This window comes from Phlebotomus papatasi, chromosome 1, assembly GCF_024763615.1.
Source record: "Phlebotomus papatasi isolate M1 chromosome 1, Ppap_2.1, whole genome shotgun sequence".
NCBI lineage: Eukaryota > Metazoa > Arthropoda > Insecta > Diptera > Psychodidae > Phlebotomus > Phlebotomus papatasi.
The window spans coordinates 22,735,460-23,683,080 of NC_077222.1; the positions used below are offsets into that span (position 1 = coordinate 22,735,460).

The following is a 947,621-nucleotide window of genomic DNA, read 5'->3' on the forward strand; positions in this document are numbered from 1 at the left end:
ATGATAGAAATGTAGTTTAACCATTATTTCTAATATAATTACGCTAAGCCGTCTCTCGGCTAATCCTCAGGTCTGTCAAGGCCCTTGGGTTAGTTCCTGAAACTTTCAAGATTCTAAATAGCAAGCATTTTTATTGCCTTTTAAGAGCCCAATAGACCATTTATCTTTAAAAATCCAATTGTAAGTCAAATTCTCCATAAAATCGTTATTGATAAAAATTAGAACATTGAAGCCATATGGCTAAGCCTTAAGTCTGAAGCCCGTGTATGGGTCCCGTGGGTCCACGACTCTATTAAGAATAAGAGGGTGAAAATAATGATGATGGTTCCAGTTATAAGGCTTACAAAATAAAAAGCAGGTCTTCAAGAAATTTGAATTTCCAAAAAGACTAAATTTTGAGAAAAAATAGAAAATCTTATACAATCATCAACTCTGTCGAATTTTTAATCCTTAAACCATTTTTGCTTACTATCGTGAACAGAAAAGAATCTCGTTTTTACTATCACGTCCCTGTCCAATAACATTAATAAATTAATAAAATTAATGGATTTTTTTTTAGTAAAGTGCAACATTACAAATTTTCTATTTTTAGCTGAGATATTTTACAATATATATTTTTTACAAGAAGGGATTAGAACCTTCTTCACGTCATCTATGGGACGAATACTCTATCACATGACCTGGTGATCACTTGAACAGATTAATCAAATTAACACGTATTCTTATGTTATCCGAATTACTTCTCCGTCCTATTCTTCCTCGGTCTCCCCCAAAATAGAATATTTATTTTGGAATGTACAACCAATGAAGGAACTTTGTCATTGAAGTAGAAATTAACAACAGAACGGAAATGTAGATTTTGATACTAAAATAGATGGAATTGAATAAAAACTTTAATGCATTTCTTCTACTATTGTTTTTATTTTCATACAGGTAAGAACAACAATAGTTGACAACAAACAATTTAAAAAAAAGTTTCCTTAGCATTTTTCTGTATACTAAAAATTACCGTGCATTATTAGTTCACATATTTCACAAACATCTAGGATTGTGTATCATCATATGTATCTATAATTACAAAAATAAAAATAAATAAATTTGAACTAATTTAGAAGATTCTGGGAATTATAAAATTATTAATAAATGAAGATAGTGTGAAATCAAGTGTGAAATATTGTCCCCTAAACTAAGAAAAGACCTGCCCAAAAAAACAGTTCACGCCTCTAGAGTAAAAGAAAAAATGTGAAAAATACATTAGGTACAATATTTCAAGTTTCCTAGTTTAATTAATAGTAATCTCTATTATCCAAAAGTCAATCGGGGTAAAATTGGATTTACATTATCAAAACTGTTTTTCTAACAAACTACTTATTTATTAAAATGTTTTAGCTTTTTGAAATTACGATTAGTAGCTCCAAAATTGCTTTTATAGCGCAAAATAATCATATAAAACGAAAGTCGAGTTAATTGTTAAAATAGACAAATAAAAGTGACTAAAATTAGTCCATAAAAATTTTAAATTATCAACAAATTCCTATGAATCCCAAAACCAATATTTGCCTTTGATGACTCGTTATATGCAATTGAACAAGTTGATCATTTTAATTTACCTCTAATAAACATCAATGAATTGTGCAAATTAACATGGTCAGAATTGAAATTGAAATAAAAGAAAGAGTTATTGTATTGTGCGATTTTAATATCAATTACAAATTTTTAGGAGCTTTGGACCTCTTTCCAAACGGTATTGAGCTCAATTTGGATTTTCCAATTAATTCGTCAATTAAAAGGAAATTCAATAGAATTTTCCCTATACAAATCACGTTGAATGGATTGAATTATATAGGTGATGTCATTCCTATTCAACGGAAATTTATCGAATTTTGGGATCACGACTGAGTAAAATGAGATTAATTAATCTGCAATATTTCGTAGGTTGCCAATATCAAATTGAATTATTTGCTATCATGCCCAGGATATTATGAGTATGCTACATAAATTACAAATGTTTAGGGCTGACTGACACTTTTTAGAGCCTTAGTCTAATGCCGGAGAGAACAAATGTTCTGTCAAACAAATAGATGAGCCAATCATATTATCAATTTATTAACATCGAAATCAGAAATTCAATTTATTGCTAGCAATATTTTGCTGTGAACGTGCTAAATAAATTGTTTTCGTGTGTCCCCCAATTTAATATTCTTCGCATCCTAATATCCATCGCAAATATTAATTCGAATATCCTAAAGCTTCGAGCGAACTTGAGGGACTGATGGGGGATGCTAGAGCAATATTCGAGGACACAGTGAATGAGGAATTCATGCTAACTTTGACAAATATCTGCAAATTCCTCCCTTTTCATCTGGAACATCCCTGGGGTTTGAGATAAAAGGACGGGAGGGTGTTGATGTGTTTTCGCACATTTTGACTCTGCTCCGCAAAAGACAATAATTTCCTGTCTCTCAACAATATCACTCTATGCTTCCATTCCTTCTGTCACTCCCAAAATTAGAGCATAATCGTCTAACCGAGATTTACGGATAGGAATCAGGTTATTCTGTTCAAGAATACATAAGGAATTAACAGGGATTGAGACATTGAAGAATAAAGTAGAGAAAATGTGTGCTGTGATGCAGGGAAATAATACTGAACTTAGCTCCGTCTCGGATTATTTTAGGCCACGCCCTATTCAGGAGTGTGAGAGGTTAATAAGTTAATTCGTACAAGACGGCGTGAAGTCTTTATACCAATTAACTGGACCATCTCCCAAGTAACTTTGTTAAAGAATGGTTAAAACTACACAGAAAAAAGTATTTTGTAAATTTGTTCGTAAATGTGAATAGAATGTTTGTAAATATTTGTTTTTGAACTAGAAAGTTTGTAAATATTTGTACATTTTCCACACACAATATTTGTAAAATTATCACTTAACGAGCATTTACGTTTTTTTTACAAATATTTGTTATTTGTGCGTATATGTTCGTAAAAACACAAAAAGTGTTAGTAAAGTTTTGTCATTTGTTCGTAAAGTTTTGTAAAACAAAGAGAAATGTAAGGTAAAGTACCCTCAAGTCGGTCGGTTCCTCAACTCGCCCAGTTGAATTACTTAACCAATTTTTTAACGTTTTACAGTCAATTTCTATGAAATTTTTACTGATTTACGTTTTATATAATATAATGGACCTTATAATGTTAGGTCTGTAAGACCATATTATAGCAAAACTAGGTATAATGAATAAATAACCCCACCGGTCGAGTTGAGAAACCGGCCGACTACAGGGCACTTTACATTACGAACAAATTTTTGTCAAGAAAAGAAAAAAATGCTCGTCAACTAATAATGTTACGAACAATGTTTGTGAAAAAGTATAAACTTTTACGAACTTTTTTTTTACTTCTTAAAACTCTATATTTTATCCATAATAAATAGTATTTGAGCTTATTGAGTCATAAACATTATAAAAGGCGTGGTTTATATTTTGTCCATAGCATTATAAAGGTGTTTTTTTTTAAATTAAACGGAGTGATTTAGTTGGACAGAATTCGTTAACTTATATCTGATATTGCTTCAAAAATAATAAAAGAAAAAGAATTAAACAGAATTTATTACATATTATTGGATATTAACGCTTATAGGAGGCAGGGCTTAAAATTATTTTTAGATAAAATGGGTAAAATTAATTAAACAAAACGATTGAGAAAATAATTGCTTAGAATCTTAAATGTATAAAGTGAGCATATCAAAATTTCAGGGGATATATGAAGTTTTAAAAATAGAGAAATACAAATTATTATTATTATCAAAAGGGGCGTGGCTCATTTTCTTCTTCGTGGCGTTTCAGTTGTATTTAAATCTGAAGGAGATAGACAATTTGTATAAATTTAGTTGCAGCATGTTTGTGCTTATTATCAAAATAATAAAAGAAAAATATAAAATTTGCTTGATCATCAACTCTGGAAAGGGGCGTGTCCTAAAATTGTTTTTGGTTTTTGGGTACAAATTGTCAACAATTTAAAAATTTAATATTTACAGCCTCTTGATATAGTATGAGGTTTGAAAAAAGAGTACAGTGTGGTACAGTAGGACCTCGATAGAGTCAATCTTCAATACGGACTCCGATAGAGTTAACTTGGACCCAAATTGACTCCGATAGAGTCAACTTTTCTTGTATTATTGAACTAATAATATTATATGATTTAATTATGATATTTTCGAAATAAAAACCAGTCTTATTGTATATCAACGTATCAATTTGAACACAACAAAAAATATTTATGTAAGGACATGATAATTTTGTGATAAAATTCGTAGGTACATTAACTGTGTAATCATTTTCCAACAAAATAATTTTATTTACGTGATTTTAAGCTTTTTGACCGACTGAAAATTCTCTTGTCTTTTCTCTTTTGTCTTAAGATTTTTTTTTGATTAGGTCTATGATCACAGTGTAAGGAATTTTGAGCCATCATTAATTTGTAAGTGAATTATATTATGGCAAACACAAAAAATATGAACTCTAACTACAAAAAAAAAAAAAACGTACAGGATGCTAAATTTTATGAGTTAGTGACAATTTTTTTTTTAAATTTATTCGAACTTTTTAAAGACCTTACTTTTTTTAAAAACTTACATGATAAACGATCATAAAAATTACGCTTCTAAAGAAAACGTCTAAATTTATTTTAACTTACATTTTTAATTTAAAATATCAGTATCTCAAAAGAAAATTTGGATCAAAAACAAAAATAAGCAACAGAAAATTAAAATTTTTAAACAAATTCATTAAAAAGAAATCGTATGTGGGTATGCAAATTTTCTTGATTCATAATACCATTTCGTGCGTTTTTTTTCTGTTCCGAAAATGTGCACAATTCCGGGACTGAGTGTATTTACTAATAATAAAAATATTCTTAAAAATCAATCCTTAATCTCCAACTTTTGCCCAAACACACGACTTTTTTGGACCAGAGGGTATAGAATTTATGGATTAGTTTAATAAAATATGGGCACTCAATGGGTCAAGTGGTAGAGCCTTCGCTCTATGATGCAAGTGTCCCGGGTTCGAATCCCCTTTAGGTCACCAGGAATTTTTCTGGCGTTAAAGGTGTTCGGATTGCATCCAGTGAGCTTTACTGCACTTGATTCCACGGGCATGGGACTGATAACCTCATCCAGTACAAGAAAAAATAATAATGCGTGTCTAGAAATCCCCTTGCGGGAAGGCCTTGTTCCTTCGTGGAATGTTGTGCTTGCATTATTATTATTAGGTGAGATTCTTAACAATCTCACCTACTATAATCCTAACAAAATTTCATGTCGTCCGATCGACCTCAAATTTGGCCAAAATGTGTTTCAGCACTTCCTGATTCCGAATATATATGTGGCTAATTTACGTTCCCGGCCGGCCGGCCGGCCGCTCTTTGGAGCTTAATAGCTCCTAAACTAAAAAAGATATCGACTTGCGGTTTTCGGCAAAGGTTATATATCGGGTGAAAATTGTAACTTGGTGCATAGACCCCCCACCCCCCACCCCTCCTTCCGCCATATTGAAGACCCCCCTTTTTTTGTTTTCTCAATAGCTCCGCCCCTATGGCATCAAGCGGACTCAAATTTTAGTATGTTATAGCTGGGTCTTAGAGCTTTCCATCAATACCAAACTTAAGGTCCCCCGACCCCCCTGACCCGAGCTATAACGGTCCAAAAAAAATTTCTTAAAATGGCCATAACTCCGGTTCTAATTGTCAGAATTTAAAAAGTGAGGGCTTTTTGGAAAGCTCTCGTGAAATGCCACTTCCCCTTCTAACATCGCAAGTTCATAAAACCACCGCTAGGGGCGCTTTTTTTAAAAAGAAAATTTTTAAATCTTAAAAGTTAAATAACTCAAAAATTCCATTGTGCATCGGGCTGAAAATTTAGTATGTTGTAGCCGTTGATTATACCTATCAAACAAAAAAAACCTTAAGTCGATCCATAACCCCTGACCCGAGCTATAAGGGGTCAAAGTTCGAACATTGACCGGCCTCTATCTCCGGTTCTAATTAACATAGCGACCCTAGGATGATAACTAACGGATGGAGCTTTAGAACCATCAAATGGTATATTTTTTCAGTATGTCTTTCCTGCTTCAGAATCCTCACTACTACATGAAATATTTGCAGGGACCGCAATAGGGAAAGATATGTTTTTTATCAGTTCTAGTGCAAACTGGGTAGCAAAAAGCAACTGTTTTGTCTGATACGGCCCAATTTTACCAATACCTTGCAGAAGCAGAAGTTTTTACACTATAACTTTTTACTATGAAATGCAATCATGGATTTCTTTGGGGAAGCAATATTACAAAAAATTATCGAATTTTTAAGATATATTCGGTTAAAATTGAAGAGGGTTAAGTATCCTAAATGCAAAAGTCACTTGAGCCTCACAAGACACATATACACTGACAATGTGAACAATTGGAAGAAGTGGACGTATTGGGGGAACATTTTGCAAAAATTTTCACTTTATCGAAAAAACGTGTTTCAAATTTCAAATCTAATTAAAAACAAAAACTTATCAATCAGCATTGCATATATAGTGAAGCTATAGTAGCATAACATAAATACTCAGAATTGAAAAGATCTATACTTTTAAAAGTTTAGAAATTATTTATTTTTATACTAAGATTCCGAGATAATTCTTTTATTATAAGAAAAAGCAATTAACTTACATTATTATAAAAAGAAAAAAGTATTATTTTTTCTTTTATTATTATTATTTTTAAATATTATTAGTGAATTAATCTAGCTTTTAATTCTGATTTTCTAAATGTAATGCGGGCTTATTTTTTTACAAAATACATTAACATTTCTTTAATAGATCTTTTTTGCATTGCAGGGAATTTTATGTTAAACTAATAATAAATTTCGAGGTAAAATCGAGTGAGAAACAAATGAAAAAGAAGTTTTTAATACTGGAATAGATATTTTTATTTGGCAAGCTACATATTTTTAAAGTGCGTAAGCACCCTGTAGTGATTCCTCACTGAATCCTTCGCATTAACTTTTTTCAATTCGTGATATAATCTGATTTTTAAAAAAAGCCCCCAATTAATTCAATTCCATTCAATTTGTGAGAACTATACAAATCAAAGTGTTCACACAGAAATTCTGTTAAAGTCAGGACTTTCGATATTATTCTACTTTCTGCGTTATTTTGTAGAATCTCCTGAATGCCATACTCTTGTAGTTCAAGCCTGAAAATTTGTTCCGTTAATTGACAAACTTCAATAACAAAATTTGAGGGATACTTCAAAAATCCGTAAGATTTGAAGTATGTAAGACTGTACTGATCCTCGCTCCCAGTGTAAATTACAAGGCAATCTTCACACTTCACTTTGTCGTTTAATTTTTTTACTATACATCCAGCGATGTAGCAAATGACAGATTTTTGAACTTCGCTTAAGACTGGTAATTCCTCTGATACACTCTGTGATGTTGAATGCTCTGTCAACTCTTCTTCAGAGAAAATAGATATCGCTCGTTGAGATTCAATAATCTCTTCGAATTCCATTTCATCTTTAAATTTTGGCATCAAAATTTTCTCTGTATGTCCAACAGTGACATTATTAATCGCTTGGATACAACGTTCTGGGTTCACTTGCAATATTTTAACATTCTCTAAGCCAGCAATACAGTTTCCAGAACTGTCTTCCTTAATTTGCGCATAAGTTATAAGTTTACGGTAAGCTGCACGGAATTGCAGCACCGTCGGACTAGTATTACATCCTAGACGGGACCTTACGGAGTTAAAAAACAATTCCACGGAATCTTGATTCAAATTATAGGTTTTTAAACCTAATGGATTTAAATCATTTTTATAATCACTAAATATTTTAGGCAAATTTTCGAGGCAAATGTACAGCCCAAGGAATCCAATTTTTGACGCAGAACATATAAGCGGTTTCTTCTTAAAATTTGTGAGTGGTACACTTCCAGATGTTTGACAATTAACATTTTTTCGTTGAATCTTTGACCGAAAATGTAAGTTACTGATATATGTTTTCGCTATTGCACAAAATTCCTCGACATCGCTGAAATTTTCTGCCCATATCGCACCTTTCCATCCAAAGTCTGATCTATTGCGGCTATTTAAAACACATCAAAGATATCGTTCATCATTCTAATAAATTTACTAGTGGCTTCACTTCCTACGAATTCTGGAAATTGTAGAACATCTCGGCAATAGTCGATAGCGTCTGCAACAGACTTACTAAGCAACTGCACCGCTATCCTAACATTCATTTTTTTCTTCTTAAAGTAGACATGTATTCTCTTAAGCTTATTGCCAAGATGCAATCCTGATTCCTCGTGAATTTTTAGGAGTTCTTCAATATATTTGAAATTGATTTGATTTCCGTCCATATCATAAAATGGTTCTTTCTCGCCAAAAACGTTGCGTATTAACTTAATCATATGACAAGGATCTGGAAAAACATACAGCATACTTTCTGGTAATGCTTTATTATCAGGATTTATACGGATTGTTGAAATTAAAGACTCCATATCAAAGCAAGCTCCAAGATTATTCATAGCTGAAAAGTTCACAGCGGCACCATCGAATGTAACGCCAATTAATTTAGTACCTGTTTCTTGAACATGGCTTACAGCCTTTACTATTAAGTTACTTTTTAAATCAGCAGTCAAGGAATTAATAGGAAAGTAACCAATGGGCAATTTCCATTTTCCATTAACATCAACGACCATGAATAATAGTATTTGTGTTGCTTGCGTATTTAGTGATTTGGCGGCTGTATTTATCGTGCTGTATCCATATGTCTTTTTCCCAATCTTTTGAACTCCAGAAAAAATATGTATCTCATCAAATACTAATTGACACACAACTTTCTTGTTCTGTAAATTTTCCTTTTCTACAAGTGCTTTAAGCGTATCAAGACATTCCTTAGTGAAGCCTGGATCAGCCTGAACATTTTTATACCAATTGCATATTGTCTTCGGATGTGGAAGAGCACTAAGGAAGACTCTACGTACATACCGATATGCTTTGGGAGACAAGAAGTCAAGAGTCAGCGCAAATTGTTTCAACAATTTCTTATATTTCCGTGGCACTCTTTCACCTCGTTTTTTGGCAAGAACTCGTTCAAAAATTGTTCTACTAGGTCCTGGAATCTCATCCAATATGCCAGAAACTTGAGCGTCTATGAGATTTTGTTTCTTTAACGTGGATAGCAAGGCAGTTAGACTCGCGATCCTCTTATTTTTTCTTTTTACTTGCCTTCTAAGATTGTGAATTTTCTCTTGTTGCTTTTTCAGTGATATTTTTAAAACACAGAGTTTTTGTTTTAAGCGTAACTTTTTAGGTGACGGTGGCGACTCGTCTTCAGAGCTTTGCATTGCTCTTTTCAGACTCATTTTCCTCTGAAATTAACGAAACTCAATTTAAAAAAAAAAATACTCAAGAAGCTATGTACGTACATTCACTCTATAGCAAAAAGTAATTCATCCACACTGAATAGAAATCTTGCTATTAAGTTTTAAACTTTAAATTTTAGTAAAATATCACTTTAGATTTTAAAGATCTGCCACTCTTAAAGTAATGATAGATTTACCATTTTCCGTCCTTCAATAATGTTTGGCATGCCTGATATTCCACCGTAGACAGGAAAAATACCACTTAGCTTCAATGAAGCATTGGTATTATAAGAGATGATTCCAGTTTGTTGGACAGACTTCTTTAGTTGATCCGTCGTCTGTGAATCAGGTTGTGAATAATAATTATTGACATCCAGCGGAGCACTGAAGTGTTGTGAAGTTCCGGCTCGTATTGACATTTCTGAACCCTGGGAGGTACCAAAATTTGCATTCAAACCAGCTCGTTGGACCAACATGTTTGTTTCTTGATGAAATGGCCCCAGTTGAGAAAGTAAAGCGCTGTCTATATTCGGCCCACCACTTAAGTACATATTAGCGTCCTCTGATTTTGAACATGTCGATCCGTATAGAGGCTACAATATCGGATTTATCGAAAAGATATTGATAAAGCAGATTAACAAAATTTGTGTAAAAAATTAAGTCATATTTCAATTGTAATCTTGGTTTACTCAATATATATATATATCGACGGCTCCATTCCATACTATTCTAAGTCGACTTAGAATTATATTACTCCGAGAGATATGTTGTTCCTGGGACCGAGATCTACAACTGGTGAAAATTTGGTGGTCATTCGGCGTTCGGGTAACGAGAAATTCAATTTTTTCGAAAAAAATTTACATGGGCAGCATAGGAAATCGCCAACTTCAAATGGCTCTCCTGAATTGTTGTCATTCTGAGATAGAATAGTATGGAATGGAACCGTCGATATATATTTGTTTTTAAATGGATCTTTAAATTTCAAATATGTACATCACGCTTTAATATGCACATTAAGACCAATCTAAAATTTGGAAATTAAATTCTACCAGTTGAGTTAATCATGTAAATAAATAAAAGAATTTATAAGACTCAACTCTTGGCTAAAGTGCAATAATTAATAATAAATATTATTATTACAAGAGTAGCAAAATGAACCAACAAAATTGTGAAAGTAAAAAGTTATATTTTTAACTATTGTCGGTTGGTCTTATTCTGTTTTTTTAGAAACTCAATTTAAAAATTCAACGTCTTCTGCTTTTCAACTAAGAATATTCAATGTGCTTGTTTTACGATTTGGTTTTATACGATAATTGTTGGAAATTTACTACAATAATCGTAGTTTTCCCATTGCACACAATAATTGTAGTAATTTAGCTGCGGTTCTTTACAATCTATGGTTTTATTTTGTCGTAAAATAATTATTTTACTTGTGGAAGAGCGCCTGGTTTGAGGAATCGCCTGACTTTGTTGTTTTTGCAAATTTTAACTTCGAAGTCTTCTTCCAAGAAGTGTCTGCTGCAAATCTGTGAGTTAACCGTCGTTTTATATTTTTTACTAAAACCTAGGAGAAATTTCCACTTCTCGGCCAATATTTTATTAGATGGAAATCTGAAATATAAAAGAAATAACATCAAAATGTATTTGAAAACAGATCTATTTAGTGTATTATTTGGTTTAAAAAAAAAATGAAATTTAAATTCGACGATTGTTTCTCGGAGATTGCGAGTATCATAAATGTTCCTAGAGTTTATAAGTGTTAAAAAATACTTGCCAAGAGCGAAAACCTCCAATTTTGTCTCAGACAACTTCTTGTTGATAGAAGTTCATCAGTATTGACATTTAATAAAATTTCATTGCATGAATTTAAGTTAAAATTAGGGAAAAATACAAGAAAATGTAATAATAATGAATAAAAGTAATTCGTAAAATATCTAGAATTATTATATAATAGTAGGATCAAAGGAACACCTTTTGGCACTTTAAGAACTCGTGTCATGACCTATTAGCAGCATATTTTGTACCATTTTGGATATGAAATTTGAACATCTCTGTTTCTAGGAAGAAGTAGATTAATGAAAAAACTTCATATTATTTGAATTTTATGAGATACATTAAATAAATTTCAATATTTTGACAAAATTTCCAGTAGGTGTTCCCTGACGAACAGATATTCCTTCGACCCTAATTTAGAGAAAAATAAGATAAGTAAAAAATCTTAGGTAAAATATGCCTTTCTGTTGAGAATAGCAAAACTAAAGTTTTATGCTAATTCAGACTTTTAGGTTTTTTTTTCTTAGACTTTGAAAGGAATAAACAAGATAATTTGCAGAAAAAATTGCATGTTATTAATTTGAGTTAAAAGCAAACCCCAATTCGATCCTTATTTCTTCTTTTGGTAACACACACATTGTCATGCTTTACGTAAAACAGCTTGTGTAGCTGTGTGCGGCGAAAAGCCAAAAAACTTTCTCAAATATTTTGACAATTAGACTTGCAATCTCTCTAATTCTTCTTATAGATCGTAAAAAATCAAATATCTTTAAAGTCTAGATGGACATAATTGCATAATTTGAGGGATATGGTTGATTTTGGGGTCATCACACCATGTACAAAAACACTAATACACTTACCTATGAAACGTCACACCAGGAGGGCTGCTCCTCGACATAAACTCCACATTTTTTTCACTCTGCAAGCCATTCTAAAATTGTTTAAGGTTGGCTCCAGGACCAAAAAATGTTTCCAAATCCACTCAGTTTTTCACAAGAAACTGTTTTATATTACGACAAATTGTTATTTTTTGCTTTAAAAGCGCTCGAAAGGACTTCGCCACGGGACACGTCAAATTTGCTTGTTTACGCACACACTGAAAAAGGCTTTGAGTGAAAGAGATAGTAATCTTTTTTTTGATATTACCATTCATCTTCTATAGAGAACTATAGGAAATTGCTCCCCACCTGTAGCGACCTAAATTTTTACCTTTTTTGGTTTCGTCCTCGATGAGCACTTTTCAGATGGAAGTTCAAAAAAGTCCACCACAGGTGGCGCTGTGATAGCGTCAAAAATTCATCGAAAATTCAAAGTCACTTTTTCTCAAAAAACGGCATTGTGCAAGTTAATGAAATTTTTAGTATGTTTGTAGTCCAGTCTAGGACGTTTCCAAAAATGGTGCGTATGCGCGCTGTGGTTTTTAATAGAACCGGAGATATGAGGGGTCAAAGTTCACGAAATTCAAAAAAATCATATCTCCGGTTCTATGTGACCGATTTTGATGAATGAGGGCTTAAACAAAAGATCTCACCAAAATGCTACAACTTTTCTAGAATATTTGAAACTTCGTGGGGACCAACACCAGGGGCGCCACAGTCAAGAAAACTAATTTTCAATATCACATAACCTCAATTATCTCAACTGTCGCTGAACCGATTTTGATGATTACTTCAACATAATTGTAGAGCACATTTGTCTCTACATTTCGTCCCATACATCATTTTCCACTCAGACTACGCTATCACTCCGATTTTGCCGTTTAAGTGTGAAAAAAATTGATTTTTTCCAATAATAACGCTTTGAAATCACTCAGATGCCAATTTGACTGCCTCTACTCCACCAAGGACACTTAAAATAGGGGTTTTAAATGGAAAGTCCCGCAAAAATACAACAATTCTTTTGATATAGTTGAAGTTTCAACAAATGGACTACTTGGGGGCACTCTGGATGAAAAAAACGAGTTAAGAAACAAAAAAAACCTCGCTTATCTTGGCTTCTGAGTAATCGATGAGTTTCAAGTTCTACGGCAAAAATTATAGAGAAACATTTCTGGGTCTACATTTTCACCCATATAACACTTTTCTGTCAGTTCATCCAAATCCTTGATATTTTGGTTTAAATACAAAATTTGTATATAATTTCACGAATTTGATTCAAGATAACTGAATGGCGTCTCCCAACTTCAGCTCCAAATCGAATTTTGCATGCACTCCGAGCTAGCTCACGTTAAGAATCTCACCTACATAAGCCGGTTAGGAATTATCTGTTCCTTTTTATTTAATAAAAATATTCTACTATCGTGTTGAATTTATCAATAATCTTGTACAAAACATAGAAATAATACTCCTTTAGGGGAATGTGAGCATGGTTCGCACAGAGTGAACCTTCAAACGATGCAAATTTTCTTTCTCTTTGTTTGCAAAAGAGCTGACCTACAATTTCTCATCTCGATTCATGAGCTTAATAATGATCTATCTAATGGTTAAGAAATGACGAACTAGCTCTTTGCAAACAAAGAGAAAAATTTTGCGTTGTTTGAAGGTTCACTCTCTGCAAAACCATGCCAACATTCCCCTATTAGGTGAGATTCTTAACAATCTCACCTACTATAATCCTAAACAAAAATTTTCATGTCCTCCGATCGCGCTCAAAACTTGGCCAAAAATGTGTTTCGCCACTTTCCTGATCACGAATATATATGTGGCTATTTTTACGTTCCCGGCCGGCCGGCCGGCCGCTCTTTGGAGCTTAATAGCTCCTAAACTAAAAAAGATATCGACTTGCGGTTTTTCGGCAAAGGTTATATATCGGGTGAAAAATTGCAACTTGGTGCATTGACCCCCCACCCCCCACCCCTCCCTTCCGCCATTTTGAAGACCCCCCCTTTTTTTTGTTTTCTCAATAGCTCCGCCCCTATGGCATCGAGCGGGCTCAAATTTTTAGTATGTTATAGCTGGGCCTTAGAGCTTTCCACCAATACCAAACTTAAGGTCCCCCCCGACCCCCCTGACCCGAGCTATAAGGGTCCAAAAAAAAATTTCTTAAAATGGCCATAACTCCGGTTCTAATTGTCAGAATTTAAAAAGTGAGGGGCTTTTTGGAAAGCTCTCGTGAAATTCCACTTCTCCTTCTAACATCGCAAGTTCATAAAAACCACCGCTAGGGGGCGCTATTATTAAAAAGAAAAATTTTTTAAATCTTATAAGTTAAATAAACTCAAAAAATTCCATTGTGCATCGGGCTGAAATTTTAGTATGTTGTAGCCGTTGATTATACCTATCAAACAAAAAAAAACCTTAAGTCGATCCATAACCTCTGACCCGAGCTATAAGGGGTCAAAGTTCGAACATTGACCGGCCTCTATCTCCGGTTCTAATTAACATATCGACATAAATTTTTACCTTTTTGGTTTCGTCTCGATGAGCACTTTCAGATGGAAGTTCAAAAAGTCACCACAGGTGGCGCTGTGATAGCATCAAAATTCATCGAAATTCAAAGTCACTTTTCTCAAAAAACGGCATTGTGCAAGTTAATGAAATTTTTAGTATGTTGTAGTCCAGTCTAGGACGTTTCCAAAATAGTGCGTATGCGCGCTGTGGTTTTCAATAGAACCGGAGATATGAGGGGTCAAAGTTCACGAAATTCAAAAAAATCATATCTCCGGTTCTATGTGGACCGATTTTGATGAATGAGGGCTTAAACGAAAGATCTCACCAAATGCTACAACTTTCTAGAATATTTTGAAACTTCGTGGGACCAAACACCAGGGGCGCCCACAGTCGAAAAAAACCAATTTTCAATATCACATAACCTCAATTATCTCGACTGTCGCTGAACCGATTTTTGATGATTACTTTGACATAATTGTAGAGGACATTTGTCTCTACATTTCGTCCATACATCATTTTTCCGGTCAGGACTACGCTATCACTCTGATTTTGCCGTTTAAGTGTGAAAAAATTGATTTTTCCCATAATAACGCTTTGGAAACCACTCAGATGCCAATTTTGACTGCCTCTACTCGACCAAGACACTTAAAAATATGGTTTTTAAATGGAAAAGTCCCACAAAAATACAACAATTCTTTGATATAGTTGAAGTTCAAACAAATGACTACTTGGGGCACTCTGGATGAAAAAAACGAGTTAAGAAACAAAAAAAACCTCGGAGGAATTTTCGGTCTAATAGGTTGTAGCAGATTGTGAAACGGAAAAAATAGACCTTTCTTGACTTTTTTCTCTTTAATTCTTCACTAAAGAATGAAGAATTAAAGTGAAGTGAAGTGAAGAATTAAAGAGAAAAAAGTCAAGAAAGGGTCCTATTTTTTCCGTTCACAATCTGCCAAAAAAACCTCGCTTATCTTGGCTTCTGAGTAAATCGATGAGATCATGTTTCTATAGGAAAAATTATAGAGTACACTCTGGTCTACATTTCACCCATATATCACTTTTGTGCCAATTCATCCAAATTCTTGATATTTTTGGTTTAAATACAAAATTTGTATAATTTTCACGAATTTGATTCAAGATAAACTGAATGGCGACTCACAATTTCAGCTCTTAATCGAATTTGCATGCACTCCGAGTTTTGCTCACGTTAAGAAATCTCACCTACATAAGCCGGTTAGGATTATCTGTCCCTTTTTTCACATTAAAAATCGATTTTTTTCAGATCCGATAGAGTCCAACGAATCCAATAGGGTCAACAGGCCTGGAAATAATTAGTTGGACTCTATCGAGGTCCCACTGTACAGCACAGAAATACCGAATAAATTTTAAAAAAAATCTTTTTTTGTTCGAATTTTTAATAAGAATCAAGAAGACCATTTTCGTTGCTCGACATGAATCTCTTAACTGCCCGAACCAACAATGAAATTTCCTGGAAAAAAAGTCCACTATTATGCCTATCATGAGAATTTAAGCAATATATTCGTATAAATTGAATTGAGATTCAATCCCTTTGTGGTTAAGAAAAAAAATCCCGTCAAGTGGAAAAAAAAATGTGAAAAAAAATCGATTTTCATTTGGAATTTTGAGGGAGGATTTCACACCATAATTCCCTTTATAAATTTGAATACTTTGTGCCAGAAATGTGTCGATTTCCTATTTGAATTTCGTCAAGGCTCTAATTTGAATTCTTCAAGTCTACACTCTTGAGATTCCACAGCCCAGTTTCCCTTTTACATTTTTAGCCCCTCTTGGGTGGATTAAGCAACTCATCGTGATGTCAGGGCTTTGAAGAAGGTGCTGGTGTTACCCAAAAAGATGAGGGAGAAAAATTGAGAAATTCCACACAATTTGCCTCTCAATCTCGTATTCGCTACACAAAACTATTAATATATTGCTAAATAATATTAAAAGGAAAGTTTTGTGATTGTATTTAAAATATATTTATTGCTGGTAATGCGAAAAGTTTTTGCCATTTGCCATTAAATCGCGGGAAAGTGTTGTATATAGGGCAAAAAGTGGTGGGTGTTTCTTGAGAAAAGCACCTTCATATAAGTAACTTTGCACATCAATGAGGGATGTTAACAGTTGGAAAAAGTCACCCCTACAAGCACCTTAAATAGCCATACCCAAAACTGCAAATGAAACTTGACGATGAGAACTTTTACATTAGGGATGCTCTATAAAATACATTGCGTTGACTTTTTATACAGATTTTATTTACTACATGTAAATTATCATGTATAAAAATAGTAATATTGTTATAGAGCATAAATAAAAAGTTAACGTATTGGTATATAAAAAAAAAATTATAATGAAATTTTATAAAAAATAAATTAAATATCGATATTTAGTATAGTATATTAAGTTAAAATTGCTAAAACACTGGTATAATGTAGGTATATATAGTACATTTGAAATTACAAGGGCGAACCTCTAATCACAAATTTACTTAAACTGATTCGAAATAAAAAAAAGAGAGGATAGATCTACAATTTGTGATAAGGTTTTTATTCCTAGTTTTCAGGAAATAAAAACCGAAAAACTTAATCTCACTCAAAGTAGATTTTATGGCTAGAGTTGTAAAAATCTTGTATTTTGTAAATTTATCATACGGATGTTTTGACATGTAACAATCTGGGAAAGAAATTTTTCGACCGTTTTCTCTAGAGGTTTTGCCACTAGGGGTAAGACGAAGGACGGGCGTTTGAAAAACCATAACTTTCTCTCATTGTAATTTATAAATTAGTAAAATTTTTCTTTTGTATATTAGCTCAAATGAAAATATTATAAATAAAATAGATATTAGCTTTTAACTAATTTGAGAACGAGTAGGATATCAATCAGTGTATAAGAGCATTAATTTTATTACGCATATTTCTAAAGCTAAGAAAACAAATGGGTAGTAAAAAGTATAATTTAATTTTCTACGGTTTGTTTGTTTCTTGCTTTTCAACGTTTGAATAAAAAATTATTTACATAATAGTCCTCAAAGGTTTGACATTGGAGAAACTTTTTTAAGTTTTTTTTTATATACTAAATTACTTAAATTAAAGAAATTTTTATTGTCAAAATATATAATTTGGATTTTTCCATTTGAAGAGTTCGATTTTGCACTTAAATCTGAATAAATTATTTGCCACTGAATTAATTTAAAAAAAAATTATATTACGAGTATTTTGTGTAAATTTTGGATGTAATAATGGTCAAATTCATAATCCTTGCGGCACACAGAATAAATTCTCAGCAAATTAACCCATTATATTCACAATTAATAATGTTTGCTTCAATGTAATTTATGCAATAGAGTAAATGTCGTAATTCAAAACCATTTCCAGACGCTTTAACTTTGACAGAAGTTTCAACATATTAAATTCATTGTTTTTCTGAAGAAAATTACATAAATTTTCTCCTTGACTCTTATAGAATGTTGTATTATTTAGTGAAAATTCTTTAGATATAATTTGAAAACTTCTTAAATACAAGAAAAATACGCGAGTGCAAAATACTTCTATTGGAAACACATTAATCCAAAGGGAGAAAAAGGAAATTTTCTAATTGGAGACAAACAGGGTAAGTGAAACCGTGACGAAAGGCTTCAAAAACCTTGTTGAGTTGCTCTTGAGTGCAGGATTTGTTCTTATTCCTGGTGTTTTCTCCTTTCCCATCTAAAACAATAAGAAAATCTCTCCAAAAAATCATATTTCCGTGGTTTCCTATTGAAGTATTTGCAGATACTTCAGAAAAACCCTTTATGTTCACGAAATAGGTTATTATTTCATTTGAAAACTTCACGTATCGTTAATAATATAGATTAACACTTAATTGCACATAATTCAGGCAAAAATATTACACAAATGTAAGAAAAAACGAATAAGGAACAAACAGCCTAATTGTATTTTTCATTAGAAAACATGGTTCATAGATGAAAAATTTGATGGTGAAAAAGTACACTTTTAATTTTCCTGATAAATTTATAAATTAAAATTTGTGAATATGAATTGATTTTCACTTTATTTGGAGTAAAATTAACTAAATAATTAAACTGAAGTATAGAAAAAAAAACATAGATAAAAATTTAATACTGCATTTATCATGGGAAAATATGATGTTTCCATTTGGAACAGGTTTTGAATTAGCTTAATTTACCTTAGATAACAAAACGATTTTATAAAACAAAAGAGGTGACAAAGCATCCTAGCTTTCCGGGATGTTCGAACTCACGAAATAGAGCTCTCAGTGAATTAGTTTTTCGCATAAAAAAGCATTTTTATTTAAAAATCAAAAAAAAAATTTTTCAAAAACGGGAGATCGAAAATTTTTTGATTTTTTAACTGTTTTTAAGTATTGTGGATGTGGAGTACTGTATTCCCTGAAAAATTGAACTCAAAATTTTGAGTTTAACTGGTATTTTTCCTTTTTTGAAAACGTTGTTAAAATTTGAATATTTAAAAAAAAATAAGCGCAAAAGTGGAAGCTTGCCTTTTCATGGAATGTAGTACTCAATGTTACTGATCAACGGTAAAAAAATGAAAATTTTTGAGAATGGGGTTTTTGAGAAAAATTAATTTTTAAATTTTTTCAAAAAAAATTTAAAAGACGGTTACAAAAAAAACTTGAGCAGATAATACGAAAACTAGTATATCGTTTTAAAGAGTATAAAATTATCTTTCAAATAAAAAAAAGAGTAAGAAGAAATCTCAACCCGTTCGCGAGATAGAGCATTTTGAAATATTTGCCAAAAATCTCAATTGACGAATGAAGCGCGAGACGCCATCTTTGACGCCATGTGTCTCCGGCCGGGAATTTTTTTTGAGCGAAAAAAAAAAATAGGGGTATATTATTTTATCGTGTACTTTAACATATGTAAAATTCAAAAACATCTAAGACCATGAAGGGTACCCCTATGGTTGTGTTGAGATGGATTGGCCCAAAAGCATTTGAAAATATAAAAAACGGTGCTTAACCGATTCATTATCGGTGAAAGCCAATGGAGCTACGTTCGAAATTTCAAAACTGTTTAAGAAATCCAAATTTAACAAAATCGGTTAAAAAAATAAGCCCTTTAAAGTGAATAGTGAACGAAATATTTGCCTGGGACTACCTCTAAAACAAATCCGAAAATCATTGAAAAGCTTGGGCGAATTTTCAGAAAAACCAAAAAAATATGGTTTAGGAGGGGATGGAAGGGAGTGGTGGGATAATAAAATTGTCTGTGGAGATACTGTTTTTACTGCTCGAACTCGGAGAGAGCAGTATATAATCCCTCGATTTTTTCAAACCCCCCCTCCCCCAAAATTTGCACGTTCCACCCCTGAAGACCACTTTCCTCAACAAATTTTCACGTTTCAGACGATTTCTGAGAAATGTCGTCACACTGTTTGTCCGTCTGTCCGTCCGGCTGTCGCCAGCTCTAGAGGCCACACGGTTAGAGATAGAGACTTGGGACCTTCGGGGTACTCCCCCCATAAGTCGACCCAAGGATCGCTAACATGCCCCTTATTTACCCTCCTCCCCTTCCCGTCCCCTTCCACTCCAATTTTATCGGGGATCATCGAAGACCGAAAGCCAATATCTCTTACCGTTTAAACTCCGGAACGGTGACAAGTTGAGAAAAGGCGATCATATAACTGCTCTCTTTTTATGTTCGAACAGTAAAAAAATAATACTAAAATTTTGTGTACCTTGCAGTATTATTAAAATAGTACATTTGATATTATTTTACGTGAGGAACCATGTAATTTAAAATCAACGCCCAAAGATTGGGGTAATTGGAAAATGACGATTGGGTGTGCGGTTGACGCTTTTTATGTTCCTGATGAGCCGCAGTAGAAAATGAATGTGAATGAATTTTCATTGCATTCCTTACCTTTTTATACTTTTCCAGGGAAATCCCACAGCGCGTCTCTTTAAAATTGGTGGCATTCTTAGAAGTTTCCTCGGAGTTGAATTAACTCAATAGAGAAGTTTATATTTATTGCGATAAAGCACATATAATTTGATTATAGAGTTTTTCATGTTTTTATTCCCTTTCAACTTCCATCAGTTTTTCAGCGCTTTTCATTTGGAGCTTGGAAGAAAGTCGTGTAAGAGTGGAAATATACAAAAGTGGAAATCCTCAGTTGGATATTTTTTTTCTTCCTGGGTGAAAACATCATCCCTTGAACTTCTTTGTATTAGGATTTTCAATAAAATAAAATACTCCTGGGTTTAGAAAATTGATGGCAATTTCGTGATTCTCATGTTTTGTTTTTTTTTTGTATTTTTCTTTTTGATGCTTTCGAGAGACCTTGAAACAACCCCTTTTTTTTTGCTGTTTTGTCTTTTTTATTAAATTCTCTTTGGGAAGTTAACTCGAAGAATTTATAGTTTTCTCAAAATGATATTTGCGTGGTAAATTGGAGAATTTCTGCAGATTTTCTTGATTTTATCTTATCATAAAGACTCCAAAAGATGAGTTTTATTTTATGCAATCCTTTCCATACTCATACGTATTCATTTTTATTATTGCACAATTTATATCACTATATAATACAACTTTTCCTATTTCACCCAGACTTTTGTCTATTTCCTGGATTTTTCTCTCACTTTCCTCAAAGAGATGAACAAACATTTTTCTTCAGCTTTTGTAACTAAACCACCACGACAATTTATTCAATTCACGAATAGGAATTTTTCGTGATATGAATTTTTTTTTTGGGGCAGCAGGATTACCAGAAAAAGGAATTCTGTGGAGCAAGTTATAGTGATGTTTTTGCTAAAAATACTCCATCTTCCCCAAGGGGTTACTTTTTGGAGCAAAAGATACTACAGTGGTGAGTTAGAAATACCTTAAAATATCCTGTTGCCAATTAAGTGTGGAAAATTGAGGAAAAAGTGTCTCATTAATATTTTATTTGATGAAAAAGGCGCAATTCTCATTTTTCGTGGGAAAAGTTTTTGGCGCGCTTTGGCTAACAGCGCCGTGATCTGCGCATGAGCGAGCACCGGCATTACGATTGACAGTTCAGTTTGTTTTTGTTTTGTTTACTTGTGATTTTCCGTGTGAAAAAGTGTAAAAATTTGTGGAAAATTGTGAATTTTCAGTGAATTTTTTGGTGTTATTTGTGAAAATGGTGTCTGCTGATTTAGATTCACTAGCAGATGTGGTATTCCTCATTGAGGGTACTGCAATAAATGGAGCTTATATCAATGACATCAAATCCAACTACATCATCCCCACTTTGGAGTACTTTTCCCAGGTATTTACGCCCCTTTTTCAGCTTCCGGACACCCCATTGACTCCCCTGGTAGTCTTTCTCTTCCCAGTGGATAGGAGATGATCGAGAGTACTGGACAGGCTTGGATAGGAACAGTACTCTCTATGGGATTGTTGTCTACAAGACGGCCCAGAGCATGCCGGGAGTCTGTTGTACAACTTATGGCCCCTTTGCCAGCTCAAAGAAAGTCCTCAATACCATCGAGAAACTCGAGTGGGTCCCCTTTTACTCTCTCAATCTCTGTCTTGCCCGTCTTGCCCATAAATTCCTCCCTGACAATTTATTACAGGCTGACTGGTGGGAAGAGTGAATCCTATGCCAATTTGGCTGAAGGAATGGCCACAACTCTGGTCTGTTTCGATGACCTGGAAGAGAGACGGGATCAGGGAACACTGACGCAGAAGCACTGCATCCTTATCTGCAACAGTGTTCCCTATTCCATGCCCGTTCAAGAGTGCTATATGTATGAGAACAAAACTGTTGACCAATTGGCTTCAATTTTCCAAGAGAAAGAAATTAACTTTTCCATCCTCTCCCCAAGAAAAATTCCCGTCCTCTTTAAGCTCTTTGAAAAATCTGGTGGTGACTTGTCCTCATCGACATCCAAAAACTACTGCAAAGATCCCAGGCATTTGGTCCTGCTCAAAGGCTATTCCCTCAAAGAACGCCCGGCGAGTCCACCGGCGACTGCCACAATTAATTTACCAAGTCCTCTGGCATCCAATATGATTCCCATGAGCAATCAAATGGAGGCTGCTGGGAATCAAATGCTGGCAGCTCCGAATATCACGCAGAGTGGACCAATGCGATCTAATATGAACAATACAGCAAGTAAGAATCTCTTTGCATTGTCCCAAGGGTTAAGTGAAGTTTATGTGAAGCATTTTAAAAATGGCCCCTACTGTGCTATGCTATATGCACCAGTATGTCTTGGAAAATCTCCTTTTGCGGTTTGTGTCTGTATAAATTTCTCAGCCCGTCGTTATAATACTCAAATTTGTGCCTCGACTAAAATAAAAAGTCTAGCAGACGAAGACTTAATATTTTGCGCCAGAAAGTAGGCAATTGTCACTGAGAGCAAACTCAGAGTGCGATATTCTGTTACAAAATACCTAAAGCCCAAAATAGACACAGGGATCGACTTAGGGATCAGCCCAAAAAATGAGGATTGATGTCGATACACTCACGGATCAGTCAAAAATATGGAGGATCAGGCTGATCTTCTAAATTCGCAAGGTCTAGTGAAATTACGGGGATTAGGCGACATCTACGCCAGTGTTGAAAATAAAAAGCTTCACTTTGGGTGTTTTTGGGTGCTTTTCGAAATGTCAATTGGGTAAAAAAACATGAAGAGTAATGGTACGCAATATCGCAAAATCTTAAAATGCATTAAGATTGGAGTAAATAGAAGATCAGAGTGCTCCTCTCTGTACGAAAAGTACATTGATAATGCACTTAAGAAGCCTTTCAGCAATCAAAGTGTGGAGATTTAATAGAAATTTCCGCTGAAAACGCTAATCTTTAATCCTAAATCCTCAGTGTATGATAGTTTGGGCTGATCCTTTACCGCCAAATTTTTCGAGCTGAGTGTTCTCTAGGATGAGCCCGATGAGCCTATGTCTATTTTCGGCATAAGGCCATCTTCAGACTAGAGGTTTATTCCAGTTCCAGAAAGTCTCAAAATTTTAAAAACAACCAATTAATTTGGTTCTTTAGAATCCATTAAATTATTTTGGTTTTATAATATAATTCTAAGTAAAAATTTTATGAAAAATCTATGAAGTTAAGCCATATGGCCAAGTCTTAGGTCTGAAGCCCGTATAAGAGTAGGTAAATTGACACTGGTAGAAAGCTCAGTAAGAAAGGCAGTTTCGAATTAAAAGTTCCCCTTATGCCGCCTAGCGGTCTAATTCTAAATAAATCTTTCTGCTATGCACCGTTGATTCTTTGAAATTCTCCCCTCTTGGTTTGGTTCTCTGCTTAAATCTTCCCATCTGTTATAATTCCACCCGGTGTGTCTCCGCTAAATATAATACTTCTCCTAAATAAATAAAACGTCTATAACTCACAGATTGTTTGAAAAGTTTGTGTAAAAGTATATTCAAAAAACTATAAAATTGCTAATGAGAGTAGGGTAGACTGGGGCAAAAAGTCACAAATCGAAAAATTTAAAATTCAATATCTTCCAAGGTAAAAAAGATAGCGGCTCAAATTATTTTCAATAGATGGCCTGCGTAGACCTTCTTCAATGTCGTATGTTTCTTAGGATTCGAACAAGGAATTTAGACAATATAAAAAAATATCAAGATTTTTAGTCCTATTTTTGAAATATTTTCCTTGCAAGAAATAACAATTATTACCTACTTATTTTCCAAAATTGATGCACTGGTGAATATTTTGAATCCGCTATCTATTTTAGAATTTCACAAAAGTTCTTTTCTCCAGAAATCCTTTTATTAAAAATGGCCACTTGGGGTAAAAAGTAACAAAAGGTATAGAGCAAAAAGTAACAAAAAGTGAAGCAATTTCTGATGTCTCAGGGCGAAAAGAAATGTCATTATCATGTCTCGTCGCTTGTTGTTTGCATTGGTCAAACGATTTGCAGTCTTTTGTGTGTTTTTTTTTCTAAAATAGCTTGAAGAGTGCTTTCTTTCCTCGTGTTCCCACTTTTCTCGCAGAGAAAACGGTGTTTTACAAAGGTGTAGATGAATAAATTTTCTATGATTTAATGGATTTGAAGGATATTTAGGGATTTATGAGGAAAATCTTAAATACTTCAGGGAAAATGAGGAGATAGGGATATGGTTTGTTCCAGGAAAATTTTCCTTGAGTCCTCCTCTACACATCCTTGAGTCATCCTTTGACGCCAACATCCCAGGATGTACCATTTTTGAGATAGAACAAATTTCATAAAATATTTCTAACCAATTTCTTAAAGATTTTCATCTTAATCTAGCTCAGAAACTAGACGTGATAGACCATAACTTTCTTCGGAGTTATCACTCAGGAGACACCAAAAAATCCGAAAATACCGGTCATTTGAAATCACATTTTTTGCTGTTGCACAGTGTAATTTGAGGCATTATTCGGGGTACCCACCCAGCTGTGATCCTAAATTGATACAAGAATTGTTTAAAAAAAATCGAAGGGTTTTGGCCTTAATTTTATCTTGAACAAAGTAAATAAATAAATTTTTCATTATTATTGTGAACTTTTAGTCCTATTAAACCCAAAAAATTAATAAGAAATAAAAACTGAATTTTAGTTTAAAAAATAATTTTCAATAATAAGACGAAACACCTGTTCATAAAGGCATTTCGTTAATGTCGAAATTCAAAAATTCGAACTACATACAAATTCCTTGGTCATTTACAGCATTCCTTAAAGTTGACCTTCAGGGCCTTCTGTCTGCCGGGAAACGTAAAGGAATTCCTCTGTATAGCAAATGGTTTAAATAGATTGAAGAACTATTTAGCATATTTTGCAGACCTTCCATAAGCATACTTTCGCCATGGTCTAGAAATATTAGAGGGTCATTTTATTTAGTAGAAAAAATTATTTTGCTATCCCCATTGCAAAAGAAAACGGAATAGGAATAACAAGCGAAAAATTCCTTGGAATTTTCCACTATTTTTCCTTAAAAAATTCCATAGGAATTTTCCATAATAGGTTCCAAGGAAAATTTAATGGATTTATGCTGAATTTTTTCTATAGAATACATCCATGGAAATGCTCGTGGTATTTATGTGGATTTTTCCACCAAAATAAAATGGAGAAAAAATGAAGTTGTCACATGCACCTCATGATTTTACTTCCGAATTTTATAGAAACGGGAAAGATTACAAGGATTATAATATGTTTTTATAAACCAGCAATAACGAATTGACACTTTGAGCAATAAAAAAAATTTATTAAAAAAAAAAAATTTTCTTAAAATATATATTAATTAACATAAAAACAGCATTATTTTAGGTTGGCGACCTATTTAATGTAATCACTTCATTATTATCCATTTTATTTGTTTGACATTTCAGAAAACTAGTGGAAAAATCCATATAAAACACTATGGAAAGATAGTGGAAATTTCCATATGTTTTTTCCAGCTTATCCCGCGGACGTTTCACCACGTGTGAGTTTCCATATAAATCTTCCGCGGAATACCGCGGAATTTAACGCTGGAATTCCAGCATGTCGTACTAGTAAATTCCATGGAGCACTATGATTTCCATGGAATTTCCGGCTTTAAATTCCATAGGAAAACTTAGTGGAATTTTAGCGTCAAATTCCAGCGAATTTAGCCATTTGGACGCAAGTTTTCCATTGGAATTTTTGCGGAATTTTGCTATGGGGATGCAACGTTTCTGCAATGTATTTTACGCGAATTTTTCAGTCAATAATTTAAACTTCCGATACAAGTCACTGCTGGATTACGACCGGTTGATGTTGTTATCACACTTGCACATTAAAAATTCAATGTGATACACATTAATAGCCAACGGTGAGCATCCGAATGAATGATTTATATCTTTAAATCGCTTATATTTAGATTTTTATCTATTTATTGATTAAAAGGTAAATTTGGCTTGAAGAAAATAATTTAAATAAATTTATAGCAATAATGCGAATAATTAATCTGATTTTAAAATTAATACTTCAATGTGAAATATATTTTAATGCTTTACTGTTTTATCACACTTGCACATTAAAATTTTAATATGATTCACATTAATTGTTGCTGGTGAGAGTCCAAATGTGTAATTTGTGTGTTTGAATCATTTTATATTCAAAATTTGATCTATTTGTTGATAAAAAGGTAGACTTGGCCCGCAAAATTTGATATAAATTGATTTATAGCATTAATGCGAAAAATTAATGCGATTTTCTCTTTAATTTTTTAATGCGAAAAATATTTATGCTTTAGATAAATTTAAACTTATATTTGCAGGTCAAGTCCACTTCTTTATCAATAAATAGGAAAACCCTAAATATTAAGTGACTCAAAGACACAAATAACATATTTGGACGCTCACAAGCGACAATTAATGTGAGTCGCATTAAAATTTTAATGTTCAAGTGTGATAAGGCCCTTAGGCTAATTTAACCTAACCCTCTAACGGGTAAGACCGCCTCCAGACGGTCTTCACAAAAATCATATTTACAGCGACAATAAAGGTTTTATTTATTTAAAAAGTGCTATAGTGTCGTCGGTAATAGTCTTATAAACATCTCTTGAAAGTTTGAACTCATTTTGACTCTTCGTTTTGTTGCTACTCCCAGTTTTGTGTGACAGGTCAGAGAAAAAGCAACAAAAAATATTTGTGCAAAAAAACTCATTTCCAATTTTCATAAAAATACCGATTTAACGTTATCTGACTAAAATAAATTTATTTTTTACTGAAAGATATATCATTCTACTTTGTATATTTTATTTTAAAAAAAATTGAAAAAACTAAAAATGTGAATTTTAGAAGCAAAACGAGTTTCAAATTTTTTTTTATATTTTCTCACCTAGCGCCTAAACTAAAAGAGATAATGAAGAATGGATGGTTTTTTCGACTTTATTGGATCATAATTATCCTAGAAAACATTGTTTTAGAACTTTTTTTCGCATATTAAAGAAAACACCGTTAGAGGGTTAAATCTATTTTTGCAGGTCAAGTCTATCTTTTTATCAATAAAAGTAGAACAAAATTCTCAATACTAAGTTTAAAGATTCAAAGACAAAAATCACACATTTCGATGCTCATTAGCGACAATTAATGTGAATCACATAAAAATATAATGTATACAAACAGTTAAAGTGACATTAACAATTTCGAATTGATTATTTTGTTTTACTATGTTTTATTATATTAATATTTTAACACTGGATAATGTCTTCTTTAGGACTCAATACAATACAAATTCCATTTTACTATATAAAATATATTAGATCAAATGCAAGGTTCTGAGGTCTTTTAAGCATTATTAGATAAGCTCAAAAACTATTTGTGGCTAAAAAACTCCAGTCCGTTCATTCGAACCGTTCGAATCGCTCTTTGGAGTTTGATAATTCTAAAACTAAGAAAGATCTGGTTTTTGGCAAAGATTATACATTGAATGAAAACTGCAAATTGGTGCATAGACCCCCTACCCTCCTCCCTTCCTTCCAAAATTTTGAAGACCCCGCTTTTATTGTTTTCTCAATATTTCGGCCCCTATGGCACCGATCGGGCTTAAATCGTTCTGCACTTTATATCTATCAAACAATTAAATACTTAAGTACGGACACCCCTGATCCGAGTTGTAATGTGTCAAATTTCAAAAATTTACCGGCCTAGGGTAAAGTGGTACAAGTTGGACAGTGGTACAAGTTGGACAATGGTACAATTTGGACAGGGCTTTTTTCTTGATAAATTTATTACTTCATTTTTATTTGTATATTTTTAATTCTTTAGTTTTATAATTTGGTTCCTTGTGCTTAAAAACAAATTTTGTACTTTATTTATCAAGAAAAAGGCCATGTCCAAATTGTACCAGCGAATTGTCTAACTTGCAACACTAATTCCAAATTATATCACTTTACCCTATATCTCGGGTTTTCTATTCAACGTTTTGACTAAAATTTTTGTTGGTTAGTCTCAAAATTCAAACTCATTTTTCTCAGAAACGCTGTTGTGTATTTTGATCAAATTTTATAGTGTTGTAGCGTGACTATGAAGGATAGAGAAAGTGATGAAAGTTTGACTTAGTTACAATACGACCGAAGATACAGGGGTAGGGGGGTGAGTCACAAAATTCATAACGCCAGTTCTCCGGTTTTAACCATTTAAGAACGAGAAGGCCAAAAATTGAGGGTCAGAAAAAATATTTTTTTTCTAACTTTTTAGAGCAAAATATAACTTTGGAAGACCGTAGGAAAAATTTCATTTTTGGGTCACCGGTGACCCAATTGTCCTTAAAGGGTTAAACCCAATTTAATGTGTGAGGGCGGTGAGGGCACAAATGAAAGATCTCTTAAAACACTACAACTTTATAGAACATTAGAATTTCGTACAGGAGTAACGCTATGGACGCCACAGTCGAGCAGCAATTACAATGACACTTAACCTCAATCTTATCCCCTGCTTAACCGATTTGGATGATTATGACTGCACAATGCAAGCAAAGAGAGTTCGAATCTTGAGACTTATTGTACTGCAACAATTTTTTTAATAAAAATTTTTACTATTTCCTAATAAAGAGGTACAGGGGGAAGTAAGGCACCTTTGAAATTAAGATTTTTCTTATATGTTTAAGTGGAACTGAGCCATATCTTAATATAATTTAGCTTCTCAATCTGTTTGTGCAGCTAATTTATATTACGATAAGACTCAATTTTAATTTAAATATAGGTGAAAAATCCCAATTTCAAAGGTGCCCAACTTTCAAAGGTACCCCACTTCCCCCCACGGGTTTATGAGATTTCACCTAAACTTCACTTAACCATTTTACCCCTCATAAAGTCCGGGATATTAGAATACCCAAAGTTCTTTTTCGCAGTGTTCCAGGACAATATGCAAAACCCCATGGGAAATCCCAATATTCCAAGGCCGGGTCTTATGTATCCAGGTCAGGGTCCAAATCCCAATCAGATGAATCCCCAAGTGTCCATTGCACCTCCAAATCAGCCCACTGGTGTCCCCATGGGCTACAATCCCAATGTTCAGCAGCAGCAGCAAATGAATCCGCGTATGCCGAATACGCGGTGGATGATGCCACCGCAACAGCAAAGACCTTTCCTTGCCAATCCCAATCCCACCCAAAACCCCCAGCAGCAGCAAATGCCGAATCAGCAGCAACAACAGCAATCGGCTCTCATCACTCAGCTCAGTACTCCACCCCACAGCATGGCATCCCAGGGAGTAGGTCAGATGGGCAATATGGCACAGCAGCAGGCCATTCGTATGCAGCATCCGCAGCAGATGCAACAGCAAAATCAGGGGCCTCCGGTCAGTCAGCAAATGCCACAAGCCATTCCAACTTCAGGTAGGACGAATTTATATCTTCCCCCCCAAAAAAAAACGCTTATTGATTAATTTTTCGGTTAAATCATCACTGTTTAATCCCCGAGAATAATATTCAACGAGAGAATAATTCATTGGCATATGCATTGGATGCAAAAAATGCATTCCTCAATTTTTCATTCATTTGCAATTGATGGAAAAATTAATTAATTCTGTTCAAATAATAATAAATCACTAGCGCGTGTAAAAATCACATAGAGAGCATTTTGGATGACAGATTTTATGAATAAAATTTAAATGTTGGGTAAATAATGGTGAGTTCAGTGGTTATACAAAAAAAAATTATTCAAATATATGTTTTGCTGTTTTATGCCAAAAACACTACCATTTCTCCATTATGACTCCAGTAAACTTTTGTATTTTTTTACGATATTAGGATATAACAAATTTGAAAGGCTGATTTATTTATTTTTCCAAATATTAATAACATTTTTAAATATTAAGATTTACAATATTAGAATATGTTTGAAAAAAAAACTTTTGATTAAACTTATGAAAAAACTGAAATTGAAAATGGAAAGAGAATTTATTAGATCTCTAGCTTTTAAATGTCGCAGTAAAACTAATTTCTCTACATGGAAATTTTTCAGAAAAACACTTCTCCCTCACTCTTGCGAATACTCCATCAAAAATATTTTTAGAAAAACAGTTTTTTATGACGTTCTGTCAATTCCAGTTAAAACGCACTTCAGAATTTGCATAAATTGGGCTGCAGTATTAGTCAGATCGGGTATTTTCGTAACTCAGTGGTAGATCATAAATCTAGGTATCGGGAGGTCCTGTGTTCAATCCTGGGTGTAGGCAAAATTTTTTTTCTATCTCTATTTTGTCGAAAATTGATATTTTAGAGAAATCTCGCCATGATTTATGGATAAAAATGCAATTTTTGGGATTACACACCAAGGTGAAGTGGTTTCAAAGAGAGAAAATAATTCAGGTTTAATCGAAACATGGACTCCTGATTTATTTGAATGTCCTATCAGGACTTTATAGGCCCTGAACCAGTCTTGGGTTCAGGGCCAAGATTACTTCCAATATATTACAGGAATAGAGCATACAGCACTTTGGAATAATGTAAAAGGCTGTAATTTCGCGAAATCCGTAATAGATGGATTAGATTTAAATAGATCTCAACTTCTGTTAAATCTTAACTTGAGGGTTATTATAGGAATTTACACAGGACACTGGCTAAATTCACATCTTGCAAAGTTGGGTGTAAACGTTACCTCAGCTTGCAGGGGTTGTGGAGAGAGTCTGGAAACACTAGAACACATTTTATGTTATTGTTCCAAATTTTCAAGCCAGAGAATTAAAATCTTTAAGAAAGAAGTGTTGACACTGGAGGATATCAAAAGAGCGGCAGCTCAGGATGTGCTGCAGTTCAGCCAGGTTTTAAAAGAATTGGAGTAGGGTTTGTTGAGTAGACATAGGGCGCTCAAATAGAGCCTAGGTGTCTGCAGCCCACAAATCGTACCATGCTCCCTATACAATCTATCTATCTAAGCAATATTATCAATAAAAGTGGGTGTCTCTGTAGGTCAATTGTAGAGCAAACGCCTAGGTAATTAAAGGTCCCCAGTTCAATCCCAGGATGAGGCATTTTTTTTCTGTTTCTATTTGATTGAAAATTAGGGTTTGGGGTGAAACTTACCTTAATGGAAGCTAATACAATACGCCTGGGATAACGTACCAACCTGAAGTTCAAAAACATCCATTATAAGTAACCCTACTTATTAGTTCTTAAATCGTGTGATCGGAAAAGCGATCAAACATAATACAAAAGATATTAAGACGAATATAGCAAAATAAGAGAAGAAATTGTGAAAACTCTTTAGGATCAGTTAATTAGAATTTAAATGCCCCCAAAAAAGAAATATTAAAATGACTTTAGATGAGTTATACAAATGATTTGTGAATGTTTAACACAGCACAACAGCATATGCCAACAGCAAGTGGAGTTCCCACGACAGCTGCCGGTGGTGCTGTTGGGGGCCAGGCGGGTTCAAATTCAAGAGAGAAAATCTGGACGGGTATCTTGGAGTGGATTGAGAAGGCGAAAAGTGATCAACCTAAAATTGCACGACACGTCCCGTGCTACGTCACAACTAATATCAAAGATGGTGAACCTGAATTGTACGTTATCCCCCATATTCAGCCACAGAATGTTAAATTTCTCGCTGAGAATGCACCATGTGAATGCTAATTGATGATATTTGGGGTTTGGGGTGGGCTGTTTTATCTATCTCTTTTTGGGACGGTGTTCTGCAGAAAGGCGGATAGTTGGCCACAAAAGCTCATTATGCAACTCATGCCCAAGCAACTTGTGGGGAATATTGGTGGTCAATACCTAAAGGATTCTAAAACGGTCATCTTCCATCCCAGTCAATGTGAAGCTCTCGATGCTCTGTCGAAAGTGATGGCAACGGGATTTGTAAGTTTTTGACTTTTAGCTGTGATTCTTTCATAAGCACTACTTTTGTAATACTGCGATATAGTCAATGTTCTCCGATCAGACTCATATAATCGATTTCGAACATCCTTGACTCCGAAAATGATCAGTTACTAAAATCGGTTTGAATACAAATCGGAGTAGGCTTTCTGCAAAATCGGTTTAAGACATGTTTTTTTTCGTCTAAATGTTATGTAGGTCTCCATGACACAGATATGTAACAGAATGATATAAGAAACTACGCCAAGCTATTTTCGAAATTATGACATAATCAGAAATAGTGATCTTTTTTTCCATCAACAGTGTATCTCCGGTTATGAAGAGATATCTTGATGCCATTTACCAGATATTCTGTGTAAAAAGACAATTTGTTCCTGCATAAATTATTTTTCTCACGGATTTGGCAAAACTTCTTAAAAAACGTTTTTCTATGTTATTTTAAAAACATAGAAACTAGTGGGCCTCCGTAAAATCATTCGAAAACATTAGCAACATTATTTTATTTAGCTATTTTCAAATTGAAACATTTTGTGATGTCGGGTTTGTGAAACCGATGTATTTTACATTTTCTATGTTACTATTTTTCTATATTTTTCTATCAATAGTATATCTCCGGTTTTAGAATAGATACTTCAATGCTTTTTAGTCGAGATTCTTGTTTTTATAAACATGTCAATTTGCTTCTAAATAAATTGTTGTTCTTGCTGATTTTGCAAAACTTCATTTAAAAAAAAGAATTTTCTATGTTATTTTAAAAACGTAGAAAATAGTGGGCATGCGTAAAATCATTTGAAAGCATTAGCAAACTAGAAAGTGTATTTAACTGTTCTTAAAGTGTAGGGTTTTGTGAAGTCGATGTACTTCACATTTTCTATGTTTTTATTATCCTATTTTTTCAAAATCATGTATGTTTTGTTTTAGAAGAAATATCTCAATGCTTCTTGGCTGAGATTCTTTTTTTTATAAACATGTCAGTTTACTCCTGCGTATATGGTTGTTCTTATTGATTTTGCAAAGCTTCATTGAAAAAAAAACTATCATTTCTATGTTATTTTAAAAACATAGAAACTAGGTGAGCTTACGCGAAACCATTATCAAATTAGACCGTTTATTTAATAGTCTTCAAAGTGTAGGGTTTTGTGAAGTTGGATTACTTCACATTTTCTATGTTTTTGTTTTTCTATTTTTTTTTTCAAAAATTGTATTTTTGTTTTAAAAGAGGTGTCTCAATGCTTTTTTAGCAGAAATGCTTTGTTTTATAAACATATCAGTTTGTTCCTAAGTAAATTGTTCTCATTAATTTTGTAAAAAGTGTTTGCAAAAATCGATCATATATATGTTGTTTTAAAAACATAGAATCTAATAGGCCTATGTAAAACCACTTTCAAGCATTATCAAAGTAGAAAGTCTCTTTAGCTATTTTCAAAATATAGGATTTTGTAATGTAAGATTTGATAAACCGGTCTATTTCACATTTTCTATGTTTTTTTTTGGAAAGTTTTATATCGATCTTATTCTTTTTCTAATAAGCAGTAGACTTATTTATTATGAAATCGTATAAATCCTGAAAATTTATCCAATATCCTTCGAGATGTTGAATTTTGTACGTTGGATTTAGCAAACTGATTTTTTGATATTTTCTATGTTAGAGAGTCTTCGATTTTATTTCTGTTTATATTGTGTTGAAGGTATAACTACATGAGATCATTTCAAACCGACATTCAACTTGAGAATCCATCTAATTATGACTTCCGATTTTGGAAACTTCTATATTGTCTATGTTTTCTAAGTTTTTTACAAACCCCTATATATCAACTTCTCGTCGCGTATTTAGCATGTTATAGGTTTGCGATAGCCCACCTCAAAACCGTATAAAACCATAAGATTTTTCTAGTTATCATCGAGATATCGGATTCGATAATGTTGAATTTGGGAAAACCGATTTTCTATGTTATTTTGGAAAATCTTATATCAGTTTTATTACATTTTAGTCACTTTCTTAACTTAGTTAGTTTCTGTTCATCCCTAAACCAGATTTACAAAATGAAAGAATCACAGCGTCCATAAGTTTAAACGATATTATTACTGACTTACCTTAAAATCGATTGGATGAATGTTTCTGATGCAGTATTTTACCCATTTTCTGGGGTATTCCTATAGGCGGGATGTGTGCATTTTACGGCATCCCCACCGACAAATTGTGAGATAAAAGTGCTAATTCTGCTGTACACGGTGGAGAAGAAGGCATTTATTGGCTTCATACCAAACAATCAATTGGGATTTGTCGAGAGACTACGTAAAGTGATTCAACAGAAACAAGGCTTGGTGCGTCATGGACAGGTTTGCTTTCGTGTAAAACTAATCCAATCCTCTGGTCCAGTCCAAACAATCCATACTAACAAGCGTTATACTAATGAACAATCATGTAAATATATTGTTTTCAAAATTACATTCATCTACCTACCCATTCCTCATCCGTAGTCCCTTTGGTCTATCAATCCTTTAAATTGTGCATGAGATTATTGCTGATTATTTCAGTATTTATACGGCATTTGGTATCCAATGAACCTTCAATAATCCCAATGATTCTCCCCCTACATGGCAATCATACTAATTTGCGCACTGGCATGCAAATCAATTTATATGGTAGTTTGAGCATAAATTTTATTATCTACGTGTGTGTAGTATTAGTAAATGGTTCACGTGGCACATTTCATAACTGTGGCAGAGGACAATGTTTCTATTTGCAGAACCAACAGGCTGCTGGACAACAGGGTGGTGCTCCGGGTGGAAATCCGGGCAATGCAGGAAATGCCGGTGCTGGTGGTCAAGGTCCAGGTGGTCCTAGTGGGGCTGGTCAATCAAATGTAATGAATCCCGCGGCCAGTATGCCAACATCGCAGCCCACATCGCAGGTTTGATATTTCCCTTTCTACTGTACGGTGTGAAATATTTTGAGTAGATACGCGAAATTTACGAGAATTCATAAATTGTTGCGAAATCGATTGGTGAAGTGCGTCAGTGTGTAGTTCATTGAGAGTGAATGGGTTCTCTAAGAGGTAATGAACAAATTGAAAAATATATGGTTCTTCTTCTTCTGGTAGTCCATGAGGCAAACCAGGCGGCCAAAGGAGAGTAATACATTGGGTGTGAACACTAAAGGTGCAAAACGCAATTTTCGCGAAAACGATGGCAAACCGCGGCGTATAAACGGACGAAGAGAGGATTGGTAAAGACTTAAGTGTCTCACTGCAGACACAGCAAAGAGCAAGTCAGCCGACTCTCTCCTTTCCAAAATAACGCGATCGGGCCACAAGTTACCGGAAAGTCCGGTCACATTCATTGTGGCCGCGGAATAATAGAAACTACTAAAACCATGAATGCGCTCTGTAAGCCTTAGTGAGACTTGTAACGACCTTACTGCCAAAACGTTTCTTATTACTTTCTCTCTTATCCGACGTTACAACCAGTGATGGTCTTGGCCTAATTCAGGATCAGGACCCGTCACCACTCGACCCTATTACCCGCTACTCTTCTTAAGCTAACCCCTAATGACCTGGCATCCTGATTTATCGAAGACTGGGTTGGCCTCGCCTCCTCGAAGTCTAGAGTCTGCCTCTAAAAACTTTCCAGGCTGAGTTGATCTCATCCTTGCAAACCATATAACCAGTTCACCGGAACTCATTGAAGCATATTTTCTTGAAGACAGTTACTCCTCGATAGCGTTCACACACTTTCATCGTTGAATGAACTTCGAACTCCGGTTCGGAGAATCCTCCTTTCAAACGCGGCTAAAATTTGTCAGTTCTGTTTGCTAAGGACTCACGTTTCAGACGAATACATCAAGATTGCCAGTGAAATGCCCTAGACACACTTACGACTTAAACCGAGGAACGATTTAGTGGAAAATGATGGAAATGCATTCAACTTTTGAGATCTGTCAAGGCCCAAACGCTCTTGTTAGTGTAAGTGTGTAAAACGAAATGGTTCCGCTGCTAAAGTCCCTGCCGTTATTATGAATCCCTAAAGTACCACAAAGTACCTTGTCCCTAGGGTTAGCCTTCTAAATGGGTAATGAAAACTGTACAGTGTATATCATTACAGCAGAGAGCGATCATGCCCTCCGATGGTATAATGCTCTGAGCAGACGTGGAGTTAATCCTGAGCTGTGATTACGCAAGCATATTCTTAACAAGAATAATCTTGCCGGGCCCTATTATAAGTAGGCTCCGTGTATCGTTTCCCAACTCTTCAGTCATTTTGTTTTCACATTAGACCGAAATAGAGCCTTGTTGGCTTCCAGTAGCCGTGCTCGAATTTCTGTGCACAGTAAAAAATGTTGGCTGCTTTACCATGATTTTCATCGTAAATTTTACATTAAACATGTAATCGTATGTACTAATACACATTTGTGTAATTTGTACACATTTTCTCTGAAAACTGTGTAATTTGTACACCTTTTGCATGAAAACTGTGTAATTTTACACGAAATATGTAAGAAAATATACAAAACTGTGTAATCATTCCCAGTTGATTACACGGTTTGCAATTACATAAAATTTAAATAACACATTTTCAGATTACACGTTTTGTTGAAATACCAAATTTGTGTAACTTTACAAGAATAGTCGTGGAAAAAAGCAAAGCAACGATTATCTTTGTAATTTTTTTTACTGTGCGAAGTTGCTATCGGTCGTAATGGTTCACCCAAGGTAGTCGAAGAAGTTCACAACTTCTGAAGTTTCGGAAACCCTGAAAGCCAGGAAGGAACCTCAATGCGTATTTAGGACTTTTTATCGCAACTTAATCAGTGTTCCTGGACAATTCCTGGAGATTAACTCATTCTTCCATGAAGCTTTAATTGAAAGTTGAAAGAACACATGAACGCCTCAATCATAACACAAGTGTAAACCTGTGGGTTCTATCTGGTAATAACCACACTCAACCCAAAAAGATCCTTTTCAGGACCATCTCTCAGTATCATTTTAGTGAATAGTAAGTACTCGTCTCGTCGACGAGCAAGGAAGGATTAATGACATGAAATTGGTGATTGAGAGGCCCCATGAGAAGCATGGTAGCCTCTGAATATAGAGATCTTGATCGTAAACTTTGAATACTTCTCGGTAACATATATTGAAAAGCTCCGGAGGAGAATTTTCAGTTCTTAACTTCGCGACATCCTCTGTCCGTTTTGTTCTTGGCGACTTTAACTGTCAGAGCACTCTCTGGAATTGCGGTACAAAAAGTACGGTTGGGGAAACTCTGGAGGAATGGTTGGAGGGTAAAGGCTTAACGTTAATTCATGACGCCAAATTATCAGTCATTTTTAAAGAAGTTAAAGTAGCCCCGTCTTGTTGTAAAAATGTGCTATGCGCGATACCACAGTCCCAGCATTGATTAATCATGTACCAAGTTACGGTTACTATAAAACCTAGAAATGTTCCTGTTCGTCGAAGGTTTAACTTCTGTAAGGCTGACTGGAAAATATTCTCCCCAAGTGTTGATTTGGCTGTAAGAGGTATTGTTCCAAAACCGGACCATTATGATCGGTTTATAAAAGCAGTTAAAAAGATGTTCAGGTTGTGCATTCTAAGGGGTCGTCGCACTAGAGACATCTGATTTGATGCCATAATAGTACTGGGCTTTTGAGGAAGATCCTTTTAGTGATGCTTCTGGAGTTTAAGATTTGATTTGCCTATGGGTCGGCTTAATCCTCTAGAATCCACTACATCCAGGTCACTTATTTAGGCCCATTATGAACTCCACATTCCCCCACTCTATTCTCAAGGCGGTCCTTCAGCTCTATATGTTGGCTACTGCGTGCAAATTGGAGACACACACTGCCGTTTTTATATTACGTTAGACCAGCCTTGGTTGGATCAGTTGCAGTCGTTTCTGTACCAGCATCTCTTGTTTTAGGTATTTTGTTGTCATTGCATTGGTATTACTTACACTTGACTATAATTCGGTGAGGCTTCTGAAAAATTCTCAGGCTGCTGCTTTTTAAACCGAGATCTCAAAATCATAGAGACTCTACTCTACCAACTGATCCACTGAAGCTCTTAAGTTGAAGCTTGGTAGTGCACTAGCTGATTCTGTTGCGAAAGGCCATCGGGATTGTTGGGTATGATAAAAAAAGAACCTAACCTATGAAATACATCTGCAATACCTCTGTACTTGTTAAGATTATCCATGATAAGATGCTTATGACGCTCCTTACACGGGCGATTGTCAGTTTGGGTGATCTCATTCCTTCAAGCGTCGAATAATTACATACGTTTAAATTAAGAACACTCAATGGATCAAGTGGTAAAATACTCGTTCTATAATGCAAGTGTCTTGTGTTTGAATTGAATTCCTTTTAAGTGATTAGGAATTTTTCTGGTGTTAAAGGTATTCGGATTGCATCCAGTAAGCTACACTGCACGTGATTCCACGGGGTATGGGACTGACAGTACCATTCCTGGTCAAGAAATAATAGCAATGAATGTCGCGAATATCTCGTTTGCGAGAAGACCTAGTTCCTCTATAGAAGCCTAGTTTCTCTATAGAGGCCTAGTTCCCCTATAGAGAAACTAGGCCTTCTCGCAAGCGAGATTTCTTAACCAGGTACGAAACTATGAGTTCCATACCCCGTGGAATCAAGTGCAGTGCTTACTGGATGCAATACGAATACCTTTAACACCGCAGAAAAATTCCCGGTGACCTTGCAGACGATGGTAGAAGAGACAAATTGGCGAATTTTTCTCAATCCGCTGTTGTTCTCTTCTTCGCTTCTCTCCGCTCTCAACGCCCTCATCACATCAACAGACCACGTCATTCCACGGTTGAATTTTGAAATCGCGCTTTGTTGCGAATAGCGCTCGCAATAAAGCCTTACCTTTCTTACAGATATGTGTTACTCACATGAAGTATACGGGTAATTTAAAAATTCCCTGCAGCACGGTACTGACGCAATTCTGAATACCTTGAAGCATTTCTTAGGAAGAATATGACGAAATGCGGGTTCGCAACAATACCGCTTGATGTCACCGAGATCTCACGCCCTGTAACACTTGTCTGCTTCTTTTATGAGTACTACTTCTACTCTACCTATTTTCTTCAAAATTGACGCGATTTAACTACACAAGAAAACCAAAATTATTTAATTTAAATATTCAGTTAAATAAATAATAATTACATCTTTTACGCAGATGTTGCATTATAGACTAGATCTTTGTTCGAATTCATTTTAATAGGATAAAATTCTATAAATTGATGTCACAGATTATCTAACTGGAAGCCCTTTTCGGTATCGTAATAATGTAATGTTGCTGAGTGAAACATAGTGTGAATTAACATAATTTATGGCTAATGTTGTTGTATTTTGAATAAATTTCCGTTGAAATATGAATTATAGATGATGCCTCAAATGGGTCAAACGTCTACGGCTCAAATGGGTCAGCAGCAGGGAGTTAATCAGGCAACAAGGATGGGAATGGTGGTAAGTATCATTATTCAATGATCTTTTTTGATTTGCAAAATATTCAGGTTGACCAATATTACTTGTTTGATGGGTTTTAGAATATGCCAAATGTGGGAAATCCAAATCAGATGGGTGGAATGCACAATGTGAATCCGGGTGGGCAGCATATGGACAACCGTCAGCAGAATATGGAAAAGATGTCTCATGTGAGTGCATAATTAAACTTGACTGAATACATTTTGAGGGTTATATGTGTGGGATTTTGCGTGAAACTTTTATGAAAGAGAGATTGCATAGAATCTATCAATTTACCCTTTTAAATCCACGGAAATAGAAGTTCTCGGAATGCTTTTGTAATGATATTTCGGAATGTTTCAGCTGAAGCAATCCCTGGAGGCGCAGCAGCAGCAATTTAAGAATTTTGAATTTGGCCAGATGCCCATTCATCAGATGCCCGACAATATGCAGATGGCTATGCTGCAGCAACAGCAGCAACAAATGCGCGGAGTTGGGAATTTAGGAAATCCACAGCAGCAAAATCCTCAGCGAATGATGCGTCCCGTAATGGCCAGCAATCCTGGTTTGCGTCATTTACTACAGCAACAGGTGAGTACTTCAGAAATAAGCAATTAACATTGACTCTTTCTCCTGATTAAATCAATTGAAGAAAATGGTTGTTCATTCAATTAATTCACTGAACGATTTCAAGATGGTATTGATTTTTAATTAGTTCTAGAGACTTTTTAATTAACTCACAGAAGTGATGAATGATTTCCTTTCTTGTTTTAACTCACAATTGCCTCTTAATGATTCAGATATTCTCCTGTTTTACATCTCTATTCAGATTTATATACACGTAATTTATTTTATGAAATCATAAAATTGAAATGTCTCTTTAAATGACGTCGTGAAATAACGTAGAATTTTCTTTACATTGATTAAGAACTTCTGTTTGGGATAAGAATTGTTAAAATCTGCTGTTTACAACAAAAGAATTTAAATACTGAGTGTCTTTTCATCAATAAGCATTAGTAATGTCATTTTAATGATTGTAAAATTCCGAATGTCAAAGTTCCGAAAAGCCAAAATCCTGAACGCCGAAATCCCTAAAACTGCCAAAATCCTGACAACTGTTAAAATTCCAAAACAACCAAAATGTCGAACGGCAATGTCCTGAATTTGTCGAAATCTCGAATAGACTAAAACCCGAAAACCAAAATCCTAAACGGGTCGAAATCCCGAATAGCCCAATTCCCGAAAGCCATAATTCCAAAAGCCAAACCCCGAAAGGCAAAATAACGATAGTCAAAATTTGGAGAGCTAAAATTCCGAAAGCCAAAATCCTGAACGCCAAAATCCCAAAAGCAGCCTAAATCTCAAACGTCAAAATCCTGACAACTTCCAAAATTCCAAAACGACCAAAATGCCGAACGACAAAATCCCGAATTTGTCGAAATTTCGAATAACTTAAAACCCCAAACGGGTCGAAATTCTGAATAGCCCGATTTCCGAAAGTCATAATTCTAAAATCCAAAATCCCGAAAGTCTAATCCTGAATGCAAAACTCTCGAAAACTGCCAAAATCCCGAACAAAAACCTAAAGCCAAAATCCCGAATGTAGAAATCTGGAAAACGGCCAATATCCCAAAAGCCAAAATCCCGAGAAGCCAAAATCCCAAAAAAGGAAATAATCCCAAACGCCAAAATCCTGAGAACTTCCAAAATTCCAAAACGACCAAAATGCCGAACGACAAAATCCCGAATTGGTCGAGATCTCGAATAGCCTAAAGCCCGAAACGGGTCGAAATTCCGAATAGGCCAATTTCCGAAAGCCAGAATTCCAAAAGCCAAAATCCCAAAAGCCTAATCCTGAACGCAAAAATTTCGAAAACTGCTAAAATCCCGAACTAAAACCTAAAGCCAAAATCCCGAACGTAGAAATCTTGAAAACGGCTAAAATCCTAAAAGCCAAAATCTCGACTGGGTCGAAATCCCGAAAAGCCAAAATCCTGAAAGGCAAAATCCTGAACGCCGAAATCCCAAAACGGAAATAATCCCAAACGCCAAAATTTTGACAACTTCCAAAATTCCAAAACGACCAAAATGCCGAACGACAAAATCCTGAATTTGTCGAAATTTCGAATAACTTAAAACCCCAAACGGGTCGAAATTCCAAATAGCCTAATTCCCGAAAGCCAAAATTCCGAAAGCCTAATCCTGAACGCAAAAGTCTCGAAAACTGCCAAAATCCTGAACGAAAATCTAAAGCAAAACCCGAACGTAGAAATCTTGAAAACGGCCAAAATCCCAAAAACGGAAATAATTCCAAACGCCAAAATCCTGACAACTTCCAAAATTCCAAAAAGACCAAAATGCCGAACGACAAAATCCCGAATTGGTCGAGATCTCGAATAGCCTAAACCCCGAAAGCCATAATTCCAAAAGCCAAAATCCCGAAAGCCAAAATTACGATAGTCAAAATTCAGAGAGCTGAAATTCCGAAAGCAAAATCCCAAAAACGGACAAAATCCTGAACATCAATATTCATTCCAAAAGCAAAAATTTCGATTTTATTATACAGCATGAAACATTTTTTTTAGCTTTTCAATAACTAATTTAATAAAAGAATACTAAATACTTGAGTTTAATTTAAATATTTTGTAAGTTATCGATATAATGTGCTTTGTCGTAACTTCTAAAGTACATTAATAAAATCAATGGAAAGTTTAAATAAAATTGACAATTTTATATTAAAAAAAATTTTACGAAAAAACTGTTTGGAACTTGAAATTTGTGTTCTAATTGGTTAAACCTTCATTTTAAGGCAGAGTTACAACAAATTTACTTCCTTAGGATCAATTATTCACATTTAAAGTTCCAGTATATTTTGGGTTATGCTGTTTATAAAAACACCTAAAATTACATATCCTTCTTTAAAAAAGGTGACAACGCGTCTCATGCTTCTCGATATGTTCGAACTCTTAACTTAGATGTTATACCCCAAAAGCACTTTCGGATCATTGGCCATTTACCGGTTCACAACTGATTTGATCCGATTTATAAATCACTCAAGCAACTCATGAGATCCATCAAGCTTATGGAGTTGTAATACAATCGTTTTTCGAACAGAAGTTTCTTATTGGCCTATAAACGAATGAAACCGGTTCAGACTTATCCGGAATTCCAAGACCTTTCCAATGACACGAAACACAACCCCATTCGGTTGAGAAATACGCTGTCTAGAGCTGTTTAAGCCTTTGACTCAATGGTATTTTCGTATAAGGACGAAATGTCCCCCTGGGTAATCTCTAAAACTTTAGACTTTTTGGTGGGTTCTCTGCAGGTCCCTAACCGTTTCAGCTCTAGGCGTAAGAATAGCCGGATAGACGGATAAACATCATTTCTCAGCGTGACATCATTTCTCAAAAATCGTCTGAAACATGGAGATATGTTAAGAAAGGCGATGCCCCGGGGATGGAAAGTGGAAATTTTGAGGAGTGAAAAAATCGAAAGATAATAATGTTACTCCTTCTGTGGAGTTCGAGCAGTTATATCACTTCAATGATCATCTTTCTTTTATGCACAGCAAAGTACCAAGTCGTTTGTTGTGCGGAAAAGAAAGAAAATAATTCACTCCTAACTGATTTCAAATAACTGATGTGGCGGATGTGACAGAAAATATGCAAATTCTTGACTAAAATCCAAAGGAAAAGACTAACCAAGAACCACTGTAGAAGACACGATGAGTGTCGAAAGCTCTAGTAAATTGTGTGTTTTACTTTTGAATTGCACTCAATACACCGACTGTTACCAGAAGGACATTCTGTCCTAAAGTAAAAGTTCTTCATTTCGGATTACCGATGCATCCAAGTCACAATTGGGTCCTTTATGCTTCCCTATTCCTACTTTATCTTATCCCCCGATACGGGTAGTCGCTGTATATCATAACTCTATCTAGGGCTGTCTTATGGCCTCTACACACTAAAGAAATTTATGTCGATATTGAAGAGTTTTTCCTGCACAAGCGTAGGGAATTTACTTGAATATAGACCAAAAATTTCTCTAGTATGTAGAGGCCATTACGCACAGTGGCGCTGCGATATCACAGCGCTCCATATCGGTGTGTGTTTGGATCAGTGACAGTGAATATTGTATCGACTGAAGTATCACTCTTTCATCCCGAAACTCGTTCTCGTGCCAGCATCTATTGCCAAAATGATCCACTTTTTTGCTAATGTGCACCATTCATTGGCATTACTATTCATTCATTCACTGGACTTACTCCAGCTTCGAATGCGAGACTTCTCTGTCATAGAGATACTACTCTATGCACTGATCCACTTTGGGCTCGATGTAGAGCTTTTAATGATATCAACGACAGCAAGTTTTCGCACTTGACTTGTTTCTTTTCTGGACAAAAGAATTTAAGGCCTGGAATTGATTAATAATAATAATGTTGCGGATTTGACCGGAGACCACGACGTCAGGTAGGAAAAACAAAGGCCAGAGAGTTTAACCTCACAAACACTTTATTTACTTCACTGACACAAAGTAATTCGGGAATCTCGTGCAGCTTAAAAAGCGCACAGAGGAGGGATTCGCGCTTTAGAGTGAAGAGACAATTGCGCAAGCAGGATAGCTGCAGCAATGTTCTCGCTTACTCGAGCGCGGATGATATACCCAAGCTCAAACTCGAACTTAACCATGAAAGCACATATACTTGACTTACTTCGCTGCGAGTATGTGTTGCTCACATGAATTATAGGGGTAACTTCAAAATTCGATAATGCGCGGCACTCATCCCCTAAAGAGAGCCGTGCAGCATCCCCTAGGCAGGGTATGCCTCAAAGCAGGTTCGCAATAATAATAATAATTATGTGTAGTCGTTTTTTTTCCGCCAACACAATAAAGTAGGGTTCGTTCTCTACAATCTCACTGTGACAATGTCTGTTATATTCGAACCATAATGGCTCCGTTCAGTAATAACCTTTCGAAGAGACAAAGCCACTCCAAAGCCAAGCCAAACCTATTCGAAAATCTAGCGGAAGCCTAAAGTGCAAGTTCATATACCCGCCGCTTTAGCGCTGATTGTTCTGCCATTTCGAATTTCGATATTCTTAACACTTCAATCGTCAACATTGTCAACAACAGTGTGCAAACGTTTGCTGCAAAAGGTGAAGTTTTCGTGTAGTTTTGTGGAAATTCAGGATGGCAGAGCGTCTCAATTGCAATTTCATCCAAAGAAATGTCCTTTTGATAAACTTGCTCACTTTTGTGTAACTCGTCGATTTAAACGTTCGAACTTCCAACGGGTTTTTAGGTAAGTTCTCTCTAATATACTTCGAATCGGTAAAGGAAAAACCTCAACCGGAGAGAGCTCTCAAATCGGGAAGGTTATTAATGAACGAGGGGAATGATTCTTTACGGTCAGCCGCTGAGTGCGTGAAGGTGACAGGTAGCGAGGGTAGCGACACGAGTAGCGTAGCTACTGCGTGACGAAAGCTTCGCCAGAGCACATAGTCTGTGCGAGGGCTCGCACAGAGGATCACCACCAGTGTGAGTCGTAAGTGCCTCGCATAAGGGAATATTCGTGTTCCGGGAGGTCAAGAAGGAATTGGGGCGCTTCAAGTGATTGAATTAAAAGGTTCCATGGTGTGATACCTTGAAAATTTTTCCTATTTTGTCCTTGCAAAGAGATCGACACTTAAACATATACTTCGGGAGTGAAAATCATAGAGGACAAAGTGAATAGAAGACTATGCCAAGAGAGCAACCAGTTACGTTTCCAACGCTGGCTGTAGGATAATTAGAGTTCAAAATTCCTTAAAGTATTTAAATCATAAAACAGCAAAATTTTATCTATACATAACCTCAAATATCTGGACTTCCCCCGGTGAACCGCTTTTCATGATTACTTCAGCATAATTTCAGGCAGTCTTTTGGAATCTGTATTTCATCTTTGCACAAATTTGATGCTCAGTTCAGTATTTCTGTCCAATTTTGCCATTTTAGCTTTGGGGTTTAGCTTATGACTTCAGGTATTGGCTGGACTTTATCAATTCTGTTCCAAATGGAAGCATTATTAGTTGTATGCATATGATGCTATAATGTTCGAATATTAAGTGAAATATGCCAATATTGCAACCCATTTGAATTTTCAGCAGCAACAGCCACAGAATCCACCGTATCGTCAGGTGATGGGTATGCAAGGTGGCAATCCGGGTGGACCACAAATGGGAGTGCGACCACAGCAAGGTGGCAATCCGCAGCCTCAGCAACCTTTTGAGGACTCCAATTTTGATTTTATTTAATTTTCTCATTAGAATTCCTCGCACATTTCATTTGCTAATCCCTCGCGCTCTTTTGGCATTATTTATATCAAAGGTAAGGGTTCTACGTATCTCTTTTCAATCAGCAAACAATGCGTGTTAAATTTAAATTGGTCACTCTCATGGTGAATGGGAATGGTTGATTTTTTTGTTGTTGTGAATTTTGGTGCGTTTGTGCCGGATATTTTTACCTGGTGCGCTGAGTGAACATTAATGTAATTGGCACGATGGAAATTTTCCAAAAATATATATATAACAATTTTCCTGTTGTACTTTTTGGGAATAATAATAAATCAGGACAAAATTTGAGAATGAATATCACATAAATTTCTGTACAACATAAAATAGAATTAACAAATTCAATTTACTAAATTTAAATTAATTAATCCTGTACGTTTGAAGTATCCGGTCATAATATTCAATTGATTTCTCTTTAAAATAAGTCATATAATTAATTATGAAATTTCTACAATTAAATTGAGAGTTGAATTGAATTTGTGTGAAGTATTCGAAGAAATTTATTTAGATTTTACATGTTCTATGCAATAATTTTGTCGATTATTTCCTGATTTTCTCACAGATTTATGCAGCAAAAACTAATTTTCCTATTTGGAGCATTTCATTTAAATATTTAGACGCGAATAATTGATTGTTTTTTAATCAGAAGGTGAAATTTATTACAATTGCACAGCATTTGGTCAGGTGATTTATTTTCATTGATAATAACCTGGGTATGTGCGTAATGTTTGCCAAATAATAGGAACATCCCCTCGAAAATGCCATTATATTAATGATTGATTTCAAAAAGTGTATAGCATGTTTTGGAAATGCATGCAAAGGCCATTATCGGAAAATTTGTTGCTATAAATAACAAATACTTCACCCAAAATATAATAATGATAATTTTAGCAAGATGCAAAAGTATGGAGCTACAAAATAAGATAAAAGAATCAATGGCAAAATAAACAATTGATACAACAAATTATTATTAAATATTAATCCTTGATCAAAAAAAAACACAACATATTTCGCTATTTGCTACATAATTCAATTGTATTTATAATATGACTCTGGTAAAATTAAGCAATTTGTGAATACAGAATAAATTTCCAAAATAAACAAATAATAATTTTAATCTGAATTAATAATTAAAAATATTAATTCGACATGTTTTGTGACCATATAATGAGATAAATCGTCGTGACTCATTTTTATTTGTCCAGGAAATATTACATCAAAAGTTAATAAATTCCACGATTGGTATTTCGATGCTTATTTCAAATATATTTTAATTGCATTCAACGTTATTTTTTTGCTAAATGTTTAATTACGTGGCATGGGTAAATAATTGTTTTTGCAATTAATTCTCTCAGCGATAGCAGAAAAATGCAATCAAGTATAATTAGTTGAAAATGAGATAAATTAATACTTATTGATCTGTAGCGAATCAAATTGAATACGGTTTTTTAAAAAAGTGAATAAATAATTCATTGACTTACAAGCGAGGTAATTTTTTTCATTAAATAAATTTTAATTAATATTTACAATTAATTAAGATTTTAGAAATTTTTTTTTTTTGGTCTGTGTTGTTTGTTCATGGAATGCCTGATGGATGGAGAGCGTAAACGGCGTAAAAACACTTACGACTTAGGGCAGAATCACATTAACAGTAAAATACTTACCGTATTTCGTTAATTTACGCACTTTCATTGAAATTCTTTCGAAATTTCTCGATTACCCTATTACCTTATCTCATACTTGGTGGCAAATAATATAAGAAAATAATATAAGAAAATTGAAGAAATAATGGGAAAATGCGATAAACGGTGAGCAAAAAAAGACTGTACGATTAATTTCTCTTAGTTTTTTTGCTCACCGTTTATCGAATTTTCGTTTTATTTCTTAAATTTTCTTATATTATTTTCGCCTTAGTGCCACCGAGTATGAGATAAGGTAATACGGTAATCGAGAATTTGCGTGAGAAGTCCAATGAAAATACGTAAATTAACGAAATACGGTGACGCTACGGCGAGCATTTTATTGTCAATGTGATTCTGCCCTTAAGCTGAGAGACGGCTTAACGTTATTATAATCAAAATAATGATCAGACTACATATCCATCAGTTTTTGACTAGTACGTCTCTCGGCTCAAGCCAAGAAACGGCTTAGTTATAATGTGAAACTTATGGAAATTTAGTAAAATCATTATTTTGATTATGTTTACCTTAAGCTGTCTCTTGACTTAAGTCGTAAGTATGTCTAGAGCAGGGGAGAGCAAGAACCGTTTGAAACCGAATAAACGTCAAAAAAATTTGTCATGGTAGCGTTGTGGCCATTGACGTACAATTTTCATTTGACGTTTGTTTGGTTTCAAACGGTTGCCCACCTCTGGTCTAGGGCATTTTCGCTTTCTACAAAGCCCGGTTTGGGCAGCTGGCTTATAATGACGTGTATTGTGCGAGTGTATTGCATTTAAATTGGAATTCGTGTGTATCGCGATGGTTTTTGCGAAGTTTTTAGTGCAAAAGGTCTCCTGTGAATACAGTGTACACACCTGTGTTGTGAAAATTCAAGTAAGTTGCTTATTTTTAGCATAAAAAAAGAATTTTATCCACTCTTACCCTCCAAAAGTAGATCTTGAAAAATTCGAAAATCTATTTGAAGATCCAAAAAAAGACTTTCTTATTTCTTGATGACTCCGCAAGGTGGCTGAGGTACATCCTGTTCGAATTTCGAAGTGCACAAGTGTCAAAATGCGCATCGGTCTTCACATTGTTGTGAGAAAAAAAAACAGAACAACGACACTTACTTTCTTATTCCATTATTTAATCACTCCATAATCACTGAGTAACTTTTTTATGCAAGCTTTTTAGTGCAACATTTCATACATTTACCCCACATTGTTCGAAAATTTAGTATGAAAATTCGAAATTAAATTTGAATTCTTCGAACATCAACGACTTTTTGTGCAAATAGAGTTCCATTTAACCTTTCATACAAGACACTATTGGAGAATCAAAATCTACTTGTGGTTACACCCATGGGGGTGTAACCAAACTGAGTCCAAACAGAAGTAGATTTTGATTCTCCAATAGTGTCTTGGATAAAAGGTAAATGGAACTCTATCACAGCGAACAGACTGGGCTTTTCTACATGGTCATTGCTTTTTTACGGCTTCATTGCTTTTTTACACGTTAAAAAAATATACAAAAAATTGCGGCACCAAATCAATTTTTACACCAATTTGATGTTTTTTCCGTTCTCTAAGACCAATATTTTTTAAAAAGAAAATGATTTATTAGTAAAATTTTCCAAATCTAAACATCTCGAATCAAGAGCAAAAATTAATTGACCGATCAATTCCTTTTTCCTCTTTTCTCAAGATACTTATAATTGGAAAATTTTACTAATGTATCATTTTCTTTTTAAAAACTATTATCTCATAAGGCGTAAAAATATCAAATTAGTACAAAAATTGGTTTGGTACCGCAATTTTTTAATTATTTTTTCCACGTGTAAAAAAGCAATGAAGGCGTAAAAAAGCAATGACCATGTAGAAAAGCCCAGTCTGTTGGCTGCGTATTTGCACAAAAAGCCGTTGAAGTTCGAAGAATTCAAATTCAATTTCGAATTTTCATACTAAATTTTCGAACAATGTGGGGAAAATGTATGAAATGTTCCACTAAAAAGCTGGCATGAGAGTTACTCAGTGATTATGGAATGATTAAACTGAGGCAAGAACAGTAAACGTCGTTGTTCTGTTTTTTTTCCTCACAACAGTATGAAGACTGTCACATTTTGACACTTGAGTATTTCACTCTTAGAAAAAATTAGTTCGTACAAGCTCATATATGCAGTTATTAGAACAATAAAATATATTAAGTATAGACCCAACTACATATTTAGGTTGGGTAACTAAATGAAATAGTTGACCACAGTTAGTTAAAGTATCCTTTTCATTTAGTTATCACAACTAAATCAAAATAGTAATAGGTACTATAACATATTAGATCCAATTACTAAATAAATGGGGTTGATACCCATCTTATTGGCTGTAATAACTATAGGGTATGTGTGCCTAATTCCGGCCAGCTTGCAATTTCGGCCACTATTTTTGTTCCTCGAATTTCTATAAACCTTTAGATTTTACGTACTCTAGAGATTATACAATGCAAAAGAATAACAAAAAATGTAGCTATGACAAACGAGACGACGAGAAAAAGATATTGGAAGAATTCCCGAAGGGCAAGGAACTATGAGAATGAAGGTGGCCGAAATAGGGTACCAAAGCTATGTCTATATTTTTATTCATTTTAAAATGTATTGAGAATTATTTTAGAGTAAATAAAGACGGTAAACTCTTTACAAGGTTCCAAGCAACACTCTTTCAGAAGAAAGTATAAAAAATCAATTTGTATTTAAAATATTACATATCAAACTTGAGACTTTGACGCTTGCATGCAACTATGCCGAAATTTGGCACACTTACCCTATCATATTAGTTGTGGTTAATATCTAGCATTTATTGTGATGCCTATATCTTATTACTTACGAAGATTAATTCGTAATAGTTGGCTTCTTTAGAATTATTAAAATTATTTTATGCGATTTATATCCATGTTCCATTTTCTTATACAAATTCATGTACACTAACGGCCAAAACATTAAATACACCCTTCGTAAGCTTAAATACATGTGATTTGGACCGGGAAAACGCTGTAATATCCAGTTCTATTGACTGAAATAGTTTCATATATAAACTTAAGAACAGTTTTAAACAAGATTTGAGAAAATACATGAGCTACAAAATTTATAATTTGAGGATAAGTCAAAAATTAGCTTTTTGGAAAAAAATGCAAAAGTAGCCCCACATTCTAAAACTGATCTAATCTTTTAATAATCATTTAATATAAGCTAAATACTATTAGTAAATATTATTAAGAGTCAGATAAACTGAAAATAATACCGAGGGAATATTTTTGGTACGGATTGTGGTCGGTTTCCGGTGTGATGTGTTCTGAAAGGGGTTTCTTCTCTGAAATATTGAAATTTTCAGCCCAAATTCTACTTTTTCATATATTTTTTATTATTTTTCAAATTTCTTCTTATTATTGTTGCAATTTCATTTCTTTTACTTCATTATTTTATTTAAATAAACATGAATAAAATCATCAAATTTAGTTTTCCTCGAAGAATCCTCCTTTAACTTTGATAAGCGCCTCACATATTCGAGGCATCCTGTTGATCAATTTCTACAAAATGTCTGAAGGAACTCTGCCCACATATCCTGAAGTGTTTCCACCAAGAGTGAAACTGATGTTGGCGCCTTCTCTCGAACCATCTGGTTTAGAAAATTCCAGAAAATTTCGATGTGGTTACAATTGGGTGATTGGAGTGGCTAATGCATGTAGTTTAGGACCCTGCGTTTCTCTTTCTCAAGAAGGAAACCTCTACAAAGCTTTGAGGAATGCTTGGGATCGTTATCCTCTTGAAAAAAAAACCCACGCCCAATAAACCGAATGTATTAGCCGCGCCAGTCACCCGATTGTAGCCTCATTGCAATTCTCTTGGATTTTCTAGACCACAAGGTTTGAGATTAGGCGCGACATCAGTTCCAATCTTGGTGGAAACACTTCAGGATGTGTAGGCAAAGTTCCTTCAGACATTTTGTAGAAATTGATCAACAGAATGCCTCGAATATGTGAGGCGCTTATCAAAGTTAAAGGAGGATTCTTCGAGGAAAACTAAATTTGATGATTTTATTCATGTTTATTTAAATAAAATAATGAAGTAAAAGAAATGAAATTGCAACAATAATAAGAATAAATTTAAAAAATAATAAAAAAATATATGAAAAAGTAGAATTTGGGCTGAAAATTTCAATATTCAAAGAAAAAACCCCTTTCAGAACACATCACTTCGGAAACCGACCACAATCCGTACCAAAAATATTCCCTCGGTATTATTTTCAGTTTTTCTGACTCTTAATAATATTTACTAATAGTATTTAGCTTATATTAAATGATTAATAAAAGATTAGATCAGTTTTAGAATGTGGGGCTACTTTTGCATTTTTTTCCAAAAAGCTAATTTTTGACTGATCCTCAAATTATAAATTTTGTAGCTCATGTATTTTCTCAAATCTTGTTTAAAACTGTTCTTAGGTTTATATATGAAACTATTTCAGTCAATAGAACTGGATATTACAGCGTTTTCCCGGTCCAAATCACGTGTATTTAAGCTTACGAAGAGTGTATTTAATGTTTTGGCCGTTAGTGTATAAGAGCATTAGCATCCAACTGAAGTTTTCAGGTAAAATGATGCACAATATTACTATGTTATGGACACTATAATTTATAAGCCAAATTTTTTTCAAAGTCCATGATACAATCACAAGCGATAAATGGATTTCAGAAAATATTTACCTGAGATTCGCACTGATTACTCAAGAAAAATTTGGCATATAAAGTATAAAGTTCCCTTAAGATAGTAGGACTTGATAGACGCGACATCCTTTCACATGCACCTCTTCCGTTAGACTGAAGCACGGTGGTTGCTTGAAGTTCGAAAAAGCTTTAACGAATTAGTAAAAAAAAACCACTCTTTACTATTGGAAAAGTTGTCAGAACTTTATGAAAATATAGGCCCATCTATTTACATTGGTTGTGAGAACTAAAAGGAATTAGTGACAAATATTAGTTGGGATATCGATTTCATTTAATTAACATAAGCAAATATAATTGTATGAAAGCATTATGAAATAATTGCCGCAACTTATCCACGTAAATATTGTCTTATATTCTCACTACTAATAAATTTATTATGAGAATAATGTTTTAAGATTATAAGAACTATTTAAAATAGATTTGATAATAATCGCCCGAACAACTAATTTTCATTAGTAATCATGTCTAAACTTTTCTAAGAGTGTTCGAAATTCGAACAGGATGTGCCGCAGCTACCTTGCGAATTTATCAAGAAGTAAGAAAGTCTCTTTTTTGGATCTTCAAATAGATTTTCGAATTTTTCAAGATCTACTTCTGTACGGAAAGACTGGATTCTTAGCCAAACTAAACAAAGGAGAGGTCCTGTAGGGGAATTCTGTAATTTTCGTGGCATTGTCACGCGTGAGTTCGAAACCTGACAATGCCATTCAAGCTTTTTTTGTCATATCATATGAGTTCGAAAATGCAATTCAATTAATTTTTAATGAAATCCCTTTATGATTTTATGGAAATACAGTACGTCTTAGTTGATTTGTTTAACTAAATTTATTGTCATTTGAATTGCTAGAAATCTCAAATATGTGACTTCTGACAATGCCACATGAGCTGAAATGGTAATATCATGGTTACAGAATCGTATTTTCGAAAAAGGGGAATTCTGTAACGCTCTGGAAATTGGGTTCGAATCTTAGGAGAGGTTTTTCGAAAATGCGATTCTGTAGCCGTGACATTTCCATTTCAGCTCACGTGGCATTGCCAGAAGTCACGTATTTGAGATTTCTGGCAATTAAAATGGCAATGAACGTTGTTAAACAAATCAACCAAAGCAGACTGTAATTAAAAAAATCGATGAATTGTATTTTCGAACTCATATGATATGACAAAAAAGCTCGATTGGCATTATCAGGTTTCGAACTCACGCGTGATAATACCACGAAAATTACAGAATTCCCCTAATGGTCATCTCCCCTACCACATCGCACAGAAAACTCTTATTTTTGTACACATAATTCCACAATCGTGGATTTGTACTAACATTTCCAAGGTTGACTTAAGGCAATCAAAACTCACCAAGTTATTGAATGATTAAAATCGCACACGAGTAATAGTATAAATCCTCAAAGGATTCATTCAGTTGCGTTTAGAAAACATTCAGGTAAAAAGAAATCTTGAAGATTGTTGATTCAGAAAATCCAAGGATAAAAGTACCTCAGCATTAAATAAGTAATGGAAATAATAAGAAGGAAGGATCTTCAGTGGAAAAATTCACAAAGTAAAGCCAACATCAAAAATACAAATCCTTAATTTTGTGTGATAGAAGTTCCAAGGAAAAAGACTATAAAATATGCATTAGGAAGAATTGGGAAAGGTTCAATAGAAAATGCAGCATCAAACAGATGATTTTCGCAAATTCAGATTGAGTGATGTGCTCCTATAGATATTTGCAAGGAGTTGCATGCATATGTGCTTCCCAGTATGGAAAATTGAGATCATCATTGTTGAGATTGGAGTGCACAAGTGCAAAGATTTGCCCAGATTTTCTATTCTTGAAGAAGTCCACGTGTCCTTATACTTTCTTCCATTGCATTTTCTGCTGTGTCTGCATAGTTTTGCTGTGAAGGATGACAAAGCAGGAGGAAAGTACAGAAAATTCCTTTCATACCTTCAAGTATACCATTTTCTTTCTCGCATAGCAATGAGAATGCATAAGAATGCATATAAAATGTCGCAGTGGAATTTATTTAATATTCTTCTGCTGTTTTTATATGAATGCATCCAATTGATACATTCCACAAATTGCACCCCATTTCGTCAATAACAACGATTTTTATGCTCCTATCGCTGTGTATACCACAAAATGAGAAAAATTTCAAAGATTCTCTATATGTAATAGATTTTACATTTATTTCAGTTTGCCAAAGGTCAAAAACATACAAATAACCCAAGTAGGAAAAACTAGTTGCAGCTATATAAAACGTTGTAAGGTAAGTATGACTTATTGAAAGTCATATGACTGAAAATTGAGAACCACAATCCTAATTATATAGCGAAAAAACTTAAAAGAAAAAAGCTGTAGGTCCTCTAGGTTTTCCGTGTTCCTTGTGCGCTCTGTGAGTTTCTTAAGTTCTAGTTCCTGTGTCTTCATTGTAGCGCTATCATTCAAAAGCGTATGGGGTAATGTGGTCTAGTCGGTTTAAGCCGCAGATACCTGATACAATTATTAAAGGCAACGGTTAGGCGACGAATTGTGTCACTATCCGCCGCAAAGAAGAGCTCTGCACCATAATTAAAGAAAGGAAGAAGCACTCGAGCCAAGCAAGTGTCATACACTCAGAAAAAGGCAGTTCTAACTTTGTATGGGATTTGCAAAAATACAGCTCTTGTCTGTAAGAATATTTTTAGAGCCAAATCAATCTAAACATGTCGTGCTTTGAATTAGGAGCTGTGTTCTAAAACAGATCAACTAAGAGTTGGCATGACTTGAACGAAGTATCGTTTCACTAGAAAATTTGCAGTGACTTCCAGTGCTGTCAAATGGCAGACAAAATATTTTACAGTGCAATTAATCCGCAAAGTAGTGATTGTTTCGCAAGTTTTATTAATAAAATTATAGTGAAAATTGTAGGGAGAAGCCTCTACAAGTAGTGAAGTGTCTTATGATGCAAAAAATTCAGTGCCGATAACAATTATGTGGAAATTTGGTGAATAATTGCTAGAAAAATAGGAAAATATTTTTTTCTGAAAAATAAAATATTGCGCCTCACAAGCTCGCTCGAGTCTCTGGAGTGTTGTGGAAGAGTGATTTTTTATTTTGAAAACTTTTATAGTGAAAAAATTAAAAGATTTTCTCGAGGTGGTTCCGTCAAAAAAAAAAAATGAAAACATGTCGGGTATCTTACTCAGCGATTGTCAGACGGAAAAAAATCTACCCAAATGTGAGTCTCGAATTAGATAAAAATTGATCAATTTTGCTTAGAGTTTAGAAGAAAAATAAGGGAATATGAAAAATTTTAGATTAAAAAGTGTAATACGGTTGTATTTCAATGAATAACGTGAAAATCAATTGTTTTTTTTCATTGTTATCGTACTTCGATTTGGTTGCGATACATCAGAGAAAATTTGATACTAAAATCAAAACTCGTAATGCTTTGTTTCAAGACCCGCTCAGTACTTAAAATTCTTTCAGAGACTATTTTTTCCAGCTATGAAAATTCAAAGACTGCTCGTACTTGAGTTAAAGCATACTTTAAAATAAGTGCTTTCCTTCAAGTAAAACAGTCTTTAACTGAACACATTAATGCCCGTTCTTGTTTCAAGAGCTACATTAAGAGCTGTTTCTACAGAGCTCTTTCTGAGTGTAGGGTGCGATGTCCCAGAATCGTCTGAGAGTGTATCGACGTTATCACACTTGCACATTAGAATTTTAATGTGATTCACATTAATTGTCGCTTGTGAAGTGGACTTGGCCTGTAATAATAAGCTTAAATTTACCTAAAGCATAAATATTTTTCACATTAAAAAATGAAAGAGAAAATCGCATTAATTTTTCGCATTAATGCTATAAATCAATTTATATTAAATTTTGCGGGCCAAGTCTACCTTTTTATCAACAAATAGATCGAATTTTGAATATAAAATTATTCAAACACACAAATTGCACATTTGGACTCTGACCAGCGACAATTAATGTGAATCATATTAAAATTTTAATGCGCAAGTGTAATAACACAGTACAGAGAATACACTGAGAAAAAAAGAGGGTGCGATTAACTTCTTTTCCTCATAACTTTAATACTTTTTAGGTGTAAAAATATATAAACATTTTTTAATGTTAATTTTACACCTTTTTAAGGGTAAAATTAACATGAAAATGGTAACTTTAACCCTAAATACACATAAAAAGGGTAATATTTACATCGATTTGGGATCAATACTGCAGGGTAAAATTAACATTTCCGGAATATTATTTTAACTTTTTCGGATTTCTCTCAGTCAGTGTAGTTGACCTTACGGCAAATAGACATAGCATGATCAGACCAAGAGAGAGTTGTATTAAATATAATACCAAGGTTTTTGACCTGATCAACGAAAGGAATAATATCACCGTGAAGGTACAGAGGATGTGAAGTCAAAGTAAGTGCTTTTTTGGCAATGATGATGGCTTGAAACTTTTTGGTGTCAAAATCAATCCAATTGAGGATGCCCAGTGCTCAATACTGGAAAGATTAGAGTTCATGAGTTTGAAGGCATGAAGAGGATTATCACATTATTTATTGTTCTTGTAAGTTCTGGGAGTTTCTTTTGAGATTTCTTCGGGTTTCTCCTAAGTTCTTCAGTTTTCCTTTGAACCCCTGTTACTCACGTTCTCTGTTGATTCCACAACTAGTTTCACATGAATTTCTTACACGTTTTCCGTATTTCTTTTACGTCCCCTGTAATTTCCAGAAGTTTCTCGTGTGGTTCCCTCGAGTTTCTCGTAACTTATTTGTTTTTCCTGTGGGTCCCTTTGGTTAGTAGTGTTCTATGTCGATTCCTTGGATTCCTTATCAGAGACCCAGGTCATTCGTGAGGTTTTCAAGTTCCCCGACATTGTAAGTTCCACAGGTTTCCCGTGGTTTCCTTATCTTTGCACTGCCCGGGTTTCCGGAAACTATAGATTCTTTGGATTCTAAAGCGTATTCTGTGAGTTCCTAGCGTGATTTCCTCCAGTTTTCGTGACTTCTTCATGACAGTTTTTTTTTGTAAGGCCCTCTAGTTCGTTGCGTTCTCTCAGTTTTTTCATGGCTTCCATCACTTCCTACACTGAGAGAAATCCGAAAAAGTTAAAATAACATTCCGGAAATGTTTGTTTTACTGTGCAGTATTGATCCAAAATCGGTGTAAATATTATGCTTTTTAGGTGTATTAGGGGTTAAATTTACCCTCTTTCATGTTAATTTTACCCTTAAAAAGGTGTAAGATTAACATTGAAAAATGTTGATATATTTTTACACCTAAAAAGTGTTAATGTTTTGAGGAAAACAAGGTACTCGCACCCCCGTTTTTTCTCAGTGTAAGTATTCCTTGCTTCAGAAGATTCCTCGGTTTCTGAAGCGTTTTCCATATATTTTAGTAGTACCTTGTGACTTTCTGGATTTCCTCATGTGATTTTTTTCTGATTTCTCATGTCCTCTGTTTATTCTTTGGGCTCCACATAAGTGATTCAGATTATCCACAAGTTTCTTAAGCTTCTCGTGATTCTGAGAATACATTGAATTCTCAAGACAAACTACTCCAAGCACCCTGAAATGATATATTCCGTGAATTCCCTTATCAAATATCTCACCTAATATCAACCCATTTAATAGATAGTCTATCAGATGGTTTATATCCACTTGCTGCAAGAGGATAAAATGTGTTGAAACTTTTCAACAAGCACCAAATCATCGAGAATTAAATTCACTCCATCCAGTGAAAATAATTTCGCCCTAAACACCACAAGAAACTCTTCGTATTCTCTTCACAATGCAAAAGAAGTAGTTTTTGAAAAGTTCCTCTTTGGCATTGGACAAAGTTTTTCCCATTGAGTCATTTTGAAATCTGGGCCGATAGTAATCGGGTGGGATAAAGTTTTAAGGCAATCCTTGCGTGTCAAGTAATGTGAGTGGATAGGAATTGACCTGTCTGTCACTGTCCACACCTCCTGGTGTCCATGGATGAAGATAGATGGGATTTTTGGGGACAACGAGACGATGAGCCTTTTTTCTCTCTCTCTCTGTTCAAAAATTCTCTCCCTAAACGTGTAAAATTCACATCAAACCAAACACCCCTTTTTTACGGAACTCATCCGGTTTGGTTGGGTAAAAAGGAGAGTTCTCGCACTGTTTGAAGGAGAATGGAGCTTTTAAAGGAAAAAAGCGGAAATTTAGTTAAGCTCATCACTCAAATTTAAAAGCAAATACACGGTATGTGAAGTCGTTCCACAAAGAGAAGGTGGAAAACGCGATTGGGGTCATCATGCAGCGGGTACGGTAGTGGCATAGGTTTTGACTAGGAATGCACTTATGGCTGCTTTTCAATCAACTTATTATAAAAGGAAAATTCACTTTAATGATCAGCATAATTAGTGGTCTTTAATGATAGGTACACGTGAAGACCTGTTTCATTTAAAGAAATCCTAAAGTTATTCAAACAGAGATACGACCTGCTAAAAGGCCTAAAAGTTTAATGCATACATTCAGTAGAAGTAATTTTTAAAAATTCTTGACTTTTCTATGGAATACTGGGATTTATTATAATCCCGTCAGTGTCTTTTTACAAGAAAAGCATATTAAGCTTCTAAAAATTGTAGAATTTAAACATGGTCGGAAGTGGCAACTTTTGTGAGACATTTGCAGATACATGGCCGTTGTCAGTCTTTGAAGTATATGCATGGGCCCAAATTTTAATATGTTGAAGATATGTGTTAGAACTTCATTGATTCCTATTTTATCTTCCCTTATCCAGTAGGGGAATTCTGTATCAATATGACAATGTCATATGACAAATTTTCATGGTAAATTCTGGCGCTGAATAATATTTAAGCCCATAGTGATTATCAAATGACACTTAGAAAGGGCTCTATGAAGCTCTTAGTAACTGATATGAATCGGATATTCGATTAGTTCTTCCGAATTTACTATTTGAAAAATTTTAAATTTGCCATGTGACATTGCCATACGGTTACAGAATTCCACTACAGGTCTTAGGTCCAAGGTCTTTTACAACTTTTAGAAAGGGCTCTATGAAGCTCTTAGTAACTGATATGAATCGGATATTCGATTAGTTCTTCCGAATTTACTATTTGAAAAATTTTAAATTTGCCATGTGACATTGCCATACGGTTACAGAATTCCACTACAGGTCTTAGGTCCAAGGTCTTTTACAACTTAAAACCTAACATGTAAATTTAAAAGTAACATTGAACAATGCGAGGTGTGATAAGGCTCACTTAAATAATATTAGAAGTTCTAAAGAGGTAAATGGGGAATTGAATGTCTCTCTCATCAGTAGCAATTAATGTACACTCACTCACTGAAAGACGGAAACGATTGACTCAAACTGTTCACAGATGCATACGGATACACAGCATTCAAACTCAAAGACATTTAATAAATTGTTCTATAAATCATTAAATCCCACTTCAAGAGCATATTAATGGTGTAGAGACTTTATCATTAAAATATACAACGAATCCCGATACATTCTGTCAGGGAACTATCATCAAACAAGTTCTTTAAAATATGAAACCAAAGAGCATTTACCCTTCTTCACAGAATGTAGACAGAATCCATTAAAAATTGAAATATCATAATAATAGAATATTAAGTATTGCTGAGTGATTGCGAGGCCCAAGGATGAAACATATTATTTCTGTTACCATAAAGACTAAAGGGACGAGACTAGTCTTAATATATTTTCTATGTCTTTATTTAATAGAAAAATGCGTCTAGTCATATAAGGACCCATAGATTCCTTAATAAAAGCCAGCAGTCGATGAGAGTATTCTCACTATCAGACACAAAGCACAACGGCACTACATAAAAAGTAATGCCGGCTTCACACTGGAGATTTAGCCCAGTTTCCGAAGGTCTCAAAAATCTAAAAAAAAAAAATAAGCAATTTTATTGATTTTTCATTTGCCCTTATAATCCAATCCTAAACAACAATTTTCTGAAATATCTTGTCGGAAAGCCATTATGGAGAAGTAAGCCATATGGCTAAACCTCAGGTCTGAAGCCTGTATAAGTGCCTTAATGTCTTTGCAGGGCTTTTTCTCAATACCCAAGATCTTTCTGATCAGCGATACTTGTGTGCCTGAATAATAAACGGCCCAGATCCAGCTGCTTCTAATAGCAATTAGAGTTGGATTTCAGCGAGATTCCTAGTGAACCTTCTGCTGAACACCTACACTGAGGCTTATACCAAAGTCGAGTAGCGCGCATAATTTTCTGCCATTCCCCAGAGAGGCAACTGATCATTGCCAATACCAGGTGACATTTCTGCCTTAATATCTAAGGCCTTTTAGCCAACCACTAGAGATTGTCTAAAGATTTCGAAAATAACTCAACCAGGATTCACAGACTAGGAAGCTTCTGGAGCCACTCGAAGGGAAGGGAATTATTTTAAGCCGTTCGGAATAATTTTGTCCTCTATAGCCTGAAATCTGCTTAAGCTGAAGCTTGGACAAGAACAAAAATCCCAAGAAAATTATAGGGTTCAATGTTGAGAGTCGGCCGTTAGGATTATATAAGTCAGATTTTGGAATTTCGGTCTAAAAACTTTCTTGCTCTTCTTTATGTTTTTATTGGCTGGCGTTTCGATCCTTGGTTGGGACCTTCTTCAGGGCCTACAATTTTAAAACATGAATATGACAGTTTAGAATATGTTTACAATTGTTCTTCCAGATTTTGATGTGAGTTTGTTAAAAATCTATTTAAAATGCGTTTTCTGAATTGTCATATTCATGTTTTAAAATTATATGTAGGCCCTGAAGAAGGTCCCAATCAAGGATCGAAACGTCGGCCAATAAAAACATAAAGAAGAGCAAGAAAGTTTTTAGACCGAAATTCCAAAATCTGACTCAAATTATAGGGTTGTCAGACCTAAGGTTTAGCCGTATGGCTTAACTGCGCTAATTTCTTAAAAGGCAAAATTTTCGGATTTTTTATTAGGATATTAAGAGCAATGGCTAATCAGATCTAGTATAATTACTACAATTCCTTATCGTTTAGATTAGAAATGTATGAATTCAAGAACTTTTGGAACTATGCTAAGCTTTTAGTTTGAAGACCATATTTAGGCACCCCTATTCGTTAGGATCTGTCATAGAAATTATGTATTAGAAGTAGTGGGTTCGACCACCGACTGGTTTAACAATTATCAAATGGTTGTAATATTAATAAAAATTATAACTGAAAAATCAGAGTTAATATAGGCTACATGCACGGCTCTTAGGAATTTAAATAAAAAACAATTGGATCCTCCTGGCCCTTGGGCCCAAATAGACTTAGGCTGATCCTCGGGATTATTTAGCCTGTAAATTTTGGCAGTAAAGATTTATCCAAAACTATCATACTCTGAGGACTTAGGATTAGAGTTATTCTATTTGGGCTCTTACATGAGTTTTACCAGGGAGATTTAGTTGAGTTTCCGTATCTCTCAAAATCCTAAATACCATGCCATTTCATTGGGTTTTCAAAATCTTATTGATCGATTTTATGATTAATCGCTACAAATTTTCATAGAAATCTTTCCTGATAATAAATTATATCCATTGAGCCGTACGGATAAATCTAACGTCTGAAGAGCTCATTAGACATGGAGCGTTCAAAAACTTTCTCTTTAAATGATCCTATTGGCCTTGACAGACCTGAGGATTAGCCGAGAGATGGCTTAGCATAATTATATTAGAAAAAATGGTCAATCTACATTTACGACATTTTCCACTAAATCGTCTCTTGGCTTAAGTCGTAAGTGTGTCTAGGGCATAATACCCTTTCTAATTTTCAATATTTAATCATTGATGATGTTATTGAAAGGTCTTGCAAAATAAACTTCTTATGAGTTTATTAACTTTGTGCGATTACATCTAAGGGCGATAAAAACGAAAGCTTTTTTTCGATTTTAGGTCAGTTGAACTTCAGTTCAATCCTGTAGTGCAATTTTCCAAAATACTAATGCTTAGTTATACCATAAGATATGACTTCACCCTATGAAAACCATATAAATAGACTAATAATTTTCCTTAATAATGGACAATTACCTGTGTGTATGTTGCAGTGCTGTAAGTGGCGATGATGGTGAAACGAGAAAAAGCATAAATTTTCCACTATAATTCGCATTTAAAATTATTTTACACTGTAGTTTGCTAAATGGTAACAAAGTATTACATTATTTAAATAAGCTTCCTGTGTGCAATGTTACAATTTATTATCCTCGTTGGTACTTCGATACACACATTTACCCCCATCCCATCATATATATAATTACATTTGCTGCAACAAATTTGTTTCACTCAACCTCACTGACTCCGCACTACCCCTTACAGCCCTTTATAGGGGCCGGTATAGGTAGTAAAAAGGAGGTGTGGTGTTGTACAACATTCCACGAGAATTAGATTTCGTAGGGCCAGAATAATGCCAAGTCAGCCGGGTTTTGAGAGTTCGTGGTTGAAAATTAATTGAAATGTACAAACATCACTGTATTTTAATATATTTTACTATTTCTCTTTTGAAATTTTCCTCCATTTTGCAAAACACTCAAATTCGTAATTTAACTAGTGAGTGAATATCATATATTTGCCATGCGGCAAGAACAATTATTTCAGTATCAAAAGGCATCAAAGAGCATTGTTACATTTTCAATCAGTAAATGGATAAAAGAGTGGATTTTGCAGAAAGTTGCCTGACTGCACAATGAACAATAAATATTAAATAACAATACAGTTGTACTGTTCTTTTGTGCAGAAAAGCCTGATTCATTAGATAAATTAAAAATACAGTGCAACTTCAACAGTGTAAAAGTCTAAATTGATTTAAAAGTACGGGAAGCCGTAAAACAGATCACTCACTTTTATTAACTCAGAATATAACAATTCTTAATAATGAATTAGTAACTGCGACAAGTAACAACTAGAATTAGCAGCTGATGCAATAAAAACGCTAGATAAATTTACACTATTGGCGTTGCTCTGTGGTACACGCTTAGTACTAAATATTAGTACTCAACAGATTATTTAGGAAAGGATATCTTTAAAAGGCATTTATATCGCTGTTTTATTAAGTACTTAAGTACTTAAATGCTTAAGTGTTTAAGTACTAAACAGTAATAATATAATTGGCTTAGAAATAGTACACCTCAGATATTTAATACGAATCATACGAATTAGTACTACATCTCGGAGCAAATTATACGTTTTTACAACAGTGAATAAAATTACTTGGATACTTTATATGACTTTTAGGTCACTCAATTTAGATATTTTCATTACGCTTTGGGTTAATAATATATCAGCAATGTATTAAAAGAACCATAAAAAATTATAGATGCTTCGGTTTTTATAAAACTCATTGACAGTGCAACCGCAAAATATATTTAAAGAAGGAATTTGTTTTACTTCGATATGAAATTACGTATTGGATGTGCAATACAAATTTCCTAGCAGTACTAAAATTAGTACAGAATTTATCCGGAGATGAACAAACAGTGGATAAGACTGCCAATTTATTCTTGGAATTATCAAAAGTTTTGAAGCTACATAAAACATCTCAAAGTACCTAAAAGTTTTTTCTAAAATTTAGTACATATTAGAAGTTTCTCAAATCAAAAATATAATCAGAATTGAAAACAATTTTGTGTACTGAAGTGGGAAAAATCTAAACGTGAAAAACTGAACATCACGAAGTATCTGGTCATTGTACTAATTAGCGATTGTACTAAATTCTGGTAAAACTTCTTTAAATTTTTCTACTTTTATTTACATAATTTAAGAATTTTGAGGAAATCACAGAACAGTTGGTGTCTAAATATTATATTTTTTTAATTGTATTGAAGGTAAAAGGAGTGTACTAAATTTACACTAGATCTCCTAACCTTGTACTAAACGGTAAATCATGCCAAAAACATTTGTCGAGGATACTATGGAATTCTTAGTTCTTCCATAATATTTCTGTTTTCTTAATATTTTTAATAAAATAAACATGTACTAAAATGTACTAAATATACTAAATAGTTCTCGTTAGGAGAGGCAAATCTCTAAATAGGTCTTACAATTTCAAAAAATAGAACAAGTATAAATGTGTTTATGTTTCAACTTTATTTTTATTTCAAATTTACTTTTATTTCAACTGAAAATTTTCCTTTGAAAGTGAGAATAACATGGTATAAGATTTTATAAAATGAATTTTAGTTATCTCGTTGCCATTAGCTGCAAGAATAATAAATGTGGTACCTTTTACAAAATATCCTGAGGGACATAAAAGGGCGGAGGAATGAATGGTACAAAGAAGGAAACAGAACAAGAAAATATGATTATAACAATAATCTCTGGGGATGGCAAAAATGCAGACTTCTGTGATTATTAAGAGAGAAAGGGCGAAAAGTTGAAAATGACCGTTACATGTATCTTTGAGATAAATTTTCCGACAAATTTTTTTTTGACTGTGTTTGTGATGTTCACTAAAAGATAGCTTTTTTTCTGTAATTTGGTGTTGGTGAATATTTCTTTTTGAATAATATATCAGAGAATAATGAAAAGTCTCATTAGTGAGAAAAACCACAAGAGAGCTACGTCATTAAAATTTTAATATCTAATTCATAAATTGCGCGTCCGCTGGTATTTGGTAGTTAAGGCTGCGGTCCACCAAAAATTAAACCATGAATAGTCTAAAATTCCAATATTTTATGTATTAATTATTCCTGTCTGCATGGCACAAGACTCTGCCCTGCTTGCCTATTCTCGTATTAAATGTTCAATTTTATCTACACGACAAATTGGGCCAAAATATTGACTAATTTGTGCTCGCCACACCGCCACAAAAGCCCATAGATAAATATCAGATGGGCACAATTATAAAATCTGTCATATTCCCTACACAATTTAATTAGGCCACGCTGGCCCTTTTCACAAATAACTTATTTTTTATTCATACATATTCTCACCATCCCCCTGGGTGGGTGAAAATACTGATGTCATGCTATTGAAGTATGGGAGCTTTACGGAGGGTGAAAGCTGAAACTCCATTCAAATCCACCCTTGAAGTTTCTCTCATTCGCAAAATTTTAGCACATCAACGTTGTAAGCAGAGTTGAAACAGTCCTAGTTACTACATTAAAAAAAGGTGTTTAATTTAATATGAAATTAAGCGATAGACAGCACAGAAAAAAATATTTTGTAAAAATGTTCGTAAATGTTTGTGAATTCCTATGGGGGAATTACAAAATGCTCGTGAATCGTACAACCCACAAACAAGTTCGTGAAAGTTTGTACTTTTTTCACAAACATTGTTCGTAACATGATCATTTGACGAACATTTTTTGTACTTTTACAAACATTTGTTCGTAAATATTCGTAAACACACAAAAAATGTTCGTAACATTTAGTCATTTGTTCGTAAATGTTTGTTTTCCTGTCGAACATTTTACGAACATTTACGAACAAATGACAAAATTTTTTGAAAAATTTTTTTGTGTGTTTACGAAAATTTACGATCAAATGTAGGGGAAATGCTTCTAATTTTGTCCAGTTTCTTATTTTGGACACTTTGAGGATAACATTGGACACTAAAAATAAATTGATTAAAATGATGGATTTTTATTCCAATATTTGATGAATAATGAATTCTATCTAAATATTTGTTCTTTTTGGAAGATTTTAACACTAAATACGTTAAAATTTGAATATGATTTGAGTTGAAATTGCTTTGTTGAAAATTCAGTGTGAGCAATTGCTTACGAGAAATATGACAGAACTTCGTGGCTTACTTCAGTCTTATTTAGTTTTGGTGAAGTACTAACAAAGTTTGTTCGCTGTTTTTGAGTGATATTATTGAATATTCATTGAATATTGTGTTGATTCACGTTACTGATGATTTGTACATTTGACCTGAAGTGAGATTTGCCTTGTGAATTATATTTTTCGTGTGAAAAATGGGAAATTTTTTAAGACATTCACCAGTGAGGTGATGATTCTTATTTTGGACAGCTGTTTTTCTCACGAAATTTCGTGAAGTTTTAGCTTTTGTGAAGACTAGGTTGGACAAATGCCTGGAGAAATGAAGGAGCATCATCTCTACGAAAGAGATGCAGTGAGAAATGCCTTGAAAGGCTCCCGGAAAGGGCAGGGAATGAGCGAATCCGCACGTACTTGGAGTACCGAAGTCAACTCACTTTAATGAATGATATGGAAAGTTTCTGGGCTTCTTGTGACATTCTACGTTTCCCTTACATGAACAGGAAGAGGACTTGGTAAGATTGGTTCATCAAATGAAGAACAATGGGCATCCTATTGAGGCGGATTATCTGTCCAAATTTACAGACAAGTTGTAAAAATTAATAACCAAGTTGTCCAAAATAAGAGTCAAATTCACCTCTACATATCAATTCATTTTTAAACGTATTAAAACTAATTTTAGTAAAAATGAGATGATAAATAGCTTGCCAAGTTTCTAAACAATCCTTCTGAAAAGAGAGTAACAAGAAAAGTCAATTAGTATTGAAAATATGGCACTTCAAACTTAGGATATCGATGCTTATATGCAGACTGTCCAAAATTATAAGCACTTCCCCTATGTAAAAGAACAAAAAATGTTCGTGAAATGATCATGTTACGAACAATTCAATTCAATTCAATTTGAAGTTTATTTCATGCCTAAAGATACAATGCTGTTCCTATTTAAGGCTATACAAAAAAAAATGTTTGTGAAAAAAGTACAAATTTTTACAAACACATTTGTGGGTTATACGATTCACGATCATTTTGTAACTCCCCCATAGGAATTCACAAACACTAACAAACATTTTTACAAAATATTTTTTTTCTGTGAGGTACAAATATCCGTTAATAAGCATTAGAGATAGAGTACAATTTCATTATAGTAAGTCTAGGCTACAGTGGGGTGGTTTGAGGAGAATTGTGATCAATAGTTGCAAAGGTCTCGACCTTTATATATTATATATTAAATTTTATATATTAATATTTCATCAAAAAACATCCTCTTTTTTTCCAAATATTCGATGTCGAATTTTTGAAAATCAATTTTTCGATTAATCGTCACTTAGATTAAATCGGATTAACTTAGGGAACATAGCGTTTGGCTCTTAAAGACCATTAGACACCAGAGATTGTTATGTCTAAATTTGACAGTTTTTCCTATAGGGGAAGTGCTCATAATTTTGGACAGTCTGCTTATAAGCATCGAAGTTCCAAGTTTGAAGTGCGATATTTTCTATACTAATTGACATTTCTTCTTACTCTCTTTTCAGAAGGGTTGTTTAGAAACTTAGCAAGCTATTTATCGTCTTATTTTTATTAAAATTAGTTTTAATACGTTTAAAAATGAATTGATAAGTAGAGGTGACCTTGGCTCTTATTTTGGACAACTTGTTTATTAATTTGTCCAACTTGGCTGTAAATTTGGACAGCTAATCCGCCTCAATAGGATGCCCATTGTTCTTCATTTTATGAACCAATCTTACCAAGTCCTCTTCCTGTTCATGTAAGGGAAACGTAGAATGTCACAGAAGTTCGGAAACTTTCCATATCATTCATTAAAGTGAGTTGACTTCGATACTCCAAGTACGTGCAGATTCGCTCATTCCCTGACCTTTCCGGGAGCCTTTCAAGGCATTTCTCGCTACATCTCTTTCGTAGAGATGATGCTCCTTCATTTCTCCAGGCATTTGTCCAACCTAGTCATCACAAAAGCAAAAACTTCACGAAATTTCGTGAGAAAAACACCTGTCTAAAATAAGAATCATCACCTCACTGGTGAATGTCTTAAAAAATTTCCCATTTTTCACACGAAAAATATAATTCACAAGGCAAATCTCACTTCAGGTCAAATGTACAAATCATCAGTAACGTGAATCAACACAATATTCAATGAATATTCAATAATATCACTCAAAAACAGCGAACAAACTTTGTTAGTACTTCACCAAAACTAAATAAGACTGAAGTAAGCCACGAAGTTCTGTCATATTTCTCGTAAGCAATTGCTCACACTGAATTTTCAACAAAGCAATTTCAACTCAAATCATATTCAAATTTTAACGTATTTAGTGTTAAAATCTTCCAAAAAGAACAAATATTTAGATAGAATTCATTATTCATCAAATATTGGAATAAAAATCCACCATTTTAATCAATTTATTTTTAGTGTCCAATGTTATTCTCAAAGTGTCCAAAATTAGAAACTGGACAAAATTATGAGCATTTCCCCTACACAAGCGTAAGTAATTTGTAGAACGGAACCGGACATCATCGGAAAGTGGAGTCACTCTTAGAAAAACGGCAACTCTTCCCAAAGCTTTCGGCTCGGTTTCCAAGCTTTCATGAGTGGTCGAATCAATAAAGAATTTCCAGAGTTTTGTCTATCAATCTGTCCAGAACTTTACAAGGCACAACAGAGGATGTGGGGGCACTTTTTTTAACAATAAACAAATCACTTTTTCTACAAACAATTTGGTACAAATTTACAATTTTCTACTTTTTTTCGGTCTTCTGCAAGTAATCATATCTGCAAGTAAAAAACAGAGAGTTGGAAAAGAGAATCTCTAAAAAGTGTATTGTAGTTTCTAATTTATTGAAGCTCTGTTGGAAAGTCTCTAAGCTACTAAAAGTACTTCAGAAATACAGTATCGGACAAAAGCTTTTTTTACAAAGGTATATTTGAGAAATCAGGTGGGAGCAATGATAAAGAAAATGCTCTTTTAAAATTTTTCTTTTTGAAAATGAGCTGCCTGTAATCCATAAATATTATTTATACATTTCAAAAAAAAAAATATCGTATCAAAAATAATTCTTTACCAAGTTAATAATATTTTATCGGTTAAAACTTCCTTGTCACATTTGAAAAAGTTACTTAAGTTACTCTTAAAAATAGATAAAGCGACAGGATAGCGGTCAGATAAGTGAGATCTTTTTAAGGTTAATGCGTCAAAACACTACATACCACATACGTGGGACATCAGAAATTGTTTCGGTGTTTGTTACTTTTTGCCCCAAGTGGTCGTTTTTAATAAAACGGATTTCTGGAGAAAAGAATCTTTGTAAAATTCTAAAATAGATATCGGATTCGTATTCAAAGAATATCCAGGTAAGGGAAGAGCACCACGGATCGGAATGTTTAGAGACATGCTCCATATTCAGTTGAAAATATAAACTTCAAAATACTTTTTGGTATTTTTGTTGATACTAATTACTCTATTAATTATCCATTTAACTATATCTGTGCATTTCATTTATAAATCATTACAATAAAGTAATACAAAATAGGTTTTATTGCACACTTGCCTTCTGTACCTCGGATCGTCACGAATTAAATCAGGTGTCTCACAGAAAATTGGTTTTATAAATTAAATGTAGGTTATTGCAGTGCATTATTATGAGAGTTAAATGGTAAAAAGTAGCTAATAATTTTTAAAAATTCATTTTATTTGGAGCAACGATACGGTATAAACCTGACGATCCGAGAAACACTGCCGATCGCTGGTGCTCTTCCCTTAATTTGGGAAATATTCACCAGTGCATCAAATTTAAAATAAGTAGATAATTATTGATATCTTCGGCACGGAAAATATTTCAAAAATAGGGCTAAAAATTTCGATATTTTTTATTTTCTAAATTCCTTGTTCAAATTTTAACAAACTTACGACATTGAAGAAGACATATGGAGGCTGTCTATAGAAAAAAAAATAAGCCGCTATCTTATTTATCTTGGCAGATATTGAATTTTGAAATTTTCGATTTGTGACTTTTTGCCCCAGTTTTCCCTATCCATAAATTTTCTTCCACTCGAATACTGGAAATATTGCCATGAAAATGATTCAAAGTCAACTGCAATATATCATTATTTGCGAACAGCTACATGAATTTGAAACTTCTGTAAAAATTAAAGAAAATTATCTTGCAGTTAAAGACACATTTTTCATTAATAATAAATATTTTGAATAAATTTATAACCTTCAATAGAATATTTCGTCGGCGAAATTACAACAAAAATTAAGCTATAATAAATTTTAGCGTTATTTACTTCGTCTTGTTATCATAACCGAACTTGTAAATTGTCAACCAACTTTTTCGAATTAAACAGAAAATACTTTATTTTTGGACACTCCCACTTCCAAGAACTTCCAAGCACTTCATTTTCAACTGTACACCACTTCCGACCCTAATATCTCCCCCTTGTCTTATTGCATTTCTTGAGCCACTCTGTAGATAGCCATTATGAACCTCCTTAAATGTACAGAGTTTTAAAGGATGTGAACCATGAATGGAAAACAAAAAATAGTGAAACTTTCAGCCCTGTCTAGAATATACATGCCTTGCAGACAACATCAATACAGATTAACTAAATTAAAGGTAATTTTTCTTTAAAAAAAAAAGTGTGAAAAAGAGTTAAAGAGGAATAAATTTCTAATAGCGTTACGCCAACTAAATACTTTCTTCTACATTTTTGAGAGTAAGGGCAGAATCACATTGAATGCTCGCCGTAGCCTCACCGTATTTCGTTAATTTACGCATTTTCATTGCAAGTCTTATTGCAAATTCATTGCAAATTCTCGATTACCGTATTACCTTATCTCATACTCGGTGGCCCTACGTGAAAATAATATAAGTAAATTGAAGAAATAAAACGAAAATTTGATAAACGGTGAGCAAAAAAAATTGTAAGAGAAATCGTACAGTTTTTTTTGCTCACTGTTTATCGCATTTTCGTTTTATTTTTTTTCAATTTTCTTATATTATTTACACCTAGTGCCACCGAGTTAAAGATAAGGTAATACGGTAATCGAGAATTTGCGTAAGAATTGCGATGAAAATGCGTAAATTAACGAAATACGGTGAGCATTTTACTGTCAATGTGATTCTGCCCTAAAAGCAGTTTTAAACGTCTCCACAAATTCGGACTTTTATAAAATTGCTTGAAAAGCTCATTTTCTATCAAGATTGAGGAAGTAGTCTTCAGAAGAGTTGCAGAGCAGTAAATTTCTCATACGAATATGCTCTCTATAAACCGATTAAATTTTCCGAGAGGCAGTTCACAGTTGCTGTGCCATTAAGTTTAAATAGTTCAATCATCAATGGACTATATTCCTGAGTGAACCAGAAGTATTTTAGGTCTTGTGGATCCCGTTTCAATGCTGAAGTATCAGACCACCCATTTTATTAATCTTATTATTTAGTCGTAAGCTCTTTGCAAACTCTTAGATATTGAGAAATACAGTTATTGGAATTCAGTTCTCTCATCCAACTCTTCCTGAAACGATATTTACATTTCTCACTAGAAAATAATAAGTAGCTTAAGTTTCGAACATAAAAAAGTTATACATCAGCTTAAAATGCTGAATTTTCTAATAACTTTTATGCGAACGTTGTAAGTAAGTATTATTATTCTGGTAAAAGAAAACCCAAAAATATTTATGATCAGTATTTTATTGTAGTCAAGAGTTGTAAAATTGATCGTAAACAATTTTAAAGCTCTTTTGAGATGCCAAGATGGTTTATAACTTTTTAATTTTTCCTTTGAAAACAATTAATTCAATGTTTTTGTGTTTTCGTGAACTTAAAATGAACTTAAATTGTCAAAATTGTATATTTACGTATTATATTTTTTACTGAATTACTGCCCAATCTGCTGTAACATAAAAGAGAACAATTTTATATTTAAAAGAAGATTTCTTTTATAATCAAAAATTTCCTACACGACTAAAATTTAGAAACTTAGAATGTGTTTGTTTAAAAAATTTATAATATTTTTATTGCAAAAGTTGCTCCTAAACCATTTTCTACTCTCCCTTGGAGAAAAACACTCTGTGCCGCGGTGTATGTGTAATTTAATGGTCCCTGGGATCTTAGAGGGGGGTTGGTGGGAGAATTAATCGATGTTGATGGTTGAGGGTGGACGCTGAAAAATGTTGATGGTGTGTGTCGGCGGGTAGATTTTCTAGGGTGAAAAGTTTTGTATTAAACATGACCCTGGAGCCACTCCACTTGTCGTCAATTGGCGCCCTTTTGGGGTATGAGTTGAAAGTTGAAGAGCAAACGGAGGACCGTAGGGTGGCTTATGGTGTGGCCAATGAGGAGGAGAGATACATACGATAAAAGTATGGATCTCATTTCACAGGAAAAACCGTCTTGTGGGAGCTTTTGTGCTTGAGCAGATTATCCGATTTTGATGAAATACATTATTCACTCTTTCCGGAATTATATTCTCACTCCAGAAAAGCTACAGGTCAGAGGTGAATTAACACAGTCCATGAGATTATCCACATGGTTAAAAATAAAATAAATTTCAAAAACATTAAAAGTCTAATGCTCTTTATGTGTATTTGCAATGAAAATCGAGACTGAAATGTGCTTTTTCAAACCTAAATCTACCACTGCCACTGTGAAAGACCACAAACGACCAAACTTTCAAACATAGTTAATCCTTTCAATGACCTCGAACTCAATTCTTCACAAATTTAATTCTTTTTATTCTACCTTCCAATAACCCAACTAAAATCCTCCTCGGTTAGTTTAATCTCGTTCACTCATTATTTCAGTCAGAGATTGTCTGCACAGAATAATTATATTTTCTACCTTCAAACTACATTTTCAAGGATATTTTGTCCCAGCTGATGAACTTTTAACCTCAGGTAGGACCACTTCCCAGGCTCTTGTCTCAAAGTGTGAGAAATATTTTATCTTATTCACTGCACAAAAGTTCCACAGATATTCTGTCTTCAAAATAGAGCGGGGTTTGTTGGTAAATAAGGGTAAGTTGATGAATTTGAGTCCGAGTTGATTGATTTAAAAAGAGGCTAGATTAAAGATTAATCAAACTTTTCACATAATTTAATTCACCTTTGAGCTTTTTGTAATAATAAAATATGTGTCAAAGTTTGTGACTTATTATGCTCCACGAAAATAAGAAGAAATACGATATATAACTCTTGGATTTGCAAGAGACTTTAAGGTTTATAAAGGAAGAGTACCCCGGATCGGAATATAAAGAGACATGCCTCATATTTAGTTGAAAATATAATCCTCAAAACATTATTTGGTATTTTATGTATGCTAATTGATACATTAGTCATCCCTTTACCTATATCTGTGCTTTTGAATTTTTAATTCTTACAATAAATTAATAAAAAATATGTGTAATTGCAAACTTGCACTCTGTACCTCGGATCGTCAGGAATTTAATCAGGTGTCTCAGGGAAAATTGGTTTTACAAATTAAATCTGAGGTAATGCACTGTATTCTTGTGAGACTTAAATGGTAAATAATGGCTAATAATTTTTAAAAAATCGTTTAGTTTGGAGCAACGATGTGGTTTAACCTGACGATCCGAGGAACACTTCCACTCGCTGGTACTCTTCCCTTAACTCTTATTTTTTAAGTATTAAAAAAAAAAATAGAAAATCTAATCCAAATTTTGTAGAATTTGTTACAAAATATCCAATTTTTTAACATTAAAGACCCAAAGAAAAGAATTTTCAAGGTCCCTGCCATGTTGGAAACATTTTGAAAATAACCCAAAAAACGTATTAAAAATGTTAATAATATTTAAGAAAGAAATTAGTACAATTTCAAGTTCAATTTATGAAGACAGGTTTTCTAAAGATTATAAACCTATTTATATTTGAATGTTTGGCCTTGCTTAACAGACTAGTAAAAAAAACCATACTGATAGCATTTTTATAAAACTGCAGATTCGCAAATTTTTAATTAAATATAATACTAAAAATATAATAAAGGATATGTGCGAAAGCAAAAGAATATCTAGAACATTTTGACTTAGAGAACGACCATATAGAAATGTGGAAGATATGTCTTAAGCGGTCTTCAAACTAGAGCTTTAACCTGGTTCCCGAAGGTCACAGAATCCTAAATGGCAACCAATCTTATTGCTCTTTCAGAATCTAACAGGTCATTTGTCCTTAATAATCCAATCCTAAGTTAAATTTTCCAAAATAATCTTGACTGATAAGAAATTATAACAGTTAAGCCATATGGCTAAGCCTTCAGTCTGAAGCCTGTATTACCGTTTGATCTCTAGGTCGGTAATAGGGGTAATAGATAATAAGAAAAATGGACAAAAACAAGGAAATTTTGTGTAGTAATATTTACATAATGGACTTTTACACAAAATGTGTATTACTTTATGTAAAAAATATACACTCTGTAGTTTTTATAAGATTTCCTGGCCTTTTGATAACTTCTCATGTCACTGAGGATTTTATGACTTCCCTGAGCTCACGAATCCTATTATCGCAAGACATTCCCGGGTTACCATAAAATTCTAAGCATCCCTAGAGGTTCTCGAGGATTCCGGAGACTTCCCGGGTTATAGAATATCTGACAAACTCTTGGACGTCTTCTGGGTTAGTAAGGGTTTGTGACAGTAGTTCTAAAAAATTCTTAGATTTCCTACGAAACTCTAACATTTCCCGGATTTATGATGAGTTTACCAGGTTCTCGACAATTTCTCAGATTCGCAAGAATGCGTGAATCAACGTTTATATTCTCGGAAACACACATTTATGTAATTTTGTAACAGTAATTGCGGTAAAAAAGCAAAAAGAAACCTACTTGTGCAACTGTATCCGGTATATGTATGTGGTCTAGGTAGTCTACGTGCTCTTCATCACATTTTACAATACCGAAACATCTTGGTTGATTGCTATCTGTTATCCCTCCTCTGTTTGAAAGCTCGGAAAGTTTGAAAGCTCGGAAGTCGGCTTATCTAGTCTTACTCCTGGCTTTCGGGACTTCGGCTAAGGAATGGAAACTCTTGGTTCCGAGAGCTCGAGCCAGCTTACATTGTCTTTTATTTTCCTTTTTCTTTCTTTTTGTCTTTATTTTACTAGTTATGTCTGATTGAAAATAAATAAAATAAATTCAAATAAATTAAATTCATATTATTATTAAAACTTGTAAAATCACACTCAATTATGGTAGATCACGGAGAGTAAAAAGTTGCATTAAAAAAATAAATTTCAACGTAATAGAAAATTATTAATCTTTAGGCTTTTAAGGATATGAAATTACAATGTTAAATATATTTTCTGAAATTTTCATTTAAAAATTTTAAAAATTCAACAGTTGGGACTTGATTTTCATGTACTACCTTTTTTGAAAATAAAAAAGTTAATTTGTGGTAGCCATATCATAATCACTTTACGTGCTATCACATTAGGATTTTTTCAATTTGTAAATTCAATTTCAATCTGAAAATTAATTTCAGATGAATTGTTCCTATGCATTATTTTGTATTAAAAATCATTTGAATTAATAGATTTTTGCTTATTTATTGATGTTAACTAATACTTGGCCGAGCAAATCATGTTTAAATACGCTAAAATAGCATAAATGTGGTTGCTCAAATTAATTTCAACTCAGCAAATTACAATGTTAAAATTGCTCAATTATTCCAATTTTATTGGACTTAGGCGATTGTAGAGACCCTCATTTTCGTTGTTTCTTTCTGCAAATGAGGTCCAACTATGTTAAGTAGTTCCTCAAATTCTTCGGTAGCCACACGAAGGAAATTGTTGTGTCCAAAAAAATTAACAGTTGCGATATCTTCATACATTTTTAAATGAATCCGTGAGTAGATCTCTCTTGGTAAAGTTGTCCATTCACGACTTATTCGTTTTAAATTCTGAGCCGTCGAATTGATCTATAAAATTGTGGAGAATTAATTTAATTGATACAATTAAATACAATTTTGAAATTTAGGGAACTGAACTATTTTAAACTTCTAGTCCTAGTCTGAAGACCGCTCTGAGGAATTTCGTTTAATAATGTTAAGATAACAAGGTATGCAAGAAAAATGAAATAATTAATTGGGACTGAATTGTAGGAAACCTGATTATAATGAACTCGTTAAGATTGATAATGTACCAAGAACCTTCAGGTTCTTAACTTTCAAAATTGAGAAAAAATTAAAGCCATCATTACTTTTAAGATAACAGTAACGTAAAGACCACATTTTTTAGTGTTTCAACAACTGAAATTTCAATGGGATTTAGTAATATAGTAAGGCGGTGTAACTGGATCGTTTTCCGAAGAATGCTACTTAAACGCTTGTTTTTGGACTGATGAAATTCTTTTTTTACTTCTTCTAAATCCATAGAATTATTCACTGTTTCATTCAGAAACATAATATTAAAAAACTTATCAAAAATATTAAAAATGATTTATAAAATAATGATAATACTGAAATAAATCAGCATGCACTAACTGGGTCGCCTTTTCGCTAATTCACTTTTAATTAAACCTTTGGATTTAAAATACTTTTTTCACAAGGAAAAAAACAATATATGTTTTTTAATCAACAACCTGTCATTATAGCGAAAATATCATTGACTAGAAAATTTTTAGTAAAGAACCCAGCTGACACAAGATTGAAATGAGTCAATTACACTTACTTATTTAATGTATTTAATGGATAAAAATATTATTTTTGTTTTTTCTCAAACTGGAATAGTTATATTCACAGCGAACAGACTAGGCTTTTCTACATGGTCATTGCTGTTTTACGCCTTCATTGCTTTTTTACACGTGGAAAAGATATTCAAAAAGTTGCGGCACCAAACCAATTTTTGCACCAATTTGATGTTTTTTCCATTCTCTGAGACAATTTAAAAAGAAAATGATTTATTAGTAAAATTTGCCAAATCTAAACACCTCGAATCAAGAGCAAAAAGCAATTAACCGGTCAATTGCTCTTTGCTCTTTTCTCAAGGTACTTATAAATGGACAATTTTACTAATACATCATTTTCTTTCTGAAGGATATTGTCTCATAAGGCGTGAAAAATATCAAATTAGTGCAAGAATTGGTTTGGTGCCGCAATTTTTTGATTATTTTCCTCACGTGTAAAAAAAACAATGAAGGCGTAAAAAAGAAATGACCATGTAGAAAAGCCTAGTCTGTTCGGTGTGATTATGTTACTGTAGTGACTATATTACGGAAATAAAAGTAGAAATAATATTTTAAGTGGATTATGCCCAACGCACAATAACTTTTATTTAGTAAACATGTTTTTGATATTTCAATGAGAGTGAGTGAGATCTCAATCTAGTCATCTCGCTCACTCTTATAAAAAGTTTTGAAAACATGTTTACAAACAAAAGTTATTGTGCGCTGGTCATTAGTCATAAACGATCCAGATAGCGAAGCGCCCGGATTAGCACACTTCATTGCAATTACTATCTCATCTTTTCGTCGTATGAACTACCAAGCTACACTAATGGTCGATCATTCTTCGAATTCCATGGTATATTGCTGTAGGTAACTCCTTGCCTGGAAAATCCAATCTATGTCACTATCAATTTGACTTCCATGCAACTGGAATTCCACCCCACAATAAAGACGACACTTTGGTAGGGGATGGAATGGGTGAAATACACTGTGAGATTGAATTTACAGTATGAGGGGGTGTACAGAATTTTATGGGTGTGTGAAAATTCAAATGACTTATCGTCACCGAAAAAGCTCAACTGTCGAAATGTGCATGCTCGGTCGTAAATTTGATAAACACTTTTTCGCAATAAAACATCAACATATAAATACTCCCAATGGGGTGATTCTATGTTGCTAAACACAAGCAACTTCTGGGCGGATGAATTTAGCTTTTTGCTATGTAGTGTGGGGATGTGAGTGAGGAAAATTCATTTATGGTGCACGGTTGAAAATGGAATCCAATATAAATTTTGACAGTTCTTTCCTCAACACCAATTCCACCTCCCCCAATATGCTATTCTCTCTGGGAAAATGGGGAAAATACAAATAAAATGTTGGTGGGAAACTTTCAATAATATTATATGAGAATTTTACCAGTCGATGTTTGTTGGAAAATATATCGTGGAATTTATATAAAATCAAGTTGATATCGACCAACTTAGCTTTATAGCTTATCCATTGGGAATTCCTATGGTTTTCCACACTGTCTTATGCGCATTATGCGTCACTGAATGTTTTTAGATTATTTTTATGATTTTATTTTAGATTCCTGGCACTGCTGGAGAGCGAAAGTTATAAACTCGACAAATTTAGTTTTATATATATTTCCATTCCACCCAATCCCTCGGTTACAAGTCACTAGAAATCGGGTAAAATCCTCTTTCTCCTTTGAGAAAATACTATGTCTTCATGTTGGACTTTGCATACAAGAATTGTGATAGATGAATTTCAATTTCAATATTCCGGATAGGAAGAATTTCCTTTTCTTGAGAAAATACATTTTTATTGCTCCATCTCAAAAAGCTAGAAATACATATTCGTTCTATTCCTGGATCGATACTCATATTATTGGTCGTCATTCGTCTTCAAAAGAACAAATTTTAAAATATTTTCTATCAATATTATAAGCATAGAACTATTTGCTCCTTCTTCTGTCTCATTGGTTTTATTTGATCATTTGACGTAGGTTAAAAGGCTCTAAATATTGTTTGTGGTTCTACAACGACCCTCCCACAAATCGTATTCAACTAACCTTTTAAAACCGAGACAGTTTTCGCAGACCGAAAATCAGCAATAAAAAAGAAACCAATGAACAAAACCAGTAAAAGGTCTTATATCTGGCCTTCGAAAAGCCAACAGAGTCTGATTTGGTGTATTTTTTGTCTCTATGAACAATAGGGACAAAAATAGCCTAAAAATTTAAGTAATTTTTCTGAAAATACTAATGAATGATAATTTTCAATTTAATGAAAAATATTATGTTTGAGTATTGTAATTTCTTTTCCCAAAACGGTTTTGCTTAAAAAAAATTAGAAGTATAAAAAATAAATAAAATTATTTTTCATTATGAGTATTTAAAAATTCGTCATTTTTGAGCTTAAAAATTTACTATTATAGCAAATAGCTGGACTTCCGAAAAATATCCTAGATTCCTTCAACCTTCTACTTTGCAATTAAGTACAAACATAAGGAAAAAGTAACTTTAGGTAGTCAGGAAAAATTATTTTCTTTATGGGACACCGGGTTCCAATCGTCCTTAAAGGGCTAAAGCTGTCTATACCATGTTAGAAATTTACGTCCATATTTATCTTCAAGAAATGATATTTTGACATAAAATTGCTGCTACTGTAGTATGTAGTTCAGTATCTGTATTCATGTTGAAGCAATTTGAAGTATTTCACTTCAAAACTCTATTTAAATGCCGTGAGCCGTTTGGGACAAAGTATATCAATATTTTTTTTCTACAGACACTTAAGACCTCTATTAGAAGCAATTTTTGCCAAAAATTGCTTTTTTTAAGGAAATTGTTTGCGTTGCTGTAGGTGGAGACGTCAAAATTTTGTCAAAAGTGCAATTTTTGACGAAATTTGCGCCAAATGTGTAGACGCCTTTAAGCTACTAAAATTGAAAGAAAATTCCTGGAATCTGTATCAATTAAGACAGGCTCAGTGTTCAAAATAAATAAAATTGAGCTGAAAAACCCGAAGAGAAAAATTTAAGGACTAAACAAATGATAAAAGATGTAGTAGGGTAAATGTCCTAATTCAAAACCATTTCCAGACACTTTAACTTTGACAGAAGCTTCAACACTAAGTTCATATTTTTTCTGAAGAGAATTACATTAATTTGCTCCTTGACTCTTCTTGAATGTTACTGTTTAGTGAACATTCTTTAGATATAATTTAAAAATTCTTAAATACAAGAAAAATACGCGAACGTAAAATGCTTCTATTGGAAACAAATTAATCCAAATGGAGACAAGGAAAAGTTTCTAATTGGAGACAAACAGTTTAAGTGAAAGTTTAAGTTTCCAAAATATTGTTGAGTTGCTCCTGAGTGCAGGATTTGTTCTTATTCCTGGTCTCATCTCCTTTCCCATCTGAAACAATAAGAAAATCTCTCCAAAAAAAATCTTATTTCCGGGGTTTCCTATTGAAGCATTTGCAGATACTTCAGAAGAACCCTTTTTGTTCACAAAATAGGTAATAATTTCACTTGAGAACTGCACGTGCCATTAACAATAAAGATTAGCACTTAATTTAACTAAAATTAGCCAGAAATACGACATAAATGTTAAACGAAACGAATAAACAACAATCACTTCATTATGTTTTTCATTGGAATACATGGTCGATCGATGAAAAATTCGATGGTGAAAAGGTACAATTTTAATTTTTCTGAGAAATTAACAAATTAAAATATGTGAATATGAATGGATTTTCGCTTTATTTGGAGCAAAATTAACTAAATAATGAAACTGTGGTATAGAAAATATATAAACATAATAATTTAGTACTGTATTTAACGTGAAAACAATGACGTTTCCATTTGGAGTAGCGAAAAATTTCCACTTGAAGCAGGTTTTGAATTAGCTTAATTTACCCTAAATGTCTGCCGACTTGTCACCATAAATCAGGTTAAACCTCCCGTTTGTATTTCAACTTACATCATGGATGTCTCGCGTAGCGGCTCCGATTTCTCCCAAGAGCGTTCCTGATATTAGCTTGTGAGTTATACCTTCGTTAGTTCTGTTATACCATTCGTTGTGGGAGTTGTAGGGAATAGATCGTTAGGAGGAACACAGTCGGTTATGGAGAAACCTCTGGCAGTCAAGGCGCTCACCAACGCGATTTCCTAAAGACTTCCACCCTTAAAGTTTCTCTGAACGGATATAACAAAATAGTATATTTTCTTATGTTAAAATTTAATAATGCAAAAATCGTAGTCACTTCGAACTTATTCAAATTTGAGCATATAGCGAATTATCCTCTGCATTTGTATTTCACCAGAAGCATCATCCATGCAAGTCCAACACATATTCCTGGGATATTTTTATATTTTGTCCAACAAGGAGGGAGCAAGATTTTGAGCACAGAAGTAGGGCAGGACCAAAAAAAAAAATATAACGAGCAATCTTATGTGGTGGAAATTTAATATACAATATCCATGTGTCTATAATATTTAAGCTCGTAAAAAGAATTTTCAGCACAAAAGAAGGTGCCTTTACCAACAGATTGCCTTCACCCATGCACAATATTCTGCCCTAAGGAATGGATTTTGCCTGGCGCATACGAAAAATTAAATATAATATGAGCCCCATCTCTTGCCATTTATCTGCATATTGAGACGGACGGGGCCAAGCAAATTAGGTACAGTGGGTGTCAAATGTGTCTAAGTGAGAGTTTAAGATTATATTACATCGAATATTATACTGAAGTTATATGTATAATTTAGTTACAGTTATTTATAAAATCAATATTTACTGAAAATATTTGAGATTTCACGATTAAGGTAATTTTGAAATTGATATTTTTCTATATGGTGCATATACCTAAACAGAAATTTAAAATTTCAAAATATTTAGTACACGTATATAGTAATTTGAATTCTTGATAAAAATTTCGATTTTTAAGAATATGTGGTCCTCATTTTTTGATAGATGAGACAGATTTAATAGATTTTTTTATTCAATTTCAATTTAGTTCTCCTTCAATTAATGCTTGGTTGCGTCTGACGCTGACTTACTGTTAAGAAGGCTGTCGTTGCGTAAGGAAAGAGATGAGCTTTAATTTCTCAAAGGTTCAGCCTGAAAATGTCTCCGAATAGTATTCACGAAGTTGCGACTACACTGCTGGCAATAATCATAGCTCCACTTTTTCGTACTGGAAAAACTTTGTAAAAAAATTTTTTTAGAAAAAAATAAAAAAATCATTTGAAGGTATTTTCATACCGATATGAAAAATTGCCATTTGAATTTCATACCGTTAGAACTGTGAGTACTGTGATAGAACCTTTATCAAAATGGCGATTTTCGGGTGGCAATAATTATAGCTCCACTTAATAAATTTGGCTCCAGGGTATTTATTTTAAATCAGTGAAGGTAAATATCTTTTAGTAAATTAATTAATAACTTTATTAAGCTAATTAGAATCATTTTTATAAAGTTTTTCATGAATTTTGCTAAAATTTTGCAAGAAAAATGTTTAACGATCAAAAATAAGGGATTAATTAAGGTCTTGAAAGGGATGGAAATTGACAACCAAAAAATTTCCATAAAAATGACAAGATCCTATCACCTTTCATCCTAATTTGTCCATATAGCCGACATATACGCATTTTGAACCACTAACCAGAATCCTAAGTGACTAAGGGAGTCTTTAGAATACTGGAACAAAAAATTATCAAAAAGAAGCTTTTTCAGTTGGATGAACAGAAGGTGTTTTACCTAATTTAAGTGTTACAAAATTATTTTTTTTCGAATAAAAAAATTGGTAGGGCTTGTCTTAACTTGTTTTCTGTGTGAAAAAATAATTTTAAACCACTTAAATGACGTAAAACACCATCTATTCATCAAACTGCAAAAAGATTCTTTTTGATAATTTTTTATTTCAGTATTTTGAAGACTGCCTTAGTCACTTAGGATTCTGGTTTGGGGCAGAATCAACAGGACATGATGAGACTAAGCAGTCAGTATTGTTTTACATGAAATTTCGGTAGAAAACTTATTTTTTCGACTCAATCACGGAAAATTGCACACTTTTGCCTCTAACAAAAGAAGATTTTTAGCCCTGGGAGTGATTTAAAATGCATATAATGTCGGCTATATGGACAAATTAGGATGAAAGATGATAGGATCTTGTCATTTTTATGGACATTTTTTGGTTGTCAATTTCCATGCCTTTCAAGACCTTAATTAATCCCTTATTTTTGTTCATTAAACATTTTTCTTACAAAATTTCAGCAAAATTCATGAAAAACTTTATAAAAATGATTCTAATTAGCTTAATAAAGTTATTAATTAAATTACTAAAAGATATTTACCTTCACTAATTGCAAATAAATACCCTGGAGCCAAATTTATTGAGTGGAGCTATAATTATTGCCACCCGAAAATCGCCATTTTGATAAAGGTTCTATCACAGTACTCACAGTTCTAACGGTATGAAATTCAAATGGCAATTTTTCATATCGGTATGAAAATGCCTTCAAATGATTTTTTTTTTTATTTTTTTCTAAAAAAATTTTTTTACAAAGTTTTTCCAGTATGAAAAAGTGGAGCTATGATTATTGCCAGCAGTGTATTAGCCGGAATGGTATTATGAAGTCACAAACAGCGTGAGGTAACAGCAGTTATAGTTAGATTTAGGTACTATAAGTCTTTCAACCCTTACCAAACCCCCTCTAACCAGGAGACTCGACAGGTACCCAGGACTCAGGAGGTTCAGGTCCACAAAGTAACAAATTGAAGAGCACTGCTTTCCTGTTAAGACTCCTACACATTGGGAGCAATTTTCCTCAAAAATCGCATTTTTGACAGAATTTTGACGTTTCTACCTGCAACAGTGCGGACGATTTCCTTCAAAAGAGCAATTTTTGATGAAAACTGCTAACAATGTGTAGACACCCTTAATAAGACAAGTCAGGATGGGAATTCTGTAAGCCTCTGGCAATGCCATATGACAATTTGGGTTCGAATCTTAGGAGAGCTTTTTCGAAAATACGATTCTGTAGCCGTGATATTGCCACTTCAGCTCACGTGGCATTGTCAGAAGTCACATATTTGAGATTTCTGGCTATTTAAATGAGAATGAATTTTGTTGAAAAAAAATCCACCAAGACGTACTGTATTTTCATAAAATCATCAAGTAAAAGATTTCATTAAAAAATCAATGAATTGCATTTTCGAACTCATATGATATGACAAAAAAAAGCTCGAATGGCATTGTCACGTTTCGAACTCACGCGTGATAATTCCACGAAAATTACAGAATTCCCCTACAGGTCACAGCTAACAAATATATTCCGGTCAGGAGTAATGTGGTCCCGGTGATTTAAATTGCAAGTATGCCTGACATAATTATTAAATGTGACTGTTAGGCGACGAATTTGGTCCGATCAGTAATCTTTCGAAGAGACAAAGCCACTCCAAAGCCAAGCCAAACCTATTCGAAAATCTACCGAAAATCTATCTTTAGCGCTGATTGTTCCGCCATTTCAAATTTCGGTATTATTTTCAATCGTCAACAATGTCAAAACGTTTACGTTTGTCATAAACGTTTGTGGCAAACAGTGAGTTTTTGTGTAGTTTTGTGGAATTTTAGTATAGTTGAACGTTTGAATTGCAATTTCATTAAAATAAACGTCCTTTTGGTGAGTTTACTCACTGTGATGAAATTCATCGGTTTAACCATTCGAACTTCCAACGGATTTTTAGTTAAGTTCTCTCTGATATACCTTCGAATCAGTACAGGAAAAACTTCAACCGGAGATAGCTCTAAAATCGGGAACGTTATTACTGAACATGGGGATTGTGTCATTAACCGCTGTAAAGAAAAGCTCTGCACAAAAAAATTTAAAAAAAAGGTTTTACATTTATATTTTTTAATTGTTCCATGTGAAATAATAATAATAGTAATAGTTGCTTTGGATAGTAATTTGCCATTTAATGAGTTTGATAAAATAAAATACATGCTATTTGCCTTTTTAATTACTTTGTTAGATGTTAAATTAATTAAAAAGTTTCATTTCCTTTGTGTTTACGCAATAAAATGTTTATTTAATGAACAATTTAAATTTATACAACATTATTGTGTTCTGTAAACACTATACAAAAATAGAGAGAGATATAATTATTTGTTCAAGTTTTCTCTCTACTTCGCTAAAACAAAAGTATACATATTGAATTTCTCTCTCATTTTAGTATTTTGCGATAAAATTACGATTGAAAATCTATATGGTTTCAAAAATTTAGCTTCCTACTGTAATTTTCTGAGTTCAATCTGCACATGAGGAGAGATTGTAGGTTGCAATTTGAACTTAGAGACTCAAGTGCTGCTTCAAGCAAAAGATTGCTGAATTTCCAACTTTTGAGACTTGAAGCTAATAAGGATAGGTGGATGAAATTTATTTAATGTTATGTTGAATTTTGAACAATTCTCCCCAATTCTGTGCAATCCAAGGGTAAGAATCAATGTCGCATATGTGCAAGACAAAGTGGTTAGATTTTATGCAAATACCGTCGAGTTTTTATGAAAAGTGCGTTTCTGAAACCTGGTAGCAGGTGTCGATAATATTTTATCCTCCAACGCTCACGCAATGCTAATTCACTATATGAGATTTTCCTATGCTATACCTTCACTTTTCCCCTGGTAATACCCAAGATTGCTTTCCTCACAACACATTTTTCAGCATACCACTACAGTGTAAATGTGCTAAATTTCCCTGCAATTCCACACAATTCCAAGAATTTTCATATTGAAAATTTCACTTCAATTTTCTCAATTGAAATTATTCAACTGTAAAGTGCATCAAATGCTTAGTATATCCACTTCAATTAAAGAGATAGTAAAATATTTCGCATGATTTTGTTTTCTTTGATAAAATAAAACTTGTTTTCTTTCAACTTCATTTAAAAAACAATCTGTTTTTCTTCGGATTTGAATGTATTTCGGAGATAAAAAGGATTTTATATCACGTTTTAGAGATCAGACTAGTGATAAAATTGCATTTGGTATATCAAATGGGAATTCTCAATTTCCCCGCTGAAAAACAGGTGATAAAGTTCACGCGGTGCAATTCTGTGTTTTGGTGAGAAATTTAGCAAATTTTGTTGATTTTTTTAGTCAGGGCTCCCAGCAGGAATGCCCAAAATATCCAAAATACCCTTTAGCATTCATAAAATGCCCACAGAATCAGATTAACTTTCACTGTAACGGAAAGGATATATTTCCAATATAGAAACATTATTCATGAATACCATTTGGTTGAGGTTTTTCTACTTTCTGTGGTTTTCCCATCAGATTAAATGCACAAAGTGAAAATTTCCGTATTTGTTGATATTGATTTAGAGTCAAATACGGTTTTTTTTTTTAACCAATAGCGCCTTTGACAATTTTTGTCAATATTTTCTGAACAAATATTGGCAAGGGGTATCCATGAAAGTCTATTTCACGAAAAGTATTCAAAATCAGGCCACTTGTAACATGGTTAAAATAATTTCACTGTTTTTATTATATCATACAAAAAAAATTATGCTTTAAAAAGCCAGAAAATTAATGTAAATTAAGTGAAATAGACTGCAGCTTTCTAACCAAATATTTTTTCTGTGTTTTAATTCTTGAAAATTGTTCTTGGAAGAAAAACAATGATTTAAAAATATAATTGCGAGAAAATACAGTGATTTCATGTTCTAGGAAAAATTCATGGCATCAAAGAAAGACAATTTTAGATATTCCTTTTTCTAATTAATTGCTAATTAATTTTTCTATAAAGGTTGTACCCAAAAATAATTTTTGATTATTTAATTATTATGATTATTTAATTTGAAACTCCTATTGACACTTTTGCCAAAATGGTGAAATTTATTTAATGTATCTGGTAAAATGCAAGTAATATGATGTTTTTTTTCTGTAATCTATCTTTTATTATAAAAAAGATATGTTCAAATTTCATATCCTAAATCGGTACTGAAAGTGTTAATAAGTATGGCATGATAAATTCTTTAAGTGTCAATAGGTATTCCCTTCACCCTAGAATATTCATTTTATGGAATCAGCCTCTTATAAATTAATAGATGATTTTTGTGGAAGTAAAAGGTCAGTTAACCCTTTAAGGACGATAAGGTCACCCGTGACCCAAAAATGAAATTTTTCCTACGGCCATCTAAAGCTTTATTTTGCTCTAAAACGTTAGAAAAAATGTTTTTTCTGTCCCTCGATTTTTGACCTTCTCGCCCTTAAAGGGTAAAAGGGGCTAGGGAAGGTGTTTTGAAACATGAGCCTCAACGGTCACAGAATTTAAATTTTATACATCAATTCATTACAAACATCATTTTATTATAGAGTAAACCATGCAAGAAAAGAATATTCCACTGTGAGTTCAAGTCAAGAGAGAGAATGAAGGAAAATATCATTAAAATTGAGACAAAGCGAAGCGTTTCGTACAAAGCTTCGCCCAGAAACTTTACATATCTTTCCCAGTAACAAGAAAGATGTAAGAAAATGAAATTTTACCTCTGCCAGGCTATTTTTCCCCAGTGGCAGCCAAAATCCCGAAAGCCAAAATCCCGAAAGCCAAAATCCCGAAAAGGCCAAAATCCCGAAAGCCAAAATCCCGAATTTTAGAAATCCTGAAATTGATGAAATTATATGGAGGAAAATGTTTAGAATAATTTCCTAAGACTCAGAAGATTTCTCTTTGCCTCCAGCAAGCGTGGATACAATCGTGGGAGTAGCTGTGACACTTTTAAGAATTCGAGATTTTGGCTTTCGGGATTTTGGCTTTCGGGATTTTGACCAGTAGCCGAATTTTACAATATCAAATATGAGGATGAGATTTTCAAATGTAAGAATCCTATTCTCAAACTCACACTACTCACACTGATTTGAGAACGTTTTGTACTAATAATCGCATGCAACTTGCACAATGAGATGCTGTATCATATTGCAATATTCATAAAAAATAATAAATAGTATCATTTTAGATGTTTTTGAACATATTTGTTTTTAGTAGTTTGATAATTGGGTTTACTCAATTATCAAACTCAAACTATTTTGCTCAAACTTACACAATTTTACTCACATTGAGTTGAAACTCAACTCACATTGGAGACGCTTAGAGCAAGAGTGGTCTCCTTTGTATGTCATTCCCTATTAAAACGGTCTGCTTTTGCTCTGAGTGCAAGTTGGAGCAAAAGTTGTGCAAGTTGCATGCGATTTTTCGAACAAAACGTTCTCAAATCAATGTCAGTAGTGTGTTTGAGAATAGGATTCTCACATTTCAAAATCTTATTCTCATATTTGATATTGTAAAATTCGGCTGCAGGGCTCATTTTTCCCATCTAACTGAAAGTCTAATGCAGTGATTAGCATATCAATTGTGTAAAAATAAAATATTCAAAATTCCTTAATTTGTATTTATCATATTAAACAACAGAAATAAATGAAAAAAATTGAAGCTCAATATAACAATTTAATAATAAGAAATATATCCTGTATAGGGGAGACTGGGGAAGTATAAACATGTAGTAGTTGTAAAAACTAAACTACTTAGATTTGTGTTGCCCACTACTTCACTGGACATGAATCCCTACGGTATCTATGATATGATATAGGTCTTGTTCTCTTAAGTCTGATACCCAATTTAAAAAATTGCACGTTTATAACTACTCCGCGATTACTACTGCCCCAGTTTCGCTTTTCTTCTCATTTCTTTTAACTCTTTTGATTATTTGTCTGAAGTATTTTCTCAAAAATTCTCATTCAAAAATTGCTATTTGGAGGCAATTGCCTACAGTGCTGTAGATAAAAACCTAAAAATTCTGTCAAAATGTGAATTTTGATGAAATTTAGTTCAAATGTGTAGAAGTTTTAAGTTTTTTTAAAGTGAAAATTTGAATTTGAAAGTAAATCTATTTATTGAACGTAGAAGAGCTGAAAATTGGACATGAACTCCGTCAGATAAATATTACGAATTTTTTCCTTATAATTTATTTTTAAATTTTCTTGAAACTGTTTCAAATTTTGAGAATTTAAACTCAATTAAGAAAATAATGTCCTAAATCGACTCACGGCTTAAGCCTAGAAACGCCTCAGTTAGTGGGCAACTGATGGAAATATAGTTTAAGCATTATTTTGATATTAATTATATTAAACTGTCTCTCAGCTTAAGTCGTAAATGTCTCCAGCACATATAACTTATAGGCCTGAAAAAGAATTTTTTTGAGACTAGTTTATTTAAAATATTTCACAGAATCTTTTATTAACTATTATAAATCTAAAAATTCAATTTGAAAAAAATCACAAAAATACGCGAAAAATGTTTCTGTTATAACCAGTTTGTAACCAAGGAGTCGGTTTAATCCATAATTCGTAAATTAGTATATTTTGAGACCGTTGTGCGAAAAGATGAAAAGTAGAAGGGAAACTTAGTACAGACTGTATAAGCCACATATGTCCCTAATTGTGCTATCACACTAGAATTTTTTCAATTTTTAAATTCAATTTAATTTTTGAATTGTTACTAAGCGTTATTTTGCATTAAAAATCATTTAAATCGATAGATTTTGGTTTATTTATGGATATAAACTAATACTTGGCCCACCAAAACATGTTCAAAAAGCTAAAATAGCATGAAATGTGGTTGCTCAATTAAATTTAAATTAAGCAAATTAAAATTTCATCATTAATTTCAATTTTATTGCAGTTAAAGAAGCAGCCTTTTGAACCAAATAGTTCTTATTAAATTTATTTATTCGTAATTAATATTATTTGTAGCCAAAAAAATAAAATAAGTATAGTGATTAGTGATAAACTTGTACGCGAGTGAGCTTAAGTATCGTGAGTAATTTGCTGAGTTCCTCCAAAGCCATTCGAAGGAAATTGTTGTGCCAGATTTTCAACAAGACTGTATGAGAGTTTCTTCATGAGTCCCCTTGCCTACAATCCTTTCTTCTGGCTTTAGGGATTCATTTGCATAACAGATAAGTGACTTATAAGGCATTTTAAGTACTATCACACATTTTCCGGAGTCATTCACAATTAAAAATCTCGCGGCACTATTTAAAATTGAGCAAATTTCTTGTAAAAAATGTCCTGGCTATGAGAATTTTCAAGTAATTTCTAGAAATCTTATAATGCTCAATTGGCTCAATTGAATTTAAAATTGAATTGTGAAAATCCTAGTGTGATTGTACCGTAAGAGGGGGCAATTTCCTGCTAAAAATGGGGCAGTTTTAGAAAAAAATGCGCTTAACTGAAACTCACAATAGCAGAATGGATTACTTTAAGACTTTAGTGAATTAAAAAAAAACAAAAATGTATATTCTAAAAAGGATTTTATTAGAAAATTTTAACTCTATAATTTTATAAGGTAGGCAACTTAAAATTTTGTCAAATAATTCTCATTATTATTTGCTCAAATTTGATAATTAATGTATGCAAATGAAAAAAATGTGTTCATATAACACCCAAAAACCAAGAGAATAAGTGCTTAGTACATTTTCATCTGGAATCTAGATATAGAGTGTAATTTGTCCTCATTTCTTTTTGAAAAAAAAAATCAAGAAAAGTACGGATAAGTATTTCTTATCCAAACTCATGCTCAACTTCCTTATAAAAGACTCTTTTTGCTGTAATTTGTTTTAAAAATCAGAACAAATATTCTTCATTGTAAGAAGAAATAATAAACTGACAAAATGCAAATATTTGAGGCAGATACCCCTTGCCATAAATATTCCACCCGTGAGGGTTTTAAATGCAAATACTAAAGTGACTTTTGGGGATAATCTTTTTCACTTTTGATTCCATGATGCAATCTCTCGTGAAGTCAAACGTGTACTCTCGGGCTTCTTTTTTTTTGTTGGATCTGTGGGAAAAATGCATAAAACCATAAGGGCAAATACATTTGTAATTTTGACAAGGTGTATTTTGTGATTTATGCACATGGAATTGCCGGTATAATTGGAACATTTATCTTCCTGCAGAGTCACTCGATTCATGTGCAAGGCACAACTTTATGTACTTTATGCCGAGTGAGACACATGAAGATGGAGACGCCTGGTTGGTTGTGGAGGAGCCTTGTGCTAGTGACAAAATCACATATAATGCTCTTCATCTCGTCTCAAAGTGTATATTTGAAATTCACTTTCTGACAGAATTATTTCCGCCACTTTGTGGATAATGTATGATTGCCTCAAATGGGGGAATTGGGGGTTTTGGGTGCTGAAAATATGACTTGTTCTTGTGCAATCTCACAATTTGACTGTTGTTTCAACTGTCGAAAGCTTTTTTGAAAACTTTCATCCTATGGGTACGAGGAGCAAATTTTGAGGTTTATGCCAACCACGATTTTACTCCGTGACCCGAATTTATTGTTGGAAAAGTTACTTTTGAGCACATACACCAACAGAGTTACACATAGGGCACTAGCACATACTCTATGATCTATGGGAAATCCCTTGGTTCCCAGGATCCACCCTTTGCTAGACAATCCTTCTCCACATATCTATTCTTTTTCCACTGACTTATATAAGTACGTTCAAAGAAGAAATAAATAAAAAAAAAATAGAAAAGGGAATATAAGGGAATACTAAAGGAGAGCTTTTCAATAATGGCATCGCGTCTATTATACAGCACGAGTCAATTGAAATGTATTTTAGAACTATTTTAGTGCGATCTGTAATTTTAAAATAAGGCATAAAAATATTTAAAGAAAAGTAGCATTTAATAAGTGGATTCATAAGATACTCTTCATTTCAATCTTTTAGGGTATCTGCATTATTAGAAACTTCGTCAAAAATAAGCATAAAAATTGCTCACACATAGGAAAAGACTTACGCTTTGCACATACTCTAGCTTCGAATACTTCATTTGTTTCCATATTCCTTTATTAAAGAATCTGACCTGTTTTTTTCTCGAGAAATGCGTGACTTAAGGCAAGTTATTAAAATATGCAACAAATAGGTCAGATTCATTAAAAAGAATATGGAAAAACATGAAGCGTTCCAAGCCAGAGTGTGTGCGAATCCTGAAAGCCTTCCCCTTTTTGAATTAAAAAAAATCTACACAAAAAGTATCTAAGCTTAATTGCAAGAAACCTATTTCGAATTTCAGACGCATTAAGGATCTTCTAACAAGTTTTATCAGTCTTACCGAAGACACTAAAAATTGTTAATTTTGAAAATTTATTTTAAAATACTTAAACGTCATGTGCCAAATATTTTTCAACAGGGATTGAAAGTTTAAATTTTAAATTCAAGTTCAACTGGGTTTTCCTATGCCCAATTTTGAAAGTAGTAAAGTAGTATATCTAGGTCGGGAGAGTGACAGTCACTCATGGGGATTCTGCAGTAAAGGATGGATCGAAAACGATGATAAATGGTAGAATGACTCGCTACCAAAAATCGCTTCCATTTCAGTGGCAGACCGGGAGACATGTACTATGCATTCGAATCAATTTTGCCATTTTTCAGTATGATATGAGACGAAGGAATACGTATACTGACAATAGATGCACTCTCAATAATGTGTATGTTAAATCATCTCTTATGAGATATCCTAAGAACGTCAAAAGAACTTCATAGCTCGAAACTTTCAACTTATATTTTCTCACTGTAGTAAAATGAAAATGAATTTCTTTGAATTGAGAATAAAGTGAGATTAGCTTCAATTGAATTCTTTGGAGTTTTCAGTGAAATATAAATCTGAAGAAAGAAAACTCAGTATTGGATCGTATTTCTAATTAACCTTCTATGCTTTAGATGAGAGAATCATATTGCATTCAATATTGAATTCTATAATATCCTAGAAATTCTAAAGTTATTGAGTGAAAATTTTAGCAAAACATGTCCGGAGGGATTTGTGTCAGAGTCAGTCCTAGTTGAAAGACAGATGGTTCATATTGATGAACTAGTATGGGGTAGATTGGGTGAATTTTGAATCATTTCCAGGTGCTTAAACTTTGACACAATATGCAGCGTATATGAACACGGAAAAGACATAAACTGAAGCACAGAAATATAAAAATTTAGTAGAGGAAGATGGGGCTACTTTTAGTTGTGATATACGAGTTCTTTGCATATTTCTAAACTGAACTGTGTTTTAACGTAGTGTAATCATCATCATCATCATCATTTTCAATTGCTTATTCCTATTTAGGTCGCGGGCCCATGATATCCAAATTAGCAGCCTATGCTTGTCGATTCTCCGCCACCTTAGGAAGATGTTCGGGTTTGATCCCAAGGCAAGATTCTGAATTTGGTTCAGTCACCTTGTCCTAGGTCTGCCTTGAGGTTGACACCTCCTCACAATAGCTTGCATAGCTTTCGACTCTTATGCCCTAGACACACTTACGACTTAAGCCGAGAGACGACTTAGTGGAAGGAATATGATGGATATGTAGTTTGACCATTATTTCTAATAATTACGCTAAGCCGTTTATCGGCTAATCCTCAGGTCTGTCAAGGCCCTCAGTTCCTCACGAACGGCTACATTCCTCACTTAATCTCGACGAGTGATTCTATTATTATTATTAATCGTAGAGATATATTCATTACAAAGGTAATCATTTTTACAATGTCCATATCCCGTGTTAGAAGAATCTGATAGTTCGTTTGTACACTCGCCCAGGATCGCCTTCCCTGCATTGTGGATGAATCTTCCATGCTCCCGGAGTTGTTGGGCGTAGGCGGTGCATTATATTACGTTATTAACATATGAAAATTGTCTAAATTAGACATTCAGATCTTTGCACCGGGCTGGACTCGAACTCACAACAGTAAGTCGAGCCGGGGAATCGATCCGCTCAAGAGCCAACGGTCTTGCCTATTGCGCCACTGATTCCCCAGTGATTCTATTAACCGCCCGGAGATACCACATCTCGGCAGCTTGTACTCACGATCTTATACTTTCGGTCCCTACCCAAAGTTCATTACAATAGGTGAGAATAGGAATGAACTTAGCTTTGAAAACAGATAACTTAGACGAACGACTAAGCTCGGCTTAACGTAATGTAATTTAAGCCAAAATCCCGAATGAATCTTAGGTGAAACAATGCTTTTAAGGTGGCTTAAAAGAAAAGACTTTATTTTTAACCGACTAAAGGGATTAATATAACTTTACTTTAAATTAAAAAAATTATTGTTGGAAAAGAAGTGAATGTTTAATCGAGCGAATTAAGAAAAATCCGAATTTTAATTACAATAAAACTCTCAAAGGGAGGAAAAGGGTTGATAGCGTACATACTATAAGAGTCTGGTGTTGAGACATAAAAGTCTTCCTGGATTCCTTATAGGTTCCATCCGTGATGAACTCTTCTCGGGTCCGGGTATTAGAGATTAATTTTCCTTCTTACTCCATCCGGAAAGAACACTTTGAGTGGGTGTCTACCAAGATCTACAGCAAATTCTCTCGAAATATTCCCCGATGAATCCCTCGATGACTGCCCCCAAAGGAACTGGAAACCTCCCACGAGGGCGACAAAATGTGACCGATTCGGCCCATACAGTATATTCCCTTCCGAGAATACTGTAGTCGTCCAACGAGGCTGATCAGGTGTCCCAAGTAGCCATAACCTCAAAATCAAATCTAGCTTCCGTCTGGTCCTGAGTGGATGAAGTTGTTCTTGGGCTGAATTGCCTTTTCCTTCCGGGAGTCTCCACCACATGGAGAAAAACTAATTACCTCCACTCTCCTCTCACATACTCCGCACTTGTTGGAGGACAAATCCATCAGACTCCTCCGATTTGGAAATAGTGAGATGTGTGAAAGGTGAGATTGCACAACAGAGTCAAAGTGGTCATTATTCTGAATTTCGCCGCAAATTCCGAATTAGGGTAAATGTCCTAATTCAAAACCGTTTCCAAATGTTTTAACTTTTACAGAAGATCCAACACATAAGTTCATATTTTCTCTAAAGAGAATTACATAAATTTGCTCCTTGACTCTTCTAGAATGTTACTGTTTAGTGAAAATTCTTTAGATATAATTTGAAAAATTCTTGAATACAAAAAATACACGAGTGTCACATTAAAAATGACCGTTATATAAGGGCCTTGACAGACCTGAGGATTAGCCGTAAGATGGCTTAGAGTAATTATATTCGAAATAATGGTTAGACTTCATTTCCATCATTTTCCACTAAGTCGTGTCTCGGCTTAAGTCGTAAGTATGTCTAGGGCATAAATCCCGAAACCAAAATCCCGCAAATCCAAAATTACGAAACGCCATATCCCGAAAAGCTAAAATCCAAAAAAGCCAAAAATCCTGAGATTTTGGCTTTTCGGGATTTTGGCTTTTGGAATTTTGACTAATGCGGGATATTGTCCCATTCGGGATTTTGACCTTTTCGGTATTTCAGTGTTCGAAATTTGCCCGGTACTCGAAAAAATCCTATTTCAAAAATTCAAAGGTAACCCACTACCCTTTAATGTCAAATTAGTTTGATAGGGGCAGATGGGACAGTTTTATTTACCAAGATTTTTCCTAAAAGAAATTCAAGGATTTTTGTTGTTAATATGTAACTTTTACCTCTATGATCCACAGGATGTATTGTGCTTCTGTTTATAATACTTTTACCAAAAAAAATCAAAACATATTCACCATTCTCCCCCCTATGTTACGAATTTGTTTAAATTTAAAATGTTTAACGTTTAACCAATTATGTTCGAAGTGTTTGAATGATGAATGATTTTAAATTGAAACTGAAATGTATTTTTGTCATTCTTGTTTTTTTTTTTGAAGATTAGAAAACCTTCAATCGAAAAACTATCCCTGTAGCAATAATATTTAATCAGTGAACCACAGTTATGCTCAGTTTTCCCTTTTAATTGGAAGCTACAGTTGTGAAAAACATCTCACTGATCAATTTCAAATAAACTCGGTAGATGGGAATGCTCTTCGTATGTTCAGTTCAGCACTTTCTCATCATATTTCAAATACCATTCGTATGAGGAATGCCTGAGGGGCTACCAGGGAATTGTCGAGAGTCTCCACTTTCAAACATGACGGAATTCATATCTAACGATTTTCCGAGAAAAGTCAATGAACAGAGAGAGGGAAGACAGTGAAATGAGTCCTCGAATGTTAGTGTATGAGGAAAAGTAATTTCCTCTACTTTATCGAGAGTACGTGACCTGTTTTGGAACCACAGAATGATTTGATTAAATATCAGTTACTGCCCTATTCCTCTTCTTAGCCTTTAGGTTGTATTCTTACTAAGCCGGTCGATTATTTTCATCCAAATATTCTTTTAAGTATTTAAAAGAATTTTTCTAATTGCACACTCGTCTTTTTTGACCGAGGGCATGAGCGTGCATGAATTTTTGGAAGACAGTCCCTTACCAGAATGTCTAATATCCTCAGAAGAATGCTAATGAAAGCCCATGGCACAATTGGAAGGGAGTGGAGAATTTTAAAGGAACTCAATTTATATTATCTTCGTGATGTGGTCAGAAAATTGAAAATTGTTCTAATCACATCGTTTTATTACTCAATTGAAATGCCAAGTGCATTTACTCATGTGCTGATAAACGTGACTCTTTACCACATTAACGTGCTAACAATGAAGAAATTTCAAGCTGAAACTAATTCAACTAATTACTTCAATTTGCAGAAGGTATTTTGCTGAGATAATAAATACTAAGGGATGAAAAATCCAACAGCAGCTATTATCTACAATTTCCACGTGAAATAGATTTTATTTTTGATTGAAAATTGATTTTAGTTACATACAGGAAATTTAATAATAAATTATATCACTTTATAGCAAAAAAATATAATGACAAAGCGTCTCAGTTTTTCGGAATGCTCGAATTCTCTATATTATCTTTGATTGAATTAATTCATAAATCAATAACGCATACTAAAATCGAAAGTGAGAGAGAACAGTACATTTTAGAATGTTTCTAGCATGATTTGCAAATGTAAGGTCAAATAAAAAAAATGTATAAAAAATATATTTATATTATTTACGGACACATTACCGATTCATTACCGATTTCAAGACCTTTCTAAAAAATCGAAATTTAAGCAAATCGGCTGAAATATAGGTCTTCTAGAATGGTTAAACTTTGGCTTTAAAAACTTAAAGATGGCGATTTATTTTAGGTTAAGTAATGGTCCTTGTTTCGATTTGTGGGGGGCATCAAAGACCAGAACTTCGTATTTCTTTCCATTTAACAGCGAGTTGAGTGACAAGTTTACGGACAAAAGAAAAATATTTAAAAAAAAAAGAAAATTCTTCTAAGGGTACTTTATCGATTCATTACGGATTGAGACCGATGCAATCGGGTTGGATATTTCAAGACCTTTCTAAAAATTTAAATTTAAGCAAATCGGTTGAAAAGCAAACCTAGAGCATAATATTTTTATCTAAAATCTCTAAATACTTTAAAATAAAATTATTGATTTTCGAACTTTCGATCACAAATATTTAACCTAAATTGTTGAAATAAATCTAAGTCATAAATTGATGCTGAATTTCACTGTCAAAATGGTGAAAATGTATCATAACTTTTGTCATAATTTAAGCAATTCGAAAATAAATAATTTATGATAAGAATTTGAATTTTTACGATGACGCACCACTTATTTATTTATTTATTTATTTATTTATTTATTTTATTCCACTCAGGTACAGACTCACCTCTTAAATTAAATTAAATATCATTCATAACCTATGCAATCTACGGGTGTTTTTGAGACCTACCGTGCGTCGTTACGGGTGACTTTGCATTCTGCTGTTCGTTAGACTTTCATAAAGAAAAGTCTTCGCCGATCCGGTCTACCATGTCAAAGTATATAGGGATATTTTATGTACGAAGTAAGGTACAATTATCCTCAAAAGGATACTTGTAGCTTCAGTAATAGTCAATGAAATGCAAGTATAATTATTTTGTCAAAAAACTGCTCCGTGGAAAAGTTATCTGAAGGTGTAATTCCAAAATCGATTTCAGAGTACTAAATTGCCCAAGTCTATTCCAAATTTATCTGGCTAGAATAATCCGGTTTGCGGAAACTTGGTATTTTACATTTCGTATTTTACATGTTCGTATTGCACATTTCGTATTACGAAAACATCGTATTCTAGTACATTTCGTATTTTACCATTTTGTATTTCACATTTCGTCTTTCATGCATTTTGTACAAAAATGGAACATTTCGTCTGCCATACATTTTACACAAGCATATCAACCAATAAAATAATAGAATTGCAGTTTTATGGGGTTAAGGACGCTATACGCCTCGGGTCTGAGTTTAAAGTCGAACTTAAAGCTCTGATTATCAGTATTGCCTATTTGGGGCTAAGGGAAATTTTCTGTGTTTTGGGAAGTTATCAGTATCGCCTATTCAATTTTTGGACAAAATGTATGAAAGACGAAATGTGAAATACGAAATGGTAAAATACGAAATGTACTAGAATACGAAGTTTCCGCAATACGAAATATGCAATACGAACATGTAAAATACGAATTGTAAAATACGAAGTTTCCATATCCCAATAATCCACTTCGATTTTGTTCATTATTTTTATTAAAATACTTTTTTTTCACTATTATCTTCCTAAGAACGCATGATTTATGTTATAAAATTGCTAAAGCTTTATTAGCTAAAGCTTTATTATAGAAGTATTTGGCTAAAAATTATCCAATTATTTGGTAATTTAAGATAAAATAAGATAATCTATGATAAGTATGGTCGCTAACTTGATTTGACGTTTCTGTCCGCCATTTTGAATAACTGTCAAAACAAAAATCTCATCCGATTGAGCTGCAATTTTAGTATGTTCCATCTCATATCAAGGCCTTTTCAGAACATATATAAATTCGACGTAGATCAAGCGATTGTCTGGATACTGGAGCTCCAAGTTCAAAATTATAACATTTTCGTGAATACAGAACTACGTGGAGCTTCTTTTACCGAAACCATCACAGAAAAAGACAGCACTATCGTTAGGCGATGAGATCTAACGAACAGACAAAAAGAAATGTAATGTTTTTGTTTAAAACAGCGTAATTTTTGAGTTTCTGAAAAACTGTTTCTGCAAAGATGAAAAAAATAAATGCACTTTTCGTTTATTTCTTATAAATTGTGTAAGAGTAAATAAATATATAAAATAAAATCCTCAACCATCTTTAATGGTTACTGAATTTCGTTTAGGGGTCAAAATTCAGGATTATAAAGTAAAGATCGCCATAATATGAATATTTCAAAATTTGAAACTTAGAGCCTCTGTATTTAGGTAATTGCTCGACCTAAGTCGGAACAAAGATACATTTTGAAAAGGTATTTACATGAGCTGCAACATACTAAAATTTGAGCGCAATAGGACAAGTTTTAAATTTTGACAGTTATTCAAAATGGTGAGCAGAAACGTCAAATCAATATGGCGATTACGTCATCTTGTAGATCTCGTGGATCTCACCCTTACGGCGGTATCACTCTTGCACATTAAAATTTTAATGTTATTCATATTAATTGTCGGTTGTGAGCGTTCAAATATGTTATTTGAGTCTTTGAGTCACTTAATATTTGAGGTTTTTCTATTTATTGATAAAAAAGTGGACTTGGCCTGCAAAAATAAGTTTAAATTTACCTAAAGCATAAATATTTTTCACATTAAAAAATTAAAGAGAAAATCGTATTAATTTTACGCATTAATGCTTTAATCGATTTATATCAAATTTTGCGGGCCAAGTCTAGCTTTTTATCAACAAATAGATCAAATTTTGAATATAAAATGATTCAAACACACAAATTACACATTTGGACTCTCACCAGCAACAATTAATGTGAATCATAATAAAATTTTAATGTGCAAGTGTGATAACACAGTTAGATCTAAAGATCTTCATGTCGTTTGTTATCAGAAATTGTTGATTTTTTAGTATTTTTTTATATATTATATTTTTTTCTTGATTTTTTTAACATAGTAAAATTTTATAAAATTAATGCTAGTAGCACAAAATCCATTCATTAACAAATGAATACAAATAATTTTACCCATTAACCCCCCTCCCTTCACTTTAACTATCCACTTTTAGAGGGTAAAGTTGAAAAACAGCGAAAAAACGTGTAAAGTCAGCCGCAACGACGGTATCCTATTTCATGCTGAAAACTGGCATACGGTTTATATCTCTCTAGAATTCAAACATTAATACAATTTTATAGATAATTCTGTTCTTTGAACTGTTAAATTCACAAAATAAAGGTTAATTGATATTTTGACTATGCAGGTAAAATATATATTAAACGTATTTACCATATATTGCTCCATAATCCCTTAGGTAATATCGCAATACCAGCAGCAGAAGTTTAATCCACCTAATATTGTGCATGGAAGAGAATCTCATCAAATTATTGCATAATATACCTCGTGCAATTTCCTGCTATTATTTTCGAGAGAGAGAGCTTTCGAAAATGCATACGCACTACGCTATAATTGCAGTTGAAGAAATTTATAGATACGCTAGAGTAAATACGTTAAATCTCAATTTTCTTGTATATTAATCGCTTAATTCATGACTACATCAAGGAATTTTTAATGCTTTCAATTGCACAAATTACAATATTATTAGTTACGTATTTCACTCATAAGCGGGAAATTGGATTTTTTCAACTAAATATTTATGTTAAGAAATATCTAATCCTTTTATTGGCTTAACATTAAAATTTACATTAACAATTAGTATAACTCTCAGAAAATGCAGAATTGTTTTAAAAACTTTCTTTTTTATTAAAAAATGCGCAGCGCAAGGAAGCTATCTTCTTATTTTATTACAGATGTGTTTAATGTTTTAACTTGCATGAAGCTTTTTTTATTTAGTTTCAGAATACAAAAGTTTTAACACTAAATTAAGCCAAATGCTGCATAAAAGAACATGCAGAAAAACATCAAATAGCAAACTTACCAAGTGCTTAATGACCTTTTGTTCTTTGATATTAACATAATGTTGAGGATTCGCTACAAGTGCTACAATCAGGACTTAAGGAACGATTTCAAGTTTTAACTAGGAAGTTTTTCACTACAAAACCAGGGCTTGTCTACTAAATTTTGCGAAAACAAATTGAATATGTATGAATAGTTTTCTATGAGCAGCTTAAAGTCTTTTCTTTTAGTGATGCAGCATTACTTCATTCAAGCTAATATTTCATGAATTTCCATTCTCTCAAAGTACAAAAGAATAAAAAAAGCTTTTTTATCGTGATTTCTTTGTACCATTGAAATTAAATCCTAACATTTTATTCAGCATATAATCCCTCTTCATTTGATGCACTTTCCTTTACACTGTTTTGTATAATTAATATGAATTTCTATTCTTGAGCGTTGTGTTTCCTTTTTTTTGCTCGAATGGTAAATTTTTACATCTTCCTTACGATATTTTACATTTTATCGAGGTGTAAATGAAGCTTTGAAGCTTTATTAATCACGTATTATTCATTTGCAACAAATTAAAAATATTCAAAGCTTAATAGCCAATGACAGAGCCTGATGGCATAATTTTTGGGAGATTTCGGGCTTTGAATTACATTTAAATAAAATGACTCTTGACCTATACTGTTTCATATTAATCTCACTTTAATAACATATTTTTGGTGTACTAATAACTTATTGAGAAATTAATTATTTCATTTTATTCATTAGCTTTCTAAACACAGTAATTGAACTACGCAATAGGGTTGCACAGTACAATAATGCAAACTCATTAGAAATTAATTAAATTCATTAAATATATGAGAGAATTATAAAACAAAATATAATTTTATTGCTCGACCTCTTCAGCAAGAGCAAGATGTACCTATAGTTGCGATCACAATATGGTACACTGTGTACTAGAGGCAAATATTGTCTAACCAAACCGACATCACGAAAATGAGTCTGATAAGGAAGGTGAAAGCAATTATTATATCCCATTAGATAACTAAAATGCAATTTCACTTTTCCTCTGTTCTTGAACGTTCCCAAGGAAGCACAGTTGCCAGTACTGATGCCCACAAATATCCTCTGCAAAGTCTCTTTGGCCTGGTTGAGAACCTTTGCAATAATTATATTCTTCCAATGCGAATTAAAAGCATCTCTGAAATTACCATCGTTGCGGGCGACTTTGCAATTCTTCTTGATATTTTTCAACTTTGCTATGTAAAAGTATCTAGTTAGTGCGAAAGAGAAGGTGGTAGAATTGATAAAACCATTTGTATCCAATTGTATGAATGTTTGTGCCACCATTTACTTTATTAAATTTTGATATGTTAAAAGAACTCTTGAACAAAGCATTGTGTTTGAGATCAGGTGAGAGTAACTTTACCTTCCTTATGTGAAAAGGGATTAGAGATCAGATATTTTCGCTTCTAAGGATAAAAAGATCTACAAGATCTACAAGATGGCATGGTCGTCATCCCGACTTAACGTTTCTCTCAGCTTTGAATAACTGTCAAAATCTAAAAGTACTCTACTTGAGTTGAAATTTCAATGTTTTGTACTTAGAGCCAATACCTTCTAATAGCATATATATAAACCTTCCTAGGCTAATGCCTTAGACACACTTACGACTTAAGCCGAGAGGCGACTTAGTGGAAAATGATGGAAATACATTTTAACTATTATTTGTAATATAATTACACTAAGCCGTCTCTCGGCTAATCCTCATGTCTGTCAAAGCCCTAACCGATCTGAAATCTGAAATTTTGAAAACTTCATACCTCCGCAGTGTTTATTAATCAATCTTATTTATCCAGTTTAAAATGTATGCATCAATAAACGCTGAAAAACGTTGGGAATTCATTTTATAAAATCATATAAAATTTTACAAAATAAATAATAAAAAAATAATTTACCTTTTTTCTTTATAAAAAGGTCATAAAGGTCATAAGTTAAATAATATTCGAAAGCCTCATTCATATGGGGATCTCGTTGGCTCAGTTGGTAAGAGCGCTGACTCTTTGGCGTAAGAGATCCATCCTTGATTCGATCGAGAGAGATCGAATCGCGCCCAGCGCAAACTTGGAAGAAATGATTGTCTGGTTAGTACAAATTTAGTATGAGACTTCCAGTGATAAGACACACACTGATTCATCATGATGCACTGCAACTATGGACCTACCTGGTAAACAGGTTTGCCAGTCACGGTCCACTTTGAATGCCGATCAGCACGATCTTGGAGACGGATTGCGCAATGAGCACATTTTTGGAGATTGATTTCGCAATTACCGTGACCTTAGAGAAAGACCGGCGCGATCTGCTACTTATGGTTCACTCGATGGCCATACTTATTCACTGTCTTAGCCTGGATCTCAGCGTTTGACGACAACTCGGTCGTTTCTAAGATAATTTCAACAAAAGACGCGTTTAATAGCTCTGTATTCATGCCAGTTACAAAATTTTCGACTTACATATATCTAGACAATCTATTGATCTAGGTCGGATCATATAAATTCTCAAAACCGGTCTTGACATCAGCTGAAACATACTACACTGAGTGAGAGAAATCCGAAAAAGTTAAAATAACATTCCGGAAATGTTAATTTTACACTGCAGTATTGATCCAAAATCGGTGTAAATATTATGCTTTTTAGGTGTATTAGGGCTTAAAATTACCCTTTTTCATGTTAATCTTACCCAGAAAAATGTGTAAAATTAACATTAAAAAATGTTGATATATTTTTACACCCAAAAAGTGTTAAACTTATGAGGAAAAAAAGTTAATTGCACCCTCTTTTTTTTCTCAGTGTATAAACATCAACTCATTTGGATGAGATTTAGGTTTTGACAGATATTAACTATAGCAAAGAGAAAGATCAAATCAAGATGACGACCACGGCAATTTGTAGATCTCTAACATTCTATCTTCAGCTATTATAGAGTTGGATAATTCTAATTCTCACAATTTTCCAGTAAAGCTTAAGAAAATCCGTAATATGGCTTTATTTATAATCTAAATCTTGCTTTTCTAAGAAAAAATTAAAAAAAAAATTGAATGAAGAATTTTTTTGAAATTGAAATAGGTTTCAGCTTAATCAGCTTTTGGCATATTACTTTCAGGTAAATTTTTGACGGAGTCGATTATTAAATAATTAAATAAAAGTTTTGTATAAGTGCATACAACATGTTCTTAATAATTACATATCAAGTCCTTAATTAAGGACTTTCTAAACGGTGATAGTGACATATTGTGCGAAAAAGATAGAAACAACGTGGTAGATAAGTAGAAAGAAATGGATCAATATAACAGATCTTCAGTGATAAATCTATTAAATTAAATCAAATCTATTATAAAAGCAGATTGAAATCCGGAAATGTATTTAGGGGAATGTAGAGATGGTTCGCATAGAGTGAACCTTCAAACGATGTGAATTTTCTTTTCGTTTGCAAAGAGCTGACTTACTATTTCTCATCTCGTCTCATGAGCTTAATAATTATATATCTTTCTAAACAAAGAGAAACTTTGCGTTGTTTGAAGGTTCACTCTGTGCGAACCATTCCAACATTCTCCTAACCCACAAGCGTTGAAGCGTAACTTGCAAAAATGTCTAATATTCTGTCAAAGTTTCCCTTTATCTTGTGATCCGAGAGTATAAATTACCCAAGACATTCTTAAATTCTGATAAATTCTCTTTTTGATCCCATCAACGCCAGACTGTATGAGCAAGTTTTCCCAAAGAGTAGGAGAAAGTGGGCATGGTTCGCACACAGTGAACCTTCAATCGATGCGAATATTCTTTTTGTTTGCAAAGAATTGGTTTACCATTTCTGATCTCGCCTTATGAGGTTAATAATTGTCTATCTTATGGCTATGACGAACTTACTCTTTGCAAACAAAAGAGAAAATTCGGATTGTTTGAAGATTCACTGTGTGTGAACCATATCTAAGGGAAAGCGCGCTACCTTCGGACGATTGAAGCTTCAGACGATTCAATTTTTTCTCTATGTTTCTTATGGATTTCACCCGTAGTACTTTTTTGTTAATTTGAGGCATTGGACTAGCTTTTAAAATATAATATTATAATGGGACACATTCATTTATAACACATTCAAAAATTGAATTGTTCGAAGTTTAAATCGTTCGAATGTAGAGCGCTTTCCCCTACATTCCCCTATGAAACTCTGATATTTTTTCCCTTGCCCAGCAAACTCGTGTTCCGCGAATCTAACCTTACCAAATTTTTAATACTCTTTTTTAAACAATAGAATAACTACTTAAAAAGTGCTTAGTCTAAAGTCCTTAATTAAGTATTTGATAAAAATACTATTCATATCTTTAATAATCTCTTAATTAAATGCTTTTACAAAGGCCTTAAAACTCAGTATTAAAACTGAGTCATGCCATATTATTTGGTATGACTCATTGGAGCATGTTTCGGTTCGATGGAATGGTCTCTGTATATCAGACAAGAGTAAACCGACTCCAACTAAAATATTTTCTCTTATTATCTTTTGTATGATATATTAATCGATTACGATTGGTTGTAAACTGATGAAAATAAAAATTAATTAAGAACTGTACGATACGATAATCTCAAATTCACGACCACGATTTTTTTTGTTACAAATTAAATTGCTAAACAAATTAATTAGCCTGGACAAATAAAGTGAATCTACATTTAGTGAATAAGATACCACTATTTCAAGCATTCTGCAAAATTGAAAAACTTTGCATGACGTTTTCAATGAAATGCACTCGTTCGATAACCTAATGAATTCCGCGACTGCATAGTTTTTAATTAGATACATTGACTAACAATACCCCAATGAACAGTCGAAAAATATTCAGTTTCATCGAATATGAAATAAAAAATATATACTACAACTTTGTTTATTAGTATTAAATAAATATAATTGAAAATTTTCACAATGCATCGGGGTCAGTTTTATTGTGATGTATTGCAGTGTATCCTGTATGCGAAATGTATTGGACTAAGTTTGGTAAGAGGGTCATTGGAGCTTTTGTTGCAGAGGGATGAGCTTTCAAAACGCGAAAAAAAGTAGAACAACATAGTTGAACATGCGTTTGAATTATTTGCATTCACTGTGGTCATTTATCAAATTGATTTCCGACTCATTGACTTTGTATTCAGTATTTATTTTACATTTGATCATCATATACTTGCGTTTAGCGATGTGGATTGGATATTTTAATTTTAAATGTATTTGCTGTACTTTCTCTCACACCATTCAAAAGAGCACTGAATGAGTCTTCCATTCTCATGAATAACCTTCACATAACCCTTTCATGTTGATGATGATGAAAATACAGATGCAATGAAAATCCCTAAATGGCTTTGGTGGCTATTTTACGACTAGTACTTTTATTTATTTATCATGTGTAGCAAGTGGTTTGTATTTCGAACTGCTAATGGATTTTTTATGTGTTCATTTGCGATTTAAAATAAGTTCTTAAGTTAACATTTTTTGTGACTGTTTTTGGAAAGCGGTGCTAATTTAATTTTTTAAATTTTTTCATAGAGATAAATTGACCTAGGGGAAGGTTTTGAAGGTTCGTATTAAAAAAGTAGTCTAATTTTTAAGATTTTTTACTGACTGCCACTCACACCGAATCAATTATATCACTATATCAAAAAAATTTCTTACTTATTGAGTTCATAATCCTGCCTTACAAAATTCCTGGAAGTTCTTGGATTTTCCTCTACAGGAAAATGAAATTGTAGCGGATTTTTTACGAAGGTGTCATGGTTAACTCAGCTTCGTACGACTTTTCCCACATCTGTGGCCTCATTTTCCCCGAAAACATTACACCGGAAACAAAAATTTGGGCATCACTACTTAGATGGAACATTCATCTACTTGTTTTCACCATTTGTAGGAAGTATCACGCATTAAAAATCAATTTTAAGCTATTTTTCTACCACATGTTTTTTTACACCCGAAAAACAATTTTTTCCTTGCATTCTGATAGTCAGTTAAGAGCTTGGTTAGGTATGATTCTCTCATAATCACACCAAATGTAATCCTCAGAATTTCTCTAACACATCCAATGTGTCTTACAGAACATATTTCGGACGTAAGTGATTTTAAAAATGACCACCCACCTATTTAAAGTGAAATGTGGGAAGTTCTATTTTAAAACAAGGAAAATTGAATGAGAAATACTCAAAATACATCGAAATGGCAATTAAAGAATCACATCTACCATAAGCAGTCTAGTTTCATCACTGCACAAATCAGAAAGTAGTAATTACACCTATTGTAATCCTTGCTTTTTCTCTAACGTCACGGATCTGTCTTACAGAACATTTTATGAACATCAGTGATTCTTAGAATTACCAGTGATTAATTTAAAGTAAAATGTGAAAAATTCCGCTTGAAAAAAAAAGCAAATTGGATGAAGAATTCTCAAAACGCACAGCATGGGCAACGAAAGGATCACACCTACCATAAGCAGATTCAGGCTTAATGTTTAATTTGACAGAAGTGAAATAAAAAGATCTGATGAAGTCTCATTTTGATGGGGAAGTGCGTGTTTTCCTCCGAGATTTTAGTGAAAATTGTTTAATATTCCAATTTTCTTGTGAATTTATTCAGTGGAATCCCTGATGAATCAAATATCTAATCATTGAACCCTATTTTTCTTTACTGTTTGCGTTATACCCTTTTTTATTTTACTATATTGCTTGCGTGCTATTTTTGTCTCTATTTTTGAACTGCACCTGCTCCCACGATCTCATAAGTTATGATCGTAAATTATCTCTGCGCGATTGTCTCTTTATTTTTTTGTCATTCTGCAAATGAGAATTTCTCCATCGAACTCTTTTTAATTTCTCTTTGGTCTTGATCTTCTTCCAACTCCCATAAATTATCTTCGCAGAGTGATCCATAGAGTATAGATCATTACAGTTCATTACAGATCATCTCAAGTTCCATCAAATATTTTTACAGAGTGATCCATAAGATTTGAATCACTACAGCGACACAAATCACTGTTCAGCTGGGGTGGTAACTTTGTGGGGTGCTATAACGACGGCTAACTTCAAGTTACGATATCGCTATTGATCCGCTAGATGAGATTGTGAGTGCTCGACGAGTTTATTCCAAAGGCACAATCGAATCGGCTCCTCAATCGGTATTCACGAGTCAAGAATCATTCTTTGACATCAACATCCAGCGATGTGCTTTTGTTGATATAAATCATGTTTTATATCACTATATCACTAATTTGCCGATTTCACAGAGGTTTTCATCTTAAGACACTTCAGAAACATATGTGATGGACCGTAAGTGTCTTCTGGAGATAATTCTGAGAAGGTAGTTGTAACCCTTATATAGGGTACAATGGGATAATTTGGAATCATTTTCAATTTGGAATTCTGAGAATTTTGATATTTTTTTCACTCACTGAGAGAAATCCGAAAAAGTTAAAATAACATACCGGAAAATTTTAATTTTACCCTCCAGTATTGATCCAAAATCAGTGTAAATATTACCCTTTTCAGGTGTATTAGGGGTTAAAATTACACTTTTCATGTTAATTTTACCATTAAAAAGGTGTAAAATTAACTTAAAAAAATGTTGATATATTTTTACACCTAAAATGCGTTAAATTTCTGAGGAAAACAAGGTAATCGCACCCTCTTTTTTCTCGTTTCAGAAGGGCATAGAGAAAAAAAATACCATGATGAAGCGTAAGCCCAATTGAAGATCCTGATTCAAGGGTAGCCTTCTTCGCTGTTTGCTTTTTTAACTCTTCTAAAATAGTGAACAAAAATTTAAATTGAAACTAAAAAGGATTTCGAATTACCCTATTTTACCCTACTGGTTAGCCACATTTATTTAGAAACATAGAAGAAATTAAGTCATTACGAATCTTGAGATCGTACGAAGCATGGACACTTTCCTCTATAATTTTTACAATAATTTTCGGCATGTTTTATGTAAACTTTTAAATAGAAACATTTTATAACGCATTTATAGATATGTATTACCATTTCATGATTTTTTATTAAATGGTAAATTAAAAAAATTTAAGTTAAAGTAGGTCAAATGCCGCTCATTTTATTACGTTTTAACGTCCTTAGTCATAATTGACAATTGTGGTAATATAACAGAGTAGAGAACTCTATATAGCACATTCAATATCCTGTCTTCTTAAGACTCTTATGCATATATGTAAGCATCTCATTCCAGGATTTCACGACAATTGTGCCGCGTGAGGATATAATTACATTGCTTGAAATTGCGATGGTGTTTCTTTGATGTTCCTTGCTTATTTGCTCATCATTTATATATAGCATTGCTCTAAAGCTAGAGGAGAGAAAGACGTATATCAGGCGAAAAGATTTTAAGCTCAATTCATTGGAGGAGTTTTCCATGTGACGTGGCTTCAAACAGTAAAATTTCCTGAATTTCCTATGCCCAAATTATAATGATTAATTAGAATTACGCAGAAAATGTGATCATTCTCGGATGAGTGATAATTGCAATTTACATGCGCAATTTCCCCATTCTTCCATCTACTTTTTCCTAACACCCTTTTTACTTTCAGTAAGGTAGAATTGAGCAATTTCATGCAGCAGAACTTATAAAACTAATTATGCTGCGTTAGTTTCTTTTCAGTATTGACTATCTGAAAATATATAGAGCACTTGCTAAATAATTATTTTTCATCCTAAAATGCTTATTTTGATAATAATGCATAAGTGAAACTACAACACCCTTCGTTACATTTAGAAGGTGTTGAGGTAGTGCACAAATTTATTCGCGCTTATTTGAAAAGAACTTTGGAGTTGATGAAATTACGCCAAACTTTCAGATATTACTTAAATCTTCTGTCTGATAACTGAAATGATCTAAATGAAAATGTTTCATCAGAAATGTTAGCACGTGTTGCACAACATAGTTTAAGTTTAAACCCCAAATCACAAAGTTCAGTCACAAATCAGCAACAACTACTCGTGTTATGCTAAGCCAATTGCATTTTTTAGCATATGACAAGTAATGTAATATCATGCGCTATATATTGTTACTAAACAATTTATATTAATTTAATTAAATTCGTCTAAATCTAAAGCATCGTTTTACATTACATACAATAAGAAACTTGGCAAATTTTGTTCCTCTGCATTATTAGTTTTCCAAATAAATGTTTATATACGATAGAACATTCTGCTCATTAATGTTTTCACGAATAACAATTGAGAGTCAGGTTGTGCATTAAAGCAACGTAATGAATTTGCGTAAAATGACAAAATTATCATAAAAAATGCAATAAAACAAGTTTAATTTAAATAGCACTGTTATATACATGCCCTATTTGCAATAGTCGATAAAAAACCTGTTATGGAAAAGTTTTTCCTCTCTGTGTTATTTAATGAAAAGCACTAAAAATGTTTTTCATGTCATTTACACATTTCACGAGAGGTATCTTGTTTTGGGCAAAAAAAGACCTATCATAAATTTGGTATATACCTATCTGCAAAAATCTCCCAATTTCCGCTCAGTCTAAGGCAATATAGGGGAAAGTGACCATGCTTGATAATGTCCAACCTTGATAATAACTAATTTTTTCCTATGTTAATCAATAATTGTGACTCATGGAAATATATTTTAATAGCTAGTCCTAAGCCTCACATTTCCTGAAAAAATTAGGAGCGTAGCCCTTTTTTCCCAGTTTTGGGAAGCAAAAATCAAAAATAGACCCAAATCTGTAATTTCGATGGATGATATTTCATACGATTTTTCATAGTTAATATTATTTATCAAAAGAAATTTCAATTACAGGTCATTGAGGGTTGACCATGGTTAATATTTCTGGAAAAATCTTTTTCCTAAGAAAGCCTTGTTGTGTAGGTGGTGGAAAATTAATAAATCCTGCCTGTGTCCATGCTTTAAAATAAGAAAGAGCCATGCTTGATAATTCACTATGATTATGTCAGATTCTTTCGTCCTCACACCTATTGCAATCATGCGATTTGATCGAATACTAGAATCTAGAAAGAAAAAAACTTAAAGTCAATAAACCAAAAATAATCTGACTCAGTTATGCCGCAGTTAAGTATTTATGGAACAAATTTGCATTATTTTCACATAAGAATATTTTTTCAAGATTGCAAAAACCGATTACACAATGAAAGAATCACATCTCCCATAAGCTCCTACAGCTTATAACTGATTTTTGTGTATCTTTAACATAACCTCACTTTCATATTTTGTTTTTTTTTTCAAAAGAAGTAAGTTCATGAAGATTGTGAAACATTTTGTGATTCAGTTCAAAGTAAGGTGAGTTAATTATTTTATTCATTTTAGCGATAAATAGAATATAAAATATATTCTATTTATTTACGCAGAAGATCCAGAAGATTGTGACAAAACAAAGTGAGAAGCGAGAAACGCAACAGTTTGGATGAGACAGTCAATGCAGACTAATCTTCAGGAAATTTCCCAAAACAGAACGAAAACTAGGGACAGGACACTTCTGCAGCCTTTGGAATCCTGATCTTCCGGAAAGTCAGCAGTGGACTTGCTTGAATGAAAACCGCTTGAGATGCTCAACTGCCCCTGAGGGTTTCTCAAAATCTATACTGATGGTCCTGTTCATCCGGTAAAGCTTTAATCCTGAGCCAAATCCCTAATTCTGCTACTGTGTAGATTGGATATCTTCAGGGAGTTCAGGGAGTTGTGCGTGCCTCCAAAGAAATTTTTAGAGGATATCAGGCTTCACAAGGCAACGGTGGAACTTAGGTGGTCTTCCTCTCCACGTTTCTATACTCACTTATTAACTTAAAAATTCATAAAACATTGGAAAATAGAATTGTTTAGTAATATTATTCATCAGATGTTTTATTTTCGTTTATGTCAATTGACATAACCTTCAACTTTCGTGTCCATATTTTAGAAGAATGGTTTCACTTTTGTTGTAAAAATACGTCCTAGAAAAATTGCTTAAAAGTGATTCTTTATTATCTTATCCTATATGCAAACAAATTAATCAGGTAGATTAGAGTTCTGTCTAAATATTAATGTGTCATTTTTTGTGTCCGGTGCAATATTTACAGCGGAAAATGGGCTTATATAGGTAGGGAAAATCTCTATACAGGTAGGCATCTGGTCCAACCTTTATAAAAATCGCCACTGTATTTTCATTTTCCTTCTGAGGAAATTAGAAGGATTTCCAGGAATTACTTCAGGTGGGATTATGAAACTTATAAGTAAAACATTTTTTTTTGTCATAGTGGAAAAAACGCTGCGATTTATGTGGTAGTCAGAAAAAAAAATCCAAAACTCGGACATCATTTCACAGTATCAAGCATGGTCACTTTCCCCTAGCCAGTTTATTTCTTTAACTTTGTAAATTTTAATTATATGAACAAGTAATAAAATTTGTGCAATGCTTCAAATGAATAATGCTACAGTTGAAATATGTAATTAAATATTAAATTTTATAATATATTTTAGTTTTATTGCACTTCCTGACAAAATTATTGCTTAAAATGATTTAATGTTTTTATTCTTTGTAATTCTATGCTATATTTCATCGACGCAGGCACGCAATAATAAAAAAATTATATTTAAAATCATAAAAAGAAAACTCTTTTAGTGTTTTAAGTGTTTACAAGCTATAATTAATTGTAATAATAATGAATTTTGCAATCTTATTTAAGCTATTTTATTTTTTTTTTGTTGAACGAACTAAGAGATAGAGCAGTTTATATAATTTATTTTCAACTTCTGACACGAGTATAGGCCACCCGGTAAGAGTAGCTTCCGGTCTTCGACGACGCCCCATCCTCACATAAGTGTATATTATCTAAAACAATCTTTTTTGGTTTATTTCGAAAACGGCTACTATATATTTTTTATTTTCGAATACGTCTTGCAGGTAGTTAAAATGAATATTTCGTCCTTATGCATCTATGTTAATAAAACATTTCGATATTTTTGATATCAAATTTTCGAATGACAAAATTAAACTACTTTGGAGGGCGTATTTTCCAACCAATTTGCTTAAATTTGGGTTTTTTCTTAATCTTGAAATTTTCAACCCGACTGCATTGGATTTAAGAAGTAATGAATCGATAAAACACACGTAATTGATATATCCTGCTGGGATTTACTTCATTTTTTAATTTATAAATCAATTTAATCGATAGTTAACCGGTATGGCGTATGCATCTATTTTAAACCAGTTTTATCTAAGCGGATATTTTGCCCTTATACAAAAATCCTGTTGATTTAATCTTAATAACGGTTTTTTTCAATGTCAAAGTTTAAATAGGCTCTAGGGTAAAATGAGATAATTTGGAACGATTAACAACTTTCGACACTTGAGATTTTCTCACTGTTTCAGATAAGCAAAGAGAAAACAAAAACTTCATCATAGAAGAAAAAGACGTTTAAGAAGAAAAGGAACAGATTTCTTCCTTTTGAAGAAAATCTTAAATGTCCGAAATTGTAAATGGTTCCAAATCACCTAATTTTACCCTATAGAGCGTATTTCTTAACCGAATTGTATCACGTTTGAACTCGTTAGAAAAGCCTTGGAATTTCTGAGAAATCTAAATCGGTTTTCATTCTTACCTAAAACCAATCTTATTGCTCTTAGCTACTTTTTGGCGATCTTTTGAGTAAGTTATGAATCAGTTTAAATTGGTTGTGAACTAATAAACGGTAACTGATGCGAAAGTACTTTTGGGATATACCATCGAAGTGACGAGTTCAAGCATTTCGCTAAACATGGGACGCTAATTAAAATAAATCAATAAAGCATTTTTAACCCATTTGTCTATTAAAATTTTCTGATATTAAAAAAATGCTGAGTTTTCTTAAAAAAACAAAATTAATAAGAACTATTGTTTCGGATTAACCAGAATTTATGAAAGCTAAAAGTTTGACTTTGCGCTAAGCCGATTTTCAGTTGTTAAATATTTTTCCTAGATTATTAAGTACACTACTTTAAGAAAAGTATCATTTCTCTTTTTGTCATAATAACCATCCATTAATCCGCAAGTAAGATAATTCTAAAATGTTAATATTTTATATTACTTTTACTTAATGGGTTATTCAATTTTTAGTCAAAATATTCCTTACTCTTACATGATGTTAAATTGGAGAAGTTAAGCCATAGGGGTACACCTTAAATTTCTAAGCCTTAGAAACATTTACTAAAATCCAATCAAAAATTCAATCAATTTATTTTGTTTTCCTCATTGTTAGAAATTCCTACTAATGAAACTTTAAATCTGTTTTAAATACAAGTGACTTTAGAAGCATAATTGATTAATTTTAGAAAAGATAGGATTTATTTTAGAAAATCTGAAGGTTGAAATAATATAATAATTTAAATATTAGGATTTATTTTAGAAAATCTGAAGGTTGAAATAATATAATAATTTAAAAATTAGGATTTATTTTAGAAAATCTGAAAGTTGAAATAATATAGTAATTTAAAAATAAATTATTCAGTTAAGTTTAGTAACAGAACACGCCTTTTTAAAAATTTTCAAAATGTTTTTAAAACTTTTAAATAAAACATTCTGTTTATTGATTTTAGAAATCGAATACATAATTTTATAATTTCTCAGAATGCCTTTTGAAGTAAACTTTAGTAAAGTTTCAGCAAATATTAATATTCTATTATCAGCTGTTATTGTTGACTGGGGAAATCATACTTTTTAAATTTAAAGCGCCAATTAGTGAACATGTTTAACGCAAAATCTTGAAAAATAAAAAAAAAGAATAATAAAAATCCAGCACGACCGAACGAATGTCCAGAAAGAGTCCAAGAACATTTAATCCTTTTTAAGCTTAAAATTGTTCTTTTTTTATCTTAAAAGCTGTCAGAAATTCTTGAGAAAATTGGGTTTCCCCAGAAAGTTTAAGAGATTTTTTTCAATTGAACAAGATATCTTCTAGAAGTATTTAAACTAATTCTGCATTAAAAGACTAGAATGCATTACAGATTTTGCATTAAATTCACAAAAATAGAGTTTTCTTCACAGATATTTGGCACCCCTTGGTGTGGCTGTCAGACTCACGTCCTGGTACACCGCGACTCTCTAAGCTCGCTATAACTAATTATATCCTAATGTTTACGATTAACGTAAAGAAATTTCTCCATGGCGAAAATAAAACATAGTTTCTGCATCGTGCATTCAAACACTTCAAATTTTTCCTGATCAAAAACAATAAGAAAAATCATTTTTGAATATCTTTAGGCAACATATGGAGAACGTTTCGGAAACAGAATATCGCAAATGAACGGGAAAAAGTATTCAACTTTTTTATGATTGCATTTTTCGCTTCAATAAGAACTTTTGCAATTGCTCTTTTTGGTGTGAGAATATCGACATATTTCATTTGATGTCCATAGCAACGTTCTACATGATAAAGTTCATGTTGTGAAAATTGGACATTTCAATAGAAAAAGACATTGAAGTTTCTCAGTGGATGGAAAAAGAACAGTGAGAACAAGGAAATCTCTGTTGACGGCAAATTTCCTTATATTATGCAAATGCAAGATGTATGTTGGGGAAATTGAGTTTTAAATCTTTCACACTACAATTTCCAATCTATAATCGTTCACTTTCAAATATTCATGTGAAATTCACCAATAGACGTTTAGAAGATATTTACAATGGTCAATTATTCCCATGTACCACAGGCCAGAAATCAATTTATTGAATTGTACGTAGTGCTAGAATATTACTTGATGGGTGAAGATTTAATTAAGCCAATTTGCAAGTGAGGCGGTAAACAATAATGATGGTATATCTAAATTAATGGGTGGAGTATCCCTTGGATTTTGGGACCAATATCTGATCCTTTTCTACATCATTAAGCTGTCACTTGTTGTAGAAATTTACATGCATTAATTTTGCATAAATTCCCATGGGATCTGTTTACTTGTGTCCCTTAACCTTAAGCTGGCTCAGGGTTAATGAACTATCATCTTAATATTATGTGGGAAAATGCGGGTTTTGATTTGAATTATTGATGAGTAAAATTCTGATGATATACTTAAGTATTGTTTACCTAATGCTAAATAAAATCAATTAAGGGCAGAATGACATTGACAGTAAAATACTCACTGTGTTTCATTAATTTACGCATTTTTATTGCAATTTTTATGCAAATTCTCGATTACCGTATTACCTTATCTCATACTCGGTGGCACTATAGGTGAAAATAATATTAAAAAAAATTAAAGAAATAAAACGAAATTGCGACAAACGGTGAGCATTTTATTGTCAATGTGACTCTGCCCTAATACTAAGGGGAAGACGCGGTACCTTCGAACGACTCAAGTTTCGTACAACCCAATTATTGTTCTATGTTCTTAATGGATTTGACATTTGGTTATATTCAGAAAATTTGAGGCATACGACTCTAGGTATTGAAATATTTATCATAGTGATCATAGTGGATAAAAATCCTGAATTGTTGTTGTTTTCTTAATACGATTGACCCGTGGAACCGGTGGTAGGCAAAATTTCGAGTCTTACGTTCACGTAAACACTATATTGTGTTATGGATTATCGATTTTCGTGATTTACTGTGATCAGCTATGACTTTTACGATCATTCCATGCTTTCGTAGCCTCAAAAATCTAATAGATCCTCCAACAAGAAAGTTCATCATACTTTCATTTATCCAAACTTGAAAAATTAATTGTCAAGACACTAAATAATTACTGACATTACACTAAAATTTTGTTATTTTTTAAATACTCGAAATGAATTTCAGTTTACGACTTATAAATGAAGGTGATTCTATTTTTTTTTTGTTCCAGAAGAACATCACTTTTGACGCATTCTGAGTAAAAATACAGACCTTTTGCGGCCGGTACTGTACTTTTTCGACATAAGCCAATTACTTTGACATTTCTAAATTATTTTTTTTTAAATATACTTGAAAAAAGTTACCAAAGGTTCAAAATTTCATGTTTTAAGGAGTGATTCTATTTTATTGGATGCCACTCTACTTTGCATAAAGAATGGTTTCCTCAATATTCCTTCGTAGGCAAACAAAGATTACTACTATCTAACGTTGCTATAATTCTGCCCCAATCTCACCTAATAATCAAATAAATTCACTCATATTATTCGAGATTTTGATTAATGGCCAACGCACAATAAATTTTGTTTTGTAAACATGTTTTTGCCATTTCAATGAGAGTGAGTGAGATCTAGATCTAACCATCTCGCTCACTTTCATAGAAAACTCTGAAAACATATTTACAAACAAAAGTTATTCTGCTCTGGGCATAACTTAAAACAAAATAAACATATCTTTAGCAATATTAATTATTAAGTTTCTTTTTTATTATAATATTGTATAAATGTTGTATTCAATCTACTTGAAAAACCCTTAAGAACTTAATAATCGATCTTTCTTTTGATAAAATTTAACAATATTTTTGTGTAAATTATTAAAAAAAAAAAATAATAGCCGTACTCACTATGGCGTTGTTATCTCGTAATCTCCGTAATCTGTTATCTTGTTATAATTTTTCATTTATAAAATACATTACGAGAACATAACGAGATAACGAAATAACGATATTACAAGATAACAGCGCCATAGTGAGTACGGCTAATATAATTGTTTAAATTTTTAAAGTGGATAGCTTTAAAACATAAAATTCCAAAAGCCTCGGGAATCCATGAATTTGCTCAGTCCTTCATAAGAAAAGTCTCATCCTCTTATGTTGAAATTGGGGTAATTGGAAAAATGTGGTGAAATTGAAGTATTAAACCTTACTATACCATAGACTCTTATATCTTTTCCTAATAGCTGCTCCAATTTTCAAATATAAAATTAGGTGGATAATAAAACTTTTCAAATTTTTAATTAGGCACCTTACAACGAAATTCAATAATTCCATCTCAAGAAGAATTTCTTTTCACCCTGATACTGACTTGGTAGCTTCTTATATTCAATTTAAAATTGGCGAAATTGGGGCAATTTATTTTCAATCATTGAGAAATTAAGTCTTATTTAAATGTGTCAGAGAAATTTATTGCTCTTTCTTTTAGACAAATGGATATAAAATGTTTATTTTAATACCATGACATTTCTAAGCATTTTTTTAAAGCCTGAAAATCCTACAGGAACTTGAGAATTTTACTTGAGATTTTCTCTTATATAACTTCGTCCATAATTTATAAAGAAGCGATGTGAAATTGGAATTATTCATAAGATCATTTTTGGAGAAATTGTGATTAATTGATGTGATTTATACCAAGTGGCTTAACTGATTTTATCACATTTTTGCACAGTGAGCCCTAAAGAAAACTTTCACGCTGTGATATCTTTCTTATAGCTTTTTCTAAACTCGTCCCATAAGCACTGTATCATACATCGATCATCACTAAAGATAGTATTCTATCTCAAAATGACATCGCTTCATGAGATTCATTCAAAATTTATATACTTGGATTTTGTGTGTACCGTGTGTACATATTTTTTTCCAAGTTTGCCAAGAGCTAAAGTGAATTTAACTACTAACAAGCGAACACATATTATTAAGTTAAAAAAAAAGTTTTTTTCTAGCTTTTGATTTGTTGTATATTATTTTCGCTAAAAAGATACCCAATTAGCAAAATAAAGTCAGTCTGATGTTATTTTTTCTATGGCCATAGTAATTATTTGGGCATTCGCACGGTATACTTTTGAAGTCGGAATTAGCCAACCTACACTGTAAAATGAGGTAATTAATATAATATAAATTACCGTATTGTGAGTTGAATTTCAATTTATTTATCTTTCTTGTTTTTACCAACTGAACAGTAATTAGAATGAATTTCACTGTATTTAAATGTAATTTCACTGTATTTAGAATCGGTACCGGTATAAATTCCGCATCAAGTTAAAATCCCGATTGGTCCAAATTCCGGAAGGACGAAATACCGAATGGACCGAAATCCGGACTGGTTCAGAATCCCTGGAAGGCAACATTTCCATACCTGAAATCGCGAATGATCAAAAACCTGAAAAACCCAAATGATGATATGTCGAATAATTCCCAAAACACAGAAAATTTTCCTTTCCCTCCAACAAGCGCAGGCACAATCGTATAGTAGCTATGACATTTGGCCCTTGGAGATTTCGACCTATTCGGGATGGATACTGACTTTCGGATTTTGGTCCATTCGAGAATTTAGCTTTCTGGATTTTAGCTTTTAAGGATTATGCCTTGTTAGTATTTTCGCTTTTCAGGATTTCGACCCGTTTGCAAGCCCGTTTGCGATTTTACCTTTCGAGATATTCGCGTTCAGGATTTTGGCTTTTCGGGATTTTGCCAGATTTTGCCTTGTCGCAAATTTGGCCTGCCGAGATTTCAACCCATTCGAGATGCATATTGAACTTTGGGGATTTTGGCCCATTCGAGAATTTTGCTTTCGGTATTTTGGCTTTTCAGGATAATGCCTTGTTGATATTTCGTTTTTTTCTAGATTCATTTTCATTTTCAGCCGTTTATCCCTATTTGGGTAGCGGGCCCATGATATCCAAATTAGTAGCCAATAATTGTCGATCCTCCGCCTCTTCAGGAAGATGTTCGGGTTCGACCCCAAGGCGTTCCAAGGCAAGATTCTGAATTTGATTCAGCCTCTTTGTCCTATGTCTGCCTCGAGGTCGACGCCTTCTCACAATGGCTTGCATAGCTTTTGGGGAATCTTGCTTTTCTAGATTTCGACCCATTTGGGATTTTAGTTTTCAAGATTTTGGGCGTTCGAGATTTTGGTTTTCAGGGTTTTGCCTTGTCAAAATTTGGGTTTTCAGGATTTTAACCCATTCAAGATTTTGTCTTTTAGAATTTTAGCTTTCGGGCTATTCTCTTTTTCGGATAATGCCTTGTTAGAATTTTGGCTTTTCAAGATTTTAGACCTTTCAAGATTTTGGTTTTCGAGATTAGCGTTCGGGATTTTGACTTTTCAGGATTTTGCCTTGTTGGAAATTTGGCTTTATGAGATTTTGACCTATTTGTAATTTTCACTTTCAGAATTTCGGCTTAGAAGATTCAGACCGGCACTCATTTAGAATATATTAATTACATTTTCTATTAGAATTTCCTTATTATTTTTTTCAAAAAACTCCGTTACAAGCAAAATTGTTTAACAAACTTTTTAAAAGTAAAAATAATCAAATTCTCTCAATTTGTATAAAGATTATTATAAGCAATTTCTTACGCTCTCACATATTTAAAAACTGTAAAACCATAAGTTATTTATATAATGAAGAATATTTGTTTTAGTTCAGTATTTTGAGGAAAATGGGGTGATAATTGCAATTGCAATAACTTACGTTTTACTGACCTTACAATCTTAAATCGAGAAAATTACGCAAGTTCTACGAGCAAAATTCTCAAAAGATTGACGTAATCTTTTTGTTCTGGTCTGGTGTAATTAATAAAGTAAAATAAGGTAATATTCACGGAATGGTTTTGATAGTTCTCAGGGAAATCTTGAGTAATTTCATTTCGATATAATGAATGAATAACGCTTTAATGACCTAATTTGTGCAACATAGTAAAATTTTGCTAAATGGGAAGTATTTCTTTATATCAGATTTACTATTCAGTCAGGATAGAGTCGCGAATAGTATACTAATATTCTAGTAGTTAATATAAAAAAGATAATAACAGGAGCTATAAATGCTACGAAAGCTAAAATATTTATAAAATACTTAACTGAGTTAGAATAGTACCATTGGGGATGATCGATAGGAACTATTTGAATTTAAATGAATGTTTCTGCACAACTTATAAAGTAAGGGTAGTGTATCTAAGAAAATTTATCACTTATTTATGATTTTTATTGCATTTTCGCGCATTATCCGCTCTTTTACGCTATATTCTGTGCAACAAGATTGTCATTGCTTCTGCACGTGCCTTAGGAAAATCTCTTCTTGGAAATTATGAATAATTCTTGCTTACTGATGGAAGTTTAATTGAGTCGCTAGCTCAATCAATTCAAGCGTTAGGTAATTGCCTTCATAAGCTTCTGCATGATAGGGTTCTAGGCTTCAGAAAATCCAATTGAAGGTGTATTTGTCAGGAAGACGACACAAATCGAGGTCAAGATAAACACTTGAGGAGAAGGTTTCCTTTCGCAAATTGAAGTACTACCAACTCTTTTGCACAGGGTAAAATGCTGGCGAAAAATGATAGAAAAGGGGAAAATTCTTCAATAGAAAATGAGATGGTTTCATCAAATTACACACCTAATTCGGATAAAACCATTTGTGTCGTAAACTTCATAATGAAGTGGTGTTCATTGTTGGCAAGATACACTTTTACTTTGAAAGATGATGAGAAATTATTATTTCAAAGTAGGTTAGGCAAGAATTTGAACACATACTTATAAAGTTACAATTTTACACTAAAGTGGATTTATGAACACATTTTAATCTTATTTATTTTAGATTATCTTGGTGATAAAATAAAGGAAAAGCATTTTTGATCAGTAAATTGTTGAAAATGGTCAATAATGCCTCTGGCACACCTTTCACTGGTAAAAGTAAAAGGATCGCCGATGACCCTTTGAAAGGGTCACTGTTTTGACACACATTTAACGATATATAAATAAACGAACAAACGAACAAAAACAATGAAGTCATTTTTGGTGTTCGCTCAGATGAGAGAAATACGATAAGAGTAATAAATTTACGATAAAACACGATCTATCGTGATAAATATGCATATAAAATTTCAAAAGAATCAAGTGAACCTTTCAAAGGATCAAATATGATGCATTTTTGTTGAAAAGGGTTAATTTAACCCTTTTATTGTTACCACAGTGTTTAGATCAGGAAAATTTTATGAAACCAAAATTCACATCCCTTTCTTTCTCACGAGTTTTGCATATGTCTATCTTATTCCTTGCGCTCAAAATTAGATTAAACTAAATTTAATTTGGTCTGATGTTCAAAAGAAGAAGAAGAGCCCGAGAGAGTGGGATAGACAAGGGGGTAATATTTGGTGAGTACAGACCAGAGAATTTGTGAATAATGGGTATTCCCATTTTGGTGAATATGTGAGTATTTTCACCATTTTTTCCTGAATTTCGAATTTTATTACAGTGACAAACGGGCTCTCTAACAGCGAAATGTCATTCGCTTTGTGAATGAATTCGCCCCATTATAAAAAGCATCCTAGGAGAAATTTCCCTATTGATTCTTTAGGAAAATTTCACCAAAAAAGCTGTGGAAAGTTCTCAAGAAAACCACAAGAAATTCGTCGGTTGCGTCTACCTCTGTCGTATCTGCATTTCTTTTGTGTCAGCATTTTACGCAAGAGGGGACGTCTGTATTGTAGCTTGCACCGAATGCAGATATAAAACAAATGCAGATACGACAGAGGTAGACGCAACCGACGAATTCTTAATGAATTTCCAGTCTTGGACGTTAGTTTTTTAGGGAATTCCCGGATAATTCCTAGAGAGATTTCTGTTAATTATTTCCACTAACACTTCTTGGGATTTGCCCCAGAAATGTCAATATTTCTGTAGTGAATTTGTCCCCTAAATTCAATTTTCAATATTCAATTTTCAATTTAATTAATTTATTCAATCTCCTATTTTTGCGACTGCCGACCGACTTCACAACCGATCTCATCAGGCAAAACGCATATATGCAAGAATTCCCTTATTGGAAATTAGAAGGGAATAGCTGAGGAAATTACTTTTCTGGGATGTGGAAATTTCCCAACGAGATCACAGAAAATTCCGTTAGATTTTTTAAAATTAGAATTCCTTGAGACTTTTCGCTTAGAAGTAGAAATTTCCTATGGACAACACAGATATGTCCCAAAGAGGTTTTCAGTTTCGGAAAAATCGGTAATGTCCTAGAGAACTTTTGATGATTTCTTATGAAAATTTCCTTAGGTAATTTCCAAAACAATTCCCTGAACTTTCCTAAGGAAAATTTTTGTTGACTTTGAGTATATTCCCTTAGTATTCTCTAAACATTTTACTTGAATATCCTTAATCCTGCTTTGTAATTATTATAGTTCATTATAAATATTCATCTTTTAAAAATTGTTTAATTTAGAATATTTCGTGTTCAATGTTATTGAGATTATACAAGAAAGGCATATTCCTCGATATTGTTTAAGGGGGATATAAAACAATCTTCTCTTTGTATGTTTCACCGATGTCAAATCTCAAACAACAAAACACTTCATTAAATATTTAAATAATTATTTATTGTTTTTTCTTCTGTGCTACCCAGAATTGTAAAAGAGACGAAATATTTGAAGAAAAGTAGACACTGCAAATTTAGTAGGTACAACACCCTGTGTGGTGAAATAATCTGAATATATATTCACTTTTAGGTGAATATGTGAGTAGTGAGTATTTTTATGTTTCTCCATACAAAAAAGTGAATATGTGATAATAGACCATTTCTTTAGCGCAGTTATTACCCCCCTGGGGATAGACATGTGCAAAACGTTTGAGAAAGAAAGAGGTGTGAATTTTGATTAAATAAAATTTTCCTGATCTAAAAGGTGTGCCGGAACGATAAAAATACAATTTTGGTGTTTATTAAAACAAATTTTGGCAAGTATAAAATTAAAGTGATTCATAATGCCTCCGGCACACCTTTCCGATCAATAAAATTCCATAAAATCAAAATTCGCGTCCCTTTTTCTCAAAAAATTTGCATAAGTCTTTCCTTTTGACTCCACATAGGACTAAACTAAATTGAATTTGGTGTGACGTTAAAAAGAAGAAGAAGAAGAAGAGTGCAAAAGAGTAGAATAACCATATGCTAAACTTTTATGAAAGAGAGAGATGTGGATTTCGATTTTATAAAATTTTTCTGATCTAAAAAGCCATAAATTTTTATTTTTTATTTTTTTTGTTAATAATGTTTCACCACTTACCTGACAATTTTTATCAAAAATACTATAGAAATTTTTTTAGTACTAAAATAGTGCCATATGCATCTGCGTTATCGACTTTTCTTTGAGGTGGTTCCTATTTGGACTGTTTGATGGTTTTGGTACACGATGAGGACTTAAGAAAACAGTCAAGACAGGAATCATCACAAAGATTTGTCGACAAAGCAGAAGCACTTGAGAATAGTAAAGTGCTAAAAAAATATTTAGGAGAAAGATTTCCTCTTTTCATTTTTCATTGAAGTAACACTAAGATTATTTTCTCTTGTTGAAGAAAGGGTAACTCAAACTCATTTCCGTTTTTGACAAAAGTTTTCGCGATGCAATGACCGGGTTTCTCGAATATCGTGAAGCGTTTCTTGGACAATTGACAAGGGTTTCTCAATATGACTCACCCCTTTCTTATTGAATGCAATTCTTGAATTTTATGCAGTCAATTACTTTCAGAGTGGTTTTCAAAAATTTTTAAACCTTACTGCTGCTGAAGAAATGCGAAACGAATCATTAAATTCAATTATCAATTGATTATCGTATTTTCATTTTATCAAATGGACTCTATGAATAAAACCATGCCTTTCAGAAATAAAAATGAAGAAGGGAAAATGCGGAAAACTCCAAATCAAGATTGATTGCGTAAAAAAATCATTGAATTCAATAGAGAATTCCATAATTAACGATTCGCACCCAATGGTGTTTATTGCTTCGTAAATTTTGGAGCTTAATGGAGAAAATTGATTTTAAAATCAAACAATTTTTAAACAGTCTCTCAATATGTTTTCGATGGCGGCATCCTTGGTTGGAAAATTATTTCACAACCTGCCCACAATTTCGCCCCCAAACATCCCCCGCAAAAATTATTAATTTAAAAGGATTTATTGCTGGGTGGATGGAGTGGAAATTATTATCTCTGCCTCGGTTTTTTTTTCGTCAATTTCGCCAAAAAATTGATAATATTGGGGTTAATGGAAATTTCACACTTCCGCAGCTCCCCCATTTTCCTGCATACTCCACCTCTTTCACAGTGAAAAGCTTGCAGCGAAAAGCTCTAAAATCTCCATTATTGGAACATTTTCAGTGAGTGACTTAACATTCGTGCAGAATGCAAATATGATGTATAGTCATTAATAAATCGCTTTCATCAGTGGAAAAGTTTGCACTTTCCTCCATGGAGAGATAGAACAAACATTCAATTAAGAAACTATACAAAGTTTAGAGCTTCTTAGTTGTAATAGCGTTAAATTCCATCTGTTATCTGTATACAAGTGTTCCAGTGGGAAAGTTAACTCAAGTCATCGCTATGTTTACAATTCAATATTCGTGGGAAAATTAGCAGATATTTAGCATAAATGATTATTCAGTGACTTGATTTTCCCACGAGTACCATCTCAAATCGACCACTTGTGCGCTTTTGAACGGAATTTGCATTATTTGGCTGAAATTTATCGCGTCAAAATGCATCGATAAAATGCTAATTTTCTTAAAATCAAGTCAATCAAAGCCATAATATTAAGCTAATGGTAATTAAATTTTGCGAGAATATAGAAGAAATTCATTGTCTTTAAAAAAATTAATGAAAAAATTTGTCATGCAAATTTATTTCCCAATAAATTAAAATATTTTATTGAAGAAAGCGATATTGAAAAAACAAGAAAAAATATCATAATAAACATTTTTAGTACAAGCATGTACTAAAATAACATTTCACTGGTCTAACTAATTTTAACATTTGAAAAAGTGTCTTTTTTTCCCACCTTACCTATAAGGTCTTATTGACTTATAGCCCATTAAAGACCGCAGACTAGTTGAAAAAGTGTCATTGTCGTGAAAAGTTGTTGTAGCACAATTCATGAAATTATAGACATACATCGACATAAAAAAAAACAGAAATATGTACTAAAAATAGTTCTCGTGCCAGGGGCCCATCAAGTCTCATAAAAAGTGAAGCTATTTTTCACTTTTCCTTATAAAAATTTTCCAGATATTACACTGCGACTATTATTAATTTGCTCCTAGTTCTTATATTATTTCGGCGAACAATTTGAAATATTTATTTCTAGATAGCTTTTAGTGCACGATTTCGAAATATATCACACTGATAAGTCAATTCCCTTTAGGAAAAAACTTGACAATAGTCTTCAGTGCCTTTATGAAAAAAACGTATGGTAAAATGAAATGTCGAGAGGCCCCTGTCTCGTGTTTTTAAAATGCAAATTTGCACAATTTCGCAGTTTCAAAATAAAGAGTGGATTTTTTATTACACGAATAAATTAGAAAAATTGTATACTTAGTACAGATCTGTACTAAAATATTTACTAAAATACAAAAAAAAAGTTTTTAAATAATTTCTGCAATAATTGACTTTATTTTATTTATTAATTTTATTTGTTGTGAAAAAATCATTAATAATCTATGAGAAATAGGCTTATCACACCTACTAAAAAAAAATGTGTCACTATCATCGATACTTATGTAAATAGTTTTATTTTAATTTTTCAATTAGTTTCGAAGGAACACCTCTTCGACAGGGAACCCCTATTGACAGTTTTGTCAAAAACTTGAAATTTATTTAAAATATCTAATAAAATTTTAATAATATGACGTTTTCCCTTATTCTACGTTCTCTGATAAGTATTGATGTTCAAATTTCGTATCTAAAATGGTACAGTGTTGGGTGTCAATAGGTCCTGCCACAACTTCTTAAAGTGTCAATAGGTATTCCTTTCACCCTACTAGCAAATCTGGTGAGTTTATTAGCTTTTCAAAAAATATACATAGTTTCTAAATAAAAATTTAAATTGACATCATATAGTAAAACTATTTCAAAAAGAAAACAAAATAATTTAAGATGGGACAGTACAAAATAGCTTTGCCAATGAAAACTTTTGACTAGCCTTTTTTTCTAAATTTGTATGTATTTTTTGTTTTAAATACAAGTTCTAATTGTATAAAAGCCAAAATTACAAATTTCCTTAAAAAACACACACGAATTATGCATTTTTTATAATGGAATCTCTGATTTATATTTTAGAACTATTTAGAAATTTAATGTAATTATAAAATTCAAGGAAATTTGTAATCTCTAAATTGATTAGGAATTGTTTCATTATATTTTAAACTTGATATTTTGTGAATAGAATAACATTTTTATATATACCAAACCAATTTTTAATACATCAATTCGATTACGAGAAGGCATACAGTTATAAATAGTTACAAAAGTTGTAAAGTTATGAAAGTTATGAAGGTATAAAAGTACTTGCAGATCCTCTAAAGTCCTAAAACTGAGTAATCGTAATTCCAATGTAAAATGAATACGTTTTTTCTAGCACTTGATTGTTCTGAAATGCTTCTGCATAATTGATTTTTCTTTGTTGAATGTCTTGACTGTTTTCTCCAGCCCTTATCACGTTCTAAAACCACTTCAAACAACCGTGACAGGAACCAATATAAATAAAAGCGGTGGCAGCCAAAATTCCGAAAGCCAAAATCCCGAATGTTCAAAATTCTGAAAGGGATGAAATTATATGGAGGAAAATGTTTAGAATAACTTTCCCAAGACACTGAAGATTTCCCTTTGCCTCCAGCGAGCGCGGGTGCAATCGTAGGAGTAGCTATGACACTTTTAAGAATAAGGGATTTTGGCTTTCCGGATTTTTGCGTTCGGAATTTTGGTTTTCGGGATCTTGGCTTCCGGGATTTTGACCGGGACCCAAAAAAAAGTTGTAAGTGCTTCAAATATAATAGTAAAGTATACTAAGAAAACGAACGGAACAGACGGAACGTCCACGAAAATCGATTTTTATATTATGATATTTGTGATCTATGAGTGTCAAAACGTGTAAATCCAAAATTTGGGCCCGATCTGACGAAGAGGGCTTTCACATAGGACCACAAAAGCTGAGATTGTAAAGAATCTCAGCTAAAAACATATTCATTTCTCATTCCAATAGCACTATAACTTTTATATTCTTTACCAAACAAAGAAAATGTAAGCACTTAAATTACTTAAATTACTTAAATAACAGTAACATGTTTTAACATTTTGGTCTCTATTCAAGGCTATTTATTTTTCTTTTAACCCAATTTCTCATTCACACTTTTGCAATTTACAACTAGAAAGCCTTTTGAATATTCTTGTTAGTTTTTCTTCTTATTCAAATTATTCTCTCACATTTTACTCAATTCTGACTGCAGATGAAACAGCCAAATAGCCTAAGAGATTTTTTTTCATTATGTAACTTTATTCTCACGCCTTTCCATTTCCCATTGAAATTTCTCAGGCAGTTAAGGAAAAACTGATGAGGAAAGTTTTCCATTTCATTCTTGTTTCTCTATTGAACGAGAAAATAGTATTAACTGAAAATTTATAATTTAGCTTACTAAAAAACACAATTTCCGTGAGGATTTTTTTTTAATCAAGTGGATAAGGTACCTTTTGCATTTGAATTAATTTCGTTTCTGTATTGTTATTTTTGGAGTTGGCTTTCACAAGGCAGATAGAAAAACAAAATTGTAGAAAAAATTTGCAAAGTGCTCGAATTCACGAATTTGAACACCCCCAAAAATTTCCTTCGCTTTTCACAATGGTACTAAGACGAGTGCTCTACCACATGAGCTATTAAAGATGCTTTAATAGTCCATAACCGATTATTAATTACAGTTTTGTCAAAGTCCTCAAAGTCTTTCCAAAATCTGCTAAGAAACCATCTCGATATTAAGCCACAAACCACCTTTAGGGGTCATTACAAGCGATGCAGGTTCTAAAGCAAGTGGAATGCCAGTTTTAGAAGAAATACTAACTCGATATTTCGAAAGCAAGGTCGCTAATCCAATCCTGGTTTCCGTCATGCCAAACTTCATTCCGAGACAATTCTTAGGACCTTCTCCGAAAGGAAGCCAAGCAAACGGACGTCTGATCTTGATGTTGTCTTCGGTGAATCTCTCAGGATCAAACTTTTGAGGATCTGGATAGATTTCCGGATCATGATGAATTCCATAGACTGGAATTGTTACAAAAGTCCCTTTTTCGATGGAATGCTTAGTTCCTGGAACTGCATAATCATCACCACAACGCCTTACGAGGAAATCAACTATCGGATATTTCCTCAATGTTTCTGTTGAATTAAGAATAAAGCTTAAAAACTCGAACTTAATAATATCAGAGGCCAAACTTACCTTTAATGATTTGATCGATGTACTTCATTTCCATGCAGGCTTCGTAAGAATATTCTCCATTATATTTCTTCAGAATACAATTCACTTCTTCTCTAGCTTTGTCTTGAATGTCCTGATGTAGAGCTAGTTCATATAAAGCAAATGCCATAGTCGATGAAGATGTTTCATAGCCAGCAGCGAAAAATAAAAACATTTGTGCAGCCAATTCTTCAAAAGTAATTTTACCCAAATCCGTATCGTCACCTTCGAGTTTTCCCGTATTTTTGATTTGCATTAAAAGTGATAGAAAATCATTCCTCTTTATATCATTCTTCTCGCGGTATTCAATGGTTTCTTTCAGCAGTCTCATGAAAAATTCAGTTACTTCAGATTTGTTAATTTTTATTTTCAACTTATGACCCAAATTTGGGAACATCATAAGAAAGAACAAATTGAAATACTCAAAAGCTGTATATTCAAACACTTTTTTCCCAATTCTACAAAATTCCGTATTCGGTTGCTTGAGACTGTTGCACTCAATTCCAAAAGCACAATTTCCAATAACATCGATTGTAAATCGCGATAAAATATCTTTGATTTCTATAGCTTCATTATGCTTGGCAATAGGTTCAAAATAATTTTGAAGCTCTTTGGCAACATCTACAATTATGTTATGCATCATTTTCATTTTTCCTGATGTGAAAGTAGGGCTCACTTTCGTTCTCAAGTTCCTCCAGCGATGACCAGATAGAGCAATTAAGTTACCGGATAGGGGATCATCTTTTTCGTTAACATAAAATCCTCTATCAGTGAAATATTGGAAATCTTGTACTAAAATATTTTTCAAAAAATCCAAATCTGTTGGAACAACAACGGGTTTTGTGAAAAAGTAGATACCACCAAAAATATTTTTTCCTTTAAGCTCTTTGTAAGCTTCTGTTAAAATCTGGCTTGAATGTTTAGTACTCCCAATACTCTTTAGAATTCCAAACGGAAATACGGGTTTCACATAAGGTACCCCTCTCTTCTTCCAATAGAGAAACCTATTCCTCACATACAGATGTACTGCCGTCACCACTATCCCCATAGGTACTACGATCAGGATCCAATCCATTTTGGATTTGTTGAAGAGAAACTAAAGAATTCACGACCAATCTCTACTTGACAAGAAATTAAAATACACTAAAGTGAGATTTTCCAGATTTGTGCTTTATATATGATCAGTAAGAAGTTTATGATGTTTTAATGACATAATAAAGTTAAATAGACCATTGAAAATATAGTTTTTCAAGACATTCAAGACATGGAAAAATCTTCTTTTAGATTTTTAATTGTTATTTGACCTTGATAACGGTGAGGGAATTCTGCATTGTACCAATTCTCAACAGTTTATTTTTTTTTATAAAACTACAATTAATATTTTTTTCTACAATTCCAATCTTGTTTAATTTGTTTTGATCTTAAAATAGTTTTACATTATTTAATGCTATGAAACTTAAGAATACTAGGAAAAAGTCATGAAATAGTAAAACTTAGACAGGCGGACTTTAAATGAACCGTCTAATGGTTGTGTTCCGTTTAAAAGAGAATACAAAAAAAATGAAATTTCTCCTTAACACGTGAATAAGACCCCCAAATATAAAAAGAGATAGCAAAGCGTCCCAGCTGATGATATCTCTTATCATTTGGCCTCTAGCTCGGTAACAAACATTCGGAAAATTAAAATAAAACGATAAACTAATTACTGATTAATTGCCGATGGATACACTGAGAAAAATCCGAAAAAGTTAAAATAACATTCCGGAAATGTTTATTTTACTCTGCATTATTTATCCGAAATCGGTGTAAATATTATGCTTTTTAGGTGTATTATGCGTTAAAGTTACCCTTTTCCATGTTAATTTTACACTTAAAAAGGTGTAAAATTAACATTAAAAAATTTTGATGTATTTTTCCACCTAAAAATTGTTAAAGTTACGAGGAAAAAAAGTTAATCGCACCCCCTTTTTTTCGGTATACCTATACATCTGTATTGGACATTTCAAGACCTTTCCAAAAAACGCAAATTTAAGCTAATTAATTGAAATATATACTTTGCTATACCACAATTTGTACCCAATTAATTGAAAAGTAAACCTGTTAGTGGCTTAATTTTGACCTTGAAGATATCCAAAACCATAACCGAAAATGAAAGGAATTAATTATAGGCAAAGACTTCCCTTTGAGTTCGAGCAATAGTAAGTTCCTGTGATTGTATTTTTGGTTTCTTGTGTGAACCTAAATGGGAGACTTTGGTCCTTGAGATAACGATATGAGAAGAAAAGGAGAGGCATTAAATAGATGAAAATTACATAATAATAATCTTTACGATTATTGTACATCCTCAGATATTGTCTTGCGGAGACATTAGAAAGGGATGGAAGTACCATTGGGCTTATGTTTTAACTGATAATTCTTGTGCAAAAGATGTACATACTTTAATTATTTCACATGCACAGGGCTAGTCGGCATTTATTCCTTCAAGCACAATTCTCAACTAACTTCCAACAATTCCCATAAACGGAACGCGTGACTCTCTCCTTCACTCTCTCACTTTGTTCGGTGAGTGCGTGGCAAATAGATAATTATTTGGGAGTGAGTTATGCAGAGGCCCTAAGGGTGATTGGGATAGTTGAGTGAGGAAACTTGTTCTAACATAAGCTTCCTCTCAGCAAAGGCACAATTTCATCTTACAAAAGATTCACTGTAACCCAGGACAGAGTAAAGGTGTGCTGATGACACTCACAATTACTTTACTATTACATCGTATTCTATATAGAACATTTTATATAAAAAAGAGCATTTCACCCGTGTTCTTCATATAGTTTTCAACATAACATGTCGAAATTCCCAGAAGAGTAATTTACTTTGAAATATTCTTCTATGGCAATTTAATAAAGTTTTTCGTACGAAAAGTACTTTAGCTGGGGTATTCTTTACAATCCTTTCTCATTGTGCTGAGTTACCCTGCCAGCTAAAATTAAATTAATTATTATAATTGAGATTAAAGGACTAACGAGGAAACATCCTCAAATCTGAGCCAACTCAAAGGTAAAAAACTTTCATAGTTTTATCTAGGATAATTCCATTGTCTTAAAGTTTCAACATCGTAATGCAATTAAAAGGATTTTATACAAGTTTCACTTACTAAAAGTTAAATTGCTTAATAATCTTATTTGTATGTTGGTGACCCAAAAGCACATGGAACTGAATGTTATGAAAGGATGTCCATTGAATAAACTAAAATCAATTGGCAAAAAGCGTTTTTTTTTTTCAGAAATACCCCTAACACCCAAGATAGATTACAGAGAAAAATGATAAACCCTTAGTTTTTTTTTAATAAAACTTGCATGATAATTTCATTTTAATTGAGATTCTCAACTGAGTACTAATCTATTTTAATATTGATACCAATCAAGTTTAATTTATTTCAGTTCAATACAATATATAATATCAATTTTCTGACTTTCCAAAAATGAGTGGAGATATAATCTATTTCACTGCAGAAAAAAATAATAAAAAAAATTTTAATGAAAAATTAAAAACATCTGTTTTAGTCAGACTTATGTACTAAATACTTCATTTTAAGTTTTAGTCGATAAGTCAGGAGATTGGTAAGTTATGTATTCCAATCATTCAGTAAATAATTAAATATGTTCAGTGCAAAAAATAAATTGATTAGAAAAATATTCCATTTTGGTCAGTAAAAAACTTAAAAATAATCATATCGTCTTTTAAATTAACCGAATTAAACCAGAGGTGTGCAAAAACCGTTGAAACCGAATAAACGTCAAAACAAGTTTGTTCTGGTAGCTTTTTGACCATTGACGTACATGTTTCATTTGACGTTTATTCGGTTTCAACGGTTCTTGCACGCCTCTGAATTAAACTGATAAATATACTAATCAAATTTTATTTTTTGCAACTCTCACAAAATTATTGTCCATATCCCAAAAAAAATCTTCAATGATAAATTATTTTTACAGAAATTTTTAGTAGTTTATCTGTTAGGTTCCTTGTGATGCAGGATATTCAAAAAAACATATTAAAGTTCAGTGAGAACATTATCACTATTTTTTAACGAAGTTCAGTGTAAAAGTCAAGAAGTCGAACCCTTTCAAACATATCCAATTACGGTTAAAAACATACCTGCTAAAATTTTAAAAATTAAACCAAAAAACAAATAAGAAATATTCAAGATCATTAGGGTAAAAGGGTGCAATGTGTCACTGAAAAATCTTCATATTATATTATTTTTATTATTTTTTTGTTAAAATAATTTTTAAAATTCTAAATAATGAGGCTGTCTTCAAATTAATAAAAAAATGGCATAGTAAAAATATTAACCGTTAAAATAATAATAGGGGAGACTGGGGCAAAAAGTCACAAATTGAAAATTTCAAAATTCAATATCATCAAAGATAAAAATAAAAAAGATAGCAACTTAAAATTTTTTCCACAGATAGCCTCCGTTGACCTTCTTAAATGTCGTAAGATTTTTAGAATTTGAACAAGAAATTTAGAAAATAAAAAAATATTGTGGTTTTTAGCCCTGTTTTTGAAAAAATTTCCTTACAGCAGATATAATTTTTTAAGGTGGTGTCACCACTTCTCGCCAGTGACCCACTTCTCGCCACCTATAGTTAAATCGAAGAAAAGTCATATAATATAAGTAATAAAAAGGATATCAGGCAGAACAAGCAACGCTGAATATATTTTTTAATAATATTGTCCAAAATAATTGAGTTTGGACCTTTTCAAGTAGGTGGCGAGAAGTGGTTATTTTTGAATTTTTAATAAAAATATATTTTTTAAAGTAATCCACCATTAAATTGAGGGACTATTAGTTTGATATATCTATAGACAACATTTCTAAGTAACTTTGTGTCAAATTGTTTATAATAAGAGTTTAAAAATTATAATTAAATTAATTTCAGTTTTTTCTATAAGTGGCGATAAGTGGTTACTCCACCCTACCTATATTATTTTCAAAACTGATCCACTGGTAAATATTTCCTAAATGATTTGGATTCTTTGAATACGAAGCCGCTGTCTATTTTAGAATTTTACAAATATTCTTATCTCCAGAAATTCCTTTTATTAAAAATTACCACTTGGGGTAAAAAGTAACGAAACGTATGGAGCAAAAAGTAAGAAAAACAGAAGCAATTTCTGATATATCACGGTGAAAAGAAACGTTATTATCATGTCTCGCCGCTTGTTGCTTGCATTGGTCAAACGATTTGCAGTCTTATGTGTGTTTTTTTTTTACTAAAATAGCTTGAAAAGAGCTTTTCTCGATAAATGTATTTCCTTACAAAATGGAGGAAGATGACTTTCACAGAGTTGTAGAGCGGTAAATTTTCTATAGCATTGCGCTAATTAGAAATTTCTGGGACGCTCGGGTAGCTTCTAAAAAAATAAATATCCTTTTTGTGACTTTTTGCCCCAGTCTCCCCTAATAATAAAAAAAAACATTGCCAAGAACATTGCTACGCAGCATAATTTTTTGTTAAAATTTTGTGACTTGAAAGCTACTTTTTGATTATATTTCCCAAGAACTATTAATTTCAAAAAAATAACCACCTTATTCTGGGGTAAATTTCGAAATGTAAAATATTTAAATCCACCCTTAATGGAACCCTTTAAGGACGATTGGGTCACCCGTGACTTAAAAATGAATTTTTTCCTACGGCCTTCTATAGCTGTATTTTGCTCTAAAAAGTTAGAAAAAATGATTTTTTCTGGCCCTCGATTTTTGACCGTCTCGTCCTTAAAGGGTCAATTCGTACTGTCTGATAAAAAAATTAATTATAAAGTATCATACTTTTTAGAACCTTTAAACGAAGGTGAAATGGAAGTATGAAACTCCTCTAAGGCCTCTAAGTTTTCATTGCATTTAAAGCTTATCGCATGGAGCTATAAAACTTTAAAATATTTAAAATCATTACACGAGCTCATAATAGTGAAGCCTGATTATTCTTGAATCAACTTCAACTCAAAGTAGCAAAATCTTTAGATTTGATATAAAATATTTAACTTGAAACTTTAAGATTTCTTCATCCAAAATTAAGGAGTAAAACCACTAATGGAAAATACACGAGTTCATATTACATATTTATGGTACCTTTTTTTTAGATGTTCCTAGGAATTTTGCAGAATGTTCAAATGTTGCTTTAAATGATAAATATATGTAAAAATTAGGAGCAAGTAGGGTATATACAGTAGGGCGTTTCAACTAGGAAAAATTTTTTTGGCACTATTCTCACGGTGTTGTATTTGATGAGACAAGAAAGTTTTTCTTCTACGACCATATGATCAGACGCTGTTTAGAGGTGGCTGAACGACCCACTCTGTAGAACAAATTTCTGATTTTATCGGATTTTACACTACAGAGAGGGTCGTTCAGCCACCTCTAAACAGCGTCTGATCATATGGTCGTAGAAGAAAAACGTTCTTGTCTCATCAAATACAGCACCGTGAGAATAGTGCCAAAAAAAATTTTTCCTAGTTGAAACGCCCTAATAATATACAGTCGGTACACTACATAACTTTTAAACGAGAGAATTTGATTTAATTTTCCTAGAATTACCCGAAATTTTAGGAAAATGTTCCAAATGGTAACTCAGATTTTCTGGAAAATATTATGGTGATTTTATGTATATTTCACTTACCATATCAATTATAAAATAAAATAAAATTAAAAAAAGAATATTTCATAAAATCTGCACTTCTTTAAAAAGACACCGCAATATTTAAAACGAATATTTAAAAAATACTTTAAAATGATGTAAATTGTCCCTTCGTCTTGAGATAATTATTTAAATTAAAATTCAATATCAGCGGGGGAATTTTCTCTGAAATGCAAATTATACAAGTGCATTTAAAGTTTTCTTTCCATGAAAAAAGAAATCAATTCAAGGAAAAATTCCTTCAAGTCCAGGAAGTTCAAAAAAGCTCTCGTTGGATCTTGAACAGTACGAATCTTTTTTGTTTTTTTTTCTTTGCAACTAATTAGAAAACATTTTTAACTCTACAGCGGAAGTTTACAGAGTGTGAGCTAGGAAGAAACTTTCTAATTATACGTTGTTTATGAGAAATGTTGAGTGAAGAAGATATTGTGGAAGAAAACTGTGTGAAGACAAAAAAGAGAAAAGTGTAAGGGAAAAAAGGGATGTGGAACCAAAGTTTTGTTTGGACGGAAATTGTATACTTTTAGCGTTGAGTTCACTGGTTTTTTCTTCAGTTTTCACTAAACCTGTTCCTCAACCTTCAATGACTCTTCTTTCTGTGAAGAATTTTATGGAGGGGAAAAGTTGTTTTTTTTATAATATCCTTAGTTGGGAAATTTTATGGCTCAAGCTTTTGTTTTCATTTTCTCTCACGCAAAACCAGTTGGAGCTTATTTTTTAATGCTTAAATAATTAGGCTTGAAATCTTGATTTTAATTAATTTATAATACTTCCAATTTTCTATTTCTCTTAATTTGCTGTTTATTTTTATTACGTTCTACGTCCTTTTATTGTTCTAACATTTTTTTGTGTTTTACACCGAACACATTAGCTCCCATATGTAACAATTCATCGCGCAGAATTCCAATTACATATCTCATCTCTGAGCGAACGTACAATTTTCCAACCGGAAAAAATTCTGGGTACTCATCCGTCAACGGTTGAGCCCCATAATTTGTATATAAATCATAGATTAATGTCGAATGCGTGACATAAATAACTTTAACGTTATATGTTTCGTGTACTTTATGTTAATAAATTAGAGCTATCATCAGGGGATAGGTAAATTTGTCATTTAAGGATATTCAGAGGAATGGCTGTTGAGCCCATTTATTTCTGACACAGACACACGGAAATGCGAAGAAAAGCCATTTAGACGTTTTCCAAAGCATTCATCTTCTTACTGTAATGTCCTATTGAGAAAACTTATTATTACTATACATTTCGCGCCAAAAGCGCATAGAAAATCTTACTACATTTTAATTTCAGAAGCAGAGAAACTAATACGGAAGAGAGAGGATAAAATGGTTGTTGAATTCAGAATTTAAAAATATTTTTGTGCTTTAACTGCGAATTTACATGATTGACAGAAGAGTACACAGAAACAAATTGCAAAATTTTTCGTAAATATTTGTTAATTTCCATCTCGAAACTCACAAAATTCTCGTAAATTGTATAATTCACATAAAAATTCGTAAAAATTTGTGATTTGTCTCGAACAATTTTTTTATATGAGGATTTTACGAGCATTTTCTGTTCTTATACAAACATTTGGTCATACTTTTTTGTTTGTCTGACAAAACTTAACAAGCAAATAAGAAATTTTACGATTTTTTCTGTGTAGGGCATCCATTCCTCCGAATCGATGAATAGTTTGAATTCAGAAAAAGTGATTCGATCAAGGGGGAGATATTAGGGTGAAAATGTGTACACTACTTCCAGGTACTTCTACAATTTATATGGAATAGCCCTTCACACTTCCAAAACTTCACAACACTCTCAAAAATGCTGAAATACTTCCAGCACTTCCTGCACTTCATCCACTTCTTACACTTAGTAATCAATAATTTGTTTAATCTGATGGGAAATCTAATTAAGAAAACTTTAAAAAAAATTGAATTTCGAGCGACAGGTATTCTTGCGTACTTCCAATAATTTAATATTATCTGTGTTTTACGAAAGGGTATCATCATATTTTGGATTTTCATAAGAGACCAGTGGAGCTTTTGGAAAAGAAAGTTTTTAAAAAAAATGTTTTGTTGTTTGTAACTATTGAAACTGTGTTGCAAAGTCTGTAAAAGACCAGAAGTACGAGTACAACAACTAATTCAGCACTTTAGAAGTGTCTTCACTTTTTATTAAACTTGATTCTCTTCCTTGGCTCCAAAATCCTTTAAAATTAAAACATTTTGCATTCTTGGGAAAGGTTTTTAATGATTGCTAATTAACTTTTGCCACAAACTTGGATATTTTTTGCAGGACCTCATCCGTTATTGTTGTATTAGAGAAATTTCTCATCACCTTTCATCAATCCAGATTCAGAAAAGTATCTTTATCGCAACATAACAGAAGAAACATGGCCACATTTATATAGTTCCTCTTATTCCTTTCAGTGAAAAATGTGGTACCTATGTAGCGAGTTTTTAAACACATCCAAGCTTTTCTAAAAATAGCGAAATACGATCGAATTATTATTTTTCAACATTTTAATGTCCAACGCACAATAAATTTTGTTTTGTAAATATGTTTTTGACATTTCAATGAGAGCGTATGAAACAGAGAACTAGTCATCTCGCTCTCTCTTATATGAAATTTTGAAAACATGTTTACAAACAAAAGTTATTGTGCGTTGGTCATAATAATTTCTTCAATTGTTATCTAAAAATTTTCTTCCACTAGGAAATTCACAATTATAGAATCGAATTCTCAATCGAATTAATATTTCGAAGAATAAATCTCTATTTCGAAATTTTCAAAGCCACTTTTAAGCATCTTTAGAGCAAGGACACGATCTAAATAAACCTCCAAAATGTTTTTCTTACGGAATTTCATCACTTAGATCTCTTCAAAATTACGCTAACATTAAATAATACAAATGTTCCCTTTCGTTTCTCATTTTGTAAAAGTCCTCAAAAGCACAAATCGATCTTTTTGTAGAATACGTAATACACTAAAATCTTTCCAAGATATGCAAAAACGTATACAAAAAACATTGTTGATGTGTCCTATGGGATACCCCTTAAATACATTTGCGAAAAAGTCCCACGAATTTATGCTATCATTCAATACATACATATTTACAATAAATTATTAAAATAATTATATCAAATTGATGCAAAATCAATTACAATAGCTTATGTCATCATTTGTGAGCAACTACATGAATTTGAAGTTCCTGTAAAAATTTAAGAAAATTATTATTCAGCTGAATATTTCCTCGGAAAAATTACAACACAAATTAAGCTGAAATAAATTTGAGCATATTTGTTCCATTTCATTTATTATAAGTTCAACCGAATTTATGAAATGACAAAAAAGATCTTTTCAAAATACACTGCCGTTTGAATTAAATATCTTAACCAAATGTAGCGTATAGTCTGAAAAATACGAAATTAGGCATAAAAGACTTTATATTCGGACACTTCTACTTCCAAAGACTTCCAAGCACTTCATTTTCAACCGTACACCACTTCCAACCCTAATATCTCCCCCTTGGATTCGATTATTTTAATGAAATTAATTAGAGAATTTGGCTAATAACAAAAAAAATTACGTTTGATTTCATTTGAAATGTTTGTTGGAATTTCAATTTATATGAAAACTTACATTTCTCTTCAAATCTGCAATAATTAATTAAACACACAGTAAATTTGAACAGTGAATTTTAAATAAAATTCAAGGAATTTCTTTTAATAAATTACACTAATTAAAATGCTTTTTATTTATTCAGTAGAATAGCATAAAGGTAATAAGTTCATAACCAGCACATTTAGTATCGTCCTTTATTATGTTTTTCTTGGAACTGACGTGAAATTGTGACAATTTAAAAAAAGCTTTTTTTCCTACAAAAGCTTCTAATGGAATAAAATGTCAATGTTAATAAATTAAAGATGTATGACCTGGGTCTGGATTTATTCCTTGGCAATTTCAATCAGAAACTCAAGAAAAAACAAATAGGGGACAGTGCCCATGCTTCGTACAATCCCAAGCTTCCTAATAACTAAATTTTTCTGTTTCTGAATAAATGGGACTCCGCAATGCACTTTAAAAACTGGGCACTTTTCCTTGTTTTAAACTATGGCTGCAAAAAGTTACACTATTAATATTTTCTAATTACTTCGTGGAAAAAAATCTACTAAGATATTATCTTTAAATATTTTAGTCCCATTGCGTTTCTTAATTGGATAGATCTTTGGATACATTCGAGTTCTAGCCAGTAATACGGGCTTTAGACCTATGGTATAACCATATAGTTTAACTGTAATAATTCCTTATCAGTCAAGATTTTTTGGAAAATTTAGCTTAGGATTGGATTTAGGATTCTAATGCCTACGGTAACTGGGCCAAACCTCTAGTCTGAAGACCTTTTTAGATAAAAATTTAAGTAGTAATGTTCAAAGCATAAATAATACCGTGAATAAATCTTTTGGAATATATTTAAGACTACCAAATTGTAAGCTTTTGAATTAATGAGAGAAAGATATTATGGCAAAGTGTGTACACCCCACTTCCTTTTGATTTTAATAATATATTTCACAATCCAATGCCGGCGAAAATCCTAAGACTAAATTCCAAAAGCCAAAATCTTGAAGAAACGAAATCCCGAATGGGTCGAATCCTGAGAGCCTAAATCCCGAAATCCTAAATCCTGAAGTGCCAAAATCCCGGAGAGACAAAATCTAAAATGGGTCAAACCCTGTAAGCTAAAACCCAGAATGGGCCGAAATCCCTAATGGATTAGATCGAATCGCGAAGAGACAAAATCATGATTTGGTCGAATCCAAAAAGTCAAAATCGCGAATGGGTCGAAATTCCGAATGATTTATAATTCAAAATTTCGAAAAATCAAAGTCCTGAAAAGTCAAAATCCCAAAGCCAAGATCCTGAAGTGCCAAAATCCCGGAGAGACAAAATCTAAAATGGGTCAAAACCCTGTAAGCTAAAACCCAGAATGGGTCGAAATCCCTGATGGATTAGATCGAATCGCGAAGAGACAAAATCCCGATTTGGTCGAATCCAAAAAGCCAAAATCGCGAATGGGTCGAATCCTGAGAGCCTAAATCCCGAAAGCCAAAATCCTGAAATCCTAAATCCTGAAGTGCCAAAATCCCGGAGAGACAAAATCTGAAATGGGTCAAACCCTGTAAGCTAAAACCCAGAATGGGCCGAAATCCCTAATGGATTAGATCGAATCGCGAAGAGACAAAATCATGATTTGGTCGAATCCAAAAAGTCAAAATCGCGAATGGGTCGAAATTCCGAATGATTTATAATTCAAAATTTCGAAAAATCAAAGTCCTGAAAAGTCAAAATCCCAAAAGCCAAGATCCTGAAGTGCCAAAATCCCGGAGAGACAAAATCTAAAATGGGTCAAAACCTTGTAAGCTAAAACCCAGAATGGGTCGAAATCCCTGATGGATTAGATCGAATCGCGAAGCGACAAAATCATGATTTGGTCGAATCCAAAAAGTCAAAATCCCGAATGATTTATAATTCAAAATTCCGAAAAATCAAAGTCTTGAAAAGTCAAAATCCTTAAGTTCCGAAATCTCAAAAGCCAAAATCCCGAAAGCCAAAATCCTGAAGTGCCAAAATCCCGGAGAGACAAAATCTAAAATGGCTCAAAACCCTGAAAGCTAAAACCCAGAATGGGTCGAAATCCCTAATGGATTATGTCGAATCGTGAAGAGACAAAATCCCGATTTGGCCGATCCCAAAAGCCAAAATCGCGAATGGATCGAAATCCCGAATGATTTATAATTCAAAATTCCGAAAAATCAGTCTTGAAAAGCCAAAATCCCGAAAGCCAAAATCCTGAACTGCCAAAATCCTGGAGAGACAAAATCTAAAATGGGTCGAAATTCTGAAAGCTAAAATACAGAATGAGTCGAAATCCCTCATGGATTAGGTCAAATCGCGAGGAGACAAAATCCAGATTTGGTCGAATCCTGAAAGCCAAAATCCCGAATGATTTAAAATTCAAAATTCCGAAAAGTCAAAGTCCTGAAAAGCCAAAATCCCGAAAGCCAAAATCTTGAAGTGCCAGATTCCTGGAGAGACAAAAAATCTAAAATGGGTCAAAATCCTGAAAGCTCAAACCCAGAATGGGTCGAAATCCCAAATTGATTAGGTCGAATCGCGAAGAGACAAAACCCCGATTTGGCCGAATCCCAAAAGCCAAAATCCCGAATGATTTAAAATTCAAAATTACGAAAAAGCAAAGTCCTGAGAAGCCAAAATCTCGAAAGCCAAGATCCTGAATGGGTCGAAATCCCAAATGGGTTAATATCCCAAAAAACCAAAATCCACAAAGCCAAAGTCTTGAAAGTCAAAATCCCGAATGCCAAAATCTTAAAAGCAAAAATCCCGAATAGTCAAAATCTGGATCCTTGTTCATCTATGAGTTACGAGCTTCAGCATTTCGCACACCATGAGATGCTTTGCCACTCATTTTTAAACGCCAAATATCGCTATATTTTCCAATAAGTTTTTCAATAATATAAAACAGTGGATCTTTTTTCGTAATCTTGCTTTAGATGTATATTTATGGGATAAGTCCCTCTCTAATAAATTATTTTCTTAACTTTTTATGCATTTTCTCTTATTTTATAAAAAGAAACTAGGGAAAAGCGCGCTACTTTCGCACGATTTATGCTTCGCACAAATCATTTTATTCAATATGTTATAAATGAATTTGGATCATTATAATATTATATTTTAATATCTGGTCCAATGCCTTAAATTTTCAGAAAAGAGTTGTGGATGAAATCCATAGGGAACACAGAGAAAAAATTGAATTGTGCGAAGCTTCAGTCGTCCGGAAGGTAGCGCACTTTCCCCTATGTTGTTTTCTTGAATAAATTACTAAGTTACCAGAAATCCCTACTGTTGTAGGAAACCCCTACAAAAAATGTGCACCCCATTTTCTCTAGCTCTTCTACTCCAAAACATATGAAACGATCTTATCAATTTTTCTTTTGTATTATACGACAATATGTGTATCAGAATTCAGAACGCACACCACAGAGCAGGTTCACCGCCTTGGGGGTTAAGATAGAACAGGAGAATGGGGAGTGCATAATGGGTCTAAATAAGTGGCAAGGGGGAACGGTTCCGAAAGTAATGTGACCGACCCATAAACAAATCTTAGGGGAATGTAGGCATGGTTCGCACAGAATGAACCTTTAAACAATGCGAATTTTCTCTTTGTTTGCAAAGAGCTAGGTCGTCACGTCTTAGCCATACAATCAGGGGCATGACGTTTCCTGTGTTTCCAATATGTTTCTAGTGTGCCGAAAAAACGTTGGAGTTTATTCGGTGTTTTCTGTCATTGTGGAATGAATTTGCAAAAAATAAAAATACAAAATAAAAGCCAATTTAATATGAAATGGGAAACCGAAGACTCCAAATTAGCAACCTACGTAGTTTCGGAGATATCTCATGAAATGTGTACGAAAACAGGGAAAAATTTACACAAAAACTGGTCGCATTTTTCAGAGCTAATGTCATCCCCCTGCATACAATAGTTGATTATTAACCTCATAAGACGAGATGAGAATTGGTAAACTAGTTCTTTGCAAACAAAGAGAAAATTCGCATCGTTTGAAGGTTCACTCTGTGCGAACCATGCCCACATTAACCTAAAAATAATCTTATGCACAGTTGGGTGCATATAGAAATGTCGTTATTTAAACAGACCTTTAACATTCATTTTTAATACAATCCTCTATATTTTATTTATTTCTAAACAACTTAGAATAAATAGTGGCCATTTCCCTTTGGTCTAACTATGTAAATCTAACTTGAGTCATCAGACTTCTCTGGCAATCCCAACAAGACTATTCCAATATCCAGATTGCAAGTCGTATTTGTAGCAATTGACATTTGCATAAATAAACCCAGAATCAATGAGACATTTACCGATGAAGAAGCAACAAAAAGCAACAGAATATCGCACCAAAAAGCAGCGAATAGCTCAGTACATCTTCGATGGTCTGAATTCTCATGAGAAGTTTTCCTGCAATGTTGACACAAATTGCAGAATTCATGAGGCGACAAAGTGCAATGGGAATTGATCACGAAGAACCAACAGACACTTCTAGTGGTACCCTAAGTTCATGAAGCTATAAACCTTCCTGCAGCATACATTGCTTAAAATACTGTAAACAAGCAAATCAGACATGACTCAATGCACTTTTCCACTTGCACCTCTATATAGTTGTGTACAGTGATGTTAAGGGATGTTCTGGACTGAGATTGGAGGTAAATTCTTAAAATTAAATCAACAATCAGTCGAAACTTCCTAACGAGCTATAGAACTTTGTAATAGTAAAGGTTGGATATATTATTTATATGGCTGTATATAGGTTAAGAAAAGAAACACTAGGAGACGTGCCTTTGAAATACCTTGAAAGTCAATGTTTTACCAAATCGAACACAAATCGTCTTGGAATTATGAAAATCAAGAGTCGGGAAAAAATTGAAGAAGACAATATTTCAGTTTGCTTTTTCTTTTGGGTGCTAAGGACATATTTTGAAAATGAAATCTGGGCAGCAATTTAGTAAAAACGGCAGTAAAAATTTACTTTGTTAATTTACTTAGAAAAATAATGTTTGGTAAGTAAAATATTCGAATGGCTCGTAAAATTGGAATACCTGTCAGTAAAAAGTTAAACTAAATTTTTTACTTACGAATAATTATTATTTTATTGATTTAAATTGATACCTTTACTGGCCAACATTAAGTTTTTCTTACAGACCAAACTAGATTATTTTCTGATCGAAATTGATATTTATGTATGCAGCACACCTTTTAGATCGGTAAAATTTTATGATATCAAAATTCGAGTCCCTTTCTTTCTCGAAAGACTTGCATAAGTCTATTCCACTCTATCGGTCTCGAAATTGGACTAAACTAAATTTAATTTGTCGTGAAGTTTAAATGAAGAAGAAGAGTATGAAAGAGTAAGACAGACACATGCAAAACTTTCAAAAAAGAAGGGGATGTGAATTTTGACTTTATGAAACTTTTCTGATTTAAAAGGTTTGCCGGGGCCATTACTGATCAAATATTTTTTTTGATGACCAAAATTCAAAAATTGAATTTTTACTGACCAAAATGGATTACGCAGTGAATAAAAAATTATTATACTGACTCAAACCAGTATTTTTCTGACCAAATATGATATTTTATTTTTCAAAAAACAATTAATTTATACTGACAAAAATTGAAGTTTTATTCATCAAAATTGTTTTTTACTGAACAAAATATGTACAATTTTTTTATTGATCAAATTAGATTGTTTTACTGCCGAAAAATTAATTTTTTGGTGATCGAAAATTTAAGTTTTTAAATATATTTTTTATATATATATTTTTTTATTTTTTTTATATATTCAACAACAATATTTTTCTACTGATCAAAAAAAAATTTCACTGACCAAAATTGATATTTTACTGACCGGAACTAATTCTGAATGGCTTCGGCACACCTTTTAGATCTGGAAAATTTCTTAAAATCGAAATTCACTCTCTTCTTTTTTAAGAATCCTTTTGCATAAGTCTCTCTCACTTTTGCGTACTTTTCTTTTTTTAAACATCACACCAAATTCAATTTAGTTCAATCAAAATTGAGGGCGAAAGTATGAGATGGACATATCAAAAAGGTTTGAAAAATAAGTGAATATGAAATTACATTTCATAAAATTTTGTTGACATGAAAGTTGTGCTGTATAGGTTTTTTTTCTTGAACAAAATTGGTTGTTTATTTTACTGGCGTAAATTTATTTTTCAATTTCTAATGGCTTCGGCACACCTTTTAGATCAGGAAAATTTCATGAAGTTGAAATTCGCAACCCTTTCTTTCTCACACGATTTATATATGTCTATCTCATTCTTTCACGGTTCAAATTCGATTGAGTTAAATTGAAATTTTTATGATGTTTAAAAGAAGAAGAAGAGTGTGAAAAAATGAGAAAGATATATTCAAAGCTCGTGAGGAAGAAAGAATATTGAATTTCGTCTTCATGAAATTTTCTTGATCTAAAAGGTGTGCCGGAGTCATAAAGAATCAAATTTTTGCTAAACTAAACTATTTTTTACTACCCAGATTTGAATTTTTACTGACCCATTTTCTCAAAATTCTGCTTATTCCGCTGCTGTCTTAAAAAGAAAACAATTTAACATTAATATTTCAGCATAACTTTTCCCGAAATTAAGAGGTATAATTTCACAAGTTGCTTTTACCACGGAAACTTTTAAACTTTAAATTCATTATTCATCTTCAAATCAAATTACTTATGATTAATTTTGATTTAGAAAGAATTTATTATGAAACATGATCATTTAATCATGAAACACTTAATACCTATCAAAATTGTGCTATTCTAATTTACTAATGTTTCTAAAATACAAAGACAGCATCGTCTTTTGAATGTCTTCCATAAAATTTCAGCTCAATATATTATAATTGATATTGTGCTATTTAATGCTTTGGAAGGCAGTAAAATTTAATTCAGTGTGCAATATGATTTTTAATAAATCGTTTTGAATTCATAACTGTTGTAAAACTTAAAGTGACTTTAAGGAGTTTTTGATACCTAAACCCCTTAAGTAAGTGATCGATTGCGCTAACGTCTTCTTGAATCTAGAAACTATAAATTTTGACGATATGATGATATTAGGTATAAATATCTCTTCCTTCGCCACGTGTTTGAAATACATTAAATTTTTCATGAGATGAGGAATTAAGTGCACTCAATAGATTTTTCCTTTCTATTGGATGGAAAAGCTAACAACGATGCTACCCGAGGAAGTCATGTCAATTTTCCACAGTACTCCCTTCACTCAACAAACTTTATCATCGTGAATTTAATCATCTTCTGCCCCGGCTTAATAGTACATCCCCAAGTTGAAGAGAAAACATAATCAATAATTTTGAAGTAATTTGATGAAGTTGCCAACATCGAAAAGATTGTTGGATTTTTACAGCTGGCAACTAGAGGATATTACAGTTTTTTTTTCTTAGCTCCTTGCATCGCACCCACCAGATGGAAGAGCTTTCGGAGTTCCTCAAGCTCTATATAATCATAAACATTTATCATCCCATTATCTCACACCTCCCATGGCCCCATTTATGTCAACTATACACAAGCGCGAATGAAGAATGTTGGGCTGTTGGGGAGAGCATTTGTAATATTTATGTAAACGTGGAGCTTTCGTCGCAACATTCTCCCACGCTTTGCTTTCTTTTAGCTCGCAGTTGTGCCAAAAGCTCGGCTATTAAATATACTTAATGCTTGAAGAATGTATATTATTCTTGCTTGGAGATTGAAGTATTTTTATGGCATCATTTTAACCCTCAGCAGTCCATTAGAAAAAGCTCTCAGTTAGAATACCTTAAAGGTGAGATCGACAACGAACCACTAAATCCAACAAACTTATGATTGCTTGAAACCTCCTTCAAATACTTTATGAAAGAAATATCTCTTCAACAGGGAACCTTTACTGATAGTCTATTCTTCAATCTATCTTTTTCTCTAATGAGTCATGTGCAAACTTCATATCCCAAATAATACTGAAACTACCAATAGTTAAATCATTTTAGTAAATCATAGTAAATGATTTTTAATTTTTCAAATAATTCATGAAAATAGGATTAAATTGATTGGTAGGCAAATGAATAAATTGATACTATCATTAGTATTTGTCTTTAATTCTACCACTAAGGATGATTCAGAGACAATAAAAGCATGTATAAGAATAATCTAAAGCACAACTTTAAATGCTATAAGTAAAGAAAAACTCCCGCAAAGCAGATGTGCAAAGTCACTCCCTTAATGCAACGTCACTCGCATCGACGGTATGAAAATTATGCACAAGCTCAAAGTGATTTATAAAAGCAGCTAATAAAATTATAAATTCATATCTGACATTCCAGTTTTCATTAAGTTAAGTTCATCTTAAGACGATCCAAGGCAAAATCTTAAAATTTATTTTAGCCACTTTTGTACCGAGTCTGCCCAGGGGTCGCTTGCTCTTTACAAAAGCTTGCATGTCTTTCACATTACATGCAGGCGTTTTAAAGTGTCATTGTCATCGGGGAGGGTTTGCCAAACAGTTACTTTTTTACAGACAAAATAATGTGAAAAAGGGTGCAAAACTTATCCAAGAGACACGGGTTTTGGAAAGGTCCTCGGTTATCACTAAGGATTTCTCGTATAGATGCAAAAATGCTGATGGGCGCCTGTTTCCAAATACACTTTAACCAGTTCTAGCACCAACTATAGGGCTTTTTCTGTCCGCTACCTCTAGGACGCGCCAGATGAGTACCCTAACCGCATGAGTTATAATATTTATTAATGAAATAGTAAATCTTTACCTTAAAGCAATCGGATCAAATTTTATAATAAAATCAAATCTACACAAGCCTAGTCTTGAAGGTAAGATCATTATGTCACGCTTTTATTATTTATTTTGATTTTTAAAATTTATTTGGATATAAAATTACCTTTGAAACTGTGCATCTATCAAAGATAAAATAACAAGCGTAAGATTTTTGCGTCTACCGCCGTCTTAGCGTTGGTTACCGACCTATTCCGGAGCAAAGCGGTGGGAATTCTTCTGCTCAAGGTGTACAAGCCAGGGTGGGACAGTTCAAGATAAAAAAAGTAAAAACAAAAGGCAAGAAAAGAAATGCAATCAAGACCTTACAAAGACTCGAATAAATTGTTGTTACTAACTGGTTAAAAAAAAATAACTTTCTTATCAAGTTCTATTGATTTGAAAGAATTAACTAAGACTTCTACAAATTGGACATGACGAAATATTCTTGGAGAAGAGAAAATTAGGAAATTAAGAACAATCTAGATGTCCTATCTCTAGATTAGAATAATTCCTGATCAATATTACGTTTTTACTGATCGCAGTCAAATAATTTACTAAACAAAATAGAATATTTTATTGACCTCAAATGTTTGAAAGTGATGTGAATTTCGATTTAAGGAGATTTTCCTTATATCTATAAGACATGATGGAGCCATTACTAAATATCTTTCCCAAAATTCTGCTTATTCTTTTTTTACTTGGGACCTAATTTAATGCCCAACGTACAAACCTCAAGTTTTGTAAACATATTTTTGTTACTTTAATTAGAGAGAGTGATATATAATGCCCAACGCACAATAACTTTTGTTTGAAAACATGTTTTCAAAATTTACAATGAGAGAGAACGAGATGACTAGATCTCTGTTTCATTCACTCTCATTGAAATGTCAAAACAATGTTTACAAAACAAAAGTTATTGTGCGTTGAGCATTATGCCCAACGCAAATAACTTTTGTTTTGTAAACACTTTTTAGACATTTAAGTGAGCGTGACTGAAACTTGGATCTATCCATCTCGCTCACTCTCACAGAAAATTTTGAAAGCATGTTTACAAACAAAAAATATTATGCGTTCCTTTTTTTGTTTTTTTATGGCGCTGACACACCTTTTCAATTTAGTGAACTCCAATCGATTGAAATTTTACCACTAATTTTTCAAATTAAAATTATATATGGTTGTCTCTTTCTGTTAATCGTTAATCAAAATTAAAATTGGAAATGGAATTGAAATTTCAATATGCATTTGACAGAAAGAGACAACTATATCTAATTTCAACTTGAAAGAGTAAGAGGTTAAATTTCAATCGACTAAAATTCACTAAATTGAAACGGTATGCCAGCGCCATTAGTTTTTTCGATCTGATATAGATGTGAATTTTGATCAAACGTTAAATTTAATATTAGAAAAAATTATTGTAGGGAAATGTAAGCATAGTTCGCACAGAGTGAGTCTTCAAACGATGTGAATTTTCTCTTTGTTTGCAAAGAATCTACCATTTCTCATCTCGTCTCATGATCTTAATAATTATCTATGTTATGGCTAAGAAATGACGAACTAGCTCTTTGCAAACAAAGAGAACATTTACGTAGTTTGAAGGTTCACTCTGTGTGAACCATGCCAACATTCCTCTATGAATCAGTTTTGAAATAAGGTTAGCGATATTAGGGCAAATTAGTCTGCAGATTCTTCGAATTTAGAAGTAAAGGAAAGCTTACAGGCTTCGCAAACACTCTGGCTTTGAACATTTCATATTTTTTATATATTCCTTTAATGAATCTGACCTTATGGCAGTATACTTTATTAACTAAGACACACATTACCATAAATACTTAGATCAGATTTATTAAAAAAAAATAGGGGAAAGTACTCTACCTTCGAACGTTCATTCCTTCGAATAAATTCAATTTTCTTTTAGTTTTTCTATAAGAGACTTAGGGTAAGTGTGCCAAATTTCGGCATAGTTGCATGCAAGCGCCAAAGTCTCAAGTTTGAAATATAATGTTTTTAATACAAATTGATTTTTTTATTCTTTCTTTTGTAAGAGTGTTGCTTGGAACCTTGTAAAGAGTTTACCGTCCTTATTTACTCTAAAATCATTCTTAATACATTTTAAAATGAATAAAAATATAGACATAGCTTTAGTGTCCTATTTTCGGCCACCTTCATTCTCATAGTTCTTTTCCCTTCGGGAATTCTTCCAATGTCTTTTTCATGTCATCTTGTTTGTCGAAGCTAAATTTTTTGTTATTCTTTTGCATTGTATAATCTCTAGAGTACGTAAAATCTAAAAGTTCATGGAAATTCGAGGAACAAAAAAAGTGGCCGAAATTGCAAGCTGGCCGGAATTTGGCACACTTAACATACGCATTTCAATTAAATATTTGTTGGCTTATCATAAACTGTTGATAATTCAGTGATAATTTGGTGTAAATCTCTTACGAAAGACAAAAGTATTCCCATTGTTCGAAGGCATGAACGTTTGAAGGGAGACCACTTGTGTGTGAGACCTGAGAGACTTCCCCTACTTGCTTGCTATTTAGAAATTAAATTTAGGAACGAAGTCTAATCTTTAGTTTGAAATCCGTGTAATTAGACTTGTTACAGAGCTTGAAACGGAACTAGATCTCTAGGGATGGTCATGGACGTTGGGTGGATAAAAAATTAACAATCGCAGAGTACCACAGTTACATAGCACATAAATGTTTGGACGACCAGTCTAATATTTGGCCACGGATGGCTGGCGGATGGGGACCAGAAAGGACGAGAAGGCGTTTTGTGAGAGAATATTTTAGGGGCTCAGAGTGCGACAGAAAAGCAGAAAAAGGAGCAAGAAAAAAGTTCAAAATGATGAGAGTTCAAAATGGGTGGATAGAAATTTTCCATAATTTCCCGTTCATAACCGACAAGGACTATATAGAGTATTTTGAGGATGTCGATGGAAAGAGAAAGTTTCAAAAGCATTCTCTGTGTAAAAGTGCAAAAAGCCATATTGTAATGTTCAACCTCCCCACAGATCTTTCCATATTACTGCCCCCATGGTGGGGTTAGACTGTGGTCTAGGGCTGTTTCATACACTCTTACAGATGGAACGTACAGCAGAGTTACGACGATGATTTCATCCCCTTAGGACGATAATCCATGTCCGTGCCAAGCAGCTATGGAGATGATGTAATATTCTCAACTGTATACTGTATACAGAAAATATTTGAAGGAAAAAAACACATGGTAAGACGAAAAAGACCAAAAAGTAATGCGATGGCAAAAAAAAGAGGAAAGGAGCAGGAGCTACCACGGAAGGTAACTGTTTTTCATAATCATATTTAGAGGTTACACCATACAACAACTTTCGATGCAAAAGTTCGACGGGCATAAGACGCTAATACGAAGACCAATATTGAACATCCTCTGATAAACTCCACTCTATTTCACTGAAAATTTACCCTTAGCATCTTGGAATCATTTACGGAATTCATTAATTCCCCCACAGACACTTCATTCATGGCAAAGCTCAACTTTTTTTTGTCCTTCGCTGGAGCTTTTTTTTCCCCATCAGCCCTGATGATGCAAATTTTCATTTAAAAGCCATTTAGCACGTTCAATTTAAAACACTTTTGTGGGCTATTGAAATATAAATTGGAATTTTTTGTTTGGTGTATATTCATTAAATACCAGGGACAATGATTATGTTGTTCACACGTCTGTCGTTCCTCGTTCAACATCAACAACATTATTGCAAAGTTACGCATACACTACTTTTTGTTAGTATAAATTTTACCAAACAAATTTTATGATCAGAATTAATGAAAGTTATAAATCACAATTATTTTTTGCAAATGAATTTTAATAAAATTGTGAATATTCAGGGCTTCAAGTGAATTCAAATTGAAATGTAAACAATTCCCCCTATATTTTTTCTATAGGGTAAAGGCTCATAATTTTGGACAGTCTGCTTATAAGCATCGATGTTCCAAGTTTGAAGTACGATATTTTCAATACTAATTGATTTTTTTGTTACTCTCTTTTCAGAAGGGTTGTTTAGAAATTTGGCAAAAAAACACCTGTCCAAAATAAGGAGTATCACCTCACTGGTGAATGTCTTAGAAAATTTCCCGTTTTTCACACAAAAAATCTAATTCACAAGGCAAATCTCATTTCAGGTCAAATATACAAATCACCACTAACGTGAATCAACACAATATTCAATCAGTATTCAATAATATCACTCAAAAAAAGCGAAGAAACATTGTTAGTAGCAATTGCTCACACTGAATTTTCAACAAAGCAATTTTAACTCAAATCATATTCAAAATTTAACGTTTTTATTTTTAGTGTTAAAATCTTCCAAGAGGAACAAATATTAAGATAGGATTCATTATTCAGCACATATTGGAATAAAATCCATAATTTTAATCAATTTATTTTTAGTGTCCAATTTTATCCTCAAAGTGTCCAAAATAAGAAACTGGTCAAAATTATGAGCCTTTTCCCTAAGTTTGTTTTGTTTGATTATTCCTAAAGAGAGTACATTGCACGAATTAAAAAAAAATACATAAAATTGAAAATTTAAGATAAAACAATATTTACTTAATAAACAGAATATTATTTATATTTATTTTTATGTTAATGGGCTATTCCCGTAGAGGAATTCCTGTAGGGGAATTCTGTAATCCTATGACAATGTCATATAAGAAATATTAAAACTTTTATCTAACAAAATCCAGAAGACTACAAATATGCGATTCATATTAATCACTAAGAGTTTTTAGGGGTCCTTACAATTGACATTAGATGCTCATTGATCTTTATTAAGGTTGTCTACCTCTCAAGTGACCATGAAAATTTATAATATGACATTATCATTTGTTATGAAATCTCCTCTCTGATGTTTTTTTCAATTTTTTTGCTGGCTAAAATTTAAAAATTCACTAGAAATATATTATATATCTCAAATTAAAATCAAACTGAGAAAAACTTACTGATATACGAAACTGACAAAAAAATACACATTAAAAAATTAATGTTTGTTTTACAATAATTCCCGTTCCAAATATACATAAATAAAATGTAATACCAAATTTTTGTGAACTAATATTACATTTAAGTAATTTCTTAATAATGTTGTAATTTTGCGCAAAATGTGTAAAAAGAAGTACTCGACTGTGTAATCACTTGCTAATTTTGTCATCGATTATCTCTTTTTATATCTTAAAATTCACCACTAGGGGAGGGCTCTCAGGCTGGGCGCACACTTTGGCTTCGAAAACTTCATATTTTTCTCCTGTTCATATAGTGAATCTGACCTATTTTTAACTGCTTGAACTCCACGAAAGAGCAGTTTCCACAATCTTTTCTGGATATTAAAATATAATAAATTAAAGGATATATGGTAAAAGTATGAAGTTTTCGAAAACAGAGTGTGTGCGAAGTCTGCAAGTCCTCCTCTATAGATAATCCATTTTTTTTCAACACGTCATTTTTATAGAGCTTAAACCTTAAACGGTAAGAGATATCACCTTCCAATCTTCGGTAACCCTTTACTTCCACATCCTTTCTGCCCCTTTTAAACCATATTAATTGAACCTTCTCAAAATTGGCTCAATTTTTCTCAAACATTATCGGATATAGGGGAAAGAGCTCTACCTTCGAACAATTCAAATTTCGAACATTTTTTTTAATATATTTCAAATTTTTTTGGTCCATTATAATATTAACCCTCTAACGGTTAAGAGTCACTGCAGGGCAGCATTACAAACATCGCATTTACAGCGACAATAAAGGTTTTATTTATTCAGAATTGCTATAGTATCCTCGGTAATCCTCTTGCTAACATCCATTCAAAGTTTGTACTCATTTTGACTATTCGTTTAATTGCTATCCAAAGTTTTGTGTGACAGGTCAAAGAAAGAGTAGGAACTTTTTTTTTGTGTGAAAAAATCTCATTTCCAAAATCAAGAAAAATCCCGGTTTGGTTTAAAGTAATCTGACTAAAATAAATTTATTTTTGACTGAAAGATATATCGTTCTACTTTGTGTATTTTATTTAAAACATTTGAGAAAAGTGAAAATGTGAATTTTAGAAGCAAAAGGAGTTTCAATTTTTTTTTATATTTTTGCGTTTTTCGCCTAAACTAAAAGAGATAATGAAGAACGGATGGTATTTTTGAGTTTATTGAACCGTAATTAGTCTAGAAAAAATTATCACACTACATTTTTTTTGCATATTTAAAAATTGGACGTTAGAGGGTTAATATTTTAAAAGCTAATCCAAATACCTAAAATTTCTAGAAAAAGTTGAGGGGCAAATACATTAGGAACATTGAAAAAATAATTGTGCGAAGCTTGAGTCGTTCAAAGGTAGGGCGCTTTCCCCTATATTTTCAAGGTAGTTCAAACGAACATTTCGTGCATACATTACGATGACCGGAAAATTCACCATTTTCAATTTTTAATGATTAAAGGGTTGAACACCATCCAAATTCATCTCGTTCCTTTATAGAAAATATAACTCCAATAATTTTTTAAATTTTATAATATTAGGGAAGGTGGGGCAGCTTTGAATTGGGTCGCCTTAAAGTAGGGCTTTTTTTTCTATTTTTAAACGGAACCGGACCTTACCGTGAATGTAATTTAGCTTCACAAACAAATTGTGGATCACCAATTAAGATTGAATTACATTATGATAAGGCTCAGTTCCATTTAAAACAAGAAATTTTATAAGTGCCCAATTTTAAAGGTGTTCCACTTTCCTCTATCTAAAGGCGAACATTTCGTCGATATTATGCCAACGACCAGAATTCATCCTCATTATCGATTTTTTTTTTTAATTTTAAATATTTATTTTGCCTTCACAACTTAATGGATTAATGCACTGAGAGAAATCCGACAAAGTTAAAATAACATTCCGGAAATGTTAATTTTACCCTGCATTTTTTATCGGAAATCGGTGTAAATATTACCCTTTTTAGGTGTATTAGGGGCCAAAGTTACCCTTTTTCATGTTAATTTTAAGGGTGTATTAGGGGTTAAAGTTACTCTTTTTTACGTTATTTCTACCCTTAAAAGATGTAAAATTAACATTAAAAAATGTTGATATATTTTTACACTTAAGAAGTGTTAAAATTACGAGGAAAAAAAGTTAATCGCATTGTATTTTTTTCTCAGTGTGTTTATTCATCGTAAAAGGTCAAATAATTAAAATTCGCACAAATTTACATTTTACAATTTTAAAATAGGTTCTTGATAGATTATGAACTATTTTAAACCGGCAAGCGCGGTTCTCAAAACTTGGACTTCACTGAGAAAAAAACGGTGGTGCGATTGACTTTTTTTCCTCAGAACTTTAACACTTTTTAGGTGTAAAAATATATCAACATTTTTTAATGTTAATTTCATACATTTTTAAGGGTAGAAATAACATGAAAAACGGTGACTTTAACCCTTAATACACCTAAAAAGCATAATATTTACACTGTTTTCGGATCAATACTGCAGGGTAAAATTAACATTTCCCGAATTTTATTTTAACTTTTTCGGATATCTTTCAGTGTTAAAGATAAATTCAAAGGAAACTCTATCTCATATTTTCGAGCATTTCGCAAAGCTGGAACATTGTTATTTCATTCTAATATATTTTTTTAAATCTTATTTATGATTACCTCATGCCATGAATTTGCAAAATAAATTTGATTTGATAAAAGCTCCAATTAAAAAAAAACCTTTCCCTAAAGATTCATTGAAAACCGAAACCAGGTGACTAAAAATCAGAGAAATTAAGGATTAAAATCGTACAATCAGAAAACCGAATCTAGAGCTGCAATTCTTGAACATAACCTGCCACAACTGGTTACTCACTGTCTATTTATCGATTGCCTGGTTAATCAGAAATTTAGCCATGACCAAAACCAATTTTATCTTAACCCATTCAATCAATGTATCAGAAATACTTGAGATAGAATGTTCATATTTTGGGATTAGTTCCCTACAGATTAATAAAAGAATTTTTTGAAAAGAAATTTTTTTAAATTTATTATGGGGGCGCATGGAGCCCCTGTCAAACACACGTCTTAACGGTCACTGAATTTAAATTTTGTGCATTAATTCATTACAAACTCTTTTGCTTTAGATAGAGTAACTATCCAAGAAAACAAATTGGCAACTAGAATTCAAATCAGGAAAGAGGAAAGGGGATAATTTTAACAAATTCGACGGGATGACGAATTTTCTGTCCGCCATTTTGAGCAAAAATTTTGCATTACTTTCTGCGAAGCGAGAAAAGAACAACATAATGTATTCCCATCTCTGTCGGACTATTTTCTTCAAGTAATTTAAGGACTAAAGTAATTAAAAATTCATTCCCGACAGCAATTCGGATAAAAATTGCCCAAGAATACATAATCTAAAATCACTCAATTTGCGTATGATGTATAATACCATGGTAAGGAATGGGTTAATAAAATATATTAATCAGTAACCAGTCAAAGATTTATCTGGTTTTGCTCATAAATTTGGACTTAGGGTGTGGCACATTCTGTTAGGGTTTTAAGGCGCAACACGGGCCCAGTGAATCCAAAGTCAAAACTAAGATACTTAAGAGCCGACAGTACAATAATAAAATAATGATGCGTGAAGCAAAAGAATTCTAAACAGTTCATATTGCAATAAATTTTATAATTTTTGCTAACATCCAATCATCAATTTATATTACCCACCATAGAAATTATTTGAATAAACTAGTTAATTTGAAAAGAATATCGATAATGAAGCTCAGGTTTCATATTTTTCCTTGCATAAGTGGATTTTTTTTTTAACATTTTTTTCTTAATTACTTTATATTTCTTGCTGAATAGTGCAAAAGAAATCCACAGTAATATGTCTATATTCATTGCGAGAATATTGCCAAGATTTGCGTGAAGTGGAAATGAGGAGCTAATTCTTTCAGTAATTCGAGCATTTGTAGAACTCCAATCCACTCTCATGTATAAAGAGAAAGGATGTAGTGGAGAGGAATGAAAAGAAAAAGAAAAAGCGGAAAATTGGTCCATGAAAATAAATAAAGGTGGTGCGGTTTGAAGAAGAAAAAATAACCAGAGGCATTTTGGTGTGTGAATATTTGAAATTTGTTTGAAAGGAGAAAATAAGAAAAAATTCATCTTTCCATTTAACATTTAACCCCATAGGAAGACATTTGGCCCTTTTTTGCCTTATCCCCAACCCGCAGTCTTGGAATAAATAAAAACCATTGATTCACTCACTGACTTCTCAAGAACATTTCTAACCCGGTGCTTTAGTTGATTCGGCAAGTCTGCTGGAAAAATGTTACACCATCTCCAAGGAAGATCTTTTCTGCAGCATACCTCTTGTGGTGAAAAAGTTCCTCTTTTTTTTGGGTTTATATGCTGTGTATGTTGTATTTACTCACCGTGAGCAATGAAATAGTAGCAGATTTTATCAGCAAACGCTTTCATTTCACCCATTTACCATACATAACACACACCCAAGGGAGCAATGGATGCAATATAAGCTTCCTGGAGGAATGATGTATGGTTAGGAGACTTCTCTACCATCTCGATTGTAGCACAAAGTGCTGGAAAGATTTACAGGAAATACGTTAGAATTTACATTAAATCGATAAATGAATAATTCGTCGTGCTCGGTTATCCTATTGATAAAAATAAAATTAATACCCTGTCCGTATACATTAAAAAAACCTATAGAGGTTATCCCAAATGATGGAGCCTTATGCTTGATACATTTTGGTATTTTATTCTAACCAAAAAGTTTCATTAAAAATACCAAATGGCTCAGAATACGTATGAGTTCACGTGAAGAGCTAGTTGGATACCTTTAAAAACTGTGGGAAATAACGAACACAAATGCCTTTTTTTGTTGTACTAAATTGTAGAAATATTTTCAACATAATCTCTAAAATCCAATTTCAGAGCTACTTCAACTATTATATTTTAACTAAGACCTTTCTAATGTCTTATGAAAGCATTGCCAAGAATTATGATCTAAAAATGGAAATTTGAATATAACCTGAATACTCTAAATGTATATAAATTAAGAATACTCTGAAAAATATGTTGCAAACAATCTTGTATAAATCTTAAACAATAAGTTATTTTAGAAAAACAACAAAATGATTGAATTAATTTCTTCTTAAAAGTCTTTTTAATGAAATTAAATTTAATTACAAATCTTCTTTAATTTTTTAAAAAATTAAAAGTTTTGCAGACATTGTTTCCTCATCTTATCATCGTGGGCGGACCTCAATATTACCATTGCTCTGTAGATGGAGAATAAAAGCATTCCCTGAAACAATTTCTTAAATACTAAATTTTCCAAACGTATGACTTTCTTGCAACACAGAGAGTATCCAAAAATATATCTTTTTTTTTATTTAAACACTGTTTTAGGTGTAGCATAATAAAATGTATTTTGCCAGATAAAATTTGCTTTTTTAGTAAAATTCAAGCAAATGTGAAATTTCTCGCAAGGTTCTAAAATGAGATCTATATTATTAAAATCCAAAAATGCAATGTATTTCTGATCTCATGAATTTCTTATAAACTGGTGCTTATAAATATCTCGAATTGTTTAAATCAAAAATAATTACGATCCCGAATAAGCGAAAATACAGAATGGGTTGAGCATGGACGAAAGTCCTAAAATCCAAAATCTCGAATGGCTCAAAATCCCGAAAAACCATAATCCAGAAAAGAAAAAATCCCGAATGTATCAACATCCCAAGATGCCAAGATCCCGAAATACCAAATTCCGAAAAGCCAATGTCGGGAATAGGTCAAAACCCCGAAAAACCATAATTTCGAATAGCCAAAATCCCAATGAGTCAAAATCCCAAAAAGCCAAGATCCTGAATAGGCCAAAATCCCTAAAAGCCAAAATTCTGAATGGACCAATATCCCGAAAAGCCAAAATTTCGAATGGGAAAAAAACTCCAATTGATCCGAAATCCCAAAAAACCAAAATCGCGAATGAGTCAAAATCCTAAAAAGCCAAGATCTCAAACAGACCAAAATCCCTAAAAGCTAAAATTTTGAATGGATCAAAATCTCGAAAAGCCAAAATTTCGAATGGGACAAAAATTTCAATTGATTCGAAATCCCGAAAAACCAAAATCCCGAATGAGTCAAAATCCTAAAAAGCCAAGATCTCGAGCAGGCCAAAATCCAGAAAAGCCAAAATTATGAGTGGGCCAAAATCCCGAATAGCCAAATTTCGAATAGGACAAAAACCCCAATTGAGTCGAAATCCCGAAAAGCCAAAATCTCAAATGGGTCAAAATCCAAAATGGGTTGATATCCTGAATAGATTTAAATCCTGAAAGGCTAAAATCCCGAATGGGCCAAAATCTTGACAAGCCGAAATCCAGAATGGGCCAAAATCACAAAAGAGCTAAAATCCTGAATAGGTCAAAATCCCGAAAACCGAAATCTAGAATGAGCCAAAATCCCAAAAACTCAAAATCTAGAATGAGCTGAAATCCAGAAAAGTCAAAATTACGAAAATCAGAATCATGAAAGCAAAAAAAAACGCCAAAGCAAAAATTCCGAATTTTTACAAACGTTATAGCTACTCAGGTACTCCCATGATTGCACCCATTCTTGCTGGAAATAAAGGGAAATTTTCTATGTTTTTGAAAGCATTATCCTCCATATCAATTTGGCCATTTGGGATTTTATTTTTAGGAATTTAGCCTCTGTGTTATTTTGGTTTTCAGGATTTTGGCTTTCGGGATTTTGGCTTTTTGGAATCTTGGCTATTCGGGCTTTTGGCTTTAGAGATTTTTGTCAGCACCACGTGCCTTAATCAAATGGCATTTTAAATTGATTTATTGTTCTGCAATGGGTTATAGTTCCTATTAACCATAAATAAAACCTTTTAGTAAATTCAGAAGCTTTTTTAAGAGATGAAAAGCAAATTGTAGGAAAAATTAAATATTTCAAAGTAATCTGGAATACATAATGTTCCATTTTTACTTTTCATTTTATTTTAATTAATATTTACTTCAATAAAAATCATAAAAAAACAATAAAAATGTAAATTTAAAATTCTTTTAATATTTTGTTAATAATTTAATATAAAAACTTAATGGTGGTAATTTCATTTTTTTATTCTTTAAAATTGTAACTTAGAAACCTCTTTTAAAATTGTTAAAATCATTGGATTAACTCAAAATGTAATTAAATTGTTCGGAATTTCCGAATTCGGGGTATTCTTATGTCAAGGTAAGTTTCTCAAATAATTTCTTCATGCACCTGAGAGTTCCCTCCGGGTCTCGCATTGGTTTAATTTTCCCTGAGTTACTTCTTGGTTAAATTTAACATTGTTTGATATATTTTGAGTTGAGGAAAATCCTATATTAAATTTTTTATGTGCAAATATCTATCTCGACTTAAATGGGCACACAAAGAAATTTGTATTACGATCAAGTTTCTTATTCAACAAATATTGTAATGCTGGTTTTTTTGCACATTCTTAAGCTTTCCAAAAAAACTGCAATTCCCATTTCATTTTAAATAAATTGATTTAGAAGTAACTTTTTCTTTTATTGCAAAAGAGTAGTAAGATAGGATCAATGCAGCGAAAGACGCTGTTCGTATAGTAAACTCATTTTTTCTGTACCATTAAAATTCTCTATTTACTCCTCAAACCCAATGATAAAGTTGTGCCAGAGAAAACAAGGGTATCTCATGGAGCTTTTCTCGTTCATCTTGAGAAAAAAGCCCCGAGTACACATATGGAGTAAATGTAGTCTACATTGAAACTTTCTCAGCGGGTCGCATATACAAGTTTTTTTTTTTTTAAATTGCATCATTTAAATTCATATATTTGCAGAAAGAGAAACTTTTCATTGCTGTCAACTTTTCAAGTGTATAAATTTTCTTTTTTGCTTTCAAGATTTTCTATTCATTTTGCGACATAGAGGTAAAATTCAGGAAATTATATTTATTTTATCCTTTACTTTCACTTTTCAAACCAAAACAGAAGGAATAAGTTTAAGAGTTTCTAGTATAAATCATTTTATCTCATCTGTATAAAATTAATTAAATCAACATTACTTCTCGGTATATAATGCTTCAGTGGTAGAAAGCAAATATGAATAATTTCTCTGATTTTGAATGCAATCCGACTTAGATGCATACATATTTTCAATTCCTAACTTATAATTGAATTTTAAAGTATACCCTATCTATTGGTTTGTTATTCTCACACAACTCACTGAAATTTCACTTGAGGGATTGTTTTATTGATTTTCACTCTATGGTGAACTCTAACCAGGGTTATTCAAGAACAATTATCAATCCCTCTTGCAATCAAATCCAATATTGTATATTGTTCTAAGCAAATTTTAGCGCCGAATTATATTAACCATATAGACAATCATAACAAAAATACGTTCTGGAGCGTCATTCAATCAAAATTAGATGGAAATAGTGAAAGAAAATGCTAAATTCTCCCCTGATATATACTAGAATTAAGTTATTTAAAATTTTTCGTTAGACATGTTCTTCATATTCAACGCCACAAAACACAAAAAATGCAATGTAATTAATATAAGTGACTATTAGTATCACGATCAAGATCAGCATCAGTATCATGGATAAATGTTGGTGTATACTGTTTCGGATTCATTTTTCAGAGCTTCGTGACACCTTTCTGGCCCAAATTCCATTGAAATTTCAAACTCAATGCACAGTAGAGCGTACAATTGCTGAATTTGAGTTTAAACTCTCTCAAATTACCAATTTCATGGATGGAATGCGCGAAGTCAATGTGATTTTAAGAAGGCAATCGTAAGATTGGTTCGGCTTATAGACATTGTGATTCTTCCACTTTAAATGGCGTTTGAGTTCAAGCTTGAACATAGCATTAGTTACAATTTTTTTTAAGAATAGGGAGACGTGGGGCATATTCAAGCTGCAGCTTTGAAATTAGGTTTTTTCACCTATTTTTATATGAAATTGAGCCTCATTATGAAGTAATTTAGCTTCACAATTGGTTTTCTGAGGTCAGTTATATCATAATAAGAACCAGTTTTATTTAAAAATAAGAGAAAAACGACCAGTTTCAAAACTGCCCCAATTGAAAGATGTCCCACTTCTCTTTACACTTATTTATTTATTTATTTTTGTATATTGGACCATGTTGATAAATTAAACATTAATTAGTTCACAAATATTTATTCAGTATATAGGGCAAACCGAAGCAAAAATAAGCAAGAAATTAAATATTACGAAAATTGTTAAAAAAAAAAATTGTGGAAACTACTCTCTAGTTGAGTTTCAGCAGTTAAAAATGTTTAAATCAGGCTGATAAACATTTTGAAACATTGAATGAGAAGGGAAGTATTCACTCTTATCCTTAATTAATTCTTAAATTTCTACCTGATTTCCCCTAGGTTAGAAATGTCCTTTCAAATGTTTTAATCTTTCGCACCGAAAAATACTGGAATTGATAATTTTTACAGTATAGCCAGATGTCTTACAACCTAAGGGCCTTGGCAGACCTGAGGATTAGCCGAGAGACGGCTTAGCGTAAATATATTAGAAATAGGGGGAACTGGGGTAGTAGTAAACAGGGGTAGTTGTAAACACTGTGATTTTTTAAAGTAATTTTAAGACTCCAGAGGATAAAACCCATAAGCATTCATAGATACCATGGGGATGTATGTCCACAGATGAATTGGTCAATAAAATCCTAATACTTAAAAAATAAAAATCATTTTTTCTGAAAATGTTGATATTTCGATTATTTTGGTTATTTGGATTTCCATCTGGAAATTAAAAACTGTGTAAAATAATCGAAATGTAGCAATACCAGTTCTTTCCAGATCTTTTAGGATTATATTAATGCATTTACTAGAGAAATTGAGATTTTCATTATTTTAAAAAGATTAATAATTAGTCAGAAAACAGCATTTGGGGTAGATGTAAACAGGCAATTTCCCCGTAATTGTAGATGTCGTGAGTGTAGAATGAATGGCAAAATATTTTTCTTGGTATAGCATCACATGGTGGGAAATTCTTCGTTGACTGTGTTCAATAAGAAGTCACATGATATCAAAATATGGGGAAAATTCATTGAAAAATGTCTTTGATTTGCATGCTTTTAATTTTTTGCTATTTTAATTACTTTTTGTAAAAAGTGTCGTCCATAAGTAAAGACAAAGACTACTAGTAATGCCGCCACCCTACCTCAAAAGTACTTTCGCATCATCTATAATATATCGGTTCACAACTGATTTCAATCGATTTATAAATCATTTAGAAGATCGACAAAAAATATCATAATGTGCTAGACACACCTTCGACTTATACCGACAAACGACTTAACGTAATTATAGTCAAATTGTCTAATAGAATATTTTCCATTAGTTTTCCATTAAATTGTCTCTCGGCTTATCTTAGGCCGCAAGTCCATTTAGGGCATAAGATTAATACAATTGATTTTTGGACAAAAAGCGCTTATCGGTTGTTCAAAATCAGTTCATTATCTTACCCTTTACCTTCATTCCTCAGCCGAATGAGGTCATAGGCTCGTTGAAGAGTTCTTTAAGAATTGGCTCCAAATCGTTTCGAATAGGTTATGAACCGGTTAAAAACCGTTGAGTAAATTTTGTCCGAAAATTTCAATAGTTTTAAGCTAACTGAGTGATTTATCAATTGGTTCAAATCGGTTGTGAACCGGTAAACGGTAAATGATACGAAAGTACTTTTGATGTACAGTATTTAAGTTACAAGTTAGAGCATTTCGCAAGGCATAGGTCGTTTGCCACTTCTTATTCAACTGAATGTCCGGTGCTTGCACGTATTACAAATAAATTAACAAAAAGAAACTTTGTAAACTTGTATCTCATAAATGGTTCAATGGAATATCAAGCTTGGATACATTTTGGAAATGTCTCTAGAATACAGTTTCGGAGGTAGTATTATTATTAATCATCGTATCGGATTACTTTGTTACAATGTAATCATGTAATATTGCTGTTGAATTCCATGGTGGAATGAATCTGCTCAGTCCATTTTTATCAATAATGTAAAAATGTCTTTTTCCTAACATTCAATTGCTTGCACTGGTCGGGACTCGAAGCTGTGAAAGTCGAGTCAGAGATCTTATTCGCCCAAGAATAACGGTCTTGTCTTTTGCGACACTGAGATCCCCAACGAGATTCGGATGTCCTGAAAAAGGAAATATGTTTTTCTAAAATTCACACTTTAACAGATTGTTTGTCAGGGAAGTAGATAAACAAAATTTTTGAAGTATCTCTGTCCATCCATATGCTTGGTAATTTTCATAACCAAGGATGTCCATAATACGCAACTTGCGAATATGAGCCCAATCGTAGACGATTGTTAGATGTGTAACATTGCAATAGCTGTGATTTTAAATGAATCACAGCTAAGAAGAAAGTGTAAAAGTTGAAAATTAATTCATAGGCGATCATGAAGTCATTAGCCGTGATCGTCTAGTGGTCATGACACCTCGTTGTGGCCGAGGAAGCCCAGGTTCAATTCATGGTCACGGCAACAGCTTCCTTTTTAATCCTTTTGATAGCTTATGATGCTTTTGCTTTTCGCTACTTAAGTTGATCATAGCAGAACATTTTGGCGCCAAAGATAATCAAGGGGCACCTGGCCGTGATCGTCTAGTGGTCATGACACCTCGTTGTGGCCGAGGAAGCCCAGGTTCAATTCCTGGTCACGGCATCAGCTTCCTTTTTGATCCTTTTGATAGCTTATGATGCTTTTGCTTTCCGCTACTTAAGTTGATCGTGGTTGAAATTTTGGCGCCAAATATAGCCAAGGAGCGCCTGGCCGTGATCGTCTAGTGGTCATGACACCTCGTTGTGGCCGAGGAAGCCCAGGTTCAATTCCTGGTCACGGCATCAGCTTCCTTTTGCCCTCCTTCCGAGAGCACTTTATTACACCGTCTGCCACTCCTATAATCGATATTTTTTCCCTCTTTAAACGAGGACATAACCGCTACTTTATCTCAAATGGGACTCATGGGAAGAGAAAGTGATTTTCCCATAAATGTCTGGAGCAATTGAAAATGATCTATTTTAGTACAAAAAAGAAGTATGACCATCAATTTTATCCGCCCACCTACTAGCCAATCTTTTTATAACTTTGCAATTCAATTTTATCCATCACTCAATATTGATTTATTTTTAATAACAGAATCATTTTAGAGCTCTTCCTGTGGTAGATGTTTATGTGTTCATTCCTCCAAGATGAAAATCATCAATTAATTGTAGTATTTTATGATGCGTCACGTTCAGCAACCAACTTTAATTACCCTCGGTATTTTGTGTCTCAAACCATCAAGTTGGACGTTGAATCGATATACATCATTAACACTTTCCCCCCGGATAACAATCTACCGTTGGGGAAATTGACGCGTCTAACGTAGGGAGGAAAAAGAGTCTTGTGAGACTAAAGGGGAGAATTATTGTCCCCACCGAATGTGTGGAGTCACCACATAAAAGAAGAGATTTATGTGTAGTCTGTCTCTCTGGGGTGAAACACGTGGGAAATGAGTGGGTGGCGATAGTCCTTAGATTGCTTCCGTTCTCATCTATTTCTTCTGCCCAGGAAGTGTGAGCCAACAAAGGCGCTTACCTCATTGATAGGGACACAAAAGGTGGCTTTTTATTGAATTATCAGATAAGGTGGGAATTTTTGTGGTGCTACTCAGGCAGTGGAAGGAGCAATGAAAGTGAAAATCGAGATCCCAAGTCAATTAATTCAATGGGAAACACGAGTGATTTTATGGGAGATGTTCGAGGCTCTTGAGACGACAAAGGAATTACAGAATTGTGCTTAATGTTCGGGCGCTCTATCTATTTTATTGTTAGGAACAAGCACAAGTAATCAAAAATTGCAGTTCTTTTCTTTAATTTTGATTCATTTCAATAAAAACTCTTTCCTATTCCCTTATGGTGTCTACACACTAGTTAGAAGCAATTTTCGTCAAAAATTGCTTTTTTTTTTTTAAAAAAAATTCTGATGTTTCTGTCTACAAAGATAGGGAAAATTTTCTTTCACCGAGAAAAATTTGGATGGTATTTTCTACAAATCGTGTCTTTAAATTCTACTATCTCAAAAGATAGTAGAAAATACCATCCTCCATAGAAACTTTCCTTTAGAATCTACCATCTTGACATTTTAAAATTTACTATCCTATGGATAGTAAATTCTAACAGCCGGATGGTAAAATTTACTATCCTCATTTAGATTTTACCTTGACCTCTCTTAGATTCTAATATCCGGGAAGTAAATTTTACTGGCCGCATATTAGATGTTAAAATTTAACTGGAAGACAGTAAATTTTAACGGAGGATAGTAATTTGGATTGAAATTACCATCCAAGCCAGTAAAATTTGCCATCCTGCTGTTAGAATGTCATTTTGGAATATCGTGGGTGCCGATTCAACCGTTCCCGATATGCTTTGAATACATTATAGCAATTCGTGGCGCAGCTGGAAGATGCTGGACTGTCATCACAAAGGTCGCGTGTTCAAATCTCGGCGCAGTCGTCAATTTTCACGCACCTAAATGGCTTGAAATACAGAGAATATCATCCAAGAAGGGCCCCAAGCCCTCAAACAATGGCCAAAAATTAATGAAAATAATGAAAATAAATTTTTCCGACATTTTTCATTCTAATATCCGGCTAGTAAAATTTACTATCCTGCCAGTAAAATTTACCATCCGGCTAGTAAAATCTAACATCCGGGGATATTAGAATTTACCATCCGGCTATTAGAATTTACTATCCATGCAATAGATTCTACAATTTTTGACAGTCCAATTTAATATCGCGTTTGCTGGGTGACTTTTTTACTATCCGGCCATTAGAATTTTGTATGGAGGATGGTAAATTTTACCATCCACATTTTTCTCGGTGATTGAAAAGGAATTTTTTAAAGAAATTTCTACTAAAGTATAGAGGCCATTAAAGCTAAAAAAACAGGGAATTAGATGTCATTAATCAATTCTATAATATTTTCTTGGGTTTTAAAATACTTAAACACGTACTGCATAGATTAAGAGTATTGATAAAATTATACATAAAAATGCAACAAGTCTTATTAAAAAAAATTACGAAAATAAAGCTTAATGGTGCTATTCCATTGAAATAGTTGTCATGTGTTTCTACATAATCGATTTAAGGCACTTTGAGGACTAAGAAAACAGTCATGACTGGAACTAGAACAAAGAACAGTCGATAACACATAAACACTTGAGAACAGTAAAATGCTAAAAAAATATGTTCATTTTGCATTCTAATAGCACCATAAATCCTGCATTTTAACAGACTAAAAATATTGGACAAAACTCTTTTAATCCGATAATTATTTTTAGTACACATTTAAATGACAAATTTAACCGTTTTTGGAAGAATTTCACACTTTTTCTTGCGACTTATTAATCAATTCAAGCATTCTATATACTAATAGGGTAAGTGTGCGAAATTTCGGCATAATTTCATGAAAGCGCCAAAGTCTCAAGTTTGAATTGTAATATCTTTAAGAGAAGTTGATTTTTTTATTACTTATTTTTAAGGAGTGTTGCTTAGAATCTTGTAGACAGTTTATCGTCTTTATTTACTCCAAAATCATTCTTAATACGTTATAAAATGAATAAAAATCTAGACATAGCTTTGGTGCCCTATTTCGGCCACTTTCATTCTCATAGTTCCTTGCCCTTCAGGAATTCTTCCAATGCCTTTTTCACGTCATCTCGTTTGGCGAAGCTAGGTTTTTGTTATTCTTTTGCATTGTATAATCTCTAGAGTATGTAAAAACTAAAAATTCATAGAAATTCGAGGAACAAATAGGTGGCCGAAATTGCAAGCTGGCCGGAATTTGGCACACTTACCCTACAGTCGCATTGAAACAATTACAGAAGTTCAAACAAGAGATCAAGTATCTTATTTGTGTATTTTACGATTGATGGTAGGATGGACGCAGAACTCTCGTCGCGAATCGGTCAAGCTTCTGCAGTTATGAGGGAGCTTAGAAAAAGCGTGCGGAGAAAGTCTGAGCTTAGTCTTTTGGCTATATTATCAGTTTCCAAAGCTGTGTTCTTTCCTATTCTCACTTATGATTATGGTTATTAGATTTGGTTTTTGACTGAAAAAATAGGATTGCAAGTATAAGCTGTCGAAATGAGGCACCTTCGGGCTGTTGAAGGAATCACTCCTCGAGATCACATGCGAAACATAGCAGTTCGTGAGGAAAAAGGGGTCGAGAAGCTGCTTCATCGTGTTGAGAGATCACAACTTCGATGGTATGGTATGGTCATGTTCAGAGTAGGAATGAACAAAGATTTAGTAAGCCTAGGACAAGGTGGATAAATCAAATACAGAATTTTGCCTTGGTGCTCCTTGAAATCGAATCCGAACATCTTCGTGAAGTGGTGGAGTTTCGACAGGCGTAGGCTTCCAAATTGTTTGTTTTGTTCCCGCAATCCCAATAAGAATAAGCAATTGAAAATAATAATGATGATGACAAATCAATTAAAAACGACTATTAACCAATAAGTTATTGATACTTTACGGAATCTTAAAAATTATAGAAACCATCTTTCACCTCTTGAGATTAACCCTTTAACGACGAGACGGTTTTGCTGATCGAAATTCACTAATAAAAATGAAACCGATAAACAAAACTTGTCAAATGTCTTACATCTAGCCTTCGAAAAGCCAACAGAGTCTAATTTGGTATATTTTTTGTCTATGAACGATAGGGACAAAAATAGCTAATAAATTTAAGTAATTTTTCTGATGATACCAATAACTGATAATATATACATTCTAATGAAAAATTTTATGTTTGAGTATTGTAATAGTTTCTTTTTCTGAAACAGGTTTACTTTAAAAAAAAAACTGGAAGTATAAAAAATAGTTAAAATTAATTTTCAATATGACAATTTAAAAATTCGTCATTTTTTAGCTTAAAAATTTACTATATAGGGTAAAGTGGTACAATTTGGACCGGGCTTTTCTTCTTGGTAAATTTAGTACTTCATTTTTATTTGTATATTTTTATTGCTTTAGTTTTTTAATTTGGTTCCTTGTGCTTAAAAACAAATTTTGTACTGTATTTATCAAGAAAAAAAGTTATGTACAACTTGTACCGGCGAATTATCCAACTTGTAACACTATGTCCAACTTATATCATTTTATCCTATAGCTAATAGCTGGACTCTTACAAAAAATATCCTAGATTCCTTCAACCTTTACAATTACGTACAAACATAAGAAAAAATTAGTGTAGGTAGTCAGAAAAAATTATTTTCTTTATGGGACACCGGTGTTCCAATCGTCTTTAAAGGGTTAAATAACATTCTTACAAATAAATATTAATGAATCAGTCTACGGGATGTGTCCAAACCTTGCGTCCTCAACAAATTGAGAGCAGTTTTCGTAAAAAAAAAAAAACTTTCTTTTAATTAAATTGTCTATAAGGTAAAGTACCCTCAAGTCGACCGGTTCCTCAATTCGACCGGAAGAGTTATTTATTCAATTTATTTATATTTGCACTAATATTTGGCGTATGATCTAACATTAATAGGTCAATTATTTCATAAATAAAAACGAATCAGTGACAATTCCATAGAAATAGCCCATCAAACATTCAAAAATTGACCCACCGACCGGTCGAGTCGCGGAACCGGTCTACTCGAGGGCACTTTACCTTACTATGTATGATAAATGTCGAAATTCCGCAAATAGATTTTTAAACGAAAATTTATTCTAATGTATAGAAGTAGGTACTAAGAAGTCGTTGGTACATTTCGAATTATTACTATTAGAATAAGTGGACAGGTGATAACTTCAGATTCAGAAAACCGTTTTACTCCGCTGAGGCCCTGGAGTGCTTTTAAATTCTGAATTGGGATATGCCCTCATTTTCGAAATTCTATTAAAATACAATGAGTTTTAATAGCGTTACAAAACCAAATTTGAGAGCATAGTTTCGCATAACATCAATTTGAGCATTTTTACAGCCTGAATTACCTCTGGGAAAGCCGCATGAGCAGTTCTTTCACTAAAACATACCAAACACAAATCCTGGAAAACTTCCAATTTTACTGTTAAATTATATATCAAATTAAAAAGGACAAGGGCAAAATTAGCCAGCAAATAAAGACTCTCTGTACAATTGTTTGTGAAAAAGAATTGAATAGATAAGGGGAAGTAGGGTGCCTTTGAATTGGGGCATCTTTGAAATAAGACTCTTTTCTCTCATTTTTTAACGGAACTAGGCCAATTATGAATTTAAATTACATTATGATAAGGGTCTGTTCTATTTAAATAATAGAAAAAAGCTATTTTCAAAGGGTGCCCTATTTCAAAGGTACTTCAATTCCCCTATTTGAATTAATGGAGAAAATGAGGGCTTGTTTTGTTTAACTATGGGTTGTTATATATTTCTTCTAAGATAAGCTAAATCCTATGCAGTGAGGAGAATTGGGGCACCTTTGAATGTGGGGCAGCTTTTAAATTCGGATTTTTCTCTTATGTTCAAATGGAACTCAGCCATATCATAATTTAATTCAGCTTTTCAATATGTTTGTGCAGCTAAATTATATCACGATAAGGTTCAATTTCTTTTAAATAGGGTCGAAGGAACACCTCTTACTGTGTTATCACACATGCACACTGAAATTTTAATATGATTCATATTAATTGTCACTGGTGAGAGTCCAAATAAGTAATTTGTGTGTTTGAATCATTTTATATTCAAAATTTGATCTATTTGTTGATAAAAAGGTAGACTTGGCCCGCAAAATTTCATATAAATTGATTTATAGCATTAATGCAAAAAATTAATGCGATTTTCTCTTTAATTTTTTAATGTGAAAAATATTTATGCTTTAGGTAAATTTAAACTTATTTTTGCAGGCCAAGTCCACTTCTTTATCAATAAATAAAAAAACCCCAAATATTAAGTGACTCAAAGACACAAATAATATTATATATTTGGACACTCACAAGTGACAATTAATGTGAATCACATTAAAATTTTAATGTGCAAGTGTGATAACGCCGTTAGACAGGGAATCACTATTGACACTCTTGTCAAAATGTAGAAATTTATTTAATGTATCTAATAAAATTTACTCCCTCCGTTGCGAAATAAGTCGTACGTTTGGGAAAAATTCTTGTTCCGAAATAAGTCATACGTTTGGAAAAAATTGCGATTAAGGTAAAGTTAGTTGGTAAATGTTTTGTGTATCAACAATTATCTCTTGTAAAGAACTATTGCTAATGTCCAGTACTAAAATTGGGGTCCAGTCTTGATTGTATGTTGAGGAACGAATATCTAAAAAATGCCCTATTTTTGGCGTTTTATTTTCAATCTAAAATAGGTGCAGAATGGTGAGAGATACAGACTTGGGGCCTTTCGAGGGACCCCCCCCATAAGTTGACCCTGAGACCATTAATATGTCCTTTATTTTGCCCCCACTCCTTCCCTGCCCCTCCAAAATCATGTTTTTTGGGATTGCTCGAAAACACGTCGTGCGATTTTTTCTTCAATTCTGGATATGTTTTAGAGAAACATATAAATTGTCCCAGGGTCAACTTATGGGGGGTTCGCTGAAGGTCCTAAGTCCCTATCTCTCACCATTTTGCATCCAGAAATTCGAAAACGCAAAAAAAAAGGATGTTCTTTTTATTGCTCATTTTACAAATTTTGAGATATAAAAAATGTCATATCGGTAATAACTGTTGAGTTCTACTTGGGCATACTAAAAATTTAGATGAAATTCTAGCCTGTAATGTTAATCACAGTCCATCTTGTAGTAATTAACTATCTACCGGAGCTCTTTGAAAAAAACGCGAAAAATGAACAACTTCAACATATCGATTCCTCAACTTACCATCGTGGTAGGATCTCCATATTATCCCTGAACATGGAGGATAGTTCATACACAAGATATTTGCAAATAACAGAAACATTCTCTGAAACCATTCCTTAATCCCTAATTTTTCGCCAAATGTACGACTTACGGAACGGAGGGAGTAATTAATATGGCGTTTTTCATTAATCTACGTTTTTCGATAAGGATAAGTGTTTAAACTTCGTATTCCAGATGGTACAGAGTAGGACGTCAATAGGTCCTGAAATGAATTCTTAATGTATCAATAGGTGTTCCTTTCACCCTAGACGAAATAAAAATAGCAATTTTAAAACTGGACCGAAAGGTGCCCCGTTTCTCCCTAAAATGTATGCTATAAACAGATCCATCACACTCCTAATTGATTGTAGCATTTTTATGTTAAACTCAAATATAATATAAGGGTAATTTTGACTTTTATATGAATCTGATTGCAAAAGACCATTACGATTTTATCTGTCGCAGTGTCAGCATTTTTGTCATGACTCTGTATAATGTTAAGACAATACCAAACTCACATTAAATTCATATGCAATCTTAGAATTTTATTACACTGTTGAATAAGATTGAAAACGATAAAATTAAAAATGATTTTTCCTCCTTTTTTCCCTACCATCACCAAAAACGATAGGAATTTCCCGTTAGTCATTCGTGGTGGATAATCCTTAGAGCTTCCTTCCATTTTTTTTCATGTTCCTCTGGTTCAAGGAGTGGATTTGGGGTTTATGGTATTTTGCTTTGAGAGATGCTTGTCAAAATGAGCTAACACAGAGAGAATTGTAAGTAATTCAATTGAAACGGAAAGCTCGTAAAAAAAAGAACGAAAAGAAACAATTTTTCTTTGATTTCCCAAAGTTCTATCTTGTTGTTTTGGTGGTGAGGAAATGGAAGGAAGTGCGGGTGAATGAGGGAGAAAAAAATGAAATGAAATAAAAATAGAGTATTTCCGGGGGTGTGGTAGACAAATTCAACACAATCCCAATATTCCTCCTTATCGCCAACATCCCCTGATTTATTTGCTGTGCCAATCGCCGCCATTTGGATGGGAAATCCATCAAGCTTGGTGAAAAGCACGACAACACTTTCTGCCTAACGCCGTTTTGGGGCTGGAAAAGAGCGGTTTATTTTTTTTGTTCTAGCGCAGCATAGCAAATTGTTGAATGGCTTCCGTGGAAAATGACGCCCTTTGGGAAGTTGTGGGCACAAGGAGGTGAAATTGGTTCAATTTATATTTGTCACTCAACCCTATTCTCGACACTGGTATCAAAGTGTAAATTGAATGATCTTGTGCATACCATACTGGTAATTCAAACAATTCATTGGTTGCCGAAGGGGAGACTAACCCAGCATGAAATGGACAGATTGAGAGTAAGCACTCCACCGCGTGACTTCCTCTAAAATAGCCTCTAACGAATATTTAAATATTTCACATTTTACAGTCGCATCACTCGACAAATTCACAAAACTCCTGAATTATTTTCCACCCTCTTCACGGGTGGCAATTTTAAAATAATCGTCCACTCCACAGGTTTAATTTATTGTACACCATCAGGTATAGACCACATTTATGTCCCTCATACCCCATCATAACTCCATGACGTGGCCCTTTTGGTCTCGGACAGACACATATTATAAATGATGACCATCAATTTGAATGAATAATTCATAAGCCAATTATGAAACTATTAAACAGGACGTAGTACGCCCATAAATGCACCCAGTAAGTTCTATAGAAAACCATTTATTTTTTCTGTTGACTGATTATGAATATATTAATAAACTAGATTTAATTCATCTTCTTATGCATTTTGTTTAAAAATATTAGTATTAAAAAAAATTAAATCATGTCGGTCGCATTTGTCATTAATTTTCTGAAATTGTTTTATTTTTGCTGCTCGAACTGCACGGAGACAGCAGTATATAAATATAATCCCTCTGTCACTCTGTTTGTCCATCTATCCTAGAGGCCAAACAGTTAGAGATAGCGAATTGGGACCTAAGGGGAACCCCCCACCAAAATTCGACTCAAGGAACGTTAATATGCCCCTGATAAACCTTTAAATCAGCAGAGGTGTGCAAGAACCGTTTAAACCGAGTAAACGTCAAATGAGACATGTACGTCAATGGTCAAAACGCTACCAAAACAAACTTATTTTGACGTTTATTCGGTTTCGACGGTTCTTGCACACCTGCGCTTTAAATTAAACCTAGACATTCTTACAATAAGTGATTTTATCTTTCTGTTGGAATTTAGAATTATTGTCTCCGAAGACAAGAAAGTTGTCTTTATAAAAAAAATTTATAAATTGATAAACAACAATAAATTTGCAATAGTTCTGTATTATAAATCAATTTATCGCATTTTTTGGATTGCGCAACGGTTAAATGGTTTCTTACTTAAATTGTTAGTTTATTATAGTCTTTATTGTTGATAAAGGTGATTAAATTGAAAATTGATAAAGATGAAAAAATAATAAGATAAAATGAAAGAAATATTAACCCTTCTAACGGGTAAGACCGCCTCCAGGCGGTCATCACAAAAATCACATTTACAGCGACAATAAAGGTTTTATTTATTTAAAAGTGCTATAGTGCCCTCGGTAATAGTCTTATAAATATCACTTGAAAGTTTGAACTCTTTGACTCTTCGTTTTGTTGCTATTCCCAGTTTTGTGTGACAGGTCAGAGAAAAAGCAACAAAAAATATTTGTACAAAAAAACTCATTTCCAATTTCCATAAAAATACCGATTTAAAGTTATCTGACTAAAATAAATTTTTTTTTTACTGAAAGATATATCATTCTACTTTGTATATTTTATTTAAAAAATTTGAAAAAACTAAAAATGTGAATTTTAGAAGCAAAAACAGTTTCAAAATTTTTTTTATATTTTCTCACCTAGCGCCTAATCTAAAAAAGATAATGAAGAATGGATGGATTTTTCGACTTTATTGGATCATAATTATCCTAGAAAACATTGTTTTAGAACTTTTTTTCGCATATTAAAGAAAACACCGTTAGAGGGTTAAGGAGAACCTCCCCCACCCATTATTCGACCCAAGGAACGTTAACATGCCCCTCATAAACCTTTAAATTAAACCTAGACATTCTTCCAATTAGTGATTTTATCTTTCTTTTGGAATTTAGAATTCTTGTCTCTGAAGACAAGAAAGCCGTCTTTATAAAAGTAATTTATAAATTGATAAACAACAATAAATTTTCAATTGTGAGTTTATTATAATCTTTATTGTTGAAAAGGGTGATAAAATTGAAAATTGATAAAGACAAAAAAATAATAAGATAAAGTGAAAGAAATATTAAAAAATAAAAATGGAACCAAACTTAAGATTAGGGCAAACTGGGGCACCACCAAACACAGGGTACCACCAAACACTAATTTTTATTTTTGAACTACTTAGAATATCTCGACCATTTCTGCAGTAGGCAAGCATCCCTATAGTGCCTATAAATTTCTATAAGTCTTCTCCTCTGAAGATGAATATCTGGTTTAAAATCTCTGTGTTTGGTGCTACCTCGTGTTTGGTGGTACACCAGTTTCTCCTAAACCTTTAACGACAGTTAAAGAGTTTTTTGTTCCACTAAACCTTGAAACGTTTAATTCTATACGAGTGATAATGAGAAAGTTCAAACCTAATTTAATTGTAATTATTATATCGCAGTTTTATTTTTTATTTTTTTATTTTTCCCAATTTATTTAGGGGAATGTTGGAATGGTTCGCACAGAGTGAACCTTCAAACAACGCAAATTTTCTCTTTGTTTGCAAAGAGATAGTTCGTCATTTCTTAGCCATTAGATAGATCATTTATTAAGCTCATGAAACGAAATGAGAAATGGTAGGTCAGCTCTTTGCAAACAAAGAGAAAATTCGCATCGTTTGAAGGTTCACTCTGTGCGAACCATGCCTACATTCCCCTACTTTTAAATTTTTTTGAGAGCGCTAACCTCGGTTCTCACAGACAAAAAGAATTTTTAGAAATCTGGTTATTTAAAAAGATGAATTTGGTTCACAAAAATTTGTTAAAAATATAATAAAGCACTGACAGCGAAAACCCCGAACACTAAAATTCCCAATGCCTTAATGCTAAAGAGACGAAATCCTGAATATGTCGAAATCCCGAGAAGGCAAAAGACGGTAACACAAAATCTCGAATAATCAGAATCCTGTAAAGCCAAAATGTCGAATCTATTACAATACAGATAAATCAAAATTTCGAAAAGCCAAATTCCGAATCGACCAAAATCTCGAACGTTATACACTCCAAAGATAATTTGTCGATTGGTTCAAAATCCCGAATGAGTTGAAATCTTGAATATGTCAAAATTCCGAAAAGCCAAAATCCCGAAAAGGCAAAAATTCGAAACAAAAAACCAGAAAACCAAAATCCTGAAGGCCAAAATCCCCAACGATATCAATCCTGAAAGGAGCGAAATTGTACAAAGGAAAATATGTGGAATAATTTCGCAAAACACAAAAAAAAATCCCCAGTAAGAACGTATGAAATCCTGGGAGTAGCTATGACACTTTTAAGAAATCGAGATTTTAGCCCTTATGACATTTTGGCATTCGAGTTTTTTTCGGGACCCATACAAAAAAACTATTTATGATTACTCATTAATTTAGGAAATCAGTGTGAATTTAGCAAATTAATGAGCAAAATTTGCTCATTAAATTTTAAATATAGTAAGGGTGATAAATGGATCGTTTTCCATAGAGTGGTACTTAAACGCTTGTTTTTGGACTGATGAAATTCTTTTATTACTTCTTCTAAATCCATAGAAATATTCACTGTTTCATTCAGAAACATAATATAAAAGGAATTATCAAAAATATTAAAGAAAAAATTATAAATCAATGATAATACTGAAATAAATCAGCATGCACTAAGTGGATCGCCTTTTCACGAATTCGCTTTTAATTAAACCCTTGGATTTAAAATACTTTTTTCTCAAGGAAAAAACAATGTGGAATCTTGTGTGGTCTTCTCACTTGCAGAGTTTTAGTCAATTTTTAGCTTTGAAAACTTATTGATTCGTGTAAATTCAGTGATATTTGGACTTCTCAAAAAAGTATTTATCAGATTTAACCGTTTCCGGAGTGAAATTCTCATAGAATCAAGCAAAAAAATGGTTTTTAGTGTAAATAAAACATCTCTTAGAAAAGTTCCAAAAAAGTGATATTAAAATGTTTTATTCCTTGTACAAACGGTTTAATCAAGTAGATTAGAGTTCTCTTGAAACAATGATGTGCAACTTTTAGTGTCCTGTGCAAAATTTACGGTGAAAATGGGGTGTTCAATGAAGGCGTGAATCGTGTGCGAAGATGGAAACTTGATTCATCTATCGGACAAATCGCCATTAAATTTTCATTTTCCTCTGGAGGAAAATCTAAGGATTTCCTGGGATTTTGTGGGGTGGGATTATGAACCTTATAAGTAAGACATTTTTTTTGGCATAGTTGGAGAATCCATACGGTATGCATGGTAGTCAGAAAAAATCACTGATCTTGAACATCATTTTTGTGTGCGAAACATCAAAGCCTTCCCCTAAGTAAATAAATAATTTATTTTCCATTACGATTCGAGATTTTTGCCAACGGTTTGAAAGAAATTTAACTAATTAATGCAATATGTAATTATTTCAGATGTTAAAATAATTATTCGAATAAAACAGATGTTTTGAAAGAGAATAACTTTAAAATCACAATGTAAAAATCTGTTTTTTCAACTCTCGTTCGTGGCTTTTACATTATCGCATGCAAATTTATGAACACGTAAAACAGTTTTATCTAATGGCAGTGATTTTTTGTGCAATTTTTTTTTTTATAATTTATTACTTTTTTATGCGCTCATATTACTTATTAGGACGTGTTCACTAAAACTGGGTGAAATTCTCAAAGTGTAACAGTCTATAACAAACGTTTTGTTCCTGCGAGCTTGGCGGATTTGCCTAAGCTCTGAGACTCCTTTAGAGATGGTGCGAAGGAGGGAGGTGAGCTGATGCGTGATTGCTTAGGTGTCTGGATTGGGGATTAGCATGCCCTAAATCTTTCAGTTTATTCTCTACTTCCTTGTGCTTTCTTGTTGCTCGCCACTGTGAAAATCGATGTGAGAGCGAGTGTTTGTATTAGTTGAAGCATCAAGCCAGGAGTCGTATCTTTGATCCCGCACCTCTGTTGAAGCATAAATTGGATGATTATGAGGATGCTCGTGGGAGTGAAAAAAGGGCCCTCAGACATAGGCTTCGAGTGACGGAGACGTAGTACCATGTGCTTAATTATGAGAGAGGAGACTCTTTGCAGAAGTACTATGTCTAAAGTGTAGATACTCAAATGGAGTCGCCTAGTAAAGCAAGCACTAATCTCTTCCATGCAGGTATATAGCATCTCACTTCACCTAGTGAGTGTATTTATGTGTTTTCCGAGAAGTTTGTTGTATATCTAAACTCAAATAACATTGTTTATCCTTATGCCAAGGTGGAGATTTTCCACCTGAAATCACGTGAGATAATTGCTTCGTATTCAATCAGGAATGTAATGGTAATGTGTATTTTGAGAATTTTCCACTCCCATCCCACCCACGTCCCCCAAACCTCCATCCATCCTGAACTAAAACACGGTGGAAAGAATTAAATTGCACAGATAAATTTGATGGGGGAAACACATAAAATTCACTGAAGTCCTCGCACCATCACGTAGAACAATGGCATCTAATGTTAGTTTAGGAACATACAAAATTACATCATTAGAAATTAATTCATTCTCCCCTACCATTGGAGCTTCACAAAAAGGGTAACACTTAAATTAATGAGGGTGCAATTGCATTTTACTGCTGGTACAGATAAAATGTTAGAATGTTATAGCATTTTGTGTGATAATAAATGCCATGCGTTTCCTAAACAGTTGCCCTGCTTTCGTCCCCATAGATACCGTCAAAATTGTGATATTAACTCCCCTTTTAGATAGTGTCCAACATTAATTTTCCAGCTTTTAAACATCCTCAGGTGGACACTCTTCGCAGTATTATAGAGACAGAGAGCAATTAAAACTGACACTATACATATAAATAGACAAAACTTGGTTAAATGTATCTTTGAATAACATTTTAAGCTGTATGTAACTTTCAAAGCGTACCTCATCCTCTGTGAATTAAAACCATCACAAGGGTGCCAAAGGGAACATAGAGAGTTGTATCATGTTGTAAATATTCTAGTAATTAATTGCAACATTCATGGAAAAGTGTTGTACATTGCTCATTAAAAATAAATTTTTTCGCTTAATAATTTACAGTGTTGTAGAGAGAAATGGGGTAGCTTTGAATTGGGGTAGCTTTGCATTTTCCCCTATTTTTAAATAAAACTGGACCTTACCACAATGCAATTTAGCTCCACAAACAAATTGTGGATCTAAATTGCATTATTATTGGGGAGACTGGGGCAAAAAGTAACAAAACGGATATTTTATTTTTTTACAAGCTACTCGAACGCCCCAGAAATTTCTAATTAGCACGGTTTTAAAAGAAATTTACCGCTCTACAACTTTGTGAAAGTAATTTTCCTCTATTTTGTAAGGAAATACATACATTTATCGAGCCGTTTTATATAACTTAATTTTGTGATCTTTCTCAAAAATGCTGGGGCAAATAGTATCAGGATGTTTTTTTTTGCCGTGAGACATCATAAATTATTTCGTTTTTTTCTTACTTTTTACTCCAAGTTCTTGCTTTTGTTACTTTTTACCCCAAGTGGTCGTGCTTAATAAAAAGATTTATTGAGAGACGAATCTTTGTAAAATTCTAAAATAGATAGCGGCTTCGTATTCAAAGAATCCAAGTCATTTAGGAAATAATCATCAATGCAGGTAATAATTGATTTATTCTTCAAGTCAAATATTTCAAAAATAGGGCTAAAAATTTTGATATTTTCTATTTTCTAAATTCCTTGTTCAAATTCTAAGAAACATACAACATCGAAGAAGGTCTATGGAAGCTATCCATGGAAAAAAAATTGAAGTCGCTATCCAATTTATCTTGGAAGATATTGAATTTTGAAATTTTAGATTTGTAACTTTTTGCCCCACACTCCCCTAAGGCTGAATTCCATTTAAAAATAGGAGAACAAATCCCAATTTCAAAGGTGCCCCAATTCCCCCTAACTACTTATTACCAATGCCCACTTATGTGGCCAGGATGGCCAGGATATGTTTCCTGTTTTATCAAACTCTCTATATCGATCTAATATTCTTAAAAGTCCGAACGCTATTTTCGGGTCTGACTGGCCCTAATATGCAACCCTTCACTGAGAGAAATCCGAAAAAGTTAAAATAGCATTCCGTAAATGTTAATTTTACCAAGCAGTATTGATCCAAAATCGGTGTAAATAGTACCCTTTTTAGGTGTATTAGGGGTTAAAGGTAACCTTTTTCATGTTAATTTTACCCTTAATAAGGTGTAAAATTAACACTAAAAAATGTTGATATATTTTTACACCTAAAAAGTGTTAAATTTCTGAGGAAAAATGTTAATCGCACCCTCTTTTTTTGTCTTAGTATAGTATTATTACGTTCCTAGACCTTTTTTGCTGATGATTTTTAGTTTTCTTGTGACGATGACCCACGGTCACTTTACGAATACGCTAAAATTGCGCGGATCTGCTGAATTTTGTATATAAACATGACATGTTCAACATGCCGATCTGTCTTTTTCTGGCTAAATTGTGCCGATCTGTCGATTTCTTTACAAAATTGTGCCAATCTGTCGATTTTTACCTACAGATCGGCATACAGTGCACGTTTCGTTATCCGGATGATTGGGAGACAATATGACAGATGTCCGCTTCGTAATCCGGATAGATTTTTTGAATTTGTTCAACGTCTCGAAAATATAATACAAGGTTTTTTTCTAGAATGAGAATGAACGTTGTGAAAAAGCTTAAAAAGACATAATTAGGGAATTCTATGCTATTATACTTCATTTATTAAACAAAAACTTCATAGTATAATTCATTTTCATTGCTGTTGTACACACATGCATTGCATACATGACCTCAAAACTATTTTAAATGTAACCGTCGATAACTCGTCCGGATTACGGCGATCCGGATTAGAGAGCCGGCACTGTAATTTTACCAATCGCCTCTCACGATTCAATCTGAGAGCCATCTATTCACCCCTTGGGAAATGTTCTTTTTTTCCACTGAAAATTAACACTGTTATAGGCAAAAAGTACTTTTGGGCTCCAACAACAGAACACTTTTGACCCTTAAAGTACTTTAAGAAGCATATATGGCGGAAATACTGAAAAATTTGATAATTATCTGATAGAACCTAGTCATTTTTCTTAATTCTTAAAATCCATCGCCATCAAAACTTTAATTTTTCCTTTATTTTTGTTCGTTAAACATTTTTCCCATGATATTTGAGCAAAAATTAATGTAAAAATTTATAAAATGGAATTTAATTTATTATTTATAGTTAAAAATAAAATTAATTAAAGATTTTAACCTTAAATTGGTCAAAAATAAATGCCCTAGCGCTAAATGTATTGAGTGAAATTATACTTATTTCCACCACTGTATTAGCGCCACAGTTTCCCCTATCCAAAAATTACTTTCAAATTTACCACCAAACTGGATTTACAATAAAAGAATCACTATCAATCATAAATATATTTTGGTCTATAATTGAATCTTAAAAACCAGTCTCAATAACAGGGGAGAACGGGGCAGAGGGGGCAGAGTTATTTAGCAAATGAAATTTTCTAATGCCTATATTTTGTAAAAAAATATGTTTGAATTAGATTGATATTTCATTGAATAAGGAGGAATTTAGTTACTCTAAATAAATGGTAGTTTACTTAATATTCTATCTAAGAAAAACCATAATACACCACTGCTGTCTAAATTTATATGTGTTAATTCTGCCTCGATCTCTCCTATTGTTTCTTTTAATGTTATTTTTAAATATTAAAGTAGTACTGAAGAGGTTTACGATGGCTGCACCATTATCTGATATTAATACTTTGGGTAGATTAACCATTTGTCGCTTATCTGTTATCCATTTTTTCGGCAAATTGACTAAAATTTTCATTTTCCATGAATATTGATATTGCTCAATTAGCAAATTTTCAATAATTTAAATGCGATATTCAATGAATAACGAAGATTAAATTATTTGCTACATTGAACATATCCCCTATTCTTCCCCAGATTCTCCTACTTATCTTTCTGCATAAAACTTTCTTGAAATATTATAAATTTTAGCTGAGATTCTTTACAATCTCATTTTAATTGTTGTATAATTGTGATTTATTCGGTGTTCTCCTCCGAAAACTTTAATGAGTAAGTAGCTTTCGTAAAAGAGTCACAATAGTCGCGACATCTCTAAATCTTAATTGTCTTCTAAAGCAAACAAAGACATTTCTATGATAATTTTTGTGAAAATGAATAATCGGTCTGCAAAAGCTCAGACCAATAAAATGAGAAAAATAGATGAAAAATATGAGTCTGAAAAATAATCCTTTCACTGTTATTCCTCGGAAATTGTCACAAAATGAGATATTTTGTAATTAAAATCACTCGAGAGATAGAAGGTTTTGTTCTTATTACCATCCCCTTTGGCTGGGGCAATAAAAAACAATTGAGACACAATGGTGCGGAAAAGTCATTTTACGGGAAAACTTCTCTGCAGCCTCGGTATTATCTCAAACTATATTCTGCAAAATACAGTGATATTGGCAATCATAAAGAACTATTCAAAAATCATCCATAGTGAAACGATGTACACTGAAAACTTTTCAATCATATCACAGAATTTTCTCGTATAATTTAATTTGTCGTGTTTGTTGATCTATATATTTAGTTTTTAGACACAATTTTGCACGCAAAATTTTCCAATGCAATTTTATTGCTCGATATCAAACAACGGACTTTTAGTCTTCGGTGATCGTCTCCCATACTACCTTTTTTAGTTTATTTAGAAAATTGCTCCAGCGATTTCCTTAGTTTTCGAAAGTTCAGTTCAGTAGACCGGTGGCAGCCAAAATCCCGAAAGCCAAAATCCCGAACGCCAAAATCCCGAAAAGACCAAAATCCCGAAAGTCAAAATCCCGAATTTTCAAAATCCTGAAAGGGATGCAATTATATGAAGAAAAATGTTTAGAATAACTTCCTAAGACACAGAAGATTTCCCTTTGCCTTCGGGGCATTCGGGATTTTGGCTTTCGGGATTTTGACCCATTCGGGATTTTGGCTTTCGGAATTTTGGCTTTCGCGATTTTGACCGGGCCTCCAGTAAACATTTCGTTCTCAGTGTACCTATGACCAATAAATTTTCGACATTGATTTTTTTTTGAATAAAATTAAATCGATCCAGTGAAAAACGCTTGGGGGAACGTGCCTATGCTTCATACGATCCCAAGCATCGTAATGTGATATAGGACATAGGAAAAATATAGTCATTACGAAGCTTGTAATCGTTCGAAGCATAAGTACTTTCCCCTACTTCTTATCTAATTAAACCAATTATCAAGGGGGAGATATTAAGATGAAAATGTGTACACCACTTCCAGATACTTCTACAATTTATATGGAGGAGCCCTTTCCACTCCCAGCATTTTGGAAGACTCCCGAAAATGCTGCAATACTTCCAGCACTTCTTGCACTTCATGCACTTCTCATACATAGAAATCAATAATGATTTGTTCAATATTATGAAAAAAATATAATTGATATTGATATTTATTTCTCTCAAACAGATAGGGTCCGCCCCTCTTACATTGTTTGATAAAAAAAAAAGAAAAAAAAGAAGAGTGAAAAGAGCAAAATTACATTCTTAATATATAAAATGAAAAGAGTGAGCAAAAGAGAAAATAAAAAAAGGTAGTACCAAAGAAAAAAAAACAGCACAAATAGAGAAAGAAAAAGAAAAATATAATTAAGAAACTTTAAAAAAAATTCTTAAGAAATTTATTTTTACATGTATTTTCTTTAAATATTTTTCTTTATTTTGAATTTCTAGCAGCAGATATTCTTGCATACTAACGATATTTTAATATTATCTGTATATTATGACCAACAGAATTTCTTACTATGGATTTTCTAATGGCCTCTACATACTAGAGAAAAATATGTCCATATTTTAGAGTTTTTCCTACACAAGCATAGGTAGGCAATTTGCTTCAATATGGACATAAATTCATCTAGTGTGTAGAGACCATAATTGTTTTGGAAAGTCTGTGAGAGACCAAAAGTACGAGTGCAACAACTAATTTAGCACTTCAGAAGTACAGTATTGGCCAAAAATTTCTTGGCAAAGTTATATTCGAGAAATCTGGTGGAAATATGATAAAAAATGCTTTTTAAAATTTTTCTTTTTGCAAATGAGTTGCCTGTAATCCATAAATATTATTTATGTATTTCAAAGAAACTATTTTATTTAAGATCGTGTCATAAATAATGGTTTTCCAAAAGTTGATCATTTTCCTCGGCTAAAGGTTTCTTATCACATTTGAAAAATTTATTTAATTTACTTTGAAAAATAGATCATCCGACAGCATAGCGGTCAGATCAGTGAAATGTTTTTAGGGTTATTCTCGGAACATCATGTACACCCACGCTCTTATTTCACTCCCGTTACCCCAAAAGACTTTATACCCGTTCAACCACAGCACAGGATCCGGTGAATCCTCTACTCCGGAATTGGATAGAGAAGTCTTTGATTAAAATTACCACTAAAAAGTGCTGTAATAACCCGTAATACAGTTCCTACATTTCCCCTTATTCCTTTCAGTGAAAATATGTGGCAGCCATGTATCAAACTTTTAAACCAATCCAAGCTTTCCTAAATAGCAAAAGTCGATCGAATTATTGTTTTCCAAAATTTTAATAGGGTGAAAGGAACGTCTATTGATACTTTAAGAACTCGTGTCATCACCTATTGACACCCTACTCTGTACCATTTGGTATATAAAATTTGAAAATCTGTGTTTATAGTAAAAGGTATATTACAGAAAAAAACGTTATATTACTTATATTTTACTACATACATTAAATAATTTTCAACATTTTGTCAAAATGTCAATAGGGGTTCCCTGTCAAACAGACGTTCCTCCGACCCTAATCTCTTCAATCTCTTCAATTGTCTTCCACTTGAATACCCACAATATTGCCGTTAATATTGGAGACCATTTAAAATAAAGTTGATCTTTTCAAGAATAAATCTCTATATCGAAATTTTTCAAGTCACTTTTCAGTTATTGAAACATGATCTAAATAAAAAACCCAAAATGCTTTTTTTGTGGAAGTCCATCATATTTAGGCCATCCTTAATCCAAAAAAGTCCATCATATAGTATTTTTTGCCACTCAAATTTAAAATCTGAGCTAAAAGTAGCGTATAATCTGTAAAATTCGGAATTAAACAGAGAAGACTTTATTTTCGGACACTCCCACTTCCAAAGACTTCCAATCACTTCATTTTCAGCTGTACACCACTTCCGACCCTAATATCTCCCCCTTGCCAATTATAACCAAGTATAATCGTTAAGCCAAACAGCCTCTATAGCTAGGTTCTCCTACCCTCTTCTTGGCTCTTTCTCCCTCTCTCTCTCTGTGACAATACCTATCTCCCTATGTAAGGAACCTACGCGCTTATGTACTGTCACTAAACATACATATAACGAAGTAATTTTCCATTGTTTTCACCCTGGAGTTTGGAATAGGTGCTAAGACTGGAATGGCCGTACGGGGTAGAAATAAACAGAGACAAAAATATACATATTAATTAATTAATCGTGTCGAGGCATAAAATTTACACATGTCTTGCCCAAAAACGGGCCACGTCAATGGCAAGCGGACTTGCCGACATCAAATCTCCTACTCCACATGGGGCAGGGGACAATGGACAAACACACAAGTGGGGGGTGGTTTGGATCACCCCACAGTCACAAAGGACGTCACATTCCGAGAAGCCCCATCGCCGCCTGTTGTCTCTAAATCGCGCTACGTCGCTCCTTAAACGATTGAGGGACTTCCACGTCGTCCAATTTTGGTCACCACCAGGAGGAAGGCCTTCCCTTAGTTCGACAAAATCTGGTGGAAAGACTTCCTTCCACAGATTAAGTCTGGCCTCCTCTGGAGATTTGTCAAGTGGTTTGACAAAGTGGCAAAAGCTCTTGCGAGACATCAGCCTTGCTCTTGGTTTTTGGTGACCATAGAGAAGATGCTTTGGATCAGAGAGAACCTTAGACATCTCTCTGCTGGAGATAATTTGTCTCCTCACCCGTGGTGGAGCTATTCCTGCTAAAGGATAAAGTTTCTCCACTGGCGTGCCCTTTAGGCAGCCTGTTACTATACGGGCGGTGTCGTTGAGAGCAATGTCTACTTGTTTGGCGTGCGCAGACCTCTCCCATACTTCAGCTGCGTACTCTGCTACGGAGAAAGATGAGAAAGATAGGGCAAGTGCAGAGGTACGCATCAGTTTCGGCTGAGCTCCCCACTGAGCGTTAACAAGTTTTCGCAGTAAGTTATTTCTGGTTTTTACCTTGTTTTTAACATTACTGCAGTGGGTTTTGTATGTGAGAGTTCTATCGAGAGTAACACCAAGGTACTTTGGCGTGAAATTGTGCTTCAGAGAATCTCCTTCCCATCTTACATTCAAGCGAGTTTTGGCCCACTTGTGACGCAGATGGAAACAACTTACCAACAGGAAGAGGACTTGGTAAGATTGGTTCATCAAATGAAGAACAATGGGCATCCTATTGAGGCGGATTAGCTGTCCAAATTTACAGCCAAGTTGGCCAAATTAATAAACAAGTTGTCCAAAATAAGAGCCAAGGTCACCTCTACTTATCAATTCATTTTTAAACGTATTAAAACTAATTTTAATAAAAATAAGACGATAAATAGCTTGCTAAGTTTCTAAACAACCCTTCTGAAAAGAGAGTAACAAGAAATGTCAATTAGTATAGAAAATATCGCACTTCAAACTTGGAACTTCGATGCTTATAAGCAGACTGTCCAAAATTATGAGCACTTCCCCTATAATTGAAATATTTTGTTGGAATATTTTTTATTTATCCATCGTATACATTTTTTTCAACGCAGAGTTCAAACCTTTCAAAATATTCATTGAGCTATACTCGTAAAATTTTCATGAGTTGCATTTTTATTTAAAAGTCTCACGAATAAACAATCCATATGCATAGCATTTAAGAGGATTTATGAATTTTCAGAAAATACAAACAGAGAAAAACAGTCATTTTAGAAGGAAATTTCTAATTGCGACATAAACAAATTCGAAAATTGATTTTCAAACTTGTTTATTTCTTGCTGAGTTATTTTTCTTTAAAAAAAAATCTCCATAGAATTCAGCTATTGTAGAAGGGAAAAGCATAATTTTACATCTTTTGGGATCAAACTTATTCTCGCTGGGGAAATGTAAGAAGAGATTTCATATTTTCCTCTTGAAACTTTCTTATTCAGCTTTTGTAAATTCTATCTTTGTACTTGAAGTATTTGTATATGGCTATTTTCTGCCACTTGGCACTGACTGTAAACTTAATAAAGTAGGATGATTTGAATTTTGGAAAAACAAATATTTTAGGCCAAATTGACATCGCCGCGAATGGCACATATTTGTTAGTCAATTTTCAACAAAATTTATTGGCGAGAGGAGGGTAAATATTATATATGAAATACAGAAGATACATAAATAAATATTAGAGGAGATTGGGGTAGAATTAGCCATCAAATAGAATTTTACGATTCTTAAACTTTGTGAGAAACATGTTTGAATCAGACTGATAAAAAATGAACAGTTTAAATGGTTTAAACAGTAGTTTTTTAGTATTTCAGTTTTTTAGTTAATATCTATTCGTCTAACTTTAATAGCGTTGTTGCGGAACAACACATAATTATTATAATATTTTTTTTAAATTCTTGTTATTGTTCCCGATTCTGTCCCCCTATGTACAGCGCAATCTTATTTGGGTCAGCAGAACCCATAAGTAGCCGCGCTATTGACAGAATCGAGGAGTTGGACGGGAAAATTTAGACAATAAATGTCTTTAATATGAAGCTGGCGTTTTAATATACGCTTCAGCGTGAAACCAATATCTACGAATTATCTCACTATTAACTGTTCTATTTTACCAAAAGCTTTGTATCCTAAAGCTACAATAATTTTAATGAGTTCATTAAATTATATTACAATTAATGATGTCAAATTTGAAAAATACCATCAGGTATTGTTAGTCTTATTAGCAAATCATAATTGTGTAAGTAATTAAGTTCAAATTTTGATAAAAGCGTTTGGTAAGAGAGTATTGAAAGTTTTTCAATCATCTTTACCCGTTAAAAATTTTCAATGCTTAGAATATGAAGCAAGAGGTTCTAAAGCGGTATTTAATATTTCATGGCTGCTGGAGGTTGTGGTTCCTTAAGGAAAATATAATTAGCCCGGTGCAACGATAAGGTGCTTATAAATTGTCTTTGTTTGAACGCATCCGATAATTAATAGAGCTTATTTCCCACATAAATAGGTCGTGAGAGACACCAAAGCTTCTGAAAATCATTAGAAAGTATAATAGATATTCATCAGAGAACCAATAAACAATGTTTGTACTTGAATATTTGCTTTAATTACATTTCAGTACACAATGAACTACAATAAAGGGGTTGATCAGTGTAAAGTTTAATAGTATAATAAATCAATAACTTTATTTTTTGTAATTTCTTTTTCATTTACGGTTTTTTGAAGAACGATTTGTTTTTATTTATTAAATTTAAATAAATGTAAAATATTTTTCTGTTCTTAAATTTTGCCAAGAGATTATTTCTCTGCCTTTAACGAGTGTTCTGGCTTTAAGAATTTAGTGAATAATTATCATTTTCGTTGTACTGATAACAAGCTTGAGAGAAGCACTAAAATTCTAAGAGCAGTGCCAAAATATTATTCAATTTTTTTGTCCCATTTTTCTTTTGAGGAAAACAAACTCTTTAAACTTTAATACAAAATCGATTAAAGATTTTAAGATATATGTCAAGTCAAAAAAACTTTAACACTCTAAAATCGGATAAGATAAAATGTGATTGGAATAAACTTTTTCTTTTTGAGTATAAAACTCTTGCACAATTTCTATCAATTTTCCAATTGGAAAAATTTATGTGATTTTTTCTATTATCGAATAGGAACGTGATTCATTGGAGCGTAAAGAAGAATTTTAAAAGATCTGAAAATATTCAGATTTAAAAATTAAAAGTAGGAAATAAAATAATAGTAATATTAATTAAAATCTTTGGAAAGGATTAATAAGGAGTAAAAAAAATCTTCCTGAAATACCTTCTGCTGCAAATTTTCAAAACTGTTTTGAAATATTTGATTATGAGAAACCTTCAAAATTTGTTAGTAAAACTTTCGTTGTCGAACATTCTAGTTAAACAAAATGTTAATTCTTCAATTTTCAACACAACACTCGTGTAGTTTTCGAAATATTTTGCCAAAACTTTCACTAATGCTTTATGAGAATTATTTCATTGAAGATTCATTCTAAAATATTTCAACTAGAAACGTTTTGATGATTGTGGTTTGAATGAAAGCTTATGCATGCAGTTACTGAGCACTACTGGGGCAAAGTACATGTCGAGGAATGTTCTAGTACAAGCATTCTGCAAACTTATTGAAAACAATGTATAACGTTTAGCATGAATAATATGTAATATTTTCCAAGAGATCACAAGCTATAAGAGAGAAATTCTTCAGTTGGAAAACAATTTGTAAAATAAACGATGCATTCAATATGGGTCAATTTCTCTGGACAAATACAAATTCAATAGACCTTATATGATTTACAAGTTTACTCTGAGAGTGGCATAAAGTTTTCGGACTTTGGATGATTTATGCTGAGTAATTTAACACTTTGGCTATTGATCTCTTTCCCAAAAATTTTGGGGTGTAATATTGAATGGTGAAGTAACAGAGCAAGAAATTTGTTATACGAAAAGTTGAACAAAACATTTTCATTGGGGATGAATTTTGATGTCTTAAGGGAGAGTACTTTGTCTTTTGGTTGCCCACACATTCCCCCCCCATCCTCAAACCTTTTACCAAAATTAACTCCCACGGCTATTTAGTGGTGTAGCAGTTCCTGAGTAAATTGTGGCTTAATTTACTGTAATCCAATCCACTCACTTTTAGGTCATTATTCTCTTTGATAGAAATTACCTCATTTTCTGCAAAATGTTCAACAATATTTTATTCAACATGGGAATAAGGTCAAGCTAAAAAAAAACTGCCATTCCGAGCTTTTTCCGTTGAGCACGGGAAACTATCCAAAATCACTATTGCACAGCAAAATGTTTCGTTTTAGCATTCGTGAAAGATAATCCGCAAAAAGTGTGTTACACCTCCATTCAATAGTACTCGCGAATTGAATTTTTCGATATAAAAAATAATTCAGCGAGCATTAAAAAGTTCGGATGTAGGAAAATAGATGAATTTTATTCGCTAAAAGCACATTTTCAATTTGGAAAAAAATCTAATCTTAAGCTTAGGTCAAATTTATTGAAAATGAGAATCTCAGAGAAAACCAAATAGTAATGCATGCAAATTTGAATAACAGCTGATGTTGGAGATCATTTTGCAGTAATTTCGAACAATATTGCATATATTAAATCAGTGATTTAGCTAAAAAAAAACTTAATTTAGATTTCTAATTGAAGGTTAATCCAATTCCCAAAGGCCTACAAAATCCAAGATATAAACAATTTTAGTATTTAGTGTAACCAAACCTAAGCCAAAGTTTTCCCAAAAATCTTGCCTGAAAAAAACCTAAAGAAGTTCAACGACAAAAATTCTAATGTATACGGTCTGAAGCACATACATATTTCACGGGTCTCGGCTGTAAGTTTAGCCTAGCTCCAGAAGGTTTCGAAATCCAAAATGACCAAAATTGCAGTGTTTTTCTTTCAAAACTAATGAATAATTTGCCCTTTATATCCATTTCTACGTTAAATACTTTCCAAAAATTCCAATTGGAATTTTATTAGAGAAGTTAATGGATAAACGCAGTTCCGACCAAAATCCCAAAAGCTAAAATCCCGAAAAGCCAGAAATTCGAAAAGAAAAAACTCGAAAAACAAGATTCCGAAACCAAAATCCTGAAGAAACAAAATTCCGAAAACAAAAAACCCGAAAACCAAGATCTTAAAAACCAGAATTCTAAATATGAATATCCCCAAAGCCAAAATCCTGAAGAGACAAAATTCCGAAAAGCCCAGATCACAAAGCCAAAATTCTGAAGACAAAAAACTCGAAAGCAGCGGAAATCCCAAATGGTCAAAATCCTGAAAGGAGTGAACTTTTACGGAAGATAATGTGTAAAATAATTTCAGAAAACACAGAAAATTTCGTTTTGCCTCTTATAAGCGCGAATGTAATGGCTGGAGTAACGCATGACACTTTTAAATATTCAAATTTTTGGCTTTTGGAATTTTTGTACTCAGAGGGCTAATTTTTGAAATTCTCACTTGCACCCGCGAGCTCTTTAGTGGCCGAGAGAAATTGACTCGCACACTCCGGAAATTCTTGAGTATGTACAACGAGTACTTTATGTTATAAAGAAATCGTTACAGAAGGATTTGAATCTACTTCTACTAGAATTTTGAAGGATTCTCTCGGCAGGAATATGGCTTTCAGAATTTGCGTGTTCGGAATCATGGACTTTTCGGGATTTTGGCGTTAAGCATTTTGGCTTTCAGGATTTGAAACAGAACACGAATAGGGTAAATTAAGCTAATTCAAAACCTGCTCCAAATGGAAATTTTTCGCTACTCTAAATGGAAGCGTTATTGTTTTCATGATAAACACAGTACAAAATTATTATATTTATATATTTTTTATACCACAGTTTCATTATTTAGTTAATTTTGCTACAAATAAAGCGAAAATCCATTCATTTTCATAAATTTTAATTTTGTTAATTTCTCAGAAAAATTAAAAGTGTAGCTTTTCACCATCGAATTTTTCATCGATTAACCATGATTTCCAATGAAAAACACAATAAGGTGACTGTTGTTTATTCGTTTTGTTTAATATTTATGTCATATTTCTGGCTAATTTTAGTTAAATTAGGTGCTAATCTTTATTGTTAACGATAAAATCATTGAAAAAGCTTTAACCAATTTTGAGAAAACCGAAAAAAACATGTTTTTAGGGGGGGAGGGGAATATAGGGAAAAGGGGAAAAATGTCTAGATATATTGTTTTTTATTGGAGGTCATCGAAGACCGGAAGTCGATATCTCTTACCGTTTGACCTCTAGCCCGAAAACAAATTAATGGTCAAGTAAAAAAAAAATCCGAAAAAATTATTCAAAAATCGGTACTTAACCGGTTCATTACCGATGAAGACTGATACATACGGGTTCGAAATTTCAATACCTTTCCAAAAAATCCAAATTTAACCAAATCGGTTGGAAAATGGGTCCTCCAAAGTAGTTGACCTTTGAGCTTCAATAATTCAAAATTGCGAATTTTCCGGTCATAAGTATGTTTGGGCGAAATGTTCGACTGGATTATCTCTAAAACATATCCGAAAATCATTGAAAAAGCTTGGGCCAATTTTGAGAAAAACCGAAAAAACATGGTTTTGGAGGGGATAGAGGGGGGAGGGGGAAGGAAAAAACGTCGAGAGATATTGTTCTTTTATTTGGGGGTCATCTAAGACTGGAAGTCGATATCTCTTACCGTTTAAGCTGCAGAACAGCGAAAAGTTGAAAAAAGACGATTATATAACTGCTTTCTCTTTGAATTCTAGCAGTAAAAAATGCGGAGTATGGGGCAATTTCAGGTTTTAATTGCAAGTTGTATTTTTAGGCCGTTGTAAAATAGACAGACATGTTAAAGAGAAGAAATACATCTAAATATTAAATGATCCTTACAATCATCCACAAAGATCATTTTACAATAGTTGTATAATCTATTTTTATTATGAGATTTTATTAAGAACTTTTAAATCATAAATTCTCAAAATAAGGAAGTTAAGATTTATGAACTTAAATAATTGTGAAAAATTTTTATTACATAATATAAAAATTACTTGGCTTAGAAATTTTAGTAAGAAGTACAGTAGAGTCTCGCTATAGTCCATATTTGGTTTCAAATTTGACACTTGGGTCGCACTATAGTCCATGTAATTTTTTAAAATTATCAACGATTTTTAGTATTGAAATTGCTCGACGGCTTCCACTTTCTTTGCGATTGTGGTACTTGTCCTTGCTCTCTTCATTATGGATCTCAATTATCACAACTACTTAATAAAGTTTGCCAAAAATATTAAAATAATAATGCATGTCGCATACTAAAAAACATAACCTAACTTAAAATCAGTGTTTTGAAATCAACGGTCGATAAATTGTGGACTATAGAGCGATGGCCTATAGCGAGACTCTACTGTATCTGGATTTCTAAGCTAACCCTTCTCCCTTATTCTCAGCAGTTTTTCTAATTATATAAATTATTTCATAAATACTTAATAATTCTTAATAGAATTATGTTTACATTAATAATTTGCAGAGGGTTTAAAAATATTTTTGTTTTTTTTTAATTCTCTTTCAAGAAAAAAAAATTTTTATTTCAAACTTTTTCGAAGAAAATATTTAGCTCAATGAATCAATTTCTCAATGAATATTTTGAGTTGTTTTCTACAATTAAAATAATTAATCCAACTCAGAAAATTGATTCATAAATATGCCTAAAAGGCCTAAAATAACCTCTTCTGTACTATATACATCATTGTCATGAAACCACTAATTAACTATTTTAATTGTGTGGTTTTGAAAGATAATTGCAATGAGTCTCGAATTACTGAAAACCTAAAATCCTGAAAAGTATCATTTTCATGCAGTTTCAAAAAATCATAGTTAAAACCATTATGATCTACTAAGTTAATGATTTTAGAAGACATGGATCTTAGAAACTGCTTTATTAATTTAGTCCGTTATCTAATATTTACCTTAGTATTCTGTTTAATTTGTTTTATATTCAATTAAAAAGAAATTCTAACGGGAAATTTAATATTTTTATTCCTAATAGTCTTACTAACTGCATGTATTTTACGAACTCTTAATCACAATATCTTATAGAAAATTACAATTGAATATAGAAAAATGCAAAACAATTAATAAAAAAATGTGAGCTGATAGAACGAAACCAACACCAGGGGGAATGATTTAGTGATACTATTTAATCGATTATCATAATCAATATATGATAAGTGACGTTTATTTCTATTCTTACTCATCATTAAGCCACTTACTGTAATAACACTTATGTGTGTTGTAATGTAATTATGACTAAATAAACTACAGTTCCTACAAAAGTGCAGCAAGCTATCATTTCAATTTCTCAAAATCTTTTATCAATAACCCTGATCAATACTATGTGTCGATAAGTAGTCTAATCACGACAGATTCTTTATCAGGGTACTCGACTTTCTGAAACATACATGAGATTCATGTGGTAAAAAAATAGTCGTAAAATTTGTTGCATAGTGGCATAGTCATGACTATGGATAGAGGAATAATATTAAATTTACTTTTTTTCATGTAACCCACCATTCTGAATATTACTCAAAAAACAGAACCACATAATGGGATATTAATTTACATCATTTATGAGAAACTGAAAAATTGATGAAAAAATCATTTTATTTTTCCACTGAGAGATATTAATGAAATAAAATTAATTTGTTCATTGACACTTTATCACCAATTTCAATAGTAGTGTGAAAAAAAAAATTTTTATTCGCATTTTTTTTATAAAACATACCTCATGTTAAATAAAATTAATAGAGTGTCTTCCCTTAAGAGTCGTGTTTTAATTTGATTTAATTTCACAACAATTTATCATGCAGCATGTTGAATAAATATGGTCCAGGAGAATAATTGCTAAATCAAATAGGAGTTAAAATGTCCATAAGCAATCTCTTGTGTTGTTGATAATTGCATTAATACCCCTTCTAAGTGTCGTCCATAGAGCAAAATGCAAGGGAAGATAGAGTCTCGAAATTGGCATGTGGTGTGTTGACTTGGAAAGTTTAAGAGCAGACCTGTTCCTTGTACTAAAGACATGGAGCTCTCCTCACTGTAATCAAAATAAGTATCTAGCATACGAAGGAAGTTTTCCAAAGTTGATGTCATTTGCACCATGCAAAATTGTGCAAAATGCTTTTCATGCAATTTATTATTCAACACATTCCATCGAGAATGTGAGGTAATTTGAAAAACCATGACCATCTTGTACACACTATCACCATCAAATATTTAGCACTTACGTACTATACATCAATATAATTAATTTACCTCATAACCATTATACCATGCAGTCGTTTTGTAATTTCATCCAATATTTACTGTTTTTGCGGATTACACAACAATTGAGAGAAAAAGGTTCTAGTACAGCACAAAAAGCATCATTAGAAATTTTATTATAACAATATTTAGTAATTATTCGAACTCCACAGAGTATATACTAAATTATATAGTTTGTTAATTTTGGGACATGTATATATATTGCATTTCCATCCCTCTGGAGTATTTATTTATACTTTGGAGTCATGATGTTTCGTGAAAATTGATGCAACAATTGATGATGTCATTTGAAAAAGATAATTAAATATGGAGGCCAAACGGTTAGAGATAGTAACATGAGGTTTCAGAAGGATACTCCCTTAAAATGATTTCCTAATCTATAACACAGCCTTTATTTCAGCCAATCTATCTTCTTCTACTTCACAACCAAACTTTAGGGTTATTCGAACATCTCTAGGGCCTACAGCGCAATGTAGGCATGGTTCGCACAAAATGTACCTTTAACCCTTTAAGGACGATTGGGTCACCCGTGACCCATAGAGAAAATAATTTTTCCTGACTACATGAAGTAATTTCTCTCTAATGTTTGTACATAATCACGAAGTAGAAAGATGTAGGAATCTAGGATATTTTTTGCAAATCTCCAGCTATTTGCTATATAAAAAATATTTGAGCACAAAAATAACGAATTTTCAAATTTTCACGTTAATGCTTGAATTTTAATATTTTTAATATTTCTAATTTTTTTTGAGCAAAAACCTCTTGAGACTAGAAACTATAATAACTATACATAATATTTCTCAGCAAAGTAAAAATTATAGTTTATTTGTATTTTCAGGAAAGCTTCATAATTTTCATGGATCATATATGACCCGATCGTCCATAAAGGTAAAAAACGCCGAATCTGTCTCTAGTGGACTTTCGAAGATTTCAGGTTAGACTATTTCATGTTTTTGTTTAGGTGTGCGCAAAATAATTAATTATTCGTGTAATATTGTGTGATATATCAATTAGCTGAAATTTCCCAGTGCAATACTGACTGAAGAAGGTAATATTTTGATAATTTATAAGATACTTCTGCGTATATGTTGTTAATTCATAACTTATAACTCTTATAAGGTAAAGTGCCCTCGAGTCGACCGGTTCCTCGACTCGACCGGTGGGTCAATTTTTGAATGTTTGATAGCAAATTTACACGAAATTATCACTGATTCATATTATTTATGGAACAATTGACCTATTAATGTTAGATCATACGCCAAATATTAGTGCAAATATAAATAAATTGAATAAATAACTCTACCGGTCGAATTGAGGAACCGGTCGACTTGAGGGCACTTTACTTAAATGACTTCAAAAATGCAAAAAAAATTTCACGATCAATGAACCCGAAATCATCCACATATTATTCCCGGAAGATAGCGATGATGCCGACAATCTTGTCCTGAACGAAAGCGATATAATATATTTGGAACAAGATTTGGATGAAGTGGACTTTGAAATCTTCATCGGAAACTCATCAACTCCGGAAGAACTTCCGGAGCCATAGCAATGTGCAACTGTACGTCTGAAATTCCCAGAGACAACCAACATTGCATCTACCCATTACCATTAAACATGTTTCGAAGAAAACTGAGGTGGACATGGTTCTATTAAAAAAAAGAATTATAAGACCAATTGTATTTGTGAGGCATGCGACATTTATCTCTGTGTTACCTTACCAGTATGCGAAATTTGTTTCGATGAATATCATAAAAATGAAGTAAACAATAATACATTTTTTCATAAAAAATATTGTTTTTGTGTACCAGTTTTCAAGATTCTTTCAAATCAAAAATTGAATGAAATTTTCTAAAATTAATTTTTGATCGTTTTAATTTTTACTCATACTCTAAATGTTATTTATCCTTCAAAAATAACAGAGCAAACGAGTAAACTAGTCGTCTGGAAAATTTTGTGCTTTTTTTAACCTTTATGGACGATTGGGTCATATATGACCCATAGTTTTCCAGAACTCCTAGGGATGGGAATAGTTTCTTTTTAACAATAAATTTCTTATTTAGGCTAAAATTGTTGCGAGCGCAACATATTTAAATTTAAAACTGTGGAGTGTGTTGCCCTGCTGAGGCGACGAGGGCGCTAGCGACGAGGAGAGGAGGTAGAAAAATCAGTAGCAGCTGATAAGAAAAAGAGCGCCAATCGGTCTCTTTCACCACTGACCGCCGAGGAGGCAACATCAATCACCTCGCCCATCTCCACCAGCCCAATCCCCAGCAGCAACACCATCATCACCACCAAGCATTGAAGCCACTGAAGCCACCGGGAGCCCCCAAGAACACCAAGCCCAATGCTGAGCTTTCCGGAGTAACCTCTGCCACATCCACCTCTCCCAAATTCCCATCTCAACCTCCGTGGGAGTGTTCTCACCGGAGAACACAGGGGAGTGTGGGACATAGTCCTTGCCCCGAACGTGGGACCTGAAGGAAGGAAGGAACGGAGGGAATAGAAGGGAGGAATAAAAGATTTTTCCCAATATTTTGGCGCCCGACGCAAAAGGAAATCGTGAGTAGATTTTCAAGTTTATCCCATGGTTAATTTGCCGGTTCCCCAGAGTTCATTGACCTCTTATCAGTGCATTTTTGGTGATTTTTGCAACTCATTAGGAGTGAATGCGATTGACCTAACGGTGGGGTAATAAAAAATTTGGCGCGTGGAAGAGAATGTTAATTTGTTACTTGTCGTCGTGTAATTTATTCCGTATAATATTCTTTGTAATTTTCCGTTGGAGATTTTTTTTTCTTTCGTGATTTATATCTCCATTGGGTGTAGTTTTCTGGATTTTTCATCCATTTTCTCTGGAATAGGAGTGTATTAGGATATTTTTCTTTCTTTTTTTCCCTTTTTGGGAGATTTTTTTTTTCTTTTTTCGGCTATTTTTACCCTCTTTTGGGGAGTTCTCTGTTAGAAATGGAGGATTTCAATCCAAAATTTCTCTCAGAAGAACAACTGGATTGGGAATTACAGGCCAGGGGAATTAAATGGCCAGCTTCATTAGAAGAAGCCCGCGATCTTTTAAAGGTTGCTATTGCTGGCGGAAACCCTTTATTTCCCGTTGAAGGCGATGCTAAAAAAATTAGGGATGACACCTTACAAGTTATTAAAAAATTTAGAGAGCAAGTAGGGAATATCGAGGTCCTTTTTTCGAAGCAAGCTGAGATTTTCACAATGTTTCAGCACATCGAAAATAAATTAAAATTCACATCAGACCCTCGAGATCCCAAAAATGCCCTTTATGGTCCTGCTCTTGCTGAACTTGCAAATTTTAGGCAACAGTTCAGGGAACAGTTGAAGAATTATGCTGCCTCGGGAAAAGTGGGGGGTGCTATTCCTCGTCCTGCTTCACCTGTCCAAAAGACTAAACGTCTTAAAAGCCCAAAAAAGTCCCTATTTTCGGACTGTTATGTCCAGGAGAAGAAGAAGGTACCATTTGAGAAGCCCACATCTAAACTTTCTGCCTCCAGTGAGTCCTTTGTCCCAGAATTTCTTAAGCACCCACATCTGAACCTTTCGCAAGACCGTAGGGATACTTTCGACATCCCAAATATTGGATCCACGGTGTCTCAGCCTCAAGATAGGCCCCAATCCCAATTTGTTACGGTTGAGCAATTTAATGTTCAGAATGCTCAAATAAAAGGTCTTGAGAATATCCTGAAAAATATTCAGGATTCGATGGAGCAATTGAGACTCTCATGTGCTGGTAGAAGATCTCGATCCTCCAGCAGATCCAGTTCTGTCCATTCTGGGGAATTTAGGGATTCTCAACCCCAAAATTTGTCACGCCACTACCCGTTTCCTACACCAGCTCCACGTAGATTAAAACCCTTGCAGTTAAAGGACTGGGGAATTAGGTTCTCTGGTGACCGCAAGGGGAAAAAGGCCAAAATCTTCTTGCGGGATGTTGAGAGAATGGCCATGATCCAGGGCGTTTCTCTGCAGGAGGTGGTTTGGTCTATAAGACTCTTACTTTCCGATGGGGCTGAAACGTGGTATGATTCCTTTTCGGAATATCTTTTAAGTTGTACGTGGGAGGAGTTCCGCGAGAAATTTCTAAGTGCTTTTTGCAATCTTGAGAGCGATTTCGCTATTAGGAAGAAAATTGAGGATCGAAAGCAGGGGGTGGGGGAGAATGCAGAAGTCTTTCTTGCATCCATGTTAGCTCTCTTCGAGGAGCTGGATGAAGAAATTTCGGAAGTCGAGAAAGTTCGTCTCATCCGTAGAAATCTCCATTACTCTCTGTCTAATGCTCTTCTTCTATATGAAATCCCAACATTAGCGGAGCTATCCCAAAAATTAAAACTTATTGAGAGGAACCGCTCCTATGCTTTTCTCGATCGTCCCAGAAATGTGCGATTTAATGAGATAGGGAGTTTTCAGGAATCATCCACAAATAATTCAGAGTCCCTGGCCAGGACTTCTGATCAAAGGGGGCGAAGTGGGGGGAACAATTCCTCATCCTGGGGCAATTCCAGGCAATCTGGAAGGGGTGGGGGGAGAAATTCCTCTTCACGTGATAATGGGCGGAATGGGGGGCGAAACACCAATTCTTCCTCAATTCAGAGACAGGGTGGGGGGAGTAACTCATCCAATGGTGCTGAGGGTACTTCTCAATCTTCTAATTCCAATCCTAATTCCAATCTCAATTCCAATTCCAACCCCAATTCACAATTCAGAAAAAATTCTTGTATACATTGTAAGAGCAATTCCCATAATGTTAGAAGTTGCCCAACAAGACCCAAATACCTTTGTTTCAAGTGTGGTAAGATCGGCACTATTTATGGACTTTGTCCAGTTTGTAACCCTCAACAGGGGGAACCCAATGCGACCCAGTAGTAGACAGAGAGTCTGAGGTCGCGGAATCTCCAAAAAACCTCTCTATGGATGATTCCAATGACCAAGATCTCATTTCTTTTGTTGATACCATTAATGTAAATTCAAATACAGTGGGAGATTTAATACAATTTGAGTCAGACAATGAGTCCTTAATTTCTGATGATTCTGTCCCTCCCTCAGAGGTAGAATCCTTTATTATATACCCTAACGGGGAAAATCGTCCCTATATTAAAGTTAAAATTTTTGACATTGAGGAGGCTATGGCTTTATTGGACAGTGGAGCGTCTCAGAGTATATTAGGATGTGGTTGCATGAACTTAGTAAAAATTCTAAAATTAGTCCCAAGAACTTCGAATATCGTTGTGCGTGTAGCCGATGGTTCAACTTATTTATCCACCAAAGTAGTCGATTTAATGATAACTTTCAATGGTAGAACAGAATTGATTCCCACCCTATTAGTCCCTGAAATTTCCATACCCTTTACTTTGGGGATGGATTTTTGGCATGCCTTTGGCATACAACCAGTTTTGTTGAATGCACTTTCAACAGTCCCTGATTCCCAGGATAATCAAATTCTGCTCTCCCAGTCAGAACGACTGGAGTTAGAAAAATCCATCAAAAACTTTTTAATCACTACTGAGGACTTTTTCGGTTGCACGGATATTTTAAAGCACACGATAGATACTGGTGACAACCCTCCCGTAAGGAAACCATCTTATCCTGTCCCATATCATCTTCTTCCCGCAGTGGATATTGAAATTCAGAGACTGGTTAGGATGGGGGTACTTCGGGAAGTTTCTTTTTCTCCATGGAACTCACCTCCTAATATTCAAATGAAGAAATCGGGCAAAATTAGAATTTGCATTGATGCTCGAGGTTTAAATAAAGTAACAATAAGAGATGCTTATGCTATTCCAAATCTTGAAAGCATTATTAATCGTATAGAAAGCTCCAAATATCTATCATCCATTGATCTGAGTGACGCATTCTTGCAAATTCCGCTCGATGAAGAATCTCAGATCAAAACTAGTTTCGCTATCCCAGGACGAAAGATGTACTGCTACAGAAGAATGCCTTTTGGCTTAGTAAATAGTCCTATGACGATGGCGAGACTGATGGATATAGTTATTGGATGCGACTTAGAGCCCAATGTCTTTTGTTTTCTGGACGATATCATTGTTCTCACTCAGGATTTTGAATCCCATTTGAAAATTTTAAATGAGGTCGCTGGTCGTTTGAAAAAAGCCAATCTTTCCATCAACCTGGAGAAGTCTAAATTCTGTATGTCAGAGTTAGACTATCTGGGGTACACCTTAAGCACTCAGGGTCTAAGTACAAACGATGGTAAAGTCCAAGCCATCTGCAATATTTCTGTCCCTAAAACACCCAAGGCATTACGTCAGTTTCTCGGTATGGCAGGATGGTTCAGGCGTTTCATCCCAAATTTTGCGAGTATTTCGGCTCCTTTAACCGACCTTTTAAAAGGTAATCCTTTAAGGATTGAATGGTCTCCGGAGGCCGACCGTGGCTTTTCGGAATTGAAGCAGCTCCTTGTATCTGCCCCTATTTTAAAACTTCCCGACTATTCTCAACCCTTCATAGTGCGTGCTGACGCTAGTGATGTTGGGGCGGGGGGAGTCCTTGTTCAGGGAGTAGGTAATGAGGAAGGAGTTATTTGCTATATTTCGCGAAAGTTCACGGCGGCTGAGCAGAAGTACTCTACTACGGAAAAAGAAGCCTTGGCTTGTCTATTTTGTCTTCGAAGGTTTTCGCAGTTCTTGCTTCATACCAAGTTCACTTTGGAGACAGATCATTCTGCACTCCAGTGGATCTTATCCCAGAAGCAAGCCCGTGGTCGTATAGGAAGATGGTTGTTGGAATTTCAGCAATTTGACTTTGACATAGTCCACCGTCCCGGTAAAAGTAACGTGATAGCTGATTTCCTTTCACGGAACGTTAATACCATTTCGACCCGGGAAGATAAATGGTATGCGTCCCTATATGACCAAGTCTCGAAATCCCCGAGCAGCCTTCCGGAGTATAAATTAGAAGACGGCCGGCTTTACAAGTATATCCGCTATAAAACTCCTTTAGGAACTTATAGTTTTAGGTGGAGATGCTGTGTCCCTAAGGGTGAACGTCAGGCCATTTTGCAGAAATACCATGATGATCCCACTTCGGCACATTTCGGGTTCTTTAAAACCTTCCGCAGAATTACGGAATATTTTTATTGGCCTTGCCTTCGCACAGACGTGCGCAATTATATCCGTAAATGCGAAACTTGTAAGAAATCTAAGGCCCCGAATTATGATTTAACACCTCCGATGGGTAATCATGTAGTTGCATCACGTCCCTGGGAACATCTATCAGCCGATTTTATCGGACCTTTAGTACCTAGTACTATGAGCCATCGCTTTATCTTGGTCTTGATCGACAAGCTGACCAAGTATGTCCTTTTATATCCTCTTAGAAATTCTACCGCAAACTCTGTTATCAAAATTTTGTCTCAAAATGTCTTCCCACAGTTCGGAGTCCCTCGTGTCCTTCTGACCGATAATGGTAGTAGTTTCAAATCCGCTCAACTTCAGTCCTTTTTGAGAAATCTCGGTGTTGCCCAATGGTTTACCTCAGGGTATACCCCACAAGCCAATCCTACTGAGAGAGCAAATAGGACTATTGTTACTGCTATCAGGTCGTATATAGGGTCTAAACACACAAATTGGCCAAAATATTTAGCCGAAATAGGGATGGCTATGCGATCCTCGGTACACGACACTACACAATTTTCTCCGTATTACTTAAATTTTGGGCAAAATATGATTTCACATGGGGATGAGTATACGCATTCCGATGCTAATACGATTCCATCGATCGAAGAGAGGATAAAGGAGTTAAAATTGGCCAGACAGAAGGCCATGGATAGGTCGAAGAAATGCCATGAGGCGTCTAAAAAGCGATACGATTTACGTAAGAAGCCGGGTAGATTTTCCGTGGGTGACGTGGTCTACAGGCGATCCTTTGTGTTGTCTGATGCCAATAAAAAGATTCAGGCGAAATTTTGTCCATGGGTGAAGAGCAAGGTGTTGTCCGTTCACGGACAAACTTACGAGTTGGAAGACCTGAACACTCATCGCAAGGCAGTATTCCACCGTAAGGACATCAAGCCAGGTTAAGGGATTTTTGCCAGCAGGACGGATTATTTTTTTGGCAACAATATCGGCATCGTCACTGGAACTTTCTTTTGTATCTAACGTAACTTGATTTTTGTACGGGTGTATGAGCGGGTAACGTAGAGAGACCATATTATTAATTTTATTTAATTTCTATTTCTTGTGAACGGAGAAATTCATAAGTAGGCCATCGTTCATTATGGATAGACCTAAATTAAAATTATGGTCGTTCGCCTTTAGGTGTTCATTTTGATCGAGATGATTGATACAGATATAGCCCAGCCTTATGCTGAAGCGAACTATGTTCGGCTATTTCAATCATCAAACTGTTATCCCCTTTTAAGACACATTGCTAGCAGTGTCCCTTGGGAATTTAAAGTGAGTAGCACTTCTTGCTGTTACTAGTATTTTGATTCGGTATTTCGTCAAGACGACAAAACCAATCAATTTTTATTGGCCAACACTTTAATTATTTTTCTCCTTCGTCAGTTTTGACGTCACATATAATTTCGGACACCTTAATTCGATTATCTATTTTATTTTACTTTTTTTTCGATTGGGATGCACTGAATTTGGTCGCGATTTGTTTCCCATTTCTCTGCAGTTAGAGGCAGCCACATTTTTCTGATCGGGATGTAGTTTCTCGAGTAAAATTTTATCATGTTCAATATTCGAGGCAATAGGGCAGTGTCGGTGGAAAAAGGGGTTTTCTCTTTGCCCTTCAGGATTTCTCTTTCCCCAACATTGTAATTCGGCTGAGACTCTCCTTCCCGCTTCTACATTTTTACGCGGAATGCTCTTTAGCGGAATAGCTGAAATCCTGATCGGATTATAATGGTGCTGAGGCGGGAGATTTGGGGGGATAAAATCGTGACCATTCGTGTAGAGTAATTCCCTATTAGATCATGTATATTAATGATCCGCCTTGGTGATCGAAATGGGGTGGTCCTTAGTAATAATATCTTATTCTTTTGAAAGTAGTTACACACACTTTAAACTTATAGTTAAGTTATTTCTCTGGCGCTAATAATTAGGTCGGCCTATCGATGCGAAATCCTTAACATTTTTGACTTATAACTATTAATTCTAAATTTTACTTTTTTCTCTCGAAATTGTTACTCTCTAATACTACTCATTTTGTTTTGCTCTACTACTTATTAATTGTTATTGTTATTAATGAGATTTGTTATATTTTGTTTTTTTTTTGAGATTGTGGCTTATTGCCCCCTGGGGGGTTCGAAATCTTTTTTTTTTCTCTTTTTTTTTGGTGACCCCGGGGTGTGTGTTGCGAGCGCAACATATTTAAATTTAAAACTGTGGAGTGTGTTGCCCTGCTGAGGCGACGAGGGCGCTAGCGACGAGGAGAGGAGGTAGAAAAATCAGTAGCAGCTGATAAGAAAAAGAGCGCCAATCGGTCTCTTTCACCACTGACCGCCGAGGAGGCAACATCAATCACCTCGCCCATCTCCACCAGCCCAATCCCCAGCAGCAACACCATCATCACCACCAAGCATTGAAGCCACTGAAGCCACCGGGAGCCCCCAAGAACACCAAGCCCAGTGCTGAGCTTTCCGGAGTAACCTCTGCTACATCCACCTCTCCCAAATTCCCATCTCAACCTCCGTGGGAGTGTTCTCACCGGAGAACACAGGGGAGTGTGGGACATAGTCCTTGCCCCGAACGTGGGACCTGAAGGAAGGAAGGAACGGAGGGAATAGAAGGGAGGAAATGAAAGATTTTTCCCAATAAAATATCGAGGGAAGATTTCATTGAAGTTCGTTCAGCGGAAAGATTCTCGTCCTTAAAGGGTTAAAAGATGCGAATTTTCTCATTGTTTGCAAAGAGCTGGTTTGTCATGTCATTTCTCATTTCGTCTCATGAGCTTAATAATAATTATCTATCTTGTGGATAAGAGAAGACACTGAATTCACTGGGCACGAATCATGCCTACATTCCCCTAAAGAATGGCATCAGCCATTCGAACGATATTTTCGAAAATAACGAAATTAAGATTAAGGTGTACTAATGGGATGCAGCAAAGAAACATGACTCTCAAACTCAATCATCTAAAACACAAATTTTTAACATAACCTCACATTTGGCATTTTGATTTTATTCATGTTTGAATAAAAAAATTAAGTACGATCTAGTATAGAGGTAAATGGAATGTGTCGGCAATGATTCACTATTCTCCATAAACTCGGGACTCCCGTACGTAACATTTACAAATATTCTAAAAAGAGATACCGCGTTATTATATTGAGTACTTGGCTGTTGGTATTCCAGGAAAACACGTGTCAAAATAATTATTATCGATTGTAAATCGCCTAACAACTTATCACATTATCACTTAATCTGTTGACCAACGTGTCATTTACTGTAAGATTCGTCGATACATTTCCCATTTAACTAATAGAAAACTTATAGAATTTTTAAGATTTTCTTTAATCCTTTGATGAAGAACTCAAGAGTATAATAGTAATTGCTTTATTGGAGTATATAAGAACCCGAGAAATCGTCTATAAACTATCAGTTGCTTTCTGAACATTCGAAAATGCAGTGTACAGTGATCTCAGTTTTTGTGCTAGGTGCCTTGGGGGTTGTGATGGGAGAAAATTTGGATGCCCAATACGATGGACAACCAGGATGCCTCATCCGCTACGAATTTGACCACCGTTACTGGCCTAACAACTTCGATCGCCATGCGTATTGGGAGTGTCAAGAGTGGGGTGTAGGTGCTGTGAGACACGAATGTCCACCTAATATGAGTTTCCAAGCTTCTGAGCTAAAATGTGTCCCAGACAGCGACTGGCAGAAAACTCCATATAGTGAACCACCCACTAGGCCTGGATATACATCACACGATCAATGTGAACCATTCACACCTTGCCCTACAACTGAATCCACGACAACAACACCTTACACAACTACAACCACAACCACAACACCTTGCACGACCACAACTACGACACCGTGCACAACTACAACCACAACGGAACCAGCGCCTTATCCCACTGATACCGTAAGGAGAATGTGTTTTTCTTATAGTTATAGACAAACTTAACAAAAGTATTTTTTAGACACCACCATGCACAACGACATCACCAAAGCCCTGTACGACATGTCCTACTGATCCCACGAGACCACCACCAACGCCAGAACCCTTTCCAGTTGATGGTGAATGCCCAGGAGCAGCACAACATCAATATGAAGCTGGACCACACAGCTGTGAACCACCTCCATGCACTGCGGAGCAATGGCTGAAAGGTACACTTCTTCCCACAAGAGATCCTACAAAATTCTTCCAATGTGGTCCAGGCGTAGGTAATCTGTTTATAATGCCATGTGCACCGGGCACCTGCTTCAGCTTTGATCATCAAGTTTGTGTTCATAATTATGACTGGAAAAATCCATGCACCAATAAGTAAAAAAACCGTCAATGTGTGTGTTGTAGAAATACTGCCATTCCATAGAACAGGAACAGAATTATTCAAACAAAATATCAAAGTAAAAACATAAATTTGTATAAATTATAAAATAAATAAAATTTGGTACGAATTTCAAGTCTGTTTGGCTTTGCAATTCTCGTGTGATTGGAGTACCCATTGGGTGGGTCCTAGATGGGGAAAGGGAATGGCTTGTAGTTGGCCTTAGAACCGGCTGGTTCTGGAAATGGCCACAATTTGTTTGGAAATAGCTACGGGCACGTATCGGCATCTATGCATCAACGAGAAGTCCTTAGTGACTACACTGAGAAAAAAGAGGCTACGACTAACTTTTATCGTCATAACTAACACTTTTCGGGTGTAAAAATATATCAACATTTTTTAATGTTAATTTTACATATTTTGAGGGTGAAATTAACATGAGAAAAGGATAACTTTAACCCGTAATACACCTTAAAATTGTAATATTTACACCGATTTCGGATCAATACTTCAGGGTAAAATTAACATTTCCGGAATGTTATTTTGACTTTTTCGGATTTCTCTCATTGTAATGAACCGCAGACCACCTCAAAACCCGTATCTTCTGGGTAAGGACTCCTCAGGTTTACACCCTGTTTCACAGTATTCTGCTCAAAAAAAAAAACACAATAAGGGGCCTAGGATGATGAACATTTACTAGCTTAAATCCGATAAGAGATAATATTTTCGTATTTCTATTAGCGGATTCTAAGAAGCCATCTCGATATTGAACCATATACCACCTTTAGGAGACATTAGAAAAGATTCAAATTCCGAAAGAGGTGGCAGCAGTTTGAACAGATTAACCAAGTACTTCGAAAGGAAGACTACCGATCCTACTCTTGTTTCAATCAAGTCAAACTTCATTCCAGCACAGTTCGTAGGACCTTGTCCAAAGAGAAGCTAAGCAAAAGGGTGTTAATCCTTAATGTTCTCTTCTGTAAATCTTTCATGATCAAACTTATCGGGTTCTAGATAGATTTCGGTATCATGATGACCTTATTTCTGTCAATCATTGTATATCTCCCTACACAGAGCCTGAATAAGTGCTCAAATAAAGCATGAAACATCACTGGTATGCGGAAAATTTAACACTCAGTTTCTCCTTCAGCTGCAATCTGAACAAATTTTCCACTTACATGATTTGCTACAGCCGTTCTTCATTTCCCGTCAAATAATTTCGTCAGATATCTTTAAGTTTTCTGCAGAAAATATCTACACCTCTGCCGAAAATCTGCCGAGAAATCTGTAGATATTCCTACGAATTTTATTTGGGCTTGGGACAAAATTCGTCAGAAATTTTTGCAGATTTTCTGACGAATCCTGGTGCATACTCTGACGAATTCTTGTGGATATTTTGCCGATTTTCTGTAGATTTTTCTACATTCCAGACAGATGTGTCAGAAAAGATGGAATATTTTTCACTGAAGTTTGCAAAATTCAATAGAGTTATTCTTGGTGATTTCACAGTGTTTATATAAAATGAAGAATTCTGCAACGCCGTGTTATAAGTAGAGAATAATGAAGTGAAAACTTTAAGCAGAACGTCAACCTAAATTTCGTGTTTTTGTATCATTCTATTGGCGATTTTTAAGAAATTAGTATTTTTGCTCGCAACTTTTCACTTATCTAAAATGTGTACTCGGTAATACATGTTAAGCAGAGCATACCATTTTCTTTATAACTTCTACAGTTTCTTCATAAATCAACAATATTTTTGTGAATTAATGGAGGTTATGCAAATTTTCTAGGGAGAAATTCTGCCGAGAATCTGTAGATTTTCGGCAGAATTTCTGCCGAAAATCTACAGATTTTCTACGCAGAAATTCTGCCGAAAATCTACATATTTTCTCTGAATGTACTAGAATATACCGTTAAAATTCAAAAAACCTCCGAGTAAAATCGGCAGATAGAGCATTGATTTGATGGGTTAACATATATAGTAAGGCCATGTAACTGCGACGACTGCAAAACTCGGATGCCGTGACCGATTCAACTCCGATAAATCCACTTAAAATATAATTTATATTTTTATTTCCATAATTAATCACTGCAGTAACATAATATTAACTGTTCTACTTTAAGAAAAACCAAAAATTATATTTTTATCTGTTTAATGACCAGCGCACAATAATTTTTGTTTGTAAACATGTTTTCAACATTTTCTATAAGAGTGAGCGAGATGACTAGATTGAGATCTCACTCACTCTCATTGAAATGTCAAAAACATGTTTACAAAACAAAAGTTATTGTGCTCTGAGCATAATAAGTAGGTGAAACAAATATTTTTTAAACTCGTGTCAGCTGGGTTGTGTACTAAAAATTTAATTTTCGAGAAAATTTTGCTGTTAACAGCTCGCCGCTAGAAAACTTTTAGTGGTTTTTCTTTATTATGAAATATTATTTTCAATCAAAATTATTAATAAAAGTGAAGCTTAGTTATTGATCTACAAGGTGAGTAAGAGTATATTAATGATATATTAATAATTCATACAGAAATAAGTGAATTTGTGAATGTTTACATTTCGACCAAAGTCGGATGCTGTGAATATCAATGTTTTGGTTCAGAAATTGCATTGTTCATGAATTTTTTTTTCTGTTTCAGATGCCGAAGGGAACAAAATAAAAGACCCATAAGGACAAGCCCTACTCTAAGGAAGGTCTTAGGAATGCTTTGCAGTGGGTCCCGGTCAAAATCCCGAAAGCCAAAATCCCGAAAGCCAAAATCCCGAACGCCAAAATCCCGAAAGCCAAAATCCCGAATGGGCCAAAATCCCGAAAGCCAAAATCCCGAATTCTTAAAAGTGTCATAGCTACTCCCACGATTGCACCCGCGCTTGCTGGAGGCAAAGGGAAATCTTCTGTGTCTTGGAAAATTATTCTAAACATTTTCCTCCATATAATTTCATCCCTTTCAAGATTTTAAAAATTCGGGATTTTGGCTTTCGGGATTTTGGCTTTCGGGATTTTGGCCTTTTCGGGATTTTGGCGTTCGGGATTTTGGCTTTCGGGATTTTGGCTTTCGGGATTTTGGCTGCCACCGCTTTGCAGTGTGTACGAGATGGTTATACCATAGCATAATGCATCCAAAACATTTAATGTCCCAAGAACAACACTGCACAACAAATTGACCGGAAAATACCTGGAGGAGTGCCCCAATGGCAGGCCAACAACGCTATCAAAAGAACAGGTAAAAGAACTTGTCAAATGGATCCTGGGATGTGCGGCTGTGGGATGGCGGGAAGAAACAAGTTCTGGACAGCGTCAAACTCATCTGTGAAATCTACAAAATTCCAAACCATTTTACAGATGGGAGACCCAGAAACGTTTGGTTCAGGAATTTTCTTCAGCGTCATCCGGAGCTCAGCAAGCGCAAACCAAAATCCTTCTCATTGGAAAGAGCTACTGTTACTGCTGAAGACCTCACGGAATGGTTTCAGAATTGTCTTGGATATTTCACAGAACATCTTCTGACCATTTTACCAGACCGTGTTTTGAATTGCGACGAAAATGCCACACACACTGAAATTTCACTGCAGGACAATATTGTCTTGTTATTGAACCTGTTGACAATGGACCCATTATCAGCACCGAAGACGGTCTTTATTTCTCGGAAATTGTTTTCCAACATTCGGAAGAGGAGTCCATTATCAATAACCAGCACGATCAGAACACCGACAATGATCCTTCAAATGATCCAGTCACCCCTGGAAATCAACTCTCTGCAACTTCTTAGACTCTCGAACTTCCTGAAACTCAACCGATTATTGACACACCAAAACAATGCTATTTCTGGTCAGGAGAAATTCCAAAACTGTCGCCAGAAGAAGAGGATCAAAGTCAGCAATGTGAATTGATGGAATAAAACTTAAAAAAATGTTTTTGAAATAATATCTTCTTATTTTTTACATTGAACTTTTCATTAAAATGAGCATCCGAGTTTGATCGAATTCAACGGAGTTAGAAAAAAGCATTCGCAGTAAGGTTCTTGCGCATAAATTAATATTATCGTAATTTTATTAATTTTCTTTAATATTATTGCTAAAATTCTTTTTCTATCATGATTCTAAATGAAACAGAGAATAATTCTATTGATTTGGAATGGAGGAAAGAAATATTTCATCAGTCCAGAAACAAGCGTTAAATTCGCAATCTATGAAAAGCATTGGGATTAGGGTGAATGGAACACCTATTGACACTTTAAGAAGTCGAGTCAGGACTTATTGACACCCTACTCTGTATCATTTGGGATACGAAATTTGATCATCTATCCTTATCAGAAAACGTAGACTAAGGAAAAAAACGATATATTATTTAGATTTTATTAGATACTTTAAATAAATTTCAAGATTTCGACAAAAGTGTCAATAGGGGTTCCCTGTCGAAGAGGTGTTCCTTCGACCCTACCTCTCTTTACTATAATAAAGTTCAAGAGAATTCGGAAATAAGATTTAATAAATAAGTCTAAAACCAGTTGTCTATTTTAAGATTTTAAATGTACCTTGGCCTCGGTAAAATTTTATTTATTTTTTTTTATTTCGCAAATTGGCAAATTTAATGCATTTTTACCACTATTTTATATCGGTTTTTGGATATTGCAAAAAGTTAACTTTTAGACCCTTTTGCACTTTGTATCAAACACCTTTAAAATTTATCAGTCTCTATTTGAAAAACAAATATGAGCATAATAAAAATTTCTCAAAATTGAAATTGTATGTTTCGAGGCAAGCATGTGGCAAGTTAATTTTTTATATGGAGCTATTTGAAGCCATTTCCTAAATTGATCTCGGACTCAGCTCACAGTGCTCCGAAGAAAAAATTTATTTAAACAAAAATTTAGTATATTTATCCCTCTATACGGAAAGGTATCTTATAATACGGAAAAAAACTTCTCGCTTTTTTATTATTTAGTGGAACGGTCCCGAATTCAAAAAAATTCCCATATGAATTTAAATCGAAGTATGAGAAAGTGGCTTCAAATTTCAGGCAACTTGCCAGGGGCGTGTTTCGAGGTATTCTACGTCTAATTTTCGAAAATCGATATTTGTATCTTAGCGTCCCTAGCCCTAGTCATATGACCTTGGTGTTTTTGGAAAAGTTATAGCATTGAATGGGCGCTTTTACTGTACTAAATAAAGTTATAACATTTTTCTTATATGCATAAAAGAAATTCGTGTTTTTTTTAAGTATCTTGATGTGCAATTTGCAAAAAGAGAAATACCACACAAAATTCCGGCAAGTGCAGAGCTATTTCTTTGACTTTAGAATCATTCTTGCAATATTTGATACTACCTCTATCACCTTATCTAGATCTCGGTGAGAAAGACCATCAAAGAGAGTAATTAATGAGGGGTAAATAAGTACTTTGATGAGGCTAAAATGTTGTATTGAGTAAAAAGGCATACAGAACTTTAGTAACTCAGGAAGTGAAATAATTACAAGAAGAGCAAAAGCTCAACTTGCAATATCCTCCTCAGATACCCCCATCTTCCGGTTTTCATCCCCTTCTTACGAGGTCACTCTCTCTTGCTCTTGTGCTTCCTGAGCCATCTGAAAAACAGCATCAATCACCAATAGGTCAGTAATGCCAACTGTCGACACGCATGACTACCCCAATTTTCCCCTAAACCACCCAATATATATTTCGTGGTGAACTGGAAAGCTCTGGAAAATTCCCCAGTCTTCCAGGTTAGGATAGAAGTAGAACGGGTGGCTTTTTATACCAGGATATTGCCACTGTGAGTTCAGCTGAGCTGAGGAAAAAAAATTGGACGGCAAAAATTGGTCGGAACCAGGAAGGAAAAGGAAAAAAAAGTAGTGAGTTGTCTGGTAAATTGACGTTGAATTTGGATATTCAAATCAGGTTCCCGAATCCAACAACAATGGGGCATTCCCATGCTTTGTGGGGATAGTGTATTTGATTTTATGTGGTGCGTGTCACATAAAAAGGCAAATTCCAAATTGATTTTTATGTACCATGCACAATATTTCGATGCGACTTCAAGGCACGAAGGGAAGACCCTAAAAAAAAGACCGAAAAGCTATACAACCCATAAATAACGTTTGTCGTTGGAAAATCCTGCAAGAAGTACTCAATATCAATCGGGATTGATATTGAAAAACACATGCGAGCTTTTCCAAAGCTCCATGTTTGTGCTCCATTCGAGTGAAGTAAATTGTTCAGCAATCATGCCTCAAGTGGGATAGATGATGAAGATTGTAGGGTTCTGCCGACTAGGGAACCCACCCCCCCCCCACAAAGGGGTGGACACTGTATATATAGTTTTGGGTGGGATAATACAAATTTACAATATGCCCCCAAGTACACATATCCACACTGGGAGAGACACACGAGAACAACGTGCTCAGAATTCTAAGTGCTTCGTGACAATGCTCAAATATTGTAGTAGAGAAATGTTGATCTCAATTTTATTCTAGCATATTTGAATTTATGAGCGTCTTTGATGCTACTAAGTCACCCATAGTTCCCTTGAGACTGCCTTTTTAGTTGTCTCGTGCACCCCAGATGGTACCCACCAATGACCACATCGCATTTACACCCCCCTCAATCCCTAAGGCTTGATATCTCTCTTCTCCCCAAAAGGCCACATGGTAACCTTTTCACCTTAGCTATTTGCCTTGATCTTTTCCTTCCGCACAACTAAAGTGCTCCATAATATTCACCTCTCGAGCACGAAAAGAATTATTATCACCTTGCACGGTCCCTCCTTGAATCATTGACGCGCCAATAAACACAATCACGTGCCGAAAGATGTGTTAAAGTAGCCAAAATGGGTTTTTTAACCCCCAAAAAGGGATTTATGGAACATTTTGTTGGTGAAATGATATCGAACAAGATAAAGAATTGCTTGAGTTTGAATCTCATTCTACCACCCTATATGACCGGATTTAACCAAATCCATCCGTTATCATACTTTAACTGAATTTTTCATAAAATCAATCTTTTCTTTTTTCAGCTCTACCACGCAGAAAAGGTATCTTATTTCGTGACTAGTACCTAAGTGTATGTAAATCTGCAATTGAAATTGAAATTTTCGAAATATTTAGATAATAAATTGATAGCAGAAAACTTAACTTGGTAGATTTATAATTAGATTTTTTTTCTTGAAAGAGGACAATCAAGGACTATTTTTTTTACTAAAAAATAAATAGAAGAACAACTGCACTGTTCTGAAGGTCTAATTCTTAACGTCCCCATATAAACAACCAAAGCGAGTACGGCTCATTCGACAATTGTTAGCCCAGTCAATGGTTGAACAGTTCTCTATTTTCCGCTTTACAAGATGTACATTGGTCAGTCAAGGCATACTTAAAACCAGGGGAATGGCGTTTCCTATGTTTCCCATATGTTACTAGCGTGCCGAGAAAACTTTTGAGTTTATTAGCTGTTTTCTGTCACTGTAGAATGAGTTAGCAAATAATACTAATACAAAATAAAAGAAAATTTAATAATGAAAACGCAACCGAAAACCCTTAATAGAAAACCTACGTAGTTTTGAAGATATCTCGTGAAATGTGTATGAAAACAAGAAAAATTTATACTAAAACTGGTCGCATTTTTCAGAGCTAATGTCACCGCCCTGCTTAAAACCATCTAATTACTGTGCGATGTATGAATGAAAACATAAAGTAATAATATCTAGTTTAATATTAATGTTTAAACATTGATTAGCATTGGTTAAGAAATTGCATTCATGATCAATTAATGTTATTGGGACGCTGACGCAGTAGATTAAGTCTATTTAAGTATGTTAGCTAAATATTTTGCTGGAATACATGAAGTGAGTGTGTAAGGGAAAGGTGTTGTGTTTTAATCAAATTTGTGCTATCCGTGGTCTTGGACATTACATGGCGATCCTGCCAGACCTGGACATTACAACTGCATATAGTTACTGCTCTAAAATCTTATAAATATTAATATCTTATGTAAACTGAACAAAATATACTTGGATACTGCGGAACATACATCGTAATCGAGAATTGCTAACTAAGTCGATGGTCGAACCTGTCAATCGTGTGGTTAATTCAATCTTGATACTACGTTTTCAATTACTCTGAAATAATAAGGGAATCCTACATGAAATTGTATGTCAAAGATTCCAAGACCTTTCCAACGGCTCCAAATTTACCTAAATCTAAATTGGAATTCGCTTCCTAGAATATATTTAACATTAACCTGGAAAAAGTCTGACAGATCTGGCAGATAAAATAGACAGACTAACAGCGTGACGTCAAGAAAAATTCAAAAATCTAGTAGATTTCTATAATTACACATTGAAAGCAACTTCCATTAAATCTGGAATTTTTGGCAGAAATTCAACATTATCTTTAAAATTTGTAGAGCGTATCTTTAAAATTTGTTTATGGCCCATTCGACAATTGTTAATCCAGTCGACGGCCAAACTCATCAATCCTAATCATTCATTCCTAGAACACATTCATTCAACCCATTATCCCTAGTCGGGTGCTGAATGTTGCTGGGACTCTTGTTCGCGTCAACCGTCTCTATACTTCAGTGAGTGAGCATCAGTAGCCGTGGACAGTTCCCTACGAGAAAATTGAAAAATAGTTGACACCGTAACTTTCCCATTGATTGTCCTTATGTTATAATATTATCTGGATCAGCCCCTTCAAGTCTTTCTAATAGTATCAGCAATTTCCCTAAAAAAAAACACAGTTTTTCAAGAAAATTGTGATTTTTTAAGGAATTCATCTTTACTATTTACTTGAAAAATTTAAAATTAAATTTTGTAATATCCATTTTTTATAAAATCAAATTTAAAAAAAAAGGAAAAAGTAAATTTAAGCAGTCCTGAAATCGGAACTTTAATATAAGAGAAATTATTATCAGAGTTTAGATAAATAGAAGAAAAAGATTTTTACACTTGCAATCATTCTAGGTTACAAGTTGTAACAGGTTTTTAAAGATATGCCTTTTATATACGAGTACCAAAATTCAGTATTTCACTGATAAAATACAATTTTTTTACTGTCTAAATTAAACATTTATTTTTTTCTTGACTAACATAATCTTTCTCTCTCAGTAGAGTTTAAGGGGTTACGTGAGTCACGAACACTAAAAAACAGTTTATTTTCTTTAAATATATTTTGTTTTTAACATAAAAAACAAAATTAGTTAAAGCTTTAGTAGGTATATAAAAGTACAACATTTAGTTTATATTTCCAAAAATTTTCATTTAAAAATTTTGAAAATCGAGCAGTTGGTTCCTGATTTTCGGTAACCTTTCTTAAAAAAAAACTTACTTTGCGATAGTCACGATTGCTCAGAATAGGTTTAACTTACATCAGAAAGCTCAATATTTTCTATTAGCTGATAAGCTAAACCAGTACTTTAACACATGATTTTTATTCACTTTGTGACAACTTATTTTTCAAAATAAATCTGGCGTAAAATACGCCAAAATGGTAATATTTTATTATAAAATTATCCCAAAAACACAAAAATCTTTAATTCAAGTACGAGTTTAACACTTCTGCGAACAAAAAATATTTTTAGTTTTTTGACTTCTGTTCTTGCTTTTGCTGAATCTGCTCTGAGTTATCTAGACTACCCGAAAACAAGTTTTTTGAAAATCGATTGCTAGCGCTTGAATTTTTAAATTCTTGAAATGAAAATTTCAGAAAATATAGTTTAAGTTGAGCTTTTATCTACTTAAAAGCTTTAAATTATTTTTTTCCTATGTTAAAAAAATAGGAAAATTATATTGTTTTTCAGATTTCTGACCCATGTAACCCCTTAAATAATAATTGAAAAACTAAAATTCAAAACTAAAACTACTTCTATTTCATATGGGTTTAAGCTACTTGCTTTAAAGTCTTCTAGGTCTAACTGCTAAAATGCATGCAGGGAAGTCAGTACTTAACCCTTTAAGAACGGTTAGAATACAGGTGTGACAATTTTTTTCCTACGGGCTTCTAAAGTTATGTTTTCTTCCAAAAAGTTAGAAAAAGTGATTTAAGCTGACCCTAATTTTTGACCCTCTCGCCTTTAATATTGAGCAAGCCCCTGTCTACTTAATCGAAATAAGCACTCATATCCTTATTTCTGGAAATGTACCCCTCTTAAGTCTAAAATTTGTTTTCACAAATTATGCGAAAAAAGCTTAACTTTAAAATCAGCTAAATTTATTTACTGTTTTCTTTTTAGAAAAACATATTGCTGGAATTAAATAAAAACTCAGCTAACACCGATTTTTTTTAATTAGGGGCCCATCTAGAAGGTGATTGTCCCGATTATAACGCTTTTGTCGCTTTCCAAACTCATTTTTATTGTGTGCCATTTTCTGTATTCTAAATTAAGCCTTTCAGAGTATTGGATCTTTTTGCAATTGTTACACAATTAGTTCTATATAGAAAGCACTTATCGTAAAAAGTAAATGAACCCAACAATTTGAGTAGATTGCCGGATCCACTGATGCGCAGTGCATTAGTATTCTGTTCTAATTGTATATTCTTCCAAGTTTATATTTACTCAGAAAAAAAATTAAAGCACCTTTAACATCAGCTCTAAAAAATAAATAATTAAGCTTAAAGTGTTTTATTACTGATATTTCAATGTTTAGAAATAGTGCCTTTAATTTTAAAATCTACTTTTTTTAGGAAAGAGTAAGAAAATGCCATAGAACTTAAAATTACTTAAGATCAGTCTTAATTTTACAACTAAGTACGTGGATTTATTATCGAAGAATGAATATTATATTAAACGATTTTTTGAAACAACGACAACAATTTGAAAATTGACAGTTTTTCCTAAATTTATCATTTTAAGAATCAGATGCCATATAAGTAAAATGAATAAATCTAAATCTAAAATGAATCAATTACCTTAGAATATCGATAGTTTTAATTAATTAAGATATTGGGGGAGAGGATATCGTGAAAAAGATGGTTTAATTTTATATTCGGATAAGTGTCTGACTATCAGGGTGATCTAAGTATAAAGAATTGACATCGAAATTTGTCATTACACCTCAGTGACAACAAAAAGCCGCATCGTAAATTAGAAAGCTCAACCAAATCTATAAGCGTGTAGAGCAGTTCCATTTAAATTCCGATTTACATTCTGCATTTCACTCTACTGACAGCTTTGTAGTCCCTACCTTAATTAACATTAGCCATTTGCCGCCCTCTTCTGTGGGATCAGTCCCCATGGACTACCCATTCATTGGCATCACACTTCAAGTATAGAGACTAGAGTGACATGCATGTTCTAGTACGAGCTCGATGGTCAATTATGCTGTTTACTCGAAATTATCGGGTGTCACATTATAAATTAACGACCACCTCAAGAGTAACCCGGAATCCTGATTAATAATCCCCTTTTTGTGAAGCTTTTAATACAGCCCATGTTGGATTTATTGGCTTTTCCCCCATATCCCAAAATCCACCAGAATTTATCTCGTGAACAAAGATATTTGAGCAAATGATGATGGCTATTATCTGAGTACAAGAAATTGGAAATTGGAAATTTGATCCTTAAACAAGGATATTCCACTTGTGTGCACCCAGTATATAGAACCGAAACCCAAGAATCATCCACAAATTCTAAGGTTTTGCAGAAGAGTGACTCAGTGTTTCAAACTGGTGTATCTAATTGATGCTATTGTTGTCGCAAACTTCCAAGACCACCCACTACACCAAATCTTAGCCAAACCCTTGGCCAAAACGAAAACAATAGCTTTTGTGTTAGGATCAATAACTTCAACTCCACTCGAGGATGACTTCATGCTTTAGAAAGCTATTAAATAGCTTTTTTCATCTCTTTAATTTGATACTCAACTAAAGTTTCAATTTCATCCAGATACGCCTTGTGTGCTCCCTCATTTCAAGATGAAATACTTCATTGGGAAAGCTTTGAAAACCAGAGCATTATATATTTTATTACTAAAATATTTATCATCGAATAATATAGGTGTACATTATTGCAAGCATTATTTTTGTACATTATTGAAATAACTTCAAAAAAATTGTAACCTTTAAAAAAAGTGATGTTCAATAACTTAAAAAATAAACTTTTAAAATTACCGGAATTCCTATTTTTGTAATTAACAATAACATTATCTTACAAATTATTTATTTATTATTAGATCTAGGAATTAATTTTAAGTCCTAAACATCGGGCTATTCGCATCTTTCAGAGCTCGTGAAAGAATTAAATATGCGTTTTGACAAGTTTTGCCCCAGTCTCCCCTAATCTTTAAAAATTCTTTTTATTTAGAGCAACGATACGGTATTAACCTGACGATCCGAGAAACATTGCCCTTGTCATTTTCTTATAATTTTCTAAAATCAATTGATCAACCCTAACTACAAACAATAGTAAGTTAAACTTTCTTAGTTGAAATGGGACTAAGCTAGGGTAACGTGTAGTATTTCTGGATAAGGGGCTTTTCGGGGCATAATATGGGTTTTTCTGGACACATCAAAAATCCTGTAAATATTTGTTTTCTTATTATTTTTAAGTTCTATATGAAATTTTAAGCACTTTACGTATCAGACAAGCATAAAACTTCGGAAATTTTATTTAATTTAAAGTGTGAAATACGTGTGAATTTTGAGTATCACATTCCACTTTTTCAAAACCTTCAGTATGGTCAAATTTGCTGATGTCAACACAAACAGTGCTCAGTTTTTTTTTCGATTTAAGCAACTTTACAAGTGATATTTAAACAAAAATTTTATGAAAGAGTGAAGTTTAGACCTTCTACTAGGTAAATAGTCAGGCTCAGTGACATTTACTTTTTTTAATAGCGATTTTTATCTGTCCCGAAATACCCAATTGTACCGAAATATACCATTCTTACTTCTTTACATTTTTCGCTATTTTGAATAAAAAATTATGCATATTTCAAAATTTTTCTGTAAGAATCTTATGACCAGCGTACAATAACTTTTGTTTGTAAACATGTTTTCAAAATTTCCCATGAGAATGAGCGAGATGGCTAGATGTAGATCTCATTCACTCTCATTGAAATGTCAAAAAGATGTTTACTGAACAAAAGTTATTGTGCGTTGGCCATTATTCTGGATAGAATAAGAAACATAAATATTTGAATCAACAAAGAAAAAAATAATTTGAGAAGTCATTGAGTTGTTTGGATCTTGAAAATGTTGAAAAGTGTCCCGAAATACTACACGTTACCCTGTGCTTATACACAGTAAAAAAAAAATTACAAGAATAATCGTTGGTTTGCTTTTTTACCACGATTATTCTTGCAAAGTTACACAAATTATGTATTTCAATAAAACGTGTAATATGAAAATGTGTAATTTAAATTTTATGTAATTGTAAATCGTATAATCAACTGGGAATGATTACACAGTTTTGTATATTTTCTTACATATTTCGTGTAAAATTACACAGTTTCCAAATAAAAAGTGTACAAATTACATAGTTTTCAGACAAAATGTGTACAAATTTCACAAATGTGTATTAGTACACGATTACATGTTTAATGTAAAATTTACAATGAAAATCATGGTAAAGCAGTCAAAAAATTTTTACTGTGTAACTTAAAGATTTTGCCCCTTTTAGCCCATTTCAAATGAGATGAAAAAAATGGCAAAGGGTGAATTTTACTACTCCCCAGAACAACCTCAACCATGCTCATATAATTGAATCATTACGTATACGATCTTTATTTTAGAATTTAGTGAATAATTGTGTTTAGTTCTAAGATTAAGTGGGAAATGTTATCAGTTGCGTAATAATGTGTAAAGCAACCAGTGAAATTGATGTTAATTACACAATTTCGGATGATAAAATCTACTAACACTTCCAGTAAATTCGCAATGCCAAAAGGGCATGTCGATGTCAAAGGTGTAGTGCGTTAGAGGATGAAAATGTTGATTCAGGAGCATTCCGAATTTCAAGTGAAATCGAATATTTGTGTTTGGTTGGCTTCGTAAAGTCTCTCTAGAAGCTCATTTAGATGCTTTGGCAGTTGCTTCTGGCGGTGTCAGGTGAAAATGTTGGGGCATGTGACGAAGGTGAGATCCTCTATTTGTCCTCTGGTGTTCCCGTGAAACCCTTGGCAAGAGGGAGATAGGGGAGGAGGAATAAAGAGCCACCCTCACAAATCGTGCAACTTTTCAGCCAAATCGGCAAATATTAAAATCCCATTTAGAGCCACGTGGACCAACTGTTGTGCAAACAAGAGAGACTTTTTTTCTTATCCAATATCAAAACTATTTTTGGTATACAAATTGAGATTTTTCGCATCCTTCTTGGCCACCCTCCCTATTCAATACAGCAGCCACCCATTGAACGTCATCTTGGTGGGATGTTTTCTCAGCAGATCACAACCAGAACAACTCCAGGGGGATGAAAAGTAAATAATGATGCGAATTTTTGTGGGAAAAGATTGTTTGGCCATAGGAGAAGGGCTCATTGAAAAATCGAAAAAGAATCCCAAACTTTTCACTCTCGACTCTTGATGAGCTTTCACAGTTGCGTCACGTCCACATCGTCCCCCCTCGACCCCGCAAAAAATAAGGGCCACAAGTGTGAGTTTCCGTATCCATGGGATGAAATTTGAATTCTTGGCAAATAACACAAACATACCCACAGCACGCACCAAGAAAAAGGGTAAAAGTTCATTGCAACTTTCCCATCAAAGAAATGCCTTTCACAAACCTTAATTAACTTCATTCGATGGAAAACCAGGAGATTTTCCAAAAGAGAAATCAACTGATACGCTTCAAAGATTTCTAAGAGAGTTCATCAGAAAAAAAATTTAATTGAGATGCTTTTTAGGGGATTTTTTTCAGTATTCAATACAAAACCTGGCACATTGTACAACAACAAAAAATCTATGGAAATTTGAAAGTTTGTTTTAATCAAGTTCTAAAAGCTTTCAAAAACCTGGAAAGAAAATACTGGATTGTAAAAAACACTTTTTTTAGTCTTATTTTTAATATTACATTGATTTTATTATATACTAGGGTAAGTGCTCATAATTTTGTCCAGTTTCTAAATTTGGACACTTTGAGGGTAAAATTGGACACTAAAAATAAATTGATTCAAATTATGGATTTTTATTCCAATATTTGATGAAAAATGAATTCTATATAAATATTTGTTCTTTTTGGAAGATTTTGACACTAAATACGTTAAATTTTGAATAAGATTTGAGTTGAAATTGCTTTGTTGAAAATTCAGTGTGAGCAATTGCTTACGAGAAATATGACAGAACTTCGTGGCTTACTTCAGTCTTATTTAGTTTTGGTGAAGTAGTAACAAAGTTTGTTCGCTGTTTTTGAGTGATATTATTGAATATTCATTGAATATTGTGTTGATTCACGTTACTGATGATTTGTACATTTGACCTGAAGTGAGATTTGCCTTGTGAATTATATTTTTCGTGTGAAAAATGGGAAATTTTTTAAGACATTCACCAGTGAGGTGATGATTCTTATTTTGGACAGGTGTTTTTCTCACGAAATTTCGTGAAGTTTTAGCTTTTGTGAAGACTAGGTTGGACAAATGCCTGGAGAAACAAAGGAGCATCATCTCTACGAAAGAGATGTAGAGAGAAATGCCTTGAAAGGCTCCCGGAAAGGTCAGGGAATGAGCGAATCCGCACGTACTTGGAGTACCGAAGTCAACTCACTTTAATGAATGATATGGAAAGTTTGCGGGCTTCTGTGACATTCTACGTTTCCCTTACATGAACAGGAAGAGGACTTGGTAAGATTGGTTCATCAAATGAAGAACAATGGGCATCCTGTTGAGGCGGATTATCTGTCCAAATTTACAGACAAGTTGTAAAAATTAATAACCAAGTTGTCCAAAATAAGAGTCAAATTCACCTCTACATATCAATTCATTTTTAAACGTATTAAAACTAATTTTAGTAAAAATAAGACGATAAGTAGCTTGCTAAGTTTCTAAACAACCCTTCTGAAAAGAGAGTAACAAAAAAAGTCAATTAGTATTGAAAATATGGCACTTCAAACTTGGGATATCGATGCTTATATGCAGACTGTCCAAAATTAAGAGCACTTCCCCTATAATATGGTAAATATTTATTACCATTATTGCAAAATTATATAAAGAAATTATGATTGACTAACCCTTTGACGAAAAACATCAATAAATAAAGGACAATGCGCAGAAATGTATGGCAGCTGGTCCAACCCTTCGCCAAAGATGGGACCAGATGGACCAGATCCATTTTGTAGTAGGTATTGGTGTATGACTTAAAAATTACCGAGACCCAAGTCAAAAAGGACTGTCAATCCTTGGGAAACGAACGATATCTTTCTGAAAATTCGCAACTTTGACAATTTATTACTCGAAAATGGCTTAACCGATCTTAATTAAATCACAATGTTTATATTACTTTGAATAGGAATGTACTTCTTGCGAAATTCAAATCAGCATAAGATCATAAAATTCTAAAAATAGATATGTGATAAAAGCCAAAGAAGATCGAAGGGAGAGCAATCATAATAATATCATGTATCAATAGAAAGAAGAGAGAATACAGTGGACATTGAAAGAAGAAATACGTCTTCTCTTTTTCCGAATACTGATTTCCCCGCTCGGAAATCATAATTATATGTTTTATGCTTTAGTGCTCTTCCTACATATTTTTGGAGTTGGTCCCGGAACAAAAGTTGTGACCTTTGCCAATACACCTATTCAATGGTATATATAGGTCTCATTCGTGGCGAAAGGTTGGACCGTTCTGCCCATTGTCCTTTGATCAAAAATTAGAAATCTAATTTATTAATATTATAGTTTGAGTAAAAATATTTTCTTTCGTTGATGGATGATTTAGTCGTCCTTTTCAAGGGTCAGGGAATTTTTGCTCATTTTGCTCTGGAGGTTCAAAAACATTTAAAAATTACAAGGATTTCAATTTGAAAATTTGAAAATAACTTAAAATCTCCTAGAATTAATAAGGGCTTTCATAAATTAATTAAATAATAAAATATATAAAATGTTGTTGAATGGGTTCTGTTAAAGGAGAGCACAGGGATTTTTCGACTTTGTCAATAATACTTAATAAAAACTAACTCATTCTGAATCCAATCTTGACCACGTTGCGACATATCTTACGCGTAGGGGAAGGCTTTCAATAATCTATGTGGCAATATATTTTAATAGTTAGTGTCACATATTTCCTAAAAAAATTCAGTCAGATTCATTAAAGCAGTATGGCATAAATATGAGGTAGGACATAGACGGAGGCACTGAACCTTTCTTGATTTTCACAATTTTATTCTCTACGACGTTTCGAGGATGGATGTCCTCTTCATCAGGTAACGAATATGGCAGGGAAAATCACGTACAGGTGGGAGTTGTTACACTGCACTTGGACTTTGATCACAACTTGATCCGTGATGTTCACCATTCGACTGACGAGAAACTGACTGACGGATTCTGTGTCAGTCAGTCGAATGGTGAACATCACAGATCAAGTTGTGATCAAAGTCCAAGTGCAGTGTAACAACTACCACCTGTACGTGATTTTCCCTGCCATATTCGATACCTGATGAAGAGGACATCCATCCTCGAAACGTCGTAGAGAATAAAATTGTAAAAATCAAGAAAGGTTCAGTGTCTCCGTCTATTTCCTGCTACATTCTGTCGAACCGAAATTCTTCTAAATATGAGATGTTCGAAACTAGAATATATGTGAAGCCTTGAGATTGAGAGCCTTCCCCTATTTAGGCAATTTTGGATAGTCTATTTCTGCGTAATTGGTATCCGAATGTAAGGTCCAGCTTCCTTTAGGAATATGGGAAAATCGTATATCAAAGTAGCCCCACCTTGCCCTATCTTCCTAATAAAAAGAAAATTATTATTTATATTTATTTAATATCTTCTTGTAATGTATTTTTTGACATTATTCGATTAAAAAATGCTTATTTAGTTAAAAACTGTAAACGCGAAAAATATCCCTTCAGACGTTTCAATCTCTTGCACCGAGCCGAACTTGAACTCACAACTGATGAAGTCTAGCCAGAGGTCCTGCTCCCAAGACCCCAAATGCCCAAATGCTTTTATCAATTACACCACGAGACTTCCAATTTCTTGAAATAATTTAAACCAAAATTTCGGACATGTTTTGACGTACGTTTGTTATTATTTTTCATTGTTTTTTTTTCTATAAATGAAAAGTATATTATTAGTAAAAATCAATTATTAAGGCTTTAAAGCACTGCACTGTTATATTTATTAGAATATTTTACCATATCTCAGGCTTATGTTGGGTATTTGATCGAAATTTTATAAAAATGTTGCTTGATTTTTTTTTTTAATTTTTAATCCATATCGTAAAGGGACAAATAAGTCAAATAAAAAATCAAGGGATTATAATTAAGTTCTTTTTTAAATCAAGTAAATTTATTAAATCCTTCTCAATTTGATACAAATAAAAGCGAGTGGTAGAGCATTCGCTCTATGACATTAATCTTCAAGGATCGAATTCTCCTTAAATCAGAATTGTATTTTAAACTGACGTAGTAAAATTGTCTCTTTAAATCACTAGATTTTTTTTTAATTAAATGTGTTGTGAATCGCTTGAAAAGAGCTTCATTGCAATTAATACCACAAGAAGACTCTGAAATAACTTATGTACAGTAGACTCTCACTCAATCGGCTCTTTTTAAATCGGGCGAAAAATTTTGTTGACAATTTTCACATTTAATTATGAAGCTAATTTGCTCAAATTCGCTGTAGTTCTTCCTATTTTATTGTGATTCTTTATAATTGAGCACTTTTTGTGGAATTTACAAAGACTTTGACGCCTAAATCTATCTATAAACCGGATGACATTTCGCCCCAAATGCCCATTTGAGAGAGAGTCTACTGTAGTTCATTTATGGTATGTTGTGCAAGCATGATTATGATTATTATTATTTATTATTTCTGATCTATAATACAAACAATTCTACTTTGTGGTAGATAGAGCAAGTGCGAAGGTTGGTTTTTCATGAGGACACAATTAATTCGGGACACCACTGCTGGTGAAATTCTTCTGAGCACGCATTAGAGACATAAATTCCTGTCACCTGCTCTCACATCGTCTCTACCCACCCAGTATCCCAAATGTGCCTCCGATTTTGACCATTGTTTAGACATTCAGCCACAAGTCTATGTGTCTGGCCAACCCCATCCTCCCTCTCCTGGACAGAGAGATGTCCGGTGCGCTGTCGTACAATGTGTGTAGAAGTTCTTGGGTGATTTGACCATTTGGGGGCTGTGAATGAGAAAATCTCGGCATGGTATACAAAATGACACTATCCCTTGTTATCACCACAGATAGATGGACAGAGAAACAACACAACGGAAATTGTCTCAAATGCCAGAGGGGGGAGCTTTTGGGGAACATCACGAGGGGATTACACAGTTCAACTTGCCATCACTTTGAGCTTCCTAGCTCCCTTGCCAGCATTTCAGCACATCCCATCGACTTTGCTGGGCTTCAGATCTTCTCCATTGATACATTTTGCTTCTGTATGGAATAATTCATTTAGCACTTGATGAAGAAACAAGAGAGATAAATCTTCCAATTTAAATTCACTTTAATTTTCATTACAGAAGATACCAAATTTGATGTAACAGTCACCCATATCTTCTATTGATTTCTTTAGTGTTAAATTTCTTTAGTGTTACATGATAATTAAGCATGCTCTATACACTTCCAATGAATATGGACATAAACATATTGACATATTTAATATTTTAGTTAGGTTTTTATAGCTCATCTAGATGTACTTAAATCTGTTTACAGAGAAGATACTAAAATTACTGTCTAAAAAATAAAATAAAATAAAATATACCAATGATTGAAAAAATCTTCTTAAAAGTACCATTAATAAAAAAATTATTAAAATATTAAAATTCTTATTCAATGCATTCGATTGAAATGTAAAATTCAGGATCCTTATTGGAGTTAAGGTAAAGTTCCCTCGTTCGACCGGTTCCTCGTCTCGACTGGTAGATTTATTTATTCAATTTATTTATATTTGCTATAATATTATGATCTAACATTAATAGATCAATTATTTCATGAATAATACGAATCAGTGATAAATTCATAGAAATTGACGAAATTGACCATCAAACATTCAAAAATTGACCCACCCGGTCGAATCGAGGAACTTGGTCGAGTAAGGGTACTTTACCTTATTGAAACAAAATCGTAAAAATTATTCCCAAAGTTCCCAAAATATCAATATTCACTTTAAGTGTGGTGTCTACTTAAAGCTGGTTTTACAGAAATTATTTAATCTACGCTTTGATTGGCAATAGGAATTAAAATATGGTGTGATTTCCTCAATTTCGTCCCTTAGGGACTTATGGTGTGCACAATTTGATACACTATTGATAGTAAATAATAATAGAATTTCCAATTATAATACCAGTATTCAACCAAGATTCTCTGTGCAATGCCATAATACTATTTGCGTTACAAATAAGCTCACACATATAAGTTAACACAGTCCTATTAACCTATGTGGAAGTTTAGTTTACACATAAATGTATTTGCTCAGCTCATTATGGTAATATTGTTGCAAGCAATGCATTTATATACATATATTTATGTTGTAAGTTCTCAAAATATATACTTCTTGTAAATAAATGAGAAATTTGCACTATTTGCTCTTTCAATTACCATTTTCATGATATAAAATACGGTTTTCTATAGAGAGAAAAACATATTTAATTCTTAAATTTTGGGCATGATTAGTGAATGTTGTGGTGCGGTCAATCACTCACTGTTCGGCTGAGACAAGGTAAGGTATTACTAGATGAATTCTATAGGGGAATGTTGGCATGGTTCGCACAGAGTGAACCTTCAAACGATGCGAATTTTCTCTTTATTTGTAAAGAGCTGTCTTACTCATCTCATCTCGTTTCATGAGCTTAATAATCAACTATCTTATGGCTAAAAAATGACGAAGTAGCTCTTTGCAAACTAAGAGAAAATTCGCATCGTTTGAAGGCTCACTCTGTGCGAACCATGCCTACGTTCCCCTATTCAAAGGCATTGTCCACGATAATAATTGTGAGCTTTATCCAAGTATCATAAAATGAGTCCTTAATAAGTACTGGATAGAAGTATGCCCAAGAAGCAATTTTTTCTCAATATAGTCTTGTAGGATTCCTTAAGTAACCAAAAATAGAACCAAAAATCTTTTCATTTGCTTATAACGCTCTTGGTTTTATCACTGAAATTACTATAAGTGAAGTAGCACACTATCAGTGTTGTGACTTTACATGGTACAAAAATATTTTTTTTACATTTTACATGTAAAAAAATATTTAAAAAATATGTAAAAATGTAAAAAATAAGTAAAATGTAAAAAAGGAAAATGAAGCATTTTTGAATCTTTTAAGCGTTTCCTGTAAGCAATATCAATACTGATATTGCTTTCGAGGAATATCAAAAAAACATTCTTGGGAAAGCCATGAACAAAATGTAGCACAACTTAGGGCAGAATCATATTTATAGGAAAATGCTCACCGTGTTTCGTTAATTTACGCATTTTCATTGCAATTCTTACGCAAATTCTTGATTACCGTATTACCTTATCTCATACTCGGTGGCACTAGGTGAAAATAATATAAGAAAATTGAAGAAATAAAAAGAAAATACGATAAACGGTGAGCAAAAAAACTGTAAGAGAAATTAATCGTACAGTTTTTTTTGCTCACCGTTTATCACATTTTCGTTTTATTTCTTCAATTTTCTTATATTATTTTCACCTAGTGCCACCAAGTATGAGATAATGTAATACGATAATCGAGAATTTGAGTAAGAATTGCAATATAAATACGTAAATTAACGAAATACGGTGAGGCTACGGCGAGAATTTGATTGTCAATGTGATTCTGCCCTTAAACTTAAAACGATTTCACTTGTATGTAATACACTCATAACATCAACACGAAAATGTTAAAATTGTTAATAAAGAGCGCACAGTTGCAGCACAAAACGGTTAAAATTGAATATAAAATCCACACAGCTTTCAAACGAAACTTTTAGCAATTTAGATATTTATTACTCGGATTCTGTGCAGATTCTATTAAAAATCGATATAATATCACAATTTCTGTGTGAATTTTTGTTTAATACGTTAGTCTCATTTTAGTAATAAAGCGCAATGGTTTTTTAGAATAGTATCACAGAAACATTCAATACCACAGAATCAGTGTTAGCAAGGAATGTGATTTCTTGGACAAAGTATATAGCAAAATCCCCCCAAAAAAATTATCGTTATGAAGAGAGTAACAAATAAATCTTAATTTCAATGATTTTTCCAATATTGATAATTAGCAGAAACCACAGAACAATTGGAAAACTCCCTGAGTATGTACATATATATAGAAGTTCAAAAATTATTAATCGTTTAGAATGTTACTAATCATATTGGTTCAACCGGGTAGTGGAAAATTTGAATTGGGATTGTCACTAAATTTCATCATGCATTTTAGACACTGATATTCTGGCAATCCCGGTGATGCATTAACTTTCATAGTTCAATACCTACTATTCGTATGCTACTGCTACACGAGTTCAGTCAGACTTCATGCATTTTAATTGCTCAAACTCTACAAAAGACCAATTTCAATCATTTTAATTTATAACTCGTTATCAAATACTAATTGATGTTCACACTTCCACAAAACCAACCAAAAACTCGAGTTAGATATCCTCTCCCTTTTGCAGAAGCACTTTTTACTAGCGTTCCACAATAAATTGTTTGGATATATTAAAAAAGTTTAATAAGTACTCACTAAAAGAGAGTCTCAGAAGCTCTTCAATTATCATGGAAATTTATTTTTGTACTCACTGCACTGCACTGACTTCACTGCATCACTGAATACTACCCACTCCAGTTCTTGCCCAAAAAGTTCATCCTGGCCTTAAGAACTCTCCACCAAACTTTATTTGCTCTCTGAAGAACAATTTATTAAAAAAAACATTATTGATTTGAGGAAAACTCGATCGTTTTAAAGTTTTACGGTATAGTTTATTACTCAAATTGTTTTCACATTAATTGTTACTGTGCGTTATTTTGCGACCAAAGTTTGTGTTATGAGGAGGTCCCTCAAAGGTCTCATGTCTCTATCTGTAACTATTTGTGCAGGCGTTGTAATGGCCAGACACACAGACGCACAGATGGACAGAGTATCATCATTTCTCAGAAATCGTCTGAAATATATTATTTATTATTTATATTTATACTGTTCTCTCTGTGGAATTCGAGTAGTAATAAGGTGGAAATCCAAATAGATATTTTTAATTTTTAAACGTTGCTAGAACTGTTCTTCTATAAGAAATTATTTATATTGGTAATAAGATGATGAAATCCGTCTTTTGCTTTAAATTAAAGCCTTCAACAATAAAAGAAATTAGGTTCGATAATATTACAATTTGAGGTTGATAAAGGCTGTAACATTTCAAGTAACAAAAACATCCTAATCACGTCATTACGAAGAGGATGAGTCTTTTAAAAACGTAATGTATCAATTTGTCAAGGAAAAAGGACTCCTTAAGGCGAAAATACGAACTTTAATAGGTTATAGAAGGAACCGGGGTAAAATTAGTCAGAGATAGAATTAGACAAATAACTATCAGAAATGAGTTTTCTAAATATATTTCGCTGTTTTTACAAATTAAAAATTAATCTACAGTAGACTCTCTCAAATTCGGGCATATGGGACCGAAATGTCAGCCGAATTAGACAGAAATTCGGGCGACAAACTTTTTGAAATGCAACGATTTTTTATTCATGTGCATATAGATATTGAGTTTACACACTCATATATAATGTAAATTGCATGAAAATCCCTCAATAATGCAAAATCATATCAAAATTAAGACAAACCATGCCAAATTTGAGCATATTTGATTCATTTGATAATCATAACCAAACTTGAAAAATGACAACAAACGTTTTTAAAATGTAACCGCTGCCCGAATTAAAAAGTAGCCCGATCTTAAAAGAGCCGAATTTGCGAGAGTCTACTGTATTTATATCTTTATGAGGAGGTGGCGACTGGCGACTTCAGGTCAAATATAAGATAAGGTGCCTAATGGTGCTATTCCAATGAAAAAATGAGCATGTTTTATTAGCATATTAGTGTTCTCAAGTACTAAAAAGACCATGACTGTTCCCATATGTTATTTCAATTAATGTCAGATGGCATTGTGATCGGGTGAAAGCTTGCTCGGCGGGAATATTCGAATTCGGATTTCGGTTGGAAAATCAACAAGATTAATTTAATGTTTTCACTTTTATAGTATTTTCTACATTTTCTTTTAAAACTTCATATTTTCCCCAGTCCTCGTCGTGTTTCAAAATCCCCAAATAGTCATGACAGGAACCGACACAAAAGAAAAGTTCAACCGAAATCCGAATTCGAATATTCCCTTCGACCAAGCTTTCACCCGATCACAATGCCATCTGACATTCAGTCAGTGTGGAGTAACCTGTCATTTCAGCTTGGTGACGTGATTCAGTTGGATGACTGGGAGTTGACACCTTTAGCTTCAACCGCGAATTTTCCCAAGTTTTCCATGAGTTTTCCCGTGAATCCTCAGTGGTGAAAAGTCGCCGAGCATCATTAATATTCTCTACTCGTTATTTTCCTTGAAATGACGTATGGGAACAGACATGGTCTTTTTTAGTACTTGAGAACAGTAATGTGCTAAAAAAACATGGTCACTTTTTCATTGGAATAGCACCATAATGCCATCTACGCCTTCTAGACACACTAGAGAAATTTATGTCCATATTGAAGCAAATTCCCTACGCTGGTAATTGGAAAGTCTTCAATATGGACATAAATTTCTCTAGTGTGTAGAGGCCATAAAACAAATACAGGATCTTGCTTTGGAACACCATTTGATCGATGGCGAGCATTTTCCTAAAATAGCAGAGGATTGACGGGAGTGGCTGTTAACCTGGATGTCCTAGACCCGCGACTCCAATAAGGATAAATAGTTGAAACTGAATAAATGATAGATTTTTGTTTTAATTACTTATCAATTTTGAATTTTAACAAAGAAGGATTCTAATTGTAATACTTACAACTAAGTGTATTACATACTTTTTAATATTCTTTGTTCTATTAAAAAAAACCGAACCATCTTATTATATCGACTGAAGCCAAATTGATCCAAGTCCGATTTCCTTAAAAAAAAAATAAATAAAAGAGCGATGTCACGTACAGCATTTCAATCCAATGGATTGGCTTTTATTCCTGAGTTCCAGAACTAAAATCCAATAGACGTGGTATATTTAACAGGGTGGAAAATGATACAGTAGCTCACTGGTTCTTTGTTTGATTGCTCGGATGTTGGGTGTGGGCTCACAAATGCATCCTAGGAAAGTGCACCAGGGAATGCATGGAGCAATGGGTAGCAAGAGGGATGCTCCCTGGAATGACTTGTAGTAGTGAAAACCCATTAATTTTCCCACCGTGACACTTTAATCGCGTCCACAATTCCAAACTAATTGTCCCAAGTCACTTTTTACTTGCAACCCCATTTGGTCATTCCGATTGGTTTTATTTGCTCTTCCGAAACACCATGTGGCTATACCACAGTTTCTATAGTTGAATCCTGGCAGTAGAGATTCCAAGTGAGAAGCACTCCCTCAAGGAAATGTTGTATGGCCAGAGGGTAAGGCTGGGGAGGCAGAGTCAGACATAGATGTGGCTTTACCAAGTTAAGTACACAACTCTTGAGTCTCAATAACTTTCCACCCCATCGGAAAATCAATGATTTATTGGTTTATTGTTGGTTGTATTCATTTAAACACATATTTTCAGGGCAAAAGTGATATGATAAATTTATATCGGCAGAAGGAAAAACCCAATTTACCTTTCTTTTCAGTATGAAATTTACCAAGGAGTGCCATTGGGGTTGAGAAATATCCTGAAGGAAAAATTCATCCCCTTTCTCAGTCTGGGAGATTTTCTTTTTTTATTTGAACAACTGACTACAATTCAGCAAATAAGATGAACACACCTTTTTGCCAAACCCGGAAAATAGGTCCCTTAATTTTTAACAGGGGCACTATAGGGTTTATCAAATTACAGAGGGGCACCTCTCTCTAATAGAGCCTTTAGTACATTGAAATATGTTAAAGCTTTAGACTTGGAAAAATGGTAAAATGTCTCGCGTGTTAAGAGAAGAATAATGGGACTGTCACATTGAAAAATGTAATTGATTCACAATTCGTTCTTCTTCATTGCCATTTAGTCTATATCAAGCATATCTATCATGCATAATCTGCTGTGTAGTTTGCAAAAATGGGACACTCTAGCAGTGAAAGATATTCTTTCCTGAGTAAATGTCTTAATTTAGTACACTGATAAAAAATATTTTGTAGAGGTTCGTAAATATTTGTGAATTCCTACTGGGAAGTTACGAAAAGCTCGTAAATCATACAACTGACTCTAAAAATTTCGTTAAAGCTTATACTTTTTCCACAAACGTTGTTCATAAAAACATTTAAGATTATCTTTCTAGAATACACTAGTGAGAGAAAACAGCAATTGATCCAAGCTTTTGTAATACCTTGACTGCCTTTCTTCTCTTTCCTTTAATTTTATTTTTCTTTTGGTTTTTAATTATATTGTATCGTCTCCTCCCTGGCTTATACAACCTGAGAAGGAGCATTTCCATCGTTTGGCTCCGGAGTTGGTTGGGCATTAACGATAAGACAGCGGTGGACGCATAAACTTCTTGCCTGCTATTATGCCTCTTAAGAGACGCATGATTTCAAAGACAGTTCGATTTTAAATAATAATAATAGGGGAGACTGAGGCAAAAATCACAAATCGAAAATTTTAAAATTCAATTTCTTCCAAGATAAATAAGATAGCGGCTTAAAATTTTTTCCATAGATAGCCTTCATAGATCTTCATAAATGTCGTAAGTTTGTTAGAATTTGGACAAGGAATTTAGAAAATAAAAAATATCGAAATGTTTAGCCCTATTTTTTAAATATTTTCCTTGCAGAAGATATCAATTATTTTAGCTACTTATATTAAAATTGATGCACTGGTGATTATTTCCCAAATTATCTGGATATTCTTTGAATACGAAGCCGCTATCTATTTTAAAATTTTACAAAGATTCTTTTCTCCAGAAATCCTTTTATTAAAAACAACCATTTGGGGTAAAAAGTAACAAAAGCTATGGAGCAAAATGTAACAAAAACCGAAACAATTTTTGATGTCCCACTGTGAAAAGAAACGTCAATGCTATGTGTCGCCGCTTGTTGTTTACATTGGTCAAACGATTTGCAGTTTTTTTTGTGTATTTTTCTAAAATAGCTTAAAAATGCGCTTTTCTCGCTCAGATAGAGAAAACGGCGTTTTAGAAAGGTGTAAAAGAATAAATTTCCTATGAAAATATGTAATCTAGGTATTTTACTTAAATTTACAGAATCCCGTAATAAAGTGAATCAAAATGTGATAGTATCTTATGCCTGATACTAGGGGCATGACATTTCCTATGTTTCCTTTATATTTCTAGCGAGCCGAGAAAACTTTTGAGTTTATTAGCTGTTTTCTGTCATTGTAGAATGAATTATCAAAAAATACTAATACAAAATAAAAGCCAATTTAATAACGAAGAGGCAACCGAAAACCCTAAATTAGCAACCTACGTAGTTTTGGAGATATCTCGTGAAATGTGTATCAAAACAGTGAAAAAATTACACTAAAACCGGTCGCATTTTCCAGAGCTAATGTTACCCCCCTGCCTGATACTATTTATCCCAGCATTTTTGAGAATGATCACAAAAATTACTTTTTACAAAACGACTCGATAAATATATTTCCTTACAAAAGAGAAGAAAATGGCTTTCACAGAGTTGTTGTAGAGCGGGAAATTTCCTATAAAACTGTGCTAATTTATCAATTTATCAATTTTGGGGCTCGTCGGGTAGTTTGTAAAAAAATAAAATATCTGTTTTGTTACTTTTTGCCCCAGTCTCCCCTAATAATAATAATAACCATTACTTGATCAGTATTTTTCGTTGTTTTACAAACCTTTGTTCGTATACTTTTGTTTGTCTGGCTAAACTTTACGAACAAATGACAAAATTTTACGTACATCTTTCTGTATGTTAACGAACATTTACGAAGAAATGTTTGTAAAAGAACAAAAAATGTTCGGCAAGTGATCAAGTTACAAACTATGTTTGTGAAAAATACAAAATTTTACAAACTTTTTAGTTGGTAATACAATTTACGAGAATTTCATAAGTCCCAATAGAAATTCACTAACATTTACGAAAAAATTTCCAAAATATTTTTTTCTGTGTGGAAGCACAGCGTATTCAAATTGATAAGACTTTCCTGTCTTGCCATTAGATTGGGTAGAAATTTAGTATTTCAGTAAAAATAAAAAATCAAGTACTATAAATAGTAAGTACATAAAACTTATGATATAATACAAAAGGAAAACTAAAAAGTTTGAATCCACGAAATTCGAGAAACAAAAAATGTGACCGGAATTGCAAGCTGGCCGGATTTGGCACACTTAACCTATAGTGTGTAATCTTTCACACCATTATTATAGTGTTAAATTTGGAAAAAATGTTTAATTTAAAGCTGTTGAATTTGGAGTTGTTAAATTTAAAAATTTTGAATTTTTGTGAGTAAACTCAAAAATTGTTGTATTTTCATTTCATTTCGTTTATTTTAGTTTTTTTTTTTGCCTTTTTAGACATTTGTAATGTGTTTTCCTGTACTCGAGATCCTCCCTAATGCGAGATATTTACATCTGATGCTCGGATCTTCACGATATACTTATTATGCATATAAATATTTGACGTTCTATATGACTTTTGCCCAATGAATCGCATCTCGACTGAAGTATATGTCTTAAATGGAAATTCAACAATTTTTACACAACTTTTGTTTAAAAATTTAACAACTTTTGTCTGAAAATTCAACTACTTTTGTTTAAAAATGCACAAGGCTTCACAGTATAATAGTGTGAAAAAATATGATCAAACTATAATAGTGTTAATTTTTGATCATGTGACAAAAAATACCATAAAGTTGAGTATTTTTTCACACTATAATAATATGAAAAACTATATTAATACTATAATAGTGGTAATTTTTAGAATTTTTCAACAGTTATGAATTACAAAACATTGTTGAAAATTTTTTATGACTATAATAGTGAGAAATTTTACACAGATCGCAATTAAATAATTAATTTATCGGATTTCACACTTATTATAGTGTTAAAATTTTACACATTTTCAAATTAAACCACGTTGTTGAAAATTTTTCAACTATAATAGCGGTAATTTTCAATCACGTGACAATAAATTACCAAATTATTGTGCATTTTTTAAACATTTTTAAATTAAACAACTAAAATGGTCGATTTTGCACTATTATAGTAGTAAAATTTTACACATTTTTTTACTGTGTACCTACGACCGAAAAATTCGCCATTTTGAATTATTGAAGGTCAAAGTCTAATAACTTTGGAGGAAAAAGTTTTTAATCGATTTGTTTAAATTTGGGTTTTTGGAAAGGTACTGAAATTTTGAACCCGACTTCATCGGTCTTCATCGTTATAGAATCGGTTGAATATCGATTTTGAATTATTTTTTTCGGAAATTATTTTTTTACTCGGCCTTAAGTTTCTTCGCGAGCTAGAGGTCAAACGGTAAAAGATATCGACTCCCGGTCTTCGATGACCCCCCCTCCCTCCCATAACACCCACCCCACCCGCCCCAAAACCATGTTTATTCGGGTTTTCTCAAAACTGGCCCAAGCTTTTTGAATTATTTTTGATATTCTACTAGTGCAGACGAACATATTTTTTATTTTTTTATGATGTTTATCAACAGATTGGGTTGAATTAGGATTTTTTGGAAAGATTTTCATATTTCTTATACGGCTATATCAGTTCAAACCGGTAATGAAGTGGTCAAGTAATCGTAATTGGATTATTACTCTCGAATATCACTTTTTGTTAGTGCAAAAGCGTATTACTAATGACTAGACCACTCTAAAATGCACACTTTTTAGCCAATTATCTAGTTCAGAACTGTTTTTCAACTTGCGAATGACTTCGATCGTTAATAAACCGGTACAGTCAAGTGTGCTAATCCGGACGATTTGCTACCTGGATCGTTTGTGACTAATCCACTTAAAATAAATATTTTTATTTTTATTTCCGTAATATAGTCACTACAGTTACATAATATAACTATTCAAGTTTGAGAACAAGCAAAAATAATATTTTTATCCATTAAATAAGTGAGTGCCCGGATTAGCACACTTGACTGTAATCGACTCATTTCAATCTTGTTCCAGCTGGTTTCTTCACTAAAAATTTTCTAGTCAGTGATATTCTCGCTATTGACCCAGTTAGTGCATGCTGTCTTATTTCAGTATCATCACTATTTTATAAATTTTCTTTAATATTTTTGATTTTTTTATATTATGTTTCTGAATGAAACAGTGAATAATTCTACGGATTTAGAAGAAGTAAAATTCATCGATACCCCTATTTCATGAGTTCGAGCATTCTGCAGAGATAGGACGCTTTGTCATCTCTTTTAACTAACTATTTTTATTTAACATTTTATTATTTATCGATTTTTATTTATCAATTTATTCTTCATTAAAATCTTTAAATGAGAATTTTCTTTACTTTTCCCATTTTCACTGCGTTAAAAATTCCAAGAATTTTCCATTTGGTTCAATAACTCATTAGGACTTTGTTTAACTTCTTACCGATCAACCTTATGTTTTTTCGCCTGATTAATTGAATAAAACATCGAGACCTTCTTGTGATATGTTGACAAATTAAAGCATAAGGAGTATAAAATAAACTCAAGCACTATCGAGCAGAGGAGAAAAAATTCCCAAATTCCTCTCTAAAGCATTCTTTTCATGGAAATTCCAAGAATGTCACTGTGAGACTCCCGTAGAGGGTTCCAACAAAAGCTCCCTCAAGTACATATTTTGACAGTGTCTCTGAGGTACAAAAACCTTTACCTTCCATGCCAAAGAATGAAGAAAGAATCTCACACTTTTCACCTTTTACTTGGAAGAAAAAAAAACCTCCTTGGCAAAGGTAAATCCTCAAGAGGTATTTTTTTGCTCCATTTTTGGCAGGAAGCATTCTTTTTAGCGGAATATCCTGAAGGGAGTTGAAGGTAAAAATTACAGTTGAAATTGAATTACAATTTCCTCTAATTTCCGCAGGCTTGAATAAATAATTTGAATTAAATTAAAAGTTTCATAAATTTGGTTATGGGTATTTTCCAATCAATCAGAAATGGCTGAGAATCCTTTCGGTGGAGCTTTCAGGAGCTTTTTGAAAGTAAATCCATTAATGTTGGAGGGAGATTTTTTTTTGGTTCTTCACCTGAAAAACTTTGGAAAATGTTAAAAGTTTACTCTTCAATCACTGGGAATTACCTGAATTGAGTTCCAATGAGAATCGTGTAATTGGTCAATAAATCTCAGGAGAAAGAAGAACAGTGAGATGGAATAATTAACTAAATTGTACTCAAAATGTGACAGAATTTATTGGTGTCAGTTGACTGTTTCAAGTGAGGACTCTCTAAGTGAACAAACCCTTCCGGGAGGTAGACAATTGACTCTTTTTTCCCCTCCGTAACACAAGAGTTACGCTTAAAGAATTGTGATTTAAATTGTCGGAAGGGATAAAATATCGAAGGACAAAGGGATTCCCATGGAGTTCTTTTTTGCAGCAAACCCCCGCGAGAATCAGTCTGGTCTCCAATTTCCAAAGGAAGGTCATCAACAACAGACTCCGCTTGACTTGGCACACAGAGAACATTCCTCCCACGAGATGACTTGATTTTTGGGAGGGCAACATACCATCCCAACCCCCCGAGTTCATCCCTCCGCTGTATTGAAGGCTTGGAAAACTTAATGGACCGTTGCGTCGCCGGCATTGCTTTTCGCTGTGAGAGCTTCAATTGTGCCTCATGATCCCCATGAGGCATCTCCCCATTGCTACCCCGCGGGATACCCCTCTTGCCACCATTACCATCCTCCAGACAGACGATTAATCGCTCTTTGAGCTGCAACTTCTGATGTTCCAATTCGATTTCCTTTTCAAATCGCAATAAAAGGGGTCCAGACAATTCTCTTTCAACTCTACCGATCCATCAGATACCAAACACAATATTTCTAGGAGAGATTTCTATCCATCAAGTTATTTTGTTTACAGTTGCCCCAAGATGTTTCATTAGAATTAAGAAAATACTTGGTAAATCACACGTGCCGTAGCTCTGCAAAGGTATGAAAACACGGGTAAGAATTTTAGTACTAAGAACAGAAAGATAAAATATCACTTTGGATACAAGACACCTGTAGGGTGGAGTATTTCTTGGTCCAATTTTAGAAGGATTAATAACAGAGGCCAGGAAGCTGTAAACAGACAAAACAAAAAGCTGTAGTAATCATAAAATTATTTATTCAATATAAATCATTCTTAATAAAAATTCTCATATTGTACCATGTGTACTAAAAACAGCTGATGAATTTTCTTTAGATAGGGTAAGGTGAGGTAACTTCAGAAAGCTGAAGTTCTTTATAACCCTTTAAGAACGATTGGAACACCGGTGTCCCATAAAGAAAATAATTTTTCCTGACTATCTAAAGTTATTTTTTTTCTTATGTTTTTCCGTAATTGCAAAGTAGATGATTGAATGAATCTAGGATATTTTTTGAAAGCCTCAGCTATTTGTTATATAGTAAATTTTTAAGCTAAAAAATGACGAATTTTTAAATTCTCATAATGAATATTAATTTTAATTATTTTTTATATTTCCAATTTTTTTTAAGCAAAACCGTTTTGGAAGAAGAAACTACAATACTCAAACATAATATTTTTCATTAGAGTGAAAATTATTATTCATTGGTATTGTCAGAAAAATTACTTACATTTTTAGGCTATTTTTGTCTCTATCGCTCGTAGAGGTGAAAAAAGCACCGAATCAGACTGTTGGATTTTCCAAAGCCAGATAGGGGAATGTTGGCAAGGTTCGCACAGAGTGAATCTTCAAACAATGTAAATTTTCTCTTTGTTTGCAAAGAGCTAGTTCGTCATTTCTTAGCCATAAGATAGATCATTATTAAGCTCATGAAACGAGGTGAGAAATGGTAGGCCAGTTCTTTGCAAACAAATAGAAAATTCGCATCGTTTGAAGGTTCACTCACATCAGTGCGAACCATGCCTACATTCCCCTATAAGACGTTTTATTGATTTTATTTATCGTTTTAATTTTTATTGTTAATTTTTGGTCCGTAAAAAGTGTCTCGTCGTTAAAGGGTTAATATGGCGCTTTTGCCACTTTTTAATTTAACTCAAGTTCAGCGAATTTCAATAGACTTTCTGAAAATATAAGGGCAAATGGGTAAGGTCGTGTAGCAAGTCAAGCATAGTATGTGGCCTCTAATAGCTCAATTAGTAAAGAGAAGCAAGGAAGGAATCTCCACACGTATTTATGGCTTATATCGGAACTAAATCGGTGCTCCTGGACAGTCCCCGGGGACTGACTGATCCTTTAACCACGAGGCTTAAATTGAGTGTCGAAAAGAACACCGTTTGTAGAGCACTCGTCTAATTAACGTGAGGTCTCCAGTTCGATCCTGTGCGTGTGAAGACAAGAATTTTTCCTATCTCAACTCCAGAGAAAACTGGCTGATTTGAATGTCACTTGTTCTGATTGACGATTTTCTGTGCATAAATACATTTAATATTTAACAAAAGTTCACAGAATTCTCACAATATAGGGTCTACCTTTGCAGTTTCGTACAGTTGCAGCTTCGTAAAACTCGTTTTTTTCTCCTCCTCAAATACAGTCCTTATAGATTTTTTTTCTCAAAATATAGTTTTTTTTAATAAGAAATTAGAGCAGTTTAGCCCTAGTGGCGACAAGATAAATAGCACAGTTTCGGACACTGTAATATATGCTTTGTTTTTCGACAAATTATGCTTTTCAATGATGAAAGTAATAATAAATGAACTGTTAAATAAATACATTTTGATTATGAAGAAAAAACATGAAAGTTCTATCAAGAAATTTAATATGATCAAAAAATTCTTGAAATGGCACATATTAAGGGGACAATATAAATAGCCCACCCTTTAAGAAGTGCTAGTTTTCGGCTTCTACTGCAATTAACAACTTACAAATTTAATTTGAAAATTAAATTTAGATTAATTAGTACTTAGTTAAGTGACTTTTGAAAAAAAAAATAAGTTCTTGCCAACGAAGGATCATTAAAGAAATCAGGATTTGACACTATTCTAATGTGATTGTATTTCATGTAGTGTGGATATCTACTTAAAACTATTCCAAATTGGTCACATTCGAGAGATTTATCTTGTGATTAATCTTTTCCTTTAAATTCAACAGAATTTTGGTCCTTAGACCGTCCTGGCCATTCCAGAAAGTCAATTTTGTTCTGATCGAACCACTTATAATAACTCTTAGCAGTGTGTTTGGGATCATTAGCTTGGCTAAAACTTAAAACCCACAAGCAAATTCTTTTCGATGTTGAAGTACATGTCTTGTCCAAAGGTATCCTTGTAAACAAATTAGTTTATATTGCCTGATATTCGATATACAGACCATATGACACTTCGCAAAATGTAACCTCATACTGTAAAATTACCACCGATAAGTTTTACGTTCTTAATTATGTAGCAAGGACAAAATTCTTGAATTTTAGGACATTTAATATTTTGATATGTCATATCCAATGGTACTAAACAGGAATAAATCAGTTCAAAGAATATTATTCCAGAATCACAGGTCCTTCTGCATATGCTCTTCAACAAAAATCAAACAGATACGGTTTCGTTTGAATACTAACTCTGTACGTCTGGCAACACTTCTAAACCGGGTATTTTTACATAATTGACTTTTCCCATCAAATAATTTCGTCAGATATCTTTAAGTTTTCTGAAGAAAATATCTACACCTCTGCCGAAAATCTGCCGAGAAATCTGTAGATATTCCTACGAATTTTATTTGGGCTTGGGACAAAATTCGTCAGAAATTTTTCCAGATTTTCTGACGAATTCTAGTGCACACTCTAACGAATTTCTGTAGATATTTTGCGGATTTTCTGTAGATTTTTCTACATTCCAGACTTTCCAGACAGCTGTGTCAGAAAAGATGGAATATTTTTCACTGAAGTTTGCAAAATTCTATTGAGTTATTCTTAGTGATATCACAGTGTTTATATAAAATAAAGAATTCTGCGACGCCGTGTTATAAGTAGAGAATAGTGAAGTGAAAATTTTAAGCAGAATGTCAACCTAAATTTCGTGTTTTTGTATCATTCGATTGGCGATTTTTAAGAAATTAGTATTTTTGCTCGCAGTTTTTTTACTTATCTAAAATGTGTACTCGGTAATGCTTGTTAAGCGGAGCATACCATTTTCTTTATAACTCTTACGGTTTCTTCATAAATCAACAATATTTTTGTGAAGTAATGGAGGTTATGCAGATTTTCTAGGGAGAAATTCTGCCGAGAATCTGCAGATTTTCGGCAGAATTTCTGCCGAAAATCTACAGATTTTCTACGCAGAAATTTTTCAGAAAATCTACAGAGTTTCTCTAAATGTACTAGAATATACCGTTAATATTCAAAAAACCTCCGAGTAAAATCGGCAGGTAGAGCAATGATTTGACGGGTTAGTAATGCTCACACAGTAAAGCTCACACCACTTTTTTTCAATTTGTTCCTTTATTTTCCGAACGACGGCAAATAAATTCAGTTTTACTATAAGAACAATGGCAGAATCTTCTCTAGAAATCGTAATTATTTCTCGAAATTTTCGAATTTTAACGTGATTTGTAAGTTTGATTATAAAAAATTATTGAATTGATGGTTATCTTCCTTGAACAATATAATTTACAAAAAAAAGTCTTAGTTATCCTAAAGTCTTTTACATAAAGCCTGTAATATCTGCACCAAAGGCTCTATTTACATGATTTTTCAGTTCTCATAAATTTATTTTACGAAAATTTGTGGCATTAATGCCTATAAATTATTAGAAACACAGAAATAAATTGAAATTTAAATTAAAAGTAAATTTCAGGTAATATTTTCAGAGAAATTGAAAGTGTGCTATTTAAATTGGCCACACGAATTATACCTAAACACATAAAATTACAAAAACACAGAGTTCTAACAGACAAAAATATTAAATTATTATCATTATTATTTATAATAGGCATAATATTTTCTAAAAAAAGCACGATCAGGTATAAAGCTTGATATTGTGTCATAAAACATCAAAATAAGGAAATCGTTGAAGGTGTGCCATATATGACACTACGGTCAGAATGCAGTAAAAATATAGCTTTCTAAGAACCACAATAACTAGTGTTAGAAAAATAGTATAAAATTGATTTCAAAACGCATAGTATCTCCTACAAATGATTAAACCATGTAGATGAAAGTTCCATCTAAACACTGTTGAAAAAATGTTTGGGTCCGGTGTAGTTTTTACAATGTGAATGAGGCGTACAGAGGTGGAAAAATTTTGTACGTAGCTGAACAAACCGCGACCGCTTTGTAAAAATTTACACTGAATTTTCTTTTTTGCTGTAAAACAAAGATCAAGGATTTCAAGGAATTTTGTGAGATGGGATTACGGACCTAATAAGTCAGAGATTTTTTTGACATACTGGTTTAATTGATTCGGCTTGTGTGGCATTCAGTAAAAAATCTTGAAACTTGTACATCATTTTCCGTACGAAGCTGCATAAGTTCTACATATATTCCAAAGACGCCCTACCCCTTCTTCACCATTATGAGATCCGTAATTGACATAGATTTTCCAATATGACTCACCGCTTGCATTGCATTGAAAACTCCTTTCAGTGCCTATATTTTAATAAATTTGGTTTAACAGATCACGGTGTAGTCTCTGATATAAAGAATCTTCAGAATAATGACAAACAGTTCAGAATAGTGTAAACCATGTAAACAGGTCAACAGAACTACTCTAAACTCCTCAGGGTAGTTAATTTGACTAGTTGATTACCTGCATTCCTCATTGTCACTTGCATAATTCTAAGCTGCGAGCAACAATTTTGGCTGTCTTTTTGGAAAACAAGTTTGGGGTGGAAAATTGCGGAAAATCTGGTCAGTAATCTGGTTATCAACACCTGTCTCTTCCTGGCTCATTTCTCATTGGGGTGCGGGTTTATTGCTCTCTGTTGCTACTCATCCCTTCCATGTCATCAGCTCATGTGAGGTGGATTTATGAGATTTCCACGCCCGTTTATCATGTCTCGTTTCCATGCTCCGGAGGTGAGTGGCGTCGCCTTATCGCAATCCATTTGTGTACCAGGAACGCAAAGGATGTAACCGTCGGCGAGAAAGAATGGTTTGAAGTGTATTTCCGCGCCACGGAAGACGTTTTTCGCTTATTTTTTTTATGTGCCCATTCCCCAAAAGATCCACCACATTTTTGCGTTTCCGCTCAACAAACTCCAACACTGTACAAACATACGGTGAATCCTTGTACCGTCCCAACAATAGATCTCTCTGCACCTCCAGCCAGCTCTTCCTGTGCTCATTCGCAGCACTTTTCTGCAGTGTTTGTCTCCGCAATGAAATCCATCGCATGCATGGGAAAATCTTATGTCAACAGAGAGCTTGGCGAATTTTCAAATAATTTTATTCTACAGGAGGGAGAGAGGAAGAATTTTTAGCGGTGGAAGGTGCTTGAAGTCAAAAGAAAAATAATTCGGAAAACTCTTCTCTCCTTGCCCCGTCACCCGGTGACTGCGGGTAGGAAAATATGCGGGAAAAGAACCTCTTGACCCAGTTCGTTAGCACAGAAATATGTTTTCTCAATAACTGATTGAACTCTCACACTCTTAATCACGCGGAAAATTTCTCGACTGTTATGTGCTAGAATTTCATTTTCCTTTGACGAAACGGTAAAGTGATTCGACGCTTGAGAAAAATTTAATGGGAAATTAAAAGAGGAAGGATTTTTTTTCCGCTTTTAGAGGTTGCACTTTCCTTGCAAGTTTGTTCTTTTTAGAATTTCTTTTTTAAGTTAAATATAAAATCGTTCGGTCAACAAGCATTTAAGTGACATTCTATAAAATACTTTGTTGCAATCTTGAAATATTTCGATATGACTTTACGTTTTACGTTTTTTTTTTTTATTTCAGAACTGATTAACCCTCAAAAGCCCTGTTAAGTCACCTCCCAAAAAAATCATATTTGCACCACGTGGTGAACTACTTCTTGAAGTAATCACATAATCTTAGATAAAAGTTCGGTTATTTAGGTGAGATTTCTTATAATCTCGTTTTTTCGTCTGTTTAGCCGTTCTTTCGATTTCGAATAGAGATTTAACGACTTTAGGTTTCCAACAAAGTTTTATATCGGGTGAAAACTGCAACTTTTTCCGTTGACCTCTTCCCTGAACACTTCCTTCCGCTCATGACCATTTAAGTCCGACTCAATCGTGTTGGAAATTTCAAGACCTTTCCAAAAATCCAAGTTTAAGCTAATCTGTTGATAAATAGGCCCTCCAAAGTGGTTAAACTTTGATCTTCGAAAATACGATATCAAAATGATTATCGAGTATAAGTGTTCAAGGACGAAATATTCGCCTTGACTACCTCTAAAACATATTCGAAAATGAAAGAAATCGTAGAAGCCGTTTTCGAATTAAAACAAAAAAATATTGTTTTGCAGGGGAAGAATGGGGAAAAAGAAAAAAGGCTGTCTTAGATAATGTTGACTTATGGGGGGGTCGCCGAAGACCGGAAGTCGATATCTCTTACGATTTGGCCTCTAGCCGTGTCACTAGTTGAAAAATAAAGTTAATTATATAACCACTCTCTCTCTTTCAGTTCGAGCAGTAAAAATGATGAAAAGGGTCCAATTTCTAAGCTTCCCCAATTCAAAATTCAATTCAAAGTTCCCCACTTCCCCCTGATCAGAGCTAAAAGGGATATTTTTTAATTTTGATTTTCTCCAGTTGATTTGTCAGAATTTTATCACTAAAACGGATTAGAAAGAGGTCCTGAAATGCCTTACGTTCGTAAATGCCATAAGTTCGTAAGATCAACACTAGGGGTGCTACTAATAAAAAATATATTATTTTTAGACTTTATTAGTAGAGAGGTCTTAATCTCTGACCCGAACTGTAAATTTAAAAATTAATCATCCTTGTATCTTCGATTATTACCATTTAGACCTATTATTTTTACTTTGTGCGTCTTGATGAGCACTCTCGGACAACAGTTCAAAAAATCATCGTTAATCGCGCAGCAATAGCGTCAAAATTAAAATTCATTTATCTTGGAAATGTCATTGTGCATAAGTTGATCAAATTTTAGAAAGTGTAGTCTATCCCTGTATCTGGGGAGTCTATCCCTGTATCAGATCATGCTCGGAATCTTGGTGTCATCTTTAATGACACTCTTACTTCACTGAAAAAAAAAGAGGCTCCGATATTAACTTTTTTTCGTCATAACTTTAACACTTTTTGGGTGTAAAAATATATCAACATTTTTTAATGTTAATTTGACACCCTTTAAGGGTAAAATCAACATGAAAGAAGGGTAACTTTAACACCTAATACACCTAAAAAGGGTAATATTTACACCGTTTTCGGATCAATACTGCAGGGTAAAATTAACATTTCCGGAATATTATTTTAACTTTTCGCATTTCTCTCAGTGTTGGCATGATCATGTGTTTGCAATCTGCCGTAAGGTTAATTATGCTCTTTACACCCTACGTAGAGTTGCTTTTTACACACCAAAAGATATTTGCTTGCTCTTGGTCCGCTCCCTTCTTGTTCCACACTTTCTCTATGCTGTGAATGTGGAGCTCTTTTATTTCTGTGATACTGACTGAAGACGTCGTCGTCTGAATACGATTTTTAACTCTTGAGCACGAGGTGTGCTAACTAACCTTTTGGAAAAAATACGTTGAGAAGAAACGGTTAGTTCATCAAACACCGTATGGGGAAATGTGATCTGTTACCTTTGGAATAAATTCCGGAAAGAAATGAAATTAATTCCCTGATAATTGAATGGATGACAAATGGTATCTTCTACCTATGAAAAATAACGGAAAGATATTAAATTGAGCCCTCCTTGAGCCTATCTGGGGAGAAGGAACAAAATTTTTCCCTGTTGCAAAGCTCTTGGGTGTTCTGTGGAGCCCCTGGGGAATATCACCCTAGTCACGTGAGTTTCTATGCACGTTGTTAGAAGGCCAAGTGGTGGGAATTTTCACGCAAACTTTTGGCTGTTGCCTTTTCCCAAATTTCCTTCCTTGGTTTTACTCACGAACTCCTTGGGATGCGTTGAAAATCCGGTGGAATTCCCAGAGATGATCCAAATAGATGATGGTGCATGCGGAAATCTTCGGCGATGAAAGAAACCACTATTTTCTTCACTTCAATTCACAATTTTATTCTAAAAAGTTCACTCCCTATCTTCACAATTCAACCTTTATTCTAAAACAGAGTTTAATATAATTTTTGCCACAGATTAAATTAATTTTTTGGGATATTAATTCGCGCAATGAAAAAAGTCACGTCTCTTCAAGCTAACGGTATGGGTAAAAAAGTCACCGGAAACAGAGAAAGAATGCCTTTTTTTTGACATAATGACATCGACAGAAATTGGGTGCATTTTTTTTTTATAGGGAGATGTCCCAAACACATTAGGCTTTAAAATTTCGAATATTTCATGAGCACCCCAGACATGCTCCCCGGTTGGTTCCAATCCATTTTACGATTGATTGGAAGCAAGGACCTTATCATCAATAAATAGTCTTGCTATTTTTGTTATGGGACGAGTATAAAGGCCCTTAGACGTTTTAACTGAAATTACTCTGACGCGCCCATCTCTCCCCGGGTGAATTTCTGAGACCTGACCTAAAACCCATTTAGTGCCTAGTTGAGCTTCATCTAAAACAAGAACTACTTCTCCTAGCTTTAAATTTGGTTGATCCACCCTCCACTTAGATCTCTGCTGAAGCGTGTTTAAATAAACAAGGTGGAACTTCTTAGAGAAATGTTGAACTCTTTGCTGGCAACGTTGCCAAAGGTTTAAACGATTTTCTGGGATTTCCGTAAGGTCAGGATCGGGAGGAAAATTCCCTGGGACACCTGTCAAGAAATGACCAGGTGTCAAAAATTCCCTTTCATTGGGGTCATCGGACATTAGAGAGATGGGCCTACTATTTAAAATTGACTCTATTTGACATAGGATTGTCGAAAGCTCCTCAAATGTGAGGTTTGCATTTTGAGTGACTCGCGAAAGATAATATTTTACTGCTTTTACACAAGCTTCCCACAAGCCACCGTGGTGAGGAGCTCTAGCTGGTATGAAATGCCAAGTTGTGCCACAATCCACAGTTCCTTCCTTAATCTCCTTCTGCATCTGTTCCTGTCTAAGGAGTTTGGATAATTCCCGCGATGCTCCCTCGAACGTGGTGCCGCAGTCTGAATACATGTGACTCGGTGTATTTCTCCTCGCCGCAAAGCGTCGAAAAGCTGCTAGAAATGCTTCTGTAGTCAAGCTTGATACAAATTCCAGATGTGCAGCTTTCGTAGCCATGCAAACGAAAACTGCTATATAGCCTTTCATTTGCCCCAATTTCCTTGCAGTAGATCCTCTTTGAACTGAGGGGCGGTAGAGAATGGGTCCTGCGTAATCCACGCCTGTGGATTGGAATGGGCGATACAGAGTGACACGCTGGGATGGCAAGTTGCCCATGAGCTGCTGAAGTGGACGAGGTTTGGTACGAGTGCATCGCAAACAGTTGTGGACAACGCTTCGTATAATGTTTCGAGCAGAAAGTGGCCAGTACCTTTGCCTCAATGTAGCGAGTAGTACTGTTGGAGACGCATGGAGGTTGTGATGATGCTCGTGAGCAATTATTCGTTTAGTAAGCACAGATTTTGGTAGTAAAACAGGATGTTTCGACTGGTAAGAGATAGGAGCTTCTTCTAGGCGACCACCTACTCTTATGAGACCGTCTGAATCTACGAATGGGGCAAGAGCTAGCAAATGTTTCCATTTTGGAAGCGTGATGGTTCCTCGCTTTCGCAAGTTATCTGCAAGACCAGGAAAATTCTCCTGCTGATCCATGTAGATTAGTTTGTTCAATGCCTCTTCCATCTCAATTGGTGTAATGGTAAGACCCTCCTTCAAAGCACGTGGAAGATAGAATCGACGACCGTAGGCAATAATTCTCTGAATTTTTGTCAACGAAGAGTAGCGAGAGAGAAGTTTGGAGAGAATTGACTGTTCCATTTCGGCCTCTTCATCAATTGTCTCGAGCATAATGGTGGAAGATGGTTCGGAAGATGGTCCTGGTGGTGGAAACTCTGGTGGCCAAGCAGACCTAGACTTTGTCAACCAAGATGGTCCATGCCACCATAGATCCAAATCTTGAAGCTGCTGCGGTGTTACACCTCTAGAGATGATGTCTGCTGGATTGCAATGCGTAGGGACATATCTCCATTGAGTACGATCGGAAAGCATTTGGATCCTCCGAACTCGATTGCTGACGAAGATTTTGTAATGGTCAGGAGATCCTTGAAGCCAGTACAAGACAATGGTAGAATCGCACCAATAATAAATCGCATCGGGTTTGTAATGCTCTTTGACTTTGGACGCCAATTCGGCTGCCAAATGCGCTCCCCGGAGTTCCAATTTTGGAATAGTGGATTCTTTGAGCGGTGCAATCCTAGATTTCGATGTCAAAAGATGTGAACAGACATCTCCCTCAACTGTTCTCGTGACGAGATAAATGCAGACTCCGTACGCTCGCTGACTAGCGTCGGAAAAAACATGAAGTTCCGTCGAAGATGGGGAAAGCGAATCAGAGACCCAACGTGGGATCAGAATCTCACCCAAGTGCTGGAGATTGATAACATAATTTGTCCATCTCCGAATTAAATCGTCAGGTAAAACACTGTCCCATTCACATTTTGTTTTATGGGCATCTTGAAGAATGAGCTTTGCCTCAATAATGACGGGACCCACCAATCCCAAAGGGTCAAATAATTTTGCAATGGCTGACATCACCTTTCGTTTTGAATTGCATGCCTCATCAACAGAAATAGGTGGACGAAAGAAAAAATGATCTGACTTAGCATTCCAAGTAATGCCCAATGCACTTGTCGTCTCATCACTAATCTGAATGATATTGGATTCATTGGCTGAAGCTGGTTGCAAATCATGATGATTGGTAACCCACTTTGTGAGGGGAAATCCTGCACTATCCAACACCTTGATAAGCTGAGATTGAATGATGCGCCCTTCTTCAAGAGACTTTACGGAGATGAGACAATCGTCAACGTAAAATGTAGTTTTGAGTGCTTCTGAAGCGAGTGGATATGAATCCTTTGTTTCATTGGCTACTTGAACAAGTGTTCTTGTTGCCAAGAATGGTGACGAAGCCACCCCAAAACAAACTCGTTTAATGCGAAAATCTTGAATAGGTGTTGATTTATTTTCTCGCCAAACAAACCTCTGAAAGTCTGAATGTGAGGGATGAAGTAAGATTTGTAAATACATTTTATTTATGTCAGCGGTCATTGCGTACGCATGCTTTCGGAAATTCAGTAAAATAGTGGCCAGATCAAGCTGTATGACTGGTCCAATGCGCAAGATATCATTTAGACTGAACCCCGAGGAAGATTTTGCACTGGCATTGTACACAATCCTTAGTTTGGTCGAGACAGAAGACTCTTTTACAACACCATGGTGAGGCATATAGAAAACAGGACCCTTTGGGTCACCATGGACAGGTTCAATCCATTGTTTATACAATTGATCACGAATGATCTCGGAATATGCTTCCCTTAATTTAGGGTGTTTCTCAAATTTGCGCTCCAAAGCAAGAAATTGGCGAATAGCGAGAGGCCTGGACTCTCCCAGTATGCGTGGGTCTTCTCGAAAGGGAAGTTGAACAATAAACCTTCCATCAACATCGCGCTTATATGTGGAGGCAAAATGACGTTCGGCAGCAATTTCGTCTTCTGTATAGTTCACATTCTCAGATAGGTCTTCCGCTTCCCAAAACTTATGCAAGGACTCATCCAAAGAAGTAGCAGAAAATGCAAGGCCATCAGGAGGTGGAATGGGCTCTTGTTCCCCAACAACAACGTAGCCAAATACTGTGTCTTTCAAGTGTGGCAACCCTGGGCCTAACTCGATGCTATCATTCAACCAACTAGCCCAGTAATGGTTTCCACAAAGAAGCATGTCAACAGGTCTAGATACAGCCCATTGGGGGTCCGCAAGAGCGACATCTTGAGGAATGTGAATATTAGAATCGTCGACCGGCCAACTAGGTATGCTTCCGGTGACTTGAGGCAAGATGAAGCATTTCGAATTAAATCGAATTGAAGATGTTCTGGACAGAATTGTCACGTATGTGAATGCATTGGAGCGTGATCGAGAAGCATTCACGCCACAAATTGATAATCGAGAAGGGAACGTTGGTAGACCTAAGCGTGCAGCCATATTGGAACTAACGACATTCACCGTAGCTCCACCATCAAGCAATATTCTGCAGGGAATCATCTGTCCGGAGTCCGTGAGAACATTAACCACAGCGGTCGCAAGAAAGACACGGGGAGGCATATCATTGTGGTCAGTTACGGAAGAGCAAGTATTGACAATCGACCCTGAATTGGTGGGAGCTGGTGGAGGAGTAGGGTTACCGTGAGAAGTAGGAGGTTTCCCATTCGATGTATCTGAAGCTGGATTTGGAGGACGTCCTGATGCGTACTTCTCATGAAGAAGCACATTATGACGTCCCTGACATTTGTTACATTTGTGGTAGGTGCATGTATTAGTCAAATGTCGAGCGAAGCAGTTACGACAAAGGCTTAATGCTTTGACTGTTTCAAAGCGCTCATCAGGTGTCTGAAGCAAGAATTTAGGACACTTATATAAAGCATGAGCGGACTCTGAGCAGCATCGGCAGAGAGCAGGTGTTTGAACCGCATTTGTAAGTGCTGTAGCTTGTCTTTTATTTTGAAAAGACTTGTTTAAGTTTGCGCGAGATTGCGTTTGATTATTGTGGCTTTGAGGCTTGGAGGCTTGTGAACCAGAGGCTTGTGAAGAGTTCTTAACATCTCTGCAGCGTGAGTTTAAAAAATTAAGAAAATCCGGAAGGGAGGGAATCACTTCAGGATTTTTGCACTCTCGACCCCACAAGACGCGTGATTCAGAATCGAGACGATCTAGTATAAACTCAATTAACCAGGGATCGCGTTGAGTGATCTTGATGCTATCAAGAGCCATTGTGCACTCAGTAACAATATTGGTTATTTCTTGTATAACTTGGAGATTATTATTGACACGTGGCATAGCGTAAAACGTTTTTACATGATCTGTCACTATATCATTCCTTTTTTCGAACTTATCGATTAGGATCTGCCAAGCTACTGAAAAGTTATTTTCTGTTACATTGAGATTTTTAATGCAAGAGGCCGCGGTCCCTGATACTGCTGATGATAAATATTCAAGCTTTTCGACTTCAGAAATGTTCGGGTAATTAATTACATTGGCAGTAAATCGGTCTTTAAAAGAAAACCAAGAGGAGAGTTTGCCGTCAAAGGTAGGCAATTGTATTTGTGGCAGCTTTTTATGAGTAGGGCGATTATGGGGAATAGATTGGATTTGACTTGCCGAGTTGTTGAAGGTCCCCATAAGCATCTCCATTTGCTGCTGGTGCCGTTCCTCTGATCGTCTCATGAAGGTGAGAAAGTAGCGGGTGAAGTCACCTTGAGTTGAAGATCCTGCCTTGGTGTCCTCACTATCGCTAGATGAGGAGTTAGGAGCATCATGAATGAAGGCTTCGATGCGTTCGATCAGATCATCACAGCGTTGCAAAAATTGCTCCTTGCTGACTATCTCTGCTTGCTTCTTCGCGTCGCTGACCTGCTGCTCGATGATGGTGTCCTGTACACCGATGTATTTCTCTCTCATGGACGTCACTAGGCTAAGCTGAGTCCTCAAGTTGGTCACATAGCTTGGCAAACTCCTCTCTTCCTCAGAATACCCGTCAATGTAGTTCTCTGCACGAGTGACCGCAGAGATGATACCTCCTCTAATCTTTGCATGCATGGTTGAAGTTTGAGATCGATGCTTGAAGTCGTAAAAGCCTCACAAATGGACTGTATGTTGCTGTGTTCTACGAAGAGGCCTCGAAGGGCCAAAATGAGCACGAGGTGTGCTAACTAACCTTTTGGAAAAAATACGTTGAGAAGAAACGGTTAGTTCATCAAACACCGTATGGGGAAATGTGATCTGTTACCTTTGGAATAAATTCCGGAAAGAAATGAAATTAATTCCCTGATAATTGAATGGATGACAAATGGTATCTTCTACCTATGAAAAATAACGGAAAGATATTAAATTGAGCCCTCCTTGAGCCTATCTGGGGAGAAGGAACAAAATTTTTCCCTGTTGCAAAGCTCTTGGGTGTTCTGTGGAGCCCCTGGGGAATATCACCCTAGTCACGTGAGTTTCTATGCACGTTGTTAGAAGGCCAAGTGGTGGGAATTTTCACGCAAACTTTTGGCTGTTGCCTTTTCCCAAATTTCCTTCCTTGGTTTTACTCACGAACTCCTTGGGATGCGTTGAAAATCCGGTGGAATTCCCAGAGATGATCCAAATAGATGATGGTGCATGCGGAAATCTTCGGCGATGAAAGAAACCACTATTTTCTTCACTTCAATTCACAATTTTATTCTAAAAAGTTCACTCCCTATCTTCACAATTCAACCTTTATTCTAAAACAGAGTTTAATATAATTTTTGCCACAGATTAAATTAATTTTTTGGGATATTAATTCGCGCAATGAAAAAAGTCACGTCTCTTCAAGCTAACGGTATGGGTAAAAAAGTCACCGGAAACAGAGAAAGAATGCCTTTTTTTTGACATAATGACATCGACAGAAATTGGGTGCATTTTTTTTTTATAGGGAGATGTCCCAAACACATTAGGCTTTAAAATTTCGAATATTTCATGAGCACCCCAGACAACTCTTGTGTCAGGTATGTCTTTTGGTCTGCGAAAGTATGATCATATCTCTGCTCATGCGAACGCCGAAGTTGATTGTCCGCTCTTCACTTACCTCCGGTCCAGAATCACCATTTTTATCACGCATTTACTGCAGACTGCCACTCCTTATTACTTGGCTGAGCTTCTTGATATGGGCTCATCTGTCAGGGCTTCATGCCTGACCGTGCCATTGTCGAGGAGCCATCTCATTCATGAAACTCTTTTTGTGGCGGGTATCTCCATTTGGAATACTCTCCCAAGAAATGAGAGGCAGAGGAACCTCCTTCAGTCCTGGCGACTCTCCGTCAGCTCGCTCCAGAAACGTAGCATAGGTCGCTATCGAAGAGTCTGTCCTATCGGTGGTTCGTTGCGAGTTTTTGTAACACTCTTGCTTTTACGGGGAAGGGTTGTTAGCCTCAGGTGCGTGATTTCCCTAAGGTTGGTTACCAATTTTTCTGTCAATCACCTGAGTGTACCGGTACCGGGGCCTACCAGACATCTAGCCCGCTTCGAGATGAAAACATAAATTAAGGGGAAGATGCTACGTGTCGCAGAGGCTACGTAGGTGCTTCGAAGAAGAGGTTATACTAGGTATAGCCGAGTTACAAAAAAACACTTTTAATAACACATAATCTCAATTATCTCGACTTCTGCTTAACCGATTTTGATGATTAGATCGGAATAATTGGATAAGGCATTTACAAGTTCCCCCCGCTAAATTTTTAGCATTTTAGATAAATTGAACATGAAAAATTTCAGCTCAAATACAGGAATAATAAACTAGTTTATTCTTAACAAGAGATAATTGACAGGGGACAGGTCTATATACAGCGGAGACGGTATCACATTTCGATTCAGGGTCTTGATATTGTCCTGAACCATAAAATTTGTATAGAATGGAGTATTGGCGTTTTGCAATATCACTCATTCACTTGTGTCTCTCGTCCCATTCTAGCTATGTTTTCAGCAATGCCTGGACGAATTGATCAGTTGTTGTTAGCGATGTCCATTAGTAGTTCTCCTCTTGGTTTCAGCAACTCGTAATGCATGATTCCCCATTGGTCCCACCAAACTCTGAATATTTATAAGCGATTTAGCTGCATGGTGCCGATTTTGATGTTTCGTCAGATGAAAGTTACAATGTTTTGTGTGCCAATTTGATGCTGAATGCTGCTCGTCTTACTTTCAGTCAACTCATGCGGAACTCACTTCCCTTCCTTGTAGTTTTATTGGTTTTATACAACGCGAGTAAACTTTTGAGAATACCTTTCTGAGCCACGTTTACTACCTCCGATTGATAATCTTATAATCATCATATATAGTAACGATTTCAGATTGACTCCATTAATTGTTTTTGGTCTCTTTGTCCCATGCGTCGGACGAATGCATATGTTCGCTACAGTTTCTTTAGCAAATGATGTGCTTCTTTATTTGAGTTAGCAGGTCAGCAGCCCACACCTGTCGATCCTCCGCCAGTTCAGAAGAAGTTCGCAATCAATCTCAAGGCGCTCTAAAGCAAAATTCTTAATTTGATTCAGCCACCTTATCCTAGATCTACTCCGAAATCGAGTTCTCCTCACAATGGCTTGCATAGCTTTTCTGGGGAATCTTTTTCTATTCATGCGCTGAACGTACTTTAACCATCGAAGCTGTGATCTCTCAACTCGAAGAAGCAACTCTTCGACTCGGCTTCAGACTTAAGACTATAATTTCTTATTAATGACGATCTTTTGGAAAAATTTAACTTAAGATTGGATTGTTGAAGATAAATTAGATACTCAAAAAACAATGAAATTGCTCGCTATTTAAGATTTTGAGACTTTCGAGGACAGGGCTAAACCTCTAGTCTGAAGACCGCTTTAGATCCACGATCACTCGATCTCGAAAAGTGATTGCCTTAACTACCCAGAGGTATTTCGGCAGCTTGGGATTTTTTTGTTTTGGAAAATTATTCTGCACATTATCCTCCGTATGAAATCATCCCTTTCAAAATTTTGACTATTCGGAATTTTGACTTTCGGGATTTCGAATTTTCGAGATTTTGGTTTCTCGGGATCTTGGTTTTCTGAATTTTAGCATCCAGAATTTTGGCCGGCACTGCGGCGACATTATAACACCATTAAATTAAGAAAACCTTAAGAAACATTTTCATAATCAAGAAATATCGCTTTAATATTCCAGTCATACAGTCTAGACCAGAAAATCCAAATCAGCATGATTCAGACTGAAATCTTCCACTAAGCATTTTCTCTTCTAAATTAAAGCTTTTATACAACGAAGAACTTTAAATGTCCTGCACTAATCCATCTATAAAGCAATATAATCTGCTGCTGCACAAAAAGGTAAATGATACACAAAATTCACGGTTGACTGTATCAATTTCTCTTGCTTTTCCTTCAAGACTTTCTCTTTTTCTCAGGATAACTTTTCCTTTCGACTGGTAGTCTACAAAAACACAGACTCAGTGCAAGAAACTGGAGATATCCGAGTGAAAAGGACGATAAATGAGAGACAATCGACAGAGGGAAACAATTTACCAAGAAAATTCACTCCATCTTTCTGCCTCAAATTTTCGCTAAAAACTCGCTCGAGGTGTTTCTTTTTCCACTGTTGATTTCTCTGACTCTCTGTTGCTTATTTTATCCATTCCGGCGACCCAAGAGACATCAATGGGGGGTGTGCAAATATCAAAAAATGCCCTTTGACCCGCTCCCATGAATGATTTATGGTGTGTAAAATTCTGCGCATCCCTCTCAATGTGGCCAGAGATGTAGGAAAAAAAAGAGATGCCTTGAAGCATCATCCCAACGAACCGATGGAGTTTACATTGGTTGACTTCTCTCTGGCGTCCCTCCGTAACAATTGAGTGACTGGGGAAATGGCAGAAGAGATGACAAAAGGCTTCCGGACAGTGCCAAGAAAACGTGCCTCAACTCACATCTCGGGATAAGAATGCAAAGCAGAGCGAATGCCACTGACTCAATTTTCCGTTCCTTTGAGGAACGTGAGGAAGATGTCTTGGGAGCTGGTGCTGAAATGAAATTATATTGCACGATTTTTTCTTCATGCTCCTCTCAAAAGGACTTTAACGCACAAAAGGAGCTTTGAAATCAAAAGTTTGGAGAAAAAATTTCCTCCACAAATCACCCTGTGAATATTCTACGCGTAATTTAAGCAATGGAGACGCCTGGTAATGCGTCTTCGCTAAGGGATTTTATAGGAGAGAACGGGGCTACACTACACATTGTTCAATAACGAAATATGTATATACATATTTTTTTAAATAAAAGGGAGACTTTACTTACCCAGAAAGGGTCTTCCATAATTTGTAATCTCATAAAGCTTCTAACGCTTCTAACAAAATCTCAAAAATCTAAGTTTAAATGTTATAACGAAAAAGTGCCTTCTACTATACTACACAATTACTTATTCCCTAATTATTTTTATTCTTCAATTATTTCTGCTTTGATAAACCCCAAAATCAGAAAAAAGGGATATAATGAAAAAAATATGTGAAAAATAGAAGCAAACAAATTGAACGTAAATAAACTTAAAAGTAAAATCAAAATAAGATACTTTCTGGGATCCAACCTATAGATAAAACCCGCGAATACAGTCGAGGAAATACAGCCATTAAATAAAGTGACGCCTTTTACAAATAGCGATCGATTTATCTTTATCTTTATTCGAAAAATAGAAAAAGTTAAGAAACTTACCTGTCTTCTTCATAAATTATTTGTCTATTCTCTGTCAAGAGATAATCATTATTTTAAATTTATGTGTTTCTAACAGTACTTTTTTATTATTTATTAGAATTATATTTGTATTAGAAATATTTGAAACATTGAGAAAAATGTTTTTTTGCTGAAAGGTTTAAGCGAAACACGTTGTTCCTGCAAAGCTGATGCTTTAGGTCCTAAAAAAACGGATACCATGTGCTTATTGAAACCTTGGATTTTTATGCTTGCAATAAGGAGGAAAAGTCAATAGTCCATACCGAAGACTTCGGAATTTTGAAAAAAATCAGGATTCTCGAGGGTTTTTTTTTTATAGTTTTGTGGACTGATAGTTTTGATCGAGTAAATGCAGTCAACAAAGATCTTCAAGATAAGAAAATGACTGAAACTGCGTATGTGTGCTTTGCAGAGTCTGAAGACATATAGTAGAAAACATAAAAAATTCGCACTGAATCTTTTTTATGTGTAATGGATAAGATCCTCATGTCTCTTACAACTCAAAAAAAGGCATATGAGGATGTACATGAGAAATTCAGTGTTTTTTCACACACGGGATTAAGCAATGAAGATACAGTGCCGGACAAAATTGTACCAATGTTTCAAAATTCTCTATAAAGAATTTAATATCTCAAAATGTAATTTATATTTTGACTGAAACTTTTTTTCTCAGAGAGCTCTATTATAAAGCTATAAATTGTGCCTTGTTAGGAATTTTTAGGTGAAGGACTGATATTTTTGTTGAGCCTTTTAAAAAAGTATGCATTGGTACAATTTTGTCGCTTGTACCTGTAATGTATTGAAATATTCATTGTTATGGTGGGGGGTTATATAAGCTGTAATCAGTGGTACCAGAGCTCTCTCTGGATCTGATACTTGAGGAATGAAGTGATATTCAAGAATACAATAGTGACGTCGAGGATAAAGTGGTGAAAGTGCAAAAGTTAGAGTGATGCCGCAAAATCAAGTGCAAAATCAAGAGCAAAGTCACGCTCAAAATTCAGCTGGATCCTGCGTAGGATTTATAGAAAATTATATCCCGGAGGAATCTGGTGATTTTGAGGATTACATTGAGAGGATGGAGCAGTTTTTCCATCTAAATGGAATTGAGGAAGACAAACGTAAATGTGCGGCGTTTATAACGTTTGCTGGGCAGTTATGTTTAAAGATTTTGAAGGCAGCGATTCAGCCTGAGAAAGTGAGCAGCAAATCTTATAAAGATATCATTGGAATACTTAAGGAAAAATTCGCGCCAAAAAGAAGCGTCACGGCGGAGAGGTTTAAATTCCATGAGAGACGGCAACAAGAAGGAGAGAGCATTAGTGAATAGGTGAGTGAATTACAAGTGTTAGCTCAAACTTGTAACTTCGGTAATTTTCTCAAAGATGCGCTTAGAGACAAGTTAGTGTGTGGCATCCAGTCTAAGACAATCCAAGGCCGACTTTTGGCTGAAGATAAGAGTTTTGAGGACACATTAAAGAGAGCATTGGCTATGGAGTTAGCTGAAAGAAATGCACAATTGATGCAGCCATCAGGAGAAATTGCGGCAATGTACACTCGGCAGAAAGAGAGAGGTTCATGGAACAGGAAAACCCGAAAGTTTGATCGTAGAGAGAGAGAGGAAACTCGTCAAATTCGTAGCAAGAAGAGGAACAAATCACCCATCAAATGTTTTCGCTGTGGACAATGGTCTTATCACATCGCAGCTGATTGTACAGCAGCAAGGGGAAAGAGAGGTCGAAAAGAGAGTAGTGGAATTAACCAGCTGGAATCAGAATCAGAGGAGAGCAACAACTCATCAACAGACAACTTGGAGTACAGAGTCCACACGATGAGACTGGGTGCGCTGGTAAAAAAAGCCACATTTGTCGGTCGAGGAGACCTATGGTACCGTAAGTAGTACCGTGAGTATGAACAAAATTATTGGGAAGATATCAAATGAACAACCAGAGTTCATTGACCTGAGGATATGTGACAAATCTTTAACCATGGAAATTGATTCGGGAGCGTGTGTATCAGTAATGCATGTGATTGATTTTGAGAATCATTTTCGGGAGTTAAAATTAATTAAAGAGCCCTGTAAATTAAAAGTTGTAACAGGTCAATCAGTTGAAGTTGTGGGTAAAATTATAGTATCGGTTCAGGTGATTTACGAAAACGGGGAGAGGAAGTGTTTTGAAAAATTGCCACTTTTGGTGTTGAACTGCTCAAAAAGATTTATTCCATTATGCGGTAGAAATTGGTTGGAATTATTCTTTCCACATTGGAGAATGAGTTTTCGTTATTCGAAAGTGTATCCCGCGCATTCAATCGCTAAAATAGAAAAAGGAATGAGTAGTTCGGGCAAGAACATAATTGATAAGTTTCCTGAGGTTTTTAATGGGGACGATAGCTCTCCAATAAGAGATTTTAGGGTAGATATTGTTTTGAAGCCTGATGCTAAACCCGTTTTTCACAAGCCCTATGCCATTCCATTTGGAATTAGAGATGAAGTTGAGAAAGAACTACACAAATTAGTAAAAGCGGGTGTATTAATACCCGTGAAATATTCAAGGTGGGCATCTCCCATGGTGGTAGTTAAGAAAAAGAATGGTAGTTTGAGACTCTGTGTGGATTGCAAGGTGACAGTAAATCGGCAGGTAGAATTGGCACATTATCCATTGCCCCGAGTGGATGAGTGTTTTATGAGTCTAAAAAATTGCTCAGTTTTTTGCTTGATTGATCTGGCAGGGGCATACCAGCAATTGCTTGTCAATCCGGAGTCTAGAGAGTTATTAACGATAAATACAATGTGGGGGTTGTTCCAATACACGAGATTAATTTTCGGGTTGAATTCCAGTCCAGCGATCTTCCAGTCTACAATGGATAGAGTATTAGAAGGCATTCCTCAGGTTACGTGTTATATTGATGATATTTTGATCGGGGGCAAAACAAAAAAAGATTGTGAGAAAATTGTGTTGCTGGTTTTAGATAGATTGAAAAGATTTAATATTAAAGCGAATAAGGATAAATGTTTGTTCTTCACAGATGAAATTGAATATTTGGGGCATAAGTTAACAAAAGAAGGAGTTAAACCATTGAAGAGTAAGATTGAGGTGATCAGAGCAGCCAAATCACCAACTAATGTAACGGAACTTAAGTCTTATTTGGGATTATTAACGTATTACGGAAGATTTATAAATAATTTGTCTGGTAGATTGGCACCATTATATGAACTGCTAAAAAACAATGTTCCTTTTGTTTGGAATAAGTTACATGAGAAAATTTTTGAGGAGAGTAAGTACTGGTTAAGCGAGGAGTCGCTTTTAACACATTTTCAGAGTGAACTGCCATTGGTTGTAAGTGTAGACGCTTCAGGAGGGGGCGTCGGAGCAGTTTTATCTCATGTGATAGAGGGGGTGGAGAAACCCATAATGTTTGTATCCAGTACTCTGTCACAAGCTGAACGTAACTATTCCATTGTGGAAAGGGAAGCATTGAGCCTCGTATTTGCGGTAAAAAAATTCCATAAATATATTTATGGACGAGAAGTGACTGTTTACACGGATCACTCAAGTTTAAAAGAACTGTTTGGAGACACGAAACGGAGTAATGCGGTAGCGACTGCGCGTATATCTCGATGGGCTATTCTGTTGGGAATGTATAAATTAAAAATAGTGTACAAGAAGGGCAATATGAATGCTAATGCTGATTTTCTTTCGAGGTTTCCATTAAAACAGCCAACGGGGATACCAGATAATTGCGTGGGATTTCTTGATGTAGTTGGTGGTTTGCCTGTGTCTGAGGAGGTTATCAGAGAATGTTCGCTAAAAGATCCGGTGCTTAGGACAGTGTTAGAGTACGTAGAAAATGGATTTCCGAGGGGTTGTGCGGATATTTATAAGCATTTCTGGAGAGTTAAGGATGCGTTAAAAATTGTTAATGGTGTATTATATTTGGGTAATAGAATAGTCATTCCTGGGAGTTTACGTGGGCAAGTATTAAGGATTTTACATTGTGGTCATGAAGGAATTATCCGAACCAAAACTATGGCTAGAAGCTGTTGCTGGTGGCCGTTGATAGATCGTGACATTGAAGATGAAATCAAATGTTGTAAAATATGCCAAGAACTGTCACCTGCGCCAGCAAATAAGCATTTAACATCATGGGAAAAATCGGATAAACCCTTTGGAAGGGTACATATCGATTTCTTTCATTTAAATGGAAAAAGTTATTTTTTATTAGTGGATGCCTTTTCCCAGTTTATACATGTTGAATTAATGGCTAGTACGAATGCAGGAGCCGTTATTGTGACTATGAGGTCCTTGTTTGCGATATTTGGATTGCCAGAAAAAATAGTAAGCGATAATGGACCACCATTTAATTCAGCAAATTTTAAACAATTTTTAAAAAGTAATGGTATTGAACAAATCACGTCACCTCCATATCATCCTCAGTCGAATGGATTGGCAGAAAGGGCTGTAAAAACTGTTAAGTCGGCACTAAAGAAATACTTCAAAGATACGGCTTTGGAGAAAGTTTCCGTAGTTTATAAAATTCAAAATTTCAATTTCAGATACAACAATTATCCAACAGCGACAGGAATATCGCCGATGGCAAGGTTGCTGGGGTATGCGCCGCGAACGCCCTTCCAGATTATCAATCCGAGGATGACGACAATTTTGAAAAATGAGCTTGAGAACACAAAAAGGCGGGAGGAGAAGAAGAAGAAGGGAAGGACGATGGATTCACAGGGAGAAAAGCAGAATATGAAGAAGGGAGCAACTAAGAATGGGGGGAAAGGACGATCATTTGAGAAAGGAGATCCAATCCTGTACTTCTATGGGAGTTCTTGGATCAAAGGAGTTATATTGAAAAAGATCTCAAAAGTAGTTTATTTGGTACAACTGGGTAACAAACATATGAAATGTCACAGGGATCAATTGAAGGCATATAAGCAGAAAGAGTCATTTGTAGCAGCCAACGGATCTCATAAGTCAAGTATACGAAGAAGTTGTAACGCTCCGCTATCGCCTGAACTTGATTATGATTCTTTGGAAGACGACGTCTTCTACAGTCCGGAGAAATTGTTACCCGTTTCGCCTAGTACACCATTCAGAAGAAGTTCCCGGCTTCGTCAGAAAACGCGAGTGAATTACAAAGCATGAAAAAAATATAGTTAATAATATTATGCTGTCAATGGTTTAAATTTCTTGAAATATTGTTTGTGTTTAAAAAAAGGAGGGAAAATGTAATGTATTGAAATATTCATTGTTATGGTGGGGGGTTATATAAGCTGTAATCAGTGGTACCAGAGCTCTCTCTGGATCTGATACTTGAGGAATGAAGTGATATTCAAGAATACAATAGTACCCAAACGCTACTTTTTGTTCTAAAATTTTATTTTATGAACCATTTACTTTGAAAGGAATTTAATATAATGACTTCCGGCTATTATTAATGCATTTTTCAAGAACACTTCCGGATTTTTTTTCACTTACAACCTAAGTAATGATATATTTGAGTAAAATACTCGCTCTTATATGAAAAAGTGTATCAATAGCGGATTTTGGTCCAACAAAATGGCTGCAAAACATGACGTAGGCCATATCACAGAAATCAAAATACGTATCTAGGCTTAATCCAGCCCAGATATCTCCGGTTCTATTATAATCACAACGCAGTTACGCCATTTTTTAGAAACGTCATAGACTAGACTACAACACTCTAAAATTTGATTAACTTGCACAATGCCATTTTTGAGAAAAATGTGTTTGAATTTTGATTAATTTTGACGCTATTGCAAAGCTACCTGTGGTGACTTTTTAAACTTCCATCTGAAAGTGCTCATCGAGACGAAGCCAAAAACCGAAAATTAGCTCAAAGTGGTTATTAGAACCGGAGATAGAGGCCGGTCAATGTTCAAACTTTGACCCCTTATAGCTCGGGCCAGGGGTTATGGATCGACTTAAGTATTTTTTTTTGTTTGATAGGTATATTCAAGGGCTACAACATACTAAAATTTCAGCCCGATGCACAATGGAATTTTTGAGTTATTTAATTTAGAAAATTGATAAATCTTCTTTTTAAAAATAGCGCCCCTAGCGGTGGTTTTATGAACTTGTGATGTTAGAAGGGGAAGTAGCATTTCATGAGAGCTTTCCAAAAAGCCCTCATTTTTTAAATTCTGACAATTAGAACAGGAGTTATGGCCATTTTAAGAAATTTTTTTGGGCCCTTATAGCTAGGGTCAGGGGGTCGGGGGACCTTAAGTTTGGTATTGATCGAAAGCCCTAAGACCTAGCTATAACATACTAAAATTTGAGCCCGATCGATGCCATAAGGGCGGAGCTATTGAGAAAACAAAAAAAGGGGGGTCTTCAAAATGGCGGTTGCAATTTTCATCCGATATATAACCTTTGCCGAAAACCGCAAGTCGATATCTTTTTTAGTTTGGGAGCTATTAAGCTTCAAAAAGCGGCCGGCCGGGAACATACCTTAGCCACCCATATATTCGTGATCAGGAAGTGATAAAACAAATTTTGACTAAATTTGAGGTCGATCGGACGACATGAAATTTAGTTAGAATTATAGTAGGTGAGATTATTAAGAATCTCACCTAATATTTTTATAAAAGAGTTCGTTTTTATATTATCAATTCATTTTAATTGAATGAAAAATTTGACATATTCAAATTAAATTTTTATCGTACAAATGTCAATTCTATTTAATTTATTTAAATTTAGATATTTATTTAAGAACTAGAAGAATAATTAAAGATTTTCCTAAATCCAAATACAAACCAATAAGCTAAATAAACTTTTCGCCTTTTCGCTAATTTTCCATTTTGCTGTCAAGAGTCAAAACTAACTCGGAACTCCCCTAATTTCAGCAGTGGAGACGCATGGTATTGCGACTTGGCTAACAGCATGTAGTCCTCTTAAGAAAATGTCCGAAATACACTACCAATGGAAGACACAAACCCCTCTTAAATTAAAAGAAAACACCAGTGTTTCTCAAATATTTTTCTTATAATTTAATTTCTCTTGAATTATTTTAAACAAAAATATACTTTTTTTTGTTCTTGGACATATTCACAAATAATTTTATTTCTTTCACACACAGTTTGTAACATTTTTTTTTCTACGTGAAACTCAAAATAGGACAATGAAATGGAATTTTAAGGAAAGTTGATTGAAAAAAAATTAAAAAAAAAAACTAATGAAAAAATGATGTGTGTGTTTACAAATATTTCTCATCACAAACCTAATGCATTGAAATTACTTCTCTCAAAATATTTTACTGTGATTCTCCTAAAATTACGTTTTTTTATATTTATTTACTTTGAATATTAATAATAGTTGTTTGCATATTTTAAATAGCATTCTTTTTCTTCTTCTTCTTCTTTTGTTTTTTTTAATAAGTTACATTTATTGCTACTCACATTGATGCTAAATATCTATGGATAAAATATTCTCCTTTTATTTTACTTTAATTTTATTATTTTTAAATGTGTCTCTAAAACTTAGGAAATATATCTTGGACAGAGATGGCTTTTTCTATAAGAATTATTTTTGATGGTGTAGTTACAGAGAAAAATATTTTACACATCGAATTGAGGAATATCCACAAAATTCACAGATATTCCCTCCATTAAACCATCATCTTCAGCTACTTTACAGTGATTACCTTCAATTACTAAACCATTTATTTTATTATTATTTATATCCTTTTCTTTCTTAGAGAGTAAATTGATAAGTTGTGATTCATTTCTAAATATTCTAATATTCCTACTAAAATTAAAAGCATTGCAACTTTATTTCTTTTGTCTTGGAGAAATTTTAGTGGGGCCCTCAATCTTCAATTTGTTCAAAAAGTTTGGAATGTGAGGTTATACTGGACATAACCTCAAAAAATTGATGATGTTTTGGTTGATAATGCCAGAAATTTTCCGTATTGTATGCAGCTTTTATCAATTAATTTGGTAGTTAATTAACAATTTAGTTGCACTAAATAGTTAATTAACGAAAAAAGCATTAAATTCTAACCTAAAAAACGGAAGAATATTGTTTTGTTTAAAAAAAACCCTGTATAGGTTATGTATTCCTCAACATAACCTCTGAAATATTTACTGAATATATCTGCAATCTACAATTCAATAAATTCTGTTTAAAAATAAACCGAAAAAATAAATAAATGGACAAAAAAGAAAGTTAACAGTTACACAACCTAAAAAAAACTTTTTAAATGAGCAGATAAGAATTTTTAATCCGGAAGTGGATTAATACAGCAATCTTTATTATGAGTTACTTAAAAAAAGTCACTTGAATGATGATAATTGCATGGTACATTGAGTTTAGAAATTTCCCGCAAAGTGAAGACTTTCTTTTTTAAGGTTAGGTCACACATAACCTCAAGATTTATTTATTTATTACATTTTCAATTAGCAAATGATAGATTTTCGATGAAAAAAAATTGAATTTTTAAGGTATTGACTTTGTTTTTCAGGTTAAACAGCTTTGTGGAACTCAACATAACCTTACTTTTTTTTAACATACTTTCTCTTTATTTCTCCTAAAATTTTCTTTGACAGCGAAATATGTAGAAATTTGAGTAAAACTATTAAGTAAAAATTAGAAAAGAAAGTGTTTCGGACAAATAAAACTTAGGACTAAAAGGTTCTTCAAATAAAAAAAAACAATATTTTTTAGATTCTTCCAACGGATTTTACGATCTTTGTAGAAGAAACATAGATCTTGAAAAAAGAATTCCAGGTTTTCTACGAGGCAATACAAAAAATTATTGTTAAAAAAGATAACGTGACTTTTGTGCAAAACACTGCCTTCGTTTACGAGCTTCATAACCCTACTTTTTCCTTGAGGACCAAGATTTTAGCAAAGTTCAAAATCTCTGTGCCATTAAATTTCAATTGTTCAACCATCAATGGACTAAACAATGTTCATATGCGAGCCAGAAGTATTTCGGGCCTTCTAGGTTCCATTTCACGGTTGAAGTATCAGATCATTCAAAGAATTTTAATCATCGTCTTTCGAATTTAATAAATATTGAATAGTAAAACCAGAATTGTGTCAAGTAAGTTAATTTCTAGCAAAGGGAATTGTTCTCTTATTTTCTTCCAAGATTGTAAGATTTTAATTAAAAAGAAAATTATTGGCTTGATACTTCTATGCAAAGGATGCAAAGTGATTATTCTACAATTTGAGGTTACTTGACCTAACCTCAAAAACGAAAAGAAAATGTGTAACTTTCGAAATTTCATTTGTATCTTTTTCAATACAGTAGATGCGATTGACTGCACTCCTGCTTTTCGGAAAGTTTTCTTCAGTTCTAGCACTTAAGGATAATCTTCATGGCTCTGATCTATTACATTTTATCAGTAAAGATCATTCTTATGTGCTAGAATTGAAAAAAAAACTTAGGAAAAGCTAGTGTACAGAAGCATCCGCATACCTCTCTCTGATAATTAAAAAGAATATTTTTTTTAATAATCAAAAAAAAATTAATTGTTTGAACATTTTGCATTTTGAGGTTAGAATTTGATTCGTTCCAATTAAAGAGGACTTTCAAATGATTTTTATTTGTCGTGATTAAATTATTGACCAAAAATTCCTCTAAACGGTAGACTGAGAAGTTCTGCGACACAAGAGAATGTTTGAAATTTTTCAGGTTAGACTAACCATAACCTAACAAATTTTAAACTAACTTATTAGCTAAATAAGAGAATAGGGCACATGGATAGACAAAATTTGTAAAAGAAAAATCAGTGAAATTTCTAACAGTGAGTCCTACTCTCTCGTTTTTCTTATAGATTAAACAGTTTTGAGGTTAGAATGGTATTTTTAGCTTCAAAATAAAGGGATGTAAATTAAATGTAATTAAAGGGATGTATTTACTTCAGCGTGCGAATAATTGATACACATTCAATGGAAATACAAAAGAAAACTAGAATTCAAAAGAATAGCTAATGTAGGGGAAGTGTGACAGCTTCGAATTAGGGTAACTTTGAAATTGGGCTTTTTACTCCCATTTTTAATGAAACCGGGCCTTATTATGATATAATTTAGCTTAACAAACCAATTGTGAAGCTAAGATACATCACGATGAGATTCAGTTCCATTTAAAAATAGGAGAAAAAAGCTCAATTTCAAAGCTGCCCCAATTCAAAGGTACCCCTATTCCCTCTAGAACCCCAGAAGTTCGCAGTAGCTAGAATTTTCAAGAACAGCTTCTTCTTCCAATTGAATACTAAAAATACTTAGCAGATTGTTCTATTTAAAATTTAAAAAATATTTTTAGGGTTATGGTCAACCTAAATTTACATTGCTAACTAACTGCCGAGGGAAATAAGAAAATTATTGTCAATATCAACACAGAAAAAAATATTTCGTAAAACCCTTAAAAAAAACTTTAGAAAATTTATCAATTCCTAAAATTCGTATATAGAAAAGAGATTCGAAAGGGACCAAGGTAAATAAAAGATGAGTAGTGCAAGATTTACTGAACAAAGATTTCGTACTGATTGTATTGGAGTTCCTAACCTCCTTACGGAATCTAGCTGAAACTTTCCCACTGTGATGGTGCCCTCTCCAGTTTCACCATGGCATGGCATTGAGTGAAATTGGATCTCCAGCCCCAGTTACCCAATTTTAACCGCCAGAGGAGGCCCCCCGTTATGGAACTCTCAGCACTACTCCAAATCACGTAGCAAATTCCGTGAGAAGGCACGAGTTTACCAGGAATAATGCCTCCACCGTACCTGGCACGAGACACATACTGTTCTCCGGTCATGTCCACCCATTACAGATCCTTCGAGCACATGACCATCACTCGCTAGACCCCAACAGGCAGGTGCGCTGCCAGTTTTATTTCAATTCTAAAATTGATTCCCCTTAAATTCTGAAGTTTTCCTTTTGTTAGGTTATGTTAAGTATAACCTCACATTTCTAACCAAATTCTTAACAAAACTCCGATGAAAAGTTGTGTTAAAACCTTTTTCTGAAACTCCATTTCCCTACGTTACCTCTTAATTGATTTAATTCTTAAATTTAGGATGCGAATCTTGATGCTGACAATTTGATTGATAACCGGATAGAAGCGGTATTCGAGTTTATCCTCCATGTCCACTTCAATAGGCATTTTTTCTTCACTGAAAATTGACTTTACTGACACAGAAAACAGGAGAAAAATGAAAGATGGAAAAACTTTATTGAAGAATGCTAAACGAATACGTGTTAATAAGTAAGAAATATAAATAAATCCACTTCTGAATAGCCGCAACTACTAAATGCTCCTCAATTGTATATATCTTACTGAAAAGTTCGTAAAAATTTGTATTCTTTCACGAACATAGTTCGTAACATGATCTCTTGACGAGCATTTTTTTTATCTTTAATAAGCATTTGTTTTACATTTGTCAAAATTTAACGAACAAATGACAAAGATTTCACGAACATTTGCGAACAAATGTTTGCAAAAGAGAAACAAATGCTTGTCAATTGATCTTCTTACGAACAATGTTTGGTGATGAATACAAACTTTTACGAATACACGAGCTATGCGATACACGAGCATTTCGTAAGTGCCCAGTTACGAACAATTTTACGAAACATTTTTTTTCTGTGTAGATATTCTTTGATTTTCAAACACTTCTTTTGATTAAAATTAATTGCTAAATTTTATTTCAATTCCAAAACTTACTCTACTTAAATTTTGATGTTGTCATTTTGAAGGTTGAGGTTATGCATGTTAAGTATAACCTCACATTTTTAACCAAATTTTTAGCAAAACTCCCAAGCAGAGTGGCACTTTAAGCCTTCTTCTGAAACTCTATTTCCTTGCATTAATTCTTTACTTACCTTTGCATCAGTTTATAAGTTATTTCCTTAAAGTTTTTGAGGTTAAAATTTTGAGGTACAGAGTAGACTCTCGCTCAATCGGGCGAAAAATGTTGTTGACAATTTTCACGTTTAATTATGAAGCTAATTTGCTCAAATTTGCTGTAGTTCTTCCTATTTTATCGTGATTCTTTATAATTGAGCGCTTTTTGTGGAATTTACAAAGGCTTTGACGCCCAAATCTATCGATAAACCGGATGACATTTTGCCCCAAATGCCCAATTGAGAGAGAGTCTACTATATTTCGGGATTCAAGGAATTCTTTAAACCTCCAAATCACTTTCTTTATTCTAAATAGCGATAAAAGTTGCATACAGTCAGAAAATTCACAAGATTCCCCTACCAAAACATTCCCCAATCCTTTGAGGTTAAGTTCAACATAACCTCACATTCCAAATAAACTTTTCGTTCAAATTTCAGGATTTGTGGCAATATTTTCTTTTTCTTCATGAAGAAAAAAAGAACATTGAAGAAATAAAAAGTTCTCGAGAGAAGAACAATTTGGTATGTCTTCTCTCAAATCTTCCGCAGAATCTTCCTCTTCTCATTCTGAAGATTCCATCGAAGAAAGTCATTCTCCGTTAAATTACAAATTATCCATTTAAAAAAAAATCTTATAAACAAAACAGTCTTTTTGGCAAATTTTTGTCTAATTGCTCTTTCACACAGTACCACAAAAAATCTGTGATAAATTTAATGATAAACATTTTCTACAGCAATGCAAAAGAATGATGAAAGGGTTTTTTTGGGACATTGAATTGATGATTTTGTGATGTTTTTGAATTTGAAAAAAAACATTAACTAAAAATACTTTAAAAAAATGTGAATATGGATAAACTAAATGATATTTTCAGGGAGGCAATTTTTTTTCAAAATTATTTGGGAAAAGGGAAAAATATTGTTTGAAAACTTCCAATGGATCTATCCAGCTACTTGTGATGTGTCTTATCTAATCAGTTATTGCAATGACAAAAATTCTCCCCACCTTACAGTTAATACTCAAAAAAAAAAATAGTAATAAAAATCTGTTGTCATGAGAACTCAGAGAGAAATCAATTAAATTGGATGCAAAAAAATGAACTTTCTAATGTAAAAAAAAATCATTACGATTATTAAGATTGAAGTAGTTAATTGCAGCGCGATTAAAAGCTGCAATCTTCAGTTTTTTTTCGAGTTCTTGCCGAGAAAAAATTAAAAAATTAAAAAAACAAACCGCCAAATTTACGAAGAGACAAGTGGACGTGGGACGCGACTTGATCGCTCATCCATGGAATTATTGGCCTGAGAATCTGGGGCAGGTGATTCGCCATCGTCGCGATTGTTGGGCGTCGAATTCTCGGCTGAATTTGATGTGGCAGATGAAGCAGAGGCAGCAGAATGGGCAAATAGCACTCCCTCATACAGCATTCCGTTCACTTCCATCGTCACCACAAGCTGTTGCTCCCCATTTGTCGCTGATTCTAAAGTTAGGCGCACGGAAAAGAAAATGGGAAGAAAAAAGGAAGCGAAAAAGAAAGCCATTAAAATATTTTATCCTCTCGATCGATTGGCAATAAAGGAAACATTTCAATTTAATTAATATTTGAGGAGTTATATACACATATTTCAGGAAAAATTAATCATGCCTTAATTAAGTCAATAATTTCAGCTTCATAAAACTTACCCCATAAAATATTTTCTTAATGATTAAGTAAATAATCAAAACTCAAAGAAGTATTTAAAATTTAATAAAATTTGTATACTGTAGAAATTTTTTTGTAATTAAATTCATAAATGCTTTATAGAAGGAATAAACTTTTTTTTCTCCATTTGTCGTAAATTTTTATTATATTTACAGAACTTAAAATTCACCGATAATTGATTGAAAGTTTGTGCCGTAAATGAAGAAACATTATACAGATATAGATTGTATATATTGCACTGCCTTTGAATTCGAGCAATTAAACGAGAGCTTTGCAAATTTTCGTGTTCATTTTTGTCCAAACTGAGTGAACTTTTAAAGTAAAAGCTTCAGAATTGAAAATTGAGAACAGTTACTAGAGCCACTTGCGGTGGAAAATAGTGCCCTCTAGCGGAGTAAAAAAAAATAAGAATATTATTGAATTCTTGGCGATTTTTCCTATAAAAGAGTTGCCATTTACCTCTTTCGAAATAGAAATAGTCAAAACTAGTCAAAAGAAATGAAAACAATGAGAATTGGTGAATAAAATCACCATTTGTCTTGGTTAAACGTGATCACAAAGATACTTAGAATTGGGAAGTTTAATTAGAACTCAAGCCAATAAAGAATTTTTTCCGTTTTTCTACAAATTAGTCCCTTCATAAAAATAAATTATAAAAGGTCCAAGAAATAAAAATTGAGAACAGTTCCAAGCACCACTTGCGGTAGAACGCAGTATCCTCTAACAGGATAAAGGATTTTTGTGATATTGAATTCTTGGTAAATTTATTTTCTATAATTTAATTTAATTTAATTTCCATAATTTTATTTTATTTTCCATAAAAGAAACCATCCACCAATTCCGAGTCAAAACTATTCGAAAGCAATGTAAACAGTAAAAATTGATCAATTAAATTCCCATTTGTCTTTGAGAAACATCGCAGACACTTAGAATTGAGAACCTAGTGCCGACTTCAGACTAGAGGTTTAGCTAAATTTCTAAAAAAAAAAAAACAAAAACTCAAAAAAATCCGGTTTCATTTGCATTTTTGGCTGATAAGGGATTAAACCGATTAAGCCATATGGCTAATCTTTAGGTCTGAGACTCCATATTCCTCTCGTTCAGTAATAACCTTCCCGATTTGAGAGCTCTCTCCGGTTGAGATTTTTCCTTTACCGATTCGAAGGTAAGGGAAGAGCACCAGCGATCGGCAGTGTTCCTCGGATCGTCAGATTACAATCAGATTGTCGCACCAATTCAAATGAATTATTAAAAATTATTAGCTACTTTTCACCATTTAACTTTCATAAGAATGCAGTGCATTAATTTACATTTAATTTTTTAAGCCAATTTTCCGTAATAAACCTGATTAAATTTGTGACAATCCGAGGTACAGAGTACATCGTTGCAATTACATTTATTTTTTATTAATTTATTCTTAAAATTTAAAATTCAAATGCGCAGATATAGTTAAATGAATCACCAGTATACCGATTAGCAGACAAAAAAATACCAAATAAGTATTTTGAGGCTTATATTTTCAACTAAACATCGAGCATGTCTCTTAACATTCCGATCCGGGGTACTCTTCCCTTATATCAGCGAGAATTTACATAAAAACCCGTTGGAAGTTTGAACGTTTAAACCGATGAATTACACAAAAATGAGCAAGTTTCCTGAACAGGACATTTATCTTAATAAAATTGCAATTCAAACGTTCTGCCATCCTGAAATTCCATAAAACTGCACAAAAATTCACTTTTTGCAGCAAAAGTACAGTGCTGTCTCTCTATATGCACACTCTCTATATGCACAGCTTTTGTGTCGGTTGCATTCAAAATCAATTTGTTTACATTTTGACAAATTAATAAAGAAAATTATTTTCTTGGTAACTAATTTTTCTTGTTTTTAATTTTCTTAATTTTATTTTTTCTGTCTCATTTTATATTTAAAATAACACGGGAAATTCTAGAACAATAAAAAAATGATAATTTATTAAAAGAAAGAAAAAACCGTTGGGAATTTCAAAAAAGTTGTGCATATTCAGAGAGAGAACTGTCAAAAAAAGTACCCAAACTGTGCATATAGAGAGACAGCACTGTATGCACATTCTTGTTGACATTGTTGACGAATGAAGTGTCAAGAATATCGAAATTCGAAATGGCAGAACAATCAGCGCTAAAGCGGCGGGTATATGAACTTACACTTTAGGCTTCCAGTAGATTTTAGAACAGGTTTGGCTTGCCTTTGGAATGGCTTTGTCTCTTCGAAAGGTTATTACTGAACGGACCCATTGGTTCTGTTCAGTATTAATCTTTCAAAAAGACAAAGCCAAGCCAAACCTATTCGAAAATCTACTGGAAGCCTAAAGAGCAAGTTCACGTACTCGCCATTTTAACACTACAGTAGAGTCTCGCTATAGTCCATATTTGGTCCCAGATTTGACACTAGAGTCGCACTATAGTCCATCTCATTTTTTAAAATTATCAACGATTTTTAGTATTGAAATTGCTCGACGGCTTCCACTTTCTTTGCGATATTGGTACTTGTCCTTGCTCTCTTCATTGTGGATCACAATTATCACAACTACTTAATAAAGTTTGCCAAAAATATTAAAATAATTATGCATGTCGCATACTAAAAAACATAACCTAACTTAAAATCAGTGTTTTGAAATCAACGGTCGATAAATTGTGGACTATAGAGCGATGGCCTATAGCGAGACTCTACTGTAATTGTTCTGCCAAATCAAATTTCGGCATTCTTGACGCTTCAATCGTCAAAAATGTCAACAACAGTGTGTGAACGGCTACAAAAAGTGAATTTTAGTGTAATTTTGAGGAATTTCCGGACGGCAGAACGTTTGAGTTGCAGTTTCATTAAAATAATCGTCCTTTTGATGAACTTGCTCACTTTCATTTAACTCGTCGGAGTAAACTTTCGAACTTCCAACGGGTTTTCTAGGTAGGTTCTCTCTAATTATATCTTCAAAATTCGGTACAGAAAACACCTCAAGCGGAGAGAACTCTCAAATCGGGAAAGTTATTACTGAACGAGAGGATTAGAGGTCAATTCCATAACGAGTTTATTGCAATTAAACCTCTCCGAAAATAAACCATGAGGTTTCAATAATTAAAAACTGAGAACAGTTAGCACTAGCAGCGCTACCTACAGTAGAAATTATTGCCCTTAAGCGGGAAAATCACTATTAGTCTATTCTACGATTTTTTTTTTGTATTCATTTCTGTGCGAAAATATGTTACCCCTTAAAAATTAACCATTTAATTCGTTCGAAATGGAAATTGTCCAAATTAGTGAGAAATGGTGTATTAAATTCCCATTTGTCTACGTCAATTGACATAGCAAAGGAAAATCTGCTCTAAAGGTTGCACAAGATTAGAACACAATTCAATAATGAATCTTTATAGAAGTTTTTAAGTATTCAAATTGAGTCCCTCAGTGAAAGTAAATCATTAAAGTTTCTATGTCTTATTTCTGGGATAATAAAGTGCAAGATTATGTGCTAGAAAAATATTTGGTCATTATTAATAAATAAATTAATAAACAACACCATCATTACTTAAAATCTTTATCACCAGGATTTCTCAATGGCTCCAGAATCTTTCTTACTTAAACTTTTTAGGAATGAATTCCGACTCTTCCCAACAAATTTAAATTAATGTTTCGAAAGAAAATAGAAAGCCTGCTGTACATTATTTTAGTATAGACACTGTTGGGGGATTATCAAAGACAACAGGGTATTTTATCCAAGGAACGAACCAATTGGGGAGATTTTTATGAACTTACTGGGTTATTTATAATTATCCCCGTTTAACTGTCATTTAAAGTTTAATTGAGGCTCACAGTTATTAAAAATCCTTTAAAAGTAATAAAAAAAAAGTTTTGCATGAAGAAAAAAAGTAAATAATGATAATTCCATCAAGTGATTTTTTAAAAGAACTGAAATATTTGGCAAATTAGAGATCCCAATTTATTAGTTTTACCAAAAAAAAGTTATATTTTAGATTTAGAAAATATGCATAGGAACTATTATTCGATTTAAAAGGATTTCGATTTTTAGTATGGTTATGCATATTCGATAGACCTCTTTTTTTCTAAGCGTCTCATTTGTAATTCTAGTTTCCAGAAACTTCTTTTGTTTTCGACTATTTAAAAAATAAAATAGTAATCCGATTTTTGAATAAAACTAGCTCCTCCTAGAACCCAGCGAGCACACTTAGCTGAAAAAGTTAGCGATTTCAGCATATTTTTGCTGAATTGATTAGTAAAAATGTGCTGACCGATAAGCAGTCGTCGAACAAAAAGTGCTAACCAAATATATGGAAATGGCACTGATTCGCGAATTTTCGTATAAAGTTAGCAGAATTCAGCTGAAAATACAAAATTTTCAGCTGAATTGAAATAGGTTAGCATTTGGTGCTCGCTGGGAAGGCAAAAAATTCCGAAATCCGGCCCGGCTCTCACATTCCCGCCTTCTTCTATTTTTTATTTCAGGATTACAGTTACGAAAATAAGAATAAATTAACTTATTCTAAATTTAAAGTATCTTTTTCTTTATTTTCCAATCATTCAAACTTCATTCAGTTACCGTTAGTGGCGCCACTAGCGGCTGTAGATCATTCCACAATTTCCCCAAAAAACAATGAGTATCATGCATATGCTTCAACATGGAGGACTTACTTGTAATTTTGAATTGCATTCCCGCGAGGACGGGCGTTGATGCGTCTGAGCCGCTGCTTTGGTTCATTTGATGGCGGTTGTTCTTGTCCACATGATTGCTGTCCAGTGCATTGCCATTGCGCTGATTTGCATGCATCACCGGCGAACTGGCTGTCCGTTCGGCCGGATGCGGTACATCAGCTGCATCGTGACTTGCTCCAGGTGCAAAATGATGAAAACCCCTCTTCATCGGTGGCTGCCCAAAATCCCGCTCACGACCACCCTCAGCACTATAATCCGAGCCAATCATGTGATCCCGCTCACGCTTTACCGCCACATGTGGTGGAGATTCAGAGAGATTCAATGCCTCCCTGGAAGAAAGCGCCATATACGGTGATGATAAGGATGGGAGGTAATTTTTCATCAGCGATAACAATTCACTGTACCGTTGTGGTGGTTCAGTTCCCGGTGGACTAGCTGTATTTAGGGGGGTCGGTGGGCTGGCATTGTTATTGTATATCGACCACATGGCTACACGTGACATTTCTAGAGCATTGAGAGCCTCTCGCGATAGCTCCGGACTCTGTGATCCTGCAGAGAGAGACACATTGGCATGTTTTTGCTTGGACTAGCATAAAGAGGGGAATTGTGGCAAGGTAGGAGGGCGATAGAATCTTCAAAGGGATCCAATATTGTGGCTGTTAAGTGTGTGTAGAAGTGATACTCACGGCGGGGTTCCTTTGCAGATTGAAACAACTTTATGTATTCCATCATACGTTGCTCCAGTTCATGCGGAACTATATTGGGCATCTGCCCCACCGTGGGGGCACCCATGAGTCGATGGTGGGCAGACGGTGCATTCCCGTGTGTCACGAGGGACAGGGGAGACATTTGTTGAATGTTTGAAGTAACCGGAGAACGCTGAACCGGAGGCTGTGGACAGAATGCCACAAAAATATTCAAGGATTCTGTATGATAATTTCCAAAAAGGCTTTTACAATTTAATTTAATCAGAAATTATTTCAAGTTAACTCCTCTTTTGCTCAAATACCATTCCCGTAAAATACAATTTAGCCCTGAATAAAATTGATCAACATATACTTACCATTATCAGCTAAGTCTTAAAGCTTTCTTCAAAATTACTCTATTTATCCCAAATTTTGTAAAGAAAACTCTAACTAAGTAAAATAGTCTTTTAAATCAGAGAAATGAAAAAAAAAAATCTGTGAGAAACTGTACACATAAAAATCATAAGGTTTAGCCAGGACACAAACTTCGCTCTCTATTAGCTGAGATCCCAGCTCAGCTAATTCACAATCCCAGATTTTATGTTTTTTTATAACTCCGCTTTATATTTATTTTTAAATGAAATAGATTTATCAATTATGAATTTATAAAAGAGCTGTAGTAAAAATTAACGAAATTGATAAGAAAAAAAACAATGAGAGACCTTGACGGTCAATGTGGCTCTGCTGATAATGGCACAGCTTAAGATAAATGCGCAATTACCAAGCTTATCAATACCATATTTCTGAGAAACTGGATAATTTATTACATAAAATAAAAAATAGAAAGAACTATCAAAAAATATAAGAAACGTTGAACAGAAAACTTAACGAATAAAAATCGTATAGTTTAACCAAGACACACACTTTGTTTACGATACGTTATTACGATTTTCTATAATTTTCTTTTTATTTTTTTTTAATATAAATTAAATGATATTTATTTAAAAATTCCTTCAAAAGTTGGCAGTTTCATATAGAAAATAGCAAGAACGGCGAGAACTTATGAAAACGTTTCTTCAAACTGATCGTACTCAATACCTTCACGACCGGGGGACTATGGTACTGTTTCAATGAAAATTGAAAACCGGAAATATTTCTCCTGAACATTTTTTTATAGTACATGGCTGTTCTCATGTGCTTCTGCGTTATCGACTTTATATTGTGTAGGTTCCTGTCACGACTCTTTTTCCCAGTTCCCTTCTTCCAAAGAGGAGCAGTCGTGATGGGAATCAACCAGAAAAAGAAGCCGACTGCGAAGGAATATTTAGGAAACCACTCTTTATTCTAAATATATACAGTGGGACCTCGATAGAGTCAACCCCCGATAGAGTCAATCTCCATTTGAGTCAACAGATTTTTTTTTGCTCTAAGGACTCCTTGTACTCAAATTGACTCCGATAGAGTCAACTTTTCTTGTATTATTGAACTAAGTATGATATAATATGATCTTTTCGAAATAAAAACCAGTCTTATTGTGTATCAATATAACACTTTGAACACAAGAAAAATATTTATGTAAGGACCTGGTAATTTTGTGATAAAATTCGTAGGTTTATTAACCGTGTAATCATTTTCCAACAAAATAATTTTCTTTACGTGATTTTAAGCTTTTTGACCGATTGAAAGTTCTCTTATCTTTTCTCTCTTTTTCTTGAGATTTTTTGATTAGGTCTATGATCACAATGTAAGAAATTTTGAACCATCATTAATTTATAAGTGAATATTATTATGGCAAAAACAAAAAATATGAACTCGAGTTACAAAAAAAAGTACAGGATGCTAGATTTTTTGAAACATAGTGAAGAAACTTTTCAAAATTTAATTTAAAATATAATAAATAATATTAATTTAATTTAAATTTTCAGTATCTCAAAAGAAAATTTGGATCAAAAACAAAAATAAGCAACAGATAATTAAAATTTTTAAGCAAATTAATTAAAAAGAAAACGCCTGCGGGTATGCAAATTATCTTGATGCATAATGCTATTTCGCGCGTTTTTTTCGGTCCCAAAAATGTGCATAATCCCGGGACTGAATGTATTTACTAATCATAAAAATCGTTCCTTAATCTCCGACATTTGCCTAAACACACGACTTTTTTAGGCCAGAGAGTGTAGAATATATGGATTAATTTAATAAAATATTCCACTATCGTATTGAATTTATCAATGTTCTAGTCTAGTCTAGTTTATCAATGATCAATTTCACATTTTAATTGATTTTTTTCGGACTCCGATAGAGTCAGCGAATCCAATAGAGTCAACAGGCCTGGAAATAATTAGTTGACTTTGTCGAGGTCCCACTGTACTTTCCTTCCTATTCATTGAAATATTTATCAGTCTCATCAGACATTTTTTGTACAAATTATACGCAATTAAAAATCTCATTTGGTGGCTAATCTACACCGGTCTCCCCTACTAAAACAAATGTTCAAGAGAAAGATTTCCCGTTTTCATTTTTCATTTAAATATCACTTAAGCACGAGAAGGTCAAGAATTGAAGGCCAGAAAAAATCACTTTTTCTGACTTTTTACAGTAAAACATGGCTTTAGATCTCCGTAGAAAAAAAATCATTTTTGGGTCACGGGTGACCCAATCGTCCTTAAACGGTTGAGCTTCTAATCCGAAGTCTCTATAATGGCATCATTTTTTTTAATGAGCTATTAATAAATGTCAAATTATTGTAAATTTTATTAAAAAAATCGTCGTGATAAAATTATAAATAAAAATTGTAAGTTTCTCAGCAGTTTCAATTGTAATGCCCTGGCAGACTTTTTAGATCAGGAAAATGTCATGAAGTCTAAATTCATATTCCTTTCTTTCTTAAAAGTTTTTGATATGTCTATCTCATTCTTTCGTACTCTTCTTTTTCCTTCAAACATCACAATGAATTTAATTTAGCACAATCGAATTTGAAGTCCGAAAGAATGAGATAAACATTAACATATGCAGAACGTTCGAGAAAGAGGTTCAAATTTCGACTTCATGAAATTATCCTGATCTAAAAGGTGTGCTGAAGGCTTAATACTCTGAATAAAAGAAACCAATTTAATTATTTAAGGGGTTACATGAGTCTCTCAGGTCAAAAAAAACATTTTTTTATTTTTTATTTTATAGTTTAACATTTGAAAAATATTTTTTGAAAATTTCAAGTCAATCGGAGTAAAATTTTCGGAGGTAGAGCAGTTTTACTTATGCATTCCGCCCGCGCGCGCATGTTGTTGTAAAACTTTTAACGTGTTTTTCTCAAAACACCCTTTTACAATGCGGTAGTCAAGATTACTCAAAGTCTACTGAACCGATCTTTCTGAAATTTTGCATATACTTGTTTTGGGAAGTATTATCTACTGTTATCTACTGTGTCTACTGAAGAATTTGCACTTCCTTTAATCCGAATCATTTTTACAATACAAAATGTGTTGAAAAATAGGGTAAAATTGATACTCTTTTACAAAAACTTTTGCCAAAAATCCAAATTTTGTTTTTTTCTAAAATCCTTCGTTCGTCCAGGGGTCCAACTAATACTCTATCAGAGTATATTTTGTTTTTTGATTTCAGATGAACTTACTGGGAGAAATCCTGCCTACCGCAAGGTCTGTTTTTTTAGGAATGGTTCCAAAAATCAGCTACCAACGGTCGAATTTTCAAAATTTTTCAAATATTTTTTCTCTAATTTCGTTTTAAAATTACTCTTTCATAACCCAAAAGTTGAAATTTCTAAAATATTTTCGACGCAAAAAATTATTATCAGAAAATGCCTATTTTTGACCTGAAAGACCCATATAACCCCTTAATTCACACTTTTCGTTAAGTTTCGATGTTTTTCGATGTTTTCCTTTTCTAAATGTAAGCAAAGTAAACAAACTATAAATCATTTATAAGTTGTGCTTAGGACTACATAACATTAAATAGGTTCTGCAAACAAGAAATATATTAATAAACAAATATTAATACATTCAATATGGTCAGGAATTGCAATAGTCTCATTACAGAGGCACAACTCCTCCCAGAAGTGTACTTTGTTGTGAAGCAGCAATAAAATTTATCACTCTTTTCCCTAACAGTTGAGACAAATGAAAGGAAACTGTGATCATAAAAATTCCCATCTAAAATAAATAAATAAAAAATTTCCCGCTTGATCCCGCTGATCCCGCCGTTCAGCCAAAGAAAATTTGGGGCTGAAATTATGTTTTTTTTTTCTTAATTCTTAATTTGGATTAGAAAATTATTCGATGTTATTTAAGAAGATATGATCTGTCAAATTAACGTATGTCTAATTTAATAGGTTTATTTGTTATCTGAAAAGTGACATAAGGACTTCTTCGTTAAGTTTAATAAACATCGAAAATTAACGAAAATTCACATAAGTTTTGTGCCTTGGATAAGAGGGAGTGGTCATCTCAACCAATCACATTTTTTCTTCAACCAAACCTTATCAATCAAATGAATTTCAATTTAAATGTGTTTTGGTGAATTTCGCTTCTGAATGATCAAAGGAAGTTTGAAGTTGAGCGATATTTCAGAGAAGCAATCAAAGAAGTTATAGCGAGAGAATTTCAGAGAAAACACGTTAAAAAGTGGCAGCAAGTTAATTTTCTGGGGAAAATGTCGATTCGACTCACCATTTGCAATTGACCCTGCATTTGTGGATCAAATTGTCCATAGCTGGAACGACGTCCCTCGCGTCGATTACCATCAATTGCCGCTTGAAGTTCAGCCGGTGTGCTCAGATTCTTCTTATCGCACTCATATGGATACAAGTACTTCATATATCTAAAATTTTAAAGAAAAATAAAAGGAAATCCTGTAGTTTTCCAAAAAAAACTTTTTTTGCACAAAAACAACATTCTACCCAAACAACCATATTTAAGGTCGTCATCGCCAAACGATACCCTATAATTATGGTAGAATAAACATGTAAAAATTATTAAATCGACAGGTGCTCATAACAATTTAATATAATTTAAATAATGTCAGTTGAACAAAAAAAAAGAACAATTTCTGCCAATTATTTCGGATATGTCTCTGTGATGCTTTTTCAAAAAGCTCTTGCCGCCTAAAATTAACATTTTCATTCTCCTCTGCCACAACATCAAATTCAAATGAATTCGCCCTCTCCACTTCATGTACAAAAAAAATTACCATCTCTCTCTCTCAAGAGAAAGAAAATTAACTTTTTAAACAATGATGACTTTCGTTCTCGCATCAATTACATTAAATTTTTTATTTTATTGAATGTGCCAGAATGTGCATCATTTGAAAACTTTTCCTCATTGCAGAAAGGTGCAATTTTAACAATGAAAATTATTTGGGAATGAATAAAGTGTTTAAGATGCCGACAAAAGCATCGAATTTCAGTATTCAAATAACATAAAATTATTTTAATTTTTTGTAAATTTTATAGCACGAGCCAACAATGCATCCCAGATGGGCATTATCTCTCAATCTATTTACTTTTCAGAAATGTTAAATTACTCGTTTTTTTTACTGTAAATAATTTAAAGTTGCTGTAGGGGAAGTGCTTATAATTTTGGACAGTCTGCATATAAGCATCGATATCCTAAGTTTGAAGTGCCATATTTTCAATACTAATTGACTTTTCTTGTTACTCTCTTTTCAGAAGGATTGTTTAGAAACTTGGCAAGCTATTTATCATCTCATTTTTACTAAAATTAGTTTTAATACGTTTAAAAATGAATTGATATGTAGAGGTGAATTTGACTCTTATTTTGGACAACTTGGTTATTAATTTTTACAACTTGTCTGTAAATTTGGACAGATAATCCGCCTCAACAGGATGCCCATTGTTCTTCATTTTATGAACCAATCTTACCAAGTCCTCTTCCTGGTCATGTAAGGGAAACGTGGAATGTCACAAGAAGCCCAGAAACTTTCCATATCATTCATTAAAGTAAGTTGACTTCGGTACTCCAAGTACGTGCGGATTCGCTCATTCCCTGCCCTTTCCGGGAGCCTTTCAAGGCATTTCTCACTGCATCTCTTTCGTAGAGATGATGCTCCTTCATTTCTCCAGGCATTTGTCCAACCTAGTCATCACAAAAGCTAAAATTTCACGAAATTTCGTGAGAAAAACACCTGTCCAAAATAAGAATCATCACCTCATTGGTGAATGTCTTAAAAAATTTCCCATTTTTCACACGAAAAATATAATTCACAAGGCAAATCTCACTTCAGGTCAAATGTACAAATCATCAGTAACGTGAATCAACACAATATTCAATGAGTATTCAATAATATCACTCAAAAAAAGCGAAGAAACATTGTTAGTACTTCACTACAGCTAAATAAGAACTGAAGTAAACACGAAGTTCTGTCATATTTCTCGTAAGCAATTGCTCACACTGAATTTTCAACAAAGCAATTTCAACTCAAATCATATTCAAATTTTAACGTATTTAGTGTTAAAATATTCCAAAAGGAACAAATATTTAGATAGAATTCATTATTCATCAAATATTGGAATAAAAATCCATCATTTTAATCAATTTATTTTTAGTGTCCAATGTTATCCTCAAAGTGTCCAAAATAAGAAACTGGACAAAATTAGAAGCATTTCCCCTAAATAAATCTGCAAAGCAATTTTTACTATTTTCCACAAAAAGGCTAAAAAATCGAAATCAAAGAAGCAAATAAGGGCCTTGACAGACCTGAGGATTAGCCGAGAGACGGCTTAGTGTAATTATACTCGACGTAATGATTAAACTTCATTTCCATTATTTTCCACTAAGTCGTCTCTCGGCTTAAGTCGTAAGTGTGTCTAGGGTATAACATAACCTCAAAGTAAATGAAACTGTGTAACTTTTATCAGAGTTATACTAAATCTTATTAATTTTAAGCTGTAATGAAAGCGTTTCGTTAAAATATAAATTCGGCAAAAGTTTTTAACATAACGTCGCCAAAATCTTTTAAACATAACCTAAAAATTTCTCTACATGTGTGTCTTTAATTTTTTAGATGTTGAATTTTACAGTAGAACCCCGCTATAGGTCATCACTCTATAGTCCACAATTTATCGACCGTTGATATCAAAACAGTGATTTTAATTTAGGTTATGTTTTTTAGTACGCGACATACAATGTTGTCATAATTATTTTAATATTTTTGGCAAACTTTATTGAGTAGTTGTGATAATTGTGATCCATAATGAAGAGAGCGACGACAAGTACCACAATAGCAAAGAAAGTGGAAGTCGTCGAGCAATTTCAATACTAAAAGTCGTTGATAATTTTAAAAAATGACATGGACTATAGTACGACCCAAGTGTCAAATCTGCAACCAAATATGGCCTATAGCGAGGCTCTACTGTAATAGTAGTCCTCGATTCAAACGAAAGTAAAACACTCCTTAGATCTTCTGAGGTTTTGATTTCTGTCCAAGAATCCATGAACAAATTATTACCCTTAAAATAGTTGATGCATAACCTCAAACATCAAAATCGTACACATTTTTTTAATAAGTATTTGCAAACCTCTTTCGACTACAATTATCTACCTCTCGAGCTCTAGGGATATTGATATTTACAAAAAATACGAATATAATCGCAAAAAACTTTATATAACCTAATAAATTACACGTAACCTCCCATTATAAGTGTTAAGTTTTATAATTTTTAATTGAGAGAAAAAGCTTATTGAAAAGATAAAGTAAAGTCTCTCAAATATGCACGTTTGGGAGATACATTACATTTATCGATCAAAATATCAAAAACATAACCTCAAATGATTCTGATATTTTTCATATTTGATTCTGAGTGTTATATTTAGATAATTGTTTGCTCAAAAGAAGGCCTTAAAGTACCTCAGGAATTTTTAAAAGAAACATATTTAAGAGCCCTTCTAAACATCAATATCGTTAAAATAATTTGAACTTAACCTCAAAATGTCTAATAAATATATGCTTTCCTATGTAACTTAGTTTTCGTTCATCCTGGAGTGACATGATAACTTATTATCTATAGTATCGACAGTCGATTCTGAAAAATTTAAACGATAGCTGCACTTTTTGCAGGTAATACAATTATGTATCAACAGTCACATTCTACTAAAAATGTCACAATAAATAGCTCAACAATGCATAAAAAATCATCATTCACTTAATCTACGAGGTACAGATTTATCGATACTAACGATTCGATAGTACCGAAAAGTTAACAGTTCACTCCTGATCTCATCATGTCTGATACGAAACGATATTTATTTCATAATTTTATTACACGTAAAAAAATCAATCTAGCTGTATTTAAACATAACTTTCTTCAAAAATGGCGCTTAATTGAGGAAATAAGCATACGAAATATTCCGAAAGGCATGAAAATTCAATAAGAATTTCATATACAGTGTCTATTGTAACAAAATTCTTTTGCACACAGCAGTTTAAAAGAAAATAAGGAGAGAAAGAATTTAAATTTAGACGCTTCAAAGAGATTAGTGACGACGATCAATTAAAATTTGCAAAAATATACACATAGATTTTTTTTTCAAAACACCTTATTCTTCTCTTCTTTTTTTTTCGCTCAAGCTCATGATCGCGTTTTTCGTCAATATTTAACTTCCTTCTCCCTCTTTACTCCCTCCCCCTTACCATATATCATGTTCTTCAACCGATCAGTAAATGATGGAAAGTGTGATTGAACTTTGCTTGGCCACAAGAGAGAATAAACTTCACCGAGAGAACGATCAAAAAGGTTCTGTAATTGGAGATGATGGGTAAATAGGCTTTTTTTTTAAGGAGAGAGATTTTGACAAAGCAAAAAAACCAAAATTAATTTTTCATGAATAATGAGGAGTGTAAAATTACATTTCTTTCCACAGGGAAATTTTCAAGTGTTTTGCAATCAAGCATTTGCGATCGGATACAACACAAAATTGATTAAATAAAATTAGAAGATGTACGAAAAATAATTTTGGGGTGAAAAATATTCTAATGCCTTCAGCACAGCTTTTTGCTCGGTATAATTTTATGAAATTAAAATTCGTATCCTCTTCTGAAAAATTCCTCTGATGAAAATTTAATGAGCAAATTTTGCTCATAAATTTGCTCAATATTCATTAATTTGCTCATTAATTATCAATCGTATTTATGCTATTTTAATCTATTTAAACCAATTTTTGTGACTCGAGTCCACTTTTTTTTATCACTAAATGAATCGATTTCTAAAAGCTCGTGACGAAAATTGTACATTTTAGGACACATATCAGCAACAATTAATGTGAATCACATTAAAATTGTAATGTGAAATTCTCTAGTGTGATACCACGGTAAGACTGTTCTTACACTGATCTTTAATAAAATTTATGGGTTTATTTAATTTAGTGTTCCATTGCTGTGTTGAAATTTTTTCAAGCTTCGCACACACTCCGGCTTGGAACACATCACATTTTGCCCATATCATTTAATGAATCTGACTTAAATTTCTTTAGGAAACGTGTGACTTAAGTCAAGATATTAAAATATTTTGCCATATATGTTATTTTCATTAAAGAAATATGGGAAAATATGAAGTGTTCGAAACTAGAGTGTGTGCGACGTGCGAATCCTGAAAATTTTCCTTACGCCTTTTTCTCAAATTCCCGATTTTTTCCCGAAACCAATTTTTTTTGGTTTTTTATTTAGACTATTCGGAATAGTGACAAAGAATTTATTAGGGGAAAATGACCATGCTTCGTACGATCCTAAGCTCCGGAATGACTAGTTTTTCTTATATTTCTGAATAAATGTGACTACATAATATTCAATGAGTACAAGCAATAAAAAATACCGCAGTAAGAAGTACTGCTATTTACATAAATGTCTATGTTTGTACAATTAATTATTATTAGAAGAATAATGCATTTGAATATGAAGCAGTGAACAAAGAATTTAAGCAAATAAGCAGATTTTCCAATAAAATTGTGAATATAAAATAAAAAGTGAGATGAAGGATGTGAAATTTGCAACGCTAATGGATTATTTTGGTGAATTGTTTCTTTTCTTCCCCCATTGAAATGGAGAGTAAAAACAAAGAGATTGATGGCAATCAATTGAGAATTGTAGAATTCTTTTTTTTTTTTTTAAAGTATTATAGTGCACAATATTCTCCCTTTTGAACTCATTCACGGCCATGGCACATCGAAGGGCGGATATCGAATTATAAATCACTGGTTGAATCCTGGGCGCAGAAATTGCGAATAAACGATATTTCCAGACGATGTTTGACTGACGTGCACAAGTCATAAAAATCCCTCACCTCGCACCTCACCATCATCAATGGGATACACATCTCCTGAGCAGATTTCAATCAGCGGAATTTATTCGATTTCACAGACAAGGGCGGAGGATCACAATCGCATATACTCCAATAGAGATTCCATCTCTCTTTCCTCAATATTATCTTTTGTATTTTATTGGGATGCAAAATATCTCTCCTCACCGCACACATATGTTTGCAACTCATCCTGGGATCAGTGGGAGAAAACTTAAAAATTCATTCACTAAATTCCCCCTAAATTGGCAATAATATTTCGGAAGTTATACTGAAGAACTTCAAGGAAAAAAATCATGATTTGCCCCTTGATGAATTTCCGAAAGAAATTAAATTTGCCACATTAAAATTTTTACTCCATTCTCTGCGCACGATCTTCAGGCGCAAAAAAAAATGAGGATTTCGTTTCCCTTCAATATTTCAATTTCACGACTCATTTCATGAATATTGATATTTAAAACATTTTTTTCTTTAATTGTGCTTGAATATTTAACAAAACAATTCAATTTCCATAATATTTGTGTAATTTTGCGAAGAGAAGGAGGTTTCACCAAAAAAAAGAACAATATATTAAAGTTGCAAATGGTGTCAGATGTGGGATACAACAGACTTAACAGTTAACCATTAGTACACCCTTCAATAAATTTAATTATTGTTTCATGTCATCTGAATTTTTTTTATGGTGGCATGATCATATTTATATCGTTTAATTGCAAAAAAAAAACACAGAGACAGCCCTCATGACTTATTTAAATACTTTTTCTATCAAGTCACGTGATTGCATTACAAAATTATTCTGTTGAATTATTAACTCTTTATGGAATTTTGCAATTGCAGACGTATTAAAGCAATTTTGACTTTTAATAAAACTATTAGCATTTAGAATTAAAATCAACGTTGAATAAATTTCTTTAATACATTTGTAGGTAGACAAAGATGACACAGTTTCAGGCAGCTTGTGAACTCTATTCAACCTAAGACGAACTCAGATTTAATGCCCTAGATAAACTTACAGCTTAAGCCCGGAGACGGTTTAGTGGAAAACTAATAAGGATATAGTCTATTCATTATTTTGATTATAATTATGTTCAAATATCTCTTCGCTTAACTCTTTCGCGTCTTTAGGGTCATATATGACCCGGGGAAAAAAGTTTCTTTTTGGCTATTTACATTAATTGAAATCTAACTGGAGTCTTGAGAAAATGAGCCAAGAATCTTACATCCTTCTATTATGATGTCGTGCACAAACAGATAGATTTCAATTAATGTAAATACCCAAAAAAAACTTTTCCCCGAGTCATGACATTACCCTAAAGACGCGAAAGAGTTAAGCCATAGGTCCTTCCGGAATATAAGGTTTACTCATATGGCTGAAGATCTCTATACATATCAGTTAAGATTCTTGGGAAAATTTTGACTTAAGAGTGAATATTAAGGGCAATCTCAATCGTACTTCGAAAATCTACAAAAATTGATTGTCTCTGTGTAATTCAAGGTAGTTTTAAGCCTAAATAGACTTAAGAAGATCAATCGAGAATATTTAGCATGTAAAATTTGGCATTAGTAAAGGATCAGGTAGAGAAAATTTATGAAAAGGACTTCTTAATCTGTAATCCTAAGCTTTTAATGTGTGATAGTTTGATTCTTTACTGTCAAATTTTATAGACTAAATATTCTTGAGGATCAGTCTTAATCTATTTGGGGATTTACAGTAGAATACGTTTCGCATTATTATCTTTTTATCCTGAAATTTTATGCTTCCGGGTCATGCATGCTTATAACTGCAACACTATCCCCTACACGAATCGTTAACGTTATAATGATTTTATAATCGATTTTAAACTTCGTGGATCACACATATGCGGTTGCGTTCAATTCTCTCTTGTGTCTAAACCTAAACTAATCACAGGTCTTCTGATTATCGCAAACCTAAGGACTAATTTCAATATTTTTCAATTTTGTGAAATTAAATCATTCGATTTCATCTCAGAATTTCAATATGCTCATGCAATTGATTATAAACATAAAATTTAGGATGAGTTAGTAATCTTTTTAGATCCAAACATGCATTCGGTGCTTTAATTTTAGTAACGCTTAATCTTGACTGGTTCTTAAAGCGTTAAAATAAAAACGTTTTCAAATTACTATGTGCACTTTACATCTCAGATTTGAATTTTTAAAAATTTAAGAGATTACATTAAAAATAAACATTGTTTAAAGAATATGACTATCAATTATTTGGCAAATACAAAAAAAAATCAGAATCCTTCAAACTATGATATTCTCTTCTTTCTTTTAAAATTCCATCCGTTTTAAAATTAGATTATGCCAAAGGAATATTATAAATTATAGTAGAATGATAATATAAAATGATAATAGTGGCGAAATATACCCAGGAGACATTGTAATACCGGCTTCAGACTGGAGGTTTAGCTTAGTTCCCAAAGGCCTCAAGAATATTAATACCAAACAATTTTGTTAATTTTTCAAAATCAAATGGCTAATTTGCCCCTTAATATTCAAGCCAAAGCAGCAATTTCCTCAAAAGCTTGCCTGATAACGAATTAAAGGATTTAAACCATATGGCTAATACGGGCATCAGACCTAAGGCTTAGCCATATAGGTTACCTTCTCCTATTTCTTATCAATCAAGATTTTATGGAAAATTATCACTTAAGATTGGACAACATGGGCAAGTGATCCTCTAAATTAAAAAAAAAACAATAAAATTGGTTGCAATTTTGATTTTCTATACCATAGGGTAGGGAACTGGGCAAAACCTTAGGTGTGAAGCCGGCCTAAACCTCAGGTCTGAAGTCCGTATAAGAATACGCCTTCCTAAATTAACCAAGTATTTCCCTTAGTTCTGAGATAATATCTTTAAGCCTAAAGTCTTTCAATCGGCCTTCAAAGGTTGATTGCTATTCTACGATAAAGATTTTTATTTCAAAAGTGTAAAAATTATTAAAACCTTCAAAATTAAATATAACGGACCTGAAGTGGAAATATCAAAACAACTTTAAGTTTTCTTTAATTTTTAAATCCTCAGAAAAAAAAATATTTTAAACCTTTACATATAGAAAATTCTGAGCCTAAATTGGAATTAGATGAAGCATTGGCATTAAGGTTTTCACTCAAAATTTAAAATTTTGACAATAAATATTTTACTTAAATCTTAAAAAGTTGCTTTATCACGGAATTAAGTGGATAGATCACTAAGCCTTTAAATTTTTAATTTATTGATTTCTTCCATAACTGTGTGATAACGGATTAATCCTTCAAGGACGACAGAGTCAAAAATTGGGGTAAGAAGAAATTAGTTTCAACTAAAATTTTACAATTTCATAACGAAGCTGAAAAGCAAATTTCTCTAATTATTTCTTTGATTTTAATTTTTAAAGCAGGTCAGTAAGATCTTTTAAATATTTAATTACTCAAAATATTAAGTTAATATTGAATTAACCCAGAAAAAGAAATATTCAATTTTGACCTTTAATTTTTAAGTCACCAGGAATTTTTCTAGCGCTAAATCTATTCGAATTGTAACTAGTCATCTATCCTGCATTCAATACATAAGGGGACATGAGACTGAAAGCCTTATCCCTGGTCAAGAGACACAATAGTAATGAATGTTCCAACAATTTTTCTTGTGATAATACCTATTTTCTCTATGGAACGTTACTGTACTACCATTATTATTATTAATATATTATTATTTTCATCAGGTATTAAATGGTTTACATTAAATTTTGCAAATTTAGGTTTGATCAGTTTGATAAAAGAAACTGAAAATTTCAAGTGCAAAACCGATTAAGAAGTGTTCTAAGATATTTCGACAAATTGACCCAACTAAATACATCAAATGATGAAAGGTTTCAGGATCATTAGAGAATTGCGGCAGCCTTAAGATATGGCTTTTCTCGTATTCTTAAATTGGACTGAGTCTTATCAAAATGTAATAACTGTCTGAATTGGTTTGAGGAGCTAAATTATATCATGATAAGGAGAAATAAGGCACCTTTTAATAATTGAGACAGTTTTAAAACTGAACTTTTTTCTTCAATTTTTAAATGGAACTGGGACCTTTCCATGATATTGTTTAGCTCCTCAAACCCATTGTAAAGCTAAATTACAATAGGAGAAAAAAGTAAAATTTAAAAAATGACTCAATTCAAAGGTTCCCTACTTCTCCCTAAGCTCCAGTCGGATCCTGAAAGGATCCTGAAATCCTGAAAATCCTGAAAGGAATGTAATTATACGGAGGATAATATGTTCCTCCGGATTTTCCATCCTCCATATCGGGTACAATAGTGGGAGTAGCTATATCGCTAAAAGAAATCGAAATTTTGGCTTTTGGAATTTTGGTCCTTTTACGATTTTGAATTACGGGATTTTGACTTTAGATGTTTTGATAGGGATTCGCGCAGGTTTCAGTCAAAAGTTCCTACTTTTGACTGTTTCACAATTTCACAAACTGTTTCAAAACCCTGTTTCACAAATGACCCAATTCACAAGTACCCCACCCCCTTCCCCTAATACGGGCTTCAGACCTAAGGCTTAGCCATATGGATTAACTGATCTAATTCTTAATCAATCAAGATATTTAGGATAAATTTAAATTAGGATTTGATTTTTAAGGAAAAATGACTTTTTAGATTCTGAAAAAGTGAGAAAATTGGTGGCTATTTAGGATTTTTAGATCTTCAGGAACTGGGCTAAATCTCTAGTCTGAGGACCGCCTAATAGGCGAATCTAAATTTAATTTTTCGAAATTCCGAATGCTTTTAAAAGATTCTCGGATTTACATATATACGATTTATACAATAAGATCAAAACGCTAATTGCAATAATATCTGGAACTTTGGATTTTTATAAAAAATTTACAAAATGTCACATCGTATTTACATCCGTACAAGACAACATAGATTAATCATCTGAAAAACATCCGGAAAGTTTAATTTTACTGTACCAATTGACAACGTTTAATTAGTTCATGCCCCAGGACATAATAAAGCAACATTTAAGACTACACAGCAATAAACTAATTAATTAGCTAAATTAATAAGCAGTAATAAGTTAATTAACTAATAAAAGCTCTCTCTTGAGAGAATAAAAACTATGCATATGTAGTTCGCATAATTAACTTATTCATCCGAAATCAATAAAAATTCCATCCTGAAAATTGCACTTTCAAATAACTTCCATTCAAACTGAAAAACATATAAAATTGTGTGTGTATGAAAAACGTGAAGATTTCACTCACGTATTAATAATGAAATTAGTATGAATTGCATCTAAACGATTATCCCGTTTGACTTGATCTCCTTTTCACCTTACATTTTCAAACTCAATAACTATTTTTCTTACTGAACCTCTCGCTCTTTCTCTCTCTCTCTAGCACATTGCATGTTATATATAGTGAAGTAAAAATTAGTGAGAGAGAGGCGCACCTGTGCGAAACAAGTCAATTGGCATAAGTGTCGAATGCACTCTTTTCTTGGTGGGAACTTTTCACTCCTCCCATGACTAATAATTTTGCTTGTGCGGAAAAAGAATTATGGTGGTCTCGCGATATTAGTTGCTATATAATAAATATAAAAAAAATAAAATATTAAAGCAGAACAGAAGCAAAAATGTAAAGGTTGCAACTGTAAAGAGAGATTGCGTGTTGAGTGATTATTTGTTTAATTACTCCTGCTATATATATATACATATATACAATAATAATGCAACCCAATAAGCATATAGCCACATTCGGCCATTTCAATCATAATAGTTATACCTCTATTATAGTGGGGGATATTTTATACACATTGCTTCTAAAATAATAATCGCAATTATTGCTCATGCATCAACTATTCCACAATACAATTCATTTTCTTTTAAAGACTCTACCGTAAATTATAGGAATGGGAAAAAAGGTATTTAATGTTACTGAATTTGGTTTTCAAATACTATTTTCCTAATTCATTTTAAATAGCAACTTTTTCATTTCTCTCTTTATCTCTCTTTGTGAGAGTAATAAAATTAAACATGCCTTTTTCAGATGCATAAAATTATCTTTATAACATGTCTTGTGGAAAATTCATTCAATACTTTAGACTCAAAAGTTATTATTATCCTTTTACAAATAATAAGGTACGCACAATTACTTAGAAGACTAACTGCTTTAATTAGTATTTATTGTCCAGTGTAAGGTCTTAAAGTAATTGTTTACTTAATATTCTAATTGCCTCAAACGAGTCATTTTAACTAAGAGATGCGTCTCTTTCACTTCTAACGAAAATCCAAAATACAAGTTCAGAAAAAATGTGTGTTGCTCATAAATGTTTTCTTTAAAATCAATTAATTTCTCTAATTGCATTCCAAGACTAATGAAATACATACTTTAGAAAGCATCCGATGTTTCTCAAAAAAAAAAAAAAATAAATAAATAAATAATGCGTATTTTGCATTTCAAAAATATTTTTAAGAAAAGAACTTATTAAAAATTATACCCAGAAAAAATATTTCCCGGGCAATCATCTTCCAGATGGACCCCTAATACCAGGGGCATGACATTTCCTATGTTTCTAGCGAGCCGAAAAAAACTTTTGAGATTATTAGCTATTTTCTGTCATTGTAGAATGAATTAGAAAAAAATACTAATACAAAATAAAAGCCAATTTAATATAGAATAGGCAACCGAATACCCTAAATTGGCAACCTACGTAGTTTTAGAGATATCTCGTGAAATGTAAACGAAAACAGGGAAAAAATTACACTAACAGCGGTCGCATTTTTCAGAGCTAATGTTACCCCCCTGCCTAATACAAAAAAGAAAAAATATTTCGTAAAATTTTTTGTAAATTTTTGTGAATTCCTACCGGAGACGTGGAAATACTCTTAAATCAAATAGCCTATTAAAAAGTTCGAAAAAGTTTGTACTTTTTCACTAAGATTGTTCGTAACATGACCACTTGAAAAGCATATTTTGTTCTTTCATAAATTTTTGTTCGTAAATGTTTGTAAACATACAGAAAAATGTTCGTAAAAATTTGTAATTTGTTTCCAAAGTTTTACCAAGCAAACAAAAAATGTACAATTGTTTGTAAAAGACAAAAAAATGCTCGCACTTTTGTGTGTCTGGCAAAAATTTACGAACAAATAAGAAAAATTTACGAACATTTATTTTGTGTATTTACGATCATTTACAAACAAATGCTTGGAACAAAAACAAAAAATGCTTGTCAAGTTATCATGTTACGGACAATGTTTGTGAAAAACATAATTTTAGTGAGTTATATCCAGCGCACAATAAGTTTTGTTTTGTAAAAATTTTTTTGACATTTCAGTGAGAGTGAATGAAACCTAGATCTAGTCAGGGGCATGACATTTCCTGTTTCCCATTATGTTTGTAGCAAGCCGAAAAAACTTTTGAATTTATTACCTGTTTTCGGTCATTGTAGAATAAATTAGCAAATGTAATAAAAAGATATGTTTCTCATATGTTTCTATCGTGCCGAAAAAACTTTGGAGTTTATTCGGTGTTTTCTTTTATTGTGGAATGAATTAGAAAATGTACAAATACAAGATAAAAGCCAATTTAATAAGGAAGGGGCAACCGAAAACCCTAAATTGGGAACCTAAGTAGTTTTGGAGATATCTCGTGAAATGTGTACGAAAACAGGGAAAAAATTACACTAAAACTGGTCGCATTTTTCAGAGCTAATGTCACCCTTCTGGATCTAGTCATCTCGCTCACTCCCATAGGAAATTTTGAAAACATATTTATAAACAAAAATTATTGTGCGTTGGGCATTATACGATTCATAAGCGTTAAGTCTCCAGTAGGCATTTATAAACATTTACGAACAAATTAATGAATAATATTTCTGCGTAGATTGAATGTAATGTAAGACTGCTCATTTACAAATAAAGCATTAAAAATTAGGTATCTTATATATTTTTTGATATTCAAGTAGAAATTGCAGATATTTCGAAAATTGTTTCGTTGTGAATAGTATATTTTAATGTTCTGTTCTTTATTTTCAGAAAACGGTTCAAAACAAATTGAAAAATATTTTTTCATGATATTTTCATATTAGTTTTTGAGATTTGTAATCTTTCACTGCTTCTATTTGTGGAGGAAACTATGCAAAATTTAAATAAATATTTGTTGCAATTGACAAAAAAGTTTTATGATTAATTATAATATTATAGTTAATGGGCATAATGATGCTATTCTAATGAAAACTTAACATGTTATTTTTTTGCACTTTACTGTTCTTATGCGCTTCTACATAATTAACTTTTCTTTAGTTTTGGTTTTTGTCACGACTGTTTGGCTATTTTCGAAGACGACGAGAATTGAGGAAAATAGTCGTGACAAGAACCAACACACAGAAAAGTCGATTGTGCAGAAGCACATGAGAGCAGTCGTGGACTAAAAAATGTATATCCCTTTTACAATTTTCATTGGAATAGCGCCTGCAGTAAAAATTAAATTGTATTTAAAAAAAATAATATTTTTCAAAAGAACAGTAACAGATTGGACAGTGTTTTAATAAAAATGGTCAGTAAAAATAAACTTTGCTAAGAATGTAAATGAAATGGAAATCACAAATTTATAAATTCCCAAAAATAATGAAATTTTCTTGGAAAAGAAAAATTTAAAAGCTATAAACCATATTAACAATTTTAGTTTGATTAAAAAAAAACTATGGATTACTTTTTACTTTTTTTTATTAACAAAAAATAAATTATTGGATGATTATTTTGAACTATTTTCTGAGAAATACAATTTTTTACTGAGCAACATAATCCGAGTGTTCGGAGTTAAAATTTCTCCAATAGAAAAGATATTAAAGTATCGATTTCAAAAGTCAAAAAGGACATTTTTGCTTCTCGTTTCGTCCACCTGGTGGCTAAAGTTTTTTTTGTTCGAATATCATGGAATCTTAAGTGTCGACATGTGTCAGTCTTCACTTTGTTGGGAGAAAATAGCAAAGCAATGACCCTCGTATTATTTATGCCTCATTATAATTCCTTGAATAATCACTGAGTAACACTTTTAATTCCTTCGTACTGTGATATTCCATTAATGTTCACAACTTTGTGCGAAAATGTAATTTGAAAATTCGAAATTGAGTTTGCTATTTATCTTTTAGCAGAGACACTTCTGAACCTTTTGTAATCTTATATTTTCCAGTTTACCGAGAGTAACATAAATCTTCATCTACTCATTTCGCTCACTCGTATATGCAAAATCGAAAATATACGTTTTTTAAAACAAAATTAATTGTGCATTGGCCATTTTTTATCCAGTTGTTTCTTTTGAATATAATAAGGAATAAAACATGCCAGCTTTCACAACACAGGGAATAAAATTAATAAACCATGAGCTACTTGCATTAATTGTGTATCATTAATTTTCTATAGGGTCTTTAACATTACTCCAACATTCTCCACCTCCATACGATAGCCATATTGGTGCAGCCAGAAGCTGCATGATAGTCAGATTATTGCTGTATGGTTGAACATCAAATCAAGTGCCTCAAACTAGCCAATCAATTTCCAACATTTAAACGAGTGAAGGAGTATAAAATATAGAAATAAAAAGCATCTTAGTATAGGGAAATTTCACTATAACATCGCGGCTTCTGATTCAAATCCAATTCAAATTTATGGAAATCGAAAATTCCAACTACCAGTGGCACGACCATTTCATCTCATAAAAAAAAGTAGATCCCCACCGGTCTTTGCCGCAGAGAGACAAACATGAATTGCTGATGGAAGCCCAAAAGCAATACCAACATAGCAATTCCATAATATAACAACAACAAGTCCCATAAAAGGCCAAGAAGTGGAATCCACACATGTCAAATGGGAAATGCAAAATGTCTGCGAAAGGAGCCTCATATACAAGTAGCTAATTCACGATCATAAGGTTTAATCATCGAGTTGAGGGCAAGGCAGAGAGCCAAACATTAAAATTAAATGGTAAAAATTCTTCAGGGCGTTCCAAACCATAGCAATTTGAATGTTGGGACGCGAGGGAAAGAGAGATGATTCCCCCAAAAAATATAACTATATAGCCCTCTATCTTTCTGTTCCCCATGGTCAATTATATACCTCACAGGAACATCTTGAAGAAAAACACGAGCGACAAATTATTGTAATGTGATTGGATGAGAATCACAAAAATGGCATTACGTTTTATTGCTCGAACTTTAAAGAAAAAGAGCAACATATAGAAAATTATTCGACTTAGCGCTACTGATATATAAATTCATAACTTGCAATTGTTTTTGAACATTATACAGTTTTGAAGGATGCACAATCGTTGCTACGCTGTGAAAAAAAGAGGGTGCGATTAACTTTTTTTCCTAAGAACTTTAACACTTTTTAGGTGTAAAAATATATCAACATTTTTTATGTTAAATTTACACCTTTTTAAGGGTAAAATTAACATGAAAAGGGTAACTTTAACCCCTAATACACCTAAAAAGGGTAATATTTACACCGATTTTGGATCAATTCTGCAGGGTATAATTAACATTTCCGGAATGTTATTTTAACTTTTTCGGATTTCTCTCAAAGACCCAAGTGTCCCGGGTTCGAATCCCCTTTAGGTAACCAGGAATTTTTCTGGCGTTAAAGGTGTTCGAATTGCATCCAGTGAGCTTCACTGCACTTGATTCCACGGGGCATGGGACTGACAAGCTCATTCATGTATAAGAAAAAATAATAATGGATATCCCGAACTCCCCTTATGGAAAGGCCTAGTTCCTCTATGGAACGATGTGCCACCATTATTATTATTATTAATATTATTATCAATCGTTGTTAGATCCACTGTTACGCTTCTGTTCAGGAATATAGAAGCCAATATAGAAATAGAAACCCGGGAATTTCGATGGACCCCCCAGGAAACCAAAATACAAAATTAAAGAATTTAATCTTTTCAAAAAACGATAAGCAAACCAGTTTGAAATAAGTTGCAACAGGTCGAATCCCAGCGAGCACCGAAAACTAACCGATTTCAATTCGACTGAAAACTTATGTATTTTCAGCTGAATTCTGCTAACCCTACAACGACCCCCGCGTGGGAGTACTACTTCCATACATTTGGTTCACACTTTTTGTTCGAGAACTGCTGATCAGTTAGTATATTTTGCTATTGTTTGTTGAAGATGTATAGATCATTCGAATAATCAAAATGGTGATAACGAACGGTTACCTGAAAAATTATACATAAATTCACCGAGTTCCTAAACGTTCTCTGTGCGACCCTCGGATTCGCGGTTGGATCCACACATTTTATTTGAACACTCGAACTCGAAGATAGATATACTTTAAAATAGATTCTGTTTCAGTAATACGGTTTCCAATACGAGATACCCGAATTCCGAAATCCTGAAATCTCAGGATCTTATCTAGGATTTTTGGGATCCTAAGATATACTGTATCGGGACCTTGAGTTCCGGATTTTCGAACTTCTGTCTATTAACGAATCGTATTGCAATCGAATTATGTAAACACAATCGAATTCAGAGATTAAATGATTTGAGATATCTACTGCGAAGCTTTGGTGACCCTTCGATGTGTGTAACCATTGACGATCAGTAGTATATTAATTTTCCCACGTCCCAGAGAACGATTTTTTTAATCATTTTGAATAAATTATTGGGAAACTTTTGAACCCCCCCCCCCCCCAGCCCAAAATAAATTACCCGATTGAAAATGGTTTCTAGTAAAATAATCCGGTTGTTAAGTTAAATATTTTTGATTTTTTATTATTGAATTTTCGTCTCAAATTTTTAAATAACAAGCAATTTTTTTGGTTTTTCAAAATCTAATTAATCACTCTCAAAGTCCAATCTTAAGTCCAAATTTTCTACAAAAAGACTTGACCAATAAGAATTAGAAGAAGTTAAGCCACATGGCCAAGCTTTATACGCTGGACACACTTATGACCTAAGCCGAGAGACGAATTAATTGATAACAATTATTCGACTACATTCCCATCAGTTTCCCAGTAGGTCGTCTGTTGACTTTATCCATAAGTCCATCTTGGGGTTTAGGTCTGAAACTCGTATAAGATAAAACGGGTCCCGGTTAAAATCCCGAAAACTAAAATTCCGAAAGCCAAAATCCCGAACGCCAAAATCCCGAAAGTCAAAATCCCGAATAGGCCAAAATCCCGAATTCTTAAGTGTCATAGCTACTCCCACGATTGCACCCGCGCTTGCTGGAGGCAAAAGGAAATTATTCTGAACATTTTCCTCCATATAATTTTATCCCTTTTACGATTTTGAACATTCGGGATTTGGCTTTCGGGATTTAGGCCTTTTCGGGATTTTGGCGTTCGGAATATTGGCGTTCGGAATTTTTGCTTTCGGGATTTTGGCTTTCCTGATTTTTGCTGCCATCGGATAAAACATATGAGAGATACAACGTGTCCAAAGATTAGCATCTGTAGTTGTCCTAATGATTAAGCGATATTGTCAATTTCAAATGTAAGCGATTGAAGCCTGATCTAAAGAATTAGGCTAAAGTCAAAACCTCAAAACCCATTTTAGGACATTTGATTTAGTCCAAAAAAAGTCGAACCTTCTGCGAAATCTCTTGCACTTCATCACCCCTTTTTATATTCTTCCATCTCGCGCGTAAATTCTATTCGACCATCATTCCATTGGTATGACCACCAGAAATACCGCACTAAATGCAGACAAAATACAATAATTGTGGATGAAAAAGAGAGGCACGAAGGCATGGAAAAAAAGTGCCAAAGAGAAGAAATAAACGTGTGAGAGACAGGGACAAACAAAGAGAAGTCCATCAAAGTGAAAGAGAATAAACGATTCAATATGGTTATATGGTGAGTTAATGTTGTTTCTCTTATTACATGTTTTTATGCCATTTTATATTTGCATATTAAAGACAAAACGTGCGGCAAATGCACTTCTCACTCAAATCTCCCATTCACCTCCCTTGTCCCCCCCCAAACCCCCAACACCCTGAATCCTTCTCTTACCCTCAAACCTAAACATCGCACCACATATTCACCATTATACATAATATTTTTCTTCAAATTCTGACCGCGCGCATAAAGCTTTAATTTTTCAATATAATTTATTCAATAGTTTACTGCCTTATAAATTATTGGTGTTTTATTTCGCATTTGAGTGCCACCACAGAACCAAAACGACACATCGTGCACCCAACGCAAGTTATTATATACCTCAATTCACATCTTCAAGTGCACACACGACTCATGTTGCCCATAGTGAAACCATATTCTTTTTCCAACATTTCAAATTTTATATATATAATACAACTTTAACCATGTTACACTGTGCCCATATAAATTCTCTTCCCATAACTTCATTTCCGACCATCTCATACCACAGAAAATGCAATTTTTCTCACCCTTCAATACAGATGAAAGAAAATCCATAAATATTGTAGTATTTCTCAAATAGCAATTATGCGACATTTTTTTTTAAAGATATTAAAACAGAAAACATTTTAATAGCACATTCATATTAGTTCATTTCTAGCCAATAATTATAATTATCGTATACCCCTTAATTTCTTCTCGATATTGTCGTTTTGCGCATAAAGAAAATGTCACGTTCGCTTTGAAATTAATTTTTCCATGTAATTCTTCCATAACATAACAGAAGCGAACTAGGAAATACTATAACATAGTAACCAAATTGGAAATAAAGATATATTTTTATTTGTTTACGTTTAATTTAGAGTTATTCTGTACAGTTTTGTGCGATTTTAGCGCCATTAATAAATGAAAGAACTTTATAAAATGTAAAAAGTTACAGGGCCTGTGATAACACTTCAGGATTCTTTCAAAATTAACATAAAAATACAATACATATCATACCCGTTAGTCCATTATTAGAGACATATTCGAAAATTATTCAATGGATAATTAGAAATCAATATGTTGGGAAAATCGATAACCAATGAGCGAAATTGTGACTTAGTACATGTAATTTATTTTAGATAGAGGAACCATTCAATGCCATGGTCCATTTGCCGCTACTCCTAATAAATTCGATCGAATCATTTCAATTCATTAAAAGGGATCTTGGTCAAAATCCCGAATGCCAAAATTCCGAAAGCCAATATCTCAAACGCCAAAATCCGGAATGTGTCGAAATCGAAATCTTAAAAAGTCAAAATCCCTAAAGCAAAAACACAGTAATGCCGGATTCAGACTAGAGGTTTAGCCCAGTTCCCGAAGGTCTCAAAAATTTTAAAAACAAGCAATTTGATTGATTTTTCAAAATCTAATGAATCATTTACCCTTAATATTCAATTCTAAATAACAATTTCCTAAAAAAAAACGATGCCTGATGTAGAATTAGAGGAGTTAAGCCAGATGGCTAAGCCTTAGATCTGAAGCCCGTATAAGAGTCAAAATCCTAAAAACAAAGTCCCGAAAGCTAAAATCCCGAAAGCCAAAACCCCGAACACCAAAATCCTGGAAGCCAAAATCCCAAATGAGTCACAATCGATATCTTAAAAAGTCAAAAACCAATAAAACAAAAATACAGTAAGAGTCAAAATCCTAAAAGCAAAATCCCGAAAGCTAAAATTCCGAAAGCCAAAGTCCCGAACACCAGAATCCTGGAAGTTAAAATCCCAAATGAGTCAAAATCGATATCTTGAAAAGTCAAAGTCCCAAATGGGCTAAAATTCGGAAAATCCAAAGTCCCGAACGCCAAAATCCTGAAAGCCAAAATTCCAAAAGCAAAATTCCAAAAGCTAAAATACCGAAAACCAAAATCCCGGACGCCAAAATCCTGGGAGCCAAAAACCTCAAATGGGTTAAAATTTACATTCTGAAAAGTCAAGATCCCGAACATTAAAATACCGAAAGAAAAACCCCGGAAGCCAAACTCCTTAACGCCAAAATTTCGAATTCTTAAAAGTGCCATAATTACTTCCATAATTGCATCCGAGCTTTGCTTGATCCAAAGAGAAATTTTCTGTATTTTGAGAAATCATTCCACACGTTATGTTCCATATAATTTCGTTCCTTTCGGGATTTTAACTCGTTCGAAATTTTGGTTTTCGGGATCTTGATTTTCTGAATTTCGACTGCCACTGCTTTAGGCATGCAATATAAAACACTAATCAAATATTACGATTTTTAAGTGTTAAAGTTCCAAAATATTGAAAAGATACATAAATTTATCAGGTGTGGGTTTAAATGGTACACCCACCCTAATTAATTTTTGTATAAACCCTTAACGTTAATAACACTATGCAACACGGTTTTTGTCTCAGAGGTCCCACATGGTACGTTTGATAGAGTCGAGTCTCCTGATCAATAATATGGTTTTGGTTTTTCTCCTATACGTCACAATTTTTTTTTAATAATAGTTTAATATTTTTTCTGCTTTGCCTTACATTATCCGTTCTATCTCAGGTACTGGTGGACGGAACTTAAAAAATGTGGGTCCGTTGGAAAGGTCATTAGTTGTGCTTCAACTTTGCTAATAACAAAAAACTTTGTAAAACCACTCTTTCATGGTGTAAAATTAGAGTTTCTCTAAAAATTACCAAAATAGTGGTCTTAAAATGAGGTTTTAAAAATTTGTATAAAATAAAATAAACAAAATATTAAAAATCCATTGACACCAGACGATAGGCACCACTTAGGACTACAATTTTGCTTATCTAAGACATCGCGCTCCGATCACTCTAAATGTCTCATTTGTTGGTTTTTGTCATTTTCCAAAAATATAAAATCCCTAATTTCAGCAAATTTCTCAGAGATTAAGTAAGAAATATCTTTTTTATTCCTTAATACTTTTTAACATTATTTCTATTTATTTCTATCCATCCATTTATTTTAATTCTAGTGCAGTTTAATTTCAATATATTCTCGTATAACACTGCACTAATTTCATTTTCCCGCCGTACATAAAATGCTAGAAGTACAGTTGATTAAAAAAACTTGATACTCTTTTAATACTTTCTGGAAGAGGTAATTACTAGAAAAGTAAGTTCAAAAATTCTAAAGAAGTATGATCTAAGGTCATTCATATATACATATGCGACATTTTCGCTGATGTATTTTCTACACATAACAAAGATTGTACTCTAAAGGGAGTTAAGGGGCTCCTTCTTGTGGCTGAGGGGTGCTTGGAGATGTGAATAAAAATCACGTTGATGATCTTCCGATAGAGTTGAAGAAGAATCTCAACATTTATGTATGTTTACATTATGCTTCAAAATAATTTTTCAAAAATCTCTGAGAAATTTGCTGAAATTAGGGATTTTATATTTTTGGAAAATGACAAAAACCAACAAATGAAGCATTTAGAGTGATCGGAGCGCGATGTCTTAGATAAGCAAAATTGTAGTCCTAAGTGGTGCCTATCGTCTGGTGTCAATGGATTTTTAATATTTTGTTTATTTTATTTTATACAAATTTTTAAAACCTCATTTTAAGACCACTATTTTGGTAATTTTTAGAGAAACTCTAATTTTACACCATGAAAGAGTGGTTTTACAAAGTTTTTTGTTATTAGCAAAGTTGAAGCACAACTAATGACCTTTCCAACGGACCCACATTTTTTAAGTTCCGTCCACCAGTACTTGAGATAGAACGGATAATTTAAGGCAAAGCAGAAAAAATATTAAACTATTATTAAAAAAAATTGTGACGTATAGGAGAAAAACCAAAACCATATTCTTGATCAGGGGACTCGACTCTATCAAACGTACCATGTGGGACCTCTGAGACAGAAAAAAGTTGTCAATTTGTTGCATAGTGTAATTTTTCACTAATTTCGCCTTTTTAACGAATTTCTGGAAATAGATTTACAAATACTTCCAAACTGATTATAAAAAAATACGAGTGTACGTTAAAATTTTCACAATGAGTGAAACTTTTGAGTTAATTTATTTTGATTTAGATACAAAAAACAGGACTTGTCCCACAAAAATTGATTGAAATAGACTTAGCATTTAACCCTTATAATTTTTTTTTCCTAACAACAATTATTTCTTTGAAGCAATTTTTCCTAAATCTATCAAAAACTGGAAAGCAATATTCCTTTAAATTCATAATGCCATAATTCTAGCCACAAATTTACTTTCAGTTGAACGGATTTATTTTAATTTTATTCTACTTTTCTTTAGTTCTCTCTATGTCTTTTTTTTCCCTCAGAGCAAATGAATTAAAACGGGAATAAATTTTAAAAGTTGTTCCTCATTATTGTTCTGTCTTATTTTTTATTTTCCATTTTTTGTTTCTTCGTCTAATTTATGATTAAAGTTGTATGCGATAGATGCGAATGGGTTAAGTGTCCGGCTTTTCAAATTTTATCCTGAATTTTGTGGAAATAGTATTGCTTTCTTTTCGATCTATAATAGGTTCCTCATAAGCACTAAGACGCCGATGGACCTTGGTTTTGCTTTTTGCTATCTAATCAAAACCTTTGTAAACTATATTTTACGACCTGAGTAAAAGTTCAGAAAAATAAAGTAAAATGAAATTAAATTTAATTAAAAATTCAAGATGGCAATTTTTTTAGGTCATAGGTATGTTTGGATGAAGTGTTCATCTGGACGATCTGGATAAGAGCTTGCGCGCAAACGCTGAATTTATGGCGCAAAAGTCGAAAAAAATATTGTGCACGCAGCAAGATTTCTCCGTGCACAGGGCTCTCATCTGGACTACCTCCAAAACATATTCAAAAATAAAAGAAATCTAAGGAGACGTTTTCGAAATAAACCAAAAACATGGTTTTGGAGGAGATGGACTAGGATGAAGGGAAAATATAAATCATAATAATGTTCCTTGGGTCGACTTAAAGGAGGCCCCCGAAGACCGGACCGGAGCTTCGCATCTCTTACCGTCCGGCCTCTAATTGACTTACAAGTTTATGGACAGAAGAATGAATATTTAAAAAAAAAAAACGGTCATTTACGGATACTTAACCGATTTATTACCGATTGCGATCGATGCAATCGGGTTGGAAATTTCAAGACTTTTCCAAAAAATCCAAATTTAACTAAATCGTTTGCAAAATAGGCCCTCTAAAGTTTTCAAAAATTCAAAGCAGCGATTTTTTCAGGTCATAGGCGAATTTCGACGAAATGTTCATCTGGACTACCTTCAAAATATATCCAAAAATAAAAGAAATTGTAGGAGTTGTTTTTGAAAATTAACTATTTTTTTACAGGTATTTTTACCAAGAATATTTCAAAAATAATATTAAAATATTTAAATTATAATAAACCTTATCTTTCTCAGCGATATATTTTGGCAAGTAGTCGTAAGACCAGAAGTTTATAAAATTTTCCTAAAGTTTCGTATTTACTAAGGACGATTGATCTATTAAATTTTGAAAAGTTCCTCCAATTGTTTGTTATTTAAGAATTAATTTCTAAATATTATAACAAACAATTACTGTAATTTGTTAAAGACTAAAAAATTAATATTGCCATTAGTTTACAATTTTTAAGAAGTTGGAAAATAAAGCCATATTGCTAAACTATGGGTTTTAGAGATCTTTTTAGAATTTAGGAGATATCAAATTACTGCAAAATACATTAAATCACACTGTTGAGACATTATTCATGGGAGGAAATAATATTCCACCAACTGGCAGTCAACTTCTTGAGGATTCAGTGTCACAAAGCATAAAATCAAATTGAAATGTAAAACGCGAAACACCTGTATTTTCTGCACTACTTGCACAATTGTCACATGAAACATTTGCTAATTTGTCTCTCTCCCCCTACTCAAAGTTTCTTAAACATTCACTCCGACACTGATTCCAATTTGTACAACTTCTTAAAACTGTTTACATTAACTTTGTGCTCGTGTGTACTTGGAATTAAGCACTGAATTACTTTTTTTTTGTGTTGTTGTACACCAATAAATTACAATATTCCAATAATATTCAAAGTTGATCACTTACTGTGTTCTAAGTGTGAATGCAGCACTCGTGATACTTGAGGGTAAATGGAGCCCCTTGATGATTTCTTGCCACAGCTTCTTGTTGATCACATCCACTAGACCACCACGTGCGATAACTAAGTTGTACAATTCATAGAGATCCAGTACAGATTTTGCCATAATCGGCAAACGATTGATGGGTGTTCCTGCAAAACAAAATAATAATAAATAATTAACACAACAAATTAATTGAAATAGAAACATTGAGAGATCATTAGGAATTATATAGGATCAAATTTATCACATTTCTCTCTCTCCTTTTACTCCATTCTTCAATTCCCATTGCAGATAGAGGAATCGTTGATGTTCGAAAGAATATATATATAAAAAAAACCTTAAGACATGGTGTGAGTTGAGACGATAGAACTGTGACGCACATAAAAATTTATTTTCAATCCACAGTCATTAGTGAGACATAAAAATGCGCGTTGTTGAGTGTGAATGGCTCATATAATTAAAGAAAAGTCACGTATTAAATTAATAGTAACGCCTCAATATTACCACATACAATGTTAGATATCAAAAAATTATTAATAAGCCGTTGAGAGCTCAAAATAATATTTTGTTGAAAACATTCTCACCGTTTAAGAAAAAACAACAACACCGTGTGGTAGAAAATATCTGAGGAATTTATCATTTCCGGAAAATATCTCAAACATCATCCCAAACACAAAATTTTCAATATCAAACTCTTTGAGAGAAACTTTGTCGCTATGGCAAAAGAAAATAGTCAACAATTTTGTGAAAGACTAAGAAGAAAAAACAAACTCTCTTCTCTGAATATTTTAGCTCTTGGATGAAAATTTTCCTGCATCACGAACAAAAGAGAAAGAGAAAGAGAGTGAAATGGATGAAGTGAAGATGCTTTGGAATATGACACATATGTCTTTCGTGATTATTGTTCTTCACGCGCGCCAAGCAAATTTATGCTTTCGCTCCGCAACATGTCACAAACCATATTTTAATGTACTTCCAAGACATAGGGGGGCAACAACTAATGCAATTCTTGCATTGGATGCATTTTCTTGGAAGTATATTATCCATATTATCTTAATTTTCAAGTTGAAAATCGAAAGATAAAGATTTTCCTAACGTATTGTACGGCTGCATGACTAACTAACAGCCTAAGGACTGCATTATGGATATTTCAGATAGAAAAATGCAAAAATAAAACAAATAAACTCGAATCAGTTACTACATCTCCAAAGTTTTCACAAAAAAGTGATCTTATAACAAATCAATTTAAAAAAATATATCTTTGAAAATTTTTAGTAGATGCATGTACTATAAATCATGGAAAAAATATCAAGTGAGGAATAAGTAAAAACTGTTAGTCAATGCTAGGGGCAGATTATTCACAAAAGTGATAATTTTCAGATAGGGTTCCGGCATTACAGGACAAGGGTACTAATTTCGCCCAGCTTGCAATTTCGGCCACTTCTTGTGTTCCTCGAATTTCCATGATTTTTTTTGTTTTGCATACATTAGAGTCTAGAGATTATACATACAAGAAAAAATGTCGCTTCTGCAAACGAGATGAATTTGAAAAAGACTTGAAAAATTCCGGAAGGGCATGGAACTATGAGAATCCAGATGGCCGAAATATCACTCATATCTATGTTTATATTTTTATTCATTATAAGGTGTATTAAGAATAATTTTAGAGAAAACAAAAAGGATAAACAATCTACAAAGTTCCAAGCAACATTCCTTAAAAAGAAGTATCAATAAAACATCCATTTCTATATTAAAAATATTACATGTCAAACTTAAGACTTTAACGCGTGCATGCAACTATGCCGAAATTTAGTACAGGGGCCCTATAACAATCTTCATAAGTCTCCTTCTTGTGCCCTTATTAAGGGTGAGAGGAATAGGGAGAAGCTGTAATATCGTTTTTGTAATAATCATGAAAGGTAAGGCTCAAAATGTTTCAGCATTTCCTGAATTTACTTATTTACTTAATTATTAATAATAACAATGCTTTCGAGCTGGTGCTCTTGAAAGCAAAAAAAGATACAAGTATTAAGATATAAAGATTTATCAGAAAGCAATGCTTGCGGCCACCGCCGTCTTAGCGTTGGTGATCAAACTCCGGAGCCAAACGTACTAATTTAATTAAAATAATCTATAGAACCTAGAATTTTGTGTAACTTATTATTATAGGAGAATCAGCCTGAGTCTATATGGACTCAAAGGTTAAACTATTAAGTTTTACAGCTGACCGTTTGTTACCTTTTCGTTCTATTAACTCTATGTACTATTATGTAATTCAATTAATATCTCACTTATTAATTTAGAATTTGTATGGGAATCCTAATAAAAATTCATAAATTCGAAAGAAATGAAAAACCTTTCTGTATGGATGGTAATACGGACTTACACCGGTTTAGCCATATGGCTTAATATCTCTAATTTCTTAGAAAGCAATATCTTTAGAAAGACGTTGATTTAAAATTAGATATTAAGGGATAATGATCCATTAAATTTTTAAAAAAAATCACTAAAATTGCTAAAGGAGTAGTGAGTAATCTTTGAATTGTGGCACCCTTGAACTATGGCCTTTACTCCAAATTTTAAATGGAATTAGGGCCTTGCAATTATATAATTTAACTCCACAAATTAATTGTAAAGCTTTATTATATTATGATTTAGCTTAATTTCATTTAAAAATAGCAGAAAACACATTTTCAGATGTGCCCTACTTTCTCTATTATTTAGATTATTTAGGATTTTAAGATCTTCGGGAACTGGACTAAACCTCCAGTCTAAAGGTCACATAAGGTTCCAAAACTTTCAGGATATTGAATTGCGGCGTTGAACACGCATTTTCTACTCCTATAGACCATAATTAAAATCCATGAGCGTTATCACACAAAATTCTGGATGGTTAAGAGGGCAGTGGAGCACCTTTGAATTTTGGCACCTTTGAAATTGGGCATTTTTCTGTTATTTTTAAATGGAACCGAGCCTTATCATAATGTAATTTAGCTTCACAATTGGTTTGTAAATTATATCACGATAAAGTCCTCTTTAATTTAAATATATGAGAAAAAGCCAAATTTCAAAGCTACCCCAATTCAAAGTTGCTCCTCTTCCCCCTACTTTTCGAACATTATGACTAAATTTTCATTTCTCTATTTAGAAAGTGGGAAAGTGTCTAGGATTTCTGTATATTGTACGAGATAATTCGTATTGTCCATGCCTAAATTTCTGGTTATAACAAGACAATCGCCAAAATGAAAAGGCCGAAGTTACCAGTAATCAAATTTGTCTGATTTCATCCATAACTTTCAAGTCTCTTCATAAATCATAAGTCTACCTTATTAATTTTCGCAACAGCTATATTCCCCCTGATTTTCCAAGTTAGACATTTTAAATTATTAAATGTATATCATATCATAAAAATGAATGAGTAATGTAGAGATGTGGATTAACAAAGTATTAACCTCCATATGCTTATTTCTCACGCGAAATCTCTTCAAAGTGAGAAAGATCACTGCCTGTGATACCATTTATCATTGTAAAATGAATGCGATTGACGACTTTCTTCAACTGTCGGAAAAATCACACACCAACCAGTCACATGTTCACTTGTGTAAATTTCACACAATTTTCCTCCCTCCCAGCATGATAGCCCCCCCCCCCCTGATCAGCCCATATCTCCACCATCATTGAGAGTCTGTGTGCATATTTTTAGAAATATACAATCATTAAAATAATGCAATTTCAAGCATCAACACAAACACATGATAAAATACCAAGAAATTTTCTATACACCCCTCCCCCATACCATCTCCCTTGCTGATGATTGGGATTTTCATTATACATAGCAATGAGCAATTGAAGATATTTGTCTCAAAGTGCAAATAAAGCATTAAGTGATGGAGATTAAAATGAGGACATTCGTGTCTATTTACCACGGTATAGGCATGCCCAATGAAGATGTTCAGTGCCGGAAAGTGGAGCAAATCATGTCATGATGATATTTGCACATTAAATTAACCACAGAGATCAATTGTAAGCTTGACGATAAAAAAAGAACTTGCAATTAACTCTCATTCACACTATGTATGAAAAATTTATTCACCAATCATATATCGTTTTCTTTCACTTAAACAAACACCCATAACTCACGCACAATACATCAACGACAAGACAGCAAACAAGAGAATTTAATTTCAAATGAATTATTTTGACCAAACATTGCAATCTATATAAAATCACACTGATCATCACCTTGAAGTGTCTCAACCTCTTTAACATTTTCCTTGGTGAGACAACTATGCAATAAGTCTACAAGACATTTAACAAATTGCATTTTTATTTCGGTCGATTACCATCAGAAACGATGCCCGAATAATTACGCGACTTTTGCTACTCCATCTTAATCAGCAGTGCATTAATCACCTCCATCTACGCCACTCCCTAATGTGCGAATCATGTTAGTTTTCCCTGACGTATCATTGCACCGAGAAATCTACCATTTAATTTCATTACTACACTGAGAAAAATTTCAGTTGTAAAATATAAAAAGATCTTGGGTTTGTTTTTAACACCGTATCTAAACCTTATATCTGGGGCTAATCATCAGATAGAACTAATTCGAAACTACTAAACTAATCAATAACCAAATAAATACGATTATCACCAGATAAAACTAACTACTATTCAATGTTTACTTTAAGTATTTTCTGATTAAAACAAATAATTTTTTTAGCCATGAACAAAACTACTTATCTAATACCCCATATCATTTACTCTCATCCGAGACACCTTTCCTTCGTCTAAGAAGCAAAGAAGTAAAGATCTCTTGATAAAATACAAACAGTATCCAGGCAATTTTCTTTGGTTAATCTCGTGAATTCCATATATAAGAATTAGCTCAATAATTACAAATAGAGCTAAAGGTTTACTCAGGATCTAATGCAGACCTGTGCTCGTTAAAAGTCGTATAATATCGGAAATTTTGTGTTGATAATTTTAATGGTAATTACAGATAGCCATACTGGTAATAACACTAATCCCGCTGATTCACGACGTCATGATAAATATTTTTGCGCAAAAAAGACATAGGGTAAGTGTGCTAAATTCCGGCCAGCTTGCAATTTCGGCCACCTTTTTTGTTCCTCGAATTTCCATGAACTTTTAGATTTTACTTACTCTAGAGATTATACAATGCAAAAGAATAACAAAAAATGTCGCTTCGACGAGCAAAATGATCTGAAAAAGACATTAAAAGAATTCTGGAAGGGCAAGGACTTATGAGAATGAAGATGGCCGAAATAGGCCACCAATGCTATGTCTACATTTTTATTCATTTTAAAACGTATTAAGAATGATTTTAGAGAAAATAATATGATAAACTGTCTGCAAAATTCCAAGGAATACTCCTTATAAAAGAGTAACAAAAATATTCAATGTATTTTAAAAATATTATATTTCAAATTTGAGACTTTGACGCTTGCATGCAACTATGCCGAAATTTGGCACATTTACCCTAACAGACATAAAAACTTATATAGAAAGAAATTGTCTTCTTGATATCTTTGTCGAAAGACGGATAACTGTTCACTATACACCCTTTTACTTGAATTTTGCAGAAATACAAAGAAATTAAATGCAAATATCACTTCAAATGGAAAGTTCTTAAATCGCGCGCAATTTAACTGTGAGAGAGAGATAGAGACACAAATAACTCATTTGACAAACGTCTAGCGGCGCTGCGGTTGCAAATTATCTCTAAAATGCCACAAAATATTTTGTTCTCTATATTAACCTTATTAGCAGGTCGTGACCCTTCTTGTAATAAATACTTTTGCATTCCTTATTAACCAAAATAGTGTTGTACAAAAGGGTTTTTCTCAAACCAATCCTGAATTTTGGGACAACTCAAAAGAATATGAGTCTTCCAGCTCAAAATTTCACAATTAACTCAAATAACTGTATTCAACTAAATTATTAAAAGGGTTTTCTTGTGAAAATGACTTGACTCTAAGGAATTAAACAATTTTCACATTAAAAAACCTCTCATTTTCTTTAGGTGAATTTTCGCGGCATTTCGAAGAATGCCAACAGGCACCACCAAATTCACTTCGGCTTTTCTTTTAGCTCAGGCCTGATCTAATGCGATCTACAGACTTAGGGGTTTAGCCAATTTCCTAATGACCTTCTGTTTCTAAACCATCCTTAATATTTAAAATATTTCCAAAAAAATTCACTAGATAAAAAAGTAAGATCAGTAGGGAAATTCTAGTATAACAATATGACAAAGTCATGTGACAAATTTTCGTTATAAATTCCGAAGCAACACTATATTAAAAGCCAGTTAGTATCGAATTGCATTTGGAAAGACTTCTATGAAGCTTTCTGTAATTGATATGAATCGCATTTCCTAATTGTTTTCTGTAGCGGAATTCTATAGCAATATGACAAAGTCATATGATAAATTTTCGTGATAAATTCCGTAGCATAACTGTATTAAAGGCCAGAGAGCATCGATTTACATTTCCAAAGACTTCTAACAAAGGTTTTCGTAATTGACATGAATATCATTTTCGAATTGTTTTCCTGCTCTTTCCACAGAAAAAATTAAATTAGTCATATGACATTGTCATACTCTTACAGAATTACCCTGAAATACTCTAATTCTCATAGTGATCGTGGAGAACTAAATGAGTATAAACTTTAAGCATTACAGCTCAGAGTAACTTTCAAACGAAGCTGAGACAGTGACAATTTCATTTATTTCCAGTGTTAATCCAACCCTAATTTTTATGCTTCTCCTAAAGCCCCAAGAACTCTTCCTCTAAGTGCACACAAATCTCTTCATCCCATTTCCATCTACAACTCAACCATTGAAGATGGAAAAAAAAAGAAAAATTGAAAATTTATGTAATGAGATGCACTGAACATTTATAATAGTGTAATTGTGCTTTCGTGATGTATTCTCACTTTTATGGAAAATTCACACAAGGTTTTTCATCGTTTGACTGACTGTAAAACATTTTAATTCAATTATTAAGGTGATTATTGAAAGATATAAGATCCAGATTTCCAAGAATTAGTCGCAATTACAGAAATTAATGTTCATGCACAATAATAGCAATTTTCTTTTAGTTTCTCTCTTTCTCTCTCTCTCTTTCTCTCTTCCTCTCTCTTAGTCTTTTGATTTCTTTTCAACATTTCCCCCTCCTTGAACAGCACCCAGACACCTCATTAGATTATATACAGCAATTTGTTAATCGACTTGCAAATATTTTTATTGTTCTAAAGAATTGCACCCATGAACCTATTATTATAGAGTGAAATCACTTCCTCAAGAAGTAAATTCTTTATACACTATCTTGTGCTCGTTATTTTTTATAATTTCCAAGAATCACTGCACGATCAAAAAATTTGATCTGAATATCTAATTATGCGAAAAGTAGAATTTTTAAAAGAACTTTCACAGAAATAGGGATGAAAAGTATTTAGGGCATTTCAACTCTTTTTCAGATTTTCAAGTTTCAAATTTAGGTTTATAAATATTCTGATTTCTTAAGTCTTCTGGTTCAATCTCTAATCCTTTAAGTGACTGGATACGATAAAAATAGTCCATTTATAAAGATAATTTGCAGATTTACTTTTCTCTGTTATCAAAATTACCCTAATGGTGCTATTTCATTAAAGAAATAAAATAAAAAATGGACTATAATACTTTAGTACAGGATTGTTCTAAACTTATATAGCATATTTTTATACATTCTGCATAAAATTATGAATTCCAAGACAGAAAAAATAAAAAAATAGAAAACCAAAGAATTGATTATGAGGAGTTTAAGACAGAGTACCGCAGAATAACTTTTGTTTGTAAACATGTTTTCAACATTTTTTATGAGAGTGAGCGAGATCGCACTAGACATAGATGTCATTCACATTCACTGAAATGTCTAAAATATGTTCCTAAACAAATTTTTGCGCGCTTGGCATTATGGCCAACACACGACAATTTTTGTTTGGTATGTATTTGACATTTCAGTGGAAGTGAATGAAATGTAGTACAGTAATAATAATAATAATAATACTAATAATGGTGGCACAACATTCCATGAAGGAACTAGGCCTTCCCACAAAGGGAGTTTGGGACATCCATTATTATTTTTTCTTATGCAGGGACGGGTTTGTCAAACCCATGCCACGTGGAATCAAGTGCAGTTAAGCTCACTGAATGCAATCCGAACACCTTTAATGACAGAAAAATTCCTGGTGAACTAAAGGGTATTCGAACCCGGGACACTTGCATCATAGAACGAGTGCTCTACCACTTAACCCATTGAGTCGATTTAGTACTTGACTGTACTAAAATTCTAAATCTTGTTCTAATTTTCTTCAGTATTTTAGGAAGTTTCTTAAGCATGTTTATAAAACGCAAATTCTAGAGTCAGTGAAGATTTGTTATTTTTATATCCTTCGCTGATTATTTTATTACTAAACTAAATTAGTACTAAACATTCAGGGGCGGGAATGTACAACGATTTATTATTCATATCTTTTCATCCTTTTTATAGTTATGATGACAGCCGTCATATCTCAATTGAAATCCCTCATTCTTTTTTATGTGTACCAAAATGTACTAAATTTTAAATAACTTCTAAATAAATGAAATGTGCTACATTTCTAAATCCAGAACTAATTTTCGTCAGTCTTATAGGCAGTTTCATAAGCCTATATAAAAAGTACAAGCGACAAGTTACAAAATCAGTGATCATATGCTTTTTTTTAAACTTCTTTTGCCCATTAATTTAGTACTAAACTAAATAGTGTACTAAATATTCAAAAGTGGGCGTGCCTAGCGATAAGCTTTTTTTATTTTTTCATAGTTATGATAACAGCCGTAACATCTCAATTTAAACGGTGCTTTTTTTTATTTATGTGTACTAAAATGTACTAAATGTTAAATGTCAAACTTTTAGTATAAATAAAGTGAAAGATAAAAAACTACAGATAAGAATAGATCTTTCTGCACATTTTTGTACTACAATAACCTTTTATATTACATGTACAGTAGACTCTCGCAAATTCGGCTTTTTTAAGATCGGGCTACTTTTTAATTCGGGCAGCGGTTACATTTGAAAAAAACTTTGTTGTCATTTTCCAAGTTTGATTATGATTATCAAATGAATCAAATTTGCTCAAATTTGGCATGGTTTGTCTTAGTTTTAATGTGATTTTGCATTATTGAGGGATTTTCATGCAGTTTACGTTATATATGAGTGTGTAAACTCAATATCTATATGCACATGAATAAAAAATCGTTGCATTTCAAAAAATTTGTCGCCCAAATTTCTGTCTAATTCGGCTGACATTTCGGTCCCATATGCCCGAATTTGAAGGAGTCTACTGTATCATTAAATTAAATTAAATCAATATTAAAGTTCATAACAATTAAGGATAAACACTCCGCTTTTCAAAAATTCAGATGAAGCATCGAATTGTGCAACAGAAATTCGGTTATTTTTGCTCATGTAGGTTGATAAAATCAATGTTTATTGATTGTTGTTTGCAAATATGACAGAAATGTTGCAAAATATTTCATCGCAAAAGTTTCTCACGTCAAAACATGCAAACTTTTTGACGAAAATGAGGTGATATTTTTGTAATTTATACTCCCTGAGGAGAAAAAAATAGGTGGAAAAAGCATTTGGGAGAAAGGAAGGAAAATATTTTTGTGAATTTTGAAGGATTTTCCGATATTGAATTCACCAATTATTTTTTAAACTATATACACATACGCATTAACAAACTGAAGGAAAAAAAGGCGCATCAAAGGAATTTTTTTTCAGTGGTGAAAATCTAAACAAAAAATTTGTTTCTAATTTCCTTGTATATCATTCCATCTCATCTTCTCCAATCTTATTTTAATTTATCAGTTTCCCGCCATCCAAACATTCTTTTTCTTTTCCTTGTCTATGGGGGGAAAATGGGAGAAATGAAGAGCATCTCTCCCGCCAAAGCTATTAAGAAGCTTGAGCTTTTTCATGCCAATGATTTCTTCAGCTTGGAATGTGTACAGTGTTGTGTATCAAAGTTTGATAGTTTTTTAATGTGATTTATAGCAAAAATCAATCAAATTTATGATTTTTCTCCCAGAGAGGTGTTTGTAGTCGTAATTTTAATCTCTTCTCTCCTCTATAGCTCACTAACTCATGCCTTTTATACCAATGCGATTTGATGTCTGTACGATTGCTGCTTCTGCTTCTTGATGGCTTTGGCTGAGGAGATTTGATGGCTGTTGAATTGAATACAGTGCGGACGATGAGGCGATGATTGAACTGAAAAATAACATCCCGCGCACATCGTCGATCAACAAAAGCAAAAAAAAAGGCACATAGAGACATTAGAATAAATTGTAGGTCATACTTGAAAATTTCTTTATGGCTCTTTGAACATCAATATAGGTAACAAAAGACTCAATCTTCCGTGCTCAGGAAGAAAGATGATTAGTCAAAATAGGCAAAAAGATCAAGAAATGCTTCTTCTATTAGCAATAAATTTTAACTTTTGTATTCCGGGAAGAAGAAGCAAATGCTATAAGCATCCTCCTTTCAAAAGGATTAATGCTATCAAAATATCTAATGTGAGAAAACATCCAAATTTTCGCCCGCGGTGATAATAGTCTCTCACTCTTTTGCTGTTTTTCCTATCATTCCTCCTGCAATTTCATAATGTGTTTATGTCGAATTCTCTTTTCTCATATCACTCTCCTAAAGGTTTTAAACTAACACATAGTTTATACATCAAGGCATTATACTATTTTTCTTCCTATGTAGTATAATTGCATTTGAAGTCATTTATTGTTGTTTACGCCCATACATGATGTTTTTTTTTGTGTCAGTGTCTTAGGAGAGAAAGATGCCTCATCTTGTTTGATGTGAATTCCTTGGATGGATAGGTATAGTTAGGGAGAAAGATGAGATCGCCTATCCATTTAAATACTTTTTTGAGAGGGAGAGAGAGTTGGAGAATTATGGATTATGAATTTGCATGGTATAGTAGAAATTAGTATCGTTTTGAAATTCAACAATTAGCTACATTGCAAAAAGCATCTGATACCTTATGTCTTGTTAACTTTAAGAATCACAAGTTCATAAAAAAAACATGTTAATCAATAATATTGACTTTCCCCGGCAGCCTTATTGAAAGGATTTGCTTTTTAATGGTTGGTTGATATTGCTGTTATTTTTTTTCTAATTTTGAATATAACTGAATAAAAGTTTTTTATTCAGTTCAAAAATTTTAATCAGTTTACAATGTATCGTGAAAATCATTCCTTCGTACGATTTAATCTTTTGTTTCGGATGGGATTCGAACTCACAACAGTGACAGTCGAGCTAGGTCTCACCGCTCAAAAGATAAACTTTTATCAATTACACCACGATAACCCCTCCTTCATGCGCTCAAAGAAACCATTTAGAGAAAAATCGGTAATGCGTAATGCACATTGTGCAATAAATTTTGTTTTATAAACATGTTTTCGTAATTACCTATGAGAGTGAGCGAGATGACTAGATTTGAATGTCATCCTTACTTACTAAAATCCAATCTTACTAAAATGTCAAAAATGTAAAATGTAAACTAAACAAAAGATCATTTTACATTGAGCCTAATGCCCAACGCACAATAACTTTTGTTTTGTAAACATGTTTTTGACATTTCAATGAGAGTGAGTGAAATCTAGATATAGTCATCTCGCTCATTCTCATGAGAAATTTTAAAAACATGTTTACAAACAAAAGTTATTGTGCACTTGTCATAATGCGCATCACACAATAACTTTTGTTTTGTAAACATGTTTTCGTAACTTCTATGAGAATGAGCGAGATGACTAGACCTAGATTTAATTCACTCTCATTGAAGAATTAAAAACATGTTTACAAAACAAAAGTTATTGTGCGCTGGGCATTATACCAAACGCACAATAAATTTTGTTTTGTAAACATGTTTTTCGAGATTTCAGTGAGAAAGAATGAGATATAGATAGACATCCCGCTCACTCTCGTACGGAGTTTCGAAAACATATTTACAAAACAAAACTTACTGTGCGCTGGGCATTACAATGATAAATCTAAATAAACATAAGTAATTGATTAACGGGTATATTTCAATTTGTATAATCATATTCTACAATTTAATATACTTGTACTAAAAAATGACTAATAAGAAATGTCATTCCAATTCTTCTGGATCCATATCAAACTTATTAGAAATGAGATGTTAAATGTAATCTGGCTGTTTTCACTCATAGTAGTGGATTTTAAGTGTGTTTTAGTCCGTTTCTGTTATTTATTGATTATTAATTTTTTTAAGTTATTGACAGTTTGATCCTTTTTAGGTTTTTTATTGAACAGGATTTCGGTCAAAATAGGCCTAAGGCCTAAGACCTGAGCAAAGGGATTTAAAGGTGAGGGACAAAAAAAGAGATATTTTAAATGTGTCCCTATATTAAATATTTTTGAAGTACTTTAAATTTTTTCCACTCATCAATTTAGTACAGACCTGTGCTAAATGTTCATCAATTTCTTAAAATGATTACCTTTTAATTTTAATTTACTTATTTATTATTTTTTATCAAGCTAAAGAACGGTATAACATCTTTGTTAATTTTGAGAATATGTTGAATTTAGTACGGATTTTAGACTCAAGGCAGCGAAGCTGGTTCTAATAATTTCAGCAACTCGACAATGCCCAAATTGCGTGTTTTCTTTAAAAAAAAAATAATTAAGTCAAAATTGTAAAACAGACTTTTAAGTGAGATCCCGTGCTTTGAGGACTTGGAAAATAATTAGTACATATTTGTACTAAACCAACTCGTGATAGAAAATTTCGTGTTTCTTTTTGATATATCAACTTTAGTCCCATAGGGAACCATCGCTCTTATGTCCTTCGATGAATATCCTATTCAATTTAGTAGAATATGCTTCATAGGTTGATCCTTATTTATCCTCTCTAGAAATTTTCCTAAATCAAATGTCACCTGCTTCTGAGACTTTTTCAATTATCTATCGACCAAGATTATAAAGAAAATTTCTCGTTTCCAACTACTGCCTAACCAAAGGTGTTACTTTCTGTCACAAGCATGAGCACATTCAAATTGAAAAACTCTAAACAAGAGCCAATAAAATTAGAAGGATAACTTTAAAGTCACAACTAGAGACAGACATGTAAACGAGAGAAAAAATGTAGAAAGCACTTTCACCCCACTCAGACATTAAAATCAAATTAGTAGAAATTGTAATAATCATGTGAATAATCCATTGGGCATAAAATGGAATTGTATATGGTGTAATCACTTGACGAGTGACGACGTCTGTTTATAAATATCGGCACAAAAGTCTATTCACGTAATGGGAAAAGTACAAGAAGCACTAACGAAAAAAAAAGACCGTTCAAACTTTGAGCCTCATGAGAGATTTTGATCTCACTTGAAGAAAACTTATAAACTGGATCAGATGAAAGAAAAAAAGTTGAAATCATTTCTTAGCATGATGGTCCAATATCAAACCGTGCCAGTGATGGATGAGCGTCAATTTGTTAAGTTTTCCCATCTCACACTCCCTCATCAAACTTTTTATCTTGCCTTTATATACCTTCTATACAGTGCTTCCCATCTCTAAATCACATTTTATTCCACCGTTTTCAAGATGTTTATATGCAAAATCAAAAGAAATAAAAGAAACTCAAAAAACGATTAGGGATATTTGATGTGGTAAATGCTTGATAAATTTATTTGTTTCAATTTTATAAGCAATATACCAAGAGAATATAGCGGGCAAATTTAATAATCAATAAATCGATCAAATTCACATTACTCATACCACCATTTAATACACTGGACGTGATACCCAATATAAATTCACTCGTAAGGTGTTGATTGCAAATTTTAATATTGGACCCCGACACAGTAATTCCCGCTTTTGAGCCGCCACAATATTTATAAGGTTTTAGGGACGTCTGGTGGAATCACAACCGGCACATCGCGAGGCGATATTAAATCATACACCCAAATGGGCTTATTATATCCGCATTTATATGTTTTCGTATCAATAAATCAATAAATTAATATGTATATACATTGCACACGCTCTTCGGTTTGAATTACAGCACAATCTTCTTCTTTCCTTCATCGTCCAGACGAATGCATATCGTCAAAACACACTATGTCCACGGTTACCGTGAGATTTCTCACCCACGCAAAATCTTTGAATCAGAAGATGGAACCCCATTTCAGCATACTTGCATGTAGGTACCGAAGTCTTAAGTTCGAAAAGTAATAAATACTTTAATACAATTTTTTGTTAGGGGAAATCGCACTACCTTCAAACAACTCATGCTTCACTGGTGAGAGAAATCCGAAAAAGTTAAAATAACATTCCGGAAATGTTAATTTTACCCTGCAGTATTGATCCGAAATCGGTGTAAATATTATGCTTTTTAGGTTTATTAGGGGTTAAAGGTACCCTTTTTCATGTTATTTCTACCCTTAAAAAGGTTTAAGATTAACATTAAAAAATGTTGATATATTTTTACACCTAAAAGTGTTAAAGTTATGAGGAACAAAAATTAATTGCATCCCCGTTTCTTTCTCAGTGTTCAAACAATTAATTTTTTTTTAATATGGTTTTAATGAGTTTAACCCATTCTAATATTATATTTTAATAGCAAGTCTAATGTCTCGAATTTCCTGAGAAGAACATAGTAAAATCTGTTAAGACAATAGTAAAAGAATTGAGTTGTTCGAAGCTTGATTCGTCCGAAAGTGACCCGATTTCCCCTACTTCTTTTTCTAGAGTGTTCTTTGGAACCTTGTAGAAAATTTATCGTCTTTGTTTTCTCTAAAATTATATTTAATATGTTTTAAAACGAAAAAAATAATATGAACATTGCTTGGGGTAATATTTCGGCCAACCTGATCCGGTAGTCTCTTGTCCTTCCGGAACTTTTTTAAGGCCTTTTCTACATTACGTTGTCCCGGTAATTTTCGTATAGTATCCCTACCGAAAGTCCTATTCCGAATTTTAAAAAGTCATTCGAAATCCTTATTAAAACCGTTTCGGATTATAAAACAACCCATAAGTTCATTATCTTAAAAATTAATTAAAGTTAACATACCTCATTTATATCTCATCACTGGAAATACTATACTTCAAATTATGTTCGAAATCCTAAACCGTTATTTTTGAAATATTGATTTATCAGCTTGTATTCTAAACATCGGAAAAACTGTATTTCTCCTTTCGGAGCAGCACTAAATATTTTAAAAATTTAATCTCATCAATATATACTTGCTAACACAATTTTCCCTGTTTTCTAGATTCTAAACTGCAAATTAGAATTCTGAACTTTTCAAAATGTTTGACAGAAAATTGGAAAGTTTGAAACAACTGTTATGTTGTTCAAAAATTCCAAGCCACCTCTTTTTTTATGACCTTTACGAAACTAGCTCGGATTTTTAGTACTTTTATCCTTATAATCCTTATAATTATCCCACAAAAAATAGAGAAGATCGCAAGTACTCTTATTTCGAAATTATTCGTAGTTCAATTTGAATTACACAGGCAGTGCTAATACAGATTATAAATATTTTAAAAATATTAACAAGAGAAAATTAAAGCAAAAGCTCTTAGAGCTTTACACGAAACTTTTATAGCAATGATCCAATCCAATTGATCCAATTGATAGTTTCAATCCAAATTCCTAATGTTTATTTATCAAATAGAAAAAAAACTACCAAATTTTATAAATGATATGTTAAAATTTTAACAGAAACTTTAATGAGATTTTAAATTAATTAAAAACTTTTATTCCAATATAATGGTATTAAGAAAAAAAAAGAAATGAATAAATCATATTGAATAGATTAAAATTTTAAGAGATCATTTCGGATTTACGAACAGCAAAAAGTTTTAACAGAAATAAATGTTAAACTGAAGGATGGTCTTTACCGATCAGACATGGTAGATCGGATCAGCAGAGACCATCCTTCAGTTCTAGAAATAAAGAAAAGCTTCTGAACAGGGAGTGTCAAAGTCATCCGCAGTTACGGTTTTCAAAAATAATTTCAGAGATAGGGGAGACCGGGGTAGAATTAGCCACGCTTGGTATTGGACAGTGGGATGTTATAGCCTGCATTATAAGGAATATTGAGGAAACCACTACTTGTTCGATGTAAACACATCTCTGCCTATTCATTAAAATATTTTTCAGCCTGGTACAAACATTTTTTGTACAAATTATACGAAATGAAAAATTTCATTTCTTGGCTAATTCCGCCCCGGTCTCGACTACCAAGATATTTATTTAGGTATTTAAGGGTCTTTTACGACCTATGCGAAAATCATTTTGCATAATGTTTAGAAACAATTTACCTCTTTAATATAAAATGAACTTCATGGATATTGGTTTTCGGAATCCTAAACAGTCTTATTCAAATCATTTATATGTTAGAGATCTCAGTAGCGCAATAGGCAAGACCGTTGGGTCTTGAGCGTTTGAGATCTTTGACTCGACTCTCAAAGTTGTGAGTCCGAGACCCGCCCGGTGAAAGCAAATGAATGTCAAAAAAAAAGACATTTTCAAATGTATTAACAATGTAATATAAACGCCTTTGCCCAACAACTCTGGGAGCATGGAAGAAGTGTCCACAACACGGGGAAGGCGCTCCTGGGCGGTCTACACATGGACTTAGCAGATTCTTCCATCATGGAATACAACAGCAAAATAACATGATTACATTGTGACAAAATATCCCGATACAACTAATAATAATTTTTATGTTTTCTTTGAAACACAAAATAGCTTCAATTGAATTTAAAATTTCCCATGCAATTAAAATGACAACAATTTAAACAAATTTTGACAGATTCCTTGGAGTAAATTGAAAAAACAAAACTTATGGCAGTTTTTTGCATTAAATTAGAAGCGCAATTGCATGCAACAATATAACTAATGTCATTGCGAAAAATTAAATAAATTGAAATTGTGAAGTTTAAAACGTGAACGTCATCAAAAAGGATTTCTCGAAGCAGCCGTAATGGCTGGTGTATTTAAATTAACTAACTTTTCAATCACGAATTGCAATTGAAGCAGAAGAAATATATTATACACATGCATCAACCATAAAATCACAAAAGAAAAATTCACACACTCAAAGGTGTTGATGGATTATTTTGAAATTAAAATTAATAGAAATCGATAATGTAAAAACTATTTAAGATATACATCACAATTTCATTTATTATTTCAATTATTTAAACCCATAAAATTATTATATGCATCTTCTTATCACCAGAACTTATTTTGTTTTATATTGCAGTAAAAAGTTTTTATTTATTAATTTTTTTCTCAATTTATTTTCAATTGGTTAGAAACAGTCAGAACTCAGAACCCTTTTAAGGTAGACTTTTCTTTTCTTTCTTTTTTTTATTTCTAAGACAATGAACATTTTTTCGAGAATTTTTATATCTCTCGTATAAAACAGTTTTTTTCTTGCACTCTCTTCAAACTAAATCATGCAACAGCTCAAGTCACGCAAGATATGTCGGTTTTTTTTTTCAAGCACTTTTATACGTAGAGCATTTGTAATTGCAAATTAATTTTATATGTTTTAACTGAATAAATTTCCATTAATTCTGCAGTTTGAGACGTGAAGTAGCTTTTTTCACCATATATCGTTATCATATTATCAAAATCATGACAGGGCAATTTCTTGGAATTTTACCCGCGTAAATTGGTGTTTTAATGTTAAAGGCCAAAAGGAGGGAATTTCAGAGACACCACCGTTTGTAATTGCTTTGGTGCAATAGGAACAAAAAGAGCAAGAAAAAATATCAAGAGGGTGACTCAGTTATTTAATCCAATTACACTTTATATGTAACTTCTTCAATTTCTCAACTCCTTCACCTCACCTTCCAAACGCAAAACATATTTGCTCAAAGTTTATGGCTAGACTATTTTCTGTAGTGCATCCATATGGTCTAACACAATGTAATACATGAACAACTTTTATTTGAAATTTAAATCACATCATATTTTCATTTTAATTCAAACAATTTGTCAGAGAGTAATCATAAATATTTTTTTTTTACAAAGTCTCTTCCCTCACCTGCATATTCATCAACTTTACGCAACTTTAAGGAGAGGTCATATGGAAAATTTTGACATGAACATAATTTCTTATGCTTGTTACAATTCACCCTTTAGACATGTAAAGATTTTCTTGTACGGAAGGTGTGAGATGAAGCCTCTTATTCCTTTATCTTTAGTATCTTTAGGAATTTTCACAAACAGGAACTCACAGATATTGCTATTGAGCTTGTAAGTAAGTTCTGATGGACCACGAAATCTTGAGAATGAAATCGCTTTCTCGTATTTTCTTAATAAGAAACAAATACGAAAATTATCTGAAATTCTAGCAAACTACTAGAATTTCAATGACAAGATCTTTAACGGTGGTGTCACATACAAGATCATTATTATTAGTAAGAAGACGGAATTCTAACAAACTATAATTATCTGAAATTCTAGCAAACTACTAGAATTTCAATGACAAGATCTTTAACGGTGGTGTTACATAATCATAGATCTCATGATCTCGTAGATCATTATTAATAGTGAGAAGACTGAATTCCAACAAACTAGAATTATCTGAAATTCTATCAATCTACTAGAATTTCAATGACAAGATTTTATACGGTGGTATCACATATAAGATTATTATTAATAGTAAGAAGACGGAATTCTAGCAAACTAGAATTATCTGAAATTCTAGAAAACTACTAGAATTTCAATGACAAGATCTTTAACAGTAGTATCACATATAAGATCATTATTAATAGTGAGAAGACGGAATTCTAACAAACTAAAATTATCTGAAATTCTAGCGAAATTCTAGAATTTTAATGACAAGATCTTCAACGGTGGTATCACATATAAGATTATTATTAATAGTAAGAAGACGGAATTCTAACAAACTAAAATTATCTGAAATTCTAGCGAAATTCTAGAATTTTAATGACAAGATCTTCAACGGTGGTATCACATATAAGATTATTATTAATAGTAAGAAGACGGAATTCTAGCAAACTAGAATTATCTGAAATTCTAGAAATCTACTAGAATTTCAATGACAAAAAAATATGTCTGCTAGAAAGGATGTACTCTAGTGGAGTCACACGATTAGTAAGGTATTACTCTTCGTATTTATTGTTATCTGAACTTTTTGAACCATTTGAAAATCAATTAGAGCAATTTTCTATGCTTATTAACTGATATTTTGGTCAATTTTAAGCGATTTAATGGTTGGCAACTTTATACACAGTGAGGAAATGTCAGACAAGCAAGATAAAACATTTACTATCTTTTTTGCCATTCTTGCAGTTCAGAAAAACTTCAAAATTCTGAATGGAAAAATACGTCTTTTAAAGAGTCTACAATAGGGGATAATGAGGTCACTAAGATATTAATATTCGTATTAATTGTTTTCTGAACTGTCTGAACTAGCTGAAAAGTAATTCGAGCAATTTTCCATGCGTGCCAACCCTGCTTCAAACAATTTTCGAAGAGTTTCATGTCTGCCAACTTCGTACGCAGTGGGAAAGTGCGAGAGAGAGGTAAGATAAAACTCTGACTACCTTTATTTGCCATTCTAGCAGTTCAGAATGTATTATTCTTAATATTAATCTTATCTTAATCTTTTTTTATTAAATCTGACGTTTCTGCCTACAAGGATAGGGGAAATTTTCTTTAAAAAGGCATTTTTTAAAGAAATTTGTACTAGTGTGTAGAGGCCATTAGGAGAAATCGATGCCACTCCGAGAGACATGTATGATATCACTGAGAAAAAAAGAGGGTGCGATTAACATTTTTCCTCATGACTTTAACTCGTTTTAGGGGTAAAAATATATCAACATTTTTTAATGTTAATTTTACACCTTTTTAAGGGTAAAATTAACATGAAAAAGGGTAACTTTAACCCCCAATACACTTAAAAAGGGTAATATTTACACCGATTTCGGATCAATACTGCAGGGTAAAATTAACATTTCCGGAATGTTATTTTAACTTTTTCGGATTTCTCTCAGTGATCAATTCAAATACCAACGGAAAATTTTACAGTTGAAATAAAGCTTGTGCTGACAAAATTGTGATTACAACTGAAAAGCTCGCTTTCACGAAAATATTATAACAAATACTTTTAATTTTGTTATTTTTACTGAACATAAATTGCTCATTAAAATAACAAAAATGATTATATAACTGCCAAAAATTTAACTAGATTTTAATTTATGTGCTCATTTTATGTAAAATCTGAAAAGAAGCTTTCGCACCGCTTTGCAAAGGCGGTAGACTCATCTGCATAGATTTCAGAATATCTGTATACTCCTTCGCTCTTTTTTTCTGAAGACCAAGGTTCCAAAAGAATCAGAAATATCGCAAGACTCTTAGGCTTTTATCACGCAATTGCTTTCCATTCACTTAAATCACCAATGGAAGTTAAAACGAAAAGAGAAGAACCTAAAGATGCCGATCATGGTACAATGTTTCAATATTGAGCACCCAATTTTCGATAATCTCTTATTTGTTGTTCGATCGGTGCCGAAATGTGTGGCTCCCCGAGAAAGACTAACGACTTGGTAAATAATTTCAATTAGTAATAAATTTGCAATATACACTCATCTTCACCTTTCTTCCTCTCACGACAATCCAAAATGCAGACCATACAGAGAGAAATACCGCCCCAATGGCATTATAAGCAATAAGGCGGACACCTCTATAGGAGTTTTTTGGCTAAAGTGTTGTGGATATCGCGAATTACATTTAAGAATTTGTAAATTGAACCAAATTGAAAGTCACAAATCAGAAAAGTGTTCAACGATACGCGAAAGGAAAAGAATTAATGAAAGATTAATCGAATATAAGAGGCATTTGGTCATTCAGACACACGTTCTCACTTCTTTTCTTGGTAGAAGCATGTACCAGTGTTATTGGAAGGAAATCGATTGAAAATTGGAATCAATGAAGGCAATCATTTTGTGGATTTATTATCGTGATTTTATTCAACATCACATCCTTGGATGTAAAGGGAAAGAGACAAGGAACTTACGTAAAACGAAAACTGAATGATCGTCAGCAACTGATAATAGAAGGCAATATCAATTAATTTGCATTTAATTGGTTTCCACACTATAATTTATTGTTGTACATAAATTTTATAAATCAGAATCCGGGGCGGAGGTGTTTCCCTTTTACCCAAGCACCTTTTTACCATTATTATTCATATCCAACAAACGGGCCTCTTATGCTCTGATGTTGATATTGTGGGCCAAATATGCAATAAATTCGCGAGACATTTATAGAAATAAAACATATGGGGAAAAGTTGAAAATTTTCGCATGTAAAACCACTACCACCATTCTAATGGAAATCATCTTAATGCATTTTGCAGCATGAATCATTTTATTTTGATCTTTTTAATATGCTATATCCCTCCCCAAAAAGACTCATATATGAGTGAATTTATATTTTGTTTCTCATTGTATTTTCATTTCAATCTAGACACATATATCTTTATTGTATTTTAAATGCTATTTTGGGTTGATTTTGAGTGACATCCGATGGCTAACATATGTTTGTCTTGGAAACGAATTAAATTTCAAGCTGTATTTGTCCGGAATTTCTTCATTAACTGCATTTTCCTACAATACCCATTTTTCATGCAACATCTTTTGAGCCAAAGAAAATTATTTACGGAAGCTAAAATGTTGTTAAATTTCAAGGACAATCTATGATTGATGATCTAGAATAGACAATTAGTTCTTAGAGCAGTTTAATAAGCTTTCTTAAAATAATCTAAGAGTTTAGTTTACGATAAACGGTCATTCATAGTTAATTTGGACTTATCTAGACTTCCAAATCCGTAAAATCAGTAATTCGATTTAAAAATTCGTTATTCTAATTAGCATATTTAGGGGGAAGTGGGGCACCTATGAACCTTGATTGTTGTCTGTCTTATTTGTCTTGGTCCTGTAAACGTAACTCTGTCTCTTTGGTTCGAATTCAAAATGTTAGTAACGGACTGTAAACCGATATTTTATAAATTTTATTTATTTTCAATTAATGTTCTCATATGATCATTTTCAACCCCCTATCCGTATCAGGGTCACTGGCTTAAAACACTTAGGTAGTAAAGTTGTCCGCAACCGATTTCAAGACGATCCCAATTCCCAATCCCAAGTAAGATCCTGAATTTACTTTAGTCACTTTGTCCTAGGTCTGCCTCAGCCTATATAGAAATCGACATCTTTTTACAAGAACTTACATAACTTTTCCAGGGAATCTTTCTTCATTCTTGCGCGGAACATACCTATACCATTCGAAATTGTGACCTCTCAACACAAAGAAGCAACTCCTCAACCCTTATCCCCTATGAACCACTACGTTCCTTAGGGCCTAACCCTATGAACCACTAAGTTCCTTAGGGCCTAAATAGACTCAGGACGATCCTCGAGAATATTTAGCCTGCAAAATTTGGCAGTAAAGGATTAGGTAAAGGAAATTAATGCAAAGAGTTTCTAATCGGTGATCTTAAGCTCTCAATGTGTTACGACGTTATCACACTTGCACATTAAAATTTTAATGTGATTCATATTAATTGTCGCTTGTGAGCGTCCAAATATGTTATTTGTGTCTTTGAGTTATTTAATATTTGGGGTTTTTCTATTTATTGATAAAGAAGTGAACTTGGCCTGCAAAAATAAGTTTAAATTTACTTAAAGCATAAATATTTTTCACATTAAAAAATTAAAGAGAAAATCGCATTAATTTTGCGCATTAATGCCATAAATCAATTTATATCAAATTTTGCGGGCCAAGTCTACCTTTTTATCAACAAATAGATCAAATTTTGAATATAAAATGATTCAAACACACAAATTACACATTTGGCGACAATTAATGTGAATCATATTAAAATTTTAATGTGCAAGTGTGATAACACAGTTACAGTTTGTGATAAATCTTTACTGTCAAATTTTACTGGCTAAATATTCTCGAGCATCAGTTTGAGTCTATATAAGCCTTTATTCGATCTCGACGGGTGGGTAATTCCCTTAACCGCCTGGAGGTACCGCATCTCGGCAGCTTGTACTCGGGATCTTATTCTTTCTATCATAACCGGTTACGGTCTCAGATGATAATAGAAATGAACACAACTTTAAAGATCAATACTTTAGACGAACAACTAAGATCGGCCTGAGTTCGGTTGAACTATTTTACCTATTTCACGCTGATGATTAGTGATGAAAATAACAGATAAAAGCCCAAATGGGAAGGAATATTTTTTAATAATAGAGTGTTTCACCGTTATTATTCGGATATCCAAGAGTTAGATAATGATAAGCTTCAATGCTGCATTTAGCAATAGACTCTATTCCTGAATGCACCAGAAGTATTTCGCGCCTTCTGGATCTCGTTTCAACTCTGAAGGTATAAGACCATCCGCGAAGATTGGTGCAAATCAGGACTTCATAGGCCCTGAACCAGTGTTCGGAGTTGAAAGAGAATTATGGAAAGATTACTTCCAACATATTACAGGAATAGAGCATACAGCACTTTGGCATAAAGTAAAGGGTTGCAGTTTCTCGAAATCCCTAATATATGGATTAGACTTAAATGGAGTTAAGTCTTAACTGTTAAATCTTAACAGGGGTAACTTGAGGGTAATTATAAGAATTTACAAGGACACTGGCTAAATTCACATTTTGCAAAGTTAGGTGTAGACGTTACCTTAACATGCAGAAGTTGTGAAGAGAGTCTGGAAACAGTAGAACATATTTTATGTTATTGTTCCAAATAGATTAAGAATTAAGAATTAGAATTAAGATTTTTAAGGAAGAAGTCCTGCAGTTCAGCCAGTTTTTAAAAGAATTGGAGTAAGGTGTTCTAGGTAGAGGGCACTCAATGGGTCAAGTGGTAGAGCACTCGTTCTATGATGCAAGTGTCCCAAGTTCCAATCCCCTTAAGTCACCTGGAATTTTTCTGGCATTAAAGGTGTTAGAATTGCATCCAGTGAGCTTCACTGCACTTGATTTCACGTGGCATGGGATTGACCATCTCATCCTGTATAAGAAAAATAATAATGGATGTTTCGAACTTCCATTGCGGGAAGGCCTAGTTCCTCTGGAACGTTGTGACACCATTGATTTGGGTATGCATAAGGAACTCAAATAGATCTTAGATGTCTGCAGGGTATAGGCCACAGATCGTACCATGCTCCCTATACAATCTATCTATCTAGATAACGATCAACAATTATTCTAAATCAGGTCAATAAGGTACATCATCTTCCTATTCAGTTCTAATTCAACCATTTAATTTACAATTTACTAACACTTTTATAGGCTGGATTACTTATGCCACCGAATACGAAAATGTCCTAAATTTTATTTACTTAATCATCTTTCTCTTCGGTCTGGGACTGTTAATTACAATATATATATTGAATGGAAAAACCCCAGTGATTGTCATTTCATTAATCCTTGAGAGACACCCAGAAAAATTGAAATAAACACGTTAAACCTCATGATGAATTTTGTCTCATACACCATTGAGGAATATTTCCCTCAAGCTCAAATCAATAATAGAATTTTCGTCAATCAATCGTCACCTAAAAATCATTAATAGGACTTTTGAGATGTTTCGCTGTTCTTTAAATAAATTACACATTCAATATTTTGGATGGAGGATATATTTTGAGAGGAGATACCGGGGAAATGTTTTGAGGGAAGAAAAGTATAGCATCAATAGAGTAAGAAAAAAAAATCCAAATCTACATTGTATTTCAGATAAATTAAAAATAGTTAAAAATGATTGACGATGTGTCACATTATTTCTCCAACTTGTGGTGATCACAAGAGGAAATACATTTTAGGTTCTTCGTCAATGACGAGTTTCCCGCCATCGAGTGATTTTTGGGTGATGATGATTGCCAAATTGATATTTTCTTCAAGCATCCCCCCTCTGTACCTCCTACCATCATTGGGTCTTTTTATACAATGTCTCAATGAAGTGTCTAACTTAATGTGTTATAATATTCAAAATCACATTTGTTATTTTCTGCATCATGCCACTGCAAATATTGCTATAAGCTTTATTTTCACAAAATGTCTTTTACTTCGACGCATATTTAGAATTTTAATACCAAAGTTATATCCACACTAATACTGCTCGTGTTCATCGTAATGATGACACATTTATAATTAAGTCTTTTAGCCATTAAAACCTATGTAGAAAATGCAAAATTCACATATAACAATAAAATAAACAAAAAGAATGTGCTATAGGTTTTCATGACTCTGACTAACACTCAATAAAAAGCTTTTATATTAAGTCTAAAACTTGATGAATACTCCATTAGCTGGAAAATCATCAAATTATTATTATCTGATGACAAACTAATAATAATTTACGATTTACTTTGGATATATACCCATATGAGAGATTTCCTTCGTCTATAAAGCATTTAGCCATTTACAGCAAAAATTATGGCCAAGTCATGGAATAATTGATAAAAAAATCCTCTATACGTTAAAGAGAAAATGAAGAATTCCCCATGGATAAATGTATTGTGAAAAAATTAAAGCGTCAGAAAATTGAAAATTCTTCAAAATTTTCACATCTTTTCAAACTTCTTCCACTCAATCATTTTCACCATCCCTCAAAGTATAATTAATTTGTGGAAAATACGCAATTTCCCACCAAAATGCTATATATTAATTATATTTTTGTCATCATCAGCGCACAAATTATTTGGTTATAGAAGATGATTTGGCATGAGACATCTTTACATCTTCTCCTAACACCGCATACAACTTGATGTGTGATATTTTAAACTCAAAGACATTTGATTGACATATCAAATATATTTAGAACTTATATTCATTCTTCTCTCCTTTACCAGATTTTCCGTCCCCATCATCATTCTTAGATTTCATTCCCCAACAGACACAAATTTTCCTCTCAAACATTAATTTTCATGCTCTTTCATTCACACCCGTTCAAAAGGTTGTTTAGGTAAGCAATATTCACTTGAAGTAATTGGGATTTTCTTTGTAAACTAATCACCAGTATGTTTATAAATTTGATCTCAATATGGGAAAACCCTAAGTAAGTTTTATAGGAAGTCATCTATATTATTCTGAAGAAATTTGCAATTGTTCGAAAGAATAAATAATGAAAAGAGTTATTAAATTTTAAGTAAATAATATAATATAATAAAATCGAATTTTATAACTCAGTTATTGAAAAAAAATGCTATAGTTCTAGATCCGTATTTAGCAACAATACGTTGTTTTTTATAGGAAGTCACCACTGTTTCTTTGAAAAAACCAAACGATCGTTGTAACGACTAATCGTTAAAACGATAGATTTAATTTATAATTAGAAATATTAAGGCATTATAGAATATAATATATTGTATGTTAGAAAAATTCCGCAAGTATACTAATTTCGATTTTTTCAAAAAAATGTTGGTTTTATAGCAAGTCACCTCTTCTGCTCCTTTGAGAATAGAAAGCAACCGATCTAAGGAATAATCGATAAAATGGATAAAAAAGGTCTTATAGGTATAATTTCACAATTTAAGGGTCAAAATGCAATTTAAGGGGTGCAGATGGCTCATACAACCTGACAAAGAGCTTTCCACCGTTTTACTCTGGAGGTTTGTTAGCAACGATAAGACGGCGGTGGCCGCTATCACACAAACACTGAAGTCTTTGTACACCTATATCTCTGTCTAAATTTTTGCTTTCAAGAGCTCTAGCTCAAAAGCAGTACTTGAAATAAAAGAAAATGAAATGAAAAAACATTGTTATCGTGCTGGTTCTGCATTTAGAAAGAGCACTTTGTTTTTATAGGAAGTTACCACTGTTTATTTGAGAATACTAAACGATCATTCTAATGAATAAACGTTAAAACGATGGATTTAATTCATCAACAAAAATATTAAGGTATACAAAATTTTAGAAAAGTAAAAAATTTTGGTTTTATAGCAAGTCACCACTGCTCCTTTAAAAATACTAAACAATCGTTCTAATGGCTAATTGTTAAAAAGACAAATTTAATTAATCTGTATCTTTTAAAGTCTTAAAGAAAATCATATTTCATGTATTAAAAATCATTCTTTTGTCCCACTAGCCTCGCATTTAGCAACACTATTTTAGTTTTATGGCAAGTGTCAAATGTTCCACTGAAAATATTCAACATTCATTCTAATAACTGATCGTTAAAAAGATAAATTTAATTCATTCATACGAATATTAAAATCCTGTACAATATTAAAATGTTGAAGAAAAACTGCTGTCGTAGTTTGTCATTTAGCGATAATATGTAGATTTTATAGCAAGTCATCACTACTGTGTTTTAGAGAATACTTGAAAATAAAATTAAAATTTTACAAATAGACCATCGATTTCCTATAAAAATAGATAGTGCCGCCGTTCTGATGACTTAACAAAAATTAAAAATGTACTATAAATTTTATAGGAAGTTAGTATTGAACTAAGTATTTATATTTGCAAATTAAAAACTCGATTAAATCAACCAAAAATCAAACTTATTTACAATAACAGTGACATATTGGAACAGAATCACTACTCAGACCTAAATGCACATTTTCTATACAGGAGGAAAATTATATAGCCGTGAAAATGTTGGCAAAGGCGCTGGGAAAACACTTTAGTATTTCTCTTTTTTTCTCTCACTCCGTATTGCAGCAAAGATAATGGGGAAAAGCAGACAAAATTTGTAAAAAAAAAAGAAAGAATTTTCCATCCGACATAATTTTATTTGTTAGAACTATTAAAACTGAATTTATCTTCAGGTAGGAGATAATTACCATACTAACTGGTACAACATTAAAAATGTGCCATAAATTTAACAGGAACACAACCTATTAATGTATTTGTGATGTATTATGGTAAATAGAGTGCGAAGATGTGAATTTATGAAGTGTGGATTTTTTTTAAATATATATATATACAATATATTTTCATTCTGACTCTCTCAACTCAATCTTTTCTCTCCATATTCTCTCTCTCGCGACAGTGAAAAACTCGCTCTCAAGAAAACATCAAGGAAAAATGTTCAAATACAAGAATCCACTATTCCATCCATTCATTTACACACTCAGCCATCACTTAAATATTGTCTTTTGGATTTTATAAATATAAATAAATATTAACACACATTGGAACATTTCCCTTAGAGAGCATGAGACACGCGCGATCAGTGAGAGGAAAAATCACCATTAACATTAGCAAGATTCTCACATCGCATTATTGGTTTGTGAAGTGTGGCCAAAAAAAAAATTAAATATACATAAGTTTATGCCTTTTTTTTATATAACACATCTCTAAAAAGAAACCAATTCCAATATTACTATTGCATTCCTAGTTGAAGGAACTATAATTTGGTACATTTGAGATGATCTTAATTTCCCATTCAAACCCAATCCATTTCTCGCACTCACTCTCTGCACTCCTCTAACGATATTATTTTGTATAACAACAACAAAACGTTATGCGCTGAAATACAAGTAATTTATCATATTCACATTATTTATTAATAGATTTTTTCTCGACCAAAAACCCAGACGAGGCTTTATCCGCAATAACGACACGATTCAAATCATTCTCCTTCAAATGGTGCAATAGAGTGTCAAAATTAGAAGTTGAAAAAAAAAACTATCAGCACCAAAAATACTCCAAAAGAGAAAAAAACAGCAATTCTAAACTGTATCCCATAAATAAAAAGGAAAATAAATTGCTTATGGACCAGAGGTCTGATGAACTGATCTTGTAATTACTGTTGTTGATTCTTCGTTATTATTTATATAATATTTTTTGAAATATACGAAAATTGAGTTATCACTTTCAAAATATTGTCAAAATTTTCATAAATCACACACACTTGAAACTTGAGGAGGCGACAGAATCATCAAAATCTACATTGAGATTTTTCAAGCATCTCTTCTGTGGTTCCTCCTTTTCACAATTCACCCGTACATCTGGGTGTCTATCTCATTGATCATATTATTTTCTTTTTTAATATTCCACCAGAAAAATTTATAAAATCTCATCAATTTTCTCCGGACATTTTTCAAAACTGTCTAACATGTAGCTCATCAGAAAAGACGGTCATTGTCAAAATAAATTAATATGGATCATATCTGAGAGTTAAAACAGATTTACTTAAAATGTAGGTTTTAGTATATGAGGATTTAAAAATAAACCTATTTTAAACATCAGGCTACATTTCTTAATGAACTGAAAAAGAATAATAAAGACAATAGTGATACAGAAGAATAATTGAGATAATCTTTAGTTTCTATGTTTACGCCAGCTCAAATTAGAGTTTTTACTTCAATTACGGGATTTTTATTAAAAAGAATAACAAGTTCCTATAAAGAATCAAGGGTACTTAATGATAATAATAAGTCAATTAATAGGTTATTAGAGGTATAATCATGAATGTGACACACAGATTTGAAGAAATAATTAAACAAGTATAACAATTAAATAAATTATAAAGATATGTATCTATAGAGAGGAAGTGGTGCACCTTTGAATTGGGGCACCTTTAAAATAGTATTTTTAATGCGAAACTAAACCTTCGCTTCAACGACGACTTCAGACTAGAGGTTTAGCCCAGTTTTTGAGGGTCCCAAAATCCTACAGAAGACGCAATTTTATTGGTTTTTTAGAATCCAATGGACCATTTACTCTTATTATCCAATCCAAAGTCACAATTTTCAAAAAAATCTTGTTTAATAAATAATTACAGAAGTTAAGCCATATGGCTAAGTCGTAGGTCTGAAGCCCCTATAAATCTCTAGTTTTAAGCCCATATAAGGCTTAGTACCATTCTAAAATAGGAGAAAAAGCCCTATTTTAAAAGTTTCCCAAATAAAAGGTGCTTCACGTCCCCCTAACCATAATTAAATTGTTTCCTAATTAATTGGATTTAATAAAATAAAAACAATTATATAAAAAAATAAAGTTTAATACTTCAGAATGCAGCTATAACCCATTAGTGACTATCATTTAATACAAGTTGCTACCAAATAATGATTTTTATTTCCTTTAATCATTCAATGACACGGAAAAATGGTCTAATAAAGGTAAAAATGAATTTTATTCCACCGTTTTTTCTCTCCGCGGAAAGGTGCGCAAAGTTTACGCACGAATTCCTAAATAAAAAGTTTGACACCGCGTCGATTTTGATAATATTTTCCTCTATTCCCTTTCCTGATTTAAATTCTGGGTGACAATTTCTTATCTGAGATAGTAGCAGTATATAAATAAATAGTGTTTATAATGGTATACTTCAATGTAAAGCATTTAAATTCAATAACCGTTAAGACGGCTAAGACGTATATTAGATGTGTTTTTTTCATTCAAAGTCTGCAGACAGCAGGTTAAGCCCAATTAGCAAGTGACAATTACGAAAAGTAGCACATTTATTATAAATTATAAATTTTGATTAGATTGCGAAATTAACGAAGCCTATATAAAAAAATATAAAAATTAAAAAAAAAACAGAAATATCCTTATTTTGAAAATCAAAGCTACTCAAATGTTACAAGAACATTTATCCTTATATAAATTTTTATTTTACAAAATTTTTAAAGTTAAAAAAAAACAGTGATTCCTTTTTGTGGCAGTAAAAGATTTTTCAAAAATCTTGAGCCACTTTAATTATTATTGTTACACAGGTATAGGTATACTAAAGGTTTAGGCCATTACCAGAAGGTTTCGGAACTTTAAAAGATTAACGATTTTAGTTTTATTTTGTTAAGTGTATAGAATTTCCATTGATTGGAGATCTCTTAAAAATAAGAGACAAAAGACGGTTGGATTTTGAATATGCATGGAGGGAGAGAGAAGGAGGAAAAAGTGGTGAATAGGATCAGCTGGAAAGAAAGTAGGGGAATGAGCGGGAACCAGTCTGAGAGTTACGTAAGACTTGATTTTGAAAAGAGACGTGAGGAGAGAAAGTTATAAGTTTATTTTGTGAATTATAAATTAAATATTAGTTCAAACTACAGAAAAATTTACGTGACGTAGAGTTAAACGTGTTCAGTGAAATCTAAGAGGAGAATACTTGTAAATAAAATAATTGGTGAAGGTGAAAAGTGTGTTTCACTGCCTCAGTGGATTTGGTGAAGGGCATTTGGTGGTCATCGAGGAAACGTCTTCTGGAAAATCCAGCCGCCTACGTTCCGGATCACTGTTGAAGACATTTACTAAAGGAATATATATTTCCAGGTAAACTGGGCAGGAAGAAGAGGGTATTAGATATCACAGAATCCTATCACAGAGAAATTATTGTTTACCACAGGTACGTGAATATCACAAACGGTAGAAGGAAGTCCAAGAAACACACAGTCCCTGACAGATTTATAACACCACAATATATTTATAGGTAATTCTCCACATTAAGTTATAATGGATCAGCAGACTTTCGGTCCAAAAAATACGTAACAAAAGAAATGGACCAAAAAATTGAAGCACTATTGATTTTCACAATTTTTATGCTCAACAGCATTGTGTAGATGGATTTCCTCTTCATGAGGTTCGCCATATTCGAAACCTGATGCAGAAGAGGACATCCATTCTTGAAAAGTCGTAGAGAATAAAATTGTGAAAATCAAGAGACGTCCAGTATTACCGTGCAGTTCTTGTTATAATGGATTATTTTGTCATTATAGTCCCCAACCCGAAAAGCGTTTTCTTCATTTAAGTTAGACATTCGCATTATAAAACTAAAATTCTTATAATCTACTTAAAGCGTTCTTGAATCTGTAACTGTGACTACTGAAAGTAAATTGGCGCTCTCTTAAAGACGTAAAAGTCTCTGCAGTAGTTTAAGCACAAAATTCTTTATGGCTACACTTCCTTTGGTCTAAAGCCCGTATAATCAATCTTTTGAGTTATTTTCAGGTTGTTTTCGTATATTAATAATTTTAATATACCTAATAATTTTGTATACTTAAAAGACGTTAAAGCCCAGATTCCTCTATAAATACGTGAAAAAATAGTGTTTTAAATGTAGGCCTATCTCATAGCCCACTTCCCCCTAATATGGTAATAACTTATTCAAATTTTAGGTGTAGTAACAAGATTTAACCTTTGAATGTCATACCGTAGAAGTTCAATCTTCTATTAAAGTTACAACTGTCATAATTTTAAATTCGCGAGTCAATTCTCTGGTACGAAAAATAGAGAGTTCGAGGGAAAAGGGGGCAGTCTTGGTCAAACCACCGAAAGGACAGTTTTGAGGTTTAAGTCCAAAATAGACACAGGGATCGGCTTACGGATCATCCCAAAAAAGGTAGGATTTGTGTCAATTCTTCCTTCAATCCTTTCAATCTTCACATGGTGGTGATCCTTGATCTTAAATCCTCATTGCATGACAATTTGCGCTGATCTTTTATCGTCAAATTTTACGTGCTGAATATTCTCGAGGATCAATCTGTGTCTATTTTCTTCATTAGTGAGTACATGATGGGTTATCCCAAAGCCTAGGGCTACAATACTAGACGAGATTTAGAAGTAATTTGATTATGATAAAAGTTCAAATCTTTTATGAATCTTTACAGTCATTTAAATGGTTGACTGTTTTATCACTCAATAGATTATGCCCTAGACACACTTACGACTTAAGCCGAGAGGCAACTTAGTGGAAAATGATGGAAATGAAGTTTAACCATTATGTCGAGTATAATTACGCTAAGCCGTCTCTCGGATAATCCTCAGGGCTGTCAAGGCCCTTAGATTGGAGAGCTTTGACCGCATGCAAGTATCCCGGGTTTGAATCTTAAAGCCATCAGAAACTCAGTCTGAGTTTAGTCAGCTTCAATCAACAAAATTACGAAGTTTTATAGCGAGAAGGACTAGGTAAATATACAAGAAAGCTATTAAACCCTCAGTGCAAAGTCCAATGTGTGAAATCAATTAATAAAACGTTAAGTGATTATATCAGAATGGCAAATGAGGGTTTTGCATAAAAAAAATGGCGCTTGTTTCTCAGAAGGTCCCACGCGCCATTTCCCTCAACAGTTCTCTGTTACCCATGGAGAATTGAAAACATTTTCACCCTCATTTAGCACTATTGATAAAAAATAGCTTAAAAATTCATTAACTTGGCTTAAAAGAGTGCGAATAACATGAAAATGTTCAGCAAAAATTTCTGTTGAAATTGATAAAAAGAACTAAAAAAGGGCTGGAAAGTGTCAGTGAAAACGGAAAATGCATTGAAAAGACTTTTTCCAACAGCACATAAAGCATTAACACTTAAGAGACATGAGTTTATCTGTATTCTGGGAAAGAGATGTGTGTGCCAGGAACTATTTGCAAATCTTTACGATTATGCACTTAATGGTTGTAAATTGCAATGTTTTTCGTGTCAGCTTGAATTAATGATGAAATTGGCAACATAAGCCAAAAAGCAAACATTGCGCGCCTCTCATCTCTTATAACTTTTAGTCATTCTCACACACGATAAGGTTGCCATCATAATTTCGCTAAAATTAGTTCATTTATTTGACAATTATGGCACATAAAATGTAACCAATTTACTCAGCGGCAGCTCCAAAACTGTCGATATGACTGGGTTATGTTGTGGATTCAAAAGAGTATACATATAAGAAGATGAGGTTTTTCATCTTGAAAGTTTTCTTTATATTGTGATTTTTGGACCATATAAAATTTCTTGCATAATTCTGAGAATTCAATTGGTCACTTTTATATTCACTTCACGCTTCGTTCAATGTGATGACGATTTGCCTTCTCGATGGTGGTTGAAGAAGGAAAAAATATATTAAAATTTAAAAAAAAAGAATATTCACTCCACCATAAATTACTTATACAATTTGCATATAAACAGAAAAACATGTAGGAATATGCCATGTAGATATACATTTTCCATCTTCAATAGTGGGAGGAGGAGGAGGTGAATGATGGAGAATTCTAAGGAGTGAAAAAGAAATAGATGGGGTTTTAAGATGTACTAAATAGAAGTATGGTATGAGTACATCTTAAGTATTTTCTCATTGAATGGGTGCTATATTCGAGAATATATAGAGACACACAGAACGGGATGAAGGGAAGCTAAAGTGAGAGATGGAGCATTAACATGAAAATATTATTTTAAGATCAAAAGGGTGCCGATTTTTTTAATGGTCGACATTTAATTGTTTTTCCTCAGAAATCTCACACCAAACACAATTTATTCCAAAAGATTAAATAAACTGCAAATATGCATACGAAAGACTGTTAATGCCTTTTTCCCCTCGTGCTGAATTACAAATATTTCTTCCATCACAAATTTTGTATTACATTTTCATATCTCTAGAACCAACTCTTCTACATTGCCCAGCCCCCCACCTCCCCAACCCCCATATCTATCCTTGTACACTAATTTTGTACACTATAATAAATTAATTTTCTTATTAATGTCATTCATACTGTCAATGTGCATCTGGATATTTTTGCTGTCTCCTGCAAAACTAATTTTAAAACTTTCTGAAAATTTTACTTATACATAAATGAAATGAATAAATGCAATAATATGCTGTTGGAAAAGTAAGATGGAGAATATGTCAGGAAATTAATGAAATTAATATAAATGATGAGGATGTGGTGTATGATTTTAATAACATTTTGATGTGAATTGTATCCGGAGTTGGGATAATATCAAATATAATGTCATGAGGGAACTTTAAAATAAATTTTCCTTGAGATATTCTTGTTGCATTTTAATATTATAGTATTAAATGTCACCCATATAATCGAAAAATGAGAAAGATTTTTTAGGAGGTCATTAACATCCCATTCACCATCCATATTTCTTACATTTTATAAAGATCTTCCGTCAGTGCATTGCACAAAACTCGTTAGATTGAAACTTAATGTCTTGAACTATAAATGGGTGATATTGAGAACAACCAAGGAGGTGCAATACCTAAGCATAGAAGCATAAAACATGTGAAATCAGTTGGCAGAAAATTGAAATCAGTCTTCCCTCAAGGGATGCTCATCTATAGGGCGCTAGATGATAGACACGTGCAACCGTTAAAATGTTTTATATTACTGTGATACTCACTACAATCCTGGGATTTAAGTAGCGTAATTATTTGGCTTAAACCATTAAGACAATGCAATATGACAGAAATACTAAAGACAGAAAGCTTATATTTCGCAATTTGGAATTTAAAAAAAAATATTAAGAAGGTGAAAGGAGGAGGCTCTATCAGACATACTCATACATTTTTAACGGTCACTGAATTTAAATGCTTTACATTAAACCATTAGAAATACCATTTATTTATATAGTGTAACTATCTAAGAAAAGAATATATCATACGAAATTTAAATTAGAAAAAATGATGAAGAAAAATATTATCAAAAACGATGCAATGTTAAAATTTTCGTCAGTAACGTCGCGCTGAAACTTTCCATACCTTTCCGCAAAGCGCAAAACGAGCAACATAATGTATTCCTCCTCCTGACGAGCTATTTTTCCCACGTCTATAAAGGAATAAAGTAACTGAAGATCACTGGAGTCATTAGAGTGTTTTGAACATGTGTTGAACTTGGTTTATAAGTCCAAAAGTATTTTGTTATTGGTTTCACTCAGAACGAGTGAACAGAACAGCCAATCCTCAGTTCTCATCTAAGGGCCTTGATAGACCTGAGGATTAGCCGAGAGACGGCTTAGCGTAATTATATTCGAAATAATGACTAAACTTCATTTCCATAATTTTCTACTAAGTTGTCTCTCGGCTTAAGTCGTTGAACTGAGGACCTTAGCTATCTGGGCGATTGCTTTACCATTTAGCTATGAGGGCAACCCCTCTGACCGCCTACTTTGCTTGACTTTTACCAACTGAGCTTGCACTTCAACTTATTGCTAAACGAAGTCCGAGTGGAGCCAGGAATTGTTCCTGTCTCAGATGAGGACTAAAGATTGGATGTTCACTTGTTCTGTCTTAAACCAATAACTAAAGATCCTGTTCCGGCAGTACTATGTATATCAATTGCGTAGAAAATAATTACACAAAATCATCTAGTTTATGTATTATGTATAATGCAATAGATGCAAATGGGCTATTAACAAATATTAGAACATGTTTTAAAACATCTGCACTAGAAGGTGTTTCAAGGAAGAATGACGTTACCTTACATGAAGGTAACTTTGCTCATCTGCTGTTCGTAAGTTTTACTTTAATTCTAGCACTTATGGATGGCCTTTACCGATCCTATCTGCCATATCAAATTCATGTAGACACGGTGCGTCTGTGTGTCCGACCGTTACCACGCCTGAAGCCCAAACGGTTAGAGATGGAGCCTTGGGTCTTTCGGGGGAACTCCACAGAACTCGACTGTTGAACCACTAATATGCCCCACATACCCCCCGCCCACCCTTTCCCTTTCCCTCAAAAACCATTTTTCTCGGACTGCCCGAAAACACGTCATGCGTTTTTTTTTTTCAAATACGCTTTTTCACGGTGAAAGGTTATGAAAGGTTCTGGAGGTCATATTTCTTCACTGAATGATATCATGTTTGGGCGTGATGGAAAGGTCTTGAAATTCCTGACGTGCTTGACCCGTTTACAGTCGCTTATGAACCTATAATGAACCGGTTCATAACCGATAACGAATATTTATCAAAAATTAAATTATTATTTTTCCTAAGTTGTATTTCGGACAATGTTTTGAGTGATTTATAAATCAGTTCAAAAAGGTTGTTAACCGGTAATGAACCAGTTATAAACCAATAAGTATTTTTTATCCGAAAATCAATTTTATTGCTCAAAACTTAAAAAATAATTTGTGGGATCTATTGAGTGATTTATGAATTGGTTCAAAACGGTTGAAACCCGGTAAACGGTAAATGATGACAAAGTTTTTCTGAGGTATACCTAGTATCCAAGTCACGAGTTCGAGCACTTCACAAAACCTGGGACGGTTTGCAACCTCTGTTTGTAATGCATTTTATTGATAAAGAAAATCAAATGTAGCAACCAATTGAGATGACCCAAAAATCGATAGCAAATGCTATTAAAAGTAAAGGTTAGCGGTCATGGACAAGGATGTGAGATTGAATGTAAACCAGGATTTCTACAAAACGGTAGTTCAGTCTCACGTACGTTTACGTACAAGTTCGTACGTTTACTGTCAGTGGCGCTAGAAACCACATAAAGCATATGCATAATTCGATTGACAGTAAATTGAAATTAACCGACCTTTTTTGTAATTATTAAAAGTGATTTAACAAATCATAAATCTGAACATCGTGTGTTCTGTTTCTCTAAATTTTGCCACCACCACTTTTGATATTTCACTGAATTGATCATTTTTATTTTTACTGCTCCACTTTTTTTCTATTTTAAACAACACGTTATAATAAATGATAATACAGTTGAACTCATGCTGAGAAAACTCATAGTCAATTTGGAAGATCGATTAATCACCCCATAACGCGCCTTCTGATCACACAGATTGATAGGAAATAATCACAGCATCATGCATTATTGTTAACACATACATTTTGAGAAATTACCACACAAATATTTGGTCCATTTTCGCAAACTCTCATTTTATGCCAATATGAAAAGATTTCACATAAAATTCTAGGACTTGCCTTTGTTATGTGCAAATATTTTCCAATAATTGCAATATTATACTGGAAAATTACATGCGTCAATAGAAATATTGTTAATAATAAAATGAAATATTTGCTATATATTTCAAAAGAGATGGGACACACATTCACAATAACATTAAACTTGGCATTCTCTTTTCTTCTTTCCTCCTCGCCTTTATGTGAAAATAAAATCAGAGAAAAAATAATTGTACATTGATAATTGTGGAAAAAACAGCAAACAACATTGTTGCAACAAAAGGCGATAATTTATTCACATTTTGTACGTGTTCAGAACGCATTTTAGATCTCAATGATCCCCAACGGAATAAGTCTCCAAACTTGTCCAATACGTTATGCTATTTTATTCTTATATTTGATTGACTTTGAAGTAGTAAACTCATTTATAAGCAACATTGTTTGCCTTTATAGAATTGTAATCTTTCAATGGGATTTTCTGATGGGAAATCTTAAAAAATGGCAATTGAATTTTGAAATTAAAATTAAATTTAAAAAAATATAAATTATTTTTATGCAATCTACAGTACGATCCCAATTGTGTTTGAACGTTTTTTCTCAATTCCTGTACTATTCTAAAGGAGTCATTAGTTATTGCAAGATCTGGTCCATTTACCTTTCAATTAAACTTTAAATTTTATTTAATTTTATATTTTAAATGTTTGTTCATTAACACAATTGGAATCATACTGTAATTTTTTATATACAATTGCATTTCTTCATATTTATCAAAAAAGCTAAATTATTTAGAGGACTGTTGAATAAATCAATAACACTATAGCACTGATCTGTAGATCTTACAAAGCGAGCTTCAACAATGAAAGAGATCTATCAAACGAGCAATTAAATCATGTTTTGAGAACGGTGGGGATCACAAGAAAAATAATCGGCCTTTTCCTTTGAAATTTCCCTCAAGTCTTTTTGATATGACGCTTTTTCTCATTCATCTTCTTGCTTTTTTCTCCTCAAATAGCAATAAGACTTTCTCAATTTAAACCTTCTAAATCACTACAGTTGGGTCCAGCTGCCCACTTCTCTATCTCTCCAACATCGAACCAAAACCACCCAGTTTTTTTTATTGAGACAAAACACCAAAAGTGTAAAAAGAGGGCTATAACAAGAGGATTTCTGTGAAGAATTTAATACCAAATTATTCACGAAGAACCCACCAAAAAAGAAATTAATTGAAATCAAACAATCATTAATCACGGATTTCTCATCACATTGAGTCTCACATTTCTTCTAAACATTAAAAAAAAACAACAAGCCCCCAAGGGTTGGTTTGTTATACTATGTGTGAGAATAAAATGAAAGAGAGGTCGAACAAGATGCTCAAACGACGTGATAAAACTCACTGAGATGAAATTTTTGCCTGGTCATGCATCATCCAAAATAGAGGGAAGTTGTTGAGTTATTTGTAATATAATGTCAATCAAGTTGATTTTCCTCCTTATTTAATCCTGGCTCATCGAGTTGCAATGCAACTTCTTCCTTCCACTAAAAACGAACAACCCAAAATATACATTGCCAAATATAAGAGTAGGGTTGAAAGTCGACTCAGCAATTCAAATCACCAGACCCCAATTGAATTTAAATGGAAATTTTCAGGGAGTTCCAACTTCAAACTCACCATCAAAACGTTAGGTCCTCGTTAAGAAGTGTTATAAAATATTTTACTGCAATTAATCATGAATGAATAAACTATAGAGGAGGGCTGAGATGCATCAAGTTTCTCCTCAAAAAACAAAAATTCTTTTATCCATTTCAACCAAATATCCAAATCAAAAAAGTAAAAATTTTATATATTTTTCTCAAATTTATTCCTCTTTCCTGTGTTTTATGCCTCTCATTCAGCAGAAAAATTAATCAAAACTCCAAAATGAATGAAATAAAGATGCGAAAAAAACAGCATTCATTTATACATCTGAGGATAGTTTCAGTAAGAAGATTTACTAAAAAAAGAGAAAAAAAATCCACCGCAATACAATCAAAAGGACTATAATCGATTTTGATACTCCCCGACATCAATAAATCATTCACTGAAGGATTTTATAGCTTTCTGGTGGGCCGCAATGTTAAAACGCGGGAGAATCCGAATGGCTATACATGAGCCCTGTCTCTCTTTCCCATCCGATATAAACAAAAACTTTGGATTGTTGCGAGACAGAGAGGAAGAGGTTAATGAAAATACCACCACAAAAAATACACTAAAATTTCTCAGAAGAACAATTAAATGATCAGCGTTAATACGATTTTCGTTATTTGGATCAGAAAAGGCTGCATTGTGATATGGACGGTGTGTCTAGAACCTCTTGGGGCTGTAGATATGACTTAAGGCAGAAACACATTTACCGATTAAATGCTAACTGTTTATCATCTAAGGCTGAACATTTCTATAATTTTGTCTACTAGAGCAGATAAAAACGATTAAAGGATATAAAGCAGAGGGGTGCAAGAGCCGCTTGAAACCGAATAAATGTCAAATGAGAATTGTACGTCAATGGTCCAAACGCCACCTGCAGGGGAATTCTGTAACGATATGACAATGTCATATATACAGTAGACCCTCGTTATAGTCCATATTTGGTTCCATATTTGACACTTGGGTCGCACTATAGTCCGTGTCATTTTTTAAAATTATCAACGACTTTTAGTATTGAAATTGCTCGACGGCTGCCACTTTCTTTGCGATTGTGGTACTTGTCCTCGCTCTCTTCATTATGGATTACAATTATCACAACTACTCAATAAAGTTTGCCAAAAATATTAAAATAATTATGACAGCATTGCATGTCGCGTACTAATAAACATAACCTAACTTAAAATCAGTGTTTTGAAATCAACGGTCGATAAATTGTGGACAATAGAGCGATGGCCTATAGCGGGGTTCTACTGTATGACAAAGTTTCACGGTAAATTCGTGAACAGTATAACACTAAAGACCTGTGAGCGTCTAATGGTCATTGGAAGGGACTCTATGAAGCTCTTAGTAACTGACATGAATCAGTTATTTGATCAGTTCTTCCGAATTAACCATTTAAAAACTTTTAAATTTGTCATGTGACATTGTCATTATGAACAAACTTATTTTGACGTTTATCAGGTTTCAACGGTTCTTGCGCACCCTTGATACACTCAGCTCTTCGTTATCCGGCACTTCGTTATCCGGGTGACAGCTGCCAAACACTGGCGGTTGATGTATTCAAAATTATTTTTACTAAACATGAAGTTTCAGCACAGTGAATTAAAGTATTATTATCATTTTATCGAAGTTTTTAATACATAATTGTGATAAAAAATGAAATATAAGCACACCATGAAGAAAATTCTCTAGTTCTTTGTCAGACAGAAAATAAATTCACACAGCACAAAATAGAAAAACCGTTGATCATTCAAAAAAAACTAAATGTCATTTTGTCCCCTAGTCAGCCGGATATCGAAGAGTCGAGTGTATACAGATATAAAAGAGAATAAAAAAAACTTTAAGAAAAAAATACAGAAAAGAAGTAGGTTTGAGTCTCGGCTAAACTTTCTTACTGTACAAAAATTTTGACTTCATATGTATATTATTCTTATCTAACATCTTTAAAATATGAAATGAGGTGATATTCGTGTGAAAGCTGTGAAGCGAATGGAAAAGTCAAAAAAAAATCCCTTTCGTATGGATTTTTATTTGTCGGTTTTGGTTTCAACCATCCAAATATCAAATAGCCTACTGTAATTGCAAATTTTGTCTTAGAATTCTGAGACAAAAGCGTATCCTTGAGAAAATTCACAAGGCCTTTGGCAGTGACAGGTTTACGGTCTTCAGACTAATGACTAGGTCAGTTTCTAAACGCTTTGATTTTATAAAATACAAGCAGCAAATGAATTTTTAAAACCTGATTTAATATTACCTTTAATACAGAATTTAATAAACATTTTTCAAAAAAAAATCCGGTTTAGAAATTAGAGAAGTAAATCCAACATCTGAAGCCCATATTAGAATTAGATGCATTAATCCTGACATCAAATTGCAAATTTGGATTTGCAGTTTTCAGGATCTTCCTTTTTAAGATTTTAGATTTCCTAGGCCCTAACTTAAAAACAGAACAAGGCTGAATAGTTGAGACGGGAGCTTTTGATACAATATTACAAAATGCAAAGTGTTCCAGCTAAAGCCATTGAATATTAAGTATTCAATGGCTTTAGTCTGGCAAAAGCTTTATCATAAGCCAGAAAAATAATATTTTCCTAATCTTTATTACATTTGATATCAAATGCTGTGATACATTAAATAAAAAATTGTAGCGAAACGACGAACAAAATAAGCAAAACATGAGAAAGATCACACAAAAACCCTCAAGTTTATCCTAGACGCACACCATCAAAGTTCATCTTCTAAACCTTGTGTCACCTTTTTTCAGAATTTTTTTAGTAAGGGACATTGAAAAGCATCAGGCAAAACAGAAAATTAAAATGGAAAGTAAGAAAAATGCTTTAAGATATAACAGTGGATAAGATAGTGCAAGAATGTTATGTCCAAATTTTATGCGTCTTGGCTAAAGTAATTTAGAGGGTCTGTGAATTTAAGCTTACAAATCTAATTATATAAAATATAATATAAAATGTCTCTGCAACTTAAGGTACATTTTGATCATCTTGTTGATGTCAAGAGAAGAATGTCATCATTTGATCTATCGTAAATGTGTAATTGTCACGGTAAGATGTTCAAGATAAACTTTGGTGGATTATTTCTAAAAACACGATTGATATTATAAAAACGATAAGTATTTGATGATCAAAATATTTAAGATTTTCTCTGTATCTGTATTACTACCCTAAATTCTAAAAACAAGATTAAATAAATAAGAAATTCTTATAACTACTTCAAAGATATTATAAATCATAAGTCAAGAAATTGTTTAGGATTTGCAATTTTTTTTTTAATTTTAAGGAAAATCCCTTCTTAAAAATTTCTTTTTTCAAATTTAGTAGAATAAAAAGAAAATTAAAACTATAAATTTCAAAATATTAAAACTTTGAAATATCCTAGACTTTAAAGATGCTCTTGGTTTCAGAATTCACACAAATTACATAAATTCTAAAATCATGAACGTTAAACGATTGAAGTATTTATTTCACGATTAAGACGGTATCCTGAATAATAAGGTAAAGAAAATTCGATTTTTTATTGCTGAAATTGAAAGATAAACAATCTAAGAATATCCCTCAAAAATTTCAAAACCCAATTAAATGTATTTTCGAAGATACAGAGAAGAAGGCAAAGGATGATCTAGACTTTTTTCGAATTGGCGGAAAAGATTAAGAAAAAAAACAAATTAACCGAATGAAAACAATAAGGGTTTATTCTCTTCAGAATTGTATTCTCTTCTAGATGAACTTAAAAAAAATGTTAATTGAATGGTAAAGTCAAAATTTCGATTATAAAATGCTCTTTTCTAAAATCCTGAAAAAAGATCCAACTTCAGGATTTTCTTCGAGGTTTCCTAGTTTAACTATGAAATATATTTTTATAAAAAAAAGAAATTTTTCTAGAATTTTTTTCTTTTTTTTTTTTGAAAAAAATACTAGCTGTATTGGGGCCAATTAGGGAAATCTACTACTGTGGTTTTTTTTAATAATTCAAAAAATTATATTTAAGCACTTTAAATGAGTAGCAACATAACAAAGCTTTCAAGAAGCTTAGCCGTTTCTGTATCTTCTTTTGGCCTTTTGATCAGGATACCCCCTTAATTTTCTTTGATTTTTAACCATTTTAAGGACTAATTTTTAGACCTTATTGTGGAACTTGCTCTCAAATATACAAAAAAAGTTTATTAAATATCACATCGGATCTTAGACAGATCGTTGATTCAAGTCCAATCAACAGTTTACATTTAAACTTGAATAATATCTGTTTAAAAGGCCTCCTGATACCCTCTTAAAATGCCAATTTATGGATCTTTTTTCTCCAATCAAATTACAATTTTTATGAATGCAATTCCACTTCAAATTTCAAGGTTTTCTTCCTCGACATTTCCTCTCTGCACATTTCGTCTTCCCTCAAGTGGGAAGTTCATGTAAGACATCACTTAATACTGATTCTTTGTCTACTGAAATTCCACCTTCTTCCTCTTTTCTTCGCATGGCCTCAATGGGCTTTTTGCCACTTCAATTCCGCACAATGTTTATCAGATTCATTACTTTTGTGCTGACTTTAAATACAACGACTTTAATATTAAATAGTGGTTAAGGGGGAACAAAAGCTCATCTGTTCTACCACAAAAGATGAACCTATAAACTTTAATTGATGAAAAGCTTGCCCAGTTCCTTTCCACAAAGATCAACCACAATTTCTTCGGATAAATTTACTTTCTGTGGTCAATCTCATCAATTTCCCCAGTTTTTTTTTCAAAATAATTGTATAATATAATAAAATCTTGTATTTAAAAAAAGAAGACACTTACCTCGTTTTTGCATGAATGAAAATAGATCATCCAAAAATTCTTTTCGCTTCGGATCATCATTGATCTCGTACAGCTGCAAATATATTAAAAACCAAAAAGATAATTAATTAAATGAAAAAATGTGATAAAAAACATATTTTGTCATATTTTCTGGGCAAAACAACTAAATTTAAAAAATTCAAATGGCAAATTCACAAATTTTTCGTGGTCAAAACAAGAATAATATTATATGCGAAATAAACTATAGCCACTAGTCCCAATTTAAATAATGATTGGCATCCACAAATCGCATCACCATCATCGTCATCATTTAAGGGGTTGCGTGTTCAATTATCCCTGCAGCTTTTACCACACACTCTATCCAAAGGAACAGATACCATCCGGAGAGACTCCTTTATTTTTCTCTTCCCTGGCTTTTTCATCCAACCATCAGACACTTCTGCTGGTGGCGATTTTTATTGTTCCCTCATTTGCAATTGACTCTCGATATCTTCAATATAATAATTTCTCTCTCAATCCCCCCTAAAAAAAAAAAATTCTTCCACAATTGGCGCAAAAACCCATCTTGAAAAATATTTAATAACATTCTTTTTCTTTTCTCATATCCGATTGAAAAAAACCAATGAATTCGGGCCTCTTGTGTACGTTTGAGCATTCATAAAATAAATAACAATAAAATGAGCGCCAGGGGAGGAGAACAAATATACAAATTGATGTTTTAACTTAACCCAAATCGACCTCCCTCGACTTCTCTCATTGACATATGAAAGGAAAGAGTATCACATAAGGTCTTTCTTATAGAGGATCTCTTTAACCTCGTCTGACTTCCTCTTTTCTTCCAAAACAGTCTCTCCGGCACGCAACAATCAAAAGTTTTACTAAATCTTATTTTTTTTCTTTAAACATTTTAAATTAGTCACAAATAGTGAGAATTTCCAAAAAGGGGCTTATTATCATGCAAAAATGTTGTATTTATTGGCATGTGAAGGTTAATCTTAATGAGAAATCTTCAGGTATTTCCCAGAAATTGGTCAATGTCTCTATATGTTAAAATTAGGAAAATTTCCTACAATTAATTGCTATTCTCATAAACTATTCCCTTTTAGAGACAATTTCCTCTTTCAATTGCAATACTGCTACATGCAATATTACATTGCAATTTGCCTATTTAATATCCATTTTTACATCATTTGAATTTTTAATGAATTGCTATAAACCTAAATTATTAGATTAAATAATATTGAATTACATGTCTTTTTTTTTAATATAAAGTAGATGTAATTTAATAAGTATCTTCATAATTGCCAAGAAAAGTCATATTAAGCAGTAGGGGAAGCCTGGGCTGAATTAGCCACGGATAGAATAAAAGAGATGGAATGTTATAGCTCGCTTTAGAAAGAATATTGAGGAAAAAAACTCATTCAAAGTAAACATCTTCATTTGCTGGCTAATTCTAGTCCGCTCCCCCCTTGGAAGCTGTGTAATTTTTGAAACTTCACAGATTACTCCTGTGGCGCTAGTGTCGTCTAATAACCTAACCTCAAAATTAAAGCAACTATATTTTACTGAAGTTAAAGCTGGGAATTGGGTTCCTACCCTGGATGGGGCCTTCAAGGACATCAAAAGAACTCTACAGTAGACTCTCTCAAATTCGGGCATTTGGGACCGAAATGTCACCCGAACTAGAGAGAAATTCAGGCATGAAATTTTTAGAAATGCAACGATTTTTTGTTTACCTGCGTACTCATATTAAATTTACATGTTCATATTAATTGTAAATTTTATGAAAGCCCCTTAATAATGCAAAATCACATCACAATTTGAGTAGGGGAAAGTACTCTCCCTTCGAACGTTCATACCTTCGAATAATGTGAATTTTCCTTTAGTTTTCCTAAGAAACTTACACATTTCTATTAAATATTAGTTGTCTTATCATAATTTGTTGATATTTTCTTGACAATTAAGTGTAAATCTCTTACGAAAAACAAAAGAAATTCACATTATTCGAAGGCATGAACGTTCGAAGGGAGAGCACTTTCCCCTATATTTGCTTCATTCGATAATCACAATCGAACTTCAAAAATGTCAACAAACTCTTTTCAAATTTAACTGCTGCCCCAATTAAAAACTAGCCCTATATTAATGCCCAGCGCACAATAACTTTTGTTTGTAAACATGTTTTCAAGATTTTCTATGAGAGAGAGCGAGATGACTAAATCTAGATCTCACTCACTCTCATTAAAATGTCAAAAACATGTTTACAAAACAAAAGTTATTGTGCGTTGGGCATAAAGGAGCCGAATTAGCGAGAGTCTACTGTACTTAAGAAAGGGTGGGGCAATTTAACGACGAGGCAGTTTCAATTTTTGCATATTCTTCTTATCCCTTTGAAAGGAATGGGATAAAACCTTTATGTTATTGAAGAGATAACTGAGACCCATGTTCATAAAAATAATTAATTTCGTGACGCTTCTCGTTTGAATTCTGTAATTGATTTTATTAAACTGCATCAAAATGAAACTTCTTGTAATGTTTTATTTTCAACAATTTCTGAACTATTGCACTTATCTATCGAAGTAACATAATTATATTAAATTACCAGTGGTTTTATAATTATTACAAGCCATTTAGCGTTGAATGAATTCTAAGACGGTTCTGACAATTTTGATTTGAGTTCCAAAAGTGCGTGAGGGGCAGTTTCATGCAAGCACACGGAGAAGTTTCCAGTGTCTAACAATTTACTTTTTCAATTAAAATTAACTTAAAATTATCATTGAAAACGTTTTGTAGTTGCTTTTGTCGATAAAGTTCGGAATTGTGGAAAGTAGTATTTCCTAAAAGTTCATAAAAATATTTAAAAAAAAAAATCTTTCAGTGTTTTTTAGGTGCTTAAAAATAATTAATTTAATTGTTATATTTTCAGAATGTTTTCAGCAAGATATTGTATTTTTTTAGTATTATAAAATTCAAGACTTTAAAATACTATTATAAAATTGTTATACTAAAAAAGACATTTTCTAAGGCGATATAATGATCCAACAATGTACAGAATTAGCTCTGTACTACAAAAGACATTTCTTTCGTATAGAAATTCAAAGAAAATTGCTCAATTAATGAGAAATATGCTTGGAAATCTTTGGCGATATTTTATTTTCTCTATATAATCAATTAATGTTCAAATTCTATTATAAAGTTCTTGTTCGATTATATTTTTAGGTTTTAGAGTATTAGAAGACTTCAAAATAGTAATTTTAATCAATTCTAATATCGCAAGTTTCCTATAAACACGTTTCATCTTTCTCAAAAATTGCCTCATTTATCTTGAAATTGCCCCGCAATGGGGGACTTTCACACATTCTGACTTTCAAGTGAAATTAATTTCACCACGATATACTAATGAAATTAAAGGATTATTGTTATTATTTTTATTAACGTTATTTATTATTATTATTTAATGTTAATTTTACACCTTTTAAGGATAAAATCAACATGAAAGAAGGGCAACTTTAACCCATAATACACCTAAAAAGGGTAATGTTTACACCGTAAAATTAACATTTCCGGAATGTTATTTTGACTTTTTCGGATTTCTCTCAGTGATAGTATCGATTACTTATCATTCCCCTCTGCAGAGCTTTAAAGAACTTTAAGCTTAAAAAGCTCTAACCGATTACAAATCACGATGGAACTAAAATATTTCAAGGCTTGAAGTACAACATTTTCAATTCAATTTTGTGATAAAATTTTGAGTGCAAAGGGTCACTGAAACTTTCAAACTTTCCATGAGTTCTATATCTAACGTTTTCTTTAAAGTTTTAGCTCAATTGAACCCTTTAATGATTTATTTAGAAAAAAATTTAATTTAAAAATTATGCATAAGAATGAGGCATAACCCCTCAAAAATGCTTAATATCACCTCCAAAAAAAAAGCCAATCCATTAAATAATTTGAAAATTTGAAGAATCGCGAGCTTTGACCATCAAAAATCACCCATCATCGATAGAATGTTGTGGCAAAAAAAGACCGTCTTTTATTCGTGAGGCATAACCGGTGAAGCATTAAATATCTCCTGTTCAGCGATATTGCGTGATTTTGGGAACCGAATTACACATTTTTTACGCTCATTTCCCTTCAATACTTTGTACCACCGCGCATCTTCATCAGATGCTGCTGTCTTCTCTCATGTTCTTTTCCTTTTCAATATCTTTTAATACACGTGCATTATTTTTATATAGACTTTTTTTTACCCTCTCCATCATCCATCTCAAAAACTCTCTTTCATGACTGGGACTGATTGTCCCGATGCCTTTTATTATAATTTTCCCTTTCTGTATTTGTACACACACAGTTTTATTTTAAATTGCTCGAAAATTTTAATTTGTGGCTAAAGGCAAATTTTCTTGGGTGCTCTTTTTTTTATTCACATTTATATAGATATATTGCTCATACAATACAGAAAAGTCTTCACTGTGGAATGCATCATGATTATATGCATAAGATGCTGTTGGAACCATTCGATAAGTAATAAGAAATAATGACGAATATTGAGTATGTTAAAAAAAATATGTATAAATATTATTGGTTCAGTGAAATAATAATCATTATAATATCAATGCTATTGAGAGCTTCTGGTGTTTTATGTACCCACTGTTTTGTGAGAGATGCTTGTCTGATGGAGGGAATAACAGTCAAAAGAATAAGTTGCATGCACCTCAGCGGTGCAATTTTCTCAAATTATAATCACCAATATAAAACACTTTAGGATTTCCTTTTATACCCCACTTATACATCATCTAACACAAAGAACTAATGGAATTGGTATTTTCCTCTCTCACTACTTTTATCCATGATTGTTACCTCAATCTTATTAAAGTACATTAACTCTATATTTATAGAAATTTTATTACATGAAATGCTAAATGAAATAAAATATGATATATAATTACAATTTAAATTAAAAAGAATAAATTAAGATGAATTAAGGCAATCAGAGCGAGTTTACCAACAGGCCCAAGAAGTAGAGCACTTGCCTAGATAGCAAGAGATCCCTAGTTGAATCCTGGGTGAAGATAGGATTTTTTTCTACTTCGGGAAAGTACTCTCCTTTTGAACGTTCATGCCTTCGAATAATGTGAATTTTCTTTTACTTTCCTAAGAGACTTACATATTTATAATATTAGTGAACTTATTATGAATTATTCATATTTATGTGATAATTAAGTAAAATCTCTTAGAAAAAATAAAAGAAAATTCACATTATTCGAAGGCATGAGCATTCGAAGTTCGAAGGGAGAGTACTTTCCCCTTTAACTTTCTTCATTGATCTATTTCCCTGAATATTTATTATTTTAAACACAATTCTGATAAAATTTATAATTAGATAGCATTTGAACTAAGAATGAGAAAACATTCACTTAGGAGAAAGCGCCTATGCTTCGTACAAGCCCAAGCTTCGTAATGATTAAATTTTTCCTATGTTTAACAATAATTGCAGACTGGGCACTCTTGTTTTATCGATCCAAATGTCACCAACGACAATCTGGCAAACTAAAACTTATAAAGTTTAAGCTTACATTTCATTTTTAAATATGCTTTAGAAATTATCCAGGCAAATATTTCGTCTACGTACGAATACACCGTCGAAATATTCTAATAACGAGTTTTCAAGTTCAAACACTGAGAAAAAACGGGGGTTCGATTAACAGTTTTTCCTCATAACTTTAACACTTTTTAGGTGTAAAAATATATCAACATTTTTTAATATTAATTTTACACCTTTTCAAGGGTAAAATTAACGTGAAAAAGGGTAACTTTAATCCCTAATACACCTAAAAAGCATAATATTTACACCGATGTCGGATCAATACTGCAAGGTAAAATTAACATTTCCGGAATGTAATTTTAACTTATTCGGATTTCTCTCAGTGAAGGTTTAAAAGTCTCTAGAGAGTGTATTTCTCAACCGAAAGGACTCATTTTAAGCTCGTTGGAAAGGTCTTGGAATTCTTGACAATCCTAAAGTTGAAGCGATTCAAATCGGTTATGAACCGGTAATGAACTGGTTTATAACTGCTGATAACTAATTTTTATCCGAATTATTGATCCTGAGTTGTATTTTCGACAATGTTTTGGGTGATTTATAAATCGGTTCAAATCGGTTATGAGCCCATAATGATCCAGTTTATGACCCTAATCACCTCATGTATATGTTGTTCAAAATGGCGAAGCGAAAGAGGTCTTCTATATTCACTCAATCCTCCGTCTTTCCCTAGGTATGCCACTACAGAACACACGCATTTTTGGAATAATAAAAGATTATCTGAATTTAATTTATTTGAATATGACTTATATTCGTTTGGCAAATGAGTTTTGAATAAAAATTTATCTGCGTAAACTGCCCTACTCTCTCCTAAAGCATCGAAGTCACGAGGTCGGGCATATCGCAAAGCATGGGACGCTTTCCCACCATTTTACACAAATATTTTGAATGAATAAATTCATTTTTAACTCTTTAACGACGAGACACCTTTTACGGACTGAAAATCGACAATAAAATTAAACTGGGAAACATAATCAATGATAAGTCTTACGTCTACCCTTGGAAAGTCCAATAGAATCTGATTCGGTGTATTTTGTGCTTCTATGAACGATAGGAACAAAAATAGCCCAAAAATTTAAGCAATTTTGCTGACAATACCAACATATAATACTTTTCGCGTTAATGAAAAATATTACGTGTGAGTATTGTAGTTTTTATTGCCAAAAAGGTTTTTGCTTAAAAAAATTGGAAGTATAAAAATTAAATAAAATCAATTTATGAATTTGAGAATTTAAAAATTCGCCATTTTTGAGCTTTAATATTTACTACATGGCAAATAGCTAGAGACTTGCAAAAAATATTCTAGATTCCTTCAACCTTCTACTTTACAATTATGTACAGACGTAAGAAAAAAATAACTTTAGGTAGTCAGGAAAAATTATTTTCTTTATGGGACACCGGTGTTCCAATCGTCCTTAAAAGGTTAACGCACTTATCTTTTCTTCATCTTGAATTTTTACCGTCATCGCTATCTGTTGCAATGTTGTTCAATTAGTTACCGAAGTGCCGACTATAAAATTGCTGTAGACAGTTACAGAAAAAGGACATTCATATCATCGATCCTAGCGCCACCATCGATAATTTAGCAAAGCTTAAATGTTCTAGAAACCTGTAATATTTATTAGGCGCTTCCCTTCAAGCTCAAAATCACAGAAATTTCGCAATAATTGAATTAGTAAATTTCAGGTCTTTCATTGCAAAGAAAAGGTTTACTTCCAATAAATACTAAAAAATCATATGATTAAATAATTTAATGACACAGTAACATTGACTTATTTCTCATTGAAAAATATCTATATCACCGCAATTAACTGTAGGACAAAACTATAACATAAACAATTAAATTGCTAAAATTGAGAATTTTTTGCTGAATTTGTCAATGAGTCAAAAAAAAGAGGCACAATTTTGATAAATAGCCCATATATCGAAAGGTGTGTAAAATTTTTTTGTCATTTCTCCAACTCTTCCCACCTTGCGTATTTCTTTTTTTTTATGTTGAAAAGAATGATAGTAAAATAAAATAAATAGCAATAGAAGCACCTCAAAATGCCCGTATCATAAAATGTTATAAATGCACACTTTAATAATACCGCACCTGAAAAATTCATTAACAAACCCAACAATAACAACTTTCGCAATTTATACTGACAGAATATTTTAATGTTGGCATTGTCCATTAAAATAGATTTCAGAGAAAGAGAAGCATTTAGGCGGCAGAAGAGGGCGATAATGTGAAAAAAATTAAACATTTTTGCGGAAATAGGTTACCGCAAAATGAATAATTTATCTCAACTATTAACCCACAAAACGTTTTAGACAAGGAAAAAATGAGAAAGAGAAGGAAGGTGATAGATAAAAAAAAGGTGAGAGCATTATATTCTTCATCTCAGGAATGAAAGAAGCATTTGACAAAAAAAGGTGAGGAGATTGAGAAGATATATCAAATATTATAGAGAAGCTTGATCTCAAGTGTGGAAAACACGGTGGAATAAATGTATGAATGTGGAAGGGTCTCCTGGAAAGCATCAGCACGTGTATCAAGTCAACAATCCATTGTTGAATCCATTGTGAATGGCTCAACAAAGGCCTATTTGAAACCCCTGATCAACAAGCCCAAACATAGCTTCTATTGTATAGGATAGCATAGAAAATTCCCAAACAGAATTTGGTGCGATATCGCAAGGGATACGACCCAATATAGCCAATCTTTCCCCTATTAAGCCTTGTTACACCCCGGATAATCTACTGTTTGTCCTTCATCTCAACCAAGTTAATTTATTCATTTTCACATAATCATCCAGACCCGATAGAAATTAATAACAATATTCCCTATTTCCACCCCAAAACTACTCCCCTATTCCCATTTTTTTTCTCTTGATTCACTCCCAAAACTAACCGCACAATAGAAATGTTGAGGCCCTCATTGAATTTGAGGAGTGTTAAAAATGTTATGCACTTCAACACCCCTTGATAATATAATTAGGTTGTTCTCTTGTTTGTGGTTATGTGTTTTTTTTTTCTTCTCAACAAATATATCAGACGGATTTAGACTTTGTCCCTTTTGACAAAAATATTTTCACCCCTGAATTAAATGTCATCATGTATGGGAATTCTTTTGTAGTCTAACCACAATATTTTCTCCTTCAATAATTCAGGGATATCTCTATTTATTATTTTTTCTTTACTAATTTCCCCATCTTTTATACACTACTTTTTCCCATCTTATTATTTTTTTCCTCTTTATCTCACAAGGATTTCGTCTGACAAAGGCACTTCTTCTCATTAGAGATTTATTTACCTATGATATTTAAAGCAATAAAATCTTTACTACATTACCTTAAGTAATGCAGTTTTTCATATATTTAATATATTAATTTACATAATTTATTATATAGTTATACATTTGTTTAACATTTATTTACTTTTTATTATTTATTCATTATTCATCCTATATTATTCATAATTTATTAATTATTATACACAATTATTTACATCCAGTTATTTAAAAGTTAAGAAAATGAGGTTAGTGTTTTAAAATTCATGTCCGCGACTAAAGCGTCTCTGACGTCAATTTAGTGAACATTGAATGTATTAAAAAATTGAATTGTTGCACCGGACCTTCCTTTTACGGATTTAATGATAAAAATCGTTAAAATAGAACCGGAAACTTGACTATAACATATACGAATTTGCAATGCCCAACGAGCACAGATAGCTGAAGAAAAAACAGCATTTTCAGCACTTTTTTGCTGAGTCGATAAGCAAAGATATGCTGACCAGTCAACACTTCTCGTGCAAAAAAATACTCGTGATTTACATTTTAAGGATAGCAGAAATTCAGCTGAAAATACATATCGACTTGTCAGAATATAAAGTCGAATAAGTCGATTTTTTTCAAAATTCGTTTTTTTCGCTTTTCGGAATATTAAGTATTAGGGGAAACTGGGGCACCACCAAACACGGAGTAGCACAAAACACTCATTTTTGTTCCTAAACTTCTTGGACTATCTCTATCATTTCTTCAGTGGACAAGCATCCCAATGATGCATATTAATTTCAATACGTCTTATCGTCTGAAGTCGAATATCTGATTAAAAAATCGCAGTGTTTGGTGCTACCCCGTGTTTGGTGGTGCCCCAGTTTCCCCTATACCAGAAAGTTAATTATTCTCAAAGTTACAGAGGTTTCAAATATTAAAAATCCTATACTCAACATGTAAAATTTCAACTTGAAATCGCTCTCCTGTAAAGGTGGCCATTCGCGACTTATTCGTTTTATATTCTAAGCTATCGATATGTTTTTAGCTGAATTGAAATCGGTTAACATTAGGAACTCGCTGGGTGTTTAGATAAGTCCTTGGATAAGTCACTGTTAATTTAAATATTCATAAACGTCAGTCAAGAGTTTTTAATATGGAAGTAGAGGAGATAATACAACTTGATCTTTGGTGGTCATCCATAATACCGGATTCTGTTTGGAAGTTTAGCCCAGATTTCTAAGATATAGAAATTCAGAATAACTTATAAATTTTGTGTTTTTAATATAATTGATCATTTGTTCTTAAAATCCAATATTGAATTATTAAGCCATAATGCTAAGCTTTCGGTCTGGAGTCGGTATAACAATACGATTTTAAGTAAATGCGCCCAGGAGATACACTGGTAGTTTCCTAGGTCTGTAATACTTAGAGTTATTGCACTTCTTGATAAAGTTTATTAATCTTTTAATTGTTAATATCGCCCATCCGAATTCTACAGGGGCATAACTTATTCAGGACATTTTGGAAAAGCCTACCCATTCCTTACCATTGTATTATACATCATACGCAAATTGAGTGATTTTTGATGATTTATTTCTGGGCAATTTTTATCCGAATTGCTGTCGGGAATGGATTTTTAGTAACGTTAGTTATTCAGTTACTTGACAAAAATAGTCCGACAGAGATGAAAATACATTTTGTTATTATTTTCTTGCTTCGCGGAAGGTCATGCAAAATTTTTGCTCAAAATGGCGGACGGAAAATACGACATCCCGTCGAATTTGTTAAAATTGGCCTCTTTCCTCTTTCCTAATTTGAATTCTAGTTGCCAATTGGTGTTCTTGGATAGTTACTCTATCTAAAGCAATAGAGTTTGTAATGAATTAATGCACAGAATTTAAATTCAGCGACCGTTAAGACGTGTGTTTGACAGAGGCTCCCCGCGTCCCCATATGAGATTAAAAAAATTTTCTTTTCAAAAAATTCATCTACTAATCTGTAGGAAACTAATCCCAAAATATGAACATTCTATCTCAAGTATTTCTTGTACATTGACTGAATGGGTTAAGTAAAGCAATTCTAGTTAAGTTAGTTTCATTTCAAAGGTAAATGACAATCTTACGATTGCAAAAAAAGAGTTACACCCATATAAATTTTAATGAGTAATACAAAGAATTATTAAAAGAATTGAAAGAATAAAAACTTATGAAGCTTTTTTTAATTAATTCGAGCTTTTAAAATAAAAAGCTTGAGAATAAAAACTTGAAAACAGTTGTAAGCGCCACTTGTGGAAGAAAACAGTGCCCTCAAGCGGTGAAAATAAATCATAGTCAGTGAATTCTTAGCAATTTATTTGTATTTAATTTCGTAGTATTTTCTTTTGTTTCATCATAGGTCTTTGGAAAAGCATTTTCACTAAAAAAATAAAAAAAAATAAATAAAACAAATTCCCTATGAATTCACTGCCACTGACAACCTTTTTTCCCGCTGGATGGCACTGTTTCCTTCAGCAAATGGCGAGGACAACTGTTCTCAAATTATTAATTATCATTTTGTTTTTAAAATTCAAGCAAATTGAATAAAAGTTCATGAAAATATTCCTTATTATTATTTTACTGCTCGAACTCCACGAGAGGGTAGTGTATACAACTGTTCACCATCCTGGCTTTTAATGTAAGAGATATTGATTTCCGGTCTTCGAGGACCTCCCCCCAACAAGTTCACATTCTATAACAAAGAAAATTTTTTTAATTCGAATACCTAAATTTGTCCGAAATGTCTAAATAACATTTTCAAATTAGATATTTAGTGGAAGAAAATTGTTAAAAAATCGTATTACAGAACTAAAGTTTAGCAAATATAACACACTTTCCTGCCTTAATTTTTGGAAATTCATATTAGTAAAATGTATTGAATCATATTTAACTTTTACTAACTGTCTTATCACACTTGCACATTAAAATTTTAATATGATTCACATTAATTGTCGCTGGTGAGAGTCCAAATGTGTAATTTGTGTGTTTGAATCATTTTATATTCAAAATTTGATCTATTTTTTGATAAAAAGGTAGACTTAGCCCGCAAAATTTGATATAAATTGATTTATAGCATTAATGCGAAAAATTAATGCGATTTTCTCTTTAATTTTTTAATGTGAAAAATATTTATGCTTTAGGTAAATTTAAACTTATTTTTGCAGGCCTAGTCCACTTCTTTATCAATAAATAGAAAAACCCCAAATATTAAGTGACTCAAAGACACAAATAACATATTTGGACGCTCACAAGCGACAATTAATGTGAATCACATTAAAATTTTAATGTGCAAGTGTGATAACGCCGTAAAGGAGTCAAATACTCTTTTCTTTTTGGAGAATTCCCTTCCCATATCCCTTTTGGCTGTGAAAGAGTTAAAAAGATAAGTAAATGAGGAATAAAGCGATAAGGGATTTACATTAATCGTCTCGTATAAGAAGGAAATCGCTTTCTTAGATCTTTTCACTACATACAAAAAAATCTAATAAATCAATGAGTAAAATTTTGAAAATATAATTCAACATTTCCCAATTATCCCATATAGTTTAATGATCAGATCAAAAATCAAGCACAGGCATTAAAATTTAGACCTAATGTTAGCAGAGGATTATATGCCTAAATGCGATATGGTTCATTTTTTATCGAACTTAAAAAAAAATATAAACGATAAAAAAAATTGTGGTGAGATAGGCTGAAAGATTGAGTACATTTGTTATTATTCAACATCAATTCTCACACACAAATCATACCGACACAGTCGGTAATCTCACCATCTTGAGAATGGATTAATAAAAAGTGAGTGAAAATTTAAAATTAATTGGAGCATCATTAATTACTAATGAGAGATGATGTGAAAGAAAAATTATCTCAAACAAGCAGTTAATTTTATCGACTTAGCAAGTTTCTGTTGAACAATTATCGCGTTCCATTTCATCTTTATTGTAACCAATTTGATACAAAAATAGATTTTTAGACTTCATCAAATCCCATATTACCAGGCCATTTCTTCTACCAATTGGAGAATCATCTACATAATATAATATTATTTTTCTCATTCTTTTATTTTACATTTTCCTTCAAGGTCTCTCTACATCTCTTTTTTTTCTATCTGCATTTAAATATTACCAAGAATAGTATGGTGCAATTAACAAGAAAAATCACTCTAGAAAAATTTATGTGCCGATAAATTCCTAAAGCTCATTATTAACCAATAAATTTACTAACATCTCTAATAATAATTTCTAATATTTTTCCCTACCTTTTTTCGCTTTATTCATCATTATACTATATAGTCCTAAGCATAACACGTATTATATGCATAATTTCTCATATAGATTCGCTCAGATGATTGCTTGTCTCCTTACAATTCCATAACCATGTGCGCCTTCCCCATTCGAAAATCTTTGTGTAAATGTATTTAAAAAAAAAATTAAGCAAAAGAGAAGAAGAATTAATTTATAAAACGCTGTAATGATGAAATTCTCTCCTCCATAGATTGATTAGTTGGCCAGAGAGTTGGAGGAGAGGTGCTCATCATGGTTTTGTGCGAAGGAATAAAAAGTTATTTATAATTTATATTATAATTTAGCTGCATACACATATCTTTTCCTCTGCTTTGAATTGCTTCAATTGCCATATAGGCATTGAAGGTGTTGTATATTTTGAGATAGAAAGAAATTCGTATATATACAGCATCTTCAACCTGTGATCGCGTACACCTTTTGAGGAGATTGAGTAAGAAAGAGATTCATTTATCATAAGAGAGTTGAGACGATTAAAATCTAGAAAACACGTTAACATTCATGCCTCACGATTAATTACACCGACCAACTCATATTATCAAGTGATTGCTATTGTGTACTATGGATATGTTTGGTCTCTCATGGAACTTATGACTTTTCCTTTACACCCAGCATTACAAAATATTCACATCACACTGAATAAATTGGCGGCGTGAAATTACAATTTACCTCCCATTCCCCTTTTGCAAACTTGGGGCTCTATTACTATTTCAATTTTATGTATCTTTAATTGCTTACCCAATCATTATTCATTTGCATTCTTTCCCTATCACTGACTCACTGGCTTATCAGTGACACAGAGTAGAGAAGAAATTTATCAGAAGGAACTAAATCATGATTAAGGTAACAAAATCTGACTAAATATTAAAAATTCTAGTGAAAAAAAAAGATTTTTTTTAGAAGCCGGTTCGGGATTTGATCAAGATATTTTTAAGAGCAAGCTCACTGTATTAAATCGGCAATGTGCTTTTTAGCATTGAGAGATAATCAAACGTTATTACAAAAGGATTTTGCGAACACATCAACAAATCTTAAAAAAAAATGATAAACAATATCAGAAATAGCAGGAATAAACGGAGAAATTGTAAGTTTCGTACTTTGATTCAAACGTTACGAGTTCGAATCCGATTTAGGTTACCAAAAATTTTATAATAATTAATATTACAAATTCATATTCCAAGCAAAAAAAAATCAATTGAACTTTAAGATGCCTCTGACAATAAATTATTCCATAAATTATTAAATTCAGACTTATTTAAGAATTCAAAGGGGAAAATACTCTCCCTTCAAATAATATGAATTTCTTTTATTCTCCTTAACCTAATAGGCTTACATATAATTATCAATAATTGATAAAAAGCTAACTAATATTTAATAAAAATGCGTAAGTCTATTAGAAAAAACAAAAGAAAATTCACATTATCCGAAGGCAGGAACGTTCGAAAGGAGAATACTTTCCCATATTATTGTCTATTTCAAAAGTGTCGCGAAGGGGTTAATCTGCTCTTAATAACTGATAATAGGGTAAGGTTTCAGGCTTCGCACACACTCTAGCTTCAAGCACTTCATATTTTTCCAACATTTTTTTCTAAAAAATACGTGACTTAAGAATATTTTTTAAAATATTTATATTGCTATAAATAGGTCAGATTCATTAAACAGTGAGAGAAATCCGAAAAAGTTAAAATAACATTCCGGAAATGTTTATTTTACCCTACAGTACTGATCCGAAATCGGTGTAAATATTATGGTGTATTATGGATTAAATTTACCCTTTTTCATGTTAATTTTACCCTTAAAAAGGTGTAAAATTAACATTAAAAAATGTTGATATATTTTTACACCTGAAAAGCGTTAAAATTATGAGGAAAAAAAGTTAATCGCACCCTTATTTTCTCAGTGAAGGAATATGGGAAAAATATGAAGTGTTCAAAGGCAGAGTGTGTGCGAAGCTTGGAAGCCTTACTCTATTCCTCGAAAAAATCATTTAATACTAAGAAACAGACAGACACAAATTAAAAGAAAAAGTAAGCCAGGACACAAACCAAATTCTGATCACAGTAATAAGGAAAAATCTCAACGTTTATGTAAGTCAATTGTGTGCTCATTCATGATAATTTTTTTTTTTAAGCTTACTTTGCATTCATTTTCCAGAAAAAATTTCGGATCTAAAAAGTAATCAAAGTTGTTCATAGTAAAGGAAGTAAGTAAATTTGTATGGTATGTGTCTCAGCTGAACTAATTTTTGTACGGTATTCTAACTCACTTTTTCTCCATATTTTTTACCAATTAGTCTAATTTTCTGATGTTATTTACGTATACAAACTCAAAATGCGTAAAATTATTTAAAAAAAATATCTTTGACACCAAGCATTAGAACGAATAAAGTATTTTAGAGCGCAAAGATACATTTTACAGTACAAAAACACGAAAAAGACTTTTTTAAAGGAGAATTAAAACACGGATAGACCTTTAAGCTTTTCTCTCCTTTTTTTCTCCTCTAGTAAGGAGATAAAAGGAGAGAAAAGCTTAAAGGTCAATCCGTGTTTTAATTTCCCCATAATCCAGTAGTAACCGAATTCTTTTGACTTTTTTTTAATTTCCTATTATAAAAAATCGTTCTTTCCTCGATTAAAATGCATTCTTGAAGAGAACTGTTCCAAAACCGCTGCAAAGATTTATGAAAAAAAAATTAAGAAAATTTCCAAAATTTCATATTCAACACTAAACCTACCAAAACCCGGTCAAATTGACCGGTTTAAAATTAACACATATTTGAATAGGACAATGTCACTATAAAAGTTTATGAATTTCTTAAAATATGCATGTAATATGTTTTTCAATGTTTCAACTTTAATTTTTTGCTCTTTTCCAAGACAAATTTGTTGAGTATCCTACCCTACTGCGGTTTCTCATTTGATCGAAAAACGACCAAAAACGCTCGGTAGGTTAAGTGTTAAAAAAAAATTAATTTTGACTGATTGCTTTAATTTCAGAAAGTCATACAATATCGGAATGTATATTCTGAAACTTTAAACATGAAGAAAACATGCTTATAGTTCAGGTAAATAGCAAAATCCAAAAAAACTTAATTGAAATATAGGGGCAAGTTCCTCTATCATAGCACAGTTGTAACAAAGAAAATTTGAGAAAGTTTCCTAAATTTCATGAATTTATTGAAATAAGGTGAACTCTGGACAACTATAAATAGGAGATGGAAAATAGGCGAAAAATCAACTTTTACAATTAAAAATTAAAAAAAAAAACAATTAAAGAGCGTATAGCCCATTTGAGAATTGTTAACCCAGTTGTCACAAATACCCTTAAAATTTCCCCAAATTTTTTCTAAAGTTTTAAAAGTATTTAAGTGAGTCTAGTCAAGCCTTATGGCGTCTACACACTACAAGCAATTTAAGAAAGGTTTTTTTTTTTCAAATTGCTCCTGTTCTGGTGTGTAAGGGCCTTTACGTAATTGACATCTAAAAGTCCATTTCGCATTAAATTATTATAATAAAAGGTTTGTCAACGACAAAAAAACTGGATATTTTTAAAAATTTGTAACAAAATCTTTTAGGTTGAAAAATTAAAAATTTTGCAACTGTAGCTTCACATTTTAATAAGATAAAACTCTATCTATCGGAAATGGAAAATCTAACTATTAATTGAAAAAAAAAACATTAATTTAGCATGATAAAGAAATCTAGGGGAAACTGGGGCACCACCAAACACGGGGTACCACCAAACAGTAATTTTTATTTCTAAACTACTTGGACTATCTCGATCATTCCTTCAGTGGACAAGCATCCCTATAGTGCCTATAAATTCCTATCGGTCTTATCCTCTGAAGTCGAATATCCGTTTAAAAAATCGCAGTGTTTGGTGGTACCCCGTGTTTGGTGGTGCCCCAGTTTCCCCTAATCGAGAAATACTCAAAAGATCGTGTATAGATCCATGAAGCAATGAAGAATCTCTGAAAGCGATTAAAACCCCCTACTCAAGCGATAATTTCTTTTGAACCTTTAAAACGTATAGGTCAGGTCTTTGATTGATGGAGTTACAAGTTTATTTATTATGATTATTTATCCACATATACACCATTGAGACAGACAACAACAATGGACAAAAAAAAAGTTTATACAGACGCCTTTTTACGCGCCACGAGATTATTATTATTTAACTGTATCAAAAGAAGAGGCCAAAAGATCCATTTTCATCGTATCGATCAAGTTCAACCAAGAGCCAAAGCAATCAAAACGTGCAATTAATTAAATTTTTTATACCCTTTTCACTCAAATCACCAAATACATCTCTCACACCAGCATCTCAGGAGGGATATTCAAGTTTTAAGAGTAAAAAAAAACCTCATCAATTCACCTCGATGATTAGCCCATGAAATGCCTTACATCAATTAATAATGAGAGTTTGAAAGAATAATTTGAGATGATTATTGGATTCAATCAAAAGGCAAATATTTCACTATTTTTGCATAGATGAGTGTGAATAGAAAAGAATATTTTTTTTATATATATTTATATATCTCTTAAATCATCTCAACTCTTGCAGTGCTTTTTGAAATGCTTTTGAAGAATTTTAATATCTCCCTTTTGGCTTCCCCATAACATAATCTTTTTGCCATGTTGGGAGGATTTTGCGGCAAATGCCTCAAAGATCAAAAACAACGGGCAATATTTTGATTTACATTTCGTCATTTCAGCTACCACCCCTCCACCCTCCGCCCTTCAATAATAAAATGACCCTCCCGGTATATTCCTTCATTGCTTTATGTTGATGATCACGTTTGATGCACTTTTTATTCTTCACCTTCTACTTCACCTCAAAAACATTTTGTATATACATAAAGTCTCAACTTGGCTGGACCTTTTATCCCCAACACATATAAGAGAAACTTGGAAAATGGCTTTAAGAAGAAATTTCTGATGCACACACATTGATTGATTTGAATTTGACACGCCTATCATAAAGTATTGTGTACCATCAAGTTGCGAAGGTGCCTTCGTCTTAGTCTCTCTCTCTCGCAGAATAGTCGCAACCCGCGCAAATTATTCGCACAGTTCGAATTGCAGGTTATACCGCTCGACCAGAAGAGCGTCCATCAAAAAATATGATCATAAATAATTCAGTCAGATATAAAAGTTGTTTCTGATTTGTCTTCTCTCTTTAATTCACAACACGCTGTGTTATACTACAAAAATCCCCCCTTTTACAAGAACCGCAACACACTGGGTCAAATGGACCAGATAACCCCACCTCTAACCTATAACAAAATACTTAGGAAAAGCAAGACTAAAAACAAAATAAAAGAATCACTGTGAATAGGAAATAAAAGGTATTATTGTAAATAAATGCAGAGTAATTGCTTAATATTGGAGGTCATTGTAGAAAAAGCTGTCTCAATATGCAAATGATATGTAAACATCATTCATTTTCGATTCAAGAACATCGACAATACAAACGAAACATTATTCTTCAGACAACTGAATTATTGAATCTTCTCCAGTAACTAAAGGATTTCAATACACTAACCATATTTTTTCTCTTTAAACAAAATTGTTGGTGAATATTCTCACCAAAGGATTCAGTTCTCACGATAAGGCTTAAAAATGAAATATTAAATGTGAGGTTATGCTGAAAATGACCTAGAAAATTTAAAATACAATCTGAGGGATCAGAAATAATCAAAATTTCTGCAATGTGTCCCAAAGAATCAATTACCTTGGTAAGTTTTGAGAAAGATTTCGATATGTTAAGATTTCACTACCAAATGTCAGGTTAAGTATATCATAACCTAAAAAAAAATAGAAAAACATCAGGGACCTAAACAATCTAGCTCTATAATGTGTCCACCGCCGTCTTAGAAATCCAAGCAACAAAAAAGAATTATCTCACGGTTAAATATAGTGAAAATTGTCACGTTCTAATAAAACATAACTTTAGCAACTTTTCATAGTGCAAAATTACTCTTTACGGCGTTATCACACTGGCACATTAAAATTTTAATGTGATTCACATTAATTGTCGCTTGTGAGCGTCCAAATATGTTATTTGTGTCTTTGAGTCACTTAATATTTGGGTTTTTTTTTATTTATTGATAAAGAAGTGGACTTGGCCTGCAAAAATAAGTTTAAATTTACCTAAAGCATAAATATTTTTCACATTAAAAAATTAAAGAGAAAATCGCATTAATTTTTCGCATTAATGCTATAAATCAAATTATATCAAATTTTGCGGGCCAAGTCTACCTTTTTATCTACAAATAGATCAAATTTTGAATATAAAATGATTCAGACACACAAATTACACATTTGGACTCTCACCAGCGACAATTAATGTGAATCATATTAAAATTTTAATGTGCAAGTGTCATGACACAGTGAAAGTCATAAAATCGGGTCCCGGTCAAAATCCCGAAAGCCATAATCCCGAATGGACTAAAATCCCGAATTCTTAAAAGTGTCATAGCTACTCCCACGATTGTACCTGTGCTTGCTGGAGGCAATGGGACATCTTCTGTGTCTTGGGAAATTATTCTAAACATTTTCTTTCACATAATTTAATCCCGTTCAGGATTTCAAACATTTGGGATTTTGGATTTCGGGATTTTGGCTTTCGAGATTTTGGACTTTTCGGAATTTTGGCGTTTGGGATTTTGGCTTTCGGGATTTTGGCTGCCACCGATAAAAACATAACCTTCAGGAACTATAGTTAATATTTCTGATGAAAATTCTCATCAGTCTGAACCTGCTTTCAGGCCAAAACCCTGGAACGTTCCTTTCGCTTTATGATTGCAGAGATACATGCAATGTTTTTTTTGTTCTAATATAGAATAGACTAGTTCATAACGTGCTCTAAATGGGAATTTTTCATAACTTTATATGGGAAATACTGAATTTTAGAAGCCAAACGGTTGGAGATAGAGACTTAGAACCTTCGCAGGACCCTCGTAAGTTATGGCTTCTGCATCATTAACATGTCTTTAATTTTCCTCCACATCTGCTCTTCCTCTGCAAAACCACGTTTTTTGGCGGACATATCGTCCACATTCGAAAATCCTATTGAATTATTCTAAAAACGGTTCTTCAAGGTCAAAGGTTTAAAAGGCTCTAGAGAGCGTACTTCTCAACCTAAGGCATTCTTGTTTGGGAACATTCTCGTTAGCAAGGTTTTGGAATTTCTGATAAGTCTAAACCAGATCGATTCGATTATTAACGCGATTATAAACTGATTATTATTTTTTGTCCGAAAATAAGTTCTATTACTTCTAAGCTATCTAAGTGGATATTTTGAAGAATGAATGGGTGTTTTTTTATAAAAAGGGTTCAAATCGGTCGAGAATCGGTAATCTGTAAGTAACGAATATAAGTTTTAATAAAATCCATTTGGCGTAGGTTCTGAATTAGGTTATTCTACCCTACCCCAAATGACTTTTTTAGTACATTACTATTCTGGATACTAAGTATTTGTTTATGTAGAAGCAAATTTTATTTAGGTAATTGAATTAATCAAAAATTTAATAATCAATTTAATAATCAAAAAATTGAATTAATTCAGAAATTTTCTCAAAAGTTTCCAAAATTTCGAAATTTTAATGGGACTAATGTTGACGAACAACCAATTGGCAAAATATCCCAACCATTTTACTCATAATTTCACAGAAATATAAATATTTCATAAATGTTTCAGAGTTAAAATGTAATGTATATCAACGGAAATGAATTCACTGAGAGAAATCCGAAAAAGTTAAAATAAATAAATAAATAAATAAATAAATTTACCCTGCAGTATTGATCCGAAATCGGTGTAAATATTACCCTTTCTAGATGTATTGGGGGTTAAAGTTACCCTTTTTCATATTAACTTTACCCTTAAAAAGGTGTAAAATTAACATTAAAAAATGTTGATATACTTTTACACCTAAAAAGTGTTAGGTATGAGGAAAAAAAGTTAATCGCACCCTATTTTTTTCAGTGTTAGCACGTCAAATTTGAAGTTGATTTATTAGTGAAGATTAGGATTACATTTAGTTAAACACATAACTTAAAGGGCTAAGCTCGAGTTTTGTATTGCCCTGAATTATTTATATGGGGGTCCACTGATAATCCCAAATGGTTATCTCATACAGTTTGGCCTCTGTAAACAATGAATTGTAGAATTATATTGCCCCCTTTTCCTTGTTTAAAATACCATCAATTTAGAGGCAATAGTGACATAAGGATCTGATTTTGAGAACACAAGAAACCGTTAAAATACGATAATATTGAGTGCTAATCGCTGTAGACCAAGTGGCCTAATCAGAAGATAGAAGAGGGATTCCAAAGACTGAATCTCTACCCATTTCTGGAGGAGAGAAACCTCTGGCAAAAGTCATTCAGCTAGTCAAGGCAGAACCTCCAACACGCAATGGACAAACACGAGAGACTCCATGGGCAAAAGAATAGCATTGTCAGACGCCAATTCACCAGCATTTCCGTATAGTCTGTGTGTGAGATGTGAAAGAAGTCATTGGAGATCTCAAAGAAGTGTGTTGTTTACTTTGATTTAATTATGTCCATAATTTGAGGATCAACCGAGCCACCAAACAGCTACCGTAGGTTGAATCTTCAGAATTATAACCATCATTGACTCAGCACTTTATCCCCAGTCAGATCCACTTGTAACCATCCTCACACCATCCACTCTCTCCATATCTGTGCCTCAAACACAATTGAGAAGCATCATCCCAGCATAAATTAAATTATAAGCCCGAGATGGTTATAAATCAGTTCATCGAGAGCTCTGTGACTCGACATCTTTTTTCTCACCCATTCAACAATTCTTTTGCCCCCCCCCCCCCTTTAACACCCCCCTGCTATTCCCCCTTTTGTAAAACGCACGCAGACACAATAAATAAAATATTGGGTGTATGATATTTTCTCTCAAAATATCAACCATTGAATTGCTCAACAGTTGAGAGTGAATGCTTGTTTGTCGTGTGATTGAATTGTTAATAAATTTTATTGGAGTGCCACCAACAGAATATAGGAAGATCACAGGGGAGTACTTAGGAGATCAAACTAACCTCAAAGAAAAAAATAATAGTTGCATTTATATTTTCAAAATTACAATTACTACCATACATTTTAAGACAAGCACGTAGTAAGTTGACTTTTTTTATATGGAGCTATTTGAAGCCAATTCCTTAAATTGATCTCGGATTCAGCTCACAGTACTCCGAGGAAAAAATGTATTTAAACAAAAATTTAGTATATTTATCCTTCGACGCGGTAAGGGATCTTATAATACGAAAAAGCTTCTCAATTCTTAGATATTTAGCGTAACGGTCGCGAGTGCAAAAAAAATCCCGTATAAATTTAAATCGAAGTATGAGAAAGTGGCTTCATATTTCAGGCAACTTGCCAGGGGCTAGTTTTGAGATATTCCCAGGAATATAACCTATAAATATTTCATCAAAATTGTCTAAGCATAAAATTGTTTTTTAGTTTTTCAATAAAATTTAATTGCTTTTCAAATCGAACCTAAGATTTTCCGGTTTTATCATTAAAAAAATCCCATTACCATGAAAACCTGTATTTATGTGGAGCATAACCTAATAAATTCTGTATATTTTTCACTTTTGTGATAATTATGACAAAGCTGATCATAGAAGCATTGCAAATAATAGAAATATAATTCACAATGCTTTTGAATATTGAGAGACAAAACATTAAAAAAAATTAACTATATACCCATCTGACACAGGGTGAGGGGGACCCATCATTGAGCTATTAATACCCTGCTTTAGGCACTATTTTAGTCCTCATTGGTAAGATCTAAGTAGTAGGTCCGAATTAAGGACTGAATTTTGTCACTTGCATCAATGACGGTCGAATGAAACTGGCAAATGCACCCCCTGATTTCATAACATAACCCAACCTAACATAAACATAACATAACCTAACCTATAAATTGTGTTAATTTTCTAATACCACAAAAACATATTTCATACAGTTTTGTTACTATGTCCGTAACTTATGCTTGAATTCTCATCCCATCTAAAAAAAAATCTAAAGAACTAAAGATCGTTACATTTTAATCCTCATAATAGATACCATTTCTACACAATTTTGCTACATACAACATAACCTGTAAATTCTGCAATTTATTTATTTTAACTAACTCAGAGAATTATATTGGTTCTTGTTCTATAATTTTTTTCAAGAGTTTAATTATGAAATTGAGGTTGTACTGCACATATAATCACAATTACAAAAAACTATAATCTTTACAGTGATTTAATGTAAAGAAAGACACAGGACACTAAAGCATTTTTGGTTAGGATTTTCTTTTAAAATTTTGAATAAATAAACAAAATGAATTCGATCACTTTAGTTATTTTTTAACCACATTTCAACACGATACGAGTTGATTTACTAAATTTACTAAATTTTGATTTCAGATTCTAGCCATGTCAAGACGCCTTCTCGAATGCTCGCTAAATCCTAAAGAGGTTAGACTTTACATAACCTCAAATTTTCAAATAATCACTTGACCGGACAAATCCATAAGGTGCATCATATTACATATTGACGATTTATGTTTAAGATTTTACTGAATAAATCTCTCTTAACTATTTCTAAATTAACTAAATAAAAAATCTCGACTAAAATCATCGTAGAACAAATAGGCGATTACAAGAAATTTCGTATCAATGTTTGACATAACCTATAAATTTGGTGTATTTTACAATCTCCTGAAAATAATGACAGGGAGGTGGAGCTATATTCATATACGATTATTTCGAAAATTTCTAAAGGGAACTGGGCTTCACAATTATTTTTGTTAGTTCCACAATTGTTTTATAGAACTAACTTACAGTATGCTTAGAAATTCCATTAGAAATACGCGAGAAAATCGTATATTCTATGTAGCCTTACAGCTCAAAAAAAAAACTCCACCTCTCTCTAGATCTTACCTTTATACGTTTAGGAAATTCGAAAAACGTTCAAGTTCCCGAAGGTTTAGGTCACAATTATGCAATTTGGTAAATATTAATGTTCCCTGTCTGACAAAAAAGCAATATAAATTCACTTTTTGGATTATTTCACATTGTACACTTAAAAAATGAAATATAATTGTCCAATTACTTATAATTGCACTTGTACCATATAAATATTAATAGAGGAAGGTTTTCAGGTTTCGGATATACTCTGGCTTAGAATACTTCACATTATCCCCATTTTCCTTTATTGAATCTGACCTAATTTTTTCAGGAAATGTGTGACATAAGAAGTGTTCGAAGCCAGATTGTGTGCAATAACCCTGAAAGCCTAATATAAAATCTTCTTGCAAAAAAAAACAATTACCATTATAGGTGTTATGAACCCATAATTAACCGATTAAACATTCAAAATTGCATAGCAATTGAAAATCGGTTTTTGAGTTCAAAACCAATCATCATTACCGACTTATCTCTTAAATTTGAATTGAAATTGATACGGTTAATTTTCTCCATTACACTAAATGGCCAATTATTTGCAAGCTTTTTTTATAGTGCCTAAAAGAAACTATTAAATTTTTTATCGTCTGTGTGCTTAAAGTCTGGGAACATTTTTTTTTATTAAAGTGTGGATTTAAGTTATATTTGCGCCCTATTGAGCCCCTGAATGTGTTACAAAAAACACAAAAACCAGATAAAAGTTGGATTGGTGACAATTTTGCTAAATTACTTTATCCTTTTTGTGCATGATTGAAGAGGGTCAGAAATATATATCAAAGGGAATTGATGTTTATAACTTTCTTTAAGTCAATGATACACACAGTAAGAACTAAGAATATCCTCAAAATGGACTCTTAATAGACCGAATTGATTCCATTTCTCTTGGGATTTTCCTCTCTAAATACGATTTACACGCTCCAGAAAATATAATCAGAGACAGATTTATCTCATTTATTGGATGGTTTTGTGGATTTTGCTTTCTACTCTGTCTCTCTCGCGGGAAAATTTACTATTTGTGAATTGATTCTATCCTTTTTCTCCTTTGGATCCTCTTTTACCATCTTCATCCCATCATCAATTGAGTGGCAAAGGAAAGAAAGGAGCGCGTGTAGTGGCGGAAATAGCTTTTAGCGTCTCAAATAGAAATAATAATTTACCCCGAAAAAGAGCCTACAATCGTATAGTTTAGGTTTGAGGATGTATTTGCGCAACAGGTAGGTTAAGCTGCCATAGGGGCCATATAGGCATGAGGCCAGGAGCACATCCCACAAATACTGAGAATTGCCCCATGAATGGTGTCAGGCAAAAGGGATAATAGGAAGCGCCTCAAAAGGACTCTCTGGCACCTTTCACAATTCCAAGAGTTTCTTCAACTTCTCTCTCTCTTTCTACATCTTTTTATTCTGGCCTATTATTCGACCCTTGAATGCCCTTTTTTATATTAAATCCCCAGACCCTCGGAGCCAGGATAACAATTAAGGATGGATTTCATGTCGCCGCAATTATTTGATACATTCTGATCCCTTGTCTGACTTTACGGTTTTAGGCAATTCATTGACCTATTGAATTATTTTTTATTACTTCTTCTTTTTCTTGTTGTTGTTATCTTGGACAAAATCGCAACATTGGAAGTTCTTCGTGTGCCAAAAGAAACTCCAGGAGACAAGGTGTGAAAAATTCAAAAGATATATAATGTTGTGGCCTGAATTAAAATCACGTCTTAGCCCGGTGAAAACCGCAATGAATCTTCTTCTCTTTATTCACCAAACAATTGTTTATAATCCCAATTTATTTGATGAGCTTCAAAAAAAAATAAAGCACCTCAAAATGTTTTGCATTGAATCATCTTCCCACAAAGGGCCCTCTTTTGATTACCCCGTCTCCATTGGATTATATTCATTAATAAATATTATTTTCTTTTATTTTTTTTATATACTTTTTCGACATTCAATTTTGATTAACTCCCCAACAAAGTTTCACGTAAAAGAAATTGCTCGTCGCGGACTTTGATGGGTCCTACCAAACAAAGAATATTTCTTGTAAAATCTGCGGTTTTATAGCTCACTCAACAATCGATGTCATATAGTCACAATTTTATTTTATTTTTTTTTTCATCCGTATTCAATGGCATTACAACATAAAACTTCATCTTTTCATTCTAAAAACCATTGACAAATTGTGCATATCTCTCCCATTTTAATCAATCTCACCTTCCTACCTCAAGTAAAGGTGATAATTATTCTCACTAACAGCATAACAGTTGATGTCTTACATATCATTTATTAAATCAATCTTTCCTCCTTCCTATCCATCGCACCACGATCTCCACTAGAATTGCTATTTACTGACAAATTCTCTAAGTTTTCTCAGGTAAATTGCATCGATTTTTATCATCTACAGATGAATGCGTGCCTCTTCTTTTTCTATGTGTCGATTTTTCGGAGAAAAATCATTCACACCTGCATTGTGGTAGGTAAATGTATATGTGAAGAAACCACGAACAAAAGTATACTTCTTTCAATTACACCAACTTAAAATAAGAATACGTACACTTTGTACAAGATCTCATGCGACTAGTTTAACTTTGCAAATTGATTTCCAATAAACTTAACCCTTTCACTGAGAAAAAAATGGGGGTGCGATTAACTTTTCTTCCTTATAATTTTAATACTTTGTGTAAAAATATATCGAAACATTTTTTAATGTTGATTTTACACTTTTCTAAGAGTAAAATTAACATGAAAAAGGGTAACTTTAACCCCTAATTCACCTCAAAAGCATAATATTTACACTGATTTCGGATAAATACTGCAGGGTGAAATAAACATTTCCGGAATGTTATTTTAACTTTTTCGGATTTCTCTCTCACAGTGTTATTGCTTTCTTAGCTTGATCTTCCGCTATACGCACTTATCTATTATTTTCTATGTTTTTATTCTGCGGTAAAATAACAAAAATTGCTTAAATTTGATGTATAACGCAGAAACGACAAAGTCGACATTTTTCTATGTTTTTCTATGTTTTTTTGCTATTTAAAAAAAATTTAAAAAAAAACATATAAAAAAGATTTTTACAAATAATTGAAGATAGGATTAGCGTCTAATTACCCATCGTATATTTTAGTCTCCCGATAATGAATTCAGGTCTTGATTTAATTTTCTATATTTTCTTTTGCAATTCCCACACAATTCCCACTACTCCAAATTAGCCTAAACACTGAGCAAATTAATTGATTTTATGCAAAAACCGTAATTTTCCAGCAATAAAAAACATCCACATTAAATTTTAAGACCTATCAATGGTTTGTGATTCGTACACTGAGATAAATCCGAAAAAGTTAAAATAACATTCCGGAGGTGTTAATTTTACCGTCCAGTATTGATCCGAAATCGGTGTAAATCTTACCCTTTTTAGGTGTATTAGGGGCTAAAGTTACCCTTTTTCATGTTAATTTTACCCTTAAAAAGGTGTAAAATTAACATTAAAAAATGTTGATATATTTTTACACCTAAAAAGTGTTAATGTTATGAGGAAAAAAAGTTAATCGCATCCCCATTTTTTTCTCAGTGTTGTGAATCTGTAAAACCTATCAAAATGTGCTGTGCACATTGCAAAGAAATGGCAAGACAATAAAGAATTGAGGTTAAAATGACTATTAATAGAAGATTAAAAGTTATCTTCAATTATCCCAATTACAACAGTGTTTATACATTGACTTTCTATCTTTTTCTATGTTATTTTTATACGAATTTAATGCAAAAGTGAATATTAGAAATGCATGAAGCTTGTAGATATCGAAATTGCTTGAAATTATTTTGGTTGATTGTTAAATGCTCTTTGAAAGAATATTCTTTCATATCTTGGGGCAGACTGGGGCAGGATTAGCCAGTAAATATAAGTTTCCCCTTATTATAATTTGTGATGAGCATTTTTAAAATAGACTGATAAATATTTCAATAAATAGCAGCAATGCAGTTAATTACTCTGAATAAATACAAGTTTATTCGTTATTCTTTCCAAGAAAAACTATAAGGGGAAAGTATCCATGCTTCGTACGATTCCAAGCTTTGTAATGACTAAATTTTCACCATGTTTCTTAATAAATGCGAGTCATCGATCTAATATTTTAAGAACTAGAGTAAAGTGCCCAATTTTTCTCTCTTATTTATCGCCCATTTATTCTTTTTATTTATTATAGTCTTATTTATTCAGAAACATAGAAAAAATTTAGTCTATTTTTATCACTGGCCAAATCTGCCCCCAGTCTCCCCTAAATGAAAGTTTCTTTCGTTCAAATCGACATCCGTGCCTTTGTTAAAACTGTTAAAGAAGACCCTTTTGACAAACTTTAGGTCAATAGAGTTTCAAAACTATTTCTATCAAAGCTAATTATAGCAACATTTCTTTAAAAGTTTTTCTATGTTTTGTTTGTGAATTTAAAAAAAAATGCAAACTTTACCTAAACTCATGTCAAAATAACTAAATTTCACTTAAGTATCATTCCAATTTACTTAAGTTTGCAAATAGAGACGAAGTATTAGTTTTCTATATTTTTCTATGTTTTTTCTTACACACGGAATTTGTCGAATAAATCCCAGAGGATGCATTTTAAATGTATTTGAATATAAAAATCTAATTTGCAGCATGATACTGTAAAAAAATTGAGTTATTTTTCGAAGATTTTATAAAAGAATTATGCGATGTTTTAGGTATTAACTTGGATGTGGGCTGCATGGAATCTTGGATGAACATTTATAGCTCGGTAAATATAGTATTACCTAACGTCACAGATACGTCAAACAACCTTATCATTTCTTAGTATAATTTTCTATGTTTTGCGATGTTTTCGTCATTCGAAATTCTCTTAAAAAATCGTTAGAAATGTGGTAATTTGAAGGTAATACTCTCAAACTGAAGATCCTTTACCATTCTAAACGCAACTGAAGACCAACCAAAGCAACACAAAGTCTTAGATAACCAAGAGTCTTCAGTGAACCACACAAGAACCCAAACAGTCTGTTAATGTATAATTTCACAATATTTTCCAACCATATATTTCCAATAGCAATTGAATAAAAGTTTTAACACAAACTTATTGACGCAGAATATTTGCTCTCTCAAACAATCAATCAACTTTCGAGCAAAACTCGCCTGTTATTGTTATCGGATCAACAAAATAAATATTGGATTGGCTATCAATTACCAATAATCATCATATTCCCTAATACAGCAATTTCTGTTTACACCACAACTACCGCTCATCTATTATTTGAAAAATATTTTTAAATTTAGAGTCATGTTTCCGATGCTTCTTCTCTTCAATTTTATTATGTCGTGTAGCACTCTTGCCAAATTATCGCACAAACCCACCCACTAAAATTCATTGGTAATATACCACTCTTTTGGGGACAAATGAGAAAGTTTTATTTGTCCCAACAGGGGAGAACTATAAGTCAATTGTTATTGAAATGTACAAAAAGGGAGATGTCTTTAAAACGTGAGACTTTCAAATACTTTTGAAATCTTTTCATTATGTTTTAAAAGTGACTTTTTTTCTTCTTCAATAAACTTTTTAGTCATTTATATTTTATGTGTTACTCATCAACTAAATTGATGATTCCACCATAAAGTAATATTTGCTCTTTTAATAAATTCCTCTCACATCATTTTGTGATTATTTTCATTTGTTAGGAAAATTATAGGTACATTTACAAGTATTATTACCTCTTGAATTTGATTATCAACCGGCAGCATAATGACCGTTGGAAATGCGAAAAGTGTGATTAATTGTGATATTCGTGATATCTTTCTATGATAGTCTTTTTCCTGCACAAAAAAAAACTCTCCTAAACAATTTCTCACAAGAACTATCAACAGTCAACAAGTTCACTTTTCACTTCACTTGTAGAGAAAATTTTTATGTTGCACATAGCAAAAATAGTTTCATGCAGAATTGTCACAAAAAAAAAACTAAAAACGGAAATTGTAAAAACGGTAGAGACAAAACAACACATCCGATAAATTCCTCACAACTGTTGATAATACACTGAAATATCACTTCAACGAAATATACCCAAAAATCTATTTTGGAAATTTTTCTAACCAACACAATCATCAACCCTCATTTTTACACAACATCATTCAAATACATAAGAAGAGCCAACATAGTGAAGAGACCTCCTATCCTTCTTCATCCTTCAAAATAAGCCATAGAAAAATTTAAACTTTGCTTTGCACCCAAAGCAGGAAGGGAAGTTTGGGAGAGAGCAAGAGAGAAAATCACCATTTACACATATATATAAAAGTATTTCCACAGAAATTGGGTAGAAAAGTGCATTTTAGTCGCATAATTTATGAGACTCAAAATTATATTAAGGTTACAGACACACGCATACATTGTCACATTTTTTTTCCTATTTTAGACCTCACTTGCCCTTCCCTTCGGATGAGACATAATTTTTGCCCCCTGCTCGCATTATCAGCAACCTAAACCCACACAAATACAGTGTGGCTCATTCAGTATTCAAACCAACTAATTCGGAAGTTATTATTAAACTTCAGAAGAAAAACATTAGATACATGTATTTACTAAAAAAATGGCGGACTGACAGTGGAATATTTTATCAGATTTTTAATTGAATTTTTACATCTTAGTACGATTTCAGGAACGAAATGAAATTTTTTATCAAATGGTATATTAGTACATGCATGTACTAATTCATCAAGACAAATCTTAGAATACCTATTTAAAGTTATTTTCGATTTAATAGTTTTTACCTGCTGATACAAAAACAAAAAAGCCAATATTTAAAAAAAAATACTTATTTTAGATTTAGTACAACGTTCTACGACCCTTAAGCCACTAACACTGAAGAAAAGTAATTAATTATTTTTGTAGTAACTGTTTATGATTTTCTGGCCTTATTAAAAAAATGCCTTACTAGCAAAAACCATGAATGACATTCGCAACGTGTTTTAGTACAGATCTGTACTAAACTCTTGATAATAGTCACTTCATTTATATGAAACAAAAAGTAGTAGTACATTTTAAAATTACTCTATAATTTAGTGATACAATTTTCCTACTTTCAATAGTTTTAGTACTGAATAGTGAAAAAGTTTTTTTCTCATTAAATTTATATTTTGTGTATGTTATTCTCGTACTTAATTTATTAAGCTGAAAAATCAATTAAATAAAAAGCCGAAATGTTTGTTGTCAGTTTCTTTAGTACGTGCATGTACTAAACTTTACTTATTTACTTACTTAGGTGGCGCTACGGCCCATTGAGGGACAAGGCCTCTTGCACCACCCCTCGCCATACAGATATGTAATGATCTGTGATGTCTTGAGATATTTTAAACACAGGGATTAATAGAAATAATGAATTAGTGGATAAAGAATTATACAGTAGACTCTCGCTCATTCGGCTCTTTTTAATCGGGCGAAAAATTTTGTTGACAATTTTCACGTTTAATTATGAAGCTAATTTGCTCAAATCTGCTGTAGTTCTTCCTATTTTATCGTGATCTTTATAATTGAGCGCTTTTTGTGGAATTTACAAAGGTTTTGACGCCCAAATCTATCTAAGCTTTAGCATAGGGCTGTACTAAAGCTCCATATGACAGATAATTCTAGTTTCAAGAAAAAATCAACCACCAATATTTTTATTTATTTATTTTGCTTTAAAAATGCCAGAAAAGTATTTAAAAACTCTTGAGATGCACCTAACTTTCTCAAGAGTTTTTAAATACTGTTCTGACATTTTTAAAGCAAAATAAATAAATAAAAATATTGGTCTTTATTTTTTCTTGAAACTATTAGAAATATATGTCACATATAGCTTTAGTACAGCCCTGTGCTTAACGATTTATAATTCTTTATCCACTAATTCGTAATTTCTATTAATCCCTGCATTTAAAATATCTCAAGACTTCACAAATCATTGCGATTGCGTTAAGAATGAGACAGATCGTTCTATGCTTTCAATGTCAGAATAAAATGTGCATAGACATGTGGAAGGAAGACATAATATTCAAAATAATCATAATTTTTTCCACATTATGTATGTACACTTTTTAGGCCCATATAGCAGCCACCGTGAAAAGCATTTTTCCAACACAACCATTAATGATCATGAAATACCGTCGATGGGACAACATAAATGAATTTGTCCATGCACACAAGGCACTTTTCAAACACCCAAAAATGAGCAATTAAAAGTGAAAAAGAGATGGAACTATAGACAAAATATACCCAATGTGGATTGTAAATAATTTTTTGAATAAATAATTTAGATAAGAAAAGACGAAAATGTGTGCGGGTAGTTCCATGAGGTCGACCATAAAATAAAAAAAAGAGATGAGGAATGGTCTAATGGTGTTATTACATTGGAAAATGCTGAAGAATTATTTAAAATAAATCAGCATAATCCAGTACATCCTGCATATCAATTAGCAAGTTGTAGTAACTTGGTAGACATTTTTTATAATTCATATGAGATTTAGTACAAGATTTAGCATTGGAATGGATCCAAGGAATTGTTCTTTTCACTCTTTCGTGAATTTCTACTGATTCATGCAAAAGAACTTTTGATCTGAATTAGCTCAATTTATTTGATAACAAAAAAATTATTACTTCGGAAAATAAAGGAAAAAATCCCTATTTAGAACTTAGAAGGAAATTAAATCATGACGTAGGTTTTTTAATGAAAATCTAATTTTCTCTGCAATCTTTTGATGCTCTGAGGCTTAATATGAAGCAGACTAAAGCTCACAAACTTTTCGCTAAATTAAATTTTTCCTTCAAAGTAAATAAAGTTCTAATCAGTTATTTCTCTTTAATTTAGCACATTCTTGTACTAATTTCTTGACTAAAACACTTTTTATGTCATGGATTTCCGTTCTCCTGAAATTAAAACATTTTAATGTCCCAGAATTGTAAAATAAAACTGCCAAGTTCATTTTTTACGTGTAGATTTTAGAACGTGTATGTACTAAACTTTTTTTTTAAAGATTTTTTTAACTAAAATTTCTGTTCTTCTGAGTTAAAACTATTAATTGTGCAAAAAACACTGAGAAAAACTCAATACTAAACACTCAGTTCTTTCTTTCAATTTAGCACATACGTGTACTAAAAATTTACATATTTTTTCTGAAATATAATTATCTTTTTGTAAAATTAAAGCTTTCAATTTTCAGGAAGAGCTACAGCTGAATGATAAATTAAGTGTGATTAGGTTTGATTTAGTACATGTTTGTTCTAAATTTTTCAAACGAGAAGGAAATTCAGTAAGAGTATGGTAATGACATATGACAAATTTAAGATTTTTATGTGGTGAGTTCGGAGAAAATAAATGAGTACCAGATTTACATCACTTACTAAGAACTTCATAGAGCTTCTTGCAATGGCTATTTGATGCTCATTTCCCTTCAATGTTGTCCTATTCCCAAAAATATCACGAAAATTTGTCATATGACATTGTCATAGTTACAGAATTCCTATACTGGTTTACCATATCACATTTCGTCTGATGAAGTTAGTAATTATTTATCTTATAGCAAAGAAATAACGACTTATGCCCAATGCACAATAACTTTTGTTTGATAAACATGTTTTTGACATTTCGATGAGAGTGAGTGAGATCTAGATCTAGTTATCTCGCTCATTCTCATGGGAAATTTTGAAAACATGTTTACAAACAAAAGTTATTGTGCGCTGGTCATTAGTTCTTTGCAAACAAAGAGAACATTCACATCGTTTGAACACTGAGAGAAATCCGAAAATTTAAAATAACATTCCGGAAATGTTATTTATACCCTGCAGAATTAATCCGAAATCGGTGTAAATATTACCCTTTTTAGGTGTATTGAGGTTTAAAGTTACCCTTCTTCATGTTAATTTTACCCTTAAGAAGGCGTAAAATTAACATTAAAAAATGTTGATATATTTTTACACCTAAAAAGTGTTAAATTTATGAAGAAAAAAAGTTAATCGCACCCCCTTTTTTCTCAGTGAAGGTTCACTGTGAAAAAACCATGCTTATATTCCCCTATAATTATCAAATTCAAAATCCGTTCTTGTAAAAGTAAAGCTTTTAATTTTGCAAATGACGCTAACCGAGCAAAATAACGATCGCTATGTTTTTGCTCTAATTTAGCACATGCATGTACTAAACCTTTTAAACTATTTCTTTTTTAAATTTATATCTATTCTTTTAAGTATAAAAATAGCAATTGCATAACTGACATTAGGAAGACAAAACACCGATCATTCTGCTTCTTCTTAAAATTTAGAACATGTTTGTACTATTTTTTTTTCTTACCTAAAACTTTTTTTTTTAATTTCAATTTACTTATGAGATTTAAACAATTCTTTGTGCAAGTGATTTACCCGCAGAGAATCAATGAAATAGAAGAATGCAGAAAAGAAGCAAAGGGACAAATTTCCAAGGAAGTTCAATTGAGAATTATTGTTTTAGCCTTGAAAGACCAAGAATGGAAAAAAAGACATGAAGGAATGGCAAAAGAGACAGGAATATCCCAAAAATCTCCTTCATGAAGCTTCATGTGAAATGTGCAATAAATCATTGAGGATTTACTTATCCCCCCTCAAGTGTCCCTATCTGCATGACCAAAAAGTATTTTAATAAAACTTTTATATACCTCAAAAATGTTCATGCAGATAATTTTTGTTTTTCCTGAAAAAAAACCAGGAGACCTTTTTAGTCCTCTCCATACATAAATAGCAATATTCCTCCAATGGTGCTGTGCACAATTTAATCCACAATTCCCAGTAACGAGCCCAAAAAGAAGGCATCAGGGCCGTATCGGAAAAAGATGTACTGAGAAAAAATAGTCTTGTGGTATATCAAATACTAAGAAATGTTATTATATTGTGCGAAAGAGAAAAGGAGCAGTAAGAAAAGAGATAAAAAATATATTCAATGAAAGAGACAGAGAGCACAAATAGTGGAAGATCTCTCTAGGAAAAGAGTACAAATTCCCGTATATGCAATATTATATGGTGTGCACATGCATATATGAAAATGCATAATTTTATAGTAAATTCTTGGAAAAAAGTCTCATTCTTTCTCCCTTCACCTACCCGACAAACACAACCCAACTACACATTCCCAACTTATTCATCGCTTTTAGGTATAAAAGTGAACAAAGGTAATATTTCCCTTTTACTCGATGCATCCAATTTGCAATCAGGTAAATAGGCATGAACACACATTTTGCTGAATATAATTTTATGCAGCGCACACACCTTAGGAAGTTACCCAAAATGACGAATTATATACATATTATAATAACCATTCATGTGGAATAGTGCTTTGGTGCTATTAATTTATCATTTCAGCAATATTCATATCCCTCAATCAATCAACGCGTACAATGTGATTTACAGGATAATAATGAAATTTGCCTTTTTATTGCTAATTAATCACACCTTTTCAACTAAACCTAATGTCTTTTTCTCCTCTCACTCCTGACAAATTCCACATCGGCTTTTTTTGCAATAAAATTGCTTCCAAGAGATAAATTGCGTTTGGCTGAGGAAATTCACCCACGCCCTATCATTATTATTGCATGATTTTTGTGTGAATCAACCGGCAGTGAATAGAAATGTTCAATTTTTATGTTTCTTGCTGTCCATCAAAGCACTACACTAAAATCTTACAACACGATATTTGTGAACAATCAAAATTAATTGAAAAGAATTAATTACATAGAATAATTGGAAGTGCTTTATAAGTGAATTTTAATGCGATTTATTTAATAACACTATGCAACAAATTCACAACTTTTTTTGTTAACGGAGATCTCACATGGTACGTTTGATAGAGTCAAATCCCCTGATTAAGAATCTGGTCTTGGTTTTGCTCCTATACGTAACAATTTTTTTTATTAATACTTTTATATTTTTTCTGCTTTGCCTTACATTATCCGTTATATCTCAGATTCTAGTGAATGGAACTTGAAAAGTGTGGGTGCGTTGGAAAGCTCATTAGTCGACCTTCAATTTTGATAATTACAAAAAACCTTGTAAAACCACTCCTTCAGGGTGTAAAATTGAAGTTTCTCTAAAAATTACCAAAAAATAGTTCTAAAGTAAGGTTTTAAAAATTTGTATAAAATAAACTAAACAAAATATTAAAAATCCAATGATACCAGGTGATAGGCCACACTTAGAACTACAATTTTGTTCATCTGAGACATCGCGCTCCGATCACTCTAAATGCCTCATTTGTTGGTTTTTGTCATTTTCTAAAAATATGAAGTACATATTTTAAAGCAAATTTCCCAAAGATTTCTGAGAAGACATCTTTTAAAACTTGTGTGAAACATACATAACTGTTGAGATCCTTCTTTAATTCGATCGGGGGGGAATTAACATGATTTTCATTTACATTTCCAATCAACCCTCATTAAAAAGTTCTCAATTTTCCTTTAAGTATTCAATTTTTGTTTTTATTTATTTCCATCCATCCATCGAATACTATTTCTAGTAGAGGTTAATTTTGAATGAAAGTATTATCTAAAGTCATTGAAATGCATTTACGAAATATTTGCTGATGCGTTTTCTACCAATCATAAAAAAAGCATTCCAAAAGGAGTTTAGGGGTTTCTTCTCGTGGCTGAATGTTGATTGGGGATGTTAAAGAAAATCATGTTAATGGTCACCCGATCGAAATAAAGAAGGATCTCAACAGTTATGTATGTTTCACACAAGTTTTAAAAGATGTTGTCTCAGAAATCTTTAGGAAATTTGCTTTAAAATATGTACTTCATATTTTTGGAAAATGACAAAACCAACAAATGAGGCATTTAGAGTGATCGGAGCGCGATGTCTCAGATGAACAAAATTGTAGTTCTAAGTGTGGCCTATCACCTGGTATCATTGGATTTTTAATATTTTGTTTAGTTTATTTTATACAAATTTTTAAAACCTCACTTTAGAACTATTTTTTTGGTAATTTTTAGAGAAACTTCAATTTTACACCCCGAAGGAGTGGTTTTACAAGGTTTTTTGTAATTATCAAAATTGAAGGTCGACTAATGAGCTTTCCAACGCACCCACACTTTTCAAGTTCCGTTCACTAGAATCTGAGATATAACGAATAATGTAAGGCAAAGCAGAAAAAATATAAAAGTATTAATAAAAAAAAATTGTTACGTATAGGAGCAAAACCAAGACCAGATTCTTAATCAGGGGACTTGACTCTATCAAACGTACCATGTGAGATCTCCGTTAACAAAACCGTGTTGCATAGTGTAATTTACCTGATAGAATATTAGACCGGGACTTTTACTCAATTCTACCGATTTTTTGACTTTTTGAGATATCGAGAACAGCTAACAGCTCCACTTGCGGAAGAAAACAATGATCTCTTGTGGAAAAAGAATTATTATTAAAATATTTTTCTGTCAAAAATGTCATTTAGCTCTGTCCAATTTGATACAGTGAAAACAGAGATGACAAAGTACAGGGAGTTCCGGCTTGAGTGAAAACAGACTTAAAGAATTTGATAAGAATTGCCTACTATTGAGAGCTCAATTTTTGAAGTACCCCTAAATGTATATAAATACAGTAGACTCTCGATCTATCGGCTCCTTTTCAATCGGGCGAAAAATGTTGTTGGCAATTTTAACGTTTGATTCTGAAGCAAATTTGCTCAAATTCGCTGTAGTTCTATATCTTATCCCAAAGATATCTCCTACAGATATGCAATTTTACCCGAAAAATTCTTTCAAAGCGGAGCTCCCTGTATTATATTTTTCGCATAGGGGAAAGTGCTCTCCCTTCGAACGTTCATGCCTTCGAATAATGTGAATTTATTTTGTTTTTCGTAAGAGATTTACACTAAATTATTATGGAATTATCAACAATTGATGATAAGCCAACTAATATTTAATAGAAATGTGTAAATCTCTTAGGAAAACTAAAAAAAATCACTTTATTCGAAGGCATGAACGTTCGAAAGGAGAGCACTTTCCCCTACATCTCTTGTTCATGCACTAAGAGAAATCCGAAAAAGTCAAAATAACATTCCGGAAATGTTAATTTTACCTTGCAGTATTGATCCGAAATCGGTGTAAATATTATGCTTTTTAGGTGTATTAGGGCTTAAAGTTACCTTTTTTCTTGTTATTTTTACCCTTAAAAAGGTGTAAAATTAACACTAAAAAATGTTATATTTTCACACCTAAAAAATGTCAAAGTTATGAGAAAAAAAGTTAATCGCACTCCTGTTTTTTCTCAGTGTCACGGTTAACTATCGATTTAAACTGGTTTATAAATTGCAAGAAAATCATCTAATAATTTATAAATTTCATAATAAATTCCAATCCTTCTTAAAAATTTGACAATTAAACTTTAATTCATACTAAAATTTGAAGAAATATTTTGGTGAACTTGAACTTATATTCGATGTCGAAAATACTTTCAGTCATAGGTAAGTATGGAAGAAATGTTCGCTTGGTCTACCTCCAAAATGTACTCGAAAAAAAGAAATCGTAGGAGGTTTTCAAAGAAAAACAAAAACAACATGGGGGTCACAGAAGACCGGAAGTCGATATCTCTTATCGTTGGACTTCTAGCCCGTAATAGACTTTCGGACAAATAAAAATAAAATATTAAAGAATGATACATCAGTTATGAGTACTTCACCGATTCATTAGCGATTAAGACCAATGCAAGCGGATTAGAATTACAAGAACTTTCCAAAAAATCCAAATTTCAGGAAATCGTTCGATATTTTGCCCTACAGAGTGGGTAAACTTCAGCCTACTAAAATTCGATGTCGAACTTTTTTTCATAAATACACTGGGAAAAATCCGAAAAAGTTAAAATAACATTCCGGAAATGTTAATTTTGCCCTGCATTATTGATCTGAAATCGGTGTAAATATTATGCTTTTCAGGTGTATTATGGGTCAAAGTTACCCTTTTTCATGTTAATTTTACGCTTAAAAAGGTGTAAAATTAACATTAAAAATGTTGATATATTTTTACACCTAAAAAGTGTTAAAGCTATGAGGAAAAAAAGTTAATCGCACCCCCGTTTTTTCTCAGTGTACGAACAAAATGTTCACCTAGGCTACGCCCAAAACATATTAGAAAATAAAAGAAATCGTAAGAGCTGTTTTCGAAAAAAATAAAAAAAAACATGGTTTTGTAAAAGAATGAAAAAGGGGGTGGGGGAAAGGAGAAAAATGTCAGGAGATAATGCCTTTTTTTTAGTAGGGGTCGTCGAAAACCGGAAGTTTATATCTCTGACAGTTTAAGCTTAAGCTCTAGATCGGTGACAAATTCGAAAAAATCCGATTGTATATTGCATTGCTCTCTCTCTTTTTGAGTTCAAGCAGTTAATAAAAATAATTGTCTGTAGAGTTCTGATTACCATTGAATATCGCAAATCAAAACCCGATCAAACGACAGGAAATTAATTTAAATTAATTCAACAGGGAGCTTTTCCGCAAACTTTGTAGCTGAAATTTTGTCTTTCAATGTAAATAAATCGTAAAGCATCAAGAATTATAAATCCAGAACAGTTTTCAAGTTTCGCTGTATTCTGGACTGTTCCCTTTTCGTTTCGCAATGAAATTCTTAAAACATTATGAAAATAATAAAATATAAAACTTTTAGTTTTAGCTATATTTTCATAATTTAAAATTTATAATCCCTTTAATTAATTTTTTCTTATTCAATTCTTTGAGAAAAATGTTATCCTTTTTTGTAATTTGAGGTTATGTTGGACTTGACCTTAAATTCAAATAAATAGGCCGTCAGTGTTTCACAAAACTTCTCATTCAGATTAAATGTATGCCCTTACAAAATACTTTGGTATTTTTTCTGCAGATTTGAACCTCTTATTTTATCGTATGTTACTTAATATAGTTCCTAACTATGCTGAAAAATCTTATTGAAAATTTGAGGTTATATTCAAAGAATACAATCTAAGAGCAATTTTTATAGAATTTACAAATAAGTTACAAATTTATTACACTTTCTATTGTAAACTAAGCTTAAAGGATGACCCAATCTTCAGTACTGCAGTCCCTTAAGTTGTTAATCAAAAAACAATGTTAATTTTCGTTTTTCACGAAAAATATTTTTAAAACACATTCTAAAATACAAAAAATTTTTAAAGAAATGTAGTTTAAGAAGTATATTAAATTAATCCATAATTTTCCAAAATCGTACAATTACTGATTAAAACCTTACAGTGAAAAAGAAACCCTTAATATTTGCAATACATTTAAGGTTAGAATCACTATAACCTCACATTTTAAAATACTTTTCTTTGCTTAAAATGAGAATGTTTGTCATTAGAATAATAAAAGTATTTTGTTGCTAATTTTAGGATTTTGTACCAAGAAGTATTCCAAACGAAAAATTCAAATGTATAAAATAACTTTATGGCACAGAGATTATGTAGAGTTTTTAATTAAGTTTTCTTGTAAATGATTTCTCATAAAAATATGACGTATGATTTTCTTAATCAAAAATAATTATATTTTCATGTTAGCAACTTTATTATTACAAAACAGATTAATTATAACATCATGATAAGTGTCATTCGGTAGAATGAACTCTGCAAATCGGATTAATATGGGGTCAAAAGAATTCAATGTTCAAGTCATGAGTGGGGAAACTGGGATACTTTGATTTGGGGAAGCTTTAAAATTAGGTCTTTTTCTCCCATTTTTAAATGGAATTAAGCCTGATCATAATATAATATAGCTTCACAAATCAATTGTGAAAATAGTTTACACTATGAAAAGGCTCAATTCTAATTAAAAATAGAAGAAGAAAAAAACAATTTCAAAACTGCTCCAATGTAAAGGTGCTCCGCTTCCCCCTATTTGACTTTCTCTATTCGAAATTACTTAAAATTTCAAATAAGATTTATATCAGTTTAGTTGGAATACTTGTATATAATTTAGATTTACAAAGATTGAAGGAAAAAAAGAGATTAATTAGATGTATTTCATGAATAATACAGCAATTTTGAATCACTTTATATTTTGGTTCAGAATGAATCAAATTTGATTAAGGACAAAACACAAAATCATTTTTTGATATTTTTAAAGTAAATTTTAAGTATTCCATTTATGCAATCGTATCACTGATTACTACTCTTGCTAGGTTCAATAATTTTGCAGATTTTCCTATGATTTTTTTTATAGCAATTTCACGCTTAAGCTTCAACTTCTCAATTAACAAAACGTCACAATTAATTATCTTAATTCATTTTTGCAAATTTCTAGTAAAGTCTTGACAAGAGAGAGTATAGAGAGATCATGAGAATCACGCAAAAACCTACCCAACATCCCAACATGAATTGAGAGATTTATGGGCAAAATCAACGAAAAAGTGAACAACTTAATTAGAAAAACCACCCCCTCTCAATATAATTAATTGCACTTACATACCACCATAGAAGATAATTATCATTTACCCTACTTTTACATCCTCCACAGTTAATAAACAATCTTATGTACAGTGTAAAATGGATTGTATAGCAAAGTCCATGCTCACTCTCTCTCTCTCTCACTCACTCTCTACCCTCCATTTGGTACAAAATACTCAAAGTAGGGATTCTTGTGTGAATTGAAAAGAAGCATAAAATTGTATGTGTGCGCTTCCCTAATGATTATAATATGGGAAAATTAATTAAAATTGCACTGCAGAATATTATGTCTAAATAGAAAGATGAGAGTGCACCAATTCGCATTGATGACCATTCTTCATCGTTTTGTGCTATGTTTTGTGCTTGGGCATCATCGTTCAACTGGCCTGCAAGAGATGTGTTAAATGGGCACCTCTTGACGGGCGATCGTGAGAAATGTACAATGTGCTCTAGTCATTTGCCTCTTCTATGCTAAGCCAAAGAGATAACTCCCCATGTTGTATGTATTTCTCGCCTCACAAGACTCGAATGTCAGGCAAAATGATATTAAATTACCTGATTTTTAAATTATTACGTATTACTTACGTCACTGAACCAATTATGGGAATGTAAAAATAAGATTTATTGCAACATCTCAAGAAATTGGAGCACTTTAGGGCTACAACGCATTGATCGTTGTACTTTGAAAATAATTTAGCCGAGACACATACCAGACAAATACTATTAATGTTATTATTGCTTCCAAGTTAAAAATAAATCTTTTACAGCATTTTTATTGGCAACTTTCGATAAGGAAACAGTAAAAACATTTGAGATCCTCAGAAGATAATGATACCTTTCACGCTCAGACTATTGGTCTTAATGGGGTGAATCTTAGCTAATTGAAAAATCTAGCAGAAAGTTTTTCCTTCTTATTTTCAATAGATCGATCGATTGATAAACAAAATTTTTAATGCTTTTGATACTCCTTTTTTCGTGAAATTCGTGAAAATGAAAGAAAATTTCGTGAAATGAAAATTCGTATATCTTTCTTTCTCAAACGTCTTGCATTTGTCTATTTTACTTTTTCGCATTGAAAATTGGAGTGAACTAAATTGAATTTGTTGTGATGTTCAAGAAAAGAAGAGTAAGAAAGACAAAGGCAAAACTTTTGAGAGAGAATTAGGTGTAAATTTCAATTTCATAATATATTTCTAATCTAAAAGTTGTGCTGCAGTCATTATAGCTCCAGCACACCTTTTAAATCATGAAAATTTCATGAAGTCGAAATTTGAATCCTTTTCTTTCTTACGCATTCTGCATATATTTATCTCATTCTTACGCACTGTTCTTCTTCTTCTTTTAAACGTCCTAACAAATTCAATTTAGCTCAATCGAATTTGCAGTTCCAAATAATGAGATAGACATATGCAAAAATGAGAGAAAGAAAGGAATCTGAATTTTTATTTCCTGAAATTTTTCTGATCTAAAAGATGTGTCGGAGCCATTAGAAAGAAATTCTTGGAATTTGGCAAAAACAACATAAAAGAAAGAATTCTTTAATGTTCGATTGAAATATATATTAGAAACCGCATTTTGGTAAAAATTCGTGTCCTTACGGATAGTCAGAAATGAAATTAGTAACTTTTAACCGCACACAATCAAATTTCCCATTTTATTTTTCGTTTTATCAACTATGTTTTATTAAATTTTATCTTGTATAAAGTATCTGAGAATTTAATATCATTTTTCACAAGAGACATTCAATCCTAAAAATTTAGTTGCCAGGAAATTGATTTTTCTAAAATAATAATAACATAACCTCAGTTTGTGCAAAAAGTAATATTGCCTAAATTTTTAAAATTTTACTGAATTTAAATTAAATTTTTATAAGTATTCTTGTTGAGATTTTAAACATATTAAACCTTCTCAAGACCTCGAAACATAAACTATTTCAGGTATGACATATAACCTCAAAAACAAAACATTTCTTCCATCATAGAGGTTATTTCGGAATAAAGGGAAATTTGGTGTATTACCTGCCTCTTGAAATCCATTATCACAACTTCTAGCTTTATATTTTTAACAAATTATAAAGTCACAAAGTAATTCCAAGTTATAATGGTCCAAGTTTGCTGTTTGAAACACCTTTTGTCTCTTGGGAAAAGGAACTTCTAACCTCAAAAATTGAGGTTAAGTTTCCGTGAAATTTTGAGATAAATCTTGTATTGATCTCAAAACAACAAAAAGTCATTCAAAATTCAAATCCAATTAGCTAGAAAAATATAAAGGAAGGCCCAATAATAAATTTTGCAAGATAAACTATGAACTAACCTCTTTTTTTAGGTTATGTCTTTTAAACTTAAAAAAGGGTTATATTCTTTAATTTAGCTAAAAGACTAAAACGTTATAAAATTAGGTCCTTATGCTTTTTAGGATAAAATAAACATTTGAAGATAAAATATATGTTTAAAATAATCAAATTTGTAAAAAGAATTTCTAACAATTAGAGAAGTTACGGGGTTGATTTCTTTTACAGTTTGAATAGTTTTTTGGAGGTTTTATAATTAAAGTAAATTTATCTACTGTGATTCTTTTTAACCGTAACTCGAGGAGAAATCTCGATTCGATAAGATCAGGATTCACTCTACTTCTAATTTAAACACAAAAAACGTTGAATTCCAAACAGTTTGATATGCATCAATGTCAATTCCGTAAGAAAATTTGGTCCCACTTTACATTGATAAGCAGGTTTCTTAGAAACTTTTTTAGAGGTTAAGATTAACATAACCTAAAAATATCAATTTATATATTGGGCATGTAATCAAACCTCTTCTCTACAAGTCTTGAGTATTGTCTTTTCTTATTAGATTGTCAGGAATCAATAATAATTTTTTCACATAACCTCATATATTCCAATGCTTTCGTCTCTTCGGATACTCTAGTTTATGGTTACAAATAATAACTTTAATAACCCAGCAAACACAGGTATCTTTAAAAAAAACAGCGTTTTCAACACAGTTTTGTTGAGTCGATCAGCAAAAATATGCTGACCGCTCAGCAGTTCTTGAACAAAAAGTGCTAACCAAATTCAGCTGAAAATACAGATGTTTTCAGAATGTATAGGGAACCGACGTTGATATTAACTTAATGAACAATCCGGTGATCGTCGGATGGGAGGAGGTTCAGCCCAGAATAAAAATTTCTTTTCTTCCCAGAGCTTTCGATGCTCTACGCACCTTCTTCAGTGGTCGAAAATGTTAAGCTTTTTCTGGGACTTCGTCTCGATTGGGGACAAGGATGATGTCTTTTCTGGGTACATAGATCACTGAGTTTACACACTTTTAGACACTTTACAGCAATTAAAAAAAAAACTTTCAACAATTTCTACAATAAATGATTGATTTTGGCTAAAACACTTTTTCTTCCTTTATTTGGCGCTCTAATGTGGCTTTGTTTTGATATGTTTTCCGCTTCAACTGAATTGGAATCGGTTAGCATTTGGTGCTCGCTGGGAAATCTTTGCAACGTTATAGAACCATAAAACATCATCAGACGATCCCTGAACGCGCTTCTGTTGAGCAAGTGTACTAGCATAACCTCAAAAGAATAAAATCGAGCATATTGCCTGTTTCCACTCAATTTTTCAAGTTTTATTCTCAAGATAAAACCCTTTCTAACTTCTGCGATTGAAATAATAATTTTGCCTCTTTTCAAAAAATTACACGCGTATAAAATTGTATAAATACCGGTGTAATATACTTCCACTGCACTTATGCCAGGAAATTACCGCGTACACTGATGCAATTCGCATAGGAGATCAATTGTAGCATCATTTATCGGTTTCTCCCATCCCATCACTTAATATTTGTTTTACTCCTTTTTTTCTATCTAACCACTCATTCTTCCCCTTTTCTCTCGCCCTTTTCCACACCTTTTTCTTTCACCTTGAATGTCTATGGAGAGAATTTTCTTTTCCTTTTTCTCTCTCTTTATTTAAAGTTGTAGACTTTGTAGGAAGACTTTAGAATAAATCTCTCAATAGACAAGAGTTCTCACACATGAGACTTTCAAAATGATATTGGAATCTAGAACTTTTCTACTAATTAAATTAGCCGCCATGTAAATTGTTGGTAATATTGGAGGTGAATTGAAAGAAATAAATATTGAGTTGAGTCGGAAATATTCAACAAATCTATTTGATGTTTTCATTTAAAGGCAAAACCATATGAAAAAAGATAAAAAACATTAAAGCAAGGAAAGAGATATTGGACTGAAACATCTGCGATACTCACATATTAGCAACATTTTAATAATTCCTTAATTCTTCCCGCTTTTTTGGCCATTCCACTTAAATAAAAGAAAAGTCTAAATCCATATAAATCAATCCAATATAATTCTTTCACTTTTCCATCCTCTTTCCTTTATGTCTCCCTCACTATATAGATATACACAACAGCATGAAAATCTACCCCATTGTACTTGTTGTTCTTTAGGCGTTGCCGTTCGCTCATTTTAAATGCACCACTCTTTGCTGGATTTTAAAATGAGGCATGATTTTTACGATTCACAAATTTGAAATACGATCAGTCGATATGTTATTAGCAGCACTAAAGAAAAGGGATTTCTGCCATCCACTAGCCCCCATCACCATTGATGGAGATTAAGCACGAAATGCAATAACTAAACAACAAACTAACAATCCAATAATTATTATTAATAAATAATCATAACGATAAATAATGATTAAATATCCAATTGGACAATTTAATGTTTTACTGGACGTAAAGTTAAATTGCACAAAAAAATGTAAAACTTTTTGAGCCAGTTGTTTCACCTTTTTCCTAATGTACAAAATACTCTTTGATGAAAAATGAAACTTTTACAGCCCAAACCACCATCTCAAATGCCATGTGAGCAAAATTAAATTAATTTTATCGTCGACATCCAAATATATCCATCTCATAAAGTGTTTTGCTATAATTGTTCAAAAGTTATAAGCGCGATATCTAAAATACATCATACTCATATTCCATCTCACTCTTACTCCTTTTCCCTTATGCTCTTTTTCACCTTTTTTTTTTGTTATTTAAACCAAAACTTTGAGTGACGCAACGTTAATTACTTTTCAAAAGATTCCTTCAATTAATCTTTGTCGTCTAGGATTCATATGTATGGGCTATATAGAGAAAAGAGAGTGAGAGATTGTACCATCTAGTACTATATGGTTGATATCTTATGCTTAGAAAATGTCTCTTTTCATTTCTTTAACTTTAAATTCACTGTTAGGTTAAAACTTTATTGAAAATTTGATTTAAGTCGTACAGTTTGAGGTTATAATATACATTAAGCCCTAAACAGATATACGACTCAAGCCGATAGATGGCTTAGTGGAAAACTCATAGAAATACAGTCCAATCATTATTTTTATTACAATTACCTAAGCCATATCTCGCTTTAAACAATAAGTGTGTCCAGAACATAACCTTACATTAAACATTTAACATAACCTAAAATATTGCAGATTAACCTATTAAACAAAAACGAAATAAAGTCCATAATTTTCCGTAATTTCTGCCGAACGATGCAAAGAAATATTGAAGGATATTTAGTTTTCGATTGCTCTTTTTCTTTACATTTTAATTCTAACGAGTTCTAACCTAAAAAAAAACTTGTCAAATAAAAAGTTTCGTGAATTTTTATTAAATTCTGATGTAAGCAGAATATGGATTTTTGATTACGAGAGTAAAAGTCTAAGCTAAAGCGAGCTTGAAAAGTTCCTGCTATGACGCGATCTTCTTTTTCAAGGTTAAGTTGCACATAACCTTAAATATAAACTACCTGAAAAACGTGAAAAACCAATCTAAAAATGAATGATAAAATAAATCAAGTATAATTTGTTTAGCTTTCTAACGAACAGGCATACATTTTTATGTAATTCTGAGTATATTTTACAATTGATTGTCATTTTCTTATTACCTCAATTTTTCATCTTAACCTTTTCTAAAGATAAAATCAATTATTCAAACCAAAAATTACACTAGCTTTTATTGATACAGTACTATTTCGATAGAGTCAACCCATAAAAAGTATAAACACTGTGAAAAAATATGTAAAATACCAGGTTTAATGTCAAACTTTAAAACTACTTTTGTTAACTAAGAACCTGACAGAATTTTTACCGAGTCAAATATTACCTACAGCAATTAATAAGTTAGATTTAGAATATTACTGATAAAGAATCAAATACTTTGACTCTTTGAAGTCGTACTGTAGTTATAAATAACTAAAAACGTAACAAGTAAGAGCTTATATTTCATAATAACGATCTTTTTAGAAGTTACATAACCTCAAAAAATTTAGAGGTAGGCAAATCGTTCAATTTTTCTTTAGAAATTCATTTTAATAACAATTTTACTTATTAATTCAAATTTTTATATTTTGATAGTCTCTTGTTTTTTTTTAGAGGAATTAGACGAAAAAATTACGTTGAAGTTTGAGGTTATGTTGTACCTAACCCCAAAGAAATTAACGTCCGTGTGAGCACAATTAGCTGAAAAAATCAGCGTTTTCAGCATATTTTCGCTAAATCGATTGAAAAAATATGCTGAGTAGTCAGCAATTCTCCTACAAAAAATGGTAACCTAATGGAAATGGCACTGTCTCGTGAGTTTTGTTTGACGTTTAGCAGAATTTACAGTAGAGTTCCTCAAATTTGAACATTTGGGTGGTATAGATGACATTTCTCACTCCTCAAATTTGAACAATATTTTCAAAAACGTAACGGAATTCACGTGAAATGCACTTTCCCTAATTTAAAATGAATAACTTTAGAGAATATATTAATTTCATTTATTATGAAACAAATGAAATTCGTTGTCGAAGTTAATATAATACAAAATTATTGAAGAAACACCAGAGAAAAATGGTTCTAATTTAGACTCCACGCAAAACTTTCTTCACATAACCTCAAATTTTACATTTTGAACGCAACCGTTGTTCAAGTTTGAGGAGTTCAAATTTGAGGAACTCGACTGTAGCTGAAAAATACATGTTTTCAGCTGAATGGAAATCGGTGTATTTTTGACAATTCAGGTTCAAATAACTGATTTTAGTAATTCAAAATAAAATTTGATCGATATGAATTTCGACAATTTAGAATACTTTCAGGCCCTTTAAAAAATCCTACAAGGGTTCATTTGTTCCGTTGTAGAAATTAGGGGATCTTGCCCTAATAAAGTGCCCAAAGTATTTCGTATCCAAATTGGTCAAACAAATAAAAAAAAATGAATCATAACAGAAACTGGAACAGTAAAAAATCTTATGAAACTTCGACACGTGCAACCCATGCAACAAATCTCTAAATTAAATATTCGCATTTAAATTGTATTATGATGTATTAAACTCCCGGAGAGCATTGATGACAATAAATCCTATCTAACCTAAAAGCGAAACCCACTTTTTCAGGTTAGAATTAACATAACCTCGAATTTAGAAGAAAAACCTTCAAAGAAGTCTTCTTAAAGGCAGATTAACTGGATTACCTAAATTAATTTTCTCTTAAAATATTTTGAGAATTCAATTTTGACAATTATTACAAAAAATCTTGATCACCAAAAAAAATCGGGGGTGACATGATAACTCATTTTCGATATTATCGACTGTCGATTCTGAAAACTTTAAACGATAGCTGCACTGGTAAAAATAAAAGAATCAAATTGATCCAAATTTGATCCTTTTGCAAAGGTTGGATCAAATTTCGAAATATGAATTCATATTTCTCATAATAGGACATGTGAATTTGATCCATCCTTTGCAAAAGGATCAATTTCATCCTTTTATTTTTACCAGTGTGCACTTTCTGTAACTAATATAGATGTTTATCAACAGTCTCATTCTTTTAAGAATGTCGTAATGAATGGCCCAACAATCCGTAATAAGTCGACATTCACTTAATCTAACAGATAAAGATTTATCGATACTATCTATTCGATAGTGTCGAAAAGTTATCATTCTATCCCTGAAATATCAAATCGAATTGAGGTTATGTTAAATGGTCCTTCAGCTCAAAATTGGACATAAAAATGGTTATAAATAGGATTTAGGCAATTTTGCAGGATTTCCTTAAGAAAGAGATATTTAATCGTCTACAAAAGCTAAAATTACCTCACATAACCTCAATTTTAACTTTGAAAAATTCTCACTTAATACCAACCTACGGAAAAGGTATATTTTAAGAGTCATAAAATTAGAAATATCCTATTACGATCCAATAATTATGATTTATTGGCTGTTTAAAACTCTTAAATGATCCTTTTGCCACCTTGAAAAGTTCTTGGAAAATTACCAAAATTTCAGTACTACTTCCAATGCCTCTGTACGCACAATCTATACATTAAAAACCTAAATGTCTCATCTTTGAGAAGTGAAAATTTCCCTCCTCGCCTCCCAAATGGCATAATGTCTATAGCAACATGAAAAACCCCCAAAAGATCATGATGAGAAAGAAGAGTATCAGCAAAAATAGATATCCTCTTTCTAACCTCATCCAAAATAAAATATATTTGAACATGGCAGAAGAATCTATCTCCTCACACTCTCCCTTGAAAATGAAATAATAATTTATCTCTTATATCAAAAAATCATTCTGAGAAAATTTTCAACACGAATGGATCAACAACATTTTTATATATCCTCCTCCCCCTCACTCTCTATCTCTCTCTTTCTCTGGCTTAACATTTCAATTAATTTACACTTTAAAAATAATTCCATTGGAGAAAAAACACGCATTTTTCATTCGCTGACAATAAAATATTCTTTGAAGAAGTTCTGTGTTGGGGTGTATGAGGAAGTCTTTACAAATTTTTATACAAATTCCAAACAAACAACACAAATAAATTGGTTGTTAATTCATCTCTTATATCTTTCTTCTCACTTCTACGGGAATTTTTCATATATTTCTGTGTTTTTTTTTCTGGCTATCTTAAGGTTTTCCCTGAGTGCTTTACGGAATGGCAGATTGTCATTCTGGAGAGTCACATATTCTTGGTTAAATAAATGTAAACGGTGTGAGAGAGTGAGAATATTTCTTTTGCCCACCGTATATAACTTTATAAATTACACAAATGACATCTTAATTGTTATGAATGTATCAGCGTTATTCGGAATATATGTGCCCACACTTTGCACGATAATACCCTCCATTCATGATGGCATTAAATGAAAAGTACAAATTGATGCTTCATTCAGTGTATACGATGGAAGAAAAAATTATTGTTAAACTGCTGTTTGAATGTCCCATTGGCCATACAATAACCGTGACGAGTGTTTAAGAGTGTTGAAAAAGAAGATGTGTGTCTTTTTAACCATTTTTCTTTCCCTCCCCTTGCAATATCTACATAATATAATATGAGCCATGTATTTCATTTTCACACCGTGGACAAGGAAGGATGGATGGTTTTCACACCTTTTCAGTAGAACACGACGAATATTTAATGAATTTCATCTTTTATTATTCATGAAATTAATATTGTATTGAAATGATGACTGGTATCGTCATTAATTGTTTCTCTCTTACATTCTTTACACGCCATCATCTATGTCGAGAGAGTCACATAAAACTTTTTTTTTCTTATATATTATTTCACTAATATGAACATTAAATAGACTTAATATATTTTGTCGCATACACACCTTTACAAAATGGGGATGGTAACAATGAGAAAAATTATGATGAATAATATCCACCATTCTTGGCGTTGACAAAATAATCGAAATTCTACGTGATCTTCATAGAAATGTCTCACGGCATCAAAAAGATATCTCATTCCCATTTTCATCTTCTTTTTTCACCACCAAACAATATTGCTCTCTGTACTCTTGAGACACAATTTTATGTCGGCATTATTTGAAAATTTTATTCATTACCTGGATAGAAAGTCACTTGGACTAAATTGATGGTTCAATAAAAGATACAATGGACACATTATTAGTTAGGCAAATTTCTTATTTTGGCACGTTAAAATTATACTTTTAAGATATTCAAGTACTAAAATGTTTAGTACAGGAATTGTACTAAAATATTCAGTACAAAAATGTACTGAAATGTTTAGTACAAGGATGTACTAAAACATTTATTACAAGAATGTGAAATTGCTCTCAAACTCTACTTACAGAGAACAGAGCGTAACTGTGTTATCACACTTGTACATTAAAATTTTAATATGATTCACATTAATTGTCGCTGGTGAGAGTCCAAATGTGTAATTTGTGTGTTTGAATCATTTTATATCCAAAATTTGATCTATTTGTTGATAAAAAGGTAGACTTGACCCGCAAAATTTGATATAAATTGATTTATAGCATTAATGCGAAAAATTAATGCGATTTTCTCATTAATTTTTTAATGTGAAAAATATTTATGCTTTAGGTAAATTTAAACTTATTTTTGCAGGCCAAGTCTACTTGTTTATCGATAAATAGAAAAACCCCAAATATTAAGTGACTCAAAGACACAAATAACATATTTGGGCACTCACAAGCGACAATTAATGTGAATCACATTGAAATTTTAATGTGCAAGTGTGATAACGCCGTAAAGGTATTTAGAGAGAAATTTAGTATAATATATCCATCTTCAGATGGATAAAAGCATATCTGAATGTGAGAATGTACATTCCACCTTCAATGCCACTCGCCGAAGATAAACTAAAATTTTTAGCAAATGCATCTACTAAAACATTTAGTACAAGCTTGTACTAAAACCCACCCACCCTTAGCCAATTGTTCTATGGAGCTGTTTGAAGCTAACTCAAAAATTGATCTCAAAGTCAGCTTATACTTCAAAGAGCGAAAAGCTATTTAGACAGAAATTTAGTATATTCATCCCTCTTTGCAAAGGATAGTTTTCACACTAGAACCGACATCAAGTAACGGTTACGAGTGCAGAAAAATTCTCAAATGAAACCGCATTTGAGAAAGTGTCTTCTATTTTGAAGCCAACTTGCCGAAGATAGACTAAACATTTAGCAAATGCATGTACTAAAACGTTTAGTACACACATGTACTAAATCCCACCCTTGGCCAATTGTTCTTTTACATGGAGCTGTTTGAAGCTAACGCATAAATTAATCTCAACTTCAGCTTATACTTCAAGGAGCGAAAAGGTATTTAGACAGAAATTTAACATTTTCATCCCCCTTTGCAAGGGATAGAGTTTCAACACTAGAACCGACATCGAGTAACGGTTACGAGTGCAGAAAAATTCTAAAATAAAACCGTAGTTGAGAAGGTGTCTTCTATTTTGAATCCCACTCGCCGAAGATAGACTAAACATTTAGCAAATGCATGTGCTAAAACGTTTAGTACAAGCATGTACTAAAACCCACCCTTAGCTAATTGTTCTTTTACATGGAGCTGTTTGAAGCTAATTCATAAATTGATCTCAAACTTAGCTTACAGAAAACAGAGGGAAAAGGTATTTAGTCAGAAATTTAGTATATTCATCCCTCTTTGCCAGGGATAGAGTTTTCACACTAGAACCGACATCAAGTAACGGTTACGAATGCAGAAAAATTCTCAAATGAAAAAGCATTTGAGAAGGTGTCTTCCATTTTGAAGGCCACTCGCCGAAGATAGACTAAACATTTAGCAAATGCATGTACTAAAACGTTTGGTACACACATGTACTAAAACCCACCCTTGGCAAATTGTTATTTTACATGAAGCTGCTTGAAGCTAATTCATAAATTGATTTCAAACTCAGCTTACAATGAACAAGACAAAAAGGTATTAAAACGGAAATCTAGTATATTTATCCCTCTTTACAAGAAGGGACAGAATCCTGTACAGAAGAAACGTCTAGAATTGACATTATATTGAGTAACAGATACATGTGCAAAAAATTCTCATACGAATCTGTGAAAAAACGTGCGAAGGTACCTTCCACTGTAAATTTTGAAGGCCTCTCGCGAAAGGTGACTAAAACATTTAGTACATTCATGTACTAAAACTTTTCATTATTTTTTCCATTTTTTCTACTGAATTTTGTTACTTTTTAAATTAAAATTATTTAGTAAAAAGTATAAAACGATTATTAAACAAATTTAAATATAAAAAAACGTCTAAATTTTGATATTAAACATTACCTAATATTTTCATTCACGATTAATTTATTTATAATAAACAAAAATATATTTTGTTTTTTTTTTTTTTTTGTAAGTGCTTTTGAATTCCAGATCGGATTTTCGAAATGCTTATGCAACATTTGACCTATTAAAAAGTTCGCAAAAATTTGTAAATTTTTTGCAGACATTTTTCATAACATAATCACTTAACGAACATTGTCACCCTTTTAAAAAAGATTTGTTCGTAAATGTTTGTATGCAAATACCAAGTTTTTTGTAATATTTTGCCATTTATTCGTACAGTTTTATTTGACTGGCAAAACTTTGATAACAAATAGCGAAAAGTTTTTGAATTCCCACTGGGAAGTCCAAAAAAGCTCGTAAGTCGTATAACTCATTAAAAAGTTCGTAAAAGTTTATACTTTCACGCAACCATTTTTCGTAACATTATCACTTGACGAGAACTTCTTCTTCTTTAACAAATATTTGTTTGCACAATTTCGTTTGTCTAGCAAAACTTTACGAACAATTGACAAAATTTTACAAAAAATTTTCTTTGAGTTTACAAACGTTTACGAACAAATGTTTGTAAAAGAACAAAAAATGCTAATCAAGTGATTAAGTTACAAACAATTTTAGGAAGAAGTACAACCCTTTACGAACTTGTTTCTGAGTTAGACGATTTGCGAGCTTTTCGCTAGTTCCCAGTGAAAATTCACAAAAAGTTACGAACAATTTTGCAAAATATTTTTTCTGTGTATTTGTATAGGAATATTTCCGAACAAATATTTATAAAAGAACAAAAATATTCGTTACATTAGTTATTACGTTATGAACAATATTAGTAAATTAAATGATTAATGAGCGTGAATCATTAATTGAAAACGTAAAATAATTTTAGGCAAAGGATGATCAAAATATTTAATTTTATTACAATCTTAAAAGGAAATTTGAATTAATATAAAAACATAAATTAAATACAATTTGAAAAAAAACAATTAAACTCTTTTTTCTTCAGAGTATCTTATTTGTTTTTCGGATATTTAACTTCGTAAAATATTTTTCAAAGTTAATCAAAAATCAAACACTTAAACTGGTTCCCTTACTTCAACATAATATTGCGACATATTTATCATAAATATCCTTATTTTTCAATAGAGTCAGATACTGCCTAAACCGACAAAATATTAACAACCTCCCCTTGAGGTCACGTATTGAAAATATTTCCAATTGAAATTTGAGAATTATTTGACAGAAAAGTTCGGCAAGCAAAAAGGAGAAGAGAGAAGGAAAAAAATTATTTTGATACCATCTGAGCATATGTTTCATATTAAATTATGTTGAAAATCTATCACCCTCGAGTCGCATTCAAACATCTCTCACAGAGCCATCGAAAATGGTTCGAAATGATGAAATGAAATTGAATTTTTCGGGCAAAAGGAGAAAAAGTCCTAAAAATAGAAATGGCATTAAAAGTCATGAAACAGGGCGACATGTAATATTAATTTTTTTTCCTCTCTGGAATTGAAGAAGATGATGGGATCGTTGCTGATCTCAATTGCCAAGGGGGAGGATTTTCTCTCAATAAGATCACTTCCTACTATTTTTAGAGATCCTCTTTCTTTTAACACAATTTATTAACACGATTTACTATGTGCAATTGTCAAATGGGGGATTCTCGTGACTGAAAATTTCTACCCTCCACAGAACGATGAAAGAAAATATTTAATTCATTTAGGAACCGACACGGTGAACAATCAAAACATCCTCATGAATTTTCTTTCGAATTTTCCTCACTTTTACTTTTGCTCATGCACTTTCTTCCCGCATTCTTCAATCTTACTCTCTCTCTCTTGGAGATTCTTCCTTCCTCCTCCACCCCAGAAATTCATGTAAGACACGAGACAAAATGAAAAGCCACACAGACTTTTGGAGAGACAACAAACAAACAGTTTTCCTCAATTTCATTTTTTTTTTCCTTCAACATGTTTTCTACCGACATCACTGCAATACTTTGTGACACAAAACGAAAATAAACCAGAAAAAGAGAAGGAGAAAAAATTGGACATTTTATCCACATTTTTCTTGTCGCATTTTCAAGGTTAAGCACAATAAAAATAAGATAAACACTCGTTCTTTTCTCCAGAATTCAGAAACAAAAATTTACATATTTATAAGAATGCGGAGGTCTATTGGGGAGCGCTTTGCCAAACAAAGCCTTTGGTATTTTTCGGAAATTTGGAAAGTCTGGATGGGAATTTTTGCAACATGTAGGTATGTTCTGTATTTATCGGCTTTTTAACCATAAAATGCTTGAAATTTAGGAATCAGAACTTTAAGGTTTGAGACATATTTTTTGTCCTTACTCTTAAGGTATTTTGCTCGTGAGAACATTTTTCCGGAAAGAAAGGATCTTACAGGACCAAATCAAGAAAAAGCGAATCCCGAATGGGTCAAAATCCCAAAAAGCCAAATCCCCAAAAAACAGAATTCCGAAAGACGAACCTCAAAAACTAAAATCCCGAATGTGTCAAAATCTGAAATTCCGAAAAAAAACAAAATCCGGAAATACCAAAATCTCGAAAACTTAAGTTGTCAAAAACGAAAATCCCAAATAGGCCAAAATACCGGCAAAAAACAATTCCGGAATACAAAATTTCCTAAAAGCCAAAATTCTGAAAAACCAAAATCCCGAAAGATCAAAATCAATAAAAACTAAAATACCGAAGGACCAAAATCCCAGAATACAAAATTTCCTAAAAGCCAAAATCCTGAAAAACCAAAATCCCGAAAGATCAAAATCAATAAAAACCAAAATGCTGAATGGATCAAAATCTCGAATTGGTCAAAATCTCAAAAAGCTAAAATAGCGAAGAACCAAAATCCCGGAATACAAGATTTCCTAAAAGCCAAAATCCTGAAAAACCAAAATCCCGAAAGATCAAAATCAAGAAAAACCAAAATCCCGAATGGATGGAAATCACGAATTGGTCAAAATCCCAAAAAGACAAAATACCGAAGAATCAAAATCCCGGAACACCAAATTTTCTAAAAGCCAAAATCCTGAAAAACCAAAATCCCGAAAGATCAAAATCAATAAAAACCAAAATCCCGAATGGATCGAAATCTCGAATTGGTCAAAATCTCAAAAAGCTAAAATAGCGAAAAACCAAAATCCCGGAATACAAGATTTCCTAAAAGCCAAAATCCTGAAATACCAAAATCCCGGAAGATCAAAATCAATAAAAACCAAAATCCGGAATGGATGGAAATCACGAATTGGTCAAAATCCCAAAAAGACAAAATACCGAAGAACCAAAATCCCGGAATACACAATTTCCTAAAAGCCAAAATCCTGAAAATCCAAAATCCCGAAAGATAAAAATCAAGAAAAACCAAAATCCCGAATGGATCAAAATCTCGAATTGGTCAAAATCTCAAAAAGCCAAAATAGCGAAGAACCAAAATCCCGGAATACAAAATTTCCTAAAAGCCAATATCCTGAAAAACCAAAATTCCGAAGGATCAAAATCAATAAAAACCAAAATCCAAAAAGGATCGAAATCTCGAATTGGTCAAAATCCCAAAAAGCCAAAATAACGAAGAACCAAAATCCCGGAATACAAAATTTCCTAAAAGCCAAAATCCTATAAAGCCCAAAATCCCGAAAGATCAAAATCAAGAAAAACCAAAATCCCAAATAGGTCGAAATCCCGAATGAACTGAATTTCCGAAAAACAAAAATCCCAATTGGCTCGAAATTTTGAATAGGTCAGAAGAATCTCGAAAAGCCCAAAATCCCGAGAAATCCAGAAAGACCAAAATTCTGAATAGCCAAAATCCCGAATTCTTAAAAATGTTATAGCTACTCTCACAAAACCACCCGAGCTTTCTGGAGGCAAAGGAAAATTTTCTGTGCTTTGGAAAATTATCCACATATCATCCTGAGTATAATTTCGTTCCTTTCAGGATTTTGACCCATTCGAAATTTGGACCCATTCGGAATTTTGAATTTTTGGGATCTTGGCTTTTAAGGATTTTGGCATTCGGGGTTTTAGCTTACAGGATTTTGAAGTTTCAGGCTGTTGATTCACTAAGAATTTCAATCTGCGTGGGATTCTGACTTTCAGAATTTTGTCTTTTCGGAATTTTAACCCATTTGGGATTTTGCTTATTCGGGATGTTCGCTTTCGGGATTTTGACCAGGACTCCAGTTTGTTTTCCATGAAGTACAGACTCTTAAAAACCTAATTTTTGGAGCATAGAAAACCTTTCTTTTACTCTTGATTTCTTTTAATTTTAAGCATAAAAATTAGAACGTTTTCCGATTTGTGTGACATTTATTTATCTTTATATCAGTATTCAAAAATCTTTTTCGGAAGATAAATGAGAAGTATATGCACTCAATCTTAAATATTTTTAACCTTTTCCAATATTTTCTTACAATTTTTATCTATAAAAATTTAATAAATAAAAAGATTAAGCAAATGATTTGTTTTTCACGCAAACATAATTTCACTGCGAAATAAAAGCAAGGATATTGCACAAAGTCTTTGACAGTGACAACGTTTTCCTCCACGTGAGGGCGCTGTTTTCTCCCGAATGTGGCGCTGTCAACTGCTCTCAATTTCTAATTCAAAACATTTTCCAGCGCTCTTATTTTTTGCTGAGCTTCTTTACAATCTCAATTATAAATTCTTGGCAATTCTTATCTTATCTTATCTTATCATTATTTTCATATCAGTTAAGTTCCGAACACATTTTGACCCATAACGATCCCCTCAAATCCTATTACAGAAATTCGTAAAACTTGAAATGCTATCCTTTGTAGAGAAATATCACATTTTTATGTCATTTAATGCATCATCTAATATGCCCCATTGAATGATGTATTAAAAGCTTATGGATGGGTAGCAGCTGCCCAAGAAATCTCAAAATGGTTTGAAAGAAAAATTTTTACCACTTGGCAAGAAGATTTCATCCATGAATTTCGAATAGAATCTAATTGAAACCAATTTCTTTCTCTCTGCAACACCCTCACCATTTGTCCCCTTTCCAATATGCCTTTTCACATTATAATTGTGAATATTTTTCCACTCTCACTCTCACCGCCGCGCCTCCCCCAAAACAACACAAAATTCAATTTGATGGAAAACTAAAAATAAATATCAACTTCTTTTACGGGGCATATCTTCATCATCATCGAAAATCCGACAAAAAAAAATCTTTTATGGTCTATTTTTAGTTATGTTAATTCGTATGTTCATCCACCATTGGATCTTCGTGATGGAGAGTACATTTATATTAACAATATGGATCACAGAGAGTGAGAAAACTAAATCAAAAAGAGCACGAGACTTGTGGTATGGGAAATATTGTCAGAGGCAAAGTCAAGAGTAAGACATAGAGAAAAAAACAGAGCGATGTAGAAAGAAAAACCCTCGATGAAAAATGTCAGCCGTTGCCACAGAGAAGACATCCCATGGAAATTTGATATAAAATTTCACATCAGGGGAGTTTTATTTATAAAATCTTTTATAAGAACTGAAGAAAAAAACATAATCTTCGGGAGGAATTTGTTGTTTCAAACCGATCACCTCTGCGTGTGAGATCTGACTCAGCCAATATTTCTTCTACCAAATGCACAGATTCATCATCAAAAAATTATATAATTATATACCATTAATGAAATGGACAATTTTATTGCTCGAACTCTCAAAAAAAAAAAGAAACAATATAATCTCTTAATTTTGAGATATCAATCCTATCTTAGATCCTTACTAGTAGTTCAGATATTTTAACTCATTAGTAAAGTTTTCTGTGCTGAATTTTGAAGAAACAAAACATAGAGGTTAAACCAAATTTTCCCGAAAAGGTCTATACGACACTTGTTGACTAAACCGACGATTTACATCAACTAACGACGAATTAAATGATTTTCGTAAATTATAGCTCAAAGTTTGGAAAGAGATGATCAAGTGCGAAATTTACCACTTCTTGGCCACACTTGTCCCTACTTTTTGGCCAGTTAAAAAAAAACTACTTATAAGCTTTTAAATAGAAATTAAATTACGTGAAATAATTTCACTTTATTTAAAGATAATCTTAATGCATTCAACACACCTTTTGGCTAGGTATAATTTCATGAAATCAAGATTCACGTCCGTTTCTTCCTCAAAAGATTTGCATAAGTCTACTCTACTTCTTCGGTTCAAAATTGGACAGAACTAAATTTAATTTGGTATGACGTTAAAAAGAAGAAGGATGCAAAAGACTAGGATAGATAGTGAGAGTAGGTGTGCCAGAGCGATAAATAATTTCTTTAGCGAACTTAATGAGAGAATGCTAGCAAATTCGATTTAGAGTAGAAGTCGATGAAAATAAAGCCCTCTAATTTGTTTAAAAAATTTTCATCAAAATTAAAATTCAAAAACCGATTTTGAAGAACGTAGCCACAATATTGCATATTGACAGCAAATTTAATCCTTGAAGAAAATTTGTCTTATGAAAATTTCTATCCAATTTATAGAAATTTACTTCAAAATTTTGCTTCGAAGAATGCAATCTGTTCACTGAAAAAAATTTCATCAAATCGGTTCTTTTGATAAAAAAAAATCTCCTTTCAAAAAGGAAATATTGAAGTTTGTCGCTAAGCCCTATTTGAAGACATTTTACTGCTCGAACTCCTGAGAGAGAGCAGTATATAGATTCTTTGATTTTGAGTTATGAATATATTTTGACTCCTTTATCATTACCCTCAAAGGGCCATATTTTGGTAGAATTTTGGAAATCTGAAGTTTCGAGTTTTTTGACGTCACGTTTTTTGTCAGTCTGACCATCTCTCTGTGCGTCTGTCCACCCGACCGTTCCCACGCATAGAAGTAAAACGATTAGAAATAAAGACTTGAAATATTCGAGGGACCCCCCCCCCCATAAATCGCCCTTGGGACCATTAACATGTCCCTCATTTCTCCCTTCATCGAAAAAAAATTGCTCGAAAAGACGTCGTGCGATTTTTTCAGTTGTGGATGAATTTTAGTAATTATCCAGGCGGACATTTCGCCCATAAACGTAAATACCGATAAATTATTCCTACTAACGGTTTTTTCAATACCAAAGGTTAAAGAGATCTAGAAAGCGTAGCTTAGAAAGGTTTTTGAGTATCTGATAAGTACGAACCGGCTCCTATCGGTTATAAATCGGTAATGAACCAGTTAAAAACCAATAAGTAATTTTTATTCCAAATTCAATTGCATTACTCCTGAACCATTTCGAGAGATCTGTTAAATAATTTCTAAATCGAATCAAATCGATCGGGAACCGATAAACGGTAAATAATGCGAAAGCACTTTTGAAGTGCAGCTTCTAAGTCACGAGTTCGAGCATTTCGCAAAATATGGGACACTTCCCCTTCCTTTTTCTTCAAAATTTTGCTAGAAAAATCGGTTTTTCATGGCAATGATTTGAAAATCTAACTTAGATTAAAACCGTTCTGAATGTGTAGATGCCGTACGTATAATGCAAGAAATTTTCAAAATATCTGCTTGGGTTTGGATGAGGTAATATGGGTAAAGTATAAGTCTAAGGGTAGAATCACATTAACAGTAAAATGCTCACCGTATTTCATTAATTTACGCATTTTCATTGCAATTCTTACGCGAATTCTCGATTACCGTATTACCTTATCTCATACTCGGTAACACTAAGTGAAAATAATATAAGAAATTTGAAGAAATAAAACGAAAATGCGAAAAACGGTGAGCAAGAAAAACTGTACGATTAAATTTTCTTACAGTTTTTTTTTGCTTACCGTTTATCGCATTTTCGTTTTATTTCTTCAATTTTCTTGTATTATTTTCGCCTAGTGCCACCGAATATGAGATAAGGTAATACGGTAATGGAAAATTTGCGTGAGAATTGCAATGAAAATGCGTAAATTAATGAAATACGGTGCGGCAACGGCGAGCATTTTATTGTCAATGTGATTCTTCCCTAAACGTCCTCTGTAATTTTTGATAAAGAACTTCATCTCATTGGTTTCTCAGAAGCTGCAATATTTAAGGTTATGTGTTATCAAAATCGGTGTATGTCATTAGAGCGCTCCTATTGTTCATCTGACGAACTTGGATCATTTTAGAGAATTGTTAAATTTTGTAAAGCTTTCCTTTCAAACTTCATTTTAAATTATGTGGTCATATTGGTTTTTTCTTGCTTACAGAATGTTATAAATGGATTCTTTTTGGCACTAGAACGATGAAATCGAACAAATTACGTGATCTAAGCAAAAAATAATGCAAAAGAACGAAATACTGACACGAAAATGTTCTCTGCAATTATGCCGAAGCAATAATCAAAATCGGTTAAATGGTACTCAAGATAAGTAAGGTTATGTGTCATGGAAATTGTTTTTTGCAATTTTATCGCCCTTAGCGTTGATCGTCTTATGAAGTTGAACTATCCCAATAAACTGTAGTGTCTGTGAGATTTTTAATTTTCGGTCTTTGTCATCAAATTCGGGTAAATAGAATCCAAATTCTAGTGTCTCTGGCACATCTTATAGATCGGTAAAATTTCGTGAAATCAACATTTGTGTCCCTTTCTTACTGAACTGACTTGAATAAGTTTATCCCACTCTTTCGGTATCAAAATTGGACTGAACTAAATTTAATTTGGTGTGATGTTAAAATGGATGATGGTCTAATGAAGAAGAGGAGTACGAAAGAGTCGGATAGACATATGCAAAACTTTTAAGAAAGAAAGGGATGTGAATTTCGAATTTATGCAATTTGCCTGATCTAAAAAGCTGATCTTTTAAACGTTCAAAGAAGTTAAATATCACAAGATCTGTTCATTAATAATCTCGATCGTTAAATTCTTCTTATCAATAAGGGATCAGTTATAGTCATTTTAAGAAATATATGAATCTCAACGAGTTCCTTTTTAATAATATAAACTCTTAAAATTTAATCAATATTTTGTGATACCTCACATTGATTTTAGAACCAATAAAACCTAAAGAAAACGACTTCATTGCGATGTCCTTAACCGATTATAATTATTTAAAATATATTCTTTTCAGAAAAATTACCCAACTTTCGTGTAATCCGCGAAATCTTTTCCATTCGCCATCCCCTTTTTATTATTGACTTATTAGTTGGCTTTATAAATAAATGTCCAAGTCGCGATGAAAAAGCAGATTTACGTATTTAATGTGTTTCTTTTTTTTGTTTGTGCATGTTGTATCCACTGAAAAAATATACCAGGACACGCGGACAAACACGATGTGGGTGTGAACAAAGATTTACCAACCATGTGGTCAATGAGATTAATCAAAAATTTCCACCGTTAATTTTCTTGTCGTCATGCCTGATCCAACAGAGAATAATCTCAAGAAACTCTCACTGTGTTTGATTAATAAAAAAGAAATTCTGCGAAAATCATCTTGGCAAATAGAACGCCATCCAGCCCCCCAAAAAAAATATGAGTCACATGGCAATCACGACAAAAAAAAAAGAAAAATCTCTTCAATGAAATACAATATTAACTCTTTTATAGAGAGAAAATTCACTTTGAGTGATCCTCAAACACCTCTCTGTGACCAGAGGAATTTTATAATATTTAATAAAGTGTATGGAAATCATTAATTAAAGTGTATGGCTTTTTTTCTCGTCTATCCCTTCTTCTTTTCTTTCTTCTCCTCTCTTGAAATAATACAACATAATTTCGTTTACATATTCAATCGCACCTCCATCCATTTATGCAGATTGATGAAGAGTGGATTTTATGTATACAGAAAAATTTAATGAGTGTACACATACTATATTGATTGAATTAATGATCTTCAAATGTCTTAAAAAGGAACTAAGAAGCTAGAAAAAAAAGAGCCACCTCCTTCAATCTCTTTGGCACTTCGAGATGAGCTTCATATAACCAGGAGAAAGAGTGAGAAATCTATACATTTTTAGTTCATTAAACTTTCATTAACACCTTTGGCAATCGATAATGGCTTTCCAAAACACAATCCAGGCGCACCAAACTCTTATAACTCTCTTCTCTCTTTTTCACCATGGCAATACTTTAATAATATTTAATTCAATGATATTAAAGTACCCAATTTCAATTGCTAACTTCAAAATATCTTTTCGCTTCTTCATAAAATGCCATCAAAGTTTCATTTTCCCCAGAAATAAAATAATAAAAGAGATAAAAAAAAGAAAAGTTTCTCTCTACTTGCCTGTCGAACTTGTTTGAATTGCTCCTCGAAGCTCCAGCCATTCTGATGCTGTGACGAATTGGACGTTTCGCTGGATGTGGATGAATTTGATCCCGGATTGGCATCTTTGCTGCTGCTATTGGGAGCATTTGGTGGCGTAAAGGGAAAGCCATTTGATGAATTTGACTGTTGCTGAGACGATAAATTCTGAGGTTCTCCTGCACCTCCGCTATTTCGGTGATTTCCACCGAGGGGAGGCATTGAAAAGGGTACATTTGAGGGGGCCTGCAACGATGCACCACCAAAGGGTGCATGCAAGGCAAAATCTTGATCCTGCAATGGAAGATTGCAGAGACAAAAGAACCAAAATTAGGAAGAATGAAAGACATTTCAGACGGGATATTTAAAGTATAGGCGGTTAACTAATCAATAACCACAAAAATTATCAAGTTAAAATTTTTAAATAGTATAACACATGCTTAAACATAATATTCAGACTTATTCTCCTATGCAATTCAAATAAAATGATAGAAATATCAAATAAAATTATTGAAAATCTTAAAACTTCATATGGCTTCGATTCGTTTAAAATAAACCTGTACTTCTGAATGAAGAATTTCAATGGCGAGGACTTTGTTGGCAGACAAATTGAATTAAGCTGTCCCAAAATTTCGCCCTACATTAAGCAAATTTTAAAAACAATTCCATAAAATAATTTTATTAAAAAACAAATTGTCATGATATTAATCCGTAGCGAATTGACAAATAACTTATAAAACCATCTACACCGCTCATTAGATCGAGATTAGATTGTCCCAAAATCAAAATCTAATATTATTGGTTTGCCTTGTATAGGCCTTGTGCGAGAGTATTAAACGTTTACGGATTTTTTTTTTAAAGTTAGAAACCCTAAAAGATTTTAACATTTCATTTCAATCTGCTCAAGGGATAACTCATAACAGGAAGAAGAGTGACTCAAGTTCCTGACTTCCCGAAATACTATAAAGGTTCCAAGGGTAACCTGATAAATGTATGGGTCCCTCGGGGTCTCTATAAAATGTATACATTCCGCAAGTGCCTTAAAAAATGTATGAGTTCTCCGGGTGCTTAAAAGATATATGGGTTCCCCGGGTACCCTAAAAGCTATATGGGTTCTTCTGGGTCACCTAAAAAATGTATGGGTTTTCCAGATTACCTAAAAGTGATTTACGGATCCCAGGATTCTCTAAAAGAAATGTATGGATTTCTCATATTCCCTAAAAAGTATGTGTCCCCTGAGTCCCCTGAAAAAAAACTATGGGTACTCCGGGTTCCCTAAAAATTGTATGGATTCCCCGAGATTCCTGAAAAAAAGAACTGTATGAATCCCCCTAGTTCCCAAAAATGTACAGGTTCCCTAAAAAAAAACCATATAGGTTCTCCGGGTTTATTAAAAACAACTATGGGTCCCCCAAGTCTCCTAAAAATAAAATGAGTTCCCCGGGTTCCCTTAAAAAAATCTCTGGATCCTCCAGGTTCCATAAAGAATGTAAGAAAGGTTCCCTGGGTTCGTTAAAAAACTCTGTGAGTCTCCCGGGTTCCCTAAAAAATTCTATGGGTTTCTTATTTTTTTTTATTTTTCCTAATTTATTAATTCCTCTGGGTTCCTTAAAGAACCCTATGAGTCCCCCGAGTGTCTTAAAAATGTATAGGTTCCCTGTGTTCCCTAAAAACAATCTATGGATCCTCCAGGTTCCGTAAAGAATGTATAGGTACCCCAGGTTCCCTAAAAAAAACTATGGGTCCCCCGGGTTCCCTAAGGAATATTTGGGTTCCCCAGGTTGCTTAAACAAAACTGTATTGATCCCCTGGGTTCTCTATGTGTTTCCTAAGGGTTACCTTGGTTCCCTAACTAGATTGGTTCGAGTTCTCCGTAATAAATTACTCCGTGGATCTGTATCCTTGGATCTGAATTACCCCTTTTAAATATCCATGCTTACTGAACGTCTTTTTTACAGTTCATCGTCGTAATTACATCCATTTCCCTGATAAATTTTAAGAAGAATCTAGGTCTCAAATTTTTATCATTTCTTTTATCCTTTTATCCCTGAAACTTACATAAAACCTTTACATTGGTCGAATAAGAACGTAAAATGTTAATATTTAGCCCTAAATGCTACTCTAAAGTCCTTTTTATGCTGGAAAAATTATTGTGACATTTGGGATAGATTGAATTCATTCCAAATAAATCCAGAAAGTAGGACTAATCCTACTGATTACATCATCAACATGATTCTAATCTAATGCAGCGGCGTAAATGACCAAAGATAAATTAATTAACCCTGTATTTAGCTCTTAAGAAGGTGTCCCAAAATTTATTAATGCAAGGGAATGCATTTGAAACTTTAAACATTTTTATTATAAGTGAATTTGAAAGAATCCTTCCATCAGTTTTCTTTGCCGATTCCTCATGATTTCGATCGTTTGAGGAAAAGTATTATTTAGAAATAATTTTCAAAATAATTTATTTAAAAAAATATATTTGAATTCAAATAATATAAAAATAACTTGAATTACCCTATACAAGTCGATACAAGTTGGTCAATTCGCCGGTACAAGTTGGACACGGCTTTTTTCTTGATAAATACAGTACAAAATTTATTTTAATGCACAAGGAACCAAATTAAAAAACTAAAACAATAAAAATATACATATAAAAATGAAGTACTAAATTTATGAAAAAAATCCCTGCCCAACTTGTACCGCATTGTCCAACTATACCACTTTACCCTATATCAAAACTGTGACTTGTATCACGTTTTTGATTCTCTTTAGGTTCTGTAATAGTAATTGGATTAAAAAATTAAACGAGGAGCTTTTTGACCGAAAAATGAAGATTTAAAAAAAAAAATGTAAAAAAAAATTAAAACTATAAAAATAAATTGATTGTTTGATATTTTGACTGTGATTATCCCTATATTTTAAAGAAACTATATTTATTGTATTTCATTACCGTTTAGGGTATTTAAAAATATATACAAAATAATTAAAAAAATAAAACCTTCATAAAATAATGAATTAATAAGAGAAATGCACATAATTTGAACTGCTGTCCCATTCCAATGATCTGAACCTATTCAGTGCTTATCGCAGAACAATTTACTCGTTCTAAGCTCTCAGGTTCTTAGTCAATATAAATAGTTTAAGGTAAAAAGTCGCTAATATCGGCAATTCATTATTTAAAAAAAATTAATAATAATAATAAAATAATCCTGTAAGAGCAAGAAGCATTAGCAGATGGGCAATTAGTAAGCAATAAGCAGAGATAAAGTCAACCAAATTAGAGAGAGAGAATAAGAGGAAGAAAATACCATGAGTCCAACTTTCATATCGCGCACTTGCATCTTCAACTTCTCAAGAACATCACCATGCTGCAGCCCGTGCAGTCCCTGGAGTCCCTGAAGACCCGGAACACCCATATTGAGGGCAGTAAGGCTGCCCAAGACCCCAAGTGGATGATTTTGGCCAAAATGGTGTGGAGCACTAACACAGAGAGACAGAAACAAGAAAAAAAATCCGAACAAAACAACATTGAATTTTTTCTGCTGCAAAAGATGGACTAAACAGAGCAAAAAAAATTGAATTTGGACAAACACATACTTCAAATGTGATTCAGATTGATGTTCCGGACTCCTAGGAAACTCCATTCCGGACGACACCATTGGCGTACTATTAGCATTAACATTCACTCCTTCGTCGCTGGAATCACAATCTCTCATGTCATCCTCTCGTTCGTCTGACTGTTCGTCTGTGTGAGACTGTTGAAAAAATCATTTTTGAGAAGGAAAATAATATTGAGAGTATCGATGTAATAAGGCATCATTCCAGGCCTCAAGACTGGTGCTGCCAAGGATCCATCAAAACGATCAAAATACAACAACAAATGAGCAAAGAAAAAAAAATAAAAGAGTTCTTCTACTGGTCTTTTGCATTCATCCACATTTTTGGCCAAAATTATATTCATTATAAAATATTGCGTGACTGAGGCCTCTATTAAATATATCAAAATAAATATTTTATTCTTTATTATAACCATTTTTTCACATCAACCAACCCAATGAATCAGTCACGAGAGTTGAGGAGAATGTGGAGGAAAACAGCAAAAGTCTATGGGTATTTTTGCCCTGTTAAAGCCTTAATTTAGAAATTTCTTGTAACATATTGAGCTGTCTGGGTGTTTGACTCCCCATCCTCTGTCTCTTCACCATCAGATGCAATAAATCTTTTTGTGACCATTATCACCACTATATTGTGAATCAATTTCCACTTTAATCACCATAATTTCTTGATCAATTTTAAACTTTTGCTACTAGATAATAACTCGTCTCGATTGACCCTCGAGCTACAATATTTTTTCCCATCATCTTAAATCTTAGGTCCCGCGCTTATTGCAGAAAATACCTCCACAAAACTTATAGTTTCGCCACTTAATTTTCTCTCAATCTCACAGTCTCTCCCCCTCTTTGCCAATAACACATTGCTATGTCTCTTTAGATATGATAGATGTTGCATTAATAAATGCGATGGATAATCTACATAGGGGAAGGCAGGGATACTGAGAGACATTTACAGATTTAAACTCAATTACATTGTAAGACTCTCTCAATCGGGCATATGCGGCAGCAAAAAGTCATCCAAATTATCAAGGGATTTGGGCATCAAAATCATTATAGATTCCACAAAAAGTGCCTAATTATAAAGAATCACGATAAAACAAGGGGAAATACTGCGAATTTGAACAAATTTGCTTTAAAATCAAACGTGAAAATTGTCAACGAAATTTGCGCCCGATTGAAAAAGAGCCGATTGAGCGAGAGTCTACTGTAATAAAATTAGATTTCAGGCATTAAATACATTCATACCAAAAACAAATAGAAATTGAGAAATTCAAAGATCTATTTGAAAAGCCAAGAAAAGAAATTTTTACTTCTTGAAAACTCCACGAGATGGCTCAAGTTTTCGAAATGTTCGAATGTCAAAATGCGTCTGTCGTTAATTGTAAGGAAAAAAAACAAAGCAACAACGCTTACTATTTCTGCTTTATTATTAAATCTCTTCATAATTACTGTGTAAGTTTTTCCATCTTTTAAGTGTAATACCTCATGAATTTCTCAGACCGTTGCGAAAATCAGCCTGAAAATTGAGACGCTCAGAGCAAAAGTGGACCGTTTCAATAAGAAAATGCATACAAAGAAGACCAGTCTTGCTCTGAGCGTCTCAATTCGAAATTGCGTCTGAATCTTCGAATATGAACGACATTTTGTGCAGTTCTAATACAGTTCTAATTACCTTTTTGTTAGAGAATCAAACTTAATAATTTCAGAGAAAACTCTTATAAAAGTAGTAGTAAATTCTATTCAAGAATAATAAAAGAAACACTTCACTGAGAGAAATCCGAAAAAGTTAAAATAACATTCCGGAAATGTTAATTTTGCCCTGGAGTAATGATCCGAAATCGGTTTAAGTATTATCCGTTTTAGGTGTATTATGGGTTAAAGTTACCCTTTTGTCATGTTGACTTTACCCTCAAAAGGTGTAAAATTAACATTAAAAAATGTTGATATATTTTTACACCTAAAAAGTGTTAAAGTTATGAGGAAAAAAAAGTTAATCGCACCCTTTTTTTCTCAGTGTTCAGATAATTAAAAAAAATCAAATTATAAAAAAAAATATAAATAAAAGAAACTTAGAAAATACAAAAAAAGATAATTTAATACAAGCAGTAAGTGAATTTGCTTTAATTAAATAAAAATTAATGATAAATATTCTAAAAGTCAAATTATAAAAAGTTCTGAGATCGAGTATAATATTTTGAATTTTGAGTACCGTAGATACGGGCGATTTTGACCTCCGGGGTCACTCTATCCCCTGTTGTTCGTAAACTTTTCTTTTATTCTAGCACTTAAAAACGGTCTTCATCGATCCAACAAATAGGTCGCATTGGTGAAAATCATCCTTGACTGTCAAAATTAAAGAAAAGCTTAAGTAAAATATTTCCATAATTAAAATAAAATTCGATTCTTATAACGCATTAACTATATAGAAATTTTCTTCAAATTTCCTACAAATTTTCTTGTCTTGCTGAAATCTTATTTGCTTTATCGCTGAAACTAGAGTATTACAAAAAATCAGTAAAACAGTATATTTTCTTAGTATATAATTTCAAGTTATTCAATGATATGGGTCCCGGTTAAAATCCCGAAAGCCAAAATCCCATGCTAGCTTTCACGATTTAAGCTTTTCGATATTTTCGACCTGTTCTTGATTTTTGGCTTTCGGGATTTCGACCCATTTGGGATTTTGACTTTCGGTATTTTGACCCATTTGGGAATTTTGGCGGTCGGGATGTTGCCTCTTAGGATTTCGGCTTTCGGGATATTGGTGGTCGGGATATTGCCTTTCAAGATTTCGGCATTCGGGATTTTGACTTCTGGGATTTTGGCGCATTTTCGATTTTGACTTTTCGGGATTTTGATCCGTTTGGGATTCTGACCCATTCTAGATTTTATCTATTCGAGATTTTGACCGGCTCCGGAATTTCTCATCTCTCCTATATCATTAGGAGAAATCTCAATAATTTTTTTGACAATCAAATTAAAAAAAAAGCTTTTTTTCTAAGTTTTTTAAACATTGCTAAACTTTTTCAAAATGCATTTTACTAATAGAAGATATACTAATACTGTTAGAACAGAGTATACTAAATAATTACTAATTTTGTATTTACAAAACTCATGTTTTTTGAACATATTTAGAACATATTTTTTGCGCACCAAAAAATAGATATTTTCGAATAAAGTCGACATTTATTTAAATTTAAAGTTTTGAAGTTCTAATACAAAAGAAGTTCACTAACTTTTTGAAATTAAAGCAAAATCGTTTTTCTTAAATCAAAAATTTGCATTTACTGATCAAAATACTAGGGCAAATATTATTTATTTGATTCCAGAGACATTTTCTAGTAACAAAATTTATTATTTTGAGTCCCAAAAATTAAATTATTGAACAAAGATTTTTATTCTTAAGTTACAAAATTCGGAAATTTTGATTTATTTTACTAAGCAAAATACTTATCTACTGACCAAAAATATTTGCTTGATTTCGGAGTATTTTCAAGATCGCAAATATTTTCATATTTCTCAAAAAGCGGTTCTTGAACTAATAATCTTAGTTCTGAATCCAGAAAATTATTTTTTATTAAAGAATTGTTAATTTCTTGTCCTAAAACATACTTTTATTTATGCCTCCAAAAAAATTAATTTTCAAAAAACAAGGAAGTTCTTGATTCGAACCAACATGATTTTTATTTTTCAATTTTAATTGGCTATTTAATTTTCTTTTAACTAACCATTACTTTTTATTACTTTTCGAATTTTTATTAGTTTTTTGTACATTTATCAATTGCCCAAATCAATAGTCTGAACAAAAAACGACCGAATTTACCCATGTCTCCTTTAAATTCCATTGAATCTTTGTATTGAATAGAGATTTAATGCATGTGAAACATTGTCATAAGAGAAATGAATGATATAATTTCTGATGCGATTAATAAACCCCTCACACAAGAATTGAATAAATTGGTGAGGTGAGTAAACTTGGGTGTTGGGCTTTTGAGAAGTTACTCAAGTTGTTGTGATTAATTGAACAGGACAAGCACACCTTGTTCGCATGCTGAGCATTAATCGATTACAATCAATTTGGTGCTATTTTCATTGAATCTCAATATCTTGCCATTCAAAAAGCCCAAGTGTTATAAGGCATAAGCAACATTACCGCTTTTTCTTACACCCTTTTTCTTTGATTTCTTCTACTTTTTATTTTAATTTCTTACTCTCACTGCATGAACCGACTTTAGTAACACTTCGTTTACGTTTTATTCATCCTTGGGCCCTCTTTTTGCCCCCTCCGACAAACCTCAAAGCCCAAACCATTTCATTGATCGCTAATTTTTTTTCTGCTGCTATCTATCTTCCCTCCCATGGATGGAACATTAATTGAGGAATGGGAGAGAAAAGTCTTGCTTCCAAAACCGTCTTACCAAATACTTTCGTCAACATATATCAATCTTAAGCAACACACACATACTATTCTCTAAGATCGATAAATCATTCAGTCATTTATTGCCCAGAAGTGGAGCCACGCGATCTTCAAGCCATACAGTTAATAAATATTATTAATCGAATTGATCCAAATCAACTACTTATTACCATTTGTAACATACATGAGATTTATGTATTAATCAAAATACAAAATATTTTGATTACTCATGTGACATTGATTGAATTGTCGTGGGTGGATTATTCATCTTTCTCAAAGAAAGAAAAAAAAAAGTCATACCTCTATGTCTCTGATTAAAAGATTTCATATTCCAATCTCGCATCATGTCGCAATCATCTTTATTGTGATTAATAAATTAAATTCTTCATGTCACAAGATTTCAAATGAACCCACAATCACCATGAGGGAATACATCATGAAAGAAAAAGAAGCAAAACTATTAAAATATAAGACTTCAATGAAGCCAACTAAATAAAATGTGAGCCACACCACGATTTTAATCGATCCAATTTATAATGTGACACGTTTTTCTGCCTATTTTATATTTAGTTCTATAAGTTGTCTAGGGGAAATGCTTCTAATTTTGTCCAGTTTCTTATTTTGGACACTTTGAGGATAACATTGGACACTAAAAATAAATTGATTAAAATGATGGATTTTTATTCCAATATTTGATGAATAATGAATTATATCTAAATATTTGTTCCTTTTGGAATATTTTAACACTAAATACGTTAAAATTTGAATATGATTTGAGTTGAAATTGCTTTGTTGAAAATTCAGTGTGAGCAATTGCTTACGAGAAATATGACAGAACTTCGTGGCTTACTTCAGTCTTATTTAGTTTTGGTGAAGTACTAACAAAGTTTGTTCGCTGTTTTTGAGTGATATTATTGAATATTCATTGAATATTGTGTTGATTCACGTTACTGATGATTTGTACATTTGACCTGAAGTGAGATTTGCCTTGTGAATTATATTTTTCGTGTGAAAAATGGGAAATTTTTTAAGACATTCACCAGTGAGGTGATGATTCTTATTTTGGACAGGTGTTTTTCTCACGAAATTTCGTGAAGTTTTAGCTTTTGTGATGACTAGGTTGGACAAATGCCTGGAGAAATGAAGGAGCATCATCTCTACGAAAGAGATGCAGTGAGAAATGCCTTGAAAGGCTCCCGGAAAGGTCAGGGAATGAGCGAATCCGCACGTACTTGGAGTACCGAAGTCAACTCACTTTAATGAATGATATGGAAAGTTTCTGGGCTTCTTGTGACATTCCACGTTTCCCTTACATGACCAGAAAGAGGACTTGGTAAGATTGGTTCATGAAATGAAGAACAATGGGCATCCTGTTGAGGCGGATTATCTGTCCAAATTTACAGACAAGTTGTAAAAATTAATAACCAAGTTGTCCAAAATAAGAGTCAAATTCACCTCTACATATCAATTCATTTTTAAACGTATTAAAACTAATTTTAGTAAAAATGAGATGATAAATAGCTTGCCAAGTTTCTAAACAATCCTTCTGAAAAGAGAGTAACAAGAAAAGTCAATTAGTATTGAAAATATGGCACTTCAAACTTAGGATATCGATGCTTATATGCAGACTGTCCAAAATTAGAAGCACTTCCCCTATAACCCAGAAAAATATCTTTTGAATGTCATACGATCCTTCTTCCTAATTTCCACGTTTTCTGTACTCTTCAGAATTGTTAAAACGCAAAAAGAACAAAGGGACAGTAATTTAATCAAAATGATTAATAAAAAATAACATCTCTTTCTTTCGGCGTTATCACACTTGCACATTAAAATTTTAATGTGATTCACATTAAAATTTTAACGTGATTCACATTAATTGTCGCTTGTGAGCGTCCAAATATGTTATTTGTGTCTTTGAGTCACTTAATATTTGGGGTTTTTCTATTTATTGATAAAGAAGTGGACTTGGCCTGCAAAAATAAGTTTAAATTTACCTAAAGCATAAATATTTTTCACATTAAAAAATTAAAGAGAAAATCGCATTGATTTTTCGCATTAATGCTATAAATCAATTTATATCAAATTTTGCGGGCCAAGTCTACCTTTTTATCAACAAATAGATCAAATTTTGAACATAAAATGATTCAAACACACAAATTACACATTTGGACTCTCACCAGCGACAATTAATGTGAATCATATTAAAATTTTAATGTGCAAGTGTGATAACACAGTCAAAGATTTGCAGCACTTTATCTATCCCAGTCTTTCGCACCTTAAACTAGATTCAACTAAATTGAATTTGTTGTTATGTTTAAAAGAAGGAGAAGAGTACGAAAGAGTTGGATCGACGTGAATTTTGATTTCTTGAAAGTTTCCTAATCTAAAAGGTGTGCTGAAGTCATAAAGAATTAAATTTTGTCAGTAAAAAATCGATCAGTAAAAGTTTAAAAATGAACAATAAAAAATAAAATACGGTCATTAATGGCGCTGATACACCTTTTCAAATTAATAAAATTCAATCGATTTAAATTTTATGTCTTATTCATTCAAACTAAAATAATATATGTTCATCTCTTTTTGTCAAATGAAAATTGAAAATACAATTTCATTTTAGATTTTATTTTCAAATTTCATTTAAAAGAAAGAGACAGTTCAGAGATTTAAGTTTGAAAGAGTAAGAGGTGAAATTTCAATCGATTGAATTTTACTTAATTGAAAAGGTCTGTCAGTGCCATAAAAATTTAAAATGAGCAGTAAAAAATTTACATAAATAAGTAGAAATGTTCAATTCGATCAAAAAAAAACATTAAAATGTGTTGTCATGAAATCCAAATTGCCATTACTTTCTTGTTCAAACGTATTGCATAAGTCTATCTCACTCTTTTGTACTCTTCTTCTTTTTCAACTGTCAAAACAAATTGAATTTAGATTTGAGTGCGAAAGAATAAGGTAAATACATTCAATATATTTGAGATAAAAAAGGGATAGAAATTTTAATTTCATGAAATTTTTCTAATTTAAAAAACATGCCAGAGGCATGAGAAATCTAACTCTTTTCTTTAAATTAAATTAAATTCGGTTAAGAGACTAAAATAATCTAAGAAAACATCCCCATGCCAAATATATTTGATAAATAAAATATATCCTAGAATTAAAAAATTATACTACACGAAAGATTTAAGATAATAATTTTTGTTATAGGGGGTCACCTAAAACACCCAAGACACTATCTGCTACCGCTCATCCTATAGGACTCCTTTGTTAAGTTGCGAATAAATTGAAATAGAGACTTCTTCAAAAATAATTTGTGACTGGAACTTAATGTATACAACCCTACACAATAGCTTTATTAGCAAGTTGAAAAAAACAACAAGAATCAAAATTGCCAGAAATTGGCATTTTGAAGAAGATGAGAAATAATGTAGAAAAAAAAGAAGTCTGATCCCACTTTATAATACTCTTGAATGCGATTCATTGTTTTCAATCTAATTCAGGCATTACTTGGAAGAGGAAAAAAAATCTAATATAAATACAAGACGATTCATTCACACGACCTTACCCACTACGCACACTAAATACACTCAAGTTTTCATGTTACAATAGCGATGAGTCTACGAGAATCTAACAAAACATTATACCTTACTCTCTCACCACACAACACTATTATCCACCAAAGTGGAGAGAAATTGTGCTCAAAGTCTTGGGTGGTTAGAAAAGAGCGGTAGCAGAAAGATCCGTATAATTGGGCTTTGAGATTTTCGATTCAATGCATATTAATTCCATTATTTCTACATCAATTAAATTGATGTTACGCATTTGTAAGACAACATGTTCTCTAATAACTTTCTACCTATATAAACACACTGAACGAACTGTTTACAATAACACCAAATCATCTTTAGGTATTATTATCTCAAAATTTGACCATTAATTGGTACATCGATGATGCATTGCTTATATTTCTTTTTTTGAAAGATGAGAGTTTGTGTCGTAAAGTACGGTTAGACGTAACGTAACCTCAAAATTACATAACCTAATAAGGAATATAATGAAAATTTCTAATTTACAAAAACAAAAATTTAGACATAAGGACAAGGAGTTTGATACTTTAATTTCGTTAAAAGCTTTAAACAATGTTAAATAAGCCTTTCATTTCTGAAATAAAAAAAGCTTAAAGTTTGATATTATTGATTATTGATATTATTGATATTAGTTTGATATTGAGTTTAATATTATTTTAAAATTTTTTTAAATTCCTCTCATAATTTTCTGCATTTATTGGTTTGAAATGTTCACTTGATTAGATTTAAAATTGAGGAAACAATAAGTCCTTTAAGAAATTTTGCATTTTAAAATTAAAGATCTTTATGTATTTTTAAATTTAAGATGTTTAAGAGTTTGAATCAGTTTCTAAAGGATGATTATAAATTGAAACTTAAAGATTTATTGCAAAATTGAGTGCAGAATTCGATTTTTTAAATGAAAAAAAAAAGTCAAAAAATAGTATTTGTCTATATTCGAAAAATTTTTGAATTTTGTATCAATTCTCGAATAGCATTTTGACTACATTGCTATCTTATTTAGTAGATGTCAATAATTCTACATCAGATATGAAATATCCAACATTTAAAATAGTACATGATTGTAGAACTTCCTTGATTTTATATGAACTTTTGAACTTGGATACAATTTATCATTTTTGATTCTTTTAAAAGTTATATTCAGCATAACCTGACTTCTCACATCCGCAACTATTCTTTTACTGAATATTTAAAGAAATTAGTGATTTAGGGTGATCCATACCACTCCCCACTTGTGTGTTTGTCAGCTATCCCCTGCCCCATGCCCCATGTCCACTTACCATTGACGACGCCCGTTTTTGGGCAAGACATGCTTATTTTTTAGGCATCGATACGATTAATAATAATGTAAATTAGTAATATAATCTTAAAACAAAAAGAAGTTACAGATTGATCTTTCTTATTTGTGGCTTTTTTGAGTATTAGAATTTTTCTTATCTATTTATTATACAGTTCATGCCCCTGTCGGAGTACAACAGTTTAGGACTATAGACTATATAAAAAGAAGTAAGGCAAAATTTGGAATTACGTACAAACCAATTTAGAACTTAAACAATTTCCTTAAAACTTGATAAAATAAAAGTTCAAAATTACGAATTAATTTTTCCACGTTGCCCAAATTTTCAAAATTTACCAACCTATTTATTTATACTAATCATAATATATTATATATTCAACCCGTTCAACCCAAACTTACTCAACCCCAAAAACCTTTCTTGTTAGATGAATAAATTAAAAAAAAATATAACGATTGGTATTTATAATAAGGATCTTTTTTAATTAGATATCTTTTTATAGTGTTTGATGAAAAAATCATACCCTGCAAGAATTGATTACTTTGTCACTGAGATACTAAGGCCCATACCTTTTTCGATTTAAGTAAAAAAATTACCATCTTAAATATTTGGACATTATCTGCTTAAGAATTAATTTACTTTTGAAGAATTTTAAGATTTGATCCCGATTAATAACAACCTATTGAAACTGGGATAATAATGCTGCTCAATAATTTCTCTGAAGGAACTACCAAGATAAAGTTAAGTTGTAGAGGGTTGGCCCTCTAGTAATCCCAACACACTATCTCAAGCAATTTAGCCCCTCTAATTCTACCAAATTTAGTACATATAGTAATTGAAATGAGATAAAATAATTGATTTATTGTTTATGGAGTTCTTATAGTGTTAAAATAAGTCAGTCAAGATGGTCAAGATCATAAATCACATCCTAGAATATAGACAACATTTATTGGAAATTCGTCAAAAAACCTTCCGATTCTTATTAGTGAGGTCTCCTATATATAAACTAAAAATCATCAAGCACAAAAAAACACAAATATCCCACTGTGGTCTTTCAAAAAGTATTGCTTTCCTTGAATAAAGGAAGTCTTTTCGATAGTGTTCTTCTGAGAAGGCTCTCACCGCATTCAGTCCTGAGCCGCCTTCTCGAGAACCAACTCATGACTCATTGAAGGAGCAGAAAAAGCCAAGAAAATTTTATTGTGGTAATATTATGCAGAAAAATCGCATGACATCAATTACAGAGTATCCCAATGAAGTCCATTAAAAAAAAATTAATTAAAAAAGAAATAATTTTTGGTCCATTAAGTGTGTCTATAAATATGTCTGTAAATGTTATGATGAAACAAAGAGATATATGTATGATATTGAAGAATATAAGTACCAGGAGAAAAAATGAGGAAAAAACATGGGTGTAAAATTAAATTGAAAAGTTGATTTCATAAACATTCATTCACGATCAAACAAACAGACGAAGAGATTCATGTCCGAACAACAAACACTATAAAGTCCTAAATTTAATTATCACCTTCCTCCTCCGATTTAACATCGCCACATCGACTCATTTTATATTTACACTTCAAATGAAATCTACCTGTCGATTTCGAATTTATATGTATTTTATTATAAATTGTGTGTATTTCAAATTCCTCGCGCTATGAACTCTTCATACCATATCGGGAGTCTTCTTCTCTTCTCTCATCTTCGTATAATATCCCCACTTTTCTTTCATATAAATATATCCAACCGAATCTATTTTGTTGATTTATCAAATTTGAATATTGACACACTCAGTGCCGGGAAGAAGAAGATGACGATGATGAACAAGTGATGAAGAAATGCGTACTTTTTTTCTTCTTACTGAGGGTGGTCTTCTTGTGTCAAGTTCGACAAAATGAAATGTGTTAAAAATGTTGAAGAAAAAAAAAAGAATTTATAACTTATTCCATCTACTGGCATAAATTTTTCTTCCATTTTATTAATCAACATCAAGGGTTGAACTAATATTTATTTATTTATTCACCGTTTGCCCTCTAGTCCCTTTCTCATCATCTCTTTTGACTCTCTCAATCTCCTTTTTGTACTAAAATACCTTATAAATATGCCTCAAACATCCCCATTTTCTCCTCATAAAGCCCACTTCTTCTCCTATGTTCGAATGCTAAAGAAACATCCAGACACTGTTCCTTTCTAATGTTATTGGTAAAAGGGATATCGAAAGGTAAAAGACTGCATGGGATGCTCGAACATTTGAACTTTACTCATGGTGTAAATATTTTTTTGCCCTACTGATTCAAATTGGTTTAGATCTAAAGTTTACCCATAAGTCTTAACTGCTCTAATTTTTAATCAAACTCAGATTGTTATGGCTCCTGCACACCTTTTTTTTCATTTTCAAAAGATGTATATATAACTCTCTCCCACTCAATCGATATCAAAATTGGATTGAACTAAATTTAATTTCGTGTGATGTTCAAAAGAAGAAGAAGGGTGCGAAAGAGTAGAATAGACATATACAAAACTTTTAAGAAAGAAAGGGATGTAAATTTTGACTTTATGAAATTTTCGTGATCGAAAAGGTGTGCCAGAGGCATTACGTCTATTTTGACTTAGGAATAGATTCCAATGTATCTATTAAATTTTGAAAAATCACTCAAATTCTTTGTTATTTAAGATTTCGAGACCTTCAGAAACTGGATTAAACTTCCAATATGAAACCCGAATAAATCTGAGCCATATGGTTTAACTTCTCCATTTTCTTATCAACCAGGATTATTTGTAAAATTTTGATTTATAAAAGGCTAAAGGATCCATTAAATATCAGAAAACGAATAAAACGCTTGTTGTTATTTAGGATTTTAGGATCTTCGGAACCTAGTTTGAACCGGTAGTCTAATGATCTATTTAAGTAATAAGGAAAGGATTTACAAAAAACAGCAATAAATTCACGAGTTCAAACAGAAATCAGTTTTTTCGACTTTCCCATTTTTCTCGCCTTTACTAATTTAAAACAGAACCTAATACATAATTCAATCCGAATAGTTAAATAATTCACTTAATATTCCTTTCCGATTCAAAATCAAATGGAACCAAATAAGAATATTTCAGAAATCAAATTCTAACAGACAAATCCTATTCAATTGATCTATTAATACTCGTAAAACATAAACCAAATATGAAAAATTAATTCTAAATCGGAAAAAATAAACAACTGGTTTAACGGGTTTAACCCTTTAAGGAAGAGAGTGTCAAAAATTAGGGGTCAGAAAAACTTATTTTTTTAACTCTTGAGAGCAAAACACAACTTTAGATAGCCCTAGGAAAAATTTTGTTCTAGAGTTAAGGGTGACCCTATAGTCCTTGAAGGGTTAAATTGATGAATACTAATAAAAATTCGAAGACTTTGCAAATAAAATTGAATTCATCCGTTTCGATTGTGAATGGATCCTCTCGCTAAGTTACAAGATATCAAATAGCTTCTTTTCGAACTAAAGATCTGTTAGGGGTAAGTGGGGCACCTTTGAAATTGGGATTTTTCACCCATTTTTAAATTAAATTGAGCCTTGTCGTGATATAATTTAAGTGCACAAAAGATTGAGAAGCTAAATTGCATTGTTATGCGACTCAGTTCTACTTAAACACAGGAGAAAATCCGAATTTCAAAGGTGCCCCACCTTCAAAGGTGCCCCACTTCCCCCTAATTGAAAAGTAATAATAAATTTGATAAGCTCAAAATCAAATTTAGTCAGTAAAAATTAAATTTTGATCAGTAAAGAAAATAAATCCTTAATCGGATGTATTATAAATTTTGCCTGATTTATAAAATCACTTAAAATTTATAAAAATTTATTTAAATTCACTGTACTCTTAATGTTTTAAATAAATTTAGTATGAATCAGATTTGACTTTACATTTATCAAACTGTAAGCCCTGCTCTACAAAACGTTATTTTTTTTATTGACAAACATTTTTTTCTGACCTAAACCTGGAACTTACTAAAAGACCCCTAAGTCACAATCTCTTACTGTTTCACTTGTGGAGTTATTAAGCTGCAATATAAGTCAATATCATAATTTATTTTAGAACATGAGATGAATTCCTATCTTCAAATATATTTTCGTACATTAAACACTAAATATTTTTCATGCACATTAAATAATTAGACTACTAAAAAATAATAATAAAGAAAACGCAATTTTAAAGACGAGACATATTGTCAATTTTATCATACAGTGTTTGCAATTTAATATACTTTTCGTTAAAACTGTAATTATATAATTTTTTTTTATATATTTCTTAACTTTAGAAAAAAAAAGTTTTTCAAAACGTAGTTAAATTAAGATAAATATACGTTAGTTTAGGGACTAAGTGAAGTTAATCAAAATATAGCTCTTGATTAATCTGCGTCTACTGCCGACTTAACTGACCTTCCCAAAACACGGTCTGAAAACTCAATTGACTAATTTATACGCCACTTGTACAATCATACATATTGCCCTATCTCTAGAGTTAGAGCAAAAAAAATAGAATTCGTCGTTCATTCCTTTTTTCACTTTCAAAATTTTCTTAAGGATTTCAAATACAATACAAATAAGGTGTGTTGTTTTATTCTGTTAGAAACATAGCGACAACTTTTAGGCTCTCGTTTTTTAGGCCTTTTATTGCGCCTAAAATATTCTTCAATTCATCATCAAAAAATTCAACATACAATACAAGAAAAAGAGATAGAGGACAAACAGGAGGGAATTTATTAATAGCATGGTGTCTTTATTCAACTTGTATTTGCCAGGGTTAAATTGGAATTTAATAAGAATCACACAATTGTCACACTTCTTTGTATAATATTCAGTGGAGAGAGAAAAAAAAGATTGTCTTTTTTTATATAAACAAGAGAGACACTCCTCTTCCTGCGTGATGTTAAATATGAGAAATTCATTCAGATTTCATTTTAATATTTACACATATATTCATTTTATTATTATTTATTTTAATCCAAGTGCACTGACGAGTTCTTGAAGCACCAAAGAACTCCACAATATTATATTCTCACCGAAAGAATTTGTGCGAAAAAAAAATAAAATAAAATAAAACGAAGAAGAGTCCTCTCCATGGACTGTGTGAGACAAACTAATAAATAGGAAAATTGTTCGCGACAACTTATTAATAAGCATTATTTGAATTATTGCATTCTTGACAAGCGTTGTCATGAAAAAGTTATCTCTTTCACACAACACTTTTCATCATTATCTACCTTTTTCCATCATTTTTATACCTTTTTATTGCAATTTCTCATCTATTTTTTCAACACTTCTCACTTCTTAGAAAACGAATAGCATTGAGAGATTCAACAACAGAAAAAAAAATCTTTTTTTTTTTTTGTGCAATTCTTCATCTTCATTTGTCTCTCATCACAGTCTTTCACTCCTATCTTTTCCCATATATGCAAAAGGTATACACGAAGAATAATCGAGAATATTGTTAACGATATAGTTAATATCTTTCCAACATTAATTTAAATACATTTCTTGCAATGACATTAAAATCTTCGCAATTTTATTTCTCACTAAGTGCCTTCCTCTGAGCCGGATTTTCTTACTTTTGACCTCAAATAATGTTTAGTTAATATTATTAAATTTTGCAATTATCTTAAAGATTTATCCATATACTATCTATTGTTGCTAAATCAATAATAACGAGTTCTACACATGCTTTTCCTCAGAGCAAAGGCATCGCGAAACCGAGATAGAATTCTATGATAAAACTTTGACGTCATAAAATCATATCACTGAAACTTCTGAAATTCAGATGATCTTGAACTGATTTCTGGCAAGTAATTTATATAACTCTACAGAACATTTTATGTAGTGTATAATACGTCACAAAGATAATAATACAAATTTTTTTTCATCATTATAAAATCTGTATGGTCCATATTTGACATTCCGTTAGTGCATTTTATATAGGAAAAGGCAAGGAAGATTTCGTGACTCTAACTCTTCGAATAAACTTTTCCGAAATGGTCTGTAAAATTTTAAATTTGAATAAAAAAGTCTAAATTATATAATAAAGCCTCCGGCACCCTTTCTAGATCAGGAAAATTTCATGAAAACGAAATATACATCAAACGTTTCTCATATGTCTATCTCATTCTTTCGCAATCAAATTTCGACTTGAATTAAATGAAATTTGTTTTGATGTTCCAAAGAAGAAGAAGAAGAAGAGTAAGAAGGAGTGGGACAGACATGCAAAATTTTTGAGAAAGAATGAATATGAATTTCGATTTTATGAAATTTTCCGGATCTAAAAGATATGCAAGAGCTAAGAGTATCTGTAATGGTTCGAAGTAAAATGAACAAGTAATAGTATTTTATTTAATAAAACTTGCATGATCAAATTTAATTTTTTTCGGACTAATTTTAATTTTTTTTGGGATAAGTTAAGGTAATTTGGAGGCTATTTTAAAATAAGTTTTTTTTTTTTGAAACTCCAAATAGGAACTGAGAATTTTTCAGATTTCTTTCGCGAGCAGTCATCCGCATCAACGGTACGTGAACAAAAAGATTGGTTCTTGAACCCAAACTGGAGGATTAACCCCTTTCCTGAAAATTTCAAAACCTTAAATAATAAATAATTCTAGTGGTGAATCGATTGCCCTTAATATCCAATCCTTACTTCGAATTTTCCAAAAAAAACTCTTCTCTGTCAAAAATTTAAAAAAGAGCTAGCGGAAACTGGGGCAGTAGTAAACACGGGGTAGCTGTAAACACTGACTTTTATATATGCGCTACTTGAACTTATGTCGACTATTTATTCAGGGAACATAGGTCCTTGGACTACCTATAAATTTGTATAGGTCTCGTCCTCTGAAATCGAATATCTAATTAAAAACATCGCAGTGTTTACAACTACCCCGTGTTTACTACTGCCCGAGTTTCCCCTACATTGCTCTACATTAGGACTGTAGCTTGTATAAAATTCTATAACTTTTCTAGTGAGTGATATATTAATGTTTAACAAACTTTAAGTTAACCTTTAACTTATAGCATTTAAAAAAGAAAATTAAGAACTTTTAAATGTTTATAAGTTTTACAAAAAAAATGTAAAATAGTTCGTAAATGCTTGTGAATTCCTACTGAAGATTTAAAAAATGCTTCAAATCACTAAAGAGTTCGAAAAAGTTTGTATACTTTTTTACAAAAACCACTTAATAAGGTTTTTTGTTCTTTTACAAACGTTTGATCGTACAGTTTTGTTTATCTGGCAAAACTTTACAAGCAAATGAGAGAAATTTACTAACATTTTTTCTGTGTTTACGAACATTGACGAACATTTGAATGTTTTTAAAAGAACAATAAAACAAGTGATCATTTAACGAACAATGTCTGTGAAATATACACACTTTTACGAATATTTTAGTGAGTTATACAATTAACCAACGTTTTATAAATCCTCAGTAGGAATTTACCAACATTTACGAATTCTTCTACAAAATATCTTTTCGAACATACTATTTTTTAATAAACTTTAAACAGATGTGCAAAAGAAAAAGAACACAAAGAAGTACTCTTGGCTTGTACTTAATTTTTTCTTATCTGAAAAATTCAAGTTTTTTAGATTCGGTTCAAAATTACCGAATTGTACCCTATTTGATTTCTTTCATTACTTTCAAAATGGTAAAAAGGTAAATTCAAAATTTGCAATTGTAATTCTGTAGGGGAGACCGGGGTAGATTAGCCATGTACAGTATTAGATAGTGGTATCTTCGGTGGCAGCCAAAATCCCGAAAGTCAAAATCCCGAATGTTCAAAATCCTGAAAGGGATGAAATTATATGGAGGAAAATGTTTAGAATAATTTCCTAAGACACAGAAGATTTCCCCTTGCTCCAGTAAGCACGGGTACAATCGTGGGAGTAGCTGTGATACTTTTAAGAATTCTGGAGTTTAGCACATGCGGAATTACAGTTTTCGGGATATTGGCGTTCGGGATTTTGGCTTTCGGGATTTTGGCGTTCGGGATTTTAACCGGGACCCTGGTATCTTATAGTTTGCTTTCGAAGGAATATTGAGGAATATTACCATTCATTGAAATATTTATCAACCTCATACAAACATTTTGTGTACAAATTATACGCAATCAAAAATCTCATTTGGTGGCTAATTCTACCCCGTTCTCCCGTAGTACTTTAAAAAAGATGTTTTCATTAAAAATATCCCGCTTGTTATGAAATGCACTACAATTTGAGAATTAAGAGAACAAATTATGTAGGGGTCACCGACAACCTTCTGTAAATATCTCAAACTGTTTCGCTTAAAAATTTTTTTAAAAGTAAGACAGATCAACAATTGGAGTTTATATTATTTTTCTCACAACTTTGCCATTCAAAAATAATTATTATTTCAGAATTCAAAATATATCCAAAAATCGACAAATTTTATACACAGTTAGTCGAATGATAAAGTTAATTATCAAATGCAACATCACAACAAAGTTATGAATGAAATTCAACATCTACGTTGTCGTTGGTATTTTTTTTGAGTTTCATCGTTTTTTACCTTCATTCAAAAAATCCCAAAAAAAACTTGCGCCGTTTTTTTCCAACACTTCTCCTCTCAAACATTTCTTCTTTTACTTCTATACCTCACACCATCCATCCATCTCTGTTTCACCCATAAATATACCTCACTATCTGAATCATACAGGTGAGAAAATTTGTGGGTGCGAGACTCATAATATTTTTTTTTCTGTTATACAAGCCAGCACTTTTCTAACATAGAGGGATAACAACAAAAAAAGAGAGCTTATAGCAAAATAAACCACAAATTCACCTATTTAGTGATGTATCACCCAAAAATCAACACTCCGGTGAAATCGTGTGGTTATTTCTGCATAGATCTTTTATCTCAAATGTTGAATCTCTGTGCCGCTTTGTGGTGTGTCTTACCAAAAAGGCATGTTGTAGATGAAAGAAAAAAAAAATATAAGACAACTGTCATGTAAACAATTAACAGAGATGTTTACACCTAAATCACAAAAATTCGGTAGTTTTATTAGTACAATATGTAATAAAAAGTGATGGCGCAAAAATTCTCATGTTTATGACACAATAAGCAAAGAGAAGCGGTATCAATTCACCTAAATATGACTTTTTACAGCCCAATATTATGCCATACTTTTATTTATCGATAATCACAAACCAATTAAAAAGAGCACACACAAAAGAAAAAGTGAATTATGTGCTATTGGATATTTTTATTGCATTTGAAATCAATATAATCAAATTTGCTCTACGTCTAGCAAACTTTTGGTCATTTCTTTGCTTTCATTTCAATATTCTCACGTTACAATTTTGGGATTGTTTAAGAAGATAAAACAGTACATTTATTTATCAAACAAGACAATCCCTTTAACATTTGGAATATTCAAGGTATTTATCGTTATATTTACGTGGGACAGAATTAATGAAGTAATTTTAGTCAAACTTATTAGCGTATTAATCACAGAAGCTTCATAGTAAATCACACTGAAAAATTCTTTAGAAAATCTATAATAGGGGGTAGTGGGGTACATTTGAATTGGAGCAGCTTTCAATTAGTTTTTTTCTCTGAACATTACTACGATTTAAATTTTAGTTCTACAGATCATTTGTCAAGCTAAAATACATTAAGATAAGGCTCAATTTTCAATTAAAAATGGGAGAAAAATCCCAATTTCGAAGCTGTTCCAATTTAAAGGTCCATTTTCTGATGCATATCTAGGACAAGGTGGCCGAATCAAATTCAGAATCTTGCCTGGGAGCACCTTGGGATCAAACCTGAACATCTTCCTGAAGTAGCGGAGGATCAACAAGCGTGTGTTGCTAAACTGGATATTATGGACCTGGGACCTCAATTGGGATAAGCGGTTGAAAATTATGATGATGATGAATTTAGGGGAAGTTCAAGACAATAGGAAGTTCATATTCATTGCTGATAAAATGTATAAGGAAACCAGAGAGTATAATGTGATAAACTTGGAAACTTTAAAGTACAATATTATCCAGGGTACTTAAAACAGAAGAAGTGGAAAAACTTTTACCATTTGATAGTCCTCATGGGTATATTTAGTCGTCCAAAGTACTAAGACCTAGGACTTAATGTATTCGATTAACCCATTCCTTACCATGGTACTATACATCATACGCAAATTGAGTGATTTTTGATGATTTATTCTTGGGCAATTTCTATCCGAATTGCTGTCGGGAATGGATTTTTAGTAACATTGGTTATTCAAAACACATTTTGTTATTGTTTTCTTGCTTCGCGGAAGGTCATGCAAAATTTTTGCTCAAAATGGCGGACGGAAAATACAACATCCCGTCGAATTTGTTAAAATTAGCCTCTTTCCTTTGTCCTGATTGGAATTCTAGTTGCAAATTAGTTTTCTTGAATAGTTACTATTTCTAAACAGCAACAGAGTTTGTAATGAATTAATGCACAGAATTTAAATTCAATAACCGTTAAGATGTGTGTTTGACAGGGGCTCCCAGCGCCCCTATAATAGAATTTTTTTTTCTTTTCAAAAAATTCATCTATTAATCTGTAGGAAACTAATCTCAAAATATGAACATTCTATCTCAAGTATTTCTGGTAAATTGCCTGAATGGGTTAAGGAAAATTGAAAATAAAAAATTGGATTTTGAAATTTTGAGCAAACTATCTTTTTCAAACATTTTCGCACAGGGAATATTAATTTTACCCAACTTATTTTTACAAACTTTAAGCATTAAGTAACTATTTATAGAATAATTTACATCCTCTGAATGTAAATCCGTTGTTCTTGTGAATTTTAGAAATTACTCATTTCTTAGCTAGCCAAAAAACATCATGTTATCACATTTTGCCCAGTATTTTCTTACTGTCCGAATTTAAATAATTTTTGAAAAATATACAAAACTGCTTATATTGATTTTCTCAATTTCAAAGTTTTGAATTTAATTTCTAAAACCCCCGACACACCTTCAGATCGATTAAATTTCATGAAACCAATAATCGTGTCCCTGTCTTTCTCTTGCATAAGTCTATTGAACTATTTCGGACCCATAAATGAACTGAACTAAATTTAATTTACTGGGATGTTCAAATGCCAGAAGAAGAGTGTGAAAAAGTAGGAGAGATATATGCAACACTTTTAAGAAAAAACGGATGTAAATTTTGACTTTATAAAATTATCCTGATCTAAAAGTTGCCCGGAGCCTTTAACAAAAAATAATGGAAAATTATTTTGAATTTAGGCTTATTGAAAAACTTCTAAAAACTAGTAAAGGAAGGGTTTCATGCTTCGCACACATTCTGGCTTCAAACACTTCATATTTTCCCCATATTCTTTTAATCAATTTGTCCTATCTATGGCGATATATTTTAATATCTAGCCTTAAGTCTAACATTTCTTGAAAAAATAATATGAGAAAAATATAAAGTGTTCAAAACCAGACTGTGTGCGAAGCCTGAAAGCCTTCCCCTACACATAAAAATTTTTAAAATAAATTAATTATTTTGTAAATCTGCTGAGAATTTTACAAATAATAGCTTTCTCAGATTTACACAGTTAATCCAGTCTCAACCAGAATTAATCCACATTTAATATAGATGTTTATTTACCCATATCATTAAAAATGACCATTTTACCGCACAATCTCCAAGATGACGTTGAAGAAAATCGATTCTCAATACAAAAAAGTATCACTGTAAATATTTAATTATATCCCAGTGTGACATTTTCTGTCTTGAAAAAAACTTTACACAAAAGACTTTTAAGCAGAGAGAAAGAGAGGATAGAGTCACGAAAAAAAGATAATTACACAAACGAATTAAATATTTATTTAATAAATATATTCTTCCTCTCCATTCACGTTAAATGTGAGTTGAATATATATTGAATTGGTCGTCTGACAGTGAATTTGTGATTTTTCTCGAAGATGGACTAAAAAACCCGTCCATCAAACAACCATCATCTTGTTCCAAAAAAAATATATATATATAAATATGTGTATAAAAATTGACGGCCTAAAAATCCACCCAACAATCGTTTATTTGTGGGGAAGTTTGGGAAAATCATCTTTTCCTCAATTTTTTAAAAGCTAACGGTGTGACTTTATATGAGAAAATTATCAATGCAAATAACACTCTGGAGGATGTGAAATATGAAATAACAGTTTTCGATAAAAGAGTAATTTCTTTATTTTCAACCAGAGAAGACATATTTTCAGTTTATTTGTTATTGCCTTGTATTCCACCAACTCTTCATCATTTCTACGCCAATAAGTTGGTGTTGGGGGAGGGCAAAAGAGGTGCGCGAAAAAAACTGATATTGTTGAACGTTAAAAATCATTTACACAGGTCACAAGCATTAATAACTTTCTCGCCTCATTTTAAGTCATAAAGAAAATTTTGTACTTTATTATTTAAATTTTCTGCTGTATTCACTCTCGTACAATTTACATTGCATTATTTACTTTGCAGATTACAAAGCCCCAGAGAAAATACAAGAGTATCTATATGTACAATATATAAATTTTTGAAACGAGAAATATCTATTGCTTGTAACTTTAGAAATGTTATAAGATTTTTTTTTTGTACCTTCACTTCATCTTTTCAATATACTCTATTGAATAATGTACATAGAGCAAACTACAAACTTGGAAATTTTACATTTCCGGTGAACATTAAATATATCTTTTTTTTTCGCTGATAATTATTGTTGGTGTTAAACGTCTTCTTAAAGAAAATTCATTGGCTTTTGTATTAAACTATCGGAGGTGGATGTCATACATTTCTTTCTATCTCACTCACACGTTTTTGTAAGCAATAAAATTATTATAGAATAGAGGTGAAATTCGACTTGTAGCCTCAAAGTCATCTAATCAAAGGGACAGATAATCCTAACCGGCTTATGTAGGTGAGATTCTTAACGTGAGCTAACTCGGAGTGCATGCAAATTCGATTTAGAGCTGAAGTTGGGAGACGCCATTCAGTTATCTTGAATCAAATTCGTGAAATTATACAAATTTTGTATTTAAACCAAAATATCAAGGATTTGGATGAACTGATAGGAAAGTGATATATGGATGAAATGTAGACCAGAATGTTCTCTATAATTTTCCCATAGAACATGATCTCATCGATTACTCAGAAGCCAAGATAAGCGAGGTTTTTTGTTTCTTAACTCGTTTTTTCATCCAGAGTGCCCCAAGTAGTCATTTGTTGAACTTCAACTATTTCAAAGAATTGTTGTATTTTGTGGGACTTTCCATTTAAAACCCTATTTTAAGTGTCTTGGTGGAGTAGAGGCAGTCAAATTGGCATCTGAGTGATTTCAAAGCGTTTTTATGGGAAAAATCATTTTTTTCACACTTAAACGGCAAAATCGGAGTGATAGCGTAGTCTGAGCGGAAAATGATGTATGGACGAAATGTAGAGACAAATGTGTTCTACAATTGTGTCGAAGTAATCATCAAAATCGGTTTAGCGACAGTCGAGATAATTGAGGTTATGTGATATTGAAATTGGTTTTTCGACTGTGGCGCCCCTGGTGTTGGTCCCACGAAGTTCAAATATTCTAGAAAGTTGTAGCATTTGGTGAGATCTTTCGTTTAAGCCCTCACTCATCAAAATCGGTCACATAGAACCGGAGATATGATTTTTTGAATTTTGTGAACTTTGACCCCTCATATCTCCGGTTCTGTTTTAACCACAGCGCGCATACGCACCATTTTGGAAACGTCCTAGACTGGACTACAACATACTAAAATTTCATTAACTTGCACAATGCCGTTTTTGAGAAAAGTGACTTTGAATTTCGATGAATTTTGACGCTATCACAGCGCCACCTGTGGTGACTTTTTGAACTTCCATCTGAAAGTGCTCATCGAGACGAAACCAAAAAGGTAAAATTTAGGTCGCTATGTTAATTGGAACCGGAGATAGAGGCCGGTCAATGTTCGAACTTTGACCCCTTATAGCTCGGGTCAGGGGTTATGGATCGACTTAAGGTTTTTTTTGTTTGATAGGTATAATCAACGGCTACAACATACTAAATTTTCAGCCCGATGCACAATGGAATTTTTGAGTTATTTAACTTTTAAGATTTAAAAATTTTCTTTTTAAAAAAAGCGCCCCTAGCGGTGGTTTTGTGAACTTGTGATGTTAGAAGGGGAAATGGCATTTCACGAGAGCTTTCCAAAAAGCCCTCACTTTTTAAATTCTGACAATTAGAACCGGAGTTATGGCCATTTTAAGAAATTTTTTTTGGACCCTTATAGCTCGGGTCAGGGGGGTCGGGGGACCTTAAGTTTGGTATTGATGGAAAGCTGTAAGGCCCAGCTATAACATACTAAAATTTGAGTCCGCTGAATGCCATAGGGGCGGAGCTATTGAGAAAACAAAAAAAGGGGGGTCTTCAAAATGGCGGAAGGAGGGGTGGGGGGTGGGGGGTCTATGCACCAAGTTGCAATTTTCACCCGATATATAACCTTTGCCGAAAACCGCAAGTCGATATCTTTTTTAGTTTAGGAGCTATTAAGCTCCAAAGAGCGGCCGCCCGGCCGGCCGGCCGGCCGGCCGGGAACGTAAATTAGCCACATATATATTCGTGATCAGGAAGTGCTGAAACACATTTTGGCCAAATTTGAGGTCGATCGGACGACATGAAATTTTGTTAGGATTATAGTAGGTGAGATTGTTAAGAATCTCACCTAATAACACGTGTATTAACACTTAAGAAAAGATCCGAAATTTAAATTTTAGAGCACCAACGGATTTTTTTCATTTTGTGATAAATCGAAAGGCCTAGCCAGAACTGAACTAATTTATTTTCCAGTGAAAAAATATTCCACCTGAGGACATATTCTGAATACGTATAACAATTGCCACTTAGGGGTAACTGGGGCACCACCAAACGGGGTAGCACCAAACACTAATTTTTATTTCTAAACTACTTGGACTATCTCGATCATTTCTTCAGTGGACAAGCATCCCTATGCCTATCAACTTCTATAAGTCTTGTCCTCTGAAGTCGAACATCCGATTAAAAAATTACAATGTTTACTACTACCCCGTGTTTCGTGGTGCCCCAGTTTCCCCTATGACTTTCTAAGTGAGAAAAGTCATATGCGTATTTGATCGCACCATCTCATGAAAAATATCATTCGTAGAATAGAAACAACATTTAAAACTCATAGCTCATATGACTTAACTCACTAAGAAAGTCAGCAGTGACAATTCTCACATGTACTGAATCAGCCTCTCATTCCAGAAAATGTATTTTGCAATTTTTAGCAAAATTAATTGATACAAAATAAGAATAAATTTCAAAAGCATAATTGAAATGCTAAAATATTTTACGTTCTTTGATATTCTGCAATTTTTTACCAAAATAAATAAAACCCAAAAGGAAGTTCAGACTTTTGACATTTTTTAGAATAATTATAGTGTTCGATTTATTCGTGTATATCAAACTACTGTGAAATCAATGACTGTCTTATCACTGACAAGATCTCTCATGTAGGGGAAAGTGACCATGCTTGATACTGTAAAATAATGTCCAAGGTTTGTGATTATTTTCTGATTAACACACAAACCGAAGCGATTCTTCCACTATGTTAAAAAAATGTCTCACTTATTAGGTTCATAATCCAACCTCAAATAGTTCCTGGAAATCCTTAGATTTTCCTCAAGAGGAAAATGGAAATTCAGTGGCGATTTTTATACAAGTTGGGTCCGGGGCCTTCCTGTATAATAATTGATTCGACAATTCGGAGGCTCATTTTCACTGCAAAAAATTCACCGGATACAAAAAATTGCACATCAATATTTAGACGGAACTCTAATATATCTGTTTAAATCGTTTGTACGACTGGTTATTAGTTTTAAAATCACTTTTATGTAATTTTTCTAAGCCATGTTTTTATGACATTAGGGCGTTAGCGAAAACCATTTTTTCACTTTGAGTCTATGAAAATGACACTCTGCAACCTTAAAATTTAGGCAACAGGGTTGAAGATTATGTCAATTGTCGGTAAAATTGGCGGATTGCAATATGTGTAATTATGAAAGAATCACATCTAATGATATAGTTGCCACATTAAAATTATCATTCATGGACCCTTCTTAAAATATAGGATGGACACAGGTAGAATTTATGAATTTGTCACCACCCACAAAAACAGTGTCCACCAAGTAAAAATATTTTTACACAAATATTAATACTGATGACCCCTCTATGTGCCTATGATAGTAGTTTTCGTGAACAGCGACATTAATTAAGAAATACTTATGAAATATCATGTATCTAAATTACAGTTTTGGGCCTATTTTTGATTTTTGCTTCCTGAAACTAGGAAAAAAGAGCTAGGATCCTAATTTTTTTAGGAAATGTGAGGCTTAGCACCAGCTATTGAAATATATTGCGATGAGTCATAACTATTGATTAACATAGGAAAAAAATAGTTATTATCAAGCTTGGATCGTATCAAGCATGGTCACTTTCCCCTACAGGTGAATAACATTGTGAATAATTTCTCGAATGCTGTCGTGTGTATTGTCATATGACAATTGTCATACTATACAGAATCGCCCCATGAATTCCTCAGTAATAAGCAGAAAATTAAACTCAGTGATTTGCATGGTTCTTGTGTCAAATTGAAAGTATGCAATGTCCTTTGTAATAAGACTATTCATGCTTCTTGCTACGAAATAGATTGTCAATATTAAATGGAAAATGTCCTACCAAGCTTCTGCGAAACAAAAGATGTATAAATAGGTGTGATTATGAAGGAATCACACCTAATATTTAGGCAAGCAATGCTGAAACCACATTTTCGAAAACTCTTTGTGATTGTTATTAAAAAAACATCGCGATTAGTTTTTCGAAAGCATTCGTGATTATTGTCATATGACACTTGTCATACCATACAGAATCGCCCCATGAATTCCAAAGAAAAAAGCGGAAAATTAAACTCTGTGATTTGTACGGTTCTTATATCAAATTGAAATGAAGCAACGTACTTCACAATAAGACAATTCATGCTTCTTGCTACGAAGTAAATTGTCAAAATTATATAGAAAATGTCCTATTAAGCTTCTGCGAAACAAAAAATACATAAATATTTAGACAAACAATACTTAAACACCATTTTCGAAAACTCATTGTGATTGTGATTAAAAAAAATAGCGCGATTAATTTTTCGAAAGCCTTCGTGAGTATTGTCATATGACAATTGTCATACGGTACAGAATAGCCCCATGAATTCCTAAGTAACAAGCGGAAAATTAAACTCTGTGATTTGCACTGTTTTTTTTTATAAAATATAAATTAAGCAACGTATTTTGCAATAAGACGACGATTCATACTACTTGCTAGGAAGTAAATTGTCAAAATTATATAAAAGAATGCCCTACCAAGATTCTACGAAACAAAAGATGCATAAATATTTCGGCAAGCAATGCTGAAACTACATTTTCGAAAACTTTGCTTGATTTTCTTTTGGAAGATGTGATCACAAGGCTATTCTAAATGGATATACACCGATTAATACCGAATGTCTTCCGAATTAAAACACTCACAAATATAATCATAACAAATTAAATCCATATTAATTAGACAATTAAAAAGTAATTATTTTTTAAGAAGACTAAATGATAAATCAATGCCCATTGAAGCATCAAAAATGTGATTTCTATCTCTTCCATTAAAAATAGCTCTCATAATTGTGCCCTATAGGAAGAAGATACCTGACAAGGTGTTTACATCTAAAAGATGATTCTTGACCAGAGCGTGGGAGTGACTAATATTTCACATTTTCTCAATGAACTTGTGGTTCATGACACGCATACTCGAGAGCAAATCTCCTTCATGAAAATAGTTTCAATATTTACACATCTATAAGATATTCAATCACTTGAGCTTTTTCCTGTCTGTCGCTTTTTTTCTGTCTTTTTGACCCCAAGAACAAAGATAAAACAACTAAAACCCAATATCTAAGAATCATAAGTACATCCAGGCAGGACTATCTGATTATATCCATTTCCTGGGAAGTACAGGAATTCATTTATTGTACACTTCCTATTTTTCTACCTTCTACAGAATTTTGCAAAGAATTTTGTTTTCAGTTGATTGAAAAATGTGGATAATATTTCTAAGAAGTTTACCTACTTCAAAACCTCCAAGAAATGAAGAAAGAAGAAACTATCGAAGCAAAAACATCTTATATTCCCAATATTATCGAAATGAAGGGACAAACCATCATAAAACATTGAAAAACCAGCAAAAGCAACCCTCATAGCATGAGCGCAATAAAAATCAACCATAATTTTAGTTTTTCAAATCCCAAAAAAAAGAAATTATATATGAACTTTTATGTATTCAAATTTCTGTCCCATTTTTATCCTTGAAAAAAGATTGACCTGAAATTTAGGACATTCTTCCTCCCTTTCACACTATTTTCAATTTATGCTGCTTGCTTTTCTGAGGGTGCGAGAATTATAAGAAATCCTTGTGATTTTTCCAATTAAAACCCACATATGTTCATATTTTTTTGAGTTTATAAAGATATGGGCACAAATTTTTAATGCTGTGATTTATATTCGACTAAAGATAAACTAATATAAAATGAGTAAAATGTAATGCTGAAATCTCCTTAAGCAAATGTAGTTTTCAAAATGGTTTTGTTTTTAATTAACCATCAAAAAATATTAAATTATGAGATTTTGTAAATTCTTCTATTACAAAAATTGTACACTGTTTTGTAAAAGTTAAATAAAATTATAGGGGAAAGTGGTCTGCCTTTGAATGCGGCAGCCTTTGAATATTGTAATTTTTTTCATTTTTCTTTAAAGCACAAATTCTTTTATTAATTAGATAGCTATTCATAATCCTCACAAGTCATCAAAAAATGCAGACCCTAGCTCTTATTTTCTAGGTGCTAGGGCAAAAAAACGAATCTGAGCTCTAAACTGTAATTTTGATGTTCCACAATTCATGTGTTTTTTTCATAATTAAAATAATTTTTCGAATAAATCTTCTATTGTGAGTCATAGAAGGTTATTCTTGGATGGTATTTCTCCAAATACATTTTGATTCAGATGAGACAAATTTTGTGAGTGATAAAAGTTTGCAAATATTGCTCTGCGGCAGCCTTTGAATCTTAATGTTGTGTGGCTTTGAATCCTCTCTTTCCATGCATTGAAACATCTAACAGCTTCCTGTCCGGGAGCAGAATAGAACTCCTACTTTGGTCTGACGAATGTCATACAAATACTTATAACATACTATCTTGCTCCGGCCGAGATGTTTCAAACTGACAATTGTCAACTTCAATGGCGTTTTATTACAAATTTTCAAGTGAAAAACAGTGCTTCAGAAAAATGTAAAAAATGTTGTTGTATAATGACTTTTGACTACAGTAGTGGTATTATTGAGTGCATCAGGGTTCATGCTAATCAATTATGGGCCGTTTAATGTTACAGCCCTAATATTCTCAGTGAAAAATTAAGATTCAAAGGCTGCCCAAACACATTCAAAGGCAGACCATGCAGGCTGCCTTTGAATATATCGACATAACATTTTTAAGTTCCTCGCCAGGAAAAACTGAGGACTTGCGAGTCCTGAATGGGGTAAGCACACTAAGAGAAATCCGAAAAAGTTAAAATAACATTCCGGAAATGTTAATTTTACTCTGCAGTATTGATCCGAAATCGGTGTAAATATTACCCTTTTTAGGTGTATTGGGGGTTAAAGTTACCCTTTTTCATGTTAATTTTACACTTAAAAAGGAGTAAAATTAACATTAAAAAATGTTGATATATTTTTACACCTAAAAATGTTAAAGTTATGAGGAATAAAAGTTAATCGCACCCTCTTTTTTTTCTCAGTGCATAGAAGCTTAATGAACAAGAGAATATTTTGGTGTAGTGAAAAGTAAAACTCATGTTGTAGTTTACTCTGAAAAAAATCTCAAATTTTGAACATCATTTTTCGTTCAAAGGCAGACCACTTTCCCCTATGTCTTTACAATGCAGGAGTAATAATGTTGTAATGTGGAGTGTACATTTAAATAATACGAATTTATAATAAATATCAGAATATGGAAATTATCTTCATATTGTAAAAAAATATATTTTGAAAAGGATGTTCACATTAGCAAGATTTATTTTAAATCTGAAAAGCAGCTTATAGTAAGGGCAAAGCGCGCTACCTTCGGACGACTCAAGCTTCGCAATGCATTGGACTACCAATTAAAATATAATATTATAATGGACCAAATTCCGTTAAAAAAAATGATTTGTGCGAAGCATAAATCTCCGAAGGTAGCGCGCTTTCCCCTATAGTAAAACGTTGTAATGTGGAACGTTTTCACATTTAGTAAATTTTCAATTTTTTTTGAAAATTATATCTACATAGTAAATATTTACAATGTGGAATACATCCATATATTTGAAATTAATTTAATATCGTCTGTAACTTTATGTTTACCAAATCTTCAATGTGGAAACTATTCATACTTTGCTTATATAAATATTGCAAGGTGGAACTTAATGTTTTATTTGCAAAAATTCAAAAAGGTGAAATTTTTAAATTTTACAATTAAAAAAAAGCTTCCCATTGTTGCTATAATCTGAAAATGATCCTCACATTGTAAAATTTTACATTGCGTAAAGTATCTTCGTATAGTAAAATGTTGTAATGTGGAACGTATTTTCATGTATAAAATTTACCAATTTGAGAAATGCCTGTACATAGTAAAAAGTTACAATGTAGAATCTATCCACATATTTGAAATTATTATAATACCGTCATCCACATTTTGTGAAATATTGCAATATGGAACGCAACTTCTAATTCCAAAAAGTTGAAATGTGAATTTTACAGTAAAAATTGCTTTCCAGCGTTGTTGATTTTTAAAATGTTAAAACGATCTTCACATTGTAAAATTTTACAATGTGTCAAAATTTTACATAGTGGAACATATTTACATTAAGTAAAATTTAACATTTTTTAATTCACGTAAAATGTTAAATTTTTAATAATAATTTTTTGTAAAATACTATTTAACAAATTCCTCTAAATAGTGAAAAAATACAACGTGGAATCTATTCACAAACTTGAAATTATCGTAAAACTGTCTGTAACATTATATAATAAAGTTTTCAAATGTGGAAATCATCCACATTTTATAAAATATTGCAATATGGAACGCAACTTTTATTTGCAAATTAAAATATGAAATTTTACATTTATACTTTCCAACGTTGTTTAAAATGTGGAAAGGATTTTCACATTGTAAAATTTTGCAATGTGTCAAAATTTTGCAATATGGAACGTATTTACAATTAGTAAAATTTCATAATTTGGCAAAAATTTTATATGTGGAACCTATCCACATATTTTAACACAGTAATATTTGCTATAACTTAATCAAGTACAATTTTATAAAAGTGGAACTCATTCAGATATTGCAAAATATTGTAATGTGGAATGTAATTTATAATTGCAAAAAATTAAATTTATAGTACAAAAAATTTCGCAATGCTATAAACTCATATATAATATGAAAATTATATTCATAATGTAAAATGTTGAAATATATAGGAAATGTCTCATTAGTATTAAACACTTTACAGTGTCGACTTATTTTAATGTTCTACATAAATAATTTAATTAATTTATGTCGCTATAGATACGATTAAGTTGCATTTAGTTCAGACCCACACAAAGGTGTTAATCAAAGTAAAATCTGCATAGTGGGAATCGAAAAATGTCAGGTGATTTTTTTGAGGTGAAAAATGATCCTACTTGGGAAATACTGTCCATCAATCAAGCTTTAAATTGTATCTGTCAACAATTTCTCGTTATTTTGACGATTTTATGGCATATTGTTGTGAAGTAAAAATTTTCACGAAAAAGAAATAAATCTTAATTTTCAATTGAGGTATTTCTAGATTTTACTGGAAGAAAAAAAACATCTTTATAATTCCTTTGGAAATGCCAATGAAGGTAAAGCAGAAAGTATATAGTATATTCGGTTCTTAAGATTAATTTCTATGAGAATTTCGGGAGCTGGTGGCCATCGTAAAATAAGTAATTAACTATGAGACGATTAAATGGCAAGTGTATAAGAGAGTGAGTACAAACATTGGCGGAATAGGAATAAAATGTTAAGCGGAATTTATTAGTTTTCCTCCTCCTTCTTTCACTCTAACTTATTCCCCTTTTCCCATCTCAAAACTGTTTCCCAACAATCACCACACTTTAAGTAAGATCCCCTTCGAATCCCACAGGGAATGTTACATATATGTACTGTATTTATATTTTTTCCATGTTCTTCTCCTTTCTCTATTTTATCGCAATTCACAAGTATAATTTAGATAATAATATTGCCATTAAACGACAGTTGTTAAATTCAAGAAATAATCAATTTGCATGAGAAATACACAAATTCTTTCCATCTTCGTTTTCATCATTCTCCTCATTCTTGGGTGTCTCACCAACATTGGACATGGACGAATAAAGTAGCAATAAAAACCATTATATTATATTGGAAATTTGTTGGCTCTCACACAAGAAAATTGTATATCTCTTCTCTTCCTTTTGCTCTCCTTTTCCTCGTCAATTTCAAATTTACGCAATAATTTAAATAAAAGAGAACTATAATATTATTGCTCGTCTTGTTGTTAAAAATTAATTAACGATGACCAAAGTGCTTGTGACTTTACAAAATGCAAATAACATTCGACATAATATACCATCCATTTTTTTTCTGTATTTTAGCTCCCATCTCAACCAGTGGCAAAAGCTTCCAATTCCAAGAAATTTGTTATATATTCGCAATATATATATCCATACCGTAATAAGAGATGGACTTAAGAGATGTGAGATGGGTTGAGAAAAAGGTGCTTCAGGCACTTTTCCCTGACTCTTTTAAAAATCGATGTACAAATTTAAATGTGTAAAAATTTATTAAGATAATTGCTGTATATGGTTGTCGTTGAGCATCTGACTTTTGTCCATTGCGTAATTTTGAGAAGACGTGAACAACATTTGAAGTTATAATTATTTCAACATTATTATTAAATAATATGCTATATATATACACACATTTCTCTATATGGGAAAGAGAAGAAAATATTGGTTGAAAAAGGTGAGAAAAATGTTTCACACAGGGATTTACAAAAATATTTCACACATCAAATGACAAAAGATTACATTTTAGGTTAGAATGAAATAAATTTATAATAAGCTTAAAAAAATAACCTGAAATATATTTCAAAATTGTATTTCTTCTGTTCCTAAAATGGTCAAATATTTGAAGATAATTGCATGAGCCACTTGAAATTTGTTACATTCGATGTTTAAATTGCTTTTTGCAAGTTATGTTCAACATAACCTAACATTTCTGTCTAACCGGCAATTATATCCATTATTTCACTAAAATTCTAACAAATAGTAAAAAAAATTATCGTGAAAAATTACTACGTAAGAATTTAAAAAAGACAAGCTCAGTGTTTTTAACAAGTCGGAATTAAATAAGATTAAATTCTTTAAACCAGAAAAAACTTTTTCAACGTAATGAGAAAGTATCAAAGAAGATACACATAAATCGTCTAACGAAATGATCTCTGCCCCAAGTAGGATAACAATTCAATAATATAATTCTATTCATTTTACTATGCATGATAATTCATTTAGAACAGGGATCATACATTTTTGCGCAATAATATTTTCATTCTTAGCGGCACTAAGAGCTTAAATTTATATGATCGATCATGTTTAATATGAGCTATTTAAGTAAAACGTCCACCACCGCCTTAGCAAAGCAAGTAACCTCACAACGAATGTACAATCTGTTAATTAAGCTAGAGCGTGAACGACATAAATCGACAGCTCAGAATATAAAACGAATAAGTCGTGAATGACCAACTTTACAGGATAGTGATTTTTTACATGCTCAGTATAGAATTTTTAAGATTTGAAAACCCTATAACTTTGGAAATAATTAAATTTCTTATATAATATTCACAAGGAAGGTAGACAAGGAGTACCCGAAAAGCAAAATAAAAACAGGATTTTGCAAAAAAAAAATTGACTTAGGGTTGATGGAACACATCTTCGGCAGAGAACATCTATTGACGCTTTTGACAAAATGATGAAATTTATTTAACGTATCTAGTAAAATATAAGTAATATGATGTTTTTTTCTGTAATCTACCTTTTCTTATAAAAAGACATGTTCAAATTTAATATCCTAAATCGGTACTGAAAGCGCCAATAACTATGGCATGATAAATTTTTAAAGTGTTAATAGGTGCTCCTTTGACCCTATTCGACTTATACTCTAACAAGTCAAAATGTTCCTCAACTATATTTTTTTTAGATATCAGACTTTAATGAGGTTAGCGACAGATATATCCAAAGTTGCATTTATTTATTAAGTTGATCATCTGTCAACAATAGTCAATGACAAAACCGGAAGATATCGCAACTAACATTTTTTCTCCAATTGGGTAAAGTGGTACAAGTTGGACAATGCGGTACAATTTGGACAGGGCTTTTTGTCTTGATAAATTTAGTACTTCATTTTCATTTGTATATTTTTAATGCTTTAGTTTTATAATTTGGTTCCTTGTGCTTAAACACAAATTTTGTACTGTATTTATCAAGAAAAAAGCCATGTTCAACTTGTACCGGCGAATTGTCCAACTTGTAACACTAATCCCAAATTATATCATTTTACCCTAACTGAAATTTTGAGTTTTGTTCTAACACAAAACAGTATTTACTGGAAGGGGTACTTTTGCACTTTAATTTTAATTTAAAAAAATCAAATAAAGCACGGCATTTGGTTAATTAGGCCTATAGCGAACATCCACCATCGAGAACCACATGAGAAAATCAGTGTAAACACTTAAAAAATTACGATTTGAAGGAGAAGACAAAAAGACCAAAAACAATTGAAGGCGCCGATTTGCAAGCTCTCGATCTGTTACTGGAGGAAGATAATGAGATTAGCTTGCGTAGTACAAGGGGTACAATTGATGAAAAAGGGTTATAGCTCGAGTATTTGAAACCCAAAATATCGTAGCTTTCCCCTATCAAAGCATAAAAATGGAAAGCAAGACCAAATTTTTTTGGACGAAGGCAATTCTGAGCATATGGTGAAACCGATAAGGAATCATGGAATACGAGTTGCTTAAACCAAGAAATAATATCAATAGACATTACTACCGATCAATTTCGATCATGCATTGGTCAAAAACTGACAAAATTGGGATATAAGACACAAGCGACTGGAATAGTTTTGGTATAAGCACCTTTCATTTTATCGTTGAGGTATCCATGTCTTGTTAGAAAGTTGACAAAACTGTGTAACTAGCAAGGACCGATACTTAAGAAAAACTAATTTTTGTAGTTATAGAAGTAGATGGGGCAGTTTCAGGCATGAATGACCCAACGAAAATATTATTTTTATAGATAATAAATTAACATCCGGAAACTGTACTGCGATTTTTTTTTAAATAGCCAATAAGTAAGAGAAACTATTGGAACTTAGATAGTTCGAACATAGTTAATTAACATTCGACAAATAAGTCCAGGAAAACTCAACTGCTTGAAACTGCCCCACCGTTTCTACAGTAATAAATATAACACTTTCTTTACAAAGAATTTTGGTAACAATTTAACGATTTTTAATTTTTTCTTGATCTTCTGAAGCGTCTCTGATTATTTCATTGTTCACACAATCCATCAACAAGATTTGCATCGGTTTTACACAATTAATTGTTCAGCTTCATGAAAACTCGAAGTGAGATATTTTTAATAAATCCTCTGTTTTTTCTTTAATTCTATTGTCGAACTTTTTAAAACAGAATTAATTCCAACTCATTGACATCATTTCCTCAGTTTCCTATGTATATCTATGAAATGTAATATTATTACTGTTAAAAAAAAACTGATTACTAACTGTCGATAGAGTGTTATTCACATGTAATTAAATATTTAATACCATAAAAAATTTTATTCCCATAGCGTTCTCTAATTAACAAGAGCTTTGAATGTTTTAAATGTTTTCGAGCACTATAGCTAATTAGAAAATGCAATGAGAGTAAAATATTTGATAAGATCAAATATTTGATTATGACACTCAATGGGTTAAGTATTGTAGGAGAACTCGCTTTATCACGCAAGTGCATTGGGTTCGACTTTTGAATTTTGTTTGGTCATTACAAAGTTTCTGGGAAATATATCAGAGAATAAGTGAAATTATCGTAACGGCGTTATCACACTTGCACATTAAAATTTTAATGTGATTCACATTAATTGTCGCTTGTGAACGTCCAAATATGTTATTTGTGTCTTTGAGTCACTTAATATTTGGGGTTTTTCTATTTATTGATAAAGAAGTGGACTTGGCCTGCAAAAATAAGTTTAAATTTACCTAAAGCATAAATATTTTTCACATTAAAAAATTAAAGAGAAAATCGCATTAATTTTTCACATTAATGCTATAAATTAATTTATATCAAATTTTGCGGGCCAAGTCTACCTTTTTATCAACAAATAGATCAAATTTTGAATATAAAATGATTCAAACACACAAATTACATATTTAGACTCTCACCAGCGACAATTAATGTGAATCATATTAAAATTTTAATGTGCAAGTGTGATAACACAGATAAACAGTGTGAGTTTTTAAAAGATATTCGGATTTCCAGAACGAGACCTATATGAATTCCTGGATACTATAGGACCCCTGGACTACTGAAGAAATGGTCAATATATGCGCCTAGAAGAAGGCTTTCAGGTTCGCACACATACTGGCTTCGCACACTTCATATTTTTCTCATATTCCTTTGATTAATCTTATTAGGTAAAAATTAGGTCAAATGCATTAAAGAAAATGGGAAAAATAGGAAAAATACCAAGAGTTTGAAGACAAAGTGTGTGCGAAGCCACAGAGCCTTCCCCTGCCCTATTTATTTTTAAATTAAAACCTATTGAAACTTTTGTAAGTTTCCATTTTATTTTGCTTAAAAAATAATAACAAAAACACTTGGGGAAAGATTCTATTTTTTATTGGAGAACCCTGTTATTTTCCATCTTATCGTCAATTGCTGGTATAATTTCCTCAACTATGTTTCTATGTTTCTAAGCAATTGTAATAAAATTATTTTAATTATTTAATTTGTAATCATTATATACAATTACCTACTTTATTTCACTACTGTGTTAATAATTTTCAGAGGATGAATTGAGAAATTTGATGGTAAAATGTTGCTAACTGAATGAAAAGTCACTTTTCTCGTTCAGAAAATTCGCTCTTGGGAAATTAGAAGTATGAGGCAAAAATTCTCATTTTCCCAAGCAAATTATATATAAACATAATATATGTAGGTTTAGGGCAGTGTTAAATTGAGCTTTTGCGCACAAGTTTTTAGCGCTGTGATTGGGGACTTATCAAAAATTTTCCGAATATATCGCTGTAGTTGAGGGTGCGATATTGTAGATGAAAATGCCAATTGTGACGATTTGCTGGCTTTTGATTGGCTCAACAATATCTATAAAATTACTGTATTGGTGCGTTTTATGTCGGTATATTTTCCACAAGACTCTCTCCTCGTACATTATCTCAAAAATTCTCCCCTCTTGGTTTGATATCTTCTTGCTTCTCCTTCATTTTCATTCGATATACGGACGGGTTGTAACCGCGATTCTTCAATTCCCTTTTTTATTCCCGGTTTTTTTTATTTATTTCTTTTTTTATATGCTTTTAGAACAGAATACCGTGTAGACATGGCTTTATATCGCGCGCGGGTCTCTTATCTCCATCTTACTCGCCAATATTCCCTCATTTTCATTCTCATTCTACCCAAATATACTATTTCTCTCTCCTTGTATTGTGAAAAATTATTTGTATATATACACCACAGAGGCAAATACAAAATTTTACTGTACAATTTTATATAAATATATAATATGTTGTGAAGTGAGACGAGACTTCCACCACATATATAGAAAATTGTGTGTACTCTTTCAATAAACCACGCCCCGAATATGCCCGTGTAATAAAATAATCGTAAAACGCGCGCAATGAACATTTTCTCCTCTCGTACCATCGTATTATACAACATTGCCAAGTACACTTAATATAACACAGTGTAATGCTTGGACCAAGCATTTTGCTTCTTCCCTCCATGCTTCAATACAAAGCAAAATTCGCAGGAACAATTTTCATATTTAATTATCACTATGCGACCTGGCTTCAAGAATTCTTCTTCTTACACCATATATATTTTAATTTCTTGAGAGCATTTTAGGCCTTAGCCATTCCCAACAAAACAACACTTCATCACATAACCATGTCTCATTCATTCATTCTTATTAATTTTCATCAATTTTCATCAATTTCCATTTTGCAAAATCCCCGCATTTGACCAAGATCTCTCAGACTAAATTGATTATCCTAATCACAATCCCACATTTTCAGGAAATAAATATACATAAAAAGACATGCTGGCATATTTCTCACTTTAACATCATCAACTGATTAACTAGCCTGATTTTTGTCACAGCACCAGCCAACACCCTCAAAATGTCAACTTATCAGCCAAAAATCATCTCAAACCATCACAAAAATATATATCCATAAAATACCCGCATTGAGATTTAATTTTTTCGCACTCTGACATTCTCATTTACAAAATTCACATTCGTATTTCTATCAAACTGTCCAAAAGAGGGAAGAAATTGTGAGAATTTTCTCAAGTAGAATAAAACACAGGGGCTCACAGGAAATGTCCCAAAAAAAAGTTCCTCGTAAAACGGTCCTCAGACTCAATATCCCAAATAATACGCTATTTTTGGATTTTTCAGAATCAAAAAAAAAAAAAAAAAACAAAATCTTTGCTTAAAAGAATTTAGAGAAGTCAAGCCATATGGCTAAGCCTTAGATCGTAATCTATATCAGTCTATATAATTTATAATTTAGATTACGATTGCTGATCCAGGTGACAATACGAACTGACATAACTTACAATCTCTTTACTCCAAACTAAGTTGTTCAAAGGAAAGAATAGACACCCCTAACGCGGTCAGAAGGAGTTCATCTCCCTAAAATCCTTACTTTAACCATCGCTGGTGTCCTACAAGCTTTTGTAAACACTCAAATAGTGATCTTTTAAATATTTCAAGATAACAAAAAGACAATCTAAAACTCTATTAATGATAAAATCGACATATTCCACAGTAGACTCGCTAATTCGGCTCTTTTAAGATCGAGCTACTTTTTAATCCGGGCGGCAGTTAATTTTGAAAAAAAGCTTAGTGACATTTTTCAAGTTTGACTATGATTATCGAATTATGCAACTATGTCCAAAATTTCCACAGTTTAACTTAGTTATGATGTGATTTTGCATTATTAAGAAGTTTTCATGCAATTTACAATAAGTATGAGTATCTAAACTTAATATAAGTACCAGTACCAATAGCAGATAAACAAAAAATCGTTGCATTTCAAATAGTTTGACGCCCGAATTTCTCTCTAATTCGAGTGACATTTCGGTCCCAAATGTCCGAATTTGAGAGAGTCTTCTGTATTTGGCCACCCGAAAAACCCCTTATGGCCATCTTAACTCTCGCCGAACCGTGTAACATATTCAACAAGCAAATTTCACGATTATTTGATTGAATGTAAAAGGACTTTATTCAAAATATAATCAAGCTGGTATAAAAAAAATTCCTAGATTTGGACATCCTTTTCTAACTATCCGCAAGAATTGAATTTCTATCGATTCCAAATAGTCCAAAGAAAAAAATTTTCTGTAGAATATCACCGTATTTTCCTTTGGGTACTTATAGAATCCCAAAAAATTATAAAAGAATTATGAAGTATATTACAAATTTAATTATTTCTTATTTGATTACACAGTGATAATTATGTGATTATGTCCATACTTAATGTAAAGTGATTTGTTTTAAGCCTTTAACCCTTTAAGGACAATTGGGTCACCAGCGACCCAAAAATGTAATTTTTCCTACGGTCATCAAAAGTTGTGTTTTGCTCTAAAAAGTCAGAAAAAGTGATTTTTTTGACCCTCTCGTCCTTAAAGAGATAACGATCAGTGAGCGTGTTTTTGTTTAAGATGACCCAAAAACAAAAAAAATTTTAACTATATAAAAAGTTATTTTGTCTTCTATAACTAGTCAAAAAAAATTATGATTTTGAGTTAACGGGGTTACCGATTATCTACTCATTGGTTCTTAACCTTTTAAGGACGAGAAGGTTTAAAATTGGAAGTCAGAAAAAATAATTTTTTTTCTGCTTTTTAAGATCGAAACATGACTTTAGATGGCCGTAGGAAAAATTTAATTTTTGGGTCACCGGTGACCCAATCGTCCTTAAAGAGTTCAAGGGTTAACCCTTATGATGACGACTGGGTTATCGATAAGTTTGGTTCTATCGAAGAATCTAATTATTTATTCTTGAAAATGAGACATTTGCTCTACTTTTTAGTTTGGTTGCTCTGAACGTTCTAATACTTTGTCCAGATAAATAATAAAAAATGTTAAATTCTGAAATCAATTTAAACAAGAAATGGAACATTTGGAATTTAGTCATTTAACAAAATTCAGAAATATTAATTATTTGATATTACAGTGGCACATCTACTTTCTTGCAAATTCATAATGGGTTGAATTGATTTTAATAAAGATTTTAATAAAATGGGGTAATTTGGAATCATTTCTAATTTCAAATTTTAGGATCTCCCCTCTGTTTAGGATGACTAAAAGAATAAAAATCACGCAGTACTCTTCTTTGTCTTCTCTTCTCAATATTCTCAAGAAATCTCAAAATTCTAATTTGGAAATGATTCTAAGTTACCCAATTTTTCCATAAAAAATTTAAAGCTTTCACCTAAACATTCGTAAATCAAGTTATGCCCCTGTAATATGAAATGAACAATATATTTCAAAACTTACAATTCGACAACAAGCATAACAAGACGTTTTGTATTTTGAAAAAAAAAATTGATTTTGATTTTCGTTGTTGTTTTGTTGTTTCTAAAATTGACGCTGCAATAAGTATTTACTTAAAAAATAGAAGTCAAGAAAAGATTATAGCTAAATTTATATTTTGGGCGGCAACAACCCTGATACAACTGTCATAGTTGTGAGTTCGAATCCTGTCCGGTGCAAAAGATTGAAACATTTAAATGGTGGAGTCATTGGACAGCGTGCAAAAGCTTTACGTCCTTATCTAAAACAGATTTTTAAAACCCATAAAATTAGTAGTTTATAATGTGATTAACAATTTTGCGAGTTTTCGAAATCTGTTGTAAGAACTTAAAATTTTTGCAAGCTATCCATAAGTGCATAACGTCCATAAGGTACGACTCTACCCTACCTTTTCATGATTATATTTTGGAACTTTTAAATTCAATAGGATTTTATTGAATTTTTTATTTGTTTTCTGTTTATTTGTTCATTTATTTTTATTGTTTTATTTTTTTTTATTTATTGGAATATAGGGTAAGTTTGCCAAATTTCGGCATAGTTGCATGCAAGCGCCAAAGTCTCAAGTTTGAAATGTAATATTTTAAATACACATTGATTTTTTTTATTCCTTCTTCTGAAAGAGTGTTGCATGGTACCTTGTAAAGAGTTTACCGTCTTTATTTACTCTAAAATCATTCTTAATACATTTTAAAATGAATAAAAATATACATATAGCTTTGGTGCCTTATTTCGGCCACCTTCATTCTCATAGTTCCTTGCCCTTCGGGAATTCTTCCAATATCTTTTTCACGTCATCTCGTTTGTCTAAGCTAAGTTTTTTGTTATTCTTTTGCATTGTATAATCTCAAGAGTACGTAAAATCTAAAAGTTCATGGAAATTCGAGGAGCAAAAAAGGTGGCCGAAATTGCAAGCAGGCCGAAATTAGGCACACTTACCCTAAACCTTTATAGAAAAAAATCTAATACTAGACCTAAAATATTTTACAAAACCAACATTTTTAAGGTTACCGTTAATGTGTATCGCGTTTTCGTAAGTCATACTAGATAAACCAAATTACTTCGTATTTTACACAATCTGTATAACATCACAAACTTTCTTCAAAAATCTTTTTGAAAACAGATGCTAGAATTTTCAAAAAACCCACCTCACCAGGAGGTGAAAACCTGTTTGTAAAATACACAACTTATCAAAATTTCTGTATCTAAAAACCTTTCTCTAATTGCTTTAATGCACTCTTTGAACATTCTACCGATCTTCAGCATGTTTTTTTGTGACCATTTTTCGAAAAGGTTAGGAAAAGGATACCTGAGTGGATTGAAAGTACTTTGCATAGTTTTCTTCTGAGTTATAAATACTTCCATAAAATTGAGGTAGAGAATTTTGAAGAAAAAGGGTCACTCTCTCTCTGTGGGTGAAAAATTCTACCCTCTCTTGCAATTCCATGAAATTTTGAAAAATAAGAAAAAAGGATCAATAATACTAAAAAAAAATCTTCATAGAAGGCCAATGAGTAAATGTAGAAATTTCAGGGATATTCCTCTCTCTTTCTTTTAATATTACATATCATAAAGATATAAAGTGCAATAAGAGAAAGCTCACTTTATCTTTTTCCTAGTTGAATGTAAGAATGATTTATTGCATGCTGAGGGCATGAAATTTTATCTATTTCACCATTTTCTGTTATTATTAAAGGTTCTGTATTTTTCTCAGATATTTTACTGGGAATACCTTTTTTGGGGAATGCCCAAAAAAAATTTGAATTTTGGGACCATGTTAGGGGTTTTATGGATAAATTTACAACTTTTGCACCATGGTCAGACAATAGGGTTTCAAGCTGATGAACTTTCAATCCCACAGGATTACTTTTGAGATAGGCCAGAAAAGGGATAATACGCCAAAGTAGAGATTTTTACCTCAAAATTGTCATTAAAAATTTATGCCAAAATATCTCTTGGTGCAATTTTTGAGTGTTAACCCAAAAGCATTGTGGCTGTTTTTGAAGCAATATCATGCCAAGAGAGATGATTTTCATTGTTTCACAGTTAAAATTGATTAACACATTGAGTTAATTTCCGTAAATTTCCATCAAAAGTCCACAATTTTTTTTTGCTCCTTCAGGTTATTCACTATTTCACGAAATAATATGAGAGAGATATTAAGATGTGGTTTTATTTCTCCACAAAAAAAATATACTTTGGTACACATGAGAAGAAATATTAATTTCGTGTCTGAGCAATTAATTTTTTCACTTTTAATTCAATTTAGAATGCTCTCCTAATAAAGCAACACAATCGTATAATGTGTAAATTGAAAATGAATTAATATTATATTTTTTTCTGTTTCTCCTTCCCTGGCAAAGAATACAAATTAAATTTTAAGTAATTAGATTTTTTTTTACTGTGTGTGGCGTCACATTTTTTGGGCGATTGAGTGGTGAAAACGTGTTGGGTGGTCAAATGTTTTTTTTTGTCTATTTTTTATAGAGTTTTTCTTAATTTATTTAATTTATAAGATGTTCTAAAAATATAACAATGTACTAACCCTTAATAGACCGTTGGAAAAATATGATAATATGCAGTGTCTTACTAAAACTTAATCCTAATGCCAGAGAGCATGCAGTTTACTAATAACAGGTGATATAATCCTAATATTGTTAAGCCTTTTCTTGGATTACTTTCATCTCTGTGCAAAATTTTATTTAGTTTTCCAAAGAATTAGATAAGATTGGAATAGATTACAGTAAAGGCGGTACCGCTAAGAACATATTTGGAACATGTACTAAAATTTTCAAGAGTCTAAAGGTGCTATTCCAATAAAAAATTAACAATTTTAGTACTTTTCTTTGATCTGGTTCCTGTCTCGACTGTTTACGCCCAGTTCTCGCCGTGTTCTAAAACCACCAAACAGTCATGACAATCGATTATGAAAAAGAAAAACCGACTAGGGTAGAGTCAGTACTTTTTCGCCAGTAAGCACTTTTTCGCCACCTACAAATAAAATCACTTTTTCAGGGAATTATGTGCTCATGGAACTACGAAATGACTATTACTTCGTAACCTCTAGTCCAACGGATCAGAAAACCATAACTGGTGCTCCACCGACTAGATTATTTGCAAGTTAATTGAAGAAATTGTCGACAAGGTGAACAGTCACAAAAAAAATATGGAGTTCTTAATAAACTTGTCAACGCTCAGACAAATTGTCTTGCAATATTTTATGTTTTTGCAGTACAGTATTTGATATTTTATCACTGAAAGTCACTTTGTTATTAACTAAGCTTCGCTCTAATATAATTATTTAATAATGTTTTCCAAAAAAATAAAGAAATACGGATGTGGTGAAATAGAGCTTACTTTTTTCGGTTGTGTAAGTACTTTTCGCCACTCATTTTTCCAAGCATTTTACAAGTGGCGCACCTCGCGGAATTTAGTTGAAACAGACGTAATTGTCAATTGATTTTGTCGCAAACAAAAAATGTGCAAAAAATCATTCGAAATACTCTAATAATTGTCTAATATAGGTGTTAAATAAGAAAAGTACTTTGCAATGTGCTTTTGCGGGTTTTCGAAAGCTGCTGTTTCTTAAAAATCAATTAAAAACAAGTGGCGAAAAAGTGCTTACACAGTGGCGAAAAAGTGTTTACAAAGTGGCGAAAAGTACTGAAACATGCATTGTTGCAGGAAATGTATTTTTTCAACTAGATGCCCAAAAATTCTCGGAAAGTCTCCTGGTTCATTAGAGAGACAATGCTTCAAAGCACTTGTACAGAAAATTTCTTTTTATTTCGACAAAAATTGTAAGAATTACAAGGGTACAAAACCTTAAGGTGGCGAAAAGGGCTTACTCTACCCTATGTAGGAGCACTTGAGAACAGAAGTGTACTAAAAAAAACATGGTCATCTTTCATTGGAATAGCACCATAATACAATGTTATCCTTTTAGAACACTCCAATTAGGGTAAAATGAGGTAATTTTGAATCTTTTAAAACTTAGAATTTTGAGATTTCCTCATTGTTTTAGATGAACAAAACATTCCACGAAGAACTACTACTGAAACTGGATCTAAATTAGAAGTATACTTCTTAGTAGTCCTTTTTTCTATTCTCATCTAAAATAATGAGGAAATCTCAAAATTCCAGATTGAAAATTATGTCAAATTACCTCATTTACCCGAAATCCTTTCATAAATAGGGAAACAGACAAGAACTTCTCAAAGTCCGTTTTTTTCCTTACATATTTTTCAACAGAATTAGTACAGATCTGTTCTAAAAATCTTGTGCAAGTTTTCTAGTTATTCTTTTTTATTAATCTAAATATAGGTCCCAAACAGAGCCCTATTACAAAAAAAACCCTAGTCTAATGAAGTTCGTACACCTCAAAATTGACACATAAGCGCCCCTACCGGTGATCACAAAAACTTTGCATGTTCCACAAAGCTAAAAAATATAAAATCACTCTTCAATCTCCAACAATATAATCAAAATTGATCAAAAAACCATTTAAGATTTGAATTTTGAGGTCAAAACTGATCCTACCCATCCAACCCAGTCTTATAGTGCTAAAAAAATTAAAGCAATAAATATTACTGAAGTCTGGTGAAAATGCAGCAATTGAACATTCAGTAGTGCTGCAAAAGAAATTGAGGCACAGGAGATTTACTGTCAGCAATTGAATATATAGCAAAAGAACAACATGCAAAAATATTGAAGACATGAAAATAATTTTCAGCACTAAACTGTGGCAGTTTTAGTTCTCTTGGTCAAAGTAATTAAAGATGCCCCAGACACAAAAAAAGCCCCATAAACACCTGAACTTTTTGACTGCGATTTAAGGGCAAACGAAAAAAAACCGTACATGAAGATGATCCATATGAAATCTCTTAGAGTTTTTCCCGCATCTTCTCACTAACTCATTGACTTTCTTCATCACTGCGTTTTTTTGCCACATACAATATGTCTTTGTTGAGATGCTACACACAACACAAAATGAGGCACACTTTTTCGGGTTTCTTCAGTAAGAGAGATTTCTGCATCTCTCTTGTTGGTAACCGTATGATCCCCAACCGAAAAAAAAATCATGCAATATACCAGAGAACCAGAGGATTTGGGTCTACTATCTGTCTGCTACTTCCAAACCCAGTGGGCTTTCCAGCACCGCACACAAAAATTGAGATAAAGAGAAAGACACGCGGTGTTATGAAGGGGAGAAAAAAAACCAGAGGCTTTATAATGTCCGGATATTTCAACCGCACCGAAAATCCATCTTCGCGTCCCGGTGATCAGCAGGAATTCCGTTTTGGTGCGGGACGCCCAGTGAATTTATTTTGACACATCGCACGCGCTCTTTGAATTGAACAAGTTAACGAATAAAAAAAACAACAACTTCTTTCTCATGTGGAGTCTTCAAAAGTTTCGTCACACTTTTTGTTTCCAACATCCTAAAGAGCCAACGATACTGTCTCTCATTCACTCAACAGTATTGTTGTATCAAATTTACCGATAAGATTGTTTTGACTTACAGGAGCTGTGATTCATTGAAAATTCGATTTAGAAAACAATTCGCCCCCAGAGCAAAAGAGGCCTATTGCAAAAGGATTTTTTCTTTTCGCAGAGCAAGACTAGGCTATCTCTTGCTCTACGCGATATTACTTGTGGCCTCCTCGCAAAAAAAACCTGAAAATATCACAAAATGATTTCGAAAAACTTCAAAATTAAAAATATTCATCACTTTCTGATAAAAATTGCGACAAGGCCATAAGTAAAGGCAGGCCACAAGTAATGCCGCTACCCTATTACATAGGGTAAGTGTGCCAAATTCCGGCCAGCTTGCAATTCCGGCCACCTTTTTTGTTCCTCGAATTTCCATGAACTTTTAGATTTTACGTACTCTAGAGATTATACAATGCAAAGGAATAACAAAAAATGTAGCTTCGACAAACGAGATGACGTGAAAAAGATATTGGAATAATTCCCGAAGGGCAAGGAACTATGAGAATGAAGGTAGCCGAAATAGGGCACCAAAGCTATGTCTATATTTTTATTCATTCTAAAATGTATTAAGAATGATTTTAGAGTAAATAAAGTCAGTAAACTCTTTACAAGGTTCCAAGCAACACTCTTTCAGAAGAAAGAATAAAAAAAATCAATTTGTATTTAAAATATTACATTTCAAACTTGAGACTCTGACGCTTGCATGCAACTATACCGAAATTTGGCACACTTACCCTATTCTATTTCGATGACAGCTTTTGAGAACGATTTCATCCTCGTATCATACACAACAAAATTTTAAGACAATTTGAATAAATTTAATGATAAAAAGTCGAGCTTGGCCCACAAAATTGATTCTAACAGACTTGAATAACCAAAATAGGACAAGTGTGCGAAATTTCGGCATAGTTGCATGCAAGTGCCAAAATCTCAAGTTCTAAATGTAATATTTTTAATACTAATTGATTATTTTTTATTTAATTTTTTATTTAAGGAGTGTTGCTTGGAGCCTGGTAGACAGATTATCGTCTTTATTTTCTCTAAAATCATTCTTAATACATTTTAAAATGAATAAAAATGTAGACATAGCTTTGGTGCCCTGTGCCCTATTTCGGCCACTTTAATTCTCATAGTTTGTTGCCCTTCGGGAACTCATCCAATGACTTTTTCACGTCATCTCGGGTGTCGAAACTACATTTTTTGTTATTCTTTTGCATTGTATAATCTCTAGAGTATGTGAAAACTAAAAATTCATGAAAATTCGAGGAACAAAAAAGGTGGCCGGAATTGCAAGCTGGCTGAAATTTTGCACACTTACCCTACAAGCTTTTAATTGACAAACCATATTTATGTTACTCAAGGGGTTAAGTGGGTCGCAAGAAGACTAAAAGCATAATATTTTCCCGAATTTTTTTCAGTATAATAAAAGATTTTTTTTAATTCTAGCTTATAAGCATATAAAAATACTGAAAATACTCAAATTTTCATTTTAAAAATTAAAAAATTTAACCGTTGAGACTTGATGATCAGAGATCTTTTTGAAAAAAAAAACTGATTTTTAGTGATAAGATTACTAAGAGAAGATTCAGCTGATGTCAAAAAACCAAACAAATCCTGTCAGCAGATGAGTTAAACTTATACATGAACGAAAGACTTTTAGTTTCCTTGATTACAACTTATTTAATAAGATAAAACGTGGTGTAAAGTACACCCAAAATGGTACTTTTTGTATAAAATTCTCCCAAAAATTTGCATCTTAAATTTTCCCAAAAATCCCTCAGTTTTTTGACTTTAGATGAACCTACAACGAGTACTTTTATGCACGACAAATAAGGTTTTTTTTTAAGTCTCCAAAAAGTAAGTCTCAACTTAACAACCGGTTTTTTTAAGATTTTTAAATGAAAATTTCAATAAGTATTAACTTAATTGTTGTAGTTTAATATGTTTAAAGTGTGAATTAAATACATTTTTTTATAATGCTAAAAACATTTAGGAAAAAACCTTCTGTTTTTTTAGTTTTTCTGACCTACGTTATCCCTTGAGTATACTTTAAACGATTTTTTAGACCGGATTTTTATAGCTTGATTAATGAAAATTCAGTAAATTTACTAATTAAACGTAAAAAATATACTTCGAACGTGTATTTACTTACAGGTCCTGATCAAAATCTCCAAAGCCAAAAACCCTTTCAAATTCCCGTAAAACGTAAAATCATTTGACGTATATTTATGGCTGAAAGTTTAATCTCGTTCCGAAAGAACCTTAATTCCCATACAGTAAATAGGAAGGACTATAAAATCTCAATGATCTGAAGGATTATTTGCTCTTGATATGACATAAAATTTGGGTATCAAGAGGCTTTAAAGTTAGTTTAATTTTTAAGATATTGTTTTTAAAAATTATAATTCAAAAAGAGATTAACGACTTTGATTCTGTATTTGGAATACTTAAAATTTGAAAAGAATACACATTTCTTGTGGATAATTTAAAATTGAGTACTGATGGTAAGGGGTGCCACCATTCCTACGGCATCCGACATAAAATAACTTCAAAATATTTTGTTTCAAACACAAGGAGCTCACTCGATTTTGACGAGAATTTTTGACAATGCAATGCGTGAAGGCCATGCCGCTCAACGGGTCCGACATTTCAAACATTTTTCAAAATAATAACTTTGAAATGGAATATTTTAAAATCTACTAGATAGATTTTCAAATATTACACTTTTTAGAAAGGTCTTGAGTAGATCTACAAAGCAATTAAAGTATTTTTTTTAAAATGTAGGAGGAAGTGGGGCACTTTTGAACACACACAGATAGAGAAGCTAAATTACATTATGATATGGCTTAGTTCCACTAAAATGTAGGAGAAAAATCCCAATTTCAAAGGTACCCCACTTACAAATATGCCCCCCTTCTCCCTAGCATACAAAAGATGAAACAAAAACGAATTAAAACCGTTTTAGCCTTTTTAATAATTGCAGCCCGCGTATAAATACAAAGAAAAAGCGAATATGTTTTTAATAAACATCAAAGGACTCTATTGAAAGGCCTAGTGTACTATATCCAGCTTGACAACCCTCCGAAAACTATTTTAAAAATTAAAATTAAAATTGTTATATCTCAAAAACAACTTTATGGATTTTCAGAAATGACACAGTTTTGGAACGGTCTCGGATACTAGGTCTACTATCAAAAGACATCTAACCTAGCCCTATGCGTTATTTACTATGATTTATATCTTGCATAGAAAAAATAGAAAATTTGACTAAACCACAATCACAATAGCTGTGATTGTGAAAGAATCACAACTGAAATCTCTCCAAAAAATCACTTGTAGCATCCTCTCGAAAAATATATTCCCCGTAAGATCATTTACAAGAAGATCAGCTAAAAAAGAAACGTTCATTGGCCGAAAACAAGCCCCAGAAATTACTTCCACTTCATTGAAAAGTCATTTAAAAAGGCAATATTGTGCCTTGGTGAAAAAAAAATCTAAACTTATGAGAGATTATCTGATTAACTGCTAAAAAATGATGTATTTAATTGTTTGGTAAACTCTCACTTTGGAAATGCGATAAAATCACCAAGATTGAATTTCTTCCCTTCAATCATCATGTCACAATCTATATCACGCCTAGATCATAATTTATTGTTCAAAGTCTCTTTTTTTCCCAATTTTTTCCCTAAATTATTTTACAAATAATTAAATGTAATAGAATGAAAGTGTGAAAATCACCGTGAAACCATAATATAAATATAGAGGAATTATAATTGGGAAAGGAAAAAAAAAGCCCGACTCTGACATTCAAACTCAAAGAGAGAAACTCTTTGAAATTTTCCTCATTTCATATTAGTAATATGTATTGCTTGAAAGAAATAACAACTATTGATGATGATGGTGAGAAAAAGAGGTTATACATGTTTTTATACAGAAAACCCATTATAAATCATCAATCAAGACATTTTTCCACCCACACCCTCCGGATAAGGTTAGAATTCCTTCATCCATGATAAAGGAAAAGACTGAGTGTTTTAGTCAAGAAAAATTTTCATGATTATTGCAATGAATAGGGTAAGTGTGCCAAATTCCGGCCAGCTTGCAATTTCGGCCACCTTTTTTGCTCCTCGAATTTCCATGAACTTTTAGATTTTACGTACTCTAGAGATTATACAATACAAAAGAATAACAAAAAATGTAGCTTTAACAAACGAGATAACGTGAAAAAGATATTGGAAGAATTCCCGAAGGGCAAGGAACTATGAGAATGAAGGTGGCCGAAATAGGGCACCAAAGCTATGTCTATATTTTTATTCATTTTAAAATGTATTAAGAATGATTTTAGAGTAAATAAGGACGGTAAACTCTTTACGGGCCAATCCATCTCAAAACGACCGAAAAAATCGCAAATCGAGGGGTCATGGTCTTAGATGTTTTTGAATTTTACATATGTTAAAGTACACGATAAAATAATATACCCCTATTTTTTTTTTCGTCCGAAAAAAAAAATAGGGGTATATTATTTTATCGTGTACTTTAACATATGTAAAATTCAAAAACATCTAAGACCATGAAGGGTACCCCTATGGTCGTCTTGAGATGGATTGGCCCTTACAAGGTTCCAAGCAACACTCTTTCAGAAGAATAAAAAAAATCAATTTGTATTTAAAATATTACATTTCAAACTTGAGACTTCGACGCTTGCATGCAACTATGCCGAAATTTGGCACACTTACCCTACATTGAATCTTTTAACTTTATTTTACGCTTTTTCTCATGCAGTTTACAGTAACAAAAGCCTTCATTGTTACATGAATAACTTCTCAGAAAAATATTAAACCTTATACTTTAAGTGTCGAGAGGTTATGTGAGGTTAGGATACTCTAACCTTAAAAAAAGCAATGGAAAGACTTTTATGGCACAAATTCCAAGACGCTGCATAAAAATGTCATTTTTTATCTCCATTTTAGATATTTGAAAGAATAATAAAGCCACTAACCAATTTTTCCTGACTCTCCTATCCTCAATTCTAACCTAGGATTCTAATCAAAAATTCTCAATTCTCACCTAAATAGGACAATTCTATTTAATTTCCAAAATTTGTAAATGTTGTAAATCTGTTTTTATTTATAATCTTGTCAAATTTCGAAATATGCTACTCTGTTTCCAACCATAAAAACATAACCAAATCTTGTCTGATCAAAATGATTTTCAAAAATTATTTTTCTTTACTATTTTAGTAAAAATATTGCCCAGAAATAAAATATAAGGACTAAATATTGTTTATTTCGAAACATGAGTAAACATAACCTCAAAATTTGGACGATTCTAACCTTATAAAATTCACTTTAGCATTGTACAGTAGCAAAGAAAATTTTCCGTGTTCTTGCCAATTTTTATTTAATTCAAATACAACCTCACATTGCAAAGTTAACCTTTTGCAAAGTTTACAGTTACAGAAATGAGGTTATGTTGAATCAAATTATAAAAATAATCTGAAAACAAATTTTGCGACAAAAATAGAAGGAAGACATCAAATATCAGAGTTTATAGTAGTTCTTAATTTCTTTTAGCACAAAAAGAAATATTTTTAAAGGTTAGGTTTCACTTAAGAATCCTAGGTTAGGATTTAATGTATTTTTAAAGCAAAATTGTGTTTTAAATTGCAAAAAAAATACAATCAATTCCTCCCAAATTGCAACTCTAAGAGCTTTTATCAATCAAAATATTTCACAAATATTTAAGATTAGGCTGAATTTTACATTCTAGAAACAAACTTAACTAATTTATAGGAGTGATATTGCACGAAAAACTTCAAGAGAAAATTAAATATTGATTAAAAAATTTTGCCCATAGAGAAAATAAAATATTGTGAAGATAAGTGCCTTTGATAAGAATGACTAATGCGTAAATATTGGATTGCGTTATTTATCGACAAAAATTTATTGAAAAATTTGTCAAGAATAACTCTGACAATTTTTCATTATTGCTGTACATATCGGAGACTATGTAATTATTTAAATATTCGACAAATAGCCAAGAGATAACGAAATTTTAATGACTTTTTGCTCATAGACCCATAGACTTTTCCTCAACCATTGGAAACTCCGCAAATCTCTAGACTTTTTGAGAAAGACTATAGTAATTCCTCAATATTGCAAAATAATCTCTAACACTATCAAATGGAATATTTTTATGGTAGACATCTCAATATTATTCATTGAAAATTAATTACGTGCATTGTTAAAATCATTTGGTGATATTTTTTTCCCAATAAAAACGCTGCCTGTCCACATTAATTGAAATTTAAATGAACAATTGACCTTCACTCAAAAACTAATCACTGACGTCTTTATTTCAGGTACTGAGTACATTATCTTAACACCCAATGTCTCATCAACAACATCGTACAGGCAAAATGTCAAGATTCATACACCATTTTATATTCAATTTCAATAAAGTGGGAAAAAAAGCAATATTAAAAATCTATTTTGTGCTTACCATTGGTGAATCGTCGCCTAAATCTGAGTCTCTATCGATCCGTCCACCGTCCATAGCAACATAAACAGGGACGGGATCACGATTTTTCACGCGAATTTTGCAAAGTTTTTCTGCGCGAGCCTCTCAACAGGGGCTCGCTTTACTTCCGAGATGTAAAATCCTTTTCCAAATTATTGATACTCAAGAGTTTTTTTTTTTTGTTTTGAGGTGGATTTATCTGAAAATCAAAGAAAATCGAACTAGTAATAACCAAAACCAATAAAAGAAGAATTACTAATTATTTACTGATATTCTTTGTAATTTGATTAATTTATTAATTCAGTTTGTATAATTCTGAATTTCGTTTAAGAAAATTAACTTCTAACCTTGCAAAAATTACTAAACTAAACATTGTTTAAAAGTAAATTTGCTGATATAAATTGACGATTTCCAACATCCCAGTGTTCTTTTCTAATTTTCGGATAACCTCATTAAAAAATGTTTAAATATTCAATTATAAAAAAAATCGAGGGGTAACTCATTGTAGAAACACAATCCATTTGTCCGAGAAATATTTCTAGAATCACTGAAATAATACTACAATTGCAGAAATATTTCTATAAATGCCGATGGAAATCCAAAAACAAGAACGTTTCTAAGTATATTGATTTGAATCTAGGAATCACATGACCATTTCACATAAGATTAATATTAAGATTAATACTTTCTGAACTACGAGAATGCCAACAAGGGATAGCAAGTGTTTTATCTTTCCTCTCTCTTGTGTTTCGCTCGAAAACTGACCGAATCACAGTTGGAACGCATGAAAAATTTGCTCGAATTGCATGTAATACGATTCCGAAAGCAATTAATACGAACAGTAATATCTTACTCATCGTATTACTCCACTAGAGTGTACTCTTTCTAACCCACGTGATTTTCCATTTGAAATTTTGCATACTATATACCTCCCTCTCTCCGGCTTTTCTTAATATTAATATTAATCTTATATGTGACACCACGGACAGAAACGCGTCTATGAAACACAGAAACTTGCTAGAATAACTGCAATGTTTCTAAAATCACAAAAACGTGGCAAATAATCACATGGACTTGCTATAGGGTAGAGTCAGTACTTTTCGCCACCATTAAGCTTTAGGGGCCTCGTAAGGTGTGATATTTTTTGTCAGACTAAAATGAATTTTTGTATAAAGATACTTTGAAGCAATATCTATCTATATATCGTCGGTTGCCTCAGCAACTGTGCTAACTGCATCTGCTTTGCGTCTGCATTCATTGCAAACGCCGCGCAGCGATGCGTTGCTTACAACGAATGCTGACACAAAGCAAATGCAGTTAGCACAGTTGCTGAGGCAACCGACGATATCTAGGATACGTCTCGAGAATTTTAGAGAATCTCATTGAAAAATATGCATTTTCCCCAATTATGCTTGTTTCAGTACTTTTCGCCACCTGTTTTAAAACAAATTTCAGTTAATTAAGAGACGTAATATCGTATTGGGATATTAGAACAGAACATATTATGAGTATTGAAATGCTACTTATTCTTAAGTGCCTTAAATTAGTTGTTTTATATCAGGTGGCGAAAAAGTGCTTACATGGCGAAAAGGGCTGGCTCTACCCTAATCGCAGAATATCAACTTTCACATCACCAAAAAATTGGAATTGTGAAAAACACATTTTTCTAAAAACACGAACCATATGTATACATTTTGTCTCTTATGAATACCCCTCGGAAAACAATACAGAAACTACCGATAAAGTCAAACAATCACGAGGGGCAACTAATACGAATACAAAAGCCATCTAAAATGCAAAACTTATGCTTTAAATAAGATTGTAAAGAATCTCAACCAATATTCTGTGAAAAAAGATTTCAAAACCAAGACCCTGCAGTCCTTAAAAGGATGTTAAATAATTTTCATAAATTTATTCTGAAACAAAATTTACATGTTCTGAACGGTTGCAGAATTTTCAAAAATCTTTTAATTGTATCCGGAAACATTAAAATTGGTTAAATAGAACCTTGAAATTCTTCTTCTTGCAATTCAAAAACTTAAACTCATTCGCTATTGATCGATTCCACGTTCAATTTAATAAACCCTTCACAAATTATAATATGGGATCAAAAAAAAATCCACTGTCCAGTGTCCAAATAAGAATGCTTCATCCATTCTAGTACCTCACTTCTAGTACTTCACTAGAGACAGTAGGGTTTTTTTCTGTTAGATGGCAGCACCTAAATATCTAACATATTCTTGACATCTGTCATATACAAAAACTACTCTCGGGTACGTAGATTTTTTTCGATTGTTCTTACAGAGTTGAGCCTTATGATTTAATTATAATAATAAAAGTCTCATTTATTTAAAAATAAAAACTGTCGGCCAAACTGGATTCTGTATTGATAAATAATTGGCGCTTTACGCATATAATCAGTAACAAAATTATGACAGAATCACAGTGAATTAGAATCACAGTGAACTGGATTTTTCTACATGGCCATTGCTTTTCTACGCTTTTATTGTTTTTTACACGTGACAAATATTTTAAAAATCACAGCACCAAACCAATATCTGATGTTTTTTTACAATCTATGAGGCAATATTCTTTAAAAATAAAATGATATATTAATAGAATTTGTCAATTATGAATACCTTGAGCAAACAGCACTTAGCAATTGACCGGTTAACTGATCTTTTCTTGACAGTTCTATATCACATTGTCCGTTAAAATTATCTATGTAAATTCAATGTTCGAACAAAGTTCGAAATTTCATCGAATATCATCGATATCATGCCAGGAAAAATCAAAACAAAAGAGTTTTTACTAATAAAACTTTGCAGAAACTTTTGAAATTAATTTAAAATAAGTAAAGATTAGTGAAATTAAAATTTAGTACAAAATACATGTGAATAATGTGAAGTATATTGCTTTTGAAGACCTGAAATTATTTCCCAACTTCGACATTTTTTTCTACACTAGAGGCGCTGCGTTCACTGAGTTCCAGATTCGAAAGCAATGAAGACGTAGTATTGACATTTTTATTGCTTATATCGAAAAGCAATGAAAAAGGCAAAAAGCCTAGTCTGTTCATTGTGAATCTGTCATTAATAAATATTATCAATCCTCATGAAAAAGTCAAACTCTCTTCTTTCTGTGGATGTTTATTAAAATGGTAATGCTTAATATATTCTTATTTTGACATTTATCAGGTCACAAGAGACAATACGATTTATTTCTGTCAGATGGCAGCACTTAAACAACTAACTTCTTTTGACATCTGTCACACAACTCTAGGGTTCATATATCTTTTCTGATTGTCCTTTCAGAGTTAAATCTTATGTTTTAATTATATTAAAAGCCTATTTATTTATATAGGATGTTCCATAAATTACGAAAGATTTTAGTTAAATGAAAAACACATTCCATTTCTCAATTACATTTTTTCTAAATTGAAAAATAAAGTACATTGGATAGGGTTGCTATGTGATATGTCACACTATCTTGTTAAAGCCACATGACCCTCAATATTAATGAATTCATAATTAATTAATTTATTATTTAACAAATCCTCCAAATCAGGCTTCGGAAACTCGGTTATCATGTTGCGATATCGAGCGCCAGGAACAGTAACGGCTTGATCAGCTTTATTTTCAGATAATACACTGCTTCGATATTATTAATCGTTTGAAAGGCTTGTTCTTAGATGGCAAATGTGTTTAGCCTCCCAAATTGATTCAGTTCCGTGAATTTTTGAATTAAACTTTTCATTATAAGTTCAAATATCAACAACTTTTGAGAAAAATATTCTTAAATGATAATAATAGAGTACATAAAGATTATGATAAATCGTAGTAAACAACAGAATACCGCAGTTAATCACTAAAATTAATTTAATTAATTAAAATTTATAGCGATTTGCATTCTAATTTGCGATACTATTTCTAAAATCTCGATTTTGCCAATGAAAATCTCTAAAAAATGCCTTAAAACTACTTGACTTTGACGCATTATTCTCAAGTGATAAACCCCTCGACGAGACACATTATATCAATTTGCAGTTAATCTCTGCTCAAACTATGGAAAACCCCACACAAAAAAAACAATTAGTATAGCTTGTCTTGAACCCCAAAAAGCCGACCAAGGAAGACAATTGAGTAAAAGAAATGAATGGCGTGGTAGCCTCTTATACAGACATTCTCATGAGATTTTTCTGGGTGAGAATCCTCAAGTGATATGGGCATTGAGAGTCTAGTGAACTCTGTATTGCGAATGGTCAAGACCATTTTTGGTCCAAAAGCGGCGAGCACATTTTTTTTCTCTTTTTGATACAACGACGGACAAGGAGCAGAAAAGGAACTAAAAAAAAAGTCTAAGGAGGACACATGTGTATCCTGGGACTTCCCCGAAAATCACAACACAATAAATTGTTTTTACAATTGAATTTGTCGTCTGGAACCTTCGAACCTGTCACATGTTTCATTTCAGCGTGTTTGAATGGAATTTTGGGAAAATTTTAAACTTCAAGTATGCTTCTGGAGAAAAAAATACTTTTAGGAGGGTTGCTAAAGACCTTAAATGTATATCTCTAACCGTTTGGCTTCTATGACCGTGACAATTGGAAATACGATCAAACACTACCAACGACAAAATGTGATTTTCCAAAAAGTACAAATTTATATTGGACTAAAAGTATGCACAGATATCAAAGGGCGATTTTTAGGGGGATGTTAAAGATCCTAAATCGATATCTCAAACTGTTTGGCGTCTAGCTCTACAACGGTCAAGAATACGCATACGCAAGGTAAAAGAAAATTTCTCTCAAAATTTAATATTTGTAAGGAACAAGCGTGATCGTGTATCAAAGAGCGATTTTTAATAGGGTCATCGAAGACTTCTAGACCAGAGGTGTGCAAGAACCATTGAAACCGAATAAACGTCAAAATAAGTTTGCTCTGGTAGCGTTTTGACGGTTTTGACGACCATTGACATACATGTTTTATTTGACGTTTATTCGGTTTCAACGGTTTTTGCACTCGTCTGTTCTAGACAATATCTCCAACCGTTTTTCACATAGGGTTATAACAGTCGGAAATACGAACAGACAAGGGACTGGATATAATTTCCCCTCAAAACATCAAATTTATATCGGAATGCAAGTATGCATCTTTATCAAAGAGCAAGTTTCAATAGGGTCGCCGAAGACCCCAAGTAGATTTCTGCAACCATTTATCCTTTAGTGCTATACGGTATTACTCATCAACAGACAAACGACTGAATATAATTTCCCTCTAAACTTTAATTTTTACCGGAGTGCAAATATATTCCAGCACCTAAAGACGACTTTTAGAGGGGTTGCCGAAGACTTCTTTCGATATCTGCAACCGTTTGTCAGAGCAACAACAATAAGAAATACAGGTAAACAGACAATCGACAAGATCTAATTTCTTTAAAACTAAAATTTATATCAGCCTTCAAACATGCTCCTTTATCGAACAGCGACTTTCAAGGGGGTCATGAGAAACCCTAAGTCGATATCTCTAACCGTTTGTCCTACAAAACCTTAACACTTGGGGATACGATTTTTATCGTTTACGATCAAACAACGAAATAAAATTTCTTTAAAAACCTCAAATTATTATTGTGAAATAAAATTTACCGATTTTCCGAAGAACAGCTATCCAAACGATTCAGCTAATTGAAAGAATCGTCGCTAAACTGCTCTGTGAATCTCTTTGAACCAAAAGTCCCGAATCATATAAAATTGAACGATATTTTCACATCGAATAATCCCCTCGAAAAAAAAAACAATCACAAATATTTTCTGTGATTAATAAGCACAATCTTTCATAGATTTATATACAAAACTTTAAAGTCACTAATCACCTTTTTACATGTGATTCACCTTGACCGTGAATATTTTTCTGTTCGAAAAGTTAATTGTCGCACAAAAAAAAACACCTACATCAACCACAATATTTGTCCCTTATCTTATTCTCTCAATTATTATATTTTGACAATAATTGTTCAATATAGATTTTCTTTTTCTGTCCTCCACCTCCTGGCTTAACTCATAGAAAATATATTTTACTAAACTCTTATCGCTTCCCGGTCACATTAATTGATAAAATTTATTTATGTTTTTTCATTAAAAAAAATGGCACTACACTTTATCAACTTTTAAACAATATTTATATAATATTGTTTCCGGTCTTTTCTTACTTTGCCGTTTTAGTCAAACAAACTTTTTTTTTTGCAATCACTAAATGTCCGTTTTCCCACAAATTTTCACCAAACTTTGTTCTTTTTTTTAAGGAGAAAAACCACATGGGACTTTTAATTGATATCAATTGATTTTGATAGAAATAAAATTCGCACAAATCTAACGAAAATATTGCCAAAACGATTTTAAGCACTGCGATTAAAGTGCGATACGTTAGCATCGACGTACACTGCGCGAATGACTTCGGGCGCCTTCTTTTGCATTCCCAACTCTCAAGTTTGTGCTCAAGCGCTCTCATACAATTCCTCGCCACACCAATAATGCTGCCCTCATGCTCTTAGTATTGGTTCCTATGTAGCACTGTATGCGGCTATGATTCAACCAACATATTGCCGGAGTAACAGCATGACTGTATAGTTACCCCACTCGAGAAACTCTACTGAGCACACGGCTTCCGGATCCAATCGGAGCGTCAGGTCTCCGACCACGTTACCACCTCTGGGCGTTAACAAAATATGTTAATTAGTTTCATGTCAAAACTATTGTACTCTCGCGGAATAATAGCCACCAGTATGAAATAAAATGATATTGAAAAATCTCTCTGGCAGGCATTGTCCACAGCACACAAAACTTCAAATAAAGTTTCTCTACCAACAAACAAAACTCTCCAATCAACCCCGAAAAAAAGTAACAACCACAAAACCCATAAAGTCCTGCGGAAGCCTTAAGATTATATATCCTCAAAACAAATGCTTCTCTCTCTGCTTTTGTCCAAAAACATCATTTCCATGATGTATCGGAAATTATTAAAAACAAATAGCAAAAAAAAGAAAAATCCCTAACAACCACTGCTAGCAGGGTACAAAATTTATCATTTGGAAAATTTATTGAGCAAATTTTAAAATTAACTCCTATATCCCATCATTTTATGAATAAGTTTATTGTATAATTTAAATAAAATATAACACCTCTATCCACCTCCTCGTAAACCATAAAGAGAGCTTTTCATTCGTGTACTAGCAATACTTGGAGCGTCTGTGGAATAATAATACATTAGGTACTTAATTCCATACTGAAGCTATATCGCAGAGCTGGACATGCGGTTTTTGAATCTCAAAACCGTTTGGACCTTTTTGTAGCCACACACACAATAGGGCAATTCACATATTAATGTTTGTCAAATAAATTTTTATAAATTTACATAAAGGCTCTTATTCATTGGAAAATGTAGGTGATTGCTTAAGAATTTAATAATTTAGTAATATTATCAATTTTGGGATTAAACATTTCAAATTATTATACTTTGACTGGATTAGTACAACATTTATTGACAAAGTTCTGAAAACGCTTTAAAAACGTGCAGAGAAATCCAGATTTAGAGGAGGGTAAGGCAGTTTGAAGCATGAACAATTTTCGAAAATAAGGTAAGTGTACCACAGATCGGAATGCCAACACTGAGAAAAAAACGGGGGTGCGATTAACTTTTTTTCTCCATAAATTTAACACTTTTTAAGTGTAAAAATATATCAACATTTTTTTAATGTTAATTTTACACCTTTTTAAAGGTAAAATTAACATGGAAAAGGGTAACTTTAACCCCTAATACACCTAAAAAGCGTAATATTTACACCGATTTCAGATCAATTCTGCAGGGTAAAATAAGCACTTCCGGAATGTTATTTTAAGTTTTTCGGATTTCTCTCAGTGAAGAGGACAAGAGAAATGCTCCATATTTACAGTCAAGTTCCGCAAATATTAACAAAGATTGAACTCAAAATGTTAAATTTGAGGTTATGTGAAAAAAATATTCCGTTGAGTCTGAATTAGAACGATTTTCTCTGATGCTTCTTTAATATATTATCGTATTATCTAAACTACTTCGACAAATTTCATTAATTTTACAATAAATTACACTGAGAAAAAAGAGGGTGCGATTAACTTTTTTCCTCGTAATTTTAACACTTTTTAGGTGTAAAAGTATATCAACATTTTTTCATGTTAATTTTACACCTTTTTAAGGGTAAAATTAACATGAAAACGGGTAACTTTAACCCACAATATACCTAAAAAGTGTAATATTTACACAGATTTTGGATCAATACTGCAGGGTAAAATAAACATTTCCGGCGGAATGTTATTTTAACTTTTTCGGATTTCCCTCAGTGAATGATAAATTACTCTAAGTTTAATTTTCTTGATAACGGAAAAGCGCATTACATGAAAAATGTTATACGCTTTTGAGAATATAGTTCTCATTTGAGGTTTTGTATTTTTGCTCAATACGGAAATTAAGAAAAAAATAGGTGTAATTGCATGGATGCACTTTATTCCGCGAATTGGAAAGGAATTAACCATGAATTAACAGACGCTTTTGGTTTGGATTTTCCTGCCTTTATATCAGAGGCGTGCAAGAACCGTTAAAACTAAACAAACGTCAAATGAAACATTTACGTCAATGATCAAAACGCTACCAGAACAAACTTACTTTGACATTTATTCGGTTTCAACAGTTCTTGCACACCTCTGCTAGATAGCATCAACGTATTATATTGTACGGGGTTCAGACCTAAAGCCAGACCATATTGCTTAACTTCCCTAATTTCTTGTCAATCATATTTTTTGGAAAATTTTTACTTAGTGTTATTAAGGGTAAATGATCTATTAGATTCTAAAAACAAATCGTTGCTGTTTAGGATTTTAAGCCCCTTGATAACTGGTCTAAATCTCTAGGTCTGAAGACCGCTTTACTCAAGATCTCCTTCTTATCTTCCTAGGCTGTCCTAGTTTTGGCAACCCTAAACTATGTATTCAAATTGAAAAAACTTCTAAAATTGATAAATTTAATGAAACTAACTCAATTATGCTTTCACAACAAAAACATAAAAAAAAGTGCATTGATACTAAAACAGAAGCAATCAAGTAGAAATAACAAAATTTCAATTTAGGTCTGATTCCGAATTTTACCCCATTTGTATTGCACAATTTAAAACGAAAATTATAAATTGTTGAAAATAAAGAAGTAGTGAACCATCTGGGGATATTTAATTTGATTCAAATTAGAGGTATTTATAATCAATTTTAAGTTTTTTACTGACCAACATTGATTTTTTTTTAAGTTTTTTTTAATTGTACTGACCAATTTGATTTTTCACTGCCTAAATCTGATAAATATCATTTCAATAATTAAAACAAAAAAATGGAAAATGTTCTGTATATTATCAAATAATCAAAACCAAAAAAATTAGCTGAAAATATATAGTTTGCTCGGTTTGCTCGAATAGAAACCTTTGGCGAATAAGTGTTAAAAAAAACTTGAAGTCCCTGAAACTGTACCACCGGTATCACCCTTCCATACACTGAAAAAAAATGTGATTGCAAAAAGAATCTGTCGAAACTATTCTCGAAAATCTACAATTTTTGGGTTTTGCAAAACAATATTTTTTTTTAATTTGAAATATAAACAATACTAAACAATTTTTTTTCATATTATGGTGATAGTCTCATTATTGTCACATGCCCAGACACCTATCCTGTTATTGAAAAAACTTAATTTTTCTTTTTTATTTTCTCAAGAGAGAAAAACGTAAGTCCAAAAGCAATGATTTCCACGAAAATAAACTACTCAAATTATATAAAATACACATTCCTTGAGCAATGTGAAATATTTGGGGGAAAGAATTCTCCCTTCGAACTTTCATGCCTTCGAATAATGTGAATTTTCTTTTAGTTTTCCTAAGAGACTTACACATTTCTATTAAATATTACTTGGCTTATCATCATTTGTTGACAATTCCGTAATAATTTAGTGTAAATCTCTTACGAAAAACAAAAGAAATTCACACTATTCAAAATTTCCCCTATGTGCTGTATAGAAAATTAATTTATTGCCTTAAACTTTAAACGACATTTTAATTGATTTTTCAAGAACTGACAAATTTTGTATATACTTGCGAATAAAGCAAATTTAAATTGAATATACAAAACTAATAAAAATAGAGAAATTTTGTTGTTATAATTAAATTTCTGTAGTACTCTCCCTTCGAATGTTCATGCCTTCGAATAATGTGAATTTTCTTCTGGTTTCCCTAAGTGACTTACACATTTCTGTTAAATATTAGTTAGCTTATCATCAATTATTTATGATTATGTGATAACTATTTGTAAGTCTCTTAGGAAAAATAAAAGAAAAATCACGCTATTCGAAGGCATGAACGTTCGAAGGGAGAGTACTTTCCCCTACATTCAAGTAAAACCGATAAAATTTACATATTTTTCATTATTGTTAAATGCATTTTTCCGATTAAGATAAATGCCAAATTTTTTAATTACATTGAAAACTAAATATTTGGGAGTAGACTCGAAGTAATTTTCATACTGTATAAGAGTAATCACAGCAAATGCCTTTATATTGATTTACATTGAGGAAAATAAAAATTTTACAAAAAAAAAATTGAAATACCAAAATATGCATTTTTAGTGAAAAAAAAATCAATTTGAAAAAAAAAAGCTTTGCAAGGAAACCCAAAAGTCAATCAAGAATTGCAAATTTTTAATTCAAAATACTAAAAATAAATTAAATTAATCGCTCTCTTTCACTTCCACTTCCCTGAAATTATTATTATTCACAGTCAGAATTTCTCATTAGGAAAACTTATGAACATTTTTAAACTTAAAATAAATGTTTAAGTGCCCAAATTTAAGTATTCCAAATTTAAAATCATAATTTACACATTTTTGATTATAATCTTTATAAAAAGAGTGAAAACTAAATTAAAAAATATAATATTTTAAAATAGAACTCCAGTTATATAAAACCTAAAATCTAAAGCATTTTTAAAAGTATATTGTGAAAATTCACAAAAATCAGATGATAAATGAATCAAGATAAAACAAAACCAAGGTGCAAATTTATTGTATTTAGTGAGAACACCCAAAAAATAATTAGTTAAATGTAACTGATATTGCTGAGAATTTGGATTAAATAATTTTTGCTCTAATCCGTTTCTTAGTTAATCTCTTAATCTAAAATGACCAGGACTGGCCTTAGGATTAGTTAAAACGATAATTTAACAGAATTAAAGAATTAATAAGAAAAGTATAATACCGAAATGTTTCGTAAAAACCAACTCTTGGCCTGATATGTTCACAGAACTTGAAATTTAGCAGATTTTAACTTCTATAATTTCATTGCAAGGGAACCAAATTACATTACTTAAAAGCACAGTTTTGCTTAAGAAATATGCGAAAAAATCGTATATCAATGTAGCTCCACAGCTCAATGTAGCCCCACCTGCCCCTAGGCATGATTTTTTAAATAATATGAACTTAAAAAAGATAAATAAGAGCAAAATTTCTCATAAGAATTCAAAAATTCACTGCATTTGCTTGATATAAAGAAGTTTAAAGATGTTTGAGAATGGGACTATTCCTCTAAATCGACTGTATAAGTAGCATAAGGCCGGCTTCAGACCTAAGGTTTAGCCCAGTTTCCGATGATCTCGAAATTCAAAATAGTAACCAATTCTATTGCTTTTTCAAAATTGAATGAATCACTTGCCCATGACGTCCAATTTAAAGTGATAATTTTCCAAAAAATCTTGATTGGTAAGAAATTAGAGAAGTAAAGCTATATGACTAAGCCTTATGCCCTAGACACACTTACGGCTAAAGTCCAGAGACGACTAAGCTCGTTTATAGCCAAGTCAGTTCGTGACATACTACAAAGGAGACTCAACATTCACTGGTATCCACAAAACATAACTTTCGTGGATTTTTATGCAGATATAACAACAAGAATTATTCACCAGAATCGTGGAAATTGGCTCAAGTCGCGAGTTAGCTTCCACCTCACAAATAATTGTAATTAACAATAATTTTTGCGCGTGAACTGAGATATAAATTTACAAATAGTATCATTTCAAATAAAGTACATGTACATTGCAATAAAAATATCTACATAAAAACCCACAAAAGCTATGTTTTGTGGATACCAATGAATGCTAAGCCTCGTTTGTAGTGTGTCACGAACTGACTAGACTGAACGGGCTTAGTCGTCTCTGGACTTTAGCCGTAAGTGTGTCCAGGGCATTAGGTCTGAAGCCCGTATAATACGGGCTTCAGACCTAAGGCTCAGCCATATGGCTTACCTTCTCTAATTTCTTATCAATCAAGATTTTATAGAAAATTAACACTTAAGATTGGATATAATGATCAAGTCATCCATTAAGTTTTGAAAAATTAATAAAATTGGTTGCTATTTCGAAATTTAAAACCCTCGGGAACTGGGCTAAACCTTAGGTCTGAAGCCGGTATAAGGAACATAACGACTGTAAACTATCGAATTTTAAGAAAGTCTCTCTTTTGATTTTCTTTAACAAATTCAATTGATAAAAGATGAAAAGAAATCTTTATAGAAGAAAGTGCCCATGCTTCGTGCGATGATCCCAAGCTTCGTAATGACTAATTTTTTTCTAAGTTTCTTAATAAATGTGACTCATCTTGCACATATTTCAACTAGGGGAAATTGCCTAGTTTTTAAAATATATTGGGGAGTCTTATTTGTTCAGAAACATAGGAAACATTTAGTCATTACGAAATTTGGGATCGTACAAAGCATAGGCCCTTTCCCCTATATTATTTTCATTATTTTAAATTGATATTTCTTTTCGTAAAATCTATCTGAAGTGTGCTGAACAGCCGCCTTTTTAGAGGACAGAATTTTAAAGCCAAAATGAAAGATAACAAATTGTCTAGTATTCATACGCACTGGAAAAGTTTTTCCGCACGAGGGCGCTGTTTTTTTCCGCGAATGGCGCTGTCAAACGTTCTCATTATTTAGATATCAAACTTTTAGTCAAAGATATCGATCAAACTAAATAAATTCACTAAAAATGTTAATTTTGCAAATATTCAATAGACAAAAGCATTAAAAATTCAAAAATTTATAAATCTAAATATTTTCCAAAGATTCAAAGAAATCAAGATTATAAGATTAGCTAAAGTATTGTGAGGTCACATATGTGTGAAAGGAGTATGAAAACCATTCATCATGGGGAAAGAAGAAAAATGAAAGTAAGGACATTCCTGAGGATTTAAAGGCAAGAAGAAAAGAGGAAGTTAACAAGAGATTTATCCAGCATCCTTCACAAACAAACTAGTTTGACTTGATATTCTGAATATAAATTAGGCATTTGGTCAAATCAATTTTTAAATCTTTTAGAGGGACAATTTCCCAAGAAAATTTATCAACAGGATAGAGTAATATATTTATGTTTGGAATTTTAGTTCTGAGAAAGCAAAAAAAAAAGTTATTTAATCTTGGATTTTTCATGCTTAAAGAGCAATAACAAATATTCCAGCAAATTTTACAAGACTCTGCATAATCGTCAATATTCTCTCCTTGGAAAAACTATTCTATTGACTCTTCGTCTTTCTGAGTCTTTCACACTTATTGTAAGATGGTACAAAAGGAGACGAAAGATCCTTTTTGCCTTCTCATTGTATATATTGCAACTTGTTTGTGTTACAACCATATGGTGACCACATTTTATCTGTCTCTTTGAATATTTCTTGTCCTTCCACTCCTAATTATCGAGCCATGTAAATTTAAAATTGAAATCACAATTCAGAGGGTCAAAAAAATATATTGAGGACCATATCCTTGAGGAAACTTCTTCAAAGAACACGAAAAAATATAATTCTTTTGACAATAATTCACTCTTCCCATTTGACATTGTGCTGATAAAGTGAAAATGTTCATTTTTCCATTTATTTTTCCCTATTTTTTTCCACTCCTTCCAATTCCTTTTTCGCATCTCTTTCATCACGTTTAACTCCAATATCATTTAACACACATAATATCTCGTCTTTTCTTCCAGAGAATGAATAAATGAGACCTTCGAGGATGTTGGTAAAAAAAAAGTAAGAAAAAAAAGAGGCACAAGTATCTTATCCATTTGTGAAAGAAAATGCCAATTTCTCAATTACACGTCGATCACTGAAGCTACTCACAGTGTTTCTATGCTCTTGTTATGTCTCATGTCTCTGTTCAAATAAGCAATATTGTGTTAAAAATAATGAGGAGATAATTTGTATTATTCTACAATATATTAACACACGTTACATTGGGGCAAATGGTATTGGAACCCATAAAACAAATTCCCACTTTGCAACGCTTCTTCATTCCATCGAGAGTATCGTTCACCATCTCCAACTCCCTCAATATTACCACCGATTTTTTCCCAGCTTTCGCTCCACCAACTCAATAAGACACCCAAAGAATTTTTGTACATAGTACACTCTCTAACACAAACAGACAAAAAGAGAGGCAAAATACACCAACGCTTGTTCCAATGGACCCCAATGATTAATAGATAATAATATTTAAGTCAAATAAACGGACGAATTGTACATCAATTGAAAATACATAGCACATTAAGAATACTGGATGATGGAATTGTGTGAACAACGTCTCTCAGTTGAATTGTCCCAAAAAATCACATGAATTTATAGGTGTAACGGATTGAGACATTGGTTTAGGATTTTCATGCGACCCCTCCTCAAAATCGCATATTTACAGCATAAAAATATTTACAAAACGTCTATGTTCTGGAAAAAATAGATTTATAGATCAAGCGGTTTGAGATATTAACTCATGGATAAAGGGCAACCCTCCACAAAATGCACAATACTAAAATTTCGAAGATAGCCGAAATACAAGAATATTTAAAGTCCCCCTCCGAATACATCGAGAATTGTACTTTTTGAACAGTTTTTGAACAGATGGCTATGGAGGCAGCTACAATCCCGAAAGGGTCAAAATCTCGAATGTTCCCTGAAAGGGATGAAATTAAATGGAGGATAATGTTTAGAATAATTTCAAAAGACACAGAACATTTTTCTTTGCCTCCAGCAAGTGTGTGTGCAATCCTATGGGAGTAGCTATGACACTTTTATGAATTCGGGATTTTGGCTCTCTGGATTTTGGCTTTCGGTATTTTGGTATTCGGGATTTTGGCTTTAGGGATTTTGGCTTTTGAGATTTTGGCATTCGGGATTTTGGCTTTAGGGATTTTGGCTTTCGGGATTTTGGCATTCGTGATTTTGGCTTTCGGGATTTTGGTATTCGGGATTTTGACTTTAGGGATTTTGGCTTTCGGGATTTTGGCATTCGTGATTTTGGCTTTCGGGATTTTGGTATTCGGGATTTTGACTTTAGGGATTTTGGCTTTCGGGATTTTGGTTTTAGGGATTTTGGCTCATTCGAGATTTTGGCTTTCGGAATTTTGTTATTTGGGATTTAGGCTTTAGGGATTTTGGCTTTTGGGATTTTGGCTCTCGGGATTTTGGCCCATTCGAGATTTTGGCTTTCGGGATTTTATTATTTGGGATTTTGGCTTTAGGGATTTTGGCTTTTGGGATTTTGGTTTTCGGGATTTTGACCGAGACCCGATGGCTGAACTAAATTCATAATCTTGCCTTCGAGTGCCTTGAGATCAAATCCGAACATCTTCCTTAAAAAGCGTAGGATCGACAAGCGTGGGTTGCTAATCTGGATGCCATGGGCCCACGACCCCAATAAGGATAAGCGGTTGAAAATGATGATGATAATTAAATGGATTGTGAAAACTGCTCTCTTTTGGATTTCGAGCAGTTAAAATAGTAAAATTTCTCATCATAAGGGAACGAAGTTGTTGGCAAATTTTCTGTAGCACATTTAAATACTAGCTAGGCCTTCTCCTGGTAACCTAAAGAGGATTCGAACTTGGTACACTTGCAATATATAACTGAAACTTTACTACTTGTCCCATTGTGTTCCGTACAATTATTGACAATAATATAATAATTTTATTTACAATAATATTTATTATTAAGTGATAAAATATTTTAAAAGTCATTTTATTGTGCAATTTGAGGAAAAACATGAGTTGTTTAATCTCTTTATTCTCGACGCGGTTATATATTAAATTTACTAAGTCTAATTTAAAATGATTAGCTGCCAATAAAATATTATAAATATTTTTTTCCCTTAAAATTTTTGAAAATCAACAAATAATTGATTTCTTTGCAATAATGTATCAAATTTTAAAGAGAACAGGAATATCCTAACAATACGCCATGATAAACTGTACTAAATATGGAAGTTATAAAATTAATAGAACGGTTATCTTATTTTAATAATTAATATTTTAATAAATCAAGTCAAATAATCAATAAGGTGTCTCATACTGAAGTGTTTTAAACAATTTTTGTAAATATGTTAGCTATTATTCAATAAGAAATGAGCTAGCAGTTTCCTAAAAATGCACGCCTTTTTAGTACAAGCCAGTTGGCAACGTCCCTAAGAGAAAAATACATTGATCTTTTTTTTAAGGTTTGTCAATTTTAAGAAACTTAATATTGAAATAAAAAAATAATTAGTACAGAAATGTACTAAAAGAAATTGAAATATATCATTTTCAATTCTCTTGTAACATACTGAAATCAATCTAGAAAAAAATACTCAAGTAACTATTTGTTTTCTATATTTCAAATAGCCCCAATGACAGTAAAGGCTTTGCTAAATTAATGAAGTCACTTTAGTACATTTGTACTAAATTTCAGGTATGTTCAGTTCTAAATAACATTGGGTTACGCTAATTTTCTACAAGAGTAAGATGTAGGAAGCTAATAATAGAAATAAAATGGTATTAAAAACTCAACCTACAATTTTTTGTTAACTTTTTAATAACAAAACTTTAAAATTAAAAAAAACAAAATGAACGAACGAATTAATTTTTTAAAGCAGTTTAATTTTTCTCTAATTTATTACTTACACATAATTTCTTCATAACATGTTTCTGTTATAAAATCTTCGATTATTCGATTTTAGTACACTAAATACATTATCAATGTTTCCATCCAGTTGTAGAACCGTGCATGCGGGTGACTTTGCACTCCGGGAATACGTTTACAATTTTATTTTTCGTAAGCTTTAATTATGGGAGGTTTTAACTGATCGGACATGGTAGATCAGATCGATGAAGACCCCGGCCGGAACAAATGTTATACAATATTAGATAAATATTATATACTAATAGGTAGAGTAGGCCTACTATAGTCGGGATAGTAGGCCGATTGTAGGCCTACCCTCCATATAAAAGACTGTGTCGTTTTACTAGTGGAAGAGACTTTTTGCCAGCATTAGTATTGGTGTGACTACCGTGTACGTGTGAATCACAATTATTAATTTTATCATCTGATGAGGCCATTTTCTTACAGGAAACGTAATTCTTAAGCTTCATTGGCTACTTTTATGCCTCTTTTCGTATAAATCTTTGCAAAATAGTAAAAAAAATTGCACATTTATTTTCGATATTATTGTGGCAGTGGAACATATCAGAGACACTGTAGAATGAGTGGAACATATCTCGGACAATTACAGAGTACGAATATCATATATTTTTAAATGAAAAATATAATACAAATCGGACTCAGATTTTTGTCAGACTAGTATCATGGAAATATGTTATAACTCCGATTTTGTTCCGGCCGGGACCATACTTAAGTTATAGAATTAAAGAAAAGCTAACGAAAAGCAGAGGTACAAACTCACCCTAGGAGTGTAAAGTTAATTTAGTACAGACATGTTTTAAAAATTTACTAACGCTCATAACAGTGTTATTTCAATTTTAAATAATATTTCAATAAAAGCTCTACATTAAAACTACAGCCTAGTATTTTACGTAAGGTCTTGACAATTTATTTACTAATTAATTTAGTACAGACATGTTCTAAAAGTTCACCAATCCGCTTAATATTTTGTCTTGAAAATCTTATGTATATTTGCAATCTATGCTCTACATTAAAGTTCAACTTTTAGTATATTTTGTACCAAATTTTACCAACATCAATTTTTTGGGACAATTTAACCGTACCATAGGGTAGAGAGGCTTGGTGCGATGTGAGTAGGAAAACCAATAACACAGCCAGGATAGGAATCTATATATACAAATATTCGCGCTATATTCTTCCCCTCAATGACCTCCCACACAGGCTTCAGAAAGGCACATTGAGCCTCACAATCATTCATTAAGCATCCGCAACCACTCATCATGTCATCCCCCCAAAATTCAAGAGATATATAGGCACAGAAGTAGAATATCGCACCATTTAAATGTGATACTCATAAAAGGGCACAGTCACAATAGATTTTCTCGTATTCTCAAGAGTCAAAGTCAAACGACCAAGAGTTATCTAGGAAAGGACCTAAAAACCTAGTGAGAATATTTTTTTAAATATATTTATTTTGGAATAGTTCCCATACTCATCATTATCGACATCACAAGAATATTCCCATCTTTCATTATTCAATTTTTGTTTAACACAATATAATAGAAAAAAAATTACTTTAACCAATCAGAAAGGTTCTTTCCACAGAATAATTACAAAATGATCTCTCCCTCTTTTAAAAAAAAATTATAATTGGAAGAATTATTAGATTGTTCAGCTTGTAATTTTCTCCTATCTTTATATGAATAAAGAATTCCATAAAGAGATTAGTAATTGAAATTGTACTTCCACAACTTCTCAGAAAACCGCATTGTAATGCAAACTCTTCCCATATTATTAAGAGATTGTTTCATTCGTAGGAGGGTCTTGAGGTTCATTCGCATTTCTGATTCGATGAATCTCTCCTCACATTTTTATTAATCAGTTAAAAAAAAGAGAAAATGGAAAACATCAAAATTGAAGTGTGTGAAGAATTTTATCTTCAAACCATGCAATTACTTTATGAAATCCCCTAGTTATTTTTTTTAAATAAAATTATTCTTAATTCTCAATAAACTTCCTAGGCGTGATTTTTTCCCATTCATAAAACATTTCAATTGGATCGCATCAATGAAATTGAAATTGAGCTTGAAAAGATTGCACAATAAACTTTGCTGACCAGTTGAACGCATTAACTGTTAAAACGAGATACTTATCCCTGCATTTAACAGCTTCAAAAGCCAAGAAATTCTACATTAAGATCATTATTTGTAAATGCAGACACTGTCAATAACTTTCTACACTTTAAACCAGAAGAATTGACTTTGGAGAGGAGATCAACAGCTTAATGTGTCTGTTGTCCTCGGAATTCACAAATTAACTCTTAGCTGTATATTTTTGGTAAATATTTTCAAAAACGTGCATAAACATTAACGTTTTTTAATAAAGACTTATGGGGGGTCACATATGACCAACAGTCGATATCTCTTATCATTTGATCTATGGGTTGATAATAGACAGATAGTTTCTAAAACATATCCCCCTAGGAGACATAGAGTCGCAACGCTCTTTGAATTTGAGCAATAAAAAATGCAATATATTTTCTAATTTGTCAGTTAATAAATGCTAATAAAACATATATAATAATTAAAAAAAATAATTTAATCAAATATATACAGATAAAAAATTAGTATGGTCTTCCTGAAAAAATTCTATGCAAGATTTCTGTCGGCAGACTTCTTTTACGACTTGTATAATTATAATTACATATTTCACTGACTTTAGATTGTCAGATAAGAGGTTCACAAGAAAATATAATTAATAATAAGTCTAGTTGAAATTAAAATTATTTCTAATGTAATAAAGTAATTGTACCTTAAAGACTCTGTATTGTTACAAAGATCAAGAGTGTTCATAATTCTAGTGAAAAGGGCCGAGAATTTATAAAATTATTAAAAATTTTCTATTAAATTAGAATGGAATAAGTTTCGTTCCAAAAAATAAAGTTTTAGCCTCATTAACTGTTTTCCAAAAATAGTTCGCAATAATTTTTCTTAATACTATTTGAAAAAACGCGTCCCAGACTTTGCGGAATACTCGAACTCGTGACTTTACGGACCGTTTACCGGTTCACAACCGATTTGAACCGATTCATAAATCACTCAAAAAATCCCACAAATTTATAAAACTTGTAAAATTGATTTTCGGACAAAAATGACATATCGATTTATAACCGGTTTATTACCGGTTCACAATCGAATTTATATTTAAATTACACAAAAATTGCTCAAAAAATTCCTTAGAAGTAATATAATTGAGTTACGGATAAAAGGTAGTTATAGGATAAAACTTATCCATTTAGTCTTATCAGGAATTCCAACACCTTTCCAACGAGCTTAAAAATAAACCCGAAGACCTTAAAAAATCGTTATTAGAACTGATTCAACCGATTCAACGGTATTTTCGTATAAGGGCGAAATTTCCACCTGGATAATCTCAAATCCAAAAATGAAAAAAATCGCACGAAGAATTTTCGAGCTGTCACGATTGATATTTTTGGAACACGACGATACCTGAGACAAAAACAGTCTAGCCAAGAATCAATACAAAGAAATGTCGATAACGTAGGAGCACAGAACAGTCATGTGCTAAAAGATGTTCAGAGGAAAGATTTATGAAGCTAAAACCAAGGAAAATACGTGTAACAAAATTATGAAGCAATGACACCTAAAAATGAGCATTTTTTAGCACTTTACTCTTCTCAAGTGCTTCTACGTAAATAAAGTTCTTTGTGTGTTGGTTCGTGTCACGACTTTTTGATGGTTTTAAAACACGGCGAGGATTGGAGAAAATAGTCGAGACTCGAGACGGAACGAACAAAAAAAATGTCGATAAGGCAGAAGCACATGAAAAGAGTAAAATTCTCAAAAAGAATGAACATGGATTGCAGATATTATTGGATAGCACCATGATATCTGCAATTTTAATTAAATAGACTTTAAGTACTAAAAAAAATATACTTACAAATCAACGAAAATAATATATACAAAAAGACTTAAAGTCCATTAACTCTTTCGCGTCCATAGGGTAATGTCATGACTCGGGGAAAAAAGTTTTTTTGGCTATTTACATTAATTGAAATCTATCTGTTCGTGCACGACATCATAATAGAAGGATGTAAGATTCTTGGCTCATTTTCTCAAGACTCCAGTTAGATTTTAATTAATGTAAATAGCCAAAAAGAAACTTTTTTCCCCGGGTCATATATGACCCTATGGACGCGAAAGAGTTAAAACACATTTAACGAATTTAACACTCTCCAAATTTTATAGATTTCTCTTTATCTTTTTCTTCTTCTTTACGTCTACAAAGCCCGTTTTAGATTCAACGATGTTTCTTAAAAATTATACTAAAAATGTCTGCAAATCTTAAAAATATTATTTTGATTTTTTTTTTTTAAATTCACAGAGATACAATTCTTTTCTTAATCTTTTAGCAAAAACAAAATAAATGTAATATTAATAGTACTCGCGAATTTTTCAATATTAATTTTAATTCGAATTCCAGTGAAATCCGTTTATCAGTAGCTGAATGTCAATTTCAATCTGTCAATCTTTTGTCACTCAGAAAATCATTCTGAATGTTAGTCTTCAGACAGGGAACAGATGAATTATGGTGTTATTCGAATGAAAAATGAAAAAGTGAAAACTTAAAACATGGCTATATTCATGTGTTTCTACATTATTGACTTTTCTTCCTTTTGGTTCTAGTCACGACTGTTTTGTGGGTTTTGACCACGACGAGAACTACGGAAAACAGTCGTGACAAAAACTAACATGAAGAAAAGTCGATAAGACAGAAGCACATGAGAACAGCCATGTACTAAAAAATGTTCTAGAATCATTCATATTCGAAAACTTTCAGGTATAATTCTCAATGACAATTCTCGTATGGCAATTCCTACACTGAGAAAAAAACAGGGGTACGATTAACTTTTTTCCTCATAACTTTAACACTTTTAGGTGCAAAAATATATCAACATTTTTTAATTTTGATTTTACATCTTTTTAGGGGTAAAATTAACATGAAAAAGGGTAACTTTAACCCCTAATACGCCTAAAATGCGTAATATTTACACCGATTTCAGATTAATACTACGGGGTAAAATAAACACTTCCGGAATGTTATTTTAACTTTCTCGGATTTCTCTCCAGTGTACTAATCTGTAGAATACACCACTTCATTCCATTTCAATTTATTAAGGGGTTTTCGTCATTATTGGCGATTCCCCTAAAATAAAATTGCGGCCGTCGCCGTCTTAACGTTGGTGACCAGTCTCGGGGGGTGAAAACGACGGAAACCCCCGTCATAAACTGTATAGTGTTTTTTTTACATTTTTCTGTTTCATTTCTTACAATTTTTAAAAAAAAATTGATGTTTGGAACAATAACAATTTTTTTTAAGATTAACATATCTGATTTTCAGAGTGTATAAAAAAAACATGTACATTGCATTGGCTTAACAGGTCACAAATAAATTTTGGGTTTCTGTAACCCCCCTCCATTTACGAAAGATTGAATTGGACTTAATGTTGTTTTTGTTTCCTTTTTAAGTTGATAAAAATTATGTCAAAGTCAATAAAGATAAGTTTGAACATAAGCTTTATAACTTTCGGACATAACCTGAATAATTTTACAATAAAGATAACCTAAAAATATAATTCAGTTTTCTAGCAATTTATAAGTTGATTTGCAATAACAATGAATTTATTGCAGTTTTGTGATGTTAAAAGACCAATGAATTACGATGAGAACTAAGGAAGTAGGCTTTTATGGTCTCTACACATTGGGAGAAATTTTTGTCAAAAATTGCTTTTTTTGAAGGAAATTCCCTGCAGCGTTGTAGGGGGAAACGTCAAATTTCTGTCAAAAACGCAATTTTTGACGAAAATTGCTACCAATGTGTAGACGCCTTTAAAGGACATTTTCTAGCAGTTTTGTTGTTTTACAATAAGATATTGATGTCAAAACTTGATGGGCTAATAACAACCACTTAATTAAATAATTTAAAATTCAAATTTTAAAATTCCGTAAATGCAGGTGACTTTGTCTCCTTCGGGTGACTTTGACACCCCCCTGTTCGTAAGCTTTTCTTTATTTCTAGAACTTAAAGACCATCCCGTATAGTACTCGGTAAAGACCATCCTTAATTTCTATAAATAAAGGAAAACTTACGAACAAAGGGCTGTCAAAGTCATCCGCACTTACGGTTTAAGAATGAAAAAATTCCGTAAGATGGCGCAACGATGAAATGTCTACAAAATTTTATACTTTTGCTGTAAAACACCTTTGGTTCTAGAATAATGCTCAACATTCGATTACCGCTAAAAAAAATACTTTAAAAAACATATATAAAATAATTATTAAATATAATATTATTAACCTACAAATAAAACAATTTCCTAAGCAAATTAACTTTCGAAATGACTACAAATAAATCTCAAAGAGAAAATAATATTTCAATAACCATAAAAAACCGACAGAAAAATCAAAGAAAACAATCAATTGGCAATATGTATTAAATTTTATCAGGAAATCAGACATATTGAACAAGTGAAATTATCGTGAAAGTCTACAACGTGTTTCTTGTGCAAAATTGTGAATGGATCATTTGTGGCAAAATATCGACTCCTTCTGCTCCTAATATCTCATATATAAACATCTCTCACTTTTCCTACCATCCTCCCCCTCAGTCGAGGAATGGTCTCTCTGCAGCATTTAGCCAACCCAATATTAACTGATGAGATGTAATTCATCTCGTGAATCATTAATCAATGTGCCGATTATTTAACTGTTCTTCCACACTCCAAATGTAGATTAACACGCGCGGGAGAGTGCAAAAGAGATGCCACTTTCCTCACAAGTAGCACAGATAGAGAAAAAAAAGAGCATTAACTAAAGCTGGACTACAACAAAACATCCCAAAAACTCCAACAAGAAGATTCTGTTGAAACTCCGCAATAGAAAAAAGATTAAATGAGTAAAAGGGGTGAATTATTGAATTGCTCTTCGAGATCCGGAAGGGAATTCCGTTAAATATATTTTGAAGTTTTTTTTTAACTCAACAGCAAGACTCTATCAACCAAAGAGAATTGCTCTGCAAGCAATATATGAAAAGGAGAAATTTCATTATACTTTAATTATACTTTTTCAATATTTACACGACTTTATTTTTCTGGCTACATCGGTACTATTGACACACCAACAACATAAGAAAAAAATCCATGAAATAATACCTGTGACGATATGACTTGTTATACTGAAAATTATGTCTTTTTACTCACTTTTTCTCACGACTTACAATTCTCGTTATGATTTATTCAGCAAATAATAATTGTCAGTTAATGTGAACGATAGCCGATTTATTTTAAGTCCAAAATTCAAACTCAAAAGTCCCAGATATTGTAATTGAGCAGGAACTATTAAAATGATTACAAAATTCTTGGGAACTAAAATTAATAAACAGTTTTGGCAGAACTGTTAGTCTGGCGAAAAAATGAAGACATTTGCGAACTACTAAATAGAATATATATTTCCTTTAGAATGATTTTAGCTTAGAAATCCAATTTAAACATAAAAGCCATTCTAATTACAAATAGCAGAATGTAATAGATGCATTTAATATTGGTGGGTAAGAAAGCCTATAATCCAGAATTTCATCAAGATTATCCCCCATCGTCGTACAACATATCATCCGAGACACTTTAAATTCTACACTGAGAAAAAAAACGCGGGAGCGATTAATTTTTTTCCTCATAACTTTAACACTTTTTAGGTGTAAATATATCAATATTTTTCAATGTTAATTTTACACTTTTTTAAGGGTAAAATTATCATGAAAAAGGATAACTTTAACCCCTAACACTCATAAAAAGCATAATATTTACACTGTTTTCGGATAAATACTGCCAGTATAAAATAAACATTTCCGGAATGTTATTTTAACTTTTTCGGATTTCTTTTCTGTGTAAGACATAAAATTAATATTTAACTTAATCATGGAACTAAAATTATTGCACAGTAATAAAGACAGTCGTCAACTTGCGATAAGACCAAAAATTTGAAATAATTCTTAAAAAAAAATAAGAACAACAAGAAGTATGCCCTATAATTTGCTGAAAAATTACATTTTTTTTAATTCTTTCACGTTTCGCCTTTTTATGATTTTTAGAATGTTTATGTACAGTCGAGTTCCTCAAATTTGAACTACGACGGTTGATTTCAAAATGTAAAATTTGAGGTTGTGTGAAGAAAATTTTGCGTGGAGTCTGAATTAGAACCATTTTTCTCTGGTGTTTCTTCAATATTATCGTATTATATTAACTTCCGCAAAAAATTCCACATATTTCACAATAAATTACACTGATATAATCTCTAAAGTTATTTATCTTAATTTAGGGAAAATGCATTTCATATGAATTCCATTACATTTTTGAAAATATCGTTTAAATTTGAGGAGTGAGAAATGTCATTTATACCCCCCAAATGTTCAAATTTGAAGATTTGAAATTCCCTATGAAGATTTCGCAGAATATTATTGCAAATGTATATAAATTATAAAGAAACTTATGGATTCTACACATTTGGGAGCATTTATTGCTTTTAGAAAGGAAATCGCCTGCACCACACTGTAGGCAGAAACGTCAAAATTCTGTCAAAAATGCAATTTTTGACGAAAAAAAACTCCCAATGTGTAGAGGCCTTAACTAAAGATTAGTTAACGCTCAAGAGAAACGCAAACAACAAGGAATCTGTAAATCCACATTAACAGAATGCATTTATCCATGCTAAAAATTATAGGAGCAACTACGAACACATACAACATTTAAAGGGTTGAATTTTGGAAAATTAAATTATTTCTTTTGTGTAGTTTTTTGTAGAAATATATTGAATAGCTCACACTGAATTTTCAACACAGCAATTTTAACTCAAATAATATTCAAAATTTTACGAATTTAGTGTTACAATCTTCCAAAAAGAACAAATATTAAGATAGAATTCATTATTTATCAAATATTGGAATAAAAATCCATAATTTTAATCAATTCATTTTTTTTCAAATTTTACCCTCAAAGTGTCCAAATTTAGAAACTGTCCAAAATTAGAGCTGGCGACAGACAGATGGACAGACGGGAGAGATGGACATGACAACATTTCTCAGAAATCTTCTGAAACTACTTGAAGATTTTTTAACAAAAGTGCGGGGGGTGGGCGGCAGAAATTGGGGGGGGGGGGGGGGTGAAATAATAGAGGGTATACTGCTCTCTCCGTGGAGTTTGAGCAGTAAGAATATTTAGTTTAAATTTAAAGACTTCCTAATTTATTAACTTTTTCTGTTATAATTTACAGAGTTTTCAGACTTCAAATGTTAAGCATTTAAATCAGAGATGTGGAAGAGCCGTTTGAAACCGAACAAACGTCAAATGAAACTGGTACGTCAACGGTCAAAACACACCTGATCAAACTTATTTTGACGTTTATTCCGTTTCAACGGTTCTTGCACACCTCTGATTTAAATAGTTTTCATACTGGGAGAGTTCACCTAAATTCTTAACTTGAGGGTCTTCCCATTGTAACCGAGTAACAATGACAATTGATTTTACGAATCCAAAAGTTTAAATTGCTTAATTTCACCATAAAGTTAAAGTCTAAAATTCTGCAAAAATCTCATAGGACATGAGCTCATAAACCTAAGCCGGTAATCTGAGGAAAATTAATTTGGTAGCTTCCGAAGCCAAACAGAATTTGGCTGGATATTTCCTTCAATTTTCATGCAAAATTTCGTTCGGGAAGGATTAAAAATGAAATATCAAAAATTTATGTCAAAAATGTCCTTTAAGAAGTGTAAATAAAATAATTTGCCTACACATTCGCATGAATTTTTGACAAAAAGATGGGTTTTTGAAGAAAATTTGACTAAAGGCGTCTACACATTGGGAGCAATTTTCGTCAAAAATTGCGTTTTTGACAGAAATTTGACATTTCCCCCTACAACGCTGCAGGGAATTTCCTTCAAAAAAGCAATTTTTGACAAAAATTGCTCCCAATGTGTAGAGGCCATAATGTGTATGGAATTTCTTTCAAAAATCTTATCCAATTCAAGATAACTTCTATCAAAAATTTTTGAAAGAAATTACCCGCTGCACATTCGAGCGAAATTCATCAGTCATTTTTGACATAATTCTTGAAGGAAGCCATCAAGATTATTTTTCATGATTTGTTTTTTGTTTTCTGCTGGAAAAAGTGCGAAAAGCTTTTAGTGAAGTTCCTTGGGATAGTATTTAGGGTTAATGTCCTAATTCAAAACCATTTCCAGACACTTTAACTTTCACAGAAGATTCAACACATTAAGTTCATATTTTTTCTGAAGAGAATTACATAAATTTGTTCCTTGACTCTTCTAGAATGTCACTGTTTAGTGAAAATTCTATAGATATAATTAGAAAACTTCTTAAATACAAGAAAAATGCACAAGTGTAAGATGCTTCTATTGGAAACAAATTAATCCAAATGGAGACAAGGGAAAGTTTCTAATTGAAGACAAACAGTGTAAGTGAAACCACGACGAAAGGCTTCCAAAACTTTGTTGAGTTGCTCTTCAGTGCAGGATTCGTTCTTATTCCTAGTCTTTTCTCCTTTCCCATCTAAAACAATAGGAAAATCTCTCCAAAAAATCATTTTTCCGAGGTTTCCTATTGAAGCATTTGCACACACTTCAGAAAACCCCTTTTTGTCCACGAAATAGGTAATTATTTCATTTGAAAACTTCACGTACCATTAACAATAAAGATTAGCACTAAATTTGACTAAAATTAGCCAGAAATATGACATAAATGTTAAACAAAATGAATAAACAACACTCACCTCATTGTGTTTTTCGTTGGAAAATATGGTCGATCGATGAAAAATTCGAAGGAAAAAAGGTACACTTTTAATTTTAAAGATATTAACAAATTAAAATTTGTGAATATGAATGGATTTTTGTTTTATTTGGAGCAAAATTAACTAAATAATCGAAATGTCGTATGGAAAATATATAAATATAATAATTTAGTACTGTATTTATCATGAAAACAATGACGTTTCCATTTGGAGTAGCGAAAAATTTCCATTTGAAGCAGGTATTGAATTAGCTTAATTTACCCTATAGTGAAGAAACTTTTCTAAATTTATTCGAACTTTTTTAAGACATTACTTCTTTGAAAAGTGTTCATGACAAACGATCATAAAAATTACGCTTCTAAAGAAAACGTGTAAATTTATTTTAACTTACTTTTTAATTTAAAATATCAGTATCTCAAAAGAAAATTTGAATCAAAAACAAAAACAAACAACAGAAAATTAAAATTCTTAAGCAAAAAAAATTTAAGCAAATTCATTAAAAAGAAATAGCCTGCGGGTATGCCAAGTTTATTGATGCATAATGCCATTTCGCGCGTTTTTACGGTCCCGAAAATGTGCCTAAAACCCGGGACTGAGTGTATTTACTAATTATTCTTAAAAATCATTCCTTAATCTGCAACTTTGACCTAAACATACGACTTTTTTGGGCCAGAGGGTATAGAGTTTATGGATTAATTTAATAAAATATTCTACTATCCTGTTGAATTTATCAATGATCTAGTAAAAAAATAAAATAATACCCCTTTATATCAAAATTTCACATTTTAATTGATTTTTTTCGGACTCCAATAGAGTCAACGAATCCAATAGTCAACAGGCCTGGAAATAATTAGTTGACTCTATCGAGGTCCCACTGTATTTTCCCAAGGAACTTCAACGCTATTCTCGCTATTTTCGGCAGAGAAACAACAAATTTTAATCAAAAACAATTACAAGACACACTTGGGAGCGATCTGTCAAAAAAATTTGATGGAAAATAAACCTAAATGTGGAGGCATTGTTCTTCAAAAATTCCTTCAAAAATAGGACTTTTTCTTTCAAAAATTTTTGAATTAATTCTTGATGAAATCAGCTCCAGTGTGCAGACACCTTTAGACCAAAAAATTTGACGATTGACAAAAGAATCACGAGACAAAAGACCTAACAAGGCTTATTTGTGGATTTTCCTGTGTTTCTCGCCTTCACAACCATCGCCGGATTGGAGTCTTCCATTTATGAATATTGATTTAGTAATTAAACACCCAATCAAATCAAACATTGTTGTTTCCTTTGAAATTGTGTCCGCACGTGATTGTCTTGTCACCGCGCCACAATAAATAATGTCCGGAAAGTGATATTTAGCGATTAAATAGAGAAACTCATGAACAAGAGATGATCATCAACGCTGGGGAATCTCCTATCAAGATCATCCGGAAGATGCAAAAAACACCCAGTTGAAGCACAATCTCAATTGAATTTGCTTGGTAATAGATAATACACCTTGTTTTGAATGAAATTCAGAGTATTTTATCAGAAAATTATGATAAGAAATGAGATGTTAGAATGAGCGCAATTTCCATTGGCAAAAGTGAGGTTAGGAATCATCTTAGAACAATTTTCAGAGAATCTCCATGGAATTGCAATGAACTTACCTGATTTTCACGCGAAGATGATGACCATCAGATTGTATTTATCGGACTACACAGAAATCATCCAAAAACAAACACTTTTCACGACATTTTACAAACAACAAGAAAATTTTCCGCAACACGCTAAACAAAAGCACCGTTTAAAAAACACAAATCAATCAACGCCATCTGCGGTTACCGGATTGCATTCAATCGGTATTTGAAATTCGATGTTTCAAGATTTTCAGCGAAATGAAAATGAAACAAGTGAAACATTATGGCCTCTCACGCTCTCACTCACACTAGTAGAAATTTCTTTAAAAAATGCCTTTTTAAAGAAAATTTCCCCTATCTTTTGTAGGCAGAAACGTCAGAATTTTTTAAAAAAGGCAATTTTTGACGAAAATTGCTTCTAATGTGTAGACACCATGAGCTGTGAAACATGAAACATGGAATTTCCTCTTCGTGTTTCATTCGAGTTTCATGATAGCAATGACACAATCCATTTCGAAAAAAAAGAAAGAAGAAATTTAGCTTGCAAAGAGAAAGCAAAACACCGGCAACTTGACATGGATTACAAAAGCATCCCTAAAATTGTAAGTACTGCATGAAATATCCATAGTGAACCCTCAAGAATGATTGTCAAGAACTCAAGCTTGAATTCTGTCCACAACTTCCATTCACAAACTTGCTTTAAACCTCTTTTTCCAGGAGCTTCATGCGCATCTCAATGGTAGCCTCAGCAACAAAAACATTCTAGAATTGCATCAATTAAAGTATCAAGGAAGCGATCAAGGGATCAATGCAGACGCTTACAAGGTTCAGAAAGAGTTGCCAGACCTGACACAGTAAGAAAATACACTTCCGGAAGGTGGAATCCATGAGAAAATTCCTTTTTTCCAACAGATGTTTCGCCAAATTCAAATATGCCCATGAGTTAACGGACGTTCCGGAGAGATTAGGCAGAGCCTGTGAGAATGTCATTAGGGACTTCCAGGAAGACAATGTGGTGTACCTAGAGCTGAGAACGACTCCTCGAGCGACTGAACACATGTCCCGGGAGACTTACCTGGCCACTGTCTGCGAAGCCATCCGGAAATGCGAGAAAACTTGTCCGGGAATTCTTGTAAAGTTGATTCCGTCAATTGATCGCTCCAAAGGCGTCCAAGTGGCTGAAGAGAATGTAGAACTGACCAGAAAGATCAGAGAAAAGTACCCAGATTTGATTGTTGGGATTGACTTGAGTGGAAATCCTGAGAATACTGACTTCAGGGACTTCCGGAAGGCTCTCCAGGCAGCTAGAGATTGTGGCCTGAAGCTGGCTTTGCATTGCGCAGAGACAGCAGGAAGTGTCAGTGAAAATCTGGAGATGCTGGAATTCGGGATGGACAGGATGGGTCATGGAACATTCATGGATGAGTCTTTGGAGACTTGGAAGATGCTCCTGGAAAAGAGAATCCCCGTTGAATGCTGCGTCAGGAGCAACCTGAAATGCGGATCAGTGTCTTCAGCTGAGAATCATCATATCCGGAAGCTACTGGAAGCTCAACATCCCGTGGCAATTTGTGTAAGTTTTTATTTTGTTTCCCCATTGCAAACTTCCGCGGAAATTCCATTGGAAATGTTACAGCCTTCAATGGAATTTTTCCAAAGAGAGGCCATGGAAAATTTGAATACAATGAAAATCCAGCGTCACTTTATAGGGGAAATCCATGGAAAGTTTATATGGAAAATTACACGTGAAATGTCCGAGGATTCCACTGGAATTTTCCATGGAATATTCCAGAAGTTTTCCTATGGATTTTACCGCAACACGCCCCCTTCTTTGTAGGAAAATTCTTGCTCATTTCCTGGGGAAAATCCAAGGAATAATTCCACGGAAAATTCCACTACCTTTCCATACAGTTTTCCAAGAAAATTCCACACATTTGTTTCTTCGTTTTACCGCTAGAATATGTTTGTGGCACTACAAAATAGATATAGTCCCCATAGCAAACTTCCGCGGAAATTCCATTGGAAATTTTGTGTCAGATTCCGCTCACTCTATGGAATTGGACGCTAAATTTCCGCAAAGTCTTCAATGGATTTTTTCCAAGGGAGGCCATGGGAAATGGCCATTCCATGGAAAATTTGAACAACATTCCATGGAAATCTAGCGTCACTTTCTAGTGGAAGTCCGTGGAAAGTTTATATGGAAAATTACACGTGAAATGTCCGCAGATTTCACTGGAATTTTCCATGGAATATTCCAGAAGTTTTCCTATGGATTTTCAAAGGATTTTACCGCAACACGTCCCCTTTTTTAGGGAAATTCCTACTTATTTCCTGGGAAAAATCCAAGGAATTATTCCACGGAAAATTCCAATACCTTTCCATACAGTTTTCCAAGAAAATTCCACTCGTTTGTTTCTTCGTTTTTGCGCTAGAATATGTTTGTGGCGCTGCAAAATATAGATATAGTGCCCATAGCAAACTTCCGCGGGAATTCCATTGGAAATTTGCACGCCAAATTTCCGCAGAGTCTTCAATGGATTTTTTCCAAGGAGAGGCTATGGAAAATGGCCATTCCAAGGAAAATTTGAATAACATTCTATGGAAATCTAGCGTCACTTTCTAGTGGAAGTCCATGGAAAGTTTATATGGAAAATTACACGTGAAATGTCCGCAGATTTCACTGGAATTTTCCATGGAATATTCCAGAAGTTTTCCTATGGATTTTCCATGGATTTTACAGCATCAAACCCCCTTTTTCTTAGGAAAATTCCTGCTTATTTCCTGGGGAAAATCCAAAGAATAATTCCACGGAAAATTCCACTATCTTTCCATACAGTTTTCTAAGAAAATTCCACACGTTTGTTTCTTCGTTTTACCGCTAGAATATGATTGTGGCACTACAAAATAGATATAGTCCCCATAGCAAACTTCCGCGGAAATTCCATTGGAAATTTTGCGTCAAATTCCGCTCATTCTATGGAATTTGGACGCCAAATTTCCGCAGTCTTCAATGGATTTTTTCCAAGGAGAGGCTATGGAAAATGGCCATTCCATGGAAAATTTGAATAACATTCTATGGAAATCTAGCGTCACTTTCTAGTGGAAGTCCATGGAAAGTTTATATGGAAAATTACACGTGAAATGTCCGCAGATTTCACTGGAATTTTCCATGGAATATTCCAGAAGTTTTCCTATGGATTTTCAAAGGATTTTACCGCAACACGTCCCCTTTTTTAGGGAAATTCCTACTTATTTCCTGGGGAAAATCCAAGGAATTATTCCACGGAAAATTCCAATACCTTTCCATACAGTTTTCCAAGAAAATTCCACTCGTTTGTTTCTTCGTTTTTGCGCTAGAATATGTTTGTGGCGCTGCAAAATATAGATATAGTTCCCATAGCAAACTTCCGCGGGAATTCCATTGGAAATTTGCACGCCAAATTTCCGCAGAGTCTTCAATGGATTTTTTCCAAGGAGAGGCTATGGAAAATGGCCATTCCATGGAAAATTTGAACAACATTCCATGGAAATCTAGCGTCACTTTCTAGTGGAAGTCCATGGAAGCTTTATATATATAAAATTACACATGAAATGTCCGCCGATTCCACTGGAATTTTCCATGGAATATTCCAGAAGTTTTCCTATGGATTTTCCATGGATTTTACCGCATCAAGCCCCCTTTTTTTAGGAAAATTCCTGATTATTTCCTGGGGAAAATCCAAGGAGTAATTACACGGAAAATTCCACTACCTTTATGAATATGTTTGTGGAGCTACAAAATAGATGAATTTATTTTGCTCGCAAATTTTATGCAGATCTTACAGTGCTTTCTGTGTTACGACGCTGCGTTTTGTGTAGTGAAGTAATAACATTAAACAGACTGCGGACCCAAAATATAAGTGTTTTTATTTAATGGAATGCTTTGCAAAATAATTTTTTGTACGATAGCTTTTTCTTATCTAAAGTGTAAATTCGTTATCGCTGATTTAATAAAACATATCAAAGTCCTGTAGAAAATATCTACACCTCTGCAGAAAATCTGCCGAGAAATCTGTAGATATTTCTACGAATTTTATTTGGGCTTGGGACAAAATTCGTCAGAAATTTTTGCAGATTTTCTGACGTGAGATTCCTGGTGCATATTCAGACGAATTTCTGTAGATATTTTGCCGATTTTCTGTAGATTTTTTTCTACATTCCAGACTATCCAGACAGCTATATCTTAAAAAGATGGAATATTTTTCATTGAATTTTGTTTGCAAAATTCAATAGAGTGTTTTTTAGTGATATCACAGTGTTTATATAAAAACTTGAAGCAGAGTGACGACCTAAATTTTGCGTTTTTGTATCATTCTGTTGGCGATTTTTAAGAATATAGTATTTTTTCTCGCATCTTTTTAGTTATCAAAAAATGTTTAATCGGTAATGCTTGTTAAGCAGAACATACCATTTTATTCATAACTTCTACAGTTTCTTCATAAATCAGCAATATTTTTGTGAAGTAATGGACATTGCAAATTTTCTAGAGAGAAATTCTGCCGAGAATCTGCAGATTTTCGGAAGAATTTCTGCCGAAAATCCACAGATTTTCAGGCAGAAATTCTGATGAAAATCTATAGAATTTCTCTAAATGTACTAGAATATACCGTCCCGTCAAATCATTGCTCTACCTGCCGATTTTACTCGGAGGTTTTTTTGAATTTTAACCGTATATTCTAGTACATTCAGAGAAAATCTGCATAACCTCCATTACTTCACAAAAATATTGTTGATTTATGAAGAAACTGTAGAAGTTATAAAGAAAATTGTATGCTCTGCTCAACAAGCATTACCGAGTACACATTTTAGATAAGTAAAAAAACTGCGAGCAAAAATACTAATTTCTTAAAAATCGCCAATCGAATGATACAAAAACACGAAATTTTGGTCGATATTCACAAAAAATAACTCTATTGAATTTTGCAAACTTCAGTGAAAAATTTTTCCATCTCTTCTGACACATCTTGTCTGGAAAGTCTGGAATGTAAAAAAAATCTACAGAAAATCGGCAGAATATCTACAGAAATTCGTCAGAGATTCGTCAGAAAATCTGCCGAAATATTCTGACGAATTTTGTCCCAAGCCCAAATAAAATTCGTAAGAATATCTACAGATATTATCTGCAGATATTCTGTAGAGGTGTAGATTTTCTCTACAGAAATCTTAAAGATATCTGCAGATATTATTTGACGGGGTTATAATTAAAAAAAAAACCTCCGAGTAAAATCGGCAGGGTAGAGTACGTAATGATTTGACGGGGTTGCACTAAAATTACACAAAATATAAAAAGAAGAAGAATGAGTTCAAACGAAAAAAGTTGAAAGTTAAACTTTTTGCTGCGATAATCGGTTGAAAAATTACTACGACAATCGAATTGATTCTATTACACGTGATAATCGTGGCAATTTTCAATCAGTCAGTTGAATAAAGTTTATGCCATTTTGTTGCTTCATTTTATTACTATTATATTAATTATTAATGCTATTTATTCCATTTGGGCCATTATCGAGGGTTGAATTTTACTAATTCTGCAATTTAATTGATTCCTTTTCAATTGAAAGTTCATTTTTTCGAAATTTCAACTAGTTCAGTTCAACTAATAGAATTCAACTTGCCAATTTCATCTTGTTTTTACTGTATACGACTTTACAGAATATGAAAAGTTCGTGTAATCACCGCGAGCGGCGCTAATGTCACAACTTCTGAAACAGGCTACAAGAATAAATCAATGACGTCGCATTTCCTCAGAAATTGCGACTTTAGCGCTACTGGCGGTGGTTACATGAACTTTTCATATAATACAAAGTTGTAGGAGACAAAATTACCCTGCAACTGAATTAAAATTAAATTACAATCTATCAAAAAATACCCGAGATTATTCAATCTAATTTGCAACAGAAAATGAATAATTTCTTCTTTTTAAGACGGACGATTCTGGCGTTTTCGACACGAGTCTCAGCAGCGAAATTGAGCTATGCGCCAAGACCTTCAAATTGTCTCGTGATGCCATCGAGGAAATCACGCTCAGCACCATCGACCAATCTTTCGCAAGTCCCAGTGAGAAATCTCGCCTCAAGACACTTGTCCACGATTTCTACAGAAAGTAAACATTTCGCATATAAATTACACATTTATTGGTATTTTTCTTTCTTTTTTACTTGATGCCAAGAAATAAAGATACAACATCCAAGAAGAATCTCTTTTGAAATCTCCACAGGAAAAAAAAAATTGAGGAACACCATTTTACTTAATAATTATGTACACAGATTTATAAGAATCGTGAAACATTGAACCAAAATTAAAGAGTTCAATAAATTGTACATCTTCTTCCTTTTTCCACTTTACAATTCTAATTCAAAAAAAAAAACCTATGATCTTCACCCCAATAAATTGCCAATTAATGTAATTAGACATAAATTCCTCTTAACTTGAATTGTCTACTAAAAAAAAGCGATGAAGGTGATTTGAAGGTGAGGGAAACTTCTACTGAACTGCTAGCACTTTCATCCTACAATTTCTTTTGTCTCTGGTATAGTTTGTTGTTTTTTTTTCTGCTCATGAGGATCACAGTCAATATGCGAAATCTCCATATTCTCAAATTCATAGCAGATATCTGGCCACAGTTGCCATCGCAGTCATGCTCAGCATGGCCATAGAAGCTCTAGCGCTGTCCGCGCTGTTGGGTCCCCTTTTCTGCAAGGAAAATTAATCATTTGAACATTTGTCACATTCGCAAAATAAATGGCAAAAATCCCAATAATTTTGTATAGGGCAAATGTACCAAATTCCGGCCAGCTTGCAATTTCGGCCACTTTTTTGTTCCTCAATTTTCTCCATGAATTTTTAGTTTTTAATACTTTAGAGTTTATGCAATGCAAAAAAACATAAAATGTCGCTTCAATGAAGCAGATGATGTGAAAAAGTCATTGGAAAAATTCCCGAAGAAATACGGGAATTCTACTACGAGAATATGAAGGTGGCCGAAATAGGCCACCAAAACTTTGTCCCCATTTTTATTAATTTTAAAATGGTATTAAGATTATTTTTGGAGAAAATAAAGACGATAAACTATCTACAAGATTCTAAGCAACACTCCTTAAAGCAGTAAAAAAAAAACAATTTGTATTAAAAAATATTACATTTCAAACTAATAACTTTGGCTATTGCATGCAACTATGCTGAAATTTGGTACACTTATCCTATTTAATTTATTTATTAAAAGTCAATTCTTTTGAGCAGGTGCTCTTGAAAGAAAAAAGGAGTGGCAAAGCGTCGCAGGCTTTGCGAAATGCTCGAACTCGTGACTTAGATGCTATACCTTAAAAGTACTTCCGCATCATTTACCGTTTACCGGTTCGCAACCGATTTGAACTGATTCATAAATCACTCAAAAGATCCCCTAAAACAGTTTTAAAAGTAATAGAATTAATTTTAGCAATAAAAATTAGTTATCGGTTATGAACCGGTTCATTACAGATTCAAAACCGATTGGAACCGGTTTAGATTTGTCGGAAATTCCAAGACCTTTCCAATGACCCCAAACATGACTTCATTCGCTTGATAAATGCGCACTCTAGTGTCTTTTTAACTTTTGACCTCGAAAAATCCTTATTAGGAATGATTCAACGGTATTTTCGTATATGGACGAAATGTTCGCCTGGATAATCTCTGAAACATATCCAAAAATGAAAAAAATCGCACGACGCGTTTTCGAGCAATCCCAAAAAAACATAGTTTTATAGGGGAAGGGGAGCGGTGGGGGGAAAATGAGGGGCATGTTAACGATCCTTGGGTCGACTTATGGGGGGTCCCCCGATGGTCCCAAGTAGCTATCTCTTACCGTTTGGCCTCTAGAGCTAGCGACAGTTGGACGGACAGACGGACAAACAGCGTGACGACATTTCTCGTCAAAAATCGTCTGAAACGCGAGGAGTTGTTAAGAAAAGTGGTCTCCGGGGGGTGGAAGGTGGAAATTTGGGGGGGGGGGTGAAAAAATCGAGGGATTATTATATAATACTGCTCTCTCCGTAAAGTTCGAGCAGTAAAAAGGACAGATAATCCTAACCGGCTTATGTAGGTGAGATTCTTAATGTGAGCTAACTCGGAATGTATGCAAATTCGATTTAGAGCTGAAGTTGGGGTACGCCATTCAGTTATCTTGAATCAAATTCATGAAATTATGCAAATTTTGCATTTAAACCTAAATATCAAAGATTTGGATGGAGTGACAGAAAAGTGATATATGGGAGAAATGTAGACCAGAATGTTATCTTTAATTTTTCCATAAAATAGATCTCATTGATTACTCAGAAAACGAGATAATCGAGGTTTTTTGATTCTGAACTCGTTTTTTCGACCAGAGCGCCCCAAGTGTTCATTTGGTGAATTTCAACTATTTCAAAGAATTGTTGTATTTTGTGAGACTTTCCATTTAAAACCCTATTTTAAGTGTCTTGGTCAAGTAGAAGCAGTCAAATTGGTATCTGATTGGTTTCAAAGTCTTATTATGGGAAAAGTAATTTTTTTCATATTTTAAACGGCAAAATTGGACAGATAGCGTAGTCTGAACGGAAAATGATCTATGAACGAAATATAGATATAAATTCCCTTTTCAATTATGTCGAAGTAATCATCAAGATCGGTTCAGTGACAGTCGAGATAATAGAGCTTATGTGATATTGAAAATGGTTTTTTGACTGTGGTGCCCCTGGTGTTGGTCCTACGAAGTTCAAATGTTCTAGAAAGTTGTAGCATTTGATTATATCTTTCGTTTAAGCCCTTACTCATCAAAATCGGTCAAACAGAACCGGAGATATGATTTTTTGAATTTCGTGAACTTTGACCCATCATATCTCCGGTCTTATTGTAACCACAGCGAACCCACACCAGTTTTTGTAAACTTCATAGTCTAGTCTACAACACTCTAAAATTTTAATAACTTGCACAAAGGAATTTTTGAGAAAAATGAATTTTGAATTTTGATGAATTTTGACGCTATCGCAGCGCCACCTGTGGTGACTTTTTGAACTTCCATCCTAAAGTGCTCATCGAGACGAAACCAGAAATCCAAAATTTAGCTCAAAATGTTAATTAGAACCGGAGATAGAGGCCGGTCAATTTTCTAACTTTGACCCTTTATAGCTCGGGTCAGGGGTTATGAATCGACTTAAATATTTTTTTTGTTTGATAGGTATAATCTGCGGCTACAACATACTAAAATTTGAGCCCGATGCACAATGGAATTTTTGAGTTATTTAACTTAGAAAATTGAAAAATCTTTTTTTTAATAATAGCGCCCCTAGCGGTAGTTTTATTAACTTGCGATGTTAGAAGGGGAAGTGGCATTTCACGAGAGCTTTCCAAAACGCCCTTACCTTTTAAATTCTGACAATTAGAACCGGAGTTATGGCCGTTTTAAGAATTTTTTCGGACCCTTATAGCTCGGGTCAGGGGGGGGGGGGTCGGGGTCGGGGGACCTTAAATTTGGTATTTATCGAAAGCTCTGAGGCCCAGCTATAACATACTAAAATTTGAGCCTGATTTATGCTATAGGGGCGGAGCTATTGAGAAAACAAAAAATGGGGGGTATTCAAAATGGCGGAAGGAGGGATCGGGCGGGGGCGGGGGTCAATGCACCAAGTTCTTAGTTTAGAAGCTATTAAGCTCCAAAGAGCGGAGGACATGAGATTTTATTAGTATAATAGATGAGATTGATAAGAATCTCACCTAATACGTGATTGGCGAATACACGTGCCTGATAAGGGGACTGACGCGACTATTGCAACCCCAGGATCTTCCCGACTTACACAGCAAGCGACTAATAAATTGCCTAGATTAAGAAGGGCCAATTTAAAGCTCCTCTCTTTTTCTATCTTCTCCAAAAACATTACCTTCCATATTTGCATGTCTTATACACCTTCCATGTCTTATAAACGCATATGTGTTAGCCTCCCGAAGTATAGGGCTGAAGCGAAAAAATCATACTTAAGGCAATATTCTGCAATTCTTGCCTTAAAACGGATAGTTAGGGTTACAGGAGATCCAAGGGCATATTGTGGTGTTATGGGGGGGGGGGGTATCTTGTGAATAATTCACTACGCCTAGCCATTTCCGAGGCTATTCGTCACAGTATTTTTGTGCAATTTTAAAGGAACAGTTACTGTTTTGTTCCATTTTAAAACGAAATGTAATGTTTATAAACAACTCAATGGGTCAAGTGGTAGAGTACTCGCTCTATGATGCGAGTGTCCCGACTCCCGGGTCCTGGGTTCGAATCCCTTTAGGTCACCAGGAATTTTTTTGGCGTTAAAGGTCTTCGGATTGCATCCAGTGAGCTTCACTGCACTTGATTCCACGGGGCATGGGACTGACAACCCTATCCCGTATAAGGGGCCGTTCCGAACTCCTCTTGCGGGAAGGCCTAAGTTCCTCTGGAACGTTGTGCCACCGTTATTATTATTATTTTTATAATGGTCCCAATACAGAGACCTGGGTGCGCAGCGGTCACCTTTGACTGCCCCCTCTTCTGAATCTAAATCTACACAGATTTAAAAAGTGGTATAACACAATTTTCCGACTAATTTTTCCCTCGGCTTCTGCTCTATAAGTGCACATGAACTTTTCTCCGACAACTTTTAACCATGTAGTACTAGTTTTTCTGTAAATAATTAACTTCTTCATTTTGTGTCTAGCAAAATTGTCAAAACTGTATTAAATCATAAAAGCAAGTTCTCCCTGTTTATACCTCTCAAAATTTCGCGTTTGGAACTCTTCTTTGCAAAAAAAACCGCTTTATAATCGTGTTTATCTCAGAAATATTACAAAAAGAGGAACAAGAAAAAAAAGTGACTCACAATTATTGAGGAAACGTTGGTGCATGGTGTGTTATTGCGGATAAACTTGAAGCCAGAATCCATTAAATTAGCTGGAGTTGATTCTTCGCACTTTTCCAATTCCTCCACAACGCAAACCTGAAGCCTCTCCATGTCGCTGCAAGAAAATTATTTTAGACCATTTTTCCTTTTAAAAAAAGGGAAAAGAAAATATTTCGAATCTTACTGGCATTGATCAACGCCAAAGACAAACTTTGGCAGGTCTTCGAGAGATGGAACTTTATCAGTTGCTTTAACTTGGTCAAAAACTTTGGGGAAGGTTTTATTGAAGCAGTCAATAAGGCCATCTTTGCGCTCCTGGAAGCATTCTGGGCCCTTTTCTGCGATAAACAATGCAATCTGATCACCATCCTTGTGACAGATGAAGCCCAGAAGACTCTTGCTGATGTTGGTGTAGACTTCCTTGTGGGAAATTTCCTCTGGAGTCAGGCAAGGTTCCAAGAGTTTCGTGAAATTTGTTAGGCATTCCGTTGCATCATGACGCTTTCTGCAGTATTTATTGAACACCGTATCGAGCTCTCCATTCGGTTGTGCCTTCTCAATTTCCTCTTGCAAAGTGGAAAAGTTAAAAAGCGTCGTAAGACAGTCCATCAGTTCTGTTGTAGCCTCCCCAATGGCTTCAAAGGCAGCATCACTCCCCGAAACCATGTTGCACTTGTCCTTAAACAACTTCTTAAAATCCTCAACGGGAGGAGTAAAATTCCCCAAACCCTCGGGCAAAATGCCCTCGGGAAGTTGCGATTTGAGATCATTGAGATCAACATTTTGTCCCATTGTTGCTGCAGACCACCAAAAAAAAAATCCCAGAGAAAAGCATAAATTGTAGAGATGCATCACAGAAAATTGCAAAATGATCATGGAGAGTGATAAGAAACAATTATTGAGTTAGTACATCACAGAGTATTTACACGCTAATCAATAGTTGTCGCAGTCATGCAATTTGAAACACAAAATAAAACCATATCGCACATCTCATTCAACACCCTTCGAATTTATTGCCTCATTGTTTTTATTGATTGAAAAATAGATCATCAACACCATGAACATAAATAACTCTGCAGCAAAAAATGTTTTTTTTCAATGATTTTTATAAATAAAGCCGGAAAATTGATTTTGTTTTTATTTAAAACATAGTTTCGGGCTCAATAAATTCAAGAAATTGATTAAAAATCTGCTTTTCACTATGCAAAACAAAAGCGTATAATAAACTAAAAGAAGTGGCAAAGTTGTCCAACTTTGCAGAATGATCGAATTTGTGTCTTTCAGCACTTACTGTGTTATCACACTTGCACATTAAAATTTTAATATGATTCACATTAATTGTCGCTGGTGAGAGTCCAAATGTGTACTTTGTGTATCTGAATCATTTTATATTCAAAATTTGATCTATTTGTTGATAAAAAGGTAAACTTGGCTTGCAAAATTTGATATAAATTGATTTATAGCATTAATGCGAAAAATTAATGCGATTTTCTCTTTAATTTTTTAATGTGAAAAATATTTATGCTTTAGGTAAATTTAAACTTATTTTTGCAGGCCAAGTCCACTTCTTTATCAATAAACAGAAATACCCCAAATATTAAGTGACTCAAAAACACAAATAACATATTTTGACGCTCACAAGCGACAATTAATGTGAATCACATTAAAATTTTAATGTGCAAGTGTGATAACGCCGTAAGTAAGATAATTAAGATCTGTAAATAATTACAAAATTGACAAAAAACTGAATTGTGGACTTCCCAGCCCTGTTACTCATTTGATCTTTTAAAATTATTCTAAGTTAACTCATAGGAGTTTTACTGCAAAATATATTACTCCTACCTCTCTGAATCAGATGAAATGACTGGTGAAGTTTTAATGGTTATCAAATGTTCTGATAAAGATTTTTTTTTTCATTCTGGGATGTTATCAGATTGTAAAGAATCAAAGCTTAATCAAGCAAAGAAAATGTAAATTTGTACTCGTAGAGAGTCAAATATTATATTTGCTCATATAAATAAGCATCTGTATCTTTGCAAAAAAGATGTTTAAATTAGGCCTACTTTAAGACTAATAAAATAGCTCTGATTTTTGCAGAATCACTGACATAATCAAACTGCGATCCAGCTGTTCTGAAGAGATACTTTTATATTTTCATTTGAACATTCTACGCACCTATGAGTCATAGAATTGTTTTGCGAAACTAGTTTTAAACATATGTTTAATGGTGCAATTCCAATAAAAAAATATTAACATGATTTTTAGAACTTTACTGTTCTCAAGTGCTTCTACAATGGACTTTTCTTTGTGTTGGTTCCTATCAAGACTGTTTGGTGGCTTTAGAACACGTCAAGGACTGAGGAAAACAGTCGAGACAGAAACCAACACAAAGAAAAGTCGATGATGCAGAAACATTTAAGAACAGTAAAGTGCTAAAAAAACATATTCATTTGCATTGGAATAGCACCATAATTCACTTTTCTGAAAATTTCTTTATTTAATTGGCACACAAACTGAATTTGCAAAACATGAATCACTGCTTCTGTAATATTAGTCAAGCTTACTAGGGGAAAGTACTCTCCCTTCGAACGTTCATGCCTTCGAATAATGTGAATTTTCTTTCATTTTTCCGAAGACTTACAGATTTGTATTGAATTTTATTTAGCTTATCATCAATTACTGATAATGTCGTGATAATAATGTGAAGTCTTAGGAAAACTACAAGAAAATACACATTATTGGAAGGCATGAACGTTCGAAGGGAGAGCACTTTCCCCTACTAGTTCAGTTTTAGCTAATCTATTAATCAAACAATTTCCGAAAAATGACGTTATGTCCATCTATCAGTCTATCTGTCCGGGTGTCACTAGAACTAGAGGCCAAACAGTTACAGATAACATGCTTTCGAAAACAAAATTTCAATTTTTTATTCAATTCCATTCCAATAAACTTAATATAAAACAATTGGAACTTGAGAAGCATGCGGCATCAACAAGAACAGTGAGAAAAATGAAGTAATTTGCTAATAAATTATTTTACACTTTTTTTATTGTTCTTCCTTCACTCACTCAGAGAAAAGATCTTTATAAATAATTCCAAGCAGACTTCAAAATGCAGTAGTTTCATACAGACTACGCTCATGATGATTCTATTAAAGAGCGTCATGCATTTCATAATTCAAAAGATAAATAATGCATTATAAATCTCATTGTCACGCCCCCAACTTCCCCTTTTATCTTTTTCCAAGATACTTTCCGCTCCTAAACTTTCCCTCATTCTAGCTTCTTTTCTTCTTATAAAATACATTTGCTTAAGAGTTAACAAAGGGAATGACTCAAATAAATTCTAAATGTGCGAATATTTTCTATGTGAATTTACTTTTCCTCACTAGCATTTCTTTCGTCTGGTAAGTGCGTTAAGGCTTCGTGACAAGAAAACCTCAAAATCGCGTGATTCAAGTTCATTTGATAGGAGTAAAAAAATTTATTTGTGTTCTCAGGTGGTGCTAAAACCTGCCCAAAAAAAATGAAGGAATAGAATTGTTCTTTTCCTTTTCATCATCTCGCACCCACTCAACGCCAAAAAGGCACTTTCCACATTAATTTCTATTCATGGACTCAAATTTATTCTATCTTTCCAACCCTTGAAAAAAAAATAAAATAGAATTTCAGGAAGTCACACAAAATCCAATATTTTTCCTCCACCTTCCTTAACCCCCTTGGTTTGTGCTTCTGGACTTCGAAAAAAAATGTCAGACTAAATAAAACAATTTGGACGAATTTATGAGACTGACCCAGTCATAAGCATGAAAAAAAACAAAAGTGTCCCCAAAAAGGAGTGATGTTAAAAACCTTAGGGGAAAGTACTCTCCCTTCGAATATCCATGCCTTCACTGAAAGAAATCCGAAAAAGTTAAAATAACATTCCGGAAATGTTAATTTTATCCTGCAGTATTGATCCGAAATCGGTGTAAATATTACCCTTTTTAGGTGTATTAGGGGTTAAAGTTACCCTTTTCATGTTAATTTTACCCTTAAAAAGGTGTAAAATTAACATTAAAAAATGTTGATATATTTTTACAAATAAAAAGTGTAAGTTATGAGGAAAAAAAGTTAATCGAACCCCCGTTTTTTTCTCAGTGTTCGAATAATGTCTATATTCTTTTATTTTTCTTAAGAGACTTGCACGTTTTTATTAAATATTAGTTACCTTATCATGAATTATTGATAATTGCGTGATAATTATGTGTAATTCTCTTAGGAAAAATAAAAGAAGTTCACATTATTCGAAGGCATGAACATTCGAAGGGAGAGTACTTTCCCCTATAGAGCATTTATTTCTATTAATTTACAGGTAATTTATAAAAAAAAACTACAGTAGACACTCTCTCAATCGGGAATATGGGGCGAAATGTCAACCAGTTTACCGATAGATTTGGGCGTCAAAGCCTTTGTAAATTTCACAAAAAGCGCTCAATTATAAAGAATCACGATAAAATAGGAAGAACTACAGCAAATTGCGAATTAGCTTAATAATTAAACGTGAAAATTGTCAACAAAATTTGTCGCCCGATTGAAAAAGTGCCGATTGAGTGAGAGTCTACTGTAATTCAGTTAATAATGTGAGGTTATGACGATCACAACCTCTAAAAAGCTGTTCGAATTTCGATTTTCGAATGGAAAAAGGCATTTTATCCATTTGACAGATAAATTTATTTGATAAAAAAATAATAGAAATTCATATTACTGAATATTTTTAATATTTACTTTTTATACCCAACTAACTTAACTTAAAAATTTATATACAGTAGACTCTTCGTTATCCGGCTGACTGGGGGACAAAATGACATTTAGGTTTTTTGAATGATCAACGGTTTTTCTATTTTGTGCAGTGTGAATTTATTTTCTGTCTGACAAAGAAAAAGAGAATTTTCTTCATGGTATGCTTATGTTTCATTTTTTATCACAATTATGTATTAAAAACTTCGATACAATGTTAATAAAACTTTAATTCACTCTGGACAAACTTCATGTTTAGTGAAAATAATATTGAATACATCAACCGCCAGTGTTTGGCAGCTGTCACCCGGATAACGAAGTGCCGGATAACGAAGAGTTGAGTGTAACCATTTTTACTCAGTATAAAACTATTTAGAATCTTTATAATTTTGTTTTAAAATCCACCGATTAATAATTGCACATTTAACGACTGAAACGTTCTTGATAGTCAATAATTTTTATGACATAAATTGTATAACATGGTTATTAATTAAATAATATTTTTTAATGATTTCTTTGCCGAAGATCAAAGAGAGAATTCGAGGATCGCTTTGAAGAGCCAAAGATTTTTTTTTTTATAAATTCCTGCTGTTAATTGCAAGACATTTCTCGTGTAACCGCCTGTAACAATTTCGAAAAGTTCCGATTATCAATATCAACAGTTGCTTCATCCAGAGCTGAAGTTTAAAAAATTCGATGATCAGTTTCGAAAGTCACAGAAATGCTATTTTTACTTCTCGTTTTGTCCGTATGGTGGCCGCAACAATGTTCGAATTTTGAAGTGTCTCGAGTGTCAAAATGTATCTGTTTTTGCTTTGTTTTTGACAAAATACAAAAATGGCTCATTTAATTATAATTCTCCTAATAAAATCACTGAACAATTCTTTTAACACTTTCTTAATGCGATATTTCATAAATTTTCTAAACTTTGTGAGAAAGCTTAGTGTTTGAATTTATCAAGCATCGGCAGAAATTTGCGCAAATGGAGTTTCATTTATCTTTTATACGAGACGTTATTGGAGAATCAAACTTTAACTGTGAATGAGAAGAGTCTTTCAATCTTCCCATTCACAAATAGTTTGAAAAATTTCAAGATCTATTTGAAAAGCCAAAAAAGAGACATTCTTCTTGGTATTTCCGCAAGGTGACGTACATCCTGTTCGAATTTCGAAATGCGCAAGTGTCAAAATCTGTAGATCTTCACTTTGTTGTGAAGAAAAACACAAAGCAACAATGTTTTCTGCTTCTGTACCATTATTCAATCACTCCATAATCACTCAGTAACTCTTTTGCGGGCTTTTTAGTGTGATGCTTAATGCGAAAATTTAGTATAAAAATTCGAAACTGAATTAGAATTCTTCGAACATCAAGGACTTTTTGTGCAAATAGAGTTCCATTAACCTTTTATGCAAGACACTATTTGAGAATCAAACTGTACTTGTATTTGAACTCAAAGAAGAAAAAAACCCGAACTTGGATTCTGCAAAGTGTCTTGACTGAAAGATAAATTCCTGCCGATTTACACAAAATATCGTTGGTTTGAAGAATCCAAACCCAACTTCGAATTTTTAAAATGAAAAAAAAATACCGCAAGATTGTGAAAATTTATAAAATATCACTAAGAAATTGATAAAAAAGTTAAAAAAAAAGGTAGACTGATACGTGCTGATACTTGAGAAAACCCGAAGTTTGAATAAGAAATTCCGTGAGACCCCTAGCGAAAATATCAAGAAGTCAAAATTCCCTTGAATTTTCGAATCTGATCTTCGAATTTTCCAAACTCCGCGTCAGTCTTTTGGGAGCATCAAGCATCGAGCACCGTGCTCTATGGGCCTCAGGAAGCGGATAGAATTATCTAAGGGCCTAGGACTACATTTCTAATTCGGAGTTTTGAGGTATCCGCAGATGAACAAAGAGAAAAAGAAGACGGAGAGGAACCACAAGCCTTACTCTCAAGAGTAGGGGAAAGTATACTCTCCCTTCGAACGTTCATGCCTTCGAATAATATGACTTATTACTTACAAAAAAATTACATTTTTTTTTTAAATATCGGTTAGCTTATCATCAGTTATTGATGTGATAATCATGTGTAAATCTCTTAAGAAAAGTAGAAGAAATAACGTTATTCGAAGGCATGAACGTTCGAAGGGAGAGTACTTTCCCGTACTTCGTCGTAGTTTTTTCTTTTGTCCATCCAATACAGTGACGAAAATCGAGAAAACCTATAATCCCAAATTCAAAATGATCCCAAATTACCCCATTTTACCTTAAAACTTCAAAAATTTTCGCCAAAAATGTAAATTAAATATTCAAAAATAGGGTAAGTGTGCCAAATTTCGGCATAGTTGCATGCAAGCGCCAAAGTCTCAAGTTTGAAATGTAATATTTTTAATACGAATTGAATTTATTTGTTACTTTTTTGTAAGGAGTGTTCCTTGGAACTTTGTAGACAGTTTATCGTCTTTATTTTCTCTAAATTTATTCTTAATACATTCTAAAATGAATAAAAAAGTTGACATAATATTGGTGGCCTATTTCGGCCACTTTCATTTTCATAGTTCCTTGCCCTTTCGGAATTCTTCGAACGTCTTTTTCAAATCATCTTGTTCGTCTAATCGACATTTTTTTTTATTTTTCGCATTGTATTATTTCTAGAGTACGCAAAAACTAAAAATTCGTTGAAATTCGAGGAACAAAAAATGTGGCCGAAATTACAAGCTGGCCGGAATTTGGCACACTTACTCTAGATTCAAATTTTCGAAAATCAAGCATTTTCAGCGGAGGCACTTTTAAATAACCAATTTTCGAAAGATAACAGGTGGTATGACTCACAGAAAACGCACAAATTATTTACTAATTTCTCTTCATTTAAGTATTTTAAAGATAGAGTTAGAGACATTTGTTCAATTTATCGCTTAAAATAACAAATTTGTAAAAGAAAAATTACTGAAACTCGAAAAATTTTGTTGGTTCTCGATTTTTAAGGGTTATTTTCAGAAAAATGAAATATTCTTAACTCACTTATTTAATTAAATAAGTAAAACTGTGATAATCTATTACTATATAAGCGAAAAGCAAAACGTATTGTATTGTTTTAGACTCTTTTGAGGTTATATTTAGATTGCTTCAGAGACTTTAGTGCCTCTAGTGGCATATTGCAAAAGCTTACGTGTTCCAGAACCTTTCGATATTCAACAAAATCACCAAATTTACATAGAAAATAATTATTTTGTGTATATAATAGTATAAAATGCAAAAGAGTAATGTAATTAAACATTATTCTTCAGTATAAAAAAATGTTATAAAATTAATACTGAGGAATACACAAGGCCTTTAACACCTTTAAAGCATCTTCAGACATGGGAATGATGTATGAGAAATCGAGTCAAAGTCCACAAGATTGCCACTGTAAAATACTCTTCTAAGCGCGTAATTGTGAACATTCATCAATATATTTTCCTGTCCTCTATTTAATATGAACAACACACAACGACACCAGAGACTTTTTAAAACACATGCGATACGCCGATAATTTTATATCACAAAAATTTTCTTTGTTAATCTCTCACAGTGTCGAAGCTCAAAAGCCTGCCAGTAACTATTTGTACTTGGATGATTAAGTGAATTCCGTTAACAAAAGCAAGAAAAAAAACTGAGACAGAAACATTTATTCTATATTGAACTTTACCTTCTGGAATTACGAAAACAACTTTTGATGTCATTAACTTTACAATCTCACACATCCATCTCAATAGAAAAGCCCCACGATAACAATTAACTATTTAGAGATTTTAACTCTTTGTCCCAATTGAATTTGCCTGTTGCACAAATTAAATTCAATCGCGACAACTATTTAATTCGCCTTTACAGTAAGTTCTTAATGAGATTTTCTATTTATTTCCTCTCCATAGCATTTTTTTTTGTCTTCTAACTTTGTAAAATTGTTATGATTCAACCCTCTTTTCGTGCTATAAAACAATTAAATGACCATGTAACTCTCTTATATTGACACACCCTCATCATTTGTCCATTTAGCAACAAAGCAAAGGGCAGTAGAATTAACGAATTATGACTAATTAGCGTTGTTTTAGGTTTCACAAAGAGCCCCTTGGGCAGCAGCAAATTTTACCAAAATTTCCCAAAAATGCCTTTCAAATAGGCAAAGAGCCATTTCCAATATTAAAAGATCGTGCGTCTAACGTCCAAGAACAGGGTGGAGCTGTTGAGATGATGGATAGTTTTTGCCAAATTATTTACAGGTGGTGACACTCTTTCAAATTAGCCAAAAAGGTTCATTAAAATATTTCATCTGACGCTCAATGGAAAGAAAAAACCGCCCAAGCCCCATCAGCTTTGCGAAATGTTCGGAATTCTTAGACGTTATGTGTCTAGACTAAATTAATTAAGTGCGCTCACAGCTGGAGATTGATTCTCCTAAAGTGTCTTCGCTAAAAGATTAATAGCACTGTTTCCACAAAATGTCATTGATGTTCGAAGAGTTCAAACCCAATTTCGAATTTTCAAAATAAATTTTCGGGCAAGACTGAAAATTTATGTAGTAATCACGCACTGGGAAGGTGATAAGAGCTATTTAGTGATTATGAGAGGAATGTAGACTGTCACATGTTTACACCTGAGATACTTCGAAATTAGAACAGGAGGGAAATTCTGTAACGCTCTGGCAATGCCATATGACAAATTGGGTTCGAATCTTTAGTAGAGCTTTTTCGAAAATGCGATTCTGGAGCCGCGACATTGCCATTTCAGCTCACGTGACATTGTCAGAAGTCACATATTTGAGATTTCTGGCATTTAAAATGACAATGAATGTTGTTAAACAAATTATCCAAGACTGTCTGGATTCAGTCAGTGGATTCAAATCAGTGAATTGCATTTTCGAGCTCATATGATATGACAAAAAAAGCTCGATTAGTATTGTCAGGTTTCGAACGCACGCGTGACAATGTCACGAAAATTACAGAATTCCCATACAGGAAACATTTCTTAACCTCCAGACGGACGAAACGAGAAGTAAAAATTACCATTAGTCCTTTCGAAATCGATCTTCGAATGTGTTTTCGCTTAGGAAAATTTCGCCTTTAACTAAAAAACCAATGCATTCCACTTTGCCGTTGTTGGGCATTTGTATGTGCAACCTGTTTAAACTTATTTATAGATCACACAAAATATTGCTCAAACCAGTTTAACCCTTTAAGGACGAGAGGGTCAAAAATTGGGGGCAGAAAAAATCACTTTTTCCGATTTCTGGGGCAAAACACGATTTTGGATGGCCGTAGGAAAAATTTCATTTTTGGGTCACCACTGACCCAATCGTCCTCAAAGGGTTAAAATATCATTTAATTTAGTGTAGAAATTTAATTATCGGTTCATTACCGTTTTGTTACCTTATTTAAGGGAAAGTACCCATACTATCGATAAACCGGATGACATTTTGCCCCAAATGCCCAATTTAGAGAGTCTGCTGTATATATGGAATTTTCTAGGTTATCCCTATAAAAAAAAATCTGCGTCATTCCATAGGAAAATTCTTAATAAATGTCATTACTTCCTCACCGAAAATTCTCCACCGGGTACTTAGGGAAAAGTTGGGGGGGGGGCATGTAAGAAATCTGAATTGGCATGTAACGCAACTTCCTAAGGAATATTTCCCATCTCAGGGGAGAAGATTCCTCCTTGAGAAATCCCCGGTAATATGGCACAGGAAAATGGAGATTTTTTTTTTGGAAATCCCGGGGAACTTTCTGAGAATGGTGAGGAAAACTGAAAGATTTTACCTAGGGATATACCTGTGAAATCCCCTGAAAAAGTCAGGCGACTTTTCTCAAAGAAATCCCTGGGAACTCTTCGGGAAAGATCGGAAAAACTTAAGAATAATTCCCCTATTCATATTTATAAAATATTCGATGTTCTATATGAACTTTGCAACCAGAAAACCATCTCGCCCGAAGTATAAGCTTAATTTTTACAGAATTTTCGCCAGGATTTCCCCTGAACTCGCCACGGAATTTTTATGTATCTGCGGAAGGAATTTTTCTCTTCTGGGGAGAATTTTCACCTCGATTTCTCTGGGAAATCTTCGAGAATGGTCTGGAAAATTCTAAGACTTTTCCTCGGGAAATTTATAGGAATTTTTCCAATCACTCGGAGGAAATTTCCCCTTTAAATTCCCAAGAATACCGATAGACACTTCCCCATAAAATTTCTTCTTCAATTCATCGGAAATTCACTGGAAACTAGCCAAATTTTCTTAGGGAATATTTAAGGAAAATTCTTCAAGTGAGTTTAAAGGGATCTCTTTGGAAAATGTCGACACCTCAGCGGGGTAATTTTTCCACAGATTCCACAATAATTCTCGTTGTTGAAATCGTCGGAGATTTTAGAGAGAAAAACCCTGACGTAAATACCGAAATTTCGGTGGGAAATCCTAGAGAACGATAATGGAAATTGCACATAGAAATTTCTTTAGGAATTCCATTTAAATTCCCTAGGAAGTTACCATGTGTTCCGAAAGAAGAAAATACCAATGGAAACCAATATGATCTTCTTGGGAAATTTCCACTCTTTAATGGGTAATTTCTCGAGGAATTCCACTCGAAGTCGATGGATAATCTTGGAGACTTGTGGAAGAAAATTCCTTTGATACCTAGTGAAATTTCTATAGGGAATTCTACAGGGATTCTAGCGCCATCTGCCGATATTTAAGCAATTCAAAAATTAAATGTAAGCACCAACACTGAGAAGAAAACGGGGGTACGATTAACTTTTTTTCCTCATATCTTTAACACTTTTTAAGTATTAGTTTAAGCATTTTTGAATGTTAATTTTACGCCTTTTTTAAACGTAAAATTAACATGAAAAAGGGTAACTTTAACCCATAATACACCTACACTAAGAAAAAAGCGGGGGTGCGATTAACTTTTTTTCCTCATATCTTTAACAGTTTTTAAATGTAAAAATATATCAACATTTTTCAATGTTAATTTTACACCTTTTTAAGGGTAAAATTAACATGAAAAAGGGTAGCTTTAACCCCTAATACACCTGAAAAGCATAATATTTACACTGATTTCGGATCAATACTGCAGGGTAAAATTAACATTTCCGAAATGTTATTTTAACTTTTTCGGATTTCTCTTAAGTGAATAGTGGCAACAAGAACTTTGGATGATCCATTAAATTTAATATGAACAAAAATAGCAGATAAATACAAAAAAAGTGTTCAAGGTTTGATGATTTAATTAATCTTTTGCTTTATTTCTCACAAAAATATCATTGCTTATTTTATTTTTTCCTTAAGTCAGTTTCAAATGGACATAAAATCCCCTTATGAGCACATAAGGCACTAAAAATCCATTGAGGTGAAAGGTCAAATGACTCAATTGTGATTAACCTGGAACAAGAAGCAATTCATCACGCAAAAATCACTTCCGTCACAAAATCCTCAATATCCCCCCGAGAAACACCCACGTTATCAATCAGAATTTTTATTGATAGTGAAAATGTTCGAAAATTCAATTATGTGAAAAATGTAAAATTCAACAGCATTAATTTTCAATGGCATTCAACATCGATTGAAGCAATTTGAGCCGTGAAATTTTGTTAGTTTTGAAGTCAATTGTCCATGTCTTTTCAGCATTTTGTTAGCAATTATCACTTGGAAAGCAAAATTGTCCAAAAATTAATCTTTAAATGTTGCCTTCAGGTAACTTTTCCCTCCCTTTCTCATAAAAATCGTGTGACAAATTTTTGTTATCAGTGATAAAAATGTTTCGATATGGAATAATGGGGAATATGCTTTTTCATGCAGAGAAATGCATTTTTAAAAATGTGGAATTTTCTGCTGTAAAAAAAAGATTTAATGCTTTTTCATTCGAACTTACCAGATATCATGAGGAATATTCCCAGGAAAATACCAATTGATCGAGTCATTTTAGAATTGGTTGTTGTTGGGTGTCTTGAAGTTGAGAGAAAATCTCTGCTTTAGCTTGGGGAGAACTGTTGAGAAATATTGGATTGATTGAATTAATATTTACGGGAGGGAAGGGGGAAAAAAAGATGAGAAAAACATGAGGGCAAGAGGGTTTTATTAATTCGTCTTTTGTATTGATAACACTTGTCGCATTCTTCTCTCTCTCTCTCTCTCTCTCTCTCTCTCTCAGTGATTTATTTTTCCCACTCTGGCTCTTTTAGTGGAGCTCTCCGTTTGGTGTCGAAGGTCACAATTTCTCATGAGGAGGAGATCCTTTCCCATCTCATAATTCCACCTCCATACACATCAAACTTCCAATTGCCATTGAAATTGTTTCAGGTGTTGAATACTTAATGCTATGCACGTATGGCGTGTGAATGGCAAATGAGCAATCACGGGTACTTTTCCCACCTTTTTTCCCGCGACCCAGGAAAAGCCCGCGAGAAGCTCCACTTACAACACTGACAACGCCTTGGAGTATTTTGCTTGATCACCTGAACTATCAGGCAGACAAATGATATTTTAAAAAGAAATATATTGATTTTCTAACCCTATATTGTTTAAGATTTTAAGGTTATGTCAGACATAACCTAAATATTAATCGCTTTATTTTTATTTGGAAAAAGTTAGTAGAGAAATTGAATTGGATAGAGAATTTAAAATATCTCGATTAATTGTACATTATTTTGAGTTTAAGTTGATAAAAAGAAGCTTGGAGATTTTTTAGGTTATGTTGAGATCATCGTTTTAATAAGTGACTAAAAAACACTGCCTGATGCTATTTAATCTTTAGAATAATTACGATCTTTGTAGCTTCGACACACTTTTTAGATCAGATCTTTTTAAATCGTTCTTTCTCAAACGTTTAGCATATATCTATCTCACTCTCTCGCACTCTTCTTCATTCTTTGAACGTCACAACAAATTGAAAATAGTTTAACCTAATTTTGAGTGCAATAAAATGAGACAGACATACACTCGACTCTCCGTTATCCGGCTGACGTGGGGACAAAATGACATTTTGGTTTTTTGAATCTGGTCAACGTTTTTTTTATATTTTCTGATGTGGGAATTTGTTTTCTGTCGAAAAACAACCGAATTTTCTTTGTGCTGTGTTTATGTTTCATTTTGTAGCACGATTGTATGTCAAAAACTTTGATAAAATGATAATAACACATTAATTCACTCTGTACAAACTGCATGCTTCGTAAAAAATCGTTTTGAATACACCAACCGCCAGCGTTTGGCAGCTGTCACCCGGATAACGAAGAGCCGTGTGTATTCAAAATGCTTGAAAAAAAAGACTGTGAATTTTGATTACATGAAATTTTCCTGATCTAGAAAGTATGCCGGAGCCATTAACAAAAACATCATTATTTTTATTTAAAAGGAAGAACTTTGAATATTCCACTTTACTGTAATATGAAATAAATTAGCAGATAACCACAAAAAATACAATTAAAAAAAAAGATTTTAGAGCTTTTTCCAGCTTCTGGAATATTGATAAAAAAATTTTGATAAGGATTAACCCTTTCAGGACGAGATGGTCAAAAATTGAGGTTAGATTTTTTTTGGTTTTTTTTTAGAGCAGAACATAACCTTACATGGCCCTATGAAAAAAAAATTATTTTTGGATTATCGGTAACCAAATAGTCTTTATAGGATGCAAAAATATTCTTTTGAATGTTTTACCAATTTCTTCTGGCGGTCAAATTATACTTATTTTAATTACGGTTCTTGTAACTAATTGGTTCAATTTATTTTAATTTGTACAAGAAATTCTTTTTAAATTGTTTTACTTACTTTTTTCATAAAAATTAAATAAAGTGATTGATTTGCAGGTTATATTCAACATAACCTAACAATCTTTAACAATGAATTCTTAATTTTTTTTGGAAGATAAAAAATAACGCCTATAGGGTGAGGTGGGGCTACATTAATATTACAATTTTCAGCATATATTTAGATTCACAATATTTTTGTCTATCTAAATCTAAATACATTTCGTTAAAGCTCAGTTGAAGTCTATCTGGAGCATTATGTAGCACACCTCTAAATAATTAAGCCACACCGCCTTGTAAAATTTATAAATGGAACTGACTACGTTAATAATTGATTCTGTTGCGGAATCTGCATGACACGGTCAGAGCCAAAAACCGGTAAAAGGGAGAATTCAATGGGAAAGTTCATAAACGATTGATTGTTGTTAGTCACCAATCAGTAAACTATATAAATTTTTTTTTCTTTTACAAGTAAACGAATTCAGAGAAGAAAAAGATGACGTCACGGGTCTTTTAAAGCGCCGCCCATTTGCATTATCTCCACTAAAAGACTTTGTTTTCATCCACTGTTTTTTAGAACTGTTCAAATATTGGAAAATTATACTTTTCGAAATTTGGCTACGAAATGAAATCTATTTTATTTTGGTTTTTATTCGAGTTCCATTAGGGGCGTGACCTTTTTTACCATTACAGAATGGTGCAAACTAATTACAACAAATCTTATTTCTGCAGTTGAATCGTTTTACGCTCTACTCAAGTCAGAAAAAACGACAAAAGTTATCATCAAAATGCTTGATTCTACATAAAAATCTTGAATTATATTCTAGTCACGTACGCAAAGAGGTTTTTCTTTTAACCTTAAAAGAATACAAATAATATTGCTAGATTAAGGGCAGAATCACATTGACAACAAAATGCTCGCCGTAACTTACCGTATTTCGCTAATTTACGCATTTTCATTGCAATTCTTACGCCAATTTTCCATTACCGTATTACCTTATCTTATACTCGGTGGACTAGGTGAAAATAATATAAGAAAACTGAAGAAATAAAATGAAAATTCGACAAACGGTGGGCAAAAAAACTGTAAGAGAAATTAATTGTACAGTTTTTTTGCTTACCGTTTATGGAATTTTCGTTTTATTTCTTTAATTTTCTTATATTATTTTCACCTAGTCCACCGAGTATAAGATAAGGTAATACGGTCACCTAGTGTAACTGAGTATGAGATAAGGTAATACAGTGTCCGCTCTCTAATCCGGATCGCCGTAATCCAGACGAGTTATCGACGGTTACATTTAAAATCGTTTTGAGGTTATGTATTCACGAGTATTCAGCAATGAAAATGAATTCTCTTGTGATGTTTTTGTTTAATAAATGAAGTATATAATAGCATAGAATTCTCTAATTATGTCTTTTTAATCTTTTTAAAACTTGTATTCTAATTCTTCAAAAGAAAAACTTGTTTTTTATTTGCGAGACGTTGAACAAATTCAAAAAATCCATCCGGATTACGAAGCGGACATCTGTTATATTGTCTCCCAATCATCCGGATTACAAAGCGGGCACTGTACGGTAATGGAAAATTTGCGTATGAAGTGCAATGAAAATGCGTAAATTAACGAAACACGGTGAACATTTTACTGTCAATGTGATTGTGCCCTAAACTCAAGATTTGTTTCATTACTGAAGTGCCATTGTACTTGATTGGCAGCACTTGCATAAAGGGGCGTGGCCTAAATATTTTTTCGGTTAAATACTTTAAATGGAAAATCTCTGGGCACTTCTGTGGAACTCGACAAGGAATTTTAAAAGTTTTTGCAAAAAAAAACTCAATCGGTGAAATAAAGGGATTAAATCCTTGATCTATGGGGCATGGTCTATTTTCTTGTGGACAAATCTATTATAATTTTGTGAAAAATTGCAATATTGGTAGCTTTTTTTGCTTTGAAAATAATAATACTTCTATTTTTACATTGAAAATGCAAAAATCAAAACTGCAGTAGACAGAAAGTCCTGTAGAGGATTTCTGTATCAGTATGACAAAGTCATAAAACAATTTTTTTTAGCGTGGTAAATTCAATTCGGAAAAATTAATCAAAAATCCAATCTATATCAATTAACTTAATAGAGTTGCTTGCAACGGGCATTTAATGCTCACTGGGCTTTAATTCGTCCTGAAAATGAATTCCAATAGCGGGAAGTGGAGCACCTTTGAATTTTTTTTTCTATGTTAAGTAAAACTGAGCCATATCATAATGTAATTTAGTTTCTCAATCTGTTTGTGCAGCTAAATTCTTTCACGATAAGGCTCAATTTTATTTAAAAATAGGTGAAAAATCCCAATTTCAAAGGTACCCCACTTTTATCTACCACGAAAATTTGTCATATGACATTGTCATATTATTACAGAATCCCCCTACTGCAAAGGGTATTTTTGCGAAATAAAATATTTTCCAATGATCACAGTACCTTAATGAGAGAACTATACTGACACACCTGGTAAAAGCTACAAAAACAAAAGGAAGCCTAAAAACGTCACCATCGCTGCCCCCGTATTCCCCTAAAGCCGAGCTAACAATTTTCTAAATTGAAGATCAATGTGTCTTATCTTAACCTTCAATCCCTAATTAAAAATTATACTTCTGATGAGTAGTCTGATGCAAATCATAGAAAAAAAAAGCACCCAGAGGTTTCTTTTCACTTTCATTAGGAATCCTGCACAGATAAGCCATGGAATAGCCTTCACTTACGGCCCCTAAGCCACCAGATTAGATTACAAATCAACAAAAAATAGGTAAGAAAACCTGAATATCACTGGAAAATACTCCCTTTCCCGTGGGAATTATTCCTGGGCAAGATTGATGTCTGGAGATGAATGAATGTACAAGATATCCAGAGATCAATGCTCCCCTAATACTCCCGATAGAAACCAATTGACGGGGCCACTTATTGAAGCTTGATATTTGCCCTTTGACTCCCAACGTGACATGCACAAATACCCCACACGCACTGTTTCACACAAGTCCCAAAGGAAACTCCTCAGAGCCCAAGCCAGAGACCAGAGGGAACAGAGAGATAAACAGAATGTCCGGAAGGAGTAATTTCAATTAGGAATGTCTTACACTTTCACGGGTGGACACTGCTGGTGTACAGATCAATCCACTGAGCTACTCTATCTCACGTCCGGACACTGCGACACTTCACGACAAACTGAATCGTCTGATTCTCGGTCAGGCGGTTCGACCACTTCCACTTTGAGACTCTTTCAATTGCATAAAGTCCAACTATTGCGTGGCTGCAATTCTGTGGAATTCTGCTGCGGGTTGCCCCACCAGACTCCTCTCACACTAAACAGTTTCTCTCAGTAACTCCTGGACGTGACTCTGCGAGAATCTTCACCCTAACCCCACTTTTTTTCACTCCAAATCACTGAAATTTTTGCAAGAACACCTGGGAAACACCCTTTTGGCACTTTATTGATTGCTTAGGAAGCGTTGAGTAAATATTCTCTAGCCCTGAGCAGTGAAAAACGTGGAAAATGGTATCAAAATATCAACGAGAAAAACACGGTGTCAAAAAAACATTAAACTTCCGTGAAGTTTACACAAACTATTTGACCCAAATCCATGAGCGAAATTTTGATGTGTCTAGGATAAATTAACCGTTGAAAATTTAAAAATATTATGAGCCCCGCCGGGTAAAAAACACTGAAAAAAATAAAATAATTTATTGAAAATTAATTTTTAACACTGATATTTATTTTAAAACCTAAAAATCAAAACTGTTATTTTATTTTATTCTAATTTTATGCTCAGCAAAACTAAAATTCAATATGCGAAAATTATAAAATAATATAGTTTAAAAAAAATAATTGTTAAGCTTTTTAACGAAAATTGAACATGTAATCGACCGACAGTACAGCTCGGATCGTCTCATTGAGTTAAAATATATATATATATATTTTTTTTTAATTTCTCGCTACATATTGTTACAAATATGAAGTAGAAGATGAAAAGGCCTCTACACACTAGGAGAAATTTCTTTAAAAAATGCCTTTCTAAAGAAAATTTCCCCTATCCTTACAGGCAGAAACGTCAGATTTTTTAAAGGCAATTTTTGACGAAAAGACACCATAAGAGATAAGTCAAGAGAGATGGAGAAGATAGTAGGAGAGATTTTATCGATAATAAAAGGCAAATAACAAACGAACAGTAAAAAAAATCAAAATGAGCATTAAGAAATTAAAAAACATTAAAATATCAAATATCAATTAAATAATAAATTAAACAGTAAAATATCTAATTATGGTTAGAAAAAAAACTTAAATCTTTTCCAAAATGTGTCTACACTGATAAAAAACGAGTGTGCGATTAACTTTTTTCCTCATAACTTTAACACTTTTTAGGTGTAAAAATATATCAACATTTTTTAATGTTCATTTTACATATTTTTAAGGGTAGAATTAACATGAAAAGTCTAACTTTAACACCTAATACACCTAAAAAGCATAATATTTACACCGATTTCGGATCAATACTGCAAGGTAAAATAAACATTTCGGGAATGTTGTTTTAACTTTATCGGATTTCTCTCAGTGTAATTTATATAATTAACATTTCAAATGTTGCAGATAGAATGAATAGCCCTTTATTTTCCCTTTTCCAAAATTTGGACGACAATATCACTTTTTCACTTTTTTTGTTACTTCACTTCACAATTTTACTTTTTACTGCTCATTTATACAATGCAGTCATAAAAGTTCAGGACTCCACTGATTTCTCTGGAGTGCCGGCCACAAAATGTAAAATTAATGCAAATAAATGTAATACACAGTAAAAAAATTAACACTATTATAGTGTGTAATCTTTCACACCACTGTTATAGTGTTAAATTTGGAAAAAGTGTTTAATTTAAAATTGTTTAATTTAAAGTTGTTTAATTTCAAGATGTTGAATTTGGAATTGTTGAATTTTTATGTGTAAACTCAAAAATTGTTGAATTCTGTTTATGTTGATTATGTTGTTTATGTTTTAGACATTTCTAATGTTTTTTCCTGTACTCGGGATACCCCCCTCCCCCCATAATGCGAAATGATTACATCTGATGCATAGAAATATTTGATATTCTATAAGACTTTTGCCCAATAAAAAGAATCTCGACTGAAGTATAAGTCTCAAAAGGAAATTCAACAACTTTTACACAACTTTTGTTTAAAAATCAACAACTTTTGTCTAAAAATAAACAACTTTTGTTTATAAATTCAACAACTTTGGTTGAAATACGCAAGGCTTCACACTATAATAGTGTGAAAAATTATGATCATACTATGTGACAAAATTTACTATAAAGTTGTGTATTTTTTCACACTATAATAATGTGAAAAACTATAATCATACTATAATGGTGGTTATTTTTAGATTTTTTCAACAGTTTTAAGTCACGAAACATCGTTAAAAAAAATTTATGACAATAATTGTAAAAAATTTTACACAGATCGCAATTAAATTACACACTATTATAGTGTTAAAATTTTACACATTTTCAAATTAAACAATATTGTTGAAAATTTTTCAACTATAATAGTGGTAATTTTCAATCACGTAACAATAAATTACCAAAATGTTGTGTATATTTTAAACATTTTTAAATTAAACAACTAAAATGGACGATTTTTCACTATTATAGTATTAAAATTTTACACATTTTTTTACTGTGTAGTGTAAATATAAAGTAAATTCCTGGTGTAAAAAATTCATCACTTGCGATCCCAGTAACTCAATTTTGTTACAATATTATCAATTTTCTTATGCAAAATATATTGCATTTGTACGTATTATATCTACCAGAATCAATTTTTTTTCGTTAGATTCTTGAGAAAATTTCACTTTTTCGCTTTTGATTTATTCACTCCCAGGATGATCAGTCCTTCATTGGGATCATTGGGATTAACTTTAAAATCTTGTAAAATTGATTTAAGGACATCGAAAGATAATTTTCCAATAACTTTTTCCATCTAAATAAATATGTAGAAAATTTTACTTTATATTGCACTTTGTGGTGCTCGAATAAATTATTGTTACTTTATCAAATTCTGAAAATTATTACTATTACAGTGCCCGCTCTCTAATCCGAACCGCCATTATCCGGACGAGTTATTGAAGGTTTAAAATCATTTTGAGGTCATGTGTGCATGCGTGTTCAGCAATGAAAATGAATTATCCTATGATGTTTTCGTTTAATAAATGAAGTATAATAGCGTAGAATTCTCTAATTATGTCTTTTTAAGGTTCTTTAAAACTTTTATTCTAATTCTAGAAAAAAAAACTTGTATTATATTTTCGAGACGTTGAACAAATTCAAAAAATCCATCCGGATTACGAAGGGGACATCTGTCATATTGTCTCCCAATCATCCGGATTACAAAGCGAGCACTTTATTTTGAAAATTAAAACGAAAGGACGACAGAATTAAATTCCGAATGATATAAAATTTTATTCTAAGTAATTAAATTTCAGAAAAAAATCAATTTTGCTTAAAAAATAATGCTAAATAATAAATAAATAATACTAAATAAAATAACTCCCAAAATCAAAATTATAATTCTTTCTAAATGAAATAATTGCTCTCAGTGTCTTTTATAAGAAATTAATGGGGTGTTAGAGGTCGAGTCTAGAATTTTTACCATTTTTACCTTCCTTTTATTGCAATCGCTGATTTTTTAAAAATAAGCAAACACTTTTCTGCCACTTTATTGATTGCTTGGGAAACATTGAATAAATTTTGTATCAAATTAGCGCCAGGAAAATTATTTGTGAAAAACCAATCCCAGAGTCAAACAAAAGTTTTCACAAACTCCTTACTTTACTAAAACTCACAAAACCGTCAAAAAATTTAAATCTGAGAGGCGAGAGGCGGAAACAAAAATTTTTCGGCTCACACGCGGCGAATCTCTGACTCGAGTTTGTTATGGTTCGGTGAGTTCAGTGTTCCTTTTGCGGAAGAGTTTCTCAAGTTTATTTCTCAATAATTTGTGAAAATTTGCCTAGCAGGCCTAGTATTTGTGATCAGGAGCATTTTGTTGAATTGAAATCTTAGCAAATTACCCAATAAAAAGCCGTGAAAATTGTAGTAAAAGTGACATAACCTCAAACAATGTCTTCCGGACACAAATGCCGAAATTGCGGCTCCGCTGACATTGAAGTGGATAGCGCCCGTGGGGATGCCGTGTGCACGAATTGTGGGTCTGTCCTGGAGGACAATATTATAGTGTCAGAAGTGCAATTTGAGGAAAATGCCCATGGAACTTCCAACACCGTTGGTCAGTTTGTGTCAGCTGATTCCAAGGGCGGAGCCACAGTTTATGGGAAGTTTCATGTTGGGGTGGGTACTGAATCCAGGGAAGTAACCCTGAAGAAGGCAAGGGAAGGCATCACTCACTTGTGTCATCAGCTGCATCTCAATACTCACTGCATTGAGACTTCATGCAATTTCTTCAAGATGGCCCTAAACAGGCATCTGACCAGAGGCCGGAAGAACAGCCACATCTACGCTGCCTGTGTCTACATCACATGCCGGACAGAAGGGACTTCCCGTAAGTTAATCCATTATTTGATTTTTGATTTTTTTATAAACAGTTTTATTGCTCGAAGTCTGAAGAGACAGCAATTGCAAACAGTCCCTAATTTTTTATTCACAAATTTTTCTGTCCCTGCTGCCTAAAAGATTATATTTTAGCATTTTTCTGTAATGGTCTGTATTCATTGGAAGCAATTTTCGTTAAATATTTATTTTTTTGAAGGAAATTGCTTGCCAAATTGTAAGTGGAAACGTCAAAATTCCAACAAAATTAAATTTTTGACGACAATTAATACGAATGCTCCCACTAGAGAAATTTAACCCTAGTAGGGGAGCAAGTATTTAAAAAAAAATATTTTATTTGTCGATTTGATGAAAAAAAAATAAAGAAAAACTAGAAGAGATAGACCCCCCAAAGTTGGCATCAAAAAAACATTTTTTAGGCATATTTTGTATGCAAATCTTTAAACGCGAATATCTCGTAAACTAGAAGAGATAGACCCCCCAAAGTTGGCATCAAAAAGAAATTCTTTTAGGCATATTTTGTATGCAAATCTTTAAACGCGAATATCTCCTAAACTAGAAGAGATAGACCCCCCAAAGTTGGCATAAAAAAAAATTCTTTTAGGCATATTTTGTATGCAAATCTTTAAACGCGAATATCTCCTAAACTAGAAGAGATAGACCCCCCAAAGTTCGCATCAAAAAAAAAATTTTTAGGCATATTTTGTATGCAAATCTTTAAACGCGAATATCTCCTAAACTAGAAGAGATAGACCCCCCAAAGTTGGCATCAAAAAAAAATTTTTTTTAGGCATATTTTGTATGCAAATCTTTAAACGCGAATATCTCCTAAACTAGAAGAGATAGACCCCCCAAAGTTGGCATCAAAAAAAATTTTTTTTTAGGCATATTTTGTATGCAAATCTTTAAACGCGAATATCTCCTAAACTAGAAGAGATAGACCCCCCAAAGTTGACATCAAAAAAAAATTTTTTTAGGCATATTTTGTATGCAAATCTTTAAACGCGAATATCTCCTAAACTAGAAGAGATAGACCCCCCAAAGTTGGCATCAAAAAAAATTTTTTTAGGCATATTTTGTATGCAAATCTTTAAACGCGAATATCTCCTAAACTAGAAGAGATAGACCCCCCAAAGTTGACATCAAAAAAAAAATTTTTTAGGCATATTTTGTATGCAAATCTTTAAACGCGAATATCTCCTAAACTAGAAGAGATAGACCCCCCAAAGTTGACATCAAAAAAAAATTTTTTTAGGCATATTTTGTATGCAAATCTTTAAACGCGAATATCTCCTAAACTAGAAGAGATAGACCCCCCAAAGTTGGCATCAAAAAAAAAAAAATTTTTAGGCATATTTTGTATGCAAATCTTTAAACGCGAATATCTCCTAAACTAGAAGAGATAGACCCCCCAAAGTTGACATCAAAAAAAAAATTTTTTAGGCATATTTTGTATGCAAATCTTTAAACGCGAATATCTCCTAAACTAGAAGAGATAGACCCCCCAAAGTTGGCATCAAAAAAAAATTTTTTTAGACATATTTTGTATGCAAATCTTTAAACGCGAATATCTCCTAAACTAGAAGAGATAGACCCCCCAAAGTTGACATCAAAAAAAAAATTTTTTAGGCATATTTTGTATGCAAATCTTTAAACGCGAATATCTCCTAAACTAGAAGAGATAGACCCCCCAAAGTTGGCATCAAAAAAAAATTTTTTTAGGCATATTTTGTATGCAAATCTTTAAACGCGAATATCTCCTAAACTAGAAGAGATAGACCCCCCAAAGTTGACATCAAAAAAAAATTTTTTTAGGCATATTTTGTATGCAAATCTTTAAACGCGAATATCTCCTAAACTAGAAGAGATAGACCCCCCAAAGTTGGCATCAAAAAAAAAATTTTTTTAGACATATTTTGTATGCAAATCTTTAAACGCGAATATCTCCTAAACTAGAAGAGATAGACCCCCCAAAGTTGACATCAAAAAAAAAATTTTTTTAGGCATATTTTGTATGCAAATCTTTAAACGCGAATATCTCCTGAACTAGAAGAGATAGACCCCCAAAGTTGACATCAAAAAAAAATTTTTTTAGACATATTTTGTATGCAAATCTTTAAACGCGAATATCTCCTAAACTAGAAGAGATAGACCCCCCAAAGTTGGCATCAAAAAAAAAATTTTTTAGGCATATTTTGTATGCAAATCTTTAAACGCGAATATCTCCTAAACTAGAAGAGATAGACCCCCCAAAGTTGGCATCAAAAAAAAATTTTTTTAGGCATATTTTGTATGCAAATCTTTAAACGCGAATATCTCCTAAACTAGAAGAGATAGACCCCCCAAAGTTGACATCAAAAAAAATTTTTTAGGCATATTTTGTATGCAAATCTTTAAACGCGAATATCTCCTAAACTAGAAGAGATAGACCCCCCAAAGTTGGCATAAAAAAAAATTTTTTTTAGACATATTTTGTATGCAAATCTTTAAACGCGAATATCTCCTAAACTAGAAGAGATAGACCCCCCAAAGTTGACATCAAAAAAAAATTTTTTTTAGGCATATTTTGTATGCAAATCTTTAAACGCGAATATCTCCTAAACTAGAAGAGATAGACCCCCCAAAGTTGACATCAAAAAAAAAATTTTTTTTAGGCATATTTTGTATGCAAATCTTTAAACGCGAATATCTCCTAAACTAGAAGAGATAGACCCCCCAAAGTTGACATCAAAAAAAAATTTTTTTAGGCATATTTTGTATGCAAATCTTTAAACGCGAATATCTCCTAAACTAGAAGAGATAGACCCCCCAAAGTTGACATAAAAAAAAAATTTTTAGGCATATTTTGTATGCAAATCTTTAAACGCGAATATCTCCTAAACTAGAAGAGATAGACCCCCCAAAGTTGGCATCAAAAAAAATTTTTTTTAGGCATATTTTGTATGCAAATCTTTAAACGCGAATATCTCCTAAACTAGAAGAGATAGACCCCCCAAAGTTGGCATCAAAAAAAAAATTTTTTTAGACATATTTTGTATGCAAATCTTTAAACGCGAATATCTCCTAAACTAGAAGAGATAGACCCCCCAAAGTTGACATCAAAAAAAATTTTTTTTAGGCATATTTTGTATGCAAATCTTTAAACGCGAATATCTCCTAAACTAGAAGAGATAGACCCCCCAAAGTTGGCATCAAAAAAAATTTTTTTAGGCATATTTTGTATGCAAATCTTTAAACGCGAATATCTCCTAAACTAGAAGAGATAGACCCCCCAAAGTTGGCATCAAAAAAAAAATTTTTTAGACATATTTTGTATGCAAATCTTTAAACGCGAATATCTCCTAAACTAGAAGAGATAGACCCCCCAAAGTTGACATCAAAAAAAAATTTTTTTAGGCATATTTTGTATGCAAATCTTTAAACGCGAATTTCTCCTAAACTAGAAGAGATAGACCCCCCAAAGTTGGCATAAAAAAAAATTTTTTTTAGACATATTTTGTATGCAAATCTTTAAACGCGAATATCTCCTAAACTAGAAGAGATAGACCCCCCAAAGTTGACATCAAAAAAAAATTTTTTTAGGCATATTTTGTATGCAAATCTTTAAACGCGAATATCTCCTAAACTAGAAGAGATAGACCCCCCAAAGTTGACATCAAAAAAAAATTTTTTTTAGGCATATTTTGTATGCAAATCTTTAAACGCGAATATCTCCTAAACTAGAAGAGATAGACCCCCCAAAGTTGACATCAAAAAAAAATTTTTTTAGGCATATTTTGTATGCAAATCTTTAAACGCGAATATCTCCTAAACTAGAAGAGATAGACCCCCCAAAGTTGACATAAAAAAAAAAATTTTTAGGCATATTTTGTATGCAAATCTTTAAACGCGAATATCTCCTAAACTAGAAGAGATAGACCCCCCAAAGTTGGCATCAAAAAAAATTTTTTTTAGGCATATTTTGTATGCAAATCTTTAAACGCGAATATCTCCTAAACTAGAAGAGATAGACCCCCCAAAGTTGGCATCAAAAAAAAATTTTTTTTAGACATATTTTGTATGCAAATCTTTAAACGCGAATATCTCCTAAACTAGAAGAGATAGACCCCCCAAAGTTGACATCAAAAAAAATTTTTTTTAGGCATATTTTGTATGCAAATCTTTAAACGCGAATATCTCCTAAACTAGAAGAGATAGACCCCCCAAAGTTGGCATCAAAAAAAATTTTTTTAGGCATATTTTGTATGCAAATCTTTAAACGCGAATATCTCCTAAACTAGAAGAGATAGACCCCCCAAAGTTGGCATCAAAAAAAAATTTTTTAGACATATTTTGTATGCAAATCTTTAAACGCGAATATCTCCTAAACTAGAAGAGATAGACCCCCCAAAGTTGGCATCAAAAAAAAATTTTTTTAGGCATATTTTGTATGCAAATCTTTAAACGCGAATATCTCCTAAACTAGAAGAGATAGACCCCCCAAAGTTGGCATCAAAAAAAAAATTTTTTTAGGCATATTTTGTATGCAAATCTTTAAACGCGAATTTCTCCTAAACTAGAAGAGATAGACCCCCCAAAGTTGGCATCAAAAAAAAAAATTTTTAGGCATATTTTGTATGCAAATCTTTAAACGCGAATATCTCCTAAACTAGAAGAGATAGACCCCCCAAAGTTGGCATCAAAAAAAAAAATTTTTTAGGCATATTTTGTATGCAAATCTTTAAACGCGAATATCTCCTAAACTAGAAGAGATAGACCCCCCAAAGTTGGCATCAAAAAAAATTTTTTTTAGACATATTTTGTATGCAAATCTTTAAACGCGAATATCTCCTAAACTAGAAGAGATAGACCCCCCAAAGTTGGCATCAAAAAAAAATTTTTTAGGCATATTTTGTATGCAAATCTTTAAACGCGAATTTCTCCTAAACTAGAAGAGATAGACCCCCCAAAGTTGGCATCAAAAAAAAAAATTTTTTTAGGCATATTTTGTATGCAAATCTTTAAACGCGAATATCTCCTAAACTAGAAGAGATAGACCCCCCAAAGTTGGCATCAAAAAAATTTTTTTTAGACATATTTTGTATGCAAATCTTTAAACGCGAATATCTCCTAAACTAGAAGAGATAGACCCCCCAAAGTTGACATCAAAAAAAAATTTTTTTAGGCATATTTTGTATGCAAATCTTTAAACGCGAATATCTCCTAAACTAGAAGAGATAGACCCCCCAAAGTTGGCATCAAAAAAAATTTTTTTAGGCATATTTTGTATGCAAATCTTTAAACGCGAATATCTCCTAAACTAGAAGAGATAGACCCCCCAAAGTTGGCATCAAAAAAAAAATTTTTTAGACATATTTTGTATGCAAATCTTTAAACGCGAATATCTCCTAAACTAGAAGAGATAGACCCCCCAAAGTTGACATCAAAAAAAAAATTTTTTTAGGCATATTTTGTATGCAAATCTTTAAACGCGAATATCTCCTAAACTAGAAGAGATAGACCCCCCAAAGTTCGCATCAAAAAAAAAATTTTTTTAGGCATATTTTGTATGCAAATCTTTAAACGCGAATTTCTCCTAAACTAGAAGAGATAGATCCCCCAAAGTTGGCATCAAAAAAAAAATTTTTTTAGGCATATTTTGTATGCAAATCTTTAAACGCGAATATCTCCTAAACTAGAAGAGATAGACCCCCCAAAGTTGGCATCAAAAAAAAAATTTTTTAGGCAAATTTTGTATGCAAATCTTTAAACGCGAATATCTCCTAAACTAGAAGAGATAGACCCCCCAAAGTTGGCATCAAAAAAAAATTTTTTTAGACATATTTTGTATGCAAATCTTTAAACGCGAATATCTCCTAAACTAGAAGAGATAGACCCCCCAAAGTTGGCATCAAAAAAAAAATTTTTTTGGCATATTTTGTATGCAAATCTTTAAACGCGAATTTCTCCTAAACTAGAAGAGATAGACCCCCCAAAGTTGGCATCAAAAAAAAATTTTTTTAGGCATATTTTGTATGCAAATCTTTAAACGCGAATATCTCCTAAACTTGAAGAGATAGACCCCCCAAAGTTGGCATCAAAAAAAAATTTTTTTAGACATATTTTGTATGCAAATCTTTAAACGCGAATATCTCCTAAACTAGAAGAGATAGACCCCCCAAAGTTGGCATCAAAAAAAAATTTTTTTAGGCATATTTTGTATGCAAATCTTTAAACGCGAATATCTCCTAAACTAGAAGAGATAGACCCCCCAAAGTTGACATTAAAAAAAAAAAATTTTTTAGGCATATTTTGTATGCAAATCTTTAAACGCGAATATCTCCTAAACTAGAAGAGATAGACCCCCCAAAGTTGACATCAAAAAAAAAATTTTTTTAGGCATATTTTGTATGCAAATCTTTAAACGCGAATATCTCCTAAACTAGAAGAGATAGACCCCCCAAAGTTGACATCAAAAAAAAATTTTTTTTAGGCATATTTTGTATGCAAATCTTTAAACGCGAATATCTCCTAAACTAGAAGAGATAGACCCCCCAAAGTTGGCATCAAAAAAAAAAATTTTTTAGACATATTTTGTATGCAAATCTTTAAACGCGAATATCTCCTAAACTAGAAGAGATAGACCCCCCAAAGTTGACATCAAAAAAAAAATTTTTTAGGCATATTTTGTATGCAAATCTTTAAACGCGAATATCTCCTAAACTAGAAGAGATAGACCCCCCAAAGTTGGCATCAAAAAAAATTTTTTTTAGACATATTTTGTATGCAAATCTTTAAACGAGAATATCTCCTAAACTAGAAGAGATAGACCCCCCAAAGTTGGCATCAAAAAAAAATTTTTTTTAGGCATATTTTGTATGCAAATCTTTAAACGCGAATATCTCCTAAACTAGAAGAGATAGACCCCCCAAAGTTGACATAAAAAAAAAAATTTTTAGGCATATTTTGTATGCAAATCTTTAAACGCGAATATCTCCTAAACTAGAAGAGATAGACCCCCCAAAGTTGGCATCAAAAAAAATTTTTTTTAGGCATATTTTGTATGCAAATCTTTAAACGCGAATATCTCCTAAACTAGAAGAGATAGACCCCCCAAAGTTGGCATCAAAAAAAAATTTTTTAGGCATGTTTTGTATGCAAATCTTTAAACGCGAATATCTCCTAAACTAGAAGAGATAGACCCCCCAAAGTTGGCATCAAAAAAAAATTTTTTTAGACATATTTTGTATGCAAATCTTTAAACGCGAATATCTCCTAAACTAGAAGAGATAGACCCCCCAAAGTTGACATCAAAAAAAAAATTTTTTAGGCATATTTTGTATGCAAATCTTTAAACGCGAATATCTCCTAAACTAGAAGAGATAGACCCCCCAAAGTTGGCATCAAAAAAAAAATTTTTTTAGGCATATTTTGTATGCAAATCTTTAAACGCGAATTTCTCCTAAACTAGAAGAGATAGACCCCCCAAAGTTGGCATCAAAAAAAAAAATTTTTTAGGCATATTTTGTATGCAAATCTTTAAACGCGAATATCTCCTAAACTAGAAGAGATAGACCCCCCAAAGTTGGCATCAAAAAAAATTTTTTTTAGACATATTTTGTATGCAAATCTTTAAACGCGAATATCTCCTAAACTAGAAGAGATAGACCCCCCAAAGTTGACATCAAAAAAAATTTTTTTTAGGCATATTTTGTATGCAAATCTTTAAACGCGAATATCTCCTAAACTAGAAGAGATAGACCCCCCAAAGTTGGCATCAAAAAAAATTTTTTTAGGCATATTTTGTATGCAAATCTTTAAACGCGAATATCTCCTAAACTAGAAGAGATAGACCCCCCAAAGTTGACATCAAAAAAAATTTTTTTTAGGCATATTTTGTATGCAAATCTTTAAACGCGAATATCTCCTAAACTAGAAGAGATAGACCCCCCAAAGTTGACATCAAAAAAAATTTTTTTTAGACATATTTTGTATGCAAATCTTTAAACGCGAATATCTCCTAAACTAGAAGAGATAGACCCCCCAAAGTTGGCATCAAAAAAAATTTTTTTAGGCATATTTTGTATGCAAATCTTTAAACGCGAATATCTCCTAAACTAGAAGAGATAGACCCCCCAAAGTTGGCATCAAAAAAAAATTTTTTAGACATATTTTGTATGCAAATCTTTAAACGCGAATATCTCCTAAACTAGAAGAGATAGACCCCCCAAAGTTGACATCAAAAAAAAATTTTTTTAGGCATATTTTGTATGCAAATCTTTAAACGCGAATATCTCCTAAACTAGAAGAGATAGACCCCCCAAAGTTGGCATCAAAAAAAAAATTTTTTTAGGCATATTTTGTATGCAAATCTTTAAACGCGAATTTCTCCTAAACTAGAAGAGATAGACCCCCCAAAGTTGGCATCAAAAAAAAAATTTTTTTAGGCATATTTTGTATGCAAATCTTTAAACGCGAATATCTCCTAAACTAGAAGAGATAGACCCCCCAAAGTTGGCATCAAAAAAAAAATTTTTTAGGCAAATTTTGTATGCAAATCTTTAAACGCGAATATCTCCTAAACTAGAAGAGATAGACCCCCCAAAGTTGGCATCAAAAAAAATTTTTTTTAGACATATTTTGTATGCAAATCTTTAAACGCGAATATCTCCTAAACTAGAAGAGATAGACCCCCCAAAGTTGGCATCAAAAAAAAAATTTTTTTAGGCATATTTTGTATGCAAATCTTTAAACGCGAATTTCTCCTAAACTAGAAGAGATAGACCCCCCAAAGTTGGCATCAAAAAAAAAATTTTTTTAGGCATATTTTGTATGCAAATCTTTAAACGCGAATATCTCCTAAACTAGAAGAGATAGACCCCCCAAAGTTGGCATCAAAAAAAATTTTTTTTAGACATATTTTGTATGCAAATCTTTAAACGCGAATATCTCCTAAACTAGAAGAGATAGACCCCCCAAAGTTGGCATCAAAAAAAAATTTTTTTAGGCATATTTTGTATGCAAATCTTTAAACGCGAATATCTCCTAAACTAGAAGAGATAGACCCCCCAAAGTTGACATTAAAAAAAAAATTTTTTTAGGCATATTTTGTATGCAAATCTTTAAACGCGAATATCTCCTAAACTAGAAGAGATAGACCCCCCAAAGTTGGCATCAAAAAAAAATTTTTTTAGGCATATTTTGTATGCAAATCTTTAAACGCGAATATCTCCTAAACTAGAAGAGATAGACCCCCCAAAGTTGGCATCAAAAAAAAATTTTTTTTAGGCATATTTTGTATGCAAATCTTTAAACGCGAATATCTCCTAAACTAGAAGAGATAGACCCCCCAAAGTTGACATCAAAAAAAATTTTTTAGGCATATTTTGTATGCAAATCTTTAAACGCGAATATCTCCTAAACTAGAAGAGATAGACTTTCCAAAGTTGGCATCAAAAAAAAATTTTTTTTAGACATATTTTGTATGCAAATCTTTAAACGCGAATATCTCCTAAACTAGAAGAGATAGACCCCCCAAAGTTGACATCAAAAAAAAATTTTTTTAGGCATATTTTGTATGCAAATTTTTAAACGCGAATATCTCCTAAACTAGAAGAGATAGACCCCCCAAAGTTGACATCAAAAAAAAAATTTTTTTTAGGCATATTTTGTATGCAAATCTTTAAACGCGAATATCTCCTAAACTAGAAGAGATAGACCCCCCAAAGTTGACATCAATAAAAAATTTTTTTAGGCATATTTTGTATGCAAATCTTTAAACGCGAATATCTCCTAAACTAGAAGAGATAGACCCCCCAAAGTTGACATAAAAAAAAAAAATTTTTAGGCATATTTTGTATGCAAATCTTTAAACGCGAATATCTCCTAAACTAGAAGAGATAGACCCCCCAAAGTTGGCATCAAAAAAAATTTTTTTTAGGCATATTTTGTATGCAAATCTTTAAACGCGAATATCTCCTAAACTAGAAGAGATAGACCCCCCAAAGTTGGCATCAAAAAAAAAATTTTTTTTAGACATATTTTGTATGCAAATCTTTAAACGCGAATATCTCCTAAACTAGAAGAGATAGACCCCCCAAAGTTGACATCAAAAAAAATTTTTTTTAGGCATATTTTGTATGCAAATCTTTAAACGCGAATATCTCCTAAACTAGAAGAGATAGACCCCCCAAAGTTGGCATCAAAAAAAAATTTTTTTAGGCATATTTTGTATGCAAATTTTTAAACGCGAATATCTCCTAAACTAGAAGAGATAGACCCCCCAAAGTTGACATCAAAAAAAAAAAATTTTTTTAGGCATATTTTGTATGCAAATTTTTAAACGCGAATATCTCCTAAACTAGAAGAGATAGACCCCCCAAAGTTGACATCAATAAAAAATTTTTTTAGGCATATTTTGTATGCAAATCTTTAAACGCGAATATCTCCTAAACTAGAAGAGATAGACCCCCCAAAGTTGACATCAAAAAAAAATTTTTTAGGCATATTTTGTATGCAAATCTTTAAACGCGAATATCTCCTAAACTAGAAGAGATAGACCCCCCAAAGTTGACATCAAAAAAAATTTTTTTTTAGGCATATTTTGTATGCAAATCTTTAAACGCGAATATCTCCTAAACTAGAAGAGATAGACCCCCCAAAGTTCGCATCAAAAAAAAAATTTTTAGGCATATTTTGTATGCAAATCTTTAAACGCGAATATCTCCTAAACTAGAAGAGATAGACCCCCCAAAGTTGGCATCAAAAAAAAATTTTTTTAGGCATATTTTGTATGCAAATCTTTAAACGCGAATATCTCCTAAACTAGAAGAGATAGACCCCCCAAAGTTGACATAAAAAAAAATTTTTTTAGGCATATTTTGTATGCAAATCTTTAAACGCGAATATCTCCTAAACTAGAAGAGATAGACCCCCCAAAGTTGGCATCAAAAAAAAAAATTTTTTAGACATATTTTGTATGCAAATCTTTAAACGCGAATATCTCCTAAACTAGAAGAGATAGACCCCCCAAAGTTGACATCAAAAAAAAAATTTTTTAGGCATATTTTGTATGCAAATCTTTAAACGCGAATATCTCCTAAACTAGAAGAGATAGACCCCCCAAAGTTGGCATCAAAAAAAATTTTTTTTAGACATATTTTGTATGCAAATCTTTAAACGAGAATATCTCCTAAACTAGAAGAGATAGACCCCCCAAAGTTGGCATCAAAAAAAAATTTTTTTTAGGCATATTTTGTATGCAAATCTTTAAACGCGAATATCTCCTAAACTAGAAGAGATAGACCCCCCAAAGTTGACATAAAAAAAAAAATTTTTAGGCATATTTTGTATGCAAATCTTTAAACGCGAATATCTCCTAAACTAGAAGAGATAGACCCCCCAAAGTTGGCATCAAAAAAAATTTTTTTTAGGCATATTTTGTATGCAAATCTTTAAACGCGAATATCTCCTAAACTAGAAGAGATAGACCCCCCAAAGTTGGCATCAAAAAAAAATTTTTTAGGCATATTTTGTATGCAAATCTTTAAACGCGAATATCTCCTAAACTAGAAGAGATAGACCCCCCAAAGTTGGCATCAAAAAAAAATTTTTTTAGACATATTTTGTATGCAAATCTTTAAACGCGAATATCTCCTAAACTAGAAGAGATAGACCCCCCAAAGTTGACATCAAAAAAAAAATTTTTTAGGCATATTTTGTATGCAAATCTTTAAACGCGAATATCTCCTAAACTAGAAGAGATAGACCCCCCAAAGTTGGCATCAAAAAAAAAATTTTTTTAGGCATATTTTGTATGCAAATCTTTAAACGCGAATTTCTCCTAAACTAGAAGAGATAGACCCCCCAAAGTTGGCATCAAAAAAAAAAATTTTTTAGGCATATTTTGTATGCAAATCTTTAAACGCGAATATCTCCTAAACTAGAAGAGATAGACCCCCCAAAGTTGGCATCAAAAAAAATTTTTTTTAGACATATTTTGTATGCAAATCTTTAAACGCGAATATCTCCTAAACTAGAAGAGATAGACCCCCCAAAGTTGACATCAAAAAAAATTTTTTTTAGGCATATTTTGTATGCAAATCTTTAAACGCGAATATCTCCTAAACTAGAAGAGATAGACCCCCCAAAGTTGGCATCAAAAAAAATTTTTTTAGGCATATTTTGTATGCAAATCTTTAAACGCGAATATCTCCTAAACTAGAAGAGATAGACCCCCCAAAGTTGACATCAAAAAAAATTTTTTTTAGGCATATTTTGTATGCAAATCTTTAAACGCGAATATCTCCTAAACTAGAAGAGATAGACCCCCCAAAGTTGACATCAAAAAAAATTTTTTTTAGACATATTTTGTATGCAAATCTTTAAACGCGAATATCTCCTAAACTAGAAGAGATAGACCCCCCAAAGTTGGCATCAAAAAAAATTTTTTTAGGCATATTTTGTATGCAAATCTTTAAACGCGAATATCTCCTAAACTAGAAGAGATAGACCCCCCAAAGTTGGCATCAAAAAAAAATTTTTTAGACATATTTTGTATGCAAATCTTTAAACGCGAATATCTCCTAAACTAGAAGAGATAGACCCCCCAAAGTTGACATCAAAAAAAAATTTTTTTAGGCATATTTTGTATGCAAATCTTTAAACGCGAATATCTCCTAAACTAGAAGAGATAGACCCCCCAAAGTTGGCATCAAAAAAAAAATTTTTTTAGGCATATTTTGTATGCAAATCTTTAAACGCGAATTTCTCCTAAACTAGAAGAGATAGACCCCCCAAAGTTGGCATCAAAAAAAAAATTTTTTTAGGCATATTTTGTATGCAAATCTTTAAACGCGAATATCTCCTAAACTAGAAGAGATAGACCCCCCAAAGTTGGCATCAAAAAAAAAATTTTTTTAGGCATATTTTGTATGCAAATCTTTAAACGCGAATATCTCCTAAACTAGAAGAGATAGACCCCCCAAAGTTGACATTTAAAAAAAAAAATTTTTAGGCATATTTTGTATGCAAATCTTTAAACGCGAATATCTCCTAAACTAGAAGAGATAGACCCCCCAAAGTTGGCATCAAAAAAAATTTTTTTTAGACATATTTTGTATGCAAATCTTTAAACGCGAATATCTCCTAAACTAGAAGAGATAGACCCCCCAAAGTTGGCATCAAAAAAAAAATTTTTTTAGGCATATTTTGTATGCAAATCTTTAAACGCGAATTTCTCCTAAACTAGAAGAGATAGACCCCCCAAAGTTGGCATCAAAAAAAAAATTTTTTTAGGCATATTTTGTATGCAAATCTTTAAACGCGAATATCTCCTAAACTAGAAGAGATAGACCCCCCAAAGTTGACATTTAAAAAAAAAAATTTTTAGGCATATTTTGTATGCAAATCTTTAAACGCGAATATCTCCTAAACTAGAAGAGATAGACCCCCCAAAGTTGGCATCAAAAAAAAATTTTTTTAGGCATATTTTGTATGCAAATCTTTAAACGCGAATATCTCCTAAACTAGAAGAGATAGACCCCCCAAAGTTGACATTTAAAAAAAAAAATTTTTAGGCATATTTTGTATGCAAATCTTTAAACGCGAATATCTCCTAAACTAGAAGAGATAGACCCCCCAAAGTTGACATTTAAAAAAAAAAATTTTTAGGCATATTTTGTATGCAAATCTTTAAACGCGAATATCTCCTAAACTAGAAGAGATAGACCCCCCAAAGTTGGCATCAAAAAAAATTTTTTTTAGACATATTTTGTATGCAAATCTTTAAACGCGAATATCTCCTAAACTAGAAGAGATAGACCCCCCAAAGTTGGCATCAAAAAAAAAATTTTTTTAGGCATATTTTGTATGCAAATCTTTAAACGCGAATTTCTCCTAAACTAGAAGAGATAGACCCCCCAAAGTTGGCATCAAAAAAAAAATTTTTTTAGGCATATTTTGTATGCAAATCTTTAAACGCGAATATCTCCTAAACTAGAAGAGATAGACCCCCCAAAGTTGGCATCAAAAAAAAATTTTTTTAGACATATTTTGTATGCAAATCTTTAAACGCGAATATCTCCTAAACTAGAAGAGATAGACCCCCCAAAGTTGGCATCAAAAAAAAATTTTTTTAGGCATATTTTGTATGCAAATCTTTAAACGCGAATATCTCCTAAACTAGAAGAGATAGACCCCCCAAAGTTGACATCAAAAAAAAAATTTTTTAGGCATATTTTGTATGCAAATCTTTAAACGCGAATATCTCCTAAACTAGAAGAGATAGACCCCCCAAAGTTGACATCAAAAAAAAATTTTTTTAGACATATTTTGTATGCAAATCTTTAAACGCGAATATCTCCTAAACTAGAAGAGATAGACCCCCCAAAGTTGGCATCAAAAAAAAATTTTTTTAGGCATATTTTGTATGCAAATCTTTAAACGCGAATATCTCCTAAACTAGAAGAGATAGACCCCCCAAAGTTGGCATCAAAAAAAAATTTTTTTTAGGCATATTTTGTATGCAAATCTTTAAACGCGAATATCTCCTAAACTAGAAGAGATAGACCCCCCAAAGTTGCCATCAAAAAAAAAATTTTTTTAGGCATATTTTGTATGCAAATCTTTAAACGCGAATATCTCCTAAACTAGAAGAGATAGACCCCCCAAAGTTGGCATCAAAAAAAAAATTTTTTTAGGCATATTTTGTATGCAAATCTTTAAACGCGAATTTCTCCTAAACTAGAAGAGATAGACCCCCCAAAGTTGGCATCAAAAAAAAAAATTTTTTAGGCATATTTTGTATGCAAATCTTTAAACGCGAATATCTCCTAAACTAGAAGAGATAGACCCCCCAAAGTTGGCATCAAAAAAAAAATTTTTTTAGGCATATTTTGTATGCAAATCTTTAAACGCGAATATCTCCTAAACTAGAAGAGATAGACCCCCCAAAGTTGGCATCAAAAAAAATTTTTTTAGGCATATTTTGTATGCAAATCTTTAAACGCGAATTTCTCCTAAACTAGAAGAGATAGACCCCCCAAAGTTGGCATCAAAAAAAAAATTTTTTTAGGCATATTTTGTATGCAAATCTTTAAACGCGAATATCTCCTAAACTAGAAGAGATAGACCCCCCAAAGTTGGCATCAAAAAAAATTTTTTTTAGACATATTTTGTATGCAAATCTTTAAACGCGAATATCTCCTAAACTAGAAGAGATAGACCCCCCAAAGTTGACATCAAAAAAAAATTTTTTTAGGCATATTTTGTATGCAAATCTTTAAACGCGAATATCTCCTAAACTAGAAGAGATAGACCCCCCAAAGTTGGCATCAAAAAAAATTTTTTTAGGCATATTTTGTATGCAAATCTTTAAACGCGAATATCTCCTAAACTAGAAGAGATAGACCCCCCAAAGTTGGCATCAAAAAAAAATTTTTTTAGGCATATTTTGTATGCAAATCTTTAAACGCGAATATCTCCTAAACTAGAAGAGATAGACCCCCCAAAGTTGGCATCAAAAAAAAAATTTTTTTAGGCATATTTTGTATGCAAATCTTTAAACGCGAATTTCTCCTAAACTAGAAGAGATAGACCCCCCAAAGTTGGCATCAAAAAAAAAAATTTTTTAGGCATATTTTGTATGCAAATCTTTAAACGCGAATATCTCCTAAACTAGAAGAGATAGACCCCCCAAAGTTGGCATCAAAAAAAAAAATTTTTTAGGCATATTTTGTATGCAAATCTTTAAACGCGAATATCTCCTAAACTAGAAGAGATAGACCCCCCAAAGTTGGCATCAAAAAAAATTTTTTTTAGACATATTTTGTATGCAAATCTTTAAACGCGAATATCTCCTAAACTAGAAGAGATAGACCCCCCAAAGTTGGCATCAAAAAAAAATTTTTTTAGGCATATTTTGTATGCAAATCTTTAAACGCGAATTTCTCCTAAACTAGAAGAGATAGACCCCCCAAAGTTGGCATCAAAAAAAAAAATTTTTTTAGGCATATTTTGTATGCAAATCTTTAAACGCGAATATCTCCTAAACTAGAAGAGATAGACCCCCCAAAGTTGGCATCAAAAAAAATTTTTTTTAGACATATTTTGTATGCAAATCTTTAAACGCGAATATCTCCTAAACTAGAAGAGATAGACCCCCCAAAGTTGACATCAAAAAAAAATTTTTTTAGGCATATTTTGTATGCAAATCTTTAAACGCGAATATCTCCTAAACTAGAAGAGATAGACCCCCCAAAGTTGGCATCAAAAAAAATTTTTTTAGGCATATTTTGTATGCAAATCTTTAAACGCGAATATCTCCTAAACTAGAAGAGATAGACCCCCCAAAGTTGGCATCAAAAAAAAAATTTTTTAGACATATTTTGTATGCAAATCTTTAAACGCGAATATCTCCTAAACTAGAAGAGATAGACCCCCCAAAGTTGACATCAAAAAAAAATTTTTTTTAGGCATATTTTGTATGCAAATCTTTAAACGCGAATATCTCCTAAACTAGAAGAGATAGACCCCCCAAAGTTGGCATCAAAAAAAAAATTTTTTTAGGCATATTTTGTATGCAAATCTTTAAACGCGAATTTCTCCTAAACTAGAAGAGATAGATCCCCCAAAGTTGGCATCAAAAAAAAAATTTTTTTAGGCATATTTTGTATGCAAATCTTTAAACGCGAATATCTCCTAAACTAGAAGAGATAGACCCCCCAAAGTTGACATCAAAAAAAATTTTTTTTAGGCATATTTTGTATGCAAATCTTTAAACGCGAATATCTCCTAAACTAGAAGAGATAGACCCCCCAAAGTTGGCATCAAAAAAAAAATTTTTTTAGGCATATTTTGTATGCAAATCTTTAAACGCGAATATCTCCTAAACTAGAAGAGATAGACCCCCCAAAGTTGACATCAAAAAAAATTTTTTTTAGGCATATTTTGTATGCAAATCTTTAAACGCGAATATCTCCTAAACTAGAAGAGATAGACCCCCCAAAGTTGGCATCAAAAAAAAAATTTTTTTAGGCATATTTTGTATGCAAATCTTTAAACGCGAATTTCTCCTAAACTAGAAGAGATAGACCCCCCAAAGTTGGCATCAAAAAAAATTTTTTTTAGACATATTTTGTATGCAAATCTTTAAACGCGAATATCTCCTAAACTAGAAGAGATAGACCCCCCAAAGTTGGCATCAAAAAAAAATTTTTTTAGGCATATTTTGTATGCAAATCTTTAAACGCGAATTTCTCCTAAACTAGAAGAGATAGACCCCCCAAAGTTGGCATCAAAAAAAAAATTTTTTTAGGCATATTTTGTATGCAAATCTTTAAACGCGAATATCTCCTAAACTAGAAGAGATAGACCCCCCAAAGTTGGCATCAAAAAAAATTTTTTGTAGACATATTTTGTATGCAAATCTTTAAACGCGAATATCTCCTAAACTAGAAGAGATAGACCCCCCAAAGTTGACATCAAAAAAAATTTTTTTAGGCATATTTTGTATGCAAATCTTTAAACGCGAATATCTCCTAAACTAGAAGAGATAGACCCCCCAAAGTTGGCATCAAAAAAAATTTTTTTAGGCATATTTTGTATGCAAATCTTTAAACGCGAATATCTCCTAAACTAGAAGAGATAGACCCCCCAAAGTTGGCATCAAAAAAAAAATTTTTTAGACATATTTTGTATGCAAATCTTTAAACGCGAATATCTCCTAAACTAGAAGAGATAGACCCCCCAAAGTTGACATCAAAAAAAAATTTTTTTAGGCATATTTTGTATGCAAATCTTTAAACGCGAATATCTCCTAAACTAGAAGAGATAGACCCCCCAAAGTTGGCATCAAAAAAAAAATTTTTTTAGGCATATTTTGTATGCAAATCTTTAAACGCGAATTTCTCCTAAACTAGAAGAGATAGATCCCCCAAAGTTGGCATCAAAAAAAAAATTTTTTTAGGCATATTTTGTATGCAAATCTTTAAACGCGAATATCTCCTAAACTAGAAGAGATAGACCCCCCAAAGTTGGCATCAAAAAAAAAATTTTTTAGGCAAATTTTGTATGCAAATCTTTAAACGCGAATATCTCCTAAACTAGAAGAGATAGACCCCCCAAAGTTGGCATCAAAAAAAATTTTTTTTAGACATATTTTGTATGCAAATCTTTAAACGCGAATATCTCCTAAACTAGAAGAGATAGACCCCCCAAAGTTGGCATCAAAAAAAAAAATTTTTTTAGGCATATTTTGTATGCAAATCTTTAAACGCGAATATCTCCTAAACTAGAAGAGATAGACCCCCCAAAGTTGGCATCAAAAAAAAATTTTTTTAGACATATTTTGTATGCAAATCTTTAAACGCGAATATCTCCTAAACTAGAAGAGATAGACCCCCCAAAGTTGGCATCAAAAAAAAATTTTTTTAGGCATATTTTGTATGCAAATCTTTAAACGCGAATATCTCCTAAACTAGAAGAGATAGACCCCCCAAAGTTGACATTTAAAAAAAAAAATTTTTTAGGCATATTTTGTATGCAAATCTTTAAACGCGAATATCTCCTAAACTAGAAGAGATAGACCCCCCAAAGTTGGCATCAAAAAAAATTTTTTTTAGACATATTTTGTATGCAAATCTTTAAACGCGAATATCTCCTAAACTAGAAGAGATAGACCCCCCAAAGTTGGCATCAAAAAAAAAATTTTTTTAGGCATATTTTGTATGCAAATCTTTAAACGCGAATTTCTCCTAAACTAGAAGAGATAGACCCCCCAAAGTTGGCATCAAAAAAAAAATTTTTTTAGGCATATTTTGTATGCAAATCTTTAAACGCGAATATCTCCTAAACTAGAAGAGATAGACCCCCCAAAGTTGGCATCAAAAAAAAATTTTTTTAGACATATTTTGTATGCAAATCTTTAAACGCGAATATCTCCTAAACTAGAAGAGATAGACCCCCCAAAGTTGGCATCAAAAAAAAATTTTTTTAGGCATATTTTGTATGCAAATCTTTAAACGCGAATATCTCCTAAACTAGAAGAGATAGACCCCCCAAAGTTGACATCAAAAAAAAAATTTTTTTAGGCATATTTTGTATGCAAATCTTTAAACGCGAATATCTCCTAAACTAGAAGAGATAGACCCCCCAAAGTTGACATCAAAAAAAAATTTTTTTTAGACATATTTTGTATGCAAATCTTTAAACGCGAATATCTCCTAAACTATAAGAGATAGACCCCCCAAAGTTGGCATCAAAAAAAAATTTTTTTAGGCATATTTTGTATGCAAATCTTTAAACGCGAATATCTCCTAAACTAGAAGAGATAGACCCCCCAAAGTTGGCATCAAAAAAAAATTTTTTTTAGGCATATTTTGTATGCAAATCTTTAAACGCGAATATCTCCTAAACTAGAAGAGATAGACCCCCCAAAGTTGCCATCAAAAAAAAAAATTTTTTTAGGCATATTTTGTATGCAAATCTTTAAACGCGAATATCTCCTAAACTAGAAGAGATAGACCCCCCAAAGTTGACATCAAAAAAAAATTTTTTTAGGCATATTTTGTATGCAAATCTTTAAACGCGAATATCTCCTAAACTAGAAGAGATAGACCCCCCAAAGTTGACATAAAAAAAAAAATTTTTAGGCATATTTTGTATGCAAATCTTTAAACGCGAATATCTCCTAAACTAGAAGAGATAGACCCCCCAAAGTTGGCATCAAAAAAAATTTTTTTTAGGCATATTTTGTATGCAAATCTTTAAACGCGAATATCTCCTAAACTAGAAGAGATAGACCCCCCAAAGTTGGCATCAAAAAAAATTTTTTTTAGACATATTTTGTATGCAAATCTTTAAACGAGAATATCTCCTAAACTAGAAGAGATAGACCCCCCAAAGTTGGCATCAAAAAAAAATTTTTTTTAGGCATATTTTGTATGCAAATCTTTAAACGCGAATATCTCCTAAACTAGAAGAGATAGACCCCCCAAAGTTGACATAAAAAAAAAAATTTTTAGGCATATTTTGTATGCAAATCTTTAAACGCGAATATCTCCTGAACTAGAAGAGATAGACCCCCAAAGTTGACATCAAAAAAAAATTTTTTTAGACATATTTTGTATGCAAATCTTTAAACGCGAATATCTCCTAAACTAGAAGAGATAGACCCCCCAAAGTTGGCATCAAAAAAAAAATTTTTTAGGCATATTTTGTATGCAAATCTTTAAACGCGAATATCTCCTAAACTAGAAGAGATAGACCCCCCAAAGTTGGCATCAAAAAAAAATTTTTTTAGGCATATTTTGTATGCAAATCTTTAAACGCGAATATCTCCTAAACTAGAAGAGATAGACCCCCCAAAGTTGACATCAAAAAAAATTTTTTAGGCATATTTTGTATGCAAATCTTTAAACGCGAATATCTCCTAAACTAGAAGAGATAGACCCCCCAAAGTTGGCATAAAAAAAAATTTTTTTTTAGACATATTTTGTATGCAAATCTTTAAACGCGAATATCTCCTAAACTAGAAGAGATAGACCCCCCAAAGTTGACATCAAAAAAAAATTTTTTTTAGGCATATTTTGTATGCAAATCTTTAAACGCGAATATCTCCTAAACTAGAAGAGATAGACCCCCCAAAGTTGACATCAAAAAAAAAATTTTTTTTAGGCATATTTTGTATGCAAATCTTTAAACGCGAATATCTCCTAAACTAGAAGAGATAGACCCCCCAAAGTTGACATCAAAAAAAAATTTTTTTAGGCATATTTTGTATGCAAATCTTTAAACGCGAATATCTCCTAAACTAGAAGAGATAGACCCCCCAAAGTTGACATAAAAAAAAAAATTTTTAGGCATATTTTGTATGCAAATCTTTAAACGCGAATATCTCCTAAACTAGAAGAGATAGACCCCCCAAAGTTGGCATCAAAAAAAATTTTTTTTAGGCATATTTTGTATGCAAATCTTTAAACGCGAATATCTCCTAAACTAGAAGAGATAGACCCCCCAAAGTTGGCATAAAAAAAAAAATTTTTTTTAGACATATTTTGTATGCAAATCTTTAAACGCGAATATCTCCTAAACTAGAAGAGATAGACCCCCCAAAGTTGACATCAAAAAAAATTTTTTTAGGCATATTTTGTATGCAAATCTTTAAACGCGAATATCTCCTAAACTAGAAGAGATAGACCCCCCAAAGTTGGCATCAAAAAAAATTTTTTTAGGCATATTTTGTATGCAAATCTTTAAACGCGAATATCTCCTAAACTAGAAGAGATAGACCCCCCAAAGTTGGCATCAAAAAAAAATTTTTTAGACATATTTTGTATGCAAATCTTTAAACGCGAATATCTCCTAAACTAGAAGAGATAGACCCCCCAAAGTTGACATCAAAAAAAAATTTTTTTAGGCATATTTTGTATGCAAATCTTTAAACGCGAATATCTCCTAAACTAGAAGAGATAGACCCCCCAAAGTTGGCATCAAAAAAAAATTTTTTTAGGCATATTTTGTATGCAAATCCTTAAACGCGAATTTCTCCTAAACTAGAAGAGATAGACCCCCCAAAGTTGGCATCAAAAAAAAAAATTTTTTAGGCATATTTTGTATGCAAATCTTTAAACGCGAATATCTCCTAAACTAGAAGAGATAGACCCCCCAAAGTTGGCATCAAAAAAAAAATTTTTTTAGGCATATTTTGTATGCAAATCTTTAAACGCGAATATCTCCTAAACTAGAAGAGATAGACCCCCCAAAGTTGGCATCAAAAAAAATTTTTTTAGGCATATTTTGTATGCAAATCTTTAAACGCGAATTTCTCCTAAACTAGAAGAGATAGACCCCCCAAAGTTGGCATCAAAAAAAAAATTTTTTTAGGCATATTTTGTATGCAAATCTTTAAACGCGAATATCTCCTAAACTAGAAGAGATAGACCCCCCAAAGTTGGCATCAAAAAAAATTTTTTTTAGACATATTTTGTATGCAAATCTTTAAACGCGAATATCTCCTAAACTAGAAGAGATAGACCCCCCAAAGTTGACATCAAAAAAAAATTTTTTTAGGCATATTTTGTATGCAAATCTTTAAACGCGAATATCTCCTAAACTAGAAGAGATAGACCCCCCAAAGTTGGCATCAAAAAAAATTTTTTTAGGCATATTTTGTATGCAAATCTTTAAACGCGAATATCTCCTAAACTAGAAGAGATAGACCCCCCAAAGTTGGCATCAAAAAAAAATTTTTTTAGGCATATTTTGTATGCAAATCTTTAAACGCGAATATCTCCTAAACTAGAAGAGATAGACCCCCCAAAGTTGGCATCAAAAAAAAAATTTTTTTAGGCATATTTTGTATGCAAATCTTTAAACGCGAATTTCTCCTAAACTAGAAGAGATAGACCCCCCAAAGTTGGCATCAAAAAAAAAATTTTTTAGGCATATTTTGTATGCAAATCTTTAAACGCGAATATCTCCTAAACTAGAAGAGATAGACCCCCCAAAGTTGGCATCAAAAAAAAAAATTTTTTAGGCATATTTTGTATGCAAATCTTTAAACGCGAATATCTCCTAAACTAGAAGAGATAGACCCCCCAAAGTTGGCATCAAAAAAAATTTTTTTTAGACATATTTTGTATGCAAATCTTTAAACGCGAATATCTCCTAAACTAGAAGAGATAGACCCCCCAAAGTTGGCATCAAAAAAAAATTTTTTTAGGCATATTTTGTATGCAAATCTTTAAACGCGAATTTCTCCTAAACTAGAAGAGATAGACCCCCCAAAGTTGGCATCAAAAAAAAAATTTTTTTAGGCATATTTTGTATGCAAATCTTTAAACGCGAATATCTCCTAAACTAGAAGAGATAGACCCCCCAAAGTTGGCATCAAAAAAAATTTTTTTTAGACATATTTTGTATGCAAATCTTTAAACGCGAATATCTCCTAAACTAGAAGAGATAGACCCCCCAAAGTTGACATCAAAAAAAAATTTTTTTAGGCATATTTTGTATGCAAATCTTTAAACGCGAATATCTCCTAAACTAGAAGAGATAGACCCCCCAAAGTTGGCATCAAAAAAAATTTTTTTAGGCATATTTTGTATGCAAATCTTTAAACGCGAATATCTCCTAAACTAGAAGAGATAGACCCCCCAAAGTTGGCATCAAAAAAAAAATTTTTTAGACATATTTTGTATGCAAATCTTTAAACGCGAATATCTCCTAAACTAGAAGAGATAGACCCCCCAAAGTTGACATCAAAAAAAAAATTTTTTTAGGCATATTTTGTATGCAAATCTTTAAACGCGAATATCTCCTAAACTAGAAGAGATAGACCCCCCAAAGTTGGCATCAAAAAAAAAATTTTTTTAGGCATATTTTGTATGCAAATCTTTAAACGCGAATTTCTCCTAAACTAGAAGAGATAGACCCCCCAAAGTTGGCATCAAAAAAAAAATTTTTTTAGGCATATTTTGTATGCAAATCTTTAAACGCGAATTTCTCCTAAACTAGAAGAGATAGACCCCCCAAAGTTGACATCAAAAAAAATTTTTTTTAGGCATATTTTGTATGCAAATCTTTAAACGCGAATATCTCCTAAACTAGAAGAGATAGACCCCCCAAAGTTGGCATCAAAAAAAAAATTTTTTTAGGCATATTTTGTATGCAAATCTTTAAACGCGAATTTCTCCTAAACTAGAAGAGATAGACCCCCCAAAGTTGGCATCAAAAAAAATTTTTTTTAGACATATTTTGTATGCAAATCTTTAAACGCGAATATCTCCTAAACTAGAAGAGATAGACCCCCCAAAGTTCGCATCAAAAAAAAATTTTTTTAGGCATATTTTGTATGCAAATCTTTAAACGCGAATTTCTCCTAAACTAGAAGAGATAGACCCCCCAAAGTTGGCATCAAAAAAAAAATTTTTTTAGGCATATTTTGTATGCAAATCTTTAAACGCGAATATCTCCTAAACTAGAAGAGATAGACCCCCCAAAGTTGGCATCAAAAAAAATTTTTTTTAGACATATTTTGTATGCAAATCTTTAAACGCGAATATCTCCTAAACTAGAAGAGATAGACCCCCCAAAGTTGACATCAAAAAAAAATTTTTTTAGGCATATTTTGTATGCAAATCTTTAAACGCGAATATCTCCTAAACTAGAAGAGATAGACCCCCCAAAGTTGGCATCAAAAAAAATTTTTTTAGGCATATTTTGTATGCAAATCTTTAAACGCGAATATCTCCTAAACTAGAAGAGATAGACCCCCCAAAGTTGGCATCAAAAAAAAAATTTTTTAGACATATTTTGTATGCAAATCTTTAAACGCGAATATCTCCTAAACTAGAAGAGATAGACCCCCCAAAGTTGACATCAAAAAAAAAATTTTTTTAGGCATATTTTGTATGCAAATCTTTAAACGCGAATATCTCCTAAACTAGAAGAGATAGACCCCCCAAAGTTGGCATCAAAAAAAAAATTTTTTTAGGCATATTTTGTATGCAAATCTTTAAACGCGAATTTCTCCTAAACTAGAAGAGATAGATCCCCCAAAGTTGGCATCAAAAAAAAAATTTTTTTAGGCATATTTTGTATGCAAATCTTTAAACGCGAATATCTCCTAAACTAGAAGAGATAGACCCCCCAAAGTTGGCATCAAAAAAAAAATTTTTTAGGCAAATTTTGTATGCAAATCTTTAAACGCGAATATCTCCTAAACTAGAAGAGATAGACCCCCCAAAGTTGGCATCAAAAAAAATTTTTTTTAGACATATTTTGTATGCAAATCTTTAAACGCGAATATCTCCTAAACTAGAAGAGATAGACCCCCCAAAGTTGGCATCAAAAAAAAAAATTTTTTTAGGCATATTTTGTATGCAAATCTTTAAACGCGAATATCTCCTAAACTAGAAGAGATAGACCCCCCAAAGTTGGCATCAAAAAAAAATTTTTTTAGACATATTTTGTATGCAAATCTTTAAACGCGAATATCTCCTAAACTAGAAGAGATAGACCCCCCAAAGTTGGCATCAAAAAAAAATTTTTTTAGGCATATTTTGTATGCAAATCTTTAAACGCGAATATCTCCTAAACTAGAAGAGATAGACCCCCCAAAGTTGACATTTAAAAAAAAAAATTTTTTAGGCATATTTTGTATGCAAATCTTTAAACGCGAATATCTCCTAAACTAGAAGAGATAGACCCCCCAAAGTTGGCATCAAAAAAAATTTTTTTTAGACATATTTTGTATGCAAATCTTTAAACGCGAATATCTCCTAAACTAGAAGAGATAGACCCCCCAAAGTTGGCATCAAAAAAAAAATTTTTTTAGGCATATTTTGTATGCAAATCTTTAAACGCGAATTTCTCCTAAACTAGAAGAGATAGACCCCCCAAAGTTGGCATCAAAAAAAAAATTTTTTTAGGCATATTTTGTATGCAAATCTTTAAACGCGAATATCTCCTAAACTAGAAGAGATAGACCCCCCAAAGTTGGCATCAAAAAAAAATTTTTTTAGACATATTTTGTATGCAAATCTTTAAACGCGAATATCTCCTAAACTAGAAGAGATAGACCCCCCAAAGTTGGCATCAAAAAAAAATTTTTTTAGGCATATTTTGTATGCAAATCTTTAAACGCGAATATCTCCTAAACTAGAAGAGATAGACCCCCCAAAGTTGACATCAAAAAAAAAATTTTTTTAGGCATATTTTGTATGCAAATCTTTAAACGCGAATATCTCCTAAACTAGAAGAGATAGACCCCCCAAAGTTGACATCAAAAAAAAATTTTTTTTAGACATATTTTGTATGCAAATCTTTAAACGCGAATATCTCCTAAACTAGAAGAGATAGACCCCCCAAAGTTGGCATCAAAAAAAAATTTTTTTAGGCATATTTTGTATGCAAATCTTTCAACGCGAATATCTCCTAAACTAGAAGAGATAGACCCCCCAAAGTTGGCATCAAAAAAAAATTTTTTTTAGGCATATTTTGTATGCAAATCTTTAAACGCGAATATCTCCTAAACTAGAAGAGATAGACCCCCCAAAGTTGCCATCAAAAGAAATTTTTTAGGCATATTTTGTATGCAAATCTTTAAACGCGAATATCTCCTAAACTAGAAGAGATAGACTTTCCAAAGTTGGCATCAAAAAAAAATTTTTTTTAGACATATTTTGTATGCAAATCTTTAAACGCGAATTTCTCCTAAACTAGAAGAGATAGACCCCCCAAAGTTGGCATCAAAAAAAAAAATTTTTTAGGCATATTTTGTATGCAAATCTTTAAACGCGAATATCTCCTAAACTAGAAGAGATAGACCCCCCAAAGTTGGCATCAAAAAAAAAAAATTTTTTAGACATATTTTGTATGCAAATCTTTAAACGCGAATATCTCCTAAACTAGAAGAGATAGACCCCCCAAAGTTGACATCAAAAAAAAAATTTTTTAGGCATATTTTGTATGCAAATCTTTAAACGCGAATATCTCCTAAACTAGAAGAGATAGACCCCCCAAAGTTGGCATCAAAAAAAATTTTTTTTAGACATATTTTGTATGCAAATCTTTAAACGCGAATATCTCCTAAACTAGAAGAGATAGACCCCCCAAAGTTGGCATCAAAAAAAAATTTTTTTTAGGCATATTTTGTATGCAAATCTTTAAACGCGAATATCTCCTAAACTAGAAGAGATAGACCCCCCAAAGTTGACATAAAAAAAAAAATTTTTAGGCATATTTTGTATGCAAATCTTTAAACGCGAATATCTCCTAAACTAGAAGAGATAGACCCCCCAAAGTTGGCATCAAAAAAAATTTTTTTTAGGCATATTTTGTATGCAAATCTTTAAACGCGAATATCTCCTAAACTAGAAGAGATAGACCCCCCAAAGTTGGCATCAAAAAAAAATTTTTTAGGCATATTTTGTATGCAAATCTTTAAACGCGAATATCTCCTAAACTAGAAGAGATAGACCCCCCAAAGTTGGCATCAAAAAAAAAATTTTTTAGACATATTTTGTATGCAAATCTTTAAACGCGAATATCTCCTAAACTAGAAGAGATAGACCCCCCAAAGTTGACATCAAAAAAAAAATTTTTTAGGCATATTTTGTATGCAAATCTTTAAACGCGAATATCTCCTAAACTAGAAGAGATAGACCCCCCAAAGTTGGCATCAAAAAAAAAATTTTTTTAGGCATATTTTGTATGCAAATCTTTAAACGCGAATTTCTCCTAAACTAGAAGAGATAGACCCCCCAAAGTTGGCATCAAAAAAAAAAATTTTTTAGGCATATTTTGTATGCAAATCTTTAAACGCGAATATCTCCTAAACTAGAAGAGATAGACCCCCCAAAGTTGGCATCAAAAAAAAAATTTTTTAGGCAAATTTTGTATGCAAATCTTTAAACGCGAATATCTCCTAAACTAGAAGAGATAGACCCCCCAAAGTTGGCATCAAAAAAAAAATTTTTTAGACATATTTTGTATGCAAATCTTTAAACGCGAATATCTCCTAAACTAGAAGAGATAGACCCCCCAAAGTTGACATCAAAAAAAAAATTTTTTAGGCATATTTTGTATGCAAATCTTTAAACGCGAATATCTCCTAAACTAGAAGAGATAGACCCCCCAAAGTTGGCATCAAAAAAAAAATTTTTTTAGGCATATTTTGTATGCAAATCTTTAAACGCGAATATCTCCTAAACTAGAAGAGATAGACCCCCCAAAGTTGGCATCAAAAAAAATTTTTTTTAGACATATTTTGTATGCAAATCTTTAAACGCGAATATCTCCTAAACTAGAAGAGATAGACCCCCCAAAGTTGACATCAAAAAAAATTTTTTTTAGGCATATTTTGTATGCAAATCTTTAAACGCGAATATCTCCTAAACTAGAAGAGATAGACCCCCCAAAGTTGGCATCAAAAAAAATTTTTTTAGGCATATTTTGTATGCAAATCTTTAAACGCGAATATCTCCTAAACTAGAAGAGATAGACCCCCCAAAGTTGACATCAAAAAAAATTTTTTTTAGGCATATTTTGTATGCAAATCTTTAAACGCGAATATCTCCTAAACTAGAAGAGATAGACCCCCCAAAGTTGACATCAAAAAAATTTTTTTTAGACATATTTTGTATGCAAATCTTTAAACGCGAATATCTCCTAAACTAGAAGAGATAGACCCCCCAAAGTTGACATCAAAAAAAAATTTTTTTAGGCATATTTTGTATGCAAATCTTTAAACGCGAATATCTCCTAAACTAGAAGAGATAGACCCCCCAAAGTTGGCATCAAAAAAAAAATTTTTTTAGGCATATTTTGTATGCAAATCTTTAAACGCGAATTTCTCCTAAACTAGAAGAGATAGACCCCCCAAAGTTGGCATCAAAAAAAAAATTTTTTTAGGCATATTTTGTATGCAAATCTTTAAACGCGAATATCTCCTAAACTAGAAGAGATAGACCCCCCAAAGTTGGCATCAAAAAAAAAATTTTTTAGGCAAATTTTGTATGCAAATCTTTAAACGCGAATATCTCCTAAACTAGAAGAGATAGACCCCCCAAAGTTGGCATCAAAAAAAAATTTTTTTAGACATATTTTGTATGCAAATCTTTAAACGCGAATATCTCCTAAACTAGAAGAGATAGACCCCCCAAAGTTGGCATCAAAAAAAAAATTTTTTTAGGCATATTTTGTATGCAAATCTTTAAACGCGAATATCTCCTAAACTAGAAGAGATAGACCCCCCAAAGTTGACATTAAAAAAAAAATTTTTTTAGGCATATTTTGTATGCAAATCTTTAAACGCGAATATCTCCTAAACTAGAAGAGATAGACCCCCCAAAGTTGACATCAAAAAAAAAATTTTTTTAGGCATATTTTGTATGCAAATCTTTAAACGCGAATATCTCCTAAACTAGAAGAGATAGACCCCCCAAAGTTGACATCAAAAAAAATTTTTTTTAGACATATTTTGTATGCAAATCTTTAAACGCGAATATCTCCTAAACTAGAAGAGATAGACCCCCCAAAGTTGGCATCAAAAAAAAATTTTTTTAGGCATATTTTGTATGCAAATCTTTAAACGCGAATATCTCCTAAACTAGAAGAGATAGACCCCCCAAAGTTGGCATCAAAAAAAAATTTTTTTTAGGCATATTTTGTATGCAAATCTTTAAACGCGAATATCTCCTAAACTAGAAGAGATAGACCCCCCAAAGTTGACATCAAAAAAAATTTTTTAGGCATATTTTATATGCAAATCTTTAAACGCGAATATCTTCTAAACTAGAAGAGATAGACTTTCCAAAGTTGGCATCAAAAAAAAATTTTTTTTAGACATATTTTGTATGCAAATCTTTAAACGCGAATATCTCCTAAACTAGAAGAGATAGACCCCCCAAAGTTGACATCAAAAAAAAATTTTTTTAGGCATATTTTGTATGCAAATTTTTAAACGCGAATATCTCCTAAACTAGAAGAGATAGACCCCCCAAAGTTGACATCAAAAAAAAAATTTTTTTTAGGCATATTTTGTATGCAAATCTTTAAACGCGAATATCTCCTAAACTAGAAGAGATAGACCCCCCAAAGTTGACATCAATAAAAAATTTTTTTAGGCATATTTTGTATGCAAATCTTTAAACGCGAATATCTCCTAAACTAGAAGAGATAGACCCCCCAAAGTTGACATAAAAAAAAAAAATTTTTTAGGCATATTTTGTATGCAAATCTTTAAACGCGAATATCTCCTAAACTAGAAGAGATAGACCCCCCAAAGTTGGCATCAAAAAAAATTTTTTTTAGGCATATTTTGTATGCAAATCTTTAAACGCGAATATCTCCTAAACTAGAAGAGATAGACACCCCAAAGTTGGCATCAAAAAAAAATTTTTTTTAGACATATTTTGTATGCAAATCTTTAAACGCGAATATCTCCTAAACTAGAAGAGATAGACCCCCCAAAGTTGACATCAAAAAAAATTTTTTTTAGGCATATTTTGTATGCAAATCTTTAAACGCGAATATCTCCTAAACTAGAAGAGATAGACCCCCCAAAGTTGGCATCAAAAAAAAATTTTTTTAGGCATATTTTGTATGCAAATTTTTAAACGCGAATATCTCCTAAACTAGAAGAGATAGACCCCCCAAAGTTGGCATCAAAAAAAAATTTTTTTAGGCATATTTTGTATGCAAATCTTTAAACGCGAATATCTCCTAAACTAGAAGAGATAGACCCCCCAAAGTTGACATAAAAAAAAAATTTTTTAGGCATATTTTGTATGCAAATCTTTAAACGCGAATATCTCCTAAACTAGAAGAGATAGACCCCCCAAAGTTGGCATCAAAAAAAATTTTTTTTAGACATATTTTGTATGCAAATCTTTAAACGCGAATATCTCCTAAACTAGAAGAGATAGACCCCCCAAAGTTGGCATCAAAAAAAAAATTTTTTTAGGCATATTTTGTATGCAAATCTTTAAACGCGAATTTCTCCTAAACTAGAAGAGATAGACCCCCCAAAGTTGGCATCAAAAAAAAAATTTTTTTAGGCATATTTTGTATGCAAATCTTTAAACGCGAATATCTCCTAAACTAGAAGAGATAGACCCCCCAAAGTTGGCATCAAAAAAATTTTTTTTAGACATATTTTGTATGCAAATCTTTAAACGCGAATATCTCCTAAACTAGAAGAGATAGACCCCCCAAAGTTGACATCAAAAAAAATTTTTTTTAGGCATATTTTGTATGCAAATCTTTAAACGCGAATATCTCCTAAACTAGAAGAGATAGACCCCCCAAAGTTGGCATCAAAAAAAATTTTTTTAGGCATATTTTGTATGCAAATCTTTAAACGCGAATATCTCCTAAACTAGAAGAGATAGACCCCCCAAAGTTGGCATCGAAAAAAAAATTTTTTAGACATATTTTGTATGCAAATCTTTAAACGCGAATATCTCCTAAACTAGAAGAGATAGACCCCCCAAAGTTGACATCAAAAAAAAATTTTTTTAGGCATATTTTGTATGCAAATCTTTAAACGCGAATATCTCCTAAACTAGAAGAGATAGACCCCCCAAAGTTGACATCAAAAAAAAATTTTTTTTAGACATATTTTGTATGCAAATCTTTAAACGCGAATATCTCCTAAACTAGAAGAGATAGACCCCCCAAAGTTGGCATAAAAAAAAAAAATTTTTTAGACATATTTTGTATGCAAATCTTTAAACGCGAATATCTCCTAAACTAGAAGAGATAGACCCCCCAAAGTTGACATAAAAAAAAAATTTTTTTAGGCATATTTTGTATGCAAATCTTTAAACGCGAATATCTCCTAAACTAGAAGAGATAGACCCCCCAAAGTTGGCATCAAAAAAAAATTTTTTTTAGGCATATTTTGTATGCAAATCTTTAAACGCGAATTTCTCCTAAACTAGAAGAGATAGACCCCCCAAAGTTGGCATCAAAAAAAAAAATTTTTTAGGCATATTTTGTATGCAAATCTTTAAACGCGAATATCTCCTAAACTAGAAGAGATAGACCCCCCAAAGTTGGCATCAAAAAAAAAATTTTTTTAGGCATATTTTGTATGCAAATCTTTAAACGCGAATATCTCCTAAACTAGAAGAGATAGACCCCCCAAAGTTGGCATAAAAAAAAAAAAAATTTTTAGACATATTTTGTATGCAAATCTTTAAACGCGAATATCTCCTAAACTAGAAGAGATAGACCCCCCAAAGTTGACATAAAAAAAAAATTTTTTTAGGCATATTTTGTATGCAAATCTTTAAACGCGAATATCTCCTAAACTAGAAGAGATAGACCCCCCAAAGTTGGCATCAAAAAAAAAAATTTTTTAGGCATATTTTGTATGCAAATCTTTAAACGCGAATATCTCCTAAACTAGAAGAGATAGACCCCCCAAAGTTGGCATCAAAAAAAAAATTTTTTAGACATATTTTGTATGCAAATCTTTAAACGCGAATATCTCCTAAACTAGAAGAGATAGACCCCCCAAAGTTGACATCAAAAAAAAAATTTTTTAGGCATATTTTGTATGCAAATCTTTAAACGCGAATATCTCCTAAACTAGAAGAGATAGACCCCCCAAAGTTGGCATCAAAAAAAATTTTTTTTAGACATATTTTGTATGCAAATCTTTAAACGCGAATATCTCCTAAACTAGAAGAGATAGACCCCCCAAAGTTGGCATCAAAAAAAAATTTTTTTTAGGCATATTTTGTATGCAAATCTTTAAACGCGAATATCTCCTAAACTAGAAGAGATAGACCCCCCAAAGTTGACATAAAAAAAAAAATTTTTAGGCATATTTTGTATGCAAATCTTTAAACGCGAATATCTCCTAAACTAGAAGAGATAGACCCCCCAAAGTTGGCATCAAAAAAAATTTTTTTTAGGCATATTTTGTATGCAAATCTTTAAACGCGAATATCTCCTAAACTAGAAGAGATATACCCCCCAAAGTTGGCATCAAAAAAAAATTTTTTAGGCATATTTTGTATGCAAATCTTTAAACGCGAATATCTCCTAAACTAGAAGAGATAGACCCCCCAAAGTTGGCATCAAAAAAAAAATTTTTTAGACATATTTTGTATGCAAATCTTTAAACGCGAATATCTCCTAAACTAGAAGAGATAGACCCCCCAAAGTTGACATCAAAAAAAAAATTTTTTAGGCATATTTTGTATGCAAATCTTTAAACGCGAATATCTCCTAAACTAGAAGAGATAGACCCCCCAAAGTTGGCATCAAAAAAAATTTTTTTAGGCATATTTTGTATGCAAATCTTTAAACGCGAATATCTCCTAAACTAGAAGAGATAGACCCCCCAAAGTTGACATCAAAAAAAATTTTTTTTAGGCATATTTTGTATGCAAATCTTTAAACGCGAATATCTCCTAAACTAGAAGAGATAGACCCCCCAAAGTTGACATCAAAAAAAAATTTTTTTAGACATATTTTGTATGCAAATCTTTAAACGCGAATATCTCCTAAACTAGAAGAGATAGACCCCCCAAAGTTGGCATCAAAAAAAAATTTTTTTAGGCATATTTTGTATGCAAATCTTTAAACGCGAATATCTCCTAAACTAGAAGAGATAGACCCCCCAAAGTTGGCATCAAAAAAAAATTTTTTAGACATATTTTGTATGCAAATCTTTAAACGCGAATATCTCCTAAACTAGAAGAGATAGACCCCCCAAAGTTGACATCAAAAAAAAATTTTTTTAGGCATATTTTGTATGCAAATCTTTAAACGCGAATATCTCCTAAACTAGAAGAGATAGACCCCCCAAAGTTGGCATCAAAAAAAAAATTTTTTTAGGCATATTTTGTATGCAAATCTTTAAACGCGAATTTCTCCTAAACTAGAAGAGATAGACCCCCCAAAGTTGGCATCAAAAAAAAAATTTTTTTAGGCATATTTTGTATGCAAATCTTTAAACGCGAATATCTCCTAAACTAGAAGAGATAGACCCCCCAAAGTTGGCATCAAAAAAAAAATTTTTTAGGCAAATTTTGTATGCAAATCTTTAAACGCGAATATCTCCTAAACTAGAAGAGATAGACCCCCCAAAGTTGGCATCAAAAAAAATTTTTTTTAGACATATTTTGTATGCAAATCTTTAAACGCGAATATCTCCTAAACTAGAAGAGATAGACCCCCCAAAGTTGGCATCAAAAAAAAAATTTTTTTAGGCATATTGTGTATGCAAATCTTTAAACGCGAATATCTCCTAAACTAGAAGAGATAGACCCCCCAAAGTTGACATTAAAAAAAAAATTTTTTTAGGCATATTTTGTATGCAAATCTTTAAACGCGAATATCTCCTAAACTAGAAGAGATAGACCCCCCAAAGTTGACATCAAAAAAAAATTTTTTTAGGCATATTTTGTATGCAAATCTTTAAACGCGAATATCTCCTAAACTAGAAGAGATAGACCCCCCAAAGTTGACATCAAAAAAAATTTTTTTTAGACATATTTTGTATGCAAATCTTTAAACGCGAATATCTCCTAAACTAGAAGAGATAGACCCCCCAAAGTTGGCATCAAAAAAAAATTTTTTAGGCATATTTTGTATGCAAATCTTTAAACGCGAATATCTCCTAAACTAGAAGAGATAGACCCCCCAAAGTTGGCATCAAAAAAAAATTTTTTTTAGGCATATTTTGTATGCAAATCTTTAAACGCGAATATCTCCTAAACTAGAAGAGATAGACCCCCCAAAGTTGACATCAAAAAAAATTTTTTAGGCATATTTTGTATGCAAATCTTTAAACGCGAATATCTCCTAAACTAGAAGAGATAGACTTTCCAAAGTTGGCATCAAAAAAAAATTTTTTTTAGACATATTTTGTATGCAAATCTTTAAACGCGAATATCTCCTAAACTAGAAGAGATAGACCCCCCAAAGTTGACATCAAAAAAAAATTTTTTTAGGCATATTTTGTATGCAAATTTTTAAACGCGAATATCTCCTAAACTAGAAGAGATAGACCCCCCAAAGTTGACATCAAAAAAAAAATTTTTTTTAGGCATATTTTGTATGCAAATCTTTAAACGCGAATATCTCCTAAACTAGAAGAGATAGACCCCCCAAAGTTGACATCAATAAAAAATTTTTTTAGGCATATTTTGTATGCAAATCTTTAAACGCGAATATCTCCTAAACTAGAAGAGATAGACCCCCCAAAGTTGACATAAAAAAAAAAAATTTTTTAGGCATATTTTGTATGCAAATCTTTAAACGCGAATATCTCCTAAACTAGAAGAGATAGACCCCCCAAAGTTGGCATCAAAAAAAATTTTTTTTAGGCATATTTTGTATGCAAATCTTTAAACGCGAATATCTCCTAAACTAGAAGAGATAGACACCCCAAAGTTGGCATCAAAAAAAAATTTTTTTTAGACATATTTTGTATGCAAATCTTTAAACGCGAATATCTCCTAAACTAGAAGAGATAGACCCCCCAAAGTTGACATCAAAAAAAATTTTTTTTAGGCATATTTTGTATGCAAATCTTTAAACGCGAATATCTCCTAAACTAGAAGAGATAGACCCCCCAAAGTTGGCATCAAAAAAAAATTTTTTTAGGCATATTTTGTATGCAAATTTTTAAACGCGAATATCTCCTAAACTAGAAGAGATAGACCCCCCAAAGTTGACATCAAAAAAAAAAATTTTTTTAGGCATATTTTGTATGCAAATCTTTAAACGCGAATATCTCCTAAACTAGAAGAGATAGACCCCCCAAAGTTGACATAAAAAAAAAATTTTTTAGGCATATTTTGTATGCAAATCTTTAAACGCGAATATCTCCTAAACTAGAAGAGATAGACCCCCCAAAGTTGGCATCAAAAAAAATTTTTTTTAGGCATATTTTGTATGCAAATCTTTAAACGCGAATATCTCCTAAACTAGAAGAGATAGACCCCCCAAAGTTGGCATCAAAAAAAATTTTTTTAGGCATATTTTGTATGCAAATCTTTAAACGCGAATATCTCCTAAACTAGAAGAGATAGACCCCCCAAAGTTGGCATCAAAAAAAAATTTTTTTTAGACATATTTTGTATGCAAATCTTTAAACGCGAATATCTCCTAAACTAGAAGAGATAGACCCCCCAAAGTTGACATCAAAAAAAAATTTTTTTAGGCATATTTTGTATGCAAATTTTTAAACGCGAATATCTCCTAAACTAGAAGAGATAGACCCCCCAAAGTTGACATCAAAAAAAAATTTTTTTAGGCATATTTTGTATGCAAATCTTTAAACGCGAATATCTCCTAAACTAGAAGAGATAGACCCCCCAAAGTTGACATAAAAAAAAATTTTTTAGGCATATTTTGTATGCAAATCTTTAAACGCGAATATCTCCTAAACTAGAAGAGATAGACCCCCCAAAGTTGGCATCAAAAAAAATTTTTTTTAGGCATATTTTGTATGCAAATCTTTAAACGCGAATATCTCCTAAACTAGAAGAGATAGACCCCCCAAAGTTGGCATCAAAAAAAAATTTTTTTTAGACATATTTTGTATGCAAATCTTTAAACGCGAATATCTCCTAAACTAGAAGAGATAGACCCCCCAAAGTTGACATCAAAAAAAATTTTTTTTAGGCATATTTTGTATGCAAATCTTTAAACGCGAATATCTCCTAAACTAGAAGAGATAGACCCCCCAAAGTTGGCATCAAAAAAAAATTTTTTTAGGCATATTTTGTATGCAAATCTTTAAACGCGAATATCTCCTAAACTAGAAGAGATAGACCCCCCAAAGTTGGCATCAAAAAAAAAAAAAATTTTTTAGACATATTTTGTATGCAAATCTTTAAACGCGAATATCTCCTAAACTAGAAGAGATAGACCCCCCAAAGTTGACATCAAAAAAAAATTTTTTTAGGCATATTTTGTATGCAAATCTTTAAACGCGAATATCTCCTAAACTAGAAGAGATAGACCCCCCAAAGCTGACATCAAAAAAAAATTTTTTTAGGCATATTTTGTATGCAAATCTTTAAACGCGAATATCTCCTAAACTAGAAGAGATAGACCCCCCAAAGTTGACATAAAAAAAAAAATTTTTTAGGCATATTTTGTATGCAAATCTTTAAACGCGAATATCTCCTAAACTAGAAGAGATAGACCCCCCAAAGTTGGCATCAAAAAAAAATTTTTTTTAGGCATATTTTGTATGCAAATCTTTAAACGCGAATATCTCCTAAACTAGAAGAGATAGACCCCCCAAAGTTGGCATCAAAAAAAATTTTTTTAGGCATATTTTGTATGCAAATCTTTAAACGCGAATATCTCCTAAACTAGAAGAGATAGACCCCCCAAAGTTGGCATCAAAAAAAAAAATTTTTTAGACATATTTTGTATGCAAATCTTTAAACGCGAATATCTCCTAAACTAGAAGAGATAGACCCCCCAAAGTTGACATAAAAAAAAAATTTTTTTAGGCATATTTTGTATGCAAATCTTTAAACGCGAATATCTCCTAAACTAGAAGAGATAGACCCCCCAAAGTTGGCATCAAAAAAAAATTTTTTTTAGGCATATTTTGTATGCAAATCTTTAAACGCGAATTTCTCCTAAACTAGAAGAGATAGACCCCCCAAAGTTGGCATCAAAAAAAAAATTTTTTTAGGCATATTTTGTATGCAAATCTTTAAACGCGAATTTCTCCTAAACTAGAAGAGATAGACCCCCCAAAGTTGGCATCAAAAAAAAAATTTTTTTAGGCATATTTTGTATGCAAATCTTTAAACGCGAATATCTCCTAAACTAGAAGAGATAGACCCCCCAAAGTTGGCATCAAAAAAATTTTTTTTAGACATATTTTGTATGCAAATCTTTAAACGCGAATATCTCCTAAACTAGAAGAGATAGACCCCCCAAAGTTGACATCAAAAAAAATTTTTTTTAGGCATATTTTGTATGCAAATCTTTAAACGCGAATATCTCCTAAACTAGAAGAGATAGACCCCCCAAAGTTGGCATCAAAAAAAATTTTTTTAGGCATATTTTGTATGCAAATCTTTAAACGCGAATATCTCCTAAACTAGAAGAGATAGACCCCCCAAAGTTGGCATCGAAAAAAAAATTTTTTAGACATATTTTGTATGCAAATCTTTAAACGCGAATATCTCCTAAACTAGAAGAGATAGACCCCCCAAAGTTGACATCAAAAAAAAATTTTTTTAGGCATATTTTGTATGCAAATCTTTAAACGCGAATATCTCCTAAACTAGAAGAGATAGACCCCCCAAAGTTGACATCAAAAAAAAATTTTTTTTAGACATATTTTGTATGCAAATCTTTAAACGCGAATATCTCCTAAACTAGAAGAGATAGACCCCCCAAAGTTGGCATAAAAAAAAAAATTTTTTTAGACATATTTTGTATGCAAATCTTTAAACGCGAATATCTCCTAAACTAGAAGAGATAGACCCCCCAAAGTTGAAATAAAAAAAAAATTTTTTTAGGCATATTTTGTATGCAAATCTTTAAACGCGAATATCTCCTAAACTAGAAGAGATAGACCCCCCAAAGTTGGCATCAAAAAAAAATTTTTTTTAGGCATATTTTGTATGCAAATCTTTAAACGCGAATTTCTCCTAAACTAGAAGAGATAGACCCCCCAAAGTTGGCATCAAAAAAAAAATTTTTTTAGGCATATTTTGTATGCAAATCTTTAAACGCGAATATCTCCTAAACTAGAAGAGATAGACCCCCCAAAGTTGGCATCAAAAAAAAAATTTTTTTAGGCATATTTTGTATGCAAATCTTTAAACGCGAATATCTCCTAAACTAGAAGAGATAGACCCCCCAAAGTTGGCATCAAAAAAAATTTTTTTTAGACATATTTTGTATGCAAATCTTTAAACGCGAATATCTCCTAAACTAGAAGAGATAGACCCCCCAAAGTTGGCATCAAAAAAAAAATTTTTTTAGGCATATTTTGTATGCAAATCTTTAAACGCGAATTTCTCCTAAACTAGAAGAGATAGACCCCCCAAAGTTGGCATCAAAAAAAAAATTTTTTTAGGCATATTTTGTATGCAAATCTTTAAACGCGAATATCTCCTAAACTAGAAGAGATAGACCCCCCAAAGTTGGCATCAAAAAAATTTTTTTTAGACATATTTTGTATGCAAATCTTTAAACGCGAATATCTCCTAAACTAGAAGAGATAGACCCCCCAAAGTTGGCATCAAAAAAAATTTTTTTAGGCATATTTTGTATGCAAATCTTTAAACGCGAATATCTCCTAAACTAGAAGAGATAGACCCCCCAAAGTTGGCATCGAAAAAAAAATTTTTTAGACATATTTTGTATGCAAATCTTTAAACGCGAATATCTCCTAAACTAGAAGAGATAGACCCCCCAAAGTTGACATCAAAAAAAAATTTTTTTTAGACATATTTTGTATGCAAATCTTTAAACGCGAATATCTCCTAAACTAGAAGAGATAGACCCCCCAAAGTTGGCATCAAAAAAAAATTTTTTTAGGCATATTTTGTATGCAAATCTTTAAACGCGAATATCTCCTAAACTAGAAGAGATAGACCCCCCAAAGTTGACATCAAAAAAAAATTTTTTTAGGCATATTTTGTATGCAAATCTTTAAACGCGAATATCTCCTAAACTAGAAGAGATAGACCCCCCAAAGTTGGCATCAAAAAAAATTTTTTTAGGCATATTTTGTATGCAAATCTTTAAACGCGAATATCTCCTAAACTAGAAGAGATAGACCCCCCAAAGATGGCATCGAAAAAAAAATTTTTTAGACATATTTTGTATGCAAATCTTTAAACGCGAATATCTCCTAAACTAGAAGAGATAGACCCCCCAAAGTTGACATCAAAAAAAAATTTTTTTAGGCATATTTTGTATGTAAATCTTTAAACGCGAATATCTCCTAAACTAGAAGAGATAGACCCCCCAAAGTTGACATCAAAAAAAAATTTTTTTTAGACATATTTTGTATGCAAATCTTTAAACGCGAATATCTCCTAAACTAGAAGAGATAGACCCCCCAAAGTTGGCATCAAAAAAAAATTTTTTTTAGGCATATTTTGTATGCAAATCTTTAAACGCGAATATCTCCTAAACTAGAAGAGATAGACCCCCCAAAGTTGACATCAAAAAAAATTTTTTAGGCATATTTTGTATGCAAATCTTTAAACGCGAATATCTCCTAAACTAGAAGAGATAGACTTTCCAAAGTTGGCATCAAAAAAAAATTTTTTTTAGACATATTTTGTATGCAAATCTTTAAACGCGAATATCTCCTAAACTAGAAGAGATAGACCCCCCAAAGTTGACATCAAAAAAAAATTTTTTTAGGCATATTTTGTATGTAAATCTTTAAACGCGAATATCTCCTAAACTAGAAGAGATAGACCCCCCAAAGTTGACATCAAAAAAAAATTTTTTTTAGGCATATTTTGTATGCAAATCTTTAAACGCGAATATCTCCTAAACTAGAAGAGATAGACCCCCCAAAGTTGGCATCAAAAAAAAATTTTTTTTAGGCATATTTTGTATGCAAATCTTTAAACGCGAATATCTCCTAAACTAGAAGAGATAGACCCCCCAAAGTTGACATCAAAAAAAAATTTTTAGGCATATTTTGTATGCAAATCTTTAAACGCGAATATCTCCTAAACTAGAAGAGATAGACTTTCCAAAGTTGGCATCAAAAAAAAATTTTTTTTAGACATATTTTGTATGCAAATCTTTAAACGCGAATATCTCCTAAACTAGAAGAGATAGACCCCCCAAAGTTGACATCAAAAAAAAATTTTTTTAGGCATATTTTGTATGCAAATTTTTAAACGCGAATATCTCCTAAACTAGAAGAGATAGACCCCCCAAAGTTGACATCAAAAAAAAAATTTTTTTAGGCATATTTTGTATGCAAATCTTTAAACGCGAATATCTCCTAAACTAGAAGAGATAGACCCCCCAAAGTTGACATCAAAAAAAAATTTTTTTAGGCATATTTTGTATGCAAATCTTTAAACGCGAATATCTCCTAAACTAGAAGAGATAGACCCCCCAAAGTTGACATTAAAAAAAAAATTTTTTAGGCATATTTTGTATGCAAATCTTTAAACGCGAATATCTCCTAAACTAGAAGAGATAGACCCCCCAAAGTTGGCATCAAAAAAAATTTTTTTTAGGCATATTTTGTATGCAAATCTTTAAACGCGAATATCTCCTAAACTAGAAGAGATAGACCCCCCAAAGTTGGCATCAAAAAAAAATTTTTTTTAGACATATTTTGTATGCAAATCTTTAAACGCGAATATCTCCTAAACTAGAAGAGATAGACCCCCCAAAGTTGACATCAAAAAAAATTTTTTTTAGGCATATTTTGTATGCAAATCTTTAAACGCGAATATCTCCTAAACTAGAAGAGATAGACCCCCCAAAGTTGGCATCAAAAAAAAATTTTTTTAGGCATATTTTGTATGCAAATTTTTAAACGCGAATATCTCCTAAACTAGAAGAGATAGACCCCCCAAAGTTGACATCAAAAAAAAAATTTTTTTTAGGCATATTTTGTATGCAAATCTTTAAACGCGAATATCTCCTAAACTAGAAGAGATAGACCCCCCAAAGTTGACATAAAAAAAAAATTTTTTTAGGCATATTTTGTATGCAAATCTTTAAACGCGAATATCTCCTAAACTAGAAGAGATAGACCCCCCAAAGTTGGCATCAAAAAAAATTTTTTTTAGGCATATTTTGTATGCAAATCTTTAAACGCGAATATCTCCTAAACTAGAAGAGATAGACCCCCCAAAGTTGGCATCAAAAAAAAAATTTTTTAGACATATTTTGTATGCAAATCTTTAAACGCGAATATCTCCTAAACTAGAAGAGATAGACCCCCCAAAGTTGACATCAAAAAAAAATTTTTTTAGGCATATTTTGTATGCAAATCTTTAAACGCGAATATCTCCTAAACTAGAAGAGATAGACCCCCCAAAGTTGGCATCAAAAAAAAAATTTTTTTAGGCATATTTTGTATGCAAATCTTTAAACGCGAATTTCTCCTAAACTAGAAGAGATAGACCCCCCAAAGTTGGCATCAAAAAAAAAATTTTTTTAGGCATATTTTGTATGCAAATCTTTAAACGCGAATATCTCCTAAACTAGAAGAGATAGACCCCCCAAAGTTGGCATCAAAAAAAAAATTTTTTAGGCAAATTTTGTATGCAAATCTTTAAACGCGAATATCTCCTAAACTAGAAGAGATAGACCCCCCAAAGTTGGCATCAAAAAAAATTTTTTTTAGACATATTTTGTATGCAAATCTTTAAACGCGAATATCTCCTAAACTAGAAGAGATAGACCCCCCAAAGTTGGCATCAAAAAAAAAATTTTTTTAGACATATTTTGTATGCAAATCTTTAAACGCGAATATCTCCTAAACTAGAAGAGATAGACCCCCCAAAGTTGGCATCAAAAAAAAAATTTTTTAGGCAAATTTTGTATGCAAATCTTTAAACGCGAATATCTCCTAAACTAGAAGAGATAGACCCCCCAAAGTTGACATCAAAAAAAAATTTTTTTAGGCATATTTTGTATGCAAATCTTTAAACGCGAATATCTCCTAAACTAGAAGAGATAGACCCCCCAAAGTTGACATCAAAAAAAAAATTTTTTTAGGCATATTTTGTATGCAAATCTTTAAACGCGAATATCTCCTGAACTAGAAGAGATAGACCCCCAAAGTTGACATCAAAAAAAAATTTTTTTAGACATATTTTGTATGCAAATCTTTAAACGCGAATATCTCCTAAACTAGAAGAGATAGACCCCCCAAAGTTGGCATCAAAAAAAAATTTTTTTAGGCATATTTTGTATGCAAATCTTTAAACGCGAATATCTCCTAAACTAGAAGAGATAGACCCCCCAAAGTTGGCATCAAAAAAAAATTTTTTTAGGCATATTTTGTATGCAAATCTTTAAACGCGAATATCTCCTAAACTAGAAGAGATAGACCCCCCAAAGTTGACATCAAAAAAAATTTTTTAGGCATATTTTGTATGCAAATCTTTAAACGCGAATATCTCCTAAACTAGAAGAGATAGACCCCCCAAAGTTGGCATAAAAAAAAATTTTTTTTAGACATATTTTGTATGCAAATCTTTAAACGCGAATATCTCCTAAACTAGAAGAGATAGACCCCCCAAAGTTGACATCAAAAAAAAATTTTTTTAGGCATATTTTGTATGCAAATCTTTAAACGCGAATATCTCCTAAACTAGAAGAGATAGACCCCCCAAAGTTGGCATCAAAAAAAAATTTTTTTAGGCATATTTTGTATGCAAATCTTTAAACGCGAATATCTCCTAAACTAGAAGAGATAGACCCCCCAAAGTTGGCATCAAAAAAAAATTTTTTTTAGACATATTTTGTATGCAAATCTTTAAACGCGAATATCTCCTAAACTAGAAGAGATAGACCCCCCAAAGTTGGCATCAAAAAAAAATTTTTTTAGGCATATTTTGTATGCAAATTTTTAAACGCGAATATCTCCTAAACTAGAAGAGATAGACCCCCCAAAGTTGACATCAAAAAAAATTTTTTTTAGGCATATTTTGTATGCAAATCTTTAAACGCGAATATCTCCTAAACTAGAAGAGATAGACCCCCCAAAGTTGACATAAAAAAGAAAATTTTTAGGCATATTTTGTATGCAAATCTTTAAACGCGAATATCTCCTAAACTAGAAGAGATAGACCCCCCAAAGTTGGCATCAAAAAAAATTTTTTTTAGGCATATTTTGTATGCAAATCTTTAAACGCGAATATCTCCTAAACTAGAAGAGATAGACACCCCAAAGTTGGCATCAAAAAAAAATTTTTTTTAGACATATTTTGTATGCAAATCTTTAAACGCGAATATCTCCTAAACTAGAAGAGATAGACCCCCCAAAGTTGACATCAAAAAAAATTTTTTTTAGGCATATTTTGTATGCAAATCTTTAAACGCGAATATCTCCTAAACTAGAAGAGATAGACCCCCCAAAGTTGGCATCAAAAAAAATTTTTTTAGGCATATTTTGTATGCAAATCTTTAAACGCGAATATCTCCTAAACTAGAAGAGATAGACCCCCCAAAGTTGGCATCAAAAAAAAAATTTTTTAGACATATTTTGTATGCAAATCTTTAAACGCGAATATCTCCTAAACTAGAAGAGATAGACCCCCCAAAGTTGACATCAAAAAAAAATTTTTTTAGGCATATTTTGTATGCAAATCTTTAAACGCGAATATCTCCTAAACTAGAAGAGATAGACCCCCCAAAGTTGGCATCAAAAAAAAATTTTTTTAGGCATATTTTGTATGCAAATCTTTAAACGCGAATTTCTCCTAAACTAGAAGAGATAGACCCCCCAAAGTTGGCATCAAAAAAAAAATTTTTTTAGGCATATTTTGTATGCAAATCTTTAAACGCGAATATCTCCTAAACTAGAAGAGATAGACCCCCCAAAGTTGGCATCAAAAAAAAAATTTTTTTAGGCATATTTTGTATGCAAATCTTTAAACGCGAATATCTCCTAAACTAGAAGAGATAGACCCCCCAAAGTTGGCATCAAAAAAAATTTTTTTAGACATATTTTGTATGCAAATCTTTAAACGCGAATATCTCCTAAACTAGAAGAGATAGACCCCCCAAAGTTGGCATCAAAAAAAATTTTTTTTAGGCATATTTTGTATGCAAATCTTTAAACGCGAATTTCTCCTAAACTAGAAGAGATAGACCCCCCAAAGTTGGCATCAAAAAAAAAATTTTTTTAGGCATATTTTGTATGCAAATCTTTAAACGCGAATATCTCCTAAACTAGAAGAGATAGACCCCCCAAAGTTGGCATCAAAAAAAATTTTTTTTAGACATATTTTGTATGCAAATCTTTAAACGCGAATATCTCCTAAACTAGAAGAGATAGACCCCCCAAAGTTGACATCAAAAAAAAATTTTTTTAGGCATATTTTGTATGCAAATCTTTAAACGCGAATATCTCCTAAACTAGAAGAGATAGACCCCCCAAAGTTGGCATCAAAAAAATTTTTTTTAGGCATATTTTGTATGCAAATCTTTAAACGCGAATATCTCCTAAACTAGAAGAGATAGACCCCCCAAAGTTGGCATCAAAAAAAAAATTTTTTAGACATATTTTGTATGCAAATCTTTAAACGCGAATATCTCCTAAACTAGAAGAGATAGACCCCCCAAAGTTGACATCAAAAAAAAAATTTTTTTAGGCATATTTTGTATGCAAATCTTTAAACGCGAATATCTCCTAAACTAGAAGAGATAGACCCCCCAAAGTTGGCATCAAAAAAAAAATTTTTTTAGGCATATTTTGTATGCAAATCTTTAAACGCGAATTTCTCCTAAACTAGAAGAGATAGACCCCCCAAAGTTGGCATCAAAAAAAAAATTTTTTTAGGCATATTTTGTATGCAAATCTTTAAACGCGAATATCTCCTAAACTAGAAGAGATAGACCCCCCAAAGTTGGCATCAAAAAAAAAATTTTTTAGGCAAATTTTGTATGCAAATCTTTAAACGCGAATATCTCCTAAACTAGAAGAGATAGACCCCCCAAAGTTGGCATCAAAAAAAATTTTTTTTAGACATATTTTGTATGCAAATCTTTAAACGCGAATATCTCCTAAACTAGAAGAGATAGACCCCCCAAAGTTGGCATCAAAAAAAAAATTTTTTTAGGCATATTTTGTATGCAAATCTTTAAACGCGAATTTCTCCTAAACTAGAAGAGATAGACCCCCCAAAGTTGGCATCAAAAAAAAAATTTTTTTAGGCATATTTTGTATGCAAATCTTTAAACGCGAATATCTCCTAAACTAGAAGAGATAGACCCCCCAAAGTTGGCATCAAAAAAAAATTTTTTTAGACATATTTTGTATGCAAATCTTTAAACGCGAATATCTCCTAAACTAGAAGAGATAGACCCCCCAAAGTTGGCATCAAAAAAAAATTTTTTTAGGCATATTTTGTATGCAAATCTTTAAACGCGAATATCTCCTAAACTAGAAGAGATAGACCCCCCAAAGTTGACATTTAAAAAAAAAAAAATTTTTAGGCATATTTTGTATGCAAATCTTTAAACGCGAATATCTCCTAAACTAGAAGAGATAGACCCCCCAAAGTTGACATCAAAAAAAAAATTTTTTTAGGCATATTTTGTATGCAAATCTTTAAACGCGAATATCTCCTAAACTAGAAGAGATAGACCCCCCAAAGTTGACATCAAAAAAAAATTTTTTTTAGACATATTTTGTATGCAAATCTTTAAACGCGAATATCTCCTAAACTAGAAGAGATAGACCCCCCAAAGTTGGCATCAAAAAAAAATTTTTTTAGGCATATTTTGTATGCAAATCTTTAAACGCGAATATCTCCTAAACTAGAAGAGATAGACCCCCCAAAGTTGGCATCAAAAAAAAATTTTTTTTAGGCATATTTTGTATGCAAATCTTTAAACGCGAATATCTCCTAAACTAGAAGAGATAGACCCCCCAAAGTTGACATCAAAAGAAATTTTTTAGGCATATTTTGTATGCAAATCTTTAAACGCGAATATCTCCTAAACTAGAAGAGATAGACTTTCCAAAGTTGGCATCAAAAAAAAATTTTTTTTAGACATATTTTGTATGCAAATCTTTAAACGCGAATTTCTCCTAAACTAGAAGAGATAGACCCCCCAAAGTTGGCATCAAAAAAAAAAATTTTTTAGGCATATTTTGTATGCAAATCTTTAAACGCGAATATCTCCTAAACTAGAAGAGATAGACCCCCCAAAGTTGGCATCAAAAAAAAATTTTTTTTAGGCATATTTTGTATGCAAATCTTTAAACGCGAATATCTCCTAAACTAGAAGAGATAGACCCCCCAAAGTTGACATCAAAAAAAAATTTTTTTAGGCATATTTTGTATGCAAATCTTTAAACGCGAATATCTCCTAAACTAGAGGAGATAGACCCCCCAAAGTTGGCATCAAAAAAAAAATTTTTTAGGCAAATTTTGTATGCAAATCTTTAAACGCGAATATCTCCTAAACTAGAAGAGATAGACCCCCCAAAGTTGGCATCAAAAAAAATTTTTTTTAGACATATTTTGTATGCAAATCTTTAAACGCGAATATCTCCTAAACTAGAAGAGATAGACCCCCCAAAGTTGGCATCAAAAAAAAAATTTTTTTAGGCATATTTTGTATGCAAATCTTTAAACGCGAATTTCTCCTAAACTAGAAGAGATAGACCCCCCAAAGTTGGCATCAAAAAAAAAATTTTTTTAGGCATATTTTGTATGCAAATCTTTAAACGCGAATATCTCCTAAACTAGAAGAGATAGACCCCCCAAAGTTGGCATCAAAAAAAATTTTTTTTAGACATATTTTGTATGCAAATCTTTAAACGCGAATATCTCCTAAACTAGAAGAGATAGACCCCCCAAAGTTGGCATCAAAAAAAAATTTTTTTAGGCATATTTTGTATGCAAATCTTTAAACGCGAATATCTCCTAAACTAGAAGAGATAGACCCCCCAAAGTTGACATTAAAAAAAAAATTTTTTTAGGCATATTTTGTATGCAAATCTTTAAACGCGAATATCTCCTAAACTAGAAGAGATAGACCCCCCAAAGTTGACATCAAAAAAAAAATTTTTTTAGGCATATTTTGTATGCAAATCTTTAAACGCGAATATCTCCTAAACTAGAAGAGATAGACCCCCCAAAGTTGACATCAAAAAAAATTTTTTTTAGACATATTTTGTATGCAAATCTTTAAACGCGAATATCTCCTAAACTAGAAGAGATAGACCCCCCAAAGTTGGCATCAAAAAAAAATTTTTTTAGGCATATTTTGTATGCAAATCTTTAAACGCGAATATCTCCTAAACTAGAAGAGATAGACCCCCCAAAGTTGGCATCAAAAAAAAATTTTTTTTAGGCATATTTTGTATGCAAATCTTTAAACGCGAATATCTCCTAAACTAGAAGAGATAGACCCCCCAAAGTTGACATAAAAAAAAAAATTTTTTAGGCATATTTTGTATGCAAATCTTTAAACGCGAATATCTCCTAAACTAGAAGAGATAGACCCCCCAAAGTTGGCATCAAAAAAAATTTTTTTTAGGCATATTTTGTATGCAAATCTTTAAACGCGAATATCTCCTAAACTAGAAGAGATAGACCCCCCAAAGTTGGCATCAAAAAAAATTTTTTTTAGACATATTTTGTATGCAAATCTTTAAACGCGAATATCTCCTAAACTAGAAGAGATAGACCCCCCAAAGTTGACATCAAAAAAAAATTTTTTTAGGCATATTTTGTATGCAAATCTTTAAACGCGAATATCTCCTAAACTAGAAGAGATAGACCCCCCAAAGTTGGCATCAAAAAAAAAATTTTTTTAGGCATATTTTGTATGCAAATCTTTAAACGCGAATTTCTCCTAAACTAGAAGAGATAGACCCCCCAAAGTTGGCATCAAAAAAAAATTTTTTTAGGCATATTTTGTATGCAAATCTTTAAACGCGAATATCTCCTAAACTAGAAGAGATAGACCCCCCAAAGTTGGCATCAAAAAAAAAAATTTTTAGGCAAATTTTGTATGCAAATCTTTAAACGCGAATATCTCCTAAACTAGAAGAGATAGACCCCCCAAAGTTGGCATCAAAAAAAATTTTTTTTAGACATATTTTGTATGCAAATCTTTAAACGCGAATATCTCCTAAACTAGAAGAGATAGACCCCCCAAAGTTGGCATCAAAAAAAAAATTTTTTTAGGCATATTTTGTATGCAAATCTTTAAACGCGAATTTCTCCTAAACTAGAAGAGATAGACCCCCCAAAGTTGGCATCAAAAAAAAAATTTTTTTAGGCATATTTTGTATGCAAATCTTTAAACGCGAATATCTCCTAAACTAGAAGAGATAGACCCCCCAAAGTTGGCATCAAAAAAAATTTTTTTTAGACATATTTTGTATGCAAATCTTTAAACGCGAATATCTCCTAAACTAGAAGAGATAGACCCCCCAAAGTTGGCATCAAAAAAAAATTTTTTTAGGCATATTTTGTATGCAAATCTTTAAACGCGAATATCTCCTAAACTAGAAGAGATAGACCCCCCAAAGTTGACATTAAAAAAAAAATTTTTTTAGGCATATTTTGTATGCAAATCTTTAAACGCGAATATCTCCTAAACTAGAAGAGATAGACCCCCCAAAGTTGACATCAAAAAAAAAATTTTTTTAGGCATATTTTGTATGCAAATCTTTAAACGCGAATATCTCCTAAACTAGAAGAGATAGACCCCCCAAAGTTGACATCAAAAAAAATTTTTTTTAGACATATTTTGTATGCAAATCTTTAAACGCGAATATCTCCTAAACTAGAAGAGATAGACCCCCCAAAGTTGGCATCAAAAAAAAATTTTTTTAGGCATATTTTGTATGCAAATCTTTAAACGCGAATATCTCCTAAACTAGAAGAGATAGACCCCCCAAAGTTGGCATCAAAAAAAAATTTTTTTTAGGCATATTTTGTATGCAAATCTTTAAACGCGAATATCTCCTAAACTAGAAGAGATAGACCCCCCAAAGTTGACATAAAAAAAAAAATTTTTTAGGCATATTTTGTATGCAAATCTTTAAACGCGAATATCTCCTAAACTAGAAGAGATAGACCCCCCAAAGTTGGCATCAAAAAAAATTTTTTTTAGGCATATTTTGTATGCAAATCTTTAAACGCGAATATCTCCTAAACTAGAAGAGATAGACCCCCCAAAGTTGGCATCAAAAAAAAAATTTTTTAGACATATTTTGTATGCAAATCTTTAAACGCGAATATCTCCTAAACTAGAAGAGATAGACCCCCCAAAGTTGACATCAAAAAAAAATTTTTTTAGGCATATTTTGTATGCAAATCTTTAAACGCGAATATCTCCTAAACTAGAAGAGATAGACCCCCCAAAGTTGGCATCAAAAAAAAATTTTTTTAGGCATATTTTGTATGCAAATCTTTAAACGCGAATTTCTCCTAAACTAGAAGAGATAGACCCCCCAAAGTTGGCATCAAAAAAAAAATTTTTTTAGGCATATTTTGTATGCAAATCTTTAAACGCGAATATCTCCTAAACTAGAAGAGATAGACCCCCCAAAGTTGGCATCAAAAAAAATTTTTTTTAGACATATTTTGTATGCAAATCTTTAAACGCGAATATCTCCTAAACTAGAAGAGATAGACCCCCCAAAGTTGGCATCAAAAAAAAATTTTTTTAGGCATATTTTGTATGCAAATCTTTAAACGCGAATATCTCCTAAACTAGAAGAGATAGACCCCCCAAAGTTGACATTAAAAAAAAAATTTTTTTAGGCATATTTTGTATGCAAATCTTTAAACGCGAATATCTCCTAAACTAGAAGAGATAGACCCCCCAAAGTTGACATCAAAAAAAAATTTTTTTAGGCATATTTTGTATGCAAATCTTTAAACGCGAATATCTCCTAAACTAGAAGAGATAGACCCCCCAAAGTTGGCATCAAAAAAAAAATTTTTTTAGGCATATTTTGTATGCAAATCTTTAAACGCGAATTTCTCCTAAACTAGAAGAGATAGACCCCCCAAAGTTGGCATCAAAAAAAAAATTTTTTTAGGCATATTTTGTATGCAAATCTTTAAACGCGAATTTCTCCTAAACTAGAAGAGATAGACCCCCCAAAGTTGGCATCAAAAAAAAAATTTTTTTAGGCATATTTTGTATGCAAATCTTTAAACGCGAATATCTCCTAAACTAGAAGAGATAGACCCCCCAAAGTTGGCATCAAAAAAAATTTTTTTTAGACATATTTTGTATGCAAATCTTTAAACGCGAATATCTCCTAAACTAGAAGAGATAGACCCCCCAAAGTTGACATCAAAAAAAAATTTTTTTAGGCATATTTTGTATGCAAATCTTTAAACGCGAATATCTCCTAAACTAGAAGAGATAGACCCCCCAAAGTTGGCATCAAAAAAAATTTTTTTAGGCATATTTTGTATGCAAATCTTTAAACGCGAATATCTCCTAAACTAGAAGAGATAGACCCCCCAAAGTTGGCATCAAAAAAAAAATTTTTTAGACATATTTTGTATGCAAATCTTTAAACGCGAATATCTCCTAAACTAGAAGAGATAGACCCCCCAAAGTTGACATCAAAAAAAAATTTTTTTAGGCATATTTTGTATGCAAATCTTTAAACGCGAATATCTCCTAAACTAGAAGAGATAGACCCCCCAAAGTTGGCATCAAAAAAAATTTTTTTTAGACATATTTTGTATGCAAATCTTTAAACGCGAATATCTCCTAAACTAGAAGAGATAGACCCCCCAAAGTTGACATCAAAAAAAATTTTTTTTTAGGCATATTTTGTATGCAAATCTTTAAACGCGAATATCTCCTAAACTAGAAGAGATAGACCCCCCAAAGTTGGCATCAAAAAAAATTTTTTAGGCATATTTTGTATGCAAATCTTTAAACGCGAATATCTCCTAAACTAGAAGAGATAGACCCCCCAAAGTTGGCATCAAAAAAAAATTTTTTAGACATATTTTGTATGCAAATCTTTAAACGCGAATATCTCCTAAACTAGAAGAGATAGACCCCCCAAAGTTGACATCAAAAAAAAATTTTTTTAGGCATATTTTGTATGCAAATCTTTAAACGCGAATTTCTCCTAAACTAGAAGAGATAGACCCCCCAAAGTTGGCATCAAAAAAAAATTTTTTAGACATATTTTGTATGCAAATCTTTAAACGCGAATATCTCCTAAACTAGAAGAGATAGACCCCCCAAAGTTGGCATCAAAAAAAAAATTTTTTTAGGCATATTTTGTATGCAAATCTTTAAACGCGAATTTCTCCTAAACTAGAAGAGATAGACCCCCCAAAGTTGTCATCAAAAAAAAAATTTTTTTAGGCATGTTTTGTATGCAAATCTTTAAACGCGAATATCTCCTAAACTAGAAGAGATAGACCCTCCAAAGTTGGCATCAAAAAAAAATTTTTTAGGCAAATTTTGTATGCAAATCTTTAAACGCGAATATCTCCTAAACTAGAAGAGATAGACCCCCCAAAGTTGGCATCAAAAAAAATTTTTTTTAGACATATTTTGTATGCAAATCTTTAAACGCGAATATCTCCTAAACTAGAAGAGATAGACCCCCCAAAGTTGGCATCAAAAAAAAAATTTTTTTAGGCATATTTTGTATGCAAATCTTTAAACGCGAATTTCTCCTAAACTAGAAGAGATAGACCCCCCAAAGTTGGCATCAAAAAAAAAAAATTTTTTAGGCATATTTTGTATGCAAATCTTTAAACGCGAATATCTCCTAAACTAGAAGAGATAGACCCCCCAAAGTTGGCATCAAAAAAAATTTTTTTTAGACATATTTTGTATGCAAATCTTTAAACGCGAATATCTCCTAAACTAGAAGAGATAGACCCCCCAAAGTTGGCATCAAAAAAAAATTTTTTTAGGCATATTTTGTATGCAAATCTTTAAACGCGAATATCTCCTAAACTAGAAGAGATAGACCCCCCAAAGTTGACAAAAAAAAAAAATTTTTTTAGGCATATTTTGTATGCAAATCTTTAAACGCGAATATCTCCTAAACTAGAAGAGATAGACCCCCCAAAGTTGACATCAAAAAAAAAAATGTTTTTAGGCATATTTTGTATGCAAATCTTTAAACGCGAATATCTCCTAAACTAGAAGAGATAGACCCCCCAAAGTTGGGATCAAAAAAAAATTTTTTTTAGACATATTTTGTATGCAAATCTTTAAACGCGAATATCTCCTAAACTAGAAGAGATAGACCCCCCAAAATTGGCATCAAAAAAAAATCTTTTAGGAATATTTTGTATGCAAATCTTTAAACGCGAATATCTCCTAAACTAGAAGAGATAGACCCTCCAAAGTCGGGATCAAAAAGAAATTCTTTTAGGCATATTTTGTATGCAAATCTTTAAACGCGAATATCTCGTAAACTAGAAGAGATAGACCCCCAAAAGTTGGCATCAAAAAAAAATTTAGGCATATTTTGTATGCAAATCTTTAAACGCAAATCCAGTGCATCATAGAACCGGTAATTTTGTAAAACTTTAATAAATCTAATATTTGAATAATTTTCTTTTGTAACAATTTAGCAAGTGATTTTTTTCAAATTAAATCATTATTTCCCCCTCTAACAGTCTTTTCTTTAATGTGCCAAAAAAGTAGTAAGCAATTTTTTCTAACAAGGGAAGTACTCGAGTCATCAAATTCAGAAAAATCTGAGGCTTTGCTCAACTACGCATAAAGGCATCAAATTAAACGTGGTATATTCAAAAAGTGCGAAATCGGGTTAATTTTTTTTTAAAAATTCCCCAAAGTTGAAAATGACACCTTACGCAGCACATAATAAAGAAAATTCGTATGGGACTGCATGCGGCGCTGGCTCAGCGGTAGCGCACAGGACGTTTAACGGGAGTGCCGCGGGTTCGATCCCTGGCTCCTTCTGCTTTTTTTCCTTTTAATATCTTTTTTTTTCAATTAAACATTCTATTCTTTATTAAGTAGTATTATTGCAGTGTAAATTGCTTATCTAGAGTGCTGAATTAAAATCCCCAACAAATTTTTAAAAGCGATGAAAGTGCATCCCATAATTTATCAAATAATCAATTTACTAGTAGAAAAATAAAAAAAAAACTGTATGTACTTACAATCAGCTATCTGAGGATCGTTGTAAATATTATTTAAAGTTTTTATTGAAATTTTATAAAAGATTAGAAAGGTCGAAGACCCAAACCAATTTTTTTGGAAAAATTCATTTGGAAACCTGTGCTCAAATAAATGTTTAAGGCACACTTGTAATCCATATGCTCTCGTTGTGGTACTTTCTGTTTTAATCATTACCGAAATCAACAATACACGAATTAGTTTTTTTTTAAACTAATTAGTGAATATGGATTTCAGTAAAGAAATGATTAAAACAGAGAATGCAATCACAATGTGCACATCGAATGAAAGATATACTTTCACAATCAGTTTGAGCACAGGTTTCCAAATGAATTTTTCCAAAAAAATTGGTTTGGGTCTTCGACCTTTCTAATCTTTTATAAAATTTCAATAAAAACTTTAAATAATATTTACAACGATCCTCAGATAGCTGATTGTAAGTACATACAGTTTTTTTTTTTATTTTTCTACTAGTAAATTGATTATTTGATAAATTATGGGATGCACTTTCATCGCTTTTAAAAATTTGTTGGGGATTTTAATTCAGCACTCTAGATAAGCAATTTACACTGCAATAATACTACTTAATAAAGAATAGAATGTTTAATTGAAAAAAAAGATATTAAAAGGAAAAAAAAAGCAGAAGGAGCCAGGGATCGAACCCGCGGCACTCCCGTTAAACGTCCTGTGCGCTACCGCTGAGCCAGCGCCGCATGCAGTCCCATACGAATTTTCTTTATTATGTGCTGCGTAAGGTGTCATTTTCAACTTTGGGGAATTTTTAAAAAAAAATTAACCCGATTTCGCACTTTTTGAATATACCACGTTTAATTTGATGCCTTTATGCGTAGTTGAGCAAAGCCTCAGATTTTTCTGAATTTGATGACTCGAGTACTTCCAAGATGTTTATGATCCGGTAAAATAAAAAAGAACCATTCTATTCTTCATTATCTTTTTTTGTTTAGAGTTTTGAATGGACAATATTGAGAAAATTGGAAACTTTTCGCTTCTAAAATTCACACTTTTATTATTATTTTTAAATGAAACGTAGGTACAAAGTAGAACGACAAACTTTTCAATAAAAGATATTTACTTTAATCTCAATTTTTTAAATCACTATTTTACTTGAAATTGGAAAAAATTATTTTTGTGCAAAAAAAATTTTGTTGCTTTTTCTCTGACTTTCCAACCTCACAAAACCGTCAGAAGTTATTAAGACACTTTAAAAATGTTTTGTTACATTAGTAAGAGAACTTTGTCGAAAGGATGTTTTTCCAATTAAATTTTAAGAAAAGGTTTTTTTTTCGAATTTTGAATTTTTTGATTGTTTAATTCTTTATTTTTTAATTTTTTAATTATTTTAATTATTTTTAATTATCATTCTTTTATTTAACAATCTAGTATATTTGTTGTAATATTAAAAAGGCAGTTAATACATAAAATTCATTAAGCACTAAAAACCAAAGGCGATATTAACAAAGCCTTAAAAGTTTAATAATAATAACAAAAATGCAGTAAAATTTAATTAGACTTTTCATTTTATTAATATTTTAATTAGGATGAGGTATTCATGTTAAATTAAATAATAAAATTCGTACATTTTCAAAAGGCAATTTCTAGATGATTTCTAGAATTTCTTTATTAGATTAAGTAAGCCGTTATATTTTTATTAAATAAAGTTTATTTTTCTTTAATTTCTTCAGTTATTGATAAAAAAAATAAGTTCTATGGCTAAATGAAAGACAAAACTAAATCCAGTAACGCAGTTTTTTTTTAAATTCAACGTTGTGTTTAAATATATTACAAAATTGTTAACTGAATACAATAATCTAATTTAAATTTTTAATATGTTAAATATTTTTTATAACATCCACTAACTTTCTAAAATCTGGACGTAGTGCGTTTTACTAAACATAATTGACACAGTAAAGTAACTCAATTTTCAGAATCAGAAAATTGAATAATGGCCTCAATTCTAAGACCAAGATCAAGATCAAGATCAAGAAAATTTCAAGATTTTGGTATTCTGAAATCAAAAAATCAAGATCAAGATGTCAAATCTGTCAAATGTCTTGGAATCTTGAAATCTAAGACACAAACCATGTGGATATCAAGATTTGCAATTCTGGAACCAATATTTCAAGATTTCAAGACGTCAAATTTCTTATTTTCTTGAAATAATTCCAAGAACCTCTCGGAGGTGCTTGAAATTTTCAAGATAGTAACAATTTGAAGAATTTCATATGGAAATGACTATTGATGAGGAGTATTTCTATAAGAGATGGTACAAAAAGAAAATTACTTTGAAAAATGCTGTATTTCACCTTGTAATTTAATCGAAATGGTACGTATTTCTAGATGTACATATCGAAGTATACCACCCTGAGGATATTTGCAAAATAATCACATCTTGCATAAGCATTTCTTGGTTTATCAGAGGTCACAAGTTTGGTTTGCACTTTCTGTACTCCTGTTTATGTACTCTCATTTATACTGCAATACGTCCTATTATTAATTTTGCTAATTTATATGACGAAATTTCAACAAATTCAACAGAGAAATGAAGATATTTGTCAGAAGTGACGTTCCGTTAAGTGTGGAAAATCTTGAAATCTTGGTTCTTAGCTAAGACATTTTAAGTTCCATAATTACTTCGCGTCAGAATACGAAATCTTGATTTTGGAAATATTTGACAGCTTGAAATTTTGATCTTGATTTTGGTCTCAGAATTGAGACCAATAATTTCTAAATCAATTTCAAAAATTTCCCTTTTTTTACTTGCAGTTCCTTTTATTTTTTTTATTATAATAAATTACTCCGTATAGTATCTCCTGAGATAATTCCAAGTATTGTCTTAAAATAAAACAGAAAAGATTTTTTTGCTTAAATTTGATTTATTGAGATACAATTTCTAAATCAACTTAGCGTAAAGTTTTACATAAAAATAATAATAAAAAATTAACTTTAAATACAATTTTAGTTCATTTTATTTTTCAAAATTTTTGAAATATAAATTTAATGGAAATAGTCGAAAGTCAAGTAATATATTTCATGTTATTTCAAAGTCGAGCATTTTGCGAATTCTCTTTCAGCTTGATTTCTTTTCAAATAAATTTTTTGTATTGATTTGATTTTTTATTTTCTTTTTCAGACCTTCTCATCGATATCAGCGATATCCTTCAGATTTGTTGCTATGAACTCGGCAGGACATACCTCCGATTATCCCAGACTCTCTGCATCAATATTCCATCAGTTGGTAAGTGAAAGGCATTTTTTATTGTTTCTAATTAAACTAAATATTTATTTACTTATAATTCTCACTTGAACATTGGAATTCAGTCTCAAAACTTAAACATAAAAATACTTTATTAAATTATTATTTTAATAATTAAGAAATTGAATAAGATCTAAAATGCTTTTCCGGGGGAGGAATAATTTAGTCCACTTCCTCAACTGTTGGTCCAGAACGGTTCTGGAATCCCCCTGCCTGTTGTCCACAAGATCCAGCTCCTCCGGAATGGAGTTTAGTCATGATAGGGCTGCAGATACTTGTGAGTTCTTTCATTTTATGCTCGAATTCTTCCTTGTCGGCCAGGGTATTTGAGTCCAACCATTTGAGGGCATCATCGCAGGCCTTCTGGACGGTTTCTTTGTCCTGGCCACTGAGTTTGTCTCCAGCTGTGTCTAGGGTTTGTTTGAGGCTGAAGATGTAGCCTTCAAGTTGATTCCGGGATGCAATTTTTTCTCTCTGCTTCTCATCTTCTTCCCGGAAGCGTTCAGCTTCAGCTAGCATTCGATCAATGTCAGCTTGGGAGAGTCTTCCTTTGTCATTCTTGATGGTGATATTCTTGGCCTTGCCCGTTCCCATTTCCTTTGCTGAGACATTGAGGATTCCATTGGCGTCTAGGTCGAAGGTTACTTCGATTTGTGGGACTCCACGGGGAGCTGGAGGGATTCCGGAAAGATCAAATTGTCCCAGGCGATTGTTGTCTCGGGTCATGGCGCGTTCACCCTCAAAGACCTGGATGGAGACTCCGGGTTGATTGTCTGCATAGGTTGAGAAAGTTTGGGTTTGTTTGCAGGGAATCCGGGAGTTTCTCTCGATGATTTTGGTCATGACTCCTCCAGCTGTCTCGATTCCGAGGGACAGGGGAGCAACGTCGACCAGGAGGACGTCCTGGATTTTGGAATCTTTGCTCCCAGTGAGGATTGCTGCCTGAATGGCGGCTCCGTAGGCGACAGCTTCGTCTGGATTGATTGAGAGATTTAGGGATTTTCCGTTGAAGTAATTCTGGAGGAGATTCTGAACTTTGGGGATTCGTGTTGAGCCTCCAACCATGACAATGTCATGAATCTGTCCTTTGTCCATCTTAGCGTCCCTCAGGGCTTTTTCCACGGGTTCCAGGGTGGCTCTGAAGAGATCAGAGCAGAGTTCCTCAAAGCGTGCCCGGGAGATTTTGGTGTAGAAATCAATGCCGTCCAGAAGGGCATCAATCTCAATGGTGGCTTCGGTGCTGGAGGAAAGGGTCCTCTTGGCTCGCTCACATGCTGTTCGGAGGCGTCTCAGGGATCTGGGATTTGTGGTGAGGTCCTTTTTGAACTTCCTGCGGAATTCCTCGATAAAATGATTGACCATGCGATTATCAAAGTCCTCTCCGCCGAGATGGGTATCGCCAGCTGTTGCTTTCACCTCAAACAGGGATCCCTCATCGATGGTCAGGATGGAAACGTCGAAAGTTCCTCCGCCCAGATCGAAAATCAGCACATTCTTCTCTCCTTTGAGATTCTTGTCCAGGCCATAGGCCAGGGCTGCTGCAGTGGGTTCATTGATGATCCTCAAGACATTGAGGCCAGCAATGACTCCAGCATCCTTGGTTGCCTGCCTCTGGGAATCATTGAAGTAGGCTGGAACTGTGATGACTGCATCCGTCACTGTCTGACCAAGATAAGCCTCAGCTGTCTCCTTCATCTTAATCAGAACCATAGAACTTATTTCTTCAGGGGTAAATCTCTTCGGTTCTCCTTTGAATTCCACAGACAATCGAGGCTTTCCAGCTTCACTGATCACCTTAAATGGCCAGTGTTTAATGTCTTCCTGGATCTTCTGATCGACAAATTTCCTCCCAATAAGCCTCTTGGCGTCAAAAATTGTATTCTTAGGATTCATTGCCACTTGATTCTTAGCAGCATCTCCAATCAATCGCTCAGTATCCGTGAAAGCCACGTAGGATGGAGTTGTGCGATTTCCCTGGTCATTGGCAATGATTTCCACTTTCCCGTGCTCAAAGACACCCACGCAGGAGTACGTGGTACCCAAGTCAATTCCAATAGCTACCATTTTTTATCACTTTTATATTCACTCTATTCACTTCACTTAATATATTCTTAATTCTTCACTGAAATTCTCTTTCGAGAGCTTCTCAAGTTGATTGCTTGATTTCTTCGTTTGAACTGTTGCTATTGGCGCCGTTCGCAGCGCATTTATACGGTTTGGCTGAGCGAGGGAACATTTGAGGCGTTTCGAGAATGTTCCATGTGCATTTGTATGGGAAGGTTACCATGGAAACCGCTCGAATGCTCGAGAAGTTTCTTTTGTTTTCTCGACCGTTCTATTGCGTAATTTGTTTATATTTTTTTCGCATTGATTGTTGGTTTATTTTTAGAGGCTTATCTCCAAAATTGATCCAATTCTGCGGATGTTTTGATTTAGATCTTTAATCTCACAGCTATTTTCAATGAGTTTATGTGTTTATAAAATTAATTTTAATTCTCAAGAGGAATAGGAAAATTCTAATTTTAGAATTTATTTACCTTAAATTGATTTTTCACTTCATAAACTTACGGAAAAACACCAAAAAAAGAATATATGGAATGGATACCATTATTCTTGATAGAAATTAAAATGTACAATGTTTTTTAAATGTATCATTAAGAGAAATATTTTTTAAAGCTTCTTATTTTTTTTAATTAAGAAACATTTTAAAAAAATTATAAACTTTTAGGTTTCTTCTAAAATTCTACGCCAAGATTAAGATTCTTATTTCCCCATGAACTCCAGAAAATTCTTTAACCCTTTAAAGACGATTGGAACACCGGTGTCCCATAAAGAAAATAATTTTTCCTGACTACCTAAACTTATTTTTTTCTTATGTTTGTACATAATTGTAAAGTAGAAGGTTGAAGGAATCTAGAATATTTTTTTGCAAGTCTCTAGCTATTTGCTATGTATAGTAAATATTTAAGTTCAAAAATGGCGAATTTTTAAATTCTCAAATTCATAATTGATTTTATTTATTTTTTATAGAGTGGAATCACCACTTCTCGCCAGTGCCCCACTTTTCGCCACTTAATTTGAAATCGCTATTTTTCGCGATTTATGAAATAAATGCGCGACAAAGCTACTTGTATTTTTACTGCTGCTACGTATAGAGTTGAAAAATAGTAATTATTCGTTTTGAATTTACGATTTTGAGCATATTTTAGAGCAATATTTTAAGCAAGTGCATCGAATCCAATATTTCTTATCCAATATACTAAGTGTCATCAAATTTTCATTAAGCAAAATATATCTTTTTGGATAAATAATTTGTCTATTGAATATTTAATTACACTTGTGGTATAGATAAAATTAGTATTTTGTTAATTAATATTTCATTTTATATTATTTTTATATAAAATGAGGCATGGCGAAAAGTGGTAATATTTTGGAATGATTTTACCACCTGTCGCCATCTCTTTTCAATAGGCGACGCTAACTTCACTTCGTAGATTCTCAGTTGTCAAATCTGGATTGTTTACTTTATGCAATAGTCCAATAGTTTGATTTCTCAAATAAAAGCGAAGAAAAATCATTTAGAATGAGTAATAATAGGGTGATCATAAGGAAAGAGAAATACTGAACGTAATCTTTGCATAATATTGCCCAAAATAATTGAGTTTGAACCTTTCCAAGTGGGTGGCGAGGAGTGGTTACAGAACTGGCGAAAAGTGGTAAAAAGTGGCGACGAAGTGGTTATTTTTGTATTGTTAATAAAAATCAGTTTTTTGAATAGTCCAAGGTTAAATTGGAGGATTATTGTTTTTATGAATCTGTAGCTAATACATTTAAGTAACCTTGTGTCAAATTTGAGTTATCTTGTAATAAGGGTTCAAAAGTTATAGTGAAATTAATTCCCGTTTTTCCTAAATATGGCGATAAGTGGTTACTCCACCCTACTTCTATTTTTTTTTTTTAAGTAAAACCCTTTTGGCAATAAAAACTACAACACTCATACGTAATATTAATCATTAAAGCGAAAATTATTATTCATTGGTATTGTCAGAAAAATTACTTAAATTTTTGGACTATTCTTGTCCCTATCGTTCATAGAAGCACAAAATACACCGAATCAGACTCTGTTGGACTTTCCACGGTTAGATGTAAGACTTATCATTGATTATGTTTCTCAGTTTATTTTTATTGTTGATTTTCAGTCCGTAAAAAGTGTCTCATCGTTAAAGGGTTAAACTGCAATTCTGTATTAAAAAAAAACATAAATTGACCTTTGAAAATCTTGCTTACTAAAATTGATATTTAAAAGAAGTTATATTCAGATAACCCTATGATTTTTTTTTAGTAATGATAAGAAAACAATGAATAATGTTCTTATATGGTAAGGTGGGGTAACTGGATCGTTTTCCGAAGAGTGCTACTTAAACGCTTGTTTTTGGACTGATGAAATTCTTTTTTACTTCTTCTAAATCCATAGAATTATTCACTGTTTCATTCAGAAACATAATTTTAAAAAAAATATTAAAGAAAATTTATAAAATAATGATAATACTGAAATAAGTCAGCATGCACTAAGTGGGTCACCTTTTCGCTAATTCACTTTTAATTAAACCTTTGGATTTAAAATACTTTTTTTTTTTAAATAAAATTTGTATTTATTCACTTTGGTAAACATTTGAAAGAAATTCAAAATTAAAGTAAATTTACTGAATTTTTCTACGTCCCGTTGTTATGTTTTTTTTTTCTTGAAGTATGAAAAGTGAGAATTTTTGTTTTTGAACAAGAATTAATGTTTTATTTAATAATATGCAAAAACTTCTTTTTTTTTTGTTTTATAAGATGTATATAAGCTAAAGAAAATTTGTAATTTCAAAAATTATTCTTATTATTATTATTATAAATTGTTTAATTTCAATATTTTTAAAAATTCCAATATTTTATTTTTTATGGCGCTGGCACACCTTTTCAATTTAATGAAATTCAATCGATTTAAATTTTACCTCTTACTCTTTCAAACTGAAATCAGATATAGCTGTCTCTTTTCTTTCAAATGGAAATTAAAATTTCAATTTCAATTTTGAATTTCATTTGGCAGAAAGAGACAACTATATCTGATTTCAGTTTAAAAGAGTGAGAGGTAAAATTTCAATCGATTGAATTTTACTCAATTGAAAAGGTGTGCGAGTGCCATTAATAAATAAATTCATTTTATTGATCGCTAAATATTTGTATAAAATAAGTGTCAGAGACAAGAGGATTTTTCTAGTATACTATGACCTCTCTACAATAATGTTTCTATTTATTTTGTTAAAAATTTAATTTTTTTAACAAATGTGTGTCTGCCGCCGTCTTAGAGTTTTTCACTAGCTTTTGGAGAAAAACTTTGAACGAATCTTAATCTTTTTTGTAATTTTCGAAAAAATAGTTTTTACAAAATTGACATTGCAAATTTTAAATTTTTTTTAACAGAAATCTAGCCTTAAAAACAAATTCTTGAAAATGCCTGTATTTTTGAAAAAAAAATATCTTCCTTTATTTTATAATTTTAAGCTTAATAGCACAATATTTTCATAGTGATATTAAATTATTTCAAGGGCAAAGGAAAATTTGCTAGAAAACATTCTTCTTTTATTCTTCTCACTTCTGAAGAACTATTTAAATTTTATATCCTTTCTATTTCTGTTTTTTTTTTACCAAAAAAAAATCTTTTTTAATTTGATAAATCTAATGCGCAATATTTCTGTGTCAAACAAGAAGATTGTTCCAGAACAAATCTCTCCATCCTTTAAATTTATTCGCGGAACATTCTGGAGTATTTCTGTAATTTCCAGAAAGCATTTAAGAATCAGAAACGAAATTACTCTGAGGGTTGGAAAATTTCTCTAAACATTTCTTTATTAATCAAATTCTTCCTTTTTATTTAATAAATTTAAAGTTGAAATGCAACTTTTTCTCTAAAATAAAATAGTATAAAAGGATATTAGATTTTTTTCTAGAACAAATATTCCATATTTCCGATTCTGGAGTATCTTTAGTAATTTCTAGATGTCTTTTCTAAAATATTGCACAAAAATCGCATTAGGATTAATTCCTATCTTTAAATTTTACATTGATGCACAAAATTTCTGAAAGGTTAATATTGTATCAAGAGAGTTTTTCCAGAACAAACTGCGGTCGTCTATCCTCTTTAAAAAAAATCAACAGAAATTTCTGGAGCACCATTTAAACTCCAGAAACTTCTTTGTACAACTTTAATGGAAATTTACAGAATATTCTACGGTTTACTTTCTTCTTTTGTAAAGTTCGACAATTGATTATTCTATTTAAGAAATTATTGTTATTAATTTATTAATAATAAATTTACTGCGCAATATTTCTGTTTAGATGAATTTGTTTCAAGAATACGGGGATTTTTCTTGAACCAATAATTCTTTCGTCCTTTTAAATAATCGAAGGAACTTTCTAGAGCATTTATAACTTCCATACCGTATTTTCTCTATTCGTTTTTTTTTTCTCTTTAATTTTAACTTAATATTAATCTCGTCTATATTTCTATAAGGTAAAATTTAAGGTCATGGCATTTTCTAGAACAAGTATTTCATCTTCCATTCTTTAGAAATTTCTGCAGCATCTTTAGCAACTTCCAGAAATTTGTGCTATTACATAAAAATCGGTTTTATTTGCTTTTTAAATTATTCCTGAATTCTAAATAAATTATTCCTTAATTTTGCATCAAAGAGCAATTATTTCTGATCAAGAGGAAATTGTGTCAAGGACAAGAGATACTTCCAGAATAAACTACTCTTCTATTCTCTTTAAAATAATCGACAGAAATTTCTGGAGCATCTCTCTGAAGCTTCCAGAAATTTTTCATTACTCAGCTAAATCCCAAAAATTGCTTTTATTGCATTTATCAATCGACCCTGAACTCTACAAAATAGCATTAACAATTCTTTAGGGAGGAGGCAGAATTATTTAGCTTTGCTATTATTGTCTTCTTGGACATTCTACCGTATCAAAATGCATTTTCGTGTGTGTTGATTTGTGAGAGAATTTGCGAGAATTTTCGAGACTCATCGGGAAGGTTCTGGCATTTGCCCAGGCAGTTTAAATACGTCGCTCGTGAGAGAGTCAGGTATCAGTTGAATACTAGCAGAGCTAGAGTGAAGATTGAAGAAGTGATAAAAGAAAAAGCGAAAGTGAATCAGTGCAAAATGTCTCTATTGCCAATTCTGTGGAATCTTGCTGAGGATTTTGACCAGATGGATCCGTGCTTTGGGGTCAGTTTCAATCCGTACGAATTGAGGCTTGCTCATCGTTTGCCCCATTTGATGAGGATGCCTTCTGGGTACCACAGGCAGTGGAAATTGGATGAGCGGGAGAGGGAGAAGGTGGCCAGTGGTCAGAAGACCGTTTCGACGGGAAAGGATGGCTTCCAGGTTTGCCTGGATGTTCAGCAATTTGCCCCCAATGAGATCTCCGTGAAGACTGTGGAAAATTCAATTGTGATTGAGGGCAAGCACGAGGAGAGGGAGGATCAGCATGGATTTATTTCTCGCCAATTTGTCCGGCGATATGTCCTGCCCAAGGAGTATGATATTGAACAGGCTGTTTCCACGCTTTCTTCCGATGGAGTACTTACCATTCGAGCACCTCCGGTTGCCAAAGCCCTGGAACAAAAGGAACGCATCATCCAAATTCAACAAACCGGTCCTGCTCACCTTTCCGTCAAGGACGATACGAACAAGGAAGCCAAGAAAGCCGAATAAGAAGAATTACCCAAAAACGTTTTTTTTCATTCCCCGATAAACTTCATTCAGTCTCTTTTATGAATTTAGCTTAATCGGTTTAGAAATTAAGATCCTTTCCTGATGAAAAATGAATTACCAAAAAAACTACCAATCATGTATTCTTAAGAAGTAAAAATAAAAAGTCTGCTAAGTATAAAGAAAATTTCTATAATCTTTTTATTTTTCTACCTTCAAATCTCTACAATAAATTGCGAAGCAACATAAATATTTTCTCGTGTTTTCTCTCATTTTCAAAAATGCAATAAAACAGTTAAATCAATAAGGAAAAAAATGGCATTGAAATATCCTGAAGACAAGTTATGAGATTACCTTTTTTTCAAAATTAAAAAAAATCAGTACAATATTTTTTTTTTGACACAAGTTTTAAAAACTTTCTGAAGAAGGACTAATTTCTTCTGTTTTCAATTCTAGATTTCTAAGAAATTCTCAATTGTTTTTTTTATTATTAAACTTGTCTTTTTGATTTTCATCTACAAAATAGTGTTTTTTTTTCTTTCTTATTAATTTCTAATTAAGTATTTCAACTACATACTAAGAAAGATACAACATATAACTTAAGAACCATTTTTAAGGACTTTTCTTACGTAGTTTTTGTTTTTTCTTTAATTTCTTTTTAAGTATGATTAGAGATTTTTATATTTTGAAAATGGTATTTTTATGGATAATTTAATTTATTTCTTGCTTTTGTATCATCACAAGAATTGGGTTTTTTTTGTTATTATCATGGTAATTTTCAATTTTATTTTGTAGTGCAATTCTCAGGAGATTTTTAGAGATTTTCAGTTGATATTAAAAATTTGAAAATTAAGAAAAACAAGTTAGGCCGTTGTATTTTATTATCGTGGAAATTAGGCTGCAATTCTGCCGAATTTTTATTAATAAAGTCCAGAACAAAGGACCTTTTTTATAAAAAAGTGTTTTCTTTAGATTCCTTTTTTTAAAGTTCAACTTTTATATGGAATTTTGACAATTCTCTTATTTTATGTGAGGTTATGGTAAACATAACCTCTAAAAAACTATTTAAACTTCGATATTCTACGCACATAAGCTATTATCTTTTATTTATTTATGTATTATTTCACTTTCAGACAGTAATAAACCAATTTCAGGAGATTTTCAACTGTTCAAGCCGTTTAAGCTTTTATAATAAATTTTATAATTTTTAATTTAAAAAACACAAACTGAAAAAAATTGTGATATTGCTTTTTTCGGGAAATTTTGAGGCTTTTCTCTGTTCAAAACATCATGAATATCTTTTTTAAGGTTATGTTTAGTATAACCTAATTTCAACTATTTTTTTTAGTGACAACGAACTGAAATACTTTCATGTAAATTGCCTACTATTGGGAGCTAATTGAAAAAAAACATCATTTTTGAAATCGAAAACAATTTTCATATATTTGGGCATTTCTGAAATACTGTCCAAAAATATCTCATGTAGAATATTTATCTGTGAGTATGCACTTTCTTTTTGTGTCATATGATTGAATTCACGAGCTTGTTTTCAGTTCCGAAAATGTCTTTCAAAGCGAAACTCCCTGTAGATCAATTATCTCAAAAAAATATTTTAAAACGGCGATTTTAGGTTTGGGCTTCAATTGAACATAACCTCAATAAATGACGAGGTATTATATTTCTATTTTTCATTTTATTTTTATTTTTATTTCTAATTGTGTTGTTTAAAAAACAAATAGATTTGATTATAAGAATCAGATATAAAAATGCTTTTTTTTTGTTACTTTGCCGATTTTAAGCAATATTTCACCAAAAAAAAATCCTTAAAATTTTACCCTTGAAAAAATTATCAAATTCTGCATTTTTTAGGTTAGAGTTTTGACTTTTGCAAGAATAAAATTTGAAATGTATTTCAAAATGAAAAAATGTGTAAAATACTCGAAAAGAACATAAGAAACTGATTTATTTGTCTCGCAAGAGGCAAGATTAAACATTGAAATTGTATTTGAATGCGTCAAATTTTAATGATATTTTCTTGCCAAATGCAGCGTGTTAATTATACGCTGAATTCTCCGATATTCGCCTGATTAGACCAAAAATGACAGACAAAATCCTATGCGAAATGTAGGATTTTTTGAGTTTCTCATGACTTGATGATTTTTTTTGATATTTTGACGTTTCACAGCTGTCATCCCGTCACCCGAATATCGAAAAGCTCTGTGTAAGTTGAACGCTCATGCTCATTATTTCAAAACTTCTTGCCAAGTACTTGATAATATTGCAAACCATAAGGAATTTACACTGAATTCAGCTATTCGATATCCGGATGACAGCTGTCAAATGCTTGAGAAAACAAAAAAACCATTACGTGAGGATTCTTTTATCTGTCATTTTCACCCCTGGATAACGGAGAGTTTAGTATCTTCAAGAATGTTTCCTTAAGTGATTTGACAGCTGGAGCTTTATGGAAAGAAAAGCTTTGTGTCCTGACTAGTAACCATAATTTCAAAGGATTTCCGCACGTAACCAAACGTTGCTTCCGATTAAAAATGTTGATTTATTCGAAAATTTAATGATTAAACTGAATTACTGACAACTGATATGACTTGATAATAATTTTGTCTTTTTAGTCATAAAATGTGGAAAATTTTGAATTTTTGGTTTCTTGTCAAGATACTCAATTCTCCGTTACCCGGATGATTAGCGATGAATATGATAGACGAAAAGCCATGTGAAGAAGTGGATTTGTTTTGATTTTATCAATCATTTGACAGCTGTCATCCGGATATCAGACAGCTGAGTGTAATTTCCTTAATTATTGAATTGATATAGTTGTAAAAGAGTTACAAATCTTGATATACCTATAGTTTGTGTTTTGGAATATCGTTTTTTTTACTGAAATAGCCGATTCATTGATGTCTTGATCTTGATTTTTTCACTTCAGCATCCCAAAAAATCTCGAAATTATCTAGATTTCAAAAAAGAGGTCATTGTTTTTATAAGTTTATATGCTCTTAATTCCAATTTTTATAGCTAGAAAATTTTGAATGCAGAATTGCAGCTTTATTTTTTCCAATTCCTCCTTGAAAACAACAATTTTATGCCCAATGCACAATGACTTGTTTTGTAAATATGTTTTCAAAACTACCAAAGGGGAAGAGAGGTACCTTTGAATTGGGGTAGGTTTACAACAGGGCTTTTTTCCTCCTAATTTTAGATGGAAGTGTACTTTTTTATGATATATTTCAGCTCGAAATACCAATTGTGAAGCCAAATTGAGGCCTCTACTCTATATATGGGAGCAATTTTCTGTCAAAAAATGTATTCTTGACGGAATTTTGACGTTTCCACCTACAGCGCTGCTGTCAATTTCCTTCAAAAAAGTATTTTTTTTTTATGAAAATACTTTGTGCATTACGTTATGATAAACCTACTTTTAAAAATATAAGAAAAAACTCAATTTTAAAGGTACTCCAATTCATAGGTGCTCCACTTTCTACGCTAGAATGAGCGAGGTGACTCGATATGCATTTCATTTACTCCCAATGAAATGTCAAAAACATGTTTACAAAATAAAAGTTATTGTACGCCGTGCATTATGAGCAACACACAATTACTTTCGTTTTGTAAACATGTTTTTGACATTTGACAGTGAGTGAAAGAAAAAGTAGATCTTGTCATCTCGCTCCCTCTTATGGGAAATTTTGAAAACTAAAGCAGTACACAATTATTTTTGTTCTATAAAACACGTTTTTGACACTTCATTGAGAATGAGTGAGAGTTCTAGTGGTTCTAGTTGTCTCGCTCGCTCTCATTCGGTGTTTCGAAAACGTGCTTTTTATTGTGCGTGCACCATTACTTTGAGTAGAATTTAGTCTTGATGCCAACACAAATTTGACCAAAAAATAAATTATCAGAATGCAAAAAAAACTCTGAATAATCTCCCAAATTTCCATTGAATATTTTGTGGTTTTGTGCTTCAGATATATAAATCTTTTTTATTGATTTGTAATATTTTTTGTGTATTTTTTTTCAAGCAACTCTTCTCACCTTCTCCCCAATCTTTCTTCCCTCATTTTTTTTAAGATCACATAGATTCGAGAAACCTTTGTAAAAATTGTGTCTGCATCATTCTTTTCTTTTTTGTGTGATTGTGTCATTTATTTCTAATGAGAAATTCACATGTCTTCCTCTCTAATCTTCTCCATTGTTATTGCCAATGATTGTCGATGGAGTGTTGTTGTTGCTGAGACTTGTTGTGCTGACAGCAGCAGCACCAATTTGGCCCTGACTATTCATTGGTCCGTAGAAGATGAGTTCTGGGATCTGACCACCCTGAACTCCTGTTCCATTTGTACTCTCACTGGAGCACTGAAATTGGAATGTGACATTGCCCATGCACACCTCAGTCATGCCTTCTTGCCCGAAGAAGCTCAATTCGCTGCCGTCGAGGATCACGGAGGCTGTGTAGTAGGAATCGGGTTCGATCTGAATGGGGTTCTCGAAGAAAACGTGAAAGGTGTTGCTGGAACCGTCTGAGAAGAATTTTGTGCTATTTTCAGCCAAAATCCGTCCCAAACGTTTCAATTCAATTTTCACATTGTAATCCGCTGCCCCGGTTGATGATCCGTACAGACCAAAGCCAATGATGAAGATTCTCTTGTCCACGGAAAATTGGATAGAGTCACAGCGTCCTCGGTAGCGCCATTGATTGCTTCGGTAAGCACATGATTGGAATCTATGGCAAACCTGAGTCTTAAGTCCTGTCCTCGGTTTGCTAGAGAAACTGAGATTTGGCTTATTTTTGGCCGTAAAATGCAAGAAAATGTCAATTGTCTCTTGCGGTGTTAAAATTCCCAATTGAGCTACTCCATTGGCAAATTCCTCAAGGGTCATAGTTGGAATGCGTATCATTGTTAGGGCCTGTCCTAAGACATTTCGCCTATTCTGTGGCGTTGGATCAATGTCCATCTTACAACATGCCGATTGAGCCCAATTTAGAGCTGCTTCAAATAAATTAATCTCCTTGCAATTGAGTGTCTCTCGACTTAAGATTGATTCAAATGTCTTAAGATCGATATCCACAAATCCTTCAGATTTTATTGCCATCTCCGCCTGAAGAGCGAAAAATTGTTTTGGTTTTTAGAGACAGAAAGAGAGAGCAAAATCCAGACAAAAAACTATAAAGTGCTTTGTGGAAGAGATGAGAAAATAAACAAGGAAAAAGAAATGAAAACAAGTAAAACTGCAATACTGTGATTTTATATTAAATTTCTTTTTATACAACACACCAGATTTTTTTTCCATTACACAAAAGTCAACAGAAACATTTATCTTACATCTCCACATTAAAACAGATATTTATGTTTTTTTTTCTTTCTTGAAACATTTACACGCACACATTGTAATGGGCAACGCACAATTTATTTTGTTTTGTAAACATTTCTTTCGAATAAAAACGAATGGGAGTGAGTGAGACAGCTAGAGATGTGCTGCTCTCTGCATATCATATTAATTAAATTAAGTTGCAATTTTTCAGATTAATAGAAAAGATAAAAGACAATCTGAATAGTAACTTTTGATTAGGAAAATTTAAGCAGCCGGTGGCGCAGTAAGTTAACAGAAGAGCCATGATCGAAATATCCCGGGTTCGATTCTAGGCCTGACCTGTTTTTTTTTTCTTTTTTATTTATTCTCTTTTATCATGGAAGTCGTTATTTTCTTTCAGAGGTACGAAAAAATCAAAATCCGAATAAATTTTGGTTTTGTAACATTTGAAGATTCGCTCAAAATCTTTCTAAATCCGTATCATTTATTTATTGTTTTAATAATTCCTTTACAAATATCTTTTCTCGCTATTAAATAATAATAATAATAATAATGCTGGCACAACATTCCATGAAGGAATAAGGCCTTCCCGCAAGGGGATTTCTAGACATGCATTATTATTTTTTCTTGTACGGGATGAGGTTGTCAGTCCCATGTCCGTGGAATCAAAAGGGATTCGAAACCGGGGCACTTCCATCATATAGCGAGTGCTCTACCACTTGACCCATTGAGTGCCCTTTCTCGCTATTTAGTTAGTAAAAAAATAAATAAATCATGAATAGTCGTTTTTTTTTTCAAAGAAGTATTTAATACAGGGCAAAGCGTGGGTCCGTGGTGTAATTCGTAAGAGCGTTCGACTCTTGGGCGCTATGACCGCTATGACCCCTAACTCGATTGTCACAATTGTGAGTTCAACTCCCGCCCAGTGCAATTGATTGAAGCATCTGAAGAGCCATATTTCTCATAAAGATTGTAAACCGAATCAAAATTTGTATACTGAATGCTGTATAAAATAAAATAACAAATATTTAAAAAAAAATAAAAATAACAACGGCATTCAGTTAGATTCGAACTCAGTACACATAGAACAGATCTCCTCCGCTTTATCAATTGCGCCACTGCAGATCATGCCGGTTAGTGTAATTTTTCATAGTCTATTGTCATTTTAATTATTTTATGTTTTTTTTTTCTTTATCCGAAAAAAGTTTTTACTGAGCATGTCACGACATTCTTCCTTTATATTTTCCGCTGTTATTGTTAAAGTTTCAGTTTTTCGTATAAATGGATTTTTTATTCAAAAAATTAAATATGATTATAAACTAATAAAAATAGAAAGAAAGGTATAGGGGGTCCGTGGTGCAATTAGTAAGAGCGCACAGCTCTTGCGCGGTGTGACTCCTGGCTCGACTGCCACAGTTGTGAGTTCGAGTCTCGTCTTGTGCAAATGACTGAAGCGTCTGAATGAATACACAATGTAATCTGAATAACTGAAAAATGTACAAAATGGAAAAAAAAAGTTCGGTAGATCAAAATAAATAAATAAAATAATAAGAGAAAGTTACAGCGATAAAAAATGAAAGGAAAAAAATGGCATCGAGCCGGAATCGAACCCAGATCACATAAATCAGAGATCACCTCTGTTCATCAACTATGCCATTACTGCTCATATCGGCTCAGGGGGGTGACATTAGCTCTGAAAAATGCAACCGGTTTTAGTGTAATTTTTTCCCTGTTTTCGTGCATACTTCACGATATATCTCCAAAACTACGTAGGTTGCCAATTTAGAGTTTCTGGTTGCGTCTTCGTTATTAAATTAGCTTTTATTTTGTATTAGTATTTTTGCTAGTTCATTTTACAATGACAGAAAACAGCTAATAAACTCAAAAGTTTTTTCGGCTCGCTAGAAACATATGGGAAACATAGGAAATGTCATGCCCCTGTATCGGCTAGTGGCATGTTGTGTTGCAATTTTATTCTTCTTAATTTTTTTTATTAAAAAAAAAAACAATTTTTGAGCATGTCATGACGTTCTTCCTGAAGAATTTTAGCGTTTTTTTTTTAATTAAAGTTTCAGTTTTTATTTTCTAAATAGGTTTCTCATTGAAAAACTGAAGTATGCATAATTAACGAATTAATTGAAGTATGAATATTGAAATAGTTACAAAAAAAAGCAATATTTAAAGCAAAAAAAAAAAACGGCGTGGTGCCGGAATCGAACCCAGGACTAATAGATCGTAGATCCTCTGCTTATCAACTGCGCCACTACTATTCATGTTGGCTAGTCAAATTTTTTTCATAATGTATGACTATTCTAATTTATTTCTGCTCTTTTTCTTTATCGGAAAAAAATGTAGTTTCTAAGCATGTCACGAGATTCGTTCTGAAGACTTTTCGTATCTATTTATCAAAGTTTGAGATTGTTTTTAATATGATGACTCGAGTAATTCTTTTTTTAAAGTAGGTAAGGTCTTAGGAACTTTTGTGTGTTTCAAAAAAAAATTGACTTAACGAAAGAAACTGTCATTTATTTGACATAAAGTTGACATTTCAACAATGACCGAAAATGCGTTCTAGTTATCTCACTCACACTTTAGAAAATTTCATGTAAACCTGTTTGCAAAACAAAACCAATTGTGCGTTGTGTATTAACATTTAATTACACACTATTGCATAATTATGTTTGGACAAATATTTTGTTTAAGAGACTATCAATTTGTTTTTTCAAGAGATATGTATTGCATTTTGTATTTTATTTCTTTCTCTTATTGAAAATTTGATTGATGGTATATTTTTAGTAGGAGATACACAGACAAATTTCAGCACAATTTTTTGTCAATCAACATTTAACAACAATTTTATTATCTTACTCTATTACGATTATGAGCAAATTCATGGTATTCTTTTTTTTGTTCACTGTGTCTCAATACAGGCAAAAAATTGTCTATAAACGCTTGTACAAAATATAAAATACACGTATTGCAGTTTAGTAATGTAACAATATTTTCTTTTTTTTTGCTTTCTCCTTTATCGTGATAAATCTCAATCAGTCGAATGATTTACGAGTTACAGGTTGAATATGTTCAATGATATTTTATCGTTATCAAAAAAAATTTATTACAATCACAAGCTTCTAAATTTGTTTTGATTAGGAGGAGAAAAAAACAATGTCTACTGTTGTTATTGTTTGAGCTGTTTGGAAAGTAAGCATACTTTTTACAGGTTAAGTGTGTTTTCTGGTTATCTAACTACATAACCTCTATTTTCAATATAATCTCAGTTACATCGAACATGGAAATTTTCAGTTCCGAAATGTGCTTTTTTGTAAGGTTATGTTACACTTAACCTCAAATTTTTAGATAAAACTCTTAATAAAATAAGAGACTTAGGCACATATCACTTTTTAATTCAATCTTTTGTCTATTTAGTATTTTATTTATTCAATATTCTTAATATTTTTAGAATTCCTACTAATTTGTGGGATAAATTTTAATTATGCAAAATTTAATTGAATAATTTCTACGGTGGGAAAGACTTTTCCTTGCCATGTTGCGAGAAAATTATTTTAGAATTTCTCTGCGCAAATCAATAATATCAATATTTTCATCGTGAAAAGTTTCACTAACAATTCAAAGCTTGACTTTGACCTATAAACTTTCCATACAGCTCATTCAGTGGAAGAAAATGATTCAATAGAAATAATAGGTGAAAGGGGAAGAAGGGAGGGGCGAAGGGTAGGGAAGGAGGAAAAACTATGCCACATATTTTTGCAAAGAAAATGCATTTAAAAAGAAAATGCATTTACTGAACAATTCCTTGTGTTTGTTGTTTGGTCAATGTGACAACTTTGATGTCATCGAGTGTTTCTAAATTGATATTGTCTACCGTTTCACATACCTGAGCATCGATAACTTCCCAGCAGCGTTGCATGAGATCCGGCTCCTCAAACAGCCGGGACTGACTGAGGAGGAGACAGGCATTTTTTGCCGTAAGACTAGTCTCGAGATAATTGACACAGGCTCTCGCCAGATGGGGTACAATGTACTTTTTGGCAACGTAGAGCGTGGCAAGTACATTGTCTGCCTCCAGGTGAATTTCATCACAGTATAGGTACTTGAGTAGGGTGAGGAAGGCCGATGGTTCAACATCTGGCACACGAATTTCTGACTTGTTCTCAGCTAAACCACCATAGAACATGGCATAGAAGACTGAACTTCCGGTTGCCAATACGTATTTGTGGGCAGGAACGGTCTGAATATGATCTGAAAATAGCAATTTGGGATACTTAACAGCTAGAATTGCGTTGGGAATGAGTAATATCTAAATACTAAAAGGGGTGGCAAAGCGTCCCAGGCTTTACGAAATTCTCGAACTTGTGACTTAGATGCTATACCTCAAAAGCACTTTCGCATCATTTACCGTTTACCGGTACTCAACCGATTTAAATCGATTCATAAATCACTCAATAGATTCCATAAAATAGTTTAAAGAGTTATAAAAATTATATTCGAACAAAAATTACTTATCGGTAAACAACCGGTTCATTACCGGTTCACAACCGATTTGAACCGACTTATAAATCACTCAAAATATTTACCAAAATACACCTCAGGAATAATTCAAATGAATTTCATATAAAAATTATTTATCGGTTATGAATCGATACATTACCGGTTCAAAACCGATTGGAACCGGTTCAGTTTTGTCGGAAATTCCAAGACCTTTCCAACGAGCCCAAACATGACCCCATTTGCGTGATAAATGCACTCTCTAGTGTCTTTTTAATCTTTGATCTTAAAAAACCGTTATTAGGAATGATTCAACGGTATTTTCGTCTAAGGACGGAATGTCCGCCTGGGTAATCTCTAAATCTATTTGCGTTTTTTGTTTCAAAATGTAGTACAAATTGGTTTTATTTCAAAGGATCTTGATTTTAAACAAATCCGAACTGGTAAGCCCTGCCTAAAAAAAAAAAACTATAGGCCACGCGCGCTTCAGAAGTCATGATTAAATTAATTATAATTTGACATAGGCTTATGAGTTCCCAACAAATGTGCATTAGTACAGACTTTCACGGAAAAGAGAATGCTATGTAGCTTCTCTAAAAGTAAAATAAAAACCTTACAAGGATAATTCAAATTTTTATCAAATCGATCATATCAGTGCAGGGTGAATTTTAAAGGTTTTCACGAGTGGAAAGATGTCATTGTCTACACAAGCGTAGCCGGAAAAATTCGGAATGCTGTAAGGTAGCCGAAAAATTGGAAGAACTAAAAAAAACGTTTAAAATATTAGGAAATCTAAAATTAAAGTACCCTAAAAATTAAGGGCACCTGAATAATTAGAGACACTCTAATATTAGATAGAGAAAATTAGGATGTTATAAGGGCGCTCCAAAAATTATGACGGGTAAAATTAAGGCTCACCAAAGAAAAAAGCGCCAAGAAATTAGGGTGTTTAAATAAGGGCACAAAATATCATGGACTCTTATGGCCTCTACTTGCCTCTTATGGCTTTATGGCAGACCTGTGCTCGTTAAAAGTCGTGTCGTATCGGAAATTTTGTGTTGACAATTGTAATGCAAATTACAGATAGCCATACTGGTAAGACTGGTAACACATCTTGCAAAAATACAAAGAAATTAAATGCAAATATCACTTCAAATGGAAAGTTCTTATATTGCGCGCAATTCAACTGTTGTGAGAGAGAGAGAGAGAGACACAAATAACTCACTTAACAAACGTCTGGTGGCGCTGCGGTTGCAAAAAATCTCTAAAATGCCACGAAATATTTTCTTTTCTATTCCATCCTTATTAGCAGGTCGTGTCCTTTCTTGTAATATGTACTTTTGTATTCCTTATTAACCAAAATAGTGTTGTTCAAAAGGATTTTTCTCAAACCTATCCTGAATTTTGGGACAGCTCAAAAGAATATGAGTCTTCCAGCTCAAAATTTCATCCCAATGTTTTTATTGTAATATCGACAATTATTTACAATTAACTGAAATAACTGTATTCATCTAAATTATGTAAAGCATTTTCGTGTGATAATGACTTAACTCTAAGGAATTAAACGATTTTCATATTAGAAAACCTCTCATATTCTCTACGTGAATTTTCGCGGCATTTCGAAGAATGCCAACAGGCACCACCAAATTCACTTCGGCCTTTCTTTTAGCTGAGGCCTGCTTTATGTCTTATTATGGTCTCTCTTGAAAAATTCTTCAAACCTGTCGTTCAGAAATAACCTTTCGAAGAGATAAAGGCGCTCCAAAGCCAAGCCAAACCTTTTCGAAAATCTACCGGAAGCCTAAAGTAAAAGGTCATATACCCGCCGCTTTAGCGCTGATTGTTCTGCGATTTAGAATTTTGATATTTTTGACACTTCGAACGTCAACAACATTAGCAACAGTATACAAACTTTTGCTTGTGTATTTTAGTATAATTTCAAAATTGCAATTTTATTAAGATAAATGTCCTGTTCATGAACTTGCTCACTTTTGTGTAAGTCTGTTTAAACGTTCAATGGGTTTTTAGGTACAGTAGGCTCTCGCTGATTAGGCTCTTTTAAAAGAAAATTAGGAAAAAGAAAATTCAATAGAAATATGCTTTTTGCTACGAAAATCTGTAAAGAATCACTTTAGCATTTTTACTCTATTTTCAGAAAATTTATATAAAAATGACAGGAAAACGGGAAAATATTTATTGGGAAATGAATTTATGAGTCCTAGAACTGCTGTAAAAGTCTTACGGAACGAAAAAGTATTGAAATTTTTTTTTTGTTGAGATTATTTGCACTGACATTTTATGCCAGTTTGGTATTTTACGTGATTTTTGGCTCTGGTTTTAAAGTTGTTAAAGTGTCAATAGGTGTTCCTTTAACCCTACTTTGAAGTTATTTCAGGGAGATAGAAAATTGAATAAACTTTCTTTTTATGTAAATAAAATACTTGATAACCTTTCTTTTAATAAATAAAATAGCCAAAAACAAAAAAAGGGCGTAGAATACCAAATTGGCGTAAGATGCCACCGCTTTTATGGCCTCTACACATTGGGAGCAATTTTTGTCAAAAATTGCTTTTTTGAAGGAAATTCCCTGCAGCGTTGTAGGGGGAAACGTCAAATTTCTGTCAAAAATGCAATTTTTGACGAAAATATGCTCCCAATGTGTAGACGCCTTTATACGGAGTTTGATGAGTTTGACATAAAAAATTGACATTTGAACGGTTTGCTACAATACCAAAATAAAATGTTTACATTTTTTTTGATTTCGTCACTTGAAAGTTGCTTTTTAATTACAAAAAGTACGTGAAAATGTTAAAATCTTCATTGGAAGATGAATTTGTGGCTTCTAGAACTGTTCTAGAATTCCTCTTCAAAAGCCCGGTAGTACTCTGACATCAAATCAAATCAAATGTCTCAGAAGGCAAATCAGGGATGTAGCTATAGTAGACTCTTTCTCAATCGGGCATATGGGGCAAAATTTCATCCAAATTATCGATAGATTTGGGCGTCAAAATCATTGTAAATTCCACAAAAAGTGCTCAATTTTATAAAGAATCATGATAAAATAAGAAGAACTACAGCGAATTTGAGCAAATTTGCTTCATTAATTACATGTGAAAATTGTCAACAAAATTTTGTACCCGATTGAAAAAGAGCCGATTGAGCGAGAGGCTACTGTAGTGTAACAGCCCCTAGAAATAGACAACCTCGATATCTTTTTAACTGCTTCCACAAATCGCCCATAATTCTCCGGTTTTGGATCGATGCCTCTCACAACCAAATCAACATTTGAACCTTCGCTGAAAAGGAACAACTCTGGGCTTAACGGCAGCCGTAACTTGGCACAAGATGGGTCTATGCTGGGACTATAGTATCGGGGGCAGTACGTTTTTACAGCAGAAAGGGGCTAATTTGTCTTCCACAAAGATGAGATCAGGATTGTAACCCTGGCGCCATCTTGCGCTGTAAAATGAGGCTAGTAATTTAGCATCGTGAATTAACGATAAACCCTTGTCCTCGAACCTCCAGAGCTTCCCTATCGAAATGAAAAATAATTGAAAATTTGCTTTTTTGAGAATATCTCAGCTTCTGCGATCTAAAATGATATCCATCCTCGTCCGATCAGGCCCAAACTTTGTAGGAGTATGTTTTGCCACTCATCCAAAAAATCGATTGCGCAGTTGTTGGTAATGTTCAATTCATCCCCCACCCTCCTTTTTGCTTCTTTGGATGTTGTATATAGTTGGTCCTTAGGTCCCTTTTGCAAAAAAAAAACCCCAACCCCCCTCCAGCCCATTTCTGTCCCAAGACAAGTTTTGAGAACAGTTTGCTCCACGCAATTCTTTACCCCCAAAATTAAATTCACAATCGAATTTGCACGCATTCCGAGTTGCAAACACTTTGAGGTTGCATGTAAAGAATCTCAGCTACCATAAGCTTATCTGGGCTTATCACTGGTTTTTTTCCACCAGAGTACTCGAACTCTTATTCCTAAGGCTTTTAAGGGAAGGGTTAAGAACTAACCATCCGTTCCCACGATAAACTTGATGTCAGCCATGAGCTCATTGTTGAACATTGCGGCATTCCTTTCGCGGACTGTTGGCTTTGTAGCTTGCCAATTGGGATCTCCTGTGTCGATGACTGTAAAAGCGCCCCCGGTCGTTGATGGCAAACTAAAGGAAGTGACATTGAGGGCACCCGGAGATGCCAAAGGAGAAGATGGGGCGCTGCAGGGCTGCATCACTTGCATATTTTCACGCTGCATTAGAACACTGTTATGTGGTGGAGACAGTGGGAGGCCGTTGTTGAGGGTTTCCTCTGAAAAGAAAAAAAAAGAAAAAAAATTTAATAATCAAAACTTTACAAAATCTAATAAATAATAATTCTTCCTTAAATTTTTCTTAAAAGAAATTTGCTGTGCCTTAGCTTTAAACCCGATCTTAAACCCAAAGCCGATTAAAAAGAAAGAATATTAAAAACGCAGTCTCCATTGAAAGAAGTGCCCCTTTCTTTGCAAATTTTCACTTACCATTTATCCAGGGATGTGTCTGAGGGAAAGACATATTAGTATGCTCGTGATTGCGTTTAATAGGTTTAGGTGCGATTTTAGAGTACAAATTGGACATTGCAATTGGGGAGACACTTGAAAAATTGAAAACTTTTCAGCACAAAAATACGTTCTCCGTCCCCGTGAAGTGACTTTGGGGCGAAAAAGTAAAATGGAGTGAGCGACTCTTAGCGAAAATCAATAAAAACTCAGCGACTTGTCATACTACAAAATGTTACTACACTGCCTTATCGACTCTCTCTATCTCCCTCTCACACTTTCTCAAACATTTCCCGCCAAAAGCAATTACCAGCCAAAATATGATCTCACTTGTGGTCAAATGTTTTAATTGAAAAATTATTCCTACTCATGCGATATTAATAATTAATAGCTTTTATTAAAATTTTGAAGAAGGACACAGAATGCACCTTGGAAATTATTTATTAATGTTATTTAGCAATAGTGCAGCCAAAAAGAGTAAATTTCAAGATCAAAACTGTAATTAAGTCAATAGAAATTGAAATAAATAATATTTTTTGTCGTTTCTCGCAAGTTTTTCTACCTGATAACTGTTTGATTTTGCATAAAATTACCTTTTCAAATATTTATTGTTCGTATGTCCCATTGAAAAGTGCGATGTTCCATAGCGACATTGATCTTGTCAATATTTTGTCTATTGATACAGACAATCTTGCATGGATTGATGTAAAAGATATTTTAAAATCTACAATTCTCCCAAAAAAATTATTCTTCTATTTTATAGATTAAAGAAACTTAGAAATTTAAGGTTAATTTTGGTTCTTATTCCCTTATTTTTCTGATGAATTAAAATAATGTAAGGTTAGTACATTTTTTTTTGAAAAAATACTTTGAAAAATCACAATAAGCTGTGTTAAATTATTATACTTAAATTAATATTTCATAAACGATTATTTACTTTTAGTTTATTTAAAGTTTAAATAGGTTTTTGAAGGTAATATTTTTCATAACCTTACATTTCTTATTAACTTTTTATCTAAATACGAAAATTTTAGATTTAGACACATTTACTGTCACAAGAAAAAAGCCTTCCAATTCATTCGTCTTAGCCATAGAATTCAAAAAATTGTTGTTCGTCCCAAACGGCAAGGTCAAAAAGGTCAAAATTTGCATTTTTCTGGCGATGAATAGTTTTCATTCAACCCTCTTTTTTTCTCATTCAGAAACATGTTTTTGAGGTTGTCCTAAAATTGAGTCGAATAAGTACAGTTTTGTATATGTTTTGGAACATTTCCAGGTGAATGTTTCGTTCATCGTTCATTCGGTTATTTTTGACAATAATCCGGTGATCGTCGGATGGGAAATTTCAGCCCAGAATAAAAAACTCTTCTTCCCAAAGCTTTCGGTGCCCTACACACCTTCTTCAGTGGTCGAAAATGTCAGGTTTCTGGGGCTTTGTCTTTCTTGGACAATATGATATTTAGGTTTTTTAATTTGGTAAACGATTTTTATATTTCGTCAGTTAAATCAGCATTTGTCGTAACTTCATTTTTGCGATTTTGAGATATATACATATTTGGAATCAGCGTAATTTTGTTTATTAAACGCACGTGAGAAAAAGAAACTTTTATAAACACAATTAAAATTATTTTAAACAAAAATTATCGTAAGTGCCCTTAATTAACAAAAATTTATCAGAATTTGTCGTAACTTCCATTTTTGGGGAAGTTACGACAAATTTCCATACAAAATTTTCAATAATCAGCATTTGCCGTAACTTCTTTTGCTTACTTGCGTGGCTTATAATTTGCAGCAAAATTGCAATATTTCTCAATAAAACGTTTAAAAACTCTTCCAAATATCGAAAGACAGTGCTAATAGTGTAACATGAAGTCATTTTAATTCAATATTTGCGAGAAAAAAGTGAGAAAAAATCCCTACCCATCTGTCATTAATTCAAAACAAAACAAGCGACGTGGCGCACAAAATTTATTCAATAAAACTTATGAAATAAAAGCTTTTAGGGACAGGGATAACAGTATTATTGACTAATTTAGTCAAATAATGGGGCTTATTATCACTAGAATAACTCAAATTGATATAATGCATTTTAGAAAATTGTCGTAACTTCCAGAATCTCCATATATTGGAAGTTACGGCTTTATAAATGATGGAAGTTACGATAAAATATTATTGTGTTTCTTCTAACATATTTCTCAATATTGCAGCTTTTAAATAATTTTATAAAGATTTTCTCGAGTTAACTTACAGTTTATTAGTGCCACTTTCATTATTTTGACTCAAAAGTATCGCATTCGGGGCTCATTTTTAAGAAAATTAATATTGAACTGAAAATTTCGTCTCCTGAAAAGTTGCCAAAAGGAAGTTACGACAAATGCTGATTTAACTGACGATTTTGTACTGTGTGAATTTATTGTCTGTCAAAGAATAAGAGAATTTTCTTCGTGATGTGTTTATGTTTCACATTTTATCACAATAATGTACAAAAACGTTGATAAAATGAAAAAACGCTTTAATTCACACTGGGCAAACTGCATGTTTCGTAAAAAAAGGTTTTTAATACATAAACGATCAGTGTTTGGTAAATTGTCATCTGGATTTCGAAGTTTCGAAAAATGAAGAGCTGAGCGTAGTGAAAAATTAAAATCTGGAAAACCTGTAGATATTTTATGACAACCCCTTATTGATGATTTGTAAGAAACATTTAAGAAACAAAAATAAAATTAAAAAAAAATTAAAATGAAGAAAAAAAGGAAATGTCATCCAAATTTCTGATGTTTTTTTTCAGTCGCATGCACTTTTCATGTAAGGAAACTGAAGTTTGACAAGATTTTAAACCAAAAACTGGGCGACAAAGTCTGATAGCTTGAAACTGAAATTTAATAAATCGATAAGAAGTACGAGAAGTATTAGGATTAATTTGGGTATCAGTATTTTTGTACATGAGGACCAAATTGGTGAATCGTAATTAAGAACACTTTAAAAATAAAGTTTTAAAATCAATAATTAGCTTTCATATCTAATATAAGCGTTCAGTAAATGAGGAGTTACGGGAGAACCAACATGTTTTAAACACTTTTTATGTTTTATCTTTAATGGCCTCTACACACTAGGAGCAATTTCTTTAAAAAATGCCTTTTTAAAGAAAATTTTCCCTGTCCTTGTAGGCAGAAACTTCTGAATTTTTTTAAAAAGGCAACTTTTGACGAAAATTGCTTCTAGTGTGTAAACACTATAAAAGGCACTATATCCAAAACTTAGTAAACTATCTTGAACTTTATTATTTAGACTTTTTTAAAAAGCTAAATTAGTGTTTTTGTCACATTTATTCAAACAATCAAAAAATAATCCACCGAGTTTCTTTATTTAAAGATGTTTATTCCCTTTGAATGCTTAAAATTTCACAAATCCGTCAGTGCATAATTTTTTTATCGAAGTGGTTTGAAGGTTGGCTTGGGCGTTAAGACGGTGATGGACGCTAAAATATCTCGCATAAACGACATTTTCTTGCGCTGAACAGTCATTTTTCGTAAAAGAAATTATCTATATTTTATTAAATTTGAATGTTTAATTGTTCTATACATCTTCTCAGATTACATTTTATATAACTACCAGAATTACTCTTTGTATCTTTTAAATATTATTTAATGAAACCAATTTAATTCAATTCAAATGAGAAAGAGTTTTGGATAAAGGAAAATGGTGTACTGTACGAGATATTCGAATTTGATTAGGTTTAAATTTATGATAGGGGAGACTGGGGCAAAATTTTTGAAAACGAAAATTTCAATATTCACTATTTTCTAAAATAAAATAGACTGAGGCTTGAAATTTTTATTAAAGATAGCCTTCATGAACCTTCTTAAACTTATAAAGTTTCAAGGGATTCGAGAAAGGATTATGTAAAATAAAAATGTAATGAAATTTTGAGCCCTATTTTTGGAATATTTGGCTTACAGAAAATATCAATACTGATTAGCTCAATTTAAGCACATTTCGCGTTAAGATAGAGAAAAAGTATCTTCGACAAAGTTGTAGAGGAATATATTTCCTATAAAATTATGTCTATTTGATATTATTAACGTTTGCGAGAGTAAAACGTCACAAATTATCCGAAGACTGACAAAATTTGCCCCAGCAATTTTGAGAATCTCCACAAAATCGACTTTTAGAAAATGATTCGAAAATCACATTTCTTTCGAGATAGAGGAAAATAGTCTTCTACAATGTTGTAGAGCAGTAAATTTCCTATAAGAATATGCTCATTATAAAACGTTTAAGTTTTCTTAGGGCTCGTGAAAGAATTAAATATGCGTTTTGACAAGTTTTGCCCCAGTCTCCCCTACTAAAAATAAATTTGCCGAATGTATTGAAGAGTTAATAATTGTGCGCGTAGCATACCCATGATTTCCTGATTCTATATGAATTTCTCAGGTAAATTTTTTGTTTATTATTCTGCGAAGAATTTCTTCTCGTATAAAAAAGTCATGTTTCTTGCTACTTTACTTTTTCCATAAAAACAATCGTAAGGTTGACTGTTAATTTTCGTTAAAAAAAATTGACTCATGTTAATTTTGGAAAATTGGTCATGAGCACCTAATAAAGTTGAAGGCTCTTGAACTCGTATCATTCTGGTAATAATAATTGACAATAATTAGTCCTAATCAAATTGCATAAAAGAAAAACTTGATTATTGCATTGAAGGTGCGATGTTGAGAGGAAAAAAACTGTAAAGTAAAGTGCACGCACTTAATGAACGTTGAGGAAATAAGACGTCACCGTATTTGAAAATTCTTAAGTTGATTACCTTGATTTTGAACGCAAGTGTCCTTTCTAGTTTCTAGTTATCTCATTTTGAGAATTTATACTCTTCAAATATTTGCGGTATTCTATTAGTGCTATTTTGGGGGCTAATAGCTTCTTATTTTCGATGGAAGAATAAATGGTTTTCTTTTCTCTAATACTTAGATATTTTTATAACTCAATCATTTATTAAATTTACTTAAAGCCAAAGAGAAGAGAAACTTTTCCACGATATTCTTGGACTTTTGTGCATACAAAGTGGAAATTAATTCAGTGTCATTATTGCAGTTGCACTATTTTGCATCACAGCGGTGTTTTGCGGATTTCTATACGCATAGTGTCTTGTGGGATGGATGATTTTTAATTGATGCAAAATGTAAGATTTCTGTTGATATTGTAAACATATTAACCTTGCATTTGGTGGTCTTGTTGAATTTTTCTGCTTCAGCAAAAGTCTGAGCAAAGTGAATTGAAAGGGAAATGATTCGAGACGGAAAGTGAAAGATAATCTTGACGATTTCGTTTATAAAAGACACGAAAAAAATAAATAAATAAACTCACCCAAGAAGAATAAATTGTGGAGTGCATTTGGATGACCTTCGGGTCGTTGCACATTCTCCTGTTGTTGATTTTGGTGGCACAGGTGAATGTTGTTGGGAAGAACACCAACAGCATAATATCCACCCAGTCCACCTGCCTCCTCTTCCTCCAGTGTAAGAAAATTGTCCAGGACTGCAACTCCTCGTTCCAGGGGTTCGTGAATCTTTTGGACAAGGGTAACACAACGGTACAGCAAGTACCAGAGATCTGTCTGGGATCCGGCCCAGTGAAGTAATTGTCGTCCAAGGTGTCCACTTAAAGTTTCTGCAAGAACGCTGCTCATTCTTTATGCATCCAACTGTGATGGTTTTTCCCCAAAAAAAAAAGATCACAGCGATCCTCTCATTGCGATTACCGCAACAAATCACCTTTGGAACTGCAACAAAAACAACGTCATTTAAGAAGTCAGTAAACATGATCACTTTGAAAAACAAGCTAAGAATAAACCGTGGAATGTTTGTTAAAAGAGCGGAAGCAAAGGATATTTCACATAATAGTTAAAATTGAACTTCTTAGAGAAGAGTTCCAATAGAAAATCCATTGATCGTTCTTTACTGATCGGTTATCGGTTTAGACTTCCAAAGTTAGCATTCTTTTAAAGGATTCTAATCTCATTCAAATTTATTGAAAAATACTCCTTTTTAGAGGTATATTATCTTATTTTATATTGAGGTCACTGGCATATGGTCCGCGGAAATTTGGTAAATTCGTTCCTGAAAATTTATACTTTCCTGGACAAAGTCGTACAGTAGACTCTCGCTAATTCGGTTCCTTTAAGATCGGGGTACTTTTTAATTCGGGCAGCAGTTAAATTTGTAGAAAGTTTGTTAACATTTTTCAAGTTCGATTATGATTATCGAATGAAGCAAATATGCTCAAATTTGCCATGCTTTGTCTCAGTTGTGATGTGATTTTGAATTATTGAGGGGCTTTCAAGAAATTTACAATTAATATGAGCATGTAAACTTAATATGAGTATGCAGGAGAACAAAAAATCGTTGCATTTCAAATCATTTGATGCGCGAATTTCTTTGTAATTCGGGTGACATTTCGATTCCAAATGCCCGAATTTGAGAGGGTCAACTGTATTAAGAAATTTCGTACATCGTTTCTTCACTTCTCATTGTCGACCGTATGGATATTTAAGGCAAGTCAAGGTGAGAGTTCGGCCTATTTTTTTTCTTCCATTTATTTTTATCAGCCAACATTTCGATCCTGGATGGGATCTTCTTCAGGGCATAAAAAATCTGGGAGAGCAATTGTCAGGTAATTATTAGGAGCAATGCTTTTCACCAATTCCTCAATTGTTTCTTCCATTTGTGGATATTCCATGCCTAGGAATGTTATATCTTAATTATTTTTAACCAGTGGATCTTTTTTTTTTGACATTTTGTATCTGACACATTTATTGTCCTTTCAAAACGTTTCGTTCCCGGAAATTTTGGATCCGGCACATTATTGTTCCTCAAAATTGCATATTCGAAAATTTTCTACCTGGAACTTCTTTCGTTTTTCAGAATATCGTTTACGATATATTTCGGTTTTAGAAATGTAAATCCTGTTACATTTCTTCATTGCCTTATACTTTTCTGAATTTTGGAAAATTCAGATTTTCAAACAAAGTAATTGGGAATTCGGACAATTTCTTTAAATTTTGATTTAAAAAATATTAATTTATTAATTTTCAAAATTAGTTTTTTTTTAAATTCAGATTATACCCTACTCGGCACATTTGACTTCTGTTAATTTTGTATTTTATTTCGTTTCTGCTAGTTTCATATCCGGAAATTTTATACCTGGTACATTTCTTCGTTCCCTAACATTTCATACCGGATAATTTTGTATTTGGTGCATTTCGTTGCTGTTAATTGTATATCCGGAAAATTTGTCCTGATGTATTTCTTCGTTGTCTTACAGTTCGTTTTTGGAAATTTCTTTTTTTTAGATTTTGAGAATTGTAGATTTTTAGGTTTTCCGACTGAGCTTGGGCAGCTAGGCGCAGAAGAGCCCTATGAGTCCCCCCTGTTTTCCGTAACTCTATTAACACTTGGACACTTGGATCCACTTGGTATATCTAATTCTTTTCTAACACTCAATACACAAAAGTTTGATTAAGTAAGCTTTTTCATTCCTTGGCGTTTTGTATCGGTTTCCGTTTTATGTTTCGTTTTTGGAATTTTGTAAACGGAAATAGATATCAGGTACAATTTGGTTTTGAAATGTTTTGAAACATTTCTTCTTTGCTTTTAATTTCGTACGTTGTACTTTTGTTTGCTCCCCTGCATACGGTATTCGAAAATGTCATGTCCGGTACATTACGGTTTTAAAAATGTCGTTCTTTATATGTATCCCCGTGAAGTCGGCGGCAGCCGCCGCTCGAGCTCTAGAAGCAGAATTCTTAGTCTGCAGTTACTTGTCTTTTGTCTACCTGCAAAGCATACCATTTTTATTTCTATCTCTATCTATTATGTAAAGCTCGAGTGAATAAATTATTATTATTATTATTATTATTATTATTATAGATTTGACCAACAGTTTTTGTTATAAAGAGATATCTTAAAAGCAAGTAGCAATTCCTTGGATTGGGTTTTATTAAAATTGGTTCATATTGTAGAACTTCTTTGTTTTCGTACTTGAACAGAATATATAATTATGTCCGCAGTTTTTGTTCAGAGGCTGGTCACCAATGCTGATTTTGATGAATAAATGGTTATCGCTTGTTAAATAGCGATTAAATATAGAGGACGTAACTATGAAACGTAGATGCGAGTGACTTTGCATCCCTGCTTTTCGTAAGCTTTTCTTTAATTCTAGAACGTAAGGATGCTCTTTACTCATAAGATCAGGGGGGTGACATTAGCTCTGAAAAATGCGACCGGTTTTAGTGTATTTTTTCCCTGTTTTCGTACACATTTCACGAGATATCATAAGATCGAATGATAAGCAGATGATAACATCGGATCGATGATGACCATCTTCAAGTGATAGAATTAAAGAAAAGCTTAGGCAAAGCTGACTGGAAAGCCACTCGCCTATACTGTACGAAATTCTCAAGAACGAAATGAACCCGGTGAGCCATGTTGAGTTTTGGAATTTTAAGAACAGTCAAGCAAAAATAAAATGGATCAATCGAAATCAGGAACATATTTTGGATTTATGGAAGTAGCAGGACATTCTGAGATATTTCCAACCCTGTCAGATTTGTCCAAATCAGTTGGAATATCTCTCAAAAAATTCGAGTGTTTTCAAAAGAAAAATTATCTGTTAAACTTCCATTTTTCTTTTTTATAAATTCGTTCAAATTATCTTATTAAGGCGTTGCAGCGAAGAGTCTCCATCATTACAAAAATACGTAAAAACTATATCCCTCCGACAGTCGGTTAAAAACCGCAACGGAGTCCTCATTAAATCTTATAATTGGTCCCCCACAAATTATGTCTTACAATTTCATCGTCACATTGATAATGATGACTTTTTTTTGGCAGTAATCTTGAATAATTTCGAATGGCACAAGAAAAAAAACCGAACAAATTGAAGAGATTCAATTAGTGGTTTTACTTTCGCTTTTCTTTACCTCATCTCTCCCACTCTTTGGCCTTTTTTCAACCACTATTAACCACTGCCGACGACTTTGTTGATGTGCAGTGAGCAAAATGCGGTTTTTTATCGTTAAAAGAATTGTCCAATTTAATTGATTCAATATAAACTGTGACGAAATGAACGATAATCTCAGAGTTGAAATCTCAAAAGATAGAGTTCATCGAGATTTAATTAAGATAGTGATTTGAGAGGGTAAATTGAGATGATATTGTGACATTAACTTTTATCTGATTTTTCGTCATTTCGTGTAAATGACGTAAATTTTCTGCAAATATGACATTTTATGTGAATGACAAAATTTTTGCAATTTTTGGAATTTGCTGCATATTTTTTGAGAATGTGTCTTTTATGGACGGTAAACAAAGCTTTACATTTTTCATTTACTATTTATAAGTGAGCTTATTAAGTCAGAAATAGAGGTATATCATTTTGAAACACTTGTTAGGCATTTAATGAATTCCAAAAATGCACGATATAAATAGATTTCCTCATATTTTAAATTCAGCGCAATTAATGCTAGAAATACTGTTGATTGTTGAATCATTTTTTTGTTACAGAGGAATTTAGGGAAAACCTGTGTAATATTTATTTACAGGAGTTTTCAGTATATTTTTATTAACTCTCATTTGCTCAAAGAAAACTTTAGAGAACAGGCTTATTAGAAAAAACTGGAAGATTTTGTGTAATTTTTTATTCTATGTGTAATTTTTGTGTAATTTTAAGTTCAATCTGTTACTTTTGTGTAATTGTCATGTAAAAAAGTGCATGGTAGAATCTGCACGTATTTCTTTAATTTTTAATTTTCGGTATTCCCACGATAAATTTACGATCTATAAACTAAGTTTTCTACCGTTTTTATGAAAATTCTAGCAATGATAAGCTTCATAACTCACAACCATGATAAAGATGGGTAAACACGTCTGTCTTGACTGCGCTATTTATTTAATTTTAGCTGCTTATTCATTAATTGTGACAAAGATAACCTAAATAAATTTGAAACATTCAACAATACAGCCCGTTTATCTAATCTTAAATTGTGTACACAGAAAAAAATACAACGGTAATCGTTGGTTTGCTTTTTTGTCTCGATCATAAAGTTACACAAATGTGTACTTCAGAAAAACGTGTAATCTAAAATTGTGTAATATGTATTATAACTGTGTAATATTAAATTATGTAATTTAATAAGAATGATGAAGGCGTTCGAGCAGGAAACTTTCGGTAGCCAGGAAAATTCCTCAGAAACCCGGAACCATCGTAGTACCGTCGAGAATTCGGGAAGTACTATCGGGAACCTTTGGTAATGCACGGAAATACGACAAATGTTAATGTAATTGCGAGTGGAACCCCTATAATCTGGAGGGACAGCCTCTGAAACCATCGGGAATTTCCAAGAGGTAACTCATACAAGCAATCAGAGTGGTTCCAGTTTCCGGTTCTCTGAAATTATATATAGGTTCCCAGAATTCCCCGTGGGTTCCCTAAAAAATATTTATGACTTCCCTGCGTTTTCTAAAACAATGTGTGGTTTTCCCGGGTTCCTTGAAAAATGTATGAGTTCTCCGGGTTCCATATTGGTTCCTCAGGAGTTCCTTGAAAAAATGTGTGGGTTTTCCAGATTCCCTGAGAAATGTATGGGTTCCCCTGGTTTCCAATGGGTTCCTCGGGAGTTCCCTGATAAAATGTATCGGTTTTCCGGGTTGTTTGAACAATGTATGAGTTCCCCGGGTTCCATATTGGTTCCCCGTGAGTTCTTAGAGAGCAATGCATGGGGTTTCCAGGTTCCTTAAAAAATGTTTGGATTTCCCTGCTCCCTGGCTCCTCGTGACTTCCCTAAAAAGAAATGTATGGGTTCTCCGGGTCCCTGAAAAAAACACGTAAGGGTTTCCCGGATTCCTTGTAAGCTCCCCAAGGGATACCTGCCCGGATTGACTCGATTTCCCCGAAATTAGTTACCCCCTTAGGAAATATTGAAGGAACCACAAGAACCCATAGGTATGCCAAGAAACTCTGGATTATCGGTGATCCCTTACGAAATTGCAAAAGTTCCGTGAACACAGAAAACTCGAGAAATCCTCACAGAGACCTTGGCTAACTATGTAAGTTTTGCTACACGAAAAAATGCCATTTACACACTTGCGTATATTTTTACACAACTAATAAACACTTTAACTAAAATTACACATATTTTAGTTAAAGTGTGTAAACATTACACAAATGCACAACAGTACACAAAAATTACACAATTAAGTAAATTTTAATAACAATCTTGGTAGAACAGCCAATAATTTTTTACTGTGTAGGTGTTGAGACCAAAAAAAATGAAATATACTTTTACCTTTGATGAAAACTCAATCACTTTTGCAATTTCTTATACAGAACAACAACAACAAAAAATAACATCAAAGAATTTTCTCTCTTACAAAACACACAAAGTATTACAATTAAATATCTCTATTCTATGAAATTTTAACTCAATACCGATCTTTTGTTAACAAATGGAAAGGAGTGATTACCGTGCAATCTGTGTCTAACAAGTTTTAGGGGAAGCCTTCTAATTAAAGGCAAATTATCGTGGGTTGTGACCTCTGTCTGCAACAATAAAATTTCACAAAAATGAAAAAGAGACCTTTGTATGACCCATATATAAAATTTACCAAACTTCAATTGCAAAACGGTGAATGAGGAAAAAGTGATGGAGTGTGAATTTTCATATGAATTATTGCCGGAAAACTTTACAGATTACTGTTTGATTGGGTGTGATCAGGTGCCTGTGTGAGATCGTGATTTTGAGGGATGATTGGATAGGTAATTTCTCATGAAATTGCTCCTTATGGATTGAATATTCAACACCTTGAAATAGTTTAGATTAGGCAATGTTATTGTCTAGCCAGTTGTACTTTAAAAGTACAAAACTAATAGCAATATCAATAAAAAAAAACCAATAAATTGCAATATCAAATGAGTGTGAAATGAAAATTACTTGATCAATTATTCAATATGTGTAGTGGTTGCAAGTTTTCTTTCTTTTTTTCTTTGATTTTTCCTTCAGGGAGAGTTCCTTCTTGCAAATAATAAACATCACAAAAGCTAGTCACGTCTTGTGAAATTGCCAATACACAAATTTCGATAACACTTTTTTCGATTTTTACAATGTCCACATGGTTGGATTTGTGTCTGTGTTTGGGTGAATTAATCAAAATGAGAAAATTTATGCAAATATCGACAGAAAAGCTGTTGGTTTAAAGGTGACCACTTTGGGTTATAAGACTGGGTAGAAGAGGAAAACGAAGGCAAAAAAAAACTAAATGTCTCTCTGGAAATTTCGTAAAAAAATATATATATTGTTTGTCTATTTTTTTCATCACACGATTCTTGAAACTTTTCTGCTGAGTTCCGTGTTTTTTATTTTGTTAAAATAAATAATTATTTCTACTCTGACAAAATAACGTTCTTTTCTTTGGGTTTCTTTCAGTCTTTGCCACTCAATGAATGAGGGGGACTTTTAATTAGTAAATCACTAAAATACATTCATGCGGAGAATACTAAATATTTTTAAGTTATATGGGATTGTTTCACCTTGGTATTTTATACTGAATAAATATTTCACGTGGTTAAATGTTTGCAGAAGACGTTATAATAAAAGAGATACATCTCAGCAAGAGGGATATAAGAGATGCGATATGCAATTAAATTATTTGAATCACGCATATTTGTGGCGAAAATTGTGCAATAGGGGAAGTTGGGGTGGATATGAACAACATTTTGTTGAAGAAATAAAAGTCAAAAAACACTCATGCTCTGTTAGGGATGTGTGGGGCAATTTGAGACAGAATACATTATATTTTACGGAATTTAAACTATCAAGACAAAAGGGGTGGCACAGCGTTTTATAATTCGCGAAATTCTCGAACTCGTTACCTCGATGTTATATTTCAAAAATACTTTCGTTATCGTTTACCGGTTTATACAACCGATTTGATAGAACAATCGTTTCGATTGTTCTATCAAATTCTATTGGCCCATTTAGTTAATAGAATTAATTTTCGAATTAAAATCAGTTATCGGTTCAATACGGGTTGAAATCCTTGCCGTGGAATCTTGCTAGAATGAACGAAAAAGTTTGTGAATTGACATTTTCTGGCATGACAGAAAATAAAAATAAGGGGCTGCCATAGAAAAACAGCTTGCGCCAAAGCCCTATTCCACGTTCCCCTGCATACGAAAAATATTTCGTAGACTGCAAACTTAACTGCAGACTTAACTTTATTTATTTACTGCAGAAGCTACCGGTTCAAACTTATCAGAAAATCCAAGACCTTTTCAACGTGACCTATCTTGCCCCAATCGATTGAGGTATACTATCTCTAGAGCCATTTTAACTTTTAACTTTGAAAATTTTACCAAAATATGACCCCTTAAGGCATTTCGTTAAAAAGCATTTTTTGACGAGAATTGCTACCAATATGTAGAGACCTTTAAGGGATAAGGAGTCTAAATGTTATTATACAAATTGAATTTGATAGATTATATTGTATACACTGCTTCCACTGCTCTCTCTATGGAACTCAAGTAGTAAAAAAATATATTTGGTTTATACTGATTAACTACAGATTAAAACTTAGATTACGAATTATTGAAAACCATTTCGAAAACTTATAAAGTTCAATTCTAATTCACATTAAATTCATCGGAATCAGACTCGTCAGTAAAAATCTAATTTGTCAGTAAATTATTCCATTTTAATCAAGAAAAAATTATTAATACTGTTTTTAAGATCAAGCTCAAAATCCCGAGTTGACGCGTAATTTCTTCATATTTCTTTTAACAAGATTTTATTAAGAATGTGGTCCTACTTATTTTTTCTATTTTATTTATTTGCTAACCAAATTTAATTTTTACAAGAAGTTGAAACACGAGATGCCGACCTGTAAAATTCTCCAGGTATCCTCTTTTATTCGTCTCCAACGTTTCTGAGCTTGATGTCTCTTTCTAGAGGTCTGCAATATGTATATTCATTTAACAATGAATGGGTTTTAACCGTTTTTAAATAATTTTAACAAAAGATTTTCTTAAATGGAAATAGAATGGTGAAAAAGGGTGTTAGGGAAATGGTTCATTACTATTTTTTTTGTAAATGAACAAAGTAGACACCACGAAATATTAAAAATGATGGGTTTCAGATTTTATTTAATTTTTTTGATCATTTTGATAAAAAAAAATTGCGTATCCTTCTGAATCCTTTCTAATCTCCAATAAATATAAATATTTACAATCAGCTTATACTTCGGTCGAAATACTTTTCACCTAGCTAGGTTCTTAACTAATTTAAAATTAATTATTTACAAAAACATCAATAATAGCATATTCAAGTCCTGTGCCAGTAAGCCGAAATAATTTATGAAAATTGAATAATAATTAGCTAAATATTTAAATCATTTATATCATTTATTAAAATGGCTTTGAATAAATCATATAAACTACAAAAAAAAACATGTTAAAATTGCTGATCTGAACAAAATTATTGCTTTTTGAGAAAAAATTCTGTTCTTAAAAAAATTTAAATTACTTGGCTACCAAAATCGCAAGATCTAACACCATTGGACTATTTTTTGGAGGTTATGTAGAAAGTAAGATTAATAAAACCAATCGTTCATCTATTCCAGAGCAAAAAGATGGAATTTTTCGTGTGATTGGTGAGATAGAGCCACATTTAAGTGAAAATGTCATCCAAAATTTCAATAAGGGTGGTAATTTATCAGACATTATTCGTAATTCATAAATGATATAGTTAATACTTCTATTTATAGAAACATTTTTGAAATCAATGTATGTTAAGTGTTTTATTTAATGTCGAAAAAACCCTCTGAATTTGATATACCTTTTATATTTAATTTAATTACTGAATACTCTAAAAGTTTGGCTAACTTTAAAGGAAATACTCAATTTACCAACGTGGAAAATTAATGTAAAGCTGAAAGAATAAAAATTGTTAACCATGTTGGTTTATTAGGCATGGTTTAAAACGTTTTCTGAACCATTTTGAGTTATATAGTGAACAAACAAGTTTATGACGCATAAAATTAATACGGGTAATATGTTTGATAAATCTGTTGGTTAGAAAACGCCCTTGATTGCAATTTAAACCGGTCAATTTAGTGTATGAAATTGACCCATGCTTGTGTGAAAGTGCCCCTCTATCAGGTACTTAATAATTGAATTTCGTCGGTTCCGAAGAAGATTATCGTAAGTCTACTTACAATAGTATAAAAAGATGCTATCATTGGATGCAGAAACCTTAGATCTATATCCCCACAAAATTTTATGTTGATTAAAATATTCCTACAAAAGTTATAAGAAAAAAAAACTTAAAATCAGCGTGCCCAATTATTGAGTTTTTTGCCCACAATTTTGCTATAATTAATTTAAAAGTAGTGTTAAGTAGAAGATATTCAATGCGTAAGTATGATGAAATAGCTTTAAAAGCTGAAAGTATACTAATTGCAGTGAAATTAATGAAAATAAATTTAAGCTGTCGAACTTTAAACCTCTTTCCTGTAAAGTTTACATTTTGGACTTACAATAGTCTTCTTCGGAACCGACGATTTCTTTTTATAAATTTCAAGTAGAATGACTTAGAACTCTTACTATACTTTTCAAACACTTTTGGCCTGAAGTTTGTGTCTAAATTCTTGTAAGAAGCTATTTTAGAACTTTTTAGTGCTCTAATTTACTTACAAAGATCACTGTAATCGTGACACAAGAAGAGTTAAGGAATACGGTTTATAAAGCTTTGCTGATAGATATTAATATAGTATTAATATTCATCTAGTCGGAGTTGTGCATAAATAAATAGTCCTACATGAAGCTGCCCTGCTCTCCCTTACAATCCTTGACAATCAAAAAGCTCCAATCAATTTTTCCTTATTTTCAATAGAGATTTTTTTTCAACATGCATATAAGGAAAAACCCATCCCTCCTCTATCTCTTATTGAGAAATATCAAAGATATTAATTTTTGCGCCTGGACGGTCTTTGAGGTTTCAATAAAAATAAATATTTACGTCTTTTGTGTGTCAGATTTGTCATCTTTTTAGGCAATCAAACTCTTGGTCAAAGATCATGATCTTTTATATTTAAATATCTCCAATCAATTGTCTGATAATATATATAAAAAATATATAAAATGAAACTCTTGAAAAATTCAATTGTTTTTTTTTTCTTTTTATTTTGGTTAACACAAACAAAATGACAAATAATAGGTCAGTTTTGCATTCCAATCTGCAATTTGTGTTGATATTGTCACGATTGTCACTAAAAATCTGTCCAATCAACTGACTTTGCCACTTTTTTTTGTCGTTGACCATCAAATAGTCCACTTTTCGTTTCTTTTAGCTGAGTTCTTTTATTATACGATTTTCCAACGAATTTATAATGATGTCTAACACTTTGATATGATCAAAATTTTTGAGGTGTTGAGGTGCCTGTTCAAGACAGAGGAGAAAGAGCACGAAACACGCACAAAAAATGCCAAAAAAGACACACATTATTTATGATTTAATATTTTATAGCAATAATGGGGAGTTTCGAAAGAGACTCTCCTTAGAGTTGGAAATTTAAATTAATCTCAGTTGAAAATTGCACTTCGTCCAATGGAAAAAAAGTGAATGTGATATAAATTTTTGGGTTTTTTTACGTTAATTTAATTAATTGCATTTGAAATTAATTTTTTTCCCTTCACGTATGCATGGATTAATTAAAGCTGTTTAACAATTCCAAATAAGACTGCATGCTAAAATTGTTTTTTTTTGTCTTTTGGAGTTTTTGAGAGTTGTTTTGCACTCCAAGGTGTGTAAATTATTAATTCAATTATATAAAAAGTCCACACAAGTGATGAGATAATACGTGAAAAATACACAAGTTTTATAAAGATCGAGAAAGAGGGGAAAGAAGAACGTATCGATAGTGAAAATTATGGAATAATTTTCACTATTTTCGCGTTGAAAGAATTTTATGGACTCTTAAAGAAGTTCATAAATCAAACAATTGAATGATAGTGCGAAAATCTTAATTACCTCTTCTAATGCAATAAATTCTCAACCAACCTTTTTTCTTGTTGATTTTTCTCTCGTGTAATTTTCCGATTGTATTTTATTGGATGATGATCAACAAGATCATAAACATAAAACATATATCACTGTGGGAAAATATTTTTTATCCACCTACTGTTGTGCTTTATTTTACTGGCTATTTGTCTTAATCACTTTTATTTTTTTTTCTTTTATCTTTTTTCAAACCACGTCACAGCCAATTCTTGATGTGTGCACAGAAAGTTTAATAGATTAATTCATAAATCTCTTTTTCACCTTCTGTTTCAACTGTTTGTCGCAGCAAAAAAATATAAAAGAAACAACAAAACATGCGAGATTTGCTGTATGAGTAATTACAAGTTGGAAAACCAGAAGTTAAACACTGTCACTTAATGATGGAAGGAAAATGATAAACTCTGAAGAAAATCACTGACTTGCGCGTATTGAGTTAGAGACTATCATATCAGATCAATTTAGTTATTATACTTGATTATTTTTCATTAGATCGCTATCCATTCGCGGTTCAATTTCTCTGTGCGATATTGTAGATAATATGAAGAGAAAAAAAACTTAGCACCGGTTAACTGAAAAAATGCCACAGTATTTTGCACCAGGAAGGAAAAAGGAGCGATTTAATGGGAAGTGTGAACACCTCTTCGGAACACCAACGACTGACTTGAGCGACTGATATGTGAGACTTGTCTCTCTCTTGGTCACTTCCAGTCAGGCGGCATTGTTCGCGAGGGGGAAGCTCACCTGTTCCGTGGGGGTCACAACACACTGCCATTCACATATCAAACACATAAACACGGTACTTTTCTCCGGCTTTTTTTAAAAAATCTCTTCAAGAGTCTGGTGTAGAAGAACACTGTGAGACATTCCTGGTCCCAAAGAAACGAATCCCCTGGATTCTGGTTTTCTTTCCGTGTGTTTGCATAAAAATTTCTGTGCACAATAAACAGGACAGAGTTGAAGAGAAGATAGATTTAAGAACACAGAATTTATCTTAGGGTTAGATAAGTTCGAAGTTAGTTATACTACCTACTTATTGTAGTCTCTTGAGATCTAAAATTGGATTAATTGCAGGTTAGATATATATTATTAGTAATCGATATCCTGTAAGGGAATCTTATAACAGTATGCAATGTCCATTCGATACTCATTGAGCTTTACGTTATCCTGCTCCCGAATTTATTAAGAAAATTTGTCTTATCACATTGTCATATCGTTTAAAGGACAATGTCTCTTGGACCATTCCTAGTTCTAGATGGGTAGCCTTAGCACGATAAGAAAAAAAGGAAAACAGTCACAAATAAAGAACAGAGATAGGTAAAAAAAACAACAGGCTCGTGTATTGTATATTATACAGAAAAATATATATACATATACAGTTTAAAAAAAATAGGGGGAAGTGAGGCACCTTTTGATTAGGATAGCTTTAAAATTTTGCTTTTTTCACCTATTTTTAAATAGAATAAAGTCTTACCGTAATGTAATTTAGCCTCAAAATTGGTTTGTTGAGCTAAGTTATATGTTGATAAGGACCAGTTTTATTTAGAAATAAGAGAAGAAAACCCAATTTTAAAGCTACCCCAATTCAAATAAACCCAACTTCCCCCTTCGTAAAATTAAAGGGTAAATGTGAGACTTTTAAACTAATTTAGTTAACTTGTAATCTAATTCAACTTTTACCAATTGGTAATTATAATAAATAATAAACTTATAAAACTGAAGAAATATAAAAAATAAGCGTGTTAAAAAACAGACAATAAAAAGGCTTACCCAGACAGAAAAGTCGCTGCTTCAATAGCAAAACTTTGAATAGTGTCAAATTAGGGGTAGTCCTGGTTCTAGCCATTCTCTCTTACGTCGTCACTACATTATTTTTACATAAAATTATTTGGCCAGTACTGGAGGAAAAAAAAAAGATATCGTCAGGCTGTCAAAAATTATTGCTAAGTGGACTTACATAAATTTCTCGAAATTTCTTTGATAGAACCAGACCAAAATGGATGCAAATTTTGAATGAATCACAGATCCCAAGTTGATTGTAGTGCTACAAATATGACATTATGGTGACCGAAATGTTTTTTTTCTTTTTCATAAAATAATGGTTTAGGTTTACTTTTTAACTCAGAACTTAAATACAGGATTTAAAGGATGGTCTTTACCGAACGATCATGGTAGATAGGATCTGTGAAAATAATCTTTAAGTACTAGAATTAAAGAAAAGCTTACAAACGGCAAGGTGGCAAAGTCACCCCCCGAGAGTAGGCACCAGCTTCTTACTTTGCTTAATACGATAAGTTCGTATTCAGCATCGCAAATTGCGTCTAAATCACAATTTTAGGATAGGGCAGAAAACAAGATTAGAAGTCAGAGTATATAGAATAAGGATGTAGGTTAAATGATATAATACGTAAGACAGCAAACATCAACATATTGTTTTAGAATATCCTTGATAACGCAAAACATTAGCAATAATCGTATCGATTATAAGCCTTACGTATTCCATCTACTGGAAATCTATATTTATAATTGTGGACCTCAGAGACAAAATGGCACATATCCTATGTTTTAGCCATAGGATATGTGTCATTTTGCCTCTGAGCTCCACAATTAACACTTCGTAGAACCCTAACTAAAAGTGTCACGGAAGGACCAAGTGGCAGCCGCTGCCATTTATCGAATTTTACATAATATTTTGATATTTTTACTTATATTTAAACATTCGGAGCTTTAGTCAGTTTTTTTCTGGTGTCTGAATCAAAAATTTCGTCTTCTTGGGTACTGTATCTAAAGATTTTTAACCATTCCATGTTTTCATCTTTATTAGAATCATGGAGTAAGGGAAAGTGGTCTGCATTTGAATGCGGCAGCCTTTGAATGTTTCAATTTTTCTCTTATTTTTCAAAGCAAAAGTTCTACTTTATGAACAATAGTTAAAACTATTAACTATTTTCTATTAACTTCGCATAACAAAATGAATTTATAGCTTTGGGAAATAAGAGAAAAATTGAAGCATTCAAAAACTGACGCATTCAAAGGCATATCACTTTCCCCCATAATTCTTCTCAATAATTTGCAAAAAAACTTTCAATTTGTTCTTTTAAGGCTTTTATACACTAACAATCAAGAAAATTACATCTGCAGAACGTCAAACTCCCATATAAAATGCATATGGCAGCAACTGCCACTTGGTCCTTCCGAGTGTAGTTTTTTGTTTTTGCAATATATAATATTTACATTAATATTTAATTTTTATTATTAAAAATTTTACAACGAAAAAATAGCCAGATAAATTCTGCACGCATTCAATCAGGCGTTCAGGCGAAATGATATGTTCTTCATTATAAAAAATAACATTAAAAATAAAATTGGCAGCGGCTGCTACTATTATAGGGTCCTTCCAAGTGTTAAAAGGAGCCGATTGAGCGAGAGGAGCGAGAGTCTACTGTATGTCATAAACCTGAACGTATCCGACAGTAATCTTCCTTCCGAATGCGATTTAGGTTGGGCATAACCTTACAATTGGAATAACAACTTCGACGATCATTCAAGTTAAAATCTAGAAAATAATGGAATTTGTTTATTCAACTCTGATTAACATCTTCTAAAGAGGTGATAAATCTGGGCAAGAATGAAGAGTTTGTGAGTCTTTCGCGTGTCTTCTTAGGTATTTTGACTTGAATACTGTAGTAAGCATGTGCGGAGACTAAAATTTGTGGTAGAATGTGATATGCAAGATCAGTGAAAATTTTGCAGCTGATTGCAATAGTAATTATATCTGAAGATGTGGAATGTTTTTGCAGTAATGCATTATAAAACTTGCTGAACTTCATTTTGATTTCATAGTTCATGGGATTGAAAGGAGTGCACGTGTATGTGTTTCACAGCAAGTGAAAGTCGTTTAATAAATAAATTAATAGTATTTACGAAGTGGGTGATGTTTTCTCACAAGACTACGCCAATCGCACAGACAATCGTAATAGAAGGAGGGAAAATGTGATTGACCTCTATTGTAATATTATTTTATTGAAAATTAAAAATCTTTGTGAACTGAACTGTGAAAGAATATAAGAAAAAATAAGGCACATTTTGTATACATTGAGTGAAAATAACATTAAAATTAACTATCGATTTGTAATGCAATTAATTTATGAATTGAGGCGAGTTCTTAAGGTTAATGTTTTATAAGTGTCAAAAGTGCAATCTTTTTGCAGAAGTTGCATAGATTTATAATTAATTTTCTCTTGGACCTTTTCTGCTCTCACTCTCTCAATTTCATGCTAATGTATCAGCATAAAAAGAAAAAAAATCGGTGCAGACAGCATAAACATTGATGACAGTGAAAATTTCTCTTTGTTGGAAGAACTTGAAAATACGGATATAATGATGAATTGGTCAATGAAATTAAAATTTACTGCATTAACATATAAAAGAGGGAATAATGTGTGAAAGAAAGAGAGAATGTGAAGGTTGAGAATGCACTTTATTTATTGAGTACCTCAAGTGTTGTACTTTTAATGTTGGAAGGTGCGAGGAAGAGGATGGTAAAGAAATGGCTTTTACGGTTTTTGTAGTACCCGGAGAAAGAGAAATTTTTGCAAAAGTTTTCTTATTGTCAAGGTTATACTTAATCATCCAAAAGAAGAGATATTGTTCAAGAGAGGCTTTCGCAAAAAGATGCACTTAAAATCAATGTGTTGGGCTTTTGAAAATGAAATCGGTGAAATTATGCTGCAAAACAGGCTAAATTTCTTTTCCCTTTCAACGTTCAATGCTGCATTTTTTCAATGAATTTAATATTTAAAGGTTGGGTGCATGAAATACATTAGTTTTTATCAATGGGCTTTACTCCTTTATTTGGCGAATGATGTTTGTTAAAAAGGATGATTCTGATAAATGTGAAATATTGGTAATAGGTTGATTAGAATATTTCTAGGTTATGCAATCTTAACCTAAAAAATGTCAAGACTTTTTTGTGTTCTGAAAGCTTTCTTAAAATCTGTAATTCAAGGAATTCTAAATTCTGAATTATAGGGAGAAATCGAATGTTAAATTTTTACTTGGAAATATCATATTCTGAGATGACTTTATTTTTGAGGTTAACTCGTACATAACCTCAAATTCTAGAACACGGTCTGTTTAACAAAGTGAGCCTAAGTTCAAAGCTTTTGAATCTGAAATTCTTTAAAATTCAATCCGAAAAAACCTTAAAACTTTTAATTTAAAATTATAAAATAAAATATTATATAAAATTATAACTAATGCTTTCAATTATTAAAAGTAACACAGAAGGATAGAAATTCTCAAATTGTATCTCACCCCTCTAAATCAAACGCGTGTTACTTCTGTGATTATGATAAATGGAGAGGCATAATTAAATGTTTTTGACCCATTTTACTTTTTATTGCTCTCCACAAAAGCATATAAAAAAAATGGTGACACTCCCACGCTATTGGTGGTGGTTAATCACACTCTATAAATCCTTTTAATTATTTAATAACAAATTTACAATTTTCATGGGGAATTAGAGAAGTTTAAGCACTTAAACAAATCAATGAAACGTTACCACTTTTCCCACAAAGTATATATCTTGCTGGAATTAATGTGATTTTTATTTCACTGTGGTTCTTTTATTTTTAAAATGCTGAAAACTGATACCGAAATTTTAGTCTTTTTTGTGTAAATAAGAACAATTTATGGATATTGCACATGTAAAACGTAATATAAAGATCATTTTAAAGGTATTTCCAGAAATATCAAGGCAAAGTGTTAATTCAGCAGTTCTGATTTAACAAAATGATATTAAATGATTGACAAGTGGAATTTTAGGTTTAACCGATATCAAAAAGAAACAATAAGCATCTTTTTTCCAAATTCAAGTAGAGTGGGGGCATATTCTATGGTGCTATTCTACTGAAAAATGAATATATATGTTTTTTTTTAAATCTTTTTACTGTTCCTTAAGTGCTTATTCATAATCGACTTTTCTTTCGATCACTTGACGAGCATTTATTGTACCAGTGAACTATTAATTAGTCTGCCATTTTGTAATATTTTATTTTGAAAATATTAATTTAAGAACTTTAAATATACATATGCCAAAAATTTCATTAAGCTTGGTCTTTTCCTTTTCCTTTTCCTTGAAAGAAAATCGCGAAAAACAGCTAAGTTTTGGCCTTATCAAAATATTAAGGGGTTATATAGGTTACAAAAAATAAATACGGGACGAAACTCTCGGATGATGGCCAATAGAATTCCTAAGAAGAAAAAACACTTCTAGAATCTTCCCTAGGGTTTACGGTCCTGGACCCTCTACAGCTACAAGGATTTATAAATTTATTTTATAAATTTTATTTGAATACTTTATTTTAGAGATCGTTTTTTTTTTGCTTTACACAATTCAAACTTCTGGTCACTCGACTAAATTTATAATTTTTATACTTTTTATAATGATCGTTATTTTGTGTAAGGTCATCATTTTCAAGTTACCCTTTGGGAAGGTTAATTAGGAAATTTATTACACTGATTTTTAAACTTAGCAAATTTAATTGACGTACGGGTATTAGATTTTACGTGGTTTGGCATTTTTTGTTAATAATTTCGCTTTGTTTCTCTTTCTTCTGTGTTTCATTATCTCTTTCATTCGTATAAAGTTATTTCTTGTTACAAAGAATTTGAAGAATTTATGAAGAATAAAAATTAATGAAGAAAATACATGAAGAATTTTTCTTTAGTTTTTTTTCAGTTTAATAAAAAAAAGGTTTCCAAAAATCAAGTCCCAATATACTGACTTTTTTAAATCTTTAAATAAAAATATCATACAATATAAATGTTGAACAATTATAAACTTAAAAGCTTAAACTATTTTTTATTCTGAAAATAGTATTTAAAAAAGAAATGATAGTTTTTTGGTTTTTGTCTTATACGTAACCCCTTAAATATTTTAGATATAAGTTGCAACTATAGTTTATTTTATTAATTTTACATACAAGTTTTTGTAAGAGTTTCTTTTTCTTAAGAAGCTGTCGTAACCTGTATTTGAAAAATTTTGGGAAACGTTCTAAATAGAACTTTTTGTATTGAAATTTTAGGACTGATCCTTGATTTTTTTTGATTTTACGAAAAACTGAGATCAATTCACTAGGAAATTTAGAAAAAAATAAGTAGGATTAATAATGATTTTAGGGCTTTACCACGGAAGAGAAACGTTGTCAAAAAGGGTTATTTTAAGTCTAAAAATGCCTCAAAAACGTCTACTCTTATGCACTGAGGGAAATCCGAAAAAGTTAAAATAACATTCCGGAAATGTTTATTTTACTCTGGAGTAGTGATCCGAAATCGTGTAGGTGTATTAGGGTTTAAAGTTACCCTTTTTCATGTTAATTTTACCCTTTAAAAGGTGTAAAATTAACATTAAAAAATGTTGATATATTTTTACACCTAAAAAGTGTTAAAGTTATGAGGAAAAAAAGTTAATCGCACCCCGGTTTTTTTCTCAGTGTGGCTACATTCGTACAACAATGATTTTTCAAAAATTGACCTAGAAGAGATATCAAAATTGTCGTTCACTTAATTTATTTAAAATGAAGGTGATAAAACTGAATGTTTTTAGTTTTATTACTGAACTTCTAAATAAAATAAGGATAGAAAAAGGAATTGCAGACAAAATCAAGACAATTTAAGTGGAAATATTGTATTTCATTTCAAATGTTGTCTGTAAGTTTATTGCTGTCGGTATCACATAAAAAAAGTAAGACATCTTCTTAAGTAATGGCGTTATATTTAGCTTTGAGATACTTTTCAACAGGTAATAAATCTTATGAAGGTATTAATTGATCGTTTTTTGCTCGTAATACACTCAATAATTTGAGTAACTACTGTGTGGTGTAAAATTGTGCCTCAGTGCAATAAAATGTATAGGAGTCTCAGTAATATAAAACACTCTTACTCACTGTTTTTCTGCTTAAATATTCAAATTGTGTTTTTTTGTTCTTGGACAAAGACATTTTTTGTATGCATCAAATCAAATGTCAAATGGAATGTAACAAAAAGAAATCACGAAGCATTTTGTGACAAAGTTTATGCACAATTAATAAAAGTGAGACAATAAAACCAATTCTTTAATCTGTTTCGCAAGCTACTTTTGCTGCTCGAATTATAAGACGGAGGAAATAAGAATAGTTCCTTGGTTATGAATGAGTTCACTAGAATTTTGTAAACTTGATCGACTCTACAATAATAATAATAGATTTTGCTTTAATTCAGTTGAATTAGTATTTATTGGTTGGTACAGAATGGACGGTATTGTGGTAAGAATATTTAGTCAAAATTTGAAATTTGGTCAGTTATTTTTTCTCAGTGTTTTGAAGCAGTGAAATCAACATTTTGGAATAATCCGGCACACTTTTTAGATCAGGAAAATTTAATAAAGTCGAAATTCAAATCTCATTCCTTCTCACACACTTTGAATATATCTATCTCGTTCTTTCGCACTCTTCTTCTTCTCTTAAACTTCACAACAAATTCAATTTGGCTCAATCGAATTTGGATTGCAAGGGAGTGAGATAGACACAAGCGAAACATGTCAGAAAGGGACGTGAATTTTGATGCCCTAAACTTTTACTGATCTAAAATCTAAAATCTGATCTCACGAAATTTGATTTATTTACTATCCAATATTGATTTCTTTCCGATCCAAATTGTTTCATTTACTGACCAAAAGAAATTTTGTAACTAAACAAAATCGATTTGGTTTTTTACTGATTAAAATTGATCTTTTTACTGATATCCTTTCTTTTACTGATCAAAAGTTATTTGTTTTGCTACACAAAACTGATTTATTTATTGATCAAAATTTTTTTCTGAGCAAAATTTTTTGACCAAAATGTGATTTTTTCTTACGAAAATTGATTTATTTTCTAACAAAAATTGAATTTTTTATGATCGAAATTGTTTCTTTTACTAATAAAAACGATTTTTACTAGTCAAAATAAATTTATTTACTGACAAAAATTCAATTTTTTGGCGAAAATTGTTTCTTGTACTTAGAAAAAGATTTTTTCTAAATAACCTAAATCAATTTAATGTCCTAAATTGATATCCTTCTGATCAAAATGTTTTCTATTATTAATCAGAAGTGATTTTTACGAATCAAAATTGATATATTACTGACAAAAATTGTGTTTTTTTTTCTTTTTTTAATTAAAATTGTTTTTTTCTAACTAAGCAAAAGTGGCATTTTACTAGTCAAAATAGACTGACCCAAATTCTTTTTTTTTTACTAAAACAGATTAGATTATTATTAACTAATTATTATTATTATTATATAACTATTATAAGTATTATTATTATAACTATTTTATGTTATTATTATAACTATTATTATTAGGTTAGATTAGATTATTAACTTTTTTTTTTAACGGAATCTTCTCTTTCTGTCCTTAATGTGATTTTTTACAAATCAAAATTAATTTATTTAGTGGCAAAAATTGGATTTCTTCCTTTTCTTATAAAAATAGTTTCGTATCGCTAATTAAAAACGTTTTTTTTACTAATCGAAACACTTACTTAAATAAGTTTTTTTTTGTAATAAAAATCGACTTATTTATTTGTCTAAATTGTTTTTTCTAACTGAAATCGGTTTTTTTGTGAACCAAAAAAAATTTTTTCTGACCAAAATCAAACAATTCACTGATCAAATCTGATTTTTTTCTTACCAAAATCGATATATTTATAACCAAATTCGTTTTTTTACTGATTTTTTTTACTATCGAAAACTCAATTTATTTTCTGCCTAAAATAAAAAAATTTCTGATCAAATTCAATTTTTTTTAAAGTTTTATTGGCTATTTGATTATTATTATTATTTATTATTATTGGCCATTTTTGAACTGCCCAAATATGATCTTTTTGACTTTTCAATTTTTTTTTGGTGTCGATAATTTTTATCAAATTGCTGATCAGGATCACAAGAATATAATAGCAATAAAAAATAAATTAGATAGGGTAGGGACTTATAATTTTTGACAGTCTGCTTGTAAGCATCGATGTTCCAAGTTTGAAGTGCGATATTTTCAATACTAATTAACTTGTTTTGTTACTCTCTTTTCAGAAGGGTTGTTTAGAAACTTGGCAAGGGTTTATTGTCTTTGTTTTTACTAAAATTAGTCATCACAAAAGCTAAAACTTCACGAAATTTCGTGAGAAAAACACCTGTCCAAAATAAGGAGTATCATCTCACTGGTGAATCTTTTAGGAAATTTCCCATTTTTCACACGAAAAACATAATGCACAAGGCAAATCTCACTTCAGGTCAAATTTACAAATCACCATTAATGTGAATCAATACAATATTCAATGAATATTTAATAATATCACTCAAAAAAGCGAAGAAACATTGTTAGTACTTCACTACAGCTGAGTAAGACTGAAGTAAACACGAAGTTCTGTCATATTTCTCGTAAGCAATTGCTCACACTAAATTTTCAACAAAGCAATTTCAACTCAAATCATATTCAAAATTTAACGTATTTAGTGTTAAAATCTTCCAAAAAGAACAAATATTTAGATAGAATTCATTATTCATCAAATATTGGAATAAAAATCCATCATTTTAATCAATTTATTTTTAGTGTCCAATTTTATCCTCAAAGTGTCCAAAATAAGAAACTGGTCAAAATTATGAGCCCTTACCCTGAACAAAAAATCAAATTCATTTAGTAAACTCAATTTAAAACTTCGAAAGCAATGATATTTTAAACAAGATGTCAGATGGAACCGTTTGAAACCGAACAAACGTCAAATGAGAATAGTACGGCAATGGTTCAAACTCCACCTGGACAAACTTATTTTGACGTTTATTAGGTTTCAAACGGTTCTTGCTCACTCTTGTTATTAATAAATTTATGCAAAGATCTTGATTTTTCAATGACTAAAATTTAATATTTCACTGATCAAATTTAATTTTTTTACTAGGGATATATAGGCATGATTCGCACAGAGGGAACCTTCAAACGATGCGAATTTTCTCTTTGTTTGCAAAGAGCTGACTTACCATTTCTCATCTCGATTAATGAGCTTAATAATTATCTATCTTTTGGCTAAGAAATGACGAACTAGGTCTTTGCAAACAAAGAGAAAATTTGCGTTGTTTGAAGGTTCACTCTGTGCGAAGCATGCCAACATTCCCCTTCTCAATTGTTTTTTTGTAATAGTTTACTGAATTTAATTCTACGACATTTAATATTTCATCTAAAAAATTCGAAGATTTTGCTAGAATTAACTCGAATGGTTGACCTGACAAGTTCGAGTGTTTCGTAAAGTTTTTTTTTATTCTTCGCCTGTCTACTTTTAATAGATTTGTCACTTTTTTATACGGTCTGTTGATCTTTGTAAATTCAAATAAATCCAACGTTATTTAGCTTGAAGCTTCATATGTTTGATGACCAACATTGGGTGAAAAAGTAAAAGTGACTTTTTGAGACAGTTTCGCAATCGCGTGTGACCAAAGAGGCTAAAGGGGGATTTATTGTGAGAGATTTTTGAGGCATTTTACAGTATGAAAGACATTAAAAAGAGGTGAAATAGCCTGCGATTAAAATCATTTAAATGAGACTGAGAGAAAGGGAAAATATTCTTGTTTGACTTTTTTTGTTCCAAAATTGAAATATGTGATTGTTGTTTAATTTTATTTTGTTTTTGTTGTTAAGTGGACGCTTTTATTTTTTTGTCAATTGACCAAAATTTGTGAATTACAAATATGCTAATTTAATAATTTGATGTCATTATTGGTTATATTTGTGCCGTGTTGAGATTAGGAAAAAAATCTTTGGCGCAATAGTTAAGATAAAAGATCTATTGGATGTTGAAAAAAAAATAGCTTCTTCTTCGGTTGTGGACGGAAATTGAAAGAGAAATAAATGATGAAATATTCATTGGAAATACAAAATGTGTTACATTAATATGCTCATGGCAAAATATGCAAAAATGAATGTGAGAGTGGGAGAGAATGCTAAAGGATGAGGAGAGGAAAAAAAGTCTTTTGTGTGCACAAAATATGTTTGAAGTGTTTTCGGGGGCTTACATAACAACTTTTCACCTTTTCGCGCCGCTATTGTGAGATTTTGGATGGAGGCTGTCTAATGATGATCATACGAGATGATCGTCTAATGAGAATTTCTTAGATTGTTTGCTCAATTCTTCTGCGTGCTTCCCCACTTCTGAAAATTGTTGACGAATTTTCAGAAGTGTTCAACAATTACAATAAATACCTTTTTTCAGCTTTCCTAAGAGATTTGAACTTGAAATGATTCATTTGGATGGTCGAAAGTCAAGTTCATGCATCAACTACTAGACTAGAGTCTCTTTTACCATTTCCCCTGCCTCACCTTCATTTGCTACTACATCAACTGAATTAGCGTCACTTTCTGTCCCATTGCAGATCCCTGTCTCTACATCATGAGATTTGCCAATAAACTTGAATTCGGCGATAAAACTCATGAAGTTTCGATGACGGCTCAGCGGTTGGTGCAGCGCATGAAGAAAGATTCCATCCATACTGGACGTCGACCGTCAGGCCTCTGTGGAGCTGGTGAGTAAATCTCTATGACTTCATAAATTTTCACAATTTAGAAAAAAAATCATCATGATTAATCTCATAAGAAATTCACCATTGAACGTGGAAATTACACAAAAATATTAGAAGGAAATATTTAATAATTCAAAAGTTCATTTCCAAGTTTGATAACAGAAAAAAAGAAACACAAAACAACCTTTAAAAATGATTGGCCTTAACAATTTAATTTCCATCAATATGTCGTTTTTCACCAAATACCATCCAAAAATTCTTAATTCAATGCAAGGAAAAAATTACTAAATATTCGGATGTATCATGATTTATGCCACCATTATTAATTTAAAGGCTAATGAAAAAAAACACTCCTTCCTAGGTGTAAAGTCGAAATATTCTACCGTTTTATGAAAGCAACCAATACAATACAGCTTTTGTTTACAAACTGCAAATGTTCCAGGAAATGTTATTTAAAAGACTGAAAGCGAACTTAACTATACTTCCCAATCTATAAAAGTTTTATGACACTTTTTTGTGGAGTGTCTTTGATTTTGCAAAATACATGAAATGCAGAAAATTTAATTCAAGTATCACATGTTTTCGTTAGATTATCATCTCTAGTAAATAAAAGATAAGTAGATCTGATAATAAGTGTACTTAAAGGATCAATTCAAGTTGACATCGCTATTAAGGATACCGCCCGGTGACAAGATGGCGGAATATGTTGAGGAACTCCGATGCGAAGTTACAAGGACTCGATTCTGATAAATAGAGGCATGAAGTTTTTCCGTTTATCTTCTGGTTCCCCATTCTGGAGGACAGACTTTAACCCTTGTCAGGACGTGATCCACTACGAATGAAGAGACAAAACATATTCGGTATAGACTTCACAGAACGGCTACTTTCGAACTGAAGTATATTCTCCATGATCACAAAACTAAATTAGTGCGTAAATCTGAAGTCTCACAAGAGCTTTTGACAATCTATCAAACAGTTGACAAATCTCTAAAGGTGGTCAGGCTTAAAGTGAGAAAGTTTTCTAATAGATTCTCTCAAATTTAGGAAGAACCTTTTTTTATTTTTTTTTTTTGCCCACCCTATACCTTAGCCTTTTTTTATAATGACCAAAATTAGGGAACGTGAGTGTCTTTTAATCGATTAAAAGAAGCATTAGTGTGTTCAAGAAAAGACCCTATCCTGAGATCCCGCAAATTCCGGTATCCCGCATATCCCAGGTTCCCAAAAATCCTAAATATCCTGATATCCTTAAAAATCTCGAGACTCTGAAAACTGGAGACGTGTCAAAGGCTTAAACACGGGTTTAGTAAAAGGAGGGCCAAATTTGAAATTATATCAGCTAATCCATTATTATTAATTGTCTCGATGTTTTAAAAAAAATCAGTCTTGCCCAAAAACGGACCACGTCAATGGCAAGCGGACTTGCTGACATCAAATTTCCGGCTGATCTCATCTTTGTAGATGACAAAATATCCTCCTCTTGTTGCAAGTGCTTTTTACCCCCCTATGCCTGACTCACAGCTAATCCATTAAATCATGTCGGATAATTTCCCAAAAAAAAAAAACGGTTTCGAGTGCAAGGAATAATAGTTTTCTCAAAAAAATCCAATATTTATGAATTTGAGTTTAATGAAAAATCAATAAAATCTTTTACTAGGATATTAAATCTTTAGATATTTTGAGCAACAATTCACTTTTGAATTATTTGTTTGTTCCATTTCTTCATCGATTTTGACAATTTCTGCGGATTTGGATAAATGTACAAAACCGTTTTTATGGATCTGAGGAGCTTATCTTGGAGGAGTTGCATTTTTGACTTGGAAATAACATCCCAAAAAAATGTTATAAATAAAAACTTGTTCTTGAAAAATTGATTTTGATGATTTTAAGTGATTTAAATAATCCATAAACTTTTTTTTAACAGAAGAGAAACCAAAAGTAGTTCCAATTCTTCTTTAAAACATCTATTTGGAAGTTTATACGCTTTTTTTTATGAAATTGTATATAAAATATGAAGTAAATTTGAAAAACAATCCAAGTTTTAATCTAATTTTGATTAAACTGATGATTTCTTGACCTGAACGTTTGTTAACGGCATCAAAATGACTTTTTCTCGAAGAAAATATCGTAAAATTGGTCAAAAATTGGTTCCAGAAGCTCTTTTCGAGCCTGAAAAGCATTTTAGCCGAAGCTTCTTTCAAAAGTTCGCTGAAAATGCAATACTAAACCGATTTTTATTTTTTTAGGAGGGGGAATAAAAGTGGAAAGCTTGAGAAGTTCCCTAAAAGCTCATATAAGACGAAAATATTACTAAACGTTTCCCAAAAGTCCTCTTAAAAACTTATTTTAAATCTCTTTAATATTAGATTTTGTGCAACGTTTTTATATAATAAAATCCCCATAAGTCCATTTTTAAACCAAATTAAACTATTTTTTGACATTTTAAAAAGATCATTAGATTTAACAAAAAGATCTTTTAAGCCAGTAAAGGCGTATTTTGGGTAAAAGATCCCTCAAGATTAAATAAGTCTTGGAGGTCTTAAATCATTTTTAATTTCATGATATTTTTTATAAATGTACCAGTAATATAAATATCAATAAATAGAGTATTATTTTTATGACACTAAAGTTTCGGGTTGAGGATGGTCTGTTGCAGATGACAACACATTGTTCTCTAATTCATCCAGCGAAGGAATGAAATAATATCAGAAGATCAACAAAAGTAAATCAATTAATTCGAAACAATTGATATTGGTACAAAATCGAATTTCAGAATATTAAGTGTCGTACTTTCGTTAATACAATTTATGCTACCACTGATCCAAAAATCCAAGACAAGTTATCGTAATATTATTTATGCAAAACGATGGTAGTTGCCCCTCTTACAAGTTCAAAATCGGCCTTAAACACCTGCAATCACTAAATAAGTAAATATTTCGGAGGTAGGTATCTACCATTTACCGGATATTTAGTATAAATATACTTACTAATCTAGATTAAATACTTAAGTGTCGATTTTAACTTATTTATTATCAATTCATGTAAGAAAATGATCTTAGTAAATGAACCTAAATAATCGACTACAACCTTTATGGATAAAATCCGTTCTTAACTCTTTGAGCAAGGAGCCTTATACGTACGAAAGTTAGTCATTAACTCTTCTTAGAGCTTAGGGGAGACTGGGGCAAAAAGTAATAAATCGAAAAATTCAAAATTCAACATCTTCCAAGATAAAAAAAGATAGCGGCTCAAAATTTTTCTATAGATAGCCTCCATAGATCTTCAATGTCGTAAGTTTCTTACAATTCGAACAAGGAATTTAGAAAATAAAAAATATTGAAATTTTTAGCCCTATTTTTGAAATATTTTGCTTACAGAAGATATCAATTATTACCTACTTATTTTCCAAAATTGATGCACTAGTCAATATTTTCTAAATAATATGGATTCTTTGAATTCTCCAGAAATCTTTTTATTAAAAATGGCCACTTGGGGTAAAAAGTAACAAAAGGTATACAGCAAAAAATAACAAAAAGCGAAGCAATTTCTGATGTCTGAAACGTCATTACCATGTCTCGCCGCTTGTTGTTTCCATTGAACAAACGATTTGCAGTCTTTTCTGTGTTTTATTCTAAAATAGCTTGAAAAGCGCTTTTCTCGTTCAGATAGAGAAAACGGTGTTTTACAAAGGTGTAGATGAATAAATTTCCTATGAAAATATGTCCTCTAGGTATTTTTTTCAAATCTACGGAAGCCCGTAATGGATCGAATTAAAATATGATAATACTCCATGTGTGGTACTATTTCCCCCAGCATTTTTGAGAATGGTCACAAAATTACCATTTAGAAAATGGCTCGACAAACGTATTTCCCTACAAAATAGAGGTACATTACTTTCACAAAGTTGTAGATCGGTAAATTTTCTATAAAACTGCGCTAATTAGAAATTTCTGAAGCACTCGAGTAGCTTGTAAAAAAATAAATATCCGTTTTGTTACTTTTTTCCCCAGTCTCCCTTACACAAAGGGTAATTCTTTCATGATGAATTTGGTTTCTATGTCAAATTGTAAAGAAATTTATAAAAAAAAATTAAAAATAGTGTTAAAGAGAACTGTTTTAAACTCGTTTTTTATCTAAATATAGTAACAAAAAATGTTACGTACTATTTATCCGTATATAGAGTAGTATCTACGACGAAATTGACTTAGAAAACACTATGAGAATCCGATATCTCAAAGGTCTCAAGGTATTTTTTTACTTATACTCAAGTAGTTTACAATATCAAACGATAGTATTTTTGATTGTGAGAGGTTCTCGCTCGAGTTAATAAAAAAAAACCGATTTTAAACAGATTTAAATTCACGGCTGGACCCGAAATTGGTAGCCGGTTATTTTAAAAATCGGGGATAACACCTATACCCTGTGATTATAAGACTTATTGAAGATATATAACCAAATCCCAGCATTACATAAATTCTTATCATTATAAAATTAAAAGCGCTTTCTTAACATAACTTCATATTTTAATTTAAAAATTCATAAATCATTTTCTTGTGTATTTCACAAACTTCCTAAACTTATTTTTTTAATCTTAAATTCTATTAAACATAATTCATGAGCAAGTTTAATGCATCATAATTATGAATCTTTATGCTGATTAGCTCTGTTGCTCGCTGCCCGGATGCATGAATTCAATCGGACTCCAATGGACGTTGTGAGAATTGTGAAGATCCATGAGTCAACATTGAGGAAGCGTCTACTGGAGTTTGGAGATACCCCGAGTAGTGCTCTGACGCTGGAGGAGTTCATGGCTGTGGACTTGGAGGCCGAGCAAGATCCGCCAGCATTCAAAGTGGCCCGGAAACGAGACAAAGAACGCATCCAGAAGATAGCTGAAAATGAGGCAGAATTCACGGCTCTGCAGAAGGAAATTGATGCTCAGCTCGATAAGGATTTCAAGAAGTCCAACAAGAAGATGGCTGCTGAGCTGGGATGTGAGAATCTGGAGATGACAGAGACGAGTGATTTCATTCATCAATCGACGCTGGATGTAATAAATGAGTGTCTAACTGAGGATCCGGATGATTTTGGGTTGGAGCAGGATACGCAGCAGATTCGAGGAATTGGTCCGGATATTGAAGCCATGTGCGTACCAACGCCGACAACGACAACTGTGGACACGGGAAATTTGCTGGCAGACGGAGGGCTTTTGGATGAGAATTTGTCGAATCTCGAAGATGTGGACGATGATGAGATAAATGGGTACATTTTGACAGAAGAGGAAGCACGAATGAAGAGTGAAAATTGGAAATTGATCCACGCTGAGTACTTAAAGGAGCAGAAAGAGAAGGAAGAGAGGTTGGCCAAGGAGAGGGAAAAGGGAAAGCCAGAGCGAAAAAGGAGAAAAGTGGTGAAGAAGAAGAACATTGGACCATCAAATACGGCTGGAGAGGCAATTGAGAAGATGCTGCAGGAGAAGAAGATCTCAACGAAAATCAATTATGACATCCTCAAAGCTCTTACGGCTGCCAAACCCGATGAACCAGTCACCAAAGTTGAAAGTGATCCGATTGTGAAGGAGGAACCTGTGGAAATTTCACTACCTCGTCGCAAAAAGACTAAACTCACTACAAATCTCAGTACTTTTGGCTTAAGAAAGGCTCGGCCAGTTCCAACAGCAACTCTAAACACTCACATTCCCGATCCAGAGCCTCCGGCAACGCCAATTGTGGGGAATGGTAGAACTGACGCTGTCAACATAACCTCAAATTTCGAATTGACTTTGACAATTGAATTTTTCCTTTTTCAGAACCAATTCCGGAAGAGCCGGAAGAAGAACCAGAAACTGAGGCTGAGCTTGAGCCAGAACCAGAAAGAAATCCAGAACACAGCTCCTTAGCTGACATGCTGAATGGAGATGAGGAAGATTATGAATACGGATATGAGGATTACTAAGCAGATAAGTTTTACACGAGATTTTTTTGCAATTTTTTATTGCAGATTTTTTATAATTATGATCCAAAATCTACTTTTAGTTCGTAGGATTGAATCTAGATGGCAACTTTGTAAATAAGGGATTTAAATTAAGTTAGGCTTTGGTTGGGATAATTTATTTCAATGGACTGATAAAAGGAAATGAATAAATTAAGAAAATAATAATCCTAAATTCTCTTGTTTTTTTTATTCCCAATTGTCTTAAAAAAACCTAAAAATTTTCTTTATAAAAAAGTAGGGGAAAGTGCTCTCCCTTCGAACGTTCATGCCTTCGAATATTGTGAATTTCTCTTGTATTTCGTAAGAGATTTACACTAAATTATCACGGACTTTTCAACAAATGATGATAAGCCAACTAATATTTGATAGAAATGTCTAAGTCTCGTAGGAAAACTAAAAGAAAATTCACATTATTCGAAGGCATGAACGGTCGAAGGAAGAGTACTTTACCCTATTGAGATTTTTTGAACATAACCAATAAATTATTATAGTTAAGTGTGCCTAAAACATAAAACATCAGAGACAGAAGTTTTATTTACTCAAAATCTTCATTATTTTCTAGGTTATGTTTTTCTTAAAATAAATTAATATTGGGTCTAATTTGAGGTTCCCTATAACCTAAAATTTATGGAATTCCTTACGCAAAGTAACAAAACAAAAACATTTTAAATATTTTGAAACCAAAGATAAAAATCACGTAAAATATCAAATCAACCAAATCAACATTAATACGCCAGCACAGATATTCTCAAAAAAAGAGAAATCTTCTAATAAAATATTTGATGATTAAAATTTTTTATTCAATTCTTTGGTCTCAAAAATTTTGGGGCAAATATTTGGTGATCCAATATTTGGGAACTAATTATTAAGTGATCAAATAATCATGAAATTTCTAAAATCTAAATTTGGATACAAAATTTTAGTGATTATTTTAAAAATGAAAATTTCGTAATTAAAAATCTGATTATCAAAATTTTGGCATAACAAATTTAATGAAACAAAATTTCGTAAATAAATCAATTTGGTCACCAAAATTGTGAGCAAAGTTTTTCAATCAAACATTTTATCATCAAATTGAGGGACTGAAGAAATTGATTAAAATTTTTCAATGAAATATTTCAATCAAAATTATGATCCAATTTTTTATCAAATATTTAGTCATCAAATTTTGGGATTCAAATAATTTCGTTGAAATTTTTCGTTTAAATATTCTAATCCAAATTTTGATCGATTTTTTAATGAAATATTTTGTCAATAAACATTTGATCGAAATTTTTTAAACAAATATTTGATCATCAAAACTTTGATCGAATTTTTTGATTAAATATTCCTATTTTATTAAAGTTTTATAAATTAAAATCTGCTCATCAAAATATCTGAACTCACATATTTGATTAGATATATTTTTTAATTAAATGTTTTAATCAAAATTCTGATTGTTTTTTTATATAAATCCTTTAATTAAAGTTTTGAACAATTTTTAAATTAAAGGTTTGCTTCTCAAATATTTAATTGAAATTTCATAATCGAATATTTACCTAATTATTTAATATTTCGAAGGCTCCATTCCATACTATTCTGAATAAGAATACCAACTTTTCAAGAGAGCCATTTGAAATTAGCAAATTCCTATGAAGCCGGGTATTTTTTTTTAAATGAATATCTTCGTTACTCGGACGTCGCGTCGGATGACTACCAAATTACACCAGTTGTAGATCTAGAATTTTTAGAATTTTCTGATCAATATTAAATTAAATATTTTAATCAAGAATTTCATTATCAAAATTTTCGGATACAAATATTTGATCAATTTCTTTCAATGAAATATTTAGTCATCACAATTTTGATTGAAATATTTTAATAATATGTTTTACAATTTTTTTTAATAAAAATAAGTCAACATTTAGTTATTAGTATTTAATATTTATTAAATATTTAATCTTTTTTTTTTAAATTAGGAACTAACTATTTGATCGAACATTTTTAATTAGAAACTTGTTTATCAAATTTTTCAGACTCAAATTATATAAATTTTATAATGTAATTTATCACAAAAATTTTGAGACTTAATTAATTGGTCATCGAATTTTGCCACTCAAATATTTGGTAATCAATTATGAAATTGCCAAATCATTGGTAAATTATGATTTTGTAATCATAATTTCGTAGTCAAATATTTGATCATCAAAATTTTGGGATCACAAATTTAGTGACAAATAATTTTGTAATAAAATATTTGTCAAATATTTGATAGAAAAATTTTAATTAAAATTTAGGTTATAGAAATTTTTGGATTGAAATATTTGGTTAAACATTTGGTTATATAAATTTTGTAATATAAATATTTGATGATAAAAACTTTGAGACTCAATTATTTGGCCATCAAATTTTGGCATATACTCAAATATTTGATGATAAAAACCAGTGATAAGCCTAGATAAGCTTATGGTAGCTGAGATTCTTTACAGCTGACCTCGAAATGCGTGCAACTCGGAATGAATGAAAATTCTATTGTGAATTGAATTTTGAGTGAAAAGAATCGCGTCGAGCCAATTTCATCCATTTCCACTGCCGAGAACAGTTTACTCGACGCGATTCTTTATCCCCAAAATTCAACTCACTATATCGAATTTTCACGTATTCCAAGTTGTAAGAACCCCGAGTTCCAAGCACTCCGAAGTTCACTGTAAAGAATCTCAGCTACCATAAGCTTATTTGGGTTTATCACTGGTCATTTTCTATTTTAAATAGTCTGAGTGGGGACGGCCAACAAAAGAAAAAAAAGTTCATTGAAATCGGTGAATAAACATCAGAGAGAGTCCGGTCCATATGGGTATAGTAAGGGTCGGGGTACAGTGGGTTGGGGTAGAGACGGATGGGACCCATCACTAGAAAGATCTTGATCTTATATACCAGAGGCGTGCAAGAACCGTTGAAACCGAATAAACGTCAAATGAAACATGTACGTCAACGGTCAAAACGCTACTACAGTAGAGTCTCTCAAATCTGAATCTCTCAAATTCGAACGCCGTTTAGATTCAAAATGTCAATTGTGAGGTTATGTTAGAAAGTTCGTATTCATCTTGGTGAATGAAAATCATATTTATGTGCTTCTTCCTGAATGTTTACATACATTATGGTCGTGTAAAATGAAAAGGAAGTATGTTACTTACCACTAAGACTTGCGAGAAAGTACGGGAATTTGATTCAAAGTACAATTTAATCTCACACAAATTTCGTTAGTTTTGAAAAAATCGTTCGAATTTGGGAGGTGAGAAATGTCAAAAATACACCCCGAGCGTTCGAATTTAGGAGACTCTACTGTATTCAATTATTTGATAGAAAATTTGAATTGAAAACATGGTTATCAAAATTTTTGCACTCTAATATTTAATTAAACATTTTGATCATGTAAATTTTGCAAATTAATATTAGGGCATAAACATTTTGAGACATAATTATTTGACCATACAATTTTGGTATTCAAATATTTTGTAATAAGTCTTGTTGTGAAATATTTGTTCTTCAAAATTTAGTGATAAAAATTTGTAATGAAATATTCGGTCATCAAAAGTATGATTAAACCTTGGATTAAACTTTTAATCACATGCTTAGTCATCGATTTTTGTGACTGAAATATTTGATCGAAAATTTTTAATTAAGTATTTGATCCTCAAAATTTTAGACTCAAATATTTCGTTATAAAAATTTGTAGTCAAATATTTAGTCATCAAATTTTAGGACCCAAATTGTTGATAAGATTTTTTTCAATTCAATAGCCGATCATCAAAATTTTGTGACTAAAATATTTGATTATAAAATTTTATAGTCCCAAAATTGTCAATGTTTTTGTGGGCAGTTAACTGATGAAATGCGCTTTAACTCTTTCGTCTCTTTTGGGACTCTCGTACCCAAAACAGCATATGAATGTTCTGTGAAAAACCATGTTTTTTAATTATTCAGAACTGACAAAAATCAGATTCTTGTGGATGATTAGAGGCTATAAGAATGTCCAAATGTAAGATATTTTTTGTAGGACCTCAATTAATTCCTGAGCTTAGATATTTTTGATTAAAAATTGTGAAATTGGCTTGCAGCATATGCTGCGGTCCGGAAAGAGTTAATCTGCCTTTATGGCCTTTATGATAAAAATTTTTGATACGCCATACGCCTCTGTCATTCCGGATGAGCCATTTCGTGGATCTTGAACTTAACAAAATCCCAATTATTTATTTGTATAGAGGACAACAAAGTGAATTACTCTTTTGTAAAATATTGTGAAATACCCTTCAATTACTCAGCTCTTCTTCCCAGAAGAAATCTTCCTTCTGCAGGGTGGAAATTCCGCTGAAAGGCCAACGATCGACTCATTCAACGGTTTTTCAAACATGTTCGCACATGTTCGTGACGTCACCCTAACAATTTTGCTCAAAATTTCGTCACTTGCCCCGTGCTTGCCACTGAGTTCGGATCGCGCTCCACAGAAAGTCCGGGAATTGCAGCCAATCGGTTGGCGCGTGCGATAAGCTATCGAACGATAATTCACCTGTGATTAGGGAAAATTGCTGAGAAATGCTGTTTTCTGGGCTGTTTGGCTGGGAAGAAAAGTGGAAGAGTCGAAGTGTAGTCCAGGGATCGAGTGTTGAGAGATTTCAGACTAAGGGAAATTTAAATATTTCGTAAATTCTTGTGCAATTTTGATGAGTCTGCAGTATTCAAGTGAAACCGATAGACTTGCCACGCGGGAAAAATCTAGTCAGAGTGTGGTGAAAAGGGTGAAAATTTATTTATTTTTTGCATGGCTGAGAGGAAGAGGAAGGGAAGGAAGGTATGCAGGATGAATTTGCGACCAGCAGTGGAGATCAGTGGGGAAAAAATTGGAAATAGTGAGATTGAGTTTAGTTACAATAGCTGTGACGGCTGTGTCTTCAGGCCGGTGGAAAATTGCATGGAAAAACGCGCGAAATTGCAGGAAGATTCGAGGTAAGTGCAGATAGTGGGGATTCAAACCGACTGAGCGACTTTTTGGGAAAGATCGGAAAGGTAGAGGAGGAAATGGTTTGAGATAGTTGACGAGATGTAGATGGCGCTTGAGTCAGGGAGAATTAACCTATAAATTTTCTTTGTTTATCGTACTCCATTGAAGATTTGCCAAAGGGTTTGTTTACAAAATTGTCAGTTGAGCTGCCTGAAGTTGCAGTCTTACCAAAGTCGATCGAAGTTGAAGCGCTTCTGAGTTTTCTTGTGGTGTTGGAAGAGAAAAGTTCACTTTTCACCGTGAAATACTGCAAATATCCCGTCAATTTTGGTCCTAGAATAACCATAAATTGCTGGAGAAAATGCACGAAATGGTGTATTTAGGCCAAATAGCTGAGTATGTGGCAATATTTGTGTGATTTGTGGATGAATTCTTTTTTTGTGTAATACCCAAAACAAAAATGTCGTCAAAGTAGGTGCAATTTTTTTCCGTGTTTGACAAATTTTTCAGAAGAAGTTTTTTGTTTTTCTGTTTTTCACTTGGTGAGAAGGAAAAAGGCATCAATCGGGGAAGGTATTTTGGGTAATCTGCTGGTGCACAGAAAACCAAATTTCCCGCAGAAATCTGGAAAATTTTAGCTAATTTCAAGTGATTTTGGTGCATTTTTTGCAAAGTGAAAAGTATAAAGAGCCAAAGTGTAGAGAAAATTGCATTTTTCCCAGTGAAATCTACCAACAGTCACAATTTCGGATAACAGCGAAGCTATAGGATCAATTCAGGAACTTGCAGAGGAGTCTTCTGCCAACATGGTGAAGCGGTAAGCCAGTCAAAAACACTTTATTCCTTGGCCCCAAAAGAAAATACCCAAATGGCGAACAATCATTGTTTACATCCCTTTGTGTTCCATCTTCGCCCTTTATGTCCCTTCCCAGCTTTTCGGGGGGAGAAGATCTGTCTCTCGTCCTCTCCCTCCTGGTCTGGAAACTCTCCGTTTAGCTCTTTTTCTTCATTTCATTCATTCAAAAAAGATCCATGGGGTTTATTGATTCCCCATCCAGGGCAAACGCACTTCTCCCAATGCCCTCAACAACTTCTGGACAAAATCTGCGTGATAAACAAGCAAAAATGCGTAGATTTCCAATGAATAATTCACAAAGTTCTCTCTCTTGCAATTTATTAAAGTGCGCATTTAGCAACAAAAAAAAAAGTGGCTCTTTGTTGTTTTCATTTTGTGAGAGTTGTTTCGTGGGGATCTATTGATATTTAGCATGATTGTGAGCATTTTTGAGTTTGTTTGGGTACAAACACAAAAAAACGGCGAGTGAAATCGATAACATTTGATTTTTTGACACTTGTCAAGAATTCTTTTGTTTGGAGCACCAGGAAAGTCAGAAAAAGTGCGAAAATAATCTTGCTAACAATTCAAAGGGATTCGAGGAATTAAAAGGGAAATTGCGTTGGGAAACTTCATAGAATTGTCTAAATTTCTCAGAAGAACTTATGAATATGATAACGAAGCTCAATTTTTTATAAAACTATCGCATAAGGGGATTTTTTAACCATGAAGTTAAAGTGCAAAGAAAATAGTTAATAGTTTAACGCTGATAAGAGGAAATCTCTTATCAGCGTCATCTCTTATGGTGTCTATACACTAAAAGCAGTTTTCGTCAAAAAATTGCCTTTTAAAAAAAAATTGACGTTTCTGCCTACTAGGATAGGGGAAATTTTCTTTAAAAAGGCATTTTTTTTAAAGAAATTTCTACTAGTGTGTAGAGGCCTTTAGTCAATTCTTATTAAAAATACTCATTTTCTATTATTGAGGATGAAAACATTTATCAGGATGTTTTTTTTATTCGCTTGAAAACGTAAAAAAAAATTAACAAATGTTTTATAACACTTGGCAGGCTTATCTTCATGAAGTTAAAAGGTTTCTATTTTATTTTATTGCTTTTTTTGCCTAATTAAAACAAACCGTTTAAAAGCAGCAAATCTTGTAGCATTTAACACTTAAAAACCCGAGCCAAAAACTCACGTAAAACACCAAACTGGCATAAAATGCCAGCACTGATATTTTCAACAAAAAAAAATCATTTTTTCGTACCGTAAGAATTCTACAGCAGTTCTAAAACTCATAAATTAATTTGCCATTATTTTCTCATTTTCTTGTCATTTTTATATAATTTTTTTTTTTAAATTGACAAAAATGCCAAGGTGAATTTCTACAGTTTTTTGTAGCAAAAAGCCAATTCTATAGCTTTTCCTTTTTCCTAGCACATTGACAGGGATTTCATTACTCATATCAATATATTTTTCTGTAAAATTTTCAAATTCTTTAGTTTGCGCTTTTGTTAAGAGAGAAGTTCCAACAGGGATTCGAAAAAGATAAGGCATAAATTGAATTTTCACCGTATTTCTTACAGTACCACTTTACAACAATTCTAGGTCTTATATTACTTAATTTGCCAAAAACTCAAAAAATGTTAACATTTTTTAGGTTATGTAGTATAAGCCTTTCAAATGTCCATTTCGGATGTCAACTTTATATAAAAGTGGCATTTTACACCAATTTGGTATTCTGGGTATTCTACACACGTTTTTTAGTTTTTCCCCTATTTTTTAAATAATATAAAAGTTATTAACTATTTTTTCCACTAAACGAAAGCTAATTAAATTCTCTACACTTATCACTTTAGCATAATATTGAATAAAATTCCTACTGCGAAGCTCTAAACTTAAAATTGGTGTAAAATGCTACTTTGGGTTTTGAAGTGTTAATTTAGGATAACATCAGAACCCGTTCCGAATAGGATTTTTCAAATTTAAGCTTATCAATCCAATGTTCTCTATGGCTTCTACACACTAGAGTAAATTATGTCCATATTCGATCAAATTTCCTACTCTTGCATACACTCAGAAAAATAATGAAGTAAAAATTACTCGGATCGATGTTGAATTAACTCTTTTTGGTTATGATTTTCGATTAACTATATTTTAGAGTTGATTTTACTTCTATTTAGGTGTAATATTCTGAAGAGTTGTTTTAACTTTTTTTTCCTAAATTTACATGACAAAAGAGTGTAAATAACTCTTTTTAAGACTGAAAATAACTCGTTTTAAGAGTTAAAATAACTCGTTTCAAGAGTTAAAAAAATCTTTAGAGTTAAAATAACTCTTCCACATCCCAAAATGAATATGTTTTGCAATTTTATGTTGCTTTTTATTTCATCTTTTTTTTATTAATATTTTCTTGACCTCAAGTTCCCTATGTTCCAAGTGAAATATCACATATGATGCACGAACATGTTTTCATGAAACACTGTTGGCATATTTCTTGTTGATGATGAACTTTGTCACACAAAAATCTTCTTGACTGAAGTATATTCCTAAAACGAAAACACTTAAGCATATACTTCAGCACGAAGAGTTGTTTCAACTCTATTTACTAAAATTTACAACGAAAAAGAGTAACAATTACATCGATATTCGTAGAGTTAATTCAACTCTGCCATAGAGTTGTTTTAACTTTTTAGGTTTTTTCTTAGTGTAGGAAAAACTTTTCAATATGGACATAAATTTCTTTAGTGTGTAGAGGGCATTATTCGGATCTGAGTTGTTTGGATTACAAATTGCCGGTTTCAATAAAAATTCAATAATTTATAGAATAATTCAATAATTTGCTACTAGGTTAGCCTCTTTCTAGTCTGAAAAAAATTTGTCAAATCGTCTACTACCTGGATCTTGCTAAAAGTTTGTCAAAGGGATTTTTCCATAGTTTTGTCAAATTTGAAAACAATATCCCTTTACAAAATTTTTAAAAGATCTGATTGGCTGCTTCACAAACCTTTTGAATATTTTTGCACTACGAATTACTTCTAATATTAGTAGAAAAAAGTTTTAGAGCTTATCGGTTACTTGAAAAACAAAAGTTACCAGCGACAAATCCTAAAAATTATATTTATCACTTTAACTTTGGCAAGTAGGTATTTCGTTTCGTAGGCCTGTTCTTAAAAACAATTTTTTCATATAGCAATTAAAACTAATTCCCTTTAAACCTTTATACTCTTCAAACGTGTTAAAACCTAAAAAAAATGTACTTTTAACAGAGACACACGAATTTGACGGTTTAACTCTTTGCAAAGTTAAAATACTTCTATTTTTTTTATTTTCCCTGAAAATATTTTCAGAAAGACCATTATCCTGAAGTCATTTTTATGTTTAGAAAGAAGTAGTTTTAACTTTCGTAGTTTTTAGAAATTTTTTTCTTGCAAAAATTTCATATTCCTCAGACATTGAGAGGTTAGAATTTTTTTTTAATAAAAATTGAGAATTATTCCCTAGACACACTTAGGTCCTTGAGACTTTTAGGACTTAAGCCGAGAGACAGCTTAATTCAAAATGTTAGAAATGTGTTTTGTTTTTACCATAATTTCGAATATGATTATACTAAGTAGTCTCTTGGCTAATGCCGGCTTCACACTGGCGGTTTAGCCCAGTTCCCGAAGGTCTCAAAAATCTAAATAACAAGGAATTTTATTGATTTTAAAATCAAATGAATCATTTGCCCTTGTACTCTAATCCTAAACAACAGTTTTCCAAAAAATCGTGCCTAATTAGGAATTAGAAGAGTTAAGCCAGATAGCTAAGTCTTAGATCTGAATCCCGTATAACCCTCAGGTCTGTCAAGGCCTTTACGACTTAAGCCGAGAGACGGCTTAATATAATTATAATCAAAATAATGATTTGGTTAAATACCCACAAATTATCAGAATATTTTTATGACCTTTGTGTCAGACACATAGTAATAATTTTGTTATTTTTTGACAGTTTATATTATATCATATAAGTGGAAATAATTATAACAACTTCTATTGCTCACAAAGTGTCAAAAATAAGTTTAAGAAAGAAAATAATTTTGTCCATGCCATAATAAGGTGGGATAAATTTGATTTTATTTTAATAAAAACAGTTGTAACAGTCGAATGCTTAACTTTGGGAGATTGAAAGTTTTTTTTTATAAGGAAATTTAAACTTCTGGACTTTCGATTGATGTGGTAACCCTCGAAGCTGGACAGATTTTCTTCTGTTCTTCGATTTTTCAATTTTTCTGCAACCTAGTTTTTAGAACATTTAAATTAGGTATAAATTCCTAATTCGATTATGAGCTTATTGTTGAATTTGAGGTTATGTGTGACCTAACCTCAATAAATTTTCTCTAATAACAGGAAAGTTTTATAGTTTGGTTTTGTTTTGTAATTCAAATATCTCGCCTTATCATAAATTATTAGAATATAATATTACTGAAGTACTTTTTTGCTTTTATTGGTTAGAATCCCTTATTTTTGAGGTTAGAAAATGTAAAATTTGTTCTAGTAATTTATTGCAAATTTTTAATACTTAATTTAATTTATTCATTTCACGTTTAAAAAAAAAACTTCGAAAATACTTTTGCAGAGTTAAATCTTTTTTTCAATTAGAACCGCAGTATAGTACTTAAAAAAATAAATAAAGGAGAAATGAAAGAATCCTTTTCAGCATATTATTATGTTCACATATTTTTTTTTTATTTTAGCGTGAATTGAATAACCTAAAAAAATCTATACACTAAAGAAATAGGCGCTTTAATTACTTTAATAGCAATATAAGACAATCTCTGAAACTTATATTAATATACAGAGCTTTGTCTAATTAGCATATTTTGTTTCCTCTTGATTGCAATTGGAAAATTTTTGATTTTACTTTCTTAAATGTTCCCTAAATCGTTTCAATTTCTCTGAAATAATAAAATAGGGTATTTTAGAGGTTATGTTCAACATAACCTCAATGTTATCAAATTTTCAATTGCATTTAAAGTTTTTTTTACTTCTTTGAGTTCAGATTTATATCAACTTGAGAGTTAATGTATTGCAGTTTTCCATTTATCTTACAGTTTTCTTATTGGTTTTTGTACTATATTTTCCTCTTTAGTGAATTGTATATTTAAAATATTTGCCAAGAAATGTCTGCTCCTAGATTTTGTTGTCTTTTCAAAATTTATGCCTTTCCTTAGTGGGTCGCCAAAGTTCTAATAAAAGGGACAATATCCTTGCTGACTGTTGATAAAGGGATACTCATTCAATCTGTTTATAAGAGAAAGGATTCTGTGCCAAAAATAGTAAAATAAGGAAAAGAAAGAGACACATTTCCAGTGAGATTTGTGAATGGAAAAGTGATTGGCAGTTTTTTTTAGCCGGAAAATCGTATTTCTAACAAGTTGAGTTTTAAATTGATGCAAAAGGACTTACATAAAGGGTGTCGTTTCCTTTTTTTTAGGTGAAACATGTCCAAGTGGCAAAAGGAAATGAAGCAATTTCTCAGAGAATTCAATTAGAGAATCAATGTTGATTTCTTTCTCAATTTCAAATTGCATTTTATTCACATAGTGAAAATGGAATTTTATTGGGTCCTTTTCTTCATTTTGAGGAGAGAGGAGAAACATTTTCCCATATGATACAAGATTCCATTGAATTGAAATGGTTGAAATTTGAGATGTTTCCACTGAATGTTTGATTGGTAACTGAGGACGCAGGAAATTGAATTTATTTCTTGAATTTCAGACAGGAAAATTGCCAAGAATATGACATTTTAGAACTTCTTGTCCACTCCCCTGATAATTGACTTTTTTTTCTGGGTGAGATTGAATGCAGAATGTTATTATAAATCTTGCTAATTAATGCAGAAGTAAAAAGTTTTGCTGGATTTACGTGCCAAGGATTTTTTTTTCAGGAAGAAAATGTTAAAATTCTCACTACATTTGCAATATTAAAATCAGTTATTCTTGAAAGTTTCTGAACTGTTGTAACTTTCTATTCTAATTTCATCTACAAAAAAAAATGTTCCTGTTTCATTGAACTCCAATTTGTTCTTGAAATTCTTGTAAGAGGAAAAAAAAACTATCAGGAATATTGAGAATATTTCAAGTCCAAGTTCATGTGGATTAATCATAGAAAATTCAATGCTTCATGTAAGAGAGTTGGAAATAATTCTTCGAAAAAAAAAATTGTTACAATTTGTAGGTATAGAGAGAAAAATTTTGAGGAAAATTCCAATCGATAAAGAATCATTCCATTTAATTCGTCTGATATCGGGAAACATGAATTTTCACTGAATGCTTCAATAAGATTTATGGGAATGTTCGTGGAATTGATAGACTTAAAACTTGGCGATTTCCCATGAAAAAGTTCACGTTTTTTTCGTACTATGTGTCTGTGTGGATGTTAAATGAGGTGAAAATGCACTCAGGTGTGCATAAAAGTGGTACAATTTAATGGTACATTTCGATGTAGAAGACTTCTCATGTAAGTTTGTTGCATCTACTGGCTTGTGAGTGGAATAAAAACTTTATGATTAACTTGCTGTACATTTTGAGACACGTGTGATCAGTGTTGTTTAGTTATTAGCTTGAAATCAAATTATTACGTTTTAAAAAATTATATAGACTTTGTGGAATATGGGGGATTTTTTTATATGCAGTGCAAGATGGCGCTACTGCTGAAAACTTTGAAAATAACCGAAAAGTACTCTAACCTCACATTGAAGTTTGTTTTGGTTGTTTTAGAAAAAATATATTTAGGCACTTTAAATAGTCATAAACAATACATATTTTAAAAAATTCATGAAGCTTGATCTTTCCCTTCTTTTCCAAAAATAGGAAAATAAATTAATTATTCGCCTTATAATTCAGGCAAAACTAAATTTCCATTACTTTCCTTAAAAAATAATGAAATATTCAAGGTATCAAAAATAAATTAAAAACGTTAACATTTTAGACAGCATTCTTATACATTAAGTTCTACTACGAACTACGAATTCCTTCTATTTGCTAAAATTACAAATTTACTGAACATAACCTCAAATTTAAACTAACCTTTCAAATTAAATGTTCAGCAGAACATCTTGTATTAGAATTATCCGTTTTTTTTGTATTTTAAATCGTAAGAATTGTCATTAAATAGGGTAAATGTCCTAATTCAAAATCATTTCCAGACGCTTTAACTTTGACAGAAGATTCAACACATTAAGTTTATAGTTTTTCTAAAGAGAATTACATAAATTTGCTCCTTGATTCTTCTAGAATGTTACTGTTTAGTGAAAATTCTTTAAATATAATTTGAAAACTTCTTAAATACAAGAAAAACACGCGAGTGTGATATGCTGCTATTGGAAACATATTAATCCAAATGGAGACAAGGGAAAGTTTCTAATTGGAGACAATGCAAGTGAAACCGCGACGAAAGGCTTCCAGAACCTTGTTGAGTTGCTCCTGAGTGCAGGATTTGTTATTATTCCTGATCTTTTCTTCTCTCCCATCTAAAACAATAAGAAAATCTCTCCAAAAAAATCATATTTCCGGGGTTTCCTATTGAAGCATTTGCAGACACTTCAGAAAAACCATTTTTGTTCACGAAATAGGTAATTATTGTATTTGAAAACTCCACGTACCGTTAACAACAAAGATTAGCACTTAATTTAACTAAAATTATCTAGAAATATGACATAAATGTTAAACAAAACGAATAAACAACAATCACCTTATTGTGTTTTTCATTGGAAAACATGGCCGATCGATGAAAAATTCGATGGTGAAAACGTACACTTTTAATTTTTCTGAGAAATTAACAAATTAAAATTCGTGAATATGAATGGATTTTCGGTTTATTTGGAGCAAAATTAACTAAATAATGAAACTGTGGTATAGAAAATATATAAATATAGTAATTTAGTACTGTATTAGGTGAGATTCTTAACAATCTCACCTACTATAATCCTAACAAAATTTCATGTCGTCCGATCGACCTCAAATTTGGCCAAAATGTGTTTCAGCACTTCCTGATCACGAATATATATGTGGCTAATTTACGTTCCCGGCCGGCCGGCCGGCCGGCCGGCCGCTCTTTGGAGCTTAATAGCTCCTAAACTAAAAAAGATATCGACTTGCGGTTTTCGGCAAAGGTTATATATCGGGTGAAAATTGCAACTTGGTGCATAGACCCCCCACCCCCCACCCCTCCTTCCGCCATTTTGAAGACCACCCTTTTTTTGTTTTCTCAATAGCTCCGCCCCTATGGCATTCAGCGGACTCAAATTTTAGTATGTTATAGCTGGGCCTTAGAGCTTTCCATCAATACCAAACTTAAGGTCCCCCGACCCCCCTGACCCGAGCTATAAGGGTCCAAAAAAAATTTCTTAAAATGGCCATAACTCCGGTTCTAATTGTCAGAATTTAAAAAGTGAGGGCTTTTTGGAAAGCTCTCGTGAAATGCCACTTCTCCTTCTAACATCGTAAGTTCATAAAACCACCGCTAGGGGCGCTTTTTTTAAAAAGAAAATTTTTAAATCTTAAAAGTTAAATAACTCAAAAATTCCATTGTGCATCGGGCTGAAAATTTAGTATGTTGTAGCCGTTGATTATACCTATCAAACAAAAAAAACCTTAAGTCGATCCATAACCCCTGACCCGAGCTATAAGGGGTCAAAGTTCGAACATTGACCGGCCTCTATCTCCGGTTCTAATTAACATAGCGACCTAAATTTTACCTTTTTGGTTTCGTCTCGATGAGCACTTTCAGATGGAAGTTCAAAAAGTCACCACAGGTGGCGCTGTGATAGCGTCAAAATTCATCGAAATTCAAAGTCACTTTTCTCAAAAACGGCATTGTGCAAGTTAATGAAATTTTAGTATGTTGTAGTCCAGTCTAGGACGTTTCCAAAATGGTGCGTATGCGCGCTGTGGTTTCAATAGAACCGGAGATATGAGGGGTCAAAGTTCACGAAATTCAAAAAATCATATCTCCGGTTCTATGTGACCGATTTTGATAAATGAGGGCTTAAACGAAAGATCTCACCAAATGCTACAACTTTCTAGAATGTTTGAACTTCGCGGGACCAACACCAGGGGCGCCACAGTCGAAAAACCAATTTCAATATCACATAACCTCAATTATCTCGACTGTCGCTGAACCGATTTTGATGATTACTTCAACATAATTGTAGAGCACATTTGTCTCTACATTTCGTCCATACATCATTTTCCGCTCAGACTACGCTATCACTCCGATTTTGCCGTTTAAGTGTGAAAAAATTGATTTTTCCAATAATAACGCTTTGAAATCACTCAGATGCCAATTTGACTGCCTCTACTCCACCAAGACACTTAAAATAGGGTTTTAAATGGAAAGTCCCACAAAAGACAACAATTCTTTGATATAGTTGAAGTTCAACAAATGAACACTTGGGGCACTCTGGATGAAAAAACGAGTTAAGAAACAAAAAACCTCGCTTATCTTGGCTTCTGAGTAATCGATGAGTTCAAGTTCTACGGCAAAATTATAGAGAACATTCTGGTCTACATTTCACCCATATAACACTTTTCTGTCAGTTCATCCAAATCCTTGACATTTTGGTTCAAATACAAAACTTGTATAATTTCACGAATTTGATTCAAGATAACTGAATGGCGTCTCCCTACTTCAGCATCAAATCGAATTTGCATGCACTCCGAGTTAGCTCACGTTAAGAATCTCACCTACATAAGCCGGTTAGGATTATCTGTCCCTTTATCATGAAAACAATGACGTTTCCATTTGGCGTAGCGAAAAATTTCCATTTGGAACAGATTTTGAATTAGCTTAGTTTACGCTACTGTATCTCGGAATTTTATATCGAAGGTTCTAGAGCTATTTTAATATAATCAACATAACCTAAAAAAAATTAAAGTCAATAATTTCTAAGGTTAGAACAATATTTTTCCTAATTTTTGGTTAAGACAAAACTTTTTTTTTTCAATTAAAATTTAACTTATAGGATATTGAGGACTATATTTTATAACCTGAACGAAATTAATTGTAAATAAGTCTCCTTCAGTACATTTTATAATGTTTTTTAACGTCAACGGCCATATGATACTTTGGGACAAATATAAAATTTTCTTGGTTCTCACATCGTCTCACAGGCAAAATTTAATACAGAAGGCAGCTGTTTAAATTTAATGCCATGAGAAAAGTATATAGAATGTTATTTTTTTTTGGCTGTAAATCACCTCAATATTGAATTTCATTGAAGATTATCAATAAAAATTCTGGCACAAACATTCACACATGTGAGAGAGTTATCAAGGAAAAGGTTAACAACCGTGAAGGTAGATTTTTTGATAAGATTTCTTTTACCGCTTCCCCCTCTTGCTATCCAACCTGTTTCTTATGTTTTTTTTTATTTATTTATTTTTTCGATGGTATAAGTATTTATTGTTTGTTGCAATGTGGGAGAGAGAGAATGAAAAACGTGAGAAGGTCGTAAGGCTAGAAAAGCAAAGCTCGAGGAGGTGAAAAAGAGATACGAAGATTTGTTATTGGTTGATGGATGCGGAAGATGAGGACAAGTGCAAAGAAGTTGTAAAGAGGATGGAGTTGTGTAGAAAAGAAGAAGAATTAGTAGATGCATCTATCGGTATTTTGCGATCGAAAGGGCATAGCTCCTTTTGAACGAATTTGGAAATAATCTAGAAATTTAAACTCGCTATTGTTTATATAAAATTTTATTATAAATTCATTGACTATTACAGTTTTTTCACGAAATGCCCAACGCACAATAACTTTTGTTTAGTAAATATGTTTTTGACATTTCAATGAGAGTGAGTGAGATCTAGATCTAGTCATCTCGCTCATTCTCGTGGGAAATTTTGAAAACATTTTTACAAACAAAACTTATTGTGCGCTGGTCAAAAATCGTATGTGACAGACTTTAACAAATTATTAACAAAAAAAAAAAACAATTTTGTGACACTAATTCACTATGGCATCTTCTTCTTCTTCTTCTTGAAACATTCAAAATTGCTTTGGATCTCAATACAATGTGAAAAAAAGGAAAACAATAAATAAGTTTTTTGCACTGCTTATGACTTATTTTTGTTATACTATTTTTTTTAAAAATATTTTAAAATCATGCAATTGACAAAGAGCGGAATACGCTTTTTGATGAATGCAAAAAATCCATTTTTTTTTTGTTTTTTCAAAATTGACCCTAGTAATTTCATTCATTTTTGGATATGTTTTATAACTACCCGGAAAATTTTCCATTTTTTGAAAGTCAAAGCACTCCAGAGGTCTCAATTTATAATCTTTGAATCTATTTAATCGATTATAAACCTTTGTCTAGCTAAGAATCGAAAAAAAATATTTCACAGGAACTTTTTCCCATTACTTCGAGCATGCCATAAAGCTGGGACGGTTTTCTATCCTTTTTTGATGAAGAACGATCCTATTTCAAGTTTGGCTATTGATTTGGTGGAATACACAAGCAAGAGCCTTATTAAATACTCCCAATTTGATATTCAACCTAACAGTTTGTTGTTTATTTGTCAGGAGGTCAGGGTTTGTTCATCAAAGTTTGCTAAACAAACGAATAATCAACGAAAACAAAGACGAATCACAATATTATCCGTCATTTTATTTTATATAATAAAAAAAATATATAACGGATATTAGCAAAACCTTGCAAATAGTTATGAACTTTTCAGAATATCAATGGAATAACTCACGTGGAATATACATACACAATGCAATATGGAAGTGACTTTCTTCCGTGTGCGTCAGGGATGCTGATCTTTTCAGAGATCAAACGACAATTTATTAACGACAATGTTTTTCGCCAAAACTTTCAGCGCGATAGTGAACTTTCTACAGTCGTCAAAATCAAATTTTTTGTCTCTTCAATTCGTCCTCTTACAATCACCTACTTCTACTCAGGAACAACAGGGAAATTGTAGGATTATCTTCGGGAACACTTGGACTTGCGCATTTAACACAGGCTAATGTAGAGCAGTGTAGAAAATAGTTGGTCTACATCCCAGAAATTCCTTATTGTTCCTCGGAGTAGATGATTATATAAGAGGACGCATCGAGGAAAAATCACGGTTTTGATTTTTGATGCATTGAAGAACATTCTCTATCGTGCCGATAACTTTGGCGGAAGAACATTGTTGTTTAAGTTTTGAAAAGATCAGTATCCCTGATGCGAATGAAAGGAGGTCACCTCCCTATTGAATTTTCAGAATATGTTACCTTTAATGACTCAGTTTTACCACTAAGTACTTAATTGAAGCCCTTGTAAAAGCCCTTAATTAAGCAGTTTGTATAAAAGATATGAAAAGTATTGTTATTAATTACTTAATTAAGAACTTTCAATTAAGCACTTTTTTTAAGTATTGTTATATTAACATTGATCATGCTTTATTTTAACTCGTACTGGAGATGTAGGTTCAAAGCTTCTATTACTGAGTTATCACACTAGGAAATTTCACGTTAAAGTTAAATTGAAAAATTGCTCATTAAAACTTCTAGAACCACTCGAAATCGCTGATTTAGTCAGGACATATTGCTAGAATTGCTCAATGTCACGATGGCACACGAGTTGTCAGATGAGTGTTTGCGTTTTTGAAGCATTTCAGTCGTTTGAGCGAAAATGTGCGATTTTAGTGAGCGAGACGTGGGCGAGAGATTGGCTTTGAAATTCTCTGGGGCGATTTTTCTGGGCATAATAATTTTCTCCGGATGACTTCGGAGGAATTTAAAGAGCTGCTTTAAATCATAGGGCTTTATTTTCAAAAGAAGACTACGAAAATAAGGGAGTCAATATCAACCAAATCCCGACTAAGGTGTAAGTTCCAGCGGTTAGTGACTCAATTTGTCGCAAACAGCCTGAAAACCATCAGATCGGCTGCCTCTATTTTTGTATTCCCGGCAGTTGTAGTCCCAAATGACGGTTTCCTGATGCAAAACCTTAATTAATTCGGCCACCATCTCATTTGACCACGAAATCTTAGAAGTTTCTGAAGGAATATAAAATGTAGATCGAACACATTTTTGTTTAGATTTTTTCTTACATATCCTCTGCACCGATCTTTTTCAAGGTCTTTTGTCCTTTCTTCACTTGTGCGCGATAAATAGTAGGTATTAGCACTGCTTTTTTCACAATTTAATCACGAATAAATTGGTGAGAAAATTGTGGAGCAGAAACTACCCGAATGACTGCAATAAAGTAGTACCTGATGAAAATTTAATGAGCAAATTTTGCTCATAAATTTGCTCAGTTCTCATTAATTTGCTCATTAATTATCAATCGTATTTATGCTAATCTATTTAAACCAATTTTTGTGACTCGAGTCTACTTTCTTATCACTAAATGAATCGATTTCTAAAAGCTCTTGACGAAAATTGCACATTAGGACACATATCAGGAACAATTAATGTGAATCACATTAAAATTTTAATGTGAAATTCTCTAGTGTGAATACTTGTATACTTTCCTAATGAACATTTACGTATGAAATCAATTTTTCTGTGAGAAGTTTTTCTCCATTTCAAATTTACTTTCTTTTAAATTTATTTGGATATAAAATTAAACAAGTTTCCTGTTTCAATTTATAAAAATTAGTAAAATGCAAAAATCGAGCGTGCTTGTTTGATTGCAAAGGTGCAATGTTGGGAAAGATTGTTTGTAGCCTATGAAGGTGTATAAGAGAGAAAAATTAAATTCAAGTGAATGTACTGGGTGAATGATTTATGGTTTGGTCTTTGGGAGCACCTTCTGAAAGGCCAGACACTTTGAGATTCATCCAGTACGCAGCATCGTTGGTAATATATAGAAAGGAGTTGGGGATGAAGATAGATACAGAGAGAGAAAGAGAGTGAGAGAGAGAGAGATTGTGAAGAGAATTTCATCATAAGAATGAGTTCCGCAATTGCGCGCAGTCATGAGGCAAGTTTAGCAGCGTATGCTGCCTGATGCTCTATGTTTTCTGTAATGTTGGTCCACCACAAGAATATTATATATAGCACGCAGCTCAAAGTTTGATGGGTGCAGAATTGTATGTTTTGGTGGAGAGAGACTTGGAGGAATGAAAGATAATCATGAAAGATGATGATGCTGGGTGTGATGTTTGGGACGGAGAGGAATGCCCTAAAACCACATGCCGAGAAGTGAAATACAATTAGTTCATATTGAAAATGAGGCCCTGTGTATATGCTTAATTTTAACTTTCCAACCAAAATTATTCTTTGGGGGTATTGATAGAAATATTACAGTAAAAATGGTTTGAGAGACTAGACTAAAATTTTCTACAATTGTTATTCGTGACTAGTGGCCATACAGATAAATTAAAAAAAAACTTAAAAAAAAAATAAACAAAGAACTTTTCCACAAACATGATTAAGCAGTCTTCCCTGTTGTGACCATGACACCCAATGAAAATGATTTTTCCACAAATTACAAATAATTCAAATAAATGGATAATTTACCTTCAATTACAATCACCGACATTTTTCACACGAACGTTGTATTTGCATATTTCTTTTTTACTTTTTTTCTTTGTCAACTCTCAGATGGTTGTTAATAAATTTATGCAGGAATTTATCAATGGACAATTAAGAATTGCTAGATGCAACTTGTCATGCTATTTACAAATATAATCTTATGATCATAATTAGAATACCTTAGTCACAAATTCATCTTTAGTGATGTCAAAAAAAATGTTCATCATTCCAGCTAAAAATATGTACCTCTCAAAAGTGATAATTTGCAAGAGGAAGTGATACAGTTGGTAAATTTGATGAGCCATTGCTCAAATTGGTTACTCATGGAAAGAGAGACTTTGTTCATTTTCTTCGGAAGTAATTAAAGGTGATAATGCAATATCTTTTGGAAAGCAACAACTATCGGATGTGTCAAAATTTTTATCAGTTATTCCACTTTGGTTATTTCTTGTACAATTTTGGAGAATGTTTGTTTACTTTACCCTCTGAAATACTTAGCCCTAAATTTTCAAAACATGCAAATAGATGAAAAAAAAATTCCATGAATTTTAATGATAAGCAGTAGAAAGGCATCCTTATGGCAATCAATTAATACTTCCAGAACTTTTTAATGAGTTTGTTGCTCATCGTTATTTACTTGAGAAGCTTAGAATGACTTTTGAAAATTTATTTTAAGGTTTGTGCTCAGGACATACTTTTGGATCAAGAGGATTTAATATATAATTAAAATTTTCATTTTTTTTTTATTTTCCCACATTTTCCATATTTTTAAAGCATTTTTCGCACTAAAATCTAAATTATAATTGACTTGATGATCACGTGACCCATCACATGACTATAAAGACATATAAGTTGGATAAACATATATACAAAAATCTTGAAAAGAAAAATAAAAATGAAATTTTGATTATAATTCATTTTTTCAATCTAAAAGGTGTAGCAGAGACATAAAAAAAATTAAAAGTTGAATCATTTGAAATTTGGAAAAAAATCATAATCGTTCTATAAATATTCCAAGAGATCTTCATTGAAAATAAAATTTACTCACTATTACTTTATTAATTCATCTTGAATTGTCGCACCCATTTCATTTTCTGTACTATGTACGTACATATACAAAGAGTAAGCTTTCATTTGCACCTTTGCACGTCGAATTTGGTCAAACAGAACCGGAGATATAGCGGTTTGAATATCTTGAATTCTGACCCTTTAGGGGAAAGGCTCATAATTTTGTCCGGTTTCTTATTTTGGACACTTTGAGGATAAAATTGGACACTAAAAATAAATTGATTAAAATGATGGATTTTTATTCCAATATTTGATGAATAATGAATTTAAATAAATAAATAAATAAATATTTGTTCTTTTTGGAAGATTTTGACACTAAATACGTTAAATTTTGAATACGATTAGAGTTGAAATTGCTTTGTTCCAAATTCAGTGTGAGCAATTGCTTACGAGAAATATGACAGAACTTCGTGGCTTACTTCAGTCTTATTTAGCTGTGGTGAAGTACTAACAATGTTTCTTCGCTTCTTTTGAGTGATATTATTGAACATTCATTGAATATTGTGTTGATTCACGTTAGTGGTGATTTGTACATTTGATCTGAAGTGAGATTTGCCTTGTGAATTAGATTTTTCGTGTGAAAAATGAGAAATGTTTTAAGACATTTACCAGTGAGGTGATGGTTCTTATTTTGGACAGGTGTTTTTCTCACGAAATTTCGTGAAGTTTTAGCTTTTGTGATGACTAGGTTGGACAAATGCCTGGAGAAACAAAGGAGCATCATCTCTACGAAAGAGATGTAGCGAGAAATGCCTTGAAAGGCTCCCGGAAAGGTCAGGGAATGAGCGAATCCGCACGTACTTGGAGTACCGAAGTCAACTCACTTTAATGAATGATATGGAAAGTTTCCGGGCTTCTTGTGACATTCTACGTGTCCCTTACATGAACAGGAAGAGGACTTGGTAAGATTGGTTCATCAAATGAAGAACAATGGGCATCCTATTGAGGCGGATTAGCTGTCCAAATTTACAGCCAAGTTGGACAAATTAATAACCAAGTTGTCCAAAATAAGAGCCAAATTCACCTCTACATATCAATTCATTTTTAAACGTATTAAAACTAATTTTAATAAAAATAAGACGATAAATAGCTTGCTAAGTTTCTAAACAACCCTTCTGAAAAGAGAGTAACAAGAAATGTCAATTAGTATTGAAAATATCGCACTTCAAACTTGGAACTTCGATGCTTATAAGCAGACTGTCCAAAATTATGAGCCCTTACCCTATATCTCCGGTTATATTATAACCACAGCAAACCCATGCCACTTCTTAGAAACTTTATAGCCTAGACTACTGCACCCTAAAATTTGATCGAAATGCACAATGACGTTTTTGAGGAAAAAGAATTTGAATTTTTAAGCTGTCGCAGAACCACCATAGTGGTGAAGTTTTGAAGTATACCATCTGAAAGTACTCATAGAGAGGAACCTTCAGACAAAATTTAGGTCAAAACCTTAATTATAACGGGAGATATTAGATGGTCAGTTTTTCAACTTTGATCCCTTATAGCTCAGGTCAGACGTGTCCGAGTGAATTAAGTCTTTTGTTTGACAGATATAAAGTGCAGCTACAACATACTAAAATTTCAGCCTGATTCATGCCATAGGACCGGAATTAATTAATTCAGACAATTGGATGCTTCAATATGGATATAAATTTCTCCGTAGGGGCCATAAAACGCTCTCATTAACGAAATTCGGACAATTAAATCTGAAGCAAGAACCGTTTTAAGAAAAGTTTTGACCTGTTCTAGTTCAGGTCAGAGAGTCGGGGCCCTAAAGTTTTTTTTTTAAAGCTAAACACTAAAATTTGTGAGCGATCAATGCCATCATAGAGGCTTAACTATTGAGAAAACAAAAAATGGGAGTTTTCAAAATGGCAGAAGGAGGGTGGTGGTTGAGGAGTCAATGCACCAAGTTGCAATTCTTACGTGATATAATCTTTGTCGAAACCTATAAATCGGATATCTCTCTTAGTTTAGGAGATAATTGTTTTGTCAAAATTAGGAGTATATAACATCGTTTTACATAATACCAATATCAAAATCTCATTCAATAAAATGAAAGACATAACAATCTTGTGTAATATGATTGGTAATTTCAAGTTCAAGAATAGGAAGTTTAAACCTCAAGGCTATGATATGAAAATTATTGGCAAAATTCAAATTACTAAACCTATTATTATTTTACTTATGTTTTTACTTAGTCATTAAAGATTTGCAGTTGTAATTTGTTTTCCAATTTGTTGCTATTAATTATATACCTATGTTTCCTATTTACACATACAAAACCCAAAATCAATTTATCATCCTCATTAATATTATAATCTTCTAATTCATTTTTTGTTTATGCTAATTTTAGTGTTTGTGTAACTGTATTTCATGTACCGTAGATGCGGGGTTACTATACACTCCGGGGGTTACTTTGCACCTATGGCTTAATTGCACTACTTTCTTAAAGTACGAATCTTAAGGGTAAAACGTAAGGGTTAATGATCAATACGATTTTAAAAGGTTACAGTAATTTCTCATTATTTAGAAATTCAAGACTTTCGGGATCTGGGCTATACCACAGGGTATTGACTCTTAAATAATATATCAATCGTTAACATTTTTATATCGTTCTAATAATTCAAGATTATTTTTATTGTTCTTAATTTTTGGTCTCTGTGTTTTCTTAACTTTTCCGAATGGTTTGCTAAGGAATTATAGCATTACGTTGACTATGTAAAAAAAGACTTGATAATGATGATACCTACTAAACCTCATTTGACAGACTGATAATTCTTTATGCCTAATGACAACAGAAAGTTTAAGGTTTAATCAATGACGAATTACAATAGGGTTAGATGGTGTAATTCAGAATTATCTCTATTTTGGAATTTTGATATTTTCTCATTGCTTCACAAGGTTAAAGAGAAAAAGAAAACCACAAAGAAGCACAAGACTTGACATTCAAGAGTACTACTTCGTTGCTTTTTCCTTTTACTATCTAAAACTGTTAGGAAATCCCACCGATCTAAATTGACATGATTCCAAATTACCCCATCTTACCCTAAGAACATTTGAAACAATTAGAAAATTTAAAACTCATCTTGCAATGCCCTCTAAAACTTTTGCACTCAATTCTATTATTTTTCTTCTAACTAATCGCAATTGTTATTTCGTTGATTTTTCTTCTGCCCGAGTTGACCTATTTAATTAAAATGTGTGACTGATACGAAAATTTCAAAAGCAGCAAAACATTTAATAACACTTGCTTTTTTTTATGATGTATTTGGTAAATATAAAATTTTACACCTTGATCTTGCGGCTATATTTTGTAAATGTAAGCAAAAAAAAAGAAAGGAAAAGTGATAGACGATGGTTTTCCTTAATGTGAAAAATAAATTTACTTTAATGGGATGTTTTGATATTAAATTTGCAAAGAGAGAGAGAGCGAAATTTTTGTGGGATTCATTACTTCATTAGAGGTAATTTTCATAATTGCAATTACATAAAAAAAGCGGTTGATAAAAAAATTATGTGAGTGAAATGGAGATTGGTTGATTTCTTTTTTTTTTGAGTGTTTTGATTGGTGTTTATTTAATTGTCTTAAGCATTTTTTATTGAGCAATCATTTTGGAAGATTATGTTTTTTGTGATATGCTCAATTGCTGTGCAGAATTTTTATCTGGTCCCTTTGGGACGATTGTGATAGTACAATGAGATTGTTAATAAATAATGAAATTTTGCATGAATCAGCAGTTTTAGGGGGAACAAGAATTTTGTATTGTACCATTGCGTGCTGTCTTCTGTGGGGGACTTTTTGCAGAAAAGGGGGCGATCATCTGAATGGGTGCCAAATGGGTATGAATGATTTGGGCTTGGGAGTATGAGGGAGTCTGGTTTCCATATATAGAAACAGAAACAACAAGATAAATGGCAATATTGTGAATTATACAGAGAAAATTCGATTTTCTTCATGAGTCATTAATGCATATGGGAATTTGTGTTTTGTCCTTAATAGTGGAGGGGTGGTTGGGTTCTTTTTCACTGCTCGAACTGCAGGGAGAGAGCTATGTAGTCTTTCTATTTTGCTATATTTACCTTTTCGATTTAATAGTAGTCATGATTTTTGGGGATACGAAGGCCTTTCCTGCAAATCCAAATTTGCCCTAATTGGATGAGAAATCTGGTTTCTAGAACGTTTTTAAGATTTGACCTTGAAAAATGCCGTATTAAGAACTATTCAAGGGCATTTTCGTTTATGGGCGAAACGTACGTCTTGGCAAACTCTGGAAAATGTATTCAAAATCAATATTCACAGCTTAATATCAAAGTTAATTGTAAGAGCATTCCGCAAAGTCTGACTAGCTTTGCCACCCTTTCTTTTACCACCATTTGAACAAACTTTTGGATAGGTTCCAAGTTTTCAAAGTGAACAAGAATGCTTTTTGTATGTTCATGCTAACATTTTTCGCTGTTGCTGTAAATGAAAGTTGGGTGTAGGCCGGTGTGTGTAGGTTGCGAAATGAGGGGTTGTTAAAATTGTAACTCCTATATATATGTATAGAATCTGCAATCTAATCGATTTGACCTTTAAAATTTTGTATATATGTATTGTGTATTTAATGCGAATAGCTTTGCAGAGAGAATTCAATTGCAATTAACATGATGAAATCGATTTAAATGGCCATTTAGTCTTCTCTTCTCGTGACCATTATTTGAGAAGTCTTTGATTGAAAATGTGAATTATAGCACAGTATAGGTGTCCTTTCAACTCTCACCTTTTGACATTATATAGCTCTGTAATTTATAACACGAGACAGACTGTAATAAATGATTTTCTTGGGTGATGAAAGTGTTCAAATGAATTTGTGGCAATTTTATGAGAGGTAAAGACAAAATGGAAGGAATTTATTGCAATTTTTGTTCCTAAATTAAACTTGTATTAATTTCATGCAATTTTTGCTATATTATCTATCTATTTATCTAAAATAAGTGCCGCCTAGAAAGTGAAATTTATTTTATTAATTTTACCACATGTTTTTATACTTTTCCCTCAGACACTCTTCAAAATTATGTTTGTGTCGCTTTCAAATAAATCTACAGAGAGTTTTTTTTGTGTGTATTTCACACAAGAATAATAGTTAAAATGTTCAACACATTTGAAAAGCATTTTGTTGAAGTGTACAATTTTTCACAAAAATTAACTGACCAAAAGGTTTTAAATGAAATTTATTGCTATTGTTGGATGAAAGATGAAAAATGACATAAGTGTATTTTTTTAAACTACCCACTTGTTGATATTCCTTTTTTGAAGAGGGCTTTGTAAAACATGCCTCCAGACATATTTTTTGCCATCTCGATTTTTTTAAATTAATTGTTGTACATTTAGTGTGTGACTTTTAGTGCTAAAGAGGCTGAAGAGAGAGTACTGATGGTGCTATTACGTAGAAAAATATCTTTAATGCAATATAAATTATGCGACATCAAGCATTTTGTTCATTAGGTCTTATTTTTATTGGATTGCTTAATTTTGATCTTATTTGACATGTACTAAAAGATTCTAGATCTATGTGTACTAATAATTGAGACGTTAGAAATTGATGAAGGGATTTGTATAAAAGTTTGTTAATTTGCACAAAATAAAACTCACAATTTCTTTTAGTACTTGCATGTACTAAAGCTTTAGCAACTACAGACAATTAAACCGAACTACGCTACCATCTTGTTTGTTATATACTCCCTTTCATTCAGCTCATTCTTAGGTTTTTTTCTAGAAGTTTTGACAAAGTTATGAAATCTTTGCTACATTTTGGTTTAGTATACAGTCATATAGTACTAAAACTCAGACAAGATCAGGAAGTGTATCGAAAATTAAATGGATCTTGTTCTCCAACATTTCTAATAGCCTTTATTTTATTTTTTTTTTCAATATTCAATTTAATATTTTTGAAAAATATTGCAACATTTCTGACATTGATTTTAGTTCATTGCTGTACTAAATTAAACAGCAATCACTAATACTCTAGAAAGAAGATATCCTGATAAATATTCACTTTTCATAGCCCTTTTTTTAATTTTTTCCATAGATTTCTTCATAACTATCAAATTTTAATCATAATTTCTTTATTATATTTCACTCTTGTACTAAACCCTATAGAATAAATGTGGCAAATTTGATCTTATCCTTTTTAATATTTTTTAGTCATCCTTTTTGAGTATTTTTTTCCTACAATTTTCTGCAAAAACAATTTTGTGCACATTTTATGTCACATTTTGTTTTAGTACATGCATGTGCTAAACCTCAATAACAATAGCTAATATAGTGAAAAGTAATGTACCGTAGTTTTTTTTTATAAATTGTCTATTTTAAGCAATCTATACCGTGTTGTATAATAAGCTCATTTTTTGGCGATTTTTAATGACATGTGAGTTGATCCTCAAATGAACAACCCTTAAAGCAGTAGAAAGAGGTCCGAAGGTCTTGCCTACCGTAGTTGCGTACGTACCGTAGTTGCAGGTGACCTTGACCTCTTCTTGTTCGTAAGCTTTTCTTTAATTCTGGGACTAAACGCTTTAAGGACGAGAGGGTCAAAAATTAGAGGTCAGAAAAAAAAATTTTTCTGCCTTTTTAGAACGAAACATGACTTTATGTGACCGTAGGAAAAATTTCACTTTTATGTCACCGGTGACCCAATCGTCCTTAAAGGGTTAATGATGGTCTAATGTCTAATTGATGAGGACCATTCTTAAACATTAGAATTAAAATAAAAATAGCTTACGAACAGGAGGGGGTCAAAGTCACATATGTAGGACAAAGTCACCCGCATCTATGGTACTGTCTTGTTTTCTAGCCATTCTTTTTGACTATTTTTTTTATTTACCTTGAAGTTTCCAGAAAAAACATAAGAATTCTGATGAATTTCGTTGTAGCACATGTCTGTACTAAATATAAAGCAACAATATCTAATACTAATACGAATGAGAGAAATTATATTGTTCTCCAAATATTACTTTTTAAAGTTCTATTATTTAATATTTCTTCAAGGTTCAGCAAAATCATTAAATTTTCTATCATGAATAATTTTAGAACAAGCCTGTACTAAACTTTCTTTAAACTGCTCAACTGATATAATTGTCTTCTACGTCATATAATAACTCCATAAGAAATAAGAATGAGTTTCCTTGCCACTTTTTTCTTGTGTTTTCGGGCCAAAGGTGAAAGGGAGGCTTTTTTGTTGAGTCACGGCGGGTGTTGAAATGTCTTGGGCGTATGAAAAGAAGTGTGCTGTGCACTCTCCAAATATGAATCGATCATTGAGAAAGGAAATGGAAAAAAAGCTTCACTATTGTGTGCTTTTGCCCCAGAAGCCCAGTTTCTCTCTACCTCTGACGTCGTCATTTGACCCAGAGAGCGAAAGAGTTTAATGTTACTCTTATGTACAGGGATGGTTGACAAAATGACGCAAAAATGGGTGGTTTTTCGATGTTAGGGGTTGATGAAGTACCTACAAAAAAGCCAGCATTCTCAAATTCAACTATTCTCACTGAGTACGAAATTTCATTGAGTTTTTCTCTATCCTTTAGGACATTCAGGACAGTTTTCAGGAATTTAACAATACACTGATAAATTGTTTTTCTGAACAGTTTTATCTTTTTTCTGCAACAAATTATTTAGGAGGAAGGTTGATCGCTGGTAGAGTATGGCTTTGTCCAAGGGTCTTTACATAAATTTCCCTATGGCATTGGATGTAGCATCTAATTTTAAGACACCTTGTCTAACTCCCAATGTAAGCAATATGCAATAAATTACGGAATAGATGGAAGGTCTGCAGGGTGAATTAAAAAAGAAAAATAAGAGAAAATTTCATCCATCTGCCATGGGAATATGTTCAATGCAAATCATTCCATTTTTATTGATCACTTTCATTCACATGGCGCCAATGTGGTAATATTACGGGGGTATATGTGGTAATAATGGACAAATATTGGAAAAACTTAAGGAGGAGGAAATATCACGGAATCACCTCAAAAAGACTTCTTCCTCATACAATTTATTTTTCTTTTTCCATCCCTTGGTCATAAAACCAGCTTTGTCTGGATGATTTCATGGCAGTTTTTTTTTCTTGTCACCGTATCGCATAAAATGTACGGATGACCTGTCCAGGGGAGAACTTAATGTGCAGGTGAAGGTGGTTAAAAGGTGTAGTTACTAACGGTAAAGAAGGTGATGGAGAAAAAAGAAGAAAAGTCCATTTAATGGTAACAAAACACGCAAAAGTGCAAAAAAGTTTTTAATTATATACAATTTTATAGGCAAGTCTTTTAGATATTAATAAATATTTTATTTGAATTCTTACTTCCTTTTTCTTCTTCGTATTATGGGGCTCTTACACTGAAAAATGTGCAATAAAGTAAAACAATTTGGAATATATTTCCTTGTACTAAAAATGAATTCTGTCATTTTTAAAACGGTTTTTATATTTAGTACAAATAATATTAGAGGAATTTATTGCTAATATAAATTGTATCACCATTAGGAAGATGGACTAAACTCCAAGAAGTACTAAAAAAATCAATGAGTACTACTTGACCTTTAGATCATCAAAAACTTCTTTAAAAAAATATTTGAATAGTGTTTAGGAAAATTAATCATTAAAACTGAAAAAATTCGGCGATTCCTCCTGAATCCAAGTTAGAATTAATACAATTAAAAAAAAAAAGTACTAAAAATTACTGAAAACATGAACAAGTCACAAGATCTCTAACGGTGTTATCACACTAGAAAATTTCACATTGAAAAGTTGCTAATTAAAACTTCTAGAACCACTCTAAATCGCTGATTTAGCCAGGACATTATTGCTAGAATTGCTCAATGTCACGATGGCATGTGGGTTGTCAGATGAGTGATTTTGTTTTTGAAGCATTTCAGTCGTTTGAGTAAAAATGTGTGATTTTAGTGAAGAAGAGGAAGTTCTCATCCTGTACACTGCTTTTGTGTTGTGCAAAAGGACCCGCAAAGGGAAAAGAAGGAGGGTGTGGGCGAGAGATTGGCTTTTAACGCGACCTTCACATGGTTTCGTTGAAAATCTTTATGACAACATCGCAAGTGGAGATTTTTTTGGACACAATGATTTTCTCCGAATGACTTCGGAGGAATTTGAAGAGCTTCTTCAAATCGTAGGGCCTTATCTACAAAAGAAAACTACGAAAATGAGGGAGCCAATACCACCCAAATCCCGACTGAGGTGTGAGTTCCGGCGATTGGTGACTCACTTTGTCGCAAATGGCCTGAAAACCATCAGATCGGCTGCCTCTATTTTTGTATTCCCGGCAGTTGTAGTTCCAAGTTACGGTTTCCTGATGTACAGCCTCAATTAATTCGGTCACCATCTCATTTGACCACGAAATCCTAGAAGTTTATGAAGGAATATAAAATGTAGATCGAACACATTTTTGTTTAGCTTTTTTCTTACTTATCCTCTTCACCGATCTTTTTCAATGCCCTTTGCCCTTTCTTCTCCATCTCGTTTACGATAAATTGGCACTACTTTTAATCACAATTTCATCACTAATAAACTGGTGGGAGAGTTGTGGTGCAGAAACTACCCGAATGACTGCAATAAAGTAGTACCAGATGCAAATGTAATGAGCAAATTTTGCTCATTATTTGCTCATTAGTTATCAATCGTATTTATGCTATTTTAATCTATTTAAACCAATTTTTGTGACTCGAGTCTACTTTTTTATCACTAAATGAATCGATTTCTAAAAGTTCTTGAAGAAAATTGCACAATAGGGCATATATCAGCAACAATTGATGTGAATCACATGAAAATTTTCATGTGAAATTCTCTAGTGTGATACCACGGTAAGGGTATTCCTCGTTACTTTCTTTTATTCTGAATTTGGAAAAATTTGGCAAATATTATATATTGCTTAATATGGTCCACTTTGAAATGAAGTGTTTATAATTAAATTTCGAATCAAATTTGAGTTGTACTAAAAATAATGTGGAGCTTTTTCCTACATTCTTAAAATTTGGAAAAATAGGAATGTAAAATTATATAAAAATAACTAATCATTATGTACTTAATATCTTCTTTTTTATAATCACTTATTGATAATATTTGACGATTAATATATTTTGTACTAAAAGTTTAATAAATTTTTTGTAATATGTTAGTCAATTAGTAAATTGCGTATAAATCTATGTTCGTTATTTGTACATTGTGAAATTTATTTCTCTATGTCATTTGCTTTATTGTTATTTAGTAGATCAATGTACTAAATATTTAGTACATGCATGTACTAATATTTTTCATCAGTACCCTTAACTTAAAAGACTTGCAGTGTAAGTTTGCCAAATTTCGACATAGTTGCATGTAAGCGGCAAAGTCTCAAGTTTGAAATGTAATATTTTTAATATAAATTGAATATTTTTGTTACTACTTTATAAGAAGTGTTGCTTGGAACTTTCCAGACGGTTTATCATTTTTATGTTCTCTAAAATAATTCTTAATACATTTTAAAATGAAGAAAAATGTAGACATAGCATTGGTGGCCTATTTCGGCCACCTTCATTCTCATAGTTCCTTGCCCTTCGGGAATTCTTCCAATGTCTTTTTCAGATCATCTTGCTCGTCGAAGCGATATTTTTTGTTATTTTTTTCATTGTACAATCTCAAGAGTATCCAAAAACTAAAAATTCATGGAATTTCGAGCAACAAAAAATATGGCCGAAATTGCAAGCTGGCCGGAATTTGGCACACTTACCCTATGTGATGTATATTTAACAGTATTTTTTATTGCAAAATATTAAAAAGAGGTTTTTGAAAAGAAACTTGTATAAAAGAAAAAGAAAACTAAGGAGAAATAAATAATTTAAATTGTCATGTCGTGGGTGAAGCAATTCAATTCGATTATAAAATTCATTCATGCGTTATCTATTATTCCTTGAATTATTTATTAATTTTTGAAGACATATTTTTCATTAAATTTATCAATTCCAAAAGTATCTTTATCTTAATATTCACTTTTTTATTGAACTAAAATAGTTGAATTTCATATGGAAAGAAATTATCAACTCCAAAGGCCAAAAATTATTGCTTCATAAAATTTTCAATTAAATATTCATTGGTCGTTCTGAAATACATCACAGGGCTATGAAAGTAATTACAAAAAAAATATATTCATTGTAATAGCTCCATTATAAACAATTGTGTACAATTGAAGCTGTTTTTTTTTCAGCAAAGTCCGCTAATATATGGGAGTTTTTCTTCCTGAGTCTCCAATTTTGACCAAAAACATTTATTATGTATTACAGTTAACAGTGTTGACAAAAAAGGAATTGAATTGTGACAAACAGCAATTTAACCGTGAAACAATGTCAATGGTTTTTATACCAAAAAGAATTTCATAATTTTCTCAAAGTATTTCTCGAGCATTATTCAGCAGATTGTTTTGATGAAAAATTGTGTTTAGCTGGGAAGAAAAACTCGCAGTGTTAGAGGAGAATCATTTAACTTCCCGGACGAGAGAAATAAAGTGAAAGACTGTGATGAATTAAAAACCCGGATCCTGGTTAATAGTGAATTTTTTTTTGCTTTTCGTAATTATTTTCCCCTATGCCAGGAACTCTACTCATATCGCATTGCGTATTTTTTGTCTCCTCGTTCATAGATAGATAATTCAATTAAGGACATGCTCTGTTAATTCACAAAACAATCACCTCAAACCACCAGCAAGTTGCCAACTGTCAATAAAGTTGTTATACACACTTTGTTTTATATACAGACGTGTGAGACATAGTCTTTCTCTCCCAAGTGGTTGTTTGCAGAAATGAGGCAAAAATACGCGTGAATTAAATGAAAAAAAAATGTTAAGTTGTATGAGTACTAAGAGAGGTAATAATGCAATGAAAAAGTTATTATACTTTTCATTGTTAACATTTGAAAATTACATTTTATTTTTTTTCTGTCTGGTTTTGTGAATGACAAAGTATATTTGTCCTACGTTCCTTCTTGATTCTTATTTCTTTTTTAGATTCTCATGGCTCAATTTGAAGTTTCCAGACAGGTACTTATAATGTATACTATAATTGTTGTGTCGTGAATGCTCAGAGTTTCAAGTTTATCCAATGCAAAAGAATGAGAAAAGAGATGGCGAAGACTTCTAGCTTTGCGAAATGCTCGAAATAAAACGTTTAATCACTCTACAGATTTTTATTCACAATTGTTTTTACATCGATTAAAATTGGTTTGTAAATCATTTAAGACCGGATGAGATCAGTACAGTTGTCTTGAAAATTCCAAGACCTTTCCACTAAATCTGAAATTGACCAAATCGGTTGGGAAATTAACTCTTCTGAGAGGTTTTATTTTATTTTTAAAAGATTCAAAAGGACGAATATTCCAGCCCTTTGTGTTTGTGGAATAATTGTTCGACTGGATAATCACTAAAATTAAATACGAAAGGAAAAGAATCGTTGAACAAGGAATAAATCGAAAATATAAATGAAAGGGACAATTGAAGGGGGGTCATGCGAAACCGGCAGGCGGTATCTGTTGCCGTTTGGCCTTTAGGTTTGAAACAGAGAAATCAAAAGCGGGCAAATAATTTGATTTCACTTTTCACGAAACTCAGAATACTAAAAATTTGCCAAAATACTTAATATTAAAAACAGTAATAAGTATGTGAAGAATAAAGAAAATAGATTTCAAAATTGAGAGATTTCGTTCGTTCAAAGCCGGATTTTTTCCAAGCAAAAAAATATTCGAAATCCGAAGATTAGTTTCGAAAAGCAAAGAAAATGGAATTTTCTTCTAGTTTTGTTCATGTAATTGCTGAGGAAAACGCTTTTCGAATTTTGTAGAGTCGCGAGTGTCCAAGAAGCATTTTTTTTCCTATATAGTCTTGTAGAATTCTTTAAGTAAAGCATTATAGAACCAAAAATCTTAGTTAGGTTAGAATCTGCTTAAAGCGCTGTTTCCTTCACTGCGACTATACTAAAAATAAAGTTACGCACTCTTAAGGGGTGAAAGAGGTTCTAAGGGAGTTTAAATCCAAAATTCTCATTATAATACTTTTAAAGGTGCATCAACCCTTTTTAAGGACGAATGAGACACTGTGGTCCGAAAAATAAAAACTATTTTTTTCGGACTATTTATTGGACAAAATAAATTTCTATAATAGAAAAAATGTTTGTGTTTTTGGTACACCGGTGTCCCACTCGTCCTTAAAGGGTAAAAGGACTTGACAGAGTTCTCGTACTAAGGCTGCTATTTTTCTTTTTTAATTAATGTCAGTCTTTACTTCGTTCCTTTTGTTCATATTCTCACCATTCACAAGTAGAGTTTGAAAAATTCGAGGATCTATTTCAAAAGCCAAAAAGAGACATTATTACTTATAGATAATTCCGCAAGATGGTTGAGGTACATCCTGTTTGAATTTCGAAGTGGTCAAATATCAAAATGTGTCGGTTTTCACATTTTTGTGGGGAAAAAAACTACACAATGAAGTTTAGTATTCTTGTCCTTGTCCATTTACCTTTTAGCCAATACACAATTGGAGAATCAAGCTCTACTTGTTTTTGCACTCATAAAAATTCTTCATAATCACTGACAGCTTTTTACTGTGGCATTTTATGAATTTATTTATGACTGCGCGAATTTTTAGTATGAAATTCTGGTATTCTCTGGTATTATTCTGGTATTACGGTATTCTGGTTGACTTTTCGACATTAACGATATTTTGTACAAATAGAAAGCTTGTTACCTTTTAGCCAGGACACTTTTGGAGAATAAAACTTCGGTTGTGAGCACATCAGTTGTGTATATTACTTACTCTCCTTATGAGTGCGAGCAATAAAAACTCACGTTGTGATTGTTTGAGAAAACACCTTGCTTTTTCTATTAAAATTGTCGCTGTTTTTTGTTTATCAAGAATTTTTCTCAGGTTATTTCTAAATTTGCTAAAAGTTCTTTTGCCCCAATTCAAAGTTTATTCACTGAAAAGTGTAAAATAGAGAGAACAAAAATATATGTTTTTTATCCTCAATGCTAAAGACCTCACTCAGCTATTGTTATTGTTATCGGATGAAGACAGACGGCTGAAAGATATCACCTGATGGTAGTGTCTATTTTTATAATAATCAGTGCAATGAAAATATTAAAAGTATATATTGGTAGAGAGAATAATGTTTGGAGAGGAGACAGAGAGAAAGAACATGAGGTATAACAAGATTAGACTAATTAAAGAATATGACCATGAAGTGGATAAATAACTCAGATTGCTCACAAATTGCAATTTGATTGTATATTATTTGAAAAAAAAATGAAGAAAAATGAAGGAGGTCGTCAATCTCTTTGTTTCATATTTAGTAATGCATTTCAATGAAAGTCGCAATTATTGGAAAAAATTTTAATTATCTCCCTGACTGCGGTTAACTTAACACAAGAACAAGTCTTAATGCATACCTAATGAGTGATTTAAATGAAAAGACTGTTCGTCCTGCTTTCAATTTAATAATCATTTCTCTTTTTTCTGTCTTTGCAGCACCGACGGTACAGAGTCTCCAATTTTGGCGGAAAGTGATTCGGATAAGCCAAAAGTCAAATATGGAGAATTAGTTATATTAGGGTAAGTTTATTTAATTATTTATTTTGTATGAATCATTAAAGTTTTATGGCTATGTAATGGTTTAGAGGTAACTGAAAATTTCTTCTTTGAAGTGCTTAAGATTTTATGTGACAATTTATAAGTTTTTGGAATGTTGAAAATTCGACTATTCACCACCAGTGGCGCTAAATTCGCGCAAATTTTGCACTTCAGTAAATTTATTATAATAAGCATCTGCCCTTTGTGAGCATAAATATTATCCCAAAGGCTATTTGTGATCAACTGAATATTTACTTTTTGGATGTTTAATAGGTCAATTTCCACTTTATGATCAAATTAAGTCCAACTTAATAAAATTAAATTTAAATTTAATTAAGGTATGATACCTTGAACATAACTATACCTTGAAAATTTTCTCTTTTCTTTTAAGGGCAGAATCACATTGATAGTAAAATGCTCACCGTATTTCGTTAATTTACGCATTTTATTGGAATTTTTACGCAAATTATCGATTACCGTATTACCTTATTTCATACTCAGTGACACTAGTTGAAAATAATATAAGAAAATTGAAGAAATAAACGAAAATGCGATAAACAGTGAGCAAAAAACAAAACTGTACGAATTATTTCTCTTACAGTTTTTTTTCTTCAATTTTCTTATATTATTTTCACCTAGTGCTATCGAGTATGAGATAGGGTAATACGGTAATGGAAAATTTGCGTAAGAATTGAAATGAAAATGCATGAATTAACGAAATACGGTGAGACTACGGCGAGCATTTTATTGTCAATGTGATTCTGCCCTAAATTTTAAATCAGAATATTTTTCTTATCTTTTTAATTTTGTGTTTCAAATTTAACCCAGATAAATTATTAAATTACTGTAATTTGCTCTTGAAAAGTTTTCCTCGAACGTTTACTAAATAATGGTGCTATTTCAATAAAAAATGAACATGTTTATTTAGCACTTAACTGTTCTCAAATGCTTCTACATAATCGACTTTTCTCTGAGTTGGTTCTTGTCATGATTGTTAAGTGGTTTTAGAACACGGCAAGGATTGGGAAAAGTAGTCGTGACAGAAACCAAGAAAAGTCGATAATACAGAGGCACTTGAGAACAGTCATGTACTAAAAAAACATGTCCATTTTTCATTAGAGTATCACCCTAAATATCGTCCTGTGATAATAAATTAAATAACTGATTTTATTTTATTTAAAATTAGCAGTTTTTAAATAAAATGGCTCTGGTACACCTTTTAGAACAGTAAAATTTCACGATATTAAAATTCACATCTCTTTCTCTCATAAAAGGTTTGCATATCTCTATCTAACTTTTTTCCATTCAAAATTAAATTGAACTAAATTGAATTTAGCGTGATGTTCAAAAAAAGAAGAAGAGTACAAAAACGAATTTTTGAAAGCTATCTGATGCTATATATTACATTTTAGCTATTCAAAATGACAATTGCATTCTGTGCATTAAACAGTTTGTAAGGATCTCTTTAATGTTTTTTGCATAATAAAATTTATTTATTGTATTTAATGCATAAATGATGGAAATAGTGTAGAAACCTGATAAATATAGATTTCTTAAAAGATTATAAAAAGGATTTTGCAAAAATGACTCATATTGAGTTTCAAAAACAAATTATAATTTCACAAATTGCAAAAAATAGTCTCTGTTTTGCAATTAAATGACATCTCTATCAACATTATACTCTGGACTTTGATTCTAAATCCTTTTAATTTGGATTAAACCATTCCATTCTATTAGGAAAGTTTAAAATTTATCCTATGGTGCTATTCCAATGAAAAATGAACATGTTATTTTAGCACCTGACTGTTCTCAAGTGTTTCTGCTTTATCGACTTTTCCTTGTGTTGGTTCCTGTCTTGGCTGTTTTTCCCAGTCTTTGAAGTGTTATAAAACCACCAAACAGTTGTGACAGGAACCAATACAAAACAAAGTCGATTATGTAGAAGCGCTTGAGAACAGTAAAGTGCTTAAAACACATTTTTATTTCATATTTTATATTACAACAATTGTGCTATTCCAGTTGAATATGAAAATAGGAAATTGTTCCCTTTAACATTTTTTAGCACCTAACTGTTCTAATGCTTCTGCATTATCGACTTTTCTTCGTGTTGGTTCCTGTCTTGATTATTTCTACTAGTTCTCGACGTGGTCTAGAACCACCCAACAGTCAAGCAGGAACCAACTCAAAGAAAAGTCGATTATGTAGAAGCACTATACATATTTAATGCTAAAAAAATATGTTCATTTTTTATTGTAATAGCACCATAAAACAGCAATTAATCCAGTTTTTTTTTAAATTGGAAAACGTAGATAATTTAATTAAAATAAGTCTGCACGATTTATTTTTGATTAGCTTTGATTATTCCACGCATATATGTATCAATAAAATTTATACTATAAAAATAAGATAATGATAGCGAAGAGGAAATAAATAACCTGACCAATATAAAACTAAGAAACGTGAAAAGTGAGAACTATTCAAAATGAATAATGTCGAATATTATTCTTAAGATAAGACTGAAGAATTTTAACTAAAGGTTTTATTTAAAAAAAAAATTATAATAAGTTTTATCTTCATAAGATTTCTATTTCTAAACGTGCAAGTGTTATCGGTGGAGTTATGCAATAAACTAGATACAATTATTTATGGTTGCGAACTCTAAACTCTAAAACCAATCAATTTACATGAGAATTTACCACAAGAACTTACAAAATTATGATTATGCATTTCTCGCATATTATTGCTAAGAGACGCTAAAGACGCTAAATGATGTGAATTCCGAAGACAAATGACGGTAGATGTAGAAATCAATGTAGGTTCGGAAGGGTCGGTTCCTATATAAAGATGGTACGATCTATTAGGTGAAAATAGTTTTAATAATGATGTTTCATATGGTGTGCTATTTAGTGGTTGAATAGATGGAAGAAAGGTTGAATTGAATATGAGGGATTCTAAAATATCGCAATATATGATCAAAATCGTTGGTGCGAATTAACAATTTCAACGGCGTTGCACATAACAAAGGTCTAACGTGGAAAACGATTATAGAGTTAATTATTCTTTTCAATACCGTTTGTCGTTGACACATAAAGGCGACAGGAAATGCATCCAACCATTCATTTTGTGATTCATGTTTAGATTTTTTTTTATCTATCTGTCTCTTGTGACCAAAGGGGCTCTTGACCCCTCCATATAAACCAAATGAAGAAGAATTACGAGAGATTAGTTTAATGTTTGTTTGGGAACATTTGTTTGTTTATGATTTCCATCGGGAAAATTTTATAATGGACAGTCAATTGAGAGATGGCACATTGATAAATATTCTCAATGAGGTTCAGTGTGGTATCTCCAGAGGCGAGAAGGACAGGAGTGATGGATTTTTGATTTATTTATATAAAAGTGATGAAAGGGAAGAAAATACAATAAAAGAAAACAAACCACGTAGAAAATACATTTTTAGTGTATCTTGTCAAATATGAAATTTTTGTTGATCAAATATCGTATTCTTGTTTGCTGAATATTTCATTGAGATTTTCATATTTCATTTTTTTTATACTTCTCATATATAAACAGTTGTTGCTGCTCATAAATGTACTAGTATCAACATCAAGAGTATTTGAATGCTTTTGTAGAAAATGATTGAATGAAGAAAATAATTGGATCAATTGAATGTTATATAGATAATAAAAACTATTGTGACAATTCCAAAAAGTCTCACAATAACCACACTAAATTTGTAAACATCAGACAAATCTATTAAATTGGCTACAGGCCAACAAATCGTGTCATTGGACTCTTCGTAATATGACACCTATAAGCTTTTATTATAGATTAACCCTCAGTTATCTTGCTAAAATGAGATTAGAAATCTTCATATTGCTGATATTTATTCAATAAATTGTTGCTTAATCAAACTAGGACAGGTAAAAACGTTTGTGAGCGGTAAAGAACATTTGAGTAGTGAAAAAATAAATTTGATCAGCAAAAAAATAAAATTTATGAGTAGAATATTAAATTTTATCGGCAAAATACAATCAAATTGACCAAAATACAAAAGAAATTATCAATAGAATGTTAAATATTGGTCAGAAAAACCCAAATCTTTATCAAAATGTGTCTAATTCCGGTAGAACTTTTAGATTTCATGAAATTCGATTTTTCTCTAAATAAAATCAGGGCGCTGAATATGCGCTGAATGTCAAAGTCATACAGCGAACTGTCAAAGACGTCAAAAGTGAATTGAGATGTACATTTCAGTAAATTTCAATGATGGAAAATCCTATACGAATTTTTTCACAATCAATTAAATTTGGAATTTTGTGTGAAAGCCGAGAATAGAAATAGATGCAAGACATTTTAGAAAGAAAGGAATGGAAATTTAGATCACATGAAATTTTTCGGATCTAAAAGGTATGCCGGAACCGGTAACATCTAAGATGTTTGTAAGTTAAATGAAAACCTCTCTATTATCCCTTTTCTCTGTACTAACAATTCTAAATTGAGTTACTGCTCAAATTTGGTTTTTAGTTAATCAAAATTGGTTACCAAATTGTATTTGCTTACCAAATACAATTTTTTTTGCTGCTTATGCCCGACGCACAATAACTTTTGTTTAGTAAACATATTTTTGACATTTCAATGAGAGTGAGTAAGATCTAGATCTAGTCATCTCGCTCATTCTCATGGGAAATTTTGAAAACATGTTTACAAACAAAAGTTATTGTTCGCTGGTCATTACTCGCACAGTGCCAAAAAATCTAAATATTTTGGTAAAAAATAAAATGTATCAGAAATTACTTCATACTATTGACTTACTTGACTTTGATCCCTTCCTGTTCATAAGCTTTTCATTAATTCTAGCACTTAAGGTTTAATGAGGATCTTTACCGATCCGATCTCACATGTCTTATCGATGAAGAGCGTTCTCAAACATTAAAATTAAAGAAAAGTTAATGAACAATAGGGGGCAAAGTCTCCCACGGAGAGCAAAGTCAGCACCATCTACGGTACATACATATTTAACCGGGTCTACAATCAATTGCTGGTCTTGGCCTAATAATCACTTCTCCAATTCCGCACCCCTAATAAGCTGACGTCCTGGTCCATTCCGTTGGTCCATCAGAGACTGAGTCGGCCTCGTTTCCTCGATGCATAGAGTCTGCCTTTAAAGATTTTCCAGGAAGGGAATTCTGTAACGCTCTGGCAATGCCATATGACAAATTGGGTTCGAATTTAGGAGAGCTTTTTCGAAAATGCGATTCTGTAGCCGTGACATTGCCATTTCAGCTCACGTGGCATTGTCAGAAGTCACATATTTGAGATTTCTGACAATTCAAATGATAATGAATTTTGTTAAATAAATCAACCAAAACGTACTGTATTTTCATCAAATCATCAAGTAAAGGAATTTCATTAAAAATACAATGAATTTCATTTTCGAACTCATATGATATGACTAAAAAAGCTCGAATGGCATTGTCAGGTTTCGAACTCACGCGTGACAATGCCACGAAAATTACAGGATTCCCCTACAGGTTGGGACGTCCTTATCCATGGGAACCAAATGACCAGTCCACCGGAGCCTATTGAGGCATATTTGCTTGATGACAGTTACCTGTTTCATTTATAACAAATTCATCATTTCTTTGTATTATTTTTGTCAGTCGTGAGTCTAAAAGTCGAAGGTTCGGAGATATAAACCCTGTGTTTTGGATGACCCTCCCCCACACAAATTTATCATCCATAAAGATTTTTTTTCATACTTTTGACTACCTGCTTTCGTCCAGAAACATGTTTTTTAGGTTACTTTGAGACCGTAATGGAAGATTATTTTCTTAAATCCTGATAAATGTTGAAGCGTTTATTACAGCGTCGTGTCCTTCAATGACCTTGAGAAATTCTGTTTTTGAATTTTTAAAAGGTCTTTTCTTAAGAGCGTATGTATTTCTGATCGATTTTGATAATACTCAGACTTTTTATAACTGAATGTAGACAATATTAATTTTTATTTTAAATTTTAATCTCTTGTCTAAAAGCATTTTTTTACTGATTCTAAAAGTATATAAATATAAACTGGTAGAATAATTTCTTGTGCATCTGAGCATTTAGTAATTTTTTCTGTCTTTCTTCATCTTTAAAAGTCTTTATATATTTTATAATAATTTTTTATTGAAAAATAATAATTTCAATCACATTTAAATGTTTTTTTTTTAATTTTTTTAAGTCGTTCTGATTTCTTATCACAAAATATTAGGTTTAAATTCGAGCTACAAAATATTATTGCACCAATTATTATGCTTTGAGCAGATGAAAAAAAGATTGTTTGATAATTTATGAGGAAATTGATAACAAGATGTAAAATATAAGCGACTTATAGAGAATTTTTTCAACTCCAAGTTTGAGATGGAAAAATTGAGAATAGCGTACAGCACCATTTCCGGCTGAAAATAGTGCCCCCATGCGGAGAAAAGGTTAACAGTGTTAATGAACTCTTGACAATTTGTTTTTATTTCATTTTTTCATTATTTTTTTAATTTAAAATTCTCCAGTCGTATAATTTTGCTAACATACAGAAATATAAAAATCTATTTGAGTTTTTTTGGCAAACAATTAGAATTTTCAATTTTGCCAGATATCCGCAAGGAGTTCTTATGTCTTTTTTTTATTTTGAGCACTTAAGAGGTATCCTTGATGCTGATGTTGTAGATTTCTTATTCACTTCTTTTTGCACTCACAGGACTAGGAATAAAAAAGTCAATTGGTGATGCTGACTTTTGTCCCAAATGGCCCTTTAGTTCACTTGGCCAGAGAATATTTGGACACTTTTAGTGCTTGTACAGAATGTTTTCTGTCTGGGAAATGAAAGTGGTTTTGCTATAGAGCCACACGGTATGTGCTTCAACTGCTATGATGCATTATTTTGACCCAATTCCCCTGAGATGTCTACTTGTCTCAGAACGTTAGAAGATGAAGCATGACTAAATGGTTAGAATGAGATTGTAAATGAAACTAAATAATTCACAGTTGGTCAAATTTATGGCAAAACGAAAGAACTCCACGCGGATTTAGAAAGTATTATTTCCTCATTCTGTTTACGGTATCTCATTTTTTGGCACATTTTTAGAACATGCGGAAATTTTATTTAAAATTCTGTGGGTGTTAATTTTAGAGCAATACAAGAGCCAATTTTTTTTCAGTTCAATCACAAAATATGTTTGGAGAGTGTCAACTGGAAATCAATTGAGTTATTCGCATTCTAATTTGGCAAATGGGATGAATTGTAAAAAACAAATGCAAATTATGTGAGGTCATTATCCCATATTTTGTGAATATTGTGTGGGGGTTTTATGTCTGAAATTTTTTTATTGTCTTGCCTTTAACATTGTTGTAGCCATATGAGTGGAAAATTGGGTGAAATTGGAGGAAATAAGAGCCCAGTGGTATTATTTTGTGCTAATATAGTATAAGATGATTTATTTTATTGGATTCTGGAGAAAGCATAGTCAGACTTTTAAGAAAAATCCATCCGAAAATGGATTACATTTAATATGGATGGCTGATGAATTGTAAAAGAGGCTTTGTCAGCCAAAATGCTATGCATAGGAGTGAAACTAATTTGGAGCTAAATGGGAATTAGTAGAAGTTTATTGCTTTACCATTGTGTTTATTGAGTATTTTTCTTTTTGAAGAACTTTTCATATGCTCTTTGACGGCAATTTTCTACAGTCTAGAAATGTTTGAGTGAAAATTTTTATTGGATTTTGTTCTTCTGAGCAATTTGAAACAGAAATTTGGTGTTAGAAAGGCTCCGATTACATGGAGCTTGAAGCTCAAAATAAGAATTGTTTCTATATTTTGTTCTTTAAATCAATTAGGATTAAGAAAAATATCTGGGTTGGTGCATTTTGAATAGAGATTTATGGGATTGTTAGGACACGCATGGTGTTGGAAATTATTCTTTGTTAATATTCAAGGATTAAATTGTCTCATTTTATATATCCATTGCACTAACTAATGCCAAAGCTCGTAAGTTATGGTTAACTTTCTTGGGAGTCATACTTTTCCGCTAGAAAATTAAATTGAGTTGTTAAAGGTGTAGAAAAAATTAGCGATTAATAAATGGTTTAAGGTTTAGGATAATTCTATTGTTAATAACATTTTTTATTTAATTGAAAAGATCAAAGAAATTCTAATACTTATTAAGTTTAATGAGTATTTTGGTAGTGGCCATAAGTGGTGACAATAAGACGATAAACGGAAGATCTATCGGAATCTATCTATACGGGCTTCAAACCTAAGGCTTAGCCATATGGCTTAGCTTTCCTAATTTTTTATCAGACAAGAATTCTTGGAAAATTTTACCCTAAGATATTTAAGATTGGATTATTAAGAGCAAATGATCTATTACTATCTATAACTGGGTTAAACCTCTTGTTCAAAGACCGATTTATATGATAGTATCTAAGGCTGATTAACAATTAATCGTTAAGCAAAAACTTCTTAATCGTAAACGAAAGGCTTCTGTAAATAAAATTTGATCTCCGGACTTTTTTTAAGCGAAGGTTCATTACCTCATTTAATGTTCATAGCAGTTTGGGAATATTAATGTTTTTTTTTCATTTGTTTTTAGGTTAATTTGTAATATTCAAAGAAAATCAATTAAAATTATTTAAATGTTAAGAGCAAAAGAGCAAATTATGATATATTGAATAATTTTAGTATCTAAATAGTTGAGGGTTATTTCTTACCATTTAAAAGATCTTTACTGGTTTCAAGGATATTCAATGGCCATTTAAAATTCTTTACTAATCAAAATCAATTTTAGGTACAGAACCTTTTTGTTATGTATTTAATTTCATTAAAGTTTTAATAAAAAATCAAAGAAATGTCAAAGATAAGATGCCTAGCTCCTGATTAATCCAAAATTTAAATCTAATAAGTTAGTTTGATTAATTACTCAAAGCTTAAGTGTTTAGATTAGGAGTGTTTTTACTCTTCGAAATATTAATCTACTGACCAAGAACAAACCCATTAAAACCAATTCGAACACAGATTAAGAAAATGACTTTAATACGATCTTCAGATTCAAGACTTAGTCAAATGACTTATTATGACAAGATTTTTGAGAAAAAAGTCGATTTAAGATTAGATAGTAAGGGCATATGATCCATTTAATTGTCAAGAAACGCAAATATTGCTTGTTATTTAGCCAGTTCACAAAGATCTTATAATCCTAAATAGCAACCAATTTAATTGGTTCTTCGGAATCTAATAGATTATTTTCCCTTAATAATCCAATCCTATCCTGTGTTATTTTTTCCAAAAATTCTTGCAAAATTAGAGAGTTAAGTTAGGTCTGCAGCCCGTATTAAGCTATATGACTAATCTCAAAGTCTTAAGACTATGATGTATTATTGTTATTAGGCTTTAATAGCTTTGTTGACATTGATTTATTTATTTATTTTTCACATGAAAAGAAGGTTGATATTGAGAATCAAACCTAGGACAGTTGCGCTACAGAGCCAGTACTTTGTCCACTTAGGTATCAAAACCAAGTGATGACGGTTGAATTTCCAGTCTAAAGCCTATATTAATGTTGATTTCATGACTAAAATAATCTCACTATGTGATTTGGTATACATCAAGGGGACATATATTTTCTCTATTTTCTCGACTCTTCCTTTCCTTTCCATAATATTTATAAGATTTTTCTGTCAGCGTTATGTTAAACTAAAAATTGATAGAAACAAGTGAAAAACAGATATTGAAAACATTTTTCTCTATTAGAGAGAAAGAAGAGATAGAGATGAGGATTGTTGTAATGCTGTATGTCTGGGAATATGTTATACACTGTAAGCTTTAAAAAGATGCTGAGATTTATATCTTGTCTATTTCAATGTTTCTTTGGGAGATTACGGCAAAATTGTTGTCGACGAATATGTCTGAAGGTTTTGCTGTCAGAGTTTATTGCTTCATTGTGTTCCTTTTTCATCTTTTCTATTTTTTTCCACTCCTTTTGGTTGGATGAGTAAAGATTTATTCATAATAATTTTATTATTTCTTCATCTCTTCAATAATAATTCAAAAATATAATGTACATGGGATATTTGCGTCAAACACGCGTGCATATTATCTATTTCTTGTACTTCTCCCCCTTTTCTAAATTTCTTCTGCGTGATTCTTTGGGTTGTAAAAAGAGAAAAAAAGTAGCATAATTTAGAAACCAAAGTTAGTGACAATATGGATTATAGTGTTCAATTCTTTATTGATTGCTCTAAGAAGACATAAATTACTTCTCTAACGATTGTGTATGTCTATTTTTGAAAGTTGTTGATATTTAAAAGACATTTTCATTCACTTGAGATTTTTTTATTGAAATAATAAAAATAGCAATTACATTTGTTGCACTAAAGTAATTCAAGTGATTTTCCTATCAATTTCTGCAATTGGATAGTTCAATTGTATACCCATAAAAGAAAATAGGAGTGAAGAGATTTTTGTTTGAGCTATTAAAAGCATTGAACATCATAAGAAAACAAGACTAAAAAGAGAGATAAAAGTAGAAAGAGGGATCTTTAGGGGATTTTATGTTGTATTCTTAGCAAATTCGTGTGCATATGGAAAGTGAGAGAACTGTTAAAGAGAGAGAAGTGGAGTAAATTAGATGGTGGAAAATGTAAGAAGAAAGACCATATGGGATCGCTATATTGATTCATAGTTGTCAGAATTGTTTTGTATGATCATTTGGCTATTTTATGGTTAAAATTTATGGGTTTTTGGCGGGAAGGAAAGTTATTTGGGTGTGAGAGATACATATTTTGTTTATTTTGCTTATGAGCTGAATGGATAAGGAGAATGACCTATATAATTTTAACGATATTTTACAATCTTCAAGTTAATGTCAATATTGCATATTTACAAGAAATTTTGAGTTACTGAACTGAAAATGTGAGAGAATGAGAGAAATTAATTAATAGGATTTTATTAGTTTGTTTCTGATGGAATACAGAAAAACAAAGCAAAAGAAGAGAATAAACGAATAACGATTTCGCAATATTTGTTATTGAGCAAACGGTTAGAGATATCGTTTAAAGCGGTGGCAGCCATAATCCCGAAAGCCAAAATCCCGAAAGCCAAAATCCCGAACGCCAAAATCCCGAAAAGGCCAAAATCCCGAAAGCCAAAATCCCGAATTTTTAAAATCCTGAAAGGGATGAAATTATATGGAGGAAAATGTTTAGAATAATTTTCCAAGACACAGAAGATTTCCCTTTGCCTCCAGCAAGCGCGAGTGAAATCGCGGGAGTAGCTATGACACTTTTAAGAATTCGGGATTTTGGCTTTCGGGATTTTGGCTTTCGGTATTTTGGCTTTCGGGATTTTGGCTTTCGAGATTTTGACCGGGACCCGTTTAAAGATATCAAAGAACCCCTATTTAAATCAAAATTTTCTTAATCTTTTTTCATCTTTTTATTAATTTCTCCTTATTTTTTTCGGTCAGAAAAGTTTTGAATTATGTGTGCCCTTATTACAGACCAAAAAAGTAGAGATATCATCTAAAGGTATTGTAAAATCCCTCTACAAATCCCAAGTTATGTTTTCTTTATTTTCCTTCCTGACTACGTTTTTTGCATTTCTTATTATAACAAGTAAAAAAGTGATGTCTCAATTTTCTAATGATCCTCAGAATCTATATAAAGACTAAATGGTTAGAATTATCAACCAAGTTGCGGAGAATTCTTCAATACACCTTTAATTATAAACATAATTTAATCTTTCCTTTGGTTTTCTTTCATTTCTTATTTCAATTAGGGAAGGAGTCATTTATAATTCTATTTAGGTGTCTCGTACGCTTTTGATATCTGACAAAACGTTTTGAGATATCGTCTAAGGATTTCCAGGAACCCCTCCAAAAAGTTTCAGTATTCTAATTTAACATAAACTTTAATGTTTCTTTATTTGGTATTTGAATCAACTAAGAGCTTTGATGTTGACCAAATTGTTGCAAATATCGTCTAACAGTATAGAGAAACCCTTCCAAAATACCTAATTTATTACTTAGTTTCTTCTCTTTTGGGCAGTCAATGATTCCAAGTGGTAGAGCACTTGCTCTATGATGCAAGTGTCTCGGGTTCGAATCCCCTTTAAGTCACCAGGAATTTTTCTGGCGTTAAAGATGTTCGGATTGCATCCAGTGAGCTTCACTGCACTTGATTCCACGGGCATGGGACTAACAACCTCATCCCGTATAAAAAAATAATAATGCAGATCTAGAAATTCCCTTGCGGGAAGGCTTAGTTCAGTTCCTTCATGGAATGTTGTGCCAGCATTTCTTTTACTATTTATTTCAATCAACTAAGAATCTAATTTCTTAATCTGCAGTTGCTTTGGATAGTTCTGGTGCTGATCAAACGGTTTGAGATATCACCCAAAGTTTTAAGGAACCCCTCACATTTATTCACTTAATCTCATTTCTTCATTAACTTCCATTTGTTGTTTCAATCATCGAATGACCTGATTACGAATTCTTTGATGCATTGAACGCCACTAGCGGCATTCGAAAGAACTTTTCATATTCTAAAAAGTTACATGGAATAGATTACTATCCATATACCCAATTTTTCTAACAGTTAAGTGAGGGTTACTATATCGAAGACTAAATATGAACAAGAAAACAATTGATGTCACAATCAATAAAGTAATAAATTGGAATACAAAGAAAGACGAAGAGAAGGAATATAAAAGCAACGTTATATCAATTTTGCATTAAAGTTGGGAGTTTTAAAAGGAGAACGTTGGAGGAGAAACGTGAATGTCATAGGTTACAATATTGTAGCTACACGCATCATTTCTTTCATATCTGTCTTCTTATTTTTTTTCTTCATTTTTTTCATTAATAATTACTGGCTATGTGATGCATGAAAATTCTGCAAAATGCCCTAGAGTATCTTCCCACTTATATAAAATTTTCTCTCTATGCAACAACACAAATTCGTGATGGTACTTCAAAGAGAAGTTCTTCTTCCTGGATGAAAATTGCAAAATTAATATCCATTGAGATATGGAGATTTGATTGATGCATACGATTGATATTATTTTTCATCCAAATTAATTCTATGGGTTTTTAATTCATACCAATGCGTCTTAAATAAGTGTTTCAATGATATTTTTATTAGTTATTTAATAGAGTGGAGAATGAAAAAGAATTGCAGTGCGGTTATAGTTGTTGTAGTAGAGAATTTGGTTGATTTTTTTTTTTTATTTTGTAATATAATGAGAATGTCATATGAGGTCGCCTTTTCCGTTTGATATTTTTGAAGTGTTGGTACGATGATAGTTGTGGGAGAGAGAGATGGTCTTGTGAAGTTTAATTTAAAATTTAATTTATGAATTGAGAACGCTCTTTAGAAGAAGTTGAATACAACGACTACAGGGATATATAGTTGGTACGAAGTAGTGTGCACTGATGATAATAAATTACGCAGTAAATTAATTGTGCATGTAAAAAAATTGTATATAACAAATAGTTATTGTACTGTTCACTTTTTTACTAATAAAAATTTAGTAAGGAAATAAAATAATTTCGTTAAGGAAAAAAAATCAAATTATGGCACGCAATAAGTTGAATGGTAAATCAGATTTAGGTCATGAGATAGATTTTAGGTCACCAGGAAATTTCTAGCTTTAAAGGTGTTCGAAGTTGGAATCACATCCAGTGAACTTCATTCTTTGCACTTAATTCCATAGAGCTTGAGTTTTCTGAAATCAATACTGTTCTGACTCAGTACTCCAACTTTACCTTGGAGCGGATTTTATAGAACTGCTAAGAATTGTCATATCAGAACTATTGTGAGAATAGTTTTCTTCTTTTTACATTCAACCAGTCAGACTCACTCGGGCCCATATAGCCAAAATATCCGGATAGTCACTGACCCTGCTTTGTCAGTTACAGCCGAGCGACACGGCCGGCAACACTATATTTGTAGTTCCAATGCTCGCCACTATGAGCGCAAAAAATGTCCTTTACATATTTGATAATGGGTATTTTCAGTGGGAGTTTCCTAAAAGTAAGGTATGAAAGATATGAGTTATTTAATTCAAGCTTTAATTTATGCTTAACTTGTCAGACGGGACAATATGCAAGAGTATTTTTATTTTGAATATCTCGAGTGTTTGACAGCTGTCACTCGAATATCGGAAAACTTTTGATACAATCAATTCTCTTAAAAAAATTTTCGTGTCAATCCTAACAATTCCATTTCATCTCTAAAGGTCTCTACACATTGACAGAAATTATCGTCAAAAATTGCATTTTTGACGGAAATTTGACGTTTCTATCTACGGCACTGCAAGAAATTTCCTTCAAAAAAGCCATTTTTGAGGAAACTTTCTCCCAATATGTAGATGCCTTAGGAAATCCTCTCTTCAATTTTTTTATAATTTGCTCAGTTCATTTTCTCACCGTAATTAAATATTTTGTTTCATGTCTTAAATTACACTTCAATGGACATATATAAAAACAGTCGCGCGGTATTTTAATAGCACTTGTGGTAAGAGAAAGGCTCTTTTCTATTCTAAATATGATGGCGAAATCGAATGAAGACTGTTTATTGCATTCTAGTGCGAATGACGAGGGGATAAAATAATAAATAACAGTATATGGAGAGACGGGATGAAAGAGCCATCTAATGAGGCCACGTGTCAAATTTTTTGATATCACAAAAGTTGTGGGCAAAATCACTCGTGTTGTTGCACAAAATTTCACCATCCGTGAAGTGTGATAAGAAATTTTGAAACTTTTATATCTTTTCGCTCTTGTTCGCTTTTTCCTGGTGTTCACACTTAATTAGCTGTATGGTTGTGCGAAGGGAGATTGGGAAAAAATATATATTTAATTCGTTAGTGTTGAAATGGTAAATTGTCATTTTATATAATTTCTTAAGCTGCTTTTCTGTCCAAGGGGAAAAAAATCCCAAACCTTCAAGAGAGCTTTTATCACCGTGGCACAGGATAAATAATTTAGGAGAAATGTCGTCTTAGTGGAATTATATCTAAAATGACATTTTTTTCCTCTAGTTTTTATAGTCTTTTAAAATTTATTAGTTGTTGGGAGAGGGGAAGAGAGAGAGGCTGGATTTTTGGGTTTTCTACCTCTAGAATAGTGTTTTTTTTTTTGGAAAACATTATTTTTATGTGTCTGTCTGGAATTAAAGAATCAAAACAGGGTGAGTCTTCGGGAAGCATAATTTAAAATGTTCATTGTTTGCACCCGTATGTTTTAAATCATATTATTTAAATTTAAATTTTGAGTAGTGGCCAACGCACAATTCTTTTTGTTTTGTGAACATTTTTTTCACATTTCAGCGAGAGTGAATGAAGTCTAGATATAGTCATCTCTCTCATTTCTAAAAACGGTTTCGAAAACTTGTTGAAATAACACAAGTTACTCTACGCTGGCCATAAATGACCAACCCACAATAACTTTTGTTTGTAAACATGTTTTCAAAATTTCCTATGAGAATGAGCAAGATGACTAGATTTAGATCTCATTCACTCTCATTGAAATGTCAAAAACATGTTTACTAAACAAAAGTTATTGTGCGTTGGGCATAACGCATAATTACTTTTGTTTGTTTGTTGGTTTTGACATTTCATGGCAGGACATCTAGGTCTAGTCGTTTCAATTACTTCTATGCACTGTTTTCTAAATATCTCGTGAGCCAAATGCAAACATCCGGATTATATTCGAATTTTCTTGAAGGGAAAATACATTTGATGATCGTTTCGAAAGCCAAAAAGACACTTTTAATTCGCGTTTTGTCCGCGTGATGTCTGAAGTAGTTCCTGATCTACTTGCAAAGTGTCTCAAGTGTCAACATTTGGCAATCTTTACTGTAGGAAAAATCAAAGAAACGAAACTCATAATGTTGCTACATTGACAGTTACTTAGTTTTAAATTTCTCTAGTTTTTATAAATTTGTGTTACCATGTGCGAATTTTTCTTATGAAAATTCGAGATTTTTTTTTTTGAATTTTTTGAATATTTTGTGCAAATAGAAGGCTATTGTTTTTTAACCGAGACACTTTTGGAGTATCAAATGCCGGCTTTGAATGCTCCCATTGGGTAACCCTCTGACAGCAAAATGTCAGATATAGCTTCATTATAATTTTCCGGTTTTTTGTTTGATTTGCAGTACTTTATTTAATAAAGGTTAGGTTAACATAATATTAGTTAAAATTGTAAAAATCATTTGTCTGAACGCAATACAAGGGAGTGTGTATGAGAACCATCAGGTAACACTAATTTTAAAAGTTTTTGACATTTAATTTGGATAGAGTCAAATTTGACAAGTGTTGTCAGATGGAATTAAAGCTTATCCACATACGCGTTATTTTTATATTGATTTGATACGTCCACTACTGAGAGAAATCCGAAAAAGTTAAAATAACATTCCGGAAATATTTATTTTACCCTGCAGTGTTGATCCGAAATCGGTGTAAATATTATGCTTTTTAGGTGTATTAGGGGTTAAAGTTACCCATTTCATTTTAATTTTACCCTTAAAAGGGTATAAAATTAACACTAAAAAGTGTTAATATATTTTTACACCTAAAAAGTGTTAAAGTTATGAGCAAAAAGAGTTGATCGCACCCCCGTTTTTTTCTCAGTGTCTATACAAGTTATTCCGTTCCAATAACCAATTTAAAATTCTCTCTTCAGCTGTTCTATTTTATTAACGATTTATTGAAGACACTTTTTATTAGACCCACTGTGCTGTTGTGGTTATATCCACCTGAAAGTCACTTTTGGAAGACATTCAATCAGATGGATTTTTAGAGTTTCTAATGGAGTATGAAGATCATCATATGGAGTGTATTAACTCCTCTGTGTTATTTTTTATTGCTTCTTCCACTTGTTAGCTGTTTCTATTGAAAAGAGATTGTGCTTTGAAGGGAGATTGAGTGGAAATTGATGCTGCGGTGGTCAGAAAAGGTATATGCTAAATTATTCTGTTTAGAATTCAGCATTAGCCAGAAGGAAGAAACAAAATCTTGTTGTTTAGCTTCTTAAAAAGACAGTTTGATTCGCTCTATCTCTTCACTTATACTCCGAAGTTTATTCTCCTCTCTCCATGGGTTGTGGATTTGTTGGTGTGGAAAAAGAGATTTTCAACTTGGTAAAGCAATCTCAAAGTTGATACTAATGATCCTCTTCATGGCTGGCAAAGAACATTTGAGAACATGTGAGCAACGATCACGATCATCATCATTGTCTGTGCGAGATCATCCACTTGCCACTTCGGGAAGACAAGACATCAGTCACGGCAGGAAGCCTTCTTCTTCTTCTCGATTCACTTTTTTTTCTTCTTCTTCTGTATTTTGTGGTCAGGAAGAGTTGTGTACCAAGGAGGGAGAGAGAACCAGTTTCGGTCTAATGGGTTATATCTCTTGAGTTTCTTTTTAATGTAATTTCATTCAAGTCTCCCGAGAAGTCCAATGATCATCTGTTGGAGATATTTTTCTGTACCATGGTCTTTTTTTCTACTCCAGGGAGGCATGTAGGAAAGTTTAGGGAAGTTAGAGCAGTTTCATCTTTTACGATATTTTCCGGTCTTAGCAATAAAATAAAAGTCTCCGGGTTTTTTTCTTCTAAAATTTATGAACCATTTATTGCAATTATCCATTGAAGTAGCATAAAAGCGAATGTTAGGTTGGCTATTTATTTATTTATTTATTATATATTTTTACTAGATTATGTTTTTATACATAGTGAATGAAATGAATATGAGGCTGTATATAATCGCTTTTACGACATTGTACATAAATGATTAGTGACGCCAAGACGGCAGTGGATGCAGATTCACAATTTTTTTTATTATTCACTTTTATTATGTTTTTCGTCCTTACAAAGTATGAAAATAATACTTTTAGGAGTAATTTATTGATAGCTATCCCATAACGTTTTCTATGTTGGAATTTGGATTCTGGTGATTTCATTTGATATTGGTCTTCATACTTAACTGTGTTTAAACCAGTTTTCAGAGTTCTTGAAATTCTAACCAACAAAAAATTGCAGTATTTTTTTTTTTATAATCTGATGGATCTTTTGCTCTTAATATATAGTAATAAACAAACGTATTTACTAGAAGACTTCTTGCGGAGAGGAGCATTTCTGCCCTTCCCATTACTCCAATCTTCATGCATTTTAAAATTTTGCTACAGTACATTTCATCACTCTCCATGTTTTTCATCCAATTGACATTTCGAGAAATACCCAAAAACACCAAAGAGAAGTTTTAAATTTTTGCCACTGCTGGTGCTGATGTCGCTAATCCTCGTAAACTTCACTAGACCTCATGAATTTAGACGCACAACTTGATCCCCAAACTTGGGGCAAATTCATGACTGTATTGACATTAATCTTCATTCTGATCCCTAAAGCCCAAAATAGACACAGGGATCGACTTAGGGATGAGCTCGAAAAAAGAGGATTGGTTTTAGGGATTAGCCTAAAATTTGGAGGATCAGGCTGATCTTCTAAATTCGTGAGGTCTAGTGAAATTAAGGGGATTAGGTGACATCAGTACCAGTGCTGAAAATAAAAAGCTTCACTTTGGGTGTTTTTGGGTGCTTTTCGAAATGTCCAATATGTCAATTGGGTGAAAAAACATGGAGAATAATTGTGCGCAATGTCGCAAAATCTTAAAATGCATTAAGATTGGAGTAATGGGAAGGTCAGAGTGCATCTTTCTGTACGAAAAATCCATAGAAGTCTTTCAGCAATCAAAGTGTGGAAATTTAATAGAAATTTACGCTGTAAACGCTAATCCTTGATCCAAAATCCTCAATGTATGATAGTTTGGGCTGACCCTTTACCGCCAAATTTTTCGAGCTGAGTTTTCTCCAGCATAAGCCCATGTCTATACCTATTTTCGGACTTTAGGTCTGATGTTCGCATTAAGCTGTCTATACACTACAAGCAATTTTCGTAAAGAATTGCCTTTTTTAAAGAATTCTAACGTTTCTGTCTACAAGGATAAAGGAAATTTTCTTTAAAAATGCATTTTTTAAAGAAATTTCTCCTAGTGTGTAGAGGACATTAGAGAGAAAAACTTAAGGTCTTTAAGGAATTCCAGGTCTTTAAGGAGTATTATGACCATTGTTTCTTTGATTTTCCCCACAAAAAAGTGAAGACTGACATGTGCTAAAACTTCAGACACTTCGAGATTGGAAAATTGAGTACCTCGTCCACCACGCGGACGGAACGAGAATTAAAAATGTCCTTTCTTTGAGGTTCGAAACCGATCTTCGATTATTTTAAAATCCCGTTGTTAAGCCGCTATCACACAAACATTGAAGTCTTTGTACACCAATATATATCTGTCTGAATTTTTGCTTTCAAGAGCTCTAGCTCAAAAGAATTTTTTGAAAATAAATAAAATAAAATAAATAAATAAATAAATAAATGAAGCAACTCTTTGTAAATGCTCTAATTCAAAGAGAAAGAGAGCAGTAAGGGAAAACGCGCTACTTTCGGACGACTCAAGCTGTGAACAAGTTAATATTTTCTTAGGTGGTTACCGGACGGGCTACTTGCATCGTGAAGAAACCGGTTAGTGTTGAGGATAATGAGCAGCTCAGAAAAACAACGATTTTTCCCAAAGCTTTCGGCTCAGACGGGAGAGAGTATTTCTTTATTTTCTATTTTCTTTTCAATAATTCTTCCACTTACACTGGTAAAAACAAAAGTCTCAAATTGATCCAAATTTGATTCTTTTGGAAAGGATGGATAAAATTTCATACTTTGAATGCACATTTATCATAATTGAACATGTTAATTTGATCCATCCTTTACAAAAGGATCAAATTTGGGTCAATTTGATACTTTAATTTTTACCAATATACTGAAATATAAGAATCCCTCGCTTTGTCATATGGTCTAAAGCTTTTTTTTAACTTGTTACCATAATGGAGTTTAAACTGCAAAAGTTATCAACTTTCGGTCTTCGGTGAACCTTAATAAAAAACATTGTATTCTGACGTTTCCTTTACCTCTTTCCCCTCACTTCTCTCCATCCCCTCTTAAACCATGTTTTTAAGGTTTTTTTTTAAAAATAGCCTAAGATTTTTCAATGATTTTTGGATATGTTTTTGAGGTACCTTAGGCGAACATTTCGTTCGTATATATATATGACCGGAAAATTCGCCATACTGAATTATTGAATGTGGAAGATCAGTCATTTGGATTTTGAGGAATGAATTGGTCAAGTAATCATATTTAACATCGTATTTGATTTTTTCTCAAATATCCCTTTTTATTTGTGCAAGGGCATGTTACTATATCAAACATTTGATTTTTGATTTGTGAATCAATTTAATCGTTAATAAATCGGTATACACCCAAAAATTATTCGAAAAGATAATTCACAGAGAGTTTTATTTCGTAAGTTCGAGTAATCTTCAAATCTGGGATGATATGCCATTGTGAATGTATCGTTCATATTTGAAAATGCCTCTGAATAATCCCTTTAAAGATTTTTCAAGGTCGAAAGTTAAATACACCCGAGAGAGTCTATTTGTGAACCGATTCTAATCGTATTTATTTTTATTTATCAAATTGAAGTAAAACTGTTGCAAATTGTAATTCTAAATTCATGTATCAAACTGACCGAGCCTCCCCTAAGGAAGAAAATGAAGAAAAAGAAAATTTGAAGAGTCTGTTGAAGTCACACAGTTGGTCTTCTTTAGATGCTGCTGATGATGATGATTGCTTGGTGAGGGAGAGTTCTCTTGAAAAGTCTTCTAAATTCATTTGTTGTAGAGAAAAAAAATAAATCATGAGACTTAAACTCTCCCTTGAATAACAAATGCACTCAATCTGTTAGTTTAAAAACAATTATCAGCTGTGAAACAGATAATTTTCATTTAATTGTGATTATTCTGAAGTTTATATTATGTACAATGCGTGTGCTTTTGAGAGATAGAAATAATTTTATAATACTTACACAAGAAAAGGTGAGAGAGTAGAGTATTGGAGAGAATAGAATAATTGTTAGTTGTAAATGTGTCTCAATTTTCAATGAAGATGAATGGAATGGTATAAAGTGAGAAGAAAAGTATTATATTTCATTTATCAGCATCACTTAAATTTTTCTTCATTTTTTTTCTCTTGAGAGACCTCAAAGAGAGTTATTACATTGTTGGGGGGAAAAAGAAGAAGAAGAAAAAAGAAGAATAAATGAGGAAAAAAGTGAAATGATTTTTTAATTCAATGATCAACGGATTTTTCTTCACATTTTTTTCTCTCTATCTAACAATTTCAATCTCTTTTGTAATATTTGCAGATACAATGGCTTCCTGCCACAAGGTGATCGGGGGCGACGTCGATCGAAATTTGTCTTGTACAAGAGAGCAGATCCAAATGGTGTTAAACGTTCCAAGCACTATATCGTTCAATCTCCACAGACATCACAGGCCATCCTGGATGCCAAACAACACTCGATCTCCTACACATTATCCCGAAATCAGGCGGTTATTGTGGAATACAAAGAAGATCCAAACACTGATATGTTTCAGGTAGGTGCCTTCTGTTTCTTTTTTTTTCTTTTCTTCCCTATTAATTGATATTCAATGGGAATGATGATAGAATTCTCAGAATCTTCCATGGTACGTTACAAATACAGGATTTGAAAAACTTGATTCTCATCTTCTTTCTATCAATGTTTTTTGTTGTCCATTGGGGAAAGTGAAAATTTCTCATGTTGCTGAATGAGAGACATGTTCAATTTATTTTTTATTTAATAATAATTTTCAACAATTTAATGCTGTTGATGATGGTTTTGAATTGCAAAATTGCAAAAATGACATCATTTTGGAGTCACAGAAGCACGTCCAAGTGTATATTGAGTATATGTAAAATGAGTGGAGGAAAATAGAGAATGAGATTCTATACAGTGATTTCTCCTGAAATAATGCTAGCTTACAGTACCCTATCAGAGAAATCAATCATGCAGAAATTTCTGGGTATAATAGAATTTTTGACACATTGAACGTTAAGCGTTTATTTGAAATTTAACCTTCAAGCTGGCGGAAAATCGTGCAAATTACCACAATTTCAATTTACTGCCATTTATGCAATTCGTAGCCAGTTTTTAAATTTCGTAGATGTTGTTTTTTTCATAATCACAGTTATTGTAATCCTCCAATTTCCTCAACTACATTTGATCGGTCTGATCGTACTTTTTATTACAAAATTTAAAAGAAAAAAATGACAAACCCGGTTTGAAACCGATTATATTTTGGAGCTCGTTGAGTAGATCAGAGTTATCGTACCATACTTCAAGAACTGTCAAACCGTTTTCGAGATGTCACATTTTTCAAATTAAATATTGAAGAAATTTTTGGGGTCTCGGTAGTTCAATGGGCAAAGTGTTGGCTTTGTGACGCAGAGCTAATCGATTCGATCCTTGATCGAAGCGCGTCCGACAAATAATTGGAAAACAGCTTTTCACCGTACTTTAACACTTTAACGACTTTAACGTACTTTAACGACCGTTTTTGGTCGTTGTCCGTCAAATGACAAACCGTGGCAGGGTAACATACTCAACAAATTTGTCTTGGAAAAGAGCAAAAAATTAAAATTAAAACACTGAAAAATATATTACAAGCATATTTTAAGAAATTCATAAAGTTTGATAGTGACATTATACCATTTAAAAACGTGTTAATTTTAAACCAGTCAATTTGACCGGGTCTTGGTAGGTTTAGTGTTAAGGCTTCAAATTGAACGCAAAAATATCAAGGAGCTAGAATAAATAAAGATAAGGGAGCAAATAAGGAGTTCTGATAGGGAGAAATGAAAGATGGTAAAAAAGATAAGAGATGGAGCTCGTATGTGAATAAGAGTGAGCGAAATGGCTATATGCACCTAATTGAGTCCGACAGCCAAAATGTAAAAAGGAATAAGAAGAAAGCTATAGCTAAGTTGGTAGAGCACTCGTCTAGTTAACGAGAGGTCTCCAGTTCGATTCTGGGTGGAGGCAGGAATTTTTCCTATCCACTGAGAAAAAACTGGATGATTTGAGTGTCATTTACTCTGATTGACGATTTCTCTGTACATAAATACATCTCTGTACATTCAACTAAAGTTCGTAAAATTCTCACGAAGAAGAAGAAACTTTTCAATTCTGGCCGCCAGGAAATTCTCGCGGAGACTCGCGAACTTTCGCGGATGTTTTTGCGAATTTTCGCGTTTATTGAAATTTGCCTACAGCTTAAATTTGCAAAGAAAGAATCATATCTACAACAAGCTAATTTAGTCTTACTACTAGATTTATCGTTTTGAAAAGATTAATCAAACTCAGAAATTCTTAATAAGATAAAATATTATAGAATTAGTATATCTCTAATAAACTCTTTTTTAATTTAAATTTCAATGTTTTACGATTTCGATAAAAAATATTATAAATTAGAGTGTTATCTTAAATTTAATCTAATAAATTATTTTAAAATGTTTAAAAAAAATAATGCTCTCTGCCACACCTTTTAGATCAAGAAAATTTAATGAAATCAAAAATTCCATAACTTTCTTTTACTGCTCGAATTCAAAGAGAGTGGAGCATATACTGATCGCTTTTTTTCGAAGTTATGATCGATTAGGAGCTTAACCCATTCCTTACCATGGTATTATACATCATACGCAAATTGAGTGATTTTAGATGATTTATTCCTGGGCAATTGCGATCCGAATTGCTGTCGGGAATGAATTTTTAGAACCTTTAGTCTCTTAATTACTTGGGAAAAATAGTCCGACAGAGATGAAAATACGTTTTGTTATTGTTTTCTTGCTTCGCGGAAGGTCATGCAAAATTTTTGTCCAAAATGGCGGACGGAAAATTCGACATCCCGTCAAATTTGTTAAAATTGGTCTTTTTCCTCTTTTCTGATTGGAATTCTAGTTGCCAATTTGTTTTCTTAGATAGTTACTCTATCTAAAGCAATACAATTTGTAATGAATTAATACACAGAATTTAAATTCAGTGACCGTTAAGACGTGTTTTTGACAGGTGCTCCCCGCGCCCTCATAATAGATAAAAATTCTTTTCAAAAAAATCATCTAGGGGGAACTGGGGCAGTAGTAATCTGGGGTAGTTGTAAACACTGTGATTTTTTTTCATTAATTTTAAGACTCCAGAGGATAAAACCCATAAGCATTCATAGATACCATGGGGATGTATGTCCACAGATAAATTGGTCAATAAAATCCTAATATACTTTAAAAATAAAAATCATTTTCCTGAAAATGTTGATATTTCGATTATTTTGATCATTTGGATTTCCACCTGGAAATTAAAAATTGTGTAAAATAATCGAAATGTAGCAATACCAGTTCTTTCCTACATCTTTTAGGATTATATTAATGCATTTACTAGAGAAATTGAGATTCTCATTATTTCAAAAGAATTAATAATTGGTCAGAAAACAGCATTTGGGGTAGATGTAACCAGGCAATTTCAATTTCACAAAATGAGTAGGTAAAAGAGCGGGAAATTGACCTTCATGCGCAATATCTATAATTCATAGATTACGAAAAAAAATTGGTGGCGCTGTGTTCAATAAAAAATCACATGATGTCAAAATATGGGGAAAATCTATTGAAAAATGTCTTTGATATGCATGCTTTTAGTTTTTTTACTATTTTAATTATTCTTTGTAAAAAGTGTCGTGATTTTTTGAAAAATATACAGTCTTTATATATCTCTTAAGTAATTAAAATAATCGAAAGTGGTGCAAAGTTAATTTCAAGGGTGGGAAAAATGGTGTTTACATCCTCCCCAGGAAGTGGTTACTTCTACCCCAGGTATTTTGTGGAAAGAGAAAAATGCACAGGGACACAAATTTTATTTTTATGGAAAACTCAATTGTTTTCCAGCATCCGCATTACCCTCGACGAATTGCCTATACCCAAGGGTAAAACATGAGCTAAAAAATATTTTCCAAAAAATCACGGTGTCCTTGGAAAATCACCTCAAATTCGCATGCATCGAAAATGGTTACATGTGCCCCAGTCTCCCCTATTAATCTGTATGAATCTGATTCCAAAATATGAACATTTTATCTCAAGTATTTCTGGTACATTGACTGAATGGGTTAATCGGTGACCGCTAATGAAAAAAAAAAACAATATTTCCAGAATCTCCAGACTCGAGCCGTTTTTTTTCCTTTTTCTCCCCAATCTCATTATTCCCCTCCAAAACCATGTTTTTTGGCTCTAACGATTTCGATCATGTTTTGGCAAAGCACTCGTAATTGGTTTATCTTTTTTAATATTTTATTTTCATTTGTCCGAAAATATGTTACCGGCCTAGAGGTCAAATGATAAGAGATATTGACTTCCGATCTTCGGTGACCCCCTGTAAGTCAATATTGTTTTGCGACGTTTTCTGCATGTTTCTCTTTCCCCTCCAAAATCCATGTTTTTGGGTTTATTTCGAAAACGGCTCCTACGATTTCTTTTACATTCGAATATGCTTTGAAGGTGGTTTAGGCGAACATTTCATCCAGTATGACCGAAAAAATTTCCGACATCGAAATTCTGAAGGTTAAACACTCCAAAATTATTTGAGATCTTACTATGAATTTAAGTCAAAAGGTCAAATTCTTAAAAAAACAAATTGCATATTATTAATAAACAATAAATTTTGATAATGATTTTTATGTAATTTATGCACAAGTTTATATCGATAGTCAACCGCCATAAATACAACAATTATGTGAAAAATGTAATTGATGGAAACCTCAATCTTATGAGTTCTAGCACGCAGCAAAGCTGTGATACTTTGCCATGTCTTTTAAATGTAATTGCACATATCTTTTGGCACTGTTCTTCCACTTGTGAATATAACACCAAATTTAATTTAGATTAAATCGTGAAAGAGTAGGATATATGAAATACGTTCAAGTAGGAAAAGTGTGAGAGTTTTGCTTTCATGAAATTTTCCTCAAAACTTATTCCAGAGGCATAAGTAATTCAATAATGAATTTTATTTTGTAAAAACTATTTTTTTTGTGGTAAGACATTTTTTACTGTTTTTACTTTTACTTTTTTAATCAAATTTACTTTACTAGCGACTAAATTTAATTTTTTTGGTCATCGAATTTAATTTCTTAATAAAATTTCTAAATTTTTGTTTCGTAATAAAGGCTCAATCACTTTTGTAAACATGTTTTTGACATTTCAGTGAGAGTGAGTGGAATATAAATTTAGTCATCTCGCTCACTCTCATAGGTAATTTTGAAAATATGTTTATAAACAAAAATTATTGTGTGCTGACCATAAATATCTGATTTGATTTTTTTCTCTTAATTTGACAATTATTTTCTTATGTTTTTTTGCTTATCCGCTTATTCATGAATAACTATGAACCATTGGTATTGACGTTTGTATTCAAATATAGCAACTTCAGCTCCATTAGCGGAAGACGAAGGAACTTCTGATATACAGAGAAGTCATAAGGCATGGAATTGTTCTAAAATTTTCAGCTAAATTACTGTAATTTTAAGATTGTAACTGAAAGACCACGAACTGTAGCTTTTTGCTACAAATAGAAGAGATGGTTGGATGAAATGAAAAGGTGTGTTCCTTGTCAACAGGGATATGTTAGAATGAGCACCTCCGGAGTGTGTGGCTGAATAAGAAACTGAGAGAGAAGCAATTTGAAATGATTGCAACAACTATCGCGAATTTTAGATCGCGAAAGTCGTGACTTGATTGTCTCAATTGTAACATAATAGGGAAATATGAAGAAGAAGGTAAAGTCATATTGGGTGAGAAGTATAATATGAAAGAAGGAAAGAGAGAGAGCACGATGGAAGAGGGAGTTTTCTGAATTTGATATGGAAGTTATATATGCGAAATATATATATACGGCGTAGTTTTGCATGACTGACGAGACTTGTGGTTGTTTTGCCGCGCTTATACAATGGTAAAATGTCTTGCTGTGCCCTCCTCCTAAATTGGTTGGTGCTTGTGCATGAGGAAAAGTGATTGCTAAAACTGAACATAACATATACCATAATGTTAAAAAGGAGTCAAAAAGAAGGAGTCTTTTTCAGCATAACGAATGAATTTTCAATTTGTTCATTCAATGTTTTTTTTGTCAATTTTTGTACAGAAAATATTGAGATAAAATTCATTTGAGACACGATTATTGTTTTCTTTTTTTTCTTTTTTGTATAGCATCTGTTTAGATGTTCGTCTAATTTGAATGCTAAATTGCAATTCAAATCTGAGTAATTTTAACTGCAAATTAAAGAGCGTCACGATTAGTAAATTATTGATTTTGCTTTTTCAATTTCAAAATAAGCGATAAATAAGAAATTACTCACGAGAAGTAAAGAAGGAAAGTTAGTGATAAACTTATTACTTCCATTAATAAAGATCGTTACGTAAATTTGTCACCTTTCTGTTCTTTTTTCTATATATGGAAAATTGTTTTATTTTCTCTAAATTTATCCATATTTAAAAAAAAATAATGCAAGGGAAAGTCCTGAAGTCTCATATACTACTTGTTTCACTTGTTCAGTAATATAATTAATAACAAATCGAGTGTTCCAAAACTTCCGTCATTCAAAGTTTCAAAATCTTCCCTTTTTATAAGTTAAATTATTATAAAGATTTAATTATTATTCAATTTTTCCCTTGAGAGTCTCATGAGATATTCAATGAATATTTAACATATTTTTTTTTATTTTTGCTCTTTTAATAAATTGTATTTTGTTGTTTTCTTGGAACTACTATTGGAAATAGTTCAAAAACACTTCTCGGACTGATAGTATTTTAGAATTGGATTCTATTGCAGATTTGTGACGTTTGAGACTAATGCAGGGTTAGGCTAATTCCTGAATGTCTCGAAATCCTAAATAAGAAACACTTATAGTGCTTTTTTTTTAAATCTAAATGACCATTTTTGTCCTTAATATCTAATCTTTAATCAATATTTCCAAAAAAAATCCTGGTTGATAACAAATAAGACAAGTTAAGCCACGCAGTAAAACCTTAGGACGAAAGTCCGTATACCATTCTATTAAAGGATTCGGATTTATAACAGTTTATAACAGAAGGACGGGTCAGTTTTATTAATTCAGTTTTTTTTATACTTTTATCAATATTGCGGCAGTTCAAAATTAACAAATCAAAGTATTCGATCAGTATTTTGTACTGAGTATGAAATTAAATAGGATACCATAGCCCTAATACTACGTAGTTTAATACAGAACTACGGCTTAAGCCGAGATACGACCTAACGTAATTATAATGAAAATGATTAGATTACATTCCCATCAATTTCCCACTTATCCGTCTCTCGGCTTAACTCGTAAATCTGTCTGCGGCATAAGAAACATCATTGAATGGCCTGTACCAAATTGGCCTGCCCCAATTCGGTCTTACTTTAATTAAAATGTTCATTTCTCGGCACGATTTGGACTTTAGCACTGCAGGTTATTCCTTTCTTAAAAATGCAATCACAATAAAACTACACGCCTAAATTAAAAAGCTATTGTGATACTTTAGGTGGGCCTATGTGCACTGAATACGGTATTACACTCTGGGTTTATATTCTGATTAATTTGAATGCGTTGCCGCCACCGCGCACGTTGCGTCGTCAACAATCAACAATGGGAGAACGGAAAAGAGTTATAAAATAAATAAGAAGATGGAAAGAGGAAGAACAAAAAAGAATTTTGTGTATTTTGCGTATTAAATTTACACACGTTAAATATTTGCTTTTTTCTTGTGGGTGAAGCTCTAATCTTTTAAGAAAGTGGTTCAAGACAGCTCAATCTTGCTTTTTTTTCTTCAAAGTTTGATGAAATTTAAAGACTATGAAAAATCATGAATTCTGTATAAGAAAAAGAAATCTGCAAGAGTTTTGCTTGATTGGGTGTTGCAAATTAAATTGATTTCCTCATTTGGAACTAATTTCTCTCTGGGATATATACTGTGTGTCGCCTTGAAATGTCAAAAGAGTTCTTTTGCACTTTGCAATCTTTCTTTTGGGCTGAGAATGGCGAAAGACTGTGAAATAAACAGAGACAGTGTGATCAAAAATAACAAATTTGTATGTGTAAAGTGTTCATATTGTTCTCTGTTGTATGGTTTGTTGTATAAATTGTTTTATATTAAATTGAATGTGCTTGAGATTTTTTAAAGATAAAACGAATATATACCTATGTTTTATTAAAGTGGATTTTGTCGACGAATAGGCGCCTAAAAGAAAAAAACAATACGGTGGAATTAAGAGAACAAACAAGGAAGCAATGTTAGAGATAGTGGAGGAGTACTGTCCAGAGATAGCACAGTTTTTTTTTTCATTTCTCAAACATTTACAGCTGAATGTTGAAACGAAGAATAATTAAAGTTGAACCACAGATTAGCGCTAGTCTAGGGTTAAAGTTAGGTCTGGATTAAATATTTTTTCGTATGTTCAAACCTGGAATAAGAGCTTGACAAAATCACTCTTTTTATATGGAAACCCTATTATATGGCATTTATAGCATGACCAAAATGTCAAAAATGTAAACAAATGTTTGTGTATTTTGTGCAGTTCCAAAGAGTTTGTGATGCAGAAATGTCGCAAATTATTAAAATTGATAATTTGTTCGAAGTAGCAGAGTTGGCTGACAAAAATAGAAAGCCTTCTACAACTTTCCGTGAAAGACTTCATCCGATGGAATATTATTCTGACTACGAGTTCTGGATGAGGTATCGATTCATGAAGACTAGTGTTTCATACATAAATTGTCTCATTAAGGAAGATGTTGAAGAAACTCGAGGAGATCCTCTCTCCTCAATGGATAAACTGTTGATAACACTGCGATTCTATGCCACGGGTAGCTTCCAAAGAGTGTTAGGAGATTTAGTAAACATTGACCAATCTACAGTATGTAGAGCAATCAACGAAACTTCTTTGAAAATCGCCAAACTATTTCATCGTTTTGTCCGTCTTCCAACTCCGGAGCAGCAACAACAATACGTAGAAAGTTTTTACGAAAAATTTGGATTTCCTCGAGTGGTTGGGCTCATTGACGGAACGCATATACCGTGCAAATCTCCTGGAGGGCCTGATGCTGAATTGTTTCGATGCCGGAAAGGATATTTTTCAATCAATTGTCAAGTGACTTGCAACGCTGATATGCGAATAATGGATTTGGTAGCGAGGTAAATATTTCTATTACTCTTCTTACGATTTTCTTTAACCAGAAATAAAAATAACCATTTTCAGGTGGCACGGATCAGCTCACGACCAAACTATCTTCAATTTTTCAACTTTGAAAATGAAGTGCGAGGAAAATTATTTTGGCCGTTATTTTTTGTTAGGGGACAATGGCTATGCTAACAAGAGTTATCTACTGACTCCACTTTCGAATCCACTCACGGAACAAGAAAGAAAATATAACAGGATACACAAGACTACTCGCAATTTAGTCGAACGCTGTATTGGAGTGTGGAAAACAAGATTTCCCGTTTTACAAACGAAGTCTCGCCAAAAACTGAAAAATACTTTGAAGGTGATTACAGCTACCGCTATTTTACACAATATTGCAAGGGATTTAAATGAGCCATCTCCACCACCCCCGGAAATACCACTACCAGCTCTGTATCAAGAAATTCATCCAGTTGTGAGAAACCTGCATGAAGCATTGCCAGACAATTCAACAAGAAATGTAATAATTAATACAATTTAATAATTCACGTAGAAAATGGACTTTATTTTTTCTATGAATATCCTGCAGAATTCGATTGCAAAAGCTCCAGTTTCAATTTGTAATAGTCTTTTTTCTGTTTGTAAGCCTCCGCCTTATTCTTTGCCGCTTCGATATTGACTTTAAACTCTTCTTCGTTAGCTTTTCTAATTGCAGCCGTAGTTTTCTTCAACTCGACAAATACCTCAAGTTTTGCCCTTTCAATCTTGTTTTGCCTTCTTGCACGCTCGCTTTGAATTGCCCTCTCCCTTTCACGTCTAAAATTCCCAGAAACAGGATTTTGAAGATTTTGTACAGGAGAATTCATCTGCGATCGAGAAGGTTCACGTGTGTCAGTTTCTGGATTACCTGGTTCTTCGGTTGTAGGAGGAACGTCATAATGAACATCACACTCCACGGAACTTTCCTCGTCTGAGTAGGCTTCGATTGGTACATCCGGTGTCTCTGGACGATTGATAGAATTTGGTTCATTGTCGAAATTCGAGGAGACTGTTTCTCCAATTTGGCACACATCTACCATTGGAAACACGTCATTTGAGGAATCAATATTGTGCAAAGGCTGGACGCTTTTCTGGATGAAAGATAAAAAGCAATTTTGATCGCTCGCTCGAGGCACAAAAGCACCTCCTCCAGTTGCAACTCGCTGTAGACGATCACTGGCCAAGTTCTTTCTGATGACACCTACTTTTGATTTCCAGGCTGCTTTCAGTTGTGGTACAGTCCTTTTTTGATCAGCAGACGCATTAAATTGGGTACAAATTTGTTCCCAAGCTTGGAGTTTTTGTGAGTTTGTACTACTGTTTGTTTTCTTGGAGCCCAAAATCTTCTCAAATCGTTTGACGATTGCAAAAAGCAGTTCTTTATCCTCTTCGGAGAAATTTTTGCTTCGCTTTCTTTTCTGAAATGGGACAGAAAATAAAATATTTCTTATAAAAAATTCAATTAAAAACAAAATTATTAGCAATACCTTTGTTTGCTCCTGTTGCGCCATTTTGACAGCTCTTATTCCATTGTTATGCCAAAAATTAGACCTCCGAAATCGGGGGTCTAATTTTTGGTTTAAGCGTTAATCCACTGTTTAAATTTATTCTATTTCTCGTTCAAACATTAGAAAACGGTGGATCATCCTCGAATTATCATTATACTTCGATTCAACATTCAGCTATTATATGATAATAAATATTCAATGATCTTTATGAATAATTCTACATATTGTTCTGCGCATTTTTATCCAGTCTGTGGATTTTCTGGAATAAAAGATTTTCGGAGAAGTGTTTTTCATCTCTGTTTATCAGTCTGGGAAGAATTTCTTAAAGCAAGTTCAGAAAAAAAATTAATGTAAATTCTGGATAGAAAAAATCTTGCAATAAATTGTTGATCTTTAGAATTTAATGAGGATATTCTAATTAAAACCTTTTAGCAAGAAAACACATTAATACAAATATTTTATCGCAAAATTAAAAAAGTATTTTTAGTTTAATTTGTTCTGAGTATACTAAGCTTCACAAATCTTGAAATATGGCTTTTCGAAGCTTTACTTTTTCTACAATCTTCTTTACACTTGAGATTGGATAAGTTTTTGAGCCAGATTTTTTTTACTAAAGGTAATTAATTGATTTAGAATATTAAAATTCAGTGATCCTTCTTGCTCTTCAGTTTTAACTTTGAAGAAGTTATAGAACGAGGTTAAACTTTTATTCTGAAGCCCATATTAACAATTGAGAGGTTAAAGTGAACACAGTAGGATTCATTTCAGTTTTAGATATTAATCTTAGCTTGTCCTTTACTCAGCTGATCCCTATTCTCCAATAAAGAATTTCAATTTTGATGTCTTAAATTTTCTCTGTCTCTTAACTAAAACGCAAAAATAAATCACAATAATTTTGCTAAAATGGAAATGTCAAATTTCTTTACATTATCTTTAACTTTAAAGCAGCGTTACGTAAATTAAATATTGCTAACCATGGCATTGAATAAATGAGCAGTAATAAGTTAAAATTGATCAGTAACAAAAAACTTTGAAACAGTGATATTTTCGTCCAAATCTTGGCAAAGGGAAAATAAAGGGCTTTACACTTTATATGGAACTATTTTAAATGTTAAATATATAAATTAGGTCAATTTTTGTAAAGATTTAAGGTTTTTACTGATCATAATTAGATATTTTACTGCTCATTTTTAATTTTTTACTGCCCATTTGGAACTTTTTACTGATCGTTTGTTTTTTGCCATTTGAAATCACTATTTAATTTGGAATTTTGAGATTTTCTCGATGTTTCAGATGGTCAAAGTGAAAAAGAAAACCACGCAGAAGTTCAAAACTTAACATTCGAGAGTACTTGTTCGTTGTTTTTTTTTTCTTTTTGCCATTTAAAAATGTTAGAAAATCTCAAAGTTCCAAATTAGACAAGATTCCAAATTGCCCCATCTTACTCTATTTCAGTGTGAAAAGAGTTTCACGAAAATTGTATCTAGTTGTTATTAGTTTGGCTGAGGTGTAGATTGTTTTTACGGTTTTAACAGTGGCAGTGATTACTTCTTTTAATCCAGAGAGCCATTTGTAGGCAGTTCACAAGTAAAAATTTTTATGCTTCTTTTATCGGACACTTCCATCAAGACTTCATCATTTTTTGTTATTTTCTAGAGTTTTTACAATGTTAAATGAACAAGAGCAGAAGAATGCTTGGAAGAGTTCCGGAAACTCAAAGCAGTTCAAAAAAAAACTATATGTCCGAAATTCCACACAAAGTAATGTGTATTAAGAAGTGTTTTCAAGAAAATAAAACAATAAACTAACTTTAAAAAGTTCCAAACAACGCTGCGGAAAATGAAGTAAGAAAAATTTTAATTTAAATAAAAAGACGTTACAAAATTAGAACATTGGTGTTTACATTGCAATCTGTCCGAAATTTGGCACAGCTTCTCTATTTCATTTTAATCACAAAATTGCCGTCTCACTTGTAGTTCTCAATTAATTGAAAATTGCGAGGGAATTTAATAAATGACAGTGAAAATTACTCAGAAGGTTATGGAATGTCTAACAACATTTTACTCTCCAATTCAAGCTTTTGTCTAATCTAAAATACTATTCACTAAATAAATTATTCGTTATAAATTAGTCACAATAATGAAATCGATCTTTTTATCAATCATAATTATCTCCTGATATTTCAAATGAGAGTTTCACCTAATGAGTGTGTTATCTATCAGTATGTTCTATCTTCATTATGAAATTGTAGCTTAGGGTTTTGCTATAAGATTTATTTAAATATTCTGACCTATAAAACAATGTCGAAATTTTAAGTAACTTAATACGAGTTGTATTATTTGTTTAGAAAAAAGATATATAATAGACAAATAATAAATAATCAAAAATAAATTGAATTAAAAATGCAGGAAAATAAATTTTGTTTTATACAATGAGAAAAAAGAAGCTGCGATTAACTTGTTTTTCTCATAACTTTAACACTTAGGTGTAAAAATATATCAACATTTTTTAATGTTAATTTTACATCTTTTTGAGGGTAAAATTAACATGAAAAAGTGCAACTTTAACGCCTAATACACCTAAAAAGGGTAATATTTACTCCGATTTCGGATTAATACTGCAGGATAAAATTAACATTTCCGGAATGTTATTTTGACTTTTTCGGATTTCTCTTAGTGTATAAACAAAGAAAAATGACAATCTGGTGAAATTGTACACCATTCTATCTTAATACACTTTAAAATGAAACCAATTTATTTTTAGTGTTAAAATTTTCGAAAGATTCAAATATAGAAGACAAAAAATATATTTAAGACATAGGGTAGAGTAAGTACTTTTCGCCACTTAGGGTTGACCTCCCTATAATTCTTATACTTTTTGTCAAAATAAAATGAAATTTTGTGTACAAGTGCTTTGAAACATTGTCTACCTATTGAACTAGGAGACTTTCCGGGAACTTTTGAGTATCTGGTTGAAAAAGTACATTTCCTGCAACAATGCATGTTTCAGTACTTTTCGCCACCTTGTAAACACTTTTTCGCCACTTGTTTTTAATTGAATTTTAAGAAACAGCAGCTGTCGGAAACTCCCAAAATAGACGGCACAGTACTTTTTTTTATAGAACACCAATATTAGACAATTATTAGAGTATTTCAAATGATTTTTTGCACATTTTTTATTTGAAACAAAAAATCGATCGAAAGTCACGCCCGTTTCGACTATAATCCGCGAGGTGCGCCACTTGTAAAATGCTTGGAAAAAATGAGTGGCGAAAAGTACCTACACAACCGGAAAAAGTAAGCCCTATTTCACCACATCCGAATTTCATTATTTATTTTAAGAAACATTATTATAAATGATATTACAACAAAGTTTAGTTAATAAGAGATTGAGTTTCATTGAAAAATATCACATACTGTACAGGAAAAACATAAAATAATGCAAGGCAATTTCTCTTAGCATTGACAAGTTTCTTAAGAACTCCATATTTTTTGGTGATTGTTCACCTTGTCGAGAATTTCTTTTAATAACTTACAAATAATCTAGTCGGTAAAGAGCCTGATATGGTTTCTTAATTCGTTAGGCTAGAGATCATGAAATAATACTCATTTCATAGTTTCATGAGCTCATAATTCCCTTAAAAAGTGATTTCATTTGTAGGTGGCGAAAAAGTGCTTACTGGCGAAAAAGTACTGACTCTACCCTATTAATCTTCATTTAAATCCGGAAGCACATTCGATTTTTGAAAATTCATTGGTTACAAGTTCTTAGATCTTAAATTTTACATCTACTAAAGTTTCGATCGAAACTTTGGTTTAGAAATTGTTTTACAGAAAAAAAATTCGAAAAATTGTTCGTAAATATTTGTGAATTTTTACTTAGGACTTATGAAATGATCGTAAATCGTATAAACCACTAAAAGTTCACTAAAATTTGTACTTTTTGAGAAACATTGTTCGTTTTATGATCACTTGAGGAGCATTTTTTGTCTTTTTATAAACATTTGTGCGTAAATGTTCGTAAACACATAGAATAATGTTCGTAAAAATTTGTTATTTGTTTGTTATTATTATTATTATTATTTATTTTAATCAAAGCTGATAGGGTCCGCCCCTCTTACATAGTTTGATTAGAGGAATAAAAAGAAAGTTACAAGCAAAGAAGTAAAATAATAGGCAAAAAAAAATCAGAAATCCAAGATTAGCCCTACTCGATCTGGTAGAATCTAGCAATGCCAGCCAGTGAGGATCTGGCATGCAAGGGAAGGGAGTTGAACAAGACAACTCCGTCAACAAAAATTGTTCGCGATAGCTGGTTAGAGTGAGCTCTCGGCACCAAGAGTCCCCGCACCCTGGCCGAGGCCCCAGGAATCAGAATTGAGGCCAAGTAACGCGGCCCTCCTGAAATAATCAAGCGAAAGAGAAATGAAACCGCTCTCTGACGGAGGAGTGATGGGAGATCACAACCCACCAAAATATTACGATGCCTAGAGATATGATCACGAGCGCGCAGCCCACAAACATATCTAACGCAGTTATTGAAGGTCACTGTCAAGCGTCTTAGTGTCTCACAGTCGGCTGCAAAGAATAGCTCTGCACCATAAGTTATCACTGGTATGAGGAGTGACCTAACAAGGAGTAAGCGAGTATTAAATGGCGTAATCTCGCGAAAACGCCGAAGCGTACGGAGAGTGCAATATATCCTCTGGTTGATGTGAGACACGTGATCAGACCAGGTGAACGATGAATTAAAAATAACACTCAGATTGCGAGCACGCTCAACAAGCGGGATAGGCTGCCCATAGATAGTGAGAGGGGCCGGGGGAGCCGCTAACGGCTTTTTGGATATCAAAATAGCCTGGGACTTCTTAGGGTTTAGAGCCAGTCCATTCAATGAAGCCCAATTCCCCACACAGAATAAATTGTCGTTCACCCGAGAGAACACAGCCTGAACATCGGAGTATCGGCATCGGCATTTGTTTGTAAAGTTATATTTGTGAAAAAGTACAAAGTTTTTTGAATTTTTTAGTGGGTCATACGATTTACGAGCATTTCGTAAGTCCCCATTGGAAATTCACAAACATTTACGAATAATTTTAGAAAACATTTTTTTCTATATGGAGAAAAGTTATTCCATAAAAAATCAAAATCATGAAATTTATATATCAATACCTTATTTTTCATTGAAAAATAGAAACATTCTAAGACAGTGCAGTGTTAATCCTTTAGTCTGAAACCAGCTTTGTACGTAATGGATTTCCCTTTAACGATGAATATGTTGATGGTTTGTTTTTACTACTCATTAAAAATTATCTCAAAAATAGACAATGACAAGGAAAAAATATTTTGTTTATCAACAAGTTATTTTTAGCTGAGATTTTTTACAATCTCTTATTCAAGACAATCAAAATTTATTGTCCACTTAAAAAAAGAATTAACACATGGTGTGAATGGCAAATTTTATCTCAAAGAAAGCGATAGTTCCAAGACGCAAATTTCAAAATTAGGTATTCTAGAGAGAAGTGATTTAAGTGTAAAGATTAAATCACAATTTTATTAGTTCCACACAAAAGAATTGGGTGCTGATCTCCATGGCCGATCGGTGAAAACCATTCTTAAGTGCTAGAATTAAAGAAAAGCTTATGAAGGGTGGTCAAACGAGATAGTGATTTCGGATTTTTGAAGGTCCTACTATCTCTCTATTAATAATGACGATGTTCCATATTATATAATCTTTTACTTATCAAGTTAAACAATGTTGAGATTAAATTTTAATACTTACAAATCGTGATTTCGAGAATTTTTTGAAGAGTTCTCCACTTGACTTTTTACACATTTCTGCAAAGTAATTTCGAGTTATACACAAGTAAATGAATCGCAAAAGTGTTTAGAATGCGCGATAAAATATTACCGGAAGTTTAGTGATAAGAAATTAGAGAACATGTGGTTTTATTATCGGTATTTGATGCAGTGTGCAATATTTGATATCATTTCCCATTTATTGAGTATATAAATATAGAGCAGACTTTTGAGGACTTTGGATCAATCAACTTTCCAATTAAGTTTTCTTTTAATATATCTTTTACAAATCCACTTGTAAAGAATATGGACAAATTGTAAGTTTTCACTTCAACTTTGATTTCATGGTCAGAAAGTGCAACTTCCTGAGGTTGCAAGTGGCACCTTAAGAGAAAGAAATGAAATTATGAGTGTGATTCGAAAAAAAAATCGATATAATGAGAGGAAAATGTGAGTGTAAAAAATAAAAGTGGAACAAATCAATCATTTTCTTTTCTTTTGTGTAAAGATCTCTCTATCGTTCTCACAATATCGGGTTCCATTTCACTGTAAGAACAAGTTTAATAATAATATGAAATGAAGGAAAAATTTCACTTATTTCATAGATGAAAACTTTCATTGACGGTGAAAATCTACTTGTTGCTTTTTCATTCAAATACTTTAATACACATACGGTAAAATCTATTTTCCTTCTCAATTTACATTAATAAAATTAATGCGCAGTCGTTAGATGGTAATTTATGTGAGGTGGATTAAAAGTGAAGACTGAGACTCGTTCTTATAATTACAATTGATGGAAGAATAATGAAGTTTAGCTTCATTAAAACGTGTATATAATATGATGAAAATTCTTAATACTGCGTAATTTCCCAGAAAATATTTAATTCTAATGTTTAAGATGTTTATTTGAATGCATTTCATTCTCAAATGGCGTCTTATAAGTGCATTAAGACAATACGGTCCAGAGAAAAGAATGATAATAAAAACATTTCTTTTTATACTTGCCTTCATGGGAGAATTGCAATGTATTAACCCTTGCAAGACGATAAAGAGTCTCTTAAAATACATTTCCTTTTATGTTTTTTTTTTTAAATAGAAATAGGATTATGCGTTTTTAATTAAAACTAAAAAACATTTCACTAAATTTGTATTAAACGTACGAACCTATCACTCAGCAATAGCACCACCTAGTACACACTCATCGGTTTCAGAGTGAAAATTAAAATAATTTGCATAATGGCAACATTTATCACAGATTGTTGTGAAAATTAGTCACGAAATCTTATTAAAATATGATTCAATTTCAAATGACTAATTTCATGAATAACAGTAACAGAAAAGTTACTTATTTTTAAAATCTAAGAATTGGATGACTCTTCATGCACAAATAAAGCTAATGCTTATTTTAACAAATTAATCTTGTTTCACAATTTTTTAAATGACTAATTAAAATGGTGGCAGCTAAAATCACGAAAGCTAAAATCCCGAACGCCAAAATCCCGAAAAGGCCAAAATCCCGAAAAGGTCAAAATCCCGAATGCCAAAATCCCGAATGCTCAAAATCCTGAAAGGGATGATATTATGTGGAGGAAAATGTTTAGAATAATTTCCCGAGATACAGAAGACTTCCCTTTGCCTCCAGCAAGCGTGGGTGCAATCGTGGGAGTACCTATGAAACTTTTAAGAATTCGGGATTTTGGCTTTCGGGATTTTGGCTGTCGAGATTTTGGCATTCGGGATTTTGACCAGGACCCAATTAAAATAACTTACTGGGAGTTCCGCTTTGAGAGACAACGAAGTGAATGAATTTCATTTATTGCCTACTTTCGGGAGCTAATCAGGAGTGACATGATAACTTCTATTCGATATTATCGACTGTCGATTCTGAAAAATTTAAGCGATAGCTGTACTTTTTGTAGCTAATACAAATATTTATCAACAGTCACATTCTATTCAGAATGTCACAGTATATGGCATAAGAATGCGGAAAAAGCTATCATTTACTTAATCTACGAGGTACAAATTTATCGATACTATCGATTCGATAGTATCGAAAAGTTGTCATTCCACCCCAGTTTTGAAATGTAGCTAACGCCACTAATGCCTTAAATTCGAAAAGCATTTTTTATGAACCTTTGATGGTGCAAACAAGCTGACAATATTTTCTATACATCACGGCGTTCCAGTAACTTTAAATTACTCCAAGGATATCTCCTACGGGTTTGCAATTTTTCTGTGCCACTAGGGTGACATTAGCTCTGAAAAATGCGACCAGTTTTAGTGTAAATTTTTCACTGTTTTCGTACACATTTCATAAGATATCTCCAAAACTACGTAGGTTGCCAATTTGTAGTTTTCGGTTGCCTATTCAATATTAAGTTAGCTTTTATTTTGTATTTATATTTTTTGCTAATTCATTCTATATTGACAGAAAATAGCTAATAAACCCAAAAGTTTTTTCGGCACGCTAGATATATATGGGAAACATAGGAAATGTCATGCCTATCATGGGTATCGCGGGCTTTTTTAGCTCCCGAAAATCTCACTCAAAATGGAACTCTCTGGATAAGACTTTTCGCATTTTAAAATTCTTTAGTAGCAATTCCTAGACGTTTGGTTAATCGACTCCTAAAGTGATAGAAAAACGAGTGTAGAAAATACACAACTAGAGGGTTGTTTTGATGCTCAATTTTAAGACCGAATCAACCAAAATCTATGCACTTTCCTAATTATCCAGCGCTACAATTGTTAGCTTTAGCCTGATTCAAAACTCTATTTCAAAGAATTGCTATTTCTGAAGGCAAGGAAATACTCTGATTATCTGATCATCACTGATGTTGAGTAATCCTGCAGGGAGTGCAGAGCAACCGTAGAGGAAGTTGATCTACCTTACTCTGTGCCTTACCGGGGTAAAATAGTTTGTAAAATTGACCTACATTCAGGACAATAAATTCTTTTAATCAAGGACGATATACGAGAGATACAGAAGACTATTAAAGTATGGGTAATCAGAATGCTCAAATCGAGGTTTATTTTAACACAAGATTCTAAACCCAAATCATCTAAAACTCCTACAGTTAACTGGCTCTACAATTTCTAAACGGATCCAAGACGCGTTACCAGTCAAACCTGTTACTTACCATTATTCTCTATGTCTGCTCCGTTAATTAGCTGGTACCTGGTATACGGTATCGGTCTATCAATGTCGTCCTCTTCGCCTTGAAATGTATCAAAAATAAATCCTGATTATCTTTTCGAACAAGATGACCAGTTCAGCGAAGTCTAAACAGTTGCGATCGAACATCTGATAATTATATAAATCGTCACTTACGAGGTCAAAAATCCAGTGTAAAGTCCACCTCTAAAACACGATTATATGTACGTAATTTTAATTTCTAAGGACCCACGTATCAAGCGAATGTATAAGATTTGGTAGAATCAAAAACATATAAGAGAAACTTTATCTCTCACCGAAACCTTGACTATTTATATTTTATAGCAGGAGCACATTGCTATTTGAAAACGTTTCAGTGTAGACTAGTTTTTCTAGGAACATCTTGAAAATGTCCCTAAGTGTAGTTTTTACACCTGTTCTAAACACATTCTGGTGTTTAAAATGCACTAATGCGAGGTGCACTTTTTATAGATTTAGAAAAAGGGGGTTCAGTGGCTACAATTAACTTTTTCGTGATAACGGTTACACGTAGATTAGATTAGATTTGTGCATGGATGGATCCGTTTAACCCTTTCTTCTATGGCGGCCTTGGTCCTGTCGTAGAAATCCTATAATCTTTTCCGGCTTAATTTTCTATATCTCGTGCGGCTCTAGCACATATGAGTTTAGAAGTACACGTCTCCTACATATTCTACTTATCTGTGAAATTTTGATATCGTACAGGTGCTTTCTTAGATGTCAGTGTGCTGTCATCAGCCCTGTATATTCTCTGACTTTGTTTCCGGTCAACTTGGTCTGTCTGAGCCCTGTACTGTTAGTCTAGTGCACTACTTTCCTAGCCTGAGTGCATGTCTGAATTTCCTTATTGATTGTGGCATCTGGAATGCCATAGAAAGGTTTTCGGCATAGTTTTTGAAGTTTTTTGGTGTAAATGTTTTATTCGTAAGTGTTATTTTAGCCCCTAATACACCAAAAAGGTAATATTTACACCATTTTCAAGTCACTACCATTCAGAATTGCTTTAATGTACTCAAATATACACTGAGAGAAATCCGAAAAAGTTAAAATAACATTCCGGAAATGTTTATTTACCTTCCAGTATTGATCCGAAATCGGTGTAAATATTATGCTTTTTAGGTGTATTAGGTGTTAAAGTTACACTTTTTCATGTTAATTTTACCCTTAAAAAGATGTAAAATTAGCATTAAAAAATGTGGATATATTTTTACACCTAAAAAGTGTTAAAGTTATAAGGAAAAAAAGTTAATCGCACCCTCGTTTTTTTTCTCAGTGTAGTTACTGCCTTGTGCTAAAATTAAGACTCTCAGATAAAAGGGAACCTATCGTATGCATTCCCCTATCAAAGTCATCCGTTCTTGTTCTGATCTACACAAATTATTTTTGGTTTATTCTAAACACAAACCTCGTTTCAACACTCCATATTTAAACCTCGTTCCTCAGATCGCATCCTTTCAATGCAGGGAACGTTATGAGTTACATTCTATCTATTCGCCCTTGAAGGGTTAAGCTAAGCCAAAGCGAAAGAACTTGCAGTCTTTCGATGTACCCACGATTGCAGAAAGACGTTAAATACTGTGTTGGAAGTAACGCAATGTGGAAGAGTGAGAGAAAAACCACAATCTTAAATGGGTTAGGCCAAGGTCTGAATGGCAGATATACAATTTTCAAAGAGATTTTTCTTCAATTCCAAACACACAGATCCGGTCTTTTCCACCTAATCCCCAATCATATGGTGTGCTGATGTAAAAGTGTTTAGAGTTTTTTTTCTTCATCCACAAACTCATTCACCCATTGACATTACCTTTTTAGATAAAAGTGTTGAGTATAGACAAGACGACAAGAGATTAGCGTGTTTGTGGAGTTGTATGGGGAAAATGTGGTTGATTATGCAATTTTAATAAATGGTGTGATGCAGACAAAATAATCCGACTCTGCCACATGCTGTTTATTTTATAGTGTTTGGATTGTTTGGATGTACTTGCAGGGTCTCCAGTTTTTCTTCTTTTTTCCTATTTTTATATTTTCCTTTTTCTTTTTGTACTAAGTCGTTGTTTGATGTGCATCGGATGCAGTGAGCAAAGTAACAATTAGCAATAGCTCAACGTCCACAATTCATTATGTACGTATACATATATAATACAGGCAACATATGAATGGATAATATGGAGTGTTCAGAGTAAAATGCATTTTTAGTATTTAGTGAACGAGGCAATATTGCACAATATACTGCACACAGACAATTGTAATGCAGTTCTCTTGTGAATTTCTCTCACGCGCAGAATATTACAAAGTGAATGGGATTAAATTTTGCAGAAAAAAAGGGGATTAAATTATTCTCATTCAGTTTGGACAAAATATTGTTGTATAAAGTCGTGTCAAATATAAGAAGTTAATGGTTAGGTCAATGAGTCATTGTTGTTGATTGTATATGAATTTAATTTAATTTAATATTCCAAGAAATGGAAAATCGTTTTCTTATCTTTCGTATTTTCACCTGAAACACGTTTTAGAAACCTCAATGAACTTCACTTGGGAGAGAAGATGAAAGAACTCGCGATAGTCACAGGTTTTTGAGCCTCAGAAAAAAAAGGTGCAATAATATGGAAATAGCAACTAAATATTCTCTCAATTGTACTCTGTACTTAAAATTGCAAAACCTCAATGTAAACACATGAGCTTGTTCAATTTGGGAACGTGGCAAAAGTCACACTAACTAAAATGCTATTTTGTCTTGAGATAGTGTGTTAATTTTCTTTCCTATTGCCATGCAAATTGGGTTTATTTCCAATAAAGCTTCTACTTTTTGTAGATTCTTTGTACTTTAAGATTCTGAATTGTTTATCTGCATTTTATTTTAAGTTGCTATATTAAAAAAAAAATTAACCGAATTTTCAAGGGAAACTAAAGAAGGAGTTAAACCTTCCGTAATGCGTGATTTCTAGATTACGGAGTATATTAAAAATAATGAATGTAATTGGATGAATTGAGTATCGGAAGATTTCTGCTTACTCAAGTCAAATTGGACACGAACCTAAGGCCGGCTTCAGACTGGAGGTTTAGCTCAGTTCCCGAAGGTCTCAAAAATCTAAATAAAGCAATTTTAATGATTTTTTTTGAATCTAATGGATAATTTGCCCTTAATATCTAATTCTAAACAACAATTTCTTAAAAAATCTTACTTGATAAGGAATTAGAGGAGTTAAGCCAGATGGCTAAGCCTTAGGTCTGAAGCCCGTATAAGGCACCTGCATCATAGAGAAAGCACTCTATCCACATAAATCGATCGTTTATGCAGAAATAACAGTTTGGTTTATAAGATACGAAGATTGCTTCAAGATAAAATATTTGATCAACCATAAAATGTTACGATTGCTTCAATTATGATTGAATTATGTCTGAATTTCCTTATTGATTGTGGCATCTAAAATGCCATAGAAATCTCCTTTGGCATAGTTTTTGGAGTTTTTAGGCGTAAATGTTTTATTCATAAGTGTAATTCCAACCCCTAATACACCAAAAAGGTAATATTTACACCATTTTCAAGTCACTACCATTCAGAATTGCTTTAGTGTACTCAAATATAGTTATAATACTGCCTTGTGCTAAAATTGTGCTAATAATATTTAATATTATTTTAATTTTTTTAATTTTTTGTTTAATATTAAACTGCTATTTAATATTTTATACCATGAAATGTTTTTATCTCTTCAAGAACTCTGATAACTTAAAATGTTAAAACTTCGGATGTTTAAAAGCTTCAGCCGATCAGCTGATTTTCTAACACATTACAGATCTAGAATATTTTATGGGTTAATCTAATTTCGTATAAATAACGCCTAATTAGGTGAGATTCTTTTTTAGAAAAACACCTTTTTCATAAATTCTTATTGTAATATCTCTAACACGTTTTTTTTTATCACGTCAGTAATAACCTAACCTATCCAGTATTTATGGTTTTACGTCTTAGGGAACCACAGTCCCTGTTCCACTTAATCGATTTAAGTCTTCATAAAGGGAAATAGTTAGAAGGTCTTTAAATAGCCGAAATCTTCTCAAAACTTAATAAAAACTATACTAGAGACACAAATTTCATTTTTAACTATTTTAAATAGAAATATTGAAAACTAAAACTAATTTTTACATTCCGTTTTTTTGTCGTTTTGAGAGAAATTTTATTAGCTTAAGTTTTGTTCACAATAAATTTTTTGGTCACATATCTTTAGGATTAACCGTTTTGGTCAGTGAATTAAAAGATGACTATTAAGAGAAAATTGTGGCGCAGAAACTACCCGAATGACTGCAATAAAGTAGTACTTGATGAAAATTTAATGAGCAAATTTTGCTCATAAATTTGCTCAATTCTCATTAATTTGCTTATTAATTATCAATCGTATTTATCAGGGGCATGACATTTCCTATGTTTCCTATATATTTCTAGCGAGCCGAAAAAACTTTTGAGTTTATTAGCTATTTTCTGTCATTGTAGAATGATTTAGCAAATAATACTAATACAAAATAAAAGCCAATTTAATAACGAAAAGGCAACCGAAAACCCCAAATTGGCAACCTACGTGGTTTTTGAGATATCTCGTGAAATGTGTACGAAAACAGGGAAAAAATTACACTAAAAGCGGACGCATTTTACAGAGCTAATGTCACCCCCCTGGTATTTATGCTATTTTAATCTATTTAAACCAATTTTTGTGACTCAAGTCCACTTTTTTATCACTAAATGAATCGATTTGTAAAAATTCTTGACGAAAATTGCACATTAGGACACATATCAGCAACAATTAATGTGAATCACATTAAAATTTTAATGTGAAATTCTCTAGTGTGATACCACGGTATAGGTATGCGATTTTAACGCCACTGCGGTGGTCAAAAGAACTTTGATTGATCTGAAAGCCTACAGATTGATTTTTCTTGCACGTTTGGTGATTGAAATTGATCGATCAACTCTTTGATAATAAAAAAAATATTATCCTATTTTTATTAAAATGATGAAAATTAACTGAATAGTTTTGAAAAAATAAATAAATAATGGTAGAGCACGTTTATATGAAAATTTAAGAAGGTTCTTCTTAGAGACATTTAGTTTTCTGAGAAAAGAAAACTTTCTCAATTTTCATGAGAGACTAAAATTGAGAAAGAACATCAATCTTTTATTCTGCCTGCTGAATAATTTGAATTCTCAAGAGAGAATGGAACATTGTGTAAAGAAGTTTTGAGAACAAGAATAAATTCCCATAAAAGTACAAGTTATAATGGATTGAAATGCAAATAGATATTGATTAAATTTTCTATAGCATTGGTTCTTTTTTTTGTTTTGTGTATCTTTTAGGTTGGAAGATCATCAGAATCTCCAATTGATTTTGTTGTAATGGACACCCTTCCCGGTGATAAGAAGGATGCTAAGGTGATGCAAAGTACAATATCGAGATTCGCATGTAGAATTCTTGTAGATCGAACAGAAACAACAAAGGCAAGAATATATGCAGCTGGATTCGATTCTAGCCGAAATATTTTCTTAGGGGTAAGTTTCACCATTTTCTTCTTTCTTTCTTACTCTATGTAATAAAACCTATAGAAATTGACCTTTTATATGTGAAGCAATATTTGCTGTATTGATTAGCACAATATGGGTGGAAGTACTAAACTATTTCATGGCGATGTGATAATTGCTTCTTTTTTGCCTCACACATCGAGAAAAGAAAAGAAAAGAGTACTCACAGAAGTGGGAAAATTGAAGAAAATGTTGTTGTGATATTTCTAGAATTTCATCGTGTGTGATAACCACAAAATACAGGGCTATAGGATATTATTGGGTGAAAAAGAAAAGAAAAGAAAGAGATTCAGTTGAAGAAATTAGTTTTATTTTTATGTTTTGTGAGGCAACCTTTTAAGTGTCCATGTCTTTTCCAGTGATATTTCCACCAAACTCTCAAATGTTGCTCCTCGTCTTATTCTATTTTTAGTTTCAAAAAGTCTAATTGCAGAGACGATGATGACAAAAAAAGTGCTAAGATGAACAACTTTTATTTTATGGATTTTAAGATGATTGCTTTTCAGTGTAAAATCTTGTTTTTTTTTTTTGTAACACATACACAGGGCTATTTCTTTATATTGATCACACAAAATTCTTAATTATTTATCAATTTTTTAGCCATTACTAAAGTTCTTGTTATAAGAAAAAATTGCTAAAAATACGAAACTTGCATGATTGAAATATTTATACCTTTGGAAAACTTCGAAAAAGATTCAAAAGAACTAAAAGCAAAAGTTTCTTTATTTCTTTGAATCTATGTGGGATTTGATCATGAGCCTTCGAAGAACGAGCTAATTAATAAAGTGTCAAAATCATTAAAATTTTATTTGAGTTAATCGAAATTAGAATTGAAAAATAACTAAAGAATTTCTAGCTTTTTCAAATAACTCGCTTCGTTTTTGAGGTTAGGGTAAGTGTGCCAAATTTCGGTATAGTTGCATGCAAGCGTCAAAGTCTCAAATTTGAAATGTAATATTTTAAATTCAATTTGATTTTTTTAATTTTTTCTTCTGAAAGAGTGTTGCTTGGAACCTTATAAAGAGTTTACCGTCTTTATTTACTCTAAAATCATTCTTAATACATAAAAAAAAGGAATAAAAATATAGACACAGCTTTGGTACCCTATTTTGGCCACCTTCATTCTCATAGTTAATTGCCCTTCGGGAATTCTTCCAATATCTTTTTCACGTCATCTCGTTTGTCGTAGCTACATTTTTTGTTATTCTTTTGCATTGAATAATCTCTAGAGTACGTAAAATCTAAAAGTTCATGGAAATTCGAGGAACAAAAAAGGTGGCCGGAATTAGGCACACTTACCCTATGTGCAGCTCAGTTTCAAAATTTCAAAATACAGTAGACTCTGCGATATCCGGCTGACTGGGGTACAAAATGACATTTAGGTTTTTTGAATGATCAACGGTTTTTCTATTTTGTGCAGTGTGAATTTATTTTCTGTCTGACAAAGAACAAGAGAATTTTCTTCATGGTGTGCTTATGTTTCATTTTTTATCACAATTATGTATTAAAAACTTCGATACAATGTTAATAATACTTTAATTCACTCTGGAAAAACTTCATGTTTAGTGAAAATAATTTTGAATACATCAACCGCCAGTGTTTGGCAGCTGTCACCCGGATATCGAAGTGCTAGATATCGAAGAGTCTACTGTAAAACTTCTTCATTAAATGAAAGAATAAAAATGCTTTATCAAAAGCTTTTCTTATTAGAGGTTAGGATTATTAAGATTGAAGATTTATTGGTTCTGTTCAGTGATAACCTTCTAAAAAGACAAACCAGATAAATATAAACGAAACCTATTCGAAAATCGAACGAAAGTCTAAAATACAAGTTCACATATTTGCCACTTTAGCGCTGACCGTTCTTCCCTTTACAATTTTCAGTATTCTTGATACTTTAATCGTTAACAACAGTGCAAAAAAAACAGTGCACTACATAAAGTGATTTTTTTGTAAGGATTGAACATGATGAGCCCAAAAAAATAGATTTTGATGCTCCAATAGTGTCTTGGATAAAAGGTAAATGGAACTCTATTTGCACACAAAATCGTTGAGGTTCGAAGAATTCAAATTAAATTTCGAAGTTTCATACTAAATTTTCGAACAAGGTGGGGAAAATTTATCAAATATCACACTAAAAGCTGGCAAAAGAATTACTCAGTGATTATGGAGTGATTAAATACTGGGGCAAGGACAGTAAACGTCTTTCTCTGTTTTTCCTCACAAAAATGTGAAGACCGTCACATTTTGACACTTGAGCACTTCGAAATTCGAACAGGATGTTACCTCAGCCACCTTGCGGAATTATCAAGAAGTAAGAAAGTCTCTTTTTTGGATCTTCAAAAAGATTTTCGAATTTTTCAAGATCTACTTCTGTACGGAAAAACTGTGGCAAATTTCGGATAGTTTGCAATATCGGACACTCCTTTTGTTTCTCAAGTTTCCAAAAATAATATTTTTTTATTTATAAAGGTTGTACAATGCAAAAAAACAACATAATAGCATCGTTTCTATAAACGATATGTTATAGAAAAGTTTTTAAAAGACTTTTAAAAGGGCAAAGTACTTCGAGAAACTTGGTGTCCGATATATAGCACACATGGCAATATCTAACATTTTTTATTTAATTTTAATGATATTAACTGAAGAAAACAATTACGATAAACTACTTTTTGAATTCCTTTTTTTTTATTTAAATTTCTGTGAGATTATCTGGCTTTTATGCAACGTGTCCGAAATTTGGCACAGATCCCCTACACACTGTACTGAAGACAGAAGAAAAGAAACCAAAAGTGATACTGCTGCTTCATTTTCAATTTGCCACCCACAAAAATTTCATTCTTTTCTCTTTCTTTCATTTTTATCGCTCGAATTTTCTTCTGTGACGACATCAACGGGTTTTTTTGCCGTTTTTCTTTCTCAGTGAATGTTTAAAAATGAAAAAAGAGACGCTTCTGATAAATGATTTTGTGTTTCTTTGTAATACTTCAACTGGGAGCTTTTGCCTTTTATTTGTGGAATGTGTTTTGTGAAGATTTATCACTATATTTGTGAAATGGATTCACTTTGTGGAAATTACAGAGAGATATAGGAGAATGAATGAAGAGAGGAAAAAAAACTCTTTGATTTTCCGCAAAGTGTTGTGAATTATTTAAAGTTTTTCCATCTTTATTTGCGGAAGCCAGAGAAAATTGACGATTGATGTTGGGATCTATGATGAAATTATTATTTGTCTAAAATTGCCGACACTCTAAAATTTTAAAATGTTATTTATTAAATAATTCTCACATGGCGGAAATTAAAAATTTAATTACTTTGCAATGTTGTTTGTGTTTAAATGATTTTGTCACTATAAATATTCAATGTTTACGAAGCACCTGATATTAACTACCTCTCACTATATAAATTAATTAAAAATAGTAATTTGAGTCTGTCGATATTAGTTACTTGTATGTCTTACGCAATTCCCATTTCAAAACTTTCTATATTTATTGAACAAGTGGTGGGATGCCAGAGAAATAATTCTACATTGGGGGATGAAATGAAAAATTTTATTTGCTGTGACAACGATCAAAAAAGTGAGAGGATCAATACTATTGATTGCTCTGGAGCTCTATTAATATAAAATGGAATTGCTGCTATTTTTCCATCTTTCCATTTATGATTACTACCAACAATTATTACAGCAATTGCTTCCTGGAAAATGGTTTTCAGTTGTTCACCATTTTTTTACATGATATTATTTTTAAAGTCCCCTTTTTTGTTTGAGATAAATTTAATTTGAAATGTATTTTTTATGGACTATTTCGGGATGGATTTTATGGGAGGTTATGTTAAACATAACCTTAAAAAAATCCGTATGTTAATCCCATAAATTTCCCCAAGAGAAAAATATTCGAAGATCGGTTTCGAAAGCCAAAGAAAAGCTAAATTTTATTTCTCGTTTCGTCCGCATGGTGGCGGATGTATTTCATGTTCGAATTTCGGAGTAGATCTTCAAAAATTCTAAGATCTATTTGAAAAGCCAAGAAAAGAGACGTTCTTACTTCTTGATACTTTCGCAAGGTGGCTGAAGTACATCCTGTTCGAATTTCGAAGTCCTCAAGTGTGAAAATATGTGTTGGTCTTCACTTTGTTGTAAGGAACAATACAGAGCAACGACGTTTATTGTTTCTGTTCCATTTTATTTAATCACTCCGTAATCACTGAGCAACTCTTTCGCGAGCTTTTCATTGCAATATTTCATAAATTTTCCCCAACTTGTTCGAAAATTTAGTATGAAAATTCGAAATTGAGTTTGAATTCTTCGAATATCAACGACTTTTTTGTGCAAATATGAAACTATTCATCTTTTAGCGGAGACACTTTCTGAAGAATATAACTTCGGCTATGAGCACTGCGATTCTCGAAGTCTGATTTTGTCTTAGTTTAAAATTAAAACAATTACATAAAAAATTCTATTACTTTATATGTTGATAGAAATTTACCTAATTTATAAAATTAAAATAAGATTAAGAAGTTAGATCAATTTTCTGCTTGTTGAGACGGAAAATAAAAATTTTCTGAATAATTTGCTTTATTACTTTTGCAACCCCTTATTACAATTTTTCTCAAATTGAATACTAAATACAAATGCAAGCTTAATGTTTTTTCTCTAAACTTCAATATAAACTTTATGAGTTTTTTTTCTCATGCCTTCTCAAATAATTGCATCAAAAATAGAAATAAAGTTTATGACTGCAAGAGGCACTTGATCTTGCAGCAAAACAATGAGAATCTTTGTACAATTTTCTGTCTCGCTGTAACTCGAACAGTAGATTAAACCATAATGTTTAGACCTCATTTAATTAACACATGTACTTTTTGTGCATACACGAGCATGGCTCTAAATGAGTGTTTATGCAAGATTGAAAGCAAACTAGTGTGCAAGTTAGCAATGATAAGATATAGAGAAAAACCATCATTTTCTCTTATCTTTCTAACCACTTTTGTTCAACAATTAATGCACTATTGTCAGACTCTTTTCACCTTTTTATAGAATATCGCACTTGATGAGTGATATTAAAATTTATTGAGTTGTTTGACTAAGAAATTGTCTATCATTTATACAATACAAGAATAAACATTGAAAAATTAATTCTACAGACGTACTACATAGATTATTTTTACAATAGTTACAATTTTTTCCGTCTCATATTGATTGAGTTTATATGCGATCATTTAATTTAGATTAAACTGAACTCTTCTGAAAATTTAAAATGTAATCCTAATTGTTTATATGAAAAAGTGTTTTTTTTAATGTAAGCAAGGGAGCCAATGAGTAATTTCTTAGTTAAAATGGATAATAGAAGCTCCAGAAGGCACTTTAAAGTCAAAAACTGGAGTCCTGATGTCTCGAGAGGTTTATATTTGTTTGAAGTACCTTTTAGAACTCCTTGTAGACAAAAAGTGAGGTTAAGTGATTCCAGAAGACTGCAAAAAGGGTAATTTTGAGGTATTTTAAAGTTATTTTGCGACAAATTGCAAATAATATTTATACTCTTTGTAGTAGTAGCCAACATCCTGAAAACCAAAATGACAAATGGGGCCAAAATCCCGAACGGACAAAGTCCTGTAAAGGATGGAATTATACGGAGGATAATGCGTGGAGTAATTTCGCAAAACATAGAAAATTTCCCTATGGATCCAGCAAACACTGGTCTAATTGTGGAAAACTTTAGCACTTTTAAGAATGCAGGATTTTTTGTTTTTCGGAATTTTGGCTTTTTTCGAGAATGAGCCCGATCACAAGTAGATTTTGATTCTCCAATAGTTCGAAGAATTCAAATTCAATTTCGAATTTTCATACTAAATTTTCGAACAAGGTGGGGAAAATTTGTCAAATGTCATACTAAAAAGCTGACAAAAGAGTGACTCAGTGATTATGGAGTGATTAAATATTGGGGCAAGAACAGAGTAAGCGTCGTTGTTCTGTTTTCTTTTCTCACAACAATGCGAAGACCGACACATTTTGACACTTGAGGACTTCGAAATTCGAACAGGATGTAACTTCCACCACCTTGCGAAAGCATTAAGAAGTAAGAAAGTCTCTTTTTTGGATCTTCAAATAGATTTTCGAATTTTTCAAGATCTACTTCTGTACGGAAAGAATATCTCCTATTCCGAATTGAAAAATTTCGTTTGTTTCCATTTGTCCCAAATCCAAAATCATTCCGAATAGCAATGCTTCGTACTCTCGTATTAGTTTTTCTAGTTGCAGTAAACAATTGAGTTCTAGTAGGGTCTAAAAAAATTTTTCTCGTATCAAAATTTAAGCATTTTGAGAAAATTGCGAACTACCGTAGATGCGAGGAACTTTGCTATCCAGTTGTTCGTAAGCTTTTCTCTCAGTCTAGCCTTTAAGGATGGTCTTTACCGATCGAACATAGTTGATTAGATAGGTGAAGTGAAGACCATCCTTAATTTCTAGAATTAAGAAACGGTTTACGAACAGTAAAGTGGCAGTAACCCGCATCTTCGGTACCCCAATCTACGTTAGATTTACATATTTTAATCAACCTCAATTGTTTCTTCTATTTTTTCCTATCTTTTCTTATTAAAATATCCAGGAAATAGATATTTACAAAATTTAGTCTAAACTAATCTAAAATACTCACATATAAACATAGCCATTGGGAAAGTCATCCAAACTTCAACAAACTCATTTCTTCGTCATCCTTTTGCAGTGGCGCAAAACTTGTATCCTTGACCATTTTAGTATAAACATCTTCATATAAATGTGTACTCTACTAATCAATTTAATCCACCATTTCTCATATAATCTCGACCTACTTTCTTCATCGTCCACAATGTACAAAAACAAACACAAATGTCTCGTATTACTTTGGAGCTGAATGCGTGAAAGAAAATGAGGGTTGAACGGTGTCAAATGGTGGATTTGCACTTTAAAAAATTTTCTATTGAGTTGTAATGTCAAAAGGAAACGGTGAAAAACCTTCAGAGTGTTTTTTTTATGTAACCAATTGTCTTGGAATGAGAACAAGACATATAGTGCAAGAAATAAAATGTATCCATATATTTTAAGGCCAAAAAACAAACTACTTTAGCATTAACCCAAACACAATCCTCATAGTTTTAAATTGAGAAAACTCCTGCAGAAATCACCTTTTTTATGTGTTTCTCTCTTACATCCAATTTTGTGCCGTGTCCAATTGAAAAACAAACGACACACAGAAAAGCAATTAGGAGGGAAAAAATATTAACCCAATTAAGTGAATTTGTTGCTCAAAGTTATTTAATGTGTCTTCCAATGTCTCGTTTCATTTTATCAATTTTGTATATAGTGACAGAGAAAACAGGATTTGTTAAGAGGTCCAATGTTTGCACAACACCCTTTAAAAAACTGCATCAAAAACTTCAATTGGGCTCTTAAATTAGCTCAAGCGGGGAGTATTTAGCATATAGGAAATTTTTTGTGTATTTTTTTTAAATAGAACCGAACTTTTCAACAGAAAGTTTGAGAATGAAAAATTGAGAACAGTTGCCAGCGCCACTCGTGAGGAAATATAGCGCCATCGTGTGGAAAAAAATCAATCATTAGATTAATTCAGAATCATTTCCAATTCTAATATCATTTCCAGCATTAAACTTATACACAAGATGAAGCAATGAATTAAATAATAAATCATTAATAAGTAAGATGCAACAGCCCTTCCATAATGACATAACCTCATTTTATCCTAGAACTAAACAGAGGATGTAATATATTAAATCCCTCGACTTTTTCATCCCCTAAAATTTCCACCTTCTATACCCCCCCCCCCATTTTCCCAAGAAATATTTGCATTTCAGACGATTTCTGAGAAAGATCTCACGCTATTTGTCATTTTCATCATTTTTGGATATGTTTTAGGGATTACCCAGGCGGACATTTTTCCCTAAACGAAAATTCCGTTGAATCATTCCTAATAACGTTTTCTCAAGGTGAAGGGTTAAAAGGGCTCTAGAGAGCGTATTTATAAACCAAATAGTATCATGTTTAGGGTTGTTGGAAAGGTCTAGAAATTTCCGATAAAATTGAACCGGCTTCAATCGATTATAAATTGTTTAATTGGTTACTTTTTAACTGAAATTTAATAATATTACTCCCATACGGTGTATTTCGGGCAATTGAGTAATTTATAAATTTGTTCAAATTGGTTGTGAATCAGTAAGGAACCGGTTATAAAGCCGATAAGTAATTTTTTGTTCGAAAATTAGTTCTATTACTCTTATTACTATTTTAGGGGATTTTTTGAGTTATTTATGAATAGGGTTAAATCGGTTGAGAAGCGGTGAAAGGGCAATATTGCAAAAGTTCTTTTGAGGTATAGCATCTTAGTCACGAATTTGAGCAATTCGCAAAGCCTAGGACGCTTTGTCACGACTTCTAGCTGAGATTCTTTACAATCTCAGCTTTTGTGGTCACAGGTGAAATCCGACCTAGTCATATCAGGCCCAAATTTTGGATTTGCTTTACATTTCCAACAACAACCTTAACAATTACTTTAACATTTCTAAATTAAAATTTTTTAAACATACTAGAAAAAAGTTATCAAAATTTAAAAAAAAACTCAAGTTTTAAGAAGTGTTTCTATTTTATTGGCCGCCACTGTATATCACGAATATAATATGCACTAAAATTCGATTTTCGTAGACGTCTCTCCCGTCCGACCCGTCCGTCTCGTCCGGAGTACAAACGCTTCTGGAGAGAGAACGGAGAGAGATGTCGACAAGCGGTTTTCGGTAAAGGTTAAATGTCGATGGGTGGCTAGAAGTAGGCGATGTCAGATCCACCCCCACCCCCTAGTGCCGCCATTTTGAAACACCCCCAAATTTTGTTCTTTTTTTTCAATAACTTAGCCCCTATGGCATCGATCGATCTCAAATTTTAGTATGTTATAGTTGGACCTAAAAGCTTTCGATTAAAAAAAATTAAACCCCCCCACCCGACCTTCCTAACCCAAGCTAGAGGGGGTCAAAAATTCAATTTTCAAAGGCCATATCTCCGGTTCTGATTGTCAGAACTTGAAAAATTTTGGTGTTTTGGAAAGCTATAGTGGAGTATAAAAACCCTTATGATACCCCAATTTCATACGATTTAATCGAAGGTCCTATTAATTGAAAAATCGATTTTCGATTATTCGATCTCGCTCGAATATTTCGAAAACCAGACGATGCTTTTCCTTTAAATTTTAATATATTGTAGTTGAGGTCGAGACCTTTCCAACGGTGGGTCGCATTCTTCCCTCGATGCTCCCTGATCCGAGCTATAACCACAAATGTCTTGATCGGACTGCATTTTTGGTGTTTCTGAAGCGATTTTGACAAAATTTTAGTATATATTGTATCTGAGATCAAGGTTTTTCTAACGATGGGTCCTATCCGTCTCTACCCCAAAAAAAATTTTCTGTGTGTAGACAACTTTAGGTTTAGGCAATGATTTGAGTGTTTTACAGTAGATTCTCACTCAATTGGCTCTTTTTTAATCGGGCGAAAAATTTTGTTGACAATTTTCACGTTTAAATTATGAAGCTAATTCGCTCAAATTCGCTGCAGTTCTTCCTATTTTATCGTGATTCTTTATAATTAAGCGCTTTTTGTGGAATTTACAAAGGCTTTGACGCCCAAATCTGTCGATAAACCAGATAACATTTTGCCCCAAATGCCCAATTGAGAGAGAGTCTACTGTATAAATCGGTTGTGAACCTGTCACGAACCGGTTATGAACATGAACCGATAAGTAATTGTGAGAAAATCAGTTCTATTACTCTTAAAACTATTTTATGGAATTTTTTTAAAGTGATTTATGAATCGTTTTACATCTGTAGAGAATCGGTAAAAGGTCAATATTGCAAAACTTATTTTGAGGTTACAGCATCCAAGTCACAAGTTCGAGAATTTCGCAAAACCTGGGTGCTTTGCCACTTTTTTTTTTATAAAATCAATTGTCAAACTCAAAAGAGGAACATCATGAATTTGATTATTTTTATAAACATGGGGCTTAAAGTTTAGTCCACTTTAGTAACATAAAAATTTTATCCCATTCCTTTCAAGAAAAAAAAGGATAAGAAAGCCAATGATAAGCCTATCAGTTCTATTCAAATTTGGCTCAATTTTAGATTTAACCCAATCTACCCTATTAATTTTCTTTAATTAATTAATAATTAATTTTCTCTTAATGCTTTGGTTTTTTTTTTTTAAATGCTTTTTATGACAATTTCCGAGAAGTTTGATATAAACGAAGAGTTTCTATAAGTATTTGTGCAAATGTTGCATGTTCTACCTAGATCTAGAACAGGTCAAGGACTTGGATTTCATACAAAATCGACCTCACATTCCAAAATTCCGATGTCTTTCTAAAAATATCACATATTTTAAGAGTTCAAAATGCTAAATGCGTTTAAAGGCTAAAATGTCATAGGTTAGAACACGAACATTATTAATTTTTAAAAACTGTCTCAATATCTCCACCTAAACTCCTCCTTATTTTCTGTTTTATTTTCTCTCTATTTTTTTCTTTTAAAGGAGAAAGCGACAAAGTGGCAAGACAATGTTGAGATTGATGGTCTGACGACAAATGGTGTCTTAATAATGCATCCTGAGGGCCAATTTTGTGGTGGAAATGCCAAATGTGGTCTGTGGCGTGAGTGTTCAGTGGGAGGAGATGTGTTCAGTTTGCGTGAATCGCGATCGGCCCAACAGAAGGGTGTTCCTGTGTTCGATGAGTCCAATATACTTCAGGATGGGACTCTAATTGATTTATGCGGTGCTACTCTGCTGTGGCGATCGGCCGAAGGACTCCACAATTCACCAGTAAGAAATATTTAGAAATTTTCTTTTATTTTTTTGTTTCTTTTTGGTTTTCATGCGTAATTAATTATTGGATTTTTTCTCTCTCTCTCTCTCTCTCTCTCTCTCTCTCTCTCTCTTCTTTTTTCTAATCCATCCCAAATAGACCAAAAGAGACCTCGAAAAATTAGTGGATGAAATCAATGCTGGACGTCCACAGTGTCCGGTTGGCCTCAACACATTAGTAATTCCACGGAAGGTTACTCTTGGTGAACATGTAAACCAGCCCTACGTGTATTTAAATTGTGGCCATGTCCAAGGTTAGTTGCTATCACATGCTCTTATTATTTTGCAGGGGAGAGAAAAAATGTCAGAAATGATGGAAGAAGAAGAGGGTTTGTGGAATTCAAAGGGAAAGTCGATTTCCTATATTTTTTTTTTCTTTTTCACCGTGAAACATAATTTTCCTCAGAAGTCAATTTATATCCAACTTTTCATTGCTCAACTGTCAAGGGAAAAGCTTTCTCAATGCAGGGCTTTTATTCTCGATTTTTTTTTTTTTGAGGAAAATTTCACATGGGAAAAATTTTCCATGTGGAATGCTTTGGGAAAAGGGCAATTTTCGTGTGGAATCTCACAGCGCATTTTTGTTGAAAATCTTTGTGAGTTCCTTTGGAAAATTTGGGAATTCCGAAAAAATTCGATTGTCAGACTTAGGAGAATATGTTCTTTTTTTTCTAGGGGTATTTCATAAAAGGAAAAAAGATACATGTGATTTCTGTTTCTAGAAACATGCATGTTTTATCGTCAGATTATCTGAAGAAGCAGGAAAATTTCATGGAACATGGAAATAGATATTTGAAAACAGATTCTGTTAGATACATGATAAAAATTTCCATTCTGCTATTCTCGAATGTTTCTGTGATTCTTAGATGAATTTTCCCGTTTCCAAAGGTATTTCCGTGTTTTTATAATGCTATTTTGCATTTGTAGAAACATTTTCATGTTTCTTCAAAGCGTTTCTGGAGTTCTATAAAAGGTATCATATTTATAGGACGCATTTAAGCGTCTTTAGAAAGGTTTTCTTGTCACTTAGATGCTTTTATGCATTTCTAGAAACATTTTCCATGTTCTAAGCACGTTTCCGTACATCTAGGGTGCGTTTCTGCGCTTCTAGAAACACTGGTGAAAATAAAAGGATCACTGGGGATCTTTTAAAAAGTATCAATATTTCGACACTTATGTAATTACAGAATAAGGGCAGAATCACATTGACAATAAAATGCTAGCCGTAGCCTCACCGTATTTCGTTAATTAACGCATTTTCATTGCAATTCGTACGCAAATTTTCGATTACCGTATTACCTTATCTCATATTCGGTGGCACTAGGTGAAAATAATATAAAAAGTAATAAAGCGAAAATGCGATAAACGGTAAGAAAAAAACTAAGAGAAATGAATCGTAGTTTTTTTGCTCACCCTTTACCGCATTTTCGTTTTATTTCTTCAATTTTCTTATATTATTTTCACCTATTGCAACCGAGTATGAGATAAGGTATTACGGTAATCGAGAATTTGCATAAGAATTGCAATGAAAGTACGTAAATTAACAAAATACGGTGAGCATTTTACTGTCAATGTGATTCTGGTTTAAACGAATAAAACAATGAAGAAATCATCTTTCGTGCTCGCTCAGATGAAAAATATGTTATGATTAATAAGTTTACGATAAAGCTTGTTTTAATGTCAAGGGCTCTACACATTGGGTGCAGTTTTCATAAAAATTGCATTTTTGACAGAATTCTGACGTTTTACCAAAAAGCAATTTTTGACGAAAATTGTTCCGAATGTGTAGATGGTCTTAATAACACTATGCAACACGGTTTTTTTAACGGAGATCTCACATGGTACGTTTGATAGAGTCAAGTCCCCTGATTAAGAATCTGGTCTTGGTTTTGCTCCTATACGTAACAATTTTTTTTTATTAATACTTTTATATTTTTTCTGCTTTGCCTTACATTATCCGTTATATCTCAGGTTCTAGTGAACGGAACTTGAAAAGTGTGGGTGCGTTGGAAAGCTCATTAGTCGAGCTTCAATTTTGATAATAACAAAAAACCTTGTAAAACCACTCCTTCGGGGTGTAAAATTGAAGTTTCTCTAAAAATTACCAAAAAAATGGTCCTAAAGTGAGGTTTTAAAAATTTGTATAAAATAAACTAAACAAAATATTAAAAATCCAATGATACCAGGTGATAGGCCACACTTAGAACTACAATTTTGTTCATCTGAGACATCGCACTCCGATCACTCTAAATACCCCATTTGTTGGTTTTTATCATTTTCCAAAAATATGAAGTACATATTTTAAAGCAAATTTCCTAAAGATTTCTGAGAAAACATCTTTTAAAACTTGTGTGAAACATACATAGCTGTTGAGATCCTTCTTTAATTCGATCGGGGGGAATTTTTTATTATTCTTACAACCTTTTCCGTATTTCTCAGATGTCTTTGTGTGTTTCTAAGTACCGTTTCTGTATCATTTGAATGCGTTCATCCGTTCTGCACAATATTGTATCATTCTAAGTTTTTTTTTCGTGAAAAGTTGTAGTGTTTCTAGATTGCGTGTATGCGTTTCCAAAAACGTTTTTCTACATCTACACTGAGAGAAGTCCGAAAAAGTTAAAATAACATTCCGGAAATGTTTATTTTACCCTGCAGTAGCGATCCGAAATCGGTGTAAATATTACCCTTTTTAGGTGTATTAGAGGTTAAAGTTACCCTTTTTCATGTTAATTTTACCCTTACAAAGGTGTAAAATTAACATTAAAAAATGTTGATATATTTTTACACCTGTAAAGTGTTAAAATTATGAGCAAAAAGAAGTTAATCGCAACCCTTTTTTTTCTCAGTGTAGGGGTTATTTTCGATTCTTTCAAAACTTTTTTGTATTACTAAAGGTTTCTAGAAATGTTTCTGTGTCATTTGGATGTGTTTATGAGTTTCAGTTTAAAGTTTCAGTGATCCTAAGCTGCGTTTGTGCTTTTTTAGAAACGTTTTTGTATTTTAAAATATTTTCGATTTTTCCGTAACGTTTTTGTATTATACTAAAGGTTTCTATAAATGTTTCTAAGTTATTCGAAAGTGTTTGTGCATTTCTAAAGAAAATTTTCTTTATTCTACTATCTTTTCCATGTTTCTTGGACACGTTCTAAGTTGCGTAGTACGTATGTGTTTCTAAACAGGAATCCGTTATTCTAGAAACACCTCTGTTTGTCTCGGATATATTTCCGCTGTTATTGGAATATTTCAGTGGTATTTATTTGGATTTTGCATTTTTATGCAAGTTTCTGTGATTCTAGTAAAGTTTTTGAGTTACAGGAAGCGTTAAACGTTGATTAAATAAATGAATGAATGAATGAATGAAATTTAAAGGAACCTTATTGAAACGTTTTCGTGTCTGAATGAGTTCTTAGAGAAGATTCCGTGGTTCTTAAATGTCTCTCTACTGGAAAGACTAGAAGTGTCTCCTTATTAAAATGCACTTTTTCGCAATTTCAGAAACTTTTTTTTCGGTCAAATTATTTGTGTGTCTTGTCCATAAAATGAGTCACCCCTAGCTTTTTATAGTATTTGCTGTCGTTTCTTGCTAGATTCAGAGAGAATGTAGATCGACGGTTGCGTTAACAGGGATATTTCGATGAACAAATAAGAAACAAATTAACGAATAAAAAATATAAGAACTACGATTTTGAAAATTATATTTTTTTATTTACGTTTTTTAGTTTATATTAAATGAAAGAGTAGAATTTCAAAAAAAAACTATTTTTTGTGATGAAGAAAAAAATAATTCAAAGCGACAAGTGAATATAAACAGTTTGGTCAGTAAAAATTAATAATGACCATTTATTAAAATCGAGTTATTCGACTTTTATTCTGTGCAGTCGGAAGTAACGAGGGAGATGTTTTGAAGCTGTGAATGATGGAAGATTCGTACTTCTTGATTTTTTCGATGATCCTTAACTTTCTAGGGACCAATTTGTAAATAGTGACCCCCCCAAAACGCATTTAATCAGAAAATATCAATTATCTTGTACAACATACCATTTTCTTTTTATCTGAGACACATTCCTGTATTTGGAAAAGCGAGATTACGTCCTAATATTCAAAAATCAAAATTCTATATTGTATTTTGAAAAAAAATCTATAAAAACTCCCCGTTTAACCTCAGAGAATTTTTCACGAGGGGAACTCATGAATAAGACTCCATACGAAAAGTGCTACTTTTCTCATGGGAATATTTCCCTGAATTTCGAAAATAATTGCCAAGCAGAGTATTCCTATATTTACTTCACTTAGTCATTAAATTTTCATCATCCAGAATGACAATGAATTGTAATGATTGATTTAGGAAAGGCTAAAACATTATTTTTTTGTCCTTTTTGTGCCTTCCCTCTCTCTCTCTCTCTCCCTCCTGTCCACCTGACAATTGTGCAAACTGTAATGACACCAAAAGGACATCATGATTGGGGTCAGGACAAAAGTACCGGAGCCAGACGGTGTCCGATGTGCCTGGAAATGGGACCCGTTGTGACACTCTGTATGGGAATTGAACCTGCCTTCTACGTTGACTCTGGACCACCAACTTATGCATTTAATCCATGTGGTCACATGGCGACAGAGAAGACAGTCAAGTAAGTTTGATGAAAGAGAAAAAAAAAATCACCCAACCTTTAAAAAAAAAAATTGCAAAACTTCTTTTAAAAGTCCAAAGAGACCTCGAAAAAAAAATTCAGATTAATCTATTTGGCTGTGAATATGAGCTAATTTTTGTAGATTTCCTTTCATATTGCTTTTTGACCATGATGTATTATTTGCTGAGAAATAAGTGAAAATTACACGCAATTTTGGAGGTATTGATGACAGAAGATTGATGAATTGGACAAAGTTATTACGAAAAAAAAACTGTAATTTGAGTGACATAATTTTGCTTCACACAGAGAATATTTACTGTTAAAACGATTTGTTCATAATACGTTTTTATTTTTGCTGGAGATCTTCCCTCAAATATAAAAAAAATGCAATTGAATATTCAATTGAAATATGTTTTGTGTCGCTTCGATCTGCAATTGTCGTAATTTACTCTTCACCATTATTGCCTGAAAGTCAATCTCTTATAAACTAAACTTTGTTGTAATATCATTATTAATAATATTTTCTAAAAAAAAATTAATGAAATTCGAATATGCTAAAAAGGGCTTAACGTTTTTCGGTCGTGTAAGTACTTTATCTAACTCATTTTTTCATGCATTTTACAAATGGCGAACCTCGTGGACTATAGCAGAAACAAGCGTGATATTCTTTTGTTCACGGATGCGATTCCTTGAAGGATATACTCTCAATTTCACACCTCAGTAGCGTAATTTCTCCAGAGATTCCATCCTAATTCCCGTGGTTGAATTTGCCGGAGATTTTAGAAAGAAAATTCCTAATGTAAATATCGGAATTTGGGTAGGAAAGTTACCATATTTTCCGAGAGAAGAAAATTCCAATGGAAACGCCTGTGATCTACCTGGAAAATTTCTAAACTTTCCCGTCCGTCCGGCCGCTTTTCGAAGCTTAATAGCTTTCGAACTAAGAAGGATATCAACTTGCGGTTTTTTTTTGTTTTTTCTAAATAGCTCCGCCCCTATAGCATTGATCAATCTCAAATTTTAATATATTGTAGCTCGGCCTTAGAGCTTGCGATCAGTATCAAACATAAGGTCCCCTAACTCCCCTCCCCTGACCCAAGTTATAAGGGTCCAGAAAAAATTCTTAAAATGACCATAACTCCGGTTCTAATTGACAGAATTTTAAAAAGAGAGAGAATTTTGGAAATTTCTCATGAAATGCCACCTCCATAGCAAAAGAAAGCGGAATAGGAATAACAAGCGAAAAATTCCTCGGAATTTTCCAGTATTTTTCCTTAAAAAAATCCATGGAAATTTTCCGTAATAGGTTCCAAGGAAAATTTGATGGATTTATGCTGGATTTTTTTCTGTGGAATATATTCGTGGAATTTATGTGGATTTTTCCACCAAAATAAAATGGAGAAAAAATGAACCTGTCACATGCACCTCGTGATTTTACTTACGAATATTAAAGAAATAGCAAAGATTACGAGGATTATAATATGTTTTACTAAACCAGCAATAACGCATTAACACTTTGAGCAATAAAACATATTTTAAAAAAAAAAAAATTCACAAAATATATATTAAGTGACATAAAAACAATATTATTTTAGGTTGGCGACCTATATTTAATGTAATCACTTCACTATTATCTACACGAAACGCAGTGTCGCATAATTAATTATATTATAATTTCCACATGAATCACTAAAAATGTTTGCGGAAGGTTTGGAAATAAATTATCCACGTTGTCACAAAACCATTTTATTTGTTTGACATTCGAGAAAAATAGTGGAAAAAACCATGGGAAAGCCTGTGGAAAGATAGTGGAATTTTCCATAGGATTTTTCCAGCTTATCCCGCGGACGTTTCACGTGTGAGTTTCAGTATAAATATTCCGCGGAATTCAACGCTGGAATTCCAGTGGTTCGTACTTGAAATTCCATGGAAAACTTAGTGGAATTTTTGCGTCAAATTCCGCGGATTTTTGCAATTTGAACGCTAGTTTTCCACTGGAATTTCCGCGGAATTTTGCTATGGGATTGTCTAGTTCTTCACATGGACTATACGGTCGCTGTGGTCAAAAAACATATCCCAAAACAAAAATTAAATTATCTCGGCTACCGAGCAACTGATAAGATCAAATTTTTGGGGCAAAATTACAGCGGAGATTCGGGTATATATTTCACAACCATCTATCTGTCAGTTCATTTACCTCTTAGATATTTTGATTTAAATAAAAAGTTTGCAATTTTTCAGAAATTTGATTCCAAATATTGCTGTATTATATCTCTTAAGTTTAGTTCCAAATCGAATTTGCATGCTATCCGAGTTTGCTCACGTTAAGAATCTCACCTACAATAAGCTGATCTAGGCTTATTACTGGCTTCTAATTTCTGAACCTTCTCTTAGAAAAAATACTTTTTTCTCCAGCATATCTTTTAGATAGGGATAATTTAATGAAATCGAAATACACGTCTTCTTTCATTCTGAAACGTTTTGCATACACAGCTCTCTCCGATATCCGGCACTTCGATATACGGCTGACAGCTGCCAAACACTCTGACAGTTGATGAATTCAACTTTTTTTTTTTACGAAACATGCAGCTTTTCAGGATGAATTAAAATGTTATTTCCACTTTATCAAAGCCTTTGATACTTAATTGTGGTACAAAATGAAACATAAGCGCACCATCGAAGAAAATTCTGTTGTTTTTCGACAGAAAATAAATTCACACAGCGCAAAATAGATAAAACCGTTGACCAATTCAAAAACCCCAAATGTCATTTTGTCCCCCTGTCAGTCGGATATCCGAGAGAGCTGTGTAAATCCCTTTCATTTTACTGAAAATTGGATTGAACTACAGTGGACTCTCTGTAATTCGGGCATTTGAGACCGAAATGTCAGCCGAATTAGAGAGAAATTCTGGCGTCAAACTTTGGCTATATGGACCCGAGTGAGTCCGACAGCCTTACATAAAACAGAAGAAGAAGAAGAAGGCGTCAAACTGTTTGAAATGTAACGATTTTTTGTTCATCTGAATGCACATATTAAAGTTTACACACTCAAATTTCGTGAGAATCCCTTAATAATGCTAAATAACATCATACTTAGACAAACCATGGTGAATTTAAGGATATTTGCTTCATTCGATAATCATAGTCAAACTTAAAGAAATGTCAACAAACTTTTTTCGAATTTAACTGCTGCCCGAATTAAAAGGTAGCCCGATCTTAAAAGAGCCGAATTAGCGAGAATCTACTGTAAATTGAATTTGGTGTGATGTTCAAAAGAATAAGAAGAAGAATGCAAAAGAGCGACATAGTCATATGCAAAACGTTTGAGAGCGAAAGAGACGTGTATTTCGATTTTATAAAATTATCCTTATCTGAAAGGTTTGCCGGAGCCATTATGCCTTTGGCACACCTTTTAGCTCGGTCTAATTTCATGAAATCAAAATTTGCATCACATTCTTTTTGAAAAAATTGCATAAGTCTATCTCACTCTTTCGATCTCAAAATTGGACTGAACTAAATTTAATTTAGTGTGATGGCAAATGCAAAGTTTTTAAGGAAGAAAGGGATGTAAATTTTGAGTTTATGAAATTTACCTGATCTAAAAGGTGTGCCGGTGCCATTAAGAATTAATTCTAATATGAAATTCATTAAATTGTCAATATTTTCAACATTCCAAGCACCTTCGAGAGCTATTTGTGAAATTCACAATTATTTACAAATTTTTCTGAGTTAGATTAAAAAATGTAGTCATTAATTTGTTTTTTTGCAAAAGAAATTAATTTATCATTGATTTCTGAATGTACCGAAGGTAGATATTGAAAATACAAATCAATATAATTTTCTTGAGATTAAATTCACAGCCTCAGGTCTCGTATCATTTCCAATAATTAATAATTTGATGAAGAAAAACCATTTCAAAAATCATATCTCTTTGCTCATGATGGAATTTTACTTATTAATGAATTTTTTTTTCTAGCTTCATTCACATTTATAATTGTTTCTGTTTTTTTCTTGAATTTCTGCAGATACTGGGCCAATGTGGATATTCCTCATGGCACAAATGGTTTCCAAGCAGTTTGCCCATTCTGTGCTACGCCTCTAGTCGGAACTCCGGGCTATATCAAATTAATTTTCCAAGATAATCTCGATTGAAGCAAATGAGTATGTTGATCGGTTGACTATTTCTTTACAAAATGCTTCACACAAAAAAAAAACTGTTTCAATGGATTTTTGTGGGCGTCTTGGGAGAAATTGAGAGGGTCTGATCAGAGGAATGATATATAGAAAAAGAGAAAGAAGAGTTACGCTAATTATTGTTAAATATTAGAGATGAAGATAGCAAGAAACAAACAAATTGATCATGAAAATCAATGTGCAGCGAGAAAATGATTTTTTTTCAGTGAGAGGAAGAATGTAAAAAATTGTGGAACATCACGAAATTGAAAGTTTTAAGTTAATAATTTTCTGTGAATTCAAATTGCAACAGGATTCTTTTTGTATTCCCGGTAAGTTTTATTTTTCCTTTCAATTGTCTGCCATATTTGATAACATTTTTTTTTTTATTATAAAATACTTTTTGTGATACAGTTCGTTTAATTTTAAATTTGAAGATTAGATGAAAAAAAATTTTTATTGAATTTATAGCAATTTCTTTGAATATTTTTTCAACGATTTTATTACATTTTTTTTTTTAAATTTTATTTTAAAAAGCGCATGAGAGAAAAATATTGACGCGCCGAAAGAAATTGCACATAAAAAAAATCAGAAACTACCCCACAATTTGATGTTGCGCAAGAAATAAGTAAAAAGAAAAATATCCTAAAGATGTCACCAAATTGTAAAGTTAAAAAGCGATTCACTATTTGCAAAGAAAATGGAAAATTTTTAAAATGAAGAGATAGATATTTCAAATGTATAGTTAAAAAAAAATTAATAAAAGAACAAAACTAATATTTTAATGAAAATTTAGCTAATTCCTTTAAAATCACGGATTTTTTAATTTGACAAAGAGGTTAGCTTTGAATGTGAGGTTATGTCTGACATAACCTGAAAAGAAAACAGAGCGTGTTTTATGTGTCAAGAACTTCTAAAATTTTCGGTTGAATTCAATTTTTATTAATGGGGCTAGTTCTTTAGTTCCATTTGTTAAAGAGGTTATTCCTTAATTTGAGGTTATGTACAGTCTAACCTCGATAAAGAAATTCGTCTCATAATAAATAATTTCCAAGTTCAAAAAAAATGAAATTCAAAAATAAACTACTCCTTTATTTCAGAATTATGAAACACTCGAGAATGAGTTTAATTGACTACGATTTCTATATTTTTGAGGTTAGGATTTGACGTATTTCATACTTAAAAAATCCCAATACCAAGCTTTTTGTTGAGAAGAAATTATTGATTACAAAAACCCCTACACGAAAAGTTAGAAATTCTGATAGACACAGTATTCTTTGAATTTCTTAGGTTAGGTTAAATATAACCTAACACTTTTCGGATTTACCTATTGAGCAAATAAACGATCAGCTGTAGTATTCTATATAATCTATTTGTGAGATCAATTGCCAAATTAAGTTTGATGAAAAACGAATCAACTGTGTTGAGATGATCAACGTGCAGCTTTGAGGTTATGTTGACGCGTCAAATAAGGTTTTGATTAATTTAAGAATTAAGGGTTGAAAATCTCTTTTAATACAGCTTTTTGAAGAATTTTCAAAATAGATCAAGCCGCTTTATTTTACTATTTGGGTTAAGGATGATTACATTTGGAATGTGAGGTTATGTATTATAACCTTAAATAAATACAGAATTCGTAAGGGAAAATTTTTACTGTGAGATTCTTGGAATTCCTTAAACAGAATTCACAATTCTTTATGGCTTCGGCACAACTTTTAGCTCAGGAAAATTTCATGAAATCAAAATTCGCAACTCTTTCTTTCTCACGGGTTTTGCATATACCTATCTCATTCTTTTGCACTCCAAATTCGATTAAGCTAAATTGAAATTGTTGTGATGTTCAAAAGAAGAAGAAGAAGAGTGCGAAAGAATGATATAGACATATGCAGAACTTGTGAGAAAGTGATTTGAATTTCGCCTTCATGAAGTATTCCCGATCCAAAAGGTGTGCCGGAGCCATTACAGAGCCTTTTCATTATATAATTTTTTTAATAATCAAATTTTAAAAAGAAAGAAAAAAGCATTTTTTAGCGAATGTGTTCAAGGGTACTTTCCGGAAGTGCATTTTCTGGAATAAATGTTGATCTCTAATTATAATTCAAGCAATTGGAGTATTTTTGGGGGAATTTACCGCAGAAATAATGAGCCTCAATTCTGTTTTTTAACCAATAAGTTCCTTTGAAAAGTTTGAGGTTATGATAAGTCTAATATTAAAAATCAAAAACAACATTTTATTTGATTGAAACTCGTAATTTGTCTTCTGGAATAATTTTTTGATGAATATTTAACCACTGACTACAATAAAACTAATTTGGAAATTTTTTTAGGCTGAGCAGAACAAATTCTAACCTCAAAATAATAAAAAGGAAATCTTGAAAGGATTATCTTTTTTTTAAATTCTGGAAGATACAAATTTCAGATGAAATTGAACATAGTATATTTTGCTTGTTCTTTAAGTAAAATCTACTTTTGTGTATAGGAAATTTAATTGTTTTGGTCCCTTTAAAAGCAGGTTTTTAGGTTATGTCATTTTGCAATTTAACCATAACGTCTGTTTATTGAATTTTCGCAATATATTGAACGGATTTATTTTTTTAATAATTGGTTTCTCGTTCGCCTCCATTTTTAGAAATTCAACCGAAAGATCTCATCCTCGATTTTACTTGACAGTTCAAAATCCAAAATTTATAGAACGACAATTTATATCTGAGACCTTTATTATTCAACATAATAATAATAATAATAATGCTAGCACAACATTCCATGAAGGAACAGGGCCTTCCCGCAACGGGATTTCTAGACATGCATCATTATTTTTTTCTTGTACGCAAAAAAATCCTGGTGACCTAAAGGGGATTCGCACACGGGACACTTGCATCATAGAGCGAGTGCTCTACCACTTGACCCATTGAGTCACATAATCTCAAAGAATTCTCCAAGTAAGGCGTTATAGAACAAAAATTCTTATATTATGCTCATAGCGCTCTTATTTCCATCAGTGAGACTTATTAATAGTAAAGCGGCGCACTCTTAAGGATCTCTTAAGACCTTGTACAGGAATTTCAATACAAAAATCTCCGTATAAGCCTTCTTAAGGTGCATTGAAACATTTATCAAGGCTTTGGTTCTATAAGGAAGCTATTTTGCTTCTCAGTATCTTTTAAAAATTTAGGTAATGCGCCTAATTGTTCATTTCACAAATAATAAATTACTTTATATTGTGAGGTTATGCTGAACATAACCTTCAAATTCCTCATGAAATAACCTTCCAGACATATCCATATTAATAAAGTTTGTTTGACGAAGATTGAATTAGTTTTTCAATAAAATTCAGGTGAATTTTAAAACTTGAAAAGTGTTGTTTTTATTCTAAACAGAAATATATCAGAGTCTCACCCTAGTCTAGTGGACGTAAAGATTTAGACTTAACCTTTAGAAATTAATTTATTACTTTTCCCAATATTTTCAAGGTATCAAGAAGATTTTTGAAGATTTCTCAATCTGAATTGAGACTTGTTTATTTTTTTGGTTAGGTTTAACATAACCTAAGATTCTGATATAACCTCTTGTACAAATTGAGGAAGAAAGAGTAAATGTTTTGGCGAAAAGTAAGGTTTTACTGTGAAAAATCATAACCTAGTGGAAGCTTTGTCATTTGAAAGCTTCGAATTTTATTCCAGAAACTGTCAACGTCGTCGATATAGTGGGAAGTGGGGCACCTTTGAATTGGGGTAGTTTTTAAATTGGGTTTCTTTCTCCCAAGGTTTAAATGAAGCTGAGCCTTATCATGATGTATTTTAGCTTTACAATAAGTTCCAGTTTCATTTAAAATAGAAGAAAAGCCCTATTTTAAAGCTAGTCCACTTCAAAGATGCCCCACTTCCCCTTACATAAAATACCGCCCGCCTGTAGGGGGAAGCGGGGCACCTTTGAAATCGGGATTTTTCTCATATGTTTAAATGGAACTGAGCCATATCATAATGTAATTTAGCTTCTCAATCTATTTGGGCACCTAAATTATATTACGATAAGGCTCAATTTTATTTAAAAATAGGTGAAAAATCCCAATTTCAAAGGTGCCCCACTTCCCCCTAACCTCACATTTCATAAGTAAAGAGTAAAAAAGTGTGATATTTATTTTTTGGTTAGGAATATCACCATAACCTTTAATTTTTATTAATTTCGAAAAAAATATCGTAATTTATCAGAAAAATTTGACAAGTTGTTATATTTTCATTAAGAAAAATCCTTCTGGATTGAGAATTTTTATGATTAGACCCAAAAAGAAAAGCTTTTTAGGTTATGACACAACCTCACATTTTAACATAACCTCGTTTGTCTATTTCAAAAATAAATGTCCTTAACAGAAAAAAAATCCCAATGAAATTTCACAGAAAAAAGTGTACATAAAAATTATGAAATTTTAATTTTAGAAAAGTGTTTTAAAAGTGAGAATGTCTCTTGTTTAAGAACCATGGAAATAGAATAAAATAAAAAAAAAAGAGAAAAACTGTTTAATCTCAGTGTGAGGATACGAAAATCAAGAGGATATCAATCACAATTTTAGTATTTCCTGCACTTTTTAACCCAGAACCAAAATAATAAAAAAAAACAAGAATCACAAAGAAAATTCAATGCGTTGACTTTTTTACGTTAAACTGCTGGATTTTCTTTTTTTCTCACACGGAATCATCAAGAAAATAACAAAAAAAATATCCTTCCAATGATGGAAGAAAACATTAGGAAATGCATAAAATAGAAAGATTTATTAATTATGCTATAATTATTCTAAAAGAAAAGAATAAAAAAAAAGTTGACAGAAGACGTGTAAGTAAAAAAAAAACTAAAGAGATATGAATTAATTGATAATGTAATTTGTAGGTTTTAAGACTGCTATTTGATTTAAGGTCGTTTTAATAAATCGAAAGATAGGAACAAAAAAAAAACAAATACTAAAAGAGAAAAATTACAAAAAAAAAAAAGAAAATGCAAGTGAAAAGAGTTGAGTGAGAAAAGAATTCAACAGGAATCCGAGAGAGGAAAACGTTTTATTTGATAGAGAGAAAGAATGAAGTGAATTACAGAAGTATTCATTGTGTTATTTACATAATGTAATAAATTAATTGACATGATTTTGAGACTTTTTCTTACCCTGAAGTTTCTTTTTTGCCATTATACTCCTTGAAAGTATGACGCGAAAGGGTGCTGCAAGCATTTACTTGGAAATTGTTTCCGTAACTTATTGATTGGCACAATTTAATAAGAACGCATTAGCTCCATGTGCTAAGTTGAGTGGCAGAAAATGCTGAAATATTTCCTAAAGGACCTTGTATTACCTACGTAACTCTATCGATTTATTTTCCCAATTCCCGGAAATTGTACTCAGAAGGTTTCACATCAGTTTCGATTTAGAGAAAAAGGACAAAACGAAGAGCATACAAAATCATTTCATTTAATTGTAGCATAAATAATGAACATTTTGCTGATATTGTTGTTGCATAAAACGATAAAACCGTTGAAAGTTCGACAATAAATCCCCAAATTGGGTATTTTAGAGAGAGAGAGACAGTTGTAAAATTCTAGCTACAACTATTTGTCTCTTTCTCATCGACCTTTATCGGAAATTTTATCGACATTATATCGATTTAAATCAACTGTTAAAGGGTTTCTCGATTAACTGTTAACAGGAAAACGAAGTGCAAAAACGCAGGAGGCCCTAACTCAGCGTCCATTTTGCATTTGACGTTTCGAGCTGAAAAAAGTGTTCTCTGTGTTGCTCGTGTTTTTCCCCAGTTTTAAGGGTAAGTTTTTCTTTTTCTTTAAGAAATACTAATGAAATACATCAATAAGAGGTTCTAAATGAATTTGATCATGCTCTTTTAATGAATAAAGTATTTTTCCGGCTTAGAAAAACACATTGCATAATTATTTTGGGTTCGCCATCTTTAATTTAATTGTTTGTTCAGAGAAACCACCACTAAAGGAAAAAGTCGTTTTTGCATTCGAATATGGCAACTCTAAAAAAAAGTGGCTGATGTTGCATTTTTTTAAATGTTTTTAGGAATTTTTATTAATCTTGAGGAATTCTTCTTGTCTAATTTTCTTGAGAGAGGACTAATAAATATAAAAAATAAGATAATTATGATAAATTTGTGAAACTTGCATGGTTTTTTTGAGAACAAAAGACAATGAGTGAACGAACACTGATAGAAAATTGGAAAATTTTTATGATTTTTGTAAATTTTTTATTCTTTTCTTCCTTTACAAATAAACAGAAACTATTCTAGAATCCTTACAGTGTAAAGAATGTGAATTTTTTTTTCAATTCTTGAAGGATAAAAAGGAATTACTTTCCAGTCAGTAACACTTAGGTGATTTAATGTAATGAATTTCAGTATCCGAAGGGCTTCGCAACAGCACACAGATTATCTGGGGGTCTACCTAGAACTTCTAGGGCCTTTTCCCGAGAAGATAGAATGCCAGAATGACTATAAAAAAGCCCTCAAGAGCCCCAAAACAGACAACAAATATGGTCTGCATGCTATCTTTTCCAGGGCAACTTTCATACTAAAAAAAAACACAAGAAATAACAGTAAAATCACAGAATTTTCTCACAAATCTCTTCACTGGCCAATTCTTTAATAATTTTTAATGAATTTATTACGGAAATTTGTTTACTTCCGTGCAAAAATACATCAAAAACATTACCATAAATGTCGGAAAGGGCACCGTCCGCCAACTTCTTTTTGACAACTGAATCATTTTGCGGTGCATTTCTTCGAGCAAAGCAAGCACTTTTTCAAGATATTTTCCCGAGGATTTTCCAGGAAAATTTCTAAAAATAAATAGTCACAAATGCTTCCAAAACTCACCAATCTTCGATTCCAATTCATAAATCACCGATATTCCACATAATTTTCCACGAATTATGAATTGTTGCAAAAGTCGCTGAGCGACCCATATAATTTAGCTTATATTTTCACTATCAAATCACGTCTTTTAACCAATTCTGTGTCACTAAAATAATTCCAAAAACTATTTTCTTTATGTTAACACTAATTTTTATTGAAATTTCTGGCGAATGCTGGCAACCACCACTACAAAAGCAGGAAAACGAGTTATTCCTTAAATGTTGATGCAATATTCGTGTAAAATGGGATTCTTGTGTATTCAACTTTAATTTTTAGGACCAAATTTTACACAGTTTGGGAGTAATTTTGTGCTAAGTGATAAGCAAACATTGATATACCAAGTTTTAGTAAGTGCAGTTTCTGTTTGAATTGTATAAGAAATATTGTACATCGAGTAAATCTCATAATTTTAACATTACGGCATGTTCATTACGGTAGTCTCTTGGACATTTTGTAAGACAGGTAAGACTTTCTTTATTTTCATTTTTGCTTTAATTCACATCCACAATTTTTACTTACTCAGATTTTACTATTCGAAATCAAAGAGGAGAATCTGGAAATCGCCGTAAAATAAAAATCAATTTAGTTTCTTCTCTGAGATTCGCTCAATTTGGTCAGGATTATTTGGACCGGGCACAGAAAGAGAATGGTAACACTTTCCTAATAATTTAACAATTTTCACTACTTTTGGCAATTACAAATTTACAATTTTTCTTTTATTCTTAGGATTAACGTGGTGTCTGGTCTGGGAGCTAGTCTTTGTTAAATTATTAGGAAAATGTTAATTCTATGCTCGGTTCACACAATTATGACCAAATTAAACCAATCTTAGAGAAAAATATAAAGATTTTACCACTTATGAAGGCTTGAAGATTGAGCCAAAAGCTCTGGAAAGATTGATGCATTTTCCCTGAGTGATTTCTAGTTTCCGAAGATTTCCGGATCCTCATCCTCATCGATACAATCAAAGAGAGGGCAATATAATCAGGTTTTTCGATTACTCCCTGGTCTGAAGCTTAAAAACGGTAAGAGATATGGCCCTTCAGGGTTTCGATGTCTCTTCTAATAAACGCTATCTCGACCTTTTTTTCTTTTTTCCTCAAATCCATCAAGAACAATGTTTTTTCCGCTTGGTAAAAACGGGGTCGCGGGCCTAGAATAGCCAGGTTCGCAGCAAAGGCGTATCATAGAACGGATTGAATATAATAAAATATTAAAAAAAGCATAAACACAAAATTATAATTGAAGAACGGTAACATTTAGCTTACCAGGGATTTTCATCGAAGAAAAGCGTCTTTACTGAATTGAAATTGAATTTTATTTAATATTATGAGCTTTCCAGAAGCCAAAATCAATCAATTTGATTGCGAATTGGATTTATAGAGAATTATTGAAAGAAACTTTGCGAAAAATTGAATATCAAAAACTCCAAAATAATTTTTTGGGAAGATTTTGGGGAAGCTTTTACTCAACTTTTCTCAAAGAAATCTGCAATGCTGTACTAGAGGAGATGTTAAGGAATTTTCAAGCTTTTCATATCTGGATTTTAAATAATTAAAAGAAAGATAATTAAAGAAAGTTTCAAAGGAAAATTCAAGCTACTTCTTAGCTACTTCTTCTTTTAGCAGCTATCCGAACTATACTTTTTTAAGTAATCAGAATCGAACTTAAATAGGCTATGTGCCGATTTATTAAGTTAAATCTAAGGCCTGTGGTTAAAATTGAGGCAGTAATAAGTAAAAGCAGTAAAAGTTGTATTAAAGACTTTCTGTTTCCTCTTGTCTGATGGACGATATATGATTCATCTGACAATTCTTAAGTTTGACTTCCCAGATTTCAGAAATCAGCAACGTATCTCCAACACCTCGTTTAAAGATTATCAGTCGTTGAATTAACACTAAAGTTCCAATTTCTCGAGATTACATTTGGTGATAAATCTAATTGAAAAATCCCAAACTCCAAGAGTGGTCTTTCAAAGTAAAACAAACAATCCTATCAGACGAGCCTCTTTTATCAATCTTGTTTTAAACCTTCAGACTTGCCGTTGGATGTAAAGAAATTTCTGGGTATTCCCAAAATTCGACGTCAACAATCAAAATGCTTTATTTTTCTCTGATTCAATTCCGCACAAGATTAGATATGCCAACGCTCTTCAATCATACTTTCTAATCCTTGTTATTTACAAATGGCCCAATCGCTCACTCTCGTCAATCATACCAATCAGCGACTGCATAACTTCAATAGAATTAGGAATAATTTGATCTGGTGGCAGAAGGAAACCATGAGTTCCGTTGTCACGGAATTCGTAGACGTAAGTTAGTTTGATCCCAGCTCCGCCATATCCCCAATCTCCACTAGTTCCCGTAGCAATGTAGAGGTTGTTCATGCTGTGAACTGCGTATTCTGTTCCGAAGGGAACCCTAAGTCTATCGGCTGCAGCACGTCCAATCTGGTTGAGACTCTCTGCATCAGCTGCTGGAGCTGATGTCCAACCATATGGGTACAACAGCAGTTGACTGAAGGAGTGCATAGACCTGAAGATAGATAGATTGATTAACGAATTGCTAAAGATTAATGAAGAGATTTTCAAAACTTACAAATACATCTTAATATGATCCAAACGCTGAAGAACGTAATTAGCAAGTTGACCGGTTTCAAGTTCAGAGAAGGCATAAGGACCAGCAAAGATCTGGGAACAGGAGTTGTCACTAGCACCAGGTCCAGTTCCATCTGGAATTTCGGAAGAATTACTATGTATTATAACAGCTTAAGGATAATTGATATAATAATAACCTTGCCAGCGGTACCCGAAGTTCCTGTTGGGATCAGCTCCCCTGCATAGCAGTCCGTGGCGGGAACGAGTTGTTCTCCACATGCGGTTGACGTCATGGGAATGACGATAACCATCAGGATTGGTAACTGGGAAAATGTACCAGTCGTAGCTCTCAGCAATTCGACGAATCTCAGGATCGGTTGACGTTACGAATTCGTTGATGAGCCAAGTAGTTGATGCAGCAGTGATCCATTCCCTGATATCGATTTCTTAGTATCAATTCGTAAAAACGAACTATCAAATAGGATACTTACCTAGCGTGGATGTTAGATTCAACAAAGATAGCTGGATTTCCAGCCTGAAATTGATTAATGAATTAGAGCCACTTAACAATATGGCATCGATCAATATTCTCTTACCCTGTAAGACATCAAAAAGCCCCTGATAGGTTCCATTTCGTAGCTGTTTCCATAGGTAATGGGAGTCAAAACGTTTCCATGCTGTGCCAGCATCTGATCCATCCACACATTGATCTCATCCATAGTCTGGTATCTTTCCCAGAAACCAGTGTTCCTTGGTTGATTTGCTGGATCTTGCTTGTCAACGAGTCTAAGAAAAGTGTAAATTTTAGAAAACGAATTATATCCATTTTTCTTTTTTATTTTCCTTACTCCTGAACGTTGGTGATCTTCAGGATGTAGTCGTATTTCAGAGATTCCATGATCTCTTCAAACTCGGACAATTTATGTGGGGCTACCATAATTTCAACGGGATTTCCAACGTAGGAAGGACTCCTCCAGAAATCATAGCTCGAGAAGGCGGCCTTTTCAATCTCATGCATCACATGCAATTGTTCCTCATTATCAATTTGCACTTTGTACACTTTGTAGTTATCGAAACGAACTTTCTCAGCGCTCGAGAACGCTAAGAGAATGACAACCGAAAACACAATAAGGTTCCTCATCTTGACCGCCCTGCAAACTTCGTCAACTGAAACTGTTGAGTGGTACAATGTGCTCTTTTATACTTTCTCAGTGTGAAAATAGGCATATCTTGAAGACTTGAATTTATCACAATACCATTGATAAGGGAGGTGATTTGGTATACGAAGTGATTGATTCGCTCACATAAGGAGCGCTCCCCATTGGCTACCACTAAGACTCTTAACGAGTAGTTACTTCAACGCCTTTTGGTAGATTTCCATAAAAATTGGAAATATTCGAGAAGCAACGCTAACATTTTTAAACTAAGTAAATTGGAAACTGCAAAGAACACCTGACTCAGAGTGGACTGACCTTGTTTACCGATTGTGGCTTTCTAGTCTTATCTTAATCTCAACAATCTTTCAAAAACAAATGATGAAATTTCACCATAAATGATGAGATCGTTTTTGAGAACAAGCCTACGAACAGCCTACCAGTTGAAATTTGTTGTCTTAAGTCCTGCCGATTCCAATCAATCAAATACTCGAAAGAGAAAAGACGCTATTCGTTTTTATACAGAATTGGTCTTGCATTACATTATTCTTAATTTACAAAAAACCCAATCGCTCGCTCTCGTCAATTAGGCCAATGAATGACTGCATAACTTCAATAGAATTTGGAATAATTTGTTCCGGTGGTAGAAGGAAACCATGAGTTCCGTTGTCACGGAATTCGTAGACGTAGGTTAGCTTGATACCAGCTCCGCCATATCCCCAGTCGCCACTGGTTCCTGTGGCAAGGACCAGGCTGTTTATGCTATGAACGGCGTATTCTGTTCCAAACGGAACCCTAAGTCTATCGGCTGCAGCACGTCCAATCTGGTTGAGACTCTCTGCATCAGCAGCTGGAGCTGATGTCCAACCATATGGGTACATAAGCAACTCACTGAAGGAATGCATGGACCTAATAAAAATTAAATCGGTCAACAAACTTCCCTAGATTTTCAAAAGATTTCAAAACTTACAAATACACCTTAATATGATCCAAACGCTCAAGAACGTAGTTAGCAAGTTGACCGGTTTCAACCTCGGAAAATGGATAGGGACCAGCAAAGGCCGGGGAGCAGGGATCATTACTGGCACCAAGTCCACTTCCATCTGAAATATAAGACGTGTTACTACATTATGACTGTCAAGGCTATTCGATCTCATAATAACCTTGCCAGCGGTAGTCAAAATTTCTGTTAGGATCAGCTCCCCTGCAAAACAATACGTGCTGGGAACGAGTTGTTCTCCACATGCGATCGACTTCGTGAGAATAACGATAACCGTCAGGATTGGTAACTGGAAAGATATACCAGTCGTAGCTCTCAGCAATTCGACGAATCTCAGGATCGGTTGACGTTACAAATTCATTTATGAGCCATGTTGTTGATGCAGCAGTGATCCATTCCCTGCAATCATTTTGGACGGGTCGGAAAACCTTCTCAGTTTTGTGAAATGTTCGAACTCATGACTTAGATGTTGTACCTTAAAAGTGGTTTCGCATTATTTGTCTACTAGATCAGAGGTGTGCAAGAACCGTTGAAACCGAATAGACGTCAAAATAAGTTTATTCAGGTAGCGTTTTGACCATTGACGTACAAGTTTCTTTTGACGTTTTTTCGATTTCAAACGGTTCTTGCACACCTCTGTACTAGATCAACAAACTTGTTTAGAGATCTTACTACTTCCCTATCAGCATTAGCAAAATATACCAAAACCTTTCCAACTAGCCCAAATCTAACCACTACGTTTTCGAACTATCTAAAAAAAACACGGTTTTGGAGGAGTAGGAGAAGGATGAGGAAAGTGAAGTGTTAACATATTGCTCTCCTGGTAGACTTCAAACAGTAAAAAGAAGTAAGAGAGATAGGATACTTACCTAGCGTGGATATTTGATTCAATGAAGATGGCGGGATTTCCAGACTTGAATTGGTACATGAGTTAGAACTACTAAACAGCGTTGTAGTGATCAATATTTTCTTACCCTGTAAGACATCAAAAAGCCCCTAATAGGTTCCATTTCGTAACTGTTTCCATAAGTGATAGGAGTCAAAACGTTTCCATATTGTGTCAGCATCTGATCCATCCAGACATTGATCTCATCCATAGTCTGGTATCTTTCCCAGAATCCAGTGTTCCTTGGTTGATTTGCTGGATCTTGTTTGTCAACGAGTCTAAGGAGAGAGAACACTTTAGAAAACGTATCACATTGTCCATAGTATGACGTATCCTTACTCCTGGACGTTGGCGATTTTCAGAATGTAGTTGTATTTCAGAGATTCCATAATCTCTTCAAACTCGGACAATTTGTGGGGAGCTACCATAATTTCAACGGGATTTCCAACATAGGAAGGATTCCTCCAGAAGTCGTAGCTCGAGAAGGCGGTCCTTTCAATCTCATGCATCACATTCAGTTGCTCCTCATTATCAATTTGCACTACGTACACTTTGTAGTTATCGAAACGAACTTTCTCAGCGCTCGAGAACGCTAAGAGAATCACAACCGAAAACACAACAAGGTTCCTCATCTTGACCGCCCTTCAAACTTCACAAACTGAAGCTCTTGTATTGGTCAACGAGGTCTTTTATACTTTCTTAGAATGTAAACAGGAATATCTTGAAGATTTGAACTTATCAATACTGATAGGGCTGGGAATTTTGTACACAAAGTGATTGATTCATACACTTTTGGGGTTCTCTAGCTTAGCGATCACTAAGCTTTTTCGTAACGTTTAGTCGCCTCACTTTCTTTTGGTAGCTTCCCATAAAAGATATCCGTAGGTTGGCCTCGGATGTTGGCCTCTGATCAATGTCCAAGGAGGAGTACCCGCGACGAATTCCCGATTTTCCCTGTAAATCCTCATTTGGAGTAGTGGACAGACAGTGCGGACAAAATTTCAGAGACAAATCACATAATTGATAACTGAGGAAGACGCGTTGAAGCGTCGAAAGCTTTGGCAAAGAATTTTGTGTTTTCCTGTCCTGAAAGGATTGCACCCTCTGACGCATCCGGAGGGAGTTCATCTCATTGACCTTATACGAATTACCGTCAGTAATCTACAGAAAATTCGTAGAAAGATTATCGAATTTTGGATATTCACTGCACAATTAGAATTATCAGAACTTGTATACCAATTATTACATTATAATCTTTTCTAAATATCAACGATCTTTACAAGAATGTTGAAATTCTATAAATGGCAAGTTAATGATTGGAGACAAGCGGAAACAAGCCTACGAAGAACTGATCAGTTGAAGTTCATTGTTTTATTGATAGGGAGTGTATCCGGTGTTCGCCAGTGGGAAAAGTGGTCACCCTAAGGGAAAACACTTTTTTGATCTTGCCCAGAGCTTTCGGTCCCAATATGGACCTTCTTCAGTGGTCGACTAAATTGTGTTTTCTTCTTAGGGTGACCACTTTTCCCACTGGCGAACACCGGATACACTCCCTATCAAGAAAATCGCGCCAGTTCCCATTATTAGATTTCATTGTTCTAATTCCTTCTATTCCCATGCAATCATTTCCTCTCAAGAATAAAATCGCTCTTTGTTTTTTTTTCGCAAAACTGCTCTTGCATTTAATTATTAATTATTTACAAAAAGCCCAAACGTTCGCTCTCGTCAATCATACCAATAAGGGATTGCATAACTTCAATGGAATTTGGAATAATTTGCTCTGGTGGCAGAAGGAAAGCGTAAGTTCCATTGTCACGGAACTCGTAGGCGTATGTAAGCTTGATATCAGCTGCGCCGTAGGCCCAGTCTGGACTGCTTCCTGTAGCAACATACAAGTTGCTTATGCTGTGCACTCCGTAATCAGTCCCAAATGGCACCCTAAGTCTATCGGCTGCAGCTTGTCCTATTTGATGGAGGCTCTGTGCATCTGGGGATGGATTTAAGGTCCAGCCATATGGGTAGAGCAGCAGCTCACTGAAGTTATGCATGGACCTGCGGAAAGATAAAATTGTTAACGACTACCTAATAATCACAATAATATTTTCAAACTTACAAGTACATCTTGATATGATTCAACCGCTGAAGAACGTAGTTAGCAAGTTGACCGGTTTCAAGCTCGGAAAATGGATAAGGGCCAGCAAAGGTCTGAGAGCAGGGATTATCACTGGCACCGGGTCCACTTCCATCTGAAATTACATAACCGTTAGCATATAAAAGAAATTGATTAAGGATACTGCGTCTAGTATTGACCTTGCCAACGGAAATCAAAGTTCCTGTTCGGATCAGCTCCCCTGCACAGCAGTCCATGACGGGAACGAGTTGTTCTCCACATGCGGTTGACTTCGTGGGAATGGCGATAACCATCAGGATTGGTAACTGGGAAGATGTACCAGTCATAGCTCTCAGCAATTCGACGAATTTCAGGATCGTTTGACGTTATGAATTCATTGACGAGCCATGTGGTTGTTGCAGCAGTGATCCATTCCCTGATATCGAATTCTTAGTATCAATTCGTAAAAAGGAACTACAAAATAGGGTTATTTACCTGGCATGAATAGTAGATTCAATAAAGATGGCTGGATTTCCGGCCTGAAATTCTTTTGCGTGTTAAAACTTCTGATCAATATATGCAAAATCAGTATCATTTTACCCTGTAAGACATCAAAAATCCCCTAATAGGTTCCATTTCGTAGCTGTTTCCATAAGTAATGGGAGTCAAAACGTTTCCATGTTGTGCCAGCATCTGATCCATCCAGACATTGATCTCATCCATAGTCTGGTATCTTTCCCAGAAACCAGTGTTCCTTGGTTGATTTGCTGGATCTTGTTTCTCAACAAGTCTAAGCAGAACAAGTATTAAAGAAAAAAGTCTTATAGTTCATACTCTGTGGAATCCTTACTCCTGGACGTTGGCGATCTTCAGACTGTGTGTGTATTTGAGTGAGTCCATGATCTCCGCAAATTCGGATGCTTTATGTGGAGCCACCATAACTTCGACGGGATTTCCAACGTAGGAAGGACTCTTCCAGAAATCATAGCTCGAAAAAGCAGTCTTTTCAATCTCATGCATCACATTCAGTTGTTCCTCATTATCAATTTGCACTACGTACACTTTGTAGTTATCGAAACGAACTTTTTCAGCGTTCGAGAACGCTAAGAGAATCACAACTGAAAACAGAATTAGAGTCCTCATCTTGACCGCCTTTCGAACTTCACAAACTGAAGCACTTGAATGGTTCGATGTGCTCTTTTATACTTTCATAGAGTGAAAACAGGGGTATCTCGAGGTATTAAACTTATCATAATAACTCTGATAGGGACGAAGGTTTAGTACGGTAAGTGATTGATGCATTCAATTACGGGGTATTCTGTCTTAGATCACTAAGCTTCTTTGAAACAAACATTTGCTTCAACAGCTTTCCATTCATATCATGGTTTAGAAAAACATACTATCGACGCTGAGAATCAGCTGAATTTGTTTACCGATTTTGATTTTCTAATCTAATTGATACGGATTCGTGGTTGGGCTTGGGAACAAGTCTATGCTTATTCATACTGTTGAACTTTGTTCTTTGTTTCTGATTCCAATCAATCAATTCTTCTAAAGACAAAAGTCGTTTATTGTTTAGTAAAATTGCTTTTACATTATATTGTACTTTTACAAGTAGCCCAACCTCTCACTTTCATCGAGCATACCAATTAATGATTGCATAACTTCAATGGAATTGGGAATAATTTGATCTGGGGGAAGAAGGAAACCATGAGTTCCGTTGTCACGGAATTCGTAGACGTAGGTTAGTTTGATCCCAGCTCCGCCATATCCCCAGTCTCCACTGGTTCCCGTAGCTATGTACAGGTTGTTCATGCTATGAACGGCGTATTCTGTTCCGAAAGGAACCCTAAGTCTATCGGCTGCGGCACGTCCAATCTGGTTGAGACTCTCCGCATCAGCTGCTGGAGCTGATGTCCAACCATATGGGTACAGCAGCAGTTGACTGAAGGAGTGCATAGACCTGGAGAAAGACAGATTGGTTAACTATCTATAAACAGCAACAAGTTTTCAAAACTTACAAGTAAACTTTAATATGATCCAAACGATCAAGAACAAAGTTAGCAAGTTGACCGGTTTCAAGTTCAGAAAAGGCGTAAGGACCAGCAAAGGTCTGGGAGCAGGCGTTGTCACTAGCGCCAGGTCCAGATCCATCTGTAATTGCGGAAGAGTAACCATGTCTATAACAGCTTAAAAATAATCAATATAATAATAACCTTGCCAGCGGTACCCAAAGTTCCTGTTAGGATCAGCTCCCCTGCATAGCAGTCCGTGGCGGGAACGAGTTGTTCTCCACATGCGGTTGACGTCATGGGAATGGCGATAACCATCAGGATTGGTAACTGGGAAGATGTACCAGTCATAATTGAATGCGATGCGACGAACATCAGGATCGGTTGATGTTAGAAGTTCATTAAGAAGCCATGTGGTTGTTGCAGCAGTGATCCACTCCCTAGAATCGTATTCTTAAGTTTTCTTTGTAAAAATATTTGATAGATTGGATATGTACCTAGCATGGATGTTAGATTCAATGAAGATAGCTGGATTTCCGGCCTGGAATTGGTTTGCTAAATTAAGATTCTGTTGTTACTTAACCAATGCTGATCTTACATTGAAAGAGAGCAGGACACCCCTAATAGGTTCCATTTCGTAACTGTTTCCATAGGTGATAGGTCTCAAGACGTAAGCGTTGTCGGAAAGGATCTGATCTAACCAGGCGTTGATCTCATCCATAGTCTGGTATCTTTCCCAGAAACCAGTGTTCTTTGGTTGATTTGATGGATCTTGTTTGTCAACGAGTCTAAGGAGAGGGAACACTTTAGAAAACGTATCACATTGTCCGTAGTATGACGTATCCTTACTCTTGAACGTTAGCGATCTTCAGGGTATAATTGTATTGCAAAGATTCCATAATCTCTTCAAACTCAGACAATTTATGTGGGGCTACCATAACTTCGACTGGATTTCCAACATAGGAAGGACTCTTCCAGAAGTCATAGCTCGAAAAGGCAGTCCTTTCAATCTCATGCATCACATTCAGTTGCTCCTCATTCTCAATTTGCACTACGTACACTTTGTAGTTATCGAAACGAACTTTCTCAGCGTTCGAGAACGCTAAGAGAATCACAACCGAAAACGCAATTAGGTTCCTCATTTTGACCGCCCTTCACGCTACACAGACTGAAACTGTTGAATGAGTGACCTTCCTTATATACACGAGTAGTTGATGATGATGCTTATCTTGAAAAACTAAACTTTTAACTCCACTGATAGGAATTGAGATTTGTCTTCGAAAATGATTGATTCATAAATTTACCAGACGTTTAGCCTTATCAACAACTAAAGTTCTTCCGAACTGCCTATTTAATTGGGTTCGATATACAGATTTCTATTAGAATCTGCAACATCAGACAAGAAGGATATCAGTTTTTGAACTTTAGTTACACAAGAAGAGCAAATGAGGAAAGCAAGCCAGTAAACTTGTTATCTAAATCCCAAAGAGGTTTTAGAAGAGTGATTAATTTTTCTCGTAAAGTGCTAGTTCATTGTGAGGGACAAACCTACTAATAGCGCACACACTGTTTTTCTTTGACTTAAGCCCTGCTGATTCCAGTCAATCAATTCCTTGAATGATTAGATTGTGAAATCAAGTGAAATCTTTACAATTGTATTGTATTTTTGATAAAAAAAAATGGTACGTTTTTATTTAGAAGTATCCCAATCTCTCACTCTCTTCAAGCAAAGCAATAAATGACTGCATAACTTCAATGGAATTGGGAATAATTTGATCTGGTGGCAGAAGGAAACCATAAGTTCCATTGTCGCGGAATTCGTAAGCAAAGGTCAGGTCGATTCCAGCTCCAGCATAGGCCCAGTCTCCACTGGTTCCTGTTGCAATGTACAGGCTATGCATGCTGTGTACGGTGTATTCTGTTCCAAAACTCTCTCTAAGTCTATCTGCTGCGGCATGTCCAATTTGACTAAGATCGTCCGTATTTGCAGCAGGGGCTGGTGTCCAAGAATAGGGGTAGAGAATCAGTTGTGTGAAGGAGTGTAGAGTCCTGCAGAAAGATGGTTCGTTGATTAACTTTAAAACCTCTCCCGAACTTACAGAGGTTTCCGAACTTACAAGTAAACCTTAATGTGATCCAGATGTTGGTTAACAAAGTTAGCAAGTTGACCGGTTTCTAGCTCGGAAAAGGGGTAAGGGCCAGCAAAGATCTGGGAGCAGGGATCGTCACTAGCGCCAGGTCCAGTTCCATCTGCAATTAAGGAAGCGTTAGCACTACGTATAGGAAATCTAGGTTATACTTACCTTGCCATGCGTAGTCGAAATTTCTATTAGGATCGGCTCCTCTGCATATCCAATCGGAACGGGATCGTGTACTTCTCCACATGCGGTCGACATCGTGTGAGTAGCGATATCCATCGGGATTTGTAATTGGGAAGATGTACCAATCGTAATTTTCAGCGATGTGACGAATCTCAGGATCGGTTGACGTTAACAGTTCATTGATAATCCATGTGGTTGTTGCACCAGAGATCCACTCCCTGTAATTATGATGGTTAGAACGGTTAAAACGTTTGAAAAAAATCCATTTAAGATTGAATATTTACCTAGCATGGATGTTAGATTCAATGAAGATAGCTGGGTTTCCGGCCTAAAATCGGTTTGTGAATTAAATCTTTGGAGTATTATAACGATTACAACAAAGATTAATCTTACTTGGTAGGATATCAAAACACCCCTAATAGCTTCCAATTCGTAGCTGTATCCGTATGAAAGGGGTGTCAAAACGTCGCTATATTCTTCTTCGATCCGATCCAACCAAGCGTTGATCTCATCCATTGTTTGATACCTTTCCCAATTGAAATCATCGTTTACGGGCTGATTTGCTGGTTTTTGCTTGTCAACGAGTCTGGAAAGAACAAGTACTAAATAAATAAGGCTCATCCCCTGTACCTATGAGATCCCTACTCTTGAACATTAGCGATCTTCAGGCTGTAACTGAATTTCAGGAAAGACATAATATCTTCAAACTCGGACAATTTATGCGGAGCCACCATAACTTCAACGGGATTTCCAACATAGGAAGGACTTCTCCAGAAGTCATAGCTCGAAAAGGCAGCCCTTTCTATCTGATGCATCACTTTCAGTTGCTCCTCATTGTCCACTTGCACTTTGTACACTTTGTAGTTATCGAAACGAAGTTTCTCAGCGTTTGAGAACGCTAAGAACATCACAACCGAAAACACAATTAGGTTCCTCATCTCGACTACTTCACAATTTTTTGCTGACTGAAGTCACTGAATGGTTCTTCGCTCCTTTTTATACTTCATTAGGTCTAAATGTGGCATATCTTTAAGAACTGGATTCTTACGTTTACTGATAGCAATGTGGTCCACGAAATTGATTGATTCACATATTTACAGGGCGTTTCACATGAGTAGACTGCCCTGAAGCATGATTCTTTGGTATTTTTCCGTGAAACTCTGAGATATCGGGAAAATCCCATTACAATTTCTTTGATTATAAGTCTACAACTGCAACAGATTTGTATATCCGGGTTCGAACGAAGCTTTAAGTATCAAAATAGGTTTTAAAGAGTGATGCAAGTTTTTGATAGATTAGTAGTTCTTAGTGATTCCACAGTGGACAAGCTTTCGAATCTTCTATCAGACAAATAATATCATTGCCTTAAGCCTTACTGATCCCAATCAATCAATGATTCGATAAAGAAACCAAATGAAAGCTTTTCAATCATCTTTATTACCCCTGTTATGACATATAGCCCAATCTCGTGCTCTCCGCCAACATAGCGATCATTGATTGTAGGACTTCAATGGAATTGGGTATTATTTGATCAGCCGGCAAGATGAATCCGTAGGTGCCATTGTCGCGGAATTCATAGGTATAGGCTAGCTTGATACCTGCATCGGCATAGGCCCAATCGATACTGGTTCCTGTTGAAATGTAGAGATCATAGAAAGTCTGGACGGTATACTCAGTTTGGTAGACTTCCTTCAAGCGGTCAGCCGCTACTGTTCCAATGTGATGAAGATCATCGTAGTCCTCTGCAGGGGCTGATGTGTAAGACCATGGGAATAGTAGGAGAAGACTGTACGAATGATAGGACCTAGAAGACCAATCTTGTTAGCAAGTTTCCAAACAAAGATGATCTCTATACGTACAAGTAAATCTTTATATGATCAGCGTGTTCTAGAACAAAATCAGCTAGATTTCTGGTTTCTGGTTCGGAGAACGGTGCAGGACCAGCATAAGTTGTTGAACATACGTCATTACTAGCTCCAGGAGCAGAACCATCTACGATAAATTCATGTTATATAGCCTGTTTTATCTTGAATATGGGCTTAAGATACCTTGCCAACCATGATCCCAGTTCCTATTAGGATCGACTCCTAGGCATATCACTCCGTGACGTGCACGAGTCTTCCTCCACATACGATTGTTCACATGGGAGAAGTGGAAACCATCAGGATTAACATTCGGGAAGATGTACCAATCATAGTTCTCAGCGATTTCACGAACTTCCGGATCAGTTGATGTTAGGAACTCATTGAGAACGTAAGTGGCAGTTGCAGATGTAATCCATTCCCTAGCGTGAGTGTTTGATTCAATGAAGATAGCAGGATTGCCTTCCTAGAATATCCAAGATCGTAAAGGGCTCAGTAACCTTAATATTAGCCTACCTTGTAAGATAGGAGAACACCCCTGATTGGTCGCCCTTCGACACTATTTCCGGCACTGATTGGTGTCAAGACATCACTATACTCTACAAGAAGTCCATCCAACCAACTGTAGATCTCCTCCAAAGTGTGATATCTATCCCACCCGAAATCATCATTGGCTGGGGCTGCTTTAGGTTGCTCGTTATCAATAAGCCTTGAAAGCAGAACAACAGTCTGTTGAAGATCAAAAACTACCTTTTCCATCAACATTCTTACTCCTGAACATTAGATATCTTCAGCTTTGTCTCAAACTTAAGGGATGACATAATCTCTTCAAATTCCGATGATTTATGCGGAGGCACCATTACATCAACAGAATGACCAACTTTTCCAGGAGCCTTCCAGAAATCATAACTGGAAAATGGTGCTTCTTCCATTTCTCTCAGCACCTTCAATTGTTCTTCATTATTCACTTCTACTGAGAACACTTTGTAGTTGTCGAACCGAGCTTTCTCACCGTTCGAGAACGCTAAGAATATCACAACTGAAAGCACTAGAAGGTTCCTCATCTCTTGTGTCTTTTCTTCCAACTGGGGCTGTCCGGCGATTAATAGCGCTCTTTTATACTTGATTAATTTATCTATTGAATTGCTTATCTTTGGTGATAATGGTGCTGTTTTTGGAGTAATTTTGAAAGAGGGTTTTATTTCCTAATCATCATTCAAATGTTCCAGTCAATTTCTTTGACTCTTGATTGAAGTCTTGAAAGCTCATTGAAGACGATAAAATCAGTTTCAATCCCGGGGGTCTGATATTTGAGTAATCTAGTAAAGTGTTAGACCTAGTGATCTAATGAATATTTGATCTGTTTGATAATTATTTGACCTTGACACCTATTAATTCATTATTACAAGTATATGTTATACAATACTAGATCTAGTAATTAGTAATCACAGGCAATTTATTGGTCTAGTAATTTCGTGATCTAAGAATTTGGTGAGTTTAGTATTTTAATTATTATCAATTCCGGTAATCGTCGGGGTATGGGACAGCTAAAAAAAAATGATTCTTCCCAAAGCTTTCGGCTCAGACTCCAAGATTTCCTTGGTTCACAGGGCATAGGATCTGAGGCACTGCACTTGTCTTTCTAGTTATTTTCACAATTTTCTTAGTAATTTTGTTCTGTATGTCTTTCTTGTGGTTTCTTTGTGAGATTGATTAATGTTTGAGTTTAGGAGGTTTAGGAAATAAATAATTATCCGATCTAATAGCGTACATATTATTACTAGGTCCTTGCACGGCTTCCACGTCTTACAAAGTAAAATTAGGAGTTTCTGACAATTCTCCAACCACTTTATGACCACCTAACGACCGCTTTATGACCAGATTAATTTAGACATGTCCTTAACCCTCTAACAGTGTTTTCTTTAATATGCCAGAAAAGTAGTTAAATAATCAAGGGGGAGATATTTGGATGAAAATGTGTACACCACTTCCAGGCACTTCCATGACTTGAATGGAAGAGCCCTTCATACTTCCAAAACTTCGAAACACTCTCGAAAATAATGCAATACTTCCAACACTTCTTGCACTTCATGCACTTATAATACTTAGAAATCAGTAATTTATTTAATCTGATGAACAATCTAATTAGGAAAACTTTTAAAAAATCTGAAGAAATTAATTTTTACACATATTTTTAAAATTCTTCTTATATTTTGATTTTTGAGCACCAGATGAAGGGCTATTAACACATTTTGAATTTTCCTAAGAGACTAGTGTGGCTACTTTTGGAAAATAGAGTCTCTAAAAAAACGTAATTTCGTTTGTAATGAAACTGTGCTGAAAAGTCTGCAAGAGTCTAAAAGTACGAGTGCAATATCTAATTCAGCACTCCACACGTATCTTCACTTTTTATTAAGTTTCATTCTCACTCTGGTTTCAAATCCTTTTAAAATTGAAAGGAATGATTTTAATGATTAACCAATCTTGTTGCAAAATCTAAAAAGTAAATCTTTTTCGCTATTGTTATATTAGATCAATTTCTAATCACCTGTCGACAATCGATCCAGAAAAGGTTCTTCATCGCAACATAAGGGAAGTGTACCACGGATCGGAATGTTAAGAGACATGCTCCATATTTAGCTGAAAATATGAGACCCAAAATACTATTTGGTAGTTTTTCATATGCCAGTTGATACATTAGTGCTCCATTTAACTATTTCCATGTATTTACACTTTTGTTATTTACGGAAATTACTAATATATCGGTTTAAATTTAAATTCAAGGATGCAGTATGTTCCACTGATCGGAACGGGGTGAGCCATGAATCGGCAGACGTTTTTGATGAGGATTCTTCTGTTTTCTTGGCATTCAAATCATTCTATAAGGCTTCAGTGAAGCTTTTTCGTCACCTTTACACTGTGTACTGTATATTCACACGGAAAAAAACTTCTAAAATTGTATAACTTAATGAAATTCTCACTTGTAAATACAGCAGACTCTCGCTCAATCGGCTTTTTTTCAATCGGGCGCAAAACTTTGTTGACAATTTTCACGTTTGATTTTAAAGCAAATTTGTTCAAATTCTCTGGAGTTCCTCTTGTTTTATCGTGATCTTTTATATTTGAGCGCTTTTTGTGGAATTTACAATGATTTTTATGCCCAAATCTCTCCATAAATTGGATGACATTTTGCCCCAAATGCCCGATTGAGAGAGAGTCTACTGTAATTCTTTCACAACAAAAATATCCAATAATGGTCGTGAAGATGGCCTGAGCGCGCTGAGCGCAATTTTTCGCGAACCCAAGTGTGCCGATCCGATGGAACAAAACGTACTTGTTCGCAAAAAAAAATTATTTTCCATTTTTATTGCCGACAGAAATAAAAAGGTGCACTGATAGTGAAATTAGAATCACTAAGTATTAATTTTTTAGTTAACACAGTTTTGCAAATAATTTTAATCAAACATAATAATAAATTTGAGTATATTTGCTCCATTTATTGTCATTAATCGAACTTAAAAATTTCAACAAAACTTTTCATTTTGCCTCCCGAATTGAAAATCTTAACTAAAAGTAACGTAGTCTGAAATAATGTACAGTGGACTCTCGCTTATCCGTGAGAGCGGGACCAAATGTCACACGGATTTTGAGATTGATACACATCAAATTGTTCAAAATCCAACGATTTTTTTAATTTACATTGAACATTTGTGAAGTGAATTCTGACTTGACTGAATTGACATTGTCTCTAAACATGCGTAGTGTCCAAAAAAGTTACAGTGAGAAAGAATTACAGTAGATAGAACACATTTTCTTTAACAAAAAACCCCAAATTCAACAAAATTTTTAAAATTCAACTGTCTCACGGACTTTTCTATGTCACCCGGAAAAAGAGTCCGCGGATAAGCGAGAGTTTACTGTAGTCTGTCCAGACTTGTTAATTCTTTCATTAAAGATTAGTGTTCATCTCGCTTTTCTTTTTATCATGGGACCTTGTCCCAAATGGCTTACAGCTCAGTAAGAGCTAGCCATTTTTAACCTCTCACAATGCTGCAAAGCAGTACAGTTTCAACAGAGCAAAATCTTCTATTCTTGTTTTTTTTTTTCTTTTTTTATTGGAATTTTGTGTATTCAAACAAAAGTTCAAACATGTTTTTTACATGACGTATATACAACCTGAGAAAGAGCTTTTCCACCGTTTTGCTCTGGAGATTGGTCACCAGCGCTAAGACGGCGGTGGACGCTGAAAACTACACGGGATCTCAGTTAACACTTGGAAGGACCCTATAGTGGCAGCCGCTGCCAATTTAGTTTTCAATTTAATTTTTTATAGTGAAGAATATATCATTTCGCCTGGAGGCCTGATCGAATGCGTGCAGAATTTATCTGGCTATTTTTTCGTCATAAAATTTTTAATAAAAATTAAATATTAATGTAAATATATTGCTAAAACAAAAAACTGCATTCGGAAGGACCAAGTGCCAGTTTCTGCCATATGAATTTTATATGGGATTTTGACGTTCTGCAGATGTAATTTTCTTGATTGTTAGTGTATAAAAGCCTTAAAAGAATAAATTGAAAGTGTTTTTGCAAATGATTGAGAAGAATTATGGGGGAAAGTGGCATGCCTTTGAATAAGCCAGTTTTTGAATGCTTCAATTTTTCTCTTATTTCCCTAAGCTAAAATCCATTTTCTTATGCGAAGTTAATAGAAAATAGTTAATAGTATTAACTATTGTTCATAAAGTAGAATTTTTGCATTGAAAAATAAGAGAAAAATTGAAACATTCAAAGGCTGCCGCATCAAAGGCAGACCACTTTCCCTTACTCTATGATTCTGATAAAGATGAAAACATCGAATGGTTAAAAATCTTTAGATACAGTACCCAAGGAGATGAAATTTCTGATTCAGACACCAGAAAAGAACTGACTAAAACTCCGAATGTGTAAATATAAGTAAAAATATCAAAATATTATGTAAAATTTGATAAATGGCAGCGGCTGCCACTTGGTCCTTCCGTGACACTTTTAGTTAGGGTTCTACGAAATGTTAAACGAAACTGTTTGTGAGATTGTTGATGAATAAATTTATCTTATATTATATACGTAATTAGACAAAAACAAAAACTTTATGTTTGAGCACTTCCACTTCCAAAGACTTCCAAGCACTTCATTTTCAGCTGTACACCACTTCCCATCAAATTCTCCCCCTTGTGTTTGGTGCTACCCCGTGTTTGGTGGTGCCCCAGTTTCCCCTATATTAATTTCATCTTAAAAATACAGCTTAAAGAGCTCAGAACTTTTTAATTTATAAACAAAAATAAATAAATTAAATGGCTGATTAAAGTGGTACATACCAGCTGGAACGTGGAATTTTTTGAATTTTATTCAAATCTGTAGTTCATGCACTTAATCTAGATGGCTCTGAATTTGGGACATCGCTAGCAGTACCTCTGGTGCCAAATAGCTGCAACTTCAATTCGTTCTGCTTTCGCTGAGTTCCCGCTGAGTTCAGTCGTCGTGTGTCAGTGGAGCTGTGAAGATGTTGCTCTTTAGAAGAAAATTTCTTTTTCTCATTTTTCTCTCTTGTATCACTGTAAATAGTGTTTTGTGTGGTGAAACAGATGATGTGAGTGCTAAAAATGAAAAATTGGACAGTCCAAGTGCCGAGGTGGCGGAAGAGGTAAAAGAAAAGCCTTCTTTGTTTTCCTTCTCTTCACAAAAACAAAAACAAACGCACATCACCATAAAAAATGGCAATTTTGTGCTAAGAAAAAACAATGCTTAAGTATTTTTCCTGGGTTTAGTCATCAATTTCACCTTCTACTTGGAAGTGAGAACACATTCTTTAGAAATACTTTTGTGCAAATTTCTTAGAAAATCATGGAGTTTATTTGAGAGAGTGCTAATGGGAAAAAAAAGTATTTTTGCGTCTCAAGAGAATTTTGCGATATGAAAGATGCTTCAGCAGCATCAGTATCATCCACAAAGCATTTCAGGTTAAAAGATCAAGCAAATAAGCGAATTGAACATGTAAATTGGGTTTTGAGCTAATAGCTGGGAGCCTGAGATTTCCCTTGAGAATCATTTGGGAAGAGAAAGAAGGAAAAATTTAACGAAATTGATGCTTTTGTAGAGGGATTCTGTTCAATCTGGGGCCCTGGAGCTGGAACATGAAGTTATTAATGAGCAGGCGGTAAGTTTCTCTCACAAAGACTCCTGCGATCAATTTTGAAAAACACTAAAATTCATGGCTAACTTTTCACAAAACAAAAGAAAACGCAAAGAAAAAGCATGCAAGTTCATGGCTTCCTTCAATCACAAAAGAAACCCAGGGTATTTCAACATTTCCCATTGAATCCTCATTCAACAGATTGTTCCAACACGAAGCACTAAAATCAAGACAAATACATTCTAGAAGTAAGACAAGAAACTCCTTGAAATCCCATTAGAACCAATGAAAAATCAATAAACACTTAACTAATCGAGGTGACCAGAGGCAGGAATAGTATTAAAATAAAGCCCACAACTTCATTCTATCTTCCATAACTTCCAGTTTAATATATTTATTTCCATTTTATTTATTTCTATCAATAGATAAAAGATCACTCACTCAATGAAAGTAAATAATTTAAAGCAATTAGAGAGATTAGAGAATTTTGCGACATGAATTTTTTGAGATTACTTAAAAAATTTCCTATTGACTTTTTTGCTAAATACAATCTGGTTTTTTTTCAATACTTCTTGATAAGTTCTGTTTCTTTGTTGACTTGTTAAAAAAAATCATATCCAGTATATTTGCTTTTTGTGATGCAAATAATGTAACAGACTTGATTCATGATACTTTGATATTTAACTATTTTGCCGGGAAACAAGATTTTTGCCGGGACAAAAAATTAAACACTTTGACGTCATCAAAAAGATTTTGCAGATTCTTAAATTAATAAACTAGAATATTCAATTTGAATTTGCCAATTACCGCGTCATAAATTAACGAATCTGAGAAGAATTACAATATTTTCCGCAAAAAAGTGGGATTTTATATATTTTGTAACACAAGAGATAAAAAAGCTACTAAAGCCTCCAAATCAATTTTTAGATTAGGAAGATGTCCTGAAATCAAAATTTATCCCTTTCTTTTTGAAATAATTGTGTCATGTCAGTTTCACTCATTTGATCTCAAAATTGGGTCGATCTAAATTGAATTTGTTCTGATGTTTAAAGGAAGAAGAATGCGAAAGAGCGAGATAGACATATCCTAAACGTTTGAGAAAAAAGGAAATGTGAGTTTCATAACGTCAAAATTCACATCCTTTTCTTAAAAGCTTAGCATAAGAAGACTGATGAAATTCTTTTTTACTTCTTCTAAATCCATAGAATTATTCACTGTTTCATTCAGAAACATGATATAAAATAAAATTATCAAAAATATTAAAGAAAATATATAAAATAATGATAATACTGATGCACTAACTGGGTCGCCTTTTCGCTAATTCACTTTTAATTAAACCTTTGGATTTAAAATACTTTTTTTTTCACAAGGAAAAAACAATAAATGTTTTCAATCAACCAGCAGTCATTAGCGAAAATATCACTGCTAGAAAATTTTTAGTGAAGAACCCAGCTGGCACAAGATTGAAATGAGTCGATTACACTCAGTTATTTAATGGATAAAAATATTATTTTTGCTTTTTCTCAAAGTTGAACAGTTTTATTATGTTACTGTAGTGACTATATTACGGAAATAAAAATATTATTTTAAGTGGTTTAGTCATAAACGATCCAGATAGTGAAGCGCCCGGATTAGCACACTTGACTATAAGCACTTTTTGACTTATTACTTGTTATTTTTTTATTTATCTATTTATTAGTTTTTAATTGTAGAAATATCATAAAACACTTGTTTTCTTAGTGGGGGAGATTAGGGAGGTTCGGGATAGTGGTAGTGTAGGACAAGGTGATTTTGTCATTGATTTATCAAAATAAATTAAATTAAACCACTGCACGCACAATCGAATTCTGAAAAATGTTTTAAAAATTAACAAAACACATTTGTCAAAAGGATGTTCTTCCATACAGATGAAGAATATGGAAAAGTTTTCTCAAATAGGCGGCCAACTGGATCTTGTTAAAAGTTTGTCAAATTGGTAAATAACATCCTTTTGACAAATTATTGAACAAAATCCATTTGTTCGTTTAACAAGACTTTTTCAGAATAAGTGGCATTAAAATGTATCTTGACTAAAAGAATCGATATCCTCAGTCTCATGCATTCTTTAAAAATTGATCAAATGAGTAGGTACAATGAATACATTACTTTAGTATCTGTTAATCCGGACGGCTATTCTGATTTCAGTTGTCTTACAACTAAAGGTTTAGCCCAGTTTCCGAAAGTCCTAAAATCTTAAATACCAACCAATTTTATTGGGTTTTAGAATTGAATAGGTCATTTTATCAATAATAATCCTATCGTTAAGGGGTTACATGGGTCTCTCAGGTCAAGAAAATATTTTTTTTTTTAATTTTTTTAATTTTATAGTATAACCAGTATAACATTTGAAAAATATTTTCTGAAAATCTGAAGTCAATCGGAGTAAAACTCTCGGAGGTAAAGCAGTTTTAGTTATGCATTCCGCCCGCGTGCGCATATTGTTGTAAAACTTTAAACGCGTTTTTCTCAAAATACCGTTTTACAATGCGGTATTCAAGATTACTCAGAGTCCACTGAACCTATCTTTCTTAAATTTTGCATATTTGTTTTGAGAAGTATTATCTACTGTTTGAACGAATGGTGTACACTTCCTTTAATCAGAACCATTTTTGCAATACAAAATATGTTGAAAAATAGGGTAAAATTGATACTTTTTTACAAAAACTTTTGCCAAAAATCCAAATTTTGTTTATTTTTTTTTCAAAAATCCTTCGTTCATCTAGGGGTCCAACCAACTTATCCTCTAACAGAGTATATTTGGTTTTTGGGTTTTAGAAGATCCTACTGGGAGAACTCCTGCCTACCGCAAGTTCTGTTTTTTGTGGAATGGTTCCGAAAATCAGCTACCAACGGTCGAATTTTCAAATTTTTAATTTTTTTTTTTTTTTTTAATTTTGTTCTACTCGTTCATATCCCAAAATTAGGAATTTCTAAAATATTTTCGATACAATAAATTATTATCAGAGAAAAGGCCTATTTTTTGACTCGAGAGACCCATGTAACCCCTTAAGTCAAAATTTTCTAAAAAATCTTGACTGATAAGAAAATTAGTGAAGTTAAGCCGTATGGCTGAGCTTTAGACTTGAAAGCCGTACTAGCTAGTTTTGACGGGTGCCCGACAAGTTCCTAAAATCCATCTAAAGAATTTCCAGATGTTATTTGGATGATGAATTAAAAAAAAAAATAAAAATTTGGTCAAATAGGGTGGAGTAACCACTTATCGCCACTTTTAGGAAAAACTGAAATTAATTTAATTATAATTTTTAAACCCTTATTATAAAATAACTTAAATTTGACACAAAGTTTCTTAGATATGTTGTCTATAAATATATCAGACTAATAGTCCCTCAATTTAATGGTGGATTACTTAAAAAAATATATTTTTATTAAAAATTCAAAAATAACCACTTCTCGCCACCTACTTGAAAAGGCCCAAACTCAATTATTTTGGACAATATTATTGAAAAACATATTCAGCGTTCCTTTTCCTTCCTGATATCTTTTTTATTACTCGTGTTATATGATTTTTCTTCGATTTAACTATAGGTGGCGAGAAGTGGTGACACCACCCTAGGACTGGAAAATAATCTTATACTCTCAGATTATACGTTTATGGAATTAAGTAGAGGATTTATTGAAATTTAGGAATCCTGAGGGTAACAATATTCCCAGGATAACGAGCTAAAAATTTTCTTTGATCTTAAATTTGATAATTTGCACTGTCAGAGATCGCAAGTTGAGGACAAAAAAATAAAGCTATAATGGATTTGACATCATTTAAGGCACTTATGGGCAAGATTAATGGCTATGAACCTGATTGAGTCCGACAGCCAAAACGTAAAAAGAAGACGAAGAAGGGTACATTTTCGAACTAGAAGCTACAAGGTTTAAATGAAAAATCTAGTAGTAGAGATAAGATGTAGATAAGACTGTTAAGCTAGACGTCGTAGATTTCATTAATTTTCATTTTTTTTGTATTCATCACTGTAATTCTAAAAAAAAAATGCAAATTAAAGAAAAAAGAAAACGTATATTTGTTAATGTTTTATGATTATGTTTTTTTTTTTAAATTGATTCATAACTTTCAATTGAATTGTTAATGCCCAACGCACAATAAATTTTGTTTGTAAGTTTTCAAAATTCATATGAGTGAAAGCGAGATGACTAGATCTTGGTTTCATTCGCTCTAATTGAAATGTCAAAAACATGTTTACAAAACAAAAGTTATTGTGCGCTGGGCAAAACCCGTTCATCATATTTTCTATTTCAATTTTCATTCTTTGCCGTCCGGTACTACTACTACTTTGATTTAATATATGCCTTAAGTACTTAATAAGTACTTAATGAAGACTAATTTTATGCTTTTGTCCAAAATTTTTATTTAACTCTTTTCTTAGCGTATGATTATCATAAAAGGCAGTCTTCACTAGGCCAGTTTTAAAAGGTCTTGAAAATCTAAACATCTAAACAACAAAGCAATTTTACAGTGATTTTTCGTAACCTGATAGACAGATGGGCCATTTGCCCTTTATTATAATCTAAATTGAAAATGTCGTATTTTTTTTAAGAAACTAGAGCAGTTTAGCGCTATATGTACATCTTACTAAAGGTCTAAAGTAGGTTAGGTTAGGTCTAAAGCCCGTGTTAGGCCTTTCTAAAATTAATATTTCTACACATACAATTTTTTTTTAATAAAAACAGGTGTAGTGCAGTGGAGGGTTGTGGAGAATATTCAAGACACTGTCACAGCATAATAAAACCCTCAGTGAGAGTGTGTAAGGATTTATTTCTCGACTTAAATTCCGTACATGGATGGTATCAGTGCTCACTGAGTGGACTGAGTGGATTGAGTATACGGAGTAGACTGAGTGAGTGGGCTCAGTGAATTGAGTAGACTGATTATTCATTCCAGCTCACTCTCTTTTATAATTTTTCCAATAACTAATAATTTCGGCAATGTTGTGACTATTTTTCGGAGGCTCCACTCTTATCATTTTATTTTATTCCGGATGCTCAATCTGCACCACGATTTGCTTTCATCTTTGGCGGTGTTCAGACTCCGCACCATCATTTTGAGATAAGAGTGTCGCCTCTATTTAATTACTTCACACTTATAGTGTGACAAATACTTTTTAATCATATATTTTTTGTCAATTATTTCCTGTTTAAACTGAATTATTTCTGGAACTTATATTTCTAGAAAAATCTAACAAGGGAAGTACTCGAGTCATCAAATTCAGAAAAATCTGAGGCTTTGCTCAACTACGCATAAAGGCATCAAATTAAACGTGGTATATTCAAAAAGTGCGAAATCGGGTTATTTTTTTTTTAAAAATTCCCCAAAGTTGAAAATGACACCTTACGCAGCACATAATAAAGAAAATTCGTATGGGACTGCATGCGGCGGTGGCTCAGCGGTAGCGCACCGGGCGTTCAACGGGAGTGCCGCGGGTTCGATCCCCTGGCTCCGTCTGTTTTTTTTCCTTTTGATATCTTTTTTTTTCAATTAAAAATTCTATTCTTTATTAAGTAGTATTATTGTAGTGTAAATTGCTTATCTAGAGTGCTGAATTAAAATCCCCAACAAATTTTTAAAAGCAATGAAAGTGCATCCCATAATTTATCAAATAATCAATTTACTAGTAGAAAAATAAAAAAAACCTGTATGTACTTACAATCAGCTATCTGAGGATCGTTGTAAATATTATTTAAAGTTTTTATTGAAATTTTATAAAAGATTAGAAAGGTCGAAGACCCAAACCGATTTTTTTGGAAAAATTCATTTGGAAACCTGTGCTCAAATAAATGTTTAAGGCACACTTGTAATCCATATGCTCTCGTTGTGGTACTTTCTGTTTTAATCATTACCGAAATCCACAATACACGAATTAGTTTTTTTTTTAAACTAATTAGTGAATATGGATTTCAGTAAAGAAATGATTAAAACAGAGAATGCAATCACAATGTGCACATCGAATGAAAGATATACTTTCACAATCAGTTTGAGTGCAGGTTTCCAAATGAATTTTTCCAAAAAAATTGGTTTGGGTCTTCGACCATTCTAATCTTTTATAAAATTTCAATAAAAACTTTAAATAATATTTACAACGATCCTCAGATAGCTGATTGTAAGTACATACAGGTTTTTTTTATTTTTCTACTAGTAAATTGATTATTTGATAAATTATGGGATGCACTTTCATTGCTTTTAAAAATTTGTTGGGGATTTTAATTCAGCACTCTAGATAAGCAATTTACACTACAATAATACTACTTAATAAAGAATAGAATTTTTAATTGAAAAAAAAAAAGATATCAAAAGGAAAAAAAAACAGACGGAGCCAGGGGATCGAACCCGCGGCACTCCCGTTGAACGCCCGGTGCGCTACCGCTGAGCCAGCGCCGCATGCAGTCTCATACGAATTTTCTTTATTATGTGCTGCGTAAGGTGTCATTTTCAACTTTGGGGAATTTTTAAAAAAAAATTAACCCGATTTCGCACTTTTTGAATATACCACGTTTAATTTGATGCCTTTATGCGTAGTTGAGCAAAGCCTCAGATTTTTCTGAATTTGATGTCTCGAGTACTTCCCTTGTAAGATGATGAAATTGTCATTGAAAGTAACCCTCAAAGTCGGGTTACTACACAGGGTTATTAGATCCATTTTAAATGGAATTAATATGATTGAATGTGATTTACATGCATTTATTGATTAAAAAATGGTGGACCTGGGCTGGATTCGAACCCGAAACACTTGCATTATAAAGCGAGCACTCTAACAATTGACATTATTTTTACTTGTTTTACATTACTAAAATTCATCAGGCAGCTTTGCAGGAACTAATAATACTCATATAAGCCTCTGGTCATCCCTATCTTGATTCATTCATTTTCTTAATACTAAATAATTGTGAAAAATGCAAAAAAATTGATTGAAAGACACCAAAAACAAGAAACAAATGCACACACCGCACACACTGATTGGCAGACAGGCGCTTCGTGTTTTGTACACCGAAAATAAAATTAAGCAAATTAAAAAAAAAATAAAACACTCCCTGGGGATGCACGTCACAGTAACCATCGCACAAGAGGATGAATGAGAGAGAGAGAGAGAGAAAGAGAGAATGAGACAGGCCAGGATCTGTGCACAAATGTCTCTTGGTTTTCTTCCTCCAACAGGATCAACCGACGTCCGGGGAGCGTTTTGTGGCCATTCATGTGGGCACATTGGGGATGCGTGAGGAATTGAGTCCCACTCTTCTTGGGATAACGCATCTTGTGCTTACATTCCTTCCGGCTGAGTATCAGCTGCTGACCGTCATATCGGCGGCTAGGGAAGTTGTAGCTGGGGTCAGGTACATTTTGGTGGTGAATGCTGAACGAGTGGAAAATGGTGAGAGGGTTGTGTGTTCCCTGGAGATTCTGGAGAAGCCTTGGATAACGACTGAATGGGGTGATAAGTGGAGGATGCTCGAGGGGACAAATTGTACGGGAAGTCCGAATCCTCTGGCACCGGTTAGGGATCAATATCGAAGGGTTAATCCGGTTTTTGGGGGGGATAAGCCCAAAGAATTGACGGGGGATAGATTGAGGGAAGTTGAAGATCAAATTATTACATCAACAACTCCTCGGGATTTCTATGAGATTCATGATACCACGACAGAATTGCCCGTGGCTGAATTATCTGATGAAATGAAAGCTCTCTTGGATGCTTACTATTTGTCCGGGAAAGCGCCTTCCGGAGGCATTGTCAGGGAAAATGTAGGTCCCCTGGCGACTGGCGTTAAGCCAGAAATTGAACCAAAGATTGTAAATTGTGAAAGTGAAACCGAAGAAATTTTTCTTGTGTCCACCGAAGCTGCAGAAGCTTCCTCAACTCCGCTCTCTAATGAAGTTCCTCAGCAACAAATGACACCAATTCCTCAGGATATCGATGAGGATTTTGGGCAACAGCAACAGATTCTTGATCCTTTCTTCACAATTGACCCAACTCAGGCTAGTGTCCAGGAAGTTGAGCGTCAAAAGAGGGAACTGGGACGAACAGAGAAGGAAGAAAGTCTCTTCCTTCTTAATCGTGCCCTTGAGCAACTCGATGCAATTGATGAGGATGCATCCAAGAAAGTTGCAATTGAGATATTTGCCTTCAAAGAAGCCCAAATTAGTGACAATTGCAAAATAATATCAGCCCATGCCAAAGTAGCCAATAGTCAGTGCGATGAAAATGATGAAAATGTGCGAGAATGTATGGAAAATGTTCATGCAGAAACGGCAAAATTGTGTGCGATTGAGGTAAAAATAAAAATTCCCAGATCTCCTTGGTCATTTCTCATCAAACTAAACCCCATTGAAAATTCGCCTTGCTTTCTGGTGAACTAACACTCACAAAATTGCCATTTTTCCCACATCTGGGATTCATCTTCATTCCCATTTGGCTTTTCTTTGACTTCCTGACCCCCAAAGGAAATTCTCTTTAACTTTCCAGGCTTCCATTTGCGATGGAAAATCCGTAAAACTAAAAAAAAGTCAGTGTAAGCCTCTTCCGGACAAGAAAGTCCGGGAGAAGCGGGATGAAGAGTTAACAGTGAAAGGAGGACGTAAAGAGATTGACATCACCGATGCATCTCATCCGATTCATGAGTTGGTCAGGGAGAGCTTGGCGGGACTGGGAACATCAGAAAATGGTGATGTCTATAGGTAAGTTTTCGCGTGTGCTGAATTGGTGCTAATTTTCACATTGAAATAATTAATCTTCAAGGCTGAAAGATGCATTTGCTAAAATCTTTTGCGAAATATTTAGTGCGTCATAAAAAATAATTTCCTAATAGTTTCATTTAAAAAGTATTTAAAACATTTAAAGTGTAATAAGTTATAATTGAATTTTAGATATGATTTTAGAAAGATGCTAAAAATATGGCTTTGCTCACTATCGGTTTCGAGATCTTCCTTGCAAGATTTGAGAATAAAGAAAATAATTACAGTACTGAAAAATTATGTAGGGAAAGGAATAATTCCTTCGGACGGCTCAAGCTCCGGACAATGCATTTTTTCTATGTTTTTAATGGATTTTACCCTCGGCTCTTTTCACTGAGAGAAATCCGAAAAAGTTAAAATAACATTCCGGAAATATTTATTTAACCCTGCAGTATTGATCCGAAATCGGTGTAAATATTATGCTTTTTAGGTTAGGTGTTAAAGTTACCCTTTTCATGTTAATTTTACCCTTAAAAAGGTGTAAAATTAACATGAAAAAATATTGATATATTTTTACACCTAAAAAGTGTTAGTTATAAGGAAAAAAAGTTAATCGCACTAGATTTTACTAGATTTTATTCACTGAGAAAAAAAGAGGGTGCGATTAACTTTTTTTCCTCATAACTTTAACACTTTTTAGGTGTAAAAATATATCAACATTTTTTAATGTTAATTTTACACCTTTTTAAGGGCAAAATTAACATGAAAAAGGTTAACTTTAACCCCCAATACTCTTAAAAAGGGTAATATTTACACCGATTTTGGATCAATACTGCAGGGTAGAATTAACATTTCCGGAATATTATTTTAACTTTTTCGGATTTCTCTTAGCGAATGAACCAAAGTCATTAAGTCATTGAGCCAAAGTTTACCGGTTCTTAACCGATTTAAATCGATTCATAAATCGCTCAAAACATACTCAAAATAGTTCTAACAAGAATTCATTTTTGCGCGAAAATCACTCATCGGTTCATAACCGGTTGAATACCGGTTTAGAAACGTTTTAAATCGATTTATAAATTACTAAATCACTCAAAACATTGCTCAAAATACACCCAGGAGCAATATAATTGAAAATATTATTCAGTTTTGAATAAAAATTAGTTATCGGTTATGAACCAGTTCATTACCTGTTCAAAATCGATTGCAACCGATTCAGTTTTGTCGAAAATTCCAAGACCTTTTAACGAAACCAAACATGCTATCATTCGATTGAGAAATACGCTCTATAGAGCCTTTTTAACCTTTAAAATTGAAAAACCCGTTATTAGGAATGCTTTAACCCTCTAACGGGTAAGACCGCCTCCAGGCGGTCTTCACAAAAATCATATTTACAGCGACAATAAAGGTTTTATTTATTTAAAAGTGCTATAGTGTCCAAGGTAATAGTCTTATAAACATCTCTTGAAAGTTTGAACTCATTTTTACTCTTCGTTTAGTTGCTATTCCCAGTTTTGTGTGACAGGTCAGAGAAAAAGTAACAAATAATATTTGTGCAAAAGAACTCATTTCCAATTTCCATAAAAATACCGATTTAAAGTTATCTGACTAAAATAAATTTATTTTTTACTGAAAGATATGTCATTCTACTTTGTATATTTTATTTAAAAAATTTGAATTTGAAAACTAAAAATGTGAATTTTAGAAGCAAAAAGAGTTTCAAAAATTTTTTATATTTTCTCATCTAGCGCCTAAACTAAAAGAGATAATGAAGAATGGATGGTTTTATGGACTTTATTAGATCATAATTATCCTAGAAAACATTGTTTTAGACCTTTTTTTTCACATATTAAAGAAAACACCGTTAGAGGGTTAATATTAATTCTTTATTTGCGTTATATTATAGCTTGCACATTTTACGAAAATTACAAATAATAAAAAAAAATACTTTTTGCAAATTTATTAAGATGAACCGCGTCATGTTGGCCATTTTGTATATTATTTAGCTTTTAGTTTTTTTATTCAGTTTAGAATGATTACACGAATGAGAAGTGTTCTTTTAAACGTTTTAATCTTTTGCTCCGGGCCGGACTCGAACTCACAACTGTGCCAGTCGAGTCATAGAATTAGGAGCCGAAAATTGCTTAAAATTTGAAATAAAAAAAAGACAGTAGGTAATAAGAAAAAAATTTAAAAGCGAAAAAACAGTAATAAGAAAAAAGAACGAGGTCAGACTTGAACCTAGGACGCTTCCATAAAATGTACTGCGCCACCGTTTCTTATACTGTCGTGTGGGTTTGCTTTAATATGTTTTGCGCAAAGTGTAATTTAATTCTTTGATGGCTTTTTAGAATAATTAATCAAAAATCATTAAATGTCTCATTTAATGAGTTTTTTTGCATATATAAGTAAAGACAAAGTATTTTAGTCTTGTAAGGAGATCTAATTGAAATGTTCCGGGTTCGATTCTAGTTCTGAAAGTTTTAGTGTCGTTTGTTACGGTGCTAGTTAAAATTTTGAAATCTAAAATCCCCTGTACACCAAAAGATCGAAAAGTTAAAATCCCGAAAAGACCTTAAGTATCGAAAAAGATAGCGTTTTTAGTATATTTTTGCTGAATCGGTCAGTAAAAATATGCTGACCTATCAGCAGTTCTCGAACAAAAAGTGCTAACCAAATATATGCAAATGGCATTGTCGCGCTCGTCGCGCTAGTGTTTTAAGGTTAGCACAATTCACCTGAATTGAAATTCGGTTAGCATTGAAGCCTTTAATTCAAAAATCTTTTTACAGTAGAGTCTCGCTATAGGCCATCGCTCTATAGTCCACAATTTATCGACCGTTGATTTTAAAACACTGATTTTAAGTTAGGTTATGTTTTTTAGTACGCGACATGCATAATTATTTTAATATTTTTGGCAAACTTTATTAAGTAGTTGTGATAATTGTGATCCACAATGAAGAGAGCAAGGACAAGTACCACAATCGCAAAGAAAGTGGAAGCCGTCGAGCAATTTCAATACTAAAAGTCGTTGATAATTTTGAAAAATTATATGGACTATAGTGCGACCCAAGTGTCAAATTTGAAACCAAATATGGACTATAGCGAGACTCTACTGTAAATTTAACTGAAAATTATGTAAAGGACTTCGATTTGGTGTCGTATAGCAGAAAATGGATGGAAATACTAGACCTCTCTTGATTTTCACAATTTTATTCTTTACGACATATTGAGGATGAATGCCTGCTTTCTATTTTAATATTATAATATTCGTGTTTATTGTGATTCCTAGTTGAGATGATGAGATATTTAATATTCGGAAAAAATACATAGGCATTATAGGCAATCACTGAAATTACCAACTTCAAATAGTTCTTCTCAAAAGATGTCATTATGAAAGAGTATTAATTTTTCCGATTTGAGAACTCTGAAAAGTTTCTCGTACAACAGCGATCTAAGTCATCTGAAAAACTGGCATGAATCTGAATAGAAGATAAATATGATCAAAATGTGAATTAGTTTTAATTGCGTTGGTTTTGCTCTACCGCAGTTTAATATTCCTAGTTTTTAAGGACACTATTCTTAACTTGTTTTGTAAATAGCTTGGTAAAGATCAATCGTGCTTCGCAACAAACAGTAGAAGGCTCGATCTTCAGAGTGAATCTCGATGTAAAGGATGCTGATTCTAAAACTGTGACATGCAACTTGGAAGTTTGGGATAGACCGTGGTTAGACAACCCAAAGGAAACTAAGTTCGACTGCGATAACTCTAAAAAGTACAAATTCCGTCGAAGGAGATCTGCAGATGAAGTCACTCCAGTTTTAGTTGGAGGTCCTTCACGCATTGAAAACTTTGAGAATGACGAGAAAATCAAGAGTCTCGTACAAAATTCTCTAGTGTCCTTTAACGAAAAGGAAGGAAACAGTTACGAGTGAGTTTTCTATTTTTAGAGTTTTCCTTTGACAGAGGAAGAATTTTAACGAAAATTTGTATTTAGGCTCCATCGAATTGTTGGTGCATCGCATCAAGTCGTTGCGGGAAGTTTGTATAAGATCCAAGTTGAATTCAAGAGGAAAGAACCTCAAGAAATAGTTGAGTGTGAGTTGTCTATATGGGAAAGATCTTGGTTGAATAGTCGCGAAACAGAAGTTACTTGCAATAATGATAAGAAATACAAATTCCGTAAGAGGAGATCCGCAGACGAATTACCGGTACTTGGAGGTCCAAGACCCATCAAAAACTTTGAGAATGACGAGAAAGTGAAGAGTCTCGTTCAAAATTCTCTGGTGTCCTTCAACGAAAGGGAAGGGAACAATTTCGAGTGAGTTTTTCAAATGGAATCTTTAAAAGGTAAGAAATTTTAATGGAATTTTGTATCTAGGCTACATCGAATTGTTGGTGCAACCCATCAAGTTGTTGCTGGTAGTATTTACAAGATTCAAGTTGAGTTCAAGAGGAAAGATCCTCAGGAGATAGTTGAATGTGAATTGTCTGTTTTGGAAAAACTTGGGGATGATAAAAGCGAAACGGAAGTTTCGTGCAACAATGACAAGAAATACAAATTCCGTAAGAGGAGATCAGCAGATGAAGTTAAGCCTGCCAATCTACCAGTTTTTACGTTTGGGGGTGCAACACCCATCGAAAACTTCGAGAATGACGAGAAAGTGAAGAGTCTCGTTCAAAATTCTCTGGTCTCCTTCAATGAAAAAGAAGGAAACAATTACGAGTGAGTTTTTTTCTTGGTTGTCGTTTGATAGAAGAAGAGTAATAACAAAAGTTTGTATCTAGGCTTCATCGAATTGTAAGTGCAACCTATCAAGTAGTTGCTGGGAGTATTTACAAGATTCAGGTTGAGTTCAAGAGGAAAGATCCTCAGGAGATAGTTCAATGTGAATTGTCTGTTTTGGAAAAGCTTGGGGATGACAAGAGCGAAACGGATGTTTCGTGTAATAACGACAAGAAATACAAGTTTCGTAAGCGAAGATCTGCAGATGAAGTGCAGGCCAAACCTCCTGTACTTGGAGGTACAACACCTATTGAGAACTTCGAGAATGACGAGAAGGTGAAGACTCTCGTTCAGAATTCTCTGGTTTCATTCAACGAAAAGGAAGGAAACAGTTACGAGTGAGTTGTAACGGAGTTTTTGTTGTTAAAGAAAAGATCTAACAGAATCTTATGTCTAGGCTTCATCGAATTGTTGGTGCAACACATCAAGTCGTTGCGGGAAGTTTGTATAAGATCCAGGTTGAGTTCAAGAGGAATGAACCTCATGTAATAGTTGAGTGTGAGTTGTCTATATGGGAAAGATCTTGGTTGAATAGTCGTGAAACAGAAGTTACGTGCAACAATGACAAGAAATACAAATTCCGTAAGAGGAGATCTGCAGATGAAGTCACTCCAGGCTTAGTTGGAGGTCCTTCACGCATTGAGAACTTCGAGAATGACGAGAAAGTGAAGACTCTCGTTCAAAATTCTCTGGTCTCCTTCAATGAAAAGGAAGGAAACAGTTATGAGTGAGTTTTCTGTTTTTAGAGTTTTCCTTTGATAAAGGAAGAATGTTAACGAAATTTTGTGTCTAGGCTCCATCGAATCGTTGGTGCAACCCATCAAGTCGTTGCGGGAAGTTTATACAAGATCCAGGTTGAGTTCAAGAGGAAAGATCCTCAAGAAATAGTTGAGTGTGAGTTGTCTATATGGGAAAGGTCTTGGATGAATAGTCGCGAAACAGAAGTTACGTGCAACAATGACAAGAAATATAAATTCCGTAAGAGGAGATCTGCAGATGAGGTTTCGTTCACACCAGGTGCACCTGGAAGTCCAAGACCCATCGAAAACTTTGAGAATGACGAGAAAGTAAAAGGTCTCGTTCAAAATTCTCTGGTGTCCTTCAATGAAAAGGAAGGAAACAGTTACGAGTGAGTTTTTCGAGATTTCCCAGGTTTCTCTTTGATAGAGGAAGATTAATAACAAAAATTTGTGTCTAGGCTCCATCGAATTGTAGGTGCAACCCATCAAGTTGTTGCGGGAAGTTTATACAAGATCCAGGTTGAGTTCAAGAGGAAGGATCCTCATGAAATAGTTGAATGTGAGCTTTCGGTGTATGAAAGGTCTTGGGAGCAAAAAAGTGAGACGGATGTTTCGTGTAATAACGACAAGAAGTATAAATTTCGTTCAAAGCGTTCCCTGATCTACGATCACAGACGAAGGACTGAGGATTATGAAGAAGAAGAGAAACGTCTGATGCATCAGCGTGAGACTTTGGCTCACCATGAGGAGCTCTTTCACAAATTCCAACTGAAATTCAGTCGAGCCTATCACTCTTCCATGGAGAAGTCTCTGCGTTTCCGTATCTTCCAGAACAATCTGGCTAAGATTCAGATGCTCAATGAACGCGAAATGGGAACGGCTAAGTATGGCGTAACGGAGTTTGCCGATCTCACGCCAACGGAGTATCGTTTGAGAACGGGCCTATGGAAGAGGAATCTCGATGAGAATCATATTTCCAATCCCATTGCTGAGATTCCTAATTTCAAACTGCCGAAGAGCTTTGATTGGCGCGATAAGAATGTGGTGAGTGAGGTGAAGAATCAAGGCAACTGCGGTTCATGCTGGGCGTTCTCAGTAACGGGCAACATTGAAGGCCTTCATGCCATCAAAACGGGACAGTTGGAGGAATATTCGGAGCAGGAACTCTTGGATTGCGATGCAATTGACGGAGGATGCGCTGGAGGACTTCCTGACAATGCATACAAGTAAGTAATACTTATCCTTTAATTCTTTGTTTCTGTTCTTGCATTTGGTTTTTTTAATCCAGAAGATAGGTTTGTGGAACTTGAAAAACGAGGGGCGCTTAAGCTGCTATCCAAGTTAAACAGTTTTCAATGCGATAGCGGTTGCGTCAAGGTTGCTTTGTGACCTAGTTCTTCTAGATTTTCTAAGGGCGTTCATTCCTCCATTGTTACATTCGTTTAGTCTTTCTTGCAGGCAGATTACCCTTTGCTGTTCTCATTACTTAGGTAGAAGGATTTCCTCCCATTCTCTATTTGCTTCTCAAATTTTAATGATTTCCAGTATTTGGAACTAAGCATCATTAACAGCCTGAATATCACTTATAGAGGACTCGATAAGTGAGATCCGTTCGCCATCTTGCTTTGTTTATGAGAAGATTCGATTTTTAATGTTCCACATCATAGTCTTAAGTCTAAGAAACCTAAACTGTCATCATTTCTAAAATATCAGGCTTCCTTGATCTCCATCCTTTCTTTAACAATGTAAAACTATCTCTTCTATTAATCAACTAAAAATCTTTGTTATCATCTCCGAAAGAACACTTTCATGGTGTTCATGATCTACTCTTTCCATCACTTGCTTAGACACTTTCGGTATATCACATTCCTTTCTTGATCGTCTCTCATCCTTAATTATAGAGAAAACTTCATCATTTGAAAGTTTTCTTTATCTAAAGAGTACCTAGCTTAAAGATTTTGATTGTCATCGTGCAAAGGAAGCTGTTTGGTAAGAACGTTAACTCTTTCCCGACCACAACCCATCAAAAATAGTCTGCTGATTTCGTCACGAAATCGGCAGATTTAATCGGCGCGTCGGCAGATAATATGCCGACCGTCCTCATATTATCTGCCGACGTTTGTTCTCGAAGTGCAACACGACGCTGTTCTAAAAGTCGGCAGATATGTCTGCAGATTTTATGCGTCTGTCTCTTGCGATTAAAGGCAGACACGACGTCTGAAAATCTGCTGAGATTTTTAGTAGCCTGTCTACACATATATTTCACTCCCCACGCCCCCAAAATTATTAGGAAAATACTTTATTTCATTTAAAATTGATTTATTAATGACACAATGTCTACATGTGTGAAGGTGTGTTGTGTGTTTAGCGAAATTCTGTCCTGGAGATGATGTTCTGTCCTGAAATCTCAAAGTTGAGATGGGGCTTGCTCCGTGAGTCCCTTGAAGTGACAGGAAAGACCCTCCTGGAAACACCTTCCACCTTTTTTCCGGGCTTTGATGATTTTCTGGAAATGTACAAAATGTCCTAAATTAAATACAAATTAGGAAAAAAATGTCTAAAACTTGTCTAGATGAATACACAATAACTCTATTTATATAAATAATGCATTAGGGAATTATTAAATCACAGAATTGTCGTGAAATTCACGAGAAAATAAATTGACAAGTGAAAAATTAAAGATGGCGAGCACTCGAAAATTGCACAAAGTATTTTTTCTCGCGAAATTGAGGAAGAAAACAACTACACAATAAAAACAGCTTTATGTAACACATCTAGAATCTTTGGCTAACATATTCCACTAGTTTATTTGAATGAAAATGGAAAACTTACCATGAAAATTAGTGGAAAACACGGAGCAACACAGAATGCACCTTTTCAGCTCGAAATGTCAAGAGCAACTAACGCCTCTCGCGGTTTTCACACGCACTTCGCATTTCTTGTCAACAGTTCATCGAGAAACCCGTAAAAGTACAGTAAAATTAAATCGAAAAATCGGTGTAATACCGACAAAGTTTTCGATGAGGATCGATGAGTTGATGGGAACATATCCAGCGAATGAATTTCGGTAAAACTCACTTTATTGTAAGTCTTAGTGGTCAAATATGATACTTTTGTAGAGAAAGAATTTTCTCCGCCTCTGGGAAATTGGAAAACTCATGGGTACTCTCGTCCCCTAAAGAACGCAAAGGATACAAACTTGGACAAACTTCAATTTTCCAAAAGCCAATAATATCAATTTTGTGAATTATTTTTGCATGTCAAATGACTCCTTTACAATGTTGATCACTAAAATAAGAAGAATTATTGATCAGTATCTTATGGGATGTCCAGGAAGTGCTAAAAAGGACACCCAGCTCCTGCTTGCCAATAGATTCCTCAAAATATTTCACACAATAACACTTTAACACACATTTCTCTCAACACGATGTTATTGCAGACACATTAAGCTTTCCCAAAAGCATAAAAGACACTCCCTGGACAATCAGAATTCACCAAAATCAGGAAGAATAGGAAAAACTTCCTTGAAAGCAATCTCCCTCGCTGCCAAATGTCAAAATTATCAGCCATATTGGCAAAAATGGCGCTCCCGCTTGGAATTTTTTTACCAAGGTTTCTATATTAAAAAAATCCAGCATAAATCCATTAAATTTTCGATGGAACGTATTATGGAAAATTCCTATGGAATTTTTTAAGGAAAAATACTGGAAAATTCCATAGGAATTTTTCGCTTGTTATTCCTATTCCGCTTTCTTTTGCTATGGGGTGGTGTCAAAAAGCAAATGGCGGCCATTGGCGGGATAACCTTACTTTTGACCTCCAGATTTTTGGGGACGAGAGTACCCATAAATTTTGAACAAGTTTTTTGAAAATTTGAGAAAAAATTGTTTTTCGAATTTATATAATCTGTAATTGTTTGTTATCAGACTTATTGACCCCGAGAGATTTTTCCTTATTCTAGTCTAGAAATATCAAAAAAATCAAGATATCTGTAAGGAAGCAGAAAATCGAAAATTCACGATTTTTGGCCAAAAATATCTTAGCTCAGGAGTTAATTGGGATCCTGCAAAAAATATCCTGATTTGGACATCCTTATAGTTAGTAATTATCCAGAAGAATCGGATTTTTATCGATTCTAGATAGTCTAAAAAAATTGTTGTTTCCATGGGTACCCAGAGTCTCAAAAGAAAAGAAAGAGTTAATCGAATTTGCATACATTCCGAGTTAGCTCACATTAAGAATCTCACCTACAATAAGCTGATCTAGGCTTATCACTAGCTTTCATTCATTCCTTTTCAATCGCTTATCCCCCTTATTCCTATCGGGGTCGCACTAACTGAGAATACTCTGAGTCGCTTTTAGAAATATGTTTAGTATCGATTTCAAAATGGGCCTAGGCAAGCTCCTGAATTTTTTTCAACCACTTTTTCCTAGGCCTTCCTCAAGTAATATATATATAATATAATAGTTGGCATAGCTTTTCTGGGGAATCTTTCTTCATTCATGCGCTGAATTATATAGAACAGGGGTGTGGAAGAACCGTTTGGAACCGAATAAACATCAAAATAAGTTTGTCCAGGTAGCCTTTTGACCAATTGACGTACAATTTTCATTTGACGTTTGTTCGGTTTCAAACGGTTTTTGCTTTTCTGAAGAAAAGTCAATGGACATAGAAAAACATAGACAACTACTAAAAGATTGCCATCTAGTGGTAAACACGAGCCCTAAAAATGCACAGCTCCAGAGAATCTCATGTTACCATAAGCTTATTTGGGTTTAGGGGAAACTGGGGCACCACCAAACACGGGGTACCACCAAACACTGCGATTTTCTAATCGGATATTGGATATCAGAGGATAAGATCGATAGGAATTTATAGGCACTATAGGGATGCTTGTCCATTGAAGAAATGGTCGAGATAGTCCAAGTAGTTTAGAAATAAAAATTAGTGTTTGGTGGTACCCCGTGTTTGGTGGTGCCCCAGTTTCCCCTATCAGATATTTTAATTATTTCGTTAAGTAACATAGGTTTTGTTTTTTAGGTTTTTTTTCTATTAATTTTATTTTTTCGACAATATTTTTAGAAATGTGATTGAACTAGAAAGGCCTTGAGTCAATTGTAACAGAGGCTCTTTACAAATTTGTTTTTTTTTTTTGTTTAACAGAGCAATTGAGGAACTGGGCGGCCTCGAACTGGAATCTGACTATCCATATCGGGCCCGGAAGAGCGAATGCGTCTTCAACAAAACGATGAGTCACGTGAAGGTTAGTGGAGCTGTGGATTTTCCCAAAAATGAAACAGCCATGCAACTGTGGCTGGTGCAGAATGGACCCATTTCCATTGGGATCAATGCCAATGCCATGCAGTTCTATCGGGGCGGAGTTTCTCATCCTTGGCGTCCTCTCTGTCGTCACAGTGGCATCGATCATGGGGTCTTGATTGTTGGATACGGAGTCGCTGAGTATCCGTTGTTCAACAAAACCCTTCCCTACTGGATTGTGAAGAATTCCTGGGGCCCCAAATGGGGCGAACAGGGCTACTACCGAGTCTTCCGGGGTGACAATACTTGCGGAATCAATTCCATGGCCAGCTCAGCTGTTTTGGCTTAAGTCGAGATTCTCAGGAATGACAAGAATACTCAAGAATCTTCTAAAATGTAGCAGAAGCATAGAGATTTGTTTTTATTTCTATTTTTTTTTGCAATTCTGCAAGAAGAAAATTACCATGAAATTTTGTAACGGAAAACATTTCAAATAAACTATGACGTTTGAAGTTTCGATACCAATCACGGGAGTCGCTGCAGTCGGCAAAGGGAAAAGGGAGGCATTGCATTTGTGTTGGAATAAAAAGCAAGATTTCTTTTGTTTCTTGCTGTTTATTTACAAAATAAAAGTTGAGAATGGGGTGTCGGTGATCCAAGGAAGAAAGTGCAAGTGGAAATTCTTGCTGCATTTGGGGAAAATCGTGAGAAAATTGGAGTTTCCGGGTACAAAGATTTGACACTAAATAGGTGAGTGTAAAACCTTTTTTCCTCGATTGGAATTCCATTATTCTTGATAAAAGATTAACTACTAGATCAAGAGGGTTAAGACTAGAAAATTTTCATAAGAAAAATCAAGATTAATAGAGTTTTCATTGAGAAAAAGAGAAAAGTTTGGTAGATATTTAGTGTTTTTGTCGCAGTGGCGCTGCCAGCGATGGCGAAAATTTTGTTTTGATTTCCAAATTTTTGCAAAATTTGCATAAAATATCCCCATTTCGGCTTAAATTTCGTCTGCAAATCAATCTAAAATGCTTGTTGCATCAATTAGCAGCAAAATTGCCCACGCATTAGGTTTTAATACCAGACAATCCCGTCCTTTTCTTCCAAAGTTGATTGTGTGAGAAAAACAAAAGAGATGTCCGGGAACTTTGGTCAGGATATAACAGATTTTCTTCTGGACGAGACTGAGACAGAAGTCTGTCCGGTAGAATTCGAGGTGGTACCTCTTGAGGCTTCTGGCCCCAAATGTCCCATGATGTTGCACTTGCACCAGGAATGGCTGGAGAAGAAGATGAAGCAGGAAAGGAAACCTCCATCAGATGAGAATCCAGAAGTTGCTGGAATCCGAGAGACGGAAAGGGAGATTTACAAAGAGCTGAGTAAGTTTGAGAATCGCCTGGCTTACACCAGCAATTTGCCTCTAAAGAAGCAATCGGTGTTTGAGGATGAAGATGTTACAATGAGCAAGCAACTTCCTGTTTTACTCGGAAAAGAATACTTCAAATTTCAATCGGATTCTGATGCTTCCAGCACAAGGACAGATGTCACGGAACTTGAAGAGAGGGAAACTGTCCTTCCGAATAAGCCATCCAAAGAACTTTATTTAAATTTTAGCCATAATAACATTAATTATTCCTTCCCTTTTACCAATTAATTCCGTGGCGATTGCAAAAAGTGAGATATAAGGATCTTACCTGAAATAATTTTAAATTTTAGATAAGGGGATTTATTTTATTGACAGCAAAGATTTTTGCTCTTTTTCGGGCAAGAGCGTTCGGTTCTAGGGCGGTGAGATCCGTGAGATCTCTGGCTTGACCGTAGCAGATGTAAGTTCAAGTCCCACTCCGTGCAAACCGAATTAAAATTGTAAATTGAATAATGTACAAAATGGCAAAAATAGTCCGCTACAATATTCTCAAAAAAAAAAAATAATAATAATAATAATAATAAAATAAAATAAAGCAGGAATTGGAGCATCTTAAGGGCTTTAAAGCTCAAATAGACTCAGAGGCTGATCCTCGAGAATATTTAACCTGTAAAATTTGGCAGTAAGGATTTATCCCAAAGTATCATACACTGAGGACAGGATCATCGATTAGAGGTCCTTTACTGCTAAATTTTACAGGCTAAATATTCTCGAGGATCAGCCTGAGTATATTTTAGTCATCACAAATCGGGATTAAACTTAATCCTTATTTGATTGTTTTCTAGACTAAACCAAGGACTATCTTCAACAAAAATTCTAGCTAAGACACAATCTAACGGTTAAGACAAAAGTGCTTTGTGGTACAAATGTGAAACATCAATGTAAAATAGTTTTAATTTTTACGAACAATTTTAAAATCAAACCTTCATGGACATTTTAGAACTAAAATTATAACAATGAGTAAATGATTTCGTAATTCCTTACGAAATCGGTTATCGAATTTTGAAATCGTGGACAATTTATAATTTTTTAGCCTATAAAATTTGTAAAAAGACATATAAAGTGACGAAGAAGACGAGAGGATGTAAGCAGTGCAATTACATGTTCGATTTTATATTAAAAAAAAATGCTGCAATAAAAATATTTTAAAGCTCAAATTCGCGTTTATTGAACATTAACTGGCTAAAATTGTCTATTTTGTGAGAAAAAAAATTATTACAAAAAACTTCACAATAAACCGCCTCAAGAAAACATTGACAAAAAATTTGACATAATTATTGACGTTTTGAAATAATGAAAAGGACCATATCTCTTACCGTTTGGCATATAGACCAGAAACGAATCTAGAAGTAATTTGTTTAGTGCATAAAGTTTTAAGTAATGCCTCATGCAAAAGAATTGTACAGTTTATTTGCAATGTTTTGTGGCCTATAAAAATGGTGAGAAATTTCGTTAAAGCAGATCGTTTTAAAGTAAAACAAACAGTAAAATTCGTGAAGATTGAGTTTTTTTTTTTAAAGTAAATCACGTAAATTACATTAAAATTCTAAAAATGGAATGTTTTGAAGAAAATAACGATGAAATACATCAAAATACCCATGTTTTAAGTAATGGCGTCTACACACTAGAAGCAATTTTCGTCAAAAATTGCGTTTAAAAAGAAAAATCTGACGTTTCTGTCTGCAAGGATAGGGGAAATTTTCTTTAAAAAGGCTTTTTTTGTTGTTCCATTTTGAACTTATTCAGGAAAAAACTCGTCAAAATGCTCCATTTTGAAGTATATGTACTTTAAATTAGTGTATGCGCTCCATTTTTAAATAAATCTCGCTAACATTCGGCAAAGTGGTCCATTTTGAAGAAAACCACGTTGAAATTCGTCAAAATAGAGCGCTTTGAAATATATTACAGTAGAGTCTCGCTATAAGCCATCGCTCTATAGTCCACAATTTATCGACCGTTGATTTCAAAACACTGATTTTAAGTTAGGTTATGTTTTTTAGTATACGACATGCATAATTATTTTAATATTTTTGGCAAACTTTATTAAGTAGTTGTGACAATTGTGATGTTCAATTCAATTCAATTCAATCACAATGAAAAGAGCAAGGACAAGTACCACAATCGCAAAGAAAGTGGAAGCCGTCGAGCAATTTCAATACTAAAAGTCGTTGATAATTTTAAAAAATTACATGGACTATAGTGCGACCCAAGTGTCAAAGGAGAATGGTCAAAAGTATATGAGCGCTGGTCCCGGAATCGCCACAAACGAGAGTAGGCGCATTTTGTAGGTACTGATATAAGACTGAAAAATTGCGAGAACCCAGGATGATAAACGCTGGGAGTCCTTGTAAAAAGGCCTATTTCTTTCCGAAATTTCGCTGTTTTGACAACGAATTACTCAAGAATGACTAAAGCGATCTTGATGAAATTCGGTATAGGGTCAGTGTATTACTTAAACTTTTTATTCATGCATACTACCCCCTCCCCCGACCCACCATTCTTGTAGCCCCCATACAAAATGAGGCCATTTTATCTAACGACTTCTTTCTGAGAAGAGGTACAATGCTGAAATACGGCATGCGAACAAGGCTTAAAAAAAACTTTTTAACCATACATACCGAACCCTTCGTCCATCATCCCTTATGGTAGCCTCCATACAAAATGAGAGCATTTTAACTTATAATTCCTTTCTGATAGGAGGTAAAAGGCTGAAATCCGACATGAGAACAAAGCTTAAGGAAAACTTTTTAACTAGCATACCATCCCAACACCCACCTGCCTGATAGTCCCAATATAGAAAGAACTCCTTCGCACAAATTGTTATTAATCCACTGAATTGCATATTAGTACAACTTCTGTAGACAATAAATTGAGAAGCAACTCCAAAACCTTGATTAAAATATCAAAAAGAAAATCACCACTATAATGCCAATTAGATTATATGAGGATATGTTTCTATATTTCACGTACCAACAGATCTTAATGAGGCGAAAAATGAAATATAAAAAATTTGGTAAATTATTGTTAACGTTATTACTTATTCTTTTTTTTTTTCATTCAATCAAGCTCGATCAAAAAGTTCTTCGTGAGGATTGTTGAAAATACCTCTTCTCAGAAAGGAGTTATAAAGTAAAATGCTCTCATTTTGTATGGGAGCTATCAGAATGGAGGGTGAGGGGAGGGGGTAGTATGCATGGATAAAAAGTTTAAGTAATACACTGATCCTATACCGAATTTCATCAAGATCGCTTTAGCAGTTCTTGCGTAATTTGTTGTCAAAATAGTGATTTATCGGAAAGATAGAGGCTTTTTTACAAGAACTCCCAGCGTTTATCATCCTGGGTCCTGAGAATTTTTTTAATCTTATACCAGTATCTACAAAATGCGTCTACTCTCATCTCTGAATAAAGATGAACCGGTGCCCATATATACTTTTGACCATTCTTCCTTCTAAGAAATAGTTTTTATGCTCTAGAATTTTTCCTCCATAGTTTAGAACATTGGTCCCAGAACAAAAGTTGTTACCTATACCAATGTCTATCCATTGACATAGGTCCCGTTCGTGGCGATTCCGGGACCGGATTTGACCATTCTCCTTTGAACCAAATATGGACTATAGCGAGACTCTACTGTACATCCAAATTTGTCAAAAGAACGCGATTTGATGTAATGGATGCTACACATTATCTGAAGATTTCGTCAATATTTTTGATATTGAAGCAAATTGTTTAGGCTTGTGTAGGAAAAACTGTCGAAATTTCTATTATAATGCCAAATTATAGATATAAATTTCTCTGGATATAAATTTTGAGACCATAAAACACGTTAAAATTTGCAAAAATAGAGCATTTTGAAGAAAATCAAGTCAAAATTGAACATTTTGAAGCAAATAATGTCAAATTTGGGTAAAATTCACCATTTTTATGTACACGTTGAAATACGTCAATATACTCTATTTTAAAGTAAATGACGTCAAAATCAAAATTCATCTAAGTATTCCATTTCGAACTAATTCAGGTAAGAACTCGTCAGAACGCTCAATTTGAAGAAAACTAACATTAAAATACACCAAAATGGATCAGTTTAAAGTAACTTACATCCAATTTTTTCAAAATAATGCAATTTTAGTTAATGGTCTCTACACATTATAAGAAATTTTCATCAATATTTTGGATATTTAATTAAAGGCCATAAAACACGTTAAAATTCGTCAAAATCGAGCATTTTAAAAAAAATCATGACAAAATTCACAATTTTGAAGTAAATCACGCCGAGTTTCGTCAAAATAAGTCATTTTGCAGTAAATTACACTAAAATTCGTCAAATTCTCTATTTTGACGAAATTTTTTGTCAATAGGGTTACAGACTTTTATACTTTTATACAAATAATTATTAGAAAAAAGTTTATTTCACATGAAATAAGAAACACAATGACATTTTATTTCCATCAATAGCATTTACTAAAATTAAATAAAACAAGGAATTACAAGCAACATAAGTTGCAGTATTGCGATGTTAAACTTGAAAATGAATCTCACGAATGCATTATTCCTTTTAGGAAGTAAAAATAATACTTGAAATTGTATATTTTTGTATTCATACTTAAAATTTAGACCGAAAAACAAGCATTGTGCAAATATTGTAAATTTCAGAAATAAATAAAAGTACATTTTTATAAATTTGCTTTTTTTTTTAATGAAACTGAATGTTTATTTTTTGTTTAAATTATTATGAATTTTAATTAGTTGAATCGTCAGTTATTTTAGAACAGGAGTTCAAGGTCCAGGCGCATTCTATAATTTTTGAAAGAATTAATAATAATAAATGAGAATAAGTTTTTTTTTAAACGTTCTCTGATTGGCTAAAAGCTGCTTTTAGTTCTAGCCAATCAGAGAATGCAATAAAAATAAAATATTTGGTAGTAAAATAATAAGAATAAATATTTTATTCGCACCTGATGGAATGAAAAACAGTTGAATGAACTGTCCGAAAGCAATTTCGAATGATTGCAGGAGAGCCACTGTCTGCTCACCTGGAGAAGATGATTTGAAGTGATAGAGAGTTGATTTTGTGGAGAATCATAAGTGCATGAACTCGAGGAAGAGACAGAGGAAGGTATAAGAACCTTATTGGCCTTGCTAAGCTCTCGCTCATAATTTTCGCGGAAGCCAAAAGATTATTTTTCAGAAAAATCCGCATGAGCAAGTGAAAAATTCTTTGAATCTGAATATAGATGGTGATTCTTAGTGTACGGTTCTAAGTGTACGGCAGTAAATAAAATGTGAGCAGTAAATTAAAAAAAAATGATAAGAAAAAATTTAAAAATTAGACTATAACCTAACAATTTATCCACATATTATCAGTTTAAAATACTTTAGTTTTAGTTTCATCATATTTCGTAACATTGTGGATCTGTTTCTGAAGTTTTTTTTCTTTCTATAATTTTAGTTAAAGTGTGAGCTTATGTTTGTAACCTCAAAATTTTAGGTTTGTGGTTTAAAAGTGTCTTATATCCAGTTACGAAAAAGAGGCTAGTGCAATTTAATCAGTAATTTGGAGATCTGAAAGATAAAGCAAAGTGGTAAGTTGTCTTTTTTACTGAAATGTTTAAAAATTTAACTTACTCTAACCTCAAAAAATTGACACCATATTCACTGGAACCCATATTCAGTTAGGCTTTTTTCTTTAATATAAAATATTGTTAAAGTTACTGGTAAAAAATGCATTCTAACCTGAAATTTTAGTGAATTTGTGACACAATTTCTTCAAGAGGTTATTTAGAAAACTTATAGGTTATGTAAAATGTAACCTACAAACCTCAAGACATGTTTTCTGTTTGAAGATTTCTTAAAATTTTGTGGAGAAAAATTATTGAATAATTTATTAGGTCCGGAAAAAAATCCCCGCTTTAAAGTACAAAGAATTTTCTTGCTTATATTTTTTTTGTTGGATTTAATGTGTTTTAGAAAATGTAATATAAAATCCATTGACGAGTGAGATCGTCAGAAGCTTTTTAATTTTTTTTTAAAATTGTTTATTCGGAGTTTTATGGCCTCTATGTATTGGGAATAGTTCGTCAAAAATTGCATTTTCGAGAGAATTTTGACCTTTCCACAAAAGTGCAGTCAATTTACTTCAAAAAATCATTTTTTGATGAATTGTTCCCAATGTATAGAGGCCTTTAGGCATTATATTTCCGCTTTAATAGTTCCACAAAACGTTCAATCAAAATTCTTTTTTTTTATCAAAATCTATATTTTTATTATATACAATAGGCTCTCGCTCAATCGGCTCTTTTTCAATCGGGCGAAAAATTTTGTTGACAATTTTCACGTTTAATTATGAAGCTAATTTGCACAAATTTGCTGTAGTTCTTCCTATTTTATCGTTATTCTTTATAATTGAGCACTTTTTGTGGAATTTACAAAAGCTTTGATGCCCAAATCTATCGATAAACCGGATGACATTTTGCCCCAAATGCCCAATTGAGAGATAGTCTACTGTACAAATTTCTTATTAATTTATTTAGATTTGTAGCCTACAAAAAAGGATCTAAAAATCTGCAATGAATTAATAATTAGACAATTAATATGATTTGATGGATTTTATATTTAGATTGTTCAGAGAATGTTCTTGATTTTTGCTATTTGTGCTTTAATTTTTCTTTTACAAAAATTCGTGATTTTGAAGCTTTGAAGTGAAGCTCCTAAAACGTTTTTCTTCTTTTTCATGGAAGAAAATTGTTTTTGCATCATACAAGGTTTGTACAGTAGACGTGGACAGAAGATCTCAAAAATAATTTCAAATCAAAGTCGCCCTAAAAACATTTTCATTTTCTCAATTTTTGTTCAGAAAAAGTTTGAGATCTTTGTATCGCGAATTTCCTCAAAAGAGTGGTTATTTTGATTTTGGCGCCACTTCCCAATGGCGGTAAAATGTCGAACTGGCATGCCAGTGTCGACATTCGGCAAGTGTCATCGGATTTCGCTTCGCCATTTTGGTTTTTGTCGTCTGTGTCGATCAATTGTGTGAAAATTTTGTGAATTTTGCGTGAAAAAAGCGTGAGATAATTGTGAAAATCCCGGTAAATCAGCACAAAAAGGACTCATAGTGCTTGAGGAAGGGACTGACGGTGCTGGTGGATGGTGTGCCGTTGCAATTGTGTGAGAAAAATCAATGTGGCTGGCTGGTGAGACGAAAAAAAAGTCTATGCAAAAGTGAAGGTATGTTGTATTTTTCTACATCTCTCACCCTCAACAGCATTTTCTTTTTGCCCTTTTGTGGATCAGTTATTTGCACTTGAGATTAGTCTGGCCACTGAGATGATTTTTGTGAAATTTTCAATGGTGAAGGTTGTCCGGTGGCTATTTTAGAAAGTGCCCAGCACAGCAAAAAAAAATCATTAGGGCTTTGTGGTCTGTTTTAGAGGGGAAAATGCCCAAGGGAAGCATTTCGGGGACTCTAGGGATTGTTTGGGGAATCTTCTGAGGGAGTTTTTTGAGAGCAGAAGGGTTAGAGAGCAATTTCTAGGACGAAAAGCGAGAAAATATCGTGATAAAGTAAAGCCCTTCAGTGATTTTTCCTTGAACGACATATTTGGACAAAAGTGAGGTTAGATTGATCCGAAGGTGGAAATTGCATTGTCAATATTGCGTGCAATTTTCCCTGAAAAACTTGGGAAAATTTTATGATTTTCATTGCATTACGGGCATTTCTTGCATTCCTGAGGCCAAATACAAACACAAGAGTCACCCTGACGATGAAAAATATGCGAAAAAAGTCGCACATCTTCGTGTGACTTTGTCACGAAAATGTCAGTGAATTTTTTTTTTCGTAGACTGGCGGTTCACCTCAATTTTCCCGCAATGCTTTGAGTGAATAAATTTCCAATTAAATTGTCTCAATTGAATTGTCATTTGTTGAAATTGCCTGAGCAATTTCAAAATTGACATCGAAATATCAATAAGAAAATGTCTCGTGAACTTTTGACGATGAGGGGAAAACAATAGGAAAATGTCAAGGTCACTGGATGGTCATGCAAAAGTTCACATGAGCCCAATCACAGTAGGCGCATCCCATTCTAAAATTCTAAAAGAAAATCACATTAACCTTTATTGCTAAAAAGCGAATAAGAATTTGAGGTTAAAAAACGATCCGTTTCCTTAAAAATATCTAAAAAATTCCATTGCAGAAGAGCTATACAAAAAAAAATCTCAAAAAGTTGATCAATTTTGAGTGACATTTGGCAGCAAAATGAAATAAAAATTTATAAATAAATAATCATGGGGTTAATATTGATATGAGGTCAGAAATGTTCGTCAGAAAGAATTGTGCTTGGTTGGAAAAAGAGCAGATGATTTCGAGCCGGATTGAGGATTTTTTCTGGGTTAATTTATCACATCATTCGTAAGTTGAAGTCAATCGTAAAGTTGGCAATATCTTCTTCTTTTTTTTTAAATATATTATTAAAGAGCCACAAAATGATGGTTTAAATTACCATTTTAAGGTGAATATCAAAGGCACCTTTAGATGTCTGGCGCAGGTGACTCTCGGAAAGATGAAAAAAATATTTAACAAACAAAACAATGTGTAAAAAGATGTTTTTTCTCCTGGGATTAATTAGCAAAATTTAGAAGATTTGTTGCTTAACACAATTAGCAAGTAGAGGACAGCGAGGCAAGATATACAAGTTTGTAGTAGATTATATAAAAAATGTCGAAGAAAGTTGGGTTATTTATTATAACCTCAAAATCAAATTGGGACCAATTTCGGAAATTATTTTAAGGTTATAATAATATAATCGTGTAATAAAAAAACATTTAAAAATGTAGAATAGATTTAAACCACTCTACTGAACTCTCAAATTGACGAAAATTCAATTGATTTTGCTTTAGGTTTTATTAAATCAAATTTCAAATAGTCCTTTCAAGGTTATGGCCAGCTCAACCTTACATAACCAAAAAAATCTTAATAAAAATTTGAAAGAATAAGCCCTATTTTACTTCACGGATTTTTAATAACAATCAGATTTAAACTTATTGACACGTAATCTCAGTAAGTGAACTTCTAAGCTTAACCTAAATAAACGTAACTCATATGAGGAATTTTAGGTATATATTAATACGTTGATATTAATACGCAAATCAATACAAATTTGTGAACGAAAAAATTAAGCCAATATCATCTTAATGATAGAAAATCTATATTATTACTTAAAATATCGAAAATTCAGATAGAAAAGTAGTGCTCAAGTGTCGAATATGTCAACTTCCACTTTGTATATTCAAAAAAAAAAAAAAATTTGAAAGGAAAGTCCGAATTTCTGATCAAATATTAAACTCTTATTAGTCGTTGTAGTTGTAAAGTGCTCTTAGGTTCTTACTTAACAAAAGCAGCTTAAAAGTTCGGCATTTTATTTTGAATTTTTCAGAGCAGTTAGGGTAAGATGGGGTAATTTGGAATCATATCTAATTTGGAACTTTGAGATTTCTTAACAGTTTTATATGGCAAAAAAAAGAACAACGAACAAGTACTCTCAAATGTAAAGTCTTGTGCTCCTGCGTGGTTTCCTTTTTATATTTGACCATCTGAAACTGTGAGAAAATATCAAAATTCCAAAACAGGCATGATTCCAAATTACTCAATATTACCCTATATATTTTTTATTATTGTTTAAAATATTTAGAGTTTTCTTTGTTTTCAAAACTATATCACATTTTAGCTCGTGTGTAACAGACTTTCCGAGCTTAACCTCAATACAGTCAACTTCCTCAAATATGAACGTTTATGAATATGAACGTGATATTGCTCAATCCTCTAATGTGGATAATTTTTTTAAGCAACGGAATTCATGTGAATACATTAACCATAATTCAAGTATAACATGTTTAGAGAAATAATCACTAAAATTTGTTTTTAAATAAGTGGAATTTATTATGGAGGATGTTAGTATAAAACGATAATATTGAGGAAGCACAAAAGGAAAATTATTCTAATTCTCAGACTCTCACGCAAAACTTTCTTCACATAACCTCAAATTTTATATTTGGCCTTTGATGTAATGGTATTTATTTATAAATAAAATAACCTTAATTGTTTGAGGAAATCGGCTTTATTCAAAAAACTCATTTTAATTTTGAAGCTTTAAGTCTATGCTCAAATTAGGGCAAGTTAGGGTTCAAATAGATTCAACTTGATCCTTAGGAATATTTAGCCTTTAGTGAGCCTCAAGTGGGTCAGTGGATAGAATAGTGGCTCTATGACTGTGAGGTCTCGGGTTCAAAGCTGAGCAGCGCAGAAAAAGATTTCTCATGCCATATCGGCTTTGAAATCTTATTTAGCCTTTAAAGTTTGGCAGTAAAAAGTTAGGTTAAGGAAATTTATGCGAAAACTAATCGATCCTAAGCTTTAAGGCTTTCAGTATATATGACAGTTTAGGAGAAGTCTTTTTCTGCCAAATTTTACAGAATAAATAATCTCGAGTATCAACCTGGGTCTATTTAGGTGCTTAGATTGTTAGTCTTAAACAGTCTCAAGACTAGACGTTTATTCCAGTTCCCGAAGGTCTCAACTAATTTGTTTTTAATAACGCAATTTTAAGTCAAAATCTTTCAAAAAAAAATCTTGAGTGATTAGAAATTAGAAAAGTTAAGCTAAACCTTAGGCCTGAAGCCGGTATTAGGATTAATTTTATTACGCAAAACTATGAAAATTTGTGAAAAATCGAAGTTTCTATTTAAAAATAACAATGTCCCACTGAGGTTCACCCTTATAAGTTCTGCCCCTTTTCTGCTCATTGATTTACCACAGAAAAGCTATAATGTTGCAAATATTTCGTGCTGTCAGAATCTATTTTTTCTGTTGTGAAGCATTTTTTTTTGAAAACTTTCTTTAATATGATTGTTTAAAAACCACTTGGGGAAAGTCTTCTCCCTTTGAACGTTCATGCCTTCGAATAATGTGAATTTTCTTTAATTCTTCCTAAGAAACTTACACATTTCTATTAAATATTATAGTTCACTTTTTATCAATTGCTGACAATTATGTGAGAAGTATGTGTGTCTTTTAGGGAAAATAAAAAAAATCAGACTATTCGAAGGCATGAACGTTCGAAGGTGGAGCATTTTCCCCTACTTTCATAAAATTAACTAGATTTCGAAATAAGATAGCTAGTTTGCTCAATTACCTATTTAAGCAGAGATGTATTAATTGAGATTCTTTTAGAATATTATAAAGGATTTTAGGGAGATTTTAGCTCAGAAACTAATCATACAGGATCCTTGACTCACCGGTAGGGCGTATAGAACTTTGGGTTGGGGTATATTAAAAATTACTCCCGTTTAACTGAGCTTGTCAAAGTTATTTATGAGTACTTGAAATATTTATTAGTTTGTAAGAGCAATTTATTTGTTCTTATCGGAAGTAATGGTAAAGAATTGATTTTTATATTAATATTTAAATAAGCCTTACAACAAAAAATTGCAATTGTTTTAATTAACATGGATTACTGTATAGTTGGTCGAAAAATACTTCGAAACATCTTTAAAGTTTGATGCATTTTTTTAAATATATTATTCACTTTTTTTCATTATCTCGATAGTAAGGATATCGAGAGAGCACAATGGTTTTCTTTTGCCAGATTTTTTTATTGACAAATAAAAACAAATTGCCAAGAATCTATATTGACACTGGCAATCTTTTCCTCCGCATGAGGGCACTGTTTTCCACCGCGAGTGGCGCTGTCAACTGTTTTCATTTTTAAATTTTATTGGCTCAAAATTGAGCTAAATCGAATAAAATATTTTGAAAAAATTCTTTGGCTTTTTTGAAGTCGTTTTTTGGAAAAATCTTTAAACTAATGCCTTTTACATTAACATAAAAAAAGTAATTAAACTCTGCTTCTAAAAGATAAATCCCATCAAGTTATAGGTGTTTTTGCGTGCTCAGACACGTCCTTAATTTTTAGTTTTCTTTTTAAGATTCCGACTAAGAACAATTACAATAAAAAACTAACCGGCTTATGTAGGTGAGATTCTTAACGTGAGCTAACTCGGAGTGCATGCAAATTCGATTTGGAGCTAAAGTTGGGAGACGCCATTCAGTTATCTTGAATCAAATTCGTGAAATTATACAAATTTTGTATTTAAACCAAAATATCAAGGATTGGGATGAACTGACAGAAAAGTGATATATGGGTGAAATGTAGACCAGAATGTTCTCTATAATTTTCCCATAGAACATGATCTCATCGATTACTCAGAAGCCAAGATAAGCGAGGTTTTTTGTTTCTTAACTCGTTTTTTCATCCAGAGTTCCCCAAGTAGTCATTTGTTGAACTTCAACTATATCAAAGAATTGTTGTATTTTGTGGGACTTTCCATTTAAACCCCTATTTTAAGTGTCTTGGTGGAGTAGAGGCAGTCAAATTGGCATCTGAGTGATTTCAAAGCGTTATTATTGGAAAAATCAATTTTTTCACACTTAAACGGCAAAATCGGAGTGATAGCGTAGTCTGAGTGGAAAATGATGTATGGACGAAATGTAGAGACAAATGTCCTCTACAATTATTTCAAAGTAATCATCAAAATCGGTTTAGCGACAGTCGAGATAATTGAGGTTATGTGATATTGAAATTGGTTTTTCGACTGTGGCGCCCCTGGTGTTGGTCCCACGAAGTTCAAATATTTTAGAAAGTTGTAGTATTTGGTGAGATCTTTCGTTTAAGCCCTCATTCATCAAAATCGGTCACATAGAACCGGAGATATGATTTTTTGAATTTTGTGAACTTTGACCCCTCATATCTCCGGTTCTATTGAAACCACAGCGCACTTACGCACCATTTTGGAAACGTCCTAGACTGGACTACAACATACTAAAATTTCATTAACTTGCACAATGCCGTTTTTGAGAAAAATGTCTTTGAATTTCAATGAATTTTGACGCTATCACAGCGCCACCTATGGTGACCTTTTAAACTTCCATCTGAAAGTGCTCATCGAGACGAAACCAAAAAGGTAAAATTTATGTCGATATGTTAATTAGAACCGGAGATAGAGGCCGGTCAATGTTCGAACTTTGACCCCTTATAGCTCGGGTCAGGGGTTATGGATCGACTTAAGGTTTTTTTTGTTTGATAGGTATAATCAACGGCTACAACATACTAAAATTTCAGCCCGATTGCATAAGGAATTTTTGAGTTATTTAACTTTTAGGATTTAAAAATTTTCTTTTTAATAATAGCGCCCCTAGCGGTGGTTTTATGAACTTGCAATGTTAGAAGGGGAAGTGGCATTTCACGAGAGCTTTCCAAAAAGCCCTCACTTTTTAAATTCTGACAATTAGAACCGGAGTTATGGCCATTTTAAGAAATTTTTTTTGGACCCTAATAGCTCGGGTCAGGGGGGTCAGGGGACCTTAAGTTTGGTACTGATGGAAAGCTCTAAGGCCCAGCTATAACATACTAAAATTTGAGCCCGCTCGATGCCATAGGGGCGGAGCTATTGAGAAAACAAAAAAAGGGGAGTCTTCAAAATGGTGGAAGGAGGGGTGGGGGGTGGGGGGTCAATACACCAAGTTGCAATTTTCATGCGATATTTAACCTTTGCCGAAAACCGCAAGTCGATATCTTTTTTAGTTTAGGAGCTATTAAGCTCCAAAGAGCGGCCGGACGGCCGGCCAGCCGGCCGGCCGGGAACGTAACTTAGCCCCCCATATATTCGTGATCAGGAAGTGGCGAAACACATTTTGGCCAAGTTTGAGCGCGATCGGACGACATGAAATTTTGTTAGGATTATAGTAGGTGAGATTGTTAAGAATCTCACCTAATAATGATATCCTTAAAGGGTTTAACATACGCTAACATTGTCGTTTAGTTTTCAAACCCAGCTAATTTATTTCGGTTAATAAAATACAAAAAAAAAGAAACGATTTAAGAAAGTGTCTCTTTAGTTGGATACTCATAGAATTTGTGAATTGAAATGAAAATTTCACTTGCTAAAATCTTTCTCATTCCCACCTTCAATTCTATTTCAACATGGTGATTACTAAAGCTACAAAGATGAAGTGAACGTACAGTGAATTGTAATGAGACACCCAACATAATTAATGTTGAATCACGACAATTGCAAATTGTTCCACCCTTTAATTTAATTAACAGCCACAATGAATCAATGAACTTAGGATCAAGAGTTTGTTTATTTATAAAATTCATGCATTCTCTAACTCTCACTTTCATTTAGCTTTATAACAAATTATTTGCAATTATTTGTGGATGAGTTGTATGACAAAAAAAAATAGATCAGATTTGCAATTCTTTTTCTCTATTTTTTTGGGGGAGTGACAAAGGTTTTTATTTGTGATAAAAATTGGTCAAAAAAGAGGCAAAAAAAAGACGCGAGACATATTGCGAAAGAGATGTATGCTGAAATCGATTGATTGCAATGTTTGGTGTCTCTTTGAGTTTTGCAGACGAGAAAACTTTACCATAATATCAACATATTGTACAAAAGAAGTGAGTGTATGGCTTTATGAGACGCTGAAGGTTGTTCTTCAAGTGTCCTCACATTTTTCCAAGTAAACCACCAAACGACGGCTTCTCTTTTTTCCCTCTCACAAGAGATATATACTTTCGGATTCAGTGATTTTTCACACAAAATTAATTTTATTGTGTCTGAGAGAAGAGAGAATGTTAAATAGAATGCACTAAATTTTTTTCCAACTTGATGGACATTGGAGGATTATTTTTTTTTCTGAACTCAACTTCTTGATCCCATTTTATTCAGGTGCAAAAAAAATATAGTCACGAGAGAAAAAAAAGAGATCGCACAAAAGAACTGTCTCATTTGAATAAATTCAAATTCTCATATATGTACATATATGTATATATATGGTGAATTTTTGCACTATGAAAATTGAGTTCATGTGATATTACATTCTCAATTGATTTATTTTCAGCCACAGGGAATTTCTCAATAATTTTGCGATTAATCATCAATTGGTTGGTGTTACAATACACTAAAAGTGCATTATTATTAACTTGATCATGTAATTTTGAGCGGGGGTGTTTGAAGTATTTGCAATTTGCTGTATATAGGATGAATTAACCACTTATGGCCAGTCAAATAACCACTTTTGCGCCATGGGACAAAATGGTTTGTTTTCTCTGTGAATATGAACAATTGCGAAAATCGTAATAAATCCTAAAATGTTCTTAAGGCACGTAAAGAATTATTTTCCCACAAGTTAACCCATTCCTTACCATGGTATTATACATCATACGCCAATTGAGTGATTTTAGATGATTTATTCCAGGGCAATTGATATTCGAATTTCTGTCGAGAATGGATTTTTAGTTACTTTAGTCCTTCAATTACTTGGAAAAAATAGCCAGACAGAGATGGGAATACATTTTGTTGTTCTTCTCTCGCTTCGCGTGAAGTCATGCAAAAATTTTGCTCAAAATGGCGGACGGAAAATTCGACATCCCGTCGAATTTGTTAAAATTGGACTTCATCCTCTTTCCTGATTTGAATTCTGATTGCCAATTTGTTTTCTGGGATAGTTACTTTATCTAAAGCAATAGAGTTTGTAATGAATTAATGCACAGAATTTAAATTCAGTGACCGTTAATACGCGTGTTTGAGGACAGCTCCCCGCGCCCCCATAATAGATAAAAATATTTTCTTTTCAAAAAATTCATCTATTAATCTGTAGGAAACTAATCCCAAAATGAGAACATTCTATCTCAAGTATTTCTGGTACATTGACTGAATGGGTTAATATTTATTGACAGAAAAAATTAAGGCTGTTTATGGGGACGGTATCAAACACAAGTCTCAACGATCACTAAATTTAAAATCTTTACATTAAATCGTTACAAACACCGTTTATTTATGTTGTGTAACTGTCTAAGAAAAGAATTTATCATCTAGAATTTAAATTAGGAAAGACAATAAAGGAAAATATTATCAAAATCGACGCAGTGTCGAATTATTTGTGCATAAGATCCTGCACTAACTTTATATGACTTTCTGCGAAGCGAGAAAAATCTGTGATAGGAAAAGTACAAAAGGCAGGTTTAATTAGCCTGGAGTATTATTTAAATTTTTTGATAATAATCTGTGAATTTTATTCCGGATTTTCTCAATATGTTATGTTACACTCAGTCCCGGCATTAAGTCCTTCGGGATTATGCACCTGACGGTATTATACACATACAATTATGCAAGTTTGCCTATCCTTGGGAGTCAATTTATGAAATATTTTTTGAAATACGCCCGAATATATACTATGTTGCGAAGCGGGAAATTTGAAAACATTTTGCTACTTTTTCAGAATAAAACTTTAATTTCTTTTATTAAGGTAATTTTTTTTAAATATTTTAACCATTTCTTGAAAAACTCTGGCCAAAAAGTACTGTTTGTTAATGCATTTCTATTAAACAGTTGAATCTTTTTGTGTGAACTACTTTTACTCCGCACGAAATTCGTTCTACGATCGATTCATTCAAAAGAAAGCCCCTGCGGATATGCAAATTTTCTCGATGCGTAATGTCATTTCGCGCGTTTTTTTCGGTCCCGAAAATGTGTATAATCCCGGGATCTAGTGTATCTTCTTATCTCAGAAAACCTCCAAAAAATCGTGTTTGAGACTTTCTTTTTTATAATCCTTCAGTTTTAATACAAAATTCTTATGTTATTTCTATATAAATATTTTGTGCAAATTTTATATATTTGAAAATTGTTTATGAGGTAGCGCGGTTACAAAAGATGTTACAAATTATGTTTTGTCACAGAATCGGTGTGCTCATAGCCCTAATTTTATACTCCAAAAATGTTTCGACTAAAAGGAAAATTGTTATTTATTTGCATAAAATATCGTTGATATTCGAAAAATTTAAACAGAAATTCGAATTTTCTTAATAAATATTCCCGCAAGAATTACAAAAAAAATTACTGAATGGTTACGAAGAGATTTCATAACAAGATAGAAGTGTTATGGATCTCGTTGGTAGGATTTTCGAAATTCGAATTTGGCTTTCGGAATTGATCTTCGAATATCTTTCAGAGTTTCTATCGAGATCTATCGAGTTTCTCTTAAGAGAAACTCCAGCTATGATTGCTCAGAATTTCAATTGGAAGTTACAATCAATTCATGTTTATTTTGTCGAGAAAAGTAACAAAAAGTGGTTAATCCACCCTAGATCAAACTTTAATTCAATGTCTGTGACCATTTTTTATTCTTCGTCAATTCAATGAAATTGAAATGCTCTCATTTGTTGATTTGTTGAGTTTTTGTATTTTCTTATATGAAAATGAATGATAAAATAAAAGTATAAAGAAACAACCAAAGATTCAATACAACGTGCAACTTGGGTTTGTGAGACAGACACAGTGAAGATTGAAGTGCAAAAAAATAAAAAAAAATAAAAATAAAAGACTGTGGCCCAGATTGTTGAGAGTTGAAGTTTTACATAAAGTCTCTTTTCTCCTGATTTCTTTAATGCCAGACTCCTTCAATGATGATTGAAATTGTACCGCATCAGTGCCATTGCAAATATAAAATCTCTTACTCTCTCTCTAGGGAGATGTGTGGCTTTTTTTTTGAACTGTGTGCATATTCTTCAACGTGAATGACACAATTACCTCTGAACTTTAAGAAAATGCAAAAATTATAGTGATTTTGGTAAAACAAGGGTGATTATTTTGTACCTTGTTACAATTTCATTAAAATGATCGTGGTAGGTTAATTTGGTATTTTATGCATTCTAAAAATAGAAATTTTAATTCTGGAATGCTGATAAAAATATTTGATAAGAATTTAACACTGATAATAAAACTTTGAATGTCAAGTTAAAAAAAAAATGGTAAAATAATTGTATAATAGCAAAACAAAAAAAAAGCAAGTAGAAAAAAAGGAAAGTAAAATATTAAATGTTGGTCAGTGAAAAATTTATTAAACCTGTCAAAAATGGGTTTTAATTTTTATTAATTGCTATCTAATAAATTGAGTTAATTTTATCTTGGATTTTTACTTTTACTTTCAACTGAAAATACAGTTTTTTTTATTAGAACCAAAGATCTAATAATGGTGACCCTTTAAGGACGAATGGGACACCGGTGTTCCAAAAATAAAAACTGATTTTTCGGACTATTTTTAGAACAAAATAAGTTTCTATAGTCAAAAAAAATGTTAATTGTTTTTGGGACACCGGTGTCGTACCTATCCTTAAAAGGTTAATGCCCAGCGTACAATAACTTTTATTTTGTAAACATGTTTTCGAAAATGTCTTAAAGAGTGAGCGAGATGATTAGATTTAGAAATCTTTTACTCTCCCTGAAATGTCAAATTGTGCGTTTGACATTATGTCAGTTGCGCGTGTTAGGTTATGTGCATTACGCCATGTACTTCCGGTAGTTTTCGAAACGACCTGTGAGTGTGAGCGAAAAATAAAAAAAACAATATTTTTAATCGATATCACAGGTTCTATTATTATTATACATAATTGAGGTGAAAAACCGAGATTTTTATTTAAAATTAATTAATTTTTGAATCAATTATGGGGTTGATTTCTTTGTTTATGAAAAATATGCAAATAACAATCAAGGTATGAATTAATTTAAAATAAAACAAATTTTGATTGGTGTAATGAAATTAATTAAATTATCATGATTTTGTTTTAAATTTGCATTGCATTACAATCATTAACAAATGCTGCAATTTTTCAATTACTAAACAGATTTCGCCAAGTGAACTAAATTATTCAGAAAATTAAAAGAAAAATTAGAATTTCTTAAATGGATACATTTAAGATTTTTCCTGAAAACCAGTTTTGCAGTTGGATTAGAACTTTTCGAAATTAATAATTCTTTCTCTTAAAATAAAGTCTTTTTCAATGATAGATAGGCACGTGAATCTATTCCAGTATTGAAAATTTGATCTAGGTTTGATTGTATAGGCTTTCCATTGAATCTAAAGGCTTCTACACATTTTGGGAGCAATCCTCGGCAAAAATTTACGTGTGAATATGTCAAAATTCTGTCAAAAATGCAATTTTGATAACACTTGCTTCTAAATGTGTAGAAGCCTTAATTTTTACGTACAGAAGTAGATCTTGAAAAATTCGAAAATCTATTTGAAGATCCAAAAAAGAGACTTTCTTACTTCTTAATATTTTCGCAAGGTGACAGAAGTTACATCTTGTTCGAATTTCGAAGTGCTCAAGTGTCCAAATGTGACGGTCTTCACATTGTAGTGAGGAAAAAAATAGAACAACGACGTTTACTGTTCTTGCCCCAGTATTTAATCACTCCATAATCACTGAGTAACTTCTTTGCCAGCTTTTTAGTGTGATATTTGATAAATTTTCCCCATCTTGTTCGAAAATTTAGTATGAAAATTCGAAATTGAATTTGAATTCTTCGAACTTCAACGACTTTTTGTGCAAATAAAGTTCCATTTACCTTTTATCCAAGACACTATTGGAGAGTCAAAATCTACTTCTGTTTGGGATTAATGTGAGCTTTTCAATATGACAAGAATTATTTATACCCAATGCTAGTCAAAATCTAGAATGGATTGAAATCTCGAAAAGCCAAAATCGCGAATGATCAAAATTCTGAAAAGGGCGAAAGGCTTGCTACAGCAAGCGCGGATATAGCCAATCTCACGCGGATAAGCGTGGGTGTGGCTATGATGACACTTTTAAGATTCGGGATTTTGTCTCTTTCGGATTTTATACGTCTATCACACTCTCTCGCACTCTTCTTCTTCTTTTTAACATCACAAATAAATTGAATTTGACTAGTTATTTTACGGCTAGCTGATTGAATACCAAGGGACAGTAAAACACGATACGGGAAATCGAGGCAGAATTATCCACGGATTGTATTAGGCAGTGGGGTATTATAGTTTTCATTAGAAGGAATATTGAGCTAATTACTATTAATTTAGAGTAATTAACTCCCTATCTATTCACTGAGATATTTATCAGTCGGATTCAAAGATGTTTTTCATATTTTATAAACAAAGAAAAAATTCATTAGCTATCTTTTTCTGTCCCGGTCTCCCCTAATGACCTTTGGCTCCTTTTAATTTCTCAAGGCGTCGTTTTGGAGGGGTTTTTCTTCTTCCTCAGATATGGAAATGGAGGTCAACAAAACTTGTCACTAGAATCGTTGCATTGACCATAATTCAAACTTTACATAGGGTGAGTGTGCCAAATTTCGGCATAGTTGGATGCAAGCGTTGAAGTCTTAAGTTTGAAATGTAATATATTAAAATTCAAATTGATTTTTTTATTCTTTCTTCTGAAAGAGTGTTGCTTGGAACCTTGTAAAGAGTTTACCGTCTTTATTTACTCTAAAATCATTCTTAATACATTTTAAAATGAATAAAAATATGGGAATAGCTTTGGTGCCCTATTTCGGCCACCTTCAATCTCATAGTTCCATACCCTTCGGGAATTCTTCCAATATCTTTTTCACGTCATCTCGTTTGTCGAAACTATATTTTTTGTTATTCTTTTGCATTGTATAATCTCTAGAGTACGTAAAATATAAAAGTTCATGGAAAATCGAGGAACAAAACAGGTGTCCGAAATTGCAAGCTGGCCGAAATTTGGCACACTTACCCTATACCTAAAATTTAGTGGTCTTTGTGTTAATATATCCTAATATGAATAAATATTCAAAAGCAAAATGAATTCATTGACTATTCGAAAATAACATACATAATTTTAATTAATTTATTTGCATGGCCGAAATTACACTCAAAGTGATCGAAATTAGAAGCTGGCCGAAATATGGCACATTTCCCCTAATTTAAATTAATGTATTTCAAATAAAATACTCTATTTGCAACGTTGAAAATTTTCAATTGTGAGATAAATCCATTAAGAATCAGGCCTTCAAGCTTTTCACGCACATTACTCTGGCTTCGAACACTTCATATTTTTCCCATATTCCTTTAATGAATCTGACCTAATGGAAATATATTTTGATAACTAGTCTTAAGTCACATATTTCCTGAGAAAATTAGGTCAGATAAGCCTTCTCGTAAGTTGTTCATCCCAAAATCCCAAATAAGTAAATAAAAAATAAAAAATAAAAATTTAATTTTCCAAAAATCTTGTATGCGTAAACTGCCCCACCATCTCCTATATCTGTTATTAATAATTCATAATTTTATGGCGCTTAATGTTTTCTTAAAGATTCTGTCTCTACATTAATGTCCATCACTGTATACCCTCATTTTCGTGAATTATCCGAGAATTTGCTGAAATGCAGACATTTTCATGTCACTCAGATGATTTTTTAATGGATGTATCTTTTGAAGTTAATGTCAAATAAAAACTTCTTCACAAAATTTTGCAAGATATTTCAACAACTGCAAAGAAAAATGATGAACCGGATAACCACAATTATACTACCGTCTTTTTTTTTGTTAATTTCTCCATATTATTTGTCCATCGCGCAAAACTTCGCAACCCACAAATGAATCACACATATTGGAGAAGTTGAGGAAAGAAGAAAAAAAAAACCTAAATGATGTTTAATAAAGAAAAATTGACCAGACAGAGAAAGAGAGAGACCTCAATTTCACACAGTTTTGCAACGAGAAATTAATAAAATGTTACAATTTTTCAACTTATTTTCATCATTGCACATCAAACTGTCTCTTTTAGCTCACAAAAGAAATAATTAATTTCAATCATTGTATAGTGAGGTAGTTAAATTATAGTAAATTTACTATTTTGCAAATTGGTTTTTGGGAACAAAACCTATTTTGATAAATAGCAATGGACATCGAGTCATTTTGAATAAGATGCAAAATTTGAGAAAACTGCATTAAATGAAGTAAAATAAAATCTCGCACATGAACGACTCATTAGTAAAGTGTTAAATTAGTTAATGTTGAGTTATTTTGTGATATGTATATTTACACCCTAATAATAGGTGAGAGAGAAAAAAAGGAAAATTTACAAGAGCCAGAAACAACAAGTTGCGTGAGAAAATGTGTCAGGCAATTTTAAGCGATAATAATCAATTTAATATGTACTTAAATTTATTTACACAATTTATTCTTATTGCTCCCAATATTTATGTAGATTATGTTGCATTTTCGAATGTGGGGAGGAAATTTATTTTTATTTAAAGACTTGTGTGTGACACAGTTTCATCACTATTCAACTTCATCATCATCATCATCATCCCATCGATGGTGGTGTCGTCACATTGAGCGCCGCTGCATTATATTTATAAATTTATGGATATTCACACACAGTATGTCTCACTGAACTTTTTTTTTTAACAGTGTACCCTTTCCATCTTGACTGACATGACATTATTACACTTTAGGTGGGATGACATACTCCACACTCAAAAAAGAGCTTATTTGAGGCAAGGTTTAAAATCGACTATAAACAGGGTTAGCCACGGTTTAATTTTAAAAAGGTTTTAAACTGTAATCATGAGTTAACCCTGTTTTAGCAATTTTAAATCCTTTTTTTAGTGAAGGATTTCAGTATTAACCTTAACACATCGGTTTAAATCTTGCGCAAGGTTTGAATGGTTTTAAATTTCTATCATGGCGAGATTCTTAATGCATTTAAGGGTTTCTCGTGTAAACTTGTCAAGTGGAATCAGAAAGAGAAAAATGGTGTTTAGTGTTCAGTGTGCCTCAAAGAATGGAGGCATTCGCGTTGACATTTCGAGGATTGGGGCTCAATATGAGCCCCCAGTGACCACCCAGGGACATATCAGTGACATAGAAGAGTAAATTGTGAAAAATTCTGTGGTAAGTGGTGCTTAATTTTCTTTTCAAGTTTGTAGCCAAACGTGCGCGTCAAGAATCAAAGTGCGGAATTTTCTCTCTTTTTTCATGAGATTTTCACTGAATTTAGGGTCAATTTTACCGTAAATGTGTAAATAAATGGTGAGCAATATATTATCTAAAAAAATCTCGGTGAAATTCTTGAAGATTTTAGTGGAAAAAGCGTGAAAATGCTGTTCACTTAGGATTATCCGCACGCCTAAATTTTAAACCGTGTCAAGATTAGGAATTTACCCCTGTTTTAACCTTGAGTTAACCGTGTTTTAATCTCTCAAGGGTTGATTTTCATCCTTGCCACGGTTAGTATTGGTGGATTGGTGCAATGTGTGCGCGTCTAAAGCCATTGTGCGGCGTTTTCTCAAGTTTTCACGAAGTTTTCACAGAATTTATCCCGATTTTCCACCATCAATGCCTAAATAAACAGTGAGAAATTAATTTTCATAAAAAATATCGGTGAAATTCTTGAAGGTGTTAGTGGAAAAATCGTGAAAATGCTGTTCTCTGAGGATTATCCGCACGCCTACATTTTAAACCGTGTCAAGATTAGGAGTTTACCCCTGTTTTAACCTTGAGTTAACCGTGTTTTAATCTCTCAAGGATTGATTTTCATCCTTGCCACGGTTAGTATTGGGCAAAGTGTGCGCATCCAAAGTTAAAGTGCGGCGTTTTCTGTATTTTAACGTGATTTTCACAAACTTTTAATCCAATTCTATCTTCAATGCGTAAATATATGGTGAGCAATGTATTTTCTAAAAAAAATCGATAAAATTTCTCGTGATTTTAGTGTAAAAACTGTGAAATGCTGTTCACCACAAAATATTCTAAAGACTTTTGAATTTTAAACTGTGTCAAGTTTACGTTTTAACTTCTTTTTTTTAATCTCGAGTTAACCGTTTTATACGTTTTCTATTTTCCACGGGATTTAGCCTCATTTATTGCTAATGAATAAACATCTATCTATCTATCTATCTATCTATCTATTTACATGTCTAAATGGTTAAGATAAATTTTGTAATTTTAGTTTATGTTACCATTTTTTCTTAGATGTCGGAATCGGAACTCCAGATTTGCAGAAGTTCGAACGAGAGGATCATACTGAAACATGGAAATTCTACCTAAAATTTCAAGAGGAGAGAGCAGAAGCACGCCAGGGAGCAGTGGAAAGTGCAAAACAAAATAATTGCCACCGTCCTAACCTTACACATCTTTTGAAGTGGTGCAGGCTGAAGTAGGATTGTTTATTTTAAGGAATTACGTAGGTTTTTTAGAAACCAAAAAATATGCCCTCTTTAATTTTTTTTTTTTTAAATATAATAAAGAATATTTCTTCAAATCCAACTCTGAAACATAAAAGTACAACATTAGAACAATATTTTCTAAAATTTTCATTTACAAATTTTAATAGGCTGATCTTTTAAAATGATTTTCGGAGACATAACTCACATAATTTTTCTCTGAAATCAGAAAACTAAATATTTGCTGTTAGCAGTTGAGCAAAACTTATATTTCAACAAAAGTTTAAAAACATGAAATATGTTTTCAATAGCATTTTTTACAAGAAAAAAAGGCGTATTTTACACTACATTTCGCTGTGCAAAATAAGGTATGATCAACGAAAAAAAACAAATCCTTGTGTAGGTTTTAAACAATCAACTCTAGAAGTATGCAAATTTTCGATGAGATTAATGCATTAGTTTTCGAAAAATTTTGCATATAAATCTCACAAATTTAGATTTTAAAAAGAGCTTTTAAAGTTGATGCTTCTCAATTGGCTTTAAATAAATTTGTAAAGGCTCTATCCTAAAGTTTCTCACTACTGGCTTGAAGCTTTAAGATGAGAAAATATTCTTCACATGTTGTACTATGTTATCAAAGAATATGTATATATTTAATATGTATATATTAATGGCGTCTACACACTACAGTAGACTCTCGCAAATTCGGCTCTTTTAAGATCGGGCTACTTTTTAATTCGGGCAGCGGTTACATTTGAAAAAAGTTTGTTGCCATTTTTCAAGTTTGATTATGATTATCAAATGAATCAAATATGCTCAAATTTAGCATGGTTTGTCTTAGTTTTGATGTGATTTTGCATTATTCAGGGATTTTCATGCAATTTACGATATATATCAGTGTGTAAACTCAATATCTATATGCACATGTCGCCCGAATTTCTGTCTAATTCGGCTGACATTTCGGTCCTATATGCCCGAATTTGAGAGAGTCTACTGTAGTAGAATTTTTTTTTAAATGCCTTTTTAAATCAAATTTCCCATATCCTTGTAGGTAGAAACGTCAGAATTTTTTTAAAAAGGCATTTTAAAAAAAAATTCTACTAGTGTGTAGACGCCATAGTTGTTCAGGTAATCTAGATATTCATTCATTCATTTTCAACCGCTTATCCCTATTGGGGTCGCGGGGGTAATCTAGATATATTTACTTATTTTTTTCATTGAGATAAGATTAAATATTGAAATAGAATATAGGTAAACAAATACTGTCAATTTTTCTTGATGGAGTTTCCTAAGTTTTTACTTAATTATTTTGAAAAAAACCTTTTCTCATGCTGTTGTAAAATTTACTCCCTAGTTTTTGCCACTATTGTTTTAAAAAGCTTTAAATAACAGATATTTTTACGAGACCTTAAAAAATAATAATATAATAAAGTTAAGTTTTAATAATAATAATAAGTTTATTGGTTCATGCCCAGAATACAGAAAGTAACATGTAGTTTAAAGTAATGAAATAACTAGGAGTTATAAATTCTTATATTTGTGTTAAATTGTAATTATTTAATAGTAAAATAAGGAATTATAATGATATATTGTTAGAGAAACAAGTACCATTTTATTTTAATAAATTCTAAATGTTTACTTAACCTAATTATAATTTTTTATACTTCTACACTGATGTATGTATATGAGAAATTCAAATCTCACTTAAGTAAACTTCTTGGAGATCATTTTTCAATCTTTGTTAGAATTTAAGTCAAATTTACATGTAAAACAATTAAATAAGGCTTAGAAATTCCTTTTATAATATTTTTCTTCACTGAGAAAATAAGAAAATAACGACTAAAGTATAAACTTAATTCTAGCCGTTACTTTTTATTTCCTTAGTGATGCAAAATATTATAATAAGAATTTCTAGTTTTATTTAATTATTTTCCAAGTAAATTTGATTTTAATCTTAACAAGGGTTGAAAATAGTCATCCAGGGGTTGAAAGAGGCGAGATTTGAATAAACTCATGACAAGGGTTGTTTTTCCGCTTGCCAGGGGTTGATGGAAACAAGGGTTGAGTGTAACCCGTGTTACGGGTTAAGCCATATTCCTTCCAGGGTTTGACGAAACAGGGTTTAAGGTATAAACATGCCGAGGATTGGTCTTCATTCTTGCCAGGGTTTACTGAGAAAAAGGTTTTAAAATATACCCCTGACAAGGATTATGGTTTACTCTTGCCAGGGTTTGACGAAAACAGGGTTTAAAATATAATCGTGACGAGGATTGGTCTTCATTCCTGCCAAGGTTTACTGACGGCAAGGTTAATCAATATCCATAACAGGATTTGTTTTTCTACCTTTTCAGGGTTTGGTTGAAACAGGGTTTAAAAAATACTTGTACGTCAAACCTTGCCACGTTTAGGTTGAAACAGGGTTTGGCATCAGTTTGATAGTCAAACCCTGTTTTACATACCCATTTAACCGTGGATTTTTTTGAGTGCACAGATACAGAAAAAATAAAATAGTTCAACATATTTTAATTGCACTCAATCATTAATTTATTAGCAAAAAACCTTAATATCCGTGCAAAAGCAGCAAAGTCTAAATTGCAAATGCTGATATTTAAACCATCTGCTTTTTAGCATTTTTTTTGCAAATTTGACAAATTGACGATTAGCTAAGTCACAAAAGTGGATTCAGTTTGTGTTTATGTTTATTCAAAAGCCACCCATATAGTGATAAGAGTCTTGAGTATTTTTTTTCCTAAACAGTTTTATTCTGTTTACTTAGCACAGAGATAATTTCACACATGTCACAGATAATACAAACACTGCTAAATTTGCACAAATGCACATTCTTCTTTACTCAATATTGTAAATTCTCTGAAAATCAATAAATTTTCTTTCCATACTTGGGTCTAATATAAATAATATGGGATGTTTTTCTTCAGTGTTACAAATTCGAATAATGGGATAAATAATTCGGTATAAATTTGTCTCTTGCAGGAATAAGTAGAATCTTTTAAATTCACAATAACCTTTTTTAAATGTTCTTCTTAAAAGTTTTCTCAATTCCGCGAAAAATCTGTTAAAAACATTTGAACAAAATAAAGTTTTCACTTACGGGGGGAGGGGGTCTTTGAAAACCGAAAGACTTTATCTCTTCCCATTTGGGATCTAGTCCATATTATATAAATAATTTATCTATTTTATTTCATAAAATGGACTAGAGCCCAAATTGAAAGAGATAAAGTCTTCCGAATTTTAAAGACCCCCACTATAAGTAAAAACTTTAATTTTGTTTAAATGTTTTTAAAAGAACACTGAGAAAAAATGTATTAGTTTTGATTTTTGTTTACCTACGAACAGAAAAATTTTGACTCTAAATTTAAGAATATATAAGATCCTGGGAACTTAAATTGGTCGTGAATCCCCGAGGCGTTTAAGTTTAGAAGCTCTGAGCGAAATAAATGGGCTAGAATCCCTAGCTCTTTCAAATCAAGAGATCGGGAACTTAAGTTCAGCATTAGCTGGAAAATGAAAAATGTCTATAGATTTGCAAAATGCAACTAAAACTAAATTATCAAGGATTTAGAATTATGGCATTGGCATTCATTGGATGGGATTTGAAATTAAATTCCTGGGTGTTTCTGTTTAAGAATTTTCCATTTTTCTGTGTGTATAAGCGAAAACATTATTTTGCTCAAATTTTTTTAAAAGAACACTCAGAAAAAAGAGTACTTACTCGAATCGGTGTTAAATTAACTCTTTTTACTTTTAATTTTTTGATGGCGCCAGCATACCTTTTCAATTGAATGAAATTCAATCGATTGAAATTTCTCTTACTCTTTCAAACTGAAATCAGATGTAGCTGTCCCTTTCTGTCAAATGAAAATTGACATTGAAAATAAAATTTGATATTTCAATTTTCGTTTGACAGAAGGAGACAAATATATCTTATTTTAGTTTGAAAGAGTAAGAAGTAAAATTTCAATCGATTGAATTTCTCTCGATTCAAAATGTGTGCCAGTGCCATTAGAGGTAATTTTGCATTTCTGGAGATTTAGATAAATATTCAGAGAAGAATTAAACAATTAAATTTGTCTATAAATACAGTATACTCTCTTAAATTCGGGCATTTGGGATCGAAATATCACCTGAATTAGAGAAAAATTCGGGCAACAAATTGTTTAAAATGCAACGATTTTTTGTTCATTATATACTCATATTAAGTTTACATGCTCATATTAATTGTAAATTTCATGAAAGCCCCTTAATAATGCAGAATCACATCACAACTGAGACAAGGCATGGCAAATTTGAGCATATTTGCTTCATTCGATATAATCAATCCAACTTGAAAAATGTCAACAAACTTTCTTCAAATTTAACTGCTGCCCGAATTAAAATGTAGCCCGATCTTAAAAGAGCCGAATTAGCGAGAGTCTACTGTAATTAAATAACCATCTCTGGATTGAAAATTGATCAAGAAGGGGACTTTTTTTTGTAATCAGTTACCAGTAACCTTGAAACAACAATTTGTTCTATAAAATAATTTTATAGCATTGATCCATAAAATTAGTAGGGGTCATCGAAGACCGAAACTCGATATCTCTTACCGTTTAAACTTTATATGAGTCAAAATACTGAAAAAAATGCAAAAAACAGTATTTTTAAAATAGAGTTATTACCTTTACTTTACCGATCCATCACCAATTGTGACTGATACAGTCCCAAAGTCCTCTAGGTTGTTTGAACTTCGACCTTGAATAATTCAAGATGGCAAATTAACCGATGAAAGGTGTCTAAGGACGAAATGTTCAGCTGAAATAACTATACAACAAAACATGTCCGAAAATCATTGAAATCGCTAGAGCCAATTTTCAGATAAATCAGAAAATCATGTTTTTGGAGGGGATGAAAGGGGTGGGGGTGATTCGGGTAAGTTCGTTCGCTAGTGAGAATTTGAAAAAAAAATGGATTGTGAAAACTGTTCTCTCTTGGAGTTCGAGCAGTTAAAATTATACTTAAATTAAACTTAAAGTAACGTAATATGAATTCACCGCTTTTGGCCACATTAGAACCACTTGTGGCCACTTATAAAACATTAAAAAAAAAACATATTACTGAATAGAAAAGGTTTTTCTCGCTTAAGGCGTGTTTTTTCTATAAAAATTATTAGTGATTTTGTACATAAATCTTCGTCGTTATTAATTAAAAACTTAACTTTCTTGTTTCTTATTTTGACACCTCTCTACAATATTTTTCTCTTTTTTTTCAGGTAAGGCTCATATTGATAATCATCGTTAAATATTACAAAAAACCAAGAGGTTCAGGTAACTCATTCATATTTAAAAAAAAAAATTAAAGATCAAACAAGTGCCAAATTTCAACAAATAAGTATCAAATTTATTAAAGCCCTACAGGCTAAAATGTTATAAAATTCACTATAACGTAGCTGAAACGGAAATGTCAGGTACCTTTAGGATTGAATATTAAAGTTGGGAAGGACAATATGACCTTTAAATGCACAAAATTTCAAGGCAAAATTGGGGTAATGAGGCATCATTAGCCTTTAACTCAGAATTGTAAATCTTTAATTCTGGCAATAAGTATTTAACTAAAAAAATTAAACTTTGGCTTTTTTTAACTTTAATCAATTTTTAGTGAATAGTGAAACTTGTATGTGATAATTTTAATTACAAATACCAAGAACTAACTAACAGTTCGTTGATTCGATCAGCAACTGTACTAACTGTATTTGCTTTGTGTCTGCATTTGTTGCAAACAGCAGATCTCTGCAAGACATTTGCCACGCATGCAGTCAAAGCAAATGCAGTTAGTACAGTTGATGTTCCAACCGGCGAATTGTTATTAAGGATTTTTATACAAAATTTAAACATTTTCAGCAAAAATACAGAATATACAGAATGTACAATTGCCCATAGTAACCATGATATTTTAATAGCAGGAATTAAGTGAATGACATAATTTTTGCCCAAATTAATTGGTTAAAATTTTGTGTAATTCTGTGTATAACACATTTTTGGACATTATTTCACGTGTCCCAGAAAATAGTTGATTTTTTTTTCAATTTATTTATGTAACAATGCAGATGTCTCGAATGAAAAAAAAAATAGAGAAAATTGTCCCACAGAGCATAGTGAAGTGTCATTAGTTGATGGTGAACGAAACTTTATTTGATATGACACGACAATTGGGCAATCTGCAAAAAGCCAATTCAATAAATTCTCCGTGCACTTAACTCTCCACTAGCAGTGGCAACTGTACAATTGCTTCATGCTGCGAAAATGTACAAGAGAGGAAAAGTTGAACTATATACATAATGCTGAAATGTATATAGCAAGAGAGGCAATATAATACAAACATTTTGAGAGATAGATTCAGACAATTTAAGAGTTTGACCCAATAATTTTTGTTATTCACTCTCATACACAATCACAGATTTTTTCCCCAACTCATTCTAACTAATATGAAAATTACAATTTGAGAGTATTATTATTTTAGAGAGTGGTTTCTGGGTGCAGGAAAAATGTAATAACACCATTTTGGTATGGCTTTAGTTTACCAACGAACACTGGAAGTTCTTTGATGAATGAAAACCTGTAAGGTTTTTAAGAAAAATGCAACATTATGCAATGCGTAAAAATTCCTTCAGTACCTCTCTTTTTGCGGATGAGATGAAAACAAAATCTCTGAATTGAAGAGGGATCAAGTTAATTATGATAAAGTTTATTGGTTTACTAATTTGAGTCTATTTTTTCCAATGAAAAAGAAAGAAAGAAAAATTGAGGGCAATTTGAAAATGAGTGGAAAATTTTTTTGAAGAAAAAGTTAATCCAATAAAATTTTCCCAATTTCAACACCCAAACACTATAGTCAAAACACATTTTTCTAGTTTATCCTAAATTTATCACATTCTGTGCAGAAGAGATAAATTCGATACATGAACATAAATCAGTGTGTAGGGATAGGGAAGAAAATAAGGTCTTTCACAAACCTAAAAATAACTAAAAATATTGCCCATGAAATAAATTACTGGTAATAGAGCTTTAGTGCCCAAATAGACTCAGACTGATCCTCGAGAATATTTAGCCTGTAAAATTTGACAATAAGGATTTATCTCAAAATGTCATACACTTAGAGCCTAGGATCATCGATTTGTGTTTTTTTTTTACATTAGGGTAAATGTACTAATTCAAAACCATTTCCATACGCTTTACCTTTGACAGAAGATTCAACACATTAAGTTCATATTTTTTCTGAAGAGAATTACATAAATTTGCTCCTTGGCTCTTCTAAAATGTTATTATTTAGTGAAAATTCTTTAGATATAATTTGAAAACTTCTTAAATACAAGAAAAATACGCAAGCGTAAAATGCTTCTATTGGAAAGAAATTAATCCAAATGGAGACAAGGGAAAGCTTCTAATTGGAGACAAACAGTGTAAGAATGGATTTTTGCTTTATTTGGAGCAAAATTAACTATATAATGAAACTGTGGTATAGAAAATATGTAAATATAGTGTTTTAGTACTGTATTTATCATGAAAACAGTGACGTTTCCATTTAGAGTAGCGAAAAATTTCCATTTGGAACAGGTTTTGAATTATTTTAATTTACCCTAATTTCTTTTATTTAATGCTTTATGGCTCAGCCACACCTTTTAGACCAGGAAAATTTCATGAAGCTAAAATTCACATCCTTTTCTTTCTCACATGTTTTGCATACGTCTATTTCATTCTTTCGCACTCTTTTTCATATTTGAAACATCACAATAAATTCAATTTAGCTCAATTGAATTTGGAGTGCAAAAAAATGAGGTAGACATATGCAAAGCGTGTGAGAAAGAAAGGGATGTGAATTTTGATTTCATTGAATTTTCCTGGTTTAAAAGGTGTTCTGATCTGAAATGTGTGCCAGAGCCATTATTATCAAATTTGAGATGTTAATGGCTCCGGCACACCTTTTTGACCAGTAAATTTTATGAAGTTGAATTTCGAATTCCTTTTTTTTTCCCATACGCGTCGAATAGTCTATCTAATTCTTTCGCACTCTTCTTTTAAAGATCACTCTAAATTCAATTTAGCTCAAGCGAATTTCGAGTGCGAAAAAAATGAGAATAGACATATACACGGTGACGGTTAAGACCCACAATCGTTTTTGCAAAACTTCGGAAAACTTTAGATCAGGAAAATTGTATAAAATTCAAATTCAGATCATTTTCTTTCTCAAACGCTTTGTACATGTACATCGCATTTTCCTACACTGAAAATTCGATTGAATGATACTCAACGCTCTGTACTGGAGCCTACCAGGCGCATAGCCTGCTTGGAGGTGAACATCAGAATTGAGGGAAAGATACTATACGTTACGCACTCACCGCCCATTAGACTCCAACTTGATGTTCAAAAGAACAAGAAGAAGAATGCGAAAGAGTGAGATAGATATACGCAAAACATTTTAGAAAGAAAGGGTTGTGAATTTTGATTTTTCAAAATTTTGCTGATCTAATAGGTCAGCCGGAGATCTTAAAAAAAATCAGCCCTAGTAAACTCCATATTTGATAGACTGTCACTTATAGCGCTGGCACACCATTTAGATCAAGAAAATTTCATGTAATCGAAATTCACAGCCTTTTTCTTCTCAAATTGTTTGCATAAGTCTATCCTACTTTCGCAATCTTCTTCTTCTTTTGAACATCACACTAAATTAAATTTAGTTTAGCTCAATTTCGAGTCTAAGAAAGTGAGATAGACCTATGAAAATCTTTTGAGAAAATAAGAGAAGAGAATTTTTATTTTGTGAAATTTTCCTGATTTAAAAGGTGTGCCGGATCCATTATGAACTAAATGTGAAAAACAATTGATTAATGGCATTTTATTCAGCTGTGATTTTGTCATATTTCAAACGTCATAAGATGTTGACAGATGTCAGTACTGCGGTTCGTATATCCCTATAACGTTACAGGTTTTTTGTAGCGAATAATTCAGCAGCCTCTTATTAGTAAACTCACTAAATAAAAGACAGTGCAAGTATACACATTGCATTGCTCTAGTTATATCCGTTTTCAATCAAATTGTTATGGCTCCGGCTCACCTTTTAGATCAGGAAAATTTCATGAAATCAAAATTAATATTCTTTACTTTCTTACAGGTTTTGCATATGTCTATTACATTCTTTCGCACTCCAAATTCGATTGAGCTAAATTGAATTTGTAGTGACGTTTAAAAGAAGAAGAAGAGTGCGAAGGAATGAGATAGACATATGCAGAGATCGTGAGAAAGAAAGTGATCCGAATTTCGACTTTATGAAATTTTCCTGATCTAAATGGTGTTCTGGAGCCATTAAATACAAAATTTTGCAGTCGACTGGTAAAATTTAATTTAATTTAAATTTGATGATAATTTTTTCTCAGTGTAGAGTACAGGAAAACACCAATATGGAAATCTTTCGAACACGTTAAAAAAGAGTAAATAAATTCTTTTCGATTAATATTTCAATTAAAGTTTAAGAAATTGTTCTGATTTTGTTGTTGTCTTCTTTTTCTACATGTTCCTCATTCTTCAATGAAGAATTTCATATATGAATTGTATAGCAAATTGAACATGTGAATGTGCTTGGAGAGTTTCATGAAAATTCATGAAATTGTGAATGGCTTTTGTTAACAGCAACTTCTTGGCATTTTTGTTTTTTTTTCTTTTTAGTACAAAAATTAACAAATTTGTGCGTGTTGAAATTTACAACAAATATATTTTACACGCAGCTCGGTTTTTTTTCTATTTTCTTACAATTGTATCTAGTTTTAATTGAAATGTATCCATTAATATTACATAGTTTTTTCTTTATGCAAATTTGACTGCATTAGAGATACAAGTTCTTGTGCAACTTGAAGGAGAAAATCTAAGGAAGTTGTTATACAAAATGTGATACAAATGTAAATTTATTTAGTTTTCTGCAAATACTATTAAAATAAATTTATAATATTACTTTTTTTTATTTGATCGTACTGTTGGTTGCTGGATTTGTGTAGAAAGAATCCAAATTGAGATTAGAAAGGTGTGTTTTGTTATTGTAAAATGCCATGTGGAAGGAGAAGAGAAAAAAAAGAATTAAATTATGTCATTATTTGAATAAGTTGAATACCGACAAATTGTCATATTCCTACGTGATTTTCCAAATGCACGTTTGTTACATTGAATTGAGAATGGGCAATAATTTAGATGAAAATTTTGAGGGAGTTTCAATTATTGCTCAATGTTGGATAATTTATAGTGGCGCTAAATTCAGAAAACAAGTCAAGTATATTTAGATTGAAAAATTTTCATAAAAGGTGGAATGTTTTTTATTTGTTTGCCATATGCATATTGAAAATGAGCAAGATAAGAATTTACATTAATTTTGTGTCATACCACGTGTTGAGATTGAGATTAAAAGTAATTTACTGACAAGAGATTTAAATTTTTTTACAAAAATTGTTTAAAAAGCAATAAATCATTGAGTTGAATTAGTAACTTACTATGTGGACAGAGGAAAACAAAATTGTTGTAGATTCCAAGTCAAATATTCCTTTATTGCTGATAGGGGAAATTAGGGTAATATTGTGAGTTCGGTTATCAGTTTAATCAAAATTATCTTAAATAAGGAAAGTATCAAATAACTTTATAAATGCGTCTTGAAGACACAATTGACTGTTGGAATAACCAAAGTAAGACTAAAATTGTTGCAGGGGAGGTGCATACTGAGAGTCAAAGATGTATAATTTGTAAAACGGAATAATCAATCGGCTTATTAACTACCTGGATAGAATTTCTTCGTAATGAACTGGTAATTATTTTAAAAAAAATACTGCGATGTCCGTTCACACATAAAACAAATTAAGACGTTCTAGTCTTTAATTTAAATCTGGGTTTTTCTGCATTGCCACCAAACGTAGGGTAAAGTGATACAAGTTGGACATAGTGTTACAAGTTGGACACGAATTTTTCTTGATAAATACAGTACTAAATTTTTTTAAGCACAAGGAACCAAATTATAAAACTAAAGTATTAGAAATATACAAATAATAATAAAGTACTAAATTTATCAAGAAAAAAAGCACTGTCCAAATTGTACCATGATCAAACTTGTCCCACTTTACCCTACATAGAAAAGAATATTTTGTAAAATTGTTCATAAATGTTTGTGAATTAATACGGGATACTTACGAAATGCTCGTACATTGTGTAACCCACTGAAAAGTTCGTAAAACTTTATAATTTTTTTTACAAACATTGTTCGTAACTCGACGAACATTTTTTGTTATTTTACAAACGTTTGTTCATAAATGTTCGTAAACACACAGAATATGTTCGTGAAATTTTGTAATTTTTCGTATATTTTTGGCAGACAAACAAAAATGTACGAACGAATAATTTGTATAAGAACTAAAGAATGATCGTCAAGTAATTATTACAAACTTTTACGAACTTAAGTTCCAGTTGCAATTCACAAACATTTACGAACAATTTTACGAAATATTTTTTATAGAGTAAAGGTATATTCCTTTCTTCTTTCTGAGGAGCTTAGTTAACCAAGTTAGCGTTGGTCTACCGATTTGTTCAAAACAATCAATTGTCGAATCGCCCAACACTAAGATTCGATGGAGAAGTAAGGTTGTACTAAAAGAGGTCTAGGTTTGCTAATTCTTCAAATTATACGTTACTTTTAATTCACTTTTTTTTAAATATTCACAAAATATGCATCAACTTACTTAAAACTGACAACCTAGTGAGCACAGTGGGCTAAAACGGCAGCATTTTCAGCAAATTTTTGCTAAACATGTCGCCTTTTTTAGCTAACTCTGCTCGCTGGGAAAAGGCTGTTAAGGATTAGGATTTAGGTACGTTACCCGGAAAGGTAATGGAATTCCCCGGTTAATAGAGAAGTTGGGTATTTAGGGTAATCTCAGGCGGTTCCCTAAGTCCAGATTGAAAGTCGCTGAAACCTTTAAGACGATTGGGTCATCCGTGACCCAAAAATGAGATTTTTCCTACGGCCTTCTAAAGCTGTATTTTGCTCTAAAAGGTTAGAAAAAAATATTTTTGCTGACCCTCGATTTTTGACCTTCTCGTCCTTAAAGGGTTAAGCGGTCTTCAGACAGGTTTAGTCCAGTTCCCAAAAATCTCAAAATCTTAAATAGCGAGCAATGTTATCGCTTTTTGTGAACCTAATAGGTCTTTCATCTTTAATAATCCAATCTTAAATTAAATTTTGCCAGAAAATCTTGATTGGTAAGAAATTAGAGCAGTTAAGCCATATGGTTAGGCTTTAGGTCTGAAGCCAGTATTATAAAAGAGAAACAACAGGTAATCAAGTACGGCTGATGAAGATCTTAATTAGAGATCTTCATAACCAGCCAACAGAATTAATTGTAGACTATGTAGTTTTCAGACCAGTCATTCTAGGTTGATTTACGGCCTAGACCTGAGTTAGGTAGTTGTAACGTTCTCCGATACTAATGCAGTCACTTAAGGATACCCTACGCTTCTTTATTTTTAACGTTTTCAACATTTTCCTGAGCATCCCTTAGTTTTTTAGTTATTCTCTCCTCTGATATTTACTGGATATGTCTAAGTCAGTTGATTTGGTATTCTCTAATGGATGCCATGTTTAATTCCTGATATACAGAACTTCGTTAACGAGTTCCCTACCTAGGCCATAGATTCATTTATTGAATCATTTTCTTTCAACCGCTTATCTCTATTGGGGTCGTTGACTTAGGATACGCAGGTTTGGTGTTGGTTGCTAGACCTTCCCGTGCAAGAACCTTAATGTAATATAGCGACCTTGTCCTAAGTCTGCCCTTAGGTCAAAGCCTTTTTTCAATAGCTTGCACAACTTTTCTGAGGAATCTTTCTTCATGCATCAGCGGTTATGCCATCGGATCTGTAACTTCCCAAAACGCAGAAGCTTCTCTTCGATTCTTAGCTCCTCACGAACGACTGCGTTCTTCACTTCATCTCAAAGAATGATTCCCTCAACAGATTTGAGGAAGTAGCTCATCTTAACAGGTTGTACTTGTACCCTTTTTGGGCCATAGGTTCGTCTCAAGAATTCCTTTTCAATGATCTTAGATAAATTGTGGGTGTTTTTCAGCTTGGGTTATTGGAACTACCTTCAGAAACCAGATGTGACAAAGGGCTAACTATACGGTTATAAGTATTATGTTCTTAGATGTCTTGTATGATCGAAAGACGTTTCAAAATATTATTGATTACATCGAATTTTACTTATTAACAGTTGTAATCAGCTTGTTGACTTACATAGTTGTCGTCAGGGCTAACCGCTAGCTTTTTGAAGCTCTTTTGTTGACTCTGACTCCTCTCAGTGAGTCCCGACTTCTCTGTAGCGGTACCTAGTTTGAAAGTCTCCTTTCTTCTAGTAGACATCTACTAAAGTTATCACTGTTCCTTTCTCTTCTGAATAGTACTTTTTAAAAAGAAGTCATATCTTTTGAAACAAACTAACTGTAAACTATGTAGGAGAAGGTTTTCAAACATTGGATGACGGAAGTTCCAAACTACTCGATTTTTTCTATGTTTCTTATTCGATGAATGGTTATTTTTCAGGAAAAATGAGGTATAGGATTAGTTATTAAAATATTCATTACCATTAGTCAGATAGAAAAAAACTGAATACGAATTTACCGGCCAATTACCAGCAGAGGTGTGCAAGAACCGTTTGAAACTGAACAAACGTCAAATGAAACTTGTACGTCAATGGTCAAAACGCTATCTGAACAAATTTATTTTGACGTTTATTCGGTTTCAAACGGTTCTTCCACACCCCTGATTTACAGCTTTAAAACCTATTGCTTACTATTAATGTAGCCATTCTATATTAATACATAATATTGTTGAGATAAAATTGTTTGATAACATTTGATGAGGTAGTGTCATCAGACCGAAAAAAGGGGTTTTGTTCATCAAGATATATAAAAGAGTTCTGAGAATTCTAAAGTATAAGAACTCATGACATTTAAGATGAATTAATAGTCTCACATAATTATACCCTATGATTCTTACATTTGTAATTTTCTCATGCAGTACGTATGTATGTTTAAATAATGAACCTCAGCATAATTACTGTCATGTGGAAAATTTTACATGATGCTCGACCACCTTCTGCATTGCTCTCCTATCATCAAACTGTTGCAATTTACCATCTCTCTGTCTCATTTGTAACCAAATACCATAGTTATGTATACAGAATTAATTTCTTAGTACACATTCATGTAATGTCCAAGAACAATTGAAATGTGAAAGGAACAAAAAGCAAAACAGTATTAGTATGCACAAGTTTATAAAATAATAATCATGTTCAAATACAAGGCAAACTAATAGAGTAGAATTATTAATTTATATATTTTGAACTCGATGTCACCATTCGATGTTTATGCAATTTCCCAGAGAACTAAAAGCTTTAGAGTATGTCACACCATCATCCATAAATAGCTAATGCCACATAGTTAGAGTTCAGGGCATAAACATCACCCTCAAAAAACCACCCACATTCGCATTTCTACACCATTTTCCTCCTTACTAGCTCTTTGAGTTTGACCCTCACCCCCTTTCCCAGGAAAATACTTTGTGTGATGCTCACACTGAATTTCACTCACCGTGATACGTTACATGGAACTTGCATTTGATTCAAATTGGAAATCATCATACCAAAACACAAATTGCGATTTTCAATGCGGGACATTTATTGCTTTCACTGGAAATTTTCATATAAATCAGCCATTGCCCATTTTCGTTATTCCCCCCAAAATGCAAATGAATTTGTGAATGATTTTGAGTGGATGTAATTTAGAGCATAGTTGTGTAAAAATGCACTTACAAAAATGTTCCCAGGTCAATATCGTTCTTAATCAATCATGAGGGTGGAAGGTTGAAAAGAAGAATCTGTCAGAAGCAGATGAACAGCTTTTTTTTAACATATTCCCAAAATCGATATAGTCGTTTATATAAAAACGGTTCACGAACAGCAAATTGTTTTCAATCATCAATCATCAGCGATTATTTATAATTTAGTTTCTTGCATATCGTTAATTTACAATTTAATTAAATTTACATAATTTTATATTTACGTTGTCATCTTCATTGAGTGGTAATTTTTGTTAAAAAAGAGATTTACTAGCGGAATGGCAAAAATTATGTATGCTTTAATAATTTCAGTTTGAATTTCGAAGTTAATCAGCTTAAAATTTGAATGCATTTCTATTTATTCTTTATGGAATTTCTGTTTTTTTTTTCAAAAAAAAAATTTATATCAGATGAATACAATGATATTTCTCGCATAGTGTATTACATGAAAAGAAATGCATTTATTTATTAGTGCTCGAGCTTTCAGTACAACTTTCCTCATCATAAAAAGGATGAAAGAAAAAGATACAGCTGTTTATTAAAAATAAAATTTCATTGGGAATAAAATTGCTATAACTGCGAAAAAGTGCTCAATTTTAGTGTATTCATGTACTAAAATATTAGTACATGTACTAAAATGACTGAATTAGTAAAATAAAAAATGTCTAATTCGAAAAAAGTATTCAAAATGATAAGCAATTTATTTTCTGTTTTTGATCCGTCTGCAACTGTTCTAAATTTTTAATTCAAATAAATTAGTAGAATTCTTCAAATCTTATTTATCAGGAAAACCTTTCGGAGTGCTCTTTCTTGATATCATATTTAAATAATGAATGTATTTCATTTTTTAGGGGAAATTAAACAGGAACTTTTTTTTTAAATATATCTATATGCTCTATTGTATATTTAAGTAAACGTTTATTTTATATTTAATGATTATAATAATAATGAAACTAAATAATTAATTAGCAATAGGGTAAGTGTACCAAATTCCGGTCAGCTTGTAATTTCGACCACATTTTTGTTTCTCGAATTTACATGAATTTTTTTTGCAAACTCTAGAGATTCTAAAAAAAGCAAAAAATGTCGCTTCGACGAACAAGCTGATCTGAAAAAGACATTGGAAGAATTCCGGAAGGGCAAGGAACTATGAGAATGAAGGTGGCCGGAATAGACCACCAATCCTATGTCCACATTTTTATTCATTTTACAATGTTTTAAGAATAATTTTAAGGAAAATAAGGACGATAAACTATCTATAAGGTCCCAAGCAACACTTCTTATAAAAAAAATAACAAAAAAGTCAATTCGTATTAAAAATATTACATTTCAAACTTGAGATTTTGGCGATTGCACACAACTGTGCTGAAATTTGGCACACTTACGCTACATTCACATTATTTTAAAGAATTGATTTATTTACTATTTATGGTCTTATCACAGTGAAAAATTAAAAGGAAAAATCTTTCTCTTAAACATTTTTTTTAGTACATGACTTGTGTGCTTCTGCATAATCGACTTTTTGTGTTAGCTCTTGTGCCGACCGTTTGGTTTTAGATCACGACAAGGACTGGGTAAAACACGCTTGACAGAACTAACTCAAAGAAAAGTTGATAACGTACAGAAGCACATTAGAACAGCCATGTACTAAAAGAAATGTTCAGGAGAAAGTTTTTCTATTTTAATTTTTCATTGAAATAGTACCATAAATGGGGTAGTTTTGCTGTTTGTTTTAGCACAGGCCTGTACTAAATTATATTTTGATAGAAATATGCATTTGTCGTGCAGAATAAAAAAGAAAATCACTTGATAATTTAGAAATTTAGACGTTTCCTAGAGCTATAAATTCAATAAAAATTCAGACCTTAATGCTTTATGCTGAAAATAATTCTTTAAATGTGTTTTCTAAAAGCCCTGGTAAAAGTATTGACCAAAACTTTGAAATGGAAAATGACGGTTGTGTGAAAGAGCCCCATCCTCCTCTACTTAAAATTGCGCGTATTTTGAGCAGCTGAATCGACTTGAATTTATTACAGATTACAAAGTTTTCTTGGTAAATATTTATGTATTTATCAAAGTATAATCAAGTTCATTTTGCAACAAATTATTCAACAAGGTCACGAAGATTTATAAATGAATAATTGAACTTAATAAATGAATAAATAATATAATAGTAGTTAGAACTAATTTGTGGGGAATGCAAGGATGTTTTTGAGGATTTTTGGATTGGAAATAATTTACTTTCCTTGATGTTGTATTTGTGTTCGATTCAAACTGTTCATGCGAGGCTTATTATGGCTTCAGTAATGATAAATACCAAAATAGTTAAAATTATTGAGTAGGGTGGGGGAGTTTTGTACAGTTCAACATTTTTCTTTTCACTTTTTTTTTGGCAAATGAATATGATGAATGAATTGTTTGCAAACTATTTAATTCCTGTTCGTTTCATTTGAGTTTATCTACATCTAAAACAGGCATTTTCTAAAAATTTTGATATGCAGGTCTGCCCCACAGTCCCCTACACTGAGAGAATTCCGAAAAAGTTAAATTAACATTCCGGAAATGTTAATTTTACCCTGCAGTATTGAACCGAAATCGGTGTAAATATTATGCTTTTTAGGTGTATTAGGGGTTAAAGTTACCCTTTTCATGTTAATTTTACCCTTAAAAGGGTGTAAAATTAACATTGAAAAATGTTGATATGTTTTTACACCTAAAAAGTGTTAAAGTTATGAGGAAAAAGTTAATCGCACCCCATTTTTTTTTCTCAGTGTACTTTTTTTTGCAATCTAAAGGTGTATTCACTCTCTAATAAAGTTAAATGTCAACTGCAAATAATACGAATTTAGCGGTATGGTGTCAATGATTTGATGCACAGAATGCAGGGAATCAGCATAATTTCAAATATAAACACATAATAAAGCTTTTATTATTCATCATCAACAGTCATACTTATAAATTGGCATTGTGATGAAATTGATGACACTCTCTATTTTATTGATGGTGGGGTGAGAGTTTGGAGAGGAAGGAAAGAAAAAAAAGAATGACATATTTATCTGGATCAATGGCTCAGATGAATTTAATTTATTTGTTCTAGATAGACAATGTGAGACAATTGATGTTGGCGTCTCTTCGGGTGGTCTCCCTATTTTCTACCCAAGAAGTCCAAGAACAATTACGACTCTTAGTTTTTTTGCTGTCTCCATATAATACCCCACTAAGAACATCTTCAGTTTAATTACTTTCTGGAGGGTTTATATCTTTTACTGGATATATTATATTTTAATTCATAAATATAGAAGAATATCTAGGGTTGTCTCATCTGTCAGGAGGATTATTGAGATATCAGAGTTGATTGAATTGAAACCAGCAACGGTTTTTGACAATGATTTGACAAGTGTATAATTTAGTTTGAATTGCATTTTATTTAGCACAATGACTAATGACATATTTAGTCCAGATGATATAATTGGCATCATATGCTGGTGATTGGTGTTATTGTAGAAAAAGGGGGGAGGGGGGAGTGGATGGGGTTGGGAGTGTTTTGTCACCACGAGATGATGGGAGAATGACCTCCTGGTTGTAGATCAGCAACAACAGCAGGAGGGATTCAATCGGTTGGTTGGCCCAATTTCTTCATTTCTTCTTCCTCACTTACAAAAATTAATCGCAATCATCAATATGAGTCAGACAAGATGAAATTCTTCTCAATCTCTTGGTGAGGTCGTGCTTTTTTTTTTGTACTTAAGCTTTTCATCATTTTTTTTTTCTGTGCGCGTTGATTTTTGTGTCTGAGCATCTGGAATTTTTACATTCTATGGCGGTAACTCTTGAGGAAAGATTATTACTCGGCTGCATTCTTTTCGAAATTGCTACAAATTGGCCCACAGAGTGAGAGGAGAGCTTGGCCATATGCACAAAAAAAAGACATCTTGTATATTTGCCATATGATTTTTAGTTGTAATTTAATTTAATGGAAAAGAGAAGATTGAAATTTTTACAGAGTTTTGAGATCGTTAACCCTAGATTACCCTTTTTGGGAAAGGTTTTTCCATGTGAAACATAATTGCTACCGAATTAGAAACTTTAGGGTAAGAAAAACGTAAGTTTGACGTTATACTTTTTACTGTGTTATCACACTTACACATTAAAATTTTAATATGATTCACATTAATTGTCGCTGGTGAGAGTCCAAATATGTAATTTGTGTGTTTGAATCATTTTATATTCAAAATTTGATCTATTTGTTGATAAAAAGGTAGACTTGGCCCGCAAAATTTGATATAAATTGATTTATAGCATTAATGCGATTTTCTCTTTAATTCTTTAATGTGAAAAATATTTATGGGCCAATCCATCTCAAAACGACCGAAAAAATCGCAAATCGAGGGGTCATGGTCTTAGATGTTTTTGAATTTTACATATGTTAAAGTACACGATAAAATAATATACCCCTATTTTTTTTTTCGTCCGAAAAAAAATCCTGGCCGGAGATACATGGCGTCAAAGATGGCGCCTCGCGCTTCATTCCTCAATTGCGATTTTTAGCAAATATTTTAAAATGCTCTATTTCGGGAACGGGTTGAGATTTCTTCTTACTCTTTTTTTATTTGAAAGATAATTTTATACTCTTTAAAACGATATACTTGATTTTGCATTATCTGCTTAAGTTTTTTTGTAACGGTATTTTAAAAAAATTTTGAAAAAAATTAAAAATTAATTTTTCTCAAAAACCCCATTCTCAAAAATTTTGATTTTTTTACTGTTGATCAGTAACATTGAGTACTACATTCCCTGAAAAGGCGAGCTTCCACTTTTGCACTTACTTTTTTTTAAAAATATTTGAAAAATTACCATATTTTCAAAATTAAAAATAACCAGTTAAACTCAAAATTTTGAGTTCAACTTTTCAGGGAATATAGTACTCCACAATACTTATAAACAGCCAAAAAATCAAAATTTTTCGAAATCAAGTTTTTGAAAAAATTTTTTTTTTTGAGTTTTAAATAAAAATGTCTTTTATTGACAAAAATCAAACTTTAAGATACATTTGACACATGTGTCAATATGTAGATTTTTTTTTAAACGGAATTTCAAAAAAAAAATTTTTTTTTAATTTTTTCAAAAATAATCCAAAAAAATTTCCAAATTTTTTTTTTTGAAAAACTAAAAGAAAACAAAAAAAACATAATTAGTACATGTGTTTAATATGATTTAAAGGCTTATTTTTGTCAATAAAAAACATTTTTATTTAAAACTCAAAAAAAATTTTTTTTTCAAAAACTTGATTTCGAAAAAATTTGATTTTTTGGCTGTTTATAAGTATTGTGGAGTACTATATTCCCTGAAAAGTTGAACTCAAAATTTTGAGTTTAACTGGTTATTTTTAATTTTGAAAATATGGTAATTTTTCAAATATTTTTAAAAAAAAGTAAGTGCAAAAGTGGAAGCTCGCCTTTTCAGGGAATGTAGTACTCAATGTTACTGATCAACAGTAAAAAAATCAAAATTTTTGAGAATGGGGTTTTTGAGAAAAATTAATTTTTAATTTTTTTCAAAATTTTTTTAAAATACCGTTACAAAAAAACTTAAGCAGATAATGCAAAATCAAGTATATCGATTTAAAGAGTATAAAATTATCTTTCAAATAAAAAAAGAGTAAGAAGAAATCTCAACCCGTTCCCGAAATAGAGCATTTTAAAATATTTGCTAAAAATCGCAATTGAGGAATGAAGCGCGAGGCGCCATCTTTGACGCCATGTATCTCCGGCCAGGAATTTTTTTCAGACGAAAAAAAAAATAGGGGTATATTATTTTATCGTGTACTTTAACATATGTAAAATTCAGAAACATCTAAGACCATGAAGGGTACCCCTATGGTCGTCTTGAGATGGATTGGCCCTTATGCTTTAGGTAAATTTAAACTTATTTTTGCAGGCCAAGTCCACTTCTTTATCAATAAATAGAGAAACCCGAAATATTAAGTGACTCAAAGACACAAATAACATATTTGGACGCTCACAAGCGACAACTAATGTAAATCACATTAAAATTTTAATGTGCAAGTGTGATAACGCCGTTAGAAACGGTAAATCTACGTTTTCTTAAGTCAGCTTCACATAGAAAATTTTTATGATTTTTGTATTTAATTTGTTCGAGCTATTTGACTAAAAGTCTAAAAAACAAAAATTTATAACATAAGCCAGCGCCACCTTCGGGGGAAATCAGTGCCCTCATGCGGAGGAAATGTGTGTCAATCTCAGTGAGTTTATCAGCAATTTGTTTTCAACTCACACTAAAAATGAGTTTCTATTTTGTAAAAAGGGGTGACAAAGTGTCGCAGCTCTGTGGAATGCTCGAATTCGTAGCCTAGACGTTATGCCGCAAAAGTTCTTTCACGTCATTTCCCGTTAACGATTCAGTATCATTAAAGATTCTCAACCGATTTCTTGAACTGATTGTATCACTCAAAATATCACCCAAAGTGGATTAAGAGTATTTGAATTTCGTATAAAAATTAGTTATCCGAGCCGATAACTGATTGGAAATGGTTCAGTTTTATTGGACATACCAAGACCTTTCCAACAATCCCATACATGATACCATTCGGTTGAGAAATACGCTCTCTAGTGCCTTTTAAGATTTAACATTGACAAACTGTTATTGGGAACAGTTCAACAATATTTTCGCATAAGGATGAAATGTCCACCTGGATAACCTCTAAAACATCAAAATTTTCGATAAATACGAAAAAATATGGTTATGAGGTGAAAATGAGAGGCATGTTAATGGTCCCAGGGTCAACTAATGGGGGTCCTTTGAAGGTCCCAAGTCTCTTTCTCTAACCGATTGGGCTCTAGGCGTGATAAAAGCCGGACCGACAGACACACATAGGCCGGCTTCAGACCTGAGGTTTAGCCCAGTTCCCGAAGGTCTCAAATTTCAAAATAGTACCCGATTTTATTGATTTTTTCAGAATTACCCAGATCATTTATCGATAATATTCAAACCTAAGTCATATTTTTCCAAAAAATCTTGACTGATAAGAAATAAGAGAAGTTAAGCCATATGCCTAAGCCTCAGGTTTGAAGCCCGTAATACGGACAAACAGATTGAGGGTTATGTGCTGGAGGCATTACTACGGTTTAGCGAATAATAATAATCAAAATAATGATCAGCTTATATTTCCATCGGTTTTCACACTAAACCGCTTCTTGGCTTAATCCGTAAGTCTGTCTTGGGCATTAGGAACAGTTAATAGTGTCTCTTCTGTGAAAGAACAGCGCCACCATGCGGGAAAAATACCGTTTGTCATTTTTTTCTAGTGAAAACATAGATAGAATAGATACAATAGATGAATAATGAATCTTTTATTGTTTGAAGTCTTATCGTCAATTAAATTGACAAATTGCTAAATATGTAGGCCAAACGGTTAGAGATAGCGCGACTTATACGGGCTTCAGACTCAAGGTTTAGCTATATGGCTTAACTTATTTAATTTCTTCTTATCAGTCGATTTTCACTTAAGATTGGATATTAAGGATAAAATATCCACTGGATTACGAAAAACCAATTCGATCGAATCGATTTTGAGATATATTTAAGAACTGGGCTAAATTTTTGGTCCTGAATCCGTTTATATTCAGAGGGCATTTGAGGGTTAACAGAAGAATTACACGTTAGAGTCGGAATAATTAAATAAATGTAAGATATTTTCCAAGTCATTGGTTTATCGTTACTCTTAATCATCTTCATAACTATCTTTCTCTTTTAAGCATTTCCTTAATATGATGAAGAGCTTCTCAACAATTTTGCTCAGAAATATAATTTCTTCAGTTCATGCTGAAATATTATTTGGTCACGATTTGTGTTTTAATCTGGTTTTAAAGGAATAATCATAAAGAACATCCGTTTCTGGGGTTTTTGTGTCTTTGCTGACATCTTACTTTGCAATGTTAAATACGAGTAACGAGTTACGTGAATTGTTTTTACCGCTTTGGCATTTTTATTTATGATGCTGAATTTTTATCAAGAATGAGAAAAGTCTAGCTTAAATCTTGTGGTAATTCTTGTTGTAATTTAAAATTTAGATTTTTGGCTGTAATCTTGTGAAAATAATCACTTTTTATCATTGTCTTATTTTATATTTCACAATATCAATTTGAAGGAGATTCCCTGACTTAATTTATCACTTTTATTGACGATTGATTATTTTCAATTTGCATCGTATCTCAAGCAAATTATTATTTTGGCACAGAAGTATTATGTGTGAAATCCCATGTGTTGTCAGGTATACTTTTTAATCCTTGTTATATGTGTTATATATGTGTGAAATTACATATTATTAACGAGTGAAATTGATGTGATTAATGATGAGTGAATGTTGTATAAAGCCGGGGAGAAAAATAAATACAGTGGCATTTCCCATTTAATGTTTGCTGAAAGAAGAAAGACAAGAGAATAAAATGTTGAAATAATATATGAATTTTTGCTACAATTTGCAATTAACATGTGGAACATCTTCTGACCAAAAATGATTTATGTTTTGGTGAAATTTTCACCATTTATCACTCTGTTTTGGGCAATAATCTCAGTTTAATATCATTTTATTGATCTGGAAAATGGGTAGTGCTTGAGTTATGTTTTTTTTTTGTGTAGCATCACATTTTATAGTACACCCTCTTTTTATCTGGATCTCAATGTATGTATGCAATTTAATTTAAATTGATGGGAGGTGTAGGAATTTTCATGTGAGAGAGTTACGAGAGACAGAGAATGAAATTGAAGATGAGAAGAAGAGATGAAAAGGCAAATGGAAGTGGAAATGGTCAGAGTTGTGAAATTAGGTTGCTCGCACATACTGAAAATCTGAAAATAAATACATTTAATGAAATATATGCCCTCTCTAAAATTTGGAATCTTCCTTCAATTTTAATGGGGGTTTTCTTGGGTTTACTCGTAAAGTGCTCTTCTAAAGTAAATGATCTTGTTTATAGGTTGAGAATAATCCAGATTTATTTCAAAAATATTAAGTAAGAATTGTTAAAAATTCAAGGGAAGATTTCTGTTCTCTTCAACTGTGCCTAAATTGTCGTAACTGTTCTCATGGCGTCGAACTGTTCCTAAAAGTCCAACGAATAAAAAATAACATTTCAAATCTTTTTGTCCACGTGGGGCCACTTTTTTCTCCCGAAAGAGGCGCTGCTAATCAAAATTAAATTTAATAGTTCGATCAAGCAGAAATTATGTATTTCTTGAAAGCGAATAGTTAGTTTCCGGAAGAAAATTAGGTCAGATTCATTAAAGGAATATGGGAAAACATGAAGTGTTCGAAGCCAGAGCGTGTGCGAAAGCTGAAAGTCTTCCACTACTACTCCTTTAAGGACGAGTGGGCACCGGTGTCCCAAAAATTAAAAACAATATTTTTAGCTAGAAAAAGTTACTTTGTCCTCTAAATAGTCCGAAAAAGTAGTTTTCATTTTTGGGACACCAGTGTCCCATTCGTCCTTAAAGGTATAAGCATTAGTTTAATTTTTAACTATTTGTCATTAATTCCATCTTGAAAGAGTTGAATAAGTTTTATTTAACAGAAAAATACTCATATACGAAAGCAAAGATATTGCGGATAAATCACTAACACCGGTAACCATTTTCTCCGCGTGAGGGCACTGTTTTCTTCCGCTAGTGGCGCTGGCAGCTGTTCTCAATTTTTGATACTCAACCTTTTAGTCAAAAAGTTCGGCGAAATTGAATTTAATGAATCAATTGATTAGTTTTCTATTTCTAATAATTTTTTTTGTAGGGGATAATGCCCAAGCTTTGTACGATCCCAAGCTTCATAATGACTAAATTTTTCCTAATGTGACTCTTAACTCTTTCGCGTCTTTAGGGTCATATATGACCCGGGGAAAAAAGTTTCTTTTTGGCTATTTACATTAATTGAAATCTAACTGGAGTCTTGAGAAAATGAGCCAAGAATCTTACATCCTTCTATTATGATGTCGTGCACGAACAGATAGATTTCAATAAATGTAAATACCCAAAAAAAACTTTTTTCCCCGAGTCATGACATTACCCTAAAGACGCGAAAGAGTTAAATATATTTTAAAATCTGGGAACTGTCCCTTAGGTGTTAAAATATGGATGAGATGTGTTACATTTATTGGGAAACATAGGAAAAATTTAGTCATTACGAAGCTTGGGTAGGATTGTACGAAACATGAGAACTTTTCGCTACATTTTTTCTTGGAATATTTAAATGGTTCCCAAGAATATTTTATTTCTGTAAATACGACTCTATTAAGCTTTTGGAGTTCAGAAATGTTGGATTAAATTCTAATCCAGAATAACTTCATCTGTGAGATTATGCATAGCGTATATACGTAGTCAATGATATATTCTCACTTTTAATCAACACTTTATTGTGTCAGATTTGTAATCTTCACGTTTAACCGTATAAAGAAGTGTGCTTGATAAATTGGAGAAGGGATTTGATGGTCACTAATGGTTAGCGCAATGCAGAGGTCTTTTATAATCTGAAGCACTCTGTGAATATCATCAGCTCATTGAAACTATTTTATCTTTTTCTGATGTTTTTTTCGTCTATTTCCTTTTACAAAAATCCACAATCTTCAAAGTATATTAAAAGTTATAACATTGTTAGCATATAAAGATTCATGTAATTTTGTCCATATGATGAGATTTTTTTCTGTGTCAATTCATTTTAAACATCTCAATAATCACACACAAAAGTTCATGTCCCAATTTCACAATAAATTTTCATCTCAAAAAGTGTAGGTATTATATGCTTGAGACTAATGAAGGAAGAAAAAAAACAGACTAAAAGAGAGAAACTTGTAAGAGAGAGAAAAAGTGAATTTAATTATATTTTTGTCAGGTATTTTGTCAACATGAATTTTCTATGTTTTTTTAATGAATCAATTCATGTATTTTGGCACAAGAAAAAAATGTTTGAACTCTTGTTTTTTTATATGTTTTAACTTTGAATGGCGTGGTGATAAAAGAGGGACACAAGAGAGTGAGTAAAACAAAAAAAAATGGATTGAAATCGGAAATGATTCGACAATAAATTGACTCAGTGTCTAATTAACCCAAATCAGAAACAATTGTCCTCACATTCATATGTTCAACACAATTTCTCATATGTTGTGTCCAATGCTGTGTTTGACCTAAACTTTATTTGTCACCTCTATCGACTTTGTCCTATTTTGCTCCATAGACTCCGCATTCAGACTAATTAATGGGATTTTATATCCAAATTATGCTGCAGAGTTAAAGGGGGGCGAACGAATGTAAGTGCAGAGTTGTGGAGGAGATTTAGCCAATGGTAGTTAGGATTCTTAAGTCATATAAGGTAAATGTTCTGTGATCGGCCTGTTCCTAAACTCGACCAATGGAGTTATTTATTCAATATAGTTAGATTTGCTATAATAATCGTGTAACCGGTCTAATATTATAAGATCTATAATAATATACATAGGTAATTCAAATTAGTGATAAAAATTGACTATAAAACGTTACAAAATTGGATAAATAATTCCACTGGCCGAATTGAGGAACTTGCCGATTAAAGCAAAAGATTTGTTTGACAAATGACAAGATAACTTTGACAGATGTGAAAAACATAGAACATAGAAACATAGAAAGTAAAATTGCCAAGCTAATCAGCTGCCTAGCAATTGTTTAATAACCTACATTCCTAGCTTTTCTTAAGCACCACGATGTTTTTTAAACCTTGAAAAAAAAAAAACTATAGAGATTATGTTGTTCTGAGTCTTGGTACAACCGATTATCCATTTTCCAAGACCCAGGATAAATACTTGTAAACATCGACTACCTTTCTTCTCGTGTTCACGATTTTCTTGCTACCACGAAGGGAAATCACACACGATGTTCAAAAGAATAGCCGTTAAATAACTTAAATGGATGTGTAAAGCTGCACAAAAAGACGTCTACATTTTAAAGTTAGTTCCAGAAATATTTTTGAAAAATTATAATAATTTTTAAATTAAGAGATTTTTAATTTGAGACTAGATTAAACTACTGTCATATCAGATTCCGGCGAAACCGTCTCTTGGCTTAAGACGAACGTCTGACTAGGGTGCGATTACTGTTTAAAAAGCGATTTACAAAGCGATTACTGTTTTAAGTCTTGCGATTATTGAAATGAAGTATCGAACAACTTATTTATGAACAGAATATTAACGTGAAATTCTAGGTTAATGTATATGTTAATTTCGGTGACAGCCAAAATCCTGAAAGCCAAAATTGCGAACGCCAAAATCCCGAATGGTCAAAATCCTAATAGGAATGAAATTATAATTAAGTATTCGGGTTTCTGGCATTCGGGATTTCAACTCATTCGGGATTTTAGTCCAGGGATTTTAACCAATTCAGGATTTTGACCGGGACCCTTAATAAACTTACTAACCTATCATAACTACCCTCAATTAACTCACGACGGAAAGGTACGGCAAGATGAGCCCCTTGGTCTAGGAAAAACAACAAAGTTCCTCTTCTAGACTTTTATTTATTCCACTAACACATCTCTACTTGACTTTCCTTTAATTTCCGCCGTGTTTGATCCTGGGATTAATTCCGATTACAAAAAATATAGAATATCCTGTAATTTCGGGGTTCCGGATCTCGTATTGTTAACTTTAATTCCCGAAGACCAGATGGGCCACTTTAGATACCGAAAGCCCGGATAAGGGGTTCTCCTACACAAGATAAACTACGGATGAAGCCGGGTATATGTTTTAGAGATCACCCTCGGACGAATCAGGGCAGATACAATTCAATCCAATTTCAACTGAAGAATGAAATATTTTTTATTTTTTAAATTTTTATTAGGGGTCCATCTGGAAGATGATTGCCCCGTAAGAGTGAAATATTGCACTCACCAATGGTTGCTATTGTATATACGTTGCTCGCAAGAATTATATCCTAAAAGCGAAAAAATGTTTCTCTAGTTTTGCTAATCTGTTCTACTAGTTCTGTTACTTTATCGAAAAATTGTGTTTTTTTATAACAAAAGTTACTGTACGTTTGCCATCAAGCCCTCTACACATTGGCAACAGGTTTCGTCAAAAACTTTTTTTAAGAGGTGAAAATGTCAAAATTCCATCAAAAGCGTCAAAATGACAATTGTTGTCGAAAATGGTTCCTAATTTGTAGAGGACTTCAGGTTGCATGGCAGAACAAAGTAGGGAAAGCCGGACGAAGACAGCCAAAATCCCGAAAGAATCAAAATCCCGAAAGCCAAAATCCCGAATGTCAAAATCTTGAAAGGGATGACATTATATGGAGGAAATTGCATAGAATAATTTTCCGAGACACAGAAAATTTCCCTTTGCCTCCAGCAAGCGCGGGTGCAATCGTGACAGTAACTATGATACTTTTTAAGAATTCGGGATTTTGACTTTCGGGATTTTGACCGAGACCTCCGGACGGACACTTAAAAACACCTCAACTTTATATGCATTTACAGTAGACTCTCACTCAATTGGGCGAAAAATTTTGTTGAGAATTTTCACGTTTAATTATGAATTTAATTTGCTCAAATTCGCTGTAGTTTTTCCTATTTTATCGTGATTCTTTATATTTGAGCGCTTTTTGTGAAATTTACAAAGGCTTTGACGCCCAAATCTATCGATAAACCGGATAACATTTTGCCCCAAATGCCCAATTGAGAGAGAGCCTACTGTATATGCTGAAGCAGCATTTTATTGTCCGATTTTCAATGTGTCTGACATTCGGCGCTGTCCGACTTTTAGCAAATTTCCGTAAAATATTTTTGTAGGGTAAGTGTGCCAAATTCCGGCCAGCTTGCAATTTCGGCCACCTTTTTTGTTCCTCGAATTTCCATGAATTTTTAGTTTTTACATACTCTAGAGATTATACAATGCAAAAGAATAACAAAAAATATAGTTTCGACAAACGAGATGACGTGAAAAAGACATTGAAAGAATTCCCGAAGGGCAAGGAACTATGAGAATGAAGGTGGCCGAAATAGGGCACCAAAGCTATGTCTACATTTTTATTCATTTTAAAATGTATTAAGAATGATTTTACAGGAAATAATGACGATAAACTGTCTACAAGGTGTTAAGCAACACTCCTTTTAAGTAAAAGGAATAAAAAAACAATTTCTATTAAAGATATTACATTTCAAACTTGAGACCTTGGCGCTTGCATGCAACTATGCCGAAATTTGGCACACTTACCCTACACATCTTAGATAATTTCGGTTATGATAGAGGTTCTATGTTAATGTGTTTCCACAGTTGAATGACCTTTTAATATTTGGACTTAATATCATTAGCTGTGACTTTACAAAGCTTAATGTAAATTAGACTTCACAAGGGGATACTATGAAATTGGTATAAAAGTGAGAGTGTTTTCCTCAATGAGAAATTTAAGTAGAGGGATGGGACACAAAAAAAGTGTCACTTTCTCAATGCCTAAGTGCTTATTATCAAAAAAGGTCCAAGGCAATCCTTTCTTTAAATGACTCCAAGTTGAAAATGAGTCAAAAGGAAGGTGTGAATTATAAAAATGTGTGAGATTAGGAGCAAAAATGGTATGGTCATGTGGCAATGTTGTGTGTATATATAATAGTGAGGTTGTACAATATAATGTTTGTGTTTGGGGCCAAATTGAATGAGTTTCACACTTGTGGTGTATCGAATGGGTCTCCTCCATTAAATTAGAGCAAGAAAATTTAGGCCAAAAGCAAAAAAAAGAAGTAGCTAGTAGTGGAGAGAATGAGAGAGAACTAAATAAATAAACGGACTCGATTGAAAAACTAATATATGATTCTCTCTCTTTTCCTTCTTCTTCCTCCTCGTCAGCTTGGACTATAAGGCTGTTGACCCAATTCCATGCACTATACGCGCAAATATTAAGTATGTGGTATATGGATAGTGTTCTTGATTTTTTTTACTACTAACTCTGCACATACAATCACTAAGTAAGTGTACATAGCAATGTTTATTTTTTTTCATCTCATACTTGAGAATTTCTTAATTGGCCACCAGAATTAATGATATGTATAACGACCAATTGAAATTCTCGCCAATTGATCTCAATTTTTATTTTCATCTTCACCTAATTTAAAATGGTTCATTTTGGCGCTCATTGAATTCTCTCCCCCGTGCACATTTTTCGGTGTGTCTTACATTCTCTGAAAAAGAAGAAAAAAAAAGTGTCTCTTGCCGAAAAATGTTTGTGAAAATAGAATAAATAGCTAATTAATTCATAATTCGAAACGAGGGGGAAAGTTACGAGGCGAGAAAGTATCATTAGTCAGTGATGATGGAGAAAATATATATATTTTTTTGTTAAATTTATGTGTTGGACATGTGAATGGAGACGCCTGGTGTGCGCAACCATATATTGATTAAAATTTGTGGGAAATCTGCCAGGAAAATGTGAAAATCCAATTCAAATAAAAAAGAAAATATATAGGAAGAAGCAAATGATCAACCAGGGAATTTAATGTTCTTGTAGAATTTCTCAATAGTAACCACTCTTTTATTGATTCAAAAGAGTTCCTATTAAACATGAAGCAAAAGGTCGGGGGGAATATTTGTTGAACTAAAAGAATCCTTTTATGTACTGCATTTGAATCAATTTGTGCTATCAGTTCTTCTAATGCTGCACAAGAGTTTGGCAATTTTTGGCATATTTCCAACTCTCTATAATAACAAATGGGACGGTTTTTGTACCATCTCTCACTTCTCTTTTAAATTTAATATTGCAAGAATGCAGAAATATAGGAAATGTCTTTAGTAAAATAAGAAGATATCTAAGAAGTATTGTAGAAATTTCTTGAAAAGTCCGAATGTGAGACAATAGGATAATCTCTAAAGTTTTAGGAGAAAAGTGAGATATAAATTTGAAAATATCAACAAGTTCAACCAACTTTTGAAGCGTAGAGTGATAAAATTTCTTCCTCATTCTTTCACGTGACTTCAATAAAAATTTTGATGAGAGAGCAAAATCACACTATATTCTTTGACGTAATGCTATATCTCAAAGTTATAGCCAACAATAAAACTTGTAAATATCTGAAGAGTACTCTAAAGTTCATTCTTCTTTCATTCTCTACTCTTTATTCTTACGAGTGACATTACTTTCAGATTGACACTGATGAAATATATCTCAAAAGGGATTAGGAGGGGCTATTTCGGACATCAATTTCTATATTAGAGGAATTGTGCTGAATTTCGGACAGCTTGCAATATTGGACACTCCATTTATTTCTCAGAATTCCATAAATTTCTCATCAATTTATATACATATGCTATACCAGAAGCATGACATTTCCTATGTTTCCCATATGTTTCTAGCGAGCCGATAAAACTTCTGAGTTTATTAGCTGTTTTCTATCATTGTATAATGAATTAGCATAAAATACTAATACAAAATAAAGGCCAATTTAATAACGAAGAAGCAACCGAAAACCCGAAATTGGCAACCTACGTAGTTTCGGAAATATCTCGTGAAATGTGTACGAAAACAGGGAATAAAATACACTAAAACTGGTCGCATTTTTTAGAGCTAATGTCACTCCCCTATGCTATACAATGTAAAAGGAACGAAAAAAGAGAAGCTTTGCAGCATCGAGAAATTTTATGTACGATATTGCAAGCAAAGGTTCTTGAGTTTTAGTTTAACATTATTTTATTTTGGCTTCTAGAACTTGACATATAGTTCACCGTTCCTGTGCCATTAAACTTCAATGGGTCAACCAGTAATGAACCATATTCCTGAACGAACCAGAAGTAACCTGAATGAACTCATATAAAGATTTAAAGAAAATTGGCAAGGGATAACTCATTTCGGGAAACTGGGTAGGGAACCCATGCAGTTTTGTCGAATCCGGAAAACCTGTACATTTTTTCAGGGAACTCACGGGGAACTCTGTGAACCCATATATCATTTCTGGAAACCGAGAAATTGAGAAACTCTGATTGCTTATGGCTATGATCAAGCTCTTGGCATTTTAAAGTCAAAGAACTCTATCGGAAAAACGAATTAGTCCAAACGCTCTGTGAAGATCGATTATAAAGGTTTAATTCTTAAAGATTTATCTCAGAAATACGGGATCATCGATTTTAATACATAAACAGATTTTACTAAACACTTCCTTTCTAAACTTACTGACGAAAGGTCCAGAGAGTTCTTGTTACAATGAATATCTTAAACTTTTCTGAGTTTTTCATTGGTCCTTCGACCCGGATGGGCCACGAAAAACAGTAAAAAAGATTTGAAAATTCTAAGTAAATTGGTTATATACAAAAAAAGAACCATTTTTTTTGTATAAATTAACGATTAGCTTTATGTCTTTAACGGTTATAAACATCTCAATTCTGGTTTCATAATGATCTTGCAATTTTCTTATTTTCTTAAAATTTGTGATATTTTTAATGATCTATGTTCTCGAAATGTTGAACACTAATTTTTTTTATGTTTATTGTCTAAATTCACTTTTGAAAATATCACAGAATTACTCTGCTAGTAAATTCAGTTCTAGTAGTCTTGTTCAATCTCAAATATAGGGTAGTACAATGGAAATTGATTTTTTTTTGTTTATTTCTTTTCAAGGTGTGTTGCTTGGAACCTTGTAGATAATTTATCTTTTTTTTCCCTAAAGTAATTCTTAATGCCCAACGTACAATGACTTTTCTTTGTAAACATGTTTTCGAAATTTTCTATGAGAGAGAGCAAGATGACTATATCTCTTTTTCATTCACTCTCATTGAAGTCAAGAACATATTTACAAAACAAAAGTTATTGTGCGTTGGACATAATACATTAGAAAATAAATAAAAATATAGACATAGATTTGGGTAATATTCCGGGTACTTTGATTCTTATAGTTTCCTTGACCTTCCGGAATTCTTCCAAAGTCTTTTTCACGATATTTCGTTCGTCGAAGCGACATTGTACAATCTCTAGACTATGCCAAAACTAAAAGTTCATGGAAATTTGAAGAGCAAAAGAAGTGGGCGAAATTGCAAGCTGACCGGAATTTAGTACACTTAACCTAATTAGAAGGTAAGAACAGAGGAAAATTCTCTTAAATTTTTGTTTAATTTAATTAAATCAAATTCTTCGTTAAAATTCTTGCAAATTTAAAAATAAAGAACAGTAACTGTTCTTAACTACGACTGTTCTTAAATTATTGGGTCTAACAATTGTTGCCATCGCCACCCAAACGAGGAAACAGTGCTCTTAGCTCTTACCCAGAGTAATGGTATATGGTGCTATTCCAAATAATGGAAAGGGGAAATATTTCTTCTGAACATTTTTTATTACTATATAACTGTTCTCAAGTGCTTCTACATTATCGACTTTTCGTTATGGTGGTCCCATGACGACTGTTTGATGGTTGTAGACCACGGCAAGGTCTAGGGGGACAGCTGAGACAGAAACCAACAATGAAAAGTCGATAATGCAGAATCATTTGAGAACAGTAAAGTTCTAAAAGAAAATATTCTGGGGAAAGATTTTCCCTTTTTTCATGCGAGTAACACAATAAGTTACATGAATTAAATTTTAGTGAAAATTGCAGTAATTTCCTCTGTTAGAAATAGCCCGGCATTCCCCAATAAAATCTCAAAAGTGCTAAAGTCGCTCTTTTAGTTTTAGTTCTTCCCCATAGAATTCTGTGAGGTCAAACATTTCTCTGATAGTTTTTTCTCTCACTCATGAAAGACAACCGTGAGTTTTGTCTCATAACTCATAAATTAAATTCTCTTCATATGATATATCTTTCATCACCAAACAGTCTTTTTCTTCATAATGCTATAAAAGCTCAATAAAAGAGAAGAAGATGGGATAATGGGTATGTAAGAGAAAGAGAAATTTGTAGTCTGAATATATTTTGAACATAATTCATATTTTTGTTTTAATTTTTGTACCTTTGTGCAAACACATACAACTTTCCGAGTGTTGTACATCATATCCATTTAAATATTTTTGGGTTATACGTTGTTGATTTTACAATAACAATTTCATGAGAAAAATTATGTTATTTGAAAGCCTTTTATTATTTTTTTTTTGACATACCCAAATTTCTCGCAGACAATTGTTATAGAAATTGAGCATATTATTTTGCATATTATTACTTTATTCTCTTTCTTTTGCCTTTGTCTCAAGCCGTGTCTGCTGAATATGGGCAGAGAGACTGAGAGAAAGAGAGAGATTTACAAAATAAAATAAAATAAAAGTGAAGTAAAGGGAAGTGAGAGTTAAAGAAGTGTCTTTCAATATAAAATCAAATACAATGGAATAAATTTAAACTTTTCTCTTTTGTCCAACAACTATTGTTGAATGCCATTTCGCCCTTTGAAATCTTTTGTTTGGTATTATTTTTAGCGTTGATCGCTCTTTTTTCAGAGACACTATATTAGTTTACTTTTGGAAATTGATATGTCCAACTTGCCAAATTGCTGCTTATTATTGCTTTAAAATTGTTCATGGTATGTTTTTGGTGTTTATAATGTAAATTCACTGAATGCAAGAGGAATTTGAGGTCTTAGCAATTATTTGTTGTATTTGGTTTTTTGGACAACAATAAGTAAAATCCATAAAGGGAGTGTTTCATTTCCTTGAACAATTGCTACATATTGCGTATGTATGTTTAGTGAATGGAGACGCCTGGTGTTTAGTTCCTGTTTTGTACTTAATCTCAAGGAAAAAATCTTCATTTGATATTTTTTTTTTCCTCGAATAACAACGAAAAAGCCCTTCAAGCTAATCACACTTAATAGATCATAATTAACTCTGCACATAAGTTGATGTCTGACATCTCATGCTTTGTTTCTTGATACAAGAAAAGTCATAGAACAACCTTTCACAAAATAATTCGCAAACTTTTTGCCTTCAAGAAAAATAAAAATTGTAGGACATTTTTTTTTTAAATGTTTTTTCGACAAAATAAAAAGCTATAGGCATAGAGTCAGTGGTTGAGGTGAGCAAAAGAGGAAAATTATTGAGCAAGTGCCAGGAATTTTCCTAAACTCTCCTCTGGTCACCATTTAAATGGAAACTCTATGGTTGTAGGTGCTGAAAATACTCGAAATTGTTAACAAATTAATGTTTCTCTTTTTTTTATGGTCGTTAAAAGTCCCGTCAATTCCTCTAGTTTGCAAAATTGTTCGCACAAAGGAGAATTTGAGGTGAGAGAATTAAATGAACTTGTAGAATATGGGATTTTGTAGGAGTTAAAATTTTACACCACATTCATTCGTCCAAGACAGCAGCATCATGCTATAAATGTTAAAGGATTATTGGGGCGTGAAACCTCCACCGGATGTCGACCGTCTGTCCATCTCTTGTTTCTTTCTTCTCCTTGTTGTCTGTCTGTGGTTTTGGACAATGATGGTACTTGTAAACCATCTTTCTCTCCCATTTTGGTTGATGTTAATTTAAAAACGAAAAAAAAAAAAATAAGTGCAACATAAAAATAAACATGCAACAAAGTACAGGTTCAAACTATATATTGCATGTACTTTGTCCCAGGGGGAGAAACAAGGGCAAAATCCTTTGGTAATATCCAATTAACGATTGTCTGAACAGACTGAGTGAAAAATATGGTTGGTTGACGAACCAGAAATTATTTCCTTTCCCATTACCACGCACTTAAATCCATTCCTTGCGTTTTGCTTCTTTCCATCAGAAGATTGTCTTCATTGAATAAACATTTAGCATTTTGCTATGGTAACATATATAGAAAATTTAATTTAGAAATGTGTCGGGATTAACTTGAGGGTGAATTGTATTTTTAAAGGATTGACTGAAGGTGGTTCACTGATGAAGATAATGGCCTATGCACAGAGCTTTTGAATTAACAGGATAATGAATGTGTTTATCTTAATTACTTCAATAAGTCAATTCTAAAATTCTTTTTCTGATATACATATTTGGGTGCTGCGACTGCCGCCGACTTACGAATATCGGCCTCTCTAGGTAAACGGCAGAAACCCTGGATCACAGACCGTATATGCCCACTCATACAATCGATATATACATACATACCATCATATAAAAACCAAAGAAGCAACAGAAAAGAAAGATATTAACAGAAAATTATACTTACTGTGTTATCACACTTGCCACATTAAAATTTTAATATGAATCACATTAATTGTCGCTGGTGAGAGTCCAAATGTGTAATTTGTGTGTTTGAATCATTTTATATTCAAAATTTGATGTATTTGTTGATAAAATGGTAGACTTGGCCCGCAAAATTTGATATAAATTGATTTATAGCACTCATGCGAAAGATTAATGCGATTTTCTCTTTAATTTTTTAATGTGAAAAATATTTATGCTTTAGGTAAGTTTAAACTTATTTTTGCAGGCCAAGTCCACTTCTTTATCAATAAATAGAAAAACCCCAAATATTAAGTGACTCAAAGACACAAATAACATATTTGGACGCTCACAAGCGACAATTAATGTGAATCACATTAAAATTTTAATGTGCAAGTGTGATATGATAACGCCGTTAGGGTATGATGGGTAATTTAGAGTCATGTCTAATTTGGAACTTTGAGATTTTCTAACAGTTTTAGATGGAAAAAGAAAAAAAAACATCAACGATGAAGTACTCTAGAATGTAAAGTTTTGTGGTTCTTGGATTTCTTTTTTTCTCCTTGATCATCTGAAACAGTAAGAAAATCTCAAAATTCCAAAATAGACATGATTCCAAATTACCCCATCTTTACCCTATGCAGTAAAATAAATATCTTCATTTTAACAAAAAAGATGTTTTGAATGGAACTACAGATATATTTCTAGAAATTTTAAATAGATAATTTTTATAAAACTGTTTTAAGTTTTGCAATTCAAAAAGACTATCTCGCTCAGTACTAGAAAAAACATTTTAAGAGTGGTCTGTAAATTAGTAATTGAACTAAAAAAAATCTAGTTTATTAAAAGAGAATGTTTACAGGAGAACTGTACCAAATTTCGCCCAGTTTTGTAATTTCGACCACTTTATTTGTTCCTCAAAATTCCATATATTTTTAGTTTTTATTCTCTGAAGGTTCTACAATTCAAAGAACAAAAAAGACCTCTGTTATGAACGAGATGTTGTGAAAAGATCTTACAAGAGTTCTGGAAGGACAAGGATCTTCGAGAAATAGGGTGGCCGAAATATAAATCAAAGCAATAACTACTCTGAAAAAAATGTTTTGTCATATTAATTAATTTCAAATCATCAAAAATTAAAAAAAAAATTATTATTTTAATTTTTTCTATGGTTTATAAAAAAATTTCTGCTGAAAAAAAATGACAAACAGTTTTAGAACACCCAAAATTGATTTACTATTAATATTTTTAAATTTAAAAATACTCTTCGTATTGACTTTAAATTGATTATCTTTCGATTTTAAAATAAACATGAAAGGTAAGCATAGTAACTCATTTACAACAAGTAGGAAAGCTTTTAACTTTACCGAATTAAAAGTCATTCTTTGAGATTTGTGGGTGTCTCAATATAGATTTTTTAGTTTTCTGCTGATTGACCTATTCAAAAGGGATCCCCTAATATCCTGTATCGATATTTCTAATCGTTTGTCCTATATAGATCCATAACGAATTCTTGGATAAATATTGATACTTCATAATTTTTTTGCACTCTGTATATTATTAAAGTTTTGTACTAAAATATAATTTCCAGGAGCTGTATATCTAGGTATTCAGTTGTCCTAAAATAGAGGATTTTCCTATAATGTTGCTTACCTACTTGAGTATAAATCATAAAAATTATACTTTCGCATTGAAGTATAATAAGTGTGAATAAATAAAACTTAGAAGCTAGGCGCCAAACTATTTATGACACTCAATTAAGTACAATCTTGTGTCCCGGATCACATAGTTTGTTTTGCTAAAATGTTCCTTGAAGTCATAATAATTGTTATTTGAAGATGAGAAACATACTATGTCGCAAATTTATCTAAATAATCTTGTTAGAATTTAAAGTAGAGATTTCTTCAAAATGATATGTGTTTGAGAATTTTATATAATTGTAGCATATTTCATTGAAAATACCACTCATAATAATGAAAATATGTCAAAATGTGTATATTCTGTGTTGTAGGAAGATATATCTTTCGCTGGTCCACTTAACAAATTACATAGGTATGCATATAAATACACAAGACACATTAGAAAATATGACAAAGAGAAGGTGGAAGAAATCAGTCAAATAATTATAGCAGAATGTTTGAGAAGAAATTCTTGAGATGTTTAATTTTAATATTGTCTTTCTGTTTTACAAAAAGAAAAAAGAAGAATGAAAAAAAAACTTTGCTTTGGGGTATATCATCTCTCTCTCGGCGACTCTTTAAATATTTTTCTATCTCGACCATTTTCTTCAAGTCACTTTTGTGATATATACATTTAACATACATACCTTCTTCATCTTTTTTTTTGTGGTTCACACAATATTACAATCGACCCAGAGTAAAGAGGTCAGTAAGTCTCTCAGTGTCTGCTTATACAAAAGTCGTATCGTATAGAGCGCACTTGGACGATTTATACAAACATCCGCCAGAAATTGAATTCTGTCGCATTAAGTTCACAATCTTACTCTGTGAATTTATATCTCAGTCCATTGGGTGTTACAATGATATGTGTATGGAGTGTCCAAGGAATATATAAAATAAGAGATGTGCAAATTAATTGCATGTAAGAAAAGATGATGCCAGATGATAATGCAAAGAGTATTTATTAAATATCGTCAGGGAGAAAGATTTAAGGGTCATATGACACACTATCTGAATTTCTTTTTCAACTTTTTTACCATCTGCATCTGTCGCAATAACTAGTATCACATTTATTTTAATTGTATACTTTTAATTTTGACTTTCTGAACGTATATGTATTAATAATAATTTACCCTCGTTTTTGTCATAAAGTTATCGGGAAAGAGTTGAAATGGTGTTGGCGAAAATGTACCAGAAAGAATGCCGAAGGAAAATTCGCAGAGTGCTCGAACAGGGGCCTATCGACATTTCATTTTTCCATACGTTTTTGCATAGAGGCACTGAAGACTATTGGCAAGTTTTTTCCTAAAGAGAATTGACTTATCAGTCTGATATATTTCGAAATCGTGCAGTAAAAGCTATCTAAAAATACATATTTCATAATGTTCGCCAAAATAACACAAGAACTACGAGCAAATTTATTAAAGTCGCGGAGCAATAGGGTGAATGGTGGAAAGCGAGACACTTAAGAAAAAATTCAATTTCAAGTGCATTTTTAAACTGAATAAATAATTATTTTTTACCATTTTTTTGTATCATGGGATTCTTTGACAAATATTTTAACAGAATCTTAACAGTTGTTATTAAATATTGCAACCGAATAATCGGAAAATTCACGGAAATTAAAAAAAAATAACACATTTTGAAAAGATGGACAAAATTTTGGAAAGTTGGACATAGTGATATTAATGACAAAATATCATACAAAATATGTAGATAATCAAATGTTGAGGGTTTTCTCTGTATACTTGCACATTTGATGGGTATGTAATCCCTCCTTTATGTCCGGGTAACAGTTGAGGAACGCTAATTACCAAGAACTCGCTGGACGTCTAACCAGAAAGAGGTTCTGTAAATTTCACAGACGCCTCGCGCTGTCCAGCAGTTATAGCTTTAAAGCGGATGCAACTTCTTAGCAGATTTGGATACCTCATTCGGCCAGGTCCTTTTCCATTTGCTTTGGGAGTTCTGTAGAGGCTCCCCTTTGTCTTTCTCCAGGAGTTTTTTTTTCGATATTTACTATCCATTCTGTCAGAAAAAGTGGTCTTCGGAATCTGGAAATCTTTGCAGCCTTTTCCAGGAGATTTTCTCCTTATCAACTGCTAACTGCTCTTCCAACTATTTCTCCGGGTACTTAAGGATCTTTGTTGTCCTTGTTGACATGATTTCACTGCACAAAACCATCAAATTTATTCACAAAATCAACTTGTCCAAGATTTCATAAAACTTGTTTTGAAAGCAACGCGAAATTAAATCACTTTTCTATCCTTTTTAAATGTGATATTTCACAAATATTTTTTATTCACCTTTTTAATGGATGTATGTCCTTCGATTTTCACTGCGAACTTAACAATATTTCACAAATTATGCCGAAAAATCAAACAAAACATTTTGATATTTTCCTACCAACTTCCATAAGAAACAGAGAAAATGACAGCTACCGTGTCAAAGTTATGAATATCACGCATGCAATACATTTTTTAAATTCTTCTTGCAAGTCACCCTTTGATTGTTTTATAACGATTTTTGCATTTTTAACTTCTAAAATAATCATAAAATTAGGTTTAATAATCTTTTTATCGAAAATTGAAATATTTAATTGATTTATTATCAAGTTTTTAAGGAGGTGTCTCACATTCCACACTGCTTTGTCCAACTTTCCAAACTGTCTCGTTTTAGGCAAATGACCCTAAATTCTATTTTTGTTAAGAATAGACTCTCTCGAAATAATGCCTTAATGTTAAAACATAAAAAAGTATCTCAAACATGACGGGTCTCCCTATATGAATTCTTTAGTTGTTAAATTTTATATAATAACAATTCTTTTAATGAATTGAATTATATTTTTTTCAAATTTTAGTTCTCTTTATAAATCTTTTTTTCTTTAAAATTGATCATGTGATAGAAAATTGTATACAATATTTCTTTTCTTCCGAGTTCGAGCAAAAGAAGTAAAAAAAAGAACTTTAAAGACATGAAGACAAATGAGTGTAACTCTCCTCATGATATGTAAATTGTACAAATGTGTTGGCAGCAGAAAGGTCTCATTTTTATTTTATTAATTATACGAACAAACCAGGAAAAGGAGTAAATATAGTGGAAAAAAATTTAAGATACGAATCGCTCTGCAATTCCATCCTATTATTGGTTTACTGATTAAAAGATTAACCGTATATATTTATATTTAGCTGGAGAAGAACTGCTAACCATTAATATTATGTGTATAGTGCTGAAAGCATTAAATTCAACCTTGTTAATTCTGTACATGATTTTCCATCTCCATGATCTGGTTTTGATATGAAATTTTCGGAAGTTGTACTGGTTATACCATTTTGTACCGGAGATATGGTCTTGTGATAAAAGATTTATCGAGGATATTACCAATGCGTATAGAGTAACATGGTAATTGACTGTCTTATCTGATATCCTCCTGTTTTTGATGTCAGTTTAGCAGCTACTGTTCGTACGTTGGCGGGACGCTTAAATGAGCTCATTCAAATTCATGCTGATTTAGCCTTTTTTAAAATTACAGAAAAAAAGAAAAATCATATTTTATCTTTTACCTTATAAGTCACGTGAAAGTTTTTTTCAAGCCCTTCTCAACGGATAAATAAATGTTGTATATTTTTGTGTGTTTTTTTCTTTAAGTTAATCTGAATGATTTTGTCGGGAAAAAATGTGCTTGAACTCACTTGAAATCTGGGTTGATGATAAATTTTTCATTGAAAGTCTTGCATTTTCTATATAACACACATAAAACTATTAAGTCTATTTTAATTTCTCATAATTGACCTGTAAACCACGAGGAAAGACGTGAAAAAATTCATTTCATTCATTAATCAATTCTAAATGGTAATATCTCTACAATTGAACATTTTGAAAGATTATATCGGTGATATGGAGGTTTTTAGCTAATAAATTTTCTCACATTGTGGTACAATACTCTCAAGTGGAATAAATCTTGAGATCGAAATAAGCAATAAGAAAAAAAAGTAAGAAAAAAGAGACTCTAAGCCGTAACCAGAGATGGAATTGGAACAGATTGATCTTGGAAAATGTTATAAAGGTTTTATCGAATGTGTCTTGTATGTGGACTAAATAAGTTTACAATATATCAAGTCTGAAATGTTTTACCTCCACGAAAAATGGAGATGTCGCGTCTGTGAAACTCAAATGAGAAACTCTCTTACGTGTTGTGCAGCAAGGCATTACGTAAGGTGACAATTTGAAAGTTTCGCATTTTCTTTTGTTTAAAATTTTAGCGAATTCACAATTTATTGTGGCATCTGAATATTAAGGGATTATATCGTTTCACTCGTGTGTTTGGCCTCATGTGCGCCATTTAATGTTCCCAATCTCCACCTCCATCTGTCTGGCGCAGATGATCTTTCTTTTTGAGTTCAGCAAACAGCGAACGGGGCGAACGGTCCCAAATCGAATGTGACGGTTGCAAGTGTTGCATGTTGCATTGGAAGATTATTAATAATATTGATGAGTTTCTTTTACTTTACTTACATTATATCTCTGTGAAAATTGCTTTATCTTGAGACGTCTGATAGTAGAGTTTAGGGTAATGACTGTATTTTTTAATTCGACTGAAGTATACCATTAAACAAAAAAAAAATTCTCCTTGAAACAAATTATTTGAGAGTGTCAAATTATTTAAGTGAGAGTTTTTGCTATTTTATTGATTCGATTACCTATAAGGTATTAAGTAGTAAGGGTCGAGTCGAGGTACATTGGAGTGGGGTTGAGATAGATGGAGCCCATCGTTACAAAGCTCTCAATTTGAAATAGAATATACTAAAATTTCATCGAAATCGCTTCATAAATATCGAAAATGTAAACAGATCAAGCTCAGGTCAGGGAACATCAGGGACAAAGTGAAACCCATCGTTGGAAAGGTCTCGACATCAGCTACAACATATTAGAATTTAAAGAAAAAAGCATCGTCTAGGTTAACCCTTTAACGACGAGACACTTTTTATGGACTGAAAATCAACAATGAAAATTAAACTGAGAAACATAATCAACGATAAGTCTTACGTCAAACCTTGGAAAGTTCAACAGAGTCTAATTTGGTGTATTTTGTGCTTCTATGAACGATAGGGACAAAAATAGCCGAAAAATTTAAGTAATTTTTCTGACAATACCAATTACCAATGAATACTATTTTTCTACGTTTTTTTTTACGTATGAGTATTGTAGTTTTTATTGCCAAAAGCGTTTTGCTTAAAAAAATTATAAATTTAAAAAATAAATAAAATCAATTATGAATTTGAGAATTTAAAAATTACCCATTTTTGAGCTTAAATATTTCTTACATAGCAAATAGCTAGAGACTTGCAAAAAATATTCTAGATCCATTCAACCTTCTACTTTGCAATTATGTACAGACATAAGAAAAAAATAACTTTAGGTAGTCAGGAAAAATTATTTTCTTTATGGGATACCGGTGTTCCAATCGTCCTTAAAGGGTTAAGAAATATTTGACATTCCACTTTCTAGAATCTATTTTTCAATTAATAGGATCTTCGATCAAATCAGATAAACTCGGTCGTTCGGAAGAGTTATGGCATTTTACGAGAGCATTCCAAATCACCAAAGTTTTCAAATTCTGACATTTATAACCGATGATCAGTTATTTGAAAGTTTTGACCCCTTATGGCTCTGTTCAGAAGGGTCGGGGGTCTATCCATATATTTTTAATCGAAAGCTGTTAGGTACAGCTATAACATACTAAAATTTCAACTATTTCTTTTCTTTAAACCTCATTTTAGGTGACTTGGTCAAGTAAAAAAAAACTGTTATATCAGTACTTCCTTAATTTAAGAATTATTATTATTCTACGAGAGGTCGGATGGCCGGACGGCGGGATTTTTTTAGCCGCCCATATCTTCGTGTTCAGAAAGTGGTGAAATACATTTTATCAATGTTTAGGCCCGATCTGAGGGCATGAAATTTTGTTACGATTATAGTAGATTATACCTCTATGTTTTGCTTTTTACACCATTAAATGGTATTACAGAAATCAGCCGTAAAAAATTAATCTGGTCAGCAATAAAACAATTTTAAGCAATAATTCAATTTAGAATCCAAAAAAGAGAAAGAGATGAATGTTTTGTCATTAGGAAAATATAGTTTTTTTTTAACTCCGTTATTTTTTTTTAATGTTCAATCGAAAAGGCATCGTCTAGTTTTCGAAATATTTGACATCAAATTTTCGAAAATCGACTTTTCGATTAATCGAATCTTTGATTAAACTAGATGGAATTGGAGGTTTAGAAGAGTTATAGCACTTTACGAGAGCTTTTCAAACTTGACAATTAGAACAGGAGATGTGGTTATTTTAAAATGAAATTTTTGACCCCTTATAGCTCGGATCATAAGGATCAAGGACTTAACGATTTGTTTTAATCGAAAGCTGCTAGGTCCAGCTGTAGCATACTAAAATTTGAGATCGGTCTATGCTACAGGGGCTGAGTTATGGAAAAGACAAAATTTGGGTGTGTTCCAAAATTTGTAAGGGGAGTAAGGGGTGGATCTGACATCACCTACTTCTAGCCGTCTATCAATATTTAACCTTTTTCCGAAAAACCGCTTGTCGATATCTCACATCGTTCTCTCTTCAGAAGTGCTTATGCGACGGATGGACGGGACGTCCATCCGTCACGATCCGGCACGATCAGATATTCGTGATCTATGAGTGTCAAACCGTGTAAATCCAAAATTTGGGCCTGATCTAATGATGTCGCATTTCATCTCGGACCAAAAAGCTGACAGAGGTAGAAATACAGAGAGTGAAAGGAACACCTATTGACACTTTAAGAAATCGTGTCAGAACTTATTGACACCCTACTCTGTACCATTTGTAATACGAAATTTGAATATCTATCCTTATCAAAAAATGTAGACAGAGGACAAAACGTCATATTATTTACATTTTATTAGATACTTTAAATAAATTTCAAGATTTTGACAAAAGTGTCAATAGGGTTTCCTGCTGTAGAGGTGTTCCTTCGACCCTACATCTTTTTGCATTTTTCCCAGTTTGCGGAAAATTATGCAAAGTTTGTCTTTTTACCCAATGTTTAATACTGCTCAGTGAAATAGTGAAATAAATTAACTACATGGAATTTATTTCTAAGATGGACTCGCTCGAGATGTTCATACTATATCAGAAAAACCACACTTAAAGTGAACGCAATGTGAATTCACCTCTTGTGGCCACTTTAGAACCACTTGTGGCCACTTAGAATATATTCAGAAAATAATACATCTTATTGAATAGAAAAGCTTTGCCTTTCTTAAGGCGTGTTATTTCTATGAATAATAGTGATTCTGTACAAAATTCTTCGTCGTTATTAATTAAAAACTTAACTTTCTTGTTTCTTATTTTAACATCTTTCTACAATATTTTTCTCTTTTTTTTTCAGGTAAGGCTCATGTTGATAATCAATCAGTTCATCGTTAAATATTGCAAAAAAAATACCAAGAGATTGAGGTAACATACTCTCACTAAAGTTTTTAGAAATTTTTAAACAACAACATGTGACTTTTTGTGATGAATGGTGCGAAAGATTGAGTTGGGTATCAATGAATGTCTACGTAAAATATCATTTTGGATGTGAAATGTTGTGTCCAGTGTGGATACATGGGAAAGGCAACAATTTTTGCTATTGATGTATTTCACTTGATGGTGATGATTTCAGACATTGTGCTATGTTTATATATGTAGGGGCCCGAAAGAGAAAGAGAGAGTGAAGGAGTAGACAATGAGATTCGAAGTAAAAAGTACCATTCACCATCAAGTACAATGATGCAAAAAACATACTTTGGCGGAAAGATCAAGTGAAGAAAATATCAGCATCGTCTCAATGATTGCGTTATTATTGTTGCATTTTGGAAAAATATTTATAAAATAAATATCTTGTTGATGTTCGATGTCAGGGAAAAGTGGGAAGATGAGCATATACAATATGTTTTTTAAAGATTTAAAAAAAAGAGTCACGAAATGTATTGTGTACAGAGAGAAATTGAACCTATAGAGAATAATGAGACAACAAATTTAACAATTTATATAAATATATATTATGAATGAAATGGGAGGGGGAAAGAGTCTGGAGAGTAATAAAGCAAAAAAAAAGCATGAATGATGATGAAGGAAAAAAATATATAACCATGCAGAATGAAGAGCGCTGACCTAGAAACAATCAAGTGCCAAAATTGGTACAAATGTTCAGTGACACTCGCGCAAATTATGAAATGTTCCCAATATTCTATCTCCTTCATAACAGAGAGACTAACTATTTTAACATTATCATGATGATATTTTTGGGTGGTGTACAAAATATCTAATGTGGAACATCATTTCAAACTTTTGATACACATTATTCGAGTCAAGGCTCATTGGGTCCACTTTAATTTAAATGATGTGGCATTTTTCCTGTATAAATTCTCCTATGGCCATCTCTTAATCTTTTTGTCTGACTACATTCTCTCACTCTCCACAATCATTTCTACAGTTGCTACTTTGTGGTTGATTTTACAGATAAGCCCGCCACTATAGATTAATTTATCAATGTTGCTAATTGAGAATGAAATGAGGAACTTGAAGCCTTGATCTACACCGTATATCCAGCACAGAGTATATTGCTCGTACTTTGAAAGGGGAGGGAGAGTAACTATAATATAATCTCTTGATACTGAGATTATCCATATATTTTGACTGACCCCCCTATAAGTATTGGGTTTTAGGCTTTGACGTTTGTGATCAAAATTTTATTGAGTAGTTTTTTTGATAAACTGTTGGAAAATACAGCGAATATCGGTTTGAGAGGCAATGAAGTGAATAACTGATGTATAAAATAATTAAAAAAAATATCATCAAATTGGCCATGGAAGCTTTTTGCATACATCACGGTGTTTCCGTATCTTACTCCAAAGCTGTGCCGGTCAAAATCCCGAAGACACAAAATCCCGGATAGGTCGAAATCCCTATTCTTTCCGTACAGAAGTAGATGTTGAAAAATTCGAAAATCTATTTGAAGATCCAAAAAAAAGACTTTCTTACTTCCTAATACTTTAGCAAGGTGGCCGAAGTTACATCATGTTTGAATTTCGAAGTGCTCAAGTGTCAAAATGTGACGGTCTTCACATTTGTTGTGAGGAAAAAAAAACAGAAAAACGACGTTTACTGTTCTTGACCCAGTATTTAATCACTCCATAATCACTGAGTAACTCTTTTGCCAGTTTTTTAGTGTGATATTTGATAAATTTTCCCTACCTTGTTCGAAAAATTAGTATGAAAATTCGAAATTGAGTTTGAATTCTTCGAACTTCAACGACTTTTTGTGCAAATAAGAGTTCCATTTACCTTTCATCCAAGACACTATTGAAGAATCAAAATCTACTTCTGTTTAGGCTCAATGAAGGGAATGACTGATTTATAAAATCATTGGACAAATATCATCAAATTGGCCCTGGAAGCTTTTTGCATACATTACGGTGTTTCCGTGTCTTATTCCAAAGCTGTGCCGGCCAAAATCCCGAAGACATCAAATCCCGGATAGGCCGAAATCTCAATTGAGTGAAAATCCCAAATGGGTCAAAATTCCGAAAAATCAAAACTCTGAAAAGCCAAAATTCCTAAAAGTCCAAATTTCAAAAAATCTAAGTTCCGAAAAGCCAAAATCTCGAAAAGCTAAAATCGAATGGAAATTATACGCAGGATAATGTGAAGAATAATTTCAAAAAGAAGTTTTAATTTTCCTCCAGTAAGCGCGGATACAATCGTGGGAGTATCTACGACACATTTAAGAATTCGGAATTTGGACTTTCAGGATTTTGGCTTTCAGGATTTTGGCTTTCAGGATTTTGGCTTTCGGGATTTTGGCTTTTAGGATTTTGATCGGGACCCATTCGAAAGATATCTCCTGCAGGTTATTCAATGTTTCTGTATCACAGGTGAATTCGCGGGTTTCTTTCGATTCCGTAAATATCACTCAAAGCGGAACCACCTGCATATATCTATATCGTTGGTAGGATCAGCAATTGCTTTGTGTGTGCATTCATTCTAAAAATGGCGTATCGCTGCATTCAGCCTGATTCAGACTGATATGTTTTAAATTGTTGAAATAAATAAGTCAACAAACAGACATATCAAAGAATAAATGTAATTAGGAAAAGTGTTTTCCTGAATACTTGTTTTCTTCTATTTTTGCCTAACATATAATACGAGTTTCAGACCTAGGTCTTAGCCACATCGCTTAACTGTTATATTTCCTTATTATCAGTCTAGATATTTCGGAAAATTTAACTTAGGTTATTGAGAACGAATGACCTATTAGATTCTGAAAAAGCAATAAAATCGGTTGTCATTTGAGATTCTGAGATCTACGGTAACCGGGTTGAACCTTTCGTATGAAGACCGTTTAACGTAAAAATTTTCTTAATAGCAAGTGGTTTCTATACAATTTGCTTAAAATCGCAGTATCTCAATGATCTCAATAGTACACTGACATTAAGCGTAATTCATCATAATTGTGGTTTAGAAAAAAACCAGAGCTCCTAACCCGTCGGTTCATAAGCCTTTTAAGGGTTAGAGGCTAAAGAGTTAGTGATATCAATCAGAATCAAACAGCAAGTGTTTCATGGATGATGTGTGGTTTTTACAGTACACATTGAAATTGTCGCAGGTTTTTGGGGTGGCCATAAGGGGTGATAAAAGAAGATACCTTGACTTTAAACACTAACCTTGTGATACATTACTAATTCTCATATTGTTGTTTAGATAGATTGGCTTGCCTATCATTAATATTTATTTTTCAATTAAAATAATTACAGTTATCAGATCTAATGAGGTTTTTTTATTAATAACAATTTTGTCACTCAATTTGTAATTTGAATTGTGAAAATAATTTTGAAATGTGATGAAGTCTGGCTCAATGAAATGAGGTTCTGATTGAATTCAATGATATATCTCTAATACATTCGGATAATGGGGCATTTAAACATGTAGGACGATATGGTGAGAAGAAGAGAGAAGAAAAAAAGTCGGTTAATCATTAATTTGTCATTGTCACAATTTGCGTTTGTATTTTGATGTGTAGTTTGTATGTTGGGGATATCTTCTCTTTATTAAATTTTTTTTGCCATGCAATTTATCAAATTTTTCAAATATTTTTGACACAAATTAAAAAAAAAAGACCTGAAGGTGTAGGTTTTTGTGAGATCCTCCTGAAAGACATTGTTGATATAAAACCCACTCAATATGATGTTTTTGGGGATCTATTTTCATGCTAAATTGCAATTTTGTGTTTAATTTGATGATTCACTGAAATGTCTTGGTGATGTTTTTATGATGAAAGAGACAGGTGTGTGCAATTGAGATTGAATGATGACAAGAAAGGACAGGAGATTGATTTAAAATTTCAGCAATATTTCACTTCACTGGCAGTTTTCTATCTTTTGCAATTAATTGGTATTTGAACTCCTGTTGATTAAGACCCTGCCATTGAAAATTTAGACCACGCCTTCTTTGGGAGTTGTAGCACATTTAAAACATGGACTTGTTGTTTATAAAACATGTAGGTTTATTTTAAAAGGATTTTTATAAATTTTATGGGATATTTCAAAAGGAAAAGGGTTTTAGGAGGGCATAAAGCAGCTAAGTGGGAGTGGCTTAAGAGGTATCATGGAAATTCAGATTTACAGTAGACTCCCTCACAATTGGGCATTTGGGGCAAAATGTCATCCGGTTTAGCGATAGAATTTAGCGTCAAAGCCTTTGTAAATTCCACAAAAAGCACTCAATTATAAAGAATCACGATAAAATAGGAAGAACTACAGTAAATTTGAGCAAATTAGCTTCATAATTAAACGTGAAAATTGTCAACAACATTTTTCGCCCGATTGAAAAAGAGCCGATTGAGCAAGAGTCTACTATATGTCTTAAAAAATAAAGATGTGTCTTTCATCTAACATTTCATAATGTACGGTTATTAATTGTTTTTTACTTCAGGTAACACTTGGGGGCGTGGTATATTTCTGGGCGGTAAATTTTAAAAAAATAATGCTTGATTCAGCACCTGGGTTAATTACATTTGCTTTTTTTAATTTGCTAAAAGGGGGAATGGCTTAAAATAATTTATAGGAAGCGTTTAATTAGGAGCCTAAATATTAACTCAATGGAAAAAAAAATATTAAATTTGAAAGAAAAAGTTTCAGCAAAAAGAGATCTAAAATTATATTATTGCACCTACATTTAAATTGATTTATCCCAGACAATCATTGTGGTATATGTTGCTCTTTTCACTGCATCTCAATTGATGCATTTATATCGGAGATGATGCTGAAAGAAGGAGTAAAAAATATCACTCATAAATTTCATAAAATGTATGCACTTTTGTGAGTAAGATCATCAAACAGAGAGTTACTGGGTCATAACGACATTAAAGTGCATAATAAAGTTTATGCTCAAAATTGATATTTATCCATACTGAAAGGCAATGCTGTGTGTTGATTGTATTTAATAGGAGGTGGAATTGATAACAAAGATTTTTCTGCCCAGTCGACAATGGCAAGAGAAAAAAGAGAATATTGTATACTTTTAATGTGTTTGTTGAAAAGTGAATAAAATACGAGAATGGAAAATGGAAAAGTAATGCAACAATATTGAAATGAATATATATATATATATATATAAAATGAAAATGAGAAGAGAAAAAAAAATCAGATGCCCAAGATAAAAGCCTATATATTCGGGTCAATGGCGAATCCATAGCGGTCGCCCCACAATTTGTATGGTTTCTCATCGTGCAATTTCGTCACAAGATACGAAACACTAAAAAAAATCACATTGATTTTATTTATTAAATAATAATGTTAAATGAGATTGAGTATCTCTCTTTTCCTCTAAAATCTTTTTTATTTGTCTTTTTTTTTTCTTTTTGAGTAAAATGAGGAATGGGAGAAAAGCACAAGTGAGACACAAAAGTGTTGAAATGTCAGAGTGAAATCAATCACATTTCTGTCTTGTGCCTAATTTGATGACACATTGCTCAGCTACTGTTTCATGTACTCAATATACAGACCATCTTATATCGTTTTTTAAATTTTTTTCTTCAATGAATGCGTAAGTTTGTTGTACGCACACCTGAACGATTTTTTTTTCGTTTGGTCTTGTTTTTTCGATGAAAGAAGTACAAATCACCTGTCCATCGGCTTTTCATTTTTGTCTGATTTGTCCTCGAGATGCATTTCAATAATTACCAGAACAATCTGAAATATGTCAAAAATATTGCTGCCGCACTACTTGTTAAATGATAACGTTGATGAGATACCCCAAATTTCATTGCTGCAGAGTTGTTTTATTACTTGGAGCTCGTTGTCTTTTTTGGAGAGTGTTGTATTGTAATCGATTATTTTTTTTCATATAAGAATATTTCCTGACCCGGTCAACTGGGTTAATAATTGTCGAGTAGGTCGAGTAGGTCGTAAGGTCCTCTAACTCTCTAAATTAATAATAATAATGCTGGTACAACATTCCATGAAGGAACTGGGCCTTCTTACAAGGGGATTTCTAGACATGCATTATTATTTTTTCTTGTATGGGATCAGGTTGTCAGTCCCGTGGAATCAAGTGCAGTGAAGCTCACTGGATGCAATCTGAACACCTTTAATGCCATAAAAATTCCTGGTGACCTAAAGGGGATTCGAACCCGGGATACTTGCATCATAGAGCGAGTGCTCTACCACTTGACCCGTTGAGTGCCCCCTCTAAATTAGGTCTACTATATTGTTTATGTTTCATTTGATTAGATGACGGTTCTCCTTAGGATAATAGTGATTAGGTTGTAATTTAGATCGTTAACTTTAAATATTGCACTAAGGCATGGTAGAATTTAAGATTAGTTTCTCGACGGAAGTATCCCGTAAAGTAGAAAATCTTATTTATTAGGAACGCCCTCTCTTATTGGCGCTTGATAAACTACCGGTCGGATTCTTAGGCTGAAAGGATTGATAGGAAGTAGGCTGTCTTAAGCAACTAGCTGTCACATCTTCTAGGACCCAGTCAGATTTCCCCGAGAGACCCAAGTCCACATTTTCTTCTTCTCTGACGTTCTAGAGATAAAAACCCAGATGGCAATGACACCGCATCGGGGCTTAGAAGCGCCCCAGGAACGAATTTGAGTAGTAACCGTAGTAACGTTTATAACAGTCAGGGTTCTTGCAAACGTATAAAATTCATTGGAAATAGGTTTACCCGCTTAATTTGTGGAAATTGAAAAAAAAATTAATAAAAAAAATTAGTAGGGGAGAGTGCGGTATCTTGGAATGATCAATTAAGCTTCGGATAACACTTTTGTATGTGTGATTTCTTTTAATGTACTTTTATATATCACGTGCGGTGCCAGCCAAAATCCCGAAAGCCAAAATCCCGAACGCCAAAATCCCGAAAGCCAAAACACACACGGAACAAGACACAGAAGATTTCCCTTTGCCTCCAGCAAGCGCGAGTACAATCGTGGGAGTACCTATGACACTTTTAAGAATTCGGGATTTTAGCTTTCGGGATTTTGACCCTTTCGGGATTTTGACCGGGACCCATCACGTCTGTAGAATCCATTGATTAGGGAACTTCATTGATCCGATTCGAAATAGAAACTAGATGATCTGGATAACTGGATAATCGTTGATATTTCTGTAATAATTTGTGCTTTAAGTCATCAGTAGAAACTGGAGCATAGCTTTGTTACCGTTTGTCGTCCGATACTCAATTCTGTTGCATAGAAATTGATCATCAATTGGGAAGATGGACTATGCTTAAAATTGGATAAGATTTACTTATCCATTATTCTATCGTTTAATTATATGGAAGTAGAGTACCTTTGAATTGGGAAACTTTTACAATAGGGCTTCTTTCATAAATAAAATGGAACTAGAACTTACAATGATGTAATTTGTCTTTTAAAACAAATTGTGAAGCTAAATTGCATTATAATCAGGATCAGTTCCTTTGTAAAATCGGAGAAAAATTCTATTTCAAAAGCATCCTAATTAAAAGGTATCCTACTCTCCCCTAATCTGTTTTAACGTACCATAGATACTAGTGAATTTGGACTCCAGGGATTACTTTGCACCTCTATTTTTCGTAAGCTTTTACTTAATTCTAGCACTTAGAGGTGGTCTCTACTATCGGATATGATAGATCGGATTGATGAAGATTTTGTCCTCCGTGGATGACATTAGTTTAATGTTTAAGAACGGTCCTTATCCTTAGCGATCAGACATGGTAGATTGCTTCGGTAAAGACCCTACTTAAGTGCTAGGCTTAAAGACAAACTTACGAACAGAAGATGGTCAAAGTCACCTACGGAGGACAAAGTCACTCGCATCTACGGTAAACACTCTGATTAGATAGCAAATAAGGTAAAATGCCGTCAAGTCGACCGGTTCCTCAATTCGACCGGTAGAGTTATTTATTCAATTTATTTACATTTGCACTAATATTTGGCGTATGATCTAACATTAATAGGTCAATTATTCCATAAATAAATACGAATCAGTGACAATTTTATAGAAATTTACCATAAAACATTCAAATATTGACCACCGGTCGAGTCGAGGAACCGGTCGACTCAAGGGCACTTTACCTTACTTAGCTCTTTTTAGATAGCAAATACTTAAGAGAAACTAACAAGGCATAGTTAGTTTAAATATATAGTTCATATTCGTTTGGCGAATAAGCTTTGACAGAAAGTTTACTTGCGTGAAACTGCCCCACCCTCCCTAATACACCTACGGTTTAAGTCGAGAGACGGCTTAACGTGATTATAATCAATATAATGATTAGACTGCATTCCCATCAGTTTCCCACTAAGCCGTTTCTCAGCTTAAACCGTAAGTTTAAGCTGAGTAAAGAAGCTGCGTAAGTTTAAGTTTGACTTATACGGGCTTCAGACCTAAGGCTTAACTTTTCTGGATTCTTATCAGTCGAATTTTTTTTTTTGAAAATTTTGACTTAGATTTGGACTATTAAGGGGAATTAATTTATTTGAATCAGAGGAATAAATTAAATTGGTTGTTATTTAGGATTTTGAGACATTCGGAAACTAGGCTAAACCTGTAGTCTGAAGACGGTTTTAGCTGAGGTTCTTTACGATCTTTGTTTAGTCCGTTTTTGTTAATTTTGTTTCGGCCGAAGTATACGACTAAGTAAAACCTATTTTTAAAATCACTATATTTTAATTATATGTGACTTATTTTGTGTTATAATATTTCAGTTGTAAAGTCATTACCCTATTTGAATTCCCAATTATTGACTTCTGCACTAAAATTCATAACACAAAAGAGCTTTAAATGAACAAGCATTCGTCAAATTAGCTTAACCTTTGATCTTGTAATTTTATTACCCGATTTTATACTCAATAATGGCTCATTTTTCGCTACTTGACTCCGTCCTGATTTTGGCTGGTTGAGTCACGATGAGGGTACAAGGGAGAGGGGAACTTGGTCATATTCTCTCTGGGGAATGTAATCAACAATGTTGATAGGGAAATTGAAAAGAGTGCGTATCTGTGAGAGAAAGAATGAGGGAAAAGTTGCAACAGAGACGCAACAAAATAAAGAAAAAAAATGGAGTATAATAAAAAATCAGACCAAAACTGATAACCAAAATATAGAGTGTTTATCTTATCCTGAACGGTGGTGTTGGGAAATTTCTGTATGAAAACAGTGTGTGGGGGCATGAATTTTCCTATTTTTCTCTCTTTCACTATTATCTCACTGACTTTGTAGCATATTGGAGCACATTTACACTTTGCGTTATCCCCATATTTTAATGGGTGATTGCGCTAGAAACATTATTTCTGTTTTCAAATTAAAATATATATTTAATGTTTTATTTTTTTTGCTGGGTTTTTATTTAAAGCAAGGCACTTTTAATATTTAAATGGGGATGCCTCAAAAATAATGTGTTTGCGATGAACAATGCTATATAATTGATGTGTTGGTGTATTAATACAATATTTATGCTGCCGATAATTCCAAGTGTCGTGTGCTGAAGCCTCTGCGCGCAAAGCTCAGAGATTTGACCTACTGAGGAGAGAGAGACACCCAATGTGGCTCATGGTCGGATAAATGCAATACATTTTGTACACCACTACACAGTGACAAATTTAATGGGTGTTTTTTTTCATCTTACTTTTTTTTGTGTTGTCCTCCTCCACCTCCTTCTCATTAGTTTAACTTTTCTATTGTATTATTGTTTTACAATAATAAATTACGAGGTATGGTATTTTTGCTAAAACAGCTGCAATGTTGCTAAAGAAAATTGTATTTTGAAGTAATATGTCAATTGTACTAATTGTAGAGGTCTTGGATTTTTTTTTTTAAATCACTTTGATCTTCTCCGACAATAATTGGCCACACCTCTTTTGAGTTGAAACAATTGAATTTTCAAAATTTTATTGAACAGTTGCTGTAGCACTGTCAGAGACAACCATCTTAACAATTGCAATTTGTAGGCGGAGTTTAAAAGTTCTCGTATATGAAGAATAGGCCACGCCCCCTACATAATTTTCACGATATTAATAATAATTTTACGTCAATTAATTTTATAGTTTTAATTGTACGTCAATAATAATTTTACGAGATACATGCTGGAAATTTGGCTAATAACAAATTGATTAAAAAGTGGGTGTGGCCTTTAAGTAGGTGTGGTATCGCTATATGTTCAATGGGCGAGAAACATTGGAACTTTAGCTTTTGATAGCATTGACTTTGAGCGGCTCACTATGGGCATCGTATTGCAGTATTACTCTAAATAAAGTTTTGCCATTTTAAGAAGAAAAAAAGTGTGAAGAAAGTTTTGTAAAAAACTCCTTTTAATAAGCTTTGAAGGAAATCCAGACAATCTATCAGGAAATTTGATGTCAGTTTGATAAACCGGAGCGGTTGGATCAGCAACTCCGCTAACTTCGTTTGCTTTATGTTTACATTCGTTTGAAACACCAAGCAGCAGTGCGTCATTTACAACGAATACAGATACAAAGCAAATGCAGTTAGGACTGTTGCTGATTCCTTCGACGAAATACTGCTGTAGACTGAGATTTCACAGTAGGCGTGGCCTATTTTTCCATTAGTCAGTATTATATATATTTTTTGATTTTCTAAACTGTAGATTTTAAGTTTCTGGGCAAATGTTTCAATAGATTTTAATTTAAAACAGATTTTTTGAAAATTTTAGCTTAATTTATCCATAGCTCTTGAAGAGGGCGTGATCTAATTAACACAGGTGTAGCTTAAATAAGAGAAAAATTACAACACATCCATTAAAAAAAAGATGAATGAAAAACGTTTCAGTAAAGTAGGGTGGAGTCTACACTTGTGGATGTTACACACTTATGGACAGCTCGTAGAAATCTCTATTTTTTACATAAAATAAATGCTGGAAAATTACAATATTAAAATTATTTTATGGCTTATCTTCAAATACAACTTGAAAACTAATTTCCTTTAATATTTAACCACAATTCTAATTGTTATAAGAAAAATATTTTGCTGATGCGATAATTGATTAAAAATACATGAAATTGTTAAGATATTTGCTAACGCACTTGCAAATTTTAATGTCAAAATTTCATATATTTTATCGAAAATATTTAATGTTATGCTTCTGATACTCTTTCATTAGTTACTAATTTTCCTTTTTTTATTTTATTTTTCATATATTTTGGTATAGAAATATTAAATTAGGAGATGTCCATAAGCGTAAATTTATTTGAGGAGATTATACACTTATGGACGTGATATTTTACGAGTGGCGCCCTCACAAAATTTTATGATTGGAGCATTGTCAATCGTTGTGATAAGTTTTTTCCATGGTGTTGAAGAGGATTTCTGGCAAACAATATCAAGTAAAATTTAAGGTAAATGTTTGATATCAAGTGGAAAAGTGTCGTGTATAAGTCTATTTAAAGATTTTCTGAAAATTGTAGATTTTAAACTAAATGTTTGTATATTCTTCTACATAACCTAACTTTTGACTTCAAGAACAATGACACCTCCTAAAAGTGCAAAGAAAACAACAAAAAACAGCAGCTATATTCCTGCCAGAGCGTTACGAAGACCTTAAAGGTCATTATTGAAAATGGAATGAACTTGACGAAGGATTCTCAGCACATTTCTGTACCACACTACACAGAAAGTCTCCGGAAAGTCTCCGAATAAGGTATCTGGTCATGGAGGATATCACAGTGCTTTGAAAAAGAAAACGCGAGAGGAAATTGTGAGGTGGATTTTCTATTCTGCTAAGTGTAGCTTTCCCATAACTAAAGATGATACTAGCCACAGTAGAGAAAATCATTTCAGTGACGCAATTCCAAATAGGGTTTTAAGAACGCAAGACCATCAAATCAGTCGTTCTACAGATTTTTAAGGAGGCATCCGGAAGTTGTTCAAAGATCAAACAAGTGAGACAAGAAAATTGAGGAAGATGAAATAGACAGAAGACGAATAAATGAAGAAAAGTAGATCAAGAAAGAAGAAAACTTAAAAAAAATAAGAAGATAAAAAGAGGTGCAAAAGAAAATTCACTGTTCAAAAAAATTTAAAGAAAAAAATGAATAAAAGTTGATGAACTTACTTAAAATTATAGTATTTTACTTACATTCCCTTTCACTAAATTTTTTATTATCTATTTGGAATTCTAACACTTTTTAACTTGTGTCCATAAGTGTGTACATGAGCATCCATAAGTGTGTAAAAGTGTCCACAAGTGGAGAATTTGATATGATCAGAAGATCCAAATTATTTGGGGGATTAGGGGAATATTTTAATTAATTCGCTGGAGGTTATCGAAAGGAGCTATATTAAAGAACTTACACTTAAAATTTCATTTTATTTAGTCAAAAAGAAAACGAATTACAAACCGTTATACCCTTAGTCTGTCCATATGTGTAGACTCGAGCCTACACTGAGAAAAAACGGGGGTGCGATTAACTTTTTACCTTACAACTTTAACACTTTAGGTGTAAAAATATATCAACATTTTTTAATGTTAATTTGACACCTTTTTAAGGGTAAAATAAACATGAAAAGGGTAACTTTAACCCCTAATACACCTAAAAAGGGTAATATTTACACCGATTTCGGATCAATACTACAGGGTAAAATTAAATTTCCGGAATGTTATTTTAACTTTTTCGGATTTCAGTGTAGGGGCAAGTGCGGCACCTTTGAATTAGGGCAACTTTAAAATTGAGCTTTTCCTCCTATTTAAAGTACAAAATGGACCTTGCAATACTAGAATTCAGCTCCTCCAATCAATACACGATTTAAAAATAGTGGAAAAAGCCAAATTTTGAATCTGCCCCATTCCAAAGGTGCCCCACTTCCCCCTAATAGAATTTACTTGTGATGTAGAACTCGGATTGTGATTTGCATTATGCTAATTGACAGATTGAAAAAATAAATTTAAAATGATGTGCAAATGAACAACATATTGCCAATGTTTGTTATGCCTTTTTCCTCATTAAATTTATTGTGATGCTTTTCCACAAAATTAGATTGAAAACAAACGCCTGGTGCACATTTTACCTTGCCTCATTTGTGTACAAAGAGCATGGGTGAGGAAAATAAAAAAAAAGTACGACCAACATAAATGAGGAAATTATAATGTTGTAAATATGACCTGATTACGGGCTCCATTTGACCTATAAATCGTGTGCTATGCTCTTGGACTGATATAACCATTTTTCCTTCCCTGCTCTGCTTCATTCTTTTCCCTTCTTACTCATGTATACACACAGCATAGTGTACACCTTTCCCCTTTACTCTTGTGTGTTTTTTCACACATTGTGTATTTACAGCATTTGCATGAAATATTTGAATAAACTGACATCGTGAGTCTTCAATGTAGAAAAAAAACAGCATATTATGTATTACAGAAAAAAATGCTGTCTGAAATTTAAGAAGGTTTCTCTGTGTGCATTTAAAAAAACTAAAGCCCCAAATCTATTGTATTTTTCACTTTGAGCGGAAATAATGAACCACTTAGGAATTCATATAATATGTTTATTTTTTTTTTGCAAGGGCATATTTAGGACAAATGATTCAGGGTGAAAATATGGAGTCTTTTTCATTGTTTGTTCTGTTTATCAACTCTAATGTTTCATGATTAATCAAACCATCTATGCTTTCTATTGGATAATTAATTATGCCAATGGGAGGTAAAGAGATTAATTTAGATTAATTTTGTCAACAAAATATTAGACAAATTTCTGCGAAAATAGTCGAGTTAATGTTGTTTGGGAATATTTTCTGTAACATTGTTTCTTATCAATTAGTATTATTTAGGTTGTCTAAGTAAATTAGGCAATCAGATATTAGTGAGAATTTATTTAAGCAACATAAACATACTTAGAATTTTATGATGTTTTTTTGATAGCTTAAGAGAGCAAATAATTTACTATTAAATATTAGGGGAAAACGCGCTGCCTTCGGTCAACTCAAGCTTCGGATAAGTATTTTTTTCACTATAGTTTTATTGGATTTGACGCATGGCTCTACAGAAAATTTAAGACATTGTACTAGCTATTAATATATAATATATAATGGGTCAAATAAATTTAAAAAATAGTTGTTCGAAGCTTTAGTCGTCTGAAGCTTGCGCACTTTCCCCTATTAGTCAATTTACTGATTTTTGTATTTTTTTCATGATTTAATAAAAATAGTTTTTGAGCGTATGTTTCGGAAGGCAGAGTTATAAAAGTGTGATTTTTTCATAAAACTAGATTTGAATAGTAGAGTTCACCGCCGTCTTAGTGTTGGAACTCAACCTCCGAAGCAAACCGGTTTAGTAGCTTTTTCTTTTACTGATTGATGAAATTATTGGAATACTACTAAGAATATATATGAGCTTAGTAAAGGATGATTTTTTTTAATTATATGGCATATTATGAACATGATCAGATGCTCAGACAGAGAGAGATAAAGAGTAAAAAAAAAATAAAAGTTGGGAACACTGAAATGATCATAGACAAATAAAGAATTTGAAAGATTCTTTTTAGGATTATCTGTTGTTCTATCTATTAAATTTTGATTAAATTAATGTGAGTGTAATGTCTTCAGTATCTCACTTTCCATTGGCCTGTATTTGGAACAATTTGTATAAGTAATAGTTTTTTATATTTCGGCTGAAGTATATCGTTAAATTGAAATATTTATATAACCAATTCTAAAAGCAGTTAATTTTTGTAATTTGATGAATTATTAAATTCAATAAACGTATTTAAAATCAATTTCATAAAAAAAAGAGAGAATTGGTAGTCAGTATCGATCTTGGAACATCAAATTTGTGTTTTAGGGTACCTTTGGGCGTGGATATATAATTAAATATTTAATCTCATAAAACAAATAAAATCCTTCGCGTTTTCTGATTTGCTAATAGGGGCAGGTGGGGAAGTTACACTGCTGAACTTTTGTTCAAGATTCATTTGCTAAGCGAATGTGAAGCTTATTTAAACTAACCGTGCTATCTCACTAAGATTTTTTCAATTTGTAAATTCAATTTAATTTTCAGTTGAATTTTTCCTATGCGTTATTTTGCATTAAAAATAATTTGAATTGATATATTTTTGCTTATTTATTGATATAAACTAATACTTGGCCCACCAAAATATGTTTAAACATGCTAAAATAGCATAAATGTGGTTGCTCAATTCATTCATTCATTTTCAACCGCTTATCCCTATTGGGGTCGCGGGTGTGGTTGCTCAATTAAATTTGAATTCAGCAAATTAAAATGCTAAAAATTGGTCATTAATTTCAATTTTATTGCAATTAAACAAGTGTCCTTTTGAGCCAAATTATTCTTATTAAATTTATTCACTCGTAATAAATATTATTTGTGGCCAGAAAATAAGATAAGTATACAGTAATTTAGTGATAAACTTGTACGCGAGTGAAGCATCAGTATCGGGAGTAATTTGCTAAGTTCCTCCAAAGCTATTATTGTGCCAAGAAATCTCCTGTTTATATGACTTCACACAGATTTTCAAGAAAGGTGTATGAGAGTCGCTTCATCAGCCTTTTCCCTACAAATCTTTCTTCTGTCTTTGGGGATCCTTCTGAATAACAGATAAGTGACTTATAAGACATTTTAAGTACTCACACATTTTCCGGAGTCATTCACAATTAAAAATCTTGCGGCAATATTTAAAATTGAGCAAATTTCTTAAAAAAGGTGTCTTGGCTGTTAGAATTTTCAAGTAAATTCTAGAAATTTATAATGCTCAATTGGCTCAATTGCTTTTAAATTTAAATTTTGAAAATCCTAGTGTGATAGCACCGTCAATTTCATTAGTTCTTGCAGTTTTGAAGGCAATGCATACGTGAAACTACGCTATCCACCTCTTCTTTGAAAGTTTTCAAGCTCTAACCAATCAAAGAACACTATAGGACTCAAATTTTTTATAGTATAAATTATTCAATTAAAAACAATACAAGAAGAACGTAAGATACATCGGATCATTATTGTTTAATATTCTAAAATCTATTTCAATATTTTATTTTCAATAAACATCCGAACTGACCTACTCTCCCCTAATCATGAATTATTTCTAAGATGTTGATTTTAAGAAAATCCATAAATGGGTCCATGAAGATGCCCCAGTGGTGATGATGGGGGTGGAATATAAATATTTTTACAGCTCTTGAGGATATATGTAGCATTTTGTCACTTGACCTATTTTCTCCCTCTCAAATATGTCACATTTTTGTCCTCCATCCCATTTTTCCATCTGTTTTATTTTTCATCTTTATTCTATATAGCTGAAAAATCTCATCCATGATCCCAATAAAAGTTTTTTGCCTCCCCACCAAAAAAACTTCATTAAAATTGACATTAGATATTATGGGGGTGTGGAATGAAATAGGGTCAAATTTGGAGGGGTGGTGGATGAAATTATGAGATTTGATGGGTGAAGGAAGATCCTTGACTTCGTCATAACTGTGTCCTAATGTTCAAGGAAATTCGCTATGGGTGGAAAATTGGGTGAAATTTGAATAGAAAAATTTCCTTTCTACTACAGATACTTTAATTTGATAATAATATATTTTGTGTTGCAGAAGCAACAGTTTATCTCTATTGTTTAAGTTTAGTGCGTGTGTCTGTTAAAGATTATGGGCACTTAAGGTTGGTTTGAGTGTTGGAAAACTTTGAACTTTATGTAGATTCTTAACATATATTTTCCTTTATACTTTGTTGGATGATTTTCACCCTCGTCAAATATTCTTTGTTTGACTTGAGTGTATTATATATGTATATATAGATTAAATAGGAAAATATGCCAGGAAGGGTAGGAGAAATTTTTCTTTTGAAATTGAATGTAATAATAGCAGTGAAAATTTAATTTGAAATGATTTGTACTAAATATTTACTTGTTTAGAAGTTTTACTTTCAATCAATTCATTTTCTTTTAACTCTAAGTAGATAACTCGTAACTTTAGTGAGTTAGACAGAAAAGTTGGTGAACTTTAAGCTATGGCCTCCGTGCTTGAGAAAATCTTACTTGTATGTCTCCCTATCTTTATCTCTTTCTTTTTTGTGAAGCTTTTGAATTTTCCAAATGCTCAAACTGCGTGAATGTCCTCTTTTCTCCATTCAAAGTCGAGGCGTTTTGTGGGTTTTATTTGATGTAAGAGAGAAAATCGACTTGGCATCATTTTCCTCCCTTACCCAAAATGTTCTCAATTGCTGAACCCTTTTCCCGCCTCGTTTTTCCAGGGGGTAATCTCATTTGAAGTGAATGGCGAATGTGAATTTTAGGGTATGGCAAATTTCTGAGAATCATGTTGAGTGGTGGTGTAATTTGTGGGGAGCTTTTTCCTCTTTATATGTACAGTACACTGTATATAGATCGTTCCATTTGATAGTATTTTAACTTAATTTAGAATTCTATTGAAATACAGTGGGACCTCGATAGAGTCAATCTCCAATAGAGTCAACTTGGATCCAAATTGACTCCGATAGAGTCAACTTTTCCATTATTATTGAACTAATAATATTGTATGACCTTTTCGAAATTAAAATCAGTGTTTTGGTGTATCAATGTAACGTTTGTAACACATGAAAAACAACATTATGATAAAATTCGTATATTAACCGTGTGATCAATTTTCGACAAAATAAGTTTCTTTCCGTGATTTTAAGCGTTTTGACCGATTGAAAGTTCTCTTGCCTTTTCTCTCTTGCCTTAAGATTTTTTGATTAAGCCCTATGATCCCGTATGATGTGCTTTCTTGTTTTTTTTTTAACTCGATTTTGACGGTGAAAAGAGGGTTAGTGAGGAAATGAGGGTCATATTAATAGTCCCAAAGTTGACTTATAAGGATGTCTTCTGATGGCTCTAAGTAGATATTTCTACACAGAAAAAAAATATTTTGTAAAAATGTTCGTAAATGTTTGTGAATTCCAATGGGGGACTTACAAAATGCTCGTAAATCGTATAACCCACAAACAAGTTCGTAAAAGTTTGTACTTTTTTCACAAACATTGTTTGTAACATGATCACTTGACGAGCATTTTTTGTACTTTTACAAACATTTGTTCGTAAATGTTCGTAAACAAACAAAAAATGTTCGTAATATATTGTCATTTGTTCGTAAATGTTCGTAAAATGTTCGTAGGGTGAACAAAAATTTACGAACAAATGAATAAATTTTACGAACATTTTTTGTGTGTTTACGAAAATTTACGAACAAATGTTTGTAAAAGTACAAACTTTTACAAACTTGTTTGTGGATTATATGATTTACTAGCATTTCGTAAGTCCCCCATAGGAATTCACAAACATTTACGAACATTTTAACAAAATATTTTTTTTCTGTGTAACCATTTAGCGCCCATTTTTCAGAACAAGAAGAAAATGAGAAAAATTAGTTTTATTGCTCTTTTTGTGAAGTTTACAACCACAGTTATGTCAAAAGAAAAGGACAACTATCAATCTCGTCTTTCATGGAATAAAATTTTAAAATAAATTCTAATTAATAACGTTAATCGCATCAGAATTTTCAACAATTAAATATCTACCGGAGCTCTTCTAAAAAAAGGGAAAAAAAGAAATGTTTAAGACACCATTTCCTTATCTTAACATCGTGGATGGACCTCAATATTATCACATGGATAGTAATTTTCACTTAAGATACTTACTAATAATAAAAACATTCTGTAGAATCATTTCTTAGTCTCCAACTTTTGCCCAAGCCTATGAGTTTTTTGGACCAGATGGTGCAGGATTTATGGGTTAATTAAATAAAATATTCTACTATCGTGCTAAATTTATCAATTATCTTGTACAAACATAAAATAATACCCCTTTATATAAAAATTTCACATTTTAATGGATTTTTTCGGACACCGATAGTCACCGAATCCAATGGTCAACATGCCTGGAAATAATTAGTTGACTCTATCGAGGTCCCACTGTACTAGAAATAATGTCTACTAAAATGTATATCTTTTAGTAACTCGAATTTGAAATTTCTTAAGTAAAATTTATAATATAATATTAATATCAGATTACTTACTTTTTATCTGATCGAGTAATTTTGCATTTAAATTTTTATTCTATCGCTGAATCCATTTTCAGTAAAAATTACTGGATATAAGAATCGCGTGCTAAATAGCTTGATTCAGTAATTTAAGTATTAAGTGATATTGAAATTCATTGGACTACTGAATCTTTTTAATTCAGAGTAAATTAAGAGATCATACTGAATTCAGCGATTCTGTATAATTTTGTTGATGAATGCGGCCATCGCATTCAACAGAGCTAGAGGTTGGTCTCGACACTAAGACGGCGACGGCCGCACGGGGGTTGGAAAACAGAAATGAAATAATTCTATTCTATTCTTATTACTGGATCCATTAAATGAGACGCTCAGAGCAAAAGTGGACCGTTCAAATATAGAAATGAATACAAAGGAGACAACTTCAACCTCTTGCTCTGAGCGTCTCAAATATGCAGTAAATTGTTATTAGATTAGTGGTCACTAAAACGAATTATTGAAATGGTCGATATAGTAATCCAGTATGAATTTACTAAATAGCTTAAAACAGTGATTGGCCGTACTTTTTATTTTTACAGATTGATAAAATCTTTCAATCATTTACCATTATTTAGGGGAGGCTGGGGCAAATTTGTCAAAACGCTAATTTTAATATTCACTATTTTCTAAAACAAAAGAGACTGAGGCTTGAAATTTTTATTAGGGGAAACTGGGGCACCACCAAACACTAACTTTTATTTTTAAACTACTTGGACTATCTCGACCATTTCTTTAGTGGACGAGCATCCCTATAGTGCCTATAAATTCCTATAGGTCTTATCCTCTGAAGTCGAATATCCGCTTAAAAAATCGCAGTGTTTGGTGCTGCCCCGTGTTTGGTGGTGCCCCAGTTTCCCCTATATATAGCCTTCATGAACCTTCTTAAACTTACAAAGGATTATGTAAAACAAAAAATAATGAAATTTTGAGCCCTATTTTTGGAATATTTGGCTTACAGAAAATATCAATACAGATTAGCTCAATTTAAGCACATTTTTTGTTAAAATAGAGAAAAATTATCTTCGACAAAGTTGTAGAGGAATAAATTTTCTATAAAAATATGTATATTTGATATTTTTAACGTTTGCGAGAGTAAAATGTCACAAATTATCCGAAGACTGACAAAATTTGCCCCAGCAATTTTGAGAATTGTTGAATATAGTCTTCTGCAATGTTGTAGAGCAGAAAATTTCCTATAAGAATATGCTCATTATAAAACGTTTAAGTTTTCTCAGAGCTCATGAAAAAAATTAAATATGCGTTTTGATAAGTTTTGCCCCAGTCTCCCCTATGAATTCGATTTTCGTTGGTCAGATTTATTTAATTCTGATCAAAATTAAAATCCTATTGCATGGAACGTTCGATTATGTACTTTAGTTAAATGCGCAAATATTGAAGGGTGATTTACACATTGGGACTTTTATTTAAGAGTGTGGCAACCACAATTGATGGGTGTTTTGTTAACCTTTTGTCTTGCAAAAATTCACCACTTGTGCTCCTGACCATCCCTGTTTTTTTTTTTATTTCTCCTTGAAAGCTCTGAGCCTAAATTTTTGGGGATGTTGTTTACTTTTCAGGGTTACCTTGAAAGCTCAAGTTTTTTTTTTAAACATTTTACATATTCAGATGATGTTGGAAAAAATTCCAAAAGCACATTTTGCCTTAAGATATCCCAAAGTTTTTGGTGGGTTGAAGGAGAATTTTCTGTTTATGTATGATAATATTGTTGCTCATAGAGCAGATGGATTTGTGGATATAGGAGATAAATCACAATTTCCTGTTTAATGTGGAGCGCAGGTCTATAAAATTGTACTTTCACAAGAGGCACGGGGAGGGGGGGATTCAAGGGAGAGCAGAGTACTAAAAGGGCCTTCGTTGAAGTGGGTTGAATGCCAAAAGGGGGGCGAGGTGTATACACCAAAAAAAAAAGTGCCATGAAATGGATTGGAGAATACGATGGAGGATTCTCTTTGTATCCATTTTCGCCCCTCGTTATTTCTGTTTTTCCTCTCTCTTTCTCCCTCACTCTTTGATACTTTCCTCTCTCAGGGTTTTCCATTTTCGGGGCTTTTCCCAACATCATGACGACTGTTGCCTTGTATGTGGGTGGCAGATGGAATACTTGGGGAGTGCTCTGACTCGGGGATGAATAACTTCCAAGGTTTTTGCCATCATCCCCCATCCAGTTTTTCCTTTTTTCCGTATCATCCGGAAGGTTATTGGGCTGGGAGAGGGGGGAGTAGAGAGAAATGACACCGCTTTTTCCGCCTTGACGTATTCACTACCCGATGATAGCGATTTCATACGGAAGACACTTCTAACTTTTATCCAATAAAATATTGATATCTGATAAATTTTGATACGACTTTTCATCTTATGTCCACCTATTTTGCTGTATAACTTCAATATTGTTCTATGGGGAATGTGATTGGGGTTTCCTGTAGAAGGTCCAAGGAAAAAAATGCGAGGGAATTTGTCCTTGATTGAGGTGAACATTGTATTGAAGCTGGATTTGATAAATTTTGAATGATGATGGGGGATAGTAACATGAATAAAAAGGTCATAGTTGACGAGGATCTAAAACTCAAGCTTTAATAGGGGAGGGTGGGTCTGTCACAAAGGGCCTATTACATTTTTGAGCGTTTGATAAAAAATACATTGAATATTCTGGGAATCTCAGGATCCCTACATCCCAGGGGGGGAATTCTGTAACCCTTTGAAGTGATCACCTCACCGAGAAAAATTTGGATGGTATTTTCTACAAATCGTGTTTTTAAATTCTACTGCCTCAAAGGATAGTAGAAAATACCATCCTCCATAGATACTTTCCTTTAGAATCTACCATCTTGACATTTTAAAATTTACTATCCTATGGATAGTAAATTCTAACAGCCGGATGGTAAAATCTACTATCCTCCTTTAGATTTTACATTGACCTCTCTTAGATTCTAATATCCGGGAAGTAAATTTTACTGGCCGCATATTTGATGTTAAAATTTAACTGGAAGACAGTAAATTTTAACGGAGGATAGTAATTTGGATTGGAATTACTATCCAAGCCAATAAAATTTGCCATCCTGCTGTTAGAATGTCATTTTGGAATATCGTGTGTGCCGATGCAACGGTTCCCGATATGCTTTGAATACATTATAGCAATTCGTGGCGCAGCTGGAAGATGCTGGACTGTCATCACAAAGGTCGCGTGTTCAAATCTCGGCGCAGTTGTCAATGTTGGAAAAAGATTTTCACGCATCAAAATGGCTTGAAATACAGAGAATGTCATCCAGGAAGGGCCCCAAGCCCTCAAACAATGGCCAAAAATCAATGAAAATATGGAAAAATAAATTTTTCCGACATTTTTCATTCTAATATCCGGCTAGTAAAATTTACTATCCTGCCAGTAAAATTTACCATCCGGATAGTAAAATCTAATATCCGGGGATATTAGAATTTACCATCCGGCTATTAGAATTTACTATCCATGCAATAGATTCTACAATTTTTGACAGTCCAATTTAATATCGCGTTTGCTGGGTGACTTTTTTACTATCCGGCCATTAGAATTTTGTATGGAGGATGGTAAATTTTACCATCCACATTTTTCTCGGTGCTGTCAAAATTGGTGAACGCTTCACTAAAGTGATCACAAAAGAGATTCTGTAACTTGCGATAGCTTCACGTGAAGGGATCACTTTTAGGTTATGTGTTTCACTTGTCAATTTTTCGGTGAAGATGATGTTATCACTCGGTGAAGCCATTGAATTTTTTTTTCATACTCAGCTTGAAAAACAGCACTACATCATTTCTAATACTCAATTCTAGTGTTTTCCATAGTTATTTAGTTCAAATATTGATGAAAATCTTAAATTTAATGAAAATTTTAGCACACTTCCCCTCTCTGCTTCACGCAAAGGTACAGAATAACTTTTCTAGCAGTCGTGAAGAGAAGTCCGTGAACCTTTCACTAGTGAATCGTTCACTAGTGAAGCGTTCATCGAGTTACAGAATTCCTTCCCAGGACCCCGAATATCCCAAGATCCAAAAATCCTAGGCGAGATTCCAAGATAGGGGCATTTCAATATTTCAGGATCTTGGGATTCAGAACCCGGTTTTATTCTATACTGAACTTAAATTTTGGATCTTAGGATCTCTGGAAACCCTAAATTTCAGCTCATCTCTCTCAAAGTGTTAGAAAATACAACTTAGAAAATTCCAGAAGTAAACTATTGAATAAAACGGGGCCCCGACACCCAGAATCTTAAAATACTGTAATCTCTAAATCTCAGAATCTCACCCAGGGTTTTCTGGATCCATGTTTATTAGGGTTCGCAGTATTTTAGGGAAAGATCTCTTGATGTTCTGAGCCCTGCGATTTCGGTTTTCCGGGATATTCGTATTCCGGGGATTTCGGAATTCTTTAAACCTTTATGTTATTAAAAGCGGCACGTAAACCCTGTGCATATCCCGTTTAACCTTTATGGCTCCCGGTCAAAATTCCGAAAGCCGAAATCCCGAACGCCAAAATCCCGAATTCTTAAAAGTGTCATAAGCTACTCCCACGATTGCACCCGCGCTTTCTGGAGGCAAAGGGAAATCTTTTGTGTCTTGGAAAATTATTCTAAACATTTTCCCCTATATAATTTCATCCTTTTCAGGTTTTTGAACATTCGGGATTTTGGCTTTTGGGATTTTAGCTACCATCGAACCTTTATATAGTTTATTATTTAAGTTCTTTCATTGACTTTAAGACACTTCATTAAAATTAACTTAATAAATTACTTATTTATTTAAATTTTTGATCCTTTCTAATACAGAAACAAAATAAATTAATTTGATTTTTTTTTTGTAATTTTATGCTACTTTTAAAAATCCAGCTTTTGATGAACTCAAAGACTGTTTTCCAAACCTGTGCTTTAAATTCTGAAATCACGCGAGCTCCATGGATCAGTTTCTTCTGTCGAATAATTAATTAGGGTAAGTGTGCCAAATTCCGACCAGCTTGCAATTCCGGCCACCTATTTTGTTCCTCGAATTTCCATGAATTTTTAATATTTACTTACTCTAAAGATTATATAATACAAAAAATGTAGCTTTGACAAACCAGATGATATGAAAAAGACATTAGAAGAATTCATTTATTCATTTTAAAATTTATTAAGAATGATTTTAGAGTAAATAAAGACGATAAACAGTCTATAAGGTTCCAAGCAACAAGCCTTAAAAAGAAGGAATAAAAAAATCAATTTGTATTAAAAATGTTACATTTCAAACTTGAGACTTTGCCGCTTCCATGCAACTATGCCGAAATTTGGCACACTTACCCTATTCTACTTTAAAGCAGCTCATAAATTTCTTGTAAAAAGCTCATTTAACTAATTTTTCTCACAAATGGTAAATTTTTAAATATAAATGGATTTTTTTTTTAAAAGTTCTCTGACATTCAAGAATATTATGTACGAGTATCATCTTCTGCTAAAACTGTCTCAAAGTTTAACTTATTAATTAATTGCGGAAACTACCCCATCCTCCCCTATTGTAAAATGGGAAATTTGATCTAACGAGTTGCTAATCCAATATTCTCAAGAGGTCTCATTAAATGTTGTCAATCATCTGCATGAAGAAATGTGAGACACATTAATGGATTAAAAACATTGTTAAATATCAAACAGATGGAGTTCATAGGCAGGGTCGTTGGGGCGTTTGTGACTGTATATCGAAGAACAGTGAGTAAGAGAGAGATAGAGGCCCTGTGGCCTCGACCTGTCGTCCTCAACATGCCAGAACAGCCCTTGAACGATGCTATATTATATGTTGAGTGCTATATAAATATACTTATGCTTTTATACAATTTCTTCACATAATATATATATATATATATATATATATATATAGATATGTATACCTATGATGGTGAAAATATATAGTTACAAAATTTATATATACATTCACACACTTATCCTTCCCTCCAACCAAACATACATTCAACGCACACACAATAAAACAACCCTGAGCCCAATTTCCTTCTCTGCTTTTTCCTCCCATTAATTCTCCTCTCATACATTTTAGTATATGTATATCATTTTATGTTCATCACTATATATACATATGCCATGTTTCTCAATGTTCAAATGGGAAGAGCTTTTTGCTCCTCATGAAAATATTCTATACATGATGATTTTCTTCCTCAATGTATCTCACTCTCATGATGCTCCAAGCTCTCTGGTGAGGGTTTCAACTTGTCTCCTCTCTTACCATACGGAAATTTGACACTGAACCGAGGCTAAATGATGGGAGTTGAGCAAATTTTATTATTTCAATGATGTTTGGTACGAGATTTTGTTATATCAACTAATTACATTTGTTGATTTAGACTTTTTAGATACTTGTCAGTGTCGGTTTTGGTGAGTTGTTTTAGGGGAAGGGGGGGGGGGGGGTACTTCATTTGGTATTTTAATTATCTTAAACCGTGAATCTGAATTTGAGGAAAAATACGTTGAGATTCTACTGATTGACTTTGAGTGCGACCATAGAAATGATCGTTGAAAAATTAAATATGAGCAGTAGGGGAAAATGGGGCACCTTTGAATTAGGGCAGCTTTAAAATCGGGATTTTTTGTATTGGTATTGGTATTGTATTTTACGTATTGGTAAGATCCAGTTCCCATTAAAAATTGGAGAAAAAACCCAATTTTAAATCTGCTCCAGTTCAAAGGTCTCCCACTTCCCTACAGTAATACAATTTTAAAGTTTTAAAAAAGGCAAAATTATGAGGCTTTTTTTCATTTTTTCCAATGTTTTTAGATGGTAATTTTGGGTCCCGGTCAAAATCCCGAAAGCCAAAATCCCGAACGCCAAAATCCTTCATTTTTGCCTTTAATGACAAGGGAAATTTTCTTAAAAAAAAGCATTTAAAAAATACTCATAGCATAAAATTCTTTAGAAATCACCATTTAGGAAAGAAAGATTGATCTGATTGATTGGTAAAAACGCTAAAAAAGAATGGGTTATTTAAGATGAAAAATTGAAAAGAAAATAGAAGATAAAGTGAAAACATTCATAATCTAAAAACTAAACTATACGGGCCAAATGCAAATTTTATTTGAATCGAAAAACATGCATAAATTCCCAATAATCCATAGTAAGGGAGACTGGGGTCAGAAATTAGTCAGAAAGTGAATTTTTTCATTGCGTATAATTCACAAAAAAAAATGTTATTACGAGGTTCTTAAATATTTTAAAGAATAGGAAGGTAGGTGTTGACTTAAATTATGGTTTTCTCAATGTTTCTTGTAAGGCAAACTATGACATCCCAATATCTAATACAATCCGAGACTAATTTTGCCTCAGTCACCCCCAAACGATTTTCAACACTTGAGAGAAATCCGAAAAAGTTAAAATAACATTCCGGAAATGTTTATTTTACCCTGCTGTATTGATCCAAAATTGGTGTAAATATTATGCTTTTTAGATGTATTAGGGGTTAAAGTTACCCTTTTTCATGTTAATTTTACACTTAAAAAAGTGTAAAATTAACACTAAAAAATGTTGATATATTTTTACACCTAAAAGGAAAGAAAGTTAATCGCACCCCCGTTTTTTCTCAGTGAAGTTATGTACAAATATGCTGTCAATTAATTGAATTTATCAATAGGGAAAATGTGTCAAATTTCGGACAAGTTGCATGTATGTACCGATCTTATGAATTTGAAGGCGTATTTTTTTTATTACAATTCGATTTTTTATACTCCCTTTTCAAGAGTGTCGTTTTGAACCTTTAGAATAGCTTATCGTCTATGTTTTCTTTGAAATAATTTTTAGCACATTAAAAATGAGGAAATGTATGTACATTATTTTGTATAAAATATCGGACATAGTTTCTCGAAGATGCTTGGCTCTTCCGGAAGTCTTCCAAGTTTTTTTTTTAACAGCATTTCGTATATAAAGATTATATTTTTTTGAGTCTTTACCTTTAGCATATAACCTCTGAAAAATAAAAGCAGAAAAAAACAATAAAACAATGAAATGGATCTAATTTTGAAAGCTGTCCGAAAATTGTTACAGATTATTTCTCTATTTATGTGCGAGAAATTTATATTTATGTGGCTAGTTTTTTTTATAAGAAAAAGACCTTACTGAAATATTTGTAGTTTTAATTTTTTAATCTTCGTTAAATCACACTTTTTAATTGGGATTAAACACCCCAATGTGATAAATGGTTCTTAGTTGTGCTATTCCAATAAAAAATAAGCATATTATTTTTACCACTTTACTGTTCTCAAGTGTTTCTCCATTATCGACTTTATTTGTACTGGTGCGTGTCTCGACTGATTTCCTCACTCAGTCTCACCGTCTTCTAAACCACAAAACCGTCGTGTCAGGAACCAATTAGGGAAATCGATTATGTAGAAACACTTAAGGACAGAGTAAAGTGCTAAAAAATATGCTTATTTTTCATTGGAATAGTACCATAATTTCATAAAAATTTACCTTCACTGACAACTTTTTACTCTGCTTTTCCGCGTGTGGCGCTGTCAACTGTTCTTAATTTTTCTTCTCAATCTATTTTCAAATTGAATTGAACAGCGTTTAAACAAATTAAATATAAATTAACGAAAATTTTCCATAGCTCTTTTTTCTATATAAAATTGTCTAGGGTTACACGCTAATTTTTTCTTTCAGTAGAATTTTAGAATTTAAAATGATTTCTAAAAAATATACGAGATGAGCAAAATTGGTCAAACAAAGTATTTCTCAGTACACGTTATGCATAGCAAATTTCAAAATGGAATATGTAACCCTGTCAAAAATAATAATTGCGCTAAAATATTGCTTTGACTGCTTAGAAAGGTTCTTCATATTCAATTTTGTGTAGTAAAATACACAAATTATCTTTAATGAGTTGAATTAAAGCCTATGAATAAGATACACTTAATAATGTTAGAGCTTCGGAATGTCCTTCTATTGCCCTACGACCATGAACTTTTACTGTATCCTTGATTACAGTGAATATGAACATCTATTGTACATTTGTAATAGAGATGACACATTTCTGTCTTTTCATGCAAATTTCATTAGAAACATAAATTTAGCGGAGATTCTTAACATTTTGATTATTACTAATCTGAATTAAATTAATTTTTCAATTAGATTCTTATAATTAACTTAGTTTCCTTCTAATTTGCTATCTCTCATATCGCATTTCTGTTAATTAATAAAATGTTGCCATTTGGGAAAATTGTTTTGGTATGCTGTGAATGCTGAAATACATATTAGGAAATTTAATTTTCCTCCCATTTTCATGATTTCCAGGGATATATATATTCTTGTTCTGTATGGTGTTTATGTTTATTGTATAGAATATTTTCCCTCATAGTTTCCCATGAATTCAGGTGAAGTTTTCTCCCCTTGGAAAAAAGGGCAGTTGATATCAATATGTGTATCTCTATCTGTGAACATAAAATATACATAAAGCCATAAAATGTATGTAGGCTGAAATACAAAAGGTGAGGGAAAATTGCGTTTTGTGCCCTTCCATGATGGGTTTGGTTGGGATTGAAGGTTGGGTGCGTTCTCATAGGGAATTTCTGGATTGTATGAGAGGGGTTTAGGCTTTAGGGCGAGAGGGGATGAAAATGAAGGAAGCCCAGAAGTGAATGTACATAAATTTTCACATTTATCCTTGGGGGTGATGAGGAGCAAAATTATTGTATTCGACGTATTTTATAACATTTAACTGTATACAAACTCCAAGAGCCCTAGATATCATTTTCTGCGGAGGATTTACCCAAAAGTGTTAAGGATCATTTTATTGGTATTATTTTTCTTTTTTATTTCTGAATTAATGAAAAATAATATTTTTTTGCCCTTACGAATTGAAGTGAAATTTTTTGATAAAATCTTTTAGTTATCAGATAAAGATATATTTTTCAGGATATTTAAATAGTACAATAGAGGATTTTTCCTTAGTGACTATTTGTCGTTGAGGTTTCGATGTTATCTTGATAGATGTTCCTAAAATAAAATTCTATGACGTGGACATGTGGGAGCGGAGGGGGTTGGTAAAGAATAAAGAATGGCTTGTTCTTCTAAGGATTTGCAATTCAGCATGAGATATGATAGTTGGATCACATTGAATTGGATATTATAGTAACTCAATATTTGGATGTTATTCTTAGTCATTTCTTCTTTCCTGCTTCATGGCAAATAGATTATTATTATGTATTGAGCTCTATTCGAAGGATATAAATATATAATACTTGATCCAAATACACAAGAAAACACATCAATCTGATTTTGTGACACTTTCATTAAGGCTCAAATGCTCCAAGGTTAAATGATGGGAATTGTCTTTTCTACTTTTTGTTGCTCGTATTCTAAAGGGAAGCCGGTATTATCATTTATTTGCTATTACAGGGGCATAACTCTAGCCATAAGATTACTTTTCTTTCGTATTTTATTCTTTTTCTACTTTTTGGGATAGGAAAAGGGCAAGACAGACATTTTCAAGGTGTTACACTGAAAGTAACTTATGGCTGCTTTCTGAGTTATGGCCTCTGGGTAAACCAGATGAGCGATAATAATCCCTCTGATTTTCATTAATCCCAAGATCTTCGGGAAGATCTTTTTATTCAAAATTAACGACTTTAATGTTTTTGATGGGAATGGCTTTAATACTCTTTGCTCATTTTAAGATCTGGAGGTCAAACGGTGAAAAATAGCATCTTGCGATTTTCAAGACATCCTTTCGATCTCTCTAAACGATTTTGCAGATTAGGGGGAGGCTTTGAATTTTCGCACACAAAAATGATGTTCAAGTTCATTGATTTTTTCTAACTACCATGCAAACCGTATCGATTCTCCAATTATGCCAAAAAAGTTTCTTACTTATTAGGGTTCATAATCCAACCTCAGATAATCCTAGGAAATCCTCAGATTTTCCTCTAAAGGAAAATGAAAATTTAATGGCGATTTGTGCTAAAGTTCAATCAAGTTTTCATCTTCGCACACGGTTCACGTCATCATTGAACACCCTATTTTTACCTTAAATGTTGCACCGGACACTAAAAGTTGCACATCATTGTTTGAAGGGAACTCTAATCTACTTGATTAAACTGTTTTTATAAGAAATAAAACGTTTTAATATCACTTTTTTTGAACTTTTCTAAGACATATTTTGATGACACTAAAAACCACTTTTTTGCTTGATTCCATGGGAATTTCTCTCTGGAAACGGTAAATCTGGTGAATGCTTTCTTGGAAACTCCAAGTATCACCGAATTTACACTAATCAATAAGTTTTTTAAGCTAGTAATTGACTAAAACTCTGCAAGCGAGAAGACCGCAAAGATTCCACCATCCCTCTACGGAGCCGGATATGCTCAAAAACATTTGAATGCGCATCATTGAAGATTTCTGTGTCCCTACAGCTACAGGAATCGGGATTTAGCACAGAGGGATCGCAATTTAAAATGAAGTTTCCTGGAAAATGTGCGAATAAGCAATGTCTTCTATGTGCGATCGATCAGTGTGAGTCAAGTTTGTGAAATTTCTTCCACCTATAAATGCGGCCTTCTTCAGCCCAAAAGGTTTTTACATAAATATAAATCCTAATAACCCCTCTACCCCCTATGATAGTCGTTTTTCAGAACAGTGATATTAATTGTGCAAAATCGTATGAAGTATTACACATCAAAATTACAATTTTGAACCTCTTTTTAAATTTTGCTTCCTGAAACTAGGAAAAAAGTATTAGACTCCCAATTTTTTCAGGAAAGGTGGGATTTAAGACTAGCTATTGAAATATATAATCATAGGTCAGATTCATAAATGAATACGGAAGAAATACGAAGTGTTTGAAGGAAGCGTATGCGAACGATCAAAGCTTTCCCCTAATTCTTTATATGTTTAAACTGATTTCTATTTATTATAAACAGATTATTATTCATTATTGAAATTTAATTATACCACAATCTTCTAGGTTATTGTGAATGAGTTTTAGGGTAATTTATAAAGAGGTTTAGTCCAGTTAGGAATCGTAACGTAAGATAAATGTAATTTTTGTGTTATAAGATTCTAATAATGTAGATATTAGAGCAAGGCTTTTAGGCTTCGCACACATATGAATTCGAACCTATCTATCTATATCTGACCTATCTATGGCACATTCTAAAAGTTAGTCTCAATGAGACATTTCTATTGAGAAATTTTTCAACAAATTTGTTACAAAATTTTCAACTCCATATGAAAAAAAGGCTTCTTTTATAAGAAAAAGTTCAAGCTGGTTTAACTTTTTCGCATAAATGCTTAAAAATTAGGAACAATTTTCCGGACTGTTCGTATCTGGAACAGCATCTTTCATCCAGTGTTCTTCTGACACTTGCATGCCAGTGAATTGTTAGCTGATCTAATTTCCATTAGAAAAAACTTGTTTTCATTTCACAGTGAAGGTGTTTCTAGATAAAATTCTAGTCATTTTGGGTTCCTTGGAGCTGAAAATAGTGCTTTCAGTGAGAAAATGTCCCTGTGTGTAGGATACAGTATGTCCTGAACTTTTATATATTTAACTTATATATATTTTTAAAGTGCTAATGGGTATAATTTCCCCTCATTATCTCTTTTCCTGCTCCAATTTGCATATCAAACGATTAAAGATATCCTTTAGCAGTGTTTTCATTAAGGTTTCGGTTGTTTCCATTCATTTTACTGAGAAACTAAATCAAAACAACCAAATGTCAACGAGATGTTCGAATTCAAAACTGAGCTTTATTGTGAGCTTTCGTGTCAAATGAGAATTACAAAAATCTGAAAATTTTCTGAAAAATTAGGTCAGCATCATCAAAAGAATGTTGAAGAAAATATGAAGTGTTCGAAGCCAAAGTGTGTGCGGGGCCTAAGACCCTTCCCCTACATTTGTTGATTCAATTGGGAATTCCTTCATGAATTGAACAATTTAATAGCTTCTTCTTCCTTACGATTTTCAGTATACCGCAAAGTATTTTTCACTTGGTCAATTTTTCCCTATAGAAATTTTCACGTAGAAGAAATAATCGATTAAATCAGTGTGAAAGAGGAAAATGGGAAAATTTTCGCAGGATGATTGGGAAAAGGGAAATTTCTATAAAGAGAAAATGTCTATACAGGTGATTGAAGTATCTTTTCTTCCATTTCTTCTCTCATTTTCATTCGCTCTCTCTCAAGCTTATGCTGACACAATATAAAGTAAAAGATGTAAGGGACATACTTTTGTGATATATATATATAAAATGAGGAAGACCCTGAAGTGAAAGATAAACATTTGGTGTAATATGCAAGAGGTGAGATGGAAGTTATATTAAACTTTTTTCTCTGAATGCTTTTCTCTATTGGGAAAACTCATTCTTTCCCTTTCTTTGGATTTTTATTGAAGTCCCCACAGAATTTCTATGTTTTTTTGTTGTTCCTTTATCAATGTGCGGAGGACAAATGAAATTGTTGAAGAACCCACATCAAATGAAGAAACTTTTCCTTCAGAAAGCTTTTATCCTATTTGTCTGAGGGGAGAGTGTTGAATGGGGAGGTCTTTTGATGATGGGAAGAGGGCAAGAGTGAAATCTCTTGACACAGTGACAATATACTTTAATGATTAGGGTAAACAATTAAAGTGGACTTTAACCATCATTTGCAGTAATACTCGATAATGTTTTCTACTGCTTTTGGCTAGAGAAGATAAATTGTTTAATTTCAAATTGAATTTTCTTTATGACAATTGTAGAATTATCTTGGATTTCTGTGCAAATAAATTGTTAAATTATTCAATGACCTGAAATATTGCTTAGTTAGGAAAAAAAGTCTCAATGAAATTGAAAATTGTTTGACCTCTAAAACTGTATAAAAATTGAGTCAATTTGATGAAAAATTGGGTCAAACTTTAAACAGGATTGTATTGAAAGTTCCTGAGGAAGTTTTTGTGCAAAATAATAAGATTATTAGTAAAGAAATTTGGCCAGAGAATATAAATATAACACATTTTAACAATTATTAAATTAAAGAGCCAATATTGAAGGAGTATTTTGAAAATAAACATCTCAATGTCGTCGGCAAATTGATTTCTTGCTGATTTATTTAAATAATGGTTCTGTTACAGAAAATCTGGATATTGTATAATATTGCATTTTAGAACAGGCATGTAAAAATTTTAGAGACTACTGTAATATTTTATAAGTTTTTCTACTGAGAAAAATCTAACATAGTAACTATACTATTTTAATAAAATTAGAATTTATCCTGATTTATTTTGATTTTTAGTACTTAATGAAAACATATTGCTGTCACTATTTTAGATCAACCATATACTAAAGAATAAAAAGTCGGAATCAGTGTCTTATGGTAATATTTTAATATAAAATGAAAAGGGATTTTTTTTAGTACATGACTGTTCTCACATGCTTCTACACTATCGACATTTTTATGTTGGATCCTATCACGACTGTTTTCCCTAGTTTTCGTCGTGTTTCCAAACAACAAAATAATCGTGACAGGACAGGAACCAACACAAAGAAAAGTCGATTATGCAGAAAACACTGAGAGCAGTCATGTACTAAAAAAGATTTCATCTCCTTTTTATTTTTTTATCGGAATAGCACCATTAATTTACTTTTCAATACTTTACAATGAATTACACACGGTATTGTGCTTCCCAAGTTTTAGCCAGTTATCAAATTTTAGTACATGCTTGTACTAAATTTATTCAGGAACATCTTTCGTACATTTAGTACATCGTGACAGCCACCAACACAAAGAAAACTCGACTATGCAGAAAACACTGAGAGCAGTCATGTACTAAAAGAAATTCATCTCTTTTCATTTTTTTATTGGAATAGTACCATTAATTTACTTTTAAATACTTTACAATGAATTACACACATGATATTGTGTTTCCCAAGTTCTAGCCTGTTGTCAAATTTTAGTACATACTACTTACTTACTTATCCGGCGCTACAACCAATTACTGGTCTTGGCCTGACTCAGGACCCGTCGCCACTCGTGCCTGTTACGCGCCACTGTTCTCCAATTCCGCACCCCTAATGAGTTGGCGTCCTGGTCCACGCCGTCGGTCCATCTGAGGCTGGGTCGGCCTCGTCTCCTCGTAGCATAAAGTCCGCCCCTAAAGACTTTCCAGGCTGGGTCGTCCTCATCCTTGCGAACCAGATGACCAGCCCACCGGAGCCTATTGAGGCGTATTTGCTTGACGACAGTTACCTCTCGGTAGCGCTCATACACCTCATAGTTGTATAGGCTCCGGAATCGTCCCTCCTCACATATGGGGCCAAAAATCCGTCGTAGGATCCTTCTCTCAAACGCGGCTAAGAGTTCGCAATTCTGTTTGCTGAGGACCCACGTCTCAGACGAATACGTGAGGACTGGCAGGATCATAGTCCTATACAGCAGTAGCTTAGTCTTTATGCTTAAGTTTCTGGACCGAAACACTCTTGATAGGCTGAAATAGGCTTTGTTGGCTTTCAGCAGCCGTGCGCGGACTTCTGTTGAGATGTTGTTGTCGGCTGTGATTGTTGACCCAAGGTACACGAAGGAGTTGACAACTTCAAAGTTGTAGTCCCCCATCGGGAGCCCTGTTTGACCGATGCTCTCCGTAGATGTTGCCGGAGTCGCTGCTGACGAGGCCACCATGTACTTCGTTTTGCCTTCATTTATCTGCAGCCCCAGATTTCGTGCCGCATGCTCAATCTGGATGAAGGCCTCCTGTACAGCTCTGGGATTGCGCCCCATAATGTCAATGTCGTCAGCATAGGCTAGGAAATTTTAGTACATGCTTGTACTAAATTTATTCAGGAATAACTTTCGTACATTTTTCTCATATTTTCTTTTTTTTTTCTTTGTAGTGAGAGACTGATTTAATATACTGAGGGCGGTCTTTTGTATTGTACTAAAATTGAAAAATGATTAGAAAAATGTTTTCAGTACATTTTTTTTAGTACCAGTCAGATGAAGTGTAAAATTTATGTAGATCTGTGAAAATAATGAAATATCCGATGCTGAATATCCATAATTAAATAAAATATTTGTAAATATTCTTAGTTAAACACGTTTTATTGCCTTAAGGCATATTTTTGTACTAATTTTCAGAAAAAAATGTTTCAAAAATCATTTTTGTAATTTTAGTACAAGATACAAATGAAAGCAAATGATAATCACACTTATAAAGGGACACGACACAGTGATTCATTTATGCCACTTATAGACTTCTAATGCAGTGACTTGGTAGTATATCTCAACTTGTTCTAAAGTTAGAACATTTACATGTCATAAACTCTTCCGTCTTGCTATATATCATACACAGATCGTGAGTGTGTCGAATGATACTTGATGAGATTTCAAATGACGAATAATATGTTTCACACTGTGAGAGGAGATGAAAAGTGTAAATGCGAAATTGCTAATTTAATTCAAAGTGTATATTTTATTAATTACATATGAAAATTGTGTTGATGATGTGTTGTGTACATGTTGAATATGTTTTGAAGTCTTATTTTTACTGTAGCATTGATGATTTTGTGTACATATGTATTTTTTTCGCTCTCTCACTCGATATCTATGTGAGTTTTGTCGTCATTCCAAGGACCAGGAAGTGAGAAAGAGCATGTGGTGCGATGTTTATGTAATTTCATTGATGGACACATTGCCAATTGAGCCAGGGAGATGAGGTGGTGGCCAATAGTTTAGTATATGGTTGAATTGTATTAGAGTTTGGGTCAGTGTGATGGTTTTTTTTTTCTGTTCGTGATAAATCGATGTATTATGTTAATTATGCTAAATATTAGACTATTCATAGTTGACAATTTAGAGGATATTTCTATGAGGGATTTTCCTCATTCATGCTTAACATGACATTTTCACACAGGCACGTAACAGCAACGAAAAAAAATATTAGAAGGGAATTTCCTCGTGCTTTTTTTTTAGAAGGTAATACAGCAATTGTCAGTTTCACTAAATTACAAGTTTCACTCACAATTGTGTGCGCTATTGTTGTACAGCTATATGCTGCCTTTGGCATCGATGGCAATGAAAATTAATTTGTCAGTTTTCCTCGTGTCACACCATCGTGTATAAAAGAAGATGAGTCTCAAATGATGCGATGGAAGTACAACAACAACAAAAAATATCTAAGATTCGCTTGGGTTTCATGGTTGACATTGTATTGTGTAGGATTATTGATTTCTCCCTTGACGCTATATTATATATATATATATACATAGTCATCTGTGCCAACACCGTAGAGATGTGAAAAGCTCTATATGAAATGTTGGAAAAAATAAGGCTAATGATGAGCTTGTATCACTTTACAGTAGCTGTGATTCTTTTGATGATAGTTTTGTTTGTGAGTCGAATTGAAAATTTGTAATAAAAAAAAAACTGAATTTAATAGCTTTTTGAGCTTAATACTGAACATCCTTTTTAAGTGAAGGAATTTATTTTGTGATAAAAGCGCAAGAAACTCTCAATTGATTTTCTTTGAACATTGATAGTTTTCAAAGTTGTTTTGACAGCTGTCAAAATGACCGCAATTTGAAAGTTTTCAAAGTAACTGTGTATTTGACAGCTCTCAAAGTTATTGTGTATTTGACAGCCTATAACTTTTCGTATTATAACTCCCAGGCGATTGCTTATGACTATTATGTCTATTAGGGGAAACTGGGGCACCACCAAACACAGGGTACCACCAAACACTGCGATTTTTTAATCGGATATTGGATATCAGATCATAAGACCGATAGGAATTTATAGGCACTATAGGGATGCTTGTCCACTGAAGGAATGGTCGAGATTGTCCAAGTAGTTTAGAAATAAAAATTACTGTTTGGTTGTACCCCGTGTTTGGTGGTGCCCCAGTTTCCCCTATTTTTGTCAAATTTAAAGATTTTGAGTGGACTATTCATTGAAACTCTAGTTGATCAAATTTTCACACAGACAAAAAATAATGTTTTGCAAAATTCTTCGTAAATAATTGTGAATTACTATTAGGGACTTGCGAAATGTTTGTAAATCGTATAGGGGAGACCGGGGCAGATTAGCCAGCAAATGATTTTTTTCTTTGCTTATAACTTATGGACAGTACAGCTATTAATGTGTAAGGTTCTCGTCTTTGCTATTTATTATTTTTCCTCAGTATTTGTCAGATAGTGATTTTATGGTTTGATGATTTAGGTATCAATGTCTATGGATGTTTTAATTTTTTTTTATATAGGATACTGGTCAAAATAGGCCTAAAGGCCTAAGACCTTGGTAAGGGGGGAAACAAAAAAAATAATTTATAGAAAACATGTTTGAGTCCGACTGATAAATATTGCAATTAATAGGGGGAGGCAGTTATTTACTCTAAATAGATAGTAATTAGTTCAATGTTCTTTCTAAAGAAAACTATAATACCCCGCTATTCAATACTATCCGTGGCTAATTTTGCCCCGGTCTCCTCTAACCCACAAAAAGTACGTAAATGTACTTTTTCCAAACACTGTTTGTAACTTGAGCGACTAACGAGCATTTTTTGTTCCTTTATAAACATTTGTTCGCTCATTTTTGTTTAACAACAAATGACAAACATTTGTTTTTGTTAACAAATGACAAAATTCAACGAACATTTTTTGTGACTTTATGAAAATTTACGAACAAATGTTCATAAAAAATAAATAAAAAAATACTTGTCAAGTGGTAATGTTGCGAACAGTGTCTCTGAAAGAGTACAATCTTTTCGAATTTGTTTGTGGGTTATACGATTTACAAACATTTCGTAAATTCACTGGAGTAATTAATAAATATTTATGAACAATTTTACAAAATATTTTTCTCTTTGTAAAATAATTAAGAAAAAAATGTTGAAGTTTGCAATATTCAGCCGTCGATGTATTTAAAAATAAAAAATTAAATTTATTCGACATTGGCTTTTGATACAAAGGTCTATTTAAAGCAGGATGTGGTAGCATGAAGTTGTGAAACGAATCTAATATCGTCCACCGTCGTCTTAGCGTTTGGGCCCAAACTCCAGAGACAAACGACGGAAAATCTTTTTCGTAAACATTGCAGTGATCTTTCTCTCAATCCTGGAATAAATATTTACGCATTAGGGTAAAATGAGGTAATTTGGAATCATTTACAATTCTCATTTTTTCAGATGAGAAAAGAGAAAAGAAAGACCGCGAAATAGAAGAAAAAGACGATTAAGAAGAAAAGGAACAGCTTTTCTGCCTTTTGAATCTCTGAAACAGTGAGAAAATCTCAAATGCCCCAAGTTGTAAATGGTTCCAAATTACCTCATTTTACCCTAAATCTTTAAAACGTCTTTGAAATGTTAGTTCATAGTCTCTGACAAAGATGCTTAATTTCAAAGTGTCAAATTTGCTCAAGATTTTTAGGATAGACTTACGACTTAAGCCGAGAATCAGTTTAGTGAGAAACTGATGCAAATGTAGCTTAATCATTATTTTGATCATAAAAATATGTTAAGCCGTCTCTACACAGTAAAAAAATGTGTAAAATTTTACTATTATAATTGTGCAAAATCGACCATTTTAGTTGTTTAATTTAAAAATGTTTAAAAAATGCACAACATTTTGGTAATTTATTGTCACGTGATTGAAAATTACCACTATTATAGTTGAAAAATTTTCAACAATGTTGTTTAATTTGAAAATGTGTAAAATTTTAACACTATAATAGTGTGAAATCGGATAAATTAATTATTTAATTGCGATCTGTGTAAAATTTCTCGCTGTTATAATCATAAAAATTTTTCAACAATGTTTCGTGATTTAAAACTGTTTGACAAATTCTAAAAATTATCACTATTATAGTATGATTACAGTTTTTCGCATTATTATAGTGTGGAAAAATACACAACTTTATGGTATTTCTTGTTACATGATCAAAAATTAACACTATTATAGTTTGATCATAATTTTTAACACTATTATAGTGTTAAGCTTTGTGTATTTCAACCAAATTTGTTGAATTTTTAAACAAAAGTTGTTGAATTTTTAAACAAAAATTGTTGAGTTTTGAGACAAAAGTTGTTGAATTTTTAAACTAAAAGTTGTGTAGAAATTGTTCAATTTCCAATTAAGACTTATACTTCAGTCGAGATGCTTTTCATTGGGCAAAAGTCATATGAAACATCAAATATTTATATGCATAATAAGAATATCTTGAAGATCCGAGCATCAGATGTAATCATTTCGTATTAGGGGGGATCCCGAGTACAGGAAAAACCAATAAAAATGTCTAAAAAGGCAAAAAAATCAAAATCTTCGAAATGAAAAGAAAATTCAACAATAAACAGAATTCAACAATTTGTGAATTTACACATAAACATTCAACAATTTTTAAATTCAACAATTCCAAATTCAACATATTGAAATTCAACAACTTTAAATTAAACAATTTTAAATTCTACACTAAATATTTAACTAAAAGCATTAAGCTGTATTTATCTGAGAATTGAGGAGCCTATTATTTAATTTAATAGAACCTCAGCATTACAATAGCTGTGATTGTAAAGGAATCATAGTTAAAATACTATGTAGAATGGCACGGAAAAATAATGAAAATTCAAATTGTGTGGGTTTTCATCTTGATGGGCTTTTTTTTCTCACAGAGTCTATCCATTACAAGTTTGTTTTCATATTGAGTCTCGTGGATATTTTGTAAGAAAAAAGTCCTCACCCACCTTCAACAATATGTTCTTTATGCTTCGGTGGAGGTGCCAGGTGGCGATGGAGGCGCCCGGTGGATTCTGTCAATGTCTACTTTTGCCCTCCATATTCAGTTTTTTTTTTAAATAAAACATCTCTTCCTTGTATTCTTTTTTAGACTATCAGACATAGACTGTCTGAGGTTCTATTTCTAATTATCAACAGAGATGATTATTGAGAAAATTAGAATTGATTTCAGGGTGTGATCTTTTCTTTTTTTTTGTGAAGAGCTTTGGAAAAAAGGTGAAGTTGTGATATATAAATTGAGAACATTTCCTTCACATCGCATCACAGTTTTTCACAAGCAATGTTTTTCCATTCAATGGGACCTCAATGTGAAAGACAATGACCAACTTCTGCTCTAATGTTGTGTATATGTATACAAAAGTGATTTGTAACAGAGTTAAAGACTGAATGTAGGAGTGAGAAAGTTTCCAAGGTACTTTGGGCAGTGCTGCTGTATCTGTTTTTCCAACCAACTCTAAAATGGTTAAATTAAGGTTTAATTGTGACCTTATTTTGATCATTTTCAACATCTCCCATTGCAAAGCAATTCACTCCCATCTCCACTATGTGAATGATAGAGAAGGTGAAAATGGAGATGATGATTCTATACAATATCATTTATTTAATCACAACACTTTATACTTATACTTATATACCTATCGTGTTGTGACAAAGTTTTAAGTGTCACTCTAGGGGTTGTTTCTCAAAAGGTTATCCTCTTTAATACCAAGAGAACATTCCATTTTAAGATGAATTCTGCTACCAAAAGAGCACACTCATTACATTTGCTACTATTATGTAGTATATATAGTTTTTGGTAAAAGATGTGATAAATGATGGTTTACGTTGCTATTATAAATTATACACAATCTATGTTGGGGGCGGTAACCACGTAGACAAGGGGGAAACGTGCGATTTAATGTGCTGAGATAAAAGAATGACAGAATGAGAGAAAGAGCAACATGATGATGAGGTGGATGATAATGATTGTGAGACATGCTGAGTGAAAGAAGGTCTTTTTGCCATGATACTTCCAAGGAGAAAAGTATATACTGCATATATCGTTATGGATGCCTTGGAAAAAGTTTAGAAAGTGTCTTCATTTTTATTAATTTCGGTAAAAGTGGTCCCTCAGTCACTTGTGTTTTTTTTTCTTTTCTTTGGTAGCATGATGGTCAAATGAGGTTTAACATCCTCTCAATAATATTGATTACAGCGTATTTATCATTCTTGGGCCTTAAGGTGAAGATTTTTTGACAATGTTTCATTCGAATTAACTTAAAATACTGAAAATTGTTTAAGTATCCCCCCAGGATGAATACAAAATTGAGATATTTCACTGAAGATGTATGATTAAAAATTAGAACAGGCATGTACTAATTCGAAATTTTAATTAAAATTAAGTAAAAGAAATGAATAATAGCAAATTTGTAAATATTCTTTAATTGAATAAGTTATCAATTTTTGAAATTGTTATGATTATTGTAAAATTGTATGCCTTTAATGGTTTCTGTCTACCGTCTCTACATATTGGAAGCAATTTTTGTAAAAGAATTGTCTTTTGAGGAAATTTTGATACTTCTTACAAGTATAAAAACTATTTTTCCATAAAAAAAACTATTTTTACGAAAATTGCTTCCAATTTGTAAAAGACTTATTAGAGAGACATGTTAGTTTTGGAATCGAGTTCTACACCTTGTAAAACTTTGATGGTACTCCGATGTTCGGGTGATAACATAAAAAATTGACAAGGTCAGCATAAGAATTTCGGAACTTAAAATGAATTTTCTAAAAAGCTGTTATTCTCAGATAGATTAGGAACTGTAGATATGTATTATTGTCATTGTTTTTTCTACTTTATCTCCTTTTTTTTAATTTCAATGAAATGTTTACTAAATGCATTTCTTTTATGACCATTTTGGATTGGTCACTACTGATGATTTTCATAATCAGTGATGTCCGAAACATGTTCTGTAATTATACCATTATGGTGTATACACACTAGAAGCAATTTTCGTCAAAAATTACCTTTTTTTTTAAAAAAAAATCTGACGTTTCTCCCTACAAGGATAGGGGAAATTTTCTTTAAAAGGCATTTTTTAAAGAAATTTCTACTAGTGTGTAGAGGTCGATTGGAGGTGTTATAGAAAATCCGAAGATTATAATAGAAGTTATTATAAGGGAATTACACCTAACTTACTGTTAGAATGCAGTAAAAAATGGTTTTCCAAGTGTCTCAAAAATACCTCTCAGTAAAATTGTGTAAAAATGATGTTAAAACTCATAATACCTAATAAAAACAATTAAAGCAGGTAGATCAAAGTACCATCTAAACAGTGATGTGCAAATTTTTGTGTCCATTGTGATGTTTCCGGTGAAAATGAGGCGTACAGAAGTGCACAATTTTTTGTACATAGCTAAGCAAACTAGGGCAACTGTGTAAGAATCGCCACTAAATTTTAATTTTCCTCTAGAGGAAAATCTAAGGATTTTCAGGAATTTTGTGAGGTTAAGATTTTTTTCGACATAGTGGTATAATTGATTCGGTTTATGTGGCATTAAGTAAAATATGTTAAATTTTGGAGATCCTTTTCCGTACGAAGCAGTATAAGCTTCCAAAAAACTATCAACGAGTTATTTCAATAAACTTGTGCATGTACTAAAATGCGTACATGTGCTAATTAAAATCGTGACCGAAATTTAGAATATGCTGAGGGAGATAAGTTGGTCAGATAAGTTGAATTGAACTTTATTAGAAGGCATTGTTAATAATATTTAAAGTACAAGCCAAATGAAATGCATTTTATAGAAGACTTAAATAATAGTAAGAGACTTCCAATATATAAAATCTAATTCTTTTAATAATATTGCTCCTTGGAAATTACAAGGGGCCAACTCACTTTTTGGCGATTTTGGGGTTTTAATGCACTCAGACGGAGAATTTAATAATATTTCAGATGATATGAATCATTAAATTTCGTAATTACAAAAGTTTTTATCAATATTGTATTTCACATTATTATGCCCAATGCACAATAACTTTTGTTTACTAAACATGTTTTTGACATTTCAATGAGAGTGAGTGTGATCTAGATCTAGTTATCTCGTTCACTCTAATAGAAAATCTTGAAAACATGTTTACAAACAAAAGTTATTGAGCACTGGTCATTACGATTCTGCTTCAAATGACGATCGATCGAATGGAAGACCACAGAAACTCCCGGGCCAAAGAAAACATAATTTCTCATGTAGACTTATTGGTTATAAATCCCCCGGTAGGGAGGAGATAATTCCTCAAAGCAACCGTTCCATGTATTAGATAGGTCACTGTAGGGGAAAGTGCCCATACTTGATACCATTGGAAGCTTTGTAATGACTAAATTTCCTATGATTCACAATATACAGTGGCGGCCATAATAATAGAATCAGCTCCGCAAAGACCACTATTTTACCATGAGCATTTTTGTTTATTCCAATCCGTTGAAATAATTTTGACATATAAATGTTCAAATAATTACCTTACGTCAAATAAGTGTTGTTCTGGCCGCTAGGGGTCTCTGTTTTTCACAGAATACATCAATAGTGAAATTTGGTTTGAGCAACACAATAGGACCACTTTTATTTAAATTAAAGAATGTGCTCTATAAACCCGGATAAGTTTGAATAAAGCTATATTTAGAAACCATAAATGACAGTCTTCCAGTTTTTTTGGCCGAACTGAATTTCACTATTGACGTATGCTGTGTAATATAGAGACGTCTAGCGGTTAAAACAACCCTTATTCTACGATTCTAATAATTTGAAGATTTCTACTGCTGAATTATATCAACAAATTGGGAAAAAATACAAAAGTTAAAAAATATAAGCTTTGCAAAATTATTTTATTATTTTGACCGCCACTGTATATGCGACACATTGCAACCATATTTTAAAAATTATGGGATAATGGCCAGTTTTAAAAATATATTGCGGAGTCACGTTTATTGAGAAACATAGGAAAAATTTAGTCATTACGAAGCTTCCAATGCTATCAAGCATGGGCACTTTCCCCTATAGCCAGGTTAAAATAAGAAGATACCCTTGGGATCCTCAGCATTCAGGACCGCTGTCTTAATTTTTTTTCTTCCGTGTGTCCTGGGGATGTTTGTATAGACACTTTATATCTCTCTTTTTTTCTTATTTTTCCGAGGACTAAGTGGGCCACTTTAGGGACTGGCTGAAGAGTATAACCCTTGGACAAACCAGGACAGATCTTCCAGCATACCAAAATGAGAGAAAATTCTTTCTATTTCGGAGTGAACCTCCACTGAGAAAAAAAGAGGGTGCGATTAACTTTTTTTCCTCATAACTTTAACACTTTTTAGATGTAAAAATATATCAACATTTTTTAATGTTAATTTTACACCTTTTTAAGGATAAAATTAACATGAAAAAGGGTTAATTTAACACCTACTACATTTAAAAAGGGTAATATTTACACCGATTTCGGATCAATAATACAGGAAAACATTTTCGGAATGTTAATTCAACTTTTTCGAATTTCTTTCAGTGTTCGTGCTTTGTTTCAATCTCCTAAGTGAAATAATTAACTCAGTCTAGTTGAAATTGCATATGTATTGCTCACAAGAATTATAAGCCTTTAGGCGAAAAATCGTCTTTTTGTGGCAAATCAGACATAAAATTCACAGCAATATTTTCTTCAATGCAATATCATCAGTAATTTGTTAAAGTGTTTTTAGTAGATTGTAAACAGTTGGAGAGACATTAAAACCTAAGGCGTCAATTTAATTGCTTTTGCGAACTTTTCAATTGGATTAATCAGTCTTTTCCGTGAATTTTGTGGCTCTATGAAACGTGCTCGATGGGTTCTTCTTTAACAGCCAGCAAGCCCAGCAATCGTGATCCCCACAAGTTGTTCAATAATATGAAAATACTTTCTTTCAGATGAAAGTATGAAGTATATTGAATATTGTAAGATAAACATAAAATTGACTTCGTGCTGTGAGAATTTCTCCAAATGAAATTTATCTGTGGTTTTTTTTTCTCTCTCTCCCAATATTCCTTCAATTGGCGGGAATTTATGTGCAATATTGGTTAACATATTTATTAGTTGCAAATATTGACCAATTTTATCTTGTGTACGTTCACACAACAGCCGATGTTATGCAATTTTGAGGGTGACAATGATGTACTGTCATGATTGTGAAAATTTATTGGTGAAAATTGTGTTGTTTTTTTTTTAGTTTTGAGGCAGGGATATGACAAAATATTGTAGACAATTTCTGTAGACAATTTTTGATGAAAAATAATCATATGTGAAATGTTTTTATTGAGAAAAAAGGGAAAGTATAAATGCCAATCATGATTTTTGCTTTATTGTCTGGGGCATTTTATATTATTATAAATGAGAAAAATATCTCTGGAGATTGCGCCAACAACAACACTCCATACTATTTGTGTATGTTGGATTTTCTAAAAAGCGAAATGCGGAGGTAAAAACGCACTTTTCCAACAAATTTATATGTATAACATAATTTTTCGTAATCTCATTCAGTGATAATGTTCAATAAACTATTTATTCTCTCACGACACATCATGCTGTAAGCCAAACATGAATATCTTTTAGCTGCTTTACTTTCATGTCATGTTTCCATGATGGTAAAGTGGCCACAAGAGTTGGGTATTATTGCTCAAAAAGTTTGTATAAGGAGTGAAATGAACTAAATATGCATGTTTAAAATGGAAATATATGGATATGTTTGGGTGGCGGAGTGAGGGGCGGAGAGGAGAAGGAAGAAAAACGCATTTTTCTCAAATTGAAAAAAAGAGCCAGAAGATATTTATCAATTGAAAAATGACATCGTGACTTTTCTCTTTTGCAAAGTGAAGGTGGATGGTTAAGAAGAGATTTTGTGATGATGATGAAAATGAGAGAGAGTATGCATGTAGCTGATTCACATTAACAGGGGCACAACTCATTTTGTGCAATTTTTCAAGAGGCAACATAAAAGTTTCACAAACATAAAAAATATCTTGATTGATTTGCGCCCCTACTTCACAAAAAAATATAAAGGTAATACAAGGATTATCTGTATTATCTTACAAAAGATGAAATGTTCAAAGGTAGAGTATGTGCGAAGTCTGAAAGCCTTCCCCTACATCAAAATCTCAAAATCGTAAACAAAATCGAATTAGTCCCCTGTAAATTCGAATGAGCGATATATAAACTATATCATGGGAGACTCTATATTGGAAACTCTTCACCAATTTATGCATATATATAATTTAATGCTCTTGGTACTTTTTCCTTTGTAAAATATATTTAATCGAAAGTTTCTCAATTTTTTTTCTTCTCAATGTTTTTATAAACTTCTTTCACGCGGCGCGTGAGGGGAGCAAAAATTCACATACATAGTATGTATATGAGAGTGTATAATAATTTTCACAGGTTTCTCTCCTACAAGAAGAGATTTCTGCCGTTTTTGAGCATGTATATATTGCCTATAAGGTGAAGTGCATTTAAAAATTAACTTTTCATTATTTAGAAAGTGAATTAACGTAACTCAGTTACACCTCTACTTCATTTGTGTGATTTTTGTGGGCACATGCAAAACAACTTTGAAAAGAGACTATGATATGGAATGAGAGATTTTTGCTGAATAGTAAGAGCAGTGTTGTTGGGTTAAATACAATTGAAAAGAGTGTGAATGAGGAATGAAAAATGGTAATTGAATTGAAATTCATTGTAAAATTGCTAGCTACTCTCTTTTCACTGTTGGGAGTTGATGAACGATTAAATTCCTTAACGGCAATTATTGTACGGTATGTGTAAGGTTTGGTGTGATTCCGTATGCGTTTCATTTATAAAATTGTGAATGAATTATGCAGATGTTCTTAACTTACTGAGGAAGATTGCAAAGGACAGAGGTGCCATATCTCTTACCGTTTGGCCACTAGGCCGGTAAAGTGTTGGACGGACCTAAATTTTAAAGCAAAAGACGGTCTAATGTAATTATAATTAAAATGATGATTAGAGTACATTCCAATGAATTTCCCACTAAGCCAAGCCGTCTCTCAGTTTAAATCGTAAGTCTGTCTAGGGCGTAACTGTCAGACCGAAACCCCCAAACAAAAAACACCGTTAAGTCATTTTTCTTAAAATTTGTGAATTTCGAATTCCCTAAAAAAAACAGGGATGATATGATGACTTATTTTCGATACTATCGACTGTCAATTCTGAAATATTTAAACGATAGCTGTACTTCCTGTGACTTAAGATGGATATTTATCAACAGCTACATTCTTTTAAGAATGTCACAATGAATGGCTCGGCAATGCGCAAAAAGTCGACATTCACTTAATCTAACAGATATAGGTTTATCGATACTATCGATTCGATAGTGTCGATAAGTTATCATTCCACTCCAGATCTCTTAAGAGGATTAGGAGTCGAAATATATTTATAGGAGAGGGTGGGGTAGATGTAGTTTCGCGTAGCTAAAGATTTTTGTAAGATTAATTTGCCAAACTTTTGTGAACTTGGATTCAAGCAAACTAATTGCAACTACTCTAAAAAAAAGTGTCTTTTTAAATTACCAAGGGAAGTTTGGGAAAGGATCTTCTTCCATAGAGAGATTGTGGAAAAGTTTTATCAAATCGACGGCCAACTGGATCTTGTTAAAAATTTGTCAAAAGAATGCTTTTCCATATAAAATGTAGGAAAAGGTTTTGTCGAACTGGTAAACAGCATCTTTTTGATAAACTGAACCAGATCCATTTGTTAATTAAACGACTTTTTTGGAGTAGTTTCTCTGAGGTATCGGCTATTTAAAAGTGCACATTAGGGGAGACTAGGGCAAAAAGTCTCAAATCGAACAAATCTAATATTTCTCACGTAATAATTTATTATCTAAAAATTTTATATTTTCTTAAGCCATGTATGCGTAAACCTGTTCCACCTTTTTCTAAAATTCATATTCGTTGGATTTAAAGTATTAGTATTCGGTTTTACTTATTATAAACATCAACAATCAGTGCATCTTCCGCTGTCTTAGCCTTTATTACTCTCAAAAAAATTAGTCCAAAAACCAAAATCATCTGTTTGAGTTCGAGTTGATCTCGATATATCTCGAGAGCTGTGCACAAACACAAAAAATCTTGGGTTACATACCCAGAGAATAGAAGTCTGCTCAAGAACAGTCACAGTAAATTATATTTATAAAATTAAAATATATTTCCTAAAAATGGTATTACTAAAACTATGGTTGCCTACTTAACAAAATAGTGTTACCATACAAATCGCTGACGTTTCTAGAAAAACAAGAGTAGGGAATCGCATTATTTGTTAAATTTTTAATAAACTCGTTAAAACTTAAACATAAATCGAAAGTATGAAAAATTGGGAACTTAAAAGCAAACTCGTAAAAATCGTACAGTTTATCTGAGACACAAATCACTTTCACATTTTTATTTTGTCTTTGTTTTTAAATACTTTTTCTTATTCCCTTTATTTTCATTGTTTGGAAATTGGTCGATGGCTATCTATTTTCACAAGGCTTGTCCATAATGAGTAGGCAAGCTTATGATACCCAGATATTCCAATTTCGGTTTTGTTTAAAACTTTTTAGGTTATTTGCTATTATAATTAATTTTATCTGCACTTTGTTTTTTATGAAAAAGACTGCTTAGTAAAATTACTCCCTAAAGGTTTTTTTTTTAATTAAAGCGAGGAAGTTATTAAGTTGCATGCTATTATTCTTTTAGAGCCCAAATTGACTTAGGCTAAACTTCGTAAAGGACCAACTTAGAAAATGAAATTATGCAAAAAAAAAAAACTAATCGATGATCTTAAGCCCCCAGTGTATAATAGTTTGAGATAAATCTTTGCTGTCAAATTTTACTAAATATATTCTCGATGATTATCCTGAGTCGATTTTGGCTCTTAGGCAAAGGAAACTGGGGTAGCATCGAATAGTGATTTTTTATTTATAAACTACTCGGACTGTGACTACCATTTCTTCAATGGATGAGTATCCATTTATTTATTTCATTTCCATTTCCAAGTATCCCTATAGTATTTGTGAATTCATACAGATCTCGACCTCTGAAGTCTAACTGTGTTATCACATATGCACATTAAAATTTTAATATGATTCACATTAATTGTCGCTGGTGAGAGTCCAAAATGTGTAATTTGTGTATTTGAATCATTTTATATTCAAAATTTGATCTATTTATTGATAAAAAGTTAGACTTGGCCCACAAAATTTTATATAAATTGATTTATAGCATTAATGCGAAAAATTAATGCGATTTTCTCTTTAATTTTTTAATGTGAAAAATATTTATGCTTTAAGTAAATTTAAACTTATTTTTTGCAGGACAAGTCCACTTCTTTATCAATAAATATAAAAACCCCAAATATTAAGTGACTCAAGGACACAAATGACATATTTGGACGCTCACAAGCGACAATTAATGTGAATCGCATTAAAATTTTAATGTGCAAGTGTGATAACGCCGTAATATCTAATTCGAAAATCGCAGTGTTCGGCGCTATTCCGTGTTCGGTAGTGCCCCAGTTGCCCTTAATCCTAACATATTCACGTGCGTAGTTATGATATTTTTATCATCCTTAGAATAGAACCGCTACAAAATCGCTATATTCTATTCCCCTTGTAATTCGCTGTATTTACAAAACTTACTAAAAGTTACCCTTTTAGGACAGGCGGGAGACCGGTGTTCCAAAAACAAAAAAATATTTTTTTTAATATCATCATCATCATGATCATCATCTCATTTTCAATCGCTTATCCCCCTATTGGGGTCGCAGGTCCATCATGACATCTCTTTTAGCAACTTATGCCTGCCGATCCTACGCTATTTCAGAAAGATGTTCGGGTTCGATCCCAAGGCATTGCAAGGCAAGATTCTGAATTTGATTCAGCCGCCTTGTCCTAGGTCTGCCTCGGGGTAGACGCCTCCTCACAATAGCTTGCATAGTTTTCCTGGGGAATCTTTTTTTACTCTAAAGTTTTTTGTTCTCTGAATAGTCCGAAAAAAATAGTTTTTATTTTTGGACCACCGGTGTTCCATTCGTCCTTAACCCTTTAAGGACGTGAGGGTCAAGAATCAGGGGTCAGAAAAAATCACTTTTTCTAACTTTTTAGAGCAAAGCACAACTTTAGATGACCGTAGGAAAAATTTCATTTTTGGGTCACCGGTGACCCAATCGTCCTTAAAGGGTTAAAGGGTTAAGTTTCTTTTACAACTCTATGCTACGAAGAAGATCGCTATGCTAAATTAGCATCGGTTAACAGCAAACCTGAGACAATGTGTGCATATTGAAAAAGCTCTTTGCTATTTTGCTTTGTGAGAAAAATTAGTTTTGAGCACGTTCGTAGGTATTTCAAAAATAAAATTTGTTATCTCAATGCAAAGAAGTGATAGCACTACATATTAGTTTTTTCTCACATATGTAGAGACTTCCTTTAATTGGCAGTTTTGACTCATATTAGTTGTGATTCTCTTTCTCTTTCACGTATACAATATTTGTGTGAAATTTGTTGTGCAAAGTAGGTCAAGAAAGAACTAACATACCTTGAAGTGCTCAACAAACGAGGAGACCCTCTGCCCTTGTCCAAAAACTTCTTTGTTGCTAATATACATATCTCCAAAGACTGATTTTTTTCCTCAACATTCAAAAGAATAAGCATTGATAAAAAGAATTACACATTAATAATGAAACTGTAGTAATTTATTTTGTATTGTCTTGCATTGAATTGACGAGGGACGATTCAATAGAACTTTATTATGTATAGCTTTTCATTTAAAGGAAACTTTAATTTAAGAGATCAAGCATTTGTTATGCAAAAAATTGGGGCTGAGAAAAAAGCAGAATACTTCTCTTTTATCTATAAATTTTATTTGTAGATAATTTAAAGAAATAAGTACACCAAAGCAAGAGTTAGTGAGAACTTCCGAATTGAGGTGTTGATAAATCGTTGGAGTAATATAAACAATGTAAATGGGATTGGCTTTTGTTTTCACGACACGACCTTAAACCTAATCTACATAATTTGTCCGAGATTTAAATATTATTTCTTACAAACTATAAATAAGGTTTTATTTAGAAAATATAAGTCGATGCTTTTGTTGAATTTTGCACTAAATATTTTGTCTTTTAGGTTATCTATGGCGGTTAAATGTGTATTTTCCTTGAATATTTGCTGAAATTTTCCTGCAATTTTTATTCTTGGGTTATATTGTTGATAAAATAACCAACAGAGATTCAGTGTAAATATTTTAGCGTGCATGAAATACATTATTTTCTTGGTTATATACATATATTTGAGTCAACTGAGAAAAAAAAGAGAGAATGCGAGTGAGAAACCAAAAAGGTTTCAAGTTGCATGATTTAGTGTATTTTTAAGGGGTCACACACTCAAAATTTTCACGTAGGAGTTCAATAATAAGCGCAAAATTTCGAAATTATTCCCATTTCAGTGCCTCTCTTGCTTATATCATGTACATAGTATGTGTGATATTATGTATAAAATAGTATTGAAGGCGCATGATTTTGTATTTCATTTGACTTTTTGGTGGTGTTTATTTATGTCTGTCGTGCAACATAATTTCTTTTCTTCCACCACAGAGGCACATTCCATTGGATTAAAGTGAATTTATTAATTTGATCACAGAGATAATAAATTTCTTCAAGTTAAGTTTCTTTTTTTTTCTGCACTGATGTTGTGAAATTGCTTTGCAAGAGACTTTGCCAATTTGCAATCTCAGGGAGAGATGCTGAAAGAAGTCGATGAACGAGAGATTGAGCTTCGAAAGATCATGAGAGACATTTATTAATTAATCTTGTTAAATTTGATATTTTCTTCGAGTTTTTTTAAGTTCAAGTTTTTCTGGAGGTATTGAATTTGATAAATTTCGTAAAATTAAAAGTAGATCGGATCTTGTAACAATTTATGTTGGGGTTGCGCGCCTTGGACATCTAGGTTAGCAGCTAATGCCTGTCGATCCTCCGCAACTTCAGGAAAATAATTTGCATTCAATGCCAGAGCTCTCCAAGGCAAGATCCTGAATTTAATTTAGCTACCTTGTGTTAGATCTTCCCTGAGGGAGATATTCCTCCACAATGGCCTGCATAGCTTTTCTGGAATTATTGTACAGTTTTACAAACTTTATGAAAATCATTTTGATCTAATACAATTGTTAAAAATATATCATATTTTTTTTTAAAAAAAAGTTGACAGTTCGAAATTCGAAAGTAATTCGAAAAAAGTTCGTTGACCATTTTTTAAATATAGTTAAGATTACTTATCTGTCCAAATTTTACAGTTATTCTAGTCTGGAAAACGTCCGCAAATCGTAAACTGATGTTGTGTAAAATTGATAATTTTTTAACAACATCAAGGGGCCGTGCATTCACAACTTTGTATGAAGAAAATGTGAGTATGTGAAAGCTCTTTTCAAAGTCAGTACAGCATTTGATCGGAATCTCAGATAAAATAATGCGACCGCAATGTCAAATTTACACGAATTTCTTTTTAAAATGCTACTCTGTCGACCGTATAGTGCAGATCCGGTCCCCAGTATTTTAGGGGCTTTGAAGATATTATAAAATACTCCAAGGACATAAATTTGACTCCAACGGAAAAGTTTTTACCGATGTTTTTACTATTAAGAAAAACGTGTGATTTAAAAATGTGTAATATGAAGTTTGTGTAATGTAGATGCGGGTGACTTTGCTCCCAACCTTTCTTTAAACTTTGCTTTAATTCTAGCACTTACTGATGATCTTTGGATCTTCCTTAAGTGTCTTAATGGGCACTGAATCATCCTTAAGTCCTAGAATTAAAGCCAAGCTTACGAAAGGCACGGATGCAAAGTCAACCCTTAAATCCAGTTACCCGCTTCTACGGTAATGTTAAACTGTGTAATTTTGAATAAATGACGTAAAAACGCTCGCGTATCCTGTAGATTTTTGGAACCACAGGAAGTTCTCAGAAGCCTGGACAATTTTTGAGAACTTAATCTTAGGAATTCTAGAAATCTTCTGGAGTTCGCAGGAGTCTCCTTAACTCAGGACAGCCTCTAGAACCATCGGGTAATCCGGGAAACCTTGAAAAAATATTGAGAACCCATGGGAATGGGAATGCTAAGAAGCTTGGGTAACCTGTAGACTTTCCGAAACTGGTCAACCTTTATGAATTCAGGGAACTTGGGAAGTCTTAGGGAAATCATTAGGACTTTCATATGTATCTTTGTCGTAAAAATTTTTACTTCCCTGTTTTTATCTTGTCTCTCACAGTTGTACATATTTGTACACAATTTCTACACACTTTGTGTAAAAGTACACATTTACGTAAATTTACAATGAAAATTACGATAGAGCAGCGTGCACTATTTTATTTTATTTTCTGCTCGAATTTTACAGAGAGCAGTATATAATCCTTCGAATTTGAGTATATGTATTTCGTCTCCTTTCCTTACACTCGAAGGGGTCGTATTTTGGCAGAATTCTGAAAATATGAAGTTTCGAGTTTTTTTACGTTATCCTGTTTATTCGTCTGTTTCGTCTGTGGGTCCAGCCGTTACCACGCCTAGAACCTAAACGGTTAAAGATAGTGACTTGGGACCTTCTGGGGATCCCCCATCAGTCGACCACTATTAAGACGACGCTCAATCTCCCCTCCTACACCTCCCATTCGCTTTCAAAACCATAGTATTTTAGATTCCTAGAAAATACGTCACATTTTTTCATTTTTAAATATGTTTTAGAAATGACGTAAGCGCACATTTCGTCCTTATCCGAAAATCGCGTTTAAATCATTCTTAATAACGGTTTTTCAAGATCAAATGTTAAAAAGGCTCAAGAGAGCGCATTTATCAACCGAATGGTATCATCTTTGGGCTTGTTAGAAAACTGTACCGGTTCTGATCCGTTCTAAACCGATAATGAACTGATTCATACCCGATAACTAATTTTTATCCTAAATTCAATTATATTACTTCTGAGGTGTATTTTGGGCGATGTTTTAACCCTTTAACGACGAGACAGTTTTTACGGACTGAAAATCATCAATAAAAATTAAACTGAGTTTTGCTTAAAAAATGGAAGTATGAAAAATAAATAAAATCAATTATGAATTTGAGAATTTAAAAATTCGCCATTTTCGAGCTTAAATATTTACTACATAACGAATAGCTAGAGACTTGCAAAAAATATTCTAGTTTCCTTCAACCTTCTACTTTACAATTATGTACAGATATAAGAAAAACATAACTTTAGGTAGACAGGAAAAATTATTTTCTTTATGGGACACCGGTGTTCTAATCGTCCTTAAAGGGTTAAATGATTTATAAATCAATTACAATCAGTTGGGAATCGATAATGAACCGGTTATGAACCGATAATTAATTTTAGTCCGAAAATCAATTTTATATTACTCCTAAAACTTCTTTGTGGAATCTTTTGAGTGATTTATGAATCTGTTCAAATCGGTTGAAAACCGGTAAACGGTAAATGATCCGAAAGTATTCCTGAGGTATTTATATGGGGAAACAGTGGCGCAATAGGCAAGACCGTTGGCTCTTGGGCGAGTCTACAAACGGACTAGCAGATTCTTTTAACACGGGATATGGGACATTGTAAAAATGATCACCTTTGTAATGAATATATCTCGATACGATTAATAATAATAGCTATTTATATCATCTAAAAATCATGAATTCGAGCACTTTGCAAAGCCTGAGACGGTCACTCCTTTTTTTTAAATAAAGTTATTGAATTTGTATACTTTTCCGGTTGAAGAAAAATATTAGGGTAGTTGATTTGTGAACACCAAAGTTGATGGTCAATAAAATCCCCTACAAGAGGTACACAAAAAAAATATTGAAAGATTCACTGTAATTCCACTGATAACCATCTTTATTACTGTTCTACAATTAAATTGTTTTGCTAACTTATGGAAAAGTTCAAATGCCTCAGACTACCAAAGAGTAGTAGCAAAATCTTCCTGTCTTCTATTTTTCGAATTTAGTTATCTACTTGCTATTATATCTCTCGACAAAATTAAGGAGCATAAAACCCAAAATTAGTTCCAAAGTTCTCAAAGCAATTTTGAATCTTAAGTTTGATCACAATGTATGGCCGCATTGCAAACTAGAGCATGGTACATAAAGAATTACTAACAAAAATATTGCGCGAACTGCACTGTGAAAAACTCTTTTTCTCGCTGGAATAGTCAACAGTAGCGATTACTTAAAATGTTAAACATTTTACGTAAAAGAGAGAACTTCAAAGAGGGAACAATATTTTGAAAATACATCCGGAGGGCTTTTAAGGTGTGAGAAAAGCATCAAACGGGGAAAAAAGTGTCGAAAGAAAGGTTTCCATTTCCTTGTTGATTTCAATGTGTTTGGAGCATAAAGTGAAAACTACTAGTTCAATTGCGACTGGTTTTGGATTTTGTTACTAAAAGCTGAAAATTGCAAGTTGGAAGTTTAATTAGTTGCCTTATTATTGTCGATGTTTATTGACAGAATTAAAGTGGAAATTATAAAGTTAATTGATGTCTGGAGGTTTGTTTTCAAAATACTATTTAATAGTTTTAAATTAAAAGAGAGCATAGAGAGAGAGAGAGAGTGTGCAAAAATTGCGTAATTTCCTATTTTAGTCATATATTAGTTGTATATAATAAATGCTTGAAGACAGAGAAAAAAACTGCCTATTTAGAGTTGATTTTCTCACTCAATGTGAATGTATGTTTTCACCATTTATTGATGTATTCTCTGTCAAATACATTGGCATTTGCGAGTATAGGAAGTGGAAGTTATGTATTTTTTTCTTCTTCTTCTTTCTCTTTCGTGATACCATAAACACGTGAGTTTCTAACCACGTGTAGCAATTGAAAGTTTTCAAATATAAAATTTGAAATGGCATTAGGAATTACCGTGTGTATGTGCATTCTTTTCAAAATTGATTTTGTTGTTGTTTAAAAATTTTAAATTCAGAAAGAAAAATTCATACAATTTGACTATAAGATAATTCAAATTGGAGATATTTTTCCTCATGTTATATGAAAAATTTTCTCTTTTCTCTTTTGCAGTGTTGGTGGTTTTGGTAAAGAGATCTCTTTTGGGAAAGGAGAGAAATATTGTGTGTGTATATACCGTGTTTCCAAACAGATTGGCAGCGGGTCTAAAAGGGGAAAAATTGAATTTCTTCCAATTGTAACCGAAAAAGTCATGGTGTACATATGAAAAAGAGATTGCAGAGAAAGTAACTTTGAAGAAAAAGGAGGAAGCAAAAAGGTGAGTGCGTCAGTTTTGTTAATGTTATTTATAATTTTTGCTATAATTTATTTTACTGAGCATTACATCAAAGTGGATTTCTCTTTTTGGAAAATTTACTCCAGCACAAGAGAGAAAAACACCCTCCACACTATATTGATTTTAAAAGAAAGAGCAATATACTGGAGATATTGCTATTGTTGGCACAACATCCACTGGTAAAAATAAAAGGGTCAAATTGACCCTTTTCCAAAGGATGGATCATATTTGACTCTTTGAAAGGGTCACCAGGAACCCTTCGAAAGGGTCACCGGTTTTGACATCTATTTAATTCCGGAATAAACGAATAAAAAAACAATGAAAAAGTGATCTTTGGTGTTCGTTCAGATGAGAGAAATATGATATCAGTAATAAGTTTACAATAAAACATGATTATTCGTGATAAATGTGCATACTAAATTTCAAGTGATACAAAAGTGAACCTTTCAAAGGGTCAAATACGATCCATCCTTTTGAAAAGGGTCAATTTGACCCTTTTATTTTTACCAGTGTCCCATATAGGAACTAGACCTTTTCTGTAATTAAAATTTCTAGATTTTCTCTTTGATTTTTCCTATAAAAAGGAGGATTTGTCAATTGGAATTGAGCCCAGTGAAGATCAAACGTTCTATACCTTAATTACTTGTTTGGAAGTCGTAAAATTTTGGATATCAATTTCCAAATTTTGATGACCCCCACACATAATTTCATTGGTTAAGCAAATATTAAAACAGGAACCTATTTTGGAAGTAAAGCGATCTCTGTACTCATGGTTCACTTTGGGTACCTGTCAGCCGATCATAAAGATTAATTGACGCCGATCACGGCGACTCATCAGCGCCGACCATCCGATCTGACGCGTTCACGATTCACTTATTAACCATGTTTATTCACCCTCTAACTGTTTTCTAGGTAAATAAAGATAGTTTTTTTCAAATTCACAATGTAATTATATCAGCTATATCGAAAAAGGATAAATTAATAACTCAATACAGTGCTTAAAAGCCTTTACAAATTGTTAGAATTTTTTGTCAAAATATACTATTTTCGAAGGAAATCATATACACTCCTGAAGATGGAAACGGCAAAATTCTGCTAAAAATGCAATTTCTGACAAACATTACTCTCTTCTTGAAGAGGCCTTAACAAACGTTAAGAATATATTGTAAAGCACAATTCATCCAACTCTAGTTTACTTCCGGAAAGCAATGATTGATCAACGTTCATTCATTTACAAAGGTGATCAATTCAGAGAGTTATAGAATGTCTCTCCAGGGGAATTCTCTCCTTTTATACTATCTATGTGAGAATTGTCGTTAAGGAATTTTGATATGACTAAAATCATATGAGATTTCTTAGATAGATTTTTGCATCTATAGAATATTGAAAAATATCGGAGGCAACCAAAATCCCGAAAGCCAAAATCCCGAAAGGGTCAAAATCCCGAAAGCCGAAATCCCGAAAGGGTCAGAATCCCGAAAGCCAAACCCCGAAAACCAAAATCTCGAAAACCAAAATCCCGAAAACCAAAATCCCGAAAACCAAAATCTCGAATGCTCAAAATCTTATAAGGTACGTAATTGTACGGACCCAAAACACAGAAAATTTCCCTTTGCCCCCAGTATGCGCGGATGAAATTAGGGGAGCAGATATGATACTTTTGAGAAATCACGATTATGGCTTTTGGGATTTTGACTGAGACCCGAAAAATGGGAGAAATCCGAAACACAGAGAAATCCGAAAATGTTAAAATAACATTCCGGAAATGTTAATTTTACCCTGCAGTAATGATCCGAAATCGGTGTAAGTATTACCCGTTTTAGATGTATTAGGGGTTAAAGTTACCCTTTTGTCATGTTGATTTTACCCTCAAAAGGTGTAAAATTAAATTTAAAAAATGTTGATATATTTTTACACCTAAAAAGTGTTAAAGTTATGAGGAAAAAAAGTTAATCGCACCCTCTTTTTTCTCAGTGAAGGGATCCCGGTCAAAATTTCGAAAGCCAAAATTCCGAAAAAGTCAAAATTCCGAAAAGCCAAGATTTCGGAAACCTATCTTAAACGTCAAATCCCAAAAGCCAAAATACTGAAATTCAAAATTTCATGGTACATTTTCTGTGTTTTGGGAAATTATTTTACACATTATCCTCCGTATAATTTTGTCCTTTTCAGGACTTTGACTATTTGGGATTTTGTCTTTCGGAATTTTGGATTTCAGGATTTTGATCGGCACCGATATCAAAATTATGCATATCTGTTTTTAAGTAAGAAAAGTTGCTTAGTTTTTTACGAATGTGAAAATCTATTCCATTTTTTGGCCGTCAGTGGTGAGTTATGTCACGTGCGGCGGAACCGTATTTTCCAAAGCTTACATAGCAATTCTCATATTACGCTGAACTTGTCCCAAGAGTGTTGATTCATTTTTTTTTATTTCAAAAATAAGTTTATTGATTTAGTTAATTGTCGACGGTATTTTGAAAATAGTGCGTCCAGATATTTTTGAAGCCATTAATCCTTATTTATGTCTTGTGGTATTTTTATTCACAAAAGTTTGAAATTTTCAGTATATCTGAGACAATGTCAATGTTATAAAAAATGGTAACATTCAATATCTTTGTTCTAATTTTTCTAAAATTATATATTACCCACATACTAAAGTCTATCTAGACTTTAGATTACTTAGGTCATAAAACGATTTAAAAATGAATAGTTTCTTGACTGAAGTATAGCTTTTAATGTAAAACAAAAGATGGCAAAGCATCCCAACTTTGCGTAATTCTCGGACTCACGAGATAGAGCTCTCCGTGAATTAGTTTTTCGCATGATCTTTTGGTGCTTACTGGTCTACTAGAAATCAAATTGATTCATAAAACCACAAAATCATTTGCAAATTAAAAAAAAATCGGTACTTAACCGATTCTCTCTCGATGAAGACCGATGCACCCCTTTAGAGACAATTTGCTCAGCTTTCGGTCTGATTTTCACAAAGAATTTTCTTTACAGATATTCTAGCACTCTGCTGGAATTTTCACGTAAAATTTTGATATTAGCTTTCATAGTATTCAGCCAAGTAGAATGAGCAGTGCATTGTTTATCAAAATGTATGTGATATTGCAAAGGGAAAAGATGAAATTGCACCAAATGTCGAATTGAGAGAGAGTTTTGATCTCTCACAGAGTGAAATTGTAGGCGTCAAAATGTTTCCTACTTTTATTTCTTTTCACTCTGTCTCATTTTTAACGTATGTGTTGTTTTTTTTCTTTTCTATTTTGCTTCATACTCATTGAAATTGAGGAAAAGTGCAATCGTGCATCTCGTGCTGTGTGATGCTCATTTCTTCTTCTTCAACAGTGGTATTTGGTTGGAAAGAAGTTGAAAAAAAATGAATTAATAAAAAAAAAGATTAGTGATGTGAACTAAATTCATTTGCGGAATTTCACAGAAATAATGAAAAAAAAGAGAGTGAGACGGAGAGAAATAATTGCGCCAACTTCTTGTATACCAAATGGCTAAGTGAATAGGTTTGATTAAATCACGATTTTCCAATTTAAACACAATCTCTCTCTCTCACTGTCGTTTCTTCTGTTCGGGGAGAAAAGTTGAGACGACAGATCAGTCATATATGGAGATTATTTTTTGATTTATCAATCTCCCCTTTATTGCATGACGATTTATTTTCTTGCACAAAATGGCAAGTGGATTAAAATTAAATTGCTTTAAATTCCCGCATTGGGGCAGATAATTGGTGGTTTACAAATTGCTCAATTCTCTTATATCATTCTCTCTAAATGATAAAGTAATTTTGAAATAGAAGCTTTTCAGTTGGTGTTAATTTTTGGTATTTAAATGCAAATTGACTGTAATGCGGAATTATGATTAATCTCAAGTTGAAAAATTATGTTAATTAGGTGAGATTATTAGGAAGAGTGTTCTTTTTTCTTCCTTAGAGCCAGGGTATGGGCAGATAATGAGTCTAACTTTTTTCAGATGTTTTTTCCTTCGTTTTAAAATTTATTAGGGTGAATGTGCCAAATTCCGGCCAGCTTGCAATTTCGGCCACCTTTTTTGTTTCTCGAATTTCCATGAATTTTTGGTTTTTACATACTCTAGAGATTATACAATGCAAAGGAATAATAAAAAATGTAGCTTCAACAAACGAGATGACGTGAAAATGATATTGGAAGAATTCCCTAAGGGCAAGGAACTATGAGAACGAAGGTGGCCGAAATAGGGCACCAAAGCTATGTTTATATTTTTGTTAATTTTAAAATGTATTAAGAATGATTTTAGCATAAATAAAGACGGTAAACTCTTTACAAGGTACCAAGCAACACTCTTTCAAAAGAAAGAATAAAAAAAGTCAATTTGTATTTAAAATATTACATTTCAAACTTGAGACTTTGACGCTTGCATGCAACTATGCCGAAATTTGGCACACTTACCCTAACTTGGATCTTGAATTGATGTTTCATTTTTGCTTCTACTTAGCAGGTGGCATAACTATTGCTAATTCAAGTAGTTTCGCTTCAGAACGGAACTAATAATTATCTGTGTTTTCTATGTTCTATGTTTCCTACTTTTATTTTTTCTATGTTTTGCGTTTAAATGAAAAATGAATAAATTTTATAAAATCTCAACGAAAATGTTTGCAGTCGAAATTTTCATGTCGTGATATAACATATTATTTTGAAATTTTTTTTTGTGTGTAAAACATCGAAAATATCGAGAAACGAGATAAAGTATTTTAAACGGTTTTTCGAATTTTGTTCTATTGCAATAAGTACCCTATACATGCTTGAATATGACTTGCTACATGAGGGGTTCATTTTTGAATGAATATTCCATGTTTTTTTCTATTTCGTTTTCTCAAAAACTTGTCGAATATTGTCGTGAGTTTTTGTTTCTACACAAAAATTCTTCCAGATGTTAAATGACTAAGCTTTGAATCTTTTTGTTACTATATTTCATCTAAAATTTGATTCCTTTTTTGAATCTAAAAACTAATACATCGAAAAGCATCCTACAATATCTGGATAAGTTAAATTTATGAAAATTGTAGGGCAAAGTGCCCATGCCTTGCTCGGTCCCAAGCTTCATAACGACTAAGTTTTTTCTATGTTTTTTTTTTTCAATAAATGTGACTCATCACACGCATATTTTATGAACTAGGAGATAGTGTCCTGTTTTTAAAATATATTGGAGTCACATTTATTCGGAAACATAGAAAAATTTAGTCATTATGAAGCTTGGGACTGTGTAAAGTATGGGTACTTTCCCCTGCTATTGTTTAATGTAAAGTATTTCTTACTGAATTTTGGCTTTACTTTCCTATATTCTACATATACATAGTTTGTCAAGTTCAATGCGTTTTTTCATGAATTCTCCAATTTTTTCTATATTTTTTTCTTTTCATACAAAGTTTGTGAAATGTTACCACAATTTTTATTTTGCCTAAAATTTTGTTAAGCATATTGAAACACATATTTTTTTAATTTTTTTTCTCTTTAAAAATGCGGTAGTGAACAGCTTTGGAATTTAATACAAAATATCGAAGAAAATATGAAATATTTGTGAACAATGTCGTTGATTAATAAGTGCAATTTCCTGGCTTTGTTTTATTGTATCATGACTTGTAAATTCAATGCACCGTTTTCCTTTGTCACCGTACAATAATTTTACTTTTCTATGTTTTTCATGTCATGGTTTCAAAATTAGTTCTCGTAGATAAATGATTAACTTTTGCACCTTCTTATTAGTTGTAAGTTTTTTTTATTGAGAATTTACAAAAAACATCGAGAAACATAGAAAAACATCGAACATCTTCAAAACATGCAAATTTTGCCCTATTTTACTACGAGATTATTGTTTTAGTTTAGCGATTGATTTATTCATTCATTTTTAATCGCTTATCTCTATCGGGGTCGCAGACCTAGGACATCTAGGCTTCAAAAACGCTTTTTCTTAAGCTTTAAAATACCATCCATTGTTTAAGCTGAGTTTTCTGCTGCATTTTTGCAACCTTCTAATTGTATAATTCAATATCGTCTAGATATTTTTTTACTTCTGAAAAATAAATGCTAAACAGGAAATTGTTGTGACAGCAAGTCTTGAAATTTTGCAGTGCATAATATGAGAGGAACGTGCAAAAAATGGGTGCAAACTCACGCGCAGATTTTCTCATATGCCAAGAGCATAGCTGTGAGAGATAACAAGGAAAGACAGCCACGATGGATTGAGAAAAGAGACTGAAATGGGGCGAAAATAGTTTAAAATGTGCAAAATTTTCAAGTATACCATACCATTATATGGAATTTGAGATTTTAGGGGGGCGATGGGTGAAACTTATGTTCAGTATATTTTGCATTTCTGAAATATATTTCTTGTGTTTACTGTGATATATGTACTCTAGGTATAACATGACATTTATGACATTTTCACGTATTAATCCAACTCATATTATATTAAATGGAATTATTGATGTCACAATCACTGAGTTGATGCAGAAGGTGGAAAGATGGAAAAAGATTCGTGAGAGGAGGATATGCTGTGCATACATGCGATATTTAGAGTGAAATCATTTCTGTGGAATTTGATAAAATTGAAAGTGTTGAGAGTTGCAGAAGAGAGTGTGAGAAGCAATTTTTTTCTAATTTCTTTTTTTTTATACACCTTTAAAGCAATTATGGGAAATTTTGTGAATAATTTTCGAGATTTCACAAGATGAATTTTATCTATTTATTGCCAGTCTTATTTTTCGTCACTCGCAAGATTTCCTGTGCACCAATTAATTAATTTACAAAAAATAGTGCTATTTATAATATACCTAAAACTTTTTATTTGGTGAAACGTGAAGAAAATGTATAGCATTTTTATGCAATTGAAAGTTTTTTGAAATTTTTCCCCTCTCTTTTTCTCAGTGCACTTTCAGGAAAAAGTTCATTTGATATTTATTTATTTTTTGAAATTGCTGGTGCAAAATTTCTCTCGTTCATTTGCTTGGATATTTACGAGGTGGAACTGCATTTTTTTTTAACATGTTAATAACTTTTTAATAAAAATTGCATTGTTTCATTTGGCGTGAACAAATGTTTTATTGTATGCAGTTGGATAAGAGGTTAAATATAGTTCAAATTGGGGTGTTAGGCAATATTCAGCATAAATGATTTTATTAAAAAAAAAACTCATCTTTGATCTATTGAATGCAATTTAGTTAGACATTTAACATGCGTCTAGCCCTGATATTTATGGGTAGATAATAATTTTATGAGATAATTTTGAATCAATATTCACAAAGAGCCAGATAGTATTTTCATACAAGGCATTGATACTGAAAGAAGCTGAAGAAATCGTATTTACGTAAATGAATTGGGTTTAAGAATCCTGATTAGAATTTCTAAGGACTGATCATTTTATTAAAGCTTTCAAATTTACATTATTTGTTGGTGATTCAAAAAAACTGACATAAATAGAGTAAAATTTTCAGTGTACGTAAGTACCGCATTGTTTTTTAGAAATCAAATATTTAAAAAAGTTCAATATTAAGTTTAACCGGTTTATGTTGAGGTTAATATCGATTTACAGTGGGGTCATCGAAGACTGGAATTTGATATCTCATATACAATTTGACCCCTCGTAGCACATTGAACAGTTTTCGGATATTTCTCTCCTTCATTATTTCAGTAAGAGGGAGAGGGGCAAATTTGGAAGATTATCCCCAAAAGAAACCATTCTTAGAACGCAGAGAGTAATAGCTTCCTCGTAAATTTACAAACAAAAATCTATTTTATTACTGAAACTCGAAGAGAGAGCTGTTAATTGTCTGTTTTTTTCAACTTGTCGCCGTTCTGGAGCTTAAACGGTAAAAGATATTGACTTCCGGTCTGCGATGACCCCCAATACAAAAACAATATTTCTTGACATTTTTTTTCTTTTCCTTCCACTTCCTCCCCATCCCCCCAAAAACTGTTTTTTTGGTTTTTCTCAAAATTTAACCTAGGCTATTCCAATGATTTTCGTTCAAAAATACCTATGACCGGAAAATTCGCCATTTTGAATTATTGAAGGTCAAAAGTCTTTGGAAGGCTCATTTTTCAACCGATTTGGTTAAATTTGGATTTTTTGGAAAGCTATTGAAATTTCGAACCCGACTGCATGGGTCTTCATCAGTAATGAATCAATTAAGTACCGATTTTTTTAAATTTTCAAATGCTTTTGTGGTTTATGAATCAATTTGATTTCTAGTTGACTAGTATAAGCACCAAAAGATCATGCTAAAACCTAATTCACGGAGAGCTCTACGTCGTAAATTCGAATATTCCGCAAAGCTGGGACGCTTTGTTATCTCTTTTTTTTTTATTTGCGATTATTTGAAAATCAATAAAATCTTTAAGAGGTTGCATGGGTCTCTCATGTCAAAAAATAGGACTTTTTTCTGATAATAATTTATTGTGTCGAAAATATTTTAGAAATTCCAACTTTTGGGATATAAAAGAGTAACTTTAGAACAAAATTTAAAAAAATGAAAAATGTTGAAAATTCCTCAAAAAAACAGACCTTGCGGTAGGCAGGATTTCTCCCAGTAGGTTCATCTGAAATCGAAAAAGCCAAATATACTCTGTTAGATGATTAGTTGGACCCCTGTATGAACGAGGGATTTTTGAGAAAAAAAAAAAACAAAATTTGGATTTTTGGGAAAAGTTTTTGTAAAAAAGTATCAATTTTACTATATTTTTCAACACATTTTGTATTGTAAAAATGTTTCTGATTAAAGGAAGTCCAAATCCTTCGTTCAAGCACTAGATAATACTCAAAACAAGTATGCAAAATTTCAGAAAGATCGGTTCAGTAGACTGTGAGTAATCTTGACTATCGCATTGTAAAACGGTGTTTTGAGAAAAACGCTTTTAAAGTTTTACATTAAAACTGCTCTACCTCCGAGAGTTTTACTCTGATTAACTTGAAATTTACAGAAAATATTTTTTAAATGTTATACTATAAATTAAAATATAAAAAAAATGTTTTTTTCTTGACCGGAGAGACCCATGTAATCCCTTAATTAAAGGCCTTTAGAAAAAAAAACAATTTAGGAATCGTCTTAAAAGGAAATTTTGTTTTTTAATCCATTTCTGCACCGATTTTAACGATTTTTACAGATTTAGGCAAAATGGTATAAAAGCGTTCTCATGATCTGAATGACTGTTAAATGGAAGAAATTGCTCATTAGAAAAAAAGTAATCCTTGAATAATGTTTCAAGCTGATAATTTGTTAGAACCATCAAGAAGACTTTTCCTCGAAGAAAATGAAGGGGGATTTTGAAAAATTTTTGAAAGTTTTTTTTTTTTTGAAAATTCCAAAACTAACCCATTTTTGATTATTTTGAGGTAAAATGTGGAAATTTGTAGAGATCCCTTGAAGCTCTTCTAATCGCCTCTACACAGTAGAGAAATTCATGTCTATTTTAAAGCAAATTGCTTCACTTCAATTGTCTTTTTACTCTGTAGGAAAGACTGACAAATATGGACATATTTTTCCCTAATATGTAGAGGCCATAAAACCACATTCTCTCCAAAGTTCTTTCAAAATCATATTAAAAAATTTGAAAAAGTTTTTTGCAAAATTTTTTAAATAAATCACTGAAAAAATCGATTTTCAATCCAAAATGAAGTATTTAGGGCTTTTCGGTAGACTCATGGAGATTCAATAAAAGACATTTTAAGACAGTAAAAGCGCCTTGGCTTAAAACGTTTTTAAAGTGAGCTAAATCTGAATGAGCTAAATGGGCCTTACAATTATTTTATTTAGTTGCACAATTTTTTACAGAGCTAAAATGCATTACATTAAAGCCCAGCTTCCCCCATTGGTAACATAAAGTGCAATCTAAAGGAATTTCTCAAGACGTATAATTCTTAAATCCATCTTCTTGGTTTGTTTTGGATCCAAGCTGTCTAGCTAATCATACATCTCAAAAGAGAGCTTTTACGAAGGAGATATCGAGGGTTACGTCTGAGGGACATTTACATCACCGGCCTAATCTGAATTATTGAGCAAAAAATAAGCTATGCTGAAAAAAAGTTGTGTCAACAACCGCCCTTGATAACCAATACGTGATTATCAATACCACAGCCACATTGGCAATTTGTCTCAAATTTTTTAAACGTCTCAATATTCCCCTAAAAGTGCTTAGAATGCCAATAACTTTGTGAAGTACATTGAAAGTTCATCAATCTCTAACTCTATCCGCAAAAACGTAAACTCCAAACTTCAGGGTATTTCGCGACAGTAATGCTAAAAAAAAAAGATGAAGTACAGTGCCAAAAATTTACGCATTTTTCCAACAATATGAAATTGCAAATGGATTAAGAAAAAAAAAGAAGAGAGAATGAGATGGAGAAAAAAACACGAAAAAGTAAGATCATGTCGAAAATTGAAAGCATTGGCAAACCATATAATCGCTTGTGCTGAAAGCTTATTTGTGTCTAGGTAAAATCTTAAGGCTATATTCATGAATCCGAATGTAACGAAGGCACAGAGTGAAAACGTTTTCTCTCACTCTAGCACATATTTTTCAACATTATTATATGGTAAATATTGCTGGGTTAACATTATTGAAAATGTATTTGTGCTACATGGATTGTGTTATGAGGTGATCTAGAAGAGCCTCGCGATTTCCCACTTTTTTTTTTATTTTATAAGCAATCATTAACAATCTCAACATGAATGAAAATTTCAATACTTCTGCGTCGTCTCGCCCTTTCAATTTCCTTTACAATCCAATATTTTCAGAAGAAAAAAAAAGAAATGTTGAAGTAGAAGAAAATCATCGTACTTAAATGTGAAAGATACTTACAATGCATTTACATCTAAAGTCGCATTTTATCGACTTTCTCCCTCTTCAGCAACCTTTTTTTTTTCTTCTCAATTGAACAATAAGAAGGGACAACTTTGGGGTTTTCCTAGCTTTTTTTAAAATATCCCATCGTAAAGTTATAATACAAATTTTGTCCTCTTGCAAAAGTATGTGGTTGAAGAGAAAAAAAAGTAGAAATCATTGTGTATTGCTCCCCTTTTGTAAAATGGAATTCCTCTCGTATGTGAATGTATTGGGGGAAAACTTTCAGATTATGCTTTTCGAACACATGCAATATTTCCAACGAGGTGAAATCGATTGAAAATAGCTTTTCGAAATGCGGAAGGACACTTTAATACCACATTCACATTACACTGTCTAGCAAGCATAAACAGTGAGATAACAATGTAAATAAATGGGAGAAAGAACGACATGGCTAATTTATTGATACAATTCCACACATAGCCTCTCTATAGATGCCTCAAAGAGATATTGGTGATTTTAATTGCCATATTTTAAAAGATGAATTAGATATTTATAAGTAAAAAAAAATTGGCATTAAGTCGCCGTTCGCCATTTCTTGATTGATTTTTACTTCCTGGAGCGCTTAAACTTAAAGTTTATTTTATCACCTTCAAAAAAATATTAAGAGCAAGTGCCCTTTGAAATTCATGTATTTAGAGAATATATCATAAATATTAATTTTATCATATACTATCAGTGAAATCAAAAATAATTGAGTTAATTAAAACTTTACTGCTACTAATTTATGGTATTGATTTTCCGATAGTTGTTCTTCAATAAAAGGTACTAATTTGCAATTAATGAATGACTTACGAATTAAAATAATTATAAAAAATTATAAGTTTAGTCAGAAAAAGGCTTTTGATTTAAAAAATTCATTAGTGTATCCCTCAGAGAACTGGAGATTAGCCACTATATATAGATTTATAGATATTAAATTCCAATTAATAAACATAATCTTGGACTAATCTCATTCTCATTTGTGCATCTAGCATTATCTTTGAACTGCAGTATCCGTAATTTAATAATGCTAAGAAATTTAATGCAATTAGTATTTTCTTGTATAAAATGAATTTAATGAAGAAATTACTGGATTAAAAAAAATATACAAAGAACTTGATAATCTTTGATTTTTACAAAAATTATAGCAAGAGTAGAGTAAAGTGATATAATTTGGAATTAGTGTTAGAAGTTGGACAATTCGCTGGTACAAGTTGGACATGGCTTTTTTCTTTATAAATACAGTACAAAATTTGTTTTTAAGCACAAGGAACCAAATTATAAAACTAAAGTATTAAAAATATACAAATAAAAATGAAGTACTAAATTTATCAAGACAAAAAGCGCTGTCCAAATTGTACCATTGTCCAACTTGTACCACTGACCAAATTGTACCACTTTACCCTAGCAGTAATATTTTATTCAACTTGGTATAAGCCCCTGTACAATGCGTTTCAGCATTGGTGGCTAACATCCGAAACTAAACGATGGAAATGCTTTTATCAGAAACCAAATAGCTGCTTTATGGAACCAAGACTGACAAGTCTTTTAACGCACCTCAGGGAGCTTAAAACAGGGAGCTTTCAGCCTTCAGGGAGCTGAAAACAAATTGTTTTTCGCGATTTTTTTTTTTTGGAAAATAAAGATACGACCAATTTAATCCCTGATGGGGCTCACCCAAATAGCAATTTGGAGTAAGATTACCGTCGTCGGATGTATGTATTCTGGATTCCAAAATCGGGTCCTATGACGATCGTCAGAGAGTCGAATGACGGAAATTAATGGGGAATAATATGATGGTAATTACGGAAGTCATTTGGCGTCATAATAACTCTGAAATTACTCGCTCACGACTAAAATATGACGCCGATTTCCAGTAACTTCCAGTGTCCCTATAAAAAATCTTCCCCACACTGGGTATATCTGAGGGGAACTTTCACTTGTCAAATGACAGAACTATTCAGTGCTGCAAATTCGCAAAGTAATTGATATTTTCGTGTGTTTTCTCAACAATATTATAGTATACATTGGGAGGAAATGCTCTCCCGGTAGAGATATGTGTTGTGATTCGAAAAAGTACAGTGCCGACAGGAATTAAGTGAAAATTAGGCAATTTTTGGCATGATAAACATACAAACATTTTTTTGTAAAATCAAATTTTGTGGTTCAGGAGTTTGCTCCAGTTTCTGGAGTGTCCTGTGATTAAAATTTTGTGTCGAAAAGACCTATATAGTGAAAATTTTAAAAGATTTTTTTGTGTTGTTGCTATTCAGTTGGAAAATTTTCGACTTGTCGGATGCCTCATTCAGCAATAGTCGAATGACAAAAATCTTCGCAAATGTGAGTAGTGAATTAGGGAAAATTGACATAGAACGTAGTAGAAAACGATAGGAAATGTGAAAAATTGTTGAGAAAATAGTGTCTACGGTGGTAGTGCAATACAAAATTGTGAAGTGCACTTAACGTCTTCATTGAAAGTGCGTACGTCGATTTGGTACTTATGAGGTATAGAAGAACGACAAATGCATTATTTTTGGCACGTAATTTTTTGTACGGAAAAAGACCGTCGTTTGGAGTCGCTTGGAGTTGTTACTGCATAGCAGAGTAAACTTTAGAACCGTAAAATAACGATAATATTACTAATTCAATCTTGAGTAATGCTGTGACCAAAATACGACGCGAATATGACTAATTTTTAAGATTCCAATTAGGAGTAATCTTTTTGACCGTTTCTTGTAAACCAAAAATCAGTCATTTTTGAGTCAGAGTAATTTTTTGCAGATACCTAAAAAATTTTAAAAACTTATAGAGGGACATTGGAGAACTGTAGGTGTAGGTGCCACACATTTTTCACTTTATGAGAATGAACCGTCCACGGTGACTGATGCTTACTAAAGACAGTTACCTAACAGTAAGAGCCCCAGAGCAACCTTTCAGCACCCATAAGGATCGTAGGGGTTGGGCGTGTCAAAGGAATAAAGGATTGGGATTGATGGGTTACAGCCGTGGACTTGGGTTGACATGTGTCGAATAAGCCGTACGCTCTACGCAATCTTCTTGAAATTTTTATTATATCATCATCATCATTTGCAACCGCTTATCCCTATTGGGGTCGCGGACCCATGACATCCAAATTAGCAGCCCACGCTTGTCGATCCTCCGCTACTCCAGGAAGATGTTTGTATTTGATCCCAAGGCATTCCAAAGCAAAATTCTGAATTTGATTCAGCCAACTTGTCCTAGGTCCTCGAGGTAGACGCCTACTCACAATATGGCTTGCATAGCTTTTCTGGAGAATATCATTTATATGGGCAATATCGTTTTAGAAAATTTAGACTTCAAAATTTTTTATTAAAAGGTTTTTTTTAATTTTATTAATTCATTTGTTGTAAGACAAATCTTTAAGTCCAAAGTCCTTGAATTGTCACCTAAATTAAGACTTTCAGTCGCGAGAGTTCTCTGAAATTTTAAAAAGGTCCTTAAAAGCATTGTAGAAATGAGCAACAAAAAAGTAAGTTTGTTCAGTAAAAAATAAAATTTGAGCAGAACTCAATTTTAAACTTTAAAAGCAGTGAAATTTTCGTGCAAGAGCTTTCGGTCCGGATGTAAACCTTCTTCAGTGGTCGACTAGGCTATGTTTTTTGATTTCCTGAAGTTTGAATTATAGTCTAGTCGACCACTGAAGAAGGTCCACATCCGGACCGAAAGCTTTGGGAAAGACAGAAAATTTGTTTTTCTTGTTGAGGTGAAAGAAAATTTCCACTGGCGATTACCGGAGGTGTCCTCATAGAATATCCATCACGCCAGCTCATTATCCAGCAACAAACCCATTTCTTTATTAAAAGCTTTGATTATATCTGTCCTACTCTTTCGCACTCTTCTTCTTCTTCTTCTTTTGAACATCACACCAAATTAAATTTAGTTCAAGAAAGAAGTTGAGAAGTGAATTTTGACTTTATGTAGTTTTCTTGATCTGACAGTTGTGCCAGAGCTATCGCTTCTCATTTGTTATTTCTATGGTCGTTCTTTATATCAGATTAGTGTAATAACTGGTGTCATTTCTTATTTAATTATATTAATTTGAATGTTTCAGAATACTGATAGATTAGACAGCAATCAGCTGCAAAGATATTTGGAGAGCTGTAAATTTGCATAAAATAATTCAGTATTGTGGTATAGGATTCCAGTTTTTTTTTAGATAGAACAACTTTTAATCTAATAACGTTTGTCTCATATGACAGATTGTTCCTAGATGGCATCATTATCTTATATCTGTCAGAAGTACGATAAGTATGACAGCTGTCACTTAATTTTTTTTCAGTAATTCTGAAATTGATGGCTACAAATGTCTTACATTAGTTTCGAGCTGACGATGTGGTATTTGATTGTATTGTATAAATGGGATATATTATTCTATTTTCTCCATAATTTGATTTGTTAAAAAAAATTTCACCAGCCACTATAATAATTTTTTTAATAATACAATTTCTATGTTTTGCTATCTCATCTTGAAATCATGATGAATTCTTTCTTTCATACGTCCCCCATATAATATCTCCTCTCACCACGAAAAGAGAGATATTTGTATTGTATGATGGCATATAACCTATCCATGATCTTCTTCCATCTTCGAACCAATTTTTCAGAGGCTGTGAATAATGGGTGTAAATGTTTAATATGGCAAGAGATACTATACAAAAGTATCGTTCACCGGAAATGGTGAATACATTTAGAAAGTTTGCGTATACAATTTTTATTCATGTACAAAATACACATTACAACACTTTCATGAAGTTTTAAATCCAATGGAGATGGGGACGTTTTCTCACTTTTACTCTATGGACTTACTTTGGATTTTTTGACTGTCTCTTCGGTGATTTTCTTAAGGAAAGAAAAAAAAAGAAAAATTAAACCAATGTCTTCTAAAATGCTGAAGAGTTATAGCTAAAGAGTCCACCACCTTCGTCATGGTTTTAATTTTTTTTTCCTCTTGTACTGTTTCTCCGCGAACAAAAATCATTTATGTAAATTTTATGTATTTTAAATTTTCACATTATACTTTTCGCACTCATAATTTAAAATGTCTGTTCTCTCTCTCTCTGTTTTTTTTTATTACAATTTACACAATATATGCGTATGGAGAGAAAATTTGACAACAAAGAAATTTACACTAATTTGTCTGGTGCTATCGGACTTCAATCACTCTGGCACTTTGTTTAAAAAGCGCAAAATGTATGTTACGCTATGGAAAAGCTTTCACTGTGACTCTTTCGAGATGAAGGGAAAAAATAGGCGCCTTTTTCTCTCTTTCTCTCTATCAAACTCTCTGAAATTTCCAACTTTATTGTCCAAATAAAACGTTGATTTGCAATTTTGAAATATATAATTGACAATTTGGGGTGAGAACTATTGCTTAATTTGTTTGTTATACCATGAATTTACAAAGAAAAAAAAAATAAAGAAAACACGCGTCAGTTACAATTTGGTAATGAAGTGTGAAAATATGATTGTGTTTATTTAAATGAAAAACTTCCTTCATGATGGTTAAATTAACAACGATTGCTAGTCTATAGAAATTGTTATTTGACGTTTTTGTGACAATTACATAATTGTATATATAGTCATAATAGTTTCTCTTTTAAACAATGCCACAACACAATCAAAAAATAACAGAGACATATTTATATAAAATGATGTTAAAATATAGCAAATTTTTTATTTCCGCTCTCCTTATTTTTAATATTTCACTGTCTATAGTAATCTAAGGTTTTGAGTAATTTTTCTTTTAAAGAGCAACACACCTTGCAAAATAATTCAATTATATTTTTCTACATTTTGTTGATGTTTATCACTGGTTCGTGGCATGAGTGTGGTGTATTCTCGAAAAACAGGAAGGAAAATACAAATAACAATCACAATTGACACAGTTTTTCTTTGCCCAAAATTCTTATAGGGGAACCTTTGAAGTAATTTTAGAATAAAATTGATGCTGTTTAGTCTAGTTCTTCTTATTTTGTTTAATACAGTGGAGACGGGGATAAAATAGCCCACAAATTAAATTTTGCTTTATGAAAAATTTTGTGAAACGAAATTATGCAAAGCATATCAATTAAAATATTGTTTTCGCATAATATTTTTACCTGCGATTTTAAACAAATTTCATAAAACATGCTAGAGAATTGTTCTATCCTTTTGGTATGTACATAAGGGCAAAGTTAGTGGTTTTTACTTCAGAGAGGGTAACTTAAATCGTCAAAATGTTGGAATCAATGAGGGTATTCTAAAATACTTTTATAAATCTACAAATTTTTCGTGTAGATGGCGCGCAACGTTACGGATAGTTATTATAAATAACTTAAGTTCTTAAAAATCTTAAAAAAAAAAATTTAACGGTTACTCTTTAAAAATATCTGAGAACAATAATAGATTCTTATTTATATAAGAATTTATAAATTTTATAAATTTTGTAAATAAAATATTATATTTTTATAAATTTTATAAATAAAAAAACTGACCTCAACGTTGCGCGCCATCTGAACGGAAAATATTTAGTTAATTAATAATTTTAGAACATCCTCATCCATTCCAATATTTTGACAATTGTAGTTAAGTTAGTCTCTCTGAAGCAAAATTTTGCAAATTTTTTAAAGAATTATTTAGTTAGTAAACCTAAGTTGTGTATCGTAGTTTTTCTACTGTCCCAGCCGTACAGGATTCTTGTTTTCTAATGATTTTACGACATGAATGAAATTCAGAGATAATTCTATAATAATTAACCCTCTATCAGGTAAGACCGTCTCAAGACGGTCTTCACAAAAATCATATTTCACATTTACTGCAATTAGAATTTTTTTTAATTTATTTAAAAGTGCTATAGTGTCCTCGGTAATAGTCTTACTAACATCTTTCGAAGTTTGAATTCATTTTGTATTTTGTATATATTTGAGAATTTATGTGCTATCCCCATAGATATTCCTGACCTGTCTGTGACAGGTCAGAGAAAAACCAACAAAAAATATATTTGTGCAAAAAAAACTCATTCTCTATTTCAAGAAAAATACTGATTTAAAGTTATCTGACTAAAATAAATTTATTTTATACTGAAAGATATGTCATTCTACTTTGTATATTTTATTTAAAAAAATTGAAAAAAATAAAAATGTGAACTATAAATTATGGTTGATAATTTAGTATCACTCCTAATATGGATCTGTACCAAGCTTCGTTTCTATAGCTTGATTTCGAAAATGATCAACCACCAATTTACTCTTGAAAATAAAGCAAATTGGATGAGAAATGCTCAAAACGCACCTCTTGGGCAATGAAAGAATCACGCCTACCATAAGCAGATTCACGCTTAATGTTTGATTTGACAGAAGTAAAACAAAAACATCTGATAAAGTCTTATTTTGATCGGGAAATGAATTTATTTTTCGAGATTTTCGTGAAAATTGTTTTATTTCAAAATTTTCTTGTGAATTCATTCAGTGAAATCTCTGAATGGGTCAAATATTCCAGAACGCCGTGCACATAGTGACCCAAAACGGTGAACAATTTTCAAAGTCGGTGGTCAATAATTTTGACAGATGTTTTTACGAATCTGCAAATTCCAATTTTCCTGAGTTGCAAAGATTTTTACGATGATATAAATTGTTGTGGTTACTTTTTTCGAAATGATACTTGAAGTGTGCAAAAATGCATAAAATATTGCACATGAGAATTACGATTTTGGGCCCATTTTTTATCTTTGCCTTTTGGACTCAGGAAAAATACCTAGGCTTCTAAATTTGTCAGGAAACGAGTAATGTGAGACTAGCTTTTAGAATATACGACCATGGATGAAATTCATTTAGTAACTTGTAAAAAAAATCACAAAAAAAAACACAAAAAAAACTTTAAAAAAAGCTTGTAAAAAAATCTACTTTTACGAAGCTGCAACATTACGAAGCTGTAAAAGTTTCCCCTACATCGCACGCCATTAAACTAATTTTGTCCAGTTAAAAATTACATTCTTATATACACAATTTTTTTTATTGTAAAATCGTAAATTATTTGTGAATATCCACTGGAGACTTTTATTCGCAGACTTTTACCAGACAAACAAAAAAGTACGAACAAACGTTTGTAAAAGTACAAAAAATTCATCGTCGATCATGTTACGAACGTTACGAACAATGTTTGCGAAAAAAGGTACAGACTTTTACGAATTTACTTGTGGATTATATGATATACGAGTATTTACTGGGTTTGGGGTTAATTAAAATTTTACTACTCTTAATGAAAATCTATCAGGTGTATTAGTGTTAAATGATGTTAACTTGGTAAATGTGCCTATGATTTATAGTAATCTGACTTATATGAAGAACTTGAGTATTACACTTACAGGAAGTAATTAACCACAAGTAAACTGACAAATTTGGAACAAATTAATCATGATCCATTAAAATTATGAAGCATCCGTAAGCTGAATGGCAAAATTTCTTTATTTATAGGTTTTTAATTGCATATTTTTGATGTGATTTTCCATCTCTATTTCCCAGACCAGACACATTTTTCACCATCTCTCTAATGTGTGGTCATAATTTAATATGATCCACAAGTCTCTTGTATTTAGTAAAAATACACATTTCACTTTCACATGAAAATCTTTCTTATAATGCAGATATATATACGAAAATCAATGCGTATATATCTCTCTCTTACCACTATTATTATTATTATTTTGTGAAATGTGAGTAGAAATTGTTATACAATTGCACTAAACAAAGTGAATAAAATTTCTGTTGCTACTTTCATCTTTCCTACTCTCTTAACATGAGATTTCGCATCTGTCTTTCACTTAATATCTTACACAGAATATAAATGAGATTTGTCAATATATTTATGGTGTACCATGTTCTACATGAGTGGAGAAAAAGAGCATGAAGGTGTGGTAATTTTTTTCTTCTTTCCATCTCCATTTTAGAAACATTTTCTTGGGAAATTTTATAATATTTATAGTCTTTAAAATTTGATAAGAACTCCCAACTTTATGTTTTATTTTTTGCAAATAGTTTCGTAGAATTCCTCTTTCTCTAGCTCTCTACCATTATTGTCACACAATAATTGATCTTCAAGGCAATTGACCCATGAATTGAGAGCAGACACAATTTCAGGTGAAATCGTTTAAATGCTGCTGCAATCTATTTTAGATTGAATTTGAAATTATTGAAATGAGATGCCCCAATAAGGCTTTCAGATCGTGGTAGAATAATTAAAAAAAAAATCCATAACAGAAAAAACATGTCCTGTAAATTCAAATTGAACTACTTTAGAGTGTTGAATTTCAACATCATCGATTGTTTATATGAAATTCATGGTTCTTTAGAATATTTTCGGATTGGAGAGAATTTCAAGTATACTCTGCGTGATTTTTCTTGCAGGAGGACAAATAAATTCACGTGGTATGCGCTAATGATTCCAAATATTTCACCTTGGCTTAGAGACGCCGTGTGAAATAAATCCATTTAAGAAAATTGAGAAAGTAATTTGTAAATAGTTTTCTTGTTATACCGGCTTCAAGCGTGTTTAGACCTTAGGTTTAGCTAAATGGTTGAACTTAAGTAATTTACAAATTAAGGAATTTTTTTGACTCAGGATAAGGACAACTAAGCCTTCAGACTTTCAAAATCTAGTGGTTTCATGTTACTTAGAGATTACGTAACGAGATTAAATGTCTAATCTAAAAAACAAGTTAAACAGTATTAAGACTAAAGGTTTAATCCAGTTCCGGAGATTTCAAAATCCCAAATTACAAGCAATTTTTTGGTTTTTTAAAACTTAATGAATTATTCACCCTAGTTATCTAAGGCAAAAAACAAACGATCAGTAAAAAATTCTAAATGGGCAGTAAAAAATTAAAAAAGAGCAGTAAAATATCTAATTATGGTCAGTATTGGTTTAACATTTAAAATTGTTCCATATAGAGTGAAAAGCCCTTTATTTTCCCTTTGCCAAAATTTGGACGATAATATCACTGTTTCAAATTTTTTTGTTACTGATAAATTTTAACTTTTTACTACTCATTTATTCAATGCCGTTATCTAATTCTAAGTCACATTTTTTCAAAAAAACCTGATTGATAAGAAGTTAAGTAAGTTAAGCCATACGGTAAAGTCTTGGGTCCGAAACCTATTTTGCATTGTTTTAGATCTAAGAATGGCTTAAATACTTTAATTGTTATCAGGAAAGGCTTGTGAAAAAATTTTAGCATAAAATTAAATATTATGATTAAATGATTACACTAAATTTCAAAAAAAAAATCATTTATATTGCTTCTTATGTAAGTATTTCGTGATTTTCGGAAACCTAGCTATACCTTTAATTTGAATCTTTTATTATTGTCTGAGGTTTAAACTTAAGGCTTAATCCCAAATACGAATCCAAAATAATTTGCAAATACCAGACTTCTTTAAAGCAGCACACCTAAGGTGGTCTTCAAATTAAAGATTTAGCCCAGTTCCCGAAGATCTGAAAATCCTAAATATCAAGCAATTTTATTAGTTTTTCAGAATTTAATGGATCGTTTGCTCTTATTAATTTTAATCCTAAGTATTGTTTTTAAAATATTAGAGCTGTAAAAATAAATGGCTAAGCTTTAGGTCTGAAGTCCGTATAAGACTTAGCCATCTGGCTTAATTTCTGTTGTCTTAAGATTGGATTGTTAAGGGTAAATAATCCATTATATTTTGCAAAAACAATCAATTTGATTGCTATTTTTATTTTGAGACATTTGGAAACTGAGCTAAATATTTAGTCTAAAGAACGCTTTAGATATGTTGACTAAGATAAACCCATGAAAGACTTAACAGGTTGTCAGACCTGTGGTTCATTCAAATGGCCTATCTTTTTCTAATTTATTAACACGAGATACTTTTAGGAAAAAAAAAATTAATAATTTTATATTAACCCATTCCTTACCATGGTATTATACATCATACGCAAATTGAGTGATTTTAGATGACTTATTCCAGGGAAATAATTATTCAAATTGCTGTTGGGAATGGATTTTTAGTTACTTTAGTCCTTCAATTACTTGGAAAAAATAGCCCGACAGAGATGGGAATACATTTTGTTGTTCTTTTCTGGCTTCGGGTGAAGTCATGCAAAAACTTTGCTCAAAATGGCGGACGAAAAATTCTACATCCCGTCAAATTTGTTAAAATTGGCCTTCATCCTCTTTTCTGATTTGAATTCTGGTTGCCAATGTGTTTTCTTGGATAGTTATTCTATCTAAATCAATAGAGTTTGTAATGAATTAATGTACAGAATTTAAATACAGTGACCGTTAAGACGCGTGTTTGACAGGGGCTCCCCGCACCCCTTAATAGGTATTTTTTTTTTCAAAAAATTTATCTACTAATCTGTAGGAAACTAATCCCAAAATATGAACATTCTATCTCAAGCTTTTCTGATACATTGACTGAATGGGTTAAAGACAATTAATTCTATAAAATTTGAAAAATACTGCGATTTCTTTAGAAATGCGAAACCTTCAGAAACTGATATGAATCGTTGGTCGTAAGACCGCTTTAGATTCAACCGGTTCAACAAATGACAATTACATGTCCTTACGTAAGAGAGGTTGGAAGGTAGTTAACAAAACAATTTTAAAAGGAGAACTTAAAAAAATATATATATATATTAATGCCTTTGTCTTACGTAAAATTTATTCTATAATTCTTTCCTTTTTATGTTTTGGCGTTGTTTTTATAAAGCTTTTCTTTTTTTTTCAGGTAAGGCTCATGAAGATATCAATTCTGAAAACATAGACGTAATTAAGGTAATTTACTCAATCAATTTTTGTTTGAACAATAATAAGGTTTTTTGTGCTAATGTGTCTGATTCTCTGATTACATACAGAAGTATAGATTCATAAAATTGAAGCATAGCAAATTTTTGGGTAACAACTAATAAATTTAGTTAATTTTTTAAACGACACTTATAAATATTTTTCCGTCATTACACTATTTATTTTCGCATATTTAAATATTTAGGTTTTCCTTATCTCAGCATCAGAGAGTTTGTCCTAAAAGAAACTACTACTTATAAATCATTTTACTATTTGCATTTGACGAATAGGAACGACAATGTTTATTTGCAAAGCATAATGCGATAGAGTTTGATGACCCAGAATAGAATTTATACAGGCCGTCAGAGTTTAGGGCTCTATATATATTTGTATATATAATAGATAAGGAATTTAGTGGCATGAAAGGGATAATAGAGTGCCTTTTGATTCAATTTTGAGATATCAGATGTAAGCGTACATCATGGCCTTTTAGAGAGAGAGAATGCTAAATAGGAAATTTGTGTATTTGAACAGTATGTACACAGTTTGCAATAGCATGGTAGCAGCTGCTTATTATACAGATACGTAGTAGCTCCCCTTATTCCGGGAGCCCTTATACAAGACTGGGAGAAAATTAGGGATGACGGAATAAATAGGGTGAGGGTGTTGGGTGAGGATGAGACAGTGCGTTTAGGTTCAAACCACTGAAAAAGATGAGAAATGTGTTCAAGTGGCACTAAGTGAGATAGAAAATGAATTTCCCCCCGTTGGCATTTTTTTCCACTTGCATTTGGGGGATTTTCTCTTACAGACGATATCGTGACGGTTTTTGCTTTATAGGGGTAAGCAAGGCAGTTGTGTTGAAAGTCCGACAAGTTCAGGATTATGTTGAACTAGTGCAATTGCTCATTCTTAGGTTTATCATGAGGTTAGTTTCTTGCCCAACAACTCCGGGAGCATGGAAAAAGCATCCACATTGCGGGGAATGCACTCCTGGGCAGTCTACAAAACCGACTTATCAGATTATTCCAACACGGGATCAACAACAATATAACATGATTACATTGTGACAATATATTCCGACACGATTAATAATATTGAGGTTAGTTTGTCTTAATAATAGCTTGAACTGGTTTTCTTGGTAGTCTGTTCTTGCAAGAACTAACCACAGTTGTGACATCTCATTATGGAGAAAGAGTTCATTGACTTTCATTCCGTTCTTGAAATGTCACTTATTTAGCCCTAACTGTCCTAGCAATGAATAGTGTGGTATGCTCACTTAGATTTTACGTTGACGTTCTCATATGAGAACATCTCAGAAGCTAAATGAACCCTAGTTACGTTTTCTACCGTTTGGAATAATTCTGTCAGGTGATCGTAATTACGAACAGTCGATGAAGAAATGCAGATAGATTCTATAACCGTTTTTAAGAACGGAATCAGTCACTTTAATAAGGTAACGTCAGCTATGGCCTAGGTCATTGATCCATTTCCAGGGTTCCCGGGATCTGAGTAGTTCTTTAACCACCCGAAACTATCCCATATCGACAGCATTCATGATTGGTATCTGTTATAGTATGACCGGTTAGTTTTTAACTAAATATTCTACTTGATAATGATTTAAAATACGGATTATGACCTATGTTTGGATTTATTCAATTGTAACTTCACACAACGTTTCGGAGATGTTTGTCTCCTTCTTCAGGAAGAAGACAAACATCTCCGAAACGTCGTGTGAAGTTACAATTGAATAAATCCAAACATAGGTCATAATCCGTGTTTTAAATCATCATAATCATTCAGGAAGAAGACAAACATCTCCGAAACGTCGTGTGAAGTTACAATTGAATAAATCCAAACATAGGTCATAATCCGTGTTTTAAATCATCATCAAGTATAATTAACTGACCGTACCATTCCAATAAATATTCTACAGTGATTGTATGAGCTGTAGTAGTCCCTTTATCGATTTGAAGCATAAACATCTCGTCATCATTTTAAGGTAATCCTAGTGTCTGTCTAAGTCGTCGGTTTATTTCGAAAATCTAGGTTTTCATTGCGG

General features: G+C 32.7%; 22 protein-coding genes across 43 annotated transcripts in view; 11 read left to right on the forward strand and 11 right to left on the reverse strand.

The window, feature by feature from the left end:
• The first annotated feature begins 21,612 nt into the window (after positions 1-21,612).
• Positions 21,613-47,297, forward strand: LOC129798258 (mediator of RNA polymerase II transcription subunit 25). Of its 7 annotated transcripts, none has more exons than XM_055841292.1 (12): positions 21,613-21,868; positions 21,921-22,099; positions 22,176-22,717; positions 29,408-29,893; positions 31,860-32,064; positions 32,200-32,362; positions 34,541-34,720; positions 35,131-35,295; positions 39,780-39,863; positions 39,944-40,051; positions 40,224-40,451; positions 46,007-47,297. In XM_055841292.1, the coding sequence occupies exons 1-12, from the start codon at positions 21,740-21,742 to the stop codon at positions 46,154-46,156; spliced, it is 2,619 nt and encodes an 872-aa protein (XP_055697267.1). In that variant the 5' UTR covers positions 21,613-21,739; the 3' UTR covers positions 46,157-47,297. The 7 variants fall into 7 exon arrangements, with proteins under 7 accessions (XP_055697267.1, XP_055697268.1, XP_055697269.1 ...); XM_055841293.1 differs by having other exon boundaries at positions 46,010-47,297; XM_055841294.1 differs by having other exon boundaries at positions 34,541-34,705.
• An 81,336-nt stretch (positions 47,298-128,633) lies between these two features.
• LOC129799798 (cytochrome P450 6A1-like) lies at positions 128,634-131,425 on the reverse strand. The gene is made up of 3 exons (XM_055844017.1): positions 131,401-131,425; positions 129,114-130,157; positions 128,634-129,052 (listed from the first exon to the last, which is right to left on the reverse strand). The coding sequence occupies exons 1-3, from the start codon at positions 131,423-131,425 to the stop codon at positions 128,634-128,636; spliced, it is 1,488 nt and encodes a 495-aa protein (XP_055699992.1).
• Positions 131,426-206,000: 74,575 nt separating this feature from the next.
• On the forward strand, positions 206,001-207,185 carry LOC129798259 (integumentary mucin C.1-like). The gene is made up of 2 exons (XM_055841299.1): positions 206,001-206,643; positions 206,702-207,185. The coding sequence occupies exons 1-2, from the start codon at positions 206,176-206,178 to the stop codon at positions 207,047-207,049; spliced, it is 816 nt and encodes a 271-aa protein (XP_055697274.1). The 5' UTR covers positions 206,001-206,175; the 3' UTR covers positions 207,050-207,185.
• A 52-nt stretch (positions 207,186-207,237) lies between these two features.
• LOC129799799 (uncharacterized) lies at positions 207,238-253,279 on the reverse strand. The gene is made up of 4 exons (XM_055844018.1): positions 252,842-253,279; positions 248,474-251,965; positions 238,870-239,230; positions 207,238-207,287 (listed from the first exon to the last, which is right to left on the reverse strand). Exons 1-4 carry the CDS (start codon positions 253,277-253,279, stop codon positions 207,238-207,240), a joined length of 4,341 nt encoding a protein of 1,446 aa, XP_055699993.1.
• Positions 253,280-259,811: 6,532 nt separating this feature from the next.
• Positions 259,812-263,298, forward strand: LOC129798260 (uncharacterized). Its single transcript, XM_055841300.1, has 2 exons — positions 259,812-259,856; positions 262,508-263,298. The coding sequence occupies exon 2, from the start codon at positions 262,545-262,547 to the stop codon at positions 263,097-263,099; it is 555 nt and encodes a 184-aa protein (XP_055697275.1). The 5' UTR covers positions 259,812-259,856; positions 262,508-262,544; the 3' UTR covers positions 263,100-263,298.
• A 7,179-nt stretch (positions 263,299-270,477) lies between these two features.
• LOC129798263 (protein dead ringer) lies at positions 270,478-500,064 on the reverse strand. 7 transcript variants are annotated; one of them, XM_055841307.1, is made up of 12 exons: positions 499,908-500,060; positions 470,341-470,557; positions 417,991-418,148; positions 417,702-417,873; positions 414,373-414,684; positions 350,429-350,501; positions 306,184-306,367; positions 281,598-281,748; positions 276,916-277,120; positions 276,634-276,778; positions 276,209-276,558; positions 270,478-271,306 (listed from the first exon to the last, which is right to left on the reverse strand). In XM_055841307.1, exons 2-12 carry the CDS (start codon positions 470,392-470,394, stop codon positions 271,068-271,070), a joined length of 2,043 nt encoding a protein of 680 aa, XP_055697282.1. In that variant the 5' UTR covers positions 470,395-470,557; positions 499,908-500,060; the 3' UTR covers positions 270,478-271,067. The 7 variants fall into 7 exon arrangements, with proteins under 7 accessions (XP_055697282.1, XP_055697281.1, XP_055697279.1 ...); XM_055841306.1 differs by having other exon boundaries at positions 276,209-276,778; positions 499,908-500,064; XM_055841304.1 differs by lacking the exon at positions 499,908-500,060 and adding an exon at positions 476,003-477,555 and having other exon boundaries at positions 276,209-276,778.
• Positions 500,065-500,406: 342 nt separating this feature from the next.
• On the forward strand, positions 500,407-506,109 carry LOC129798271 (adenosine deaminase-like protein). The gene is made up of 4 exons (XM_055841325.1): positions 500,407-500,479; positions 500,595-500,731; positions 500,790-501,450; positions 505,841-506,109. The coding sequence occupies exons 1-4, from the start codon at positions 500,453-500,455 to the stop codon at positions 506,021-506,023; spliced, it is 1,008 nt and encodes a 335-aa protein (XP_055697300.1). The 5' UTR covers positions 500,407-500,452; the 3' UTR covers positions 506,024-506,109.
• On the reverse strand, positions 506,027-529,034 carry LOC129798273 (27 kDa hemolymph protein-like). The gene is made up of 5 exons (XM_055841327.1): positions 528,465-529,034; positions 523,470-523,584; positions 510,975-511,587; positions 510,770-510,905; positions 506,027-506,609 (listed from the first exon to the last, which is right to left on the reverse strand). Exons 2-5 carry the CDS (start codon positions 523,516-523,518, stop codon positions 506,517-506,519), a joined length of 891 nt encoding a protein of 296 aa, XP_055697302.1. The 5' UTR covers positions 523,519-523,584; positions 528,465-529,034; the 3' UTR covers positions 506,027-506,516.
• A 3,240-nt stretch (positions 529,035-532,274) lies between these two features.
• On the forward strand, positions 532,275-647,527 carry LOC129798264 (transcription factor IIIB 90 kDa subunit). Its single transcript, XM_055841312.1, has 5 exons — positions 532,275-532,933; positions 589,412-589,516; positions 641,215-641,364; positions 646,023-647,099; positions 647,171-647,527. Exons 1-5 carry the CDS (start codon positions 532,495-532,497, stop codon positions 647,314-647,316), a joined length of 1,917 nt encoding a protein of 638 aa, XP_055697287.1. The 5' UTR covers positions 532,275-532,494; the 3' UTR covers positions 647,317-647,527.
• On the reverse strand, positions 589,531-591,713 carry LOC129798266 (heat shock protein 70 B2). The gene has a single exon (XM_055841318.1). The coding sequence runs from the start codon at positions 591,596-591,598 to the stop codon at positions 589,697-589,699; it is 1,902 nt and encodes a 633-aa protein (XP_055697293.1). The 5' UTR covers positions 591,599-591,713; the 3' UTR covers positions 589,531-589,696.
• On the forward strand, positions 596,462-598,247 carry LOC129798275 (heat shock protein 27-like). Its single transcript, XM_055841329.1, has one exon. The coding sequence runs from the start codon at positions 596,746-596,748 to the stop codon at positions 597,298-597,300; it is 555 nt and encodes a 184-aa protein (XP_055697304.1). The 5' UTR covers positions 596,462-596,745; the 3' UTR covers positions 597,301-598,247.
• On the reverse strand, positions 601,268-629,658 carry LOC129798265 (BTB/POZ domain-containing protein 6-B). 4 transcript variants are annotated; one of them, XM_055841313.1, is made up of 6 exons: positions 629,523-629,658; positions 628,782-629,350; positions 617,039-617,453; positions 611,152-611,445; positions 606,521-606,885; positions 601,268-602,412 (listed from the first exon to the last, which is right to left on the reverse strand). In XM_055841313.1, the coding sequence occupies exons 3-6, from the start codon at positions 617,358-617,360 to the stop codon at positions 601,492-601,494; spliced, it is 1,902 nt and encodes a 633-aa protein (XP_055697288.1). In that variant the 5' UTR covers positions 617,361-617,453; positions 628,782-629,350; positions 629,523-629,658; the 3' UTR covers positions 601,268-601,491. The 4 variants fall into 4 exon arrangements, with proteins under 4 accessions (XP_055697288.1, XP_055697291.1, XP_055697289.1 ...); XM_055841316.1 differs by lacking the exon at positions 629,523-629,658 and having other exon boundaries at positions 628,782-629,054; positions 629,253-629,437; XM_055841314.1 differs by lacking the exon at positions 629,523-629,658 and having other exon boundaries at positions 628,752-629,437.
• Positions 647,528-651,739: 4,212 nt separating the features above from the next.
• Positions 651,740-749,514, forward strand: LOC129798267 (protein pellino). 2 transcript variants are annotated; one of them, XM_055841319.1, is made up of 8 exons: positions 651,740-652,338; positions 683,287-683,370; positions 704,733-704,964; positions 729,480-729,671; positions 740,268-740,555; positions 740,698-740,851; positions 745,048-745,225; positions 749,251-749,514. In XM_055841319.1, the coding sequence occupies exons 1-8, from the start codon at positions 652,154-652,156 to the stop codon at positions 749,375-749,377; spliced, it is 1,440 nt and encodes a 479-aa protein (XP_055697294.1). In that variant the 5' UTR covers positions 651,740-652,153; the 3' UTR covers positions 749,378-749,514. The 2 variants fall into 2 exon arrangements, with proteins under 2 accessions (XP_055697294.1, XP_055697295.1); XM_055841320.1 differs by lacking the exon at positions 651,740-652,338 and adding an exon at positions 652,532-653,150.
• On the forward strand, positions 713,131-714,156 carry LOC129798272 (putative nuclease HARBI1). Its single transcript, XM_055841326.1, has 2 exons — positions 713,131-713,608; positions 713,673-714,156. Exons 1-2 carry the CDS (start codon positions 713,148-713,150, stop codon positions 714,133-714,135), a joined length of 924 nt encoding a protein of 307 aa, XP_055697301.1. The 5' UTR covers positions 713,131-713,147; the 3' UTR covers positions 714,136-714,156.
• An 8,974-nt stretch (positions 749,515-758,488) lies between the features above and the next one.
• Positions 758,489-762,608, reverse strand: LOC129799800 (uncharacterized). Its single transcript, XM_055844020.1, has 12 exons — positions 762,285-762,608; positions 762,034-762,223; positions 761,929-761,972; positions 761,223-761,458; positions 761,030-761,162; positions 760,625-760,968; positions 759,754-760,006; positions 759,502-759,691; positions 759,397-759,440; positions 759,103-759,338; positions 758,907-759,039; positions 758,489-758,843 (listed from the first exon to the last, which is right to left on the reverse strand). Exons 1-12 carry the CDS (start codon positions 762,575-762,577, stop codon positions 758,489-758,491), a joined length of 2,451 nt encoding a protein of 816 aa, XP_055699995.1. The 5' UTR covers positions 762,578-762,608.
• Positions 762,609-763,595: 987 nt separating this feature from the next.
• On the reverse strand, positions 763,596-765,225 carry LOC129798270 (zinc carboxypeptidase-like). The gene is made up of 6 exons (XM_055841323.1): positions 764,906-765,225; positions 764,656-764,845; positions 764,551-764,594; positions 764,256-764,491; positions 764,059-764,191; positions 763,596-763,997 (listed from the first exon to the last, which is right to left on the reverse strand). Exons 1-6 carry the CDS (start codon positions 765,196-765,198, stop codon positions 763,643-763,645), a joined length of 1,251 nt encoding a protein of 416 aa, XP_055697298.1. The 5' UTR covers positions 765,199-765,225; the 3' UTR covers positions 763,596-763,642.
• A 382-nt stretch (positions 765,226-765,607) lies between these two features.
• Positions 765,608-767,243, reverse strand: LOC129798269 (zinc carboxypeptidase-like). Its single transcript, XM_055841322.1, has 6 exons — positions 766,917-767,243; positions 766,666-766,855; positions 766,565-766,608; positions 766,272-766,507; positions 766,077-766,209; positions 765,608-766,018 (listed from the first exon to the last, which is right to left on the reverse strand). Exons 1-6 carry the CDS (start codon positions 767,207-767,209, stop codon positions 765,664-765,666), a joined length of 1,251 nt encoding a protein of 416 aa, XP_055697297.1. The 5' UTR covers positions 767,210-767,243; the 3' UTR covers positions 765,608-765,663.
• A 487-nt stretch (positions 767,244-767,730) lies between these two features.
• Positions 767,731-769,355, reverse strand: LOC129798268 (zinc carboxypeptidase-like). The gene is made up of 6 exons (XM_055841321.1): positions 769,034-769,355; positions 768,782-768,974; positions 768,673-768,716; positions 768,371-768,606; positions 768,185-768,317; positions 767,731-768,116 (listed from the first exon to the last, which is right to left on the reverse strand). Exons 1-6 carry the CDS (start codon positions 769,324-769,326, stop codon positions 767,762-767,764), a joined length of 1,254 nt encoding a protein of 417 aa, XP_055697296.1. The 5' UTR covers positions 769,327-769,355; the 3' UTR covers positions 767,731-767,761.
• A 452-nt stretch (positions 769,356-769,807) lies between these two features.
• Positions 769,808-771,438, reverse strand: LOC129798274 (zinc carboxypeptidase-like). The gene is made up of 5 exons (XM_055841328.1): positions 771,022-771,438; positions 770,767-770,959; positions 770,437-770,716; positions 770,248-770,380; positions 769,808-770,192 (listed from the first exon to the last, which is right to left on the reverse strand). Exons 1-5 carry the CDS (start codon positions 771,312-771,314, stop codon positions 769,835-769,837), a joined length of 1,257 nt encoding a protein of 418 aa, XP_055697303.1. The 5' UTR covers positions 771,315-771,438; the 3' UTR covers positions 769,808-769,834.
• A 4,306-nt stretch (positions 771,439-775,744) lies between these two features.
• On the forward strand, positions 775,745-796,452 carry LOC129798262 (uncharacterized). 3 transcript variants are annotated; one of them, XM_055841301.1, is made up of 12 exons: positions 775,745-775,933; positions 776,387-776,446; positions 783,642-784,751; positions 784,945-785,156; positions 788,756-789,085; positions 789,152-789,475; positions 789,536-789,880; positions 789,943-790,278; positions 790,338-790,667; positions 790,734-791,069; positions 791,139-791,906; positions 795,845-796,452. In XM_055841301.1, the coding sequence occupies exons 1-12, from the start codon at positions 775,793-775,795 to the stop codon at positions 796,287-796,289; spliced, it is 4,737 nt and encodes a 1,578-aa protein (XP_055697276.1). In that variant the 5' UTR covers positions 775,745-775,792; the 3' UTR covers positions 796,290-796,452. The 3 variants fall into 3 exon arrangements, with proteins under 3 accessions (XP_055697276.1, XP_055697278.1, XP_055697277.1); XM_055841303.1 differs by lacking the exon at positions 790,338-790,667; XM_055841302.1 differs by lacking the exon at positions 776,387-776,446.
• A 22-nt stretch (positions 796,453-796,474) lies between these two features.
• On the forward strand, positions 796,475-798,526 carry LOC129798276 (uncharacterized). 3 transcript variants are annotated; one of them, XM_055841332.1, is made up of 3 exons: positions 796,475-796,690; positions 797,053-797,322; positions 798,155-798,526. In XM_055841332.1, the coding sequence occupies exons 2-3, from the start codon at positions 797,079-797,081 to the stop codon at positions 798,157-798,159; spliced, it is 249 nt and encodes an 82-aa protein (XP_055697307.1). In that variant the 5' UTR covers positions 796,475-796,690; positions 797,053-797,078; the 3' UTR covers positions 798,160-798,526. The 3 variants fall into 3 exon arrangements, with proteins under 3 accessions (XP_055697307.1, XP_055697306.1, XP_055697305.1); XM_055841331.1 differs by having other exon boundaries at positions 798,190-798,526; XM_055841330.1 differs by having other exon boundaries at positions 797,053-798,526.
• Positions 798,527-804,354: 5,828 nt separating this feature from the next.
• Positions 804,355-947,621, forward strand: part of LOC129798278 (protein roadkill) — a 268,894-nt gene continuing 125,627 nt past the window's right edge. For both annotated transcript variants that reach the window (XM_055841338.1, XM_055841339.1), the window contains exons 1-2: positions 804,355-804,592; positions 922,636-922,840. The gene's annotated coding sequence lies outside the window, so the exon portion shown is untranslated. The remainder of the gene's footprint in view (positions 804,593-922,635; positions 922,841-947,621) is intronic.

Excerpts from the sequence above, each read along its gene's own strand:
- LOC129798263 (XM_055841306.1), bottom strand. The coding sequence starts at position 470,394 with ATGGACGGTGGACGGATCGATAGAGACTCAGATTTAGGCGACGATTCA. Across the intron at positions 418,149-470,340 it reads TAGGCGACGATTCACCAATG|TCTCACACAGACGAACAGTC; the intron begins GTAAGCACAAAA and ends TTTTTTCAACAG. Across the intron at positions 277,121-281,597 it reads TGCAGGGTCAATTGCAAATG|CCTCCGGTTCAGCGTTCTCC; the intron begins GTGAGTCGAATC and ends TTCTGTCCACAG.
- LOC129798266 (XM_055841318.1), bottom strand. The coding sequence starts at position 591,598 with ATGGTAGCTATTGGAATTGACTTGGGTACCACGTACTCCTGCGTGGGT.
- LOC129798259 (XM_055841299.1), top strand. The coding sequence starts at position 206,176 with ATGCAGTGTACAGTGATCTCAGTTTTTGTGCTAGGTGCCTTGGGGGTT. Across the intron at positions 206,644-206,701 it reads CGCCTTATCCCACTGATACC|ACACCACCATGCACAACGAC; the intron begins GTAAGGAGAATG and ends AGTATTTTTTAG.
- LOC129798264 (XM_055841312.1), top strand. The coding sequence starts at position 532,495 with ATGTCTTCCGGACACAAATGCCGAAATTGCGGCTCCGCTGACATTGAA. Across the intron at positions 532,934-589,411 it reads CCGGACAGAAGGGACTTCCC|ACCTTCTCATCGATATCAGC; the intron begins GTAAGTTAATCC and ends TTTCTTTTTCAG. Across the intron at positions 641,365-646,022 it reads GTCAGGCCTCTGTGGAGCTG|CTCTGTTGCTCGCTGCCCGG; the intron begins GTGAGTAAATCT and ends TATGCTGATTAG.
- LOC129798272 (XM_055841326.1), top strand. The coding sequence starts at position 713,148 with ATGAGGTATCGATTCATGAAGACTAGTGTTTCATACATAAATTGTCTC. Across the intron at positions 713,609-713,672 it reads ATAATGGATTTGGTAGCGAG|GTGGCACGGATCAGCTCACG; the intron begins GTAAATATTTCT and ends AACCATTTTCAG.
- LOC129799799 (XM_055844018.1), bottom strand. The coding sequence starts at position 253,279 with ATGCATGCAAAGATTAGAGGAGGTATCATCTCTGCGGTCACTCGTGCA. Across the intron at positions 251,966-252,841 it reads TGGGGACCTTCAACAACTCG|GGACGTCATAATGTGCTTCT; the intron begins GCAAGTCAAATC and ends AACAAATGTCAG. Across the intron at positions 239,231-248,473 it reads GTGGCTTGTGGGAAGCTTGT|GAAATCGAATTGGAACATCA; the intron begins GTAAAAGCAGTA and ends CGATTTGAAAAG.
- LOC129798276 (XM_055841330.1), top strand. The coding sequence starts at position 797,079 with ATGTCCGGGAACTTTGGTCAGGATATAACAGATTTTCTTCTGGACGAG.
- LOC129798275 (XM_055841329.1), top strand. The coding sequence starts at position 596,746 with ATGTCTCTATTGCCAATTCTGTGGAATCTTGCTGAGGATTTTGACCAG.
- LOC129798270 (XM_055841323.1), bottom strand. The coding sequence starts at position 765,198 with ATGAGGACTCTAATTCTGTTTTCAGTTGTGATTCTCTTAGCGTTCTCG. Across the intron at positions 764,846-764,905 it reads AAGATCGCCAACGTCCAGGA|ACTTGTTGAGAAACAAGATC; the intron begins GTAAGGATTCCA and ends TGTTCTGCTTAG. Across the intron at positions 764,492-764,550 it reads GAATCTACTATTCATGCCAG|GGAATGGATCACTGCTGCAA; the intron begins GTAAATAACCCT and ends ATTCGATATCAG.
- LOC129798273 (XM_055841327.1), bottom strand. The coding sequence starts at position 523,518 with ATGACTCGATCAATTGGTATTTTCCTGGGAATATTCCTCATGATATCT. Across the intron at positions 510,906-510,974 it reads TTTGGCGTTGATCAATGCCA|CGACATGGAGAGGCTTCAGG; the intron begins GTAAGATTCGAA and ends ATTTTCTTGCAG. Across the intron at positions 506,610-510,769 it reads CCAACGTTTCCTCAATAATT|AAAAGGGGACCCAACAGCGC; the intron begins GTGAGTCACTTT and ends TTTTCCTTGCAG.
- LOC129798267 (XM_055841319.1), top strand. The coding sequence starts at position 652,154 with ATGGCTGAGAGGAAGAGGAAGGGAAGGAAGGTATGCAGGATGAATTTG. Across the intron at positions 683,371-704,732 it reads GGAGAATTAGTTATATTAGG|ATACAATGGCTTCCTGCCAC; the intron begins GTAAGTTTATTT and ends TAATATTTGCAG. Across the intron at positions 740,556-740,697 it reads AAGGACTCCACAATTCACCA|ACCAAAAGAGACCTCGAAAA; the intron begins GTAAGAAATATT and ends CATCCCAAATAG.
- LOC129798265 (XM_055841313.1), bottom strand. The coding sequence starts at position 617,360 with ATGAGCAGCGTTCTTGCAGAAACTTTAAGTGGACACCTTGGACGACAA. Across the intron at positions 611,446-617,038 it reads CCACAATTTATTCTTCTTGG|AGGAAACCCTCAACAACGGC; the intron begins GTGAGTTTATTT and ends TTTTCTTTTCAG. Across the intron at positions 606,886-611,151 it reads GTTTATCGTGGGAACGGATG|ATCATATTCAGACCGTTCCT; the intron begins GTTAGTTCTTAA and ends TGCTATTTTCAG.
- LOC129798269 (XM_055841322.1), bottom strand. The coding sequence starts at position 767,209 with ATGAGGAACCTAATTGCGTTTTCGGTTGTGATTCTCTTAGCGTTCTCG. Across the intron at positions 766,609-766,665 it reads GTGTCCTGCTCTCTTTCAAT|GCCGGAAATCCAGCTATCTT; the intron begins GTAAGATCAGCA and ends AACCAATTCCAG. Across the intron at positions 766,019-766,076 it reads GATCATATTAAAGTTTACTT|GTCTATGCACTCCTTCAGTC; the intron begins GTAAGTTTTGAA and ends GTCTTTCTCCAG.
- LOC129799800 (XM_055844020.1), bottom strand. The coding sequence starts at position 762,577 with ATGAGGAACCTTGTTGTGTTTTCGGTTGTGATTCTCTTAGCGTTCTCG. Across the intron at positions 761,163-761,222 it reads TTTTGACTACCGCTGGCAAG|ATGGAAGTGGACTTGGTGCC; the intron begins GTTATTATGAGA and ends CTTATATTTCAG. Across the intron at positions 759,441-759,501 it reads GCTTTTTGATGTCTTACAGG|GCTGGAAATCCAGCTATCTT; the intron begins GTAAGAGAATAT and ends AATCAATTTCAG.
- LOC129798260 (XM_055841300.1), top strand. The coding sequence starts at position 262,545 with ATGGCAAGGTTGCTGGGGTATGCGCCGCGAACGCCCTTCCAGATTATC.
- LOC129798262 (XM_055841301.1), top strand. The coding sequence starts at position 775,793 with ATGTTGCTCTTTAGAAGAAAATTTCTTTTTCTCATTTTTCTCTCTTGT. Across the intron at positions 776,447-783,641 it reads AAGTTATTAATGAGCAGGCG|GATCAACCGACGTCCGGGGA; the intron begins GTAAGTTTCTCT and ends TTCCTCCAACAG. Across the intron at positions 789,881-789,942 it reads AAAGAAGGAAACAATTACGA|GCTTCATCGAATTGTAAGTG; the intron begins GTGAGTTTTTTT and ends GTTTGTATCTAG.
- LOC129799798 (XM_055844017.1), bottom strand. The coding sequence starts at position 131,425 with ATGCCTCTCCTTTTCTTCTCATATC. Across the intron at positions 130,158-131,400 it reads TCTCCTTTTCTTCTCATATC|TACATCTGTATGTGAGGAAT; the intron begins GTTATCTCAAGG and ends TGGTGACGGCAG. Across the intron at positions 129,053-129,113 it reads CATCGATCAAATCATTAAAG|AAACATTGAGGAAATATCCG; the intron begins GTAAGTTTGGCC and ends TTAATTCAACAG.
- LOC129798268 (XM_055841321.1), bottom strand. The coding sequence starts at position 769,326 with ATGAGGAACCTAATTGTGTTTTCGGTTGTGATGTTCTTAGCGTTCTCA. Across the intron at positions 768,607-768,672 it reads GAATCTAACATCCATGCTAG|GGAGTGGATCTCTGGTGCAA; the intron begins GTAAATATTCAA and ends TCATAATTACAG. Across the intron at positions 768,318-768,370 it reads TTTCGACTACGCATGGCAAG|ATGGAACTGGACCTGGCGCT; the intron begins GTAAGTATAACC and ends CCTTAATTGCAG.
- LOC129798274 (XM_055841328.1), bottom strand. The coding sequence starts at position 771,314 with ATGAGGAACCTTCTAGTGCTTTCAGTTGTGATATTCTTAGCGTTCTCG. Across the intron at positions 770,717-770,766 it reads GTGTTCTCCTATCTTACAAG|GAAGGCAATCCTGCTATCTT; the intron begins GTAGGCTAATAT and ends TGGATATTCTAG. Across the intron at positions 770,193-770,247 it reads GATCATATAAAGATTTACTT|GTCCTATCATTCGTACAGTC; the intron begins GTACGTATAGAG and ends TTGGTCTTCTAG.
- LOC129798271 (XM_055841325.1), top strand. The coding sequence starts at position 500,453 with ATGGATTACAAAAGCATCCCTAAAATT. Across the intron at positions 500,732-500,789 it reads GAGTTGCCAGACCTGACACA|ATGTTTCGCCAAATTCAAAT; the intron begins GTAAGAAAATAC and ends TTTTTCCAACAG. Across the intron at positions 501,451-505,840 it reads AACATCCCGTGGCAATTTGT|ACGGACGATTCTGGCGTTTT; the intron begins GTAAGTTTTTAT and ends CTTCTTTTTAAG.
- LOC129798258 (XM_055841292.1), top strand. The coding sequence starts at position 21,740 with ATGGTGTCTGCTGATTTAGATTCACTAGCAGATGTGGTATTCCTCATT. Across the intron at positions 32,363-34,540 it reads AAGTGATGGCAACGGGATTT|GCGGGATGTGTGCATTTTAC; the intron begins GTAAGTTTTTGA and ends GTATTCCTATAG. Across the intron at positions 35,296-39,779 it reads CATCGCAGCCCACATCGCAG|ATGATGCCTCAAATGGGTCA; the intron begins GTTTGATATTTC and ends TATGAATTATAG.